We start from the raw sequence: 1,146,035 nt of genomic DNA on the forward strand, positions 1-1,146,035 counted from the left end.
CTGTGTCCATAATCATGGGGAGAAGGGAGTGGTTAGGGGAATCTTCATTCAGTCATTCAGCAAACACTGGATTCAGCATGAGGTGCTCCCCATTCTTGGCTGGGTTTCTCCCATAACTCCTGTCTCCCACATGCCTCTGGAGCTAATTTGCTGATGCCCCCAGTGAGCCACTGACTTTGCCAGGCCTCAGCTCTGCTCACGGTGATCACACTAACTACCAATACTGTTGACAAGGCTGTGCTAAGAACGAGGGGATGCCATCTGTGAAGTGTGTCTTCCGGGAGTGGATGCAGGCCTTACTCCTACAGGTTAGTTTCTGCTGTGGTGCTTGTGAACCCCTCCCAACCCTGATGCTGAAGTGTGTGCAATGCCTGTGGGTTGTCACACGTATGAATTATCTGGTGAAGGTTAGAGAATACCACTGACTTTGGCTCGATAACTTTAAAGAAAATGCCTTTATCACCATCACAGTTACATGCAACAGCACAAAGCAGGAGCAAAGGAAAAGGAAAAAAGCTCAAAAACCAAAGAATAAATGACATTTCAGAAAAAGCAGAAGAGGTAGATACGAAGACCAATTGTAATTGAAAGTGGCAACGTGTCCTATGACTTAATTGCTGGCTTCTGGGTTGTTTCAGGTTAGCAAGAAGCAGGTACACACCAAGCCAGACAGGAGGCCCTGTGGCAGGGAGCAAAAGATTTGACCTTGGGCAGTCTCTCAACTTCTCTGTGCCTGTTTTCTCATCCATAAACGGGGAGAATAGTAACATCTAACTTAAAGTGATAATAAGAGAGTACAGATTCACATGCCTACTATCTAACAGATATTCAAAAATTGTAGCCCTGATCATGAAGAGTCATATCAGAGAAAGCAGAAAGTGGGTACAGAATTGATAGGTGCTTAGAATGAATTTCGTTTTGTTGGACTAAAATGAACCTTTGTTTTGAATGTCCCTGTCTTATTTGTTTCCAAATAAGACTGACTATGTCACCTCATCAAATGAGACAGCGTGCACACAGAGAGTGGCGTGCTGGTAAATATTCAACGACAGGCTCCTGGGAAGGGGGCGAACCTTGACTTGTAGTGTTTGCCAATGTCTATGGTGTGGATATTCCCACCATGGCCGATTTCAAGCTTCCAACATGGCGTCAGGAGACTTGACAACTACATGCCTTGTGGGTTCCTACGTGGGACCCTGGAACAGAAAAAGGACATCAGGTGAAAAATAAAGGAAATCTGAATAAATTATGGACTTCAGTTAATAACAATGCATCAGTGTTGGTTAATTAATTACAACAAATATATCATACTAATGTAAGATGCTAATGTTAGGGGAAATTGGGTGCAGGGTATATGGGAACTCTGTACTATTGTCTTGACTGTTGTGTAACTCTAAAACTGTTCTAAAAATCAGGCCTATTAAAAAGAAGAAATAATGTCCCAAGACACTTTGGGAAGAAATAATAATATTAATATCTATTATTAATTGAGGGCTTACTGTGTGCCCATAAGTTTACACGTCAACTCTGGGCTTCTGTAAGGGGAGCCAGAAAGGGGCGGATGCAGCCCAGCCCCAGAGCTGAAAGAGTAACGGCAGGCAGGGCAGCTGTGAGTACTCCTCAGCTGGGGCTGCTTCCCTCTCTGTCGGACACCAGGGTTACGTTCTGGGAGACAGCCACCTGCCCAGGAGGGAGGGGACCGTAATCCCCAGACCACGTGAAAAGTGGGCAGGGCATGTCCTGAGGGGAAAGTGGGGTTCTATTACCAGAGGAAAGGGGAGATGGGGGGACAGCTGCGATTTTAGCTGTTCACCATCCCTTCCCTTCCCACCACCCGTAGGTTTGGTTTGGGTGAGGCTGACTTACCCTCGGTTCTGTGGCGGGCGTGGGACCCGGCAAAGCCTGGCCAGCCAGAGCCACTGAGACTTCGGTTGAAACTGGAGGAAAAGGGGCCGACTCTTCTCCAGAGTCTGTTGAGGGGGGAGGACCGGGCCACTTTGTCATCATAAGGGAAAAACTGTGTCAGACCAGACCCTGGAGCTGCAAGGTGGAGATAGGCCTCGTCAGCCTGAATCTGAAGTTTCAGAATCTGAGTCAGTCCCTCTTTTTTTTTTGTAAAAAAGTACAATTCAGTGGTTTTTAGTATACTGACAGAGTTGTGCAGTCATCGCCCCTATCGCAGCATGGTATTCACAACGGTTGCACACGGACGTTGAAGAATATTTTGCCATCTTCCACGATTCCTGTTACTCTAAATGTATAGATATGTATACATGCGGAAATCATACATATTATACGATGCAGAGGCAACACGTGTGAAGAGAGACACCAACTGTTTATATTGGCGACTAGAAGAACAGGGAATACATGTATATTCTTTTTCAGGTTCTTTTCCATTATAGGTTATTGCAAGATATTGAATACAGTTCCCAGTGCTATACAGTAGGTTCTTGTTGTTTGTTTTATATACAGTAGTATGTATCTGTTAATCTCAAACTCCTAATTTATCCCTTCCCCCTTTCCCCTTTGGTAAACTTAAGTTTGTTTTCTGTGCCTGTGAGTCTATTTCTGTTTTGTTAATAAGTTCATTTGTATCTTTTTTTTTTTTTTAGATTCCACATATAAGTGATATCATACATTTTTATTTCTCAGTCTGACTTACTTCACTTAGTATGATAATCTCTAGGTCCATCCAATTACAGTTTGTATTTAACTTTTTATTTGATAGAACCTTTGGAATAGAAATAAAACAACAGAAACAAAATGATTCTTTTATAAACATACATGAAACTATTAATTTTCTATTGTTTACATTGACTTTAAGGTATACTTTTTTGGTGAAAGCATATTCCACTGTGTGACTTTGAATGCAATCACGTTTTACTTTTTAATCTTTTACACCAATGCTGCTGACAGCATGGTGTGTGCGACCACAGCTGGCCCGCACTCTGTTACCAGTTCACGGGGAGATAAGTTCAGGAATTAAGAGTTTTAGAGGCTTTCAAAGCAATTTAACAGAGCTGTTTTATGTTCTTTGAATCTAATAATAAAAAATCAGGGCTTGAACTTTGTATGTCATTGCTTTTTTAAAATTTCACTTATTTCTAATAATTTATTTATTTTTGTTGCACGTATCAGTCCACAATGGACTGCAAGAAAAAAGAGCTGGTCTCACCCTACAGGTAGCTTGGGAAGCGCTGCTCTGTATCACTGAGAATTAGTACAAGTCAAGGTCATGATGGAAATGGAGCTCAGAAAAGGAAAAAAAAAGCTAAGAAGATGAAAAACATGAGAAGTCTCCAAAATGGCAGTTTGCTTAAATTTTAGAAACTGCAAATGAGGAAAAAGCAAGCAGACCTCTGTGCCGAGCATGACCCCCACAAAATCTGCAAAGAGGACACTGCTTTGATGAGGATTTACTGCTGATCAAAGCAACGAGAACGATCAAGAAAGTGATTTTCGGCAATTCCACAACTAGAACAGGTCTGATGGAGACCCTTCAGCTGTGGGGTCTTCTCTAAATGAGGCTGTACTGACCAACCCCTGACTGCAGAGAGAAGGCTTGTGGGCCTCACTTGGACTCCCCCGGTTGCCCTTGTGTTGGGCATGAGGACACACAGCCTTAGGAGGCAAAGAAGCTCAGTGGCTGAGAACACAACTTCGTTAGGAGCCTCACAAGCTCATCTGAATCCTGTCTTTGCTGCTTACATGCTGGGTAGACCTGAGCTGGGTAGCCATCACTTTCTGGCCTCAGTTTACCCATCTGTAAAATGCACTTAATAGGATTTATCCAAGGTGGTTGTGAAAATTAAATGAGATAATAAATAGTTTGGGGCAGAATTTCCCAGGAAACATGGCCCTTTTCCTCTCTGGAGGCTGGTGCAGGGGCAGCAGCAGGTGCAGGGTACGTGGGAGCCCTGGATGGACTCTGATTTGAGCCCTAGCTGCAAGTTCCGGACCAAAGGGGTATCTCAGGTCAGGAGGGGTGCGGGGAGTGTCCCTGGACTGCATCTGTTCAGCACCGTACAGGGGAAGGGTGTCCATTCTGTGTATGTGTGTGTAGGGTGTGCGTGTGTGTGCATGTGTGTGTGGGGGGCTGGGGGTTGGGAAGTGACCATGGGGCCCAGACCCAGGAGCAGAATCCCCGGGACAGCCCCACAGGTGCAATCTTTTGCCCACTGCTTGTGGCAGCGTCCACTCACTTCCACTCATGGGGGAGGCTGGGGGGCACAGAGTGGAGGTGGGGCCTGGAAGAGGTCCAGCTCGCGCTCTGTGTATCGGAGGGACCTGGCACACCCTGGTGGGGTCTGGGGGGATGATCTGTGTGAGCTGGAGGGGCTGGGGCACCCTTAGCTTCCGCTGGGGATGCTCCCCAACCTGGAGTGAATTGCTCCCACTTCCCCACTGGAGAGACGTGCCCATTGCAGGCCCTGCTGGTGGGCGTGACCCACCCTTGTAGGCGTTAATAGCCTCACATCCCTGCATCAAGTTCCATGGAAAGTGAAATTTCAAGCATGTAGTAAAACGCGCAGAAACTGTCTAGTTATCCTGTGAGCCCAGAATGTTCCCTCCCAGGAAAACTGCACACTGTGGTCGTGGCCCACGTGGCCTTTAGTTGGGCCAGAACGTGAAGGAGGAGCTCTGTCTTCTGATCACTCGTCCCTCCCTTAGCCTGCTTCCCCTTTGGGCATCTTCCCTCGGGGCATCCACTGACCCCCTCCCTTCTGCTCTTGCTGTCGCCCTACCCCCCCCCCCCCACTTTACACATGAAGGGTTGAGGCTCAGAGGTTGAATGGCTGCTTAGGGCCGCCGGGCTTTCCTGGGTGGGAGCTGGGATTTGAACCTAGGTCTCTTGGCCTCCTTTCTCATTCCCCTGCTACTGCTCACTGGTCCCTGTGTAGTCTCTGATTCTTAACACTCGAGGGCCAGCAACCCCGGTGATCTGTCAGGCCCATAGCTCCTTGGGGCACATCTTACTGGACCTAGAGGTAGCCTGGGCACCTGTCTCTTGGGTCCCACTTTCTCTCACTGCAGCTTCTCTAGGCAGATGGCAGGCTGGTCAGTGGCACAATGTGGGCAGTGACCTGGGCCTCGGTCATCAGCTTCTGTGCTCTCATTACCGTGCATCCACCCCCCGCCTTAAATGTGTGTTTCTGCTTCGCCACGTGAGCAAGTCCCTCCTGGGGGCAAGCCCTCTCCAAATGAGGCAGGTGAGGGGCTCTTCAAGGGGGACCTGCTCTGAGGGTTGGTACAGCTGCTTTGCCAACACACAGGAAGCCCTTCCTGAAAGCTTCCCACGCAAGGTCAGCGCTCGGCCCATCTGGTGCAGCACAGGAAGGGAGAGCCAAATGGTGTTCTGTGTTTTGTTTTTTGTACGGGGCCTGAGTGCAGCAGAGGCTCACAGGGAGAGAGAGGAGCACAGGCTTTGCAGTTGGACACATTGTGGCTCTAAATTCCAGTCTTGCTGTCTGTCTCGTTTCGTTTTTTCTGAGTCACGGTTTTCACATCAATAAAATGGGGATGATGATCACAGTGTATATGGGGCAGGGCAGTTCTGAGTTTTAGAGACAGTGTCTAAAGGATCTGACCAACAGAGCCTGAGTACAATCAGCCTTCAGTAACACTCTGCTCTGGGTGGTCCTTTGAGTGTGCCCTCCATGAGCAAGATGATTAGCAACCCGTACAGTAATGCTGCAGCTAATCAAGAACTTACTGAGGGTATACTTCGCCAAGCACTCTGCTGAGTGTTTTACAGGATGGTCCATTTCCTCCCCAGCCTTTATAAGTCCCATTTTACAGATGAGGAATGAATCTCAGCGACATTATGCAACCTGCCCATCATCGTCGGATGCTGGTGAACAGCTGCACTTGAGTCTCGGTCGGCTCCATCGCCCTTCCATCTCCCGAGGCTGAGCACTTAAGGCACCACAGGTATGCTCCAGGGAAAAGCAGGGTTTGTTAGACAACACGCTCCTCACCTTTTACCTTTCTCCTTTTGTATCTGCTTGCCCTTCTCATTTGCATCACTTCTTCCTCTCGCCCTTTCCCTACTTTCTTCCTCTGTTAAGCTAAAGAACAATCAAAGCTGCCCTTCAGGAGTATCAAGTTTAAACATAACATGGTAAAGTTGAGGAAACAAAGTATCAGTTATCTATGGCTGTGTAACAAACTACCCCAAAGTGAGAGGCTTACAACCACAAGCTTTTATTTTATTTGCTCATAACTCTCTGATTTGGCAGTTTGGGCTGAGTCCAGCTGGACAGTTCTGCTGGTCTCTCTGGGTCGCAGGTGGCTGCAGTTAGCGGAAAGCTTGACTGGGTCTGGGTGGTCCAGTGCAGCCTCACTCACCTGCCTGGCGGTTGGCAGCCTGTTGGCCAGGGTGCCTCAGTGGCCACTCGCTAGGCTAGCTTAGGCTTGTTTAAGAGGGTGGAAACTGCATGGCCTCTTGACGTTTCAGCTCAGAAGTTGTACATCACTTGAGACACATTTTATTGGTCAAAGCAAGTTACAAGATCTGTCCAAATATGTCGGGTGAAAAAGTAGATTCCATCTCTTGTTGGGAGGAGTGTCAAAGACTTGGTGCCTGTTTTTAGCCTACCACACTAAGCACAGTTCCCTCCCCCAAAGATATCCTTAATATAACCCCTTTTGTTCCTTCACTCCTCTCCCCTGACTCCCATTCCCTCCTTATACTTTCAATAATAATTCCTTACTTCACATCACCCAAAGCTTCATTCACTCACTTAACAAATATTTTATTATGTGCCAGGGACCCCGAAGTGAACAAAGTTCCTGCTCTAGTGAATCTAATGTTCTAGTGGAGGGAGCAGACAATGCAGAAATAAACAAGCACACAGTGTACGGCTATGGTGGACAATGGGTGCTTTGGACAACAACAGAGCAGATGAGGGGGTGGGGAGTGTGTGTGAAAGGGTGGAGGGTAGTTGGTGGTTCCTATTACATACAGAGCCATCAGTTGGCATCTAATGAGGTGACATCTGAGCCTGAAGGAAGTGAGGGAGTAAGAAGGTCCAAGCAGAGGGAAAGATTTCCAGGTAGCGCAAACAGCCAGGGCAAAGGCCCTGGGGCTGTCATTGAGAGACACAATTCCTTACAGTCTTAAATGTAGTTTAAAAACACCAGCTGTATGTATTTCATGAAAGAATAATGAAAGAAAATACTTAAAAATGGTAAAGCTCTTGCTAAGCGAAAGCACTTTATTTTACCGGATTCTGTTATCATCGATTATAGCTCCTGAGAAGGGAACGGAGGGTCACCTCTCTGAGCTTCAGGGAGTTCACCTTTCAAAAGGAGAACTGTGTGCTTATCCTGCCTCTCGCCTTGTGGTGAGAATCAAAGTGACACCATGAAAAATGAAAGTTGCTCTGCTTCTGGTTTCATTTCCTACCGCAAGGTTGCCCGTGATTTTTTTTTTTTTTTTTAAACGCAAAACCCTCAAAGGCTCACTGCTGCCTAAAGAATAAGTGCCAGGCACCTGAGCACGACTTCACAGGGCCCTGGCCGTCTCATTTTTTACCCAGAACCCCACCCCCACCCCACAACCCCATGCTCCAGTCAAAACCGGCTCTCATCTCAGCCCCTCTCTGCCTGGGATCCTCCTCTCCCTTCTCAAGCCTCAGCACCTAGGGGACAGGCGCCTTGGTGGTTAATGGACCCAGATCAGTGCCCCGCTGGCGCTCAGGTAGATAATGTGTCCACCTCTAAGCCGTTATAAAGCTCTTTCCAGACCATCTTCGAAGATCAAATCTTGGTACCGCCCAGCACTAGCTAGCTATGATGCCCCTGAACAAACCCCTGAGCCTGCTTCCCTATCTGCAGAGGGGTCCGGGACACCCTTTTGGTGGGCCTGGAGAGGACATGGGCCGGCGCGGGCACACACCGCGTCCGGACATCCGTGCTTCCGACTCTGGGGCGGGGCTGTAGGGCGGCTGACCGGGGTGGGGGGGGCCTCCAGAGGAGCAGGGTCTGGGGCTCGGGGCAGCAAAGGGGTGCGAGGGCTTCCCCGTAGTCCGTCCAACCCCGCCGGCCCAGAGTGCGGCCGGAGGGACCCCCGGGAAGTCCGCTCGGCGGAGCGCCGCCCCCGCCCCCGGGCAGAGCTTCCCCGCGGCCACCACTTGGGGCCGCAGCCACGCCCGCGCGCTGACCCCGTCCACCCGCAGCCCGGGCCTGGCGTTCCGAGTAAGATCCCGGGTGCAGAGCCTGGCGGCGTGGTGAGCATGCGCGGGCCGCGACGCGCGGCGCGCATGCCCAGTGCTCCCGGGAGGCGGAAGCTCGGAACGGGGACGCGGCCGGGCGCGCGCAGCGGGGGGAGGCGCGCGCCTCAGCTGGCCGCCGCGCACGCGCGGCCCGCGCCGACGCAGCACGGCCCCGAGGGCGCGAGCCCGCCGCCGCCGCCGGGCCGGGACTGCTGTGCGCCCGCGGCGTGAGGCGTGGGAGGGAGCGCGGCCCATCATCCGCGGCGCCGCCCGGTCGTCGTCTATCTTCGTCTCCCGGCGCCAGCGCGGTCCGAGTGAGTGCGGAGCCGGGGCCGGGGCGCGGGCAGGCTGGCGGGCCGACTCCCGGAGCTGGTTGTTGGCAGGGCCGCGGCCCGAGGGTGGAGGGCCGAGCGGGGCCGGACCGGGCAGTCCCGGCGGCGGAGACCGGCCCCTCCCGCGCCGGCCGCGGCCCCGGGAGGCCGGGGACGTGGGGAGGCCGGGGGCCCGAGGAGGCCGGGGGCTCGGGGGCGGGGGGCGCTTGGAGGCCGAGGGGTTCGGGGCTAGGAGACTCTGAGGGTCTCGAGGCCGGGGGACGTGAGGAGGCCGGGGGCTCCGGGAAGCAGGGGGCTTTGGGGGATGCGAGGAGGCCGGTGACTCAGGGAGGCTGGGGGCTCGGGGGACGCAGGGAGGCCGGGGAGCTCAGGGAAGATGGGGAGGTAGGGGGATTCGGGACTCGGAGAGTCCGAAGGTCTGGAGGCCCGGGGCCTCGGGGAGGCCGGCCGGCCTCTGCCGGGGCGGGCCGAGTGCCTCCAAAACAAAAGGGGAGAGAGAGGAAGGAGGGGGAAGAGGGAATCCGCGGGGCCGCCGGGGGATCGGCCGGCCCGCGGGGCAGGGAAGGGTGGGCCTCGAGCCCGCGTGCGGGGCGGCGGGGCGGCTGCGTCCCCCGCGGCCCGCGCTCAAGTTTTGTGCAGCCCGGAGGCTGTCTCGGCGGCAGCCCTGAAGACCTGGCAGGATTCGTTGCGCTTCCTAAGTTTCCTCCTCTTCTCGCCCCAGCCCCCAACTCCGCGGCGCCCGCCGAGCAAGCTGGAAGCACTCTGGGTCCTTTCCTGGCACCCCATTCTTTCTCAAAGGAGTGAGTGAGTGAGTGAGTGAGTGAGTGAGTGAGTGAGTGAGTGTGTGTGTGTGTGTGTGTGTGTGTGTGGTGTGTGTAGGGGGTGTGTGTGTGTGTGTGTACGCTGTTACTTGGCTTTCTTTGATTGCCGGATTTTGTAGCTCAATGCATTAAGGGTAAAGGTTTTTGTTTTTGCCATTTCAACAGTGTCTTATTCTTGCTTAGGTAGCCTGCAGCTGGGTTTTTGGCAGTGAGACCAAGAGAATAATAATATTGTGGTATTCATGGGAACTGGTTGAAATACGGTCAAGTTGAAGGCGATGTAAGAGTTTGGGGGTCCGTATTTAAGACGACCATCATTGGGATTCTTACTTAGGATGTAAACATCTTCGTGGTTGGAAAAACAGGCCATTACTGTTCAAAATGCAATACCAGAGCCTCACCTTTAATACTGTATTTGTAAAACGGGTAATGAAAATAGTCTTTTCATTGAAATGACACAGCCAAGCCCTGAGGTTAGTTGTCCTGTCTTTGACAACCTCTGAAAAGTGGGAGGAAAGTATGTGGATGAAGTGATTTAAGATTCACAGTAAATTAGCATTCAGCGTACTTTGTTGAGGTACAGTGTAGATAATATTTTGGTCCAGTTGTACTATTGAGTTAATGTTTAAAGCCCTGTAGTATTTAAACACATGAAACTTTTAAAGGAAGTTTGTGTTTCAACTTTCAATTCATAAAGATAGTATGTCTTAGTATCTTTATGAGTATATTGTTTTATATTTTTGGCTACTCTTGGAGGGGAAAAACTAGTTGAATTTGCCATTAGTCTCTTCTGAACACTTGTGTACTAACTGCTGCTGAAACAGCAAGATCAAATATTATAGATTCTCCTCTGAAGAATTTCTTTCAGGTCATTATCAAATAATCCAGTTTAATAACGAGCACTGGAAAATATCGTTTAAAATACATGTTCCCATGTAAACGCGGCCCCATAAGACTTCATGAAAGGACTGAATAAAAGGACTATACATCATTCAGAGGTGATGCATTGAGAAGCAAGTGCTTGGCTAAATAAAGACATTGAATCCAAAACTTAGTATTTATGATGTGGGGCAAAGAATGCTGCAACTCCTACAGGAGATCGTCTGAGGCTGTCTGTCAAGGAAAGTGAGTAGTAAGTGTTAGATCAGGAGTGATCAGGAGTGTTAGATCCACTAGTGCAGCGGTTGCTAAGTGTCTGGGGAAAGCGGGAGTTAGGAATGGCAGTAAGGATCATTAAAACATTTTTAGCTAAACTCTTCTCTGTAACACTCCATGCCCTTTGTTGGAAAGTACAGAAATTAATGTTCCAATTCTCAAAGCTGGGTTCTTCAGCTAGACACCTTTTCTTACTAGAAAGTTGGAGAAATTGTCTAAATAACAAAATCGTATCATTAAAGTGTTCCCTTTAAGAAAAAATACTGATGAGCTTCCTAAGAAGAAATTATTGTTATATTTTGTATATACATATATAGTCTACGGTGCTATAAAGTGTTACGTGTAGCAAAAGATAATTTTGAAAATTACTATCTTTGCATGTTATTTTGGGTTATAGTGAGGTGGGATCTTAGTTCATATCTCTAAAGGTTTTATGGAAACCTTGTTTTCCAATATTTTAATGTGTCTTAATTTTGAGAAAAATAATTAAAAATTGTCTTAAGGGTAACAAAAGATGCAATTCAAATTGTTAATACAGTATGTAAATCTTTAATTTTTTTAAATTAAACATTTTCAGTTTAGACATTTTCAGATAGAATAAATCTGGTTTTAAATTTCAGTGGCATTAAAAAAAGTTCTGTTACTTTTGATTACTGTAGCTTTATAGTATAGTCTAAAGTCAGGGAGCCTGATTCCTCCAACTCCCTTTTCTTTCTCAAAATCTCTTTGACTATTCGGGGTCTTTTGTGTTTCCACACGTTTTTAGATTTTTTTTGTTGTTGTTCTAGATCTGCAAAAAATGCCATTGGTAAAAAGTTCTCTTATTTTTATCATATTTGTGAAATGAGTTTTTAAATGAGTTTTTTTGGCTAGTAAATCAGAAAAGTGTAGTTTCTGAAGTACTTTATTTTGCTGTAAAGCTCTAGTTTAAGAACATATTTTCATTAGTTTCCTCTTAGTGAAATCCCTTAAATAATTAGAAAAAATTACTGTGGGGATCTTTGAGAATTTTCACTGATGTCTGTATTTAAAATGTTAACTTAAAAAATTTGGGCAGAGTAAATGACCTTACTTGAGTCAATAGTAATAAACTCCAAGAAGTTTATGAATGCAAATAAGCATTCAAATGTTAAGTTGCTTATCACCCTTTAGAAGGATCCCTGGAATGGAGAAGGATGGAGAGCAGCTCCAGCTTGCCTTGGGTGCACCTGTGTTTCTCTAGCTCACCCAGATACATTCAAAGTTATGGTTTTTTTTCCTTCTTTTCTGTAAAACAGTGTTTAGTAGTGGATTATTTGAGCCCTTTATTGCTTTTTCTCTCTACTGACATTTTGGCAGGGTTCTTTTTCTTCTTCATTTCATGACTACCAAAAGGCAACCCAGTGCAAGAGAAATGAAATTCATATGTACCAGTTTCTGGCATTAGTTTCTAGGAATTGTGCTAAATCTTATCATTCAGAACTGTACAAATGTGTTTCTGATTGTAAATCAGCAGAGGAGCCCCCTCTGTTTCTATCTGTAACAGTTGTATTGTTTTTTACTAGGCTCTGTGATGGAAATGAAATTCAGATACACATACATAGTTAAACTTTCAGTTTAAATGGAATTTTTAGCAAAACTGTTAATTATAGTCTGATTTGCATAAATAGTAAGGAAATGATTTATAGACATAGTAGGAAATAAATGTTTCCCCAAGTGGCACTATTCCCACTCTTTAGCAGTTGGAAGCCTCAGAGAAAAATACTAGTAGCATCACCACAAAGTTTACCTATTTTTAAGGACACAAAGGTGTTTCCTTACAAACTTTGTACTTAATTAAAATAATCCTACCTAAATCTTATTTATGTACATAGCTATTTACTATAAGCTTTTTCACATTTTTCACGTCAAGAAGAATGACTGAAGTTACACATTTGAATATTTGCCAGTGGTAGGGGAAGAACTGCATTTGTTAAACACCATGTGCCAGGCCTGAGCTGGGTGCCATAGTGCTTTATCTCCTTTTTTACTCGCTAGAACTACTGAGTTGTACTGCTGTCTGTATCCTCCTTTTGTAGATGAAACCCTGCAAGCATCGAGTTAGAGTAGCTCGCCCGGGTCCTCAGCCCACAGTGGTGGACGGCTTGGACAGACCCGAGGGACTCTGCAGTGCCAGCTCCTAATAGCCTGCCTGCGGCCTCCCTGGCTGGAAAAGCAGCAGTCTGTAAAATCTTAATCCAGTCTCTGCAGTAGGAATAAGTAGTGTGCTAGTGTGATGACCATGTCTGGGAAAGTTTAGATAATTGTATTTTCTATTTGAATCTGACGCTTTCAGATCATGAAGTTCTGATCTGGCCAACATAGTATAGGTAAACATTTTAATTAATATACCAAAATTGTTTAATTATTTGAAATTAATTTAGAATTAGGTAAAGTATCTAATGCATGATGCAGTGACTGATACTTCTTATTTGTCAAGATGTGCTTTAGTAACTTCCACATTTACAGTTTTTTCATTGGTGACTTTTTTGAGGGGTTCATGTTTGAAGACAGTTTTGTGGGAAGCAAGGAGTATGTAAGGGAAAAGCAAATTGCACATTTCTCACACAGGTATGAGCCCCTTGTAGTAATCCTAGTATTTACAACCTCTGATACATTGCTGCTCTATAAATGTTTCTGAAATGAATGTGCTTACTCTCACCAACTTAGAATTTTCCATTCTGCTTTTTTTAAAATATATTTTTAAAATTAATTAATTTTGGCTGCATTGGGTCTTTGTTGCTGCATGTGGGCTTTTCTCTAGTTGCAGTGAGCAGGGGCTGCTCTTCACTGTGGTGCGCGGGCTTATTGCTGTGGCTTCTCTTGTTGCGGAGCACGGGCTCTAGGCACATGGGCTTCAGTGGTTGTGGCACGCAGGTTCAATAGTTGTGGCGCACGGGCTTAGTTGCTCCGCGGCATGTGGGATCTTAACTGGACCAGGGCTCGAACCCGTGTCTCCTGCATTGGCAGATGGATTCTTAACCACTGTGCCACCAGGGAAGCCCCATTCTGCTTTTAAGAGTCGGCATATACTCTGCTCCTTTATTTGGGGCCAGTGAACCAAGACCAAGGCTTAGAAGAACCTAAACGGTCGTGTCTGTGTGCTGTGTGTGCCTAGGATCTCCCTTCTGCCCCCATATTCTGTATTGAAAGTAGTCCAAGGTGCTCGTCATGTCTACTGGTGACCAAAACATGCATTTGTCTTTGCTGGCCTAAAGGAAGAGCTTAAATGATTTTACACATTACATGTTTTTAGTGGCTTGTGTGTCTTCTCGTGAGGATTTAAGCACCATGAGGGCAGAAACTTTGTTTTACACACTTTTCCATCTTCAGTACCTGACACAATATTTATTGAGTAGAATAACCCAGACTTATTAATTATTGGAGAACAGCTATTACATCCGTTAGCTGTCTGCGTTTTGTTTGCCTTGGTAAAGGACCTCATTTTAAAACCACATAGGACTTGATACCAGGGAAGAATTGGATCATCGTGTTTTCACCTTTGTCTGCTTTATTTTAGATTACCACTGTCATCAGACTCGGGCCAGGGAAGAAATACTGCTCTGCCCCTTGACAGTTTTGTTCTTTTTTTCTAGAAACTGATCCTGTATAATTGATCTTGTGTTCTTTAGGACTCATCCTAAGTTCTGCACTCATAGAAAATTGCTCAAGGTGACACAGAATGAGCGGGACTTGTAAAAGCTCCTTCATTACTGGTCCAGAAGCTCTAACGTGTCTTTTACTAATCAGCTGGATTCATTGGCTGCTTTACAAGAGTTTTCCATTATGCCCTGAAACCATTTTCAAAACCCATTTTCGTATGGCTGCAGTGCCAATTACATATACAATATGCCAGCTTTCCCTTGCCGTGACAGGTCACTTACCTTTACTTGGGGGAAAGTCAACATTTGGGTAAAAAAGAGCAGTTTGTTCTTCCTCAGCGAGTTCCCCCTTAGTCTTGCTGTACGGTGTGGGGAAACAGGCACTCTCACAGAGACCAGGAAGCTTCAGGTTGTTGAATTGGTTCTCAAAGTAGCCACAGGTTAGAAGTGCAAATGCTCCTGCCCCGCTTCTGACCTGCTGAATCTGACTCTGGGGGCGGGGCCGGTGGTCAGTTTCAACTTGCTGTCAGGAGCTTTTGATGCACGCTAATGTTCGTGGACCACTGCTTTAGAGTGTTTTAAAAGAAACGCCAGTTGTAGCAGGCAGACATCAGTCATAAATGGCAGAGTTACGTGTATGGTCTTTTTGACCACTTAGATTTGCTAATGAGGTTGCCTTCCTGTCAGGACTCTTAAACATGTTCCTAAGGGTTTTTAGAGTCTTGAGAAGACCTCACAACTCCTTTTGTTGAGTAGGGAGTTTGACTGTTTTCTGCTGAGACCACTTAATTATTTTAATTGAATCTCGGCGTGGATTTTAAATGAACTCTTATGTTGAAGTGGCAGTTTGTGTGGCTTCCGGACTTGTGGCTTTTGGCAGATAACAGGAGAGTGTGTACATGTGAGTGCTTAAGGCACACGTTCCCTGGTGGTTTTGCTTTGGTGCTGAAAAATTGGCTAGCTTTATACTAGAGTCAGGGTGATTGCCAAGTCTTGGGGTGACTAATGAAGCAGCATTGTGTGAATTGATTCTATGCCTAGCATTACATTCATATCTAAGTTTAATGAATTTCGTTTTGCCTTTTGTCCTTTCCTTTCTTTCCTAAGAAGGCGGCTAAGTGAAAGTTAGTGCACCAAATGGGATTGGCGATGTGCCTTGTGCAGAATTAGATGCATCTGTTGGTAAATAGACTTATTATAAGCTGACGGACAAGGATTCTGTATTATCTTTTCCTCATGCTGCCATAGTAGATGGTCAGTCAGTGATTGTTTGATGATTGAAGAAGAGTCTCTCATGCTGAGGTCCTGGAATTACAGAGACTAAAGCAAATGACGCTGTTGTGGGCCTTTTGTGGTAAGGGGTCTTTTTTTTTTTTGGCGGTACGTGGGCCTTTCACTGCTGTGGCCTCTCCCGTTGCTGAGCACAGGCTCCGGACGCGCAGGCTCAGCGGCCATGGCTCACGGGCCCAGCCGCTCCGCGGCATGCGGGATCTTCCCGGACCGGGGTACGAACCCGTGTCCCCTGCATCGGCAGGCGGACTCTCAACCACTGCACCACCAGGGAAGTCCAAGGGGTCTTTTAAGTGTGTGAAAGTTGTTACAAAGGTAGAGACGAAGAACTCGTCAAAGGCAGAAGGAATTAGGTGTAATGTGATCTCATTTGGAGCTCTTTGGAACAATTTCTTTCTCCTTAAAGTTGGTCAAGTGAAATTAAAGGTCGCATTAATGTGACTCCCATTAAATGTATAGCTGTCTGACCAGTATTCGTGGGGGATTGGTTCCAGGACCCTCCTCGGATACCAAGTTCCTTGGATGCTCAAGTCCCTTACCTAAAATGACGTAGTATTTACATACATACCTTTAAATGCACACCCTCCTGTATACTTTAAATCGTCTCTAGATTACTTACAATACCTAACACAGTGTAATGCTATGTAAATAATTGCCAGTGTGGCAAGTTCAAGTTTTGCTATTTGGAACTTGCTGGGATTTTCCCCCAATATTTTGAGCCTCGAATGCGGAACCTGAGGATGCAGAGGGCAAGTGCATTTGAGTGTGCCTGGCCCAGAGCAGCTTCTCAGTGGATGTCAGTGGATGGTTCTCCTGGGACCCCGCCCTCCCTAACCATTAGGCTGCATCCCCTGAGCAACCTTCTCTCTGATTACAGCTTCAGCGCATCCCCGTCTGTCTCTGTTCCCCTGTCAGTCTCCCCTCCCAGCGCCTTGGGGTCATTTCTGTAGTATTATTACCACCTTGTGGTTTTATTTTATTTTTTAAAAATTTTATTTATTTATGGCTGCGTTGGGTCTTCGTTGCCGCGCGCAGGCTTTCTCTGGTTGCGGTGCACGGGCTTCTCGTTGCGGTGGCTTCTCTTGTTGTGGAGCACGGGCTCTAGGCACGCGGGCTTCAGTAGTTGTGGCTCATGGGCTCTAGAGCGCAGGCTCAGTAGTTGAGGTGCACGGACTTAGTTGCTCCGCGGCATGTGGGATCTTCCCGGACCAGGGCTCGAACCTGTGTCCCCTGCATTGGCAGGCGGATTCTTAACCACTGCGCCACCAGGGATGCCCCCGCCCTGTGGTTTTAAATAGCCTTTTCTTGGTTATAATGAGGTTGCACATCTTTTTATACATTTACTGGCCATTTGTATTCACTGGTTTGTGAAGTGCCCATAGTTTTCTATTAGTTTTAAAGAAATTTATTTGTAGACTTCTGCATGTTCAGAACACAGGTCCTTTGTTGCTTATATATTTTGCCACTGCCTCTGCCTACTTTGTCATGCAGTTTCAGTAGCTTGGTGGGTTGGTTTTTTTCTTTTTTGAATGAAGAGAAGTTCTTAAGTTTAATGTACTGCAGTTTATCAGTCTTTTCCTTTATAGTTGGTGCTTTTTGTGTCTTTCCCTACCCTGAGATAATGAACTTAATTCCTGTTATTTTCTAAATGCTTTATGATTTTGCCTTTCCCCTTTATAATTCTCTTGGAATTGGTTTTGGTGTGTAGTGTGAAGGAGGAATCCACTTTCGTTAACATGTGGACATCTTAGTTGTCCCAACACCATTTCTTAAAAAGAATAAATGCTCCTTTCCCCCAGTGCTCTGTGGTGACACTTTTGTTGTAAATGAAAGGTCCATATATATGTGTGTGTCTGGACTCTATTTGATCCCTCTGGTACTAAGCTGCCTACAGTATTGTAGCTTTATAATAAGTCTTATCTCCTCGTGGACCTCTTCCCACTTGATTCTCCTTCAAGTATGCCTTGGCTATCCTCAACCCTTTGCAGATCTGTATATGTTTTAGGATCACTTGGCAACTTCCCAAAAAATTCTTCCGGTTGTTGTTTGGGATGACATTAAATGTATAGATCAACGTGTAGAGAGTTGATTCTGGATTTGGGTTATTACGCATAAAGCATATGAATATTTTTGTACGAATCTTTTTGTGGACCCAGGCTTCTATTTTTTCCTGGGGATGGTTGTTTAGGATTGTAATGGCTGGATCATATGGTAGGTGTCTGTATAGCTTTTTTTTTTTTTTTTTTTTGCGGTACACGGGCCTCTCACTGTCGTGGCCTCTCCCATTGCAGAGCACAGGCTCCGGACGTGCAGGCTCAGCGGCCGTGGCTCACAGGCCCAGCCGCTCCGCGGCATGTGGGATCTTCCCGGACCGGGGCATGAACCCGCGTCCCCTGCATCGGCAGGCGGACTCTCAACCACTGCGCCACCAGGGAAGCCCAGCTTTTTTTTTTTTTTAACATCTTTATTGGAGTATAATTGCTTTACAATGTTGTGTTAGTTTCTGCTGTATAACAAAGTGGATCAGTTCTATGCATACATATATCCCCATATCTCCTCCCTCTTGCGTCTCTCTCCACCCCTCCCTAACCTACCCTTCTAGCTGGACACAAAGCACCGAGCTGGTCTCCCCGTGCTATGCAGCTGCTTCCCACTAGCTATCTATTTTACAGTTGGTAGCGTATATATGTCCGTGCCACTCTCTCACTTTGTCCCAGCTTACCCTTACCCCTCCCCCGTCCTCGAGTCCATTCTCTACGTCTGCATCTTTATTCCTGTCCTGCCCCTAGGTTCGTCAGAACCATTTTTTTTTTAAGATTCCATATATATGTGTTAGCATACGGTATTTGTTTTTCTCTTTCTGACTTACTTCACTCTGTATGACAGACTCTAGGTCCATCCACCTCACTACAAATAATTTCATTTCTTTTTATGGCTGAATAATATTCCATTTTATATATGTACCATATCTTTATCCATTCGTCTGTCGATGGACACTTAGATTGCTTCCATGTCCTTTACATGTTGTAAATAGTGCTGCAGTGAACAGTGTGATACATGACTGTTTTTGAATTTGTGTAGCTTTTTTTTTTAATTAATTAATTTATTTATTTATTTTCGGTACGCGGGCCTCTCACTGTTGTGGCCTCTCCTGTTGCGGAGCACAGGCTCCGGACGCGCAGCCTCAGCGGCCATGGCTCACGGGCCCAGCTGCTCCGCGGCATGTGGGATCTTCCTGGACCGGGGCGCGAACCCGTGTCCCCTGCATCAGCAGGCGGACTCTCAACCACTGCGCCACCAGGGAACCCCCAGAATTTGTGTAGCTTTTTAAGAAAGTGCCAAACTGTGTTCTGAAGTGGCTGTACCGTTTGACATTCCTACCAGCAGTGTATGAGAGTTCCAGTTGCTCTGTATCATCAGGGCAACATGATGGTTAGTCTTTTAAGTTTTTGCCATTCTAATAGGTGTTTCATGGTATTTCATTGTGGTTTTAACTTACATTTCCCAAATGCCTTAATAACACTGAGTATCTTTTTATATGTCTACTTGCCATCTGTATATCTTATTTGGTGTTCAGATCTTTTGCCCATGAAAAAACTTTTTCGTACGGGTGGATTCTTTATATATTCTGGATACAGGTCCTTTGTGAGATACTCTCAATGCTTTCCTCCCATGTTGTGGCTTGTTTTGTGCCTTCTCTTAACAGTGTCTTGAAGAGCAGAAGTTACAAATTTTGATAATGTCCCATTTATCAATTTGTTCTTTTATGGATTGTGCTTTTTTGGTGTCATATTTAAGAAATAGTTGCCTAACCTAGGTCACAAAGATTTTCTCCTGTTTCCCCCTCCCCTCTCTAGAACATTTATAGCTTTAGGTTTTCCATTTAGGTCTGTGATTGATTTTGAGATAATTTTTGTTTGTGGTGTGGGATATGGGTCCACATTACTGGGAGGACTCTTTCGAGGCCTAAATGAAGGTAGCTCCCTCCAGAGCGCATTTGTTTCTGCTGCAGCCAGTCTGGGACCACCTTAAACCAAGTCCAAGGTTTGAGGTGTTCTGGACCACACAGAGCTGTCATTCTCTTGGTGAGCTGATTCACTGCTGGCTTACTCTCATCCTGAGCTGTGTAGCTTTTGAGGTCCTGCTTAGGGAGGTAGGATTAGACACTTTGCAAGGCCCGGCTTTGACTCCTGTCCCTCTTTCCCTGCACTGTTGTGAAAAGGAAAGTCGAAAATTTCAGAATTGTCAAATGACTTCCGTGCAGAGGTGGTTTCTCTGCTTGTTTCTCTCTGGGTTCCTGAGTTCACTTTAATTTTGTTATTTCCTTCTTGTCCTGTCATTTTCTGGTTGCTTTTAAGATTTTTAAAGTATTCTATCCGTCTTTCTAAGCCTTTTTCAGGGAAGGGTTGGACCAAACAACGTAGCCTGCAGTTAAGGAGCCAAGGAAAGTTCTTTTTCATTTCACTCCAGCGTCTAGAGTCTAAACCTGGACCCGCCGTCGCCTATAGTAGCCGCTAGCCACGCGTTTAAGTTAAAATGGAATCAGATTTAAAGTTCTGTCCAACAGCCAGGCTAGCCCCGTTTCCAGGGCTCAGTACCCACACGTGACTAGCGACTCCCCCTTGGACGGTGCAGATGGGGAGAAGGTTTTCACGGTTGCGGGAAGTCCTGCTGGGCAGCGCTGGCTGGACCGAGAGCCTCTGCGGGGAGAGCTTCTGCGGGGCCTCGTGGCGGCGAGTCTGCCCCGGAGAACCGCTAACGGAGCTGCCCTTGCTGCTTAAGGTTGGCCATTTTCTGGAATCTGCCTGCAGCCAAACATGGCTGAGCCCCTTAAGGCTTCTGGGGAAGGCTCTCCATGAGGTGGGTGTGGGTCGCAGGCTGTGGCTGTCAGGGTGCGGATGGGGAGGGCAGACCACGGGGCACTCACAGATCTGCTGATGGAACTGGCATTTGGGGAGAACGCTCAGCATGCGCTGAGTCCCTGCCCTGAGCGGGTCGTAGTCCAGCGACCAGGCAGCGGCAGTGCCATGTTTAGCAGGTGCTGGGCAGAGCTGCGGGGGACTGCAGGACACTGCCACCCCATCCCAGGGGTCAACAGAAGGAGCCTGGCGGGGAGGGGGAGGAGGAGGGGAGAGTGTTCTAGGCGGAAGGAAAGCACAGGCAAAGCTACATGTTGGTGGGAACGTGCAGAGATTGGTTTACTGCACCGTACGTTGGATTCTAGCGTCGAGAGAGGTGGCAGAAACCGCGGATTTAAGAAAATGTCACAAAAGGATATTCCATCCATTCACTGACTATTCGCTGTGAATTGGTAAGAGGATTATTAGTGCTGGGGCTGTGTCGGAAGCTCTCTTTGTAGCTCACAGAGCATTAGGATAAGAGCACGTGCTGCAGCAGCCCCCGCTGCCCCTTTCTGCTGCAGGGCGCCCCGGATGCTGGGCGCGATTCAAGGAACTCGGGGCATGCGCACTTAGCCGTGTCTGTAGCCTGCTGCTCTGGGAAGAAGGGTTCAGCTGGCTCAGTAAGTGCAGCCTGGCTGCAGGGGCTCTGTCCGAAAGACAGGGTGGTAATTGGGACTGAGGGTGGGGAGGGGAGAGGTTGGGGCCACAGACATGGGCTTGTCATGTCAGTCCTCTTCGTGGCCACCTGTGGAGTCGCCTGCCAGCACTCCTCTGCTTCATTTTGGGATCAGAGAGCAAGCAGAAGAGGTGAAAGCTAATTTAACTGTACCAGGGTATGTTGAACTGATAAACTACCTCAAAATCCAGTGTGTGCGTGCTCTGTATCAGGGCTTCTCAAACTTGAACAGGCACACACATCACCCAGGGATCTTGTTAGGTTTTAGGTTCTAATTCAGTCTGTCTAGGGTGGGGCATCAGATCTTGCATTTCTACCAGGCTCTCAGGTGGTGCCGTGCTGATGGTCCCTGGGCCCCACTTTGAGTAGCAAGGTACTGGTTTGCAAAGTATGGGTCATAAGATGACGTTGCCTTACTTAGTTGGAATGTTGAATAACCACTGGCAGTGCAGTTGTGAAGGGCATGGCCTTGGAGCCAGACTCTGACTCTCTGGTCTTGGGCTAGTTTGTTAACTTCTCTAACTCCATTTCCTTGTCCTTTAAATTGGCCAAATAATAGAACCATAGGCTGATGAGAGAATGAGGTGGTACGCAGCATGTAAGGTTCTGGTGTTCACTAGTGTGTGACCTTTTGAGATATTTCACAAAAGGTAATAACTCTTAAAAGTAAACATTTACAGTAAAAGTTTGCCAGTTTTCAAAGTTCTCAGTCCTCCCTGCATCATTGCCCATTTTGTAATATTGCAGCTCAAAGAGAATGGGGGTATTTCTTTCATTTACTGCTGTATACACAGAACGTAGAGGCACAGCTGATACAGCTTGTTTTCCTGTGGGTGAATGTCCTTTGACTTTCTCAGCTCGTTGCTGTCAGCCTCTTCCTTTCTGCTAGGGTCAGAAGGTGCAGTGCTGTGTCTTCACATAGATTTTGTTTTTTAATTTATTTATTTTTGGCTGCGTTGGGTCTTCGTTGCTGCGCACGGGCTTTCTCTAGTCGTGGCGAGTGGGGGCTACTCTTTGTTGCGATGCTCAGGCTTCTCATTGCGGTGGCTTCTCTTGTTGCGGAGCACAGGCCCTAGGCGCGCAGGCTTCAGTAGTTGTAGCACGTGGGCTTCAGTAGTTGTAGCACGTGGGCTTCAGTAGTTGTAGCACGCGGGCTCAGTAGTTGTGGCTCGCGGGCTCTAGAATGCAGGCTCAGTAGTTGTGGCGCACGGGCTTATTTGCTCCGCAGCATGTGGGATCTTCCCGGACCAGGGCTCGAACCCGTGTCCACTGCATTGGCAGGCAATTCTTAACCACTGTGCCACCAGGGAAGCCCCTCATGTAGATTTTTAAATAAGCATTTTTTAAAGAAGTTGCCAGTAGTAAGGGTGATGGAAAGCCGTTTTATACTAAGGATTCTGAAACATGCATAAATGGGAATTGTGTGAGTTTCTATTACATGAGCATTATACTTAATAATTAAAGTTAAAATATGAATCTTCAATTTTATTTTAAAACTTTGTGGAAATTTTCAGACATATGCAGAAACAGAATGTTGTAATGAACTCTCTGTATTCATCACCACCTTTAATGGGCATCATTAATTAATATTAACTCTAATCAGAGATACTGGCTTATTTTTAAAAGATGTGAAGGCACTTGCATCGGGAACATATATGCTAATGTTGGCCAGATATTGTGGCCCTTGCTAAAATGTGACATAACAATTCATGACACATTTCTTTCAGAAGACTGGAAGGGATCGGGTGTAACTGTACTGCTTTTTTAAGTCAGTGATGCACAGAAACATCTAATAGTCCTAATGAGCTGGGTGTTAAGCAAGGCTGTGGTTCTCTCCACAGCCTTGGAAACTGGAGTGGAAAAGTCCTCCCCCCTCCCTCCTCCCCCCTCCCTCCTCCCCCTCCCTCCTCCCCCCTCCCTCCTCCCCCCTCCCTCCTCCCTCCTCCCTCCCCCCTCCCTCCCTCCTCCCTACTTCCTTCCTTCCTTCCTTCCTTCTTTCCCTCCCTCCTTCCCTCCCTCCCTCCTTCTCTCCCTCCGTCACTTTCTTCCTCCCTCCCTCCGTCACTTTCTTCCTCCCTCCCTCCCTCCCTCCCTCCTTCCTTCCTCCTTCCTCCCTCCCTCCCTCCCTCCTTCCTTCCTTCCCTCCCTCCCTCCCTCCCTCCCTTTCTGTTTTTCTTGTACTTGAGTCAAAATAAACAGTAGTTTGCTTTGCTGTCTTGCTTTAATGCTCCTGATAGCAGTACATATCTTGTTTTTTAAAACTCAGTCATTAGGATGGAGAAGCAGCATGAAGCTTTAATAGAACAAGGTTCATTAGAGAAATACACTTAGTGTATTAGTCTTTTTCAAAAAATGATTTTATTAAACATTGAAGAGATACAGAAGAACATGTGTAAGATGTGTGTAAGGTGTAGATCAAGAGTGCTCTGATCTCCCAGAGGAAGGTACCCGAGTCCGCAGAGGTGAGCTTCCTCGTACTGGCCCAGACAGGACACATTTGGGCTCTGCAGGCCACCTACAGCTTCTGTCCCCAGTACTCAGCCCTGCCATTCTGGCACAAAAGCAGCTGTGTTAAAGGAGTGAGTTGTCTGTGTTCCAGTACAACTTTATTTCTGAACCCTGAAATTTGAATTTCATGTAATTTCACATGCAACAAAATGTTATTATTCTTTTAATAATTTCTTTAATCATATGCAGTGTAAAAACCTTTCTTAGCTCATGGGCTGTACAAAAACAAGCAATGGGGCCACCCTGGTGTAGAGAAGAATAAAGCAAGCCTAGCACCTACGGCCCAGCTGCAGCAGTGGAGCATCCCCACTCTGAAGGCCCGCCTGCTGCCCACCGCAGCCCGCCTCCCACATCGTGAAGCCTGCATAGCTATCCTGCCCTCAGCCCCCTTAGCTACAGCCTCCTTCTTCAAGGCCTGGTGTCATTTGTATTTTACTCACTTTTATTTTCTTTGTCACTTGGCTGTGACAGAAAATCTCAGGGCAAAATGTCTGTTCACTACTGTATCCCCAGCATTTAAAACAGCGGTCACTGAATGCATGTTGCGTTTATCATTTCTTATTTTTGTGTTAGTTTTGTCTGTGTTGAACTTTCTATTAGGGAATCACACTACATGTGACTTGCCTTTTCCCACTCAGCACTGTGATTGAGACCCGTAGGAGGTGCCGTAAGTGATCAGTACGTTCACTTTCACTGTTGTGTAACCTTGTCTCCAGTTGATGGGCATTTGTGTGGTTTGCCGCCTTGCTCTTGCAAGCGCTGCTGACACGTCTTTGGCTGCCCACGTGTGTGGATGTGTCCAGCCTGCCCACGTGGGAGTGTGATGCCGGTTCTGGGCTGGCCAGCCTTCAGCTTGACTGCTTACTGCCAGATTGCTTTTAGAGTACCCCTGCCAATTTACATCCCACTCCTGGTTGCTCTGCATCCTTGCTAGTAGTTTATTTTGTCTTTTTTTCAGTTTTACCATTCTGGTGGTTATGTAATAATATCTTGTGGCTTTAAATTGAATTTCTCTTATTACTAACTTTGTTGATACTCTTTTAATATATTGGTCATATCTCTTCTCTCTTCTATGAAGGACCTGTGAAAACATTGACCTAATTTCTTCTGTTTTTCTTATTGACTTGTAGGTGTTCTTTCTACGTGTGGATTACTGTCCTTTGTCATTATAAGTTGTGAATATTTTCTTCCAGTTTCTGGTTTGTCTTTTTACTTTTGAGGTGTCTTGGAACTAAGTTCTTAATTTTAATATCGTTGACTTTATCAGTCTTTTGCTTTTTCTTAAATTAATTAATTTTTGGCTGTGTTGGGTCTTCGTTGCTGCGCGCAGGCTTTCTCTAGTTGAGGTGAGCGGGGGCTACTCTTCATTGCAGTGCGCCGGCTTCTCGCTGCGGTGGCTTCTCTTGTTGCAGAGCACGGGCTCTAGGCACGTGGGCTTCAGTAGTTGTGCCACATGGGCTCAGTAGTTGTGGCACGCAGGGTCTAGTGCGCAGGCTTAGTAGTTGTGGCGCACGGGCTTAGCTGCTCTGCGGCATGTAGGATCTTCCTGGACCAGGGCTCGAACCCGTGTCCCCTGCATTGGCAGGAGGATTCTTAACCACTGCGCCACCAGGGAAGCCCCAGTCTTTTTCTTTATGATTAGTTTTTTTGGCATCTCATTTAAGGAATCTTTCTTTGCCCAAGGGCTACAATTTGATGTGAGGTATTTTTATTATTTATTCATAAAACATTTATTGTTCCATTCAATAAATATGTTCAATATTTAGGTATATTTCTTTTCTTTTGACCACTCTGCATGGCTGGTAGGATGTTAGTTCCCTGACCAGGGATTGAACCCGGGCCCTCGGCAGTGAAAGCATGGAGTCCTAACCACTGGCCCATCAGGGAATTCCCTATATTTTCTAATTTCCATTAAAATTCCTTTGATGACTTATGATTTATTTTAGTGTTTGATAAATTCCAAATGAGTGAATTTTTTTCATGTACCTTGTTGTGACATTTCTAAAAGGGGGTTGTAGTAAGAAAATGTGTTCTGTATGGAACCACTTCTTTGAAATTAATACTATCTTTAATAGACCCACATCCTAGTTTAGTTTGGCTACATCTTGGTCCTGACTCAGAAACTTCTGGACACCTAGGTACTTAAATTCCAGCTATGCATAATTTATACCTTGGTTTTGCAAAAAGATTAGATTAATAGATTAGACTAAATTTTTTTATTTGATAGAGTTTCTTATATTTCATTTCTGCCTCTGGAAATACTTGTTTTATTTCCTGCCTGAAGTCGAGGTGTTAATGTACGTTTTCAGCTCTTGGACTCTGTTCTGTCCAAGCTGAAGCTTGAGGACAGGTGACTGCCTCGACTGCCAGTTTGTTTCAGCTTAGCCGATGGGCAGGGGTTCATGCTGTGCCTGCAGCTGCTTCCTTTCAGTGGCATTTGTTAATTAAGCTGTTTAATTTTACTTTCTTAAGGACTGGTTGAAGAAAAGGAAAGAAAGAAAATTTTAGTTTGTGGTTATACCAGGGTCTTTTAGCCTAGTGCTTATTTTGTGTATCCATTTCATTTTTGTTTTGTTTACAAACAGTAGCATTGACTTGAAAATTATCAAAATTAAATAATGAGTCAGAAATTAAATTTTATCCCTCCCCTAACATCTCAGGTATTGGTAATTGAAGGGGTCTGGGCATCATGGTTTGTGTGGGGAGGCAGGTCTTTTTAAAAGAAAGAGTATCTCATCTGGGAAGCAGAAGACCTGGGTTCAGATATTGCCTCTCTGCCTTTTGTCAGGTGACTTTTGACAAGTTGTTTAGGTTCTGTGAGTCTCGGTGTCCTTACCTATAAAGTCTAGTATTTATAATCGCAGCCATTGAGGGTATTTATGCAGCTACAGTGTAAAGCTTGGACAAATGTGAAGTGTTAGGATCATGATCTTTACCTGACTTACGTAGTGTTTTACTACTAAAGGCTAAGTCTTTTCCACTTATGTGTTTCCCTGGTTTGTTTTTGAGCTCGTCTAGTCAGTTCATTCATTTGTTCAGCATTTATTAAACACCTGTCTTGTGCCTCATACAGTATTAAGCCCTGGTGATACAGACAAGAGGGGAGCGGGACTGGTTCAGGTCAGTGGCTGTGTCACAGCAGGGGCTCTGAGGACTGGGAGGGCGTGTCCCCATTGATGGTCAAGCTGTGGTGTTGGCAGACTTTCTCTGTTAAAGGCCAGATGGTGAACACTTCAGGCTTTGCAGGCCGCATATCGCCTGTCACATATTTTTTTCCCCTCTTTAACCCTTTACAAAAGTAAAATGCATTCTTAGCCAAGGAACCATACAAAAACTGGTTGTGGACCAGATGCAGTGGCCTCTGCAGGTTCTAACTGTCTGAAAGGATCTGTAGAAGTCGAGTGGAAATTGGGAAGCAGAAAGGGCCTTCAAGACAGGACCCGCCCTTTGCAATGGTGTGGAGGCGTGACGGGCTAGGGTTTGTGGAGCTGAATGTCTCTGTCAAATCTGGAGTACAGGACAGGTTGGGTAGAGGAGGAGGTGAAGTTGGCGTTATAGGCAGGATCAAAGCAGTTTGTACTTGATTCTGATATAGAACAGATTTGTATGGTTGGAGGAGGTTTGGACTGGATCAGCGTGGGTGGTGTTACAGTAAAGCAGTTGAGAAGGGGGAAGAAGCACACGTTTGTCACTCAAGAAACGGCTGCCCGGTGTCACTTGCTAGTAAAGTGACGGGCAGAGTTCAGATGGTCCAGTTCCACAGCTTGTGTTCTTTTAATCATACAATTATGTTGTACAGATAAATGAAGAAAGCCTTGATCAAGGGCATGACTGAGGAACGGGAGAGAAGGGGACTGATTTGAAGCCCGTTTCTGAGTTAATCTCCAGGCCTTGACCAGGCAAATGACGCGGCAGGGCCGCGAGAGGGGTCCAGGGTAACTCTGGGACAGCTCCCAGATTTCTCCTGGGGTGACAAGTTCATGAAGCTCTCTTTGCTCTTGAGTTTACTAGGGATCACAGTTGCTTTGAGGAGGAAACATTGTTTCCTAGGTCCATGAGCCCCAGAAATTAAGTTGTAAGCAGAATTGTGTGTAGATGTGTGTTGTTTTTCCCTGGAGAGAGAACTCTAGGGCTCTTGTTGGATTATTAAAAGGGAGCCCAGCACCCGGGGGTGTGGCTCCTTGTTCTTAGATTGTATACTTCTGGCACTCTGCAAAGGTTTAAGCTAATCATCCCACATCACAGGGGTTTTACTTTAAATGTAATACATCCCAAACTGCCAGCTAAACCCCAAACAAATGCAGCCCCTCCGAAGTGGAACTGTATCCCCAGCCTTTCCTCCCCTCCAGAGACAAAACAAGACACGTTTTTGGTACATAGAAGGCTGGCCAGGTGTGTGGGACTCCAACCGTCTTGGAATGTTTTCAACGTGCTATTGTACGTTAGAGCTGAAGTTTACATACTGTTAGGCATCTCTTAATAGTCACATGGCTGTGAGAGATGGACAGGTGTCACCTTTAAGTAGGATTTGCTAGCACCAAAAATGAGTGTAGTTTCTTCCTAGGAATGTGTGACCTCAGGCCCCCAGCTAAATTAAGGCGGCCTAATCAGGCAGGAGGTTCTGAGGGCTCAGAGGTGACTTCCCAGGAGCTGTGTGCGGGCAAGACCTTTCCCTGGGCCAGGTTCATGCTTTACTGCACAAAGCCTAGAGAGGTTAATTATTATTTCTGTCATTACTATGGAGTTCAAGGAATTATTGCCTTCAGATAGATACATGTTGCAGCCACACGCAGTATAATTCACCACAAAACTGAAAAATCAGAATTTCTACACCAGAGTAAAGATGTCTCCAGAAGTGTGTCATCCTTGACACCTGTCCTAATGTTTTTATAAGGGACTTGAATAAAGATCAGGAGTCATGCTGGGAGACAGCTCACTTTTAGGATCAGAATTTTAAAATATTTTGACAGGTTGTAATGAAGTGCTGAAATCAATAAGGTAAAATTAAAATTTATCAGGAATAAATGTAAAATGCAGACATAAATCAAAAAAGATCAACTGAGAAAGTTGAAGATGGGTCAAATATGTCTTAACTGTACCTGTGTGTAGAAGACAGGGGGATTTAGCTGACTAAAACGGATTGTCAAACATTTCTGTAAAGGCACGCAGTTTCCATAAAAGGAAGTATCTTAGGTTTTTCAGACTAAGAGGCAAAATCAAGGATATTATGTAAATACTTCTATAAAAAGGGAGAACACAGAATTTCTACAAATTTTTCATGGACAGAATTCAAATTATAACTGAATATAATTTTTTTTATAATACAGGTCCACTAATGAGAAGAATGGGATTCTCTTCTGGGGGAGGAAGGGGATAACACTTTCTTTAATTGGAGTTTTGAAGTTACTGCTTCCTGTCACTGGAGTCAGTTACAGATATTCATCTCTTAATGCCGATGTGCCCAGGAGGTTTTATGTGTTTCACCTTTGCAAATGTCTTTATGCCGATAGGTCCTCTCAGATCCTGATATCAGTGCAGGAGTATATCATTTTAATTGAGCATATTCATTGCTTGGAAGGCATTTATAGAATCCTATTAGGTTCTTCTTGATATTTGCCTTTTAGCATGCCATTATATTGCAGATTAATCACTTCCAGTTGATGGTTAGAGGGCGGCCTCAACTGCATAGTTAAATGGATTTTGAAATATGTAAATTTTCATTATACTTGCATCAAGGTTCAAAAAATGCTGCTGTAGCTTAAACTCAGAAATGTAACTGCTGTGAATTTGTGTGGGAATGGAAATCTCGCTTGTCGTCGTAACTTTTGATAGCAGAGAGTGTAAAGAAGCGTGGTGTTACTTGTGATTCAAACATTGGCTGTCATTGAAATGACTTTACTGCAGTAGAAGTCTCTCATATAAGCACTCTTGTGCCTTGTAATTTTAGGTTGAATTCATTAAGAAATGTTATCAAGTCTTTAGCAACAGCTAATTTCATTGAATACAATTTTTCGATTAACAGTGATAATTGAAGGAAGGTCTTTTTCAGAAAAATTTCAGTCATGGCTCTGAGGTCAACAAGTCACAACAAAACCTTCCCCCAATCATTAAACTGCTGTATGGGAGGACAAGTCAGGATGTTTCAGTGAAGTTCGCTGTTGATGCTACTGGTTCAGTAACACATAACAGATTAAAATACTTTGCACAGAGTACGTGCCGATGAAGAATACAATGAATAACCATAGTTTAAATAACTATGTTTAAAAGCTTTACAGGTTTTAAGGCTTCCCTGTTGGTGCAGTGGTTGAGAGTCCGCCTGCCGATGCAGGGGACACGGGTTTGTGCCCCGGTGCAGGAAGATCCCACATGCCGCGGAGCGGCTGGGCCCGTGAGCCATGGCTGCTGAGCCTGCGCGTCCGGAGCCTGTGCTCGGCAATGGGAGAGGCCACAACAGTGAGGCCCGCGTACCGCAAAAAAAAAAAAAAAAAAAAAAAGCTTTACAGGTTTTAAAAGCTGTAAATGTATAGCTTACATTTTCATAATCTTTGTAAATTTGTCCAGCCAGCCCTTTTCTTCTGCTTCCCATGTATTTTTTAAAAAATATTTATTTGGCTGTGCTGGGTCTTAGTTGCAGTATATGGGATCTTTAGTTGCGACATGAGAACTCCTGGTTGCGGCATGCATGCGGGATCTAGTTCCCTGACCAGAGATCGAACCTGGGCCCCCTGCATTGGGAGTGCGGAGCCTTAGCCACTGGACCACCAGCGAAGTCCCTCCCCATGTATTTTTACTGTCATCATTTGTATTCCACTTCAGGTTGTACTAAATTAGTGTTCTCCAGTTCTTTGAAAATATTCTCACCTGTAGTTCCACATACACTATTCCTGGAGGCCAGTTCCTCAGTACCACTGGCTCCTTGAATAAATAGCCGAGCAGTGTGGGAACCATCTGTTGACGCATCAACAGCCAAGGAAAGCCACCCAGAATCATTTGCCTTGTTCTTTAATTGATTATTGATGTTGTTTCCCATGTCCTCAACGCTTTGAGCAGCTGTTCTTGCTGAAAGGCTGATAGTCTTAAGCAGGTTTGTTTTTTTCTCAGCACATTTCTTTGGCCATGCAAACATCCGTGTAAACTGAGGGACTGTCTAGGATCTTGAGCAGAGAAGTGGTGCGTCTGATTGAGAGTCCGAGTCACGTGCGGCGTTGGGAACAGGCGCTGGGGTGGCCAGGGCGGGAGCAGGGAGGCCAGTGCTGAGTGGGTGTGGCTGCTGCCGTCATCTTTCGGCTCCGGTCAGCCTGGTGCTGGGGGATGTGACGCCAAGGGCAGTTTCGGGGCGTGTTTTGCAGGAAAAGGCGACCAGATTGGGTGGGGAGCGTGGGAGGAAGGGTTAGGGATGACACCCTCAGCAGTTGGCTGAGGGGGCGTTGAACGCGTGCGGAAGGGTCCTGTCGGAAGGCCACGCCTGAGCTTCGAGGGGTCTGCTGGGCAGTTTACGCCGCTCTCTTTGGCGACGTTTCACTGCTCTGAGTGGGCTAGCAGCTCAGAGCATACAGTGCATCTGTCACGGTTTGGTCAGGAAAACAGAAGCCACTCTAGACTTTTTTTCAATATAGGAACTAGAATCCATCACTTCTGTTGCTATAGGGCTGGCAGGGTTGAAGGTCAAGGAAGCAGCCATTACAGTGAGTGTGTCCCAGGAGCTCATCTGGAATCAGCAGTGATCTGGACAGTTGGAGCCGCTGCTGCTGATCTCAGTGGTTGAAGCAGGTGGTTCCTGGGGTCTCCCTCTGGAACCACTGGGAATTCTCTGTGGAAGCCACTCTAGCTCTTAGCTGCCACAGTTGGTGAATTCTTTTTTCTCCCTACGCATCGACCTGCAGCTATGCTTCTGCCCACAGCTACCTCCTGAGAGTACTTTTCTCATTCGTCTTACCAGTCTTGCACAAGTGCCTCTTATTAGTTACCTCCAGCCCTGAGTCATGGCAGGAGGGGGTTTTGGGAAACCCAGTTCTGGCTTCTTCTCTGTGATGCACAGGAGAAGGTGGAAGGTGGTGGCTGCGATGCAGGGTTGACAGCAGTCGGTCCAGGACAACAGCTGGGCAGCGGGTCTGAACTAGAGACGCATTTTAGAGTTAGCAGGAGACAGCATTCAGAGTGAGCTTGCCTGGGAGGTAAGCACAGCTAAGAGGAGAACAGACAGTCCTGGGGGCTCTGGAATTGACTGGTTAGAGAGAGGAGGAAGCACCTGTGAGCTGAGAAGAACGCAGGGGAAGACGGCATCCTGGGAGCCAAGAGGAGGGGAGAGGAAGTGACCGACTCTTTTCAGGTGAGGCCAGAGTACTGACCACTGGATCGAGCAGTTTGGAGATTATTGGTGATCTTGGATAGAGAAGTTTCTATGGAGTGTGTGTGTGGGGGGGCAAAGCCCGTGGGTTTAAGAGATAAAAAGAATTTGTGATATTGAGTATATTGGGTGTGTGCTTGTTTATGGGATTATTTGCATAATAGCTGCTTTAAAGGCTTTGTGGGCTAATTCTAACACCTGTTTCATTTCAGTATTGACTTACCTTGATTGTCTTTTCCCATGGGAATCAAAGTGTGCCTGGCTCTTCCTATGCCGAATATATGTGGAGCACATCCTCCACATTTAGGGTATTTTGTTAGGGGCTCTTTGTCATATTTAAATCTGCTAATCTGGTGGTGGTTTGAATTCCAGTCTCCTTTCCTAATCCACCTGCTACTGTGTACTTTTCATTAAATAGCTTCTGCAGTTGCTCCATCCAGGTTTACTTTGCTGTCTCCAGGAGAGACAGGATAGAGTGTCTTTACTCTTCCTTACCTAGATCTGGGACCCTGCACTTGCACACTGCTTCCATTGTGCAGGTAATGATGGTTTCTGGTTTCATCTGGGCCATTAATGTCCAAATGACTGTCCCTTGATCAGTTACCTCTCTTGGTCCCTACAGGAGATGCTCCTTCTAATTACTTCTTGAATTTGGTTCATAGGTCCTTCTTTTGGTGTCTCTCTCAGGTAGACAAAATGACCCTTAGATATACCGTAATAACCATTAGTTCTTTTGAGTATGATTGAAGGGTTGACTTGTCTTGAATATATTAACTGTGCCTATTAATTAATTTGAGTAGAATAGTGTTTTGCTAATATTTTTAAGCCTTTTGCACAGTAGAATTTTCTGGGAATGTTATTCACAGTGCAAAATAGAGCAGTGGTTAAGAGCATGGACTTCGGACAGATTTTACTTTGAGTCTCAGATCTGATCCTTCCTCCCTGTGTGATGGGGATGAGGTTGCTTAAACTCTAATCTTGTTATCTCATCTGTTAGGTAGAGATTATCATAACTCTCTTACAAATGTGGTATAATATAGTTCGTACATGGCTAGTCATATAAATAAATAAGGAAAGAATCACCCTGATGTTCAACAAATACAGTTCCTAACAATGTAGATATTTCTGTCGTGGGAATTTGAAGGCTAATCTTTTTTTTCTTTTTTTTTAAAGATTTATTTTTATTTATTTAGGCTGCGCCGGGCCTTAGTTGCAGCATGCATGCCGGATCTAGTTCCCCCACCAGGGATCGAACCCGGGCCCCCTGCATTGGGAGCGCAGAGTCTTACCCACTGGACCGCCAGAGAAGTTCCTGAAGGCTAATCTTAATCATTCTCCGATTTAGTTTGATCAGTTTCTCCAAGAACTAGAAGGCAGTTTATATTCATCATTTACTCTGCAGGCATAATAGGCAACCTGTTATTAGTGTTGTTGTTAATATTGTTTTTTCTGAATTTAGTAACTTTACCTCTTCTCTCTTGTTAATGTATTCACTTAGTCATTAGTTTAGTACCAGCATCTCAGAGATGCCTGAGACACTGCATCCCAACCTGTGAGCAGCACCACAGTCTAGTATTAGAATATTTTTGGCTGGAAAATTAGTTTGAAGCATAAAGAAGCTTTTGTTTGCCCAGATGATTTTCATAATCATATTCACATTCTTTATATATTTTTGGGTTTTTCAGAAAGTTACTTCTGATCTAGTATTTTTTAGAATACAGGTTGCAGCTTGCCTACGTACAAAACTGTTGGTAGACTGAGCTTAGAGGAAGGGCAGCCTGTGTGAAATGGTTGTATATTTTGGACACTGGAGACCGTCACAGTTAACTTAAATTGTTACGATGTTATGGGTTAAGAAATAGTGGGTTTCGGCCTTATTTAGCACTTAGCATCAAACGACCTATTCTTCTCCAGGAGTTCAGCCTACATGCTTAATTCGAGCCAGATAACTTATAATTTGTCAGTGTGTCATGTTGAATGTTACTCAGCTTTAGGAAGAGTTTTTCTGCTGTGCTTGCTTTGGAAAGCCCAGATCATGTTCATTGTTTTAACAGTAATATTATCTGGTTAATTTGGGAAACAGGATAACATCATGATTTTAAAAGTGCTATTAAGCTAGTGTTTGAATCCCTGATCTCTCCCTTGCTTGTTGTGTGACCTTGAAAATTTCTTAATTTCTTTCAGACTTAGCTTTCTTCTGTGTAAAATGGGAACACTAATAGTAACCAGCTAGAGGCGTGAGGAGCTAGTACTTATAAAGCTCTTAGGAGAAAGGCTGTCATTGTATGATGGTTAGGGTTGTTATTGAGACTTACTGAGAGATGGATGTTAGAAAGCTGGCCACGTTGGATTGTGCATTGAAATGGGAACACTGTAAGCAAGGTGATGGAAGGAAATACTTTACCTGTTAGTGAAGCACAGATTTAGAGTGTGAGACTGGTGGGAAATTTTAGTTTGCATGTTAGAAAGGGAAAGGGGTTCAGAGCAGCCCAGGTGTCTATTTATACCCATCATAAAACACACCATTCATGCCCAAAATGTAGAGAGTATCCATCTTACAAATATCTTCAGGGACCTGGCAGTGTATTTTATTGTATAGTGAGACAAGCTTAGTTTCTGTTTATCTATCTGGAGTAAAAGATTTTATTTATGTATTTTAATTATACAGTTTGGGAAATATCTAGTTTTCTGCTCTATTTGAACTAGTTCAAATTTTTATGCTTATATTTTATCAGTTTTATAGTTAAAATGCATAGCTTCATGTTCTTAATAAAGATAGAATGGCTCATGTGATAGACAGGAGTGCTGGAACTCAGCATGCACTGAGTCTCCCACTGCTAACATGACAAGTGAACAGGCCTCCTGTTGCTTAAAATGAAATGTTGTTACTTACTTGAATTCTCCTTAAAATACAGTATGAAGCAAAGAGCAGTTATAAGGCACTCAAAATCTAGTGTATCCATTCATTTATTCAGGCATTATCACTCATGCATCGAGTACATGTTTATTGATTAAGTACTCTACGTGTTTGATACAGTGTATACTATTGGGTATATAGTGGTGAACAAAAACCAGACCTGGGGAGTGTTTTGCCTTTCACAGCAAGAAGAAAGCCAGTTGTAAGAGACTTGCATTTCAATGAATGGAGTTTTCAGGTTTGTACTCCTCTAATAGAAAAGAGGTCAAAAACAAACAAGAAAAGAAAAGAAAAGAAAAGGCAGAGGGCCTCTAAAGAGCACGTGTTACTTACCTCCTGCCACTAACTGGAGTTTTTTTGACCTTAGCTTTGGTTTTATTTAATAGTGTGTCGGTCCTGAGGCTGCAGAGCTGAAAGAGGCTGCCATTGTCCCTAGAATCTTGCTGTTTGGGTGGAGGGAGAGGCTGACAGATCGGGTAGGATTTAACATTCACTCTAGTAAGCATGTTAAACCAGAAGCTACACCCCAAGGGTCCTTGGGGACAGGGCCATGTCTCCCCTGTTGACTGATGTGTTTTCCAGTGCCCGGTACCATGCATGGCATGTGTCAGTCACTCCAGAGATCCCTCTGTCAGTGATGGGATGCTGGGGGAGTGCAGGAGAGAGGGACGTGGCTCCCTCCAGGTGTGCATCCTGGTTCAGCCAGGGCAGGAATATCCAGGTGGAGGGACCTGCAAATGGCATAGAGGTGTGAGGGAGGGCACATGTGTTCTGTAAACTGGAAGTAGCTTACCTTTGCTGGAGTGTAGGATTCCTAGGAGACCGATGTTGAGAGATGTTAGGACTCTGGAGAGTTAGATTGGGCTTGATCAATAAGGGCCTCATGTCATAACGTGCAGAAGCCAGATTCCCTAACGCCCAGGCTGACACTTTTCATATTACATAATGCATGCCGTGTCAAAAAGCATCATCATGTCTTGGGGTACCAATCCGTTAGTGATAACTTGCCTGTTGAAATTCTGTAAGCCGTTGGTGAACTTTTCATCTTTTGGGGAGGATGAGGATATAGAATAAATATTTGTTTTCTCAGGAATAAAAATAGTTTAGACTCTTGAAGGCCAAGCAAAGTCTGTATGTCTTTGACTTCTAGTTCGCTAGAAGCATGCCAGGTATGTAGAGTAGGTACTCAGTACGTGAATAAACGCAGAAGGATCCTTGCTCTCATGTGCACTGCTGTAGCAAGCATTACACTGGGTTTGGGAACGTGATCGCTGAGAAATGGCCCTCTACAAGGTCTCCAGGCCAGTGAGGGGCAGAGAGAAGCAAGTCATTGGTGATGGGACAGTAGGTGAGTACGTTGTAGAGAGACGCACAGGGTAAGTGTGATGGATAGTCACCTTCCTCTGACCACTGAATCCCGTGTTCTTAGTTCTTTTTATGCCTGCTGCTTATTTTCCCCATACTTTCCGATAGCCTTTTAGTAAATCTTCCACAAGGTCAGTCACATAGACTTCACATTCTCTTTCTGGGATACGATTTCCTGGAGATCTCTGTTTTCGTCTTTTCTGAGCTGGTTGCTCCTTACGCCTTTTCCTGTGGTGTTGCCCCTGGACGTTCCTTTGCTCTCATCCTTTGGCTTTTCTTCAGAGTTGAGTTTCATGTTTGTGGTATCGCTTGTGTGTGTGTTTCTTGACTGACTGCTTCGTTTGGGTGGCGCACACCATACAGAGGTGAATCACTTTAGAAAGGTGGTCCAGTGTCTTTGGGCAGGTGCGGCAGCCTTCCACATTCCTTTCTCACGAGCCACGTTGCTCCGACTGTCCTGTCCTGCCGTGCAGCTCCCGTTCTGGAATCTCCTTTCACTGTCGCCCTGGAGATGCCCTCATCTCTGCATCGACGTTCGTGTTTGTCCGTGGCTTCCTCCTACTTTGTTATGCTCACATTTTGGTGGAGGACTTGCTCCAGTGGCTTCCTGAGGTAGGACGCTTAAGAGGCAGAAAGTTGGAGAGTAAGCGTGATGGAGAAGGTGATTGGTGGTGTGGCCAGTGTGGAGTTCTGTGTTGGCATCGCTCTGCTCCGTTGCCTCCTGTGCACCATGTTACTGGTTTTCAGTTCAGAAGCTTATTCTAATTTTTTATTCTTTGTATGTAACTTTTTTCTTTCCATCTTTAGAAGCTTGTAGGAATTAAAAAAATTGTCCAAGTCTTTTTGAATGGCATGAAGTGTGGGTCTCTTTTCATCTACTGTTCTGCTTGTCTAGTGGGGACCTTCATTCTGGTAACTTTTATCCCTCAGCTATGGGAAAATGTTTTCAAGTTATTGTGCTGAAGATTTTCTCCCTTCTGTTTCCTTGTTCTGTCTTTCTGGAAGTCTTGTTATCCACAACTTGGGTGTTATAGACAAGTTCTGTAATTTTCTTATACTTTCACTCCAGCATACTTTTCTTCCCACCTTCCCTCCCTCCCTCCCTCCCTCCCTCCCTTCCTTTCTTCTTTCCTTTTTATTTTGCTTTCAGGGAAATGTCTTCAATTTGACTTAACCTTCTTCTTTAGTTTTTTATTTCTGTGCTAAGCTTCTTTAATATCCAAGAGTACTTCTTTTGTTCTTTTAAAAGAACATCCTGTTTTTTTTTTTACACATCTTTATTGGGGTATAATTGCTTTACAATGGTGTGTTAGTTTCTGCTTTATAACAAAGTGAATCAGTTATACATATACATATGTTCCCATATCTCTTCTCTCTTATCACAAAGCACGAGCTGATCTCCCTGTGCTATGCGGCTGCTTCCTACTAGCTATCTACCTTACGTTTGGTAGTGTATATATGTCCATGCCTCTCTCTTTCTTTGTCACAGCTCACCCTTCCCCCTCCCCATATCCTCAAGTCCGTTCTCTAGTAGGTCTGTGTCTTTATTCCTGTCTTACCCCTAGGTTCTTCAAGACATTTTTTTTTCTTAAATTTCATATATATGTGTTAGCATACGGTATTTGTCTTTCTCTTTCTGACTTACTTCACTCTGTATGACAGACTCTAGGTCTATCCACCTCATTACAAATAGCTCAATTTCGTTTCTTTTTATGGCTGAGTAATATTTCATAGAACATCCTGTTTTTGTTTATTGATTGCAGTGTCTTCTTATCTCTAGGTTATTGATTGTATAGTTTCTGTTTCTTTCAAGTTATTTCCCTCCTTGCTTCCTTCCCTCCCACCCTCCCACCCCCTTCCTTCCGTCTGCCATGGACTGGGCCTTTTGACTTTTACATCAGGATATTCTGGGTGGACCATTTGTTGGGGAATCCCCAGTGTATCTTTAGGTCTTTCTCCTTGGCCTGAACAGATTCCCCAGACTCTTATCTGTAGAATTCTGGGGGCTGAGTGGGTGGGTGGTGGGAAGCTGAAGCATCCACCGTTGAGTTATGTACGCTGATGAAGTCCGCCTGTGTTAGTGCAGCTGGACAGGGGGACTTCAGTCCAGAGACCACGGAGTGACCGTCCAGTCTGTGTCAGAGATGGTGTTGAGGTTCTGGCTGTGGCTTAAGCAGCTTCACCTGCTCCTCTGTGTTTAGGCCTCCACCTTCCTCACCCTCAGTTGGCTGCACGGGTGCTGCCAGTTCTGAGTTTTCTGGGATACCGGTGTGTAAATGGAATTGGGTCTTAGTTTTTTCCACTGCTGGCTTAGCATCTGGCTTTCTTGGCCTGCTGAGTCATTTACTATGCTTACAATCTTTCATAGTTTCCGTTTCCTCCAAGTTTTTTTTCTTATTTTGTTTTGGTTTTTATCTTCCATGTGAGAAACTTTTCTCACAGCTTCCAGAATTCCCTTTCTTTTTCTCCTTTCAGTTCTGCCTGAGCTATGTTTTGTTTTTAAAATTTTTTTATATCTCTTTAGTGTGATTTTGGTGGGAGAGGATGAAATAGATGTATATATTGTTGGTGATCTTACCCTGAACTTATTCGCTAACTTTGTGACTCATTAATATATGCTTCTTGGTATGGTTTAATAGTTTTCAGTTTTCCACATTATTTTCTTAACTGGAATGTAGGTTTGAAGACAGGGACTTGATAACATGTTTTTATCCCTCATTCCAGGTCTGGCACGGTATGCGTGGTAGGTATTGAAGCTGACTGTGAGGGGATGAACACAATAGAGCTTTGAAGAAGTGGTAGTGAAGACGATTTTATAAACGCACGTTGTCTTTTCTTGTCAGGTTCTTTCTGACCGCTATGGAAAGAGGAAAGAGAACCTAGGAGTATTTGTAAATCATCGTTTGACTTCGTCACAGAGTTATGGTGGCCTTCTGAACTGTGAGTCTGATTCTCTTGCCAAACTTGTGTCTTGGTTTTTTGTTTTGCTTTGATTTTTCTTTCCCCTGTCTTAGGGTTTCTTTGACACACAGTAGAAACTAACAAAAGGTAGTGAATTTTGCAGAGTAAGTGAGAGAAAGAACAGAAGTTATGTAATACCTTCTCTGTGTAGATACTATGTATATATTTTTGCTGAGATAGTGTAATAATAATGATTAACAACAACAGTAACATCGCATGCTTTAGAATAGTGCCTGGTGCCTTGTAAACACCAAGTTATAGCTGCTGATGGGTCCTCACAATAACCCCGTGAGTGAGGTTGCTCCTCTCCCCTCTTTCACGTTTGCATAACTTAAGTACAGAGAGGTTAAAAGTTACTAAGCTAGTAAATGCAAAGCTGGGATTCAGACTCAGTCTGGTTCAGAGCTTGTGCCCTTTACTCTGGTACCTGATTGTCGTGGGCTCTGGATTCAGGTGGCAACTTAGCTACTTACTAACTCTTGACTAGCTACCTAAACCTAGCTTTCCCATCCAACAAACGGTGTTTTGATAGCACCTCCCAGGGTGGTGAGAGGTGTGTAAGGTGCTCAGCACTCAGAAATGTTAGCAGTTACTCCGTGGGAGTTTTCCCGTTTTAATGAGAGGAAGACTGGGCTCTTTGTAATTTGTAACTTCGGAATTTGTTTCATGCTCCACCGCTGGGAAGTTGTAAACTTGAGATTCTATCCCAGTTTGTCATTTCCAAAGACTGCTCTTTCTGGTTAGTTTAGTGGTAAATCAAGGACAGACAGTTGGTGGACGATTCATACATCTCTCCCGGGGTATTGGCATTGGTAAGCACTTTGTTGTACCAATATGTTGTGTCGGTAAAAGCCTCATGAACTTGGACTTCATGGATTCAGTATTCATGACAGTTTATAACTGTGTTGAATTTCACTTTGGCCAGTGTCCTTGTCTTGGATGTCCAAGTGGCAGGGCCCTGGTGGTTTTTCCATTTCCTTCTGAAGGTCAGCTCACTTTCCTCCTTTGTTCTCTTTCTTCCCAAGCCACTTCTGTTTCTACGGAGGCTAGGTATTAGGGAAGGGAAATTATGTCATGCAGTTTCAATTTCCTAGCAAGGCCCGTAAGTCTTACTCCTGTTTTTCCAATTCCTGCTGCTCTTTATTGGCTGTCAGAGGAGCCTCTTCTGCATGGCTGTGCCAGGTGTGATTGTGTTGCAGGTCGTGAGGTGACAGCCTTGTTTCATTCCCTCCTCCCAGTCCAGATTATATGTTTCTTCCTGTAACTGTAACATTTATTTGGGTGAAAGTCTGTTTCCTAGAGTCTTCGAAATAAAAAAGATTTTATTTCACCTCTGCATCTTCTCTGCTTGACCTGTGGGTGGTTTTGCTAAATGCTGAATGAAGGAATATTTAATGCTGGCACAAAATAAGTTCTCTTAGTAGATCCAAACAAGAGGCAGAATATCAAGTGTAGCTTTTCAGCAGCATTAGCGCTTAAAAATACCTCATCTTGGTACAGCACAAGACGGTTACATGAGGGGGCAGTATTTAGTAGAAGTTACTCAAAAATCTTCTTCTTGCTATAATACACAGTGGAAGAAAAGCCTGACGGGAGGGTGGTGAGACGCCAGGCCAGCTCCTGATGGACCAAGAGCCTCTGCCCCAGCTCCGTGGAGCTTGTAGCACCAAGACATAATCTGCTGATCTGCGTTGGCTCTTTTTTTTTTTTCTCCCCCAGTGTTTGAAAATATATAAGCCTAGGAAAATAACCTTCTAACCAGTGTTCCTGTAATTGTTTCCTCCAGCTCCAGACAAACAGTCAGACCACATGAGTAATTCTGGCCTCCCCCAGAGTGAGCCCAGAGCTGTGATGCTGAGGTCCAGGCCCTTGGATCTACCTGAGTGCCCCATCGTAAGCCCCCGGCCCACCTGAGCCCCTGCAGAATGGCTCTGCCCCAGAAGCTGCTTTGCCAGAGCTGGCTCTTGGTTCTTGCTGTGTTTTGGGGTGTTGGGCTAGAAGGCAGGGACTTGGGATGGAGGAGTTTACAACCGCAACCCTAAGAAAGCAAAGCAAAGTTCTGGAGGAGCGGAGTTGCTGAAATATGTATGGAGACCATTTTCAGGGTTAATGGTTTGTGGGAAGGTGGTAGACAGAAGGAAGGCTGCCTTGAGACCCTCTGAAGACCCCCATTTTGGAATAAAGACATCTTTTAAGCATCTCGTGCCCCCCTCCTGGAGGCCCCTGGAATCCTCTGCTTTAGACGTTTCTTTTAGCGTTTGCATCCATGTTTCCTAACTATATTTCTCTACTAGTCAGGAGTCACTGATGCATCAATTTTAGAAAAAGTTACATTTTCAACTTTGCTATATAGTTAAATCACAATTTTTGTTTAGACCCATAATTTAGTTTTTAATTTTTCTTGACTTTGTAAACATTGCTCACTGTTGAGCCAGTTAATTCAGTGTGATTACGTTTCCTTTTTTGTTCAACTTTTTGTTTTCCTGCTTTCTTGGACCTCTAATGGCCACATTTTTTTCCTGTTTGCTTAATATTCTTAAGTCTGGCTAAGAGTTCTCACCTCCTCTACTAGCTCTGTAAGTAAGGCTGATCAAGTATTTTAATTCTGTCTCACCCCCGGGCACACCTGCCCTTTCCCTGCCTCCTCTGGGCAGATGTTCCTCCTGCCTGCTGGGAACGGTGCCTGGCTTGAAGAACATAGGGCAGGTGGGGCAGGAGCAGGGAAACAAGGTAGAAACGTTGATGGAGAAAAGTATGGTGGGAAGTGCAGAGGGAGGGGACGACTGTCTTCCTGGGGGAGCCTGCAGGGGAAGAGAAGAAGGGCTGGCTGTAGCTGTGGAAGGGCAATCCAGGTAGAGAAAGTGCAAGAATAAGCACAGAGATGGACCTAGATTGTACAGAGACTGTACATATTAACTGAGTTACAGACTCTACCCTTAAGAGATTTAAACAGGTTTACATGGGAAATGTGATTCAGATTGTTAAACGTCTGATGTAAATTTTTAATGTTGTCCTAAAACCTGAGCATAGGAGATATCAGGACACTTGAATCCAAGTGATAATCTTAAACTGTTGATTTCATGTATTGATTCATGGAAAAAAAATCCTTATAGAGCACCTGTCACAAAAAATAAAATTGGCCTCTGGCTGTCCAAACCAGTCATTGGCGCCGGACTGTGCTGAAGCTACGCTCCGTTTGTCAGGCAAGAACAGGGCATTTAAGAAGCTGTCCAGAAGCTGTTCCACATTTGGCTGCACTGGGAATGTGGCAAGCAGAGTGGGTGGAAAATGTCACTGAGGTGTGTACGCACCAGTCTAATTTGTAGGGCATAGCTGTAGCATCCTGGAGGAAAATAAGCCGTCCGTGATGAGGTCATGCGAGACCAAGGGTGATTAGATTAGATCCTTTTGCAAAGAAGTGTCAGTGCATTTGAAACGCTGAGGCAAAATCGTAAGAAATAAGGTCCACAGAGGCTTTCATGATTGCCAACTCCAGGGCACCTCTTATGTAAACACCTGGTAGTTTTCATGCGTGGTCGGGACCCTGCACCTGCATTTAGTTCAGTGCGTCCAGTGTGTGCACATTACCTGCTGTGTGAGCCTCCAGTTTCATACGCACAGCTCTCTGAAGAGTGCATCTTTATCTTTCCAGTCTCACATTGTGATTCAGGAACTTCGGGTGAATGTAATAATCATAATAGCTGCCATTTATGTGTCAGTTGTTGTGTGAGTTAGAATATTATTTAATTTTTTATAGTAATTCAGGAAGGTAGCAGTTACTATTCACGTTTTGTAGATGAGAAACGGGTCTTAGAGATGTTAAGAAACTTGCCCAAGGTTTCATACGGTGGTTATCGAGTTTTCAGGTTCCTTTGCAGTAAGTCTTAGCCCTTGCGCTCCTGCATGTGGGTCGTGCTTTCATGGCGAGGAGCGTCGTGCTGCCTGCTCACCTGCCCGCGGACCTGCCCGCGGACCTGCCCGCAGCACTGTGCTTCCTTTCTGTGCTGTCAGCCACGTGTCGACCACGATGCGTGTATTCAGCGTGTATGTATCGCCCATGCTGACTTGCGTTACCACCGTATCTGCAGAGCTCTGCAGGTAGTTGCCAATCATGTGTTCCTGGCTCATACTACGGAAAGAGTGTGGTTTCAGCAAATACTTGTAAAAATAGGGAAATTGGTCCATTCCTGTCCCTAAAAGTAGGGAGACGACTTTTCCTGTGGTTTTTACATTCAGAGTAAGGAGAGGAGGGGATTTTTTTTCTTTCTACCTGTTTTGGCATATCATAGATATTTTTTTTAGCGGGGGGCAAGTAGGGTGTTGGGAATTGGGATGGTAAGGAAGCATTTTAGATTTTTGTCTACTCATGAATTCTAAGTGGCTTATCAAAATATGCAAACTTTTCAGCATTTCTTCTTTGATTAACTATATTAAAAAGGATAGATGTCTCACTAAAAAGAACAAAAATTTGCCACTTGCAGCGACATGGATGGACTTGGAGGGCATTATGCTAAGTGAAATAAGTCAGACAAAGAAAGACAATACTGTATGTTATCACTTACATGTGGAACCTGAAAAAATACAACAAACTAGTGAATATAACAAAAACAAAAAAGCCTCACTGATATAGAGAACAAACTAGTGATTACCACTGGGGAGAGGGATTGGGGAGGGGCAGTATAGGGGTAGGGGAGTAAGACGTACAAACTATTAATAAAATAAACTACAAGGATATATTGTACAACATGGGGAATATAGCCAATGCTTTATAATAACTGTAAATGGAGTATAACCTTTAAAAATTGTGAATCAGGGCTTCCCTGGTGGCCCAGTGGTTAAGAATCTGCCTGTGAATGCAGGGGACACGGGTTTGAGCCCTGGTCCGGGAAGATCCCACATGCGACAGAGCAGCTAAACCCGTGCGCCACAACTACTGAGTCTAGGGCTCTAGAGCCTGCGAGCCACAACTGCTGAAGCCCGCGCACCTAGAGCCCATGCTCCGCAACAAGAGAAGTCCACGCACTGCAATGAAGAGTAGCCCCTGCTCGCCGTAACTAGAGAAAGCCTGCGCGCAGCAATGAAGACCCAACACAGCCAAAAATAAAATAAATTAATTAATTAAGAAAAAATTGTGAATCACTATATTGTAACCTGTAACTTATGTAATATTGTACAGCAACTATACTTCAGTTAAAAAAAAAAGATGTCTCAATAAAAACTTCAATTGAAAACATGGCCAAAAGGTTTGATTAGGCCTTTCATCCCCTTCATATGGATAAGAATAAGCACACAGAAAGATGCTCAGCATCATTAATCGTTGGGGAAATGCAGATGACAACCACATTGAGATACCATTGCAATCCTATTAGAATGGCTATAGCATTAAAACAGAACAAGACAACACAGGGTGACAGTGCCCAGAGACAAAGCTGTGAAGCAGTTAGAACTCTCTTGCTTCGCTGGTGGGAACGCAAAGTGTTAAAACCACTTTGGAAAACGATTTGGCAGTTTCTTATAAGGTTGAGCATATACTTATCATACAGTCCAGTAACCCTACTTGGAGGTATTTACCCAGGGGAGATGAAAGTTTATGTCCGTGTGTATGAATGCTTATAGCAGCTCTATTCATAATCACTTAAAATGGCAAACAACTCGGATGCCCAGCAGCTGGTCAATGGGTGAGCAGGTTGTGGTCCGCCCTTACGGTGGAATCCTATTCAGCAATAGGAAGGAATTAGCTACTGACATAGGCGGCAAAATGGGTGAATCGCCAAAGCATTGTACCAAGTGAAAACACAAAGCGCGAATATAACTTTGATTCCATTTATACAACATTTTGGTAAAGGCAAAGCTCTGAGAATAAAAACGAGGTGAGTGGTTGCCTAGGGCTGAGGGTGGGAGAGACCTGCGTACAGAAGGGCATGAGAGCACTTCTTGGGGTGATGGAAAGGGGCCGTATCTTCCATGGCCATACAACTGAGTATGTTTGTCAGAACTCACTGAACTGGAGGTTTTTCTGTATGGAAATCATACACCAAACTTAAAAAAAAAAAAAAAGATAGTTGACTTCTGTGTATATACATACAGATAGATATTGCACACACTTCAGCTCAACTTTTCTTTCAAGCTGGATTTAATTTTACTTTTCTGGATGAGGTATCCTGGACGTTTAAGTGAAATAGATTTTAGCATAGACACTACCTTGAAGTCCTTGGCTGATTTTTGTATGCTTATTTATTCATGACCTCTAAAGGCTTTATAACGTGGCTTGTCTTCGTATAATACAATTGTATATTACAGATGTCATGTAATTAGCATAAGTAAAAGTTGTTTTAAAAGTTAAATTATTTTAGGATTCCTTCCATGTTGTTCAAGCTCTTGTAGCTCTGGAGAAAATAGTTTTACCAGCTTTAAAAATTAATATGAACTGTTTCCTCAGATTGATGGGACAAATTTATTTTATTTTTAAAATATTTATTTATTTATCTATTTGGTTGCACTGGGTCTTAGTTGCAGCAGGTGGGCTCCTTAGTTGCAGCAGGCGGGCTCCTTAGTTGCGGCTCAAGGGCTTTCTCCTTAGTTGCGTCTTGCTGGCTCCTTAGTTGTGGCATGCGAACTCTTAGTTGTGGCATGCATGTGAGATACAGCTCCCTGACCAGGGATCGAACCCGGGCCCCCTGCATTGGGAGTGCAGAGTCTTAACCACTGCCCAGCAGGGAAGTCCCGAGACAGAGTTAATTATGCAGTCTTCATCTCTTTTGTTTAGTCAGCTATAATTGTAGGGTACAGTTAGTTATATTTTACACTGCTAGAAATAATAAGAACGTACACAGAAAATAATACACATTAGCTTTACTGAACTTAAGACTTAATTGTGACTGTAAATACACTTTCTTAAAAGTATGTAAGAGAGTTACTTGTTATTACTTTGTGGTGCCTTTTGATGTCCTCCAGAGCCGTTATTTAGCACTTTTCCCCAATAGGCCCTTGCTTAAGAAAGGCTTGTATAGGGCAGGGAGGGAAATTAAAGTGGAAAGTTGTGTGTGTATATGTGTGTTTTAATTTTTATTTAAAAATAAAAGTTTGTTTGACTTTAGAAAATAAGAAGGCCGCTATTTTAAATGATGAGCTCTTCATGATTTTAGGATGGGAGGATACTCCACTGTGTGGTTATAATAGAATCAGTGATAAAATGAGGCTGGTTTTTGTTCCTTTATTGCACGTGCCCCTCTGTGTTTGAGACCCGCCTTACTCTTCCTTAGAGATGTAAACCACTGGGTGCCCAGACCTGCTTGCCGCAGCCCCTGCCTGCCGCCCTTTGTATGGTGAGCATACTCCAGAGATCTGCTAGTAGCCTTCTTGATAGCATATTGAGGGACAGAAGAGAGATTGGAATTGTTCTGCTTACATTTTGTTGTCTGGCTCCACCCCTGTGTTTTTCTCTGGAACCTGCACTAACTTAACCCTGGTTCTGCAGTCTGAGAAGAGGGCTGGGATGCTTCTTACAGTTAACGGTGTTTCTGGGTGCTGTCAGTGGTCCATTTGTGTGGATGCGGGCGGGCAGTTTGCCGGGTGCTCCCTCTGGTTGGGATCATGTGTCGTTGCTGCACCACACGTGTGGAGTGTAACTGCCATGTACAGTGTCTTCTAAGAGGTTTCAGTGTGACTCACTGTTCAATTGAAAGGTTATTGTATATGCAGAATAGAAAAAAAATAGTGGAGCGTACACTTAAAAAATATGTAACCATATTTATTATATTTTTCAAAAGGATACTTAACAGGTCTTCTTAAACAAAATGTACTAAAAGATATTAAACTCAGTTTTATCTTTTCTGGGTGACGGGATCTGCGGTATGATGAACACTTGTCGATTTCAGTACGCAATGACACAACTTTTGCCTTTTTCGTCAATATCATACCACTAGGTTGGCGCCTCTGAAAGCCCTTCCAGCATCCTTTCTAGTTTGCTGCTCCTTGTTTTGTTTTTTAAATTTTAAAAAATTGAAGTATAGTTGGGTTACAATGTTTCAGGTGTCTAGCATGTTTTGTTTTTTTAAATGAAAAAATTTTTTTCTTTCATGGAAAAGTTGTAAGATGCAGTATAGGGAACTCCCAAATACTGTACTTCACCTAGATTCACCAAATATTAAATTAACATTTTGTTACATTTGCCTGCGTGCCTTCCCTACCCCATCCCCATTTTCCTCTTCTCTCCCTCCCCATCCCTCCCTGCCCTCTCTCTCTGTCCCTGCATATATATATGTGCACATACACACACATATATTTACTTTTTTTTTTTTTACTTTTTTTTTAAAGAGGTTTCTCCACAATGCTATCCTTTTTTAAAAAATTAATTAATTTTATTTTTGGCTGCATTGGGGCTTCATTGCTGCGCACGGGCTTCCTCTCGTTGTGGCGAGCGGGGGCTACTCTTCATTGCAGTGCGCAGGCTTCTCATTGCAGTGGTCTCTCCCATTGCCGAGCACGGGCTCTAGGCGTGTGGGCTTCAGTAATTGTGGCACTCTGGCTCAGTAGTTGTGCCTCGTGGGCTCTAGATCACAGGCTCAGCAGTTGTGGCACACGGGCTTAGCTGCTCTGCGGCATGTGGGATCTTCCCGGACCAGGGCTCAAACCTGTGTCCCCTGCATCAGTAGGCGGATTCTTAACCACTGCACCACGAGGAAAGTCCCCATATATTTACTTTTTACCAAGGCCTTTGAGAGTAGGTTGCAGCCATCACGCCCTTTATCCCCTTAAATACTTCGGTGAGTATGTGCTAAGAACAATATGACCGTAATATAATTCATATAATTATCAAATTTACAAAATTTAACGTTGCCTTTGCAACCCAAACACTTATCAAAATGTAGACCATTGTCGTTTTGTTGAACCCAAGTTCGTGTGCCCAACTCACTGTGAGGCCAAACGAACCAGAACGTTGGAATTTGAAGAACAGAATGGTGTATTGCAGGACCAAGCAAGGAGACCAGGCGGCTCGTGCTTAAAAGACCTGAACTCTCCGGTGGTTCTGCTAGTAGCCTTCTTGATAGCATATTGAGGGACAGAAGAGAGATTGGAATTGGAAGAGTTTTTATAGGTAAAACTCAGGAGGAGGGCTGCAAGGTGTGTAACCATCCTCTGATTGGTTGGTGGGGAGGTAAAAGGGTGGTGTTCAAGGAATTTCAGTCATCAGTCTTCTGCTTCCAACCAGTCTGGGGTCTATGTGCTTCTGCTCAGCCTGAAGTTAACATCTTCCACCTGGGTGGGGCCCTTAGTTCGTGTAGAAGCAGTCAGAGATCTGTATCAGATTGTTAGGTATATCCCTTGAGGAGGAACCAGGATCCTGGTTTATCACTGCATTATTCTTTCTTTCTTTTTTTTAATATATAAACTTATTTATTTTATTTATTTATTTTTGACTGCGTTGGGTCTTCATTTCTGTGCGCGGGCTTTCTCTAGTTGCGGTGAGCAGGGGCTACTCTTCATTGTGGTGCACGGGCTTCTCATTACGATGGCTTCTCTTGTTGCCGAGCACAGGCTCTAGGCACGCGGGCTTCAGTAGTTGTGGCATGCGGGCTCCGTAGTTGTGGCGCAAGGGCTCAGTTGCTCCGTGGAAATGTGGGATCTTCCTGGACCAGGTGTCGAACCCGTGTCTCCTGCAGTGGCAGGTGGATTCTTAACCACTGCGCCACCAGGGAAACCCCTGCACTGTTATTTCTTGACTGCTCTTCCTTTGTTTCTGCATTCCCTCACTCCTCTAATTAGTAACTGTTGGAATCTGCCCTTTGGAACTCAGGGAAGGTCTAGGAGGCTGAAACCTTTCTTACAAACAAGAAATGGGGGGCACAGAAAGTCCCTCCATGCTCACAGTCCCTGCCCCAGCACCCTCCCCCGCCCGCCCAGCCCGAGACAACTGCTGTTTTTCTTCCACCTCAGATCAGTTTTGCCTGTGCCTGTCGCAGGATTTCATGTCAACAGAATTGTATAGTATGAATGACTGTGTAAGGCGTTTTTTAGCGCAGTGTAGTTGAGATTCATCTATGTTGTTGTGTAATTCGTTCCTTTCTATTGCTGAGTAGTATTTCCTTGTATGAGTCTATCATATCTTGTCTATCCATTCTTTCTCGGTAGACATCTTTATTTTTGAAGAAATTTTTGCTGGGTGATGACGTTTACTTTCAGCTTGCTGATGAACTTGTTGTCCTGTCGTCCTCTGGCTCTTTGTGCAGATTTCTGAAACTTATTTTCTACAACTTTTTCATCTCTGATACTCTGCCTTGCAATTGTCAGCTTGACTCAGCTTCCCAGAACTTGAAATTTTCTCTCCTCAACTTACTGAAGCTGCAGTGCTCTGCTTCGATTCCCCTTCCTGTACTGTTGTCCAGGGTTGCCTTCAGCCAGACAGAGGGTTCAGTGGGGATCACAGGCCTGCCTTGCCCGTTGTCTCAAGATCTGAAAAGTTTCCTGGATTGTGTCTATTTTTCTATTTGTTTACCATTGGAGGGCATTTTCCATACTAGTTACCCTTTCCTGGCTGAAGTGGACATCCCTAGGTCAGTGGTTTTTTGCGGTACACGGGCCTCTCACTGCTGTGGCCTCTCCCGTTGCGGAGCACAGGCTCTGGATGCGCAGGCCCAGCGGCCATGTCTCACGGGCCCAGCCGCTCCGCGGCATGTGGGATCCTCCCGGACCGGGGCACGAACCCGTGTCCGCTGCATCGGCAGGCGGACTCCCAACCACTGCGCCACCAGGGAAGCCTGGTCAGTGCTTTTTAATGGCACACAGCTCATGTGCTGTACTTCTAAATTTTCTGGTAAATAATATGATAAAATTGTACTTGTTTTAATATTAGCTTAGCTACTGATTTTACTACCTACAAAATCTCAAGTAATTTCCATTTTGACAGAGAGAAGCCTATTCTTTCTTTTGTCAAAACTTTCATTTTATTTTATTATACTAATATAAGACATTTGGTTTATTCTGCATTGTGTTTAATGCAAAGTAGCATTTCTTGGCTGTCTTACCAAATGCTGTGTTGTTTGTCATAAACACAACTGTTAATCCCCACTCCTTCAAGCAGAGGTCATTTTCTTCCAGTCACTTGCCCACTGTCAGCGATGGGTAGTGTAGTGAGCAGTGGGCGAAGCTGGGACTGGTGAGTGAGCGGGAGGAGAAGGGAGACGCTCGAGGGCTGTTCGTTGGTCAGCACACTGCCGAGCGCCCGCTGTGACCCAGCCCTCTGCTCTGCACTGCTGAAGGTCAGTTTTTCCCTCTGATGTTGCAGATGATTGGTTGGAGATTTGGAATCATTTTTGGCTCTTCTTCTAGTTTTTGTTGTACATTTTAGTAACTCAGTCTCTCCCTTTAAAAAATATCTTTGTTAATTTGTGAAACTGAGATTAATAGTACAGTGTATTTCTTTTTTTTAAATAAATTTATCGTATTTATTTATTTTTGGCTGCTTCGGTTCTTCGTTGCTGCACACAGGCCTTCTCTAGTTACGGCAAGCGGGGGCTACTCTTTGTTGCGGTGTGTGGGCTTCTCATTGAGGTGGCTTCTCTTGTTGCGCAGCATGGGCCCTAGGCCTGCAGGTTTCAGTAGTTGTGGCACATGGGCTCAGTAGTTGTGGTGCATGGGCTTAGATGCTCTGCAGCATGTGGGATCTTCCCGGATTAGCACTTGAACCCATGTCCCCTGCATTGGCAGGTGGAACTCCTAACCACTGAGCAACCAGGGAAGCCCCAGTGTAAGTATTAAAATAATTTTTCTTTACGTAAGCCTTTGTGAAGTGACATATCATGAAATGAAGAAATGTGTACATACTACATAGTTTCTCTCTACTAGTGACAGCTGCTTTGAAATACAATAGCCTCGTAGAATGATGGTGTTTGTGTGTATTTATGACATATGCTCATAACCTCTGTATGACATATGACATAGGACATACCCTAGAACGAGGGGTGAATGTGACTTAAAGGCACCATGGCCAGAGTATTTCCTTTTTTTTTTAATTTTTAAATTTTCTTTATTTTTTTATACAGCAGGTTCTTATTAGTTATCTGTTTTACACATATTAGTGTATATATGTCAATCCCAATTTCCCAGTTCATCCCACCACCACCCCTGCCCCCCCTCCCCCCCGCTTTTCCCCCTTGGTGTCCATACGTTTGTTGTCTATGTCTGTGTCTCTATTTCTGCCCTGCAAACCGCTTCATCTGTACCATTTTTCTAGGTTCCATATATATGCGTTAATATACGATATTTGTTGTTCTCTTTCTGACTTACTTCACTCCGTATGACCGTCTCTAGGTCCATCCACATCTGTAGAAATGACCCAATTTTGTTCCTTTTTATGGCTGAGTAATATTCCACTGTATATATGTACCACATCTTCTGTATCCATTCGTCTGTCAACGGGCATTTAGGTTGCTTCCATGTCCTGGCTATTGTAAATAGCGCTGCAATGAACATTGGGGTGCATGTGTCTTTTTTTTTTTTCGATACGCGGGCCTCTCACTGTTGTGGCCTCTCCCGTCGCGGAGCACAGGCTCCGGACGCGCAGGCCCAGTGGCCACGGCCCACGGGCCCAGCTGCTCCGTGGCACATGGGATCCTCTCGGACCGGGGCACGAACCCGCGCCCCCTGCATCAGCAGGCGGACTCCCAACCACTGCGCCACCAGGGAAGCCCGCATGTGTCTTTCTGAATTATGGTTTCCTCTGGGTATATGCCCAGTAGTGGGATTGCTGGGTCATATGTTAATTCTGTTTTTGGTTTTCTAAGGAACCTCCATGCTGTTCTCCATAGTGGCTGTATCAATTTACATTCCCACCAACAGTGCAAGAGGGTTCCCGTTTCTCCACACCCTCTCCAGTATTTGTTGTTTGTAGATTTTCTGATGATGTCCGTTCTGAGTGGTGTGAGGTGATACCTTATTGTCGTTTTATTATTTTTTTAAATTTATTTTTATTTATTTTTTGAACTTATTTATGTATTTATTTATGTATTTATTTATTTTTACATCTTTATTGGAGTATAATTGCTTTACAATGGTGTGTTAGTTTCTGCTTTATAACAAAGTGAGTCAGTTATACATATACATATGTTCCCATATCTGTTCCCTCTTGCGTCTCCCTCCCTCCCACCCTCCCTGCACTGGCTGCACTGGGTCTTCATTGCTGTGCACAGGCTTTCTCTAGTTGCGGCGAGTGGGAGCTACTCTTGGTTGCTGTGTGCGGGGTTCTCATTACAGTGGCTTCTCTTGTTGCGGAGCATGGGCTCTAAGTGCGTGGGCTTCAGTAATTGTGGCTCATGGGCTCTAGAATGCAGGCTCGGTAGTTGTGGCACGTGGCCTTAGTTGCTCCATGGCATGTGGAATATTCCCAGAGCAGGGCTTGAACCCGTGTCCCCTGCATTGGCAGGCAGATTCTTAACCACTGTGCCACCAGGGAAGCCCCTCATTGTCGTTTTGATTTGCATTTCTCTAATAATTAGTGATGTTGAGCAGCTTTTCATGTGCTTCTTGGCCATCTGTATGTCTTCTTTAGAGAAATGTCTATTTAGGTCTTCTGCCCATTTTTTGATTGGGTTGTTTGTTTTTTTATTATTGAGCTGTATAAGATGTTTATATATTTTGGAGATTAATCCTCTGTCCATTGATTCGTTTGCAAATACTTTCTCCCATTCTGAGGGTTGTCTTTTCGTATTTTTTGTAGTTTCCTTTGCTTTTCAAAAGCTTTGAAGTTTCATTAGCCCATTTGTTTATTTTTGTTTTTATTTCCATTACTCTAGGAGATGGATCAAAAAAGATCTTGCTGTGATTTATGTCAAAGAATGTTCTTCCTATGTTTTCCTCTAAGAGTTTTATAGTGTCCAGTCTTACATTTAGGTCTCTAAGCCATTTTGAGCTTATTTTTGTGTATGGTGTTAGGGATCGTTGTAATTTCATTCTTTTACATGTAGCTGTCCAGTTTTCCCAGCACCACTTATTGAAGAGACTGTCTTTTCTCCATTGTATATCCTTGCCTCCTTTGTCATAGATTAGTTGACCATAGGTGCGTGGGTTTTTCTCTGGGCTTTCTATCCTGTTCCGTTGATCTATATTTCTGTTTTTGTGCCAGTACCATATTGTCTTGATTACTGTAGCTTTGTAGTATAGTCTGAAGTCAGGGAATCTGATTCCTCCAGCTCCGTTTTTTTTCCCTCAAGACTGCTTTGGCTATTCAGGGTCTCTTGTGTCTCCATACAGATTTTAAGATTTTTTGTTCTAGTTCTGTAAAAAATGCCATTGGTAATTTGATAGGGATTGCATTGAATCTGTAGATTGCTTTGGGTAATATAGACATTTTCACAATACTGATTCTTCCAATCCAAGAACATGGTATATCTCTCCATCTGTTTGTATCATCTGTAATTTATTTCATCAGTGTCTTATAGTTTTCTGCATACAGGTCTTTTGTCTCCCTAGGTAGCTTTATTCCTAGGTATCTTATTCTTTTTGTTGCAATGGTAAATGGGAGTGTTTCCTTAGTTTCTGTTTTATATTTTTCATCAGGAACGCAAGAGATCTGTATAGGAATGCAAGAGATTACTGTGCATTAATTTTGTATTCTGCAACTTTTACCAAATTCATTGATTAGCTCTAGTAGCTTTCTGGTGGCATCTTCAGGATTCTCTATGTGCAGTATCATGTCATCCGCAAACAGTGACAGTTTTACTTCTTTTCCAATTTGTATTCCTTTTATTTCTTTTTCTTCTCTGCTTGCTGTGGCTAGGACTTCCAAAACTATGTTGAAAATAGTGGTGAGAGTGGACATCCTTGTCTTGTTCCTGATCTTAAAGGAAATACTTTCAGTTTTTCACCATTGAGAATGATGTTTGTTGTGTGTTTGTCGTACATGGCCTTTATTATGTTGAGGTAGGTTCCCTCTATGCCCACTTTCTGGAGAGTTTTTATCATATATGGGTGTTGAATTTTGTCAAAAGCTTTTCTGCATCACTTGAGATGATCATATGGTTTTTATTCTTCAATTTGTTAATGTGGTATATCACATTGATTGATTTGCGTATATTGAAGAATCCTTTCATCCCTGGGATCATGATCATGATCACTTCATCATGGTGTATGATCATTTTAAGGTGTTGTTGAATTCTGTCTGCTAGTATATTTTATTGAGGATTTTTGCATCTATATTCATCAGTGATATTGGTCTGTAATTTTCTTTTTTTGTAGTATCTTTGTCTGGTTTTGGTATCAGGGTGATGGTGGCCTCATAGAATGAGTTTGGGAGTGTTCCTTCCTCTGCAATTTTTTGGAAGAATTTGAGAAGGAAGGGTGTTAGCTATTCTCTAAATGTTTGATAGAATTCACCTGTGAAGCCACCTGGTCCTGGACTTTTGTTTGTTGGAAGATTTTTTTTTTTTTTTTTTTGCAGTACGCAGGCCTCTCACTGTTGTGGCCTCTCCCGTTGTGGAGCACAGGCTCCGGACGCCCAGGCTCAGCGGCCACAGCTCATGGGCCCAGCCACTCCGCGGCATGTGGGATCTTCCTGGACCGGGGCATGAACCCGTGTCCCCTGCATCGGCAGGCGGACTCTCAACCACTGCGCCACCAGGGAAGCCCTGCTGGAAGATTTCTAATCACAGTTTCAATTTCATTACTTGTGATTGGTCTGTTCATATTTTCTGTTTCTTCCTGGTTTAGTCTTGGGAGGTTATACCTTTCTAAGAATTTGTCCATTTCTTCCAGGTTGTCCATTTTATTGGCATAGAGTTGCTTGTAGTAGTCTCTTAGGATGCTTTGTATTTCTGTGGTGTCTGTTGTAACTTCTCCTTTTTCTTTTTTTTTTAAGTGACTTTTTCTTTTTGAATTTTATTTTATTTATTTTTTTATACAGCAGATTCTTATTAGTTATCCATTTTATACATACTAGTGTATATATGTCAATCCCAAACTCCCAATTCATCACACCACCCCTCCCACCCCCTGCCATCCTTTTTCATTTCTAATTTTATTGATTTGAGTCCTATCCCTCTTTTTCTTGATGCGTCTGGCTAATGGTTTATCAATTTTGTTTATCTTCTCAAAGAACCAGCTTTTAGTTTTATTGATCTTTGCTGTTGTTTTCTTTGTTTCTATTTCATTTATTTCTGCTCTGATCTTTATGATTTCTTTCCTTCTGCTAACTTTGGGTTTTGTTTGTTCTTCTTTCTCTAGTTCCTTTAGGTGTAAGATTAGATTGTTTATTTGAGATTTTTCTTGTTTCTTGAGGTAGGCTTGTATTGCTATAAACTTCCCTCTTAGAACTGCTTTTGCTGCATCCCATAGGTTTTGGATCATTGTGTTTTCATTGTCGTTTGTCTCTAGGTATTTTTTGATTTCCTCTTTGATTTCTTCAGTGATCTCTTGGTTATTTAGTAACGTATTGTTTAGCCTCCATGTGTTTGTGTTTTTCTCATTTTTTTTCCCTGTAGTTGATTTCTAATCTCATAGTGTTGTGGTCAGAAAAGATGCTTGATATGATTTCAATTTTCTTAAATTTACTGAAGCTTGATTTGTGACCCAAGATGTGATCTATCCTGGAGGATGTTCCGTGTGCACTTGAGAAGAAAGTGTAATCTGCTGTTTTCGGATGGAGTGTCCTATAAATATCAATTAAATCTATCTGGTCTATTGTGTCATTTAAAGCTTGTGTTTCCTTGTTAATTTTCTGCTTGGATGGTATGTCCATTGGTGTAAGTGAGGTGTTAAAGCCCCCCACTATTATTGTGTTACTGTTGATTTCCTCTTTTAGAGCTGTTAGCAGTTGCCTTATGTATTGAGGTGCTCGTATGTTGGGTGTATAAATATTTGTAATTGTTATATCTTCTCCGTGGATTGATCCCTTGATCATTATGTAGTGTCCTTCCTTGTCTCTTGTAACATTCTTTATTTTAAAGTCTATTTTATCTGATATGAGTATTGCTACTCCAGCTTTCTTTTGATTTCCATTTGTATGGAATATCTTTTTCCATCCCCTCACTATCAGTCTGTATGTGTCCCTAGGTCTGAAGTGGGTCTCTTGTAGACAGCATATACATGGGTCTTGTTTTTGTATCCATTCAGTGAGCCTGTGTCTTTTGGTTGGAGCATTTAATCCGTTCACTTTTAAGGTAATTATCAATATGTATGTTCCTATTACCATTTTATTAATTGTTATGGGTTTGTTTTTGTAGGTCCTTTTCTTCTCTTGTGTTTCCCACTTAGAGAAGTTCCTTTAGCATTTGTTGTAGAGCTGGTTTGGTGGTGAGGAATTCTCTTAGCTTTTGCTTGTCTGTAAAGCTTTTGATTTCTCTGTCGAATCTGAATGAGATCCTTGCTGGGTAGAGTCATCTTGATTGTAGATTCTTCCCTTTCATCACTTTAAGTATATCATGCCACTGCCTTCTGGCTTGTAGAGTTTCTGCTGAGAAAGCAGCTGTTAAGCATACGGGAGTTCCCCTGTATGTTATTTGTCATTTTTCTCTTGTTGCTTTCAATAATTTTTCTTTGTCTTTAATTTTTGTCAGTTTGATTACTATATGTCTTGGCATGTTTCTCCTTGGCTGTATTCTGCCTGGGACTCTCTGCGCTTCCTGGACCACGTTAGGCAAGGTTTCAACTATAATCTCTTCAGATATTTTCTCTGGTCCTTTCTCTCTCTCTTCTCCTTCTGGGACCCCTATAATGCGAATGTTGTTGCGTTTAATGTTGTCCCAGAGTTTTCTTAGGCTGTCTTCATTCCTTTTCATTCTTTTTTCTTTGTTGTGTTCCGCGGCAGTGAATTCCACCATTCTGTCTTCCACGTCACTTATCCGTTCTTCTGCCTCAGTTATTCTGCTATTGATTCCTTCTAGTGTATTTTTCATTTCAGTTATTGTTCATCTCTGTTTGTTTGTTCTTTAATTCTCCTAGGTCTTTGTTAAACATTTCTTGCATCTTTTTGATCTTTGCCTCCATTCTTTTTCCGAGGTCCTGGATCATATTCACTATCATTATTCTGAATTCTTTTTCTGGAAGATTGCCTATCTCCACTTCATTTAGTTGTTTTTCTGGGGTTTTATCTTGTTCCTTCATCTGGTACATAGCCCTCTGCCTTTTCATCTTGTCTGTCTTTCTGTGAATGTGGTTTTTGTTCCACAGGCTGCAGGATTGTAGTTCTTCTTTCTTCTGCTGTCTGCCCTCTGGTGGATGAGGCTAAGAGGTTTGTGCAAGTTGCCTGATGGGAGGGACTGGTGGTGAGTAGAGCTGGGTGTTGCTCTGGTGGGCAGAGCTCAGTAAAACTTTAATCCGCTTGTCCGCTGATGGGTGGGACTGGGTTCCCTCCCTGTTGATTGTTTGGCCTGAGGCGGCCCAACACTGGAGCGTAGCTACCCAGCTCTTTGGTGGGGCTGATGGCGGACTCTGGGAGGGCTCACGCTAAGGAGTACCTCCCAGAATTTCTGCTGCCAGTGTCCTTGTCCCCACGGTGAGCCACAGCCACCCCCCGCCTCTGCAGGAGACCCTCCACCACTAGCAGGTAGGTCTGGTTCAGTGTCCAGTGGGGTCACTGCTCCTTCCCCTGGGTCCCGATGCACACACTACTTTGCGTGTGCCCTCCAAGAGTGGAGTCTCTGTTTTCCCCAGTCCTGTCAAAGTCCTGTAGTCAAATCCCACTAGCCTTCAAAGTCTGATTCTCTAGGAATTCCTCCTCCTGTTGCCGGACCCCCAGGTCAGGAAGCTTGACGTGGGCCTCAGAACCTTCACTCCAGTGGGTGGACTTCTGTTGTATAAGTGTTCTCCAGTGTGTGAGTCACCCGCCCAGCAGTTATGGGTTTGATTTTATTGTGATTTCACCCCTCCTACCATCTCATTTTGGCTTCTCCTTTGTATTTGGATGTGGGGTATCTTTTTTGGTGAGTTCCAGTGTCTTCCTGTCGATGATTGTTCAGCAGTTAGTTGTGGTTGCCGTGCTCTCACAAGAGGGAGTCGGCCAGACTATTTCTTAAGACCTAAATGGGAAAGATTTGGGCATCCTCAAGTGATAGTTTTGTTCTGGACACGAAGTGTTGGCTGCCTGTTGTGTTTATGTGGAAACTGTCGATCCTAAATTTACCCTCTTTTGGTGGACTGAGGGCAGATGAGACTTGGTTAGTCTTGGAGCTGAGCTTTCACCGTTCAGGGCTGAAGTTTATTGTGTCATACATATGTCAGTAGCAGGGGTGTATTTGAGAAAACTTTGATCACTTGTGTGCTTAATTTTGTCATAATTTCTGTTATAAATTTCTTGAATGAAAAATGTTGAATTCATGAATATATAAAAGATTTTTTTAATTATTAAAAATGTATTGACTCTCTTGAGTTTGACTTTTTAGAGTAAATCTTTAGATGTAGAGACTTGTATTTATTAGGTACTGAAGAGAATTTTCTGTGTGGTGCATACTTCTGGAAGATTAAAGAAAATGTATCCTCCTTTTTCTTTGCTCCCAAACCCCACCTTACTTTTACTCAGGTAAGAAGATTGAACAGGGAAAAAGGTGGGGTGTAGCTTTTTATGCAAAATATTCTGATTATGTAAATGGAGTCAGTTCATAAGTGGATTTTATCTGGAAGAGGAGGATAAAAAGCAAGGTCAAATGTTTGCATGGCATTTACACAATAATCATGATGGCTGTTTTTACTGTAGGACATACTGTGGCTGCTGTCAGGAATTCTCCCGAATGGCAGTGCAGAGCAGAGGGTTTCCTTAGCTGCAGTAGCAGACTTAGTGACCGTGCCTTCTTTGTGTTGGCCTAACTCTGTGTAAGGGAGACAAAAAATGGATTTACTGTAGATTGTGATAGATGTACACAGAGAGGAGAGTGTATTTTGTCTCTTATCTAACTGTTAGAATGAGGTGGAGATCAGCTAAGTTTGAGAATATTAAGAATGAGATAGTCCTGAGTATAGTTTTCAAAAGAAGAAGTAATTTCAGTCAACTACTGTATGGAAAGGTTATATTGTAGTAAGTGTAGATTGTACCTTTGAGGTCACATGGAAACAGGTGTAAGTGTACTTGGTATATTTTGAGACTAGGAATGTGTAGTTACATTTTACAGGAAACTCTGCAGGTGGTAATGCTGTTATTTTTGTGTTCTCTTTTTTTCTTGTTAGATTAATTCATATTTCTGTTCACTTAAAGATAATATTTGATTTCCATAAAAAGTTTAGGAAATAAACATTAGGAAATTCCTATACTCAAAGGTAGTTCTTAGGTGGTAATTCAAGGATGCCAATAAAAGGAATATGCTTTAAGCCACCTGTAGTTATATCCAGACTGTATATGTATCTATAGCAAAAAATAAGCGTATGTTCTCTCATAAATTTAAATGCATTTTATACAGACACATTCATTTCATAACTTTGTTTTCAGCAAAATCAGATTTGGAGATATTTAAAGCCACAGCTGAAGTAAATTACAATTTCCCCAGGAAATAACTATAAAAGTACGCAATAATGATTATAAAAAGAAAATTTAAATACTTGAGAGTATTTTTGCAGATTCTTGGCTCTTCTCCTCCCAATCACATAATGGAAAGTAAAATAATTTTTTTTTTTTTTTTTGCGGTACGCGGGCCTCTCACTGCTGTGGCCTCTCCCGTTGCGGAGCACAGGCTCCGGACGCGCAGGCTCAGCGGCCGTGGCTCACGGGCCTAGCTGCTCTGCGGCATGTGGGATCTTCCCAGACCGGGGCACGAATGCGTGTCCCCTGCATTGGCAGGCGGATTCTCAACCACTGCGCCACCAGGGAAGCCCTTCATCTGTTTTTGATGTTTAGTTTTCTGTTTTTGAATGAACAACTTTACTAGCTGAGGATGCATGCAGAGGTCATATCCCCAAAGAACAATAGTCCACATAATGGCTTTAATTAACTGAAAGAAGTTTTTCCCTAAAAGATTATGTTTCTAGGAAGTTTTTAAAAAAATTTTGTTCTTGCGAGTATCTCATGTCTTAATGGATTGAAGAGCTGCAGGTAAAGGTAAGTTTTTAGAACTTTTGTGGGATTTAATTTGAAAATTTCATATAGTGTTTAATAGATAGATAGATAGATAGGTACTTTTGTGTTGGGCTTCTTTTACTTAGCATAATGTTTTCAAGTTTCATCCATGTTGTAGCCTGTGTCAGTACCCTTCCTTTTATTGCTGGCAGGAAATATACTACATTTGCGTTTAGGTTTTTAGCCTGCCAGAACCTCTCCTGCTTTTCTGTCCTCCGGCAGCAGTTTTCTGTGGTTGCAGAGCCCGGGGTTTCAGCCTCCTTGTTTGCAGGATTAGCAAATCAATACCAAAGTTCACAGTAGCTGCAGTAGATCAGCTCAGCTTTGTGGTTCCTCACACTCTGAAGTATTAGCCCCTCTTGTTCTCACTGCCCTAGCAACTCTCTGATTATTGTATTTTATCCACTTTTCCTGTTTTTTTTAGAGGAAATGTTGTTCTACTGTCCACTGTTGGATCTGCCTTGGGTTCAGAAATCTCAGAAAAAGGGGAAGGAGGAATCTTTGAATAAGTTAGCTATTTACAAACTCTCTCCTCTTTTCTAGCCGTCAGGCCCTGCCAGCGTGGCTTGTGGATTTAAGCTGTTGCCGCTGTTATTCTGGATCTTTGGACTAGAATAAGGAGGATTTCTGCTGTATCACAGGAGGTGCAAATAGCCATAATCAAGCATGGATTTTGCTCACACATTTTTAGGGCTTGCCTCCTTCATTTCAGGTCCGACATTTATGAATTCAAGAGTTTGCTGGTCCAGTGTAAAAAATGCATTGCAACTGTTTCAAATAAAATAGATACGCTTTGACAGTTTAGTTACTGTGTTTTTGGTCCTTGAAAAGAAGTGTTAAATAGCTTGTTGTTCTCAGAAGGGAACTTCTAAAATTGCATGATTGTATTTGACGTGCCTTGGGCAGAAATGTTTCTAGTTTCACAAACTCCCTAGGTGATATGCCCTGGATGCCTGGGTGTGGGGAGCCTTGGGGTTGAGGTGGACAGGGCCAGTGGAGTGGGGATGGGTATGTGTGGGCAGGACTCTGGTGAGGCATGTCTCAGGGACCCCAAAATCTCAGTAATCAAGATAAGTAATCGTTTTTGTTTTTAAATTTTTTGGCTGTGTTGGGTCTCCTTTGCTGCACGTGGGCTTTCTCTAGTTGCAGCGAGCGGGGGCTGCTCTTCGTTGCGGTGCGTGGGCTCTAGGCGTGCAGACTTAAGTAGTTGTGGCACGTGGGCTCAGTAGTTGTGGCTCATGGGCTCTAGAGCTCAGTCTCAGTAGTTGTGGCGCACGGGCTTAGTTGCTCCGTGGCATGTGGGATCTTCCCGGACCAGGGCTCGAACCCATGTCCACTGCATTGGCAGGCAGATTCTTAACCACTGCGCCACCGGGGAAGCCTAAGATAAGTAGTACTTTAATGCAGCATTTTTAGAAGTCAGGATTTAATGCAAAAAATCCCTGATGGATGATACCAAACTTAAATGAAGACAGGATCATTATTACTCATTTTTCCTTTTGCCCCAGCACTGTTCCTTGTTCTGTCTTAACTTCTACTTACTTTGGGTTTAATTTGCTAATGTTTTTCTTATTTCTTAAGGTAAAAACATAGACAACTCATGTTTTTAGCTTTTAAATATAAGTGCTTAAAGTTAATTCCCTCTACGTACCCAGCACTCTTTTAGCTGCATCCTAAAGATTTCGATGTTCTGTTTTTAATTATTCTATTCTGAACATTTTGTCAGTTTCTCCTTTGATGTGTTGTTTGTGTGTTATTTGGAAAAGATTGTTTACTTGCTAAATATTGGGAACTGTACTAGATATCAGTTCTTTAAAATAGGTTTTTGTTTGTTTGTTTGTTTTGCGGCACGCGGGCCTCTCAACCACTGCGCCACCAGGGAAGCCCTAAAATAGTTATTTTTTATGTTCATTTACTATTTTAACTAAAATATACATGGTACATTTGGTGGGATTCATATGGGTGGGAAATGAGTCCTAACTCTCTCTATGTGGATCACTGTTCCCACTTGTGTAACCACCCACAGGTCCTCTATGGTGTACGAGGAGGTGCGTGTGCATCTTTCTTTTGCTTTATATCAAAATGTATTTTACATACTCTTCCATACATTTTTTTATTACTTAAAATATGTATCTTGAAAATCCTTGCATTTTGAGACTGGGAGTTGCCTTAACTCTTTATAGTACATGTTGCTTCTTTGCATTAATGAGTATTTTCCAGTATGAACGAAAACTTTTCTGCAAACACAATTTTTTAATGCTTGTATAGTGACTCATTTTTTTTTTTTTGCGGTATGCGGGCCTCTCACTGCTGTGGCCTCTCCCGTTGCGGAGCACAGGCTCCGGACGCGCAGGCCCAGCGGCCATGGCACACGGGCCCAGCCGCTCCATGGCATGTGGGATCCTCCCAGTCCGGGGCATGAACCCGCGTCCCCCGCCTCGGCAGGCAGACTCTCAACCACTGCGCCACCAGGGAAGCCCAGTGACTCATTTTGATGTTCCAAACTTTATTTGCTCATTTCCCTTCTTTTGAGCATGTCAAAACAACACCCAGTTTTTCAGTGTTGCAGATAAACCTATGAATCATTTAAGCCTCAAACTGTACAGGAAATTTACTGGGGGTTTCTTAGACCAGTCTACCAGGAGCCGGAACTGTGGGTGCTGGGACTTATGCGCTTGTCCTCTGTGAGCTCTGAGCTCCTCAGTGGCCTGGGCTCTGTCCCAGTTATTTTTGGATCCCTGGTGTTTAAGTCATTGCACCAGCACAGAAGATGCAGAGTAATGCACTGATAATGCTGTACTCTCAAAGCCCTTTGTGTTGTGAGATTTAATTCTCCTAACAACTGTGAACAGTAGATGCCATTTTAAACTTCATTTAATTGATGAGAAAACCAAGTCAGAGAGAGGACAACATTGGGCTTTCAGGCTTAACGGTGTGGAAAAGATGAAATGATTTGGGCTTTGGAGTCACATGTGACTTTGACTTTTACGAAATCTGATCTTACCCCAAGTCCTTTACCTCTCTAAGCCTGTTGCCTTTTTCTTGAAAATGGTGATATTAGTAATAATCTCAAAGTTTATTAGGGGATTAATTTTTTTAAGCCACATAAAGCCCCCTTGTCCAGTGCTGGACCAGTATCAGCAGTGCCGGACCAGTATCCAGCCTAGTCGAGGACCGGTTGTTGTCTCTCTTTTTACTGCCTCTTGCACTTCGAGCTCGTTCTGACGTCTCAAGGCTTTCCCCCTTGTCTGTAAAAGTAGACATAATTATATCGTATTTGCAGTTCCGTTGTAAAATATAAGTGAGATTCACTCTTTTAAAGTGGTTTTAACATTTTAAAAAATTTTTTATTGGGATAGACAAAAAACAGAACATAAAATTTACCATCTTACCTGTTTTTAAGAGTGTAGGTCAGTGGTGTTAAGTGTATTCACATAATTGTGAAACAGATCTCTAGGGCTTATCTTGCGAATCAGAAGCTCTGTACCCCCTCTTGCCTTCTCCCCAGCGCCTGGTAGCCACCATTCTGCTTTCTGTTCCTGCGAGCTTTACTACTTTAGGTGCCTCAAGTAAGTGGAATCATACAGTATTTGTGCTTATTTCACATGTGACAGGCTTTCCTTCCTTTCAAAGGCTGAATAATATTCCACTATAATTTACACCACATTTTATTTATCCTTTCAACCATTCCACTCTTGTGAATAATTGCTGTGAACATAGGTGTGCAAATCTCTTCAAGACCCTGCTTTCAGTTCTTTTGGGTGTGGAATTCCCGCAGTGGAATTGCCGGATCGTATGGTAGTTCAATTTTTGATTTTTTTGAGGAACCTCCATACTGTTTTCTGTAACAGTTGCACCATTTTACTTTCCCATCAATGGTATGCAAGGGTTCCAGTTTCTCCACATCTTCACCAGCACTTGTTATTTTCATATTTAAAAAAAAAAATAGTAATCATCCTAATAGGCGTGAGGTTGGTTTTAATAACTTTTAAAAATTGAAGTATAGTTGATTTACAATGCTGTGCCCATCTCTGCTGTCCAGCACAGTGACTCAGTTATACACATAGAGACATTCTTTTTTTAATATTCTTTTCCATTATGGTTTATCCCAGGATATTGAATATAGTTCCCTGTGCTATATATACATTAGGACCTTATGGTTTATCCATTCTTTTTTTTTTTTAAGTGTTGGTTTTACCAATTTATTTTATTTATTTATTTATTTTTGGCTGTGTGGGGCCTTTGTTGCTGTGCGCAGGCTTTCTCTAGTTGCTGCAAGCGGGGGCTACTCTTCGTTGCGGTGCGTGGGCTTCTCATTGTGGTGGCTTCTCTTGTGGAGCACGGGCTCTAGGCACACGGGCTTCAGTAGTTGTGGCACGTGGGCTTAGTAGTTGCGGCTCGCGGGCTCTAGAGCGCAGGTCAGTAGTTGTGGCGCACAGGCTTAGTTGCTCCGTGGCATGTGGGATCTTCCCGGACCAGGGCTCGAACCCGTGTCCCCTGCATTGGCAGGCGGATTCCTAACCACTGCGCCACCAGGGAAGCCCTTGTTTATCCATTCTAAATGTAATAGTTTGAGTCTACCAACCCCAAGCTCCCAGTCCATTCTTTCCCTCTCCCCATCCCCCTTGGCGGCAACCTCAAGTCTGTTCTCTATATGTGAGTCTTGTTTCATCGATAGGTTCATTTGTGCCATATTTTAGATTCCACGTATAAGTGATACCATACGGTATTTGTCTTTCTCTTTCTGACTTACTTCACTTAGTATGATAATCTCTAGTCACATCCATGTTTCTGCAAATGGTGCGCGGGCTCCAGTTGAGGCGTTTGGGCTCAGTAGTTTGTGGCGTGCAGGCTTAGTTGCCCCATGGCATGTGGGATCTTAGTTCCCTGACCAGGGATCGGACCCCTGTCCCCTGCATTGGAAGGCGGATTCTTTACCACTGGACCACCAGAGAAGTCCCTAATAACATTTTTGTTTGTTTGTTTGTTTTTAATAAATTTATTTATTTTATTTATTTTTGGCTGCACTGGGTCTTTGTTGCTGTGCACGGGCCTTCTCTAGTTGCGGCGAGCGGGGGCTACTCTTTGTTGCGGTGCACGGGCTTCTCACTGCGGTGGCTTCTCTTGTTGCGGAGCACCAGCTCTAGGCGCGTGGGCTTCAGTAGTTGTGGCATGCGGGCTCAGTAGTTGTGGCTCACAGGCTCTAGAGCGCAGGCTCAGCAGTTGTGGCGCATGGGCCTAGCTGCTCCGCGGCATGTGGGATCCTCCTGGACCAGGGCTCGAACCCGTGTCCCCTGCATTGGCAGGCGGATTCTTAACCACTGCGCCACCAAGAAAGCCCCCAATAACGTTTTTTAATGATAAAAATTTTTAGGTAGAGTTGGAAAAGTGACTCTGTAAATTTTTGCTAAGTTAGAATAATGTCTGTTGATACCAGTGTGACAAGAGCAAAATCATAGAGGAGGCCGATTGACAAAGAAAACCAACCGCTACGCAGCTGTGTTTGGGAAGAGACGCCATCTTATTTGTGCCTCTTACTCAGAATATGATTGAAGAAAGGACTGGATCCATACAGGGTGTTTCTAGTGTTTCTTGAAAATGGAGTATAGAGTCACATTGTAGAAACACTTTCCTTTTCCAGGCCACAGCGAGGGATAATTTAAAATGTAGATGGTTGACGTCTCCCTCTTTATAGCTGAGGAATGTAGGTTGCAGAAGAGACTCATTCACCACCAGGGGTCCCCCTGGCACCAGCGCCCCTTCCAGCTATAGCTGCTTGCAACCTGCAACCACATGGCCTGATTTCTAGCAAGACTCCAGAGGTTCTCTCCGCTTCAGTTACCTAATTCGGGGAGCCAGTCCTACCTTCGCTATTTGCTAAATAAGGTGAGTGGTCAAACTGTGGATAAATTGGATTTATAGGGTAAACTGTGGGTAAATTGGATTTATAGGGTATGGTGAGGAAATGATGAGGTAAGTTGGATATGTATATGCATGCCCAATACAGTAAAAGTTTCAAAGTTGATTTGAACAGTTGCAACATTAAAATAAATACTCGATTGCCTTTTGATATTTGTGTCATTTTGGTTAATATAAACAGAATACCCCTCTATAACATATGTAGTTAGGTTGAAAATTTTGGTGTCTTGTCCCATCCTATGTTACTATACCTCTACCACTCACTATATTTGAAAAACTAAGGAAGCATTCTTCTTACACATTTCAGGACCCTTTTTTTCCCTCTTAAACTTAATGGCGAGTAACCTCCCAACAGTTTTTAAACCTGGAATTTAGCGCTGCTCTTTTATATGGCAAAATAAACAAGAAATGGCCATGAATTAGCGTCTCTGGAAATATTCTAGTTTAGCATTGTTTTTTAAAGTTAATTAATTAATTAATTAATTAATTTGGTTGCGTTGGGTCTTAGTTGTGGCAGGTGGACTCCTTAGTTGCAGCTCCAGGACTCCTTAGTTGCAGCATGCAGACTCCTTAGTTGTGGCATGTGAACTTTTAGTTGCAGCATGCATGTGGGATCTAGTTCCCTGACCAAGGATCAAACCCAGGCCGCCTGGATTGGGAGTGCAGAGTCTTATCCACTGCACCACCAGGGAAGTCCTGAGTATTGTTTAGATTAATAATAAGTTCAAAATTTTCTGCCTTTTAATTTTTTGAATTTATTTATTATTTTTGGCTGTGTTGGGTCTTCGTTGCTGCGTGCAGGCTTTCTCTAGTTGCAGCGAGCGGGGCTACTCTTCATTACGGCGCGCGGCTTCTCTTGTTGTGGAGCACAGGCTCTAGAGTGCGCGGGCTTCAGTAGATGTGGCACGTGGGCTCAGTAGTTGTGGCTCATGGGCTCTAGAGCACAGGCTCAGCAGCTGTGGTGCACGGGCTTAGTTGCTCCACGGCCTGTGGGATCTTCCTGGAGCAGGGCTGGAACTTGTGTCCCCTGCATTGGCAGGCAGATTCTTAACCACTGCACCACCAGGGAAGCCCTTCTGACTTTCTAGAAGGCATTTTCCTTCTGTTTCATATATCTCAGTGTGGCTTAATCCAGTGGTATGTTTATCTCCTGGTGGTTTTGATGCATCTCTCAGGTACCAGCTGCATGTCCAGCATCTTACCTGAATTTGTTTTTGGCAGGATTGCTGACACCAGGGACTGTGATGGGATGTTGTGTAGGGGAGAGAGTGGCCCGTCTGTCTTGCGTTCTTTCCGTGGGCGTGTTTCTTCCCTTCCTTTCTTGTCCCTTTGGTCCTCACTCTGACTCAGTCATCCTCTGTAGGTTGGGTGGGGCCTGCTTTCTGACTCTCTCTGGAAAGCTTTGCAGTCTCTGCAGGTAGCATCACTGTAGGTGGTGGTTGAAGTGTGTGGTCTGGCGGGTGTCTGAGTGCCCGTGCATATCCCAGCTCTGCCGCTGACCGACTAGCTTGATGTTAGGTATGTTACTTAATCTCTCTGTTCCTCAGTTTGTTCACATGTCACATGTGGATTATAATATCATCTACCTCATTGGTTGTTGTAAGTACTAATTGAGAAAATAGGTGTAAAGCACTCAGCAAATTAATGAGGAACACAGACTGTGGAGCCTGGCTGGCTGAGTTTGATTTCCAGCTTTGCACCTTAGAAGCTCTGTGACCTGGAACAAGTTATCTCTCTGTGCTCCAGTTTCTTCATCTGTGCAGTGGGGGTAATAGAGTCTGCCTCTGTTGTGGGATAAAAGTACTTAGAACAGGGCTGGGTACGTAGTAAGCATTAGCTTGGCATCATCATTATTATTATATTTTCATCATTATTAGTGTTGCTGTTCTGCTCTTTTGTGATTGACACGTCATCACTGTTCAATAGGTGATAGGTATTGTCATTGTCCTTGTTTTACAGGTGAACAGACTTAGGTTCAGGATGGTGAAATGATTCTTTGTCTTACGGATAGAACTGGGGCTCCTTTGCGTCTTCCAGTTGCAAATTCAGTGCCTTCCTCAGCTTCCCCAGAGTTCCTCCAGATTAATGGAAGGGAGGTATGGTAATTGTTATGAAAGTTGGCAGGGAAAGCAAGTAATACCAATACCATCACCTTTCGGAATATTTTGTGTTTTGCGACCTATTGTCTGTTTGTCTTCAGAAGGTGATTATAGCCATTGTTAAGCTTGAATTTCTTTAGTTCTTACCAAGTCATAATTTTTATTGATACTAAAATTTTCAGAAAAAATTTTTTCTGTGTTTGTGGTGGAAACAGTGAGACGCAATGACACAGAAATGGTAATTCTATGAGCCTTACTGGAAGTAAACTTAGAACAGGATACCCGGCTGCAGAAGTTAGGGTATGTTGTAACTATCAGTTGCCAGTGGAGGCATCATATTGTGAAAGTTTTGATTTTATTTCAGTCTTTAACTTTTGATTAATGAAGGTAAATTTTGAATTGTGTGTGTATAATGTGAATTATAGTTTTCTTTTACATTCCTCCTGTTGGTTGACATAAAAGCATTTACCAGTGCTTTACTCTTGTAAGAAGTACTGCCCTAAAGTTTTGGTACTAACTTAAGGCAAACCAGTAAAACCATGATAACCGTCTGAGAACTGTGAAAGTCAGAGTTGTATCTCTGTGAGCTGCTTTTGTGACATTTACAAGCAGTTTGTTTCTTAATAGTTCTTTCCCAGTGACTTTCTTATTTAAGGCCAGGTTTCTGTAGGGAAGCCGGATTGGACAAAATTATACAGTGTATGAAGGGTTTTTCTGCTCACTGATCTTGCTTATGGCATTGTTTGCTAGCCGTCTAATCTCACACATTAGTTTCACTATTGCTCTACTAAAATCTGCAGTGGAAGTTCTGATTGGAGTATCAGAATACTACAGTTGTGTGATTTATTTTTTATGTGGGATGAGGAAGGGCATTCCACATGGTTTTTGTAGAATTTATATCAATTTTTCTTTTTCCATTCTTATGGGGGAAGAAAAGCAAGGTTTACAACATGTGTAATTCACGTATTCATGCAGTAAATATTTTTCAAGCCCCTGTGCTGGGTCCTGGAGGTGAAGCAGTGCCCAAGACTGAGGCAGGCCACGCTGTCGTGGAGCTTAGTGTCGGGTCCTGATACCTAGAATCTCTGATGCTTTCTCTATGGTTGTGGCCTCTAAAATAATAGAACTTCCCTCTGCCATGTCCTCATTACCTACAGGGCTTAGAAGAATGTGTGGAATACGGCCTGTACATTTTACTTTCCGCTTTAGCAGTGAGGCCCTGGACGTCCTTCCCGCCATGGAGAGTGCATTGCAGTGGGGCAGTCAGACAGTGGACGAGGTGCAGAATAAGGCACGTGGTGTTGTAGACGGGGTCGTGCTGTGAGGAGGTGAAGCTGGGTTAGGGTATGGGCTGTGCAATTTTAGATGAGGCGGTCAGGATAGGCCTCGTGGAGTAAGTGACATTTGAGCAAAGGCTCGGAGGAAAGGGAGTGAGCCTTGTGGTTATATCTGGGGCAAGAGTGTCCAGCCTAGAGGGAGAGGCAGGCAGTGTAAAGGCCCTGAGGTGTCATGCGTGGCTCGTGTGGGCAAAGGGCAACAGGGAGCTCAGTGTGGTTGGAGCTGAGAAAGCCCGGGGGTGGGGATGGTGGTGGTGAGGAGATGGGGCTGTAGATGGTAGGGGAGTCTCCTGGCACAGGGATTTGCAGACCATCCTTGGTGTGCAGGTCACCTGTTCAGGGGAGTTGGGGAACATTTGGTGAGTTTTAGCAAAGGAGTGAAATGGTGTGATTGATGTTTTGAAAGAAAGGGTCAGTTGCAGCTGCTGGCCTGAGAATTGATTGTGGAGCAGCGAGACAAAAAACAGGGGGCTGGGCGGTGGGGAGGCCTGTGGGTGCCAGATGGCAGCGGGCGGGGGGAGGTCACGGCCCAGGTGTAGTCTGAAGGCAGGGATGGTGGGTTTCGCTGATGGAATGCTTTGATCTAAGAGACAGAAAAAGAAGTCGAGGTGACCAAGGCTTGGGGCCTGAGCAAACAGTAATCTTTCTATTTAAAGTAAATTTTAATTAAGAGTTTACTTGTTAAGTGGGACTTACCAGAGTTGCTCTTAGCTAGACTGATAGTCTAAAGAGGTTGTTTAAATACCAAAGAGCTTTTTATATTAATATATAGAATGTCATGAATCAGAGCATAAAGGGATTGCTTACTTTTTTCACTTGTGTTCCCATTCTTTTCAAGATGTCACTGGATTGGGAATTTAAAAGCATAAGTTGTTTTAATATTTAGCAGAAAGAAAATAGTAGCTATATCACCAAACTTAGGCCTGAGACAGATCACTCCACCTCTGAACCTCAGGATCCTCTTCTGCAGAAAAGGGGAAGGAAGTGCTTTGGTGGGATTGTGTTAAGGGTTAAACTCGGTTGTTTTATGTGTGAAAGCACCTGGCACAGTGCTGGTCCGCAGGTGCTTTTCTGCTGTTTGCAGAGCACCTGTGTCCTCTCCTGCTCTCACACCGGCTGCTCTTTCTTTTCAGTCGCCGCAGTGGTTCTTAACTTTCTTGTAGCTGCTGCTTCCATCTGGGCTCTGCTTCATCAGGCAGCCACTGTTCCCTGTTTCCTGGAGAAGTTTATGCTTCTCTGTATCTTTCCAGCTTTCAGGACCTTGCACACCAGGAGGTGACATTTGGGTATTGAAATAAAATATAAATTAGCTTGGTGGATGGGAGAGAAAGCTGCCATCCACTGGTTCACTTCATTTGGAAACTGGGCTTCTCCCCTCACTCACTTTTTCCATCCTAGAAAGCTCCCAGTTTGCCCCTCGTCCCTGCCTCCACTGCCCTGCCTCCACTGCCCTGCATCAGCTCCAGCCACCCCCCCACCCCCACCCCCGCTAGCTTTTCTTCACAGCTGCTGCTGTGGCCTTCTGGGCTGTTTGTGAAGACCCCTGCTTCCCGGATACGGCTGGGCTCAGTGACACTGTGCCTCTGCCGGTTGAATGGCCCTGTCTTTACTCATCTTTAAAAGATGTGGTGGCACTGATTTTGCTTAGAAGATGTGAAAATGAGATATAATCAGTATCTGGTGTGTAGAATGTGGTTGGTGACAAGGTAGCCTTGAATTTTTAATTTTTGAGAGTCATAGGTTCCAAGAGAGACTCACAGTTTGCTTGGGTCGTTTATACAGTCTGTTTAGCTGATGGTTTCAGATTAAGCACCAAGCCGTTGTCATGGGGCTGAACCAGGTACCAGACTTGCCCACTGATGTTCCTTTCTGTCCTGGGCTCTCCTCAGTAATGGGGGAAGCTGGGGTGGTTGGTGTTCATGAATTCTGCTGGGTCTGTCTGCTTGTTTCTTCTGTTCTTTTTCTGGCTTGCTTGCCTGTGTTTTCTGGAGCCCCCTTTCTTACCAGTGTTGCCTGAGGTCAGAGTTCTCTGTGGTGAATGATGTGTTTTCACTGGGGCATATGAGGGGTCACTTGAGCTCTGCCTGCAATTAGGAAACTGAAGGTAAAGCCTGCAGGACAAAGCATCATCTAGGGGAGCTGTTAGAAACTGAACACGCTGCCCTGAGGCCACAGCCTTTGTTCAGCTCTTGTTTTCAGAAGTTAGTGAATTCACAGTTAAGTAAAGTACTTGATTTTTTATTAGCTTACGGGATTTAAGTAAAGTACTTGATTTTTTTTATTAGTTTACGGGATTTACTACTAACAAAATCACCGATATATTAGGAGGGCTAAACTGTGCCCAGGCAAAGGCTCCAGGAACCTAGTTACTTACTGTCTTACTGCTAAGATAATAAGTGTGGAATGTGTTCAAAGAGCTAAATTTTTTAGACAACCTTGATTATCTCTCAGTTTGAATGGAGAAAGTAAGTAGCTTTGCATCTTAAAAAAGTTTCCAGTACAGATTATTAGGGTATTTTTCTGTCCTGCTTCTTCAGTATGAGTTTATTATTCACTTATATTTTGAAGCTAAAACAAGAAATGCATCTTGGATCCCTCAATATTCCCTAAAGCTAATTTTGAAAGTATCTGGCAACCTCAAACTCTTGTTTTTATGTGTTTTCTAGATACTTTCTATAAATTTACAAACTTTTCAAGTATCAATCTGGAAAAATATTTTACCTCAAAAATACTTGGGTTCCTATGGACATTTTTTACAGACTTGTTTTTAGTGATGATCAGGATTTTATTTTCAGAATTATTCTTATTTCATCAAGGTAATTATTTTAACTGTAGGTCAGAATTAGGCTGGTAAAATGCCAAAAGCACGACTTTGAAAAACAACAATGGTTTGAGCAGGCACCTACAGACATGATCTGGGTCAGACTTGATTTGCAGCTTACCCAATTCTAGAATCGTCTGTCAGTTTCGTAAACAGAAGTCTGCCAGATGAATTGAACAGAAGGGTGAGATTAGCATATTAATAAGGTTCTGGCTACCGGCCGCCTCTTTCTCCACCCTGTGTCCTCCCTCCCCTCCTCGCTCTCTTTCCCTGAATGAATCTAGGAACACAGACCCTTGGGGTCACGTTACTTGCTGGTTTCTTTCTGTTCAGTAGCTTAATCTGGCCAGGAAGGTCTGTGTTTCAGGTTGCGGAAGCTTGAGAAGATTCTGTAACTGAGAGGCATTCTTCAAGCTGCTGGAAAACATTACAGAGGGAACACCTCCCAAATTTTGCTTCAAGCTCTGAAAAAAGGAGCGCAGTGGGGAAGCTTAGTCTTGCTTGTGGATCGAAGCAAATCCTGTAGGAGCGATGAACGGGGACTTGTTGTGCGGACTCCTGGCTTGGTCTTTCTAGGACTGACTTTATGTTGTTGGAAGTGACGGGCCGAGGGGCCCTGGGACCCACAGGTGCTGTCTGTATGGAGAAGAGCGGCTGTAGTCCATTTCCAGTGTGTTGGGCTAAAGGTATAAGTAGATTAAAAATCTATTCGGTTTAAATTTTATTTAGATTCATGCTTTTGCGCTAAGAAGGTGGATAAGAGTTTGTCAGAACTTATTTCAAAGAGAGTCACAATTAAATTTAAGGAAAAAGGGAAATTACATGGTATGGGTTTGCAACTATTGCATAAAACCAATTAGAGAGGGTTTCAAAAAGTAAATAAAATTATTTTTATGAAAATGCATTTAAATGAGTAAACTCTTTTTATGCTCTGTCTTATGTCTCTTGAAGTTGCATGTTTTGTTTTGAGTTTTAATCAAGACGTCCTACCCATTCTGAGAGGCAGAAGTTTTTAAAGAGTAAAGAGACTAAGCTTAAATAGGACTGCAGGAAAAAAGAGTAACAGATTTTCTTATTTCAAAAATTGGTTTCCTTTCCTCACCGTAAAGACTGTGTATTTAATTGGAAATTCCTTGTTACTGTAAGGTGGGCTTATCACTAAGGGTCGGCAATGCTGTGAATAAACAGTTTTCCTCTGTAATGTTGTTAGGGGTTTTAGTTATATAAAAATAAAAATATAAAATATAGCATTTCATTGTAACACTCAGGATGGTATTTGGGGAATGTGTTTAGAAGTTAAAAATGCCATATAATTCATGTATGAATAAGACCAAGACAGGCAGGCTGTTCTGCTTAAAATAGTAGTGGATTGAATATTTAACCTGGGAGATAAAGTCCTTAATGAAGAATTTAATAAAAATATTTATTATTAAAAAATATATATTTAAATATCATCTTACTTCACTTAGGAAAGATTTTTAAAAGGAGGAATCTGCACTGCGTAAAGAGCTGCAGTATTATAAGTAAAGCTTCAGACTGATGAAATTTAGTGTTCAGGTTAAACACGTTAATACCACCGGGATATTGATGTGTTAGCACAAGATTAAGCTGGTTTTCATTTGAGTTGTTTCATTATCTATTAATTCTTTTCTAGGCTTTTAAACATTTTTAAAACATGTGATATTAGAATCCTTTAGTATGACTAAACAAAGACTGTCATTTTATTACATAATTAGATATTAAGAGTAAAGATTTTGCAGTTAATTCAAACTCTTGAGTTTTAAAGGATGTTGGGTTTGGGAACTTTTTAAATTGCAGGTTCTTACCTCAGGACTGTGTAGTATAATTGAACATGGTCAGTGCTCAGTGGCGAAGAGTTCTGTACTTGTTGAAAATTTTGATCTTTTCCCAGACTTGCTGGGATTCATTTATATAATGCCACTTGCATTGTGTGATAGCAAATGATACCTCTCTGTTAGCACTTATCCTTAACAATAAGGCTCTGATTTCACTCACAACGTCTAGGCTAGATTCAAGATATATGAATCCAGTGGCAATGTGATATTAAATAATCAGCTACTAAGTTTTTTAAAATTCAAAGTGACTTTAGAACTATGAACTTTGGAAGAGAGATTGTAGTGTTTTTGTTCGTCCCAAAGCAATTGATTGAAGCCACTTATTTTTCCATTATGTTTGCTGACTGCAGAGCAAATGAGTAGAGGCGTTTTTAACTGAAACATCATTTTGATAGAGGTGGGCTTGGGCATGAGGGCAGAGCTCCCATGTGTAGAAGAGGGAGAAGGTAGGGATGGTGTCAAGGTCAAAGTCAGTCTGCGTGTAGGGCTGGAACAGGCTGTCTCCTCAGATGGATCCTTCAGGAGCAGATTCTGACAATTATGGGGAGTTTGCACCCTGTCCCCTTCTGGGGCTGAGCCCATTGCCCGGTGAGCACACAGGCACCATCTCAGGACAGGTCCCCTCTGCCTTCTCCGCTTACTGTCTCGCCCTTAGGTGTTTATCCTGATTAATTTTTGCTGTGTGATAAAGACAAAGATGTTGCTGTGCAGAAATTGGCTGAATTGGTTATTTTAAAGTATAAAATTACTCCTTTTAGATAGAGACAAAGTAAAACGCTCAAATCCAAAGAATATATATCCAAATCTCTCTTTGCAGTTAGACATTCTAAACCTCACATTTGATTTTATCAGTCACATTAACCTCAAAAAACAGCCATGGCCCAATTTAAGAAGACATGTAAAATACTTACTAGAACAGGCTAAAAATAATAGAACAGACCTATATTTGTGTACTTTGAAGTGAAAACTTTATCCTTAAAACACTCTGGAGTCTTTTCTGTAATAAAGTTTATTGTACTGATGAATTTAGTTTAAAGAACCCACCTTAGATTCCACCTGCTGAAGATTGTATTTTAACATATTTAAGAGCACTGTGTTATAAATTGTGTTCAACTATATCATAATTTCCTAGGCTTAAAGACAGTTTTAATTCAGGATATTGAAGTAAGTGTAAATGTTTACCGTGCTGTTAATTGGCTACAAGGCTACTAAGTGCAGAAAGCCCTGCCTGGAAAGTTCTTTGATTATATCAGTGTGTGCATTGTTTGTTTCATCTTTTTGAAAGACGGGGAAGGATTGAGAGGTGTCAGATTTGGTTGTTAGGAATAACTGTGTTGTTGATTTTTTTCTGTGTCTTTCAGTGGTAGATTGAGTTTGAATATACTATTAATAGTTCATTTGTGTGATTCTGGATCCTGTGGTTGAAGTCATGCTTTTTCTGTATCAGTATTTTAAACTCCATCCATCCATCCATCCATCCATCCATCCATCCGTCTCTGTGCATCTTCTCTTCTGTGTATCAGACTCCAGGGGTCAGCTGCCTCTTGATACCTACATTTGTATTTTTCATAAGCATCTGATATCAACCAGAGAGGAGCCTCTTACTTGTTGCCCCTGAAATCGGTTCCTCCCCAAATCCTGTGTCTTAATAAACATGTCAAACCCCCATCCACTCAGTTGTTCATGCCACAGACCCAGGATGCCTCTTTGATGCCTTCTTCCATGTATAAGGGATCCATCTTTTTATCCTGATGATTCTGTCTCCAAAATCGGTCTTGAATTCCTCACCTTCTCGCCCCCTCTGGGCTATGGGAGTTGCTTCCTGTTGGTCTTCCTGTTTCCTCACATGTTCATCCTTCACACACCTGCTGGAGTGATTTTGTAAAAACATAAATCTGATGTTATTCTTTTTCAAACTCGCCAGTGGCTTCTCATTAGAATCTGATGGAGTTGCAAATCCTTAACATGGCCTGCAGGGCTTCGCCTGATCTGGCTTCTGTCCACTGTCCCCAGCTTTGGGCCCTTGACCTCTTGCTCATTTTGACTTTTCAGTGCCTGGGACACCCAAAGTCTTTCCTCTTAGGCCTTCTGCACCTGCAGTTGCCTCTTGTCTCCCTTCTCTGCCCAGCTGACTCCTGCACCTTTAGGTCTCAGCTAAACCAGTTTCTCTCTGGTGTTCCCTCCTTGAGCCTTTTCTTCTGTCTTGCACAACATATACTGTTATTTATCATGGTGTATTGCGCTTGTTTGATCTCTTCTTTGCTAGATGGTAAACTTAACAAAGTCAGGGATTATGTCAGGTTTTTTCCTGCTTGACAAGTAATTGGCAGAAATAAATATTACCTAATGAATGAACAAATTCTGTATAGAGTTAACTAACCCTTAAAAATTGCTCAACAAAGGGAGTGAATTGGTCTTTGGGTTTCCTCTTGTAGCAGCACACATGCTACATTCAGTTCTCTCAACAGATGGGTCTGGGTCAGGCTCCAGGGTCTGATAGCTGCCCTCTGCCACGCCTGTGGGATCACGGCCATCCGATCTGACAGCTTGAGGAGCTAATTGACTCGTGGGGGAGACAGATTAAAAATGTATTATTATGTAAGCATACAAACATTTCATAGTTATACTTATGTGGCTGTCTAGATACCTGTAAATTTACAGTAAAAGAAATCCAGTGCTCTCCAGAGGGGTGACTGAGTTTTATGAGTGCACAGCCCGGGCAGCAGGTCATGGCGCCTCCACATAGCAGCCACAGTGAATGCTGAGCTGAGTTTCCGTTCACCCTCCGCCTGCCCTCATGCTGCAGTGGTGTCCTCAGGCACTGCCCACCTCCCCTCCGTCCTGTCTCCCCCTCCCCAGCTCCTGCAGGCTCCAGCCTCGCAGCACTGCGTGCACCTAGCTTTCTGAGAGGACCCTGCTGGGTTGTGCCCCGCCTGTCCCTTACGCTTTTGTTGCTCCTGTGTGGAACTTTCCTTCTTTTTCACACGTGAAGCCTTCAGGACTCTGCCCCGCGCGTGGCCCTCTGTCTATCACCGGCCCACAGGGCTGGGCGCTGCACACACTGGCATAGCTGGCGACTCCCTCAGCTCTGCTTACTTGCTTGTCTCCAGTTACCTGGTTGTCAACTTCTTACAGGCCTTCTTACTTTGTAAATCCCTCTGGTCGGACATATTGTCAGCACTCAGTTGTTTGCCGAGTGAAAAAGAAGGCTAAACTGGTAGTCTGGGCCATTTCGATTCAGGCCGAGAGGGTGTGGAGGGTGCTCCGCGCTCTAGGGGTTCTGCACGTGAAGGCGCTGAGACCCGAAGGTGTTGGCGTGTCCCAGAGGATGTGGGCTTTCCCACTGACTGCAGTTTGAGTTGCATTGAGGCCGATGGGGAGGGCGAGCAGGGAAGCCTTGCCCTCCACCCTGTTTCTTCGAGGGGGAGGGGTGGGGCTCTTCTTTCTGAGACTCCCCCGCCTCCGAAGACCGGGACTCCCCAGGTGGGTGCCAGGCCTAGTCAGGCCCCTGTGCATGGACTGGGCGCCGTCTTCCCTCTCCCCGGGAGCCTCATCCGCCGCACGGGAGGCACACCTTGTCTGCCTCAGTCCCTCACCATCATCTGTCAGTTCCTTGAACTCTTCCTCAGGTGGTGGATGCTTTTCCTTCCACCCGGGACACCCTGTCCTGTCACAGTTCCCTCTGTGACCGCAGCCACTCCAGCTCGGATTCCTTGATTATCTCCTCATGGCGCTGGTCCCTTTCCTCACATCATAGTGAGTTAACCGTGGGTAAATGTTAGTGCAGTGTGTTTGTATCCCTCGCATGCAGCAGCATATCGAGTACATGAGTTTATGATAAATCGAGAATATGAAAGTAACAGGTGTCTCTGTCACTGCAGAGGAGAAGGAGAGGACAGCTAGGCAGCACTTGAACAGAGATAAGGAGAGCAGCTCGCTGTGCGGGGTCACCGGGAACTCCCTTTTCTCTCCTGTTTCGAATCTTGTTAGCATCCCTTCCCTCACCCACAGAGCCGGTAGAGTGGGGATTCAGATACCTTTCTCTCTCATTCTTTCACTTGTCCTCATTGTATTTGGGGAAGAGGCCGCTAGTTCTCCCCAGGGTTCTCTCCACATGCAGTTCTAGAGCTCTAGTTGGACGTGGGGTTTTTGCTCAGATATGCCCTTGTCAACCAGGTAGGGAAAGTGAGTGCCCCAGTTTATCCGTCTTGACACTTACCACCCACCCACGACTCCCCCGCTGGGTCTCCTGGTTTGGACAACAAGCTGTATGAGTGTGTCCTCCTTGGCCCCCCTGGTGGAATGGGACCCTCCTCCTGCCACCACCATCCTCCCCGCTCCTCTGCTTTCCCTTCTCTCTTGCTCTCCTCACCAGCTCACAAACTGTCCGTGGTCCACCTCTTGGGCTCGCTTGCTCTCCTGCAGTGAAATGCACACCTAGGAGGCAAGGAGCCAGTCTGCCCTTGCTCACTGCTGCGTCCAGTGCCTCGTGTATGGCAGACTGCTGTCGTGAACAGATGAACGCCTTAATGGAGTGAGTCATCTTGTCTGCCTGCAGCAATAGAGGTCTAAGTCTCTGGAAGCCAATGAGAAGGGTGATGGAGGCTTTTTTGGGAAAATTAAAAAACTGTTGAGTTCTTTCTAGTGCTTTAATGGTTAGTGATACTGATTTTTAAAAACAGTGTTCACAAATCTTTAATTTCAGATTTGTCTGTAATTGTTTAAACTGTAAGGAATTTATTGTAAATTCAACAGTTTTCTCTATTTCATAACTTGGTCAGTTTTCAGTTAAAGAGAAAAAGCTAATGTTAAAATAATTAGGGACTTCCTTGGTGGTCCAGTGGGTAAGACTCCACGCTCCCAATGCAGGGGGCCCGGTTTCAATCCCTGGTCGGGGAACTAGATCCCGCATGCATGCTGCAACTAAGAGTCCACATGCTGCAACTAAGACCTGGTGCAGCCTAAATAAATAAATATTAAAAAAAAATTATCACTGAATGTTTTTGTTTTGCATTTAAGTAATATTTGTGTAAATTTATGTAATATTATTGACATGTAGCTCACATAATTTAGGTTTATGATTAGGTGTATAGGTATTATCGTCTGTAACTTCTTTAACTTATATACATTTGTGTTTTTATTCCTTTCTTCCTGAAAGGTTGTATAAATTGAGTCATATTTTAAGTATTTTGTAGGAATTTGTTGAAAAGAAACCAATGGCAGTAAATTTTTTCTTTGAGTAAAAAGACAGACTGTGGTTTATTCTGTGGTTCATGTAGCTTTGGTTCATTTTTTTGCGTTCTTATCTCAGATGTCAGTGAATTCTTTTGTTTTTTGGTTTTTTGCCTGTTATCCCAGTGTTCAGTTGAATTTGCAGACTTACGGATAGGAAGTTTTACCAGTTACAGCAGTTTTTGAAGTTAATTTTTTTTTTTTTTCCTATTCTGTTTTGATGGGGCTGTGTTGAAGCTGTAGATCAATTTGGGAGAATGCCCTGTGAACAGTATTGAGATTTCTGGTGTATCTATCCAGTATCATACACTAGTGTATAGTAGATCTTAGTGTGGTGGTCTGGACTTTTTTTGATGCTATTTGGTTTTGAAGTTTAATTTTCCAGTTGTTGGCCTAGTATGCAGAAATAGATTATCTTGTTAGCTTATCTTGTGGCCTTACTATAAATTCACTTATTAGTTCTGGTGGTTTATTTGCACAAGTAGACAGTCCTAAAAAACTATAATCATGTAATCTGTAAATAAAAACTATTTTTCTCTACAATCTTTTTTTTTTTTTTTTCCTCGCGGTACGCAGGCCTCTCACTGTTGTGGCCTCTCCCGTTGCGGAGCACAGGCTCCGGACGCTCAGGCTCAGCGGCCATGGCTCACGGGCCCAGCCACTCCGCGGCATGTGGGATCGTCCCGGACCGGGGCACGAACCCGTGTCCCCTGCATCGGCAGGCAGACTCTCAGCCACTGCGCCACCAGGGAAGCCCTCTCTACAATCTTGATATCTTTTGTTTCTTTGTCCTACCTTTTTGCCTGCCTCAACTTGGACCTCCATCCCAGGGTTGAGTAGAAATGGCAAGAAGGGATGTCCTTGTCTTGTTCCGACCCTAAGAAGAAAGTACTCAGTGTTAAATAGGATTTAGCTCAGTTTTGTTTTTTTTGTTTTAAGATATCCTTTATCAAATCAAAAAACTTCCCTTTTAATTCCTGGTTTTCTGAGAGGTTTTTTTTTTTAAAAATCATTAGAGAGTGTTGAATTTTGTCAGGCTCTTTTTCTGTATCTTTTGATGTGATAATATGAATTACATTTTGATTGTTAAACCAACTTTGCATTCCTAAGATGAATCCCACCTGATGGTGATGGGTTATCCGTTACCCTATTTATACATTGCGAGATTGAAGATGTAGGGTTCTGTTTAGGGTATTTGTGTCTATTTTCATGAGGGACATCGGTCTGTAATTTTTTTTTCTTGTAATCTTTTTGTTAGTTTTTCATATCAGAGTTCTCATAAAACAAGTTAGAAAGTGTTCTCTTATGCATCCGTTTGTATGATATACAGCACAGCCAGAAAAATCCTGCCTCTACTGAAAGATGTGTACAGTCTGTCTTACTGAGAAAACCAAGGACAAACACAGGATCTGTTAACCAGGGTGAGGCCAGCCTGTTGATCTCCCCCGAAGTCTGTTTTGTTAACTTTTTTTTTTTTAAGAGAAACAAAATTCTGCCAGAATATCATACCTTAATATTAATTTTTTTTTACTGTGAAAATCTTACTGCTTTGTAAAGTTGACAGAATTTCATTGAGAAGATAATAGTACTGAACTGTTGACTGTTCTTCTTCTTTCAGCTTTGTGGAGATTCACGATGGAATGGTATACCGGTGGCATGTTTTCAGTGTAAAAAATGCATAGTTGTTTTATAGGACAAGGTTTAGGGGGAAAATCTAAAGGAACACTGTGCTTAATTTGGTTATTGGATTTAACAATACATTTCAAATATACCAGTTATTATCACGGTAAGAATGGGAATCTGTTGTTCCCTTTTTGGACAAGAATTCATGAAGCTGTGTGCGGTCGTGCAGCAGTGTGCCCACTAGGAACAGGGATGATGCTGACTGGGGACAGAGATGGGACTTTTGAAGTATGAGTTAAACGGGAGGGTCTTGCAGGGTTTCCACCTGGAGAACAGTCCAGCTCAGAGCTCTCCTTCTGTAGCAGCTGTTGCCTGCTGCCTGCTGACTTGGGTTCGTATGTCTTGCTGAGCACTGTATGCTTATCCTCTCCCCCCATAGGGGAGGTACTGTGACTCCCACTTCACAGAGCCTGGCGCGACTGAGAGCCCAGAGCTGTGAGTGGGCACCGGCCCCTGCAGTATTTTTCTGGCTGTGTTGTTACCAGACGGCATGTGCTACTCCTTCATCAGGATCTTGCCCAGAGGTCCTGCCTGAGCTCTTCCCTGAGACCAGCTTCTTCTGTTGGATTTCCACTTGTCTTCAGTTACAGCCCTGAGATCATACTGGGCTGCTTCTTGTAAAGGGTTATTTGTGTGATTTAGGTGAGGTTTGAGCTGTTTGTAACCTCCAGGGTCTTGCCCATAGAAAGTAGGTGAGCAGTTTAAGGGAGAGAGAATTCAGTCTCGCTTCTGAGGGCTGTGCCTGACCAGGGCAGGTCTCCACAGCCATTGCTGCTGCATTGCTCTTGTCATAATTTATTCTCCCCTATGTGGGCTGGCTTCTGTATACATTGTTTTAAAAACTTTACTGTGGAAAATTTCTGGTGAAACGTAGTATGTTGAACGTACTGTTGCACTCAGAACTGGGGATTAAGTGCAATTAGCCATGCTTTCTTTCTCCTGGCTTCCCGGAATCCTGTCAGGAGGTGGAGGCGTTCTCTTCTGGAGGCGCTGGTCCAAGGGAAAGGCAGGTCCTGACCTTCGGGCATCTCTGGCCGAGTGGCTGCTTCCCTGCTCAGCACAGGGTCCCTGACAGACAGCCAGGTATTTAAAGACAGCTTCTGCTTTCAATGGGAGACCAGAACAGAGAAACAAGCAGAAAACAGTCTACAGAGATGAAACAGCAAGAGAAGGAAGCTGAAAGAACACAATAGAGGTTCCAGTGTCAGGTTTCCAGAGTGCTAAGAGGAGATGTCGCCTCCGTGAAAGACAAACAATTCTTTTAAAAAGTACATTCAAGAACAAGAAAATTAAAAGTAAGAAAGCAGAAACAAACTCAGCAGCAGCATTGGGAAGTAATGTGGATGGTCTCTCTCAGAACATGGAAAGGAAAGACAAATGGGGGAGAAAAGAAAGAAAGTAGGGTGATGAATTCAGAAGGTTCAGTATCCAAATAGTAAAAGTTGCAGAAAGAGAAAAAGGATAAAATCATCAAAGAAATGATGCAAGAACATTTTCTGAACCAAAGGAGAAGGGTTTCTGGATTGAAGCTTCTCAAATGTTGAAGCCCGCCCCTGGGGCCGCCTCTCGGGCTCCCCCCTCCCCCCGCCACCGCTGATGACTTGGGGCTTTTTCTTTACTGCTGTTACTCTAATTGTAATTTTTAAATAGTACTTGTTACAGTTGTAGTTCAATAACCACACATGTGAGTTTATGTGTATGTGCGTGTGTGTAGCTCTCTCCTAACTAGGCTGAACGCTCTTCAGGTTAGGATTATATCTTTTTTTAATCCATACTAGTTAGTAGTTGGCTCAATAAATGCTTTTAGAATTAATTACTCTAAGGGAGGTATGGCCTACAGGGACAGGCATGAACAAATGGATGAGGCTGGCTGGCTGTGAAAGAGTGGGCAGTAGCAATAACACCTTGCAGCTGGCTCACAGCTGAGGCCAGGACAGCACGGTGGCAACTGCAAGGATGGAGAATGGGCACTTGGTGCGTGTTGCCATGCAGCGACCCCCCCCCCCCCCCCCCCCCCCGGCCCAGAGACAGCCAACCGGAGTGGAGGGCAGCAGGGCTTGCTGAGCAAGGGAGTGGCCTCTGCAGCTTCCCTGCCTGCTGAGGCCCATGGACTTGGCCTGTGGCTTTGGGCCTTGGGCTTCTTTCTTCCCGGAAAGCAGGGAAAATAAGGTTGTTATGGGGATTAAATGATTTCATGTTTAAGTGCTTAGAATAGTCCTAGCATGGTAAATGCCGCATGAATAATTACTTAAATAAACCCCTGCGAGCCCCCGGTCTAATTCATACCTTCCTGTGTCATGAGCGGCCTTTACGATAATTAGTTCCAAATCAGACAGCCCAAATCAATCTCTGCGTATTAGGAAAATCACTCTTTTTGATGCATAGCAGTTTAACGCCACATTGGGAGTCCTTGCCATTATGCTGTTTTCATTTTGCACAGTGCCCACCCCCAGAGAGTGGCAGTATTTTCCCAAAGGTAAATTTACTTCTCCTCCTTAGGAGTACAAAGATTCATTTGTAGCTGAGAAATTATATATGTATTTTAAAAGGCTTCAAAGAACCCAAATCAAAATGTCAGTCATGTGTGTCGTGCCCCGCCCCCTCCCATCCCCAGCCTGAGAGCAACTGTGGTGGCCCGAGGCTTATTCCCCTTTCCAAAGTAAACGTACAGAAGTCAGGGCTCCCTGCTTCCCCTCCCTGTAACTGGAGTGCCTCCTTCATCTGGCTTGAGTTCAGGCATTTAGACCTGAGTTGTTCCAGTAACAAATACCAAACTGAATTGATCCTTTTACTTCCTGCCCATCCCCCTTCCACCAACAAACAGCATCTGCCCCTGCTGTGTTCCTTATCTCAGTGGAATGGTATCACTTTCCCACTTAGCTGCCCAAGCCAGAAAAATGGCTGCCGACCCTCCTGTAGTCTTGCATACGCGCGTTGATCAATCCTGTCCTCTTGGAGTTTTTTATAGCTTTCAAATCTTTTTTCTCCTCAGGCCATTTATCCTGTCTGGATTATAACAGAAACCTTCTGATTGGTCTGGATGGGCTGAATTGCTGCCCAGGTGCATATCTAACACCAGGCAGGCTCTGAACCTGCCTCTGCAGCTGGGCCTTGGCCTGCTTCCCTGTGGATGGAATTAAAGGCACGTTGGCTTTGCACTGACTCCCTGGAGCACTCTCACCTACAGCAGCGACCATATCTTTTGTTGGGTCTAAGTTTTGATACCCATTCTCAGGATCCCAGCTTGTAACTCACCTTATATCGGAACCCTGACCATGTCGCGAGTCTGAGGTGGACCTTTTCTTTCCTCACCATGCCCCCGCCACCCCCAGCACTGGTTTTTTTTTTTTCTTTTTTTTTTTCAATTAATTAATTAATTTTTGGCTGCATTGGGTCTTCGTTTCTGCGCGTGGGCTTTCTCTAGTTGCGGCGAGCAGGGGCTACTCTTCGCTGTGGTGCGCAGGCTTCTCGTCATGGTGGCGTGGCTTGTTGCGGAGCACGGGCTCTAGGCACACAGGCTTCAGTAGTTGTGGCATGCGGGCTCACGTGGGCTCAGTAGTTGTGGCGCATGGGCTTAGTTGCTCCGCAGCATGTGGGATCTTCCCAGACCAGGGCCTGAACCCGTGTCCCCAGCATTGGCTGGCGGATTCTTAACCACTGCGCCACCAGGGAAGTCCCCAGTGTTGAGTTCTTAGTGCACTTGTCTGTGGTGGCTTTTCTCATGAGGTCCTGTTATCAGCGTGTCCTGATTGCTGGGAGAATGCCTTATACGTACTCTTCTCTAATACATTGGGGGGTTGGAAGAGGTTGAATTGATTGGTGGAAAGTAAATGATGTACTAAAGAAAATTATAGTATAGCTTGGTAGTTTTGATGCAGGTAACCTACCAGACTAAACTTGCATAGGGCTCACGTGGTGATCTTGGTTGGGGTTGGGTAGGTTTGTGCTGGGGCGGCTTGCACACTCCCCGTGGTGCTGTGCTGCAGGCCTGTGGCTCATTCTTGGACTGGCAAGTATCTGGTGTGGAGGTGAGCTCGTAGCCATGCAGCTGTGTGGTCTGGGCGGTCGCCTAACCTCTCAGCACCTCGGTGTCCACTCATGTAAATGAGGCGACTTACCGTGTAGGGTTGCTGTGTGGATGAGATGAATCGGATGAGTGAGTGGAACCATCGGAGTGTCATGGTTTTCCTGCTGTTTGAAGGACTCCTCTTGAGTTAGTCTTTTCCTAAGTAAGCACATCTTTTTGATGCTGTAGGAGGTACATTTAGATATAAACGTATAAGCACTGAAGTGCTGAAGAAATTATTTAATGTAGGTTTTCTACATTGATTTTGAACATCTGCTTTGATAAATTCTGTTCTAATTTACATCTTTAAATATTTAATTATAAAATAACATTACGGAAAAATACTTTAACCATGTTTCTTTCATCTGGGGGATTTATTGATACATTTAGTAACAAAGAAGTGTTTGCGAAAGTCTGTCATGATTAAGGTGTTCAGTAGTAATGAGGAGTCAGCCTGGCTCCAGGGAGATAGTCCTTAGTGTTGCCCTTCCCAGGAGACCTGTGGGGGGTTGTGTCATGTGGCCCAGGTTCACCCAGGCACGCATTCCATCCAGCCACACTGCCATCTGTTCTTTTTCATCATAGTAGCTGCTTATTGAATGACAGCAGGAAAGATAGGGAAATTGCCTTCCTCCTATTATGGACTGCGCCCATGGCCAGTCAGCCCCAGAGAAGTTGCAGCAGTATCCGTGACAAGCTGTGGTAGAGCCACAAGCTTTCTCCCTGAGATTCCGTGTGCAGGAGTGGAATCTGCTTTAGACGGCGTTCTTTCTTTCATTCTTTTATTCATCGTCTACATTCAGAGCTTGCTAGTGTCGTTGGCACTGCAGCAGTGAACAGTTGTGTGTGTGCACGCATGCTGAGAAAGTGGACTGCTTCACTGAGCTTTAGGATTTTAGGGGCAGAGAACGTCGTTAGGCTGGACTTGATGGGCTCCTTGGTGTTTAGATGTACAGTGTACCTGGACTGAAAGAGTTTTTCAGAGCTTCAGTCTCACTCAGTCACAATCCAACCTGGAATATATAGTGTCTTTCATCTTAGATTTTTATACCTGCCTAACGGAGCTAGCACCACCACCTCTAACAGTCGTGGTGAAAATGAAATGAAATGAGATAATGTACGTTTGTGCTTTGCATTAGAGCCACTAAGTAAGTGACAATTTAGATTATTTGTAATGAATGTTGGTAGCGGCTGGACTGTTGATCTTAAAGCTGGGGTCCCTGTATGAGTTTTAGGGGAAAATGAACTTGCAATCATATACAAAAATTTGTGCTTATTAATGTCTTTGCATTTTCTGGAGGACATGTCCATGTTTTTCAATAGATTCTTAAAGACATCTGTCATCAGTATGCATACATGTGCATGTGTATGTCCATATATCATAAATGCAGTTAAGAGCTCCTTTCATAGAAGATGATAAATTAATAGTAATTTCATATTTGCAGGCATCACACATTTTACTTGTTTTGCAGAATAGCACGTGCATTTAAAAGAGCGGCAGAGGCAGAAATCAAGAACAGTTGGCATTTATAAAATGTGCTTGTGTGAATTGCTTCTTTGCTGGATTGGTAACTGGCTCAGGCAATTAATTTTAGCCAGTGCGCTCTGGCATTGCGTGTTGCTTTTGGTTGATCAGTTGTTGGATAAGAGTCTTAAAGATGTATAACTGAAGTATAGCATCCATACTGTAAAGTGCACAAATCATACGTAGCCTGCTGCAGTTTTTACTGCCACCTTCCATACCGGTGTTTAGAATGTTACCAGCTCCCAGCAGCCTCCCTCCTGGCCCCTTGTAGTCAGTATCCCTGAAAAAGAAACCAGAGTTGATTTCTATCACCATGACTCGGTTTTGCTTGTTTTTGAATTTTGTGTGTTGTTTTGCCTGTCATAACATCTGTGAGCTTCATTCGCGTTGTTGCATGTAGTACTTGGTCATCGTTTTTCATTGCTGTATGGCTTTCCATTTAAGAATACACCACAGTTTATTTTATTGATGGCTGTGTGGGTTTTCCCGGTTTTGAACTATTACGAATAATGCTGCCATGAATATTGCATGGTGAAGATGTGCGTGTGTTTCTCTTCGGCATACACTTAAGAGTGGAATGGCTGGTAATACTGTATATATCTTTTCACCTGTAGTAGAAACAGTTTCCCAGAATGCCTGTATCATATCACACCCCCGCCAGCAGTTGTATCAAAGCTCTAGGTTGTTCTACATCATTGCCAACTGTTAGCATTGTTGGTTTTTAAAAATTTGGAGCCATGGAAAAATGTACTTAAAAAAAAATCAATTTTAAAAATTGAGGAAATTTACCCTTTTGGAGTGTACCATTCAGTGTTTTTAAGTTTACAGTTGACCTTGAACAACGCTGATTTGAACTGTGCAGGTCCACTTACACGCAAAATTTTTTCAGTAAATATATTGGAAAAATTTTTTGTAGATTTGTGACAATTTGAAAAAATTCACAAATGAATTCTGTAGCCTAGAAATATTGAAAAAATTAAGAAAAAGGTATGTCACAAATGCATAAAATATATGTACATGTAACATACAAAATATGTGTTGTTTATGTTATCGGTAAGGCTTCTAGTCAACAGTGGGCTATTATCAGTTAAGTTTTAGGGGAGTCAGAAGTTACACATGCATATTCAAGTATGCAGGGTGCTCCAATTGGTGCTCCAATCCCCGCGTTGTTCAGTGGGCAACTGTGTACACAAGTTTGTGCAACCATCACTCTTCAACTCCATCTCAGTTAAAAGTACTAGTTCCTCAACAGAGTGATTCAGAGTTTGGTTACCACGTATATGAACTATGAGTAAATGCATAAAGTACAAACCCATTTTACAAATGACTACATAAATAACAGGTGTGAATTATAATCCGTGACCAGTCACGTCACTTCTCTCAAAGTCTGTTGGTGACTGGTCAGTGCACATCTGTTGTTCAGTTTATACACAGACAGCAGAGTGTGTAGTTGTGTTGCCTCTTTGTTTGCCAGTGATAAATCCATGTGACATTTTACAAAAATAGCTAATCAAAGGAGGAAATTGGCCAAGGAGGATGAAATATAGAATTGAAACAAAAAGTGAAAAACACTGGAAGTAAAACTGGGTGTAAGTGAAGATTTGAAAATATTGATAGTAACATGGTAACTGTGTAACAAAATGAGCCAGAGAGGTAGGTGTGCATGGAGCTGTGGTGTGAACCAGCAACTGTGATCTCATCATTCAGCCAGTGGACCAAGGAGTGGTTTCAACTTTTAAAGCCTATAGACAGACTTTGGACAGGCTGTTAATGCTACAATTGGAGATAGAGCAAATGAACAAATTCAGGCATCCTGGCAGGAAGTAACAGAGTGATAGGTGTGCAGTATGGCAGAAACTTTTACTACACTGCGGAAATAACTTTGCAAGATTCTAATTGAACGTAAGTGGAGTTACAGAAAAAGTAGCCGACTCTAGGAATGTTGACTTTGCTGTTGAGCCAGACATGCTAGATGTGCAGCCAAAAGAACTTAGTAAAGGTGGTCTCCTTGACATAAATGAAGAAAAGAGTTGTGACAAAAAAAAGATGTCACTGAAGAAGTGACAGGGCAAAAAAGTTCGCATTAGAGGAACTTTCAGAGGTATTTCATGACACTGAAAGTACAGAGGATAAAATGTAAAAGGGAGGTGACCCAAACTTAGGAAGGAATGTGACATTTTGTCAAGGCATTGAAAAGATGCTCACTCTGTATCTTTAGTTTAACAGCGAGAAGAAGGCAAACACTGTTCAGATGGCTTTTGGTAGTCATTTGATGTCCCACACTCCCACTCGAAGCGAGAACCACCTCTGCTCACGTTAGTTGAATATATGCTCTGTCAGTTGTCTGTTGATGAAAACAAGTCATCCCAACACTTAGTGGCTTCAGATGACACGAGTTATTCGTAGTGCTCAGATGTGCAGTCTGGGCAGGGCTCGACAGGGACAGCTCATCTCTTTCTGTGCGGTGTTGGCCGAGGCAGCACGACTGGAAGCCAGTGGGTCTAGTCAGGTGGGTCTGCCCCAGGGCTCGGAAGTTGACGCTGCCCGTCAGCTGGAAGCTTAGCTCAGGCTGTGGTTCTTGGAGCTCAGATCCTCTTGGGTTGCTTGAACTTCTGTACAGCATGGTGGTCAGGTTTGTGAGTGAGCATCCCAAGAGAGCCATGGGAACCTAGGTTCCTTTCTTTCTTGTTTTGGTGTTGCCTTTTAGGACTTAGCTTAGGATGTATCTTAGCCTAGTCTGAAGCCCACCCAGATTCAAGGGGAAGGAAGGTAGACTCCGCCTCTTGAAAGGAGTATCAAAGTCACACTGGAAGAAGAGAATTGGGAGAGGGGGAGTTTGGAAAATATAAACAGCCACACATTGCTATTATAATATTAAACATTTAAGTAATTTAATGTTGGCTTCTCTGTCTAGTAAAATCACTATAGGACATTTAGGATATTCAGGTTAGATATTTTATGTGAAAATAAACCCAAATCTTGTGTAAAAGAACAAAATTAAGGAGAAGAAAACTTTCACACTAGTCTAGTTTGTTTAAGGATTTACTTTAGGGTCATTATCAGATTCTTAAAAACTCTTCAAACCTGTTGATGTCTTAATTTTTTAAAAACTGTAGCTGTATCCATTTGCATTCTTTGTTTCTACTCTCCTATTCTGGCAAGCATCTCAAGTTTTATTAAAGGGCCGGCTTGTTTCAAGCGTGATGAGGTTACTGTCCTGGTGGGATCTCAGTATGTACAGCGAGTATAAACTAGGCAGCTCTGGAGTGAGATGATGGTTGTGATCCTTGTACTTTTCTCCCTCTTCTGTGTGTGCTGTTTTATGGAGCATTTATATCGGACTGTGGGCTGAGCCTTGGGCTCAGTGCCAAGGTTTGTCAGTACCTGTTTCCTCACACCTGCCTTGGGACTGCCCTACTTGTCCCAAGAAAAGAAGTTAGGCACTGAAGTTAGTATGTGAATGAAAGGGAGACCTGAAGCTGGAAGGTCGGCGGCCACCACTGACAGGCCATCTGCTTTCCCATTTCCCATTCCAGTGCACTGGCCTCTTGCTGTACCAGGCAGCCTGGTGACTGAGCCTGGACTCGGCCAACTGTGGCCAGGAGACTGGGGTTGGTGCTGGAACTGTTAACAGTGTAGGACAAAGTAAGGGTAGAATTTGGTGTAAGCATCTAGAAACCTCTATAGCAACTTGACAGTAATTTATGTTCACTGACTCTGATGATAGAAGTTTCGTGCTTAGCTTTTGTATGCTTTTATTTTGAAATTTCATTTTTCTAGAAATTCCTCTTTATTGTATTTTACAAAAGTGTTGGTCTGTGACAGGTCTGTGGTCCTTTACCACAGATGGCTGGAAGAGTAGGGGTCTAAACCACGTAAAGAAGCCAACTTTAAAAATCTTTTCATTTCCACGTCTTTGATAGTTTTTTGAAAAAGATATTCTGTAGTATGCATAAGTAGCCGATGCCTATGACTTGTTAATCTTGAAAGTTCTAAAAAATACAACTGGCCACAGATTACAGAGGGCTACAATTACAGAATCTATAAAAGCCTACCTCTCTGGTAAAAGAGGGGGAAGGGCTTTTGTCACTTAGAGACACAGAGAGTTGGCAGCCCCAATGGTACAGCTTTAGCCATGGGTCAAAAACAAATAGAGAACCACACGAACAACAGAGAATTCTGTTAATTGTTTGGAAACAGAATAGTCAGTGTAGCAGAGAGCAACGCTTGGGACTTTTCATTCCGTAGTGGACACCGTCCCACAAACTGACTAATCCACGGTTTTGTGACCCAGATGCCAGGCTCTCAGAATCTGCAAGCCCATCATAAAGACAGACTTGGAACGCCACCACCAGGGGAGTGGGTGGTGGTTAACTGACACACACACACGAAACTGTCCAGAAGGGTCAAGGAAGGCTCGCTGGTGGAGATGTTGCCAGTTTGAGAATTTATAGCACAGATCGGATTTTGACACATTCTGTTTTAGGAAAACTGCTTCGCTCTGGTGACATTACAGCAATGGTTTATCTTTTAAAGAATGTTTAGGCCTACTTTTTGAAGGTTTATGAAGGATTTTGCCATTGATGCTTAGTCACAGAGGTATATCCAGATTGTGTGTTGTTTCTGGTTTAGCTCCTCCCTTGACACGCTCACTATTATGTGTCCTGCTGACCCTTGAGCAGCGTGGGCCCCAGGGTGCCAGCCCTCCGCGCAGTCGAAAATCTGCATATAACTTGTGGTCAGCCCCCTGTGTAAGGGTTCCCCTGTATCTGCGGTTCCGCTGCTGGGGATTCAGCCAGCCAGGGATGGTGTGGTACTGTAGTGTTTATTTACTGTTGAAAAAATATGTGCATATAAGTGGACCTGGGCAGTTCAAACGGGTGTTGTTAAAGGGTCAACTGTAGTGATTTTCCGTCACTTCATCACTAGTATATCATTTCTTCTGACCACTCCGGAGGAGTGGTGTTTCTTTTCAGGAAGCAATTGATAATATATTTATTCATCCTTATCATCTCATTTGAAGAGCGAAAGAGATAACTAAGATATCAGAAGTACAGCTGATTTTTTATGATCCAGCAACCTTGCTAAATTCATTTATTAATTCCATTAGTTTATCTATAGATTCTTACAAATTTTCTTTATACATAGTCATGTAGTAATGATGATTTTATTCTTTCCTTCATACCCTGTGTTTTTACCTCCCTTTTTTGCCTGTGGAACCTGGCTAAGACTTCTGGAACACTGTCAAGTTAAGGATGGTGATGCTGGGCATTCTTGACTTATCCCAGTCTTGGGGGGCGGGACGGGGGGGAGGGACTCTTTTCCAGCAGTATTAATTTAAGTTTAATGTAGATACTTTCATTAGATTAAGGAAGTATTTTCCTATTTCTGTCTTGCTAAGAGTTTTTACTATGAGTGAGTGTTTGGTAAACTTTATCAGTTGCTTTTTCTGCATATATTAAGATAACTCTGGTTCTCCTTTCTGAAAATATGGTGAATTACATTGATTGCTTTTTTAAAATTAAGACTTTATTTTTCCTAAAGCAGTTCTAAGTTCAGAGCAAAATTTAGGGGAAGGTACAGAGGTTTCCCACGTGCCTCCTGCTCTGGTACATGCACAGCCTCCCCATGGTCAGCATCCCCACCAGAGCGGAACATGCGTTACAGTTGATGAGCCTGTAACGACACATCGTGATCACCCAAAGTCCGTCATTCCCATGGCGGTTCACTCTTGGCGTTGTACATTCTGTGGGTTTGGACAAACGTATAAGGACTCATATCCATCATTATAGTGACATACGGAGTATTTTCAGTGCCCTAGAAACCCTTTGAGGGTTTGAGTTCCTTGTTTGGCTAATAAGTTACTTGAAATACATTGCTTAATTTCCAGACAGTTGGGAATTTGCTAGTTACCTTTTTTTGTTTTTTTTTTTTCTGCGGTACGCGGGCCTCTCACTGCCGTGGCCTCTCCCGTTGCAGAGCACAGGCTCTGGACGCGCAGGCTCAGCGGCCATGGCTCACGGGCTGAGCCGCTCCGCGGCATGTGGGATCTTCCCGGACCGGGGCACGAACCCGTGTCCCCTGCATCAGCAGGCGGACTCTCAACCACTGAGCCACCAGGGAAGCCCCGCTAGTTACCTTTTTGTTGGAGTCCACCTTAATGCTAGACACAACACAGAGCATATATACTCTCAGGAATTTTAGTCCTTTGATATTTATTGGATCTTGTGCTTTCACCTAGCACGTGGTCAATTTTAGTAACTATTTCACCTGCAAAGATGAGTTGCTGTTGGGTGTAGTATGTTATATGTCAGTTAGATCGTTTATTCATCATGCTGTTCAGATCATCTGTATGCTGCCGAAAGGTAGGAGGGTGTATATAATCAGCTGTGCCCCTTGTCTCCTCTGTGTGTCTTCAACTTCCCTCTGCTTTCGGAGGTGCCCACTGGGCTTGGTTTCAGGACTGGTGGCTGTCGTCAAAGGACAGATAGCAGTGTGTGTGTGTGTGTGTGTGTGTGTGTGTGTGTGTGTGTTAGTGCCTTTTCCTTAGCTCTTCAGGGTCTTGAATGCCCAGAATTGGCAAACGCCCTTTAGGGAAAGGCGGCTGTTGAGGACCTGTTCCTTCTCCATCTCTGTCACCTCCTGCTGTCTTGGGCTCCACACATCTGGGTTGTTTTCTAATCCGGCTTCTCTGAGTTTTCTCAGTGGGAGTTGTGGTCTTGCCCGAGCTATTCCCTCACATTCAAATGGACGTCCTCCTATCACACTTTATTTATTTATTTTAAATAAATTTATTCATCTATTTATTTTTGGCTGCGTTGGGTCTTTGTTGCTGCACGTGGGCTTTCTGTGATTGCGGCAAGCGGGGCTACTCTTCATTGCAGTGCACGGGCTTCTCCTTGCGGTGGCTTCTCTTGTTGTGGAGCATGGGCTCTAGGCGCGCGGGCTTCAGTAGTTGTGGCTCGCGGGCTCAGTAGTTGTGGCTTGTGGGCTCTAGAGCGCAGGCTCAGTAGTTGTGGCGCATGGGCCTAGTTGGTCTGTGGCATGTGGGATCTTCCTGGACCAAGGCTCGAACCTGTGTCCCCTGCATTGGCAGGTAGATTCTTAACCACAGAGCCACCAGGGGAGTCCCCTATCACACTTTAAAAAACTTAGTCATATGTGTTTTTTGGTTTTGTTTTCATTTGTGACTGAATTTTCAGTGTATGAAGAAAGAACTTGTATTTCACATAAAAGTTTTCAAAAGTAGGCAGCAAAATTAACATATTTGGCTCTCCAGTGAGATTTTCTCACAAATTTAAAGGCTGTGATTTAAAAGGAGGGTGGTGTTATGTTGTTTACAGATAACACAGTGATTTTTTTTTTTTTTTTTTTTTTTTGTGCGGTACGCGGGCCTCCATTGCGGAGCACAGGCTCCGGATGTGCAGGCCCAGCAGCCATGGCTCACGGGCCCAGCCGCTCCGCGGCATGTGGGATCTTCCTGGACTGGGGCACGAACCCGTGTCCCCTGCATCGGCAGGCAGACTCTCAACCACTGCGCCACCAGGGAAGCCCCAACACAGTGACTTTTGATGGAGCTGAGATAGGGTTCCTGGCCTTTTAATAGTTTGTTTAACCGATATTTATTATTCTATTGTGAATCAGGTACTGCTCTGGGTCTGGGGGTGGCAGGGGGTGGGGGATGGAATACAGTGATTATCTTGGTAGATTAGGTCTCAGTTCTCTTCAGGCTCAACTTCTGCATGTAACAAAATAGGGAGAGAATAAAGAACAGTGTTGTTATGTCAGTATCAGCAAAACACATTTTAATCAGTAGCTTTCAAATATTGTACACTGAGAAATTTTTTTTTCCTTTTACAGAATATGACAGATACCTAGCATCTAGCCAAATAATGGCAGCTGCCTACCTTGACCCAAACTTGAATCACACACCGAATTCAAGTACCAAGACTCACCTGGGTACCGGTGTGGAACGTTCCCCTGGGGCCATGGAGCGAGTGTTGAAGGTCTTTCATTATTTTGAAAGCAACAGTGAGCCAACCACTTGGGCCAGTATTATCAGGCATGGAGACGCTACTGACGTCAGGGTAAGTACATTTTCCTAGGACACATCCTCAGTGTATATGTAGGTTAAATGGTAATGGCACATACCAAAAAAAGGCAGAGTAATAATTTTTATTCCCATATTTCAGAGATGTTAACTTTTCTCTATAGTATTTATTGAGTTAATATGTGATGGACCAGAGTTTTAATTTATGTAAAATTTCTTAGAAAAATAGTAACTGCATCATATTATTCATATAAGGCCATTGACTTGTTTTTCTCTCCTGTTTTTAAAAAAATTCTTTGACATATACAAGGAAACAAAGGAATTAAAATAGCGTCTAATACTGTTGAAATAAATTATTTTCTAGAAAGTGTAATTTTGAAGGTATTTTCATGACTCCAGGTAGGATAGATTCTTAAAAAAAATATATGTATATCTTCTATATACCAGACACTTGGCAAGGTTCTGGGGATATTAAAGGTCCTGGTCATACAGCTTCCAGTCTGTTGTGGGCAAGATGCCCATGGCCTTAATTGCAGTGCGGTGCAGGCAGTGCTTCCCGGGGTGTTGCAGATGACGAGGGCCGACAGGGATGTCACTGCGTGTGACTGTGAGAGGTGGCTGGACACACTTTCCTCTGGGTGCTGATGAGAGTGGGTGGTAAAGAATTGTGAGGGGAGCACAGTGTAGGCAGAGGTTGCTGAGAGTGAGGAGTGAGCACCATGATCTCAGAAACCTGAGTTCAAAATGTAAATTTTCAGGATGTTTACTTTGATCAAGTGTTGAAGAAACCCCTCCTCCTTCCTGCTCTTTCACTTAGTCCCTATTCATCTTTAAGGAGGACAAGTGTCCAGCGAGTAGGACCATCAGATGTATCTCCCCTGCTTTCAGTAATAAAGAAACAAAGTAATTTGTACTCTTTGACTTATTTGCCTTAACTGTTTTTAAGTACAGTAAAGGGACTGGTAGAATTTAGATTTAAGGCTACATGTTACATGTGCATTATATATAATATTCTGCTACCTCTTGTGATACTGTAATACTGACTATTCAAACGGACTAGTTATTAAAAGGAGAATCATTCACTCAGGATTGAAACATGTGTTAGTATCTCTTCATGTGCTATACTTAAAACATAGTAGTCTCTTTTTACAAGCTTTCCGTGAAGCTTGCTGGCTTTTTCTAGTTTTTCTATAGTTCTGTTTTATATTTAACCTTATAAACACAGTCACTGGAGAGAAACCTTGTAAGGTAACGTTTATGGGAAGGCTGTTAGGGTATGTTCTAGTTTTTATTAATTTCGGATACAATGAGAGAGGAAATTCTTTAAACCATCGCATCGGCCTTAATAAACTTCAGAGCATTTGTGCAGGAGGGGAGCCTTTCAAAGATTATGAATTTGACAAGAATTAGCAAATGTTCAGAATTTATTATATCAGAAATTCACCTGGGAAGGACTCCGTGACAGATGTGCCATGGTTTTAGTATCATAGGTGCTGCACATGAGAGGAATCATACCACGAAGAGAACCAGTGATCACTGACACGTGGCCGCCTTTAGCCAATGTTAAAATCTTACCAGACATCAGAACATTCATATTGTGAAGAAAAATTTAAACCAGATACAAATACATAAGTTATGAGAACATATTTGTTAAACTTTTATGAAGATCAACACGAGCAAATCTGTGTGGCCAAAGAGCAAGTTGTTTTATTTCACAGTAATTGATAAATGTCTGGAATTTAGCAAGTCTTAGCAGCTGATGATTGAGTTTTCAACATGAGGCAGAGAAACCTCTATTGGCATTGCTTGAACCCAGCCCTCTCCTGGAGTAGCATGAAATCAACATAGTGCTGGGTCACTGTGATGGCAGGTGGGTATTATTCATAACCCACTTCCTTCTACTGCTGTAACATTTGAAAATGCAGTATTTTCATGTAAGTTAATTAATGGATGGATCTAAAAATCAACCATTTTCTGAAAGGAGGTAGCTTATTTTTATCCAGAGTTGATGAATAATTAGATTGAGTCTCAGACTCTGTTTCTGCACTGCCCGATGTGGTAGCTGTGTGCAACTGCTGAATACTTGAATGTAGCTAGTCTGAATTGATGTTTTGTAAGTGTAAAAATACAACTGGATTTCAGAGATTTAGTATGAAAAAGAATGTAAAATCTCATCAGTAATTTGTTATAATTTTGTTTTTGGCATGCTAGGTTAAGGAAAATATATCATTAAAATTGAATTCACCTGTTTCTTTTTACACTTTTTTAAAGTGACCGCTAGAAATTTTAAAACAACATATGTAGCTTGCATTATATTTCTACTGGACAGCTGTGCTCTGTAGAAAGTAATTATCTGAGAGACTGCTTGACTCAGAAGAACCAAACCTTTGGAGGAGTTGAAAGGTTTATTTTCACCAGGAAAAACCTGGATTCTTGCTACAATTCATTACAGAGGGTTTATTTCTCATGCTTTACTAGATCTCACTCCTATTACATATTTGTGCTAATTATACACTAATTGTATAGAGGGTGCTGAAAGGAGCCACAGAGCTCCACTGGGAACAGGTAGAGTGTATACAGCAGCAGTAGGAACACGGTACTCATTGAAGGGCTTTGGACACCTCAGGCATAGGCCTCGTGGCCTTGGGTGCTCCCAGCCATCACCGGCCACGTGTGCAGCACCCAGGTGTGAGGAGGGCTAAGGCCTCCTTGTGGTGGGATCTGTGAGATGGGCACAGAGGCACGTTCCATCTCCGTAGCCAGCCTTGCCCTGTGTAACTGCCCAAGTGCCACCAAAATCAGGTGCAAGTTGGAAACCCAGTTATAATTACTAAACAGTGGTGCAGGCTAGTGGTGTCCTGCCCCAAAATCAGTAGCCCATGGTCTCAAACCTCACTTATCTTGGCCATAGCTGAGTGTCAGTATCATGCTTCAGGCAGCTCTGGAGATAAGTGTGGGGTCAGTGCAGAAGAGCCAAGATTAACCCGTGGTGGACAATACTGAATAAGATTTGTCATCTAGAAACATTGTAGTGACACTTCAGAATAATAAGGGTATAGAGAAGATCCAGATTCTACCAGAGAAGTCTCCTACTCAGGGAAAAGAACATTTACATCAGACTTTGATCTGCGATGGCAGATGCAGGATAACATTGGAGCAGTGTCCTCAGAGGCTCCGGGGAACAGCTTGTACCTCTGGAGTCTATACCAAGTACAGCATCAATCATAAAAGCATGGAGTGAAGGTATCTGTAGAGAAATACGGAGGCAGGAAGTTCATACCATAGGCTCTCTTTGAAAACACAGCTAGATGACATCACAGAGCATGAAGAAGTATGGACCCAGAGGGAAGCACTGTAGTGGGGTGCGAGAGGCTGGCTCCCTTGCTGGCCTCAAACGTCTTCAGAGGCTCTTAAAGCCGTGGCCGTGGTTTCATCCCACGCTCTTGCCTAGTCCACAACTGTACCCCGTTCTGACTTGTTTCATTTTCAGTTTAAGACCTAATGCCGCCCAGCTGCAGCTGTCCCTCTCTTCTCTGTCTTTGCCTTTCTTTCTCCAAAAGAACCATCAGCGCTTCAGAGGAAGGGTCTCCCCTTTTTTTAGTTAAGTAGGGCCCTTGGCATCATCTTTTACTCCTTTTGCTTATACTGTGCATCCAATGCATTAGCTAATCCTGTCCACGTTGTCCTCAGAGTGTACCTGGAATCCCCTACCTCCTAGGACGTCAGCTGCACACCTTTCTTGGAGCCACGTGGTCTCCTAACTGACATCACAACCCAGCAGCCAGAACGGTCCTGTTAACATGAGAGCCAGAGCACATCACTCCTCCACTTGGAACCTTCCAATGCCTTCCTCTCTATTTGGAGTGAATATTCAAGTCCTTCAGGAGCCCCTAGCTCGTTCTTCTCCCCGTCTTGCCCTGTGACCTTCCATCTTACCGGTCACCCACTTTTACGTTCTGCTTCCTGGACCTGTTTCTCTAATATGCTGGTCTTCTAATCAGTAATTTGCTCAAAACCCCCAGTAGCTCCCCATTTCTCTCAGAGAAAAGCCACATTCATTCCCCCAATGGCCCCCAAGGACCTACAGGACCTGGCTCCTTGTTACCCATCCTGAGCTTCCAGCAAGCAGCACACGCTTGCTGATGCCTTTGTTTTAGCCCAGTGATACCCACTTCAGACTTGTGATCTACACAACTGGCAAGTCACACATTTGTGTTATTCTGAGCCCCTGAGTTTGTGGTCATTTGTTACAGTAGCAATGAGAAACTAAGAGTGACTGTAGATTGTCGAGACAGAAGTGCACGCTTTGTCTTGAGGACTGTTAGGTGGGCCCCTCGTCTGCTGCTGAACCAAGAGCAGGAGATGGTGCCCTGGCTGTGGGAGAGCAGGACTGGATTTCCGCATCTTGTTTTGGTAACTGAATGATGCTAGGCTCCTACCTCTACAGGTGCGATCAGAGAAGAATGGTGGGAACCCATTGATTCCCAAATGTAAAGAGTATCCGAAAGAGAGCTCACTGAGAAGGAGAAGCCCTGGACAGGATAAGAGACAAGTCAGTTCTTAGGAGGAGTGAAGAGATGAACAGTGTTCAGAGCAATACGTGTGACCTCAGATACCTGCTCTTGTGATAAATGGGGAAACGTTGCAAACTGCCTGTGAGGAGATAGCTAACAATATGAAATGTCCATTATCATCTTGTCCCCTGCCTTACCTTCCGCACAGATGACTTACTCTCCCGCATGCATTCATTATCACGTCCTCTTCCTGCTCAGCTCTAAGACTTGTCAGGGTCACGATCGCATCTCATCGTCATTGGGTCACTAGCACCAGGCATGCAGCGGGCCTTTAGGTGGCTGCTGAGCAGTTGAGGGGTGCACATTCACGAGTGAACGGACATGAAGGACGCGGCCGTACGAGTGCTCTCCACCGGGGAGAAGGTCACTTCTGTTCAAAGCGCTGTCTAAAAGATAAGTGGCCAGGTTGAACCAAGCAAAGTCATAACAAGAACTTTCAGAAACAAACACAATTACAGCCTCATCTCACTAGTCAGCAATCAGGGAAACGTAAATTATAACAGCAACCCCCGCCCCCACCCCCACCCCCGCCCCATCCCCGTTTGGTGCATCACATTGATAAACATTGTAAGATGGATTTCATCCATTATTGGTATGAGATGAGGAACAGTCTGTCATTACGTGTCAAGTGTAATCGGTATAGTTTTGTTGGTGCACAGTTTGGGTGTACTTACCAAAATGTCATATTTTAAGTAGCTCTTGACCCAGCACGTCTGTTTCTAAGCAGTGCCTGTACGTATGTATGACGACAGCTAGAAGGATGCTCCTGGCAGGATTACTTGCGTTTCCACCTCCCTTTCCCCCAAAACAAGGAAACAAAAAAGAAAATAACTATCTCCCAGTAGTAAAATGGCTGAATTGCTATGTTCCTGATGAAATACAAGCACGATGCAGACACTGGCTTCTTTTATTTCCAAGTTTGAGAAGAGTCCTTTACTGTGAATATCTAACATGAGGATTTAATCAGGAAAAGTGTAATTTCTAAGGCCTGGGCTGTGATATAAATGAATAAAAGGAGTTTTCAGAGTAGCTAAGTGTTGCTTTGTGTATTGTAGGACTAGATTGTCATGAACCTTTAAAGCCAGGAGGAGAAATTTAAGTTTAATTTGGATACCATCAGTGGCATATTATGAACCCATGTCCTCTTAGCTCCCTAGAGACAGTCCCTTTTCTAAATGTACATATTCCGGAAATAATATACACATATACTAATGTGTGTGTGTGTGTGTGTGTGTGTGTTATATGGAAGTGGTAATGTTTCCATATGGTAGCGTTGAGTTTGCATTTCTCACTAAAAATTTAGTTCTCAAAGTTATTTGTTCAGTTATTCAGAACCAAATAGTTGGTTCTCAAAATTATCAGTACTTTTTACTGAGTACTTATGTACATTTAGCATCAAATATTTAAGCACCTCGTCCACTCATAACCTTGGCTACTATCCAGACTAAGTCCCAAGTGGCATTTATGAGAGTATTAGAGAATGAGACTGGGACGGAACTCAGTATGGAAGCATCATGGAAAAGCACGAAGTGAAATAAAAGGGAATGCCTGTGTTTATTGCTTAATTGTTTAGTGGAGAGTGAAATTGCAACCTGGTTTAGGTACCAGGTCCTACAGTTTGGGGACTCTGGTTACGCAAACCCAGACTTGAAATTATTCCAGTGTATTCTGGCAGTGCGATCAAGTGAACTGACTAAAATTCTGTCTATTCCACAAGACTTCAAGGCTAGGAACCTGCCTTCCCCCTAATCATCACCATGTTTTTGGACTAAGCCCCTCTAATTGATACTGCTTCTCTGCAGGTGGGCTCCTGTGTGTACCCGTGAGTCAGAGGACATGAGGGTCACCTGTGCTGTGCGAGGGGTCATCAGGGCAGGCACCCAGCGAAGATGGGGTTTCTCCCGGGGTGTTGATGGCAAATACAAGTATAAGGAATGGTTGTGCCCTGCCTTACACTCTACATCTGGGCGTGGAGGGGTAGACAGACCAAGACACAAAGATCTGGGGGTGATGTGGAATCGGAATCAAGGGGAGATGAGCAGGGTAACTAGAGCCTGTGTGCTCTCGGGAGTGAGCTGGCAGAGCGGGGGCGAGAGACAAAGGCGCTTTTGTGGGAGTTTGAAAGAGGCGCCAGCGCCTGTCCTTTGCAGCTCAGGGATTTGGATGTTGGCAAGGAGAAAGCTGCACAAGTCGCCTTTCAGAGAATTAGCAGAAAAGATGGCCCTTCCTGTAGGCAGATCCCGCACCCCAGAGCACAAGATTTGCAGGCGAGCTTGGGGCTGGATCTGGGCTCCCACCGTCCCCTGGCAGGATGCCCTTGGGTGGTGTTCAGCCTGCACTGTCACTCACGGCGGCCCTGTCAGAAATTCAGGCCTTGAATCCAGAAGCCAGAAAAAACGTTTTATGCTCATTCCAGGTACCACCCCAATCCACCACCACCACCACCACCCCCCCACCCCGTCCCCGAGTTCTGTAGGCTGCAGACATGCCTCCTGTCCCAGTAAGAGTTCATCTTCCTGAAACTGTTGTCAGCTCTTCCAGCTGGGTTCTTTTTCATGCTTTCTCTCTGGTGCCACGTTTGCTCCCTCCCTCCATCCTTCCTCTGCCGCTCTCCTGGGCTCGATGCACAGCCTTGTCCTGGGGATTGAGGAGTCAGGAAGGGTGGTCGGCATGTGCAGGTACAGGAGTGCGGCACACGTCCTGCCCGTGGTGTGGACTCGCTGGGTCCTTGACAGTTTTTGAATATAGTACGTGTTGTTATTTATCTGTTCTTATGGGTAGTGCTGGGGACATCCTTAATTGTGTTATCAACAGCATTGTGCCATAGTAAATACTAGTGTGTGCAGAAATTTTAAGATGTGTCTTACATTATAAGTTATGTGTTAGCTTCAGTTAATTGCTAGTCTTTAAAAACCAATGATGTTTTTCTGTAGTAGATATTTCTGATTTTCCATGATAGACATTTTCATGTTAATCTCAGAATCATTAAAAAAAACCTTATTAATGTCCTAAAGTATTGAGAAGATTGCAGTGGATGGTGATTAGCACCCGCTCACGTTAAGGGTGGCAGATGGTCTCCATCGTATTCCCAAGGTGTCTTCCACGCGTGCTACCCATTTACAGACATAGACGCCTGGCTTACACATCTCTGTGGGCACAGGGCAAGAATCAGTGCTAATAACACTTTCTTTTCCACAGCCCCAGGGTAAACGCCTTCTCTAGGGAGCCTTCCCTGATGCCCTCCTTCAAAGGTCACCTTCATCTCCTCTGAACTCATGGGGCACACGTGTTAGAAAAGTTAGGTTGGGGGCTGTTGTGAATTGCTGCATGTTAACCTATAGAGAGCAAAGAGCAGGTGGCTAGGCCTAACTTTAAGTATCTTTTCATATGTCATCAGTACTATCAGAAACATGGCCTTAATTATATGTTCCTAAATGTGTGTTTTTTAAAAATGATATTAGGGTTGCAGCCTGTTCTCAACAATATCGTTGGTTCAGAAAGTATATAACCTTCCACAGGTCTCATTCTTAGGAAGCCACCTGAGGTGTGGCCGTGTGCTCTGATGAGTTGGGGTGACGCAGAGGTGGAGCTGCAGAAATCAATAAAGAAAGGGGAAGTGCCTCTTTTTGTGGTTTTTAAAAAACTTTTCTTTGCTCATAAAAATACTTTTTGTGAAAAAAGATTTCTAAGTAAAATTAAGTGATTTATTTAAATTGATACTCTTTTACCAAAGATTTCTGATAATTAACTAAAAGAAATGAACATTGCATTAATTTTAGCATGCAGTTTTTTGTTTATAACAGTCGTTTTTGTGGGGGGTATGTTTTAGGGCATCATTCAGAAGATAGTGGACAGTCACAAAGTAAAGCACGTGGCCTGCTATGGATTTCGCCTCAGTCACCTGCGGTCAGAGGAGGTTCACTGGCTCCATTTGGATATGGGTGTCTCCAATGTGAGGGAGAAGTATGAACTTGCACACCCACCAGAGGAGTGGAAGTAAGATTACAAACCTACTTTGGGGTGACTCGAACTTGATTTGTTTTGCATATTAGAGACACGCACAAGAGGATGATTATCTATGCTTAATTTTCACACTGACTGTCATTGGGACTCCTGTATAAATAGAGTTGGCCGGTAATTATTAACTAGTGATCTCTTCTGCACTCCTGTGTAGTCTGTCTTGGGGCACCGCTGACCTGGACTTGCTGAGGCGTCTGACTGCTCTCATGCTTTTGTGATGACCTGTCGCTCCTCCCACTTCTCTTGTCTGTGCTGCTCTGTCCAGCCTCTGCTCTGAGGAGGACTCAAGCCCTAGTCCTTTTACTTCCTGTTCTGCTGGCACCCTTTCGTGCAGCAGGGCTCCCTGTGCCTGGAGGAGACCACACCCAATTACCTTATTAATGGGCTGCAGAGCTCGCTTTATTGTGCCCAGTACAGTAATCCACAGCCCACCGAAGACAGTCAGCATCTCTTGGATGTTCACACATAACATTGAAATTAGGAAGTAATCTCTTAGTGAGTCATACTGACCTTAATGAAACTAAAACCATTCAAGGTCAGTTAAAAGAATTCCCTATAAATTGTCCTTTTCCTGGTTCTCTCCTAATAATTTTTTTCACGTTTAAGTAAACCAAGATGTTAGTAGGAAATTATACATCTAAAAACACGTTTGAGAGAAGTATAACTTATAGAACGGGGTTCTTCCACACTGGTTCCCGTTTTTATAGATAATGCTGCGGAAGTAAAGATCGTTGTAGAGTGAAGAGAGCATTCAAATGTCAGTAACTTTCAGTTCAAGGATCTAAGTTGAGAAGATTAGAAAGATTAAAAAGAAAAACAAACATGTTTAGGTGAGTAAATCTTTATTTGAATAAAATCTTGACCCAATTACAGTTTATCAAAGAAATATAGTCGTATTTTCAAATTTAGCGAATAGCTGAAACCGAGCTAACAAAATAGGCCATGAGAATATAGTTTGGTTGCTTTTCATCACTGGCTAGCAAAGATTTGACTTCCATCTGTTTGGTCAATTAATTAAATAAGTGTTTAAAACCTAAGAATATCTAAAGGTTACTTGAAAATACCTCTAGGTATTTTTAATCAGCACAACTTCGTTACCTTCTGAATTCATGCAGACATGTCAGAGGCAGCCTTCATGATAGCAATAGTTTTAGTGCTCAGTAAAGTGTTGGATGTAGATCCCTGTGTATACAAGCTTTGCTTTTGTTCTTTTAAGCCAACTTATTTGACCTAATTTCAAGTAAAATTGAGTAGGCTATTTTTTTTAGTGGAGCCTGGATCCTCAAAAGTAAGGAAGATTTGGCTGACCCTCTTCAAATGAAGGGTGATGAAGATGCTACTGCTAATACTGATGAAGATGATGACATTGATGTATTGTCATCATCGAGTGGCTGTTAAGAGCCAGGCACTGTGCCAGCTGTGTGCTATTTATGATTTATTTATTTGTAATTTGTAAACTGTATATTTCATTTACCCAAACCCTAGGAGGTAAAGACTTGTTATCCTTATCTTACAGATGAAAACAGAGGCAGAACAAAATTGATTTAAGCTGCATTCACATAGATAGTTTGTGACACAGTTTTGATTTGGATTTAGCTATCTGACTTCACAGTATGGGTTTTTTAAAATCAACATGCCTGTCCCAAGGGGAATAATGTGATCTTCAAAACTCTGAGAGTGTAGCTAGGCTTAGAAGATGAGTGACGGTGCATGGATCGTCGGTAGAGGCGATGAGAGAAGAAAATGTGATCGGAGATACCACTGATACATGCGTGGCATCGTCCAGAGTGTGAGGGTTAATGCAGATTGCTCTAAAGTGCCAGTGGGGAACAGGAGACTGTTAAGCAACCAAGCAGATTTGAGAAAGAACAAAACAGAAGTTCTGGAAATCATTGGATAGATAAAGCAGCAGATTAGACATAGATGAAAACTTAGTAAACAAGAAGGTGGATCTGAGAAAATTTGCCCAAAACGTAGCACAGAGATGAACAGATGGAAATTATGAAAGCAGGTTTATGTAACATGGAGAATGAGAAGGTCAGCCCTTTTCTAACAGGAATTCTGAAGAAGAGAATAAAAAGAATGAGGAAGAGGAAATAATCTGAAGAGAAAATAGCTGAGAACTTTCTAGAATCAGTGAGTGATGTGCATCCTTAAATGCAGGATTAACAAAAAATCTCAAACAGGGCGAATAAAACTAAACGCATACTTCGACAAATTACAGTAAAATAGTGTTGTACAGAAGAAAAAGAGAGGATGTTAAAAGCAAGCAGAGAAAAATTGAGACTTCTTACAGCATGATTGATGCCAAGACACTGGGGGGATTATACGTTCAAAGTGGTGGGAAAATATAACTGGCAGCCTGTATTTGTTTGCACAGTTAAATTCCCTCAAGAACAGATATCGGCTAAATATGAGGGTAACAGCTCAAACATTAGAAATATAACTTCAATACGAGGGTAACAGCTCAAACATTAGAAATATAACTTAAACCGTAGTTGGGTAAGTAGGTATTAGAGAAACGTAGGGATCAAAAAGAAGGAAAGAGATAGAGAAAAGGCACGGGAAACAGGGTGAATAGAAATCACGAACAAGATGCAGGTACACCAACGGTGAATGGTCAGAGGGTATTAGAGTGTGATTAAAAAGTAAATTCTAGCTCTCTGCTGTTTATAGGCTGTATCCAAAACAGTGATGTTCAAACATTTTTCTTCGACTTACAGGAAGAAATGTGTTTTGCCTTGAGATTTAGTGCACGTATACCTGTTTGTGTATCTCAGAGCTATTTGTAAATAACGGACCTACATATTTCACAAAACATACTCAGCCTTATTATTTACACTAAAGTCTAAGGGTTTTCTCTTCAATGTCATTCTGTTTTGTTCTACTTAAGTAAAATAAATTAATAAATAGTAAAAAGAATTTTCCTACCTACTAATGAGTCCTGATTTTCAATTTGAATAACTCTCACATAAAACATGAGTACAAGTATACCAGACAAATAATAACCAGGAAAAAAAAAAGATGAGTATTATGCTATTAGTATCCTGTGCAAAAAATTTTCAGGCAAACAAGAATTATTATGGATGTAGAGGGCAACTACATAACAATAAAAGGCTCATTTCACCAAGAATTTAATAAGTATAGAAATAGATATAACTCTTAAACTTATAAATTCCTAGACATTCCTCAAAATGTAAAAAGCAAAACTAGTATTAAAGGAATAAAACTTACCTCTCCTAATAATTAAAAGGAAGAGCGCAAACAATAGTAAGTAAACACTAGTTTTAAAATTATGTATCTAACTATTTTTTCGAATGTAGAACTATAGGATCCTGCACGCAACAGTATATTGAGCAATTTAAAAACACATCTCTACATAATTTACGGTTCGGGCTTCCCTGGTGGCGCAGTGGTTCAGAATCCGCCTGCCAGTGCAGGGGACACGGGTTCGAGCCCTGGTCCGGAAAGATCCCACATGCCGCGGAGCAGCTAAGCCCGTGTGCTGCAACTACTGAGCCTGTGCTCTAGAGCCCGCGAGCCACAACTACTGATCCCACATGCCACAACTGCTGAGCCTGCACACATGGAGCCTGTGCTTCACAACAAGAGAAGCCACCACAAGGAGAAGCCCGTGCGCCGCAACGAAGAGTAGCCCCCGCTTGCTGCAACCAGAGAAAAGCCCACGTGCAGCAACAAAGACCCAATGCAGCCAGAAACAATAAATAAAATAATAAATAAATTTATTTAAAAAAAAAATAATAATTTATGGTTCAAAGGAAAAGGCCCAGCCTGCTGAGGGCCTGGCTTTGATGGGGTCTGTCCCTTCGCCGTCCAGTCCACTCTCTGCAGTAGCTCACGGCCGCAGTCACTTCCTCCTGTCTAAATACAGCTGGCCCTCAGCATCCGCAGGTTCCCTGGTTCCGCAGCCGTGGATTCAACCAACCGCCGATACAAAATTCTGGCGGGGCGGGGGGGGACTTCCAGAAAGTTCCAAAAAGCAAAACTTGAATTTGCTGTGCCAGCATCTATTTACATAACACTTACATTGTATAAGGTACTATTATAAGTAATCTAGCGATGCTTTCAAGTATACAAGAGGGTGTGTGCCTCTTACATACGCAGGCTGTGCCAGTTTACATGAGCATACGAGGATTTGGGTGTCTGCGGGGGATCCTGGAACAATTCCCCTGTGGATACTGAGTGTACTTCCTTCATTTAGCCTCTTGTATACCAGACTCTTCTGGTGAAGGTTTTCCTCCTCTTTTACTGACCATCACGGTCTGTCTTCTCCTGCTTAGCCTTGACGTTTGGGGCTGCTCCAGTGACCTCTCTTCCTCTTTCTGCCCACCTTAGACCTGCCTTTGGCATTAAATTCACTCTTTATTGGATAAATGCAGGAAACCCATGGACAGGTTATTGCAGTAACCCAGGAAAAAGTCACAGAAGACGATGACTGTGGGGAGTAGTACTTGAAGGAATGAGAAGCAGCTGTACCGAGATATGTTTAAGGTAGAGCTCACCGAATTTGCTAACAAATCTTTTAAACTGTAAACATCCGAGGAAATGTGTAGGTCGTCCCTGCTCAGAAACTCCCGGGAGCCCCCGTCACCCCGGGAGCCCCCCATCACCCCTGGAGCCCCCCATCACCCCGGGAGCCCCCCATCACCCCTGGAGCCCCCATCACCCCGGGAGCCCCCCTCCAGCCCGGGAGCCCCCTGTCACCCCTGGAGACCCCTGTCAGCCTGGGAGCCCCCCCGTCAGCCCCCCATCACCCCTGGAGCCCCCCATCACCCCTGGAGCCCCCCGTCAGCCCGGGAGCCCCCCGTCACCCCTGGAGCCCCCCTGTCACCCCTGGAGCCCCCCGTCAGCCCGGGAGCCCCCTGTCACCCCGGGAGCCCCCCGTCACCCCTGGAGCCCACTCTTGAGTTTGTGATTTTACTTCTGGGTCCTCGTCTCCGTCTGCTGCTCCTCCCCTTCCTCCATTTGAGCGACTCTGGTCCCTTTGAAATCTTAGTTTTCTGTTTTCTTAGATACTCAGGGTAGGGTCTCATTTGATGGTCTCTTCTCTGTTGCCAGCCTTCTTGCTTGTTGAATACAGTAACCCTTCATCTCACTTCTCTTTCTGCCTTTATCTTTTCCAACTTTTCACTTGCTTGACCTTGGCCACACTGGCGCTCTTACTGGCTCTTGAACAAACCAAGCAGATTGTTCCTGGTGCTTTTGAACTTGATGCTCAACTGCTGTGTGTACTCGTCTGCCATTTCCGGCCTGGCTTGGACCTCCCTTCGTTAGGGCAGGTGCTCCACTGTCACCTCTTCCCCAGGGCCTTTTCCAGCCTTTCTGTCTACAGAGCCCACTGCCCGCCTGGTACAGTCTCTGTCCCTCAGGGACTCCGTTGTATTCACTGCTCGGTTCTGGACGTGCCAGATATATAGTAGGCACCCAGTACAAAATATTTTAAGTGGAAGTTGAATCAGTGATAATGAAATTATCAACTAGGAACTGAACAGGACTAGTTTACGTTAGTAACAGTCTTCATATTAACACGCTTCTTGCTGTGTGTCAGACATTGCCTGAGAGGCTTCATAACCTGCCTGTGGTCACACAGCTTAAATGGGTGGCAGAGTAGAAACTGGGTCCATGCACCAGCTCTTTCTTTATTCCTGTGTTAGGTATGTGACTGCAAGAAACAGAACATTGAGACCTCCTCAGTCCATGGGTGGACATGTGAGGGTAACTGCAGCTCTGGCTTTAGTTTTGAGAAGTAGGATGTTAATATTCAAATGAAAGTGCCCAGATTCATCAGAATAATTGGATATTAGTTTCCATTCCTGTGGGGTTTTTGAACATAGATTTTTCTTTTTTGCAGTATCTGCTATAATATCTCTTCATATTGTTAAATAAACCTGAGATCTAAACTTGTTTAATGGAGTCTTAGTTCTTCTAAGACCTCGATAAGCAGCTGCAGCACACACACTTGGTCGTAACTGTCTCAGGTAGGATGGCCTTACAGAGATGTCATGACGTGTCATTGGGGAAAGGAAGGGCTGATTTGATAAATGGCTATCCTCGTAGGAAGAATAACAACAAAATTAGATCCTACCTTGAACAATACACGGAAATCCACCTGAGATGGATTAAGTTTTAAAAAAAAAGAGAGAAAGCTTAATGGAAAATATAGTTGAATGTGTCTTTGGCTCTAGAGTAGGAAGGTTTTCTTAATACTCCAAAAACATTCACTCTGAAAGAGGAGAATAATAAATTTGACTTTAATGAGGTGAAAACATTCTGTTTATCAAAAGATGTTTTTTCAAAACTGCAGAAATGGTAATTCCCTGGCGGTCTGGTGGTTAGGACTCTGTGCTTTCACTACTGAGGGCGCGGGTTCAGTCCGTGGTCAGGGAACTAAGATCCCACAAGCTGTGAGGTACGGCTAAAAAAAAAAAAAGTGCAGAAACAAGTTGCAACTAGGAGAAGATATTCTACTGATCAATAAGAAGTCTCAAATTGGCATGAAACTTGAGCTATTTTCATAAAAGAGAAGACAAGTTTGACTAGTAATCACAGGAAGACACTATCGTCTTTCTCAGTGCTCAGGGAAGTACGAATCTAGGCCATTAGATTCCATCTTACACTGTCTGGTTGGCAAAAAGTAAGTTGTCTGACAGAATTAATAGCAGGAGAGGTTATGGATCTGACAGGATCTTGCCTGCCCTGCTGGGGAGAATGTAAATTGGTAAAAAAAATTTGGGAAAATGGCATAGCATCCTCATGACATGCCCTTCTATCCTGCTGTTCCACTTCAAGTTCTGTCCTCGAGAGACCCTTGCATTTCTCTACTAGGCTAGAGGCCCAAGAACGTTCATAGAATAACCAGTGATGGTTAAGTCAGTTGCAGAATATTCACAGTGGAATGTTACACTAGTCAAAATGAATGATCAGGGCTTGCAACAGTGTGGATAAATCTTAGACAGATACCATCGTGTGACAAAAGGCAGTCCCAGGATACCTGTGTGAAGGCACTAAATAGCAACACCATTGAGTTGCACGCATCAAAGTGGTTACCTTCGCGGGGTGGGGTGGTGCACCACGCGGCTTGCAGGATCTTAGTTCCCCAAGCAGGATTGAACCCGGGCTCTGGCAGTGAGAACGTGGAGTCCTGACCACTGGACCGCCAGGGAATTCCCTAAAATGGTTACTTTTTATGTGAATTTTACCTCAGTTAAAAAACAAAAAGTCCCAGGAGATGACATACAGCATGATATACTTTTACAAAGTAAAAACAAAAATAAACCTAAGAATATTGTTGGGAACACATCAGATGGGTAAGACAATATTGAACATGTAAATAAAGGATCGGGGGAGATGCGCTGTCTAGAGCCTCTGTGAGGAGAGCACCCTGCCCCCTCCCATCCTCTTAAGGGCCCTCAGGGACTTGTGTGGAATCCTCGGGTCCTGAGGCAGAGCCCGAGGCCACTGTGCTGCGTGCACAGGCACGGGCCCTGCTTCCTTCCCAGTCTTTCAGGGACCAGGCACTTGCTCATCTGTCCCTGGGGTCCTGGGAGATCTCGGTTAGGTAGATCGTGTTTGCTAGGATCTTGAGTCAGCCAAAAAAGTTTGAATTACAGCACCATACCTAGTTTATAGTGTAGCAAAAGGTATCATGCAGTTTTGAGAGATTTCTACCAAACAGATTTAAACTTTAAAGTTTTGCACCTAGATAATTAAATTCTAGTTAAATTTTGATAACTAAATTTTGGTTATCTGGAATCGCCTACATGGACTGGTCTGACTTCTGAGCAGGTTAATCAAATAGTAAATGGCCCAGTCCTTTTGGTGTAGGATGCAGGGCTTTGAGAGCCAGGTCTGAGAGGAGGCTCTCTTGGCATTTGAGAGAGAATTGTGGGGCTTCTGCAGAGCAAGTGAAAAAGAAAGTCCTTTTCATCGTTATCAGATGTGGTTCACATTCTCCTGCTCACGGCTGTTGAGCAGCTCCTCTCCTCGCTCTGCAAAGGGATGATTTTTTTTTTTTCCCAGACCTTTGCAGGAAAAAAAAAAGTCTTTTATGTGGAGGAAAGGTTTCCCTTTTCAAAGATGACAAAAGAAAATGACTAATGATAGCTTAGGAAGTTTTAGATTGTATTTTGATAGTTGTCTATGTTATCTTGAAATGACATTCCGTGCGCCTATACCTTAATTTGAAAAGCTAGTCTTTCATTATAACACTGAATTCAACAAGAGTTCTTTAGAAGATTTAAAGCAGTAAGAGAGTAAATAGAGGAACATTCTGACAAGTTTGGAAGTGACCCCTTTAAAAAAACAGGACGGACTTCCAAATTTGCTGATTTATTAATTGAACATTTATTGGATGCTTCTGCACCAGACACTGACAGCACAAAGATGAACAGATTTCTGGCCGGTCTGTGGCTATACAAGACTGATGTTTATTGACCAGGCTGGTTTAAAACTCGTTCTGGTGGTTATTTGTTATTACAGCTACAGAATAGTCAGTCTTAGGTATGTGAGAATTTCTTTTTATTCTCAATATGTATCAAAAGTTGCAAAAACAGTACACAGAAATCCTGTGTACCCTTCAGTCAGCTTCGCTAAATGTTAAAATCTTACTTAAACATAGTCCAGATATTGAAACCAGGAACTTAACATTGATACAATACTATTAACTAATCTACAGACGTCATCAAATTTCACAGTTGTCCCTTCTCTGGCCCAGGATCCAGATCAGAGCACCCTGTGTCTCAGTGTCCTGTTGCCTTCTCTAATCTGGGACAAGTCCTCAGGCTGTCTTTGTCTTTGATGACCTTGACCCTTTTGAAGAACACTGGCTGGTTGTACCGTGTTCCCCAATTTGGGTTTGTCTGCTTTTTTTTTTTTTTTCTCATGATTATATTAAGCTTATGCATTTGGGGAAGAGCACCACAGCCAAGGTGTTGGTTTTCTCACTGCATTTTAGCAGGAAGTCTTCGATGATGCTATGACTCATTTTACTGGCGGTTTTAACTTGGATCGTTTGATGTAAGGTGGTGGCCAGGTTTCTCTGTTATAAAGTTATTATTTTCCCCTTTGTAGTTAAGTAATATCTTCTGGGGATGTACAGAGACTGTGCATATACTCTGTTTCTCATTGTATTTTCACCCACTAATCTCAGCATCATTGGTGATTCTTTTTTGCAGTATTCATTACTGTAATTTTTGCCAAATGGTGAGTTTCTGTTTCTACCCTTCCTTCTAGGGTTTTTAAATTGGAAGTCTACTGTAAGAAAGAGCTGTCCACACCACATTGTTTATGCGGGTCATCTGTGTAGTTCTGTGAAATTGTACTTTTGTTTATTTCACTACTCACAGTCTGACCAGCTAATCCTTCTCCTATCAGGGTTATGAGATCTTCATCCAGCTCAACTTTTCAAAAACATTTCCTGCCCCTCCCCATCAGTAGTCCGTTAGCATGTGGGTATCTATCTTGGTGCTCATAGTTGGAGGTAAGACTGAGGAAGTTAGTTGTTGGTGGCATTAGTGTTAATATATTACTTAGTAGAAGCAAAAGGATGGTTTTATTTGGGGCATGTTGTAGTTAGCTGCTGCTCAGAAATCCATGGAGTGGCCTAGAGCAGAGACGTGGAAATGTGTCAGGACACAGCCAGGCTCTTAGAAGAGCAGCAGAAGTATGAGGAAGACGGTGAGTTTCACGGAGGAGAAGGGAGTGGCGATGCTGGTGCGAGCGGGCGGATAGGCTGTGGGCTTCAGGTGCTGCGGTTTAAGGACTGGGGTGAGGTGTTTGGACTGGAATTAAAGTGGGAGGCCTTGAGCAAAGTTTCCGTAGGGTTGTGAGGGGGAATATGCTAGACGGTAGTGGGCTGAAGCAGGTACGATCTAAAGACCTTGCCCACCCCCGTGACCAAGATCAACTTACGTTCCTCTCTGTTTCTAAGCACAGGTGCCTTCTCTTAGTTTCATTCTGCCTCTGGGCATTCAGGCATGTTGAAGTGGAATCCCAGGTCTGCCTCCTAATAGCTGTGGCACCTTGGCAAAATTACCTAATTCCCAAAATTCGTTTCTCCCCCATCTATGCAAATTGGGTGAAATAGTAACCTGGTCACTATTTCTGGCCAGTGCCCTCCTGGCCTCCCTTTGGTGCCTGTTGTCTGCCCTACCTAGTACCACCTGGCTAGGCCTCAGTAATGTGATGTTACTGTGCTGGCCATGGTGCCCCTGGTGCTTCCTTTCTCACTGGGATGAGCACCACCACCATGATGAGCAGAGGGTCCTGTGAGATCTGCAGGCTCCTGATCCCACGCCCCCCGGAAGCCCTGTTACTCACTGCCCTCAGTCAGTGACTATAGCTGCATTTGCCCCCAAGCACCCTCTGGCCTCAGGGCCTTTACACATCCCCCCCCCGGGCCCCCCCCCCCCCCCCCCCCGCACATAACTGCATAACTCCCTTCCTGTAGATCTTCCTTCAGGTATCACTGAGTCAGAGTGACCTTCACCAGCTCCCTTTATAAAATAGTACTTCATCACTTGTTACTCCCCTTATTTGCCTTTATCACATTACCTACCACCTCAAAGATACTTATGTGTTTGCTGTCTGGCTTCCATCACAAAAGTAGAGACTCTTTGAAGGCTGGTACTTTGTGCCTGTTTTACTCACTAATGTCTTCCCAGCCTCTCGAATTGTGCCTGTAGATGGTTAGTGCCGAAGTAAATCTTCGTCGAGTAATGACTGATGAGGTAGATAAACCGTCAAGATGGTTGTGATGGTGTGCAGTGACAGCTCATTCACTTCTCCTGGCGTCCTGATCAGGAAATTGAGGCACAGAGAGGTGATGGCAGACAGTGAACGAGTGATGGAGCCAGAATTCAGGCGCAGGCGGTCTTGATCCAGAGCCCACATTCTCTCTGCTTCTGTGGGGTTGTTGCTGATGAAAAGAAGTCATCTGGTTAAAATGCTGCTCACCATTTCTGTCATATCCTGAGTAGTCCCTAAACGTTAGTTGATGTCATCATCAGGATGCTGGATGCTAAGAGCGTGGAGGTGGAGCCAGGCTGCCAAATGTTTGACTTTTGGACCAGTTTTTTTTTTCTTTAAACCATTAAAATGGAGTAACATTAATACCAAAGCCTCCTGCAGCCTGTTTGATCCTGGAGCTTCCAGCCTGGGAACTGGTTGCTTGCTTTTGCCAGCATTGTTCACCTGGTCTGCTGAATGTAAATAAGTACACTTTTGTTCTTTGATTATTATGTTGATTAAGAGAAATGGTTCATATAAGGTGCCTGGTAAGTCCTAAACTCAAAATAAAGGAACCCTGTTGTGCTTCTACAAGTAGTTGCCCAGTGTAAAATATCTGCGGTGAGTTACTGGAACTCCTTCAGAGAGCAGAAGTACAGTGGAACCTCATTGTTTGGCAATTGTGTCTTTTAATAAGACGGACACTTAAAAATCTCAGCAGAACTTGTGTATGTGTATCTTGCATTTTTTCTGCCCTTAATTGAACCAAAAGAATTGTACTGATTACTTTGCGTTGTTTTCCCTGTGAGCCTAATACATTTTTAACAGATCAGTTTATGAAACTTGTAGAAAAAATTCGTATCTTTATAACCTTTGTGTAGGCAAATATTTTATAAACAAAACACTAAGATAATTTATTAAAAAGAAAAGGAATAAATAGGACTGCATAAAAATCACAAACTTTCTTCCTCAAAAGATACTGTTAAAATAAAAAGATTTTAAAAATAATTTTTAAAAGGTACCATTAAAATAGTGAAAGGCAAGCCATAGAGTGGGAGAGGATATTCACTAAGTCTAACAAAGACCTTACGTCCAGAACATGTAAAGAATACCTACAGGGCTTCCCTGGTGCAGTGGTTGAGAGTCCGCCTGCCGATGCAGGGGACACGGGTTCGTGCCCCGGTCCGGGAAGATCCCACATGCCATGGAGCGGCTGGGCCCGTGAGCCATGGCCGCTGAGCCTGCGCGTCTGGAGCCTGTGCTCCGCAACGGGAGAGGCCACAATGGTGAGAGGCCCACATACTGCAAAAAAAAAAAAAAAAAGAATACCTACAAATCAGTGGTGGGGTGGGGGTGGGGGGACGACTCAGTAAAAAAGGGACAAAAGCTTTAATAGACACTTCACAAAAGAAGATAACCAAAAATGGTCAATTATCAAATGAAGAAGTGCCCATTTGTGTTACTCATCAAGGAAGTACTAATTAAAACCACTGTGTACTCTTGCTGTAAATATCAGAGGTCCTAAAATGAAAAGGTTAGAAGTACCAAGTAGAGGTGAGGAGTAGTGGAACCAGAGCGCCCCGTGCTGCTTGTGGGAGTGTACATTGGTACAGCTCTTTACCTTACTCTTTGGTCACATCTGCGCTGCCTAATGTGTGTGTTCGTTAGGATCCAGTGATGATGCTCCTGGTCTGCATCCAGCAGAGATGTGTACATATGTTCACCAAAAGGCATGCATGTGAGTGTTCATATGGGTGGACACACACATACACAGAATGAGGCACAGAGAGAGCATTCTGGTGAAATTCGTTTGTTTTGACCATTCTTGAAGTTTGGCTTCCTGAGCAAAATTACTTTTTTAGAGGAATATAAAGAGTGCTCGTAGCATTATTCTTAATAGCCCCAAGTTGGAAACTACTCAAACGGCATCCCAGTAATGTGGATGAATGATTGTGGTCTATTATACAGTGCAGGACTGTCAGCTATGAGCAAACTGCAGTTACTCGATAGGGAGGAGCCTCACGAGCATATTGGTGAATGAAGGAAGCCAGACACACGGGAGTACATCCTTTGTACCTCCAGGCATGCAGAGCTCACCTCTGGGGAGTGGAAGGTGGTGCTGCCCCTGGGCAGTGGGGCTGGAGGGACTTCTGGGCGCCCTCTGGGCCTCTCATTAGGCTCTGTCTCCTGCAGAATCCTCGAGCTGTAGCATACTCACATGCACGTTTTTGTGCTGAAAAAAAAAACATTTACATTGACGGATTAATTGATTATATTTTAACTTATTTTTAAAATAATATTTCAGAGTAATTGGCAGTGCCACACTCAAAATAATTTTGTAGACTGTGAATTGAGAAAATGACTTATTTCTAATTGCTTGATTTTGTTAATTATTTTTTAGATATGAATTGAGAATTCGTTATTTGCCAAAAGGATTTCTAAACCAGTTTACTGAAGACAAGCCAACTCTGAATTTCTTCTATCAACAGGTACAGGAGGATGCTTTAATAACATTTTTTTTCTTTGTTTCTTTGAATCCTATTTATTTCATGGTTTTATTTTAGAATTAGATGACACCTAACATTTGGGAGAATATAAATTTGTCACCGTAGGGCAGTGAGATTCTTATAATTAGTAAGAAATTATGAATTGTTGACACTGAATTTTTGTATGCTTGGGCAAATCTTAAAAGATACTTCTTTTAAGTAGAGACAGGAAGTCCTCAGTGACACAACCATTGTTCTGTCTTTAATTCAAGTGTAATTATGCCTGAATATCAACAAATTTGTCAGATGTTTATTCAGAGCCAACTATACCCGTATAATCTCAATAGCACTTTGCACAACAAAGCAGAATTGACTTTTTTACACTAAAAGGAGCTTTCTTTTTACCCCGTATTAGTTAGACAATAAATACTTGTGGCATAAATGAACCAAAACAGTTTTCCAGTCAAATAAATGTTACTTGTAAGTATTTGTGAAGAGTTTAAAAAAAGTCTAATGAATATCAGCGAGACATTTGTACATACAATTTTGCAATTAAATACGCTGGGAAATTTTTTATTTTAATAAAATTATTCATTAAATGTCTATTCGGGGTCAAGAATGCAGAAATTAATGACATAATCTGTACTTCTAAATTCCTCAGTCTAGTGGATTGCCTGTAAACAGCATCTTTGTGTTCAATCCTGTGCTGTTTGTAAGCACAAATGGTGTGGCCATGCCTGGGCGGAGGTGCTAACACAGGGGAGGTTTGGGGTCCAGGCGGCTCCCCTGCAAACCGTCCTTTAACGCAGCGGTCTCCAACATTTTTGGCACCAGAGACCGGTTTCGTGGAGGACAGTTTTTCCATGGAGCGGGAAGGGTGGTAGTTCAGGCGGTGATGTGAGGGATGGGGAGTGATGGGGAGCGGCAGGTGAAGCTTTGCGCCCTCCTGCCGCTCACCTCCTGCTGTGCGGCCCAGTTCCTAACAGGCCGTGGGCCGGTACCAGTCCACGGCCTAGGGGTTGCGGACCCCTGCTTTAAGGAGTCTCCAACTTTGTAGGTGAGGAAGAGAGGTACTTTAGAAAACGTGGTGCATTTAAATCTGAGCTAAAATGATTTGAAAGGAAACGGGTGAGAGAGATGGGACCACATCATGTAAAGAGAGGGTTTTAGGTTTTCTCCTGCAGATAATTGGGAGCATTTATAGAATTTAAGTAGCAAATGTCATGATCAGAATTTTTTTTTAAATAAGACCACCCTGATGTGATGTCTGTACCCGGGATGGATTGGGTCTTGAAAAGGCTGTAACCTAGTGGGGGCTTGTCACCCATTTGGGCAGGAAGCTAGAAAGCTGGGAGGTCCAACGGTGTGGTAGGAAGCAAATTTAGTGGATGGATTTGCTAGGACTAGAGACTGAACGAACTGGAGCATGAAAATGAAGAAGAAAGAGGCCGACGGCGTCAACCCAGTCACTCAGTGTCAGGAAGGAGAAAAGGTGGGCGGGATTCGGTAGGAGGGCAAGGTACATGGTTTCATTTCTCTGTTGAGGTAAGTGGATATTCCTGCTTTTAAGATCCAGCCTGTGAGAGCAGCATCCAGCTCTTGAGATGTTTTCTTGTCCGTGAAGTAGAAGTCATATAGGAAATGTAAGGTGTTAGGTGAGGTACTTGTGGGAACTTTTGAAGATTTATAATAATACGGAGTCGAATGGGAGAGAGAGTTGCGTTCAACGAAGCAGAGTCCTGTTTGGACTCCAGCTGAGCATGTGTGAGGCCTACTCATTACGGAGCGGTTTCAGTTTACAGGCTGCCTCTCTTCTGCGTCGCTGCGTCTGGCCCTCTAGCCGTCTGCCCAGCTTCATATTTTGGTGAAGGAGGTGACAGAGTTTAGTTAACGGATGTATTTATATTGTATTCTTCTCTCTCGTAGATGATCTATATCACTGGTATCTATATCTATATCCATGACTCCTTTAGTGACATTGATTTCCAGGATGCATGAGACGGGCCTAAATAGCTCTCAGTTATTCCTTTTTATAATTTCTAGGCTAACCTAAAAGTTGGCAACTTTTATGTTCCTTTCACACTCTTACTAGGTTGTCCTACTTTTTCCTTTCGGAAGACCTTGCTTCTGTGTATATGATTAAAAGCTAGCACACGTACCGGTGTATCCCACATTTCCTCTTACTAATAGGACGTATCTTACTGCAGTCTGTGATTCGGGTGAGTGGCCTCCATAAAGCCCGAGAGGTGTGAGGTGTCGTTAGCCCGCATACTGTGCCTGTTCTGCATCTCACAGCTCTGTGACTCCAGGTGCCTCCCTTAGTTTCTTCACATGTAGGTATATAACACCTCCTGCATAGGGTCTTTATGTTGAGTAAGTGAGGTCTGATTGTCTACCATATACCTGCCCAGTGACACATGGAATTCAGTCTGTACACAGTGCCAGGCTTTAGAGGATTCAGCGTTTCCACTTGGGTGTCCCAATACAAATGTGAGCCGCACACTGTGGGATGGGACACACCTCTTCCTTCCCATGTGCTCTGTATGCAAACCTTCCAGCCCCTCCACCCCACCTTCTGGTTTCATCCATTTCTAGAACTTCTCTTCTTCAGCCTGTCCCCTTTTAAATATTTTAAAATTGTTAAATCTTATGTTACAGTTTTAGAAAGTCCAGAAAATATTCTAAAACGTCACTTAAATTATCTGTCCTAATAATTACTTTCATTTTGTGTATGCTTTTATAATATCCTACCAAGTACTTGTAATTTAAGGGAAATAGAAGTGTGGTCATAGTAACACCTCTTTCCCGTGTTGATGGCCGGTGTTACTGCTTATGCAGGCCTATAACTAGTGAACTGCGGCTCTGTTCATGGGTATGGAAGTTGTGATGTTAAATGCTACTGTTTAAAACAGGCCATATAAAAAATAAAGCGTGTAATATAGTTCCATTTATGTGAGAAAAATGTACATTTATTTTACCCTCATCTGACAAAGTTTTAGAAATAGTATGATTTTTGCATTGCTGCTTTGGCAAGTAATTTTATATTTATTTGACTTCTTGTGATAATCTTCCAGTGCAGAGTCTATCCTGGTCTGTGCATGGAAGTTCTAGAACTAGAATTTCTTTCTTTCTAGAACTATTAGAGGTGATCCAAACGTTATCCTACCCAGGCAGTACCCAACTTGGGAACAGATTTAATTTCAGTGTTGAAAAATCAATTAGGAATTCAGAACTTCCTCCTATTTAAACAAACATGCCAAAAAAAAAAGTATAAATAAAAAATTGGCCCTTCAGCTATTTATAGCCAAAGTCTTTTGAACTGAGAATGCAGCTGAAATATCTGTAAGAACTTGTGTGTGGAAATTTTCACCAAATTCTGAGAGAAATTATTTTATAAGAGCCTCAGAATTTGATGACACCCATTATTTAATTTTAAAGTTATTTAATTTTTGATGCAAATATGTTAAGATGCATACACATATGCATACATCTAATTTCACTGAATTCCAAGCTAAATTGATCCACTTTTAAGGGGCTCAGGTTTTGATGACATGTTTAGATTCTGTAACATCTGATACATGTGTTCTTTCATCTGATACATGTGTTCTTTAGTAAGGTGTGATACTTAGTAATAAAATGAATACCTGTGATCCCACTGCCTAGAGGAAGAGAACATGCCTGATGTTTCCTGGCCCCATGTCCCTGTGACACCCCCCCATCCCAACCCCTTCACTCCAGGCAGACAGCCATGGTCCTGCATTGTGTATTTATCTTTCTCTTACTTTTGTTTGCTGGTTGTCACATTTTACAGCATACGTGTGCCCACCTCAGTTCTGGCCTTAGGACAGAAGCTGACTCTAGCTCTCCCCTGAGCCCTCTGCATTCCATCATTAGTCTGAGTAGGTTTTTTGGTTTGGTTTTGTTCGTTTGTTATTCAGCTCATAGAAGCTTTCAGAAGACTTGAAAAAATATTTTATTCAGCATTTTTAGTTGTTTTCAATGAGCACTGTGGCCAGGACATTGGGTCCACTATGTTGGTAGAAATGGAAGTGATAACATAGGGCTTTAAAATTTTATCCCTTTTGGTTCATTTCCACACTAATTTGCACTGTGGTTAGAGACTGTGGTTCATTTGAACTCGTTGTTCAGACTCTTTGGACTTGTTTCATCGTCTTGCATGTTGAGATTTTGCCAGGGGTTCAGCTTTGCTTGAGTGAACGTGTCTGCTCTGGCTGTGCAGTGAGCTCGGTAGATAGCCATCAGTTTGAGATTGTTCATTGTGCTGTTCGCAGCTCCCGCGTCTCTGTTCTCTTTCTGCTTGAAGGATGGTGTTGCTGGGAGCACCGCGGTTCTGGTTCAGAACCACATGGGAGTCGTTCTCCCTCAGAACTTCGGCGGTGTTCTCTGCTGTGTATGATCCCTGTGGCTGCTGTTGAGAAATAGCTGTCGTAGTCTATTCATCTGTCTCCTCTCTCTGGGTGGCTTTAAGATCCTTACTTGTCCTCAGTGTTTTGCAGTTTTATTACAAACTAGGTGGGATTCCCACTTATTTTTCCTGCTTGATCTGTGTTGTGTGGCCAGGACCTCTGGGTTCCTGTCATTTTAATAGGTCCTGGAGATGTCTTCCTTGGCGTCTGCTCAGATACTGCCTTTTCTTCCTTCTTAGTTATTCCTCCTGAGATTTCAGTTGAGATCTCCATCAGAACTTCTCAGACTGTATCTATTGACGCCTCTTTTTTGTTCTCAACTCCTGTCTCCCTGAGATCTGGATTCACAGAAATCTTTAAGATCACCAACCCCCCTCAGCTGTGGCCAATTTGATGTCTAGTGCATTTGTTGGATTTTTATTTATTTTTCAAGTTTTATCTCTCCCCCCAACCCCCGTTCTTCAGTCTGCCAGGCCATCTTTTGTGGCCCTTATTGTTAACTAATTTTTCTGTCCCCTCCTTTTTTTTTTTTTATCATTTCCGATGGGGTTGATGTCTCTATTCTGAATCCAAATTGTAACATCTGGGGTCCGTGGGCTTTACAACTGTTGGTGGTGACCCCCTGACTCTTATTCACAGCAGCTTGTTTTCTCGCATGTTTGTTATGAGCCTAGTGTTTTGTTGACCTTCATGTGCGGGGATCTTGAGGGTCTACCCGGGCAGTAGTGCATACTCCTGAGTGTTATCTGTTGTTTCTGTTCTGGAAGAATCAGTATTTTTATTACTTTGGTTCTCTTATCAGGATAGAAGCAAAAGAATTATGTTTCGATTTCCTCTATACTAGTTCCATCCCATGAAAGAGAAAGAAAACTTATAATAAACTACCTTAATTTTATTATTCCTTACTTTGAAATTTCACCCATGCGCACTACTCATCATGCCCCTTGTTTGGATGGAGTCCTGAGGAAAACAGCACGTCAGTGGGTGTATTGAGCGTTGGGTTCCTGGTGGGAGAAGGTTCTGTGGATGCACGTAGTTTCATTCAAAGATGTCCTAAATGTGACTACCAGTGTGACATGCCACACATGACTCACTAAATGTTTTTGACCCATTTCAGAATATTCTGAAAGATATTAATCAGCACACTCTAAAAATAAACTAGAATCTTGTTATAACTCTATTCACTGTAGAGCAGGTGTCTAAAAAAATAATTTTTGATGCCAAAGCTAATGGCTTATTGTAAAGCAAGAAAAGTGTGTTTTGCCTTGAAGTTGAATTTTGCCTTTGCCATATAACATTTTATTCTTCTTTATCTCTCGGATTTGTTAAAGGTGTATGTGATTGGCAACCTTTTGCAAGTAGTAGTGGCCGTTAGTTTGAAGGGCTCTGTCCATGTTTAGTGAAGAAGTTGTCGTATTAACTAAATGTGCATCGATGATGCTGAACTTGTGTAGGACCCATTTGGTACCACTGACATTTTCAGCCTCGGAGATGCCTGTGTCAGACATGAGGTTGTCATTGTTTTCTCCTACAAATATATTAAGGTTTACAATGAGTATATCCATTGGTCTGCTCTCAAAAAACGTTAACTGTAACATAATTCGTGGTTTATTTGACAAAAAAAGTTCCAGTGGGAAGCTGAAGAAGACATTGAGTCCAGCACCCTAACTTTATGGTTTGGAACCTAAACTGCAGAGACGTGTGAGGGGCCAGGGCACACTTATATTTTGTTGGTCAATCTTTCTGTTATTTTACTCTAATTTTTTATTTTTACATGTCTTTATTTAGATAATTATATTATCAGAAATGATTTCTTTAACTGTAGTTTCTTGGCCATAAAGCTTTCTGTCAGTTAAAACATTTTGAAATGGAAGCTCCAAGTGGGAAAGTTTAGTTTAAAACCTGACATTTTCAATGTGAGAATTACTAGCTGTCCTTTTCCATAAAGAAGTTAAAATTAAATATAGGTCTAAGTCTGATTCGTTAGAAGATACATTTTCTGTACTTCTTTAATAGATTTAATAATGTACATTTTTTTTCTCCTTTTCCACTCCTGTATGGTTTCGGTGATTCAAAAAGTTGTATGGTTATTGAGGACTTAGGTAAACTCTGTCATATTTATACTGTTCAACCCATAGTTTTTTGTTCATCCGTCTCTGTAAAAGACTTTAGAAATGGGAGGCAGAAATGGTCAGTCTCTCACGGTCACTCTTCCCTGCTGCTATTTTCAGTTTGCCTTTGGTCTACCTCAGGGCCTTGGACAGATTCTTTCTTTGGTAGAAATCCTGCCGTCTCAGGATCCCCAGCACCGCCCTCAAGGTCAGCCGTTCACCAGAAGGATTTACAGGGCTCAGAGGCTGTTATATTTCTGGTTTTCGTTTATTATAGCAAAAGGATACAGAGGAAAGGCAGCAAAGGGAAGGGGTCTGCGGGGTGATGTCCAGAGGAAATTAAGTGGAAGCTTCCCCGGGTCCCTCCCAGGGGAGTCCCATGGCGCAGCACGTGATGTGTGAAAACAGGTGCAGAGGTTCGCCAGCCTGGGACCCTGCTGAGCTTGGGCGTTGAAGGATTTTATCAGGCTCCATCTCCTGGGCGTACAACACCTGTGTGACCTCAGGTAGGCTCCAGGCCCCAGGAAGGAAGCAGGTGTTCGTCATAATCACATTGTACATACAAATTCTCCAGTCAGACTGGGATGGTGTGGCCCGAGGCTTCAGGTGGGCAAAGGCACTCTTATCAGAACATTCCAGGAGTTCAGGTTCCAGGAGGCCAAGAGCCAGTCATAATCTTGGGAATGTGTAGGGTTTGAGCAACCCAGGCCTGCTGAGTTAACACTTTTCTGCATGACTCCTCTTTCCTTTCCTGGACTTAGATCATTTCTATTCATTCAGTAACTCTTTTAAAAAAATTGAAGTATAGTTGATTTACAGTGTTGGGTTAGTTTCTGCTGTACAGCACCGTGATTCAGTTACAGATATATATATATATATATATATATATATATATATATATATTCTTTTTCATATTCTTTTCCATTGTGGTTTATTACAAGATATTGAATATAGTTCCTTGTGCTATACAGTAGGACTTTGTTGTTTATTTTGTATGTAGTAGTTTGTATCTGCTAATCCCAAACTCCTAATTTATGCCTCCCCCCTCCCTTTCCCCTTTGGTAACCATAAGATTGTTTTCTCTGTCTGTGATTAACTCTTAATTTTAAGTGGTGTTTTCTATGTAAAGCCTTCCATGACACCTGTACATTTCTCATTTAACATCCGATTTTTAAAAATATTTTAAAATTAGTTTTACTGAGGTGTAATTTTACATACAATAAGAATCACTAGGGCTTCCCTGGTGGCGCAGTGGTTGAGAGTCCGCCCGCTGATGCAGGGGACACGGGTTCGTGCCGCGGTCCGGGAAGATCCCACATGCCGCGGAGCGGCTGGGCCCGTGAGCCATGGCCGCTGAGCCTGTGCGTCCGGAGCCTGTGCTCCACAACAGGAGAGGCCACAACAGTGAGAGGCCTGCGTACCGCAAAAAAAAAAAAAAAAAAAAAAGAATCACTAACTTCAGTGTACAGCTCAGTGAGTTCTGACAGATGTGTATAGTTGAGCAGTTTCCATTACAATCATGATTTAGTACAATATAAAAATAGAGAAATTGACATTGACACAATACTACTAGGCAGACTACAGATCATGTTCAGATTTCACCAGTTTTTACGTGCACTCCTGTGTTTGTGTGTAAGAGTGTGTGTGTAGTTCTATGCGGTTTTATCATAGGTACAGATGCATGTGACTACTACTGTAATGAAGACACAGAACTGTCTCACCAACACAGAGAGCTCCCTGGTGCTGCTTGGTCACAGCCTGCCCCTCTCCTAACCCCTGGTAGTCACGGGTCTGTTGTGTGCACGTTGTATTTCCCTGTTATTTTCTGTTGCCCCCACTAATAGAGTGTGCCGTTCAGTGAGGGCAGACGTAAAGTCTGCCTTCACCATTGTGTCCACAACACAGTAAGACATGGGTTTTAGGTGCCTAATTGATTCTCTCGAATGACTTATTAGTGATGATTGAGTTTTAATGCTAATGCCCTGATGTTCAAAAATTTGGATGAGATTTATTAGAAGATGTCAAAAAAATCCAAGAAACAAAGCAACTGTATGCCTTTGGAATTTGAGAAATCACATTGGTTTGTGTGTGTGCGCGTGCACTCTCAGCATTAGATCTTCTTAAAAACTGATATGATTCTTCAGGTACCCCTAGTATATTTGTGGTTGCTTTTGCATTATATATGGACAAGAAAAAAGAAACAATGGAAACACTTATTGTCGTACAGGTTTTCTACCCTTGGTCATCTCCTTTTTTTTTTTTGCGGTACGCGGTCCTCTCACTGTTGTGGCCTCTCCCAATGCGGAGCATAGCCTCCGGACACGCAGGCTCAGCGGCCATGGCTCACGGGCCCAGCCGCTCCGCGGCACGTGGGATCTTCCCGGACCGGGGCACGAACCCGTGTCCCCTGCATCGGCAGGTGGACTCTCAACCACTGCGCCACCAGGGAAGCCCAAGGAGTTTGTTTTAATTGAGAACTGCCATTGGGTTCCTTCTGCATACAAACACTCCACTCTTTGCTCTCACAGAACTCAAGGAGGAGTGCCTGACAGTTGAGCCAACTTGGCCGACTGCCTCGGATCACTCAGGTGGTGTATGATGTAGATGGTTATATACACATTTGTCTGCCCTCAGCCCCATTTTCTTTACACACACTATCGAAGACTTTCAGGTCTATTTGATAAATTCATGTAGCTGACAGAATATTCAGAAGAGACCAAAACGAGGCAAAAGATCTCATGTGGCAGCCAAAGCACTGACTTGGCATATGGAATAAATTATGGAGCAAGTTAGGATTAGTACTTTTATTAGAGATGTGAGTGGTTTTTATATTAAAACCTGTGCTTTAGTTCTGTTGCAGAATAAGGTGAAAAAACTCATGAATGTAAATATGATACTTGCCCACAGAAGGAAGTCCAGATACATCCTGTTTTTTAAGCAGGAAATTGACATCCATATGGAAACAAATTAATTTAATAAAACAAAGAACAACATTCAGAGATATTTGCTTGAAAGACTTGGAAATTTGCTGGATTTGGAGTTAATAAACAGTAGTAATCCATGGTATAAAAAAGAATATAACACAATGACAGTGGTAAAACAAACTAAGACATGCACGTGAAGCCATCATGTTAGACCCTGGGGCTACCAGGGTTATGAGCTGTGGTCCTTACTGGTCATTAATCTTCCTTCTAGTGGAGAATGCCTACACTTTCTGAGAGTTCACAAGAAGGTATAGGAACACACTGAAGCTTGAGTTATGGGGGTCAGTGGATGGGTTTTTGAGTTTTAACTTTAACGCTTGCTGTGTGACCTTGAGTACATTAATTTTGAGTAATTAAGCTTTCTGTTTTTTATGTATAAAATAGGACTAAGGCCTATCTTGAAGAGTTATTGAACAGACTATAAATAATGTATCTAAAACAGCAGAATACCTGACCCCTGGAATAATAAGTAGTTCCTGCTCTCGCCTTCATTCTTCTAAGGTTCTTTCTAAGGCTCTTAACTGGGGACTAGAGTAGGGTCCAACTCACAGTGACGCTGCGGAGAGTAAATGAGAGCGATGTATAAATCTGTCTGACATGGCAATGGGGGTATATTTACTGTAAGCAACTATATAGCTATACATACGCACACTTAAATGTTCAATAAATTGCATTTATTTCACAAATGAAAGCATGAAAGTTAGAAATGTTTTATAAAAAAATGAACACTGAGTGTTAAAAACCCTACATTTTGAAGAAAATTGCATGAGCCCAACATCAGGACGTGATGTGCACAGTGGTTCAGAGAACAGCCCCTCTGGAGCCTGGGTGACAGGGACCTTGCGGGGGGGTTGCTCTCTGTCCTCACAGAGGGCAGCTGCCACAGGGTGGGGGAAGGAGGAGGGGAGGGTCTGCTGAGATGGCTGGTTCCATGGTGGATCCACACACTTGGCAGAAAACATGGATCAGTGCACACAGTGAATGGGCCTCAGGCCATAGTCATACAGCTCTGAGTCAAGAGTAGTAGATTGTTACTGTAAGAAAAAACAACTCGCAGAACTTTTAAGTCACGTTCATAACTAAAGGGATTTTCCATAAAGATCATTGTTAATTTTCTCTTTTTTTTCATTTTTGCAACTAATATGAATTTGGTTTTGATGACTGAATAAAGCATGTGATTACATTTTTCCACCTTTGAATAGTGTTTAAAGATTATAGTAACTAATCTTAAGATAGTTTTGTAATAATGCATTTTCCTCAACATGTAATTGCTGTTCTGCTCTGGTTGCTTCAAAGTCTGCACCAAACCATAAGCTAAGATCCACTGAATGCTTCAGTCAGAACAACTGTGGTGTTTCTCTAACTCACATAAATACAGTCTTGATTCATCTGTCCATTTTTGTGTTTAGTAATAAACCTACTTATGATGCAAAAAAGTTAGTTTTAAAATTTGGATTTATTTTTTGCTATAGAGGAGAAAGAGCCAATTGAAGTGTAAACAGAGTGATTCTAGAATCAAAGCTGTTTACTTAATTTAGTGGGTTGGATAATTCAGTTCTATTGAATCAGTCTTAAATGCCTGCTATATTTAAGGAATAGAAATTACTATTGCTTGTAACTCTTATGGACAATAACATTTACACACAGAGGTATCCAAACCATAGTTTGATGACTTTATTCTTTCATTCATTTACTCAGTCTTCAGTCAGTCAGTGTTTATGGACCACCTAGGCAGAGGTGCTAATGCAGAAAGTAGAGCAAAGGTTTCAGAGGAAATGGCGTTTAGGTCAGAAGTAGATCACTGCTGGCTGAGCGGGCATCGCCTCCGTCCTGAGAGGGGTGAGTAGATGAGCACACATGCCCCTCAGGTTATAGGTTCTGGTACGTTAAAGAGGGCATGCCCGTCTGAAGACTTTTCTCTGTAAGAAAGAGATGTGGCTGGTTGACTGGAGAAAGTGTGAATCAGTGTGTTGCCAAGCTTCCTAGGCAGGCATTGCCGAATTTCCAAGCAGCCTCAGGCGATCGTTTGAGGTTTGTCTTCGGGAACGTAAAGCGAAGCACAGAGCAGAGTTTCTCCAGTTGCTCAGCAGTAAGCGTGGAGAAGGAGGTGGGTGGCTGGTTTCAGTATTTGCTGGTCTTGCCAGGGAATTAAAATAACGGGAAGAAGGAGGTTGGGAGGTTTGGGGGTCTTTTCAAGGGAAGGTTATGAACTATCACTATAAGGTTGGCAAAGTAGTTAACTTGGGACTAGAAATCTTTTGAACGAGCGAACTGACAGGCTAGGTAGCAATAGAACAGGATCTGTGGAGTTTTTCCTAGGGCAGAGGTCAGCGTACTTTTTTTGTGAAGGACCAGAGAGTAAATATTTTAGGGTTGAGGACCAAGAGGCCAAATGGAGGGGAGGGTATTATGAAATACTTATATAACAAGAGACAAGACAGATTTCCACGGAGTTCTGTATTGGTGAAATTCATAATATAATAATTGAGTGCGTTTTTTTGGTAATAAAGGTCTACTAATGAGAGGAACAGAAGTTCCTTTTTGGGGGAGGAGTAACATTTCACTTAATCGAAGTTCAGAATGAATGCTCCTTGTCATCAAAATCAATTGCAGATCTTGATCTCTTGATGCCAAGCTGTGAGATTTTACATATTCCATCTTTGAAAACATCTTCACGCTGATGAGTGCTCTCAGATACTGGTATCAGTCCCTCACAGTTATTGGTTGGAAGGCCTTTGTACAATTCATTAGATCCTTCTCTATATCACACTTCAAGCATGTTGGCACTTTGCAGATGAATCACTTATAGTCGATGGTTAGGTGGAATCACACCAGTTGCAGGATTAAATGGATTTTGAAATAACGTTAGTTTTCTTTGCCTTTGCATTGAGGTCCAAAAAATGGTGCTGGGACTGTAGTTCGAGTTCAGAAAATATAGCCACCGCAAGTTTGCCTGGAAATGGAGATCTCCCTTCTTGTTTTCCCTTTGACAACATGGAGGGTAGAAAGCAGCTTGACGTTATTGTGATTCACATGATGTTTAAGTGCTCATAGATCATATATGTTCTTTGACAACATGGAGGGTAGAAAGCAGCTTGACGTTATTGTGATTCACATGATGTTTAAGTGCTCATAGATCATATATGTTCTTCACAAAGGAAGACTGTTTGACTCTTTATTCTTTGGTATTACTCATTTTATACCCAGCATCTAGCGTGATTATTGACACAGTGTGTGTAAAGCATGTAAATGGCACCCAGTAAACATTTACTTAATGACTAAGTTTAAAACATATTCTCTTACAGCAACATTATTTTACCCATTCCTTTTTACTGTAGGTGAAGAGCGATTATATGTTGGAGATCGCTGATCAAGTGGACCAGGACATTGCTTTGAAGTTGGGTTGTCTAGAAATACGGTAAGGTGGTAACTAGACATTGAGGTCTTCATTCAACAGTGTTTTCTGTTATTTTTTCTAGGTATTTTTCTTTCCTGATAAAGATTATCAATAAAATACTGAATAAAATGAGTAAACTTTGATGATACTCTGAATTATGTTGACATTGCTAATTTTAGAATCTTTTAAAATATTACATTTAGAATTGAATGATTTATAAGAGTACAAGTATGTAAGCAAGTCTAAGGCTGAGCTCCCCAATAGAACCTTCTGTGATGAAGGAAATGTTCAGTATCTGTGAGATCCCATGTGCCAGCCACTAGCCAAGCTGGATGCTGAGTGCTCAGATGTGCAGCATCTGAACATAAATAGCCATTTATGTCTAATGGCTGCCATTATGGGGGATGGGAAACTGAGAATGTATTTCTTATTTCTGATAACATTTGTCACCATTTGTCATATATTCTGTGCCACCATTTAAAACTTGGAGTGAAAGAAATACTTTACCTTTGTCAGGTATAATTTAATTAAAATTTACCCCGGCTCGGGGCTTCCCTGGTGGCACAGTGGTTAAGAATCCACCTGCCAGTGCAGGGGACACGGGTTCGAGCCCTGGTCTGGGAAGATCCCACATGCCACGGAGCAACTAAGCCCGTGTGCCACAACTGCTGAGCCTGCGTTCTAGAGCCCGTGAGCCACAACTACTGAAGCCTGCGCGCCTAGAGCCCATGCTCCACAAGAGAAGCCACCGCAGTGAGAAGCCCGCACACCGCAACAAAGAGTAACCCCCACTCGCCGCAACTAGAGAAAGCCCGTGGGCAACAACGAAGACCCAACGCAGCCAAAAAAAAAAAAATTTACCCCAGGCTGCTAGTTTAAGATGTGTTGGTTAAATTAGCTAAAATTTGATTACGTGTACTCAAAACAGTGATAATTTTCCCGAGAGAGCACTGTTTTTTATATTATATAAGGCTATCAAATAACGGTTCCTACAAGGACCCAAAGATCATTAAGTATAACTCTCAACTCTTCATTAAAATTTGTTTTCAACCTTAATTATATATCCCAGTAAAAAAAAAAAAAAGCCATCTCTCACTGGTCTCTTCCCGTTCCTGGCCTTTACAGTTTTTGCTTGGGAAGCAAACTTGGCGCGCTTTCCTTCCCACAGACAATGCTGTGATGTATTACTTGGAAGAGGGGTCCAGGAGCATTAGGCCCTACGTGAATGGCATGCGTGCCTCTCTGGGTTCCCCTCCCACTCTGGCCTCTCCATGTTACGTTTATCCTTCTCCTCCTCTCCCCTGTTTGAGGTCACTGATTTTTGAACTCTGAAGGAAAAACTTGACAGAGTAGTCACCCGCCCAGCTGCCCCTCCCAAACTCCTCCCCCACATGAATAGAAAACAGGAGAACACATTAAGTGATCCTTTTTGGGCCCTTGAAAATTTTTTGTCGAAATCTAGTACTTTCGATTTTAAGTAGGCCAAAGAAAAAGTCAAACAAATTTAAAAAGCAAAACCAGTATTCATGTTATTACAGACAAGTTTGAAACAGTCTTGTTGATTACGCAGTCTCCTGGGAAATCACTTCAGGTGATTTGTAATATCTGTGTGTTCCAAAGCAGCTCGAGCTAGACCTTGTCCCTTTGTGAGATAACTGTGTACACGCAGAGAATCCCACCCACTTGGGGCAGATTTTGCAAAGGACTTGGTTCCAGTAAGACCTGAAATTGCTTGAACATGTAACTTGGAATAAGAAGTAAAATTCAGACTGTGAACACTCAGCGAGATAGGCAGCACTTCTCTGCTGCGCCTGGCGCCTGTTACCTGGACTAGCCCACTGCGATGATTCTGCTTCAGGTCCCATACTGTTTCCTTAGTAACTGTGGGTCTTCCCAGGAGCAGGTGGGGTGCGCACCGGCCACAGGGGCAGCCTGGGGTTCCTGGCACTGTCCCTTGAGGAAAGGCCAAGTACAAGTAGCGAATGTAGCTGATCTCTTTTACAGCTGGAATCTGGTTTCTCATTTTGCAAAGAGCCAGACCTGCTTCACATCAAAAGGGAACGTGAGATTGTTCAATAGAGATACGGTCTGTGTTAACTGATTTATGCTGCATTAGGATGCAGGAAAAATGCTGCGAATCAAATTGGTTCTTTATTTGTTGTTTATCAGAATGTTTGTGGCTTAGCCGCGTAGTAGTTAGATACCCCCCTTTCACGGTTTTTAATCATTTAACATCGCAGACATTCCCAATACCAATCTATGAGTGTGTATCTTCTCTGCTTTTAGGCGGTCGTACTGGGAGATGCGGGGCAACGCCCTGGAGAAGAAGTCTAACTATGAAGTATTAGAGTAAGTGCGGCACGTCCAGGCGCTGCCTGCAAGCATTCAGAGCTAAGTCACTTTTCAAACTGTAGATTTTACTGGTTTATCTTTACTTAAAACTTAATATTAAATCTGAAACACTACTGTTTCTAAAACTTTTATATCCGGAAGAGGAAAGTTTTATTAAGAAATGAATTCTTGGTGACGTTAATTATGTTAGCAAACATTTAAATTTGTTGATAAATGTCTTAGGGTTAATATTCTTTGGCATGTTAACACATAAATAATAAACTCTTCTGTCTCTGTAGATTTAACCATATTGGGATGGAGTTTCACTTCTAATTTATATTGAACTATGAAATTGTTATTATTTATATTCTCTTTATAAGTTTATTAGGGTTTTTTTTTCCCTTAGTTAAAAAAAAGTGGAAAGATGGGAGTTATTTGTTGCTCATGTATCAGAAAATTTAGGATAACTGAATATTTTTCCAATGGTGAAGTTAACAGTCATTAGACTGTTACGTTAGAGTATTTAAAATGCATATAAGACAGAGTGGGGCTTATGTCTTGGGAGGCTGAAAGTTCTGCACTTTATCTGTTGATAATTAATTCAGCAAAAAAATCACTGATATTTGTTATTTCCAGTTTTATTTTCATTAGCAATGGTGCAACTTTTTGCCAGCACTTTTCCTGGCCATATTATTACTGAAATTCTTGCGCTATTTGGAAGATGTTACTACAGTGAAGTAAAAGGTTGTCCATAAGTACCCTGCAATAATAGAGACTTGACATGGCTTTGGGTTTTATTTGACTTTCCAGGTCAGCCCAACTGCTATCACACTGTGAAAGTATAATATCCCACCATTTTGAAAACAAGATTTTACAGGGGAGGTATGGTCATTTGAAAATAAAAGTAGAAGTAAATATTTGGGGGAATTAGTTATGGAGCAGGTCCGACCATTTGCACTAATAACTGGTGGTAGACGTGATAGTTATTTTGCAATCACACAAGCCTCCTTTGTCCTAATTGTGACAAGTGAGGTAGCGCCCCGGGCAGCCTGTCTCGTTGTGGCGCGGATTCATCCCTTGATTTCTGGACCTACTGTATTAGCATAATGTAAGTTTCACGACAGTGTGCAGCGTACAAGGCACTCACTAAATATTTGTGGTTGTGTGTTTATGGACACATCCATCACATAATGTTGTGCCTCTTAACAGATTGAATAAGGATAAAACACGGAGTTGTTAGAGTTGAATGAAAACTTTTAGAGATCAATTGGGATATCTTAGTAGCCAGAATGATTTTAAGTAGAATTTTCCCTGCCCTTCAGTTGACAGCATAGAAGCAACAGTATCATTAATAACATTTAAAAAAAAAACAAAAAAAACTAACATTCACTGTGGTTTAGGTTTTTGTTTAAAATTGCCACATTCCTCAGCCTGAAAGACTCTTCCTACTGCTTAAAATACAAATGACTAGCATCAGAGGAATCATTGAAGGTCTTGTGTCAGGTACATGCTAGGTTTGTTCTCATTTCAAATGGAGGTTTTTGAAAAATATCCGTTTGTTTCTTTGTTTATTCGTTCATTTAACAAAGATTATTGAGCATCTGCTGAGCCCTTGGCAGCTAAGTGCTAGAGATGCAGAAGTGGATAATCCAAAGTTTTCACCCTCAGGAAGCTTACAGCTGGAAGGGAGACTCTCAGACAGTAAGCAGAGTTGTAAAATAATATAGTAGGAACTGAAGTAGAAACTTCTAGAGGGTGTGTGGGGGGTGGTACTCCATGTCTGAGGTCTGATGGGAGATGCTGTCTAGCCTGAGTGGTGGAGAAGGAACGTGGGCAGGCGGAGGCTGCTGCTCCGGAACCAGCCAGTCCCGGGAGAGAGCGCAGCATTTGCCAAGACACAGAAACGTGGACGGTCAGTTTACTGCGGGTAGAACACCTTGCCCGTCGGGGAGGGCTGCGATGTGTGTTGTAAACAGCTCCAGGTGTTGACACGGCCTCCAGACGATTAGGTCGTGATGACTCGGTGAGCCAGGTCCGTGACAGGAGGAGCTTTGTGATGGAGAATTCCATATTCCCAAATTGGAATGGTATTAAAGAAAGTTAAAAATGGAAGTAGGGAGCCCAGAAACTGTTGCATCTTTCCTTTCTCCTGGAGGAAGAATGAGTCTCTGACGTGGACTCCATAGCAGGAGCAGTGGAGGTGGGAGTTTACCAGAGTCAGGGTCTGCGGACTGGCTGCCTGGTTGGATTGGGGTGAAGGAGGCCAAAGAGGCATCTGGGGATTCTCGTTTTCTGTCCTGGGCCAGTGGGCATGTCAGTCACAAACAATTTTGTGTTTGGAGGGAAGGAGGATAAGTTGGTTGGGACGTGTTCAGTTCTGAGGGAACATTTGTGTTATTTAAATGAAAAAGGAAACAGAAATGTTGGTTTATTTTCTATGTTATAAAATCACTAAAACCACAGCTTTAAAAAAAATCTCTGATGGTACCCAGTGCCTAGATGTTGGTTTCTAATATCATTCTTCAATGAGAGGAAGCAGGACTCCTGATCCGAGGGGCAGGGGGAGATATATGGGCCTAGAGCATCTTGTAGAGCTGGAAAGGAGCAAGCGCTTAGAAAAGCAGGTGGTGGGGCTGTGTCGGAGCATCATATTGGAGTCCCAGTGACCAAAGGTAGGGCATTTGGGCAACAATGAATGACTTAGTTTTGGGTTATAGCCCAGAGTATGAAATAAATACCCATGGGCCTATATGAATATAAATAATTGAATAGATAAATATATAGAGAAGTGATAAATCTCCCACATAGAAGAATTCTAAGTAATTTATATGGACACAGCCTGAGGAGGCGGATCATAAAATCCCACCCTATACTGTGGGCTCCGCTTAGTGACGTGTGTCTAAAGAATAGAGTGTGGAAGGGTGTGTGAGTAACCTGACAGTGGAGCCATCTGACAGGCGCTACCTCAGCCAGGTGGTCACGGTCAGCATCAACACCAACAGTTCTGTTGATGGCATGTGTGTCCTTGGTGTGATCTGTTGAGAATGACACTTCATCTCTGTGGTCTGCTTCCCCAAAACCTAAAAACCCAATCCAGACTTGCGAAAAACAGGTAATTCTCATTTGAGGGACGTTTTACAAATTACCAAACCAGTACTACTCAAAACCGTCAAGATCTTTAAAAACAAGGCAAGTCTGAGAAACTGACACAAGCCAAGAGGAACCTAAGGAGATGTGACGATTAAATTGGATCCTGTGAAACAGAAAAGTGACATTAGGGAAAACACTGATGAGATCTGAAAGTGTAGGGCCTGTTAGTAATGATGTATCAGAACCGATTGATTAGTTACGGCAGAGGTGCCATAGTAATGCAAGGGAAAGCCAGGTGTGGGCTATTCAAGGAACTGTACTATCTTTGCAACTTTTCTGTAAACCTAAAACTATTCTAAAATAAAAAGTTTATCTTGGGAACAGTTCTCAAAGCTTTCTGAGATGCTCTTCCCGGGTTATAATCCTCCAATTTGGCTCGAATAAAATTTTCCATTTCTTAAAAAAAAAAAAAAAAGAACAAGAGAATTGGAGAGGAAAAAGCCAGCAGGCACTTAGAGATGATCTAAAAAGGTGAATCATTGTGCGAAGTTGGAGAAGGAGGGCCAGGTCAGTGGCTTGCATTGTAGCGTGCCCGGCTGTCAGAGAGTTGTCCTCAGGGCCACTGTGATGTGGACTGTGTCCCAGCCTGTCTTTGTGAGAGGCCCACGTCGGAACGGGAAGGGTAACTTAGCCATGGCAGCTGGGTGAGAGCCAGAGGTGTCATGGGAATGAAGAGAACAGGTACCTGGGGGAAATCTCCGTGGATAATACATTTGGATGTTTTTGGCAACAAGAAAAGTCTGTAAAAAGAAAGAAAATGAAGAAGCAGGTATCCATCAAGATGGATTTGGAGCTATATTTGGAGAGAGGAGCGTTAAGTTCAAGATGTGTTTGATATCAGAGTCAAAAATTGCATTAAAGTTGGTGTGAATTTGGCTTATTTCTAAAAATTACAGAAATCGAGGCGGCAGGAGAACAGATATGTGGAAGAGGGCCCACTGGAGTATTAATCAGTGCCTCCAGAACTTCAGCGTGTCTGTGGGGTCAGTGGCATGGAAAGTGTGGGAATCACCAGACATGAATTAGGGCCAGTGACTGTTGCCACCTGCAGCCAGAACAAAGCAGTACAGCGTGATTTTGTCACTTAGAGGCCTCCTTAGAGGATACTGATGAAAACCGGGACTCTCTGCTATTCCACAAATGGCCGTTGTGTAGTAGTTATTCTATATGTAAGATACTTAAATTAAGTAAACATGATGGTTAAGGAAAAGAAGGGGCAGGATGAGAGACTTCCAGTTCCCGCTGTTACTGTGCTGGTTTGGGGTCCTTCATAATGGCGTGAGTTGTGTGAACTCACTACCCCATCTCAGTGTGAGAAGTGGGGCGATGGAGGGGGCTCTTGCAGCAGGTTGCTCCCCTGTTGGCTGGCTCTTCCACTTACTGTCCTGGATCAGTAAAGCCCTGGGTTTCTGTTTCCAAATCTGTAAAGTAGGGACCATGGTGATACCTACCTACATACTGGGTTGATGTGGGGAGTTAAGAGAGAGAATCATGTCAAGAGCTCAATATAGTGCCCAGCACTGAATAAATGTTGCCCGTAATTATCATTGGGATCATTATCCAGAGGAGAGAGTTGAAACACCTTCCCATTTGGGGGCTGTTTTATATTCCTTTTGTAAATTGTACTTTTCTTCTGTTTTCCATTATGTTTATGTTTTTTTCTCATTGAGATCTTTGTCATACTAACCCATGGTTCGTAATATTTGTTGTATATATTCTCTCCCAATTTGTCTTTTATTTATTTATTTATTTAAAATTTTTATTTATTTTTGGGTGCGTTTGGCCTTTGTTGCTGTGCACAGGCTTTCTCTAGTTGTGGTGAGCCGGGGCTAGTCTCTGTTGCAGTGTGCAGGCTTCTCACTGAGGTGGCTTTTTTTTTTTTTACATCTTTATTGGAGTATAATTGCTTTACAATGCTGTGTTAGTTTCTGCTTTATAACAGAGTGAATCAGCTATACATATATATATTTGCCCATATCTCCTCCCTCTTGAATCTCCCTCCCACCCTCCCTATCCCACCCCTCTAGGTGGTCACAAAGCACTGAGCTGATCTCCCTGTGCTATGCGGCTGCTTAAAAATATGGAATGCTTCACGAATTTGCGTGTCATCCTTGTGCAGGGGCCACGCTAATCTTCTCTGTATCTTTCCAATTTTAGTATATGTGCTGCCGAAGTGAGCACTGCAGTGGCTTTTCTTGTTGCAGAGCACGGGCTCTAGGTGCCTAGGCTTTAGTAGTTGCAGCACGCGGGCTCAGTAGTTGTGGCTCGCGGGCTCTAGAGCACAGGCTCAGTAGCTGCGGTGCACGAGCTTAGTTGCTCCGCGGCATGTGGGATCTTCCCAGACCAGGGATCAAACCCGTGACCCTTGCGTTGGCAGGTGGATTCCAGGGAAGTCCCCAGTTTGTCTTTTAACTATGATTATATAGCTTTTCATCATACAGAAGTTTTTCTTTTTTAACGTGGTAAAATCTGTCCATTATTTTCATTCTGGTTTTGCGTTTCAAGACCTAATGTTTGTTCTAAAAGTTTTGTGGATTTATTTCTATTTTTACATTTCCAAATGTGTGGATATTTTTTGACTTTTTAAAAAAATTAATTAATGGCTGAGTTGCGTCTCCGTTGCTGTGCGCAGGCTTTCTCTAGTTGTGACGAGCGGGGCCTACTCTTAGTTGCGGTGCGCAGGCTTCTCATTGCGGTGGCTTCTCTTGTTGCGGAGCACGGGCTCTAGGCGTGCGGGCTTCAGTAGTTGTGGCTCGCGGGCTCTAGAGTGCAGGCTCAGTAGTTGGGGCTCACGGGCTTAGTTGCTCTGCAGCATGTGGGATTTTCCTGGACCAGGGCTCAAACCCAAGTCACCTGCATTGGCAGGCGGATTCTTAACCACTGCACCACTAGGGAAGCCCTGACTTTCTTTTGAAAATTAACTTCTAGCTTAATTGCATTATGATGAGGGAGTATGGTCTCTGTGATAAGAGCTTCTTTGACTTTTGTTGAGACTTTCTCTGTGGACTAGTGGAAGATCATTTTTCTCCAGTCATTTATTAGAAAGAAACTATAAACATACAAAAAGTTGAAGAATCTCCTGTTTTTGGTCTTCTCTAGTTTCACCATGTCTTAGACTTGGGTTTCTTTTTTATAAGCCCAACTTGGAACAAGATGTACTTTCCTGATTCTGTGGATTCATGTTTTTCACCTGGAAAATATATGCCATTATCTCTTTAATTGTCAACTGCATGTTTTTTCAGCCTTTATATCTCTTAACATCTTTCATCTCTATTTCTTGTGGCAGTGTGTGTGTGATTTCTTTAGATTTTTCTTCTAAATCCTTAATTCCCTTTTAAGTAGTGTCTTCTTGGCATACCCTGTCCATTTGGTTTTTCACTTCACCACTTATAATTTTCACTTCCAGAAATTCAGTTTCCTGTGTTGTGTAATACGCTCTCCATTCCTGGTAATCTCTGTTGCTCACGTATGTGATTGTGCCGTTTATTTCGTCAAGCTTTTCATGCCAGCTGTTTTGTGCTCTGTATCTGACAGTGACTCTGGGGTTTCTGGGCTGTCTCAATCTGCTGTTCCTCTGACTTCCTGAAGCTCCCGAGTGGCTTGAATCAAAGCCTGGTGGCCCAAGACTGATGAGTGGGCCTCCGGAGTGGGCATCTGACAAGAGCCAGGGAGTGAATGGCACAACTCACCCTCCCTCAGGTCCCAGCTCAGTCCAGGTCCAGCATCCCCACCTGCGGGCGGCATTGGGTCAGCCCTCTTCACCTCCAGCACTTTGGGTGTATAGGGTGGGGTCCTACAGACCTACTTGTTTATTACTGTGTTGGTTAAACAGTCATTGTTGTAGCTCAGCCTGTCTTCTGATAGCAGTTCCCTTTTTCTTAAAGTATATTGTTTAGAAATTCTTTGATATGTGTCTTCGGTGGTAAAATTCTGCTCCTGTCATCTTGTAGTTTTCTTTATTTCACCTTGTTCTTGGAAGGTGAAGATTCTTTACTCCTTCGCAATTCTAGTTGAATCGTGATATTTTCTCAGTACTGTTCCCTGGGTTCTGTCTTCCACCACAGCTGTTGAAAAGGCCCACCCAGGGCTGTGGACGAGGTATGGCTGGGAAGTGGTTCTCCAAGCACACTGAGGCTGTCCTGCCCGGGGACCGGCAGCCAGGGCCTCCGGGGGGTCAGCATTGCCCTTTCCTACTGGTTTCTGCTAGTAGCCTAGAGCCACTTAGAAGTGTAAATATTTTCTCAGTATGGAAAAGAATTATACATCAATGCAGAATGTTTCTTGTTAGTTTATTTTGGGGTTCTGGTTTTTCTTGCCAGTAAGGAGAAAAACTGTGAAATAGTCCATATAGTTGCTTAGTTTTGCCAGAAAATGTATGGACAGTCTCTGTAATTTATAATGTACTAAAGAAAACTCCTTCAGCTTTACCACATTTCAAAATAACTGTTTTCAATTATGCAATAAATAATCAGGCCCAACTTCGGAGGGTGGGAAAAGCACTATCTAAAAACGTTTGCATTTTTTCTTTAAACCAACTAAAGAGTTAATTGGTCTCTTTTCTCTATGTCTTTCCAACCCTGGTAGGACCAAGGTGCCTCTTCTGTAGGCAGAGGGGAAGTACTGGCCGTGAATATCCAGCCGCAGGCCCAGCCGCAGGCCCAGAATGTGGCCTCCTGGGGTCTTACCCTGCAGGGCGCACTCTGGAGTGTACTCGGGTGGCTCTTTTATTTACGCCTCCTGTAAATCAGAGACAGGAGTCAGATGAGCTGTGTTAAGAAAAATGTTTTGTTATCAAGCTTAAAAACTGCATTGCTGACAATGACAAATGGAACCAAAATAAGCTAATAACACAGTGTTAAAATTATGGTTCCTATGGTGATACTGTAGAAGGAAGAAACTTATGTACCAATGATTCTTCTTCAACGTACAGAATTATACTGTGAAATTATTTTAAATGAATCACATATCTTTTCAGTTCTGCTCATTTCCTTATTAAGTGGTTTGCTTTTTTTAGAAATTCATTTTTAATCATCTTTGCATTTAATGTATTTTGCTGTAGTTGTTTGTGTAACTGTGTCTCTTCTCTACTAGAGTAAGCTGTATTGATGTAGGGACCTCCTGGTATTTCCAGCACTTAGCAAAGTGTCTGATGTTTATTAGGTATTCCATCGGTACTTCCTCAGTGAATAAATTTGTGATATAAAATTAGCTGAGGTTAATTCTAATTGTGCATTGTTTTCATTCATTTTTAAAAATTGTCTTTATTGTCAGTAATAATCTAGTGCTTTTTTTAGCTGCCTGTGATAATTTATCAGTGAAGGGGATGCTCACAGATTTGGCATGAATTGATTGACAGTGGCTTAACTAAGAAGGTACTTTCTCTTTCACATAAAACAAGTACTAGGCAGTCAGTGCTTCTCATCACCAGGGCACTAGGCCCCTTGAATCTTGCCACCATCATCCGTAGCTGCCACCTGGTAGCCTAGGATGGCTGGTTGACCTTGCCTGTCACAAGGAGGAGGAGATGGACCTTTTCTCTCTCTCCCAGCCCCCTTTAAGGACACATATGTGCAGGTAGTGCTTTCCCTGAGAGGGACATTGGCTGAAACAGTGTCACATGGCCACACCTGGCTCCAGGAGAGGAAGGCAGCATCACCTGGTGTACCGGGCCAAAAGATGACTTCTCATTACTCAGGTTGAAGGAGAGGGAGGATCATTAAGAAGCAAACAGCAATTTCCATTGAAGTTAGAGAATTTTAAGTTTTATCAGTTTTTAAGAGGCTTAAGGTATCATTTGAGAGGTTAAAGGACCTCAGCGATATTCTTAATGATACTCAATTCTTGAGAGATTTGGGGCGAGGATAAGTTAGGGATACTGTATGAAAACGTGCATTATAGTTTTATTTTAAAGTTGTTTTTGGTTGCCTTTTTTGCTGGGGCTTTAAATTTATAAGAGTTATGTCCACAAAGTATTAATTAGTTAAAGCCAACAGACAAGGTCTGTATCTTCTCAGAAGTAGTGCGGAAGGAGAGATAAGTTTATACTTGGCCTGAGAATTCACTTATAAGAAGCTTAATGTATGTAAATAAAGCTATTCAAGCCTCAGGCCTCCCAAGGCCTGCTGTGTCATGGGTTTTGGGCGTGAACGCATGTGTGCGCAGGACAAGGCCCCCAGGCTAGGAGTAGCTAGGCGGACCGAGTGCGCTCTAGAAAGATCCATCGGGGAGCTGGTGCGGGGTATGGACTGCTGGGCGGCACCTCTTCCCCCTGATGCGGGGAGCGGCGCCTGCTGCCTGGACCATCGACGGCGAGTGTGGTCAGGGGAGCGGGAGGATGGCGCAGTCATGGGAGGGGGCAGAGCTCCGAAGTTGGACAGAAGGGAAAGAGCAAGACAGCCTCATCAGCCAGCAGTGGTCTGAACGTTTCATTAGAAGGACAGAGGTAAATTAAACGTTAACTCAGAAAATTCTGGTTTAAAATTGATCACAAATACAGTTTTAAGCCCCAGACACCCCAGATCTCAACGAGTAACTTTCTGGGCTCTCTCATGGTGCTGTCTCCTGGTGCCTGTCACGCGCTTGCACAGCTCGCATCAGGGTCTCACCCGAGGAAGAGACCGCAGGGCGGTGACTCCCCTCTCCCCCTCCCCCACCCATATCTAACGTGATGCCCAGTGTGGGGAAGCGGGGGAGTACAACAGGCTTGCTTTCTTTGAAGCTTCAAATCAGAGTGAGTTGCATCTTAGAGAAAAGTCGGAGGAAGAGTTACTGGGAGATCTGCTTCCGTGCATGGGCAGCCCCAACCCAGGCTCCTGTCTGGCCCCCACTTCCTCCTGCGGGATCCGCGGTGGTCTTGCTGAGCGGGCCCCCCGGAGTCCCGGGCAGTCGTGGTTGTCCCTGTGGGGCTGTGTGGCCGGGCCCACCGCCCTCTCTGAGGAGCCCCGGGGGCCAGGGAGCCGAGGCCGAGATTTTCTTGCTGTAAGCCCATGCCACCACTGCAGGCCCTAGGCTGTGAAGTGTCCTGTCCGCCCAGCCAGCGCGGGCGCCCTTAGCCCCCATGGCTCTGAGCACCTGAAGTGGAGCCGGTGCAGCTGGGAACTAGATTGTTAACTGAATCTTAGCTAATTTAAGTGTGAATCCTTCATGGGGCTACTCTTGTGGACAGTGCGTTCTCACCTAATATTAGTATCTCGTTAACTGCACGTGTGGATTAAGAAGGTTCCTTTGGGCTCACGTGGGAAATCTGACAGCCTGATACTGGGGTTTGGGAATTGGGGGGTGGCTGTGTCCTAAAAGTTTCATGAAAGCTAGTTTTAGTCAAATGAGTTTACCTGTATTTAGGATCTACCCTTTGATAATTATTTACATAGTAAAGAATTGCCTCATTATAAAGGCCAGTAGTTTTATTTTGTTTGTGCGACATCAGTAGTGTTTACTGTTTTGTTCATCTTACCTCACGGCTGTACAGACTTTGGGTTCAAGTGAGTTTTATGTCACATAAAGCTGAGAGCTAGCCTGCTGCCCATCAGACAGCTCCTCGTAAGCCAGTGCCCGACACGGGCTGGAGGGAGGTGGCCACGTGTGAAATGGGACAGCCTCTGTGGCCCTGCCAGGCTTCTTGGAGAGTGCTGAATGCAGATGTCTCAGGAGGCTTTCCCTAAAACCGTGAGCGCAGCGCCTGAGCTGTTTCCCAGTGTCCTCCACCGCCAAGCCTCGTAGATGGGCTTCTTGGTAAAGTTGAATCAGAATGTGTGGAGCGGGGTGGTGGTGGTGTGGAATTCTCCCAGCGATTCTGTGTACTTTATCCTCATTTTTATTTTCTCACTTGCCATGTGTCCCATTTTAAAGGGTTCTAATGTATGGGCAGGTGTTACAGACTCATTATTACTCAAAAGTAGTTGGAAAAACTAAACTGCATACTTGCTAAACATTAGTTGGCCTTAGCTTTTTCTTCCTTAAATGGAGTTGTTCTCACCTTGGAAGTAAAAGTAACACCTAGTAATAGGCTTTATTTTCACACAGAAAAATTCAGCCCCCTTGGTCCATCTTTAATTTTTCCATTTGTGACAAAAATGAGTATGATAAATTTTCTGCTTTCCATTGGACTCTAAGAAAAATACTGGGTTGGCCAAAATGTTCGTTTGGGTTTTCTGTAATATCTTATGGAAAAACCCGAACGAACTTTTTGGCCAACTGATAGCCGCAGAGCTGTGTTGAGTAGTGGCAGCTGATGGTCTCACCGTGGGGAAGAGGGCATCCCTGGCCCTGGTGTTCCCTGCCCCCCATCCAAAGACTTCCGTGGCCAGCTGCCTCCTTGAGATCTCCACCAGGAGGTCTCGTGCACCCTGCTCGACCCCTCTCCAGAAGCAGAAGTCCCAGGAGGCACGCCTGGGCCCCCGGGCTTCCTCTTCCTGGTGCCTCGGCCTTCCCTTGTCACCTTTCATTCAGCGCTGCTGGCTCTGCGTCCAGAGCATCCCTGAGCCTCTGCTGCCCACCCTCCCTCCCACCACCCTCCTCCGGGCTCCCAGCAGAGCCTCCCTCATACCTGCCTTCCAGCCTGTGTCCTCCCCTCCTCCCTACAGCACGTCTGCTCTTGGCACCATCAGGTCACGCCTCCCTCTGCTCATGATGACGGCTAGTCAGGCCTGTAGACCAGACTCTCGCCAGACAGGAGGGGCATCCCGGGTGCTTCCGGGGGAAGGGGAACTACCCGTGTAGAGTTCTAGGGACTTAACACATTCTCACTGTCTCCTCAGCACCGCCGTTGGCAGCAGGGATTAGCATCCCTATTTTACACGTGGGTCACTGAGGTTGACAGGCATGAAGGCATAGCCAAATCCTCCTGCGGCAAAGCCAGGATTCCAGTGCAGGGCTCCCTCTGTGAAAATAAGGTCTTTATATTATGGAACAGCTGCCTGCAAAGGCAGACAGGGAAGAAAGTGCTCAGGAATAATGCCTCTAAGATTCTAGGGTGTTGGTTTATCTTTTATGTGCTTATTTTGCTACTTCCGATAGTGATTAGCACCCAAATCCTTAAAATGCAAAGTTCCTGTCTTTTTAGGAGGCAACAAAAAGTGGAAGAACTTGGGTGGACACCTTTCCCTGTTCATATCTGAAAAGATAAGGAAGGGAAGTTATAAACAAAAGTGGTTAGAAAAATAAATGGAAAGCCAGGAGTTACATGAATTTGCTGATAAGTAAATCCAGAAAACAGTGTGTCATAGGAGCTGAGGAAGGACTGTGTACGGGAGCAGTGAACAGTGTCATCATCATCACCACAGAGTGAAAAAGAATATGAGAACTGAGACCAGGATTTAGCAAGGAGTTCGTCGGTTTAGGTACTAACTAGTAGAGTATGGAATAGGGGATTAAAATGTTCGGATCTAGAGTCAACCATATAAACTCTGACATGTTTTCTATGGTTTCATTGGTAATACTTGCTAACTTACAATTACGTGTGAAGAAGTCATCCCTGCTTTATTTTTTTAATATACTTTATGTTCATTTTATTTTTTTATGTAATCCTGAGAAGGTACCTTTATTTCGCTTTTCTCCTTCTTGATCCTTTTATATTTTCCATGTGTCTCCTGATAATCTTTCATGTCTAGAGGCTTTATTTCATCTTACTAGCGCACGATTGCCCTCTAGTGGCCAAAAGCCTGGCTCACTTAGTACCCAAAGTAAGTAGAAAATGAGAGTGAGCTGTTCTTTCCATCGGTTTTCTTGGCCGGAATGCTTTGAGGCTCTTGTTACTAACGATTGATTTTGTAGCTTGATCTAAAGAAAATGACTGGGATTTTCAGCATTTCCACACATTCAGCTTTTTGACCTTAGGCCACTCACTTAATTTCTCTTTTTTTGTTTTGTTTCCTGTGTGAAACTGAGATTATAAACATTGATTAATGTTAATCAAAAAGTTTATTTTTAAAAACAGTCAACCTTTAGGATTAATCTAAGGTATTTAAGCTTCCCTGCTATATCCCAGATCTTTCCCTAATCAGGCCAGTCTACTTTCTATACAAATACAGTGCGTTACCCAGTTGGAATCGAGGTTTATAAGGCTAACCTTCAAACAATGCTCAAAGAAGAACAGTTTGTTTACTGTTGTAATTTACAAAGAGGCAATATTTTAGAGGGTTTGCAATAGTAAGGCTTAAAAAAAAAAGACTTTCTACCTAAACCAGCTTGTATCGGTGTTTCCTGCACAGATCTAGAAAATTACTTGTCCCACCTGTTCCATGACTGTGCGGGTACATTGGAGCTTTATTATACTTATTTCCTTCTAGAATAACATGTGGAAGGGTAAATAATTTAAACTGCTTTTATGTTCTTGCGACAATGTCATGTTATTCATCGATTTGGTGGTGTTATTTGTTAATACACTTCTTTTTGTATTTCAGAAAAGATGTTGGTTTGAAGCGATTTTTTCCTAGGAGTTTACTGGACTCAGTCAAGGTAATTAGTCTGCTTTATCGTAATAGGCGACCGCGTTAGGCGGACCCCTCCCCCGTGGTATGCGGTTTTCTCCTTTCCGTGTGAAAGTCGTAATATAAAAGGCTGACAGTTACTCTGGTCATGCTGAGGGCAAGCAGATGTTTAAAGGCGTAGCATTCTGCCAGAAAGCCGTGGTCTCGCCTCTTGGTTGTGAGCGCGTCCGGCCAAGCACAGCACCAAGAAGGCTGCGAGCACAGCGGTCCTCGTCGCCTGAGTCTTTGCGGTCTCGGGTATTTTGACACACGAAAGTACAGAAGCGGCACGTCAAAGAGCCATAGTGGCAGCTGTAGCGTGTGTGCGCGCATGCGTGCGCGTGCACGCGTAGAAGTGTGTTCTGGAGGTCTGTCTGCTCTTGTTTCCACCAAGGGCACTCCTCCCCGTTAGTAACTCTTGCAGGGCACCAGTTCCTGTCTCTGCCTGTAGCTCCCACTGCAGGGGAGGGGACACCGGGGACCCGAGGTGTGGTTCCCCAGCCCATCCAGAACATGGTCCAGTGTGGTGTGAGGACGCAGCTTTGGATCAAGATAGAGTCCAGCTCAGCTGAGCTCTGCCATTTCCTAGCCTCATGGTTTTGGACCTGGTTTCTTATTTCCACAACGAAGAAAATAATATTTTGTAGGGTTGGTGTGGCTGTTCAGCAGATCGGTGTGTGTATGTGTATAAACTGCTACCACAAGTACCTGTCACAGTGCAGTTTATAGACTGTGGCTGTTACTGCTCTGACTTTCTATCACAGAGGACATGTTCCACACTAGAGCAGCCATGTGGAAGACCATCCCACTCACTGAGGCCCAAGTGGGATAAGACAGAACACAGTGGTTCAAAAACTGGCTCGGAAGCCAGACTGCCTTGGTGAAAGTTGTGACCCGATCACCTTGAATCACTTGGGACTCAGTTTGACCTGGAGAGTGAGGCCCTGGCATGGGCGCAGAAGCCCACCCTGTGCATCGGCCTGCCCTTTGCTGGGTGGACCCAGGGGGAGACGCTCACAAGTGTAAGACACCGTTCCTCAGGGCATTTACCCCATCACTGGACAGAGAAGTGCACCACCCAGTGTAAAAGTAGAAAGCAGGAAAGGATACGAAAATGGCTATGTCACATTAATAGCACCATCAGTGCTCAAACATTAGTCCCAGGGTGGCCTGAGAATTACTGCGAAGTCTCCTTAGAGCTGTGTGTAGATAAGCAGTTATCACAGGAGGTATGACTGCTGGCATTTGGGAGCCCAAGAAGTTATTCTGTATTTAAAAAGGATCCTCATACTCAAAACAAGCCACCCCAGGTCCACGTCACAGGTGCCATTGTGTGAGTGTAGCCGAGGTGAGAAGGCCCCGGGGAGGTCCCCCATCGCCGGCTCTTCTAAAGCTCAGCCTCGGCGTCCTCTCCCGTACAGACTGCTCACCTCCCTAGGGGGCTGCAGAAACATCCTCCACCTTAGGGTCCTGCTCAGGGTCTTAATTTTTAATTCTACTTTCTCAGGTTTTAATTACTAGATATTTACTTGTTTGCATTTTGTCTGCCTGCTTCCACTATATTTTAAGATCCACGAGGACAAAGATAACATCTGCTGTGTTCTCTGCCCTAAACCCTGTGTTTGGCATGATTCCGGGCACACAGTAACATTCGCTAAATCTTATTTAAGTGAAAAAATGAATGAATAAGTTTAAGGGCCGCTTGAAAGATGACTGGACTTAGAGGAGGCACTTTCCAGGTAGAGGGTACCGTGTGGAAGGAGGTATGAGAATAGCGCAGGTGATGATACTCCTTCACAAGGTAGAAGAACCGGAAGGCTGGAGAAGCTCGTTTCCCTGGGCAGCCCGCTCTGACCCTGCTGTCACTCCAGAAACGTCCCCATTCCTGCACAGGACTTGTCCCCTCCAGGTGTCTTTCAGGCTGTCCCTCAGGACCCAGCCTGACTGGCCTTCCTCATCCTCACCCTGCTGCCGACCCTGATGCGCTTCTGCTGCTGTTTGAGCTCCACCGGGCAGTCAGGTCAGCCCTGTGACTAGAGCTCAGACACTGTGGTCGCCTGTGTGGACGTCAGTACTCAGATGAGAGCACGTAGGGGCCCTGGGTGTTCATGGCAGGGGAGGGACATGGTCACCTTTTGGACTTTAGAACATAAACCTGACAGCAGCGTGGAGGACAGATCGAAAGCAACAGCACTCCAACCAAGAAGGCTTGGAGGTGATTAAGGTGATCAAGGTGAGCAGTGTCAGCCCTGGAGGCAGTGGTGGCCGAGCCTGTGTGTGCACGGGTAGTGGAGGGGAAGGAATTGACCCTCGGGAGCTTGAGAAAGCTTCGCGAGCCAAACAGATAGCACTTGTGTTTTCTGAAAGGTTCAGTTGCTGCTGATTTTGATGCGAGCAGGGAGAACAGAATTGACTTCTAGCTTCTGTTTCTTAGGTACAGATTCGTCTAGTGTTTCATTTCTCACACGCTTTCTAATGTAAAGGAAATCAGTATACTTTTGTAAAACAAATAATGTATATTTGGCTTCTTAAATAGCTTAATCAGTAGCTCATATCCTTATGCCAAAAATTTTTCACCTTCTATGTAAATTCTTTCAACTGATTGCCGTCAGACTCTTGTGGGTATGACTGACATAAACGTATACCCATAGGTATGTAACAGCTACAGTACAAATTAGGTTGTGTTCAGACAGTCTCCTCTTCAAAACTATTGCCAATGAAACTTCAACTAACAAGAAATTCACATCAGCTTCTTATTTGTCCCGGACTAGCCCTATGGAATGGCTAGACCAATTAGTATTTGCTTTTCCAAAGGCCATTTTGTTTTATATGCCTTTTTCCCTTCATATCTAGACTTCTAGAAGATCATTTGTAGTTAATGCTCACGTTGAAGTGTTGAAAGGTTACCTTGTATTTGATGGAACTTAAGCTATGATTGATTGATGGCAAAACAGGATTGGGGTATATGTGCCCGATTACTAAGGATAATTTACAGTATATTTAAATTTTCTGACTCTTTGATCTCAGTAGTGCCAGAGGCACATTTTTAAAAACACTGTACCAGCAAAACTAACAAGTCAATCCCAACCTGAGGGTAGTCTACAAAATTGACAGCTAGGCGATGGGGAGACATGAGTAAATGCAGTGTGGGGTCCTGGAGCAGTGAGAGGGCGTCAGTGGGCAAACTAGGGGCTCTGAGTAAAGTCCGCAGCTAGCGTGTACTCTTGTACCAACGTTGGTGTCTTAATTTTAACGGATATTCCAGTGTCGTGTGAGATGTTAACTTCCGGGGCAGGTGATGGGGGGAGGTGGGCACTGGGCGAAGGCCAGGAATTCCGTACTGTCTTTGCAGCTCTTCTGTAAATCTCAAATTACGTTGCAAATAAAATAGCCAAATTTCAACTTATTTGAGTATAATTCACAGTAGAAATCTAATTTCAGAACTAGAAATGTTGCAAGATCAATAGTTACCAGTTTTTTGAAGTTTCTGTACTTCAAGGTAATAGAATGGTTTCCTAGGGTCCTATCAGGAGCACTTAGTTTAGTCATTCCCATCCCTGTGGTTAGCACGGAAGTGCCTGGCTCAGCAGTCATTCAGCAGCCAGCTCCTGGCATCTGCTGTGTGCCAGGGAGAATGAAGCCTGGGGTCAGCACCGAAGTGGCCGTCTGGTCTGGGCTCCTGTAGGTAGGGTGGAAAAAAAGCACGCTTCAGACGTACACACGCACACACACACACACACACACACAATGGAATGTTACTTGGCCATAAAAAGAAGGAAATCTTGCCATTTGCAGCAATGTGGATGGGCCTTGAGGACATTGTGCTCAGTGAAATAAATCAGACAGAGACAAATACTGTGACCTCACTTATATGAAAAGAAAAAAAGCTCATGGATACAGAGAACAGGTTATGGTTGCTGGAGGCTGGAGTGGGTGAAATGGGTGCAGGGCCCAAAAGCTACAGACTCCGGCTATAAGCAGGTCCCAGGGCTGTGATGTGCAGCATGGTGACTGTACTTATTAACACTGTTTTGCATATTTGAAAGTTGCTAAGAGGGTCCGTCTTAAAAGTTCTCATCACAAGAAAAAGAAATGTGTCACTATGTGAGGTGATGGGTGTTAACTAGACTTGCTGTGGCGATCCTTTCACAGTATATACAAATACTGAATCATCATATTGTACACCTGGAACTAATACAACGTTATCCGTCAGTTATAGCTCAGTTAAAAACACACTTTGCATGCACTGTTAACGTATCTATGTTTAGCATTTGGTAGGTGGGGAGATAATTCCTCAGTTAATGTTTCTTAGCCTGTTACTCTTTTCTTGCATGTTTTCTTTAGCACTACATTATAACTTTTTCATCCAGGAAGCCCTCGGAGTCCATTGTTGCTAGCAGCATCTGATAAAGATTAGGTTGATTAATATGCAATTATTTTTGTTGTTCAGAGGCTGAATAGCAGCAATGTCCGACGATTCATCCTGGTCATACTGCCTCACTTTGAGTGGCTTTCTCTCTGTATATGAATTGGTTTAAGACTGACTAGCATTGATTGATAGATGCCTTGTTTCCTAAGTCTGGGCAAACACAAAGCTGATGTTGAAACCCTATAAACAGGGAAGTGTATTGATTAATATCAAGAGATTCTAAGGAGTCAGATTTTGTGGAATTTTTTTCCTTACTGAGAAAGGAGAAAGAACTGATGCTCTCTGAGGCATCCTTCTTAGAAACGAATCTGGGGCTCCTTTCAGATAGCGAGGGTTTTGTAGTTCCTGCCCAACACTGGTTGCTGCAGGCCGGAAATCTCAGTCCTCTTGGGTGGCCACATTGGAGTAGAGACCCCGAGAAAGCTCGGGCACTCACTCCCGGCCAGGTGCACCCGCTCTCGCTTGGCGGGGAGCCGGGGTGTGGCTCTGTGTCCTCAGGAAGCCAGCCCTGAATGGGCGCGCTCCCTCCTTCAGCTCCTGCGGCCGCTGCCCATGAGTGTGACTTCCTGTCTTAGCCGGGTGACGTGTAGGCCTCGGGAGGGGCCGGGCAGAGCAGCACGCGGAAAACTGACAGTCAGCTGGATGGCACAGAGGCGTGAACCTGTAGCTCAGGCTGTCTGTCTGCTAGCACTGCACAGTTACTATTTTCAAACCTATTTGCCCAGTTGCTCAGAAGTTTTCCGGCAGGTTGAATGGTCAGGTGCACAGTTTAGTTGACCCATTCCACAGGTGCTGGGGGTCAGGGGACCACAGTGAGGGAAGGAGACGCGGAATTGGAAGCGACTGTGCCATGGGGTCGGCAGGAGAATGAGAATCAGCAGGGACCATAAGGTGTTGCGTTTCATCTTTACATGTGCGCATATTTACCTGTTACGTGAGAGTTATTTCTACACACTTAACAAAGAACTAACTAACTACGTATAATGCTTACATCACAGATATTTCCATTTCCTTGTTTTTCACTAGTCTCTCTTCTACCAGAATTCTGTATCCCCGGGAGACCATCACAGAAATCAAAGCAAGAGTGGGGCTGCTGCGTGGGAAGCTTAGAGAGAAGAACATGGCTTTTGGAAAAGCACTTTGAGGACGTGGCAGTGCAGTGGGTTTTGAGAGGTGGGCGAAAGAGGTCAAGGTTGCCGCCTAGGTTTCTGTCTCTAAGCAGCTGGGAGATTTGCTGAGATGAGGAGGTCCAGGCCTGGAAGAAAGTCACAAGTTCTCTTGGTGGCATGCCAGCTTTCAGATGTCTGGGAGTTTCAGGTGGAAAGCTCAGGTGGGCACGTGCATATGTGTGGGTCTAATGCTCAAGAGGAGACGCAGAGAGTGTTTGCAAAGCCTGGAGTCAGAACAGCTGTTAAATGCCGTCTCAGCTGTGGCGAGAGTGGCCTTTTTCAGTCTCTGGGCTCGTGGCCAGAGCTTGGACGGCTCTTCCCCAAACCACGCGTCCCAGACTTTTCTTTTACAGAGTGTCCAAGGCCAACCACTCATGTTGTAGGTGACATCTGATAGTCAAGCCTTGCCCTTGAACCCATTTTGCTTCTCTTCACTTTAGTTCCTGTGATCTAAAACCATAACTGATTCTCTTCCAATTGCCTGTAGTTCCACACTTGGCTCACCTGTCAGAACCCCAGCCCTGGTTAAAACCAATGTTGGCCTACCAAGCAGGCTTTGGCCCGCACTTCTTTCCTGCGGCCACTGTATTTGTGGGAGTCATCAGGCCCCATGCCTGTAATCACGTCGGCTGGAGACCGTGAGGTTCTGACCCAGCCCTGCTGTCTCCTGAGCTCGGGTCTGTACCCAGCTTTATGCTCAGTGGTTCAGCTCGGGAGACTTGCGGATCTCAGGCACGTTCAGAATTAACGGGACTTGATCTTCCCGGAGCCCCGCCCCTTCTGTTTGCCCGCTTGTTCCACCCAAAGCTCGAGTTGTGTCGACTTCCCGCTTTCCCTGCCATCTCGAGCATCACCCAGGTGGCCATGCGTGCCCGGCGCCGGTCTTCCTGCTTCCATTCTCCCCCACACCTTCTCTGCAGGAGCAGAGCCAGCTTGTGAAATAAAAGTCACCAGCCCTAGGTTATCTAGGGCCCGCTCTCTGCCCCCCACCGCCTCGCACCCTGGTCTTCATCTCCAGTAACCGCAGCCCCTCTGGAACTGGATCCCACGCTGACCACTGCTCCTAGCGGTCCAGCTCACTCTGCCGTGTCCCAGATCCAGATATCCTTTGACCACACTGGCACCTTCAGGCCACTCCAGGCAGGCTGTCACTGCCCTGACCCACCAGAGTATGCCACCCCCTGCTGATTCACCTGCTCCCACTTCCCTGACTGCTGAGATTTGCAGGCCGCCATGGGATGAGGTCCTGTCCCTGCCCCTCCAGATCCCACCCTGGTCCTGTCTCCAGTCTCCTGGCTTTGCTTCCTGTCTGTGTGCATCTCACACCGAGGCTCAGGTGGCCCCTGGTATTCTCTAAGACCCTCCGCCGCCTTGCTTCTCCTGGTCTTGGCCATTTCAGTTCAGTGGTAACTCTTACCTCTCAGTACATCCTGTTGATTCTGTTTTCAAAACAAATCTGAAATCTGACTACTTCTCACTCCTTTCTGCTTCTGCACTTGTGCAGCAGTGCCTGGGTCCCATCACCTCTCGCCTGGATTATTTTGTTGGCATCTCACTGGATCTCTCCTGCTCCCTTCATACTGTTCCCAACGTAGCGGCCAGAGTATTCCTGCCAAAATCTATGTCGGATCACAGTATTCCTATTCCAGGCCGCCCCAGGGCTTTGCATCTCACCAGGGTGGACCCAGTTGCGTCCTGTGGCCTGCACCCTCTTGTACCCTTCCCCAGACCTCATCCATCACACATCCTTTGCCCGCTGGCCCCCTCAGGCCACACTCCTCTCTCTGACACACCATGGACTGTGGGCTCACCACCCTCTACCATCCAGATGCTCATGGTTTATAAATAGAAAACTCACATAAATGAAAAGTCACCCAGAGATCACCTGTGATCCCACTACACAGAGAAGAGAGGCATGGCTGGTTTGTCTTCACTGTGCGTTGGTGCGTGTGTGCCAGCCTGTGTGAGGCCCATATCCTGTGCTCTCCTTTTAAAGACTTCTACACTACAACAGATTGCCTTGTCTTATTTTTTCATGTAGCACTGTGATACAGATTTTCATGTCAGTAAATGGGATGTGCACAGCAGTCTTAGGACATCTGGGTAGCAGACACACTGCAGTGTGCATGGCCGGTTGTGGGGTACTCTACACGCTTCCGTGCTGAACCTCCTTGTTGCTGCGTCTTTGCACAGTTCTTTCATCATTCCTAAAGAATAATTTCTCAAAGGTTGTGGTTTTAAAGTTTTTGATTTCTTATTGCCAAATTGCCTTCAGAAAGGGTGTGTCAACTTCCCCTCCCAGGTTGGGATGTGTGAGTGCCTTTATGTCCCCTCCTTTGCCGACTTCAGGTCACATGCGAATATAGCCCTTATATTTTTAATGCCTAACTGTTTACCACATGTTCTAATAAGCCAATTATTGCTTTATCAATTTCTGTTTAAGAAATAAAGCTTGGTACTGCTGAACTGTATACTTTAGAATGGTTGCGATGGTGTATTTTATGTGTATTTTACTATGTTTTTTTAAATAAAAGAAACAAAGCTCTGATAAATACAACATTTGGTGAATGTAGGTGGTATTAAGTGGTGGCTGGACAAGAAATGTTCCTTGGTGTTGGCTGTTATTGCTGTGGTCTTTACTCATTGTTGGCTCTAAAAAGATGTTTGTAATTTTATCATGCAGGCCAAAACACTAAGAAAATTGATTCAACAAACATTTAGACAGTTTGCCAACCTTAATAGAGAAGAAAGTATTTTGAAATTCTTTGAGATCCTCTCCCCAGTGTACAGATTTGATAAAGAATGCTTCAAGTGTGCCCTTGGTGTAAGTATGGGGACTTGGAAATAGGGTGGGACTAGGTGTGATTTCTTTTGCTTTTTCTTATCCATGTATATCTAAATTTCTGATTGAAATCTAATTTGTCACATTTTTAACAACATGAGAATATTTTATCATTTTACAGTGGGAAAAATACAAAAAGAAAATGTGTCAACGTGAGACTAAAACCATCCTTTTTTAATAGCATGCCTAAGATTTTTTTTTTATTCCAGCCCAGCGATTCATTGATTAACTGTTCACTAAGGGCTAGTTTATCTATTCATATAATCTTCCCAAAGAAACCATTGGCTTGAGACCCACTGGAACGAGCGCAGTCTGTCTGTCTCTGCTTAGGCTCAGCAGATGCTGCACCGTGAAGTTGTAAATATTTTGTGTTATTTGGTTATAAAGATCAGTAGCAAGCTAGTGCAGCCCCCCTTTGGTCCTTTAATGTGTCCATGGTTCTTTATCTAAAATATCTTTTTCCTTCTGGTACCTTTGCCGTCACCCGTTTCACCTTCAAGTCAAGCTGGATTATTTCGGTGGAGCTGGCGATTGGCCCCGAAGAAGGGATCAGTTACCTCACAGACAAGGGCTGCAACGTAAGTGCGCTTTGGACAAGTCTTGGGAGCGGCCTGTGTGGAACACACCTCCTTTCGGACCTGATTGTGGACAAAGGGGAATCAAAATAAGGAAATGAGGATCCTCTTGGAAAAGACATCATTCTGCCATTAAAGCTTTCCGTTTCACAGCGTTTATTGCTCAAGGGAATAAGAGGAAGAGACAGCCTAGGTCGAAAGTTTTTGAAATTCTTTAGTCGGGAAGGAAGGGAATCACACAAATGGCACATATGTTGGTGAGATCTGAATGGGGTTGTTACAGTTCATCTGGAGAAGTTTTACATACTAATTTCTTCATTCACTTCTACATCTAATTTAAGTATATTTGTACTTGTATCATGTCCTTTGAAACAGCCTCTTCTGGCTCTTTCCAGGATCAAAAATATCACTAAGAAAAGGGCAGCCACCCCAATAGAGGATGTCCGAATAGTTAAGACGTAAGTGAAGCAACGTTCAGCCCCATAGTCATCAGATAAATGCACAGTGTGATACTGTTACACACCTACCAGAATGGCTGAGGTGAAAGAGATGAGTAATTCCAGGTGTTGGCAGGCATGTGCAACAGCTGGACGTTTCATACACTCTGTGAGGGTATAAAGTGGCACGACCTCTTCAGCAAGCTCTGTGACGTTATCTGTCTTCTCTTTGATTTGTAGTCTCTTGTATTCTCTTGCCAGGTTTTCTTTGTCCTTTCGCATTTAACCCGTGTGGAATTTTGTGTATGGTACAAGGTGGGCCTGCGGTGTGTCCGGAGGATGGGCTCTGGAGTGCGCAGCTGGGGTTCCCAGTGGGTCACCCTCATGCTGGCCGTGTGACTTTGAGTCCATTTCTTCACAGCTGGCTTGTGTTTCCTCGTCAGCAAAATGGCAATAATAATCACAACTACCTAAGGGGTGGTAGGAGAATGAAGTGGGTACTGAGTGTGCAGTGTTGAGATGAAGGCCTTGCACAGAGGAAGCACTTAGGGGATGCTGGCTGCTGTCATTGTCCCCTGTTGTCCTTCTTGTTGGTATCCCAGTGAGCAGCCAGCCGTGTCAGCACAGTAATCGTATCTTTCACCTATGAACTGAGTGTCTGCCATCTTTGTGATCTAGTTCTGGATCCTCTGTTCTGGTCCAAGGACACAGTTCTCTCTTTCTGTACTGCTTCCATCCAGATGGGACTGCTCTAGTGGGTGCTGCATCCCCGTGTCATCTTTTGTTTGTACACTCTCTGCATGGATCGTTTTTCTTTTGTACACTTTCCTGGCTGTTACTGGCTATTTAATCTTTCAAAACCAAATTTATAGAATTAGCAGAAAATTCTGTTGGGATTCCAACTTGTTTGTTAATTTGTGAAAGGAGATATTAGTTAGTTATCTGTCCAAGAATATCGTATGTCTTTCTATTTGTTCAGGACTTTTTTTTTTTTTTTAATTTACTTATTTATTTATTTATTTTTGGCTGCATTGGGTCTTCTTTGCTGCGTGCAGGCTTTCTCTAGTTGCGGTGAGCGGGGGCTACTCTTCATTGCAGTGTGCGGGTTTCTCATTGTGGTGGCTTGTCTTGTTGCGGAGCATGGGCTGTAGAGCTCAGACTCCGTAGTTGTGGCACACGGGCTTAGTTGCTCCACGGCATGTGGGATCTTCCTGGACCAGGGCTTGAACCCATGTCCCCTGCATTGGCACGGGTGGACTCTTAACTACTGTGCCACCAGAGAAGCCCGTTCAGGACTTCTTTTACATCCTTCAATAAGATGTCATAGTCTTTTTTGTATAGTTTTTTTTTATGCGGGTCTCTCACTGTTGTGGCTTCTCCCGTTGCAGAGCACAGGCTCCGGACGCGCAGGCTCAGCGGCCATGGCTCACGGGCCCAGCCGCTCCGCGGCATGTGGGATCTTCCCGGACTGGGCCACGAACCCGTGTCTCCTGCATGGGCAGGCAGACTCTCAACCACTGCGCCACCAGGGAAGCCCTCGTATAGATTTTTTGTATTAAGCTAATTCATAAGTATTATAGAGTTTTTGGCCTTATTGGGAAAATTTTTTTTGGCCATTTCCAATTTAAAATTCATACTGTGAGCATAGCAGAATATACTTGATTGTTTATCATATATTCAGCAACCTTGTTCATTTAATAAGTCATTTTTATTAGAATCTTAGATTTTATAGGTATATAATCATGTAATCAGCAAAAAAAAGGAATAGTTTTAACTTTTTTTCTCTAATCTGTGCAGTTCTTTCCTGTTCTCATATTCACAGGCACCTTGAAGATCATGTTTAAAAACGGGTGGTAGAGGATATCCCTATCTTGTTTTAGGTTTTAATTTATCACTTAAAAGTATGTCGGGCTTCCCTGGTGGCACAGTGGTTGAGAGTCCGCCTGCCAATGCAGGGGACATGGGTTCGTGCCCCAGTCCAGGAAGATCCCACATGCCGCAGAGCGGCTGGGCCCGTGAGCCATGGCCGCTGAGCCTGCGTGTCCGGAGCCTGTGCTCCGCAACGGGAGAGGCCACAACAGTGAGAGGCCCACATACCGCAAAAAAAAAAAAAAAAAAAAAATGTGTGTCATCATTCAGGATAATTTCTGATGTTGGGTTTTAGTAATGTATCTTTTAAAAGAAATACATTTATTTATTTGGTTGTGTGGGGTCTTAGTTGCAGCACATGGGCTCCTTAGTTGCAGCATGTGAACTCTTAGTTGCAGCATGCGTGTGGGATCTAGTTCCCTGACCAGGGATCGAACCCGAGCCCCCTGCATTGGGGGTGCAGAGTGTTATCCACTGCGCCACCAGTGAAGTCCCTTTAGTGAAGTATCTTTCATGTTTTTAAATTATGCCTTTCTTTGCTTAGCGTTTTTATTAGGAGTGGCTACTAAATTTAACTGAAGGCTTTTTCAGCCCTAATGATATGATCCTGGTGTTTTCTCTTTTAATTTGTTATTAGTGTATATTATCTTGATTAGCTGTGCTGATATTGAGCCATTTAATAGCTCCTACTGGTTATGCTATATTATTCTTTGGAAATAGTGATTTATTATATTTGCTAATATATAGAATTTTTGCAGCTATTTATAAGTGAAATCAGTCTGGTCTTTTTATTTTAGCTCTACGAGGACATGATATTAGAAGTTACACTAATTTTATCAGGCGAATTAGGGGGCTTTTCATCATTTTGTGGCCTGAGATATTTTAAGTCAAGGTAGAGTTGTGTGTTCTGTGAAGGCGGATAGAATCAATCTATGTAACCACATGGTGCCTTTTTCAATGGTGGGTGTTTAACCATTTTTTCAACCTCTCCAGTAGTAATAGATCTATTCAGGTTTTCCAGTTCTTGTGTCAGTTTTGGTAATTCATACTGTTAGCGAGCGTTCTCATCTGCTTTTCTACATTTTTAAATTGTTGCCATGGAGTTGCATCTCGTGCTACCCTTACGATCTTTCCAGTAACTTTATTTCTATATCCTTTCTCAGTCCTAAGCTTGTCTGTTTGGATTTGTCTCTTCTTTTCAGATTTGCAAAGGATTTATTTCAGCTGCTTTTGAAGGACAGGCTTAGCGGGTAGGGTTATAGCATTAATCTATTTGTCTTCATTAATTTCAGTATTTATCTTCACAGATTTCCTTTTCCTAATATCTTTTGCTTATTTTTATTCTTTTCTTCTGCTGTTCCCTTTAAGTACTTCTTTAAAATTTGTTCTTTTTATGTGGCCGACCTTGAGGGATAATGTCAGAATGAGGCAGAAAAACAATGGGTTAAAAGAAGGAATAAAAAATAAGTTAAATACAATAATTTCCATAACTCAACTTTCTTTTTGTGCTTTGGAAATTTTTTTAAATTGTAAGATGCCAGTAATGGGAATATTTTAATATAACCATTTACTGAAACTAATTGAGATATTTCTCATTTCATGTGTCACCACTGACTTAATGATATTTGGTTCCCAGTGTGTTAGGAGGAGCCTCAGGCCTCCTCTATGACAGTGTATGTACCTTGTGCCAGCAGCGCAAACGTCAGACTAGCATCGCCCTCGGTGATGTCCTTTTCCAAAATGGTGAGCAGCTCATAGTAACATTCCAAAGACAGGCAAGTGTAATATTCCCTGAAATACAGCTAAGTTGCATTCCTGGAAAATTCCATGCGGAGCATACTTTGTGTTTTAAAATAGATGAGGGTTCTAGAATCAGATTTTTCGCCAGCATGAATAAATACCAGGATATCTGAAAGCCATTCAGGACACAAGACAGTTTTTCACCATGTGGGAATTTCCTGCACATTATATGGCCTCTCACAGCCCTGGTCCTCATTCATGTTCCTCATTCTTTGGTCAGCTGAAAACTGACCAAAGGGAATGGCCCTGCCCCAGTGAGACCAGAGCACATCCCATCAAGACGAGGTCCTGGTGGGGAATTAGGTCAGAGAGGCAGGCAGAGGTCAGATCATGTGGGTGTTTGATTCCTTTGGGCTAGCATTGTACCGTTTTTACAGGGAACTTAATAGGACCAGATTTACATTTTAAAATACCTCCCTGGCTTCTGGGGGCTGTCTGTTTAGAGGACGAACACGGATGAAGGGACACTGGCTGGGAAACAATTTCAGGACGAATTCTGAGCACCGTGCAAGACAGTGGCTTGTACTGGAGTGGTGGCCGTGGGGATGGAGGGAAAACGCATGGATTCTGGGTGTTGGGAGCTGGGCTGGATGTGGGGTAAGGGAAGGAGGGGAGTCAGTAATCATGCCTTCATATTTCCACTCAGGAACCAGGTTGAATGGTGATGCTTTTGTTGAAGTGAGGAAGACTGGAGGGGGAAGGTGTTTTGGGGGGGGGGTCCCCGTGACTGTGCTGGGTGTGCCGTCAGTCTCTCCAGTGTCCACGCGAGGATGTCACGTAGGGAGTGGGATACTTGAGTCTGAGCTCAGGACTGGAGATGGTACTTGTGCCACAGGACTGGCTGGTGTTCACCGGGCAGGCCGTGCACAGCTGGTGAGAAGGACGGGGCCCAGCACAGACCCCTGTAGCACCTGAACGTTTGTGGGTTGAGTAGGGGAGAAGCCAGGAAATGGAAAGAGAGCCACGGAGGGAGGAGGAAAGCCCATGAGGGCAGAGGCCAAGAGAGGGCCAGGCGTGGGGGCCGTGCTGTGTGCTGCCCAGGGGATGGAGGACTGCCCGTGGGTATCCGTGCGGGGGGCCTGACAGCAGTGCCTGAGAGCAGTGCTGCAGAGACGCTTCCCTGTGAAGGGGCGTGGGGTAGGAGTCCCCTTCTGAACCGTAATTCCGGCTCAGTCCCAGTGGCATAATCTGTGCTGAGTGGGGCACTTGGCAGGGAGGGGCTGATACCTGTGATGTTCTAAGAGAAAGAGGTCCTAACGAGGCCGATTGTTTTGGATAAACCTATAGGAATCGTCTCACGCGAACCGGTCGTTGTCATGAAATGGTAGAGGATGAAAGACGGATGGGCATGTTTTGTCTGCATAAGAAAAAAGAGTTTACTCCTCTTGGGAAAATGAACAGTGTCTCTCTTGGCCTGTCTGTGTGGGAAGGGCCCTTTGGATACCCAGCGTCTCCCTAGCACTGTTACACTCTGGAACTTCAGAACGTTTCAGAGACTTGTTCTAGCTCAGGGTGCATTGAGAGTGGGAACAGGTCCCTCTCTCTGTGAGAAGTGGAGCAGAATGTTCCCTTAGGCCAAGAATTTCACACGGTTCCCCCCAGGCCAGAGGGTGAGTCAGGTCGGGGACTCCCTTCTTCCTTTCTCTGTCATGTGTCGTGTGGGACTGGTGACCACTTGTGCAGCTCCTGAGGATGGAGTGCCCCTCGGCCGTCAGGAGCACAGAGAGCAGACACATCCCTGACCGTGAAGTGAGCAGGTGGCCCTAGCAGGTCCATGACTGCTCCTCAGAGGGAGAATGGCCCCCCAGGCAACATGGACAGTTGGTTTCCTCAGACATCCCGTCTAGGGAGGTGTCCTCAGGAGGATGAGGTGGGCTTGGGACCGTGAGGACTGCACAGAATAGTTCACGTGAGTCTTGCATCTGTGGTCCAGAGCGTTTGCCTTTTCTTCCCAAAGCCCACACACCTGGCCGACTTCAATCAAGTGCAGACCATTCAGTATTCAAACAGCGAAGACAAGGACAGGAAAGGGACGCTGCAGCTGAAGATTGCAGGAGCGCCTGAGGTAAGGAGGGCTCACGTGCGTCACGATGGGAAGACGAAAATAAAGCGCTGTTGTAGAAATGATGATTGTTTCTGGTTGCAGGTGAAGTATTCGTGGGTCATCAGAATCACAGCTTTTTCTAATGTAATAAGCGTTACATTATGAATAATAATGATTAAATGCCCTCAAGAATAGAAAACAGGTTTAAAAATTAATGGAGCCTTATTGTGGAGATGCTGGGAGATTATCATGAATTACCAAGGAAATCAGCCTCTTAGAATTATAAATTCTGTAAACTATGTTACAGTGTTATTTCCCAGACTGTGCAGTATGTGACATTCTCTGGGGGGTAATAATTAGGAAAATAACCGCGGCAGCAGCTGGTACTTCGTGCCACATATGTCCCCACTGTCCGACACTTAACACAGAAGCCAAGGGCAACACACGGCATCCTCAGAACCCAGCGGAAGAGGCACTTTGAGATACTTTGGTTACCCCCAGTCTGTAGGTGAGGGAACCAAGCACAGGATGGTGGCCACGGTCCTAGTAGGCGGTAGACATGGAGTTCATCCCAGACAGTCTGGACCCGGAGCCTCTTCTTAATCAGCACGTGGTGTGGAAAGTAAAGGCAGGCCTGGCACGAGAAATGAACATTTGGCAAACACTGCATAAGGTGACCTTTCTGAAAGACGGGCAGAGAATACTCACATACCCAAGAGTCTGCACCACCTGGCGGCACACGCAGGCTTACTCGTGGGTGAAGCCCGTTCTGGGGGCTCACCTGGCCCCACTCGCACACCTGGGCTCTGCTGTGCTGCGGCCCCTGCGGGGATGGTTTGTTTTCGGTGCTCCTCACGCCTTCTTGCTCCTGCTGCCTTGGGATCGCGGCATTTCTAGGCTCCAGGCAGTGGATTCTCAGAACTAAACAAATGATACCATGAAATATTGAAACCGTATTGCAAATTGAAATTTCCTGAAAATATCTCAGTAATTTCTTGTTTGCACCATGATTTTCAGGCTGTCCTCCTTTCTGTTTGCTACCCTCAAATAACATTTAGGATACTGCAGGTGAGATAAGTTGTCCCTTTGGAAGGAGGTTATGTAGACTACATGAGTTAGGACATACTTGTGTTTGAAAGTAAAATACAGCTTTGATGATCTCCTGGATAACATTTAATGATAGGTTTTTAGGAAATTTATCATAATTGCATGTTTAACTTGAAAAGTGTGGTTTCTAAGCTCTGGAGCAGAACATGCTGTGCGTGCTCAAAATAATGACATTCCACTAATTTTCTTTAATGTCAGAAAAATTACGATGGATGGTTGATAAAACTTTACTCCACATTTTTCTCTAGTTTCTAAAATAAGCTCTACTCTAGCTTACTAATTTTCTAAATTCTTTTCTTAATTAGAGCGTGCCTAAGGGACCAGACATTCTGAAAGGAAGTGTTTTTTCACCTCTTTTTGTTCTAGAAAGGGAGTCTCGGTTTAAGTGATTTTTCTTTTTTTGCCTGGGTTTGCCTTCTGTCACATATTCTAGGAATAACATCCTTAAATATCAAACTTCCTTTTTCACTCAAACCTTATGACAGATCTTGTTTCGCTCCCACTCTGTGTTCAAGTGTATCTAGAGATCTGATGTCATAGTGCAGCTGTCCCTTTGATTACTGGAAAGAACAATAACAGCTCTCTCTGGGTCTTCTCCCCTGTCCAGCCTCTGACGGTGACAGCACCGTCCCTGACCATTGCCGAGAACATGGCCGACCTGATAGATGGGTACTGCCGGCTGGTGCACGGGGCCACGCAGTCTTTCATCATCAGGCCTCAGAAAGGTGAGCTCTCCTTCTGTTCCAGCGCTCCCTCTGAATCGTTAGCCGAGCTCACCCCACAGCCTGTAGTCCTTTTAGATTGCTCTGTGAAAGTGAAGAGTGGATGAATAATTCAGCCCAGTGGATCTGTATTCTTGCTTTCCTAGGGAAGTGATCCAGCTCACAGCCTAAGAGCTGGGTTTGGACAGAGCTTAAAGGAAACATTGTGTTTAGACCCTTTTGTTTTGAGCAACATACTTAATGTATTTTCTAGGTTACCATTAGCATTTTTAAATAAACTTTTGGGATTATGTTCTGGGTCTTTTTTTTTTTTAAGTCTCTTGTAACTCATGATAAATAAAGTCTCTTTCCTATTTTTTCTCATAGATCTCAAAAGCTTAGAGTAGTAGTTCTAAGCATGATGTGATGAACCTTAGAAACACGACTGTGTCTCTTTAGCCTTTCACAAGGCAGTAAGATGGGGTGTTTCAGAGGATTTGGATTGCTGAAATAAAGCAGGAAAAAACTGGACTTTGGAATTGTATTGACCTGTGGGTTCAAATCATGAGTGCATGCCGCCTGCAAAGTACTTAACTTTCTGTGCCTCAGTTCCGTCCCACAAGACACGAAGAGTGGTCCCTGTCTTGTGTAGTCGTGGGGGGACGGCCTCGTGTGTAGGTGGCTTGGGGCCGTTCTGGCACGTACAGCGTCAGAAACTTCAGTGTTGCTGTCATTGCAACGCTGCTGCTAGTTTCAGTGTGATCTTGACACACTGGATGAGCCTTGGCTTGGAGATTCCTCGTCCATAACGGAAGAATGGTACCTACTTTGTAGCGTGGTAGGGGGGTCCACAGTAGTCCCCATCAAGCAGGCAGCCAGCTCTGTGGCAGGTGGACACAGGATCCCTGCCAGCACTCCCCTCTGTGGGTAGGACGATCCCTGGAGGGAGTTGGGGACGACTGAGCAGTGAGCGAATGGGGAAGCGTATGTGGAGACACACAAGGGAAGCAGATGACAAAGCCCTGAGCCCCAAGTGTAGACACAGTAGAGGGCCCTGCCTGCCCAGCAGTCGAGTTCTCTGTGCTGACAGCAGGTGGAGGGCGTTGAGGGAGGGTGTGAAGCAGAGGTATCATTGGAAGCTTTGTTTAAAAGTTAGTGTCAGGGTGTTGTGCTCTGAAAACGGCATCTATAAAGCCATGAACCGAAAGGCCAGTAAGTGCATGGATTCCAGGGTGTGGCTAATCTAGCAAAATGTTTTCCCACTATGATCAGACCAATAAAGCCTCTCCATTTATTTTTTTCCTAAAATATAGTGTGTATTTGTCATAGCTTTTTTTATGTAATGAAGTTGCTTTTAGAAATATCTAAAGGCTACTCTCAGTTAAAATTTTTGCATCCATGAGCTTTGAGTTTTCATATTGTGCTTTAAATGGGGGTATGTACCTTGCAAACATTATTTAAATGTTTTGGGACAGTTGCTTCATATAAAGATAGTATTCTATGAAAAATGTTAAATGTGCCGTATCGCCTATCTTCTTTTTAGTGAATAATTTTTTAATTTCATCCTGATTTACCAAAATGTTCTTCATTAATTTGTTGGTACACAAAAAAATAACATTCAGACATTAGGCATTAAATGTTTGAAGCTTTAACATCTTCCTGTGTTGGTTTTTAAATGGCTTTTTTTCCCCTCTAGGGAGAAACATTTTGATATCAAATCTCATGAAATGAGATGCATTAAATTCTTCATTCATATGAAAACAGCATAAATGAAAATGCTTTTCATAAAAACCTAGTAGGGCATTGGTTGTTACCAATTTTATGTTGTCTTTATAGAATTAATTATTGAGTCTGATAATTTATTTACTTTATTCTAAATCACAGCATATGTACTTATTACGTGACTGTTTTATAATAGATACCTAAAGTGAGGTTATATTGCCTAATTGAAATAATATTTTAAGTCAGATGTTTTAATGGATTATAGTCAGAAATACGTGGACAAGAGCACATGTGCATTTTTTAATTTAGTTTTTTTTAAAATTTCAAATAAATGTGAAACATGTTTCCACAACTCTAATGTACCATTTTCCTGGTATGTACTTTAAGTAACGATTATGTACGTACCCATTTGTCCTCTCTAGACTATAAACTACTTAATGGTAAGGAGCCATGTACACGTTTGCGAGTGTTAACAGTTATAGTGACGTGTAGGTTCTACACCTGAGGTCTGATGTGCCCAGATGCACTTTGTTAACTCTGTGATCCACCATAATTGCTTTGAATTTAGAAAGTGCTTTTAAAGGTGGTATCATTGGGGCAGAAAACTAAGAGTCACAAGTCCGATGCCCTGAACCAGGTTCCAGCAGAGTCGCTGTGTGACCTTGGCCCTTATCGTGGGGCGTTATCTGACCTTTCCTTAAAGCAAGAAAGCTCAGTAGCAATTTTTCGATCTTAGTAAAATTCTCCTCAGAGGAAAGAATTGTGGGAATCAGGGTCATGATTTCATCGTTCTCAAGGAGGGTTTCTGTACGGAGGATGATGGTAAATACTGCACATTGTGAGGGTGGGGCTGCTCCCAAGCCTGACACAAAACCCGGAAGGCACAGAGAGCAAATCTGTCGAGTTCGTCAGTACATAAGTACAAAAGCGCTTCCACTAGTAAAAGAAACGCTTTTTAAAGCCGTGACACAGAAGGAGAAACATCTGTAATACATGCAATGAAGAATTAAAATCTCTTATTTTTCAAGTGTTCTTCTAGCTCATTGAATAAGAGGGTAAAAATGGGCACCTGTAGAAGAACGGACATATACTGTCCGGTAAGCTTATGGACACAGACAGTGACAGATAGCATTCTGTGTCTGTTAACCTGTTGTTAGATGGGTGGAAAGACGGTGATACCCATTCTTGGTGGGGCTGTTGCAAGGTGCCCTCCACACTCCACTGTGTCGGCATGAGTTGGGACAGTGCTTTCGGTTGCTCCTGGTACTGCCGGCCCCCCCTGGAAACAGCCGCGCAGGACCACTGATGCGGCGCCCCTGCTGCACTGTCTTCGGTAGCACAAAATGTGGAGCGACCCCGGTGTCTACGGGGGTGGAGCTAGTAGCTAATAAATAAGGGAGTGTGAGATGCCGTGCAGCTGTTTGAAAAGACGAGCTGGCCCGATTTCCGGGCTGAAACCTACATGCGCGTGTGTGTGCATAGCCCAACCTGTGTGTGTTTCTAAGCATACAAGGAGTCTGGGAGTCTGGAAAGTTAAATGTGGACAGTGAATACCCCTACGGAAGGTGGGATTGTATGTGAAGGTGGGGGGTGGGGGGCTTCAACTTGTCTACATTATAGACCTTTATGATTTAGATTTGTTACAGTGAATCTGTATTGATTATTTAATTAAAAACAATAGATAAAAATTTTTATTCAAAAATTAAAAGCCTCAGTTCTAAAAATGAAATAAAAATGTCGTTTAGTACAAAGATGCATCCTTAATCCTAAGGAACTTATGCTGAGAAATAAGAGGCCACGTGAATGCCATGAGAAAGCATATGTTACTAATTCAACTTATAAATTTAAAGCAGTGTCAACAGTTAGCTCCTAGCATTGGGCATTTTAGTTGGTGAGCGCTTAGGGATTTTTATAATGCTGCTGCTTATCGCGTCTGTTGCCATTTCTCTCAATGTTCTGCTACGTTCTTGTTTCCTGAAAATTGACTCTCTTACGCTCCTTCAGTTGTTAATCGCCTCATTTTCAGCCTTCTTCCTACTCCTGCCCAGCTTCTTATAAAGTCTGTATTAACCAAATAGTTCATAATCTGGTTCCTTTTTCTCTCCAAGGAAGTAGAAATTTCAACAGAGAGTAAAACAGCTAGAAATCACACTGACATGTCATTTGAAAGCCCATATGATTAATTGACAGTGTTGAGTGTGGGTAAGGTGGTGGTGGTAGCATCCATGGGGTAATAAACTAATGATAGGATTTTCCAGTTATTCTAAGTTTGGTCTTCATGGTATAACGTGGTTATTTTGCTTGAAATTTGGATGTCAGAAAGTCACAGTGAGGAAATTTGGATGAAGTTTCTGCAGTGTATTGGGTATTATGCAGTGGCTGTGAGTGCCGGGTCCTCTGCCAGTGTTGGGGGTGGCCTGTGGGCGGGTCAAGTCTGACCTTCTAAGTTGTCTGATACGTGGGAAGCGCTCTGCTAATGCAGCAGAAGCACAGGAAGGCCATCCAGAGCCACTTGTGTTCCAGGAAGGGCTCCTTTGAGGAGGTTGAGCTTGAATTGAGCTTTGAAAGATTGAGGGATGATGCTTCCACCAGAAGGCAGAGAATCTTTCAAGAGATGGAGTGTATGAAGGCATCACGCTGTGTTCAGGGCCATACGGGACCGGGACCGGGGGATAGGAGGAGGGACAGGAGACCTGGACAAGGGTACTCCGTGGCCTGGGGAGCGAGGGGACTGGTGGGATGGGTTTACCACCAGATTCATCCAGATAAAAGAGATTAAACCAGGGGGCTCCATGCTTCCTGGTTCACTAATGAAGGGGGAGGGAGCACATCTCCCCAGCCACTGAGCAGAGCTTCCCTGTGATGCGCTGGCCAGAGCCCAACCGTGACGGGGGAGTCTGCCACCGTCATGGGGGCCTCAGCACCTCCCGAAGTCGAGTCCACAGGACACTTCAGGCCACGCCTCTGAGGCTGCTGGGCCCCTTGGCTGCCCCTGTTCCTCCAGGAACACAACCTGTGGGTTTGTTTCCTTTGGATTTCTGTGTGTCCTGCACAGGTTTGTTTTTTGTTTTTTAAAGAAGATGTTGGGGGTAGGAGTTTATTAATTTATTTATTTTTGCTGTGTTGGGTCTTCGTTTCTGTGCGAGGGCTTTCTCTAGTTGTGGCAAGCGGGGCCACTCTTCGTCGCGGTGCGTGGGCCTCTCTTGTTGCGGAGCACAGTCCTGCACAGGTTTTGGTGTTGCCGCAGGACGTTCGGTCTTTGGTAAAGAATGTTGGCTTTGATTATGAGAAAATCTTCATCTTCTAGAGTCTCCTGGGAAGAATATCTTTCATCAGTTTATCCCTTAGCATTTGGTTTTGATTGGCAATACCTTTTATATAGTCTGCACCTGCAGGCAGTGTGTATTTGTCACAAATACTAAAAATAAAGCCATGGAAACCTAAGATAGATAGGCAGTATGCCAACCTCATTTTAAAGTGTTATTGCTAAAATTCTGAAATAAGACTCATCTTCTTTCTCTGATTTCTATACATAATCTTTTCAAAAGGAAAGAAGGAATCTCATCTCTCTCTTTCTGTTTTTTCCCCAGAAGGTGAACGGGCTTTGCCATCGATACCAAAGTAAGTACTGCTTTGTGTGTCTTGTGATTCCTGTGCATTAGAAACTGGGAGGAACTCACTATGCTTTACTATCCATTTGCCTGAGTAATCAAATTTCTACGTATATGATTAGGAAACTAGAAAACAGATGTTTCCAGAAAGAAATCAAATCAATCTTAAATCATGTAGTTAGGTTTAATCAAAAGTGTACAATGAATTTTCCCTTTAAGTTCAGCAGGGAGCTCAAGAATAGCAGTGAGATCGTATGAGGGAGGTCTGTTGTCAAACAGTCACTTTATAGTTAGTGACAATATTTATAAGAACCTGAAAATAGATACATTCTGGCTATTTTACAAGTGAGAAAATTAAAGATATGTAATTTATGTTAATTTTTAAATTTGTTTATGTCATGAATTTCATAGTAGATGTTTCAATCTGTACAAGGAAAAGAATGCCAAAGCTTCTCTGTTCTCAGCCATTGTGCTAGGAATTGGGGACCAAGTGAAAGTTACAATCTAGACATTCAGATATACAGGTAAATAAACAATTACAGCTGTGTGCTGAGCATTCAGAGAGAGATTTGAAGAGAACCCTAGGCACCTGCAGAGAATACAGCACCTGAGACGCCACTGCATATAGGGACAGAGAGGGTGAAACCTGGGCGTCACCTCTGTTCTGTCACTCTCTCTCCTCTATCACCGGTCTGCCGCCAGTTCCTTCCTTTCTGCTTCCTAACTATCAGATCCATCCACTTGACATTCCCACCATCCCTCCCCGGTTTTTAGCTGTTATCACCTGTCTGGGCTCCTCCAGTAGACTCCTGTGTCGAGGTCCCCAAGACTGCCCCATTCAGTGATTCTCTAGAAAGAACTCCCAGGACTCAGCACGTAACCGTACTCTCAGCTGTGAGGTATGGCTGCCAGGGAACGCAGAGCAAAACTGGCCAGACCGAGAGCAATGGCATGAAGTCCCGAGGGAGCCAGGGGCAGGCTCCCAAGAGCCCTCTCTCAGGGACTCAGGTACGGCGCACCTGATCCTCGGGAATGAGTTGTGATGCCGTGGAGTGTTGTATACCAGGGAAGCTAGTTAGAGACTCGGTGCCCCAGCTTTTATGGGGGCCTGGTCACGTATGCACACTTCGCTTGGCGTGTACCCAAATTCCAGACTCCCAGAAGGAAGGCAAGAGTTCAGCACGAACCATATTACTTGTACAAACAGTCTAAGGACAGTGAACCACACTTACTAGTTAGGGGTTGGTGGGAGCCCTCCTAAACACCAGCCAAGGGCCCAGCTCAAAGGACAGCAGCCTCAGGTCTTCTGGGTTCCCATTTTCCTGCACTCCTCCTACCCATCTTTGCCTGTCCCATGTTGCCTACCGTCCCGTCCATTCTCTACAACAGCAGAAGGGACCTTTCCTCTCGAACCCCTTGCGTGACCGCTGCTGCTCTTAGAGTCAGGCCCACATCCTTCAGCCAGCCGGCGGGAGGCTGCACGACGGTCCCTGCCGGCTCCTCCAGCCTCACCTCCCGTTCCTCGTGCTCACTCTTCATTCACATTGAACTGCCTTCAGTTCCTGGAGTCCTTCCTTCCCTCCGGCCTTGTCCTCAGCAGGGGCCTGCTCAAATCTTATCCTGCATCCCTGCCTCTGGAAACCTCCCACCACCCCAGTCCCAGGAGCAGCCCTGTGTGTTTTCCTGTAACTTATCTCACATTAAATAGTTACCTCTCTGCTGCTCACACCCTGTGGCCTCGTTGACGGCCAGGGTCACGTGACGTGGTAGACCCAACCCTGGGCCGTATCTGGCACACAGGAGGTACACAGCAGCTGGGCAGGCGAGTGGAGGGGTGGGCGAGACCAGCTTTCTCTTAGCTTTTAGGCCTTGTGTTTCACAAACTCAACAGTATTTAATAGATATTTGTTAATGTCCCATATCAGGCAAGGAACTAATGCTCAGAGTATCTTCAATTGTGGGAAGTCTTAAGAGGTGACTTTGAGGATCAAAACACACTGGAATCATAAACACAGATAAAAAAGTCAGGAAGGAGGGAGTCGGTTAGAAGTGCTAGCAAATCCTAGAAAAACTGAACAAATAAAGCAAACTTTAAAAGAGCAGAATTTCCACAAATCATAGAGCAGCAGACCTGTTACTGCCACTGATCAGAGAAGTGCAGATATCCCTGCAGTTGTAAGTTGGTTTGAAGTAGCATCCCAACCCGCAGCCCAGGAAGACCCTGGTGTCCTATCAGCAGGATACAGGGGCAGATGATGTAACCTGCTTATTATGAATGTGTGCACCTGGGACCTCCTGATAAATGTAGTTCAGAGATGGTGAGAATAAGTCGTGGAGCTGCAATAGAAGAGGAACTGGTGATTTGTTAGAAAACAACTTTGGTTAAACTTTTATAATAAAGATACCATTTCACATATTTAGAGAATTCCATAAAAGGAACTCAGGGCTATGGCTTTGTGCTGTAACCCTTAGTTATAGAGGTTATGCAGTTGCATATTGAATATTGCTAGTTCTCAATGCGGATATACTATTTTAAGCTCCAGTATTACCTAATATAAATTCTATATACTAGGAAAAATTCTTATTTAGTACTTCTAGAGTAAAGGCTTATGTAGCAGGAGAAGTTTTCTTTTATAAAAAGAGCAAAGTGACTTTGACATCTAAAGACTATAGGGTTCTGGGCTTCCCTGGTGGCACAGTGGTTAAGAATCCGCCTGCCAATGCAGGCGACATGGGTTGGAGCCCCGGTCCGGGAAGATCCCACATGCCGCGGAACACTTAAGCCCATGCGCCACAACTACTGAGCCTGTGCTCTAGAGCCCACGAGCCACAACTACTGAGCCCACGTGCCACAACTACTGAAGCCCACACACCTAGAGCCCGTGCTGCACAATAAAAGAAGCCACCACAATGAGAAGCCTGTGCACCGCAGCAAAGAGTAGCCCCTGCTCACCGCAACTAGAGAAAGCTGTGCACAGCAACGAAAAACCAAAGCAGCCAAAAATAAATAAATTGATTTTAAAATAAATAAATTAATTAAAGAAATGCAACAAAAATATTTTAAAAAATAAATAAAGACTATAGGGTTCCTTTTTTCTCTGCTTTACGCTTTTCCAAAAATTTTAAACTGAACTATACTTGGATTTTTTTAAAATGTCACTGAAACCTTTGGCCAAAATGTTATTTTATGTGGGTGTGTATGTAAAACACTAACGTTGTCGAGCCGTTTCATGAAACAAATAACCGGATGCGTTAAGCTTACCTTGTCTCGGTCTGTAAATAATAACACTGTATGTCCACGTGCTGCCTGCTCTTGGACATGCTCGAAAGTGAAGCAGAGCCAGTCGTGGAGCAGTGTCTCACATTCGCATCTCAGTCCCAGGCATCGTTCCTTCTGTGGTGTAACTTCGGCCACTCCCTTGCAGTCCAGCATCTAAATTAAAGTTAATCTAAGCCGTGTACACCACATTCAGTCATGTTATAGTTCAGCGTTCCTTCACTTCTCTGTCTTAATTTCTGGTCTTTAAAACATTAAGGCAGTCTGGTGACTTTAAGGGCCTCAGGTGGTAGAATCCAGTGTTTTACAAAATCACCCCTCTAGACTGTGCAGTGTCCCTGGGAAATGGCACAGTCGTCCTGATTCTGGGCAGCTCACGGTTTGAATGAATGCTGGCGGTGTGGTCTGAAGAGCATGGCACTCACGGCTTTGCACCTCTGTTCCAGGCTGGCCAACAGCGAGAAGCAGGGCGTTCGGACCCACGCCGTCTCTGTGTCAGGTAAGAGGCCACACGGGCGTCAGGCAGAGGGGCCCACCACGGTGGTAGGAAATCGCCATGTGTTAGACATCTGCTCATTTTTATTAGGATTACTTCTTTTTAGAATAGCTTACAAAAATTAAACATTAAAATTGTTAATAATTTTAAAAATTTGCATAATTTTACCATCATGAAATAGGTTTAAATATAGCTCACTGATTTTTTTAATATGAGACATACGTGTATAATACTAGATTACTCACAGGATTGTATAGAATTCCAAGTTATTTTTCAGTTTTAATTCCATGTTAATTGTATTTAGAGTGAAAATTTTTACTTTTGAAACTGCAACTATAACTTATCTTTGTAATGCAGCAGAAATTAACATAATATACTTTGTATATTTATTATTTTTTGAAGTTCAGGAAATGTGAAACTTTTTTAAACAGCTTTTGTCTTTAACAATTAACATAAAACAGTGTTTGAATATTGTTTTTTTAAAAATATAGTTAAGATGTTGACATAAGCATTATCTTAACTATTTGCTGGTGTGATGAGTGTGGTGTGCTTTCCTTGGTATGTTTTCAAAGTACATGTGCCTTTTTTCCCCATTTAAAAATGTGAAAAATAGAGGAAAGGTGGGGAAAAAGCAAAAAGCATCTTCTGTGGACCCAGGTGTGGTATCTTAAAATATTGATACATATACTATACGTGTATATTTATACATGTATGTGTATACATGTATATCCATACACACACATATATGTTCTTATGTGTGTCACATTTCTAAAATATAGCTTCCTAAAACTCTAGTATCTGACAGTCTGACTTAGAAGAAATCTAATTCCTGTTAGTTTAATTTACCTTGAGTTAATTTTTACCTAAAATTTAGTTTTGTGCTTTTGCCTCGTTGATGACTGAATTATTTTCTAGTGTTCCAGTGTACAAATAGAATGGCTTATTTTTTTTTGTTGTCCTCAAACTTCTCACAGCCCCCTTCTCAAGAAATATCTGTGCTTGTATCCATACGCTTAGCAAAGATGCTCCAGTGATAAACCGCGTGGGGCAGGTGTGTGTGGGCCGGAGCACTGCGGCGCAGGAAACTGATCCCTTCCTGCTGGGGGAGAGTGGTGATAAGGCTGGAGCTGGTACTGCTGGGCAGTGCCAGATGCCCGGCGGGCTGCAGGGTTGCCTCTCCGAACCCACCGGGCTGGGCTCTCCGAACCCCCGCGGTGACACGGGGCCGCCAAGCGCGCTCATGTCCCGTCTGTGGCGGGGCAGGAGGTGGAGCAGGCAGAGAGCAGGCCCTCTGGCGGGGCGAGAGGGGCCACCCCGTGCCGGAGCGGCGAGGTGGTGAAGGACCCTGTCAGTCGCTAGGCATCAAAGGCTGTTCTGTGGCGTGTTCCATGGAAGAGGCGAGATTGAGCCAGCTTTGAGCAATTCGTAAGTGCTCTGGCCCTCTCCTTGCCAGACGGGAAGTAGGCTTGGGAGTGAGGCCCGGGAGGCACTGGTGGCCCTCACCACCATGGCTGCCGCACGCGTGCTTCACAGCTGCTCCGCGAGATGCAGAGCTGACGCGCCCTGTTGTGCGCATCGTGACTCCAGCTAGTGATGAAAACACAGCAGGCCTCGCAGAAGCTTCAGGTCTTGTTCCTTCCATTTCCTGGCGTCTTCAGAGGAGGTTTTTCACAGCTGCTCCTCACAGCACCTGCCGGTATCACCTCTCCCGGCCAACCCCTCCTTTCTGAGTCCGCCTTCCTTGCTTCTCCCTGGTTATCCCTTGGCTAGAAGTTCATGCTTCTGCCCCTTCTCCACAGTAGCTGCCTGATGGCTACCACCTTTACTGAATTTAAATAGGCACTTCCCTGGGCAGGAGCTCCAGGAATGACTCACAGTCCGTCAGAGAAGTTTCGGCCCCTCAGCTCAGCCCCCAGAGGCCTCCCGTGGTCTGTGCACGGCCTGCCTTGCCAGCCGTCCCCCACATTGCTCTTCAGCCAAACGAAGTCGGGCGTCCAGCCCTCCGCCCCGCCTCCTTCCCTCTGTCCTTCTGCTTGAGCTGCTCCACCGTCCGGCACGTCCTTTCCATTGTCACTTGTCAAGGGCTTCCGTTCTTTAGAGTCAGTGATGCTGTTTCACACGTGACCACCGCTTTGGTGGTTCACCGAGACAGGCCAGGAAGAACTCTCCGCGTCTTGTGGATATTCCGTGACGGGCCTGACTTCCTAGATTCCTGTTGCCCCTTCGTCAGCCCGCCTGTGGCTTGCTCCCTTTTGTGGAAGTGGACTCACAGTGTGCTTTATTTGTGTCTTCCACAAAGACTAGAGAAGAACATCTCAGCAGCCTGGCCAGCCAGGAGCTGTGTCTTGCACGTCGCCCAGAAGTTATCAGGTTGACACCAAGAAAGCCGGTACTGTTGCTAAACCCCGGGGTTTTTCCTTACCTAGCAGCCTGGAAACCCGGCACCGCGTGGCTGTGGCACTGACACTGAGGGGAGACCACCCCCACCCCCACCCCGGACCCTGCAGAGCGCCGCGTCTGTCCCCCGCTGCAAGCTGATCTGTCTCCAGGCTGGTGGGCGATGGCTGAGGTTCAGTCTGTGTGCCGGCCGTGACGACTTGTTTTTCTGTCAGGGTCCATCTCGTTTGGCCCCAGCAAACCCTGCAAGGTGGATACTACTCCAGTTTTACGTTTCCCGTTTTACGGTAATTCCGTCCACAGATACATCTGAGTCCCTGCTGCGTGCCAGGCACTGTTCCAGATGCTGGGGTGCGATAGTGAACAAAGCCAGGCCCTCCCCTTGTGGAGCTGACGTTCTGTGGAGGAGACAGATGGCCGCTGAGTTAAAATAAAGCCGGCAAATGGAGAGCGAGGGGTGGGACTGTTTAAAGCTGGGGTCAAGAGGAGTCTCTCTGAGCAGGTGACTGAACGCACACAGTGCGCAACAGCGAGCGCTGAAGCAGGGACTTGGCAAACCCAGTGCCAGCCAGAGTGGCAGACAGCAGGGCAGGCGAGGTCACACACAGCTAAGAGGGGACGGGTCTCTATTAGGTTCTCAGCGTGCTGTGCACAGCATTAGGTATTATCTCGTTAATCCCTACGACGATCTCACGAGGTCTTTGTCGTCTCCCCATTTCACAGATAGGAGGAAAGAAATTCAGAAAGGTGAACACACTTGTTCAGTGTCACACAACTTGGAAATAATGGAGCTAGGATTGAACTCAGGTCATTATTGTCCTCTAGGCTATATTGCCTTTCAATAGCAATGTAAGGAAGGTTACCCCAGGTACAGATGAAGAATCACTTCGGAAGATGGAGAAAGTGGGACTTGTCTGATTCCCCTATTTACATTCATAACTGAAAAGTTCTTACCTGATCTTCAAGGCTGGCTTCAGATGCCGCCACCTCCTGGAAGCCTTCCCTGGCTACTCCAGGACTCTTCTTCCTCGGAGTTCTCTAGCCCACCATGTGTCTCACTATTGTGGATAGTCTTTAAATAGATGTAATGATTTTAGAAACCTTCTTGTCCACTAGACCCTGACCCCATCATAGGCAAAGACGTGTTTTATTTGTCGTTTATTGTCTGGGACATAGTGCTTAGTGATTGTCTTTAAATGAATTGGATGCCCGAGCAAGGTACGGGGAGGTGCTGGGCCTTGGAGGAATGCACTCCACGCGTGGAAACAGGAGGAGGAAAGGCAGGGACCCCCCCAGAGCAAGCAGTGACCTTGAGAGTTGCTGGACTCTCAGACGCTTGCTGTGAGCTGGTCACTGTGAACTGTTCTGGACGCACTCCTAGGTGGTTTTGGGTAAGGGGCATGGAGGCCAGCAAGCAGGAAGAATGGGGGTCTAGATGCCTTCAGACAGTTCTCAGCTCATGATGACGGGGTACCAGGCCCTCCTTCCAATCTCATTGTAGGAGGAAATGTAGTTATCAGATCATCTCCAGTAGGGGCACAGTTACAGTTGATGTTGAATACATGCAGAGTTTATCTCTGAAACCTAGACGAAATTTCTCTATAAAAATAAGTATAAGGTTAACAGATTTACAAAAATATCTAGCAGAATAGCGCATTTCCTTGGGCACATTTCTCTGAGGGCCTAGAGTAATTTTTTTTTAGCCTCAGTGCAAGTTTTTAGGAAACGTGTAAGCACACGTTCTGGAGCTCAGTTAGAACTATAGTGGAGAGGCCGTTGCTTGTACTACAGACAAGGGGTCTGTAAGTGGTCAGAGAGAGGGGTGCCAGGATCGGGGCGGGGGGGGGGAGGCGTGCTTGAGCCACGTTCGTGTGGGTGAAGATACCCCAGGAATATAGGTATTTCTGAGGAAAATCAATGAATAAAGCTGAATTTTAAATATTTCAAAGGTTTAAACTTTGGTTTCTGTGTGGTTGGTTTTTGTGTTTCAGGGTTCTGTTTCGTTTTTTAATAACCAGGCCCTTAATCAAGCAGTAGGGCCTTAAGTGTAACAGAAACACAGGTAACGCGTGACGGCCACTGCACTGTGCACGTGGCTCTTGTCACATGTCTGGGTTGTAGTAGTGGGACGGAGATCAGAAGACGATTTTCTCTCTTGTGTGTCTGTCATGACAACCAGTGCAATGACCTCTTTCTTTCATTAGAAATGTTTGGTTTGATTGTGTCTGCTGAGCCCTTCGTTGATGATCAAATGCACCACTTTGTGATGGTACTTTATCAGTATTTATTATAAATTTAAAAAAATGTTTTTTTACTCTATAACAGATTCTTCTGGTTTAGTTAATCATGCAACATCATTCCAGTTGTTTAAGATTACCTTTAGGTTTCTCAAGTTAGTGACTAAAAATTGTTCTAAACGAAAATAAACTTAGCAAAATAAATGTTACTTGCGTTAAGCTGCTTCATTACAAATTCTAAAGCAGTTACTTTAATTTTTTTTTTGAGATTGAAGTTTCATGTTTTATTTGTTGAAAAGAAAGAGGTCATGTCAGCTAATCAGCTTCAACATACATAAATGCAATTCCCAAGCCTCTGAGTGCAGGGTTTAAAGAAGAGATGACAAGACCAACTCGTTCACAAGTACTGAGGGAGGTTCCTTGAATGTCTGGGTAAAGTTGGGTTCTACTGAATACAGGCTAACCACCCAAGTGGCCCCACTCTGGGGGCTTACCGGCCCATTTAGGATGGGTCCAATAGACTGATTTTGGAATATTTTACTCTAAGAGTCAGGATAGTTTAATTGCATTTATTTAAGCATTCTGTTTGTACAGTGAAAATGGGAAGTAACTCTTTCTAGGGAAAACTGTGCATTTCTGTTATCAAGCAGTTTCTTTATATATGCAAAAGTAGTTTGTAAACTGTAAAGTTCTATAAAATATAAAGTGGTATATGTATAGTCCATAATAATTATTTGCATTTCCCCCCTTTTTTTCTCACAGTCTCTGAAACACTAGGTCTGTTATTCATTCATTGCCCTGCCACTGCTTTGTAAATATAAGTACTGATAGTTGTTTACATGTGAACGAGGCTCAGAGATTATGCCAGGCATGTTCACAAGCACTGACTTGTTTGAACCTCGGGACAGCTTCCTCATGTTTCCACTTTATAGATGGGCTGAGGTGACGAGGCCTGGCTCACGTAGCTAGCAGTGGCCGAGAGCCTGATGGAAACCCAGATCTGGGCTCCAGACCCATCGCCTTTCCATTAGACCACACTGAGTCATTGGAAAGCTTGAGATGTTCGTGTGTAGAAGGGAGGGGTAGTTTTGGCAGAGTCTGAGTCTGATTTCAGGGTAGTTTTCTCCCATTTATCAGGAATAGCATAGTCCTGACTCATTTCTGACTGTTCTGTTGGAATCCACAAGTCCGCCCTGTATTGAAGTTAGAAAGAGTTTCTCTCGTCTGGTTTACATCCTAGTTTCACTTTTGATAATGCTGATTTAGAAGGTAGTCTCTGTCTGCGCTGAAAGCTTGATTTAAACGAAAGCTTTTAGAGATTTTTTTTAAGTGCCCTAATAGAGTATTGTCGCCTAGTACATGTGAAGTTAATTTTTGTAAATTATATGCTTTATGAAATGATTTAATCAAATTAATGCTGCTGGTGATTTTTACGTGCACCGAGTCGTACGTATTGGGGGTTTGACATGTTCATAGTACCTGGCTTACTGGAAATTCTTTTAATTCCATCAGCCACGACTAGCGTTCTGTAGTCAGTCTGGCGTTAGGAGAGACGTTCAGCCGTCTCTGACCAGGTAGGGGCAGGGCGGTTGATCGTGTTGCACGTGAACAAGGAAGTGTTCATGAAAGTGTTCATGAAAGTGATCATGAAAATACACCATCACCACCACCCCACCACCACCCCCGCCGTGCTACTTCCTTCATCCTAGCCCCCCTTCTCGCACCGTTGTCACAGCATCTGAACTCTCTTTGCCTCTTTGGAGATTTGAGGGTGCTCCTTGATGATGTCCCTCACCTCTCTGGCTCCTAAGGGAGTTGAGAAGAATACTCTGGAGTCACATGGGCGCTGAAGCATCTACGTCATGTGTTGTAGAATAACACCCAAGAAGGACCCGGAGCCAGATGGCTTCCTGTTCCTCACCCTGGAATTGGACTGAACCTCTCAGCTGCAAGCCTGGAGACAGGCAGACACTTGTAGGACCCCCGGGGGGAGTAGCCTGAGACACTTGCAGATGAAAAAGAGCCCGAGTGAGATTGGAGCAGTCATGAGCACAACAGAAATTTAAAGAGGATATTTACTTCTGGAAACGCTTTCCAGGCCACATGGATCCGTCCTCTTAGTCCTGTGAACTTGGCGTCCAGACTAGAGCGTGACCACCCCCTCCTAATAGCCTCCGCATAGCAAGGGACAGCGCGGCGCTTCCCTCACTAGAGCACTTTGAGCAAGGGTGCATTTTTGTCTGTATGAAAGTGTGCTTCACAGTGGCCAGTGTTTGGGTTTATTTAGCTGATGAACCATCCTAATCCTCTTGCTAAACTTATTAACACATTAATAAATAAACTTTAATAATCTTCTTAAAACTTATTACTACAAGAAGCCCAAGTATCGTCTTGTTAAACATAAAAACAGATATTGCTAACATCTGAAGACCCAGTTTTCTTTTTTCCCCCTTCACAGAGAAAAATTTTAAAGGAAGGCTTGAAACTTTTAAAATATAAATTCTGGAATTTGACCTCACGGGTTTCTAGTAGCATGTCATGGCTTCATCATGTTGTGGAATTTGTTAAAATCAAACTGCATGAGTCAAGATAAAAGGCATTTGATATTTTTACAAGCAAGAGGCCATGCGAATGGGTGGATATCGTCATGCTTTTGAATTCTTAGCTTTTTAACTCTTCGTCATGGGAGGCTCCAGACGCACACAGAAGCAGAGAGAGTAGATTGGGTAGCGATCTTCCAGGCTCATCACCCAGGTTCAGCAGCTGAAAACCTGCCACACCTCACCTCTGTCCCCAGCCACACAGACACACACTCCCCACAGATGGTCTCAAGCGCCTTGAAGGCATGTTCCTCTGTAAACATTTCTAAAAGATAAAGACTTTTTAAAAACAACATTACTACACTGTAAGAACGTTCTCAGTAATTCCTTAATACCAGCTGTCCGGTCAGTGCTCGGATTCCCTGGTTAAGGCATTTTCACACTTGGTGTCGTCCAGTCTGGGGTCAGACAAGCAGGGCTGGGTGAACTTGGCTGTGTCTCCTGTCTCCTCCTGTCTCTGTGCACTGCCGCCCCCCTTCTTTTTTTCTTGATCGCAGTTTATCTGTTGAGGAAATCGTGTCCTGTACGCTGTGCCCCACACTCGGCCTGGCCAAGTGCCGCTCCGTGCTGCTGTGTTGAGCGGGTCCCCCTCCAGCCCCTGTATTCCTGACTTACCTACAGCCTGGTCGTTAGGATTGAGAGGAGTTTGGTCGGATTCGGACTCAAAGATTTTGTTTTTACGAGCCCACGTGTAGGTGCTGTGTGACACCTGGCCGCTGTCTCGGTGACGTTAAGCCGATCCGTAGGTTCAGAGAGTCTGTGTTTCACCTCGTGGCTTTGGAGCTACTGATGTTTGTGCAGGAATTTTATTCGGGGCCACAGCATGGCCACGGGTGCATTCATGTCATCTTCGTTTATTTCGCTGTTATACTTCTTTTTTTTTTTGGCTGCGTTGGGTCTTTGTTGCTGCGCACGGGCTTTCTCTAGTTGCGGCGAGCAGGGGCTACTCTTCGTTGTGGTGCGCGGGCTTCTTATTGCGGTGGCTTCTCTTGTTGCAGAGCACAGGCTCTAGGCGCGCGGGCTTCCGTAGTTGTGGCTTGTGGGCTCGGTAGTTGTGGCTCGCAGGCTCCAGAGCACAGGCCCGGTAGTTGTGGCGCACAGGCTTAGTTGCTCCACGGCATGTGGGATCTTCCCAGACCAGGGCTCGAACCCGTGTCCCCTGCATTGCCGGGTGGATTCTTCACCACTGCGCCACCAGGGAAGCCCTGCTGTTACACTTCTAAAGACAGCCTCCGCTCATCAGCTGTTCAGTTGCCCTGAGAAATGGGTGACTGAGAAGTACGTTTGCCATGCCCTCCCCCTCCCTCTGTCCCCGCCAGACCTCCCTGCTGCTCCTTGGCCAGTGCCCCAGGCTCACCTCTGCTCTGGAAAGCTTTTAGCAAACGACTCCTTCCATATTTAGAGGTGCAGCCCTACAGGAAAGCACTCCCTGTCCTGCGTCTGCTCTGAGTTTGTTCTCCATGGCACTTACATGTTGATGTACCACACGGTTGACTCACTTAATCGTCTTTTCCCCAACCCAGAATGTAAGCTCAACAAGGGAAGAATGGGGGGGGGGCTGTTTCAGTGCTGTAGCCCCAGCACGTACACAGTGTGCTGTTAGCTCATGGTAGGTGTTTACAAACATAATTAAAGTAGTCATCTTGGATAAAATAAAGGAAGGGTCCTAACACTTTTTTTAATGGTGTGGACAATATTCTTGTTATTACTCAAAAAAAGTTATGCTGTATTTTTTAAAAAGTATTTGCTTTTTAAGTTAATATGAAGAATAGTCATTACCTTAGTTTAGAAATAAGATAAAAAATTGAAAGGTAGGAATAGCTTTGCGCTTTTGGAGTGGTTGTCCTGTGCCGGGTGCCCTGGGAGTTCATGGAATCCTCTCTGCATCTCTTTACTTGAGGAAGCTTCTCTTACTGCCTCATTTTACAAATAGGACAACAGAAACAGAAGTTGGGTAACTTTTCTAATGTCATGGGGTGAGTAGTGGAGCCAGAATCTGAATCCAAATAGAGATTTTTGTATATTTTATTTTTCCATAATTTCACACATAGAGGATGGTTGTAAGAATAGTAAAGTGAAGTCTCATATGTTCTTTACTCAAATTCACTATGTCTCTATTTTGGCCCACTTGCTTTCTCCTTCCCTCTACTTTTTTTTTTTCTTTTTTAAAATTGAAGTATAGTAGATTTACAATATTGTGTTAGTTTCGGGTGTAAAACAAAGTGATTCAGGGGTTTTTTTGCAGATTATTTTCCATTATGGGTTATTACAAAAAGCGAGTATAATTGCTGTGCTATACAGTAGGTCCTTGTGGCTTATCTGTTTTATATGTAGCAGTGTGTATCTGGGCATCCTGTACTCCGAACTTACCTCCCCACATCCCCCTCTGATAATCATAACTTTGTTTTCTGTGTCTGAGTCTATTTGTTTTGTAAGTAGATTCATTTGTATTATTTTTTAGATCCCACATATAAGTGATATCATACAATATTTGTCTTTCTCTGTCTGACTTGCTTCGTGTAGTATGATAATCTCTAGGTCCATCCATGGTGCCGCAAATGGCATTATTTCATTCTTTTTTATGGCTGAGTAATATTCCATTGTATATATATGTACCACATCTTCTTTATCCATTTCTCTGTCGATGGACATTTGGGTTGATTCCATGTCTTGGCTATTGTAAATAGTGCTGCTATGAACATTGGGGTACGTGTCTCTTTTCGAATTAGAGTTTTCTCCAGATACATGCCCAGGAGTGGGATTGCTGGATCATATGGTGGTTCTGTATTTTATTTTTTTAAGGAATCTCCACACTGTTCTCCATAGTGGCTGTATCAATTTACATTCCCACCAGCAGTGTAGGGGGAGGGTTCCTTTTTCTCCACACCTTCTCCAGCGTTTAGTATTTATAGACTTTTTGGTGATGGCCATTCTAGCCAGCGTGAGGTAATATACCTCACTGTAGTTTTGAATTTCTCTAGTAATTAGCAATGTTGAGCATCTTTTCATGTGCCTGTTGGCCATTTGTGTGTCGTCGTCTTCTTTTTTTTTTTTTGAAACATTTGAAAGCAAGTTGCAGACATGGTATGCCCCTTTACTTATAAATGTTTCAGTGTGCATTTCCTAAGACCAAGGACATCCTCTTACACAGTCACAGTGTCTTTACCAAAACCAGGGAATTTGACTCTGATAGAATGCTCTTATCTTATCCACAGTCCGTGTTCTTGTTTCATCTCAATGACCCCTATAGCTGTTGCCCCTCCACCCCATCCGGAATTCCATCCCGCCTGGCACAGGGCACTGTTTTCGTGTTCTTAACCGATAAAACACAGGGAGCTGCCCTCTGGAGTCATCACACAGGAAACTGCGTGTGTGCTGAGGGGGGAAGATGGAACAGTGCACATTGGTGGGATAACAGCACACCCCGTGGGAGCGTGGCCGCGTTGTCTGTTTCAGTTCTTCTCATTTCTGTTCCTAACTGATGGCCGTAAGTTGTTGCCGTCTTCATCCTGACCCTGCTCTCCCTGGGCCCACACCTGGAATCCTTACCTTTCTTGATGGGACCCTGTGGATCTGCAGTTAAGTTGTGCATGCCCACTGCATCTTTTCTGTCACATGGTGTCACCGCTGCATTTTAAAGGGCCGTACATCCCTTGTTTTGACTCTAGTTTGACTTGTCTGCTCTTGCCCTTAGCGTACTGCAGTTGTTTCTTCTCTGTTCTACTGTCCTGGGTGCTTGTTCATCCAGCAAGTGCCTTATACAGAGAGAGTTGACTTTCAAGTGAGTTTGCAGCACATGAGTGAGAGTGAATGAACAAAGGATGCTGGTAGGCGGGGGAGGGGCTTTGCAACCTATGTATTCAGATGTCCTTATGTTTTTTATGTTAAGGCAGTTTATTTAAGGTGTACACTTAAGGTCTGTGTCTTTGCTGATGATTTGGGGGAAAGTGCTTATAAAGCTCTTTCACAAATCAGGATCTGCTAGTTTTCTGCAATTTTTTTCTTCGTGGTTGAATGTTAGATGTTCACAAGAATCTTGAATTGTCTATTGGTCTTTGTTGTTTGTCTCATTTCATTTTGTTTCAGTTTTGTGATTTGTAAAGGTATCTGTACCTTTACTTGGCTGGCTTTGTAAAGGCTTAGCTGGCTGACTCTCTTTATGTCTTGCTAAAACTTTCTGTGTCTAGTGCTAATCTTTCCTAAGAGGGAAAATTGCATTTTAAAATATTAATATGTTTCTTAAAACTCAGTTATATTAAGAAATCAAGTGTGCCAGTAGTCACATAAAAGCATTGCAATTTTGTATTTGTTTTTATTGATATGCCTTAAAATATAAGTTTGCTCTTGTATTAAAATGTGTTTGTTTTTCTCTTTCCTCCTCCTGCCTCTTTATAAAGGAGTCAGTCACTGCCAACATAAAGTTAAGAAAGCTAGGCGCTTTCTCCCTTTGGTCTTCTGTTCCCACGAACCTCCTTCTGCGGGTACTGCACTCATCTTTGCACAGACTCTTACTAACCACAGCGCCCCAGGCAGCAGCCTAACCAGATGCTTGTAGATTACCCTGAGCGGGAGTGCCTGTCCTGGGGGTCCGTGAGTGCTGTCCACTGCCGGCAGCGGTGCTGTGGGCCGCTCTCCTCATGGAAGACTGTTGCCCGTTTGCTGGTTTTTAAATGCGTGACAGGGCTAGAAGTCGCTTCCTGGCTTCCCCTGTGGGATCTTAGTGTTTTACCAAAGGGGCCGGCAGGTACCTTTGCCTCGTGGGTTTCCTGACCTGGCATGAGATTAATGGAGAAGGATGGTCCAAGTGAGCCCCAGGGGTCTGCCTTTCCTGCCTCGGGGGCAGATACTCAGGGTGCTGCAGAGCAGAGGCCAAGGGGGGGAGTTTTCCAGCAAAGGGAAGATTATCTGTAACAATTGGAAGAGTCACTTCTACAAACACTGTATAATTGTAAGTGGAAGCTCGCCGCAGAGCCTCAGGTGCTGTACTCCTTGAGCTTCTTTGGAGAGGCTGGAATCCTGCGGAGGCTTGCTGAGGGCTGTTCCCTGCTTATTGTGTGGGGTACACGTCAATGACCCATAGTTTTCATTTCCAAGAGGATACAAATTTCTTTCGAGGCAAGTAGAGTCATTTTTTAACATTTAACTGTGAGGAGCAATCCAGTTTTGCTTAATGCGGCAGAAACGCACTTAAACTGCTATTTACTTGGGGTGACGTGTGGACCGCTGAAAACTCGCATTAATGCCCTTAAGTAAACATGCTAACTCCTATGATCTTCTTTTATCTTTTGAATTAGACTGGGGGGGTAATTTTTGTGTTTTCCTTACATTTTGATTTGCTTGTCATTTTAATAGAGTTTTCCCTCTCTCCCCCCTCCCCTCTCCCTCCCCCCTCTCTCTCCTCCCCCTTTCTTTGCATGCCACCCGGATCTGCAGATGAAATTAGTGGGGACGGTAATATTTATTTTCATGTTTGTGTTACTAATATAATTATTTATGGATATAAATATCATTCCGTATTTAATGAAAGGCAAAATGTGGCTTTAATCCAACAAAACAAGTATGAAGAAACCGTGGTGTGAGTCAGTGATCTCTTCAGAATTATGTAGGGCTTTGACATGGGAAGGGTAACTGTCAGTTTCTTTACCACATCTCGGTAGTAAATTCAAGTCGTATCTATTCATAGCGAATTCTAGAGGTGAAGAAAAGTTGTCGAAATGGTATCATTCAGCAGTAAATGGGAGAAATTTGCACACTCCTCCACACATACGTAATAGTCATTTTTAGTTTGGGAGTGAGGTAGTGGAAAGGAAAGAAAGAAAAGTGATGTTTGAGAGTCAAACAGCCTAAAATAATTAGAGAACTACCAGCAGGAGTGATGATGAGTATTTCTCAGGCAGCTGAGGTTGTCACTCTCATAAACCAGAAATTTAGAAGCACGTGTAGTGTCTTGTTTTCCATTTCCTTTGTGTACTGCCTGCACGAAGCTTTGTGCTCTTACGATATGGAGTGAGGTTTATAAACTAAAATTAAAGGAGGTTGCATTTTTCCTCACGATTAAATGAAATAACGCTTTCACTGAAGAGTCCGTCTGTGCTTGCGTGTGTGTCTGGTCGACGACTTGAGCACCATATGAGCAAAGTGCTTGCAGTCAGACGTCTGGACTAAACGTGACTTGGAAGGCGCCTTGCCTCCTGGGACTTCCAGCTCCAAGCCTCGTTCCCAGGCCGACTCCTTGGTGGTTACTGGGTGGGCGCCCCCGATGTGCGTGCGTGTCCTTCACCAGCGAGTCTCCCAGCAGGGGTTCAGAACATGATTGGTGTTCTCCTCGCTGTCGTGCGGGTGAGGACACGGGTGACCAGTCCAGGGCTGCTGGGTGAGTGGTCAGGTCCCAGGCTCCAGCCTCGCCCCGTCCCGTCACCAGCTGGCCAGTTGGGTGACCTTGAGCAAAGCACTTCATCTCTGGAGTCTTCATCTGTAACAGGCCTTGATGTTTGTCGTGCGGACTACTGTGAAAGCATAAAGATGTCAACAAACGTGTATTAACGAGTGGCTGTTAGCACATTATTTATCTAAAGAAAACATCGTGCCTTTTCCCCACATTTGAATTAGGGTGAGTAGTAGTATCCCCATTTTACAGGTGAATAAGCTGAGACTTCCACAGACTAAGGCCTGCGGGCCAAATACGGCTCACCTCTGTTTTTGTATTGCTCCTGGAACTAAGAACCGTTATTACAGTTCTTAATGGTTGGGGGTACAATCAAAGAATAGTACCTGGCATCAAAACTATGTGAAATTCAAATTTCTGTGTCCATCAGTAAAGTTTTGCTGGAACATAGTGACACGTTCACTCATGACGTGTCTGCCCACCCCTGCAATCTCAACAGCAGAGTTAAGTGGTTGCAGTGGAGACTTTGTGAGCCGTGAAGTCTAAGATACGTACTGTCAGACCTTTTGCAGAAAAAGCTGACCGACCCCGGTGCAGGTCACAGAGCACAGCGGAGCCCTTCCTGGCTTCCTGAAAGCCCTCCTGCCCCTGGCCCCCACAAGCTGGTCGCCACCTCCAGGGCTCACGGCAGGGTCACGTGTGCAGGTGTGGTGAGAAGCTGTGCTGTTGCTTGGTCCCACTGAATTGCTGAGCAATCCCGTGACTGTGCATGTGTTGCCCTGGGGGTGGTGCCTCATCAGGCCTCCTGAGGGCAGCAGGGCGCCGACCAGAGGCTGTCGTCAGAGCACTTGGTGTCAGGCCCCGAAGGGCAGGTGGAGGAGGTAGAGAGGGAATCACCTGGCCCCCCTCTTCCCCGCGGGGAGGGGTTGGCTCCTGAGAGCTTTGTGGTCCTGCAGGCTCCGGTGCACTTCCTTTTGTTTACAGCCGAGCGTCCACTGCTCTGTCCCTCTCCAGCTCGAAACTGACCCCTTCACGGTGACTCCGGAGGCTTCAGGCTCTTTGCGTGACGGAGCGTGACAGGCGTGTGTCACTGGTTTCAGTAGTGACTTCACTAGGCCTCTTTTCCTTTGTTTTAAAAGGAGAACTTTGTACCTTTCCTAATTACTGAGCTGTCGGTTTCTGCCCTTTTAACGTGTCTTCCCCTCATTTTTATTTTACCACGTATTGTGATACCAAACCTTTCAAATTACAGTGTTATCCAAGGTTTCAGAAGTCTCTGTCCATTTTTCAAAATGTTTACTTTGAAATATTTGACTCATGGTCCTAGAATTGTCTCCCAAGTGCACAGACCCAGTTAAGCCTTCCAGGGATGCCCATGTTGGGGGTGAAGTCCCAGAACATCCTTAGGGGAACACTCCGAGGTTTCGAAGCATCAGGTATCTGGTCTCACAAATAAAAGTCCCCAGAAACGTATTGGGAGATAGTAAAGAACGAAGCCCAGAACATGGCGGCCCAGGAGCTCTGCTGGAGCGCTGAGTGGCTGGGGACTGTGAGAAACTCAGGGTGCCTCTGGGTCCGCCAGCTTCCTGCCTGGGAAGCGGGGATGATGATAACAGTGCCACCATGTACGATGCCCCGAGGATTAGATGGCGACATGTGTAGCTGTTTGTGACGGCGTCTGGCGTTAGGGCGAGCGCTCCGTTAGCTGTCGTCCTGCTCAAGTGGAGGGTGCAGAGCTGCTTTCCTGTATTTGTGACGAGATCTTTGAACCTGTTTCCTTTTCCTTTATATTTTCCTTCTTTTATGTCATTATTTTGGGGGCCAGGTGGTTTCAGGGTGGACTCCAGTTTTTCAGGGGCCCTTGAGTATGTAAAAGTACCTTGCATCTCAGTGTCATACTGTCTCATAATCCTAAAAACCAGGAAGGAAAAAGGGAAGATAGAACCAAATCAGTATCAAGAATTCTTAGACAAATATGCCGAGTATCCCCACTTGGAAAGCCCTATATAGAAGGTTACGGTAAAACCTTTGTAGGTCCACGTGCCTTCAGTAGTGTTGACCTTTCTGCATAAGAACCAACTCAAGGAGAACACAGCAGCAAAAGTTCACGTGACGTCACGGTACCCATAGCCACACCCACGTGTCGTCATGAGTAATGCCCAGGAAGCTTGGATAATCCCCAAAGTTTTTTTGTAGAATTCACACAGCACTAAAGGAAAAAACTGCAGCCTTTCTCTTGTGATTGTGTGAATTAATGCAAGTGCATGCAACTTGGTTTTTCCCACGTCACTTTTGTGTGTTAGCCTCTGACACATGAGCCATTTTATTCTTACTCCTTGAAGCCGGTTCAGAGTCGGTATCCCTGCTGAGAGTTTTATAAGAAGAGGCCATCTGGGAAGCGCTTACAGTCCCACCAGGAAGGCTCCTTCCAGAGGCCTCAGAAGGAGGGAACCAAGGAGCCTCCCACCTGTTTGTCACCTGTCCTGTGCAGGGCTGCACCACAACTTCACGTGCATCTCTGTAATCCTCACGACGGCCCCACCAGGTAGCCGTGCTCGCACTGGGCACGTGAGGGCACAGCTGAAGCGCAGACGGGTTCAGCGGCTCCTGGGGTGGAGCAGCGCCCAGACATGCAGCTGTGGCTGGCCTGGCTTCCTCGCCTCTGGGTCACGGGGAGCGCCGTCCCCTCCTGCACTGTTGAAGGGCACTCCTCCCTTTCGTTCAGCAAGTGCTTACTGGGTGCCTCCCGGGCCGGCCGGCCCTGGGTTGGAAGCTGAGAACACAGCAGTAAACAAGGTACATACAGCAGGGCCCACTGCCCTGGGGGCTCTGCTCTGGATGGGGGTACACGGTTGACGAGGAACCAGAGGACCGCCAGAGGGTTGGTAGTGATGGGCCCTGAGCAAAACATGTCAGGCAACGTGATCGAGAGTGATGGGGGTGAGGATGGGTCTCTGAACAGGTGACACTCAGGTGGCAGATACCATTACCCACAGAGACGGAGGGACAGGCGGTCAGTGACCCCAACAGCCTTGGGAAACTTTGGTGCCCGCAGAGTTGATGGATCCCCGATATCTCCTTAGTAGAGCTGAGAGCCAAGTGCAGGGGGTGTTGAAGATTCCGGAGCAAATCTGGTAGCAGGGCGGCAGAGGCAAGAGATCTGGGCAGTTTCACTGCCAGAATCCGGCCCCTCAGGGTCAGCTAATGTGTTTGGCCTCTAAGGGTGTGTGCTTTGTGTGAAAGGGGGCAGCAAGGGTGGGTCTGTGGTTGCAGGAAATTGAGCCTTAGTTGCATGTGCTCTGAGGGAGGGGCGTGAGGGGAGCTTGTCCGACTGCAGACAGAGTGAGTGGCTGAGTGTCCGTCTGTGGGGCCTTAGCCCCGGCACATTCCTCCGCTTAGCCCTTTCCTTGCCTCTGCCTTAACACCACCTCCATCCCCAAATTGCATCTCACCTTACACGAAAGCAAGGCTCCTGGCCTAGGAACCATCACTCACTCTTCCTGGTAGTCACTGGGAACAGGATAGGAGGGAGAAATTTAGGAATAAAGAATGTAAGGTTTGGGGTAGATTAAATAATTTTTTTCTTTAATCCTGAAAGTAGTATTACCTATAAACATGTAAGAATAATATAAATTATCCACCTGGCATACAGGACTCACAAATAGGTAACATTTGCTAAATCTCTAAAGGAGAACCGATTTATTGACTTTACATTCTGCCAGTCGAATTTGTTTTTACTTTAATCACTTTTAATGATGATTACGAATTAAGAAATGAATTCTTGGGCTTCCCTGGTGGCTCAGTGGTTGAGAATCCACCTGCCAATGCAGGGGACACGGGTTCGAGCTGTGGTCCAGGAAGATCCCACATGCCGCAGAGCAACTAAGCCTGTGCGCCACAACTACTGAGCCTGTGCTCTAGAGCCTGCAGGCCACAATTGCTGAAGCCCGCGCACGTAGAGCCCATGCTCCGCAACAAGAGAAGCCACTGCAGTGAGAAGCCCGTGCACCGCAATGAAGAGTAGCCCCCGCTCGCCGCGGCTAGAGAAAGCCCGTGCGCAGCAGCGAAGACCCAACGCAGCCAAAACTAAATAAATAAATTTTAAAGAAAAAGAAGAAGAGGGCTTCCCTGGTGGCGCAGTGGTTGAGAGTCCGCCTGCTGATGCAGGGGACACGGGTTCGTGCCCCGGTCTGGGAAGATCCCACATGCCGCGGAGCGGCTGGGCCCGTGAGCCATGGCCGCTGAGCCTGCGCGTCCGGAGCCTGCGCTGCGCAACGGGAGAGGCCACAACAGTGAGAGGCCCGCGTACCGCAAAAAAAAAAAGAGAAGAAAGCAAGAAATGAATTCTTCCAGTTGCTTTTAGATTGGGTCTCAGTCGTTACCGTAGCAGTATGTAGAACAGTTGATATCTAGAGACCGTAAACTATATGTAGTCTCTATTTTCTTTGGTTTCTATAATTTTAATATCTGAATGGAGTAATAATGGCAGCACAGAAGAAAGAACTTTTAGTTCTTTAGCTTTTAGTTTCTCTGGGGTTAAATTTTGAAAACGATCTCTCTTCAGATGATAATTCAGGAAGTACTGCCCCTCCTTTCCTGGCCCATCAGCCTAAACCCTTGTGCATAGAGCTACTAAAGGTTTTCCTCTTTCCAGAAAGAGGAAGACAGACAAGAGCTGAGTGATTTTTCAGTGTAATTGTTATCCAAGTGAGTGGGTGTTTTCTACAAAAGGGGTTTTCCCCCCACTAATGTGGTGGTGGGTCTTTAAGTTGCTGCATTACTGAAAGGAATTAGTGGAAACATTGGAACTCCTTGACATTACGTCTGAAAAGAACTCGTTTCAATGTGCTGTTTGTTCTGATTTTATTCTCTTTGGCACATCTTTTACCCTTTTGACATTAATGCATACTGTTTAAATATCTGAGTGAAAAGTTACAGGAGAGAAATTCCTGGGTTGCTTTCACTCTGAACAAATGAAGTAAGTTAGCCCAGTTAATCTCCTCAAAAGTCAGCCTGCCGTTTTGTTTTCTAAAGGAGAACATCCAGACTGCTGTGGAGTCTAACTATGAATGAAATCTAAGCTGTGTTCTGGAGGTACCGGTCTTGTTTGGAGAAATCCTGGTAGACAGCGGTGTGGTTTTAAACGTGTATTTGGTGTAGTTGAGGGGGAGCTTGGCAGTCAGTACCGCTTGGTGGGTTTGAATCGTGCAAACAGTTGTTTCATGTCTTTCTGTTTTCCACAAGGGCTTTCTCTGTTAGTCTCTTTGCTCTCTGAGGAACAGGTCTGTGTATTATGACATGTTGGACCATGGTGTCACTTTTATTTCCATAAATGACTCATGTGTGAGCAAAAATGGAGTAATAGTGTTTTAAGAATAATGTCAGCATGGTAGGGGGTTTAGGCAGATCATTTTGCCTTTTCGAGTTATATTAAAGGCCAGGGGGTTGAATATTTCACCTCTGTTTCCTTTCCTACAGAAACAGATGACTATGCTGAGATTATCGACGAGGAAGATACCTACACCATGCCCTCGAGTGAGTAGACTTTTAAATATCTCGTGTTTAAACGGTTTAGGTATTTATTGTCCTTTTAGAACTACTTTTAAGACCTTATTGAGTTAGTAACAGAAATATTCTTTTCAGCCTTTAGAATTCTGTATTGTATGTGCCCACTGCCAGGTCAGAAGCCTGAAACTCAAATATCTATAATAAGTCAATTCACTTATGGGGTTTTTGTAATCTTGTTTTCTGGCTCTATGATAATATAACCTTTAATGATTAGAGCATTCCCTCTCTGTAGGAAATTAGTATTTGAAGTTAAATATGTATACTCACACATATATACAGCTCTTTGAATACACACATTTAATGAGTTGCATTTCCCCTTTGAACTTTCATTTTTTTATTGCCCTTGACTAAGCAATTACAAAGAGCAGCCCGCGTCCAGTCCGTCCAGCTCCGAGTTGGAGGTGTGGGGAGAGAAGGGCTCTTCACTGACCACCCCCCACAGCAGCCTAGCAGTGTCACCCTCTGCTTCTCTCCGCTGTGCGGCTTGCTGGTGAAGAGAGTCTGGGAGCCCCAGCCCTTGTGGTGGGGTGTATATAGTCACAGCTCTTGAGTTGGAGACAACCTTGGAATTTCACTCAGGTTAAAAAAAAAAGTTAACCCTACCTCTTAAAGAGGCCCAATTAGGAGTCCACCTTACAGCCTCAGAGGCCTGATAATTCAACATCTGATGTCCTGGTTTCAGTAGAGCTCCATGTATTTGGAAAATAAATGTTTCAGGTGCTTTACCCTGTTGTGTAAATATTTTAAAAGTGGTTCTCAATAGATTTACCATATACACTGAGGAGAGTTACCAAAATAAAGAGAAACAGCCCAGCCCTGTCAGGCAAACATTATCCTGGGTGGACCTCTCCTTTCAAGAGCTCCCAGGTTAGTGATTTGAAACAGAGGCAAGAGCTGAAAAACTTAAATGTGTTTACTTTGACTTGCAGTAGCAATTTGGAAGAATGTTTAAATTTAGGTTTAAAGTTTTGGTTAGCCACCTAGCCATTTGTACATTCCTGCAGAGTATCCACATTTTTATTCGTATATTTTCATAGTTGAGTGGTAAATGTCCAACATGGCTAACTTTTATCCAAACCCCACAAATACGGTTATCATGTAGGAATTTATGGGATAGAAACGTAAAGCATTGTGTATCACACTGAGTTAACTTGAGGATGTTACTTGCGTTTGGTGTTTGGTCCTCTTTTTTGACCCGTGTTGATAGTCAAAATATTTAAGAAAGTAAATATTGAAATGTACTCTCCGAGTTTGTTGTTGTTAACCTAATTGCTATTAGTTATTTCTAAGCAAGGTCTTCAATTTTTTTCTCTCTTAATTGCAATACAGAAAGCTATGGAATAGATGAAGGTAACAGGATTCCTTTAAAATAACTGCATTTGCTTGCAATTGCAACCGATGGAATGATAACGGGATGTTTCAGTTTTCAGTTAACTTTTATTTAAAAATTTTTTCATTGGTTTACTCATGCTGTTAAATCAATGGAACTACTAGCTAAAGTGATTTTAAAGAGGAAAATAACCTTCTAAAATTTGGGTTGAATTTTCTGTATGATTTATAATTTGACAAATTAGAAGAAATCAAAATACCAAGCAGTTAATTGGATTAGAATCATCCACTAGGTTCCTAGTGGGTATTTTCTTTCCATGTGTCTCAACAGCCTGCTAAATAATTGGTTTTGTATAAATCATAACAATTTAATACATTAATTTGAGGCACATGCTCTCAAAAATATAAAATACTTGTTATTTATTATGTGATACGTTCAACTTTGATTCCAAGTCATCTGATTTTGAAATCAGGTTTTAGAAGCTCCCTCTTTAAACTCTTTTAGCTCCGTGAATAATATAGATAGGATTATAATAAAGTGGAAAACTCTTAAACTTGTAAAGCTACTCATGGGACAATTTTTTGTTCCCTCCATATTTACAGACTTTAGTTACTTGTAAAATAATTGCTTTAAATAACTGTTTTTTAGCCTTCATATATTAATACCTGAACTAATAGCTCATATTAATTAAACATACATAAACTTGGAGCAATTATTTAGAAAACCATCAAATAGATAATCAGCTAAATCAGACATTCAAAACTACAAAAAAAATCTACCTTGTATAAAACTCCTCATTTTGGTAATTCAAGCAGTGCTGTAACAGGTACATAAATTCCTTTAAAAATACTGTTTAAGAGAATTCCACTCTGTCTAAAGCATTTTCATAGAATGATGTGCCACCGATGAAGGTTTTACTCATGGATGATGATGAAATGAGGTGTGCCCAGTGTTTTCTACACTGGGGATGTTGCACTGAAGTATCTTCTGGTGTGTGGATCATGTTTTGCAGCCAGGGACTATGAGATTCAGAGAGAAAGAATAGAACTGGGACGGTGCATCGGAGAGGGCCAGTTCGGAGACGTGCACCAAGGCGCTTACACGAGCCCGGTGAGTCCTGTCAGACAGCAGCCGAGCCGCTCCTGCTTACGTGTAGGCTGCTCCTGTTCGTCTTCACGGGTCCTTAGTTCTTCCGGGTGTTTGCAGTTGTCCTTCATAAAGCTTATCACGCATGTCGACTCACTTGCTATAAAACTGGCAAAATTAGCTCCTGAGACCTGGGTCTTCTCTTCGTTTTAGTCTTTCATGCAGCCTCTGTCATCAGTAATGGATTCCACAGATGATTGTTCCCTTGGGTGCAGTTGACAAATAGATAACAAACAGATGCAAAGTCAACAGCAGTTAGCCAGCATTCCCAATTACCTGCATTCTCAAGAAAAGAACATTAATTTGCCCCAAGTTGCCCTCCCAAAGAGATCAGTGAATTTTTTTTAATGATTTGTTTAAGAATCATCTCATTGAGATGTAGTTCACATACTGTGAAATTCACTCTGTTAAAGTGCACAGTTCAGTGGTTCTTTAGTATATTCACAGAGTTGTACGGCCATCACCACAGTCAATTTTGGAACATTTTCTTTACCTCAAAAGAAACCCCATACCTTGGCGAGGATGTGGAGAAGAGGGAAGCCTTGTACACTGATGGTAGGAATGTAAATTGGTGCAGCCACTGTGGAGAACAGTATGGAGGTTCTTCAAAAAAGTAAAAATAGAACTACCATATGATCCAGCAAGTTCCACTCCCGGGTATGTATCCAAAGAAAACAAAAACACTAATTTGAAAAGATACACGTACCCCAGTGTTCATAGTAGTATTATTTACAATAGCCAAGACATGGAAGCATCCTAAGTGTCCATCAACAGATGAATGGATAAAGAAGATGTGGTAGAAACTAACACACCATTGTAAAGCAATTATACCCCAATAAAGATGTTAAAAAAAAAAAAAAAGATGTGGTATGTATATGTATACAATGGAATATTATCCAGCCGTAATAAAGAATGAAACTTTGCCATTTGCAACACCATGGATGGACCTGGAGGGTATTATGCTTAGTGAAATGAGTCAAACAGAGAAAGGCAAATACTGTTATGTTATCACTTATATGTGGAATCTAAAAAATAAATGAACCAATGTAACAAAACAGAAACAGACTCAGAGACATAGAGAACAAACTAGTGGTTACCAGTGCGGAAAGTGGATGGGGGGAGGGGCACGATAGGTACGGGATTAAGAGGTGCAAGCTACTATGTATAGAATAAATAAGCAACAAGAGTATATTGTACAGCACAGGGAATATAGTCAATATTGTATGATAACCTTTTTTATAATAACTTTAAATGGAATATAATCTATAAAAATTTTGAATCACTATGTTGTACACCTTAAACTGATATACTATTATAAATCAACTATACTTCAGTTTAAAAGAAAGAAAAGACAAAAGAAGCCCCATACCTGTTAGCAGTCGCTTCCCATTCCACCCTCCCCCCAGCCCTTGCCAATCCAGTTTGCTTTCTCTTTCTCTAGAGTTGCCTGTTCTGGACATTTCATATAAGTGAAATCATACAGTGTGTGGCCTTGTATGATTGGTTTCTTTCCATTAGCATAATGTTGTCAGGTTCATCCACGTGGTAGCCTGTGTCAGTACTTCATTTCTTTTTATGGCCAAATAACATCCCATTGTATGGATAAACTACTTTTTGTTTTGCCAGTCATCAGTTGATGGTCATTTGGGTTATTACCACTTTTTGGCTGTTATGCACAATGCTGCTATGAACACTCGTGTACAAGTTTTTGTGTGAACATAGTTTTCGGTTCTCTTGAGTATGTGTGTCTAGGAGTGGAATTGCTGGGTCATCTAGCCACTGTTTAACTTTCTGCCGACCTGCTAAGCTTTTTTCCAAAGAAACTGCCCCAGTTTCAGTTCCTAGCAGCAATGTGTGAGGTTGCCCATTTCTCCACACCCCGACCAACGCTTGCTGTTGTATGTCTTTTTTTATTAGATCAGTAATTTTTCAATGACAGTTTAAAATAACAGTACATACATGTTCAAGAAACTATTTTTAACTGGAACAATGACAGTGAACAGAGATGGCTTTAGTAGGGATATAATAGCAGATGATTGACCTTTTGTGACCCCCGATATGGAAACTGCAAATGGCAATTTTTCCCCCTGTGTCTCCTTATCTGTCAGTTTTCCACATCCTTTACACATGCGCTAGGGATACACTGATCATTACTTTTATAACCGGAGGACTGTAAAAGTCTTTCCTTCGAGGAAAATAGATAATTGTTGTTAGAGATTCTGTTTTTTAAAGTTCAGTTTTGAAAGTTTTTACCCTTATACTTATATAAAACTGTATCATTTATTATATATTTTTATCCATTATCTCTTTTTCCAGTTTTTTGGGGTTTTTTTTTGTTTTTTTTGTTTTTTTTGTTTTTACTCTATCTGTATTGTTTATCTTCTTAATTCTCTTAACTCTGCTCTTGAGGCAAAATGCATTAGAAAGAGCCCTGGATCTAAATTTGATCAGAAGACCTAAATCTTAGAGCTGGATCTACCTGACTGTGAGATGTAAGGGAGGTGAGGCTTCTTGATCTAAAGTATTGGACTTGAACCCAGTGGTCTCTGAGCTTCCTTACATCTCTAGAATTCTTAACAAGCAAGCATTCTGAAGTTCCTGGAGTACAGGGACTTACCAGGATCACACAGCTAACAGCAGGGCTGATAGACTTTATTTCAGTCACTTATAAGTAATTCATTTTAGTTGTAAAAATACAAGAGAAAAATTTTTTTCAATATCCATAGTGTTTACTAAGTATTTGTTGAGTGAATCCCAGCCTCCAGGAAAATATCAGCGCTAACCTTTTTTGTTGAATGTCTTTCTGATACACATCGTATGTGAATGCTTGTTTATTTTGTTTTTCATGTGGGAATCTCATTTTATAGCCAATTCATTCCTCTAGGTTTCCGTTAAAAATCCTTTTTCCAGTTTATGCTCTTTAGTGTTCTGTAAGATGTAATAACATTTTATCAGGGATTCTTAATAATTGGTCAAATGTAACTCAGCATAGATTTCATGGGCAAGAACCCAGCACTGGTTACGTTATTTGAGATTCAGTGAATTCTTTTAGCAGTTATTTGTCAGTCGTCCCCCAAGTGGCAGCTCGGCGGTGGGGACGCTGTCATGAACAAAACAGTCAGGGTTCCTGCTCGCACAGCCCTTAAATTCTATCTGAGGCACGAGGGGACCGGCAGAAGCAAACACATTGAGTATCAAGTGGGGAATCTGTGCTCCGAGAAAAACAAAGCCTGGGCTTGGGGAGGTCAGGGCCCTCTTCCCGTGAGACGCTGACACGTGAACAAGGAGGGGCAGTCCCTGAGCTCCCCGTGGGGAGTGTGCCAGACAGGGCGGAGCTCCAGTGCAGGGACCCCAGGTGGAGCTGAGCGGGGAAGGAGGACGACGAGGAGAAGCGAGCAGAGGGGGACTGGGCCGGGTGCAGGGGCGGCGCACGGGGCGGCAGGGCAGCCCTCATTCTCAGAGTCATGGGCACGAGGCGTATCTGAAGGCTCCCAGCACACACTTTTCTTTTTTTCTTAGGCCCGGTTATCAGGTTCATTTTTATAATTTGAGCATCGCTGGTCATCTGCGCACGCTCGCATCATTATTATCCTAGTCTTAAAAACCATGCTTTAAATCTATTTTCTCTTAATTCATCCCAGAGCAGTCCTCCTCTAGACTCACTTGTTAAGATCTTTTGAGTGTCTGCTAGCTGTTACTAACTCAGAGCCTCATCACCTGCCCCTCACCTCGGCCTCGTGGACACCAGGGTGGCATTTTCATTCAACATTGAAGAACTGCTCTGTCCCCCTAAACTCTGCTTGTGTTTTAAAGAAGGTAATGAAAATTGTGTCGTGAGCAGTTACTGAGATGTGTTCGCATCTGCCCCCTTTTAAAGGCTTTTAGAAAACCCTGTGCTCAGTTCTGGTCTTGCGTGCTGTGGACTGACATCTTCTCCAGCATCAGGTCTCTGTGACCAGCCGCTCTGACAGCTCGGCACCCCCCAGGCCTCTGCAGCCTTGGGCCACTAGTCACCGGGCCTAGTCCATGGACTGATGGCCGAGACACCTGGTCTGCTCACGTACACCCCTTTGTAGACATGCGGCCTGTGGAATCTCAGGCTTAGCACCCACTCGAAACTATGCATTTTTAGAGAGCAGTATTTTCCTTGCGTTTCTTTACTGTCTTAATAAAGCACCATGTTCAATATTTGAGTTGAATTGACAGGATTGATGATGACTTACGGTCTTACAGAAGTTTCTGTTGTTATTCAGATCTCCTGTAAAATGGGCATTTTGTGTCATTTCTCAGGTATACCAATCAGCCTTACGCACATAGAGGTAGAATTCATGGTGCTGGTCCTGGAAGTTTGCTGTGTAGTTACAGAGGACAGACTAAGTCATTCAGAGCAGAGTGGTCACATTGAGATGTCCTGGGTTGCTAGTGACTCTCAGAAGGCCCCAAACTCAGACGTTTAACAGATGGGCCTCTGTGCCAGCAAGCTGCCGTCCCACCGACATCTCAAGCCTGTCTTGTCCAGAGCTGGGCTTCTGATCTCCCCCTTCTCTCACCAGAAACCCGAACTCACCCTCCCCGACGCCCAGCCCGCTGTCTTCCTGCCCCCCCCCCCCGCCTCCGTGGCGCCTTTCCTCACCTCCCCTTTCGGGGGGCCTCTCACTTAGGGTAGAAGCCACAGGGTCTGACCCCTCTCTCCACCCCTGGCCGGCATCCCCTCCCCTCCAGCAGTTCTTTGTTCTCATCCCCTCTCTTCCCTCTCCTCTCGGGGAGGTTACCTTCTAACCCGCTCCAGTCCACGATGGATGTCTCGTTCACCGTGTTTGTCTGTATCCTCCTCTGGGATGTCAGCTGGAGTAGCACAGGGGTCACCGGCCCTTGTTCACTGGTGCAGCCTTAAGCCCCTACAGGAGTGCCCGGCACTACGGAGAGGAAATGTCTGTGGAACAGACGAATCGCCTGCAGCGTTTTACATGCACGTCTGTTTTCTGGGGTTTTTCTACAGAGGATTTTAACTGTTCCTCTCACTCTTGAGATTGTACAATTCTGGTTCTGTCTGATCCAGAATCCAGAGTTGCAGAATAAACAGCCTGTCCTCAACATGCCCATTGATTAACACAGAGACCCTCTTGTTGCATGTGTCCCCGTCACAGGAGAATCCAGCTTTGGCGGTTGCAATTAAGACATGTAAAAACTGTACTTCGGACAGCGTGAGAGAGAAATTCCTTCAAGAAGCCTGTAAGTTTCTAGAAATGTCTGTGGAACTCCATTTGACTTTCTGTGAAATTCAAACTGTCTCTGAAGATGTAAGAAAAATAATGTTTTGACTTTTAATGAGACAACTACATTTATTACCCTGCCATGCAATTAGTACCTGTATTTGTAGAGGCACGTGTCTACAGAGTTTCCCAGGTCAGCTGTCATGTTTGGGATGTAAAGGCAGATTGACTTCCTGTCCCTTCGTCCTCCGGTACCTTGCACCATAGCCACCTTCACCCTGGCATTGGGCAGATATATAGAGATGCCAGCAGGCCCTGGAGTTGGAGGTGAGCGGGACAGACACAGTCCCTGCAGGATGGAGCCCACGGATGAGTGCGGGAGAGGAAACCCTGCCTGTCCCGAGGGGGCTGCTGTGGAGAGCTGTGTGTGATGGGCCCTCTCTCCTGAGTGCAGACCCTCAGAGAGCCAGGATCTGGTCCTGCCCGTTTGCAGTCATCAGGCTCTTTCCCTCCTGCCCTCAAACTGGGTCGTCTTCCTGCTTCCGTTCGGCTTGTCCCTTCTGACCACATACTTTAATAGTGTCTCCTTAGGAGGCTTTGTCACAGGGCCCTGCTCTTTCCCTTTCTAAGTGTCCATAATTAAATATGCATTGTCTAGGGATTTCCCTGGCGGTCCAGTGGGTAAGACTCTGCGCTCCCAGTGCAGGGGACCCGGGTTCCATCCGTGATCCGGGAACTAGATCCCACATGCGTGCCGCAACTAGGAGTCCTCATGCCGCCACTAAGAAAAAAAAAAGATCCTGCATGCCACAACAAAGATCCCGCATGCTGCAACTAAGACCGGGTGCAGCCGAAACAAACAAACAAACAAATAAATAAATATATACATACACACGCGCACACGCGCACACGCACGCACACACTGTTTAAAAGTTACTCTTGTCTCTGTCTCCCTCTAGACTTTAAGCCCCAGTGGGGCAAGGAACGTCTCTCTTCTGCTCACCGCTCAGACCCAGAGACAGCACAGGGCTTAACTCATAGAAGGCGCTCAGTAGCCACTGGTCGTGTGAATGAGTCTTGGTGCCCTTCATCACATGTACATTGAATTTCAGAAACATTTACCACCCAGTAGTCCAGTAAGTCACAAGTCATGGATGAGTCATATTGTGAGTTCATCAGTTAAGTCGCAGCAAATCCTAGTCCTGTCCCTGGATCTTTGACTTAAGTACAAGACAAGGCCTGGTGATGACTTCTTTCTTCAGGGCATCTAGGCCAAGAAAACACAGAATATATATCAGCCATCATTACCTAACAGCCTGTCCGCCTTACCTTTTGTGGTAAAGTGCATTATATATTTTCAAAAATGCACATTTTTAAAACGGCTTCTCCTTCTCTAAAATTTTTATGAACAGTTATTGTATCGTGATTTCTGTAGGGCTTTGGAATCACCATTACAGAAATCAACTTTAGAGTTTCACAGGAGTAGTCAGTTCAAACTAACCTTGTTCTCTTTTTGAAAGGCTGTTATTTCAGAGAAACATGATGGATGTAGTACACCTAAAATCCTGTGGGGCTTTGACAGGCTCTATACGTAAGAGGGGAAGTAAACTTTTTCTATAAAGGACCACATAGTAAATATCTTAGGCTCTGCAGGCCAGATGGTCTCTTGGCACAACTGCTCAGCTCTGCCATCAGGGTGTGAAAGAGCCACAGACAGCACGTAAAGGGCTGAGCAAGACTGTTCCAGTGAAATTTCATTTGTGAAAAGCAAAGAGCCGCCCCTATAGCCTGAGCCCCTTGCCCCGGGTGGATGAATAACAGGTCAAACCGCTACACCTATTGGGTTTTAGTTCAGCAGGGATAGAGTTTCCTAGTGACCACAAGATTCTCCTCTTAGCCCTGTACTGTGTAGTATTTTTAATAATTACTTCTGTAAAGGGTAACATAAAACCAAAAATGATGGTAAGTCAATTGAAAATGAGTGAATATACTGGGTTCCTGAATGTTTATCCAGAAATATCACATTCTACGTAAGTGATGAACTGCATTGACAGGATGAAACTCAGTGATAATATCACATTATACGTAAGTGATGAACTGAATTGACAGGATGAAACTCAGTGATAATATCACATTATACGTAAGTGATGAACTGAATTGACAGGGTGAAACTCAGTGATAATATCCCATTATACGTAAGTGATGAACTGCATTGACAGGATGAAACTCAGGGATACGTTTTGGATTTTGTGCCAGGTGTTTATGTGGGGAGGGTTGCTTGTTTGTTTGTTTGTTTTTAACTACCAGGTCCTATTCTTGGAATATGTAGGCAAAATTGAGGGGGAGAAAATACCTTAAGGGTTTCAGTTCTCTCAAGTGAATGTGGGGTGACTTTGCAAGAAGCCAGTGTAATCCTTGGGTGCGTTGGTAGGATATACAGTCCTCCATATCCGCAAGTTCTGCATCTGCAGATTCAACCAACTTCACTTGAAAATATTTGGGAAAAAAATTCCAGAAAGTTCCACAAAGCAAAAACTTGAATTTGCTGCGCTCTGATATCTATTTACATAGCGTTTACATTGTATTAGGTATTACAGGTAATCTAGAGATGGTTTAAAGTATAAAGAGGATGTGCGTAGGTTACGTGCAAATACTCTGCCGTCTTTCAGAAGGACTTGAGCATCTGCAGATTTTGGTTTCCCCCTGGGGGTTCTGGAACCAATCCCCTGTGGATACTGAGGGACGGCTGTAGGGTGTCTAGAGTGAAAACAGTGAGAGGCCTGTCTACTCCAGACGTATCCAGCACTGAGTTGCAGTCCACACTGGGCTCCATACTAAAATGGATACTAAAAGATATTTGCTCCTGCTGTGATTCTAATGTCCTTGCTTGGCATCATAAAAATCAACCCCAGGGCTTCCCTGGTGGCGCAGTGGTTGAGAGTCCGCCCGCTGATGCAGGGGACGCGGGTTCGTGCCCCAGCCCGGGAAGATCCCACATGCCGCAGAGCGGCTGGGCCCGTGAGCCATGGCCCCTGAGCCTGCGCGTCCGGAGCCTGTGCTCTGCAACGGGAGAGGCCGCAGCAGTGAGAGGCCCGCGTACCGCAAAAACAAAAACAAACAAACAAAAATCAACCCTGTATTGGTCCCCCAAATTTAAAAAAGTTTTCTTCATTTCAATAGTCTATGAAGTCCAGGTACTTTGGGGACCACTGCAGTGGGTCACATGTAAAGTCACTTCCCGTTTTGAGGTTCTGGAGTTCTGTGAAGGTTGTCCTGCTTCTCACTAATCCTAGTCAGTGTACTGTGCAGGTGAGCTTCTTAGCCCTGATATTAGATGTTAGAAATGTATACACACTTAAAAATACACACCCACACATAGGTATGTGCGTATATGTGCAGGGCCCTCTTGGTCATCTTGGGCTCAGTGAGGCAGTCACACTCACGTGACGGCCACAGGCCATATCTGGCATCAGACTTTCTTTGAGGGGAGTGCAGGACTGGAAATAGCAGGCCAGCATTTCTCCTGTAGGGAAGTCCTCACAGCAGTCCGGGAACTCGTTTGCTTAGCCCTGATAGTGATCAGGTACTGTGAGGGGATGAGGCCACAATGGTGGACTCAGGAGCCACCCGGGTCCAAAGCAGAAGCCCTCACAAACCCGTGGCTGTGGGCTCTGGGGCTCTGCAGGGGACACCCAGCCACACCCATGCTCACACCCACCTCATCAGCAACTTACCAATCAGGGGTGGTTTTTACCATGAAGGGTATTGCTTAGAAAATGAACCACACATTCCAACTTCATGAGATTTCCAAAGGAAAACCTAGAAAGTTAGCCCCAGGTCAGATTTGTCCATGGAAAATAAGAGGAGGTTTTCTTAACCCTTAGCTCTTACAGTAGGTCCCCCTGTAAAGTTGCTCACAAGTTCACTGCAGTGGCATCTTGTGCCTCACGGGTCTGCTTTTTTTGTGCCATTTATGGCGACTTGTGAGCTGACCTGACCGGTGGAATTGAATTCCCAGTTGCCACATCATTAGCCTTGAGTTTTTTTTATTCTTACTTTTTGGCTGTGCCACACAGCTTGTGGGATCCTAGTTCCCCGACCAGGGATTGAACCTGGGCCCTGGCAGGGAAAGCACCGAGTCCTAACCACTGGACTACCAAGGAGTTCCCCATTAAAATGCCTTGAGTCTTATTTGAACTAGTCTAAAGGAAACTGAAATATCTTCAAAAGACTGACCGTGGACCACTGTTTTTCCCCCAGTAACAATGCGTCAGTTTGACCACCCTCACATTGTGAAGCTGATCGGAGTCATCACAGAGAACCCCGTCTGGATCATCATGGAGCTGTGCACGCTAGGAGAGGTACCTGCCCCACCTCTGCCTCCCGCCCGCTCCGCCTGCCCCTCGGGGAAGTGTGCGACATACACCCTAGTGAATATGAGTAGAGCGTCTGCATCAGTAAGTTCCCAAGTAATCCCCTAACTTAGTGCTGGCAGCAGTGTCTTCCCATCGAAAGGATTTGTCAGGACTGGAAGCAACAGGTGATCAAGCGGTTCTTTTTTCCCTCTCTGTTGCTGTTGTCTGAAGAACAAGCCCAGGGGTTTGAGAGTGAAAGAAGTAACGTTAGTGGAGTTTGGGTAAATTAAGGGTGAATTTACGTAGATCAGAACAGTTGCTTCATCTTTTTGAGCATTCACTTTTCAGTGTCTTTCAGACCAACTCATGTTAGTCACAGTTTCTTTTTAAAATGTGAGTAACAGACTGTGGGCCAATGTCCTTATTTGACTCTGTCTGGATCACAGAAGCTCTTGAGTCGGTGTATCACCACCGCCTGGACGCTGGTCCCACCCGGGCCTGCTGAGCCACACAGCCTCTGTTTGTGTCCCCAGGCTGCTCTGTGGGCCCCTGCTTGGGGCAAACACGGCAACTTTCGAGATGTCTACACATGACTCTGTGGCACTGAAACCTAGTAGTTTAACCTTCTGACACATTATACACGTTACTTCGTCTTTGAAGGACACCAAACAGTCTTGCTTTTAATGAAAATTGGGGTTTTCTGTTATCAGGAACCCGAGGGTGCTTTGGGCCCGTCATCCTCTTCGTGACGGCGTCAGCCCTGCCTTCCGAGGACAGGCCACTGCCTGGCGCCTCCCACTGCTGTCCTCTTCAGCTTGGGTAACAGAGTTGGCGAGTGAAATATCTGAGGGCCTCTCCGGTGTCTTTCCTTCCTCTACCATGCCTTGCCAAATAAAATGGAGTGTTTACGGATTTTTTTGGTTCACATTATTTTTCTGCTTTTGTTTTTGGAGAGTTTGCTAATTCTTCTGGCTTAAATCATCAATATTTCTCCTTCGTGTAGGAGATTTTGTAGGGTTGGAGTGTTAAATTCATCAGCCTTCTTTGCTGTATTATTAGCATTTAGCTGAATTAGTCATGATAGCGGTAGTAAGGACCAGTAAGCCTAGTGCGTAAATACCCAACACGGGACCGTTTTATCCTTCTTCACCCAGAACCTCCTGGGGGCAGAGGGAGAACCTCTTGTCTCCCCTTCCTTTTCACCCCCTTGTGCTCAGGTCTGCCTGGGGCATGGGGAGGTCTGAGGGAGGTGGACTGACCGTGGCTGTGGAGGAGGCTTGTTGGAACGGTAACTGGAGCTGTTTGTTCTCCAGCTCTCATTATCTGGCAGTATGTTATACTGTGCCTTTATTCGTTCCCTGGAAGCATCTTTCCGTATTTTTTCAGAAATGTGTCTAGAATCATGAAGATTCCAATTTTGCAATTGGATCTCAAGTAAAGAATGATTAACCATAATTTCTGAGCTGATATGTTTCTTTCATTATGCTTTTTTTATTAGGGTAGAATTGAAGCCATTCTCATAAAAATGCATTTGGAAATGATCAGCACTGTTTTTGAATATAGCTCTTCTGCTGTTGATTTTTAGTCTCTGACACTAACTCTTTCTCTTTTTTCTTTTTTGGTCACTGTTCAAAAAGCTGAGGTCATTTCTGCAAGTAAGGAAATACAGTTTGGATCTAGCATCTCTGATCCTCTATGCCTATCAGCTTAGCACAGCCCTTGCGTACCTAGAGAGCAAAAGATTTGTGCACAGGTGAGACCCGGGTGTGAAGCTGGTGAGCTGCCTCTGAGCAGGAAGGAGGTGGGGAGAGGTTCTCACTGTGCCCTGAGACCTTTCGTTCCCCCAACTCTCGTACACGGATGGCACTAAACGTCCTGCTGTGCGTATCCCAGCCGAGTGTGGTGCCCTGGCGTGGGAACACATGGATTTGAGGGGTTTTTCCTCACGTGGAGTATGAAACAGGTCCATTATTCCCTCCACAAATACTACTGACAGCCTCTACGTGGCACTATGGACCTAAAACAGATATTGTCCTGGGACTTTCCAGGACACCATAGCGCCAGGAGTGACATCTGTTGGCCTTCTGCAGAATTTCTATTCATAATCTGGGTCTCTCATTTGAATACAAGTTAAAGCCCTTACAACTTATTTGCCTTGCATTGTGTTAGAGTTTTGTTATCCGGCACTGAAACGGACTGCATCAGCAAAATCGTTTACAAGTGTTCCAAAGATCATTTTACTTTCATTAATGAGGTTTTTTAGTAACCGTAGAGTTACACACCCTGGTCGTGTACTGTCTATCAGTTAATGCAGCCGGCAATATGATTGCATGAAAACTAATAAGTGGTTTCATTATTTGAGAATATTCTTCACCATCATTCAAAGTAATAATCACCATATTAATGAGTAAATATCTGCCAAAAGGAATATATTTGAAGTAAAGTAATAAGAGTGTCTCTCTTTTTCAGTGTATAGTAAAGCTCTGGTTTGTATTGTATATAAGCTGTCTTTCAGAGTACCTGTATGTCTTTATATAATATAGATGAGTTTGTGGGGGTTTTCCTTTGTATTAAAATGTATCGTCCCAAATTCTTCCTTATCAGGGACATTGCTGCTCGGAATGTTCTGGTGTCCTCAAACGACTGTGTAAAATTAGGAGACTTCGGCTTATCCCGATACATGGAAGACAGCACTTACTACAAAGGTAAGAAGTCAGAGCAGCAAATCAGAAACAGGCTCAGGAGCTTTAATGATTTTTAATTCTGAAAAAGGTACATTCTAATATGCTCAGCTGATTTTTGACAGTGGTATACAGTCAGGTCCGTGGAGGAAAGACAGCCTTCTCAACAAAGGTGCTGGAGCAGTTGGTCATCCCTGGCCAAGAAATGACCCTCAACCTGAACTCACTCGCCATTAACTCAAATGGATCATAGACTTAAATATAAGACATAAAACTATGAGACTTCTAGGAAAAAACATAGGGGTAAAGTTTTCGGATCTAGGGCCAGGCAAAGAGTCCTTAGGCTTGACACCAAAAACATACATAAAAGGGAAAAATTGATAGCTTCTTCCTCATCAAAATTTAAAAGTTTTGTTCTGCAAAAGACCCAGGCAGAAGGATGAAAAGACAAACTACAGAGTGGGAGGAAGTATTTGCCAACCACATGTCTAACAAAGGACCGGTGTCTAGACTACAGATAGAACTCTCAAAACTCAGCAGTAAAAAAAGAAAGGACACAGATAGAAAGTGGGCAGAAGATATGAAGAGAGACTCCACCGCAGGGGGTATTCAGATGGCACATAAGCACGTTACCCACCAGGGAAATGCAGAGTGAGCCCACGGGGTGGTATCGTGCACACCTGTCAGGATGGCTAAGGTAACGGTAGTGACAACACAAAATGCTGGCAGACACACAGAACGTAAATTGCTTGTGCAGATGTAAAATGGTACAGCTGCTCTGGAAAAGAGTTTGGCAGATTCTTAGAAAACTAAACATGCACCTCCCATATGACCTAGCTATTACACACCTAGGCATTTTCTCCCAGAGAAATAAAAACTCACATTTATACAAAACTGGTGTTTGTTCATTGTAGCTTTATTTCTAGCAGCCAACAGCTGGAATCAGCCGGGATGTCCTCCACTTCGTAGACACAGCTGGCTAACCTCCCCGCAGAGTGGTGGGTGCCCTGGCTCAGTGCACGCCGCCGGACTTACAGATCTGCAGTCTGCTGACTCCAGAGACTTTGATCCTTTAGCTTTGGAGCTGGACTCTAGCTGAAGGGATTTTTTCTTCAGTTTTCCCAATCTTGGAATCAGATTGACTTGGTTCTAATTTTCATATTCCTGGTACTTCAGCTAAGGTTTGGATTATAAAAGTCCATATTACGCTTTTAGTATATTTTCTAGTTATTACCACCATTTTACAAAGGCCAGTTTCTTGCTCAGTTTGATTTTCGTATTGTCGCAAGATGAGCCCTAATCTTACGTACAGAATTAGTCTTTTTCATTTTATACTGTAGCTGATGGCAGTTCTCCGTCCAAATGCTTTCTGTATACTACAGCCTGATCCTTTTTATGTGGAAGGAAAAGTCTGGTTGTTTATTCATTTTGATTATGTAGTCATTTAATTTAAAAACGACCAAGCCACCTTTCCACTGTTTTAAAATACATTTCCTATTACCTCACATCCTGACTAGTCCAAACCCTAGAATTCCACTAAAGGGCTAAACTCCAAACAGCACGGTGGCCAAGACTCTACATCATCTAGACAGCACTTAACGTGGGCAACTGATGAGTTCACACATTGTTATCTCAGAGAGGTCACTAAGCCTAGATCCTGCCAGGCTTCAGGAGAACAGCCCCTCGGGGTTAGGGTTCCTCGCCTGGAGCACAGCTGGAGAGTCATTTGTTGTGAGGGAATCAGAGGCTTTGACCTCGGTTGTCATGAAGGTGCATGAAGTTCAGTGGAAGAAAATTAATGAAACAAATGTAATTGTCTTCCGATTAAAAGTCTTGAGAGCACCCTTGCTTATAGAAGAGAGCCCGGCACCCTAGCACCCTGCTCCGGGCCCTCTGGATCAGGGCCTGTCCCCGCCTGGCGCCGGCAGCCCCTCCTCCCCCCGCCCCTCCCCCTGCCACACCCTCTCACTTCCGCTGGATTTGAGAAACTGACTCCCTGAGGGCTGGTATCTGGTGAAAGAATGTTGAGGGAGGTGGCACAGAGGAAGGATCTTAGGCCTCTAAAGAGAGCCAGTGCCAGGCTTTCGGAGAGTGTCCTTTGTGCTCTGTCGCCCTCCCGCCCTTCACGTCCTGGTGGTGGCACAGCCCGTCCTCAGGACACTTTGTGGATTCTGTGTTTGCACGCTCGTGTGCTTGCTGAGGCATGTAACTTGCGGAATCCACACTCCGATGCCTTCATAGGCAGGCATGGGTGTGCCCAGGGCAGCGACAAAGTGTCCGTTTGGGCTGGTGGACAGCGAGTGGGGGGCAGCACCTCTGGCTCTGGGCCAGTCGGGCAGGCTGGAACCCCAGCTGTGGCCCCTGCGTGCGGGGCCGGGGGGCGGGGAGCAGGGCCTCAGGCAGGTCAGCAGCACATCCATACCTCATTTTCCAGAGAAGTCAGAACCTACCAGGGTAAGTTTGTAGGACTTAGGTTATAATCTGTGTGAGGTACGGATATGTATGTGCACATTTCTCCCGGGAGCAGTGGTTCGGTGTTCAAAGCCACCTTATAGAGTAACTACCGTGAGTGAGAATTGACTGCGTGTGGCTACCAGGCCGCTTCTAAAGCCAGGCCTCCAGCCTGTAGATGAAGCCGGCACAACTGAGCTGGGAGCTGATGCCTCCCGGTAACCGGGCCGCCCTCCTCCCCTGCTCCCTGCCTCTCCTCTGTCACCCCCAGATGACCCAGCGTCAGGGAGTGCAAGGCAGTTCTCCCAAAGATTTTGGTACTAAAAATCTCAGCTAGCTCTGTTAGATTCCTGAGCAGGTGACAGGGAAGTTTTACTTTCTAAAATTAATCTTCTAGCTTCCAAAGGAAAATTGCCTATTAAATGGATGGCTCCAGAGTCAATCAATTTTCGCCGTTTTACCTCAGCTAGTGACGTATGGATGTTTGGTGAGTATTTGAAAACTTTCGTGTTAGAATTACAGTTCACGTATTCTCTGAGAGGGATTGAGCTCTGTGTGTTGTCAGAGTCTGTAGGTTGGTTTGCCTTCCCTTGCCTGGCCTCCCTCACTGCTCGCCTGCGCCCTCCCCGGTTCCTTAGACATGGGCGTGTGCCGTGCGCCCAGGCGGGGCCCGCGGGGCCCAAGGTCCTGCCCCTAGCCCCTTCTCACTCCGCCTGCCTCCCTCTCAGGGAGGTGCTGTGTCCTCCCTTCTCTCCTGTCTCCACGGCCTCAGACATTCCTTTTATGTGAGTGACGTAAATGGTTAACCTGTCCGTGCGGTTCTGCGACGGCCCCCAGATCCAGCATGTCTAAGATTGCCCTTCATCTCTGTTCTGGAATCTGACCCCTTCCTGACTTGTCTCAAGTCTTGGAAGCGTGACCCTTCATGTTCTGTAGCTGCTGCTGCTCTGGTGTCCACTGTGTCCCCTCCTTCCTGCTCCAAGTCCGTCCCTGTCGTCGTCCTCCTGCGCTGCATTCTTGCAGAGCCCCCAGTGGAGCGAGAGTGTGGCTGTCGTTCACTCTGCAGTACTTAACTTCTACTACCTTATCCGGATTTTTAAATCACTCACCTTTTTGGTGTGGATGACACTCCATCCCCGCCCCACTTTCCTGGTGTTACTCCTTCTTTCTGGACACCTCATCCTGACACCTTCTCCTCCGGTTGAAACTCTTTTTAACCTTCAGGAAGAGGTTGGAAAGAGTTTCTTCATTCACCTGGAATATCCGCTCTGCCATGAAGCCCCAGGTAGCAGGTGTGCCGTCCAGGCATAGACTCCCTTTCTCTGCTTTCCCAGCGCTTCCTCTCTGTGTCCAGACACTCACGTGTAGATCTTGTGAATAGTCCTGTGTGCATATTTTCTCTGCCGGATTTTAAACTGCTTCCCAGGAGATGCCCTGTTAAGTTTATGCACCTTCTTTTTCCTATAAATAAAAATAACTTTACATACATGAAGTACGTGTTCTCATTTTTTCTTCTGCTTCCTTGCTGTTGACTTTCAGTAACCATTTAGTGCCCTAACTGATATTAGGTAAAGGAAGGAATTCAGTAAAACAGGAAGTGGTGTGACATGATTGGAGAAGGCACTGGAGTCCAATTGGCTTCAGATCCCAAGACCTCGCCTGTCAGCTTTGTGACCCATAGAGCAGGTTACTTGTCCTCTCAAGAGGACTTCACATTTCAAAGGGTCTAAGATGCCTTTTTTTCACATTTGTGGAAGTAGGATTTGTCACCAATCAGTGGCATTTCACAGTTGGTGTTAGTCGGGGGTGTGTTAGTCATGTGGGTCCTCACCTACACGCATGTAGACTGTTTTGTTCATATTGGTGCTATTTTCTTGTCCGAATGAGTTTAAAACCGCTCTTTGGTAAGAATAAAATAATTCTAAGAGGTAACAAAGGATCACATTACAACTTAGTGGGCAGCATATCCCGCCCTTTTTGGATGAAATAATAGTGTCTCTTATAATCATGGCACCTCAGATTTGATAAAATACAGTTTTTAAAGAAATGTAAGGTGTGAGAATTAAAGATAGTGTAAACTTCAAGGAAAGGTGCCAGAGACATATGAAGGTCTCAAGAAATGATACCCAGTGTTGTTATTACTAATGATGTTGTCATAATTTCTGGTGAGAAAAGCAGAACTAAGGCATTATTTTTGTCATACACTCTTTACTTTGAAGTTGTTGGACTTTTGGCTAATTTCAGATCTAACTCACATTAATGTGATATAATGGCATAATGGTATATGCCTTCCTCCTCTGAGGCACACAGCATCTTAGGTGCTGAAGATACAGAAAGACAGTCACAGCCCCTCTGCCCCCAGGACCCGGTGTATGGGGCACGCTTGCTGTGGGTTAGGCGGGAGCTTCCCAGGGGGCAGGGCAGGCAGCACAGGAAACTCACAAAGGGACCTGGAAGAAGAGAACTGGTGGAGAAGAAAATGAAAGGCATCGAATCTAGAATTCAGCACAAGCCAAGTCACGAAGGAGTGTGTTCAGGTGCAGGTCTGAGTGGCCAGAGTGCCAAGTGATGGGAACCTGTAGAGGAATCTGAGTATTCTGAAAGCATAAGACTTAAGTTGCAGGGTTTTCTTTGTTAAGCTTCAAGCCAGCTGCTGTGATGATAAGCAGGTTGGACTAAAGTGGAGGGAAATCTGAAATGCATTCAGCTTTTTTTTGAATTGGTTCACTAAACTATGCTATGAAATATCACTGTAGCTGGTGGGCCATTTTCTAATGGAGAATTTTTTAGAGAAATAAACCTCTTAGAAAAGTAATGGGTTTTTTCTTGATAATACTGTTTCATTATTCGCATCATACTAAATTAGTATTCCTGTTCTTACTTGATAACAGAGCTAACTGAATGCGGCTCTATTTGGCTGATGTGCCCGTAATCACACAGGAGGTTCTGTCGTACGAACTATGAAGTTATTCCTGAAACGTGGGAATCGCACTCCTGCTGCTAAGTTTACCATTGTGTTTTCGTCCCCGCCTCGCAGGTGTGTGTATGTGGGAGATACTGATGCACGGTGTGAAGCCCTTTCAAGGCGTGAAGAACAATGATGTGATTGGTCGCATTGAGAACGGGGAGAGGTTGCCCATGCCTCCGAACTGCCCTCCCACCCTCTACAGCCTCATGACCAAGTGCTGGGCCTACGACCCCAGCCGGCGGCCCCGCTTCACTGAGCTCAAAGCTCAGCTCAGGTAGGATGGGGGGCGGGGCGGGGGCGGGGCGGGGGCGGGGCTGGGGGCGGGGCGGGCAGGCCTCCGCTGCTTCTCCCTGGCAGGTCCTTTTATCAGTACGGCAAACCTGTTTCTTGGGCAAACGTAATTACTTCTTTATGGATTTGTATTTATTTATACATTGTTAGAGCCTTAAGAAGATTATGTCTTCAGGTCTTAATAAACTTCAAATTGTGATCAGGTGTCTCTGCCCTGACTGCTGACCAACGTGGCACAGCCCACAGGCTCTGCGTGGTCTAGTCCCCGCCCACTCCCCAGTCTCGCCTCACACCATCCCTTCCTCTGCTCCAGAGGCACCCGGCGCCTCTGCCTTCCCCCGCTTGCCCTCAGGGCGCTTCTCTTCAGTCTTTGGAGCCCAGCTCAGGGTTGCCTCCTGCAGGAAGCCTGCCTCATCTGCCCCACCCCCAAAGAGCTAGCCCCTCCTATGGTACCTCTTCAGCGCTCTGTTGTTACAGCTCAGCATCCACGTTACCTGTTCAGCTGCCGTCTTGTGACTCCTACTTCGTGCCAGACGCCATTAGACCCAAACCTCCAGCTGCCCCCAGTCCCCTGGCAGGAACACACGGACTTCTTAGTGTGCTGGGCCGCCCCACAGGGTCTGCGCAGAGCTGACCTGCTACTGGCCAGACTCAGAGGCCTCGACAGGTGGCCCTCATCCCGTCTTGCTCATTTCTGGAGGCCTGGGGCAGAGCTTAGGACCAGCACCTGGTCAGTGCTCAGTAAACACTTGTCGAACTAAAGTCTAGATTGAGACTTAATACTTTAATCAACAAGATATTTTAGTATAATACATAACCAACCAGCCAACGCCATGGTTTAATGTGCTGTTTCATGTTTGGAGTACTGCCCTGATTTTATTTGAGTTTTGTTATTTGCTATATTCTCGTCATTTTTCATAAAAATTACCAAATGTCAGGGTCCAAAAGCCCCCGGCAGCTCCTCTAGCCCACCCCTATCCCCCAGCGCTTGAACCCTCTCAGCCTCCCCTCCCCTCCGGCAGCGCCACCTGCCCGGCTGACGAGTTTCCTCCAAAGAGAATGTTTCTGGGAAGGAGCAGGGCCTTAGTGAGAAGTGGGAGAGATTCGTCCAGTCAGCAGCTGTTTTGCTAAGTGTCTCCTTTGTTCTAAGCTAGGTTCTGTTGGCCCAGCAGTGAGCAAAACACAGTCCTGCCCCCAGCGTCTGAAGTCCGGCCGAGGAGGTGGGGGTCGGCACCATTGGCCGCACGGTGACACCCCTGACGCTCCCCCTCTGGGCCCGCTTCCGGGGCCTCGCGCGTGACGGCCGGCCCCTCAGGTCTTTCAAGACAGCTTTCTTCAGGCTGGAGCGCTCCAGGTTCTTAATTCTCATGCAGCTTAGTTATACCTGCTGTCCCTGTTGGAGCTGGTTTTCGAACATGCTTCATTTCGTGTTTTGCTCATACATTTTTTTGTTCCTCCTTGACCGTTGCTCAGAATCTGATACATTCTGTCCATGAACCCCCCCTCTGATACCAGTTCCACCTGCCCGCCTCCCCGGCGCGTTCCTCCCCCTTACTCTGGGTATCCGCCGGCTTCTCTCCGCAGCCTCCTCCCCTCCGCTCAGTACTTCTCCTTGGTTGGTTGTCTTAACTGTTCCTGTGGCTTCGCTCCCCACCTCCGTCTGTCTTTAGCTTCAGTCCTGCCTTTTCCCACAAGTCCCAGACCTGTGTCTTCAGTTGGAGGACATCGTGTTTATCCTGAAGCAAAGCCGTTACCGTCTCCTCTTGCCTGCCTCTTGCCCCTCAGCTTGTGTAGGTTACAGTGGGGCCTTTGTCTCCACCTGCCTCTGGGAGCCATCAGTAACTCCTCGCCCGCCTGTGCCAGCTGGCCAGCCGGAGCATCCTCACCTCAGGGTCTTCAGACCCACTCCCTCCTCCCAGGTCTCCTTGCCACCCCGCCCCCGGCCCGCATACTTCATCAGTCAGTCTTACCAAACATGTCGAAGTGGGAGAGTAACTCCCTTGCTCAAGACAACTTTCAGTGGGTTCCTGGCACCCCCGGTGTTAGTTTGAGGCTTCCAGAGTAGCACTTAAGGCTCCTTGAGTTACGGCCAGTGTCTTTCCATCCCTTTCTCACACTGTGGCCAAACTGACCACACGCCTCCGCCAGGAAGGCCTCCTCTGCACGTGCTGAAATCAGCCCTACTGTCTTCCTCAGCCTCTTTCCCTGCTCCGCCCGTGGGCTGTCCAGAACTCTTGCTTCTTCTGGCCGTGCCCGCCCTGTGGGCCGCAGATGGCCACATCCCGGTCCAGTCAGCTCCACAAACACTGAGCACCACATAGCTGGGCCTGGTGCTGGTCACTGGGCAAGAGAACCCAACACTTTTCCTGCCCTCGAGGAGCTCACAGTCTAGTACGTCTCATCCCCTACTAGACTGAAGCTCCTTGAGGACAGGGATCGTCATACTCACCTCGGTGTTGCCCACACCCCAGGCCAGGAGCTGGACCCCGTGAGGACCAGACAGCTGCTGAGTTCACGCTTAGCTCTCACAAAACTCATGCTGACACTGGCCGGAGGACGGTTGCATTAAGGTGGAGCAGCTCCAAAAACTGTCCCAGGTGAAGGCTTAGAACTAAATATAATTATTTTATACACACACACGTATAAAAACATCATGTACCTATTTATAGACGCTTTCTTGTGAACAATTAGTCCAGATTATTGACCATTAGTTTGTTCTGTCTGTTTTGTGTTAGTCAGAAATGGAGTTTAACTTTGTATTTGGAACATGTAGAACATGGCTACCAAATAAGCCAAATAAAACGTAACTTTATAATATACTAGCTGCTTGGACACCTATATGTAACAGTGTATCACAAGTAATCAAACACGTTCTTTATTGAGTTTTTAAAAATGGTTATTATATCCAAGATTCTAACAAAGTAATAAATTTTGGATAGCCCTTACCCCAGGGCACCTAAAAATGTTCCCAAATCCCATTCTCCTTGTCTATCTAAAGAGAAAATGCTGCAGATAGACTCAGTTTATTGTGGGCTCCACTCATCTTTGGCTAGACCACGTCTTGTTTCTACTGTATCGTAAGTTAAGAAAAGTGGCTCTCGGTGACTCTTGTTAGGCAGAGGGTTGTACTGGGATGGGTCGGTCTCTGTGACCACAGGACCTGTCCTCCTGCCATCCTGTGTCCTTATTCATAGATGTGCCTCATTGAGGAGAATGAGATTAACCTCTGGGCAGCCTAGTAGCAAGTGTGAGAAATTCCTCAATAGGAAATTTCTCATAACATGAGCTCTAGCATTTCATACTGTGTGACTGACAGGTTATAAGAGTGCACTAAATATTTTTTGAATGAAAAGTCATTTAATCCCTAGCTAGTCAGTTAATTCTTTGGTAGATACTGTGGCGAGGAGACCGCAGTAAAACCCCTTGAGTATTTGCCCCTTTGGAGTTTATGTTCAAAGATAGCGTTTCCCAGCAGTGCTCTGTGTCATTAAGGTGTTTGTGCCATTATAGGAAAAGATTGTCAGTTTTATCTCAGGGAAACATTTTAAGTTAACGTGTGGCCTATTAAATCCCTTTTAGACAAATGAGGGTAATAAATAAAATTATTGATTTAAATTTTGTACCCTAATTTTTGTATTTTTCTAACTTTTTATTGACATGCAAAGATGTGAACCTATAAACATGCCAAGAAGTAAACAGCTCACTGAATTTTCACAAATTGGGCCCATTCCTGTAACCAGCATCTAGAACAAGAAAACAGCACTGCCTTCACCCCAGAGACCCACGAGGGGCCCCTTTTCCAATTACTGTTCCCCCTCCAGGGATAACCACTCACCATAGACTGGTTCTGCCTGGTTTTGAACTTTATGGAAACGCTGTAATGCAGTGTGTACTTTTTTGTTTATGGTTTATTTTGCTCAGCGTTTAGTGTGAGATCACCCATGTTACTCGGGTAGTTGGACTTCACTCGTTGCTGTATGTGTCCCATTTGTGAATATACCATAGTTTATCCCTTCTACTATTGGTGGAAATTCAGATGCTTTTCATCTTGGGGCTCTCAAGACTGCTGCTGTAGGGACATAACAGAAGTGTCATTGGGTGAGCGTGTGTACAGGAATGTCTGGTGGATGCGTATTCAGGCGTCCGCAGGTGGGCGCGGCTTTAGCTTTATGTACTGATAGCGCCTGTTTTCCAAAGTGGATGCACCAATGCGGTGTCTCCAGCAGTGACGAAAGCTCCTGTTGCTCCAGCCATAGTTTTTTAAACCCTTTGGAAATCGATCCTTGTTTCTAAGCATGCCATTTTCACATATGAAGGGTAGGTTAGAGAAAGAAAACATAACGTAAGTGGTATGTAAACAATTTACCTGAGGTTTTCTATTCTAAAGATCACTGACTTAGTAAGTGTCTGCCTGGAAGGCCCTCTGACCCTGAGCGCTTTAGGAAGCCCTTTGGACCAAAAGCATGCTCACTAGGAGCCAGTCTCCATCCTCTGCCGTCAACCTCAGAAATTACAGCATTGAAAACCAGCACTGACTGACTGCTTTCTGCTGCCACACCTGTGCCGTGAACTTTCACACATTATTTCATCTGAATCTTCACGGTCCTGGGAGATGTAGGTAATATTGTCATCATCAGTTTACAAATGGGGAAACGGAAACTGAGGTTAGGCAGTTGAGTGCTGGGGTCACAGAGCTGGGATTCAAGGCAAGCTCATCTGAGTCCAGGACACAAGCTGTCAACTGTCACGCCCTACGCTTTGTTTGAGCCATGGCTAGACGTTAGTAAGTGCTCTGATTATGATTTCAACTAGTGGGCAAGTTGTTAATATTGTTCAGTTAAAAAAGAAAAAGAAGAAAGAAAAGGGAAAAATACCATACTGTTACAAGGAATTCCTGCAGCTGGTTCTCTTACATTTGCTTGAGTGTCAACCAGAGAAAGTCCCCCAACAGAATGGCAGTGTCTCTGGCTTCGGCACAGAGGCCCCCACCCAAGGGTTTTGATGGGTGACATAGTTTCCACGTGTTATCACTGTTTTGCTGTCACATCTTGAGTGTGTTGCATTTGGCTGCAGTGGCCCTCTGTAATCCCAGAGTTAGTGGCAAGCAGCTGTGGAAGTTTTCGGCGAGGCTGAGTCTCTCGAGGGGTACAAGCCACGCCAGTGTGCGTCGGCCGGCGTCCGCACTTGCCTGCTGTGTACTCGTCCTGTACCCGTAATACGTAGCCTTGTCTCCAGCTTGGGTCTGGGGGGAGTTGTGGATGTTGTTTGCTTGTTATTATAACCTGATATCGTCGTGTTTGCTTCTTAACTTTATCATACAAAGCTGGCCGTTGAGAAATCTCTTTGACCTAAGTTGACCTTGGGTGAGTGACTTAGCCTCCCTGGGAGAGCAGAGTCACAAATCCTACCTGTCCTCTAGTTTTCAGGATTAAATAAAATCATCTAAAATGCATTTAGTTTTCATGCTCGTGGTGGGTACACACACTTGTGGCTGCTCTGGTAGTAGTAGCAGTAGAAACAAAGCTTTTTCTGAAGATCCACAAGGGACCTGGAGGTCTTAGGTACCGAAAGTGATCAGTTACTGTTTAAAAAAAAAAAACTGGTTCTTCAAATGTGAAAAGGGTAGCTATTATTATCCAGATACCAAAATGCAAGGCACATCTTTTTGACATTTTGTAGATGTCTTATGGACATCTTGTACAGGCTTTTTTTTTTTGAGTCCTTTTTGATTCTTCATTTATCTTAAAATGTGAACTCTAGATTTGATTAATAACATGAGGTTACTTGTGCTTCTTCGCTGTGCTTTTAAAGTGGTTTTGTATCTGCTCCCCAAATTCCTTTCAAAGGTGGTGTCTAAATTCCTCCTTAGTCATCATGTCGGCATTTTCCTTCTCACTGCCGTCCTGTTGGGTCTTGGTGTCATCTAGAAGAGTAACCTGTTTCTCAGTTACCCCTGTATTTACATCTTAAAATGTTTGTTTGGTTTGGGACCTTAGTCTTCCCGGTAATAAAAAGTAAATAGTAAATCTAAATTCCATGGGAATTTAATGTAAAATTTAAATTGTTTCCACTAAAATTTATGTCATAACTGTTTCTTACCTGCGGGTAGCTCTTGCCCTTCGTTGGACCCCCCCCTCCCCCCCGCACACAGATGTTCAGACCTTTACAGGTGCATCTCTACTTTAGCTTCACCTCCAGAATTTGGTTTTATGTGAAGTAAACAAATTTCCAGCGAGATTTAAACTTAAATTTCATAAAAATTAGTCCTTTATACTTACATGGCTTCACAGGTCATTTTCACGTGATTACCTTACTGATTTCACAATAATTCTTAAGGGTGAGATACTGTTGCCCTTTTCACTTCAGGAACTTGAGGCTCAGAAAAACCCTATGACTTGCCCGGATTGTGCAGCTGACAAAGGGTGGATCCAAGACCCTGGGCCCTTTTCTCCGAAGTCCAGGACCACTGCTTTTCTCGGTCTCTTTACCACCGTATGCCGCCCCCCACTGAATGGGTTGCTGGCTGCCTCCACCCCCTGTACCTCCCCACGCTCTGCTCACTTCCCCTCCCTTGTCTTATTTGTAAGAGAGGACTTTGACTAGATGAAGTTCACACTTCAGCTGTAATTCACATATTTACTATTTGAAGGTTGCCCTCAGAACCCACAGTGAAATCCTCAGACTCATCCGGTAGCTGCTGTAATTCCTTCCCTTCAGTCCTGTTTCTGGCACCATTTTCCTTCTCTCTCTAGTTGTTCTTCATTCCCCTTCCCTAAATTTTGTCTCCAGGGTTATTATCCCTGAAAACATGGGGGAAGAGTGGAGTAGACATGAATGTCTGTCCTCCCCTCTGGACAGTGAAGGACCAGAGGCTGTAGGTGGCCCATCCCTCTTCAGATTACAGAGGGACATGGCGCCAAGGTTGATGCAGGGATGCAGGGAACGAGTGAAGCAGCGCTGGCTCCGTCTCAGCCCAGTCTCTGGGCACCTGAGCTTAGATGGGAGGGAGCAGCAGCCCCCGTGGCAGCGGGTCGGTTCTCAGTGAAGAGAGTTTGGCGCTGAGAAGCCACTGGCTTACCTTCTGCACCTCTTCCTCTCAACTCCCCAAATTTGCATTTTAGAAATACCTTTTGCATTATATTTTTGGTGATTGCCTCAAGTATTACATTATACATCTTTAACTTTGCACCATCTACTTAGAGTTAATAATTGTATTTCACTTAAAATGTGGAAACTTCATTTACCACCACCTTAGTCCTTTTTGTTCTAGATGTCGTGTGTATTATATTCATATATGACAGTAACCTCATAAAATAAGATTACACTTTATGTTTTTAATAGTATTCTTAGGAAAGTAAGGGGAAAGTCTTTTATATTTAACCCCATACAGTGCTCTTTATTCTTCCCTAAAGATCTTTCTTCCATTTGGTTTTCCCATCTGTCTGAAGAACTTCTTTAACATTTCTTGTGGTGTGGGCCTGTTGATTAGTTTTGGGTTTTTTTTTTTTTTTAATCTGAAAATGAATTGAACTTCATTACACTGGATATAGAACTCTGAGTTGACAGCATTTTTCTTTTTCTTTTTTTTCTTTCTTTCTTTCAGCACCTTAAAGCTTTCTTTCGTTATCTTCTGGCCTCTGTTATTTCTAATGAGAAGTCACTGGCCTTTTAAATTATTACTCTTCTGTATGTAAAGTGTCATTTCTTCTGGCTTCTTCCATGATTTTATCTTTGGTTTTCAGCAGTTTATAACGAGGATGTGCTTGGGTGTGGTTTTTGTTGTATTGATCATATTTGGGCTTCACTGAACCTCTTGAATCTGTAAATGTATGTCCTTGACCATTATTTCTTCAGATATTTTTTCCGCTCCATTTTCTCTCTTCTAAAACTCCAGTTCCATGTATGTTAAATCTTTTGATAGTGTCCTTCAGGTTCCAGGGGCTCTGTTCTTTTTCTGTTTTCCCCCAGTCTTTTTTCTCTAAGTTCTTCAGATTGGATAATTTTTATTGATTTATCTTCAATTTTCCTGACTCTTCTCTCATCTCCATCCCACTGATCGTCCAATCCTGTGGAGATTTTATTTCAGATATTTTATTTTTCATTAGGAATTTTCATTTGGCTCTTTTTTATACCTTTAGTTTCTCTGCTGGTGTTTCCTATCTTTTCATTAACTATGACCAAATTTTCCTTTATGTCTTTGAATATAATAATAGCTCTTCAAAGTCCTTGCTTGCTAATTACAACTTCTGAGTCACCATTGGAGTCAGCTTCCTTTAGATTTCTTTTCCTCTTGAAAATGGATTACATTTTAATGTTTATTTGTACATCAAGTGATTTTAGATTATGTTGTGGACATTGTGACTGATAGGTTGCAGAAACTCTGGATTCAGTATTATTCCTCTGAAGAGTGGTTGGTTGGTTGGTTGGTTTTAGCAGGCAGCTAACTTGGCAGGTCTCACATTGCAAACTCCCTCCATTCTGTGAGCTCGAATCCCGATTCAGCTAAGTTCAGCCTCAGCTGGGCTGCCTGGAGCCTGCCCTGTATGTGCATAGTACAGGGGTCAGCTAGTGATTCAGGCAGAATTTATACTCAGAATTTGAGGTACCCCTCCGTGGCTTTCTTCTTCCTGGGATTTCCCCCCTCACTTTCCACCAGCTGTGGTGACCCAAATTCAGTCCTCTGGCTCTTCAAACCAGTAAGACTGGGGCTGTCTTTCTGGCTAGTGGCCATGAAACTGGGGACTCACCCAGTGCCGTTCCTTTCCTCCCAGTGGCAGCTTCCTCCAGAGCCTAACTGCTTTGTGCTGTCACAGGGCTGTTTCTTCTGTCCTAGTCCATAGTTGCTGTCTGCAAGAGGATTGGTCAAATAGGAGCTTCTCGAACTTGCCAGAAATACAAAGAGGTCACCGTTCTAAAGTAAGATTTTAGTAGAAATCACTTTTTTTCAAATAATTTTGAGATGTGTAACACCATAACCAAACAGAAGTGCGTTATTTCCTGCAGTTTGAGATACGTAATAAGTAAAGAGAGATGCAGTTTTGTATTCGTGAAGCGATATGTTCGGTCTGCTGTGCGTGTTTATAAGAGAAGAAGGAGGGAGGCGTGTGCTGCAACACTGGTCACTGCCCACTGCAGAGGTGCCGTCCCAGCTTTGTCTCAAGCCTTGTTTTCTACAAAGATACCAAGGGGGGTTGTTGAAGGGTCAGCTCCATTCCTTTGTGGTGAGGCGATGTTGGGTACTTAGAAGAGATCGTGTTTCAAAGCTGGCATTCCCATGAACTTGCCAGAACAAGCCATTTCCCTCGTGGCTTTTTTGTTCATCCAGTTTCTTGCTGCTCTTTCTCTGGATGTTTTTCAAATTAGCCTAAGTAGCTATGAATCCAGACTGATTTTCTGTCCAAAGCAAATTTTGTGATGTCATCATAAAATTATTATGTTTAGGTGATCAAAGTCCAATCTTTTTAAAAAAAGTTTTTCAAGCATAGAAGAAATGTAGTTTCGAAGAAAAGAATAGTATTACTATAATCATTCTCAGGAAAAAAATGCTACAGAAATGAAATACATTTAAAAAAAATAAGGCAGGTAAAAGTACAGAACTAGATAGCATTTACTTAAAAGTCTTACTGGTTTTTTTCACCTACTTTATTTCTCCATCCTAACAGTGGATAGGACAGGCAGTATCATTCTCATTTATGAAGGAGGACACAAGTTGAAATGGGCCCAGCTGCCCAGCTCAGAAGGTGCTGCTCATAGCTGGTGCCCTTTCTGCTGGGACAGCGGGAACAGCTGGTCACCCACTTGGACTGATCGCCCCTGTCTACTCTAAATCTTGTCCGTGTTGGAGATTTTCTTCTGAATCTTAGCTTGGTACTGGAAACGAAGACGCTATTAGACCACTTTATTGCTCTCCATGAAAATACCTTAGAAGTAAGATCACATCTTGTTGCTCCAGAACGGAAATTTAATGAGCCCTCTCCATCAGCTTGCGGAGCCCGGGAGACCAGGTTCCACAGGGAGTGCCACAGGCCGGGAAGGGTCAACGCGTGCTTGCAAGTTTTTTTGTCCTTTACTGTGTGAATTGATTACTTTGATGACTTTTTCTCCTAAAGTGAGGGAAGTAGTGATAAAAAATAAAACTAACGTTAAATAAATACTCCTTTTCCCTCTTCCCAGTTCTCTTCCTAGATGGGGCTCGTGGATAAACAAAGAATGATTCTTACATGTTCTAACGTTTGTTAAATGAAAAGTCTTATGAGCTCTTATAGTTTTTTCTCTGGTGAGTTTGAGACTTAGAAACCACCATCCCAGGAAGAAGCATGAGGGCTCATTGCCAGTTCACATTAGGCAGCTAAAAGCTTTCAAACAGAATGTATTGCTACTAAAAATACTTGGACTTTGGGAAAATATGTTTAAATTTGACCTCCTTGACACTCTGCACATTCCAGTGTTTTGCTCTGGGTTCCTCAGCAGCTGTAAAGAGGAAAGTTCAGAACTGTCTCCATGGGCACTCTTACACCATCTATGGAAGAGCCTTCCCATCGTAAAAACAGATACTCCAGGAGTTATTTATGTTCTGCACTACTGTGAGCAACAAGTTATGCTTTCTCCACAGCGTTTTGACATGTTAGTTTTTGGTATGATACTGAGGAACTCGCTTCCCGGTTACCCCTGCGTTCCGTGTTCAGTGGTAGCAGGTGATGAGGGGCCGAGAGGGAGGCTTCAGACAGTGAATCAGTGGGTCAGAGGACAGTGAGTGTGGGCGGAGGGTAGGGCAGGTGGAGCCCAAGAGGGTCTCCTTATGCAAGGGCCCTCCCATGACCTATCTGGAGGTGTTTGTGGGGAGCAGTAACCTTCAGGTCAGGGTGGCCCAGTTCACAAAACAGCCCATGTGAAATAAATTGCCTTCGTGAGACCTATTTAAAATAAGTCCCATTGCCTTAAAGAACCCGTCACGCTTGGCCTCCTCATAGCTTGCCTTTGTTTTAATGATTTGAAGAAGTTAGAAATAAGGACGATTTTTTTTACTTGATTTTTTTCCTGATTGTTATGGACTTTTTAGTTGTTTAAAACTACGCAATTTTTGGAAATTCTGACTTGGAGTCTGTTACTTGTTTTGAGGGCCAGGTGATTGAGAGCGGGGCGCTGAGAAGCTCCTAATCGGAGGCAGCCCTCTCTCAGGCCAGGGGTCTGTCTGAACCCCTGCTCCCAGCGGCCACCCTCCCGGCAGCCTGCACCCGTCCCCTGTGAGGCACGGGGAGGTGGTGACCGGTCTTCCTCACCAGCCAGTGCACGTGCTCGGCTGATGGTGGCTTCGCTCTCCTGTCATCACTAAGGCAGACTGTGGTCCGGGGTCTGTGCTAGTTCTGGGCGCGTGGAAAGCGGCAGCTCTCAGCCCATTGTGGGCAAAGGCCAAGCAAACAGGCTGTCGCACGCACTTGACCTGTGAATCGTGGGACCTGGGGCCAGGTTCCCAGCAGCGCTGGCTCCGCGTGCATCTGGCCAGCCTCGGGGGTGCCGCCAGAGCCTGCATGGTGTTGAAGTGTTGTGCTGTTCACTCAGCCATGGCCGTCTAGACGGAGTGAGAAGAAGAACGAAATCATATTTTGAGGAGGGGGTTGCTTTTCTTTAAAGTGCTAATGTGGTCATGGAGGGAAACGTTCCCTTTCCTTAAAAAACAAAACAAAACTCCCATCTGTAGTAAGGGCTTGCTGACTCAGGGCAGTTACGAGTTGAATTCTGTGTGTCCTCTGCTGCTGTAAATTGCATGAGTGCAGCTGCGTGAGAAACAGCCTGCCCTCGCCTCCAGGCAGCAGGAATGTCTCCTGGAAACAGTCGAGCCGAGCCGGATTCCCAGATTAGAAAGAAAGGCTCTGGGGCCGCTGACCTCACTCTCTCATGAGCTGCTGGCGCTGGGAGGTTCTCTGCTGCCCTCCACCAGGAGGCTGGGACTGGGAAGCCCCAGGACGCGGCGGCGGGGCGGCGGGCGGGCGGGCAGCAGAGGGCGGTGGCCGCTCCCGCGATGGCCCAGAGCCCAGGTGCGGAGCCCTGAGCGGCCCGGCGGGTAAGTAGCCGCGTGACCCGGTGTGGAGCTGCCAGTTTCAAGCCGGCAGGAGTTTCAGAAGTGCTTGTAGATACTGTTGCGTTTCCTTCCTTCCTGATGAGGCAAAGTGCTGGTTAAAGTGAAAGTTGGTAGGAGGTCGTGAGCAGTGTGGGGAGCGTTGGGCCGCATGGCTGTTTGGTCGGTTGTTGTGCTGCTGTGGTGGCACTGTGAGGGCTGGGTCTGTGCTGTGTGGAGCGCTGCTCGGGATTTGCTCAGGGGAACTCTGCTGCTTAAAGGAAACTGGCGTTCAGACCATCCATCCTGGCCCCCCGTTGGTTTCCCAGCTCCTCCTTGTGTTGCCAGCTGCCCTTCCCTTACCTGAGGCTGTGCCCCTTGCATCAAGGCCATTCTGGAATCCTTTTGTGAAGTTAGAAACCCGATCCTCTTTCCCGCGGGGCTCCTCGGGTCGTCGGGGTGGGGTCTGGTGTGTGCGAGCTCCCCCCGTGTCAGCTCTCCTTACATACTGTGTTGTCTCTCTAGCACAATCCTGGAGGAAGAGAAGGTCCAGCAAGAAGAACGGATGAGGATGGAGTCCAGAAGGCAGGTCACAGTGTCCTGGGACTCTGGAGGGTCCGACGAAGCACCACCCAAGGTAGCAAAGGCCCCCAGCCCGTCTGGCATCATGCCTGTTAACTTGTGCGGTTTATGCTGTAGGCAGCAGCTGCCTGTGGGGAGAAAACCAAATAGCGGGTTATTCTAAGAGGAATCACTGCAACTTCTGTTCCTTGTTCGCCCCGCCGCATACCACCCCAACGTGCACCCGGTTCCCTAATTTGCGTTGCAGCTCTGAGCTGTTCGAAATCATGAGTGATTGGATTAGGCCTGACCTTCCAATCCCCCCCACCCCCCGCCACCGCCCCCTTCATCAGACTTAACTGAGCACGCCCTGCTCGGGGAGGTTTCTCTCTGCTGGTGTCAGGGACCTTCCTGATGACCAGACAGACTATAACCAAGCCGAGAATGCTTTACGTTTTGCTTTATTTTGAAAGGAGTCAGCTTCCACCTGACCCGGTCCTTTTGGGTTTGGTTTGGTTTGGTTTTGCTGAGAACCTGGTGCACATTTTCTGCCTTTCCTCATCTGTGGCGGTGGCTGGGTTGTCAGCGTGGGGAGGTCTGCCAGCAGCACCCCAGCCCTGCCCTGCATCCTCCTGGCCTTCCGCAGGCGGCCAGAGCCTTCCCCTCTTGTTCAGCTGGGCTGGAGCTGGACACAGTTGGCCCTTAAACACTCTTCTCAGATCAGGATTCTTTGTTCTCCTTTTGCTTTTGACAGGATAGTATTTTCACACAGTGGCTTACTTGCCATGAATAATCCAGTTCAGATCATTTTCTGGATGGTAAATAGATGATAGGCTTTTTTGCAGTTAATAGTTACCTGCTACTTGATATTTGATTAGCTAAAAATATATTACAGGAACTATGACAATTCCTTACTTCATTGTCTTTTTGAAAAATGTTCAGAAATCTGTTCACAAAAAGTGCTATTTAAATATTGTACCCTTTTTTTTTATCATGATGCCTGAAATCTGTTTTCTCGGCCATTGTTTTAAACTATTACAGTAAATATTATTACACATTGAAAGTGAACACAGGTGACTGACCCTGTTCCTCAGAATTTTAGAGATGAAGGGTTCTGTAGTCTGGCTTCCTCCACCAGTGGGAAAACTGAGGCCCAGAGAAGGAGGAGGGCCTGTGGTCCGTTCTGTCGGTGTTACTATGGGCTGGTTCGTGCTGAGACCACAACGTTTCTCTGTCTCTCCTCGTGTTACAACAACGACGTCCCGAGCTACCCCCTGAAAAGGTGTGCACCCCAGCATCTGCGGCCTCCACCTTGTACACGGGTGTGCCCGTTTCCTCACTGACTACTGTGGAAGGGTGCAGCACCGGAGAGCCTTGAAGTTAATTTCTCAGGCCTGGAAACCAGGTGGATCTGTTCACAGGTGGCTCTGATGACCAGGTAGATTATCTGCCTGTTCCCAGCCTCACTTTCCTCATCTGTGAAGTGAGGGTACTAGTGTTCCCCACCTCTTAGGGGTGTTGTGAAGACCAAATGAGATGATGCATTCACAGCACTTTTTTTAGTCACAGGAGTGTAAGGAGCTCTACATAGTTGGTGATTGGCACAAATGATGTGCCAATGCTGTGCACAGCTTTCCCCTAAAACTCACAGAATTAACCCTTTCCATCTAAACGTGATTACGTATCTCAATCTGTATGATTTTTAATAATTTTCATGTGGCTGCGTTTTGAAGGCTGTGATATTAAGTTCATGGGCGGAGATGGAGTGGTTAGGCTTCTTTGTTTACAGAGCAAAGGTGAGTTCTGCTTAAATTTTTAAATATCCTCACATTTCTTTCTTTAGGATGTTTTCAACGTGTATATTTTAAGGCTCTTTTCTGTAGTCAGAGATGGTTCTACCCTTCAGAGTGGGTCAGCAGACTATACCCCACTGCCTGTTTCTGTTGATGAACATTTTATTGCATGAACTGCCCCCTAGGCTTGTGTGTTGTCCATGGCTGGGTACCCCCTACACAGACGGACTTGAGTGGTTCCGTTACAGTATGGCTCAAAAAGATGAAAATATTTACTCTTTGGGAATTCCCTGGCGGTCCAGTGGTTAGGACTTTCCCCTAACTGAGAACTGAGAACCCCCTTGGCTTTCACTGCTGAGGGTGCAGGTTCAATCCCTGGTCAGGGAACTAAGATCCCACGAGCTGCACGGCGCAACCAAATAAATAAAATATTTACTCTTTGATCCCGAATTAAAAGGTTGGCAGCCCCCAGATTTTAAAAAAAATTTTTTTTAATTAATTAATTTATTTTTGGCTGCATTGGTCTTCGTTGCTGTGTGCGGGCTTTCTCTGGTTGTGGCGAGCAGGGGCTACTCTTCCTTGCGGTGTGCAGGCTTTACATTGCGGTGGCTTCTCTTGTTGTGGAGCACGGACTCTAGGCGCACGGGCTTCAGTAGATGCGGCATGTGGGCTCAGTAGTTGTGACTTGCAGGCTCTAGAGCGCAGGCTCAGTAGTTGTGGCGCACGGGCTTAGTTGCTCCGCAGCACGTGGGATCTTCCCGGACAAGGGCTCAAACCCTTGTCGCCTGCATTGGCAGGTGGATTCTTAACCACTGCGCCACCAGGGAAGTCCCCAGATTAAAATTTTAATGGATAGAGGGAATTCCCTGGCAGTCCAGTGGTTAGGACTCAGGTCTTCCATTGCCAAGGGCCCAGGCTCAATCTCTGGTCAGGGAACTGAGACCCCACTGAGATCCCACAAGCTGCGCAGTGTGGCCAAAAAAAAAAAATTTAATGGGTAGAAGATCACCTACATTAGTATATATATGCAGATGCTCGATGTTTTCATTTCTAATAATGTAAATATTGGTAGATATATTCCAGATAAGTAAAGGCTTGTGGAGTCCTCAGTAATTTCTGAGAACGTAAAGGCGTCCTGAGAATAGCTGCCTCAGCATAGTGTTTCTCAGCCCTGATCAGACCCAGCATTCCATTTATATAAAAAAATATTTTATAATACCCCGTTTACTAATCCTGAAATAAAATACATAGGTTATAAAATGACTTAATAATTTCAAGATACCAACACAGCCAAGAGACTGCGAACTGTACAAGAGAAATAAAAGTAACTTCTAATAGCATTATGCACACACCTGTATAAAATACTCGGGTATAATTACACTGGGAGGTGCGGTGGAGGAGCCAGGTGCCCACACCTGTGTGTGGTAGGCTCGCCCTGGATACAGCAGCTACACACGCAGACCCTGCAGCCACAACTGACTGTGGATCTCATTCGTCTTGATGATGTGATTTTCTAGAAGGGTGAAGAATCTTGGTAAAGTTCAAACGAAACAAAGTAAAATTGTCCATCAGTATTCACAGTAGTTGCTCTTCTGGAAAGTTCAGTGTCTGATAAACTATGCAAAATACCATTTGTGTTTGTATGTCAGACGGAGTTGGTTCTCGGTTCAGACTACGGGGCTCCTTGTTGTTGTTTTACCTGTGTAAGGTGGAGAAAGACCTGAACGTGGCACAGGCCCTGCTGTGCAGCCCCGCTGTCCCTCCCACCTGCTTGCCACCCTCAGTGCCGGGCCCTGCAGGCAGCAGGAGCGCCCTCTCGGTACCCTGGGCCCCCATCGGGGGCACTGCCATCCAGCTGAGGACCACGAGTGTAGGATGTGTTGGGTTTTCCTTTTTCTTCTTCCTCACTTGGGAGGCTTTCGACAAAAACTCCCCCAGCTCCATCGTTTGCTTCATGAAAATCCAAGTTTCTGTCTTTGAGGAGGAGATGCAATCAGCCTGCTAAACCTTGTACTTAATAGCAGGTGACACGTCTGGATACCTCAGCCCAGCTCAGCTCATTCGATCTTTGTGGCAGCCCTGTCCCCACCTCATTCTTGAAGGCACAGTGGGCAAGTTGCCCCGGCCCGGCAGTGGCCATTTCCTGGCCTGCCCTCTTGGCCGCCACGCTGAGTCCGTACTTGTAGAGAAGGAAAACAGAACTGTTAGCAGTACGTCCGTGCTCTCCGCAGCGGGTGGCTAACAGAGTTCCATTTTGTGGTATTCTTGGTGCAGTAGTTTCGTCTTCTGTAAGACATGTTTTCATATTTTTATCTGTTATCTTTATTCTGAAATGGAACCTTACAAGTGTTCCGTTTGCTACCCATGTAAGTATTTGAGCCACTGGAGGATGTTCTGTGGAGATTTTGCCGTCTTTGATCTTTCCTTTTGTAATTCCCCTTTTCTTTGGTGAGTCACAGTGTGCTTGTCACAGAGTAGCAGCACAGCACAGCAGACTCTGGAGGCGGGCAGTTCTGCCGTTACCAGCTGTGCAGCCTGTTTGCATCACCTGACCTCTCTGAGCCTCTGTTTCATCCTCTGTAAAATGAGGTGATAATACTTCCTTGTACCATTGCTCTCAGACTTCTCAGATTGTACATACGACACCTAGCTCTACACGTAGGACACATTGAGTAAAAGTTTTGTATTTTGGTTTTTTTATTTGAGGAAAAGTTTTTATTTTTGCCTGTGTTACTTAACCTGTAAGCCAGCAGACACAACTGTCCACCTGTCAGATAGCTGTGAATACTGTCCTAATTCCTGGGTCTGCACCCTCCCATACTTGGACTCCAGGAAGCCTTTGCCACACGACCATTGTAATGCATACATATTAACGCACACCTTTCAAACGGCTGTTGCCACTGAAATGTCAGAGGACAGAGATAGTCAGACACTTTTGCCTCTTCCTAACCACTTGTTCAAGTGAAACCTTTCAAAATATACATCTGAAGAGCAGTCCCTAAGGGCTTCATGGAGCAAAATTGCCCGTGGCTCCCCCTCATGCCCTTCCCTCTCTCGGGGGTCTTGGGGGTCCGTCCTCACGTTTAGTTAAGTTTGGAGTAGACTGCACCCGGGGGCTGAAATGCGACAGGGCTAAAGGGGTGGGGGAGGCTTCCCACCCTCAGAGGCTTAACAGGCCCGCACAGCAGGGCGGGAGCAAGTGCAGGGGTAGCTGCAGTCCACGTGCTCGGAGGAGAGCAGGGGATATGCTTCTGTGTCAGGAGGGAGAGGGAGGGGTGACACGGGAGACCCGGGACAGGAGGCGGCACGCATTCCAGGCAGAGGGGGGTGACACTGCTTCGAGACTCAGACTCACTCAGAACTTAGCCAAAGTGAAGTGTGTGTTCATCCAGGACCACCTGTGTCCCCGGGAAAGCGACACAGGCACTTCCTCCCCTGGGCTCGCTGGGCCCCAAGTCTATTTCCTTCAAGTCTGGTCTTTATTCGCCTGGAGAGCCCTGAGTTTCCACTTTGTTAAATCCCTCAGGTTTAGGAGACTTTATTGACTTCATCTTCCGTTTCAGACTAGACCGTTCTTTTTGCTCTGAACTTTAAATTCACGTGTCAAACAATGAGGATTTTAGAGCTGGAAGTGACTTCGGGGCCCCTCCAAGTCAACCCAGTTCTTTAGATGAGCAAATGGGATCCGGCTGGTTCACCCACGTGCTCCCAGCCGGTGAGGAGCAGAAAGGAAAGCCTCCAGGTTTGCATTTCCGTGATGCTGAATGGTATTGAGCATCTTCTTATGTGCTTATTGGCCATTGGTGTATCTTCTTTGGGTCTACTCAGACCTTTTGCACACTGTTTACTTAGATTATTTGTCACTTTCTTGTTGAAGTTGTAAGAGTTCTTTCTATATTCTGGATATGAATCTTATCAGATAGATGATTTGCAGATACTTTCTTCCATTCACGGGTTGTCTTTTCACTTTCTTGATGTTGTCATTTGCAACACAAAACTTTTAATTTTGATGCAGTCCAGTTTATCTTCTCTTTTCTTTTGTTGACTGAGCTTTCGGCGTCCTAAGAAACCATGGCCTAACCCAGAGGGTCACAAAGATTTACTCCTGCGTTTTCTTCTAAGAGTTTTATCGTTTTAGCTCTCACGTTTGAGTTAATTTCTGTGTATGTTGTGAGGAAGGGGGGGGGGTCCAGCTTCATTTTTCGCATGTGGATATCCTGTTGTCCCAGCATTATTTGTTGAAAAGACCCCATGGAAATGTCTTCACACCCTTTATCATTCTTTCCAGCTAAGCTCTTATAGAAAATTATCTTTTTCTATTCTTTTTAATAAAATGCGGATTTACCAAAATAATCAGGATACTTATTCATGTGATGCTCTGTTGATTTGTTCACAGCCCAGCAGACCTGGTTATCCTAGTCCGAGGTCCAGCGAAGGGTTTCATCCCAGCCCACAGCACATGGTACAGACCAATCACTACCAGGTATACCGTTCATTACTGTCAAAAGATGTGTTATTTTATTCTTCAGCACATTTGGGGGTGGGGAAGGATACATTGTATATATTTATAAATTAAAACATTCATTTTTCTCATCGAACAAATAAATGATTCTCTCCCAAGCCCCACGTTTCCTTACCTTGTAAATAAGAACAGCTATGGGACATTTCCTGTAGGCCTTTTCAGCTTGCAATGCTCGTTTGATCCTTTCATGCCGTTGGTGTCATATAGGAAACTGCCTTAGATCGTTTGGAATCTCTTTGTTGTGAAAATCCCTAGAAGTTCTCTGGCAGTGATAGATCTCTTCTGACCAGAAATAGTCGCTGATACAGCATTTTATGTTTAGTAGAGTTTTTTTTTTTAGTAGAGTTTTTTATTAAAATATTTTCATTCAAATAAGGTGTGAGAACTACCTGTACATCTTATTTGAAAGTTTAGTAATTACACATTGTCAGTATGGGGTTTTGGTATGAATCAGTGCCTAGAGACCTAACAGATGCTTGGAAGCTTTGCTGAAGGGAATTTGGAATATGGATGTGGCTGTGCTTTATCTCATTTGAAAAGTAGCTGCCAGCCCTGGCTGCCCAGAACCAGCCTAATGAGTTAGGGAAACAGATACTGATGCCTTGTCTCTCTTTCTCTTGATGGAGGGAGAACCATGTAAAGAAATTCCTCTCACTTTCCTTCTGCCTTGAAATTTTTCTCCATGTCCAGCTCAATGTTTTTCTCTGCCTTTGAGATCATTGGTAGACTGTGAAGGCCTGCCTTCTGTCACCATCCACGCTGGTTCACTAGAGGACAAGCATTTGGGGGTCTTGTTTGTTCTTTGCTGGTGGAGTAGTAGTGAGTTGGGCAGGAAAGGGACTTGTAGAGAGATGGCTTAACCATGTTTATGGCCCATTGCTTTTACATCCGAGGATGGTCTGCTCTCAGCACTGTAATAAGTGTAGAATTCCAAAGTGAAGAATTTCTGGTTTCCTAGTGTCTGTTTGCACTAGCTGTCGACTGTGGCCATAACAGACCGCCTTTCTCGAGGCTGCAGTTGAGTCCATTTCCTCGCCTTTACCGGCTTCTAGAGGCACCTGCATTCCTTGGCTCGTGGCCCGTTCCTCCACTTCAAAGCCCAAGTATCTCTCTGACTGTTCTTCAGTAGCCACACCCCCTTTCTCTCCCCTCTGCTTCCCTCTTGCATTTTTAGGGACGCTTATGATCACGTTGGGTCCACTCAGATCGTCCAGGTTAATCTCCCCACCTAATGATTCCTAATTGATAATCACATCTGCACAGTCCCTTTGGCATGTAAGCTACCATATTCACACAGGTCCCAGGGATTAGGGCGTGGACAAGCTTGAGGAGCCGTTATTCTGCTGCCACATTATTCTCTATAATCTCAGTTACTTCCTTTCACGTGGAAAGCAGAACTGTGCAGAAGTCGTACTGCGTCAGACCCTGACCTGGCCGCTTCACTCACCCACAGGTCTCTGGCTACCCTGGCTCACATGGAATCACAGCCGTGGCTGGCAGCATCTACCCAGGTCAGGCATCTCTTTTGGACCAAACGGATTCGTGGAATCACAGACCACAGGAGATATCGATGTGGCAGCCCAACGTGGAGGTAAATTGGATGTTCTTGGGCTTTGCTTTGTTAACTGATGAGGCTGTGCCCAAGGTACAGGATTTCTAAATCCTGAGATGTGTCAATTTAGATGCCCTCACTCTAAGATCAGATGCTCTCTGGGTCTGAGAATCTTCACTCAACGATGGAGAGATGCTGCCATCATTAGCCCATTCATTTGAAAAGCAGGGCCTACATGAGGCCAAGGAACAGACAGCCTCCAGCTCTGCGGACCGTGTGAATTTTTACTGAATTTTCTTGGTAAAACCAAGAACCACTCCTATAATATTAAAAATCATTTCTTTGAATCCAAGAACATCTGTAGTTGTCTGCTCTTAAGCTCTTTTCCTTGGAGTGCACGTGCTTTATACTCTGTACTATGCGTGTGTCGTATTTAATCCTCCTCCCATTATTTTACGTCCAGATTGTTTCCACTTTTTCGCTCTAACTAGTGATGCATTCTCTGCCCCATATCTTGGATTACTTATTTAGAGTAGGTCCCTGCAAGTGAACCATTGTATGCGTTTTAAAGCTGTTTCACGCACGGTAACTTGTAACCCCCAGAAAAGTTGCTCCCGCCGGCAGAGTAGAAGAGACGCTACTTCCACCACGCTTGCTGTTTTGCTTAATTGTTTGGAAAGACACACAGAAAGAAAAGTAAGAGCCTCACACACAGACTTCTGAGAGTGGACCTTTTCACTCCTCCTCCAGGACTCTGCAACACTGGACCTGCGTGGCATCGGGCAGGTGTTGCCGACCCACCTGATGGAGGAGCGGCTGATCCGGCAGCAGCAGGAGATGGAAGAGGACCAGCGCTGGCTGGAGAAGGAGGAGAGGTTTCTGGTAACTGAGTCTCAGAAAGTCCTTGCACCCCTAAGCCTCTGGAGTTGGCTCTACTGCAGATGATGGCAAACCTCATCTGTTCCAAAGCAGGAGCCTTTGTTTTCCATCTGCTTCCTAAAACTTGCAATAGTGGGTCGTTCGCTTTTCTTGAATTACTTTTTCCAGATAAATTTCTAGGAGGTCTGCAGTAGAATCATGGGCTCAGATGTAGAACCGTTTCTGTGGTTTTGTGTTACTGCCACGTTTACACAGAAACGACTCCCACTGAAGTGTCAGCTTGCACACAAGACACTGCCTCTCGCTACTGCAGGCACATGACTAGACGGCCCGGGGGCCCCGGGCTTGCCTTCCTGGGCTCCTCTGGTTCGAGGTCTGAGAGACGCAGACCTCCTGCCACATGCCTCTGGGGTTGTGGGCAGCAAATGTCTTCCTGGGACAACTCTTGTCGACAGCCCCTCAGAAGTCCCTGGGGATAGAGGAGCGGTGACAGAGTGGCCTGTGTGTGTCACGTGGTCCTCAGCCTTAGGACCCCTCCCCTGTCACCCTGCGCAGTTACTTCAGCCTTCCTGAAGTAGCCTGAAGAGAAGAAGGCCTGGACGGAGCCAGGACTCAGAGTGCTTCCGCAAAGCCCGTACCTGGCTGGTCCAGAGCTGGTCCCTCACGCTTTGACCATAAACATCCCGAGACCACCTCTACGTCACCCTCTGTGCTGAGGGACCAGACACTGATGAGGGGATACAACGCTGTTCACGCATCTCTGGAAGTCCTACAGGCACAGAAACATTAAATCAACAACCAGTGGTTTTACGAGACAGCGGTTCATCACCTGTGATCCTGATTTCAGTCTTTATACGGGGCTTTCTTTTTGAAAACTGTAGTTTCAAATTAAACAAAGCAAGCTGTGCACAAGTTCGGTGAGGCACGTTTTAACCTCCCGGGTGGCCGCTGCCCCCGCTGCAGGGGGGTGAGGGCCGTCTCGGCGCGAACGGGGGCCTGGGAGCAAGTCACACTAGGTGGAGGCACTTTCTCTCCTTTCTGTTCTTTTTCTTCTAAAATGGAGCCTGCAGACATCACACACACCCCACACTCATTTAACTGCCGGACAGGACTAATGCGCACAGCCCTGTCGCAGCTTAATGGTTAAGATCGCACAAAGTGCGTACCACGTGTCGCTCACCATCCTACATATTCCTCATACAGAAAGTCATTCAGTCTTTATAACCACCCTGTGGGGAAGAGACAGGTCCAAAATATTTTATCCGAAACTCTTGAGGGTTCTGTGTGCTACACTATTTTTTTGCTTTAGGAAGTTAATGAAGGGAATCCCCTGGCGGTCCAGTGGTTAGGACTCAGCGCTTTCACTGCCGGGGACCAGATTCAATCCCTGGTCGGGGAACTAAGATCTCGTAAGCCTTGCAGTGCGGCCAAAAAAAAAAAAAAGAAAGAAAATTAATGAAATATGACGCACATGCTGTATATTATGTAAGTATTCCAATAGCATACAGAGTTAAAAGCACTAACGCTCTTACAGCAAAACAAAGGTGTTCACATTACCAGGTGTAAAGACAGCCCTCACATCAGGTCAGGTCAGGTTTTGCCACAAAATTAGTTTCCTTCAAGCTTAAAAAAACAAACAAACTTACCAGTCTTTTAGTACATTTTAGATTTTGGAAACGAGGATAAAGGACAGTGTACCTATCCTTTATTACCCTCGTGTTAGAGATGAGGAAATTGCCCGAGACCACTGGGTAGCGTTGGCCGAGCCGGGGTCTTCGGTGCCCGCCACTCTGCCAGCTGGAGTGCCCGGCTGCACACGGCTCAGCACCCCCACGGACTAGTGCTCCTCTGCACGTGCATTTACTGTAACGTATACGAAATATCGCTGGGCGCTGTGAACCATTCACTTTTGAACAAAAGTTTCATCATATCAAAATTCTAAATTATTTAAATCAAAGCGTATCTTGAGATTATAAGGCAAGCGGCAAAAATTGGTTATTATTATTTACTATACTAATCTGAGCAAATCTATTTGGATATTATATCAGTTCCAAGAATACAGCTGCTGTTCCCTAGCCCTACATTTTAACCTTTTGTCTAGATAGCCTACTTTCCCGCATTGATTTGTATTTTAAAAAGGCAGTGTTACAGACTCTTCAAACTCGAGTTAGTATACGTAAATACCAGTGTCTGGTGTATGATCGCCCTGAGAGTGGAGGAGGCCGCGGCCGTGAGCTGCTCTGACAGAGCGCAGCCGGCGGCGAGAGCAGGAGGGGGGCCTGGGGGTGCCACTCGGGGTCGGGATGATGTTGGCGCCCAGGCCTCGAGATAGATTGGAATTTGCAGGGCAGACAGGCTCAGGAAGTGTGCTCATGCCTTGGGAAGAGCTTGCTGGTGGGGAAGGTGATCGGCCCAGGCCCAGGCTCCATCTTCCCAGCGATGTCAGGTACTCTGAATCAGAAACTGCCGGCTCATCAGCCATAGGGGTTGTCCCTTTTAATTGAGATAATTTACATACAGTGGACTGCGCAGGTCTTAAGCGTACAGTTTGGTGAGTTTTGATAAATACATTAAGTCCATATAACCCATTCTCCATACGTGTGACATTTCTGTCACTCCAGATGGCTTCCATGCCACGTTGAAAATCCACTAATGAAGTCGTATAATGAACTCCCCCCGGGGAGTCCAGTCAGTGCTGTGTCCTGTGACAGCCTCAGTGTACCTGTCTCCTCAGCCTGGGACATTTCCATTTGTTCCTGATCCCTTTTATTTCTCCCATGTAACTTTATAATTTTCTCTAAGTCCATATCTTCCCTTATTAAATTACTGCCCATTCATTTAGAACTTCCCGTCACTGATAATGGTATCTCATTTTCATTGAACTTTTTAGTTGTTATTTCCGTATATGCATATGCAGTTGATTTTTAGGAAATTATCTTGTATGTAACAATATTTATCACATGAAATTTTTCTGACTGATTCCCTTGGATTTTTTCTATTCATGCACGGTTATCACTTTTTAAAAAACATTTTCTTTCTTCATTTTCAGTTATGTGTCTCATATTGCCCCTGAAGCATCTCTTGCCAACTTTGTATTAAACAGGTTCTTGCCTGCTTTTATTTTTTTATTTTTATTTTTTTAAACCCCACATTTGTTTATTTATTTATTTTTGGCTGTGTTGGGTCTTCGTTTCTGTGCGAGGGCTTTCTCTAGTTGTGGCAAGCGGGGGCCACTCTTCATTGCAGTGCGCGGGCTTCTCACTATCGCGGCCTCTCTTGTTGCGGAGCACAGGCTCCAGACGCTCAGGCTCAGCAGTTGTGGCTCACGGGCCTAGTTGCTCCGCGGCATGTGGGATCTTCCCAGACCAGGGCTCGAATCCCTGTCCCCTGCATTAGCAGGCGGACTCTCAACCACTGCGCCACCAGGGAAGCCCATCCTGCTTTTATTTTTAAAGATAATGTCCGTAATAGTTTTCTCCATTAAGTATAATGCTGGCTCTCTATTTCTAAAATAACCTTTTTAAAGCTTTTAAAAGGCTTAACGTGATGAATTACATGAAGCATTTTGCTTGGTTTTATGCTGGACCCTCATTCCAGAGAGAAGTCCCCACTAAGTCGTGGTTGATGATCCTTTGAAGGTCCTGGTGTCTTTTGTTTGTGATGTTTTATTAGAATTTCCTATCGATCTTCATAAGCAAGAGTGAGTTATTATTGTCATTGTTAATGGTTTCAAGATCAGAACAGTGTTGATGTCCTCAGTCGAATAATCCCTGCCCCATCTGCGTTGGCCGTTGGTCAGGCAGCCGGTATAGGTGGGGGGCTGAGAGCAAGTGAGCCGTCAGGACGGGCCCGGCCTCGGAGTGAGCAACTGGGTGAGCGAGCCACAGCGCCGCTGCCAGGGGAGGGAAGGTGAGGAGGTGAGGGCAAGTAAATGTCAAGGCTGGGGCGTCGTACATGGCATCTCTGAGATCCTGTCCCCTCCAAGCTGTGTTTCGTGCCGCAGCCGCGGTGACATTTCTACACCTCGGGTCTGATCCTGGCCTTCTCTGACTTAAAACCTCCCAGTGGCCGCCACAGGATGACCACCTGTGGCCCTCCATCCTTCCTGTCCTTGAGACGCAGCCCCTGTAGGTCAGCCCTGGTTGTGACAGAGCGGACGGAGCGCAGGGGAGGCCCAGCATGCAGGGCCATCAGGGCAGGCTGAGCAGCTGAAGAACATGCCAGGTTGAGGGCACACCGAGTGCAGGAGCCTAGGCTCTGGGGTCAGCTAGGGGAGGCTTCAAAATCCTAGTTACCGCGGCCCTACGTGAGTTGTTTAACCTCTCTATGCTGCGATTTGTTAATCTGTAAGATAATTATAATTTCCTCTGTAGAATGCAAGAATGCTTTTCTGTAGGGCTGAGTGGAGGATTAAATGTATAACGCATAGACAGTGGAAGGGATAAGGAATACACCATTAATTTTTCCAAGGGCTTTTAATCTCTCGTTCAGTTTGTTCTCTGTAGCAGGCAGGAGCGCTGCATTGATGAGAATCTAGAAGCCTAGATCGTACACATCGCCCAGAGTACCTGCAGGCGGCTCCCAACCCGAGCTGAGTGTCATAGATGGGGTGAGAGATTTTAGCCAGTGTCGAAGGGAGTCTGCAAAGGAGCGTCGCTGGTATCACGCAGGAGCTGGACACCCTTTCACTGGATTTGTTATCAGTGAACCTTAATTCGTTGTTTGTTTTGGGGGGTTTTTTCCCCTTAATTCATTTTTGCTGTTGTTAGGGCTCCCTTAGGAGCCCTGGCTGTGTCTGACCGCCACGTTTCCCCGAGGAGGCAGAAGCTGCATGCAGGACGTGGAGCCCTGTAGGCCAGGTGCTTCCCAGTGCAGGCTTCTCAAGCTGTCGTGAAGGAGGACCCGTTTCTATTTTTTTTCCTAAACCACTGTAGACCTGATATTCTAGTGAAATAAAATAAGAAGCAGTTACTAGAAAAAGGAAATTTTTAAAAAGGTGTACAGACTTTTATTATGAGCTCCAACAGACCTAAAAATTACTATTTCAGATTGCTCTAGAAATTTCTAAAGATGCTCATCCTCTGTTTCTGTCTCATCACGACCTGGTAACAGCAAGTCATTCCTGACCCGCCCTGGTCCTCGGACTGTGCTGGGAGCAGCCCTGCCGCTCCCTTCCATGAGGTCAGCTTGTACCCGGGTGGAAGAGTCATGTTCTTACTGGAAAAATTAAAGTTGCTTTGTCAGTAGCGATTCCCAGATTTTTTCTGACAGATCAGAATCGATAGCTGTTTATTGAAGCCTCCTGTTTTAGGACTTACATCATTGTATGAGGCTACTTTTTATCGAGCACTTTGGAGAGTCGAGTGGAGCATCCCTCCATCAGCACACATAAGGCAGGCTCTTGCCCTGGGGCACACAGCTGTGACCTACAGCGCAGGGTCTTTGTGGTGTCCCCACCCACTTCTGTGATCTCAGTGCAGCCCGAGTGGTTTCTGAGTTGCCTCTGTGCCTGTGAATCCACAGCTGTAAAAGCTCTCTTGCAAACTGGCCAGAGAGAGAGCTGGCAGCCTTGACTAGAACCTCAGTCCATTGAGAGGACTTTCTTTCCTATTGGGTGCTGCTTAAAGAGAGAGTAACTGTGTTACTTGTTTATTTTTATTGCCATGCACACAGTCATTTTCTAATGCAGGGCTGTGCTGAAGATAGGATTTTAATTTTAAAATGAGAAAGTTTTGAGTATAGAAAGCCTGCTTTGTGTCCTGAGAAAGGAAATGAATGTTTGAGCTGTTTTCCCTCTCGCAGCAGAGCCAGTCAGCAGGAATGAAAGGTGAACATCAAGATGGGGTCAGAGAGTCCAAGACGGGGACTCTGCTCTCAGCCAGGCCACATCCCCCCATGTGTATTCCACAGTCCAGATTTGAAGACAATGTGTAGTGCAAGGGGAAAGGACTTTGAGTTGAGAGCCTTAGGTTTGAAGTTTTCTAGAGTGATAGCAACATGGGACTAGAGATCAAGCCTGAACGGTTGGTTACTGTGTCCCCAAAACCGAAAGCGGCGCCTTCAGCCCCCATCTGTTGCCTAAGAGAAGGGAATACGCATGCCCACACGGAAAAGAACTGGAGATAACCCACCTGCCCGTTAACAGCAGAACGGATGCAACAAGGGCATGTTGCACAACAGTAAGAACGAACAAACTGCTACACACAACCACAGGGCTGAATCTTAGACACCGTGTTTACAAAAGATGTCAGACACACAAGAGTGCTTCTTACGGGACCCATTTGTATGAAGTTCAGAAACAGTCGTCTGGGCTGGAAGTCAGAGGAGGGGTCCCTTTGGCGAACTGAGCCTGCGGGTTATCTGCTGTGTGTCTTGATTGGGGTGGCGTGTTAGGCAGGGGTACTGACCTTTACACTTAAGAACTGTGGGCTGTGTTGTATACAAGTTATACCTGAATTTGAAAAGAAGAAAGAAAATGCATACCTGATGGGGAAAAGAATCAAATAGGCCCAGACATTCTTTATGTCTATTATCCATTTCTGTAAGATTTTAGATAGAAATTGCCTTTGCCTCCTTTCTGTCTTTAGTATTACTATCTTCAGATCCAGAATATTTTGTTTTGAAGTGTAATTGACTTAGAATATTGTATTAGTTTCAGGTGTACAACACAGGGATTCAGTATTTTTATATATTACAGCATGATCATCAGTGTAGGTCTGGTTACATCTGTCACCATACGAAGTTATTACAGTATTAGCCAATCCATTTCCCACACTGTACATTACATCTCATTGACCCATTTATTTTATAACTGGAAGTTTGTCCCTCTTAATCTCCCTCACCTATTTCACTCATCCCCCCCACCCCTCCCCTCTGGCAACCACCTGTTCTCTGTATCTGTGAGTCCGTTTCTGTTCTGTTTGTTCATTTGGTTTTGGGGAGGTTATTTGTTTTTTGTTTTTTTAGATTCTACATATAAGTGAAATCATACAGTATTTGTCTTTCTCCGATTGACTGACTTCACTTTGCATGATACCCTCTGTGTTGTTGCAAATGGCAAGATTTCATTCTTTTTTACGGCCGACTAATATTCCATTGTGTGTATATGTACCACATCTTCTTTATCCATTCCTCTATAAGTGGGAAGTTAGGTTGCTTCCATATCTTGGCTATGGTAAATAATGCTGCAGTGAACGTAGGGGTGCATATATCTTTTCAAAGCAGTTTTTTGGTTTTCTTCAGAAAAATACCTGGAACTAGAATTACTGGATTATATGATAGTTCTATTTTTTTTTTTAATTTATTTATTTTTTTGCAGTACGCGGGCCTGTCACTGTTGTGGCCTCTCCTGTTGCAGAGCACAGGCTCTGGACGCACAGGCTCAGTGGCCATAGCTCACGGGCCTAGCCGCTCCGCGGCACGTGGGATCTTCCTGGACCGGGGCACGAACCTGTGTCCCCTGCGTCGGCAGGTGGACTCTCAACCACAGCGCCACCAGGGAAGCCCCTGTTTGTTCGTTTTAATACTTTTTTTTTAAAAGGAAACTTTATTGCTTTTATTTATTTATTTTTTTGGCTGCATTGGGTCTTCGTTGTTGCGCGGGCTTTCTCTAGTTGAGGCAAGCGGGAGCTATTCTTCCTTGCAGTGCGCAGGCTCACTGTGGTAGCTTCTCTTGTTGCGGAGCATGGGCTCCAGGCACTCAGGCTTCAGTAGTTGTGACACGTGCGCTCAGTAGTTGTGGCTCATGGGCTCTAGAGCGCAGGCTCAGTAGTTGTGCCACGTGGGCTTAGTTGCTCCGTGGGGATCTTCCTGGACTAGGGCTCAAACCCGTGTCCTCTGCATTGGCAGGCGGATTCTTAACCACTGTGCCACCAGGGAATTCCTTTCATAATTTGTATATTTCTAGTTATGGTCTTTTCTTTTTTGATTAGAGAAGTCCCTTTAACATTTCTTGTAAAGCCAGTTTTGTGGTGCTGAACTCTTTTACGTAACTTTTGCTTGTCTGTTAAACTCTTTATCTCTCCTTCAAAGCTGAATGATAGCCTTGCTGGGTAGAGTATTCTTGGTTGTAGGTGTTTTCCTTTCATTATTTTGAATGTATGGTTCCACTCCTGGCCTCTGCAAAGTTTCTGTTGAAAAGTCAACTGATAGTCTTATGGCAGTTCTCTTGTACATAACAAGTTGCTTCTCTCTTACTGGTTTTAAGATTCTCTCTTTATCTTTAGTTTTTGCCATTTTAATTATGTATCTAGTGTGGACCTCTTTGGGTTCATCTTGTTTGGGATTCTCTGTACTTCGACTTGGATGTCTCTTTCCCTTCCCATGTTAGGGAAGTTTTCAGCTATGGTATTTTTCAAATAAGGTCTCCACCCCTTTCTCTTTTCTCCTTTTGGGACCCCTATAATTTGAATGTTAGTATGCTTGATGTTGTCCCAGAGGTCTCAAACTATCCTCTTTTTTTTTTCTTTTTTCTGTTTATCTTGGATGATTTCCACCGCTCTGCCTTCCAGTTCACTGATCCATTCCCCATTCCTCTGTATCCAGTCTACTGTTGATTCCTTCTAGTGTATTTTTTCAGTTATTGTATTCTTCAGCTCTGTTGGGTGCTTCTTTGTATTTTCTAACTCTGTTAAACTCTCACTGTGCTCACCCATTCTTCTCCCAAGTTTGTTGACCGTCTTTATGATCATTACCAAGTTTGTTGACCGTCTTTATGATCATTACCTTGCACTCTTTCTTCGGTAGATTGCATATCTCCACTTTGCTTAGTTCTTCTTCTGGGGTTTTGTCTTATTCTTTTATTTGGAATTCCTCTGTCTCCTCATTTTGCCTAATTGTCTGTGTTTATCTCTGTGTATTAGGAAGGGTCAGTTACATTTTTTCAATCTTGGAGAAGTGGCCTTATGTAAGAGACATCCTGTGGAACGCAGCAGCACCCTCCCCTTTGGTCACCAGAGCTGTATGCTTTTGTCCCATGTGTGGGTTGTGTGGGTCCTTCTGCTGTGGCTGGGCCAGCTACCGTGGGCAGCTGGTAGGTGAGGCTGGCCCAGCCCTGTTGGCTGCCTGGCCCTGCCTTGTCCAGTGGCTGCCAGCCTGCTGATAAGAGGGGCTGGGTACTGGGGCAGCTGGTTGTGGGCCCCAGAGGGCTAGAGATCTAGAATATTCTGTAAGGGGAAAACAGGAGAATTTAGCTTCACCCAGTAGCAGAAACAATAATAGAATCTCTTCTTTTTGACAGGCTGTCTTTGGCTAGATCGCTCTTTAGTTCCCAGCATGACACCTTTATGCAGACAGACTCTGTCGACTATATGAGGAAAACGCTTAAATATTTCTATTAATGGAACACAAGTGGACTTTACATAGATAGGCCTCCTTTAAGATAGAAACGCTGGGGCTTCCCTGGTGGCGCCGTGGTTGAGAGGCCGCCTGCTGATGCAGGGGACACGGGTTCGTGCCCCGGTCCGGGAAGATCCCACATGCCGCGGAGCGGCTGGTCCCGTGAGCCATGGCCGCTGAGCCTGCGCGTCCGGAGCCTGTGCTCCGCAACGGGAGAGGCCACAACAGTGAGAGGCCCGCGTACCGCAAAAAAAAAAAAAAAAAAAAAAAAAGATTGAAACTCTGTCTTTGGAAAAGTATATCATTGGGGAGTTGTTGTGCATAAAGAAAAATAAGCCATTTCATGTATTTTATATGAAAGTAAAAATAGATAATTCATGTAAATACATGAAACCCAGCACCTTACTCTATAAGCAAACAATATATGAACAGCTTTTGTTTAAGTAAAAATGTAAATAAAATATTTTCCGCACATAGAAGATACTAAATATTTGTTGCCTGATTGAATCCAGCTCGTGTCGCCTGTAGCAACCGGTTCTGCCTTTCTAAGCTTCACGTTCCTCCTCTGTAAAATCTTTTCTCCTTTGCATTTTTATTAATGCATTCCTTCAGCACATATTTACTAACCATCTCATATGTGCACATTTCTGTGCCAAGCACTTACTTAATCCTTATAATAACTGTGTGGGTGAGGAAATGGGTTAGGAGAGGTGAACCTTGTCCAAGGCAGCTTAGCATCTGTGAGACGAAACAGAGACGTTCTACTACTTAAGGAAGGGGGAGGGGCATTTTGTTTATTGATTGACTGCAAGTTCTAAGTGAAGTCCAGCAGCGCTGGGGCAAGTCCATCGCGGACCAAGGCAGGACCAGCGTGGCGGCTGATACGCTCAATTTCTCAGATGTTTAAACCCTGTGACTCAGTAATTCAGTTCTTAGAAATCTGTCCCCAGGAACTAATCAGGAATTTAGTCAAAGATTTGTGTACAAAGATGTTTACCCACAGCCTACTTATGCAGTTGAAATTTTGAAAATGGCCCAAATGTTCAACAAACAGCAGGATAACTGTTTATTCTACTTGACACGTACATGGCAGTGACTCAGTACTTTGCCAATATTAACTCGTTTAATCCTGACAAGGATTGGGGTAGTGCATGGCAGGTGCTGTTATTGCCCCATCTTAGAGATGAAGAAGTTGAGGCCTGGGTCACACAGCTGGCAAGGGCGGAGGCTGACCTGAACCCCGATGGCTACTGCCAGAGCCCAGGCTGTTTCCACCTTTCTCTGTGTGTGACAACATTCATGCTCTGGAATATTATACAGTATTCTAACGTTTTTACCAATTTCCACCGTATAATATTATATGAAGGTTATGGAATTATATGCCATGGTTTCACTTTTGAAAACACACATTTAAAAGAAAGAGACGAAGCTCGTTTCTCCATCAACACCCCCGACAGGTGCTTGCGGTTGGTGTCCTCAGCATTGGGCCCTCCTCAGGTGTAGAAAGTACGACGAATCAGATGTCAAGACGTTCTTTGCCTAACAAGGAAGTTGTGACTGCCTGATCTCTGCCAAATAGAGGGTCTGTAAGATACAGCAGACTGGCAGAGTCTAAGAGATGAGCGGTCAGCCAGCGTGCCTGGCGGGGGCAGGGGGCAGGAGTCGGTGTGGCTTCCTGGGGACTCCGTGAAATCCATGCCATCGTGGGGCAGGCTGGGGCCGCCTCACAGCATTGCTTTCACGAGGAGAAAGCCTACCAAGCTCCACACCTTGACAGCATGTGGCCTACTTTGTTAATCTTATGTTAGTGAAATTCATTTACTCTTACTTATATGAAGTCAAGATTTCTGTTTGGTTTCTGTATTCTGGATGCAGTGCCGGGGGAAAACTTGTCACTGGACCATTTGCTGCTTTGGCAAGACAGCCAAGTACATATAAGCCTTAACGTGCCAGGAAGCGGGCATTGGTGCCTCCTCCTGGGGTGGGGATTTTCTAGGTGAAGAAAACTCGCTTTGCTGCTAGGAGGAGAGGTGGAGTGCACACCTTCATGTGTCATATGGGGTCAGGGCACAGGTGCCAGTCCTGTTAGCTATACACATGTGCGGAGAAAGGGACTTTGCTGGGGCAGCTGACCTGGGCTTGTCACCACTGGGCTTTGAGAATTTTGTGAAACTGGGGAACTTTTAACTCTTCTTGTTCAGAGGACAATTGTGTTACAAAAGGAAGAAACTTAGTACAGAAATATGTCAGTGATTTTCAAACCAAGAATGAAACTGTTCGGTTTGCTTTCGTTTCTCTAGAAACCTGACGTGCGGCTCTCTCGAGGCAGCATCGACAGGGAGGATGGAGGTCCTCAGGGCCCGGTAAGCAGCCGCCCACGTTCTCATCAGGATCTGGACCACTTTGTGTCCTGGGATATCCAAGCTTGCTAGCATTTGTCATATGGAACACAATAATTCATTCTATAACTAAAATCAACGTTTTAGCCAAGATTATTAAAACTTACAGTACACAGCCCAACATGCGTGTTTAGGTAGAAAAATTTCTACCCCATTACTAATACACTCTTTTCAATAGTAAGCTGAACTCTCTGTGTCCTAAAGAAATACGTACACAAATTGTTGCTACAGCAAGTTGTCATCTGCTAAATTTTTATACTCTTGTTTCGTGTTTTATGAAAGTTTCCACAGTCAGTCACAGAAAACTTGTTCAAGCAAGATTTTTTTCTGCTGGGTGTTGTAGGGGGAAATGACTGAAATTCTCTTTAAAGACCTAGCTTATTATCATTATTCCAAATATATTTAAAGCCCACTAGAAATATTCCCTGGTCTTCAGGGGAGAGTATTTTAAATTGTTATGATTTCCATTAGCAGATATCTGGTTAAAATAAATGCAGATTTCTTTAAAACTTAAAGAAATCCCCAGTAAAGAGGAGAAACGTGCACTTGCTGGGTAACGGACTTAGGGAGATAACTGTCCATCCACCCTAATAAGGTTTATGAGTAGAAATAAACCATTTCATTTCTAGACACACGTGGATACACATACATACACACATTAGACTGTGTCGTCATCCAGCTCCGAGATGCATAGTTTTCCCTAGTCTGTGCTCTGAAATCCAGCTCCCCCTAATATCTGGCCCCTAGAAGACGTGTTCAGTTGCCAGCATGTGAAGGTTTGGCATTTCCCATAAGATATGCTGGCACAATGGGCTCTACAGACAGAATATTAGGCATTCCTTAGTCCACAAGTGCAAAATCACACTGTTCCCCGGTTAACATCTCCACATGCAGTGCTCACTCTTTATATTGGAAAGATGACATGTAGCTGAAAGCATTCCCTCTAAGATCAGGAACAAGACAAGGATGCTGACTCCCATCACTTTTATTCAACATAGTATTGGAAGTCCTAGCCACAGCAGTCAGACAAGAAAAAGAAAGAAAAGGAATCCAAATTGGAAAGGAAGAAGTAAAACTGTCACCGTTTGCAGATGACATGATACTTACATAGAAAATTCTAAAAATGCCACCAGAAAACTACTAGAGCTCATCAGTGAATTCGGTAAAGTTACAAGATACAAAATTAATATACAGAAATCTGTTACATATCTGTAGATTAAGAATGAACTATTGTTCATTGTTTCCTGTTAAGGAAACAATCCCATTTACCATCACATCAAAAAGAATAAAATACCTAGGATTAAACCTACCTAAAGAAGTAGAAGCCCTGTTCTTGGAAAAGTAGAAGACACTGATGAAAGAAATTGAAGAGGACACAAATGGATGGAAAGATATACTGTGTTCTTGGATCGGAAGCAGTAACGTTGTTAAAATGACCATACTACCCAAGGCAATCTACAGATTCAGTGCACTCCCTATCAAAATACTAATACCATGTTTTATAAAACTAGAACAAATAATTTTAAAATATGTATGAAAACACAAAAGAACCCAAATAGCCACAACAATCTTGAGAAAGAAGAACAGAGCTGAAAGAATCACTCTCCCTGACCTCAGACTATACTACAAAGCTATAGTAATCAAAACAGTAAGGTACTGGCACAAAAACAGACATATAGATCAATGGAACAGAATAGAGAGCCTGGAAATAAACCCACGCACTTATGATCAATTAAGGTATGACAGAGGAGGCAAGAATATACAATGGAGAAAAGACAGTCTCTTCAGTAAGTGGTGCTGGGACAACTGGATAGCTACACGTAAAGAATGAAATTAGAACATTCTCCAACACCATATGCAAAAATAAACTGAAAATGGATTAAAGACTTTAAGATCGGAAACAAAAGGAAACAAAAAAATTTCTAAAGTTTTTAAAGATTTTTAAGAGACCTAAATATAACACCAGAAACCATAAAACTCTTAGAGGAAAACATAGGCAGAACACTCTTTGACATAAATCATAGCAATATTTTTTTGATCTGTCTCCTAAAGCAAAGGAAATAAAAGCAAATATAAAGAAATGGGACCAAATTAAACTTAAAAGCTTTTGCACAGCAAAGGAAACCATTGACAAAATGAAAGACAACCTACTGAATGGGAGAAAATATTTGCAGGTGATATGACCGATATGGGGTTAATATACAAAATATATAAACAGCTCATACAACTCAATGTCAGAAAAAACAAAGCAACCCAATTAAGAAATGGGCAGAAGACCTGAATAGACATTTTTCCAAAGAGGAAATACAGATGGCCAACAGACACATGAAAAGATGCTCAACATGGCTAATCATCAGAGAAATGCAAATCAAAAGCCCAGTAAGATATCACCTCACACTGGTCAGAATGGCCATTATCGAAAAGAACGCAAATAACAAATGTTGGTGAGGATGTGGAGAAAGGGGAACCCTTGTACACTGATGGGAATGTAAATTGGTGAAGCCACTGTGGAAAACAGTATGGAGGTCTCAAAAAACTAAAAATAGAACTACCATATGATTTAGCAATCCCACTCCTGGGCATATATCCGAAAAAAACCAGAAACATTAATTTGAAAAGATACATGCACTCCAGTGTTCATAGCAGCATTATTTATAATTGCCAAGATATGGAAGCAACCCAAGTTCATCAACAGATGAATGGATAAAGAAGCTGTGGTGTATATATACAACGGAATACTACTTAGCCATAAAAAATGAAGTTTTGTCATTTGCAGCAACATGGATGGACTTGGAGGGTATTATGCTAAGTGAATAAGTCAGAAAACAAATAGTGTATAGTATCACTTACAAACTACTGCATATAACGAAAAGACTCAGATATAGAGGACAAACTAGTGGTTAACAGTGGAGAGGGGCAATACAAGGGTAGGAGAGTAAGAGGTATAAACTATTTTGTATAAAATCAGCTACAGTGGGAATTCCCTGGCGATGCAGTGGTTAGAACTTGGCGCTTTCACTGCTAGGGCCCGGGTTCAATCCCTCATCAGGAAACTAAGATCCCGCAAGTCGCACGGTGCAGCCAAAAACAATCAGCCGCAAGGACGTATTGTAGAACACAGTGAATATAGCCAATATTTTATAATAACTACAAATGGAGCATCACCTTTAAAAATTGTGAATCACTATACTGTACACCTGTAACTTACAGTGTGCATCAAGACTTCTTTTTTTTGTTTTTTTTTTTGCGATACACGGGCCTCTCACTGTTGTGGCCTCTCCCGTTGCGGAGCACAGGCTCCGGACGCGCAGGCTCAGCTGCCATGGCTCACGGGCCCAGCCACTCCGCGGCATGTGGGATCTTCCCAGACCGGGGTGCGAACCAGTGTGCCCTGCATCGGCAGGCAGACTCTCAACCACTGCGCCACCAGGGAAGCCCAAGACTTCTTCAGTTAATAAAATGATAACGTATTGAGCAGTTGGTCCCAAATTGTTAAGAGGAAAGAGTGAGAATAAGCATGAAAGTAAACCCTATTCAAGGAACCAGCTATTTATAACATCACTAATAGGAACATTTTTTAGAAAAGGAAAATCCTGTTACAAGATGTGGCATGTAGAAGGTACCCAGAACGTATGTGGAGTGAATGAATGAATGAATGAATGATGAGACAGAAGGATTATTGAGAAACACTTTGTGAAACAGACGACGCATGACGGGGCCGCTTGTGATCTCATAGTACTTGCCACACACCAGGCCTGGGTGACAGTAGGAGCGCTTAGTCCTGATGGAGCAGGTGCTGCGCTGGGTGCTTCCCTCCTGTCACCTCATAAGTCCTCAGCACTCCTGTCAGGTCAGGCGCCGTGCCATCCACACGCCACAAATGAGTCAACTGAGGCTCGTAGGAAACTTGCCCAAGGTCACTGGTCCCCATGCCGGACGCCGGACAGGGCACTCAGAGCGTGACCAGGCGCCAGCCTGCTCTGCAGGCCTCTCCCCTCCAGGGTCTGGGTTAAGCTGTGGGGCTCATAACACACACTGACGGTTGCTGGCTCTTCTGCTTCTGTGCTTTGCTAAGATAACTGTATGGTTTGGCCCACTTCTCCAAGTGCTCCAACTTAACACTTTTGAAAATGGGCCCCAGTTTCAGGGAGAAGCGTTTGGCTGGAAAGCAGTGTAGACTGTCAGTAGGTCTGGGCTAGTTAATAGACACTAGTCACTGCCTCATGGAAATTGATCCTGTCTGTGTGCATAAAAAGTAAAAATAAAAACTATTTAGATTTTCAAAATAATATTCAAGTTGGCAGCATGTTCATTTTGTGACAACTCCCCCATAGGGGGTAAGTGTCACTAGCCTCCGCGTTCAAATGGGAAAACCAAAGCCTCAAACCGGTGAGTGACTCACTCCTCCAAGGCCAGCACTGCACACGCAGCAGAACCAGAGCCCGGCCCGTCCCACTGCCCAGCCCATCAGCCTCTGCGCACAGGGACATACATAACATCTGTTGAACTGATCCAGAAAGTTCTGAGAATAGGATTTTCTAATTATCGCACTTTCTTGTTCCCTGAGTATCAGGAAATTCTTTAAGTCTTTTTACTGCTGGTCAGTGAGCACAACACAGCACAGCCACAGCCTGTCTCTTTGCAAGGTTTTGGCCCACTTCCCACTGTGTCAAGGAAGCCTGTTCCTCACACCTTCCCGCTCAGAGGGTTTTTCTAGTCTTTAAAATCGGGAGCGTTCAGTGGCCTGGTGGAAGCAGCCGTGATCCTGGGCAAGGAGCAGTTGTGACTGTGTGCCGTCTCATGGTCCTTTATTTTAAAGAAGTGGATGTCTACTCAGTAAAAGGAAAGCACCTTGAAGTATATGTGTTTTAGCCAGTTTATTGTTTTAAAATAAGCAAGGAAAGTCCCTCTTTTCAAAAGTACGATATAGTTTGAAGATACTTCTTTTCATTCAGTCAGCCTAGGATAAGTGGCTCTAATCATAGCTGCAGGCGTGGCACCCTAGACTAGGGCTGGTCCTATGTGAACCTGCCTTTTTCCCTGTGCCTGGGCTGGTTTGGCTTCCTGGCTTGGCCTGTGGCTGGTCCAGAACGGATGGAGGTGTCACACCAGGTTCTTCAGGTGAGAGTGACAACGTAGACATCCCAGTGCTCGGAAGCCTCTTCTCGTTGTCATTGTCCCTGATGGCACTCCTTCTTGTAATCAGAGAAGGAGGGGGTGGGGGAGAGTTTCCGGACACAGGACAGATTTCACACCCATGAAGTTGAACTGGAGACCTCCATGGGCATAATTTCTTTAAAGAAAATTTGAAATTGGTGTGACCACCCCTGACCGTGTTCCAATCGTGATTCCTCCTATGGCAGCCCTTATCCCATACCCCATTGGCATTATTTGCTTATTAGCCTAATCTAATCCCCTGTCCCCACCTGAGGCCTTGAAGGCTGGCCCCTCCCCCGTCTTGTTGGTCTTTGACCCCAGCGTTTAGCCCAGGGATCAAGGGGGTGGGTGGAGAGGGTGGGAAGGGGAGGCCGTTATCCTGTTGTGCACCCTGCTGCATTGACCTGGCTTTTTCTTTTCCCACAGACTGGAAACCAGCACATATATCAGCCTGTGGGCAAACCAGGTAAATGAAGAAATGAATCGAGTGTCACAAAATTTGTATAATTTGGAGGGAGGGGGTTTTGATGTATAGTTTCTTAGTTTTGAAAAACTTCATGTTGTGTTAACACTCTTCCCCCTACAGACCATAGCAAGTATGATGTTTACCAAATTCAGCCCACGACTAGAATGTTGGAAAACAGACTTTACTGCTCTAATGCAGCAGAAACACCTCTGTAGGGAGCCCTCTCTGAGATTAGCTTCTGTTGTAATAACATGAATCCGTGTTTGTTTGTTTGGGGGTTGTCTCCATTCTCTTCATTAATGTACGTTGAGTAATGGGACTCATTCCTTTACCAGATCCTGCAGCTCCACCAAAGAAACCACCGCGTCCCGGAGCCCCTGGGCACCTGAGCAGCCTCGCCAGCCTCGGCAGCCCCGGGGACAATTACAACGAGGGTGTCAAGGTGAGCGCCCAGGCCTGTGCGCAGCCCAGGACCCCACGGAGCCTTTCACTCTGGGCGATGACCCTGCGATGTGCAGTGGGGTTGGGGCTCGGTGGGATTGGGGGGCTCCTTGGTCGGCTCCAGACTCCTCTGAGTCAGGACAGACTTTACTGGAAAATTCTCTTTTCTGTTTTTCTCTCATGTGATAGATTCTAGGGCCTCAGTCAGATCTTAACTTTCTGAAGACATTTTCCTCTTATCAGACAGAATGTTTCTTTGAGATAAAAGTGCTGGGGTGGCTTCTGGTTTTACAAATGAATCAAACCAGGACGCCTGGGGAAAGCAAGGCCTTCTGTAGGCTCACTGTCTCTGAGGGTGTCAGTGTGGCCTAGTGGGCGACTTCCATCCTTTGCCATCTGGGGCCAGCGTGTGTAAAGCAGCATGTGCTGGGGACCACAGCCTCCTCTTCTGTGTGCCCTTTTAAGGAGAGGGATACCCTCTACTCTCCATTAGGTCAGTTATCTCTCAAAGTATGTCCTACTTCTCAATTCTGGTACACTTTGTCTTCACATTTTATTTATTTATTTATTTATTTATTTATTTATCTTTGGCTGCATTGGGTCTTCGATGCTGCGCGCGGGCTTTCTCTAGTTTCGGCGAGCAGGGGCTACTCTTCATTGCTGTGTGCAGGCTTCTCATTGCGGTGGCTTCTCTTGTTGCGGAGCATGGGCTCTAGGCGCGTGGGCTTCAGTAATTGTGGCACGCAGGCTCAGTAGTTGTGGCTCACGGGCTCTAGAGTGCAGGCTTAGTAGTTGTGGCTCACAGGCTTAGTTGCTCCGTGGCATGTGGGATCTTCCCAGACCAGGGATGGAACCCGTGTCCCCTGCATTGGCAGGCAGATTCTTAACCACTGCGCGACCAGGGAAGTCCCTGTCTTCACATTTTAATATCTCTAAAATCAAGAGGGTGTGTTGATTTAACTGGCATTTTTTTCCCTTCTTCGTGGTGCATAGAAAAAGGTACATCTTAGAATTCAATAGCTATGGGATCAGTTAAGATAAACTTTGCTTCACTAATAACCACCATTCATTGAGTGCCACCTGCTGTGGCAGAACCTGCCCCATGTATTTCAAATCCTCACATCAGCCTCGCGGAATTGGTGGGCTTATTATTGTTCCCACCTGTCACATGAGGCCGCTACAGTTCCCAGAGGTTAAAGGGCGTGTTTGAGGTTACGGCCTCCCCATAGCTGAACCAGCATTTAGTGGCAGACTTGGCTTTCCGCACACACATATGTGCTGCTGCTCCAGGTTTACCCCCAAAGCCAAGCGGCTGATTCCTGGATAGAAGCAGATGTATTGCCACCTTAGCGAATCAGAGAGGTTGTCCCCAGGCAGAGAAAATGTCATCTCCAGTTGCGAGCCAGCCTACAGCTGGAGGGCGGTGACCAGTAGTGAAGCAGCTGGCACCGTCTGGGTCCAGCCTGCTCCCTGCGGAGCCTAACACAGGAACCACGGTGCCAGAGGCGCCCCTGCACCAAGGGTCAGGCAGTCAGCTCCTGGAAACCAGGGTGCTGGTCCTGGGGGCTGCCTGGGGCTTGGCTCCCCCAGCTTCTGGGCCTCCAGGCCCAAGAAGCCTCCTTGCAGCTCCACTAGCACCACAGAGGAGCAACGGAGGGCACACCCTTTCCCAGTGTGGTTTCTTGACATAAATTTTAAAAGGAAAGAGAAATTGGGTTAATGAACTTTTTTTCATTTTTCATAAGCAAAAGAAGAACCTTTGAAAAGGGCTTGTATTGCAGTGAAAAGCCAACTTTAAAAGCGGATCAGATACCGGCTTAGAATTCTGACCTATATTCATTTTTTACATTTGAATAAATATAATTGGGAAATACCCTTATTGTAGGGTATTGAGCAAGTAGAAATCTTTATGGAAAGGAATCTTTTAAGTGTGCTTACTTAAAGTACACTCAGGAGGGGACTTCCCTGGCAGTCCAGTGGTTAAGAATCTGCCTTCCAATGCAGGGACGCGGGTTCGATCCCTGGTAGGGGAACTAAGATCCCACATGCTGCAGGGCAACTAAGCCCATGCTCTAGAGCCCGCGCACCGCAACTGGTGAGCCTGTGCACCACAACTAGAGAGAAGCCCGTGCGCTGCAACAAAGAGCCTGTGCACCGCAATTAAGACCCCACGCAGCCAAATAAATAAATAAATATTTTTTAAAAATACACTCAGGGGACTTCCCAGGTGGCACAGTGGTTAAGAATCCACCTGCCAATGCAGGGGACACGGGTTCGATCCCTGGTTCGGGAAGATCCCACATGCCGCAGAGCAGCTAAGCCCGTGCGCCACAACTACTGAGCTGCACTCTAGAGCCCGTGAGCCACAACTGCTGAGCCTGCATGCTGCAACTACTGAAGCCCGTATGCCTAGAGCCTGTGCTCCACAACAAGAGAAGCCACCACAGTGAGAACCCGCGCACTGCAACGAAAAGTAGCCCCCACTCGCTGCAACTAGATAAAAGCCTGCGCACAGCAATGAAGACCCAACACGGCCAAAAAAAAAAAAAAAAAAAAAATACAATCAGTAAACATTTTTGAATAATTAGTAAGTGTGAAGTATATGTCTCTGCTTCTTCGTGACATGTCTGTTTGGTAGAGGTTATCAAATCCAGCCTGAAAGAACAGTACTCTTTTAATACAGAAATGCTTACCTTTACCTGGGTGTAACTGAAGTAATTCGTCCAGCTCATAGCCAGAGATCAGTCTCAGTTTCTCTGGTGGCTTTATGTTTCGACTCTGAATTATCGGAGTTTTTGAGGAACCCCCCCACCCCAAGTGGTTGGGACTGGCTGTATCTCTGCAGGCAGTGGTGTGTCTAACTGCCTGCCAAGGGGCCTCCAAGTGGTCAAGCTCCAGAAAGTAGGAAACCAGTGACAGCTGTCTCTGCACACCAGGCTGGTGCTTTGGGAGGGTCCCTGTGAATGGCCCCTGGAAGCTTTGTGCCAGCGTTTCTGTGACAGTTGGGTGAAGGGTGAACACAAAAGAGCAGAAGCTTTGGACAGGTTAGAACAAACACCCTCACCTCCTGGAGTCAAGAACTGTAGTTCTTCCTGATGGAGCCCCAGCTGGCACGCCTCCTGAGGAAATGCGGCCTTTTACGTTGATCCCCTTTGAACTGGCCCTCCTGCCCCATTCAGCATCTCAGTGCAGAAGATAAAATGCTGACACGGCTTCTCTTGGAAGTGATGCTGCTATGAATAACCTTCCTTTTTCTAGTGCACAGAAAATACACAGTGTGGAGGGTTGGACCTCAGAACTTAGGGCTCTGCTAAACTTCTATATCAAAGGGTATACTTTTTTCAGACAATTCTAAGGAAAGGTCAAGAAATCCATATTTCTCTCAGTTAACTTTGCCTATTATGTTACAGTAGAATAGGCTTGGTTTAAACTGTAGAGAAAAAAAAAAACATTAAAGTTTCTAAGTTTAAAGTAAGGGAACCCAACCATAAGAACTGGTTCAAGTGAAGGGTTTTATGTTTTCGTTTTGTTTTTGTTTTTAGAATAAGCTCCTGATATCTTTAAACACAGCCTCAAGCCAGGCATCTGCATTACAGCAGGCTGGCTAGGTCGAAGGCCATTTCCAGGGATGCTGGATGTTGGGGCCAGGCCCAGGGAGTGAGGGTGTGCAGTTTCTCCAGAATCACTCAGATGTCCAGTGGGCAGCTTTCTGTGAATACAAGCATAGATACGCTTTCTTTCTTTTTAAAGACCCTTAATTCTTTGGATTCTTGCACGGCTGCCAGATTGTCATTCTCGGGCTTTGCATGTTGTTTTCCTCATTTATTTGTGAAAACGAGCATGGTGCATGGCAGACCCCTACTGAGTATGCGGGTGCCCTGAACAGACGGCCCAGCGGCTGCACTTCGATGGCCGCTGACGGAGCCGACAGGCGGAAGCTCACTCCTCTTGTTCTGCTCGTGTGTTTTTACGGGGGTTTTGTCTGCTGCCTTTATTAATATTGTTTTTCTTTTTTCCCTTTCTCTGATAAATTCCTTTAACTTGTCCTCACCTTCCGTTCGACAATAGCCGTGGAGGGTAAGCACATGGTATCTGTGTGTCTGTCCAGCTCTCTATCACACCCCGCTCCGCGTGCTGACTCTGGACCAGGAATCGGGAAGCCTGGGGAGGGCGCTTTTGCTTGGTTTGTCACCAAAAGCAGCATTTATATTTGCCCAAGAGTGAGACGTGAGCATCTGCGCAGTGATGGGACGTTCTCGTCCCTTGTGTCTCATGGCTTAGGGATGGGCACCCAGAGTTAGAGACTGAGCACTGGCAGTCTCAGTGGGTGCCGGCATTCAGTCTTCTCAGAGTGGCCATACGCAGTCCTTTTTGTGCCTGGGGTGGCCAGTTCGACTTTTTAAATACGCTGAAGGTTCCCTAGAGGCCCTTGTGCAGCCTTCAGGGCTCACATGTTGTCTTGGATAACATCTGTTGAAGTCTCTCTGTGCCCAGGCCCTGAGACGGGCCGTTTTACATATGTTCCTTCATTTCACCCCCATCACAGCTGCAGGTGAGGGGGCAGTGCCCGCCCCCCACCAACAGAGCTGCACCCGCACAGCTCCCACCTCAGCAGCATTCTGGAAGCAGGTGGTGTCCATGTAAAGAAGACTTGCATTTGCCCACTTTTTATAACCATAAAAGGAACACACGTTTCCATTAGGTGGTTTGAAGGCAACTAAGCTGAGCCATACAGGTTTTACTGCAAAATTCAAACTAAGTGGTAATTCTTACAGTCTCAGTGTAGAACACTGGACCCCTTAGCCAGCTGTCTCTAAATCCTCAGAGAGGTGTAAAATATCTGGATTCTTCTCTTTTGGTGAATGATTCTGGGGGGACGATGAATCACTTCTCTGAATGAATCCGGGGCTTTTAGTATAATATGTGTGATTCCATCTCATTTCCTTTAACTGAGCTCAAAGTTAGAAAAAAAGGTGCCTTATTTATTTGTCACTTGGATGAATTGCTTTTCGGTCATCCTCAAGCTGAACTATGTCCCCTAAGACAAGATCAGTTATGTGATCTGCTTTGATCTCTTTTAAAGACCCTTTCTAACCTAGTTGCAGTGATATGACGCCATCTGCTGGAGGATAGAAAGATAACCGGCTTCTGTGTTGGCAGCTTCAGCCCCAGGAAATCAGCCCCCCTCCCACTGCCAACCTGGACCGGTCCAATGACAGGGTGTACGAGAACGTGACGGGCCTGGTGAGAGCGGTCATCGAGATGTCCAGCAAGATCCAGCCAGCCCCGCCAGAGGAGTATGTCCCCATGGTGAAGGTGAGCTCAGCCCCCTCACGTGAAGCAGGAGACATTCCCTGTGCCCTTCGGGTCCAGCCTGACTCTTCAGAAGGTCTGCATCGCATGGGGATCACTGCCATTCCCGACCTTGACCCTGGAATGTCCTGAGCAACAGAGTCTGTCAATAACTACTGCTCATACGTATGATCTTGAGTGAGAAAAGGTGCAGAGGAGTACTTACAGTCTGATGCCGTTGTGACTTAGGGGACGTAATTACAGTGTTAAAGTGCCAAGACAGATGATACTTGGAGACCCTGCTTTCAGTCTTTTGGGCATTAACTCAGAAGTGGAATTGCTGGATCGTATGCTAGTTCAGGTCCTAATTTTTTGAGGACACACCATGCTGTTTCCCACAATGGCTGCAGCAATTTACATTCCCACCAGCAGTGCACAAGGGTTCTATCTAGTTTTTCTCCCTCCTCACTAACACTTTTTATTTTCGGTTTTGTTTTTTCTCGATAGTAGCCATCCTTACATGTGTGAAGTGGTATCTCACTGGGCTTTTGATTTGCATTTCCCTGATGAGTAGTGAGGTTGAACATCTCTTCGTGTGCTTTTTTGTGTTGGCCATTTGTGTGTCGTCTTTGGAGAAATGTCTGTTCAAGTCGCTTGCCCACTTTTTAATAGGGTTGTTTGGCTTTTTGTCGTTGGGTTGCAGCATTGAGCCCCATTTTTAGTACCAATGAGCAGTCTCTGGGACAGCTTCTTTCAGACCATCAGTGTGGGGCAGCTGCTTGGAAGCTGTGATGTTTTATGGGCAGCACAGTTAATCCATTCTGGTTCCGTCTTTAGGCTACACTCCCATAACACTTACAACCAAAGCTCTTAAGGGTGAACTTGCATGAACCACAGACGGGTTTTTAAAAAATACTAATAAACTCAACAATATACAAAAGCAACCAGAATTTTGTACATGATAAGACTTTTTATGGTGGTTTTCTAGAAGCTGCTTTTTTAACCGTATTACTTTGGCAAAACGACACTCTTTTTGTTGATCCAGTGTCAATAACTAGCATGTCCTTACTGGTCTTATACCTACTGCATGTATAACTTGGCATCTGAGTCATTACGTAGTTGACCCTCATAAGAATGACAGCGACAGACATTTTAACTCTAACGTCATATCATTTTTAACCACAGCTGGTCCCTTTAAGCTCCGAGTGGCAGGGGGAGGGCTGTTGTGCTCCGTGTACATAGTGGACGAAGCTCCGGGGTCAGAATGGCCTCCGTAGCAGACTGCCACCTGTCGTTCCCACATGTGGTAGCAGTAACATCCTTTTTGGTGGCCCACGAGGCTTTGGAAAGCACTGGGGAGGGAAGAGAGTCACGGAGCACACGCAGCCCCAGCGCCGCCTTCCCTGGGCGTCCGGGCGGCTTTTCATACATGAGCCTCCATTCCCCTGTTCCCCAGACAGTAGAGCATGAGTAGATCAGAGAGATCTGAATCTGGGGGAAATTGCCTCATAACTTAATGAGATCAGGCTCAGCACTGTGGAAAAGAAATACAGAAATTTTCCTAAAAAAAAAAAAAAAAGAAAGAAAAAGAAATTTTCCCGTAAGTGGTGAAAAGGAAATGAAAAACCATGTAACTGGAAGGAAACACTGTCATTGCTGGCATGAAACTCCTTGACGTGCGTCCTAACACTGGGTGTGTTCCTGTCTGTTAGGAAGTCGGCTTGGCCCTGAGGACGCTGTTGGCCACCGTGGATGAGACCATTCCCGTCCTGCCCGCCAGCACCCACCGAGAGGTAGGGCCTCATCCAGAGGGCAGCGTGGCGGGGGGAGCACAGCGCGCGCTCTGCAGGCGTGACCTCCTGGCCGGGCCCCAGGTCGGGACGCCGGCGACTGGCCGTCCATCTTCAGAGCTGTGTGGAGCCACCGCACCGCGTGTGGGGTCCCGACCTGAAGGACGGGGCGTCCGTGAGGACAGGTGGGGAGCGCAGGATTGGGGCTGCTGCTGCTTGGAACCCTCCAGAGCGAGGACGGAGGCTGTGGCATCCTGCCCTCCTTCCTCGAATGCCTCTGGAAAATTTCGAGTTTGCAAGTGACCTTGGTTTTCCACTTAAAGCAGCGATATAAACATTCCTTGTAGCCAGTAAATAGGCTTAGCGTTGGGGTCTGCACCCAGCCCAGCTCACTTCCCACGCCTCGCCCTTCCAGCTCCAGCGTCCACTTTCCTGCTTTCTCTCACAGGGTGCGTGATCTGTCCTTCCCCCAGCAGGCAATCTGTTTGTTTTCGTTTTCTTAGTTTTTACTGTGAAATGATTTCAAACTTGAGGAAAAGCTCTGAGAACAGCACCAAGAACTTGCAAGCACCCTCGCCCTGATTGCGCCGCCTTCCCCGTCTGAGCCCTTTGCGTCCTCTCTCTGCACGCGCAGGCTTTACTTCTCCAGAGCCACCTGGGGGCTGGTTGTGCGCATCTCGCCCTCTTACCTTTAGCATTTGCGTTTGTGTTTCGAATAACGGGCCATACTCTTAGCCTGCACGGTCACCGCATCCTGGAATTTAACACTGGCCAGTGTGCTCATCTCTCAGCAGGTGGTGGTCTGGGTTCACCAGTCACCCCAGTAATGCTTCTCCCTCTGGCTGGAGACAGCCTGGGGCTCACGTGGCCCCTGACACCGCTCAGCGTGTCTGTGTGCCTCTCTCCTGGGACAGCTCCTCAGCCCCACGCTGTCTTCTGCGACAGAGTATAGGCCCCTGTGTTCCAGAGCCTCCCTGACGTGGAGCTGAGGGGTGTTCTCTAAAGGCTGATGTTTCCTCCTGGTCAGGCTGAGGTTTCACGTCTGCGGTGAGGCTGCGTCCTCCTCGGAGGCCGAGTCCGAGGGCGGCACGTCCAGCAGGGCGTCTGGACACGCGGGGCGGTCGGGCTCAGCTCCTGCGGCTGGTCCTGTGAGTGGCACCACTTAAATCGTTCTGGAAAATGCCTCTGACTGGTGTCACCGTGTAACTGAATATTTCCCTCCAGTTCAGAGGTTAGCTAGTTTATCTGCTTTATTAGAAATTTAATTGGTTTTCCACAGTGAGCAAGGATTTTGCCCCAAATGGAGATGCTCCAGGCACCAGAGGCAAAGCAAGTGGCACCCTAACGGCTGGATATTTTGGCGGGACCGTTTCTAACTTCTGCTTTAGCTGGTAACGGCTGAGACGATCTCTCTGTGTACCTGGCTCTTCTGCACACCGTGTGCGCCTTCCTGTGCCCCTGCTCCCCTCCCGCCCTCTGGACCCAGCTGTCCCTGACCCCGCCCAGCGGTCACCGGGGGCCATGCCCCCACTGCCCTGACCCCTTGGCGAGACCCCTGGAGTTACAGAGCCTTGCCGGCCCCACCCGCAGCCTTTCTTTGCCGTCCCGATGGTGGCCGCCCCCCAGGTGCTCCCCGGACTTGCGTTTTACAGATGCCTTTTCTCCTTGGCAGGGCTCCCTACGCCCACAGATCCGGATGTTTGAGGCCCTCACCCTCTGTGCTGTGAGCGAGCCCACTCCGTGTGCCCCAGGCACTAGCTGTCTGCGGGACGTCTGCCCCTGTAGCACATTCTGCTTGCAGGGTCAGTGGGACCAGCATGCGCTCACCACCGTGCCCAGCACGAACCACACGCGCGCGCACGCACACGTACACACGTGCAGACAGCCCGTGTCACTCACAGGTCTCAGGTCGGGCCTTGCTTCGCCATCCTCACGGCCACATCCCCTCTTCCCTGAGGCATCACAGCAGCCTGTCAGCTGCTTGCTCCACCTCTGGGCTCTCCCTGCCCTTCCGTTTACGTTGCACACTGCCACCAGAGCCCTCTCTAGATTATGTTATTCCCCTTCCTAAAGTTCCTTAGGCCTCCCCGTTGCTAGGTTGAGCAGGACCAAGGTGAACGTGGGTGGCTGACGAGGCCCTTCACGGTGGAGGCCGGCCAGCTTGTGCAGTCTTGGCTGGATGCAGGCGAGTTCTCCTCTGTGGAGTCTCTCCACCCCTCTCAGAAGGAGTGAACTGCTCCTCTCCGGGTCCATTTCTGTGGCGTGATTTTCCCGTGTGTGATGGGCAGCTCTGTGCGTGCTTCTCCCACACTGGGCTGTGAACACAGACACATTGGGTCACTCTTGCGTCCACAACTCCAAGGGCCTTGTGTACAGTAAGTGCTCGCTGATTGTAGAAAGAGCACGTGGCTAGATCGCCGCTGGTTAAGTACACAGGTTGGAGGGATCGCGAGACACCCCAAGCAAAGCTCTCCAGCTCTATGGCTCCTTCCACCAGCCCTGACCCCACTTCCCACCTCTGATCCGTTTGGAAGGGTCTAGAGTATACGTCAGAGTGGAGCAAGTGTCTGGTGACACCCTTGAACCATCTCCTGCATAGCAGAGGAAGGTCTTGAAGCAGGTGCAGTAGAAAGCGTGTGGGCCTGGAGGTGGAGACCAGGGTCTGCCTTGTTTAAGGGGAAGGAAGAAAGTTTCTTCTCCTGGAGGCACCTAAGAAAAGCGCCTAAGAATGCCCTGAGCGTTGGCTGCAGGAGGCGCTCCTGACCCTCTTGTCCTTGCAGATTGAGATGGCCCAGAAGCTGCTGAACTCCGACCTGGGGGAGCTCATCAACAAGATGAAGCTGGCCCAGCAGTATGTCATGACCAGCCTGCAGCAGGAGTACAAGAAGCAGATGCTGACGGCCGCACACGCCCTGGCTGTGGACGCCAAGAACCTGCTCGATGTCATCGACCAGGCCAGACTGAAGGCCCTGGGGCAGACGAGGCCACACTGAGCGCCGGGGCCTGCTCCCCCCTCCGCCGCCACCAGCAGCGAGGCTCTGGCCGGCCGTGGGCGCCAGCACTCACAGCGCCAACACTCTGGCCGAGGCTGGTTGAAAATCTCATATAAGTTTAACCGCATTTTGATGTGGGTTGTTTTGGTTTTGGTTCTTTAATCATGGTGTTCAGAAAAGTCCGGGATCCAAAATGTGGCATTTTTCTGAGAATAAAAATTGTACGTGGGAAGCTTTTAAAGAATCGTGAAGAACAGATTTTGTTCACAACAGGATATGCTTTCGTGGAAGCGGCCAGGGCAGTGATGCACTGGTTCCTGAACTGGCCGGACTGGTCCTTGGAAGAAGACAGGAGGAAGTGGAGGATTCCAGGAAACCCAAGGGGCTGAGAATCCCTTTGCCAACCGCAGACTTACTACCCAGGCTGGAATTTTTGTCGTTAGAACACTGTTCAGTTGCAATATGCTAATACCACTTTACAAAGAAAGAATATAAAAGCTATATTTTGAAGACTTGAGTAATTTCAGAAAAAAACTACAACCCTCTTGTCTTTCCTGCCTTTTACTTTCATGTGAGTATGTGAAGCATTTGGTTGGAAACTAGCTGTAGAACACACTAAAAACTTTTGTCTTTTTCCACCAGAATAATGTGCCGGTTTTTTGTAGCGCTGTTATTTCTCTTGGAAGCAGAAATGCTTTGCACCGGAGCACCTCCGAACCGCATTGAGAAGAAGTTCTGGAACCATCCCTGTTTTCCATTTTTATATAATTTATAAAGAAAGATTAAAGCCATGTTGACTATTTCACAGCCACTGGAGTTAACTAACCCTTCATTGCGTCTGTCTTCCCAGGAAGGAATTGGGCGAAACAGAGATTTGGTTTCCTTTTGGTGTCCAGTTTTACCATCCATTCTGTTAAGTAATTTTGAAAAATATGCCCTCTCTTTAGTTTGTTGGGGGAAATAAATTATTCTCAGGAAGAATATAATGAACTGTACAGTTACTTTGACCTATTAAAAAGGTGTTACCAGTAAAGTGCTTGGTGTAATATCCTTTCTGTTGGTTCTGTTCCTTCAGATCAATTGAAATTTCTCAGGTGACTTGTCAGATAAAGTAACATACAGGAAAGCTCTCGATAATGATTAGTTTCTTTTATTCTTTGTCTTGTCGACAAGTCGAGAACACTCCTCATAAGTTAACCTTTTTGTTGCATCTTCACGGTTAAATGCAGAAACCGAGCTAGGGTGATGTTGTCCCTGAAGGACTTCCCTCCACAGGCTTGGTGTCACCGCCACCTGTCCAGCCTCGGGGAACCTGTCCTCTTAAGGGAACTGTCAGCAGGACAGACCCCAGACCCCCCCTCATCTCGCTAAGCCTCTGGTGTGCAGGATGGGGGTCTGCAGCACTGGGAACCTGGAGGGAGAAGAGCCGGGGCGCAGCCCCCAGTGGAGGGACTCGAGCATGTCCTGCAGGAAGACGCACGTCCCCGTGTGCGGCAGAGTCACTCCCCTCTGGGCTGCCTGGCGTCCTCTTCGTCTGAAGAGAAGCTCGGGGACGTCGCCCTTCTGGGTTTCTCTCGGGCTCTCCAGTCTCCGCTTCGTCGTCTTTAGGATGGTGACCGTGAGGTTAAATAAAACGAGCGGTGTGAATGATGAAGCGCTTCACACGCTCCCAGGGGGTCGACTGCGGGGCTGTGGGCCACGGCCGCAGCGCATGTCCTCTGCCTCCTGCTCTGACTTTCCCTCCAGTACCAAGAACTGCAGGTAAGTCTGGAAACGTCCTGTAAGTCAGAGGGAAGGGCATTTTGGTTGTGAGAACGGGTGGAGACAGATAGCAGATGGTGTTGGCTGGCCGGCTTGGTGGCCCCGGGGCCGTCAGAAGGGCCATCCGTGGCTCCGCCACATCGTTCTGCAGACGACAGCTACCCACTGAGGCGTTCGACCCTGTCCACGTTGGCCAGGAGAAGCAGTAAAGAAGGTGAATACGAGCCTGCTCACAACCTCACCTTCTGTTTTTCTCCAGCTCCATATATTTTAACAGTATTTTAATTAAAGAGTAATTTAAATAGAGAAAAGGGCACATGAACGTTGAGCTTTCTGAATTTTTCACAAAGGAGCACACTCATGTCACTGGCACCCAGCCTCAGGGACAGGACAGCACCAGCACCCCAAAAGTCTGCCTGGGGCCCCTCCTAGCCACTGCTTCCCCAGAAGGGTTACAGCCACCCTGCTTGCCTTTTATCAACTTTACTGAGATGTAATTCACACAGAGTAAGGACCTGCTGAGTGAACGGCTGGATGACTTTCTTCAGACGTGTGCGTCCAGTTCCCCATCAGTCCCCACACCTGCCGAGGCAGCCGCTGGCCTGGTCTCCTGCGCCATAGGTCTGGTCTCACACACCAGGTTGCTTCTGGAACTGCTGCATGCGCTCTTCTGTTTCTGGCTTCTTTGACTCGGTGATGTTTTGGAATATCCGTGTTGTTGCGTCATCAGGATTTGTTCTTTATTTCTGATGATACTCTGTGGTCTCACAGCCAGTTCACCTGTCACCTGTTGGTGGATGGGACATTTGAGCTGTTTTCAATCTGGTTATTATGAATGAAGCCGCCGTGGACATTTGTGTACAAGTACACATGTTTCCGTTTCTCGTGGGCGAACAACTATGAGCACACTTTCTGGAACTTATGGTAAGTGTTCAACTTTATTAAGAACTGCCCAGCCGTTTTCCGATGTAGTTGTACCATTTTACCCTCCAGCCAACAGCACATAAGCCTTCCTGCTGCTCCACATTCTCACCAGTATTCGGCACTGTCAGTCTTTTATAATTTTAGACTTTTATAATTTTAGACTTTCTAGTGAATATGTGTTCCATCTCATTTTGTGTTTCTTAATGTACAGTGATATTGAGTGTCTTTTCCTATACTTACTGGCCATTTATATATCTTTCCTGGGAAATCTCTGCTCACATGTTTTGCCCTGTTTAAAATTGGGCTGTTTGGGAATTCCCTGGCGGTCCAGTGGTTAAGACTCGGCGCTTCCATTGCCGAGGGCACAGGTTCGATCCCTGGTCAGGGAACTAAGATCCCTCAAGCCATGTGGCATGGGCAAAATAAATTAATTGGTTAATTAATTAAATAAAATAAAATTGGGCTGTTTATCCCTGTGTTGGGTAGATAGGAATTCCCTCTGTGTCCCAGATACTAGTCTTTGTCAGATACTTGTTTCCCACACATTTTCTCCCAGTCTGGGGCATGGCTGTTCATTTTCTTAACTGGACCTCAGTGTAATTTTATCTGAAAAATTGGTGGAGGGATTGTTGTGATTGGAACTTCATTGGCTTTATAGGTCAGTTTGGGGAGAACAAATATCTTCAGAATGTTGAGTCTTAAAAACATGAACTTAATATACCTCTATTTCTTTATATCTTTAATTTTAGTAATGCCATGCTGTTTTCAGTGTAAATAAAGGTCTTAAACAACTTTTGTTAGCTGTATTCCTGTTCTGTGTTTTTGATGCCATTATGTTTTAAATTTTTCTTTTTTAATTTTATTTATTTATTTTTTGCTTAACCTAGGTGTGACATATACTATTTTCTATTCTATTTTTTTAATTGAATTGTAGTTGATTTACATTGTTTCAGGGGTACAGCAAAGTGATTCAGTTACATATGTGTAAATATATATATTCTTTTTTTACATTCTCTTCCATTATAGGTTATTACAAGATAACGAGTACAGTTCTGTGTGCTCTACAGTAGGTCCTTGTTGTTTATCTATTTTATATATAGCAGTGTGTGTATCTGTTCATCCTAATCTCCTGATTTATCCCCACACACACACACTTTCCCCTTTGGTAACCGTAAATTTGTTTTCTAAGTCTTCATTTTTTTGGATTCCACATGTAAGTGATATCATGTGATACTTCTCTTTATCTGACTTACTTCACTTAGTACGATAATCTCTAGGTCCATTCATTGCTGCAGATGAAATTGTTCAATTGTTGGTGGCTCCGTACATAGAAATGCAGTCATTTACACTGTGTCCTTGGTGGGTCCAGCCCTTTTCTGTCTCTGTTCACCTGCCCCATCCTGGAGTGATGCACCCCAAACTCCGGCCCCAGCCAGCCCCTCGTGCTGTCCGTTCATGCAGCAGAGGGCAGGACACAGCAGCCGAAACCGAGTGCAGGTGCCGGACACTGTCTGCCACCCTCAGGGCAGTCGGGCTCAGTCTCTCTATTTGGGGCTCCCCTTGCTGGGTGGGGCTGACTGCCATCCTCTCAGCCCAGGTCTGACCAGGTCTGTGTACCACCAATGAGGGCTGCACATCTTTTAAAACTTTTAAATCATACTTGACTTTAGTTTGTTATCTTGATGAATTTGACAACAAAAACAGTCTTTCCAGTTATTTTCCCCTCTGGGGGAAGAATGTGCTTTAAGTTTACCCAAACATTTTTAGGCATTGACTTCTTTTTAAAAATTCGTCTTTTTTTATTGCACAAGTGTGCGAGTGGTGCACATACACTGAAGAACATTAGAAAATACAGCCAAGTCAAAAAAGTTTTAATTGCCCCAAGATTAGGAACAAGAAAGAGATGCCAGATTCACCACTTAACATTCAACGTAGGACTGGAAGTTCCTGCCAGAGCAGTTAGGCAAGAAAGTAAATTAAGGGCCTCCACATTGGAAAGAGAGAAGTAAAGCTACTTCTGTTCACAGGTGATGTGATCTTATACATGGAAAATCCCGAAAACTCCAGAAAAACTGTTAAAGATAATTAGGAAATTCAGCAAGTGAATAAACAGAATGTGGTGTGTCCACACCGTGGAATATTATTCAGCCATAAAAAGAAATGAAGTACCGACGCACGCGACAACACGGATGGCCCTTGAAAACATTAGGTTGTGAAACCAGCCAGACACAAAAGGCCACAGATTGTGTGATTCCACGTGGTTTTGTGATTTATAATAAGAAACAGAAATTTGGTGTCCTCCCATTCCTGGTACAGAGCTCTCAGAAACCTTGGGATTTCCTGGGAGACGAGAGAGACGCCGGCGTCCTTCGGAATTAGTTCTTAACAAGCCCCTTTCAGTGGCACCTGATTTTATGTTAATGAGGAGAGTTTGGGGGCTGGGGCTGGTCGCTAGAGGAACTGCCCGTGACTACAGGGTTGGGACTTTGATCAGTCGTGCCTACGCAGTGGTACCTCCATAAAAACCCACACAGACAGGGTCCGAGCTTCCGGGTTGGTGGGTGCGCGTAGGTGCTGGGGCACGCCCGGGGCATGGCCGCTCCACACCCCTTCCCACACACCTTGCCCTGCACATCTCTTCCTTCTGGATGTCCCTGAGTTCTGTTCTTGTAATAACCTGTTCTTTTAATAATCATGAAATCTAGTAAGCTAAATGTTTTCCTGAGCTCTGTGAGCTGCGCTAGCAAATTCGCGGGACCTGAGGGGAGGGGCAGTGCGCGGCAGCGGCAGCGCAGGTGATGGTGCCGTTGGCACCGGACGACAGGACAGCCTGTGGCTGAGCCCTTCGCCCGGGGGGTCTGATGCTGTCTCCTGGTAGATGGGGTCAGGACGGCGTTACATTGCAGGGTGCCAGCTGGTGTTGCAGAATTGCTTGGTGTGGGGAAAACACCCACACGTTGAGGGACCAGAAGTGTCAGAAGGGAAATATTGTGAGTAAAGTGTTGTAAGCAATGTAAAGTAAAACCAAAGTTTTTTCCTTTACATTCTATTTATAGGAAGTGTCCAGAATAGGCACATCCCTAAAGACAGAAAGCAGGTCAGTGGTTGCCAGGGGCTGAGGAGGAAGAGGGAGCGGCTGCTTAATGGATGCAGCATTGCCATCTGGGGTGACGGAAGATTCTGGAACTAGGTAATGATGATGGCTGTGCAACATGGTGAATGTACTTAATGCCACTGAACTGGACACTTTAAAAATGGTTGATTTTGTGTTGTGTGTATTTTACCACGATAATAAAAAGTATCAAATGTCTTATTAAAAAACATTAGGTACCTACTTATGTAGGGGATGAATGGTCACCCACGTGTCTGCAGGAGTCCAGGGGACATGTAAGTGGGGACAGGTGACAGCAGGTCCTGGGTGGTCTGCACCGCGCAGCTTCATTCAGGCTCTCGGTACCCCTCCTTCTAGGCCCAATCACAAAACTAGCCCCTCCCAACAGCATCTCATCCAGGGCAAAGCCTCACTCTCAATCCCTCCCCCAGATCCTTCTTTCACCCAAGAAAGAACTGACGGCTCCGCCTTTGGTTTTCTCTGAAGACATGCGAAGGTCAGCAAACTTTTTCGATAAAAAGCCAGACAGTATTTCAGGCTTTGCAGGTTGGATATGATCCCCGTCGCATTATCTTTTTTTTTCTGTTTTGACAACCCTTTAAAAATGTAAAAACATTCTTAGCTCACTGGCCAGTAGAGTGTGTTTATCTTTTAAAATTATAATCAGACTGTGTCTCTCTCTCACACACACACACACACCACCCCTACCCCGCTCATAACCTCTAAAGGCTTCCCGGCACTTAAAATAAAATATTAGAATTCAGACTCCTCCAGGGCCTAGCATGGCCAGACCTGCCAGCTCCCTACCATGGCTCTCTGTCCCCCTCTACCTCAGCCGCACGGGCCTAGAACATTCCGGGTCATCTGAACCTGCCAGCCTTTGCCTTGTGGCCAGCCATCACCACAGTCAACTTCAGAACACTTCATTGCTTCCGAAAGAAACCCTGCACCCCTTACCCATCCCCCTCCACCCCCAGCCCCTGGCAATCACGACTCCACTTTCTGGCTCCAGGGATTTGCCTTTTCTGGATCTTTCCATACAAATGGAATCACACAACGTGTGGTCCTCAGTGTCATAATGTTGTCAGGGGTCGTCCGTGTTGTAGTATGTTTCAGTACTTCTTTCCTTTTTAATTTTTTTTTTTTTTAATTTATGGCTGTGTTGGGTCTTCGTTTCTGTGCGAGGGCTTTCTCTAGTTGCGGCAAGCGGGGACACTCTTCATCGCGGTGCGTGGGCCTCTCACTATCGCAGCCTCTCTTGTTGCGGAGCACAGGCTCCAGATGCGCACGCTCAGCAGCCATGGCTCACGGGCCTAGTTGCTCCACAGCATGTGGGATCCTCCCAAACCAGGGCTCGAACCCGTGTCCCCTGCATTAGCAGGCAGACTCTCAACCACTGCGCCACCAGGGAAGCCCCCTACTTCTTTCCTTTTTAAATCACTAAGTAATACTCCATCGTAGAGATAGACCACAAAGTCTCATCAGTTGATGGACATTTGGGTTGTTGCTGCTGTTTGGTTCTCTGTATGAATAACGCTCCTATGGAAATTTGTGTGTGAGTTTTTGTGCAGACTTATATTTTTATTTATCTTGGGTATATACCTAGGAATGGAGTTTCTGGGTCATATGCTAATTCCATGTTTAACCATTTGAGAACCTGCCAGAGTACTTTCTGAAGTGGCTGCACTATTTTACATTTTCATTAGCAACGTATAAGAATTCCAGTTTCTCCACAGCCTTGCCAACACTTGCCGTCTTCCCTTTTCCTAGCCCTGTCCTAAGCCCTGGGGGCCCAGGAGTGAGCAAAGCAGGTAAGAAAATAGTACATCTGTGGCCCCTCTGGTCTGCTGTTGGAAAGTCCAGCCAGACCAGAATGACATAAGCCAGTTCATTCCAGTTGATAATCAAAATCCAAACTCTTATCCAGTTTGAAATGTTTCTCCTCCCCCAGCTTAGACTGGATGTGGAAGCCTGGAGCAGGGCAGCCCCTGACATCTGGGAGCTGGCGTGGCCCTCACAGCACGGCCTGTGTTCTGCTGAACCCCAGCAATTTCACAGGATGTGGACATCACACAGGTCAGTCTGTGACTGTGATGGACCAAGACAAAAACCATGAGTTGTCCAAACAGCAAAAGTGGCCGACCATTCCCCCCACCTGCCCCCTGCTGACCTGAGCGATTCCTATGGCTTTACCACCCACGACTGCCCCTCCCTCCTGACAAGACCGATAAGATGCCCAGTCACAAAGCTACCCCCGCTTCCCAAGAGCGTCTAATGCGGAGCAGACCCCACTCGCTCAGCCCTCCCCCAAATGACCTCAACCCATCCCAGGTTCTGTTGTGCTGGGCTGAGTGACGGCCCCAAAGATGTTCACGTCCTGATCCCTAGAACCTGTGAGTGCTCCCTTTTATGGCAAATGGGACTTTTCGTGCGATCAAGTTGAGGACATTATGGGGCTATTACCCTGGGCTGTCGGGATGGGCCTGGTGTGACTCAGGGGGCCCTTACAAGAGGGAACGTTTGTCTGCAGAAGGGGAGAAGGCAGTGTGACAATGAAGGCAGACATTGGAGTGATGCACCCACAAGCCAAGGAATGTGGGCCAACTCCAAAAGCTGAAAGAGTCGAGGAGTGAATTCTCTCCTGGAGCCTCCAGAAGGGGCCGGCCCTGCCAGCCTCACCTTTAGTCCAGCAAGACTAAGTTCAGACTTCCAGCTTCAGCTGTAGGAGGAAGCATGTGTGTTGTTCTCAGCCAGTGGGGCCAGGACTCTAATGCACACATGTTAAGTCTTTTCTAAAGACGCCCCCTTGGTTCCTCAGGACGTGTGTTCTCCCTCGTTGCAGCGAGCAACAGCCCGACACGTTCAGCTGCTGCTGTGTTCTTGGTCGTGGGCTGGAGGGCGGCGTCGTGGGCGTGCCCAGGCGGCGTGGGGGGTGGGGGGTGGGGCAAGGTGTACTGGTGTCACAGTGTGACCGGGCATTAGTTCTCCCGCACCCGCAGCCCGGCTCCCAAGTGCAGCACAGGTCCAAAGCTAACTCTACTTGGGGGTGACTTTGCAAATTCCAAAGAGGCCCACCTAGCAGGGTCTGGGAGTCCAACTCCCCCGACACAGACCCCTCTCCTCTTCCTCCTCCAGCCGCCTTGTCCCACCTGTGCCATGAGCCCCTCCCCTGGGCTCCTCTGCCCCTCGAGTTGCCCTTGGACCAGCCCTCGCCCTTGGTGAGGGAGAGCGCAGCCCAGCCCTTCCCTCTGTCCCGCCTCCTCCAGGCCCTGCCCCAGAGGGACCAAACCTCTCCTCCCCCAAACCCTCAAGGTCCCCAGTGCTCCTGGGACACTGTATCTGGGACACTCTCAGATACTCTCAAAAGGGACCCCATCTCTGTCCTTCATCTTCCCGTCTCGCCCTCACCTGGCCTCACAGCCCTCCGACAACGTGCCCCGATCCATCAGGGAGGAGCACTGGGCAAGCGGGCCCTCCCTCGGGGGCGTCTGCAGACCCCAGCCTCCCCGGGTCTCAGCCGGAACAGCTCTAACTCCCGGTTTCTCTCTTGGACACTGGCTAGTTGGTTGCCCAACTGTGGAAAGTAATCTGGAGAAATCAGCTAATGAGTAACTTCCCAGGAAATTATTACAAATCTGCTGCCACTGAGTGAGTCACAGGAAACGGGGTGGGGGGGATCACCCCCAAACACACACGTGCTTAGTTACTGCAAACCCAGTGCCAGTGGTAAGGCACCAGCAGCTCACCGTCTGTATCTAAGCGGTGCTGTGTTGTACTTGTTGTGTTTTGTTTCTTTTGCACCTTCTCTGCTCCTGATGGAACATTTTATTGGAATTCAAAGTCCCACACGTTTTCTTTTAAGTTCTTTAAGGTCAAAAACAGCATTGATTTTTCTGTTTCCTTATTCTTCCATTACTTTTAGGATATTCCTCAGCTTCAGAACTCCTACTTGGGATCTTAATTTTTTAAACTCAGTGTGTCAGGTCTTTCCTGGTCTCACTGTGAACATCTTCCCAGAACCCTTCCCTTCCGGTGGTCCTGAGATGCCGTCTCCTGGAGGCTGTGGGGGCTGCTGCCGTGCCTCTCCCCACGCTGGCCCTGCTCCCAGAGGTCTTTCTCTAGGACCCCCCTAAGTGGCGGGCATCTCGGGGCAGGGGAAGGGGCCCTCCTGGGGCCTGTGGGGCACACATTCTCCCCCTCCCCTTCCTCTACTGCTCACAGCTCGTCGTTTCATGTATGGGGCTCCATCCCTGCCTGGCTTCTGGGGTCCCGCGGGGTCAGGGTCGCGTCTGGAGAGGTGAGTGTCATATGCAGCGCGCACTGCTCGAAGATGGGGGGCTTAGCCACCTGGAGACTCCAGTGCACTGGGCAGACAGGACCAGACTTGGGTCCTGGCTCCTCCGGGCGAGACCAGGCCAGGCCTAGCCTCACCATGACTGTGGACACAGAGCAGGCCACCCCGCTCTCACTGGGCCCGGGTTCCACTCTCAGAGACGGAAACCTTGCTTTGTAACTTTTTGAGCCACGTCAAAGCAGGAACGTCCCTGACGCCTAGCACACCAGGTCTTGTTAGTAACCGACACCTTAATAAGAAATGATGGGAATCCCGGCTCCTTGGGCTGAAAGAGACCCAAGCACTCAGCCTGGATCGTTCGCCAATGTTTACCCTCAAGGAGGCCAGAGAGAGAGACCGCAGAGCTGGGGCCCAGCTGGTCCCAGCCCCAGGATGGTGCCCTCGGCCTTGCTGGAGGGGAGGGCCGGAGAGCTGGGTTCCTGGGCTTGTGACAGGGTGATGGGCTTCGGGTGCTGGGACCCACCTTCACTTCTGCCACAGTTGCACCTGGAAGCCAGCAATGGGCATGTTACCCTAGATAAAGGGAACCTCAAAACGCAGGGGATCAAAATTATGCTCAGCGCAAGGAGCCAGACACACAAGGCCACACACTGCACGACTCCATGTGCACGAGCTGTGCCGAGTGGCAAAGCCACAGGCACAGAGCGCAGAGCGGTGGCTGCCGGGGCTGGCGCGGGGAGCCGCCGAGTGCAGGCTTTCTGTCTGGGGTGATGACACGTCAAGTCTGGGACTAGAGCAGATGCGGTGATAGCACAGCTTTATGAATGGACTGGTTTGGCCAAAAAGTTCCTTCGGTTTTAAAGTAAAAGTAAAAGGCACATTTTTCATTTTCACCGAGAACTTTATTGAACAACGTATTCACCATTTTGTTCCGCTACCTTCTGCCATTTTCCAGGCAACTTCATAATTCCATCTTCCCCAAACTTTATCTTTTTCAGCAAAGAACTGTTCCAGGTGCCTTTTACAGTCTCCCAGGGAACTGAAATTTTTTCCATTAAGAGAATTTTGTAAAGACGTAAATAAATGGAAATTCGAAGATGCAATGTCTGGTGAATACGGCAGATGAATCAGAACTTCCCAGCCAATCTAGCAGTTCTTGCCTGGTCATCAAAGAAACAAGCGATCTTGTGTTATCCTGATGGAAGATTATCGTTTTCTGCTGACTAATTCTGGATGCTTTTTGTCAAGTGCTGCTTTCAGTTGGTCTAATTGGGAGCAGTACTTGTTGGAATTAATTGTTTGGTTTTCCAGAAGGAGCTCATAGTAGAGGACTCCATTCCCACCGTATACACAACATCACCTTCTCTGGATGAAGACGAGCCTTTGATGTGGGTGGTGGTGGTTTATGTTGCTTGCCCCACAAGCTCTTCCGTTCCACATTATCGTACAGTATCCACTTTTCATCGCCCGTCACAACTTGTTTTATTTTATTTTGTATTTATTTATGGCGGCGTTCGGTCTTCGTTGCTGCTCGTGGGCTTTCTCTAGTTTCGACGAGCTGGGGCTACTCTTCATTTCGGTGCGTGGGCTTCTCATTGTCGTGGCTTCTCTTGTTGCGGAGCACGGGCTCTAGGCACACGGGCTTCAGTAGCTGTGGCACGTGGGCTCAGTAGTTGTGGCTCACGGGCTCTAGAGCGCAGGTTCAGTAGTTGTGGCTCATGGGCTCTAGAGTGCAGGCTCAGTAGTTGTGGCACATGGGCTTCGTTGCTCCGCGGCATGTGGGATCTTCCCGGATCAGGGCTTGAACCCGTGTCCCCTGCATCGGCAGGCAGAGTCTTAACCACTGTGCCACCAGGGAAATCCCCACAATTTGTTTTAAAAAAACAAATGTTTCGTTACATTTAAGTAGAGAATCGCATGGGGAAATACAGTCAAGGAGTTTTTTTTGCCACTTATGTGGAACCCAAACATCAAAACGATTAACATAACCAAGCTGGTACAAATGGTTTTCAACACTTGATTTGCATATTTTGAGTATGTCGGCTATCTCCCTCGTGGTATAATGTTGACTGTTCTCAATTAATGTCTCTATTTGATGGCTATCAAGTTCAACTGGTCTACCCGATCGTGGAACATCGTCCAGTGAGAAGTCTCCAGCACGAAACTTCACTTTTGACACATTCGATCCGTTACAGCACCTCCTCTATTCACTGCACAAATCTTCTTTTGCGTTTCGGTTGCATTTTTACCTTTCTTGAAATAATAAAGCATAATATGCCAAAAATGTTGCTTTTTTCTTCCACGTTCAATTACACAAAAATTCATCAATTTTGATAAGGTTTTTTAAAATGCATGCTGGTATGACAGCTGTCACATACAATCTAACAAAATTGTTTCGAATAAAGTTAAAGACAACTAAGTGCTGGTAGAGCCATCTTTCAGGAAAAAAACGAACAAACGTTTTGGCCAACCAAATACTTAATGCCGCTGAACCACATACTTTAAAGTGGTAGCTTTTATGTTATGTGCGTTGTGTGTTATGTGCATTTTACCACAATGAAAAAGGAAAACAAATGTAGGGGACTGCTGCTAGCAATCCTTAGTGTCCCATAGGAACTCATTAGGGAACTGACCCATCTAAGCGGCCCTGACCAGGCCCCTCATCTGTCCTGTACCATCTTGGAACCACTCGGCGTAGCTGTCCCAGCCCTTTCCTATCCTGTGCATAAAGTTATAGGCCGAAACTTACCGTTTACATTTCCCGAGGTGCCAGTCGTTGTAACACACAAGTGCCCTTTCTACGTCTTATGTGGAGGACACGGACCACGTTCCCTTCCAGCAGCGATGCAGGAATGGATCAGAAGCCTGCATCTCGCATGCGTGGCTCCGGCGTTTCCTGACTCGGAGCCCCGTCCAGCGTCTCCAGGTCAGTCGGTCTGAGTCCCAGAGCGCGGATGAACCTTGGTCTCCAAGCTGGGGAGGAGCCCCTGGGTCCCCAAATCACCAGGGAGCATGAAGAGCCCCGAGGGTCCCTTTCCAGAGGCCCCACTTCTCCAGATGTTTCTCCCTGTGAGGAAGGAAGGCCCCTCACCTGTCCGAAGTCCACCTCAGTCCTGGACCTGAGCTTGGGAGCTCCATGGCCAGGCCAGGACCGTGTGCCCTGGGGCCCAGGCTCTGGGCGTGTTGGCTGTTGGGATGTTCTGAATTCGGGGAGTGGGGCTGGGGGCGGGGTGACCTAGACTGTTCCCCTTGTGTCCCCAATATGCATCAAAGACAAGAGCGGCCATGGAGTCTCATGAGAGCAAAGCAAAGACATTGATAAGAAATAGTAAATGCCAAAAGTACATTTTTAGATATATGCAGCAATTCTCTTTCTTTGCTGACCTCAGGACTCATCCTGGATGGCCTGTCATTAGGTGGAGAGAGAAAGACCCTTCACAGAGCTGAAACAGTGACGGTGACCATGACAGTTCTGTGAAATCGAACTGGAGTGTTTTCTGGAACTATCCCAGTTTCCAAGCTACGTTGGATAAAACCCAGATGAAACTCCCGCACAGTCTCTTTCACCATGGATGAGCATTAATCAGTGAGGTAGTTAAAACCCATTTTATTAGATCATTTCAAGGACTCTAATTTTGATCAATCCTCATCTTACTTCATCTTCTCAAATGCTTAGTATTTCCCACTCCCAACAACAGAAAGTAAATATGACATGTGAGCTGTCAGAGTGATTGTTTTTAAGCAGTATATGCCTTTCTCTTTAAATTCATTAAGAAAATCCAATTGTGATGTTTAACGAAAATGAGTGGAATTATTTCTGATTTTTATACTTGATTCTCATTTAATTAATCTCAAAAGCCAAAAAACACACATCAGTGCACACATTCGCACGTATTTACCAAAGGAATACCGTGCTTCCCAGCAAGCCCCTCGCTCCGTAAGTGCCTTATCATGCTGGGTACATGCTAAACTGTATTATTATAAATTAAGTAATGTTAAAGAGCGTATCTATTTATTTTCTTGCTCTTGAAACACATTGTAATATAGATGCATTAATTACTTTAGACCTTTAGTTTAATTTTGACTGCTTTTAATAATCTGTCTTACAAAATGCATTCCTTGATTTAGTTCTAAGTGGATTCTATAAAATTCCTGGAAACACGTATCCACATTTGAATTGTAAAACGAAGTCACCTTCTGACAGGAGCGTCTCTGGCTGAGAGGTTTGACAAGGAAGAGAGGCTCTACAAATCAGATTCTATGCCATATTTTTGCATAAATTGAATAAACTAAGTCTGTGGCTCTAAGAGGTTGACAAAAAAATTTATTTAAAGAAGTGATAAAAACTTTCATTTTAAAAACATTTTATTGGCAGAGGTATAAATGAATGAACAATATTTTATACCCCTTAAACCTTGAGTTAAACTTGGTGCCTCTAAGTGAAAGAATATTAGACATCAATCTCAGGGAAGTACTTTTCTGCCCAGACCACACCACCTTGATGACTGTCACTTTATAATCAGTCTTGAAGTTGCCGGTGTGAGTCTTCTAACTTTGTTCTTTTTTCAGGATATTTTCTTTTTGGCTCTTCTAACTCATTTGCAGTTATACATAAATTTTGAGGGAATTCCAGTGGTTAGGACTCTGCGCTTTCACTGCTGAGGGTGCCAGTTCAGTTCCTGGTTGGGGAACTAAGATCCCACAAGCCACACGGCCAAGAAAAAACATAAGTGAAATCAGTTTGTCAATTTCCCTTTTTAAAAAAAGCCCCTTGGGGTTTTGAATCAGCTTTCGCGGTGTAAGGTCGCTTACTCATTTCACTGTGCTTCTGTGCACCAGCTGGCAGCCGGCTGACCCAGCTACGCTTGGACTGGAGGCTCCCCGGTCACCCAGGGTCCAGGACGAGGAAGGTTCCTCTCGGTGACGTGTGTGGGCCTTGGGGAGGGGGCCAGGTCCCAGGCCCTGCCCCACAACGGCACCTAAGGCCTCTTGGGGCAGCTCTGCTGACATCCTAGTGGCCTACACAAGTCACACGGTTGAGCCCAGCGTCAACGGATGGAGAAATAAACCATTCCAGTGGGAGAAGAGGCAGGAGCCATGACTTTTGGGCAGCGATCGGATCCACCACGCCTTTCTTGCGGACTCTATTGGGGTCATAAAAGATCCTTGTGAAAGCCAGGTGATTTCCAGCATGGGACTTTCCTCACCCTGAAGGCAGAGCTCGTTGAAGGGTCAGCCTTCAGCCTTCGGTCATCACACGTAATTGTCAGGGGAGGTCACTATGCGACTTCGGCACGTCACTAGGAAGGGTCAGAGCTGCCGTGCTGCAGTGACACAGCCCCTTCCATTCCCACCACCACTGATGTGAACACGGCCCTCGGCACTGACATCTCCAGAAACGAGCCTTGTCTCAATCCGGCCAGCAGTCCTTCCCGGGCCCCCATTCCTTACTTTAAAAGACGCATTTCTGGGCTTTCCTGGTGGCGCAGTGGTTAAGAATCCGCCTGCCAATGCAGGGGACACGGGTTCGAGCCCTGGTCCGGGAAGATCCCACGTGACGCGGAGCAACTGAGCCCATGCGCCGCAACTGCTGAGCCTGCGCTCTAGAGCCTGCAAGCCACAACTACCGAAGCCCGCGTGCCACAACTACTGAAGCCCGCGCGCCTAGAGCCCGTGCTCCGCAAGGAGAAGCCACCACAGTGAGAAGCCCGTGCACCACAACAAAGAGTAGCCCCCTGATCGCCGCAACTAGAGAAAGCCCGCGCGCAGCAAGGAAGACCCAACGCAGCCAAAAATAAATAAATAAATTTATTTAAAAAGGAATGAATATTAAAAGATGCATTTCCAACAGAAGTGTACTTTTCATGGCTGAGAATTATTCCTCCAAATGTGTCATATATTTGTGTTTTGCTCAATTGTGAACTGATAATCATAGTGATAAATAACTCCAGAAGAATTATTTTTAACACTTAGAGCATTGCAGGAAATAAAACAAATTTTCAAAATTTCAATTTATTTACACATTTTTGTTGTAGGGAAGTATGTTGTAGAGTGATCCATAAAACTTTCAAATGTAAAAATACTATTTTAGGATAAATACCTGGCAGCAATCAAAGGAAAAGATGATTTCTGTGGGTAACAGAAAGATGTGTCTAAGCATTAGAGGTTCATCCTGTACTGCTTGTCATGGATCGTGTTGGATATCAAATCGATATGGTATTTATACTCCATCTGGTTACATTTTAAAGTGATATGACAGTTTTATCTTTAAGTGTCAATATTTACAGTATGCCAGAAATTGTATTCTTTGTAGCTATTTAAACTTATGAAATATTTTAGGTGTCAACTTAATGTGTGAGGGAGATAAAACATATTTTAAATTACTTTAGGGAGTATGTGAACAAAACTGGGGACCAGCAATGCCAAGTGCATCAGTGAACTTCACAGAAGAAACCAAGAGATCAGCTGTGGAACCCTTGGTGTGACAGCCCCCCTGCGCCTGTTGGGAGGTGGCTGGTGTCGAGGTTGGGACCAAGCTGCGCGGGTTCAAAGCCGGGCTCTGTGCTCACGGGCTGTGTGGTCCCCTGCCTATTTCCCATCTGTAGCCTGAGGAATGAATGAGGAAATACACGTGCAGTGCTGAGAACAGGCACTTGGGCCGGAGGAAGCTCACGATGCCAGTGTTCACGGTCCGCACGATCCTGGGGGGGCAGGAGGTTATTCCTCTCCCAGAGCCACTCTCAGCTCTGCCTTTGGAAGAAACATAGCACGAGACTCTTCGCTTCTCAACTTGAGAGCCCAATAAGAGGATGGAAGCGGCAGCCCCCTCCGCCCCAGATGGATTCACGTCGTTCTCTGCTGTGACTGCACTGGACCCGGATGTGTCCCAGCTCTGATCGCCCTCTGTATGCTCGGCCATGGGGAAAGGACAGGATCTTGAAACAGAGGACCTCGGATGGGTGTTGGGGCACCGTTACAGAGCACCCGCTGGAGTACCACGCCCCATAGTAGGAATGAGACATGTGTACCCTCACGTCTGACCACACCCAGCCCGGGTTGTCCCAGTGGGGACGGCACGCTAACCCCAGCAGGTGCGGGGGACACAGGACCCATCCCAGAGCAGCGAGGCTCCACCCCCTGCCTCTTCAGAGAAGTGAGGCCATCTAGCTTCACCAGGATGGTGTTTATGGGACAGAAACCCAAGCGCAGCATAAGTGCTAGCTGCCCTTCCTGTCTTCCTCAACGCCCCTCGCGTGATGCCATTCAGAAGGGCAGGTGACGTTCTGGGTGTGGGCAGAAGACAAGCATGTTGGTCTCTGACTCCCTCCAGTGTGGACACCTGGGTTTACCTGTGGGTTTGCTCTCCTAACAGCCCTCAGCCCTAGGCTCAGCAGGGATGGAAGGGCAGGGCTGTTCCCGAGGACGCAGGCCACACCAGGCTGTGTCTCTACCCCGCGAGCAACAGGATGGCGGGGACGTTTTTCAAGAAGTGACAGCACCTAACGTGTATTGAAAAGAGAGGCGAGTAGACTAGAGTGGGCCAAGGGGAGCCAGCTGCGGCAGGAAGGGCGGGGCCTGGGGGGAGCTGGACGCTCCAAGGCGCTGGAGAGGCAGTATCCACGGTCATGGGGAAGGGTTGGTAGGTGACGGAGAGGGACTTACACAAAATATTAGGGGAACTTCCTGGAGGTCTGGTGGTTAGGACTTGGTACTTTCACTGCCGCAGCCCGGGTTCGATCCCCGGTTGGGGAACTAAGATCCCGTGAGCCGTGCCGTGTGGCCAACAAAACAAAAGAAGAAAGAAAAAAGATAAGGCCTCCTTTTTTATTGACATAATCGAAACACGATTATCATAGCTTTAAAATTTTAATAATTATCCCTTAATATCATCAAATATCCAGTCAGAATTCAAATTTTCCTAATAATCTCATGGTTTTTTTTTAGTTTTTAAAAAATCAATTCCAAATAAGGGGCACGCTTATGGTGTCTTCTGATGAAAAGAAGTGCTTGATTTAATGAAGTTCAATATTTCATCATTTTTCTTCATGGTAGGGTTCTTTTGCCTTATTTAAGAAATCTTTCCCTACCTCAAGGTCATGAAAACAGTCTCCTATATCGTCTCTTTTGTCTTTTTTTTTTGGCTGCGTTGGGTCTTTGTTGCTGCACGCAGGCTTTCTCTACTTGCGGCGAGTGGGGGTACTCTTCGTTGCGGTGTGCAGGCTTCTCATTGTGGTGGCTTCTCGTTGTGAAGCACAGGCTCTAGGCACACGGGCTCAGTAGTTGTGGCACATGGGCTCAATAGTTGTGGCTCGCGGCTCTAGAGCCCTAGACTCAGTAGTTGCGGCACAGGGGCTTAGTTGCTCTGCGGCATGTGGGATCTTCCCGGACCAGGGCTCAAACCCGCGTCCCCTGCATTGGCAGGCAGATTCTTAACCACTGCGCCACCAGGGGAGCCCTCCTGTATTGTCTTATAAAGTTGTTATTGTTTGACCTTTCACGTTTAGTCTAGAATCCCCCTGGAATTGAGTTTTGAGGCATTTTTCCCATATGGATACCTAATTGTCCCAGCACTATTTAGGAGGAAGCCCGTCCTTTGCCCACTGCACTGAGGTCCTTCTTCATAAGTCAAGTGCCTGCGTACGTGGGGTCACGTTCTGGCCTCTCTCTTCTCTTCCATTGGTCTCTGTCTGCGGACAGGCAATGCCATTCTGTCTTAATTACTGTGGCTTCATAGTAAGTCCTGATCCGGCAGAGCAAGCTGTGCCACCTGGTTGTTCTTCTCAAGAGCGTCTCAGCTACTTTTGCCCTTTGTATTTCCATACAGATTGTAAAGGAAGCTTGTCGAATCCCATCCCCTGCAACCACCCCACAAAAACAAACAAATGTATTGGGATTGCGTTGAATCTATAGATCAGTTTGGGGACAAGTGACATCTTTACACTAGTGAGTTCAGGAGCATGCTCTCCTCCTCCATTTAGTTAGGCCTTATTAAATTGCTCGGTAATGCCTTACAGATTTCTGATGTGATTTGCACATCTTTTATTACATGAATTCTTAGATTTTTGATGGTTTACTCTTTACATTTAACTTTTAATTGTCACTAGTATATAGAATTATGGTTAATTTAAAAATATTGACCTTATAGACAAAAACCTTGCTGAATGATAGTTCATCGGTAAATTATTTCAAAGGAACGTCATGCTCGATGATAAAAAGGACAGAAAGGGATCATTGTGGAGAGTTAAAAATGAATACTTGTTTACACTTCATGTGCTTTATTCCTTTCATAAATAGTATAATGTTTACTTAATGGTTTCTCCCTATGTGAAAAATAGCCTTTATTTCTTTTGACTCCAGGAAATGCTACAAGTTGCATACACCACATCCACATTCACCCCCAAGAACTATGAGGAACATATATTTGGATGAGTTTGTAACTCTTGACCTTACAACATAAACAAGTTCTTTGTGGCGTTGGCACGTGCTTGGTGGGGGCGGGATGGTCCTCACCCTGTGCTCCAGAGACCTGGGCTGTCCCCAGGCTGGGAACAGGGGAGGCAAGGCCACCCACACCTTGCAGGTAGGACCCCAGTTCCTTCAAGGAGGAAACGGATCTTGAGTTAAGTTTAAGGGTCATCAAGTAAGTGTGCCAGCCTGACAGGTGGAGATCAATGCCTGTGTGGAAAATGCAGCAGTTTGAGGAGAAACAGTTAATAAAACCGAAAAGGACTTATCCTTGTCTGGAAAAGCAGAAGGTGTAGCCAGTATTCAGACGAGCTCACAGAGGACAGAACGTGACGTGCAGGCCCCTCTACCCCATCCCGCTAGGGGCCAGGCCGTGAGGCCGGTAGAGGATGGTGGTGGCAGATCTGAAAGACGTGGCTGTCCCCATGTCACCACAACACCACGTGGTCACCTCCATGGCCTTTCTGATGGCTCACCTCCAGGCTCTGTGGGGTGGATGGAGCTGGGGGCTGGGGGGTGGACAGGGGTCTGGATGGCTCCCGTCACTGCCAACCTTCTCTCCTCTGGTCGGATGAGGAGGATGTCTTTTGGCTGCTTCTGTGGCCCCCTAATAAAGGCAGCAGTCGTGAGAATACAGCCTGCACAGGATACTAACACCGCGTAACACCTTGGGATGCTATGTGTAAAGGCACGTGCCACATGTCACCTGAGTCACCGAGCAACTCGGCTGCTAACTTAGTTCTTCCAGGAGAACACGGCATCCCGGGGGTGTTTCAGCTCTTCTTTTCAGATTACCAACAGTTCGCTTTTGATGGGTAATCCCATGAGATATCCAAAGTGTACATTTACTATTTCAATGACAGATGAAGGAAACAAACAAACAAACAGGTGGCACGTTCCCAGTGCACATCTGTTCCTAATATTTTTTTCTGACGGTCCCTGATGGTGGCAATGGAACTGTCTACTGGAGCGGTGGACGGGGGTGGGATTCACAGAGAACATGGAAAGTACAGGGGTCGCTGGTTGAGCTACAGCCCTCGTGCATGAACCTGAGGGCGACCACACAGGTGAGTCTCCTCACTTACGTAGCTTCAGAGGTAAGTGGCCTGGTTGGGAGGTTGGATTGTGTTGTAACTCCCCGGAAAGCAGTTTTGAATGTCCTAGGAACTGTTTCTTAGAGTTTTAAGCCTGGGACCTGACTTCTCCAGGCAGTAAAGAGACATTTCTTGCAAGGTACATTGGCATTAATCTAATAATTCTGTCCTAGGGTGTGTGTGTCTGTTTGGGGGGTGTGGTTCAAAACACACGAGAGTGTTTTGGTTTTTTTTTTTTTTTTAGTATTATTAACCTGTTTGTTTTGAGATAATTGTAGATTCACATGCAGTTAAGTAAGAAATAAAATGGAGGGATCCCAGGTACCCTTTATCCAGTCTCCCCAATGGCAATATATTGGAAAACTACCATACAATATCACAACCAGGATATCAACATTGATAAGGTCGGGACTTCCCTGGTGGTGCAGTGGTTAAGAATCCGCCTGCCAATGCAAGGGACACGGGTTCGACCCCTGGTCCGGGAAGATCCCACATGCCGCGGAGCAGCTAAGCCTGTGTGCCACAAATACCGAGCCTGCGCTCTAGAGCCCGTGAGCCACAACTACTGAGCCCACGTGCTGCAACTACTGAAGCCCACGCGCCTAGAGCCCATGCTCTGCAACGAGAAGCCACCGCAATGAGAAGCCCACGCACCGCAACGAAGAGTAGCCCCTGCTTGCCGCAACTAGAGAAAGCCCGCGCACAGCAACGAAGACCCAATGCAGCCCCAAATCAATCAATCAATCAATAAAAATTGAAAAAAAAAACCCCAACAACATTGATAAGGTCAAGATACAGAACTTTTCTACCACCAGGAGGGCCCTTCGTGGCATCTTTTCATAGCCCACCGTCTTCCCTCCCATCCACCCCCTTTCAGCCTCTGGCAACCACTAATCTGTTCTTCACTTCTATTACTTTGTCATTTCAGGGGTGGCATATAAATGCAATCACACAATATGTAACCTTTAGGAATTGGCTGCTTCTCCCTCTGCACAATCCTTGAGATTCATCCAAGTGGTTGCGTATCTCAATAGTTTGCTCCTTTTTACTACTGAGGAGTATTCCACGGTGTGGACCAACCCCCGTTGGTTTAACCATTCACCCACTGAAGGACATTTGGGTGGTTTCCAGTTTGGGGTTGTACAAATAAAGCTGCTATAAATATTCATGTACAGATTTATGTGTAAACACGAGTCGTCACTTCTCCGGGAGAGATGCCCAGGAGTACGATTGCTGGGTCATGTGGTAGCTATATGTTTGGTGTTTTGAGAAACTCCCAAACTGTTTTCCCTAAAGGCTGTACCATTGGACGTGCCCACCAGCAAAGCAAGAGTGATCTAGTTCCTCCACATTCTCCTTAGCTTTGTTGCTGTCACTGTTTTTTATTTGAGCCATTCTTATAGGTGTGTGTTGTTATCTTATTGTGGTTTGAATTTGCGTTTCTCTAATGATCGGTGATGTTGAACATCTTTTCATGTGCCTGTTTGCCATCGGCCTCTTCTCTATAGTGAAACGTCTCTCCGTGTCTATTGCCCATGTTCTGAACAGATTTTTTGCTCTTTTACAGTTGAATTTTGAGAGTTCTTTTTATATTCTAGATACTAGTCCTTTGTCAGATATGCGGTATGCAAATATTTTCTCCTACTCTATAGCTTATCTTTTTATGCATTTAACGGAGGCTTTCACAGAGCAAAAGCTTTAATTTTGATGATGTCCAGGGTATCCACTTTTTTTTTTCCACTTTTATTTTTATGGATTGTCCCTTAGAACTGTTTGCCTAGTAGCCCTAGAACCCAGAGATTTTCTCCTATTATTATTATTATTATTATTTTGTGTTACGCGGGCCTCTCACTGTTGTGGCCTCTCCCGTTGCGGAGCACAGGCTCCGGACGCGCAGGCTCAGCGGCCATGGCTCACGGGCCCAGCCGCTCCGCGGCATGTGGGATCTTCCCGGACCGGGGCACGAACCCGTGCCCCCTGCATCGGCAGGTGGACTCTCAACCACTGAGCCACCAGGGAAGCCCATCTATTATTTTTAGTTTTATAGCTTTATGTTTACATTGAAATCCTTCATACATTTTGAGTTAATTTTTCAGTGTCAGTGGCATATTGGCTATTCTTTCCTTATTATACGGAGGGAGGAACACACCCTAGAGTAAACTATGTCTCCTGGACTTACGTTAGATGCCCCCTCCCTGCACTTCCCTGTTCCAGTGGATGACAGCCTCTGTGCACAGTGGTGTCAACACCTCCAGGGTGGTGCAAGGAGGTGGCCCTGGTTGCTTGCATCTTCAGGATTCTCCACTTAGCCTCTGTTGGGTGCACAAATGACAAAGTTATTTATGTATTCAAACTAAGTGGTTTGCATTTATGTTGGGTTCAGTGTGAAGAAGTTGCCTAGGAGTGTCGTTTGTTCCTGATATGAGAGAACGTATCAGGAACATATGGGCTTTTGTCAACTCACAACCATGCTCTTGAGTTTTTAATTCAGGAAAACAGCCAATATTTTTATTCAGAGAATCTTAGAGCTGGAAGGCATCATGGAAGAGCTCTACCGCAGTGTTTCCCAAAGTGTGCTCCACGGAACCTGGAACCTGGAGATACCCTGTGATAAAAGGGTTCTGTGGTCAAGTGGGCTGGGACACAACCAGTCTGTTTCCCTCCTTCCTCTTTGTAGAATCACAACTCTTTTTTTTTTTTTTTTTAATTTTTTGGCTGCCCACGCAGGTATGGAACCTGAGCCCCCTGCAGTGGAAGCACAGAGTCCTAACCACGGGACCACCAGGGAAGTCACTAGCATCATAACTGTTAATACTGTGTTAAAGGTTCTGAGAAGGTCTGCAGCCAAAAACTGTTCACGGTCGTTTAACTCAATGCTTCCCAGCTTATTTGACCTCCTAACCCCTCGTTTATCACATGCAGAACATGTTTTTGGAAACTGTTTTATTTCAGTGCCCACATTTTAGTCTTGAAGAGACAAAGGGCCCCCAACATTGAGCGCTTTGTGGGCCCGATGACCACAGCAGCGAGCTGTGTGTTTTCCCGAGTGTCCTTTGCCTTTCCTGCAGGGTTACTGCTCTGGATCCGGTGCGCCCGACATGCAAACCTGTGGGGTCCCTGGCTGTGCTTACAGCCCTGCGGGCTTAGCAGAGCAGAGGGACCTGTATGGGATCCAAATACAGAGCAATGAATTGTATCCGAGAGAAAGACTGGGCCCCAGAAGACCCAGCAGTCCTCCCCATGTGGTCAACACCCAAGTGTTGGATGAAGGCCTGGAGAAGCAGAGCAGTGAAGGGCTGGAGAAGGTTCTAGAGGCATTTCCCAGAGAACTGAGTGGACTGGATTAAGTGGGTTAAATGAACTCACTCCTTGGGGAAGAGGCACAGGGCAGAGGGGCCTGGGCTTTTCTTCGGTGGATGGTGAATGTGGGCAGTGCTTGGGACACCGGTGAAAGAGCGGGTTGGGAGGAGGGGAGAGGAGACGTACGTGGCTTGACGTGGAGGGCCTGGAGCTCGTGGGGGACAAGGCGGGGCGCGCAGAAAGGGGGCGGGATTCCTCGACACTAGCGGTGGAGGGTGATGCCTGGGAGACGCGGGCGAAGGAGGATCCCTGGTGAGGGAGGGCGGGGAGGCGGGGCTTAGGCTAGAGCTGTCTCTGCAGAGAAGCAACGCAAGGAAGCGCTGGGTAGACAGTATCTGGCCAGACTTGCAAAGGAGCCCTTGCAACAAAGTTACCCAACGCGAGCATCAAAGAAGCAGAAGGCGATCTGAAGGGAGGCGGCAATTAGAGCGCCTTCAGGGCGCTCTCTGAGGCTCGAGATTACAGGAGCACGCAGCAGAGCCGTGAGGCCTCCGAGTGATTCAGTGATTTGGGGCGGAAAATAGCGCGGTGGCTGTGTGAGGGAGGGGGCCGGGCGGACGCAGAGCAGCCCTCGGGCGTGGAGGGTCCTAAACAGAGGGATACCATTTATGATTATGATTTTAAAATGTCTTTATGGTGAAATGTAGCAAAGGTACAGAAAAGTATATTTTTAAAAAATGTGCAGCTTAAGAGACTTGCAGAAGGAACAGCTCTGTCATGGGAAGGAGGCTCGTGCCCCAAAACCCCAGGCCTCTCCGTGGTCACACAGCACCCCTATACCCAGCAGTACCCACCCACCATTCTGACTGTTAGGTAGCCACCTTTTTTCCTCTTCAGCTTTTTACTACTAAATGATGTCTCCCTAAAAAATGTAGTTCAGTTTTGCCTGTTTTAGAAATTTTATACATGGACTCATGCAGTATGGCTTCCGGCTTCTTTCACTCAACCTTGTAGAGATTCCACGTTGTTGTACTTTGATGAAGGGTGTTCCTTTTCATCGCTAGATTCCACTTTATGGGTATATGTGGCTCTCACCACCTATTCTAAGACTGATGGACATCTGGGTGGTACCCAGTCCCACCCTGGTGCGCCTTCTTCCCGGACTTCCTGGGTTCCTAAACACACATTACGGCTGAGTAGCAGCCTGGGATCAAGTGCGGATTTGTGTTCCCACAGCATGAGTGTAAGGTGGAGAGGTGGTCCAGCCCCCGGTGAGGGTGGAGGTGGGGGGCAGAGAATTGGAGAGGGATGGATGGGCGTCTCTGAGGCTGATGCCATGAGACCAACTCCTGTTCATATCAGTGACTTGGTGAAGATCGAAGTCCTTTTAAGCTTCTCTCTGGAGGACAGGCTGGTTCTCCTGCATTTATTTAAGAATGTCCTTGAGGACTGCAGAGACTAGAAATAAACCTATTGGATGCTTGCAAGCAAGACTCCCGTTCATCCTCCTGCCATCCTAGGCCGGAGGAACACAGAGTTACTCGCACCCAGTGTGCAGATAAATACCTGCTTATAGGACGAAGGGATGAGCAGGCGAATATGTTTAAAGGACAATGAGCGATTTCGGATTGTATTTCACCTTCTGGTTGCTAATCGCCCACCAATCAGGGGAGAAAGGAGTTGGCCTCTGGCTCGCCTCCCTGGAAAAGGCTCCAGAAAACAGCTGGATCCCAGGGGACTTGATCCATGGAGGAGGATTGGGGCTGGAGGGAGACGTTTCCGCACAAGTGGGGCAAATAGCGAGAGTCACGGAGCAGCATGAGGGGGTTGGATAAGGACCCAACGTCAAGAAACTGGGGAGGCCCCGAGGACTGGAATGGGGCGTGTTATTTTGATCTGATCACTGACAGCAGCTAAAATTGACCAAAAACTAAAGTTCTTTAGGTGGATTATCTGGGTTCTCGGCCGGGAGGTGGCGGTGTGGTAGTGAGCGAGGACCGGGGCGCGTTCAAGTTCAAGCTCCGGGTCGGGAGGAACCTTCGCGACATTCCTGTTTCGTTAATAACTTAAAAAAGCCTGGCGGAGATGCCGGGGCGCCAGGACGCGACACGACCACGTCAACACGGTGCCCAAGTTCACCCGGTCCGGCGGGGGCTAAGGGTGGGGAAGGGTCCGGCCCTCGAGCAGCCAGAACGGGCTCGGCGGCGGGGAAACAAGGGGTGTGTTTTCTTTTCTTTCTTCCCGGCCTCCGGTGGCAGCGCCGCGCGGCCCGCTCCGCCCAGTCGGAGGAGACGTCGCTCTTCTGAGTGGCTGCGAGGGCCGCCCCCAAGGCCCCCCCAACCCCGCGCCCGCACCCGCGCCCCGATCCCCTGCCCGCCCCCCCACCCACCCCGCCGCCGCCGCCGCCGCCGCCGCCGCCGCGCGGACCCGCCCCGCCTCCCCTCCCCCGGCCCCTCCCTCCTCCCCCGCCCTCCTCCCGGCCTCCCTCCCCCCTCTCCCGCCCGCTCTCCCTCGCCCCTCCCCCGCCCGCCCGCCCGCCCGCCAGCCCGCCGCCTCCGCCCGCCGCCCCGGCCGCGTCGGGTAAACCTGTTTGGCGGCCGCGCCGGGGCGGATCGTGCGGCCGGCGGCTCCCTCGCGGCTCGCGGCGTCGGGGCCCGTGGCGCGCGCGCGGCCGCCCCTCGGCCCCGGAGCCCCTCGGCGGCACCACCATGTACTCGGGAGCCGGCCCCGGTGAGTCCTCGCGCTCGGGGCGCCGGCCCGGCCGCTCGCGCGCTCCTCCCCGCGGCGCCGGCGGCGGTTGGCGGGCTGGGCGCGAGCGCGGCGCGGGCAGCGGGCGGGCGCCGGGGGATCGGGGCTGGCGGGCCGGGAGGCCGGGGATCGGGGCCGCCGGCCGTTTCCTCGGCCCCGCGGCGGACACGCAGCCCTGGCCTCCTCGGGCCCGAGTCGTCGGGGCGCCCCGCGCGGCCTGGGCCCTCCCCGCGCTGCGTTCCCGCCGCGGTCCGGTGGGCTGGGACCGGGCCGGAGCGGGAACTGGGCCGGGCGGCCCGCGTGTAGGCCCGAGGCCCGGGCGCCCGCCTGGCCCGGCCTCCTGCGCCAGGCGCCTGGGCCCTTGCGCCGCGCGGGGCTGGCGGGGCCGACGGGGCTGGCGGGGCCGGGGGCCGAGGCCCGGGTCGGGCTCTAAGCGCCAGAGGGCGTTGAGGCCCGGGCCGGGGGCGCCGAGCTCGGGGCGCGGGCGGCACGGGGAGGAGCGCTGCTGCTCGGCGCAGATCGAGCCGCGGCGAGCCTGGAGCGCTCTCAGTTTCGTTTTTCTTTTTGCCAGTACTTCTGCGGCCCCTTCTCTGAAGGAAAGTCTGGAAATGCTGAATTTTGGCCAATTCGTGCTGGTAGTTAGGGCCGTAGACTGAGAGGGATAGGAAGCGGCACCCTAAAACTGCGTGCGTCTCATTTTCATTCCAGACACACCGGCTCCTTATTCAAGTACTAATTTGCCTTTTGCAGTTTACTAGAGGAAGGTAAGGAGATGTGCTGATTTCCTTAGCATCCCTTCTTACTACTCAGCCTCTCTTTCTTTAGAAAAGTTCTAAAAAACTTAAAGCAGTAACACGTTTTTTTTTTAACTTTTTTTTTTTTTGATGTAGAGTGGAAGGGCGATTAACTTGCTGGGCCAAGAAAATGGTGAAGTGTTGTGAAGCTCTCTCCGTTTCCCGCCAGGCACGTGGCTCCTAAATTTCCCGCTGGCCCTGCCACTTGGACAGGGCATTTCCCGTCCCCTTTGTCCACCAGGTTCCAGCGGGCTGCAGGCCCTGCCGGCTCGGCATACTGTTGCCTTCTCCCAGGGGCCCTAAGCCCTCCCTGGCCTCCTGCTGATGGGGCCCTGGCCCGACCTGTTTCGGGCTCTCCTGATCCATTTGGGTCCCTTGACGTTTTCCCCCACTGCTGTGTCTGTTCACAAACAGCTCTCTGCCTTGTGAATACTTTTTTTTGATGTCACTTAGTTAGAAAGGTTCTCCAAGGCTGAGCCTGACCAACTTTTAAATCCTTACGGGCCCTCAGCAGTTTGATGGAAGAATGGTTTTAGGCGTAATGGTTTTAACCGTAATCTGGAAGGTGACTCAGCCCCGGTGGGGAAGGGCCGGGGGCTCTGTAGTCAGGGTCCTGGGAGCAGACTTGGCTCCGGGAAGCCCCGGATGGGCAGCGCCCACCCGTGACATGGCAGGGTCGGCCCTCACCTCCGTGAGTGAGAATCTCCCCGCTGATTCCTGTAGAGGAGCCCAGCAAGTGTTAGCCACTACACTCTACATTTTTTTCACATTTTCAGTTTAAAAGTTGAAGGCCCAGAAAAAGCGAAGAACCTTGAGGAAGGTCAAACCTTTGTGTTGTGTCTGACGTTAACTAATCCATCGGACAGCTTGCTAAGTTGGTGGTGGTCATTTTGAAGATGGACAACAGAGGCTCAGAGAGGTTAAGAGCCTTGCGAAGGTCATATGGCCAGCGAGCATTAGGACGATCTGTCCGATCTCCGCTGACTCTCCATACATTCTCCTTAAAGAAGTGGCTCTCAGTCCTTTTGACCTTGACCCCCAATAAGAAACACCTGTTACATGTAGACTGGACCCATGTCCTCGCGTGTTCGGGTGTAATTGAAACTCGAGCTCAGGAAGCACAGCTAACCCATGCTGTGTGCTCTGCACTGGGATATTTTCTGGTCTATTTCATTTTCAAGAAAGCTTTAGTTCTCTGGATCTCCAGGCTCATTTCAGGTCCTTAACGGCTCTTGGAAAAATCATGCTCTGATGTGGGCCTCTGCACTGTGGCCTGGTGGGGAGAGGGCCCCTTGTTCTCGGTTCACAGATAAACCTGCCCTGAAACCGGACAGCTTTGGTTGAAAAAATAAATGGGTAGTTCTTAACCAATGGCAGGATGGGAATGAAACCAAATTTCAGGCTGTGCACGCGTGCTGTCATTATAAGGCGTTTAATTTTGTGGTGCTGTTTAATTTTATTCTACACACTAAGGTTTTTAATTTTTAAGAGGAATTTTTGGAATAGAGTCTCTTCAGTGAAACTCTTTTTAATGTATTTCCTAATTTAGAATAATAAAAAGACATTTGATCTGGATTGTAGAAAAAATTACAAATAGTTTTGCTACTTCCATTTTAATACAATTATTAAGTGACTTACTAAGTAAGTTAATATAAAAAATAGAGTCCGCAGTAAGCCTGCGTTATGCCCGTTACAAATGCTGTTACATATGTGAATTGGTATGTGGACTCTAAAGTTAGGTATGTTACTATTTCTTAGGTTTTTTTTTTTTTAACTATTCCAAAGAGTTAGTGGTTTAGAATGGGTGGACTCCCCAGTGACCCTGAACCTTCACAGATGATCAGTCAATTTTTTTTTGTAACCACTTAAAGACCTTAAATGGAGTCTCAATGTTGCATGCTCCAAGGGGGTTGTTTCTGTCGGTTTCACGTGCTCAGACTCCTGTGGGTTCCATTCCTCACAGCTTTGCTACAAAGTAACTTCAGCGACATCTAAGGATTACAACTCTGAGAATGACCAACTTTCACTGTGGTTTCTAGTGTCAGTTAACTCCTCCTGCACCCCGCTTCTTCTCCCTCAGTTATCTCCGTGAAGATATGACCGCTCTTCCAATAACAGTGCACTGTTGCCAAGCGGCAGCCGGCCCTTCGCCCGGGTGAAGCTGTGTCAGGCCGGAGGGCGTGGCTGGGTAGTCTGCTGCCCTCTTGTTTTGTGAACACTCAGAATGTATCACTTGACTTTTAAAATAGTTTCTATTGTGAATTAATTTAAAGTACACACGAGTAGACTGAGTGGTATAATACGGCTCCCATTTCTCCATCACCAGCTTCAACAACTATCAAGATTTTCCACATTTGCTTCAAATCTGCCCCTTTCTCCTTCTTCGCGGAAATACTCGAGTGAGTTCCAGATCTGTCGTTTCACCCTGAATACTTAAGTACCATGTCTGAAGGATGGGGACATTTACAACTCAGTGCCATTGTCACACTTAACAGTCCGTAATCAATTTTTCTCATCGCAGAAGTGTGTTTACTTCCCGGTTGTTTTGGATCCTGAATTTTATTAAAAGTTCACACACGGATTTGGTTTTATGCTTTTGAGGCTCTTTAATCTCGACTCTACAGCTAGCCCCCCACCCCCACCCCGTAAGACAATGAGGTCCTTAAGATCTCTTCTTCAGGGGATGCATATCTTTCCCCCCAGTTTTCTTTAATTGTTCAGGTCCCTGTGTTTCTGTGGGGAAGGCTGATGAGATCCAGTTGCTCGTAAGTTTAATTCAGACGCACTTATCTTCAGCGATGTTTTGGGACAGGTAGCTTTGCATCTTTAACTTTCAGTGCAGTGGAATCCACTTTTTACGTGGGGCTCTGTCAGCAGAAGGACCACGGTGTGACGTGGAAAACGAGCCTGGTGCTCGTGCCTCTCGTGCAGCTTCTCTCCTCATCCGACTCGGTGGACCCCTCCTTCCCCAGTGTGTGGTAGGGAGACGGCTCTCAGCGCCCTTCTGTTTGCTCCCAGTCATTTCTCTCGACTTTGTGACTCACCCCCAGCTTAGCCGCCTCTGTCGATGGCCCGCTGCCAGCGCCCTTGCCTCCCAGGCCGGGGTTTGGTGCTGGGGTTACAGGCCTGTCCTTTTTCACTCTAGGCAGTGAAAAGGTCATTAAGTATTTACCATTCTAATTTTTTGTCTGCATTTTTTTCCCTCAAAATTTAAAACCCTGAAACGTCCTCACTCTTTGTGACCAGGCAGCTGTGCCCTCCTAATTTATCTTTGGACAGAGCTGTACCCTTGGCGACGCTACAGTTTATCCTCTAAACTGGGAACTTGTGCAAGTGAAACAGGGCACTCTTAATAACTTCCCTGGGACGGACGACAGGTGTGCACAGACGGTGGCCAATCAGGGTGGATGTCTCCCTAACAACATTCCTTGAATCTTAGCCTCGTAGACAGGCTCAGAAACAAAGGGCTTCAGCATTGCTCACTTGTCTGACGCCTCAGTGCTTCCCACTTACTACTAAGATCCTCATACAACCTGAAGGTCACAGACGCCATCTCAGAGGGCTGCTGCTTTGTGCCGCAGGGGTGCGCTGCATCCCCCTCCTGCGGTTCACTGCAGGTGGAGGAGACGGCCCAGCCCTGCCTGCTGAGAACTTGAAACCCCACCTTTCTCGCCTTTCTCTCACTTTTCTCAAGGTCATGGCTCGAGCAGTGGACAGGCAGGGAGCCTGGTCATGGGCTCCAGCCCTGTCCCCGTCCTGGGCCTCAGGTTCCTTGTCTGGGCCCGGCTGCCTTAGGTTTCCACGTCTTCGTCCTGTGGTGCATTTGTTCCTCTGTGGACCTCTGATGTGACTGGAGCTGAGGAAGGAGCTAGTGGGCCCTGGGAACAGAGGGTGTGAAGGCCCAGCGGCCGGTGGGCAGGTGGCACGTCCCCCCAGGAAAGGCGCCATCTGCTTTGGTGGCGTGTGGAGTGTCATGTGATCGCACGGGTCCCGGGAAGGTAATTCCAGCAGCCCTGCAGGCGGGAGAGGCGGCCCTGGCAGAGCAGCGTGGGGGCAGGTGTGACCGAAGGGTGGGCAGTCAGGGCCTAAGACAGTGACCCCGTCTGGGTGGGATGGCCGTGGGTACAGGGGTGGGTACCCCGTCAGTATGAGCAGCCAGCGGCCGGCACTCTGGCCCTGGCCAGGCTTTGCATCTCGGTGTCTGCACTTACCAGGTAGACCCCACTTAGCGGCGGCACCCAGTAGTATCTGGACTCCAGCCAGCGCCTCGCCAGCGCCGTGACTTTGGCGCTTGTATATCTTTTCTAAGCCTCGGCCTTTGCACTTCAAAAATGGGGGGCGGGGGGGGGACGGCACCAACCTCAGGGTTGTTGTGAGCATGAAATGAGATGTGCTGGACCTTCGTCTCGGCCGAGGGTGGGCGCGAGTCTGCACAGTGGTCTGGTCCTGCCTCCTCGTGGGGAGAATTAGGGGCCTGCCCAGAGCAAGAGCCCACGAGGGGGGAGTGGGGAGCTGGCCGCGTCCTCGCCTTCCTGACCCCACTTGTTGAATGTTTGAACAAGGAGGTGCCGTCGCATCTAGCTTTGTTACCACAGAAGGACCAGCAGGCTCCAGGGAGGGGAATCGTGCGTGGCACGTGGACACGTGGAGTTTGAGGTGCTGGAAGGCTGAGGCGTGCGCTGGAGGTGGAGGACAGGGTCTTGGGCTCAGGGGGACATGGGTTCACGGGCCTGCCCACAGCTGGGGCCCTGGGAGAATGCAGCCTGGCGCCCACCCCCGCAGCTGGTCGCAGAATCACCTGAAGCCTTTTCCGCATCTCTGCCCCTGAAGACCCAGGAAATTACATTTTGCAAATGTCCCAGGTGCTTGCTTTTTAGGAGGAGCTAGAGACCCATTGGTGTTGGGAGAGAGGGCGGGGGGAGGAAGCAGAAAAGAGCGAGTGCAGCCCCAGGGAGCAGCTTATGCTGGAAACACACCTTGGAGGGCAGCCCCGAGAGAGTGGGGCCGCCGGTGGAGGGGGAGGGGTTCTGGGTGGGAGTGTGGGTGTTCTGAAGAGGCCCTTGCGATGCACTGTAAGAAGTTCACTTTAGTTTACCTCTGGTTCCCTTCCTGAGCGAGCTTAGAGGTCTGATTGGATGAAGACCACTCCTTTTCAGTGGCTGTAGTTACGGTTCCATGTTGCTTTGAATACAACTTGTCTGCAGCTTCACTTAGAATTGGGTCAGAAGGGGACTCCTGGGGACTTAAGTGAATTCTCAGTGAAAATTGTTCTGCATCCATCTTTAAGAACCCACAGCACCAAACGAACAGAGCTGTAGCCGGGCTGACGCCAGCCAGCTCATCACCTGAGTCTGTCTCGTTGCGGCTGAAGCCCATCTTGACGCTCCCTACTGCCTCCTGGGCAGTCACTCGAGGGGCACTATTTTTGTGGTTTTCCACGTTATTTCTGGGTGTCTCAGCTCTGAGCTGTAGTACTTAGAGAGTTGCACATAAAAGGTCAAAATGCCGAGGTTCGTAGGTCTGAGTCATTTGAGATGTTTCGTCAGCTTTGACTCCAAGTTAAATAATACAGCCATTGAGAGTGGATTCTTACGACGCCACATGGATGCCGGTGGAGCAGCTTGAGCCCGGCGGGCCCGTTCTCGTGGCCCAGGGGTCGGTGGGTGTGCGTTGTGCCGTTCGTGTGTGAACCTGGAGAGTGGGAGGCCCCTGCGCTGGGCACTTGCTCACCAGTTTCTCAAACCCCTGCTTTAACCGAGCTCATGCAAGACGCGACCGTGGCAGGGTGTTTGGCGTGACTGGGGTGCTCTGTAGCTGGTGCTGCCTCTGAGTCTCAGGGACCGTGACCGAGGCTCCTGTCCCAGCGGCACTTGTGTTCTCAGAGTCCTTGCCGCTACTCTTGTGGAGCATGGTCCCATCCATGCGGCGGGCTGAGCAGAGCGAGAGAAAACCGAGGACTTCTCCTGGCCTTACGGGTAGCAGGAGGTGGCATCATTTGTTTTTTGTAGGAACAAAGGAACTAACAGAAGTACAAGTGAAAAGTGGAGAGAAGGCAAAGGAAGATGCAGAGCGATAAAAGGGATAACATTGGACAAAAACTGGGGTGTCAGAGAGTCTGGAGCTCGCAGGAGCTAGGTGTCGCCGTGACTTGCCAGCAGACCTCCTCTCACTGTGGTGCAAACCCAGACCACGGGCTCCAGGTCAGGCCGACCTCACTTGGATCCTGGCTGTGTGGCTGGGCATTCACTCAGCCTCTCTGAACCTCAGGCTCCTTCTCGTACAGAGAATGAACACCTGACGGCGGAGGTGCTCTGATCAGATGATAGAACGCGGGCAGATTGCTGTCGCTTCCCTCTGTGCGTGGCCCCAGGAAGTGCCTATGAGTTATCGTGTCCCTCGGTCACTTTATCTTCGCTATTTACTCCACGCACAGTGGCTTCTCTCCGTCAGATGAGCGCCCCCCTCCTTGACCTCCTGGCTGACCTCTGGCTCTTCACTCTGTAAGCCGTGAGGGATAGAATACATTTCACAGACCACACCCCTGATAAATACCATTTACCAGGTACTTTGTATCCACGGCTGCCCTGTACGGCTCAGTACCAGGGAAGTGAAAGGTTGGCCTTGATGCTCGGAGCTCACGTTCCTGGCAGAGTCGTTCAGAACAGACCCAGCTGTGCTGTGCAGTGGGGACCCACCTTGCGTGTCACGTGGTGGGAGTGGTGCCGGGGGAGCACCAGATTCTGTCTCCAGGTGATGAGCTGGCACAGCTGGGTGAACCAGGAGACACTTTTCTACCTGCGATTCTACAGGTGCCTGCGGGCGGGGGACATCGCTGGGGACCTTTTGTTCCCGCTGTGGGCTGCTGTTTTAACAAGTGTGAACACACGTGCCTCACCACAAGAACATCATGTTAGACTTGGAGGGCGTCTCAGTGCCAAGACTGGGAATTACAACTTAACCTTGAGCTGGAGGCATGGAAAGCTTTTGGGGGTGAACAGTCAGAGCATATGTGAGGGGAGATGGAGAATCGAAACAAGTCGTGTACAAGTCACGTGGTTGTAAAGTGCGCCTGGGCACCTGTGATGGAGAAGCCAGGTGAGCAGGATCGCGGCCCTGCCGCGTGGTGGTCAGTGCAGGCGCATTGAGAAGGCACCTTGGAGCAACTTGGACCAGAAGAAGGGGAGGGAGGGAGGTCTTGCTGAGCTTGGAGCCTTTGGCGGGACTTTGAGCCCAGGAGGGGCTGGGCAGAGGAGGGCGTCAGCCGGCAGAGTTTTTACGGCGGAGGGAAGAGCCTGTGTCCTGCCCCTGCCGGTCCCCACAGACAGCCGTGTTTCATCGGGAGCCCCAGGCACAGCCCTGCCCCTCGCGCTTGTCTTTTTTTACGTTTGGCCGCACTGCGCGGCATGAGGAATCTTTTCCCCGACCAGGGGTCGGACCTGCGCCCCTGCCGTGGAAGCGCGGAGTCTTAACTGCTGGACCGCCAGGGCAGTCCCTGCAGCTCATCTTTTCTTTTTTTTTTTTTTTTTTTTTAATATTAACTTACTTATTTTGGCTGCGTCAGGCCTTAGTCGAGGCACATGGGATCTTCGGCACGCGGGATCTTTAGTTGCGACATGCGAACTCTTAGTTGCGGCGTTCATGCGGGATCTAGTTCCCCGACCAGGGATCGAACCTGGGCCCCCTGCGTGGGGAGCTTGGGGTCTTACCCACTGGACCACCAGGGAAGTCCCCCCTGCTCCTTGTCTTGATGCAGACCCCAGTCATCTCGTTTAATTTACAGTATGTCTGAAGATACCTCTGTGAGATGAGGATGTCTCTTTTCCTCCCCCTCCCCCCTCACATAGCCCCTAGTTACCAGTGTCCTGGACCACACAGTTAGTCCAGATCTGCTCAGTTTCTCACGTGTCATGGACTGTTAACAACTCATTGAGTCGGGATCCAGGTGAGGCCCACATTGTGATTGGCTGATGTGAGCCTTCAGTATCGTCTTAAAATAAGAGCTTTGTTGAGATGTAGCTCACGTACCACACAATTCACCATTTAAAGCGTAAAGCTCCGCGTGCCTTAGTGCCTTCACAGACTTGTGCAGCCATCCCCACCACCTAATTTGGGACATTTTTGTCCCCTCCCCCCAAAGAAAGGCTGTACCCCTTAGCTGTGACTCTTCATCCCTGCCCCCCCCACCAGACCTAAACAACCACTCTTTTTTTTTACATCTTTATTGGAGTATAATTGCTTTACAATGGTGTGTTAGTTTCTGCTTCATAACAAAGTGAATCAGCTCTACATATGTCCCCATCTCTCCTCCCTCTTGCGTCTCCCTCCCACCCTCCCTATCCCACCCCTCTAGGTGGTCACAGAGCACCGGGCTGGTCTCCCCTAAACAACCTCTCTCTTAATCTCTAGTTTTCGCCGTCTTCTTTCCCACTGCTAACTGTTGGTGGGTTGAAGAAGCTGGCTTGTGTGTGCTGTCTCGTTTCCCCACCAGCTAGATTTCGCTGATTGCATCTTCTTGGTGTAATTCAGCGTGTTTGTCTGTCCTGTGTGGATTTCCTGCAAATTAGTGGTCAGACCCAAAGGCTTGATCTGATGCAGGTTCTACTTTTCTCGGCTTTGTTGCTTTTTTTTGGTGTGAATACTAGTCGCTGTCGAGCGGTAATCATTAGGTTCCACTAATTCATTAGGGTTTGTACAGCGCTGATGCTCTGTATCCACAAGAAAAACTTCCCCTGGGCAGCTGTTGGGTCTGGGTCTGTCGTGAAGGCAGAGGAATGTCGGTGAACAGCATGAAGGCAGGACCACCTGTTGAGAAGAGAGGCCGGTCCGGGTAGGCGGGCGCTGAGCGTGATGTCGGGGGTTTGGAGGTGATGCTGTGGGTACCCGGAAGGTGAGCTGAGGGTGGGGCTTTTTTCTCTTCTGCAGGTAACGGGGACCCTCTGAGTATTTGGCAGGTGTGTGACAGGCCGGGGTGGTCTGGCCGGTGACAGGAGTCTTCACCTATGTGTGGTGGGGACGTGGTAGGGTTCCCTGTTGGTGGCAGGTCAGTGCTGAGGGGAGGAGAGTGGAGAGAGCAGGGAGGCCTGTGTCTGGGGCGGGAGGTGAAAACCACTCCCCTCAGCTGACCTGCTGGCGTCAGCGAGGCGGACCCCAGGTAGGGAAGGAGCTGCAGGGGTAAGCTTTCTTTTGTAGATATGCTAAATTTCAGGCGATCCTAAGAAATCCGGGGGGAAAAATCCATGGCATTCACTTTGCATCTTTATAGCACCCAGTGCATTTTGCCTGGTGGGGGCCTGTTTCCTTCATTCTGTTGTAAACCCCATTTGCTTGCCGCCCAGGACCATCTTGGTTATCTTTTGTCTTTCCAGTGTCTACCGTAGTGTTTGCTTTTTACTCGATAAATCCTTATTACGTTCAATTCTTTATTGTTTAAAAGCTAAATCAATTGAGTTGAAACTTGTGTGCGCGTCTGGAAAGCCCTGCCCCCAGCCCGGCGTGGCGCCTCTTCTTGCTTGGCCCTCCCTTACCCCTGGCGCCCTGTGGTTCTCTCCAGCTCCGCCTGGAGTCCAGGGTGCTGACTGTCGGGCAGTGTGGAGGGAAGTGGACCACGAGGCCACTTGCCAACTGACCTACTTAGATAGGTAGTGGATGTCCGTGGGAAGGTAAACGCGTGACCTCTCAAAGGGCCTGCAGTGAAGTCTTCCGCAGCACCCTGCAACCTCTCCACCGCCCTCCTGTGAGTGAATTGGCCCTCAGTGTGGGTAGGTTCAGCGCGGGCAACCCTGAGCCGCACTGCTGCTCTGGCCGTTAGGGGCCAGCTGCCTCCCTCTTGGCTTCCTTAGACCTTGTCCAAAGCTGTGCCCCCAGGAGGCAGGCCTGGAAGGAGGCTCCAGCTAGAAGCTGCCTGGGCACGCGGAGTGGGGAGCCCGAGAGCACCCACACCTGTTTGTAGCCAGTGTCTTCACCTGTAAAGTGGGGAGAAGTGCCTCCCTTCCTGTGAGGATAAAGCACATTAATGCATGCAAGTGCACAGGGCAGGGCTGGGCAGGTGTGGTGCTGCGATGGGACTCGGGACCGAGCTGAGAGTTGTGGCCTCACCCGGTGCTGGGGTCCTGTGATACAGGGCTGGCGAGCCACTTTCTCTCAATGATGGCATTCTAGGGGTGAGTTAAGGGAAAAATGCATGTCTTGGGTGAAAATTCTCTGAAAAATAAATGCTGTGGGCTTCCCTGGTGGTGCAGTGGTTAGACTCCACCTGCCAATGCAGGAGACATGGGTTCGATCCCTGGTCTGAGAAGATCCCACATGCCGTGCGGCAGCTAAGCCCGTGCGCCACAACTACTGAGCCCTCATGCCACAACTACCGAAGCCCGCGCGCCTAGAGCCCGAGCTCCATAACAAGAGAAGCCACCGCAATGAGAAGCCCGCGCACCGCAACAAAGAGTAGCCCCTGCTCGCCGCAACTAGAGAAAGCCTGGGCGCAGCAACAAAGACCCAACGCAGCCAAAAATAAATAAGTAAAATAAATACATTTAAATAAATAAATAAATAAATGCTGTGATGTAAATAGATGGTGAGAAATTTGGTTATAAAACTGTAGGAACTCTGGGTGGTAATTTTTTTTTCTTTTGTCTTTGGAAGAGAAACAAAGAACTAGGTTGACTTTTTGAGGGATTTGGATCTCATTCCACCAGGGAGGCATCTCACCGGAGATGGTGGGCGTCCTGGGTGCCTGGAGCATCGTCTTGAGAAAGAGGCTGAGCCCCAGTCTGGGCTTATCGGAGGAGGGGGAGGGCGCCCAGATGGGTTTATCAGTGTCTGCCACGGGGGCAGTGGGCGCGGGTGGTGCCCTTCTGGCTGGCCGGCGAGTTGCCATCCCAGCACAACGTACTTTAAGGATGAGACACACCCTACTAAGCTATCCGATGGTACCTGGTGTCGTTCCCACAAACATCTATTTGAAGAGCGGTTTATATTTTATTTTTTGCATGTTTTTATCAAAATAGGTGTTCTTAAGTCCGTGTCGTAGAATGATGGTTGTTAAAGAATCTTGCAGAGTCATCTTTCAGGTAGGGCATGCTCAGGCTGCTGCTGTGAGGTGGGGTTTTATTCCCCTGGTTCAGGTCCCTGGCCTCCTTTGAGGCAAACCTACAGCGCTTTCCCCTGCTTCTGTTACTTGTGTGGTCTATTCCAAGTGTGTCTGCACGTCAACAAAGGGAGAGAAAAAAGATCGGTGTCTCAGAGAGGCGGTGTTTCCAAACTGTCACAGCCTCTTTTTTCTTTTTTAATTGAGACGAAATTCACATAACATAAACCAGTTTAAAGTGAACAATTCAGTGGCATTTAGTACATTCAGCATCAGGCGACCATCACCTCTATCTAGTGCCAAAACATTTTCATCACCCCAAAAGAAAATCCTGTACCCATTAAGGAGTCACTCCCCGTTCCCCACTCCCTCCCTCCCTCCCTGGCAGCCACCAGTCTGCATTCTGTCTGTGGATTGGCTTCATCTGGATATTTCATGTAAATAGAATCATAAAATATATGACCTTTTACGTCTGGCTTTTTTCACTGAGCATAATGTTTTCAAGATTTGTGTCCTAGTGTGTGTCAGCACTTCATTTTTCTTTATGGTTGAATAACCCATTATGTGGCTATGTCGCAGTTTGTTTATCCATTCATTCTGTTGTTGATGGGCATTTGAGTGGTTTCTACCTTTTGGCTGTTGTGAACAGCGCTGCTGTGAACATTCGTATACCCCATGTTCGTCTATGGTGTGTGGCATATGTCTTCATTTCTCTTGGGCGCATACCTAGGAGTGGAATTGCTGGGTTTCACTCTGTCACTTTGTGAAGAGCTGCTGAACTGTTTCCATGGTGGCTGCACCACTTTACGTTTCTACCAGCAGCGGCTTGTCTCTCCACGCCCTCAGCCACACTGACTATTGTCATCACAGCCTTTTAGAAAGTGAAGTTCTTAATGTAATATATCATATCTGGCATATTCTGTTACCAAAGTGGAAAAAGATACTAGATTTAAGCGTGTTTTGCCAAGATCTACCTAATAGCTCTAAGGCATATCCATTTCTTTGTGCTAGAGTTTAGAGTACGTTTGGAACCTGGACAATTAGATAAACACAGTAAAGCTAAACAGACTTCAACAGGGTGGGAAAGAATATGAGAGTCCAATACCCAGATCAGGCCTGTGTGTCTAATGTCAAAAATGCTCACTCTGGGGCTTCCTTGGTGGTGCAGTGGTTGAGAGTCCGCCTGCCTCTGCAGGAGACACGGGTTCGTGTCCCAGTCTGGGAAGATCCCACATGCCACGGAGCGGCTGGGCCCGTGAGCCGTGGCCGCTGAGCCTGCGCGTCCGGAGCCTGTGCTCCGCAACGGGAGAGGCCGCAGCAGTGAGAGGCCCGCGTACCGCCAAAAAAAATGCTCACTCTGAGTAAATACTGAGGGCCCACTGTGTGCTAGGCGTCTGCTCAGTGCTCGGGGAACGATGATGGGTGCAAACCCAGGTCGCTCCTGCCCCCGGAGCTCACTGACCGAGTCGTGAACACAGACGTGCAATGCATGGTCACCACAAATCCATGCGAGATGGCGGGTGTTTTAGTGCAGGCGGGAGGGGGCAAATTCCAGAGCGAATGTGGAATGTGGCGGCGGGGACCCTGTCCTGTTGGGGGCCTGGGATCGGGCTGCACCTGGGATGGGGCTGCATGGGCCCGGGGGCAGAGGCCTCCCTGAGCACAGCGCTTTTAATCCAGTACCCTGGGGAGCAGGTGTGAGAGATGCACGCGTGCCTCATATGTTTCTGAGGAGCCCCTGGCTGCCGGGTGGAGAAGAGATGGGAAGTGGCTTGGAAATGTGCAGCAGTGTCCCGCTGGAGAGGTCCTGCCGGCGGAGGATGGGGCAGGTGTGGTCTAGGGAGAGCAGAGGGTCCGGAAGGTGTCTGATTTATTTGGGGCTTGGATGGGTGGTGATGCAGCGTACTAGTAGAAGTGGGCAGATTTAAGTTGAGTTTTGCAGACTTTGAAAACAATTTGAAGGGACTTTTTAGTGAAGAAAATCTCAAATGCACATGAAAGCAGAGGGAGCGGTACAGGGAGCCCACGTGCGGCCGTCACTCCGCGCAGCCGTCACTCCGCCCGGCCGTTCCGGGCGCCTCGCTCACCTGTCTCTCCTGCTCCCCCACCCTCCGGTACTTGAAGTATCGTGTCATTGCACTCGTAAGGATTCATTTATTTTGAAATAATTTTAGACTTAGAGGAAAGTAGCCAAAGGAGTACTACAAGCGTTCCCGTACCAGCTCCCCTCAGTGTTATCATCTTATATAATTAGAGGACGGTTACGCAAACCAGGAGGTTGACATTGGCGTAGCACTGTTACGTCACCTAAAGATCTTACACAGATTTGGCTGTTAGTCTGACTAATGTCTGTCTCCCGGACACCCCCTGTCCAGTTCTGGGCCTCTGTCCAGCCTCGGGGGCCTACCGTGCACGTCCCCTCACTTTCTCCAGTCTGTGACACTTCCTCGTTCTTTCCTTGTCTTTTGTGACCTGGACGTGGAGCTCTTTCAGGCTGGTACTTCCACCTTTTCAACACACCCCACCATTTTCTAATTATTTCCCTTCTGGACCTACAGGATACTGCAGTCTCTTCTTGTATTTTTCCTGCCCCAGTTCATTGCGTCGAGGAGCCCTGGTTCTTTTTCTTGGAGAAATGGTGTGAGAAGCTGAGACCTGCTTGCTGAGTGTGCTCCTAGCCCCCTGGGGTGCCCTCGCTTCTGGTTCTCTCAGCGTACACAAGATAATACATGTATTTGTACTCACGTGCGTGTACATACACATCTGTATTTATCTCTCTGTGTATGTATTAGGAGCCATGAGTTCACGTTTGCATTTCTGATTCCAGTCCAATATCACATGGTTTGTTCTTGCTTTCTTCTTTCCTTATTTATAACTTCTTCATCAGGTGGTGAGAAGTCTGGGTCTCATTATCCACAATGGATTTGCTTATTTGTTCAGACCTAGCATACACAGAAGGTAGTTTTAGAATGACTACCCGGCCCCTGGGAGAAACAAGCCTGCTCACTGGAGAACTGATCTGTGCATGGCCCCCAGCATTTGGCCATGGAGCACTCAGTCAGGATGTTAGCTTCCGAAGTTCCTCCCTCGCTCCTCGCCCACCGCCGTGGGTGGGGTCAGCACGCCGTCTGAGGGCGCCTGCTCTGCTCTGTCCTCCCTCCTCTAACAGTCACTGAGAGCGGTGCAGCATATGCTACATGGCATTAGTGGCTTTTTTATTTTTTTTTTATTTATTTTTTTTGCGGTACGCGGGCCTCTCACTGCTGTGGCCCCTCCCGTTGCGGAGCACAGGCTCCGGACACGCAGGCTCAGCGGCCATGGCTCACGGGCCCAGCCGCTCCGCGGCACGTGGGATCTTCCCGGACCGGGGCACGAACCCGCGTCCCCTGCATCGGCAGGCGGACTCCCAACCGCTGCGCCCCCAGGGAAGCCCTACGTTGTTTCTTTTCACCAATATCTTGAGCATTGCTGAGCGCTGTGTATTTGTTGGGGGGGTGTGTTTACAACAGTGTTTAAAGCCAATAATGATGGCAGCACGCTTGTGTCAGGTGGTGGTCTCCCACGGGACACAGGTAGTGAGCACGGGCAGCTGTGGCCTGATTCCTGGTTAGGTGCCACCCAGCTGTGTGACAGTTCTCATGCCCGTCATACCAAACGGGCATGAGACCGAGGTGCGAGACAGAGAGGACGATGACGTGCCAGTAATTCCCTCAGAGAGTCATTGTGAAGGTTCGGTGGCTTAACTGGCTCGAGCACTCGGGTAGCTGCTGGTTTCACTGTCATCCTTACGTGTACTCGGAGCTCACACTCTTCCTTCAGAGCACTTTTTTACTGTCCCCAGCAAAGTGTTGAGGGATGGCTTGGTGTCCTGTCTCTCACTGACCCTAAGCTGCCAGAGGGCAGGACCACGTCTCGTGACCGCATGCGCAACACTGTTGCTGGTGGAGATTAGCTTGTCCATTTGGTGGAGGGTGTGTGTGTGTCTGTGTGTGTGTCTGTGTGTGTGTGTAGGGTGGGGGAGGAGACAGGCTGCTTACTAAAAACACACAGGCACTTAGATAGAAACGGTTAGTGCCAAGGCATGTCTATTCCCTAGGTGTTAATTACACATGCCCTGTGCTAATGAGTCAACGTCATGCATAAGGTGGGCTCCGGGACGCCTGCTGAGCACACTCTGGGCGGACGCGGTATCCCAAGGCTGAGAACAGAAAAGAATGGAGCTGCTCCACCCCCTGGGGAGCTCCCCTTCTGGGGGAGCCCAAGGGAACTGGACAGGGGCTCTGCAGCTGCGTCCTGGGTTCACAGCATCACCTCACTCGCCACGTTACTGCTGGTGCCTGTAAAATGGGGGTGGTGATAGTACCAATTTTTATTACAACTAATAACAATGTCAAATTATGTGTCAGAGGTATCAGGACATTTGTCAGCATGATGTATTTTATATATAATATAGAGATATAATAAATGCTGATTTTACTTATTCATTGTAATTATCAATGTTCTGTGATTGTTAATTACATAATAATTAATATAACTTGTTGTTACAATGATCATATTAACAGTCATTTTATTGTGAAGGTAAAAAATGAGTTAACATGGAAAGTGCCTGCTGATGCCCAGGGTGTGCTCAGTGCATGTTATTATTACAGCGATGATTTTAGCGGGTGGAAGAAATGTTGTGGCTTCTTTAAGGGCCCTTCTTAGGGGAATCTGAAAATTACACTTCGAGGGACGTTTGTGCCAGTGCTGTCTGGGGCTGGCGAGGGCTGCGTGAGGCAGGTGCGGGCTTGGGGACGTCTTGGGGAGGCTCCTCTCTGGCCTGGGCCACGGGGCAGAGAAGTTGTGCAGGGCTTGGTCACAGGGGTGCCTGTGCAAGGACGTGGACCTCCCGGTGCAAACCCTCTGTAGTGCCCCCAGTACTCCACTGAGCGTGCCCTGCGTGGCAGCGCGTCTGTCAGTCCACAGGATCTTCCATTATATTCCAGAAAGGTGCGTCCACTGGGGGTGAGCTTTGGTTTAGAGATTAGAGGCTACAAATTGATATAGATGAGTGATGTAGCATATGTTTCTCATGAAAAACCCTTCTTCGAATGGGAACAGCTTTTTCTTTTTCTTCTAAGTGACCATCTGGTCTTTGGTCCAAGTTGTTTGCTTGGACATTGTCAAAGTTATTTCTAAACAAAGCCCCAGAAGAAACAAAGCAGACCCGTTAGTGCTGTAACTCAATAGTGTGTTTTAATTTGAAACAGGCAACTGCATGGATGGGATGTGTGGTGCCCGGAAGGGGAACATCTCTGCGTGTAACAAAGCTGTGTGGAGAGCTGGAAAACCGACACTTCCAAGAAGCTCGTCCAGCTTTTTAAACTAGCAAAACCACTCTGAGCGTGTTAAAATTTCATTTAACTTGTGTTTATCTCCCCAAACCATGCCACAGTCCACAGAAACTACTATTTCTGACCTGATGTGTGGCGCCCTTTTATTCTGTCCCTAAAGTATCAGCCGTTGGCCACTAGTGGAGAGGCCCCCTCTTCATTTTGGCTCTGCCACCGCTCAGACGGCTGTTTCAGCTGGTGAAAGCTGGGCCGTGCGCTCGGCAGACTCCCTGGGGCCAGGGCAGCAGCGAAGGGCCACCTGTGGGCCCTGGAGCCTAGGAGCAGGTGTAGACATCTGGTGGCAGCTGACCCCTGGCTGGCTGCTCCTGGGCCAGTAGGACCTGAGTCCTGCATGGTGCCCTGTCTCCATCCACTTTATTACATTTTTGCTTATTTTGTTTCATTTTTAAACATTTATTTATTTATTTTGGCTGCGCTGGGTCTTTGTTGCGGCACACGGGATCTTTGTTGTGGCACGCGGACTTCTTAGTTGTGGCATGCTGCGTGATATAACCTGGGTTGTTCCCTGACCCGGGATCGAACGCGGGCCCCCTGCATTGAGAACGCGGAGTCCTACCCACTGGACCGCCAGGGAAGTCCCAGTTTTTGCTTACTTTAAAAGTGGTTTGTTTTAAATGTTTGCATTTAGCCAATCAATACCTGTGTCCTTACAGCTAAAAGTGCTATTTACAGCATGATTACAGGACTTAGGAAGCAGTTAATTGTGGACTGTGCTGAAAGCAATGAATGAGTGAATGGCAGTGACCTGCAGGGAGTGGCTACAGGTCCGTGTGTGAGGAGGGCATTAATGAGAATCACACACGCGAAGTTTGAGGCTTGGGAAGTGGCTTCAGCTGGCAGGTGTGTGAAGCCTGCAGGGTGCAGGGGGTCCGTTCAGTGATGGCAGTAGCAGCTCAGTGGGCGTCCTGCTGGCTGCGTGCCACTCTGAGGGTGCTTGTTTTTAACATCTTTATTGGAGTATAATTGCTTTACAATGTTGTGTTAGTTTCTGCTGTATAACAAAGTGAATCAGTTATACATATACATGCATCCCCATATCTCCTCCCTCTTGCGTCTCCCTCCCTCCCTCCCTCCCTATCCCACCCCTCTAGGTGGGCACAAAGCACCGAGCTGGTCTCCCTCCCTGTGCTATGCGGCTGCTTCCCACTAGCTAGCTATTTTACATTTGGTAGTGTGTATATGTCCATGCCGCTCTCTCACTTCATCCCAGCTTACCCTTCCCCCTCCCCGTGTCCTCAAGTCCATTCTTTACGTCTGCATCTTTGTTCCGGTCCTGCAATGGTTCTTCATAACCATTTTTTTTTTTTTTTTAGATACCATCTATACGTGTTAGCATACGGTATTTGTTTTTCTCTTTCTGACTTACTTCACTCTGTATGACAGACTCTAGGTCCATCCACCTCACTACAAATAACTCAATTTCATTTCTTTTTATGGCTGAGTAATATCCCATTGTATATATGTGCCACATCTTCTTTATCCATTCATCTGTTGATGGACACTTAGGTCGCTTCCATGTCCTGGCTATTGTAAATAGAGCTGCAATGAGCATTGTGGTACATGACTCTTTTTTTTTTTTTTTTTGTGGTATGCGGGCCTCTCACTGTTGTGGCCTCTCCCATTGCGGAGCACAGGCTCCGGACACGCAGGCTCAGCGGCCATGGCTCACGGGCCCAGCTGCTCCGCGGCATGTGGGATCCTCCCGGACCGGTGCACGAACCTGCGTCCCCTGCATCGGCAGGCGGACTCTCAACAACTGCGCCACCAGGGAAGCCCACATGACTCTTTTTGAATTATGGTTTTCTCAGGGTATATGTCCAGGAGAGGGATTGCTGGGTCGTATGGTAGTTCTATTTTTAGTTTTTTAAGGAACCTCCATACTGTTCTCCATAGTGGCTGCATCAACTTACATTCCCACCAACAATGCAAGAGGGTTCCCTTTTCTCCACACCCTCTCCAGCATTTATTGTCTGGATTTTTGGATGATGGCCATTCTGACTGGTGTGAGGTGCTACCTCATTGTAGTTTTGATTTGCATATCTCTAATGGTTAGTGATGTTGAGCATCCTTTCATGTGTTTGTTGGCAATCTGTATATCTTCTTTGGAGAAATGTCTATTTAGGTCTTCTGCCCATGTTTGGATTGGGTTTTTGTTTTTTTGATATTGAGTTGCATGAGCTGCTTGTAAATTTTGGAGATTAATCCTTTGTCAGTTGCTTCATTTGCAAATATTTTCTCCCATTCTGAGGGTTGTCTTTTCGTCTTGTTTATGTTTTCCTTTGCTGTGCAAAAGCTTTTAAGTTTTCAGAGGGTGCTTTTCGTATTCGGGCTTGACCTTAGCGGGACCTGTCACACCCCCCATTATGGAAGTGAGGAAACTGAGGCACAGAGTGCAGGGCACACAGCGGGAAGTACTGGATCCCCGATTTGGACCTGGGCAGCCACCTGCGGTCCTAGAACCTGGACCCCCAGTGCCCAGACAAGTGGGTGAAACTTGCTGGGGTTGATGAACGCATGGGAGGGTAGCTGACTGGCTTTGCCATTATTATGCAAATGTGCAGGACTTTGTAAGGGAATTCTTTGTAGTAGCACAAACTTCGTTACGAAATAAAAGGGAAAAATTGACTTAGCTTAAGTGGGTTTGGATTTTCCAGTGTTTTGATTAAAGAACATTCAGTTGATTTTGGTGGGGGGAGGGACGCTGTTTTGAATTAGTGAATACTGACTGAGTTTTACCTTTGCTTTCTTTAAAACCATGGATTTCTGAGTGTTTCGGGCCATCGTGCCCTCCAGTTTGCCCCAGGAGGGGATTTCCATTAACCGTCCTTTGCTGACATCCCAGGCATTTTCTTACCACTCACTGACGTCTGATCATTTTCACATGCTTTTGTGAAGGATGATGACCAGAATGGGGCGATAGGATGAAGGGCCTTGTTAAAGCCCAGCTCCTGGATCCCTGTACCATTTCCCCCCTTTTTACATGAGAATGAAACGGGCTTCACTTGGGGAGGTGGCCCGGGGAGCCACGGCTGTGTGGGTGCTCCCCTTGGCTTGTGAGACGGCCGTCACCGTCACCCCTTAGTCTGTGTAATCGTAGCGTGTCGCCACCTTGAGAGCCGGTTCCATCGTGTGGCGTGTTAGTGCAGCAGTGGGGGAGATGGGGGAGGAGGTGTGGGTTGTTGTTGCTTTTTTTTTTTTAAGATTAAACTGGAAAATAGGCAAAGGAAAGCATGTTGTGGACTTGGAGAGCCCTCAGGTGATTTCCCCTCTCCTCTTCAGTTTCGTAGCCTATGGAGATCCCAGGGCTGGTGAGGAGTGAGTACCAGTCCGTGACCCTCCAGCATGGTGGCCGTTGATGATGCTGTTTGCTCACTGAAAGTGACGGTGAAGAGCACCTGTTTGCTCACATCTTGTCCCTGGTGAAATTTTATGTATTTTGAAGTGAATGGTGTTTGCTGTCTCTGACTTGAGCACTTGACAAGTAGTTGTTTAAACTGAAGTAACTGGATGCACTTGGAGGTGAAGTGAGGATTTGCCACACCTGCACAGAAGGTGCACGGTACACTCGTCCTTGTATTACAGGGTCCTGAGAGCTCAGTATTTACGCAGACTTTGCGTGCCCACCTTCCTCCCCATCCCTGGTTGTGGGTATCGGGAGAAAACTGTGTTAATGCAAAGACAGTTGGAAATCACTTACCCATTGAGGTCTGCTGTGGATCCGTTCGGTTCCTGTGGAACGAGTGCGGGCTACTGCCATGTTTACTAGGGACGGACTTTGTGTTTATTCTGGTGACATTTTCTGTATGTGTCCGTTTCCCGTTTTGGTGGGTAGTTTCCTAGAGAGAGTGGCTGTGGAGTGCAGTCTTGAATTGCTCACCTCTCATACCAGCAGGACACAGCACTGGTGGTGAAGCCGTCTCTGGTCGACTGGTCAGGCGAGCCACCAGATGGTGGCAAGAGAGCACGGTCACCGGGGATGGTCAGACCACCCAGCTCCTCTTGTTGCTGTTCTTACCTGTTGGGAACCAGATCAGAAATGTCTGCAATACCTCCTTTGCTAGTCAGAGTTTCCTTTGGGTCACTGGCATTTGCCACCCTTGCCCTTATTCCTGGAGAAATGCAAGGCGGAACCACTCTGGATGGCCAGCCACACCCATAAAGTGATAAATCAGGCAGCGGTTCTGGAACCTTTTTGTGTCAGGACCTCTTTATATTCTCAAATTACCAAGGTCCCCACAGACCCTTTGTTTATGTGGGTTATACACTGTATAAGATCTTAAAATTGAGGGGGTTAAAAAATACTTAATGTGCTGTAATGACGAATATTTAATGTACTGACAAGAAATCTGATGTCTATTAGTATATCATATTCTTATGAAAGAATTGTTTAGAACTAAAGACGCTGTAATGAGAAGAGTGGGTTTCACATTTTTGTGACTCTCCTTTAGGTTTGGCTTAGTAGAAGCAGCAGCTGGTTTCTGCATTCAGTCTGCTGGGATATGGTGCTTTGGTTGAAGTAGACGAAGAAACTGGCCTACGCTGATCTGTGGCTGAAAGGGAGGAGTGTTCGAGGCCTTTGCAGGTTGTGGGTGTTCTTCTTTGCCACCACACCAGAACGCAACAAGTCGTAGTTTCTTACAAGCTAGCTGCCGTGCAGGGTCCGGAACCGCACCCGTTGCGGCGTGAATCGATCTGTAGCCAGGTGACTTTGTGACGTCCCGCGTCGTCATTGGAGGACATTGGTTTGCAGAGTTTTCAGGTCTTTCAAACACAGGGAAGAGTCACACCGGGGGACATCGCATCACTGCTGCTCTCGCCACACGTCTAGGTATTTGGAGGCTTTAAGCTCGTGGCGGCGAGCACAAGTTCTCCACAATTCTGATTGTCACGTTAAAGCTTGAATTTTATCAGCGCCACAAATACTGGCAGCCGTGTTCTTGGAGGGGCAAGCCCACTTGGTTCAGTTTTGAGACGGTGTCTGCCCAACTCCCAGCTCCAGTCTCCAGTTGGAAAAGGAGGTCAGCTCACAGCTCACACTGACACAATCGCTGTTCCTCGGCATTCCATCGTACCTTGGGATACGAACATTTCCTGCTTCTCACACAGGTAGTGAGAAGGCCTGAGAGTCAGTGTTTCATGAACACATTCTACTGCTTTGTTAAGGACATTTCCAGGTAAACTGGGTTTTCCGCATTCTGTGATGGGCCCGGGAAGAGCCCAGGTCGGCGCCGCTGCCTTGCTCGGTGCTGAGGCACCTGGCGGTTTTACCTGCCGTTGAACCATCAGTGCAGTTGTCAGCACAGAAAGGGCGAATGACATCTCAGTATTAGATGGACGTAGTTTTGACCTTGGGAATCCCCTCAAAGGGTCTTAGGACCCCCCAGGAGTTCCCAGGACCGCTCGTGGAGAACTGCTGAATCAGGAGAATCCTGAGTTCTGTTCTGTTTCAATCTACCAAACGATCTGTGTGTGAATACTTAATGCCACCGTGTGTTAGAAAGATGTTCCACTTTAATTAAATTGTATCATGATTTACAAGCATGTTTTATTAAACTACCCAAGAAGACAGTCCGATTTGGAGTTTGAATTCTTGTTTGTGTGGCCCATCTGGGACTGCAGGAGGGGTTTCGGGCTGGAACAGACCTGGATGGCCTGTTTCTTGGAGCAGGTGTAGGTGGGAAGCCGTAGGAATGACTGTGGGACGGAAAAGGGACCCTCGTCTCTGCTGCGGAAGGAAATGGGGTCAGTGCTTTCTTTTGGGTTCTTGGTGAAGGAGTGTGGCTCTCCCTCAGGTCTCAGAGCTCTTTTTGAAAATAGGCAACTTAAGTGAGTGGCGTCTTTAGTTTGCTGAATTCTATTTGTGCTTTTTGTGAGGTGTTTATAAAAGTTGTCCTGTGAAGAAAGCCTCTGTCTTCGCCAGCAGATGCTGATGGAATTTTCCGATAATCTGAGCACACGTTGAGTTGGGATTTTCTTCTGAGGTTATCAGTCTGGAAGTGCTTCCATTCCTGGCTGGCATCCAGACGGAGTTTAAAACGTTTCTGTGGGCCTAGAGAAAGACCCTGCCCCCTTCCCTGCCACCTGTCCTGCTTGTTCTTTATCACCACTGTATTTAAAAATAAAGTGTGTCCCCCCTCCCTCCCCAGGAAACAGCCTGGGGCCCTCTTGGGGATTTGTTGCCAGGGGTGCTTGTGTGAAGCACCATCGCTTGGCTGCATCTTCGAGTGGTTTTTAGGGGCTTTTGCTCGTATCTTCTGACCTGCTCTAGAAAAAAATATGAGTGAATGGTGTGACCTACATAGAGGAAGGTATTCTAATTGATTCCTGACGAGCAGGCAGTCACTTCCCCGTGTGTGAAAAATTGTTGGTAAAGAGTTGTGCTGACTTCCCTGCTGTCTTGTCACAGCCCGGGCCCAGGGACAGGGACAGAAGCCCCATCTATTGTCGGGATCAGCGCCGTGTCCCCCGCTGCCCCCTGCGCTCCTGACCGCTGTCTCTGTACCTGCTTTCCTTCCGTGTGTGGAGTACTGCTCTGGTGCTGGGCCCTGTCCTAGATGCTAAAGAGAAAGTGGGCCAAAGCAGATGGTTCCTACTCTCAGGGAGCTTAGGATCTGGTTGGGGGAGATGGGCAGACAATCAGTGGGTAGCATGTATGCCGCGCTGGGTTAGGGCAGGGCTCTGGACAGCGGGTTCCTGCCGGAGCGGGAGCGTGCAGCTGAGGAAGAACCTGCGCGCCGAGGCCTGAGCACGGCGCGGTCCTGCGGGGCTGCGGCCGGGGCCCTGCTGTGGCCACGCTGCCTACCTGGACACAATCAAAGGTTGCCAGCTATTTATAGAACGCGTTCTAAACCCTGGAGCGGGTCAGGACCGGGTCCTTGCCCGCCCCCCTGCCCTGCACTTCTGGCCGCGTGGGTCCCGGCTCCCTTTCCCGTGGGTGGAAACTCCTTCTTCCCAGGATCTGCTCAAAACGGCTTTCCTGTGAAACCCTGCCGAATAGCTAAGTCAGAATGCCTTGGTGTTCCCCCACGGCCCACAGGCACTCGGCTTGTTCCCCAGCGTCTGTCTCCTTCCCTTCGGGTGGTCCGTGACCAGCCAGCCCATCAGGGAGCTCACGGTCCCGTTGGCCGGCACATGGTTAATAGGGTCTGGTGGGTGTCAGTCCCTGGAGGTGGTGTTGGTGGGACCCGCAGGGAGGTCCCGGTGCAGTGGGAGGTGCCGGGTGGGCAGGAGGGGCACTGGACACTGGATGGATGGACGGGCAGGTGGACGGACAGAGCTGGCAGTGGACAGGGCTCCTCTGCTGTGCTGATCCTGCATGGGGGGACGCTCCTTGAGGCCACTGCAGAGTGCCCGTTTAGGTGTTCAGACGTCAAGAGCCCTCTGTTCTGTGACCCAGCAGGTGACCCTGGTGTCACTCTCTGGAGCGATTGGAGAGCAAAATCCTGGCAGAGAAGCCCCTCCCTTACTGCTTCCATCTAACCCCTTCAGCATTTAGTGCTCCTGGCGTTTTTTAGGTCTGGGAGATCACTGGCCCCAAAGCACAGAAGCTCCACTGGCCGAGAGTGCAGGGCTTGGTGGTTTTCCTGGCACCCGTGCCCGCTTGGGTAGCTGCGAGCAGCTCTGCTCGGGTGAGGTTTCCAAATGGCACGCTGTATGCCACCGGCCATGACCTTCTCTCCACCTATGCTGTGCCCGCCCGGCCTGCGGGCGACCTGCCGGACCTGAGCAACTCCCAGGATGGGGGAGAGAGACCGTCTGTTGGGGTCTCCACTGACGATTGTGCAGAGGAGGACGAAAGGGGATACGGCCAGCGTGCCCAGGAGCTGGTGGTGTAGCACTGGAGAGTGGCGGGGCCTTACCAGTGGGCGCGGCTGAGTGAGAACAGAGGTGGTGTATCAGTATTGTCAAAGGAACGTGTCAAAACCCGTGTTCTGATTGGTTGTCTCTGTCTTGTATGACACTAATGTTCAAAAAAACACAACAGCTTTATTTTCTCAAGATATAGCTCATGAAGCCTCAAATTACCACTGTATTTTTACTTTATTTTATTTTTTTACATCTCTATTGGAGTATAATTGCTTTACCATGGTGTGTTAGTTTCTGCTGTATCACAAAGTGAATCAGCTGTACATATACACACATCCCCATATCTCCTCCCTCTTGCGTCTCCCTCCCTCCCTCCCTCCCTATGCCACCCCTCTAGGTGGTCACAGCACCGGGCTGGTCTCCCTGTTCACCACAGTATTTTCGTGTGTTGTTGCTGAAGATCTGAAGAGTCTGCTGGTGCAGTTCGTGCAGTGAGTGTGTTCTCCAGAGGAGGCCCCAGTTCCCCTCCATGGGGCTCGGGAGCCCAGTGCCGAGAAGATACATCCGTGAAGTGACATCAAATTTACCCTTTTAAAGTCTACTTTTCGGGGCATTAAGTACATTCACGGTGTTTGCAAACCACTACCTCTTACCTAGTTCCAGAACTTTTCATCACCTGAAGAGAACCCTTGTACCCATGGCTGTCCCTGTCCATTCTGCACTCTCCCAGCTGCTGGCAGCCTCCCCTCTTGCTGTCGCAGTGTAGCTGCCTGTTCTGGATGCTTCGTGTGAATGGAATTATACGCGAGGTGGGCTTTTGTATCTGGCCTCCTTCGGCTAACAGTGTTCTCGAGGTTCATCCAGGTTGTAGCGGGTGTCAGTACTGCATTCCTCTTTATGGCTGAATAATATTTCACTGTAGGGATAGACCACATTTCGTTTTATCCATTCATTTGTTGATGGAAACTTGGGGTTGTTTCCAAATATTAAAGTTTTAAATTATAAAATTCTTCATTTGCTGTGCCTTCGAGCCTCACCAGAATTGAAATGTGCGTGACTCTTTTATCAGGGGACACACAGGCCCACCTGGCTCATCTTCCACGCTGTGCTGAGAGCGTTGGCTTTTGGAGAACGTCGCCATTGATCCCCGTTTGCCTTGTGGGAAGGGAGGGCGGCAGTTGGGAGCTACAGGTGCCTGCTTGTGTGTCTCACTGAGCCCCTTCCTTGGGGATTAGAATCTACCTGCTTCCTTCGGGCGAATTAAAATGTAGTTGATGTTCTGAAGAACAGCGTTCTTCCTCTGTGTATATTATTACGGGGAAATCTTACCTAATTTTTAGTAAACCTTTCTGAGCTGTAAGGTTTTTGTTTGTTTTTGTTCTGTTCTTTTGGCCGCACTGTGAAGCATGTGGATCTTAGTTCCCCGACCAGGGATTGGACCTGTGCCCCCTGCAGTGGAAGTGCAGAGTCTTAACCACTGGACCGCCAGGGAAGTCCCAGATGTAAGGTTTTTTAAGTCAAACTCAGTGAGCATGACTGAGTTATAAGCATGAAACATATTCTGCATAATTTGTTTATAATATTGGTCATATTTAGTATATTTCACAACTTGAAGGCACGGAGTATTAGGCAGAGTGGGGAAGACAGTTATTTTTGACACTCTGCTTCATTTTGCAGGAGTTGATTGACATGTCCCTTTGCTGGGGACTTCTGCAAGCCTGGCGGTTTTCCCTGCACGAGGGCTCTTAACTTGCCCATCCTCGCTTTGCTCCTGGGCTGACTCTGAGGCCTCTGAGCAGGCTTGTAGCTTTCCCCTCCTTTCTGGAAAAGTTCCCTTCACTTAGCTTCGTCAGCCTTGTTTGTGGTCATTCATCTCCCTGGTTGCGCCTGCAGTCAGGAGGAAGCTGCTGGAGGGCCTGTGAGCCTGGACCCGTGTGCAAGGCTGCCGTCAGCCGGTCGGCTGGCCCCGGGGTCACGGCTGACTCAGAGCCCACCGCCCTCACGCAGCAGCTCCGGCACCACCGACGAGCGCTCCTCAGCCTTCCCGGGAGAACGCCCGTGTGCTCGCCCACACCATCGCGTGCGGTTCCAGGCACGTGTGCCCTCTGGTTCAGAGCGGTGGCCTGGCCCTCGTGCGTCCCCGCCTGGGAGGGGGTCTTCCCTGCCTGGAGTGCTGCTTCTGCAGCTGGCCTCAGCCCCACTCACTTCTTTCCTCTGGGAATCCCATCCACTGTGATCATCCCCGCATTTGCTGTAATGTCTTTCAAACTTTAAAGGTACTTTTAACTTCCTAACATGTATAAAAGGAAAGTCTAGTGGTCCCTGTGTGTTCATCACTCAGCCTCAAGAAGTACCAACATGTGGCCTGTCTTACTGGTACATTTTGAAAGAAATCCCACATCGCATCATTTATCCACACATCATGCAGTGTGTGTCTCTGAAAGATGGGGACTCCCTCTAGAAACAGGGTCACAACACTGACTCTTGAGGAATGGCCCCTCCTTCGTATCATGACGTATACAGTAAGCGCTCAGATTTCCCAAAGGCACGTTTACTGTTGGTGTGTGTGAATCAGTATTTGTGCACAGAATTAGCTGTTAATTCTACCGTACCTAAACATTTTTGCCCGTGTGATTTTCAGGTTCTTGAGAGTTAACTCCCAGCTACCTGCCCAGCAGAGGCCGAGTCTGCTTCGGACCTTTCCCACAGTGCAGGGCATGCGTTGGCCGCTCACGTTTTAGGGATGTTTTCCATTGTATCATTTGCCTAGCGCTTCCCCAAGCTCTGGCTTCAATTCAAACAGCATCTCCCCTTGGCCTGAGCCTCCAGGCCCGCTGGGTACGCCTGGGCCGCCGCAGGCTGGCTGGACAGCTTTGCCACCTTGGCTGGTCCCCTCATGGGCCTGGACAGCTGGCACCTTCAGCGCTGCTCCCCGCTGCGTCTCATTTCCCCCACCCCACCCTGGAAGGCAGGGTCCTGGAAGAGTGAGTGGCAGAAACACACAAACTCCTTTGAAAGCCCACGTCGTTGTGGAAAGTTGATGGCGGGCCGTGCACCTGAGGTGGGAGAGACCCCAGATACTGGCCATCAGCCCTATCTGCAGAGCTCCTTGTGGAGACGAGCTGCGCCGGGGCTGCTGCGTCCATCTGTAAGAAATGCCCGGGGCAGGGGAAGGGACGGAGGCAGAGCGACCAGTGGTCGCGGGGGCTGAGGGTAGGAGGGAGCGGGGAGGGTTTCTTCTTGGGGTGATGAAAACGTTCTGGAAACACAGTGGCAGAGGTTGCTCAACACTGTGAATGTACTAAAAGCCACTGAATTGTGCGCTTTAAAATGGTTAGGGTGGTAAATTCTATGTTATGTGAATTTTAATAAGGTAAAAAAAACCAAAAACTGGGCTTTTGATCATTTCATGCGTATTCATGATCCTAGATTTCCAAACTTGGCGTTGAGCTTGAAGGCGGCAGCAGACTTCACTCTGAGGGATGCCTTTTTGGTTGAATCATGACCAACCAGAAATGACATTTGTGGTTCTACCTTAAGCTCAGGGAGACCCACCAGGGTGCAGGAGACCCCGACTCTTGTCTTCACCAGGCTGCAGAGGGCACTGAGCATGCATAGAGCTCTGGCTAATGGTGGGGCCTGGTGTGGATGGGAAAATGCCACGATTATGTCATTTCAAGATAACAGTCAGCGCTCCGCATCTGGCACCATCCACAATCCAAGATGTGGGCAAGTACCGTTAAATTTTTTTTCAGTCTTCTGAAAAACTCAGAAACACATTTCTATTTATTTTCAATTGTGGGCTTGTTTCTCTTATAGAAGAATTGACTGAAGAGGCCCAACAGTCCTGGGGTTTGAGCTGCTTGAGTTTCAGACAATGTGCTCCTGATTAATTATTCTGACTCAAAGAACATTGTACCTCTACGGGATGCCACTCTTTAGAAGTGACGTTTCAAATATCTGGACGTTGTTTGCCCTCCAGTTGTACAGATTTGGGGAATTTTCCGATTTCTGTCGTTTGGTAAATTTGCTTTTAAGTATCCCCTCGGGGAGTTGCTTTCATTCCAAGTGTGGGGATTACAGTCAAATTAATGCTCAGTTGAATTGGATTGAGCCACGGGTATCGGCCACCTTGCTGAAGTGTGCAAGGAAATTTTACGTCTTAAAGCTAAAGCTTATTTTATTTAGTCTTTTCAGATGTTTGTCTTGGTATAAGGGACATTCTGGGATCTGTTTGTTTGGTAATAGCACCATGATATTTGCTATTCAATGTGTGCCTTGTTTTATTAACATTTAAAGTAACATTTCTTTTCGAAGTATCATGACTATAGTTAAAAATAAACATGGGAGTATTCTTATAACAAAATCTGAGTTGAAGCGCTTGGTTTCTAAATATATCACTGAGGAGAGGAAGTATTTTTTTCCTTTACAATGGCAGTGTTGCAGACATGACCCTGTAGACATCCAGGCTGGGAATAGTTTGATGTGTAACAAGAAACCGTGTTTATCTCAAAAAAGATATCATAAAGAGAGGCTGAAGTTTTTCCTTTGTAATGTTTATTTTTAACCTCTATTTTATTCTATTAAAAATAAAAAGACTCGTGTTCATTGTAGAAAAACATAGTGACTACAGAAGGATGCGTTAGTTGGGGCACATGAAGCTCTTAAATAGATCTAAACCTAACGGCTCCTGTAGGAATCCAAACTCGTGGAGGTTTATTTTTCCTCTGTCTAAATTTCCAGGGGTGTGTGGGGTTCATGCCCTGTTCCGGGAGCATCCTGAGAGCAAGGCTGAGTGCATCTCCACCCTGAAGGCGACGGGCCTGGAGGGGAGGTTTGTGGGGTCTCCAAGGGTCTGCCCGTAGCCTACCTCCTGCCTACACACACCTAACCCACCGTCGCCTGCACAAACCGTGTAGCTGGGCAGCACATGCCCACTTGCCATAGAGGAACAAGCAACCAGACCACGGCAGACAGCCAGCAGACTTTGCCATGGTGAGGGAGCGCAAAGAAAATTAGACTCTACCTGAGCTCGTTCATCACAGCCACTCACACCCGTCAGCGTGCTCTTTGCCGGGTGTTGCTCTAACTGCTGGGGTAGAGCAGTGCACGCTGCCCTCGTCGGGTTTGCCTGGTGCAGGGAGGACTCGATGCGGAACATACCAGGCAGCAGATGCTATGGAGCAGGAGGTGGCGGAAGGGCAGATGCCGTTTTTAACCAGGCGGTCGGCAGTGGTCTCTTCTAAGAAGGTGACACGTAAACAAAGGCCTGAAAGAGGGAAGCAGGCGAGCAAGCCACACGGATCTCTGAGGAAAGCGGGTTTTGAGCAGAAGAAGTGGCAGGTGCAAAGGCCCTGGGGTGGGAGCCTGTCGGGCAAAGAGGGGAGCAGTAGGAGATGCGAGAGAGGTCGGGGCAGTGGCAGGACTCCGCTGTTACTCTGACTGAGATAGCGGGGCCGCCGGGGGTTTGAACAGTGACGTCGTTTGCCCTCCAGTCTCTGGCTGCTGTGTGGACACAGAGGGGTCCCGTTAGGAATTGTGGGGTCACCCACCAGGAGATATGACGGCTTGGACCTGAGTGCCAACGGTGGAGGTGGTGGAGCTGAAGGAGTCTGCACGGTACAGGTATTGAAAGGCGGAGGGCAGTCGGATTCAGTCGCGGGCTAGGTGTGAGGTGTGAGGGACAGAGTCGGGTGACACCAGCACTTCGGCCTGAGCCGAGGACACCGGCGTGGGAGGTGTCAATGATGCAGGGCCTTGGTGGCCCTGTTACGCGGGTTCAGAGGAGCCAGTGCAGAGGGGCTCGGGGGTCAGCAGAGGGTCCTGGGGAGGGTGGGGCGGGCTGGGATGCGCCGGACCCGGGGTGTCTGTTGGGCGTCCCGGCGGAGGTGTTGAGAGGGCAGCAGGGGGCTCGCGGGACACGTGAGCCAGAGAAGAGCCCCGCGGAGGTCAGGGGGCTGGCAGTGCGCGGCCAGGCTTGATCACCGGGCTGTGCTGTGGCTGGACATGTGGGGCAGAGCTGGCGCGCAGGGCTGAGAGGGCAGGAGGGGAAGGTGGGTGGAACTGGCCGGGACCGAGGAGGAACAGCTGGGGAGGAGGGAAGGGAAGCTGGAGGAAGCAGAGACTTGATGCGGGAGGAGCGATGGGCTGTCGGGGCAAGCGGGCTGCCTCGGGGCACAGGCCTGACTGGGGAGAATCAGGAGGAAGGAGCAGGTGCAACCGGCTGACGGGTAGCTGGAGGGGGTGGGCGGGAGCCCGAGATTGCTTTGTTCCTCAAGTCTGTCGAGGGCTCGCTGTCTGCGAACATCTTTGTTCTCATTCTTCAGGGAAAGTTTCTGAGTGCACGTTTACAGGTTGAGAGTTGCTCTCTTTTAGCCAGTCGATATGCTTCCTCTTTTTTGGCCATACATTGTTGCTGTCGAAGTCAGCTGTCTGTGGTTGCTTTATAGCTGATCTGTGTTTTTCTCTCCAGTGTCTTAGAAGATCTTTCCTCTCTCTGTCTTGTTTAAGACGGGAGTCATCGCAGCGTGCGTGTGTGTGCTGCTGGGAGTGAGCGGGCAGAGGGGGAATCGTGGCGCGGAGAGGAGGAGGGGTTGGGGGGGCGGTGGGCCTCGGGAGCTCCCTCCTGATGGCTGGTATTCCCTCTGCGAAGAGCGGGGAGCTGGGGGCAGGGGGGCAGGAAGGAGGTGGACAGGTGTGGGCGGGAGTGGGCCGTGGGAGTGCGCGGAGGGGTCTTGGGAGGCTGGCGTCACAGAGGGACCGTGGGCCCAATGAGAAGATTTTTTCTGTCCCCCACGGGGCTCCGGTCAGACCAGCGTTGCACAGTCCTGGATCCCAGGAGAACCCGCTTTCTCCGAGATGACCAACTTTGTGGTTTGCTCTTGCCCTCAGAGACGTCCTTGCCCAGCTCTCAGTCATCGCAAGGCCTGCTGCCTCCAACCCCTCCTAGTGTCGGGCTGACTGGGCTCTGGGCACCCGGAGCCCAGACTTGTGCCGTTGACCACCATCCCCGCTTCCTTGAACGGGAACATGACCGACAAAGGACCCCCCCCCCCCCCGCCACCTCGGAACCTGCCTCAGCTCCACGTGTGTTTCTTTGAAGATGCTTGTGTTGCTCGCGTACCACGACAGGACTGAGGAGCGGGTGGCACTGTTCAGAAATTGGTGTTTGTGCCTGTTGCCTGTTGCTGCCCGTGGACTCGCTGGGTAGGGGTCTGGACCGGGCATGGAGGCTGCAGTGTCTCTGCCCCACGAGGCCGTGGCTGGGAGGGAGCGCGGTGGCTCCGGGCTGGAACCGTCTGGGGACGTCTCCACTCTCGTCTGGCACCTGGGCTGGGGTGACTTGAAGGCCGGCCTCAGCTGGGCTGCCCGCGGGGGCCTCTCACGTGGCCCAGGCTGGGTTCCCCGAGGAAGTGTGTCAGGAGGACGTGTCTGGAGAGCAGACATTTCCAGAGAGGGGGTGGAAGTGCCTGGTCGTTGTGACCCAGCTCACAAGCCTCTGGTGTCATTTCCCCTTCGCACCCCACTGCTGGTCCAAGCCGTCACAAGCCTGTCCGGACTCAAGGGAAGGGGGCGTGGACCCCGTCTCTCAAAATGTTGAAGGATTTGGGCAGTTTTAAAACCACTAATGTGTTGTCCTTCCAAAAAACTTGAAACTCAAGCAGCATGGCAACAGTTGGCTGTGTTGTTGGAGGTGGCCATCAAATGCCAAGAATTCCCCAGTGACAGCGTGTGGGAACCACTGACCCCATGTGCTCAGCTACACATCAGCCCACGTTGTAGCAGCTAGTAACTCCTCACCCTTCCAGAAGCCCCCTGCCCGGTCCCCACTCAGCCGGGCTGGCTGGAGGAGTCCAGGGCCCGCCTGTGCTGTGTGACCTCGGGCAGGTCACCGCACCTGTCAGTCTCGGCCTCTTCTGCACAGTGGTGATAACCCCTGCCTTGCAGAGGTGTCGTGAGTGTTCCGGAAAAGTGTGAGGTGCCAGTGGTCCAGGCCCTGGAAGGTATTCCTGGGAATAACCTTGTCGTGCTCAGCAGACTTATTCGTAGAGGGTTACACAGTGCACCTGTGTTCGAACGTGAGCCAGCCACCCAGAATCTGGTTTCCTTTTCCTCTGAGCGAGCGCGCGCTCCCAGGATCTTAAGGCGGCTGTGGCGTGTGCCGCAGGGCTCTGAGTGGAGCGGGTACCTAACCCCGAGGCCCCTGGCGGAGGCTCTTGCCGAGGGCAGCGCTGCTTCGCCGAGCTGTCTTTCAAGTCCGTTTTATACCCGCGCCTCTTTCGTACCTTACAGTTTGATGTTGTTGTTTGTAAGTGGCGTCTTTGTGACCTAACTTTCCTAATTAGTAGTCGCTCACATACGGGGATGCAATGGATATCTGGAATCTTGTTTTCAGCAAGCCTGTCGAGTTCTTTTTAGTTCTGACAGCATGTGTGGGTTCCGCCTTAACTTCATGTAGGTGGTCATGTCGTCTGTGCGTGGCAGTTTTGTGTCTTCATTTCCAGTCACGTTGCATATTTTCTTTCTCTTTTGTTACCGCCCTCGCTCAGATCTGTTCAAGTGGTGATTCCAAGCCTCGCTGTTTGGTTCTGTCCTCCGAAGAAATGCTTTGCTGTGTGAGTGATGTTTTCAGAAGGTTTTTATTAGATGATCTTTATCAGGTCCAGGAAGTCCCTTATGCTAAGTTGGAAGGGGCTCTTGTCTGTTTTGTTTGTTTTTATTTTCTAAATCATGAGAGGATCTTGTTTTCAAACAAGTAAAAACTTACAAGCCATATAAAGAACGTCTGTATACATGCCACCTAGTTTAAAGAAATGGCTTTAAAATGGCTAGAAGCTCTAGGGCCTCTTCTATGTGTGTGTGAAGTGTCTCGGGTCGTGGACCTCCAGAGCCCTGGGCAGACGCAGCGCCCCCAGCTGGCTGCACAGCTGCGTCCCCTTTGCTCCTGGCTGGCTTTGGGGGCTGCACTGTCACTGAAGATGTGGAGCTCAGAATCCTGCAGGCTTTTGCTTCGAAGCCCAGCACACCTGCCTTCTAACTGCGGGACCCTAATCATTAATTTCAGCCCACCCTGTCTACGAAATGGAGCCAGTGATAGACCACTTTACAGAATTCTTAGCACTGGTTGGGCAAATGAATGCAGTGCACTTGTTCAGATACAGGCTTGCCAGTGGGATTACGGGCATCGTTACAGATGCTGAATTACGGTCCAGTTTCAGTGAGCGCTCACCCAGCATTGACGACCTGCCAGGCCCAACAACGTGCTGGGGTGGTGACATGAGTCAGCCTTAGGGTTGTGGGAAGACAGATATCTTGGCCTGCGAACTGCCAAAGCACAAGGTAGAATGGACCCTGGCAGTGGGCACATACACAGTGCGGTAGAAACATCACAAGCGGAGAGGTCAGTTGGGGAAAGTGTTGGGTTATTATCGCATTCCTCTAGTTGAGCAAAGAGCAACAGCAGAGCCGTGGGGAGACGTTCAGTAAGGCGGACTCGTGGGTCCAGGAGGTCTGTCTGCGGGATTTCCTGTTTTCAGGGAGGAAGTGAGGAACAGCTTACAGAGAGGGTGAGGAACGCTCAGAGCAAGGGAAGCGGAGCTGAGGCGGGGAATGAGGAAGGGCTGAGGCTCGTCTTGGGTAAAATGATTTTAAAGGATAGTAGGTTAAGCAGGAGGAAATGTAAAGTCACTCCCGTGAAGATTTCAGCAGTTGATTAGAAGGAGCTGCTTTGGAATGTCACACCTCTGGGGACCAACCCACACTTCTGAATGGTTGAGTCCTGCTGCCTTGCTTGGTCCAAGATAGTTCTTTTCGTGCAGTGGCTTCAAAACATCTGGCCATCACCCCCCCGAAGTCATCCTTCAGGCAGGGACGGGCGCTCTGTTCCCATAAGGGTCAGATGTGGAAAGCCTGGAATTCGTCCCTCTCCCGCTGGTGTTGCCGCTTTGGGGGCTGAGCTGCGTTGTGGACACCTGGGCCGGTCCGTGCTGCCCCATCTTGTTCCTTCTTCCTCCCCTCGTCGTCTTGTGCTGGACCACGTAGAATAATTCACTCAGTGGTGGACGGACGCCCTGCAGCCTGGGCCTCCAGGGTCACCTGTCAGTTCCCCAGACGGGCAGATGACATGGCACCTTGATTCTGAGTGACACGGGGTGTGTGTGGGTGTCAGCAGCAGCCCAGCTGGTAGAAATAGACATTTACTCTTTTCAAGGCAGGCGAAAGGCTAAGACTTCCCTCAGCAGCCCTGTGGGACAGAACTAAAATGGTTGTTTCTCATTCTTGATGTCGTTTTTCTTCTTCCTGATTCTCTTTCTCTAAAAATTCATCAGGCCTCACAGGTAATACTGATAGGTCAGGTTTTAGCGGGTTTGCATTAGCTGGAGCTATGTGGATGCTAACTTACCCATAGTCCGTTACCGAAATTCAACTTAAGGCTTGAAGTCAGCAGGTAGTTCCCAGGGAGAAGGTCCTGGCTCGGAAGCCCGTTAGCGGCCAAGCCTTTACCGCCTGAAAAGCTGTTGTGGGGGGGTGGGGGTGGGGCAAGGCCTCCAGCCCCGCTCCTCTGCTGCTCACCTGCGTGTGTGCAGATGGCGCTCAAGTAGTTAACGGAGTAGTACCTGCCCTGAATAGGTGAGGCGCGCCCTCTGTATTGGGTTTTCTTTTCCATTAAAAAAAAAAAAAAAGAAAGAAATGCCGTCCATATGTCCACGGGTGGCCCCCTGCCGCTTGGCGTCACTGCCCCAGTGAGTCGTGGGCTTCTCGCGGGGACCTCGCCCAGCATCAGTGCAGACTCGCTCCCCCAGAGGGGGCCCTCCGGCGTCGGGCTCCCCTAGTGCTTGCACGTACAAGGCGGTGGTTTCTTGCCACCTCAGAAGATGATTCAGTGTGTGTGGAGGGAGAAGGGGGACCCCAGCCTGAGTCAGAGCTCTGGGTGGGAGCAGGCCCGCCCCGTGTGCCGAGGGCCACATTCCGAAATGGGCAGAAACAGCGTCTGAGCTGCTTTTTTTCTCGTGTGCAGTTCCAGTATGGGTTCCCCTTATCCGGGCTGTAAAACCCAAACTGTGGCTTTAATCTTGTGTTTCATATAACACGTGTGCAGGCAACAGTGCAGAAGCGCGTGGTGAGCTTGGGGCGAGGACACCTAGGTTTACACCCTGCCCTGGCAGTGGGGTGCCCTTTGGCGGGTCCCCAGGCACTGCCCGGCACCTAGGGTCCTTCCAGCCCTCCTGGCTGCAGAGGGAGGCGGAGGCTGCCCTGTCTTCCAGGAGGTGGAGCTGGGTGCCTGCTGCCTGCCATGGGCGAGGGGCTTGACCTTCTCATCTCACTCTGTTCATCTGTAAAATGCAGACGGAAGTCTTAACAGGCCTGCCACAAATCCTGAATTAGGCAAGTTTTAAAATCAGTGTGGTTATCTATTAAATGGGGGTAATGACTATGCCTATATCTTGTAGGTTTTTAACAAATCGGCCGTATTATTATTTTTCCAATACTAGATATCATATGCCCACTTGAAAAATACAGAGGCGGAAAGAGGACCAGTCATAGCATGACCATTTGGGAATATTCACTGTTAATATTTTTCTAATCCTTCCTTGAGTTCTCCCATTCATACACCAAGCGTGTGTGTGCGTGTGTACGCGCACGTGTGTAAATAGAGGACAAATGCGATTGCATCAAACGCTGTTTTGGAACTTTCTCCCACTTGGACATCCTTCCATGTAACGACTGTAGATGTGTTGTGTCAGGAAATTACTGTAATGGTTTATTTAACCAGCTCTCTACTGATGGACGCTTTTGTCATTGTCAGTCTTTTATTGTGATATACTACGATAAACGCCCTTAGGTATAGGCCCCTGGGTATTGTAGGATAAACACCTAGACGTTGAGTTACTAGATCAAAAGGAACATGATTTTAAAAGATTTCTGAAACATACCTTCAAAACCACCTAGTTTGGATAAGAGTGATATTTTCCCCCAAGCTCTTATAAATACCAGATGGGCAAAAAATTACTTACAGTTTTTTTTGGGGGGGGGTGGGGATTTCTTTGTGTAAAGGCTGGATGTATCTTCTACGTTTGTTGGCTACTAGGGTTTCCTATGCACACTCTCCATTCATAGATGTTGCCCATTTTCCAGTTGGAGTTTTTAATCCTCAGAAATTTAAACTCTGTATCCAGGTTTATATTTTTAGGTTTGTGAGTTTATTATGTCAAAATTTTCTGAGTTTATCCAGTGCTTAGAGAAGTCTTAAAAGATCTCATGTACTCAGGCTTGCCTCTTACGGCCTCTACTTTTGGCTCCCACCCCATAATTATAAAAGTTATTCAATTTTAATATATTTCTTTGGATGTTTTTGTTTCACTTAAAAATGTTTATTTACGGTTTGTATCCATTTGGAATTTTTTTTTAATAAATGTATTTGTTTATTTATTTCTGGCTGCGCTGGGTCTCTGTTGCTGCGCGTGGGCTTTCTCTAGTTGCGGTGAGCTGAGGTTACTCTTGGTTGCGGTGCATGGGCTTCTCGTTGCGGTGGCTTCTCTTGCTGTGGAGCGCGGGCTCTAGGCGCGCGGGCTTCAGTAGTTGTGGCTCGCGGGCTCTAGAGCGCAGGCTCGGTAGTTGTGGTGCGCGGGCTCAGTTGCTCCGCGGCATGTGGGATCTTCCTGGACCAGGGCTCGAACCCGTGTCCCCTGCGTTGGCAGGCAGGTTCTTAACCACTGCGCCACCAGGGAAGCCCTGGAATTTATTTTTAATAAAATGTAAGGAAGCTCTCCTTAATTTTTTAATATTCAGAAAGCTGTTCTTGTCCTCCTGTCCCACTCATGGACATGCCACCTTCGCCCACCCTGACCTGTCATAGCTGCCTGCTTCCGGCCTCTCTCTGATGTTTCTGCCCGCCCCGTTCTGAAGGTGGGCACCCCGAGAACAGGGGAGTCGAGGGTACTCAGGTGATGCCCAGTGAGTGAGTCGGAGCCGGTGTGTGGAGGTGCTCGGCGTGGGGCTGGCCATGCGGATCTCGGGGAGGGCACTGAGCGCTGTGCAGTTCGGCTTGCTAGCAAAGCTCTCGTGCCGTGAGGGCAGCAAGACCTGTGTCCGAGTCCCGGCTTTGCCTGTCACTCACCTTCTGGTCACCTCGGCTTCCCGTCTGTAAAGCGGGATCCTGTTTGCCTTACCCAGGGTGAGGACTAGACGAGATGATACACGTGATACACAGTGTACGTGCCTGGTGCACTAGTGGTGGCTGTTACTTCCTGAATTATTATGGGAGCTCAGAATAATAATATACGTATTACAAAGAGAAATCACCCATTTTCTGTAGGTACTGAGAGGTGTTCCAGGTAACTGGGATGAAGTAGTTAAGGTAAAAGGGCACTAAACTGGGTTTTCTGAACTTTCCCAGCTGCTTTAGAGGGATGATAGGTTAGATTCCTGAATGTCTGGGGTGATGAAAAGGATCTGGGTTCTTTGGAGAAGAAGACTTTCCTGAAGTATGAGAGATGTCATGTGAACTCTTCCGTAAGGGAGGCTGGAGGAGGCGAGGCATTGCTTTGGCGGAGGGCTCAGCGGGGATTGCTTTGGCGTCGGCACTGCGGTTGGCGGGCATGGTGCCCTCTCTGCCGCCCTGGTTCCTCACCTGTGGAGTGAAGACAGTGTCCGAGAGGGTGGACGTGAGAACGACGAGGAGGCACCTGAAATCTCGTGCCCGGAGCGTAGCGGGTGCTTGGTCAGTGCCGGCCTCTTGAGTTGGAAGGGGGCAAGGCTGCTCACCAAAGGCGGAATGGTAGTCCTCGCGTGAATGCCTCATGTTTTTGCCACAAAACACTTGGCATTGAGTTATAAATCAGTAAAGGCATTTCTCCCGACAGTGGGTGTGACACTGAGCTATTCTTTTTTCACCTGTGCACTCGTTTGTTCAGTCATTCATTAAACAGTTGCACCAAACCAGACCTAACCTCTGCCCTGGTGATGCTTATGTTGGTGGGAAAGGCAGTTACTAATCAGAAAGTCACAAGATAACTGTAAAATCAGAACTAGTAAGTGCTGCAGAGAAATGTGTGGGAGAAATGCACGTATGATCGCTTTCCTGTTTTCACGGGGCTTTTTTGTAAAGCGCTTCCAAACTTTCTGACAAACGCTTCAAAGAACCCCTAGTCCACAATAATGTCATATCAGCCATTTGGGGGACATTTCTGTAGGAGGTAATTTGTATTTTACAAGTATTTCTTTAATCCTTCCTCGTGTTAATTATAGTATTTCTGATATTGTTGAGTAAAGACAGATGGTGAATCAGAGGGGGCATTTTTAACTTAAGAGGGAAAGTTCATTAAAACATTTTCTATGAGAAAAAAAGTTTTCTGGGGCTTCCCTGGTGGTGCAGTGGTTGAGAGTCCGCCTGCCGTTGCAGGGGACACGGGTTCGTGCCCCGGTCCAGGAAGATCCCACATGCCGCGGAGCGGCTGGGCCCGTGAGCCATGGCCGCTGAGCCTGCACGTCCGGAGCCTGTGCTCCGCAATGGGAGAGGCCACAGCAGTGAGAGCAGTGAGGCCACAATGGGAGAGGCCACAGCAGTACCGCAAGCAAAAAAAAAAAAAAAAAAAAAAGTTTTCTTTTCACACATCACAGGGGTGGCTTTGGGGACTGTTCCTCAAAGAAGATTGTGTTTTTAATGCTGATGGGAATTTCAGGTTAACCACAAAAGCCCACTTAAAAACCCATTGTAGGACTTCCCTGGTGGCGCAGCAGCTAGGAACCCACCTGCCGATGCAGGGGACACGGGTTCAAGCCCTGGTCTGGGAAGATCCCACATGCCGTGGAGCAACTAAGCCTGTGCGCCACAACTACTGAGCCCACGTGCCACAATTACTGAAGCCCGCGTGCCTAAAGCCCGTGCTCCGCACCCATGCCCCGCAACAAAAGAAGCCACTGCAATGAGAAGCCCGCGCACCGCAACGAAGAGCAGCCCCCGCTCTCCGCAACTAGAAAAAGCACGCGCGTAGCAACGAAGACCCAACGCAGGCAAAAATAAATAAATAAATAAGTAAATTTATTTAAAAAAAAAAAAAAACCAAAAAAACCCCATCGTAGACAAAGTTCTTTGAATTTGCAACAAAAATAGAGACTAATATTAGTCACTGATACGAGGGTAGCTGGGTGCTTGTCTTGTAATGAATCCTCAGTGGTCCGTCTGGCTTGTGGCCTCTTCCCGTGCAAGCTGCATGCTCCCTGGGAGAGGCTGAATATCTTCAGGGTTTTGGGGCCTTTGGGGCCGGCTCTCACCTGGGCGCATTTGCCCCTGGGGTCACAGCTCCCTGTTCAGGCCGCCTTCGGGGCCCTCTCTTTGCATGTTACCAAGAACCAGGTGGGAATTTCCACCGAGAGCGGAAGACGTGAAAGGCTTACAGGAACGGTGGCCCGCGCGAGGGTGACACATTTACAGAGAACAGGTCTGCAGACCACGGCTGGCTGCCTTCCTTGCAGGGCCTGTCCCTATCCCCTCCCCGGTCTGGGGAGGCTGCCACTGTGTCGCCGGGCTCCGCCCAGCCCGCCCTTCCTCTTCATCTAGAGGAGTTGCTGTGCAAGCCTGCCCGAGGGCACGAGGAGGAAGAAAGTCCTCTGGGCTGCTGTGGGCTTGGGGGATGGGGGCTCACGCCCGGGCTGGGACCTGCAGGCCTGGGGGCGTCAGCGGGGCTTGATGGTCAGCCTCTGCTGTGGGGTGTCCCCAGAGCCCCTGCGCTCTGGGCTGACGTTGACTATCCCATCGGAACGCTGGTGGCACCAGACGCTGCTGAGAGCAAGTCCTCCTGCAGTGACCGGACCTGGGTCCTCCCTGCCCCGAGCTGACTCTGAGCTCGCGGGGCAGCAGGAGCGAGGCCCGGGCCAGGCGGAGGTGTCTGTGTCTCGGCCTGGGTTCCATCCCAGCTCCACCTGGCAGGGCACTCGGGCCGGACGTGCGTGTGGGCGAGCGTTCCTGGGTCCTTGTGTCTGGTCAGACGGTCCCTTTCTCCGGGAACTCAACTGGGTTTGGTTTGTTTCCCTGCTCACAGTTGGCTGTCGGTCGCCTGGGTCTAACGCTGCGGTCATGTTTGACTTGATCTCCAGCTGACAGCAGGCGTGCCTGTCTGCATTCTTAGTGCTTCGTCCTGACACTGCTTCCACTCACTTCAGCAAAGAGGCTGCTGGGATTGTTTAATGCAGTTCAGTCAGTTTCGGTGGCCACAAGCGAGCCCTGCCTGTGTAGGCAGCAGGTGGATTTGGTCCGTGGTAACCGTGTGTCCTGGTTTCAGCGGGAGAGTGCTGGTCTGTCGGCACCTGCTTTCTGGTCTGTGCCTGACGAGCTCTTCTAGCCTATGAGGAGACACACCGCCCCAGGCCTGGCCCGGGGAGCCTGACACGCCACCCATCCTCCACACAGCGAAGCATCAGGGAGCTGATGTCCACACCGGCTTGGCCCCGGGCGTGGCGTGGAAGGGCTGGACAGCCCTGAGCTGTTTTTATCACTTTCTTTTGCCTTCATAGTTTCTGGCTGTGATACCCAATATAATGAAAACAGAATTCTAAAAGGAGAATAGGGGATGCATGGCTTTGAATACAGACGCTTACTTTGAGATTCTGGAAAGAGCTTTACAATGGCCTCCTGGTATCTGGGTGGCAAATGTTTGATCCCAGCCCCACTGAGACGTGGGTGCTGGTGTGCTGGGCTCACTTCCTGGAGGAGTGCCCCACCCTCCAGCCTCCCAGCAAGGCTGTGGCCCAAGTTCAAGCAGCACGGAACAGCCAGTGAGTGCAGACAGGAACGTCATTTGGGCTTTTCTTAAGGAACATTTCAGTCACCCAGGAGCGAACAGTCACGCAGATCTTTTTGTTTTTGAACGTCAGATAACTCATAGTGCGATGTGGTGGAAGGGGCGGGGCCGGGGCGGGGCCGGGGCCGGGGCCGGCAGCTCTGGGTAGTAAGATGTGGTGGAAGGGGCGGGGCTGGGCCGGGCCGTGGCCGGCAGCCCTGGGCCCCTTCTGGGCAGTCCTGGTGCTTGCTGCTTGGTACCTTTGTGCTGCTTCCTGGGCCTCCCCGAGACCAGGCCCCCAGACCTGCCCAGATCCGGCTCACAGTTGATGGCTTAGAGCAGGTGGGGGTGAGTTGCTGTCTCCTCTGGGTCTCCAAGATTGTCCAAGGTGACTCCAGCCTTCAGGTTCTGTGATTTATTTCAAGTCGACCGTGGTCAGGAATGCTGTTCTCGGCCTGATGGTATCAGCTGGCACCCAGACCTTTGCGTTTGTGCTTGTAACAGCAGATGCGCCATGAAAGCTGGAGTGAAGGGGCAGGGGCGGAGGCCAAGCGGATTCCAGATCCGGGTGCCTGACCTAATGTGGTTTGCAGTTTTTTGAAAGTTCAGTTCCATGTGCCTAAGTACTTAGAAAACAGCATTTGGAATGAAGAGCTTCTCTGAACAACTATGCTTGTCCCCTTGCTCACCCTGGGACAGCTTGATTTCCACACTGGTCATCAGGGAGTTTTTGCCTTGCTTCTTCCCAGGATCCGCTCCCATGGCCCTAGGTGCCCAGCGCGGGTAGAGCCGTGGGCCCTGGGGCACTGCTGTCAGGCCTTATCAGGATGTCTGATTTCTGATTCCCAACTCAGCAGCGTGGTAGGCGGGCCCGTGTGATGAGCAGAAGAAGCCTGGAGAGCCTGTTGTCATGGCAGCCGGTAAATCGTGAGCTCACATCACGTCAGGGATGGGTGATCTCAGGGCAGCCATGGAGACAGAGCCCCTGTGGGCCTGCAGGGCGTGGTGCTGTCTGCAGGGCTGTTCCTGGTGGAGGGACGTCAGACCTGCCCACCCTCCACACCGCCACAGAGACCACGGAGGTTTTGTGACGTTATCAGCAGCCGAAACACTCTCCTCTCTGCTTAGAGATGAGGCCACCCTGTGCCCCTAGAGCAGGTGGTTCCCAAAAGTGTGCAGTCATGAGCCTCTTTGTCAGTCTGGTGACGCTTGTGGATGGATCCCTTTCCAGAATAATGTTTTTTAAAGCAAAGAACAAAATACATAGGATGACAAAGAAAACTGGTTGTATTGAAATAGTTATCAAAATACCAAACCAAAAGGGTGACAGAGTAACAAATGGGTCCTTTAGCACCTTTAATAACAAGGTCCAGCAGCAGGTCTAATGAACATCATGATTTTGAAGTAGCTTCAGGTTTTAAACGTACATTGTGGCGTCTGTGACCGCTGCCACGTGACAAGACAGCTCTGTGTTTTCTGCTTGTCTGGTACACAGACCTCAGTAAGTGGCAGCTATGATTATGCTCTGAAATGCTAATTGAATGAACTTGGTGAGGCTAGATTATTATGCACTGTTAGTGCATCTCTCTTATTAATTTTGTTTGTTTTTAAATATTTATTTATTTGGCTGCGTCGGGTCTTAGTTGCGGCACGTGGGATCTTTTGTTGTAGCGCGCAGCTTCTCTAGTTGTGGCGCACGGGCTTCTCTCTAGTTGTGGCGCACGGGCTCCGGAGTGCACAGGCTCAGTAGTTGTGGCACGCGGGCTCAGTAGTTGTGGCGCACGGGCTTAGTTGCTCTGCGGCATGTGGGGATCTTCCCGGACCAGGGCTGGAACCCGTGTCTGCTGCATTGGCAGGTGGGTTCTTAACCACTGCACCACGAGGGAAGTCCCCCGAGTGTATTTTAAAATATATATTTATTTATTTATTTGGCTGCGTGGGGTCTTAGTTGTGGCGCGCAGGCTCTTTGTCTCAGTGCGCGGGCTTCTCTCTAGCTGTGGTGCATGGGCTCAGTAGTTGCAGCGTGTGGGCTCTCTAGTTGAGGGGAGTGGGCCCTAGAGCGCATGGGCTTAGCTGCTCCGTGGCATGTGGGATCTTAGTTCCCCAACCAGAGATTGAACCCGCGTCCCCTGCATTGGAAAGTGGATTCTTAACCACTGGACCACCAGGGAAGTCCCTTGTTTGATTTAAACCTTGTCTGCTCTCTCAGAAGGACTTGAGGCAGCTCCGCTTTGGTGGCAAACCTCACATGCTCTGATGACAACAGGACCTGTGTCTGAGTCCCAGCTTTGCCTGTTAGTCAACTTCTGGCGTAACAGATGATTTAAATTTTCTTTGTATTTTTCTACATCTTCTGTAATAAGGGTGATAATCAGAGAGAAGACTGCAGTGTAGGAAAGATTCACCCAGTCGCCCGCGTCCACCATCATGGGTAAGGAAACGAGACGGCTTCCTTGAGTGGAAGTTACCCACAGGTGCTGCTTTAGGGCGGGCCCCATGATCTAGTCGGTGAAGAATGGCCCCGCCGCGAGCTCTTGGGTACCTGGCACATTCGGAAGGAGGCCAAACTTCCTTCTCTTGGAGGGGGTCTTAGCTGCCGTGAGGTCGCCTCGTGTCTTGGGGCCCTGCCCGTGCTGGTGCATGTAGGCAGCAGTCTCAGGGGATCTCCTTGGCTCCTCGGGTGTGTGACCTGCGTCCCCAGTTCCGGGTGGGAGAGAGGAGGGGTGAGTGTGTGGGTTTGCGTCCGTGTGTCTCCATCCTTCGCTCGGTGGGGGGGGGGGGGGCGCTGGGACGGGCGAGCAGCGCTGGCGAGGGGCTGCCAAGAGATGGTGAGGGCAGGTGTCCCACAGGCCTGCTCTGGGACCTTCCTCTTCCTCTGACAGGCCAGCGACAGTCCAGACCTTGGGCGTGGGTTTCTGCAGGACGCCCAGTGCAATGACAGGCTCGCCTCCCGTGGAATCTCTTGAAAGCTTTCTGGTTTCTATGAGCCGGTTACTCATACAGGAAGTCGATTACTCATTCACTACATGTTTCCCTTTCACTGATTGAGCTGTGGCTCTAACGATGGAAATTTTAAACACACCTCGGCAGCAACTCGGCAAACCCTCGTGCCTGCTTTGTCCCTGACGCTGTGCTGGGTTCTCAGGCTCGGGGACTCCTGCCCGCAGCACTCTGGTCAGGAATGGGGGCTGGTGGCCGAGTCACTGAAGTGCTGGGGCTGTGCTGGTAGTTGCTGTGGACGAGTCCTTGCCCGCCGTGACAGCCAGTGTTGCTGGATGAGAAAGAAGCGTTTGCCTTCCCGATCCCAAAGGGTTTGCCCCGTGCAGAGGCAAGCCTAACCGCGGGAAATCCATTCCAAACAAAACTGTTGGATGAGTCGCTGGATGGGCAATGTGCTGTGCGGGCTGCCTGGGGTTGGGAGCAGCGAGGCGGTGGGGCTGCCGGCCGTTCTCACAGGAAGGCCAGACCTGAATTTCTCCGTGAAGAGGGGAGGAGATGTGAGAGGGCTCGGAAGCTGGGGGCGCTCGCTCGGCCTGCCAGCATGGCAGGAGCGGGGGAGATGAGGTGGCACCTGAAGGTGGGTAGGCACTTGGGGCTGGGTCCCCGCTGAGCAGGCGGCCGGCGCCACAGCCAGTTGGCTTAACGCCAGCTCCGTGAACTCCTCCCCAGACGCTGCCTCGTCTTGGGCTGGGCCTCGGGCTTCCATTTGCTTGTAGGTGTTGGTGACACCCGCTCCTGGGAGCCCAGGGTAAGAAGGCCGAGCAGGGAGCTTGTGCTCTGGGCTCTCCCCACGTCCCCTCCTCACCCTTTCCCTCCGACTCCCTGCCCGTCCGGTGCACCTGTGCGTGGCAGCCCCCATTCCTGCTGCAGTGCGAGGGGCCGCGGGCCGTGTGAGGGGAGCCCCTGGAGAGCTCAACTCTAGGTGATGTGGGCTGGATTTTCGGTTCCCCTGTGTCACATGCGCGCGCGTGCCCGTTCGTTCGTCCCTCCTTTTAGCCTCGGGGCCAAGAGCTGACAGCTCCTCCCTCTCCCCTCCTGTCCCGCGTCCCTTCCCCAGCACGGGTGGAGCTCTGCGCTTCCACTGCTCCACTGCTTCCTCTCCGGAGCTTTGTGTGTGGATCTTCCTGCTTGTTTCGGCAGTTTACACTTGGGACTCCCTACGCGTCAGAAAAACAGATCCAAGGTGTCTCAGGACTGAGGCCTGGCGCAGTTTTCATGACCCTCGGTGGGAGAGTTTCCTTCCCAAAGGTATGAAACACAGGTCCTGGGCGTCCCTGGTGGCGCAGTGGTTAAGAATCCGCCTGCCAATGCAGGGGAGACGGGTTCAAGCCCTGGTCCGGGAAGATCCCACATGCCGCGGAGCAACTAAGCCCGTGCGCCACAACTACCGAGCCTGCGCTCTGGAACCCATGCGCCACAACTACTGAAGCCTGCATGCCTAGAGCCCGTGCTCTGCAACAAGAGAAGCCACTGCAATGAGAAGCCCGCTTGCCGCAACTAGAGAAAGCCCACGCGCAGCAAGTAAGACCCAATGCAACCTAAATCAATCAATCAATAACTCTATATTAAAAGAAAAAAAAAAAGCCACACAGGTCCTCACCCTGTTCCCTCTGCTTAGAGGGCTTTAACTTGTGACTCTATATTCCATACGCTCCCCACGAACTGTCGGTATTTTCATTATTAAAATCTAGAAGCAAGGAAGAAATATCTTATGAAATTATATATTTTATAAATAATTTACCATTGCATTTTCCCCATTGCTTTTATTAATACAGGTTAGTGACGCAAACTGGTGAACTGTTCTCCTTCTTTCCCGCGGCTTATTGTGTCCAAGTGGTGGGTGTTGGGGGTATAGGAGGCGTAGGCTCAGCCTGAGAGGTGGGCCCCAGGCCTGACCCTGCCTTGCTGAGAGGTAGGTAAGGCTGGGGACTGACAGCTGGCGGGCGGGGGCGGGGGCAGCCTGGGGAGTGGGATGGAGTGGGCACGCCAGCTGTGTTACTACTCTCTGGGCCTTGGACAGCTTCACAGTTCACAGGCGACCCCTTTGCTCCGTAGCTGTGAGGCGCAATTAGGAAACGTGAACCAGAAGGGACCTACTGTATAGCACAGGGAGCTATACTCAGTATTATATAATAACCTATAAGGGAAAAGATTCTGAAAAAGAACATACATGTGTATAAATATGTGTGTGTATAATGTATATATGTATGTATAAAACTGAATCACTGTGCTGTACACGTGAAACTTACATGATATTGTAAATCAACGGCAAGAAAGAAAACTGTGAAAGCGCTTTGTAAGCTGGGGCTCCCTTCAGTGTGGCTCGCGCTCCGGTTCCTGGGCCAGATTTCTGTGGCTCTGTGGCTGGACGTTTCCTGGGACACGAAGGTTTAACCTTGACTCTTCTTGCCGGGTGGGAGTCCACCTGAGAACAGGGACCTCGTGTCAGTGGGCACTCAGTGCTGAGTGCAGAGTCTGCATCTGTCCCCAGGGAGCAAGTGGTGTCCCCTCCTTGGCGTGGTCAGGACCCTCAGTGCGAGGACCCCGTGTGACCAGCTGACTCTGGAGAAGTAAACACGGTAATCCACTGGGTGTCCTGCACTCAGACACTCTCCTGGGAGGTGATGTGTGAGCGGCTTGAGAACTCTGTTTATTTTTGTATCTCTGGTCTCTGGCACGCTACCCAGCACGTAAGGGGCACCCAGGCGTGCTTGTTGAAGGGATGGACTGTTGTGAAAGGCTGTGAATATGTCATCTATGAAGTCATAGTAGCTTAGTGGAGAGAGACCCAAAGGTCTCCAGATGGTTTAGCTCAATGAGATTAATAACCTTTAGAGCATGTTGGTTTTCTCATAGAAAGAAACCAAAGTATAAAACAAGTAATTCAAAGACTCCCTGAGTTTTACTATGTCAGAAATACAGTAAGAACAGCTGCTATTATTTTTTGTAGAGTACTTTTGTTTCCAGTGAATGTCAGTAGGGATTGCAGTGCATGGAATTTTTTTTAAAATGAGAACTTTTTTGAAGCAAAGATATTTGAGCGAAAATTAAAGGTATACTGTTAATCGGAAATTTTTTTCGTTGGTTCTTTTCCTAAAACGACTTTGAATTTTATTAATGGAATTACTGAAAATTCGAGTTGGGACAAAGTGTTTTTCTGTTTTGTTTTGTTTTTGTTTTTTTTAACTGTCGGGGGTGGGGGGGAAGCACTCCTAGATGAAGTTAATGGATTTAAGAGTCATGGAGGAGGGACACTGTCATGACGGTCTGGGTCCCTTTAATTCCATATGAGTCTTACCCCTTTGGCTTTGTCTCATTTGCTAACAATTCACACTGCCCCATCTTTAATCTCTCACATGCAGAGAAAGAGAACAGAAGTGTACGTGGCAAGCATGGTAACCAAAGAGGTATATTATAAAGCACTTTTAAGTAACGAATTGGCTTTACTGCTGAGACTCCTTTGTGGAAAGGTTGGTCTGTTGCAGAGAAGGGGGTGTTGAGTCTTGGCTTCCAGGAGAGAGATGGCAGGGGTAGTTGAGTACCATGTTGACGCAGGCACAGCTGTCGGAAGTCCCTGGAAGAGGGACTGTGGTGTAGGAAGTGGTACTCGGGGGCACAGTGTCAAGGTCTGTGTGTGAGTGTTGGTGTTGGGAGGCTACGCGGGCTTCTCGCTGCTGTGGCCCCTCCCATTGCGGAGCACAGGCTCCGGACGCGCAGGCTCAGCGGCCATGGCTCACCGGCCCAGCTGCTCCGCGGCACGTGGGATCCTCCCGGACCGGGGCACAAACCCGTGTCCCCTGCATCGGCAGGCGGACTTTCAGCCACTGCGCCACCAGGGAAGCCCACGTTCTTGACTCTTGATGTTGCACACACCTTCCTGCGTGACTTCGGTGGTCCGCGGCAGAGGACACTTTGTGAGCGACTTTGGCAGCCTTCCTTTGCCTGTCCGAGCTTGGGCTTTCCCAAGGCTGGATCCAGTGTTTCTGGGCTCGTGTGCGTCAGGTGCTCGCTTAGACCTTGATCCTCAGGCTGCTCGTGGTCCAGCCAGCCAGGCAGAGAGCCAAGTGTGATGACAGCACGGTGCGGCAGACTCGTCCTGGAAATGCCAATGAAGTGAGCTGGACACGCGAGGGCTACAGGAGTGAACGGATTCTTCGGGATTCTTGGGCAGGAGCTGGCATGTGCAGGGCTCTGAAGTGTGAGGCTGGTTCTTGGTGGGGAGGGTTCTTAGAGCTGCAGAAGATAAGGCCGAGACGTGAGTGCCTAAATGTCGGGGCCACGTGCTGGGGGGCCACGAAGGTATCTGGCCAGGGTGAGATCAGAATGTGTGGAAAGTGGGTGAGGGGCCTGGAAGCCGAGCCCCCACTAGGATGAAATGGGAACCCGAGCTGAGGCAGAGAGAGATGGATAGGGAAAGAGGAGTTAGAGAGAAAAGTGGGTAAAACGATGAGCACTGTTGAGCAACTGGCCGTGAGGAATGTGTGCGAAGGGTCTTGACAGTGGAGTAGACCACAGCCTCACCGGTGGAGGCGCAGGCCTGGGGGAAGGACTTTGAACTGCGGGTGCAGGGCTGGAACTGTGAGGCTGTCAGAAGAAGTGAAGAGGGTCGGTGAGCGAGGAGGGGACCGGGGAGGGAAACCTTTGAGCAAGGAGGGTGAGGGGCAGTGTCGCGGCCGAGTGGCCGAGGAGGGGTGCGCTCTGGGGGGCCTTGAGCCTGGCACTGGGGCGCTCTGCGATGAGGTGGCCCGGGCGGGGTGGGGCATCAGTTTCGGGGGGGGGAAGGAGGGGGTGGCAGTGCCGGCGGGCCTGGGATGGCGGGGTCCAGCGGGGTGGGGAGGGCAGCGTGCCGGGGGCAGGCGCCAGCCTCCTCTCAGCGTGGGCCCTGGGTAACAGGGTTCTCTTTGCCGTTTCCAGTGCTTGCCCCTCCTCCACCGCCACCGCCACCCGTCCAAGGGTATGCCTTCAAGCCTCCACCCAGACCCGACTTCGGGACCTCCGGGAGAACGATCAAGTTACAGGCCAACTTCTTTGAAATGGACATTCCAAAAATTGACATCTATCATTATGAATTGGATATCAAGCCAGAGAAATGCCCAAGAAGAGTTAACAGGTATTCTGTTTTGTCCTTTATTTTGAAACGAATCAACCCTCTCCGATTCTCAGCAGATCCTTCTGACCTTTTCTCCCCAGAAAGCTTCCGTTGCATTTTTCTTAAGTGTTCTTGTATTGAGATACAAAGAAATACGCATTGTAAGTGTGCTGCTCAGTGAGTTTTGACGAATGTTTAGCCACGCCCATCACCCCTGAAAGTTGCCTCGTACCCCCGCCCCCCACCACCAGGGCTGGGATCCGTCCCTGGAGGCTCGTTTCCTGCCTGTGTAGATGGACTCGCACGGCCCACGGGTCCATGAGAGCTGAGAGCTGCCCCTTCATCCTGCTTCTCTCAGCATGTTTTTGAGGTTGACCTGTACCACTGTGTGTGTTAATAGCTTCTCATTTTTGTTGCAGAGGAATGTGTTACGATGCAGTTATTTCATGGTTCATTTACTCATTCTCTCATTAGGTGCTTAGGCGCTCAGGGCTTTGCTGTTACGAATGAAGCTGCTGTGAACTGCTTGTTCAAGTCTTTTGTGAACACACGTTTTCATTTCTCTTAGATAAATACCTGGGAGTGCAGTAGCTGGATCAGAGGGTAGTGTAGGTTCAGCCGTAGGAGACTCTGCCGAGTGGTTTCCCGGCGCGCTCGTACCGCCTCGCGCTCGTACCGCCTCGCGCTCCCGTTGGCAGCGAGACTTCCCGCTGCTCCACATCCTTGTCAGCACTTGATATGGTTCGTCTTGTTGATTTTTGCTGTTTCGGTGAGCGTGTAATGGTTTCTTATTGTGGTTTAATTTCATTTCTTGGTAACCAATGAGTTGAGCACCTTTTCATGCATTATTTCCTTTTTTTTTTTTCCAATGAGTTGTTTGACTTTCTTCTTTTAAATTTGTTTGCTTATTTATTTATTTTTGGCTGCATTGGGTCTTCGTTGCTGCGCACGGACGTTCTCTAGTTGCGGCGAGCGGGGGCTACTCTTCCTCGCTGTGCGCGGGCTTCTCATTGCGGTGGCTTCTCTTGTTGCGGAGCACAGGCTGTAGGCACGCGGGCTTTGGGTAGTTGTGGCACGTGGGCTTCAGCAGTTATGGCTCACGGGCTCCAGAGCGCAGGCTCAGTAGTTGTGGTGCGCAGGCTTAGTTGTTCCACGGCATGTGTGATCTTCCCGGACCAGGGCTCGAACCTGTGTCCCCTGCATTGGCAGGCGGATTCTTAACCACTCCGCCACCAGGGAAGTCCCTGAAAGTGGTTATTATATTGTGTGTTCTAAGAAACCTTTGACTTCCTGAAGGTTACAAAAACACTTGTCAATTTTTTTTTTTGAACAATTATAGTTTTAGTATAATTCCTTTTGCTACTGTTGGCATGTGTTTTACTCCTATGTATGTTATAAACCCCATGGTACAGTGCTGTTATTTTAAAGAAATTAAGAAAAGAAAATAGTCTATTTACCCACATATTAACCATATCTAGTTCTCTTTATTTCTTTCTGTTGATCTGTGTTTATACTTGCATCATTTCCCCCTCAGCCTGAAGAATATCTTTTATCCTTTCTCATTGTACAAACCTGCCAGTGATGAATTCTCCCACCATTTTTTAAAATCTGCAAATATGTTTATTTTCTCCTCATTTTTGAAATATTTTTGCTGGATGTAGAATTTTAAATTGACAGTTTTTTCCCTAGCAACTTAAAGATTACGTTATTACGTCGTCTTTTAATCCTCATTGTTTCTGATGAAACCTGTTTGTTGTTGTTGTTTGTAGTTCTCCCATATCTGTCTTTTTTCTTTCAATTACTTTCTAGTTAATTTGCTTTTCACCAGTTTGCCTCTGATATGCCTAGGTGGAGTTTTCTTTGTATTTTTCCTTCTTGGGATCCTTAATGTTTATGGCTTTCATGTTATTTGGGTGAAATGCTGACAGTCATTTCTTTACATTTTTTTCCTGTCCCATTCCCTCCTCTACTTCCAGGATTGCAGTTATGTGTATGTTAGACCATTTGATACTGTCTTGTGATTGTGATTTTAAAAAAAAAAATTGTTCTCCCTCTTCCCTCAGTTTGGGTAATCGTTATTGATCTCTCTTTAAGATCACTTTATCTCCCCCGCCCCAGACACACACCTTTTTTTGGTAATATCCAATATTCTGTGGTAACCATCCAAAAATTTTTTCATTTATATAGTGTACTTTTTCTAGAATTGGCATTTGGTTCTTTTTCATAGTTTACATTTCTGCTGAGGTTTCTCATCTGTTCATTCATAGCTGCCATCTTTTTTCTTGATGACTTTGAATGCATTTATAGTAATAGCATATTTATGATAGCAGCCCGTGTCTGCTAATTACAACAGATGGGTCATTTCAGGGTCTGTTTCTATTGGCAGGTTTTCCCTTAGATCACATGTCACCTTTCCTTGCTTATTTACATGCAGAGTGAATTTTTTGTTCATTGAACATTATGTATGTTACGTTGAGGGAGTCTGGCTTTTGCTATCTTCTCTGGTACCCTCCCCTACAAATTCCTACCTCTTCTGCCCCCATCTCTGCAGCACAACAAGACTGTTGCTCTCTTATGCTCCTTCTCCATTTTGTGATTTGGAAATTGTTCCCAGCAGAGTGAATGTTTGTTTTCCTTCCCTCGGTAGTCACAGTCCTAAGCTGCCTGTTTTCCACTGTCAAAAACAGCTCTCAGGTTTTCTCTAGTTTCTTTAGTTTTTTTTAGGGCAGGAGGAGAAGTCTGCTTACTTTGTCATGGTCAGAAACAGAATTCTGAGTTGCAGTTTGATAATAAGTCAGATTGGTTGCCCAGTTTGTGCTGGTGCCCTATAGAGTGCTCTTTGCTGTAAATTTTTTCCTGATCACAGTCTTGGTATGAGAAAGAACGTTTGGGGAGTCATTTCCCTTATTTGTAAAACTAAACAGTTGGATTCACTCAGTGTGGCCAATATACATTGGTCCAGACTTTTTAGAAGGTGGCTTGGTGTATATGTTAAAATAAAAATGATATATACCCTTTGACCCACTGATTCTACTTCTGAGTATTTATCCCCAAAAGACATGTCTCCAAAGAAACAATACTTGACAGTAAAATGGGGTCCTTTAAATATGTGCTTACTAAAAAATGTGTTTGTGAACCAGAACTTTGGGCACAACTGGTTTAAACAGCTTTATTTACTAAAGGTCTTCTGAGATCTTTTAATATGCCTTATATGCTCTGAGACGCTCAATGAATGGGCTTGTTTGATTTTGAGTTTCCTTGGGACAAAATCCTGTGAGGATCTGTGATTTGGATATACTCTTAGAGCTGGAATGAAGGCATGAAAAAGCACATTTTCTGGGCTTTTGATTGGCATGGTGGCAGTGGGCTCTTATTATGCCATCAACCACGGTGTGCAAGAAGCTTTCTTTTATGAAAATAGGCATGACTAAGGCTTTGTCTTCTGGCAACAGAAAAAGGCTGATGGTGACTAAAATGCGATGTTTTCACCTGACTGTGTTCCCACAGTCCTGTGTAGTTATGACTGTAAGGTTCTAAAGATACCCAGTGTTTAGAAATTGCCTCGTGAAACAGAAAGTAGCAAAGATGGGCTGTAATCTTTTTTTTCAATTTATTGCTAGAATTTTATTTGGTTGTTACAAAATCTGCAAGGGTATGTATATTAAAAGGGGGGCGCCATGAAAGGCAGCCAGAAGAGTAAGTTATCTTCAAGTTACCTGAGGTGCCAGGCTAATTTGATACTATATTTAAACCTTTCCAAGAAAGTAAAATAGCATAGGTAGGCAAAGGAATTGAGAGAGAGAAACAGAGCGAGAAGCATAGGCCATAATGAGGTAAGCGGACACCTTCATGGGAAAAGACTTCATCCCACTTTAACTAAATTTTCATATTTCTAGAAAAAAAACCAAGGTTAGCCAACACCAAGCTGAACATCATCTAAAGAAAAAAACCCAGCCCTTAAATATTTAAGGGTGTTGAGGTGCATTTTGTGGCAAGGCCAGCCCGCAGACCGGCATGCCGTGCTGCTCCCCTGGGTTTTGAGCCAGCCTGAGAGTTGCTGCGTAGTTAAACGTGTGAACCTTCAGGGTTCTTCATTTGACTATTCTGATGGACTTTGGCCTAAGGTCCAATCTCAAAGTTATAACCATTCATAATAGCTTAGAAAAATGTTGGAAGTAAGGTTTTTGTGCTGGCAAAACCCACGTGCTGAAACCTTGACTCAGTCCCTCTCGGCAGCCACACTACCCACCGGCCGACATTTATGAAACCTCCGCTGTGTGATAGGCACTGTGCCGGCGGGCGTACGGTGGGGCACAAGGTAGACATGGTTCCTGTCCCTCGTTGGGAGGGGAGAGTCAGAGCAGTGATTGACAGTATCGGGGCAGAGCTGGAAGAGGGGACCCGGAGGGGAAGGGGAGGCGGAAGAGCAGGCAGCTCCGGCCGCAGACTGTCCCCTGCCACTGACCCTGTCCAGACCGTCCTCTACACCCCGTCTGCTTCCACACTGCAGCCTCTGTTAAAGCAGTGCCTTAATTCTGAGTTCCCGAAACCTTGTGCAGGGCACATGGTAGATATTTAATAAACTCAACCCTGAGGCTTCGTTCAAGACTGAGAGGAAAATGCCATCTACGGACGTTCTGATGAGTCGTGAGTCCCGGCCCGGTGTGCCCTTGTCTCGATCACCGTTCTCAGTGGCTTCTGTGGGAGGGGTTCCAGTATAAGGCAAGGTCCCTCTTCTCAGGATGCCTCCAGTACCATCGTGGCTGCAGTTGGTCACACACGACAGCCGGTGCCCAGAGCTGGTCTAGGCCGTGCGGGCCTTACAGCCAGCGCCAGGAAACCTTGCCAACGGGTCAGAAGTAGTGGTGCCGTGCTCGGAAGCGCGGGATGGGCTACCGGAAGGAAGGAGGTGTGCTCCTCACCTTTTGTCTGCACTTTCCCCCTTGTTCCTCCTGCGCTCTGTCAGGTGGCCCTAGGAGGGCACCGCACGCGTGCTCACGCTGTGCTTGGGAAGAGCTGGGCGGGGCAGCACGGCTGTGACATTGGCAGCCTGCTGTTATGGGCACTGTCCACCGGGGGAGATGTACGCTGGTCCAGACTTCTCAGAAGGTGGTTTTGTGTATACATGTAAATACAAATAATGCCCCATATACCTTTGACCCACCAATTCTACTTCTAAGTGTTTATCCCAAAGAGAGATATGTACAAGGATGTCTAATATTGTGATGGCGAAAAGCGAGAGAGAAGAGAAGTCATTTCTGTGTCAGCCAATGAGGATGGTTAAGTAAACATACTGTGGAATACTGTGAAACGATGGACAGCAATGGAATGGAGCTTCACAGTATGAATGCCACGTCCGGAAACATAGACAACTACGTGGCTTGTTAACATCACGTTACAGTACATGATACGATAACATTTCTATTTCTAGACTTGCTGCCACTTTGTATATAGTGTCGAGGAAAGGTGTTAAACACGCGTCCTGGGAAAACGGCAAGCTCCAGAGCCATGTGTGTTTAAAACATAATACACTGTATTCATTTTATGTACCTGTGTATTTATATCAATGCATAGGTTTAAAAACAATAAGGGTGCTTCCGAGAAGAGAACTGAAATGAAGAGGAGGTCAGGCGGACTTGGAGCACTATCCGTGTTGGAAATTCACAGTGAGAATGTGTTAACGAAAAAAATCTGTGTGATTAGAAATTACCAGAAGAATACATTAAAACATGTTCAGTGACCTATTTATTTTATAACTGGAAGTTTGTATACCTCTTAATCTCCCTCACCTATTTCACTCATCCCCCCTGCAACCACCTGTTTGTTCTCTATGTCTGTGAGTCTCTCTGTTTTGTTATGTTTTTTCGCTTGTTAAGTGAAATCATACAGTATTTGTCTGACTTCTTTCACTTAGCATAATACCTTCTAGGTCCATCCATGTTGTTGAAAATGGCAAAATTTTGTTCATTCTTACGGTTGAGTAATACTCCAGTGTATGTATGTATGTGTGTGTGTGTGTGCGTGCGTGTATGTGTGTGTGTGTGTGTATATATATATATACACACACACACACACATACACGCACACACACGCACACACTACATCTTATCCATTCATCTATTAGTGGACACTTAGTTTGCTTTCATATCTTGGCTATTGTAAATAATGCGGCCATTAACATAGGGGTGCACGTATCTTTTATATTGTGTATCTAATTAGTGTTTTTGTTTACTTCAGAAAGATATCCAGAAGTGGAATTGTTAGATTGTATGGTAGTTTTTAACTTTTTGAGGAACCTCCATACTGTTTTCCATAGTGGCTGCACCAATTTACATTCCCCCCAGCAGGGCACAAGGGTTCCCTTTTTTTCCACATCCTTGCCAACACTTTTTGTTTGTTGTCAGCCATTCTGATAGGCGTGAGGTTATATCTCATTGTTTTGTTTTGCATTTCCCTTATGATTAGTGATGTTCAGCATCTTTTCATGTGTCTGGCCGTCTGTATATCTTCTTTGGAAAAATGTCTACTCAGGTGCTCTGCCTATTTTTAATCGGGTTGTTTGGCTTTTTGATGTTGAGTTGTATGAGTTCTTTGTATATTTTGGATGTTAACCCTTTATCAGATATATTGTTTGCAAATACCTTCTCCTATTCAGTAGGTGGCCTTTTCATTTTGTTGATAGTTTCCTTTGCTGTGAAAAGTTCTTTCGTTGGAAGTAGTCCCATTTGTTTATTTTTGCTTTTGTTTCCCTTGCTTAAGAAGACAGATCCAAAAAAATACTGCTAAGATGATGTCGAAGAGCATACTGCTGATGTTTTCTTCTGGGAGTTTTATGGTTTCAGGTCTTAAATATAAGTTTTTAATCCATTTTGAGTGTATTCCTGTAAAAAAAGTAGTCCAGTTTGATGATTTTACATGTAGCTGTCCAGTTTTCCTAACATTGTTTTTTGAAGAGGCTGTCTTTTCCCCACTGTATATTCTTGCCTCCCTTGTCATAGATTAATTGATCGTGTAAGTTGGGTTTGTTTCTGGGCTCTATTCTGTTCCATTGATCTGTGTGTCTGTTTCTGTGCCAGTGCCATACTGTTTTGATTACTGTAGCTTTGTAGTATAGTTAGAAATCAGGGCGCATGATACCTCCAGCTTTGTTCTTAAGATTGTTTCGACTGTTTGGGGCCTGTTGCATTTTCATATAAATTTTAGAGTTATTTATTCTAGTTCTCTGAAAAATGCCATTGGTTTTTTGATAGGGACTGCACTGAATCTGTAGAGTGCCTTGGGTAGTATGGTCATTTTAGCAATATTAATTCTTCCAATCCATGAATGTGTCTTTCCACCTGTTTGTGTCATCTTCAGTTTCTTTCATCGGTGTCTTATAGTTTTCTGAGTACAGGTCTTTTACCTCCTTGGTAAGATTTATTCCTAGGTATTTTACTCTTTTTGATGGGATTGTTTCCTTAATTTCTCTTTGTGATAGTTCGTTTTCAGTGTATAGAAATGCAATAGATTTCTGTATATTAATTTTGTATCCTGCCCCTTTACCTAATTCATGTATTAGTTCTAATAGGTTTTTGGTGGCGTCATTAAGATTTTTTATATATAGTGTCATGTCATCTGCAGACAGTGACAGTTTTACTTCTTCCTTTCCAATTTGCATTCCTTTTGTTTCTTTTTCTCATCTGATTGCTGTGGCTGGGACTTCCAAAACTATGTTGTATCAAAGTGGCAGGAGTGGACATCCTTGTCTTCTTGTTTCTCTTCTCAGAGGAAATGCTTTCAGCTGTTCACCATTGAGTGTGATGTTGGCCGTTTGTCATATTATGGCCTTTGTCATGGTGAGGTATGTTTCCTCTATACCCACTTTGTTGAGAGTTTTTAATCATAAATAGATGTTGAATTTTATCAAACGTTTTTTCTGCATTTATTGAGGTAATGATGATTTTTATTCTTCAGTTCATTAATGTGGTATATCACATTGATTGATTTGCAGATATCGAAACATGCTTGCATCTCTGATACAAATCCCACTTTATGGTGTATGATCTTTCTAATGTATTACTGAATTTGATTTGCTTACATTTTGTTGAGGATTTTTGCATCTATGTTTATCAGATATCGGCCTGTAATTTTCTGTTTTTTGTGATGTCCTTGTCTGGTTTTGGTATCATGGTGATGCTGGCCTCATCAGATGAGTTCGGAAAGCACTCTTTCCTCTTCAGTTTTCTGGAATAGTTTGAAAAGAATAGGTTTAACTTTTCTTCAGATGTTTGGTAGAATTCATCTGTGAAGTCATTTGGTCTTGGACTTTTGTCTGTTGGGGTTTTTTAAATTACAAGAATGCATTTTTTTAAAAGAGAAAACTTCTCAGAATTTTGGTAACAAGGCAGACAAGCTGCCAGGGAGTGTTTCAGACTCTCTGGATTAGCAGACATGTCCCGTTAACCACGAGGCAGTTTCACATCTGGCCACTGACACTGCAGTGTGTCATGGTAGCTTTTACGTCCACCAGGTACCTTTTCAAGAGTGTGCTTACCAGCCTTTATCCTTCGTTATTTCCAAATACATTTTAGAATTAGTTTATTAAATCCTATCAGATAAAAATTAACCCCTCTGGGTTTTCATTGGGCTTGAAGGAATGGATTTGTTTGCAGAATTGAATATTCCTGTCCATGAATATGGTATATCAGTTGGTTGGTTTGTTTCTTATGGTGTTTCCAACTCCCAAATAAAAGAGTTGTGTATGCCACTTGGAACTAGTTGTTCCCTATCCCTTATTACCTACACACTGAACTGTGGGGAAGTCCGTTTCTCATTGCAATGTACTTTACTGGTCCCTTTAGGAAGGACCACGTTGCTTTGGCTGATCTGCTCCAGTCTTGGGAGAGAGGAGCGGGGGAGGGTGGGGCTTCCTCTTATTTTGTTCTGCATCTGTGTTTATAAGTGAGATTGTCCCGCGATCACCTTGTTGCGTTTTGAGATAAAAGTTTCTCTAGCCTCATAAAATGAGTTGGGGCGAGTGCCCTCCTAATTCTGTTCATGATAAATTTGAGTTCAGTTGGCGGATTTGTTCTTTGAATGAGGGCGGGACTCCCCAGTGGAGCCATCTGGAACTTGAGTTGACTGTGAAGTCTTGACCAAGAAGATGGGGTCCTTGAAGGTTGGGGGGGAGTGGTCTGGAGACAGCGTGGAGGAAGGGGCCACCTTGTGTTGGGTGGCCCAGAGTAGTGTGTGCAGCAGCAGGTGAGACTGCACCCTGGCTACTGGTCAGGGGCGGCGGGGATGGAGGTCAGAGCTGCACCTAGGGCTGTCCTTGTCCTGCTAGGGCTGTGACCTCCCAGTTGGTGCCTTCTTGGTGAAGCCAGCAAAGCAGAGGCTCCGTCTGCCCCAGGGGCTCCCCAAGCGGTGGGTGTTGGGGCAGGATTAGCTGGGTCCCCGGAGACCCACCTCCTGCAACTAGCACCGTTGAAAGTCAGCTGGGCAAAGCCAGTTTGAATAAGCAAACCCTTCTTAGGCCTGCTTTTCTCATTCAAGGAAAAGAATGGAATGAATTTCTGGTTCTTGCGTCCTGAAAGATGACCAAGGCTGTGTCCCAGAGAAATACCCTTACGGCAACAAGGCTGAGCTCAGATGTGCGTCCCCCTCCTCTGCCCACCTCCCCTTTCCCTGCTGTCAGAATCCATCTCCCTCTTTACCACATCCCATGAGCTGCTGTTTCCTGATAATGACTGAGATTTTGAGCCTCTAACAGTCTGTTTGCTACCAGTCCTTTGCATGTTTCCCTTACGAGGACCTTTGGGGACCAGGCAGGCACCACAGCTTTTCCTGTGTGTACTTTATCAGAGTCGGGTGAGTTCATGGGACACGCTGACAGAGATGTTCCGGGTGGGGCTCCCTTGAAGCACAGAAGTACGGAGAGGGTGGCCGGTGGGCCTGGCACTCCCCTGGGCCTTGGGGCCCGCAGGAGAGCTGAGCTGTCCCTGGTCATCGTGGTGCGTTTCTCTGCTGAGCCGTGGACAGATAGGCAAAACGGGGCGAGGTAGGGCCACTGGTCTGCTCGGTCCTCGGAGCCCCACAGAGAACAGCTGCTTCGTGCTCGCCGGGTTCCTGCCGCTCCCGTTCACGCCCGAGGAGCAGACAGCCCCAGAATCTTCGTCGCTTACAGTAGCAAACCTCCACTGCACGTTCAGGGTCTTCGTGCCGGAGCCCAGACTGAAAGGGCAGCGGTACCCAGGGTGAGCTGTACAGCGAACCGCAGGAGCCCGAGGCCCCGGCCGAGCCAGCCCGCGGTGTCGGCGGGGTGGGGGACACTCTGTGTGCAGGTCGCACGTGGCAGCCTGTCCAGCAGCTTCCGGAGCAGGAGCCCCGTCCGCTAGTCTTCCGTGGATGCAGCGTGCGCAGTGCTGGGCGGGGAGGGGCTTCTCCCATGCTTGAGTCACTAAATGAGTGAGCGTAAACCCACGGAAGGTTCTAGTTTGATTTCTTATACAAGGAAGTTGAAAGTCACGTTTTTAAAAGGAGCCACGGGGCTTATAAAATTGCTTAAAAACCAGTGTCAGAAGAATGTCGTCCTTGTGTGCCATTTCCCTGATTTTATTGATGTTTTGCTCGAATTCTGTCTTGTTTCAGGGAAATAGTGGAACATATGGTTCAGCACTTTAAAACACAGATCTTTGGGGATCGGAAACCAGTGTTTGATGGAAGGAAGAATCTCTACACAGCGATGCCCCTTCCAATTGGGAGGGATAAGGTGAGCTCACAGAGGTGGGTTGGATCGAGCAGTGTGCGAGAAGTAAAGTCCGTTGTCCTCTTGTCACACACTGAACCACTTCACCCAGGAGGAAGGAGCCGCTAATTGGTCGTGTGCTTCATCGTGAGATCCACAGAAACTGCCTTCCGTGTGCCGTGGTTTTCAGTGGCAGAGGGTTAAGTTGTCTAAGTGCAGAGAAAGACGTTGAGAACTTCTTGAAACCACTAAACTTTTAAATGTAAAGCACACACGTGCACGCACATGCCCCAAACCAGCACCAGACAGGAGCCTGGATGACAAGGCGGGGCTGTAAAGACCTACGGAGAAGTATGTTTGCACAGGTGAGTGTGTGTGGGACAAAGGCGGTAAAACACACAGCCTTCGTTCAGCTGTTCAGCCGTAGCCAGTGATTCATCTGAACTGATGCTCATAATTAGTCAGCCTGGGAGTAGCGGTTGGTTTAAGCCTTTCCTTGTTGTCTTTGTCCTTACCGTGGTTTTATTTAAAAAGCAGTGAAATTTCTGCCCAGAAGCTCTTACTTCTTGGCCTATCTTTCAACCAATGGGCTGCTCTGGGATGATGGGCCTTGTTTATAAGAGAGGAGGACCAAGGACGGCTTGGAAATCATTTTTACCTGTACTTTAAAAAAAAAACCCAGACTCGTAATTTAACAGTTATCCCAACGAGACTGTAGAATCTGATTCCCTTCAAGAATGACCCATGCAATCAGTTTCTTAGCCCCAGGGTCCCCGAGAGGGAAGACAGCTCAGAGCTTAGAGGGTCTCCTGCAAGTTCTCCACAGACGTGTGTTTGCTCTTGCATTTTAATGACGATCCGTCTGAATGGCCACAGCAGCGGGGCTGGCTGGGAAGTGTGATGAAGTGTGACGCTCAGATAGGAGGAGTCGTTAGGGCCAAGGGCAGGCCAGTGGTGATAAGGGCTCTGTCCCCGCAGGGCCTTGCTGTGATTCTAGGAGATAACAGTGGTGCTCGGCCCAGCCCTGCCTGGCTGGTGGGGGGGGGGGGGGGTGGGGATTGACATGGTTTTGAATTTGGAGGAGCCCCAGGACCCAGTGCCTGTCAGCTGAGCAGTCACCCCTTGCTAATTAACATGCTCTCCATTTGAAATGTGTGAGTTATAGAGTTTTGTGTTTAACTTGCACATTTGTTTTTGTTTAAAGTTCTATAAGAAAGAAAAGCATAAGGAGTTTATTCACAGTTTTGTCTGTACATATTTATGATTAGATACTAGGAGGGGCCAAGGAGTATTTTTCCTTCAGAAGGGGTGGGGAGGATGTATGGTGTTCAAATTTGAGACACATCGTTGTGGACGTTAACACGGGTTCTAGGGTAATAATAAGTCTGATCCGAGGCCTGGCTTCGCCCTTAACTCGTGGTGGGACCTTGGGTAAGCTGCTCACCTGCCACCCCTATAAAATGGGGAGATGGTATAGACACTACCTCCCAGGGGCCTTGTGACAATTGAATGGGTGAACACACCCCAAGAAAAGCTTCTCCACCTTCAGTGTGCTTCCTGCAGCCCTGGGGCCTCTGCTAAGTGCTGGCTCTGGTTCAGGGTCTGGGGTGTCTGCATCTCTAAGCCGCTCTCCTGGTGACGCCTGTAGAACACCTGGGACACAGTCCACACTTAGCAGATGCTGATAGGTGCTGTTGCTGGTCCAAGGGTTCGCATCTATCGTCTTGACCCATGTCCGTGTGGACGCCCTGATGCCCACAGCAGCCCTTCGTACGTATTGCCAAGACTCAGTGGGCATCAGTGTCTCTTAAATTGAGTCCCACCCATCCTCATCCTTTTTTCAGGTGAGCTGAGAGGACCTAGCCAAGGCCACAGCGTTTGGTTAGCGTGGGTCTCCAGATTCCAGACCCCTCCTTCCAGTTGTCTTTAAGGTTCTGTCAAATATTCGTGAGATGCAGAAATTAATCTCTTCTGTTTGAGAGCTAATGTAAGATGTTAACCTTTTCTATTTCCGTATGTTCACATCTTGGAGCAAAGTGTCATCCTTTTTTTTTTTTTCATTTTACGTTTGCTCTCTTTTCTATACAGTACTTTTCTTTGTGTCATGGGCACTTTTGTAGTAAGAGAAGACATCCTTTAATGTCCCGGAAACCCTGTGTCTGCTAGCGGCTGCCCGGGGGCCGCAGGTGGCTCTGCACAGGTCTGTGCACAGACTGTGGCCCCGGGCCCTTACTCAGGGAAGGCAGCTGTTTGCGATCTACTCCTGCTCTCTCCTACTAGCGACCCCCCCGCCACACGCACATGCACACGCACACGTGCGTGCACACGCGCACGCCCCTTGATCCCAGCCCTGTCGTGTCTGGAAGACCCGGTGCACCAGGCCAGCCCTTCCCTACCCACGTGGAGACCGAGGAGTCTGTGAGGGCCGTTCATGGTCTGGGGTTTCACTTCTGGACCCTCTGCAGCAGGAGCATGACATGAGTTGCAAAGGGGAATGTGTGTCATTTGTTGGCCTTGTTGCTGGGTCCAGCCCTCCCCCAGCGGGTCTGCAGCTTCCTGGACCTACAGCCTCTATGTGTTTATTCAGGGAAGGTGTGAGCGTCTCCTGAGAAGGAAGCGCCCCGTGAGGCCAGGCACGAACTCGGATGGGTAGCAGACCCTGCGTGGAAGGCGTTCCAGCCTTCAGAGTCCACGGCGCCCCTTCTCCCCCTGCACCACGCCCCGGACTGCGAGCCGGGCTGCCTGTGCCCCGCTGGCCACTGCTGACCTGGGGTGACGGGCTGGAGAGTCTGAGCAGGGTGGTGAGGCCTCTGCACTTGGAGGGTCGCAGGTCTGAGGAGGGGCAGGAGGGGAGGGCAGAGGCGGTGGGGGCCAGGGAGCCGTCCTTGGGGCCTCCTTGGCGAGCCCACAGGTGGAGGGTCTGCCCGGCCTCGTTTGCCCCTCAGGCAGTCCTGCTGCCTTCGGACTGAGGGTCCCTCCAGTGAACCTGTGGCAGTTTTTTTTTTTAATAAATTTTATTTATTTATTTGTTTGTTTGTTTGTTTGTTTATGGCTGCGTTGGGTCTTCATTGCTGCGCATGGGCTTTCTCTAGCCACGGCAAGCGGGGCTACTCTTCGTCCTGGTGCGCAGGCTTCTCATTGCGGTGGCTTCTCTTATTGCGGAGCACGGGCTGTAGGCACGTGGGTTTCAGTAGTTGTGGCTGGCGGGCTCTAGGGCACAGGCTCAGTAGTTGTGACGCACGGGCTTAGCTGCTCCGCGGCATGTGGGATCTTCCCGGACCAGGGCTCGAACCCGTGTCCCCTGCATTGGCAGGCGGGTTCCTAGCCGCTGCGCCACCAGGGAGGCCCAGGCCTGCGGCATCTGTCAGCGAGCTTTGGCCTGTTGGCGGGTCGAGGTGCTCGGCAAGCACGGCTCCTCAGCCGCGCAGCCCCTCCCTGGACCTGTCGTTCTCCTGCCGCCGTCACTGAATTCCCGGCCGTCTCCCAACGCTTTGTCCCGGGTCATCTGAGGACGGGCTGCTCGTTGACGGGATCTGTTGCTGTGCCGGTCACAGAAGACCTGCGCCCCCAGCGCCCTGTGCGCATGGAGCCTGGCAACCCCGAGGCCCTGCCAGCACTGTCGCTCCTTCCTGAGGGATGGATGGCAGCCACGTCTGGACAAGCAGAGCCCGCTGGGCGCCGTGGCTGCCGCTCCCTGGCCGCGCACGCCTCTCCTTGCTCTTGTCGGTGCTGCTTCCGAGCTGCACGGCGGCACCAAGCGGGACTCTTCCTGTCCCAGTTCTCGTCTGTCGCCCTGGTGGCGTTCAGACAGAAGGGACTGAGTGTGTGGCTGTGGTCTGTCTGGAGACATGGACTCTCAGCATCTGCCTCACCGTTTTCCAGGCCTGGGGTGGCGTCCCTGCTAACGTTGTCCATATTCAAAAGCTGGCAGTGGTCGCCTTCCTGTGTCGCAGCTTCTGGGCTGCCGGCATCCTCGGTTGGCACAGGCATCTGTGTGGCGCGTGGGCTGCCCTCCTGTCCCGTATTACAGACGGCACCCAAGGGAGCCACAGAGGTTACAGAGCTGGGAGCCCGCACACTGCCCTTGGGTGCTGCGTGGTTGGGACCAGAGCTACAGGGTGCTCAGAGGTTGGAGTGTCTTGGTGTGTGGAGCGCGTCCAGTGGCCGGCAGCCCAGACGGACATGAGGACTGCTCTTGGGCTCGTGTCACAGCTGAAGCCCGGTGCCACCCTGCCCCTGGAGCGACATTTCTGTTGAAGTCTCCATCATCCCTAAGATATTAGGTGCCTGTACCAGTCGGCCTCTTGAGACGTGACTGACAGAGAATGTTGTAGAGCCTGGAGCTTATTCTGTTCCCTTTTTATGGGGGCCAAGAGGAGGCTGGTCTAGAATCTGTTTAAAAATAGAGGACTTCGGGCTTCCCTGGTGGCGCAGTGGTTGAGAGTCCGCCTGCCGATGCAGGGGACACGGGTTCGTGCCCCGGTCCGGGAAGATCCCACATGCCGCGGAGCGGCTGGGCCCGTGAGCCATGGCCGCTGAGCCTGTGCGTCCAGGGCCTGTGCTCCACAACGGGAGAGGCCACAACAGTGAGAGAGGCCCACGTACCGCAAAAAAAAAAAAAAAAAAAAAAAAAATAGAGGACTTCGTGGTGGTGCAGTGGTTAAGAATCCACCTGCCAATGCAGGGGACACGGGTTCGAGCCCTGGTCCAGGAAGATCCCACATGCCATGGAGCAACTAAGCCTGCGCACCACAACTACTTAGCCTGTGCTCTAGAGCCCGCGAGCCACAACTACTGAACCCACGTGCCACAACTACTGAAGCCCGCGCGCCTAGAGCCCGTGCTCCACAACAAGAGAAGCCACCACAATGAGAGGCCCGCGCACCGCAATGAAGAGTAGCCCCTGCTCGCCACAACTAGAGAAAGCCCACACACAGCAACGAAGACCCAACGCAGCCAAAAATAAATAAATTACAGAAATAAATAAATAAATAAAGGAAGGGTGTTTTAAAATAAATAAAATAAAAATAGGAGTACCTTTTGCTAAAGGAAAATATGCCCCTCTGAATCCCACTCAGTTGGATTATAGAGGCATTTTTAAAGAATGACATTGACAAGCGTCTAATTAGCTCCGGTTCACAGAATTCTTCTTTAGATGCACCAGGTGCTGCTGGGTGGAGACGTGTGCGGTAGGCGTGAAGTGCCCACTGTACACGTTGGTGTGTGAGAAGGAAACTAGCGTGCGGTCTCCACCCACCTGTTGGCCGTGTCCTTGGTGCACCATGTCTGAATAGGCGGAAGTGCTTACCCCCTCTGCTGACGCGCGAGCAGGTCTCTGCTGGTCCACGCTCAGGCCCTCCCCCGCACCCTCCCCCATGGCCACCATCCTGATGACCTGGGTTAAGTGGACCCTTCCTTGACTGGTTTTATCAGCTGCGTGTGCATCTTTAACATGTTTTGCCCTGAGGCGAGTCATACTGCAGTGTGCCCCTGTGGCTTGCCGCTTTTATTCAGTATTAGGTGCTTGAAATCCATCCATTGTGAAGAACGTGTTCCTTTTTCCCTGCTCTGTTCTCCCTTCGATGGACCTCGGGCCGTTCCCATTTTGGGGCCGTCAGGCTTGGTGTGTGGGCCTGTGCTGGAGCATACCTAGGACACAGGTGTGCAGGGGGCTTTGGTGCAGTCTGGTTGCTGCTCTGGTGATGTCTGGATGGGCTGTGGCAAGTGCAGGAGGGAGGGAGCCCCTGCGAGTGCAGAGTGAGCAGAGGAGCTGAGCACAGGCTGTCAGGTGAGAGGGGGAAGGAGGGCGTGAATGAATGAGCGAGGCTGGTGCCAGGACCTCTCGCCCCCGCCCCGCCCCGGGTCATCACGTGGTGAGTGGAAGGGCCTTTGACATCAGCCCAGCTGGCTCCCAGTCCCACGTCTGCCCTTTCATGGTTGTGTGGCCTTGGGCTGGACTGTCAGTCTGAGGGTCTGTGTTTTTTGTATAACGCATGGTGAACAAGTCTCCCTTGCTGGGATTTTTGGGTGTTTAAGGATAAAGTATATAGTCTGTGCCCTACCAATAGATGTTCCATAAACACAGGGAAGTATTACCAGCAAATATCAGAATTGCTTCAGTCATCAGCTGTGTGTGTGATGCTCAGGGTGCATTAGTCAGTCGCCAAATAATAAGTTACCGTTTCAGTGGTGGAGTGAAGGCACCGGGTAAAGGTGTGTCTGGGCATCGCATGGAGCAGGGTGGGTGGGCGTGGTGAGGGGCGAAGGACATACTGGGAGGTGGGGAGAGAAGTGGTTTTGCTGTTCATCGAGGGTTGGCTCCAGAGGGCGCACCTTGGACCATTGTCCTGAACACCCGCCACTGGCTGCACGCGGCTGTGTGCACTCAAATCTACTAGAAGTTAATGAAGCTAAAAGTTTAGTTCTGCAACTCCCACCAGCCACGTTTCAAGTGCTCAGCGGTCACAAGTGGCCCGTGGCTTCTGTCCTGGTCAGCTCAAGAAAAGACTGTTTCCATTACCACAGAAAGTTCTGTTGGAAAGGGCTGTTATGAACACTGAGTGCTACTGTGTAAATATTCTGAGGTCTTGCTGAGAATTTTAATTTCTTCCCAGGGAATTCTGGTTGGTCTTGTGGTAGCTGAAGGTACTTTCTCCACCATCTTGTACCTGGCGATGCTGGTACCGCAGCACTTTCCTGTTGCACAGATGGGCATAGACAGCCCTTGGAACAGCATCAGGGCTTGTTTGCCTGGGGAAGAGCCTGGCTTGTCCCCACTGCCCACACGCTTCATTCAGTGCCTGTGATCTGCCCACGTTTTATTGTAACGTCGAGGGAATTGGGGGACGCACGCCCGTCTAGGCTGTTGTAGCGTCGAGGGAATTGGGGGACGCACGCCCGTCTAGGCTGTTGGTAGCGTTTTGTTCCGTTTTAGCTCATGTCTGTTCTGAGAAGGCTTTTCTTCATGATTTATTCACTGCAAAACTAGCCTATGGACTCTTAAGGGACCCAGAAAACAGGAACCCCCAGAGCCACTGCGGTTTTCTCAGTCCCACTGGAGAAAGAGTAACTCCCCAGGACCCCCAGTGAGCTGCCCATGCCCCCTTCCTCTGTCCCAGGAGCAGCCTAGGCTTGTGCCTGCGCCCTGCTTTCCTCTTCCTGGGGTGCCCTCCTCAGAGAGGCCGACCCAGACCCCAGCTGAGCAGCTGCCGTGCGGCTTCAGGACGCCTTCTCCCGGCTGCCACCGTGTGCAGGATCGGGCTAGGGAAGCACTAGACACGCGTGGCGGGAAGGACTCCCGTTGCACTTCAGTCACTGGCTGCTGGAGGAGGGGCTTGAGCGTGCCCTCTCCTGGGCTTGGATGAAGGACCGGCTGAATTCCCCTAACCTCGGGGTTCTGGAAGCTGACCCACCACCCTTGACCTCCCTGTAGCTTCTTCAGAGGGAAGCGTGAGTAACTGTGTGCTCTGGATCCCCTCCCAGGTGGAGCTGGAGGTCACGTTGCCAGGAGAAGGGAAGGACCGCATCTTCAAGGTGTCCATCAAGTGGGTGTCCTGCGTCAGCTTACAGGCATTACACGATGCACTTTCGGGGCGGCTGCCCAGCGTCCCCTTCGAGACGATCCAAGCCCTCGACGTGGTTATGAGGCATCTGCCGTCCATGAGGTGAGGACCGTCCATGAGGTGAGAACCGAGAAGCCTGAATCCTCTGTCTGAGCAGGTGCCGGTTCTCGGGGACAGGGTGGGGACGGCCGTAGGGGTTTATACGATGAAAGCAGTAGCAACGCCAGCTCGGGAAAAACTGTCATGTAAAAAGAAATGGCCGGAGCTCGCAGCCAAGCACACAGAGGTCCTGCCTGTCTCTCGGTGCAGCGGCCGCTCCACCCAGCGTGCGGGCTCGGTCCTGCTTCTCAGTCGCCCTCGCGCTCAGGAGCCCTGTTCCAGCCTCTGTGCTTGCGTGGCCTCCGCCTCGAGGAGGGGCCTCTCGGGACCGCGGGAGCGCCTACGCCCACACACTTCGCTTTATTCTATGGGATTCCTTTCACTGATCACCACACTTGAACTTGTTGAGGCAGAGGGTAGGAGGACACTTTGGTGGCTCGTGATTGACCAGATGAAGGCGCAGGGCCACACCAGCTCCCCATGTGACAGCTGTGTGCGAGCCACACCCACCGCTCGGGTTTCCAGTGTGGGACGCCTCTTCCTTCCCCGGGTGGCGTGCACAGTAGGGCCTCAGGAACTCTGAACAATTAAGTGAGAGGAGGAGAACCTGAAACTGGAACGAACCTCCGTACTGAACTCTCCCAATACCGACCAGAACTCTAAGGTTTGAGGGGAGGGGTGTTTTAAGTGTAAGAGGAATCTCCTTGAAGGGCCATGTTAGATTTAAAGGGGACCCTGGTGTTCTCGAAACACAGGGCAGGCTGTCACTCCTGGCAGGGTCCCCGGGCCCCTGCAGGTAGTCTGTCACTGCTTGGAACTGTTGATGTGAGGAAGGCGGGTGGGTGCAAAAGACCCTCGCTCTTAAGGGTTGCTGTCAAAATGTTGAATCCATTTTCGAAAAGAGTGGCGGGAATTACTATGTTTTTTTTTTTCTGCATTCCTTTGCATTAATCACCATGTTACTTTTATAATCAGGAGGAAAGTCTTTCATTTGGGGGAAATAGAGAAAGGCTGGGGGAAGCAGAGTGTGTGTGTCCTGGTTGGCGGCTCGGCCTGTAGGCGACAGGGTCTTCCCTCGGGGACCCTCGGTGATGCCGCGGCCGCTGCCCTGGAGAGTGCGGTGGCCTCCGTCTCTGAGCACCTTCAGTCACTCCCCCTGGGAGGGCATGGGTGTTCCCTCACGTGGACCTCACTGTCCCCCGAGACGAGGTCCGAGCTCTGCAGCTCCCGCTCCCCCCCCCCATAGAGGAGCCGGGTGGAAAGGGAACGGGGCCTGGGTGCTTGGTCTCCGCGAGGTCCCCTCCGTGCCAGACGCCCCGAGGCCCGGGCGGGACCGGTCTGGCTGGCTGACTGTGGTCGCCTGCACCTGCACCCCCGCCCGCCCCATCCTAGAAGGAGGTGAAGTGCTGTGTGCAGACCCGAGGGCTGCGGGCGAGGCATCGTGGTGGGAGGATCGCGTGGGGAACACGAGGTGTAACCAGACCCCCGTGTCCTCGGCTCGCGGGAGGAAGTTCTCCTGCGTGTGCCCCGCGTGTTGGCCGTGGACACAGGCGGACGGCTTGCGCGTCTGCGGGGTGTGTGCCCGCCGGCCTACCTAGACAAGGCTCCCGTTCCAGGTACACCCCCGTGGGCCGCTCCTTCTTCACGGCGTCCGAGGGCTGCTCCAACCCGCTGGGCGGGGGACGAGAGGTGTGGTTTGGCTTCCATCAGTCCGTCCGGCCTTCTCTTTGGAAGATGATGCTGAATATCGACGGTAAGCAGAGCCCCGGCCACCATCGGGGGGTGAGGGGGGCTGCGAGGCCCCTCCACACGCGCCCGGCGCGCCGCACTGCTCGTGCACGGAGGTAGTGGCGCTCACGCTTGACCGTCAGAGCCTCCGCGGGGCCCCCTCCACAGACACAGCCTGTGGCTCAGGGGGCCGAGAGGGGGTTCCCGGCTGCCCCTCTGTGTTGGACCCCACGTGGGAACAGTAAACTTTAGGGAGCCCGAGACCAGAAGGGGGTCAGAAAGTGCCAGAAAGCCCAGGCCTGCGGTTATCACCGGCTGATGGGTTTTGTTTTTACACCGTGGCATTTTCCTCAGAGGGTGACTTCAGCCTCTGCCAACCCCTCCACTGCCCCTCGGAGTCCACAAGCAGGGGCAGCAGGGGGAGCCGGCCGGCTGCGGGGGTGGCCTGGCCAGGCAGGCCCGGTCACGTCTCGGCTTTTGTCTCTTCTCTTCCCGCCTGTAGTCTCGGCAACAGCATTTTATAAGGCACAGCCAGTAATCGAGTTTGTGTGTGAAGTTTTGGATTTTAAAAGTATTGAAGAACAACAAAAACCTCTGACAGATTCCCAAAGGGTCAAGTTTACCAAAGAAATCAAAGGTAACTAGCTGCCCGCCGCGGTGGATGAGGGACGCGACCTGCATGGCCCTGAGTTTCCCAAGTTCTTGTTCATTCGTGTTTCCGAGGGGAAGGGGCAGGGGGCGGCGGAGGAGCCAGCCCTCAGAGACACATCAGCGCAGGACAAGGACGCCCGCTTCCCAGAGCAGGAACGATTTCTAAATGATGACTTTCTGCGTGGGGTGGCCCGGCAGTGTCCGAGTGCAGATATGAGGGCCAGACAGCTGCAGCACAAGTGTAATCAGTTTTCTCGGGACGTTCCGGAACGTTGATTCCTTGTCATTTAACCGAGCCTGGGTTCCACTCAAGAAAACTCAGTCCAGGGTTCAGTGACCTGGCTGTGTCCTTCTGCCCGTCGTCGGAGAGCTGGCAGGCCCTGTAGGCTCGGCCCCTCTGCACCTGTCCTTCCTGGGGGTGTTCAAAGGCCGGCAGCAGTGCTCATTGCTAAAAATAACCCCGAAGGAAGCACAGAAGGCCGTGGCGGCTGACGCCCCGCCCTCAGCCGAGCCCACGTCGCCCCTCGTCTTTGAGGACACACCCTGCCTCTGGCCCGGGCATCCCTGGGGCAGGGGGCGTCCCTGGGGGTGAGATGGCCCAGCGCGAGGGTCACCCAGAAGGCCCTCGCCGTGGGTCTGTGGGTGAGGTTCCCCTGAAAGCTGATGGGCTGACAGTGGGGTGTGCGCTGCAGGCCCGGGCGAGTCTTGATGCTGAAACCCAGCTGCTGTGTGTTCTCAGGTCTAAAGGTGGAGATAACGCACTGCGGGCAGATGAAGAGGAAGTACCGCGTCTGCAACGTGACCCGGCGGCCCGCCAGCCACCAAACGTAAACGGCCTCCCTGTCAAACGCTTACCAGCTCTGACCTTCACTGTCACTCAGATGTCCAAACTCTGCAGCAATCACTCCTGCAAAGGATTTTCATTCTAGTTATAAAATTCCGAAAGCACACTTCACCTTGTGAAATAAAATAATGAAATTCCCCCTGTATGGGGCGGGGGGAGGGGCTCACCGTCAGTTTTCCTTCTTGAATATGACGGGCGAGGGAAGGTCTTTTTGGTTCATTTTCCAGTCCTCCGTGCTGAGTGGGGTCCAGGGAGGGAGTGGGGATCGGTTGGCGCTGCCTGGATCCACAAGCGTGGCCCGGCCCAGGCCGATGCTGCGGCCTCTGTCTTGAGCTCCCGTCACTTCACAGACAGCCTGGGGTCCAGGTCCGTGTAGTAAGCATCCTGGTGCACGGATGCAGTGCTGTCTGAGGTTGTGTGGCCCCCTCACCCCACCTTGAGGCCTCCTGGGTCCAGTGAGGACTCGTTAGTTTCTCTCGCGGTCGCTCCGTGGGAAGTGCCTGGTGTGTCTCTGGGTACTGGTTATACCAAGACGCCCAGGGTCCTGTGCAGCAGTGGGGGGGCAAGATGAGCCTGTGTCTTTGTCCCCATGACCTCCTCCCACCGGGCAGAGCGAAGGAGTCGGCAGAGGTCCCCTACCCCTGTGCCCAGCGCCCTCGGCCCCATCCTGCATGGGGGCTGCCCCCCCCCCGTGAGTGCAGGATGCCACTGTGCTCTCCCGCCCCTGCAAGTGGGCCTCTCCTGCCTCAGCCCACCACATGTGGCTGCGGAGGCCTGAGCAGCCCCAGCTTGTCCCTTTCACTGTCCTGTTCTGGAAGGCCTCAGGTTTTCTGGGGCGGACACTTGGAGCGCTCAGCCGGTAACCGACTTTCAGAGTCAGTGCGAGGTCAGCTGGAACGTGCACAGGCTGTTCTTTCTGGATTTGTCTTCGTTTGCCCTGAGTCCTTTCCGTGTACTCCAGGTGTATGCGTCGTTTGTCCTGAGTCCTTTCCGTGTACTCCAGATGTATGTGTCGTTTGCCCTGAGTCCTTTCCGTGTACTCCAGGTGTATGCGTCGTTTGCCCTGAGTCCTTTCCGTGTACTCCAGATGTATGCGTCGTTTGCCCTGAGTCCTTTCCGTGTACTCCAGGTGTATGCGTCGTTTGCCCTGAGTCCTTTCCGTGTACTCCAGGTGTATGCGTCGTTTGTGATTGTTGCATATTGTAATATGTATTGCATATTGCATATTGCATATTGTGCGGGTGCTTTTCACTTCCCGACTCCAGAGATAAAACGAAAGTTTAGGGACTTGGGAATGTTCAGATAAGCCAGAGGGCATGATTTGGTTTTGACCCCCAGAGAGGTGCTTTGAATCACCCTCCACCTTCTTCAGCCCTAAGAAGGCAGACCCACAAAGCATCCCTGTGTGAGCGGGCACGTGGGTCTTGGTCACCCATCCCCTGGGGGCCTGGGAAGCTCCGGGGCTGAGCCGCCTCTTTCTTCCCCAGGTTCCCGCTGCAGCAGGAGAGCGGGCAGACGGTGGAGTGCACGGTGGCCCAGTACTTTAAGGATAGGCACAAGCTGGTTCTGCGCTACCCTCACCTCCCATGTTTACAAGTCGGACAGGAGCAGAAACACACCTACCTTCCCCTAGAGGCAAGTCCCCCTCCCTCCATCTCTGTGGGCTGGGAGGAGAACTTCCGGGGCAGGGGTCCCGCTGGCACCCCGGGCCCAAACCTTGTTATTCCTGCCACTGGGGGACCTGGGACAGGTTAACAGATGTGGTCCAGCCTCAGTTTCTGCACTAATAAGATGGGTTTGGTAACTTACAGAATTCGTGTGAAGGTCGAGACCATACGTGTGTGCCCAGCAGGCCCCTGGCACCCAGTAAAACGTGCTCAGGAATCACTTCTGGTTTGAAAAATCCTTGCCTGGGAAAAGATCAAATGCTGAAACTAGGACACAAGTTTTTAAGTCTTTTCTGGTAGTGTTTTAAATTCTCGGTATTTGTCCAGTTACTGGAACACCTGGCCCTTGGTTTGGTTTTGCCTGTGCTGGGTGCAGGAGGCAGACTTCCTTCCCATCCCCCGCAGCTCTGTACTACAGCCCGGTGTCTGAGGACGGGGGTCCGCACAACCCAGGGTGAGGACACAGGCCAACCCCAGCCCGCTGCTGGGTGGTGCTGCTTTCAGCGGCGCGGTTCCCGGCTCGCGCTTCTGTTGTGCTGGGTCTCCTCGGGTGGTTTCTGCCTTTGGCCGGAGGGCCTCCGCCCGTGTGCGGTTTCTAGTGGGTCTCAGGAACAGCCTCCACACTGGCGTCTGTGTGGCGCCTCACAGCTCACCCGTGAGGAACAGGTGTGTCACGGGCAGAGCTGGGCGCCAGCTCTCGCGCTTGGCCTCAGACCCGTGCCCGCTTCCCAGCCCGCTGCTGACACCCGGTTCTTGCGTTTCTTCATAGGTCTGTAACATAGTGGCGGGACAGAGATGTATAAAAAAGCTGACCGACAATCAGACCTCAACCATGATCAGAGCGACTGCCAGGTCAGCCCCCGATCGGCAGGAAGAGATTAGCAAATTGGTGAGCGTCACATCCTCGGGTGGGGACACCCTGGGGACGCCAGCTCAGGGTGCCCAGGGCAAGGCCCCCCGATGCTTTGGACAGACTGGGCTTCTGGAAGGAAGCGAAGTCCACCCGACTCTGTGCCTTTCCTTCTTCCCTTTTCAAGATGCGAAGTGCCAGCTTTAACACAGACCCGTATGTCCGTGAGTTTGGAATCATGGTCAGAGACGAGATGACCGACGTGACCGGGCGGGTCCTCCAGCCGCCCTCCATCCTCTACGGGGGCCGGGTAGGTGGACGGCCGGGTGGGCTGTTTGTGGGTGTTGGGAGTGTGCGTCTGAACGTCGATGTTGGAGCGGCAGCACCTGACCCACACGCACACATCCTCAGGTGTAGACCATGGTCAAGGTAAAGGATTCTTCCTGACCCAGTGTGAACCTGTAACAGCCATGGGCCTTCGTAAAGGACTGGTTTCCTTAACCCTTTTAAAGTTTTCTGAATCACCCCTTTTCTTTTCAAAAGGTAAACTTTATTATCTCATCAAAATTTTAAAAGCATCATTCTTTGTATGATGGGTACTCTGCCAGTGACGAGTTGCTCTCCAGAAGTTCGTGCCGCTTTTCTGCTTTCTAACTGTTGTTTTGGAGGTATGTGGGAGCAAGTACGTCAGTTTAGTCACGGGCACAGTTCTGTCTGTTGGTTCTTGCCCATTTGACCTCTGGTTCTGGTCAGTACGGTCCTGACCCTTGAGCCCCTTAGAACTCACGAGAAGTTCTTCTCTCCTTTCCTCCTGGCACCTCCCCTGTAGCTGCAGCGCAGGTGGTGGGGCTCAGCTTCCAGGGTCACAGCTTTGGGAATCCCCTGGCCGTCCAGTGGTTAGGGCTTGGCGCTTTTACTGCCGGGGCCTGGGTTCAATCCCTGGTCAGGGAACTAAGGTCCTACAAGCCAAGAAAAAGAGCGAGCGAGCGCACGCACACGATAGAGAGTGAGAGAGAGAGAGAGAGAGAGAACGAGAACAAAGGTCATGGCTTTTGTGGGTCAGTGAGCACCTGTGGGAGCCTGTGTTCTACATGACTTGACACCTTTTTACCTGATGGGGTGGGACTCCAGTCCTCAGCGCCTCTGGCAAGCTTTAGTTTTGTTTTTTTGTTTTGTTTTTTCGGCTGCGTTGGCTCTTCGTTGCTGCGCGCGGGCTTTCTCTAGTTGCGGCGAGCGGGGGCTACTCTTCATTGCGGTGCACAGGCTTCTCATTGCGGTGGCTTCTCTTGTTGCAGAGCACGGGCTCTAGGCACATGGGCTTCAGTAGTTGCAGCATGCGGGCTCAGTAGTTGCGGCATGCAGGCCCTAGAGCATGCAGGCTTCAGTAGTTGTGGCTCGCGGGCTCTAGAGCGCAGGCTCAGTAGTCGTGGCGCACGGGCTTAGTTGCTCTGCGGCATGTGGGATCTTCCCGGACCGGGGCTCGAACCCGTGTCCCCTGCATTGGCAGGAGGATTCTTAACCACTGCACCACCAGGGAAGTCCCTTCAGTTTGTTTTTCTTTTTTTTTGCGGTACGCGGGCCTCTCACTGTTGTGGCCTCTCCCGTTGCGGAGCACAGGCTCCAGACGCGCAGGCTCAGCGGCCATGGCTCACGGGCCCAGCCACTCCGCGGCATGTGGGATCTTCCCGGACCGGGGCACGAACCCGTGTCCCCTGCATCGGCAGGCGGACTCTCAACCACTGCGCCACCAGGGAAGCCCCCCTTCAGTTTTGTTTGCAGGACTTTTTCCTTTCTTATTTTAAAATATAAGTTCTATTTTTTTAAGTGTTTCAAAGTTCAAAAGATACAAAGAATTATAGGGAGAAAAATCTCTTTCTCCCCAGATCCTGGTTACTTTCCCAGGAGGCAATTCTCCTTGTAAAATCGCTCCAGGGATTATTCACATATTTTTTTCACCCCTTCTTGTGCAGATAGCTGCATATTAAGTACACGTTTGTGCCTTGCCTTTTTTTACTTAATATTTTCTCTTCGATCCCATGGAGATCTTGGAATGTGTGTGACCTCTGGCTTGTCGTTTTGACCGTTGCGTTGCGTGGTATTCCTTTGTGGGGGGAGCCCCACCCTAGCCAGTGGGCATGGGGGCTGCTCCTCGTTCTCTGCAGGGTGCCTTCTGAGCAAGGCCTCCTGGCTCCTTCTCAGCCCACTTGTGCACCTGGGAGCTCAGACGCTGCAGACACAGCACCTTCTTAACCCTCCCTGTGGCCCTAGGAGGGAGAGGTGGATTCCCTTTCACAGGTCAGTGAGGAGATGCCCGAGGTAGTGAGACTTACATAGTGAACCCAAGATTGCATATCCAGCGTCTTTCCAGCTTTTAGTCAAGACAGGAGTCATCTGGAAAACAAAGCAGCTCTTGTAGTCTAACCTTGCAAGAATGTTAGAATTGTAAGGATCCAAACTTTAAATGCTTCTAAATGAATGAATTTTTCCAGATGTTTTAAACATTGTAATGGGAGCGAACACTTCTCATCACCTGCCCTACCCATTGTCCTGTTAGACAAAACATTAAATGTCCCCCAGGGACTTCCGGCAACGTCTGGACTGGAATCTGATGGGCAGCAGCTGCTGGCAGCCTCCAGCGCACAGGACTGCCACACAGCAGCCCGCCAGCCACGCGCCCACTGCAGGGCTGAGGCTGAGAAGCGCTCCGATAGTACGAGTGCACTGCAGTGTAAACTGTGCGTGCGTGCGTGCGTGCGTGTGTGTGTGTGTTTACTTACTGAGTCTGGAACACTACACTTGGTGGTGGCTCTGTCTTATAGAAGGAGGCTCGCAGGAGCTGGGTAGTGGTTTAGAAAATACAGGAAACAAAAACATTCATTTGTGTAATATTTGATTTTTACAATATGCTTATATTATTTTAGTAGGAAAAAAGTGTTTTTCATTAAAAAACACTTTTGCAGAGTAAATGACAGCAACTCAGACACAGCCCTGTCCTTCAGGGCCTGCTGCCCGCTGGCCTGGGATGGCAGCTCTGCCCCCTCCACCCGGCCCTGGCTAAAAAAGGAGGCCAGTGCCAAAGCCTTCTCTCTGACTCAGGCCCAGCCTGTGGGACTCGCGCTTTCTCTGTAGGGCACACAAGGGTCCAGCCAGCACAGCTCCAGTCACAGCGTCCCTTCCTGACTGTCCCTTGTGCTCCAGAATCACTTGAAGGCAGTTCAGAGATTCCTTCAGTGAGTGTTGAGACCTGGTCGTTTCTGGTTGAGAGATGACACAATTAAGTGGATGCGTCATCTGCTGTTGTTTTCCTTCCGAAATGGGAATGGCTTACACAACTGCAGGCAGCGGCGCGTGGAGCCGGGGAAGCGGTGGGCTCGGTCCTAGCTGGCCTGTCTGCTCCGGGCACAGGACTGGGAAGAAACACCTTGCTTCCCTTCCCTTCCCTTCCCTTCCTTCCCTGGCTGCCCCGCTGATAACGGATGAGGTAGAATGAACGGAAGCCTGTTTATAAGACAAGAAGCCTTCCCGTAACGTCGTGAAGCACTTCTTTTCCTCCAGGCGACCCGTGACATTGGATGGAGCTCTGGGCCCTCCCTGCTCAGCCTTCCGGGCACCCCCCTGCTCCCCACAATCTACTTCTTCATCCCTCCATCCTCCCTCCACCTCTCACCCCTCCATCCATCCTCTGTCCGTCCATCCATCCATCCATCCTGCACACACCTGTGGGACCCCTGCGGTGCCAGGCGGCTCAGAGATGGGGAGTCTACGCAAAGGTTCCCTTCTCAGCCTCAGGAGCTGCCATCTGGTCAGGGGACCAACAGCAGTAGGGACAGTAACAAAATCCAAGGTCAGAGGAATATGTTTTCCGTTTTCTTCTTACTCTAAACTTCTCGCCGTTTGCAGAATAAAGCGATTGCCACCCCTGTCCAGGGCGTCTGGGACATGAGGAACAAGCAGTTCCACACGGGCATTGAGATCAAGGTGTGGGCCATTGCGTGCTTCGCCCCCCAGCGGCAATGCACGGAGGTGCACCTCAAGTAAGGCCCCCAGGGGTGGGGGGAGGGGCCACGGGGAAGGCCCGCTGCGTCAGGCTGGGCAGGTCGTGGGCTCCGTTTGGAGGGCAGGGGTTGGCAGCCTTTCCCCGTGGAAGGGCACTGCCTGGGGTGGCCGGGCCGGGAAGTGGGGGACCCCGGTGCTGCTTTGCTTCTCAGACTCGCTGTTGGAGCGAGTGTGAAGAGGTGGGGCAGGTTCTGTAAGAAACAAAACAGCAAGTGAAGAGTAAGTGTGCAAAGTGGAGGCAAGGGAGGAGATTGTCTCAGCCCAGCCGGGCCCAGTGTCAGACCCTTTGAAAGCGGCCCCATAAACATGCTCACGCTTCTGTGCCAAACAGACCCAGCAGGGAGAGGAGGGCTTTTGTCTCCTGCCTCCCTGGGGTGGGAGCAGGGGGCGCCCAGCAGGGAGAGGAGGGCTTTTGTCTCCTGCCTCCCTGGGGTGGGAGAAGGGGCGCCCAGCAGGGAGGGGAGGGCTTTTGTCTCCTGCCTCCCTGGGGTGGGAGCAGGGGGCGCCCAGCAGGGAGAGGAGGGCTTTTGTCTCCTGCCTCCCTGGGGTGGGAGCAGGGGCGCCCAGCAGGGAGAGGAGGGCTTTTGTCTCCTGCCTCCCTGGGGTGGAAGCAGGGTTGCCCAGCAGGGAGAGGAGGGCTTTTGTCTCCTGCCTCCCTGGGGTGGGAGCAGGGGGCCTGCAAAGCGGGGTAAGGTAGCAGTGGGCGTTGCAGCAGAGAGTGGCTCCAGAGAGCTGTGGCTCTCAGGACTCTGGGGAGGGGCGGGGCCACTCCTCCACGCCACCAGCGGAGAAGCTGGGAGCGCGGGATGTCGGGGGACAGAGTGCGTTAGAGTCCGACCTCGGGGTGCCTCCCCTCTCCGTGTCCTGTCCATGGCCCCCATTTCACTTTTCCTGGAGCCAGATGGCCCCAGGGTACGTGCACGTGTGGGCGTGGGTGTGCACTGGAGGTCAAGCGCTAACTGGCTGCAGCGGGTCGGAGTGTCCTGACTTTATGGTAAAAGGCGGTGGTGTTTCTATTCCTGAGCTTAAAATAGGAGCCGTGGCTCTGTCGCCCCAGCCCCGCCTGTGATTTCACAGGGCCTGTCGGCCGCAGCTGTCGGTGCTACTCTAACTGGGGGCTGTTTGGTTTTCTCCCGTGATTATGTCATCCGAGTCCAAGTTGCACACACAGGAATAACTGGGGGGAAATCCAAGGGGACAGTCAGCTCACAGTTTTCCTCACCCTGACAACGCTCGGCATCCGCAGGAAAGTGGGCGGCAGCTGCTCACACACGGCTTTCAAAGGACAGCACTTGTCGCTGCCCTGGGAGTGTCACAGCCGGTGAGGGGGCAGCGTGGCCCCGACTTGAAGTCTCCTGTGTCATCGTGACTTTACAGTAACCTGCACGGTTAGCACGAACGGCCGCCTTTGTTTGTTACCATGTTGAAACGGCCTTGTCCAGGGCTTCAGCTCGGATTTGGATCCGACGAAGACGGTTTGGGGTCTGGAGCTGTTAGGACTGTGCCCTTTCCCCAGGGCTTCCGGTTGGTCGGAATCATCGGCGCTCTCGGTGCTCACGTAACGAACCTCCTCCTCCTTCAGGTCCTTCACGGAGCAGCTCAGAAAGATCTCGAGAGACGCAGGAATGCCGATCCAGGGCCAGCCGTGCTTCTGTAAATACGCCCAGGGCGCAGATAGCGTGGAGCCCATGTTCAGGCACCTGAAGAACACGTACGCCGGCCTGCAGCTGGTGGTGGTCATCCTGCCCGGAAAAACCCCCGTCTACGGTAGGCCTCGGCGCGCGCACGGCCTCTGGCCGCTGCCGGTGGCGCTGTGGGTGTGCGGTGCCGCCTCAGCCCTCCGTGTCTCTGCCGCACCGAGGAGCTGCCTGTCTCTGGCTCACTCGAGAGCTAGGAAAGACCGGGTGGCTTCTGATTGCGGCCGCGCACGTGCCCAGGGCCGCCCTTGGTAGTCTTGTCCGGGGCCGCGGTTCCCGGAGGCCGGCGTCCTGCGGTGGCACAGGACTCGACACGTGTGCGGTTACCTACTGCGCCGCCCGACGCAGACGTCAGCTGGATGGAGGAGCAGCCAGGCGGCGCACACGCAGTCACCCACTCGGGGCGCCGTCCTCAGCTCCGGCCTGGGACTCACTTCTCCACTTGTGAGCTGTGCCCGCCTCAGAATCCTCTGGAAGCTGATCAGAGTCCTTTCTGCCAGAAGGGCGGTTGCACTTTCACATGGCTGAAAGTTACCAGGCCCCTGTGATGGAGTCCCAGGCCCTGGGTTGGGAAGCTCTGGGGCACTGGTGGTGTAGACAGGTGGCGGCGGCATGGGGAGGTGGGTGCCGGGTGCGTCTGCCGGAAGCCCTCTGGGGACCAGAGGCCCCAGCACGGGAGGTGTGTGGGTGCCCCAGGGCAAAGGGAACAGGTGTGTCGGTGTCGCTGACTGGATCCCCCGTCCGGGCAGCGACGGAGCACTTGCTCCGTGTCCAGGGAAAGGAGGAAAGAGAAAGCCCTCAGAATTCCCATGCTACGCACGCATCTTCTCCCAGGCCCGCCCAGGGAGCGGCTGACCAGTTGCTTCACGAAAGAACCCGGGAGTAGAGGGGGTGTGGGCCCAGAGAGGTCTTGGATGTCGGATCTGCGTTTGCCGAGGGTGTGAGGATGCCAGTGTTTATATTTTTAACGACTCGGGCATTGGCTTGCTTGCAATCCTGAGCACCGTGACGGAGGGTGGCCTTCGGAATGCAAGCCCTGTCTTCCAGCCTGGCTCTGCCCGCACCGCCCTGCAGGCCTGGATCAGTCGCAGAAACGCTCCTGACAGGACTGGGCTGCACCCGCCCGGCCTCTGAGTGAGCGGGACACACGCCCCGCAGCTAGCACAGGCCTGGGCGGCGTGGAGCAGAGCTGGAACCCGGGCTCTGACCCCTTCTTCCACGGGCTTGGCTGCACGTGGGGCGGGCGGAGGGGAGGCGCCAGGGGAGCCGTCCTGAGCGCACCGTTCCCTCCGCAGCCGAGGTCAAGCGTGTAGGAGACACGGTGCTGGGGATGGCCACGCAGTGTGTGCAGATGAAGAACGTGCAGAGGACCACGCCGCAGACCCTGTCCAATCTCTGCCTGAAGATCAACGTCAAACTGGGCGGCGTGAACAACATCCTGCTGCCCCAGGGGAGGTGAGGCCGGCCTTCCGCCGCGTGTGCGCGGGGCAGCTGGTGCGCGACTCCCCAGCTGGGGGTGGGGGTGGGGCCCCGCCGGGGCCGGCGTCCGCTTCCCTGGACAGTGGGGTGAAGGAAGCGAGTAGGACGCGGGTCTCGGATACTCTCGGTCCAGGGGACCAGGGCCATCTGCAGGCCACTGAGGACTGGGTGCAGGGGCCCGAGGAGAAGGGACTTCTTACCCCGTCCAGGGCCGGGGGTCCCACACGTGAGATGTGGTGGCTGCCCTGAGCGGGGGTGGCTCTGCCACGAGGGGTCGTTGGACTCGCTCAGTTCACTCAGCGGCAGGTTCTGTGTTTATTGAGCGCCTACTGTGTGCAGAAGCCCTAGGCTTCCAGCGCAGGCCCCGGTGGGAGGGTCCAGAAACGCACTTCCCAGGTGAGCAACAGTGACACAGCGGAAGGGACAGGAGCTCAGAAGGGTGAGGGTTTCACAGGGGAGACTGCAGCCACTGGAGGGGGCGGGATCACGTGGGCGCCTGGGAGGAGAGCAGTCCAGAGGGCACAGGCCATGCAAGGGCCCTGTGGTACAGCCTGCCAGGAGTGCGGCAGGTGTTCCACTGAGAGACTGAGGGGCAGAGGGCTGCTGGGGGGCCTGGCCCTCCCTCCGGGGGAGCGCATCCATGGGAGGGAGGTTCACGAGTGGAGGTGTAGCTCCGGTGACCTCGTTCTAAAAGGCGACTCCAGCTCCGGGTGGAGTGGGGACCGGGCCCTCCTGCGTTGTCCCAGGAGAGGTGCTGGGGCACGGCTGGGGCGGGATGGTCTGAATGGAAGAGGAGACTCGAGAGTGAGTCCGAGCCTGCGCCTCTGGGGCGGTTAGGCAGCAGTGGATGAGGAAGCTGGGCTGTGCGTCAGCCTCCCAGGGGAGACACTGGGGGTGGGGGGGGGGGAGGGGAAACAGAGGCCTGGTGTTGGTGGGGTTTGTTCAGGAATCCTCACGTGGAGGTGGTATTTAAGGCCTCTAGGCTGGAGAGAAGCCCCAGGGCAGGGTGTAGATAGGAAGGACATCCAAGCCCTCGGCCTGGGGAGTCCGGGGTTGGAAAGGCAGCACTGGGGCCTGGTGGGGTCGGGGGAAGAGCCAGTGCGTGGCCGTGTCACTCGGTGCCAACCGGCCAAGTGCGATGAGGTCCGAGGCTCCACCATGGGACTGGGGGACGTGTGCAGGTCGTCGGTGACCTTGCAAAGAGGAGTCTCGTTGCCATGGCAGCACGAGGCCTGCTTGGGAGGCAGTAAAGGGATCGGCTAATTCCGGGAGCTTTGCCACAAGGCGAGCAAGGGAAGTGAGGGAGCTGTGGGAAGAGAGTGGAGTCCGGAGGCAGGTGTGGTTCTGCTGGTGTAAGGTGTGAGTCATAACTGCATGTGTTGTGCTGCGATGCTCCCGGGACCCATCCAGGATTGGGGGAGGGGGCAGCAGGGAAGAGCCACGGGGTGGGGGTGGGGGTGGGGGTGGGGGGCAGGCGCAGGGTGGGCGGGAGAGCACAGGCCGTCAGGGAAAAGAGGCGAGTGAGGCACAGAGAGAGGAAGCTCCAGGGCGCACAGCCAGTGAGACTGGGACCCGCCGGCCGGCTCGAGAGCCGTGCCCCCAACGCTGGCGCTTCAGGGTCGTGACCGCTGGGGTGCAGCCGGCGCTTAGAAGACCCAGGGAGAGAGCTTAGAGCAGTACTTCTCACCTGGGGCGGTGTCGCAGCCCTGGGAGTGTGTGGTCATGTCTGGAGGAGATGTAGGGGTGTCGGGACGGGGGCTGGCCTCTAACGGGTAGAGAACAAGGGTGCTCCTGGGCACCCTGCAGCGCGGCTGCAGGTCCAGGGTTGGGTAACAAACCGTGGGACTCTTTGTATGTATAATTGTCTTGGAATTTTCAGCCGTCTACGTGGGTAGAACCCTCATGTCCCTGAGCCCAGCCACAGCAGCTGTCAGCACCTCAGCCCTCTCATTCAGTCTACACTCCACCTACACCCTCTCCCCCACCGCCTTATTCTGAAGCAGATCTCACACCAAGCATCTTTTCACCCGTAAGGTTTCTGTACATGTGACTGAAAGATAAGGAGTCCTTACAGACACGGCCACAGTACCCTTAGCACACAAAGTAACGCTGGTGCCAGTACCCTGAGAGGTCCGGGCAGTGTCCCCGAGCCTTGGCCTCTGACGCTCCCGCATCCCCTCACAGGCCTCCGGTGTTCCAGCAGCCCGTCATCTTTCTGGGGGCGGATGTCACACACCCCCCTGCCGGGGATGGGAAGAAGCCGTCCATCGCCGCCGTGAGTATCACCTCCTGCCGGGTCCCGTTGGTCTGTGTTCCTGCGTGATCGGCATCTCCATGCTTCTTGGCCCTTTCCTTGTCTGAGCAGCATGAACAGTGCAGCAGGGTGGCCCCGTGGGGTCATGTCCCTGGCACTCGCTGTCTGGTTCCCTCTGGGCGGCACCTGCGGGCGATTGGTTTCAGGCCAGCTTGCCTTTGGGACACCCGTCACTCTTGGGGTCGGAATCTAGGAGTGTCGTGTGTAGAGGTGCACATGGCTTTGGGAAAACAGTGTGCTTGAAGGAATTAGGAACACTGTCACTGTCACTGTCGCCAGGTACCTTCTCTGGGCTGATGTAATTCAGCCACATCTAATCACAAGCAGAATTAGGGGTTCAGAACAATTGTTGATTTTCTTATTAGGTCCCTCGGGAAAACCTTTACTCTTTGGAACACGTTTATAAGCGCTACAGCGACGCATTCAGAAGAATAGTAAAGGTGGTGGGTTTGCATGTGACGAGCCCTCTCCTGGACCCCCTTCACCCCTAGAGCGGGGGCCCTCGGGGCTCCTGCTGACCCGTGTTGCCCCGCAGGTCGTGGGCAGCATGGACGCCCACCCGAACCGCTACTGCGCCACCGTGCGCGTCCAGCAGCACCGGCAGGAGATCATCCAGGACCTGGCGGCCATGGTGCGCGAGCTTCTCATCCAGTTCTACAAGTCCACACGCTTCAAGCCCACCCGCATCATCTTCTACCGAGACGGTGTCTCCGAGGGGCAGTTCCAGCAGGTCGGCCGTCTCCCCCGCGTTTTCCCTGCCCTCTTCTCGGTGTCTTAAACTCCCCTGTTTCTCGGCAGGACGGCTCCTTGGGTTCGCTAATGAAGACGGTGGGGTGGGTTTTGTTTTGCCCCCGGGTTTACTGGTCCCCGTATGGGCGGTAGTGATGGACTTGGGGTTGTCAGGGGTCTGCTGCAGGTGGGGCGGAGAGGCCTGTCCAGGCGGACCCGGTCCAGAACACGCCAGCCAGGGGCCCTTCCCGGCTCCAGGTTTTGCCTTGTAGGCTGTGGGGGGTCTCTGTGGGGCAGGGACACCACTGTGGCTTGGGGGTCACCTCTGTCTGCAAAGGAGGGGGCGGGCCGGAGTGAGGAGAGCGCAGAGCAGGGTGAGGAAAGTGGCCGGGCGGAGGGTAGGTGGGAGCCCTTTGGAAATAGTCAGTAGGACGCAGCCACTGTTTGGACGTGGAGGGAGAGGCGGCACCTTAGGTGGCGTGTGGGGCATCACCTTGAGGAAGTGTCTGGAAGGCAGGGGAGCCTCTTGGACACCGGGTCACTGGAGGAGGGGCAGGTGAGGACCAAAGGGGGTGTGTTGCTGTGCTCCAGGTGAAAGCACCCGCAGCACCTCCAAGTCGAGGGGAGTGTGGGCAGCGGCGGATCCATCTGACCCTGGAACTCGGGGGTTGATGCCCTGCGTGTGTCCATGCTTGGCCAGGGCTAATGCCACCTCCACCCCTGCCGCGTCTCCAGTGCACGCTTCGTCGAGAGACAGTAGCGGGGAAGGCAGAAGTATCCGATGCTGCAGGAGACCCACCCAGACAGAAAGACATCCTAAGAGGCACTCCAGTGTGTCCCAAGGCCCCAGGCCACCCTGCTAGGCAGGTGGGGTGGCACGTGACCAGGCACGGGTGCCAGTGCCTTCCTGGTCCAAAGTAGGAGCAGCTGAGGCCACAGCGGGCGAGGGGGGTGGCTTGAGGTTCCTTGACCGTCTGGTAGCTCTTGGCCAGGGCCCCTGATTCAGAGCTTCTGTGGGAACCTGGGTTGGGGTTCCTGTGCCGCCTCTCGGGTCCAGATCCAGCTTGTGCCAGCCGGCCTCGAAGCCCCTCTTATACAAAACCGTCTGGTTCCCTCCGTTGGGAGATGTTCTCCCCTCTTCTGAGCACCCGTTCACCCTCTGTCATGGGCATTCTTACTACAGAAGAGGGTTTGTGTCATCCTCCGTTTTCTCTCTCGGTGAATGCACTCCACATCTTACAGAATCACCACAATGGGGTTTCTGGACCCAGAACCCAAGACATATTTTTGAGACACATCGCAGCACAATATTTGACAAGGGCAGTTGCTGAAACCTGAGGTGTGTGGTCCCTGTAGCAGCCATCAGCCCCCGTGCCGGGCTGTGTGCCTGTTCATCTCTGCCACAGGTGGGGGAGCAGAGACAGTGCCAGCATCCTTGTACCCTAACTCCTGGCGCTTCGCAGGTGACTTTAGTCTTCACTGCAAGCTTGCAAGGTGGGATGTTCCCATTTTAAAACTGAAAAAACTGGGGATCAGACAGGGTGCATGGCTTTCCAGAGCCAAACGGTTGCTTAGTGGTAGAGCTAGGATTTGACCTCAGGTCCAGCTCCTAAGCCAGTGGGTTTTTGGGTTTTTTTGTTTTGTTTTGTTTTGTTTTTTACTAGATTCTCTCCATCTTCTCCAATCCAAAAACAAGCTGTTGGATTGATTTGTTCATGTGTGTGTTTCCCACAGTGCCTCATGTCCACGGTGGGTGGTAGCACTTAGAACATTCCAGAGCCTGCGCTCAGCCTGTTTCTCCGTTATCTAACCTAAAACATTTAACCACGAAACCTGGGTATCGTTTGCTCCATGATATTATTGAAGAAACAGGCTCAGAGAGACAGAATCACACAGGTAACAGCAAGCTAGTGGAACTACAAGCCTTAACGTAAACATGTATCAAACATACACACGATTAAGGGATTCATTCCAAGATAGCGAGAGGCCTGAAAACATAATAATGATCCTCAAAAGTGTTCTCCTTGGGCTCCCCTGGTGGCGCAGTGGTTGAGAGTCCGCCTGCCAACGCAGGGGACGCGGATTCGTGCCCCGGTCCGGGAAGATCCCACATGCCGCGGAGCGCCCGTGAGCCACGGCCGCTGAGCCTGCGCGTCCGGAGCCTGTGCTCCGCAACGGGAGAGACCATGACAGTGAGAGGCCCGCGTACCGCGAAGAAAAAAAAAAAGTGTTCTTCTTTCTTTCCATAGGTTCTTCACCACGAGTTACTGGCTATCCGAGAGGCATGCATTAAGCTAGAAAAAGACTACCAGCCGGGGATCACGTTCATAGTGGTCCAGAAGAGGCACCACACTCGGCTGTTCTGCACCGACAAGAACGAGCGGGTGAGTGTCCTCGACCCTGGGCTGTGCAGCCTCGAGGGACACGGGTCTCACGCCCTGCACCACCTCCCAGGCTCTTGGGAGACCCGGCCCTTCGTGGCGACGCAGCCTGAGACGTTGGAGAAGGGCTCTCCTCAGTTTGGTGAGAAGTTTGAACCTGCAAACCCCACAGGTCCAGGATAGGTCCAGGCAGATGTCATTTATCCGATAAGGAAATTACCAAAGGTGAGGTTTCAGGGCCAGTTAGCAACCATGGTCATAGACAGCATAGTGTAAAGAACGCGGGAGAATGCAGTAAAGTGGGGAGCCCACGGGGTGGTTGGAGTGCTGGAAGAGGGCCTGGGGAGCTCACTCAGGGGTCTGGTCTGGAGAACACTGACAGACAGCGGTGTCCAAGCTCCTCATCCCTCTCCTGGCTGCTCCAGAACAAGAACCACGAGCATGCAGGAGACTTAAGACTTGTAGTGGTAACTACTGAGAATTGTCCACAGTTGGAGAAAGATCAGAACCCTTAGGTTAAAAGGCCTCTCCTGTTCCCAACAGGATAAATAAAAATAAATCCATACCTAGACACATTGTCCTAAAACTGCACAGCGTCAAAGTAACTGCATGAGATAAAAGACCTCCCAGAAGGGAAGGACATTCCATCAGACTGTCCGCCAGCGGGGCTGGAAGCGGGCGTTAGTGTCCACGTGGTGCAGCCCACTAACGCCACAGTGGCACCACAGCACCAAAAATGCTTCTTGCCTAAATGGAAGACAAAATGCAATTGAGAGTCAATAGCGAGGAAAAGGGGTACTTTGTCATGATCACCGAGAAGACAGAACAGCTGTGACGTGGATGTACCTCACGCCATGACCTAAAAATATGTAAAGAAAAAAAGTAAAGCAAAAACAGGCAGAATTTTAAGGAGAAATTGACAAACACACCATCAAAGAGGTCTGTTTTAACAGACCACCATCAGAAAGTGAAACAGGGACAAGTTAGTAGAAACTGAAAATGGGAAGAAAGGAATGAGCCAGACCTGACAGACAGAACTCTGCCTGTGACAGCTGAGCTCACGCTGAGGGCTTACAGGAGCTGGCGTTGTCCCAGGTCACAAAAGAGGTCTCAGGAGATTGCCAAACCTCAGTATTCTACAAACCACATTTTTTAAAAAAAAATAATTTATTTGGGGGGGGGGCTGCACTGGGTCTTCGTTGCTGCGCGCAGGCTTTCTCTAGTTGCGGCGAGCGGAGGCTACTCTTTGTTGCGGTGTGCGGGTTTCTCATTGCGGTGGCTTCTCTTGTTGTGGAGCACGGGCCCTAGAGTGCTCAGGCTTCAGTAATTGTGGCATGTGAGCTCAGTAGTTGCAGTGCACGGGCTCTAGGGCACGTGGGCTCGATAGTTGCAGTGCACGGGCTCTAGGGCACGTGGGCTTCAGTAGCTGCGGCGCTTGGGCTCAGTAGTTGTGGCTTGTGGGTTCTAGAGTGTAGGCTCAGTAGTTGTGGTGCATGGGCTTAGTTGCTTGACGGCATGTGGGATCTTCCCGGACCAGGGCTCGAACCTGTGTCCCCTGCATTGGCAGGCAGATTCTTAACCACTGCGCCACCAGGGAAGTCCCCAAACCACATTTTCTGTTACGTAGGAAAAAGCGTAAGAAAACTTAAAATTTTGATTTCAAGCCCACTGCAGGGCTTCCCTGGTGGCGCAGTGGTTAAGAATCTGCCTGCCAATGCAGGGGACACGGGTTCGAGCACTGGTCCGGGAAGATCCCACATGCCGCGGAGCAACTGAGCCCACGTGCCACAACTACTGAAGCCCGCCTGCCTAGAGCCCGTGCCCCGCAACAAGAGAAGCCACCGCGATGAGAAGCCCTCACACTGCAATGAAGAGTAGCCCCCGCTTGCTGCAACTGGAGAAAGCCCACACACAGCAACAAAGACCCAGTGCAGCCAAAAATAAATAAATAAATGTATTTATTTAAAAAAAAAAAGAAAGCACTGCATTAAAAATGTAAAGAGAATAGTCAATTGTGAAATGATTAGAAATGAACAAAAACGAGAATTTCATATCAAACCTTGTGCAGTGCACTAAAGCAGGCATTTACAGGTAAGAGTCTAGACATAGGTAAGAGTCTAGACATAGGTGAGGGTCTAGACATAGGTGAGGGTCTAGACATAGGTGAGGGTCTAGACATAGGTGAGGGTCTAGACATAGGTGCTTTTGTTGTGAGACAAGGAAGAGAGCCATGAATAAGTCTGAAGCTACAGGAAGGATGTCAGTCCCAGTGGTCAAGGGAAAGCTGAGGAGTTGGTGTGCATAGGCCCCTTGCCACCTCAGCCTGCAGACTTCTCTTGCCAGGAGTCGGGAGGGCTCAAAGTCAGCTTATTCCAGCACCCCACTTTCTCTCTCAGAATAGAAAATCGTGAACTAGAAAATGAAGAAGCAATAGAGCATATTAACGCAAGCAAAAGGTACTTCTCTGAAGATTGATAAACCCAGCAAGACTCAACAAAAAGAACACTTGTAATTACGTTGGGAACAGAAGGGCAACAATGGCTGCAGAGGGAGTATGTGTTATTTGAATCATAATGGAATGATAACAACTTCATGACAACACATTGGAAAACTGAGAAGAAACAAACACTTGTTTGTAGAATTACATAAGTTACCAAAATCAGCTGAGTAAGATAGTCCAGTCATTGTTCCAAAAGGCATCAGGCTCAGAGAGTTTTACAGGCAAGCTTTACTAAGGCTTCAGGAATAGATTACCTTAAAGTGTGGCAGAGCATAGGAAAAAGGGGGAAACTACTTAGCTTATTGTATGAAGTTAGTCCAGAGATTTTTACAGGCAAGCTTTACCAGACCTTCGAAGAATAATCTTGTATAAAGTATTTCAGAGAATGGGAAAAGTCGGGGGGACTCACATTATGAGGTTAGCCTGATAAATACCAAATGTCAAGGATGTGGGTGCCGTGATGAGGAGCAAAGGGTCTGGAGCCGGATAACCTGGCTCCAATCCACCCCCTCAGCATCCTGGCTACGTGACCACAAGCTGTCAGCCCCTCTACCCCCTGGACCACCTTCTGAGGATGTTGGGAGGGTTCGCGGAGCTAACACGCAGAGCACTTAGCACAGAGTAAAGGCATTATTATGAAGAGGACTCTCCTACACTTCAGATGGGAATACAAATGGGTAACCAACTTGGAACGCTGTTTGGCAATTCTAGAGATCTACCCTGGAGGAGCTCACACACTTGTGTACAAGAAGACATGTATTCTGTAAGAATATTCTGGCAGTATTGTTTATAATAGCAAAAAATCAATCTGTTAACAGGAGAAAAGGTGGTGATGTATTTATATATTGGCTCTTGTACAGCAATGAAAAATAATAAACTATATCTACCAAATGACTGCATCTCAAAATTGTAATACAGAGCAAAAACAGAAAGTAGCAAAACATAGGATACATGTATACAGTTTTGTTTTTTTAATAAATTTATGTATTTATTTTACTTATTTATTTTTGGCTGCACTGGGTCTTCGTTGCTACGCATGGGCTTTCTCTAGTTGCGGTGAGCAGAGGCTACTCCTCGTTGTGGTGCGCCGGCTTCTCATTGCAGTGGCTTCTCTTTGTTGTAGAGCACGGGCTCTAGGTGCACGGGCTTCAGTAGTTGTGGCTCGCGGGCTCTAGAGTGCAGGCTCAGTAGTTGTGGCACATGGGCTTCGTTGCTCCGTGGCATGTGGGATCTTCCCAGACCAGCGCTCAAACCCATGTCCCCTGCATCGGCAGGCGGATTCTTAACCACTGCGCCACCAGGGAAGCCCCTACAGTTTTAAAATCTGCAAAGTAACACAATATGGTGCTAACGGAGACCTGAATGTGTGGCAGAGAATAAAGCATGTGTAGGAGTAATAAAGCCTAGGTTTGAGACCGCAGCGTGGGAGGGGTGCAAACGTGGGCACTCTTTTCAAATATTTTACTTCTTTTAAAAATCTGGGACTTCCCTGGTGGTGCAGTGGTTAAGAATCCTGCCTGCCAATGCAGGGGACACGGGTTCGAGCCCTGGTCCAGGAAGATCCCACATACTACGAAGCAACTAAGCTCGTGCGCCGCAACTACTGAGCCTGCATGCCTAGGGCCCGTGCTCCGCAACAAGAGAAGCCACCGCAGTGAGAAGCCCACGCACCGCAACAAAGAGTAGCCCCCGCTCGCCGCAACTAGAGAAAGCCCGCATGCAGCAACGAAGACCCAACGCAGCTATAAATAAATGAACAAATAAATACACAAATAAATAATCTGAAGGTATAAAAAAAGGTTGAGAAGAAGTAAAAACACACACACATCTGCAGGTGCAGAGGGGTTACACTGGAGATTCTCTTTTTTGTACGTATATTTGAAATTGCACGAGTAAAAAAAAAAAAAATCAATCAGTGACTTCGTGACTGATTGGGAGTTTTGCTGTTTCAGTAGCGTAGCTGGATGTTTGGTGGTTTTTCGATGCTAGAGTGTAAACTGAGAGTTAAGTGGTTTGGTAGAATTTGTAGTCCCTCCCACACCCCAGCTCCTTGGATGGCCTCTGGTGGAGCAACCCGCCCTCCCTGGTGGTGGTGATTGAACCCCTGGTAGAGTGGGGAAGTTCTTGACAGCTGTCAGGGTTTTCTAGCTCTTCTGCCTTGAATATTGTGTGTGTGTGTGTGTGTGTGTGTGTGTGTGTGCACACGCAGGCGCACATGGGCAGGTGACGGCTGTCACGTGTCCGTCGTCTGGTCTTAGATTTGTTATGTCGGTGACAGTTTCCATCTTGGCCTCAACAATAATGAAGACCCTTCACGTGGCCCACGCACATGCTTCAGTGAAGGGAAGACTCTGCATTTCCCTCAGGGGCCTTTATGAGATGGCGAAAAATAACCCCAGCCCAAAGAGAACAGGAATTAATTTGATTTCAGTTGTTAGTATATGTTAAATTTTAATGCCATGGCACTGAGCAAATGTATTGGCCAATTTAAAGACGTCAGAGCAGAAGGCAGTGCGGCTGCGTCTTGCCTGCTTGCCTGCTTGCTTTGCCCTGTTGTCCCCTGGGCGTGTCTAATGGGCTCCTGTGTTGCTGAAGGTGGGGAAGAGCGGAAACATTCCAGCAGGGACGACCGTGGACACAAAAATCACCCACCCGACCGAGTTTGACTTCTACCTGTGTAGTCATGCTGGCATCCAGGTAAGGACAGAGGGTCCACTTTGCACAGTCTTGGTTGGTGTCTCTGGGGTGTCGTCCACACATTCGGCAAACACCTGCAGAGCACAAACCTTGTGCCAGGTGCTCCCGTGGGCACTGGGGATGTGGTGGTGAACAGCACGGATGGGGCGCCAGTCCATCCCAAGGGGACGCAGGCGGTTGACCAGTGAACCGTGGAGGCCGAGAACCATCAGGTGTTGCGGATGGAGGACCCACTGGGGTGCTGTGCTGGGCCGGGAGTGGGTTCCCATTTTAGCCGAGATGAGGTCCAGGAAGAAGGAGCAGTGAGCGTGAGGGCCAGGCAGGCTGGCGGGGACAAGTGGCGTCCCTGTGTGCTTGGAGTTCGGCGAGCTGGATGGGGTATGAGAGGTGACGGAGCGGCGGGGTCAGCCTTGCGTGCCCGCCACGCACGGGCACTGGTGTGCGGGGAAGGTCAGCACGTGGCATTCCTTGTCCCTCCCGGCGAAGAGACCCACAGCTTTGCCACAAGTGATTCTGAGAGGATGCTGCCACCTCAGAGGTGCCACGTCCAGCGCACCTGTTGTCAGAGCTGAGCCACCAGCATCTGCGAGGCTGTGCCCCTTGGGACAGGAGGGACTTAGCTCTGGGTGCCCGTCCTGCTTCACCACAGAGGGGCTTTTGGGTGTTTCAAGTTATAAGTGAGGACTTAGATATCCATCCCCAAGGGATTTGAACTTAAACTTGGAGGGCTTGCCGTAAACTTTGTACTTCTGCCACGGGAAATACACCTGCACGTCCTTCACGTCACCGTGGCTCTAGAACAGGACTTGGCAGACTGGCCCGTGGGCTGCACCCAGCCTGCAGCCTGTCAGGGTGCAGCCTGAGGGCTGAGCCGTGTGTACATTTTTAAAGGTTGTTAAAAAGGAAGAAGAGGATCGTGGCTCAGAGAGGACGGAGGCTTCCGCAGTGTTTCCCGGGCACGTCTGTCCCCGCGATGGCTTCCGTGTCGGGCGGGCGCTTTTTCTGTGCAGGCCAGCCCGGCTTCCCTCCTGGTGGGTGGAGCCCTCTCCCCCCCGCCCCGGGGCCTCTGGTTTGTTTAAGGGGTAAACCTGCCTCCCTGCATTTTCTGCACAGGCACTTTCTAATGGGGGAAATCTCGCACTAGAGACGTTTAAGTGCTTTGACAAAATGGGCCTCAAGGGGTCCTGCTCTGCTGTGGTTGCCATGTCCTTGGCACACCCTCTGATACAAAATACCCCACTGCCCGCAGGCCCCCGTGACAGCCACCGATTAAATGCTGAAAGTGGGGCGCAGAATGTGTGCTTCATCAGAGGATAAGAGCGTCTGCCGCTCACCAGTCTCCGGGGGCCTGAACACAGACAGAGAGTCAGGAAGGGCCTGCTTGTTGGCTGGCTTGGGTTGAGTGGCAGGGAAGGCAGGTGGGGAGAAGCCAGAGAAAGGCCCTTCCCTCAAGCGCGCTCCTGGCTGACCGGTCATGGGTGCCCCGGCGAGCAGTGCAGCGGCTCTGCCGGCACCTGAGCCCCGGCAGGCATGGGCCAGGCGACCAACCCCACCTCCTTCAGTTTTGAAAGATTCCACACCGCACAAAATAAATACATGTGCAAACTCCCATTTTAAAGGCGTTAATATGTAACTTATTAGAGATTTCTTCTTGCCTTTATAAATAAAGCATTGTAGAAAACCTAGTATGTACAAATGACATTATCCTCCAAACAACCATCTCTGTATTATATCTTTCCTATGAGTTTTCTCTACACAAATAATTGTGTGTATAGTCTGTTATTTTACCAGTAGGGGGTCATAGAATATGTGGCTCTGATGCCCGTTTATAATGATACATAGTAGGATAATATAAATACCTTCTTGCCACTGAACGTCCTCCCACTGTATCCTCTGTGAAGGATTCTACCGTAGGGTGGAAGCACAGCTTCTCTCGGCAGCACCCTTTGCAGGTGAGTTCTGGACTTCTCTCTTGCATGTTTACCTCTCTGACCCTCTGATCTGCTTTTAGGGAACAAGCAGGCCTTCCCACTATCACGTGCTTTGGGATGACAATCGTTTCTCTTCCGATGAGCTGCAGATTCTCACCTACCAGCTGTGTCACACCTACGTGCGCTGCACGCGCTCCGTGTCCATCCCGGCGCCAGCATACTATGCTCACCTGGTGGCCTTCCGGGCCAGGTACCACCTGGTGGATAAAGAGCACGATAGGTGAGTGGCACGCCCTTCCTGGCTGGGGTCGTTTCTGCAACAGGCTTTGGCATCTGCTTTTCTGGAATGGGAAGCAGTGGGGTCCCAGTGGCTGGAGCCGACCGTGACACAGACACCCAAACGCTAGCATCTTCACCGCCATTTGTTAGCTGTGTGGCTGCCTCCCCAGATGGCTGGTGCGTGGTCCTAACTTAGCTGTCAGTGTGCTGCCTCATGGTGCGTTAAAGGCTGCGCTCTCTCTCTCTCTCTCTCTCTCCCTCCCTATCCCTATCCCTCTATCTCTCCCTCCCTCCCTCCCTCCCTCCCTCCCTCCCTCCCTCCCTCCCTCTCTCTCTCTCTCTCTCTCTCTCTCTCTCTCTCTCTCTGTCCCCCACCCCCACAGTGCTGAAGGAAGCCATACCTCCGGGCAGAGTAACGGACGAGACCACCAGGCGTTGGCAAAGGCAGTCCAGGTCCATCAGGACACGCTGCGCACCATGTACTTTGCTTGACATGCTTTAGTGTTTACGATTGTGTACCGAGTTGGATTCACATGAGACCAGCTACACTCAGACCAACAAATGCCCAGCCCTTCCGTGACAGCCAGCATCGAACATGAAACGCCATTGATTTTAGTAGATTCTCCACTTTCCAGAATGCCTTCCGTCCCAGATTTCAAACTTGGATTTTGAACTGCAGACCTGTATGAGACCCCATTGTCGTAGGAAATATGGTTTGCCAAAATCTTATAAGCTGCTTATGAAAATAGAGTCCCGTGTTTCCTAAAAATCTCCTAAAACCAGTCTATGAACTCAGGGCTTTAAAACATTTTTAATTTATTTGGTCGTTCGATTTACTTGTTTTTAACACATGATTCTATATGAAATTGATGGGCTCAAACTAGCTGTGAACGTTCTGTGAGAGTGAAAGCAACATAAAACACATTGTGGTTTTAAAGCCTTGAACATTCTGATGCTGTCACTAAAGTTTATTTCAGAGTGACACCTGTGTGCTCCTGACCCGGCTCCCACCAGCTGTCCGGGATCCGAGGGCAGGGGCCAGGCGAGGCGCCCTGGGGTCTCTCGTTCTGCCACTGCCCGCCTTTCACTCAGCCCGAAGGAAGGAGGGGTGGCAGAAGGTGGGCCGTGTGTGTTTACAACATTTATAGGTCCAGAGGGATTGGCAGACAAGTGCCATTTTAATAAAAATTTATTTAAAAAAAGAAAAAAGACAATATGCCGACAGTCTAATCATAAGATTTGTCCTATAGGACTGTGACATTTATTTTCCAAAGTTTCTAAAGAATACGGGTCTGTGGTGATAAATACAGTACAATCCTTTTTCACTGTTATGTCTTTAATGTAAGAGAAAAGTATATATATCTGGTTTGCAGTATTAATGTGATAGATAGATGCTGTTTTTCATTTTACTGACTACGGGGTGCTTTTGTGATCTGTTTAGCATATCAAGAGTGTTTTGGAGCCTGGAGCCTGGACCACCCTTGTGGTTTCTCAGTGCTTAAGTACAGGAGTATGCAATTGACTCAGTGCCCGCGGCCCACCCCCTCGTGTAGACCGCGCAGCCTGGACCCTCAGGAGGACGGAGTGTGCTTCCAGCAGTCACTCCCCTCCCCGCCTCATCCCCGTGTGTCGCTCAGCCAATTAAGCACAAATGGAATGTATGTATCCTTCCACTCCTGGGAATGAGTCTGCGTATCAGCGTGCACTTCTCTCTGCGTGTGGTTTGTTAGACAAGCGTCATAGGATCTATGCACTGAAACACAGAGAAGGCTGTCGGTGGTGGCGCTCTGCGGGCTGCGAGGCCCGCGTTCCGCGAAGGAGCCCAGCCCTCGGGAGGATGGCTGATGGCGAAGCCAGCAGCAGAGGCAGACCCTTCTGCTGGGATTTGCGTGCTGGGCCCCGGACGTGGGTTTGCCAATCTAGAATCCGTTGCACTAAGAATGATACCGTGGACAGCTCGACAGGGCTGACAGCAGAGGGCTCCGTTTGTGCGCAGTGGGCTTTTTGTCCTTGTAGGCGGTTTTCTGAGAATCCAATCCACGTTCAGTACAGAGATTCTAGGAAGGAGATGAGCCTTTCCCTAGTGCTGCTTCGTGCTCTGTAGGTTTCCTCTGGCCCTGCTGACGGCCCTCCCATCCCGGCCTGACATTACCTCTGGCACTGTGGTGGAGTGAGGGTCCCAACCAGGGTGCCTCGTGCTGGGGTCAGCGCCCGCCTCGGTCTTGTGTGAGGGCTCCGCGGGGGCGGGGAAGCGCTGTCATGGACACTCGGCCTGGATTTTGGCGGCAACGACAAAGGGGTGACTATTGTTTGTGACAATATATACTCAAGAGTGGTGTGTGTGTGTGCGTGCGTGTGTGCGTGTGTGTGTGCGTGCGTGTGTGCGCGCGCGCGTGTGTGCATGTGGGTGTCTTATTAATGGCATTAGTCTCTTCTTGCTGTATCTATTTTTTTTTGTCTTTTTAAATGACAGAAGCCTCTGCTCTAAAAATGTTGCAATTCCCTGTCACTTCGTTAGCAAGTGGCACCTTCTCCTGTTCGGAAGGACACCAGTACACTCGTGGCTTAAGTTACCGGGAGCGTTCAAGCTAAGGAGGGAACCTTTTCACTAATACACTTTTAAAATCTGAACTTAGATTAGTTTTCAGTCATTTTTAGGATCATCTAGAACCGTGTGTCTCGAAGGTATGTTTCTACCACTTGCAGCAGGATCTCGGTGGTCGGGGCGTTGGCCATAAAAACGCTGTGACTCCTGTGCTCGCTGTGGCCTCTGGGGTGGCGGCTGGGCATCTGCGTTTTACACCATCAGCTGGGGGTCCAGGGCTGCCTGGAGTCCGAGAACCTCTAATCTAGAGCCTTCTGGAGAGTGTGCTCCCTCAAGCACTGAGGGCCCAGCAGGGAGGGACTCCCCAGCAATGCAGGGAAACGTTTTCTAAGCGAATACACTGGGCAGGATCACAGGCTGGCAGAAAATGAGACCTAAATTTTTGAAAAATCCTTTTGAAGGAGAAGTTTTCTTTCTAGAGGGCCAGAGTACTTTGAGAAAGGTACTTGCTACAGCCCTGCGCTTGTTTTATAAAACTTTTACTACTTAAAAGCATTCATAAAGCAAATGTCTCCAGCTGGGTTAGCTGCATACCTTTGTACATGTCTGATGGTTCAGAATTCAAATGGCTGTAGTTACAATTTCTCAGGTAAAGAACTGTTTTCCCAAATTTCTACCAATCCCCCCCCCTCCATTATTAGGATAAATTTTGAGACAGCGTAAAACCTCAAGGTGCAGTAGAATAAGTCCAAGCCCTGTTCGCGTGGAAGCCAAGAGGGGCCCTGCCCGTTCTGTGTGGGTCACGCCCGCCCAGGGCAACCTCGTGGCCGCCGGAGAAGGGCTCCGGGCACCTCCGGCCTCTGCCTGCGTTTGACAGGTTTCCTGAGGCCTGTGCGGGGCTGTGCAAATTGCAGAGGTGTCCACTCGCCGGCTTTGCCTGACCCCACTAAGTAAGGTGTGCCTTGCTTTAAGCAAACTGAATGTGAAAATTATGAAGTAGAAATCTGGATTAATTTCAAAGAAAAACTGGGGTTTATCTCTTCAGAAGAGGTCTCCCAATTAGACCCTTATCCTGGTACTCTTCCTAATATATTTTAAAATATTCACCGTAAGAAAAGTTAACATATTCCCATCCCTTCACCACTTCCTATTACGTTCGACAAGCTCTCACCCTAATGGCTAAGCGATGAAAGAAACCCGGGGGAGCTGCTTCGAGTCGCCGCTTTGTAGGAGAGCCCTTTGGCCCTGCTGAGATTCCATCCTGCTGTTTGTGTACTTATTATAATAAGCTCAGATGTTCCTAGTTCAGATACATGTTGGAAAGCTGGGCATACCTATACTTTTAGCAAGGGATTGTTTTATTTTGGTTTTGGTTTTCTGTTTTGAGAAGACTTCACATATACACTTGATACTACACTTTAGGGTCTGCTTTCTCTTTTCAAGATTGTGTTGCTTTTTGGTAGTGTCCTCACACTCCCGTGCATGGATGTTTGCACTCTAGAACCACGAGCGATCCCTGGCCACTGCGCTGGCTTCCCCAGGAGGGACTTGTTGGAAGTGGAGTGATTTCCGTGCTGTGTGAGTCTGGCCGTAAGCAGTGCTGTTGTGATGTTTACCCCGGCGTGTGCTCATTCGAAGAGACAGTTGAAGTTCAATTCCTGCAGCAGGGTTGTGGGCGGGTGGGTGTCGATGTTATATTGTATGTTATTTTTATTGTTGTTAAATGCAAATGTTGCTATTTATTGTTTCCTTTCTGCTCTGGTTTCATTTGGCTGATACGGATATTCCAGTGCATGTGGTACCTGATGAATATGATAGAAATTCTTTTCCCCAACTTTTATAAATTACCTAATGTTTACCTGCAAGTTTGCTGGATGATTTATTTTTGAAAGCCACAAATGTAATTTTTCTGGATGAATTGTTTTTCTTATATACGCAGCAATGTAATTTAACATTGATCTGCAGGGTGACTTAAATTTTATTTTTACAAGGCAGTTTTTCAGTCAGATTATATATTTGATACAATATGTTAAGGGTAGACCGGCCAAGCGTTGTGCAGTTGGGACACCAGACTGTCTCGAGGAGGCCTCTGAAGGCTGGGGCGGCTTCTCTTCGTTGCTTGGCGCCGTGGAAGCACTAGGCTGTTTCGTGGAGCCACCCGTCAGGATCTGGATGGAGTCCTTGAGTGGGACTTTGATCTGTTGGGCAGTTCAGAGGATTTTTCATGGGCATTTTCCTACACCTAAGGCAGTTCCATTAGGAGGAGCTTTAGACGTTGACATAATCCAGAGAGTGGACAATCCCAGTGGCCCAGACAAGCCATAGAAATTTCCCTGTGACCTCTCTTTAACTCATCTCTCACGCTCATGAGAAAAGGAATGTACAATGAATAGAAACTTCCTCAGTGTTCATACGCCTCACTTTCAGAATGCAAATACTTTGTATTTTAAGCCCTCCCCCAAAGTAACCAAGAATATTCTCTCTAGCTGCCGTGCCAGCAGTTTCGGCTGCTGTGACGTTTCTCAGTGTAGACACAGTGCACGTGTGACTTCGTAATAGGGCTGTCCGTGTTACACACACATGCTGACTTCTTTTGTAAGGAAAATTTTCAACTCGAAATAATTGCACTGATTTTTTGACAGCTTCCTTTTTATTATGTCCAACTTTGCATCTGCTGTACTTGTTTGAAATGACTGTAAATAGATTTAGGATAGCAGAAATGATGTAATACGATGCGTTGCTTTGTTTTAGTGATCCTGCCACGTTTTTCAGTATTATGTGTTAGAGCCGTGTGGGCTGGCCGCTGCGCTTCCCCCTCTACAGCCATGTGTATGTGTGTGTGTTGACCATTCATGAAGGACAGATTAGCCTCGTTGCTGTCTTTTTCTGGAAGGAAGTTTGCAGTGTATTGGAAGAAGAGTGTGCTCTCTCCTTGCGGTCTGAGATTTAATTCTAAGAGGATTAATTGTAAATCCTTTGAATGCTTCTGGTCTGTTTAATTCCTCATTATTTGCCATGACTCCCTAAAGCATTTGCTGCTAGCTCCCTCCAGCATTTGACAGCTTGGATAGGAAGCATCTGAACGGCCAATGTTACTAGAGAGTCAGGGCCTCCCTTGCTTCTCTTTGGTCACCCGTCATTTGAAAGCCATGAGGTCGCTGTTATGTCAAAACTGTCATTTGTGGCTTAACCCATAGGTGCCAGGCAGACCTGAAAGGCAGGCTGTTCCTTTAGGCCTCGTGATTTGGCCAGATGAGAAGTGTGTGCTCCAGTCCACAGTGTGTAGTTCTGTCTGTGATCAGGTTACACAGTATCAGACACACAAAGGAGCTTTTCCACCCAAACCAGCCATCTGAGTGTGTGTTAGTGTCGCGTCGATGCCACCTCGGTGCCCTCACTTAGTGCTTTTTTGGATCTTTTGCCATTTTATTGTCTAAAGTGAATGTATTGGCTTAGCCATATCACTACAGAAGGTGGTTTCTAATACCTTTTAGTTTAAAAATAAATAAATAAACGCAGATAAAGGCTACCTCTGAATTCTCAATAGATTCATGTTTGCTTTTAAGTGTAGCTATCCACACTGAAAATAGCCAAAATGTTGCCTGAATCAACTGAATTGTGAACATCTCTCTGTTCAGTTCTGGCTTGAAAATGTGTGTGCCATACTGTGACCCACGGGCAGTCCCCTCCTCCCTCTCTGCGTGTCCAGGGTGGACCAGGGACTCCTCAGGGCTGCCCGGCTCCGAGATGTTAGGACTCTCAGTGGCCAGCAGGAAGGAAACACAAGGGCCTTTCTGCACCATCCTCAGGTGCAGGGCCGTGTGTGGTGGGACCTGGAAGCGACCCACTGTCCTGGCTTTTCACTTTCCTATTTGACATAAGGAAGCACTTTTTTTTTCTGCTTTACTTATGAATGGGTTGAAAGTGTCTCCTTCTACTCCCTTCTCCCTTTTTGTACACTCTGTAAAATCACAAAGGTGCTTAAACACCGACTCTTGTGCAAATAGTACTTCAGTAGCTGCATGGTTTCAAAATGCAGTGCAGATGTCGTTGACCTTTGACTTGGGAGCCTTGAGTTACTAATCACGCTATACTTTAAAGTGAGCTAAGGTTTGAAAGCAAAAGGTTCTGTTCAAATCCAAGGCCCTTTGCTTGAAAGGAGCACAGGGTCCAGGGCGGCAGCGTCTTGAAGTAGGGGTTCCTGCTGCTGGCGCCCTGGACCAGGATGCCAGCCTGCGGGAAGACTGGCCTGGGAGAGCTCGGCATCACGTGTCATGAACCACTTTGCTGTCAGAAATCTCATCTGCTCGCACGCTGCTGTGGGTTGGTCAGTGTCGCCCCCCTGCTCCTTCGCGTCTTTTCTTTAGGTTCCTCGTGTTCTCTTGTCTTCAGAAGGTGAGCTTTTGCTCCCGATCACTTGCGCTGGTTTGCTCCTGAGTTCTGGAGGGACGGTTGGGCGGTGTTGCAGTTGCAGGCGTCTGGGTGTGAGGAGGCGGCTCCGCTCTCTTCTGGGCGCTCATCAGACCTTGACTTTGGCCCAGAGAGGTTCCAGGTGTGCCATTACGAGGAAGTCCTGGCCTTCAACGCCGCGTGCTGCGCTTTAATTCCGAAAGCACCAAGTGTCCTTTGCAGTCTAAGAACGTGTAATTCTGCAGTCGTGCTGTCCTATAGACACAGACCACCCTGAGAAGTGTGGACACTGGGGAGCGTCCGCTACCTCTGCTGACCTGCTTCTGGGGTTGCTGGGCTCCGCTGAAGTGGCCTCATTTTCAGCCAGAAACCCATACAGGGCTTTTCGGGGGCCGCTGCGCGGCGGCCGGCTCCTCGCTTTAGTGATGTCAGCCGTTGACTCAGATCTCCCACCTGCTTTCTGCACTCATGTCCCCAGCGTCCCGACGTGGGCCTCCCCCAGCATCTTTGCGTTCATGAAAGATCATTAAAGATGAGGGAACTGAAGATTACTGGTGCTTTTGTTAATACTTTTCTGTCTTATTGGTTGATGTGAAAAATTCAGGTGCGTTAGATCTTTAAACGCCCTTGGTGGTGTGACTGTAGGCTTGGGTCCTCACCTCACCCCCCTTCTTTAGGCGGTTGGAGGAGGCTGAATGATCGCCTAGTTACAACTTCCTTGGCCTCAAGTAGTTCAGAGTTAAAGCTACAACACCAAATATTGACTCCTCCCCCCCCCCTCCAAGTGTCTCCAGGAGCTCGATGTTCAGGCCAACCTCATTCGGTACTTCCGGAATCTTCAAGGTCCTCAGAACCATGAGTTGATGCTAGGAATGTGCCCCCTCGCCGCCCACCACCACCTACCGGGCTGGGGGGGGTGCGATGCGGATGGGCTGCCCGGCCCCGCTGGACGGAACTGGGGGGCCCAGGGCTCCTCTGGACTCTGGAGATGCTGGGAACGATGCTGCGGGGTGGGAGAGGGCAGCCCCTCTGACCCAGGGGGCAGGTGGTGCCCAGGCCTCCAGAGGCCAGGGGTGCCAGACTGAACGTGTTCTGGAGACCCCGTCTCAGCCTCCGTGCCTTTCAAGTCCAGTCCTCAGTGTCCTTTCGAAACCACGGTGCGGCTGCGTTGTTGGGAAGGAAGCCTGGCCCGGCGCACGCTCAGGCACCGGCGCTCTGCCTTGGAAGCCGCACCGCTCCTCGGCTCCTGGGCACTGGCTCCTGCGGGAAATCGCTGGGTTCTGGCCGCGTGGCTCCTCCCAGGCCCTGAGCACGTCCGTCCACAGGACCCCGCTCCCAGTCGGGTGCTGACCGTGACCACCGGCAAACCTGGGGGGTTTGTTCTCAAGGTCACTCAATGAGAATGTTGAGCGTAATGGAACTAGATTGTTTTCAAAAAGGAATTGGAATCGGAGTCCTGTCTTTGTGAAATGCGTGGGAAGTCCTCAGATGTCAGGTGCCATTTCAGTTGTCGGAGTGCCCCGCGTTGTTGTTGTTTTGTGACGTGCTGGGAAACTGCTTCCTCGGGAGTGGTGTCACCTGGAGCTGTGCACGGAGGACTCGGGTTTTGATGTCTCGAAGATGCGGGTTTTAGCTCTGACTTTTCCAAGCCAGGTATTGAGTTGAGCAGTTTTCTTGGCCGACGGTCTAGTTAAAAGCCACCCTTCTCTGTCAGTGGATGGTTTTAAGCGGGGGAAATAACCCAGTGTTACTTACTTTAAACTGTCTAGAAAAGCCTTCAAGGTGGCAGCTCTTGGCCCTTCCGTCTCCCCCATATCCTCTGTTCTGAAAGGCAGAGGCACCAGGCACCGGGGGGGGCTGCGGGCGGCTTTGGGGGGTCGTAACACAGCGATGACGTGGGCTCCTCTTCAAAGCCAAATAGACACGCGACTAAAACCCTGGAAGTCTGCGGTTTAGCACTGAACTGAAATTCGCCTCCTGAGTTTGATAGTGGATTTTACATGTAGTTGTTGAAGGTATAAATTCATGTTTTGTAACTGTAGCGGCAAGTGAGTTTTTACTTTTTAAAAAGTTTTAAGGGAATAATTGTAAGTTTCTGTGCAGCAAAGTGGCTAATTATTCATTAAATACAAGAATGTAGTGTCTAAATCCAGATTTTTTCTTACCTCTGGTACACTTCAGATTACTTACCTAATATGTATTGAGGGGTTTTAACCCTGAGTTTTATCGACTTTTCTAGTTTTATTTTATTTTTATAAAATAATTGAAAAAAACAAAAATGAATTCAAAAGTTCCATAGGTAGATCTTGCCCCTTCTTAATTTTCTCCCACAAAAAAAATTTTAGAAGACATTTTGAATCAAAATGTATTATGACCATTTAAAGTTTACTGTTTTCTAAGAAGCTGAGCAGCTAAAGGGCCTCACTTCAGGTGGTACTGTGCGTACTGTCTGCGGACTCGTTTACCTGTGCGGTGGGTCTACGTGACGATGTCTTGTGCTTGCAGTCTAGAAGCCGTGCAGTGCTGTTCCTGTATAAACTAGTTCCTGTATAAACTAGTATTTATATACATTGGCCTCTTGACAGTTCCTGTATAAACTAGTATTTATATACATTGGCCTCTCTGTATAACTTTTCATTTGCTTACATGAATTGTAAAATTAAATATGAAATTATAGTACCTGCTAATCTGAGGCTTCCTGTCCTTGTCTTTAGTTTAATACCATTCTGTGTGTTTTGAGGATGTCCAATGCTTGCATGATGGTAGGTGGTAATGCCACTTTAAATTAAGCCTTAATCAGATGTTAAATTTGTAAGTTTCACAGTATGCAAAAGTATTAGGCAGAATGAGTTTAAACTGTTCAGATCAAGATGCTATATCATAACTCAACAAGTCTTTTCTCCAGAGTTATAAAGGGAAACTTTCAGTGATACAGCTCTGTCTCGCGCGCTCTCTCTCTCTCTCTCTCGCTCTCTCGCTCTCTCGCTCTCGCTCTCGCTCTGTTTCTGGTCTGGCTTGGCTGTTGCCATTGCTTGATGAAAATGGACCATTGTGCATTTATTTCTGTGGCAGTCAGTCAAAAAGACCTGTTCTGAAAGTCTTGAGACTTTTTCAGGGTTATTTTGAAATGTTTGATTTTTTTTCCCTCCAGTCTGAGATGTATTTATGGCTGATGAAGAGCATGATTTAGGCACAAACCTTTGCAAACCTGCTCATGTTCTAAGCTTTCTTCCGGTAGTGCCACCTGTCATTGCTTCTGCATATGATTAAATGGATTTTTGTTTTTGTAAAAGCATCTTAAATTTAGACATAAAATGGAGGGGACCCAGCTTTCTTTACAATGTGGATCTACCTCAGTTAAACAGTTGGGTGCTATTTACTAAGTCTGTCAAATTGAATTGGAAAAAGTAACAAAACAGTGAACTATAACTCCACACAAAGCTTGAAATCATAATTTCCGTTTATTTAATAATATCTATTTATTTTGTGCCTTTTGTGTTGAATCCTAATGCATTGAAAAAATCAGTATGAAATTAAATATTTTATATTGTACATGGGGAGAAAAAGCCCAATTGGCCATGGAATTTGATAGATCACCCCAGCCAACTAAACACTAACGTATACTGGAATCCCAACTGCCCTCTTGTGAAAAGAAACATAGAATTATGTCCAAGAGCAAATTTGACATTTTACAAGCAAATTCCAGACTCTTCTACGCATATATTTGTAGCTATCACTTCATTTTCTGTGCCAATGAAGGGGTGACCAAAAACAACTCACAAACACTCTTGTCATTGCTTTTTCACCACACGTGCCCTCCCGGCCTTCCTCTGGCGTATTTTATAAGTTTATTTCATAAGCAGCGAATGGACTATTGTTGATTTCATCTCTCCCACCCTCCTGGTGTGGGTGTTGGTGACCATAGACAGAGGAAGGGAGGGCCGCTGGCCGTGGAAGGGGGGGGAGGGGTGGGTGCTGCTTGCAGCAGCAGCCCCAGGGTTTCTGTAAGTTAGGAAAGCTTTCTGGCAGGTGAGAAAATCGGGTAGATCGATGACTTTCCATGCTTTTATATTTGGCAGTTTACAAGTCTAGACTTTTCCTACTATGGCAATCTTTTTTAACTTAATTCTTTGGAGGTAACACAATATTTTGGAGTCTTAAGAATTTGATTTTATACCAATAAGAAATAAAAATTAGGGATCTTTCCTGTAGTATATAGTTTTACTATTTTAAAGAGATCTCTGAATTTTACAAGAGAACCAACATTCCTTAGTGGCATAACTTTGAAAGTTGATTTGGGAGGCTTTTCGCTTCAGGATCTCAAAAAAATTGGGATGATTCTAGTTAAATGTTTTTAATTTTTAAAATTCCATCAGGTCAATACTTAAGCTATATTTTGTAAAGAGTAAGTCATCCTTTAGTATGCTGCATGTAAAGATCAGCGTTGTTGCACTTTCTCAATAATAATAAATGCCCTACAATTGGCTCACCAGTAAGCATTTTGTTTTTTACCTAACAAGAGTACTTTGGGGCAGGTGATTAAATTTATATAGGTACCTCAAGAAAAAGAACCTGAATATGCTGCATTTTGTTTCTTTAGCTTTTATACGTAGCATTTTGTTCTGCTCTTATGATTTTGTTTAGATATATGCTTTTTGGACCCCAGTAGACTGTTAAAAGAGATTTTAAAGTTTCTCTTGTAGGGATACAGTATCTTTTTTTTTTTTTTTTTTTTTAACGTACTGCAATATCTGGTTCAAAGGTTGCCCACCAGGAGATTAATACTTTATACCCAAATACACCTGAGAAAAAGGATACCATGTTTATAAGCAGACAATAATGTTCCCAATCCTTTCTGTTCATGCTGCTTTCTTAATTCTTTTCTCCATATCATCAAGAGGTTGGACGACTTATTTCTAAGGTCAGACTTAAACATCATAGCATCTTAATGTTTTCAACACAGACCTCACAAAATTGCCATTGAGTAAGTAGCATGATCCTAAAGGTATTGCTGGCACTAGGCAGCCGGATCCATCTGGGCTCTGAAGAGCCGGTCTTCACACTTCTCTGTTCCCCAGCACTCACCCCAGACTGAACAGACGGGGAGTGGTCTTGATTGACAAAGATTAAACTGGTGAAGAAAGCTAAAGGCTGAGACACTGAGCATCTATTGTCGTGTTTAAGCTTAGCTGGGTCCTTTAGAGTTTGTTTTACAGCTTACTAGGTTAAGTAGTTTGCACTATTTTTGCAATAAATTCATGGAAAACCTAACAGTTACTTGTTTTGTTTCTTACTGTGTGTATATAAACTAATACTAAAAAGTTTGGCATAGTGTTTTTTTCACCTCCTTACATAACCCTTAACATGCACAGAATGCTGTAAATCTGATACAATATGATGTGAATGATATTTTATAAAGTTATTTTGTATGGTGTCAATTTTGTTTTGCCTCATAGTATGTCAGCAAAAAATAAAATAAAATTCCTCGTATTTACAGCTGCCTCGCCCAGAGATCTTCTGTTTACTCACATATTTATTTGGGGACTTCCTTCCATACGGGTTAAGGTTCCAGGCTTCTGAGGTGGAAGCACGCCTTTGGTGATAGAAGTCTAGAGCCTTATTCCATACGTTGGGCCCCTGAGAATTCGGGGTCTGGGGATAAAAGCATCAGGAATGAATTGAAGAACAAATGTGGTACCTAGGATGAGCTGGGTGTTCCTACTCTAGCAGCCATAAGAAGAAGAAAAGAAGTCATTCAGCTAAACCCCAATCGAGTGCAAAGCCCTGAGCTCCATGTTGCATGGGAATCAAAGCTGACCATATCTGGGATTCTGGGCCTGGTGACCTCCCTCTGGGCGGTGTTTGACTTCTGTCTGTACTGAAAGAATATGTGGTGTTGGGAAAGGAAAGGAGGGTTGGGTTAAGAAAACCAAAAAAATAGCGGAAAATCCCTAGGATGCACATTGTTGCTAAAGCAGGCCAAAGTTCTTGTTTTGTTTTGAAACAGCCAAAGCTATTTTCTGATTTTTACGCAAAATGTTTTTAAGAAAAGAATAGGGCTTCCCTGGTGGCGCAGTGGTTAAGAATCCGCCTGCCAACGCAGGGGACACAGGTTCAAGCCCTGGTTCGGGAAGATCCCACATGCCGCGGAGCAACTAAGCCCGTGCGCCACAACTACTGAGCCTGCGCTCTAGAGCCCGCGAGCCACAACTACTGAGCCTGCGTGCCACAACTACTGAAGCCCACGCACCTAGAGCCCGTGCTCTGCTACGAGAAGCCACCACAATGGGAAGCACGCACACCACAACGAAGAGTAGCCCCTGCTCACCGCAACTAGAGAAAGCCCGCGCGCAGCAACAAAGACCCAACGCAGCCAAAGATAAATAAGTAAAATAGAGAATGTGTTCATTACAGACAATGTAAAAATTCAGATAAACATAAAGATAGAAACTGTAAATTATCTGTAATCACAACACTGAGAGGTAGTTACTCTTAGCACTCTGGTGTATTCTGTTCCAGGCTTTTTTTTTCCCCTAATAAAATCAAGATGTAGTTCTCTCTTTTTTTCTTTTCCCCTTAATGTATACAGGACCTAGTACTTCTTACTTCTTGGTATCCAAAACCACAAAGCATCTTGGTGCCCACAGGACTTGGGACATGCTAGCTGAAACTGAAAGAATACACACAAACTGCTGAGAGACCTACAGTATCCTTACTTAATAAATATGGCCTTACGTTGTTACATTCCCGTTATCTCACTATCATTCAGTGGATGGCCAGAGCAGTCATGATCTGACTGTGAAAACCTAAGTGTAAAAACAGCGTACGATGATGTGACGTTATGTGAATTAGGAAAAGATTTCACAAAAGAAAACAGCTCCTTGATCAGAGGACGTACAAGGGATCTTTACGCGCCACAGAGGACAAGGAGCCCATCTCAGCAGGAATGGAAGGTTAATGTAGGAAAACAGTAGGATACAAAGCAGAGTAAGACCAGTGTCCAGGGCCTCGACTGCCAAGTTAAGAATTGACCCCGTTGACAGTGCAGAGAAAACCACACTGTTTAAGCTCCAGTGAAGAGTGTAGTCTGGGATTTGAATCCTAGTTCCACCACTTCCTAGGTGTGCCATGGACTAGTTCCTTAACCTGAGCTTTCATTCTCTTCTTTGCAAAATATGGATACTTTGCAAGTCGTGAAGTTTAGATGAAAGTGCACAATGCACACAGAAGAGGCTCAGCCCCCAATGGCTACTCCAATATCAGCTGTTATTAACGCTTCTTACCAGGAAAAAAATATTAATCTTCATAAAATTGTTTTGATGATCTGATAGCAGCATGCACGATGGGAAGAGGAAACAGGCTGTAAAGATGGTGAGGAAACCAGTTAGGAAGCTACTGTACTAGACTAGCATGCGGTTTAAGAAGGAACTGAGAAGGATGAACGCTCCCTACATAATTGGATCTGAAGGGCTTATGACAGGTTAAGGATGTTTCAGCTGGTTACACACAAAAACCATTTTTCCTGGGCATTTCTTAAACAGCATCACGTTATTATAGGCAGAGGTACTGAAGGCAGTTCGGCATTTGAAAGACACTGACACAGGAGATCTTTGTGACTCTGGGTTTGGTGACAAGTTTTTATATACAACAAGAAAAGCATGATCCCCAAAGGAACAAAGTGATAAAATGGACTTCCTCAAAATTAAGAATTTCTCAAAAAAATAATTTCTGTTCTTTGAACAATGCTGTGAAGAGAATGAAAAGACAAGCCACAGGCAGGTAGGAAATATTTGCAAATCACATAATCTAGCAAAGGACTTGTATTCAGAACATATAAAACTCTGAAACCCCAACAAAAAGAAAATAACCCAGTAAAAAGATGAGCAAAAGATCTGGACAGTTCAAAGAAAATATATAGACAGTAAACAAGCAAATGAAAAGATGTTCAACATTATTTGTCATTAGAAAAATGCAAATTAAAACCAACACCCACTAAAATGGCTAAAATTAAAGCAATAAAAACTGATGCCGAGTTTTGCAGAGGATGCAGAGCAGCTGAAGCTCTGGTTCACTGCTGGTGGGAATGCAAAATAGTACAGACGCTTTAGAACACAGTTTGGTGGTTTCTGGTAAAATGAAGTGTGCAATTCCACCGAAGTGAAATGAAGTCGTATGGTCACACAAAACCTGTGCCAAAGGCTTATAGGGCTTTATCTGTAATCATCAAAACCGGAAACAAGAAAAATTTTTGAGATTTTTAAAAGGAAAAAAAGGGAGAAAAAGAAAAAACAGGACACAACCCAAATTGGGAATTATCCATTCACCTGTGGAATGGATAAACAAATGGTATATCCATACAAAGGAATGCTACTCAGCAATAAAAAAGAACAGACTGCCAATACCTGCAAGAACATGGATGAATCTCAAATGCACTCTGCTAAATATAAAAAAGTCAGATTCAAAGGCTACTACTATGTGATTCCATTTATATGACGCTTTGGAAAGATGGGTGGGCAAACCATGGTCTGTGGGTCAAATGGGGCCTGCTGTGTTTCTGTATGGCCTATAAGCTAATAATGGCTTTTACATTCTGAAATGGTTGAAAACAAGGCAAAAGATTTCATGACACATTAAAATTATATAAAATTTAAATTTCAGTGTCCAGAAATAAAGTTTTCTTGACGTACAGCCACGCTCATTCCTGTATGTGTTGACTGTGGCTGCTTTTGAACTACAACAGCAGGGTTGACTAGTTGTGACAGAGATTATGTAGCCCATAAAACTTCAAGTATTTTCCACATGGCCCTTTCCAGAAAATGTCTGCTGACTCCTCCTCTGGGGGCAGAGAACAGCTAGATCAGTGGCTGCCAAGGTAAAGGGTAGGAAGGAGTTTAACCATGAGGGAATTTGGGGGAGGTGACAGAACTGTTGTATCTTAATTGTGGTGGTGGTTACATGACTCTGCATCTGTCAAAACTCAGAACTGTACACCAAAAAGTGGATTTTAAAATAAATTTTAAAAACAAGAGGGACAGAAAACATCAGTGATTGATTGCCTGGGGATAAGGGAAGGAACTAACTCCAAGGGTATACAGAGGAATGTTTGGGGTGATGGAACTGTTCTATATATTGATTGCTTACACAACCAACAGAATGGACATTAAAGGGTGATTCTACTGGATGAAAATTCGAACTCAATTGGAAGAAGAAAAAGAAAAGGCAAAAGCCAAAATTTACCCTATGTGAAAAAAAATAGGGCTTATGGTTTTCTCTTGTGGACAGTAAAGACAACTACTATAGGTGTAAAGAAAGGAACAGTAAAACGAGATCTTCAATATACAAAATGCTTTATAATTTTTTAAGAAAAACGTGCTTACACAGAGGTAATATTTCTTACTGTATTTGATCTAATAATTTGACTTGAAATTTTTCTCCAGGAATAAAAGTATTAGAAAGTGCTCAGTTTTGGACCTCCCCGGTGGTCCAGTGGTTAAGACTCTGCGCTTCCACTGCAGGGAGTGTGGGTTCGATCCCTGGTTGGATAGCTAAGATCCCACATGCCTCACGGCGCCGCCAATAAAAAGGAAAAATAAAAAGAAGAAAGTACTCATTTTAAAATTTCACAAATGTTTCCAGATAATAAGAAGGGCATTAGAATAATAGAGGGTTCTAAAACTAGTTTCATAAAACATTTCACTATAAAAATATATACAGCTTTTAAAAAAAAAATTTATTTCTTTACAGTTAAAAAAAATGCAGTATTTGGACATATACAAAGCCATAAATTTTCTTCAAATACGAAACTGCAAATGTAACACACTACCCAGAGACTGCACATTTAGCTAGAACGGGGTCTAGCTGTTCACAAGGACGAAGCTCAAAATATACATATGTGAATTTACACACTGCTATTTAGACGTTCTTCAAAATCTATCTGTAAACTAGAAAGTTAAGCAAAGTTGTCTTTGCCTCTATAGCTTACAGCTGCAGGCTGGCTGTGTCTCACGGTACGCAGCCCCTTCTTGGTCCTCTCCCACTCCAGCTGCAGTGTGGGCCTGGGGAAGAGAAGCTGCTGTCTGTGTTCCTTTCCTTTGGGCTATTTATGGCAGAGGTACATTATGCTTGGTCTCAGCCAGGAAAGAACATCATGTACGTGAAGTCTCCGAAGCGTGAACAGACTAATGCCTGCTCCAGAGCAAAAGTGCTGATCCATGAGGGTCCTCACCAGGCTGATCTCTAAAGCACTTCTTTCTGCTTTAGGATTCTGCTTCATCGTCATCAGTCTCATCGTTGTTGTCATTCTCCTCCTCCTCCTCTTCTTCCCTCTTCTCTTTAAGCGTTTTCAGATATTTACTAGCTAAAATCTTCTTTGGTAATATATCTTAAAAACATAAAGCTAACATCAGCAATGCAAATTTCAAACGTGCTAGTTCCTGCTATGACCTCCAAAACAGGTTCCAAGACAATAAGTCAAAATTCTGACTACATAGCAGGAAACCAGCACTGCCTCTGGACGAAGGCTCAACACCTGTATCTATTGCAGTGGCTGCAAACCACACTGCTCTGTGCCGGCACCCACTAGGAGCAGCCCTGCCCGACCCACCTGACACAGCGGCTGGCCCCAAGGGTCACCGGACGCTCTTTTTTAGCTGTGGTGCACACAGCCTGTTCCACAGCAACAACTATGGGTTTCTGCTTCCCCAGCCAAGTAAGGACGAGTCTGAGGGGGTAGGCTGCCCGGCTCCCACACCCACCCAGACAGCCCCGTGCGGGTGCCAACTTAATTCCTGCTCTAGGTGAACTGCATTACAAACATGCTCCACTGAACAAAACTAAAACTCTCGCCCCATGCCAGGTAAACTCTGACACCTGGAGACAGCAGCAAAATGTCATTTTCAGTGAAAGCAGAAAAAAAGCAGGGAAAAAGCTGTTTTTTAACCAGAATGTTTCAAAGGCTAAGTACCTGCAAGAAACTGAAACGTTTCCGATTCCTCTGCGGTATCTGATAAATCACTGTAAGTGAGTGCTTTCTTTTCTTTTCCACTGCCGTGTCTGTAGGAATAGGTGGCGAGATATTGAACAAAGAGTTCCTAAAACAAAATGAGAAAGTTAAGATGAAAGGTGTGCTTTGAAAATTTACCACAGACCTTACTTTTTAATTACATTAAGTTTAGATGATTTCAGATTATCTTGGTTGATCGAATTGCAGAAAATCACTGGAGAAAGGAGACATACGAGGTCGGAAAGAAAGCAAGGCTGAATTAAAATTGGCAGGGCAGCAGGAATTTCCCGAAAGTTTATTTTATTTTGTTTGTTTGTTTGTTTGTTTGCGGTACGCGGGCCTCACTGTTGTGGCCTCTCCCGTTGCGGAGCACAGGCTCCGGACGCGCAGCCTCAGCGGCCATGGCTCACGGGCCCAGCTGCTCCGCGGCATGTGGGATCTTCCCGGACCGGGGCGCGAACCCGTGTCCCCTGCATCGGCAGGCGGACTCTCAACCACTGCACCACCAGGGAAGCCCTCGAAAGTTTATTTTAGATTTCTAACTTATGAAAAATATTTAAAAGCCATACAACAAGGAATCGTGTTTGTTTAATGCCCAATCTCTAGTTAGAAGGGTTGGCAAGAGACCATCCAAAAATTCTATGCCAGAAACAGACTTTTAGTCTTGTATTTGACTACACTGTGTCTAAGGTGGCCCGCCGACAACTGTAACAGTCACTAGCTTAAAGGTAAAAAATGGTCAGCTTGCCATTCTGCCCGGACACCTTTCCGAGGGCAGCCCACCTGAGCTGAGCCCCTCTCTGTTCTACTTTAACTCCATCGAAGTTAGTCAAGAAGGGAATAAGAAGTGCCTGCAAATCTCTTAATTCCTTAAGACCTACAGAACGAAACTGTACAGCTATCCCAAGACCATGTGATCCCCCCCTCCCTTAGCTCTGACCAACTCACCGCACCGGACACCGTCTACCGTCTACCGAACTAGCCGGCCTGGGAAACAGACTCGAAGGGAAGTTAAAGCAAGTGAGGGAAGCTCTGCAGCAGAAACCTGGCCCAGGATAAGAACAGGAAGGTCTGGCCTACCTAGACCAAATTAAGAGACAAAATCATCTATCTGGACCTAGGAGGGGACTAAAACTGAGGTCCCCGAAATTACTTCAATTCTGGCCCAGGAGACTGGGAGAGGGTGGGCGAGCGGCTGGGCCGGGCCGTACCTCCTGAGGGAGCCGCCAGCCCTCTCAATGAGCCGTTTTGAGGAGCTGAGGCCCAAAGCCGCGAAACAGGCCGGAAGCGACAAAAGGAGAGGCTTTGGGGCCCGGAGTACGGTGACTGGAAAAGGCGGGGGAGACACCAAACAAGGCCCGCGCGCCTCCACGCTACCGCCCAGGCCAAACCCGCGCGAGGAAGGGGGGGAGCGGAGTGGGCGTGGCGACCAGCTCGCGAGGGAGGGCGGGAGCGGAGTGGGCGGGGAGACGGGCGCGCGAGGGAGGGCGGGAGCGGGGTGGGCGGGGAGACGGGCGCGCGAGGGAGGGCGGGAGCGGAGTGGGCGGGCGGCAGCGGAGTGGGCGGGGAGACGGGCGCGCGAGGCGCCGGATGGGCGGGGCGAAGAGCGCGCGCGGGAGCTGGGGCGCGCGCGGCGTGGGAGGGGAATGAGACGGCTCTCAAAAGGGCGCGCGCGCGCACGCGAAGGGGACTGGGCAGCTCCGCGGGGCCCGGCGGGGCGCGATGGTTCCGGGTGGGCCCCACCGCCGCCCCACGCTCCTCACTCCTCCCCGCCTCACCGTGGCCTTGGCCGTGAGCACCAGCGCCTCCTGGTTGATGCTGGACACCTCGGGGGAGCTCTTCATGATGACCCGGATGCGGGACAGGGGCAGCGACACCAGCCGCTGCTCGCCGCACTTCTCCTTGCCCACGACCACGTCCGCCATCTCTGCGCCCCGCCCCCGCAGCGGCAGCCCCTACCCGCCGCGAGGTGGCCGGCCTACACGGTCGGTGCGGGAGCGGCGTCCCGCTGCCCCGTGGGAGTTGTAGTGTCGGGAGGCGCGGCCGCGGGACGGACTACAAGCCCCGTGATGCCGCGCGACCCCGAGGCTGTGCAGATGGAGCGGAAGGGCGGCCAGCAGATTCGGCGGGGCGGGGGTGGGGGGCGACCGTGAGTGGGGGGGTTCTACCTGTGTGATGCTGAGAAGTACCATGAAGGAAAACAAAGCAGTGTAAGAAGATAGAAACCGGGTCAGTAAAGGAGAAGGCTGGGCAGCGAAGAGAGAAAAGAGCCCTGTTTATGAGAAAGCGCTTTGCCGGGGGAAAGGAGCGACAGGCAAAGGCCTTTCAAGAAGCTCAAAATGACCGCTGTGTGGACCAGGTGTGCTAGGTGAAGTCTGAGAGGTAGCCAGGGACTAGGTCCTGTTGGATTTTATTCTAAGAAAAATGGGAAGCATCAGAGGGATGATGGGCTGTGTCTTAAGTTTTCGAAAGATCCCTCTGGCTGCTGAGTGTGAATAGACCAGAGGGGAGTCGTGAGGATAGGGAGGTTGTAAGGGTGGAAGCAAAGAGATTGTAGAGTAGAAGGTGATTGCAGGTGATGAATTGGATGCCAGTGTGGCTACGGCGAAATGAGCTAGGAGAAGAATGATGAGAAGTAGCCATGGGCCAGACCAGATAGGGCCTTGTACGTCATGGAATTCTTTCCCAGAGAGTTGGGAGGCCTGGGGAAGAGTAAGGTGGTCCCACTTAAGTTTTACAAGGAATACTCAGGTTGCCGTGTGTGAACACACCGGAGAGGGGTGAGAACGGAGGCGGGCAGAGGGTGCAGTTAGGAAGCTGTAACGGGGATGGAGGCAGACGATGGGTTAGACTACAGTGGAGGTGGTAGAAGTAGGGTAGGATTGGGGATCTAATTTGTAGAGCCAACGGTTGTCGACGAAAATTCAATTAACTATCAAATTAAGAAGAAAAGGGATTTTATTCGAGCCAAACTGAGGATTATCACCTGGGAAGCAGATTCTCAGAAAGTTCTGAGAGCTCTTCCTCCCGTTAGAAGTCGAAGGTATAGTCTGTACATTTTTGAGACAAAAGATCGTACATCAAAGTGACGTACTGATGTTTCCCTTAAAGTTCACCAAGGATACATAGACCAGGTAAGCACGTAAAAGCGGGCAGCAAGTCACCATGACCCACTACAGAGCTGGGAAAGAACAATGTTCTTGTAAGAAGTTACGTTGCTAGCGTCAGAAGAAAAAAAAAAATTGATCTTTATGGTTGAGCGGGCACTGCCGTCTTTGAGGAGCGCTAACGCGTAGCGCTAACGCAGATGCATACAGCACATTAGGGAGAGAGGGACGAGGCCCAAACAAACAGAATTTTATGATGAATTTTTTTTCCTTGTCCTTCCCTAAAATAGAAATTTTATTTAATCAGGGTCTTGCTAATGTGATGTGGAGTATGAGTGAAAGGATGGTAGTGCTGTTACTGAGGTGGGGAACCCTGCGGGAGGAGCAAATTTAGCAGAGGCGTAGTTTGGAGCAAGTTAAGTCTCAATTGCCTGTGAACCCTCGTGACAATGTTGAGGTGCGAATTGGCTATTCCAGTCTGCAGTTCAGGCTGGAGCAGTGAATTACAAGCCACCCTTGTCTAGGTGGGAATTAAAACCAAGGACCTGAATGAAAGCACCTGGGAGGAGAGTGTGGATAAAGTAGAAAGATCTAAGGACCACGAACTGGGGTACTGCAGCATTCTGAGATGGAGAGGAGAAGGAAAATCCAGCAAAAGAAACTGGGAGGAAGTGGCCATTGAGTAAGAGGAAAACCAAGAGATCGTGTGTCCATAAAGTCAGTCGAAGAAAGTTCTTCTGAAAGGAGAAACTGATCAGCTGGATTGAATACTGCTAGGAGGTGGAATAAAATTGTCCCACCATTCACAACAGCGTGACCCCGGGCAAAGCAAGTACTCTCTCTGAACCGCTGTTTCCTCATTTGCAAAGATGAGACAGGAGAGTCGCACCTGTCTCGGGTTTGTTAAAAGGTGTGAACATGCCTGGCACATGAAGATTAAAGTCGTCCCCCCATCCATCCAGCACTGCCTCCCTCACAGGTCATCAGGGAGCATCAAAGGAGCTGAGAAGGAGAAAGCTCTTTGTCAACTGTACAGCACCCTGCAAAAGCCTAAACTACTCTGTAAAGTCTCAGGGTTCCTGCTGCAAGGTCCTGTCACTCCAGTCAACTTTGATTTCAAAGTTCATATGAAAGGAGTCTGGAAAATTAAAAATAGATCTTGTTTAACCTTTCTGATTTCCATTTTGTCCATGACTTAGGTAATGATTACAAAATATAAAATGCGTACTTGCACAGCGTACTTGTTTCTGCAAGTTTAGTGGGTTCTGAAAATCACTGCTCTTCAGCCTTCCTGAGGAGAGGAGCGAAGGCCAGAGAGCCCAGATGACCCAGATTGCTGACGTTTGTAGTGCCAGAAAAGTTTTCCCATCTACCTTCAGCCGTGATGACCCAGTCGTCTTAGCACCTGCTGTGTGCTTTGTCACTAGAAGGTGAAGGCCAAGAACGCAGGGACAGTGTCTTCTTCACCGTTGTGACCTCAGGTCTTGGTCCAGTAGCACCCAGTACGTGTCAGGCACTTCTAGGCACAAAGGAAAGGTACAGGCAGCGAGCAAGACAGCTATGGTCCTTGCTGTCACGGAGCGTAGTTTCAAGTACAAGCGAGACAAGAAAAATAACACCTCCTGTGGTAAGTGCTATGAGGAAACAGACCAGTGTGAGAGTGATAAGACGGCCTCTCTGAAAAGTGAGATTTAAGGTCAGATCTGGAGGACATGCAGAAGGGCTGGGATAAGATGAGCACTCTGAACAGAATAGCCTGTGGGAAAACACCTGAGAAGGAAGACGCCTGGGCAAATCTGAGGAGTAAAAAGGCCAGTGTGTCTGGAGCTTAGTGAGTGAGGCAGAGTGCACTGGAGATGTGATGAGCAAGCTGGGCGCCACCCGCTCGGGCAGGCCGGTGAGAAGCTTGGCTTTCGTTCTGAGAGCAATGGAAAGCCACAAGAGGCTTGAAGCAAGGGAGTGGATCTCACGTAAAAGCTCATCCCGCTTGCCGAGGGATGACTGAATGGCACCATGCCCTGTGCAGAGCGGAGATAGAAGGTGCTGCTTCAGCCTCCAGGATTCAGCTCCAAAGCAGAGGAGTGCCTTTCCTCCATAAGCTAGCTGTGCAACAGGGTCCTTGGGTCCACACGAGAAGCAAGCTGACGTTTTTCAGTCTCTAGATGTTTTGCTTCTCTAGCAGGTTACTGATCAGGTTTGTCATTCTCTTCTGGCATGTTTGAGAGCAGGATGGGTTAAGTTTAGGAAAGAGAACAGAAGAGGAAGGCTCAGAAAAGAGAAGAATTCAAGGAGACAAGGAGGGTGAGAAGCTCAGGTTGCGGAACTGCCAGGGCATCTGGTCATTAATCATTTTGAGAAGTAAGGAGTGCGGCAAAGACAAACCTGCAGAAAAGGGGGGAAATGCTCAGCATTCAAAAAAAGGAAACAAGCTTCGAACCTAAGACAGTGGGAGAATGAAGGAATCTATGATCGTCAGAGCTTCCCTGCACTAGAAAAATCACGGTGAGTTAGCCGATCATCCTGTGGTTGGTGCACCTATCCATCAGCCCACTTACCCTCACGACATCTCAGGTGCGCCCATTGCTTCTGCTGCCTTCCTTGTTCCCTGCTGTATCTGTACCCGGGGTGCTGGGAGGCGGGTATCTACACTTCCCAGAATCTTCCGCCAGCTGGCTTCTGGTTAGATTCTGCCAGTGGGAGACCCAGGTGAGAGAGTGCAGTTGTGGATGGAGGAGGAGACATTGTTTTACGGTTGTGCGAAGGCATTGGCAGCAGGTGGGGGGGAGGTGGGGATGGGGGCGGTGGGGGAGTGTGGCTACAGTGAGTCATCCGCACTGGGTGGGGGCGTCTGCGGGGAGTGTGGGCCCAGCCCCCAGCCAGGAGTAGTAGCAGCGTCCTGATCTCTGAGCAGCACCTCAGCACCGGCCCCCTCGTGCTCCTGCAGCTCTTCCACACCCTTGAAGTCAATTCTCGGCGTTAAATCTCTCTCTGTTTGAACTATCTAAAGAAGTTTCTGCTTTCCTGGTTGAATGTTGAAACACATGTACTTGGTCCCAGGAAACAGACCCACGAAAATGGGAATCTGGGGCTGGTTATCTGATCTGATTGTGCTGGTGCAGGGATGACCTCCCTGGCAGCATGCCCTGGCCAAACAGTCACTTAAGTTGTCACCTGCCATTGCCTGGATGGACGGCTCGCTGAAGACAAGGCTGCCCCAAGTCGGTGGAGCCTTGTGGGATGGGCTTCTCCTGAGGCTGGGAGAAATTTCAGAAAGAAAATTGAAAGCTCGGACTATAAATTCTCAGATCAAGCCCTAAGCCGTTCCTTATCTTTTGTAGCCTCAGGGCTAATGGGGCTAAAGGTCACACCTGCCTTTAATCCTACCTGAGGCATAATTACGACAGAGCTTGAATTCACAGCTTCACCTGGGCTTTTCTGTGAAGTTAGGCTGTTTATTGGGAAGAGAGGGGTCCTGAGAATTAGAAAAGGGACGGTTGGGAGGATACAAGCAAACATTTAACCCCCCATCCCTCTGAGCCCCTTTGTCAGTGGAAATAGCCCCCTGCCTGCCTGAGATCAGTCTTCTCCTGCTTGAAGTCCTATTAATGAGCTCATCTGTGCTTACCTGGCAACAGGGATGCTGAGTCTTCTCAAGACTCACCCCCTCATTAACTCCAATCCATAACCGGAGTCAGATCCCAGCATGCCCCAGGGAAGCAACAGCAAAGCCCGATTTAGGAGATGTTCACACAGTGAAAGAATTGCAGCATGTTCATGCATTTATCATCAGAAACTTGGGGAGTGTGAGGTGAATGGATTCTAACGGCACCAGTCCAGGTGGACAGAGTTTAATGTAGGTTTGGGCTGAATTTATCCATGTAGCCGATTTACCAGAGATTCTGGATTCGGTGTGTGTTCGCTCCAGCAGCTAGGAGGGGCTTGATCAGCTTGCTTAGCTAAGCCGGTGGAGTGAGGTTTGGAGTGACCTGCGCTGGTGGCTCTCTGACTTTTAAAGACTACTTGAACATCATCTCAGTGTGCTGCTCTGACCCACTGGCAGTTCTAGGCCAGGGTGTCTTTGGTAAGAAGTTCTGGCAGATCCCAATAACAGTCATAGCACAGACTCTCAGGGGCTTGGAGCAAAGACATATCTTCTGCAAATAACTATTCTCCATTTGAACCACAGCTCCAGATTTTCTGCTGGACACTGGTAGAGACCAAATGCCAGACTCCACGTGAGTGTGTGAGCTGAGCTGGGTGTGACGTGCTCCACTGAGCCACATGCCACACTCCACCATCGCGGGGAGGTCGATGTGGACGATGCTATCAGCCTTGCGCAGGTCCCAGAAGCACAAGTAAGTCACATGAACAGGTGGCTGAGACTCCCAGGGCACCTGCTCCATCCCCCCACACCCCACAACAATGGCCTCAGTGGACTCTCTGTGGGCAGAAGAGTGAAGAAGGAAGACGCAGACCCAGTTCATAGGCTGCTTTGTAAATATGCTGGCACCACGCAGACGTGGAATGCCGTGCAAAACAGCTTCCCCCAGTGTGCCCGAAAGGCAGAGGGGAAGGGCTTCCCCCAGAAGGCCACCTGCCTGGGCGGAGAGAAAGCCAGAGGTCCAGGATCTACAGCAGTGCAGGGGCAGCAGCTATCAGATGGTCTGGGAACTTGGAAAGAACAAGACTGGAGGCTTAAAGACAAAAAGGTCTGGGGAAGGGGCTTGTGGATGAACTTCTCAGAATGAGGAGAGATGTGAGGGGAGGTGTAGCCCATGTCCATACTCACCAAAGGGCTCCTACACGGGAGGCCTTTAATAAACAAGCGGCAGGATGCCTCTCTTGTACACGTCATTTGTTCTCTTTCTCCAGCCACCCTCTGGCACTACCCAGTGCTTGCTCTATTGAGCTTATGTATAGTGGCCATGGCCACATCTGGTGCTGACGCAGCAAGGATGTCATCAAAGACCTTGGGCCTTTCCATCTTTCTGCTCTGTCATTCTTGGCATGTTGGTTTTAGGCCTCATGCTTATTGCCTCATGGCTCCAAAAAGGCCACTGCTGTTCTCGACTTCATCACTGCATTAGACAGGAGCAAGGGGAAAGGGCCGTAGGCAAAAGGCTCTTTCCTCATTAGGTCTCAAGCCTTTGTCTTTTTACTAAGGAAGGGGAGATCTCCTTAGCAGTCTTCCCCTTACATCTCATTTGTCAGAACTGGGACCTGAGACCAATTACTGGCCAAAGGGAATGAGACTGCTAGGATTGCTTTATACCAATTAAGATTTATCCCCTGGGGCTATCTTCCTGAGATCAAAGGGTATCTGATCCCTACGGACAAAAATTAAGGGGGTGGGAGGTGAGGTTTGAGGCAGGGAATGGTTGTAGGTTAGACAATGACCAGTACCTGCCAAAGTTGCCAACATTTAAAATTCTGGAGATTTCCCTTATAAATCTAACTGGAAGAGTGGGAGGGGCAGAAAACATGACCCCACATTGCCTCATGGCAAAGCTGGCTGTCTTCGTTAGATGAGTCACATGCTCTTGGGTTGGCCACCGTTCCCACCACTCTCTATCACTCACCTGTCTGCTTCACCATTTCCACTGCCTGCTTGGCTCCTGTGAACATTTGAGTTTGTGACCCCCGACTTAGGACATTGTTTTAGAAAGATCTGTTTACTTGTGTGTTTATCCCACTGGGCTGGCACAGTGTTTAGCATGTAAGATGTAAATAAGGCCAAAAAAAAGAAGCCCTTCCTAATAAGCCAAGCTATCACATTACATGAGAGGAGTGGTAAAGGCTTTGCCATCACAAAGACCTAAATTACTAAATGACTAGCTCCCGCAGTCTGACTCTCTTGTTTCTCATCTGTAAGATGAGGCTAATCACATCTGCTCCCCAGCATCACTGAGAAGCTTATATGGTATAAAGTTTATATGCATATAAAGCCCCAGGCAAAAAACATAGAAGTTCCCTGTTCCTTCTCCAGGAAGGAGGAATAACCAAAGTTGAAATGAATTTGGGATGGAATTCGGAAGGGAGATCTTTAAGAGCTGAGGCTACCTCTTATTAGATTTGCATGGCTAGAAGTGCTTAATAAGTATTTTATAATGATAATAATGATCATTTAGCTCAATAGAATGTAGTTATACAAATTGTAAAAATATAATTATGCCAGGTTGTCATTATAGATAATGGCCGGAATACAGGGATAATGTGGGCAACCCAGAGCCCACCGTGGTGATGGCTGCTGGCAGGCAGGCAGCTTGCAGAGATTTTCATGTGGGGAGTGGAAGGGGAGGGGCTGGCATCTGGTGGGGGGAGCAATCTGGGCCAAGGGGAAAGGTTTCCGGGAGCCACACTGTACAGAGCCTCAGGGTCCAGCTTGGAGTAGTGGGAAGTCATTGGAGAGTTTTCAGTGGAAAAGTGACAGATGAGAGCTGATATATGATTTTTTTGGATAAATTTTTTATTATGGCAAAATATAACAAAATTTATCTTTTGAACCATTTTTAAGTGAACAGTTCAGTAGCATTAAGTATATTCACACTGCAGTGCGGCCACCACCACCATCCACCTCCAGAACTTTTTCATCTTCCCAAAGTGAAACTCTGGCCCCATGAAACACTAACCCCCCCTCCCCTCCCCCAGCCCCGGGCCCCACCCTCCTACCTTCTGTCTCTATGAACTTTACTCCAGGTCGCTCATATAAGTGGAATCACACAGCATTTGTCCTCTTGTGACTGGCTTAGCTCACTGAGCGTAATGTCCTCAAGGTTCATCATGTTGTAGCACATGTCAGAACTTCCTTCCTTTTTTTTTAGAAGGATTTCTTTTTAATTTATTTAATTAATTAATTTATTTTTGGCCACATTGGGTCTTCGTTGCTACGCACGGGCTTTCTCTAGTTGCAGCGAGTGGGGGCTACTCTTTGTTGCAGTGCAGTGGCTTCTCTTGTTGCGGAGCATGGGCCCTAGGTGTGTGGGCTTCAGGAGCTGTGGCATGTGGCCTCAGCAGTTGTGGCTCACGGGCTCCAGAGCTGCGCTCAGTAGTTGTGGCACACGGGCTTAGTTGCTCCACGGCATGTGGGATCTTCCTGGAGCAGGGCTCAAACCCGTGTCCCCTGCATTGGTAGGCAGAGTCTTAACGACTCCGCCACCAGGGAAGTCCTTCCTTCCTTTTTAAGTCTAAATAATATTCCATTTTATGGATGGACCACATTTGGTTTATCCATCCATCCATGGGTGCCTGGGTTGCTGGTGCCTTTTGACTATTGTGACTAATGCTGCTGTGAACATGGGTGTACAAAGATCTGTTCCACTCCCTGCTTTTAACTGTTGGATATATATATATATATATATATATATACACACACACACACACACACACACACACACACACACACACACACACCCAGACCCAGAAGTGAAGTTGCTGGATCGTATGGTAATTCTGTGTTTAATTTTTGGAGGAACATCCGTAGTTTTTTCCGCAGTGGCTGCACAATATTCATGTTCCCACCAGCCATGAATAAGGGTTCCAGCTTCTCCACACCCTAGCCAACATTTTTGTTTGTTTGGCTTTGATAATAGCTCTCCTAGTCGGTGTGAAGTATTATCTCATTGTGGTTTGGATTTGCATTTCCATAATTAGTGAGGTGGAGTATCTTTTCACAGGCTTATTGGCCATTTGTATATTTTCTTTTTCTTTTTTAAATTTTATTGGAGTATAGTTGCTTTAAAATGTTATGTTAGTTTCCACTGTACAGCAAAGTGAATCAGCTATTTGTATACGTATATCCCCTCATTTGTACATTTTCTTTGGAGAAAAGTCTATTTAAGTCCTTTGCCCATATTTTAATCAGTTGTTTGTTTTTTGTATTTGAGTTGTAGTTCTTTATTCTAGATATTAACCCCTTATCAGATACATGATTTGCAAATATTCTCTCCCATTCCACGCCTGCCTTTTCACTCTCGATTGTGTTCCTTGATGCACACAAATTTTTAAGTTTGATGTAGTCCAACATATTTATTTTTCACTTTTGTCACTTCTGCTTTTGGTGTCATAGCCAATAAATCATTGCCAAATACAATGCTATGAAGCTTTTTCCTGTTTCTTCTAAGAGTTTTATAGTTTTAACTCTTAAGTTGTGGTCTTAGATCCATTTTGAGTTAGTTTTTGTGTATAAGGTGAATTCAACCTCATTCTTTTTGCAGGTGGATGTTCAGTTTTCCCAACATCATTTGCTGAAAAGACTGTCCTTTCACCATTGAGTGGTCTTGGTACTTCTGCTGAAAATCATTTGACCTTGTATGCAAGGGTTTATTCCTGGACTCTCTATTCTATTCTTTTTTTTTTTTTGCGGTACGCGGGCTTCTCACTGTTGTGGCCTCTCCCATTGCGGAGCACAGGCTCGGGATGTGCAGGCTCAGCGGCCATGGCTCACGGGCCCAGCCGCTCCGCGGCATGTGGGATCTTCCTGGACCGGGGCACGAACCCGTGTCCCCTGCATCGGCAGGCGGACTCCCAACCACTGCGCCACCAGGGAAGCCCTGTTCTTCTTTTTAAAGATTATTTTTATTCAGGTCCCTTGAGATTCCATATGAATCGTGGGATGAATTTTTGTTTCTACAAAAACAAGTCATTGGCTGATGCATGATTTTAACTTGGGGGTGTAGTAATCATGGAAGCAGTTAAGAGGCAGTTCAGACAAGAATTGCTGGTGTTTCTGAATGGCATGGTAGCATTGGACATACAGAAACCTGGAGGGCTTTGGGAAGTGTTTGGATGGTGAAATCAATAGGATTTAGTGGTAGATTGGTTGTGGGTAGGAGGGAAAAAGGAATCAAGAATGATTCCTTGGTTGTGGACTAGAGCAAACGGTGGTGTCCATTTCTGGGATGGAAAGAATGGAGAAAGAACAGCTTTGGGAACCAGGGGTGTCAGGAGTTCCTTCAGGGGCACAGATGGCTGGGAGATGCCAGATGGGAAGACAGGCAGCTATACCACGGACGCCCAAGCTCGGGGCACAGGGGAGACTGCAGGGCTGGGAAGAGAAATATGAGTGTCAGTACTGGATGGATGATGTGTAGAGCCCAGAGGCTGGTCAGGCGACCAAGGAAAGAGAGTAGGTGGAGAAGGGAGGTCCAAGGAGCCAGCCAACCTGGTTATTCAGCGCTTGGGACCTGGAGGAGGAGTCCGCAAAGGTGGCTGTGACCTCCTGGGGAGATTGTGCCCAAGCATGGACACACCCAGGGGCCCACCCAGGGGCCGGCCTCCTCCAAGACTCTGCGTCCTGGGCCGGTGCCCTGCACGGAGGCGCACAGCATTTGAGGAGGCAGCGGGGCAGCGGGACCAACCGGGCAGCATCCTTCTTAGCCTTGGGGTTGGGAAGTCCCAGACACCTATGAGCCCACTTCTGGCCACCACTGTCCACCAGGCCCCCCGCATGTCCCTTCTTCATGCCTCTCCACCCCCTTGAAGGGTTTCCTCACTGCCTCCCCTGTGTGCCCCCCTCCTCTGGCTGACCCCATGTGTGGCCCCTGTCCAGGCAGCTGGAGCCTGTGGAACCCCTGCAGACAGTCAGTGTGCTTTATTCATCTTTGTTTTCCCAGTGCCCAATATTGAGCCTGGAACATGGGTCTCTGGATGGAGAGATTAAGGGGTAATTTTAAAATTATTTTTTCACTACTGTTCTAATTTCTATACCCTGAGCATGTATTATTTGTGTAATTATTAAAAATAACAAAAGATTAAAAAACACCCAGCACGAGTGTTTTTTCCCTGGTGGCACAGTGGTTAAGAACCTGCCTGCCAATGCAGGGGACACGGGTTCAAGCCCTGGTCCAGGAAGATCCCACATGCTGGGGAGCAACTAAGCCCGTGAGCCACAACTACTGAAGCCCGTGCACCTAGAGCCCGTGCTCCGCAACAAAAGAAGCCACCGCAATGAGAAGCCCGCGCACTGCAATTAAGAGTAGCCCCCGCTCGCAGCAACTAGAGAAAGCCCGTGCAGCAACGAAGACCTCATGCAGCCAAAAATAAATAAATAAATAAATTTTAAAACCACCCAGAGCAGTGGAATAAACATTGGTTTGAAAATGATAACAAAATAACAAAGCAAAGTGCATTCACTCATGCATTCCGTAGTGATCGATTGAGTCCCCTTGGTGGGCAGCATTGGGCCAGGGGCTGAGGATGTGCACTCTGCAAGAGGAGGCCCGGTCGGGTGGTTCCCAGTGTTGGAGAGAATGTTTAGCGACCGCCGCTCTCCCACGATACTGCTGACGAAGTAATATGGTACAGACACTTTGGAAAACAGGTTGGCAGCTCTTAAAAAGTTAGCCATATTATTACACGTGACTCAACAGTTCCAGTCCCAATATTTATCCAAAGAAACAAATGCATATGTCCACACAGATGATTGTTCCTGAATGTCCATATCAGCTTTATTCATAATGACTAAAGATGGAACCGACCCAAATGCCCACAAACAGATGGAGTGTAACAAATGGTGGCTCATCCGTACAAGGGACTCAGCAATAAACAAAGAACCACTGAGCCACGCAGCAACCTGGCTGAAGCTCAAAAGCATTACGCTACAGAAAAGAAGCCAGACCCAGCAGAGGACATACTGCGTGACTCCACCCATGTGAAATTCCAGACCAGGCAAAACGAATTTATAGGGACAGAAAACAGACCCTTGGTTGCCTGCCAGGGTGGGGACAGGGCTGGCCGCAGGGAGCATGGTGGAAACGTTGTGTATCTTGCTTGTGATGGTTGGTTACAAGTGTGTATACGTTTGCCAGAACTCATTAAACTACACTTAAAATAGATGTCTTTTATCATATGAAATTATATCACGATGAAGTTGATTTTTTTAAAAAAGGAAAGACACTGTCCCTGCTCTGATGGAGCCAGTGGGGGTGAGAGACGTCATTCAAGTAACAGCAGAAATGCACGCAGTCACGAACCATGATCAGCCTCCTGAAGAAAAGGCACAGGGGGCCCCGAGAAGTAAGAGGCCGAGACCCCTGGTGGGGCAAGGTGAGTTTCACAGTAGAGATGAATCTGACCTGGGACTTGGCATCCTTTTTTTTTTTGGCTGCCCGGTACCATGCGGGATCTTGGTTTCCCGAGTGGGATGGAACCCGTGGCCCCCGCAGTGGAAGCGTGGCGTCCTAACCACGGGACCGCCAGGGAAGCCCCACTTGGCATCCTCATCGTCATCTTTACAAGTAATCCTTTTCTTCCTCAAAAGCGACACTTCTTGAGTATAGAGGAAAATGAGAGGAAGCAGTTCTGTAAAAGGAAAATGAGGTGAGACCTCGTGTGTACAGCCACCACCCTGCCTCACCCCGATTTCGGCCACTGCCCCTCCAGACCTTCCGCCTGGAGCTGGGCCTTGAAGGACAAGCAGGAAGGAGTTCCCCAGCCACGCAGAGAGGGAAAGGCCCTCTGGGCAGAAGGAACAGCCCATATGAAGGCGGGGGTGCCAAGTAAACTCCAGGCGGAAGATCCAACTAGGAATCGTGCTCCCGAGGCCGGCTGCGCTAGCGCCCACGTTGGAGAGGACGGGCAGGACTTGCAGCTGTGGTTAGGGAGGGAGGGCCCTGAGCCCAGATTCCCGATGGTCGGAGCTGGGAGGCGGTGCAAAAGGGTTCAGGGTCCAGCTCTGGTGTAGAAATCTTACCCTTATCCCCATGGCCCATGCCCTCCCTTGGGCTTACACAATTTACCTCTTGATTCACAAACTATATAACTCTTCATTCTACCCGCCAGCGATTAGGCTCAGAAATAACTGGGGGGAGTCAGGTCCCCCAGGGCACGCATGTGTTGCCCACATGGCCAGATGCCTATCCAGGCGGCCCTGCTCATTCTCTCCTGGGTCACTAACACCCCTTTTGTCTGTCTCCTTTTGTGTTTCTCATCAGAACCCAGCACTTTCCTGGGTCTGGGTTAAGGGCAGGCTGGAAACCTGGAGTGGCTTGGTTTGTAGGCGGGCCCTGGGGGGCCAGGAGGCAGGAGCCTGGGGTCTGTCCCGCTGAGAGCTGGCACGGGGAGGGGGAGTGTGGGGGGGGTTCTCCCTCAGTGAAGGTTGCGTGGAGCTTTCATGTCACAGATCTGCCTCCACTGTGAGCCTTCCGCCCCAGCTCCCGGGAACTGAACTCTGCCCAGGCGGAGGTGTCTACAAAGCTCTCGGCCTCAGACCCAGCAACCTGTTCCGGGGTCTGCATGCCTCACAGCACAGGGTCCTCAGGGGCCCCGGCCCTGGCTGGGAGCACTTTTTGTCCTGCTGCTCATTTGGGTGCCCAGTTTCATTACTTCCCGGCGGAGGGGCAGGGGTTGCTTGTGTGTGTGGCACTGGGCCAGTTGCTTTGGCTCTCTGCCCACCCCCCTCCCCAGCCCTGAAAGAACAGCCCCCATTTGGCGGCTGGTGTGCGTCTCCAGCGAGCCAGCGTGAAAAGACACCTCCCCCGTGCCTGGCACCGAGCCTGCAGTAGATCAATGTCTAACCAGCCATCCATTCATGCATTTCGCCCTGTGATTAACCAGATGAGTGTTTGCATGTGTCCTGGTTTGCAGCGAAGGTCCTGGTTTACATCTTTTGAGCCAGAGTAGTAATTAACAAACTTTCCTTTCACTCTCAAAAGCGTCCTAACGAGGGTGACAAATAATATTGTTGCCATAGCACGAACCAACCACCTTGACCCTTTCTCATCTAGGAAGGAAAAAGGAACCATCGGAAAGCTTGTTTCATGTCATTTTACAGACTGGGAGTGAGCCAGCATCCCACAACAAGAGACAGATTCCAGATATGTGTCAGGGCTAGATTGGTTTGCCTAGAATGCACGCCAATTAGTTTATGTTTCTTATATGACAAGATGTTTAGCCTTTAGGGGAATCCTTAATTTTTTTTTTTTAAGAGGTCTTTTGTCTTTCGAGCAATAAGTTTGTGTGTGTGTGTAAGAAAATCTCTCTTGAGAGATTTTGCCTTAATTTCAAGACACGAGCAAACATTCAGGGAACTCCAGCTGGCATAGCGGGCACATTCAGGAAAAGCCAGTCTGGGGCAAAGAAGGCACTGTTGCCTCCATGTAGAGTTAGGGAAGGGCCACGTCGGCATCTCGAGCACTTGTGTCATCAGGTTTGCCCATCTTCCCACGGGGTCTGAAGGAGGCTTGAGCTGCAGCACAGGGGCTGTGAACCCCGTGAAATGCCACAGACCTCCCTTCAGCCTGGAATTGTGTCAGCTCAGTGTGGCGACCCTGTGGGAGCTCCTGCTGATCGGAAGCTCTTGGGGCGATTTTCAAAGAGTCTGATTAATAAGGATGATGAGATGAAGCAGTGACTTCTTTTTTTTTTTTTTGAAGCAGTGACTTCTTAACGAACGTGGCTTGTATGGAAGGGCTCTCAGACACACACCGCAGAGGGTGCAACTGTGCCGACTTACTGAACCGTTCTCTGGCATATGTATCTGAGGCCTTCGAGGGCCTTTGCCTTTGACCCAAGAATTCTGCCCCTGGGAATGTCTCTAAGGAAATCACCCGAAATTTGGAAAGATCATTATGCACAAAGATGTTCATTGCAGTGTTATTTATAACAGTAAAAATGGGACAATTCAGCTGTCCAATGATAGGCATTTGGTTAAGCACACAGTGGCCTAACCCTGATGGGATCAAGTATAGTCATTAAAAATGAGATGCAGGGCTTCCCTGGTGGCGCAGTGGGTGAGAGTCCGCCTGCCAATGCAGGGGACACTTGTTCGAGCCCTGGTCTGGGAAGATCCCACATGCTGAGGAACAGCTAAGTCTGTGCGCCACAACTACTGATCCTGCGCTCTAGAGCCCATGAACCACAACTACTGAGCCTGCATGCCGCAACTACTGAAGCCCACGCATGCTTAGAGCCCATGCTCCGCAACAAGAGAAGGCACCACAATGAGAAGCCCACTCACCACAACGAAGAGTGGCCCCCGCTCACCACAACTAGGGAGAGCCCGCATGCAGCAGCAAAGACCCAGTGCAGCCAAAAATAAATAAGTAAATAAATAAATAAATCTATTTTTTTTAAATGAGATGCATACACACAGAATGAGGCACACTTGTCCCCTGCCCTCCACTATCTCTTGTCATTAGTCTGGCTGAATTTTCTTTCTAGGGTTGTAAAGTGGGGGAGAGAATGGAGTTATTAATGTCAGGAATAAAAACTTTACATAAAGATTTTGAAAATGATCTTTATACATAACTGGCAACAGCATGAGAAATGCTTTTGTTAAACAAGAGCAGGCTATGACGTCATACACGCACTGTGATTATAACCATATTAGCTGCAAACTTTGGGTAGAAAAAGCTTCGGGGAAATAATTTTCCATGGCTATCCCAAGTTTCTTTGTGAGTTCAATATTAAGGAATCAACAAGACATATTAAAGAAAATGTCTTTACTACTGTATATCACAGAAAATTATATTCAATATCCTATGATAAACCATAATAGAAAAGAATGTTAAAAAATGTATATATATCTATAACTGAATCACTTTGCTGTACAGCAGTAATTAACACAACCTTGTTAACCAACTATACTCCAATCAAAAAATAATAATAATTAATAAAAAAGAAAAATTTGGGGCTTCCCTGGTGGGGCAGTGGTTAAGAATCCACCTGCCAATGCAGGGGTCACAGGTTCGAGCCCTGGTCTGGGACGATCCCACATGCCGCGGAGCAACTAAGCCCATGCGCAACAACTCCTGAGCCTGCGCTCTAGAGACCGCGAGCCACAACTACTGAGCCCAAGTGCCACAACTACTGAAGCACCTAGAGCCCATGCTCCGCAACAAGAGAAGCCACAGCAACGAGGAGCCCGCGCACCGTAATGAAGAGTAGACCCTGCTCGCCGCAACTAGAGAAAGCCCACACGCAGCAACGAAGACCCAATGCAGCCAAGAATAAATTAATTAACTAATTTTAAAAATGATAGTTTAAAATTTTTTTTTAAAAAAGAAAAATTTGGGCTTCCCTGGTGATGCAGTGGTTGAGAGTCCGCCTGCCAATGCAGGGGACACAGGTTCGTGCCCCAGTCCGGGAAGATCCCACATGCCGTGGAGCGGCTGGGCCCGTGAGCCATGGCCACTGAGCCTGCGCATCTGGAGCCTGTGCTCCGCAATGGGAGAGGCCACAACAGTGAGAGGCCCACGTACCGCAAAAAAAAAGAAAAATTTGCACATTTACAGTCATGTAATATTAACTTCTAGTAATTTTGCATCATGGCTTAAAAAATATGTTTTTAGGGACTTCCCTGGTGGTCTAGTGGTTAAGACTCTGTGCTCCCAATGCACGGGGCCTGGGCTTGATCCCTGGTCAGGGAACTAGATCCTGCGTGCCGCCACTAAGGATCCTGCACAATGCAACGAAGATCCTGCGTGCCGCAGCTAAGACCCAGCACAGCCAAATAAATATACATGTTTTTAAAAGACAAATGAAATATGTTCCGTGAATTAAAAAAAAAGGTCTTTAAACTGAAACACACATAAGACAAAGTTATGTACGGTGGTTATGAAAATGTGACCAGGGGTTCGCAGGAGCCTAGCCCTGTATGTTCCAGAGGAGCAATGGCCCAGGATTTGCTAATTCAGTGTTAACGGTGACTTAAAAAACTACCACCAGTAATGAGTGTCAACTGTATTATAAAGCAAAAAGAAGCAGTGGTGGTCTGGTAGTGAAGTTGCCAAGCCCTACTCCAGGGCCCTTCTATGAGATGGTGACGTCTCCCTCACTGCCAAACGGGAGCCACTTGCCTACCCTGCAGCTGGCCATGTCCCGCCACCTCCTTGGGCACGTTCCTTAACTCTGTTGCTTCTGCGTGCTCACCTGTAAAATGAGGATCACACGTAGTTAGTGGAGAGACAGTTGTGTAGCCACCCCCATCCCCCAGGTGCCCAGCACTTACTCATGCTCAGTTGGTGTGCCACCTACCACGGTGTCACCTCCAGAACAACGATCCTCTCTCTCTCTCACCAGCTGTCTCAGCCCTACTTTCTAGATGGTGACACAACGGCTCAGAGCATCCCTACAGCTTGCCTGGAGTCATGTAACACAGAAGAGGCGGAGTTAAGTTTCCAATTCAGGGTTCGCTGACTCCGAAGACTGGATTCTTTCTACTAGGTGAGTCTTCTTGTTCTTTCTGCATCTTTTTTTGCTGAAAAAAAACCTCAACACTGAGACAGAAGAACACAGGGCCCAGGCTTAGCTATTAATTTTCTGTGGAAATAACACTTTTTTGAGTGTTCGCTCCTGAATCTATATTGAAGATATCGACTAAAGTAGATTTATTTCAGGAGTGAAAAAATAAGAGCATAAATCCTCCCAGACCCAGGCTTCAAAGGGCTCCAGCCTAATCCCAGGAACCTGTGAATATGTGAGGTTGTGTGGCAAAGGGCAATTAAAGTTGCAGATTAAATTAGGGTTGCTCATCAACTGACACTAATGTAGGGAGATCATCCTGTATTATCCATGTGCCCAATGTAATCACAAGGGTCTTTAAAGGCAGAAGGAGAACTTAGAGGCAGACCACAGAGATGCTGTGGGTTCAGTTGTGGACCACTGCAATCAGGCAGGTATGGCAACAACGCGAGTCACACAAACTTTTTGGTTTCCCGGTGCATGTAAACGTTATGTTTACACTGTACTGTAAAAGTCTATTGAGTGTGCAATAGCATTATGTAAAAAAAAAGGTATATATCTTAATTTAGAAATGCTTTATTGCTAAAAGTGCTAACTGTGATCTAAGCCTTCAGCAAGTCATAAACTTTTTTGCTGGTGGAGGGTCTTGCTTGGGTGCTGACGGCTGCTTACTGATCGTGGTGGTGGTTGCTGAAGGCTGGGGTGTGGTCATGACAATTTCTTAAAATAAGACAACAAAGAAGTTCACTGCATTGACTGACTCTTTCACAAATGATTTCTTCGTAGCAAGCAGTGCTGCTTGATAGCTTTTTCCCCACAGAACTTCTTTCAAAATTGGAGTCAGTCCTCTCAGACCCTGCCACTGCTTTATCAACTGAGTTTATGTCATATTCTAAGTTCTTTGTTGTCATTTCAACAACCGACTAAGTTTACCATCTTATATGGGAGTGGTTCGTGGTGCTCCAAAACAATTACGATAGTAACACCAAAGATCACTGATCACAGATCGCCATAACGTATATAGTAATGAAAAAGTTTGAAATATTTCGAGAATTACCAAAATGGGGCACAAAGACACATAGTAAGCAAATGCTGTTGAAAAAATGGTGCCAATAGACTTGCTCTGTGCAGGGTTGCCCCAAACCTTCAACTTGTAAAAAATGCAACATCTGCAAAGCATAATAAAGAGAAGCACAATAAAAAAAAAAGGTGTGCCTGTCATCAAGATCATAGACACAAGCAGTGGTGTTTGCCAGGGGCTAAGGGGGAGGAGGAATGGGGAGTTATTGTTTAATGAGTATAGAGTTTCAGTATTGCAAGATGAAAAGAGTTCTGGATATGGACGTTGGTGATGGTTGCACAACAGTGTGAATATACTTAGTGCCACTGAATTGTACATTTAGAAACGGTTATATACTAAACACTACTGAACTGTACACTTTAAAATGGTACATTGTATTTATGCGAATCATATCTCCATTTAAAAAAAAGAGGTCCGAGACAGAACAATCCCTTTTTCCTGTCTCTGGGTTTGATACATAAGGGTGTGAGGCCTGGAGCTGCTGCGACCATTCTTGCAGCCATGAGGGACACTGGTCACACAAAGAGAAGCCAAGCACAAAGACGGGAGGCCCCTGAAATAACTGGCCTGCTCCCGACTTCTGTAATGTGACGTAGTGGAGGTCCTGACCGTGAAAGCCAGTTCCTAGGCTTTTCTGTTCTTTGTAGCAGAGAGCATCCCTCCAGAAAGTCCTGAGCACCCTGTACACCATCAGGGGTCTCTCCTGCCGGAGAAGCAAGTCTCACTCCCAGTGGCTGGGAGGAAGTAACATGTTCTCTTTGTTTTTGATTTCGTTTATTGGTTTTGGTTTTTTTTTTTTTTTTTTTTCTGTACGCGGGCCTCTCACCGTTGTGGCCTCTCCCATTGCGGAGCACAGACTCCAGACGCGCAGGCTCAGAGGCCATGGCTCACGGGCCCAGCTGCTCCGCGGCATGTGGGATCCTCCCAGACCCGGGCACGAACCCGTGTCCCCTGCATCAGCAGGCGGACTCTCAATCACTGCGCCACCAGGGAAGCCCTCTCCTTGTTTTAATGCTGCTGTGTCTTCTCCTCTGTTGCTCCTCCCCCACCCACACTCTTCACCCACCAAGGGCCAACACTGCCTCCTTGGTTGTCCTTTCTGCACCCCCTATGAGCCTCTGTTAAGCCCCCGATACAGCACTGGCCTCAGGGATTAGAGGTGACTAAATGTCCCTCTGCTCCCTTCCTGGGCGGCAAGGCCTGGGCCTGATTAATTAGGCCTCCTTGCAGAGCCCAACACAGGCCCCAGCACTTAGTGGATCCCCAGGAATTGCTTATTGTGTTGATCACAGAGGTGAGAGTGACTTAGTCAAAGTGCACGTGATGAGATAAAATCAGCCTTGTTAGCAGGTGGGGAGAAGAAGGTTGGGCAGTAGCAGGAGCCCCTCCTGTTCAGGCCCTAAGGCATGACATCTCCACGCAGCCCCTGAGGTCAGCGTTACACATGAAGCAGGGAGGCTCAGACAGCTGGGGTCACGCGCCCGAGTCACACACGCTAGCGAGCAAGCTGGGACTCAGGCACAGTTCTTGCTGACTCTGAGCTCTAAAAAAATAACAGTAACAGCTAACCCGTACGTAGTCGCCACTACTTGCCAAGCTCTGCTTTCGCTCGTTTGCCCTCCTGACAGCTCTGTGAGGCGGTGGTGTCATCAGCTCCGTTGTATGGAGAGTAGAAATCACCAGCAGGTAGGTGGCAGAGCCAGCACTGGAGGCTGGTGGAGACTCCAGAACCCCTGCTGTCCCCACCTGAAGTGTCCTGGTTCTAGGTCAGGACCTGGAACTTTCAGAGCCTGAGCGGGAGCTGGCCATCAGGTAGCGGTGACAGTGACAGGGACAGGTTGTTGGCCAATCGTACACCCCAGCCCACTGCTGGCTCTGGGGTGGGTTGTGTGGGCCTCACTGTCTAACTGTAGGCTGACATAACCCCTCTGGTCCTTGAAACCCGACAGCCCTGGGCTCTGCCTCTAACCGGCTCTGGGACGCTGGGCACACTGCTGCCGACCTCCGAGCACAGCCTCCTGGAGGTAATGTGTGCGTGCAAGGCGGGGTAGGGGTCAGGAGAAAACAGGGACAGTCCAAACAAGCTCCCTGGTGGTGGCTGTCATGCTGTCACTGAGTCTGCTTCTTCCTTCGGTGGGCCAAACAATGGTCCCCATTCACATTTGCCTGTGAATACGCTACTTTACACGACAAAAGGGACTTTGCAGCCATGATAAAGTTACAGGTCCGTGAGTTGCAGAGATTATCCAGGCTTATCCTATCCGGGTGGGCCAATTTTTTTTTTTTTTGTGGTACACAAGCCTCTCACTGTTGTGGCCTCTCCCGTTGCGGAGCACAGGCTCCCAACGCGCAGGCTCAGCGGCCATGGCTCACGGGCCCAGCCGCTCCGTGGCACGTGGGATCCTCCCGGACCGGTCACAAACCCACGTCCCCTGCATCGGCAGGCGGACTCTCAACCACTGCGCCACCAGGGAAGCCCCGGGTGGGCCAATTATAATCACACTGAGCCCTTAGAAGAGGAAGAAGAAGACAGAGAGTCTGTCGGAGAACCTGGAGGACAGAAGAAGAGGCAGGAGAGACTCACAAGAGAGGGCCTCAAGCAGGCATTGCTGGCTTTGCCGCTGGAGGAAGGAGCCTCTGGAAGTCGGACTTCGGTACCGGCCAACAGCCCACAAGAAAATGGGGGCCTCAGTCCTACGACCGCAAGGAACTGAATTCTGCCAGCAACTCAGATGAGCTGGGAAAACGGACTGGACTTCCAACTACTGTGAACTGTGAGCTAATAACTTTGTATTAAGCCTGTAAACTTGTTGTAATTCATTATGGCAGCAATGGAAAATGATACTCTCCTCAAACTCCCTATCCACTGGAGTGAGGGTTGGTTCTCATCTTGGCCTTGAGTTGATCCACAAGCGTGGGGCCGCCAGCCCTGTTCTCCTCAATCAACGTGCAGGATCACTTTCCGTGGTCTCCAGCTGGAAGGCAGGCAGGACGGTAGAGCCCTGCAAAGGCCAACTTCACTTGGCTCTGTGCCCAAAATAAAGCTCTGGATATGTGTACTTGTTTAAAAAGAAAAAAAAAAACAACAAATGCTGACCCACTTTTTCCTGACTGCTCTGGCTCAGACATGTCCCTCTAAAAGGCAATTTATTTCCAGTACACGCTGTTCCCAGGGCTGACATCACAACCTCAGCTGGAAGGAGGAGCAGTACTTACGAGAGCTCTCGGGGGCTGGCATCCAAATCTGATAATGTAGCAAAATTCTGCAAAAAGCTGGTGTTTTTTTAAAAAACTGCATCAGCCTGGCAATGGAGGGGCTGGGAGTTTGGCCCTACTTAGAATCTCCAGCCAGGAGAAATGCTCGAGGCGTCTGGGCCCTGGAGCTCCAGCCCTCCTGCACAAACCCTGGCAGACCACAAATCAGCAGCGTGGCCTGGCTTACAGCAGGGGTGCACCCTTGCAGCCTGACATGGGGGCTGCTTTGAGGGTAGACAGCCTCCCTTGGGAGACCGGGCCTTCCCAGTGGCCACACGTCTCTGAGCCACACAATTGACTAAAACATCATAAATATATTATCTAGGGCTTCCCTGGTGGCGCAGTGGTTGAGAGTCCGCCTGCCGATGCAGGGGACATGGGTTCGTGCCCCAGTCCGGGAGGATCCCACATGCCGCAGAGCGGTTGGGCCCGTGAGCCATGGCCTATGAGCCTGCGCATCTGGAGCCTGTGCTCTGCAACGAGAGAGGCCACAACAGTGAGAGGCCCGCATACCGCAAAAAAAAATGTTTAAATAAATATATTATCTATTTTGATAATTATTAAATTAATATAAAGGTAAATTTTATTGGAGATATATCTCTTATTGAAATAGATATTTTTAAGTTATTTTATGGACCTACAAATATTGATATTTATTGTTTGCTTGAATGGGAGAGATTATGCACCAAACGTATCCTGAGTTTTAGCTCTTGTGTGTAAGTGCTGAGACTCTTGTTCACATTAATGTAGATGGGAATAGAGAAAATTTTGTTATAGCAGTGTCTCTCAATTCTCCAAACTTTTATAACAAAAATCAGATGGTGATATAAGATCAAAAATCATTTTGAGTGATTTTCAACTAACAACTCAGCAGGTCTTCCTTTGATTTTGCTGAAAGAAAGCAACTGAAACAGTTAATTTGCAAAATGATTTGTTACCAAGTTGTTAGAATCATTCATGTTCTTAATTTCTGGGCAGTATGCTAAAAGTTCAAAATTCAAGGCAGTAATACCAAGAATTAGCACATGACGCTTAAATATACTTGTTACTCTTTTGCTTAGAGGCACCTCGTTTAACCCAACATGCTCAGAAGAGGCTGGGAAAATGGAAGTATTGTTAATTCCAGTTTACCTTTGCCAAGGTAAAAAAAATTAGTATACATTTACAATACCCAATGATATTTTGGGAAATGGTAATGAAAATAATCATCTTGTGAATCTGAATAATGGTCTTGAAAATTTTTGTAAGGTAAAAGTATGTATGTCCAAATGTAACATTGATTTGTCAAAAGCAAAAGGAAATCTTTGTTTTTTTCAAAAGGAAACTTTTGATCTCTTCCTCCCTCGTTGAAATCATATAAAATATGCAACTGAGTTATAGACTGAGCTGCAGGAAAGTGAAAATACTCACAAATCCTTTCTCATTGCTGAGAACAGTAAAAACGGAGGAAGAGCTTCATAGAAGATTGTTTTTTCCCAGCATGCTTTTTACACATGTCGAGGATTCTAATTGTAAGGAAAAAATGTCCAAATTTTAGATATGAGGCAGAGAGATTACTGTGTCCTGCTGAGTGTTTTGCAGGGTTAGTCTGGTGGTGTAATCTGGGGGTTTTATAAAGTTGTAAGTGTAGGCATTATATTCTAGAAAACTGATTATTATGCAAGATTCTTGAGCTATAGCAAAGCAAATGAATATTATCCTAGAGAGATGCAAATGAGAAGATTACATTGCAAGACTCATAGCTTTATTTTGTATTCATTTTACAGTCTTATTTCTTTCAGGGAATAATATATTTGCTTCTCTCATAGCTTTTTTTTTTTTTTTTTGGAAACAGCTTTATTAGCCTGCTGTTTCCTTCATTAAGGAGTTGAGTTTAATACGGGTTCATTTTATATATTTGTTATCAATTTTATTGAATACATTATTGCATACACTAACTGCCCATTTTAGAAGCAGAATTCAGTGAGGTTTGCTAAATGTATATAGCTGTGAAACCACTGCCACAGTCAGAGTATCAACCCAACCACCGTCGACCACCATCAACCCAACGAATCTCGGTGCCCCTTCCGAGTCAGCTCCCGTCTGGGCCCCAGGCAACACTTGATTAGATTTGCCTTTTCTAGAGCCTCATAGAGATGAAGCCACTTACTCTTCTGTGCCAGACTTTCCTTTACCGGCACGTCTAGGAGAGTGTCAGAGCGGGTCCCTGTTCAGTGCTCTCTAGTATTCCCATCTCTCTGCTGGTGGAAAAAGGGTTATTTCCTCTTTGTGACAATTATGAATGAACCGCTGTGAACATTCATGGACATACAGTTCTGTCCTACTTCCTCAGAGGGGAATTGCTGGGTCATATAGTGCATGGATGTGTGTGGAGTGGGAACTGTCAAACCTTATTCCAGAGTGTTTATCCCATGTGACATTCCCACTAGCAATGTTTCTCTCCTTACTCTGTCTTTTGTTATGTAGAGGGCCCCAGCTGGGGAACCTAACGTGGGTAGAGGAAGATTTTTTTCCCCTCCTTTCCACGTGCACACGTGGGTGGGGAGCCCAGGAGCTCACACACAGCTTTGTGGGTTGGCTGCCCCTGGCTCTCTCCTTTCCATTTCCTGTCCGCTCAACTCAGTGACACTGCTGGTCTTTGAGTGACCTCTCTCTGCCAATGGATCAGACCTGGACTCCCGACACAAAGCTCAAGTGGCCCCAGAGCTGTGACCTCATTGGTTTCTCTTCCGTCAGGACACGGTCCTGAGCTGGCTGTTGTCCAATGTCTGAAAACCGTTTTCTTTCTCCTCCCAGTTTTCTAGTTGTTCACGGCAGGAGGGTCAACCTGGATACTGTTCTTCTCCCTACATTTGTTTTTCACCTTTTCAAAATTATACTTTTACATAATTTTAAGTAGATACATAGTTAAGGCATGGGGCTTTGCCGTGAAATTTGTTGTGTGGTGAAATTAATATCTCCACTTTCGATATGATCTGCAGTTTCCCTCTTGGCTCTCACAGACTCTCCCTTAGGGGGGAAGGAGATTCTGTGCTTCACTGCATATGGAGTCTGAGGTGGACCAGTTTTAGGAAAGACTACGTGTGGACATTGGGACTTTCGGTGGGGAAAATGAGTTCCTTAAAGCAATGAGACAGTACGTATAGTCCTTAGAACAGTGTCTGTCATATTTTAAGTGCTCCAGAAATGGTAGCTATTATTAGGACAATGCAATAAAGGAGCTTTACATTAAAGACTGCCTCCTTTGTAGCACGCTACTTATTCCTTGAGGCCCCTGGGATCATTATGTTATCCTTTTTTTTTTTTTAATTAACTTATTTATTTTTGGCTGAGTTGGGTCTTCGTTGCTGCGCACGGGCTTTCTCTAGTTGCGGCAAGCGGGCTTCTCATTGCGGTGGCTTCTCTTGTTGCGGAGCACGGGCTCTAGGCATGTGGGCTTCAGTAGTTGTTGCTCCTGGGCTCCAGAGCGCAGGCTTATTAGTTGTGGCGCACGGGCTTAGTTGCTCCGTGGCATGTGGGATCTTCCCGGACCAGGGCTCGAACCTGTGTCCCCTGCATTGGCAGGCGGATTCTTAACCACTGCGCTACCAGGGAAGCCCCGTTATGGTATCCTTGCCAGCCCAGGGTTCTGATCCAAGCTTGCTTTCCTGGGCTGCGGCCCATATTCCATTATCATTTCTCTTTTTACTCATATAACAGCCTTCCATTGAAGTCCTTACCCCGTCCCCGTCCCTGTGTTGGAGTTGAAACTCATAGAACCGTGAGTGGGTCAGATACGAGAATGGGGTAGAAAGTCTCAGGACAGAGAGATGCAGAGGGGGTTGAGGAAGCCCCGAGGACAAAGGAAATTCCTCTGCTTGGGGAGTCAGGGTGGCTTCGCAGAAGATGAAGGACTGAAATTAAGATTCGAAGAGTAGAAATTTGCCAGATGGGCATGGTAGGGGAGAGAAAGAGCAGAGTATCTGCAAAACTCAGAGGCATGGGAAGAATGATGTTCAGAAAACGGTAGCAGTGCAGCCAGGCTGAACCACGGCATGAGGGTGGGATCGCAGAGGGTGAGGCTGGACTGGCAGGCAGGGAGCAATTTTTTTAAACAACTTTATTGAGCTGTAAGTCACATGGCACACATTTCACCCATTTGAAGAGCACAATGCATTGGCTTTTAGTATGTTCAGAGTTGCCTGAAACCATAGGAAGCAATTTTTTTTTTTTTTTTTTTTTTTGCGATACGTGGGCCTCTCAGTGTTGTGGCCTCTCCCGCTGCGGAGCACAGGCTCCAGACACGCAGGCGCAGCTGCCATGGCTCACGGGCCCAGCCGCTCCGCGGCATGTGGGATCTTCCCGGACTGGGGCACGAACCCGTGTCCCCTGCATCAGCAGGCAGACTCTCAACCACTGCGCCACCAGGGAAGCCCATAGGAAGCAATTTTTGAAGCCTCTGTATGCTCCTATTGAAGGTGGCCTTCCCAGGACTTCCCAAAGTGTCTTTTGGGGGTTGTGTGGGTGCATAAAGTCTAGGGGAAGCTGGAGCAGTGATGGATCCAGGCAGAAAAGAAAACAGGCAGCAGTCCTTGTGCTGAGCAGATCAGAGCTCCGTCAGGTTGCCTGTGGGTCATGATGGGGGGGAGGAGGCCCCCTGCAGGTCCCCCACCATGGACCAGAGCTTCTGTAACCTGGGGCTGTGTCTTAATAGTCAGAGCAAAGGGGACTGTAAAATACTGAGAGTGTGGCCCTGGAACAGGCTGAGGCTCCCAGAAGTCCTGCTTTCCTGACAGATACCAAATGGAGGCCAGGTGCCCCAGAGCTGATTTGGGAAGTGCACTGAAATGAACACTTTTCAAGAAGTTCTTAGTTTTCTTGTTAAAGGTAGTCCTTTTTTTTTAATGGGAGACAGGGACTTCCCTCGTGGTGCAGTGGTTAAGAATCCGCCTGCCAATGCAGGGGACACGGGTTCAAGCCCTGGTCCGGGAAGATCCCACATGCCACGGAGCAACTAAGCCCGTGCGCCACAACTACTGAGCCCACGTGCCACAACTACTGAAGCCCGCGCCTATAGCCTGTGCTCTGCAACAAGAAAAGCCACCGCAATGAGAAGACCGCGCACCACAACGAAGAGTAGCCCCCGCTCGCCACAACTAGAGAAAGCCCGTACGTAGCAACGAAGACCCAACCCAGCTGAAAATAAATTAATCAATTAATAAAAAAACAAAACAGGGTTTCCCTGGTGGCACAGTGGTTGAGAATCCGCCTGCCAATGCGGGGGACATGGGTTTGGGCCCTGGTCTGAAAAGATCCCACATGCCGTGGAGTGGCTGGGCCCGTGCGCCACAACTGCTGAGCTTGCGCTCTAGCGCCTGCGAGCCACAGCTGCTGAGCCTGTGTGCTGCAACTGCTGAAGCCCGCGCGCCTGGGGCCTGTGCTCTGCAACGGGAGAGGCCACTGCAGTGGGAGGCCCGCTCACTGCAACAAAGAGTATCTCCCTCCTGCCCTCCCGTCACTGTTCGCCGCAACTAGAGAGAGCCCGCATGCAGCAACAGAGACCCGATGCGGTCAAAAATAAATGTAAAAAAACAACAAAAAGACAAAAAAAAAAAAAAAAAACGGGAGAGAGTCTCTAGTTTAATGTCAGGAATGGAAAACAAACAGGTCAGAGATGGGTGGAGGCTGATTTTAACCAGTCAACTTGTGTGGAACAGTTTTTTTATGAGCTGCCCCAGTGACTGTCTGGATGAACGGATGAAAGGAAATTGGTCTGCACATACAGGCTGTTCTTCTTCTTCCCGGGCCGCGGGAGTAGCTGCTTTCCGAATCTGGCTGTGTTTTCACAAACACATTTCAAGGCCACACCTCCAGTGTTCTCATTCAGTACCTTTGAGTCAGGCCAGGAAATCGTGGTGTGTTTTTAACGGCTTTGAATTCTTTTGGAATTCTCTTTTTGATAATTTTTAAACAACTGCAAACTTAATTTTCAAGTACAGTACAAATACTTTATGTTCCTTAACTGCTTTAGCGTAAGTGGCTGCCCCAACCCCCCTAGCTGAGTGTGGATTTTCCACAAACGAGGACCTTCCCTTGTAGCCCCACAGGCAGCCATCCAAAGTGGGAAATTAACATCGGTACATTATTACCACCTGATCATCAGGCTCCATTCAACTTTCACAGCTGTTCCAATTTTTTTTTTTTGCCTTACGCGGGCCTCTCACTGTTGTGGCCTCTCCCGTTGCGGAGCACAGGCTCCGGAGGCGCAGGCTCAGCGGCCACGGCTCACGGGCCCAGCCGCTCCGCGGCATGTGGGATCTTCCCGGACCGGGGCACGAATCCGTGTCCCCTACACCGGCAGGCGGACTCTCAACCACTGCGCCACCAGGGAAGCCCTAAAGCTAATTTTTAAAAGGAAAGACTGAGGGCTTTCTTGGTTGGCGCAGTGCCGCTGAGCCTGCGCGTCCGGAGCCTGTGCTCCGCAACGGGAGAGGCCACAGCAGTGAGAGGCCCGCGTACCGCAAAAAAAAAAAAAAAAAAAAATATATATATATATATAACTTGAATTATAATTACTTGGTATGTAATATATAACATATTTCCAATTGGATTATTATTTATTACCTTATATGTAACATATAAGGCATATAATGTAGTGTCATATACATAAATTGAATTCTCAAGAATTAAGCCACTGCCAATTTAGCTAAATCTCTTTTGTGAATTCCTTTCTAATATCAGTCTACTCTGAATTTGCCCAGAACTGACTGACCCAGGCTCACCTGACAAAGTGACAAAATCCCAGGTCTTGGTGAGAATTGTTGAGGCCATCCTAATTTACACCAGACACGGATGTTTTCCCATAGTAGCTCCTTAGCTTGTTCCGGCATCTGGTGGTCACACATGGGATTGCAGCTACCCATATGTTACCCTTCTCAGGATTTTTCTTTCCCTTTTTGAATTTTTTTCCCATTTAAACTTAAATTTGAGATGTAAGATCCAATTTTAATAAATTGGATATACTATAACTTACAGTTACAAGTTTCTGGCTCTACAAGTGGCCACAATGCATTGGTGAGAACTTATAATTTTTCAGTCTTTGTTTCTTGGGGTGTTTGTGTGTGTGTGTCTGTGTTTGGGGATGTTTTTCCTTTGTTAATTCTAAAAATTTACTGCTAATATATGGCAGGCACTGAGGTAGATGCTGGCAGGAAAAGAATAATCTGGACGGCAAATTAACCTAGTGCTTCTGATTATACTCCATGAAACTGGAGACCTCTTGCATGTGCATTGTTTGAAATGTAGTAAATAGTAAGTTACAATCGTGACTAGGCTGTTAGGTAATCATTCTTGAGATATCTGTGGATGTTAAATTCACTGGTGAAAGTTTGATGAAGAATAGGTTATTTATGCAATTTCAAAGTATCTTCAAAAGACCCACAAGTTACTTATTAATTACAATGGGAAAAAATTGTAACTTTATAGTGGAGAAACTTGGCAGACTGCACATTAACGAAGGGAACAAAGTTAACATCACAAACCAGACAAACCAACCTCATGTGTCTCCTGAGATGATACACTAAGGACTCACATCACTTCTGTGGTCTGTTTTGCAAAAAACACATAACCTGAATCTAATCATGAGAAAGCATTAGACAAACTCAGAATGAGGAACGTTCTACAAAATAACTGAACTGTATTCTTCTTACATATTAAAGTCATGAAAGACAAACGCTGAGAAACTGTTCCAGATAAAAGGAAACTAAAAAACATATGACAACTGTAACCTGTAATCCTGGACAGGGGAAAAATAGCTATGACGTGCACAATTGGGAACTATTTACCTAGAGAATGATAAAACCAATGAGGCAAAAATGTAAGTAATTGGTGAACATGGATAAAGTGTGTATAAGACTTCTTGTTACAGTTCTTCGTGCCGTTTTTCTGTGTTTGAAATTACATATAAAAAAGTTAACCCAAAAAAGTGTTTCCAAAAGTAACAAGCTCTTTAATGACAAAGAACTGGTCTCTTTTAAAATGATTTATTATTTTTCATTATGAAATCAATGTATGTATGCTTTTTATTTTATTATTATGATTTTAAAATTAATTTATTTAATTAATTTAGTTTTGGCTGCGTTGGGTCTTCGTTGCTGCACGCGGGCTTTCTCTAGTTGCGGTAGCGGGGGCTTCTCTTTGTTGTGGTGCGCGGACTTTTCATTGCGGTGGCTTTTGTTGCGGAGCACGGGCTCCAGGGACGCAGGCTTCAGTAGTTGTGGCACGCAGGCTCTAGAGCGCAGGCTCAGTAGTTGTGGCGCAGGGGCTTAGCTGCTCCACGGCATATGGGATCTTCCTGGACCAGGGCTCGAACCCGTGTCCCCTGCATTGGCAGGTGGATTCTTAACCACTGCGCCACCAGGGAAGCCCCTGTATGTTTTTTAAAGGAGAAAAAATATATAGAAAAGTTAAAAGAAGAAAAAGCATTAATCACCCACAGGTCTATCACAGACCAACGCTGCCTAGGAAGATTGTTTGAAAGGAGTGCAGTTTCATGGTGCAGGGATGTGCTAGATGGAGGGCATTCTGGACTGAAAGAACAATATAGAAAAGACAGGGAAGCGTGGAAAGGCATGGCTCAGGGGAAAATGAGAAGACAGCATTTGGTTTGCTTTGAGGTGGGGAAGCTGGGGCTAGAAAACGGAGATGAGTAGGTGCGGTAGGACTTCCCAGGAGGACCAGTGCTGGAGGGGGAGATCGTGCAGGTCCGATTCTCCCCCGGGCCGGGGTCCACTATGCCTGGCACATGGCTGGGGCTAATGAAGGAGTGCGCACGAGGCAGGCCCTAGGTCCCTTCCTGCCCCGTAGCGTCCCCTCGCGGCGACTCCCCCGCCTGCTTGCTGCTCGCCATCTTCACTCCGCCGCCTGCGGGCTGCTGACGCAATCGGGAAGCAGGTGCACGGCTCGGTTTCTAGGGCAACAACAGCCGGGCCTCCATCCTTCCGCTCGCACTCGTGCGTCACTTCCGGCCGCTCGCCGCCAGCCGCCGCCGGCCTGTGGAGTGGTTGAGGTTGGGGCTATTTCTCTTTGTCTAGTTGGGGCGTTGTGCTGGGGATGGTGTTGGCAAAAATTATTTTTCGGTTCTGCGGGAGGAGCTGGTAGGGAGGCAGGTGGAGCTTAGTCTCCGTCCCCCAACCAATCGCTTTCAAATCCGTTCCGTGAGCGCAGCGGGGAGAGGGCGTCTCGTCGCTGCCAGACCTAGAGCATGCGCACTCGCACCGAGGCAGTCTCGGGGATCCTGTGTTCCGGGATTTCAGGGTAGCCGGAGGGAATCGAGGGGGCGGGGCAGCGGGGGGCGGGGTGGGCGAGCGAAGGCGTTGATTGGTCACTAGGAAGCTCGGCTGTGGAGCCGCCGTGGACCCCTGCGGCGGGCTCTGGGGTTTCATTCATTCATTCACTCACTCATTGAATGGATAGACTCACTCAGCCTTCTCGGAGAGTACGCGGAGTCTGAGCTTGTGCTAAGCGCTGGGGATTCGGATCCCACGATTTGGTTGACACTCTGCGGTGTCCCCTCCTTTCTTCCTGTGCAATCTTATCGCGTCTCCTCTCCAGTCAAGCCTAGTGTGGTGTACTTCTTGCACAGGGAGGTGACACCCGGCCTCGCTTACTGCAGGCACCTTTCCGTAAGGGTCCCCATCCCTGAAAGCAGCCGCTGAACACTGGAAGGTCTGAGGTGGAATTCTGGTTAGCCGCTCAATTACTGAGGCACTTCCACCACTTGACATTCACCTCTGAAAGAAGAGTATAGTTATTTTAGGAGGGGTTGTGAGGTTTAAAATGAGCTTTGTTGGTTATCTGGGAGTTGAATCCCTGCTTTGACCCTGATTAACCTGTATGACTCTGGGCCATTGCAGGGAGGCCTGTGTCCAGCACTGGCTGATACTCAGGTCTGGCTAATTTTTTTTTTTTAATTGAAGTACACATAGTTGATTTACAATGTTGTGTTAATTACTGCTGTACAGCAAAGTGATTCAGTTATACATATATACTTAAAAATATTCTTTTCTATTATGGTTTATTATAAGATATTGAATGTAGCTCTCTGTGCTATACTGTAGGACCTTGTTGTTTATCCATTCTGTATATAGAAGCTTACATCTGCTAACCCCAACCTCCCACTCCATCCCTCCCCTAAACCCCCTCCCCCTTGGTAACCACCAGTCTGTTCTCTATGTCTGTGATTCTGTTTCTGTTTCATAGATAGGTTCATTTGTGTCACGTTTTAGATTCCACTTATAAGTGATATGGTATTTGTCTTTCTGACTTCACTTAGTATGATCATCTCTAGTTGCATCCATGTTGCTGCAAGTCATGTTATTTCATTCTTTTCTGTGGCTGAGTAATATTCCATTGTATGTATGTACCACATCTTCTTTATCCATTCACCTGTTGATGGACATTTAGGTTGTTTCCATGTCTTGGCTATTGTGAATAGTGCTGTTATGAGCATAGGGGTGTGTGTATCTTTTTTTTTTAATTAATTTATTTTTGGCTGCATTGGGTCTTCGTTGCTGTGCGGGGGCTTTTTCTAGTTGCAGTGAGCAGGGGCTACTCTTCGTTGCGGTGCGCGGGCTTCTCATTGCAGTGGCTTCTCTTATTGCGGAGCATGGGCTCTAGGCGCGTGGACTTCAGTAGTTGTGGCACGCAGGCTCCGTAGTTGTGGCTCACGGACTCTAGAGCAAAGGCTTAGTAGTTGTGGCGTGTTGCAGTTTTCTTATGACAGGGCCGAAAGTAAGCTCATCACACGAGATGAATTGTGCCGAAACACAGCAGTAGAGGGCTGCCGCTCGCTCGGGCAAAACAGCGCCGTCTGTCCCGCTGTGGTAGCTTTTATTTAAGCATTATCTATGTTTACATTTTAAGACTTGTTTTCTTAACATTCCAAAAATGCCAAAGCAGCAACATATGCTTTCTTGAAGACATGCCGTGCTTCGTCCTTGAGCGCAAAAGCAGCACAAGGACATTGCCTTGTGTTTCCATTATTCTGATTATACTGAAGTAGCACAAGGACATTGCCTTGCGTTCCCACCATTCTGATTATACTGAGGACATCTCATGGATCAGTGCCCAAAGCACTCAATGCTTATTCGCAGGGCCTCGGTTTGCCGGGGGTGGGGTGGGGCGCTAAAGCAATCAGGACTGTTTGCAGTTCCGGCTTATTCGCCAGCCCCCAGTTTGCTGGGGTGGGGATGCGGCTCATGGGTCATGTCTCCTTTCCATGTCCTCAGTTATTCCACTACAGTGGCGCAAGGGCTTAGTTGCTCCGTGGCATGTGGGATCTTCCCGGACCAGGGCTTGAACCCATGTCCCCTGCATCGGCAGGCGTAATCTTAACCACTGCACTACTAGGGAAGCCCTCTTTTTGAATTATAGTTTTGTGTGGATATATGCTCAGGAGTGGGATTGCTAGATCATATGGTAATTCTATTTTTAGTTTTCTGAGGAACCCTCATACTGTTTTCCACAGTGGCTATACCATCTTACATTCCCACCAATGTAGGAGGGTTCTCAAGGCTGGCTAATTCTAAGGTGAAGGATTTAGTAAACCTAAACCAAACTTTTGGCTCCAGATCTAAAGCACCCTCTTCAACTGACATATTGTTAATAAAATTGACTTGTAAATATCCATTGTCTGATTCTTTTGTCTTATTTCTCAATTGCTCCACACTCAGGAAGAGAAAAAAGGAGTGTTACTGCTTAGTCCCCTCCATTAGAACAACCTACCTTATAGGGCCATTGTGAGATTATATGAGAAATTTGTACCAAGCACATTGTACTTTACCTGCTGGGTAAATGGTAGCTACCAGGATTTTGTTATTTTGAGGGAATAGATGTGAAAGCCCTGCTCAAGTGGCTGGCTCTTCATGGTGATAAATAAGCAAATCTGTTCCCTATTGGCTTGGGCACTAGAAAGACCGCGTGAGACATGGCCCTATGGAGAAATATCCAAGTGGACTGCATGGTGGAAGAGAGCCCTACAACATGGAAAGGAGTAAGGAAACCTTTATAATACTGTTGGTGGATCAGAAATCCTAAGAGGTGATGGGCTTTGCCCAAAGTGGGGTGATCATATGACCCAACCAGAACACTTTTAGCCAGGACAACAGGCATAAACTGGGATTGTCCGAGGCAAATCAGGATATATGATCACCCTATCCCAAGGCCATACAAGTAGCACTTGAAAGAATTGAAACGGAACTTAGATCTATCCCACTCTGTCTCAAAGTGGTTTCTCATACTTGCTTTTATTAATCCTGAGAGTGACCTTATGAAGTGATTATTCCCATTTTATGTGTGAAGATATTTAAGTTATATAGTTAGTGAGTAATGGAGTTTATGCTCTGACCTGCACTTTTGACTGGTTTCAGCGGTAATTCCCAGCCCCACCAAGCCTCTTTGGGCATTGGTCTTCATCTTTGAGATTGCATGCATGATTGGATGTTTCAGGGAAGTAGATTTGCCTTATGAGAGAACTTTCTAACAGGGCTCTGTATCATTGTATGAAACTTTCCACCTCTGTTAGGATTTTTTATAGAGGGGTTCTGGTGTGGGTGTGAGGTTGGACTTGATGATTTTAGATGTTCCTTCCAATCCAACTTTAAGTGTCTAAAACTCCTTGAGAGCAGGTTTGGTATATTCGTTGAATTCTCAGCATTCAGAGGAGATGCTCAGGAAACGTTAAAACTATGTAAGCAACATAAATCCAGAAGCAAGATATACCTGGGACAAGTCTGGACACCTCCCTCTGATGGCTGGGGGGCTGTGGCTAGCCTTCACATTCTCTGAGCCTCAGTTTTCTCATTGGTCAGAATGCAGAGTAGTCTCCTCCCTCCCTCCCCCACAGATTTGCTGGGACAATAAAATAAATTAATGTGAGTACATTGTAAACAGAAACATTGTACAAAAATAACAATGTTTCCTTTTGCCAGCTTTCAATCTTGCTTTCCAAATTGCTTCTCTTATCCATTTATAGAGAGAATGAGAACAAAGAAGGACTATGGAAAGAGCGCAGGCGACACAGTCAGACAGCCTGGGATTTGAATCCTAAATAGCACCAGGCACTTGTGTGCCAAGTGGAGTGTTCTTTCTGGACCTCAGCGCTAAGAATAGCTACCTTGTATCGATCTTATGAAGACATCGTGTGCTAAACAGGGAGCTCTATTCCTGGCACTTAGACCTCCATAAAGGGTGGCCTCTTTTAATGTCTGTTTTCTGTGTTCTGTAATTGTCAACCTGTACTCTCAGCGCCATGGAGAAGCCACCTTGGGCGGCTTTTTGTAGGGTCCTGGAAGCGTTCTCTCTTAGCCTCTGGGCACCTGTGTTGAAAATCCTTCCTGGCTGTCTTGTGTGCTGGAAATCCGTTCCACCTGTTTTGCCCTGAAGATGTGTTCTGTTTGTAATTCATTCCTACCTTTGGAAAACAATTCAATAAAAACTCATTTGCTTTTCCACTGGCCCAGGGCAGGTATGAGGGATAGCGTATTATTATTTTATAAAAAATATATAAATAGTAAAGTCATAAAACACCACTGGTCACAGAGCAGAGAGTCAATAAATGCTGGAGTAAAGTAAAAGTGATGGCTCAGTTTTTTCCATGGCTGCTGTATTGGCCGAACTATTCCTGTCCACCATTACACTTTTTTTTTCTTATTTAGAGAGAAATAACATGCATATGGTAAAAAAATTAAAACAGAACACAAAAATACACAAGGGAAAGAAGGTCTCCCTCATCCTCTGTTCTCTCAACCCTCTCTGGAGATGCCACTGTTGACAATTACTTGTGTATTTTTCAAACATGCTATGCACATTCCAACCTATGTATGTGAATTCCTTTTTAAGTTTTATTTCTTTATTTTTAACCTGGATAACTCCTTCTGCCCCTACCTAGCAAGCTGGGCTCTGGAACTAAGGACAGCTGTCCCACACCAGGGGGCCTATTCGGAGCCCTAGACGGGACCCCCAGAGTCAGGAGTGGGTTTCCAAGGAGGAATGGGGACCAAGCACCAGCCCTCGGGCAGTCTGCTTGGGGCTCAGGCTCTGACCTTCTACTTCCCGGCCCCGCCCAGCCCCTGTGGCCTTGCACATAAGGCATGCCCTGGAGACAGGCGGCCTCAGTTTCTCAGCCTGTAAAAGGGGAACTTATACTCTCCCCAAGGTAGTTCAGAGCACTGGCGACAACGCCTGCGGCTGCGCGACACGAAGCCCGGCTCGGCGCGAGGGCAAGGAGTGTGATCCCGTAGTGGTTTTGCAAAGGCCTGGGCTGGAGGGCTGCACCACGGAGGTGAAATTTGAGCTGCGCGCCTTGAGGGCTTGGAAAGGCGCGCGGAGGCAGGAGTGGCATCTCCTTCGGGGTGCGCGGCCCCAGGAGCCAAAGCTTTTCTTTCCTTCTCAGCGGCTCTCCTTCCCCTTTTCTCCCTCTGGGTCCCTCCGTCTCCTTCCTCCTCCCTGTCCCTCCCTGCGACCACCTAGCTCCCTCCACTTTTCATCACTCCTCTCTTCCCCCTCCTCCTTCCCTCGCTTCCCCGGCGTCTCTTCCAAAACCGGGAGCGGATCCCCGGCCCGGGACGGGCCCTGCGCATGCGCAGGGGCGGTGCCGGCTCAGCCGCCGGTCGGAAGCTCCCGCTCTGAGCCGGGGTAGCGTCCGAAGAGGCTACTCGGCCCTGCCGCCCGCCAGGCCGTTGGCTCCGGGCCCGGGGGTCCGGCTGTGTAAGTGCAAGGTGGGGGGCTCCCGGGCAGGCAGGGTGTCGGGTCGGCTGCGGGAGGGCTGTCCGTGTGTCACGGCGCTCGAGGGCGCCAGCCAGCGTGTGTCCCGCCGAGGGGCTCGCCTCTGCCCACACCTGCTCGGGCCACTTGCCCCAGCCCCGTTACCCTGACCGGAGCCCGGCCACACCTGTCCACGGCCGCGTCCGCACCTGCCGAGGGCCCGGCCCGCACCTGCCGCCTCTCGGGCCCGGCCCTGGCTCTCCTTAGCTCTCGGCTGTCGTCCCCTTCCCCTCTTCCGCCCGCGGGCCCCCTCCGCCCGGCCTCCCTCTGCTCGGCCCTTTGACCCCGGGCCAGCGGGTCTCGGGACCCGGCTGGGGCCGGCCTCCGGGCGGCGCTGCAGCCCGCGCCCCCGGCCGCCTTCCCCACCCCGCGGTCCCGGGAGGCCCTCTTCTCCTTTTTCCTTCTCCTCCTCCTCTTTTGGTTTCAAAGTGTCTCAGATCCCGCTCGGCGGCGGCAGGCGCTGATTCCCGGGGATGAGCTCCTCGAATTGCAAAGTCCGGCTTCTCCCGGCCAAGTCTCGGGAAGAGAGAGCACAGTGCCTGCCTTGGTCTCCTCCCCCGGCTCATTTGCCCCACGTGAATGCCCTTTAACACGGAGTTTTCTGGTGTTCGGATGGGTTTCTTATGGATTTCACGTGTTTTTATAGAGAGAGTGATTACAGTGTTGAAAGCAGGGCTCGGTTTAGTTAAAGATGAGTTGAGGGTATGAGGCTGTGACATCCTCCATCCTCTCCCCGCCCCAGTTTAAACGCGACTGGCGATTTTTAAAACGTAGTTAATTGTCGTTTCCTAGTCCAGCCCAGATAGTATTCCTTAACACGAAATAGCAGCACTAGAGGCATGATATTGGAGAACCAGGCATATTGCAGTCCTAAAGATGTCCTGGCAAGGTTTTTTGTTTTGTTTTTCTTAAACTGTGGGACAGACCAATAGTATAGAGGGAAAAATAGTTGTCAAGAAATATTTTATCAAATAACAGCGTTATTGAGATAATGTTCACATACGATGAAGTCCACCCGTTTAAATTGTACATTTCAGTGGTTTTTAGTATATTCACAGTTGTGCAACCATTATTACTCCAGAACATTTTCCTCACTTCAAAAAGAAATTCCATACCCGTTGGCAGTCTCCCCTCCTGCAGCCCGGGGAGCCACAGATCTACTTTCTGTCTCTAAGGAGTTGCATATTTGGGGCACTTCATGTAAATGGAATCATACAGTATGTGGCCTTTTGTGCCTGGCTTCTTTCACTTAGCATAACGTTTTCAAGGTCCACCCATGTTGTAGTAGGGTCAGTACTTTGTTCCTTTTTATGGCTAAGTAATATTCTATTGTTATGGATAGATCACGTTTTGTTTATGCATTTATCAGGTGATGGACACTTGCGTTGTTTCCACTTTTTGGCTCTTAGGAATAATACTGCTATGAATGTTCGCATACTAGTTTTTGTGTGGACACGTATTTTCAAATCTCTTTGGTATATACCTAGGAGTAGAATGGCTGTTTATATGGTAACTCTATGTTTAACTTTTTGAGGAACTACCAAGTTGAAGAAATATATTCTTGATGTTTTAATCTTTGTATTAGATTAGTCTCAGACACCAGAGGTGGCTCAGTGCCAGGGCTTATTTCATCAGATTCTTTCTCCCTTGAAGAAAGTAGTGGAAAAGCATGGACTCTGGAACCTGGCTCCAGTTTACCCCTTACAGATTAGGAGACCTTGAGCAGCTGACTGAGCCTGGTTCCTCATCTGTAAGGTTGAAAATGGGAATGCTTGTTTCTTAGGATTGTTGTGAAGTCTAACTATGATAAGTTGTAAAGTGCCCAGTGCAGCCCTTTTCCTACCTTATATATGAGACAAATTGCCCCCCGTGGTACTTGCATATTTTGAATCTGGGGCAAAAGTGAACAAGAAGTTTGCTAATACTGAGCTGCCTCAGGGAAAAACCCTTGCCTGAGGTTGTAAGGTTTACTGAGCTGTGGCATGGAGTTGATTGCTGGTCTGCTTTTCAGGGCCTAGTTGGAACTGGAAGGGACCCAGAGGGGTCTTTTAGTCCAGGGTGACTTCATTGTTTAGATTTCATAGATTGGTAAGTGCTAAAAAGCTGGAGGGCCAATCATAGGCTTGTCAATTTTTATTTTTGCCCAGATAGAATAATGGAAGAACAAGCGCCATCTCCCCCGCCCCGCCATTGTTTTATAAAAGCAAGAATGTTTGGGAATTCCCTGGCAGTCCAGTGGTTAGGACTCTGTGCTTTCACTGCGGTGGCCCGGGTTCGGTCCCTGGTCAGGGAACTAAGATCCTACAAGCCGTGGGGTGCAGTCAATTAAAAAAAAAAAAAAAAAAAGACTTTTAACAGCAAAAGACGAGACAGTTCATAACCTAAAAATAAATGATAACAATAGTAGTTAATATTTATAAAGCACTTACTAAACTTACTTTAGTTTTATGGGAAGCTTAATATACATTGTTCATATTTTTCTCATTTTACTTCAGAGTAGAGAAATTGAACACCTCCTGTCCTCAACCTGTGTCAGACCCACAGGCCACCTGTGCACCTGTAACACACTTGCCTTTTTTGTGCATCAACTTTTTTGCTTATAGAAGAGGGGTGTTGGCAGGGGCAGTAGCGTAATCTCCTGATAGATGAGAAGGGTGGGGGCCAGGCCCTGAAACTAGCCAACCTGCTGAAAAATGCACCGTAATTTTGAAGTTCGACCTTCTTCCTTTTTTTTTTTTTTTTTTTTTTTGTGGTACGCAGGCCTCTCCCTGCTGTGGCTTCTCCCGTTGCAGAGCACAGGCTCCGGACGCCCAGGCCCAGTGGCCATGGCTCATGGGCCCAGCCGCTCCGCGGCATGTGGGATCTTTCTGGACCGGGGCACGAACCCATGTCCCCTGCATCGGCAGGCGGACTCTCAACCACTGCGCCACCAGGGAAGCCCAATGTGGAGCACTTTTAAAGTCTTTATTGAATTTGTTACAATATTGCTTCTGTGTTATGTTTTGGTTCCTTGGCTGCCAGGCATGTGGGATCATAGCTCCCTGACCAGGGATGGAACCCGCACCCCCTGCATTGGAAGGTGAAGTCTTAACCGCCAGGGAAGTCCCCCTTCTTCCTTTTTTAACTCTTATGTTAAATGTTTAACATGTATGTACAGTTTAAAGAATGGCAAAACAAGCACCGCTGGATCTACCATCTAGCTTAAGAGACAGAACATAACTACTGCTTCTGAAGCCCACTGCTTCCCTTTCGAACTGCATTCCTCTTTGCCACCCAGGTAACCACTATCCAAATTTACTTTTTCTTTATAATTCTGCCATATGTGTAAACAAGATACTGTGTAAGTGTTGCCTGTTTTTGAACTTTACATGAATGGAATGGTGCTGCTTGTATCAATCCACAACTGGCTTTATTTGCCCATCATGTTCTTGAGATTCATCTTTGTTCCCGCAATGTCTCTCTAGGTCATTCATTTTCACTGTCCTAAAGTATTTCATTGTGTTAAACGACCACAGTTTAGTTACCCATTCTCCTGACGGTGGACATTTGCGTTCTCTTCAGCTCTTGCTTCTGTGCACCTGCCAGCCACATGCCAGAATACGTGCCACCTGTCCAACAGGAGAGGTACCTTTGGTCTGCATCTTTGCAGACACGTGGTGTTTTTATACTTAAAACATTTTATCTTTATACCCATGTTCATAATAGTATTATTCATAGTAGCCAAAGCTAGGAACAACCCAAATGACCTTCAATGAATGAATAAATAAAATGTGGTATATATATATATATATATATATATATATATATACAATGAAATATTATTCAGCATTAAACAAGAAGGAGATTCTGATACATGCTACAACATGGACGAACCTTGAAGACATTCTGCTAAGTGAAATAAGCCAGCACAAAAGGACAAATAGCATATGATTCCACTTATGTGACGTGTCTAGCGTGGTCAGATTCTTAGAGACAGAAAGTCGATGGGGGCGTGCCAGGGGTGGGGGCATGGGCAGTTAGTGTTTCATGGGGACAGAGCTTCAGTGGTGAAGGTGAAAAAGTTCTGGAGATGGTTGCACAGCAGTGTAAGTGTACTTAATGCCATAGAACTCTGCATTTAAAAAGGTAAGTTCTGTGCTATGTATATGTTACCACAATAATTTTTTTTTTTTTGGTCAATCTGGTGGGTATGAAATGGTCTATTCCTGTGGTTTTAATTTGCTGTCTCCTGATCGCCATTGAGGTGCAGCATCTTACTGTACACGTCTTGGCTACTTGAGTTTCCTCTTCCAAGATGTCTGTCTGTCCCTTTTCTGATTGGCTTGTGCATCTTTTCCTTACTCATGGATTACCCATTGTGCCAGTGCTGCTGTTGGACGGTCTGTCCTTTCCTGCGGTCCTAGAGTGGCGCCTCCGCTGTATTGCAAATTGCCATGCATGTGTGGGTCTGGTTCTGGGCTTGATGACATTTCCATTTTTCTCTCTATCCCTGTGCCAATACTGTGCTGACTAGAGGTGTTTTTTTTTCCCTACAGATTTACTGAAATATAATTCACATGCTATACAGTTCAACCATTTAAATATACAGTTCAGTGGTTTTTAATGTATTCACAGAGCTGTACAACCCTCACCACAATCAATTTTAGAACATTTCATCACCCCACGAAGAAACCCTATGTTCCATTAGCAGTTATGTCTGGTGGGACAAATGCCCTTCCCCATTGGTCGTTCCTCAGGAGTTTCTTGGCTATTGACCATAAACTAACTTGTTACATTCCATGAAAAATCTGATATTAATTCTAATCAGAATTGTGTTGAATCTATATATCAAAATGGGGAGAATGAACATCTTTATGATATAAACTTTTTCTACCCATGGATATATCTGGAACCCTATCTTTTCCTCTCTACAGAGCCTGGCACGTGGGAAGTCCTCACTAGATGTTGGGGATGTGAATGATGAGGTTTTATATATCATTAGTTTCAACCATAGCCTTGCACAAAAGAGAAAACTAACCTCAGTGAAGCTACGTGACTCACTTATGGTCACAAAGAGTGACAGCCAGTGCTGGAGCCAACCCGATGCACGTGGTGCTTGCAGTGAGTTCTCCGCCGCCTACTGCTGATGGGAGCAGCATCCTTTTTGCGAATGATACATGCTGGTTGGCCGCTTTCACTTTCATTGGTTCCATCTTATCTGTAGGTGTTTTTCTTCTGGTGGGCCTGTGTGTGATGTGTGACATGTTAATAAAGATCTGTGTCTGGGAGAACTCTGGGCCAGGTGCAGGGAGTGCCCACTGAGCACATGCTTGAATTGGGAAAAGACACAGTAAAGGTTGGAATTTCCATTACGGTTCAAACTTCCTGATTTCTATGACTTATTATACCTTGATTTAGCCCACCTTAATTTTGGATGCACAAATATGGAAAAACTTGATGAAACGTGATTGTACGGTATTGTAGAGAGAGGACCTTGTACGATATTTCTCTTTCTTTTTTCTAACACTTGTTCTCCTGGGCCTTACAGATCCTGCACCCATTCAGCAGTGTCCAGGGCTTGCTCGGTGCTGCACTGAAGCAAAATTTGTTTATAAGGGCCTTTCCTCATCTACTCTGGGCCTCCGTCTTCTTCTCTGCACAGTGAAGGCTTAGACTAGATAAGGGTTTTTCAATATCTTTGCCACCTTTTAGAAACAGAAAACTCTCAAATCTCCCTCCCCACCCACCCCAATGCTTAAGATTTTGATACGTCCCCCAAGGGGTGACATCGCTCTTGTTGAAAGTTGATGTGCTTTTGGTTCTTTCCAGGAGGTGCAGAAAAGACTCTGCAGGGAATTATTGCAGGGAGGGGCCGGGGGCCAGTGTACCACACTTTGCAGTGTGAGTGCCGGGGCAGGGGCTGGGGTGGGGGGTGCGGGAGCGCCTGCCTTTCGATACTGCAGCTGATGTGGCCTCTCTGTGATCTTGCACAATGTGACCGACTTCTCTTTCCCTCAGTTTCTTCATGTGTAAAGTTGGGGTGATATTATTTAGAGGTTTTCATGAGATAATATACACATAAGCTTTTTGTGTCCTGGGTAGAAACAAGACCAGTTAGCGGGTCAGAGTTTTCTTAAAAAAAAAAAAAAAAAAAAAAAAAAATCTTTTTCCTGCTGCTCTGTCCAGGTGTGTTGTGAAGCTCTGGAGGGTGAGGGTTGACTCTGAAGTCCAGCATGGGGTAGGTGGCCCCAGGATCTGCGTGCCCCAAATTGCTCCCACCTCCCTCCCCAGTCCTCTTCCTCTCAGCCCAGGATGAAATCCCTGCCATTGGACTTACTCAGAGGTCTAGTGGAAATGGCCTTTTATTTTTATTGTTTCATCTGGGAGGGCTGCTGTCATGATCTCTGTAGTCAGGTTCTGGTGAACCGAAGGCTATGCAATTTGGTGTTCCTAGTCAAGAAAAAGAAAACACAATTACAAATACAAAATTAGATATAGGGCCATGGAAGGGGCTCTTGCAAGTGGGGGCCATTAGCTCTGTTAGCTGCACAGTACAGCGGCCTCTGGCCGTGAGTACCCACCCCTGTACTCTGAAGTAGGAGAGACCACTGAGGTCAGTGGAAAGATTTACTGAGTGTATCTCACGGGCTAGGTGTTTCCCTACTTGTATGGTGTATTCCTTATTTGATACAATGAGCTCATTTAATCTCAATAGCCTTCAAAAAAATTAGACCTTTTATTTTGAGATGTAATGTAGATTCCCATGCAGTTGTAAGGGATAATATTGAGAGAACTTATGGACCCTTTGCCCAGTTTCCCTTAATGGTACTTGCAAAGTTATGGTACCATATTAAAACCAGAATATTGACTCACTAACCCTTTGAGGTTTGTGTTATTATCCACATTTTAATTCATGATAAAACTGGGGTTTAAAGAAGCACACAGGCCTGCCCCAGGTCACTGACGTTGTTAGTGTAGAGTCAGGGGTGGAACGTGGGCTTCACATTTCTGGGCAGTGCCATTATGATGGTCTGTGGAAGGGGGCAGCATTCATTTGCTTGTTTGTTCATTCATTCAGCAAACATTTATTAACTCCTACGGGCCAGATGCTTTCCTATGGGTTATCTAATTGAATTCTTCAACAGTACTGAGAATCAGGTAATGTTGTTTTCTTTCTTTCTTTCTTTTTAATTTTTTATCGGAGTAGTGTTGATGTTGCTTTCTTTTTATATCTCACAAAATTCACTCAGAGAGGTTATTAAAACTCTCCCGAGGAAGCACAGTTCGTAAAGGAGGGATAGTAACTGTGTAGAGCCCCTCCTTCTACGTCAGGCAGTATGCCTGGCACTTCGCATGTGCAGCCTTCCTCAATCCAGATGTCTTCTTAGCAAGCAAGCTTTATTATCGCCATTATTTTTCAGTTCAGGAGCTCAAGTGGACTGGAGTTCAAGTCCAGACCATCTGATTCCACTGTGGTTCTTTTCATTCTGTTCTGCTGAGGGGCTGGGGAAGCAGTTCCTTCCGTTGTTCAGTCATTTATTCAGCTTTCTGAGCACTGACTCCACATCAGTGCCTGGCTCCTGGCCAGGAGTTGGAAACAGAAAACAAGAGATGGCCCCTTTTCTGCAGGAGCTCCAAGCCTGGTCCAAGAGCAGGGGATTGTGATAAGAGCTGTGATAGCCATATGCAGAACTCCGAGGACAAACTGTTCCCCACAGCTTTGCTTGGGGCTTACCCTGCCTTCCAGCTGGTGGACGCCAGCATCGCCAGCATCACCGCATCCCCGAGTGCGCCGGCAGCCTGCAAAACCCGGTGCGCCTCAAAGCCTCTTTTTCTCTCTGGGCAGGGTCTTCACCATGAGTGTCCCTGACTACATGCAGTGTGCTGAGGACCACCAGACTCTCCTCGTGGTGGTCCAGCCCGTGGGGATCGTCTCGGAGGAGAACTTCTTCAAGATCTACAAGAGGATCTCGTCCGTGAGCCAGATCAGCGTGCGCGACTCGCAGCGCGTGCTCTATATCCGCTATCGGCACCACTACCCGCCCGAGAACAACGAGTGGGGCGACTTCCAGACCCACCGCAAGGTCGTGGGCCTCATCACCATCACAGACTGCTTCTCGGCCAAGGACTGGCCGCAGACTTTCGAGAAGTTCCACGTGCAGAAGGAGATCTACGGCTCCACGCTGTACGACTCGCGGCTCTTCGTCTTCGGGCTGCAGGGGGAGATAGCCGAGCAGCCGCGCACCGACGTGGCCTTCTACCCCGGCTATGAGGACTGCGGGACGGTGGAGAAGAGGATCGAGGACTTCATCGAGTCGCTGTTCATTGTGCTTGAGTCCAAGCGTCTGGACAGGGCCACGGACAAGTCCGGGGACAAGATCCCGCTCCTCTGCGTCCCATTTGAGAAGAAGGACTTCGTGGGACTGGACACGGATAGTAGGTAAGTCTCCCTGGAGCCCAGGCTCCTCAGCGTGGGCTGCTTCCCGACCTCCAGAAAGGGAGAAGCAAGCGGGAGCGTAGAAGCAAGGGAGCGGGGGAAAAGGGTGCAGTCCACTGGCTTTCAGACTTAAAAATGGGACAGCCTTTGGTTCAGGGAAATCCTTTTAGGGTTCGTGTGGACACTTACTGCCCCTTTTCAGCTGGGAGCCCGGTGGGCCCCCCTGGAGCGCTGTCCAGTAGGGTAGCCACTGTCACTGAGACTGTGGAGGAGGCTGGTCTGAGCCGGGACGTGCTGTAGGTAAAATGCACGTCAGATGCTGAGACCTAGTCTAGGGAAAAGAATGTAAACTATCTCAGTATTTCTTTTTTATTGATTACATGTTGAAATAACACTTTACATGTGTTAGATTAAATAAAACACGTTATTCAAATCTGCTGCGAGTGTTTGGTTCTCACTGTTTAAAATGTGCAAACTAGGAGACTTTAGTTACGTGCCTCACACTGTCTTCCTGTTGGACGGCGCTGCCCTCCGGCACAGTGTGAAGACTGTTATTCAGCCTCATCCCGTCAATGTGCAGATGAGGTGCTGAACGCGGAGAGGCGGCCCAGTGAGGTGCTAGCTGAGCTGGGGGTCGGGCCGTGCCTCCTGCCTCCCAGTCCCCGGGCGCCTGCAGGGCTCAGGTCCTCCTCCTGCCAGAGGGCCACGCCACGGCAGCGCCGCAGCCCCCGCTTATGCTTAGGGTATCAGAAATGCCGTGGGGGCTTCCGAAAGAGCGCTCCACGCAGAGGAAGGTGTGTTCATGGTTTCTGTGTCTCAGGGAGTGTCAGACAGAGCAGGGAAAGTTCAGTCCTCACTTTGTCCCTGTGATTAAGTCACCAGAATTGCAGACGAGCTCTGCTGGGCCGTCTGCTTCCCCTTTCTGCCCTCTGCTCAGTTTCCCTGTGTGGCCAGTGCGGTGTCCCTCCCGCAGGAGAGGACGAGACACACGCCTTTGCCGAGACGTGGTCCCCTTTGCTGGGGAGAGCGCGGGTAGCTGTGTCATTCCTGGCCTTGGGCCCTGGGCCCTGAGTCTGTCCTCCCCGCTCTGTACAGGTCGCACGATGGTCTCCCAGGTGAGGATGGGGGACATGGTGTGGGTGCCGCAGTGCCCGCTGCAGAGCAGGTGCTCAGGGTTTCCTGAACTTACCTAAGGTCAGACCCGACTTTCTGGTTGTCGATAAGTTAGAGGAGAAGATGTCACAGAATTGAGGGAAAAAGTCCAGGCAGCCCTACGAGTGAGAGGCACAGAGTCCCCGAGCCACTCCTGCAGGTGGTGCCTGGCAGGGTCTGGAGGAATCTTCATTTCCTCACCCGGACACGTCTGCGTGGTCTAAGGAAAGGGCAAGGCATGTCGTACCCACGATCCGTACTTAGTTTTCGCGTGACCCTGTGATCTACATGCCAGCACTCCCCTTCTCCCCTTGGAGCCGAGGTGGCAAGGGTTAGGAGCCCAGGCACCGCGGAGGGGCAGAGCTGCCAGCACCAGGCCCGCTCCCGGCCAGCTCCTCACTGCACCTGTTGCCTCCTGCTGAGCCCCGGGCGTCAGGTGGGGTGGATGCCGTGGTGATCATCCCTCACAAGGTGGGGCCTCACGGGCACACAGCATCACAGTGCCTGCGGCATCGGCAGGGACTGCCTGCCCCTCCCTGGACAGACTGGTGGGTGAGTGGCTGAAGCCAGGAACCCTGCCCTGACCCCGTGGCCAGTGCCTTATCCTTGCCAGACGAGGCACTGGTGACATTTCTGCTCATCAGCTTCTTGGCTTTGAGGTTGCAGACCCACCAGGGAATGCCAGTTTGTTTTTGCCTTTTGAAATCTGTGCTCGCAATTGGGCAGGAATAGCTAGTTTCAGGATACTGTGCTCGGTGCATGGTGGCTTACCCTATTGCCAAGGGTTTATGCAGAGTGAATGAAACCTCCCTCCTGGTGGGTCCATTCTGTTCTCGCGGTACCGTAAACACTCAGCCATCATGTGCACTTCAGTGAGATAATGATGCCAGTGACCTCAACTCAAACACATTCTACTCCAGTCACTGTTCATCCCTTGTTGCTTTCACTAGTCTCAGTTATCTAATTTTTAAAACAACAGTTAGGTGCAGGGACAGAGCCTAACTCTCCTGCGGCTCTTGGTAGGGGTGATCAAAAGTGTCCAACCTGAAGTGAGATTGCATTTTGTGGCTCGAAAGGAAACGTCTAGATGTAGGTGGAGGTTTGGTTGGAGGCGCTGACAGGCTCCACGGCAGGTGCTGCCAACCTGAGGCCCCAGCCTTCCCAGGGGCGTAGGTGTGGGTGGGCTTTACTGAACGTCCACGTGTGCCCCTGGCCTCATCAAAGCCCACGTCAATTCTTGACCATGCTGTCAAAGTTATTTTTGTTCTGGTGTGTTTCTAATTTTTGCTTGTTCCTCTTTCTTTTCTTTTCCTTTGTTCTTTTTCTCTCATACCGCCCTGTGAGTATGTTATTGGGTCTGAAAAGGTAGGCTGTGAACACGTTACATTGAAAATAGCTAGATTTCCCTCTGTGCTGCCTTCTTACCGCCTGCATCGCTTTAAAAAACAAAAACTTAACTGCTGCTTTGATCCATGTATTATCCTGGTCATCATTTTATTTTCTAATTTTTTCGAATTTTCGCTTTTTTTAGCACATAACCCACTGATGTTTGATAGCTATTCAAACACTTGCTTTGGGGAACCTGTTTGGTCTTCCTTATATTTGGTGACAAATGAGCCCTTATTAATTTTTGTTTGTTTGTTTTGAGGAAGTGAGTTGCTAATTGATTTAAGCGGCTGCCGGCCGAAGGGTTTTCACGGGATATTTTAACTTGGAAGTCAAAGTCTGCCGCACCTTGCTTGATTCTGGCTTTTAAATGAACGCATTAGGCCTGCGGTTCTTGGCTGTCGCTGGCGATGTGCATGGTGGTGCTTACTGGCCAGTGGTCACCGGTGAAGAGGTGACCGGCTTGGGGGTCTGCTGGCCGTGGAGGGACGCTGCTGGAGGAGCAGACACCAGATTTACTTTTGCTTTCACCTTGACCATGCCATTTACTTTACTTTGTCTGAGCAACTTTTCGTCATAAAGGGGCAGAGGCTAGTCTAAAATCCATGCCAGTCTTTTGCCCCCTTTCTGAGGGCAGGTTTTCTAGGTATCAGAAAAATATGTCCTTCTCCTAGATAGCTAGTTCGTTTGGATCTGGTGGACACAAGGGCCTCTCTAAGTGACCACGGCTTCCTCTCTGCTTTAGCCAATAAGCGTTCAGAGCCAGGTCTGTGGTTTACCTTAGCAGATGTATAGGCCCTACCTGCACCAACCTTTACTTTTAACCCACGTTGGCAAGAAAGATTCTTTATTTGTTGAGGCTAATGTCTGCCACTGATGGGCATGTCATTAGTTTGCAACTCCATCGCCCAAGGTCAGCTGTGAAGGGAGATGCTTTGGCTGACCTAGGACCTCGCGTTCTTCCCCCGGGTTCATCTCACCCCTGGGGAAGGGTTTTGCCACACTACCGTGCTGGCCAGGAGGCCTTGTTTCTCCTTTAATGCTCTGGTCCAAATGTGGACCCTTCATCTTTCATCGAAATAGGCCAGACTTCCTGCAAGAGTCCATCTCATTCTGGGGCGGGGGGACAAAACAGAAGTAAGTGTAGCAAGTGCAAGAAGTTGAGGCCATCTGGGTTGGAAAACATAGGGTGGGATCCTGTGATGGCTGGGCTGTGCCCTGGGTGCAGGGCCTTTCCCATGGCTCCCTAGACTCAGAAGCTGGAGTTGAAGTGGCGTGGGAGTGGGGAGAAGATGGGGTCTTCTTTGAGAGAGGGAGGAAGGCCTGGGGTGGTGTGGAGCCCTGCGGTCCAGTGGACTATCTTCCCCACGGACACAAGGCAGATCAGACAGGGGATCTGAGGGCGGAGGAGATGAGCATTGGGAGGAGGGGCTGACGTGTGGAAGGACTGTTGGATAGTTCTGGAATAGTCTTTCCCCTCAAAATAGACTTAAAAAAATCCAAATCTCTTAAGAACATTGATAGTTACTATGCAGGAAGCAGCTCTTTTTTGATCCTTCTAAGGGTAAGGCACTACACTGGTGGATACAAAAAATAGGACAGTCTATCCCAGGGGCTTGATACTTATTAGGGGGAATATGCAAGTTTATAAGGGGAGAAGGGTGGGGGAGGGAAACTAGCAAAGCTCTGTATCAGGCACCAGTCAGCCTCCCCACCTACATATTTCATTCATGCCACATCGATGCCATCTGAGGTGGGTGGTAGCAGCCCCCTTTTCCAGATGGGAAGCCTTCTCAGAGAGGTTAAGTCATTAGCCCAGCATCACCGGGCTAGCAAATGCTGTAGCAGGATTCAAGCATGGCCCCGTCAGGCTTTCAAGGATGTGTTCTCACTACTAATTCTGCTACCTCCCTGTTACATCTGGAATGGTAAAGTGGATCAGTTTTGGAGTCTTTCAGAAAAAGTCTCTGACTTAAGTGCTGCAGGTCTATGTCATGAAGCTCAGACTTGTCTGATGGTTAGGAAGCATCAGCGTGCTTTACATCCCCGTGTTGAAGGTCTTCATTTCACTCCAATGATGACATGCTTGCAAATGACGCACAGGTGCAACATCAGACTTAGAAACTTCCGAACTTGTAATGGAAACTGTCCAGCCCTCCCTTGATCTGCTTTCCTCAGCAGAATGTAACTATGCTGCAGGGTAGGCCTGGGCTTTCTCTATGGAGTGAAGGTTAAATATCCAACGTTAGCATAAAACAGTTCAGATGGAGGAAATCGACATTGATGATTTATTGGAAGATTTCATAAGATAAGGTGCAGAATCAGTTAATGGCCCATATACCATCTGAAATTGAGTACAGAACATTGCATTTCTTATTTTCTATTCAGAGCTGTCTTATAATATAAAGTTGTCTACTTTGGAACTTCAGCTCCACCAAAGGGACGCCTGTCAGCGTTTATGCACGATGCACGTAATCTAGGTTTCCTCAGTCCATAAAATGCTAGTGCAAAATCATGGGCTGTAGCTATCACTTAATTATGCAAATACCTTTAAAACTATATAATACCAAAAAGAAAAAAAAAGAGAGATTACCTTTATCCAAGTTCCTTTGGCTTTTAATTGCAAACTGTTGTTGAGCAGCTCTGGTTTTCCTTTGGATTTGAATATATACATTCTTTGCATGTAAATTGGTTTTTGGATTAGAATATACCAAGCCCTTTTTTCCCACAAGCCACATAAATAGTACCCAAATTGCACACATATGAAACATTTTCTTCTTTTATCTGATCATAAGTCATGAGAATAATACAGCGTATATCTGTAGTTGAATTGTCCTTAGTGTAAAGTGCAGTGTGAACGCCTTCTGTGACAGTGCTTGCAGCTGTGTGTTAGGTGTTTTTGCACAGCTTCTAGAAAGGATGCCTTTCCCTTTATCTGGGGAGGCTGCAGGTCTTTGCCTGTGATTTAGGTATGATTGATTTGAGGTCATTATGACTTAGGGGTTATCGGGTTTTTAACTTTTGTATCAATCCTTATTTCCAGTTCCTTTAACCCAGTGGTTATAACTTGTAAGAATACTGAAATAACTCTTTGAAGTATTTAGAGCATATTCACATTTTTGGCTAAGTTCTATTGCTCATGGCTTTGAAATTCACCATTAGTTTTGAAATTTACAACAAATTATGGCATATTTTGAATATTTACATTTTGTGTTAATGTTACATTTATTTGCCACTGTGGCTTCATGTTGTATTTTTCTTTGTTATACTGTTTGCTCGTATGTTTTTTTTCCTTATCCATAAACATATTCAATGGTCACACAATGTGACTATTCTAATAATGTATATATAAGAACTCTGAACTTTTAGAGAGACTTAAAAAACGTGACATTACCATTTTCAAATGATCCGTGAAAGAAGGATCCATGTCTTTTTGGAAAAAGAATTTTGATGAGAAAGCTTATATTCTAAATTCCAAAATTGGCTTAAAATATTTAGTTTAAAGTATTTTGTAGTTTAGCTAACTACAAATCGAATTGACTTAATTCCTTTATCTGTTTCTTACTGTGTTTTCAAAGGATTGGAACAGAATTGCTCATAATCTTGAGATGACCCAGTCTTGGGACATACAGTACTTCGAGAGTTAAATACTTTAATTTATATAAATCTGTGATAGAATTTTGTTTGTATGGTATTTTGGAGATTTCCTCCCAAGTATTAGGGTTCCTTCTATTTTTATATAATTTCGAATATTTTATATTGTTTTGTTGAATCGTGTGACCTTAATATGAAAAACTATGAGCATATTTAGCTGCCTCCTTTTTGTAAAAATCCTGTATTTTCGAAACCAACTGTTTCTGATCACAGTGGTTGCACTTTTTATTTTTGAAAATGTTCTGGGCTATATTTTGCTACAGTAGATGTGCACCTTTGTAAGTTCATACGAAGATGCAATAATTTACTTTTTTTGGAGAGTTAAGACAGGATGCTTTAAAGCAAATTTTAGTCTAACAGGATAGGAGTAGAGTCTACTGAAAAAAAGTCTAATTCAAAATCTATTGAGTCAACATCATGGTGGTATTTGTAAACTGGGCCACGTATTAAAAGTCCACAGTCGTGGTCATGGAGGAGGAAAATGTGCATTTGGACGCTGAATTCTTTTCTGGTTAGAGCAGGAGGACACGGCAAGAAAGCAGGCCAAGCACTGCCCACCTTTGGGAGGGAGAGGCCCACAGGTGCAGAGGTTGGAGGCAGGGAAGGCTTCCATGATGAGAAACTGAGTTGAAATGAGCCCTAAGGTGGGTGGGAAGTAGCTAGACCGAAGGGTCAGGTGGCCCCTGCGGTCACTGGGGGCCTTGGTACTGTGGTAAGGCTGGGGAACGCAGGAGGCAGTGCGGGGGGGCTAGAACTGTACTGGGGAAACTTTGAAGGCTTTGAAGTGAGGGAGTGACCTAATCAGATTTGTGCTTTGGGAAGGCCACTCTGGCAGTGTGTGAGAGAGAGAGAGAGAGAGAGAGAGAGTGTGTGTGTGTGTGTGTGTGTGTGTGTGTGTGTGTGTGTGTGTGTGTGTAGCAGGGATGAAGGGGAGGGTGGTACAGGGTGGGCGGGTCATTAGAAGACCATTAGAGGACTGTTGAGGTGACCAGTGGGGGAGAGATGGCAGGGTGTGCTTGGGGATGGCGGGGCAGCTTAGATGCAGTATTTTCTTACGGGGAGGGCTTGTTGGCGGGGGCCATCCTAGCAGTGCCTTGTGGCTGGGAAGAAAACAGATAGAGGACAAGCCGACTTTCCTCTTCTCTCCTTCTCTGTGTTACGTGCTGGTCTTAGTTCAGCGAACATTTGGAACAGAAAAGCTACATTCCAGAGTTAGATCTGATGGGATTTAAGTTTGTATTGAGATCTGTGCATTCATTTAGCTAGAAACTTCACATCTTTTGGATTAGCATAGGGGTTTTCTTTCTTGATAAGATTGCTTTCTTGGTTGGAGGAAATTTAATACAGCTGCTGTTTTTCTTGAAAAATCTTATCTTTTAAGAAATTTAATATTCAAAAGAATAGGAATATTTAAAAATGATAAAGCAGGATTTTGGTGTAGTTTCTTTGGTTTCTGAGTTGATGCAGAGTTAGAAGCTTTTGCAGTATTTAATAGCACATCCTTGCCAATATTTAAAGAGCTGTTAGCGAGGGTCCCAGGCCCCACCTCTCAGAGTATCATTAAAGCTTGCTCTGAAATAGTGACGATAAAGGTCTTGTTTGCAAAAGCCAAACAGTTGGCTTATAATACGCAGCATAGCTCTCTTTATAAAATAATAATAGGTTTGAGGTAAAGAAAGTGGAAGATAATTGATTTTTTTAAAAAGCTGAAACATAAACTTTCTTGTGCTAATGTTGTGATTGGAAAATTTGAAAAGAGAAAGGCTGCTCTAATATTATCCATGTGAAATACGTGTATCCTATTAGGTTTAAAAAATAACTTTGCTCATAAACTGGCAATGATGGTGGCTGGCTTTCAATTGTGGAGCCTAAGGTTGCCTTCTTAGCATTTTTTTTGTAGCGAGGGAATTGCAAAGTGCTTAGCCAGTGTGCTTTTGGGGCAGAAGTCGGGCATTAGCAATGATACATTTCTGTGCATTTTACTTTATAGACATTACAAGAAGCGGTGCCAAGGGCGCATGCGGAAGCATGTGGGGGATTTGTGCCTGCAGGCCGGGATGCTGCAGGACTCCCTGGTCCATTACCATATGTCCGTGGACCTGCTTCGCGCAGTGAATGACTTTCTGTGGCTTGGAGGTAAGGTTATCTGATGAAGATGATCACATATGTAATTACAGCAACTGCTACTTGAAATAAGAGAAAACCTAGAAACAGTGGCTCTAAAAACACATGGAGAGGGAGGGGAAGCCGTCAGCTGAGCTGGTTGCAGTGGGGAGTCTTCCGGGGTAACTGCCTCGCCTTATCTCCTGCCACTTTCCCACCCAGCCCTGCACTGCAGTCCTGCTGAAGCAAGCATGCACTTTCCTCAAAAACACACTGAATTGCCTTGTTGCTCTGTTTTTTTTTTTTTCTTGAAAAGCACATCTTGCCCTCTGCTTAGAATGCCATTCCCCATGATAGTCACCTCTTACACTCATTCTTCAAAACCTCATCCATAGGTCAGATGATGAATGGATGAACAAAATGTTTCTCCATATAGTGGAACATTATTCAGACATAAAAACAAATGAGATACTGATACCACTACAACATGGACGAACCCTGATAGCATCATGTCAAGTGAAAGGAATCAGACACAAAAGGCCACATATAATATGATTCTGGTTATCTGAAATGTCCAGAATAGGCAAATCTAGAGGCAAAGAGCAGATTACTGGGGCTGGGCAGAGGGGAGGATGGGGAGGGACTGCTGATGGGCATGGGGTTTCTTCGGGGTGATGAAAAGGTTCTGGAATTAGATAGTGGTAAGGGTTGCACAGCTGTCAATATACAAAAGCTCCCGAATCGTACACTTTTAAGTGGGTGAGTTTTGCGGTATGTGAATCATATCTCCATTAAAAAGACTTTAAAAACAAGAAAACCTGCTTCAAAGGACAGCCTCTTCTGACCCCTCCACGCAGTGGGTGCCCGCAGGTCTTGTACAGAATCCTGTCTGCGTGGAGTTTACCCTCTGTGCTGGAACTGCCTGTTTGCATGTTTTTCTCCTTCAGGGGCTATGTCCTGGAGGTGGGAGTGGGAGGCGTGGTCTGTGTGTGTCCATCATCTAGTATATTGTAGATGTTCTGTGAGTGCGTGTTAAATAAATGTGGCGTGAGTGAGGGCTGAAACAGGGTCCTTTCCCGGAAGAGGTTGACAGCTCAGTCAGAGGGCCCGTCAGCCACTGTGGCAAATACAAGTCAGAATGAAGTAACCAGGTTCTTCAGTGGAAGATCAACAGCGTCCTATAGGACACACAAAATATAAATTCTTAAAATGGACTTAAATTTCATAATTTGGCTTCTTAAAGAGGAAAGGGAGATAAAAGTGAGAAAGAGAAGGAATAGATGGAAAGAAACAAGAAACAGATAAAGGATTAAGTAGGAGGGGAAAGGTGAATAGGAGTTTTACTTTGTTTTCTTGAAGGAGAGGTCTATAATGACTTGCTGTGGACTGGTGGAGTAGAGCTGAAGGTTAGGTGCTTATCCGGGAAGAATGCCACCGGGCACCTGACCCACCCAGTGATAATGGGCAGGTCGGGTTCCTGTGAAGGCTGGGTGGAGTGGGTGGTGCCGGGTGCTGCCAGCTAATTTCACTCTTGGTCCCTCAGAAACGCACAGTGGGGTTTCCGGGGGGCTCCAAGACGTGTGACATCACAGCAGATTGAGGGCAGAAGCAGGTGTGGGAATCCAGTACACTTGTCTCGAGCCAGACATGAAAGAAATTTCATGTAAAATTGTAAAAATGCAAACAGTGCCCCTCTTCCAGCATATTGTTGTTGTTCTGAAACGTAGTTGTTTTTCATAAAAATTTAACATGGTCGGGACTTCCCTGGTGGCGCAGTGATTGAGAATACACCTGCCAATGCAGGGAACACGGGTTCGAGCCCTGGTCCGGGAAGATCCCACATGCCATGGAGCAACTAAGCCCGTGCACCACAACTACTGAACCTGCGTTCTAGGGCCCGCGAGCCACAACTACTGAGCCCACGTGCCACAACTGATGAAGCCCTTGTGCCTAGAGCCTGTGCTCTGCAACAAGAGAAGCCACAGCAATGAGAAGGCTGTGCACCACAATGAAGAGTAGCCCCCGCTTGCCACAACTAGAGAAGAGCCTGTACACAGCAACGAAAACCCAACGCAGCCAAAAAAAAAAAACAAAAAAACACCCCTTAAAAAATTTAACATGGACAAGATGACATACTAGGAGGACGTGGAATTTGCATCTCCTCACAAATTGGGCACCTACCAGGCACCGGTGGGGGACCACGGACACCTAAGGGGATGGGAGGAACCTCCAGCAACTGGGTAGGATGTGGGGTGTGGGGGGAGTGAAGGAGGAGGAAAAGTGGAGGTGGGATGGGACTGGAGCCCCTGAGGGGTGGCTGGGGGAGGGGAAGGGATCCCACGCCCGAAGGGGGAAATTGGGGAACCATTGGGAGGGCAGAGGATCAAAAGGGAGCGTGGCCAGGTTTCCCCTGCCCACTTGGGCCCCTGGGAACCTGCTGAGATCCCGGGCCTGATCCTCTGCCCACCAAGGCCCCCTCCAGCCACATGGGTCCTGAGGGAGTGGGAGGGAGGGAAGGGGAAGCAAAAGTAAAGGCCAGACCTCTGGGACGGCACTGCTGAGGGGCGGCTGGGGAAGGGGAGGAGTTCCTACACCCAGCGGGACCCATCCACGGTTAGGGGTCCAGCGGGGACGGGGGAGACTTTTGGGGAGACAGTGGGGAAGGGGCACGAAGGAACGGAAAGGAACGCGGCCAGTGCTCACCCTGTTCACCTAGGCATCCGGAAGCCTGTTGGGCTCCCAGGCCTAATCCTCTGCCCTCGGAGCCTCCCTCCTGCGGCGCAGAGCCCAAGGCCCGCCCCTACACCTCCACCCAGGGCCTCACCTCTACACTCGGAGACGCCCTCCGACCGTGCTGGGCCTAATCCCCACCCACACACCCTCACTCAGGGCCCCACCTCCAAACTCCTGGAACCCCAGCTCCAGAGACCTTCCTTTCCACGTGCTGCCGCTCCCCTTCTGGCAGGTCCTAAGCAGAGGCCCTGCCCCACGCTTGAACGTCAACCCCCAACCCGCCTAGGTCCCGCCCCACCCTAAACCCCGCCCCTGCCTAAGTTCCACCGCCACCTAAACGCCACCCCCAGAGCCAAGAGTTATTTTTTTTCCTCTTTTAGATTGGGGTTCTGTTTCACCTTGTTGATTCATTGTTGTTGATTCTTTTATATTTTTATTTTTCCAAATAAATCTTTTGTTTTTCTAATTTTATTTTATTCTTTATACTTTGTTATTTTTCTCTCCTTTTGGCTTGTTCCCCCCCCCCTTTTATTCTTCTTTTTTCTGTGGGTGGTTTCATTTTACCTTGTTGCAGTTGTTTCAATTATAGTTTTATTTTTCCTAATATGTTTTTTATCTTTCTAATTTTATTTTGTTTTTTATTCTTTGATATTGTACTGCTCCTTTTTTTTCTTTCTTTCTGTTTTTTTTTTTTTTAATTGCGCCACGAAAATTGCAGGATCTTGGTTCCCAGGCTGGAGGTTGGGCCCGAGTTCATGTGGTGGGAGCTCCGAGTCCAAACCACTGGGCTAACAGAGAACCTCAGACCCTAGGAAATATCAATTGGAGTGAGGCCTCCTGGAGGTCCTCATCTCAGCACCAGGACCCGGCCCTGTCCAACTGCCTGCAAACTCCCGTGCTGGATGTCTCAGGCCAAACAACCAGGAAGACAGGAATACAGCACCACCCATCAAAAAAAAAAAAGAATTGACAAAAAAATATGTTACAGACCAAGGAGCAAGGTAAAAACCTACAAGACCAAATAAATGAAGATGAAATAGGCAAGCTACCTGAAAAAGAATTCAGACTAATGATAGTAAAGATGATCCAAAATCTTGGAGCAGAATGGAGAAAATACAAGAAACAAATAACAAGAATCTAGAAGAACTAAAGAGCAAACAAACAGTGATGAACAACACAATTACTGAAATTAAAAATACTCTACAAGGAATCAATAGCAGAATAACTGAGGCAGAAGAACGGATAAGTGAGCTGGAAGATAAAATGGTGGAAATAACTGCCAGGGAGCAGAAAAAAGAAAAAAGAATGAAAAGAATTGAGGACAGTCTCAGAGACCTCTGGGACGACATTAAATGCACCAACATTCGAATTATAGGAGTCCCAGAAGAAGAAGAGAAAAAGAAAGGGTCTGAGAAAATACTTGAAGAGATTATAGTTGAAAACTTCCCTAACATGGGAAAGCAAATAGTGATTCAAGTCCAGGAAGCACAGAGAGTACCATACAGGATAAACCCAAAGAGAAACATGCCAAGACACGTATTAATCAAACTATCAAAAATTAAATACAAAGAAAAAATATTAAAAGCAGCAAGGGAAAAGCAACAAATAACATACAAGGGAATCCCCATAACATTAACAGCTGATTTTTCAGCAGAAACTCTGAAAGCCAAAAGGGAGTGGCAGGACATAGTCAAAGTGATGAAAGGGAAAAACCTACAACCAAGATAACTCTGCCCAGCAAGGATCTCATTCATATATGACAGAGAAATTAAAACCTTTACAGATAAGCAAAAGCTAAGAGAACTCAGCACCACCAAACCAGCTTTACAACAAATGCTAAAGGAACTTCTCTAGGCAGGAAACACAAGAGAAGGAAAAGACCTACAAAAACAAACCCAAAACAATTAAGAAAATGGTAATAGGAACATACATATAGATAATTACCTTAAATGTAAATGGATTAAATGCTCCAACCAAAAGACATAGACTGGCTGAATGGATACAAAAACAAGATCCATACATATGCTGTCTACAAGAGACTCACTTCAGACCTAGGGACACATACAGACTGAAAGTGAGGGGATGGAAAAAGATACTCTGTGCAAATGGAAATCAAAAGAAAGCTGGAGTAGCAGTTCTCATATCAGACAAAATAGACTTTAAAAGAAAGACTATTACAGGAGACAAAGAGGGACACTACATAATGATCAATCCACGAAGAAGATATAACAATTGTAAATATTTATTCACCCAACATAGGAGCACCTCAATACATAAGGCAAATGCTAACAGCCATAGGGAAATCAACAGTAACACAATCATAGGAGGGAACTTTAACACCCCACTTTCACCAATGGACAGATCATCCAAATGAAAATAAATAAGGAAACACAAGCTTTAAACGACACATTAAACAACATGGACTTAATTGATATTTATAGGATATTCCATCCAAAAACAGCAAAATACACTTTCTTCTCAAGTGCTCATGGAACATTCTCCAGGATAGACCATATCTTGGGTCATAAATCAAGCCTTGGTAAACTTAAGAAAATTGAAATCATATCAAGTATCTTATCCAACCACAATGCTATGAGACTAGATATCAATTACAGGAAAAAACTGTAAAAAATACAAACACATGGAGGCTAAATAATATGCTACTAAATAACCAATAGATCACTGAAGAAATCAAAGAGGAAATCAAAAAGTACCTAGAAACAAATGACAATGAAAACACAACGACCCAAAACCTATGGGATGCAGCAAAAGCAGTTCTAAGAGGCAAGTTTATAGCAATACAGTCCTACCTCAGGAAACAAGAAAAATCTCAAACAAACTAACCTTACACCTATAGAATTAGAGAAAGAAGAACAAAAAACCAAAGTTAGCAGAAGGAAAGAAATCATAAAAATCAGATTAGAAATAAATGAAAAAGGAATGAAGGAAACAATAGCAAACATCAATAAAACTAAAAGCTGGTTCTTAGAGAAGATAAACAAAATTGATAAACCATTAGCCAGACTCATCAAGGAAAAAAGGGAGAAGACTCAAATCAACAGAAATAGAAATGAAAAAGGCGAAGTAACAACTGACACTGCAGAAATACAAAGGATCATGAGAGATTACTACAAGCAACTATACGCCAATAAATGGACAACCTGGAAGAAATGGACACATTCTTAGAAAAGCACAACCTTCTGAGACTGAACCAAAAGAAACAAAGTATAAACAGACCAATCACAAACACTGAAATTGAAACTGTGATTAAAAATCTTCCAACAAACAAAAGCTCAGGACCAGATGGCTTCACAGGCTAATTCTATCAAACATTTAGGGAAGAGCTAACACCTATCCTTCTCAAACTCTTACAAAATATAGCCAAGGGAGGAACATGTCCAAACTCATTCTATGAGACCACCATCACCCTGGTACCAAAACCAGACAGAGATGTCACACACAAAAAAACTACAGGCCAATATCTCTGATGAACATAGATGCAAAACTCCTCAACAAAATACCAGGAAAGAGAATCCAACAGCACATTAAAGGATCATACACCATGATCAAGTGGGGTTTATCCCAGGAATGCAAGGATTCCTCAATACATGCAAATCAATCAATGTGATACACCATATTAACATATTGAAGGATAAAAACCATACGATCATCTCAGTAGATGCAGAAAAAGCTTTTGACAAAATTCAACACCAATTTATTATAAAAGCTCTCCAGAAAGTAGGCATAGAGGGAACCTACCTCAACATAATAGAGGCCGTATATGACAAACCCACAGCCAATATTGTTGTCAATGGTGAAAAACTGAAACCATTTCCTCTAAGATCAGGAACAAGGCAAGGTTACCCACTCTCACCACTGTTATTCAACATAGTTTGGAAGTTTTAGCCACAGCAATTAGAGAAGAAAAAGAAAGAAAAGGAATCCAAATTGGAAAAGAAGAAGTAAAACTGTCACTGTTTGCAGATGACATGATACGATACATAGAGAATCCTAAAGATGCTACCAGAAAACTACTAGAGCTAATGAATGAATTTGGTAGAGTAGTAGGATACAAAATTAATGCACAGAAATCACTTGCATTCCTACACACTAATGATGAAAAGTCTGAAAGAGAAGTTAAGGAAACACTCCCATTTACCATTGCAACAAGAAGAATAAAATACCTAGGAATAAACCTACCGAAGGAGACAAAAGATCTACATGCAGAAAACTATAAGACACTGATGAAAGAAATTAAAGATGACACAAACAGATGGAGAGGTATACCATGTTCTTGGATTGGAAGAATCAACATTGTGAAAATGACTGTACATCCCAAAGCAATCTACAGATTCACTGCAATCCCTATCAAACTACCAATGGCATTTGTCACAGAACTAGAACAAAAAATTGCACAATTTGTATGGAAACACAAAAGACCCCGAATAGCCAAAGCAATCTTGAGAAAGGGAAACGGAGCTGGAGGAATCAGGCTCCCAGACCTCAGACTATACTACAAAGCTACATTAATCAAGACAGTATGGTACTGGCACAAAAACAGAAATATAGATCAATGGAACAGGATAGAAAGCCCAGAGGTAAACCCAACACATATGGTCACCTTATCTTTGATAAAGGAGGCAAGAATATACAGTGGAGAAAAGACAGCCTCTTCAATAAGTGGTGCTGGGAGAATTGGACAGCTACATGTAAAAGGATGAAATTAGAACACTCCCTAACACCATACACAAAAAATAAACTCAAAATGGATTAAAGACCTAAATGTAAGGCCAGATACTATGAAATTCTTAGAGGAAAACATAGAACACTTTATGACATAATCACAGCAAGATCCTTTTTGGCCCACCTCCTAGAGAAATGGAAATAAAAACAAAAGTAAACAAATGGGACCTAATGAAACTTAAAAGCTTTTGCACAGCAAAGGAAACCATAAAGAAGATGAAAAGACAATCCTCAGAATGGGAGAAAAAATTAACAAATGAAGCAACTGACAAAGGATTAATCTCCAAAATATACAAGCAACTCATGCAGCTCAATATCAAAAAAACAAACTACCCCATCCAAAAATGGGCAGAAGACCTAAATAGACATTTCTCCAAAGAAGATATACAGATTGCCAACAAACACATGAAAGCATGCTCAACATCACTAATCATTAGAGAAATAGGAATCAAAACTACAATGAGGTATCACCTCACACCGGTCATAATGGCCATCATCAAAAATCTACAAGAAATAAATGCTGGAGAGGGTATGGAGTAAAGGGAACCCTCTTGCACTGTTGGTGGGAATGTAAATTGATGCAGCCACTATGGAGAACAGTATGGAGGTTCCTTAAAGAACTAAAAATGGAACTACATATGACCCAGCAATCCCACTACTGGGCATATACCCTGAGAAAACCATAATTCAAAAAGAGTCATGTACCACAGTGTTCATTACAGCACTATTTACAATAGCCAGGACATGGAAGCAACCTAACTCTCCATTGACGGATGAATGGATAAAGCAGGTGTGGCACATATATACAATGGAATATTAGTCAACCATAGAAAGAAATGAAATTGAGTTATTTGTAGTTAGGTGGAGGAACCTAGAGTCTGTCATAGACAGTGAAGTAAGTCAGAAAGAGAAAAAGAAATACCATATGTTAATATATATATGGAATCTTAAAAAAAAAAAAAGGTTCTTATGAACCTAGGGGCAGGACAGGATAAAGGCTCAGACGTAGAGAGTAGACTTGAGGACACGTAGAGGGGGAAGGGTAAGCTGGGGCGAAGTGAGAGAGTAGCATTGACATATATACGCTACCAAATGTAAAATAGACAGCTAGTGGGAAGCAGCCGCATAGCACAGGGAGATCAGCTAGGTGCTTTGTGACCACCTAGAGGGGTGGGATAGGGAGGGTGGGAGGGAGACGCAAGAGGGAGGGGATATGGGGATATACGTATGCATATAGCCCATTCACTTTGTTAGTCAGCAGAAACTAATGCAACATTGTGAAGCAATTATACTCCAATAAAGATATTAAAAAAAAGTTAACATGTTATGGGCTTATTATTGTTTTAAAAGGAAGGAACACATAAATATTTAAATCCTCTTCTAGTTCTATTTTCGAGCATGGTAAATATCTGTAGATGTAACCTGCACAAAAAAAGCGCTCTTTATTGTGGTCCTTAGTGATTTTTCAGCGTGAAGGAGTTCTAAGACCAAAAAGTTTGAGAACCACTGAGCTACTGGGTAAAGATGAACACTGCAGCACGACTTGTGAGGCGAGTAGCATAGCCCAAGTTTCTTAGGGTTTAACTGCCAGTGATAGAAGAATGAAAAGTTGCCGCAACTCAGTGTGGTTGCCTTTGAGAAGGAGACAGGCCTGCTAGGTGTTTGCTCGAAATGGGATAGATGCATTCCGGGTGAGTGATGGGGATAGGTATTCTGGTCCTTCTTCCAGTGGTATGATTTTAAAAATCTTTTCGATCCAGGGCACTGCTTCATCTGTGTGCAGTGTCAGCATCTGGCACAGAGCCTGCCACACAGTGTGAACTAAGCTGTTGGTTAAATGAATGAATGAACAGCCCGGCTCACATGTGCTCAGCCCCTCAGAGAAACGTTGAGCGTCGTGAGAGTTTTCTGCGCTGCCAGCTTTGACACGGGCCTGCAAAACATAGTAGGGGCCATGTTCCTGTTTGTAACAAAACCAGTGATCTGTAGGTTTGATCTCTGTTTTGTGGAAAAATTGGCATTTCCACATCATCAAGCCGTTCAGATCATTCTTAGTCACTGCAATTTTTGCTAAGGATGGGCCACTAACTTTATTAATTGAACTTTTATTTTAATGCCCAGCTGCCCTTGAAGGGTTATGTTCAGCTTCTGTCATCTATCACTATCCTGGTGGAACTGGTGGTAAAACTGGAGCTCGAAGGGTCCAGGGTAGCTCACTTCCTGCTGAAGCAGCCAACAGACATCGACCAGGTAAGCTCTGCTCTTGCCTCCATCCTAGACTCAGTTACAGTCTTTAAGCAAGCAGGAGTAATCTATTACTGTTCCCTCTGAGTGAAGGTTGAGTAATATTTAAATAAAATATAAAATCCGTTGAGTCAGAAATCCTGCACGTAAAAAAAAAAAAAAAAAAAGAAATCCTGCACATGAGACATTGTCTTCTGATTCTATTGAATATGTATTGATCTTATTGAGTCTTATCAAATGATATTAATGGATTACAATGATGGGTTGATTTCTGGACCAGTTGCATAAAATTTCATGGTAGGCTGTCTTTGAAGTTCTCTGTCTGGGCCCTTGTCATAATTTCTGTGTGTTTGGTGAAGTTAGTCCCAGATGTCAATTTTAACAGCTAATTCAGGGCCCGGGGAGCTGTTTCTTCTTTTTCTGGTTGATGAAGTTCTCTTAATGCGTGAAGTTTGATTTCCTCATGTTTGTTAGCACCTGTGAAGAGTAAAAATGCATCTTTGGAGGAGCAGAACCACAAATGCTTGTTGAATGAACTTGACCCTTTTGACCCTTAATAAGTGAATTTGCCTTAAATGTTCAGGATGTGGTTGTCATACCGCATGGTCACAAAGATAATAGCAAAGAATGCAGAGATCAAGGCTATACACAAAACTACTAGGTGTTTTTTGAACCATGAGATTTTTACGGATTTTTTCCCCCCAAAGAGAAGGCCCACGGCCGTTGATGTGTATTGGATGCGGAAATGCCTTCAATGTCTTTTTGCCCTGAATTATACCATCCCCGTCACCAGCAAAGACTGCAGAGACCACCTCTATGCGCCAGTCAGTGTAGCCACTCCGTCTGAATCTGGGTGCATTCTTTGTAGAACTGCTTAGATGAATCTCTGGTGGTCCTTGAAGATGTTTTATCTTCCTTCAGCAGACCGTTCCTAACGGTTTTAGTGGGGTCTCAGTTATTGGAGAGGAAAGTAAAGCAGGCTGAGAAGTGATAGAGAAAGTCCTCAGACTGGGATATCTCTGCTCCCTGCTTTCCTGGGCTTCAGTTTTGACTTGAGATGCCTCCCGTCGGTGCTCACCACCTGTGTTTATCGCGTGTTGTTGTAACTGCTGTCTCTGCTATGAGATTCCAGCATTTCAAGTCCTCTTGTGCCCTTGCGCCAGCGGCCAAGTGCTAAAGTATCCAACACACAGGTGACAGCTGCTTATCTTCTCCTTAGAAGGACGTCTGCTCTCTCTCTGGGGGCCTTTTGTTGAAGGTGGTTTTGTTTTATTCTTTCCCTGCTACTTGAAGAGTTATAAAGTGTTGAGACTGTTCTACTCATGGGCTTGGTGAGACTCTGGAGCCTTTGTAGGGCGATGCTTCACTTTCTGCCCTTGCTGAAGATAGGCAAAGCAAGTTTTAGGCCTGAAGAAGGGCTCCGTCTGCAGTAGAGAAGTGGCTTTATTTAGCTGTGCGTAGTGTGAAACACTTGAGAACTTTTTACTGTTGAAGACAGTCTGTGGAGAAGAACATCCAGTGAAGCTTGGATGAGAGCTGAAAGAGCAGCGCTGATGGCATTTAGATCGGAAATGATTTTACCACCTTTCAGGCATTAAAGGGTCCCGAGCCATGAACGGATTTGCTATCATGAGTATGTATGTTGCTTCATCTTGGATATCAATTTCAAGATTAGTCAGTTTGCAGTGGCAGCCTCATCTCACATCAGGAATTTATGGTATCTACTCTTTGAGGTGAAGACCAGACAAACGGATTATTTAACATTCTCCCTTGAATTTATATCTCAGGTTCCTTTTTCACCAGCAAAATAGCAGGCTACGGATGTCATTTAATGCCCATGTGACCTGGAGCAAGTTTAATCTCTCTGTGCCTCAATTTCCTTATTTGTGAAGTGGGGGAGATAATAACTGTACTTACCTTGGAGGGTTCTTGTGAAGGCTGCATGAGATACACATATAAAGGACCTACAACAGTCCCAGCCGGTGCTGGATAAATGTTAGCAGCCATTATTGTTATCAGTATTATTATTGTTGATTGTCAAGTAGTTTTAAGACTTGGTAATATGAATTCATGAGTACTGTTAAAAGACTCTAGACATCTCAGATCCCCTTTACATAGTTTTCAAGATTTCCTCTGAAAAAAGGGGATTTTCCCCTCTCTTAAAACTGAATTTAGTTTCAAAAAAGAATTCTGTACTCCCTATGTCTTTTTGCTTTAATTCTCCTTTTGTTTAAATTTTTTAAAAAAAACTTCCACTTTCTTAGTATTCAGAGTATTCAAGGTTATTCAAAACTTGGTTTATTAAAAAATCAATAGGACATTCTGCAATCAATCCAAAAGGAAATGCTTGTTGACTTACAAATGTTTCTCCTTTATGGTTATTGGTACTTTTTGGACTAGCTTAATTTATTAATAGTAAGCGTTATCATCCCTAATTATTGAAATAGCTGTGAATGATTTGGCATCTGCCCTAGGCCAGGCTGTGCTAAATGCTTTCCTTACGTTTTACCTCAGAGCAGGTGTTTGAGGGTAGTTATCAGTAACTCCTTCTTGCAGGTGAGGGATTGAGGTTTAAAGAGATGGGATAACTTGCCCCAAATCACGCAACTGGCAGCGCCAGACTCGGGGCTGGAGCCAGGCTGGGGTGACTGTACAGTAGGCATCCTTAATTGCTCCTCTAATCAGCCTCCCGTTGACTGGTTTCCCAAACTCCTGTGAGTTCATAAGTGACTGATTTTAGTGATCTCAACCTGATGAGGCCATAAAAGAAGAGGTATCAGTGAGAATACGAGACAGAGGGGCATAGATTAACACTGTACATTTTCACAAATGTTTTATTCTCAGCTAATGACCTAAAAAGTTAGTATTTTTTATTTTAACTCTGGAAGCACTAAAAAAACCCATAAAAAATGATTACAGTGCAAAAGAGAAGTGAGCTTTGAAGATCCAACCATTGCTAATGACTTACCGCTTGTTCTTCTCTAGTGAGGCTTGTCGAGAGAAAAAGTTATAGAGGCTGAACTGCTTTTGTGTAGTCTTCAGTACGGAAGAAAAGATCAAGCCAGTGAAAATTGAGAGAAAATAAAAATCGCTACTCTTTTCTTTCCTTATGATGAATATGTTAAGTTGGTTTTTATGGTTTAAGTATATATTTCCTCATTTGTGAAATTTGAATAATGTTATTTACCTAGTCTGACTGAGTTAGATACCTTGCACAAAGCACCCAAGAGATTCTCAGTAAAAATTTGCTGTCACAATGACAGATAGTTTAGAAGGATCAGCTCTGAATACTGAAGAGGGTGGTTTATTTATGATGCATATTCAGTGTGTATATACATGTGATATATATGAATATGACTTAAAGCGATAAGGATTCGGTTACTTTTTTTAGTGCAGTATGAAGTTTTGATGAGAGTGTCATCCTAGTAAGATAGGGACTAGCTAAAGTGTCTTCAGCTGAAGAACTTGAAGATTGTTTGTACAGAATGTATATTTTTACAACTCAGAATTCATATTGGCTTGTAATCATCCACTAGAACCTTTAAATTGCGAGGAATTTGACCACAGCCTTTATGTTTAGAAAAATCAGTATTGATTATTTGCAGAGAATAAGCTTATCTCTTTTGTGATTGAAGAAAGTTTTGATTTTTTTCCTGTACCCTTAATAGGTTTTATTTATTTATTTTTTAAGAAAGAAAATGGAAAATTTTATTCAAGCCAAATTTGAGGATTTTATAAAACCTGGGAAGAGCATCTCAGAAAGCTCTGAGAACAATTCTGCCTGTTAGAAGTCAAGGCACAGTTATATGAGTTTTTTGAGACGAGAGAGCTGTACATTTAATGACGTGTTGACAGTTTACACAATCCAGATCTGAGCATCATCATGGCGGTGGGTCATGTGTCCTCTTACAACATAAAGACGGAATGTTCTCTTTTAAGGAATTGCCTTGTTGATGCTAAGAGAATGCTGCTTTTTTTTTGATTGAGGTATTTCTGCTGCTGGGGAGGTAAATAATCAAAACGATTTGACATCTGTCACTTTTCCTTTATAGAGGGAATAGAAGTGGAGCTCAGGGCTTCCCTGGTGGCGCAGTGGTTGAGTCCACCTGCCGATGCAGGGGACGCGGGTTTGTGCCCCGGTCCGGGAAGATCCCACATGCCACGGAGTGGCTGGGCCTGTGAGCCATGGCCGCTGAGCCTCCGTGTCTGGAGCCTGTGCTCCGCAACGGGAGAGGCCACAACAGTGAGAGGCCTGCATACTGCAAAAAAAAAAAAAAAAAAAAGTGGAGCTCATGCTATTTTATTTATTTATTATTTTTAAATTACTTTTAAATTTTAAAATTTTTTATTTTTTAACATCTTTATCGGAGTATAATTGCTTTACAATGTTGTGTTAGTTTCTGCTGCATAACAAAGTGAATCAGCTATATGTATACATATATCGCCATATCCCCTCCCTCTTTATTTTAATATATAAATAAGTGTTTTGTATTTCAAGAAAATTGTATGATTTGTAGTTAAATGCTCTTTGGGAAGTATTTTGCAAGACACAGATTATCTAATGTTGGAAACATGCAGACATGACTTTTATGAATATAGAGCTAGTACAGCTAGCTAGTGTAAAACAAAAGGACTAGGAGCGCTTTGCTGCTGATTGCTAGAAGGATGGATTCTGGGTCTCAGTCTCCCTGGCTGTAAAATGAAGAGGCTGGACTGGATTCCTTCTTCTAAGATTAGTTTCCATGAGCCTATGTCTTTTGTTTATATTCAGGAGTGTTAACAATTTCAGATTACATACTGAATACCACTCCCTTCCCTGAAGCAGAATTCAGTTATGAGCTAGATAAGCTTTTAGTTATAGGCTCTGAGCATCCTATTTTTAAAAACCTTACTGATTGTTTCTTATACAGGCAATTTATGTGTTGTGTCTTTTACAGCAACCTGGACAGCCTTTTGGGCCATAGGTGGCGCTGTTGCACCTTTTAAAAGTCTTAATTTTCCTGTTTGTGGAAGACGACTTAGCCCACGTTCCTTTAATTTGACTTCTTTGTTTAGTGCTTCAGGATAGCACAATGTCCATTATGTCTGGATACCTGGACAAATTATTCTAGTTATATCTTATTTTTATTCTGTCATCTCAGTGTGAAAATTTCAGACTTGCTGTGCAAACAATGGTGAAATTGTACTTTTCTTCCAGTATTAGAAACCAGTGAGCCATGATTTTATAAAACAGATAGAAGTGGTCCCTGGAGCACCTTAAAGCTGAAAAACGTATTGAACTCCCTGAGTATTGAACCCACTGCTGTGCGTTAATTAGTGGGAGGTGATTTGGTTGCTGTATGAAGGAGCGTAGTTTTTTGACTTGGCTTTGAATGCACATGCTACCACTTAGCCATGCGAACTTGAGTCAGTTCTTTCTGAGTTTTTCCCTTGTCTGTAAAATAGGGACGCTAATATCTGCTTTGTAGAATCTGCTTTGTGAGAATCAGAAATTATGTAAAGTGTTTAGCACAGTGGTTATCTCAAAAGTGCTCAAACCCTTAGCTATTGTTTTGTATGAAGCCATCATTTTATATAGTCTTTAGCAATTACTAAGGAATTAAAATAGAAAAAGCTGGTTTTATGACAAAAGATCCAATTAAGAAATGAGTAAAATATTTGAAGAGGTTCAGTACTTCCTGTACTCATAATTTAGCAGCAGCCTCAGAATTAGGGCTGGTATACAGTCACCCTGAACGTTAAGCCACAGAATTTTTGGCTAATTAGTATATGTTGGGGCTTAAGTGGGCCCAGTAATTACACTCTTCTTTTCTCCACCAGCCAACTGAGAGATGAGACGAGAGAGTAGGCAGCGGGAGCTAAACGTCTCCTTTGTTACTGGTAAAGCCACATTCTACGTGAACTTTAGGGCTTCAGGGAAATGGGTGTCTTAATACTCTATCCCGGAACTAGAGAGACTCACGCAGTCGCAGGCAGTTCTGGGCCACAGTGGGCCTTCCTATGAGGGGACCTGTCCCCGTCATGCTCAGGGCTGTCATGTCACAATGCTGAGCATCCTGGGTGCTTCCTGAGGGTGGCCAGCACCCGGGGGGGAAGAATGGTTTCCCGTGCCCCACTTGTCTCCCAGACTCCCTGAGCCCACTCCTCACTCCATTTGTGCGAGGAGGGCTAGCTGTGGGCCAGGGGTCAGGAGTGTTGAGGGAGAAGCCCTCCTCATGGCCCAGAGGAGTGGAGAGGAAGCGTCCCTTCCCTCAGTTTGAACAGGTCGTGGAGTGGAACAGAAGGGTGCTCCTCAGGAGTTTATAAATAGGGAAATCAGGATGTCCTCTGTGACTTAAACTAGCAAGGAAACATTAAAGCTGATTAGAAGGGAGACAGGCGGGGCATGCGTCATAGTTAACATTTGTTGGGCACCTGAAATGTGCTGCATACTTTTCTAAGATCTTTGCAGAAACTAATTTAATCCTTTGAGCCTCACAACAGCCAAGTGAGGTAGGTTTGATTATTTTCCCAACTTTACAGATGTGGAAATTGAGGCACAGAGAGGGTAAGTAATTTGACCAAGGTCACAGAGCTAGTAAGTGGCAGAGCTGGTGTTTAAACCCTGGCAGTCTGGCTTCCAGGCTCTCAGAGATGGGCTTTGGGTTTTTAGAGGTATCAGCCTGTCTGTGCATCTCTGTGTACATCTGTCCATTCGTCGGCCTGGAAAGAGTGGGAAAGGGAGAGTTACACAAGTGTTCACAGCTGTGCCTCGGCCACTGTCCATGCACCGTGACCAGCATTCATTGTGGTCTAGGCAGCAGGTCTGTCCCTGTAACAGAAATTTAGTCCATCAAGTTAATCTAGGAAATCCCTCTTGCTCTGCATCTGTCCATGCTTGCCATGTGGCCTCCTGCCCAAGATTGGGTCGTTGGAGAGAAAATATGCTGATTGTTGAACTCCGATATTTTAGTCTGATCGATAATTTTATGTCTCCTGTTAAATTAATAAGTTAAACCTCTGTTTCTTTTTTCTTTTCTTTTGGTCACACCCTGCGGCATGCATGATCTTAGTTCCCCGACCAGGGATCGAACCCGTGCCCTCTGTATTGGGAGCGTGGAAGGGAAGTCCCAGCCTCTGACTTTCTTACACCAGTCTCTTATGAATTTGGTTAATGTGAAATCAGTCCACTGGAGGCTGATGATGCTGATGATATCATTTCTGAGCACATTGAGGTACTCCTGTCTGTGGAGACCTGGCTGGAGGGTGCTGCTTTTTCTCACTGTGATTTCTTCAGACAGCACCAATTATTATCTCCCCACCCCCTCACACACACAATGAGGTGAGAAGCCTTCTGAGTAGGCCAGATAATCAGATAGCAAAGTCGACCGGTCAGTAGACTGTTGCGTACCTAGAAGTGGGTTTAATAAAAGGAAAGAGCTTCCAGGGAGTCCAATTAGACGTTAAAGTTCATTTGGTAAAAGCTGTCCATTTGTTGTGGTTGAGCTTGTTCTTTGCTGTTCGAAAAGATTGGATTAGATGGATTAGCTTAAAAGGCAGAAAAGGATCGTTTCAGGTGGTATTAATACGTCCACACCAGTGAGAAGTGATAGTTGACCGCCTGTGTGAGGCTTGAGACAGAAAGATTTTTACAAGCTTCATTAAACAACCTTAAAAGCTCTGCAATCTCAGTGTACTTAGCATGGGGCCCGGTTCATCCCTGGACGCCCTAAGAGGTCGAGTAATTGATGATTGTGATTATGACTCTGAGGCATCGACAAAGTCTCATTCATGTTCCCTATTCGAAGGACATGGCACAGTATAACATATTTGACCAGGTTTTTCACTGAACAGGATGTTTCTAGCACTATCTGGAAATCTCACATCCCCCAAGGTTCCACACAGCTCAGTGTCCCCTCAGTGCAGATCCGTCAGCACTCGTCGTGGACATGTTGTGGGGTGTGTGATGGCGCCGCATCCCTGGCTCCGCATCCGCCCCGCAGGCTTTCTCATCCCCATCTACCTCGTAGGGTTGCCCTGACAATCACACATGATGGTTGTCAAGCATTGTGTTTGGCATGTAGTCAGTATCCAGTAGGAAGCACCTGTTCTTTAGTGTAATCGTGGCTTCTAGATGGCAGTGAGTTTTAGTCTGCATGTAAAAATGGAGATTGCAGTACACAGAGTAGCTCTTAAGTAGCATCATGGGACCTATTCTCTATGGACGATTGAAAACATGCTATTTCAGTAAGAATATATGTTATTGGGACATACCTTTCTGAATCCTGTTAACATGTTTAAAAATGATCATAGCTGGGCTTCCCAGGTGGCGCAGTGGTTGAGAGTCCGCCTGCCGATGCAGGGGACGTGGGTTCATGCCCCGGTCCGGGAAGATCCCACATGCCGCGGAGCGGCTGGGCCCGTGAGCCATGGCCGCTGAGCCTGCGCATCCGGAGCCTGTGCTCTGCAACGGGAGAGGCCACAACAGTGAGAGGCCCGCGTACCGCAAAAAAAAAAAAAAAAAAAAAAAAAAAGATCATATCTAATGATAAGCAGGACTCTTGAACCCAGTTCCTCTTAGGGTATGTTTTGCCATCATGGGAAATTACATTCTATAGAGAAGGCTAATTGGGTCTCGTTGATATTTGGATGGTTTAATAGATGATCAAGGCTTTCAAAAGCTTCTTGATAATAATGAAGTTAACTGTTCTGTGTTGTAAACTAACAACTACAGAGCTACCTTCTAGAAGTTGGAAATCCTTAGCTTGTGAAATGTCCAGTAAATCAGTGTGTATGTGTGTCTGTGTGAATGTGTGTGTGTGGGTGTGTGTGTGCACGCGCGTGTGATTTTAGGAAGGAGAAATAAGTTCCATATAGCCTTCTGATACCTTTCTTCTTCAGGCTAAGGTGTGGGCGTATATTTATACAAATAAATTGATATTCTTCTGTCACTTGGCTTATTTGTGGGAATAAGAAATTCTCATACTTGTTTCAGAAGAGTTAGGGAGTATAAGCTTGGAAAGTGGGAAGGGAGAGAGATAGGGAAGCACTTTACAGTTTGTGCAGGATATGAGAAATAGTTTTCTTCTCTTTTTTTCCTTCTAAAGCATAAAGGCACTGAATTGTAACATACTGTTACTCAGAATTGCTTTTCTGATCAGATACAAGTGTCTCATATTTTTTGAGGCTATGTGAATTATGAAATGTGATTTAGCAGTTATCTTTAAAAGTAGTTTTGTTTTTCAAATAAAAGACCATAATCTGTTCTTTCTTCCAGGGGCACAAGAAGTTCTCATTGATCCAGGTACATGATCTATGTGCTTAGTTTCTTTTGGTTATTTTTTAAGTGCTTGTTTCATGGTGGTGTGAATGAATGGTTAAAATTTCCGGATTACGATCTTTGGAACATACTGATTTAAGTAACTTTAAATCAGAACTGTTACAAACCTGATTGTTGTTTGTTCCTTGTTTCATGGGGCACCCTATTGATTTATGTTGTTTGTCGAAGAGGGAAATTCTTCCTCTAGCATGGTTAAGTGGATGATTTGCAGTGTGCTTTTAAAATTCTCTGAATGCACTGAGCATGCCTGTCCAGTTAATTTTGAATTTACTCATAGTAACGACTCTGCTCTGATGCTGTGGCTTATGCTCCTCTCAGTGTGAATTTGAATTCTCTGTTGCATTTTGTATGTGTGTTCTTAACAGGGAAAGACATTCTGCATTTTTCACAGAGGTGGGTTTTCCTTTCCCCTCTTAATGCCTTCTGTAATTCATACAGCAAAAAACTCTTTTATTGCAGTGCTTAATTATTTCGTAATGAGCTCTACTGTTTTCTGCCTTAATCGGACAATGACAAAGAATAATAATAAAAATGAAAACCCTCTCTTCCTTTGAAGGATGGACAGCAGATGGTCACATGCTTACACGTGCTTTGTGACCAGCACATTTACTTTCATCTCGTTGTGTATCTTGAGTTTGAAATGAAATTGCTTCAGGTTTGTAGATTTTTGTTTTAACATTTGTGTTGCATTCTTTCTCTAGGCTGACGTTTCCTGATGGAGCTTGTGGAAAGTGTTTTCCTTCCTAGAGGAAGGAAAACAAATGTTTTGCTTTGTTTTTAGGAGACCTGAGTTGCTGATGAGAAAGCAGTTGAGGGCGGGCTGAGGAACTGAATGATACTCCCTCACCTCCCAGCCAAAACTGATGAACGATGAAATCAGTGTTAGATGTATTGGTATTTGAGCAATAGAAGTTAACGAGCCCAGACTGGCTAGTTATGCCTGATGGAAAGTACGGGATTCCCTTGCAGGAGAATTAGGTGCTTCTACCAAGTAGAAGTAGCTTAGAGCTGTCAGAAAAATCAGTCATATGTTGAGATTAAAAAAAGAATACAATATTTTTTATTTCTGAAACTTTTCAAAATAAGGGTGTATAGAGCTGAAATTGAGTTTCGAGTGCTGGGAGTAAAGTCAGGGTGGTTCTGTGGGGCTTCTGTTCAGGGAGAGGGTGAGACTGGCAGGAAAGGACGCAGAGCCAGGGTTTGGCATCCCAGGACGCCCTCTATTACGGTTCCAAGTGAGAAGCATGCAAACTCTATCTTCTTCCCCGAGGGAGAGCAAGAAGAGAGTTGAGATTCTGTCCGCCCGCACCCCCCGCCCCCAACCAGTTCACCTGGAGCTCCTCTAGCCTCTGCTCACAGGGCTTGTCCCAGGACTGGCCGCAGCCTTCTCTTCACTTGCCAATGTCTCATCTGCCTTTCAGACGTTAGTCTCTTCTTCTCTGCCCTTTAAACCCTGGCACACGTGTTGGTGGGGAATCACTTCACGACTCCTGGGAGCAGTGTGCTGTGACTCTCCTTAGGCTCTGCTAGTGTTCTCTCGGGGGTGGCAAAATTGTTCGGCTCTGCAGAAAACCCAGCACGAAATTGTATCGCCTTCATTTTATTTTTGAACTTTAAATGGATAAATTATTTGAGGGAAACTGTTTCAGAGTTTTTGCTGCCTGCTTTCCCCACAACCATGTCAAAGGCCAGAAGGAGGAGTTTGACCGTCTCGGGAAGAGCTTCTCCAATCACTTCTAGAAGCTCAGCTTCCGAGCCCTTGATGGGCATTTGAAACAGAATGCTTCTTCGTGTCACACTGTTGTTTCTTGTCATTTCTGAATGTTGCATGTACATTCAACAGCTGTTTCAAGTGAAGTGATCTTTTGTCCCATTTCAGTTAACACAAATTTGCTTTTCCCATTTTAATGTTGACAGGAGTTTCTTCTTCCTATAATGAAAATTAGCAATTTGCACTTACTACGTGAAGGCACTGGTCCGAGGTGCTTTTTTTTCTTAACAGTTTTAATACAACTTACCCATTAAAATATACAGAGGTTTTTACTCTATGACCAGAGTTGTGTATCACCATCAATCTCGGACATTTTCATCACCCCAGCAAGAAGCCCCGTACAGATTATCAGTCACCACCCATTTCCCCCATCCTCCCCCAGCCCCAGGCAACCACTCTTCTGTCTCTGGATTTGCCTGTTCTGGGCATTTCGTATAAATGGAGTCATACAGCTTGTAGTCTTTTATGACCGACTTCTTTCACTTAGCATAATGTTTTCAAGGTTTGTCCGTGTTGTATCACGGATCAGTACTTCACGTTTTGTTTTTGCTGAATAATATTTCACCATATGGATAGACCACTTTTTGTTTACTCCTTCTTCAGCTGATGGACATTTGGGTTGTTTCTACTTTTTGGCTGTTATGAGTAATGGTGCTGTTAACATTCATATATGTTTTTATGTGGACGTATGTTTTCAGTTCTCTCATGTATATGCCTAGGAATTAGAATTACAGGGTCATACGGTAACTAAATGTTTAACTATTTGAGGAACTGCCAGATTGTTTTCCAAAGCGGTTGTGCTGTTTTACTTCCTCAGCAGCAGTGTATGCGAGTTCCAGTTTCTCTATGTCCTCATCAATGCTTGTTATTCACTTTTCTTTTGTTTTGGCAGTTCTGTAACTTTGCTTAACAATCAGCAGTTAGTTCTCATCCACATTAACTGTCTTCAGGTTTTTGATAATGGTGGCAGGTACATGGTAACCAACGTACAGAGCTTGTCTGGTGCATCTTCATCTTCCTTATGTTTCTGGACAGCTGCACATGGATACAATACGGGGCATCCCTTATTCCTTTGGCGCAGACAGCTTTGTGGAGCCTGGTGTCGACGCGCACATCTGGAGTTCCCATCTCCTTCATGGCAAATTTCCGGATTTCTTTGCGTGCCCGAGGGGCACGCTTCTTGAAACCCACTCCAGGGATGCTCTTGTGAACGTTGAGAGTGTATTTTCTGGTCGTCACCTCGTTGACGGCAGACTGGCCCTTCTTCTTGCCAGCCTTCTTTGCGGGAGCCATCTAAACCCAGTCGACGAGAAGGCTCAGAGTGGAGTGGGACAAAGCCAGGCCAAGTCTTCCCTCCCAGCCAGCCTCATGCAACCGCCCTCGGGGCTCCTGGAGCCCCAGGTCAGGGTGTTGTCATCGTTTTGATTATAGCTGTTCCAGTGAGGGTGAAGTGGTTTCTCCTTGTAGTTTTTTTTTGTTGTCGTTTAAAATGGAAATAGAATTTTTATTTGTATTTGTGTATATTTACTAATGTTAAAATATCATAAAAGTTTGCCATAATATATATTTTTTTTCGTTTTTCAAAATTTTTATTGGATTATAGTTGATTTACAATGTTGTGTTAGTTTCGGGTGTACAGCAAAGTGAATCAGTTACACATATGCATATACCCACTCTTTTTTTAAGATTCTTTTCCCATATAGGCCATTACGGAGTATTGAGTATAGTTCCCTGTGCTACACAGTAGGTTCTTTTTAGTTATCTATTTTATATATAGTAGTGTGTATATGTCAATCCCAATCTCCCAATTTATCCCTCCCCCCACATTCCCTGGTAACCATAAGTTTGTTTTCTACATCTGTGACTCTACTTCTGTTTTGTAAATAAGTTCATTTGTACCCTTTTTTTAGATTCCACATATAAGCAATATCATATGATATTTGTCTTTCTGTGTCTGACTTTACTCAGTATCACAGTCTCTAGATCCATCCACGTGGCTGCAAATGGCATTATTACAATCTTTTTTTACGGCTGAGTAATATTCCATTGTCTGTATGTACCATCTCTCTTTTTTTTTTTGCGGTACGCGGGCCTCTCACTGATGTGGCCTCTCCCGTTGCGGAGCACAGGCTCTGGACGTGCAGGCTTAGCGGCCATGGCTCACGGGCCCAGCCGCTCCACGGCATGTGGGATCTTCCCGGACCAGGGCATGAACCCGTGTCCCCTGCATCGGCAGGCGGACTCTCAACCACTGCGCCACCAGGGAAGCCCTGTACCATCTCTTCTTTATCCATTCTCTGTTGAGGGACATTTAGGTTGCTTCCATGTCCGGGCTATTGTAAATACTGCAGCAATGAACATGGGGGTGTGTGTATCTTTTCAAATTATGGTTTTCTCCGCCTCCTTGTAGTTTTGATTTGATTTCCCTTATAGCTATTGATATTGAGCATCTTTTTCTTTTTTTTCTTTTTCTTTTTTTCTGGTACACGGGCCTCTCACTTGTGGCCTCTCCTGTAGCGGAGCACAGGCTCCGGACGTGCAGGCTCAGTGGCCATGGCTCACGGGCCCAGCCACTCTGTGGCAAGTGAGATCTTCCCGGACCGGGGCACGAACCCATGTCCCCTGCATTGGCAGGTGGACTCTCAACCACTGCGCCACCAGGGAAGCCCCCTTTTTCTTTTTTAAAAAATTATTTTATTTATTTATTTATTTCTGGCTGCGTTGGGTCTTCGTTGCTGCCTGCAGGCTTTTTCTAGCTGTGGCGAGAGGGGGCTACTCTTTGTTGCTGTGAGCGAGCTTCTCATTGTGGTGGCTTCTCTTGTTGCAGAGCACGGGCTCTAGGTGTGTGGGCTTCAGTAGTTGTGGCACACAGCCTCAGTAGTTGTGGCTCAGGGGCTCCAGAGTGCAGGCTCAGTAGCTGTGGTGCACAGGCTTAGTTGCTCTGCAGCATGTGGAATCTTCCCGGACCAGGGCTTGAACCCGTGTCCCCTGCATTGCCAGGCAGATTCTTAAGCACTGCACCACCACGGAAGTCCTTGAGCATCTTTTTCACTGTGCTTATAGGCCATTTGTACAATTTCCTTGAAAAATGTCTTTTCACATCCTTTATCCATTTTTTAAAAAATATCTTTATTGGAGTATAATTGCTTTACAATGGTGTGTTAGTTTCCTCTGTATAACAAAGGGAATCAGCTAAGTGCATACGTATATCCCCATATCTACTCCGTCTTGTGTCTCCCTCCCACCCTCCTTATCCAACCCCTCTAGTTGGACACAAAGCACTGAGCTGATCTCCCTGTGCTATACAGCTGCTCCCCACTTACATTTGGTAGTGTATATATGTCAGTGCCACTCTCGTACTTTGTCCCAGCTTACCCTTCCCCCTCCCCGTGTCCTCAAGTCCATTCTCTACATCTGCGTCTTTATTCCTGTCCTGCCCCTAGGTTCTTCAGAACCTTTTTCTGTTTTTTTTTTTTTTTATTCCATATATATGTGTTAGCATACAGTATTTCTTTTTCTCTTTCTGACTTACTTCACTCTGTATGACAGACTCTAGGTCCATCCACCTCACTACGGATAACTCAATTTCATTTCTTTTTATGGTTGAGTAATATTCCATTGTATATATGTGCCACACGTTCTTTATCCATTCATCTGTCAATGGACACTTAGCTTGCTTCCATGTCCTGGCTATTGTAAATAGAGCTGCAATGAACATTGTGGTACATGACTCTTTTTGAATTATGGTTTTCTCAGGGTATATGCCCAGTAGTGGGAATGCTGGGTCATAAGGTAGTTCCATTTTTAGTTCTTTAAGGAACCTCCATACTCTTCTCCATAGTGGCCCTATCAATTAACATTCCCACCAACAGTGCAAGAGGGTTCCCTTTTCTCCACACCCTCTCCAGCATTTATTGTTTGTAGATTTTTTGATGATGGCCATTCTGACCGGTGTGAGGTGCTACCTAATTGTAGTTTTGATTCCCATTACTCTAATGATTAGTGATGTTGAGCATCTTTTCATGTGTTTGTTGACAATCTGTATATCTTCTTCGGAGAAATGTCTATTTAGGTCTTCTTCCCATTTTTGGATGGGGTAGTTTGTTTTTTTGATATTGAGCTGCATGAGCTGCTTGTATATTTTGGCGATTAATCCTTTGTCAGTTGCCTCATTTGCAAATATTTACACCATTCTGAGGATTGTCTTTTCGTTTTGTTTATGGTTTCCTTTGCTGTGCAAAAGCTTTTAAGTTTCATTAGGTCCCATTTTTTGTTTTTATTTCCATTTCTCTAGGAGGTGGGCCAAAAAGGATCTTGCTGTGATTTATGTCATAGAGTGTTCTGCCTGTGTTTTCCTCTAAGAGTTTTATAGTGTCTGACCTTACACTTAGGTCTTTAATCCATTTTGAATTTATTTTTGTGTATGGTGTTAGGGAATGTTCGAATTTCATTCTTTTACATGTAGCTGTCCAGTTTTCCCAGCACCACTTATTGAAGAGGCTGTCTTTTCTCCATTGTATATTCTTGCTTCCTTTATCAAAGATAAGGTGACCATATGTGTGTGGGTTTATCTCTGGGCTTTCTATCCTTTTCCATTGATCTATATTTCTGTTTCTGTGTCAGTAACATACTGTCTTGATTAATGTAGCTTTGTACTATAGTCTGAAGTCTGGGAGCCTGATTCCTCCAGCTCTGTTTTCCTTTCTCAAGATTGCTTTGGCTATTCGGGGTCTTCTGTGTTTCCATACACATTGTGCAATTTTCTGTTCTAGTTCTGTGAGAAATGCCATTGGTAGTTTGATAGGGATTGCAGTGAATCTGTAGATTGCTTTGGGATGTATAGTCATTTTCACAATGTTGATTCTTCCAATCCAAGAACATGGTATATGTCTCCATCTGTTTGTATCATCTTTAATTTCTTTCATCAGTGTCTTATAGTTTTCTGCATGTAGATCTTTTGTCTCCTTAGGTAGGTTTATTCCTAGGTATTTTATTCTTCTTGTTGCAATGGTAAATGGGAGTGTTTCCTTAACTTCTCTTTCAGATTTTTCATCATTAGTGTATAGGAATGCAAATGATTTCTGTGCATTAATTTTGTATCCTACTACTATACCAAATTCATTGATTAGCTCTAGTAGTTTTCTGGTGGCATCTTTATGATTTTCTATGTATAGTATCATGTCATCTGCAAACACTGACAGTTTTACTTCTTTTCTGATTTGGATTCCTTTTCTTTCTTTTTCTTCTCTAATTGCTGTGGCTAAAACTTCCAAAACTATGTTGAATAACAGTGGTGAGAGTGGGCAACCTTGTCTTGTTCCTGATCTTAGAGGAAATGGTTTCAGTTTTTCACCATGGAAAACGGTGTTGGCTGTGGATTTGTCATATATGGCCTCTATTATGTGGAGGTAGGTTCCCTCTATGCCTACTTTCTGGAGAGTTTTTATCATAAATAGGTGTTGAATTTTGTCAAAAGCTTTTTCTGCATCTATTGAGATGATATGGTTTTTATCCTTCAGTCTGTTAATATGGTGTATCACATTGTTTGATTTGCATGTATTGAAGAATCCTTGCATTCCTTGGATAAACCCCACTTGATCATGGCGTATGTCCTTTTAATGTGCTGTTGGATTCTCTTTCCTGGTATTTTGTTGAGGAGTTTTGCATCTATGTTCATCAGAGATATTGGCCTGTAGTTTTCTTTTTTTGTGACATCTTTGTCTGGTTTTGGTATCAGGGTGATGGTGGCTTCATAGAATGGGTTTGGGCGTGTTCCTCCCTCTGCTATATTTTGTAAGAGTTTGAGAAGGATAGGTGTTAGCTCTTCTCTAAATGTTTGATAGAATTCACCTGTGAAGCCATCTGGTCCTGGGCTTTTTTTTTGGAAGATCTTTCTTTTTTTTGCAGTATGTGGGCCTGTTACTGTTGTGGCTTCTACTGTAGTGGAGCACAGGCTCCGGATGCGCAGGCTCAGCAGCCATGGCTCATGGGCCTAGCTGCTCCGCAGCATGTGGGATCTTCCCAGACCGGGGCACAAACCCGTGTCCCCTGCATCGGCAGGCAGACTCTCAACCACTGCGCCACCAGGGAAGCCCCTTGTTGGAAGATTTTTAATCACAGTTTCAATTTCAGTGCTTGTGATTGGTCTGTTTATATTTTCTATTTCTTCCTGGTTCAGTCTCGGAAGGTTGTGCTTTTCTAAGAATGTGTCCATTTCTTCCAGGTTGTCCATTTTATTGGCATTTAGTTGCTTGTAGTAATCTCTCATGATCCTTTGTATTTCTGCAGTGTCAGTTGTTACTGCTCCTCTTTCATTTCTAATTCTGTTGATTCGAGTCTTCTCCCTTTTTTTCTTGATGAGTCTGGCTAATGGTTTATCAATTTTGTTTTTCTACTCAGAGAACCAGCTTTTAGTTTTATTGATCTTTGCTATTGTTTCCTTCATTTCTTTTTCATTTATTTCTAATCTGATCTTTATGATTTCTTTCCTTCTGCTAACTTTGGGGTTTTTTTGTTCTTCTTTCTGTAATTGCTTTAGGTGTAAGGTTAGTTTGTTTATTTGAGATGTTTCTTGTTTCCTGAGGTAGGATTGTATTGCTATAAACTTCCCTCTTAGAACTGCTTTTGCTGCATCCCATAGGTTTTGGGTCGTCGTGTTTTCATTGTCATTTGTTTCTAGGTATTTTTGGATTTCCTCTTTGATTTCTTCAGTGATCTCTTGGTTATTTAGTAGTGTATTGTTTAGCCTCCATGTGTTTTTATTTTTTACAGATTTTTTTTCCTGTAATTGATGTCTAGTGTCATAGTGTTGTGGTTGGAAAAGATACTTGATACTAGTTCAGTTTTCTTAAATTTACCAAGGCTTGATTTGTGACCCAAGATATAATCCAGCCTGGAGAGTTTCCATGAGCACTTGAGAAGAAAGTGTATTTTGTTGTTTTTGGATGGAATGTCCTATAAGAATTAATTAAGTCCATCTTGTTTTTTTTTTTTTTTTTTTGTGGTATGCGGGCCTCTCACTGCCGCGGCCTCTCCTGCTGCGGAGCATAGGCTCCGGACGCGCAGGCCCAACGGCCATGGCTCCCGCACCCAGCCACTCTGTGGCATGTGGGATCCTCCTGGACCGGGGCAGGAACCCGCGTCCCCTGTATCAGCAGGCGGACTCTCAACCACTGTGCCACCAGGAAAGCCCAAGTCTATCTTGTTTAATGTGTCATTTAAAGCTTGTGTTTCCTTATTTATTTTCATTTTGGATGATCTGTCCATTGGTGAAAATGGGGTGCTAAAAGTCCCCTACTGTTGTGTTACTGTTGCTTTCCCCTTTTATGGCTGTTAGCATTTGCCTTATGTATTGAGGTGCTCCTATGTTGGGTGCATAAATATTTACAATTGTTATATCTTCTTCTTGGATTGATCCCTTGATCATTATGCAGTGTTCTTTTGTAATAGTCTTTCTTTTAAAGTCTGTTTTGTCTGATATGAGAATTGCTACTCCAGCTTTCTTTTTTTTTTTTTTTTTTTTGTGGTACGTGGGCCTCTCACTGTTGTGGCCTCTCCCGTTGCAGAACACAGGCTCCGGACGCGCAGGCTCAGCGGCCATGGCTCATGGGCCCAGCTGCTCCACGGCATGTGGGATCTTCCTGGACCGGGGCACGAACTCGTGTCCCCTGCATTGGCAGGCGGACTCTCAACCACTGCGCCACCAGGGAAGCCCTCCAGCTTTCTTTTGATTTCCAGTTGCATGGAATATCTTTTTCCATCCCCTCACTTTCAGTGTGTATGTGTCCCTAGGTCTGACGTTGGTCTCTTGTAGACAGCATATGTACTGGTCTTGTTTTTGTATCCATTCAGCCAGTCTATGTCTTTTGGTTGGAGCATTTAATCCATTTACATTTAAGGTAATTATCTATATGTATGTTCCTCTTACCATTTTCTTAATTATTTCGGGTTTGTTACTGTAGGTGTTTTCCTTCTTTTGTGTTTCCTGCCTTGAGAAGTTCCTTTAGCATTTATTGTAAAGCTGGTTTGGTGGTGCTGAATTCTCTTAACTTTTGATTGTCTGTAAAGGGTTTAATTTCTCCGTCGAATCTGAATGAGATCCTTTCTGGATCACTGAAAGGTCTTTTTAGATCCTTTATCCATTTTTAATTGAGTTATTTGTCTTTTTATTGTTGAGTTGTAAGATTTCTTTTTATATATTAGATACAAGTTCCTTATCAGATATATGGTTTACAAAAATTTTCTCCTATTCTGTGTGTTGTTTTTTCACTTTGTTGATGGTGTCCTTTGAAGCATAGAAGTTTTAAGTTTTGATGAAGTCCACTTTATCTAACTTTTCTTTGTTGCCTGTGCTTTTGGTGTCATATCTAAGATCTGAGGTATTTTAAAAGCAATTTAATTCTTACAACAGTTCTAGGAGATAGGTACTGTTGTTATCCCCAGTCTGTAGATGAGGAAACTGAGATGCAGAAAAGTTCATTGACTTGTCATGGGTACAGCTAGTTAGCGGTGATGTGGGAATTCACACCCACACATTTGTCTCCAGGTCTGTTCTCTTAACTACCATAGTCTATTCCTTTCTGTAGGAATGGTTAATTAAAAAGCCTTTACTTCTTTGATTTCTCATTAGGGACCTCATCTCTTCCTTTATAATACTTTCAGAACTCAGTGTAGTTTTATTTTAGGTCTAATGTAGGCGGAAGCATTGCTACCAGTTAATACCGCATTACTTACCTTCCAGTGATGATTGTTGCTAATTGACCTAAAAAAGTCATACTTAACTCTTTTCTGGTCATTACACTAAAAGAAGAGTCATGGCTACCGAATGCTCTAAGAAAGTATATGATTTATTTTATTTTGCTAACCAATGAAAGAAAAACCCCAGTGTTGACATAGGTTGTAAATTTTCCAGAATAGGGTCATTGTCTTCCTTATATTTCATTTTGTTTGGTCACAGTGTCAAGATAGTGCCTTATTGTCTGGCAGATTAGTTAGAGCATGATGCTCATGAATCATTATACTGACAGAATTTTGACAACAGTATCTGTTGCTTCACAAGAAAAAAGATAGTATAGAAATACTGCTCAGATTTATTTTAAAAGCCTGGAATTTTGAGAAGAGTTCCACAAACCATACAAAGTTATTTTCATTAATTTTAGCTCCATCTTAGACACGTTATGGTTACATAGCAGAGTAAATTTATGAACTAGATTTGACAGGAGAAGTGTAATATTGATTATTTGTTTTAATTAAAATATTGTGCTTTGGGGCTTCCCTGGTGGCGCAGTGGTTGAGAATCTGCCTGCCAATGCAGGGGACACAGGTTCGAGCCCTGGTCTGGGAAGATCCCACATGCCGTGGAGCAACTAGGCCCGTGAACCACAACTACTGAGCCTGCGCGTCTGGAGCCTGTGCTCCGCAACAAGAGAGGCGGGGACAGTGAGAGGCCCGCGCACCGTGATGAAGAGTGTCCCCCGCTCGCCGCAACTAGAGAAGGCCCACGCACAGAAACGAAGACCCAACACAGCCAAAAATAAATAAATAAATAAATAAAATAAAAAAATATATATTATGCTTTGGATAAAGTAATTTAGTGCCCATGAATGAACAAAAATAAGTTTGCATTTATATATGACGGGGGGCAGCCTTCCTACATATATATGTTTTGATCTGTTTTTTGGAGTATTTTTACAGCTTTTCAACAATGTTCTAACTTTACAATTCTATTTATCTTTTATTATTTTTTAATATTAATTAAATTTTTATTTATTTATTTATTTATTTTTGGCCTTGTTGGCTCTTCATTGCTGCTTGAGGGCTTTGTCTAGTTGCAGTGAGTGGGGGCTACCCTTGTTATTCTCCTCTTTTTATGGTTTTGCCGTTCTTTCTCCTGCATCATTTGTCTCTGTTTTATTCCCTCTTATTTCTTTTTTATTTTTTTAAAATTAATTAATTAATTAAATTTATTTTTGGCTGCATTGGGTCCTGCTGAGTGCGGGCTTTCTCTAAGTTGCGGCGAGCTGAGGCTTCTCATCGCAGTGGCTTCTCCTGTTGTGGAGCACGGGCTCTTAGGTGCGCGGGCTTCAGTAGTTGTGGCTCACGGGCTTAGTTGCTCCGTGGCATGTGGGATATTCCTAGACCAGGGCTTGAACCTGTGCCCCCTGCATTGGCAGACGGATTCCTAACCACTGGGCCACCAGGGAAGTCCCATTCCCTCTTATTTCTGCTTCATTTTACTTTTGTTGACTTTCTGGCTTGTGCCTCCTATACTGTCTTGCACATAATAGGAACTCAGTAACTTTCTCTTGAATGAATTATTAAACTGTTGTTGGACTGATACTGGGGAGCCCTTGTGATGATTTTTTTTTTCCAGCTTTTCCCCACTTCTTAACTATGCTCTTTCTTTTCCTTTCCTCTAGCCTGGGTTTCAGCCTGCCTGTGGCATTGATTTTTCCTGTCTATAGACTCCTTGTTTCACTGGTTCACAATAATGTTACATGTGGACTGTCAAAACTTTATAGGTGTCAAGAAAGATCAAATCCATTGCATACCAGTATTTTTAGAGCGTGTTATTCTTTTATTGAGTGAAATTAAATCAGTCTGACCCACTAAGCTCTCCCGTGAGCTGTGCTCTTTTTACCTTCTTACAGGTTATATTCTTCCCGGTTTCTGCATACGCTTTTTCCCCCCGGCCTCTGTACTGGAATTAAGTAAATCATTAAGGGAACGCCCATTATCAGTGGTGTCTTTTTTTTTTTTTAAATATGGAGGGAAAATTTGTTCCTTCTCCCTGGTTGGGGGCTTCTTGGATGAGGTGAGGTACCATAGGAAGAATGAAGAGCCCACCTCATTCTGATTCCCACTCTTTCCCTTCCATTCCCCAAGGGAAAAGAGTGAAATTCAACAATATGAAGACAAATTATTAGAGCTAATGAGATAAATCAAGATAACCTATCATCTATTAAATATTATTTCATGCCAGAAACAAAGGTATTGTAAACATGAAAAACACAAAGAGCAGGATAGTACTGTGGTTAAAAATACAGGCCCGGGGCTTCCCTGGTGGCGCAGTGGTTGAGAGTCCGCCTGCCGATGCGGGGGATGCGGGTTCGTACCCCGGTCTGGGAGGATCCCACGTGCCGCAGAGCGGCTGGGCCCGTGAGCCATGGCCGCTGGGCCTGCGCGTCTGGAGCCTGTGCTCCGTGACGGGAGAGGTCACGGCAGTGAGAGGCCTGTGTACCGCAAAAAAAAAAAAAAAAAAAAAAATACAGGCCTGGGTTCAAATCCTGCTCTGGAGTAAACGGCTCTGTATATCTGTATGTCCAGCTCCTACTACTGGAGAGCTAGTAGGAATGCTCACCCTATTTAGGACCTGTTTCCTCCCCTGCAGAAACGGGGCTCACTAGGAGTCCCCCCCGCCGCGTAACGCTGCCATGGGTTGTAAATGAGGACACGCGTGGATGTCCCCACGTAGGTTCTGATTCCTCGTTAGTGCAGAATAACATAGTTTTTGCTCTGATGGCCTTATGACCACCCAGTGTAGATTCTCAGTGCTCCAAAGGGTTGCCTTGTGGCTTGGAAGTGGACTTCTCAGTTCTGTAAGGACCCAAGGATTGTGTCATTGGGCCTTGCTGATTTGAATCTATTCTTTAGAAAGTAAATATTTTATTCAGGCATGCATGCCCTTTTCTTTTATTATTTATAGTTCTACCCTCTTATCTCTTGCTGTGATTTTCACAAAATCTGTAGAAACACAAAATCCTAAGCCACCTGTCTCTTCCCAGTTCTCTGTTATGGTTCTTTCTTCCTTGACTAGAAGAGGATTTTGCGTAGGAAATGTTCTTTGTTCCTCTTTGCTTAGAGTCTCTCTGTCCGTCTGCCCATCTTTCACCTGTCCATCTGTCCATTTATCTATCCACTCATTCTTCTGTCCTGTTCCAAAAAGCATTTGAGGCAGCATACAGAATAACAAAATACCAAGAGAGCAGGTGAGAAAATGGGACCAAGTTTAGACAGCAAGGCGAGGCAATGAGCTTGCGTGAAGGTTGCGGGCCGTGTGAGACACACCCTTTGCCCCGTGAGTTACAAGATAACAGCACATGTGTGCCTGAGTCTCCCAGTAGACATGAGGGGAACAGAATTTGTTGGATTTGCTCAGTGTCCCTGCAATAAACAAGTGGCTTAGGAGAAGCCCAGCTTTTCCTGCTATGAGGCTAACGAGAGTATTTTCTGAGTGTTCTCTGAAATCAAAGAGTATTTCATCTTCTTCTTGTCAGAGTTCTATGTGTAGTTGGTTACATTCTATAAACGCACATGTCTCCAGAGCTCTTGCCCCTGTGAGTTTGATGGCTGGGGATTAGGTGGTTCTGCTTATTGACAGGGGTTGGCCAGAAACAGAAAATGACAGCCTCGGAAAGGACGCCAGTATTTGTAAGCTATGTGTTTTTGTGCTGTATAGTTCAGAAAATACTTTCACATAGTTTATCTCCATTTGAGGGTGCAGTCTGGTTTCTTGTAGCGTTAAGAGAAGAGCTTAGTGCTGGGAGATAATGCACACTGACTGCATTGCTGTCAAGGCAACTAAGCTAGTTATTATAGACATGTTACTTTTATATAATGCATTTCATGTTCTTTAATAAAAAGTTTCAACAGGGAGGAAAACTTATTCTGAGTTAATTAACATTTAATACAATGCTTTGATGGTAAGACTATTATAGGGAGTGTATAAGCTGTGAAGACTTTAAAAATGATTTCATTATTTAAATTTCAGTTGGGAATATTCAAGCTTTATCTTATTTGTGCCCTTCTTTTAAAATAACAAAGAAACAAGACGGAAAAAGCAAAAGATTATTTCTTTTCTTTCTCTCGGTTTGCAGGTGCCCTCACCACTAATGGCATCAATCCAGATACCAGCGCTGAGATTGGGCGGGCTAAGAACTGCCTTAGCCCTGAAGACATAATTGACAAATACAAGGAGGCCATTTCCTATTACAGCAAGGTGATTGTACTCTGTAGATCCTTTATGTGACGGTGTTGTTTTAATCAGAAGTCCCTGTTTTACATTGTGTAATGCTGCTGCAGTATCTCCTAAGTATTTGTTTCTGTAAGTATTCATGTAGTAGTCCCCAATGCGTAATACTATATGCCTAAAAATGGTTTTTGTTGATTAAAAATCATGTATATTTAATTTAATAAGTCTGAAAATAGGAGAAAAAGAGGCTATCATAGCCCTGCTACTCAGGGATAACGTTTAAAAATTTTTTTAAAAATTTTTTATTTAAAAACTTTTTAAATTTTTTGGCCATGCCGCACGGCATGCGGGATCCTAATTCCCTGACCAGGAATCGAACCTGCGTCCCCCCATTGCAGTGGAAGCACGGAGTCTCAACCACGGGACTGCCAGGGAAGTCCTCAGAGATAACATTTTTTTAAAAAAATTAATTAATTAATTAATTAATTTATTTTTGTCTGTGTTGGGTCTTCGTTGCTGCGTGCAGGCTTTCTCTGGTTGCGGCAAGTGGGGGCTACTCTTCGTTGCAGTGTGTGGGCTTCTCATTGTGGTGGCTTCTCTTGTTGCAGAGCACAGGCTCCAGGCGTGTGGGCTTCAGTGGTTATGGCACACGGGCTCAGTAGTTGTGGCTTGCAGGCTCTAGAGCGTAGGCTCAGTAGTTGTGGCACATGGGTTTAGTTGCTCCGTGGCATGTGGGATCTTCCCGGACCAGGGCTCGAACCCATGTCCCCTACATTGGTGGGCAGATTCTTAACCACTGCGCCACCAGGGAAGCCTGGAGATAACATTTTTAATATCTATTTTCTGTTCTTCTTGTCGATGTATATCATCTGTATCATAAAATGGTGAGCATTCTGTACTTCTTTACTGTGTGGAGACCTACATTTTTCATTTGGCAAATTTTGCGTTTTTCTGCGTTATTGAATCTTCACTTTTTCACTCTTAGAAAAAAATGTTTGAACATTCTTGTACATATATTCTTTTGTTCTTGTATGAGTATTCCTTTAGTTAAGATTTCTGGAAATTTAGTCACTGGATATGACATTTACATTTATCATAGGTTACTTTCAAGTTACTCTCCAAATTCCTTTTCCAACAGGGAATGAAAAGATGTAGAATTACTCATTTAACCAATTCTCTATTACTGAATATTATTTTCCTTCAATTTTTCTTTCCACCGTTGTAAACAGTGCTGTGATAAATGCAGTGATGGATAAATCTTTTTGGACTGATTTTTTTTTTTAAAAGGAAACAATTCCCAGAAGTGGACTTGAGTCAAAAAGTGTGCATGTATTTTTTAGAGTTTACATATACATTGCTGTATCGTCCTCCAAAAAGCTTTATAACAGTTTGTTCTCCCACAAACAGATACTGTCCTTTTAAAATATTTGCCAATATGATGAGCGAAAGTAATTTTTCGTTGTTTTAGTTTGCATTTGATGACCAGTGAGGTATTGAACATTGTTCATGTATTAGCCAATTGCATTTTTAAAATGAATTATCCGTTTTTGTCCTTTGCATACATTTAAATTAGGGAGCATTTCTTATTGCTTTGTGATAGCTCTTTGTAAATCATGGATATTAGCTTCTTTTCTGTCATTGACATATATTGCAAATCTTTTTCCTGATGTTGCTTGCCTTTTGTTTTGTTTATGAGGTTTTTCATTTTGGTTGTGGTCAAAAATGTTTTTAATATAGTAAATCTTTTCCTTATGGGTTCTCTCTTTGGTTTTATCCTTAGAAATACCTTCTTACAGAGCTTTTCTGCTGATCTGCTGACACTTTGTAAATAAGACCTAAGAAATTACTGGCTATAAAATCCTTACTGTTATGGTTTGTCCTCGAGTTCCCTATGTATGGGATGCTAAGGCTATATAAGGCTAGATCTGAACAAAGATAGGAGGGTTGTCTGTGGTGCTGGACCCTTCCTAATGGAATGAGATTTCCACCTTAGTTTTGGAGTCAGACAGACCTGAGTTCAAATCCTGCCTTTACCAATTACTAGCTTTGTGACCTTGGGCAAGAAACTTTACTTTTTGGGACCCTATTTTCTTTATCTGTAAATAAGTTCCGTATTCATTTTAGGGGTTTGTTTTAGAATTGAATGAGATAATTCCCTGATTTATTTCTAAAATATTAATTGCATAGTTCTATGCTGGTGCCTTGGTAGATGATTACCAGGGACTCAGCAGTGAAAATGGGGGCGCCTGTATCAGAGAGCTTATGTTCCAGGAGAATGCTTGTAAAAGACTAGGTATGTAGTAGACTTTTAGTAAATGTCCATTCTTTTCCTGATTCCCATTGATTCTGTATATCTTTCTACTAATATATGAACAGTTTTTTATGATTGCAATTTAAATTTCATTGTAATATTTAAAATATTTAACTATAACCAAAATATGTGAAAAAAATGAGTTGACTTCTATTTTCGCTTCAGTAGAAGTTATTTTAAGAATTTTGAAGGAAAGGAAATAATTATATTTCAATGAAATCAAGTCCCTGTTAGATTCTTTGTGTTGTGTCGTTAAATGGTATATAAAATTGATAGACTTTGACTTCAGTATTGGTAGTTAGGTAAGTATAGTTTCTTTTTGTGCTGTCTTTGATAAATTACATGTACTATATCACAAATTCTGCGCCTGTTACATATTGGAAATGAGGAAACAGTGGAGACCTGGTCTTTCTGGCACAGTAATTTCTTTTCCCACCTTACAAATAATTTTAGTAAGAAACATGGGCAATTGGATATTTTTGCTTCTTAATAATTGATAAGTGGGCAGACTGCATTTTCATGAGTGGTTATGCCAGGCAGGCCTTGGGGTCTCAGCAAACACTTGCTGGGGGGTGGCTGACTCCACAGCACATTTAACGCCTCGGTGAGTGTTGGTGGGGGGTCTCTCAGCCTCGGGCGCTCTTCAGGCACCAGAATACATGAATTTACCTCAGAAGCCTCTTCCCCAGCTTCAGGAAGTCTTTTCAGATACATCAGATGAAAACCACTCCAGCTCAGGGTAATTAGGAAAAAAAAATAAAAAGGGCAGAAGAACAGGGAGCATGGAGGGCTTCGAGCTGGGGCCTCGGGAAAGAGGAAGGCACAGAGCATGGGGGCCTGGGCTCCAGAGCCAGCTTCTGGGCCTGTCCTCACGTCTGAGCCACACAGCTTTCACGTGGGCAAGACCAGCTCTCCTGGCTGGATGTCACCTCGTGCAGAACCTTGAGAGGTGAAGATGAGATTGGAGAAGTTCTCGCCGGGATCATTACTGAGTGGCTGTGTGAAGCCCACAGTACCTTTTCTGTTCATGTATCTTCATTTGTCCTCCCTCTCAGGATCTGAGAAGCAGGAACAGGTAACTCAGAGAGATAAGCAGAAAGACATCAAACGTGCCAAGAGAGGACAGATACAGTGATACAAGGAGCTAGAACTTTTGTAACAAAGTAACATGAATTGGCAACTACTGCATCAAAGCTGCAGGTGTGAGAGAGTCTAAGAATGTTTTCGAGCAGGAGATTAAGTGGAAGTGAATAGCAAGGTTTCCATCGATAACGTTTTGAAATTTCGTAGACTATCCAGCGACTGTTGGCTGTATTATTTGAATGAACGCAAACGTATCTATATGGGCCTTTATAGGTTCACTCAATCCCACCAACCCCTTCTGCCCCCTTAAGGGATAGACTTTCTCAAACACAAAGTCCCCCCCTTGGGTGGGGACGTGCTGCTCAGTGTCACTGAGTCCCTGTGGTACCGCCTGCACGACCTGACACAAACACCTCTCCTCTTCTCTTTTGACCCTGCAGTATAAGAACGCCGGGGTGATTGAGTTAGAAGCGTGTGTCAAGGCCGTCCGTGTCCTCGCCATTCAGAAGCGGAGCATGGAAGCTTCGGAATTTCTCCAGAATGCAGTCTACATCAACCTTCGACAGGTGGGTGTGTGTCCTCCTATGAGTGGAAGAATTAACGCGGTTTTCCTGGAGCTTATTCACCAAAAGACCATCTGATTTTGCTGTGCTAGCATTCAGTATGGCACGGTTAAAACTCTGGAGTCAGAACTCGAAACTTTGATTAAGGGAGTTGTTTTACCTCTTTGTATTATGGTCTTTTACCCTCAAAATTCAGAATTCTGTTCTTTCAAAGTTTTTTTTGATTGGAGAAACGACTTTGCTCTCACCAGCTTTGCGACCTTGGACAAGCTTAATGCCTTATCACCTGACATTTGTCACTTGTGAAGCTATTCCATTTGTGACCCTATCTGGGTTGTTCATGTTATAAAACACGAAGTGTGTGAAAGTACTTTGTACAGCTCCTTTTACACCTAAGGCATTCCACAAATATTACTTGAATCTGGATGTGTTTTTAATAAGACAAAGTCATTAGAACATTTAGTTGCAGGTTGCTACTGCAAAATCCCCAAATCAATAATCTAGCCAAACGTCTACAATCTTTCTAATCTACCTTGGATTTTTATGGCCAGGGCAACCAGGACTCAAAAGTGAAGCAGTTTGGTTAAGGACCCAGGACTAGGGTTACAATACCAGTTACTGTAATCGAGCAGATCTTTACTGAGCATGGCATTGTGCCGGGAGGGGGCGTAGAGGTGGAGAAGGCAGAGTCTTCTCTCATTAAGCTGACAGTTTCGTGGCAAAGATAGACATTCACCAGGTGAAGAACTTGGAGTTTATTCTAAGAACAGTGGTTTTTAAAAGAAAGGTCTTAAAAGCACAGGAATGATGGGATCCCCTTTGTGTGGAGTAGGGTAAGCATGGTGAGGGAGGCCAGGTGGGAGGCTCTTGAGGAGTCCAGGTGGGCAGTGTAGGCGGCTTCACCTGAGTGGTGGTGGGACGGTCAATGGAAAAAAGCCAACAGATCGAAGACGTGTTTAGGGGGTGAAAAGGAAGGGATTAATGATGTATGTGAGGGCAGACAGAATAACGCCCAGGTTTCTGGCTTGATTAATTAGGTAAATGATGGTCATGCTGTGCTCGGAGAAGGGAAAGCTGCAGAGGGAGTTTGGGGGCAACGCTGGTGGATTCAGTTGTGGATATAATGAAAAGACTGTAAAATATGTGGGTCTGGGAGGCTCAGGTGAGAGAGAGGGTAGTGGGTGGAGGGGAGGGGAGAGAGACTTTACAATCATTTTGTATTTTGAACATATAAGAGAGAATAAGACACACATGCCTCTATCATCTAGGTTTAACGTATTAACATTTTGCCATATTGACTGCAGAGGTTCTTAATTTTTTTTTAATTAATTTATTTTTGGCTGCGTTGGGTCTTCATTGCTGCACGCGGGCTTTCTCTAGTTGTGGCGAGCAGGGGCTACTCTTCATTGCGTTGCGCGGGCTCCTCATTGCGGTGGCTTCTCTTGTTGCAGAGCACGGGCTCTAGGCATGCGGGCTTCAGTAGTTGTGGCATGCCGGCTCTAGAGCGCAGGCTCCGTAGTTGTGGCGCACAGGCTTAGTTTGCTCTGCGGCACGTGGGATCTTCCTGGACCAGGGCTCGAACCCGTGTCCCCTGCATCGGCAGGCGGACTCTCAACCACTGCGCCAGCAGGGAAGCCCAGAGGTTCTTAATTTTTAAAATAGAAATAAAGCAGTGGCGTTAATGAGGGTCTCAGCGTTGATGTGTGTGCTGCTCATACACGTGTTGATACCTCGTATGTTTATAACCACAATCTATGAAACGTTAGCTATTCTAGCATAAGAGTTATGCACAGGACTCGGAACACACACTGCTGGGGCTGAATCTGGCTTAGCCCCTTGGGTAAGTTAGCCTCTCCGTGCCTTGGTTTCCTCTTCTGTGAAGGTTGTTACTGCACCCCCGGGACACTGGGAGGGGGGCAGCTGAAGGGAGTGAGAAGTGGCAGCTGCCAGCCTAACACTGAAGGGAGAGACAAAAGCAGAATCAAGCGAATAAACCGAGTACAAACAAACCAAAAAGAGAAAAAAATCCCACAACGTTTGGAGCCATTTAGCGTAAGGGAAACACTACGTGGACTCAAAGCTGCTGAGCACGGCGGTGTCACGGATGGGAATGCGTCATCAGGAAAGGGTTGAGAAAAGGTGTTTTGGTTTCCCTTGACGTTTCTGGTAAAGATGGGCAGGAAAAGTGAAAACCCACCACTTGACGGTGAAGCTTCAGTTTTATGGGAAACTGAGCGAAGGGTGGAAACCAGCCGTCAGCAGTGCTGGCAAATGCACAGACATCTGGGTTGGATCCATCACTCACCACGATTTCCGGGTGACCTGCTGGGTGTGAGCTCTGAGCTGGGCAGTACGTTTGCAGGGATGACCAGGGCGTAATCCCTGGCTCTTAGGCTGCTGGTCCAAAGAGCAGCCCTGGGCACATGCAGATCTAGTGGGACAGCTCGGGATGCGGCCCGGGGACTACTGTGCTGAGGGTGAGAGGAGGGCTCCCCAGAGGGGTTTCCCTGCAGAGAGCAGAAACAATCCACCTACAGGGGCTGAAGAGCCTCTGAGCAGGGACCAGGTGCGAAGGCGTGACCTGGCTCGAGCACGGAGGGCTTGGGGAGCCGGAAGTCGTTTGGTGGCCTGAGCTGTTTTGTTGCTGAGGGACAGTGGATGGAAAAGGTGCTTAAAAGGCAGACCTGTTATAGGTCGTGAGTCAAAGCAAAGAAACGTGGACCTGTCAGGCAGGCACGAGAGAACCCTGTGGATATGGGGATCCAGCTGGGGCGTCATGCTGGAGTGAGGAGCAGAGTCGTGGGCCTGTGTGCAGACCCCGCTTTGCCACTTATTAGCTGCGTGACCTTGAGCATAATCCTCCATATCTCTCGATATTTTCATCTGTAAAATGATGGAATAACGAACTCATGGTGATCAGGAGTAGTTTAGTTCAGATTCTCTGTGTCTAGTCCTGTCTAGTGTTGCCCTGCAGTTACCCAGTAGCCGCTGTTATACTCAGGCCAGAGGGCGTGGAGGGACATCTGGGGGGCGGGGGGATGCATTTAAAAGCATGCTGAAGAACTGCAGGCAGTTTGGTGGAGGGTTGGGTGTGGGAGGGACTTGGAAGACTCAGTGTCCTAAGACTTGCTCGCCCTTACGGACCGGAGTTGGCTTTGCAAATTAATGTTGAACATTTGGGCTTTTGGTGAAGCTGTTTTCACAGGTGGGTATATATACAATGTATTTTATAAGATCAGATGCTTTTATTTAATGTGTGGGAATTTGCAGCTGTTGGGAACAGCCCCTTCTCTGTTGGCCTGGTATTCGTAGAACACTAGGGGTCAGCAGAGCCATGCGGAGGGTAAGGGGCCCGCCTTGCTGCAGCGGGTGTGGGCCTTTCGAGTTCTCCTCAACTCGATTTTCTGCTGGAGTTGACTCATCTCCGTGTCTGGTTGCCAGCTGAGCAGACAGCAGAATGAGTTCTGGTGGGATTTTTCTTTTTTTTAATTTTTACATTAAAATTTTTTTTTAATTTTATTATTTTTTAATAGATCTTTTTTTTTTGTGGTACGTGAGCCTCTCACTATTGTGGCCTCTCCCGTTGCGGAGCACAGGCTCTGGACACGCAGGCTCAGCGGCCATGGCTCACGGGCCCAGCCACTCTGCGGCATGTGGGATCTTCCCAGACCGGGGCACGAACCCGCGTCTCCTGCATCGGCAGGCACTCTCTCAACCACTGCGCCACCAGGGAAGCCCTTTAATAGATCTTTATTGGAGTGTAATTGCTCCACAACACTGTGTCAGTTTCTGTTGTACAGCAAAGTGAGTCAGCCATATGTATACATATATCCCCATATCCCCTCCCTCTGGAGCCTCCCTCCCACCCTCCCTATCCCACCCCTCTAGGTCCTCGCAAAGCAGCAAGCTGATCTCCCTGTGCTGTGCTGCTGCTTCCCTCTTCAGTAAGTGGTGCTGGGAAAACTGGAAGCTACATGTGAAAGAATGAAATTAGGACACTCCCTAACACCATACACAAAAATAAACTCAAAATGGATTGAAGACTGGACACTATAAAACTCTTAGAGGAAAACATAGGAAAAACACTCTTTGACATAAACCACAGCAAAATCTTTTTTGACCCACCTCCTAGAGTAATGAAAATAAAAATAAACAAATTAGACCTAATTAAACTTAAAAGCTTTTCCACAGCAAAGGAAACCATAAACAAGACAAAAAGACAGCCCTCAGAATGGGAGAAAATATTTGCAAATGAAACAATGGATAAAGGATTAATCTCCAAAATATACAAACAGCTTATGGAGCTTAATATCGAAAAAACAATCCAATCAAAAAATGAGCAGGGCTTCCCTGGTGGCGCAGTGGTTGAGAGTCCACCTGCCGATGCAGGGGACACGGGTTCATGCCCCGGTCTGGGAGGATCCCACATGCCGTGGAGCGGCTGGGCCCGTGAGCCATGGCCGCTGAGCCTGCGCGTCCGGAGCCTGTGCTCCGCAACGGGAGAGGCCACAACAGTGAGAGGCCCGCGTAACACACACACACACACACACACACACGCACACACAAAATGGGCAGAAGACCTAAATAGACATTTCACCAAAGAAGACATACAGATAGCCAAGAAGCACATGAAAAGATGCTCAACATCACTCATCATTAGAGAAGTGCAAATCAAAACGACAATGAGATATCACCTCACACTGGTTAGAATGGGCATAATCAGCAAATCTACAAACAACAAATGCTGGAGAGGGTGTGGAGAAAAGGGAACCCTCTTGCACTGTTGGTGGGAATGTAAATTGATACAGCCACTATGGAGAACAGTATGGAGGTTCCTTAAATAACTAAGAATTCCTTAAAAAACTAAGTTCCTTAAAAAACTAACAGTATGGAAGTTCCTTAAAAAACTAAAAATAGGGCTTCCCTGGTGGCGCAGTGGTTGAGAGTCCGCCTGCCGATGCAGGGGACACGGGTTTGTGCCCCGGTCCGGGAAGATCCCACATGCCGTGGAGCGGCTGGGCCCGTGAGCCATGGCCGCTAAGCCTGCGCATCCAGAGCCTGTGCTCTGCAACGGGAGAGGCCACAACAGTGAGAGGCCTGCGTACCGCAAAAAACAAACAAACAAAAAAACTAAAAATAGAATTACCATATGACCCAGCAATCCCACTACTGGGCATATACTCTGAGAAAACCATAATTCAAATAGACACTGGTGGGATTTTATAATGACAGTAACAAAGAGGGATCTATAGTTTTTCTGAACCAGGACAAGGTTTTGGTTCTTGGTCAAGTGTGTTCCATTGTAGAACTGATGAGTTGTGTCTGTTCTGGGACTGATTTTGGCTAAGCTGGAAACTTTGAAAGGAACCAAGATGGAATTATTGCAGGCGGCTTCTGCCTTAAGAAGCCCTGTGCAAATGTAAAAAAATGAAAAAGAATACGTTTGGATCTAGTGGTATTGGGAAGGGTTTGTGTGCGTTGCAGGAGCGTTCAAGGCAGAACTTCTCTTTGTGAGCGGGAACATGGATCACCTGTCTTGTCTTTCGTTGTTTACGAGAGTAGTTTATGGTAATTAGCACTGACAAACGGCTGCGCGCATTGCATTTAACAGCTGGCTGTCTGCAGATTCGTCTGTCGAACACATAGATTTCACAGGCACGTAGATTTCACAGGTCAGGTAGAAGTGAGAGAGAAGGAACGCGAACCTTGGCAGCCCAGATTCAGGTTTCAACCGTCACTTCCCCTCCGTGTGACCTTGGACTGGAATGTAACCTCCCTTAGCCTGTTTGTGAATCTGTAAAATGGGAATGATAATATTCACTTCTTCCTGGATTTGTTGTAAGTTGTATCAATAAATAGTATTATAACACACGCAGAGCACTTCACACACTGCTTGGCACTTAGAAAGCCCCACCGGTGACGTGTCAGAGCAATAAAGGCAGCTCGTGTGTGTTGGACCGCTAGCAGACACTTGACTAGGTTGTGAATTTGGTTATTTCTTTCTACCTTTGTAACTCTGTGTGCTAAGTGCGTTCGTTCCTGTTGATAGAAGAGGAGCCTCAGGGTAGAGAAGATTTAGTAATTTGTCCCAAGTCAGACCATAATTTCGGTGCAGGGGCCTCGTTAAAGCATGCTTGTTTGGGTTTTCCCCTCTCTACGTTCTGTCCTGGAGGCCGGGTGCTAGGCCCTGGGCCCACTGTCTTGTAGCCCGAGAACATTCAGCAATGCAGCCAAACAGACAGGGTCCTGCGCTGCTTGAGCAAAATGTCCGGAGGGGGACACAGGTGCTAAATAGATAAACGTGAAAACAAATGACTAGAAAATGTGATCAGCTCTGCAGAGGAAAAGAACATGCCTTGCCCTGCAGAGCTGGGGAAGTTTCTAGTCAGTGCTGCTCTGGTGGTGGTAATCTCAGTAAAATACGTTCTGTTACCACAGACAAAACGGCAAAGCATCTGTTCTCAGGTAAACTAAAACCCGCTGATGATACTTACGACTAATTAAGCAGCCAGCTTGTTGCCGGCACTTACCTAGGGGTAAATAGGTTGCGGCCGTAATCATCACGGCAACTGTGCTCACTGGTTTTATTGAACCCAGTTTTAGAGGTGAGGAAATCGAGGCTGGGGTGTTTGCTGCGTGCCCGTGATTACCTTGTAAATGCTACCACTGGTCTTCAGACCTAGTTCACCGTGGCTCCGAAGTCTGCGCTCTGTGAACTGCGTCGTGTAGCTTCCCCGCAAACAACCCAGATGACTGAAGTTAATTTTCTTCATTAGTAGGAAATGTAAGTGACCATAAGAGAAAGAGGTCGTAAGGAATTGTTTGGAAAATAGAGAAAAGCCCAGCACTTTACCAGCTGTGGGAGCATGCTCTAGGACCAATGTATATTCAACCCAGCACCCGGCACCTCCTGCAGATCTGATGTTCAGGAATGACTGAGCCATTTGATAACGTTTTGGCTCATGACACACTGTTGGTTAGAACCTGCGGCCTCTTTGTCCCTGGTTAATTTTCTCTTCAAAGCCATTTACATTTCCTGCGGGCTACTCCACTCAGATATAAGAATAGCCTCTTTAAACTTCCTGATGCAGTTCCTTAATGAAGCTTGTTGCTAAGGGAACCTAGCAAAAGCCCGGTAGATATGCACATAATAATGGTAACCTCAGAACTTTGTCGATTTAAACTCAGAATCAGAGGGATGGGAGATTCAGGAAAGGCTTTCTGAGATAGAAGGGGGAAAGTGTAAGGATGCAGCCCAGGTTAGACGGAGACATCTCGGTCCTAGCCGGCAGGGTGCCCGCCTTTCAGGATGGTGTGTGGGGAACGCAGAGCTCTCACAAAGAAAACGGTTGGATGGGGAGGGAGGAAAGTCAAGTTCTTTATTGGAGAAGGAAAAAGAGAGAGAGAACTGAAAACTTGCTGGTCGAACAGGAGTCTGGAATATGGCTTGACGTCCTTGCATTTAGGAGAGAGGAGTTTTGTGGGGACCAGCGTAGGAAGGAATCTCTCTTGGTGGGAAGCCAATGCAGCAGAAAAATGGGCAGATCCAGGGGGCCCCAGCTGGGTGAGCTGCCCGCCAAGCCAAGGTATGGGGCTGCCTCCGTAATCTGGCGCTTCAGGCCTGGGTTTGCAGCCCAGTACAGTGATGAGAGGGAGAGGGCTGGCGGGAAGGGCAAGGCAGAGGCCGGGGCACGGGCTGCGGGCATGTGCTTGTTGCACTTCACATGGGGGGTCTGAGAAGGATGCTCGATGGTGAGGAGGATGTTTCGGATTTTCCGCATGGGACGTACCAGCAGCTGACACAGATGTTTATCCCACAGGCGTTATGGCTCCTGTAGCTCATCATCTTCTACTTTTTGCTTCAGCTGCCAGGGATCTTGGAGCTGAATCTATAGTCGGCCTCTGTTAATTACCCTTGCCTCATGGCGTGCATTTTTGTGACTTCGCCTGCCCCTTGTTTCATTTAAGTATTAAATCCCCATTTTTGACCCTCGCTTTCGTTTTTTTGTTGTTATTGTTGTTGTGTTTAAAAAATTGATTTAGATCCTCGTTTAGAATGAAGCCAAAAGGAAATAAATGTGTACACAGACTATATCACAGACACGGCTTTTAAAAATTCTGAGCTGTTACCTAGTAGTTACATTGCTGGCCTGTAGTCGTGATTAAACAGAAGTTGTTATTACTACATCATGGGGTGGTTGGGAAAATACGGTTAGGTTGTAGATGAAAGAAAAATTTTTGTAAGCCATGAAGTCTTAATTTAAGTCCAAGTTAGGTGTGGTTATTATTAACAGTTCTTTGTCTAGTTACCTGGTTACCTGGTTCTATATATTTTGTGTTTTGAGAAGTTAATGTATTTGATGAAAATCCCTGCCCAGATTCCAGTGTCTTTCCCTTTCTCTTTCCCTTCTCTGCATCTTATGTGCTAGGTAGCAAATACCTTTGTTCCAGAGAATATGGGCCTTCTTAGCAAAAGGACAGGGTGAGCTTGGAGAGGTGGGGCTCAGAGAGGGCCTTGGAGCTTCCATGTCGGCGCTTCTCTGGATCCTGCCCTGTCAGTGCACTAACTCAGCTTCCCTTTTCCTTCACGTCTCATCGAGCCTCCGTTTTATGAGAAAGCTTTTTTGTGTTTCCTTTTGCACTTGTAAGATTCTTTCACATGCTTTTTACTTTCCTCTGTGTGCTTCAGCTCTCCGAGGAGGAGAAGATCCAGCGGTACAGCATCCTCTCTGAGCTCTACGAGTTGATTGGCTTCCACCGCAAATCCGCCTTCTTCAAGCGCGTGGCTGCCATGCAGTGCGTGGCCCCAAGCATCTCAGAGCCTGGCTGGAGGGCCTGCTACAAACTCCTCCTCGAGACGCTTCCTGGCTACAGTCTGTCGCTGGATCCGCAAGACTTCAGCAAAGGTACTAGAGCTGAAAGTTGCTTCAGTCCAATTAATGGTGCGTCCAATTAATGGGCCCTGCTCTGCCTGTCGGACACGATGACTGCTGCTGGCATGCAAAGGTGACTAAGCTCTCCTGCACTTGGGTACTTTTGATAGATCACAACAGAACGTAGCGGTGCTCTGCATGCGGGCTGGCATTCTTAAATCTGCGTGCCGGTTGGAAATCTCCCCTGAGCTCACTGACGTGTGTCCTCCTTGAAACATCTTAAATACCTAATGAATCCTACTTACCTCATGTGATTTAGCCAATTTGCAAAAATCAACCAATCTAGCATAAGTCCTGGGGTATATGTGTACAAGTGCAGGTGTGCATTTGGTGATGAATCCTTACCCTGCAATGCTAGTGCAGGGGAGCATGTGTTAAACATAGCTCTGAGCCTCATAACAAGTGCACACACGTGTGATGCCCAGTGTCAGCCAAAGGGTGATTCGCAGGCGAAAAAAGATGGTTGATGGCCGTTTTAGGCAGGACATGCAGAGCATTTTCCTCCAGCTCACGTCCAGAGCCAGCAGGCCTGGCCTGCTAGACGGGGAGAGAACTGAGGGGCCGTCTACGTTCCTGTCCCACCAGGGCAAAGACAGTCCTCTGGCGCGTGTTTTCTGTGGTCATGTGTGCCGGCCTGAGGGGCCCATGGTCCGAGTGATGAGTCTGTTCTGCTGTTGGGTAGTTCTGATTACTGGGTCTCTCCATGAAAGAATTACGAATCCCCTTCCTGCTTGCCTTACCTCCTGGGGACGGTGTGTCCGCTTTCCGTTTGTGTCCACCTCCTCAGTAATGATTTGTCGCGCTCTTGCCTGGTGCCATGGGATGTGTGAGGTGAGCGAGTGGAGCAGTGGGAAGAGGACAACTCCTGCCCTCCAGCGTACAAACAAGCAGTTCTAGCATGTGTCGACCTTCCAGGTATTTGCAGAGAGCTCTCGGGTCCTTCCAGAGCCTTCCTCTCCTCTGTCTCCGTTGCCTAGGTGGTTCTTGATGAATTACTCTGTCTGGACTTCTCCCCATTCTGACCTTCTCCCCAAAGCATCACTTAACATTTGATAGAATTGTACGCTCAGGATGAATTCTGATTAGCGTAGAGCAAGGAGTTGGCAAACTTTTTCTGTCCAGGGGCCAGGGAGTAAACATTTCCGGCTCTGGGAGCCCTCCGGCCTCTGCTGCAGCTCCTCGGCTCTGCTGCTGAGGTGTGAGAACAGCCAGGGATGAAATGTCCGCCGACAGATCTTTACTTATGATGCGGGTGGGGCCGGATTCGGTGTGCGGACCGTAGGTTGCCACAGCCCTGGCTCAGAGCACAGCGATATCTGAAATCACTTCGGGGGGCCCAAATTACTTAAAAAATGTTTTCCAGAGTGTTTTCCAAAATCATTTAAAAGGCGGGACCTGGGGTTTGGAAGAGCAGAGGGAGACTGAGTGAGCAGCACGGCAGGTGGCCTTTGAGGAGTGGAGGGAAGCTGAGACAGGACACAGCCCTTCATTAGCCCCCGCCTCCTGTAGAAGCCAGAGACCTGCCGCTGGGGGCTTGGCATGTGAGCACACGTGCTCAGGAGGTGTTGATAGGAGCGGGGCAGCGTCGACTTTGGGCTTTACATGTCCTGCCTCTCTGCAGCCACAGGGGGAGGATTGGTGGGCCCAGTGCTGATAGGAGCGGTCTGCATACTTCTCCTGTTTACGTAGCGTTCCCTTTCTAAAGCCATCTCACATAATAGAGCCTGGTCACATGACCTTGCCTGGTCTTCCTCATCCTGTGCCCTTGCTGTTGATCTTTTTAAAAAGTTAAACAAGGGGCTTGACGTTTGTCTCTGCTGGATAGCATCGGTGATGGGGCTCGTACTGTTGATGGAGTGATTTTGAACCTGAACTCTGTCCCTGTCTTCTGTCCCAGCCGTTGGTGATGGTATTAAGTGCAAGGGGTCAGGGGTAGAACTGGGGACCCTCTCTAGGAGGTCTTGCTATTAGCAAACGTTTCTTGCTTCTTGCTTTGTGCTGGACACCGTGCCACATGTTGAGGGTAAATGCATGGACACTCAGCCACGTCTGAACTCATTCAGTGACAGTTTCTTCCAGATCTTTCACCATCTCACCCAAACAGAAATCACGACACATTGTTTTCATCTGCCATGTCATCTGCTCTTCCTTTCTCTAATTCCTTTTTCCTCTGTGTTCCCCCAAGAGATGGGATGGAATGTAAGGTTTGCTGAGCACTTGTTTCACGACTGGCGCTTTTGGGCGGACTGTGAGTTCTGGGTAAATTAATACTGGCGGCCTGTGATTTCAGCCCCAGTGTCTCTCTTCTGCAGCCAAGAACCTCAGGGCAGTGGCGGTCAGGTGCTTCCCAGAGACCATTTTAATTTCTTCCTGGCATCTCTTGTGGGCCTCTAACTGGCCTCTAAGGGCTGATTCTACTCTCTGGACAGCCTTGCCCCAGCTGTGGTCACAGGACTGTCCTTCGTGTTCTGAAACACCGAGACCATGTGGTGTTTAACTGAAAGTCATCTTGGAGCCTGAGGGCTAAAGGGACTCACAGCCAGAAATGAGAACCTTCTGGTGGGCCCCGTCCCTGCAGATGGGATCCCTTGGCTGGCCTTCTGCGTGACCTGTTTGCCCTGGGCTCCCAGCCTGTCACCTCTTGCGGGGGGCGGGGGGGGGGAGGGTTTGTGCAGTGAGGCCCGAGCATATATGTTTGGAAAAGTCTCACATGATTCTGAGAAGACTGATCTAGCTCCTTCCCCCTCTTTACAGACAGGAAACTGAGATCCAGAGGGGAGGGTGGGCTTCACTTGGTGGTGTTTCTGCTGGGAGCTCTCATTGCTAATGGAGTCAGGACAGGGATCCTGAGAGGGAGGCTGTAGGTCCAGGTGACCCTGGAGGGCAGAGGACAGTAAGGGAAAGAGAGGACAGGTGTGACGCGTGATTCGGGAGGTGCTGGATTTGGGGCGCCAAGGTCAGGCCGAGCCAGGGTGAGGGATTCGGGATGCAGGTCACACTTGCCGTCGCCCTTGCGTCTGGTGTTGCACAGGGAGCTCTCCCGGGACGCAGCCAAGTGAGGAAAGCAGCGAAGAGACCACGGGGCTTGCGGGGGAGCTTGGCTCCCGGAGCCTCACTGGTCTGCGTTTACTTTGCTCGTCTCCACGGAGTGAGCGGCCGCGTTCCGGGGAGGCCCTGTCTGAATTCCCGGGCTCTGTAGCTGCTCTGCAGTCTAGTTGTGAGCAGCCGTCCGCTTCTTGGAGGAGAGGGCAGAGAGTGCAAACCGGACAGCACTCTCAGAGGTGCGCTGCGTGCCTGGGGTCTGCTCTAAGGGTGGAGGTGCCGGGAGCTGAAAGGCTCTTCTGACACAGCTGGCGGCTTCCCTTCTCGTCTCCACTCAGCGCTTAATGGCGGAAGATGAACAACAGCAAAGGAGCCCCTGGGTGTCGCGCGGTGGCACTGGCGCGACAGGGTGTCCACGTGTGTCCACGCGCGAGTCACGGGAAGTGGTTTCACCAGTTCACCCATTTACCTAGGAGCTCGGACGGTGCTTATTCTTCTTCTAAATGTAAATCATGTGATAATGGATTTTATCACGTCCCTCCTACCACCACACTTTCCCCTGTGTGATCTCATTACTATTATTTTTTAAGTAGACTTCATTAGAGCAGTTTTAGGCTCACAGCAAAATTGAGCTTAGCCATTTCCCACATACCCCCGTCCCCCGCATCACCCCCCCCAGCCTCCTTCCTCATCAACATCCCCGCCAGGGTGGTGCATTTGTTACAACGGATGAATCTGCACTGACACAGCGTCACCCAGAATCCATGGTTTACGTTAGGATTTATTCTTGGTGGTGTCCATTCTGTGTTGTTTGTTTGTTTTTCCGTTACCACACTGTCTTGATTTTTGTAGCTTTACAGTACATTTTGAAGTCAGGGATGTCTTCATTTCTTTAAAAAGTTGTCCTTATATTTCCCAGTATTTTAAGTGACAAATATAGAGCAGCTTCCTTGCCTGGTAGGGTCAGTGCCTGAGAGTGTTGCCTGCACGAGGACGCTGTCCTGGGTGTGGGCGAGGCCTGGAACCCAGAGCCTGCTGCCCAGGCCCAGCTGTGTCCTGGCCCAGGGCTGGAGGGTCAGGTGATGGAGCGCCCCGTCTGCTCCACACGGTCTCTCTCCCAGCACACCTTGCACTTGCACTTGCCTTACGCTGCTTGTGGCCTCAGGGAGAACGGTTTCATACGTGTACCATCATTTCTCACGGCTTGGTGAGCGGGTGCAGTGGGCCCTGTACCGCACTTGAGGGAATAGAGGCTTGGGGAGGTTAAATGCTATTCCTCAGGTCGAACAGCTAGTGAGAGGGTGACACCATTACCGACTGGCTGCATGGCCCCCGTCAAGTCTTCTGTCCCTCATCTGTACAGGGAGGTACTTTTACTGTGTCACGGGAAGGTTGTTATAAGGACTGAGTGAGTCAGTCCCCAGAATGTGCTAGGACAGTGCTCAGCAGATACTGTCAGGTGAGGTCTAATTCCATCTGTCCCTCTGAGGCCACGTGGAGGCTGGAATAAAGTGCCCTGCGGGCCAGTGCTTCAGGCCTGGCCCCATTGGGAAGGAGTGCGTGCTGGTGGGATGGCCCCCTGCCTTGGCCCTGGTACCAGTGGTTGAAGTTAAGGGCGAAATAGCTGGACACGCCCTAGAAGCTTTCGGGGTTTACATTTGAAAGGCTGAGAGTTGCTGGTGTGAGAGACGAGATGAGACCTGCAGGCCTGTGGAGGGGACAGTTGAGCGTACAGGCTCCGTTAGGCCGTCTTCGGGACAGATTTCGTGGGGTGAGTTAGTGTCTGGGAAGGGGTTTTTCGAGCGGTCACACTGTTGCTCTGCAGAGAGCTGGGAAGGGGGATTGAGTTTCCATGTGCTTGGGACCGGAATCCCTGTTAGTGTGCTTCTGACAGACTTCTGGAGAGATCGCAGGTGCTTTCCAGTGACCCCTTTTGTATCCCTGGAACATAACTGCAGACTGGCTCCAGAGTAAATGCAAGCCTCCTGGGCTCTATGCAGTTACACTGGGCTGGCCTTAGCCTTTTCTTTCCGTGCTGGGCCAGTTGTGCACACGCCATCCAGGTGTCCACTGCCGGGTCTCCTGCCGGCTATTGCTTCCTCAGGAATGCTCTTCCCTGCCGTTCACCGCTGCACCCCAGGCATCCTTCAGGTCTCCGCTGAGTGTCAGCTCTTCTAGAGGTCCCCCGTCGGCTCTCCACCTAAATGCAGTCCTTTTATTTCTCTCTTTCACGTACTCCTGTTCTTTCTAAACAGCATTTCCCATAATGTGTAAGTACCTTAAAAAAATGGGGCAATGATTTAGCACTTCTCCCCGCCGCCACCAGGCTGTGTGCCCCGTGAGAGCAGAGACCCTGCCTGTCCCTGTGTCCCCCTTGCTGGCACACAGCAGGCGTGCCTGTAAATACGTGTAACGTGTGTCCACACCTGATGAGCAGCTACGTGGCATGTGCTCATTGCCATTTATTGAACAGAGTTTGTTTCTTGATCTTAATTTTTAAATCACATGGATGAAACATGTTTCTTTTGAAAAATGAAACAAATAAGCACACCTCCATGTGATTTGATACTTTTTACTTAGCCTTCTGTTTTGGGAGGGGACATTCACCATCATTTTGTGAAAGAGGTGGGGAGATAAGGTAAGAGATCAAATAAGGTAAAAGTGATAAATGTCAGGTGGCTGTATTTTTTTTTTTTTTTTTACGCGGGCCTCTCACTGTTGTGGCCTCTCCCGTTGCGGAGCACAGGCTCCGGACGCGCAGGCTCAGCGGCCATGGCTCACGGGCCCAGCCGCTCCGCGGCATGTGGGATCTTCCCGGACCGGGGCACGAACCTGTGTCCCCTGCATCGGCAGGCGGACTCTCAACCACTGCGCCACCAGGGAAGCCCTGGCTGTATTTTTAACAAGAAATAAAAGTTACTTTAAACCCCATCTCCACTGTTGCTCTGGACTACTTTCAACATTTCTCAGAGAATTAAATGGAATTCTACTAAATCCCCGTACCTGTGAATAAAAGGGAAATTGTCTGTATTCTCAGGACCTGAAATGTATTTCTCTCTGTTTCTGGAAGTGAACATTTTCCCTAGCTGGTTATGGAAAGTCGAGGTAGGAGCACAGAAATACACTGTGTATATTTGCTAGCGTAACGGGCTGCTTATCATCACTTTAATCTTACTTGTGTTCCTATATATGAAGATTTTTTTATCATACCTTTTACTTAGCCTTTTTCTGAATGAGAGATTAAATTTTCGCCAGGAACTCTTATGAAAGAGAGTGGTAAGGCACGTAAGTTTGGTAGAAGGCAGTCGTTGAGGTAATACACTCTCACATTGCTGAACTTTCTGAATACAAGAGTGTTGAAAATTTTATCACCAGCTCATATACTGCAAATCTGTCTTAAGAATAAAAAGATTCAGATTTTATAGGATGAGCAGTTTGAACCGCATAGAAGTTATGATTTGTACACTATTTGGTGTTAAGAAAATTTATACTCAGTCTTACCGTAATTGCCTGTGGTAGGAACTGGATCCTTATCTATTAAAAAAAAATCTGCAGAGTGATATGTGCCGCATTGTTGGTATGGTGGGGTGGAGATTAGTTAGGTCAGGTCATTTAGAATTCTGGGCTAGGTTAGTCATGACGTTGATTTCAGCCTTATCATCCTTTTCAGAATCTCTTATTTTGTTTTGGCCTTTGGTCTTTTGACATCGTGGAAATACTGCAGGGACTTGTCATTCCTTCCTCTCCTGTCATTGTATGAAAAGATTTCTGTAAGATAAAACTGGTAGGATATCAAGGTTTTTGTGTGTGGGTAGGTTTGGTCAGCTCTAAGAATTTCAATTCATAATTATTAGTAATTGTTATTCAGTTAACAGTTTAAAAATTACTATGAAATAATTTAAATATACACAAATCAGACAGAATAGTACAATAGCCCATCACCCAGATGAAGTAATTAATAAGATTTTGCCATATCTGGCTTTATTCAGACCTTTCTTTTTCTTTTATTTGTTCTTTGTTGAAATATTTTACAGCAAATCCCAGAAATCATGTCATTTTACCCTATATGCTTAAGTAGGCATGTCTGAAAAATAGGGGCTTTTTCTTTCATCATGCTTTCAACTTGACCCACGAGCCTGTTAAGGACCAGCTCTGTATTAGGCATCTTACTAGGCAGTAAGGACATTTGGTGAATAAGATACCATCCTGGCTCCCAAGGAAATTAAGGACTGATGGAAGAAACAAAGACACAAGCTTACAGGTGCCTCACTGTATGTGCCAGATAACGCCTATGGGACAAGATTTGTGCAGGATTCAGTGGAAATTCACAAAAGGGACTTGCCAGCCTTGTAGGGTAGGCAGTGGGAGAGGTCTCATCAGTAGACCTATGAGAGGAGGAATGCTTTGGTCAGAGTCTTAAATCCTTTCCCCCAACCTTTCAACCAACCCCCCGGGGCCCCTGGGCACACAGCACTGGGTGGTAACTGTTTTTGAGCCCTGTTTCCACATCTTCATGAAGAATTTTAAGGTGGAAAATATTTAAAAGCAGTAACTGTTGCCAAAAGGGACTTGGAATAAACAACTCTAAAATCCTGTGATCTTAAAAAAATACTTTTCGATGGCTGTGCAACCGATTTCCTCCACCTCTAATTTCAGACACGCTGAGTTGTTTTGGAGGGAGCAGCCACAGTTTTGTTGGTAACCTTTTTTCTACTTTAGCTTTCTGCTTTTCTGTTCTTATACTTCAGAGAAATGCTGTGCTTTTTAATTTTATGGCCTTGGTTGTTGATAATGAAGGCTCATCAAATAGTATTTTCTTGAAAAAAAAAGAAGTATGCTGTAATTCAAATACATGCCACTGAAAACATAATATTTTGTCATAACCTTATTATAGGTATTTCAAAGTGGGTTATTTTAAAAATTGTGTCTTTGCAGAAGAGAGAGAATATTGGGTTGGCCAAAAAGTTCGTTTGGGTTTTTCTCTAACATCTTGTGGAAAAACCCGAACGAACTTTTTGGCCAACCCCGTATAATATAAAGCATTTTTTAAAAACATAAAAAACCAAAAAACCATGTGAACAGGCGCATCATGTGAGTGTGCTTCTCCAGGATAAACACAGGGGAAATGCTTTGGTTGCGCTTTGAGCGTGGTGGTTGAGGCGTTATCTTGAAATCACGACTTTTACACATTAGACATGGCTCCAGCGGGCTCACGTGTCGGCCCTGTTGCCAGTGCGCCCCTGAAGCCCTGCTCTGATGCTCTGTGTCTTCTGTCGCAGGCACGCACCGAGGCTGGGCTGCCGTCCAGATGCGTCTGCTTCACGAGCTGGTCTACGCGTCCCGGAGGATGGGGAACCCTGCTCTCTCTGTCAGGCACTTGTCCTTCCTGCTACAGACCATGCTGGATTTCTTGTCAGATCAAGGTGAGTGGATTCAAACTCCAGTTTTCTCCCAGGAAAGATGAATGAGTGCACTCCTGGTGCTGGCCCCCGTCAACACCGGCCGAGGATCGGGTGGGTGATGTCCTCCGTGCCCTCACCTCCCTGGGCCCCTCTCAACACACACTACTGGCCCTTCTCGCTGCTCTCAGCCTCCGGCATGGGCTCCCCTTGCCTTTGCCTACGTTTTATAAAATGTAAGTGTCAAAGTGTAACACTTACATGCAGAAGTGCACGGTTCACAAGCACACTGCTCAGTGAGTTTTCATGAAGTGACCACGTGGTACCCAGCACCCAGATCGGACACAAGACCAGAACCCCAAACACCTCTGTGCCCCTTTTGGTCACTGCTCCCCTCGCGGGCAGCATCTGTCTTGACTTTCTGAGGGATCGTGCATGTCTTTGCCCACACATCAGGGCAACTTTCTTCTAGGTCCTTGCCTCCGTCACCTTCTCTTCTCACACAGTTCCTGGGTGTCACGTGTTTTTTGGGTTTCAGTCACAATCCGTTTATCTCCAGCCCAGCCCCCACCCTGAGCCCCAGGTGTTCTCCTGCTGCCTGGGTGCCGCACAGGCCCTTGGAAATCAGCCCTCCGCTGCCTGTGTCCCAGCGCCCTGTCTGCCTGTCCCTCCCGCCGGGTTAGCATGTGCTGTGGGTCCCCTGGGAAGCACTCTTGGATGTGATGCAAGTGCGGGGCGTTTATTAGAAGTGCTCTTGGGATCGACACCCACTGAGGGGAAGAGAAGGAGGCAGGTCTGGTTGGGCAGAGGGAAGCTGGGCCTCGGGGCAGAATCTGCAGGGGCCTGGGCAGCCCCCGGGAGCTCCGGGCTGGGGTGACCCTGGAGCCGTCCTGCATCATCCCGCAGGCCGGCCTTCTGCCCCCTCACCGAAAGGTCGTACAGGTTCTCGTGGCGAGGTCCCTGTCTCCCTGTGGAGGGCACTGTCTGGAGAGGACACCGCCCAGAGCCTTGGGGGTGAGGCCTCAGCGGGGCCTCTGGCACTGGGATGGCCGCGCTGTGTGGAGAGGAGCTGGGTCTCTGTAATCACACACCCAGGGGCTGACGCAGCTGCTCCCAGGGAGGGGAGCACATCCCTTCCTTGAGCTGCTTCCACCTCCCCCTGCCTCACCTGCCTCGTCCTGGACTTTTTTCTCGCAAATACACATCTTCTTCCCGCAGCGGGCCTTTGCCCTCACCCCTTGCCTGCACCTTGTCAGCCATCTCCCCTGGGTCTGCACTTCCTCTAGGCTGCCTGTCACAAGTCCCAGGGGACCCGTCGTCCTCCTGCTGTTCGGTCTCTCCCCTCACGCACTTCTAACGTTGCACCGACAGAGCTGGTGCCTGTTTAGTCGGCCTGTCTTCCCTGCAGAAGCCCCAGGAGAGAAGGAACTTGGTGGTTATTTAAGGTCATATTAATTAGTGATCCGAAGACGCTGGGTCTAGAAGGAGAGAAACTTGGGATATTTGACCCTGTTGAACAAACCGCTGCCTCATAAGGACCTGTGTGTAATGGTATTTGGTTAATTGGAGTCTTCTGAGAAGAGGACTGAAGTCAGGAGGACCAAGGGTTCCCTCCACTCACCCCAACCTCTAATTACCATAACCTCAGATCAGTAATTAAGTTCTTCCTGGGCCTTCATTTTCTCATTTGTACAACTAGGATATTACAGATTGTGTGGCAGCTTGTTATTATTTTAATGATAGTATTTTAATTGATTGGGTGACCTTTCTCCTGGGGAGCTCATGGTACCATTCACAGAGTTGATAACTAACATTTCTAAATATCACCGCATTGAAATGAAATACGGAAGAGAGGAGTAACCTTCTCCTTGGACGGGAACCCGTCTGGGTGTTTGCAGAGCGAGGCAGCACAGTCTGGGGGTTCTTGCCTGCCCCTCCTCATAGGTCCCCCCCGCCCGGTGTGTGCCAGTGCGCGGGAACTCACAAGATGGGTTCTGGGGCCAATTGTTTTTTGTTTTTTTTTATGACGAATTTTATTCCAAAGTGGCTCTAGTAGTATCAGAGACATTGATGTAGGGTTTAAATATTGTTTCAGGTAAAGTGACAATGGATAAAAGCAGTATTTCTAGTTAATATGTTTTTAGATAATGGGATTTTAAATGTGTGAGTTAAAAATGTAATAAATATTAATGAACTTGTTTACAAAACAGAAACAGACTCATAGACAATAGAAAACTAACCTACGGTTACCAAAAGGGAAAGGAGAGGGGAATAAATTAGATAGACAACAATGTCCCACTGTATAGCACAGGGCACTATATACTCAATATCTTGTAATAAACTATAATGGAAAAGAAATGTAATAAATATTAAAAATAGGTGTTTTACTATTTTATCTACTTTGAAAGATTTATCAATTCAGAATTATAGGGGAGATTTTTTTTTTAAAGGAGAACTACTTTATTTTGAGTAATAAACAAAACTGCATTTATAACATAATAAACAAACCTTCCTTCAATTTCTTCACAGTTAGTCCAAAGAATAAAACCTCTGACTTAATGAGAATTTACATTTAACCTTACATATTCTAAAATCCATCCATGTCAACTTTGGAATTTTAGTCTTGCCTGATACTATGAAATAGGGCAAACCTTGATCAATGGGCAAATTCCTAATTTTTGCCGTTCAGCCACTTTTCTGGATCTTGCTCTCTGATTCTGTACATTCCAGAGTGTTCGGTGGATTTGTAATGAACTTCCAAGATGAAGGGGAATTTCTTGCTCATTGTTTGCCTGAAACCTTGGCTTGTGTTCATCTTTTTAAACAAAAAATATGCTCCAAAAATGCCCACAAGTTCAGCTAGTAAAACTCCTTTAAACATCTTCTTTGCCAGTGGATCCAGAGTACAGGCCATCCTGAGGCACGTACTCGCGGGGCTGCTGGGACCAACTGTTTACATGAAAAGAATAGGGTGTGGGGAGGATGCCACGGTTAAGCCTATAGAGGAGTCCATAGTAAATGATGGATATGGGAGCATCATGGGGGAATTGACAGTTCTTTTCAGAGGTGGAAGAATGGTTTGGGTAATGTTCCATGAAGGAGGTGACCTTGACCTTGAAGAACAAATTGGTGTTTGCCAGACAAGACTGAGCAGAAGGAATAGCTTCAGGTAGGAGGACTTTCTCCAGTTCTGGTGGAATTAAGAGGGTTTGGTTTATTTGGGGAATGTTAGATACAGTGATTTGTGTGATTCTGTTGTCTGGGATTTTGGGAAGGAAAGTGGATGATCAACAGTAGTGCAATACGATCCTGCAGTTCCACTCCTAGGTATATACTCAAGAGGTCTGAAGACATACACCCACATAAAAACTTGCACATGAGTGTTCCTAGTGGCATCACGCATAATAGCCAAAAAGTGAAAGCGGCATCCATCAATGTCCATTCACTGATGGATGGATAAAGAAAGTGTGGCGTGTCCACCTGGATTTCTCATTCTCTTCCTCTCCCTCATCCCTTCTTCCTTTCCACTTTCCTTCCTTCTTTTGGCTAACATTTGTTCGTCCTTCAGATCTCAGTGTAGATAACCACTTCTGTTGTTTTCTACAAAGCCTTCCTTGGTCCCTCAAGACTACCTTGTGTTCCTTTGGAACATTCCCACTGGAGTATGTGCTTACCCATCGAGCACTTTCACCCACTATATTTCGATCGCTCAATTAATTGACAGGCTCCGCACTCAGGCTGCAAGCTCTCTGAAGGTGTCTGTCTGACTTGCTGTTTTTCTTGTCCCTGTCACCTAGTGGCTTGTGCTGGCATCCACACAGGGCTGAACGCATTAATAATAAATGCTTTTCCTTTTTTAAAAGTAACTTTATTGAGATTTAGTTCGCAGACCACAGTTTAAAATGTGCCCTTCAGTTTTTTAGTGTATTCACAGATATGTGCACCTGTTAACCACAGTCAATTTAAAACATGCATCACTTTGAAAAGAAACCCTATTAGTGGCTAGTTAAAGCCACTGTGGCTGGTTAGTGGCACACTTCAGTACTCACATCCTGTTGAATGCATTAATAATAAATACTCTTTCTTTTTTTGGTTTATTTTCACTGTTACTGGGAAGGCTATGGTGAGCCTCTTCAGCGCTTTGGCTTTTCGAGCAGGAGAGAGATTTTGTCAGGAGAGGGATTACTGGGTCAGCCATTCTGAACACTTTTATTGCTGTTGAGACATATTGGAAATTGCCTTCTGAAAGGATTGTTCTAATTATACCTCTGGCAGCAGTGCTGCTCATTCAGTATGTAGAAAACGTTGCCTTATTGTTTTAATTTGTATTTTCTGGGTAAGTTGCAAGTTTGGATATTTGTTCTGTGTTCCTGTTTACTAATTGTATCTCTTTTATGTGAGACTCTTTTACAGTCTTCTGACTGTTTCCCTGTAGCTTGTCTCATTTGTTTCTCATTTCTTGGGAGGCAGATAGCATCAGGCCACTGTGCTGAGGTCTGTCACGCTTTGAGATGCTAATGAAGTCCTTTGCCCAAAGTCCGTCAGTTACTATGAGAGATACTCATACTATGAAATGTATCTTGTGCCCGTAACATACCTGGATGGTGTACAGCGGGTTTGAAAGAGTTAAGACACCTCCTGAAAGTGCTTCACTTGTTTTTGAACTAAAGCTGAAAGTAGCAGGAAAATCTGTTTTAAACATTTTATGATAGATCTCTTTAGCATAATACGAAACTTGAAACTGTTGCTGGAACTCTGAGAAATACATTTAACATTACAGAGGATTAGCTCAGACCAACATATGTGAATTTAACAGAGTATGAAGCGCTCTACATTTGACCCACATTGGCCATCCTTTGGTTTCTTGAATATGTCAGGATTTTTGCTTTTTGGTGTTTTCTTGTCTCAGGACGTCGGCTACACTCTTGCCAGCCGTCCCGCCTTCAGCTCTGGGGTGGGTTTGTGCAGGTGGCCTCCCCATCCCCGCCCTCACAGCGTCTTCTGGTCATGTCCCGACTTTTCTTCAGGGCGGGCAGTTTTTATGGCTGACCCTCCACTTCCTCTCTTGATAAATCCCCCTCTAAGAGAGTCGGGCCCCTCAGGGACAGCAAGACTAAGTTATGGGACGAGGGGCCGAGCTGCCTGGGAAGAGAGGGGTTTCCTCTTTTCTGCCGGGAGAAGCGTGAAGCCCCAGGAACTGCTGGTGACCACACTGGGTCGTGTGGAGAAGAGTCTAGGAGTGGAGCGGACTCTTCCTTGTGTGGTCTTCTCCGTCCCAGCAAGCACACCGTAATCCAATCCCTAGAGCCCTAGGGCCTCCCTAACTAGAACGTGCTTTCTAAGAAAGCAGTGACTCTGCTTGGATCACTGTACCTTTTTTTTTTTTTTGCTGTACGCGGGCCTCTCACTGTTGTGGCTTCTCCCGTTGCGGAGCACAGGCTCCGGACGCACAGGCTCAGCGGCCATGGCTCACGGGCCCAGCCGCTCCGCGGCACGTGGGATCCTCCCGGACCGGGGCACGAACCCGTGTCCCCTGCATCGGCAGGCGGACTCTCAACCACTGCGCCACCAGGGAAGCCCCTCACTGTACCTTTGTAGCATCTAAAATAGTCGTAGGTGTGCCGGAAATATTTGTGGAATGAGTGAGTGATGGTGGCAGTGATCAGTGACCGCTCAGGAAGTACTCTGGGAGGGGGGTTTTGGAGGGGACGTTGGAGTGCAGTGCTAGGACACTTGCTTTGAAGGTGCATTTAAGTAACATTTTACCATGGTGTTTGTTCATACTTTAAAAGTGATGTGGAATGGCTGATAGGAATTATGAGGTGATTGATCCCTCCTGCTCACCCACCCGTCACTCCTTGTCGGAACCTCTGGCCAGATGATTTACTTGCATGGATTTAGGGTTAAGGAAAACCCAGAAGAAGGAAGAGATGGAGTCTCCCCGGGAGGGCTGAAGAAGCGCTCATCAGGAGGCAGCAGGTGCTTGAGATGGGCCCTGGAGAGTGAGCAGGTACTCAGCAGGTGTGTGGGACACAGGTGAGGGGGAGGTGAAGGGAAGGAGTGTTTAGGGCAGGGCTTGCATGAATGAAAGAGAAGGTGCCGCTGTGCTTGGGCTGAGGGATGCGGCTCAGTCCAGACCTGGGTCTTCTGCTGCTTCGGGCGTGGCAGTGCCTGTCAGGTAACGCGTCTCATCCGTAAAGTGGGAATGGATGCCCGGAGGACGGCGTCCTGGCGTTCCTCCCCGGCACCCCTGCGTTCCCGGGCTGCCCGGCTGCGGAAGGCCACAGCCGCGTGAGGCCCGTTGCAGGGGTGAACACGGAGGTCCTGCCTGGTGAAGTGGCCCGTCCCAGCCCCACAGCCAGTGGCAGAACGAGCCTGGACCCTTAGCCTCTCAGCTCCTAATATGGGGGAAGGGGAGCCACTTGCCCTGACCCCTCTTGACAGAGACGTTTTCGTTTAACTGCCAAATGACTGCCTGCTTCCACGCGGCGTTCGAGCTGCTGATGGCAAATGCGTTCCGGCGCAGTGCTGCTGCCCCCTGGCAGTGGGATGGTGATATGTGTGTATTTCATCAGAGGGAAAAACACTCGCTGAGCTTGGAAACAGCTTCCAGGCAGCCTTTGGTGCACAGAGGACCTTGTTTATGGAAAAGGAAGAATTACCGCTTTGAAAACAATGACAAAGCTGTGAAAACTGCAGTTCAGTTAGGGTTCTGAACGCACGCGTGCATACGTAGTACACACGTACCATTAAAGAGAAATTGTCCCGACACTTGTTAACATGGCAAGGAAGACTGTTCCAGACAGTTGCAGTAGGGTCAGCTCTGTTGCAGTAGGGGAGAGAGACTGGGCTCCCTCCGAATACAAGGACAAGTGGGGATTCAGAGCCAACAGCAAAGGGAGTGGGGAGTGGACAGAAAATTACTCAGAGGGACGTCGGGCTGGGGGATTCTGGCGCAGTTGGCCTAACAGGATTCTCGCTGAAGGCAAGCCAAGGACTTAGACGTCGGGGGGTGGGGTGGGGTGGTGTGAGGAACTTGATCAGATATTGAGGGTGATCGGATATCAAGGGTGGGGGGACTCTCGCTCACCTAATTAAGTGGGATCCTTGCTACAGCTGGACAAGGCGGGGCGAGGACAGGGCCTAGTCAGAAGTAGGGCACTGAGCAGCCTGCATCAGGGAGAGGTTCTCTGTCATTACGCACACAGGTACATACATGCACGCGTGCTGTATGACCGGGGTTTGACTGTACGCAGTGTGGGAGCTCGCTGCACGGTATGTGGAGCAGTTGCTTCTGTGTACGCTGCCGGATCCTGAAGCCCTCAGGCAGGCAGTCGGAGAGGCGGTTGGGAAGGGGAGGTGGGTGGGAAGTAAGCACAGACGAGCAGGAACTTGTGAGGCTGAGCTGGACCCCACCCCACGGGGATGGACAGGAACCGTGCTGGTTTCTCAGCACCTCCCAGCCCCCAGCTTCGATGATGGGAGCCCCTGGAGGAGCGGCCACCTGGCCCAGGAGCTGGAGAAGCTGAAGCAGAGGGCCTGGGGGGGCTAGAGGAGCTGGGGGAGGGATGCTGCCTCCACCCCCCACCCCAGCAGTGTCGGTGGGCGTGCCTGTGCCTTCCAGGTCCCCATGCACGCTGGCTCAGAGTATGCAGGGAAGGGGCTTCTGGGAAGTGTGGATTCAGCTTAGCTAAACGCACACACTGGTGAAGATTTGACTTCGTGGTTTGAAGTGCACGTCCCCTCTCAGGAAGCGGGAGATGAGTTCCCATTGAGAAAAAGCATTCCTATTTTACTTTTGCTTTCCTTGCTATCATAGTTGACATTTTACTTCTTGTTTTAGTACCGGGAACAACTTTTTGTTTTGATTTCTCTTTGATGAGCCCGTAGTTATACATTTAGATGGGCTAGACAGGAATAATTCCTCCGTTTCCTCCCCCGCTTCTTCCTTCTCTCTTTGAAAACTGTTCATCTGAGATTACGTGATGCTTTTTGAACGAGAGTGGATTGTACTGTGAAGAGAATAAGAAAAAATAGGATTGCCAATTCCTTTAAAAATTTTGGTTTTTACATGTGAAGTAGATAGGTTTTTGAGTTGTGAGTGCAATTGCAGTAGACCCGTAAGGCTCCTGAAGGTGTATTTTAAGGGTTCTAGGAATACTGTGCAGACGATGAAGGACAGGGGAGGGGTAAACGACGGCATTGGGGAGCTCTCCTTATCTCCTTTCTGGAAGTGTTTATTGATCATCTCCGTGACTTGGACACGATGCTGGGTCCATGCAGTACCAGAGGTGACTTTTGGGTTGAGCTGGAGGCCGAGGGACAGCGGCGGCAAGGCTGTGGGGCGGGGCATTGCGGCAGCTGTGCTGGCGGGAGCGAGGTGCGAGGAGTTACGAATGCTCCCGGCCTCTTTTGGCCGAGCAGTGTTTAGTGTAACAGGATGCCTGCAAAACGTGGGGCTAAGGGATGGCGGGAGATGCAGCCAACAAGAGAGACTGGGTGGGGTGAGGAGGCCCTTGGTGCCAGTCCTGTGGGCGGGGTAAAGGGAGGCTTATCTGCACGGTTGTCACACGTCACCTCCTTCTTCATCTAGGGGAAGGAAAGAAGGAGGGACAGAGGATGGAGGGGTTTCGGGAGGAACTGGAGAAGCTGGGTCGGGTATTTTGGACTCAGAAACCAGCTAAAATGGAAGAAGCCAAAGCTTGTTACCTTCCACCCCAATCCCTAACCCTCACCTAAAACAACCTGCAGGGATTTTTAGGTTTGGGGGGTTCCTTAAGTAGAATGGTAAATTTATGTTCGCTACCATCTACGTTTTATCTCTGAGCATCATTTTTGGAGGGGGGGAGACCCTGGGTTCAAATGCCGGGATTATCACTTGCTGCTTTTGTTTCCTTTACACTCCCAGCCCCTTCGAGTCCCTTTGGGTTGTCCCTTTGAGTCTGCGCCTCCGCCAGGTGTGCCCAGTGCCCCTGGGCTTCAGCTGCTACCTACTTCGTCTCCCAGAGCACCCTTCATCACTCAGCCTCTGCATCTCGACCTTATCCGAGGTCCAGGCCTGCAGGTCGCCCATCACCTTCAGACTCCTCTCTGTTGGCGTCTGTACTTCCAATCAGGGCTCGTTTCCCATCCCTTCCTGCTCTCATGACCTTCCGCTGTGACCTCAGGAACTCATGGTCTGTCATAGCAAAGGCCCCTGTTTCATCTCAGCCTCTTTTTTCCCCTGAATGTTCCATTAACCTTGTACTAAGGTAGTGACTCTTTACCACAGAGTTTGCAAATGTGTGGGAATGTTTCTGGTAGAACCTGGACCAAGGGCTGTCATTTGTGTTTCGCAAGAAGGAACGAGGCCGCTAACTGCAGGTCTAACGCAGGTGAATAAAGCACAGAAAGCGCCGTCCTGCTCAGGATGCCGGGGGTGCTCCCCCGGAGCCACAGTGGGAGGGGCCAGCTCATTCCCCTAGGTGCTGCTTCCCCGGCCACCCCTCAAGATGCTGCTGTTTTCTCCTGCTGCACCCCAAGTGCCTTGGGGCCTAGAGGTGGCAGAGAAGTCCTTCCCTATTGCTACTTCCAGGCAGTCCTCCTTGGAACCCCCAGCTCCTCACAGCAGGTGTGCTTCTCCTTTGGCTGTGGCCACTGACGCGCTCTGGTCACTTCTCCCCGCTCCTGGCTCACCCTGTCCTGCAGCGCCGCCACTGTCTGTGTCCTGGTGGCTTCATCATCCACTTTGAGGGTCCAGTCAACACCATCCTTATCTTCTCCGTCTGTTTCCTCCTGGTGAACTCACAGGCCCACGTCTCCAAGAACTCTCTGCACACATGGCTCTTGTATTTATTTCTTACACGGAGCTCCAGACCGGAACGCCTGACTGCCTACGCATCCTTCCCTGCCCCGTCTCAGCACGTGGTACCACTCTCCGTCCAGCTGCTCAGACCACAGACGGTGAAGTCAGTCTCCATCCCCTTTCCCCCCATCAGACCCCATATCTAAGTCCTCCTCAGGCAGTCCTCCGGGTTTTACCTCCCAAACATCCCCATCCAGCCCCTTCTCCCCACCTCTGCGCTTAGAGGGGCAGCCTGAAACCACCCCCGCCCCCATCACTCAGCTGGGTGTGGATTTGGTTCTTTGGTTCAAATAAGGCTTAGCCCTGGGGGAAATACATTTTGAAAGCAAGTAACGCTCAGCCCACAGTTAACTCAGAATTTACAGGCCCAGTTCCAGAGCCCCGTCCTGGACCCAAGAACTTGCATTTCACAAGGACCTGAGGAGGCCAGTGCAGGAGGTGTGCTCCGTGGGCTGAGAAACGGGCTTTGATAAGAACAAGTTGTTGGTGGGGAGTTTTTCACTGGGGCCATTTCAGGGTCTTTGCCTCTTTCTGGAAAGCAGCCTCCCTTCTTCCCCTCTGTAGCCACCATTCACTGGGTTTGGAGTAAAATGCATAGAGTCACCGCTGCGGCCCTGGCTGCGCTCAGAGGGGTTCCTGCCTTCTTTAGTGCCCCTGCTCGTGGGTAGCAGATCCGTGAGTTGTGGGCCAGTGAGATTTCTTATGGATTCTACAGTTATTCATGTGAAAGCTCACGTAAAGCGATACAAGTTATGTCACATTTAGTTAGAGATGTGCTGTCACGTTTTTATTGGAAAGAAGGACCCTGAGGCTGACGTGGAATCTGAGGGTGCTGATGCCCTGTGTATCAGCCCGACAGCCACCTATGAGGGCGTTGAGGTGGTGACACAGGGCGGCACAGCGTCGGGCGCAGGACGGACTGGACAGATGGACACACCTCCTTCGCGTGCCCCACCGCCCTGCACTTTCACTTACCGTAGTTCTAGACTATTGTGAATTAAAATTACTTTTCTGGCCATCTTTTATAATCCTGGGTTTTAAAATATCTGTTCTTCACATTTTTTTGAATTTCAGTAAATTGTAAAATGGCATTGAAAATAAGAATGCATTATTTTACTAGATTTTGGTATCAGACATCATGGGTAAAATAACATGGCTATAAAAATTGAAAGTCTCCTACAATATGGACCAACTTGAAAATATGCAGGGTTTGGGTTTAAAGCCCTGTGTGTTGTGTCTTGTTCCCGCTATGAAGAACATACAGGCCTAGATTTGAACTTTTGTCCTTTGGCTTCATAGCAAAGCATAAAGAGCTGCAGCATGAATCCTGCCCAAAGATGAAGGCCATAGTTTTTTTTTTTTTTTTTTTTTTTTTGCTGTACGCGGGCCTCTCACTGTTGTGGCCTCTCCCATTGCGGAGCACAGGCTCCGGACGCTCAGGCTCAGCGGCCATTTCTCACGGGCCCAGCTGCTCCGTGGCATGTGGGATCTTCCCGGACTGGGGCACGAACCCGTGTCCCCTGCATCGGCAGGCGGACTCTCCAACCACTGCACCACCAGGGAAGCCCAAGGCCATAGTTTTTATATTGTGAAGGCATATGTATTATTCTGCTTCTTGCTTTCCATTCCAGACATGCTCTTTCCCCATTGCATTTTATCCCCAGGTGGTATACGTTGTTTCTTCTGGAGTTTTGAGTTAATATGTTCCATTTTTCACCTGGGTGGAGGAGGAGGCGGTCTGAGCACATGAATTGTTACCTTGCAGAGTCCTGGTGGGAGCTCTTCAGTAAAGAGCTGTCATTTGTCTCTGTCGCAATTTATACAGTCCCTTTTGTTTGTTCAGAAATAGAAGAGGTTGAACAAAAACCCAGCAGAAATGAAGGGAAGCTTTTGACTTCCTTTAAGTTGTGTGTTGACGAGATAAATGCTGTGTAGGGCAACATAATAAGTACCTGCTAATAAAATGCATTCTCAGTAGAGCAACCACACACGTAAAATAATGAGGTGAAGAAAAACTATCAGTATGTCAAAATCCCCAGTATATTAACTGCATTTACTAGTTATGGGAAAATACTAATTTGCCAAGTCGTAGGTGAGCCAAAGTGGAGCATCCTGGGGTGGTATCAAAAGGGGCACTCCGCGCCTTCTCGAAGGATTTAGTCTTGTGGGACACCGTGGTCTAGATGGTGCACGCTTTTCAGCAGTGGCGTGGGGCCTGCTTTGCTGCTCACTTGCCCACCATCTGCTGCACGGAGTGCCAGCCTGCCACTCTCTCGGGCAGGCTGCCATTTCTGGTGCAGGATATGGTGACACATTCTAAGGACGCACCTTGTCTCCCAGGTCGTCCTTTCTCATCTCTCTTCCACACAGACTATAAAGTGATCTTCCCAAAGCAGATATTTATCTCTAGCAATCTATGTGTGAAGGCTGGACAGCTGGAATTGAGACTTTTCTTTTACCCCCCCAAACCCCAGCCTAGCATAAAGTCTGGCTCATAGGGGCTCAGTACGTGCTTGTTCAATCGAATTGCTTGTTTTCTCTGCATTATTTCCTCATCAGGAAGGTGAGGATTACGTCTGCCTTGCTGTGCTGGTGTCGGGGGTTGAGGCGCTGTATGGAAAGAGCCGGAAGCGTAATACATGCTCAACACATTGTAATTCTTATTGTCCATACTGATTTGTTTCTGACTTCCGAAGCGTTTCAACACATGCGGGTCTTAAACTGGAGAACCGTACAGTTTTCTATTTTGATGGTATGTGTATCATTCATGGGGTAGTTGAATGGCCTTGGACAAGATGCCGGTGTCCCTGGCCTGGGCTGCTCTGTGTGTAGGATGGAGACAGTACAACGTTGTTCCAGCAAGGAGAACAGTGCAGAGAAACGTATGGGTTACGATCCTTGGATTGAGGCAGACCTGGGTTTGCCTCCTGTGTCCTCTACTGATTAAATGTAGCCTTTGAGAATTTACTTACGTTACTAAGCCTGCTTTCAACTGTAAGATTAAGAAGATAATGTCTGATAGTGTCTGGAGGATTATCAGAAATAACGTGTAGCAGTCACTTGGCATCCTGCCTGCAATAGTAGAAGCTCGATAAAATTAGCATCTTCCCTTACTTCACCCACTTGAAAAGTCAGTGTTTCTCCCCATAATGCTATACAGTTCTTTCCAGCTTAAAGAGCTTTTGGTGGATGTTATCAGAAGTTTCAGCAGCAGAGTAACCTGTTAAAGTTATAAAAAGAGAGTTTCTCTGCAGGATTTTCATAGTTAGGTGGGAACAGATGGGGGGAACCTTTTGGCTGTGTCTGACTCTAATCTGACCAATTTCCTCTAAAAAATGGTTATCTTGGCAGGTACTTATTTATTGCTAAGGATGACTAGAATGATTAAAATATAGGTTTCTCTGTATCTGGAATATGTCAGAGTAAGAGAAGAGGAATTTCTGAGTATTAAATTCAAGCCAAAATGGAGCAGTACGGTTTTCACATGGAAGTATTGAGTCTGAAATTTGAAGCAACTGGGAAAGGGTGTGCACACTACCTGGACCAGGACCGTGGGTTTGGCGTAGATTTCCGGATAGGAATCAGCACGAGGAGTGGGGGTGGGGGGGTGGTCGGGTTTCCCAGGTGTGACCTCGGGCCAATCCCTTCTCTGATCCCTGGCCTTCACTTTCCTCTTTGGTAAAAAATGAAGCAGTGAGACCGGCTGGCCACTCATACGTGTACATTCATTTATCAAATTAGCTCTGTGTTAGGTATTGCATCTCAGAACTGATGGAGAATTTTGACTCTATTAATACTTTCTGTCATGTCAAGTGAGGAGTTGAAGATGTGCTCCAGTAACTTGCTGAGCACCGGAGAGGACAGCTGACCTGGAGCCCTTACAGCAGTGGCCCTCAAACTTCTTGATCATGGCCCACAGTAGGAAGTACACTGCGTGTGAAAAAACACACGTTTCATGAAACGACACCCATTCTCACTGTGTGTGGTGTCCCCTATCGGTCAGCTTGGGCCACCGTAACAAAAATACCACAGCCTGGGGGCCTCAACAACAGACATTTATTGTCTCCCAGTCCTGGAGGCTGGAAGTCTAAGATCAAGGTGTCGGCAGGGCTGGTTCTTCCTGAGGCCTCTCCTTGGCTGGCAGATGACCACCTTCTCCCTGTGTCTTCACGCGGTCGTCCCTCTGTGTGTGTGTTGCTGTGTCCTAATCTCCTTTTCTTATAAGGACACCGGTCATATTGGATTAGGTCCACGCCTATGAGCTCATTTGACCTTAACTACTTCCTTAAAGGCCGTCTCTCCAGATGTAGTCGTCTTCTGAGGTACTGGGTATTAGGACTTCAACAATATAAGTGTGGGGGGTGGGGAGACACAGTTTAGCCCGTAACGTGGAGTATGATCCATCCCATCCCACCCCACCCCACCCCACCCCGTCCCGTCCTGTCCTGTCCCGTCCTGTGGGATGCTGCTCGCTACCCACTAAACTGATTTTTTTAAAAAAAAAATTTACTTATCAAGCAACCCATACATTGTTAGTATAGACATCGTGCAAGCTTAAAACATATTCAAACATCAAGATCCACATTCAGGGCTTCCCTGGTGGCGCAGTGGTTGAGAGTCCGCCTGCCGATGCAGGGGACGCGGGTTCGTGCCCTGGTCTGGGAAGATCCCACGTACCGCGGAGCGGCTGGGCCTGTGAGCCATGGCCGCTGGGCCTGCGCGCCCGGAGCCTGCGCTCCTCAACGGGAGAGGCCACGGCAGTGAGAGGCCCGCGTATTTTTCTATAAACTTTAAATGGCAGAGCTGTTTTTGTCTTCTTTGTCCAGTGATAACTTTAGACATATTTTCCATTGACAATATCATAAATGCCATAAAGTTCTAAGCAAGTTCTAGAGGCTGGAAGTCTGGGGTCAAGGTGCCAGCGTGGTTGGGCTCTGGTGAGAGCCCTCTTCTTGGCTTGCAGATGGTTGCTTTCTTGTTGTGTCCTCACGTAGCAGAGGAAGAGAAAGAGAAAGAAGAAGAGGAAGAGGAAGAGGTGTAAGAGAGAGAGAGAGAGAGAGAGAGAGAGACTAAACTGATTTTTATGACCCACAAGAAGGTCAAATAGCTTACAGGCTGCTACACCCTTACTTCTCTTTTAGAATCGGCGATGGGGTTTAAATGGACTGGGCTCCTTTGAAATGAGTCACTTGCAGACCTCCCCAGTGTCCCTTGTGACCTGTGCTCCGCATTTGTTAGCTTCATTTACATGTGTCGCACGTGGACGGAATCAAGCTGTGCGGCCCGTGCAGCCGTCACGTCCTGCTGGTATCCTGCTTCACTGATCTGAGAGAGAAAAAGAAGGCACCAGTTCAGGCTTTTCTGGATCTCATTTTTAAAAAGAGATTGAGATAAATTCACATTAATATTTATCAAGCAGCCTCTCAGTGGCAGAGAACTATTTTAGTGGAAGAAATGGCATATTCCTTAGCAAAATGAATGCAGAGACCCTTGGTAGGACGTGCAGGGTTTAGCTCTTCTCTGGGTGATGACCTCTACAGATAGCCCCCAGCTTTCAGGGAGGAGACCCTGGATGCAGCCCACAGAATACTGACGCCAGGGGACAGAGCACCAGCCCCCGGCTCCTTGGCTTTTTCTGCCTGTGAGCATCCCCGGGGTCTGTGTTACGTAGGCAACTTGAAGCTGTGCCGAGGCCGGGCTGTTGGATGGTTGGTGCCCACCTGGGCTCACGTGGCTGACAGCCGACCCTGGCCGACTGTGGCCCCTGCACATCGGCGAGTCTGTGTTCCTCTCTAATTGTCCCTGTGTCCATTCCACAGCTCTCTTGACGTATCAGTCATGTTTTATGCACATAGCGGGGTAATTTTAGTGGCACTAGGGAAGGTAGAGGTCCAGGGGCCTGTTTCTCCTGATGTCAAGGTTCTGCTGTCTGCATGAATAACCCCAACAGTGGGAGAAGGGACAGCTCTGTGGGTGTGGGGAGAAGGGTGGTGTTTGATGTGGCTGTAGATGGATTTGGAGGAAATAAAACAACTACACAGAGGGAATTCCCTGGCGGTCCAGTGGTTAGGACTTGGCGCTTTCACTGCCGTGGCCCGGGTTCAGTCCCTGGTCGGGAAACTTAAGATGCCGAAAGCTGCGTGGGGGAGGGATGCTCGGCTGTGGCTGGGCTCTCCCACTCGCAGAGAGAAGACGGGATGGGACCGGCGTGGCAGCAGAGGGGGGGGCACGAGCAGAAACAGCTCCTCACCTGCTCTGAGACTGAGTTTGTTCATCTCTAAAGTGGGGGTGATTCAATGATGGAACGAGCCACGCTCCATACCCAGCAGAGCACCTGGCATTACAGGAAGGCAGTTAGTGTTGACTCCTTCCTTATTGCTTACCTCAAGCCCCCTTTGTTCTGATGTTTTAGACTCTAGCGAGACAAGTTAACAGCATCACCAGCAGCGCCCTGCATGTTGGCTGATGACCATGTGCCTCGTGCTCACAGCCCCTCCTGGGACCCAAGCAGCCCCTGTGCTGCTGAGGAAGCAGGCCCAGGTGCAGGGTGGTGGTGGTGGGGAAGGCAGGTGTCACGGGCACAAACCTGTCCAGCGGGAGGTGGGGCAGAGGGAGGTTCAGATGCAGGTGTGTGAGGCTCCAGTCCACGCGCCCTCCTCTCTTATGTGTTCCCACATCTCTGATGGCCTGATCCCCAGTCTGAGTTCTCAGTTCTGCTTTCCAGATGGAACAGTCCTCATCTTCGCATCTGAGCTGGTGCTCATATGTCGCGATCCCAGACTTCCAAAGCTAGATTAATTCATTTTCTCACTTGCCCAGCCAGTATTTGTTTTTTTAGAGTGTCTGCCTCTTGTATCTTTCCTCAGTTTCAGCACCTTCAAGGTGCAGACACATGACCGGGCTTTGCCTTAACAAGGGTTTCTGGGTCCTGAGAGTGTGTGATAGTCGTGGGCGTGCACTTTCTGTACTCTGTGCCCTTACAGGGGTGAACTGCCCTAATCCTCACAGTTGCCCCAAACGGGTAGCTACTGTTCTTAGGCTTATTTTACAGTGAGACGATTGATGCATAAGGAAATTAGCTAGAATGCCTAAGGTCTGCTATGTGGTATTTGGAGGAGCTGGGACTTGGACCCTGGCCATCTGGCTCTGGAGTCCATGCTCTTGTCCGCCGCTGGCCTCGATCACCTTCTGTTGCCTGAGTGCACGCATTGACGGTTGATCTTGCTGCCCTGCACTGTGACAAGGAGCCAGACCCGCCAAAGGTTGCATTGGGACATCAGACATCACACTTCTGGTTTGCCTCTGTACCAGTGTTATCTACCAACTTAGATACAGTTGTCATTTATTTGAAAGACAAAGATTGGATGAGATAGAAAATGTTAGATTTAATTTATTCAGTTTCTCCTTCATTTTATCGCCAGCTCATTACTTTGCTGCTCAGCCCAAAGAAAATGCATTAGAAATTTGCCACTGTCAGTGTCAGAGTAGATTGAGCCTTGGCCTGGGAAAGGTGCTCTCCTGGGCGTTTCATCCTGATGGGATGGACCCTCACACTCTCGCTTCACTGCGTCCTGGAGCCGAGGGAGGGCAGGAAATCCGAGAAGTGATGCATTTTCCAAACACTGCCGGTGCTCCTTGTTGTCGCGTTCCCATTCTCTGCCTGCAGTTCCACATCAGCTGTCGTGTGCTGCAGAGCAGACAGCGGGGAGCCAGAGGAGCCTGGGGCCAGGAGCCTCACTGCCCTGCAGCTGCAGCTGCCAGCGTTAGGAGTATCTGTAAAAGGAAGTCTTTTGTTGGGCTGTAACTTGTGACTGGTATGTCATAAGATCAAAAAGGTTTTTTTTTTTTTAGTTTAAATGCTGTGATATGGGAGTGCATTTATTTCATGCACATACTTCTCCTTGGGGAAGAAACCAGAGCAGCTGGAAAAGAAACTTTGGCTTAAAAAATTATGAAATTAATGTTACCCCAAAGGTAATTATTTGAGTTATGAAAAACAAGGTTATTAAAAACTAGAAATTACAAAGTGCATCAATGAGGGTGTACATTTAAAAAACTTCTGTGAAGATTTGTGGTGGGGATTTAAGAGTTAAGCTCTTGTTGTATCAGTATGTACTTGTATTCAAATAAAAATTTGCTATTTTTGATTTCACACAGTTACACATCCGGTCCTGACTTCTGAGCTTCAATTTCTAAGTGAAGGCTGGATGTGTCCTTTGAATGGCCTAGGGCCCTCAGTTGAATTAATTCTTTCCCTTGAGGGTGTTACTGTTTTCTTACCCTTGGAGGCTTGAAGCTTTTGGAGGCATCCTCCAATTGTCCTCCTCCTCCTATATCCTGTGACTTGCTTGGGTGTATTCCGTATCCGTTCTAATGCTTGAGCTTTTCTCCCATGGGATTCCTCCTCCCCCTTCCGCCATCACTGTCCTGGTTCAGACTTCCCTCCCTCCTTCCTTCCTTCCTTCCTTCCCTCCTTCCCTCCCTCCTTCCCTCCTTTCTTCCTTCCTCCCTCCCTCCCTCCCTCCCTTCCTTCCTTCTTTTTAATTTCTAATGTCCATTTGTTTATTTCTTTTACATCTCTTATTGTTTGGCCTGTACTGTTTTTTGTTTTTTGTGTTGTTTTTAGAAAAATAGTTTTAATTGCAGAAAAGTTTTCACATAAAAATAAAATAAGCCTCAGACAGAATAATGGCCATAAAGGCAAAAATGCTGCCTAGTGAGTAGGTTAGATTTTTTTTTTTAACATCTTTATTAAAGTATAATTGCTTTACAATGGTGTGTTAGTTTCTGCTGTATCACAAAGTGAATCAGCTATACGTATACATACATATATCCCCATATCCCCTCCCTCTTGGGTCTCCCTCTCACCCTCCGTATCCCACCCCTCTAGGTGGTTGAGTAGGTTAGATTTTAAGGAGAAAATCATTCGATTCATGCCAAAGGCTACAGAAGTATCTTAAATAAAAATTTAATTAATAGAAATTTTACAACCTTTATCTCCTTGAAAACAGCTCACTTTTCCAAGCTGATTTCAGTAATTCCCTCAATGGTCTAAGATTTGCAAGATATACTGGGATAAACTGAGTTGATTCAGACTCATTCTGAATGGGTCCTTTTCTAAAATAGTATTTATTTACACAAGTCTGCTTTTTTTTTTTTTTTAACATCTTTATTGGAGTATAATTGCTTTACAATGGTGTGTTAGTTTCTGCTTTATAAGAAAGTGAATCAGCTATACATATACATATATCCCCATATCCCCTCCCTCTTGCGTCTCCCTCCCACCCTCCTTATCCCACCGTTCTAGGTGGTCACAAAGCACAGAGCTGATCTCCCTGTGCTATGCGGCTACTTCCCACTAGCTATCTGTTTTACATTTGGTAGTGTATATATGTCAATGACACTGTCTCACTTCGTCCCAGCTTACCCTTCCCCCTCCCCGTGTCTTCAAGTCGATTCTCTACGTCTACGTCTTTATTCCTGTCCTGCCCTTAGGTTCATCAGAACCTTTTTTTTTTTTTTAGATTCCATACATAGGTGTTAGCATACAGTATTTGTTTTTCTCTTTCTGACTTACCTCACTCTGTATGACACACTCTAGGTCTATCCACCTCACTACAAATAACTCAATTTCGTTTCTTTTTATGGCTGAGTAATATTCCATTGTATATATGTGCCACATCTTCTTTATCCATTCATCTGTCAATGGACATTTAGCTTGCTTCCATGTCCTGGCAATGGTAAATAGAGCTGCAGTGAACATTGTGGTACATGACTCCTTTTGAATTATGGTTTTCTCAGGGTATATGCCCAGTAGTGGGATTGCTGGGCCATATGGTAGTTCCATCTTTAGTTTTTTAAGGAACCTCTATACTGTTCTCCATAGTGGCTGTATCAATTTACATTCCCATCAACAGTGCAAGAGGGTTCCCTTTTCTCCACACCCTCTCCAGCATTTATTGTTTGTAGATTTTTTGATAATGGCCATTCTGAGTGGTGTGAGGTGCTACCTCATTGTAGTTTTGATTTGCATTTCTCTAATGATTAGTGATGTTGAGCATCCTTTCATGTGTTTGTTGGCAATCTGTATATCTTCTTTGGAGGAATGTCTATTTAGGTCTTCTGCCCATTTTTGGATGGGGTTGTTTGTTTTTTTGATATTGAGCTGCATGAGCTGCTTGTATATTTTGGAGATTAATCCTTTGTCAGTTGCTTCTTTTGCAAATATTTTCTCCCATTCTGAGGATTGTCTTTTCATCTTCTTTATGGTTTCCTTTGCTGTGCAAAAGCTTTTAAGTTTCATTAGGTCCCATTTGTTTACTTTTGTTTTTATTTCCATTTCTCTAGAAGGTGGGTCAAAAAGGATCTTGCTGTGATTTATGTCATACAGTGTTCTGCCTATGTTTTCCGCTAAGAGTTTTATAGTGTCTGGCCTTCCATTTAGGTCTTTAATCCATTTTGAGTTTATTTTTTTGTATGGTGTTAGGGAGTGTTCTAATTTCATTCTTTTACATGTAGCTTTCTAGTTTTCCCAGCACCACTTACTGAAGAGGCTATCTTTTCTCCATTGTATATTTTTGCCTACTTTATCAAAGATAAGGTGACCATACGTGCGTGAACTTATCTCTGGGCTTTCTATCTTGTTCCATTGATCTATATTTCTGTTTTTGTGCCAGTACCATACTGTTTTGATTACTGTAGCTTTGTAGTATAGTCTGAAGTCCAGGAGCCTGATTCCTCCAGCTCCCGTTTTCTTTCTCAAGATTGCTTTGGCTATATGGGGTCTTTTGTGTTTCTGTACAAATTGTGCAATTTTCTGTTCTAGTTCTGTGAGAAATGCCATTGGTAGTTTGATAGGGATTGCACTGAATCTGTAGATTGCTTTGGGTAGTATAGTCATTTCCACAATGTTGATTCTTCCAATCCAAGAACATGGTATATCTCTCCATCTGTTTGTATCATCTTTAATTTCTTTCATCAGTGTCTTATAGTTTTCTGCATACAGGTCTTTTGTCTCTTTAGGTAGGTTTATTCCTAGGTATTTTATTCTTTTTGTTGTAATGGTAAATGGGAGTGTTTCCTTAACTTCTCTTTCAGATTATTCATCATTAGTGTATAGGAATGCAAGCGATTTCTGTGCGTTATTTTTGTATCCTGGTACTCTACCAAATTCATTGATTAGCTGTAGCAGTTTTCTGGTGGCATCTTTAGGATTCCCTAGGTATAGTATCATGTCATCTGCAAACAGTGACAGCTTTACTTCTTCTTTTCCGATTTGGATTCCTTTTCTTTCTTTTTCTTCTCTGATTGCTGTGGCTAAAACTTCCAGAACTATGTTGAATAATAGTGGTGAGAGTGGGCAACCTTGTCTTGTTCCTGATCTCAGAGAAAATGGTTTCAGTTTTTCACCATTGAGAACGATGTTGGCTGTGGGTTTGTCATATATGGCCTCTATTAAGTTGAGGTAAGTTCTCTCTATGCCTACTTTCAGGAGAGTTTTTATCATAAATGGGTGTTGAATTTTGTCGAAAGCTTTCTCTGCATCTATTGAGATGACCATATGGTTTTTGTCCTTCAGTTGTTAACATGGTGTATCACATTGATTGATTTGTGTATATTGAAGAATCCTTGCATTCCTGGGATAAACCCCACTTGATCATGGTGTATGATCCTTTTAAATTGCTGTTGGATTCTGTTTGCTAGTATTTTGTGGAGGAGTTTTGCATCTATGTTCGTCAGTAATATTGGCCTGTAGTTTTCTTTTTTTGTGACATCTTTGGTTTTGGTATCAGGGTGATGGTGGCTTCATAGAATGAGCTTGGGCATGTTCCTCTCTATGCTATATTTTGGAATGGTTTTAGAAGGATAGGTATTAGCTCTTCTCTAAATGTTTGATAGAATTCACCTGTGAAGCCGTCTGGTCCTGGGCTTTTGTTTGTTAGAAGATTTTTAATCACAGTTTCAATTTCAGTGTTTGTGATTGGTCTGTTTATATTTTCTGTTTCGTCTTGGTTCAGTCTTGGAAGGTTGTGCTTTTCTAAGAATGTGTCCATTTCTTCCAGGTTGTCCATTTTATTGGCATATAGTTGCTTGTAGTAATCTCTCATGAGCCTTCGTATTTCTGCAGTGTCAGTTGTTACTTCTCCTTTTTCATTTCTAATTCTGTTGATTTGAGTCTTCTCCCTTTTTCCTTGATGAGTCTGGCTAATGGTTTATCAATTTTGTTTATCTTCTCTAAGAACCAGCTTTTAGTTTTATTGATGTTTGCTATTGTTTCCTTCATTTCTTTTTCATTTATTTCTGATCTGATCTTTATGATTTCTTTCCTTCTGCTAACTTTGGGTTCTTTTTGTTCTTCTTTCTCTAATTGCTTTAGGTATAAGGTTAGGTTGTTTATTTGATATGTTTCTTGTTTCTTGAAGTAGGATTATATGGCTATAAACTTCCCTCTTAGAACTGTTTTTGCTGCATCCCACAGGTTTTGGGTCGTCATGTTTTCATTGTCATTTGTTTGTAGGTATTTTTTGATTTCCTCTTTGATGTCTTCAGTGATCTCCTGGTTACTTAGTAGTGTATTGTTTAACCTCCATGTGTTTGTATTTTTTTACAGTTTTTTTTCCTGTAATTGATATCTAATCTCATAGACTTGTGGTCAGAAAAGATACTTGATACGATTTCAATTTTCTTAAATTTACCAAGGCTTGATTTATGACCCAAGATATGGTCTATCCTGGAGAATGTTCCATGAGCACTTGAGGAGAAAGTGTAACCTGCTGTTTTTGCATGGGATGTCCTATACATATCAATTAAGTCCATCTTGTTTAATGTGTCATTTAAAGCTTGTGTTTCCTTATATATTTTCAGTTTGGATGATCTGTCCATTGGTGAAAGTGGGGTGTTGAAGTCTCCTACTATGATTGTGTCACTGTTGCTTTCCCCTTTTATGGCTGTTAGTATTTGCCTTATGTATTGAGGTGCTCCTATGTTGGGTGCATAAATATTTACAATTGTTATATCTTCTTCTTGGATCGATCCCTTGATCATTATGTAGTGTTCTTCTTTGTCTCTTCTAATAGTATTTATTTTAAAGTATATTTTGTCTGATGAGGATTGCTACCCCAGGTTTCTTTTGATTTCCATTTGCATGGAATATCTTTTTCCATTCCCTCACTTTCAGTCTGTATGTGTCCCTAGGTCTGAAGTGGGTCTCTTGTAGACAGCATATATATGGGTCTTGTTTTTGTATCCATTCACCCAGTGTATGTCTTTTGGTTGGAGCATTTAATCCATTTACTTGTAAGGTAGTTATTGATATGTATGTTCCCATTACCAGTTTCTTAATTGTTTTGGGTTTGTTATTGTGGGTCTTTTCGTTCCCTTGTGTTTCCAGCCTAGAGAAGTTCCTTTAGCATTTGTTGTAAAGCTGGTTTGGTGGTGCTGAGTTCTCTTAGCTTTTGTTTGTCTGTAAAGGTTTTAATTTCTCCGTCGAATCTGAATGAGATCCTTGCTGGGTAGAGTAACCTTGGTTGTAGATTTTTCCCTTTCATCACTTTAAATATGTCCTTTCACTCCTTTCTGGCTTGCAGAGTTTCTGCTGAAAAATCAGCTGTTAACCTTATGTGTATTCTGTTGTATGTTATTTGTTGCTTTTCCCTTGCTTCTTTTAATTACTTTTTTTTGTTTAATTTTTGATAGTTTGATTAATATGTGTTTTGGCGTGTTTCTCGTTGTGTTTATCCTGTATGGTACTCGCTGTGCTTCCTGGACTTGACTATTTCTTTTCTCATGCTACGGAAGTTTTCGACTGTAATCTCTTCAAATATTTTCTCAGACCCTTTCTTTTTCTCTTCTTCTTCTGGGACTCCTATAATTCGAATGTTGGTGCATTTAATGTTGTCTCAGAGGTCTCTGAGACTGTCCTCAATTCTTTTCATCCTTTTTTCTTTATTCTGCTCTCTGGCCGTTATTTCCACCATTTTATCTTCCAGCTCACTTATCTGTTCTTCTGCCTCATTTATTCTGTTATTGATTCCTTCTAGAGTATTTTTGATTTCAGTAATTGTGTTGTTCATCATTGTTTGTTTGCTCTTTAGTTCTAGATCCTTGTTAAATGTTTCTTGTATTTTCTCCATTCTTTTTCCGAGATTTTGGATCATCTTCACTATCATTACTGTGAATTCTTTTTCAGGTAGGTTGCCTATTTCATCTTCATTTATTTGGTCTTGTAGGTTTTTTCTTGCTCCTTTGTAATATATTTTTTTGTCGTTTCTTTTTTTTTTTTTTTTTTTTTTCGGATGGGTGGTGCTGTATTCCTGTTGTACTGTTTTTTTTTGCCTGAGACGTCCAGTACTGGAGTTTGCAGGCATTTGGATAGAGCTGGGTCTTGGTGCTGAGATGAGGTCCTCTGGGAGGCCTCACTCCAGTTGATATTCCCTGGGGTCTGAGTTTCCCTGTTAGTCCAGCGGTTTGGACTTGGAGCTCCCACCACAGGAGCTTGGGCCCGACCTCTGGCCTGGGAACCAAGATCCCGCAAGCTTGAAGACAATGTGGGCAGTTGAAGTAAGGACAGGAAATTCCTGTACTGTGTTTTTTAATCAATATTTTTTAAAGTTGAAGTATAGTTGATATACAGTGTTGTGTTAATTTCTGCTGTGCAGCAAAGGGATTCAGTTATACATATATATATGCATTCTTTTTTTAATATTCTTTTCTGTTGTAGTTTATCATAGGATATTGAATGTAGTTCTCTGTGCTCTACAGTAGGACCTTTTTATTTATCCATTCTGTATATAAAAGCTAGATTTTCAACACCTATTTCTTGGATTGGTGCAGTAGACTCCTAACATCATGTCCTATTCCTTCCTTTGCTCTTTTGATCCATTCTTCACACTGGAACCAGAATTATCTCCCTGAAGCACAAACTAAATCACATCCTTCTGCCCCTTAAGAAACTTGCAGTGACTGACTGTCCTCCGTCTAGTAAATTCTCAGCTCCATCTCAAGGATGCTCAGATTTGATTCAAACCATCTTTTTAGCCTAATTTCATACTTTCTCTATCTACATAATCTGTATTTCATATATATTGGGACTTGTAATATCATATGTTTTTTCATGCTGTTCTATGGTAGCTTGCTCTCTCCTTGTACTTTTCCTGTTTCCCATGTTATTAAGAGGGTAATAATTCTTTCCTCTTCACCTCCTCATTACCTTGCTTAGTTCTCAATTAAGCACCATTACATTATGTCCTGAGATCAATTTCGCCATCTGGTTCCCTCACTAGATTGCAGGCTCCTTGGGGATCAGACTATGTCTTACTTATACACCTTTCATCTTTTGTCATTTGGGACAATGCTTTTACCAAGAAGATGGTCAATAAATGCGGAACTGAATTAACTTAACACTACCTTTCCTAAATTATTTCTTAGTATGTATTTGTTGAGACCCCACCAGTTGTAGAAGGAGGCTGAGGAGTTAGGAGATCTTGTTGTCCTTGAAGATGTGGGGATCCTGCTGAGTGCTTTAAGGCTGGGCTTTTCCTTTTATAGGGCAGATACTCGATATTTGTTAAAGGAATGTTGACTGAAATACGAAATAGTTTTAGAAGAAAGGGTGCTGGCCGAGCCTGGCAACTGATTACAAATGAGAGCCTGGTGGAAGTGGAAGGCACACTGAGCTAGAATAAAACCTTTCTAAGCTTCAGTTTGCTAACCTGTAAAACAGGGAGAGCAGGGGCACCTCCTCCTTTAGGTTTTCGGATGATTTAATGAGATAAGACGTGGAGGGTGCTGCGCACAGTGCCTGGCGTGTAGTAAGTCCTCGTTAAATGTTGGCCGCTGCTGCTGCTCTGGTTTCTAAGCATTGCCAAGGGCAGCTGTGGGGCTGGGAAGGGCTGTACATGTCCCTACAGTAGACACCTCTGTCAGATTGGGGAACCTCAAAAGCTCCTGATTGATGTTGTAGGGTGCTACTTTCTTCACTCCTGTGTAATGTTGATAAATAAGCCCTGGTATTTCTTTAGAAAACTTCCTGAAAACTCAATTTTGAGTAGTTTTGGAATAATTGTTATTATACATATAATGTATGTTCCTTTTAGAAGTCTTGAAATGTATAAGCAGAAAGGAAAAAATTGTGTATAATCCTACATGGGCAAACACACACACTGTTAACGTTTTAATGTATTTCTTTTGTTTCATTTTCTATTTAAAACAAATTGGATTGATTTTTGAAATTTCATTTATTTCAAAAATATTATCTTGAATTCTGATTTTCCATGTATTGTAAGACATTTTTCATATCACTGCACTCTTTATAAATGCCGTTTTTAATGATTGCATAAATTTGCATTATGTTTCTGCACCATGGCTTATCCAACCATTACTTCATAATTGGATGTGCAGATTCTTTCTAATTATTTATTAAGTGTCTATTCTTAAGATCATTTTCCCTTCTGGGAGTTATATTGAGATCTCTAGAGATATTTAAAATTTTTCTAGGTAGCATTTTAAATAGATGGTTAAGTAAAAGATGATGGCTTAACATCATTGCCTTTCGTTTTGGTAGAGCGTGTTTATATACTTGAAAAGAACAAGGGAAAATATTTAGTCTCCTTGTCTACTTGAATGATTGCTTCTCCGGGCCTCCGACCTGTCACTATGTAAATTAAGTGAAAAACAAGCATAAAGCAACACTGATGGGAAGCAGTTACTGTGGCTCAGTGCAGGTTTATCTGATTCAATCAGCCTCCTGTTACGGAGAGGCCTGTTTTCTTGGTGCATGACAGGGCTTATTCTGTACCTGCTGGTTTGGCAAGATCATTCACCTTCGTGGTGGTGGCACGTGACTCTTTCAACCTTTGTAGTTGGACCGTTATGCTGCCTGGATGTACTTGCAGAGTGAAGAAAAGCCAGGTTGATTTTTCTTGCTTGTCAGGTGCTCAACTTGCTGGATATGACGTTTCAAGATATCTGTGTTTTCTTCTGTATTTTCACATATTGAGGCAATCTGGGTGGGCAGCGCAATGAAATGGAAAAAGCAAAAAGTTTGAGCTCATAGCTCTGAGTATGAATATAATTTAGCCACTTATTACTGGCATGACCCCAGGAGAGCTCACGTGACCATTCCAAGCCTCAAATTCCCTATCTGTAAAATGGGCACAGTGATGCCCAAGGAAGTCACTCTGAATGGTGGAAAGAGAACTAGGTGTGAGGACCCCGGACTTGAAATCTCAGCCTGCTCACTGGCAATGTGACCTCAGAAAAGAGATCTGGGGGACTTCCCTGGTGGTCCAGTAGTTAAGACTCTGCTCCCAATGCAGGGGGCCTGGGTTCGATCCCTGGTCAGGGAACTAGATCCCACACACAGCAACTAAGACCCAGCACAGCTAAATAAGTAAATAAATAAATAACAGAGCCCCCAAAAACCAACACCACTATCACAGAAAGAAATGATAATTCTTTAATAATTCATTAAAACATTAAAAAAAAAGAGAGGTCTGGGATCTTGGCTCCTAAGTGTTCTTATCCCTACAGTAGGGCTAGGGGTAGCATGTTGCTTACTGGGTAAGTGGTACTGTTGAGTGGGACAATGCAGGGGAAGCCCCCTTGGACACATACCTGGCTTTTATGCTGCTGCCTGTCGGTGCTTTAACTCACTGCCCAGGGGACCAGCCATCGCCTACTCACTTCCCGCCTGATTCTTAATTTGCTGCTGTTGGGTTCCTGCACCCACTAGTTTCTTTTGAAGGTAGCAGATGAGCATGTAACTCCCACATGTGGCGATGGGTTTTTAGTCTCATCCTAATTGACCTTTCTATCCCTTTCACCTCCATTTCTCTTCTTTCCAGAAAAACTCATCTTTGGGCTTCTTGAGTCTCATCCTGAGCTTCTAGGATTGTTTCTTTTCAAACCCATTTACTAGTTCTTTTCTCACTGCGCTTAACCTCTGTGTTCCCCAGGGCGTTGTCCTCAGACCCTCTGTTTTTCTCCTGTCACCTTTACACTTCACCTGGGAAATGTTATCTTTGCTGATTTTTGTGGTGCTTGGGATTCCGTCTTGTTCTGAGTCTACTTTCCTAATCATCGTCCAACAGCTTTTTGGGTCTTTTCATCCTTCTGGGTAGTACCTGCATGCTTCACATTCGACATGTCTAAACCACTGTCTTCAGATCAGAGGACCCCTGACTTTTCTCTTATCCTGGGTTTGCATCTTGGTCAATGACCCTGTCCTCCACCTGTCACTCCAAGCCCTTCTCTTTCTCCTTTTCTGCCTTTATTTAGGAGAATAAAATATTTTCTGTGTTCTATTTTGTCTTCTCTATTGACTTTAAAGCCACATCTCTATTTTTTTCTTACTTGCTCTAGAGATTACAGTGTGCATCTCTGACCACAGTCTACCTTCAGGTAATATTATACTACTTCCCTTTTTGTACTTGGTGTATTAAAGAACAGTGGAGAGTGAGGTGAATAATACTGACCCTTAGAGAAAGGCGCTGCCTCTTGTGTTGGCTTCACTGTCAGATCCTTGCCAGTCTGATGTGTAGCTGAGCTGGGGGTAGGCTTTGCTGTGGCTCGCTGATAGCTCATGGCGTTTGGAGGGTGGGGTCAGGATTAGACCTTTTACGGGGCGTGGGCTGTGGGTGCAGGGGAGACTGTGGGGGTCCCCCTGTGCTTTACAGCCAGCTGCCAGCTTTCCCACCACAGGCCATCGTTCTCTGCTCTAAGCCAGGCGGCACGGTTGGTGGGTTTAGTGGGGTTCTCTTTGGTCTCCAGTCCCACGTCTGGCTTTCTGCATTCTGTGTGCTTCCTCTCCGCCCTGCCCCAGCTTTCTGTAGGCCACTTTCTTGCACGCAGTGAACGTCCCTAGTGCCTTGGAGGGATTTCTTTCAGCTTCTCTGTCCTGCTCCGGCCTTTGATGGCCTTGGCCTTGGAGGAAGGGGTCCCTCTCGTTCTCCTGCCCCGGGCTCAGCAGACCTCTCTGCTTTCACTTGGAGAAAGTGCGTTGCGCCTCAGTGCACCTCTCAGCTCTTCTGGCTTGCCCAGATTTCTGCGGGCAGCTGCCTTACATCTGGGGAAGGTTCTGAGAACCTCAGGAGGGGGTCTTCCTCTCAGCCCCCAGCCTGCAGTGTGCTACACCCTCTGCGAAGGCCCAGGGAAAGGATGAGTGTGTAGACTTGCTTGGTGGCTGGGTTCCTGTGAGTTGGAATCCATTGTCCCCACCATGGGCAGTTGGGAGTAGTTTGTGAACAGTTCAGCTCTTTTCTCCTTCCCTTCCTCTTTGTCTGACTCCCCATTTCCTCCTACTGCTCTGCCAGGGACGAAAGCAGCTGTGGGTCTTCTCTCCTGGGAAGGCTTGCCGCTCTCCAGAATTTAGTTCATTTACGTTCCCCTTCTGATGGATTTTGAAAAGGCCCCTTTTATACCTCATGCAGCTGTCCCCGTGGTGTGGCAAGGCCATCTGGTGTCACCCTTTCCACTTAACCTGCCCTCTCTTCTGAGTCACTTTCAGATGGATTTGGCAGCCTTCAGGCCTGCAGAGCTGACTGGAAAAAGCCCCAGGGGAACCCGTGCAGCGAGTCCGGGGACCCGGCTCCTCCCGGGCACCTGGCTCCGGGCCCGCTGGCTCGGTGACATGCGGTTGCTCTCCCTGCCCCATGAGGAAGCCGCGGGCCCTCCTGGCTGCTCAGCCTCTTGGCGGTGGTTCTCTCCATGCCTAGAATCCACACACGCTCCCAGGGACAAAGTGGATGCAGGAAGGGGGTTCATCTTCATGAGTGCCCCTTCCCTCTGGACTCTCAAATCTTTGTTGCCTTGACAACTCTCCAGTGCCCCTCCTCTTCTGTAATACTTTTGTTGTGGCTCTTTTAGTTCTTGGTGGCAGTGTTGTTTGCTGTGAGCTACTCCAGGAGTGGAAGTTGTCACAGTGGTGTTTGTAGTGGAGATTAACTTTTTCACTGGCAGTGAGGTGCTGTCGGATGAACAGGTGTAGTGTTACAGAGATCCCGGATTGAGGGTGATCCCCACCTTCCCAGACTACTAGTTTTGTAGCTTTGAGCTAATCACTGCCTCTTCCTGAAGCTCACTTATGTCTTAGTAAAATGGCATCACATACACTATTTGTGAGTGGAGAATCATAATCTTCACAATCCCTAATGTCCCTAACGTCCAGTATGCGTAATTGTGGGTAAGGACTGCAAGTATTTCTGCAGCGCTTTGTGCTAAGAACAGTGCTGGCCCCTGTGGACGTGCTGTAGAAGTGAAAACTGCCTGCAGCAGACCTGAGCTTAGTCTGTCATTCTTTGTCTGAGTGTTTCTACATTTCTTCCCTTGGACACGAAGCCTCCTTTTCTGCCCAGCAACTGTGTATTCATCATCTGTTGTTAGTAGTGAAATTTCTACAGCAACTGTCACAAGCCTCTGAGGAGTCCTGTGTTCCAGAGAAGGTCCCGCATTGTAGACCTGTGTGAAGTATCAAGATTTGACAGTCAGTGTACCGCAAAGCCTGTACCGTCCTCGCCTGCGGCAGTCCCGTCGCCGTTCCCATGCAGGTCCCCGTGCTGCCGCACCATTCAGCCCTTGATGTCCACAGACGTTACCAGCCTTAGCCGATTCCCTCTCGCACGTGCTTCAGACAGCTTCTCCGTCAAGTTCTCTTGTGTATGTACAGCTTATAATGATATGTCTTTGTTCATCCTCTGTCCGTATTTTTGTCATATTTTCCTTAAAACATAGCAAAACGTCCAAATAACGCACTCATTGTTTTTGCTCTGAGTCCCAGGACCCTTGGCAAAGACCAGATGTTGCCTCTTCTATAAAACCTTCTTTGGCCAAATTACATGTCTCGTGTGCTCTTCTCCCAGACTTTGATCCTGCCTCTGTAAAGTCACTGATAAGGAGCCGTAATGTCCTCTTTTGACGTTGTGTGCTCTTTCAACTTGGGACACCCCAAAAGTAGAGCCTGTCGTGCTTCTGTGTCCCTGGTGCTCAATGCTGTGGGCGCTTCGTAGGTGTTTGATGAAAGTTGAGTGGATGAGGGCTTGAATGAGTAAAGTCAGGTAAGGTTAAACGAAGAGGAAGGAAAACAGTAACTTGGTGAGTGAAGAAAAAGTGATACGAGTAGTAGTGAGTGGTGGAATGCATCACATGATTATTTCAGCTGCTTGTTGAAGTAGAAAATACCTGGAGAAGAATCACCTCGGTGGGGGCCACGGTCCTTAGTATCGACACGTAGCACCCAGAGCTCCTTTGTGGTTCCCACCGCGGTAAGGTGCACAAAGAAAAGGTGAGGAGGTGGTCAGCCTGCACAGCCTGGCTTCTGTTGGTGAATCAATGGCTGTTTCTCTCATTTTATTATTTTATTTTACTCTTGCCCACAGATTGATTCTGTTCTACCTCTTTGGATAAATGAGGCCAGCCGACTAACACATAGCTCTTTAACACCTTTTGTCATCTAAATACTCTTGACAAATTAGGGGAAAACCAAAAAAGGTGACAAGATGCTTTCCCTTTAAGGAACTTGTAGTCCAATGACCTTGATTTTTAGCTGTCAGAACTTAAACAAAATTTAAAGAAAAAATCACAGTCTCACCACTTAAAAAATTTGGTAAGTGGACCTGTGTTTTGTCAAGACCTAGAGAGACAAGGAGAATCTGGTGGCGTTGAGCACCCAGCCTCCAGATTCTGATCTCTAAACACTGAAAGGATCCTGCGCTCCTTGGAAAATAGATTCTAGACCTGAGGCTGGAAATGAGCTAGAAAGATAGCAAGCTGTTGACAATCTTGGGCCTTCTCTAAAGACATAGGAACCAACCTGCAAGGGCTGCCGAACATGGGACAGTTTGAACATCAAAAAAGAATGTGATGGAAGCCAACTGAAATACCAAATATATAAAAATCCACCAGTGCATAGTGATACTGAGTCATATATGACTTACTGGTCATCTTTGGAGGTGGTAGGGACACCAGTTCTCTCTCCAGTAAATGAAGGGACAGACTCATTTGTCAGCCCTCCTTTCTGTGTCGTCTGTTTCAGGATCACCAAACGGTTGATGAGGGAAAATCCTTTTTAATTAGAGAATTAAAAAATTACCACTTTAGAATCCTTGATAAAAATAGATCTGGGCAACAACATACAGCAGGTGCTCAGATCCGTCAGGAGGAAGGTTGATGAGAACTTTCTAACGGATGGACCACACTGACAATTGAACATAAGCATTTAACCCTGGAAACCCCACTAAACCCCAACTAAAGTTGTCAGGTAGTGGGAAGGCAGGGAAGAGGCCCCAGAAGGCAGCGGTGCTCTGGGGGTGATGTGACGAGGGCCGTGACGGTGGGAGAATTAGCTGTAAAGCATCTCATGAGTTGATTGTGTCCCCAGATCTCCTTCTCTGCTCCGGAAGCAGGTGGCTGTCCCTCTGCCGTCTCCGCAGAAGATTAGTATTTCGCCTGACGGAGTGAAAAGAAAGCATATGTGCTGGGGTCACAGGCACAGCTGGAGAGCAGGGCCCTGTTGAAACCGAGGGGACTAACTGCATATGGGGCGTTGACCGCTTCACCTGGCTTCCACAGCCAGTCTTATGCCCCACATGGGAAAGTCTTCCAGGGAACAGTGCCCAGAAGAAGAGGCTAAAGTACAGACACGGGAGATTCCCAGAAGGAGATCCTGCAGTGCGTCCCCGCGTGTCCGTCCTGTTCTGTGCAGCCAGCTGAGCAGAACACCCCGGGTCCTGTTCCTTCTTGGGTAACTTTGCAGGTGGCACCGGGCATCATTAATAGGTTCATTCCTTTCTTCATTTCAGCAGGGTTTACTGGGAGGGCATAATTCAGCCTTATAGTAAGGTACCTAAACCACGAGTGCTCTACCCAACATTAGGCAAATTAGGTCACTTATATGTTATCAGCGGGAGCCCCTTGGGAGATTTGTCACCTGTAAATTGAAGATGATTTGATTATTTAAAGAATTTTGTTCATGCTGCAAATTAACATTACTGTGTCGTATCTAGATTAATTCTGGTTGCTTTTCTGCCCCCCTGTTCTCTAAGGAATGATGCTTAGACACAGAAAAGCCCTGTGGCACAGTTAACCCATTAATGTATGTGCCTGAGATCTAGTCATTCTCTGCCTGGATCTTGTTTTGTATGGTCGCCGGTCAGTGGAGCCAGCAGCCTCACCGCGCAGCCTGCACCACTCTCTGTGACGTCCTCGGTCCCTGCAGGCACCGGTATGACAGTGGTGACAGTGCCATCGTTCCTCTGAGCTCAGTCTCATGTCCACCAGCCACTGTTTTTAATTCACCCTTAGAAATTCTTTAGATGGGAGGTTAAGGTTTCCCATCAGGTGGTCACACCACAGATGGGGAAAGACCAAGCCATGTACTGGAACCTGGTCTAACTTCATGGCCCAGAGTCTCGCCCCCATGGCTGTGCCGCTCTGTCCCTCTTCTCTCCAGGTCCTCCACCCTCCCTGCCAGCAGTGACAGGAAACAGGCCAGGAGTGAACCCCCGATCCCTGACTCCTTAATTCTTCCAAACAGTGTGGGAGTGTGGAGATCACAGGCTGAGGGCCAAACACGGGATTTTTGACACGACTTTAACTTCAGTTGGGCTCGGTTTTCTCGTTTGCAAAATGGGCACAGTGATGCCTGCCTTTCCGAGTTACTTCGAGTTTTCCAGCTGGAAGCGCCCTTGAGCTCCGGAGTATTACAGAGCCCGTGAGCACATGTCTAGGGTGCATCATGGGTGATAAGCAAACATTATTCACTATTACCTGCATCCTCTTCTCCTCCCTCCTAGTGAAAGGGACAGGGATGGGGTGGAGAAAACCAGCCTTATCTCACAAATCTCTACTTTTACATAAAAATACTGGTTTGTAATTATTTGCTTAAATATCTGTTATACAGATGGACTGTACACTCCTTGGGGACAGGGCCTGGCATTTTGCTTGGTACCTAGTAATTGCTGGAAAAATATTTATTAAGTAATAAAATATTCTCCAGTCCTGCCTGCCCATTGACCTTCTTGGAATTTGATAAGGATTTATTATCTTAGAAAATGAAATCTCCTAGAAGATGGTGACTTAATTTCCTTTTTATCCACAGGCCCTTAAATGGAGCAGCTGCTAGTGATTATTTAAGTAAATTGAATAAAGCTGCTATTTTCTTTTTGTCTCTTTTGGTCACTGCCCCTTTATTTCTCTCAGAAGACTGGACTCACTGGACTGTTAAGTATTTGGGTTAAGAATTTTATTTTTGCTCAAAAAAATAAAATAGAGCAAAACAACCCCCCCCCACTCCCCCTTTTCTTTGGTTTAATTAACCTTTATTTTGTTTTTATTTTCTCATCAGAAAAAAAGGATGTGACGCAAAGCCTGGAGAACTATACCTCCAAGTGTCCCGGAACCATGGAGCTCATCACCCTCCCCGATGGCCTCACACTGCCCCCGGTGCCCTTCACCAAACTTCCCATCGTCAGGTAGGACAGGCTGGCCGGGGTGCGGAAGGTGAGCTTCGCTCCCAGCGTCTGTCTTTGGTCTGATCAGGGATGCAGATCTTTAGAAGAGTTCCTGGTTTGGGTTGGCTGTGTATCTGGTCTGTCATCTCGTTAAGTCGCAGCCATCGCCTGTGAAGTGTGTTTTATAGACCAGAGAATCAGGCCAGGGCCATCGGAGAACTGCCATGGTCACGTGCTTGTCTGCCAGCAGAGCCCCGCAAACCCATGTCTGCCCGGTTCCATGGCCGAGACGTGGCCCTCTGTGCAGTGGAGGCCAACCAGGCCTTGTGGCGCTCGCACTTACCCGCATCCGGTAGGGCCCACTTTCCTAGACTGTTCACCCCTGCGCACGGGCCCGGGGGGGCGCCTGCACCTCGCTTGCTTTGAGTGGCTTACAAGACCATCTGCGGCCTGCTCTGTCTCCAGACTGACTGTGAGCCCCCTCCTGGACGCCCAGCCCTGCACGCCCTTCTGGAATCACTGAGTAGGCAGAATGTGCAGGGGGTTTCATTCCTCTGCTCAGGCTCCACCTTCTGCTTGCAGCGCCTTTCCCTCCCTTGCTCTGCCTGGTGACATTCAGGCATCTTTCAAGATTTAGTTCAAGGATTATCTCCTCCAGAAAGCCTTTTTCTAGAGCCACCCAGATAGAAATAATTACACCTTCTGTATAAATTACCAATTATTTCAGTGCAAAGAGTAGAAAACCTAGCAGTGGATCACAAATAAGAGGTGATTTTTCTTATTTATTAAGAACTTGGAGACAGGTGGCCTCTCTGCAACTCCTTCTTTACCTCCTGATGACCAAATAGCTGCTGCAGCTCCAGATAACACATCAACATCCAAGACAGGATGAAGGAAGAAGGGGCAGGGCCAGGGAACCTATCTTTTGTTTACTAGGAAAGCAAAAATGATCTGGACGGATTCATAGTAGGCTTCTGCCCCAGTCTCCTTGACCAGGAGTGCATCTCGTGGCACCGCTAGTTGTAAGAGAGGCTGAGGAAATACATGTTTAACTCTCCCAGTCTCTGTACTGTAGGTGGGATAAGGAGAAGGGGGTTAGAAATGGTGCTGGGTTAGCCAGCCAGCAGTATCTCTTATGTCTTTCTTCTGTTTCATTTACAGAACTTGATTATACGATACATCTTTGTTCTTTTTGACTGAGGGCTACCTGAAGAGGGCTTTCTTTGTCTTTGTAGCCCTTGGGTGCTCATGTGTGTTGGGTGAATGAACAGGTCTACCCATCAGAGTTCTTTGCATAGCAGTTGGCAGAATACTTGACCCAGACTATCTTAGGCAAAAGGGAATTTATGGCACACACACCTACAAAGTCCAGGAGAGGGATTCGGGCAGGGCTGGGGCCAGGCTTCAGGCCACCTCATCAGAACCTGTCTTCTCTCCCCTCTCAGCTGTGCCCTCTGCAGTGAGGCTTTAGTCTCAGGCCCCGGGTGGCATCATGGGGGCAGCCGCAGCTCCTCATCCTGCAGTGTCCGGGAGAAGAGAGGGGCAACACCTGTGGGGGAAAGACGAAGCTTCTTTCTTTCAGGAGCCTCCACAAATGCCCTTTGCTCTCCACTGCCTCTGTTGGGGTTGTGGACTCAGATCTGAGTCCCTGCTCCCAGCCCTGCGTTAGCCATTTCTTCCAAGAGCCCTGGTCCTTTCAGTGGAGAATGGAATTTAAGTTAAGATCTGGGTGCTGTGTGTGCTCCTTACCATTGGGGTGTTGCTGCTCGCAGTGGATAGAACTAGGCAATATCTATTTATATACATACGTTACTCACTGCATGTTCATGTCCATGGTTATTTCTGCATCTATTTCTGTGTATTGGAAACCGTGAGTTCATACTGATACCTCCAGTTCTACCCAACATCTTAGGGGATCCTTCTACTTTTCTGAAATCTGTAACTCCCTTCTCAGACTGGGGGAAACCTGTCTCCCATTAGCCTCAGTATGGTTACTCATTTGGTCAGTTCCCCTGCTGGTTACCAGTGGTTATCAGGTTGACCTCCCTCCCCATGGGGAGCTCTGATGGCCAGGCTGTGCTGCTGCCCCAGCCCCCCAGGCCCCTCTTGCCCCACTCCGGCCAGCATGCCCTCTGCCCTGTCGCCTGCTCAGATGCGTACCTGGCTTTGCCCTCTGTAATGGACTCAGGGCTGAATTGCTGGGGCGGGAGAGAAAGGGGAAGGAAGCTTCTTTCCCATCTATTCTCATCAACAAATAAGCTTGCCCTTCAGATCTTAGTCTAGCATGAACTGGGCTCGCCCCAGAATGGTTTCAAGTAATTGTGATGCAGGTACACATTTTGCCGTGTTTTCATAAAACATTTGAGGCAGCTCATAGAAATGTTATGTTAAAAATAAAGTCACCAGAGTGAAAGGTAAGTAAGGGTCCTACATAATGGCTGGAGATGGGGGAAAAGCATGATTCTGTTAATCATATGTCAATAATTAACTAACAATGGGTATAGGGGCAAATGTGATTGGTTACAAAACTCTCTGTCTCATAAGCAGACACAAACCAGTCACACTGGAGAAATACACCTCTTCACAGTAAGGAGGCTTGTGGAAACCCCTCTTGTGGGTTCTCTTAAAGGGAACATATTGAATAATGTCCTCAAAAATATCCCTACAAAAATCTGAAGCAGGTTCTCATGGTTGTTTTGTTCGTGACATTCCTCAGTGCAAACTACAGGCTTGATGCCAGAGGGGGTTGGGTACACCCAGCTCTCCCAGAGGACAGAGCAGTGTGGTCCAAACATGCAGCTCTGCTGTGGACTGTGTCCCCCCAAAATTCATCTGCCAATGACCTGACCCCAGTGGGATGATATTTGGAGGTGAGGCCTTTGGGGGCTGATTAGGTTTAGATGGGGTCACGAGGATGGGGCCCCCATGATGGGATTAGTGCCCTTATAAGGAGATGAAGGGACCAGAGCTCTTTCTCTTCTCCACATGAGGATGCAGTGACCATGTCTGTGAGCCAGGGAGAGGGCCCTCAGCAGAACCCGATCATGCCGGCACACTGGTCTCAGACTTCAGCCTCCAGACTGTGAGAGATGAGTATTGTTGTTTAAGATGCCTGGACGATGGTATTCTGTTAGAGCAGCCTGAGCTAAGACGAGCAGTCTAATACAGCAGTCTGGACTGTCCCAGCCATACGTAGTGTAATGGACGGACTGTTTATACATCAAGCACTCCTTCATGAAGGTGATTTCTCGTAAGTCAGCTTTTGGCAAGAGTCAGGCAGCAGCGAATTCAAAGTTATATTCTCAGGAGAAAAAAAAGGGTGATGGTAGGTGCTCTGTGATGCTGACTGAGGGTGGCAGACCCATATTACTGGTGTTCAGTCAGGACCTGGAGCAGGGTAGGTGACTTTGTGTGGAATGGTTGTGTTCACACTGCGTGTGGGATTGTTGCTCTGTCACACAATCAGTGTTCCTCGTCTCTCTCTGGAGAGGGCTGACACAGTACCCATGGACCCGGCCAATGTTTTTTCTTAGAAAACTAGTCTGGGACTATTTTAATGTTCTAACCAAATGTTTCAAGGACCTATGCCTGGAAAACATGGACTTAATGTTTAAGTCAGTTTAATTCAAAACAAAAATTCAAGTCAGTCATTGCAAGACACCCCCTGTAGCTATAGGAAGGGCTTTGAAGACCGAAGCTCCTGAAAAATGTCCATATTCATGAGTAAATGATCAGACTTGCTGAATAGAATTGTTAGACATGAGCTAATTTAATGTTAGTGGTGCCTCATATTTATACTTCTGGTTTTGGAAGAGATGAGTGGAGCCTTTTTTTTCTGGTGAGGACTTTCCTTGTTTTTGACAATAAAGGCATTTCATCAATTTATAGGAAAATATTTACTTGTTCTGTGTAGCATGGGAGCATGAACTGGGTTCACCCAAAAGTTGTGTGCAATTTAATTTAAAAAAGGGCCAATATAGATCCCTGTTTTAATTCTGTTCTGAAATTCAACTAATCAGATATTTATAGAGTGCCTAAGATGTGCTTGGCTCAATGCTAAGGGCCAGGGACTCAGTGATGGTCAACATGCCAAGATCCCATGTGCCAGGAGACTGCCAAACCCATATCCGTTACTACTGTCCAGAGTTAAAGCAGAGGGAAGTTCATGTTACTCCTTACAGAATTCACAAAAACAATAATGTACGCAAAAGCCACTAATAATCCTGTAGATTGTTCACACGCTACAAGTTGTGAATTATTAAAGAAGAAATTGGGGTAGAGTTTAGATGCCATTTACAGGAAACCAGTGGGTCTTTAATTTGGGGTGAGACGGGGGTGGGGTGGGGATGAACTGATTGTTTCTTTGATGAGCTGACCTTGAGCTTCAGCCTGGCAGAGAGCCAGGGTGGATGAGGCTGCTTTAATTGATAAGGATCGAAACCCTCCAGTCAGGATGAGCTTGGAGTCGTTTTGAGTGGCCTTGGTACTTTTAAAACTCCAGCTTTTAAGTTAATTGTATTTGAGGAAGGATTTCAGGTGTTTATTCAAAAAGGGGCTTAGAGGCCACGCTATCAGGGCAGTTTTTCTTGGTTTGTGAAGCAGGGCAAGGCCAGCCTCCCGGATGCCCATCAGGATGCGGCTCCGTGATCTCACCAGGTTCACAGCCACGTCCTGAATCTTCTGTCTCACTTGATGTAATCGCCAGGCCCATAACCCCCTTACAAATTCCTCAAACCTGAGCTTCTCGAAGAAAATGAGAAATGTGTGGTGTCAATGGGGAGTCCGAGCGGGAAGCCTTGCACCACTGCCCTGGCTGGCGTAGTGGGTCCTCTCCAGCTGTCTCCGTCATGCCCGGACTTGAGACAGTGGATGACCTCACGTTGTTCCAAATGTGGAAGGTGTGGCCAGTTTTGGCCATTGCCCATCTGTACAGAGATATCCAGGAGGTTCTTTTTTTTTTTTAATAAATTTATTTATTTTATTTTATTTTATTTGTTTTTGGCTGCATTGGGTCTTCGTCACTGCACGTGGGCTTTCTCTAGTTGTGGCGAGCAGGGGCTACTCTTTGTTGTGGTGTGTGGGCTTCTCATTGCGGTGGCTTCTCTTGTTGCAGAGCGTGGGCTCTAGGCACGCGGGCTTCAGTAGTTGTGGCGCGTGGGCTCAGTAGTTGTGGCTCGCGGGCTCTAGAGCACAGGCTCAGTAGTTGTGGCGCATGGGCTTAGTTGCTCCACGGCATGTGGGATCTTCCCGGACCAGGGCTCGAACCCGTGTCCCCTGTGTTGGCAGGTGGATTCTTAACCACTGCGCCACCAGGGAAGCCCCGGGAGGTTCTTAGATATGTCTCCCCTGTGAATAAGCTTGAGGAATTAAAAACCAAGAAAGAAAAAGTGAGCTGTTTTTTCCTGTGTCATTCTTCCCACCAATATGTTTTATATCACTTTCCTAATTAGTGTTCCACCACTGCTTTGCATGGTCCTAATTAGCCACGGTATACTGAGAAGTCAGATTTTAAAATGTCAACTGTTTCCAAGTGGAATCCCTAAAAATAATCCTTGGTTTGGACACTTCATCCCTGGAATTCTGCTTTACTGTTGGCAGCTTCATAAACCAGATATAATATTATTAGTTCCACAGAAATTTATGCTAAATGAATTATATTTCCTCTAGGTCAGGTGCCTTGAATGATTGTTTTTCTGGGTACATTTTATAAACAGACATTTGATGCTAGATTTTGAGTTATAAATGAATGCCATGACTGCTTGTCGGGTTACTTTTCTGGCTGACCACGCCCTCAGAATTCCTCTGCATATTTTAGTAAGCTTTTATGTGATCTGGAATTTCTGTGCTTGTGTACATGATTCCTAGAATCACAGATGACATCTCATTTTTAGGTGGCGACGGTGGCACAGAGTAGAATGCTATTTGTGTTGCAAGAAAATGGTATCATTTTACAGATGAGTAAACTTAAAGGCTCGAGTGGGCGGTGCTGGTCTAAGGTTCCCAGGCTGCTCTAACATCACTGGGACCAACACTTCGCTTCTTTGTCCCGGTGCGGTGTTGTGACCTTTGCGCAGGGACTTGGCTCTCTGTGCCTGTAAACGAGTGTTGTTTTAGGGAGGAAAGAGAAAGGCTTTTGTGCACCTGCTAGGTGACAGGCACTATTACAGGTGCTTGACGCATGTTAACTCAGTCCTCAAAGTACCCTGCGAAGGTACGAAGGTTTCTGCTTCAGACCACTCCCCTTCTCTGCCTGAGTTTGGAATCAGCAGAAAGAAGCGTCTGTCTCAGGTGGATGGCAGTGGCTCAGGGCTGTCCACCTGTGCCCCAGCCTCTGGCAGAGCCGGGTGACGGTGTGCTTTTTCGTGAGACAGGCTCTGTTCCGTCCGTGCAGAGAGCAGGACTGAATACGTGCTCTCGGCAGGGCCTGAGAGGTGCACACGCTGGTTCTCCTTCCAAATTCACCACCTCCCTTGGGAGGAGTGAGGGTGGGCAGGAGCGAGGTTAGGACCACGACCCTAAGGATGTCCCTCCTCATGGAAACATGGAACCGGGGAAAGGAGGTGTCCTCCTTCTGCAGAGCATTATCAGGTGCCGATTATTTTTCCTATTTCATAAGTGAGAGGGTTGAGGTCCAGGGAGATGAAGCCATCTGTGCCCGTTGCCCAGCTGGTAGGTCCTTCAGACTGCAGTCAGGTCTGTGTCTGTTGAAGCTGCTTCTCAGGAGCAGGCGAATCCCCCTGGGTTGGATGTGGTGGGTGTTAGATGCACATCAGACGTGGCATCTCGGCCAGTGTGAAGGCTGGCCCACCCTCGTCCCAGTGCAGCGCAGCTGGTATTTTTTGAATGTGCACAAAGGGCTGGGATTTGCAACTGTTAGGGATAAACTGCTTAGCCTTAAATATACGGTTTTGGAAGATTTGGAAGCTGAGGTTGAAATCCAGCTTTTGGGAGTTTATTCAGGCAACATTTATCGAGAGCTCTGCATTGAAGTATTGCACCAGTACTGGAGAGGCAAATGGGGCCCTGGGTACCCCTGTCCTTGGAAAGCTCACAACTGAACTGCAACAAATAGAAAACAAAGTGATTCTGATCCCGCACGAGAAGAGCATGCCGGGGGGGTCTGCAACGACAAGAAGAGTCAGAGAAGGTGTGCAAGATACAACCCTTGTTGAAGGGCTTTGGTGTGCAAGCACCGTCTGCTTCCTTGCATCGTTGTGGGCGTAGGTGGGAGTCACGCGCGTGACCCTCACTCTCCCGGGGCCGGGCTCGGGGAGCTGTCAGTGACGGTTGAGTGAGTTGGGGTTGCCTGTGTGCCGGGTAGGGTTGCCCTAGATGGCTGGGAGTCCTTCAGCTGAGAAAGGCGTGATTTTGTGGATTCCGTGAGGGGTCTCTATAGGGTATATATATATATATATATATAGATAGATAGATAGATATAGATATAGATATAGATATAGATATAGATGTAGATATAGTCAGTTATAGGTTAGCCTGTGCTGTGGCAGAGAAATTATCCCTAAAATCTCAGAAAAATTAGCCCTCACTGCAACCCAGATTTAAGTCCCACTCACACAGAGTCTGATACCATTTGGGCAGTGAGTTCTCCAGGGTGGCTGGCCTCCCTGAGGTTACTCAGTGATCCACGCCACGTCCACCTGCGGCCTTACAGAGGAAGGGAGAGAGCTGGAGGCCAGCGCACCGCTTCAAGTGGTTTGTCTCCCTTGAGGGACGTGCGCTGTTTCCCCTCGCCACCCTCCGGCCTTACCTCCTGCAAAGGGGCTGCAGATGGGGAGGGAGGAGCAGTAAGGGTCCCGCCCACCTTCCAGCCCTTCCCCAACCCTGTCCCTTCAGCCTCAGGCCTCAGGGCTTTCCAGACCCTGAGCCCTGTCTTGCCCAGCTGCTCCCAAGGGAGGTCACAGGTGCTGGGGTTGAAGGGTGTACTGTCTCCTGCTGTCACCAGTTTCCAGCGGCCTCTCTGGCCGCAGTGCAGTGGCCCAGGGGCGTGGCTGCTGCCCGGCGTGGACGTCTTCTCTCCCTGGGATGGTCTGGAGCGGTTGTGTGCAGCCTTCTTCCGCTTTGTTCTGTGAAATTGAGTACTTTTCCTCCCCTCAGTTTATCTGCTGCTTGATTTACTGTCGTTCTAACATCTGATACCTGGTCGTATTTACGCTGAACCCAAGCGAACAGGCAGCTGAAGTATTTTTGTTCCCTTTGGAACCACAGGCATGTGAAACTGTTGAACCTTCCTGCCAGCCTCCGGCCACAGAAAATGAAAAGCTTGCTGGGCCAGAGCGTGTCGACCAAGAGCCCCTTCATCTACTCACCGATCATCGCACACAACCGTGGGGAGGAGCGGAACAGGAAAATAGGTAGGCCGCCCATGCTGGCTTGCTGGCTGTGCTCTGCTGCCCAGCTCCTGGTGGCTCGTCTAGATTTTAAAGCTTGAGACTTGACTGCAGTTCATCCGTGTGCGTGTGCATATGCCCTCATCCAGGTTTATTCAGTTTGCTGCCTTGGCCAGGCCATTGCCTATAGACCTGACTTTTTGATATCTATTTCGTAAAAGGCAGTTTTTGTGGGAGTTCTAGAAACCAGAAGACCTCTGTTATCTGAGACTTATGTAAACTACAGAAGAGAGGTACTAGGAGATTAGGGTGATTTCCCAAGGCCTGGAGTAACTTCGGAGTCATCAAAGGAGATTAAAGGTTGACTTATGTTCAGGACTGACTGGGGCATAAGGACCTCGTAGCATTTTCCCCTTTGAACGCTGACAGCGCTTGTTTTGTAGCGCACTAACGATCGCCACTTCCGAGATGCCTGGTGACTCAGCAAGGGGAGATGAGATGGTCTCGGGGTTGACCGGGAGCGGAACACGCGTTCCTGAGAATCTCCAGTGTGCCCTTCTGTGTGCTCGGCTCCCCGGCCATGTCCCAGCCCACGGCCACACCTCTCCTTCCTCACCGCGGACCCCAGGGCTCCCTCCGTGTCCTTCCCAAAGCCTGGCCGTGCTGCAGGCCTCATTCCTGGCCAGCTTTCCCCTCCTCGGGCCCCTCGCATTTTGAGATCGTGGTGCCTGCAAGTCGCAGTAACAGAGTTAAAGGACTGAGAGGCCCGTCACTGGTTGGGGTTTCGGTAGAAGTCGTGCGAAGCTTTTGCAAGTCAGCGCTCGCTTCTCCTTCTGTCCTTTTTCCTCCTTTAACTTCTTAGCCCTGATGTAGGCGAAGGCGTCCTGACCTCATGAGGCCCTTCTTCCCAGGATGCACGTGTCCTGTCACGCCCCGTAGCCGGGCGGCGGGCTCTCCTGACGGCGCCAGCCACGCTCTTTCTGCCTTTCCCGCTCACCTCCCACCTTTCCACTCGTGGCCCTCGGCTCCAGCCACACGGCTGCTTTCTGTTCTTTGGACGTGCTGTCTCGTTCCAGTCTCAGGGCTCGCTGCGCCTCTGCCTAGAGCTCACCCCCTGCCCACCTCGCTCACTCTGCGGGCCCCGCTCAGAGAGGCTGCCTCTGACCCGCACCTCATGGGCCACTTCTCCCCACTCTCCCCTCACTGCCGGTTGCCCTTCACAGCACCTAGATGCGTCCCTCTGTTTATGTTCCTGTCCTCCCCGTCTCCCCCTGCTAGAACAGTGTGGAGTGAATGAAGGAGTGGGGTGGATGGTGTGACCCCATTTTACAGACAAGGAAGCTGAGCTTCAGGATGGGTAACTGCACAGCAGAGCCTTTGCCCCGTACCGTGGAGCTCAAGGCCAGGCACGACGCACAGCCCATAGCCTCGGTGGAGATTCCTTACACTCACGCCAGCAGGAGAGTTTCTTGGAGTCTATGAAGATCTCATAAGAAACCTCACTCACAAGTATTAAACCCCTGCACACCTTGAAAACTGAGTGTTTCTAAGCTGTTCCCTAAGACGAGGGCGTGGTGAGGGCAGGAGTGCTAAAGCGCCCCCGTGCTCTCTGGTGATGCTCACTCACAAGTATTAAACCCCTGCACACCTTGAAAACTGAGTGTTTCTAAGCTGTTCCCTAAGACGAGGGCGTGGTGAGGGCAGGAGTGCTAAAGCGCCCCCGTGCTCTCTGGCGACGCTCAACCACTCCTTTGATTCAAGTTGTGCTTTGTATAATGCTGTCACATTTTAGCTCAGTTAGTTTTCCTAGTAGTTTTGGAGGAAGTAATTTTTACCTCCCTTTTGCAGATGAAGAAGCAAACTCAGAGAAATGAGAAACTCCCAATTTTTCAGATCAAGTGTGCTGTTCTAACCAGGGCCCTCCAGCTTTCCCTAATGTGTGCAGCACGCCTGGCATGGGCCTCAGTCAGTGATAACACACAGCTGCCCACCTCCCGCATCCTCCAGGTCAGCTTCGACAGCAAGGCAGTGTAATACCCGGGAAGTTGAATATCCTAGCGCTCTGAAACTAGGTCCGCCGCCAGCAGCACCTGGGACTCACCTGTTGAGTTTGGGGAGATCATATGTATGGGACGAGCTGAGACTTAGGAAGGCCTCCCGGGGGCTCAGGAAGCAGAGCTGGCCCAGACGAGCAGGTGGGCTTCTAAGGTGTGGCTCGGAGGGCTCTAGTTAAAACAAGAAAATAAAGGAAGAAATATGGGGTGATGCCCTTAAAAAATAGCATCTGATTGTAAATTCTGGTACATTTCTGAAAGCAGAAGCCCTAAGCATATAGCACGCTACAGCCTCGATGTGCGTGCGCGCGTGCGTGTCTCTTGGTTCAGTCCTTCACTGGTTCATTGGTTCCTTCTCTCATCCATCCGTGAACTCCCCGAGTTTCCCTGCGTGTGAGGCATGTGGCAGCCCAGCCTGTGGGTTCTAACGGTGAGAAGTGCAGGCGTGGTCCTTGCTGTCGTGAGGTGTACGTAGAAGTTAGAGGCAAGTGACAGGTAGTAACTAAATATATTTAAAACGACAGATGTTGTTTGAACGTTTTCCATTTGCATCCTGGGAAATGATTTTGCTCTTTTGTTCTCACATCCATCACGTAGGCGTGGCTGCCCCTATCACTTATCAGGCATTGTAAGGGTGAAACAAATCAGTGTACACAGATGTATATCGGAGGTCAGGTACTGCCTCTTAGTCCTCTGACCCCTACCCGCCATTCCCCCTGTGCTGCTTGGGCTGAACGTTTCCCTGACTTCCCTGCCAGCCGGCTGCCATGAGGGTCTCCCCGGTGGGGGTGAAGGTGCAGGAGGGCAGGGGCCATTCCACTCCTGGGGGTCCCCTGGGTGGTGGCGGTGGTGGTGGTGCAGGGTGACCACAGCTGTGGCAGCCTGGGCTGCGGTGGTGGCAGTGGCAGGGGCTGTGGCCCCCTCTCCATGGTCCAGCAAAGGGCGAGCAGTAAATGTCCGTGAAAAAGAACGAGTGACCAGCTGCAACTGTTTCCTGGTTGTCAGGGGGGCAGGCCCGCCCCCCGCAGGCACTCTGTTGTGTGAAGGCAAGTCTTTTTTTGTTTTTTACATCTTTATTGGAGTATAATTGCTTTACAATGGTGCGTTAGTTTCTGCTTTATAGCAAAGTGAATCAGTTATACATATACATATGTTCCCATATCTCTTCCCTCTTGCGTCTCCCTCCCTCCCACACTCCCTATCCCACCCCTCTAGGTGGTCACAAAGCACTGACCTGCTTTGACATTCTCATTTCAGTCTGTCGATTTTGAAAGACAGCCGCAGCCTCCCTACTGTTTCTCTGCTCTGGAGAGCATGCTGGGGAGTCTGGGAGCAGGGGAGCCGGGGGGACATCGTGGTTGAGCAGGGAGGCCGGGTCCCAGGCTGCTCCAGCGCATGTTGGCGAGCAGTGCGCGTCTGCCAGTGCGGGTGCCTCCTTTGATCTCTTTGGAGGTGTGGGGGGCTGGGGCTTGTTCCAGTCCGAGTCTCACTGTTTCTTGATGGTGGGCAGGTCACTTTCTGGGCCCCTTTTCCCCTGGGTGGACCTGGACCTGTCATTACAGAGTTAATGAGGCTTGTCTCTTGGACCTCCTAGGAGTCTCTGGCTGGTCTTTTTGGATCTTGTTAGGGTTGATGATAAGCTTTCTCCCCTAAAGGACATTTTAGGAAACTTTCACCCATTTTGTTTAGAGAAACTTCCAGAGACGATTTGGGGGACTGGAAGAGTGAGACTCCTTCCCAGGACCAGCTGCATGATTTGTGGGGCCCCCTTGTTCAAAAATTATGAGGAAATTGGAGACAGGGACAGCGTTAAGCAGAATGTGGCCCCGAGCCTGGCACAGTGTGGCTGCAGGGTCACTGCCCATGCAGCTGGCCTTTCCTCTTGATTTTCTTCCTCTCTGATCTTCAGAAACTGCTGAGGCTTCCTTTTATGAAAAGAACACCCTGCATCTGCTGCAGAGGGCTTCCACCTTATCCAGCGATTCTCATGACCGTGTGATGCTGCAAGTGTTGTGTTCCCAACTTACAGATGAGAACATTACAACCGAGTGATTGTAAATTCCTGCCCTAGGTCAGGTAGCTAGTAAGGACAGAGCTCAGGCTATGTCCATGGTTTGTGACTCAAAACCCAGGGACCTTTTCCTTTAAATACGGCTCCTCATAACAGTGAGAAAGAAGCACCTGTTCATCTGGGCTGAGGACAAATCCAGTGGATGATGCAAGACTTCTGGGGAGATAACAGAAACTTCAGCCAAGATGCATGTTGTTTGTTGAAGACCCATGGGTACGAACATGTAATTTATATTCTGTGGCTTCTAATATCTTTTTAGCAACAGACTCATCAGCGAGAACCTGCCTGGAGGTTTGAAGAATCGCACGTCTTTAACCTAGAATCCCAATCTCTATAAATGAACCTTATAATTGGGGGAGTTATCACAGCAAGGGGCACAGAATATTAGAGAAGAAGAAACCCTTGAGGCAGTTCCTGAGACGACCATTTTCCACGCTATCTTGGAATAATTTATCAGTCTTTCCATCCGTGTGTTGCTAGCATCTCTGTCGTCCGAGTTAGACTCCACGCCGAGGTGATGGCTGTACATGTCCTGAGCCTAATTTGTGCCAGGACGTGGTGGTGGAGCTGGGCTTCTCGCCCGACTCGACAGCTGCCCCGGAGGAGGCTTGGTGGCCTGGCCAGGCCGGAGCTGTCAGATGGCCTTGGGCTGCCGCCGGGCCTCCCTGGACTGCAGTTGTGCCGTCTACAGAGACCGGGCGCCAGAAGCTCACGAGGAGGATTCTTCTGAGGGTCAAGTGAGATAATGTTCTGAAGCATCCAGCAGCCTTTCTCAGAAGGCTGTGAGCAGCGCTGTGTGCACTGTCCAAGGTGCTGGGGACGCCGTGAGGAATCAGGAGCGTCACCCTCCAGATGGGTCCAGCCAGTGTGGTGGAAAGAGAGGAGCTTGTCAACAAAAGCCACCGAAAGATGTTGTTTGTCCACGGCTAAGAACACACATGGGGGCTGTGCAATACAGTGTGCAGAGGGCCCGATACAGAGGGTGTTTCATAGCCTTCGATGCTGTTCCTTCCTGTGGTTTCTGGGACAAAATATCGAGGAAGGGGCCCCACCGTGTGCTTCTTTTTGTTTTTTGGTTTTTTTTTTGCAATATGCGGACCTCTCACTGCTTTGGCCTCTCCCGTTGCGGAGCATAGGCTCCGGACGCACAGGCTCAGCAGCCATGGCTCATGGGCCCAGCCGCTCCGCGGCATGTGGGATCTTCCTGGACCGGGGCATGAATCTGTGTCCCCTGCATCGGCAGGCGGACTCGCAACCACTGCGCCACCAGGGAAGCCCCCACCGTGTGCTTTGACACACTAAGGCTTAGGAAGGAGATGATCTCCTCTCAGACAAATAACTATTCCTGTAATCAGGGATTTATCTTAGGTTTACCTTTAGTGACTAGGACTGTGCAAGTATAAACGGTTCCTTTCAGAACCCCAGGAAAATGAATTTTGAAATGATGGTTATTTGACCGTGGTAGAGAAGACAAACAGTTCCTTCGTTATCAGGCATAGCAAGCTGTTAAAACAAATGACATTTTCATTGGCAGTGAGGAAGGGCTGGGGTGCTGGCCGCTGAGGCAGTGATGGGCTCAGTGATGCCGCTGAAGATGGGGGTGGAAGCACCGTGTCTCTGCAGAAGGCCTTCTGTGACCCCTCCCTCCCGCAGAGGTTCTCAGCCTGAGGCTGGGTGAAGAGAGGTGGGTTCCTGGAGCCAACGGGGGGAGAGCAGCAGCCTGGGAGCAGCAGAGGCTTTGGGGCCAGGCACACGGAGATTGGACTCGGCTGCCTCATTCATTAGGGCCATCGATGGTGGACGGTTCAGTGTTCCTTGTTGGTGAATGGGGGTGATACGTGCTCTGCTGACTGCTTCACTGTATTGTCAAGAGGCTCAAATGGGTACCTGCTTGTGCAAGCATTTTGAAAACTAACTCACCTGGTGGGCTCCTTCTTCACTGCATGCAATTTCAGGATGCCATAGGTTTGGTGCAACCTGTCTTAGTCTCTGTGCAGGGGACCTGGGGTGAAGTGTTTGGGGAAAATGGTGTCTTTATGAAAGCCTGTGAAAGCTGAAGAATTCTAATCAGTAAATCTTAGTGTCTACTGTAGAAAAAACCCTTTAACCACCACTGTCCAGTCTAGATACTTCTCTGAGTTCAAAGACCTGGGCTTGAATCCCTGCTGCCCCACTTGCTGGCTGTCTGATTCCCAGCACGTTTATTAACTCTTTGGACCTTGAGTACCTGCCTTGTAACAGTGGGATTGTAATATCTACCTCACCAGGTCATTATGAAGAGTAAGAGACAGCCTTCCAAGGGCTGGACAGTACCTCCTGCCCAACACGTGTTACTTGGTTCTGAAGCCCCTTCCAGTTTGCCTAATGGAGACTCTTAAGGGGAGGAGAGGGCAGTGGAGTGGGGATGGGGACCGTATTACTTTTCTTTTGTGTGTAACAGATGACCACCAATTTAGTGGCTTAAAGAACACAAGTTTATTTTCTCACTGTTACTGTCATGAGTCCAGCATGTGTTAGCTAGGTCCTCTGCTCAGAGTCTTGCAGGCTGAAATCCAGGTGTCAGGTGGGGCTGTGTTCTCATCTGGAGGCTCAACTGGGAAGGATCTGTTTCCAGTCTCCCTCAGGTTCTTCATCCATTCCTTGTGGTTGTAGGACTGACGTCTCTGTTCTCTTGCTGGCTGTCAGCTGGACCACTTTCAGCTCATAGCAGCCGTTCTTGGGTCCTGGCCACATGGCCTCCTCCGTGCATCCTCTCATGCTTTGAATCTTTTCATTCAGGATGGGTATGTTCCCTTCCAAGGGCTCACCTGAGTAGGCCAGGCTCTCCTAGGATAATCTCCCATTGATTAAGTCAAAGCCTACTGCTTGGGAGCCTTCATCACATATGGAAGCCCCCTTCCCCTTTGTTATATAACATAGCCTATCGTCATCTCCACACTCAGGGGTAGAGGATGACACAGCATGTACACCAGGGGCCGGGAGTCTCGGGGGTTATCTCAGAATTCTGCCTCCCGTAGATGTTGGACTGCAGCTGACCTGGGAGTGGACAGGGAGGAGAAGCCACTGTCTTCTCTCACAAACTTAGGGAGGGGAAAGGGAAACCACGCTATGTGCCACTTAAAATTGACTACAGTGCCACCTTCCTAAGTAACAGCCTCTGGGCCCGCAAAGGTCTGTGTGACGTATGGCTCTACACCAAGAATAGTGCTGTCTGGATTGATTCCAGTTTCGTGCAGCTGCGCTTGGCACTGAGGGAGGGAAGCATCAGTCACAAGGCATCCAAGTGGCAGGGATGATGTGCTTTGCATTGCAGAAAGGTAGCAGTAAAATAGCTTTAAACTGTGTATCTCAGGATGATCGCAGTGCCCACTGCTTCAGTGGAAAAATAAATTGCCAGGGAGTAATCTGAAACCATGTGAAACGTGCAGAAACACCAGCTAAAACGTGGACTCTTCTGTGTGTATGTATTTCTAGATTTCCAGTGGGTTCAAGGAGATGTGTGTGAAGTTCAGCTGATGGTATATAACCCAATGCCGTTTGAACTCCGAGTTGAAAACATGGTATGTATCATGAATCATTTGACCCTTTTGGGCTAGACATCAACTTACCATTAAAATAAGTTTTTTACTTAATATTTCAGGCATACTGCCTACAATCTATGTCTGTTTTTTTCACTGTTGTGGCCTCTCCCGTTGCGGAGCACAGGCTCTGGACGCGCAGGCTCAGCGGCCATGGCTCACGGGCCCAGCCGCTCCGCAGCATGTGGGATCTTCCCGGACCGGAGCATGAATCCGTGTCCCCTGCATCGGCAGGCGGACTCTCAGCCACTGCGCCACCAGGGAAGCCCTATGTCTATTTTTAATATTTGTTTTGCCAAAGATTATAATCTTCTTGTGAGTGAAGACTACATCTTGACATTCCCATGTCTTTAGTGCATGGTATGCAGTGAGACGTGTGAGTCAATGAACAGAGATATCTCGGATTTGAACATACACAGAGCTTAGTTGATTGCATATAAGATTTGAAATAATTATATTGAAATTTACATGAGATTAGCAAGGTTACAAACCCTGTATTGAGCCCACCACTCAATATCACTGTTACTGCACTGCTACAAGATGATAAGATGATCAAGGCCTAAGGGAAGAGCGAGCTCTTTATTCGTAAGAGAATAAACGGCTACACTGCTAATGCGAAGTTTCCCTTGGGTTTGAAATCTGATGTTCTGTTTCTGTGTTTGTGTACGGCGTTAGAGGCTCACCTTTTGCAGCGCTGTCCATTGGAACTGCTCCCCTAATTCTGCAGTGAGCGGGAAGGAGATTCATACGGCTCACCAAGCTAGACCTAGTGTTTCCAGAGCGGAGCCCTCCGCCATCGGGTGGATTCCAGTCCTCAAGTCTTCTCTATGCTTACTATTGTATAGAACCACTTTGTAAATTTTCGGCATTGTGTGAAGGATGGTGCTGAGCTGGGCGATGCCTTCCTTTGGGGTTTTATGACTCATTTTCAGGGTGGGAGGTGGGCTGTCCGTACAGGTGTCCTGCTGAGGGCCCGTGCCACGCGTCAGGCCTGGCCTCTGCCGTGACCTTGGTCAGAGCCGTGGTGGGGTGCATGAGGGGCTGCAGGAGCTGCGTGGAGAGTTAGGGGAGGCCCCACTGAGGACACAGGGTGAGTGGGAGCTCAGAGGCAGACTGGGAGTTATTGAAGATGATGTTTAGGCCTCCAGCGTGAGACATGGTTTTCCCAAATCTGTTGGAGCTCTTAGAAATTCAGCTGAATATTAAGCTTACCACCCTGAGGTCACTCCAAGAATGACCTGTAAGGATGAGTGTTCCCTCCTCCTCCGGTTGCACAAGAATGTGCCAACCTTAGGGTTTAGCTCTTGGTCAGGCCCTTTAGTGACTTTCTGTCTCTTGGCCTAAACCAGGAATAATAGTTGTTTAGAGAATTTCCCCCAAAGTGCTTAAAGTATCATATGCTTGCTATTCTTTCTTATACATATTTTTAGTCTTAAAAAGAAGCTTTCATTTACATCTGGCTGAAAAGTAATATGTGCTTTTTATAAAAAATGAGGAAGAACAAAGAATAAAATAAGTTACTACTAGGAGATAGCCCACAAATCATGTTCAGAGTTTAAAAATTAAATTATGGAATATTTCAAGCATATGAAATGTTACAGGGAATAATAAGCCCTTGTACATCCACCATTCACATTTAGCAAATGCTCACAGTTGGCCGTATTTGCTTTAGCTATTTTAAAAAGAAATCAAATGCCAATATATTTTGCCTGGAGACAATAGCCATCTAATTGGTTTCTCTGCTTCCATTCTTGGCCACTACATCTGTTTCACACACGGTTAGATCATTTCATGCTTTTGCTCAGACTCTGGGCGCAGGTGTGCTCATTGTTATTGGAGAGCCTTTGCTTCTGGGTACTTTCTGTAGACAGGGTTAGGAAAAGTCTGCATGCATGCACACATAGACACGTGCTTACACACGTACCTACATGCATACACCTGCCCGTGTGTGTACATACATATACATGTGCCCTTAGACATGCATATACGCAGTACAGATACAGACTTCGCACGTCTGACTTCACACATCCCTCCAATTCTAGTCCGTCTCCGTAGGGTCCTTCTCGCCTTCCTGCCTTCTACATCAGCGTCCTTCCCTCCAGTGGGAGAACCTGGGCGCACAGCAACATTAGCACGCTTCTCAGCTGCTTGCTCCTGGGATAGACCTAAAAGAGGTTCAGGATTGCTTCGACCATAGCACTGCAGAAAACAAGCCCCCTGGGAAGAATCCAGGACCCCTCCTGCATTTAGGTCTTCTTTAATGTGTCTCAGCCATCTTCTGTAGATCTCAGCGCGGGAATCTCACAGGCCACTCATTAGACTTATTCCAAGATAAGGGATGTTTTGGTCTCTTGTTAATGGTATTTGTAATATTTTATTTTCTAATATGTTTTGTTTAGTGCTAGATTATAGAAATACTTTTGCTTTTTTAATACTGACTTTGTTACTTGGCTAAGTGCCCTTGTTAGTTCAGTTTTCCTCGTAGGTTCCACAGTTTTTGTGTGTGTGAATAATTGTTTTCATGCCGTTTCTTTCTTCTCTTGGCTGTTGTGCTGGATGGGGCCTCTGTTACAGTGTTGAGGAGAAGGTCCTGAGCGCGGAGAGGTCCTGCAATCATGGGGCAGCTCCTGGAGGCCAGGGAGCCCGTCTCGTTCGCCGTCAAGCATACGGCCGGGGGCTTAGTGAGATGAACTGGTAATTCACAGATGCACTGGTGGAAGGATATTAACTGATGATCTATTTCCACACTTCATGTTTTTCATTTTGTTTCTAAATAAAATATTTTATTTTTTCTTTTCATTTACATTCCAATTTGGTAAAACAAGAAAGCAGAACAAATATTAAAAATACATCAAGCGGGGCTAATATTAAAGATGGAATTGTTGATCAAGCACCCACAGTGCTGTCCACTTTGAGATTGTTTTGTGTTCATCGCACTTTGAGGACATCTCTACAATTCCCTGTGGACTTTTATAAGAGCCACTAATGAGCCTTTTCCTTCTGAGAGTCCCGGGGCTCTCCTGTGGGCAAGGCACGATGCTTGGGGGCCGATCGGGACCGACCAAGAGCGGTGGCTTTGGGATTGGGTTAGGGCCGTGCTCACTGCCGTCCTCTGTCACCTGCTCCAGGGGCTGCTCACGAGTGGAGTTGAGTTTGAATCTCTCCCCGCGGCGCTCTCCCTCCCGGCTGAGTCTGGTCTTTACCCAGTGACGCTTGTTGGGGTCCCGCAGACGACGGGGACGATTGCTGTGAATGGTAAGCAGGTTCGGGGGCTGCTGGCTCCTGTGCTTCCCGGCATTCCGGTCTTCGCCCATTAACAGGTCACGGATGGATGGCGGTGCTTTGGGACACGCCACGAACCATGTAGAGCGTGCGGGATGTGGAGGGCACCCCCCGCGCTCCTGTCTGTCTTCCCCGGAGCCTGCAAACACGCTCCAAGGTTCTCCCACTGCAGTTAAAACCCCCTGCCCCCCCGCCCCCTGAGCCCACGATTTCCTCTCTCTGTGGCTTCATCTGCTGTCTCTCCTTCCGAGCAGACCTCTTCAGAGAGCTGTCTGGACATGCTGAATCCACTCTTCCACCTCTGTGCTGGTTCTCTAACCCACCGCATCCTGCACATCCAGCCGTCACCTCACAAAAACTGCTGTCGCTGAGGCCACTGGCAGTATTTTTCCGGCTAAATCCGGTGCCTACATTTCAGATTTTGTCCAGCTCCACTGCTCAGCAACCTTGGGCACCGCTGCCCGCCTCCTTCCTGGGTGCGCTCGCCTGGTCACCCTCGCATCTCTGCTGCCTCTCCTGCCTGTCATCTGGGGCAGTGTCTTCTGCAGACACTTCTTCAGCCCGACCCTTCAATCTGCACCCAGCTCTGTCCTTCCCTCCCTCCCTCCTGCTTCCCCTTGCCTCTCCTCCCCCCCCACCCCCTCCCGCCCTTCCTCTCTCCTCCCTTCCTTTCTCCACCTGCTGTCTCTCGGCAGCCCCATCAGAGTCATCTACTTTCCTGGCTTCAGGTCCCATCTCCATGCTGCTGATTCCCAGGGCCACGTCTCCTGTCCAGACCCCTTTCCTGGACCTGCACATCCAGCCGCTTCCCACCCATCTTCTTGGCTGTCTCGTGGGCACGTCACATACAGCATGTCCCAGCCGGAGCCCGTCACCTCATCCCCCAAGCTCCCCTCCTGCCGTGGTCCTGTCCCAGCGAGGGCGTTGCCGTCTGGTCCGTTGCCCTGCCCGGGCACTGGGAGTCATCCTTCCCTTCTCCTGTCTCCTCCTCCTGCCCCCTACCACACTGACCGTGTCATCCGCACCCTCTCCACCTCCACAGCCGCTCTGGTCTGACAGAACAGGACCCTCTGCTAGAGTTTGTCACAGAAGCATCAGGACTGGTGTTTCTGCCCTCACTCTTTCCGTATTACAGCCACGTGACCTTTCCACAGGGCAAGTGTGGTCATGTCATCTCTGGACTGGAAGTCTTAGCACCTTCACCATGCGCTTTCCATCAGGGCTCCACGCCTTACCAGGGCTGTGGAGCCCTGTGTGATTGGGCACTGCTCATCTCTGCCGGCTCATACGACTCCTGTCCTGGAAACACGCCATGCTTTCCTTCTGTTGGTGTGCCTCCAGACTTGTGACCCTGGTGCTTCTCCAGTGCCTAGCGCAGCCTTCCCTTCCCCCTGGAGATCGTCCTCAGCTCCCCTCCGCTGGCTCGGGCCCTCTCCAGTGCCTAGCCCAGCCTTCCTTTCCCTGTGGAGATCGTCCTCAGCTCCCCTCCACTGGCTCGGGCCCTCTCCAGTGCCTAGCCCAGCCTTCCTTTCCCCCTGGAGATCGTCCTCAGCTCCCCTCCGCTGGCTCAGGCCCCTCCTTCACGTCGCTGATCACGGTGGCTTGTTGGCCTTTTCCTTGCCAGCCTGGCTGTATCCTCACACCTGGCACGTTACTAGTAGCTCTTAGCTATTTGGTGGCTGAAAGAACAAACATTCACTGGGAAAGGTGCTCTCTCTCTCGAGCAAAGAGGCAACAGCATCCTAGGTGAGGGTGTGTTGCAGGCAGTGCTGAGATGGGCAGAGCCCTGGCTTGTGGGCAGTGGGGGAGGGGTGACCCAGAACGGGAGGTGGGCGGAGAAGGACTTCTCCTGACGAGTGACCCTGAGGTTTGAAGGCGAACTAGGGGTTATCCGAACGAGTGGGATGGAGAGTAAGGGGGATCCAGGCAGGAAGAACATCTGGTCCAGGCTCTTACCTACCTGGTGGTACGAGAGAACAGGGTGCAGAGGGAGCTGGAGGGGGGCTCAGAATTAACTGGTCTAAGGCAGAGGGGTGTAGTGATGAGGCTGGGAAGGCAGAGAGAAGGCCGACCCAGAGGACCTCATAAGTCTTGCTGAGGGCAGTGTGGGCTGCTGCGTTATTTGAAGAGAGGAGAGATATGGTCTGACAGGCGGTTCAGAGCTGCTCCAGGCTGCTGCATTGGAGAACGGGCTGCAGGCGGGCAGGACTGGAGAAAGGAGACCAACTAGGAAGCTCCAGCCGTAGCCCAGGGAGAAGATGTCAGACATCAGACCCCAGCTGTGGCTGGGAATAGAGCAGAGGAGACAGATGAGAGAGGAAGTAGCCAGGACCGAAAGGCTTGACTCAGAGTGACACACAGCCGAGGACCAATACGTCCACGGATGAGTAGTGAAGCCTCGGTGACAAGAGGTCGCTGGGACAGACTAGTTGGTGTCCGTTGTTTGGGGAGCCTTATGTGTGAAGTATCACTGGACATAAGACACAGGATTGTCATCAGATTTTCAGTTTATTTGCAGTCACCTTCAGCAGTGGGTGAGAAAAGGAAAATGATTGATTTTAATTAAGAAACTGCAAACAAAGGTTGCCTCGTAGACAAAGCCACATCCTCTCAGGTTTCATAGAAAGAACAGTATGACAGGGCATTGTGCCAGCTGTGGGTTTCTGGGGAGGAAAAGGTTCGCAAGTTAATTTAAAGGGGGCTTAGAAGGAACATACTTAAAAAAAAGGAAATGCGGGTGCCGTGAATTGGAGTTATTTTACGTTGAGGGGCCAGTTGGAACTGGTGGGAGGTAAAGGGGAGCATTGGTGAGGCTGTACAGGTGCCAGCTTGCTTCTTGTTGGGTATGTAGCCACTTAGTATGAACGCAGAAAAATTGTCACCCTAGGCATTTAGCCATCGAGTATTATTTGATTTTGTTACACAGTGAATGTTGTTTATAATAATTATCTCAGAATTTCAAAAGCCATTTTAAAGCTTTGCTTAAACAGTTTCAAGTGCTTATCTAAGCCATGGAGGGCTTTTTTTCCATGGAAATTTTGCTAATCTTACAGTGTAGTACTTGTACACATCGAGCAGATCTGCCGTATCACGTGACAGCTATAAAAACAGTAACTGACTCTTGAACTTTCGTCTCTCAACAGAAGATTTCGAATCATTTTTTCAAATACTTATTAAGTTACATTATGTCCTGGAAAGGAATACAAACTATCATTTTCATTTTAGAGATGGATAAATTTGAAAAGCAACTTGGTAAAGGGATGAGACACTAATTATTAAGCTCTGTGAGATCTATAGTTTATACACTGTCGCTTGGACGCAGCCAGCCTTGTGAAGTGGGCACGCAGGTTCTGTTCGCACCTCTGCTCAAGGAAACTGAGGGTCTTGGGGTTGAGCGTGGGAGCTGTGGGTGAGCCTGGCAGGCGACGGGGCCTAAATCTCAACTCTGGTCGGAAAGGGACCCTGCGTTCCTGTCACCCCGGGGCTGCCTTGAGGCGTGGGTGTCTCATGAAGCCTTTTCAGGTGGTGAAGCTTTGCGTTTTGTCCCCAGGTTACCACACCACGGTCTTTGGTGTCTTCAGCGACTGTTTGCTGGACAATCTCCCGGGAATAAAGACCAGCGGCTCCACGGTGGAAGTCATCCCTGCTCTGCCCAGACTGCAGATCAGCACGTCTCTGCCCAGGTAGAGCACGCGCAGCCCTGGGTCTGCTTGCTGACAAGAGGGGCACCTAGGAGTGCTGTTCGGTACACCTTCTGCAGGGGCCCCAAGAGTCTGACCTAACCTGTGATCGTTACGACCAGAATAGAGGCGAAGGGTTTCTTCGAGTTAACCAGTAGGCAGTGTGCTCTGCTTGCAGCAAACTGGAATATAGTTGAAGTGTTTCTTACCAAGATCAGAACAAAATGTGAAATTAGGCTTTGGAATTGTAATTTTGGTGAGAAACAGTTGAGGTTTTAGAGAACTTAAGAAAAAGTCTTATCTTCTAAAAAATAGTCTTTTTTTTTTTTTTCCTTTAGCATTATAAGAAAGCATAAAGAAGAAAGGGAAACCTCAGAGTGAATTACTATTAATGCTTTCTGGTGTTTCCTTCCACTGTTTATCCATGAAAAAAAATGTTTGAATAGTTGAGATCATACTACATTTTATATACTATCATAGATTACTTCTTGCATAAACGTATAACATTAGCTAAACATTTCTATTTTAATTGCTTAAAAAAATACATCATAAAGCTATCTCAGCATCTCATCACCATTTGTCTCTTTGCTTTTGGAACTTGGGATTGTCTCAATTTTTGCTCATATGAAAAATGCTTTAATGTTTATCCTTTGGGCTGTTTTTATAAAGTGTATCTTGGTATTTTCTGAAATGTTTCAACAGCTCAGTCACTTACTTGATGGGCCCCTTCTCAGTGCCAGCCTCGTCTCATCCCAGCTCAGGGCTCTGATGGGTGGGACGCTGTGCTTTGGGACACTCAGCGCCTGTGTCTGGGCCAGGCCTGCGGCCAGGCTGCATGGTTCTCTGCTTTCTCCCTCCTTCTTTTCCCACCGTACCAGAGGGGCTGGCATCCTCTTTGCTTGAGAGGCAGAGTGATTTGTGCAGGCTGTGTTTTAGTTTTCCTAAACACCTTCTCTGCAAATTCAAATTGACTACAAGCAGCTTTCACTTGAGAAGGAGAGAAGGACTGCCTGCTAAACTGTGGGAAGAAGTCATTTATAGTGAGGACGGGAGTCACTCTTCCTTTCTTGACAGAGAAAGTTTATTTCTTGACTCATGAACAACTGTCAGGTATAAAATGCAAAGGGATTCACGTTGATTCTTTACGCTGTTATTTTCGGAAAATGTGGTTTGGATGCGCTTTTTAACCCCACCTCCTGCACACGCACCTGCCTCGTTGTTGGCTGGCTTTCATCCCCACTGTGCCTCTAGAGCCTTTTCCCTGTGGTCACTGGTCCCTCCTTGCCCGGAAGTGGGTTTGCTGCCTGTGGGTTGGGAAGGAGACACCAGGGTAATGAGCGTTGTGGATTGAGTGACAGTCAGTAGGACTCAGGCTGGAGCTTCAGACCAGGGCTGTAGTGCCGGAGCCTCAAGGGAGTGTCAGGCGAGGCTCGAGGCCTCTGGTCCAGGGCCCCAGCTGACCAGTGCCGAGGACCCGCCAGCTGCCCTGGGTCCCGTCAGGAGTTGCCGGCGTTGCTTGTCGATTTTACCTGTGATGTGGAGGCTGTTGTATGTACTTTTCATTTTTCTTCATTTTCTTCCACTTCCCACGTTATCATTTGGAATGGTTCATTTAAGTTTTCTTCTTAAATCAGTGGATTTTCCCAGGCCATTTCTGAGCATGAGATTTAAAAAAAATTTTCAAAGAGTGCAGCATGCTCACGGATCATTTGAATTAATTCATTGTTTCACTTTTGTCCTCACCATAATCCAATCATGAAGAATTTTTTTTGCTTCACACACGCTTGAGAAAGTAAGGCCCAGTGAGAGCGATCACGTGGATGACAGGTCAGTGACCCAGGGCGCGTCTGCATGTAGACAGCGCTTATCACGTGGCAATTTGCCCTTGAGTTCCTGGACGCTGGGTGCTGATTCCATGTTAAAGCCAAGCCTCCCTAGTCCCTGTTTCTGAAATGTTTAAGTGTGGTGATGTGAATAATTCTAAAATGCCATTGGTTTCCTTTGTTTTTTTCTGTGTTTCTAAAATTTATTATAATTATTACTATTATTTTAGGTCTGCACATTCACTGCAACCTTCCTCTGGTGATGAAATATCCACTAACGTGTCAGTCCAGCTTTACAACGGAGAAACTCAGCACCTTGTTGTGAAACTGGAAAATATTGGGATGGAACCACTGGAGAAACTGGAAGTCACCTCAAAAATTCTCACCACCAAAGGTAGGGAATTTAAGTAGGTTTGACCCAGAAATGTTTATCTTTTTTATTTGCAGAAGAGACACATTAGATAACAGCGTTCAGAAAGCCTAAAAATTTCTTCCAGTTTTTTTTTTTTTTTGGTACGCGGGCTTCTCACTGTTGTGGCCTCTCCCGTTGCGGAGCACAGGCTCCGGACGCGCAGGCTCACGGGCCCAGCCGCTCCGCGGCATGTGGGATCTTCCCGGACCAGGGCACGAACCCACGTCCCCTGCATCGGCAGGCGGACTCTCAACCACTGTGCCACCAGGGAAGCCCTCTTGCACTTTTAATTTGACACCACTGTGAAATTTTTGTCCTAATCACGCGTGAAGAGCGCGCAAAGGAAGAGAATGGAGCACAGGATGCACCTTCGTATCCCCTGTGCTCTTAACAACGATCAGATCTCGGGAAGCGTATCCTGGAATGAATGAATGAAGAGAAGCATTTGCAGGTTCAGAAGCATTACCATCTAGGATCCATCCAGCCAGCCCAGTGTTTTCTGTGGGTTCAACACTTAGAGCCTGTGCACTCCCTCTTAAAGACAGATTCTGTTTCCTAGTTCTAAGGCACACGTAGCTTGGGTGTCATAAGACCTGTGTTAAACTTTGGCTTCACTGGTTACTTGCTCTTTGTCCTTCACATGCCTCAGCTTCCTCCTGGGTAAGCAGGGGAGGTGGTCCTTACCATGAAAAGTTGTTCTAAGAATTAAGTGAGGCAGCTTGCGGCAGAGGACCTGGTCTGCTCGTGGTTAGTGAATGGTACTGATCAAAGGGGGGATATATTGTGTGTGTGTGTTGCGGGGAGGGCATCGAGAATAGTAAGTGGAAGTAAAATCAGGTCATTTAATAAAGGTAGAGAAATTATACTGTCTGGGGAGACCAAAGACAAAGACAAAACAGGGAGAGCAAGCTGGTGGGATTTCAGGGTGTTTACATGCCTTTGACATAGGAGCGAGGTGAGCCCGGCATCCAGTGGGAGCTTGGGCGCACCTGGGCGCTGCTGAGGACGCTGCTGTCCCGGGGCTCCTGGCACTGGTGGGCCGAGGCTGCCATCTCCGTGAGGGTCTCCAGGATCGGATGCTGGGCCATGGGGCCACAGGCATTCGGCTTCAGAACTACTTTTCCAAAGTCCATTTACACAGTCATCGTGTGAGAGTGACGGCTGCCCCAAGTCCCCTCTGCCCTGTGGCATCGTAGTCATTTTATCCACGGTAGGGAGGTGGGGTGTAATGCTCTAACACCAGGGTTTAATTTGTATTTCCCTGATGACCAGCGAAGCTGAACACCTTTCACGTGGTTTTGGATACTCAGGTCCTTTGTCGTACCAGCGCTTTGTCCTTTTTTCCCGGTGGGTGTTCTGCCTTCTCTCTGTCTCTGTTTCTCTCTGTCTGTGTGTCTGTCTCTCTCGCTGTCTGTCTGCCCCTCTCTCCTGACTTGCAGGGTGTCTTTGATCCTGAGTGTAAGTTCTTTGCTGGAACTGTGTGGTGTGAATATCCCCTCCTACTCTACCCGCTGCCTTTACACTCTCTCAGCCATGTCCTTGGATAAACACAAGTTCTTCATTTTAGTATGGTTCACCTAATCATTCTTTTCTTTTATGGTCATTGCGTTTGTGTCTCTGAGTCTTTGGGGAATTTTGATGATCCTACCTTAATCACATCCTTTCTTCCCTTTCTCTCCTGTTTTCAGGAGCAAACACATATGGATTAGGTAGAAAATGCCTCCCTGACATGAAATACCTTCATCTGGTATTCTGAAGTCAATTAAGTGGTTAAAGGGGTTGGTTGATGTTTGAACAAGCGAACATTGAATGACAGAAAATTGCAGAGTACATAATGGTAAAATTTTTCACATCTCCTGTGATTTACCTTGCCTTCACAGCTTAGCAACTGGAAAATATCTCTTCCTTTTCTCAAATAAACCCAAATGGTAACCACGTGTCCATTATTCATTACAAACTTGCTGCTTCTTTCCGAAGCACAGCTCCTCAGGGTTCTCCTTTGGAAACCCCTGCTGTCCCTGCGCCCCAGGCCCCGTATCCTGGGCCTCTGCCCCAAGCTTCAGCCTCAGCCACCTCTCCCCTTAAACTCTCATCACGTTGACCGTTAGGAGCTAGTTTCAGTTTCCTGGACGTTCGTGCTGTCTCTCTAAACTTGAGGATAAACCATCTCCTCTCACTAGGAGCCGACTTGCTAACTTCTGTTCCTGCCTTTGCCTCCTCTTCTGCAGTTAACGTATCCTGGGGTTTCTGCTTCATGGTCACTCTGGGAAGCCTTCCTAGTCTGGGTGACTGGGGCCCCCCTTTGTCGTCTCAGAGGCCCGGGTGACTTCTGAGGAGCCCCTTTCATTCCGAGTTGTCATTGCTTGTGGTCTGGTCTCCCTCCAACCAGGTGTGAGTCTCTCAAAGGCAGCAAGTGCGTTCCCCTACCTTTGGTGTTCTTACGCTTTTGAACTCTTACGGAACTTATTCTTTGTATCAGCCATTCCCTCCCTCTCGAACCTTTCATTATAAAAATATTCAAACATACAGAAAAGCGGAGAGAATTTTACAGCGAACACTGCAAACCCACCGTCTAGGTTCTATACTGTTTGGCTATCCAGCCTCCTATCCATCCATTGATCCATCTTGTTTTTTTTGCGTCGTTCAAAGTAAGTTGCAGATTTCTGTGCATTTTACCATTAATACTTTAGCGTGCATATCATTAATTAGACTTCAAGTTTGTTTACTTTTCTTTGGTAAAATGTATATGGGGTGAAATACACAAACCTTAAGTTACCATTTGATAAGTTTTGACAAGTACGTGTGTCTCACCCAAACTCTTATCAAGATATATCACAGACCATTCTCATCACCTCAGAAAATCCTCTCATGGCCCTTTCCAGCCAATCCATGCCCAACCTGAGAGGTGGCCACTCTCCGTATTTACCTGGTCAGCCCTCGCTCATCGTTTACTGGCAGCGATGTGGGAGGTTGGAAACGCTCATGGGAACCAGGCAGAATCCCTGGAGAAGCCTCCGGGGCTGGGTCCTTCCAACACTGTCAGCAGTCACCTTCTCGCCCAGCTCTCAGTTTAGCCTCTTCGAGGGCAGGGGGTCAAGTATTATTACCCTCAGTCTATGGATAGGGAAGGTGAAGGCCGAAGAGGTTAAATGACGTATCTGGGATCACAGCTGGTTCCATCATGTATAGCACGGGCTGGCCATTCAAAACAACACGTTTGCAAGTGAAAAATTAAAGCTGTCATTCTTTTTTAATTCTCATCCCGAGCTGCCATACATTTACATGTGGAATTAAAGTAATGAAAATAAACCATATGCTTCCAAAATATACAAAGGGAATAATTCCTGTCACTTATATTCTACAGTACCAAAAAGCTGTCAGTATCAATAAATGATGTACTATGAATGTGAAGACGGGAAAATGTCTTAAACCGGGAACACGAGTGAGCTCCTTGTGAAGCTCTTCCACAGGGAATTAAACGCTGCCTCCTCCGGGGTCCGTGTTATTTTCTTTGTAGCGCTGTTGGGGTTATTTTATGTCTCAGCAGTAATAATAACTTTTACTTTCTAGCACTCACCACGTGCCAGCTGAGTGGTATTTCAGGTAGTTTTTTCTCATTAGGTAAAAACGACACCTGTAAGAGGCCTTTCTGGGGTAGGGGTGGTCTGTTTACCTCACTGCTGCAGCGCCGGGGCCCGGGAACTAAGAACACTGCTTGTCACAGAGGAGGTGCTGAGTGAACCCGGCGAGAGTTCCCACCACACAGGTTGTTGCGCGGCTGGCGTGTTAATGCAGGACACAGGAGCGCTAAGGACGACCCTGAGCATGAAGTGCCCACGTCTTGCCTGCTCCGAGGGTGCTGACTGCGCTCGGTGTGTTCTGCCTGCAGGTGGTCTGCGTGCACGGGGCCTTGGCCGCGTGGGAGGCCTGCCTGTGAGCCCCACGTCTTCCCCTCCTCTTCCTGCCACCTGTCAGGGGCCCTTGCAGGTCTCTGGTCATGCCCTCACTCCCCTCTGATTGACCCCCTTTTCTTCAGATAAAGAAAAGTTTCCTGTTGTGTTTTTTTTTTTTTTTTTAAATGATGTTTGCTGTGGGTTTGTCATATATGGCCTTTATTATGTTGAGGTAGGTTCCCTCTATGCCCACTTTCTGGAGAGTTTTTATCATAAATTGGTGTTGAATTTTGTCAAAAGCTTTTTCTGCATCTGTTGAGATGATCATATGGTTTTTATTCTTCAGTTTGTTAATATGGTATATCACATTGATTGATTTGCATATATTGAAGAATCCTTGCATCCCTGGGATAAATCCCACTTGATCATGGTGTATGATCCTTTTAATGTGTTGTTGGATTCTGTTTGCTAGTATTTTGTTGAGGATTTTTGCGTCTATATTCATCAGTGATATTGGTCTGTAATTTTCTTTTTTTGTAGCATCTTTTTCTGGTTTTGGTATCAGGGTGATGGTGGCCTCATACAATGAGTTTGGGACTGTTCCTTCCTCTGCAGTTTTTTGGAAGGGTTTGAGAAAGATGGGGGTTAGCTCTTCTCTAAATGTTTGATAGAGTTCACCTGTGAAGCCATCGGGTCCTGGACTTTTGTTTGTTGGAAGATTTTTTTTTTTTTTGCGGTACGCGGGCCTCTCACTGCTGTGGCCTCTCCCGTTGCGGATCACAGGCTCCGGACGCGCAGGCTCAGCGGCCGTGGCTCATGGGCCCAGCCGCTCCGCGGCATGTGGGATCTTCCCAGACTGGGACACGAACCCATGTCCCCTGCATCAGCAGGCGGACTCTCAAACACTGCGCCACCAGGGAAGACCCTGTTGGAAGATTTTTAATCACAGTTTCAATTTCATTACTTGTGATCCATCTGTTCATATTTTCTGTTTCATCCTGGTTCAGTCTTGGAAGGTTATACCTTTCTAAGAATTTGTCCATTTCTTCCAGGTTGTCCATTTTATTGGCATAGAGTTGCTTGTAGTAGTCTCTTAGGATGCTTTGTATTTCTGCGGTGTCTGTTTTAACTTCTTTTTCATTTCTAATTTTATTGATTTGAATCCTCTCCCTCTTGATGAGTCTGGCTAATGGTTTATCAATTTTGTTTATCTTGTCAAAGAACCAGCTTTTCGTTTTATTGATCTTTGCTATTGTTTTCTTTGTTTCTATTTCATTTATTTCTTCTCTGATCTTTATGATTTCTTTCCTTCTGCTAACTTTGGATTTTTTTTATTCTTCTTTCTCTAGTTCCTTTAGGTGTAAGGTTAGATTGTTTACTTAAAACTTGTTTCTTGAGGTAGGCTTGTATTGCTATAAACTTCCCTCTTAGAACTGCTTTTGCTGCATCCCATTGGTTTTGGATTGTCGTGTTTTCATTGTCATTTGTCTCTAGGTATTTTCTGATTTCCTCTTTGATTTCTTCAGTGATCTCTTGGTTATTTAGTAACATATTGTTTAGCCACCATGTGTTTGTGTTTTTTACGTTTTTTTCCCTGTAATTCATTTCTAATCTCATAGCGTTGTGGTCAGAAAAGATGCTTGATATGATTTCAATTTTCTTAAATTTACTGAGGCTTGATTTGTGACCCAAGATGTGATCTATCCTGGAGAATGTTCTGTGCACACTTGAGAAGAAAGTGTAATCTGCTGTTTTTGGATGGAATGTCCTATAAATATCAATTAGATCTATCTGGTCTATTGTGTCATTTAAAGCTTCTGTTTCCTTATTTATTTTCATTTTGGATGATCTGTCCATTGGTGTAAGTGAGGTGTCAAAGTCCCCCACTATTATTGTGTTACTGTCGATTTCCTCTTTTATAGCTGTTAGCAGTTGCCTTATGTATTGAGGTGCTCCATGTTGGGAGCATATATATTTATAATTGTTATATCTTCTTCTTGGATTGATCCCTTGATCATTATGTAGTGTCCTTCCTTGTCTCTTGTAACATTCTTTATTTTAAAGTCTATTTTATCTGATACGAGTATTGCTACTCCAGCTTTCTTTTGATTTCCATTTGCGTGGAATATCTTTTTCCATCCCCTCACTTCCAGTCTGTATGTGTCCCTAGGTGTGAAGTGGGTCTCTTGTAGACAGCATATATATGGCTCTTGTTTTTGTATCCATTCAGCAAAACTGTGTCTTTTGGTTGGAGCATTTAATCCATTCACGTTTAAGGTAATTACTGATATGTATGTTCCTATGACCATTTTCTTAATTGTTTTGGGTTTGTTTTCGTAGGTCCTTTTCTTCTCTTGTGTTTCCCACTTAGAGAGTTCCTTTAGCTTTTGTCGTAGAGCTGGTTTGGTGGTGCTGAATTCTCTTAGCTTTTGCTTGTCTGTAAAACTTTTGATTTCTCCATCGAATCTGAATGAGATCCTTGCTGGGTAGAGTAATCTTGGTTGTAGGTTCTTCCATTTCATCACTTTAAATATGTCATGCCACTCCCTTCTGGCTTGTAGAGTTTCTGCTGAGAAATCAATCAGCTGTTAACCTTATGGGAGTTCCCTTGTATGTTATTTGTTGTTTTTCCCTTTCTGCTTTCAATAATTTTTCTTTGTCTTTAATTTTTGCCAGTTTGATTACTGTGTGTCTCAGCGTGTTTCTCCTTGGGTTCATCCTGTATGGGACTCTGTGTGCTTCCTGGACTTGGGTGGCTATTTCCTTTCCCATGTTAGGGAAGTTTTCAACGATAATTTCTTCAAATATTTTCTCGGGTCCTTTCTCTCTCTCTTCTCCTTCTGGGACCCCTATAATGCGAATGTTGTTACGTTTAATGTTGTCCCAGAGGTCTCTTAAGCTGTCTTCATTTCTTTTCATTCATAGCAGTGAATTCCACCATTCTGTCTTCCAGGTCACTTATCCGTTCTTTTGCCTCAGTTATTCTGCTATTGATTTCCTTCTAGTGTATTTTTAATTTCAGTAATTGTATTGTTCGTCTCTGTTTGTTTGTTCTTCAGTTCTTCTAGGTCTTTGTTAAACATTTCTTGCATCTTCTCGATCTTTGCCTCCATTCTTTTTCCGAGGTCCTGGATCATCTTCACTATCATTCTGAATTCTTTTTCTGGAAGGTTGCCTATCTCCACTTTGTTTGGTTGTTTTTCTGGGGTTTTATCTTGTTCCTTCATCTGGTACATAGCCCTCTGCCTTTTCATCTTGTCTATCTTTCTGTGAATGTGGTTTTTGTTCCACAGGCTGCAGGATTGTAGTTCTTCTTGCTTCTGCTGTCTGCCCTCTGGTGGATGAGGCTGTCTCCCTGTTGTGTTTTTCTCCTCCATCTTCCTTGCTTTCCTGTCTTGTTCTAATCCCTGTTCTTACAGACTCACGGAGTGAAGTAAGTCAGAAAAAGAAAAACAAATACCGTATGCTAACACATATATGTGGAATAATAATAAAAAAAAAAGGTTCTGAAGAACCTAGGGGCAGGACAGGAATAGAGATGCAGATGTAGAGAATGGATTTGAGGACCTGGGGAGGGGGAAGGGGAAGCTGGGGAAGTGAGAGAATGGCATGGACATATATATACTACCGAATGTAAAATAGATAGCTAGTGGGAAGCAGCCGCATAGCACAGGGAGATCAGCTCGGTGCTTTGTGACCACCTAGAGGAATGGGGTAGGGAGGGTGGGAGGGAGACATAAGAGGGAGGAGATATGGGGATATATGTATACGTATAGCTGATTCACTTTGTTATACAGCAGAAATTAACACACCATTGTAAAGCAATTATATTCCAATAAAGATGTTAAAAAAAAAGAAAAATAATCCTTTTGCATTTGCAGTATATGGTAGGGATCAGGGACACTTCAGAGACACACAGACCTTTGTGGGCCTCTCAGGGGTCTGAACTGCCATCTGGGCACTTGTGGGGCACGTGTGTTCCCCCATCACAAGCTCCTGACCTGGAGCTGAGTATTTACAATCCACCCCATCAGGACAGGGATCACCCGCCCATGTCATGGAGTGATTCTGATTGCAGTCTGTTTGTGAGCACGTCTCTATTTTTAGGTTGTCACAGAGCCAAACTTCTGCCTTTACTTAAGTAATCATAAATTTTATTATAATTAAGCCCAAATTGACATGAATTTATTGTATTTGCTTTTCAACAAATCTTCTGAGATACCCGTGAGTGTGTGTACAAACACAAATATACACATACCTGTGTACATAAATACATATACACATCCCTTAATTTCTTTATACTTCCCGCTTAATTTTTTGACAAAAAGCAACGGCTCCATGTGGGTATAATGAACAGCTCATAAGTGTTTTGACTGAGGTGCCGTTCCCTGCTGCTTCCTGCTCTCATCAGCATTGTGGCAAAGTCTCTGCAATTAGAAGCATACATGAAAGGTCCTCAGATGTTGAAGGTCAGCAGCAGTAATGACTCCTCTGGTAGTGTCAGTGTCACATAACCAGTATGACTTGACTGCCTGAAACTAAACTCTAGCATTAAAATGATGACTATTATTTCCGAAACCGAATTCCACAGGGGGGAAAATTAGTGACATATGCTACTCTCTTGGTTTATGTGTATCTTGTTATTCCTGATAGCTTATCATTATATAGGATTTTGAAAAACCCCTCTGGACTTTCCATTTTGTAGCACAGTAATGAAGGAAAGAACCAGAAAGGCCCACTTTTGAGGCGTAAAAACATATTAAATCCGACAATGAAGCTATTCGGTTTTCTGTCCTGCTGCAGCTGGAGGAGAGTCCGTGCGCTGTGAATTCCTCTAAATACCTTAGTGGTTTGGCTGCAGAAGGTGAATAAGCTGTTCCCCATGGGTGGACTTGCCTGTTGTCTGAATGTGTCACTCTTAAGCCACGGAACTTAACACAGAAATAAGCAGTGCAGCTAGCGCCCTTTCTGAGTATACCCTAAGCTTGGAGGCAGTGGGTTACTGAACGCAGGGCTTTGAACCTTATTTAGCTACTGGCCTTTTCTGGGGCTGGGGGCGGGGGTTGGGTGGCATTTTTCAGGTCTCTTCTTGAGCTGTGCCGTTTGCCTGCGCACGTAGCGGGAGCAGCCAGCGCGGTTCCACGCGGCTTGCGTGCCGCCCTTGACCCTTTCCTGTTGCTCTGCTGTTCCCTCTGTCAGGGCAGGTGGTAGCACGGCCTCTCTTCAGCCGGTGACTTGAGAGATGGGTTTTGGAGTCGGATGGGTTTGGCTCCCAGCCCCTTGCTGTTAGTGACCCCTGCGTGGCTGCCCTGAGCAGGCCGCTCAGTGCTTGTGGGTTAGCGTTGCAGCCTGGGCACCCCTGGCCCAGCCCTGCTCTCATCTGGTGATTCCAGAAGGACTGGTAGTGCCTCTGGGGTGCCCAGCACAGTGCCTGGCACGTGGTGGGTGATGGGTACTTGCTAAGTTCCCTTCCCTTTAAGTGGGGAAATGAGCTGCTGCTTCTGCTTCGTGATAGCTGCACAGGGGGAGTGTCTGTGGGGCTGGGAAGCCAGCACTCGGCGTGGGCGGGGCCGACTTGAAATACACAAACTCCCGCTGCGCCTGAGGCAGGCAGGTGCCTGGGTCCGCGTTTCCTGGGTTCATCTCTCCTTGAGCTGTTCAGAAGCCATCTTAGCTTTCTCTTTGCTCTCAACTTTTTCCTGGAGTGGTGAAATTTAACGATCCCCAGATGAGCAAGGGTGTTCTGGCATTAAACCCTGCTCATCCCACAGCAAACGAAAGCAGAAGAGGTGAGATGGTGAGAAGCAGCCTGGGAGGCCGTGGGCAGCTCTGACAGTGGGGAGCTTGCTGACTCCTCTGTCCCTGGCCACCCAGGGGAACCTGTTAGCTGATTGACTGTCAGGACCCAAGGGGCTCGCTAAGGAGCCCGGTGAAGGCCCATGAAGGAGTTAACAGTAAGAGTTACCCTCCCTGCCAAGTTTTCTAGTCTTTTTTCGAGTTGCTTGTGTTATGGCATTTTTATGTAATTCTTAAAAAAACCTCACACACACAAACACTTTGTGGCAATACAGGGCAAAACTTAAAAAATAAATCTCGTAAAAAAGCGTTTTTTTTCCTTCTTAGCACGGTCAAAGTGTACAAGTGTCTTGGGGAAAAAAGACTCAGTTTCTTCAATGTCTCCTGCAGCGTTCATGCCACACCCCGCCTGCACGTTTGGGTGAGGACAGAAGCAGAGGAGAGCTGGGAGGAGGTGGCAGCGTCGCATGGGGCTGGTGGGCCAGGCACTCCCGGCAGAAGAGGCAGCACGTGTGGGTGGTAGTAGGGGCACAGCGGGTGAACGTGGGGAAGGGGAGGAGGAAAGGCAGGGGTGAACCCGGACTGTTCTTCCCAAGGCATTTCAGTCCTGTCAGGACCCACGTATGATGGTGCAGCAGGAGATGCGCTGAGAGCCCTCACCTAGTTTCTGCCCGTCCATGGGAACAGAACTGAATGAGAGCCCGGGTCTTGGCGCCTGGGTTTCAGAAGTGGCCCAATAGAAGCTTTGGGGGGGGGGCCTTTGCGGGGCCTCAGTATCTTGGCCGGTATTGCCATTTCATAGAAAGGTTGGCCAGAGCTGCTGTGGCAGATGGAGAGGCTGTTTAAAGAAGTTAGCACGCACTGCTATAGTCCTGGGGCTTCCAGCAAGCAGGGCCCGAACGGTTTTCTGCCCTGGCTTCATGTCGCCTGGTATGTCATATACCCTTCTATCCCAAGTTAGTCTGTGGGATTGAAAAATAAAGACAAAGAATGTATTAACCTGGTTCACACATACTTATAGAATGTGAGTTACTGGGTCATCGAGAGGATTTTGGTACCATTAGTGCTTTGGGAGGGAAGGCAGTAACTTCCGTTGTGGAGTCGGATGCTGGCAAACTACCCGGAGAGTAACATATCCAGCAGGACTAGAGGTCAGGTCGGTTTGTAAAACTTAATCAGACGAGGCTCCCGCCACATACTCAGAATCATCGCCAGCAAGCATCTGGAATCTGTGTGTTCCGTACAGTATTCATGCTATAGGAGGAGGGTGATAAGAGCGTGTATGTGAGGAGTTTGGAGTGTAATGTCCATTAAATGCGCCACATGCACAGGAGGGTGTGTAGACACATGCACGCCGAGTCCAGAGTCAACCCCACGGGTCCCACTGCTCTTTAACCTGCCTGGCCTCTCCTCATCTTCAGGTCTGGTCTGATTAGCAGTCTCTCCCGGAGGTTTTCCCTGGATCTGTGCTTGCTGTCAGGTGCCCAAGTGTCCTGGCCTGCAGTGATTAATCGTTCACGTTGTCCTGAAATCTTACCTCCCAGGAACCAGCACTCTCAGCAGTCCCATCACCCTTTTCCCAGCTGCCCCTCTGTGTTTAGATCATTCTGAAATAATGTAGTAATATCAGTCTACTAAAAAATCTGAACACCCTGTAAACTAGTGGAATTGGTGATGCCACTGTGCACCGGACACTTAATTGAGCACCTATTGCATGCCAGGTCCTCTACTTCCCAGCTGGATGACCTCCAGCAAGGACGTGCACTTCCTTGGTTTCCAAGGGGAATAAATGACCACAACTCCGCTGGGTTATTGTGAGGATTAAGTGAGATCACTCACATGTGGAAAGTGTCTGGTGTTCAATGAATAACTAAGTAAATAAATGAATGTGATGTGGTTTCTAAACACCTCTCAAGGACGCCTCCCCTGATCTGTTCCTATTGAAGGATACCCTGAGGATAAGTGTGCTCTATTAGACGTGTTCTGAGTGGGACTCAGCCAGTTCTGGAGGGAGCACACCCTGGACAGGAAGACATGAACTTACTTTGCGTTTGTAGCACAGTTTGGCCTCGTGTTCTTGCAGTTAGCAAACCTCACAGGTCTTTCTTCTTCAATATGGACCTCGATCAAGCTCCCTGTCTTCCACTGGACTCTTGCAATGTTGATTTCTGGGTCCCAAGAGGGTGACTTTATTTTCTAACCCCACCTTGATGGGCCTTCATGCAGGAAGTGAATGTCATGGCTCTAGAATCATTTGGATCTAGAACTCTGGCACTTTTCCCTAGTTTTGGACCATGGGCAAGTTACTCTCTCTAGGTGTCCGTGGCCTTGTTCCGACGGAGGGGATTGAGCACAGAGAGTCGGTTTGTTTAAAGGGAGGTGGTAAGGTAACCCAGAGGCGGGAACAGCAGCAGGTTGCTCCCCTGTCTGGGACTGAGGGACAGCAGGAGGGGGGATTAGCGAGGCGGATTAGGGGACTGAGAAGTACAGCGGGAAGGCCTCCCGGTCACCTCGCTGGTGTGGAGGGATTCCCGCCCCAGGGCCAGGAGGATGGACACACACGTAGTGCCGGATGCTGGATGGATGGGATCACAGCCCGCCATGCAGGGAACAGAGGGAAACCAGAGGCTGCAGGGAGGCAGGCTTTGTATTGTCAACAAGGTGGGGTGTCCCCTGGTTCCCACAGGGGGCTGTGCTTGGCTGGCAGGGAACTGAAACCCGCCCTCAGGGCTAAGCGGGAGCTTCGTCTGGTCCCCAGGATAGGAGGGTTGTTTGTCAGGGGACCGTATCCCCGGGAGCAGAGTCAGGAGGAGAACTTGCAGTGAGGTTGTTCCAGGCCTTCCTGGTTTCACCACATGTCAAGGCAGTGGTAATATTGGACTTGATCCTAGGCCTTAAACACCCGTTCCTCCCGGTCTGTAATGAAGCAGGGATCGTCTGGCAGGAGGGGGAGCCACACAGGTGCCACAGCTGCTTCCAGTTGACACAACCGGTGCCCCCCACCCCCACCCCGTCTCCTTCCTGGGCGCCTTCCTCCTCTCAGCACATTTCAGCTTTAGTGTATACAGTGCTTTACAGACACCACTTAGTTTAATCTGTAGAACAGCCGTGTGATGTAGGAGTTGTCACCCCTACTTCATACACAAAGAAATGTTGACATGGACGAGTCATCACTCCCCATCCAGCTCTAGGTGGTCAGAGTCAAAAAGGCGTCAAACCCAAGGCCGTCTGACTCCGCAGAGCTAAGGATGCCCCCCTGCCCCCCAAAAGGCCCTTTCTGATTTGGTGTTCCTGTTTCCTGAAGAGTGTCTCTCTCCCACTAAACGTGGATCTGTTTCTCTTTAAGGCGATAGAACATAGAAAGTACTGGTTGAGCTCTGACTCTGTTCATGAGAACAAGAGTGCACGGCTCTTGTTGGGGAGAGAAAGCTGCTTCATGGGGGCAGTGCTCATAGAAACAGGCCTTGGAACAGCTGTGATTCTGGAATTCTCTGGTACTTTGATCCATCACTTTTTTTTCTTTTTTTTTTTTTGCGGTATGCGGGCCTCTCCCGTTGCGGAGCACAGGCTCAGCGGCCATGGCTCACGGGCCCAGCTGCTCCGTGGCATGTAGGATCCTCCTGGACCGGGGCATGAACCCGTGTCCCCTGCACCGGCAGGCGGACTCTCAACCACCGCACCATCAGAGAAGCCCAGATCCATCACATTTTAAATGGTTTGCATCTTTCTTTGCTTCTGAAGGTGCATCCGAATTTTCTCCCGGGATAGTTAAGTCTCCTGCTGCCTCAGTTGCATCCTCATTATCACCTTTATTACTGTCATTGTAGAAAAATTATATGGTGACTTCCTGAGCTGGAAACTAGAAGAAACCCTTGCCCAGTTTCCCTTGCAACCTGGAAAGGTGGCCACTTTCACCGTCAGCATCAAAGTGAAGCTGGATTTCTCTTGCCAAGAGAATCTCCTCCAAGACCTCAGTGACGGTAAGTTCCTCCCCAGTTTTGATCAGCACGTCGCGGTCCCCAGTCACATGGTAGCGATCACCTTGCCTCGAGCCCCGCTGCTCTCTCGGTAACGTGCTTGTCGTTCATTAGCTCTAGCGGCTTGAGACTTCTCCTGGGCACGTACTTAATGAGTGAGTTACTGTGCACAGGGAAAGTGATAAAAGTACTTTTCAGTTGAACGATTTCTTAATTCACACTCTTTACTATTTTGTGCTCATTTGCCAGGAGGTCATCCTAAATGAGTGGAATGTAGGAATTACTGCATTTTTCTTCAAGCATAACTGCTGTGATCCCTTAGACATCTAATTAGCTGTGATTATGAAGTTCTCCTTCAAAGTCTAATGATTTCTATAAGGAAATGGAGTGTGGAGAAAAATGAGAATTTATTTTTGTTATAACATTAGGACTAGCTGATTAGGGGTAAGATTCCATAGATTAATTATGTCCGATGATACAGCATGCATTCATACTTTCATTGGGAGTCATCGTGGGGTGTGTTAGTTAGCTCAGGCTGCCACAAGAGAATACCACAGACAGTATGGCTACAATTACAAACTTCTTTTCTCATAGTTGTGGAGGCTGGAAGTCTGAGATCAAGGTGCCAGCATGGCCAGGTTCTGGTGAGGGCCCTTTCCTGGCTTGCACACAGCTGCCTTCTCACTGTGTCCTCACGCGGCAGAGCGAGCCTGGTGTCTCTTCCCCTTCTTAGAAGGACGCCAGTTTTATCAGACTAAGGCCCCACCCTGTGGCCTCATTTAACTTTTGTTACCTCCTCACGGGCCCTGTCTTCAATTATAGTCACAGTGGAGGTTAGGGCTTCACCATATGAATTTGGGGGGCCACATTCAGTCAAAGGGTGTTATTGGAGATGGTCAACGGATTCTGTTACTAGAACTTAGCAACTATGTGACTTTGACTTCTTTGTGCCTTAATCTGATAAGATGACAGTAATACCCATTTCTACAGTTGTTGTGAGGATTTGCCCTTCACCTGGAACATGGTAAGGGGTCAACAAGTGCTAGTTATATCCCCCCCCACCCCCATCACAGATTTATGACATTACAAGACATTTAACCACCTCTTATTAGAGACAAGCACTTGACCGGGCTCTTGGAAAACAGAGATGAGTGAGTCAAGGTCTGTCCCCTGGGCAGTAGTAATAACAGCAGCTAACATTTAAGAGGTGTGCATAGATCAACTTGCTGAACCCTCACAGCAGCCCTATGAAATAGGTGTTATTAATAGCTCTGTTTTACAAATAGGGACAGTAAGGCATAGAGAGGTTGTGCAGTTTTTCCAAGGTCACACAGCTAGGAAGTGGCAAAGCTGGGTTGTGAAGCCAGGCAGCCTGACTCCAGAGTCTGTCCTCGTAACTACTCTGTGGCCTGTTGTTGCCCAGAGGGTCAGCCAGAAAAATAAATATGTGATTGGAACACCCTGAGACTCGGGTGTAACTGAGATGCAGCTCACTTTGTCAGTAGGGTCCTGCAGGGAGGGCCTCTCAGAGCTGGTGTGTGACTTGGGCCTGAACTGGGGAGTATCCTAGAAGAAGAAAAAAGCCTGTGCTCCACAGATCTTTCAAGGAGCAGCAGGTACCGAGGCCCGGAGATCTCTGGCCAGTGATGCAGTGGGATTCACCTCCAGAGACTAGGTGGACATACGTGTGGACGCAGACCTGATTATTCAGATCTCATTTCAGTTGTCTCCCTGGTGGAGAGGCTACCCGGACCGCGTCGGCTGGGCCAGCACGCCCTGCCCACTGTCATTCTTGTCGGGTCCCCCCACATTATGGACAGCTCCTGTTCCCTGGAAGTGTCTTGTTTGGTTTTTCCTGTCCTGCTGCCTCCGTCCTTTACCTTAGAAGTTTCACAGGGAGAAGGACCTCATCTGTCTTACTCGGGAGGTCCTGTATTCACATTACCTAGACGGTGTACCTGGAGGGAGGGGAGTGGATGAGCTCCTCTTGCCCTCCCCCCTCGGTGTGGAGGCTCCTCCCTCCTGACCTCGTCTGACCCTAATGACCTCCCAAAGGCCCCACCTCCTAGTGCTGTCACATTGGGGTTAGGGCTTCAACACAGGGATTCTGGGGGGACACCTACTCTAAGTCCATAGCACGCTCCATGAAATTTCTTCTCCTGTACTCTCTGGAGTGTTTAAATAACCATTAAATTTTTCTTTTATATTATTAATGCAGGTAGGAAAATAAGTTTACTGTTGGACACACTAGAAATGGAAAATATCACGTGGATTTAACATTATACCAGAACTCAAAAAGTATCAGATGAAATGGATATTCTTTTCTGTCTCTAAATGGCTTTGTACCACTGGACTGCATCTTTCTATAAGTAGACAGAGGGTTACAGACAGAGTTTCTGACTTTTTTTTTCCCAGGAAGGGAGTTGAGCAGAGTCAGTGGTGCCTGACACCTGTCCAGGGAATGCTTGATGAGTTGTTATCCCGGGGGTATGTCTGGGCAAGTGGATGCCTAGCTGAGACCATCTGGACGTGAGACGTGAAGGAAAGCTGATCGTTACTTGTGCTGCTGACGTTTGGGGCAGGCTGCTCCTGAGAGGGAGAAGATGGAAGGCCTCCCGGTGGAGGCTGAAGCTGCTTTTGTTTTGGTGGCTCCTTGAGTCTATGTGTGCAACGTGGACATACTTTGTTATGTTTCTGCCTTTAGTTACAGAGCTCTGGAGGGTTGTCTCTGCCCTCTGTGCTGAAAGTAAAATTGCAACTTGGGATTTATAGTCTGAAAATACCTTCTTCTCTCTTTTAAAATAAAACCAAAGAGAGCTCGAAGTAGGTTTACCAAGTGGTTTGTAAATGTAAGGCTGGCCTAGGTTCCTGTCAGTTAGATATAGCACAGGTGTGCAGTAGAGCATGGTTATAATTAATTAGATGCCCTCTTGGGCTTCCCTGGTGGTGCAGTGGTTAAGAATCTGCCTGCCAATTAAGGGACACGGATACGAGCCGTGGTTCAGGAAGATCCCACATGCCGCAGAGCAACTAAGCCCATGCGCCACAGCTACTGAGCCTGCGCTCTAGAGCCCGTGAGCCACAACTACTGAGCCCACATGCTACAACTACTGAGCCCACGCACCTAGAGCCCGTGCTCCACAACAGGAGGAGCCACCGCAATGAGAAGCCCACGCACCGCAACGAAAAGTAGCCCCCGCTCGCTGCAACTAGAGAAAGCCTGCCTGCAGCAACGAAGACCCAATGCAGCCAAAAATAAAATAAATAAATAAATAAAAATTAGACGCCCTCTTCATTTATTTTTGTACTGATACATGTGTTTTTATTTTTGTAATACAGTGTCATAGTTTATGGCATTTATAGTAGAACAGAATCAGAATATACTTTTTTTCTAGAGTTTTTGTTTTTGTTTTTGATGTGGACCATTTTTTAAAGTCTTTACTCAATTTGTTACAATATTGCTTTTGTTCTATGTTTCGGCTCTTTGGCCACGAGGCATGTGAGATCCTAGCTCCCCAACCAGGGGTCCAGGGATCGAACCCGCCTGCATTGGAAGGCGAAGTTCTAACCACTGGACTGCCAGGGAAGTCCCAGAATATACTTTTTTATAGTGTGTTAAAGTAATAGACTTTTACATAAATTTGCATTAATGTATCTAGTGGTCTGGCAAATACAGTATTCTAAGTGAGACACCCTCTCTATTGATATGGTTAATAGACACTCCGGCTGGTCATTTACGTAGCAAATCGTAGAGATTGAGACACAGAATCTTAATGTCCACACCCGGGCAAGCTCTGTAGAGGAAAGAAAAAGTTGGACACCAAGGCCCACAAAGGACTTCTGCAGAGTCTGGTCGGTGGATAATGAATGCATTGCTCCGTGTAGTTCAGTCTGAGCAACCTGGAGCCTGTGGTTTAGCCCTTATTTGGAGACAGCTGTACACTCAGTGGCAGAGGCTCATTTGTGGCCTCTTGCAACTGGGAGATGCCCCACGGGTGGCACTTGGTCTGACAGTTTCAGAACCTCCAGCCGGGGACCCCTGTGGACCCGATTGGCTTTTTAGGCAGGGACTCACATTAACTATGGTTACTGAAACCAGATGCCATTTAAAAACCTTACAGAAATAAATGTAGCTGTCATGCAAAGCAGGACACTGGATCCAGTGTGGGCTGTAGACAGATGGAAGAGAATTAATATTTGTTGAGCATTGTCAGATGCTGCATATCAGGTCTGGACCAGCGACTTTATTTGCATTATTTCTATTTAACCTTCCCAACAACTCTATAAAGTAGATGATTCCATTTTGTAAAGACAGGTGGGAGGACTATTCTGGATTAGAGGACATGGAAGAGATCTAACAGTCAAATGCTATGTGCAATCCTTAATCGTATCCCGGATTAAAAAAAGACCCTGAAGACATTTTTGGGACCTCAGGATCCTGGCTGGGGCAAGAGAGAATCGGGTGTCTCGGTACTCGTCCCGCACAGCTGAGGAAGTACGGTCCTCGCTCCCACGTGCACCGCCCCCTGGGAGGAGCCCTGGGCTGACTCTGTCTCTCTGGGCACTGAGCTGCCGCCTTCGGGGAGGGTGACGTGGGTAGAGTCAGGCGGTGTCCCCGACCCTCTTCAGTGTGTCCAGTCTCAGAGTTTTGTGTGCTGGGCCTTCTCTGTTGGACCCCTGGACCTCCACCGAGGCCCTCTCGTGTGTGGGTGATGGTCCAAATTGGCGTTCTTTGGGGGAGAAGATGGCAGAAAACTCTTATTCTGCCACGATGATGATGCCACTCTCTGCAAAAGCGATTTTAAACTGTTTTCAGTGATTGTTGTGGCAGAGATAGTGTTGGTATGCTGAAACTGTGTGTGAATGTGGAATTAAGTAAATGATCAATTCTGTGATAATCTAATTCTAGCATCTGAATCTGGTCCTGAACAAGGGTTCTCATTTGGAAGAGATAACTGATGTAAGATGATAGAGATGAAGTAAAAACCTTGTAGTTTGGAATTTAAATAAAAGATATCAGTAAGAAATTATGGGATATTTAAAGATCTATCTGTCTATCTATCTACTCCAAGGCCTGGAAACCCAGCAGCAGTGAGCATTCCTAGCGCCCACATCATGGTGTTGAAAGAAACCAGGGCTTTTTGGAGAAGTGGCCACTTGCAGGTCTGGAGCAGGAACTGTCTGTAGTGAGGTGATCTGGGAACATCCTGTGAAACCTACAGCAGGGAAGCTGTCAGAGTGGATTTACTAAAGCTGTGTTAGGAGGACCCAACGTGAAGAGGCTGCCGCTGGCGGTCTGAGCACCAGCAGGGGCGATACCTGCGTTTCAGCCTTGGGTGCTTAGTGCCGTTAGAAAGAATTGCCAACCTTTGGCGAGTGATGGGGAACCAATTCATTATTTTAAAGATGATAGGTAGTGAGCATTCTGCCTTCCATGTAGATGTGCGGTTGGACAACCTAAGAGCTGGTGAGGACAGCTTCTCTTTATGGAAGTATGCCTGCTAACGCTTGAGAAGGGACGATAGAATTAGAAACCCTCCACTTTGCAGTTCCTAATAGATTATGGGTTGAGACCATGAGCATCTACCCAGCAAAACAAGAGACAGGCAGGCATTATGTCCTTCCTGACGGGAGAACACACACCTCCCGTGAGTTAGTGTTGCCCCGCATCACATCTGAGTCTGATCAACACTCCAGCTCTCATTGCCAGCTCACAGGAATCCTGCCGACAGAGAAACCCGTGAAGCTACTCCATTTCAGACTGCGGTTAACTCTGCAAACAACGTGGTTTCTTCAACGAGTAAATGACAAGAGAATAAAAGGGATGAAGCCCTGGAGATGGATGGTGGGGATGGTTTCTAGCTGTGGGACGCTGCCACCTCTCACAGCCATTCTGCAACAGTGTTTTGGGCCTGCGACGCTGTTGCTCTCCGCTGGCAGTGTCTGTCCATCCTTCGTGGCCTGCCGATCCCCACCTTATCACTTCCTCTCTTTATCACTTCCTCACGGCCCCTCCCTCGTGCTCGCTCATGGCCCGTGTGTCCCCTCGACACCTCTGAATGCTGTCACAGTTTCACGTCACGTCTCTCTACTCCCAATACCCAGCACAGGGCCTGGCTCAGAGAAGATCCTAGTAAATATTTATGGAGTTGAGGGGATGAAAGGAATGTTGTGAAGACAGATTGAGTGGTCCTGACCCTGAGTTCAGGGAGGGGAGAGCCGTCTGGGTGGGGACAGCCAGGTGTGGCTGCTGGCTGCGGGGTCCTCGAACAGCGCCTGGCTGCGGCGTGAGCTGAACGCAGTGGGCAGGGATGGAGGCGGTGGGGTTGGGTATTCAGGAGAAGGAGGGCAGCCTGGTTAGAATCGTAGGTTCAGGCAGCTGTGGAAGGCCTGAAACTCCAGGGGAGTAACTCAGACTTCATTGGAAGATACTGGAGAGTCCCTGAAAGATTTTTGAAAAAAGGTTGATGTGATGGAGAATGTTGGGAGAAGGTGGGTAGGCAGATTGGAGGGGTAGCCCGAGATTCACCTGGTGCGATAGGTGACAGGTGTGAGGGTTCAAGGGTGAGGCACGCAGGTCTTGAGCAAGAGAGAGCCAGGTGGGCAGGAGAGGAAGGGATTCAGAAGACCGGCCGCTGCGTCTCTACCTGGAGGGCGTCCTTCCCGCTCTTCCCCGCAGCTGTCGCTGGAGGCCTCCGGTGTTTGTAGCACAGGATTTAGGAGCTGGTCCAGCATTTGGTGAGCTATTGGAATTTGTTCTGCTCCCCACGGAAATGCTTCTTGCCTGAAATGTCTCTTGTTTGTTAAGCTAAAGACAAACTCTGTCTGTGGGAAGTTCGAATCATTTCAGTTTCTTTGTCCAGAGTTGGAGATTTGGGTTAAAAAAAGCCATGTTTACAATTGGCATTTCGTTATGGTTTACTTCTTCATAATTTGATGATAAGAGATGCTTCGGCTTATCATTGTGGCCTGGGATTGGTTTTATGTGAGAGTCGTCGCTGTGGAATCTTCTGTGTTCCCTTTCCTACCTTGTCTCTCTCCCCGATGACTGTGCCTGAAACCAGGGCATCGCTGAGTGTCTTTGCCCCGGTCTGCCGCTCTCTTCAAAAGGAAATACTAATTTTTGGGAAACTCCGTCTTACTTTTTAAGGAACAGTGACTCATCCTGAATTACCCAGAAACCAAAGACAAAGGTGCTTGGAATCTTAATGTCAGAAGATTTCTCTTTTTCTTTATAATTCCTACATGCCTGAGGCTTTCATAAACATGTGATTTTAAAGAAGATTTTCTTGAAACTTGGGTTTTTTTCTGAGGCTACAGAGTATGGAGGCTGGAAGGAGACAAAGCTGTACTGAGTGGCCCCCGTGTTTGGGCATGTGATGGAGGTGCTGAGGTTCTCTCCCTAACCCTGAGAAGTGGCTGGATGGTGACCTCCGAGTTTGGGCTCTGTACCCCCAGCTCTGTGGTTCCCCTCGGCTGTACCAGCTCCTAGCTGCTGAAACTGTCTGCATTTTTGGTCTTTCTCACTATAGCACCCCCATCCTGAGGGCAGGGCCAGGGACATCTTTGTCTTTTTTTTTTTTTTTGGCCGCGCTGTGTGGCAGGTGGGATTTTAGTTCCCCAGCCGGGGATTGAACCTAGACGCCCTGCACTGGAAGTGCGGAGTCTTAACCACTGGACCGCCAGGGAAGTCCCCATCTTTGTCTTTTAATTCCAGCTCCCAGCCTGGAGGCGGCTCCTCCCTCCTCACCTTGCTTTTCCTTCTTCCTCATGGCAGCTCTTGGTCAGTTCCATTTGCTGCTTCCTCCTTTCCCTCTTGACCATTACAGAGTGGAATTGCTCAGGGCTCCAGCCGAGATCCTCGTCTTCTTTCCTTCTAAGTTCGCTCTCTCACAACTTTCTCATCTTCCACGTGGAGTCAGTGACTGTCTCCCGCACCCCACCCCCTGGCCAGACCTCTTCTCTGTACTCCTGGTCCGCGGATCCGACCGTGTGCTCCGAAGGCTCTCGGTTCTGGGGAAAAAGCGGCAGGTGAAGCTGGGGGGAGGTTTGCTTGGTGGCCGCCGTTCCCCTCCCCCAGCTGTGGGGGGCTTCCATCCCTGTCCTCGTGCTGCAGTCTGTGCTCTTCCCCTGCAGATGAAGAAGGCTTGGACCCCATAGGGAGAGGGGAGGGGCTGGTGTGGGGCAGTGGCTCTGGTCCCCTCCCAACCGGCCCCAAGAGGAGCCCTCAGGATCCTTTTCCTGGGGGAGAAGCCTGCGTGGCGCGGACAGCAGCCCCCAGGGAGACTTCCTGCTCTCATAGCCGGTGCCAGACGTTTAGCAGTTCATTAACAGCGTCTAGCTGAACCTTTTGCCTGGCTTTCAGAACCCACATAGGCACGTGTGCTGGGGTCCTACTTCTCCCTGTAGGTGCCTGTCCACAGATTTCAGGTTAGTTTCCCCTGTGACTTCACTTCTCTGATCAGTTCAGGAAAAGTTAATTTCCAGTTTATTCAGCTTTTTTCTTAAGGATGGAAGCAGTGCTTTTCTCAAATCTCAGCATTTCTAAGCGGTGATCAGAAGCCCACATCCTTTATTTTAAATCAGCCCTCCAGTCACTTTTGGACCGTGTCGGCCGTTTGTCAGACTGCACACTGCTCTTGTGTGCAGTGGGTTATCTGCTTTTGTTCTGAAGGAAAGGTTAATGGTGCACCTGCCAGCCTGCCCCTCGTTATATTTAGCCTGCATCACCCCCCAGCCTTCTGACTCACAGACCGTAATTTCACAGCACGGTGGCTCAGCTGAGGGAAAGGTCAGGCTGCTTCTGCTTCCTGGGGCTCTCGGGAGCATATCTGAGTGAGACAGAAAGCTGAGTTCTTGCCCGGCCATCTAATAACCTGTGGAGGGGCGCTGATCCCGTGGTCCCTGTTAGTCTGCAGGTGGGATGGTTGACTCAGCTCTGATTTAAATTCAGGTTGGAAAATAACTTGCCAAGCCACCAGGAGCGAATGAAAATCCAGGTGTTTGTCATTCATCAGCAACAGGTGATCCTATTGCAGGCAACCAGGGCTGAGGTCTTCTGGATCATTGATCTCACTGGTCGCATCACTGCCTTTCCAGTCAAGCTGGTGGTGACTCACTGGGAAACAAATTAGGTAGGTGTTCAGTTGAGGTGATTTAAGAAGGTTTTCCCGCTGCAGAGAGAAAGGGCTGATTTCTGTGGATCGCCGCAGGCTGGTATACTTCGAGCTCATGCTCGCGATTGCACCAAGTCTTATCAATTTTGTTTTCTAAGTCTCTACACATCCACCATCACTGCTCGGCTTAAAGCCCTGATCATTTCTCATCCGGACCATATGCTGGGAGCCTTCTGACTGGTCTCCCAGCAGCTCATTTTGCGCCCTCTTCGCCATCTTCCATATTTTCCCTGCAGGCCTCTCTCCAGAGCAGAATCTGTTATGTCCTTCTTCTGCCGTGCACCTTCCAAGGGCTTTCCATCGCCCTCAGATAAAGCCTCAAGTCTGGCTTTTGTGGTCTTGCCCTGGCCCGCCTGTGTGGCCTGCTTGCCCACCTGTCTCTTCTCCCTCATTTGGTTTGTATTCCAGAAATACTGAATGACTTGTATTTCTGACTTGCCATACGCCCTCTTAGGCCTCTTGCCTTTGAGTGTAGGCCGATAGATTCAAACTCTGCTGCACATTGGCATCAGCTGGGGATCTTTCAAAGCTCTGCCTGGCTTCCACCCTAGACCTTGTGATTTCATAGGCATGGGGTGTGACCTGGGTGTCAGGGTGTCCTAAAGTGTCCCAAGTGGTTCCTATAAGCACTGGAGTGTGGGAACCACTGACATAGACTGTTTTTCTCCCTAAAAAACGTATTCTCGGAATCTCCTGGCCTTCTTCAGGCAGACACAATGGCTGCTTATTTTCTGTTTCCTCTGAGAAGCTTTGCAATCTGGTGGGATATTGCATCACCCTTTAGATGACTGTTCAGGAGCTGTTTGGATATTTTCTGTCCTTTGGTCTTAAATTTTAGAATCAGTTTGTCATGTTCCTCATGGTAGCCTGTTAGAATATCGACTGGGACTGCATTGAACCTGTGGGTCAATTTGGGAGAAGATGGATACTTTCATGAGACTTAGTATTCATAACTATGAATATTGCCTCTTCATATATTTGTCTTCTTTCATGTCTTTCAATAACATTTTCTAATTTTTCTGTGATGGTCTTATAGTATTCTTCTAGAGTTATTCTTAGGTATGTTTATTATAAATGGTATTTTTGAGTCCTTTTCAATGGAAGTATAACTTACATGCAGTCATGAGCACAGTCATGTACAGCTTGGTGAATTTATTTTTATTTATTTAACAGATCTTTATTGGAGTATAATTGCTTCACAATACTGTGTTAGTTTCTGTTGGACAACAAAGTGAATCAGCCATATGCCTACACATGTCCCCATATGCCCTCCCTCTTGAGCCTCCCTCCCCTCCTCCCTACCCCACCCCTCTGGGTCATTGCAAAGCACCGAGCTGGTCTCCCTGTGCTGTGCTGTGCTGCTGCTTCCCACCAGCCAACTATTTTACATTCGGTAGCGTATATATGTTGATGCTACTCTCACTTTGCCCCAGCCTCGCCCTCCCAACCCATGTTCTTAAGTCCATTTTCTATGTCTACCTCTTTATTCCTGCCCTGCAACTAGGTTTATCAGTACCATTTTTTTTCTTTAGATCCCATATATATGTGTTAGCGAACGGTATTTGTTTTTCTCTTTTAGACTTACTTCACTCTGTATGACAGACTCTAGGTCCATCCACCTCACTATAAATAATTCAATTTTGTTTCTTTTTATGGCTGACTAATATTCCACTGTATATATGTGCCACATCTTCTTTATCCATTCATCTGTCAGTGGACATTTAGGTTGGTTCCATGTCCTGGCTATTGTAAATAGAGCTGCAGTGAACATTTTGGTATATGTCTCTTTTTGAATTATGGTTTTCTCAGGGTATATGCCCAGTAGTGGGATTGCTGGATCGTATGGTAGTTCTATTTTTAGTTTTTTAAGTAACCTCCATACTGTTTTCCGTAGTGGTTGTATCAATTTACATTCCTACCAACAGTGTAGCAGGGTTCCCTTTTCAGCACACTCTTTCCAGCATTTATTGTTTCTAGATTTTTTCATGATGGCCATTCTGACTGGTGTAAGGTGATACCGCATGGTAGTTTTGATTTGCATTTCTCTAATAATTAGTGATGTTGAGCATCTTTTCATGTGCCTCTTGGCCGTCTGTATGTCTTCCTTGGTGAAATATCTATTTAGGTCTTCTGCCCACTTTTTAACTGGATTGTTTCTTTGTTTTTTGATATTGAGCCCCATGAGCTGTTTGTATGTTTTCGAGATTCATCCTTTGTTGTTTCATTTGCAAATAGTTTCTCCCATTCTGAGGGTTGTCTTTTTGTCTTGTTTATGGTTTCCTTTGCTGTGTAAAAGCTTTTAAGTTTAATTAAATCCCATTTGTTTATTTTTTGTTTTTATTTCTGTTACCCTAAGAGGTGGGTCAAAAAAGATCTTGCTGTGGTTTATGTCAAAGAGTGTTTTTCCTATGTTTTTGTCTAAAAGTTTTATAGTGTCTGTTCTTACATTTAAGTCTTTAATCCATTTGGAGTTTATTTTTGTGTATGGTGTTAGGAAGTGTTCTAATTTCATTCTTTTACATGCAGCTTCCAGTTTTCCCAGCACCACTTATTGAAGAGGCTGTCTTTTCTCCATTGTATGTTCTTGCCTCCTTTGTCGTAAATTAGGTTCCCATATGTGTGTGGGTTTATCTCTGGGCTTTCTATCCTGTACCGTTGAAGTCAGGGAGCCTGATTTCTCCAACTCCGTTTTTCTTTCTCAAGATTGCTTTCGCTATTTGGGGTCTTCTTTGTTTCCATACAAATTGTAAGATTTTTTGTTCTAATTCTGTGAAAAATGCCATTGGTAGTTTGATAGGGATTGCACTGAATCTGTAGATTGCTTTGGGTAGTAGAGTCATTTTCACAATGTTGATTCTTCCAATCCAAGAACATGGTGTATTTCACCATCTCTTTATGTCATCTTTGATTTCTTTCATTACTGTTTTAGTTTTCTAAGTACAGGTCTTTTGCCTCCTTAGGCAGGTTTATTCCTAGGTATTTTATTCTTTTTGTTTCAATGGTAAATGGGAGTGTTTCCTTAATTTCTCTTTCTGATTTTTCGCTGTTGGTGTATAGGAATGCCAGAGATTTTTGTGCATTAATTTTGTATCCTGCAGCCTTACAAAATTCATTGATTAGCTCTGGTAGTTTTCTGGTGGCATATTTAGGATTTTCTGTGTATAGTATCATGTTATCAGCAAACAGTACAGTGTTACTTATTCTTTTCCAATTTGTATTCCTTTTATTTATTTCTCTTCTCTGATTGCTGTGGCTGGGACTTCCAAAACTATGTTGACTAAGAGTGGTGAGAGTGGACATCCTTGTCTTCTTCCTGATCTTAGTGGAAATGCTTTCAGTTTTTCACCATTGAGTATGATACTTGCTGTGGGTTTGTCATATATGGCCTTTATTATGTTGAGGTAGGTTCCCTCTATCCCCATTTTCTGGAGAGTTTTTATCATAAATAGGTGTTGAATTTTGTCAAAAGATTTTTCTGCATCTATTGAGATGATCATAAGGTTTTTATTCCTTAATTTGTTAATGTGGTGTATCACATTGATTGATTTGCATATATTGAAGAATCCTTGCATCCCTGGGATAAATCCCACTTGATCATGGTGTATGATCCTCTTAATGTGCTCTTGGGTTCTGTTTGCTACTGTTTTGTTCAGGATTTTTGCATCTGTGTTCATCAGTGATATTGGTCTGTAACTTTCTTTTTTTGTGGTATCTTTTTCTGGTTTTGGTATCAGGGTGATGGTGGCCTCATAGAATGAATTTGGGAGTGTTCCTCCCTCTGCTATATTTTGGAAGAGTTTGAGAAGGATAGGTGTTAGCTCTTCTCTAAATGTTTGGTAGAATTCACCTGTGAAGCCATCTGGTCCTGGACTTCTGTTTGCTGGAAGATTTTTAATTATGGTTTCAATTTCATTGCTTGTGGTAGGTATGTTTATGTTTTCTAATTCTTCCTGGTTCAGTCTTGGAAAATTGTACCTTTCCAAAATTTTGTCCATTTCTTCATGGTTGTTCATTATATTGGCATATAGTTGTTTTGTAGTAGTCTCTTAAAATCTTTTGTATTTCCGCAGTGTCAGTTGTGATTTCTCCTTTTTTCATTTCTAATTTTATTGATTTGTGTCCTCTCCCTTTTTTTCTTGATGAGTCTGGCTAAGGGTTTATCAATTTCGTTTATCTTCTCAAAGAACCAGCTTTTCGTTTTATTGATCTTTGCTATTGTTCTCTTCATTTCTATTTCATTTATTTCTGCTCTGATCTTTATGATTTCTTTCCTTCTACTGACTTTGGGTTTTCTTTGTTCTTCTTTCTCTAGTTGTTTTAAGTGTGGGGCTAGACTGTTTATTTGAGATTTTTCTTGTTTCTTGAGGTGAGATTGTACTGCTATAAACTTCCCTCTTAGAACTGCTTTTGCTGCGTGCCATAGGTTTTGGGTTGTTGTGTTTTCATTGTTATTTGTTTCTATGTATATTTTAATTTCTTCTTTGATTTCTTCATTGATCTCTTGGTTATTTAGTAGCACACTGTTTAGCCTCCATGTATTTGTGTTTTCTACAGTTTTTTTTTCCTGTAATTGATTTCCAGTCTCATAGTGCTGTGGTCAGAAAAGATGCTTGATACGATTTCGGTTTTCTTAAATTTTCTGAGGCTTGATTTGTGACCTAAGATGTGATCTATCCTGTAGAATGTTCTGTGCACACTGGAGAAGAAAGTGTATTCTGCCACTTTTGGATGGAATGTTCTATAAATATCAATTAGATCTATCTGGTCTATTGTGTCATTTAAAGCTGGTGTTTCCTTATTTATTTTCTGTTTGGATAATCTGTCCATTGGTGTAAGTGGGGTGTTAAAGTCCCCACTATTATTGTGTTAACTGTTGATTTCTCCTTTCATGGTTGTTAGCATTTGCCTTATGTATTGAGGTGCTCCTATGTTGGGTCCATAAACATTTATAATTGTCATATCTTCTTCTTAGATTGATCCTTTGATCATTATGTAGTATCCCTCCTTATCTCTTGTAACAGTGTTTATTTTAAAGTCTATTTTATCTGATACGAGGATTGCTACTCCAGCTTTCTTTTGATTTCCACTTGCATGCAGTATCTTTTTCCATCCCTTCACTTGCAGTCTGTAAATGTCCCTAGGTCTGAAGTGGGTCTCTTGTAGACAGTATATATATGGGTCTTGTTTTTGTATCCATTCAGCCAGTCTGTCTGTGTCTTTTTGGTTGGGGCATTTAATCCGTTTTCATTCAAGGTTATTACCAATATGTATGTTCCTGTTACCATTTTCTTAATTGTTTTGGTTTTTTTTTTTTTTTTTGTGGTATGTGGGCCTCTCACTGTTGTGGCCTCTCCCATGGTGGAGCACAGGCTCCGGACGTGCAGGCCCAGCGGCCATGGCTCACGGGCCCAGCCGCTCCGCAGCATGCGGGATCCTCCCAGACCGGGGCACGAACCCGCGTCCTCTGCATTGGCAGGTGGATCCCCAACCACTGCTCCACCAGGGAAGCCCTTGGGTTTGTTTTTGTGGGTCTTTTTCTTCTCTTGTGTTTGCCTCTTAGAGAAGTTTCTTCAGCATTTGTTGTAAAGCTGGTATGGTGGTGCTGAATTCTCTTAGCTTTTGCTTGTCTGAAAAGCTTTTGACTTCACTGAATCTGAATGAGACCCTTGCTGGGTAGAGTAATCTTGGTTGTATGCTTTTCTCTTTCATTACTTTAAGTATATTCTGCCACTCTCTTCTGGCCTGCAGAGTTTCTGCCGAGAAATCAGCTGATAACCTTATGGGGATTCCTTTGTGTGTTATTTCTTGTTTTTCCCTTGCTGCTTTTAATATGTTTTCTTTGAACTTAATTTTTGTTAGTTTGATTAATATGTGTCTTGATGTGTTTTTCCTAGGGTTTATCCTGTATGGGACTCTCTGTGCTTCCTGGACTTGGGTGACTATTTCCTTTCCCATGTTAGGGAAGTTTTCGAGTATAGTCTCTTCAAATATTTTCTCAGACCCTTTCTTTTTCTCTTCTTCTTCTGGGACCCCTATAATTCTAATGTTGTTGCATTTAATGTTGTTCCCGAGGTCTCTGAGACTGTCCTCAATTCTTTTCATTCTTTTTTCTTTATTCTGCTCCTTTCCACCATTTTGTCTTCCAGCTCACTTATTCGTTCTTCTGCCTCAGTTATTCTGTTATTGATTCCTTATAGTGTATTTTTCATTTCAGTTATTGTGTTGTTCATCTCTGTTTGTTTGTTCTTTAGTTCTTCTAGATCTTTGTTAACATTTCTTGTATTTTCTCAATCCGTGCCTCCATTCTATTTCCGAGATTCTGGATCATCTTTACTATAATTACTCTGAATTCTTTTTCAGGTAAATTGCCTATTTCCTCTTCATTTATTTGGACTTCTAGGTTTTTATCTTACTCCTTCATCTGTGAGAGAATTTTTTGCTGTCTCTCTCTTTTTCTTTTTTTTTTAATGAGTGGGAGTCTGTTCCTGTCTTACTGGTTGTTTGGCCTGAGGCTTCCAACCCTGGAGTTGTAGGCTATTGGGTAGAGCTGGGTTTTGGTGGGTAGAAGAGGGTCTTAGTGCTGAGATGAGGAATTCCGTGCGACGTCACTCCATGAATATTCCCTGCAGCCTGAGGTTCTCTGTTGGTCCAGTGGTTCGGACATGCAGGAGCTTCAGCCTGACCCTGGGTTTGTGAAGCAAGATCCCACAAGCTGCCTGGGGCGGCAAAAAAAGCAAAAAAAAACAAAAAACAAAAAACAATAACAAAGTAAAAAATAAAATTAGACTAGGAGACTAACAAATATGTTAGGAAGAAAATAAAAATATAGATGAATCAACAACCAGAAGGTACATAAGTACCATAATAGTATAAAAGAGGAGGAGGGAAAAGAAAAAAAAAAGCGGGGGTAGGGAGGGCAGGAGTCCTTGGCGGTGGAAGACGGGGCCTAAGCAAGGGTGATGTTTGGGCGGTGGGCGGGGCTAATGCTCAGGACCATTCCACTCCACCTCCGAATTTATTTGTATATGCATATTCACCCTTGCACCCACCACCCAGACCCAGATGGGGGTGATTTTTCCAGCACCCCACCATTCTTCTTCTGTCCTCTCCCTGTTGATGACCCTTTCCTAACAAGGCTGGAAAGGCCCTGGGGGCTATGGGGGTGGGGCTTAGGATCAGGGAACAGAAGGGGTCCAGGCGTGCCCCCCACCCCTGGTCTTAGAGGGCAGGGGACCTCACCTGGGAGCCCAGCAGGTGCCCTGTGCCCGAGTGGGCGGGGCAATCACCCTCCGCTCCTCTCCCGCTCTTCCTGGAGAGTCCCTCCCGCCTGCCTCTCCTGATCTCCCTGGCCTCAGGGGTGCCGATCCTGTCTGGCCTCCACTTCTCCTCCCCCCCCCAGTCCCCCTACATCCTACCGGTTCACTTTGGGGTTCCTCCTGTCTCCTTGGGCGTCACAGTCCCCTACCAGTGCCCGACAGGTGCCCTAGTTGTGGGGAGACGCTATCTCCGCATCTTCCTGCACTGCTGTCTTGACTCCGCCTCCGAATTTCTTTGTATATTCATATTCACCCTTGCACCCACCACCCAGACCCAGATGGGGGTGATTTTTCCAGCACCCCACCAGTCCTCTCCTGTCCTCTCACTTTTGATGACCCTGCATCAAGGTAAGTAATTATGACATTGATCATCATAGATTAGTTTTGCCTGTTCTTGTCTTTCATATAGAAGAAATAAATACAGTATATGCTCTTTTGTGTCTTTTTTTTTTTTTTTTTTTTTTTGCTTTAAACAGCACAAATGTATTCTCTTACAGTTCTGGAGATCAGAAGTCCTGTGTGTCTTTTTTCCCACTCAGCATTATACCTGAGATTCATGCACGTTGTTGTGTGTTGCATGTGTTTGTTCCTTTTTATTGGTGGGGGATAGTCCACCGTGTGAAAATACCACAGTTTATCCAATCTACTCGTGATGGACATTTGGGTTGTTTCTGCTTTTTGGCTATTATGAATAATAAACTTTCTTGTACAAGTATTTGGTGGACATCAGCCCACATTTTCGTTGGGTGTGTGCCCAGAAGTGGCTTTACTGGATCATAGGTTATGTGGTGTATGTTGAGCTTTGATAGCTCTACAGTCATCCAGGTTTTCAACCTGCTTATTTTGATTTACACACACCATCTGCAGGCACACCAGTCCTCTGGTGTTCCAGATCGTTACCACTGATCGGTAGGGTCAGTCTTTAAATTTTAGCTGTTCTTGTTCATGTGTAACCTCATTGTGTTCTAATTGGCTTTTCCCAGATAACTAATGATGTTGCCCAGTAAAAAATGAAAATATTTTAACAGACCCCTCACAAAAGTGTATATCCAAACAGTAAGAGATGAAAGGTGTGCAGCACCGTTAGTTATCTGTTTTGCAGCTTTATTGAGATAAATTGACCTAGAACATTGTATAAGTTTAAGGTGTACATTGTGTTTATTTGATACATTTGTATATTGCAAAATGATTATCACCTTAGCTAAGACCACCATCACATCACTTAATTACTGTTGCTTTTTTGTGGTGAAAACACTTAAGATCTACTCTCTTAGCAACTTTCAAATATATAATACAGTGTTGTTAGCTATAATCACAATGTTGTGCACTAGGTCCCCAGAACATGCTCATCTTCTAACTGCAAGTTTGTACACTGTGACCAACATCTCCCCATTTTGCCTGCCTCTCGGCCCCTGGTAACCACCATTCTCTCTCTGTTTCTACAGGTATATCTTTTTTAGATTCCACATATAAGTGATATCATACAGTATTTATCTTTCTCTGACTTATTTCACTTAGCATAATGCCCTCAGGGTCCATCCATGTTGTTGCAAATGGTAGGATTTTCTTCTTTCTCATGGAATTATATTCCATTGTATGTATATGAATATATATCACATCTTCTGTGTCTGTTCATCTGTAGAGATATGCTTAGGTTGTTTCCTCATCTTGGCTATTGTGAATAATGCTGTAAAAATATGGAGTGCAGATACCTCTTTGAGATCCTTTTTTCATTTCCTTTGGATATGTACTCAGAAGTGGGATTGCTGAATGATATGGTAGTTCTATTTTTTTTTTTTGAGGAATCTCCACACTGCTTCCACAGTGACTGCACCAATTTACATCCCCATCAACAGTGCACAAGGGTGCACTTTTTCCTTTGTCTCCTCATGTTGCCTACACTTATCTCTTGTCTTTTTGAGAACAGCCATTCTAAAGTATGTGAGATGTTATCTCATTGTGGTTTTGGTTTGCATTTCCCTGATGATTAGTGATGGTTGAGCACCTTTTCATGTAGCTTTTGGCCATTTGTATGTCATCTTTGGAAAAGTATCTTACTCGGTTCCTATGCCTGTTTTGAAATCAGATTTTTTTTATTGAGTTGTATGAATTCTTTATACATTTTGATATTAATCCCTTATCAAATAGATGATTTACAAATATTTGCTCCCATTCTGTAGGTTGGCTTTTCATACTCCTGATTGTTTCTTTGGCTGTGCAGAATCATTTCAGTTTGATATAGCCCCACTTGTATTTTTGTTTCTGTTGCTCATGCTTTTGGTGTCAGATCCAAAAAACTGTTGCCAAGACCAGTGTCAAGGAGCTTTTCTCCTATGTTTTCTTCCAGGAGTTTCTCAGTTTCAGGTCCTATGTTTAAGGCTTTAATCTTCTGAGTTAATTTTTGTGAGTGATTTACGATAGGGGTCCAGATTTATTTTTCTGCATGTGGTTATCTAGTTTTCCCAGCACCATTTATTTAAGAGGCTGCCTTTCCCCATTGAATATTCTTGGCTCTCTTGTCAAAGATTAGTTGACCGCATATGCAGCGGTTTATTTATGGGCTCTCTATTTTCCATTGGTCTGTGTGTCTATTTTTATGCTGTTTTGATTACTGTATACTATTTTGATTACTGTGGCTTTGTAGTATAATTTGATATCTGGAAGTATTCAGTATGATACCTCCAGCTTTGTCCTTTTGGCTTAGGATTGCTTTGGCTATTGGGGTCTTTGTGAGTCCATACAAATGTCAGAATTGCTTTCACTATTTCTGTGAAAAACGCCATTGGAATTTTCATAGGGATTGCATTGAATCTATAGATGGCTTTGGGTAATATGGACATTTTAACAATATTCTTCTGATCCACAAATACAAGATACCTCTCCATTTTTGTGTCTTCTTCAATGTCTTTCATCAAAGTCTTGTAGTTTAGTGTTCAGTTCTTTCATTTCCTTGATTAAATTCCTAACTATCTTATGTTTTTGATGCTATTGTAATGGGATTGCTTTCTTTATTGTTTCAGATATTTTGTTGTTGGTGTGTAGGAAAGCAACTGATTTCTGTATGTTAATGTTATATCCTGAAACTTTACTGAATTTATTGATTAGATCTTACAGTTTTTGGTTGAGTCTAGGATTCTGTATAAGATCATATAATCTGCAAATAAAGATAATTTACTTCTTCCTCTCTGATTTGGATACCTTTTAATATCTTTTTCTTGCTTGATTGCTCTGGCTAGGATTTTCAGTACTATGTTGAACAGTGGTAAGAGTGGGCACCCTTGTCTTGTTCCTGATCTTAGAGGAAAATTTTCAGCCTTTCACCAATTGAGTATGTTAGCTGTGGGCTTGTCATATATAGCCATTATTATGTTGAGGTATGTTCCTTCAACACCCAATTAGTTGAGGGTTTTTATCATGAAAAGATTTTGCATTTTGTCAAATGCTTTTTCTGCACCTATCGAGATGACCATATCATTTTTATCCTTTATTCTGTTCATATGTGTGTATCACATTTATTGATTTGTGTATGTTGAGCCATTCTTGCATCCCAGGGGTAAATCCCACTTGATCCTGGTATATGATGCTCTCAGTGTATTGTTGAATTTGATGTGCTGTTACTTTGTTGGGGATTTTTGCATCTGTATTCATCAGGGATATTGATGTGTAGTTTTCTTGTAGTTTCCTTGTCTGGCTTTGGTACTGGGGTAATGCTAACCTGGGAAAATGAGCTTGGGACTGTTCCCTCTTCCTTAATTTCTGGAAGAGTTTGAGAAGGATTGGCGTTAATTTTTTAAACGTTTGGTAGAATTCACCTGTAAAACCATTTTAGTTACCTGTTTTAGTCTATAGTTTTTGGGCTAATTTTGTGTGTGTATATTAGGTACTTGTAAGTATTTGAATGGGAGTAGATATTATAGAATATTTGAAGTTATGTCATACAATTTTAAGTTATGGAAGTGTAACTAATTACTAGTATTCTGTTTTAATCAGGTAACAGGACTTAAATAATTTCTTTCTTCTGGGTTTTACCATGCGGTGTGTGGTGTGGTAGAGTTAGCAATTACGGTGTGTACTTCCCCCCACACCCCCTTCACAGATACTTATGGACGGTCTACTTTATTCCAGGTACAGGCATACCTCAGAGATACTGTGGGTTCAGTTCCACACAACCACAATAAAGTGAATATTGCAGTAAATCGAGTCATGATTTTGTGTTTCCCAGTGCTTATAAAAGTTGTTTACACTATACTGTAGTATATTAAGTGTGCAATAGCATTATGTCTGAAAAAAGCAATGCACATACCTTAATTAAAAATACTTCATCGCTAAAAAATGCCCAAACAACTACAATAGTGACATCAAATATCACTGATCACAGATCACCATAACAAATATAATAATCAAAAATTCTGAAATACTGTGAGAATTACTGAAATGTGAGACAGAGACACCAAGTGAGCAAATGCTGTTAGAAAAATGGCGCCGATAGACTTGCTTCACACAGGGCTGCCACAAACCTTCAATTTGTAAAAAGTGCAGTATCTGCGAAGTACAGTAAAACGAGGTGTGTCTGTACTGTACTTCTCTTGGGATTGTCCTGAGTAAAATGAGACGCAGTCCCTGCCCTCAAGGAGCTTAGTGTCCAGTGCAGTGCTGTCCATCAGAACTCTGTGATAGGGCAGTTCCTGTTCTGAGCCGTCCAGTAGGGTGACCGTGGGTCACATGTGGCTTTGATCACTTGTGATGTGGATGGTGCATCTAAAGATCGAGTATTATTTGATTTTAATTACTTTAAAGGCGCACTATCTTGCGGCCACTCTGTTAGACCACGCAAGTCTAGTGGGAGAGATGGGCAATTTAATAATTGATAAAATAAGTGAAATGAATTTTTTCACAAATAAATGAAAAAGTACAGCTTTGCTAAGTGCTAGGTAGGAGAGGTACATGATACTATGACTGTATCACAGGGAGTGGGGGAAGGCTTGTCTTTGCAGGTGATGATGGAGGTAAAATTTACAGAAAGAGCGGGACCTTGGAGGATGAAAGAGGGAGGGGTGGGGAAATTTGTTTTTCATGCATGTGTAAAAACTGTGGCAGAAAGCAAGTTCCGGTAACTTAGTTTTTGAAAAATGTGTGTGTGTGTGTGTGTCTGTGTGAGAGAGAGAGAGAGAGGAGGGGGGAGAGGGAGAGAGAGGGAGGGAGGGAGATTCTAACAGTTATTCCTTAAGAGAGTTTGCCCCATAAGTATCAACGACGAATTTGTTGGAGAGGAAAGGTTTTGGGGGATGATGCTGGCTTGAACTTTTTCTTTAGATAATTCCTAAAATTAGTGTTCTGACTTGAAACTGTCAGCTCTGTGATTTCTGTGATTTGGCTGACTCTTTAATGAAGAAATAATGACTTTCCCAGTCTTTTAGGGATGTGCAGTGCTTGAGGACAGCTGTGAAGAGGGCTCAGACATTCAGACTGTACTTTGAATTTCTTGTTTCTAAAAGAACAAGCATGTGTCATTACTTGGCCTGGGACCATCGCTCTCCCTGTGTTATCTTGTGGAAAAGGCATCCTATTTCCAGTTTCAAATCGGCAGTCCTCTGGTTTTGTTTTCCTGATTTTATCCTAAAATAACATATGCTCATTGAGCTATTTCTGTGGCTTTCTTTGGAGAATTGATGTTCATTTATTTGTGTTTCTCTTTAAGTAGAGATGGAATACTACATGTAAACAAGATATAAAAGATGTGTAAGATCCAGAGTGGAAACGTGAGAGCAGCATTGATCAGCGCTACTGGGACCTTTCCTGTTGATCAGTGATCAGTCTTTCCCAAGGCTGGGGGTGGGCGGGGGGCAGGGCCAGGCTTTTGTCTCCACGTCCAGTGCTCCTTTAAGCACATCGGTTCTGGACAGACAAAGGGAGCACATCTGGGATTTGAACACATGTCCTCACATTTCTTTTGTTAAAAAATTTTTTATTGAAGTATAGTTGACTTGTTAATTTCTGCTGTACAGCAAGGTGATTCAGTTATACATACTATACATATATATATCTGTCTTGTTCATGTTCTTTTCCATCATGGTTTATCACAGGATATTGATATTCCCTGTGCCCTACAGTGCGTCCTCAAGTACCTTAATCCTTCGCTTCCTTTGACGATTTCCAAAGAAAAGAAAGTGCCACTTTCGGGCTCCCATTTCAGGGCTCTGTCGCCAGGGGTCCCTGAGATCCTTTGGCCAAGTGTCACCTGCTTCGGTTTTACTTGTTTCTTTTTTTCTTACCCATCTTTAGAGGGGGAGAAACTCAGTAATGTCCTGAAGCTAAGAGGACCGTCAGATGGTTTAAAAGTCCACTGTAGTTGGCTTCCTGTGTGGCCAGTGACTCAAATGGTGTCGCTTTTCGGCAAAGGTGATCATCAGTAACAGGCTCCCAAACAAGATCTCGCTGGACACTGGCTCCTGTAGCGTGTTGAACACCTTGTCTGCTGTGAAAAAGTATGGATTTCACACTTAGCCTTGGAGGTGACAGCTGGACGTTACTGTGGGAAAGTGTGCCTTGTGCGCACAGCGTTGTGGAACTAGACCTTTGTTTCTTCTCTCACCTGGGACACCAGAAGGAGATCCTACTCTCAGATTTTAGGGCTGCAGCTTCACAACACTTTGTCTGTGTGATGCTGCCTCGTTCATAGTATAGGCTTCATGGCAGAATTTCATTCTTCTTCATGACTGAGTAATATTCCATTGTGTGTATGCACCACATCTTCTTTATCCATTTGTCTGTTGATGGGCACTTGGGTTGCTTCCATGTCTTGGCTGTTGTGAGTAGCGCTGCTTAAGAACATCGGGGTGCATGTATCTTTTTGAATTAGTCTTTTCGTGTCTTCTGGATATATACCCAGGAGAGTGGAATTGCTGGATCATATGGTAGCTATATTTTTAGGAACCTTGTACTGTTTTCCATAGTGATTGCACCAATTTACACTCCCACCAACAGTGTATGAGGGTTCCTTTTCTTGTTGAGTTCCTTTAGTGAGGATGTGTTGGTGGTAAGTTTGCTCAGCTTTTGTTCTGAAATGTCTTTATGTCACCAGTTATTTCTAAGAATAGGAAGTTCTGCTGTGTACATATTTCTAGATTAGCAGTTAAATTTTCTTAAATACTTTGAAGATGAATTCATACTGTCTAATGGCTTCCATTGCTGTTGAAGTTAGCTCTTGGTGTAATTATTGTTCCTTTGGATACAATCTCCATTTTTCTCCCCCCCCCAAGTGTTTATATCCTTTAATTTAAAAAAATTGATACAATTCACATACCATAAATTCACCCATTTAAAGTGTACAATTTAGTAACTTTTAGTATATTCAGAGTTGTGCAATCAACCAAAATCAAAACATCTTTATCATCCCAAAAAGAAACCCCAAACCCATTAGGAGCCATTCACCATCCTCCCCTCCCCTGGTCACTAGAAATCTGCTTTCTGTCTCTGTGGATTTACCTATTCTGGACATTTCAAATAAATGGGATCATACAATCTGTGGCCTTCTGTGTCGGGCTTCTTCCGCTTAGCATGATGTTTCAGGGGTCATTGGTGTTGCAACCTGTGTCAGCCCCTCATTCCTTTTTGAGGATGAGTAATAGTCTATTGTATGGACAGACGGTTTTTGTTTATCGGTTCATCAGTTGACGGATCTTTGAATTGTTTCCATTCTGGCTGCTATGATTAATGCTGTTATGAGAATCTGTGTACACGTTTTTGTGTGGACATGTCCCTGTATGGTTTTTTTTTTAGAATTTTTGAATTTTATTTATTTTTTTATACAGCAGGTTCTTATTAGTTATCTATTTTATACATATTAGTGTATATATGTCAATCCCCTGTATGTTTTCAAAAATAACTTTTTCTTATTTTTCGGTATTCTGCAGGTTTACTGTGTCATTTCTAGGTTTGCGTTTCCTTTTATTGGTCCCGTTGAGCTTTTTTGCGCTTTTTGAATTTGCGGATTCACATTTTTCCATTATGAAAAATGTTCAGTCTGTCTCTCTTCAGATACCAGCTTTCCCCAGTTTACTCTCACCTGCTTCCCTAACTCCTGTTCACCTGCGTAGCCGCTCACTCTTCCATGGCCTCTAATGTTCTTTCACATTCCTCATCTTTCTCCATGTGCCACATTCGAGATGATTTCCACTCCTCTTTTTTCCAATTCACTAACTTTTTCTTTTTGCCTAATTTTCTGTTTGGCTCTTTAAGGAGTGTTTAAATTATCCCTGGCGGTCCAGTGGTTAGCACTCAGCTCTTTCACTGCCGTGGCCCAGGTTCAGTCCCTGGTCGGGGAACTAAGATCCCCCAAGCCATGTGATGCTGCCAAACAAAACAAAAAACAACCAGAAAACCCCCAAAGAGGTGATATTTGTTCTTAAAGTGCCTGCTCAGTTTTTCATAGGCTCATCTTCCTTATTTATTCCTTTGAATTCCTTTTTATTGTTTGCAAGCATATTAACAACTCATTAATAACTTTCTTGGAAAATCAAATATACACTTAGCATATGACCCAGCCAACTTATTCCTGGATATTGAACCAGGAGAACTGACAGCATATGTCCATACAAGGACTTGTACACAGATGTTCAGAGCAGCTTTATTTTTGTAATAACCAGAAACAACCTACGTGTTCATCAGTAGGTGAGTGGAAAAGCAAATTGTGTTATATCCACTCACTGGAATACTATTGAGTGATAGAAAGGACTGAACTGTTGATATGCACAGTAACTCAGGATGATTCCGAGATAAGGATGCTGAGTGAAAGAAGCCTGACAGAGGAGCGTAGATTAATGTACAATATGTATAATGTGTTAACTTCTGGAAAACGCACCCTCATGTCTGGTGCCAGCAGTGGGTATCTGGCCAGGAGGGTGGCGGTGAGGATGTGCGAGGGTGCACGGGGAACCTGGCAGTAGGTGGATGTGTTCACCGTCTCAATTGTGTTGCTTGTTTTAGGAATGTCAGAACTCCTCCAGTTGTACAGTTTAAACATCTGCAGGTTATGATATGCTAATTGTGTCTCTGTAACGATGTTAAAGTGAGAAGCCCTGGTACTGGGTGAGGGTGCCTGGAATGAGAATGCGCGGAGGAGGGAGAGGCTGCAGACATCCCGGGAGGCCGTTCGTGGGGCGAGAGCAGTGAGGCACCGATTGGGCCCCGCAGGAGGGGTGCTGCTTCCCCCTACTTTAGCAGGAGGGAAGGCCAGGGGGATGGAGGGAGGACTGTTTCCATTTGAATGGTATATGAAGGCCACTGTTTCTACATGAATTATTTTTTCTTCCTAAGCATATCCCAAAGTTTCTGAATGAATAAACACACCACTTTCTCTATGGAAATTGAGGATGAGTATTGTCTAATTTCTGAGCCAAATGCTTCTACTTCTTTGGTTTTCTTGAGGATATGTTATGATAACCAGATGGGCTCTTTGGCACCCAGGGACTTTATGAATAATTGAAAAAACATCTTCAAAATATATTCTACCTGGAGCACCATACCCTGACCGACTCCCACTGGGAGATGGTTGTCTCCTTTGGCCTTTGTAAATGCATTTTATTCCAGTTTGGTTTATTTCATATACCTGTCACCAGTGAGAAAAGTGTGTATTCAGCCTTCAGCATTTGTGTCTCTTTTGAAAGTGCACAAAAATGGACACATTTCTGGAGCGGCCCCCTCACCGGAGACAGAGGCTAAACCATTGTGAGGGGCCTCGTGGTGGGCTTCGTGGGATGGTGCACTGCAGAGCAGCCTGGGTGGGGAGGTTTCATGAGCTCACGTCAGGGCTGAAGCATGTTGTTTGTGCCAGCTTTGCTGGGTCATCACAAATCCGACAGTACTGACTTCTAGTTCTGGCTGTGCCTCTGATGAACTACCAGGTTACTTACCTTCTCGGGACCTCGGCTTCCTCATCTATAGAACGGATAAAATCGTGCCCGCCTGGCAGGGCGTGACGAGCAGCTACATGACGTGTCCTAAGCGCCCAGTGCTGTGCTGAGCCCGCAGTGAACACGCAGCCTCCAGCCCTTCTTAGTTGCAGTATTTTTATTGCGACTGTGCTTTTTCTTCCCACCACACACATCCCACTTTCAGCTGTCATTTCTACCAGTTGTCACTGTGGCTGTGATGAAGCTGACTTCGAGAGACACGTCCTATTTTAGCATATAAAATTGTATTTCTGAATTGCCCACAGAGATGCTCTTAATAGAAAAATTGAGCACTGTAAACAGCAACTGTGAAATTCTCTCTAAAAGCTCCCTTTGATTCATGATGATCTACCAGGCTCGTCCCATTCTTAAATACCCTCTGTCCTCCTAAATCCACTCAACTCTGCGGTCTTCCTACGAGGCTGCCTTCGTCTGTTTGTAACTTTTTTGGTCTTGTCTTCCTATTGCTTGTCATCCCAATCTGTTCTCTGTTCTATTTGTGGTAGCCTGTGTTGGCAGGAAAATTGGCCGAAATGGTTGAACAGAATTTGCTGCCCTCCATCCGCCCAGCTGGGAGCGGCCTCTTCCCTGCTTGCTCCACTGGCTCCGTCCAGCCTCTCGCCGCCCTGTGCGGCGGCCTCCTCCTCTCCAGCCCTGTCCTTATGCAGCTTCCGGCCTTCCCAAGGCTGGCTTCTCCCTCCCACCCCTCTGTCTCCCATGGGGACAGAGCTGCTGATCTTCTGTCCCCATTTATAATTTATACATAGCTTGTCTTTTCCATTCTCAATTGGATTAGGGGGCAGAATTCTTTAATCTATAAAGAAGCCGGAGAGTAGCTGTTTTAATATATATTTTTTCCCTGAGCTTGAAGATTACAGGTTTCTGAGGTTTCTTTGAGGCTTTGAAGTCGATGTCAGAAAAGGAGGCAAATTTCAGATGTAGTTTTTAGCCTTTTTTGGTAAGTGCCCACAATCCTAGGTCCCTCCAGTTCCAAGACACTGCAGATTTGTACTTTTCACTGATTCCCTTGAGCTGGTCCCCATTTTAGAGTCAAGAAAACTGAGCTCACAGGGTTGTGTGACTCACTCACTCTTGCAGTGTGGTGGGAGGCTGGCTGCAGGAAGACCCAAACCTCTATCTTGAGAACATATGATTCAAAGGAAGATCCACCCCGCCTGCTCCACCCTTCACAGATCAAATCTCAGAAAGACTCAGCGAGACCCTTCTGGGGTCTCCTGTTCGTCCTGTGGATCAACCACCGTTGATGGGACATTTCCATCTCTCACCACGGCTGGATTAGAGCCACCCCTGATCCCGCCAGAACAACCTGGGGTGGGGCAGGAGCTGTTCCGCAAGGAAGGAGGACAGACCAAGCCGCTGCTCAGGACATTTCCCACTACAGCCCGGAGCCTCTGGACCCCTGCAGAAAGGAGGCCTTGAGCACTGTTACAAGTGTAAAACAGGATCAGTATTTCCAAGGCACAAAAGGACCTCAGGCCTTTGGGAGCTAGCAGCATTTGCATAATATGCTAATGATGGAAACTTTCTCTAGGGAAGAGTGAAGTACGCGGGGGAACGAGAGGTGGCGCTTAAAATCCGTTGGGCACCTGCCTTAACTCAGCAGGGGTGACCCTGGGGCTCACTTGCAGGCTCCACGTGACCTAGTTTCTAGCTGAAGAGTGTGGAGTTTGTGTTTTGCAAATGTCTGTGTTCATAATACTAGTTCCCTCACAGCAGGTACTGTGGTGTAGTGGAGAGGTTTTACAGATTATGCCCATGATGCTGGGAGAATGAGAAAAGGGAGAGAAAAACCCATTCAAATCTCACAGCTTTGGACGACTTTTGCAAATGGGTCTTTGCACAGAGACACATGATGAAAGTTCAGTTAACCGTGAGTGAATTGAGTTGATTATTGAACGTGACTTTGGGGTGATGGAATTTTCGTTGACTGTGGCGTGTAAACTACCAAATCTGACCCTGTGATTTATTCATTTACTTAACGTTTACTGTGGGTTTATGATTTGCTAGAGCCTGTGCCAGCTACTGTGGGGGGTGTATGAGGGTGACATTGATAAGAATTCTGCCCTCAATGAGTTGATAGTCATGGAAGGAATCTGGGACGTGCATATAGGTTGCTATAATAACAATAGCTGTTTTTGCCGAATGTTTGCCAGGTACCAGGTCTTGTGACAAACACTTAATATTCCCTGACCCGTCTGAGTCCCCACCACGGCCCTGCCTCGCAGCCTGTCTTCCTGGATACGGGGCCAGCTGTAGTGATCGCGGGTCTCAGTGTAGACGAGGTGCCCGGACTCGGAGGAAGGGTGGCTGCATGGTGAAGAATTGGGGATATTAGGATCCACAGAGGTGGTTGTCAGAGGTGCACAACGGTGAGAAGACACAGGACAGAGTAGGGGCGACAGGGAATGTGTTTAGGCAGGAGAATTGCCTCAATCCGGTTGCAGGTACTCACCTGATTCACAGTTGGGCGCCGGTCCCTGGGCGGCCGCTTTATTTCCAGTCTATCCTTCACTTAGTGTGTCGTCCTTTCGGGTCCCACCCAAAGCCTCTAGGGCTTACCATCCACTCTTTTTAGGGGACACAGAATGTCACTGCTTTCCCACCTGAGTGTGAAAGGCTCTGCTCAGATTCTCAGCCTCTTGGTCAGTTCTTCAGGAAGCTGCAGGCACCTCTGGGGAAGTTGAATGGCAGGCCTGTGTCCCTGCATCTCCTTCTTCTGCCGGATCGTGGTCCTGGAGTTCCTCCTGCCTTGTTAGCCCTCCGGTGCGTTGTCTGCGTTCTCGAGTTGTTCTCAGCGGCTGGGTTGGTCTGAATTGTCTACCTGCTGTTGTCAGAAGTAGGAGCTCCTGAAGTGCATTCGCTCGTGGGGCTGTTGGGGGTTTGTACTCCCCTGCTTGCCTGTTCGATGATGCGTGGGCGCCTGCATTACTTGTAACTGAGTTTTGGTGTGGCTGTCTGCTGCTCGGTTGACTTTCTGTTGGGATTCTGAGGGATGCATAAACTGTCCTCTAGCCACCATCTGGAATTGTATTTTGGGTTTGCATTTTCTCTGCTTAATGCAAGTCATTTAAAAATTAGCTTTTGGGACTTCCCTGGTGGTGCAGTAGATAAGAATCCGCCTGCCAATGCAGGAGATACGGGTTCGAGCCCGGGTCCGGGAAGATCCCACATGCCGCGGAACAGCTAAGCCCGTGCGCCACAGCTACTGAGCCTGCGCTCTAGAGCCCGTGTGCCACAACTACTGAAGCCCGCACGCCTAGAGCCCATGCTCCACAACAAGAGAAGCCACCGCAATGAGAAGCCCGCGCACCGCAATGAAGAGTAGCCCCCGCTCGAGGCAACTAGAGAAAGCCCGCGCGCAGCAACGAAGACCCAACACAGCCAAAAATAAATAAACAAATAAATAAAATTAACTTTTCATGGCGATGTTCCTAACAAATGTTTCTTCATAATTGGTGGGCACCTCCGTCTAATTTAGAAGTGGTTCTAGTTGATAATTGAGTCAGTTTCTTTTGGGGTGCAGAAGATGCTTACTTACACGGTTGTCAGCAGTTTTTACAGTCTGAAAATGCATTTTTCTTCAACCTCATGCAGCCGTTGTGCTGTGCAAAGGGCCCTTGAGTAACAGGAGGCATCCTGGGAGGGGCGTGACCTGATTTACATTTCTGTGGAGGGAAACGAGCCAGAGCGGCATGTGTGTGTGGGGGCAGCCAGGAGGCCTTGTTCTTAGTCCTGGAGGGGCTGATGGCGACCAGACCAGGCTGGTGGCCTTGAAAGCCATTTCTGGAAATACTCTGAGAGCTAACAAGAGCTCCTTTTGGATTGGATGTGGGATGTGAGATAAAGGACTTAGGAGGAGCCCTGGATTAGACTGACAGGTGAGATCACCAGGTAAGAAAAAGAACAGGTGGCAGGGAGTGCTCTACAGAGGTTTACATACGGTCCTGGACACAGTAGTGGCCTCCTGAAATTGGAAGACGAATGGGCTTTTAGACTAAGTTCAAGTGGCACGGTGAAACCACCGCGTGAACGGAGGCTGAGGGAGCAGCTGGTACAAGGGCTGGAAGGTAAAGGCGGCTTGGCGCTGTCTGAGCACAGGAAGCTGGGGGCGGGTGCAGGTGATGTGGTGCTGCGGCTGTGCCTCCTGACAGATGGTAGGCACCTGGCGTTTTTCAGAAGTGGTACGTCCTCGACTTTGACCTGTGGTAGGTGTGACTCTACGTTCCCGGGAGGTTCACCAGGCGGTTGTAGTTAACACGAGGCAGAGTAGTGAGCACACACGGGAGCATTACTCCAGATATTAGCAATTTTTGAATAAAATCTCCTACATTAAAAAAAAAAATCCGGTTAACTTCTCACTTACAATTTTATTCTCATCTTTCAGACAGCATCAGTGTGAGTGGCTTTCCGCTGTGCAGCCCCTTCCGCCAGGTCGTGAGGCCCCGGGTGGAGAGCAAGCCCGTGAACCCAGCTGAGGGCAGCCGGCCTGGGGACCTGGGTCACGTGAAGGTGAGTCGGCCCCCACGGGGCAGCCCGCCAAGGGGCTTGGCACTCTGGGTTTCTGCCGAGCCTTTCGGAGGCAAAGTTCTGAGTATTCTTCAGAAAGGAAAGGAAGCGTGTATTTGATAACAGATCTGTGTTTGTGGAAAGCTGGTTTCTCAGTATTTCTCCTTCTGTGTGAGGTTCGGGAAGCAGTTACACTGAAGCTTGAGTGCCTCGTGTGGTGGTGGACTCTTAATTTCCTGAAGTTTCGGGAATTTGTGGGTTGAATCTAGGACTGTACTGATGAAAGTAGAATGTCGCCTGCCTTTTTCTCGTTCATTTAAAAATTTATCTATCGCATCATTATTCTCAGTTCAGATGTTTATCCCGTAGACTTGTCTTAATCCTTAGGCGACTCCTTCCACTTGTTGGTCTTTGAGCACCAGGGCAGCTGGAATGAATATATAAGTCACGAGTGAGTGTTGGTGCACAGGTGCCTTGGGCCTGGAGCCTGAGCAGAGGTGAGCTGTCTCCTCAGAGCACGAGGGCAGTCGGGGCAGAGCGGTCAGCGACTTGTCAGCACCTGGAAGGCTTGGCTGGGACGCGCCTGCCCAGGGAGCGTGTGTAGAGCGAGGGGACGAGAGGTCCCAGCAGCTGTGACTGGGGAGCAGGCAGCAAAGTCGCCAAGAATGACTTCAATAGGCGTGTGTTCGGGCCCAGCCTTTTGGGGCACTGCTTACATTCTTGGCGTTTAACAGGGTCACTGACTGATTAGACCCATCAGAAGAGCTTGGCCAAACTGGCTGTGAGTCAGTGAGACAACAAATTGCGAGCCATCGGGGCTGCGCTTGACGCAAACAAGATGACGGTGGAAGGACCTGGACGCCGTCTGCCATGAGGCCGTGGCGGAGGGGACGCGCCAACCTGGGTTGATAGAGGTCGCGTCGGTGGGCTGAAGTGCTGAGGAGCTGGGTTTCGGGGGAGAGTCTTCTCCATCTAGGGCCCTGTGGGAAAGAGGAAGGTGGCATAGCTGGGAGTCTCCGTCACTCAGATACAGAAGCTTGGTGGCTGTGCGTCAGGGCTGTAGTGTTGGCCAAGGGCCCTGGGATGTGGAAGAAAAGTCCCACCAGAGGGAGCAAAGGCGTAGAGGTTCCGCAAGCGTAGATGCTGTTGGGGTGATTGTTGGCAGGGAACCGCGGAGGAGAAGCTGGGAAAGGGGCTTCCTTCCAGGCCCCGGATGGTACTTCCCTGCCGTCTCAAGTGTTCCTCCTCCTGGGTCAGGCCCCTCAGCATCGTTACCTTTGCCTCTGCAGTTGGCCTTGTGGCCTCCCCCTCTCCGTCTGCTGTTGGTGCAGCTGTGGCACGATTTTCTTTTTATTTATGTATTTAATTTATTTATTTTTGGCTGCGTTGGGTCTTTGTTGCTGCACACGGGCTTTCTCTAGTTGGCGGCGAGCGGGGGCTACTCTTTGTCGCGGTGTGCGGGCTTCTCACTGCGGTGGCTTCTCTTGTTGTGGAGCACGGGCTCTAGGTGCGTGGGCTCAGTAGTTGTAGCATGTGGGCTCAGTAGTTGTGGCTCACGGGCTCTAGAGCGCAGGCTCAGTAGTTGTGGCGCACGGGCTTAGTTGCTCCGCAGCATGTGGGATCTTCCCGGACCAGGCCTTGAACCTGTGTCCCGTGCATTGACAGGTGGATTCTTTACCACTGTGCCACCAGGGAAGCCCATGATTCTCTTTTATCCACATCCACACACACCAGTCTCCTTTTAGAGCCGTCAGGAATGCTGTCGGGTGGATGTGCTGACCTCGTGGGAGCCTTTGTGCCGAGAGGGAGTCACCCAGTTTGTCTGAGGTCTGTTGGTGAGGGGTGCAGTGAGTCCAAACCTGTGAAATGTCGCACCTCTCCCTGGTCGTCCAGATGCGTCCTCGTGGTTCAGTTGAACTTGTGAGGTTCGGCACAGGAGTGGCGTCTGTGAGCGGCTCCTGTGCTTCTGGTGCTGTCATGTGGGAGCCTCCTGGCACTGCTGAGCCTATTACATCAGCCTTCTCCCCAGAGCAGGAACGGCTTTAATTGGGAATGTGCTAAACCTGTAAACCTCGCTGAGGAATGGTGTAGTCATGGAAACAAGTAATTCAGTGAAAGTGGCTTCTGGGGAGCCCCTCAAGAAGTGGGAAAAGATAACATGTGTTTCTTCGGATTTCCCAGAAAGATTCCTTCCCCCGTTTGGTTTGCGGCATGTCTGTCTGCATTTATTCCCGGCTTTTCTGCACACCCTGAAGAATCTTCTAGGATTGAAAACAGATTGTGTGAAGTGAGTGCACATTAGACATAATATTCCTGTAAGTTAGACTCTGCAGTAGGGCCTCTCTGACCCTCAGTTTCTCCATCCTTAAAATGGAGTAATCATGCTCCCTTCATGGGGTTGTTGGGAGGCTTAAATAATAGAAGAGCTGGGCAGGGAGGAGACACAAAGCTGATCAAATCAAGAACTGGTAATGGACTGGGACTTGATTCCTGTATTTTGGGAGAGAAATGAGACTTGGTGAATGAGCTCTGCTGGCTGTTACGGGGGAGCAGCCCCGGCTAGGATGGACACTGGGTGGCCGATCTGGAGTCTCTCGACCAGTTTCTTGGCGCTGCTGAGCCAGCTCCCCAGTGACAGCAAGGCTCAGCCCTGCCTTCTGAGTTAATACTGTGTGCACGAAATGTGGCCGCGTGCCTGGAACGTGGCAGGGCTGCATTGAGAGCCTGCCCGGGAGGGGCTTAGCTTGGGGACCGCCTGTCCTGGGCTGGGGCTGCAGAAGTGGGCACGCATGGATGGACGGGAGGCCTCTCGCCTGTTGGCTGTGCTGTGTCCCGCTCGAGGCTCCCTGCAGCTTTGCCTGGTGGAGGCATCCAATTTACAGCCTCCAGGGCCAGACTACCCAGAAAGATGGGAGCTGCATGGGGCCCTGTCCTACTCGGGCCTGGAGCGTAAAGCACTCAGAGAGGCTGGAGGGCTTTAGCCAGAGCTAAACCCAGCCGAGGCCCCCGCCGTGTCCGGCTGCTAAATACACCCCAGTTTCCCTCCATCGACAGCAGTGCTCTGTAAGTGCATCACACCCGCTGGTAGCCTGCTGAGAAGCGCTTGGAAATCCCAGCAAAGCCACAGTTCACCGGGAGGCGGGGCAGCCGGGCCTGCCCTGGGCTCTGTGCACATGTGGTTCTGGGGAGCTTGCTGGTATGTGCCCACCCTTGTCAACAACACCTTGCCTTTAAAAACATCAGGGAACAGGCCCAACAGCCTCGGCCATCAGGGTAACAGCTCCGTCCACGGGCACCTCCCGTGGGAACCAGTGTCATGTCGGCCGCTTTCCGGATGGTGGGGGCTCGAGCTGAGGCTGTAGGTGCCCCTGCCTCTGCATGTCCTGCCGTCTCCCTGCTGCTCGGACACCTACACAGTCCATCCAGGGGCCTCAACCACTCACTTAAAACACCCGAGCCCCAGTTTGATCACCTGCAAGTTGGGGAGAAAGTCCTTTCTCACAGGTTGTTAGTGAAGATCTATTGAAATAATACTTGGGCAGGTGTTTTATTAAAAACAATACACAAGCTGGGGAGGAGGAACAGAACTGGGGGTTGCCTGAACGGATGAGTTGCAGGGTGTGGTGAAGGCGTCCCCTGGTTACAGAGCAGGCAGAGGCCAGGCCTCGTCTCGTCCAGCCGGTGTTGCCCACCCAGCCTGGACCCTGCCTGCCTGTCCCAGATGCGCCACATGGCTGCCTGCGTCCTGTCGCGTGGCCGTGCCGGGGTTGTCTTCCCTCTCCTGCGTGCCTGTTGTGTCAAAATTATAGATGATGACTGTGTTCACTAATACATGCACCTATGAAAAAACTCAGGAATCTTCAAAATTAAGTAGTCAATCTTAAATCCAACAAGACTTCTCTAAGTAGATGTTCAGATTGTCTGTGAATAGAAAGATTTACTTCTTCCTTTCCAAGCAGGCTAACTTATTCCTTTCCCTGCTTTATTGTACTAGCCTTGTTCATGATTGTAGAGATAAACCATTCAGTCTTTCATCGTTAAGTGTGATGGTAGCTGTAGAGTTTTTATACCTGCCCTTTATCCTATTAAGGAAGTTCCCTACAACCATTAAAAAAAAAAGTTATAGCAAATAAGCCAGCGAAGGAGGTTGAAGTTGAAGCATAAATAATATTCAGTTAGTCCAAAAGAAGGAATAAAGGGAGGACAAAGGAAACAAAGGAAAATGGGACAGATAGAAGACAGCAAGATGATGGGTGATAAACTTAACCATATCAGTAATCAGATCGAAAGTAAGTAGTCTAAATACTCTAATTGCAGGTAGAGAATGTCAGATTGGATAAAAAAAGCAAGACCCAACTCTAGCTACCTCCAAGTAATGAAATTTAAATATAAAGACAAAAATAGGTTGAAACTAAATGGATGGAGGAAGGTATACCATGCTTACACTAATGAAAAATCTGGAGTGGCCTTATGGAGAACAGAGAAAAGTAAACTTCAGAGCAAGGAATATTACCAAGGATAAAAAGGTCTTTTCATAATGGTAAAGGGCTCAATTCCTCAAGAAAATGTAAGCCATAAATATTTATGTACCTAATAAGAGCTTCAAGATACATGAAGCAAAAACTGGTAGAATGGCAAGAAGACATAAATAAATTGAGAGAGTTCCATATCCTTCAGTAATTGTTGGAAAAAGTAGACAGAAATGAGTAGAGATAGTATTGTTCAGATCTTCTCTGTCAATCAATTTGACGTAATCAACATTTATAGAGCACTCTGCTCAACAACAGTTAGGTACAGAGTACATGTTCTTTTCAGGTGCGCATAGAACAATTACCAAAGTAGACCATATTGGGGCTGTGATGGTTAGATTTTGTGTGTCCTCGGGGCTAGGCTGTGGTGCCCAGTTGTTTGGTCAAACACAAGTTTAGATGTTGCTGTAAAGTGATTTTGGAGATGTGATTAACATTTACCACCAGTTAAGTTAAAGAGGTTGTTCTTCATAATATGGGTAGGCCTCATCCAACCAGCTGAAGGCCTTTGAGCAAAAATTGAGAATTTTGGGGGGAGAAATTTCCAAAATCCCTTTCTCCAAAAATGGAGAAGGAATTCTGCCTCAAGGCTGTGACGTAGGTCCTGACTGAGTTTCCAGCCCATCAGCCTGCCCTAGAAATCTCAAACTTGCCAGCACCACAGTCATACTGGCTAGTTCCTTAAAATAGATCTCTTTGTACATGTGTCCACACAAATATTGCCAACACACGTGCCCTATTGGTTTGTGGTTCTGTTTCTCTGGAGAGGCCTGACTGATACAGAGGGCCACAAAGCAAATCTCAAATTTAAAAGGATTCTCATTTTTTTTTTTTTTTTTTTTTTTTTTTGCGATACGCGGGCATCTCACTGTTGCGGCCTGTCCCGTTGCGGAGCACAGGCTCCGGACGCGCAGGCTCAGCGGCCATGGCTCACGGGCCCAGCCGCTCCGCGGCATGTGGGATCTTCCCGGACCGGGGCACGAACCTGCGTCCCCTACATCGGCAGGAGGACTCTCAACCACTGCACCACCAGGGAAGCCCCAAGGATTCTCATTTTATAAAGTATATTCTGACAGTAATAAAATTAAATTAGAAGCCCATAACAAAGATCTTTGAAAAACCCTCAGACGTTTGGAAACAAAATGACACTTATAATTAACTCATGGGTCAAAGAAGAAATAAAAAATTAGAAAGAATTTTGAAATGAGTGAAAATGAAAGCACAGTATATCATTTGTGGGATGCCACTAAAACAGTAGTTTGGGGAAATTTATAATACTTAATGCCTATGTCAGAATAGAAGAATAGCCTTCAATCAATAAACCTCAGCTTCAACTTGAAGAAAGTAGAAAAAAATGTGGAAGTTAAACCTAGAGTAGAAAAGGAAATAATAAAGACCAGAACAGAAATCAGTGAAACTGGAAACAAAAAAACCCGATATTGACAAACCAAAAGCTTATTCTTTGAGAAAAATCAGTGAAGTCTACCAACTTCTAGTCAGATGGATCATAGAGAAAAGACATAAATTAAAAATATTAGCAATGAAAAAGGTGGCATCACCACAGGTTCTACACATATTAAATGCATAACGGATATATCATGAACAACTTTATGCCAATAAATTTGAAAACTGAGGTGAAATGGACAAATTCCTTTTAAAAAAATGTTTTATTGAAGTATAGTTGATTTACAATGTTGTGTTAATTTCTGCTGTACAGCAAAGTGACTCGGTTTTACATACATATTTTTTCATATTCTTTTCAATTATGGTTAATCACAGAATATTGACTGTAATTCCCTGTGCTCTACAGTAGAACTTTGCTCATCCATCCTATATGTAATGGTTTGCATCTGCTAATCCCACACTCCCAGTCCTTTCTCCCCACCCTCATCCCCTTGGCAACCACAGGTCTGTTCTCTATATCTGTGAGTCTGTTTTTGTTTTGTAGGTATGTTTATTTGTGTCATATTTTGGATTCCACATATAAATGATATCATGGTGTTTGTCTTTCTCTTTCTGACTTATTGAGCTTCATATGATAATCTCTAGATCCATCCATGTTGCTGCAAATGGCATTGTTTCATTCTTTTTAATGGCGACAAATTCATTGAAAGACTCAAAGTATTAAAGCTTACTCATAGAAGTAAGTAGATAGTCTGAATAGCCTTATATCCATTAAGGAAACGGAATTTTTTGTTAAAACCATCCCATAGAGAAAATCCAGGCCCAGGTGGCTCACCCATGCAGCTTACCAAACATAAAGGGAGGAATAATACAAATTTTATGTAAGCTTTTCTTGCAGGAAACTTGAGAAAGAAGGAATACTGCTAATTCGTTCTATGAGGTCAGCATCACCCTGATATCAAAGATATAAAAACACACAAAGATTATTAAAAAAACGGCACAAAGATTATAAAAACAAAAACAAAGACTCCTGAACATAGATAGGAAAATTTTAACGGAATTTTTTTACCATAATATTGGCTGAGTGGCATTTATCTGAGGAATGCAAGGTTGGTTTAACATTAGAAAACCAGCAAATGTAATTCTTCATATCAACAAACTAAAAAACAAATGATATAAGCATCTCAGTAGATGAAGAAAAAGCATCTGACAAAGTACAATATCTATGTCTAATAAAAACTCAGCAGACTTAGAAATAGAAGGGAACTTCCTCAACCTGATGAAGTGCACCCACAAAACTGCTACAGCCCCCTTTGAACTTAAAGGTGGAAAACAGGTTGTGCTTTCCCTAAGGGCAGCCACACCGGGCCACGCATCCTGGCTCCCCAGGTGTACCCTCTCACTGTACTCTTCATTGGCGCTGGCTGTTCACTTTGATTGGAGGTTCTCTCTCAGTTCCTTTGATTCCTGGCATGTTCTCCGGTGCTCCTCCAGGGCCACGCCCTGATGTTACCTTGTCTGCCAAGCTGTCAGTGGTGGCCCTGTGCTCATGTCCCCGAGTTCTCCATAGCTGTGAGCTCCTCATGGCCGTGGCCTGGTCCGCGCCTCCTGGCACAGTGCTCGGCCTTTGGGAAATCTTTCTGGACCCAGATATTCCAGATAGCTAGGTCAGATATTCCCTTTCCATAGGAATTCTCCTTTCTCTAAAGAGGTTCTCTCCATCAGTGAGGCAAAGCAGGGCAGTGGAGTAAGTTTCTTCTCACTCAGAGTAAAGTCTAGTTTTCAGATTCTTCAGAAGCCCAACAACATTCAGATGCTGTCTTATGCCCTGTTAAATATTTTATTTTACTTTAACCTTTACAGTAAAGAACCATAGGATGTTCATGAAGTTCTTACATGCTTTTACGTTTTAATAGTTGTATTTATAAATGGACTGACTGGAAGAATCTGCTAAGAAAACTTAACAGTAAATGTATTTGAGTTAAAAACAAAAAAACCTATGTCATGGAATAGCATATTTTCTTAATCAAGCTGTGTTATTAGGGGAAAATGGTTTCATGAGCCTTTTGGTGCCTCGGGGCAGCAGAGTGAAGGTTCTCATTAGCTTGGAGGAGAAAATGTATTCATTGATCATTCACACGCTCAAGGATGGCAAGCAGGTGGGCTGCCCAGGCTGGAGACTGTGCTGGCCAGGGAGGCTTGGAACGTGGCAGCAGAGAGATCGAACTTTTTAAACAGTATTTACAGGTTACGTCCCTCATGACTGCAACTTCCCAGTATTTGGGTGGGAGTTACTGAACAGCTTAGAAAGATTAAGCAACATGCCCAAGGTCAAGCAGTTTCAAAGTAGAAGCTAAAATTCAAACCCAGTTATGGCTAAATCCAAAGCTTGTATTGTTTCCACAATGTCATGCTTCCCCTCTCTATATACTTTATAAGTTTCCAAACTTATTATGGAATACAAAACATCCTCTATTGTTTCAAGCCGTATTTATAGAGCAGCGAATATAAGCTTTTTGCCTATCTGACCCTCAGTTTTCAATGTGTGAAAGGCAGATCATAAGCCTTCCTCCTGGGCTATTGTAAGGAGGAAAGCATCTGCTATTAGCCCTGGTAGATAAGAAAAGCTTACAAAATGGCAAATCCAATTCAGTTCCAAATTATTTCTAATCTGTCCCAGGAATAGTTACAGAGACAGTTTAAACTCTACAGAGTTTAAGCATAAAGGCATCAAAAGAATCCTTTAATCTGCTCAACAATTTCGAAACTTAGTAAGAAATGTAGCAGTAAGAGAAGTGCAGAGTCCACTGCATGTGGAATTCTAAACAGATATCAGGGAGAGGGGCCAGAAGAATGCTCCTTGAGGTTCCATGACACGGTGAAGGCTTTTGTCCACCATGATGGTCACTGTTTACCTGAACCCCTGTAACATTTCATCCACTCCACCCATTCGACAAGCCCCTGGTGAGTAACTGTTCAGTGCCCAGTTCTGGGAGCTGGGGCTGTAACGGGGGGCAGGACGACGTCCTGGAGCTCACCTTCCGGCAGAGGAGCCGAACAGTAAGCACACACATGTCAACTGGTGAGAGGCGCTGTGCGGGAAGGTCAAGGAAGGAAGAGGATGGGGCCTGCTTGCCCCATCGGCACAGGCCTTTCTGCAGAGGCACCATGGCAGTCTGAGACGCATGTGCACACACACAGTCTGTGTCAGATGGTTTCCTGTATTGAGGTAGGACATGACTTAGAACATCACCACAGCTGCCATGACTATTATATAAGCCAGTTTTCTTCCCAGTAGGGTGTGAGTTGGTCCAAGCTAAGGATGATACCCTACTAATCTTTGCCTTTTCAGCACTTGGTACCAGGGCAGGCACATCACAGGCTCCCGGTAAGTGCTGAATACTGAACAAGAAAGAAAAGGAAATGGCTTCTAAAGGGTTGCTCTGTGCTCTCATTCCTTTCCTATTAATCATATGCTGCGTTTGATCACAGCAGGACCTTATCACGTTGGTTGGTACACAGTAGCATGCATCCGAATCACCTGGGGGCTTGTTAAAACAGCGCGCTGGGCCCCATCCTCGATTTCTAATTCGGCAGGTCTGGGTCGGGGCTGGGAGTGCATTTCTAACAGGTTTGCAGCTGCTGCAGCTGGCTGTGGGCACCATGCTTTGAGGACCACTGCCTTAGGGTAGGAGATGTTTTCGATTTGTTTAACGTCTTTTACTGTCTGTAGGACGGCACTGTAAGCAGTTCTGGACCTTCCTGCTGTGCCTCATGCCCTGTGATGTAACTCTTAGGTTAGCACATGGGAAGCTCTCTAAGTAGCTCAGTTTGAGGTACCTCAGTGACTGACTTATAGCACCTGGATTCCTGGGAAGGCATTTTCATAAACATTTGTGGTAAAATCTTAACATAAACATACAGTTAAAATTAAATCGAGGCATTCAAACGCATATATTGGGGAAAGTCAAGAGACACCTGTCTAGGAGCCCATAAACCCGCCAGCCCTGCTGCGGCCCAGGGCCCTTCCACGGGATGAGCCTCATGGTGCCACCGTGTGGGGGTCACAGAAGCCCTCAAACCTTTGAGCACCCTGGCCCGTCATGAGAGTGCCTGTTGGTTCACCAGCAGGACTCACGGATTCCCAGGCAGACAGCAGAGGAAAATGGGTACTTTCATTGCATTCTTGCCAAACAGGAAAATTGAGTTAGATCAGCTTTTCAGAATGACTGACAGAAAGCCAATATGTTTGCTTTGGGTAAGGAAATGGAAATTTCACACCACAGACATACGGGGTCCAAGAGTCATTTTACAAAATGTCCTGCCATACAGATTTAGGTGATATCATCAGTCCCTAAAATGCCCCAAACTGTTTAAATAGGGGCCACATTAAACAAAAGAATCCTGCCCCCTCTCCCAACCCGGAAACATCTACACTATTGAAACAAGCGAAATGGGGGAAACAATTACTTGTCATCAAACAGCCATGGATAAACCTCAGCGTTGTCTCAGTGGGTGGGTTACTTCACTTCATCTGTGAACGAGAGATCATCCTTAGTCCTCAGGGGTGTTCTGAGGGTGAAGCAGGTCACAGAACCCAAGTGTGGAGACCCCCCAGCTCCCTCTGCCCTCTGGTTGGCACATCCCTCTGTCATCTCTACATTGCTTGTATGGTGTTGTCGGCAGTAGGCTTGTCTGTCACCCCATGTGATCCCAAGCTCCACGAAGGCAGAAAACGCTCACGTTTCCTTATGCACGCTCTACAGGATATCTAGCGCATGCTGGGTGCCCAATCGATGACCGTTAGACTGGGAGAAACACAGAAAGCTGTGGAGGAGGCAGGCAGAAGGAGGAGCCTTCTTCTTCTTTATTTTTTAACATCTTTATTGGAGTATAATTGCTTTACAGTGGTGTGTTAGTTTCTGCCGTATAACAAAGTGAATCAGCTCTACATATGCATACATATATCCCCATATCCCCTCCGTCTTCTGTCTCCCTCCCCCCGTCCCTACCCCACCCCTCTAGGTGGTCACAAAGCACCGAGCTGATCTCCCTGCGCTATGCGGCTGCTTCCCACTAGCTATCTGTTTTACATTTGGTCATATATATAAATCCATGCCACTCTCTCACTTCGTCCCAGCTTCCCCTTCCCCCTCCCCGTGTCCTCAAGTCCATTCTCTACGTCTGCATCTTTATTCCTGTCCTGCCCCTAGGTTCTTCAGAACCTTTTTTTTTTAAGATTCCATATATATGTGTTAGCATACGGTATTTGTTTTTCTCTTTCTGACTTACTTCACTCTGTATGACAGTCTCTAGGTCCATCCACCTCACTACAAATAACTCAATTTCGTTTCTTTTTATGGCTGAGTAATATTCCATTGTATATATGTGCCACATCTTCTTTATCCATTCATCTGTCGATGGACACTTAGGTTGTTTCCATATCCTGGCTATTGTAAACAGAGCTGCAATGAACATTGTGGTACATGTCTCCTTTTGAATTATGGTTTTCTCAGGGTATATGCCCAGTAGTAGGATTGCTAGGTCATATGGTAGTTCTATTTTTAGTTTTTAAGGAACCTCCATACTGTTCTCCATAGTGGCTGTATCTTTTTACATTCCCACCAACAGTCTAAGAGGGTTCCCTTTTCTCCACACCCTCTCCAACATTTATTGTTTGTAGATTTTTTTTTTTTTTTTGGCAGTACGCGGGCCTCTCACTGTTGCGGCCTCTCCTGTTGCAGAGCACAGGCTCCGGACGCGCAGGCTCAGCAGCCATGGCTCATGGGCCCAGCCGCTCCACGGCATGTGGGATCTTCCCAGACCGGGGCACGAACCCGTGTCCTCTGCATCGGCAGGCGGACTCTCAACCACTGCGCCACCAGGGAAGCCCATTTGTAGATTTTTAGATGATGGCCATTCTGACCGGTGTGAGGTAATACCTCATTGTAGTTTTGATTCTCATTTCTCTAATGATTAGTGATGTTGAGCATCCTTTCATGTGTTTGTTGGCAGTCTGTATGTCTTCTTTGGAGAAATCTCTATTTAGGTCTTCTGCCCATTTTTGGATTGGGTTGTTTATTTTTTTTTGATATTGAGCTACATGAGCTGCTTGTATATTTTGGAGATTAATCCTTTTTCAGTTTCTTTGTTTGCAAATATTTTTTCCCATTCGGAGGGTTGTCTTTTCGTCTTGTTCATGGTTTCCTTTGCTGTGCAAAAGCTTTTAAGTTTCATTAGGTCCCATTTGTTTGTTTTTATTTCCATTTCTCTAGGAGGTGGGTCAAAAGGATCTTGCTGTGATTTATGTCATACAGTGTAGTGTTCTGCCTATGTTTTCCTCTAAGAGTTTTATAGTGTCTGGCCTTCCATTTAGGTCTTTAATCCATTTTGAGTTTATTTTTGTGTATGGTGTTAGGGAGTGTTCTAATTTCATTCCTTTACATGTAGCTGTCCCATTTTTCCGGCACCACTTATTGAAGAGGCTATCTTTTCTCCATTGTGTGTTCTTGCCTCGTTTATCAAATATAAGGGGACCATATGTGCATGGGTTTATCTCTGGGCTTTCTATCCTGTTCCATTGATCTATCTTTCTGTTTTTGTGCCAGTACCATACTGTCTTGATTACTGTAGCTTTGTAGTATAGTCTGAAGTCAGGGAGTGTGATTCCTCCAGCTCCCTTTTTCTTTCTCAAGATTGCTTTGGCTATTCGGGGTATTTGTGTTTCCATATAGATTGTGAAATTTTTTGTTCTAGTTCTGTGAAAAATGCTACTGGTAGTTTGGTAGGGATTGCAGTGAACCTGTACATTGCTTTGGTAGTATAGTCATTTTCACAATGTTGATTCTTCCAATCCAAGAACATGGTATATCTCTCCATCTATTTCTATCATCTTTAATTTCTTTCAACAGTGTCTTATAATTTTCTGCATACAGGTCTTTTGTCTCCTTAGGTAGGTTTATTCCTAGATATTTTATTCTTTTTGTTGCAGTGGTAAATGAGAGTGTTTTCTTAATTTCACTTTCAGATTTTTCATCATTAGTGTATAGGAATGCAAGAGATTTCTGTGCGTTAACTTTGTATCCTGCTACTGTACCAGGTTCATTGATTAGCTCTAGTAGTTTTCTGGTAGCATCTTTAGAATTCTGTATGTATAGTATCATGTCATCTGCAAACAGTGACAGCTTTACTTCTTCTTTTCCGATTTGGATTCCTTTTATTTCTTTTTCTTCTCTGATTGCTGTGGCTAAAACTTCCAGAACTATGTTGAATGTTAGTGGTGAGAGTGGGCAACCTTGCCTTGTTCCTGATCTTAGTGGAAATGGTTTCAGTTTTTCACCATTGAGAACGATGTTGGCTGTGGGTTTGTCATATATGGCCTTTATTATGTTGAGGAAAGTTCCCTGTATGCCTGCTTTCTGGAGGGTTTCTATCATAAATGGGTGTTCAATATTGTTGAAAGCTTTTTCTGCATCTATTGAAATGTTCATGTGGTTTTTCTCCTTCAATTTGTTAATATGGTGTATCACATTGACTGATTTGAGTATATTGAAGAATCTTTGCATTCCTGGGTTAAACCCCACTTGATCATGGTGTATGATCCTTTTAATGTGCTGTTGGATTCTGTTAGCTAGTATTGTGTTGAGGATTTTGCATCTATGTTCATCAGTGATATTGGCCTGTAGTTTTCTTTTTTTGTGACATCTTTGTCTGGTTTTGGTATCAGGGTGATGGGTGGCCTCGTAGAGTGAGTTTGGGAGTGTTCCTCCCTCTGTTATATTTGGAAGGGCTTGAGAAGGATAGGTGTTAGGTCTTCTCTAAATGTTAGATAGAATTCGCCTGTGAAGCCATCTGGTCCTGGGCTTTTTTGTTGGAAGATTTTTAGTCACAGTCTCAATTTCAGTGCTTGTGATTGGTCTGTTTATATTTTCTGTTTCTTCCTGGTTCAGTCTCAGAAGGTTGTGCTTTTCTAAGAATTTGACCATTTCTTCCAAGTTGTCCATTTTATTGGCATGTAGTTGCTTGTAGTAATCTCTCATGATCCTTTGTATTTCTGCAGTGTTGGTTGTTACTTCTCCTTTTTCATTTCTAATTCTATTGATTTGAGTCTTCTTCCTTTTTGTCTTGATGAGTCTGGCTAATGGTTTATCAATTTTGTTTATCTTGTCTAAGAACCAGCTTTTAGTTTTATTGATCTTTGCTATTGGTTCCTTCATTTCTTTTTCATTGATTTCCTATCTGATCTTTAAGATTTCTTTCCTTGTGCTAACTTTGGGTTTTTTTATTCATCTTTCTCTAATTGCTTTAGGTATAAGGTTAGGTTGTTTGAGGTGTTTCTTGTTTCTTGAGGTAGGATTGCATTGCTATAAACGTCCCTCTTAGAACTGCTGTTGCTGCATCCCATAGGTTTTGGGTTGTCGTGTTTTCATTGTCATTTGTTTCTAGATATTTTTTGATTTCCTCTTTGATTTCTTCACTGATGTCTTGGTTATTTGGTAGTGTATTGTTTAACCTCCATGTGTTTGTATTTTTTACAGATTTTTTCCTGTAATTGATAACTAGTCTCACAGCCTTGTTGTCAGAAAAGATTCTTGATATGATTTCAATTTTCTTGAATTTACCAAGGCTTGATATGTGACCCAAGATATGAGCTATCCTGGAGAATGTTCCATGAGCACTTGAGAAGAAAGTGTATTCTGTTGTTTTTGGATGGAATGTGCTATAAATAGCAGTTAAGTCCATCTTGTTTAATGTGTCACTTAAAGCTTGTGTTTCCTTATTTATTTTCATTTTTGATGATATGTCCGTTGGTGAAAGTGGTATGTTCGAGTCCCCTACTATGATTGTGTTACTGTTGATTTCCCCTTTTATGGCTGTTACATTTGCCTTATGTATTGAGGTGCTCCTATGTTGGGTGCGTAAATATCTACAACTGTTATCTCTTCTTCTTGGATTGATCCCTTGATCATTATGTAGTGTCCTTCCTTGTCTCTTGTAACATTCTTTATTTTAAAGTCTATTTTATCTGATATGAGAATTGCTACTGCAGCTTTCTTCTGATCTCCACTTGCATGGATTATCTTTTTCCATTCCCTCACTTTCAGTCTGTATGTGTCCCTAGGTCTGAAGTGGGTCTCTTGTAGACAGCAGATATACGGGTCTTGATTTCGTATCCATTCAGCCAGTCTATGTCTTTTGGTTGGAACATTTAGTCTATTTACATTTAAGGTAGTTATTGATATGTATGTTCCCATTACCATTTTCTTATTTGTTTTGCTTTTGTTATTGCAGGTCTTTTTCCTTCTCTTGTGTTTCCTGCCTAGAGAGGTTCCTTTAAGCATTTTTGTAATGCTGGTTTGGTGGTGGTGAATTCTCTTAGCTTTAGCTTGTCTGTAAAGGTTTTAATTTCTCCATCGAACCTGAATGAGATCCTTGCTGGGTAGAGTCATCTTGGTTGTAGGTTTTTCCCTTTCATCACTTTAAATATGTCCTGCCACTCCCTTCTGGCTTGCAGAGTTTCTGCTGAAAAAGCAGCTGTTAACCTTATGGGTATTCCCTTGTATGTTATTTGTTGCTTTTCCATTGCTGCTTTTAATATTTTTTCTTTGTATTTAATTTTTGATAGTTTGATTCATGTGCGTCTTGGCATGTTTCTCCTTGGATTTATCCTGTATGGGACTCTCTGTGCTTCCTGGACTTGACTCACTATTTCCTTTCTTATATTAGGGAAGTTGTCAACTGTAATCTCTTCAAATATTTTCTCAGTCCCTTTATTTTTCTCTTCTTTTTCTGGGACCCATATAGTTTGAATGTTGGTGCATTTAATGTTGTCCCTGAGGTCTCCGAGACTGTCCTCAATTCTTTACATTCTTTTCTCTTTATTCCACTCTGTGGTAATTATTTCCACTATTTTATCTTCCAGGTCACTTATCCGTTCTTCTGCCTCAGTTATGCTGCTATTGACTCCTTCTAGAGAATTTTAAATTTCATTTATTGTGTTGTTCATCATTGTTTGTTTGCTCTTTGGTTTTTCTAGGTCCTTGTTAAACGTATCTTGTATTTTCTCCATTCTATTTCCAAGATTTTGGATCATCTTTACTGTCATTACTCTGAATTCCTTTTCAGGTAGGCTGCCTATTTCCTCTTCATTTGTTAGGTCTGGTGGGTTTTTAGTTTGCTCTTTCATCTGCTGTGTGTTTATCTATCTTCTCATGTTGCTTAACTTACTGTGTTTGGGGTCTCCTTTTTGTAGGCTGCAGGTTCGTAGTTCCCATTGTTTTTGCTGTCTGCCCCCAGTGGGTAAGGTTGGTTCAGTGGGTTGTGTAGGCTTCCTGGTGGAGGGAACTGGTGTCTGTGTTTTGGTGGATGAGGCTGGATCTTGTCTTTCTGGTGGGCAGGACCATGTCCAGTGGTGTGTTTTGGGGTGTCTGTGACCTTATCATGATTTTAGGCAACCTTTCAGAAATGGGTAGGAGTGTGTTCTTGTCTTGCTAGTTGTTTGGCCTGGCGTGTCCAGCACTGTAGCTTGCTGGTCGTTGAGTGGAGCTGGGTCTTATCGTTGAGATGGAGATCTCTGGGAGAGCTTTTACCATTTGAGCTTTCGTGGAGCTGGGAGGTCTCTGGTGGACCAGTGTACTGAACTCGGCTCTCCCACCTCAGAGGCTCAGGCCTGACACACGGCTGGAGCACCAAGACACTGTCAGCCACTCGGCTCAGAAGAAAAGGGAGGAAGATATATGAATGAATGAATGAATGTATGTTATTAAAATAAAAAAATATTAAAAATAAAAAGATAAAGTAATAGAAAAGAAAAGAAAGAAAGAAGAGAGCAACCAAATCAAAGAACAAATCCCCCAATGATAACAAGTGCTAAAAACTATACTAAAAAATAAAAAAAAAGAAAACAAAAAGAACAGACAGACAGAACCCTAGGAGAAATAGTAAAAGTAATGCTATACAAACAAAATCACACAAAGAAGCATACACATACACACTCACAAAAAGAAAATGGAAAAAATATATATATAAAAGGAAGAGAGCAACCAAATCAATAAAGAAATGTACCAATGATAATAAGCTCTAAATACTAAATGAAGATAAACATAAAACCGGAAAAAAATAAGATGCAGAAAGCAAACCCCAAGTCTACAGTTGCTCCCGAAGTCCACCACCTCAATTTTGGGATGATTCATTGTCTATTCAGGTATTCCAGAGATGCAGAGCACATCAAGTTTATTGTGGAGCTTTAATCTGCTGCTCCTGAGGCTGCTGGGAGAGATTTCCCTTTCTCTTCTTTGTTCGCACAGCTCCCGGGGTTCAGCTTTGGGTTTGGCCCCTCCTCTGCGTGTAGGTCACCTGAGGTTTTCTGTTCCCGCCCAGACAGGAAGGGGTTAAAGGAGCCGCTGATTAGGGGGCTCTGGCTCTCTCAGGCCGGGGGGAGGGAGGGGTACGGAGTGTGGGGCGAGCCTGTGGAGGCAGAGGCCGGCGTCACGTTGCACCAGCTAAGGCGCGCCGTGCATTCCGGGGAAGTTGTCCCTGGATCCCGGGACCCTGGCAGTGGCGGGCTGCACAGGCTTCCAGGAGGAGAGGTGTGGATAGTGACCTGTGCTCGCACACAGGCTTCTTGGTGGCTGCAGCAGCAGCCTTAGCGTTTCATGCCCATCTCTGGTGTTCACGCTGATAGGTGTGGCTCGCGCCCGTCTCTGGAGATTGTTTAGGCGGTGCTCTGAGTCCCCTCTCCTCGCGCACCCTGAAATAACGGTCTCTTGCCTCTTAGGCAGGTCCAGACTTTTTCCCGGACTCCCTCTTGGCTAGCTGTGGCTCACTAGCCCCCTTCAGGCTGTGTTCGTGCAGCCAACCCCAGTCCTCTCCCTCGAGCATTCTTCTTGAGTGGGAAAAAGGCATTTGAAGCTGAGGGACCAGCCTAGGCAACAGCAAGGAGGAATTAGCTTCTTTTACGTGTGTGGAGCAATTCTGCTAAAGTATGGCAATAAAAGATGAGCTAGGAGAAGTTCAGATGAGACGGCGCGGTGATGAGTCCTGAGGCCTCTTGAAACATCCAGCCTGTCTAACGTCGGCAGTGGGAACCACTTTGAGACCATAAGGGAGCCAGCAGTGTCACTGTGACCGGCCTCAACCTGAAATTGCTGGCTTTGTAAACCAAGACTTGCACGTTCTAGGTTTTGTTCCTTGCTCTGCCAAGGAAGTCAGTGTGTGGAGAATTATCTGATGTCCATCTCAGAATAGGCATAAGGTGTATATATATATAAACGTAAATAACAGCCCCTGAAGGAAGTTGTGAGAAAAGGAAGCAATGAACAGAGTACAAGACTAGATACTTAAAAATAGTTATGAGATGCCGTAGAAAAGGCCTTGCCTGCCATTAAAAGCGGCTCCATAACTGAGAGGACTGTTACTTCACCGTTCTGACCCTTCTATTCCCGTTTTGTTGAGAGTTTTAAAAAAATCAGGACTTTCTCAAATGCCTCTTTGTATGTGCTTTGAGTTGAACATATGGTTTTTCTTTTATAGTTTGTTAATATAGTGACTTATACCGATAGGATTTAGAATGTTAAAGCAACCTTGTGTTCTTGGGATAAGCCCCACCTAGTCTTACTGTAGCATCCTTTTTAGCCTGGAAACATTTGAAATACTTAAGAATAAATCTGACAGATGATGTGAAGCACCTGCGCCCTGAAATAGTCAATAAGGGAGATGATGAAGGTCTGACATCAGAGGAAGTGGGGGCGTGCAGGAAGGTGCCTGTGTTTCAGAGACTCCTCCAGGGATATCAGTGCTACTCTGTGATAAGAATCAGTGTTGAGAGCGTGAGGTGAAATCACAAGACTGGCTGCAAGGTTTGGGTAGAGGGTGACTTCCCACCTGAGATGGAGCATGTAGGAGGAAAGGGAGCCTGTTGTCCAGACCTACCAGAACTGCTGGGCAGGATGGCCGTCAGCCAGGGTCGGTCAGGACTCCTGGGCTGGGCCTCCTTTTACTCATCTGTATTCTCCCAAAGCTGTTGGAGTTGTTCTCTCTGATTTTTAAGATAGGACGTAGAGTGCATTCATGGTTTAAAATCTGTTCTCCAAGTAGGCCGTGAAGTGGCAGTCTTAGAATTTATTTACGTTGAAGTTCTTAATCTTAGACTTCCTCTGATCATGGCCTCTGAACAATATTCTGTATTAATGATATTTACATAGCACTGTCTTTCTAAATGACGCTTTTAGTGACGAATGTTTCCCCTCTTGCTTGCTCGCACGGTCTGGGTTTGTTTTCTTGCTGGGCTAAAAATAAACGAGCGTATTTGCTGGAGCCTTCAGGCTGTGACTTCGTGTGTTGTGTGATACAGCTTTTGCTTTTCAAGTGACTTACTCATGGTTATGATGAGCTTTGTGTCTTCTGAGTACCAGTGATGTCAGCTTTAACCCCTGGTGACACTAAGGATTTCTAGGCCGGATAGTTTCGACATTAGAGTCGTAGGTGACAGACCCCAGGATTGCTCCTCAGTGGGATCTCACTTCTGCATCTGGTTTGGGTTTCCTGCATACTGACGTCTCTCTTTTCCTTTCTTTCTTTTTTGGTTAAGCTGACATCTCCATAGATGATTTTTGATTTCTTTAAGCAAGCTCTTCCTGTTCATTAGTTTTGTTCAGTTTCTTCTCCCTGAACTTAACCTTCTAGCCTCTGGCTTAAATTCTCAGCATGTTGATGAAATAGCTTTCTCTGGGATTCTCTGAATTTTTTTTCTGTTAATGGAATCTAATTTCTTTTCACTGCCCTCATTCCTCTTCTGTCTTTTCACCAGCCTTGACACTACTGGACACTGTAATTTCCTTTGTGTACCTCCTGTCATTTCTACTTTGTGTGTGATAGAGGTCTTCTGATTTTCCTTTTTGTTCTTAGTCTTTGAAGCTTAATACCCTGGCCTTGTAAGTGATGCTTCCATTACCCCCAGTACCCAGTGGCCAGGAAGTCCTACGGAGTCTTCTTGATCAATGTCTCTTAGGCCTGTGTGGTCTTTTCATGACCACAAGCACCCACCACCTTAGCTGAGCCCTTCTTGCCTCCAGCCGAATCCTTTGGTCTTTTCCAAATGGGTTTGTCTGTTTCTTTGACTCTGCCTTGCTCTCACCTGGCGGCTCAGCCTTCCCCCAAGCACTGATTGAGAGCCTAACATTCTTCAAACGAAGTCCAAAGTCATTGGCACGATCTGTGAGGGGCCCTCACAGAGGTGTGAGCGTTTAGCACTGTTGCTGTTCTGCAACACAGTGCTGACCAGCGCTGGGAGGTCATTGGAACACGGGGACGTTTCAGACTGACAGATATACGTTATCATTAGAGAAGCAGTACCAGCGAAAACTGATTCAATAATACAGTTTACACAAGCAAAAATGAAAGTGAAATTCCACTTTCCCACTGCCCAGAGGTTACCACCAGGAAACCAGAGTGAATGTTCATTCTGGGTCCCCTAGATCGAAATAGTACTGTAAATATTGTTTTATAACTTGCTTTGTTCAGTTAGTGCTCTTCAATTTTATATTTCAGTAAATTTTTATTGCCTTGAATATGCAGATGATACTAAAATTTCTCCCATTTGACCCCCAAATTCTATTATGACAACTAGTCCGCCTAGAGGGGTGGGATAGGGAGAGTGGGAGACACAAGAGGGAGGGGATATGTGGATATATGTATACGTATAGCTGATTCACTTTGTTATACAGCAGAAACTAACACCATTGTAAAGCAATTATACTCCAATAAAGATGTTAAAAAAAAAAAACAAAAACCAAAACAACCCCCCCCCCCCCCAAAAAAAACAACAACAAAAAAACCATTTAGTCGGAATCAGTATATGCTCTAGGACCACTCATCGCATCTGGGCAGTGTGCCACTTAAGTTTGTTTTAATCTAGCACCATCCTTTGTTTTTTTTGTGTTTTTGTTTTTTGACTCTAACTTGAGGAGACCAGGCCAGTTGTCCTGTAGAATGTCTTATCTTCTGGATCTCCCTAGTTTCTGCCTCACAGTGTTACTTGTTTCTTCATCCACTGATTTCACTTAAACTGCAGATTGTATGTAAAGACTTGATGGATTCAGATGAAAGGTTTTGGCTGGAATACTTAAGAGATGAAGTTGGTCTTCTCGTTTCATCACATTAAAGATGCCTGATGTCTAGCTGTCCCATCATCAGTGAGGTTTAGATTGACTGTTGGATAGGGTGGTGATGGTCCGAGCCCACTGTGCTTTTCCCCTTGCGACTAGAGACGATTCCACGTGTCAGTACTTTAGCAGTATTACAGAGGCATCAATAATGCGTCTAATGTTCTTTAAATCAGTTGATAATCCGGATTGCCTGATTCAGGTGTCATTAAAATTTTATGAAATGATTTTCTATGTCTATTATGTCTTCTGCATTTATACAGTGGCCTTCTCCCGTAAAGTAGCACTTACAGCTCAACTGCTGGGGCTGTTTGATTACCCAGAATTACAACACCTACTAGAAAAACAGAAACAATGCTCTTTTTCCTTTTAATTTCTAACTTTGCATTAAGGAACTGTTTAAAAACTTCAAATGGTGAGAAATTAGGGCTGTTTTCCCTCTTCTTTTTTGAGTCCCATTATAGTCTCGGGTTTTTATTGATTCTGTGTGTTTTGATCCCTTAAAATCGTTATTCTGGTTGCTCCACTTGTCACAGCTTTGGCCAGTGATAGCTTTCTTGTGCCCTTTTGACATGACTCAAAATCATTGAAAGATTGATTGCTTTTTGTTACAGGGAGTTGTCCCAGAGCCGGGGGATTGGACCTGTTTTATTCTTTGGGAAAATGGGACTGAGGGAGTTGAATGACCCCCTGGAGTGGTTCTGTCGGGCGGTGACAGAGGGGACACTCACATCCCAGACTCTGTGCCCAGTGGGCTCTCCACTCAGCCCGTCTGTGTTTAGCCTTGATTGGACTAGTCAGTTGTCACTGCTCCCAGTCTGAATTCACTCTTTCATTTGGACCAGTTACCTGCTCCCACCTTATTCCACGTCGTTCCCTAAACACGCAAGCAACTGGAGTATCATTTCTTCTCCTTGGCAAGCATGTCTGACACCAAAATCTATGTCTACCTTCCCAGGTGCTGCACTGGCTGCCACAGGGGAAGACAAAGATGATGAGGTGTGTTTCTGGCCCTCTGAGAGCTGACAGTCTTGTAGGGGAGGCAGACAGACACACAGGTCACCAGAATGCAGACCAGAGAAGGGAGGCGGAGGAGAGCTGTGGTATTGGCTGATGGTGGCGTCAGCTTTGAGGTTCCAGACCAGAACCCTGAGGTCAAGGGGGGCATACATTTCAGATATTAATTAAATTAAATTAATTAAATTTGATAGAGTGGAAAGAGTAGGGTTTTGGGGGTCGAAAGCTGGTATGGGTACAGGTCTTGTTCCTTATGCTTTGTGATCTTAGACATACTACTTCACCTCTCTGTTTCTTCAAACTTCAGTAGGGGAATCATAATATCTTCCCTTCTTTTTTCCTCCTGGTATAGTTTTGAGAATGAAATGATATGAGAGAACTTTTAGTTTAAGGTCCCACCAAATGTAATTAGTTGTTATTCTCTTTGTTATTAATACAAACCTCATTGGGCTACAGAGAAGCAGTGGTTAGGTGCATGGCCTTTGGCTCCGTAACTTATTAGCTGTGCCACCTAGGGCAAGTTACTTAATCTCTCTGTGCCTCTGTCTTCTCATCTATAAAAGGGGGACAGCAGTAGCACCAGTCTGGTAGGATGACTGTGAGTTAAATGGAGAGCAGCGCTGAGCCTGGCACTTAGAAGTAGGACGTGCTCAGCCTACTCTTATCACTCTGAAACTCAGTGGCAACTCTGTCTCATATGCAGCCCTATCCCTTTGCTCACCTCATCTCTCTCGGTAATTCCATTTCATTTAAAAACTCTCCCAGAAGACAGCATCCGTGCTCACTCTGCTGGGCAACTCTCGGCGCCCAGAGCACTAGACGGGTGTGTGTGTTTGTGTGTGTGTGAAGAAATGCTGCTCCCACACTAGCGGAGTCTCTCTCAGCTGTGTGGCTCAGGACACCAGTTTGCATCTCACTAGAAGTTAGCTTAAAAGTGAGAATACAAGTGAAATTTAGAATTTCTTATGGCAACAATAGAGAACGGAAGAACCGAGACACGTCAGTGTTTTGGCGTGCTCTGGCAGCCGGTACAAACCAGCTCTCTGACATTTCCAAACACCTAGGAGCTCAGTGGAGAAAAGGTACCCTCTTTGAAACTTGTTCAAATTGTCGTTTCCCCTGGGGAACTATTAGCTGCTAAGGCTGTGGGAATTTGTTAGGCAGCAGTGGAAAATTAATCCAGCAAAGATGGTGCTACGTGCGTCACACAGAATGCGCTCTTGACATCTTGCCAACAACCTGTAATCTGTCAGTATCTCCACTTGAAATGGGGAAACTGAGGCTTAGAGCACACGCTTCCCAACAGTTGATACAGCTGATAAATCGTGTCAGTGCAGGCTGGTCCACACCAGGCTTGTCTGAGTCCACAGTCTTTACCCCCAGTGTTTTGTCCTCAGTGCCCTCCCCGCTCCACCAGCTCTGGTGGTGTCGTGTTGGGTTAGGTGTGTGGACTCCCACTGGACCCAGAGCTCTGCTGTGGGCCTGCGTGCTGGTGTCCCTGGGGGATGTGTGCCCTCACCACGCGAGGCCATCGTCCCCTGAGCCTCACCCCATCCATGGCTGCTGCCTTTTTTCTCTTCTTCCCCTTGGATAAGCTCTTGAGTGGGAGTCAAATGCAATGAGGAAAAATGTCACCAGCATCCAAATGACTCAAAGTATGACTGTATTTTCACAATAAATATCAAGACCCGTCATCTGACAGAATGTATAAATGACGAGATACAATGTTTGAAATTAGAACTGTTCTGGGGAATCAGAGCTCCTCTGTAACAGTATCCACAGTGGGCATTGAACAAGTGAATGGAAACTAAGTCTGGTATATTTTCTGGAAGAGGTGTAAAATAAGATTTGTCAAATATCAAGTGAGTGTTCATGGGGAAGAAAGAAAATCCACGGGAGGCATCCTTACAGGAATCCAGGAGCAGTTCTGTTTTACATCAGGCCCGATTGGTGGTCAGCAGTGTTTACCTAGAGAATGGGAGACGGGAGCCCAATGAAACTTAGTCCTCAGTTCTCCTCCAGTTTGTGACCATTTCTCAATCTTTCTTGTTTTGCATGACCTTGACAGTTTTTTTTTTTTTTTTTTTTTTTTTGCGGTACGTGGGACTCTCACTGTTATGGCCTCTCCCGTTGCGGAGCACAGGCTCCGGACACGCAGGCTCAGCGGCCATGGCTCACGGGCCCAGCCACTCCGTGGCATGTGGGATCTTCCCGGACCGGGGCATGAACCTGTGTCCCCTGCATCGGCAGGCAGACTCTCAACCACTGCGCCACCAGGGAAGCCCGACCTTGACAGTTTTGAGGAGTGCTGGTCAGATATTTTGTAGACTGTTCCTTAATTTGGGTTCCTTTGATCTTTTTCTTATAATGAGACAGAGTTGACTGGCCCGTCTCGTTGCATGTGTCACTGATGATGTTGACCTCGGTCGCCTGGCTGCTGTAGCGTTTGCCAGGATAGTCTCCATACTCAGTTCTCTGGAAGCAGGTCACCGAGTGCAGCCGATGATCTAGGGGTGGAGTGGGGGGAAGGCAGGGTGGGAATTAAGCTCCACCTTCTGTTGGGGGAGTCGCTCTAGAAATGATCTGGAATCCTCTGTCAGGAGGATCTCCCCTGGCATGGCCTTGCTTCTAGGCCCCTTCAGCCAACAGAGCAAGGAAATGTGTGTGTGGAGCCGCCCACATGTCTGCATGTGTCCGTAATTACTTATGTATTTATCCAGCTGTTTAAGGTAACATCTATTTAAGTTAAACAAGAGTTCTTACCAATGTCTGACTTAACCCAGCCCCACTGAGTTTGTTCTAGCTTTCTTCTTGTTTATCTGCAGCTTCCCTCCCCAGCAGTGAAACATCTGGCCACACTACCATTTACTGATTTGTTTGGCGCCAGTATAGGTGTAAAGCAGCTAAAGCAGTTTCAGAACTGTTAACTCATACTCGTGAGAAACAGTACTCCCAGCTAGAGTTCCTGTGCGGTTCCTTCTGTCTGTAGCCCTACAGTTTCCAGTCAGAACAGTGTCTTCCAAAGTTGCTGTCTCATCTTTTGAATACTCTTTTTCTTTGGACATTTAGGTTGTTTCCATGTCCTGGCTATTGTCAATGGTGCTGCAGTGAACACCGGGATACATGTGTCCTTTTGAAATATGGTTTTCTCAGGGTATATGCCCAGTCGTGAGATTGCTAGGTCGTATGGTAGTTCTATTTTTAGTTTTTTAAGGACCCTCCATACTGTTCTCCATAGTGGCTGTATCAATTTGAAAGACTTTTAAATAGTCCTGTTTGAAATGAACAGGATGTTACTGGAAGAAATGAAAGCACAAGTATGAAACGAAAGCAGGCAGATTGGCAAAAGAATCAAATACATATTATGAAAATTTTAAAATTAAAAGAACATAACTATTGAAGTAAAACAAAAAAACAAAGCACAGAGGGGACTAGATGCAACTGAAGGCTGAAGAGAGAATAAGTAAATTGGAAGATAGATCTTAAGGAACCTCCCAGAATGTGTCCCCATAAGAAAAATGGAAAATGTGAAAGAGGAGTTAAGAGTCTCCAATATACATCCAGTAGGAGTTCCAGGAATAGAGAACAGGGAAAAATCCTGGAGAGAAAAATATGCAGAGATTATGAGTGACAATTAGCTTAAGAAGCACTGAGCCCTTGATCGAACAAGTACGTCAAGTTTTTAGTTTTCAAGCTTAATGAGAATGATAAATCCTCAGATCCAAGAAGCTTAACAAACACAGGATAAACACAAAGAAAATCATATCGTAATCAAATTGCTGTAACCTGGTTGTGCTGAGAGGAATCTTTAAGGCAGTTGGAGAAAAAACATACATTCCATGGAAACAAAAGTAATGATTGTAGACATTTTGTAGTGTACTTAATGTAGACATTAAGTAATGATCGTCAGAAAAGAATGCAGCCAGAGACAGTGGAATTTTATCTTTCACTTGGCAAAAGAAAATAACTGTTAACTTAGGATTTTATATCCAGCAAAAATATCCTCAAAGAAAGGAGATGAAATAAAGATGCAGAGACAAATGTTGAGAGAGCTTATCTCTATTTAAGACTTGCTCTGCAAGAGTGCTTAAAGGAAGTTCTTAAGGTGGAAGAAATCAGTGATTCAGATCTTGAAATGTGTTGGAAAGAGTAGAAATATTGGTAAATGTAACAGTAAATATAAAATGCTTATTCCTAGGAATTTAAAAATTTCCTTAAAAGAATATTAACCATGTTTTAAACAAAAACATCTGTTTTATTGTTTCAAAACATATATAAAATATGACAGAAATAGAGTGGAAGGGAGGAATGGGAATGTATGGTGGTAAATTCTTACACTGTGTATACAAATACATAATATTATTTGAAGATGGATTATGGTAAGTTCAGGATGCACATTGTAACCATAGAAAAACCACACAGCAAAACTAAACAGTACAAAGGGTTATAGCTAAGTCAATAATGAAGACAAAATAGAACCCTAAGAAAAATATTCAATCCTAAAATATAGCAGGAAAAGAGAAGAAAAGGAACAAAAAAGAGATGAGACAAATAGCAAGATGGTAGAACTAAACCCAATCACATCCATAATTACATTAAATATAAAGAGTCGAAAAATTTCAGTTTAATGGTAGAGACTGCCATATTGGACAACAAAAAAGAGACCAAGCTATGTGCTTCTTACAGAAGATTCATTTAAAATATAAAAACAGAGTAAATATGAAAGGATTGCAGGAGATATACCATGAAAACACTTATAAGAAAGCAGGAACACTATATTAATAAGACAATGTAGACCAAGAATGTTATCAGGAATAAAGAGGGACATTTCATAATGAATGGGTAAATTCTTTAGGAAGATGTAACATTTTTAAACGTGTAGGCACCTAATAACAGAGCTTCTAAATATAGGAAGCAAAGAACTGACAAAATTAAAATGATAAATGGACAAATCCATAATTAAACTTGGAGATTCTACCACTCCTATCTTGGTAACTGATAGATCAACTAGAAAGAACATCAATAAAGATATACAAGACTTCAATAATGCAACCAACTTGATCGAGCTGATGTTTATAGCTCATTCCACGCAGCAACAAAATAATTCACATTCTTTTCAAGTACATGTTGAACATTTAGCAAGGTAGACTTTATGCAGGGCCATAGATCAAGTCTCAAATTTAAAAATATTTAAATCATACAAAGCATGTTCTCTGACAACAAAATTAAATTAGAAATAAATAACAATAAGATGTCTTGATTAACCCCAACATTTGGAAATTAAGTAACACATTTCTAAATAACCCCTGAGTTACATGAAGAAATTACAAGGGCGATTTGAAAACATGGTGAATTGAGTAAAAATAAAAACACAGTATATCATAATTTCTGGATGCACCTAAAGGATTGCCTTTAGGGAAACTTGTAGCCCCCATTAGGAAAGGAAAATTGTTTGATTAATGAACTATACTCTATCTGAAGAAACTAAAAGAGAAGAAAAGAAGAATGAATTAAAGCCAAAGTAACCAGAAGGGAGAAAGTAAAGACTAGAAATCAGTGAAATTAAAGACAAACAATAGAGAAACACCAATGAAACCAAGAGCTTGTTCTTTGAAAAGATCAATAAAATTCATAAACCTCTAGCCCAACTGATCAAGAAATAGAACATAAATTATCAGTATCGGGAATGAGAGTGGGACATCAGTTTTCCCTACAGACATTACTAGGATAATAAAGGATTTTAATGTATATCTTCATGCAACTGAATTTGATAATTTAGATGAAATGGAAAAATTTCTTGAAAGACACAGTACCAAAACTGGTTCAAGATAAAACAGAATACTTAAATAGGCTCTGCCTATTAAAGAAAGTCAATTCATTGTTTTAAAATATTCCCCCAAAGAAAATGTTGGCCAGGCATCATCACTGGTCAATTTTATCACATTGTAATGAAGAAATAGCAATTTTTCCAAAAACTCTCTCAGAAAATTAGAGGAGGGAACACTTCCCAATTTATTTTATGAGAATAGCATTATCCTGATACCCAAATCAGACAAAGACATTCCAAGAAAACTACAGACTAATACCCTTCGTGAACACACATACAGAACCCTTAAAATTATTAGCGAATAGAATCCAGTGATATACTTATTAAAAGATAAAAAGTCCAGCAATATATAAAATAGGTAATCATGATCTGGTGGGATTTATTCTAAGAATGCAAGGTTAGTTACATATCCAAAGTCCAATTAGTTTAATTCACTATATTAACCGAATAAAAACCATGATCATATCAATAGAAATATTAAAAGAGCATTTATAAAAATCACACATTTATGGTACAAAAACACCCAGTAAGCTGGATGTTAAAAAATGATGGACTCTTGTTCAATTTGCTAATGGGCATCCACAGAAAAATCTGTCCTTAATGTGATACAAAATGCTGAATGTTTTCCTCCTCAGGTTAGTAAGGAGGCAGGAATGCTTATTCTTACTGCTTTTATCTAACATTGTACTGAAAAGTCTAGCTTGTGCCATAAAGAGTGAAGAAGAACTAGAAGTCCATAGACTGGAAATGAGGAAATAAAACTCTTTATTTCCCTGAAACATTTTTACGTACACAGAAAATCCTAAGGAATTTATAGAAGGTATACTAGAATAGTTAATTTAACAGGGTAATAGGATACAAAGTCAATATACAAAAATCAATTTTATTTCTATATATTATTAGGCATTCAGAAAATGAAATTAAAAATAGCATACCATTTACAAAAGCCACAAAAAAAATCATATACCTAGGAATGTATTTAAGAAAAGATGTGTAAGAACCGCATATTGAAAATTGTAAGATTTATTTTCTTTCAGAAAAACACTCAAATAGAAAGATACTGAGCTGTGCGTATTCGTGGGTAGTAATACCTAGTATTAAGATCACAGTTCTTTCCAAATTGATCTTTAGAATAAGATCCAGCAGGCTTATTTTACGAAGAAATTGATAACTGGATTCTGAAATCTATGTGGAAGTGCATTGGACCTGACGCACCCCAGACAACAAAGCTGCAGTAATCAAGACAGTGTGGTGTTGGCATAAGGATAAATGCATAGATTGATGGGAACGAAATGAGTCTAGCAATAGACCTATGTATATATGTAAATTCAATTGATTTTGGATCAGTGTGCCAAGGTGATTGAAAGGGGGAAAGGATAAACTTTTTCAACAAATGATGCTGGAACAATTAATTATCAGTAAGCAAAAAAGTAACTTCCCCCACACATGGATAAAAATTAAATCGAAATGGATCATGGACCTGGAATATAAATGGTAAAGTGGTAAAGTTCATCGAAGAAAACATTGGAGAAAAATCTTGGTCTTGGGGTGTGCAAAAATTTCTTAGGACACAAAGCATGAAATGTAAAGGACGAAATTATAAATTAGACTTTGTGAAAATCAAAAACTCATACTCTTCAAAAGTCACTTTTATGGAAATGGAAACATAAGCTTTAGCCTTGGAGTAAGTATTTGCAAAACATACATCTGTTAAAGCACCTGTATCCAGAATATATTAAAAAACTTTTACAACTCAACAATAAGGAGACAACCTGATTTTAAAATAGGCAAGAGGCTGACTCGCTAATTCATCAAAGAAGATACATGGATGGCAAATGAGCACACGGGAAGCTCAGTGTCATTTGTCAGTAGGGAAATGCCAACTAGAACCATGATGAGATACCATTATACACCTATTAGATGGCTGAAATGAAGAAAATTGATTATTCCCAGTGTTGGTGAGGAGGTAGGGGAGCTGGAACTCTCCTCCATTGTTAATGAGAATGTAAACTAGTACAAGTACTTCGGAGAACGATTTAGCCATTTCTTACGAAGTTACCTTTAGGACTCGGCAATTCTACTTCTAGGTATTTACCCTCGAAAAGTGAAAACATAGGTCTGCACAGAGACTTGACTGTGTTCAGAGCAGCTCTATTCATAATAGACCCAAGCTGGGAAAAACACAACTGTCCGTGATCAGGTAAATGAATGAACAAACTGACGTATCTGTACAATGGACCTATCACTTGACTACAAAAGGTATAAACTACCGATAGGCCCAAGAAGACAGATGAATGTCAGAAGCCCTCTGCTGATGAAGCCAAACACAAGGACGCATACTGTATGATTAGGGAATTCGGAGATGTGTGAAACTAAGCTGTAATGGCAGGAAGCGGATCTTTGGTTGCTGAGGACTGTGGGTGGGACAGACCCTGGCATTGACAGGGAGGAGACGAGAGCTTTGAGGAGACGTGGAAATATCCTCCGTGTTGCTCGTGCTGGTGGTTACACCAGTGAATTCATTTATTAAAGCTGGAGTTCTGTCTACTTAATGTGGCAGCGTTTTATTGCATGTTAATTATTCTCCGTAAAATTGATTAGAACAACTTCGCTGCGCTCAGAGGAGTCGTCTTTGACTTTGTTTCCTCGCCATTCATCCCGCTGTTGTGTTCGGTAGCACCCTGCATTTTTATTTATGGAATCACTCAGCTCACACTGAGTTGTAATTGCCGCCTTTCCTGCCTCCCCCACCAGGCTTTCAGCTTCTTCAGAGCAAGGAATGACTTTTATGCGTGTGCCTCCAGAGCATAGCCCAACAGTGTTTGGCATAGGTACTCACTGCTTCATTGAAGTGTGTATTTAGTATAATAGTGTTAGTTTATTGAATGCCTCCCATGTGCCAACGATAGTGCTAAATGCCTTTCACTTATTATTTCCCATCTGTAGTATATGTTTGTTGTGCAAGTGAAGAATCATCAATACATTCCAGAAGTTATAGTAGCATGGTTGCACACTATCGCGAAGTATATTCTCACTAAAAGGCCGAAGTCAAATGAGTTAAATATTTGTTTAAGTTCCTTCAGTTGTTTAATGGCAGTGTCATGATTAAAACCCAGGGAAGTCATTTGATTCTGTTTTTTCACCTATAGATCTTCAACTATTGTCTGCATGTATTTAAGACTCCAGTTACCTCTCTGTTTCTTAGAATTGGTCTTACCAGCAAGTGGAATTTACTTTGGAGATGCGAACCTTAAATTTTCTAATCTCTTTAACATCAGTTTCTTCTGTTTGGGTGATGGATTTAAAGTAGGAGATATGCTGGAACCAACTTACCTTCAGAGACTAGCCGGGCATTTAAGTTGAGCAGCATTATTGCTCGCTTAATTGCATAAGAAATGAATTAATTATGCTTTATAAGCCTAAAAACCACTCGTGACAACTCTGGTGCCAATTTCTGTTTGCTCCCTTTCCCTCAAGGAAAAAAATCCCTTACTCTCAGCATAATAGAAATTCATAATTCAAAAACCAGTTATTTTGGAAACTATTGGATCAGTTTTCTTTGGCACCCTTTGGTTGGCTGGTTCTCGCTAGCTGTGCGCTGTTTTTCCATAGGCGTGTGGAAAGTGGTTATATCTGCTGGAAATTAATCGTGTTGGGTGGACTCTGAGATTTGATGATTGAAACCAGGCAGCGCTAGAACTACTACTGCCACGTTTTTCTTCTTCTGTTAAATTCTAAAGAGATTTAAAAATGTCACTGACTTTAGATTACAGTCAAAACCAACCCCTAGCTGCACTGGAAAACGGTTTGGCAGTTCCTCAGAAAACCAAACAAAGTTATCGTACGACCCAGCAGTTCCACCCCAAGGTACATGCCCAAGAGAATTGGAAACATGCATCTGCACAGAGACTTGTCCCCAAATGTTCACAGCAGCGTTGTTCATGATAGCCGAATAGTGGAGACAACCCAGATGTCCATCAGCTGATGAGCAGAGAACCGAACTGTTGGGTGTCCGTGCGATGGAATATTACGCAGCCATGAGAGAAGTGAAGTTCTGATGCATGCTGTGACATGATGAATCCTGAAAATATTTGCTAAGTGAAAGAAGCTAGTCACAGAAGGTCCCATGTTGCATGATTTCATTTATAGGCAGTATCCAGACTAGGCAAATCCTTAGAGACAGATTTGTGGTTGTCAGGGGTTTGGGGAAGGGAGAGGCAATCTGGGGGGACTGCTTCATGGGTACAGGATTTCTTTTGGGGGTGGTGACAGTACCCTGAAATTAGATAGTGGTGATGGTTGCACAATTCTGTGAATACACTAAAAGCCCCTGAATTGTACAACGATTTTTGTTTTTAGTTGTTTGTACAGCACTTTTGAAGGGCGAATTGTATGGCATGAGAATTAACACCTCAATTTAAAAAAATCCCTGAGCTAAACATTTTCTCCCCTTCTCTTGTCTTGCCCGCCGTTGCACCCCATCCCCACTCACGTCTTTTGAATAATAATTATAACAGCGGGCTGCATTTACTGGGATCCTACCGCGTCATCTGCTGTGCTAGGCGCCTCGTATTTGTCATTGTATCTCATGTTCCCCATAACTCCATCTCACAGATGCTGTTACCATCAGAGGCTCAGAGGTGCTGAGCCCCTTACCAATTTCACATGAGTAAGCAACAGAGCCAGGGTTTGGAGCACGTTCTGTCTTCTGGCCCACCATATACTCTTCTGCCTCAATCAAACGTATCTTCCTCGTGTATATTCTCAGCAAGTAGCTAGCTGAGTTTAAGCCCTGATCTACAGACACACCCTGGACCAGAGTTAGCAAATGCTTGCAGACAAGCAGTTCTCCTACTGCAGGTGAGTGGAAGACCAGAAGGTCTGTGCTCTGACTAAGACATTTTAATCACTGATTTTCATAAGACAGGGAGAGGCCTAAACAGGAGATGGCTCTAACCCAAGGGTTCTAGTTCTGTTTCCTCCCACTTCCTTCCTTTCTTGCAATTAAATGTAAAGTATTAATCAAAAGTCTCATCGATTAGCTGATGGTGTAAATATAATAAGACTGCAGACTCCATAGAATGTCGCATTATCCTTGCTTGTCCAGGGTGGGAAGTGACTTCTCAGTGTGTCCCTCTCTGCCCTCTCACACGTCAGGGCCCCATGATCTTTGGCTCTAACAATTGTGAGCCTTTTAGCTGCCCCCACCCTGACTTTAGGTTCTCCCTTCTGGTCCATTCTCTGACCCACTTCCAGCAGGCGTAGTGGTTTGGAGGCAGTTTCTGCAGTCAGATTGCTGGACCCAACTACTTTGTAGCTGTTGACCTTGGCCGGTAATGTTAATCTCAGTTTAGTTGTCTGTAGAATTGGGAATGATAGTACTTTCCTTGTAGGTTTTTTAAGGGGATTGGCTGTAACAATGGTAGGAGCTCAGTTTGTTGCACGCTTACCATAGGCAGGAGACTTCCTAAACTCATGGAAAACAGCACAGTGCTAAGCATTTAGCTAAGTGCCCAGAAAATGTCAACTGCTGTTATTATTATTGTATCTCTTATAAAACTAAAATCTGATTAGCTTATTCCTTTCTTAAATCTCCTTCCATTGTCTGCCAAAGATAGTTCAAACTGGCATCAGAGGTCTTTTTTCAATCTGATATGATTCTGGTCTCTCAGCATTATCTCTGGTGGCTGTCTTTTCCTCTCTTCTTCATGGAATCCTCTCATCTCAGAATGCTCTGCTGTGTTTTGCAATTTTTCGGATGGACTCATGCTTCCAGGCCCAGCCCAATGTCACTTCCTCAACTTGCCCTTCCATTCCTGAACAAGGAAACACTTCCTCTTTTGTTTTTCCCACAGCAGTTACTGCATTGAGTTCCCATTATTTGCTCACTTGCCCTTCAGGGAGTCACCCAGCCTTTCTCTAAGTCTGGATTCGAGCCTTTTCCATCTGGCACCTGCAGCAGTTGTCATTTTTGTTAATTTTCTGTCCTCCCGACTAAAGCAGCCTCCTCTTGAAGACAGAGGCTTTACGTTCTGCATCTTTGATCCTTAGCACGGAGTGTCTTGGTTTGGTGTGGTCGTACTCCACACCAAAATCTCCCTTTTAGTATATTACAAGGTATAGATATTGCTTCCTGCACCAGAACACAGCACAGGTGATGTCCCAGCTTGCGCCTGCAGCTGCTGGGATCCCTCTGTCCCCCCAGACGCACTTCCAGGCATCGCCAGGGTCAGGAGTTTGTGTGAGGGGCATCAGAGGGGGTGGGAGAGCCTTCCTGGCGAGGACCTCAGCTCTTTTATGTGCTGTGACTCTGGGGGTTACTTTTATGTCTGGCTATTTATGGTCCTCGCAATTTATAACTCTTAAACGATTTAACAGGACACAGCTGTAAGCACAGATAATCACAATCACCTTCAATGACTTATGAGTAAAGGTTTTTAGATCTATTCCTCCAGAGGAATTCATCTTCAGCAGTTGCCTGCTTAATTTCATATATATATATATAGATGGTAAAAATTCAGTGTTTTCAGTGGATGGATGAATAAATGAGTAATGTTACAGTCTTTAGTAATTTTTCTTTATTCTTTTAAAAGAGTATTTTCCCTCTCCTATATATACTACCAGCTACCTATTTATGTCTACTGTTAGTGATACAATTTTATTTGTTCCTGTAATATTTCTGTGTAAGAATGTTGAGATTGAGGAAGGCATTTTGATTGTATAGCCAGAGGCCCAGAATGCCCAGATGGCCTGCTAATCACCTCTCCCTCCCTGCCTGAGGTCCCGAGCAGGCTGTGTAAGCACGAAGGTCCAGACGGGGCTCAGGGAGCCCACCAGTGGCTGTGGGAAGACCCCGTAAGCCACAGGATTGAACTCTGGTGCAGACAGGCTTGGGGCCCAGAGCCTGGTTAGCTGGAGGCCTCAGTTGGGCTCCCGTCCTTTCTGTGCTTTCCCCACTCCTGTCTGGCCCCAGCTCTGTGGAGGGGCTGGGGAACAAATGCCTGGGTCTGTAGGGTGGACCCTGGTGCGTTCCACTCTCCCAGCTGTGTTCCTGGTGGCAACAGACACACACAAAGAGTAGAAGGATGCAGTGTGACTCACCTGCCAGCACGGCCATCCAGTCCATGCTGCAGATGTGCACCGGTCAGGACAGCTTGTCCTTTAGGAGGTGTAGGGAGGCAGTGTGCGTGCTCCCTCGTGTGTGTGTTTACACCTTGTGTGCCCGGGAGGGGTGTGTGTGTGTGTGCCCCTCGTGTGCCCAGGAGGGGTTTGCTCCCACTGGTCCTGCTCTGTCTGCAGCTGTCTTTCCAGTGGCCGTGTACTCATTCTGAGTCCGGATTTCTGGAGCAGGATTCTTGATGCTGTTGATGGCAGAAACCCAGCTCTAAGTGGTTTTCTCAAGAGGTAATTAATCGGCTCATTGCATGGAAAAGCATTGGTGTAGCTTTATTTTCAAGTTTAGCCTTCATCTCTTAACTCCCTCTTCTGTTTCCTGCAAATTGGCACCATTCTTTGCTTCTATGGGGCAGAAACGTGGCTGACCTCACGCTGGGCCTGTGTCAAGATGAGGGAAAGAACGTGCACTTCGCTTTGTTGGCCGAGAAATCTTGTACCTGCCTCCCGGCACCCAGTCACGTGCCCCAGATTAGCGGAGGCTGGCGTGGGCCACGGCTGGGGACGGGTCCTTCCCAGCAGGGCACGTGCATTCGGCTCCGGGGCTGGATGATTCTCCAAGGAAAAGGGGGCTTCATTTTCAGAAGAGGAATGAATGGATGTTGGGCTGTAAAGCAGCCCGTGTATCCCTGCTGTCCTTCAGAGATTCCTTCTGGGTCTGCTTTTCCAAGGCCCCTGACTGTTAGCAGATTTGTCCCAGGGCTCTTTCCCCCACTCTATGGTGTGTTCCTGGAGCCTCTGTAAACTCATTCTACCGTGCATCAAAGTTTGATGTCTGTAGGTTTCTGTAATTGGATTTTGAGTTCCTGAGGGCGAGGATTTTTCCTACCATTTTCCCACACCCCCTGGAACGTGTCAGATGGTCCGCAAACATTTCAGTGGGTCAGAAAGCAGAGGGCGTGGACTTGGAGCCAGACATGCCTGGCTTCCTGCCGGGGCTATTCTGTTTATTAGCTGAGTCGCTTTAGGTAGGTTATTTTGCTTCTGTGAACTCAGTTTCCTCATCTAGAGAACAGGCGTAACGATGTCTCCTTTCGCAGAGTGACATGATGATACATAGAGCGCCTCGCATGGCATCGAACAAAAATGAAAGACGATGTGGCTCTGAGACGCGTGAAGTAGAGGACAGTCACGGTGCAGCTCCTACTGTCCCTACCCCACTGCCAAGGGACAAATACCGTGTGATTTCACTTATATGTGGAATCTAAAAAAGAAAACAAGCGAGCAAACAGAACAGAAACAGACTCCTAGATACAGAGAAGAAACAGGTGATTACCAGAGAGGGGCGGTCGGGGAGTGGGCAACATAGATAAAGGGGTTTAAGAGGTAGAAACTTCTAGCTATAAAATAAATCAGTCATGAGGATGTAATGTATGACATGGGGACTGTAGTCAGTAGTGTCGTAATAACTTTGTGTGTTGACATATGGTTACTAGTCTTATCCTGGCAATCAGTTCGTAATGTCATCAATGTTGAATCACTATACGGTACCCCTGAAACTAATAGAGTTGTACGTCAGCTACACTACAATAAAAAAGAAAAAATCCCAGTATTCTGATAGGGCTTCTATTTGTTAAAACATCAAAGAGAATTCATATAGTAACTTTATTGCTTTCAGGAAAAGGCTTGATAAAAAGTTATGTAAGATATTTGAGCCATTTTTGTTTTCAAATCTGTTGGGTTCGTCTCCTTCGTTGCTTTGTTCCCGTGTACTTCCAGAATTATGTTCTTTGCTGCTCCTTTTGTTACTCTGCTGAAAAGGTTTCCCAAGTGCTGATCTTAGCACTCCTTTGCCAGCATGGACATGCACCCATGGGCGGTGCTGTTCACCTCAGACCAGGGGCCCCTGGAAATGCTGCAGGAGCAGCTGCTGCTAAGAGTTCCGAGGGCTCCTTGACGCTCCTCGCTTCCTTCGGGGTGGAGTGCGTGTTCCTCTGTGTGGCGTTTCTTGCTCTCATATCTGGTCGTCCCTATAAAGCCAGGACAGATGGATTAAGGACCAGGAGGGGAGGTGCTGCCCGAGGGGAAAGCGTGTGGGGGACCCGGCCTGGGGCCAGGCCAGCCGGCCCACGGGTGCGTCTCTCTCCTGCTGCACCCTCTGCCCCCGCATGCTTTTTCTGCAGAGCCCTGGACTCTACCTGTTATCTTGGAACATTTCATCGTGGGTCTCCTTCACCAGAATGTAAGTTTTACCAGGGTGAGGACGAGGTCTTGTTCACTGCTGTGCCCCGAGTGTCTCGAGTGGTGCCTGGAACATTAAAAAGAGGCTTTCAGTCAACACCTGTTGAATGAACTACCAGACACTGGAGATACCCGTGCTCACAGTCCCCGGAGGAGGTGGGCAGGTGAGCCGGCAAAGAAGGAGGGCAGCACGGCGCGAGACACGGCTCAGAGCTGCACGTCCCTGCACAACCTGGGAAAACTCATTCGTTTTTAAGTAAGTAAAAATAGCATTACTTGCGAGTGTTTTAAAGTGAATATTGATGAGACTTGTAATCAAAAATAGTTATTGAGTGCAAATCAAAACCATGGCGAGAGGGACTTCCCTGGTGGCGCAGTGGTTAAGAGTCCGCCTACCGATGCAGGGGATACGGGTTCGAGTCCTGGTCCGGGAAGATCCCACATGCCAAGGAGCAACTAAGCCCGTGCGCCACAACTACTGAGCCTGCGCTCTAGAGCCCACGAGCCACAACTACTGAGCCCGAGTGCCACAACTACTGAAGCCCGTGCGCCTAGAGCCCATGCTCAGCAATAAGACAAGCCACCACAATGAGAAGCCCGCGCACCGCAACGAAGAGTAGTCCCCGCTCGCCGCAACTAGAGAAAGCCCGCACGCGGCAACGAAAACCCAACACAGCCAAAAATAAAATACAAAATAAATAAATAAATTTGTAAAAAAAAAAACCACAGTGAGGTGCCACCTCATGCCCACTAGTGTGGCTGTTATCAAAACATGGAAAATGATTTTTGGGACTAATTCTTTTTTCCTTCTTCACAATTTCATGGCTACAAGATTCAGCCTTACTGTAGATCTTAGCGGCCTCAGCATATGATTTATTTATAAACAGAGAACTTTCACCTTTTTACTTAAAGGAAGCACTTTACGGCGTCTCTCTGGTGTGTCTGAATTGCCAACATCACCACTCCTGCACTTTGGGGTCATTATTAAGTAAAACAAGGGTCACTTGAACACGAGCACTGCTATAGCGGTGGTCCGTCTGACACCCAGGACGGCTACTAAGCCACTAACGGGCAAGATGCGCTGGACAAAGGGATGGTACCCGTGGTGGGGCGCAGTGGGATGTGCGAGATTTCGTCATGCTCCTCAGAGCAGCGTGTGATTTAAAACTTATGTATTGTTTATTTCTCGAATTTTCCATTTAATATTTTTGGACTGAGGCTGACCGCGGGTAATTGAAACAACAAATAAATGGGGGTGGGGACTGCGGTATGTGGGTGTGTCATTGCCATTGACGTAAATTTGGTGCATTCATCCCCTGAACCTGAGTGTAAGTTTTGTTTTTAAGATGAGGAGCTGTCACTTAGATGAGTCTGTCTTGGGTGACCTGGTATCCTTGTGAAAATAAAGGCAGCTGACGGCCAGTACTTGTGTTTGGTTGGTTCAGTGGCCTGCGTTTTTGTCTCAAGTGGAGACAGTGTGTGTGGCTTTTGGGTTCAGATAAGCTTGAATAGCAAGTGTTGTAGCTGGGAGATTAAGCACAAGTGGCTCTCGCTCCGCCTGTTGAGTGGAGGTGATGCCAGTGCCTGGCTGAGTGGGGAGGGGTTTGGGAAGCATGTTAAGCACAGGAGTTGCACCTGGACACCCTGAGGCCTGACCCCTGTGCCTGGAGCACAGAAGCGTGTTGTGCAAACGAGTCCAGGCCTCAGGGGACAGGTCTGAGCCAGAGATGGAGGCCTGGCAGTGAGTGCAGGCGGAGGAAAGGGTGCCGTGGCATTGCGGCCACCGCTCAGGGTGTGACCCTGGGGCAGAAGAGCTGGGCCGTGCCAGGGTCTGCACCAGCAATGTCCTAGGGATGATAAGATGGATGGATGTTCACGGAAGACAATGAAGAGGCAGCAGGAGGAAGGGTGGGTCACAGAAACCAAAGGTCGTCAAAACAGGTGAAACAATTGATAGCAAGGAGGTCTGATAGGAAGAATGTGGAAAATATCCCCTGAATTTGGCAACATGGGCGGTGTGGACAACTTCAGGAAGTGATGGAGAGGTTTCGATAGCGAATGTGGGAAGAAGCCAGCCTGTGAAGGGTCGTGGAGTCACTGGGATGAAGGAAGCAGCAAGTGGAGTTACTTTTATGAAGTTTGGTTGTGAAACTTAATGAGAAATGAGTCAGGACTGAGAAGGGAGTCTTGTGCATCTTGTGTCCCCACCGCCTAGAACCCCGGGCTGGTGGGAGCTGCCTGGTGGTGTCTGCTTTTCCCCACTTGTCTCACATACTCAATGAAAGACACAATGATTTTACTCTTTTCAGTTCTACATATGTTTTTCTGGCTGCATTGGGTCTTAGTTGCTACACTTGCGCTTTCTGTAGTTGCGGCGAGCAGGGGCTACTCTTTGTTGCGGTGCACGGGCTTCTCATTGCGGTGGCTTCTCTTGTTGCGGAGCACGGGCTCTAGGCGAGTGGGCTTCAGTATTTGCAGCGCACGGGAGCAGTAGTTCTGGCTCACGGGCTCTAGAGCGCAGGCTCAGTAGTTGTGGCGCACGGGCTTAGTTCCTCCGCGGCATGTGGGATCTTCTGGGACCAGGGATCAAGCCCGTGTACCCTGCATTGGCAGGAGGATTCTTAACCAGTGCGCCACCAGGGAAGTCCCAGTTCTACATATCTTATCTTCACTCAAGATTTAAGTTAGCAGCTCTTTTATAATTTGAGATAACTTTATTAGGTGAGATAGTTTTAGTTTCTCAAAAAATTTCTTTTTATTTGTTAATTATTCTGGAATCTTCTTTTAAATATGATTTCTAAGTCCGTTCTCTTTTCACAAGTCTCCTCCTGGGTCCGGAGCTAACAGGCTCTTGCATTGACCTATCCATTCCTTGATGTCTGAACTGGTAATTGTATTCTGAGCTCTGTCTCTCTCTCCTTTCCCCATCTCCTTCTCCCTCTACTGTTGATTTTCCCTTTAAGATGCAATTTATCAAAACAGAAGCAATGAATTATTGGAAAATATTGAAGTATTATATAAGAATAGATTGATGTGATTTTAAGACTCGATTCCCAGGGTGTGGGCTTCCATGTAAGACGTGCAGTGCAGCTTTGTAAACCCCTCTGGCCCTGCTGCCGGCCCTCTCCATGTCTTACTGAAGCCATTCATTCAGTGCCCCGTTCATTTGTCGGGTCGTGCAGCACTGAGGTGGCATCAGTCTTGGATTTGCTTCTCCTTACTGGGAAACAGCAACAGTAGCGTCCAGGGAACTTGACACGCTGTCTCTGCTCTATGTCTGGGGGCTGCTGTCCTTGATTGAACACTTCCTGGGTGCAGGACTCTGCATGGGGTTAGATTCTGGAATGATTTGATTCTGCCCGTCGTCGTGAAATCGATCCACCTGGTGTGCAGGTGGGAGACGCTACCTGCTGAGGGTCCTGGGTGGGGGGCTGCAGCTCTGGCGGGGACGGCACACCTTCCTTGTCCCTCAGCCCTGTCTCACTGCTGGGAGCAGGCAGCTCTGGTGAGCTGAGAGAGTGCAGAGCATGGACCCTGTTCTTTAAAAATAATTATTTAGTTTATAAAATTGTGGTAAAATATATGGAACATAAAATTGCCCATTTTAATCCCTTGAAGTGTACAGGCCAGAGGCTGAGGCACATTCACATTGTGGTACCACCGTCACCCTGTCCAGCCGCAGGACTTCACGCTTTTGATTCTACCCTCCTCCCACAACTGAATTATTTTGAAGTGGTGGCCCCACTACATAGAGTTTATTCTTTTATTCATTCGTTAAATATTTATTGAACACCCGCTGCGCCTTATGCAGTGGGTTAGTACTGGGAAGACAGAGCACGAGATCAGTCCTGTCTCTGTGGAACTCAGACTAAGAAGGAGCCCAGCAATAAAAACCAGTCACAGACTAGGTTGGAGTGCATGGAAAAGCCTTCACTCGGAGGAAACAGCGTCTGAAAAAGCAGAGGACTGAAAACGGCAGGCTAGTCGGGGAGCTCCGAGGGCTCTCACGCGGCCGGGCTGAGGGCGGCCGATGGATCACTAGAGCCTCGCGTGGTGGCAGGTGAGGCCGGCGGCGGGCTGGGCTGTTCTGCATCTTTCATTTGGGTTTTTCCCGCACCAGCAAACAGAACATTTGATCACTGTCAATTTCACGTGGATCCTCTAGGTACAGTGGAGAATAATGAGCAGTTTGTACTTAGCGGCAGGCCATGAGCTTGGGGCAGGTAGACAGTGTCATACGCTGGGGCTGGCATCATAACAGAGGGCTAGTGAGGGCTGGTGGGCAGCCCTGTGCAGAGAAGGAGGGCCGCAGTGGTGCAGAGGGCGGCGTCTCCAGGGAAAGGCCCCTCTGAACTCCGTGCTGCCGGAGCTCTCAGACTTGGCCTTGGGAGGCTGTCGTGTCAGGAATCAGGCTTCCTTTGCTGGTGTCTCTGCATTGTGGGGTTGCTCTGGACACCCTGGTGGCCTGTTCCAGCCGGACTCACGTCTGCATCCCCCTTCTCCCTGTCTCTGCCCATCGGCCTTGCTTCTCTCGGGTTTAGAGCTCGAGCCCGCTTTCGAGTCTCTGTTGTGGCTGCATGAAGTAGCTGAATGAACAGTTACGTCTGGAGCAGCGGGACAGGGGTGGGTCCTGACTCTGCTCCTTGCCAGCTGTGTCGTCGTGGGCAAGCCACTTTGCCTCTCACAGCCGCAGCTTCTACGTCTGTGAGATTAGGATGAGACTTACTCTGAGTGTGGTGCAGAGTGGGGATCATGCTTGCAGGGTGCTTGGAGCACAGCCAGGGCTCCGTGAAGCCTGCACACGATACTTTATTCTGTGTCGTGAAAGGAAAGAGTGGAGGAAGGGTTAGGCCTGCTGCTTCCGATGAGGCCCATCTGGGTTCCAGGGAACTCTAGGGATCCTCAGTTATTAGCTATGAGACCTTTCAGCAAGTCATTAACTCCTCCGGGCCTCAACTTCCTCACCTGTAAAATGCGATGGTAATAGCCACGTATGACCAAATCAGACAGTGATTTAGGCCCTGGACACACAAAACCGCACATCCTGAGCACTCGGTGATTGATGGCTGCTCCTAACGTGTGTTTGTGGTGATAGTCCTTGCTCTTGTTTCAAAGCTTGGGATAGTCTGGTTCCCTGGTATCTGTTCCTCTTCCTTGACTATTAAATAGGGCAGCAGTTTCTAGAACAGAGGCCAGGAAACTCACTTGTTAGAAGTTAACGAGGCCTCTGGGCAACGTACAGCATTGCAATTGCTCTGTCTCACCACACAGGGCTGCCCTTTCTCAGCGAAGTGCTGAGCTGCACTGCTGTCCGTGGGCACCCAGACCTGAAAAGAGGATTATCTTAGAAATAGTATCGATAGTTTGATTTGGGTTTATTTGTTGTTGTTTTTTTAACATGTAATGCTTGATTTTCTTTGGAGTTGCAGAGTGGGAGACCTGATTTCCCTCTTTGCTTGAGCTGAGCGGCTAGGATGAGATTCAGAACAACTTCTGGCATTATCCATGGAATTCTGCTTTATCTAATGGGCAGACTCTTTTCTCTTGCCTAGTATGCCTTCCTTGTGGACATGATGTGGAGGCTGATAGGAGGCAAACCTTTGCGGGGAAGACACCTGCTGCTTTCTGTGTTAAATAGAGTGGGTGGGGGACTTGCTCCCCTGCCTCCTGGTGTCACCGCTGGGAAGGCAGCTCCACTGAGGGCAGGGACTCTATGATTCACTTCAGTGCCTGGTGGTAGTAGGTGCTCTCTCAGCATTTGTTGAATAGTTAAATAAATAATGAATGTGGGGAAGTCACTTGACCTTCCTGAGGGGTCGTTGTTGAGCTGTACACTCACATTAAGTAGGTCCCTGCTTCCAGGTTCAGGAGCCCGGGCTCCCTCATTCCCAGCCCCGGTGCTTTTCACCTCTCCACACGTTCCTTGTAGGCCACGAGCAAAGGCATTGCCTGCTGTGGTTTCCAAGGTATGCCCTTGAACTTGCAAAGTGCTGGCTCTCAGATAAGCCATTTTCAAGGCTTGCAAGTATATCCAAAAAAAAAAAAGCGAGATGTCTTTTGTTGTTATTATTAGAACATAGCCCCTGTTCCTGTTAAGCGTTGCCAATCAATTTGGCAACTGTCGCAAGAACCAAAGTATACACTCAATTGGTTTAGCTAGCCTGCTTTTTTGGGCATTGACACTCAGGGGTCACGTGTCAATAGATCCACAGAAATTTATCTTTTTGGACGAAGGGTTACTCGTTAAAACAAATTGGACCGTCCTTTTAATTTATTATTATTTCTTGGGCTCCAAGGGCCAGAAGCCGTCTGAACAGTCATCTGCAGGCGCCCTGGGGGTGCTGGGTGGGTCTCCTCTGTATGTTTCCCTTGTTCCTAGCATTCATGTAATAGGTGTCCAGCAAATATTTAAAATTAAATTAATTTATTTTAAATTAAATAAATTGAATTAAAAGAAAGAATCTCAGTCCAGTCTCGACCAAGTACAGGGCTTTTTTTCTGCAGCATGTGAGCAGTGGCTGTGAGCTCTCTGTGTGGTCACGCCCAGTGGCGGGAGCTCAGGTGCTTCCTTACATTGCCCCCCACAGGTCCCAGCCCCGGCCTTCTGGGGCCTCCACCTTAGAGACTCCTAGCAGGAAAGGGGCTCTCCCTTTCCTGAAGCTTTGTATCCTTGAGCTAAACAGTCCCCATTTGGAAACCCATCTAGATCTCCTTGCCCTCGTGTTACCAATGAGAACTTTTGCCCTTTTAAATCGTAGCACCCAGGTCTACCCGTCCAAGGAGTGAGCCCTTCCATCACGAGATATTTCTTGAGCATCAGTTAAGTGTCAGGGATTGTAATGAAAGAGCTTCCTACCACATGGAACGCACAGTCCAGCAGGGGGAGACACATCAATACAGAATCCTAACAGCACAGCGGTTTAATAGCGTAGCCCTGTGCTGTGCTAGCCTTCCCACGAGGAACAGGGAGCCTAAAGGCGGGAGGAGGTCATTTCTACCTGAGGGTTGCGATGAGTAAAGATTTCATGTACATTTACTCACGTAGCAGATACTCAGTGAGTGCCTTCTCTGAGCCAGTGTGTGCTGGACCACGGGGCATAATGACACAGTCCTTCTCTCACCAGGTTTATAGTCTGTACAATAGCCCTCTGATTCAAATAACTGGGACAAAAGCTATGAAGAAAAGGAATGTGATTCTATGAGGTCATAGACTGACCTAGACAAGGGTGTTGGACGAGATTTTCCCGAGGAGGTGCTGAGATCCAAAGATGAGTGGGAGCTCGGCAGAGGGATGGGGGCGGAGTGAATGTTGAAAGCAGGGGAAACAGGGCGAGGGGGTAGAGTGGTGGTCAGGGGAAGCTGGCCATGCAGCCCGTGGGCCGTGGTGAGGTTTATCAGGGTAGCGGAAGCCTTTGGAGGACTGCAGGAGGGGGAGGGACAGGGGGGTGAGATTTAAGATCTGCACCCCGGCTCAAGCTTGGGGAATGGTGTTGGAGGGGAGGCCAGCGTGGAAACGGGTCAATCAGGACACTGTTAACACTAGTCCAAGAGAAACACAATGATGGCTTGGATAAGGTGGTGGCGTAGAGCCAGAGAGAAATGGATGGATTTCAGAGATATTTGCAAACAGAAAGGCTGGCACTTGGTGGTGGAGGATATGAAGAGAGGAGATGGGGTTTCTGAGATGGGTGTTGGGACTGACAGTGGAGTTGCGGCCGAGCGGGAAAACGTGGGACAGGAAAGGAGTTCTCTTCCTTGGCAGAGGCAGGGCGGACCTGGTCATGGGTTCACGCTCAGATTCGGGGAGTGTGGGTGCCTTTGAAATAGCCAAGCAAAGTAGACAGCTGTGTAAACAGATCTAGAGCTCGAAGGCGATGTTTGGGCTGACTCTTGAAAAAGGGGTTGGCTGGTTTCCAGGTGAGCAGTGGAGAAGGACATTCAGGGCAGTCCGTGCAGGGTATGACCCGGCAAATGTGGGGAGGCTTGAAAGAGCTCTGGTGTTAGGGGGTCGTGATGGTTTTGGGGGGTTTAGGGAGTGGGGTGTGTAGCGGAAGATAGGAATGGAGAGATGTGGGGCTGGGGCACGTCCAGGAGAATCTTTTATGCCACAGGGAAGTTTGGACTTCATCCTGCCAGGTATCAGCAGCTATTGAAGGGATTTTAGCAAGTGAGTATATGATCAAATTTGCACTTTAGAAAAGCCACTCTGCCAGGAAAGTTGAGGATGGGCTTAATCATTCATTCATTCATTCATCACCCAAGGCTGCATGTTACCCACCCTGTGCTGAGCTCCGGGTCAGATGCTGGTGGGACAGAGGTCAGTAAGGCAGAGATGGTGCTTTAAAGGGTTGATTGTCTGTTGGGGAAGATAGGCCCATAAACATGCAGTCGTAATGTGGTGGCTGTAAGGATGCACAGGCACATAGAGATTGTCGGCGTGGAATAAAGGGAGCTCTCCTAGTCTCTGCTTACAGAAGGTTTCTAAGATGCAATACAACAAAGTTTTAAAAGAATTGCAGGGGAAATGGGTGGTCATAGAAATTGCATTCCAAACAGAAGGAAGGGAGAGCAAAGTCATGGAGGGAAGAAGCAGCAGAGGGTGTCAGGTAAAATCTCCATCAGCTTGTTGCCGGAGGCAAAGAGCACAGCGCAAGTGGGAAGAAACGAGGGTGGAGCCCTGCGGGGCTCGGAGCTCCCGAAAGCGCTGGAGTCTGAGATAGAGGCTGTGATTGGATGAGCTCCGCGTTTTAGGAAGATCACCCTGACATCTGTGGGGAGAAGGGATGTGCAGATGAGATTGTGAGGAACCCTTCGCCATACGAAACAACAACCCCCCAAACAAAACAGCCCCCATCAGGAAGAGAGTGAGCACCCTCAGGCGGGTGAAGGGTGGCCGTGAAAGCTCACTGCCGGGGCCTTCTTCATGGTGCAAGCCAGGACGCTCCCCGAGACCAGGAAGGAGACGCTCTTGCCGTTCCTGTTCAACGTTGTACAGGAAGCTTGAGCCAGATAATTGGGCTAGGGAATGAAATGCAAGGCCTCCAGTTTAGAAAAGAGGAAGTAAAACTACCTCTGCCGGCAGATGACATGATGCCATGTAAGTCATTCACTAAAACACTATTAGAACTAATAAATGAGTTCAGCAAAGTTGCAGGATATTGAGAAAATAATTCTTTTAATAATGCTATTAAAAATAATAAAATAATTAGGAATAAACTTACTGTAAAGAAGTGTTAAGACTTGTGTACTGAACACTGTAAAACATCATTGAGAGAAGTCACAGAAGACCTAGGTGAGGGGAAAGATGTCCCGTGTTCTTGGATCGGAAGACTTAACTACTGTCTGCGTGTGAACCTGCAGGTGGCCACCTCTGGGCCAAGGAGAGGGCGTGGGAGGAGCCAGCCCTACCCACACCTTGTTCACAGACCTGCAGCCTCCAGAACTGGGAGACAATATATTTCTGCTGTTTCAGTCACACCCGTTTTGTTACTTTATTTTGGCAGCCCTAGCGGACTAGTCCGGAGAGGAAGGAAGGGGGCTCAGTAGGAGGGATTATCCACCAGCTGGTGGAATCCAGCCTGTCCACCAGCTCCGAGCACCTGAGATCAACTAGCCCTCTGTGCAGGGGCTCCTGTGTGGGTTAACGTGGCCTGAGGGCGTGTCCATCCCCTGTTGGGTGTCCTGGCCCTCCTCCGTCCCGTCATCCCACGTCAATCTCCACCTCCGCTTATCTGTCCCCGTGCAGTTGATTCCTTGCAGCCTAGATGTGGGAGGTCGATGAACCTTTGCTGCACATCATCTCACTGCTTTTGATGCCATATGTAAGCCACTAGAAGTCGCTTAGAATTTCAGCTCTGCTGTCTCTTGTGTTTGCTCTCCCTAGAGACCGTGGTGTCCAAGGGATTGAGATAAACTTGCTTATTCTGTTCTTACTTAAGTCACTGATGGGAAAAGCCTATAGGAGACAGTGCGGAAGGCGAGGCACCACAGCGCCCCAGCCACGCCCTGGGGCCTTTCTCTTGGCTCCAGGGCCCCACGACAATCTCTGCACCCCTTCTACCCTCTTCTTCCTGTGGGGACGGCTGGGGTTTGGTTACCAGCCAGTCGGTCTCAGTCTGTGTCTTGATGGTCTCCTCTCCTGGTCCCAGTTAGCACCTGTGGCCACTGGTGATTTGGGCACCGGTTCCTTTGATCCGGCTGCATCCACCCCAGGAACTCTTGGGCTTCATTTTCCTCATCTATAAAGTGAGGGCCACGATAATCATCGGTTCACATGAGGTCGTTATGATGATTAAAGTGAGGTAGCAGAATGGAGAGCTTGGCAGTAGTGCCTGGTACATGCTAAGCCGCAGTGTGTGTGCATCACTCCCGCTCTGCCTGGGCACGTCTTCCTCACACACGTCCTGCCACACGTACCGCGTGTCATGGCGTGGTGGGCTCTCCTGCTTCCCCCGGTCATCCAGTTGGAGTCTGTAGCGTTATACATGCATGCCTACGTAGATACATGCATACTTATGTGTGTGTGTGTAGTATTATACGTGTGTGTGTATGTGTATATATGTGTGTGTGTTACATAGAGTCCTCTCATGTAGTTTCCTCAGGCCTCTCGGGGTTCATATTTGTGCTTCACATACTGGGTCAAGTTGAGCAAAAACTTGGATGAGATGAGCAGGGAATTAATAACTGTTTGCCCGGCACCTTGGAAGAAGATGACTTAGATACATTTTAATCAGCCCAGCAACCCTGTGTGTGGATACTTTATCCCCGCTTCACAAATAAGCAATATGAAGCCCAGGCACTAATCTGAGAGAATAATACTCTTAATCCTGTTTAAGAGCCCAAGGAGCCTGCACTTGGTCTTGACCTTCCTGGTCTGTTTGGGATTGGCTGGCCGTCTGGGATACACTGACCATGCCGGGGGCCCCCACTAGTCTTCGTTTGCAGGGAGACCAGAGCAGTGGGGACGAGATAAGAGGTTGACGGTACCATTACTCTCAGGAGTGGAACAATAATGATAATAATAGTTCCTGCCTCCTGGGAAGTGTTTTCATATATATTACCTTATTTAGCTTCACCAGACAACTGGTTTAGCCCAGCAAAGTACAGATTGAAAATGTAAAAGACTTACCTGTGCACTTTTTCTGTTTTGGAGACTGTGAACTTAACTAGAAAACCACTCCCAAATGGGTCAGCTCCTTCTGGAAACATGATCAAGAGAACGTGGCTGTAAATTAACAATTTGCAGTCCTCATAAAGCACGATCTGATTGCCACAATGAATAGGAAAACTGAGCTCAAAATGAGAATAACTCTATTCATCTTGCTCGTTCCGTCATTCATCTCGTGCTCAGAACTATGAACATACTGGTTCCCAGAACCTCTCCAGGCCTTCTGTTGCAAGGTGGGCATAAGTATTTTTGGATATGAATCACTCATTGAATTGCCTGAAGTGTTCTCTGAATTGCTGCAAGATTGTTGGAAGGTACAGGCCTGAAAGGAAAGCCTTCTGGAGGAACCCCACGGGGTCTGAGTCAGTGTGGACACAAGGTTTACGGCGAGGCAGGTTGGGACGGCGGGGTGGCAGGCACCCTGTCGTCCTGCCATCCTGAGCCTCCTTGTGGACAGTTTGTGGCATCGTGATACATTGGAAGGAGCCTGGGCAGTATGAAGGAGATGCTAAATGGACCATCCTCAAGTTTCTTCCCAGGTAGTGAGTCCATGACAAAAACTGTGGATTCTTTTCTCTAACAGCAGAAAACTTGTTTTAGAAGAGAATTCAGGGTAATAAAGTGGAGTCCAGAATCCAGGTGTGAAAGTCAAGTGAAAATGCGGTTGATGGCTCTGAATGGAGAAGGGACAGCATCATGACAGCGTCACAAGGGCATCATTTTTATTAAGATGGTCTGAGTGTGTCAGTGCTAAGTGTGCAGGTGTCTCTGACCCCCTCCAGCGGTCTGGTTGTTTTCTCCCCTCCCCGCACACACTCCCCTGGCTCTGGGCCTCACGGCTCGTTTGTACGACCACTTGAGGATAGGCTCCCCTAAGCCAAAGCCCAAGGGCAGGGCTTTGGCTGTCTTGTTCATTGCGTGCCCCTGGGACCTGAGCCAGCACCTGGCACAAAGTAGTATCTCGATAAATATTTCCTGATGAAGTGAATGAATGCATGGCTGCTTTTCTTCTGTATTGAACGTTCTATACGAGAGGCTGTGTGTGCTTCCCTCCTGCAGCCCCTGAGCCCGTGGCGCTGTGCACAAGGCGTGTGTCTGGCCCTGGGGGCCTGGGCACTGACTCCGCGTGCTTTTCCTGGATGATGGTGTCACTGTGCCTGTTCCAGCCTCACTGTCCTCTTCTGGAAATGAACTCGCTGTGGCTTGAGAATCAAGTGAAATAATACATATGAAATGCTTTTTAAAAGCAGGAGGCGTTGTTGGTGATTGAGCTGTCTTTCTGTCTGTCTCATCGATCATTGTAATTATGCTGATTTAGGCCAGAGCCTCAGAGTGATGTTCACGCTTAAGATAAAAAGAACTCTGATAATGTTAGTAAGTTCTGCTTTATTCTTTGATTTCCCATCTTCCTGCCATGAAGTTATCCAGCTATAAATAAATATTATGACTCTTTTACGATGAAGGAAGCGCTGTTTTTCTGACACAGCCAGCTTATCTTGACAGTGTTAGCCCAACCAACTGTGTGCCTCCTCTAATTATTGATTATGCCTTGCTGTCTCAGGCCTAGAGTAAGGCATCAACCAAGACATTAAGACACTGATGAGACGTGGACGTCTGTATGTCTGCTGAGACCATATGTGCTGCCCCCACAAAAGGAAAGAATTCATTTACGAATACAGTGAATAAGAGGGACGTGGCATTGTGGCTGGCGTAGGGGAGGGATTCTGATGTAGACAGCTGTTGCCTGTGGAGCATTTATGCGTTATTGGATTTTCTGCTTAGGTTCATCCTAAAGTGGGCGGTTAGCTGTCCACTGCTGAAGGTAGAGTAAAGCATGGACCCCAGAAAGGGGGACAGGGAGGCAGTCATACAGAGAGAAAAGAGGACGTGGATGTTTGAGTAGAAATGTGAGGAAACTTGTCTTTACTGAGCACCTGTGTTACGTAATGGGTAATTTCACATACTTTATTGCATTTACTTACCAAAATTATACTGCAACATGAGTGCTTTTATCCCCACTTTTTTTCCTGTAAGAAAACTGAGCCCTGTAGTTATTAAGCAACTTGCCCAAGGTTATGGAGTGTATTAATGACAGGGCAAGTGGTTTCAGAGCCTGCTGTGTGAGAACCTACGAGAAGCTGGTTAGTGACTATTCATTATAAAGTAGAAGAGGCATGTAATGTAGGAGAGAGGCTGGCAAGAGCCATGTTGTTAAGGTGGAGGTAACACTTAAAAGCTCAAATTAATGCCACAATGCCACAGGGCTGGTCTTTAAAAAAATAATTTTAAATAGAGTTGGTTTCTAAGAGTGTGCTTTTTAAAATATTTATTTTCCTTTTTTTAAAATTTTTTTGGCTGCATTGGGTCTTAGTTGCAGCACACGGGATCTTTCGTTGCTGTGCGCAGTCTCTTCGTTGCGGCGCTCGTGCTTCTCTCTAATTGTGTCGTGCGGTTTTTCTCTCTCTAGCTGAGGCGCTCGGGATCAGTAGTTGTGGTGCGCAGGCTTAGCTACCCCGCGGCATGTGGGATCTCAGTCCCCCGACCAGGGATTGAACCCGCGTCCCCTGCATTGGAAGGCAGATTCTTTACCACTGGACCACCAGGGAAGTCCCTAGGAGCATGCTCTTTTAATGGGGACCCTTACATTGGCTTGACTATAAGTTGAGGGGGAAAATGTGCATATGTATATATGCACATGAGCACACCTCCCCTCCCCCCGCCCCTGGATGCACAGTGACCATCGACATACATTCTTGGAGGTTGAATGTAGAATTTAGCCCTTCACCAAACCCTTGGAACCTGCTCTGGTAGGGGCGGGCAGACAGGTGCCTGCTGTAGCAAAGGGCACACGCGTCTCGTGCCACACAGCTTCCCCTGTGTGTTCAGCGTTGTGTGAAGCAGAGAAGGGATTTAGGAGGTCCAGCACGTAGAAGAATTGGGTAGCTGGTGAAGAATTTACCAAGTATATCCTCATAAATTCCTTAAATATGTAACATTTCCAAATTCTCTGTTCTTGAAGAAAGTTTGTTTTGAAAGTTCAACTAGTGTATTGAACATTTAGCAATTTATTAATTGGATTGAATCAATTCTGTTATTTGCCAGATACCCTACCAGGACCTTTAATATATTTGTGCCATTTAAGGGAATAAGTACTGAATTTAGGTAAAGGTTTAGCAAAGGAGAGACAGTGAAGATGGACTTGCAGACAGGGAATTGGTGTGGAATTCCAGGTCTGGTCAGGTCCTGCTTTGATTCATTCTTGCCAGAAAAAGAGCTTAGGCAATAACAGAAAAAAACTGAAAGGAGAAATCAAAAATACCTCTGTGAGTTAAAATATAAGGTTAACATTTTAAAAAATACAAATCAAAAAATACGAAGCAGTTAGGTGCGTTCTGGGTCCCAAAGTTTCATGGGTGGCACAATGCAAAAAACCAAAATAAAACATTAGCAAATCAAATTCTGCCGGGTATAAAAGGAATAAAAAGGGCTTCCCTGGTGGCGCAGTGGCTGAGAGTCCACCTGCCGATGCGGGGGACGCGGGTTCGTGCCCCGGTCCGGGAGGATCCCACATGCCGCGGAGCGGCTGGGTCCGTGAGCCATGGCCGCTGAGCCTGCGTGTCCGGAGCCTGTGCTCCGCAACGGGAGAGGCCACAACAGTGAGAGGCCCGCGTACCACAAAAAAAAAAAAAAAAAAAAAAGCAGACCTGATGAAACCATGCACTGTGTTCCATGTTCGTGGATGGAAAGACTCAATATTGTGAAGATGTCAACTTACTTCCAGGTTTATCTGTGTTATATATCATCCCTAGAAAAATTCCTAGTTTTAAAATCAACCCGACAAGCTGATGTTAGAATTCCTATGGAGGAAGAATGAGCCAGGAATAGCCAAGACAGTTGAAGCATGTGAGCAAGTCGTGGAATCTTGCCCTGTGAGGTACTAAGGCTTATAAACCAAGAGTAAGTAAAACAGTCTGATAAATTGTGCAGGGACAGGTAGACATGTTTTGTAAAAGGGAATAGAAAGGTCCAAATCAGGTCCATAGGTATAGGGAAAATTGACACACCCAGTTTCATTAATTCTAAGAAGCACCTTTGTTTTATCTCTGAAATACAAATTCGTCTTACAATCTATGATGTTTTATAACTGTTGCCAGCCAGATGGCAGACCTAACACAGTTTTATAAAAACGTTCTGATAAGAATTTTAGAGTTGATGGAATATGGAATGACCGGGGTCATCATAAATCAATGGGAGAAAGTCAGAACCTTTTCATAAATGATGCTGGAACATTGGGTTATCCATGTGGAGAAAGAAAGAGAATTGGAATATGATAAACAAAATTGGCATCGGGTAGGATGAAGACACAAGTATGAAAGAGCAACATGTTTACGACTTTACCATTTTAGGGAGCGTTTCTTAGTCTTGGAATATAAAGCACAGACCATAGAGGAAAAGACTGACCAGTTCGATTATATTAAACTTATACAAAATTCTGTAAAGGAGACTATATGGACACAATTTAAAGCTAAGCCACATGTCATTACATGTTTTGCATCTTTTAGTATGTATGATATACTGCAAGTAAAGAAAGAGTTAAAAACACAGAGAGGGAAAGGATCCACAGAAAGGGAGGTGTGACCAGCACACACCACCAACAGAGGAGTGGTCCCCAGACTGGAGGAGGGATTTTCATGGATGTGGGAATCAATAAGAAGCCAGAGAAATGGGCAGTGGGGGTGAGCCGGCCCTTCCCAGGAGAGGAAGCCTGAGCTGGCGAGGGTCATGCTGCCGGTGCCCAACCCTGTGATTAGATTCTTAATGATGCTTTTGTAAATACTAGCCAGGGAAATGCATCAGTAGCAGCTCCCTCACCCTCTACCCTGTGGTCCTGCTTTAGTGTTCTCCGTAGCACTCAGGACCCTCCTGACGTTCCATTCATCATCTCTTTTATTTTTAAATTTATTCTTATTTTATTTATTTTACTCTTGGCTGCATTGGGTCTTCGTTGCTGCACACGGGCTTTCTCTAGTTGCGGCAAGCGGGGGCTACTCTTCATTGTGGTGCGCGGGCTTCTCATTGCGGTGGCTTCTCTTGTGGAGCATGGGCTCTAGGTGCGGGGGCTTCAGTAGTTGTGGCTCGCGGGCTCTAGAGTGCAGGCTCAGTAGTTGTGACGCATGGGCTTAGTTGCTCCGTGGCATGTGGGATCTTCCCGGACCAGGGCTTGAACCCGTGTCCCCTGCATTGGCAGGTGGATTCTTAACCACTGCGCCAACAGGGAAGCCCCATCATCTGTTTTATTTCTGTGTATTGCCTGCTCCTCCAAAAGGGCAGTGATTTTGTCTGTCTTTTAACTGTGTCTTCAGTGTTTTTAGCAAAATGCTTGGCGTATGACAGTTTCAATATCTGTTGAGTAAGTGACTGGAGGGACAGATGTATGGGTGGGTGGGACAGCTATAGTTTCACAGTTGTAAAATGTACCCATCAGATTGGGAAAATAAAAACAAATTCTTTAATACCAGAAACTGTAAGGACGTAGCAAAAGAGGAACTCTCATACAGCGTTGGCCAAAGTATAAATCTGTACAACCATTTGGCATTTTTAATGAGGTTGAGGCTACGTATATTTTTGACCCGTAATCCCCACTCCTTGGACGATACATCAGAGAAGCTCTTGAGCAAGGAGGCAAGCACAGGGTTCCCTGCAGCACTGTCTGAAGAGTGAAAATTAGCAACCACCCGAATGTCCATTGATAGGGGGCTGTTAAATAAAATGTGTTAAATTCATATACTGAAATACCACACAGTGGTTACAATGAACTAAATCTACGTTTATCAGCATGTTTAAGTCTGGACATGATCATATATTGAGTGAAAACAGTAAGTTTCAGAATAAAGTGAGTATGATTACATTTCCATCATGTTTAAAAACATGCAGCACAATACTGTATCTACATACATGTAGTAAGCATGTAAAAATATATGTGCAGAACACACACCAACCTCAAGGTAGTGGTTACCTCTGAGGAGGAAGGCGGGGCACTGGGGGGCTTCACCTGGAAGTGCATATGGCAAAATGTGAAGACTTCTCGTAGCCCCGTGGGCTTGAATGCGTGGATGACGACTGTATAGCCGTTACTACTCCCCTCAGCTCATGGGTTCTTAACATTTTTATCATATTGCCAGTTGGCCTGCCTGCCCGCCCTCCTTCTGACGAAAGCAGACGTAGAGTTAGTACAGAATACAAGAAAACCCCTGACCGCACCCCTGTCCCGCCCCCTCACGGGTGTTTGTCCTTCCAGTGCCTGTTGGGATGGCCGTTTGGTTAGCTTGTTCCGGAGGTACACATTGGAGGGGCGTGTCTGGGAGTGCATGTGTGCGCGTCCGCGTACGTACGCATCAAGCACACCTGTAGGCACAGTACGCACGGTCGGGGCCTGTTCACCAGGAGCTACTGCTCAGTGTCACACGTGTGTTCCTGCCAAACTCGACCGCGGCTTCAAGGTGAGCTCTGCAAATCCTACACTCACCTCTGAATTCCCTTAGTGAGTTAGTTTGGTTTTGAGGTTTTAGAAGACTTTCTTCTTTATCGTTTATGTCTCCCCTTAGGATCCCATCATAAAAAGGAAAATGACCAGAACTCACTGTATTTTCTTCCCAGTCAGGGGATTGGGGTTGGTTGAAGGGATTTTAAGATTCTTCTTTTTTATAGAGGAGTAGGGATGGGCAAACTTACACAGAGTTTGTAATTTTCAGAGAGCCCCCCAAATCCTAGACATCTCTCTTCCTCTAAGGGGCAGGCTGTAGGGAAGCAAAGGCCAGCGCCTCTGGGGGTCAGGGTCCTAGTGGGGCAGAGCAACAGGCGGCATTTGTGTGCGGGCAAGGCCCTCAGCAGCTGACAACAGTGGGAGCTGCCAGCCCCTCTAGGCCTGTGGGGACCGAATGGTGTAACCAGAGCCTTCTGAGAGCTACAGCCATGGAAGCATGGCTGGACAAGGCTCTGGGCACGGGGGTCCCAGCCCCACTGGGCTAGGGAGACACCCAGGCCCCTCTCTCACTGCCCTTGGGTCTGCGGCCTGTCCTTCTTGGGCTGAGCCCAGCCAGAGAGAAGCGTTCTAGGGGTACAGCCCAAGGAGCGGGGGAAGAAGACCCAGTGCTTTCTGCGCTGCTGTGTCTCAGATAGCTTCACCACACCCCTGTGAGGCAGGTCCCGTGTCTCCTTCTGAGAGAGGAGAGAGGGAGGCTTTTGCACAAGGTAAGCCAAACCCGCTAGACGGAGAGTCCTTGCGTGGGTCCCCGTTGGTTGAGGGGCCTGGGGCGTGGGGCCCTCAGGTCTAGAGCTCCCCGCTGGGGCCCGAGTTGCTCTTTGAGGGCAGTGGCATATGTTGGCGCTCCCCTCTTTGTATAAGTAGATCTTTTCCTAGCCATATGCATTCTGCTGCCCACGTCCTTAGGACTGTAGCTAGAACATGGTCTCATCTCTTCCCTTTGACTGATGGGCGGTTGAGGAGTTGCGACAGGTGGCAGCAGAGGGGAGTTAGCTGGGTGGCGGTGCGATTCTGTGCTTGTGCCCTCGGGGCCAGGACGGAGCTACAGTCACTCGTTCGTTTGCTCCCCAAGCAGCTGTCCCTACACGGGGCACCAGGCCACGTGGATGCAGAGCTGGGGTGACGCGGTCCCTGCCTTCCGGAGGGTTGTGGTCTGTGGGAGTAGGTAAGAGAGTGAGGAACACAAGAGAAGAACTTGCAAGTTGAGTGCCCCCAGGTGCCGGGCGTCTTTCTTTTGCTCTCTGATTGATTCCTTAAATCCCTGGTTTAGGCATTTCATAATCCCTCTTTATAAATGAAGAAATGAAGGTTTGGAGAGGTTGATTTAGTTATGCAAGTAAACTAACAGTGTGGCTGAGCTGAAATTCAAGCCTGCAGCAGTCTGGCTCTGAGCTCCCTGCTCCTATGTGGAAAATGACCCGTATTTTAGGAGCCATGTGGGTAAGATGTCCCTCCAGATAGAAGTAGCAGAAATTAGAGAAGACTGCATGGACATGGCCTCTGACCTGGGGTGGACTAGGGGTAAGGACGGGATACCCCTATTCACGCTGCCCGTCCTCCTGCGTCGTAGGTCATTGTAGGAACAGCCTTCCCGGTGCGAGTGACCTGTGCGGCCCGCTGGGGAGCCGCCCTGCTGCGCAGGGTGCTTGGGCAGTGCCTCCAGTCAGCTGGTGAAGCTGGAGCCCCCTTTCCGCTTTAGGGGCTGCGTTTTGGAATGTTACAGTGAAAGACAAAGGTCATAAAGTGTCACATAGTCTATTGTGTTCCTCCAGTGTTCACTTCTTGGCACTTGGGAAAAAGAAAATTGAAACTCATTCTGTGCGTGTGTGAATATGTGCACGAGATGCAGTGTTTCTGAGGACACGTCTTCAAATGCGATCGTGTGGAGCTATTTTTAGGTATCCCTTCTCCCAACAGCGCTGCTTAAAGATTCAGCTCAGGCTGCTAATAGGTATATTTATAACCGTTCTGTGGACGGCCCAGCATGAATGCTGCTGCAGATGATGCTGTTCCTGGAGGTGGTCGCCATGGCTACCGTTAACCCTTTAGCTGGGAAGAGTCTGTCAGTGGGTGCGCTTTGTTCCCCAGGGCGCTCAGTAGCCTTTGAATGCATACATGGTCTCTGAAACGGAAACAAAAATTGAGTGCATTTTATGCTTAAGCAGTGAATAAACTCGGTAAATGAATGGGCAGCATGAGTGATCAATATTAGTAGAGGCTCCTCCCTTGCCCTTAAAAAAACTAGAACAATAAAGTTAGCTTTGTAGCTATTGCTGAGCACTGGGGTGCTAAAATCATCTTTTCTTTAGAATTTTTTATTTCTTTTATTTTTGGCTGCATTGGGTCTTTGTTGCAGTGCGCGAGCTTCTCGTTGCGGTGGCTTCTCTTGTCGCGGTGCACGGACTCTAGGCGCGCAGGCTTCACTAGTTGTGGCACGCGGGCTCAGTAGTTATGGCTCACCTGCTCTAGAGCGTAGGCTCAGTAGTTGTGGCTCACGGGCTTAGTGGCTCCGCGGCATGTGGGATCCTCCCGGACCAGGGCTCGGACCCATGTCCCCTGCATCGCCAGGCAGATTCTTAACCACTGTGCCACCAGGGAAGTCCCTAAAATCATCTTTTAAATTTGAATACAGACTCACATGTGTAGAGAAAGAAGACTCAGTCCCTTAAGATACATTGTTCCTGCTTCACTACCTGTCATTTCTCTAACTTTACAACTTATTGGTTTAAACAATGCAAGTATCTCTTTATTAATATTCATTCATTAACTGGAACACCACTACAACAAGCTCTAAGACTGGCCTCCATTGGGATATAAGTCCAGTCCTGATTTACCTGAAAGGTTTCATAGGTCACTGGGTTCAAAGTACATAGAGATATAATCCGATGAGTAGACTTATTCCCCCCATTTTTAACCAACCCTCATTGTGCTGTGTTAGATATGGGGCTGCCTCTCCCACCCACAAGTAGCTTATAGTTGGAAGAGGAAGCAAGCAGTTAGTTACTCCGGAGTGAAGAACAGAATCAGTGTTACAAAAAGGACAAAAATGCTCCATAGAAACAGAACAGCTGACATTTGGGCTGATCCTCAAGGATTAATTATGATTAGCAGAGGTGGAGAAAAATTCTTGGCTGGGGGGAAATGTGCGACAATTCTTGGCCTGTAGGGGCAGTGGTTGTAGCCTAAGTGAATCTTTGGAAGCAATCTAGTGGGAGTTGAGGCGGGAAAGATACCCTTGGCGGGACCGAGGGAGACAGAGAGTGCCAAGCGGAGGGATTGCTATTGACGGAGGACAGAAGTTGGCTTGGTCTGCCTCCTGCTTTATGAAGACAGCTACGTGAATAATGTGGCACGATTCTGGAGGCAGAAAGATAGTGGGATGTGAGGCATTGCTGCGGAATTCTGAAATGCACTGAATTTTTCTTAATTGGCATATAAGAGCATCGTTTGTGGAAGTGAATTGTCTTTCATTCACATTTCTACGCTCTGGTTAAACGCTGGGCACAGTGGGACACAAGGTGTTAAGTGGACACAAAGCTACACATACCAATAGGAAAAGAGAGATGATCCTCGCTAGTTAGAACTCACGACTTAATTGGAAGACACGCATCTCTGGAGGGAGCAATTTGGCTGAATAAGTCAAAGGTGAAATGAAATTTGGAAGCCTGGAATAAAACTAAGAAATGACGGACGGTTTTTTGGTGGAGTGGGTTTTAAAAAAATTATTAGGAACTACTTGAGATATACCAAAAGGTATAAAGAGTAACGTAATGAGCAATTGTATATCTACCGTCCAGCCAAGGGGTGGATTGTTTTGATGCCTTTGAAGTCCATGTGCACGAGGACCCAGCCAGAGCCTCCCCGCTTTCATGGAGGGAAACCACAGTCCTATGCATCTCTCTGTACTTCCACTAAAAATGTATCGTTCACTTAACAGTATCTAACATTGATTTGTGTGTTTTACCTTTTCATAAATTGAATTGTGTGTGTTGGAGTGAGACCAGCTTCCAGGGAACGTCGCACACATGTTTGGAGGGGACACACGAGAGGCAGAGAGCTGCGTCTTGGAACCGACAGCTCACTGGCAGGAATGGGCCAGGGAAGGGAACACAACCCAGTGTGGGTGCCCGGAGCCAGGAGGGAGGTGGCACATGTCCGTGTGGTTTAAATCGTGAGGAGCCCCAGACTTGGTGCAGAGACTCTGGGATGTACCAGGCACTTTCACATTCGTTCTCTCTTTTCATCTGTATTTGAGAATAAGCATGACAGATACTATCCTTATTCTCTGGAATGAGGAAACTGAAACTTAGGAATATTAGTAACGCAGGAATTTTCATCAGCCACACCTGAAAGCATCCCAGAAAACTGAATTCCCAGAAGCTGAGGAAATGCTGGGCTTTCCGTGGACACTGACTTTGAAACTTAATGCTGTGAACCCTACTTACTCATTTTTATTTGTAGATCAGTCACACGAGTCAGACTTTGCAGTATGGTTTTTGTTAACCACAAGAAGAAAGAAGCGTGCTGTCCAGTGTGTCTCATCATTGAACATGCTGGTGGACGGCAGCCATGGATTACAGGCCTCTGGAGAAGCTTCTAGAAAATAGAAAACACAGCATGGTCTTCTCAAAAATCTTTTATTTAAAGAAAGAAAGAAAAAAAGCTGTGTGCCCTGAGATGGGTTTCTGTTCTCTCTTTTAAAGGATTTTGCCTAGATTGTTTGGTATCAGTTGCCTAGGAAGTAACCAAAATGTCAAACAAATTTCAGAAACAATCTGGCACTTTCCGACAGTACATACTTGAGAAGTGGATTTCTGAGTAAAGATTCCATTTTAAAAATGCCATATAGTTGGTAAAGAGACTACACTATCAATCCTTTCTTGGTGTCAGCTTGATTACCATTTCAAGGTGGATTTAGAATAAGCTCATGTGTGCCTTCCTTGTAGGGTGGTTTGGGGGCTCACCGGTTTACCTAGTTTGATGGGAGGTAGCTGGCACCGTTGGTTGGGGCATAAAGAAGCCTTTGTTCATGGCATGTCCTACACTGAACGCCCTCGTGGCTGGCGGGGCTTCTCTGGCATTTAAAACTTCAAAAGAGGAGAAGGTGGAACCAATTTCTACATTAGTTGAAAATACGCCGTAACAGGGAACTATTCACTGGAGCAAGCAGCAACCCGAGGGCTGAAGCGGCTACAAACTTTGGAAGATGCCCTGGACCACTGTGTTCTCAGGGCCGTGGTTATTGCCTGGGGTCCTGGGGAATGCAGGAGCCCTTACATTTCATTCATTCTTTCATTCATACATCCAAGCATATGTGTCTTCACCCCCTGCATTTCATCATCAGTAAAGTTGAGGTGGTATTAGTATTGACGTCAGAGTCATGATGAGGATTAAATGAGATGCTCTAGGAAAAGCTCTCAGCACAGTGCCTGACCCTGACTTAGCGCTCCATCAGTCTTGGCTGTTATGTGGTCCCCACTTCTTCACCGTACCATCTGGCCTGTTCTGGGTACTGAGGACATCACAGAGCAGAACAGTAGGCAGGTTACGGTCTGTCAGAGAACTCATGGTCTAGTTAGTGAGGTCATTGGATAGACAGATGCTTACTGGTGTCCACAGTCTAGTGAAACTATCAAACAGGCTTTACTGTGAAAAATCCCTTGGTTTAAATTTTGGTTGCTGAGTGCTGGAGGCCACCCATCACAGTGGCTCTGAGCTGCAGGTGCCTGTCTGGAAGACGACCATGGCACCGACCTGGCAGGGCTGGTGGCGACGCTCGGTGAGATCATGCACGTGGGCACTCTGCCTGACCCCCCCACTGTTCCATGATATTTGCTCAGTAAATGGTAGTTGGTTTTTTTTTTTTTTTTTGTGGTATGCAGGCCTCTCACTGTTGTGGCCTCTCGCGTTGCAGAGCACAGGCTCCGGACGTGCAGGCTCAGCGGCCACGGCTCACGGGCCCAGCCGCTCCGCGGCATGTGGGATCTTCCCGGACCAGGGCACGAACCCGTGTCCCCTGCATCGGCAGGCGGACCCTCAACCACTGCGCCACCAGGGAAGCCCTATTTTTTTTTTCCTTGAAGCTTTTATTGAATTAAAACTTAAGGTGAGAAAAATGTACGAATCATAAAGCAGCTTAATGAAATAGTGAATACCCTTGTATAACTGTGAGTTCAATGTGGGTAACATTGAATCCTTTCATGTAGCCACTTCTCAGATCAGAAGTGGAAGACCAGCAGCTCCCATGGAGGTCCTTGTCATGGGGCCCCTGCTCAGTCCCCACCCCCTTCTCCCCCAAAGTTACCACTATCCCAGAGCCTCATACCATAGATTGTTCGGCCTGTTTGTGAACTTGACATAAATGACTTGGTACAATACGCGTTTTTTTGGTATCTGGCTTTTCCTCTGCATCATGCTGGTGAGATTCATCCACGTTGCTGTGACAATAGTTTATCCGTTTTTCGCCGGGGTGTAGCATCCTCGTGTATGAATATACCGTGACTTATTCATTCTACCGTTAATGGGCCTTTGGGTTTTTTCCTGTTCGGGGCTATTATGTAAGAATGCTGGATGGATTTTCTTGTGTCTTTTTGGCGCACATATTTACATGTTTTTTGCTGGATATAAACCTCAGAGTAGAAATGCTGGATTCTAAGCTCTGTAGCTGTTTTTGTGAGAAAATTGTTTGGAGCACAGCGTGGTGTAAAGGTAAAACTGGTACAAGGAGGGGAGAGTACCTACCGTCCCTGGGAGGGTGTTAAGGAAAGCATCACAGAATCTGAATGGGCCTCACGTCTGGGTCGGGGTGCGCCAGGAAAGGCGGGGCCAGACCTCCCCAGTGAGGGAACAGGACCACGGGCACCCACCGAGCCTTGACTTACCATCTTCCCTCAGACCCCTGTGCCTGTTGAATCCAAGAGTTGAGGGATGCTCTAGCTGCGCTGTCCTTTGCTTCTGGAGCCCTTTCTTTGGCTGCCCTCCTCTCTAGAGTGTGTGCGCCATGGACTCCTGTGCCTGACCTCTGTCCCTGACTCCTGTCCCCAGGTGTCCTGCATGGCCGCTCCTGGTCTGTGATGCCATCGAGGCTCTGTCTGGGAGTCAGCACGCTGGGCTCCTGTGTGGTCCAGAAAGGCCTGTGTGCCGACCTGTGCTCTGCATCTTCAGACATTGCACCTGGCCCTGTGCCCTGTGCTGCGGCCATCACCACCCACCTGGGTCAGGGTTGACTCTGCTGCTGTGTCTGAAGCCAATACCCCCTCCCACTATTTTTTCTCTGAATTGTTTTGTTTTTTGTTTTATCTTTCTCATTAAGGCAGAGCATACTAGCTACATTCCTGTCATTCTATATTTCTGCTTGTTTAGACTCTTAGTGGACAAGGCAGGATGTACTTATTGTTCTGAGCTGCCGTTCTCATTCAGGGCAGCGTCAGCTACAGGGGAGAAGCTGGTCTCTCACCCTCTGGAATCAATCTGGACCTGAACTGAAAACTACCATTAATTCGAACAAGAGCATAGAGGAGCCTGGAGATGCACTGAGAGAATGTCAGGCAGATAACAGAGCTGGCAAAGGCATGGTTCTAGAAAGGGCCTTCAGGGTGTGTGGCGTCCTTTTGGCCTCTCCCAAGCTTTCTTAAAATAGCAGAGAGAGGTTGTGTGTCCAACTGGAGAAACGGTGCCTCCTGAACTGGTCTGTGCTGCCCAAGCATCAGCCGCTATTTTAACTATTGCCTTGAGAATGTGACAGTCATAGTGCCGTGTATGTGCCAATATTTCAGGGAGACTTGGTGACACCACGTCATATGCTTAAAGCACAGATTTCAGAATCAGACATATGTGGATTTGAAAGTCAACTTATTTGCTGTCTTGGACAAAATACATAATATCAGTAAGCCTCCATTTTTCATATTCAAAGTGGAGTTGCCAATACCTACTTCACAGGAGCTAAAAGAGATAATGCAGTGAAGCAGGTTCTTCCCAGATGTTACTGAGCATGGATCCTCTGAGGGTCCTGTTCAAAGCAGAAGATTCAGCAGGTCAGGGGTGTGGCCAAGGCTGGAGACTGCATTTCTAACAGGCTCCCAGGGGATCCCGGTGCTTCTGGTGAGTGGACAGCGCTCTGGTAGCCTGGGGTGAGGCAGGTCTGTTTGCAGGAGGCGCCCAGAAGATGTTCCGCTGTGTCTGGATCCGTGTGTGGTCCCCGCATCCATACAGCCACCACCGAGGTCCTAGCGTGGACCCTGCACTCTGCACTGCCATACCCCGAATCCGAGTATGGACCCGGTGCTCTGCCACCTCCCTGGCTGTGTGTGTGCTTCCTGCCGCGTATAATGCTCCCTTTCATCTGCACCTCGGGGTCCTACCCACCCTTCTAGACTCAACTCAGATACTACTTCTTCCTGAAGCCCTGGCCGCCCAGACCCTTGGCTTTAAGTTCCTGGAGCCCAGGATTAGAGTTGTGATTCATCTTGGTCCTTCCCAAAGTGCCTCACAGATCCTTGCCCGCAGGCACTGAGCGATCAGTGTACAGTAGGAAGCCGCGATGGAACTCGGCGCAGGCACCGAGCCCAGGGTCCATCCTGCCCAGCCCGCCAGGCAGCCCTGCTTTGCCCTGTCCTCCTGTGTGGGCTCCCGCTGGTCACCTGGTTTTGCGCAGCTTTGCTTTCTCTGGTGGGAACCTGATTTATGCAGACCAGGTCCCTCCCCCTGTTCTCCCTTCCAGCCCTGCCCCGCTGGCCTCCTAGCCACCCACCCCCCTGTCTCTTTAGGGCGTGATGAGCGTAATTGCCTTCCTCTCCACATTATAGAAACATCACAGATAGGAAGGCAGAGAAAGTGATCTATCTCCTTTTCTTCACCCCCATCTCCCCCCTGCAGTAATTTATAGTTTTCCTGATTGAAATGTAGTAGTTTGTCACTTTTGTTTTATTATCATGATGTATCTTTCCAAAACAGCCGATTCTGTCACTCTTCTCCTTAAAACCCTTGCTTGCAGAATGAAAGACTCCTCCCCTGCCTTCCCAGACGCCCCACCCTACCCACCGCACTGCTTACCCTGCCTGCCGCTCCCACCCCAAGTGCAGCAGCTATTTAGAATTCTGTTTGAAAAATTGTATTGTGCTGAATGTGTGTGTGTTTATATAGATACATGTTTTTTGAAGTAGTACCAGATTGTTTCCCACATTGGTTGCAGCACTTTAATTCCCACCAGCAACACACAAGGGTTCCACTTTCTCCACATCCTCGCCAATGTTTGTTATTGTCATTATTATTTTTTGTTGTTATAGCCATCCTAGTAGGTGTAAAGTGGTATCTCTGTGGTTTTGGTTTGTATTTCCCTAATGGCTAACAATGTTGATCATCTTTTCATGTGCTTTTATCTTCCTTGGAGAAATAGCTAAGTCCTTTGGCCATTTTTTAATTGGGTTGGCTTTTCTTGAGTTGTAGGAGTTCTTTATATATTCTGAACATTAAGCCCTTATCAGATATGATTTTCAAATATATTCTCCCATTCTGTAGGTCGTCTTTTCACTTTCTTGATAAGTCCTTTGATGCACAAGAGCTTTTATTTATTTAGTTAGTTAGTTTATGCTTTTGATGTCAAATCTCAGACTCCATTGCCAAAGTCCGGGTCATGAGATGCTACTGAACATGTGTGCAGGTGAGTGGTTATCTGTGACCCCTGGAATGTCTGGGTGGAGAGGACCATGTGGGCAACTAAGTCTGGGCAACCCAACCTCAAGACTTTGTTCCCTAAAGATTTCTGTGAAGGAGCAGTTCTTGGGTGTGATTGCTGGGAGAAGAAGAAGTCAGTTGGCTAGGAGACAAAGTTGGCTAGGACAAAAGGGCAGCAGATTTCCACCGTGGAGAGTGCAAGTCCTGCGCAGCTCCAACCCTTGCAAGCTTTGGGGCCTAGACAAAACCACTTGACCCACCGAGCTTGACTTTCTCAATATGTAGTTAGAGGTTAACACTAATTTCTTTCCTTCCTCGGAGCATTGTTGCAGAGGCCAGATGAGCTCTGTGTGTCTAGGAGAAAGCCTTCTAAGTAGCTAAGCGCTGGGCAGATGGTGATTGTGTGAAAATCCAAAGCCGTTTTTAGCAGATGCTGTCAATATACTTTGTGTAGTGTAGCTCAGTATAATGTTTCTGTGGGGCAGTTTGGCGGTCCTCCGTGTATCAAGAGCCTTTAAAAAGTCTATATCCTATTACCCAATGATTCCACTTCTAATATACCCTAAGGAGAAAAAAATCCAATACGCAAAAGGCTTTGCGTGCAAAGAGGGTTATTGCAGTGTTATATTTATAACAAAGGAAAAATTGGAAACAATCTGAGTGTGGTATAATAGAGGATTGATTAAGTGAATTATTGAACAACTTTCTAATGGAAGAATATGCAGCCACTGAGAAAGTTGAAGAAGTATTGGTACATTATAACATATTTTTACAGTATAATTTCAGTTTATTAAAAAATCTATGCATAGAAAAAAGACTGAAAAGCTGCATATGGAATTCATAGCTGTTACCTTAGTGATGGAATAATAGGCTATTTTAATTTTCTTTCCTGTTTTATAAAATTTTAATGATGAGCATTTACTATGCTTGACAAATTTTTTGTGTAGTTTTTATTTTGAAACAGTCACAATCTAATAGAAGTTTCTAGTACAAAGAACTTTTTTTTCAGAGTTACTTGTCAACCTGATGCCATCACCCCTAAATTCTTGACTATGTATTTCCCGCAAACAAAGACATTCTTTATATAACCACAGTATAATCATCAGAATGAGGAAACCCCCAGCCCGTCCTTAGACCCCATTCCCATTTTGCCAGCTGTCCCAGTAGTGGCCTTTATGACAGAGGGTCCTGCTTTGGAGCACTTGTGTCTTCAGGGTCTCCTTCCCTCTTGCCGTCTGGGTTGGTTTTCCTTAGACTGTCTTTGAGTTTCATGACCTCGATGTTTTAAGAGAGTCTAATGCAGTGATTTCGTGGGCTGTCCCTCCATTTGCGTTTGCTGTTTCCTCCTGATTAGATTCAGGCTGTGTGTCTTTGGCAGCAACGTCACAAAAATGGTGCTGTGTTCTCACCGTATCCGTCGGTGGCTCACGATTTCTCTTTGTCCCAATTCTCATGTTGTTCATCACGAATAGTTGGTTCAGGTGATGCCTGCCAGAATTCTCCACTGGGGAGCTACCCTGAAGCTCATGGGTGCTTTGCAGGGAGGTCCTGTGAGTCTGTGTAAGGACCCTGTTCCTCATCTCACCCGATCTACTCCCTCATTTATTCGCACCAGTGTGAGCTCACGGTCTCATTCTGCTCCATGTGGTCTAACCCATTACTGTCGCTGTTCAGTTTGATGCCCACATTTTCTCAGATTTGACCAGTGGGAGCCCCTTCGAGATGCCTTTGATTTTTTGACACATGTCCATCAGTTTTTGAGTGCTTCCTTGCTTTCTGGCATAAGATATTCCAAGCTAATGTTGTACTATCTTTGTTCCAGCTCTGTCATCGACTGTTTCTCCAGGAGCCCTGGTTCCTTAGAAGCCAAGATTTGAGAGCAAAGTGTGCCCAAAGCTATTGGCGTGTCACTGCTTTGAGGCCCTCTCAGTGGGCAGGTTATATATGTACACGTGTGCTTATATACACACTTACGTCTATTATGATTTCTCTCTCTCTATCGAGAGACATGAGTTCTTGGCAGTATTGCTGGCTTTATTCCAGTTTTCTCTCTCCGTATTTGTAACTTCTTTTTCTCTCCGGGAGAAGTCTGGCTCTCGTTGTCCTTTGCATATTTACTCATTGTTCAGTGCCCGTGTGGGATCTCCGCACCCCGTTTGGGTTCTTGAGCCCTGTGCCAGGCCGTCCCTGTCCCTCCTGTGGACATCCTTCTCACCCTGCTCGGGCTCCATCCCCCAGACTGCTTCACACCCAGGTGTGGGGACACCCTTTGTAAACGCCCCCCTCAGCCCCTGTGCAGATGCCCCAGCCCACTTTGCCCTCCACTGGGATCCCCTCCTGTCCCAACATGGCCCTTCACACGGGGCTGCTGGGCTCCACCAACCAGGACAGACCACCCCTCCACCTAGAGCCCCTTGTCCCCGCGGGCTGGCCCCACCCACGGATGTCCTCCTCATCGCCTTTGGGCTCTTACTCCTTACACTGGGCGCACCTTAGTTGGTGCCACCGAGCTTGCTGCCTTTTTGGGCTCAGTCACCCCACACCCAATCTCCCTTCCTCACCCGGTAACGTCAGGGCCGTACTGCTCAGAGGGAGATGGGATGCCACTTGCTGCTGCTGCTGCTGCTAATGAAACTGGTTCAAGCAGAGAATTTGCTTAAGGTTTAGAGGTGACTTAGGAAGGAGGGCTTTGCCTTCTGTTAACTGAAAATCCACCTTGCTGGCAGAGAGGCGGAGATCTACGCAGAGGAGGCTTTTGAATGGGGAGCTAGATGGCTGTGAAGTTGCCTGCTTCCAGAGCCAGCCAGTCCCCTGGGTGCAGGTTTCACAGGACAGCGCTGACTCATCGTCAGAAGGACTTGGTGGAGGCAGCGTGGACGGGGGAAAGGGCGACGGATTTCAGACCTGTCCCCAGATCTGAGCTCTGCCATTTGTTGGCTAAATCATGTTGGCCCCTTTGGTGAGTCACACCATCTCCTTGAGCCTCAGCGTCGTCTTGTGTAAAGTGGAATGCTGATGGCCCCTGCCTCGCAGGGTGGTTCTGAGGGTTCACCGTGTGTGACCGCAGTCACCTTCAATTAGTGCCAGTTCCCTTCTGTCACCGCTTTCAGAGAAAATGATTTTGCCTCCCCCAACTTTCGAGTTTCTCATCCTTCTGGATGCAGAGGCTCCAGACTTGTGATGAGAGGAGGATGGGTGGAGGCACACGTTCCCTGAGATGCTTCCGTAGCACCCCTCAGCTCTGAGGTTACTAGCCCGTGTGCCCATCCTTGGTGTTCAGCTGTGCAGCCTCAGACCCTTATTCACTGTTTCCTACATCCCAACCACCCATTCTGGGTGGGCTCAGGGTGACAGAAGGCCCACCACGATCACTCTGAGCGCCAGCCATCTCCTTGTGGATAGCGTGCTAATGCCGGAGCTGTGAGTGGTTTCCGTGAAAACCCTTTTTTTCCCCCGTTTCAAAGTAAATGAAGCCATACTTAGGCCGTCTCAGTATCAAGCATAATCTCAACTGAACTATACTGTGGTGGTTGGAAATAAGCAGTGACTAGAGAGCCATAGGAGAGTAAGATGAGCATTTCTTGCCTTTGATGTTGATAAAAACAAATTACACAGATGGTGAACTCTAACCTTTTCTGTATGTCATGGTCTGTCCCGTCTTTATTTTTGGCTAGAAAGTCAATTTAAATCTTCACTGAATCATTTTAGTATGTCGGGTAGATGCTATCTTTTTTGGTTTATTACTCACCCTGCAAAAAAGGCAGTATTGCCTATTCTTTCATCATAAAGGTAAATTTGGGCTTTAGCATTTATGACTTCAGGCTAATCTAGTGAAACTGCCTTATCTCTTATTCAGGGCCTTCATTTTTGGCAAGAATCTGGCGAAGCAACAGACAGATATTTGTAAACTTATACGATCACAGTTTTAGACTTTTGCTAGTTTATGTGTAGGAGCAACACTTGTGGATATGGTGGGTCTTTCCCATGATGGGATTGCCTTTGCCACCAAGAACTGTCTCCTTTAAATGTTCACTGATCAAAGGAAATAATTTCTGGAATATATTTTTTATCATCAGTGAAATCTGTGGCTTAAAACCTCACATTGTTAAAATGGCTCTTTAAATTGAGGCCAGAAGACTGTTCAGTTTATTTAGCTCATTGGATGTTTATTGAGTGCCTGCTGTATACCAGGTACTAGTCTGTCTGCTGGGGATATGGTCATGCATAAAACGTGGCCACTGTCCTCGAGAGGTTTACTGTCTGGAGAGAGCTGTGTGATGATGCAGTGATGCCTTGTATAGGGTATGGCAGGTCATTACGGAATTGAGCTTTTCCTTCCAGTAGCTAACTCACTGAAAATCATTTTAATTCTGCTTCTTCACTTGTATTATATTTCGTTGTGTATGTGTATGCTCAGGATCCTTTTCATTCGTTTGCTTGTTCGTTGTTAATGCACAGATACACACGTATTGAGCCCCTGTCCAGCACGCCGGGAAGCCAGCCACGCTGACTCAGTACATGCCCTCAAGGAGCTTCTGTCTAGACCCTCGTTTGTTCCGAAGGAAGCGACTCTGACATCTGCTTTGAGAAAAGCAGCATACTAAACAGTTGTGGTTTTTTTTTTTTTTTGCACGGTACCATCTTTCATCCTCACAGCCTGTTGGAAAGGGGTGTACCTCTCCCATGGTTTACGAATAAAGGACTGGTGGTTCCAGATGTACTTGTTAGGGAGGCACCAACGTGGCTCAGGGGAAAGGGGGCTCAGCTGCAGACCCGGCTCGGGGCCGCCTGCCATCTGGTCTGTGCGCCGTGTGGCACGGAGCCGGGCCCCCAAGTCTGCAGGGCGTCCCTCACATCCTGGCAGTTGTCGGCTGGGCGACGGGGGTTTGGCAAAGTTAGCCCGGCTGAGCCACTTCTCCTCACCGCTACTGCTCTGGCTAAATGCATTGTCCTAATTAAATGGTGCCTTCTCATTTAAAATTCCACGCTGCTGTAATTCAAACGAGAAGGCTGCTATTTTGACGGATGATGTCATTTAATTTGGGGATCATTGTGCTTCTTGTATTCAACCCCAGACTAAATTGGACCCTATCTTGGAGCTTTTATATATTTATAAAACGTCACGTTTCTATGAGTGTCTGCTTAGCTTGGCTTGCGGGGTGCTGATATTCTCTGAGAGACCCCCCTCCACGCAGGTCGGGGCTTGATTACTTAATTTACTTGTTTGGAACCTGGTGCCTCCCAAGTCCAGTTCTGAAATAGACTCTGGTAAGTTTTCACTTGTCTGGTGGCCGCAGACTGTGTCTCATGCTTAAAATGCTCCAGCCGGGACCCACTGTTTCCCTCTCCTGTGAGCCTTCTCCCTTCACCCACCTTCTCCTGGCTCACACCCGACCTGGAGCCCAGGGAGGCTCTCATTGCTCTCCTCTTCCCCCGGCTGATAGCCTCCATGTCTTCCCGGCCGGCTCTTTTAGGTCTCCTTCACTGCGGTGTAATTTACGTACAATACAGTAAAATGCTGGTTGAGGAGTCCAGAGGATGACTTTTGACAGAGGCATACACCCCTGAAACCACCACTGCCACCTAGATTTAGAATAATTTCTCCTGCCCGCAGCCCCGGGTCCCACGGCCCCGCCTGCCGCTCGTCACTCTCATCCGCAGACCGTTGCCACCTTTGTGAAGCGCAGGTTACATCTGCCTTCTCTGGAGCTCTGTATGCATGAGGCGTGGTCTCTCTCCAGTCTGTTTGGGTCATCGGGTCTCTGCTGCAGTCCTGGGGGTGGGCTCACTTCGTTTCTTCCTGGGCCAGCGCCCTGGTCTCCTGCGCGGCTCCCTCGCCTCCAGTCCACCCCCTCTCCTGTGCATCCCTCACAGCCTCTAGAGGGAGCTTTCAGAGCAGCAGCCCAGCCCTGTGATCCCCGCTCTGGACCCGCTGGGCGGCTGCCCGTTCAGCCTCAGGGAGCGTGGTGTCCTGCCCTGGGCTCTGCATGGCCTGACCCCCTTGTCAGCACCTGCCCCGACCTCCCACTCCTATTCCTGCTTCACGGCCCTCCCAGCCCCCGTCAGGAACCGGCAAAGGGACACCGTCATCCAGTGGTGCGAGTAACAGTGTCAGGATTTATCTAAGGCCGCCCCGCTGCGGAGCGGCGATGCCTCCACCTTTTATCCAGAGCTGCCTTCAGGGTACTTTTGCTCTAAAAATGACAAGATTCAAACCTGAGGATTCTGAACACCTTCCCTTCCAGCTCTGCAAAATATAAAACTGTGTATTCCCTAGAGCCAAATAACGAGACAGTTTTCTCCAAGAGATCGCCCACCCTGTGGATGGCAGGCTTGGTCCTGGGATTTGTTTTGGCCCGTGTGAATGGAAGGGGCTTTGTGGTAAATGAATAGTGTCTCCACAGAGACACTGTTGCCCATGTCCTAACCCCCAGGCCCTGCGAGGTGCGGCCTCACACAGCAGGGGGCTTGGCACATGTGCTTAGTTAGGGAGCCCGAGATGGGGGTTACCCGGGGTTGTCCCGCTGGGCCCTTGTCAGAGGGAGGCGGGAGGCTCAGGAAGACGAGATGTGGCGACGGAAATGAGAGGTCGGGGTAACGCCAAGATGGGGCCCCGAGCCAAGGAGCGCAGGTGGCTCTGGAAGCTGAAACTGGCACGGAGCCAGAGTCCCCCTGGAGCTGCAGAAGGAGTGCAGCCCTGCCAGCACCTTGACCTTGGGACTTCCGACCTCTGCCAGGTTCATTAGTGTGTGTCGTTTCAAGCGCTGTCTGTGGTCATCTGTCACAGCGGTCACAGGAGTCTAGCAGGGCACGCGCTGCTTCTGAGCAGCAGTTGAAAGAGCCATCGTGGGCGTGGCCTCTTGCTTGTGCCTCCGCGTGGGGGCAAGCAGTGTTCTGGGCAGGACAGCGCTTCAGCCAGGGTCCAGCGTGCAGACTGACCAGAGCCTGCCCCGTAGGACACTGTTGGAAGCCCCTGAGGTTTGGGTAGGGGGTGGTCACGGGATGACCTAGCCTCTCCTCATTGACCCACTTTCCTAGGGTACGTTACATCCCTCGCAAGAGCGGACGCCTTCCGTTCAGTTAGCAAATGCCTTTCCATGTCGTTTGGCGGCCAGGCCCTGCATTAGCCCCTGGCATACAGCAGGCAACACACAGGCATCATTCTTATTCTTGTGAAGCTTGTGGTCTTGGTGGGAGGACAAAAAGAATACATCAGGAGTAAATGTATGTGGAATTATACTTTTTGATGAGTGATAACGACAGAAGTACGTGAGGAGTGATGACCGAAACAGTGGCGTGGTGGGGTGCGGCGAGGGCCCGTGGGAGGCCACCGTGAGGCAGCCCCGCAGGAGGAGGGCAGCCCAGCTGTGCACAGTGGGGTGGGGGAAGGCACCAAACCTGGGGCGACACGGTGAGGAGGGGTCTGGCTGAGCACTGGGGAGGACAGGGAGAAGCGGATGCCAAGGGTCCAGAGCCAGCGGGACCAGGTCGCACAGGGCCCCGTTGGACGTGGGGTCAGGGGCCTGGGTTTGACTAGGAGACTGTGGACGGCAGGGAAGGGTTTTTAAGCAGGGAAGTCGAATTTACAATTTTACTTAAAAAAAAAACAAAATAGCCGCTTTGGCTGTAGCGTGGAGAAGTTGAAGAGGGCAAATGGAGCTGCAGGAAGGCCAGCCTCGAGTTCGGGCAGGGGGTGGGGTGCTTTGGATGGCGCTGTGACGGCAGCAGCGGGGGGACGCGGGGGTCTGCAGTCCATTTCGGGGCAGGCAGCCAGATGTGCGGCGGCACCAGGGGTGGGGGTAGGGACTGGGGCTGGCAAGCGGTGACCGGGTGGAGGGGCGCGTGTGTGGGGGGGTCAGAATTTTCGGGAAAATGAAAAAATTCATTTGCGGAGGCCCTAACTTTTAGATACTGGGCTGATGTACAAGGGGAGCTCAGGCCGGTGGTTGTGTAGGTGAGTCTTGCCCGGTATGTAAGACGGAAGAAGAATGCTACAGGGCTCAGGACACCTTTTCCAGGTGTGCGTGCAGCAAGCACGCCGTGCGTGCAGACGGTTGAGTGACGCTGGGCTTGCCTGGCTGCAGAAGGCGGCCTCCGAAACCGGTCCCGTCCTTCCAGGCCAGCTCAGCTGCCCCTCCGCGCGGCTCCAGTAGCGGCTGCGCTTGTGCTGGGCTGTGTGCTGTCCCCGGGGGCTGGCCCCCTCCTCTGGCACTTGCGGGGAGGGGCGGTGTTCCGTCTGTCTCTTCCTCCTCAGCACCTGGTCTTGCAGGTACAGGAGAGGCCTGGAGTGATAGTTGATGGAGTTCCTCTTTGTGTCTGATCTAGTCATACACTTCCTAAAAACTTTAATTCTCACGGAAACCCTAGCACGTAGGCATTATTTCTCCTAGAAAGGAAAGGGAGGCTCAGGGAGCTTAAGTGTCTTGTCCCAAGTTGCAGAGCTGATACGTAGCAGATCTGGGAACTGACTTAGGTCTCCCTAGTTCTAAGATTTTTGTTTATCCATACTGTTTCTATTAGTTACCTCTTACTTGTGACAACATACCACAGACTTGGCGGCTTACAGCAGCATATATTTATTATTACACAGTTTCTGTGGGCCAGGAGTCGGGGCCTGGCTTAGCCAGGTCCTCCCAAGGCTGAAGTCCAGGCGTTGGCCAGAGCTGCAGTCTCATCTGGGGCTCTGCTGGGGTTGGGTCATTTGCACACTCCCTCAGGTGGTTGGCACAGTCCAGTTCCTTGAGGTTGTAGGACAGGGAGCTTCCATTTTTAGCTGGCTGTCAGCTGGAGACTACCTTCAGCTTCTAGAGGCCGCCCTGTAGGTCCCTGCCACGTGGGGGTTCTCCAAAGGGCTGCCTGCTTCCTCAGAGGCAGCATGGGGGAGGGGGAGGGGGAGAGAGCCTCCAGCAAGACGAGAGCCAGTCTCCTGTGACGTGATCGCACACAGCCTGTCACCTCTGCCGTGTTCCCTCGGCCAGAAGCAGCTCACGGGTCCCACCCCCGTTCATGGGGAGGGGACCGCACGGAGTACGAGCACCAGAAGGTGGGGTCATGGGAGCCACCTGAAGCGTCCCATTTGGGGCTGTCATACCGACAGAGGACCTCGTCTTACTTATTACTTTAGCCCCTGCTGGAGGGAGCACAGAGCTCTACAGAGGAGGCCTAAGTAAGTATTGGCCGAAGTGAAGCCCTTGGTTTTCCATCAGAGGACTTACAGTCGAGTCTACAGGAGGATAGGCACACAGTTTTGCCTTTGGTGATAACTTCACAGTGTGTCTATAAATAGAACATTGGCAAGAAAACTGGGGCATCTCCCTTGAATCCATCCTGTGCTGCCGTTGCTGCTCCTCCCAGGGCCCTGCCACTTCTTCCTGGGCCACTGCGACACCTCCCACGGTGGCCTTCCCTGCCTTTGGTCAGGCCCGGCCAGTTACCAGGGTATCCTCCTTCAATGAAGATCTGCCTGTGGCTTCCCCAGGGCCTCTGGAACAAACCCCGAGCTCCTTGGATAGCCAAGCCGTCTCAATCTTTCCCGTTCTTTCTTCTGCAGCCTGTCTCTCGACACCACTCATCTTGTGTCCCAAGGTCCCACAACACCTTGGGTGCCCTCTGGTGCCCTCCAAGGCGCGAGGCAAGGCTTCCTCCTCAGTGGCAGCCTCCCTGATGTCCTCGGGGACAGCTCACGCTCTTCGCTTTACCATGCAGTGCCACGTAGACCCCTCTTCCAGGATTCCATGTGTTGTGTAGTTATTTGACTTCTAAAAAATTTGCCGCTTTGTACGCTCAGAACCTTGCACAGTATTTGTTAGCGTGTGCTCCATTAATTTTGATCGGATTAATGAAAAGGATGAATGAGTGAGTGATGGAAGAAAAGTAGCGCAGTGAAGCTGGGTAGAACTGAAAATCTTAAAAGCAAAATCTATTTGGCATTCTTTTCTGGGAGAGGCACGCTATATCGTATTAATTAACTCAGAAGCTTGCAAATCAGGGCAGTGCTAACGATCTCTTTTTCCAGTTACTGAAGAGAGGAGCTGGCAGAGTCCCTGCTTCATTCATCACTTTGAGCTTAGGTCTGGCTGTGCTTATTTTTCTGGTAAATAAGGAAAAGACATTACACCATATTTTGAGTTGGAGGGAGCATCTTTGGAGTCCAAATTTGCCTTAATTTCTGTTTTGTGGGTGTGTGTGGATGTTACCCAGTTCAAGGTTGGGCCATGTTGCCTCCTCGTGTGGAACCTGTCGTAGCACCTAGACCAGGGCCGCACATCCACGTACTGAAAACCGGGGGTTTCCTTGAGAAACAGATTCACGTTGATCTTCACCCACTTCCTGAACGTTTACTGAGTATTCATTACATGAAACGAGGCATCAAGGAGGCTGAATAAGGCTCGAGCCAAGGAATCGTGTCTCCATCCATTCTGATCGGATTAATGAAAAGGATGAACGAGTGAGTGATGGAAGAAAAGCAGTGCAATGAAGCTGGGTGGAACTGAAAATCTCACACAGGTTGCTGAGATGGGTGTGGGGCAAGAGGTGCAGGTAGAGCCGGCAGGGCAGGTACATCAGTTCTGCGGGAGCCCTGCTGAGAGGAAGGGGGGGAGTTCCCATCCCGCTTAAACGAACATGGAAGGACGTGACATTTGGGAGGCCTCATGGCATGAGGTGAATGGATTTGAAGTCAGAAGACCTGGTTAAACACTGATTTATTTCTCAGCCGAGCTACCCTGGAGAAGTTACTGACCTCTTCTTACTGCAGTTCTTAACATCTAAGACGGGGAATATTCATACCTACCGAGATGTGTCTGTGTGGTGATCAGATGACGTGACAGTACCTGAAGGGATTACGTTCATTTAAGTTACTGTGTTGGAGCTGGACCCTAGGGGTCGGGTGGGACCATACGTGAAGAAGCCAGGGTATGGCGGCCAGCGGGGCGGGCTGGGGGCCGCTCTGGGCGGGGCGCTGAGAGTGCCCAGCCTGGTGGGGACCCAGGGTGGAGAGGGACTGAGGACAGGCATCCTAGGGGTAGATCCTGAAAGGACTCCTGTTTTGCCGTATCACGTTTGCATTTTTGCTCAGCCAATTCATCATCCCGATCAGCTTTCTTAGGCTGTGGATAAAATTAGCCTTGGTTTCCTAAACTCATTCCAAATGACAACCCTCCTGCCACGTGCTCGCGGGCTGCAGGCTGACAGCGCCGGCATTGCTGGGCTGGCCTCCTTTTTGCCCTTGCCCCCCCGCCCCGCCTTTGTGCTCTGGCTCCCCGCTCCTCCCCTGTATCTTCCAACACAGCTGTGCCCCCCTGGGTCTCCTGGAGCCCCTTAAACTTCAGACGGCTTTGGTGTGACTGCACCTGGAAGGGGCTTGTCTAAATTAAGACTCTTGATTGCAGTTAGCATAAATCGCTCTCAAGCCGTTCTGAGCAAAAGAGGGAAAGCACTGGGGGACAGACTTGGTGTCTCCCGGCATCCAAGGCAGGCACACTGCGGAGCTGGGCTGCAGGTGGGACCCCAGGCTGGAAAGCTCTGAGACCAGCCTGCCGGGCTTTCGGCTCCAGCGGGCCCCATCCCTCGCTCTTGCTTTCTCGGTGGTCTCTTGCCCCTCCTTGGTCTTTCTCTCTTCACCAGCTCCTCTGCTTCTCTAAACCCACGGTTCCCCGCAGTAGACGTCTAACACGGCCACAGGTGACACCAGCAGCCCTGACTGATGATTCTCTCAGCCCCGACTCCGTAATTCTAGGAGGAGGCATCTTCTTGGGCCAGCTTCTCTCACGTGTCTTCCCCTGGTCCTGTCACCTGGGGCCAGTGGGGTGCAAGCCTGTTACTGACAAGCGTGACTACTGGTGGCCTTGCCCATGGACAGGAATACAGATTCCCAAGAAAGGGGCGATGGTGGGCCGGGCAGAGACCGCAGACAGTATTGATGAAGGTATTGGAGGTGATCGAATCCTTGGCCTGCTGAGCTGGGGTCCCAGGACCCCTTCGGAGGCTGTAACAGTTGTAATGAAGGAAATTCATTCACCCACCACTTACTAATCTCCTTCAGTGTCAGGTGCTGACTGGATTCTGAGGGTAGGATGTGTGTGTTTCTTTGGTCACTCTCCAGAAGCCTGGTAGAAATCTGGCTTTACCTGTACTGAAGCTTTGTTTTGGCTCGACTTTGAACTTCATGTCCGGTGCCCACTCCTGGCTACCCTGCTATTCTGGGGACACTTTAGCCATCAGGGTCCTGCTCCTTGGAAGAGGGGAAGCACCTCAGTGCGCCACACAGGGCTTCACCCGCAGCAAATCTTGGTTCCTAATTTGTAAAATGGGATTAATAGTCACCATCTCGTGGAATTTTTGTGGGAAAATAGGTTTTTATGAATTTTGTAAGCACTGAAATTATTATGCAGATGTGATTTCAAATTGCCAGTGATTTCAGGTAAATACTGTAGCTGAGTCACAGAGATGAATTACCCACCAGCGCACGCACAGTTGGCCTTTGTAGATCAAAAGCTTGGGAGGAATCTATTTTTTACTTTGTAGACAATGTGCATTTGATGTTGTATCTCTTAGGACAAATATAGTGCTGAATCAGAATCTATTTTCCAAATTCCTTTTAAGAGGAAAGGTAGCAAGCCTACCTTTGCTACTCGCTGAGTCCTGTTAAGCGGCATGTTGGAGGCTGTTTCACTTCCTGTAGGGTTATGCTTTTCGCTGCTCGGCCCTAAATAAAGCTGCCACGGTGTTCCGGCTATATGTGCCAAGCACTTCGTGTGCCTCATCTCATCTGACCCTTATGCCATCTTACAAGAACACGTTCTCTCTCGCCGCTACAGATGAGAAGACTGAGTCTGAGTAAGTTAACCTGTGTAAGTTAAGTTAGTAAGACTCTCAGGCTCCAGAGACCCCCTTCTCCCCACGCTGCCTCACAATGTAGAGCGAGGGCACGTTACAGCTTCTGGCAAGAGCACAACCCACCCCCTTCTCCTTATGTGGACTCTGGCAGCATCTGAGTGACGTGGGAGAGCCCAAGCCCCGCCTGCGCAGCCCCCCTCAGCCTGTCCTACCTCCAGGGCACCCCAGGAGCCTTTGAGCACACTCCCCTCCCAGCCCACCAACTCACATTTTGTATCCTGGCAGACTGAGTCCGCATCAGCCAGCAGCCCTTCCCCTGAGAGCCAGCACGCTTGTCACCTGCTGCCAGAAGGGTGCACCCCAGATCTGAGCACAGCCTGGGGTAACTTATCCTCACAGTCACAGCAGGCATTATTGTCTTTAAAGAACAGGAGCGTGATGAATCAATTTTTAGTGCCTGAGAGAGAGCTGCGACTCTGTAATGGCTCCCCAGATTTGTAAATTACAGGCATCAGCGTCAGTAAAGTAATGACAAACGCCAAACCAATGACTCATGGGCTCCCTGGGGTTCAGTACAATTCTGCTCTCAAAGCAAGGAGAACGGGGGTTTAGTTGGCTGCTTAACTGGATTGTCCTGAAATTCGCACAAGGAGAGAGAGAACACCTGATATGTATTTAGGCTAACCTGCCCCCAGGGGGGTGACACTCACTTTTAGGTGTGAATTTCCTGCCTCTGAAAGTTGGCCAGTTTCCTCCGACAGGTGCAGAGTGAACCCTCTCCACTTTGCCTCGTGGCCGTGGTGGTCTTTCTAAAAGGCAGACAGGGCTGTACCTCACCCCCGCTCTAAACCCTTTCATTATTCCTCACAGCCCTTGGAACAAAAGCCCGCTTCCTTCACCCGGGGTGCGTGGGTTCTGCCTGCCTCTGCCTCTTCACCCGCCCTTGACCACATCCACTGCACAGCGGGCCGTCCCCTAACTCATGGTGTCTTGTCACCGCTCACGGCCTGGCGTGGCCTGGCGCTTCCTGCCGCTCTGCCTGGAACCACCTTCCCCCACCTCGTGCACCCCGGGGGCTCCTTCGGATTCCAGCTCCAGTTCTCCCTGCTCTGTGGTCTTTCCTTCCCCCCAATAATATTCATAATCACACGTTTCGTGAACACCCCGTCGGTGCCCGGGGTGGGGTGGCTTGTAGACATGTCCAGGCGCTGCCTCACCCAGCCCCACTGCCCCCGTCCCTCCAAGGGTGTCTGTCCTCCGAAGGAGGCGGGGCTGAGGGGGCAGCGCGCCCCATGACCCCGCAGCCCAGAAGCGTGGGACTGGTTTTTAAACCCACCTTTGAAAACTTGATGCTCTCCTCTCCAGGCTGCTTTTCTTTCTTTTTTTTTTAATTAAAAATTTTTAAAAAATATTTTATTTATTTATTTATTTTCCTGGGGGATGTATAGTCGCTTTACAGTGTTGTGTTCGTTTCTGCCGTACAACGAAGTGAATCAGCTATATGTATACATATATCCCCTCCCTCCCTCCCCCCCCCCCCCCCGCCCCCCAATCCCAACCTCTAGGTCACCACAGAGCACAGAGCTGAGCTCCCTGTGCTCTACGGCAGGTGCCCACTAGCTGTCTGTTTTACACGTGGTAGTGTATACATGTCAATCCCAACCTCCCAATTCATCCCCACCGCCACCCGCCGCCCCTGCCATGTCCACACGTCCGTTTTCTGGACTCCTTTTCTAAGATGGTTGACTAGCCCCTTCTCTGTGCAGTCCCTGTGCTTCTTTTTAATGGATCTTTACTGGAGCACAGCTGCTTTCTCAGGCTACTGTTAGTGCCCCACCGTGTGGTTAGTTACTTTGACATCTGTGACCTTGGTTAGAGTGTCAGGAGCCAGCCTCTCATCTTCTCTTTCCCTCCGCCCCTCGTGCGAGTCTGGCTCCCAGGAGGCGGTCAGAAGACTCGTGGCTGAGTGTAACCGAGTGGATTACATTCAGTGGGTGGATATTGCATCTTTTTCTTCAAGTTCTATGTATATGTGGTCGCCTCGCCTGGAAAACAGCCTTATTTCTGGATCATCAGCAATTCCCTCCCTTCTTCTTGCCTCTTGACTACTTTTACTTCCCTCCTGTTCCAGAAGCTTTTTCTGTATCCACGAAGTCTTTGTGGGGGGCACAGTTCTCCAGTCCCCTCCCATATGCTTTCCTGTCCCTGCGCCTCTTACTTGCTCTCCTAATCACGACACTTCACCGCTTTCTTCCTCCTTGGTCTTTAAGTCTTGAATGTGATGACCCAGTGTGTAAAAGCCATCATGAAACGATTGCATCGGTGACGGATGGTCCCGTTATGATTGCAGCCTGTGCTGGGATTGAAGAGCTTACCGTGAGTGCCAAGAATGACTGCATTAATGTCATCTTTTTGATCAAGCTTAACTCAGATTTTTGTCAATGAGGATCGTCAAATTAATGACACTATGATAACAGATTTCTACTTTAGGCTATGTGGCCCTAAAGGACCATGTGCCTTTTGCAGTGTCAGCTGCTGGTGTTCAGAATATCTTCTTTTTTGGAAAGAGTTTTTTAATCTTTTCATCACTTTCATCCTTATGAACCCAGTGCTGGGCTCGTTTTGGACACGCATGCTTGCTGGATGCACGACCTGAGGCAGCATTCAGTTTGCTCCACACATGGCCGAGGAGAATGTCCTTCTGAAGCCAATGCTGGGCCAGGTGACGGGATGTGAACAGGAACGAAATGCAGCCCTTGCTCCAAAGGAGGATGCATTCCGGGGAGGATTCACACGACTTAGCAGCAGTACCAGCGGTGGACCATGAGGGTGCCATGGTGCTCGGGGGAGGGCCTGGGGAGGGATGTCGGAAGGGATGGTTACTGCCCAGAGACTTTAGGGCAACTCCTGTGGTCCATATGCCCAAATCAGCCAGTTTGCAAATGAACCAGCAATTCTGCAGATGAGTGGGCCTGACTTGAGGATGTGGTGGAAAGCATGGGCTCTGGTGTGGGGTCTGGGTTGAAGCGCATTCAAAGGTAGAAATGAGTCAGGAGATGAAGATAGCCCCTACGTTACCAGTAAAGTCGGAAATAGAGGTTTGGCTTGGTCCTACCAGCCACATGGCCTGGCGAAGCCACCCCGTCCTGAGCTGAACTTACCCTCGAGGCCTCCTCCAAGGACCCTGCCTCTTTGTGACGACTTACGGCACAGAAAACACATGTGTGCTTCCTACCGTCAGAGCTCCCAGGGGGGCAGTGAGTGGGGTCTGTACCGAACAGGCCAACCTTCCTTCTCCACTCGATGCCCACAGGACTCTCTTGGTGACGAGGGCCCTGCCGGCGTTCCTCTGTGGAGCCGCCGCCACCATTTCTAGGGTGGGATGACTTGTCTGAGAGCCATACACATGTTGGGAAGTTACTTCAAGGTTGAGGGTGGAGAAGCAACAGCTCTTCTCGGCAGCAGGCTCTCAGAGGAGGCGGTGAACACGCGTGTGGGGCCGGCTCAGCTGCGGACCCCGGCCGCCTGGAGAATCCCCCGACATCCAGGCTCAGCTCAGCGGTCCTCTCTACGGGCACACCCCAAACCAGCACTGTTCCGACCCCGTGCGTCCTCAGAGGCCCACCTTCCATGCCGCTCGCCCCTGGCGCTCTCCCGATGTCCAGCTGGAAGTGCCCTCCGTCCTGCGCAGGCCGGGAGTGGCGTCAGCCTCCACCTGCCACGGCACACGCTGCCCGGGATGCTGCTGCTTTTGCCTCTTTGTTCCTGAGACCAAGCTCCTTCCGGGCAGGGGCCACGTGCTGTGTGTCGTCGTGTCTCCGTGGTTCATAACTCAGTGTCAGGCCGTGGTGTTGCCTTTCCCGTCCTCCTCTCTGCTCCCCAGGTGACACTGGGCTTACTCCCCGTCCTGCAGTGGCCTTGTATATACGTATATAACGTTTACTGGCTGCTCAGTAAATACTGCATGAATAAATGACTAGTAAATGATGAACAGGTGAGTGAAAAATTACGTGGAAGAATATGTTTTATTACATGTCAACACAAGAGGAACATAAACACTGAGGATGTGTCTAAGCTACAGCAGAACGTGGTAGAAAAGAGGAGGCCTTAGGGTGAGACACCCCTGGGGGTGAGCTGTGGCTCGGCACCTGCCACGGCGGGGCCTCGAGGCAGGAGGTCTGCGCCTGTGAACGGGAGGACTGGGGTAGGGGGGAACAGCTGCACCCCCGCAGCTCTGAGTGCGGTTCCACGCGTAAAGACGGGGGCAGCCCAGGGCCTGCTGAGAGGATTAAAGATGATGTGTGGAGGGTGCGTAGCTCAGAGCCGGGCGTGAGGCTGAGTGTGGCAGCTATGCCGCCGTCCAGAATTCTCCACTCCCTCATGCCTGCGAGGCAGAACCAGCCAGGGCTTCCTGTGGCCACGTCAGTTTTATTACTACTTCTCTGTTTATAAAAATGGCCAACTTGAGGAAGGTAAGGACCACCCACAAATGTTCTTTCTAGAGAAAGCTGTGAATGTTTCATGCAGCACCACCGAGTCCCCCGTGCTCTCCGCCCCTGCGGAAGGCACCTTATTAAAGTGTCCCCATGATGAAGTGTCCTGCGTGTGCGCCGGGGGAAGCGTGCTGCTTTTCAGCCACTTAAAGTCATAAATATTTTAAGGAGTCTTGTCTGCTCACTGTTTCTGTGTATCCGTCTGTCAAATGGGTCACTTTCAGGACAGAGCACCTTGCCTTTGTTCTTATCAGGGCTTCACAGATACTATCGTCAGTTTCCTTCCTTCTTCTGTTTTACTGCAGTTTTGAAGTAAGTTTCCACGTTGTCCTCATGCATACGTTTGTGACCTTTAGGGAGTGCCTGTCCCGAGGGAACGTGAACGTGGCTGGTCAGGTGTGTCTCGGGGCCTGTGGCTGTGTTCCTCTCCCGCATCGCATCGGGTCAGTTCCGCTGCTGCTGAGGGCCTGTGTATCCTAGGCGCCGCCCTGGGGTTGGGAGGGGGGCAGGCTGTCCTCTAGGCTCCCCCGCGCCCCTCCTCTCTGAAATCTCTGAGGCAGCAGCCGGGCAGGAACGGGGCTGGGACTTGGCCCTGGAGCCCAGCCTGGACTGAGGCAGGCCGGGGGAACGAAGAGCTGGGGCGGCCCTTTTGAAGGCGGTGGCCTCGAGCTTGCTGACCCCTCTGGTGCTCAGTTCCCCACCTGTGCAAGGGACCAGGAGGAGGTCCTGCAGGTCACCTTGCTCACAGGTGCCTGGTGCAGGGTGAGCCCAGACCGGGCCTGATTGTAAATGCAAAGGAAAGGGGCTCCCGACGGATGGATGTGTCCTCAGGGTCCCCACGCGAGGCAGGCGGTACCCTTGGGTAACTGGGGGGGGGTGGGGGTGGAATAAAGGGAGCCTCTGTGCTCGTGTGAGTGAGTGGCAGGGCAGGGGCCGGCGGCGGCGGGAGCCTTGAACGCTCCAGGCGGAGGGGCCAGGAGAGGAAGCCACAGCGAAGAACTGCCCGCTGCGTGAGGGCTCTGGGCTCTTCCTGCAGGACGGGACGGCAGGAGCCCGGCAGGCAGGGATCTCTGGCCTCACTCCCTCCGCCCGCTCATCTCCTGCTGGCGCCTCCCATCCCTGAGCCCAGCTGGAAGCTTGGGGCGTGGGGCGGCCGCAGCTGTCGTGTGGACCCACCACGTGGGGCACGGCAGGGTGGGCAGTGGACCTGGAGGCTCCCCAGAGCATTTTGGGCATGAAGGGCTTCTGTATAAGGACTTTCCCAAGGCTCTGATGTCAAGTCCACCCGACCCAGAGAGACCTTCCTCCGTACCTGTGAGACCCGGGGCAGACCAGCAGGGTGGACGTCTGGCTGTGTCTGTCTTCTGCTTCTGTGCCGTCGGGGGAGAGGTTTGGACTGGCTCCCGAGGAGACGCGCTGTGGGGAGCTTGGATCAGTTGCCCCGCCTCCCTCAGGATGTATGATGTGGAGTTGGGGGCCCAGCGGGCCTCTCAGTGGCTTCTCACCATGCCTGCCGCCCTCTGTGCACACAGGCTGGAGTCCAGACGGAGTCCCACCACCTTTTCTTCTATAATCTGTAACCCTGTGAGGGAAGTCGCACCGCCTGGACTCAAGGTCACACCGCGACCAGGTGGCAGGTCTGGAGTTCACACCCGGATGTGTTGGCTCCATTGTACCACGGGGCCTGTTTTCTCAGTAGCAGTTTTCTAGTGGCAGCGCATCTCGCTAGACCCTGACCCGGCCCCTGACCAGGTGATCACCGCCCCCTATGTGGATGCGTGGTAGCTTGTACTGAATGAGCTCCAGCTGGTATTACTAGAGTGACCACACGCCCCAGGTTGTCCGAGACAGGCCCTGTCTACTCCCATTGTCCCCTCGCAGAGCTGGCCTGGAGCCCCTCAGGCCGTCCTCGGGGCTCCCCAGGGAGGGCCCTCGGCCTTGTGTCTGTGCGGCCCTCGGACAGTCAGGGACTTGGCTGACCTCGCCTCCCCTCTGCTGGTGATGTGTCCCTTTCAGCACATAATTTTTGTAAAATTTGAACACATATCTCGAGGCATTTTTGGAATCACATTCGCTTCAGAACTGGAAAGGGAAAGTAAAGTATTTTGGGTTGTTATAAATTACCTCTGTTTTGGTTTTTGGAAACTCCTTTTCTATTGTGCTTTCTTTCAGTAAGTATAAAGGCTTCTGGAAATAAGGAAAAGGAAAGAACCCTACCCTCTCAATAGTTGCTTTAAATGTGTTCTTGGCGGTAGGACGTTGTGTCAAGTGAGAATCCCCGAACACAGAGCAGCTGAAGGTGGAGCTGCTGTGGAGGCAGAAGTCCGCGGAAATCTGGGGCTTCGTTAACTCCACACGTGTTTGTGGAGGGTCTGCTGTGAGCCGGGCGTCGTTCTAGGCCCTGGGGACACAGCAGAACAAAACAGACAAAAGCCACGGCCAGGAAGATGATGTCCTAAGGTGGGGAGAGGCTGAGAACCGCTGTTCCCCCAGGCTTGCTCCCTGAGCCCGCCTTCCTGCACGTGCACTTGGGAAGCTGAGGGGCGGGGCTGGGGGGCCGTGTGTTCTAGGTGGGGGGCGGGATGTGCAAGCGGAAAACGCTGTCGAGTCGAACCCATACATGTGCTGAAGCCCCTTCTCTGGGCCGGCGCTGTCTCTCTCCAGAGGCTCAAGACCAAAATAGCTCATGAAAACTGAGGGAGCACTGCCCATTGACCATGAGAAGCCGTCAGGGGTGCAGGCAGAATCCCAGAGGGCTGTGCCCCCGGGAAATTCAGGGCTGGGAATGTGCAGACTGGGTTTGAATTCTGGTTTTGCCAATAACCAAGCGTCTAATTTGATAATTGTATAGTTGGTTATTTCTCCTTTCCAGGGTATGGTTTCCCTGTTTGGAAATAGAGGGCTGGGCTGGATAAACTCCTTACCCTCCCTTTTCCCGATTCATCCTTGTAGGTTTGTGAATCAGTGATTCATCATTAAGTTCAGAATTTACCCAGACGATGTCTTATTTATACATACATACACACATACGGGCACATATATGTTTCTTTTTCTTCCTGTTTTGAAAACCGAGTGCCTCACACTGGCCCTTTCTGGCCTAGACTGTGGGCGAGATGAAGAGCTCGGGCATGTCTCAGTCTTAACTTGTCTGCACAGATTCTGTACCCGCGCTGCCGCGAGGAGCCAGGTCACCCCCCCGCCCCCCGCGCACTCTCACGTCTCCTCCGGCCACGTGCTGTACAGTCCACACACTTACCTGTCCGGCAGCAGGTCTCACCTGGCGGCTTCATCTCTTCTCCGGGCGACTGCGTGGCCTGGCCGGGATGAAATGATCCCATTTCTCTCGCCTGTGAACTCTGGCGAGCGCTTGCCTCCTGCCTGCGGGGCCCTTCCTCTCCCCGCCCGCCCTTTGCCCTTGGTTCCCTCCTTAATTCTCGAGTGTCAGCCAAGTTGTCAGTTCCCTGAACTGAGAGCCCCTCCCACCATACCGTTGGCCTCCGATGATGCCGACCCCCTGGGTGCTCCGGTAGAACCCGAGCTTCCCTTGTAATGTGTGATCATCACTGGGTTACGGCAGATCACCTTGAGCCCGGGGATGGCGCCGTTCTCCCTGCTGTTGTGGCCTCAGCGGGCAGCACTGTGTGTCCACCGTAGGAGCCACAGAGCCGAGTGGAATATTTGAGTGAAGGTGGGAACGGCCGCCGGAGGGGCCCTCCAGTCCTGCCTCTCTGTGTCTGGGAGTCCGCAGTCACTGAGGACTTGTACAGGCGGGAATTGCTGGGATACTTCAGAGGAGGTGGTTGAACTGAACCCAGGCCTGAGGACTTGAGTGGAGGGAGGAACGACTGCCTGATGGCGGCGTCAGTGCCTGTGTGCGGGGGTCCTTCTCTAGTCCAAGTCAGGGGTGCCTTTGCATCTCTAAGAAAAGCCATGGGTCACTTCCTCAAAAACAAAACAAAACTACACACGAGGAATATCTCCCTTATGATATCAGGAGGATCTTGGACCCCATGGAGTTCAGGATAACAACTGTTTTGGACAGAGGCACCTATGAAACCGATCAGAACTTTTGCAAGTGTTTATTAAGACTGGACTACATGCCAGGCAGATGAGTTGCTGGGGAGAGAAAGAGAAGTAGCACTCAAGGAGGGAGAGGGGAAAGGGATCTATTTCTTGAGAGTCTCCTTGGAGGCTGGCAGGGTCCAAGCTTTTTATATAGATTATCTCATTTAATTCTTATAACAACCCTTAGGCAGTAGGCATTGTCATCTTTTTTTTCATAGGAGGAAACGGAGTCTCAGAGAGGTGAGATGACTTTTCCGAGGTCATCCAGCTAGTAAGGGGAAAATTGGAGGTCACAGTTTTCTCTTGCTCCAAAGCCTGGGCTCTTTGTTCCATCTCACAACTTCCCAAGGAGGTAGCTCACAGTGATTCTCTGGCTCTTTCCACTTACGGTTGCTTTGAGTAGCGATCCCAGCCCAGCTCGCCCTGCGACTTGAGTCCTGGCATCACTCACCTGTAGGCATCGCGGCAAGGCCTACCTTGGCTGCCTTTCTGCAGGACAGACATGGCGCAAACAGACATGGTGAGGACCCAGAAGCCCCCGTTCAGGCGTCTTGTCTGCTCTTCTAGGTCTGACGGTTGGGAAATTCTTCTGATCTTGTGTCAGATCAATTTCCCAGGCACCTGTCTCTATCAGCAGCTTTTCCAGCCTTCTCTGTGAATACTGCCTGGCCCCCAAATGCAAACCTGGTGCTCACTTTGTGGGAGCCGGAGCCTTGGCTCCGCAGGCAGCTCGACCCTTGTCTGGGGGCCGAGAGGCTCTCATGGAAGCGCCGCTGACCTTGCCTTTGTTCTGAAGGTGGAGCGGAGCCCCGTGTGATTCATCACCCAGAACTTTGTCACGTGTGTTTCTTTTTGATCTGAGCAGGAGACATTAAAAAAACTTCATCGTTACAAAATCTGCATCCCGCTTGGTGACTGAACTCGGCTTGGACTTTCCATTGCTCTTTCCCTTCGTTCCTGCTTCCAAAGGGAGGTGAGGGATGTGCCCTTGTGCCGCACGTGTCTGATGTCACGGGCATCCCAGCCCTCAGGGGATGCCGCCTGCTGGCTCTCTGTCCATGGGGAGATCCCCTCGAGGGGGCCTCTGCCTCAGATCACGTGCCGTCTGGCTCCTTCCTGGCGGGTTATGTGGCTGAGACGGACTGGAGGACAGAGGTGGCATGGGGAAGGCCTGGAGAGAGAGATGAGAGATGAGGAGGGACCGTCGCGGTGAAGTGTTGAAGGAGGATGGTGCATTGACCAGGTGGGTGGGGAGAGGTGGAGGGAGCAGGTTCCAGGAGGTGGACAGGCATGGAGAGAGCGTGTATGTACCCAGCTCTGTGTCTCTTCCGAGCCTGTATCTCTGTGAAGTGTAGCTGTGTTCTCTCTGTAAGCTAGGGAAACCGAATAGTTCCAAAGAAGGAAGAGCTTGTACCAAGAACAGGAAGGACTGGGCTGGTCAGCGTGGGAATCACACCCAGGAACAGGACAGGGAGATGGATTCAGTACAGTTAGCCGACGTCGCAGGGAAAGAGCTGACTGTTGAGAGTGCATGACCAATCTGCGCGACAGTTCACCACGTTCGTAGCTCATTGATTACACGCCAGGCGCTGTTTCAGCACAGCCTTGAGACGGAGCCTCTGGGTGACCCTGCTAATTATAATGCGGTGCTAGCAAAACGGAGTAAGGAAACAGGAGCCGAAGTCTTCGACTTCGTGGTCTTGAGTTGGCAAAGGGGAGGCACCGGGTAAGGGGTGCAGAGGAGGCAAGGTAGGACTGCGTCTGGGTCCGCGTCAACCTGCGTGGAGCCTCGGGGCGTGGAGCCCTGACCAGGCTGTGCCGCCCTTCGTGTCGCATGGGTGCTGGCCATGCGTGGCGGGCATCAGAGGAACTGTGCACGTGCCCATCCAGGCTGAGTCGGAGGCCAGGGAGTTGGAGCCCTGGGGTGTGGGTGTGCACAGGGTACTGGCTTACTGGGTTGGGGCAGAGTCGGCCAGCATGCCCATGACAGCTCATCACTCTGCCCAAGAGGGTTAGAGACAGGCGGGGAGGCTTCGCTTCTCTGGGGTGACTCTGGGAAGCACGCTAATCACGAGAGAGATGTTTAAGAGGTACCTGTGTCAGGTGGGCTGGGCGGAGGGGACAGCCCCTCTCATGGCACCTGGAGCCAATGCTGTCGTCCTCCGGCCTCAGAAACACTGTGTTTCGGTCACCAGGGCCGAAAACCCTTGGCCTTGTCCCTCTTTTTCCATAGCTGGTTCTTGTCTCCTCCCGTCCTGCTGTCATCCGTCTTGCCTATCCTTGGTGTGACCTATCCTGAGCGCTCATCTGTGTATCCGACTGTCCACTAGGTGGTGAGTGTCTCAGGGATCCCAGGGTCTAAGTCACCTTTGTTCCTGAGGGTCCCCCATGCTGCTTCCTGCTCACCCCTTCCTGGAGTCTGCTCCCTCCTTTGTCTGCCTAGGAAACTCCTCAGTCTTTGAGACCGGTTCAGAGAGGAAGCTTGGGTCCTTTCTCTGGCCCCCGGGCCCTACGCCTGTATGATTCTAGCTCTGGCATTGCATTTGTATTAGACTGTCATTCTTCATTTACAGAGCGGCCTTCCCTAGACAACTTCATCCCCGTGTCTCCAGCTCAGTACAGTGCTCGGTACGCAGGAGAAGTGCTAAGTAAATGTTGAGAGAAGGAAGGAACCTAATGGAGCGAAGGGATGGTCCAGTGCCGGAATTCAGAGATGCAAAGCTAATACATGATTCACTCAGAGAGCGCCATTCACGTGCTGAAAAGCACACATTTCTGCAGCTGAGGAGTCAGATGCTGGCGTGCACCGCCTTCCCCTCCCGGACGGTGTGCACTGCCTTCCCCTCCCAGACGGGGGGCGGAATAGTGGGCAGTGGGTGCTGGCGTGCACTGCCTTCCCCTCCCGGACGGGGCGCGGAACAGTGGGCAGTGGGTGCTGGCGTGCACTGCCTTCCCCTCCCGGACGGGGGCGGAATAGTGGGCAGTGGGTGCTGGCGTGCACTGCCTTCCCCTCCCGGACGGGGGCGCAATAGTGGGCAGTGGGCTGGCTCTGCCACTTACTTGGCAAGTCATGGCGCCTTTGGGAGCCTCAGGACCTTCATCTTTAGAAGAGCAGTGGGAGCACATCTCCGGCTGAGCTCGCAGCTCTGGGCGCCGTTAGCAACATTGTGCCGGCTCTTTCTTACTGCTTCCTGGTAGCGGCGAGGCACTGATGCTTCACGTGAGGCTTTCTCCACAGCAGCCCCCTGAGGTTTGCTGCTAGGTGGCTGCAGGGGCCACTTACCAGCGTCCTGTCTTCCACTCTCCACTTGCCGGGAGCCAACCCCGCCAGTCAGTTGTGACAGCCCGATTGTCTCCAGATACGGCCAGACGTCCCCTGGGGAGGGCCCCAGCCTTACTGTGTCCCTCCTGGGCCCTCACAAGTCTCTGAGGTGAGTCCTGGTGCCAGTCCTGGTCTACAGAGGGGGAAACCGAGGCACAGGGAGGTGAATAATTGCCCCCATGGTGCCGTTAGCAAAGCCTCTGCAGAAGGAGCGTTCCTAATGGCTCTTCTCGCGGCTCACCCTCCTCTGCCGCTGCTGTGCCGACTCCCTGCCTCTCGTCACCTCGGTCCCTCTCTTCGAGGTGGGCTGGGGCAGCAGGGGCTCGGCCGGGCCCCTTCGGCCGTGGAGCCTGGCTTGCAGCTTTGCTTCATTTCTTTCCTGGCTGTGTATGTGGGGATCGCGCTCCACCCTGGCAAGTCAGATACAGTCCTGGCTCCTGGGACACGTCCAGGACGGTCGCTCCATGAACACGGGCGCCGTGGGCACGTGGAGGCCGCTGTCCAGCCCAGGCCACGTCTGCAGGTGGACAGAGAGGCGCACGGGAGCGAGGGGGTTGGAGACGGCCTCAGAGGTGGACCCGGCCCGGCACCCCGAGTCCTCGCCTGTGCTCTCCGCCCCTTCCCTTTGCAACTGCCCCTAAAAGATGGCTCCACTCGTGCCTCCAGTTCCTCTCCTTCCAGCCTCCCTCGGTGAAGTGGGCAGGAAAGAACCCAAACCGAACCAAGAGTGTGTGTTTGAAAGACAGTGAAGGAGCAGAGAGGGACGGGAGACGCTGGGTCCCCGCTCGACCTTGACCTCTTAGCGTAGGAAAGTTCCAACCCCGTCCCGGTCCTCTGCTCCGTCCACACCCACTCCTTTGGTGACCTCGCCCACACTGCAGACACTCACATTCCCTTGCCTTCTCAGCCCCTCTGCTGGACATCTCCTAGGCATCCTAAACTCCACGTACTTGGAAGTGACCTTCCCTTCAAACCGGCTCTGCACACGTCTTAGCGGATGGCAGCTCCATCCGTCCTGTTGCTCAGACCAAACACTTTGGAGTCTTTCTTGACTTTTTCTCTTGAACTTCATACTTAATCCTTGAGTAAATTCCCTCTCTCTCTCTCTCTCTCTCTCTCTCTCTCTCTCTCTCTCTCTCTCTCTCTCTCTCTCCCTCCCTCTCTCCCCCTCTCTCCCTCTCCCTCTCCCCCCCTCCCCCTCTCTCCCCCGCTCCCTCTCCCTCCCTCTCTCTCTCTCTCTCTCTCCCTCTCCCCCCTCTCTCCCCCTCTCCCTCTCTCTCTCTCTCTCTCTCTCCCCCCCTCCCTCTCCCCCTCCCCCTCTCTCCCTCTCTCTGTCTCTGTCTCTCTGTCTCTGTCTCTGTCTCTCTCTCCCCCCCCCTCTCTGTGTCTCTGTCTCTCTGTCTCTCTCTGTCTGTCTCTCTCTCTCTCTCTCCCCCTCTCTCTGTCTCTCTCTCTCTCCCCACCCCCCCCCCCCAGTTTCTGGTACTTCCCTCCTATTCCACTGTTGAAAGCACCATTAGCTCTCACTTGCATCGTCACAGTGGTTTCCTAACCTGTCTCCGTGTTTCTAGCTTTTCTCCCTGTGGTCTGTCTTGAGGGGTCCTGTCACCTGGTGCCTGAGTGAGGTGCATCACTTCTCTTTAGTGGCTCCCTAGCTTCTCAGAGTAAAATCCAGAGCTCACCATTGCCTAAAAGGTTATCCATGACCTCCTCCCCCCAGCCCCAGCCCAGCTTGTTTTTGCTGTCGAAGGAACGAGGCAGGCACACTTCTGCCTTGCTGCCCTCACACAGGCTGTTCCCTTTTTCTGAAATGCTCTTCCCCTGGGCATCCACATGGCTAATGCCCTCACCTCCTCAAGTCTTTGCTGAAATGTAAGCTTCTCCGTGAACAAGGCGTATCCTGAGCCTTCACGCCCCTCTCCTCCTGCCCCCTGCCCCCGCGGCCCACCCCCTGCTTTGCCCCACTGTCTCTTCCTTCCACGCACTTTCGGTCGCCCATGTGCTGTATGACATGCTTATCTGTTACGTCTGTTGTTCACTGTTTTGCTCTCCTTGCTTGAAGTTACGTTTCTTGGGAATGGGGGGCAGCGAGTCTTCGTTTGGCATATCATACCCTTCCTCCTGATGAGTGTCTGGAAGTTCTTTTGTGTTTGTCTTGTCTTCTTCCATGCCGGGGAAGAAGTGCCGCGGGGTTTCTTGGGGGCCTGTCTGGAGGCCTTAAGGGGACGCCGAGCTCATCAGGAGTGGCCCCCCTCCCTCCTGCCTCTCTCCTTTCCTTTCATCTCTGTTCCCTCTTTCTCTATTTGGAAACTGTTGCTTGATAAAGATTCACCTTTTCATTAATGTAGCTATTTCAGAATGACAGCCAGTCGTCAGATTTCCGACAGGTGCCCTGCAGAGCAGCTGGAAGAGCCTTGCGCTTCTGTCGGCTGCCTTGCTGTTCTCTGCCCTGGCCTCGCCCGTTGTGCCGCACGGCCAACGCGCCTTCCAGGCACGCTGCTCAGAGCTGGAAGAGATGCAGATGTGGTAAAGACCAGGTCTTGTTCTTGAGGAGTTCCCTTCCCTTCCTACACGCCTGTCAGGTCACCAGCACACGCCAGGCGTGGGGACGGAGGGTGCACAGCCGAGCTGGGTGGCTCTGGGCAGGCGTCCGCCGGAGCAGCCCTTCCTTTGCACCTCTCGGATGTGGTCGTGGTGGGAGCTGGGAGGGGAACGCTGGCTCCAGGCCTGGAGTGAGGGCGCGTGGCCTCGGAGCCGGCCTGACCTGCCCATACCGTGTCCTTGCCCGAGCCCTGTCCACTGCTGGTGGAGGCCGAGCCCCGCGTGTCCTCTGTGTAGCAGAGATGACACCCCGGGGCCCGGGCCAGGCCTAGCGGTGCTGGGCGGCCGCCCCCTGCATGTAGCAAACACGCCCAGTCACGGCTCTCGGGTCACCGTGGTCCTCCCAGCTGGACAGTGTGGTGGGGAGTGACAGGCCGGTCCACAGGGTGACCTGGCCCGGAGATGACGGACCAGAACGTGCCCGGTGGTGGGAGCGGGGACGAGCAGCTGGGCTGCGCACGAGGGGCCGCGCCGAAGCCAGGGTCAGTGTGGAGCCTGTGCTGGCTGGCTTCATGGTCTGTACAGACATGGGCTCCGGGCTGGGGGGTGTGGAGGAAAGCCGGCACCGTGAGGATGGCTGAGGGTCTGGACAGGGGGTGGCCGTCCCGGTTGGGACTCCGACTGCAGGCTTCGGGTCACTGCCAGGCCACCTTGGGCAGGCGCCTTTGTCCCTGGAGGGCGCGGCGTCCATGTCTGCCCGATGAGCAGGTGGGGTCGGCCTCCCAAGTCTGTGCGGCTTTAGTTCTTCCGTCCGAAGCCTGGCTACTGGCTGCTGGGCTTGTTCTTCAGGTGACAGTGACGTGCCGGTGAGGAACGTGGGCTGAGCTCACGGGGCCCGGGAGTGACTTCCTGCCCAGACTCTACCTCGGGGAGTGAGAAGGACACGGATCTGTGCCGGGGCGTGTGAGAGGCGCTGCCACAGAGGCAGCGGGGCGCGCTCCTCGCCCAGACTCGGGAGGTTCAGACGGCCGGCGTTTGCAGGGTCTGGGCATGGCTTGCATGTGGGCTGATGAGAGAGAAGGGTGAGCCGGAGGACATTTGGAAAAGCTCATCGTCTCCATGATGAAAGCAGCGGTAATCACCCGACAGATGCCGCACAGGCAATGCAATGAGTACCGTACGCACACTGCCTAAGTTGACTTCCTGATGATCTAAATGTCCTAATCCCATTTAACAGGTTAGGGAAATAAGGCTTAGGAGTTTCAGTAATCTACCCGAGTTCCCATGACTGCTAAGTGGCAGAACCAAGAATTTTTGACTCTAAATCCCTTACACTCGATGTTCATATACAAAACCAAAAACATAAAAAATATAGAGATACGTTGCAAAGTCACCATTGTTTCCAGCAACCAGAGATGATCCCATTTTGGGGTATTTGCTCTTTGTCACCCCTCCTTTGCTGAAAGGAAGGCAGTGGTCTCTTTGGGTTGGGGTGGGGTGGGGTGGGAAAGGGACGTGCTCGTGATACCATGGTGGGGGGTGCCCAGCCTCTCGGAGGGTGTGCGGTACTCGCTTGTGGAAGGAGATCGGGATGCTTTAGCGGATCAAGTACTGGATAGTCGGTGGCGGAGGGACTGCTGGTAGCAGGGCCTCTGACACCGGTTAGGTGCTCGATGAACAGTGCTCCCGTTATTAACGTGGTAAAGAAGCATCTGATGAGTCTTGGGGGCTTTGCTGAGGGGCAGGAGGCCGGAGCGGGGAGGCCCCACTGGACGGAGGAGAGGGCCGAGCCCTGGCAGGCGGGCTGCGCGGAGGCCGACTCAGGGTCGTGGGTCTGAGTCGTAGGGTAGCTTGTGGGGCTGGCAGGAGGCGGGTCTGCGGGCCAGGACGGGCCAGACCTCCGAAGGCCTTGAAAGCCATGCTGGGGGGGGGTCGGCCTCTGTCCCGAGGCTGTGGAGGGCCACTGACAGAGAAGGAGAGACTGCGGGTCAAGCAGTCCCGGGCTGAGAGCAGTGTGTAATTCTCTGTTATTTTTGTAACTGAACCGCAGCGGGCGGGACAGCAGATCAGAACCCTTTGAAGCCGACTTCAGAGGCCCCTCGTGCCCTGCTTCGCTGCGGCCTGCCTCACGTCTTTCATCTCTACGCTTATCTACATCACGGCAGTTAATTTTCTCCCCCAATAGTAACTCTGCCCATAACTTTATAATGCGATGTTCCGTCGTCTCCCAAAGGAAGCCTGCTGGTTTCTGCAGGTGACACGGTCGGTAGTAATATTTCGGCGCCCAAAAAGCAGAGGCAGCAGAGTGGCTGCCCAGAGGCAAGTGATGCTAAAAGGGGCCTCCTTTGAGCAAACTCGGTGAGAAGCCCCGGCAGACCGTCTGCCTCTATCTGCTCAGTGCTGCGGGCGCCCTCCGCCCCACTTGGCCTCGCTGGTCCGTGCTGCCGTCTCCCCTTCCACGCCGTTTGTTCAGCATTGGCCCCAGGCTTGTGAAGCCGGCAGGGCTGTCACACGTGACGGGGTGCTGACAAGTGGACAGACTCACAGGGGTTGCAGGGCGAGTGACAGGAGAGGGGGCGCCGGGCCGAGGGCAGGGGCCGGGCACCTGGGCCGCCACCAGGTGCTTCACCGTGGTGCCTGGTCTTCAGTCCGAAGGAACGTCGGCTCTTACCTGGCATTTCAGCATTAATGACTTATCCCTGTATATTCATGCTTTGTTCCTTCTCCCTCCGTGCTGTCTTCTGTCCAGCCTTGAAGCCTGGCTCAGCTTCTCAGGCTCCGGGACTCCATCCCCTCAGCACTGGGGGAGCTGGCAGCTCTGGGCAGAGCCTCACCGGCCCGGCTCTCAGAGGCCAGTGGGCTACTGCGCCGCACAAGGGGGTTTTGTGTACACGCGCCCTTCCCCTCCCCACCCACACCGCCTTCAGGGCCCGCCCCCGTGAGCAGCTGGTGGGGAGCAGCCTGGCAGCAGAGCTGGGCCGCTGCAATGCCTGGCTGTGGGCTCCCTGGGGGGGGCTGTCTGCTGCGCCTCGCTCCGAGCAGACCAGACACCTGGGGGGCTGAGACGGGGCTTGGAGGGATGCTGTGGGCTTGGTCCTGGTGGTCGTTCCCTCACTGTGTTTCAGAGGGTCGTCAGCCCCACTTGGGATTAGCTGTATTAACCTAAAGAAAACCACCGCGGCCCAAGTAGAGTGAAATCGTGTCAGCTTGAGTGCGCTCCCTGTACAGCCTCGTGTGGCTCAGTGCGGGTCCACCCGAGAGGGGGTCTCAGGAGGTCGCCTCATTCCCCCACTGCTTTGAGGTCGCGGCAGTTTTATCCCCACCGTATCCCTGCAGAGGCGTCAGGAAGGAGCTGAACGCGGGCAGGCTCACGGCCCTTGACCCGCCGCTCCGACACCCAGAAAGGGCGCAGAGAGAGGTGTTTTCGTGCAGAGGGCTCCAACCTATTGGCTAGTGAAACCTGCCCTGAATTCGTGTGAGACCGTTTAACGCCTGTCTTTCCTTCACTCAGTAGCCGACTATTTGCGGATTTTCCTGCGGACTTATCGTGTCTGGTTACAGGGTGCTGCCTAGTAAGTGGTGTGTGTACCCCATGGCCTTTCTAAACCTGAGAAGTCTCTGCTCTGGAAAGCCCCTGGCCCCAGGGGCCCTGGGCCAGTGCCTTTCTAGCTTCCAACATAGAGAAGCTGGCACGGAAGGAAGGGGGAGCAGAGGAGAGAGACGAGTGATGCGGGCGAAACGCTTCAGGAGGCCACGGGGGCTGACACGCACACGCGGGGAGTGTGGTCTCCAAGAGCCACCGGGATGCCTCTGCCCTCCTAAGAGAGGGCAGGGCAGCTGAGGGTTGCAGTGCAGGGGCAGAGGGATTATTGGTGGGAAGACACGTCACTCTCAGCCTCTCTGCTCTTCACTCTGTCTCCCTTTGTCTTTCTCCCCCTGTCTTCTCTCCCCCAGCTCTAAGCACTCTCTCTTGCCTTCTCTTCCTCTCTTCTCTCCCACCTTCCCTCCCCCTTGCCCCCCACATTCTGAGCCCCTGTTGCGCTTGCCTGACGTGAGCGCACCTGAGAATCTGCGTGCCCCCCTCGGCCCCCTTACCAGCTACCTCTCTAACACATCGTCCGTCTAAGCCGTGGTTAGGTCACGGCTGAGTTTGGCTGCATCCGTTTAGTCTAAAAGCAGAGGGGAGCTCTGCAGCCTGGCAGGTCATCTTATGCTTCTGGCAGCGGGGGCGTCATGGGTGAAACTGGAGTCTGAGGGTTGCCCCTGTGAGCCTGGGCGGCCTCCTCTTCCAGACACTGCAGCACTTCCCAGGGCGGTGCGGGGAGGGAGCTGTAATGCAGCAGCTTTGGGAGAGAGTTCTGGTAGCACTTTGAAAAAGAAATGTTTATTTTTAACAGGGAATCAGAGGAATAAAAGGCGGTTCATTGACAGAGACAGGCTGGGCTCCCACGTGGAGAGCGCCAGTCGAGGTCATCGTTACTCAGAGCAGCGCTCTCCTCTCCGCTGTGCGGCTCGGGGTGGGTCTCAGTGGGGCCTCGTGGTGAAGGACCTACCCCTTTCCTCTCTAAGTGGACCGGGAACAGGAGAGAGATGTTTGCTTTGAAACAGAGCAGAGTTGTCACCCAGTGAAATCGGAAGCCCTGTGCTTCCCTGGGCACGTCTGCATCCACGGAGTGCTTGGCCGGGTGAGCCCATGGAGCTGCCCTGGTGCTTGCATTCAAGGGACTTGGTGATTCTCACTTTACAACATAAAGACCTTCTGCGTGGAAGAGAAAGGATGGTTTATTTAAAGAGAGATTTTCTTAGAACGTTGAAGGTAGAAGTTGAAATTTATATTTTGTACTAATGGTACAGTCCTAGTGGGTTTCGTACTTAAAGAAAATCTAAACAGCAGCATCCTTTCTGCAAACAAAATATGCAGAGGGAACCTGAGGTGTAAACAGTCACGGCTGGCGTCGCCCACTAGAGGTGGGTGTGTGGGTTGTGGAAGAGGCTTCATCGCGGCCCGATTGTTCTGAGCCAGCACCAGCGCCACCAGACGGGGGAGCCCCGTCTTCTAGAAGTCGCGGGCCTTTAAAGGGAAACATGGCTCAGTCTCTCCGTGTCTCTCTCTGTCCGGTGTCCATATTTTGTAGATGACTCAGCTGCAGGTCCTGCCAATGCAGAGCCAGCGCAGTGAGGAGATTGAGAGCACGGCCTTTAGAGCCCAGCCCGGGCCTGACCCCAGCCCTGTCATCCGGGCAAATGACAGCACCTCTCCGGGTGTCTGTTTCCTGTCTATCAAATAGGAGTAACGACCCTAATAGAGGGCTTAGCACCGCGCTTGGCACTGAAGCATGCTTGGTGAGCGCTCCAAGATGGGGAGGGTGTCGCCCAGACCCAGTGTGCTCAGCAGGGGAGCAGGTCGTCTGGCTGAGAACAGGCCAGAGTTCCCTGGACCCTGGGCACCAGCTGGAGCCTTATGGGGACCCAGTCCCGCTGAACAGGCAGGGAGCAGCCCCAGTAGAGCTCAGAAGGCAGGGTCAGCCCTGGTGATGAGATACATCGGATTTTCATGTTGGCCTTTGGGAAAGGTAGGTCGGACCAGGCATTCATGGCTTGGATGCAGTGCTGCAGGCCACTTGGGAGGCTTCTAGACAACAGGAGAGGAGCATGATCTCAGCACGCTCCCCACCGAGTAGCCACCACACGGGATTAAAGCTGCTAAATCAGAGGGGGTCTGAAAGCAAGGGCACCAACGATACTGCTTTTACCTCATCCATTTAAAGTTTTTAGTGGACAGTTTTATGTTTATGGGGATTTGTTTTCATTATAATAGCATAACAAGTTTACTCTAGAAAATGTTAAAAAGAGTAAAATGTTGAAGGAAAAAATCAATCATGGTTCTACCGCCCAGAGTCAATCACTGTTTTTTTTTTTAAATTAAACTTTTTATCTTGAGACAGCTGTAGATTCACATGCAGTTGTAGGAAGTAGTACAAAGCGATCCGTGCATCCTTCACCCAGCCTCCCCCAGGGGTGACATATTGCAGAACTGTGGTACAGTATCACAACCCGGATACTGGCATCATGGTACAGTCAGGAGACAACAGATCCATCACCCCGAGAATGCCTCATGGTGTCCTTTTAGAGCCACACCCACCAGCTTTTCCTTAACCCCTAGAATCCACTGTTCTACACCATACAGGCCTCTTGGGTTGGCTTTTTTCACTCGCATAATTCTGTGCAGAGTCATCCCAGGTTGCTGGGTTCGTTCAGTAGTTCACTCCTTTTCATGGCTGACTATTATTCCGTAGAATGGATGTACCACTGTTAGTTTAACCATTTACCCACTGAAGGACGTGTAGCTTGTTTCCAGTTTGGGGCTATTATGAATAAAGCTGACAGAAAATTTCATGTACGGGTTTCTGTGTGAGCATAGGTCTTCATTTCTCCGGGGAAAATAAGCAGGAGTGCAATTGCTGGGGAATATGGTCATGGCATGTTTAGTTTACCAGCAAAAAAAAAAAAAAACAAACTGTCAAAATGTTTTCCAGAGTGGCTGTTCCATTTCATATCCCCCCAGCAATCTCTGAGTGATGCAGTTTTCCCTCATCCTCAGGAAAATTTGATTCCATCACCGTTTTTATTCTCTTTCCTACACACTATTGTAACAATCACAGCCACCATTTATCAAGTGCCTCCTATATGACAGATGCTGTTCTAAGCTTTCCATTAGAACAACTCCCAGGGAGGGTTTACTCTTCCCCATTTTACACATGTGGAATCTGACGATCAGATAAGTTTGAGAGGCTGGACACTAAGCTGGCACGGCTAGTAAATGGCAGAGGTCAGATGTGAGCCCCTGCCCGTCAGGTGCTGTGGTGCTTGCTCTTTCCATTTGCCAGGGTTTATGGAGGTTTCTGTATCCTGGCTTCTCCACTCAGTTAGTACCTTTCAGTCAACAGCATTGTCATTGTCATTTTAATGGCTATATGATACTCTATTGCACAGTGTTACCAGAATATTCTAAATATTTTTTCCAAGTGTTGGATGTTTAGGTACTGACCTTTTTATTGTTAATTTTTTAAATTGAAGTATAATTGGTTGACGATATTGTGTTAGTTTCCGGTGTATAGCAAAGTGATTCAGTTATACATATATATATTCTATTTCAGATTCTTTTCCATTATAGGTTATTACAAGATATTGAGTATAGTTCCCTGTGCTGTCTGTCCAGTAGGACCTTGTTGCTTATCTGTTTTATATGTAGGGGTGTGTATCTGTTAATCCCAAACTTCTAATTTACCCCTCCCTCCCTTTCCCCTTTTGGTAACCGTAAGTTTGCCAAACTTGTGGTTACCTTGTATTGTTAATTTAATAGACACTGTTGTGATAAATATTTATCTCCTTGGAAAGATTTTTTCCGAATTCCAGATCATATTCTTAGGAGAGATTCCCAGAAGTAGAATTGCTTTGTCAAAAGATGTGAACGTTTGACAGTTCCTTGTTATCTGCTGTCAAATTGCTTTCCAGCAGGGCTGTCCCACTTTATCAGCACCAGCTGTATGGGAGGCTGCCTACCGTACCCCATGCTCCGTAGCAGTGGACGTTCTCGTTGTTATGACCTCAAACCAATGTGAGCTTAACTGAAACATATTTGGACCTGCGCTCATGTGATCTCAAAGCAAATCAGAGCATTTTGATTTGTTTAACAAGTGCGTTCTTTCTTTTCCTTTTAACAGTCTTTTGCAAAAGCTTTATTTCTAGCAGAAAAGTTAATTTGAACGTCAGACTGGAAAAAAATGAAGTTAATAACAGTTTGTCAAGCACTGGCCTATTCAAAGCAGTATGTTCAAGTAGAACAGTTTATAATCCTTAACTTCTTAACCCCCTTTCTTTTGTGTATCTGTCACCACCTTAATGTTAATTAGGTTGTTAAAATGCATGAAAGCATCAAGCCCTGTAACGCTCTCCTCTTGGTCTCACCTGCCTTCATTATTCGGCAAATCAGAACGCTCTCTCTGCCAGAGCTTTCAGGGCATCTTGTCACCACGCAGCCTGGGAGCCGCCTCCATTGAGGCAGCCCTGTGTGGAGGAAAACAGTGATGCCCTGGTTCATTCAGGACGTCTTTCATCCAGAGAAGACACACTGCTGTCTAATGTGACGTGTTAGATTCTTTCTTCCTTTGAATCCTGAGAAAAAGATTGCTCCTGGGACCGGGTCATAGGAACACGTGGTGTTCGTGTAGCTGTTGGGTCTGATAACAGAAACAGGAGGCTTTCATGTGAGCTGGATATAAACTCAAATTTCAGATAAGGGAGAAATGGGTCACCGGATTTTAAAGCTTTTCCTTCCACTGACAGCATCTTTCCCTTGTTAAGCATTCTTCAGTTTCGTTTAGTTTCTGGGCTCGTTGTGAGGACGTGCTGTGCGTTAGAGAAAGCTGGGCCCTGAGCAGTACAGGGTGAACAGTGGCGCCTGTGGTCCCTGGGGAGAGGCAGAGCTGTTGCCGGATACCTGGTAAATTCAGTAAGCGCTGTAAGAAACATTGATGGAGTTCCTCCTCGGGGCCAGGCCTTGGCTTGGATGTCAAGGATGGAGAGAAGCAGGGAGATGTGCGCGGACTGGGGGATAGGCAGCTGGTCTGGCCGGTCTAATGATACGTTTATGACCCCGACCACTTAGGATGTTTGTAGTGGACAACTTTACATTTATTTTCATTATAATAGAACATTGACTGAACACGTGCGTATGGCCATCTTTCCCAAACCAAAAAAAAAAAAAAAAAAAAGGGGTGGAGGCGGGACGCCCAGGAAGGAGTTTTCCCTGATTTGTGTCTTTATGTAGAATATCTTACAGCAGCATCAAGCGTGCATTTTTGAACGCGTTGATTTTCTTCTTCACCTTGACCGTGTCGGAGTGAACCCAGAATAGGGGAGAGGAGGTCCGGGCAGTCTTCTCAGAGGAGGGCACTTAAGCGGGCTTTGAGGGAGGAGGATTGAATAGCTGGCCATGTGGGTGTCAGGGGAGCGGCAGGTGGGAGCAGCAGCGCGGGGGGCTGTGCCCCGGGGGAGGCAAGCGGTCCGTCCGTCCGCCGGAGAGGCATTTGGGAACAGACGGCGAGGGGCAGTTCCATCTCGATGTTAATCTTGCTGCGCGGTTACCTTCTCTGAGAAACCCCCAGTCACACCCGCAGAGCCAACAGGTGCCTTCCTGGAGGAAGCGGCTTTCCCGGCTGGAAGCGCACAGGAGTCTGGGATGTGACCGTGGACACAGTGGGCCCATTGCAATACCTTCCCCCTGGCCCAACGTGAGGACCTCAGGAGGTGATGGTTGTGGAGCACCTTGGACTTTCTTGTTTGGTGCCTGTTTTGTGGGGGGACGTAGGACTCTTGGCAGGGTCGACAGTCACACGCACATAACTCATCTATCTCCGGCCACCGCACCGGAAATCACAGTCAGGCTTCCTGGTTGTTTGTATTCTTTTGTATTTTTCAGCCTGTCTGTTCTGAATTGCACGTGGAAGGCAAGTTAACTAGCGTGGTTTCAAGTCTCGCCAACGCTGAGTGTGGAGTGACAAGGAGAACTATTAAGGGCCCGTGCTTGGCACCACTGAGGGCTGGCTCGTTGTCACAACCCTTATTTCGGACCATTGATGCACTTTATTTTCACGGGTTGTCCGGCGGCACTTCCATTTCTGGGAATTTGGCCTTTTGGTGAAAGAATTGATCATTACAGGGAGAGGCTTCTTAAAGCAAAAGTTTGACACGTGCAACAACATCTGACCAGGTGAAAGTGGTACCTTTGTGCTGCGATGTGTGTGTAGGCTTTGTGGTTACCTGTCATGATAAAGGGGCGAGGTGGTGTATCCTCGGTCCCCTGGTCTCGGGGACAGCCTGTGATCTGAGGTCCCCGCACACAGGCTGCCGCCCCCTGGGCTCTCCTTCACGCTGGGTCTCCCTCACTTCTCTGGGGCTCCTGAGGTTAAACAAGAGGTTAAAGAATTTGCCAAATTCACACGCCTCGTAAGGAGCAGAACCAGGATTTGAACCAGGTTTGGCCACACACAGCCTGAACTCTTCGCGGGTTCTTTTTTGTCACTTTTGGCGTCCAAGGCTGAAGAGCTGGACGGTTGCTCTGGGGACCGTGGCGCTGACTTGAGTGTTTGGAGTGTCCTGAGCGATCGTGGGGCAGGCCTCCTGCTGACTGCCGGGGGCCGGGGTGTGGTAGCTCATCTGGTTTGGGGCCCGGCTTCGGAACCTGGGGCTCTGTCTCGCATGTGCCTGGAGGGCCGTCCTCTCCACTCCTAGACGGGCTCCGCGGGGGGCTGCGCGCTCTCCACCCTGAGCTGCCTCCTCTTAACGGGGGCTCAGTTGCTGGATCACACCACCGTGTCCTGTGATTCGGGGCTTTGCCCAGGTGGCGACCATTCCTGGGGGAATTGCCTCTCCCCACCCAGGAAGCTCTTTCCTGTCATTGAAACCTCGTGCCAGCCGTTGTCCCACCTCCAAGCCCTCCGTGACCCCAGCCCTTCCCCCACTGAGACCTCGCCCCCATCCACTGCTGCTGTCACCCCTCCTTCCCTGCCATGGCCGAGATTTGGGGTGGGGGGGTGACAGAGTGCTGGAGGGCCTGGGTGGGGGTCGAACTGGCCAGTTTCGTGCCATGCAGCCTGAGTACGAGTGGCGTCTTCCCCACGGCGTCCAGGGAGCCACTGCCGTGAAGGGTCTAGCACTTTTGCAGTTTTCTTCTTGCCTTTTGCTAAATATAATTGTGAAAAATTGTTTTAATATTCCATAAAACTTTGTACTTTTGCAAGTGACCATGTAGAGAGATTTGAAAGCAGAAAGCAATAAGGAAACGCTTTGGAATAGGTTCTCCTTGGCTGTAGGCTGATTGCGGGACAGTGTTTTTCTTTCTCTGAGAGCAGTTCCCAATTAAATGGAGAGAAACCGCATGCTTTGAAGACATTCTGTGTCAGTGTTTCGACCAGTGTTACTGGGTTTTCATATGCTTCGTATCTAGTTATTTTAACTCCATGACAGATGAGGATAAAACATTCACTGTTCTGATGAAAACTGTGTGTTTCTGTAAGGACCACGATAATTGCACAGGTCGGGCTTTTCTCTCCCCATCCGAGGCTGTCACCGGACTTGTCTCCTGTCTCTCCGGGTTTCCCTTCCCCTGGCCTTCAGTCTTACTGCAGCTCTGCTGCCTCTCAGTTTTCTGCACGGTAATTCCTCTGCCTGCCTTAGGAGTTTTGACAAAATGATACATGTAACCACCACCACCAAAATTAAGGTGCAGAACAGTCCCTTTTCCCTAAAACGTCCCCTCATGCTCCCTGGTAGGCAGGCCTGCTCCCTGTGCCACACCCTTGGCAACCACTGACCGGTTTGTTTTTCCTGAATGTTTCCTGAGCACATGGAACCATGAAGTATGTAGCCTTTGCCGCCAGGCTTCTTTCACGTGGCGTGATGCGTTTGAGATTCATTCATGGTGTTGAGTGCATTGGGAATCTGGTCCTTTTGCTTGAAGAATAGCGTTGCATCGTCTGGATGTACTACAGTTTGCTTAGCCGTCACCAGCTGAAGAACATTTGGTTTGTTTCCGGTTTCTGGTAGTTATGAATAAAGCTGCTTATAAACTTTCTCTTATAGTTTTTGTGTGAACATGTTTTCATTGCTCTTGGGGAAGTACGTAGGAGTGGGGTTGCTGGGTCACATGGCAAGTGCATGTTCGTCCTTTATGAGAAGTTGCCCACCTGGTTTCCAGCGGCTGCACCATTCTGGCGTTCCCGCCAGCAGCAAACAAGAGCTCTCGGGGCTCTGCACCCTTGCCAGCCCTCGGTCTTCCAAGTTCTGTTCGTTTTCCAGCGATTCTAATGGGTGCGTGGTTTTAATTTGTATTTCCCAGTTACTAATAACGTTAAACATGTTTTCATTTGCTTATTTGCCACCAGTATGTCTTCTTTGGTAAGAAGTAGGTTGCCTATTTTCATATTATTGAGTTCTGAGAGTTTTTTATGTGCTTTTGGACACAAAACCTTTACCAGATGCGTGCTTTATAAATACCATCTTCCCTTCTGTTATTTGGTGTTTTTAATTTTCTTAAGTGTCTTTTAAAGATTAGAAGTCTAATATTTTGATGGAGTAAAATTTACCGATTTTGTTTTCTTTTGTGGATCATGATTTTGGGGCTGAATTCAACAAACCTTTGCCTAACCCAAGGTAGCAGACATTTTCTCTCATGTTTTCTTCTGAAACTTTTGGAGCTCTAGGTTTTATGTGAGCACCATGATTAATTTTGGTTCTACTTTCTCTTCTTATGGAAGGGATGAGTTGGGACTGACAGGCCGCTCAGTGTATGAATGTCCAGTCGCTCCAGCAGCGTTTGTTTAAAAGGCTTTGCTTTCGCTGTTGAATTGCCTCTGCACCTTTGTTGAGAAGCCGTTGGCTGACGGGTGTGGGTCTGTTTCTGGACTCTCTTCCGTTTTGTTGATTTATGTGTCTCTTTCGCCATGTGTCTTGATTATAGCAGCTTTAGAGTAAGTCTGGAAACCAGGTAGTGTGAGTCTTCCAACTCCTTTCTCAAAATGTTTTTCTGTTCTCGTTCCTTTGCCTTTCCATATCACGTTTAGAATCAACTCATTGATTCCTACCAAGTATCCCTGCCGGAACTGTGACTGTTGCAGGCATCTATAGATAAATTTGGGGAAAACTGATGTCTTAGCTATACCGAGTGCGTCAGTGAAAAAGGATTCTGCTTTTCCCATTGAATCACTTTGTTGTTCTTTTCAAAAATCATGAGTTGGAATCTGGCTCAATCACTTAGTAACTGTATCAGCTTAGAAAAGCTGCACCGTTCATCGGAGCCTCAGTTGCTTCATCTGTCAACTGGAGGAAGAAAATCCTTACTTGCGTTTTAGGATGGTTGTGAGGATTAAGTGGGATCATATGGGCAAGGCAGCTGGTGTGGAAGCTGCGGCCCCGACGGAGCCTGTGCTCTGGGACCTGCTCTGGGGCAGGAGCTCTGTTCACGTTTCTCCAGCGCGTTTGCCACCGAGGCCCGCCCATCTTTTTAAAGTCTCATTGTAATTACTAATTGTTCCGATTATTCAAAGAAAAACTCACATATCTTTGAGCCATCATTACATACGCATGTCTGTGTGTATTATGTATGTGCCTACGTATGTATGATGCATGGATTCTTCATGCATGTGTATATGTATATATCAGGCATGTGCATGTGCACACGCTTCAGGCATGTATATACGTATGCGTGTGTATGTGTATGATGTATGCATTAGGCATATATGGTATGTATGCACGTGTGTATGTATAGTCTTTAAAATGTTAGGTCCAGTGCTGGCAACAGTATGTGGAGACTGGTATATTAACATGTTTCTGTTGTCAGTGTAAGTTGGTACAATCTCTTAAGAAGAAGGCCGCATGTCAGTACATATAGTCTGTGCTATGGTGATGACCCTGTCTTTTGCCTCTCTCTTCATATAATTCAGAACTGTGGGAAAAGGCATGCACGAAGATGTTGTCCCAAGCTTTATCTGTATTAGCAAATGTGAGAACAACTTGAACGCCCACCGACGGGACGTTTTTGGTGGTTTCTGGTCCATTTAGGTAATGGTATATGATATGGGCATTAGAAGGTAGATGCGTGTGAGTTACCGAAGTTCACTGAGGTTATGTCCATTTATAAGTTGTGTGTGTGTGGACACGGCCCAGAGGGGACTAACCACAGGAGAGTAATAGTGAGGCCATTTCAGACCGCTTTGCCGAGGCTGGTGCTCTACCCACGTCCACCAGATATCCTCACCCCAGCCCTTCAAGGTGGGTAGCACGATCCTTTCTTTTCAGAGGAATGGACTGAGGCCTTGATTGTTAATGTGCCCTGGCTGTGTGGGCAGTGAACCCTGACTGAGGTCTGACTTTGGATTCTGGGCCCTCTGCACCAGTGCTGTACTGGGTGGTGCTGGTAGAATAGCAAGATTGGGCTGCATTTTTATTTCTTCTGTACAATTAAGTGATTCTGCTGTTATGCTCACATTCTTTAAAAGTTAAGTGAGCCCAGTGGCTTCAGGAGGGGAATTGGGGGCTCTATCTTCATAGGCGTAACTATATTCAAAGCTAAGGGCTGGCAGGCATTCTGTGTGTGCTGGGCCCGGACTCTGCAATGGCCGGTTGGCTTGTGCACTTCAGAAAGGAATATTTTCTGACATCATTTTAAAGTCTTGTTTTCCTTCTAGTGTTTTTTTAATCCTCAATATATTGTGAATGCAAGGGAAATTCAAGGATGAATCACTTAATATAGTAACACAGATAAAATAATCATATTTACATTGACAGTGGAAAGGTTCATGCATAATTCAGGTAGTTAATACTCGCTGATTTAATTTACTAGGCAACGCGGTATTGCTGTGCCAGACGCAGCGTCGCTATTTGTTATGAAGGATCGAACAAGTGTCCAGAGCAGCGCTGTTTGCGGTAAACTGATTAGGCTTTGATGGCTGCCTGCAAAATACAAATGGACTAATTAAGGTGTTTTGATTCAAGAGTTTCATAATACAGCTGATCACCCATTCTCGTTTTATCCATTAGCCTGGTTCCATTAAGTCAGCTGAGGTTGACATGTTCTTTTGAGTGAGGAATATTGTCGATGGAAATGTCCTTGAAAGTGAAAATTATTTAATTTATAATTATGTAAAATTTCCCAGTGAAAGTCTCTTCCAAACATAAAATTTTTTGTCCCTTGTGCACCTGCTCAGCAGGCTTTGCCGTGATGTGCGGTGACCGCAGCATCTCTTGCAGGCCCCGCGGGGGTTTGAGTAGGCTCCTTCTGGTTGCATTTGGTGTCTGTGACTGCAGGGCTGCCCTCAGCCAGCAGAGAACAGGGCACAGGCTGTGTGCCTTCACTTGTGCTGTTTCTCTTGCCTGGAAAGCCACCTGTCCTCTCTCCATCCCCTGAGATGCCACCATTTCTTTCTTAAATGGCTCAAATGTCATTTCTCCATGAAGCCTTGCCTACTTTTCCAGACAGCTCTGTGCTATGACTGAGTGCCAAGTGCAGCACTGGAGGTTTAAAGATGAATCTGTCACAGTCCTTGCTTGCAAGGAGCTCAGACATAGAAGGAGGCTGACAATTCCCATACAAGGTGGTATACACACACACACACACACACACACACACACGTAATATTGGTAAGTGCCAAGTACAGGCAACCAAAAAAATAAATGGAGTGCATAAACACACATTTTACTTGCCTGATGAGAAAGCTCTCCCATATGTGCACACAAATACGCCTTCCTAGACATTCTATATGTGGATCCTGGTTCTTCTACTTGGTCAGTGTGATCCACGCCTCCCTCCTCCTTCCACATCCTTGAGAGCTTTGAAGATGGCGACCAAGCTTCCCTGGAATTCCCTCCTTCCTTCGTGTCAGCGTTTCCTGTTATCACATGGCTTCAGGCTTCTCACTGATTCTGTCCTTTCTCTGCATGGGCTCGGATTGGTCTGTGTCAATAGCATCTGCTTATTGAAAGAACAGAGAACTTTTGCATTTTATACTCACCTCCTTTAACGTACTGATACCGTCCATGTACTTACTCTGTGACCTTGGTGAAGACTCTTTTTTTTCCGGATTTTCGTCTGCAAAATGAAGACATTGGGAAGGAGGCCCTGCACGCGGCCTTCTAGCTCTTCCCGTTGCTTTACGTTAACCCACAGGCCTTGCCCTGTCCTCACCTCAGTGGACTGCGGACAGTAGTTTTCTCACGGAATTTGAGGGAAATCAGACGGGTGGTCTATTGCCAAGAGCCAAATTTGACAGTGAAAAAACTTAGAAGAAAAAGGTCTTTCCTAAGCCACTGCTTTTTTCTGAATGACTCCTCCATTCTGTTGAAAGGTTGTGAGACTAAAATGCTTCAAGGAGAAGAAATATTTTTACACTATTCAAGGTTCCTCTTACCTGTCCTTCTACATACATATTCCCCAGACTTCCACCTGGAGTCGTGAAGAGGGTGCCTGTCACCAGGTGGCTTGGATGGCCCGCGCAGGTGCCTTTCTTTCTCTGATAGCTTTCTTGCAAGCGCTCCATGGAGACGACAGAGAAGCCTGTCATCAGGCAAACCCGTGTGGGAAGTCGTCGGGTGTCGCCTGCCCCGTCATGGCTCCCTTAGGTTCTCTGTTCCCTTGTGTTGGTACCAGGGAGTTTTGATCTCTGTCTGCTTTTCACACTTTAAAAAAAACAACAAAGTGACTGTTCCCTAGATGTTGGTTTTATATGGGCTCTGCACATAGTAAATCCTTGGTAATTTAGTTGAGAATTGCACCGTGCACATAATGACTCATGGATTCATTCCATTTTCATTGACCACCCGTTCTGGTGGTAATTTTCTCAAGGAGACCACCTGTTTTCGGAAACTCGTGGGACTCGCCCCAGCCCATACGAGTTCAGCTCAGCTCCCTGCAGGTCAGCATGTGTTCTCTGTGCGACCACGGGGCGTCACACTGAACACAGCGAGGTCACCTCATCGAGGAGCTCACAGCCGTCTGAGACCATTCCTGCCTCTTCAGTCTGTCCTCGCCTAGGCCCAGGTCTCTTGTGGCTTAAAAAATGATCCTGCCTTCCCAGTACACCCAGTTGACTCTGTCTCTGAGCTGCCCCCTGTATCAGACCATCGCTCAATGAGTGCTTTCGTTTTACACTGGCTTTCTCTATTTGAAAAGGAGCCACAAGTTAAGTAATCAGAAAGCAACGCAAGTGAGCCAGGAGGCAAGGAACATTGATTCAAGGTGTGTTAACCATTCGCACGCCACTTCTTTCTTTTTATCACAGGGGGACGATATCTAACTGCTGAAATCACCAACCACTGCCTTGGCACAAGGTTGTGCACATTAGAAGGGAGAGATGACAGTTGTGTAAAGTAATGGAATCATTCCCTCCTGGGTGGGGAAGATGTGCCATCACTTTAGGGTCCACGGCAGACATTTCAGTGGGCTCCTATGGGTACAGGCCTTTACAGCCCTGCAGAAAGCGGGGAGTCTTCCGTGTACCAGCAGGCACATCCAGACCATAACCTGATGTCCAAACCAGTCCCACTGAAACACTTTGTATAGATCCTGTTGCCCGGGGTTCAAGTTGTTGCCAAAATACATGGGGCAGTGTTTGCAAAAGTGCAGGACAAGCGTCTACAGTTTCTCTTCTCACCTAGCTTGCTGCCAGCCTTTTAACCGTCCAGTGTTCAGGCCCCTAGGACGTGCACGTCAGTTTTCCTGTGATCTTTCAACTCTCTCATTTGGCTGAGACCCTATGCTGAGCACAGAGGAAACTGACAAGTCAGGCGTGGCTCTTGGCCTCCAGGAGCTCGGGAAGCCTGCGTGGAGAGCCCTCTGCCACAGGCAGCCTCTCATCCTGTGTCTTGTTTTCTTCACTTTTTTTCATCAACGCAAAAATGTCTTCTTGTCCCTCCGTCTTTTTCTGCCCTTACTTCTTATTTTGCCATTATAATTGAAATCTCCGACTCATATTACACAGAATTCTAGGTATAGGTCAATAAATGTTACTTTGTAGAATGGGATAAACTAAAAGAAATGCTGACCATTTCACACAACCCATTATTGTGCAAACACGATGAGATGCTGTCTTTTAGGAAAGGGTCATGTGGTTTAGTGTGTACTTGGCACAGGAATTTGTTACTCCTGCCAGATATATCAGCTGAGTTGGGAAAATGGGCTGTTGGATTATGTCATAGAGAGGTCTGCTGTTAGGATGTGCAGAGTCACAAAACCACACTAGAGAAACGGTGACTGAAATGCACAGAGAAACAGGAATTCATTTTCCCCAGGAAAGGCCTCACTGAAGGACTGCCATTTCTCCTCAAAAAAGAGTAGAATTTTGGCTGGTGGAAAAGAAGGACATGGCATTAACAGAGGTGCAGAAGCGTGAACGTGGACCAGGATGCCGGGGTGTGCCTTGAGGGCAGGGCGTGTGAGGGTAACCCAAAGGGTAACACCCCACCCTCCGGTTGCTTCCTCTTACGGAGACGTGAGATAATTCTTTGAAAGCAGACATGTTTTTAGTTATTGTTAGTTCAGCGTCCTGATGAGATAAATCTTTTATGAAGAAAGTATGCACTGAACGGTCTAAATACTACTCAGGCATCATTTTTATCCAGTATCAAAATCTAAGTGTCCTTTATGGCCACTCTGCTTGTTCTGTGTTCATCCACCCATTCAACAGACATTTTTCCTGTACCTCCTCTGGCCGGGTAGGGTAGTTTCCCAGAGTTAAGTCACTGTGACTGACTCATGAAGGGTCTGTCAGAATTTACTAGATGGATATGTGAGGTGAGTGCATGATAAGCCAGAGGGCCCACACGTACGAAAGAGTGTGAGTCAAACATACCATGTTTGCTGACGTGGAGAAGTACCTTGTTATGTTATGGCTGGGCTGCGGGGCGTACATGAGGCCAAATTAGGAAGAGCCTCGAAGACCCTCCATTCATTCCTCAGATGTTCACTGAGCACCGCTGCGTGCCAGGCACCGTTGTAAGTGTTCACTGAGTACCTCTGTGTACTGGGCACCCACGCGTGTATGTTGGGGCCGGGGCAGTGCACAGGTGAGGTCCGTGTCCCCACGGCATGGCCCCTGGCCACCGCCCTCTTCCCGGCCCTCCTGCCCTCCCACCCAGGCTCCTGGTCTAGTCAGCCTCGTACTCCTCTCGCTTTAGACTGAGAGCATGTGCCGAACGCTTCCACTTCCTTCATCCTGCTGACGCCACCTGAGCCTTGAGAACCCAGCGCAGACACCCGTCTTCTGGGGCGGCTTCCCAGACTGGCTCCCCAGCGTGCCACCAGCCCCTCTCGGAGCGCCCCAAGCACTGTGCTCATCTGCTGCGTCCGTTTGCTTCTCCGATTCCCCCACCGTGACCGCGGGCTCCTTGAGGGCGGAGACCAGCCCTGTCTGTGTCCATAGCCCCAGCTCCTCGGAGGGCGACTGTGTGGACTAGGGGTCAGGATTGAAGCTGCGGCCCAGCGCCAAGAGGGCGGCCGGGAGCCCGCAGGAGCGGCCAAAACAGGCCGTCGGACCGTGTTCCTGTGGGCGACTTGCCCCGTCGCGGAGCTTGGGGACGTTTGTGAATCGAGGGATTACACCAACTGCCTAATGCGACCGGATGGCAGCCTCGCGGTTTTTGAAATCTTTCGATGGCTCCTCAGTGCCCGTAGATCTGGTTCTCCATTCTGGCTTCAAATCAGATCTGAATCATCCAGGGATATTAAAAAAAAAAAATGCCCGCGTCTCATGCCAGGCTGACCAAATCAGAATCTGAGGTGGGGTTTGTACAGTCTCCCAGGCAGTTTTAATGTGACTGACAAGCGTTGGCCTGTACCATGCGACCTCTCCCTTGCAAGGCCCTGTTTCTCAGACTGGCTCAACATTGGCACCACCTGGTGACCTTAAAAACTACCGACCCTGGGACCTTCCCGTAAATCTGATTCAGTTGGTCTGGAATGTGGCCTGTGCGTTGACTTTGTTGTTCCAAAGGCTCGCCAGGTGAACGCCAGCTTCTGCCATGATGGAGTGAATGGGTGGCAGGCTTGCCCTCCTGCTGTAAACCGCTAGGAAATTGGGGAAGAAAGGATTTAAATAACAGTTGTCAGACCACAGAAAGATGACAAAAAACCAGCACAGCGCTGTGTGACCCCTGAAGGAAGAGAAACAATGAGGTGAGCCCTCTGATTGCCTTGGCGTCCTGCCAAGGTGTGGGTAGCAGGAACTCAAGCCAGGAATATGGCAGCTTTGCTGAGCTGAGGGGATGCAGGTCAGTGTCTAGGAAGGCTGAGGTGGCTGAAACTGCGGGGCAGAGGACCAGGAAAGGATCTAGCAAAGAGAGAGCTCCAGATCTGCATAGGGGTCACCTTCAGCTCACTGCTGAACCCTAAGCCTTCCCCATGGAGGCAGAGACCCCCGGGAGCCAGGACAAGAACCACCAGGGCTGTGAGCTGCACGGCGCCACGGGCTCACTCTCGCATGGCTGGGGGCAGTCATGGTGAACACCTGCGGCTTCTCAGGCGGAGCCGCCAGGTGAGGGCCACCCCTCACGCCTCGAGACTTGCCCGAGAGAGCTGAAAAACAAGCCTGGGAAAGAGCAGGCTGAGCTCCTTCACCGCCAGCCGAAACCGGCTCCGACACTCTTGGAAGGAAGACGAGAGAGACGCAGACCTCCGGGTCTCAACACGAAACCCACCAACACCTGAAAAGAAGGAGAAACACAGGAAGCATCCCATGGAGAAGAGTCCGTGCCTTGCAACAGACTCGGAAATGATTAGGCTGTGAGCGTGTCGGCATACCCCGATGTGGCCACAGTTATTAGAGCTGTGCTCAAGGATTTAATGAAACATAGAGACAGAATGAGGAAAGAAACAAGAGAAAAAGAACAAATGGGAACTTTTATTGCTGAAAATACCATTGGAGTTGTTTGTAGAATACATAAATACATTATATAACTTAATAAAACCACCCAGTTAAAAAGGGTGCAAAAATTTGGCCCACCAAAAGAAGGTATATGAATGGCCAACACACCTGTGAAAAGGTGAGGACGATCATAAATTTTCGGGGGAATTAAAGGCGAAACCACCATGAGACACACCTGCACAACCGCTGCCCTGGATAGTCAGCCGAGGAGTGGAGGAAATGAGACACGTGTGCTGCTGGGGACAGCGTAAAATGGTCCATCCACTTTGCAGGACTGTTGGTGGTTTCTTTGCAAGTTAAACCTATAGTTCCCGTGCAAGGAAGCAGTCTTCCTACTCGGTACTTACCCAGGAGAAATGAAAACTTGTATCTCCGCAAGACTTACACGTGAGTGTTCATCGCATTTGTTCAGGACAACCCCAAACGGGAAATAACCCCTGTGTCCAACAGCACATAAATCGATGGTTGTAGGATTGTGGAGTACTCTTGGCGATAACAAGGAACAAGCTGCAACGCACGTAGAAACAGGAATGGGTTTCATTACGCCGCCAGACACAGAAAGTACATGCTGTGTGATTCCACTTGTGTGAATTCTAGAATAAGCAAACCCATCTAGGGTGGTAGAGAGCAGATCTCTGCTTTCCCGAGGGCTGGGAGCGCTGTGAACTGCCCGACAGGGGCAGAGAGGAACTTTGGAGGGGCGATGATGGACAAGCTTTATCTTTTTTGCTGTGTCAATTATCCGAGTGTATATTTGTCAGAACTCTTTGAACTTGACACTTGGATGGGTATAATCTGTGTTCTGGAGATGGTGCTTCGCCACCATAGATTTAAGAACCGGCACCACTGCCCGCACAATGTCTGCGAGTATTCGGTCTGCAGCAGAGTTTGAGAGCTACTGCCTCGAAGGCCCTTCGTAATCTGGCCTCCGCCTGCCTCTCCATCACAGTTCCTCCCTCTTTTTCCATCTGTCGCTCTTTCTGCTCTGGCCGGAAGCCCGCCTGCTATGACAAGCGATTCTCCGATCGGGGCATCCCGTGTTTGCTTGCTTTGCCAAATGCAGTTCCGTTGGCCTGAAAAGTCTTTTCCCCACACTGTCTGCTTTCCCCCCAGCCCTTCGTGGAGACCCATTGCCGTCTCGCGTGTTTCCCCAGGGCCCTTCCTGCCTGGCTTGTCTCTGTGGTGTCTTCTCCTACCCTTCTGTGAGAACTTGTGGTTCCAGGCCCTGCCTTTCCATCCCTGTATCCTGGTGCACAGCTGGCCTGGAGCCAGAGGTGTCTAGTGAGCAGGAGATGCTGAATGAATGAACGAACGAACGAATGAATGGATGGATGGATACATGGATGGTTGAAGGGATGAGGAAGCCTTCATGGAGGAAGCCAGGAAGATGGGGCTCAGAGAGGTGAGGGCAGCGTCCTGATGCAGGGAAAGAGGAAAGTCGGGAGGGAGTTGCAAGGCGGTTTCATCAGTGGGTTAATATTCACATTTATTTGCCCTTGAGTTGACACTGAGCCCTGCGAATGTTTACAGGGCATTTGGAACGAGCCATAAAGTGACATCAGAGTGCACCAGCCCACCCCTCCCCGGCACCTTATATATTAAAGATTCTGAGAAGTGACGGGGGGAAAGGAAATTAATTTTCCATTGACACTGATTTTGATCTCAGCTCATTTAAGGGCTGACCCAGGAATCTTCTACAACCAAGCAGGGACAGCATCCCGGAGACTGGACTAGACGTGCCCCGTGAGCTGCCACATTTGCCAAGAATTTCCCGTATGCGCTGTGCTTAGGAAGACAAAAGCTGGCACACAGTGTGATGTGAGGCCGCCCACGGCCTGTGGGCCATGGACGTGGCCGCTCCAGGAGACGCGACGCTGCCCTGGACGCGGAGGGTCGGGGGGAGACTCGCTTGCTGGCTCCCTCCACCCCAGCCCCCTGCCCCGCCTGTGGTTCGCTGCGCTCTTCCCAGGCGCCGGGCTAGGCTTGCTGCTCCCGCACGTGGGCTCCTAGACGTGACACCGCCGGCCCAGCATGCCAGGCCCACCTCTCCACCAGGGGAAGCGGAGGCCAGAGCGGTTGGGAAGCTGGCGCGCCGCATTCGCGTAGTGTGTGGGTGTGGGGCCCGCCGCCTCTGACCGTATTTAAGTGTCTTGAGTATCTGAGCGGTTGTGCTGCTTTGCTTCTCTGTGCTCCTTCTGACCCAGCCTCCTGCTTGAGATGATGTTTGTACCCGACAGCATTTAGAGAAATTATTTTTTGGTAAGAGAATTCTCTCAGTCTAAATGAGGGGGGCTAGATGTGAGCGCCCAGCAGACGGTTGTGGTTGTTTGTGTGTCCCTAGGGGAAATCTGGTGCAATGGAGATACACCTGGCGCTGCTGGGGCAGAGGTTGTTTCCAGCTCCAGCTGCAAGGACTTCGTGCCTTGACCTTTGCAGATCTCTCTTCTCATCTATAAAAAGCAAATGTAATACAAATCTAGTAAGACTTCATGATAATCAAGTGAAAGCATGTGCGTAACCTTTCAGCAGGTGGGTGGGCTTCACATCACGCAGATGCTCAGGGGGTCGTCTCCTTCCCAGCTCTGCTCTGCCCAGGTCCAGTCTCAGTGTTCTCTGCACTCCTGGGGACCTTAAGCTTTCAGCGTCACTGCGGACTGAATGGATGACTCTTTAGTCATTTTTGTGGCCACATTTGGGCCGGTGCCAGCGCTCTCTGGCCGGGGTGAAGAGACCCCCAGGATTCCCTTTGAAGGTGAGAACCGAGAGGCGAGGGGCTCGTGAATGGGCCCAGGCAGGACAGGTGCTCAGGCCTTTCCCTGCCTGCGGCTCCCAGCGCCCTCCCGCCTCCCTCAGGGCACGGCCTCACCTTGGGAAGTGCTCCAGGAGCTTTCCTCCTGAGGGCTGTGCAGGCAGAGGCCCTGGGCCACCGTCATTCACCTGTGATGGCAAAGCCAGCCTGTGGTGTTACTGGTGTGGGCGCCTCTCACCTCCCCGTCCTCCTAACCCCGATCCACCGCTCGGCACCTGTGGGACCTTCCTCCATCTGCCTCAGTCTCCTCATCTGTGAAGTGGGCACAGTAGGCTGCAGGTGGGAGTGCACAGGCTGGCGTGGGCCCCGCCATCCGTGTGTTGTCTGCACTAAGAAGGTGCTCAGTGTATCACAGCTGCTGCCGCAGCTGCTCCCTGCTCACCGTTAACCATTTTCAACTTTGTCTTTTGAACCAATTTCAGATTTACAAAAAAGGTGCCAAAAGAGTACAGAGAATTTATTCCTACCCTTCCCCTGGCTTCTCCAAGTGCTAATGTCCTGCGTAACCACGGTAAAGTTAGTGAGCCAGGAAAGTAACCTTAATACAATGCTCGCAACTCGTAACCCTGTGTGGTTTTCCGGCCACTTCTCTAGCTTCCATTTTCTGGGTCAGGATTCGGTGCAGGACGGGGCAGTGCGTCTGGGAGTCAGGCATCCTTCATCCCCTCTCATCGGGATGGTCCTCAGTCCGTCGTTGTCTCCCCTGGTCTTGACACGTGAGAAGGGTACCGGCCAGCTATTTTTTTAGAGTGTCCCTCAGTTTGGGACTGTCTGATATTTCTGGTGATTAAATGGGTGTTACGCATTTTGGGCAGGAACAGCTCAGAGCAATGTGTGCCTTTCTCAAGGCATCACCCAGGAGGCACTGGTGCCTTTATGTCTCGTTCCTGACGATGGCAACTTTGATCCCGTGGCTAAGGAGGTACCTGTCAGGTCTCTGCTCAAAAGTTGCTAGTTTTCCTCTTATTGAAAACTAAATATAAATATTGGTGGGAGGTACTCTGAGACTCTAAATATGCTGTGGGGTTCAGTGGCTGTGAGGCATCGGGGGAAGTTCCCTCTCACCCTCCCTGTGAGGAGGAGTGGGGGGCAGCATGGCTCTCAGCCTGCCCACACCCGTCTCTTTAGTCTCCCCTCCCAACCCTGGGGGCTTCTTATCCGGGTGTTCCTTAGGTAGAAGGTGGGCTTGCCTCATAATGCAGTCTGGATCCCGCCCCACATTTCAGGTAAAAACAGTCCCCGAATTCCTTTTGCTTCTCATTGCAATTCTACCATTCTTTTGAAAAGGACAACTCATGTCTGGAAAGCCAGTACTGCTAGAATATTAACTATCAATACATTCAAATCGTCATCTTGGTGATAGCTGCTTTTCACTTTTCTTGGTGAAGTAGAATAACACTGAGTCAGAGCGACTATTTGGAGAAAGGAAGGAGTCACGGAACACAGTGGATCTGGGGCTCCTGGCTGTGTGGCGGTTGAGCGGGCGGCGTCCTTGCGCTTGGACCGTTGGTTTCATCTCCCCAAGAGGCCGCGAGCGTCCGCCTTCATCTTTGTCAGGAGGGAGGTGTCCTCCCTGAGGAAGCAGAGGGAGCTGAGGCTTGTTAAACCCACCGCCCTTGTTCGTTTTCTCGCTCATTGCTCACAGCCGCCCAGCAGGGAGGGGGCCCTCGTCGTGTCATCGCGCAGAGGAGCCCGAAGCTGGAGCGAGGCCGCCTGCCCCGGGCACCCAGCCAGCAAGTGCACGGCGGCGTCTGACCGCGCACGGGTCCTCGGGCTCCCGGCTGCCACCTTTCTCTTCCTCAGCCGTGCCCCCGGCAGGGTGGCCAGAGGCAAGGACTCAAGGGAGGCAGGAAACCAAACGCCTTGGCGGCGGCTTGGCTCCCATTTGGAGAGGAAGTTCTCTGCCCTCGTTGTGCATCTGTTTTGTTTTTAATACTAATGATCCTTTGCGATGACTTATTGACTGTTCACTAATCCTGGCTTACCTCTGGCTTAATGTTTTCAGCTGACACAGAACGTTACTCCTTCGTCATTTATATTATTTAGCTATTCTTAGCCTTTAGAGTGAATGTGTCTTAGGTGAGTGTAATTAGAAAGGCATATTTAGCCCACAAGGGATAATTTTCTCTTATGCAGCTGTGCATTAAGAAAAAAAAGCATCTGCGGGACTATAAGGTTTCCATTCATAATAGAGATTTATTCTCCCAGAGGCTAGGAAGCTGTAATCCTCTGAAAGCTCTTTATATCAATGCTGAAGGTACTCCTTTCATTCATTTATTTATTTAATTGGTAAGCGATGATTGAACTCCTCCATTGGGCAGCGTGCCAGGCTGTGCGCCAGCCCTGGGGGCACCGCCGTGCCTGGAGGGACTCTCAGGGCTGGGCCTGAATTTAAGTGGGTTATAATGACTGTTTCTACAGCGGTGCCATGGCTGTCTATTACAGGGAGTTAGGAGTTGGGCAGGTGTGGCATTAAATTCTGCCTTGGACAAGCTTTGCGACTGGCTGGACAAATCACAAGTCCAAGCCACAGTTTCTTTTTTTTTTTTTTGAATTTTTAAATTGTATTTATTTTTCTATACAGCAGGTTCTTATTAGTCATCCATTTTATACACATCAGTGTCTACACATCAGTCCCAATCTCCCAATTCATCCCACCCCCACCCCACCCCGCCACTTACCCGCCTTGGTGCCCATACATTTGTTCTCTACATCTCAAGCCACAGTTTTATTATCAGCACGTGGGAGGCTCTGTCGGCCAATGGCCTTGAGAGGTGAGGTCTTCAGAGTCAGTGGCTAAGTGTAAAGCCATGTCTGGGTCTGTTGTGACTTGTTTCTGTCATTGTGGTTCAGCTGCTTGTGGCCCAGCACTCAGTCCCAGGCCCTGAGGGAGCTCTGGCCAGAGCTCGGCGGCTGGCCTGCCAGGGTGCCCTGCTTGTCTCCACTGGTCCACGTCCCATCTTTCCTGCCTTCATGCAGCTGGGGTCCAACGTCACACTGGCAAAGGGTCAGCCTGGTTTCCTCTTGTCTCCAGCCTCTTCCGGAACAGTCTGACCCCCTCCTCATGCTCTCGGCAGGACGTGCGGCATGGTGGACAGCCCGGGACGGGGCTCAGTGGACGTCTCTTGGACAGTCGGGGTGGTGGCTTTCCCTGGCCTGCCGAGGAACCGTGGAAGGTGGGTGGTGCTAGACTGTCAGCCCCAGGCTGTCTTCACACGGGTAACAGCGTTTGAGAGGAGCCCAGCTAGCACCCTGCTTGCACAATCTAAGTTTGGAACATCAGAGAGGCGTGTGCAGGAGTGGCATGGTCAGCTCACCAACCCGGAGAAGCTAGGTGGGAGGGCCGGCCTGGCTGTGGCCACGTGGGCTCCCCAGCGCCTCACCGTGGAATTAGCGTGTCCACACAATCAAGGGCAGAGCTGAAGTCCATGATTCTCACCCGCAGGGCCGGCTCTAGGACTCGGGCCAGCCTGCAGGGCCAGTGGAGGACAGGGAAGGGATAGAGCCCACAAGACCCATCCTTTCCCATCTCACCAGTCAGGGAGGCTGTCCTCCTCTCCCCATCTGCACGTGGTGGCTCTCAGAGTGTGGTCTCTGGACCAGTAGCTTCAGCATCCTGGGCTCTCCTTACAAGTGCAAATTCTCGGGCCCCGTCTGGACCTGCAAATCAGAAACGCTGCTGTGGGGCCCAGCACTGTGTTGAAACGAGCTCTCCTGGGGACTGACACGAGTTCTGGGGTAGAGCTCCTCAGTGAGGAGAGGTGCCGGGCAGAGGTGGGCTATAAAATCCAACCAGAGAACCCCGGTATTGGTCTCTCAGGCCTCAGGGTGGCCAGTGGGAGTTGGGGTAGCCAGTGTTTTCCATGTGAACCAGGGCATGGAAGAGTGAGGGAGAGAGTCCTCGGGGAAAGTCCTTCACGTGGAAACAGGAGAACGGAGAACACGCTCTCTCCGCAGAGGGGTGGTCTGGGACATGCTGCTTAATCTTCCTTAAGCCTCCTTCCCTCACCTGCAAAATGGGGCTAATGAGCTCTTCTCTGAAGGATTTTGAGGCTTAAACTACACGATGCATAAAGAAAGTGGAATTCAATGTATAGTAATAGATGGCCATTAAAATGCAGTTTTATTTCCTTAACCTCCTTTCCTGTTGGCCGAGATGTTCTGGAGGATCTCAAAATGGGAGAGCAGATTATAGACCAGAAGAAGAAATTCTAGGTGCCAGAGTCAGCCTTTGCTGTCGGGGACAGAAGCCCAACAGAGGGCTTACAAGGGCGCCCCTCAGTCTCAGCTGCTCAGCTTTCATCCTGGGCGTGGGACTCCTGAGGTCTGGGCAGGACAGGCGGCTCTGGTCTTGGCCTGTTGTACCAACTGAGCTGGAAAAGAATTCTGTAAAGCAGCTGTTAAATGGCCTCCCACTGTGAAGATAAAGGGTGGAGGTTCCGAGGGGGGTGGGATTTACCAGGGTCACCTGCTCCGGGGACCTAGAAGTGCCATGGCTGGCCAAGCGTCAGAAAGTTTGTCTTCTGTTTAGAGAAGGACGTTTGCTGGAGTGAGAAAGGGGCAAAGGCCACAGGCTAGAAGGGTTGTTGAATAACTGAAAACATCAGCAGAAATAAATTAAATCAGGAGCAGCCCAGTTCCAGGGAAAGCAGAGCCTCGTGACATGCGGGCTTTGCAGTGGTCACTGCCTTGTATCCTGAGTAGCCTCGTCGGGCTTCGGCAGCCTCTGATTCTTGTACGTCTCTGGCGTAAAGCCGTAATTTCATCTCAGCCATCTGAAAGAATGAGTGTCCATGCTTCCAGCCCAGGTTAACAGACCATGTGGGCCCAGGCCTATCAAAGAGGCAGCGCACAGCGAAGGGACCTGACAACGGTTCCACACTCGAGGTTGGAATGCCATTAGGCGCTTAACGAAGGTGCCACGGTGTGAGTCTGATGAGATCAAAGGCAGACCTGTTGTCGCGGATTTAACGTTGGATGGGATCTTATAGTGCACTTGGCATTGGGCCCGGAGTCTTAGGGTGGACTTGAGCTCTCTGTCCCGCCCATACCCATGAAGGGCAGGTGCCAGGTCTAATGGTGGAACGCCGGGAGTCCTCTCCCTGTGGGCCCTCGGCTGAGGTGGGGACAACAGGCACTGACTTGTGTCCTGTGGAGGAGGGCGCACGATGCACCCTACGTTTCTCACATTAGAGAAGGTTGTCACAGGTGTGGGAAAATGAGAATGAATCTTGTGGTGTAAATTTGGAACTTGAGGTATCACTCTGAACTCCCTGTTTATTTCTGTATCTTATATATATACTTACATCCATATCTATCTACAGCAAGGTGCCAATATATATGTATGTATGTACAGACACATATTTCTCAGGTTTGTTCACTGGAAAAGCCTTGAAGCAAGAGCATCTTAGTAGCAAAAGAAAATTGTGTTGTTAGAAAATTGTCAATGGATGCTAAAGCTAGTGAGTGAGAGTTTAATGAGGAATAAGGTATTTATCACCTCTCAAAGCATCTCCACACAAATTGCTTGTTAATTACTAATGGAAAAATAGGAACAGAACTTGCAGACACCATTATCGTCATTATTTCATTATCTATCTATCTATCTATGTATCTATCTATCTTCTGTCTCTATCTGAAGAGAGGGAATTTAAAAATGAGAGAAGATGTGAAAAGTTGTTGAGTTGGGTAACGGGGTGGTTTTTGTACTTTCCTTTCAAATTTTCTGTCACTTTGAGATAATATTGAAGTTAAAAGTTTAAAAGATAAACCTTAAAATCATAGAGGAAAACAGGGGAGAATAATATTTTATAACCTTGGAGTGTGGAGAGTGTTTCTAACCATGATTCAGGAGCCATGAAAAAGGTGCAAGGGACATAAAAAAGAAGACTGATGCATTAACTGCAAAAAAATTAAACATTTCTGCAAGGCGAAGAACGTCGTAAATAAACCCAAAGATACTATCCAAATGTGAAAAAATATTTGCAGCTTATATCAGGCAAGGAGTAATTTCCTCAATATATAAAACCTCCTAGATATCTGGAAGAAAAAACCTGACAGGTCAATTAAAAGAAAGAATGGTCAAATGATGTGAACATGTGCTCACAACAAAAAAGATGAAACGGCTGCTTTTCTTGGTACCAGAAATCAGACTTTTGGCCTTTTAACAGTCCCCAGACACATCTTCCTCCATCTGGACCTCATGTCCTGACCCTTCTCAGTCACCAGGGGACTTCTGGGCTTCTTGAGGAGGAGCTGTTTTGATGGTTGGTGTTGCTCAGATCCATTCCTACTAGAAGGGTGTTTTAGTTTATGAATCCAATGTCTTCACTTAGCAGGAGGCTCTTCAGGTTTTCTATTTCTTGTTGGTTCCGTTGGTAACGTGCCCATTTTACCTGAGTTGTTGAATCTATTGGCACTGAATTGTCTACACTCTTTCTTTACCGTCTTTTTCATGTGAGCACGATCTGTACAGATACTCGTTTTCATTCCTGATGTTAGTAATTAGTTTCTCACTTCTTTTTTCCTTGATCAGCCTAACTTAGAGGACTGTCACTTTTATTGATATTTTCACAAAATAGGTTTTAGCTTAATTGATTTTTTTCTCCCATTATTTGTCCGATTTCTATTTAATAATTGCCCAGTCCTCCCTTCCTTGCTGGGTTGTTTGCTCTTCCTATCCAACTCTACACCTGACACACACGGGCTTTGTTCCCCTGTATCCTTGTATATACTAGGACGCTCCTCTCTGATGTAATATATCACAACTGTCTTAGATATGTAGGGGCTTGTGTCTTTGACTAGACCTGAGCAAGCCCTCAGGGGTGGCATCGTGTCATCTGCCATAGTCCCTTACACTTAGTAGACATTCATTCGGGGTCAGTGAGTGAATGAGTGGGTGGGTGAATGAATGAATGAATGCTGTTCTGAGCAGTTTGCATACATGAAAGAGAGAGGGCTGTGCAGCCATGCAGCTCTGCATTTGAACCCTGGATGTGCTACTCCCCGGGTGTGTGGCATAGGCCAGTCACCTAACTGCTTGTTTGCGAAAACTGGGCTTTCCTTGTAGGGCTCATAACATTAGAGCCCATGTGTGAAGACAACTTAGCATTGCATTTGACACTTAGTAGGTGCCCAATAAAAGGTAGCTCTTGAAAGACCTTTCATTTTAGCTCAAATAATAAATTATATTGATAGTATACCTAGAAAGTAACTTTTCTCTAATTCTTTGCCCATTTCTGATTTTTATAATCGTCTTCCCTCAAAGTAAAGACCATCGCATGTTCTAAGAAGGGAAAGTCTTATGGCAGAGTACTGCATTGTTTCTCCTTACGTTTTGATGAAATAAAGCTTGGACATCCTTTGTCTTTTATCACCCCACTTTATGGCTTTATTAAGATATTCTAATTTTGGGGGACTGAGGTTTTTTTTTTTTTTTTTAATCAAGGAAGAAAGGCAGTAGTACTCAATTTTAGAAAATCTTTTCTGTGCTTGATTTTCATAAATTACATATTTTCCCCCATAATTATATCTTTTCCTTGCTTCTCTACAGAGTAAATAAACAGCCAATTCCAAGAAGATAGAAACACAGACTATTTCTTCTTTGTTATATGGTACTTGACAGTTCTCTATCTCTGTGTATTTTTTGTTCACTTCCCAGGTGATTTCTACTCTATCACTACCTGGAGACAACTTTTAAGTTTACCTTAAAAAACAAAAAAGACAGTGTGACATTTTTATTACTTCACAGATTTTGGCTTTTCAAGGCCATAATTGAGAACCTGTTTATTTCCTTGACCACCATGCTTGCAATTTGTGGAAGCTGCCATGTATGTGTTGGGTGATGGATTGGTTTTATTTGCTTATTTATCAGTTAATTTACTCAGACATTCATTGACTCAACATTTAGTGAGCTTTCTGGGATCAGGGACCAGACTGTATTCATTGTTCTAAGCACAGATCCTGGCACTCAGAAAGTACCCGGGAAGTGACTGAAAAGAGGAATGAAAGAATAGACCAAACAGATGAGAGTCAGCTGGACTGAGAAAGTCGTTCCAGAAAGGTTTATTTGGATGTGTGTATGAGGGGGTCTTACCTTCTGCTCACAAACAAGGGTTTTCAGAAGTATAAGACATAAAATTGGCAATCCTTTTGAGAGGACGGTACAGTGCTTTATGCTATGGGAAAATTTGGGACTTTGGTGAAACCAAAATATGATCCTTGAGTATTTTTTAAAAATCTGTATTTCACGGAGTCCTTTTAAAGTAAGGCAGTGTAGCCATCTTACTGGAGAAGGCATGGCTTTTGAGAGGCCATGAAGTAGGAGTAACATTTATACAGGTTGAGAGAATTAGTAGGACCAAAGTTCAAGGGACCCTGTAAACATATAGGTCTTGAGGAGTGGTGGGAGGTGAGTTGGAACAATGAGCTTTTAAAATGGGACTGAGGAACTTGAATAGACATTTCTCCAACGAAGATGTACAAATGGCCAGTAAGCATATAAAAAGATACTCAACATCATTAGTCGTTAGGCGAATGCACATCAAAACCAAAATGAGATACCACTTCACCCCCATTAGGATGGTGATTATTAAAAAACAGACCAAGCAAACAGGAAAAAAAAACAAGTATTGTTGAGGATGTAGAGAGATTGGAATCCTTGTGCATTGCTGGTAGCAATGTGAAATGGTGCAGCCATTGTGGAAAATGGTGTAGTGATTCCTTAAAGAGATTAGATACAGAATTATCATGTGATCTAGCAGTTCCACTTCTGGGGATATGCCCAAAGGAATTGAAAGCAGGGTCTCCAACAGATATTCGTACACCCATGTTCATAGCAGCATTATTCACAATAGCCAAAAAGTAGAAGCAACGTAAGTGCTCGTTGACAGGTGAGTGGATAAACAACACGTGGTATATCCATTCAGTGGAATATTATTCAGCCTTAAAAAGGAATTAAGTTCTGATATAAGCTATAGCACAGATGAACCTTGGAAACACTATGCTGAGGAAATAAGCTAGTCACAACAGGACAAAAATGCAATGATTCCACTTACATGAGGTATCTGGATTAGTCAAATCCATGGAGACAGAAAGTAGATGGTGGGTGCCAGGAGCTGGGGGAGAGGGGAGTAGATTTGTTTTGTGTAATTTGTATAGAGTTTCAGTTTGGGAAGATGAGAAATTCTGGACATGGACGGTGGTGATGGTTATACAACCATGTGGAAGTACTTAATGCACAAAGCCACACGCTTAACGGTGGTTAAAACGATAAATTTTATGTTACGAGCATTTTACCACGATACGAAAAACGTTAAATAAAATAAATGGCACTGAGGGCTTCCCTGGTGGCGCAGTGGTTGAGAGTCCGCCTGCCGATGCAGGGGACACGGGTTCGTGTCCCGGTCCGGGAAGATCCCACATGCCGCGGAGCGGCTGGGCCCGTGAGCCACGGCCGCTGAGCCCGCGCGTCCGGAGCCTGTGCCCCGCAACGGGAGAGGCCACAGCAGTGAGAGGTCCGCGTACCGCAAAAAATAAATAAATAAAAAATAAATAAATAAACAAATGGCATTGAAACACGTTTCACATTTCCTCCTGTTTTAAGCCGTGTTGCCTTAGGGTGTCAGGTGGTGACGTCGCAGAAGGAGAAAGGAACCTATTTAGTGAGTGCGTATATGTCCTGCTACTTCGTTTTCTCACTGAATCTTCATTAAAGTCCAGTGAGATAGGTGTTAATTATTGTCCCCACTTAACACTTGAGAAACCGAGGCTGAGAATGGTGAAACACTACGCCAGGCTGCCTTGCCTGTCTCTGGAATTTGTGTACTCTGGCCTTCCCAGAGGAAAACCACTCTCCACCTAGGTGGCCTCTGACAGCATGCATACACAGGTGGTTTTCTTTAGTTCTAAATAATTGTGTAGCTGTGGCTGCCTCTCTTCTGGAGAGGGGAAGCCGGTCAGTGAAAGCAATGACTGAGGGCTAAATGCCGTGTCTTGCCTGGAAGGCTTATTGAAGTGTGACTCTTGAAGCGTAGGGAGGAGAGCAGGAGGACAGGTGGGCAGGCACCTGCTCTGCCGTTGGCAAGTGTGGCTTCTCTTGGCTCTTGCAGGTGGGAATGTGCTTGAGTCCCCACCTTGAACACGTGGTTTTGAGGCTCCCGTCCGGCACTGTCAGCCCCAGACAATGCTCTGAGCTCACCCTCACTCTTCCCTTTCTGGAAAAGGCTTCCACTAGGGTCATTAGTGACCAGTTCATCGCCATTAGTGTGATGGCCGCTTTCTCAGACCCTTTTTACGTGGATTGGCTGCAGCAGTGGGCATTCTGGCCCTTCATCCCAGAGCTCCTCCCTCCTTGGGTTTCCAAGACACCAGCCTGTTGTCTCTTGTTGCTTGTGCTTTTGGTGTCATGTCTGCGAAACCATTCCTAATCCAAGGTCATGAAGATTTCCTCCTGTTTTCTTCTTAGTGTTTTATCGGTAAACTTTTTATGTGAGGGACCGTAGAGTAAATATTTTAGCTTTGCTGGCTGCCTAAGGTCTCTGTCGCGTATTCTTCTTTGGTTTTGTCGTTTGTTTTGTTTTACAACCTTTTAAAAATGTGAAAACTGTTCTCAGCTCCAGGGCATACAGAACCAGGCTGCGGGCCAGATCTGGCCCTTGGGCCATAGTGTGCTGACGCCTGTTTTAGGACCTTACCGGGGAAGGCTGAGTCATTTTAGTGAGAAGTTGAGCTGGGTTTGAGATTTCCTGTTGCTATGGTTACCCTTGGTGCAGCACAGGCTCCGAATTGTGCTGGGGGAAGGGGAAGAAAGTCGGGGCTGCTGAGGTAGGTACCAGGGGTTTTTCCCATAATGGTCCTCCATCCTCAGCCCTGAGCCCTCCCTGCCCACCAGCACCTGGCCGGGGTCTCTCCACACCTTCACGCCACCCCCAGAGGCTTCTTACTGGGTGCCTGCTAGGTCTGTGCCAGGAGCAGCTGGGGCCCTCTTGCTGTCCTCGTGCTGCCTCAGTCCTAGGTCGGAGCCGTGCCCCTGGATCCTGCGTGTGGGCTCTCGGCGTTCCTGCCCTTCCCCCAGGAGTAGCCATCCCCTGCCTGGTATAGTGGTGGGCAGTGTGTATGAATGGGTTTCCTGCCTCTGTCTCTAGTGGCATTGCTTTAGGATCCTGGCTTGGGACCGGCTCCTGGCCCTCCCAGCAGCGTCTGCCCTCCCCTCACTAGAACGGATATTTACCCCTGTCTTTGTGCCCTTGGCATTGGCTCCCCCTCCTCCGGAAGCTCAAGATTTTGCTTTAGAGGAGAGAAGGGTCTGGATGGGGTCGGGATGGGGGTAGGGGATTGGAGCTGGGGTTTCTGTTTCTTGTTCTTCCTATGGTGGCTCCTGACCCCTTCTGCCAGGCCTGTACCACCAGGGAGGCTCCCCTGCACTCCTGCCCCTGCCAGTCCTTTGTGTAAGCCCCCAGGGAGGTCCTCGGAGAAGACCCGGAGTGGGTGGGAACTGTCCTTGGGCCTGGAGAGTCCTCACTATCAATAGAGCCCCTACTCAGCCTTTAGCAGTTCATTAACGTCTGAGCTGATTCCTTCCTGCCAGCTTGTATGGTGGCTGCCTCTGCCCCTGGTGAGATGTGTCCCCACCCTGTCCCTCCTGGAAGGACCTTGTTCCTCCTTGGCCTTCTGGCTATGTGGTTGCCCTGTGACCTTATCTCTGTGGGTTCAAGGAAGTGTCATGAGTTTGTAGCTTGTCAGCCTTACTCGCTGTTAGCCTGGGAGCCACGTTCTAGCTCCTTGATGGGAGTCCCTCCTCCCCCCTCAACCTGATCTGTGTGTTTAAGTGATGCTGATTGAAATGTGTTTTTCTCTCCCAAATGCTATATCCCATCACAGAGTAATTCTGGAGCTCCTTTCCATTCGTGTTTCCAGGCTGAGAATTGTAGGTGTTAGATACAGGGCATCATGGGAGGAAAGATGGTACCAGATGTCAGGTGCCAGGTGCCAGCCCTGGGTGAGAGTTGCCCGTGGTAATAACGTTACCAGTTGGGATAATCTTCAGCCTTACCTGAGTGAAGTCCGCTGCCTGGGGGAATGGCGGGCAACAGAGAGTACTAACTTACCATTTTTTACATCTTTTTAGACCCTGGAAGCTATCCTGAATTTCAAATACTCCGGAGGCCCGGGCCACATTGAAGGATATTACAGGAACCTCTCGCTGGGGCTGCACGTAGAGGTTGAGCCATCTGTATTCTTCACACGAGTCAGTACGCTGCCGGCAACCAGGTAAATGCACCTCTGCTCTTTGACTGCCGTGTTCTAGAGTCTGAGGGCGCTATGTTTGGAATTCTGACCTTGGTGTTCGTTGTGGTCCCCCTGTCCACTGTGCTGAGTTATTTAGCCTCCCCAGGTCTTCTTCAGGAAGACAGGCAGTGTAGAGCGATGCCGCTTCATTGAGACGGGAGTGCCTGGACTTCGCACCTTTCACGCGCTGTAGTGATACTGTTGGCGGCGCGAAGACAGGCAGTGTAGAGCGATGCCGCTTCATTGAGACGGGAGTGCCTGGACTTCGCACCTTTCACGCGCTGTAGTAATACTGTTGGTGGCGCGGTATGCTTGCCTCTGGTGGTCACCGTGCAGGACAGGGCTCCCGCCCGTTGTCCTGAGCCTGGAGCTCACTCCAGTCTGGTTCAGCTCTCCTGTTAGCAGGGGCTCAGCCGATGGCTCTCTGTCTTGGAGACTTCTGGAGGCGTCCAGCACATCTGTCTGTGTCACTTCGGGCGCCCCAGGAGGACTGTGCAGGCAGGGCCAGGCTGCCCAGCGTCTCAGCCCCATCTTTGCGGAGCTCCCAGCCATCTGGAGCGTGGGGTCATTTCTGCCCAGAGCACCCTACTTGCAAGAGGCTTTCTCTCTTGATTACTTCTCCAGGCCTAGTCTTCCTTTAAGGAGAAAGAAACCAGTTTGTCTACTTCAAACCCAGAAGTGGTCAGAGATAGTAGAGGTTATTCCTCCCTTAGGTGGGAGAATGACAGTCCCTCACCCCCGAATTTGACCTGTGATGAACTGGGAGCAGTGGGGTCCGAAGCACTGGGTGGGGCTCCAGCCAAATGGAGACCCTCTGGGGTCAGATTCCTGCCCAGGTGGGAGCCGCCCTGGAAGGCAGGTCCTGATCGCCCCCGGGCATGTCCACACTCTCACGTCCAGGGGCACGTTCCATCTCGGGGTAGGATAGAGTGGGCTCCTATTACTTGTTTTTCTTTTTTAATAAATGTATTTATTTTTGGCGGCATTGGATCTTTGCCGCCGCGCACAGGCTTTCTCAGGTTTCGGAGAGCGGGGCTACTCTTTGTTGCGGTGCGCGGGCTTCTCATCGCGGTGTCTTCTCTTGTGGCGGAGCACAGGCTCTAGGTGCGTGGGCTTCAGTAGTTGTGGCTCGCGGGCTCTAGAGCTCAGCCTCAGTAGTTGTGGCACACGGGTTTAGTTGCTCCGCGGCCTGTGGGATCTTTCCGGACCAGGGCTCGAACCCGTGTCCCCTGCATTGGCAGGCAGATTCTTAACCACTGTGCCACCAGGGAAGTCCCAGTATTACTTATTTTTAATGGAGTTAAGGCTATACTTACCTGTCTATCCTTGACTGTGGGGGAGAGAACATCACATGCAACATCCCTCTCCCCTCCACCAGTGGGCTCTATAGTCCACAGAGTATAATAGAGGGATGTTACTGTCGATATAAAACTCTCTTTAGAGTGATACAGCCCCCAAAAGTAAGGGTAGGAAAGACTTTCATAGGAAAGACTGCCGTTCTCCCCAGCCATTGGAGAATGGCTTCAGCAAGAATTAATGTCTTTGCTTGGGCTTCTCAGCCCAAGCACATTTTGATCACATTCATCATCTATCACTTTTTCAACCCACAGAGTAATGGTCTTTCTTGCCAACGCTTGCCTCTGTTTTGAATTTGTATAAAGCGTCAAAGCACTTGCCGGCGGGAAGCTTTGGCAAGGATGCCTGCCAGGTGCCGTTAGAGTTTTTCAGGCCCTTCCTGTGCTTTGGTCCACTCCTGGTGTGTGTTCTTTTTCATCCCCTCACCTCCTGCTGCCACTGCTCATATAAATAGGTCTTAGAAGCCGCACAGGTTGTCACTGAGTTGGATTATTTTCGCCGTATTGATATCTGGCTTCCATGTCATGGCCCCTGCAGTTCTTAATGACGGTTTAAGATGAGAAAAATGTTGCCTTGTGGTTTGGTGCAAATGCACGCTCAGAAGAGCTGGTGGTTAGCTGGCGTGCTGCTTGGCGCCCGGTTGCCCGCCTGTTGGCCTCACTCTCTGTCTTTTGGATCCCTGCTCTGGGGCTTGAGATGTGATTTCCTCTAATCCTCCCTTTCCTTTCCTGCTAAGTCTAACTGAGCCCCAAATCCTGTGGGTTGAGCTGATGTCCCTGCATTCCACTGCACGTCTTTGCCGTCTTTCCTTGGGACTCTAGAAATACTCGTCTACTCAGTCCCCCTGCCTCTAACCCTGCTCCGGCATCGTCCTGTAGACACACATGAACGTTCCCACGTCACCGTCCGGCTTAAAGACTTCCCCAGTGCCTGCGGGATAAAGTTCAAAGTCCCCACTCTGATATTCAAGGTACTTAAATTTTTGATCTAGGTGTTCCTCTTCAGCTGTTTGTCCCCAGTCCCTCCACACTTCATGTGAAAGACACTTTGCTTCTCACCATCACCAGGACGTGTCAGGACAGCTTACTCCAGTGTGCCTTTGCATACCTCCTTTTCTAAAACTGTTCTTTTTCTTAAACTATCATTCCTTCACTTAACCTTTTGGAAAATGTCTGTTTGCCATTGATATATGTTACGTTTTTATAAAATTTTCCTGACCATGACCAGGCAGAGTGGGGGTCCTTCTGTGGGTTCCCCTGTACGTTCTTTGTATGTCTAATAAAGCACTTAGCAGACTGTAAACCTTTATACCAACACCTCCAATGTTTTGGGTGCTATGTGAAGCACCCACTGGGATCAGAGATGGACAGAGAACACAGTCCTCGTGTTTTATCAGCCTGGTAAAAGCTCATCAGGCAGAGATAATACCAGACGGAAACTCAGATCTACATTAAGGACTGATGAATCCCGGAAATAAAGTCAGCAGGTTAGGTATGAGAATTTTTATCCTCGCTTTTTGATTTCTTTAAAAGACTACTGACTGTCTAAGAAAGAAATAATAGCATTTAATTTTGTAGTGCATGTCATATAAAGAAGTAGAATATGTAAAAAAAAAAGTCACAAATGGAAAAAGAGGGAGAAATGGACATTTTTATATGCAAAATGTTATATTATTTGAAGTTAGAATGTGATGTTAGAGACCCATGTTGTAAAGCCTTGAGCAATGACTTAAGGTATGGATAGTATACCAGGAGAGATAAAACAGAACACTAAAAAATAACCCCCCAAAGGGGGAAAGAGGTGGCAAGAAAGGAGGAGAAAAGAACATATAGTTAAATAGAAACCAATAGCAGTGTGGTAGATTTAAACCCACCGTACCAAGAATTACATTAAATGTAACTGAACTAAATGCTACATTTAAAATCTTTGCCCCCCGGAGTTACAGAGATACTCTGCCACTTTTTCTTTGAGGAGGTTTATAGTTAAAGTTTTTCCCAGAATCTGTCTCAAATGAAGTTTTGTGCATGATGTGACATATGGATGAAAGACTTAAATAGTTGGGGAGAGATACCATGTTTATTGATTGGAAGTGTCAGTTACTGCTAGGACACCAGTTTCCCCAAATTTGATTATAAGTTCAATGCAATCCCAATTAAAATCCCAACAGGACTTTTTTTTGGGGGGGTGGAAGTTGACAAGCTGTTTTTAAAATTATTTCACAGTGGAACAGATTATTGCCAATGGAATAAGCATATGACTTGACAAAAAAACAAAGTTGGAGGACTTAAGCTATACGACTTGAAGACTTAACATAAAGTTACAGTAATCAAGAGAGAATGCTATTGTTGTAAAGATAGAGAATCAACGGACCATAATAGATGGTCCAGAAATAGACTCACTCATGTATGATCGATTGATCATGTGACCAGCAAGGTATGAAAACAATTTTATGTGGAATGAAAATCTTTCCAACAAATGATGATGGAAGAACTGGATATATATGTGGTGGGGAAAAGCGTGGAAATTGTCATACTGTATAAAAATACAAGAGCCAACTCTCTGTGTTTTCTATAAGAAACTCACATTAAATATGCACAGTTTAAAAGCAAAAAGATGGGGGGGGGGAAAGGCATGCCATGTTAACAGTAATCATGAGAAAGATGGCATGGATATATTATCAAATAAGTAGACTTTCAGGAGAAAAAGAGAGAGAGGAAGCAGATAATCTGTAATGACGGAAGGGTCACCAAGAGTACCCGACAGTCCTAAATGCAAATGCACTTAGAAACATAACTTCAGAATAAAACCGACATCTGAAGGGAGGGACGGGAACAGATGATTATAGTTGGGTATTTCCGCACTCGTCTCTCAGTTTTTTTTTTTTTTTTTTTTTGCGGCACGTGGGCCTCTCACTCTTGTGGCCTCTCCCGTTGCGGAGCACAGGCTCCGGACGCGCAGGCCCGGCGGCCATGGCTCACGGGCCCAGCCGCTCCGCGGCACGTGGGATCCTCCCTGACCGGGGCACGAACCCGCGTCCCCTGCATCGGCAGGCGGACTCTCAACCACTGCGCCACCAGGGAAGCCCTTGTCTCTCAGTTTTTGATAGAACAAGGAAAATATAGAAAGAAACGGAAAGATATAGAAAGCTTGCACAGGACTAGTAAACAACTCCAGCTAACTGATATCATAGAACACTAAATGTTTATGCTAGAGGTTGAATGGCTTAAAATTAGTGGTATAAGTGTCTGTGTAAGATAAAGAAGAGCAAAATGTACCTAGAATAAACTGAAGTAAAAGAAAATAAATAATAAAGAGTGAAGAGTGAAAATAAATAATAAAGAGTGAAGTAAAAGAAAATAATAATAGTGGATAGGAATGAAATAGAAAATGAAAAAATAATATGTAAACTAAATGGAACCCAAAATCGATTCTTTGAAAAGATTAATGAAATTAGTAAACTATAGCCAGGATGGTCAGAATTTTAAAAAAGAGAGTGAACATACAAATTACTAATAATGAGAATGAAAGAGGGGGGCATGGCTAAATTCTGCAGACATTAAAAGAATAATAAGAGTGTACTGTGAGAAATCATATTCCAATGAATTTGACAACTTAAATGAAATGGAAAAAAGTTTGAAAGACATGAATTACTAAAGTTGGTACAAGAGAAAATAGAATCCCTGAGGTAGTCGTCTCAGTTGAAGAGTTTAATTTTTAGTTTTAATTAGTTAATTAGTTTTAATTCTTAATTAAAAGTTTTCCATGAAGCAAAGGTTTCTCAGATGGAGTGAGAAACTACTAACCATAAAATAAAAAGTTGATAAGAGGGTTTTTATCAAAATTAAAAACTTCAGCTCATCGAAAAGCAAGCTCCATTGGGAGAAGATATTTACGATGTGCTTATGCAACAAAGGTCTGTATCCAACATATACCAGGGAGTCCTAAGAATAAATACCCAGGAGACCAAAAGTGGGTGGGATTTAAACTCCAGAGAGCCCTTTGAAGTCAGCATTGCTGTATGGAGATGTTAAATAACTCACCCTGGTTGCACATTAATGAGAAAGAGAGATTCGATTTGCATTCTGGCCTTCTTGGCACCAAAACCCATGCTTCCTGCCACACATACGCTGAACTGGCATTCCAGAGACCTGGGTTTCCCTTGGCCCCCTGGTCTTTGCAAGCATCTCTGTATCTCTCGCAGCTTCAGCCCTCCTGTCCCTCCCTGGAGTGATCACTGGCTCTGCTCACCTCATAGGGCGTAAGAGAATCAAATTAAACAGTAGAGGGCCCAGTGTTTTCTCAAAGCCAAAGCACAATATAGATGGGAGGTGGAATTCTCATTGCTTTTTTTTTTTTTAACCATTCTCCTTCCTTCAGGGGTGTACCTAGCTTTCAGCTGACTTTTATTTAGGAGATCAATTACCATTAAAATTCACTTTTCACACCAAGCTGCCTGGTAATGTTGTTAGGGACCAGATTGAAATGGATTGGGCCACGCCGCCCTGTCTGAGTGCCTGGCCTCCCTCAGCTCAGGAGCAACTTCTTTCTAGGCTGCTAGGGTAAGTGGTCCGATCTTATACATAGCTACTCTGAGCTCTGTGGAAAATACACTCCCCTGAGCAGGGCGTAAGGTGTGGGAGTTGTCACATTCTGAATAAACATCATACAACCGGACACGCCGTGGCGCTTCTCCCCAGACATTTAGAAGAAAAATTCCGTTTCCCCCCGTGGAGTAGGACCGCTCCACGCCGTAGGGAGCCTCTGCTCACAGACATGTAATAAAGGCAGTTTCAATGTCGGATTTCATCACGGTTGATCCTTTATACGTTGCTGTGTTTATTTAAATTGGTTTTAAATTTAACAACAATTTAGAATTTTAACGAGCACAGGTTTCAGAGCCCAGTGTACCTGTCCTGTATCCAATTTCAGATTTTGATCCTCCCACTTTTTTGCCCTGTGGTCTTGAGTAAGTCGTTCCTGTTTCTTTAAGCATCATTTTTCTTCATCTTGAAATGGAGAGAACACTGATCTTGCAGGGCTGCAGTAAGGTTTAAAGAATGCAATACACAGAGCGTCTAATACAGTGCCTGACACAGGTAGAAAACTGAGAAACGGCGGTTGTCAAGGGCAAGGTCAGAGACTCCCCCTCTTCCGTGTGGAAGTGGCACAGGGACAGCCCAGCTGGGGACTCACGTCTGGATGGCTGGTACGAAGACCAGGGCTGTGTTACTCAGAGGGAAGCCCTCGCCCGCCCAGCAGCTTCACCCTCTCCAGAGCCCTCACTGAGGCTGGGCTGTGAGGGGCACCCTGGGGAGGACAGAGGAGGGGATGCAGACGAGACCTGCTTCTGTGATGGGAGGGGGCTGGGTCTGCCCCAGGGCTCCCATCTCTCTCTAACCCATTCATCGAATCTCTGGTGGAAGGAGCTTAATGACTTAATGCATTTGCTTCATCCCTTCCTGCTCCTGTTGGCTTGTGTTCCCCGAAATGGAAATGATGAGCACGCTTTTCATCGTCTTTCCAAGTGTTAACATAGTGTAGATCTGCACAGGCAGGAGCTGGGACCCCACCTCCCATGGCAGGAGCAGCTGGACATGTCATTTAGGTTGACACAGCAGTTAGCACCCTCTGGTCCCCAGTGTCACCAGTTAGGAGCCGCCCAGGCGGTGAATCACCTCCCATTTTTCTGTCTTCACTCACACGGCTGTACCTTGAAGGGACCTATTTTATGTCTCAACCATACATATTATTAAAGTATTACAATCAATAATTTTAAGTGATCTGTATTTTATTTTGAACTATTACATTATTGAATGTTATGTGTTAATGTTCATTTAAGAATGTTATCAATATTCATTATTTAAAGACAGATTTAAAGATTGTCCTACTTAACAAGTAATATACACTAATTATGTTAAGAAGTATGATTTATAAATACCAATTAAAAAGGCCCATGCCATACTTGATTTAGGGATTGACATCGTATGTTAAAAGGTAGATTGTCTATCATCAACAATTGGCCAGAGTTTTTTGTGACCTTCCATTTAGAATTTTTGCATTTGGCATTTTCAAAGTTTTAATCATTATAGAGTTAATTGCAAACGATGCTACATTGAACCATGATTTCAAGTTATTTTTAAGTACTTTTCCGTCCGTTTTGAATTGGGCTTGTCTTCATTCCCAGAAAATGAAAAGCCAAATACGACATAGTTGTCATTTTATGTTACCTTTTTAACCTTGGATTTTGAGGCACAGGTGTCTTGGTGTTCATTTGTGTGCCCCTTTTAACATGTGGTCTTCGTGGTTCTTTTCTTGTACCTGTGGTCCATTATGAGTGCAAAGTAGACAGTATAACAGAGAGTAAATGATGTGTTCGTCGAGACCACGGTGGCGCTGAGCGCTGCGCCCTGGTGAGGTGACGCGGTGCTGTGGCTGAGCCGGGAGCGTGTTGACCTCACCTCCACCACCCCCGGGCACTCTCGCTGCATGTACATGCAAGCTGTGTGGAAACATTGTTTGCATACCACACAATTCACCCACTTAAGCTGTATAATTTAGTGTTTTTAGTATAGTCACAGAGTTGTTCAACCATCGCCACCATCTAATTTTAGAACTTTTCATTCTCCCGGTCGAAGCCCTGTACCCATTAGCAGTCCCCGCTCCGCCTCCCCTACACGGCCACGAATCTACTTTCTGTCTCTAGATTTGCCTGTTCTAGATATTTCACGTAAGTGGAATCATACAAAATGCGACTGGCTTCTTTCACTTAACGTAGTGTTGTCAGTGTTCACCCACAAGGAAGTATCAGTATGGCATTTCTTTTTATGCTGAATAATATTTCACTGTGTGGGTATGCTACATTTTGTTTATCCATTCATTAGTTGATGGGTTGATTCCACTTTTTGGCTGTTGGGAATAATGCTGTTATGAACGTTCACATACCAGTTTTTGTGTGGGCCAGCATTCATTTCTCTTGGGTATATACCTAGGAGTGGAATTATCAGATCATGTGTAACTGTTTAATCATTTAAAGGAGCTGCCTGACCATCTTCCAGCTCGGCTGCACCATCTTACGTTCCCACCCAAACCTTCAAGCAGCGCTTGAAGGTTCCAATTCTGTACATCCTTGCCGATGCTTGTTATCCTGTATGTCTTTAGGATTCTAGCCATTCCAACTTGTTTCATCTAAAGGGAACATTTTAAAACATTATTTTAAAACTTACTCATTAAAAAATCAGAAACAGAGGCCCTTCCTGCCTTCATTATGTGCAGCCCCCCAAGACCCGTCAGAGGCCAGGGTGTGTGTCAGCCGTCCACAGGGCACTGTACCCACATTTCAGTCGGTCACCAGATCTGTCCTTTCCACCTCAGTAACTCTGCATTGACTCAGGCGTGTCACCTTTGTCCCTCCCTTTCTTGGACAGTTGCTATAGCCTTTCGAAGTCTCTTGCTTTCGTTTTCTCTTTCCAGTTCTTTCCCCAAATAGCTGCTGAAGTGTTTGTTCTAAAACACACGCATGAGTTTGTCCCTCCTCTAGGGTCCTTCCACGAGTCGCTGTCGTCTGTAAGTCATGTTTTGGTTCCAGAGCTCGGCACACAAGGCTTTGCACAATCTGACCCAGCCTGTCTGCCTTGCCTTTTCTTGTCCCCGCCCCACGCGCCTCCTCACTCCGAGGAGACTCCTGCAAGCTCCCCGCACAGTCCGTGCTGCTCCAGCCCTGTCTGCTCCGTGCTCTGCTCTGTTCGCCTGCAGGCCTGCTCTCAAGCCTTTGGTCCCTCAGCGAATGCAGGAGCCGCTTCCTTCCAGAAGGCTCCCCTGCTTGTCTCCTGTGTCTCTGTGCCACCGCCACCCACTTGTCTTTCTCACCAGTAAGACTCAGCTTCTTCCAACCCCGGGCCCGGAGGACACCAGAGCCCTGGGTGTGACACCTCCGAGGCGCTGATCCGTTGTCCCCTGCAGAGCCAGGGGATCTGTTTCAGGTGGTCCTCACATCACACTTTGGGAAACCCAGTTCTAATGGACAGTAAATCTACTGTCAGAGTCTTCAGTAAGATTTAGAAGCTCCGTAACCTGTGTGGCAGAGGTGAAGACGAGATAATATCACCCGAAGAACATTCTGATTGTTTGTTCCATTATTTTTTTGTCATTTTAGATTGAATAAGCTCCCTGGCTTTCTTAAGACTTACAAGAAAGCTCTCCATCCTGAAACTGACTACTAATTTTTCAGGAAAGAAGGCTGATTGATAACAGGCAGGCTTATGGAACTTTAAAAGACCACATGGGTTTGGCCAAAGGTGTATGTGGCCATCACTACCGGTCTGGCTGTGTCTTCACTCACTTTACCGCGCCCCTAGGATGGATGGAACGGTGATGTTTGGACCCTGCAGGGGCTGAGAGAATTCGGCCAGACTCGGGGAGAAAGAGCCCCACTTAACTTTCTGGGCATGATGCCATGGTTTTTAGACAGACTCAGACCTTGGCGTGGGAATTCCTCATAGTCACTTTTAGCTGAGTCAGTGTTGAGTAATTAGCTGGGATTGCTTTGTTGGCGGGCTGTGTGCTTTCCCTTTTGCCGCTCCACTGACTGCAACCAAGCTAATAATAATCGCCACCCCTCAGATTTATGTAATATTCCGCTTGTAGTTTTACAAAGCACTTGCACTTTTTTTTCCCATTGGAGCCTCCTAATAATTCCATGACATAGGCATTCTTGTCCTCGTTGGGGAAACTGAGACTCAGAGAAATGAAATGACTTACTTATTATAAGTAAGAGATATTATATACCCATTAAGATGTTATATACCCATTAAGCAAAACTGGTGTTCTGATAAGCAATCTTCAGGCTTGGAATCGTTTCCCTTGTACCAGAGCCTTATTCGCTCAGGCTGCTTTCAGGTGGCTTCTTTCCTCTTGCTTCTGAAAGTTTAGTTTGCTTAGGATGTTTCTGGGCCTAGATTTTTAAAAATTTATACTGCTTGGGGTTTGCTGAGCTTCCTGAATCTGTAAGTTTACGTTATTTGCCAAATTTGGGGAATTTTCAGCCATTATTTCTTCAACAGCTGTGTGTGTGTTTTATTTTGTGTCTCAAACTCCTATGACATGACTTTCAGAGCCTTTCTTGTCTCAGAAGATTGTTTTTATCCCGTTTTTTTCTCTCAGCTGTTTCCATTGGTTAAATTATTAATCTGTCTTCAAATATATTAGTTTAATTCCTGTGTGGTTCAAAAAAATACTTGTGTGATTTTTACTCTTTTAAAGTTGCTAGAGGTTTTTATCATGGCCTAGAAATGGTTTATTTTGGTAGATGTTGCATATAACTCGAGAAGTATGGATATCCTACTTTTGGGGGAGGTGGAATGTTCACTAAGCATCAGTTGGGTCCAGTTGGTCAATGGTATTGTTTGTTTTCTATCCTTTCTCATTTTATGTCTACTCGTTCCCTCAATTACTCAGATAATTCACTACCTGGTGGATTCTTCAGTTTTTTCTTTTCTAAAGTGTCTCTTTGCTTCCTCTTTATATCTTCTATTTCTTTGCTGAGATTTTATCTTTTCATCTGTCTCAAGTGTGTTTGCCCTTACTTTGCGGAACGTATTTAAAGTCTTTTTCTGTTAAGACTTTCATCTTGAGGTTGTTGTCTGTTGATTTTACTTTCCTTTGCAAGTTGGCTTTTTCCTGGGTTCTTCCTATGCTGAGTGGTTATGGACTATATTCTGGACATTTCAACTACAACGCTGTGAGGTGCTGGGGTCTTGTTTGGATCCTGCGGAGAATGCTGATATTTCTGTTCTGGTGGGTGGTCCACACCATGGTCCCGTAGTGCCTTGTGTGGGCTGTGCTGCACTTCTGGTTTTAGAGTCTGTGGTTCTCCTTGGATCAGTCCTGTGTGCCGCCCAGTGTTCTTCTTTGGAGCTCAGTTACCGAAGCCCGTGGTTTACTGCTCAGGATCCATCCCCTTGTGCTTGCTCCACAGTGAGCCCAGGTCAGGTACCACTTTAGCAAATGGCGCTCTTCATCTCTCTCCTTTCCATAGTCGCCTCCCTTCGCTGTCTGCCCACAACAAAGCCAAGGTTTGAGTTCTTCCTCTGTGTGTCTCTGTGTGGGACTAATTGGTCAGAGGACAGAGAGGGAAATAAAGTGATGGGGACTGGCCCTGTGCTTATGGGACCTCAGTCCCTTGGGTCAGAGAGATGGTTTCCTGGCCTCGGAGTTGTATATGCTGTGCAGCCATGACCCATCGTGGCACTGTCACATAGCAGTGCTGCCCAGGGGCTGGGCTGGGAGAAACGGAGGAGAAAAAAGAAAAAGCCCACAGGACCCCCCAACACACCTTCATGGTGCCCTCTCCCACGCCTTGGACCTGGCACAGAGGCAGCTCGCGGAGCTCTGCCTGTCTGTACCTGATGGGTGCCTCTGAGCCGCCTTTTAGCACAGGTAGGACTGAGGGAAATGGAAACTCGCTCTGAAGTTCAGAGAAACTTCGGTTTCAGATCTCCTCCCCAAATCCACCTTCTATAGTTTACTCTTCGAATCTTCCAATAGCTGCTCCATGCATTATGTGTATGACCTATAGTTGGGTTCAGTAGGGGAGACGCAGTGGATTATTTGTACTTACGGCATCTTTTCCAGAATAGGAACTCGTCATTTTTTAAAAACATGAACCAATTCATGTCGCTCATCTGCTTAAGACTCTAAAGATAGCTTCCCATCATACTTAGAATAAAATCCAAACTTTCTGTCACGACCTTTCCTCTGTCATTAATTTCATACCACTCTCCTCCTGGCTTATTCTGTCCCTTGACACCATGCCTTAAGATTTGACCTTAACTGCTTTCTCTGGAAAGCGGTCCTCCAAGACCTTCACATGATTGCCTTCTTGTTGTGTGGGTCTGAAATGAAATGCTATTTCATCAGAGAGGCCCTCCTTTGCCGTCACATCTGAAGTCAGTTTATGTTTATGATTTCAGGAGATGCACTTAATCAAAAAAAAAAAAATTTGTTAGCCACGCGTCTTGTTCTCTGCCTCAAGTCCTAGCCCGCGTTTTACACCAGCCATCTCTGTGGCAGCCCGATTGATGCAGGGGTAACTTGACAGCACCTCACCTCAGCTGTGCTGCGTAGCTCTCGAGTTCTGGAATGTCTGAAAGCCTTCTCCGGGGCCGCAGCACAGGTGCACTTGCCGCACAGTGTGGGGAGTTGGGGAATTGCCCCCTTTCGGGGGGAACTTGACCAGGGAGGGCGGGGGCTGGTGGAGAAGTAATCCCCTCTCCTCTGCCTGAGGTGCACACTTCAAGGCACAGTCCGTGACTCTTCAGAGGGACCAGCAGGGTGAGCGCCAGCGGTCCACATGGTAGCCAGCTCAGTAAGGCACCGTGGTACTGCGTTCTCACCGCACCCCGTGCCCCCGCCCTGCTCCCCTCAGCATCCCCTTCCCAAACACCTGCTCCACTCCAGCCCTCTTCTCAGGCTCTGCTTTCCCGGGGGAACCCCGGCTAAGACAACATTCTAAGTGACTTTAAAAATACCTCTTATAAAACATGTCTTACATCTTATAAGCAGCATATACAGAAAAGTCAAGGGGATGCTAATCTATCCAACCACACAGATTTGTCAAATTTTTACATTTTGCTGTTTTTGCATCTATTTTTCTAATTTAAAGAAAGAAAAATGAAACTGTTAAAACTCTGTGTGCTCCCCTGTGACCCTATTCTCGTCCTCTCTCACCAGGAGTGACTACTACCCTACAGTTGATTATTATAAGCAATATAGAGTATTTTTAAATATTTTAAACTTGATATAAATATGTAACTATCTCCTGCAACTTGCTATTCTCTCAACCTTATTAACATGAGACTTAACCTGTGCTGAGGTTGGTAGTTCTTAATTCATCTTCGCTTATATCTAGGTTTCCAGTGTATGACGGTTACAGATTTATTTGTCTGCTCTCCAGTTGCCTGCGCTTCGTTAAAAGCAGTTCTTTGATTTTATAAATGAGGCTGCAACGCACATTTTAGGAAGCATCCTTGTGCTGAACTCTGAGAGTTGGTCCAAGATACATGCCTACAGGTTGAGTCATTAGATCAAAGGGTTCTCATCTACCACTTGGCCAGGTTGTGCCAACCCGCCCTGTGAAGGAGTTGTACCAGTTTACACCCTTAGCAGCACTGAATGAGGATTCCCATGATTCTTGCTCATCTACATCTTGGCCAACACTTGGTCTTAGAGCACATTTTAAACATTTCCAATAGGTTGGGTGGGAAGTCATACCTGAGGGTTTTCTCTCCATTTCTCTGACTACTAGTTGTATTGAGACTCTGTTCCTATATATTGGCCATTGGATTTCCTCTGCTTTAAATGGTCCAGTCTTGTTCTTTGCTCAATTTTCCATTGGATCATTTCTTTCTTATTGATTTACAGGAGTTCTTTATTAATTCAGAATTCTAATCCTTTGTCAGGTTTATGTGTTGCAAACACCTTTTCACAGCTAGCTTTTCTTTGCTTTGACTTTGATGTTTTTCCTTGTACAAAAGTGCTTCATTTCAGTGCAGCCAAACATTTCAGTCTTTTCCGCTATATATTTTTCCAGCTTGATTGAGGTAAAATTGTATATATTTAAGGTGTACAGTGTGATATATACATTGTGAAATGGTTAACACAGTCATGTCACATTTCATTTCATTTCACATTTCAAGCTCATTAATGTATCTGTAACCTGTCCTAGTTACCTTGTGAGTGCATAGTGAGAACACTTAAGATCTAATCTCTTTGCAAATTTTAAGTATACAATGCAGTATTCTCAACTACAGTCACCATGCTGAATATTAAATCTCCAGGATTTACTCATCCTGCGTAACTGAAACTTTGTATCCTTTGACCAACCTCTCCCCCTTTCCCCCACCCCTCTACCTCTGCTTAACCACCATTCTGCGCTCTGCTGTTATGAGTTCAACTAATTGAGATTGTACGTGTAAGTGAGATCATGCAGTATTTGTCTTTCCGTGTCTGGCTCATTTCACTTAGCATAATGTTCTCTGGGTTCATCCATGTCAGAAATGGTGGGATTTTTCTTTTTTCTCATGGCTGAATAATATTATGGGGTGTGTGTGTGTGTGTGTGTGTGTGTGTGTGTGTGTGTGTGTGTGTGTGTGAAAGGGGAAGAGAGAGAGAAGGAGAGAGAGAGAGAGAGAGAGAGAGAGAGAGAGAGACGAGTTTTTTTATTCACTCATCTGTCGATGGACACTTAGGTTTTCCCATATTTTGGCTATTATGAATAATGCTGCAGTCAATATGGGAGATACTTATTTCATTTCCTTTGGCTATATACCCAGAAGTGAGATTGCCGGATCCTAAGGTAGTTCTATTACTAATTTTTTGAGGAAGGTATACTCTGTTCTGTAATGGCTGCACCTATTTACATTCCCACAGGTGCACGAGAGTTCCCTTTTCTCCACATCCTCACCAACACTTATTGGTCTCTTTAATAGCCATTCTAACAGGTGTGAGGTGATATCTTATTGTGGTTTTGGTTTGTATTTCCACGATGATTAGTGATGTTAAGCACCTTTTCATATAGCTGTTGGCCATCTGCACGTCTTCTCTTGAGAAATGTCTATTCAGGTCTTTTGCCAACTTTTTTTTTTTTTTTTTTTTTTTTGCGGTACGCGGGCCTCTCACTGTTGTGGCCTCTCCCGTTGCGGAGCACAGGCTCTGGACGTGCAGGCTCAGCGGCCATGGCTCACGGGCCCAGCCGCTCCGTGGCATGCGGGATCCTCCTGGACCGGGGCACGCACCCATGTCCCCTGCATCGGCAGGCGGACTCTCAACCACTGCGCCACCAGGGAAGCCCTTGCCAACTTTTTAATTGGATGATGATGATGATTGCTATTGCTATTGAGTTGTTTGTGTTTCTTATGTATTTTGGGTATTAACCCCTTTTGAGACCTACTGTATCCAAATATTTTTTCTCATTTTGTAAGTTGCCTTTTCACTCTGTTGATTGTTTCCTTTGCTGTGCAGAAGCTTTTAGTTTGCTACAACCCCCCTTAATCTGTTTTTGCTTTTGTTGCCGGTGCTTTTGGGGTTATTTCCAAAAAGTCATTGCCCAGACCTATGCCAAGAAGGTTTTCCCCTGTTTTTTTCTAGTCGTTTTACAGTTTCAGATCCTACATTTAAGTCTTTAATCCATTTTGAGTTGATTTTTGTATATGGTGTGCGGTAAGGGTCCAGTTTCATTCCTCTCCATGTGACTATCCATTTTATCCAACATCATTTATTGAGGAGACTGTCCTTTTCTCATTGTGCATTCTGGTGCCCTGGTTGAAGATCTCTTTATATTTTGTATGTCTTGTAACTCATTTGAGAAATCTTTCTCTCTTTCAGGTCAGAAGTTGTTCACCTGTATTTTCTTCTACAGGATTTTAAATATTGCTTTTTAAATTTATCTATTCAGTCTGTTTGGAACTTATTTTTGTTTATGGTGTGATGTAGGGATATCATTTTCTTTCTATCTGCATAACCATTTGTCCAGCACTGTTTATTGAACCTCCTTCTTAATAACCAACACTGCTACTTTGGTCATATATCCATTACCTTATTATATTCATGGATCTGCTTCTGGGCTGTTTTTTCCTTCATTGATGTGTTTATCATTGCCCCACTGTCTTCATTTTTACAGTTTTATGACAACTCTTGATATCTAGCTGGCCAAGTCTCTTCCAAAAATTTGCCTCGTTGTTGTTTTGCATGTTCTTGGCCCTTTGATCTTAGATATAAATTTTAGAATCAGTGTATCAAGTTTGACCAACACCAGAACAATGTTGGGATTTTTTATTGAGTTGCATTAAATTTATATACATTTGGAAAGAAGTGAGTTATTTAAAAATACTGAGTTTTTCTATCCTTGAACATAATACATCTCTGCATTTATTCATCCCCTTTAATATCATTTCATAAAACTTTAGAATTTTTTTCATAAACATCCTGCATGTATTTGGTTAGATTTTTTCTAGGTACATTACTATTGTAAATATATTTTCTTAAAAATTATATTTTGTGCTTGTTTTTAGTTGATATATAGGAATTGATTTTGTGTGTGGATGTGTGTCTTAACCCTGTATTTAGCAACCTTTCTGAACCTATTTTTCCTCATTTTACCAAATATGACTAATTTTTTTTCACTTTCAATTCCTCTTATCTTTCCTAGCCCTGTCCCCTCATAAGAGTGTGAGTTCTGTGAAAGCAGAGATCCTGCTTCTCCTGTTCACTTCCATATCCCAAGTGCTTAGAATAGTACCTGCCACACAACAGGTACTCAGTAGATATTTATATTTGTTACATGAATTAATAAATTAATTGTCCTAATTCTAGATAGGAAATAGTGCGTACTAACTATATAGACGTGGCTTCACACGCACTGTTCGCTGTGCCTGGGCTGTGCCTCTCCTTTCCACCTGGCGGCCTCATCTCCTCCCTCCAACTTTACTCCAGATTCTTTCCTGCTGCTGGGCACTCCCCCCACCCCGCCGCTCCCACCCGCTGACCAGGCAGATGGATCTGAAGCCTTACTCTGATCTCGGTTCTTCTAGGAAGCTTTCCTGGGCTTCCCTGTACTTCAGAAAGATGGATCCAGAAAAACCAAAAAAACCAAAAATAAAACCAAAAAGCAAATAAGAATTAAAAGTAAATTATATGCTCAAACACAGATTAAAACTTAACAGAATCATCCAAAGAGGTATGGAAAGATGACAGAGTAAATGACACGATGGTGGGCACACAGTGCTACTGCAGTTTGGGAAAGGGAATTAATTTATGAATAATAGATAGAAAGCAAAGATCCACCAGCATCTCATCCTGCCAGCAATTAGGAGGAACAGAAACACTGGATCAAGCGCCCCCATACTCAGACAGTGAGTCAGAAAAAACAGAGGACAAAAAAGTATTACATTCCGACGTTGTTCATTCCTGTGCAGTTTTCTAACAACTATATTCCGTGGGTGAAAACACCATGTATTTGAATCTTTTCTCTCCTGCTTTTAAATATCACTTCAATTTTCTGCCTCTGATAAATGTTTTATGAATTTCCTTTTCTGATGAGAGGTTTTGCTGTGATTAAAGATTTCATCAAGTTATGACAAAGGCAGAATAGATCTTCATTCTCGAAAGCTCATTTTCATGTGAGCTGAGTGAAGAGGCCTCTCGGAGGCAGCTGTCAGAGCTAATGAATGTTTTTCCAAGTGCTGAACCTCTGGGGAGGACACCCCGACCCACAGAACCCAGAATCAGTTCAAGACGTGGCGTGCGACGTCTCGTAGTGCGTAGCGGGACGATCAGGCGGGTACTTTTATCATCTCCCTTGAGAGTAAGTGCACGTGTGTGTTTTGAAAATCTGGTATCTCACAGATGCCCAGTGGCCTTAGGATGCTGTCAGTCTTTGTGTATGTGAGCGCGCGTGTGTGCGTGTGTGAACCCCTGGACACGTCACTGCGCCCTCTCCACCTCGGTTCCCTTCTCTGGAAAGAACAGGGGACGCAGTTTGGGTTGGAATATGTGTCTTCATCTGCTGTGAGCGCTACAGGATTTCTAGCTCGATGTCTTGACTCTCGGTCATCACCAGCACTTTTCGTCATCTCCTGAGCCTCCCTCTCCTCTCCTCTCCTCTCCTCTCCTCTCCATCAGTGGATCTCAGGAGGACAACCTTGCAGGGCTTTTGTATGAAATAAGCAATGCAGGCAGCCGGCACGTGTGGGTGTGAGTCCTGTCTCCCCTTTGCTTAACAACCAGCGAAATCTTCCCTTGTCACACTTTGGGAAACACACCTGAGAATTCAGATGCCCTATGGAAGGTCATGTTTTGAAGAAATGCTCAGCTGAAAGAGACCAGAGCACAGATCCTTCTCTGAGGCTTTTTTTTTTTTCTTCTCTGAAAATCTCCTTACCCTGTTCCTCCAGGAAGGAGGATGGCTGCTGCCTCTGTTGCTGTTTGCTCCTGTCTTAGGCCCGGTTGTCCCGTTTTGATGAGCGGACGCTTATCCATCAGCTGTCATGAGCCAGCTGCGACACTTGGTGTTTGAGATGCTGTGTTAGTTTTAGGCAAGCACTGGACCGTAATGGGGACCTGACAAATGGCAGCTAGCACAAACGAAGCGTACGTGGCTGGAATTTTGTTTTTCACATGTAGCTAATGGGTCTGTGCCATCATTTCCCAGGGCCCCACTCTGCCCTCCACAGCCGTGGCGTTCGTCCCCATCGCCCCCTAGAGTCTCTGAGCTTCCTGGCGTCCTGCTCCTCCCCGGGGAGGAAGCAAAGGGAGTCAGGAGGTGGAAGGGTGGCGCCTTCCCCTCTCAAGGACTTGTCTTCTTGTTTGGGATGAAAAGTCTCCAGAAGCCGGTTATTGGCTGGAACTTCGTTCCATGGCGCTCCCCTTGGGGAAGGGGGCGGCGGGAACTTGGTTACTGCAGTTTTACTGTCTGCGGTAGAGAAGGCCAGGGAAAGGAGGTTTCAGGTGGGTGGTGAGTGACCCCAGGTGTCACCCACAGTTCTGGGGGAGTGAGGGGTGGCCCCCATGAGGACTCTCGGTGGACATGTGCACGGACAGCATGGGTACGGCTCTCTGTGGACCCCTGCCCAGCACCTGGCCTGGCACCCGTAGAAATCCAGGGCCATGACGTGGTCACTTATTGAATGACACTGTATGCCGAGTGCTTTCCCACTGGGTCACGCGTCCTAGCGGTCACACGTGTGAGACTTGGAGAACTCAAGTTACCTTCCCAAGGTCACTCAGTGTGTAAAGGGCAGAGCTGGGTTGTAAGCATGTGTCCCAGGACCAAGGAGGACCTCCTGTCCAAACCCATTGTGTAGAATTCACAATTAGTTCAGAATGCATCTTCTTCGTAAGCCTTTGTGTCCCGGGGTACATGACATTTTGATAAATCGTACTTCTTGTGTCCTCCAGTGGTATAAAATCTTCGGGGGTTAGGGGAAGCGGAGTCACCCTCCTCTTTGGCTGCCAGAAGATGCTGAACTTGGTTTTGTCTTTGCACCGCAGTGCCCGGCAGTGCCACCTGCTCCTGGACGTCTTCAACTCCACGGAGCACGAGCTGACAGTCAGCGCCCGGAGCAATGAAGAGCTCGTCCTGCACGCCGGCGAGTGCCAACGGTGAGTGTCGTCACGGCCCCACGTGCTCCCTGGCCCTGCTCTCATCACCCTGCTTGGGAGGTGCTGAAACAGTCCAGCCTCGAGACCTTAGAGGGTGGGCAGTCTGGTCCCCCTTTCAGAGGCATCACAGCCCTTATTCAAGTTCAGTGACAGGATCGGTCGTGGTTGCAAATTGGAGCCAAGTGTAAAGTCAAGGTAGAAATGAATGGTGTCCGTCCAAGGAAGCAGCACCTCAGCTACAGATGCTTTCAGGCACCATGTCTGAGGATGCCCAGACATCTGGGCAAGACCTTTCACTTCTAAATTCTTAAGAAAGCTGTACCTGGGGTCACTGGGTGTTGATCTGAGGGACGCATATCAATGTCAATGGGAAGTTCCTTGGAGAAATTAATGTCACAGGAGACAGGCCAGGCAGAGGTGCCTGGAAGAGGTGCTGTGTCACCCGAGCTCAGCCTTTGGAGGGCAAAGAGAGGTGGCCCCGGTGGGCCCTGGCCAGGGTCAGCCGCAGGACGTGCCCTGGTCCAGCAGAGGCGAGCAGGGAGCCAGGGTGGAAGTAAGAGCTGACCAGGAGCAGAGCCGGGGCCACAGGGGCAGGTCTGGAGGCAGGTCGAGCTCAGTGACTCTGGAAAGAAGCTCTTTGCTGTGGTGGGGATCGCTTCCCCAGGGCCTGACCCACTCCCACTCCTCTGGGCCTCTCTCCAGACCAGGAGCCGTGCCCCCCAGCGCAGCTTGGATGTTAGGGCCACACCCTTATAGGTGGGGGTATAGCTGGAGTAAGATAGAGCGAAATATCATGTTTATTTGTAATTGCAAAATACTTGAAACATACAGAAAATAATTTAGATACTAGCATACCATATCTCAGGTTCCAGCGTTTTGCTATATTTGCTCGAGATCTCTCCCTCTCTGTCTCCCTCTCTGTCTCCTTCTATCCTTCTGTCTTCTCTCTCTCTCTCTCTCTCTCTCTCCTTCAAGGAAATAAAATGTTAAAAAAAAATAGTGGACGTTAACACCATTGGTCAGTGGGGAGGAGGGAATGCAAATTTAAATCGCAATGAGAGAGCACTACACACTCATGAGAATGCTTAAAATGACAGACTGACAATGTCAGGTGTCCATAAGGAACATGAAGCAGCTGGAAGGTTCATGCCTGGGTGGGAATGTGAAACAGTGCAACCACTTTTGAAGAGGCTGCTGCAGTTTCTTACAAAACTAAACATACACGTACTCTGCCCAGCAGTTCCAACTCTAGTTATTTATTCAAGAAAAATTTAAAAACATATGTTCACAAAAAGACCTATAAAGAATGTTCCAAGCCAAAAAATAGAGCTCAGGTGTCTGTTACAGGAGAATGAATTAACAAGTGGTGGCATTTTCCTAATGGGATGTTACTCAACAACAAAAACTGATAAACTCCTAATACATCACCATGGGAGAATCTCAGGAACCTTATGCTGAGTGCGGGGAGCCTGACCCAAAATAGAATGTACCGTGTGGTTCCGTTCATTTGAGATCCCAGAACCAGCAAAACTCTTCTGTGACGGTGGAAACAGAGAATCGGTTGCTTCTGGAGAGGTTGGGATGGGCTTTGACCAGGAAGGGGCACAAAGGGATTTTCTAGGTGATGGCCGTGTTGTATAGCTTGACATTTGGGTGTGGGTTCCACAGGTGCTTGCCATTGTTAAAATTTAGCCAACGTGTACTTAAGATTTGTGCATTTCTCTGAGAGTCGATTTTGTATCAAAAGAAAAACTGTAAGCAGATGTTAAACTCTGCCTGTTGAAGGACTTGGGGGTGGTGTATGATATCTGCACTAGTCTTTGAAATGCCTAAAAAACTAGATTCCTGGATGGGTGGAGGGATGGGAACATGGACAGACTGAGTTGATAAAGCAAATAGAATAAAATGTTAATTATAGAATATACCAGTGGGTATATAGAGTATTCTCCGAGGAATTCTTTCAACTCGTAAGAAAATGTTGGAAAAAAATAAGCAACTGAAAAAGCAGCGAAGGGCTTCCCTGGTGGCGCAGTGGTTGGGAGTCCGCCTGCCGATGCAGGGGACGCAGGTTCGTGCCCTGGTCCGGGAAGATCCCACATGCCGCGGAGCGGCTAGGCCCGTGAGCCATGGCCACTGAGCCTGCACGTCTGGAGCCTGTGCTCCGCAACAAGAGAGGCCACGATAGTGAGAGGCCCGTGCACCGCGATGAAGAGTGGCCCCCGCTTGCCACAACTAGAGAAAGCCCTCGCACAGATACGAAGACCCAACACAGCCAAAAATAAATAAATAAATAAATAAAGCAGCAAAGCCTGACAGCCCCGCCCCCGGCCCCCGCCCCCACCTTCCTTTCTCTTCCTCCTCCCAGAGTCTGTGTGTCTCGGAGGCCGTGGCATCATCCACTCCACACTTTACTGCTTTATTGTATTTATTTATAGGCACAACAAGCACTGTATTCAGTTTTTTTTTAATGTCATTAGTGGTTCCATATCGTACGTCGTTTTCTGCGTGTCTTTATAACTTTAAATCAGCGCTGTGCTCTGGAGTCGACTGTGAATCAGGCTTTTGCCTTCTGACTGCTCTTCGTGATTCGTTCGTGAATGCACCGTTTATCCCTCTCCACGCTGATCCACCGCGAGATTGCTTCCAGGGTGTGGCTGTCTAATGTCATTATCGATGATGATGACATATAAATGCACGGTCGTATTTGCTGTCTGGGGCTGGTGCTGGGAGGGCGTTGATGGCCTAACCCTTGAGAGGAAGGAAACACTCCCTCGCAAGAGCTCCTCGTTCTAGGGGGTTCTTGCTGTGTGGGCGTGTGCAGGGCTCACGTGCTCGTGCACGGAGGCCGTGGCGGCCGTGCTGAGTGTTCTGGCTCCGGGGCGTGAGGACAGGCTCTTTCCTGGGCTGCTGCTGCGTCCCTGGGCCCCGTGCTGGTCCCCAAGTTGTGAAGGAGACCGTCTGCCCCCTGCCTTGTCTGCCTCGTCTAGGTGTTTTGATGTAGCCTGGGATCCCAGAGGACATCCTTCTGGTCGTCTCATGACACCAACATAAATCCTGCTTTAAAAAAATTACAAACTGCTGAGCTTGTTCTAAGCTTGACTCACTGTCAGCCACAGAAGTCAGCGATGTTAACAACCCGTTCGCAAATAAGCACAGTTCAGTCTTGTGCTTCCGGCTTCTTCCTTGTTAAGCTTTTTGCTTAAATTCTCGTTTCTTGATGCATCTAACTCACGCATTCTTTATTCATTCATAAAATATTCATTCGATAAATATTGATGCTTTGAGAACTTGCTCTGCGGTACCTGCGTCAGGCTCCAGGAGCCACAGGATGAGTAAGCAAGGACCCCTCATGGCCGGGAGTTGACGACACTCCCCGGCCGGGGCGGCCCTGCCACTCCTGCCTGATGGGACCTCCTGCTGTTTTGGGTGGGGGGGTAAACCGGAGGTTGTGATGCTCCGTTCTGTCTGAGGAGTCAACTTTGGCTCTGCTCCCACTGCCCCCGCTAACCCAGGGGTGACCACCGGGCATCCCAGCGTTCGCGGGGATGCAGGGAGTCACTGCACTTCCCTTTCCAGACCTCTCCAGCTTTGCCTGGTTTGGACACATGCTCTGCCTCCGTGGAGAGGGCCCAGGTCTTTGGTCTAACGGAGCAGGTCTGGGGGAGGAAGCTGTGGTGGGTGGACCTTGAGCTCAAGGTGGACTCAAGGTGGAAGCCCCTTGAGTCCTGGGCTGCTGTCCCCGTACCTCCAGGTTCTGTCTCCTTGGAGCCTAGTGCCCTCCCGGAGTCCTGAGCTCAACCCCCGAAGGCTGTCACCCGGCACCCCACACACACACCTCAGGCTTCCCTAGGCGCTCATGAGGGCTGCCCTCGGCCAGGCTCGGCCACTCTGAGGAGAGCAGGGCGGGCCAGCTCTCCCCGGTGGTGAGGGCAGCGGTGGCCCTCAGACTCTGGCTTTATCTCCCAGTGCGTGGCAGGCCACCTTCCCACTGCTCCCTGGGGAGTGGGCAGATGAACCACGGGTTCTGCCAGGGTGACACAGCCTCACCCTCAGTGAAAAGCCGTATTCCTGGAATCCACGTAGCTGTGATGCTGCTCTTCTCAGAGCCCTGGCATCCTGGGTCACAAGGCATTTGACATCCTTTTAAGGGTGACCTGCAGTCCAGGAGAGGGACCAACTCCAATTAGACTGTTGGGAGCCTGCATCTGTCTCCCCCTCCCTCCGGGTAGAAAGGCGTGCCAAGTACAAGAGAAACGTGTCCTTGGAGCCACAGTCTCTGAGCCCCGTGTGTTTGCAGGTCAGGCACTCACTCCTCCTAGTACCCTCACATAGGAGATTCTGTCCGCATGTTATAGACAAGCAGACTGAGTACAGAGGTCAAAGGCACTTGGTGGGACCCAGGTCTGAATGACGCCACGGCTGAGCTTGGAATGGTGATTTAAGATGGGCTGGAGATGCTAACACCTATGTATGGAATCTAAAAAACAAACAAAAAAAATGGTCATGAAGAACCTAGGGGCAAGATGGGAACAAAAACACAGACCTACTAGAGAATGGACTTGAGGACACGGGGAGGGGGAAGGGTAAGCTGGGACAAAGAGAGTGGCATGGACATGTATACACTACCAAGCGTAAAATAGATAGCTAGTGGGAAGCAGCCGCATAGCACAGGGAGATCAGCTCGGTGCTTTATGACCACCTAGGGGGGTGGGATAGGGAGGGTGGGAGGGAGACGCAAGAGGGAGGGGATATGAGGATGTATGTATACGTATAACTGATTCACTTTGTTATAAAGCAGAAACCAACACATCATTGCAAAGCAATTATACTCCAATAAAGATGTTAAAAAAAACAGATGGGCTGGAGGGGGTGGGGGGAAGCAGGTTCTGTTTTCTCCTCTTTCTGCTCTGTGCAGCCTTAGGTAAGCTGTGACTAGCGCTGAAGTCCATTGTCAAGTGTACAGGCCGGCAGGAGTCGGGGAGGCGGGGGAGCAGGCTGGGTGTCCGGCTCAGAAGGCTTTCATTCATTCCTTCAACAAGCACCTCCCGAGTGGCGAGCGAGTACCACGCCCTGCCAGGAGATAGCATAGTGAGTAAGGTCCTCACTGTGTCCTCACTGCACTTATGTTTGGTGTGGAAAAAAGGCAGGGATTGTCGCACAGGCTGAGGAGAATCCAAAGCTGAGAGGAAGAAACCCAGCTTGGGGCTGGGAAGGCTTCCTGGAGGAAGTGGTGCTAATACAGAACAGGACACTGAGTAGGAGTGAGGTGGAGCTGGAGTGCAAGGGAGAGCAGCCCAGGTGAAGGGGCAGCACGCCCTGGAAAGGGGCGTGTGCATGGGGCGGCGTGAAGGGCCTCTTCACAGGCTGCACATTCGAGTTTTTAAACTGGAAATACCACTCTTATACCCGTATTTCCTAGGGATATCTATGTCATCTTATAATTTAAGATACAACGTTTCAGCAAATGGATGTAGCAAGTACCTTTTCACCTTCCTCATCTTTTCTGTGAAAGGTCCTTTGGAAATCGGTGACTCATCTCTCTTTCTGTGGCCTGGTTGATGCATCAGTTCTGTAATTAAGCACCATTAGTTAACTTCACTTTTGCCATACACAATTTGTGACGCTTGGTCTGTGCTGATTGCCTTTCCTGGGGCTCCACGCCATCGGTCGTGACATTGAGAATGTCCTCCAGACTTGCAGCTAGATGCCTGTAGTAACATTCATTTTTACCCGAGGGGTGGTGTAAAGAAGAACCCACTTTCACAAGCATCTCTGCCTTTAATCCTCATCCTCAAGCTGTGGGCATTGTGCCCATCTCTGCTTATGTGTAAGAGAGCTCGAACTTGCCAAGGGCCACGCAGTTCGTTGTAACTGGAACCCAGGGCTGCGCAGTTGCCACCATACCCCTCCACGGGAGTTACCTACACTTCTTTAGGCTATGTCCCCAGAACTGGGCATCCCCCCTCCTCCAGTTTCAAAAGATGACCAGAAACAGTAGAACGCTTTTCTGAGTGAAACAGCATGAACTTCCTTAAGAAAATACAGTGTCGCCAGCAGCAAATGTACTGGGAAAATTAAGGTATGATAATTATTGTGTTTTTGCTTAATTATCAAACCATTAAAATTAAATTTCACGACAACCCTCATTTATGCACAAATCTCTCTTAATTTACAGTAACAGATGCCGTCTCATCCCGTGCTTCAGGCTACCCCGCCTTGTCCCGCCCTCACTCACAAGGAGCCACTGCCTGCTTGGCAGGCCTGGCACGTCTGGTCCAGGCGTCTCCTCGCTGGGGAGCCTCGCCGTTGGCTGACTGAGAACAGGTCAGCCCTGTCCAGTGTCCGGATGGTGCACCGCACGGGTCCTGGAATGGCTGTCACGCCAGAGGGGCAGGGACGGGCTCTAGAGCAAGTACAACGTCGGCGCTCTGAGACTTTCCCCTTGACGCCGTCCAGGCCTTGGGGAGGGCCAGACCCTCACATCTGGAGGATCCTGGCAGGGCTCTGGGGCGGCAGTGGGAAGGCCTGGGTGCCCCACGGCATTGTGGTTGTGTTTCTAGGGTTCTCTTGATGGTCCGAGGGGTCCAGCCTGTGGCGCAGCACTGCATTCAGCCCGCAGTTTATTTCCGGTTTAGCTTTTCTTCTTCTGCCTCCTGAGTGGCTTTAGATAAGCCTTTTCCCTCCTCTAGGTTTTAACTTCTTCCCTAGTCCTTTGAGAGGCTCAGACAATGTTTCCTGTAGGAATGAACGAGCAAAAGAAGTGATCACGTGATAAGCGATGACTTGTGATCGGTTACTTGCTGGGCTGCGTGTTCTGTCTTCAACGTGTCTTTTGAGGTCGCTATCATGACCATCATCCCTATTTAGCAGGTGAAGAAACTGAGGCTCAGAGAGGTGACCAGCCAGGTGACCACTGAGGTCCTGTCCTCCTCTCATTTTGACTTTGGTCTCCTGTAACTCCCCGCAGAGGGGTTTGGGGAGCAGCCTGTGCGTCCTCTACCCCCGCGATTGTTCACCTGTGTGCAGGTGCCCTCCCTGGGAACAGTGAGTGTGTCAGCGGTGATTTCTGCGCAGGCCAACCTCTGGTGTTTACCCGAGCCCAGAACAGCCCCAGCCCTGAATGTCTAGCTCCTCCTACCAACTGTCTCCGTGTCTCTCTCTCGTTTAGTTCTGTCGAACGCTTCACGGAATCATGCAAGGAAGCCCTTGTTAGGAGCCCGGTGTTGTTGCCCTTTGCTGTGTAACCGCAGCTGGAATTTGCGCATGGCCTCCTTCCACGGGTGGCCTGCCCTGTCCCCTGCAGTCAACAAGCCTGTGCCCCCAGCCCGGTGGTCTCTCCTGCAGCCGTTCTGAGTCAGAAGACTTTGTGGATTTTCTTTGTTCCTTTTTCAGGCTGGGAGGAAAGTGGGAGAGTCCTTCAGAAAGTAAACTTATGGAAACCAGGAGAAAGCACCTTGGTGTGTTCTTGTCCTTTCAGCTGCCCGATGGGGAAACTGAGGCTCAGGTTTGCTTCACAGGCCCCGGGCAGAATGACGCTGGTGCCGGACGCCTCGCTCCCTGGCCACAGCGTCTCCGCCACCCCACTCTGCATCCCTTCCAGTTAGCGGTTTTGCAAGTCTCCTAAGAGAAACCCGATGGCACCAGAATCAGTAGGATCCCCTAATGATTCGTAGGCAGCAAGAAGAGGGGTCAGAGCTCAGCCTGGAGAAGCATCCAGGTGGCAGAGATTCGATACCTGGAAGATGCTGCAGTTTGCGGACTCCGATGACAGGAGAGAGTCTCTCCTCTTCGTGAGAAGAGAAAAACCAGGTCACTCGCTTGGGCTCCACACGCCGGGCAGCTCTGTGTGGCCTCTGTTGTCCTGAGCGACTGGAGCCTCCCTGGGGCAGGAGGTGGTGCTCCCTGCACCCACGCCCTGGGTGCAGGCTGGTGTTCAGGCGCCCACCCCGTGGACACGGGCCTAGCGGGCGCAGACCTGGGGCCACACAGAGCCCAGGCCTGGTCTCGCTCGGCCACTGGCTGGCTCGGCGGTCTGGGTAAGTCGCCTGGCCTTGTCGAGCTTTCAAGTAAAGTGGGGATGCCGATGCGTGTCCTGCAGGTCGTTATAAGTCCTGAAGTTAGTCCAGGCTGTGTGCCTAGCACTGCACGTGACCCCCGGCAGGTGCCCCATGACGGGCAGGTCGTGTTATTTTCAGCTGTGAGAACGGCTCCCACCGCCCGAGCCGCCAGGCCTAGGGAAGGGCGTGCGCTGGGGTCTTGTGCTTCCTTTCTGGGGAGATGACTGCGGAGTTCCGCTCAAGTGCTTAGTTATGACTTGGCGCCGCATTGCCCAGGCTTCTGGGCGGTGTCTGACGTGGGGACAGAAGGTCCTCCTCTGTCGGGAGCCAGAGGCCACCCAGCCACTTCACAGGGGGGACTTACTATGAGGACTTGTTAACGAGGCCTGACCAGGGAACTGGTAACCAGGGAACTGGAAGGGTAGAGGGCGACACTGAGGCGTCCGCTGTAGCAGACCTGCCGCCCCTGGGTCTGGGGGCCGAGGTTATGGTCCGGCATCATTGCAGTTGGGAGCTGGGGGTTGGCGGGACGCCCGGGGTCTCGGGGGAGGTGCACCCACAGGAATCTCAGGCAGATGACCACCCCTGGGAAGTGACAGGAAGGCCCGGAGAGAGCAAGGCCGTCCCCCTGTGGTCCCTCGACCTTCGGCACAGATGGGAGAGCAGAACGTGGCCTGCAGGGTCAGCACTGCGGGACTTCAAGCCTTGATAGAGCCGCCCCACAGGGTCCTCCCCGATCTCCCCCTGGAGCCGTGTCTTGCTCCTCTGTGTGTCCATGTGCCACCTGGGCATCGGGACCTGTAAATCTCACCTGGCGACTCTAGCGTGTGGCCCTGTGCGGGGACCACGGGGCTCGACTGGGGGTTCCTTGAGGGCAGTGTGTGTGTGTTGCTCCACTCTGAACATCCCTCTACCACCTTGATCCACTGTCAGGCACACAGCAGGTGCTCAGGTAATATGCATGAGTGAGGGAGTTAGCAGTGGGCGTGCTGAGTGTCATCACAAGTGTTTCCCTCCTCCTTAGGGGGCCTCCTCAGGGCGCCTCCACTCACAGCCTGACTCAGGCAGGCTTTAAGCTGACCCCATCGGGGGACACGGTGGTGATTATCCTCCTGGTTCCGTTCACCGGGAAGAGGTGGCGGGTCGTGACACGGGTCTTGTGTTCTCTTTGGTGCTTATCCCTCACACTCCCAAGCCCAGTCTCCCCCAGCCACGGTGCTCCGGTTGGTCTGCAGCTAGAAATTCTGGGAACTCATCTTTCCCTTCGTGGGGATTGGAGTCTGGCCGTGGAGCCCCATGTGCAGACCTCTCAGGGCCCCCAAAGGTGTCTGCCCACATGTTAGGGAAAGGGTCTCATCTTATCCGGTGGGAAGAGGAGAGTGCCCTGGACCGAGCCGAGACGTGCGCTGCAACCCCAGCTCTGCTGGTCCTTGGTCGTGCCCTTGGCTGGTCCTTCACACTCTCTGATGCTGACACCTCATCTGTCAGATGGGCAGGGGAAGAAGCCCAGCCATGCCCACCTCGGCTCTGGGCCACTTCAGTGAAGGTGCCGAAGGGAAGGGGTGTGTCGTTATTCATTCTTTTACTTAAAAACTTTATGTGGAGAATTCAGATATATACAAGAGGTGCCGTCACAGTACTTCTCACCCAGCTTCTATAACTAGTGACTCATGGCCAATCTTTTTCATCTCTCCCTCACCAACTGCCCCATTTCCTGTGTTATTTTGAAGCAAATCCAAGACGACGTATCGTTTCATCTGCAAATATTTTAATAGTCAACATTGGAGTTCTTTTAAAAAACATAACTGCAATGCCATATCATGTTTTAAAATGAGCAGTTCCTCAATATCAATGTTTAAATTTCCAATGATCTCGGTGTCATGTTTTGTTTTTTCTTATTTTTTTTTTTTGTTTTGTTTTTTTTTTGCGGTACGCGGGCCTCTCACCGCCGCGGCCCCTCCCGTTGCGGAGCACAGGCTCCGGACACGCAGGCTCAGCGGCCATGGCTCACGGGCCCAGCTGCTCCACGGTACGTGGGATCTTCCCGGACCGGGGCACGAACCCGCGTCCCCTGCATCGGCAGGCGGACTCTCAACCACTGCGCCAGCAGGGAAGCCCACGGTGCCATGGGAAGCCCACGGTGCCATTCCATTTTTTGGAATCAGAATTCAAGAGGTTGATAAGTCTCACGTCCATTTTTAATCTGTAGGCTCCCTGTGCATCTCTTTTTTCTCACAATTGTTCATTGACTAAATCAGGTCCCCCAGTTGGGGATTTGGCCAGTTGGGTGCCTGTGGTGGTGGTGACCTTGCTCCTCTGACTGACTTCTTTTTCTTTATTCCTTATTAAATTGGTAGTAAGCTCTAGAGGCTTGATCATATTCAGTGATAGTTTTCTCTTTTTTTTTGCAAAGAATCTCCATCAGAAGGCACTGGTGTCTGCTTATCTACTTTCTGTGATGGAGCCATGATTATTAGATCTTTTCCTTTCATCTAACCTTACACCCCAAATGCATGCCTTTTCATCCCCAGCGGATGAGTAGACATTAAGAAATTCTCTAACTCTTTTTCATAAGCTCAAAATGAAGCACACAAGCATTTTCTGTCTGAGGTTTGGAAAATGAACAGATGAAGCGAAGCCGCTTCCTGTGTCTCTCCGCTCTAAAGCGTCCGGCCCGTCAGATGATTAAGGTTCATTGTTCTCAGCAGCTGCCCACGGGGAGACATCGGGGTAGCGCTGGTGCCGCTTAGGGCTCTCAGAGGCCCAGCGGGATTGGGAAACCTCGTGTCCACCTCTGGTAGCTGACGCAGCCCTGGAGCTGAGTGGCTCCAGGTCTGGCAGGACCAGGCTGCGGCCCACACGGGAGTGGCAGCATCCTGACTGTCCACGGGAACTGGTTTCAGGGGCTGGTGGGGAGAGGAGGGGAAGTAGAGTTCAGGACGTCTGGGACTTTGCGGCACATGTTAGCCCGAGCGGCATCTGTGTGTATTTGTCATACGTTATGCTGCTTCCTCTGAAACTAACTTAAGCTTGTAAATGTTTGCGTTTTTCCAGGGCAAGGGTTATTTTTCCCATTTGACGAACAGCTCACTGCAGCTCAGGATGGGAGAGCTGGGTGTTTCCTGTGGCCCGAGTGTAGGGGGAGGTCATGAGTGGACAGTCTGGGCCAGATCTTAGCGGACCTTGGAGGCCAATGAGTCTTAATACATTTTTAATGAGGGATACATTTGAAGATGTCTTTGTCTTTTGGGTTTTCCCCGTTTTCACCTTCAGGATAAATGACAGCTTCACCCTGGGCTGAAATCCTCCTGTGAGAGCCATAGTCAAAGCCACGTCTTTGGAGGGGAAGGGTTGGTCACAAGAGAGCTCGAGGCAGGAGAGTGTCAGCTTGACCTTTTAGGAAGTGTCTGGAAGGGGTGACAGCTGGTGAGAGCCTGGGTGGTCTCAGGTAGGTCATGGTGGCTGCGCCTGGGGGCGCCCTTTGGAGTAGAGAGAAGAGTCGGGATCCGGAGACCCTCAGGAGGGAGGAAGGCTAGAGAGTTGGCGGGTGTGGGTTGTGGAGAAGGAAAGGGAAGTTTCTAGTTTGGGCAGCTGGGGGTGGTGTTGCCATTTGCTTGGCCAGCAGATGCATGGCCAGGGCGGGGTGGGGAGGTTCTGAGGGCACAGAGGCTATGGCCGCAAAGCTGCTGTCCTCGCAGGGGCAGCCCACTTCCTGCTGCACCAGAAATGCCACGCTGTGACCTTGGGCAAAGAGCGCAGCATTGGGAGCCGAAGGTCTGGCTTCTAGTTGCGTCTCTGCCAATGCCTAGCTCGTGCCCTTGGGCTTGTCATTCAGGCTGCCAGCAAACTGGGGTCTCAGTTGGGTCCTGTGAGGAAATAGCAGTGGAGCTGACTGCAAGCTGCAGGACACCTGGAAGACTTCACCGCTTTATTCTCCTCCCTCCCAGGAGCGAGACCTTGGGGAAAAGGTGGGGCAGAGGCGTGCTCTTCCCCGTCTCCCGGGACAGGCGTTCTGTATAACCGGCGCCTTTCTCTGGGGCCCCACAAGGGATCTCAAGCTGCTGGCACCCGGTTCTCCTGGCCCTGATCGGGCTCGTAGCCAGCGAAGCTCAGAGAGCCTGCTTGGGCCCCTGAGGGACTCCGGGGGCTGCCCTCTTGTTTGGGCCCCACTAGCACCTCTGTTCCCCAGCTTAAGGAAGCTCTTCCCGTTCAACCCCACACACCGCCTTTGGGCCTGGGAATGGGACGCAGATCCCACCGTGGGAGGAGAAGTGAAAGGAGGGTCGGGATCCTCGTCCCGGCCAGCAGTGTGGGGCAGCCTGAAGCTGGGCAGGCTGGTCCCAGGGCCCGAGCCTGCAGGGGTCGGCAGGGCTGAGGCCAGTCCAGGGCCCCTCCTCTGGGCTGGGAGTCTAGTCCACGGCGTGCTTATCAGCAGACTGACCGATGGCCCAGAAGAATCGCTGCGTCCTTTCTCGGACTGCCTTACCTAGCGTCTTTCACAGAAGGGAGCACTTCCGCGGTGAAATTGGGCTGGAACTTGGATAACAAGGCAGCCTCACAGCAGAGTATTAGAACCACTGGTGGCAAAACTGAAAGGAAGTGGGTGTTGACATGATGGAGTCGTTGAATCTGTGTCAGTTCAGAAGGTCTCCACGAAGGTACATTGACTCAAAGGACCCGTTAGCCGCTGGAACCTGCCCACGATGGACACAGTAAAACCCGCGCTGGCAGAGGAGCTCCCCTGGGCTTCCAGCGCGTGAGCCCCTGTGCCCCTGGCCTTGGAGGGAAGGGGGCGTCCGAGGCTTCCTCCTGGACCACTTGCTGACGCCTCCGTATTCTACACGGTCACGCTTTCTAGCCCTCCCCGTCAGCAGGAGGCCTCTGGGCCTCTCGTGTCATCCCCCCACCCTTCTGTCATCTCTGCGTGCCCGTTGAGGAGACAGGCTCAGCGGGATCAGGTGACCCACCCCAGGTGACACTGCCCGTGGGTGTCCGAGCCAGGGTTTGAAGCGGGCTCGTGAGAGGCCTACTGCGGTGAGCTCCCTCCTGTCGGCTCCCTGGCTCATTCTGCCTGTGAGTCGGGAGCTTCCCAGGAGCCTCTCCAGGCACCAGAGAGGCAGGTGTTACAGGACAGTGGCTTGGAGGAGCCCAGAGTGTGTTGGGAGGGAAGGGCCAGCGGCTGGACGATGAGATAGAGCAAGGGCGAGGCTACGTGACAGGCCTGCGCAGGAGGGGCGCCATCCCCGCGTACCAGTCCCGAGGCCGTGACGCGGAGCATTTTAGCACAACAGCGGGCATCCGCCCACTCAGGGCCATCTTATCAGTTGCCTTCCCTATCTTTCAACTTAAGAATGAATATACTGCATAGGTATCATATGCACACAGTATGTGCACCGTGTGTATACACGTGCTCAGGTGTACTTACACACACCTGCACACACGCATAAAACTATGAACGTTATCCTTACTATATTCAAAATACTGTTACAGCTCCGGGAGTTTGTGTGAAGTGCAGCCGTAGCTGAGAATCTCTCCACTTCAGAACTAGTGGAAAAGCCGTGCCTTCAGGGTTGCAGAGACCTGGGCCAGGTCCTCCCTCCTTGACCTCTGCCGGTGGCGCGATCTCGGGCAAGTTGCTTACCCTGCCTTGGCGTCGGTGTTGACGTCGGCACACCCGGGCTGATGGCGGCACCTGCCCGGGGAGGGGTTGAGAAGGCTGAGCGAGTAGCTCTTATGCACCTGCAGCTGCTCCAGACATGCCCGTCCCCTTGTGTCACCTCGGAGGTGCGTGGGGTACCCTGCTGTGTCAGTCACGGGGCATCCTGAAGGGAAAGAGGCAAAGGCCCTGTAAGGGGAGGCTGTACAGGGAGCAGACCACGCCTCCCTTCAGGAATGTATCAGTTGTCCACCAGCTGCCCGATTCCAGAGGCCAAGTCCAGCTGCCTCCTTCTGCTGTGTCCTCCCCCCTGACATCAGGGTCGTCTTGGAAATCCCTGAGATTCACGGAAGGCCGGGCATCCATCGCATCCTGGGAAAGAGCTTAAGACTGCTGATAGTAGGAGCCTGTTTCCAGGGCTTGTTAGTGACCAGGGGGCACATAGTCAGAAAACAGGCACCTGAGAGCTGTGGGCATTGTGTAGGCCATGGGGCAAAGGCTGCGAGTTTCTCCGTTAAATGTATATACATATATTTATAAAAAAAAGAGAGAGCGCGTGTGTATGTCATTGTGTACCCTCCATCCGCCTACACCAGCTTTTTATCAGGGAAAGTGTTCCTTGTTTTCTTTTCATTCTTGCTGTTGTATATTCTGTGGGTTTGGACAATGACGCGTATAGTGACGTGCGTCCATCATCATAAGATCCCCCGTGCTCCGCCTGTGCATCCTTCCCTCACCTCTGGCCCCTGGTCGTCAGTGATCGTTTCACTGTCTCCTTAGTTTTGTGTTTTCCAGAATGTCATACAGTTGGAAGCGTACAGGATGTAGGCTGATTCTGTTATTTAGTGATATGCACTGAAGGCCCCTCCGTGTCTTTTCATGGCTTGATAGCTCCTTTCTTTTTAGCGCTGAATAATATTCCACTGGAAGTACCACAGTTTATCTGTTTACTTCCTGGCGGATGTCTTGGTTGCTTCCAAGTTTTGGCCGTCGTGAATAAAGCTGCTCTAAGTACCCATGTGCAGGATTTTGTGTGGATGTAAGTTTTCAGCCCCTTTGGGTAAACACCAAGGGGCATGGCAGCTGGATCGTATGCTAAGAGTTTGTTTAGTTTTACTGGAATCATCGTGCATTTTAAAAAGCCAAAAATAATGCATACTTTTTTTACCTCTTTCATCATCCAGTTTCCAAGTACTGTCCCATAGCAATAGGAAAAAGAAAAAGAGGGAAGAAACAGTGCTGAAGTAAAATGACACATAGCATGGTGCGGGCTTGGGGCGTCCCGTTCTCTGTGTGCAGCGCCCCGCCCGACCCCGTCGGCCGCATTATCTCCTGATCCTCGGGGACTTAAGGCTTCCCCACTCCTCCTGCCTTTTATCCACGCGTCCCCTACATCTCATGCTGGGGTGTCCTTATTTGCTTGCGTGTCTCTCTCTGCCCTGGGAGCCCACTCTGGGCAGGGATCATGTTCTCATTATCGCAGTGCTGGCTCCTGGCCTAGTGCCTGGCCCAGTAGGAACTGGATTGAATCACTTTCTCTATCATTCAGTTTGGGCTGAGTTTCTCCGCAGTAACAGAAGCCCCAGAACCTTAGTTACTTAGTGCCGCAGGAAGATTTGTTTCTTGCTCACGTTTTGTGTGTATCACAGGTTGGTTTAGCTCTGCTCCATTTTGCTTTCATTCGTGACCCATGTCCTCTGGAGACATCCTGGTTTGGGGCAGAGGAAAAGGGAAGGGTACAGGCCACATGATCGCTCAGGAGCATCCTGCTTGGGTGGGGCCCGGGTCGCTGCCTGCACATTCTGTTGGTCAGAGAAATCACAGGGCAGCCCGAGATCAAAGAGGCGAGGGTGGGCAATCCTGTAGGAAGGACACCAAGATGTGGACAGTGCTGGAGTCCAAGTACTTTCTTTGCATTTAAAGGGAAACTACCATACTTCTTTGGGTCTTCATCTTTCACTTTTTGCCATCTTTAGAGGATGGTTGCTTTTTTCCTGTATGAACATATAACGTTACAGTTGGCTCTGCATTCTTTTGTTCTTTCCTACATTCGTTCAGAAGGCATTACTGGAATACCCATCGTGTCCTAAGCACTGTGCTGGTGCTGTGTGGAGGAGGGCTCACGGACATACCCACTTAGCCTGGTGTGATGCACATGTGTGCTAGGCGTGGAAGTGAATCCCTTGTTGTTTTAACTGGGGTTTATTGAGCACCTGTCAGACTCTGGCTGGAAGCCCAATCTCTGCTCTCAGGTTTTGTTACACGAGACCAGAAAGGGACTGATGTGTGTGACACCCGGCACGCGCCGGGCACCGTGCTGCCAGCTTTACAGACTTGCTTACTGAGCCTCAGCAATTGGAAGAGTGGGCAGCCTGAACCTATCCAGTAAAGCGCGAGACTGAGACCGTGGCTGCCCCATCCCCCGTCAGAGAGATTCGGGTGGGAGGGGCCAGAGTCCTCAAGTGTCCCACCCCGCACTCCCACGAGGCCGAGTGAGGACTGGAATTCGGGGCACCCGCTCTGGGGTCGCATGGCACGGCCTCTCCCTGTGTCCAGCTCCCCTCTAGGACGAGACAGGACCTCATCCCCCCTGCCCAGGAACCCTCTCCTCTTATGCAGGGCCTAGCCTGGAGGAAGTGCTCCTTGGTATTGGTTGAAATCAGCTGTCTTCATCACCTCATACTAGCATCCTGTTTAAAGTTGGTTTTGGGGGGTTTTTTGGTTTTTGGTTTTTTTCAGAATTGATATGTACCAAGGACCTTTTTTCTCTTTAAAAACCTCCCTCGGAGAGAACTCGGGGTGTTGTTCTGGAAAGCCTCATGATGGAGGCTGCACGGCCCCCAGGACACCTGTCTGCCTTGCTTCCTCCATGGCTGTGTATTGCTGGTTAGGTTAGAGGGGATTCTTTTATTTCCAGTTAATTATCTCTTGCGAACCTGTTCTGCATTCAGCACACAGCAGACTCCCTACTTAACATGTATCTTCCTTGCTCCCTCCGGGACTCTTCTCTATTTTTTATAAGTAACTGCATTGTTTGTGTTTGCTTCTTGTGTTTTGGAGATGTTTCTGGAAGAGGGAAGCAGAGGTTATGGCTACTGAATGCTAATGGACACCTTGAGAGGGGTGTCCTGCGACCAGGAGGTGAAGCTGCTTTGCTTTGGGAACCTTTGTTCTTGATAAGTAGTTCTGACGATAAAAAAGGCACTGTTTCTGCTAAACAGAACCTGAGGACCACCTTGTCAGTCCGTATTCCCAGCTCTGTGCCCAAGAGGTGTGTGCAGACCCCAGTCTGTTCACAGGAGACAGGGTGGCGGGTGGACGAGAGGACCTGATGCTTCCCCCAGGTGTTTTGCCTGACAAAAGGCAATTTTCAAGGGTGTCATGTGGGGAGCATCTGTAACCTCAGGAAGCAGACAAGCCAGTATTGCAACTACAAAAGGCATATTTCAGACCACACAAGAATATTCTTAACAAACCTTTCCAAAGGCCCGAATGTCGGAGGCCCTGTGCTAGGTGCTGAGGGTCTGCAGACGAATAAGCCGTACACTGTGCACTGCAGTTACAGGTGGTGCGGGAGGGAGCCCAGATCTGGGGAATGAAGGTGGACAGACTGACAGTTACCGCCAGCCTGGGCAGCTCAGAACAGACACGGCCCTGGGGGGCAGGGGCGCTGAGCGCCCTCACCCTGCCCTGCTTTCCTTGCATCAGTATGACGTGGTGCTTCCGTCTGTGCTCAGTCCCGGGGAGGAAGTCAGTTGCTGTTGGGATAATTTTAGGGACAGCTTTCCCCCGCTGCTTTCACTGAATAGTCTGCTCAGGTGCGCCTATTAATAGCACTGGGGTCAAAGTTCCTTGGTAGAGATGTTTCGTATTTTAGGGAAATTAAAAATCTAGCCTCTGTCAAACATTATTTTTCCCAGAATTTGCTGAGTGCTTGAAGTTACACACTCTTGCCATGTTTGTTTACCTTATTTAATCTCTTCGTGTTTTCTTTAAAAACTATTCTTAATATTATTTTGGAGATGCGGTTCTTCTGAATATTTGTAATGATTGTTCTGAAAAATACCTCTTAACTCCATCAAACTTTGGAACCTTGAAGTTGGAAGGGGGGTCTTTGAGATCGTCAGAGCCCTGACCGCTCATTACCGGTGGGGACCCTGAGGCCAGCAAGAAGGCAAAGTGGCCTTTTCAGGATCTCACAGCTGCCTGGAGGGAGAGCCAGGCTAGACTGGGCGTCCTGGCTTCTAGATCCCAGGCTGTGGCTTCCTAGCAGGGGGTTGAGTCAGGGTGTCTGAGAGAGGAAGCACCCTCAGAATCAAGTGTAGGCCGGTGCTCTGCACTGCGCCCTGTCCCTGAGGGAACAGATTCCTCTCTTCGGTCCACCTGGAGAATGTGTGCATTCTCCCAGACCCAGTCTAGCATCCTCTCTGCCGGAGACCTGCTGAGACACTTCCTTCTTCTCTGTGTCCCACAGTTCCTGGCACCTGCCCTGCTGTTAGACTCCACTCTGCCATGACTGTGTCTACGGGTGTCTCTCCCCAGTGAGTGGTGACGCTCCACTCACCAGCGGCCATGCATTCCTCATTGTCTCTCTCCCTAGGGTCCAGGGCAGTACCAAGGGGTTAACAAGGGCTGTAGGCAGGACAATGCCCCGCGCCTAAGAGACGTCCACGTTCCAATCCCCGGAACCTGTGGATGTGTTCCCTTACGTGGCAGAAGGAACTCTGCAGATGTGATTGAGTTAAGGACCTTGAGATGGGGAGATTACCCTGGTGTCTTCGGGCTGCCGTAACAAAGTACGACAGACTGGGTAGCTTGGAACGATAGAAATTTCTTTCTCATAGTCCTGGAGGCGGAAGTCTGAGATCAGCTGGTTGCTCTGGGAGGGGGGTTTCACACCCAGGTCTTTGTGGCTCCAAGCACTCCTGGCACCTTCCCGGCATCTGAAGCTTCCAGATGCTTCTGCCGGTCCTCACATTGCTGGAGGTTGTGCCTCACAAAGTGGGCTTTGAGGACGTTGGTCAGGGTCAGCTTTTTTTCCCATTTCCTCTTTGTCCCCTGGTGGGCATGGCCCCCTGTGGTCCACGGGGATTTATGAGCTTTTAGAGGAATGGGCCTCAGGTCTCGTGGGTCCCTCTCCCTTCCACGTCTGGATCTTCTGCCATGAAGTGTTAGGGTTTCCATGAGCATAAACGCACCTTTGTGCTGCAGCCTCACTGCAGAGCCATTTGAGAATCTATAACAAAGAGCCTTGAAAGCTTTTGAGCCAGTGAGCGAGTCCCTCCTGGGAAGCTGTCCTGATGAAAATAAATCTAAACTACAGAGTGAGGGTTGAACACAAGGGTGTTTATTTCTATGTGATTTTTAGAAACCAATATGTCCGACCATAGGGCATGATTAGTGAATTACGGTACATTTGTATAATTGACTGTTTGCAGCCATCAGAGATTGTGTTTTATGGAGTTTGTAATGCCGAGCTCCGTTGTCACAACGAGGATTGTGATGCCAGCAGACACAGGCAAGGGAGACACGCTGCTTAGATGAGAGTGAAGCAAACGCCACGTCTGGAGCAGGTGGCCCTGGCGCCGTGGTCCGCGAGGCTGGGATGTCCCCGAGCTGCTGCTGAGACCCGGGGCGGGGGTGTTGGGGAGCCCCGCCCAGGTGCTTGCCGAAGCTCTTGGGCCGTCCCTTGGGATTGTGGATCCTCCTGGCCCCAGTCACTGTACCTGACCCCCTGGCTCTGTGTCTGCCTGTTCACCAGCTGGTGGGCAGCCACCGATGCTTCCACGAGGCTGGGAGAATCTGAAGTCCATTTCCCAGGATCAGGACCGATCACCCCCGCTCCAGGCCCAGACTGCAGAGGAGCTGAATTTCATGCCTGCAGCGTGGATACATGTCCACCACTTAATGTGTGGAAGAGACAGGACATAAGCTGGTATTTGTAGTGTGATACACAATGTGTACAAATCAAGTAACACGCTTAAGTAAGACAAGCACGGCAAGTTCACGTGACTGGAAGGGAATGCAACAGAGTGTGCACGGGAAGAGAGTCGTGGGGGAATCTTTTCCTTCTGTTTTTCAGTGTTTGTGATGTGCATGTAGTAATATTATTCGAAATATATACAAGTTATTTTTTCTTAAATCCTCACCCCATTGCACGACCAGGTGCGCTTCAGTTTTCCAAAGCCGTGGTGTTCGCCCACCCATTTTATTGTTGGGTGTGTGCATTCAGACTGTTCACTTTTTGTCCACCAGGAGCGCTGGGTGTCTCTGGGGACGTGGTGGCCTCGTGCTCTCTGGGGCAGATCTGAACTTGATGCTTGCCCCCTCATCTCAGCCCCCCTTGTCCACCCAGGCACCTTCCGGAGTTCGCCGTCTTGCCAGGGAGGCCAGTTTGCCTCCGCTCTGGGAGTCTTTTTTTTTTTTTTTTTTTTTTTGCGGTACGCGGGCCCCTCACTGCTGTGGCCTCTCCCGTTGTGGAGCACAGGCTCCGGACGCACAGGCTCAGCAGCCATGGCTCACGGACCTAGTTGCTCCACGGCATGTGGGATCTTCCCGGACCGGGGCACGAACCCGTGTCCCCTGCATCGGCAGGCGGACTCTCAACCACTGCGCCATCAGGGAAGCCCCGCTCTGGGAGTCTTTGTCGGAGACCCAGACCGCCCGTTCCCGGCCCCCAAAGAAAATCAAGCGTGTCTAGAGAAGCAGCGTTGGGGTCAGTGCTCCCTTGAGGGGAGGCTGCAGTGCTGCGATGCGCGCCCCGTGCAGCTGGTGATCTCGCTCTTTCACTCCGCTCCCTCCCCCTCGGCAGCTGTGGAGTCGTTTTCACTTGCGTTTGCAGCCACCGAAGCCGCGTCTCCAGCATCCCAGGGCGTCGTAGCCATGTTGACTGGCTTCCTGTGTGTCATCTCCTGAAGCGTCGAGGGTTGCTTAGCCAGCGGCGGCTCCCGCCAGCCCCTTTGGTGTGCGTAGGCGGCTTTCTTCAGCGGTCTCTGTACGGCCCTGCACCTGGTGGCCAGCACCCTGCCTCACCCCTCGCCGCCGCTCTGGCCTCTGGGACGTGCTCTGTCTCCAGCCCTCCGGCCGGACCACACGCTCACCTTCAGCCTCCTTCCTTCTGTTGGCTTCACGGGGTGCTCCTCCGCCGGCTCTGCCCTCCCGTTTCAGGGTCATCGTGTAGAGCCTCTCTGCACGTGCAGTGAAGTCTAAACGCCTTCGTGTGGCTCACGAGCTCCCCACCTTCCTTCCGTCCTCCTGTCTGTTCCTCAGACAGGTGTTAAGAGGATACGAGGTGCTCTTATGGACTCAGTAACAGAAGATCCCGTCTCTGCTCTTGAGAACTTGCCGGCTGCTAGGGGGCGGATCGATGCCAGATGTTGGGGTACAGGCTGGAAGGGTCCCCTGGCTTCATCTCTTACATCATCTTCCTCGATTCTTTCCTTGTTCATTCGTTCGTATACGTGTGTTTGCCCCCTTGCGTTTTGCATCCTAGACACACCACAGTGCATCCTGTTCACACACACGTGCGTGCACGCGTGCACGCGTGCACGCACGCGCGCACACACACACACGCGCACACACACACACACAAACGTGTGTTCCTTCTGCCCATAGCACATGCCCTCCCCTCACCGGCGAGTTCATCTTCCTTCCTACATTCCATGAAGTCTTTCTTCTGAGGGGCCCTGCCTGACAGTCCCAGACACAGTGCGTTACTTCATTCTCCCGTAACTTGTGAGCATTTTTGTGTTTTAGATGTAACCTTTTACATTCTATCCATTTGTTTCCATGTTTGCCACCTGTACCAGGCCCTGAACTTCTTGACGTAGGGAATTTGAAAAGTTTTTTGTAATCTTCATATACCTGGAGCTCGCTCAGCACGTATTTGGTCCTCAGTATATGTTTGTTGAATGAATGAAGGAATGAGACATACAGCTTATGCTTTTATACCTCTGTGCTTTTGCTTCTGCTTCTCCAGCTCATGGAACATTTGTAACTTCTGTTAGTGTTAAAATGACAGTTTCTTCTGCTCCTGATAGCGAAATGAACCCCGTCGGCCATACAGTCCTTAAGTTCAGAAACTGTTCCCACACCTGCTCCCGGCCCCACACAGCGGGCGCATAGTGGAAGTCTGTGGGCTGCAAGTGTGTGCGCTCCCGTGTTCGTCTGTTCTGGGTTTCAATGTGTTCCTGCTGCTCTGTTACTACTTAAATGTCATCTTAAATTATGTTAGGAAGGAGACGGACATTCACTACTAGAATCTGATGTCCCGTAATCTGCCTTGCTTGTGTTTTTGTTTTTGCTTTTCTTGCTGGTCTCTGACTCAGAAGGGCTTATAAAAGGAGGTGTTTTGCTGCTCTTGGCTTGTTTTATAGAACTTGGTTTTGGGAGCAGTTGGACCCAGAAGGCAGATCTTAAAAAGTTAGGGGTTAAGCCTCCAGGCAGCCTGTGCACCTCCTCCCTCCTGCCCACCTCAGGGCATCACTGGGGATGGGTCCCCTTGCCACTGAGCCCCCGGGACATGCAGTCATGCAGCAGGGACAAGCAGGAGTGACGGGCTGGGCCCCAGGCCCAGGCCAGTGCTGTGGGTCCCGCACCGTTGCCGTCCTCTTCACAGCCCTGCATGGAAGCTGGTGTCCTCGACTCCCGGTTGAGGAAGCTGAGGTTCAGGGCCACTGGGCAGTAAGGGAATGCGTTAGAAAGAGGCAGTCAGTTGACACCTGGCTTTTCTGGTGCCGCGGACAGTGGCCGTGACGTCGTCTGGCCTTCGGGGAGGCCACAGACACAGGTGGTGTGTGGAGCTGGCCCGGTCAGGTTTAGAGGCGTATGTGGGATGGGCGGGAGAATCCCGAGGGCAGGAGGCAGGTTCAGAACAGGTGCAGAGGTAGAGGCCTCTGCCCGCAGGATGAAAGTGGGCTCAGGGGCCAAGTTCACCCCTCGGATGGCGTCAGCAGGCATTCTCGCCCTGACGGGAGCCTCATGGAGCGTCTCACCACGTGGGTGTCCAGACCCTCAGGAGCTCGGTGGTGGTCAGAGGGGCCTCCTCAGGGGACGGGGTGGGTCACGGGCCTCCGGTGCCGGCGGCTTGCTCATCACAGGCGACGGGGCCAGCCAGAGTGATATTTGAATCCCAGCCCCGGCGCTCATTTGCCACTGGTCTTGGGCAAGACAGCCCCGGACGTCACGATTTCCACATGTGGAAACAGTTTGTTGTGAGTCGTGCATGAGCTAACGTGTATGCGTGTCTGCTGGAGCGCCTTACGTGTGCTCGGTCCGGGTCCCCTTCCACCACCATCTCCTCGGCTCCATCACCCCACAGCCCCTGCCCTTCATCCACAGGCGAGGGTCTTGGGTTGTGGCTTAGCTTGGGGCTAGGCTGGGACCCCAGGCCTTGGGGGGTCTGCAGTGATGGCCACGTGGCCTCGCTGTCCTTTTGAAGCCCCGCGTCTTGCTGGGGCGAGATCCACAAGGGGTCCCGAGCCAGCTCCTGCATCCCTTCCCCTCTGCAAGGCAGCCAGTGCGAGTTGGCGATGGGGGACGCCACCTGACGGCCAGTACTTGTTTATTGGCTGGGGGGCTGTCTCCACTGCAGTCGTGGCTGTGACTGGGCTCCTCCCGTGAGGTGGGGTTTCTCTCGGTGGTGCTGGTCTGTGGACGCTCTGGTTGGCCTTCCCATTCTCCTTTGTTTGTGCCTGCAGTGAAGCTTGCAGTGCCCAGGGGCCAGGTGGCCAGGGGTGCTGGCTGTGGAACAACGGCCATTGGTGGTGGCGTCCTGTGAGAGGGCAGGCCGGCTTTACTGCCAGACGGTTCTAGGCTCCAGGCTTGGCTTCACCTCTTGCCAGCTGTGGGGCTTAGAGGAAATCATTAACTCTCAGACCCTCAGTTTTATCTGCCATGAAATGGGGAAGACGACCTGTTCGCAAGCTCTGCCCAAAGGCCGTGGATGTGTGGAACTCGTGGCAGCCGAGAGTCCCTGACACACAGGAAGCGCTCAACGAACGCCGGGGGAAGTGGTGTTTAAAGCCCTCGGCGTGTGTCGGCGGCCTTGGGCCAGGCGTTCCTGGCGGACAGGTCACCCGGCGCTCGTGACAGCCGTGACCGGGACGCCCACCTGGCCTCCTCCTACAGGTGCGGTGATGGCGGTTCAGTGGTTTGCTCTTGGTCACCTACCCAGCAGGTGCCTCAGCTGGGAGCCACCCCCATCTGTCACTCAGACCCGGCATCTGGCCTGTTGGGGCCCTGTTGACCCACCCGGGGTCAGCTCGTCTTTTCCGTCAGGCACGTGCTCCCAGGGCAGTGGTCGTGGTGTCCAGACTGCTCCGTGCATCGTTGCAGAGGGGAGAGGGCCCTTTCTTAGGGACGAGGACGGTTACCCTGCAGCTGCCCACTTCCCGGGAAGGTGAGTCTGTGTGCGGAGCATTCCCTGCCGTCTAGAACCGCCGTCTGTGGCTGTGTGACTGCCCCTTCAGGCACGGGGGCCCGAGAACCCATGTGTCCCTAGTGGGGCAGCACTTTTAAAGAGGGGTCCACATCTCTTTCCTTCAGACGGGTTGAACTGTGGGCTGCGGGGTGCTATCGGGGCTGTCAGAGGTTGCTCAGAAGTTGGCCCTGCCCCCCGTAAAGCCTGCTGTCCAGGAGAGGAGACAAAACGAGACAGAAGCAGCAGAGAGAGTGACAGCTGGCTAGAAACAAGTGTTGGCAGGGACTCTGGGTTCCGCGGGGAGAGCCGTGAAGTGCTGAGAGCGAGGCCCTCGCGGGAGCCGCGTGGCGGCATCTGGGCTCGGACTCGTGGAGTGGCCAGGTTTCACCACGTGGAGGGGGTGCGGGGGAGGGGGTCACGGAGTTTAAACAAAGGGGGCTGCTCAGTCACAGGGCTACACGGGTATCGCACAGGCACGCCCACGCCGGCTCAAGAGGTTTACGGGCAGGAAGCGGGCGTCGTGGGGAAGCTTCTGGGACGGGGAGGGAGCCATGCGGGCCCGCGATGGCCACTCTTCCTCCCTCTGCCTCGGGCATCCCGTCTTGGTTGCCTTCCTCCCGCCTGCTCTGTTCTCCCCGTGATGGGGTCCCTGCCAACCTGCGGCTGTTCGTGAGCCCCACTTTGGCTGCGGGGAGCTTCGGCGGCCACGGGCCTGCTCTACTCCCCACCACAGCTGTCTCGAGTCCGTGGTTGGCCGCCACCTGCCATCGAGGACCTGTGTGTTCATAGGGCTCCCCTGGCAGGGCTGTGGATGGAGCTGGAATATTGGGGAAAGCATCGGGTTCGGCGGGGAAAATAGGTCGCTTTGATTGGAACGCAGGGCCTTTGGAGGGGACGATAGGAGGCACTGGGACCTGTGGGTGGCGTGGGTGGCTGGCCCTTGGGTGCCAGGCTGGCTCTGCCTGCAGATGGTTCAGCCCACGAGGGCCAGAGAGGTTTGCGGTGCCTGTCGGGCTTCTCCATCCAGCCTAGAAGGTGCGCGAGGGGGCCGTGTGGCTAGGATTGAGCTGCTCTGAGATGCAGCTGACACCAGGCACCTGACGGTCCCTCTTCGTCTTCTCTCGGAGTGGGCACAGCTGGAGGCCGAGGGGGAGCAGCCCTGCAGGACACGGCCCATGGGCACACGATATGCGTTTGTTTCTGAGGAACCGTCTGCCTAGGCGCTCGCGCTCACTGTGGAGGAGGTCCGTGACCCCGCCCGCCGGGCTCCGAGTGCTTGCTCCCCTACACCCCGTGATCTCCTCAGTTATTTTTAAAAGGAAAGGCTGACTTCGATGTTAAAGCATTAGGTCATATGCTGTTCGCCTGGGACAGGTGTCTGGAGGGAGCATCTGTCAAGACAGTCTTAGTGCCCCTCCCCCAGTCCGGCACCTGGGGTGGCCTGAGCCCCTGGGGACCTTGCAGGTAGAGGGGCCGAGCCCTTCTTGCACCGTCCTAGCTGTGCTGTTTCTATGGCAACCAGAGTTGCTGGTTGCTGTTGGGACTAATTGGACTTGTGTGTGCTATTTTTAGCCCCCGTGAGGGGAGTCTTTTGACTTAAATTTGAGTGTTACAGGACGGTGTGTGTGCAGGGCGCACCGGCGCCGTCGGTCGGAGCGAGTTTGCTCTCCGGGAAAGCAGGCTCCCGTTGCCGTCTTCTCACACTCAGAGGCTCGTGCCAGAAGTGCCCTTCCGTTTCCCCTGCGTCCCGTCCACTGGCTCTTTTAGCTCAGAACCCCGCACACCTTTTCTGGGCTGACTAGAAGAGGAGGCGATCGTGCAGTGACTTGGTACAGCCCGCTGTGCCCAGCCTGTGCAGACCTGAAGACAGGGTGCTTTCCTCCCAGGGTGAGGGGCCACCCCCCATGCCCCGACGCCAGCTTCTGAGCCTGGGCCACGTGCGGACATGGCCAGCCTGCAGGTTCCAGTGTGGGGATGTCAGGGCCACCACAGTACCGTGTGACCCCCCTGGCCCCGGGCCCCCTGTCACCGGTGAGCTGGGCACAGAGGGCGGGCCTCGGCTGAGTCAGGCACCGGCCCCTGCATTCTGTAGAGAGACCTGGAAGGACGTGAAGGCTGTGCCTGGGGGTGGGGCGATGAGGCTGATGGGGAGGACCACGTCTTCGGGCTTTCTTTTCCCCAGCCTGTTCAAGAGCAGAATTCATTCTTCCTTGAACGAACAACTTACATTTTCATGTTTCATGTGTTTAAGTAAACCGCAGTTCTCTGTGAGTCCTTTAGGCATGACTGAGAGACTGAAATGGTGTGGTTAGCTTCTTCACTGCCACATGTAACCCAGTTTCTGTGTCCAAAGTGGCTCATGGGAGCCATTGGCGCCGGAGCCCCCCAGGGACAGGTTCTGGTGATGCTCGGGCGCCTCCCAGATCATCTGGCTCCGCTCCGGTTTGATGGCCACGATCCAGAGTCCTATCTGTACTTACTGGTCCGACCCTCCTGTGGCCACTGGTGAGAAGGGTTCTCGAGGAAGTACCCTCTTGGGCAGCACAGCACCCTCTGCCCGAGCTCCTGAATAAACTACACCTGTTTCTCGCCAGGCCTCTGTGCCAGTCCCCCTCACCCTGGCCCTGCCCTCGGGCTTCCCTGTGCTGCCCCCAGGGCACTCTCCCATGGCATGACACTTGCCATCCTGGGCGGCTCCTCCACAGCAGGTGACGATGCCCAGAGACCTGTTTCTTCTCTCCTAACCCTGCAGTGCTCTGACATGACCTTTACCTCCCTTGAGATCCCTCTACAGAATGCCCGGAATTCAGACCCTTCCCCTTCCAGGGCTCCTGGAGCATCGGGTAAATGAAGTGATGCTCCCGTCTTCTGCACTGTTCACAAGGTGAGGCTCCAGCGAGCTGAACAGAGCTGCACCAGGCACACGGGTCTTGGTCCTTGTCCACAGAAGGGGCCTGTCCTGACCTCAGGCAATACCTGTGAGGTGCTGGCTGCACGACGCCCCACGGTGGAGGATGGAGACACAGGTCGGGCAGAGGCCCTTGGGCCAAGGAGGTTCTGCACAAATACTAGAGTAACAAGAATCCACATGGAGTCAAATATATGAGAAGAAGGCAGGTGCTGGGGCGTGGGGGGGGGGGTTCGGGATGTGTGTCAAGCAAGGAGAGCCCCTCCCTCGCCTGCTCTCTCCACGTTAACCAGTGCCTTCCCTGGCACCAAGCAACAGGAGAAGCAGATGGGGGGGGCGGGTAAGGAGGACTCAGATACGTCCTTTACTCCAGGTGCTCAATGCAGTGACGGAGGAGCACATGGGAGGCCAAGGGACCTGGGGGACCACACACAGAGAAGCAGTGGGACCTTGGCAAGTTAATTGACCTCAACGTTCAGTTTCCTCATCTCCACAGCGTGGTTAGCAACAGAGTGTACTCGTTAGGGTTGACAGAACTGATGTGATATTATATCTGATGCTCTCAGCACAGGGTCTGGTTCACAGGAGGTGCTCAGTGAACAGCAAAGGTGATGTCCTTACTGCCACCATCGCCCTGTGCGGTGGATGTCCACTGCCTCAGCTGCCCACGGCCCCTCTCCAGTGTCCTGGCCTGTCTTGTAACATCTTGTCCTCAATGTAGGCACACCTGAATGTTCACGACTCTCTTTTTATTTCCTCGTGTTCCATTTTCTTGGCACATTGCTCCCCCCGTTCTGTTACCTTGGCACACTCTTGGTTCACTGTTCCTAGGGAGAGCCCTCACGTAATCCCAGCTGCCGGGCGCCTGTGAAGTCTCACCACTTTGGGTCCAGTTGTGTTTATTCTACTTTAGCTTCCACGATTATGTCACCTATGTAACTGTTTGGCTTGTCAAGTCACTTAAACCCCCTGAGCTGCTGCTGCTGCTTCTGCAGTAAGAAGAAAAATAATGATTTCATGGGATTTTGCTGAAGGCAAGATGAGTCCAGGCATGGCGCTCCTGGCTCAGGAAGGGGAGGGAGATGGTCAGTAATAACTATCAACTGGCTACTAAATGCCGGACATTGAGGTAGGCTTTTCACATCCCTGGTCCCGTTTAGCCCCCAAATAATCCCTCAAGTCGATGCAAGTATTGGCCCCATTTTACAGATGATGAAACTGAGGCTCAGAACGATGAAGTAATTCCACAGTGAGGATTCAGTGGAATTGGAATAAAGATCAGGTCTACCTGACACAAATTTTGGTTGGGCCTATTCTTCTATACCAGTAGAATCTTTGACCTCCTGTTCCCTTGAGATCATCCTTAAAAGGGTATGGGGGGCTTCCCTGGTGGCGCAGTGGTTGGGAGTCTGCCTGCCGATGCAGGGGACACGGGTTCGTGCCCCGGTCCGGGAGGATCCCACATGCCACGGAGCGGCTGGGCCCATGAGCCACAGCTGCTGAGCCTGCGCGTCCGGAGCCTGTGCTCCGCAGCAGGAGAGGCCACGACAGTGAGAGGTCTGTGTACCACAAAAAAAAAAAAAAAAAAAAAAGGGTATGGGGTGGGGGTGGTTCTTGAGATGGATAAGTTGGGGAAATACTACATAGCCATTTCCCCCTCTTAGTCAGTTACAATGTACAGTAGTGTCGTAAGTATTCTGAGACTTCCCTTTAAAAAATAATTGAATGTTTTCAATTTTTATTATGAAAGATTTCAAATATATAGAAAAGTTAAAAGAATTTTACAGTGAGTACTGGTATACCCACCACCTAGATTCTATCATTAATATTTTGCTATACTTTATTGCATATATATTTACATTTTTATCTTTTTACCCATCTGTTAATTCATATTTTGTTCATGCATTTTAAAGTAAATTGCACACATCAGTACATTTTCCCCTAAAAACCTTGGCACATATATCATTAACTAGGGTTTAGTATAGATTTCAGTCATTTAAAATATACTGAGACTTGTTTCATGGCTCAACATACGGTTCATCTTGGTGAATGTAGTTGTGCACTTGAAAAAGTGTGTATGCTGAATGCATACGCTGAAGTTGTTTGCTGTAGTGTTCTCTAAATACCAGTCAGGTGGTTGATAGTACTGTTCAACTCACTTATTTCTTCACTTATTTTTTTTCTTTTTTTTTTTTGTCTAATTGTTTGATCAATTCTGAGAGATCTTAAAATGTCCAGTTATGATCGTGGAATTGTCTGTGACCCCTTTTAATTGTAGACAGTTTTTGTTTCGTGTATTTGGAAGCTCTGTTGTTATGCACACTTATGACGATGATGCACTGCTCATGGATTCACTTCATACCATTATGGACTTCCCTCTTTACCTCTGGTAATACTCTTTGTCTTGAAGTGTATTTTATGTGATAGTAATATAACCACTCCAGTATGGTCATATAACCACACTGTTCGCATGGGGAGGTTTTTCAATCCATTTACTTGAACCTACTATGTATTTATATTTAAGTTGCATCCCTCCTAGACAACATACAGTTGGATTTTGTGTTTTTGTCTCCTATAACAATCTCTGAGTTTTATCTCTCTCTATATATGCACACACACGTATAAATTAAATGGATCTGTGGACATTTTACCTATACCTCTTTATATTTTTTACTGTAATCTAGGGATTAAAATATAGAATCTTAATTTTTCATGATCTACTTAAAGTTAAGATTGTATCATTTCATATAAAGTGAACCCATATGGGTTCATTTGCCCCACCTCTGTCCTTCATGCTATCCTTGTCATTGATATTAGATTTATATACACTGTTAACCACATGACATTGTTAACATTTTTTTAACTTTAAGAAGTCCTATGTATTTAAAAGAAATAAGAGGAAAAAGTATTTAATAGTTGCCTGAGCATTTAGTATTTCTGATGATGCTCACTTTCCCAGGATAACCAGTTCCATCTGGTACTGTCTCCCTTTAACCTCAAGAACTTGCTTTAGCATCTCTTTTTTCTTTTTCTTTTTTTTTTTTTTTTTGCGGTACGCGGGCCTCTCACTGTCGTGGCCTCTCCCGTTGCGGAGCACAGCCTCCGGACGCGCAGGCTCAGCGGCCATGGCTCACGGGCCCAGCCGCTCCGCAGCATGTGGCATCTTCCCGGACCGGGGCACGAACCCAGTTCCCTACATTGGCAGGCGGACTCTCAACCACTGCGCCACCAGGGAAGCCCTTGCTTTAGCATTTCTTGCAGAAGAGGTGACAGTTTCTTAGTTTTCCTTCATCTAAAATGTTTTTATTTGTTTCATTCCTGAAGGATATTTTCACTGGGTATAGAACTATGGCTGACAGCTCTTTTCTTTCTGTACTTTAGAAGTGTTGTTCAGCACTGTGTTCTGGCTTCCATAATTTATGATGAGAAACCAGTAGTGGTTTAAATTGGTGTTTCTCTGTATGTTTTTGTGTTGTTTTTCTCTGGCTGATTCTAAGATTCTCTTTATCCTTGCTCTTTAGCTGTTTGGTTACGACACGCTTAGATGTGGGTTTCTTTGCATTTGTCCTGCTTGGGCTTCACTGAGATTCTTGAATCTGTAGATTTATGTATTTTGGCCAAATTAGGAAATTTTTTGATCATTATTTCTCTCCCCCTCCCCTCCCCCTCGCCCCCCTCCCCCTCCCCTCTCGCCCTCCCCCCCTCCCCTCCCCTCCCCTCCCCCCTCCCCTCCCCTCCCCTCCCCCCTCCCCCTCCCCTCCCCTCCCCCCTCCCCTCCCCTCCCCTCCCCCCTCCCCTCCCCTCCCCTCCCCCTCCCTCCCCTCCCCTCCCCTCCCCCTCCCCTCCCCTCCCCCCCTCCCCTCCCCTCCCCTCCCCCCTCCCCTCCCCTCCCCTCCCCCCCTCCCCTCCCCTCCCCTCCCCCCTCCCCTCCCCTCCCCTCCCCCCTCCCCTCTCCTCCCCCCTCCCCTCCCTCCCCCTCCCCCTCCCCTCCCCTCCCCTCCCCCCTCCCCTCCCCTCCCCTCCCCCTCCCCCTCCCCTCCCCTCCCCTCCCTCCCCCTCCCCTCCCTTCCCCCTCCCCCTCCCCCTCCTATACCTTATTCTCTCTTTCTTCTCCCTTTGGGGCTCTAAGAACAAGTATGTTAGAATTTTTGATACTGTTTCAAGGTCCCTGAAGCTCTAGTCTTTTTTTTTTTTCATTCTTTATTTTTCTTCTTAAGATTGGATTGCTTCTTTTTATTAAAGATACTTTTCAGTTTCAGCTTTTCTACTTGGTTCTTTTTTGAAATTTTTATTTCTTTGCTGAGTTTTCCTATCTGTGCATTTATTGCTATGGTATTTTCCTTAATATTCTCAAGTATAATTTTTAAAACTTCTAAAAATCCTTGTCTGTTGATTGCAATATTTGCATCTCAAGATGGATATCAGTTTATTGATTGTGTTTTCTCTTGAGAATGTGTCACACTTTTTGGTTCATCAAAAGCCAACTAATTTTAGATTGTATTCTGGACATTGTAATGTTATGTTTTGGAGTCTCTGGATTCTGTTCTAGTCTCTGAAGAGAATCTCTTGTTTTTATTTTATAGCAAGTGTTTATCTTTGTTGGCCTCAAATTGAAAACTCCATCTTCTGGTCATCTCAAATCTTAGCATTTTCTTTTATAGCTGGCTGGACTGCCTTGAGTCTGCTCCATGCACATCTGTTTCAGGAGTCAGCCAAAGATTTGGGCAGAGTCCATGCACAACATTCTGGGCTCCTACTCTTTGGCTTTGTCCTTTCCTGCATCCCCTGCTTCACTTTCCAGTTGCTGTGGTTTCCCTGTACTCTGTCTTCGGATTCGTTGGCCAAGAAAGATGTAGGTTCTCTCCCAGAGCTTTAGCTTCTATGTGGTGCTGACCTGAGCTCATCCTCAGGCCAAAAGCCATAAAGAAAGGGTAACATCCATGTTTTTTCCTTCTTCGAGGTGGCTGTTCTTCTCAGTGTTTGCCTGTTTTCCTTCACCTTCCAGTGGTTTCAGATTGTTGTCTTTAAAAATATTTTGTCCGGAATTTATAGTTGTTATCTATAGGAGCAGTTGGGGCTTACTGAGACATGCTGGAACTTTTCTCTTCTTTAAAATATTGTGTTTTCCAATGAACAATTAGTTACCCAAATACAGTGATCCAAATAGGGTCCTTTTTGGTCACTTTCTAAGCAGTCAATAAATGGTAACTATTGTTTGTTCATCCCTTAATTGACCCCAGGAAGATAGGATGGCATAATGGGGGAAGCCCCAGAGTTGGGTGAACAGATAGGACCACCCTCTAAGGACTGGGGGAGGGGTGACCAGTACTGTTGCCACCACGCAGTGTCCTCAGCCCTCTTTACTGTTTACACATCAGGGAGGCTGGTCTTTAATTAATAACAGACGAGGAACCCGAGGCACAGTGTTTAAGTGCCGTGGCGGGGAGTTGGGCTCAAACCCGGGTGTGTCTGCTTCTGAAGCCCCTGCTCTTGGTGCCTCCCACCTGCCCCTGTGCTTCCTGCACGCAGGTCTTCAGATTGCTTCCTTGAAGCCAAGGAAATGCGCCTTCAGGTCTGCTCTGGCATTTTCTCCGCTTTGCTTTGGGAAGAGGTTTGCTAAGCGTCTGGCAGACCCACGCCCTGAGCCCAGGTGGGCCAGAGACGCCCACGCCCTGAGCCCGGGTGGGCACAGTCCGGCCTGGTGCTGCAGAGCCGCGTTCTGCCACCATCTGCCTTCCGCTCGGCCAGTCTGCCCTGTGACATTCACGGAAGTGGTCACAGTTGGTCACATTAGGGACCACCAGCCTGATGATCTACCCCTGCTCTGACGCCTCCATCTTCACTCTGCCAGAGACACAGGGTCTCTCTCCCTGGGACCCCAATGCATGTCCTGTCTCAGCTGGCAGCCCCCTGAGCAGGGCTGAGGGACACGGGGGATGCCCCTTTCCACCCCCTGGGGACAAACTGATAGCACCCCCCGCTGCCCCCGGGCACTGTGCTGGCCTCCGCAACCTGTTGCAGTGCCCTCCGGGGCTGAGGCCCAGACAGATGTTCCCTTTCGCGGCTCCCCTGCCAAGTAGGCTGGGCCTGCCAGACAACCAGTGATGTGAGTGCCACCTCTGTCATCTCTTGGTGAGGACAGGGCTGGGAAGTGCCACCCCAGGGCCCCTTCACTTGCTGCCGTGAACACCCTGCCTGCACACTTGCCTTTTGCGGGTGCTTGGGGGCAGCCACGGCCTTGGCCCCTCCGTGGTTCCTTTGGCTGCTCAGCTGGGACTCAGCCTCCGTGGACGTAGCACGGAGCAAGTGCCTCTGAGCACCCCGCAGCCTAGAGGCAAGAGGCTCTCTAGAGCTGTGAGGCTGAGGAGGGGAGGGGGCCTTGTCGAGGTGCTCGCCACGCCCCTGGGCTGGTGTGGTCCTGGCTCCTTGGGTGACAGCGGAGCTGCCTCTCCTGCCCTGGGTGTGGAGGCCTGGATGGAGTGTGGTCCCACTGCGTCTCCTCCAGCCATGCGCCCTGACGCAGCAGGGCAGACCACAGCCCCCTTAGCTCGTCGGAACGCGGGCCCGCAGTTCCTCTGAGTCTGGGCTCTCCTTCTTCATCGTCGGATTCATTCACGTTTTTATTTTTTTATTTTTCCCCCCATTTCATTACAGTGTTTCCTGTCCTTCCATCTGGCGCTATGAGATTTTCACAGTATGGAATGTAAAATGAAGGTGATGAAGGTGATAATATTGGCTGGAGTTGAAAATGGCAGGCAGCTCCCCAGTTAAACTTTAGCTTTGGTTTCTTCCCCGTCTCTCTGCCCAGAGAGGTGGCAGAGGAGACGCATTAAGAAAAACACGACTGACAGAGCTGTTCAGAAATGACAGACCTCCGGTCAGTAACCGGGCTCCCCGTGCTTTGGTGGAGCCTGCGGTGGGTCCTCAAAGGGGGTCACCTGCCCACCAAGCACCCCGTCAGAGAGTCCGAGGTGGGGACCAGCAGGCCCAGTCCAGCTCACAGATCCATTTGGCCTGCCTCGTGTTAAAAAATCCCGAGCCACCGTTTAAAAAATATGGACATTTTAGATTCGGTCTAGTTTCTGACTCTCCTGACAAGTCGGGAGATCAGGCAGCACGGTGGGAGCCACGTCTTGAAGGCCACCTGTCGGCCGCTGCCTCGCTCCTGTGACGAGTTTCCTGCCAGCTCCTCGCAGGGGAGGGGGTCACCACCCTCAGTCCGCCCCTTGCTGTGACCCTGCCTCCTGGGCCCTGGGGCATCGTCGTTGCCGCACTGAACTTAGAGGTTTCTTTCCAGTTCCAGGATTTAGGACTTGAAAATATGTTGGCAATGCTGATTGAACAGTTACTAGATGTGATCAGACTGGTCTGGAATCAGAGTGTGTGAGCACTGGCCCGCTAGGGGCCACTGTGGGGACAGTGGCCCCGTAAGGTTGGGGTGACATGGGACAGACGGCTGGGGGCTCCCACACCAGCCCGAGTTAGTGGGCCTCTGTCCTCCCTACCCCTGCAGACCCCGAGCCTGAGGAGAAGCCTCCGGGGGTGGGCAAGGCAGACCCACCCTAGGAAGGGGCCTGGGAAGCTGGGTGGGGGTCCTGGCTGGCACACACTTCCCGGCAGCCCCATCTGGCCTCCTGTTCGGCCCCCTCTCCTGTGGCCGCCCCCGCCTGGCCCCCTGGCTGTCCTGGCACATCCCTCCCCACTTCCCCCTGGGCTGCACTCACTCAGCAGTGTGTGCTGTCCATCCGCGGTGCCCAGCCCAGGCGTGACCTCTTCCAGGCCTTCATCTGGGCTTTGCTCATTCTCCGGCTCTCAGGACTCATCCCCTCCACAGTGTGGCGTCGTCAACTGCCCGCCTGTCCCTCCGTCTCTCTCCCCAGTCCTTTGAGCATAGAGACCATGTTTGATTGGCCTCTCTTGTCCCAGGGCCCAGAGGATGGGGGATGCTCCTTACCTGTACCTAGAGGCTGGAAGTTGCCAAGGGGTGGGGAGGATGCAGTGGGAGTTTGGTGTGAGCAGACGCAAACTGTTATCTGTAGGATGGACAACAGGGTCCTACTGTGGGTGGGGCACAGGGAGCTGTAGTCAGTATCCTATGATAAACCATCGTGGAAAAGAATATAAAGAAAGAATACATATACGTGTATAACTGAGTCACTTTGCTGTACAGCAGACATTAACACAACACTGTAAATCAACTACACTTCAATAAAATTAAAAAGAAAAGGGGCTTCCCTGGTGGCACAGTGGTTGGGGGTCCGCCTGACGATGCAGGGGACGTGGGTTCATGCCCCGGTCCGGGAAGATCTCACATGCCGCGGAGCGGCTGGGCCCGTGAGCCATGGCTGCTGAGCCTGCGCGTCCGGAGCCTGTGCTCCGCAACGGGAGAGGCCACAACAGTGAGAGGCCCGCGCACCGCAAAAAAAAAAAAAAAAAAAAAATTAAAAAGAAAAAAGAGGCTGTGGGGGGAGGGAGGGAGGTCTGGGAGACAGGATCCCTCACTCAACTGTAGTATTTCTCCTTTGGCCTCCAAGAAGTAAGGCGGGACAACACTACATGTCTCAAGGGGTTGCATATTTAAGAGCACTCCCATAAAAACAGACTGTTTCAAATGACCAGCCCCTCTTTGGCGTTCTCCTAGGATTTCCGTGGAGGGACCACTGGATCGAGGCTTGGGGGGCAGCTTTGCTCAGCTCCCCAGAGAAAGACTTGAAGGCGCGTGAGGTGGGGGAAGGGCTCCTGCTTTATTGTTTTCATTCAGAAATTCCTTTGTTGCCCTAATTGCCAATTCCACATTGTGGAGGACTTTCTCCTTTTCGTTTTTTAAATGGCTGTGGCATTTTCAACCTGCAGCCCGACTGCTGAAAGATATTTCTGGCTGAATCGATCTTCCGCAAGGTTGATTTCTGTTTTCAAATCCCCAAAGATGCACAAAGGCCCAGGAAGCCTACCTTTCTTCACGCATCTTCCGAACGTATCTTCGCCTTGTCTTCTTTCTGATCCGCACGGGCACTGAGTCAGATGCCGGGCCGCAGTGCTGACTGCAGCGCTGGCTCTGTCCCCTGTGGTCAGAGGCTCCATCGCCCCACGCCGTGGTCACTTAGAAAGTGTAGCGGCAGTGGGAATAAAATGTGACATTTATGTTAACGTTTCCACCTCACACTCTGCCTTCCGAGTGTTTCCGTCCACAGCCCTTCCCGTCTGCCCGGATCTGTCCCAGCATTGCCTCCTTTTTCTCCTCTCCCAACCCGACCGTGTGCAGTTTCCCACGTGGACGATGCTTGTCCCCGCTCGTTTGCACACAGGGGTCCTGTTTGCTTCGACCGTGGCCCTCATGCAAGCCCCCGGCCTGCACCGTCGCCGTCACCCCGTCACCGCGCTCGGGGGCTCGTCCCCTCTGCTGTCATCCCACCCGCTGCTGCTCTCACCCTGCCGTCCAGCTTCCCGGGAACAGGGTTTTCTTTTGCTCTTTGAGATAGCATCCCTTACCCTTACTCCCTACAAAACGAACACATGTTCATTTTAGAAAAGTCTCAAGAAGATGATTTTTAAATTGAACTCATCCCGCCTCCCAGAGATGACACCCTCACCACCCGCATCCTCGTCCACAGTGATGGTTGTGTCTAGTTTACTGACACAAAACCAGGACTGTGTTGTGGCCGCTCTCTTGTAGCCTCCCCTTCCGCCACAGCATCACAAGGGCTTGTTTTGTTACCCTTCAGGAGCACGCGTTTTCATGGTCTCACAATACCCATATGCCCAGTGTATTAAAGCAGCTCCCTGCTGGGCACACAGCATGGTGTCATCTGAGCCTCTCCCACCTTCCCGCCCGAGCGGGCCCCTGCCGCTCTGCGCTCACACTGTCACTTGCCGAAGTGCCGTGAGTCCTGTGGGTGCCACAGGCTCGCCTCCCCGAGCTCGTCCTGGGGGTGCCCTGCTCTTCCTGCCGGCCAGGGGGCTCCCCTCCACCTCTGGGAGCTGGGGTCTGGCGCTCAGCTCTGTTAGCACATCTGTCGCGCGTCTGCAAGTACCTGTCTGTCTCCCCACTAACCATTCGCTCCTGCGTGTGTGGCTGCGTTTCATCTGTCTTCGTGTCTCTGCTGTGTGGTCCAGTGCTGTTTACAGGGCTGGACCTTCGGATACATTTTACCAATGAGTAAATATACTGCATCCTCAACAGTGACCTAGGAAGCACTTTGGATTGCACGTCTCTGAATCTTCCTCTAGCAGGACTGGCGAGGCCCGGTGCCAGGTGCCAGGTGGTGTGTTAGCCTGTGGCTCTCCTGGCCTCTGCCGGGTCCAGTCTCAGCAGGGCAGCGTCTGGGGATTCCTGAGTCTTACATGTGAGGGACCTGAGCGTCTTGACAAGCCAGCAGCGTGCTGTGAGTGTCTGCGGTGATGGTTGTGGAGTCCCTGTTTCAGACAGAAGATGTGAGAGTCAGAGCAGTCTTAGCTGGGGCATGTCCTCAGGGAAATTCTCCTACAGCGGGAGAAGGAAACCTGGGTCATGAGAACCGTAATGCAGGGGAAAAAAGTGATAAAGTTCACAGGGGGACAGACGAGGGGCTGGGGGTCTTGAGAGGAGAAAGATGGCTCCTGGCTGGGGAATCAGGAAAGCTTTCCAGGAGTGGTGGCCTTTGCACCGCACCCTGAAGCTCAGCGTTCGTCTGCTGTGGCAGAGTGCACAGGCGTTCCGGGGAGAAGGGCTGGGCAGCGTTCACGGGATTGTGCTGTGGTAACAAACTACCCCGAAACATCACCGAATCAGAGTCAGGCTTGCCATGTGCTCACATCACACGTGGAGGGGAGGTCGGCCGAGGCTCGGGGATACTGCCTCCCACGCCTTTCCCACTGCAGGAATCAGAGCGCCCAGCCTCACCTGTGCTCGTGTCTGGGAAAGAGGACTGGCCGGCCACACCGTGGTCCTCGAAGCCCCTGGCCCAGCATGGATGTGTCACCGTGCACGGGGCCAGTAGCCAGGCCTGGTGGTGTGCAAGGCCCCCTACGAAGGCCCGGGGCCGCCGCCCTTGGAGCTGCGCATCTGGCTCCCGTGCCTCTTGCGTGTCCAGGCAGTGCTTCTGAGCTCCAGGCCACTGACTCCGGGGTTGCCCCAGACTCAAGCTGTGCATCCAACCTTCTTCAGCCTTTTCTTTCATTTTGAATCACATCGCTGCTCTTAGGTGCTCCTGTAACGCTTGACAAATTCTCTGTGAAGAAAGGAAAAAATGGAAGCATAAAGCATCCGGAGAGTAGCATTTTCTAATTTGGATATGTGGCAAAACAAGTCCGGGTGATTTTTTTCTTTATTTTCAGCAGAGTTTCTCTGACGGGCCGTCGTCATCTGCTGTGGAGCGATAAATCGCAATCATATTTTCCGGGTGAAGCAGGTTTCGGTTCTCATCGTTGCCTTCATGTTTCCCTTCCTCCTCTGCTTCTTGGGACGTGTGATCCTTAGCAACTCTGTGATGAGACAGGATGGTCAGAGCCTCAGTCTTACCACGGAGGGTAGATTAGCGATAGCGATCTGAGCTCCTTGCGTTGGCGGCCTGTGCTGAGCCCACAGCCCCATCCAGACGAGCAGACTCGGGGCGAGGGCACCACCCGGACCCCGGGGCCCAGGGCTCAGGCCTGGGGCTGTGTGCAGCCTTGTGGAAGCTGGGGCTTGGGTTCATTTAATCTGTGCAGAGAGAGGGATGTGCTTGTCCCCTTTCAGATGTAAAATTCCACATGCTGAAGACGGGGTTCTGGGGGCAGCTGTGTGTTCGAGGGGCGAGCCAGACCCGCAGAGGAGCGTCCATCCTTCTTCCTGGGGTTCAAGCCACACGTGGCTCCACTCGTGAAGCCTCGTGTTTGGAAACTGCCGTTGTGTGCGTTTGCCCTGCCGGTAACCCCCGAGGTCCTCGGCGTTGTCCTCTGTGGAGTGGGGGGCGTGGCTGCCCGGGGCTGTGAGGTTTGGGGGCAAAGCTGACCTAGTGCAGCCGGCGTCCGGCACGTGGCAGTTAGCCTGTGACCGAAACCCTCACGGTCAGGTCAGAAGGCTGAGCCCACGAGGTCGAGGTGGCTTCCAGTCGTCTCATGCTTGTAGTTGTAGACGTGGGCTTCCAACTCTTGCCCTCACCCCGCTGGCGCGGCCCGGGAGGTGGGATGGTGAGGGTCGGGGCCTCGGGCTTGCTTCCTGTGCAGGACAGCGGAGCCGTGGAGGGAGCAGGCTCGGCGCCCCAGGGCTGATTCCAGCAGGGCTTTATCCTGCCCGCGCCTCAGTCTCTGCATCTTGCAAGGGGGGCATGTGCCTGCCGTCCGGTGAGCACTGCTGCTGTCTCCACAGTGGTTTCATCTCAGCGTAACCCTGTGTGGCCTCCTTCGCTCCTGCTTCCTCTCTGAGCCTCTCCCAGGGATGTCGGGGTCTCTCAGGGGCCGCCACTCACCATGGCTGACTGAAAACGAAATCTAAGTTCCCTCCTCCATGGGGCCAAAGGTGGAAATGCCTCTTACTGAATTTGACGGGTCTAGAAGAGTTGAAATTGTCTTTGAATGTGAATCTTGTCACTGTTACCTTTTTGTCCTTTTAATGTCTTGGCTGGAGAAAGGAGGGTGTAAATAGCTCTAGTGCTCCCTTAAAGCCCTGCACTGTGTGTGCTGCTTGAAGGCAAAGCAGGAGCTCTTTCCAAAGCTTCGACCTGGTCATTAGCTGCCTGCTTCCCAGTCTGATTCCAGCCCGCATCCACCCGGCCCGCCGTAGCTGCGGTTGCCGGAGAGAGCTTTGGGGGAGCTCTTAGCTGTTCTCGCCACTACTCACCTGAGCTCCGTCCTGCTCCTGGTGATGTCAGCTCCAGGTGGGCTGCGGCTCCTGCCCCCGCCCCTCATGCCTGGCCCATCCCAGGAGTCGGAGCGGAGGGCGAACGCGTGTTAGGGCAGCAGGCTCTGTGGGGCCCGCCCTCCGTGAGTACCGTCCCTTCCCCTACCACGTCTGTGACGTCCAGGTGATCCTAGAATATAAGGGAAGTGAAGTTGTGCTTGTCCAGCACCTGTTACGTGCCACCCACCATGCTAAGTGTTTGTTCACGTCACCTGTGCGCACTGGAGAGGTGTAGAGACACAGGGGACCGCTCACGGCATCGTTTACCTCCGTGGCCGTCGGAGTCGAGTTCTGCTCCCAGGGCTGGGGAAACCCTCCCCCGTGAGGAGGCCGTTATTACCCCATTTTACAAGTGAGTGTGCTGTGGTTTGGACCCTCGAGGGGGTTGGAGTGGGTGAAGCAGAGAGCGCTAGGCTGGAAATGAGGCTGGAAAGGCGGCGAGAGGGTCCTGGAGCTCCCTGCTTGGCTCGGCGTGCTCTTAAACCCCCTCTGCTGACCCCCGCAGCCTTGCTGGGGCCGCGGTTACAGGAAGGGGCACCTCCGACCCCCGCCTCCTGCTCCCCGCGTGTCAGGCCGTGGCTTTGTGTTCCCGAAGCTGCAGACCACGTGCAGAAGCACGGTTTGAGAAGATCAGCGGAATTATGCAGGGCCGCAGAAACCTGCAAATCTGGAAAGAGAAGCAGGCGGGCTGAGGCTTTAGGAGGAGGAAAGCAGAGCGAGGTCCAGTGGCTGCCCGAGGTGTGGAGGGGCCGAGCAGGTTTTGATTGTTTGTCTTTTCCCTCAAATGTGAGACCAGCACCGGGTTTGAGACTGGCTGTGTCGTGGAGTTATTTAAGGCCCCTTAGCTCCGCTCGTGTCTCAGGTGTCGTGCTGTGTTCCGGTGACTCTAGGTTTTAAGCCCGTCGGCTTGTGGGCGGGTGGCTCTGGCGTGTGGAGTGTCGTGGGCTTGGCATCGCTGGTTCCTGAGGACTGGTCGCACTTCCCTGTTTCTTGCATGGCAGGCATTTTACCTTGCTCTTGGACACTGCGAGCATATTTCTCGTAGACCCTGAGGGTTATTTTTTGAGCCTCTGGAGAGCACTGACGGTTTTGTTTTGGCAGGCAGCCTGTCCAGTGAGGTTCCAGTCGTAAACCCTGCCTCGCCTTCCTGGGCTGGAAGTCGAGATCTCTCTTCCTTCAGCTCAGTTCCCCAAGCCTCTGCTTCACTGGTTTGGGTCTGTCCAGCGTGACCTGCTAGGTTGTTAACAGCTCACCCTAGATTGTAGCGTTTGCCAAATTCTGCGGTGCAGATACTTCCCCTGCGGCCAGAGTCCAGCTCCCGACGTGACCTCACTGGATGTGGGGTTGAGGAGAGAGGCCAGCGGCGGCGCCCTGGGCCGCTCGGGGTCAGGCTGAGGTGCCTGTGTCTGCTTGGGGTCCCAGCCAGGCAGCCCTGCGAGCTGGTGCCTGTCCTGTGCGCCCACAGCTCAGGGGCGAACGGAATCTGAGGCTGGCGTGCGGGTGCGGAGGGTCAAATTCCAGGTCTGTTCTTGGGGCCCGTGCCCTGAGATTCACACACACACACACACACACACACACACACACACACACACGCGCTCTGCCACCTCCAGGGACCCCCTTTCCTGGCTTTCCTGGCCAGAAAGATGGTGTTTCTATCCGAGTTGCATCCACTGGGGCTGCTGCCTGCTGCTGTCTACTGGGGGCGCCCCAGGCCACTCCATGGAGAAGTGAGACGGGATGTGGAGGCCCAGCCCGCGGGGCGGGGGTTGGGAGCCTAGTCTGAGTTACTCCCGTCCCACCTCCCGCTGTGCTCTCCTCCCAGAGAGCTCAGGGGGCTGCCTTTGTGCGGGTCCAGACTTTTCCTCACGGTCAGTGGGAAGGGTGGGCTGTCACACGGGTACAGAGGGCTCCGCGTGACTTTAGTCCCTCTGTCCTACCCCCTGGGGCCCCACAGACCAAAGCTGGCCCCTCATTCTCATCGCATCACTCAGGTTACCAAAGGCAGTTTTCAGTAATTCATGCAGCCAGGTCTTGTTGAACACCGAAGTTGTAGGTCTGTGAAAGATGGGTAAGAATCCATAGTGAATTCACTCTGAATTCATAGCCGTGTGTGTGCGTGTGTGTGTGTGTGTGTGTGTGTGTGTGTGTGTGTGAAGCCACCACGGTCATGAGTGTGGTTAACCACCTATTAAACAGTGGGCACAGTGTTCAGGGCAGGGAGCCTGCACTTCCCGTGGGGCGGAGGCGGGAACAGGCCAGGGTAGCCTTCACAGGGCTGATCCCCGAGGCGGAGTCAAGGCCCAGCAGCCCGAGCGCTGCAGGCCCCGGGGCAGGAGGCATGCGGGTGAGTCGGGACAGCTGAGGCCCGGAGGTGCGCGGGCCCAGGCCTTGGGGGTTCGCGTGCCTCCTAAGGAGTTTGCGTGCTCCGTGCCCGCCTGGTTCCCTTCTGCTCCCTGTGGCCGGATCAGTGCCAGGGTGGGTGATGTCCATGGTGGGATATGATTCCAGGTAGCCCCGCCCTTGGAGTGCATCCTCAGTGCTCAGCACGTGGCCCGAGGCCTTTTAAACCTCACGGCTATACTCTGAGGGTAGCCTCCTTATCCTTATTTTTACAGCCAGAAAATGCTGCAGAAAGCCAGATGACTTCCCGAGATGGCCCAGACTTGGGGCAGAGCAAGGACGCGAGACCAGGTCTCTGCGTCTCCGCAGCCCTGGCCCCATCCGTCCCCTGCCCTGACTCCGGGGGGTGAGAGGCTGGGCCGCGCACCCCTGTGCCGCCTCTCCCAAGCTGGGCACGCTCGGGACATCTGACCCCTTCCTGTCCCTGTCTGCTTTCCTCATTGACGTTAGGACGTAGGACATTTAACTTAGAGTTGATGAAATATGCAATTAGGTGTAGAAGCACCTGTTTACTAACGGCAGCTGGCTTAGTGTGATTGGAGCATCTTGTTAATAAAATGGAGGCATTCAGCTGCCTTAAAATCCGTCAGCTCGGGGTTCCTTCCGGGCGGGTGACGCTGCAGTCGCACGAAAGGCTTGTGGGCTGACTCTCAGTTCAGCGTCCACTTTCTTCAGCCCCGACTGCGTGCCAGCCCTTGTGCCAGGCGCCAGGACGGCGAGGGCAGGCAGGCCGCGTCTCTGTCCTCCGAGCACGGTCAGGTGGGGCGGGAGGTCTTCAGTGTGTGCTTCACCAGGGCGGCTGCTGGAAACACGGGGGCTGAGGGGATTGAGGGTGAGCCGAGCTGGGTGAGAGGCCGGAGGTGCAGACTGCTGAGCGCAGCGTGGACGCGGCGTGGGGACAGTAAGGGCTTCGTGGTGCCGGCGGCAGGAGGGCGCTGGAGACTGGCGGGGCGGGTCACGGAGGCTGGTGCGGCCCCATCCACGCGGACTCCCTTCGCTGGTGTCGGGCGGCACGTGGAGGCTGCCGTCTTGGTGAATGGCTCTGGGGCGGTCATGTGAAGAGGTTTATCAGAAGAGCCGGTTGTTGACGTGAGGACCCGTGTAGGTACCTCTGGAATGAAGGCCAAGGCCCCCACTACCTCCCGCCCCCAGCATCCCGCCGACTTCCTCGCACTCGGGGCCTCCACCTTTGCTCCCTGACTGTCCCTCTGGAGCCCGGGGGTGGCTTAGGAGCCTCAGTTTCCCCGTCAGTACAGACGGGAATGACAGGCTACACTCAGGGGCTTCACGGGGGTTAGATGAGAGCTGGGTCTCAGAGTGCTCAGCACAGCAGGCGGCCGCGTCTGCGGTGAGCCCTGAGCGATGATGGGACGGAAAGGCTCGAGCACAGCACCTGGTGCAGGGAAAGGCCTCGTACGCGGTAGGGATTCTCACTGTAAAAACTGACTTCCTCCCTGGCACTTAGGCCTCTTGGAAAGAATTTTGACCTTCTGGAAATGTATTCTAATTTTTATTTTCCAAGGGAATCGCCCTTAATTCTATTTCTGTGCTTATAAGTATATCTGTGTGTATACACTGTTTGCTGATGGTCACACTGATGTTATTCGCACACAGATGGTCATTGGGCAATTTCCAATTTGTAAATCCCTTTGAGAATTCCATACCTTAGAAATTTTCTTCTTCTGATGGTGGTTTTGGTTTGGATTTGGGCCACTGCACTAGCCTTCACACGGGCTCGTCATCGGTCTCTTCCCCCCTCCAGCCTTCCCCCCCGGCTGCTGCCTTCCTTCTGCTAAACCTCCTTGGCCCCTTTGTCTAAAGAAAGCCTAGAAGCTCTAGGAAACCACTTAGCAGGACAGTGAGGTCCCTTGCATTTTGCATCCACTTTTCTTAGGCATCATCACCCTCGTCCCCAGTTCTGTTCTCCGGGCGGCAGGAGCCCTTTAGAACCAGGGCAGTTTGTATACACTGTGATCGAGTTCTGCACACAGGGTGCAGAGGGCAGAGAGGGGAGAGGCTGGGAGTTAGACTGATGTTGCCATCAGGTGGCCCGCGCAGAAGGGAGCAGGAGGCCTGAACTAGGGCGTGGGGACGGGGTGGGTTCAGTCCACACAGCCTGCTGCCCAGGCCTGGAGGGCAAAGGGAAGGGGGATCGCAGGCCCGGTGTGTGGGGTGATGCGGGAGTGAGATGGGCCTGGAGGGGAGTAGCTGGGAGGTGGTATGCTTCTGGTTTTGGATGTATGGAGCGCTAGGTGCAGGTGGGAAGATATCGTGTAATAACAATGGCAATGAAAGAACTAGGAGTTCTAAAAGGCTTTCTTATTAAGAATACACTGTCCAAATTAATCCACAGATCACCTTTTTTTAGCTAGATCATGTGCTCATTTTACAGATGACAAACTGAGGTCACAGTGTTCAGGACGCTCTCCGGGGGTTACCCTGTCTGCTGGTGAGAGAACAGAGTCCAGCAGAGGTGACTCACCTGCCTTTGGACTCCACCCTGGAGACTGGTTGGCGTCTGCAGGGCACCTCTGACCCTTTCTGGACATGCTGTGATGGGAGGAGGCTTTGCTCCAAGGACATAGGGCCACGTCCACCTTCCAGAGCGCCCCTCTCCTCTGCCCCCCAGGGCCACACATGGCTCTGAGGTTTCCTCTTCTAGAGGATTTGGACACTGATCGTGATAACATTTATCGCCGGGGTGGTTGTGAGAATTAAGAGACGTGATTGTAGAGAACCCAGCAAGGAACCTGGCTGTGAGCAAGGTCTCGGCGAGGGGACCACCCCCACCAGATGCAGATACAGTGCCAGATGCCCCGTCCCCTACCTGAGACCCTCCCTTCCTCGATCTCCTAGTTAGGTAGAAGCAGGTACGCGTCCTGTGGAAGGTGGGAAATCTGTATCCCAACGTAGAAATATTTCTGTCCAGAAAGACTGATACAACACGGTAATGTTTTGTAGGTTCAGCTCCACTTAACAGGGGCATTTTTATACAAGGGAACTTTAATTTCTGCGGAGGATAATTGAAGTGTTATTGTCCTTCAGCAAATGCAGGATATTTTCACTTACCTTTGACACTGGCAATGTGCCAGGATCCTTGCCCTCCATTCCGATCGTTTGAACTGTCTGATCCGTCTGTAACTGTTCTACCAAAGCTATTTTCGGGTTATTGAACTCTGTGGGTTCTTTTGCTTCTGATGAGCTTGATGAGGGAAACTGCCGTGGTCTGTCTTAAACCCAGATGTCAAAAACCCTTCCACGTATTTCTCTCACGTCCTTTCTTGAGCAGCATCTGCCAGGAAAAAATCTGCCAGCGATGTTCCAGTTTGCTTCCCTCTGTCTCTTCATCTCCCCGGGCCTGGGGTTGAACCTGTGAGCGTCCTGGCTCCGCCCCGTGTTTGCCGAGTGGAGTGGGTTTGAACCCCATCCCCCAAACCGCAGCAGCTCCCTGCCCACCCCCCTTGTGCGACCCCAGGGGATGCAGCGAGGAAGGTTGCCTTCTCAGTTTGGAACCCTGGACCCAGGCCCTGGGCTTTGGCTTCCCGGCAGCCTCCCTCCTAGGCGTCACCTGGACAGGAGGGAGGAGCCAGCGCCTCACCTGTGGATGCTCCCATGTGCACAGGAGGCCTCTGGCTGCCAGGGCCAGGGCGGCACAGGGAGGAAGCTGCCATCCCCACCTGGGCTCTGTGGAAGGATGTTTGTGCCCAGGAAGGCCTGGCGCTTGGTGACCACACCATCACCTGTGCCTCGGTTTCCTCCTCTGCTTTGTGAAGACAGTAAGACCTTGCATTTGAAGGAGGGCGTGTGTGCTAACTGCAAATACTCAGTAATCGTTCTCTCTCTCTGTAGTTGCCTTTTCCTCTGCCTCCTTCAGTCTCTCCTCTTTGTACTATTTTTTTAAAATTTTTCCTTTGTTCTTAAAACTAGCCTTTGACACTCCTTGCAGCGTGGGTCCACCTGCCTGGCGCTGTGGCCATCTACTCGGCCATAGCGAGCAGGGGATGTGCACGCACCCTGATGAGGCCATGGGAGCCTCCGTGGTCTGCCCCTGCTTACCCCTCTGGCCTCGTCCCTCCCAGGCCCCTCAGAGCAGTCGGACTGGCGTCCAGGGAGCCGAGCCAGCGTTCACGCTCCATCACGTCGTGCTCTGCCACTTGTGATGTTCCCGTACCTGGGGTGTTCCCTCCTCACCTCACCCCCGACTCCCAGCCCGAGCAGCTTCAGGGCCAGTGGACAGGACGGGTCGTCCCCTTCTACGCCGAGTAGCACCCGAGCATCCCGGTGGCATAACACTTGTCACAGCTCATCACAAACCTCACAGCCCATCTGCCCGAGGTCCGTCTCCCACAGGGAGATGGGGACTGCTTCGGGTTCGCCCATGTCCCTGAATGCTAAGCGCGGGGCCTGCGTCGTGCCGACCGCTCTCTTAGTACCGTCGCGCTGGTCCCAGGTGGCTGGTCCCAGGTTCCCTCCTCAGTCTAGCCCGGCCAGCACCCTGCTGAACCCTAATGTTGCTCACAGCACATCCCACCCTGGCACATTGGCTGGCCAACGTGTGGAGTAAGGTGACTAGGGGACGACAGTGAAGTGTCCCATCAGCTCGTGTCCCTCGGGCGCAGTCACTGACCTGCAGCTGCTGTGCAGGATCCCGACTTCGTCAGGGTGATGGGGTTGCCAGCCGGGACGCGGGCCGGTGCCCTCACCCTTTAGGTAGCGGCCGCCCCATGATGCAGCCACGTCTTCTGCAGGGTGATGGGAGTGAAGCAGGCTCCACGATGGGGACGCTGCTGCCTTAGCTCTCCCTCCCTGGCCAGCACGTTACTCTGGGAGAACTCAAAGGAGCCGGAGGTGCCCGAGCGTGTTAATGCACCCGCTTCTCACTGAAGGATGCATGGCGGCCACGGCCCACCTGCCCCGGCAGAGGCTGCTGCTCTGATCTGAGCGCCTCGGTGGCTTTCCCAGCCCACCCGAGTGGAGCACGGCCTTCGGGGAGGAGCGGGGACTCACTCACTCATACCAGGCAGAGTGCGTCCACCTGCCACTGGAAAGTAGCTCGTTTCCTAATGGTTGGAAGCAGGCGGGAACCAACCCTGATGAGGCACCGGCTGCACCGTGGCCAGACCCTTACTTGGGTTAACTTGCGTGTCCCCTCCCTAGGAAGGGCCCCGGCGCCGGCCCAGGACGGAGGCTCCCAGTGGGTAACTCGCCAAAGACACAACTGATGAGAGGCAGGCCTAGGCAGAAGCCAGGTCTTTCAGACTAAAAGAATAGCAGAGAACCGGGAGAGCATCTGATAGCTATTTTGATCTTCGTACAGACTTCCCCAGAGCAGTCATTGAGGAGCGTTGGAGAAAACCCCAAGCTGCCCCTTAGAGACCCAGCAAATCCAGGGAACTGTTGGAATGGTTTCTGGTGCTCACCGGGGAGGGAAGGCCCTGCTTCAGCCAAGCTCGTCCTGTGCTGGGGGCCCTGTGAGTCCTGCTGTGGAAGGAGAGGGAGAAAGGAGGTGAGGGTAGACGGGCAGGAGCTGGTGGGGTCTCCCCGCCAGCCTGTCCTGTGCGGGGCCTCTGGGAGCGGGGGGCGGAGCTGTGGAGGATGCAGGGCTGAGGACACAGCGAGAGGCTCAGGTGCTTTTGCGTTAGCCTTGGTGTAATATTCTTTGTGATTACACGATAGTGAAAAGAAGAAATAAAGTACCTAGCATCTACCTGGCATTTTTTACTTCATAAACGCCATTGTAAATGCTTTCCTGTTTTGATCTCAATCCACTCTAGAACTTTTTTTTACCTCCCCCCCACAAAGTAATAGCTGTAATTTTGATCACCAATTATATGCCAGGTGGTCCAAATTCCCCACAATCCTGACTAACCCCCATGTCAGATACCCAGTTCCCATGTGAGTTCTTAATCATCACAGGTAACTGGGCTGCCAGAGGGACCTTACAGCCCACCTTCCTGGTCACAGCACACACCCCAGAGGACAAGAAACTGTACTGTGCTCCCTGTTCACATGGCCTAACTGCTTTGCACAGCCTCTGGCCACCAAGCTCCTAGGTGACCAAGCGTGGATTTAGAATCCAGGTCTGGGTGGCTGCAAAAAGCCCGTGCTCGTTCCTCCACACAGTTCGCCATCCCAGAGGGTGCCCTGAAGTCAGGTGACCCGCCCTGGATCCCACGTCCCATCAGGAGCAGAGTCGCGCTTGAACCCCAGCCCACTGGCCTGCCATCCCGCCCCTTTCCACCGCACTACAGAGGCCCCGGCTGTCCCTGCCTCTGCCGAACCCTGTGGCAGGGATCCAGCAGGCCGGCCAGCCCTGTCGAGATGGCAAGGGCCCCCCCCGCAGGAGGCCTAGCAGAGAGAAGTCAATGAAAAGTGGCCCCGGAAAGCCGGGATCCAGCCCTCACTCTGCTTCCCGCAGTTTCAGGGGCATCAGCTGGCAGCTCAATGACGTTAGGAGTAAATCTCATTTTATTAATTAAGCACTATTTTCTGCGCCGAGAAAGGTACTTAACGGGTCCCAAAACAATTGTTCGTGTACAGAAACGCAAGGTACGGGGTTGTGCTTCCGCAGAAACGTTGGCTGAGATGGAAGGGGACACTCCGATGCTTCAGAGCCAGCGCCTCTGGACATTAGAAGCATTGCTTTGTTTCTTTTTCTCTAATACAGAATAAACTCACATCAGTTTTATACAGGAGGTGTCGGCGTTGCGGGGGTAATTCGGAGGCTGCACACGTGGCTGTGGCGGAAGCAGCCCTGGCCCGGAGATGGGTCGGCAGAGCCCTGGCCGCCCTCGGGGAGGAGGAGGGCAGGACGCTGGGGACGATGGGGGCACAGTGACACGGGGGTGCCCCAGCCAGCCTGAAAGGCAGCATGGGAGGCAGGGAGGCTTCGCAGGGAGGCTGAGTCTTGGAGCGAGGGAGTGGAGTTAGCTGCCTGGAGGAAACGGTGAGGACAGGCGAGGGGCCCCAGGAGGGCAGGTCCTTGGGGGAGGAGGACTGTTTGCCCTCAGCTTGCCCGTCTGTAAGATGGGGCAGTACCCTGGGGTCCCCGTGTGTGGACGACGGGGGAGCACGAGTATGGGGGAGTGTGACGGGGGATGTCACATGGGGTCCCTGGTCCTCTTCTCCTGCGGACCCAGCTGGTCCCTCGCCCATGATCACACCACGTGGTCATTCTTCCGAGAAGCTGTCTCGGCATCAAGAGGCCATGGTCCCCACTCCAGTCCCTACCCTTGGCCTTCGCTGAACTCACAGAGACCCAGGCAGGAGGTCGGTGGGCCCTGGACAGCCTCCAACTCACAGATGAGGAACAGGAGATTCAGACAGGCTGGAACCTCAGAGGCAGACTCGGCGATCAAGAGAGGCTGGGGTCTGTCTGAAGCTGGCATCACCTCAGCTTTCTCCCCTCCAGGTGGATCCCAGCCTCTGCGTGGTACCAGCTAGAGGGTGGAGCCCTGGCTCCCAGGCCTGTGCTTGTGTCTGAGCTGCACTGACCCTGCCGAGCGCTCTGTCCTTCAGCTGCACCAGCCCTGCGTGTGCCCGGAGCGCGGGGAGCAGGGACACCTCTCCGGACCCACGTCTTCGCCTGCCGCGGGCTTCGGGCCGTCCAGGCCTGGTTACGAGTCCTCTGCCCCGTTTGCCTTCCCTGTGGCCTTGGGCAGCACGTGTGTGTGATCCCGCCAGGGCTGCCGTGGGGACGGACGTAGCTGGTGGTGGTGAGGCACATGCCGGGCCCCCCGTGGCCACGGGTGCTGCCACTCTTGTGTTTGGTGCGATCCCTGATGGTGCTTTGATTTTTAGAATACAGTTCTCTTCAATTAAAAACAATAATAAGGAAGGTGTTTTTTTTAAAAAACCATAACTGATCTATGAGGCTTAAGGTGAAAATGATCTTCTTGGGTGTGATCCAGGTTGTCGGTGTTGATGCCGTTTTCTTGTCTGCCAAAAGTTCTTCTCATTCAGGATGGATGACTCTGGAAGGTTGGCCGCTTCCCTTTCACTTGGATTGTACTTCATTATAAAACAGAGAAGTAGGCTGGCATTCTGCATAGTCAAATAGACTCCGAAGGATGCGCCACATAAATTTAGAATACCGTCGTATAACTATCAATTATCTCCCAATGAAGGTTCAATTTAATTATATGTGGATAGTCCTTCTAAATCCGACTCCTTGATTTGTATTTAAATGTCATCATTATGACTTCCCTGGCGAGGTTATCAGCTGTTCAAAGGCTGAATCATATGATACGGTATTTTAAAAACCACCGCTTTTTTATAGACTCTTCAAAAATCATAGCACCTTTTTTTAGTGCCAACTCTTGACTATTATTGTCACATTTGGCCATAAAATTAAACGTGAAAATTGGCATTCAATAGCAGTATTAATTCTGTTTCACTCCGATGCGGCAAAGATGAAGAGAATTGAATGGTGGTGGGGCTGTACGGTTAGGAGGCTGGGGAATTCGCTAGGGTGCTGGGTCAGCATCAGAACTTCATTCAGGTCCGAATCTCAGCTCTTCCGTGAGCAGCTCAGGTTATTTCCTTAACTTCCCAGCCCCTTAGTCTCCCCATATGTAAGGTGGGATTGATAATCGTGGCAGTGGCCACTGTTTGTAGGATGCTGTGGTGTGCTGGACACTTGCGGACCGTCTTACTTAATCTGCACAAAATCTTACAAGACGGGGCTTATTAGCCCCAGTTTGGGTGCAGGGTTTTGCACTGTGAGGCAGTGCCACCCTTCCAAGAGGGTTTGTGCTGTGACCGAGCCTTGTGGCGGAGCTGACCTCTGATGGCGTGGTCACTAGCACTGAGTAAGAACGCTGACCCCTCGCCCGCCCTCTAGGTCACTACTGCCGACCGCATTCCACAGAGGTGCTCAGGGAAGTGGAGGGCCACGGCCAAGGTCATGTTCAAGTCGGGGCAGAGCTGGGGGTCCAGCCCAGGTGGTCTGCTCCCAAGCCGGGGCCCCCTGCTCTGTGCCCTCTGCCGCCTCGGTGCCCATGGGGTGGACGTGGGCTGCCGTCCGGGGCCTCAGCTCCCTTCCCTCCGGGGGCCGCTGCAGTAGATGGTCTTCCTCCCTCCCTCCCTCCCTCCCTCCCCACCTCCGCTAGGTGGCTCTGGGTTTCCCATCCTCTTCCTGGGTTTCCCGTCCTCCTCTCCACAAGGGGCTCCCAGCAGCTCTGCTTCAGTTCCTCCATAAGCGGCCCTGACGGCCGTGGGGCCGCCTCCTCTTCGAGCAGCTGCTTTGTGATGGGCTCTGGACCTGCTGCGTCACCAGGGAGCACTGCTGCCCCCAGCCAGGGGGCCCCTTGGCACGTCTGCGGGTGCACCTGGAGCAAGGGTGCCTCCCAGGGCACCAGGCTGTGACTCCCCCTCTGACAGTGCTGGCCCTTGGGACCGGTGTGCGTGTCACGGCGGGCGGAGAGCTCACGTGTAAGGACTCGGCTCTGGGAAATGTTTCCCGGCCTTGCTGCCGGGCCCTTCCTGGAGGGGAGGAAGGAGGAGGGCGGCGGGGCTCAGGACCGTGCCCCAGGCCCACGTAGATAGAGACGTAGAGGTGGACAGTGCTCCTCTGGGGTTTGGGTGGGGGGGTAATCCTCGGGTCCTGGAGTTGCCACCGTGGCTGCAGGATTTTAAGCAGGGTGCCCCTAGGTGAGCCACTCAACTTCTGGTGCCTCGATTTCGTCATCTGTGGGAGAGGAGGGACACTGCCTTTGGGACATCTGCTGGCAGCACGCGACCTGGGGCTGCTGGGGCAGGAGGGCTGTTGTACGTTTGGGGGTGCGCTGGTTCTTGTGGATGGCAGGCCCGCGGTCACCGGGTCTGTGTCCCACGCCGGCTCTGAAAACAGCACGAGCAAAAACCATTACCTTTTAGGTACACTGCCTAAGCAATGGAGAGCCAGATACAGCAAAAACCAGAGCAGCGCTGAGTCTGAGCGGCCGGCTCTTGATGGGACTGCCAGCTCTGTGACACTGGGCAGGTGGTTTATGCCCACAGAGCGTCATTGCATCTGTAAAAGGAAGCAAATCACACTCATCCTCAGGCCACAGTAGGAAAAAAGATGAATGTGTATTGAAAATACCTAGCCCAGGGCTGGGTGTGCGATAAGTGTTCGTTGCATTGCATTTTTTTTTCCTCTCCTGTTCTGTGGGCACACCTGGCTACACTTTACTGAAGGGTGGAGATGGGTCATATAGTATGACGCTTACGCAGTCAGAAATTGTTTGAAAGAGCCCCCCCCCCCCAAAGACGGTCACACAAATATAATCCTGGTGTCCAGTGTCCAATGTGTGTTCTGACCCCAAGGCTGCTGAGAGCCGGGCCTCTCTCCCTTTTTGCATTCGACCAGAAGACAGCTGGGTATTAGGATGTGTCCACACCCATCTGACAGGTGACAGTTATTAGTTCTTTTTGAGTTATCAGACGATGAGCTGAATTTGGCCTTTTTAGTGAAACTTACGAAATATTCTGACCTTTTGTTTGAAGAGAGCACTAGTTTGCTCCGGGCTAGCTTGGACGTAGGAAGCGCTTCTGCCGGGTGGGAAATTAGAAGCACTCTGGCTGCACTCACAGGGGAAGAAAGATAAATGGCTAATAAGCTCCTGAAAAAATGTGCAGCCTCGGGAGTAATTCAGACAGACCTGCAAATTGAAGCATCAGCGAGGCAGCATTTTGCCTCTTACTAGCACAGATTAAAAATTGATCATCGTCAGTATTGGCAAGGGTGCAGAGAGGCGCATGCCCGCCCGCACTGCTCGGGGTAGTGTACCTCAGGAAGAAGTCTCTGGGAAGGAACTTGGTCCTCTGCCTCCAAACCTCAAAGGTTTTCACACCCTCAAATCAGTAATTCCGCCTCTAGAATGGAGTCTAACAGACAGTCATAAATGCAGAGAACGAATTTAAGCACAAAGATGGTTGTTACGATTTTTTTCACCAGTAAGTTTTTAAAGAATGGAAAATACCTGAAAGTATGAGAAATAGGGATTGTTAAGTAAATTAGATTGTTAAGTAAAATAGAGAATTGTTAAGTAAATTATGATGCAGCCATATAATAGAATATTCTGCAGACTAATTTTTTAAAATTAATTAATTAATTAATTTTATTTATGGCTGTGTTGGGTCTTTGTTTCTGTGCGAGGGCTTTCTCTAGTTGCGGCGAGCGGGGGCCACTCTTCATCGCGGTGCACGGGCCTCTTACTGTTGCGGCCCCTCTTGTTGCGGAGCACAGGCTCCAGACGCACAGGCTCAGTAATTGTGGCTCACGGGCCCAGTTGCTCCGCGGCATGTGGGATCTCCCCAGACCAGGGCTCAAACCCTGTCCCCTGCATTGGCAGGCGGATTCTCAACCACTGTGCCACCAGGGAAGCCCCAGACTAATTTTTAATGATGCGAAATTGCTCATCCTATATTAAGAGAGGAAAGCAAGTCTTAAAATTATGTGTATATGTATGTGTGGTCACATATATTTAATACTTATATAATGACTTGTATGTATGCTTATATAATGATTTAAACTACATTAAAATACGAGTGCTTAGAAAAAAGACTATAGAATTAATAGACCAACCTTAGAGTATAAGATTGAGTGCTTTTTCTTTCGAGTGCTTTTCTCTATTTTCCAGCTTTTTACAGTGAGCCTATCTACTTGTATAATCCGAAAAGAACAGTAAATGTAATTTGTCGAAAGTGGTCCTTGCTATGAAATGCACTGTTTCTGCGCTTACACAGAAGTGCCTCTGACTCTTCAGTAGCTGACCCTCAAACGTCACGCTCCTGGCCAAATGCTGTGGATTTACCAATGTTCCAGTAGTCCTTTCCAAGCTCTCAAGACCTCTTCCTTGGGTTTAATCTTATGTTTATACACCCTGAATACCAGTTCCTGGTTGTTAAAGAAGAAGCTTCAAAGGCCAATTAAAACATGCTGAGGCTCAGCGGAATATTTTGGCCACAGCACAGACTGTGAAATAAAAGAAAATGCCTACTTTTATGCGTTGAGTGACAGTCATCTTCAGGGCCTGACACGAAGGAGCCCCCCTTTCTCCCCCCCTCTCTCCCCCCCTTTCTTTATCCATCCATGTAACACATTTTTGTGGAGTACCTGCTGTATGCCTATTTTCATGCCAAGAGGTAGGATTTCCAGCATCAGTAAGACACAGCCCCTGGCTATGCGCCTGTCAGGGGCATGGGAGTGGGAGTTGGAGGCCAGCTGCAAGTGGTTAGCTAGAGCCCTCCTGCCTTCTAGAGACCAGGGGCTGTAGCACCTGGGGACTCAGTTGAACGTGGATACAGGTGTGCGGGCTGGGCAACAGTGGCGGTGGGCGGGAGATAAACGTTGGCCTGGGGTGTTAGGGAAGGATCTTTTTATTTTTTTTAGTTGGAGCATAATTGCTTTACAATGGTGTGTTAGTTTCTGCTTTATAACAAAGTGCATCAGTTATACATATACATGTGTTCCCATATCTCTTCCCTCTTGCGTCTCCCTCCCTCCCACCCTCCCTATACCACCCGTCTAGGTGGTCACAAAGCACCGAGCTGATCTCCCTGTGCTATGCGGCTGCTTCCCACTAGCGATCTATTTTACGTTTGGTAGTGTATATATGTCCATGCCACTCTCTCACTTTGTCACAGCTTACCCTTCCCGCTCCCCATATCGTCAAGTCCATTCTCTAGTAGGTCTGTGTCTTTATTCCTGTCTTACCCTTAGGTTCTTCATGACATTTGTTTTTCTTAAATTCCATATATATATGTATTAGCATACGGTAGTTGTCTTTCTCTTTCTGACTTACTTCACTATGTATGACAGACTCTAGGTCCATCCACCTCATTACAAATAGCTCAATTTCATTTCTTTTTATGGCTGAGTAATATTCCATTGTATATATGTGCCACATCTTCTTTATCCATTCATCCGATTATGGACACTTAGGTTGTTTCCATCCCCTGGCTATTGTAAATAGAGCTGCAATAAACATTTTGGTACATGACTCTTTTTGAATTATGGTTTTATCAGGGTATATGTCCAGTAGTGGGATTGCTGGGTCACATGGTAGTTCTATTTGTAGCTTTTTAAGGAACCTCCATACTGTTCGCCATAGTGGCTGTACCAATTCACAATCCCACCAGCAGTGCAAGAGTGTTCCCTTTTCTCCACACCCTCTCCAGCATTTATTGTTTCTAGATTTTTTGATGATGGCCATTCTGACTGGTGTGAGGTGATATCTCATTGTAGTTTTGATTTGCATTTCTCTAATGATTAATGATGTTGAGCATTCTTTCATGTGTTTGTTGGCAGTCTGTATATCTTCTTTGGAGAAATGTCTATTTAGGTCTTCTGCCCATTTTTGGATTGGGTTGTTTGTTTTTTTGTTATTGAGCTGCATGAGCTGCTTGTAAATTTTAGAGATTAATCCTTTGTCAGTTGCTTCATTTGCAAATATTTTCTCCCATTCTGAGGGTTGTCTTTTGGTCTTGTTTATGGTTTCCTTTGCTGTGCAAAAGCTTTGAAGTTTCATTAGGTCCCATTTGTTTATTTTTGTTTTTATTTCCATTTCTCTAGGAGGTGGGTCAAAAAGGATCTTGCTGTGATTTATGTCATAGAGTGTTCTGCCTATGTTTTCCTCTAAGAGTTTGATAGTTTCTGGCCTTACATTTAGGTCTTTAATCCATTTTGAGCTTATTTTTGTGTATGGTGTTAGAGAGTGATCTAATCTCATACTTTTACATGTACCTGTCCAGTTTTCCCAGCACCACTTATTGAAGTGTCCTTTCTCCACTGTACATTCCTGCCTCCTTTATCAAACATAAGGTGACCATATGTGCGTGGGTTTATCTCTGGGCTTTCTATCCTGTTCCATTGATCTATCTTTCTGTTTTTGTGCCAGTACCATACTGTCTTGATTACTGTAGCTTTGCAGTATAGCCTGAAGTCAGGGAGCCTGATTCCTCCAGCTCCGTTTTTCGTTCTCATGATTGCTTTGGCTACTCGGGGTCTTTTGTGTTTCCAGACAAATTGTGAAATTTTTTGTTTTAGTTCTGTGAAAAATGCCAGTGGTAGTTTGATAGGGATTGCATTGAATCTGTAGATTGCTTTGGGTAGTAGAGTCATTTTCACAATGTTGATTCTTCCAATCCAAGAACATGGTATATCTCTCCATCTATTTGTATCATCTTTAATTTCTTTCATCAGTGTCTTATAATTTTCTGCATACAGGTCTTTTGTCTTTTTAGGTAGGTTTATTCCTAGATATTTTATTCTTTTTGTTGCAATGGTAAATGGTAGTGTTTTCTTGATTTCACTTTCAGATTTTTCATCATTAGTGTATAGGAATGCCAGAGATTTCTGTGCGTTAATTTTGTATCCTGCTGCTTTACCAAATTCATTGATTAGCTCTAGTAGATTTCTGGTAGCATCTTTAGGATTCTCTATGTATAGTATCATGTCATCTGCAAACAGTGACAGCTTTACTTCTTCTTTTCTGATTTGGATTCCTTTTATTTCCTTTTCTTCTCTGATTGCTGTGGCTAAAACTTCCAAAACTATGTTGAATAAGAGTGGTGAGAGTGGGTAACCTTGTCTTGTTCCTGATCTTAGTGAAATGATTTCAGTTTTTCACCATTGAGGATGATGTTGGCTGTGGGTTTGTCATATATGGCCTTTATTATGTTGAGGAAAGTTCCCTCTATGCCTACTTTCTGCAGGGTTTTTATCATAAATGGGTGTTGAACTTTGTCGAAAGCTTTCTCTGCATCTATTGAGATGACCATATGGTTTTTCTCCTTCAATTTGTTAATATGGTGTATCACGTTGATTGATTTGCGTATATTGAAGAATCCTTGCGTTCCTGGAATAAACCCCATTTGATCATGGTGTATGGTCCTTTTAATGTGCTGTTGGATTCTGTTTGCTAGTATTTTGTTGAGGATTTTTGCATCTATGTTCATCAGTGATATTGGCCTGTAGTTTTCTTTCTTTGTGACATCCTTGTCTGGTTTTGGTATCAGGGTGATGGTGGCCTCGTAGAGTGAGTTTGGGAGTGTTCCTCCCTCTGCTATATTTTGGAAGAGTTTGAGAAGGATAGGTGTTAGCTCTTCTCTAAATGTTTGATAGAATTCGCCTGTGAAGCCCTCTGGTCCTGGGCTTTTGTTTGTTGGAAGATTTTTAATCACAGTTTAAATTTCAGTGCTTGTGATTGGTCTGTTCATATTTTCTATTTCTTCCTGATTCAGTCTTGGCAGGTTATGCATTTCTAAGAATTTGTCCATTTCTTCCACGTTGTCCATTTTATTGGCATAGAGTTGCTTGTAGTAATCTCTCATGATCTTTTGTATTTCTGCAGTGTCAGTTGTTACTTCTCCTTTTTCATTTCTAATTCTATTGATTTGAGTCTTCTCCCTTTTTTTTCTTGATGAGTCTGGCTAATGGTTTATCAATTTTGTTTATCTCCTCAGAGAACCAACTTTTAGTTTTATTGATCTTTGCTGTCGTTTCCTTCATTTCTTTTTCATTTATTTCTGATCTGATCTTTATGATTTCTTTCCTTCTGCTAACTTTGGGTTTTTTTTGTTCTTCTTTCTGTAATTGCTTTAGGTGCAAGTTTAGGTTGTTTATTTGAGATGTTTCCTGTTTCTTAAGGTTGGATTGTATTGCTATAAACTTCCCTCTTAGAACTGCTTTTGCTGCATCCCATAGGTTTTGGGTTGTCATGTCTCCATTGTCATTTGTTTCTAGGTATTTTTGGATTTCCTCTTTGATTTCTTCAGTGATCACTTTGTTTTTAAGTAGTGTATTGTTTAACCTCCATGTGTTTGTATTTTTTACAGATCTTTTCCTGTAATTGATATCTAGTTTCATAGCGTTGTGGTCAGAAAAGATACTTGATACCATTTCAATTTTCTTAAATTTACCAAGGCTTGATTTGTGACCCAACATATGATCTATCCTGGAGAATGTTCCATGAGCACTTGAGGAAAATGTGTATTCTGTTATTTTTGGATGGAATGTCCTATAAATATCAATTAAGTCCATTTTGTTTAATGTATCATTTAAAGCTTGTGTTTCCTTATTTATTTTCATTTTGGATGATCTGTCCATTGGTGAAAGTGTTAAAGTCCTCTACTATGAATGTTTTACAGTCGATTTCCCCTTTTATGGCTGTTAGTATTTGCCTTATGTATTGAGGTGCTCCTATGGTGGGTGCATAAATATTTACAATTGTTTTATCTTCTTCTTGGATCGATCCCTTGATCATTATGTAGTGTCCTTCTTTTCTCTTCAAATAGTCTTTATTTTAATGTCTATTTTGTATGATATGAGAATTGCTACTCCAGCTTTCTTTTGGTTTCGATTTTCATGGAATATCTTTTTCCATCCCCTCACTTTCAGTCTGTATGTATCTCTAGGTCTGAAGTGGGTCTCTTGTAGACAGCATATATATGGGTCTTGTTTTTGTATCCATTCAGCCAGTCTGTGTCTTTTGGTGGGAGCATTTAATCCACTTACATTTAAGGTAATTATCTGTATGTATGTTCCTATTCTCATTTTCTTAATTGTTTTGGGTTTGTTATTGTAGGTCTTTTCCTTCTCTTGTGTTTCTTGCCTAGAGAAGATCCTTTAGCATTTGTGGTAAAGCTGGTTTGGTGGTGCTGAACTTTCTCAGCTTTTGCTTGTCTGTAAAGGTTTTAATTTCTCCATCAAATCTGAATGAGATCCTTGCTGGGTAGAGTAGTCTTGGCTGCAGGTTTTTCTCCTTCATCACTTTCAGTATGTCCTGCCACTCCCTTCTGGCTTGTAGGGTTTCTGCTGAGAGATCAGCTGTTAACCTTATGGGGATTCCCTTGTGTGTTATTTGTTGTTTTTCCCTTGCTGCTTTTAATATGTTTTCTTTGTATTTAATTTTTGACAGTTTGATTAATATGAGTCTTGATGTGTTTCTCCTTGGATTTATCCTGTATGGGACTCTCTGTGCTTCCTGGACTTGATTAACTATTTATTTTCCCATATTAGGGAAGTTTTCAACTATAATCTCTTCAAATATTTTCTCAGTGTCTTTCTTTTTCTCTTCTGGAACCCCTATAATTCGAATGTTGGTGTGTTTAATGTTATCCCAGAGGTCTCTGAGACTGTCCTCCATTCTTTTCATTCCTTTTTCTTTATTCTGCTCTGCAGTAGTTATTTCCACTATTTTATCCTCCAGGTCACTTATCCATTCTTCTGCCTCAGTTATTCTGCTATTGATCCCTTTTAGAGTATTTTTAATTTCATTTATTGTGTTGTTCATCGTTGCTTGTTTCATCTTTAGTTCTTCTAGGTCCTTGTTAAATGTTTCTTGCATTTTGTCTATTCTATTTCCAAGATTTTGGATCATCTTTCCTATCATTATTCTGAATTCTTTTTCAGGTAGACTGCCTATTTCCTCTTCATTTGTTAGGTCTGGTGGGTTTTTATCTTGCTCCTTCATCTGCTGTGTGTTTTTCTGTCTTCTCATTTTGCTTATCTTACTGTGTTTGGGGGTCTCCTTTTTGCAGGCTGCAGGTTCGTAGTTCCCGTTGTTTTTGGTTTCTGCCCCCAGTGGCTAAGGTTGGTTCAGTGGGTTGTGTAGGCTTCCTGGTGTAGGGGACTAGTGCCTGTGTTCTGGTGGATGAGGCTGGATCTTGTGTTTCTGGTGGGCAGGTCCACGTCTGGTGATGTGCTTTGGCGTGTCTGTGGACTTATTATGATTTTAGGCAGCCTCTCTGCTAATGGGTGGGGTTGTGTTCCTGCCTTGCTAGTTGTTTGGCATAGGGTGTCCAGCACTGTAGCTTGCTGGTCGTTGAGTGAAGCTGGGTGCTGGTGTTGAGAGGGAGATCTGTGGGAGATTTTCGCCGTTTGATATTACCTGGAGCTGGGAGGGAAAGAGAGAGAGAGAGAAAGGGAAGGAAGGAAGGAAGGGAAGGAAGGAAGGGAGGAAGGAAGAAGATAAAAGAAAATAAAGTTATTAAAATAAAAAAATAATTATTAAGAAAAAAATGTTTTAAAAAGGAAAAAAAAAAAACGGACGGATAGAACCCTAGGACAAATGGTGAAAGCAAAGCTATACAGACAAAATGTCACACAGAAGCATACACATACACACTCACAAAAAGAGGAAAAGGGGAAAAAATAATAAAGCTTGCTCTCAAAGTCCACCTCCTCAATTTGGGATGATTCGTTGTCTATTCAGGTATTCCACAGATGAAGGAAGGGTACATCAGGTTGATTGTGGGGATTAATCCGCTGCTCCTGAGGCTGCTGGGAGAGATTTCCCTTTCTCTTCTTTGTTCTCACAGCTCCTGGGGCTCAGCTTTGGATTTGGCCCCGCCTCTGCATGTGGGTCGCTGGAGGGCGTCTGGTCTTCGCTCAGACAGGACGGGGTTAAAGGAGCCGCTGATTCGCGGGCTCTGGCTCACTCAGGTGCCGGGGGGTGGGGGGGGGTGGGGAGGGGCACGGAGTGCGGGGCGTGCTTGCGGCGGCAGAGGCCGGCGTGACGTTGCACCAGCCTGAGGCACGCCGTGCGTTCTCCCGGGGAAGTTGTCCCTGGTTCCCGGGACCCTGGCGGTGGCGGGCTGCACAGGCTCCCCAGAAGGGAGGTGTGGAGAGTGACCTGTGCTCGCACACAGGCTTCTTGGTGGCGGCAGCAGCAGCCCTAGTGTCCCATGCCCGTCTCTGGGGTGTGCGCTTTTAGCCGCGGCTCACGCCCGTCTCTGGAGCTCCTTTAAGCAGCGCTCTCAATCCCCTCTCCTCGTGCACCAGGAAACAAAGAGGGAAGAAAAAGTCTCTTGCCTCTTTGGCAGGTCCAGACTTCTTCCCGGACTCCCTCTCGGCTAGCTGTGGCGCACTAGCCCCCTGCAGGCTGTGTTCACGCCGCCAACCCCAGGCCTCTCCCTGCGCTCCGACTGAAGCCTGAGCCTCAGCTCCCAGCCCCGCCCGCCCCGGCGGGGGAGCAGACAAGCCTCTCGGGCTGGTGAGTGCAGGTCGGCCCTGATCCTCTGTGCGGGAATCTCTCTGCTTTGCCCTCCTCACCCCTGTTGCTGCGCTCTCCTCCGCGGCTCCGAAGCTTCCCCCTCCGCCACCCGCAGTCTCCGCCCGCGAAGGGGCTTCTAGTGTGTGGAAACCTTTCCTCCTTCACGGCTCCCTCCCACTGGTGCAGGGCCCGTCCCTATCCTTTTGTCTCTGTTTATTCTTTTTTCTTTTGCCCTACCCAGGTACGTGGGGAGTTTCTTGCCTTTTGGGAGGTCTGAGGTCTTCTGCCAGCGTTCAGTAGGTGTTCTGTAGGAGTTGTTCCACGTGTAGATGTATTTCTGATGTATCTGTGGGAAGGAAGGTGATCTCCGCGTCTTACTGTTCCGTCGTCTTCCCCTAGATCCAGGGAAGGATCTTAATTCACTCATTCATTTCTTCTCTGAACCGGTTACTCCAGTGTGCCCGGCAGGCTTTTTTCCAGGCCTGGGAAACACTGGTAAACAAGACAAGAGGATCTCTGCCCTCAAGGAGCTGAATTTTGGTAGGATTGATAGACAGTTAACAAATCCAGAAGTAAATATTTACAGCTCATGGTAAATGCTATTGCAGAAATAGGTTGAATGCCGCAGTGGAGAATGGGGTGAGGGGAGGGATGAGATGGAAAGCTGCTGTGGAGAGGTGGGCTGGGAAGGCCTTTCTTAAGCTCAAATCTAAAGGATGAAAGCCTCCAGCTGTGCCAAGGGTCAGGAGAAGAACATTCCCATGTGGGGAGCTGTGGGCACAAAGACTAAGGGAGGAAGAGCCTGGTGTGTTCTGGAAACTGCCAGAAGGTTGCGAGTGCGGGACACAGCAGCAGTGTGGGCAGTGTTCTGGAAACTGCCAGAAGGTTGCGAGTGCGGGACACAGCAGCAGTGTGGGAGGCTCTGTAGAGGATGTTGTACTTGCGCCGAGACCTGAAGGGAGGGTGGGGTCCTGGGCTCAGGGGCTGGAAGTGGGCAGGTGGGGAGCTGTGCGACTGGCGGAGCACTCGGCGTGTGTGAGCAAGTCCATCTGGCCAAGGGTGAAGTGCAGCGCGGCAGGCAGGGCTCTGATGACGAGGCTGCAGTTCCCCCTGGCTTTTGGGGGCCCAGGGGTAAGTGGTTGCCAGGTCGCCCCTCTGTGATTTTTCCCTTGCTTCCTCTCTGCCTTACCCTATTCCAGAATTCAGATTTCCTTCTGGGGTTGGACATTCTGACTGTGTCTTCCGTGCTAAACGGTGTTGAGCCAGCTCTGAAGCTGGTACTACCCTGGGAGTCAATTATTTCATTTTCTTGGAGTGAATCGGTTATGAATTACTAACGATAATGATTCATTATCCTGTCTCATGCTGGCATGGGCTGCTTTTCCAGCAGCCCACAGAAGAAATTGCCCTCCTGATTAATTCTCTGCTCTGTTTCGCCCTTCTCTTAGAATGGCTATTCAAGTGGACAAGTTCAACTTTGAGAGTTTCCCAGAATCCCCTGGGGAGAAGGGGCAGTTTGCAAATTCCAAGGAGCTGGAGGAGGAGAGGCAGGAAGCCCGAGGCCTGGAGATCAACAGCAAGCTGGACATCCACTGGACCATCATATCCTTTTCCCGGTGCCCACCCCGACCTGCGGATCCCTGAGGAGGACCCCAGAGGGGTCAGCTGTTGAGCGCTAGCCACAGATAACTCACAAACGGCATGGCAGGGAGATACGGACCAAAGAGTGGGCATTTTCTCACCCTTCCACCACGCCCAGGGCCCCACGAGTGAAGTACAGGTTCAGGATGAGGAAAGGCCTCCTTGGGGCCGGAGCTGCTCTCACTTGGATCACGTGTTTCCTGTCAGCGTTGAGATCTGTGTTAGTGACCGGTTCTAACGGCCACCTATCAACGCTGGGCTTGGGGTCGGGAGGTTCCACATACTGACAGCTGAACACAGGATACGATTGTTGGGGAAACTGAAATCAGGCTGTACAGCTCAGCAAGGCACGCAGATGCCATTTTGCAAAGCCTGGGGTGGGGGCGTTAGGAGGACTGCACAAAAAAGATGGTTTCATAAAATGAGTGGCCCTGCCTTGAGTTTCCGATCAGTGCCTGGCTCGTGGTAGACGCTCGGCTGGGTGAGTGGGGCTCTGGAGAAAACTCAGGTTCGCTTATCTATTGACGTGTTTTTTCCAGCAGTCTTTACTCGGTGCCTGCCTTGGGTTGGGTATGCGGCAAGTGGCCTGAGGGACTGCAGTGCGCAGGCGGGGCTTCATGGGGTTGCCCGGTCCCAAAGAGCGTGTGCGTCATCTGAGGATTAAACGGACGGCTGGGGAGCAGGGACAGAGCGTTATGGCAACTGCTGTGAGGTTCAGAGGATGAAGCTGCCGGGGGTAGGGCAGTCAGGGGCGGCTTCACAGAGGGGGTGTCGCCACGGCGGGCTTTTTAAGGGTGAGTAGAAGTTTATCAAGGGGACAGGGGTGGGAGATGCCCCACAGTTCGCACGGTGCGAGAGGATGGCTCGCTCAGGGTGCCTCCCAGGAAGAGGCAACTCTGATGGGAATGTCTGTTGATTACCTTGTTCACACACTGGTTCTGCGGAAGTGGGATAGTCACAGGCTGTTGTGTGGGCTCGTCGCCCTGGATTCTGGAAGCAACCTTAGGCTGCAGGAGGCATAGCTTCCAGGACCGAGGCAAGTTCCTTTGCACCAGCTAACGTGAATCTGGGCTTGGTAGACAAGACCCCTGTCTCCGAGGGGCTTGTGACAGATAAAGCGCTGTAGATGGAGGGCTTTGAGAACCAGACGCCAGAAACTAGAGCGCTCAGGGGCTCACGGAGGGAGCCTGGCATGCATGGTGGAGCTAGGCGTTTGTCTTCTGTACAGAGAGAAGTGAAAAGGTGGGGGGCCGCGGGAGGTGCCCTTCCCTCGGTGACCCCACTTCTCAGCAGAGTCAGGGTCCAGTCAGCCGGCGCTGCTTGAGTGAGCAGAGTGTCGTAGCATGGAGGAAGGCGGCACCCACGCCGCGCCCCAGGCTCGCTGCATCCGTCACCTCTGTCAACTGTTCACACCTCTCTGGTCGGCGCCTCTCACGGTCCGCTGGGGAAACGGGATCTCAGCAGGGTGAGCTGACTAACCCTGAGTCCAGCCAGGAAGTGGTGCGGCCAAGGACGCACCCAGGGGGGGTGGCCGGCGGCAAAGCGCTTCCCCGCCAGGCCAGGTCCCCATGGGGAGCGTGGTGAAGGTGCTCATATCCTGGGGTGGGGAGGGGGCGGGGGGCGGGCGGTCGTAAAAGGAGGCCATTAGCGCTCAGTCCTGGCGTCTACGTCCTGGCACGAGCCAGGAGGGTCCTTTCTGGGCCTTGGGTTGCGGAGGCTCCGCACCTGCTGCATGGAGCCACGCTGGGTCCTGGAGCCTTGGCTTCGTGCAAGGGCTCGTGCAGAGCCAGGCAGGCCTGGCTGGCACCCGTGGAGGAGGGGCACTGTGCTCGGGCACCCGGTGGGAAGGGTTCATCCTTCTGCGGGGTCTCATTCTGGGACTGGGGGGGCCCTGCCTCCCCAAGTTTCACGGAGACTGGGCCTCACTGGGAGCCAGGGCGCACGGCAGCACCTGCGAGTGTCATTTCCTGGGTGCTGCCCCCAGGGGTCCCACATGGTCCTCGGCACCGCTCAACAGCTCCCAGGGCGTTTCTCACCACATCTTACTGATGCAGCTGCCTCTGAGTTCCTGCAGAAAACGGGGAGGAGCCAGCACTGAACCCCCCGGCCTGCTTGAGCCCACAGTCCTTGCCTTCTAACGGGGTTATATTGACCATCAAAACTCTGAACGGGCTTTGAAAACTATTGAAAACGTACTAAAATGTCTTTGGGTTTCTCTCGTTTTAGCCTTGATTCTTTCAAGAAGCTGACTTCCCTATTTTGTGTTCGACTAATAATTCATGCTGCAAATCCTTATTGAATGCCTACCATGTGCCAGACACACCTGTCTCCTAGTTTAGGGATTGGAAGACTGTCCCCAAAGGCGAATTTGAGTGAAGAGAATTAGCATTAAGGACATTCCCTCTCTCCCCACTTCCCCTCCTATCTGGTAATGACATCTGGCATGGGATGGATGGCAGACTTTTGCTATTGTAAATCTAAATTCAAGCAGATGGAAAGACCAAAGATTGAATTGGCTAATTATTTCATTATGCATTTTAAGATTTTCTCAATATTTAGACTTCATAAAAAATTTGAGCCTAGTTCGACACCCACCGTAGTAATAAAAATGGCCCGTATGTGGCACGTAAGGCTGGACAGACGTGTTTTAAAGGAAACTGTGGCTCTTGCGGTAGGTGTGTGCACACCTGTCTGGGTCATATCTGCAACATCCAGATACGTGGCAGGGACACCGGGAGCTCCAGACCTACTCTGCACCTGGCTAACAGCCTGTACGTATGCTGTTTCCGTGTGCTGAGCCCTGGAGACGCCCCCAGGCTGCGGGAGGGGCAGACGCAGAGACGGACACTCACGGTGCAGCCCGGGAGGGCTGAGACAGCTTTCCTGCGGTAAGGACCGGCAGGGCTGGAGTATTCTAAGCACATTCCTGACACACACTGGGGACCTGAGTTGCCCCGTGACTGGTTGTACAGAATGCAGTCTGGGGCAGCAGGGGCCAGGCGTCTCTCAGGCTGTGCGGAGCAGTCGGGCTGCCCTGCCTGCCTCCTTGCCCCCTTCCCTCCTCCCCTCCCTTCCTGAAGACGAGGGCTCGGCTCTCTGGCCTCCTCCTTCAGGTCACGCCCGCAGCAGCCTGTGAGCATCGACCTCCAGGGCTCTCCAGCAGAGCCCAGCCTCCCTGCAGGCCGTGAAGATCTGTCCCTCCCAGTACAACCCAGCCGAGCTTTCAGGTCCCTCCTCTCGTCTGACCTCCCCCGCCACTCTGTGAAAGATGCAGGGCAGACTTTGTTTTTATTTTTACTTTTTAATTTATATTTCATTGAAGTGTAGTTGATTCACAATGTTGTGTTTATTTCTGCTGTACAGCACAGTGACTCAGTTATACACGTATATTCATTCTTTTGTATATTCTTTTCCACTATGCTTTACCCCAGGATATTGAGTATAGCTCCCTGTGCTGCACAGTAGGACCTTGCCGTCTGTTCATTCTGTATGTAACAGTTTGCATCTAGTAACCCCACACTCCCAGTCCGTCCCTCCCCCACTTATAATAAAGGGCGGGCTTTATTACAAGGAGCCTGGTAACTGGCCGAGAGCCAACACAGTCCACGGGTCCCCGCAGGCTGCCCGGTGGGTCAGGAGACCCACCTCTGCAGGGACAGGGTGACCTCATGTGGGGGAGGTGGTGGAGGGCACCTGGCCATCCAGGGGCAGTGAGCGCCAGGGGCCTAGTGGTGTTTTCAGCCCTGGCGCTCACTGGTCCTGAGGTGGGGTTTACACGCTGGCCCCGCCAAGTGAGCTCATGAACTGAATACTGCTTGTTGCCCTTAGATTTACGATCCCTGTCTCTTTTCTGTTTATCACTTCCATCCTCATCACTGCTGTGAAAACCGCCGCTTGCACGGCTCCTGTGTGTCAGTTACTTAGTGTGTTGTCTGCGGGGCTGGGGAAGGGATGCCGGGCAGCGGAGCTGGACGTGGGACCGGCAGGCGCTCTGCCCCCGCCTCACCCCTCCCCGCCAGCCGCTGGGTCTCAGCCTAACCCCTCTGTTTCCCGTTCCTCCCAGTGTAGTGGGGGGAGGTGACGGTACCGCGAGGAGCCCCGTCGTGTGGCGCCTGCAGGACCAGCGCCCTCCCTGCCATCAGGCTTGCCCCCGTCACACCTGGGGCTCTCCTGTCCTTGCGCTTCGATCCTTATTCCGCCCAGGACGAAGGACTCCTCACAGAGACCTGTCCTGAAGCCCGCCCTCTTCCCTAGCCTGTCCCTTGTGCCACCTCAGCCTGGTGACTTTGAAAGGGAATGTCTTCCTGAGTGCGTCCATCTCGCGGGAGGAGCTTGCCTGGGGGTGATGTCGGTGGGGCTCCTGGGGGCAGCCTGCACAGAGAGGCCTGTCCGCGCTTTCCGGATAAACACGCCCTTGCTTTCCATTCTTCTTCTTTGAACCTTCTTGTTCCCTCCAGCTGCCACTGTTGGACCATTTTTACTGAAATTGGGAAACCTTAATACAGCCAACTCTCCCGGAACTCTGTCAGTAGCAGGTAGTAGCCCCGCATGTGACCCAGTGACCGTCTGCATTTGCCTTTGGGCTGGGACCAAAGATGTTGCACCGTTGGGGCCCGGAGCCCCGGCTCCGAAGGTCTGGCTCTGCTGTCTCCTGCGTCCAGCAGGGAGGTGGTGACCTGTCAGGCCCGTGTCTCCATCCGTTCAACACCATGACGACCGCTGGTCCGGGTTGCCGGTTGCCGTTAGGGTCAGTTCTCACAATTGTATCTGCCCTTCTGATCCCATACCAGGTGCCAGACAGGATATTAGCACTTGCCCTCAAACCTACAAAACAGGTAATACCTACCCCTTTTTAAGAAGTAAATAAGTTGTTATAAAGCAGAAACTAACACACCATTGTAAAGCAACTATACCCCAATAAAGGTGTTTTTAAAAAAACAAAAAACTGTATGACCTAACCTAAAAAAAAAAAAAGAAGAAGTAAATAAGTAAATTTTGGAAATGAAGTAACTCACCTGAGATGGTGCCGGGAGCTGGAGAGCCAGGATCCCAGAACGTGTGTTATTTTCCTGTTGACTGAAGTCAACCTGAAGTGAGGCCTCACCCTCGTGGTGCCGTCACGGCCCCTGACCCTAGGGTGTGTCAGTACAGGGGACACGCTTCCTGCTGGAAGACCCGGTGCTGCTTAGGCGACCCGGCCTCAGGTGAGGCTTCTCCTGGACAAGGGACGCTGGGCCAGACCTCCCCCACGACTGTCCCCTGGCATCCTCACCTCCACCTCTGCTGGGGCCTGCCTGAAAGGGGCTGGGTTGGCAGTTCTGACAATCACCCAGAGCGTCTGGTTTGGGGACGTATGGAAGCTGACCATATCTGTTTTCACTTTCCACGGTAATTCAGAGACGGAGGAACAAGCATCAGCATTGAAGCAGGTGCGGGTCGTCCTTTATGGTTGGCCTCACGTGTTCCATCTTCCACGGAGCCCTCTCTGCCCCCTCTGCACCCTCTGCCCCCTCTGCCATCTGGCCCTGGCTGGAACTGCCCCTCCTCTGGGGTCCTGCAATTCTCAGTGCTTAACTCTTGTTTGGAATACTGCTTACAGAGCACAGGAAAGTTTGTTTTCTTCCCAGGACTGTCTCCCTTGCCAGGCTGTGCTGTTCTTGAGGTCAGGTGGTGTCAGCAGCTATTTCCTGATGACCTACGATGTGCTGCGGTTTGCGCCCAGCCCCGGGGACACTGCGGTGAGCAAGATGGGGTGTGGACTCTGCCCGATGGGGCTCGAGCGCGTGCTCTCGTCCCCACCCCGGTGCTGCCTGGAATCCTTCCATGTAGCTACTGAAACCTTTTGGTGACTCAGTGGTTTCCATTTGATTGATGCAGCCGATGGTCACCAGCTTGGTTGCACTGCGCTGAGTGCTGTGATGAACGTAGGAAGGGAGTTTGCAACCAGCAAGATTCGTCTGCGTGGAAGCCCGTCTCCATTTCCAGGGGGCAGCCCTGCGCAGGCTGTCTGCGGTGGAAACAGATGCGGGAGACGCTAGGAGCAAGCTTGTTGTCAGCGCCCCTTCTCGCTTTCCTCGTTTTTGTTGCAAATCTCTCTTCAGAGAGCATTTCAGGGTTTGCTGAGATGCTTGCTGACCTGTTAGAATCCAACCCCATATAGGTTCCCCGACAAGGACTGGGTGCCCAGCTCAGCTGATCCCCACGAAGCTGGCGGCCTGGACCATCTGGGCTGAGTCTCTGCCAGGTGGTCTGGTCTGGTAAGCACGCGTCTCCCGCCTTCTGTCTGGAGAGCGTTTGTAACCATCTGGCTGCTTGGAGGGTGAGGCAGAGGCTCAAGGACCCCAGTGGTACAGTGGGCCTTAGGTGCCGAAGAATCAGCAGCCCGGAGTGGGGGCTGGAATGTCTTCGGGGGACACAGAGGGCACAGAGTCCTTAATAACTGGGAAGGGGAGTGTGGCCGTTCTCTTGAGAGCACGGCTGCGCCCCCGAGGGGCTGCCTTCCCAGGGCTGACCCGGGCCGTGCCGCTGATGGTGGTGTGTTTGGCCTCACAGACACCAGTGGCCCTCTATAAATCCCAGAAGCGCAGCAGCGGCTGTGACGTCTGTCATCAGTCTGTACTTGGGGTCAACCCTGTAAGACTCTAGGCACGACGTCCTCAGTTTGGTTGGTCACCACCAGGACAGGCCACCTGGCATACGGCCACACCTGGCTTCTCAGCTTCCCAGACCGCATCCCCGCCAGAGAGGAGAATTTGCCGATAGCCAAGCCCTCCTCCCTTTATAGACTGAGGCAGAGCGTTCGCTGTTTGCACCGGATTGCCTGAGATGGCCTCCCAGCCTCTCTAATTGGCTTCTGGCTAACTCTCACAGATGCTTCTGACGGAGCTCCGTCTTCTCATTCCCTGAGAGAAGTTAAGTATTTTTAGATAAGACTCCTTTAAAACAGTGCACTAGGTTTTTCTGATGGTCATTTTAGGAGAGAGAGTTCTATCTAAATGAATTTTAATACAAGTAGCTCCCTTTATCGGTACAGCTGATTCCTTGATCATCTTCAGTAACATGCAGGGTTGCATCTTGTATTTGTCTTTAGGGAGTGAGTGTTTATAGCTGTGGATAATCACTTGGTTAGGCCTTTAATCCTCATAGTGGGGAAGCCACGCCAGCCCAAGAGAAGCGTTGCTCCCGACCCTCGATATAAAGTTGCCCTGGCCCTTTAGCCTTCAGGGGACGGAGGGAGTGAGGTGGGAGGGACACATATTTGACTCTTGACTCCCCCGAACCCAAATATGTATACCTTGAAGTTACTCTGAATGGAATCAGGGTTTGGCTCACAGAGCGCAGATTTCAGGTTTCGCCGGCTCACGAGAGCGGGGAAGGACTTTCCCTAGTGTGCAAAGCAAAGTTCCCAATCTGTGTGTGTGTGTGTGTGTGTGTGTGTGTGTGTGTGTGTGTGTGTGAGAGAGAGAGAGAGAGAGAGAGAGAGAGAGAGAGCACATGCACACGAGTCAACGTGCGGTGTGTTCATGTGGTTGGGTGCACGCTGGGCTTTTACACGTTCTGTGTACTTCCGGCATGACAATTATTGTGAGCATGTGTATCTTATATAATAGAATCATAAAATTACAGAGCTTAAGTAACAGCTAACACCTTATGGCACTTACTAGATGCCAGCACTGTTCTGAGCAATTCACCTAGATTTACTCAGTTTTTACAAAAACCCTGTGAAGTAGTTTTTATCCACAGTCCACAGATGAGAAACCTGAGGTCCTGTGAGTTTACCTAACTTGTTCCAGGTCACCCAGCTAGTAAGTGGCAGAGCTTGGGTTCTCATCCAGGTGCCTGGCTTCAGAGTCTGTGCTCTTATTAGCTCTGTGTTGGGCAAAAGAGCAGAAGAGCATCTGGTCTCTGCCAGGGCCTTCAAGTTATCCCCATTTTTCAGATGAAGCCAAAGAGACGTAGCGTTCCTCGGGCACGCTGCTGATTGGCACACCTACCCCACAGGGCTCTTTCTGTTTTGCCTGCCCTCCATCCTCTGACTCGACTGTTCTCCCCCCGCAAGACCGCGTGCAGACTCTCCCTGGCAGTTCGTGGCGCTGTCCAGGGAGCTGAGCCCAGACACTGGCGCCCCTGCTGGGATGAGAACAGCCCAGCATCAGCATTCTCAAAGTTCGTGAAGCAAATCGGAGGACAGAGTCATGGGAAAGAGGCTCATTAATCACCCAAAGCAGCCTTTCCATTAGCGTAATTTCTAGTTGTGACAATTTGCTAATTGATTGAGCTGAAGTGGGGCTGGGCTAAGTCCCTGCACCTGGGGTTATCACTCCAGAGCTGGCACATGGGGCGCAGACAACCCATCTTCCTGGCGGGGGTGGTGCCAAGGTGCAGGCCTGCTCCTCAGCGAGCTCCCCACTCCGGAACGCTCACCTGGGGGCCTGTTTAGGAACATCTGCATCAGCAGCTCACGGGCTGGGTCTCAGTAGACCGCTTAGAACAACCGGGTGTTCAGAGCACGGTGCTGCACTCTCCTGTGAGAGGACCCAGGCCTGCCCCCCGCCAGGCTGCACGTTCCCCAAGGGAAGAGCTGACTGAACAGTCGTTTCTTCCAGAGCATCAGGCTGGGTCCTGGTAAACTTCAGTCCCATACACACAGGCAGGATCTCAAAAACTGCTCCGTGGTTTTAAACGGTCCTTTGATTGCAGTGCATGACTGAATATTTCACCGCTAACGGGCTAGCAGAAAATGAAAGGGAAGGTATTTTATTAACTTTCTGCATTTTCCTAGCATCTGGCGTTGTTTTTAAGATTTGGAAGCAAATATCCATGGTTCCCGAGACTCGTAGAAGATTAACTGAGACAATGTGCAGGAAAACATTTGTAAACAAAAAAGCTCCGCACAAATATTGATTAATTAAATGTAATTAACAACGATGGGTGACTAATAATACTACGGTATCATCCTTGCACAATAGGCTGGGCTTCTTGAAAGTAGGAAGGATCTCACCTGGTGGGTCTTCTCGTCCCCAGCAGCTACCACAGCCCACGCTGTAGGTATTGATACCCTGATGTGAATCCAGGCCCACCCCCTGGCAGGGAGGAGCTCTGCACCTGGAGCTGAAGGGCTAAATTGGATCCTCCCTTCCTGGCTGTGTGGCTTAACATCCCCGAAGGGGTTTCCTCAACCCGAGGTTGCTGTGAGCACTGTGTGAGATGCCCCTTAGGTAAGTAGGTGCTCAGTGAGAAGCCCTGAGCATTGATGGAGCACCTCCTGTGTGCCAGGCGCAGTGCCACTGACCAGGGGCACCGTCCCTTACTCTCCTGGGTTTGGAGCCACAAGCAGCCCTCTGAAGTCTGTCTTACTGGTTTGCAGAAATGAGCGGCCAAGCAGTCGTGACCGCAGAGTTGGCCGCTCATCAGCCCGGCAGGTTTGAGCCGGGAATGGCAGTGAGCAAGGGCCAGCCCGCACTGCGAGGCTCGCCACCTCTGAGAGGCATGAGTGAAGTGCGGTGGCTCCAGGGAGCTCAGCCGTGGCTCTGAGGCAGGAAGTGGCAGGCGCAGGGGGCGCTGTGAGAGGGATGCGTGGCTCCTTGCGGGGAGCCAGAAGCTGCCTGTGGGAGGCTCCAGAGGCAGAACGAATGTGAGTTGGATGCACTGAGCTGGGCACTTGAGTTTTCTTACGTTCCAGGCGCACAGGGGTTGTCGATGATCATTACTTGAGGGTGTGGCTAGGAGACTTGCAAAGCCTGGTTGGCACCCACAGTGGTCTACATTCCCCCTGCTGCAGTGTCACCACCCCTGCCCTCCTAAGGGACAGGAGTATATCTTGGGGGCAAGAACCCATCGGCTGACCTGGAAACTTAATTGCTGCGTCCCAGGTGACTAGGAAGGGCTTGAAGGGGGGGAGACAGGTACTTCAGCACCACGGAGAGCTCCCCGTGGGCCTCCCTCAGGGCTGGAGGAAAGAGGCTGGCCACCACGCGCCATGCTGGGAGCGGGCGGTGACTCTGCCCCTGACAGTGCTGGGGTCCTGGCCGGGCCCCGGCCCTGTGCACAGAGGATCCTCGTTTGTCCGGTGGGGATCACGGGTCCTGGCTTCCAGGTTTATTGTGAGGAATCGATACTGTGTTCATAGTAAAGTGTCTGAAAGTGTGGGCTGCAGTGTGGGCTCCAGGGTCAGATGGCCTCAATCCTACCACTTCCTAGCCGTGTCTGCTTTCTTGTTATCCCCATGGGCCTGAGTTTTAAAAATCTCTGCAATGGAAATAACAGTCCCTATTTTAAACCCACCACATACTCAATTTGAAAATAGTATTAAATTGAGAAGATACATGTTAAACACTTAGCACACAGCCTCTCTCATGGGACTCGCTTTGGAAATACTCCTTCTAGCAGAAATAATGATAGGAATTATTGTCCTCATCATCATTCTCTGTTGACCTCTTGCCCCCAACGCCAGAGTCCATGTGTTTAGGAAAGAGAAGCCGCTGCCGTGTCCACTGTCCTCGCTATAACATTGTAACCTGGGCTCTAAAAGTGGCTGATAGAGCATCTGCATAGCTGACTGGTCAGCCAGGGTTGCATTCCTGTGTCCAGGCTCAGACACAAGACTGCTCTGGTGGCTCGTGGGGCTGCAGGGGAGGGGATGTGCGTGCAGGTGATTGGCTTTGCTAGCTCAGCTGTATAATTTTATGGCTCATGTCCGAATACGGAAATATGCTATTGGAATGGTTTCCAAAGCCCCGGTGCCATTTGGCAACTTTGTAATGACTCACATCCCAACTTGCTCTTCTCACTAATCATTTCAAAGGCTCCTCATCCTGGCCATGTTTGTTAGGCACTCTTCCTGTTCTTCAAGCACCGGGGTGCGATCAGCCTCAAAAGCCTGGCATGATTTTTTTTTTTTTTTAACAAGAGGGAGTAATATGCCATATTCTGAAGTCTTAATTTCATACAAGTGAAAATAACCCCCAGAGAGAGTCAGGAAAGAAAACAGAAAGAAACACACACACAGATGTGGCCCCTGCACCGCTTACCTGGGATGTTGACTCATGCCAGCATTCATTTAGTCATCAGCCAGTGTTCATGGAGCGGCCACGACGATCCAGACACTGTTCCAGGCCCCAGAACGAGGGCTCTGCCCTCGCCCAGCGGACAGGCGAGTGATGAAGCCAGACGATGGAAGACACACACATCTAGTGAGGGCTGCCGAGGGGATGCCGAGAGCCTTCGGAGCAGAGACAGTTCAGAGAGGCCTTCCTGGAGGAAGTGAGGTCTGCGGTAAGGGTTAAGGTATGAGTACAGTGAGGAGCGGGAAGAGGGCAGGGAAAAGCATTTCCAGGCAAAGAGCACAGAAGGTGGAGGGTATGGAGTTCTGAGAGAGCACACTGTGTTTTGGAAGAATTGAAACAGGGCCAAGGCAGCCAAAGCAGGACCCGGGGCTGGAGAGGCAGGTGGGCGGTGCTCCTGAGCGTCCTGGACGCCAGCAGCTTGGCCTGTGCCCGGCCTGAGGCCCGTTGCCGCGTGCGGCCAGCTGGCTCTCCTGAGCAGCCCTCTTGTCTGAACAGCTCTCCGCGGATGCTCGGCTGGGCTGTTTGAGGGCTGGGTGTCCCTCTCTGGCAGGAGGGACCCGGGAGCTCTGGCCTTCATTCCCTCGGGGCCTCGGCACCCCTCGCTCCCTGCCCCAGCCCGTTCTACTCTGCCTGTGTGGCTTTATCCCGACCCGGCTGTCCTCAGGCTGGGCAAGTGCAACGGTCTGTTCCTATATTGTCATCTTTGTTGGAATGTGAGCCTCTCAAGTTCAAGGTTCACGTCCAGTCATTTCAGTGTCCTCAGTGCTTCTCACCATGCCTGTCTTGTTTCAGACACACTCTGTGTTTGTTGAATGCAATTAACTTGCTAATGGAAGAAAGTAATGGGATTTTCCCCCACTTCCTCAGTCACTAGAGAGTGTCAGGAATGACGTTCTTCCCTTTTGATTGCAACCTAAGTACTGGGGCTTTAATGTATGTAGGAAAAGGGAGAGAGGTTTATAGATCTCTCTCTGAGGACCACACTGGCTGTTTAACATTAGCACCTTGGACACGTCTGTTTTCTGCCTTTCTAAACCTAATTTCTTCATCCACCGATACTTGCTGAGAGGCCGTATGACTTCCTCGATTATGAACTCGCGTGAGTCCGTTTGTAATAATATGTGTAATTACATCAAGATGTATAACAGGGCAGACGTGAAACTGGCATGAAACCGACACGTGTAGAGAGACGCACTTGGTTGCATTGAACAGTCAGCCACAGTTTGCATCCTTTTTAGGAAAAACAACCTTCCCTCTTCTTTATTTCCCCCAGCAAGAATAGCTGTTGGATTGAAATTATCCCAGTGGATTTCCCTTCTTCACATAACAGCTCAATTTACCAGATCTGGGGGAGGGGAGGGGGAGGGGGGAGAGGCCCTTGCCACATTTACGTACCTGTTTCCCACACACTCAGGTGATATCTTGTGGTTGGTTACACCATCCCTGGAGAGCAGGGGGACGGTCACCTGCCGTGGGAGGTTTCCCGTCTGGGAGTCTGTGGAGAAACTTCTAGAACTTCTCCCCCTGGCCCGGGACTCGGAGGCAGCGGAGTTTTCCTTAACGCGGCTCACCCCTCTCTGAAGCGCACAGGTGAGGCGAGTGTGGAAGGACTCCTGAGCCAGCTGGTCCTGGAGCATCTGCAGCTGGCCCCTCTCCTGTGGGGTGAGTACCACTCGTCACCTCGGGGGCATGCGCTCCTTTTCTCAGAATGCGCAGGCTCGCGCTTGGCAGTGTGTGCGGACGTCACAGAGAGCCGTCGGGGGGAGGGAAGCTCACCGCCGGGCCGGCCTCTGCGTGTCTACCGAGCTCTGCCCGGGCACAGCCTCGTGAACGGGCTCGCTGCCCTCTGAGCACAGGTGTGGCAGTGACGTGGAGGGGCCCTCGGGGTCCATTCGCTGCGGAGTCTGCCGTCCTCCGTGGGGGCACTTGGTGTCCGCATGGGCGTGTCTTCTGCAGATGTTTCTGCATCTCCCGGGATGAGGGTGGTGCGCGGGAGCGAGGCTGCCGTTAGCTCGTCTCTCCCGGACTAGCTCGGACAGTTTGTTTGGTAAACACCCTAACTCAGCCTGGCGCTCAGCCCGTGAGCGATCGCCCTGAGGTGGTACTTCGAAAAAGGCATTTGAACGTTCGCTGCCCGTTGCACCTGGAACTCTCACCCCAGTCTCTGCCTTCCTAAATAGCGGCGAAACAATTTTGTTGAGAAACAAACTAAATGTAGAATTTTTGTTGAAGTGGGAGTCTTTATTATCCTCTGGAAATGATTCCATCATGTAATCTATGTTGGGTCAGATGCAAACAATCTTGTACGTGTACCTTCTTCTCTTTACCCCAGAAACCATTGTAAATTAGTATCTGGTATTTCATCTGCTTAATTAATTAGCTTGACCTCCCCCTTTGGCATGCTAGACACACAGGAAAATTATCCCAGGGGTCTGAAGAGAACAGGCCTTCCTCCTGGCGTTCCTGCACTTCCCCTTCAGTTTGTGAGAGCCCCTCGCGCTGCCCGGGGGCTGCCCACTCTGCTGGGCTCCCTACTCCCGCCCGTGAAGGTTGTTGGGAGTCCTGTGAGGGGCGCTGACACGGCAGCCGTGAGTGGACTGTGTGCTGCACCGGGGGCTCCTTCCGTGGAAGCCGCCGCCTCGCTGGTCCAGCCCGAGTGGAAGGAGGCGGGCGGTGTTTCTGCGGAATGTGTCACTGCTTGCACCTCTGGGGGTGTCCCTCGCTTTCCTAGTTTGGAATGTCTTGTCTCTTGATGACCCGGGCTCAGCCAGCTACTGCCACCGTTATGTGGCAGCTGAGGAGGATCAGACTCCCAGCCCCAACCAGCCCGAGGAAACACAGTGACACAAAACTTGCATTAAGGCATCATGTCAGTCAGAAGAAATTCCCCAAGGCCTCGGCAGTCTGGGAGTGAGCCCTGGAGGGTCTGACTCATTCCAGAGATTGGGGGTGGGGAGGGTACATTGGGAGAGGTCAGAGGCCCTTGCTGGATTTGCACTGGTCTCCTTGCAGGGGTTTTCCTTGTCGTGTGTCACATGCATACCAGTGTGTTGGCAAATAATGCAAGTATTAAAAGATTTTATCCTGGAGAAGATGCATGACGTTTTAAACAATAATACCAGGACCTGAAAGGCGTTTCTGCCAGGAGGTCTCACTGGCAGTGTCCGCGGTGCCAGGCAGCTCGGGGCTGCGCTTTTGGGCTCCCAGCAGCATCCCCGGCAGCCCAGTTCCTGTCCTTGAGGCATCCACGGTCTCCAGAAACAGTGCGTAGTATTTTCCTGTTCAGAGTGTCATGATTAATTTAACTATTACCATATCTGGCTGCTTCAAGGAACATCCTTAGGTAGACTTTCCTGACTTAGATCAGTTTCCTAGCTTTAGAGTTATCAAGTCAAAAGACGTGCACGTATTTAAGGCTCTTGAGCTGTTCTGTCAAGTGACTGTGTGACTCTTGGTCATTGATCATGACATGGGCATTGTGGGAGTCTGGGTTTCTCCGGTGACTTTCTCACCCTCTTGTGAACGCAGTTCCAGGGTAGTGGCCCGTGAGGGAAGGCGGTGAGTTTCGTCTGCTTCCCTCCTGCCCCAGGCTGGCCTCCCCGGCCCACCGTGCGTGGGGTGGGGTCTTCATCCCTGGCCTCAGCACACGTCACCTCCTACACTCACTGTCCCCTCTGCAGTGGAGCCGACATCTTGGAGCCACCAGCTCCTCACCCCATAACTTGGGCTGTCCTCCTGGTTCTTCAAAGGCAGCTTTCCACACCCTGGACTCTTGACCCTTCCACTAGCTCACTTCATGAAAGCAATATATTCTCACTGTAGAAAGCCAGGGGAAATCAGAAAAGTTGGATAGAGAAAAATTACCCTTTTCCCACATCCCCCCCCCAAAACAGTCTCTACTTCATTTCATTTGTGTGCATTTCTAAGTCTTTTTCCTGTCCCCCAACTTAAATTTTGTTCATAGAGATGATCATACTGTAGTACTTCTGTGTCCTTTTTTATACTTGACAAAACATAAGTATTTCCCATGTTATAAACATGTCTTAACACATGCTGTTTAAGTCCTCACCGTAATTTCATCAAATGGATACAAGATAACTTAGTACCTGCTCTGGTGTTTGGCTGTTTCTGTTTTTTGGAGGTGTTTGTTGTTATGTAAGTTACTTGCATTGGCTGTCCGTAGAGCTTTCTCTGTGTTTTGGGGTCATTCCCTCAGCAAGGATACCCTGAAATTGTTAATACTCTAGGGGGTGGCGGCAGAGAGCACAGCCGTCAGGTTTGCTGCGTGATGGTGGTTACATCACGTGCCACAGGCAGACCTGTGGATGGCACAAACCCACCACGGGTCTCAGTCCTGTCTGCTGCTTCCTCATGGGGCAACTTCTGTGGACGAGTCAGCAAGTTCTCTGGGCCTGGGTTTCTTATTTGTAAACTGGAGATGCTGAGGGCCCCAAATCCTGGGCGAAGGTTTGAAGAGATGCCTGTGACCTTGCGAGAGTGCGTTCCTTCCCTCTCAGTGGGGATGTGGGCCTGGGGCGGTGGGGACCACCAGGACTGATGCTGTGTGGTGGTCGAGGAGGAAAGGAAGCTAGATTCTGGGGTGGATCCAGGACTGCATGCGTTCTTTCTGCGGAGCATCCCAAGGCAAGGCAGGACCGGACAGGACAGAGCCGCGGCAGGGCTGGGGAGGGGCCTGGGACGGGACCCCGAGTCGGCTGCCTCCTGTCTCTGTCCCTCCGGGAGCAAAACTGCGAGCTGGGGAGGCTGCACCTCCGGGTGGGAAGACGAGGCTGGGAGGGTGGCAGAGCCCAGTGGGCTTCCTGACGGCCTGCTTCGAGGTCCAGTTCCAGTCGTTTCCATGGATACTGGGTGGTGGTGACTAATGGGCTACGCCGTTTCCCATGATGATTTGATCGTCCCACGGCTGTGCCCCTTCTCCCTTCTTCAGCTGACAGCTGAAGCTTTCTCTTCATAGCTTCGTGGTGCCTGGTCTGTCCTGTCCTTCATCCACAGCCAGTGAATACCAGCCAGGTGTTGGCTCCATCTTGGAGGGGATGCTTTCAGTGCACAGCCTCCAGATCGTCACCGAGCAAAGCCCCAGGTCCAGGGCCGAGCTGTGGTGCGTGGGCAGCGCTTGTAGGCACGAGGGTAACGCCTGTCAGGGAAGCAGCGGCCACGTGATGCCTCGTGTGAGGTCACCCACTGCCCACCCTCACATTTGGGGAGCGTGACGCCAAACTCTCCGTGTGGTTCGTCCGAGCCGCACGAGTCTTGAGGTCATGATTACTGTCCCCCTTTTACAAATAAGGAAACAGACTCATGGGGGTTTTGTTGCTTCAAGTTATGTGGAGTACGTAGGTTCTTGGATTGAAGGATTTGTCCATCTGCACCAGGCACTGTCCCAGGTGCTGGGGACACAGAGGTAAGTTAGACTTGATCCCGGCCTTCCAGACACTCCTGGTCCGATGCAGGCAGGGGGCCCAGGTCACTCAGCAGACCGTCCCCATGTAGCCTGGTGCGCTTGCCAGGTGGAAGCTTGGCGGGCGTCCTGGACGTGGAGGCCAGAGGCAGCCCTGGACCCCGACACTGACCACCTGGTCAGTCTCAGAGGAGCCAGCACTGTGCTTGGGATGAGGCACACAGCCCGCGGCACCAGCGGAGCTCACGGGCCTCCCTGGGGACAGAACCACCTGGAAGGCGCTATGGGTTCATCACGTCTGCGCGTTGCTCCGTCTACCTCAGTGGCCCCTCCTGTGCTCTGCCAGCTCCGTTCTGGAGTCTGGATCCCGGCGCGCCAGGCAGCCAGACTGTCCTGGGCCTGAGGTCGGGCTGCATCCCGCCCTCCTGGGACTCTGCGGGGAGACGCGGCCCAACTGCTGCAAAATGTCATTTCATCAAACTGAGTGACGTGGAGGCCTTGGTGGGGGAGACGGTTGGTTTGTTTCTAGCGTGAGATTCGTGAGGACCGATGGCAATACTTGTATCTTGGATGCGTGTGGCGCAGGCCTCCCTGGCAGGTGAGCTGCCCGTGGGCACCCGCCTCCTTCCCAGGGAGCTTAGCAATGGCGCTGGGCTGTGGATTTCTCCCCCACAGGCTACGTCTCCAGACAGCTGCTCCCGGGCCAGGGTTAGCACTCAGGCCCACGGACCAGGCTGGGTCTGCTGGGCCAGGTGAATCGGGTGGTTTTGGTGAGTCCCAGGGGCTGGTCAGCCTGGTCTGAGGACCCCGCCCTGAGGCCCAGCTGTGGTGAATGGCCATCTGGTCTGAGGCCCAGCTGGCCTGGCAATGGGTGCAGGGAAGCCAAGGGGCTGAGTCACCGTCCCTTTGGCACCTTTGCCAAATATATATATATGTATGTAAATTGATTTAAAAAAAAAGGAAAAATAATTTATACAGGATATAAAAAAGGAAGGAAAAAAGCTGAAAACAAAAAGCCCATCTAAAACGCATGGACACCAAGGGGGGAAAACGCAGTGGGGTGGGTGCTGGCGTGCTGAATTGTGACATTGGGATTGACGTGTATACACTGATGTGTATAAAATGGAGGACTAATAAGAACCTGCTGTGTAAACAAACAAGCAAACAAAACAACTAATACTAAACTTTCTTTGGGTTATTTGTATGGAAATATGTTAATATAAATGTTTCAGACATTACATGAAATTTCTAAATATCTTATATGTTCTGGTATAATGTTGTAGGTCATAATTCTAGTTATTACTTTAAAATGTGTATCTCAGAAATAACTAAAAACAAAAACAAAACAAAAACAACACAAAAACCCATACAAAGAAAAAGCCCCAGGCCATGATCCCCCGCCGGGGAATGACCCTGTGGGACCAGCCAGTCCCCTCCTGCCCTTTCGTTGGTGGGCGGCAGCCCTGCCCTGGGCCCCTCCGTGCCAGGCGGGTTCTGTGAGCTGCCCTCCCCCTCCTCACAGCCACTGAAGGCAGGCACCGCTGTCTGTCTGGAGCCCCGAGAGCCTCGGCTGTGCTGGGCCCCCCGGCGCCCCAGAGCCTGTTCCTGCCCTTCTGCAGCACCTCTCCTCTCTCCTCTCCCCTCCCACCACCCGCTCGACCCTGCCCCCCATTCTTCTATTTGGTCCCAAGCATTCTAGTTTTAAAAGCACGTTTGGGAGCCTGCTTTATTGTGATAATCTTTCCCAAAAGAATAGCTGCACTTGGGGAGCACTTACTGCATGCAGCGTGTCCAGTAACTCTGTCAGCTCGTTTATTCTTCATAACTACCTGCTGGAATAAGCATTATTCTATGTTTTATGGAAGAAACTGCTGAGTGAAAAGATTCCATGACTGGTCCCCCAAACTGCTGTTCCTGCCCCCAATCTGCTTCCTGCGACCTGGGGTCCTCCCTGCAGCCCAAGTGACCCTCCCAAACGTGACCCCGATGATGTCACTCTTAAACACTTAGAACAATTCCTTGGCTCCCATTATCACTGAGGATGGACGGGAGCGTCCTTAATGAGGCTTAGAAGTCCCTCCCCGACCAGCACGCCTGCCCCTCCAGCCTCCGTCCCCCGTCTCTCTGGGCTCTCCCAGCGCCATCCTCCCCGAGGTGTGCACCCCGGGCTCCCTCCGCTGCTCTCCCTTCTGCCAGGAAGTTGCCCTCTCCCAGGCCTGTTGCCATGTGCCCCGTGATTTCTCCTAGTCCTGTCTTTCCTTCTTCGGTCCTCCTGGGAAGCCTTGCTTGCTGCCCACACCTCCATGCTGTCACACCCCACCACCGAGCTGCACGTCCTCCTTTGTGTCCCCTCCTCAAGTTCTCGTGGCCTGTAGATGGTGTCCGCCACTCCCAGTGAGCACCCTGGGAACAGACCGCATTGACCGCACCCGCTGGGTCTCGATGTTTGCTGACCGCGTGGAAGAATCGGTGGATGAAGGCCATCCTCCTCACAGGGTCAAGGCCATCCAAGTCCTAGTCCTTAGACGTCCTCCTTCCACATGACTTAAATGCACATGACTTCCGTGGTGACGTGCCCAGGTACACTTAGGCAATCCCTTCTGGCTGGCTATTAATGGTTTCCAGTTTTTCCATTCATAAGACTAAGGTGGACATTCTTGGCGTCTGCCCTTCTGCCCCCGGGTCAGTCCCAGAGGGCCAGTGTCCAGGGCAGGGTTACTGGTGCTTTGTGAAGGCATTGCATGCTTGTGGCCAGCTTGGCCTCCAGGGCGGCCGTACTGATCCACACTCCCCCTGGCAAGGAGAAAACGAATTCACCACGGGTCACTCTGGATCCTCTGTGACGCAGCAGCCGGGAGGGCCAGCTCCACCCCAGGCGTGAGGGGCCAGGCTGAGTGAGGCCCAGCCCTGCCCTTGTCCTACGCCCGTGCCAGGAACCCAGGCAGCCTGAGTTGGAGTTTGCTTCTGGGGCCCAAGAGTCAGAACAGGGTTTCTGATCCTGGGCCAGAGGGTATGTCTCTCTGAGCCAGGTCCCTGGAGAAAGCTCAAGGACAAAGGACAGCATGTAAACCAGGTGGATTGAGTTTCCCTCAGTCCCCAGCTCCTCCACCTGAAATCACTGTGCTGGACCCTTCAGCGCTCTGCTTAGACGTCCTCCCGTCGCGGCAGGAAGCCTTCGCCTCTCGAGTTCCCACCCCACGTTGTCTTTGCCTGTTCACTTGTCTGTCTTGCTCCCGAGAGTGGGAGCTCCGTGTGGGCAGGTTAAAGGAAGTGCTCAGTAAGCTTCCTGCATCCGATTGAGAGGGACTTGGCCTGGGGGGAGCAGGTGCACATACCAGACCTGCAGCCTCTGGCCTCGGGGACAGGGGTTGTGGGCGTCCAGGGAGGCCCACGCCTGCGACTGCCTCGGGGCCCCTTTCCTCGGAGGGAAGGTGACAGGTGGACCTGGAAGCAGTGGCGTGAGGGTGCTGTGGAGAAGGGGGTCCTGCCCAGCCTGGGAGCTGGCCGATTCCCACCAGCTCTGCTGTGGGTGTTCATTGTTACTCTGGGCCTCCAGTAAAGGCCATGGGAGATGCTTCGTCCTCCTCTTTCTACAAAGGGGGCCGAGAGGCTTTCCATGATGGGAAGGACTACTGCCCCAAAATGGATCCTCTGTGTGGCATGCGGTCAGTGTTTGTGTGATTTGCTTATTTTGTGAAGATAAAACGTGCACAAACTGTGTATTTTCCTCCTCGGGTACCACAGGAGAGCTTCCTGCCACTTTCCCTTCTTACTTAATGACATAGGCTGGGTTCCGTCTCATTCAATATTGCACGCAGAGCTGGCACAGTCTTCTTAACCACAGCGTAAGATGTATCATAATTTATTTACTCTGTATCTTTTGATGGGCCCTTAGTAATCTTTTGCTATTATAAATGTGGTTGCAGCAAACACCCTTGTAAGTATGCCCGTCCTCCCAGGAGTGAGTCAAGCTGGAAGATACTTATTTAAATTTAACAATCTCTTTAAAAACAAACAAAAAAACAAAAACTTTGTTTTTGTACCATACTCAGACTTTCCTCATTTAGAGTACGTTTAAAAAAAATTATCTTAATGCTTTCATGGGCTCGGCTGTTTTAACATTTAACTCTTTTATTTATCTGGAATTTATTAAGGTGTGAAGAGTGAGGCATGGATCCACCTTTTCTTTTTCCAGAAAGCTATCTAGTTATCCCCAAATCACTTAATAAATGATCTGTCTTCACTAATAAGCAATGCCATTTTCTCATATGTTTAGGAAAATCTTGGGATTCTCTTCCATTAATCTATCCATGGGCCAGTATCACCCTTGTAAGTATATTATGGGTTTACAATATATTTTAATATTTACTTGGGTAATCCTCTTCAATGTCATTTTCTTACATTCATTCGTTTGTTTATTTAAATATTGTGGTCAAAGCACATAATACAAATTTGCCACCTTAACCATTTTTAAGTGTACATTTCAGTAGTTGTAAGTGTATTTGTATTATTATGCCAAAGATCTGTAGAATTTTTTTATCTTGTAAAATCAGCCCTATGCCCATTACACATCTTTCATATTTATTTGTATGACTTCAGAAAGAGCTTGTATAGCTCATTTTTTTAAAAAAGAAAACTTATATAGGTATTTAACTGCCTCTTTAACGGAGGGTTTTTTCCCTGTTTTTGCTTCCTCTTTTATATAAGTTTGCTTCCTCTTCTTTTTCTTGTTTAAGTGAGCTAACACATGATCTACTTTCTTCGTTAATTCTATCTCCCACCTCTTTTCTAATTCAGTGATTCTTCTATCGTTATTAATTTCTCCTTTCTGCCTTAGTTGGACTTATTATATTATTTTTTCCCTCACTTACTGGGTTGGGCATTTAATTCATTCATTTAGATTGTCCTATTATTGGTATAGTTTTATGGGGCTATGAATTTTCCTATGATTACTGCTTTAACCACATTCTGGCATTTACATTTTTCATGTTTGATATTTTTAGGCATTCTGCGATTCTAGTTTGTTTCATCTTTATCCTAAGAGTTGTTTAAAACATAGTTTTTTCCCTGTTTGTTTTTTCTCATTTTGTTATGACTTTCTAATGTGACAGCAGTGGAATCACTTTAGTACTATTCTCACCTCTTAGAATTTACTGAGATTTCTTTGTCGTTAGTTTTTGTTTTTTGGGTTTTTTTTTTTTTTATGACTACTCCATGGACATTTAAAAGGAAGGCGTATTCCTTGTTTTAAGTGTATTGAGTTGAAATGTATCACTTAGCTATACCTTATTAATTTGCTTAGGTTTTTTAAGATCCTTACCTATTTGATCTACCCATGGACTTTGAGAAGTGAATTACAATTACTGCTAACATGGGTCCTCTTCACCCTGATGGACTTCTGTCCATCGATGTGATACTGTCTGTCCTGTAATACATGCAGTGTGAAGGCTGATGGTCTTTGGTGCATAGATGTCATAATTATTCTCACTTTGTTGTGCCTTTCACCATGTAAAGTGCCTTTCTGTGGCTCCTTTAATGTCCTTTGCCCTTATTTCAATCTGGTCTGATACTGTAGCTCTCATCCCTCCTTTCTTTTGGTTTGGCCCTGATGTACCTTTGCCTCTTGTTTTGTTTTAAACATTTGAGAATTTTTTTCCCCCTGTGTGGTTCTCTTAGATGAAGCATAGAGTTGAGTTTTGTTTGTGATCTAACTTCATTGTCTTTTTCATTAATAAGTGGGTTTAGACCAGTTACATTCCTTGATATGGCACATATGTTTGGTCTTATTTCTGTCATGTATTCTGTTATGCTTTTTATCTTGACTCTTGTGATCTGTGTCATCTCGGTTTTATTTTGTGTGATGATTTTATTTTTTCTTCCTTTTCCTTTCTAAGCTCTCCTGCTTCTCTTGTCTGACCTCCCCACCCCCACATCACCTTCTAAGGCCTTACCTGCTTTAGTTTTCTTCACAATTCTTCTTATTCTTTGAAAGTTCATTACATATACAGGTTTTTTTCTTATTTGTCTCTCCGCCCCTGCTAGAGTATAAGCTCCACAGAGAAAGAATCTGCTCTTCCCTGTATTCTCAGAACCTGGAACCGTTACCGGAACATTTTAGTGACAGCTGAATACATATTTGTGGAAGGAATTAATAACGTAACCTTCACAGTCTGTCTCTGAAGTAGGTAGTGTTATTCCTGTGCTTTAGGGGAGGGAAATGCAAAGCGTATGCAGGGTTATTCAGCCTGTGAGTGGCAGAGTGAAGACTAGCGCATGGTCACTATGATTCGAAAATCCACGTTTTCCCCATTATTGTGCCTCCCAGAATCATATAATGAGCTAGTGGCCTACAGCTGGATTGGAAGCCTGGGTCTGCTGACTTCTAACCAGAAATTCCACAGTACCATAGTCTTTTAGAAGTAAAGATAAGCAAAAGGAAAGAAAGAAGGAAGTTATCGTGTTATTACTCACAGACTTGCAGGAAAGTTGCACATATAGTGGTTAGAATTTTTTCTGAGCCATTTTAGAGTCACTGCACCATCGTCCCAAATTCTGTGTATTTCCTACAAACAAGGACAATCTCTTATTTAACCACAACACAGCCATCAAAATCAGGAAATAAGCGTCCGTTCTACCATCCAGTACTGAGACCCATTCAAGTTTTGCCAGTCATCCCAATAGTGTCCTTGGTTCCTAAAGGATCTAGACGTGGTTCAGAACCACTGTTGCCTTCAGTTGTTTCATGTCTCTGGTCTCAGTCGATCTGCAACAATTCCTCAGTCTCTCTTTGACTTTTTTTACCTTGGTGCTTCCAGATGTTACCAACCAGCCATTGGTGGAATGCCCCTCAATTTGGGGCATTTGGGTGATGTGTCCTCGTGATTAGATTCAGTACCTGTGTCTCTGTCAGTAGTCACAGAGGCAGTGCTGTGTCCTTCTTGCACCTGTCAGGTGGCTCGTGAGTTCTGTTTGTTCCACTACCAGTGGTGGCCACCTCGATCACTTGACAAGGTGGTGTCTGCCAGCCTTCTCTGCGATCAGGTTTCTTTGTTTCTCTTGGTAATCACTAAGTATTCTGTGGGAAGGTGCCTTGAAACTTTATAAATACCGATTCCTCCTTGAACTTTCCTTTGTTCATTTACTCTGAGTGGATTCGTCATTTCCTCTTTTGCTCAGTAGGTTAAAGTATGTGACTGTCATTATTTATTTTGATGCACAGTGGGAGCTCTTTCAGGCTGACTTCTGTGTCTCTCGACACGTCTCGGTCGTTCCCTGGACACTTCCTTGCTTTCTGGTGCTAGGTATCCCAGATTCATCATGAACTACAGCTGTGACAGCATCCATTTTCCCCAAGAAGTCTTGGTTCCCTTTAGTGAAGATCATTATTTAGAAACCAAGATGCAGATGTGAGAATGGTCATTCCTACTGGGGTGGGGGGGGCGTTGCTACTCCCTAGCCTCAGAGAACACAGCCAGGGAATATACATGTACATATAACTATAAATACACACACGCTCAGCGTCTCTTTCTATGCGTATTGACAGCTACCAGTTCTCTGTGATACCTCTAGTTCCAGTCCAACATGGCAAAGCTCCTTCAGGTTTTGTCCCCTTTCCTCAGTTGTACCTCACTTCCTTGGCATTGGGAGATTGGCTTTTGTTATCTCTAATGTAATTACCAATTTGTCAGTCCCCCCACTGTAACCAGTCTTCCATCTCTGCCCCAACCCTCCCCCACTCTCAGCATGTCAACCTCTCACACTGCATGGGGCGGATCCCACAAGGGGTGGCTCTGCTGTGCAGATGCCCTTCGCCCTCTCCCTGGTCCCCATGCCCCCCTGTCCCCACTCCCTTTCTGGTCTCCCATACCCCCCTGCCCCCAACCCCTCCCTCATCCCCCTGGTCCCCCAGGTCCCCCCTGCCCCCACCCCGTGGCTTCGGAACCGGATTTTCCAGGAGGGGTGCCCGACATGAGGCCCTGCCTTTGCCCATGGCCCTCCCTTCCCTGCTGTCTCTTCACACCCTTTCCTGGCTGGTTCCCTGTTCTTATTCTCTGGGCCCCGTTCTCCCCTCTGTCTTCCAGCCCCATGGTGGTGCTTTCCGATTCCCCTGTGAGGATCTGTGCCCGTCTCCCACGCTCCATGAACTCACGGGGACGAGGCCCAAGTTAACGTCCATCTCCCTGTCTCCAGGGCCTGTTCCTTATGTGACCCAGAGGAGGCACAAGGCAAATGCTTGTTGAGTGACTGGTAAATACTAAGCCTTCAACAAACGCCTGTTCTGTGAATGAATGAATGAGAAACAGTCTGTCCCAAAGGAGTTCACGGGCTTGTTGGGGAGAAAGGGTGTGTTCCTACTGGACAAAGATAGATGGGCCAGAAGACTTCCACTGGGGAAAACATCTCTGTCCGTTCGTAAAGGTGCCTCTGGCTCTGGGTTCTGAGAGAAGCTTCTCAAACCTCCTCGTCATCCGCAGCACCGAGGAGCCTTAATCGTGACGATGCTCCTGTCCTCGGGCTGGGCCTGCTTGAGTTCTCTCCTAATCACAGTGGAAAGTGAAATTGGGAGCATCTAGACGGCTGGTTTGAACGGGTGCTAATTAGTGCAGATGTAGGTCAAGTGCAGGTCTCTGCGAGCTTCTTAGTCCCAGAGTTTCACATGAGCTTCCAGGCAGAGCTCACACGCGTTTCCTGCAGCGCTTACTCCGTCGCTCCTGGACCTGTTGACGATCGGCGTCCTAGGATGCTGGTACCCACGGGCCCTCCGCTGGCTCATGTAATGACAGGCACTTCACTGCAGTTGAACAACTGCTGACATAAAGCACTTTGTCCCAGCGTGTGGGACAGCCCCGGTGCGACAGTGACCCACCTCAATCCAGGCTGCAGGGGTGGGTTCTGCTGGACTGGGTGGTCCCAGGCCCTTTCTGTTTGCGGAGATTTCACCTCTAGGGTCAGGAAAAGAGCAGCAGGGATCTTTCCGGTGCTGCGGGAAGACCCACTGTGTGAGGCTGGAGGCGCTCAGAGCTCTGCAGGTCTTGCCCACAGCACGCCCTCTGCCATCTGCCCTACAAGCACTGCCTGCCTTGCCCGCCCCCGCCTCCCGGGGCCCCTGGAGCAGGTGGAGGACCCTCACCTCACAGAGCCGGAGACGGGGCTCTGCAGAGACAGCAGTGAGTCTCCCGGCCAGAAAGTCACAGAGCTGGTGCTTGAATCGACCACAGGACTCAGCTTCTGTCACACTGTTGTAGGTGTTTTCCGTTTCTTAAATAAGAAAGTGATTTCAAGGTATGCAACATGCTAAAAACAAGGGATGGAGGTTTCAGTCTTTCTCTGGTTTTCCCATTGTTTCTTTGCAAGATGAAAACTTTAACCCCAGGGCTTCCGTCTCGCAGGAAATTTGCTCTCTGGATGCTACGCCCTTTTCAAACATAAGTTGTGTTTAGAGAGAAGAGTCGTGGAATGGGGGTCTGGATGTGCCTCAGCTGGGACTCACGGTACTGGTGAATGGGATCTCTTGTTTTTCTTGACGCCTCGTCCAGGGACAGACAGCACAGCAAAGAGCCTCGGGTGCCAGCTGAGGAAACGGCTCCTTGGACGAGCCAGCCCCTGGGGCTTCTGGCCGGGAAGCTCACTCAGGAGGAGGATGCGTCTTCTGACTGAGTCTGCAGCCAGGCGAGCCGTCGGGAGCACGGCTAGCGGAGGCCGCTAGACAGGACCTTGCTGAGCCCCTGGCGTCCGCTGCTCTGTTAATCGGAGCCGAGGCAGCTCAGCGCTCTGGCTGGTGAAGGCCGTCTACCTGATAGTTCACGTCACTGCTGGGCGGGGTGGCCGTGGCTGCTGCAGGCTCCCTCCGGACTCGGGCCCAGGCTGGCTGGGGGCAGCAGCTCCCCCACATCCCAGCCCCGTCTCTCACCATCTGCCGTCCATGGCAGAGGCCTCCCTGCTGGACTGCCACCGCCACCGCCCCTCCTCCTTCCCCTCCAACCACCGCGTTCTGCGCTGCGGGCCAAAGATGTCCTAATAGCAGTGGCCCTTCCCTGTCCCAGCTCATCCTGCCGGCCTGTGTCACCCGGGACAAAGCCGGAACACCAGCATCTGAGGTGCAGACTCCTCCCTCCACTCACCCCGCGGCTTCCTCACGTCACGCAGGGTGCCTCGCAGGCCGCTTCCCATCCGGGGGGGGCGCTGTGGGAGTCCCCAGGGGGGTCACGTCCACTCGCGTGGTGGCCCGTCTAAGCAGCCTTGCCTGCCTTTCCTCCGCTTTTCCTCCAAGGCTCAGGTTCCCTCGTGGAACTGTCCCCAGACTGCCCGGCCACGTCATCTTTCCCCTGCACCGGCTACCCTTGGCACAAACGCAGCGAGTGCCGGCCCGTGTGCGTGTGCCGTGCTCCTGTGTATGTTGGCCATGCCAGCTCTGTGCCCTTGGGCTGGTGGTGCCTTATATTCTTCTTAAAGTACCCTCTGTCTCGCCATCTGGGATAGAAGCTCTTTGAGTACAGATACAGGATCAGCTTTTCTCATTTCCCCTGATTCATTTGAGAAGATGCTGGAGGGTGTACATACCTGGGTTTTCAGTTTACAAAGTGCTTGCATGTCCGTGTTGCATCACAGCCTTGGAAAGGCCCTGCTGGCGTGATAGCGTCACTGTCCCTGCTCTACAGAGGAGAGCCCTGGGGCACACAGCCAGGCTAAGTGACTTGCCCAAGGTCTTCCGCCCAGGACATCAAATCCAGGCCTCTGACTCCCTCTGCTGTGCTCATCGACTCCCTGCAGCTCCTCCCCTGAGACCTTGTACCTGGGCCTCAGGCCTGGTGACAGCAGTGCGTCTTCTGCAGGGAGGGAGTAAGGGCACGTGCCAAGATCTGGACTTGGGGGGTGGGGGACGCCTGGTTCCACCAGAGAAGAGCCGGTGAGTGGTCAGCGTGCTTGGGCCGTCTTCACGCTGAGCCGGGAGGCGGGGGGAGCCAGGGAGGAGACCCGCGGTTCCAGCTCACTCGCCTCCACCTCCCTGTGGACTTGGGAGGCAGCTGCCCTGGGCTGGAGTCCCGGCTTCGTGACCCTAGTGACTCTCTTGACCTGAGGCCTGGACGGTGGCTGTGAGGGCCCGCAGCCAACCCATAACAGCGTCAGCCCGCCGTTCTCCCTTGGCTCCACAAGGCATCTTTTAGGGAACTAAGGCCTGTCCTTGAGTAGTTAAAATCCCAGCCCTGTGCCCCGTGCAGACAGGGGGCTGTGTGTGGCCTGCTGGGGCTGTGCCCGGACGGATAGGTGACCTGGGTGGCGTTTCGACCCCCCTTGGCAGGCGGTGCTGTCCCCAGGGCCTTCGATGCCTGAATCCTGGCGGGGACCCACTGGGCTTCCTGGCAATCCTGGGAATGTCGCTGTTTCCCCACACCCCGGATTCAGTTTCCAGCCTGCCACAGGGAGAAAGCTGCTCGCTGCCCGTGCTGGCAGGCCCCTCCTCGTCTCATTGGCGGCGCACGTATTTTTAGCTGCAGCATTGAAACCAGAGCTGCAAGTGAGCCAGTGCATGCGGCGTGCATGTGCTCGTGGTGGAGTGGCTGCCTCGGCCTTCCCCAGGTTGACAGGTTTGCCATCTCAGCCTTTCTCAAAGGCAAAAGCATCCTTCCTAGACGTGCCAGTGGAGGGTCCACTCAGAACAGGCCTGCTGCGGGAGGCATGGATGAAGGGTCGCCTTGCCCTGCCCGCCTTCACTGGGTTGGCACTCCAGGCGTTGGGCCGGGCCCAGGTCTCAGCAAGAGCTGAAAGCGACCTTGGAAAGCATCTCATTTATTTATTCTCCCACTTTGCATTAAATTCAGCCAATTCCTGTGGCTTTTTCTCATGGAGAAGATGAGCCACATGACCTTTTATCTGTGTTTTTGGAAGTGTCTGCTGAGATAAAGGTCTAGGCTTCAGGTGAGGTTTCTGGCTTCCCGGCCAGAGGAGGGGCCCTAGACCCGTGCTGCTGGCTTCCGTGCTTCTGGCGCTGCCAGCGGGGGAGGCCCCTGGCAGCCTGTCCCTGCTCAGGGGCGTCCCAGCCCAGATCGGACTGAGTTAGGCCTGCTCAGCACACCCGACTGTGGAAGGAAGGCCGGGCGGGAAGAAGGGGCCACTCTGCACGCGGTTGCATCTCAGGAGGCCGGAGGGACGGTGGGGTCACGCAGAGCTTGGTCCTCCCCGATGGGTGGGGTGGTCAGGAGGCGCAGGATGGGAGGGAGCAGGCGCTGGCCTTCTCTGTGCGCTCGAGGCCCGGCATTAGGGGACCACCCAGGGGCACAGGCGTTTCCCTTCGGCGGGTGGACAAACAGCTCATGGTTCTGACAGCTCGCCCAAGATCAAGCATCAGGAAGTAGGGCCGGATCTGGGCCCTGGGCTCACCATCCCAGCAGTCCTCGTACCCCGTCCGTCGGCCAGCAAAGAGGAGGAGGTGCCTTTCCCCGGCGGTGGGACAGCTGGATGCCCCACACCGACGGCCTCGCCCGGAGCTGTCCACTGGTCCCTCCGTACAGCTGAGCAGACCGGAGACCGGCCAGGTCAGGCAGCCTGATTAGGTCTCCGTCCGGTCCACGTGGCTCACAGGCGCTGGTGTCTGAGCCCGTCCCACCGCAGCCCAGGAGCCATCAGCAGTGCAGGGCACGTGTCTGGGCACAGGAGCTCTGGCTTCAGCTGTGGGCCTGCGTGACCCTGGATAAGTGATTCTGCCCCCGAGTGCTCCCTTCTCCCTCCGACAGGCCTTCCCCGGGCCGGGCTGAGGGTGGAGTGAGGTCCCGAGTGTGCATGGGCCGTGACTGAGGTGACGCCCTCAGGGGGAGAGGTCATGGGAGCGTGGATGTGGATGGGGCCTCCCAGGTCACCTGGCCTCCCGCGTGGGGTCCTGTGTTTGCAGGACCAGAACCAGGTTTGCCTCCTCCTTGTCTGTCCCTCTCCCTCAGCCACCACCAGACAGGGCTGTTGGCCTCGCTCTACTATACCCGCCATTTTTGTGTCTTACCCACATTATTCAGAATGTGCTAAGTGAGCACAGAGCAGATGCTTAAGGGAGAGTGTTTGAAATTAAGCTGTGTCATTTCTTAGCAAGGAAAAGAGGTCTGGAAGCAAATGTGGGTCAGCTTGGGCTGCAGTGCTAAGAGGTTTTGGGGGAAAATAACTCCTTCCCATCTGAGGAATCGACAAAGGAAGCTGTCCTTTAAAAGGTGCTGGCCTTCGGGCCACTTTGAAGCCAGACCTTGAGCCTGACAAGGCAGCTTCCAAGACTCAGCTGCTGACCTTTTCCAGGCGGCCCCTGACAACATCCTTCTCCCCGAGGCCTTGCCTGGTGATTCGTCCCTGGACGGTTGATCCAGTCCAACAGCTGGAAGAAACCAGCCGAGTGACCTTCACTCTTGGAGATGTCAGTTTGTCAGAGGATCAGCCCCTTAGCTTGAAGCGAGTTCACCGGATCTCCCTCGGTGGTGGAAAATACAAAAATCCTGGTGGAATAGAGAAATGCAGGGCACCGCCCCGTCTGCCAAGATCACAGCAGATCAGGAAGAACACGGGCTTCGGGGCCGTGGGCCCTGGGTCCTCCTCTTCCTCGGGTCCGATGCTTTTCCTTGCAGAACTTTAGTCTCTGGATCTGTAAAGGGACCACACACAGTCCCAGTTTACGTGACTGAGCGGAAGGTTAAATGGCACATGTATCCCCAGCATCTGTCGAGCAGGAGTGTGTGGTGCGATACCTTCTCAACAATAGTGAGCTGTGTCGAACAAACGGATCGGCCAAGCTTAGCCATCATGTCGAGAGCCCCTGGGGACCTAATGATAAATACACACTCGAACGAGGCTTTACGACCCCTTTTGTTAAGAGCCGACCACTTCCTGCAGGTGTTTCGCCCCTGTCCACCCAAAGTACGCTGGTTCTTGCGGAAGAACGCTGATTTCTCGAGGGTGGGGCAGAATTGCATCATAACAAGGCAGCTGAGGGCGGGGCAGCGAAGTAGACGCGATCCCTTCATTCTGTCACAGAGAGGCCAGGGCTCTGAGGCTCAAAGCGTCAGCTCCCAATCCCCCAGCGTGTAGGTTCCGTAGGACCCAAAGCACATCCCCTCCTCTGGTTTGGAGTGGGCAGAAGCGGCCACTCCAGACATGCGTGGAAACCAGCTCTTCCTGACAGCATATGTGGCTTGACAGGAAGTACCGGAGTGCAGCCGTGGGAAGGTGCCAGAGAGCCACTTCCTGCCAGCCTGCAAGATGCCCGCTCTGCCGTGGCCACGTGGTTCCCGGGATCTGCAGGCTGTGGTGTTTATCTTATTGCAGCCTTGTGGGGGCTGTAAGCGGGGTGGGGGCGGCAGATGGGGGGCGGGGCAGACCCCGCAGCAGGAACCTGCGGCTCTGCCAGAGGCCTGGAGAGAGGCCGCCCGCCATGCCAGGGACTGGATCAGTCAGCACTCGCTTCCTGGGTGCATACTGGGAACCCAGCTCTGGGCCTGGAATGGGGTCCAGGGGCATGGGCTGGTCGAAGACGCTGAAGGCCGTGGGTGTAGCCTGGCGTGATGGGAGGAGCTGGGCCTCAGGTGTCCTGAGCTCATGTCCCAGCCTAGCAGAGGACCTTTAGCGTGTCGTGAGGACTGTTGGAACCTCCGTGTGCTCGGGACACGGCAAGGCACAGGAGTGGCTCAGAGCCTGGCTTCGGGGAGCTGACCCTGTTGTGGAGAGACAGACCCTCACTTACCTGCCTGTCACTCACGTAGCTCGGCAGTGCGATAGCACCAAGGCCTGTGGGCGATCGTGGGGAGGGCGGGAAGGCAGTAGGGGTTGGGTTTCCTGGGGAGGGGGCCGGAGGAGGTAACGTCTGGGCAGAGATCAGTAGAAGAGGCGGCAGCAGTGCGGGCCTAAGGATACGCTGTGCCAGGGTCGGGTGCGCTTTCCATGGGGCTGTGTGCCTGGAGCCCGGACGCTGAGGGGCACCTGGAGAGTCCAGATGTGGTGGGGCGTATGTTTCGTAGCAGGAAGACACAGGGGTCCCACATGTGGCCCATTTTCCTTGTGAAACAGGAGGGGAGATCATGTCACAGGATAGGATTGGGGCGGTTGTGTCGTGGGTGCTGGAAGTTTGAAGAGTACGGAAGAGTTTACCTGTAGTACAGGGCACGGAAGGAGCTTGGCCGCAGTCAGAACTCATGACTCATACGCTGAATTAACGCAGGAGGAGGAGAGGGAGGGAGGGTAATGTAGGGAAAGGGGAGGGAGGCGGTCCTAGCAGGAGCTGAGGCTGTTGAGTGCCACGCCTGACAGACAGAAGCTTCTTCGCCGTCCATCCAAGCTGCCACGAGTGTGTGGGCAGGGCCGGGAAGGACCAGGGAGCAGGAGAGGGGCCTGGAGCAGAGGCGTTTGCCGTGGATTGTGTTTCCAGGGGGCTGTGAACATCCGTGCCTCCAGTTCCCAATTCTCCTTCTTCCCCAAACCTGAAACCTTAGGGGGAATGCGGACAGGTCAGTGCAGACTTTTCAGTGGTGTTTACAGTCAGGGAGACCTGGACACAGCTGGCATTCAGCAGGCGGGTGGACGTGTGGTTCCGAGGACAGAGGTCAGCCCAGATATGGGGCTCCAAGATGGAGCACGGGGCAGGTGTGGGCAGAAGGGACTAGGGAAGCGGCGAGCTGGTGACAGAAGCCCGGAGGAGGGGGAGGGGTCCCAGTGGACACGTGCCCCAGAGCGCTCGGATGACGAGGCGGTGCCGTGCTCTGTGAGCCCCTCTCTTCCTGTCCCTGCGCCCGTCATGCCGGTGTTCTTTGCACCAGGCTCCTCCCACATGGTTCCGTGGTTCCTGCTCACAGCACCTTACCCCTCCCCCCGAGAGACTGACATCTTTCATTTGGGGTGGTAGTTATTCATGTGGGTGTTTCATCCTCCGACGTAATCTTCCTGAGGTCAGAATCCCCCCTGTCATTTGGCTCCCAGCCCCTCTCTGCAACGCCTGTGGCTCTGGACACAGACTGTCACTGTCCGTGGTTTCTGAAGTGCAAGTCAGGGCTCGGGGCTGACGTGGGACCTGGTGCTTCTGGGTGTTACAGGCAGCCTGAGCACTGGAAGGTTCACTGCAGACTTGGAGGCACGGGGTCTTCCGGACATGGAGACAGCTACAGAAAATTGGAGCTCAGAGGTCGCCCTGATGTTTGTGAATGAACGAACGGCCAGGGGTGGGGCAGGCAGGGCTGTCCTGAGTTGACGTTGTGTTCTGATGGCAGTATTTGGTGTGGGATAGATTGGTTTGAATTACCTTGGCTGTGTTTTGTTAAAAATCCATTGGAGCTTTTGAGAACCCACAGGGGGGATGTCGCAGCCTGCATTTCACCCTGGGCATCCTCCCCGGGCGCCCCCAGCGCCGGCCCCATGCTGGCCTTCTGTGCGAGTAGAGCTGGGGCAGCCACTCTCCTGAAGCACAGAGGCCTGTGGCGAGCGTCGTCGGGCCACCCAAGCGCCTGGCATAGGAGCAGGCCGGCTGCCTGGGCCATGTTGCCTTCCCCCACTCCTGGGAGCCTGTGACAGTCTCATCAGGACCTGGGTCTGCAGGGAGGGCGCTTCGTGAGCTTGTTCTGCGCTCAAGGAAGACGCGGACCTTTGTCTCCAGCCCATGTGCGCTCGGTTAATGCCCACGCACAGCCTGGCGGGGCGTCGGCGGCATCACCAGTTCGGTTGTTTGTTCACTCAGCAAGCATCTGTTCAGCGCTGTGGCGTGCACCGGGTGCGGCCTAGACTCTGGAGGCACAGGGACTGCAAAAGGCTTTGTCCTCAGCCACTCACATTCCGCTGAGCAAGTATGTCAGCCGGGGGCTGGCGGTGAGTTGTCCTCAAACGGCGCAAAATTGCACACACTGTATGTGGGGATTCGTTTCTCTGGGAACGGGGTCTGTAGTTTTCGTCAGATTTTCAGAGGGTTTTGTGGCCCTACAGGGGCGGGGTGTCTCTACTGAAAGCACTGACGCGGGGTCCCCTCCCGCCTCCCTTTGCTCCACCTGGAAAACTTAGTCCGTCCTTCAGGGCGCAGCTCAGCTGTCACCCGCTCCCGCCGCGGACCTCAGAGCTCCCTGCCTGAGCTCTGGGAGCGCATCCCGCACACGTGTCTCCCATGTCCTCTGGGTCCTGGGCCCAGGCCCCAGCCGGGCTCCCCTCCGTCCCATGCGTTTTGCTGGCTGCCTGGGGGCGGCGCTGGCATCCGGACCCTTCCTGTGGGTGCGAGGCTGACCGCCACAGGCAGCGCTGCCACCAGCCGGGCAGCAGAATCGCCCTCGGTCATTCTCTTTCTCAGACGCGGAACCTGCCAAGCTGTCATTAGGAGGAAGCGTTAATTTCCCTGCTTTCTGAAGCTATGGCACGTTATCACCCACATGCCTTTTCTATTTCTGGAAGCGTGAACTTTATTCTGCAGAAATCCAGCTTTGCTTAGTAAGCAGCAGAAAGCCCTGCTTTCCACTGAATGTCTCTGTGGGTCACGGGGACGGTGAGAGCATTGACGGCCATGTCTAAGCCTGGAAGTGCGGGACGGACTTGATGATGGGGCACTGGCGGCTGAAGGTGCCCGTGAGCCCTGAGCCAGGGCTTGGACGTCAGGCCACGCAGCCACATGGGCCACCTGGGCGTCGGTTCAAGTTAGCGTCACCTCTTGAGTTTGACTCGGGCCAGCGATCGGGGCACGGGGTGGGGGAGAAGCTCCTGACCCGGGCGTTCTCACGCGGTGCCGAGAGCACCAAGCAGTGCCTTGTCTGGGCTGAGCGGGGAGAATTCGTGGAAGAAGTGGCGTGTGAGAGAGGGCTGAAAGTAGCGGTAGGATTTCAGCCCGCGACAGCAGAGGGAAAGGTTCCAGGCCGGAGGCGGCAGGATGAGCAGGGCCTGGGTGGGCCGGTGAGGCGGGTCCGCAGGGTGAGGCTGCGGGGCTGATGGAGGCGCCGGCTGGGTGCCCGGCGTTCCCGCCCCCTGGCTCTCGGCCCCGCGGGCCGGCTCTGGCCTTGGCAAGACCACTGATCTTCCTGACTCGTCAGCGTCCACGCCCTGCAGATACAGGGCTGTCCCAGGAGTCACACGAACGGGCTGACCTCAGTACAGTGGGTCCCCGCCCCACACGGACACTTGTCTCCTCCTGTGGAGTCCCTGCACCCGCCCGGCTGCCTACTGTCCATAACACCTGACAGGAGAGCGCAGAGAAAATGAAGAGCAACTGCAGAGTCCATCACAAATCCTGGAGAAGGTGCAGAATTTCCTGAAGTTGGTGAAGTGATCCAGGAGAGCTTCCTCTGGACCCCGAGCCCTGGGCCAAGGAGGACCTGGGGGCAGAGCTGAGAGCTAAGGGTAGGGGGTGACTGGGCCAGCGCGGGGCCCTCCAGGCGGTGCAGAGAAATGCCCCTCCTGCGCTGCCGCCGCCGTGTGGAGTGAAGCCAGCGGGCGCGCTGTGCTCTCGTGCGCGCTCTCAGCAAAGGGCAGGAAAAGACGGTCACAACCTGGCTGTTCCTTTGCTCTTTCAAAGACTTAGTACCTCTGGCAAACATAACCTGGCTTGTGTTAAGCATAACCTAAAGTGAGCTTGTTTTCATACTTCTTTTCATTTTATTTCCAAAGTAAAGCCTCCGTTTTACCTTATTTTCACTATTTGCCATGGCAATTTGGTCCCATTTGTAAGTGGGTTCACTTAAAAGTAGCCTTTTTTCGAGCCGTTCTCCTCAGCGGGCAAGGCCTCCTGTCCTCAGGACAGCTGCCTGTTCAGTGGCCGGTTGATGGCGTTTGAAAGGCGGGGGGGTCCACGGGCCAGGCCACTTGGGTCCGTGGTGCCTTTGTCTGTGGCTCCCTCCACCCGCCGCGGGCTTCGTGGCTGCTAGGGAGGAGCTCACGCCCCCACGGCAGTTCTTCCTGATGGGAGAAGGGCTTCGCCTCTGCCTGGGAGGTGGCAGCCAGCCGAAGGGACCCCATGCCGGCTCCTGACTCTTGCAGGGAGCGGCTGCCAGGCCCCATGGCTTCTCTGGCTGGCCTGTTGCTGTGTGTGGCCGTGAGAGGCCCAGGCCCTGGACCGGCATCGGCAGGCAGGTTGGGGTCCCCACTGCCCTGCTCGCCCACCATGTGGCCTTCAGTCTCCTCAGCTGACAAATGGAGGAAAAGTGGGCACCATCCGGTAGGGCCATGGTCAGGATGCAGTCTGAGGTTGTGTGCAAGTTCTCTGTGGAGACACGGGCAGCAGTGGTGTTTCTCACCCTGCTTCCGTGACTAAGGCCCCGGCAGCTTCAAATGCCCACCGGGCCCCCATTGTGCTCAGAATACAGACTCCTCGGGCTTCCCTGGTGGCGCAGTGGTTGAGAGTCCGCCTGCCGATGCAGGGGACGCAGGTTCGTGCCCCGGTCCGGGAAGATCCCACATGCCACGGAATGGCTGGGCCCGTGAGCCATGGCCGCTGGGCCTGCGCGTCTGGAGCCTGTGCTCCGCCACGGGAGAGGCCACAACAGTGACAGGCCCGCGTACCGCAAAAAAAAAGAATACAGACTCCGCCCCATCAGGGCCTTCAGGCCTGGTCACCCCTGCTGGCGTCCGGCCTCGCCCCTCTGCCATGCTGACCCATGTCCGAAACCTCGGACGATCACCCCTCCGTGCCTTTTCCTTCTGCCCTGTGCGCCTTCCTGCTACTCTTTGAAAACGCAGCACAGGCACCGCCTCCCCGTCTGAGCTGGCTGCCCCTACCCTGGGCTCCAGAGCATCTTGCCTGACTTTCCACTGCCCTTCCCGCCTCCTCTCACAGGCTGCGAGCCCTCCTGGAGAGCAGAGGTGTGGCTGAGTCACTTGTGACCCCACGCCGAGCACCGCGCCAGATCCGTGACAGTGCTCGGAGCTCGGAGAACATGTGAATGAAAGATGAGTGAAGGAACAGACGGGTGAATGCGTGGGTGGGTGAGGGCGCTCTCTTCCACCTTGGCTGGCTCTGCCTGCACTTTCCCTCGACCGCCTCCCCTTTCCTCCGTCAGTCCTTTCAGGCAGCGCCAGGTTTTGAGACGGGAAGAAATTAATTCTGAAAGCAAGCCTGTCACATTTACAAATGGAGACCGTGCTCAGACACGGTTAATGCAGTTGCTGTTGAGAAAACAGGCCCGCCCGCCCCCACCCCCAAGTCCGGTGCTTTGCTGCTGGCCTGCGTTACAGGGGAGCCCTGGGGAGGCCGCGGTGAGCCTCTGGAGGAGCCCTGGCTGCACAGCCTCTCTTGCTAGAGCTCAGGCTGCCGTCAGGAGTTGTGGGCTCACTTCCCTGCCTCCTGGTCCCAGAGTCAGGGGGCAGAGGAGGGAGGGGGGCGCCCAGGGCTCTCTGAGGTCTGTCTCCTGGGGCAGCAGAGATGGCTTTGGGACACAGGCCCCTGGGAGGCTTGGCGTTGGTCCTGAGAACATTCCGGGTAGAGGTGGCTATTGGAAAAGGCACGCTGAGATGAGGCACTAGGCACATAGCTGCCCCCAAGGTAAGACTCCTCCCCAACCCCCGCCGACCCGACCTGCAGCCCTGCCCAGTGTCTGCACACCCCTCTTCCCACAGACCTCCCCAAAGTCCCAAATCTTTGTGGTGCCAAGGGTATGGTGGAGGGGATTCCCACGCTGGAGTGAGGATGGATGAGGTCACCGCTGAGAGAGGGAAGGGCCCACTGCATGTCCTGAGTCCGAACTGAGTCACTACTCTTTGCAGTCACTGTCTCGTTCCATCTTTGATGTAACCCAGGGAGATGGAGAAACCATTCCCATGTTACTGGGGAAAAGACTGAAGGACGGGGACTTGGGGAGCTGGGGTCAAGTCAGACAGCGTGTTTGGACCCGGTTCTGTTGCTCTTCCACCAAGCACACCACCTCCCAGTTCCCTGGTTCTGTAGGAGGCTGTGCTGGCCGGGCCCGGTGATGTGCAGGGGAGGCTTGGAGGTCACCCGCGGGAATTGCCCGTCTTACAGGCTGTATAAACCGTGCATCAGCTGGTGGCCCCAAGGCACAGGGTCAAGCTGGGCCTTCCGGGAGGCGAGTGCTGTTTTCAGGGCGGCTTCTGGGTACCCCGCGCCTGACGGGGCTTCTCATCGGCCATTGCCGCAGGGAGGGTGCAAGGTACTGGGTTGGCCAGTTCAGAATCACTGACCCCGTGTCTCCTAAGGCTCCTTATGTAGAAGGTCAGGCGCAGAGCCCAAGTCTGCGTGTGTAACGGACAGCCAACATGATGATTCGGGTAAGCCGAGCTGCGGACCCTGCCCTTCACCGTCCTGGATCCCCACGGGACTCGCAGCTTCGGGGACGCCACTGTCATTTGAAGTTGCCAATCCGAGGCTCAGGGAAGTGACAAGACTTGGCGAGGCACCAGAGCTGGGATGCAGACCCCGCCAGGGCCTCAGAGCCAAGGCTGGCCACCCGGTGACCCAGGGGCCCTGCAGTCCCAGCTTGGGATTCTCAGCAGGATTCTTAGGCCTGGAAAGTCCAGCGCCTGCTTCCCAGGTTCCGAGGAGAGCCAGTACTGAACCGCTGTCTGCTCACCTCCATGCCCAGTGGCTTCATGGTCCCGATTCAGAATCTCTGGGCCTGATTGTTTGTTTGTCTTTTGATCGGCGGCCCAGCTCCTGGTTGCAGGGTAACCGCGTAGGCCCTGTGGTCTTCCAGGCATGTTTGTGGAGGAGGCAAAGTCTCCCGCCTCCCGGAGACGTGAACAAATAATGGTTTAATAATTGACGCTCCCACCTCAGAACACCGTGCCAGCTGCATCTGAAGATGATTATCGCCCAGCGGAAGGAGCCAGGAGCCTATCCAGAGCCCGGGGGCCCTGCTGGCAAGGGGGGGAGCCAGGTCGGTGTGATTTGCAGGGGGAAGGGGGAGGCCAGCATGCTTCCCAGTGAGGGTCCCAGGGTGCCCAGCACCGGCCTCAGTGCCCACTCGGTGCCCCCTTTGCTGGGCTCTTTCAAGACCCACCACTGCCAACGAGTCTCCTGAGAGATTTGAGCAGGAGAGAGAAAGGAGAGAGCAGTTCATTAGAGTAGCGCTTGTTACGACCTGACTGTGTGCCGGGCGTTACGCCAAGCCCTCCTCGTGAAGGAGCTGCTGTGATCCCTGTGACTCTCGTCCCACCGAGGCTCAGAGAGGTTACGTTCCTCTTCCAGAGCCACACAGCCGGGAGGTGGAGGAGCCAGGTTTGAGTCTTGGTGCCTGGCTAGGCTGCCCTTTACTCGGGGCATCCTGTAAGCTGGCCGCTGTGCCAGGTGCCCCCACCACCAAGGGTAGGTGCGCCGGAAGCACTCCCACCTGGGCACAGCCCACGTCGCTGAGGGTCGAGTCACTGCCCAGATGGAATGGGACCCCAGCCAGGCCTAGACTGCACTGAGCTCCTAGCCTCTTTCTGGAACTAGAAACGTCATTGAGGGCGGCCTCCGAGACCTGAGGCTCCGGGGAGCAGAGCCGGCCCTGTCGAGTCTGACAGGGCTTGACAAAGAGAAGGTGCTGGACGTTGCACAGTCGTCAGGAGGGTGGGGAGATATTTCAGGTGTTGGAAGAGCTCAACCTGCGGAGATTTCTGAGCACAGTGAGCCTCACAGGACCCTCCAGGGATCTGATAAGCTGGTAGGAAGCGATGAGCCTTCCACCGCAGAACGCTCAAAGCCACAGCATGGTCAGAGGCGTTCGTCTTCCTCGTTCTGTTGTTTTATTGCACTGAGACCATTTGCCCTGAGAATTAAAACAAAACAAAAATCAAAACAAAATCCCAAATAATAGCTGCACATTTTGCACATTCATTGTATAGTTGTATATAGTCTGTATATGTGTAATAATTACACGCAATTACAATAATTAGGTGGCATGTGTAATATTAAAATATGAAACATCTCCGTATTTATTTACAAGTAAAAATAAGAGAACCAAAACAAGACCCCTCTGCCTCCTCTCGAAGGTTACCGCTGTCGGTTGGCCATCACCTTGCCACCACGCGCCCTAACCACTGAGGGCGCCTGTCCCCAGGCTCTGCCCCGGGTCCCCAGAGTCAGCGCTCTATGCCGAGTTCCAGCCTCCACCCTTAGCTGTTCTCCAGGTCTGCTCCTCGCCCCTTGGGCTGGCCCTGCCTTCTCCTGGTCCTGACTGTTGCTGACCCGGAGGAAACAGTCACAGTCCCACGGCTTTAGAACTGACTTGCACCCTTGGGGAGACCAGTGGTTGGAGCCCTATTCATTTGCTCGCTGTTCATTCATCTGTTTGCTCGCCCGTTGATTCAGCAAGCGTTCCGTGAACCCCCTGCCTTGTGCTCGGCGTGAACCAGGGTCTGTCCCTTTTGTCCCAGCTCTCCTAATGGTGGGGCAGACAGACTCCTGAGTCGCGGAATCCACGGCCCGTGGTGGATGTCGGGAGGGAAGCACAGGGACGCCTTCTTAGCTGTTTCCGCAGTGGAGGAGATTTGGAAGGTGCTTCTGAGTGACGGTGCGCTGATCCCTAGACTGCCCCCTGCTGATCACCCCGAGGGGACCCGGGCTGCTCGGGAAGACCGCGCGTTCCTGTTGCCTGGAAGAGGCCCCTGCCCGTCCACATGCCTGCCACGGGGGGCTCTGCTGGGGGGTGCTGAGTGTGGGGCTCGCTGCCCACACAGCTGTGACGGGCAGGCCTTCCCAGGACGGAGGACGGCACTTCGAGGAGCTGACGGGACAGGAGCGTCACCTCGGAACATTCCACAAGATGCCTAGGTCGGAACCATTCCTGGGAAGGAAGCCGCAGAGAACGCTTTGGAGCTAAGAGCACGTGTGGCCTGGTCAGCATCTCTCACAGCTGCTCGGAAGGTGGGCGTGGGCAGGGGCCTGCAGACAGCCGTTTCTCTGCTGCCCCACCTCCGAGGATCCCTCCCCCCAGGGTCCACCCACGTTTTGAGAGATTGTGTCCCAACCTGTTCAGTGAAGGACGATGAACTCACTTTTTCGTCTCAGTAATCAAAGCCACACGGCTGTCAAGCGGAGCTGCTGCCGGCGCGTGGTAACCCTTATAACCGCGCAGAGCTGCGTGCCCGAGCCCGGGGAGGAAGTGTACGGTTTTCTTTGGTTTGTGCTGGTTTGGGGTCAGATCTCAGGGACCAGGTGTTCTGGTTCCTGGGCGCTCAGCAGCGCGCTCTCCCCCGGAGGGCCTCTAGGATGCCAGCTGTGCTTGGTAACCCAAACCAGCATCCTCTCTCCTTCACCCGCTTCACACGCACAGAGGGCAGCCGGACTGTTTGCAGCCTCCTGACCTTGGAGAGCTCTTCCTCATGCCACCGCACAGTCTCCCCAGAATGTTCACAGTAAAATTACTTTCTGCAGCCACTACATATGCTCCAAAATCATTAAGTTTGAGTATTTCCAATAAGTCCATAGGAAGTCCTTTCCTTTCCTAATTGGTTTGCTCGTTGAACATTCAGATTCCGTTTTCTAGCGCTCTCCACGCTTCCCAGGTTGCGTCACCGTGTCTTAGGTAACGCAACCAGGACCCTCTTCATGCTCTGCTTCCTCTGGAGACCCAGCAGTGGCATCTGGCCAGACCGGAGCCCCGGGACCTTCTGCGGAGCCGTCCCAGGTGCCCTTCATTCCAGGACACATTTTCAGGAAATCTGCCTTCTTTTTTTTTCCTTTTTTAAGATTTTTTTTGATGTGGACCATTTTTTAAAGTTTTTACTGAATTTGTGACACTACTGCTTCTGTTTTCTCTTTTGGTTTTTTGGCCACAAGGCATATGGGATCTTAGCTCCCCGACCAGGGATTGAACCCACACCCCCTGCATCGGAAGGCGAAGTCTTAACCAGTGGACCGCCAGAGAAGTCTCGAGCTACCCTCACACAGCTCCTGGAATCAAGATGGGGGGAGCAGCTGGTAGCATTTGGGGGTCAGCATTTGTACTTTCTGAGTTGCTTTGGGCCTGAGCTTCTGTTCCTATTGAAAGCAGATGGTAACATGGGACGGGTGTGAGCTTTTGAATCACACTGACTTAGGTTTGAATCAGACCAATTTCAGATAAGGTACAATATTCTCTGACCCTGGTACAGTGTGCTCCCAGCTCCCACAGTACCTTGTTCCTACCTCCCTTTAGGACCTAGTGCGTTGTTGTGTGGAAGTTCCTCTACTTACCAACAGGTTAGACCCCTGAAAGTCTGTTCATAGCCTGTCCACAGTAACACCATGTAAGTGACCCAGTACATCATCTGTCGGTTGGCGGCTGAGCTGATGTGCATTCTCTCCGTTATTTAGCTTCCCTTATTCTCGTGAATGTTCGTAAAGTGAAACGCGTGGATGGAGGAGCTTCCGCAGTTTGCTTTTACGTGCTGGTGTCCTCCTAGCGACTGAGAGTCCTTTGAAGGAGGGAGGATATCTTATTCACCTTGGTGCTCCCGTAACTGCCATGGTTCTTGGCGTGTGACAGGACTTCGATAGGTGATGGTTGGAGAGGTAGGTGGGCCTTTGGGCAGGGAGAGACGAGTGCACGGCTGCGTGGTAAATGCTTGGGTGGGCCGAGGCACAGTTGGGTGAGCGGGTGGGTGAAGAGCGAAGTGACTGGACAGCTGGTGGGTGGAAAGGATGGAGAGCGCATGCCTAATGGACGGGCAGGTGGCTGTGTGCCTCTGTGCATGCGTGGGGGAGCTGGTTGCCCAACTCACTGACAGACCAGAAAGCCTTCCTTGTGTGACTTACATCCCTTCCAACGGTAACTCTCACGGCCCAGCTTTTGCAGATGGGTTTGGGAGGTGTGTTAGAGTCTCGCTCTTTCTTTTCTTTGACAGTTCTGGTGACTTGTGATGAAAACATTGTCACAAGTAACCCTGTTTCTCAGCAGGACAGCGGCAGCGCTCCTCAGGGTACTGCTTCTGGGGGCTGCAGGGAGGAGCCCCTGGGAGTCAGGAGCCCCAGGGTCCAGACTTGGCTATGCCTCGTGAGACCTGCCCACCCTGCGTGAGTCGTGAATGTGAGGTGGTCACCACTGTAACTGGCACATAGTGAGCGCTCAGAAACTCTAGTTGTTCTTCCATCTTCCCCACGTGTGATGTGTACCAGATGGGGTGACGGAGGCTGGAGCACTGTGTCAACGGTCGAGCCTCCAGGGGGTCAGGCTCTGAATAACTGGGCTCGGGGGTCACTGGGCAGCTGGTACAGGAAGCGGGAAGCGGAGGGAGAACTGTTGGAGGCCCGGGCACTTGTGGGCGAGGAGGGGAAGGGTGCACAGGCCCTCAGGCCGCGGGCTGCAGACCTTCCCAGGCCCCCTCCCCCAGAGGTCAGGGGTTGCTGGCGCTGAGCCGGGGCGGAGCCAGGCGCTCCGGCAGAGCTGGCCCTTGACGCAGATGGGCTCAGCGGGGCTCCCGACGGGGGACCCTGAGGAAGCTCCTTCACCTCCTGGCCTGTTCCAGGAGCAGGTGGTGCCCACCTCACAGGGCAGCGTGAGGGTTCAGCGAGGCGGAGGGTGAGGGGCCCGCAGCGGGCCTCCTCGTATGGAACACGCTCAAAAATATTCACCCTCTGGGGATGTGACCACGATCGTATTCACTGTTGTGTTGGGTTGGCCAAAAAGTTCGTTTGGGTTTTTCCGTAAGGTGTTATCAGGTTACTGAATGCTGTATACCGTAATATATAACTGGGACTATAGTATCTATTTACTCTGGCAAATAACGTGTTTGTATTATATAATTAGAACAATTACTTGGCAGTTCCCTCGTAGTTATTAAGAAATTCTTAACGAGGAGCACAGTGAAGCTGCAGAGCTGGATCAGAGCAGGGTTAGAGGAGACAGCTTGACACGCCCGTCCCTTCCCGGCTCCTGACGCGCTTCTCTGATACCACAGCAGGCAAGGCTGGCCAGCGGCGAAGATCGCCGACGCTCCTGGTCCGCGGTGCAGCTCTTCCCGCCATGGGAGCCGCATCCCCGGCGTGGCCCTGCATCGTCTGCTTCCCGTTTGCTCTGTGATCCGCGTGTGGCCCCTTGAGTGTGCCCTTGGGGGCCCCAGGAGACCTGTCTTTTCCTCAGGGATCCTAGACAAGGGCAGAGGAAAAGAGGCCACCCAGGAACCTCCTGCTGGAGACGGGGGCCGGTGGGCACTGGGCAGGTGTGCCCTCAAGTCCCTCGTCAGAGTGGGAGGGGCGCTCGCTGAGCCAAGGGAAGGCTACTTAAGGAGAAGAAAGTGGCTCGGCGAGTGGTTAGTCTGGAGCACGGGCACCTGGGTCTGGACTCTCCTGAACCTCTGATTCACCTAAGCACGTAGATTTCTATTTCAGGGGCTTGGAGCTGTATAAACACACGTACGTATTTACGTGGGGAGGGCTGAGTCTATACACTTCTGTGTCTACGTATACAAAGAGATCCAACTTCAGGCGCGTGTGACATGTGGCTTTTGAAGAGATACGTGCGTGCGTGTGTGTGTGTGTGTTCCATACAGCACATCCTACTTCTCTGACGTCAGTGGGGGATTTTCTTCCCCAGGTTATTTACTAGGTAATCGGTCAGTGTGTCAGTGGCCCTCTGGTGTGTGTGGGTCTGTGTGCACGCGCACAGGCGTTTCACGTACCTTCTCGATCGTTAGCGGCAACGTGGGCTTCAGATCGGGGAGGCCCGATGATGATGTTTCCTGGGAGGGCTGACGGGCAGCTCGCGGAGTGGGTGCGGCACCCGTCCCTCACGTGATGCCTGCGCGGGCCGGGGCTGCTCGCCGGCGGTGCAGTGGCGGTTTGGCTGGCCCCCCGGGGGCCCAGCTGTCGAGCACGCTGTCAGCTGCTCTGTTCTCATCGCCTGTTTCTGTTCTCTGCCTCCTCCCTCAAAGTCTCTTGAGAAAGCCATTTCCATGGAGTGACCTGCCCGAGAGCCTCCCGGGCAGGCCCTGTGGAGTGGCTGAAACTCTCCATGGGGGACCTTGTTCGCTTCCTGGAGACCGAAGTCCAGGCCCCTGCTTGGTGACAGGGGCCCACGCTGGTGGGTCAGGAGGGGCAGCGCTTTGTCGGTGGTGGTCTTTTCTCTCGGAGGGGCCTTTAAACGTGCTCCTCTCCCCGACGCCTCTGAGGGGAGCACAGGCGCTCACTCGCGCTCGTCCCCGAGGTAGTCCGAAGCCGCCATTTCACGTCTTTGCATTTGTATTGAAGGATAACACAGGGCTGAGTGAACACGACCGCTGGCTGCAGGATGCCGTGTCTATGTCATTCAGACGGAATTGGTCCGTTGATTCCATTCCTCGTCCAGGATGAACACCGGTTCCGTTCTTTTCTCACCTCAGCGCTTTGGGTGTTCATGGAAGAGTGTTTGTAGTGCGTGTGTTTCTCCTTCTCAGAAACTGCTTTTTTTTTTTTCTTCTGTTCACCACGAGCCACATTCAGCTTTCTTGGCAGAAGCCTTGGTTTTGGAAAAGAGGCGCATTTGTTCCTGAGGGGGCCCTCTCTGGTCCACTCTGAAAGGTCTGCAGCATCTTCCTTCCTGGTTGGGGCAGGCTTCATCCTCCTGTGTGCCCGCAGTGACCGGCATTTGGGGACCCTGCCGGGCAGGGACAGTGGCAGGTCCAGATGCTGGCACAGAGTCGTCTGTTAATAAGTAATCATTGAGTGAATGAAACCATGAATGTTTTGATTAACTTGACCAGATAGTTTCAATAGTTTCTTAATGAATTTGGATAATCTGATAAAAATGATATAGATTTGACGTTGTATTGGACTAACAGACTGCATCGTGTACTGAGATTTCTAACCCGCTGTGCTCACCCGTGGCCTCCCCAACAGGAAGTAGCATCAAGGACCGAGTGGAAGGGGAGCTAGGAAAGCGCCCCGTCCGCGTGCTGCTCGGAGCCTGTCCACGAGGGCCCTTGGGGCTTGGTAGCCTGGAGTCTCTCAGATGTCTGAACGCGTCAGCCAGCTTCCAGTGTGTCTGGAATTGTGTCCTAACCCAGATTAACTAGAACTCAGTGAAACAGTTACATTTTCTCTCCAAGACCATTGTAATTATGTGTGTGTAAGAGAGTTAATTTCTTTAAAGTGCTGTGTAAACGTTTGTCTTTGTTATTCACTGTGTTCCCACGGTCATGTGTTCATTGCACCTACTCTGCTGATCTAGGATGTGGTTCACCTTATCCCCCCAGAGTCGTGGGGCTTGAAGCCCGAGGTTTGCAGGCTGGTGAGAATTTGGTGGGGCCTGGAGCTTGGGCCGTTGATTGGAAACACAGCTGCAGAGGCAAACGAGTGTCATCCCGTCACCACCCTCCTGAGGTGCCGGCTGCTGTCACGGGGGTGTAACTAAGAGCTCCGTTCAGTTGAGGGTTGATGGTTGGCTTCTGTGGGGGGGCCCAGGGTCTCATCCCTACTTGCTGGGACTTTTACAGGACTCCTCCCGGTCTCCTCCAGCTTCAGGCCTTCAGAAACTTTCCTGAACTTTCCTTATGACTCTCAGGGCCCATCACAGCCACTCCCTCGAGGTCTCTCTGTTGGTCAGGTCCTACCTAAGTAGGTGATGTGGTTGCCATGCCTCCGCCCACCGCTTTCCCTGCCTTCCCTGCCTGCCCTTTGAGCTGCCGTTGCCTCTTCCATGAAGCCTTCCCCATCCCCTGGTCCTTGGTGTGCCCTCGTCCCAGCGCTCCTTGCCCCGGCCTGCCCCTCGGGGGCTGACAGCTGGCCCGCACCCCAGCCAGCGAGCCCTAGAGAAATGGAGCCGCGTCTGTGACACAGAAACTGCAGGTTGTGTCCCGTAGTCTGAGGGTTGGCTACCGTAGCAGAAGCCCCCACATGAGAGCGGCTTAGGTGAAGGTCACACGTCTCAGTCACGCAAAAACCTGGTGGCAGGCGGGCCAAAGCTGGTGTGACGCGCTCAGTGCAGGGGCCTGGACCCCCGCCACCCCATCCTGTGTGGCCGCGGTAGTGCTGACCGTTGCTGCTGTGGATTGCAGGGGATTGCGGCCGGCGGGAAGGACGAGGGGAGGGAAGGAGGCACTGCCGGCCCCCTTCAAGGAGACTTCCACTCTTTTCATTCCACTGGCCAAAGTTCACAGGAAGCTCGGAGGTATGGCTTTATTGACAGTGGCCAAACAAAAACGCCCGCACTCACCTGCCGGGTTGTAGGGCGTTAGATGAGATGCGGCCTCTCCCAGGTCCTGGCCCCGGCAGGCTCTCCACGGGGATGCTAACTGTAGATTACAGAGCATCACCCAGCTGACGAGGCTGCGTCCCCAGAGCAGAGGGACGAGCACTTGGAAAACCGTAGACGGGCAGGACTGTGCACTACAGGACGGAGGTGGTGGTGGTGGTGCCTCTCTGTGCTGTGTGCTGAGGACCCTGCTGCGGTGGGGCCGAGCCAGCGCCCACGGCCCCCTCGCAGGGATCAGCCCTGCGTCCCGAGCGCACCCCTGCCGGTCCCCTGCCACCTCTTGGTGCAGGGGGAGCTGTGATCACGGCCCTGGGCAGGAAAGCAAGAGAAACGGTTGATTCCATTTACCAGCGTGATGGGTTGCCCGCTGACCGTGTTTGTCAAGGCTGCAGTGAGGCTGTGTTTGGGGGTGGGCATCTGCTCTGACAGAGCGGCAGGTGGGTTTGCTGTCCCCTCCAGTGCTCCCTGCTTGCTTTGAGTGAGGCCGGCAGGTGGAGGCCTGGCTGGAGGGCTTCTCTCAGGACAGAGCTGGCTAGCAGCAGAGTATAAAGCAGCTTCCCCCAGGCAAGACGCCCCAGGCTCAGGCAGGAGCACTTAAAAGGGAGAAGAAGGAGGTGCCCCAAGGCCAAGCAGGAGCGCTTTTTCAGTAGCCAGGAAAGTAGCTCTCCCCGCAGCTGTCCAGAGGGGCTACAGCCTGGCCAGCTTGGTATCAGTCCGGTCTTTTCAAAGCACAGTGTGGTACCTGGGGCTTAGAAGACACCCAGGAAGCGGTAGTTGAATTTGAATTCATCTGCGGGTGTCCTGGGCTCTGGGTAAAGTTCATTTGTGTTTCTCTGACCCCCCGCTGACCGAGGCCCCAGGATCGCACCCTGGATGAGGAACCTGGTGTGCCAGCCATGCCTCTGGGTTAGAGGCTGAGGGCACGAGGGCTCTGGCCCCGTGGGCGCCAGAGGAGGGCACCGTTGTCTCACAGCCTTGCCAGGGGCCTGTCCCCATGCTACAGGCCTAGAGAAATCAGGTGACTCCCCCAGGGTCACCCCCCTTGTCTGGAGCACAACCCACAGCCAGTGGAAGACCTCAGATAGAGCAGGAGGTGACCTGGGGTCCTTCAGCAGAAAGCAGGTGTCAGGAGGGCCTGAGGACCCCGCGCACGGCCAGGCCGAGGTCAGCCAGGATCAGTAGTTGCTGCGAATTCCTGCCCCAAGGGCACTCTTGGCCCAAGACCAAGGGCAGGAGGGTCGTTTTCAGTTCCCAGCTGGCTCCGCCGCTTGCTCTAGGGCCCTGCAGCCTTGCACCAGAAGGGCCCTCAGGGATTCCTAGGTCGGCCAGCAACACCCAGGCCCCTCAGGCGTGCTTGGGGAGCCGCGCCAGGTTGTCACATCAGTTTTAAGAATCTGCATTCAGGTTTGCCCTGGTGCCATGACTACCACATTAGATGGCATTAAAACACCTGGTAAATGATGACCAGCATTCTCTCGATTATTCATTCAACAAATATTTATCTGGTGCTGTTTGCCAAGCCCTGAGTGTGTAGTAAGTAGTACACGGTCCCCTGGCCCGAGGTCCTCCAGGCGAGGAATGGGGCTGGGAGCCATTCCCAGCACTTCCGAGGTCCGTGGTGTGTGCATGTCTGTCTCTGGGCTCAGGTGGCCCAGACCAGCTGAGAATTCCATTTCCCTTGCTTTTGATGGCAAACAGCCACCCTGGGGACAGTCACTACAGAAGCAAAGTAATTGCTGATGGCCGCACTGTCTTGGGTGCCCGAGTTTCTCAGAAAGTGGAGTCCGTTGGAGACAGCACAGGGCGCTGCCCTGGAAGCTGTGGGCCCTGGGAGGGAGAGGCCGTCTGCTTTTACCCCGTGTCTCCAGGCCCGGCACGGGGCTGGCACCTCCCATCTCTGGAAGGCACCCCTCCCTCTCCCAGAGCACAGGCTGGCCGTGTGCCGTCCTGGGACGGTCCTTCCTTCCCTCCTTATCGTGTTCACCAGACAGGGGAGACACCCAACAGAGTTGGCGGCTTCCTGGGGGAAGTGGCATTGCAGGGGGACCCGCAGGACCGAGGAGTGGGAAGACCCCTCGTGGAGCGCAGCCCGCAGGGTGCAGCTGAGGGTGGGTGTGCAGAGTGAGGGACTAGTGTGAGGGGCTCCGCCTCCTCTCTGATGGGCCACTTTCAAGTGGACACAGACGTGAATCCTGTCAGCACAGGGCCTTGGTCCCTCCGTGGATCTTTGCCCCGGTGTCAGCTCCTCATCCCTGTGGTGGGGTCTGTCTGGTCCCTCAGTCCCTCAGTGTGGGCACCGCTTGTTGAGAGCTGTCCCCGGCCCCCGGGGTGCTTGGGACACGCCCTGCCCAAGCCCTGCTCTAGATGCACTCACTGCCTGGCCTGGTGTCTCAGGAGGCCAAGACCATGATGCTCACATCCCCTGATAGCGTCCCCAACATCAAGCGCGGTGTCGGGCAGGTAGCAGGTGCTCCGTGTTTGCTGGATGTGTGAGAGAGCCAGTCCCCGGGGCCTTGCTTGCGGGAGTGGCAGGCAGGTGAGGATGCCAGAGCGTCTTGAGGCCAAGGTAACAGTGTGAACAAAGGCCAGGGGTGGACTGCCCATCTTGTGGGCATTTGGTACTATTTGGTAGATGATGGTACTGAATGGGCCTCCCAGTATGGGAGAGGCTGCCCTCAGAGAACCTGGCAGTGTGTATTTTTACCAGCCTGGTGTGTCAGCTCCCCTGTCGCTACAAGGCTGGCTGACCCGGGTCTGCAGCTGCCCGCCCACCCGCCCACCCTTCAGCTCGTAAAGGTTCTGATCTCCCCATAGCAGGGCTGGAAGCGGGGGAGGAATAAGAGGAAGAAAACTGATGATCAGGTTCCCAGGCAACCCCTGGACATCAAGCCTCGTCCAGAGGAACCATCGGTCAGAGGCAGCCGTACAAATGCCTTTGATGGGGCCGAGAACGTCCAGTGGTCTCCAGCCCGGCAGCAGCTACCAGGCAGAAATTGCTGTGGATGCCTAGGTGGTGGTGACACGTCTGTCATCACGGCCAGCAGTCTGGTTCTGCAGGGTCCCTGCCCCCAAAAGAAACTAGGCTGGCTCATGCCGGTCACGACACTGGCACCGGGAGGTCTCTGAGGCCACCAGGTCCAGCGGCAGAAGGCAAAGGAGGCTCTTGCGAAGCGTCTCCGAGCAGCTGCGGGAAGGAGCCTTCCGTGGCACAGGCCCTCAGGCTTGGCCCCCAGCGCCGCCCCGTGCGCCGGAGGACTCCGCCTTGCCCACGCGCTCGTCCCTGCAGATGTGGTCGCTGTGCTCACAGAGCTCCCAGCCCAGCAGAGAAGAAAAGCTACCAAGTACGTAGGATGTCAACCAAGTATGATAAGGCCTAAACGGGAGGGCACGTTGAGCAGATGCGAGCACCCGGAGACCCCTTGGAAGACCCACCTGGTGCCATGGGGCCCTCGGGAGGGGTCTGGGCAGCCGCACGCCCAGGAGCGGCACCCGCATCCGGCTCTCCTGGCACGCCTTGGCATCCTCGTCTGGAAATGGCGATGGGACCCCCTTCTTCCCCTGCCGACCTCGGGGCTGTCTCGGGGCTCCATGAAGGCAGAGCGTGATGCAGCCCTTCTCACTGTCACTGCCAGCGGGACACTGTACACTTAGACTGTGATAACAAGGACCGTGGTCTGGCTGGCGACCTTGACCAGCCTTTCTGTTCTTCGCAGATGTGTTGTCTTGGGCTTTCAAGTTTACAGAGTATTTGTTCTGTCCACTTTCTCACTGGTTCCCTGTCCAAACCCCACTGTTGGGTAGACACCCAGGGCCCCGCCGTGGCCTCCACCGTCTTTGCTCCTTGGTCAAGGTCTCACGGCTGAATCTGGACTTGAACCCGGGTCTCCAGGCTCTGAGTCCTCATCATTGTTTTTCTTTTTAAGGAGGAAAAAAAAAAAAAAAAACCACAGAGGCAGAAGAAGCAGTTGCCATCAGCCTTTCTGACTCTCTGACTCCCTGGGTTCAGTGGGGCTGAACCACAACCTCCTGTTTTTAGTAACAGGAGCAAACGTTGGGGATTTTAGATGATCATGTTCTTTAGTTTTCAAAATAAAACACCTCCAGTTAGAAGCACCCTCCTCAAAGAGCATTTGTTCCTTCTCAGAACAAAGGACAGGTGTGCTGAGATTTCTCAGAGCCTTGGTCTCCACTCAGGGGAATTCAGCAGAATGTTCCAGGCTTTCTGGAAGCCCAGCTTCTCTCTCTTCCGGCATCCAGATGAATTGTGAGTTTTCAGTCCTTAGCTAGGTCGTATGTCCTGCAGGCTGCAGCATCTCGACCGTCCAAGTGAATGGAGCAGCTCTGGGATCAGACGGCCTGGGGCTGGGGCCTGAGCCTGGGCCGAACTCTGAGCCCCTCCAAGTCTGTCTGTAGGAGGGGCCTGGCGGCCTCTGGCGTGTCTGGACCTGGGGAAGATTACAGGAGCAGGTGCACGTCCAGCCCAGGGGAATCAGAATCAGAACATCTTCCAGTGTCTGAGAAGGGCGAGCGTTTCTTTGTCCAGGAGCGCTTTTCCCTTGGTGAAAAGTACCATTTACCCCAGAATAAATACAATTTGTCCAAGTGACTGGCGAGATCAGGCCACCTCCCCTGCTGGAGACTGGGGAGTGGGATAAATTCTCGAGTATCGCCAGGCTTTTTCTGCTGCCCCATGAGCTCCATCCTCCCTGTCACTACCTCTGTAGGCTTTCTGGGGAAACTTTTATTGTATTTTTAATCTTCAGCTTCTTATGTCTCAGCAGACCAGTGAGGCTTAGAGTCTCTTCATTTCACTCTGACACTTCTTATCAATCTTCTCCTTAATTAAAGCAAGCAGATGTGGCCACAGTGCCTCTTATCTGCTGTCAGCTGGGACTCGATCAGTTCACAGCAGCAGGGCTGCTGCTGTGTTGGGCCTCTCGTGCTGCCTTCCACTCTGTCCCCACGGTTACGGGTTAGGACGTTTCGTGGATGTAAAATACACGCATAGATGGATGGGTGGGTGGATACATACAGAGAGACAGACAGACAGTGCACAGCAAACAGCATCAACCGCAGGAGAGAGAGTCTGATAAGGACGCTTATCACAGAGCCCTGGCGTGCAGAGCCGGGAAGGGCCTGCAGGATTCTGCTCGGTGCTTTCAAAATCTGCTAATCAGATTTTGAAATTAATTAGCTAATTAATAGCCAATTAATAGTTAAATAGCTAATTAATAATTAAATAGCTAACTAATAATTAGCTAAATCTAATCTGCTAATCAAATGCAGTGTGTTTGCAACCCAACATATGAAACAAATCAGCAGCCGCTCTGGTTGTAGGGGGTGAGGAGGCCAGGGGACTGGTCAGGTGGGTGAAGACTTGCCCCACCCACAACCAGTTTAAAACAAAAAAAAAGCAGTGCTCTAGTGAGCATAGGGCTCAAAGAGGGGAGATAGGTGCTCACGGGTCACCTTCACGCCAGCAAACCCCCGTCCGCAGAATAGCCTCAACGCCGCAGACTAGAGAGTAGACCCTCTTCACAGGGGGCACATTTGTCTTTGAAACCCTCCCCTCAGCGTCACCCTGTCCAGGTGAGCCAACCTGGAATAAAGAGCCCACAGCACCTGGAATGGGAAGGCCCTAATGAAACGACTGCTGGGCTGGCGGGCCATCACTGGGCCTGGACCCCGGTAGAGCCAGCCCACGCAGCAGCGCTGCTCCTCGGGCCTGAGACTTACATTGTCAGAGCTGCGGTTTCACGTCTTCAAATAGGGATGCTGATGGCCAAGCCTGTGCCCGATGTGACCTGCCTCGAGCTTCCGCTGCACAGACTGACGGGAGACCTCCGTGTGTGGAACTGGCCACACCAGGGATGGGTGGAAAACATGACACTTTGTAGCCTGCGGACCTGAGTCCAAGTTCAGGCTGTGCTACCGGCTCCTGGCTCAGCCAGACCAGCAGACCTCTCTGACTCCTACTCCCTCAGCTGGAGGTGGGGGTGACGAGAGTGCCTGCTGCTCCAGGCGGTCCCCGGGGCTGGCCAGGTGGCTGGTGGATCCCCGCGTGCGCCAAGGCTTTGGCTCTCCATCTTCGTAAAGGAGCCACCTCGCGCTCTCAACGTGCGTGGCGCTTAGTGAGCGCCGTCAGTCCTCCGTCATAGATTCTCAGCCCAATTATTCCCCACACAGCCCTCTGCTGTCCGTGGGGCTTTTCCCTAGGCATGCATTTGTAGCATGGACTGTCCAGGGTTTCTGCTACCTGTAGATGCACGTGTGCCAGGAGAAGAATAGTGCCTGTTTGGGGGAGTTTCTGCTTCGTGTAAGGAGGAGAATTCTTTGCTCTGCTGGGCATGTGCATGGCTGACCTCTGTTTCTAAGCCAGAGTAGTGGAGGCTGAGGATCACCGAGGAGAGAGGGTCTGAGATGGGAAGGGGAGGGGTCAGCAGCCTGCCCAGGAGCACTCCGTGCTCACCAAACAGTAGGAGAATTCTCTGAAGAAGATACCTGCTATTGGCAGAATCTTGAAAGCTAAGGAGAGGTCAGCTAAGGGAGCTTCAGGAAAGTTCTCTACTCTGGGTGTCACCAGGCTAAAACCAAGGTGTTCGTTGGGTGGAATTCTCCCCTGGAGGCTCTGGGGAAAAGTCTGCTTCCACGCTCTTTCTTGTTGTTGGCAGAATTCAGGTCCTCGTGGCTGTAGGACTGAGGTCCCCGTTTCCTTGCTGGCAGTCAGCAGGGGTCACTGTCAGCTCCTAAGGCTGCCCCCATTTCTTGACATGTGCCCCCTCCATCCCAAACCTGCAGTGGTGTATTGAATCCTTTTCATGTTTTGAAGCTCTGACGTCCTCTTCTGAGCTCAGCTGGAGAAAATTCTCTGCTTCAAAGGGCTCCCTGATCAGGTCAGGCCCACTTAAAACACCTCCCTTTTGCCAGATAACATATCCACAGGTTCTTGCCGGACTCAAGAGGGGGCTGCACAAGAGTGAGTAGAATTCTGCCTCCCAGAGGGAGGGAGGGACAGACTGCTTCCTAGAGGAGGCCGCCCTGGGCAGAGTCGTGAACACTGAGTGGAGCCTGGTGGGCGCTCCAAGCAGGGGACGGACCCCTTTGCTCACTCCGGTTGGCCTCACTTAGGAACGTTTCCCCAGAGCATCAGGCCCTCCCTTAGCCTAGAGCTCAAGTTCAAGATGGCAAAGCTGAGGACCAAGGAAGTCCGACGTAAACGGTGAGGTCAGAGCGCCAGGCCCATTCCGGCCTCCCCGGGGCGCCCCGCCAACCCCGCATCCCAGAACTGACCAGCAGCGGCCCGCGGGCAGGCACGGCAGGTCTCGCCAGCTACTCGCATCCTAGTATCTTGAGCACCTCGTCTCCGTGCGGTGTCAGACCTCGAGTATTAAACACGGCCTTCGAGCTGGATGGCAGTCAGATGTTATCATGTAAATGCTGCTATTTTCACAGGAAGCCCAAGGAAGAAAGAGGCTGTTCTGCACTTTGATTAGGAAATGCGCTCACGCAACGGCCGAGACCCCTCCAGCAAGTGATTGAACCTTTGGAGCCTCAGTTTCCTTCACTAAATTGACAATGTCAGCGCCTTCTCTGCCACAACCTTGCTTTGCATAAAAATGAGACTGTTTAAAGCAGTCCTGTGTCCTGCCTGGCCCCTAATCTGGCAGCCCACACTACCCTTTCCCCCCAGCCTCTCTCAGTTCCGGACCTGCAAGTCCAAAGCCTTGTCCTCCTCCGTCCCCCTGCCCACAGTCCCCGCCCCCGACTCTGGCAGGCCCTCTGCCGTGTGTCCTTCTAACCCAGCACCGCCCCGGACCCATGAGAAGCCCCGCCCACCTTCTCTGGACCAGACCGTCTCTAACTCTCCCTTTCCACCTCTTGTCTCATCCTTTCAACCCAGTGTCCAGGCTGCCACACCCCCAGCCACGCCTCCCTGAGGACCACGCCTCCCTGAGGACCACGCCTCCCTGAGGTTGGCTGGAGCTTGCACAATCAGTACTCAGACTGCAGAGTGTGGGAGGGAGGGAGCCCTTCAGCCTTGAAACCCGATTCCATCTCCCGGTCTTGGAGCTGCAGCTGCCCTTCACTTGGCTCCCCAGGACCCTCCACGGGGCGTGTGTCAGCAGCCCTGTCCTGCAGAATGCCTAGCTGAAAACAGGCCGAGAAACGCAGTCTCCTGGGGGTGGAAGTGACCTTTTCCTCAGAACTTATTATGGAAATTAAATTTCCATTTTCATGGGAACGTTAATTGATCCCATAGGGATCAAGGGCAGAGATTCTGGGGACAGAGTTTCAGAGGTGCCTGTGCAGCCCCTCCCAGCTCCTGTAGCTCTGCCTTCACGGCCCACGTCCATCCTGCCAGCACGTCCAGGGACACCTCTGCAGCACTGCCCTGAGTGACGCCTGGCCGGGACAGCGGCCTCAAGGGACTCGGTGCCACCCACACCAGCCACGCCCCCCGCCGTCGCACCTCCTTTCGGGAGGGAGTGAGCTTCTGGACCCAGCTGGGCCGTGGGCCCGGAGGGGAGGCTGCATGTAGGAAGGCCGAGCTGCCCGCCCTGCCGGGCCCTGCAGGCTGCGGGTCTTGCCTCTGGTCCTTCCGAGACCCCAGCCCTCAGTAACATCTTTCTAGTCCCTTCTCGTGGGCTGACCCATCCCAGTGCCCCGCACTCCCCCCTCAGCCCAGGCGACCCAGATGGGGACACTTGGCCTCACTTGCAGCTTAACAGCTGAGTTTTGCTTAGAAACAAAAGATAAAAGAACCCCACGACCAGTGTTCAAAGTGCCTGCCTGGGATGGGGGAGCTGCACCGTGGGCCTGGAGCTGAATTCCCGGTTCCCCAGTGAGGGTCCCTGACATCTGCAAGCCGAGGGGCGAGCCCTCACCAGACCTCAACCCTGCCGGCCCCTCAACCCTGGACTTTACCCTCCAGAACCGTGAGAAACAAATGTCCGTCGCATGAGCCCCCCAGCCCGTGTTGCTCCAGCAGCCCCAGCAGACCAAGCCAGAGGGAAAGAGGCCTCGAGCACGTTTCCGTCACCAGGGCTTTGTGCGCCTTCTCCCCGTGGGGCCATGGCAGAGCCCTGGCCCCGCCTTACAGTTCCTGTTCACACGCCTCCTCACGGGGCGGCCTTCCCTAACACCCACGTGGAGCCTGGCCCCCGGACGCATCCCCTAACAGCGCCCTTCCAGCACTGCTCGGTTTGTAGAGGTACACCAGCGGGGTCGCCAGGGCCCCTCTCCTCCCCCGGGCTCTGAGCTGGGACAGGCCGGGGTCTGCTTTCCCTGTGGGTCCAGCACCTGGTGTCCCTCTGGGCACATGAGTGCTTGCGCTCAACCCTCTTGTTCCACGTGTGGGAGGACTGCCCTGAGAGCTGTCGAGCTCAGCTCCCTGTGTGTCACTGACCCCCGCGACTCGGGAGCCTCTGGGGGGCAGGGTCCCTGTGTCTCCCCATGGCTGTTTCCTCGGGGCCCAGCGCTTGGCCTGGATTATGAATAGACGGAAGAAGTCACCTCTGCATCCCCAGGGCCCAGCACGGGTCTGGCCCAGATCAGCTCCAGGCGTGGATTTTTAGTTGAACTGATGAACCGGCCTGTCCGGAGCCTCAAGGCTGCAGAGCTGCCGGCAGCTGAGTGTGTGTGTTACGGCGGTGGTGGGGGCTTGGTCTCCTGCGTCCCACGTCCCACGACCCGCATCCTGCCTGGGGCTCTGGCAGCACACGTGGCCCCTGATAGAGCCACGTTGACGAGGGGGCAGGAGTCAGAGCCCGGTGCCGGGGAAGAGCTCTCAAGTCTCTCGGCCTGATTGCTCAGCCCCGCTCGGCTCATTCCCCGAGCGAGGGGCAATTTGGGCCCAGCCAATAGCCGAGCGCGGCGCCGCCATCCGCGCTGTCCCTCGAGCTCCGCGGGGAGGGCTCCAGCTGCTGCCTCTTTGATTCCTATTTACCAGGCTATTACAGTGCCGAGCATCCTTGATCTCTCTACTCGGAAGGCTTAACGAGCTCACAGGCCCTGTAAGCAATGATCACGCTTGGACCAATGACAAGCCTGGGCTTTGGGATGGTTTTCAATGTAGAAAGCACTTAAAAACCATTTATTAGATTCTTTAAATTATGTAAGTAATCCCTGTTCATTTTTACTAGTGAAATACTACTGAATAGTATGAAATGTATTCACCTGCCTACCTTCTCCATTCCTATCCTCTGAGGAGACACCCAGTACCAGCGCCCTGATATAGATGTTTATGTCCTTTTACACGTTTCTCCAGGCTCATGTAGCCGCATACACACGTTTATATATGAAATGTGTTTGTTCTCCCCAGGTGGGATCCTACTGTTGTTAGACCCCTCTAAGAACCACGTACTGGACATGTTATATGCACCCCAGCCCCCTTGCGCAGAGGGCACTGCTGTAGGAGGTCACATGCCCACCTGCCCACGTCCTCCTGCTTCAGCCTGATGGCTTCCGTCTGTACTCTGATGGGCAGAGCACACCATTGTTGCTCTGATTTGCCTTTCCCAGACAAATGGCGAGGTTGGGGCTCTCCTCTATTTACTGATCCTGTAGATTCCTCCCCCTGAATTCCCTGTGTACTCCCTCCACCCCTTCTCCTATGAGACCCTGTGTCTCTTTCTTACCCATGCATAGGAAGCTGTAACCTGGCCGTGAGAACTGACTGTCTGCTGGATGTGCCGCGGGTACCTTTTCCTCGACTGTTGTTTCTTGTGACTTTGCCTTCGTGGCTTTTGCCAGAAAGAGTCCCTTTATTTTCCTGAGGTTCAGTGTCCTCTTAGGAATGCCTCCCCCACTTCCTATTATATACATGTGCTTTCCATTTCTTTTTCTCATTTAAAATGTTAATCCAACTGGAATTTATTTGTGCATATAGAACGAGGTGGATCCCGGCTTGTCCTAGAGATGTTTAGTCGGTTATGCCAGAACCAATTTATTTTTGAAAACCATCCGTTTCCTCTGAACTAGCGTGCCATCTATGTAATATATTTAGTTCCTTTGTAAACATGGATCTGCTTCTGGATTCTCTTATCTGTAGTATTGAAAAGATTTGTCCGTTTCTGCACTAATGCCATGCCCTTCTATCATAGTAACTTTAGGATAAGTTTTAATATCTGGCAAAGCATGCCGCCTTCTCACTATTCTTCTTTTACACTTTTCTTAGGTGTATGTCTGTATGAACTTTAAGAGCATTTTTGTCCAGTTAAAAGTTAACATTCTAATTAGAAATGTAACAGATTCATATATGTATATATTTGAATATGTAAAATATTTTCTTTATTATAAAAACAGTTCTTATAATTTAAATAGTTTTCTTCTGTTTTAAGAGGATTTTGGGGGGGCGAAGTTCTCTAAATTTTTTTCTATCAAATGACTTTTGGCATTTATTAATGTAATCCTCATTTTTTCCCCTTTTAAATGTTATGGTGAGTTAGGCTGATAGGTTTCTTGGTGTGACCCACCCTTAGGATAAACCATGCTTGGTCATGGTGAGCTATTCTAGTGACACCCTGCTTGATTTGACTTGCTAATATTTTATCTATAGTTCTTGCATCTGTAGTCATAAGTGGAATTTATTTACGGTTGTCTCCGAAGTGCTGTCTTCCAGATGTCACCTCTGTGCCCTAATGAGGTGGTCTCTGTCTTGGGGGGGGCTCCCCGGGAACAGTGATGGTGCTCGGGAATAAGTGCTGCGATTGAGACGGGTTCAAGGGGGTGAGGGGTGGGAAAATAGTGTGAGGGGCTGTGCCCGAGGAGGGCAGGGGCGGCTTCCTCAGGATGTTGGTGTAGGGGGCTGATCCTTAGAGAGTGACTGGGGCATCACCGAGTGGCAGTAGAAGACTTTCTGGGGCTGTGCCCGCGTGCCCGTGCCCGTGGACCCACTCACATCTTCAGGAATTTTGTGAATTCAACTAACTTCACGTTCGTAGCTAGAAATCAGTCAGGTGGAAGTATTTACACCAGGGAAATTGGCCAGTGACAAGTCAGTTTTGTTTTTCCAAACAGCAGATGGTTAAACGTTGCCCAGCACACCACTTACCCTCAGCTTCTAATCACCCTCCACCCCGAGGGCAGGGTCCTGCCGCTCCTCAGTCTGCGGGCCTGGCGCCCAGAGACGGGAAGTGCTGTAAAGCTTCAGAACTGGAAAAACCTGGGGTCAGTCTCTTTCTAGCCGAGGGCGAGTCACCTGAAGTCCCCAACCCCATAGCCTTGTCCGTGAAATGCGAGTAATCCCTGCACGCGTGTGTAAACCGTGGGTGTGGATCGCTCAGCCTGTACTAGTACAACTGGCAGAAAAATAAAACTGTGACACAGATTCGACATTGATTAATGCAGCACGTTGTCGGGGTCCCCCTGTCTGCCTGTGGGGATCTCAGGCCCACCGCCGGGGCCGGATCTCAGAGCTCCGTGCGTGCCGGCAGTGAGTCCAGCGCGACTCTGGTCTGCGTGTGGCAGATGGAATGGGACGGTCCCGTTCAGACCTGCAGCCTTCCGTCCTCCCTCCCCGAGGCCCCCGACCTTCCCCTCCTCTGCTCCCCCGTCTCTGCCTCTGCCTCTGCCTCTGCATGGCCAGCCCCACAGCTCTGGACGGTGCCCTTGTTGCTGGAGCGAATCCTCCCGTCTGTCAGACCTGCTTTCCAGGGCTCAGCATCCCCTCCTTCTGGAAGCTTCCCTGGTCAGCAGGTCTGCCCCGAGTGCCCCACAACTCGTGCAGTGGACAGACTCCAGCCGTGACCGTTCTTGCCAGCTTGGCCAGTGGTCGGGAACCCAGGCTGGGCCGCCCACCGGCATCACCTGGCCCATGTCCTGGAGCCTCCCTGGCCTGTTTCTCCGTCTTGTCTCGAAGGGCGTCTGAGGCAGCTCAGTGAGGGACAGGAGTGGTGATTAATGAGAACGGGGTCCATCGTTGCCCTCACTGTGTGTCTCCTGCTGGCAGCTCCCTTGGGGATGCCCAGCGCGGCCTTCTCCCGGCAGGGGCGTGGGGGGCTTCCGGCAGGCAGCCAGCACCCGGCCCGGGGACGTCTAGCAGGTGAATGGGTGTCGACCGTGAGCGGAGTACTGGGTAGTCTTGGTGATCTAGAGATGGAGAGCATTTGAATCTGGGGTCAGCTGTGTGACCTTGAGCAAGTGCTTACCTCCTCTGCGCTCCAGTCTCGTCCCTGACACGGGGTGATAATATTTGCCTCTGTGCTGGGAGAGCGAGGACCCTGGAACCTGAGGGGCCGTCCAAGGGCTGGAAGCACGGCTGTGGACGCTCTTCCTCTGATCACAGCTGCCTCCCCCTTCTGTTGGCAGGAAGATAAAGCCAGTTGGCAGCACAGCTTTTGCCAGCCTGACCCTGGTTTTGAAGCCGCCCCAGACCGAGAGGTGTGAGAGCCGCCAGTGGCACCTGAAGCACGTGGGGTTCTGCGGCGCAAGTGGCCCGGCCGCGCCCCCGCAGCTGCTCTCCTGCAGAAGCAGTGGCCGCTTTCTGGCTGTCTCCTGCACCTTTCCACGTGTCCCGTGTAGGAACGCTCGGAGTTCTCAGTGACCGTTCTCTGTTTTTCTAGGCCAGCAGCAGAGTTTGGGGGGAGTGGAGTTTAAATTCAGATGTGGATTCAGAGTCTACTACTTGTAGTAATAACTCTGCTACTTGTTAGCAGAAAACCCTGGCAAAGTGAGTGTCTGAGCCTCCGTTTCACGTCTGTCTGGACCGAGACCTGGGAACTGAATGTGGACGTCAAGCTCAGCTCCCGCTGAGGCCCCAAGCTCGATTTACCCCAGGTCAGACAAGTGGGAGAGCTCGTCGGCGTGAGTCCCCACCCGCTGCTTTTCTGTCCTCGCCAAGCTGCACTCTTGTTGAGCAGCAGAGACAGAGAAGACAGCAGGAGTGAGGCCAGAGGAGGGGAGATGGCCGCCTGCCAGGGACCTGCTCTCCCGCGGTGCCACCACCCAGCAAGGGTCTGTGCAGCCGGACGCGGCAGGCCTGCGGCGCTTCCTTCCCCCCTCCCCCAGCTAGCGGGGAGAGGAGCTCATTTTGGTCCCACTTCATAGTTCAGACCAGCGACAACAGGCACCGCAGGGGACAGAGCTCCCCTAAGGATCCAGACTCTAGGCTCTCATTCGTAGGTTCCGCAGCTCCCAGAGCAGCGCCCCTGCCGCTGGGCCCGAGGTTGCATTATCCCAGGGCGTTGTTCACTGTCCGGTTCCTGCCGGTCCTCCTGACCCCTCACCTCCCAGCAGCTGCTCCTTTATCCTCGGCCTCTGCAGGGCTCTGTCCATCACTCTTCATTTCTCCCCAGGATGACTGCCCTCTTCCCCCAGCTGTCATGGCCTCTTTCCTCGTGGCCTCATGCCATATCTGTTCCATCGCCGTCCTTTCCGTGGGTTTCAGGAGGCAACAGACAATCACTTGTATTCCTCAGCCCATCTACACAGACCCTCCCACCACCCCTGTCTTTCCAGTTCCCCAGTGACTCTGCACCCAGGGCAGGTGTGCTCGGGTGTCAGTCGCACCTGCGGCAACCTCTGCTCTGGGAGTGCTGGGGGGGGGCAGGGGTCGGGGAAGGCGGGAGGAATTGGGAGGATGCTCGGTGGTGTCTGTGGGGGAAAGCGCTCGGTCAGCCCTGGGGCTGGCACGAAGGGTGTCGAGCTGCGTGTTTGTGGCTGTGCTGTGCTTGTGGAGGAGGCAGTCAGGGCTGCTGTGTGCTGGGGGCCGTTGTGGTTTCGGGGATGAGCGTGTTAGTGGGGGTGATGCTGGTGTTCTCTGGTGACAGAGGAGGGAAGCCCCAGTGGGGAAATGAGGAAGCACAGGGCTGGAACGGCAGGCAGGCTGGTTTGTCAGGATACCGGGTGCCCGCAGGCGAACTCGGATTTGCCCAAGACAGTGGAAGGGCGTCACAGTGGGGAAGAGACAGAAGCGTAAGGCAACGGCCCAGGATTCATTCCTCAGAGCGGCCTCCGCCTGCCTGTCTCATCAGCACCGACCGATTTCACAGCCAGCCTCCCTTCTGGAGCAGGACATCGCCCGCTGGCTCTTGGGGCGTTTAGCGCAGCTTCTCAGCTCCCACCCTGACACCGCCGGCCTTCAGGCACGCTTACGGTACGGCCTCGCTCCCCTCCCTGTGCCCGTTTCGTCCAAATGTTGCTGATGCAACGCGGGGCGAAGTGCTGAGTCCGCCTTTGGAGAAGACTGTGCTGTAAAGTCAATTTTAGAAGCGGCTTCTGTACAATTCGAGGTAGCACTTTTTTGCTTTGGGGGTAAATGCTAAGTGGAACAAGTTAAGTAGATTATCTGGGCTTTGCATTTGTCTCCCTGTTCTCAGAGGGTTATCAAGTTAGATGTTTTTAGTGATGAGATATTATAGTCTATAGAGATTTATTCTTGTTTTGAACTAGGTTGGGTACAAGAACACAGGGGTCTAAAGCAGGCACATCCTCTCCTTGGCAAAGAGAAATGAAAACATGTGAAGGACCAGCCAAACCCGTGCATGAGTTGTAACAGCTGAAAGTGGAAACAACCAAGCTAGGTGTCCACCGGCGGATGGCTCAGCGACTCAGGGTCTCCGTACGATGGAACACTGCTCACCAGTAAAAGGAACAGAGTACTGATATATGCTGAAATGCGGATGAGTGTTTAACATATACTGCAAAGTGAAAGCAGCCAGATGTAAAAAGTTATATATTGTCTGGTTCCATTTATGTGAAACGTCCGGAACAGGGAAATCCGTAGAGGCAGAAGGTAGATCAGTGGTTTTCGGGGGAGAGGGGGTGGGAGTGACAGCTAGTGGGTGCAGGGTTCCTGTTTGGGGATGAGGTGCTCTGGAGTTAGAGGGTGGTGATGGTTGCACACTGCGAACGTACTAAACACTCTGTAATTATTCACCTTGAAGGGGCTAATTGTGTTGTGTGTGACGTAGGTCTCAAAGATGTTCAAAAATAATAACTTTTTTTAAGGGTCAGGCAGAGCCCTGCCTTTACCACCCTCGGGCTCTGCGACCTTAGCTAAGCTCCTTAAACTTTCTGTGTCTTGCCCTCCTCTTGTGTAAAATGAGACTCGTGACACCCGCCTGTACGTGGGGCGATCCCAGCCCATCGGGGCAAAGCCATGAGAACTCAGTCCCCGCCCGCAGGAGCCACCGGCCCTGTGCCGGCACGTCCTCCGCCCAGCAGTTCTGCTGCGCACCTGCTGCGGGCTGTCTGCAGCCTGCTTGCGATCACAGGCTTTCCCGGGCATCAGACAGAGAAGAGCTGGGAGACAGGAGCCCTGCTGGGGCTGCTTCACCCCGTCTGTGGGGCCCACCTCAGTCTCCGTGGAACGTTCGTTCTCCAGGCCTCTGCACGGCCTGGAGTTTACACACATTCGGGCAGGAAGGCGGCACGAGCACTGCTACTCCCACCAGCTCCACGTTCCCCAGACCCGCAGAAACTCCCAAGGGAACGCACACCTTTGTGGGGGGGCGTCTGCTCTGCATCTGGGCTGAGAGCCGGGAACCCTGCCCACCTGGCGAGGCCTGGGGGCTTCTCTGGAGGGTTCAGTGGGGGTTCGACAGCTTGAAGGAGGCAGGGAGAGAGCCTTGGCCTGACTCAACCACCTACCCAAGTGTGCACCCAGTTAGGAGGTGCCTCTGGGCCCCCAGCGTGAGAGGAGCCCTCCCTGGACGGGGTGAGGACCTACAGGGATGTTCGGTGCGTGATGCGTGAGTTCCCGCATGAGACACGCCGGGAGCGCTGCTGCTCCCGATGGGCACAGGCAGGCAGTCAGAGGACCCGGCTGGCGACCCAGCTCTTCTGCCGCCCGGCCGGTGGGGCTGGTCGACACCCTTGCTGGTTGCGCTTCAGGCTCCCGCCCTGCACGAGGGGTGGTCTGAGGACTCGGGGTGTGTGGAGCACACGTGTGCGAGCCGCTGCTGCCGCCGGGGGCTGGCGGTGCTCTGTTTGCTGACTGGGGCTCCCCGGGGAAAGGCGCACGGCACGTCTTGGCTTCACAGAGGGTGACCCCACTGATCATTGAGACCGCGTTTGGATGGCATTTACTTCAGGTTGTTGCCCAAGCGACTGAGGTAAAAATCCCCACTGAGGTGCGTGCCCCCGGGCGAGGGGTGAAGGGGAGCTGCGGTTCCAAGATGGGGGACTGGAGCCGAAGGGCGTTGCACACACCTGGAGAGACGGGCCCGGCCTCCCAGATGCTCGGTGGGCCTTGAAACGTCTCCTCTGAGGAGAAAGGGCTTGAAGTTCTTTGGAAAACCTTCCACCAGTGAACGTGGAGGGGAATTAGCCTTTGTCAACGGGTTGAGTGTGCAGGTCACGAGGATGGCCCCTGGGAAGGGTGGGTGCTCAGCTGTATCGGGGGGGCCTCGTGTGTGACTGTGGGCCGCTAGAGGGCAGAGGCCACGTGCTCCGGTCTGAGGACCTCTCAGAGAGGATCTGTGGCCTGAGGGTCCCCTGCGTTGGCACCGCCTGGGGGTGGGCTCCTGGGCAAGGTGGCTACGCACTGGCCCTGCGTGTGGTCCAGCACAGATGGGGTGCCCTGGCCACCTCCCCCGGGGCAGCGGAGTCGGTCTCTGCACGAGGGGTAGGGGTCACGGGCAGCGTACGGGCTAGGTGGGCTCAAGTTTCCTCCTGACGCTGCCTTCTAAGAGGCCACGACCTTGGTGAGAGCCTGGGAAGGGCCCTAGCAGCACACACGCCCGCAGAGACACACACCCTCACACAACACAGGTGCGCAAACACACAACACCATGCAGACTGTCACACACACACACAGAACAGACAGATACACAAACACACACAGCAACGCTCAGACACTCATACTCGCACAGATACACAGACACAACACTCAGACACTCGCACAATACAGAGACAGATACACAGACACGCTCCATGTTCTAAACCCTTCTAACACTCAGAGTGCAACGCTTCGGTTCCCAAATCAGAGAACAGCTCCTCACTCTAGAGGCAAAGATAGTCATTTTTTTCCAAACAGGATGTTCTGTTTCTAATATATTCCCATCATCATCAGAAACAAATACTAGTTGGCATGTTGCCTGTAAAGAAGACTGTTCCTCAGTCTCCCTCCATGCGGCTAATGTAAGCATCCTACAGGACTTGGTAGCTTACATATTACTATTATATTTCTTCTTCACAGCAATCCTGTGAATGATATGAGGCCATCCCCATTTTAAAGGTGAAGAAACTGAGTCTGAGGGCCAGGGGCCGCCCGAGGCCTGGCTGGGGAGGGGTGGGAGCCGGGGCGGGGAGGGGCATCCCTCTGACCACACTTGATGTCCTGCGGCTGCCCAGCGGCCCCTCACGTGACCAGGATCTCATATCACCCTCTTCTCCCAACAACAGCCCCTCTCCCTGTTCCCTCCACCCCTTCCTGAGGGCCAGTCCCCTGCCCGCTGGTCCCGTCAAGCCCTAAAGCCTCACCCAGGGCTGGCCCACAGGAGGCGTGCCCAGAAGCCAGCAGGAGGGCATCCCTGCCCTCCTGGGGTGAGCTGGGCAGTCGTGCTCCGGTTTGTGCATCTGTGCCCGGTGGGGAATCAGCGCCCGGCAGGGTGGGCGCCCAGCAAGCCCACGTGGGTCTCAGCCAGACTGGGGGGTACAGAGGGTCCCAGCAGAGGCCCAGGGCTTGGCGGAGAGGTGTCCATGAGGCACGTCCGCGGGCCTCTGGGGGTTGCCGCTGGGCTCTGCAGGCCGGTGCTGGGTTGGGAGGCTGCTGAGATGCTGGTGTTCAAAGGCAGAACTGCCGCTTCCTGCTTGCACGCTCCCAAATCCCGTTTCTTAGCCAGTCGGCACTTGAAAAGTTTCAGGACACAGGACAGAACGGAGGAAAGGAGGCAACGCAGCACAGCTGACGGGGCAGCTAGCGTGGATTCCTGGTGGGTCCCTCGGCCACAGCTGGTGGCTGTGCACTTGGGAACCGGGACTCCTGCCTCCATGGTGCTTTCTGGGGGAGGACACCGCCTCCTGGCTCGGACCCCTACGCCATCCCCACAGAGCTTGTCACAGCTCACGGCGCCATCGCACCCCTGCCTCGTTCACCTGACGGTGGGCACAGCCCAGGCCGGGTGGGGGACGCCCCGCAGAAGCGCCCCCCGCCCCGCGCACGGCATCCACGCGCTCCTGGTGTCCCAGCCACCTGGCCACGTGGGGATGTGCCTGCCTCTTACGGCCTTTTCACTACGCCAGCCAGACGCGGCAGCCCGGCCTCCTGCGCCCCCTGTGAGAACATCCGGAACCTTGTCCATCCAATCTCATTGAATTCTGTGGCATTAATAAGCGCGTTCACTTTTTTGTGCAACCGTCACCGCCGTCCATCTGCAGAACTTTTCATATTGTAAAATTGAAACCGTTTCCATGAAACGACTCCCCGTTCCCCCTCCCCCGAGCCCCTGGTGAGCCCCGTTCTACTTTAGGGACCTTAGTAAGTGGAGTCATACAGTGTTTGTCCTTTTGAGACTGGCTTATATCTCACTTAGCCTGTGGTCTTTAAGGTTCATCCACATCACAGCCAGTGTCTAAGGCTTCTAAGCTTCTAACCCTTCTAAGGCTGAATGATATTCCCTTGTACGGACACACTGCACTTTGTGCGTCCATCCTTCCGTGGACACCTGGGTTGCTTCTGCCTTTAGGCCACACACATTTTAGCAAACGTGTGTCGGGTGCCCACTCCTGAGCTGATGAGACTGCCTTCAGACCTTTTCGAAGCTCGGTGGACGGTGTGTCGACGGTGTGTGTGTGTTGATACAGGCATAAGTAACAGACTCTGCCCCTGGACCTCTGGTACATAAGTAACAAACCTTACCCCCTGGGATGGCAGGGTGTGGCGTTTGTTAGTTATTTGGATTATTCCAGGCCGTCGTGGTGCCAACCCTGCCAGAGGGTGACTTCACAGAAGGGGAAGGACTAGGCTGCCTGCACCTTCCGTGCCCACTGGGGGCCAGGCGCTGAGCGGAAGGAAAGTGGCCGTGCCCCCAGTGTTACCAGCGCGACCAAGGCCCGGGCGGGAGGGGCCATCTGGGCACACAGCCAGGCGAGGAGGGGGCCTGCCTCCCCGACACCCACCCAGTGAGCGGAGTCCCTCCTCCTGGTCCTGTGCTGATCTGGCCTCTCGGAGATAAGACGGCATGATTTCTAAGTGTGAGCCTTACTCATCTGACAGCACTGCTTTTATGCTCTGTTCTTTCAGTGAAAACGACGACGCCCTGAGCGTTCATCTCGGTAGTAAACCCCGCCATCATCCTCCAGCCAGGGAGCCGGCCCTGACTGCGCGTCACTCCCTGCGCGCGTCCCCACGCACCGAGGACGGATACATCTTCCGTTCTTGGAGTCATTTAATTCATTCTTTTGCTGTGTATTAAACACCTACTGCATGCCAGGGGTAGAGCAGGGAGCACGGCAGGCACAGCTCCGCCCTCCGGAGCCCACTTTCCATAGGGGAAGATGGCCCAAGACAAACGCTGGCTGGTGCCAAGAGTCAGGCAGGGGCCGGGGGCGGGTGGGCAGGGAGGGCCTCGCTGAGGGGTGACACCCACAAAGGCCCCAAGGGAGGGGGGCCAAGCCAGGGGATGTTACAGGAGGGACATTCAAGGCCGAGGAGGACGCAGTGCCAGGTGTCTGGGTGGAAACAGCCAACCACGTTCAGGGGCCAGCAGGGGACCCTTGGGCTGGAGCAGAGTCACGGGGGCTGGGGAGCAGGCCGGCCACTGGGGGCCTCTGAGGATGGGTTAGTGTTCGGGCTTTGACTGTAATTCTCCTTCAGCACGTCTCTAAGAGAAGAAGAAGGGGCTTTGGGGCGCGGTGTTGAGAAAGCTCAGCCCGCTGTTGCTGAGGGCCTACCGTGTGCGCCAGGTTGGGGCCTCCGAGTGCGGGACAGTCGGATGCGGCTGGGAGGGAGAGAGGAATAGAGAGACAGCGAAACAGCGCTCAGGGGCCCCGGGAGCCCAGAGAGCGTCACCGGTCAGGCCTTCCAGAAGAGGTACTCTTGGCTGCAAGGACGGATGTTGTGGGGATGAAATGAGAGGATTTTCCCAGAAGCCCCGTGTAAGCACAAGAGCTCCCTGAAGGCCTTCGGGCACATTCTTGCCACTCGTCACCGACCACCCAGTCCACAGACAGTGGAGCAGGTGGTCACGAGAGAACAGAGGTATAGAGGTGACGAGTGACATGCTTGAGGCTCCACAGCCCATAAGGGTGCAGGTGGCGGAGGGTGCTGAATAAGTGGGATTGTACCTTGAGGGTGTCCCTGTGTCCCGCACAGAGCCAGTCTCAGTAAACGTTTGACAGGTGACTGCCTGAGCCCCAGCGCATGGAACTGCAGGGCCTTCAGAGGCTGCCTGGCCCCGCCCCGTCCACTGCCAGTCCCTGCAGGAGGCTCTGCCTGCTGCTGTAAGGAAGAGCCCACAGGAGCCCCCCAGGTCCCTCGTCCAGGGCCTCAGTGTGGATGGTGGGAGACAGGGTGGAGCTGCCATGGTGCCGACACGGAACAAGGAGCACAGGTTCTGATAGAGCCCCCTGAGATTGGACAGAAACGGCAACTGTGGGGAAATGGACCCTTTTGGAAGCCAGTGAGGGGGGTGGTTCCAGCAGACTGAGGCTCAGCATCTGATGGACGTGGTTATGAGGATTCCACCTGTCCGCACACACAGCAGGGAGTAGCTGAGAAACGGCTCTCCAGGGAACTCTCTGGTGGCGCAGTGGTTAGAACTCGGTGCGTTCGCTGCTGGGGCCTGGTTTCAATCCCCCCCTGGTTGGGGAACTAAGATCCCGCAAGCCAAGCAGCGCAGCCAGGGAAAAAAAAACAACAACTCTCCAAAAGAGATCCAAGTTCTAGTCCCCGGGAACTCGTCACTGTGACTGTACATGGCCGAAAGGGGGTCTTTGTAGATGTAATTTAGGGAACTTGCGATTATCCTGGATAATACGCATAGGCCCTAAATGTCGTCATGTGTGTTTTTATAAGAGGGAGGCCAAAGAAGATGTGACATGCAGAAGAGAAGGCCACGTGACCCCATAGGCAGAGACTGGAGCAGAGTGGCTACAAGCCAAGGATTGCCAGCAGCCACCCAAAGCCGGAGGAAACACGGAACAGAACCTCCGCGAGCGCCTCTGGAGGGCGCGGCTCTGCCAGCACCTTGCCTTCGGCCCAGCGATACCGATTTCAGACCTCTGGCTCCAGAGCTGTAGGAGAACAAATTTCCATTGTTTTAAGCCACTCGGTTTGCGGTAATTTGTTCAAGCAGCTGCAGGAAACTCTTCCAAGCAGTATTGCTGGGATCCCATTATGTGTTTCCATATTGGCTGATTGAAGGGACGGCCAGGATCCAGAGTTTCGGAAGATAACATTTGCGGCAGCTCACACAGGCTCCCATGCATCAGAGCTAATTATACCCTTTCCAGAGCACAGATCCTGATGACGCCACACCTTGGGCAGCGCCCCTCCAGGCCTCCCTACCGCCCCTCTCTTTGAAGAAACCAAACAAACAAACAGTGAGAAGCGTCTACCGCTACAGTTCAGGTCCTCGTCTTCTCCTGGGTTAGCACAGCAGCCCTCTTCCGGTCTCCTGTATCTGCAGAAGCTTCTCTTTAGGATGATAAGGTAATATTTCTAAATCCTAGCTCTGATTGAAAGTCTCTGTTTCCACGCACGATTGATATATCAATTATATTTCTATATACTAGCAATGAACAACCTCAAAGTGAAATGAAGAGCACAACTCCATCTACAATAGCAGCACAAAGAATAAAATATTAGGAATAAACCTAACATGAGAAGTGTATGATTTATATGCTGAAAATTACGAAATATCCTTGAAAGAAATTAAAATGTTTAACAACCTAAATCTTTAGAAAGAAATCCTTTATTCATAGATCAGAAGACTTAATTTTGTTGAATCAGTACTCCCCAACAGATTCAACACAATCCCTTTCAAAATCCCAGATGCTGGGCTTCCCTGGTGGCGCAGTGGTTGAGAGTCCTCCTGCCGATGCAGGGGACGCGGGTTCGTGCCCCGGTCCGGGAAGATCCCACGTGCCGCGGAGCGGCTGGGCCCGTGAGCCATGGCCGCTGAGCCTGCGCGTCCGGAGCCTGTGCTCCGCAATGGGAGAGGCCACAACAGTGAGAGGCCCGCGTACCGCAAAAAAAAAAAAAAAAAAAAAAAAAAAAAATCCCAGGTGGTCTCTTGGCAGAAATTGACAAGCTGATCCTAGAATTCAAATTCTAGGTCAAGGGACCCAGAATAGCCAAAATAATCTCGAAGAAGGAAAAAAAAAACGGAACAAAGTTGGACAACTCACACTTCCCAATTTCAAGCTTATTATAACATTACAGCAGTCAAGACAATGTGCCACTGGCATAAGAATGGACATACAGATCAATGAAATAAAATTGAGTGTTCAGAAATAAACCTTCACATTAATGAATTAATTTTCAGCAAGGGTGCCAAGACAGTTCAATAAAGAAAGAACAGTCTAGTTGACCCTTGAACAACACAAAAGTTGGGGCAAGAAACCCCTGCGCAGCCCAAAATCAGCATAAAACCTCATAGTTGGCCCTCCATAGCCACGCTTCCGCCTCTGTGGATTCAACCAGCCTCGGGTCACGTGGTACCACAGCACCTATTTACTGAAGAAAAGCCACACGTGAGTGGATTCAAACCCGTACTGTTCAAGGGTCAACTGTGTTTTCAACAAATGTTGCTGGGACAACTGGATGTCCATAAGCAAAAGAATGAAATTGGACCCCTGCTTCACACCATACGTCAGGATTAATTCCAAAGGAGTCGAATACCTAAAAATAAAAGCTAAAACTATAAAACACGTAGAAGAAGACGTAGGGGTAAATCTTTATGACCTTAGATTTGGCGATCTCTTCCTAGATAGGACACCAAGAGTACAACAGTAACAACAACAAGAAAAGATAACTTGCGCTTCATCAAAATTAAAAACTTGTGTGCTCTTCAGGACTCTATCAAGAAAGTGAAAAGAGAAGCCACAGAATGGAAGAAAATATGTGCAAATAAGGGACTGGTATCCAGAGTGTATAAAGAACTCTTACAATTCAGCAATAGAAAGGATAGGTAAGCCAGTTTAAAAATAGACAAAGGACTAGAGTAGACATTTCTTCAAAGAGATCAAATGGCCAACAGCACACGAAAAGATTTCCAACATCATTCGTTAGTCATTTGGGAAAACGCAAGCCAAAATCACGATAAGATGCCACTTCTCACGCACTAGGACAGCCAGTGTTGACAATGACGTGGGGGAGTTGGAACCCAGATGCACTGCAGGTAGGAGTGTAAAGTGGTGCGGCTGCTTCGGAAAGCAGTCTGGCAGTTCCCCAAAGAGTTAAACATAAGGTTACTGGGTGACCCAGCAGTTCCACTCTGAGATGTATATACCCAAGGGGAGTGAAAACATGTTCACACAAAAACTTGTACACGAATGTTCACAGCAGCATTTTCATAACAGCCAAAAACTGGAGACAACACAAATGTCAGTCAGCTTATGAATAGATACCAATAAACGTGGATCATCCATGCAAGGGAATATTACTCAGCCGTGAAAAGGAATGGAGTCCTGATCGATGCTGCAACACGAGAGAACCTGGAGGACATCGTGCTGAATGAAAGCGGCCAGACACACGTGCTCACCTGTTGTCTAATTCCATTCATATGAGATGTCCAGAATAGGCAAATCTATGGAGACTGCCTGGCTGGGGGAGGGGTGGGGGGAGGATGGGAACAGTCTGGGAAGTAACTGCTGTCACCCAGCTCCTGGGCATGTGTCTCAGAATTGGGGCCCCGGGGCTGGAACAGACCTACCAGGTGACTGAGGTTGACTCCTCTCCCTGAGCCCCAGCATCGCTGAGTGACCTGTGGCAATGCCCCAACAGTGCAGAGCTGGGCTCTGAGCACCCAGAGAAGCCCAGGGCTCTGCTCACGAGCTGACTCTGTGAATGTCGCCGTGAGCAGCGCGGAAAGGAGAGGGAGCGTCCTGAGCAGGCCTCCTCCCCCACCCATCTCTGCTTGTACTGAGGGTGTCAGGCTCTTACTGATGCAGTTTGAACCCCACCGCCTTCTCCTGTGTTGGGTTTGCTCAGTGACTTCACCATGGCTGGTGACCCTGAGCATCACATGCCGGGGCCCCTGTTCCCTCCCCGTGCTGTTTTGTGGAGGGTTCTCAAGCTGCTAACTGGCTCATGCTTGGCTCGTTTTCAATTCCAGAGGCCTGCTTCCCACCTCTTGCGTCTCCCCGGCTGGGCGAGCATCGTGATCTCTGATCGCTTCCCGACACCTCACTTGTGCACTCTGGGTTTCAGGTTAGTCGTGGATTGTTTTCCACGTAATTGAAAAGGATGCTTTCAGGTGCTTGTAAGTGATCATCAGAGTGTCCACTTGCTGGTGGCTTCACTTCTCCCACCGCCTCCACCACACTCCTACCCAGCGTTGATCACGGATCCTATCAGCCGCATTGCCTGGCCGTGAAGCCAAGTGAGCCCCAGGGGAAAGCTGTGTCTGAATCATGAAAACATGGCTACTCAAGCTAGAAGGGTCGGGGAGGATCTGGCCAACTCCCCCATCTTCTAGGTGGTGTTCTGAGATCTCTGTGTCCAGGAGAAGCCTGGCGTCTCGCTGAAGGGCCCATGGGGAGGTCACGGCCGACACAGGGTGGCAGCCTCGCTCTTCCAGCTTGTCAGCAGTGGCCTTTCTCCTGCCGCACGTGTTGGGTGGGTGGAGCCACGGGCAGCATGCAAACATGGCAAAGAAGAATAGGCTCTGCACTGGAGCCAGGACACCTGGGCCCCCATCCCTGTTTCACCATGGCCCGTGGGGACCTGGGCCGGGCCCTGAGTCTCGGGTATAAAGAGCCCAACACGGTGCAAAGAATCAAGTTCTGTGCCTGTCCATAGAGCATCTCACGTCTCCCACCAAGAACCCAGCCGGTTCTGTCTTCCCAGAGCTCTGAGAGGACTAAAGGAGTTAGGGTGTGAGACGTGCTCAGCACATAGTAAGGGCTTCATAAATCCTGGTTCCTGTCTTTTTATTCCCTTGCTGTCTTCGCCCAGGCTTAGGAAAGGAACGATTGCTTTCTCGGGCCACGCGCCTGAGGTCAGATCCCTCTCGGGATGGATGCGGCCTCTGTCACATGAACAGCTTTAAAGTGTGATGAATTCCCAGCAAGCGCTGCTGCTTGTTTGGAACGCGGGGTTGCAGTCGGTTCGCGGGTCTCTATTTAGCACTTGTCCCTGCCAGACCCACCCGAGGCTCAGCCAGCGGAGCCCCCAGGCAGAAGCAGCATCCACCCAACGATGTGCATGAGCATGTCCTCTGCGGCTCCAGCCCTGCCGGAGAATAGGGGGCAGGGGCGGTCTGTAGGCCGTGGGCGAGCTCCGGGGCCGCAGAGGACGGCTGGCTCGTTGTCCTGCTCCTGGGGAGCGCACGGTCTTCAGTCAGGTTTCACACCGGGGGGTCCCAAAGCGCGTCCCCCGGGTGGGCCCGGCCTGGAGAGCTGTGCTTGGGATGCTGCACGTCGACCGAGCCCCTCGTGGGGACACGCTGCCCCTCCGCACAGTCGTGGCTCTGAGAGGTCCCCCGTGTTACGGGTGTCGCCCTTTGGCCGTGGAACCCTCTTTTCCTGTCTGCCTGTCTGACAGCAACCTTGGGCAACACTGCGTGGGTCATGCAGTAGTTTGGGGACGCCCTGGGTGGTGAGAGCCCCGTGGCAGCCATGCTGGTGGGAGCTGCGGGCAGCCAGGGAGGGCAGGGTAGGTTGTGGACAGGGCCTGCTGCCAGCGGAGGCAGGGCTCCCAAACCAGTCTCTGAGCCCCATCTCTGTGGCTCCCGAGCTTGAGGCCCCTCCCCTTGGCTGCCGCCTCCCTAGACGCAAGCTGACCCTCTGCCGTCTGCAGCCTTGAGCGGGAGTGCGGTCTCTTCCCTCCAGGAATCCAGCGCGTGGACCCTGTCTGATGGGACCAGCCATAGAGTGGCACGCTCGGCAGCAGAGGGGGCTGGCTGGGCGGCAGTCAGGTGATGCCACCGCCTGGGGCCGGGGCGCTCTGCCGAGGCGGGCACCACGCGGATGGACGTGGTAGGGATGGAGCAGAGTCGAGTTGGCCTTTAGAAAGCTCCTCTGCCCTGGAACCAGCTCTGGGCCGGGAGAGTCACCATCCAGGAGATGCTCCCTCTGTGCTGGGCCCCCTGGGCCATCGCCCCACTTCCTTAGGAGGTGGGGATTTTGACCCATTTTAAAAGGGGAGGAAACCGAGGCTCAGAGGAGTTAAGCGTCTCGCCCAGGGCACACAGCCTAGTAAGTGGCACAGGCTGGTTTTGAACCTGGCTCCTTCGCCCCTGACAGCCTGGCTGCCTTGGACCCCCGGCTGGGCGTGCCGCACACTGCAGAGCCAGACCCAGTGAGTCATTTGGCCAGCAAGCCTGTCCTGTGGGCTCTGAGACTGCCCAGAGCTGCCCTGCCAACAGCCAGCTCCTGTCCCCCTGACACACAACGGCCCAAGGAAGCCCTTTGTTGCTCTGCTTTCCCATGAATGATGGTTTTATTCAACTGCTGTTGATTGTCGACTCTGGACGAATAGAATTTAAAGTCCCACCAAACAGTGTGACTTTGCCTCAGAGGTGGTACTGGCAGAGGCCCACCCTCGTTGGCCTTTGGATGTCCGCTCTGCAGGGCACTGTGCAGCAGGAGGTGGGGCCCAGGCCTGCATCCATTGAGGTCCTGCACCTCCCAAGTGGGTGCCGATGTGCCGAGCACTTGCTCCCTTGGGGGTCTGGAGTGGGGCATCTTCACAGGAGAAGCAGGGCCGCTGTGGCCAGGCCCCGCGTCCAGGTTCCTGCCAGCAGACCGCTGCTCTGCTCAGGGGCCGTGGCACCTTGCTGTCTGTCCGACACATGCACGTCACCACACGTGAGCGTGTGTGCCTGTGGGTGTGCATGCGCACAGGTTGCAGAGGGTGCCTGTGGCTGGCCCGCTGGAGACACTGACGGGCAGCCCCCGAAGGTTGGAGACCCCTTTCTCGCAGGGTGTGTTGCTGCCCTCCTCCAAGCCCCGTGTCCATCTCCTGTGGCGAGGGCTGCCCACCTGGGCGCTGTGGACGTACGGAGCCATGCGTGTCTTTGTCGGCCGTCCCGCGCACTGTGGCCTCCACGCACCGGATGCCCACGGCACCCCTCCCCCAGGTGCGACAACCGGAACTGTCTCTAGACATTAGCATGTCCCAGGGTGGGGGCAGGCAGAGCCGTCCCGTGTCTAGAACCCTCGCTCTGTGCTCCCCGCGCCCTGGCGGTGGGGCCTGTCCACCGGTGGCGCTCAGTGAGTCTTGGCTCCCGGGCCTTTGCACCCCCTCCCCGGCTCCTTCGCTCTCCCCACGTGGCACCTCTTGCTGGAGAACAAAGCAGGCCTCCTGGTGTCATTTATTCTCAGGTCACAGTTTTGAAAATCTAGGCGGTCGATTCGGAACGTCTGAATTTGATTAGCGGAGCTGAGCTCTCTCGCGTCAGCGTTAGCAGAGCTCTTGGGTTCCTGGTTCAAACAGGGCTAACCTTATCTTTGGGAAAATAGAGTGTGTTTGAGGCCTAATCATAGGCATTAAAGCCATTAATTAGTAATAAGATTCAATTTCCCAGTGTCCTTGCCCGTGTGTGTCCTGATGCAGAGATTGTGCTGCGAGCATTTTCCACAGATGCATCGACAAGCACCTGCTGTCCCAGTTCAGTGGCGACACGTCGTAATGTTCCCCAGCCCGGCCAGGCCCCGAATAACCCCATTACCGAGAAAGATGATCCATACCAAATGTGCTGCCTGCGGCGGGAGGGGCGCCGAGGGGAGGAAGCGGGGACGGCCCGGGCCAAGCCCTCCTTAATCAGATTACCCGCTTCAGTGTTCCAGTTGAGGCCCGTTAGCAAAATGGACGAGCTCTCCCTCAACAAGGCTACCTTTCCGTCCTCCCCCATCAACACGGTTCTCTCCGTTTTGCTAACCTCTGCCACCCACCATCGCCTGCCTCCCTGTGGTTCAGGGTCAGAGGTGTGCTTGCCTTTTACCCCAGCCCCGGACACCAGGGAGCAAATAGCCAGGAGCATGTGCTGTGTCCGGCCAGGGCAGGAGGCCACGTGCACGGTCAAAAGGGGGAGGTCCGGGGCCATCACCCCCAGCACCGCCCTCCTCCCAAGCTGGGTGAGCTGTGGCATGGTACTGACTCACCTCTCGCCTCCGTCTCCGGCCACCGAGGATCCTGATCACGCAGACGTGCTTCCAGGTCACGTGAGATGACAGACACGAAGTGTGGGGCCTCTAGGAGGCCCTCAGTGAGACACACAGCCTCCCCCGTTTTGAAGTGGGGCTCAGCTGGGCTAAAATTCAAACAGCCTGGGGATGATGAGGCCAAGTGTGAACAAGTGTGTGAGGGCAGGGCAGGTGAGGGCCCCGTGGACTTGGGCAGCGTGCGCAGCCCGGCCACCTCCGCCGGCCCCCAGCCAGCCTGGGGGGCGGGCGGGGGAGACTGTGACCTCACCCAGAGCACCCCAGCTCCCTGAGGGCGGCACAGCGCTCCTACGGTCCTGGGCTCTCACCTCCGTGGGTCTCCCCTCCAGCTGAGGCGCCCACCTGGAGGGGAGAGAGGAGGGGGGTGTGGGGAACCAGTGCTCAAGCGAGCCCTGCGCTTTCCCAGGTGAGAGCCGCGGACTCCGTGCTTCTGGCGCACTTTGGCCATTTCGCGACGTTCGGATTAATGTCCACGCTGATGATCTTAGCTGCGCCGCTCTCCTAACTCCCGGGATTTATTTGCCTCTTAGTGTAGAGACAGTTTCTCGTATTAGAGACACTCAGGTGTTTGTCTTTTGGCTCTTTTAAAACAAGGCGCCCTTCACTTGGACTTCTCTTCCAAATCCTTCTGCTCTCACCCAAGACTGCTGGCACAGGGGCCCCCAGGTCTAGTTGTGTCCCTTGCAGAGCCCGGGGTCAGCGCCCCCGGGAGGCAGGCAGCCTGGGTGCGATCTGTGGGTTTGTCTGCTCAGAAACGTGGTGGGTTGACCTTGTGTTGGGCGGGTGCCGTGGGCCGTGAGCTCTGCCTCTAGGCTCAGCGGTTTGAAGCCGCCCTGGGTTTCCTTCCCTCTCTTCCCACTCCCCTCTCTGCTGGGTCTGTTCTTTCCCCAGAAAGGAAGGTGAGTAGCAGACGGAGCCTAGGCCCAGGCTGGAGTGTCCACAGGCACCCCAGGACCTTTGGGGGGTGCCAGAACCCATTTCCACAAGCTCCAGGGACCCTGGTACACGGGAGGCATCGCTACCAGTGACCACAGACCTCACAGACGGGCTGGGTTTGCGGTCACTCCGCCTCAGTCCAGCTGGGTTCCAGCCTGCCCCCAGTGTCTCTGAGCCTCTGTCTGCTCCGATGAAGGTGGGGTCCTTGTAGGCCTGTGAGGGGGAGCGAGGGAGAGCGCGTAAAGCATGCGTCCTGGCCGGGCAGCACAGGGGGAAGCGTTTGACTCGGGTGGTACTTGCTGTTACCTCCACGGTCGTGGTTGTCTGGAAGTGCCCGCGGCAGGTCCCCCCGGCCTCCCCGAGGGGTGGTCTCGGCCCCAGGACAGCGCGCTGCCCACTGGCCAGCAGCGGGAGGCCTGGAGCTGGGAGTCCTCGCCGCTCCTTCCCCAGCAGCCCGGCGTCTCTGCCCAGCCTGATGGTTAACAGTTCTGACAGGCCAGGCTATTTTTAGAAACCTGTTCCCACATCTTTTCCCGGTGGGAAAAGCAAAGCAAGTTAAATTTTAAATTAACCCACCACCCCGGCCCTCCTGCAGCACGCCCGGTGGCCACCGGCGGGGGGGGGGGGGGGGCCTGCAGGAGGGGCTGGGGGGAGGGGGCGTTTGCGGAGGCTCCTCTGCCCACCAGGCTCGGTGAGGGGCACCTGCGTCTGAGATTGGGTGGCGCTGTCCTGTCTGGTGCCCACGCATACATCACCACAGTGCGGCTCAAGGACGGGGAGCGGCTTGTCGGGTCACTCGGCCCGGAGGGCTGGACCCGGCTGGAACTGGGCTGCCTGACTCTGAGTCTAGTGCCCTGTGTTGCACCTGGGAGTGGGTTGGCAGCAAAGGGGAACCCCGTGGGGATGGGGGCAGTGCCCACTGCAGGTGGGTCCCCCTCTCACTTCTGAGCAGCCCTCTGTGCCTTCCAGAGCTCGTCTGCTCCCTGCTACTGTGGGGCTGACAGTAGCCCTGGGAGTGAGGCAGCGTCCAGGTGTCATCCCCACGTTACCAGCCAACCTTAAGGCCCAGCCACGGGGTCACAGGTCACTCCCAGTCACACCTCAGAGCAGCTTTCCTGTGGGGCCCGGCCAACATACAGGGGTCCCTGGGCGGGAACTGGCACAGGCGCAAACAGGCAGGGAAGTGTTAGATTCACAGCTTGAACTACAACGGAATTGATTTGAAAAATAAATTTAAAGTGGACATTAAACAGTCACCAATTCTTAGGTGTTAACCTGGTCAAGGTTTAGAAAAAAACTTAGACACGTATCAGCGTCTTTGACCTGATCCACCCACACTGCAGTTTTCAGCAAGGCCCTTTCCTGTTTTGGGGGTTGACAGTGAGACCGCAGGGAAGAAGTCGGCTCAGAACCAAGGTCCTCATCGTCAGAGTGGGCCCAGTAGCTCTGCTTTGGGGCTGTGATGAGATGGAAGACACTCCTGACAGCCACGTGCCCGGCGGGGCCCAGCCAATGGCTGGTACCCCTCTCCCCTCTCTGCGTGGGCTGTAACACAGACGTGAAGCAGCTCAGTCACTCTGAACCAGAGTTTTCCTCCTCAAACTTCCATTAAGCAGTGACTAGACGTTCCCCCAGGCTGTGACTGTACTCACCCCGTCACTTCAGTGCTCTGCATGGAAGAGCCGTGGCCTTCCAGTGCACCCTGGTTGAGTCAGTTTCCGGATTTAAAGCAGCTTTGTTTTTTTGTTGTTGTTTTGGTTTTTTTTGTTTGTTTGTTTGTTTATTTTGCGGTACACAGGCCTCTCACTGTTGCAGCCTCTCCCGTTGCGGAGCACAGGCTCCGGACGCGCAGGCTCAGCGGCCATGGCTCACGGGCCCAGCCGCTCCGCGGCATGTGGGATCTTCCCGGGCCGGGGCATGAACCCGCGTCCCCTGCATCGGCAGGCGGACTCTCAACCACTGCGCCACCAGGGAAGCCCTGAGCAGCTTTGTTGAGGTCCAGTTGACACACAGCAAACTAAACATATCTAAAGTGTACAAGTGTATGCGCTGGTGGAGCCATCATCCCCCCGAGTTGCCTCTTGCTCCTAGAACGCCTCGTCTCTGGCCCCCCCGCCCCTCACCGGCCCTCCCATCGCTGATCTGCTTTCTGTCACTGTAGGTTAGTTCCATACAAGTGGACTCTTGCACTACGTACTCCCTTGAGACTGGCTTCTTTCATCCAGGATAACCGTGTCGAGATTCCGCCATGTTGTGTACATCGGTAGCTTGCTCGTTTCTGTGGCTGGGCGGCGTCCCATCAGATGCACTTACGTACACTCCTTATCTGCTCACTTCATAGACACTTGGTTTGCTTCCAGCTTGGAGCTGTTAAAAAGAAAGCGGCCACAGCCATTCATGTGAAAGTCTTTGTACGGACGGACGCGCGCTTTCATTTATGTGGCGTCACAGCCTAGGAGTGGAGCTGTTGGGTCACGTGATAGGTGTTTGTTCATCTTTTCACCCTTCTCATTCCTGATACTGATCATTTGCATTTTCTCTGTTTTTTTCCTGATCAGTGTGGCTAGAGGTTTACTAATTCTATTGAGCTTCTCAAAGAACCAGCTTTCGGTTTCATCGATTTTCTCCATTGATTTCCTGTTTTCCATTTCATGGATTTCCACTTTGCTGTCTGTTTCCTTCCTTTTTTTTTTTTACTTTGGATTTAATTTGTTCTCCTGTTTCTAATTTCTTAGTGTGGAAGCTGAAATCCTAAATTTGAGATTTTTCTTTTCCTCTAATAGGTGTTTAGTGCTATAAATTTCCAGTAAGCATTGCTTTATTGACATCTCACAAATTTTGCTATGTTTCCATTTTCACTCAGTTCAAAATAATTTCTAATTTCCCATTTAATTTCTTTCTTGACCTGAGGGTTATTTGGAAGTGTGTTGTTTAGTTTCTAAATAGTTGGGGATTTTCCAGATCTCTTTCTGTTATTAAATGCTAATATAATACCATTGTTGTCAGAGAATATACTTTGTATGACAGTCTTCTTAAACTTACAGTTGGGAATATGGTCTGTACTGGTAAATATTTCATGTGCACCTGAAAGTAATGTATGTTCCGTTTGGGCAGTGTGCTCTAGAAATGTTAATTAGGTCAAGTTATTGACAGTGTTGTTCAAGTCTTTTATGCCTCGGCTGATTTTCTGTTCACTTGTCGTATCAATTATTGAGAAAGAGGTATTGAAGTACACACCTGTAATTGTGGATTTTGCTGTTTCTATTGGCAGCTCTATCAGATTTTACTTTACAAACTCTGAAGCTCTGTTACTAGGTATCAATACATAAACATTTAGGATTCTTAAGTCCTTTTCATGAATTGACCCCTTTATAACTGTGAAATAACATTCATAACTTCATAATATCACTTGCACTGATATTAACATAGCCACCCCAGCCGCTTTTCCATTAGTGATTTCATGATATACCTTTTTCCATACTTTCAATTTCAGTGTATCTGTTTCTTTGTATTTAAAGCACATTTCTTTTAAGCAACATATGGTTAGGTCTTGTTTAGTTTGGTTTTATTTTGCTTTTATCCTGGCAATCCCTGCCTTTTATTTGGGTCCATTTACATTTAGTCTATTAACGTTGAATGTGATTATTATTAAGTTTAGCCTTAAGCCTGTGGTATTCTGTTTGCTGTCTGTCTATTCCAACTGTTCTTTGTTCCATTTTCCTATTTTACTGACTTCCTTTGGATTTGTTAAGTATTTTTATGATTCCATTTTTAAAAGTAGATTTTATTTTTTACAACAGTTTTAGGTTCACAGCAACATTGAGTGGAAAGTACAGAGAGTTCCTATATACCCACCATCCCACAGTCTTCCCCATTGTCAATATCCCCCACCAGAGTGGTACATTCGTCACAATCAATGAACCTACGCTGACACTTGAGTATTACCCAGAATCTACAGTTTACATTAGGATTCAGTTTTGGTGTGGTTCATTCTGTGGATTTTGGCAAATGTATAATGACATATATCCGCTGTTAGAGTATCCTACGGAAAGAATATTGTCAGTGCCCTGAAAATCTTCTGTGCTCCACCTGTTCACCTCCCCCAAGACTCGTGACAACTGCTGATCTTTTTACTGTCTCCATGGTTCTGCCTTTTCCAGAACGTCATGTAGTTGGAATCATATGGTATGTAGCCTTTTCAGATTGGCTTCTTTCACTTAGTAATATTCATTTAAGTGTCCCCCGTATCTTTTCATGGCATGATAGCTCATTTCTTTTCAGTGCTGGATAATATTCCGTTGTCTGGATGGACCACAGCTTATTTATGCATTCACCCACGAAAGGGCATCTTGGTCACTTCCAAGTTTTGGCACTTGTGAATAAAGCTGCTGTAAACACCCACATGCAGGTTTTCTTTGGACATACGTTTTCACATCATTTGGGTAAATAACAAAGGGCATGATTATTGGATCATATGGTAAGAGTTTACTTTTGTAAGAATTCACCAAACTGTCCTCCAAAATGATTGTCCATTTTGCATTCCTATCAGCAGTGAGTGAGCATTCCAGTCGCTCCATATTCTCATCATCATTTGGTGTTGTCAGTGCTTTAGAATTTGGGTGTTTTAACAGGTATGTAGCTGTATCTTGTTTTAAATTGCAATTCCCTAATGACATACGACGTTGAGCATCTTTTTATATGCTTATTTGCCAAATGTTGTCTTCTTTGGTGAGATGTCGGTTCAGGTCTTTTGCATGTTTTTTGAGTTGTTTGTTTTCTTATCATTGAGTTTTAAGGGTTCTTTGTATATTTTAGATAACAGTCTTCTACGAGATATGTGTTCTGCAAATATTTTATCCCAGGTTTTGTCTTCTCATTCCCTTGATGGTGTCTTCTGCAGAGAGGAGTTTTTCATTTTAATGCATTCCAGCTTACCAATTCTTTATCTTATGGATAGTGCCTTTGATGTATTTTAAAATTTATCACCATACCCAAGGTCATCTAGATTTTTCTCTTATGTTATCTTCTAGAAATTGTATAGTTTTACATTTTGTATTTACGTGATCCATTTTAATCGAATTTCTGTGAAGGGTATAAGGTCTGTGCCTAGATCCTTTTTTTTTTTTTTTTTTTTTTGGCATGTGGATGTCCAGTTGTTCCAGCACCATTTGTTGAAAAGACTGTCTTTTCTCCATTGTATTGCTTTTGTTCCTTTGTCAAAGATTGGTGGACTATATTTACCTGGATCTATTTCTGGGCTCTGTAGTCTTTTCATTGATCTGTTTGTCTGTTCCTTCACTGATACTACACTGTCTTAATTACTGTAGCTTTTAGTAAGTCTTGAAGTCAGGTAGTGTCAATTCTTCAGATTTGTTCTTTTCCTTCAATATTGTGTTGGCTATTCTGTCTTTGGGTTTTTTGTTTGTTTTTGCCACTCGGTATAAACTTTAGAATCAGTTTGCCAATGTCCACAAAATTACCTTCTGGGATTTTGATTGCAGTGACTCTATAAATCAGGTTGGGAAAAACTGACATCTTGACAATATTGAGTCTATTCACAAACATGGAATATCTCTCTATATATTTATTATTACTTTGTTTACTTTCATCAGAGTTTTGTTCATTTCCTCACATAGATCTTAAACATATTTTGTTAGATTTCTATCTAAGTATTTCATTTTGGGGGGGTGCTAATTGACGTTTGTATGTTTACCTTGTATCCTCCAACCTAGCTATAGTCACTTGGTTCCAGGAGGTTTTTTGGTTGGTTTCTTTGGATTTTCTACATAGATGATCGTGTCGTCTGTGAACAGACAGTTTACCTCCTCTTTTGGCTAAAACTATGACCCTTTTACTGTGTTATGTTAGTGGCTGGTTTAGGGTTTATAGTATACATCTTTAGCTTATCTTAAAGTGACATTATAAACTTTATATATACTTCAAGGACCTTATAATAGCATAGTGCCAATTCTCCTCTCTGAGTTTTAATACCACTATTATCATGCATCCTATTTGTATATAAATTATAAACTCCACAAAACATTTTTATTGTTTTATAGAGTTTTCAATAAAAACAAAATCTTATCTATTTACCCATGTAGTTACCTTTTCCTGTGCCTTTGTTTCTTATCAATCCACGTCTCCATCTGGTATTTTCTTTGTACTTGGAAGACTGTTTTAGCGTTCTGAAAATGCAGGTCTGTTTCTGCTAAATTCTTTCTGCTCTCTGTTTTTCTGAGAAAGTCTTTGCCTTCACCTTAGTTTTTGAAAAAGTTGTTTTCTACCTGGTTTCGAATTCTAGTTTAGCAGTTCCGCGTGCCACCCCATCCAGCATTTAGGATGTTGCTGCAGCGTCTCCTCCTTTACATTGTTTCTGGTGAGAAACCACTGTCATCCTTACCTTTGTTCCTCTAGATGTAGCATTTGTTCTCTGGCTGCTTTTAAGAATTCTTCTCTTTATCACTGGGCTTGAGCAGTACGATTATAGTGCGCCTTGGTGTCGTTTGCTTCCTGTTTCTTGTGCTTGTGCTTGTTTGGCTTCTTGGCTCTTGGAGTTCATCGTTTTTACCAGTTTTGGGAAGAAACTGGCCATTGTTTCTCATTTGCTTCTTCTGTGTCCCTCCATATGCTCCTCTCCTTCAGGGGACGCCAACTGCGGATAGGTTTGGCCACTTGAAATTTTCCAAGAACTTACCAATGCTCTTCTTTCTGTAAACTTCTTAATCTGCATACTTCACTTTGGATCTTTTCTATTGCTGTGCCTACAAGTACACTTATTTCTTTCTTCTGCCGTGTAGTCTGCTGTGAAGTCCATCCTGTCTATTTTCATCTCAGATATTGTACATTTCATCAATAGAAGTTTGAATTGGGTCTCTTTTGTACCTTCCATGTCATTGCTTAACTTTTTGAACATCTGGGATTATTACGATTGTTTTAACATCCTCATTTGCTAATTCTGGTGTTAGTTCTGGACGTGTTTGGATTGTTGGGTTTTTTTCTTCTCATTGTGAGTCATACTTTCCTGCTTCTTTGAATGCCTAGTAATCTTCCATTGGGTGGCAAACATGATCAATTTTGCCTTTTCGGGTGCAGGATATAAATACTCTTGAGATGCTGGGACACAGTTTTATTACTTAGAGAAGGTTATATCATCTAGGTTTTTGCTCTCAAGACCTTTTAGGCAAGACCAGAACAGCATTTAGTCTGGGGCTAATTTTCCCCCACTACGAAGGCAAGGACTTTCCAACCAGGCTAACACCTTATGAATTCTGACGTTTTGTTGTCTGACAGGTGGGAACAGGTCTTGTTCCTGGGTCTATGTGAGCAACAGACACTTCTTCCTACGAGCCTTTTAGGTGCTCCTTTCCCCAGCCTTGGGTACTTTCGGGATGTTGCTGACTCCTTAGGGGCCCCCCTGGACCTCCGCAGTCTCTCGCTTGCCCTTGCTGTCTTCTCGCCAGCGTTCTGTCCGATAAGCTCCAGCTGCCTTCACTTCCCTGGACTCTCAGCTCCGTCTTCTCAACTCACAGGATCTTCAGGGTCCCCCTAAGGTCCCCATTCCCTGTGTCCTGACCCAGAAACCTCTCCAGGCAGTAAGCTGAGGTATCGTAGGCTCACTTCATCTCTCAGGGGTCACTGTGCTTTGTTGCTTAATGATCAGCGTGTTGAAAACCATGGTTTCATGCCTTCTGTCCAGAGTTTTTGTTGTGCCGCGTTGTGCTGGGGGAGGGTAAACTTGTCCCTGTCGTTCCTTGGCTGGAAGCGAAAGTCTCTTTCACTCTAGCTGTTTTCATGTGATTTTGTTTCACCAAAGTGCACGTTAATATGTAAGAAGTCTCATGGCCAGCGTGGATAACTTATTTGTTATTATCAAGGAGAAAATCATTCATTTGCTCATTCAGGAAATGTTTGCCTGGTCCCTGCAAGGCCGGGAGGAGGACCCAGGAAGAAAACAGGCACACCTGTGGAGCTTATTTGGAATCACTTTTAACAACTGCCTTGGGAAAACTTAAGCAGCATAAAGCCTTCCATCATTCATTCAGCTGACATTAACTAAGTGCCTGGCATCTGCCAGACCATCTCGGCGCAGCCCCGAGGAGCACGTAGGCTGAGTAGTAGATGTACAACCTGAAAACAGTCTGCTGAACGCTGAGACGGAAATCCCGAGAAAAGGTGAAGGTGCTGCTTTCGACCATGGTGGGGAAAGAGGACCTTTCCCAGAAAAGGTGGCGGTGGAACTGAATTTTGAAAGATGGTCAAGGCGGGGGCGTTGGAAGGGGAAGAATCAAGGCGGCATGTTCAGGTGGCGGAAGCAGAGCATTCAGGGCTCAGCGGCGAGGCTGGTGGGGGTCACGTGCAGGCTGGGGGTTGGCGTTGCAGGAGCCGCAGAGGGCCCAAGGCATACCGGATCTGTGGTTTAGGAAGCCGTTATTGTGTCGTCATTTCATAAGGATTCCAAGGTATGATGGACTTTTGGTTTTATTGCCAAAACCAAAACCAAATCATTTTTGGTTTCCCTAAAGGAACTTCATGGTAATTTCTTTATGGAAAATTTATAGTTACTTTAGTTGAAGGCAGCTCCGCACGTGCCTTTCCACGACACAGACACGTGCCTTTCCACGTGTGCGGCAGACAGGCCTGCCTGACGGAAGCCACTTTGGAGGCCGGGTTCAGGGAGAAGCCGAGGGCAAGGCAGCCTGGAACCCTGGCTGCTGCGTGGTCAGCAGCGCTTTCCTGATCAGGTGATCGATCTGGTAATTAAGATCCTATTTCCCGAATAAGCGGTTATGCGTCCCCTTTCTGTACGCAAGCCGTGTTGGCATCCTTACCTCCGTGCCACCATCCTTTCCAGCAGCCCCGCCTCTCCTTGGGCCACAGGGGGCAGTCTGGTCAGCGCTGTGTTGCGGAAATGGGGTGACTCACCTGGCAGTTTAGTTCCCCTGCTTGGCCTGCTGGCCCCACGTGCTCGCGCAGCTGAGTGATCGTGTACTCCGACATCTGGTCGGCCGGGCCTGGCATGGGCGTGCAGGCCAGTAGCCTCGTAGGGTAGAGGGCACTCCACTTGGGAGCCGAGGACATACGCCTGGATCCCGAGTCCCCCCTGAACTGACTGTGGTCCTGCCGAGTCTTCCCAGCCTGGTCCTCTTGTACTCAGTAAGGCAGTGACCAGGCTGGTGGCCAAAAAACGCCCAAGTCCCCTGAGAGTGCCTGGTTGGGGGAGGGGGGGCGTGTCAGGGGACCGGAGCAGCGTAACTCGGGGGGCAGGGGCCAGGGTGGCTGCATGTCGGGTGCGTGTCGCCGAGACACTGTGGTAGGGAGGGGTCAGGGAGACACTTGCCTTTGGGTAGACCCCAAAGGCGGAGCCGAATGTCAGGGCCGTGAATGCAGAGGATGTTCCACGTGGGCCCCACCATGTCGAGGCCCAGGCGCCAGGGCCAGAATGACAGACAGCCATGGAGGACAGGACAGAGCGCTTGGTCCTGACTGGGGCTCCATCTGGTCCCACAAGGCGGGCAGGGGGACCCAGCCTGTCAGACTCACAGCCCAGGCTGTGCTCACACCCGGCTGGGGCCGGGCCGTACTGCCCTCAGGGTGACCCCCTGCCCGCGCCAGCTGCGCCCTCACTCTAAGATGTGACCTCGGCCCTCGACCTGCCAGCACCCAGGAGGGCAGCTGGTAATTTCTAGCCTGCGTGACATTCTCAGTGCCCAGCCTGGGCCAAAGGCCCTCTTCTCAGTTTCTGGGAAAAGCAAATTTATCAGCTCGTGAAAAGGGGAAATGTTTACAGGAAAGGAAGACGCAAAGTGAATGAATAATTGCGGCCCCATCCTGGTCCCCAGAGACCCATATTCTAGCCTCTCGCTTTTATTAGAAAAGTGAACCAAAGAGAGAGCTCCTCTAGAGAGCTGGGAACCGACCCCCCTACTCCTGGGCTGAGGGGTGGGAAGGGGCCCTCCCTGTAAGATGGGGGGAATCCCAGCTCTCCCAGGAGTCCAGCCCCAGGTGCGGCGGCCACCAAGATGCCTCTGGGCCCACTCTGGCCTTGGGTGTGTCAGGGACAAAGCCCCTGTTGGCCCTTGGATCACAGCCTTCAACCTGCTTCTTCACCAAGCGTTACCCTAAGGTCGCACGACGCCATTGAGTTGTTTCCCTCCGTGCCCAGCGGACTCTGCTGTTAACTGCGTGTTCTCCGTCGCTCCCAGGATCCCCAGAGTGTGTGCCGTGGACGGGAATGGGGGTTGGGCTCTAGCAGCTGAGGTCACTTCCCAGCTCTGCCCCTCACTTGTCAGTCAGGCAAATCCCCTCCCCTTACCGAGCCATCCGTGTCCTTACCAGGAATAATCTTCTCAATAATTAATGGTAGTGAGCCGCTACTCTGGGGTTGACAGGAAGACCATGTTCCTTCAGTAAATGTTCTGAAGCATTCTGCCTGTTGCTGGCCCGGGGAGACGGGGGAGTGCAGTACTGTACCAGGGTGGGCAAGGTCAGGGCCCGGGGAGGGGGGAAGCACCCGCCTTGCTGACGGCCCAGGGAGGAGGCGGTGCCCAGCTGGATGGTGACATCTTTGAGTGGACGTCAAAGGTCACGCCGGATGGGGCCCTGTGCAGGCAAGAGGGAGAGGCACCCAGTTTGCAAACACACGTGCTCACATGCGCGCGTGCACACACGTGCGGCCCCAAGGCTGGCAGCTTTCCCAGTCGTCACCCCCCCCCACCCCCGCCAAGTCCAGGTCGCCGGCATCGTGCTTCTCTTGACCCCTTCTAAGGCCTTCCTCTGGCCTCTTCGCATCACCGCCACCATCTCTTCTCAACGGCAGCCGGGTGACCCTCTACACCCGTGCATCAGGCTGTCACTCTTCTGCTGAAACCCCCCATCACCTCCCATCTCCCTCCAGCCCCCCTCAGGCCTCTCCGGCCACCTCTTGCCCTCCTCTGTCCTGCCTGCCCAGGCGAGCCCTCACCTGCCCATCCGGCAGCCCATCCTACAGCCCGTCCTGCAGCTGCCCGCCCTCCCCTAGCACCCTTTCCAGCACAGCCCACGTCCGTCTCCACCTCACCCGTCCCATCTCCTTCCTAGAGCTGATCCCTCACCAACGCGGGATGTGCTAGTGCAGTGTCTCCGCCCTCCTTCCCCATGAGAACTCGTGCTTCAGGGAAGCAGGCCCTTGGTTTGCCTTTCTATGTTCCTTCTTTCTAGAAATTTGTTTCCTTTCTAGAAGACTACCTGACAGGTAGGGGGAGCTGAGTGAAGGGTAATCGGAAGAATGAATGCATTAATCGTTTGGTTGCAGGCGACAGGGCTGCCATGGTCACAGGTCCACAGAGAGGGCGGGCATCCAGCCGGGTGGGTGGTGACGGGCACCTGGGGGCACTGGCAAGGCTGAGCTGGGAGAGGGCAACCACGGGGCAAAGGGGTGCGTGAGCGGGAAGCGTGTCCCACCCCCGCCTCCACTTCCCACTGGTGGATGATGCCTTTCGGGTCTCTGATTCCCATCGGCCTCCATCTGCTGCTTTGCCGGATGCCAGGGGGCGAGTTACCCTCAGGACAAACGCCTCCAGTTGTAGTCAGGGCCTCTGGCTGCCGTGGGGAGCTTTATCTTCATTTAATTAGCACTAAGTACTGTCTAGCGTTTACTTTGGATTTTAGTCAAAACCTATGCAAGCCACCAGCACGTGGAAAGACAGAGGCAAAGACCTGACTGTGCCAGGCCCAGGCTGGCATGGCCGACCTCACCGTGCTGCCTGCCAGGTGGGCACAGAGCGAGCGTGGGCGCTGCTGAGGGGGCCAGTGCTCCATCCAGAGCCGGACCCCGGCCCGTAGCCACAGGGCTCCTGGGGCGTGCCATACTGGGGACGCAGACTTCAGGCTGGAGGAGACGTGGTCACCCCAGCCCCGGCCCTACCTCTTGCACGACGCCACTCTGCAGAGACTCACTTGGGCTCGGCCGTGGCCCTGGGACCCCCCGAGCGTCATCGGGACGTGGGACAGATCCCAGCGGAGCTCACAGGACCCTGGGAGCATGGGGCTGAGATGCGGTAGCCATGGAGATGGCTGGAGTGGAGGGGCTTGGGGACTGTCGGGTGGACCCCTCATGAGGCCCCGGCCTAGGCTGCCTGGTTGTCTTTCCCGACATCCGCTTTCTTCTCCAGCACGACCATAGCTCCTGGGGGCAAGGACTGTGCCGCGTGCTCTGAGTCCCTGAGCCCCCCGTGGGTGCCCAATCCCTGTCCTTCACCCACGAAGGACACCAAGGCCCCTCTGGGCCCCCGGCCCCCTTCTAGAGCCAGGAGTGGCTGGGCCAAGTTTCTCCTCCCAGAGACTGGCTGTCCACTCTTCTCCTCAGCCACTTCCTGGCAGGGCAGGAGCCTGTGGGCAGGTCACTGAACCCTGAGCCTCCACTTCCTCAAAGCCCCTTTGCCAGGCTGGGTCCCCGTGGGGGGAGGTGACATACACGCAATGCCAGGCCCCGCGAGGGTGCCCCATCGAGTCCTCTCCCCTGTCGCCCGAGTGCACAGACCTACCCGCGGCCGTGCTCACCTGTGCTCGTGCACACGCACGAGGGCCATTTGACTTGATCAACGGTCACTTTCCGTTTGGATCCCAAGTGATTTTATGAGCAGGCTATATATAGGCCTCAGAGACTGGCAGGACAAATCAATAGCCATTAGCAACGTTCGGGCAGCCAGGGCCCCTGCCGTCCCTGCAGACCAGGCTGCAGCATAATTACGTTTCCACCGACGGGGCTGTCACCAATAGCGGAGTCATCTTCCTGCCCAAGCCACCCGGGCAGCCGTCTGGACTCGTGCCCGGGGGAGACTTCCCAGACCCCAGCTCTTGGCAGGCAAGGGGGCTGCGGGAACTGTGTCCCGGGACCCGCCTGGCCCGGATGTTGAAGCTGCAGGGGCAGGTGGGGTCAGCCATGTGCATACACCCAGGCTGGGGTCACTCATGTGCACACGTCACGAATGTCCCGTGGTCCTCCCGCTGGGCCCTGGGGTCCGAATCAGGAGACGTGTGCCCTCCTCGCCTGCCAGCCAGTCACCCCACTTCTGGAGGAAGTGGGTGTAAGTGGTCAGCGAGGTCCCTCCCAGCTCCCCCAGTCCAGTCCTCAGTGGCCCGGGCAGAGTTCAGTTTTCTCTCGCTGTGCATGTTTTATTGGAAAGCATGTACTTAAGCCCCTATTTCAGAAGACTGGGCACATAAGGATTGCTGCCGTGCCTCTGTTGAAGTCTCACTGTTACCCTCCCACCCTCAGTGGGGCCTGTGCGGCTCTGAGGCTCAGGTGAAGGATGCCCAGAAGCCCCCGGGTCCAGTTTGGCCCCTGACGTCAGCCGCCTGCTGTTTTTTCAACTGGCGCATAGCTTACTTCCACTGGTCATGCTGGACTGGGGCCCACCCTCAGGACCCCCTTTTAATTTAATCACCTCTTAAGGGCCATCTCTCCAAATAAGTCACATTCTGAGCTCTGCGGGTGGTAGAGTTTCAATATATGAATCTGGGGAGACACAGTTTAGCCCATAGCTCTAGATGTGGCATACATTGGCGTACACTTAGTACAGATTGTACAAAGATAAGAATTAAAGTGGGCTATGAGCTCTCTGTTCAGATAACCCTTATTGACAAATTAAACAAAAAACGTATGCTCGTTGTAGAGAAATAACAATAATAGGTGAACACAAAGAAGCTACCTGTTAGCAGCAATCCCATCATCCGGGGGTGTGAACTCTTAACAAGGAGGTTCGTAGTTGTCTAGATTATTTCTTGCGTACATCTTTTATAAAAATGAGATATAACTGAAAACATAGGTACATAAGTACACTTTTCCTCAATGTACATAGTCCTGTCTTTCCGTACGTACCAAATGTACATCTAAAACATGATTTTTCACGGCTGCGTGATGTTCTTTTATTCCAGTGTCCCCTAACCTATGTAGCCCGTCCCCTCTGGTTTTGGACTGGAGGTAGTTTCTGGTTTCTCGGTGTTATTATCCAAATCCACCCTCACCGATAACCTCCTAGAACTGAAATCACCGAGTCAGAGTGTGTCTGTCTGCTACTTACTTCAAGGTCGCCCTGCATCCACATTACAGCTTCTAGGTGGTGACCAGCCGTGTATGTAAATACCCGTTGCCCTTGACCCTTGCCAGCAGCGGCTTTCATCTTCCACAGAAGCCCGTGCCAGTCCACGGGGTCAGCAAGGAAGGGCTCCGCGGGCCTCCACTTCGCTTCTTTGATCGCTGGCCAGGCTCGGCTTCTCGCTGTGTGCGCGTCAGCTGCTTGCGTTTCTTCCTGGATGAAGCCCCGTCGTGTCTGCTCTGTCCCCATCTCTGTGCGGGATCTGGGCCCGGCCAGCTCCTACCACCTGCCCACCTCTGCACTCGGCTCCCGCGTCACCTCCATATGGAAGCTTCTCCCCGTCCTCCCACCCGCACCTGCCCGAATTCCCACCTAGGTCCGTCTGTCCAGCCCAGCCTTCGTCTCGTGACACCTTGCATTTCTCCCTGTGTGGACCTGACTGACCGCACACCTCAGAACACGTGGCCGGAGTGGGGAAACCAGGGCTATGGAATCGGGCACAGCAGGTGTCGCTGTGTGGTTTGGTCCTGGTGCCTCTCAGAGGCTGCCTTCCATCTGTGATCTGAGGACTCGTCCTTCCCACCTCGTGCCGCTGTTGTGAGAAGTGAGACGGGTGATGTGTAAAGCCCCAGAGGCAGTTGAGACCGTGGTCGTCACCGTGGTCCTCAGCGGCCTCAGGAGGGGCGGCAGCAGTGGGGACAGTGCTGTGACTGTTGGCAGGCTTGTGCCGGGGTCTTGCAGTCGTGTAGGGGACACACACGTGGAGTAGGGACTCAGGACATGTGACAGTGCTGAACAGCGGGCGCGTGGGACGCCCAGGCAAGCCCTTCTGGAGAAGAGGACCCTCCCCGAGGATGTGACACAGGCTCGGCCTTTCCCCTTGGGGAAGGTGCTCTTGGGAGGAGCCAGGTGGGGACGCTGGGCCAGGCAGAGCCCCAGCCCTGAGACCCCAAGAACAAACACTGTGGGTTGAGTGCCTTTGCAGGGACTAGCTTGCAAGTCCCCACACGATGCCAGGTAAGCATGTCACAGAGAAGGAAATGGAAGTGCCCCAGAGTGGCCTGACCTCTCCAAAGTCCAGTTGTTGGTAAATGTGAGAGCCCTGTTTTGAGTGTCTGTCTGATACCAGAGGCCCTGGTCCAGGAGTCAGTACATATTTGTTGAAGGAAGGATTTAGTTTGCATTTGGAGAAGTTGTCACTTTGGGGACTCACGAGCGTACAGCCGTCACGCTCACCGTGGGGACGGGAGCTCAGAGGTGGGCTGGGGAGGAGGCCTGGCCCAGCCAGGGGCCACCGGAGTGCTGCAGGTGCCAATCCCAGTCTGGTGGAGTCTGGCGGGGCGGGGCCCCTAGGACTCTGGCCCCCCCTGTTCACAGCTGGGGGCAGAGCCTGAGAGGCCACCTGCCCAGGGATAACTGCCCCCCGCCCCGCGGCCCCACCCCCCGTAAGGCAGGGAAGCTCCTCCTCTTTCCCATCGCTATTCCTTGATGTTTGGGACCAAAGGGATTTGGCAGGTTCCCTGGGGCCTTGTGAAAAAGAAGAAAAAAGCAAAACATTCCGCTGTTGAATTGCTTTGTGCGTTAGATGTTGTGTCTATGAAAATTGCTCCGTGATTATTTTCGTACTTGTAACCCTTTTGGGGATAAAGAGTTCTGTGTCCTTAAAGGGGGCCACTGGCAGTTTCCAAGCTCCAGATCAGATGCCGGAGAGCCCGACTACGCGAGTCTCCCACTCCTGGCCCTGCTGGGGTCCCTGCTGGGAGCAGCGCAGGGAGGAGTGTGATCCAGGCGGGTCGTCTTCATCCTGTGGGTACAGATCCACCTGTGGGAAAAGAGCGCTTCTGGGTGTAACTCTCAAGCAGATCAGTGTGGGCTTTGCATCTCGAGGACACGTGCCTCTCGTACCCATGCCCGCAGCTCTTGCATGCAGCTCCCAGCATCTCCCCCGACTCAGCACACAGGGCCTGCCCTCACCCTTCCCCAGGGCCTTCAGTATCCGCCATTTCTCCCGCCAGCACTGGATGGGGACTCTGACCCATGAACGAATCTTGAGCCCGCCTTCATTTTCTTTTCCTGTCTCTCTCTCTTAACTCAGAAACTCTTTCCCTCACCTCTCCTCCTCCTGCCTGGGTCCAGTCCATCCTTTAAGTTACTGGCTGTTAACCCCTTGGGGCCCCAGAGTGTCTCAAGGATCCAGTGGAAGCTTCGAACCATCTGTTCTGGAAAGTGTAAACTCACATAAGTACACACAACATGCCTGTCCTTTCAGGGCGTCCAGGACCCTGCGGAGGTGGGCTGAGCTTTCGGAAGCGCCTCCCTCCCATGGAGTCTTGCCAACTTTGCCTGGCTTTCCCTCCCTCCTGCTCCCAGAACTTGGGCATCTACCCAAGGCCTCATTGCTCCTGGCTCGTGGGGCCGGGCCCGACTGCACCGCATCTGACATCCCCACTGCTCCTGCCTATCCCCGGGCCGCCCGCGGGAGCCTCCCGACTCACTCACCTCCCGCTTCTTCACTGCCTGCTCCCCAGCAGCCCCAGTGAGCCCGCAAAGCCGAGGCCAGATGCCCGGTCTCTCTGCCCAGGGCCCTCCGGGGCTTTTCCATCTCACCCAAGGGAAAGGCCAAGCACCTCACCTCCCGGATACAGCCCGAGTGGTCTCCCAGCACGTCTCTGCCTGGTCCCTCAGGCCTCCGCACCTGCTTGCTCTGCCGGTACTTGCTCTCCAGGTGTCTGTCTGGCTCCTTCGGGGCTCGACTTAAATGCCACCTCGCAGGGACCGTCTGCGACGGCCGACATAAAACAGCCTCCCATCCCGCCCTCATCCTTCACGCCTCAGGACCGCCTGCGACCGACTGAGACGTGTGTGTATGCACGCGTGTGTGTGCACATGTGTGCATGTGTGTTTATTTGTTTGCTGCTTTCCTGTGGGTGCTCAGTGAGAACATCTGAGCTGGATGGACGGATGTGTGGAAGGATGGACCTAAAGGGCTCTCTGGTGGGGAAGACAGGCTGTAGCTTCCATCAGATTCTGTTTCCTCAGGGCGCTGTAAGGGCATTTCGGTGAAGAGTCATCTTCCTAGATGAATCCACAATATTTCTCATTCTTCTGGGAGACCAGGCCTTAGTGTGGTTTTGGTGAAAGATCATGAGCTGTGTGCTCAGACAGAGCCATGTTTCAATCCCAGCACTACTCGATGGCTTTAATCGAATTACTTAACCTCTCTGAGCCCTGATTTGTTTCCCTCTCTCAAGCCTTGCTTACAGGGTTACTGAGAAGACAAAAGAGTTGTTTGAAATATGCCTATTGCCACAGGTCTACGCCCCGTTAGTGTCAGATCAAGGCCCTCAGTAAATATTATTCTCTTTCCTATTTGATCAAGGAATGAAGAAAAGTTTCCGCCAGTCCCGTTACTGAGACCCGTCCTGCTTTCAGAAAGCCAGGTGTTGGGATGGCCCCTGGTGGGCTCAGGGGTCCGCCCCAGCTGTGCAGCCCCATGACCCCAGGAGCCTGGGGCTGGGGTTCTCATCCCCATTTTCCAGGTGGGGTGCAGCTCAGGCCTGCAGGGGAGGCCAAGTCCCACAGAGAAGAGGGGCCGCCCCGGGGCTTCTGGCCGCAGGGACCCTGTCCTGACTTGCCCACCCACTTCCTAAGCAAATACAGGCTGCTTAGAAGGAGAAGGAGATGGTGGTGGAGATGATTAAATTATTCAAGAGAACAAACTGTTTTGAGCGCCTTGATTTGCATACCAGATCCTAATGTGCTCATTACAACCATTCTTCTGGGTTCTCTAAAGCAACGGCCCTCCAGCCAGCCCTCGAGGGGGCTGCCCTGTGTGCAGTAGGGGTACCGCAGAGGTGTCCTCAGCCGTAACCCAGCCTGTTCAGACCTGGGTCTCCCCTTCCGATTGGCGTTGTGTCAGGGTGCGGCCAGGAGCCTCCCGTCTGTGGCTCCTCAAGGCTCTGTGCCCGCCGCAGAATCTGTTTCCATCAGTCAGGAACCTCCATCTGAACTTGGTACCAGAGCATAGGCAGAGGGGGCAGGTGGGAAGGGGAGACAAGCAAAGGAAGCAAAGGTGCAGGGAGGGGGAGACAGGCAGGGTGAGGAGGGAGGGCCTAGAGCTGGAAACCACAGGGGTGGTGGCCCCCGGCCCTGGAGAGGGGCCGTGCACCATGGGAGCGAGGGCGGAGCTCAGCAGCTCTGGGTTCAGGGCCAGGGTGACTGTCGGGGCCTCCCTGTGGAGCCGAGGGGCGGCCCCACCCAGAGAGCAGGTGGGGATTGAGGGCTGGCCAGCAAGTCACCTGGCGGAGGTACAGAGGCCCGGGATCCATGGGTCTGGACTCAGAATGGGGCTCCCCAGCCCCAGAAGTGGTGGAAGGCATGGGAGGGAATGAATCCCCTGTGAGGGTGAGCAGGGAGGAGGACCGCCAGGTGCTCTCACGGCATCGCATCCCAGCCCGGAACTCCAAGGGGCCACAATTCTACATGTGGTCTCGGCCTCCCAGCCATGATGGAGGTGTGTTTGTCACGCTGGGAGGATGAAACGTGTCTTATGTCCTTGTTTGTTAGCTTGGTCTACAGCTCCTGAACATCCGGCCCTGTGGTAGGCGGTCGCCACTTGTGCTCCCGTCCTGAGTCCCACAGCTCAGGACGTGGGTGGGCCCGGCTGGCTGGGTCTCTCCCCAGCCTTCACCAGCAGAGGCCGCCGCGGCCAGCTCCCTCGTGTCCGGAGCCTTGGTCCCCTGCCCTGGGTGCTGCTCTGTGACTGGAATTGCTCTCCTGCTCATGAAGCAGACAACATGGCAGGCAATCGGCTTCCGAGTTGCTTTTAAAAATTCCATTTTTCTCCTGGAAGCGATGCTCTTGGCCCAGAGAGGTATGTGTTCCTTCTCACGTGACGGTAGGAGGCTCATCAGCCAAACCGGGAGGGTGCTGGGTGGGGCAGAAAAGCTGACGTAACCCCCAACCTCCCCGACTCGGCGGTTCAAGGATCCCACACGGACTCCCTCACAAGCGTTCACTGGGCCGGAAGTCACCTCCTCCGTGCTTCCCCGAAAGCCGCCCCCAGAGTCCTCCTGCCAGGGGTCCACGCCCTGCACGGCCTCCTCTCCCACCGCACTTACCCCACCCGGCCCTGACCCCAGCCTGGGGGCTGCACTTACCCCCCATCATCGGGGCCTCTCAAGGTGGCGTGGAGTGGGGCTGGGTGCAGGTGGGGGTGCAGAGGAGCGTCTGCTCATGTCTGCAGGTCCATCACACGCCCGTGTGGGGCTGCCAGGGAGGCGGCGGGCTGTGTGAGCTGAGCAGAACGGGGGCTCCTGGAAGGAGCTTGGTGTGGAGGCCAGGCTTCAGAGGGGACGGGCTGAGGGGCTTACAGCCTAGAGGAGGGGGTTCTGCGAGCACATGGCAGCCGTGTCCCTGTCTGGGGTTCGGATGAGCATGGAGAGCCCAGCGCGGAGGCCAGGTCAGACTTCCCAGAGGGGTGCTGGGTCCGATGGGCCACCGGGACTAAGCAAAGGTGTTCCGAGCACAGACGCAGGTGGGGGCCACCCAGGGCTGCGTACCTGGTGATGTCAGCCTTTCCTTAACTTTCCTGAGCCTCAGCTTTCTCATCTGCAGAATGGCAACATTTATACCTTCTCTGCAGCATGGAGACCGGGATTAAAGGAACATGCACGATGTGCCTCCGAGTTTCGAACGGGCTCCTGGAGCAGCAGAAGTGAACAGGGAACCGTGTACCACACTAGGAATAGCGCCAGGATAGTTGGCACGTCAGCCCCGGGGTCTCCAGAGCCCACAGCGAGCTCTGCTGAGTGCCCTCCCCGCCACCCGGACCGATCACCAGGGCCCGGGCTCCAGGGCTCCCCAACACCCAGTGCTGAGCAAATTCGTTTCCCAACTGCTTCCTGGTCTCTGGCCCTTTAGACAGTGAGCTGAGCCGGGAAGCACAGGGAGCTGCTTGTCTCTGGGCTTTGGGGCTGAGGGGCTGTGAGTCCGCAGACTTGCTGTTCAGGGTTGAGGGGCTCAGGCTCTGATTTCGGCGGGCCTGGCCCTGAGAGACGCCACCTACCGTCTACGGGAGACAGGGCTCCCGGGGTACCTAGGGCAGACGTGTGCGAAGAAGAGGGGAGCTCTGGGGCCGCGAGGGGGGTTGAAAGATGCAGAGAGGTTTGCTGCGTGGACGGGGTGGGAGCTGGCGGGGCAGAGGCACCATGGGGATCCCCGTGGAGGGCGGTGCCCACTCCTGGGGACTGGGCCAGGGTTCTGGGGCTGAGCCATGCGCGCCTATCCACGCTCTCGAGCTCAGGGGCACGTGTCCAGGACACCCGTCTGGCGAGGGCTGGCATGGGGCTTTGAACCCAGGCTTGGGGTCCCTGGACCCACACCCTGAGCTTCTGGGCCCTCACACCGTGGGGCGGTTGGAGTGAGATTTAGGCTGTAGACGCCGCAGGCCCTGGTGGTGAGGGGGGAGAGAGAGAGCAAGTGACCCGGGTTTCTTCTGTGCCGACCTCGGGATGCTGGTGCCACTCGCTGAACCAGTGAACGTGGAGTTTCTCAGGCTCAGCCAGAGCTCACAAAGGGCCCCCTCCCCGCCCCCATGCCGGCTCCCAGACCAGAGATCCCCCAGGGAGACAGGGATCTGACAACCCCTGCAGGTGAGGTGTGAGCCCCAGAGGACACCAGCAGGAGCTCAGAGGTCTAATTAAATCTCCTGGTTGTCACCCCCCCGCAGCTCCCCACAGAGTAGGCTGTTCCACTAACCCGGCCTGTCTCCCGAGCCCGATTAGGGAGGGTAAGTGGCCCTGGGCAGGTGGCAGCCTGGCGAGCCCCTGGCAGGCGGGCAGATGTGCACCCGCTGCTGCAGGGCAGGGAGGGCCAGGTTGCTGCCCATCAGCAGGGATTTCCTGAGCCCCTGCTGGGCCAGACCCTCCCTGGGTCCCGGGGACAAAGGAGCAAGCAGACCCGCCCCCGGCCTCGCTGGGCCTTTGCTGGTGGATAGTGAAGGTTGAGGAGGGACATGGCCTGGTGCGAGGGGGCAGGGGTGGAGTCTGGGGGCGTCACACCGGCCTGGCCTTGCTCCAGCCGTGCCCCACCCCGGCTGTGGACCCTGGCGCGGGTATAAGGAGGTGACTGTGTTCCGTGGAGTGGTTGGGACCCAGCCCCCAGGGGGCATCCGCAAGTCCCCCATCCCCACCCCTGCCCCTCCTGCATCTCTGGGGACGTTTTGTCTTTAATTTTTTATTTTCAGTTAATGAGAAACCACTGGGCAAACAGCCAGTGAGGCCCTCACCGGCTTTTACTGCGCGCTCAGCCCCGTTTATTTACTGTACCGAGAGGACTTCTCTTAGGAGCCCCAGCCTGGGAACGAGCAGCTTGCTCACCGCAAACTTAAATGCAGGGCCTGGGGCTAGGGAGAGACCTGCTGCTTTCCGTGGCCGGGCCACACCTGCAGGAGTCCCAGCAAAAAGTTGAAAAGCACTGTGACCCGGAAGAGATTTGTGTGCTCGTCCATTCCATCAACAGGCACTGATCAAGGCCACCTGGAGGTCTGAGCAGGGACTGAGGGTCAGGAGCTTCCCCCCAGCCCGGGGGTCGCTGGGCCCAGTGTGTGTTCACGGTGCCCTGGCCGACCCTGGAGATGCTCACGCCCTGCCTCGTGCTGAGAAAGAAAGTCACGGCTTAGAGCTTTGTGCTCAGAGACAGGGCCAGAGATGGGGCGCAGGGGGCTTTGGGGGCTCCTGCTCTACTTGCGCAGGTCCAGGAGGGCTTCTCGGAGGAGGGAGCAGGGGCACAGGGGCCTGCAGGGTGAGGAAGGAAACCCTCTTTCCTATGGGGTCTCTAAGGGCACCCTGGGAGCTTTGCCCAGAAGCTGGTGTCCTTTGGGTGCTGGGCCGTGGGAGCCTTCTGAGCACAAGGCCACTGTCGTGCCTGCCTTGAGACAGATCACCCTGGGGAGGGAGGGGCTGGGGAGAGGGCGCCCAGCCCCCCGAGCCCCTCCACTAGGATGGGCCCTCCCTGGGCCGGCTTCCTGCCCCCATCATCTCCGTCCTTCCCTGCTCTTTGCTCCCTCCAGCTGGTACTGCAGGGACAGAGGGGGAAAGGATCCATGTTGACCCCCAGTCCCAAGCCCTGGCCCTGCCCTTCCCACGCAGGCATGGCCTCCTTTAGCCTCAGAAGCCTCTGGAGCAGATTATGTGAACTCACCCCACACACCTGCCCATGCGCACACACGTGCAGGCTTCAAGTTGTGAGGAGGACCCGAGGTCAGCCCCGTGCAGCGTGGAGGTCCAGGTGGCCTGCACGTGCAGAGGCTGGGCTGGGATCTGGACCCCCTCCCAGCATCCCAGAGTGGCTCCGTGTCCTCTCTAGGCCTGGGGACAGCATGCATTAATCCTTCAACCAGCGTCTGCAGTGGGGACAGGAAGCTTTGTGCTGTCAAAAAATGATTCTGAGACTTGTTCAAACAGTAAGGGGACTTTATTCAGGACTGTTGTGACAGGGGTCAAGCCTGTCCAGTAGCAGAGAGGGTCAGACTCTGCTGTAAATGCAGCAAAGACGGCTGGGGGTTTGGAGCCAACGAGCAGAGTGAGGGGTCAGTGGGTGGAAAGTCACTAAGAGGAGACATCAAGGGTGGCGGATTCTTGCTGAAGGCAGGCCAGGCGATCGGACATCAGGGGCGGGGATTCTCACTGAACCGACTGGGCAGGATTCTTGCCAGAAGTGGGGGATGCTGGCCGGCAAGGCCAAGTTCCGAGTGTGCTGTCCCAGCGTTCCTGCTGTCAGCATCCCAGCACTGCCAGGGTGGCCGTCAAGGGCCTGGAGTCACGAGCCTGCAGCTGGCCTTTCGGCCTCTACCCCTCACCTTCCTCACGAAGACAGAACCCAGCTCAGATGACTGTGCGTGGCTTCCATGGGCCCAGACATGGAGACGCCCAGTGCAGCGCCAGGAACACCGTAAATACTCCGTGAGCGCTAGCCCGCATCTTTCCTTCCCTTCCCCATGCCACAGCCTGCTACGAAGGTGTTAAAGAGACGCCTGGGTCCAGCCTCCAGCTCTGCCACTTACTGTGCAGCCTGGACAAGTGACCAACTTCTCTGAACCTCAGTTTCCTCATCTGTAAAATGAGGGCAGTAAGGGCTCATAACGCAGAAGGTAGCTGTGAGGATTAGAACAGGGCCGGGCCCACGGAAGGTCCTGGTAAACGCAGCTGCTGTCACGGGCAGCGGCAGCTCTGTTCGCTCAGAGTTGGGGCAGAAAGAGGCCCCGCTCGAGAGCGCAGCATCTCGGGTTCAGTCTCCTCCCCAGAACCCCAGGCAGTGACAGCAGCACGTGCCAGGAAGCTCTCGGGCTTCATCTCGTTGACTCGTTGCAGCCACGCGGTCTGTGCTTAGTGCTGAAGCCCATTTTGCAGATGGGAAAGTGGAGGCTCGGGACCTCCTCCAGCTTGTAAGTGCTGCAGCCAGGGCTTACGTCTCTCTGACCCGAAGCAGGAGGCCTCTTCAGCAGGGAGGGAGGTGTACCGTTCAGCTCGCGCCACAGGTTGGGGCCCCTGTGAGAGGGAGAGGAGGGGGAGGCCGGGCTGCGACGCAGGCCCCGTGAAGGAGCTCCGGAGCAGGGGTGGCTCGTTGGGACAAGGGGCCTGGGGCTTGATGCCCTGTGTCAGCCGGTCACCGGATGTGGGCCCCCCTGGAAAGGGGCTGTGACCTTGGGCAAGGCAGCCTCTGAAGGGCTGGGGGGCCTGAGGCCTCACTCCAGGAGCGGCCCCCCGAGCAGGCATCACAGCATCCGTGGCAGACCGTCTGCACCCCTGGAGGGGTCAGTCCTGTCTCCACTGAGGGCAGATGCGGACATCCAGGGTTTATGCCGTCAACCAGTCCTTGGTGGCCTTTGCTGCGGATTAGGTGGCTGAGACTAGGCCGTCGAAGGGGAGGTCTCTGGTTTGACTGCCCTGTTTTACCGAGAAGGAAACTAAGGTCCAGAGAACGCAGGGCAGCCTTGGCTGTCGCGGCTGAGGGTCAGGTTAGCCAGGATGAACTGAGAGTATTCCAGAGCATCTCTCTTCTCGCAGTTCTAGGTTCAAGGGTTCAGACTTGCCATGATGAAGCCAGTTCAATGCAGCAAGTATTTCCTGAATTCCTACTAAGCGCCAGGAGATGGGGTTGGGACATGCAAACCATATGATTGTGCTCCAGCGGAGGAGATGGACCGGCCCACAAGGAACCGTCCTATAAGCCATAACGCAGCGCGAGGAAAGGGGACTGATGTTGTCTGACTCCCCCATGTGCCGAGGGCGGGCCCTTTACGTATCCATGTCCTTTAATCTTCAGTCACCATAGTCTATATTCCAAGGGAGGATTCTGGGGCTCACGAAGTAAGTGGGTTGCCAAGGGGCAAACAGCTCATAAGTGGCAGAGGTACCATTTCAGATGGCCTGTTTAACGCCGGCAGCTGAGTGAAAGGTTGGTCAAGTCCCCCAGGAAGTGTGGGGAAATCTGGAAGGAATGGAAGACGCTTGCGGTGAAGACTTTCGTGGGTTTAGGCCTCCAAGGCTGACCGAGAAGTCCGCAGGCACCGGGGCTGTCCCACCATGAAGGAGGAACAGGGCAAATTAGCAAAGTGGGAAAAGGCAAAATGGAGAAACTGTATGGAACGCGAACAGAGGGAGGGAGCGGGCGCAGGGGTGGGCGGAAGGAGGGGCAGGTGGCGGATGGGAGATGCGTGGATGGATGGACAGGTGAGCACGTGGGTAGATAGACACACGGATGGATGTTGGATGGGTGATGTGTCGTCCAGTGTTGGTTGAGTTTGTGGCGGCAGAAGACGAAGTATCTAGATCCCTGTTCCGAGGCTGGGGCACGGGAGCCCAGATAGGTGGGCAGATTAGGAACTGTGGGCACCACCCTTGGCCACGAAGCCAACATCGCCAACTTGAGTAAGTGGAACGGGGGAGCCTGCCCCTGTTGCCAGTGGTTACAAGCTAGGGTTGGAAGCAGGCGGGCAGTGTGCAGAGACAGAGAAATGAGTCAGGGCCAGGGCGTGGCCCTGGTACCTGAAGCATGGATGCTTACGGGAGACGTGGTTTCCGGAAGGGCCGGGTTTATCTGAGAGCCAAGGCAGAGGTCCATGTCAGGTGCTACGGGCTTGGCCCCTGAGCGTCCCTGGCCTCTGGACCCTCGCGGGGATGTATTCTGTCCAGTTCTGGCTGCTGGGCACTTCAGGGCTGAGGACTCCACTGTGATTTCCATCGAACATCTGACAGAATCGGGCCAGAGATTCAGATGTGCAGCCAGGTAGGCCGACTGGGTGGGCTGCCCTTAACCTTCCCCTGGGCTGGGCCGGGCTGGGCTTGTTTCAAAGGGCATGTGGATCGGCTCCGCGGGCAGCAGGGCGGCCTTCCTCAGGAGGCTCCGCCCCTCGCGCTCGGCCTTCTGCAGCCCGCGAGCAGGCAGCGGCCTGGCCGGACTGCCTGGTGGAGCGGCAGGGGCCCGTCAAGGGGGCCCTGGGCCCTTGACCTCCGGGCTGGGCCCTTGTCCCTCGTGCTGGAGCTGCACTTGGCTTCTCCGTGTCCTCTGGGGTCATCCATCCTGCCGATGTCACTTGCTGCTACTGCAGGGGACAAAGGAACTCGTGTGGAAGGAAGCAGTTAAGAGTGTGAGCTCTGCAGCCAAATCCCGCTTAGGCAAGGACCTGAGCTCTGTGTACCTTGTCCACAAAGTGGGGACAGTAACACCCTTTGTCATAGGGCCCTGGGGAGGAGGAACGGGCCCGTGCGCGCCAAGCACCGAGAACAGTGCAGGCGCACGGGAGGTGCTCAGGGGAGGGGAGTTCACAGTGCTGGCGCTGCGGGTGCCCAGGGTCGCTGGGAGCTGGAAGGCCCAGTGTCGCTACAGAAGGGGCCACCGCCGCTCACCCCGCGCACTATTCATTCACAGACACCCACTGGGCAAGACACAGATAGACCTCAGCCCCTGCCCTCTGGGCTCCCAGCGTGTGAGGGGAGCAGCAGGGACAGGTAGTGACAGCGCAGGGGGCTCCGGGCTGGGTACAGGCGTAGCTGAGGGCTTCCGGGAGGGTGTGCCACCCGAGCTCGCGGCACAGCGCACTCACAAGGGACATCGCAGCGCTCTTGCGCCTTCTATCTTTCAGCATCCCTGCCGGGCAGGCATCACCGTCTCATCTTACAGGTGAGAGACTGAGGCTGGGTGAGGGCCCCACGAGTTAGTGGCCTGGCAGCCCCCCGTCCCCAGGGCCCCGTCAGCCAGCCTCCTTGCCTCGTGCCGACTCCAGTCCTGGGCCCTCGCGGTGCATCTTTCCTCCTGAGCGTTCCCCCCAAACCTGCACCTGCCTCGGGTGTGTCATCTGTACAGTCACAGGACGAGGGACTGCTGGGGCAGTCTTGATGTCTCTGCAGGAGGCTCAGTTAGGGAAGCCAGGTCGACCTGGAAGGATTCTCCGTGCTTGCTCTGGGGTCAGTGCTCTCTCTCGCTGGCTCTGTGTCGGTTGGGAGGACAGGAGTGCGTGACATGCAGCAGACACCTCGTGTGTTAGGACAGGCCCCCCCCCCCGGGGCACACTGCCCGAGGGTTGCAGGGGACAGGCACCTGGGTGACACGTGCGGTTTGAGTGGCCCCTGGGGACTCATCCCAGGGCTCCTCGATCTGGCCCTCTCGGGCTGGAAAGTACATTTAGAGAAGCCACCAGTCCTTGCAGAGAGGCAAGAGGCCCGTCCCCAAGAGCGGAAGGCCACAAGCCAGCTGCGGAGCCCTGGGCAAGGGCCTTCTTTTCTGGCTCAGGGCTGCCCCCGGCACCGCCCCGGCGCCTTTCACACTCACCGTGCGGTGCAGGGCTGCTGCCTCGCCCCGAGCTCTTCCTCTGCAAACAGAGGACCCAGCCAATGCAAAGGCAGCGGCACGAGGGCACCCATCCCCCGTGCCAGGGGCAGCTCAGGTAGAGGGCAGCACGGAGGGCAGCACACGGGCACTGGCACAGGCCCTGGGCAGGCGGTCCTCCAGGAGGTGCTCCGTCCACACTCGTTTGCAGGGAGCCCGCCTGAGCCCGGGACAGTCTGGACTCTCGTGTGGGTCGGGCCCCCTGGAGCCTCTGCGACGCTCAAGCACAGGTGGGGGTCTCATTCAGCAGGGCCACCTCTGGTGAGGGTCCGTGGGCCCAGTGCACAGCCCGCGCCGCACGGACAGCCGGGGCCCATTTCCCTGAGGCCGCTCTGCTCTGACGCCGCCCTCCCGCATCCACCGCCCTGCGCACAGGGCGGGTGCAGCGGGGGCCGCTCCTCACTCCGTCCTGGGTTTGTGCGGGCCTCCGCCCCACCCCTACCCTGTGCCGTGAGCGTCACCGTGGGGCCTGCTGCGCGGTGCTCGCCCAGGGCAGAGGGGCCGTGAGGGGCCCCCTTACTGCATCCTTCCAAAGGGCCAGCGGCCAAGTCTCGGCAGGGCAGTGCTCTCTGGGGGCTCAAAGGGTGCCCTTTCTCGTGGCCGGGAGTGACCCCAGTTAAGTGCAGGGCAGCGGGCTCATCTCCAGCCTGTTTGTCCAGCTGCCCGGCTCCCGTGGTTCGGGCGTGTGGGCCGCTCGGAAGCTTCTCTCGTGGCCCGTGCCCTTCCTGAGTGATCTGAGTTGCTCTGGGTGCTCCACGTCTATGGGAAGCTTCAGCTGCCACCGCTTGAAGAGTCTGTTTGATGTGGTAAACGTTGACCGAGCACCAGGCAGGTGTCAGGCCCTGGGCTGTGTGTGGCGGGGTGAGGGGACGGTCCTGGCACGGTGTCAGGACGCCGAGGGAGCCAACATGCCACCTTGGATCAGTAGAAAGAGCAGTGTGAGTATGGACTTAGAGGGCTGAGCCCAGGTACGGGCACCATGAAGTAGTAGCCTGTTCTGAAATCATCCAGCTCGTTCCTCTCGAGTTATAGATGGGAAAGCAGAGGCTCAGAGAAGTTAAGTGATTTCCCTAAGGTCACACAGCAAGCCATAGTTGGGCCCTGTTCATTCGTCGGTTAGTTCAGTGAGTGAACCCTGAGCCCTGCCCTCAGAAGAGCTCGCCTCAATCAGGGAGATATTTTGTCAACGGAAAATTCCGGCATGAGGCTGTACATGATATGACAGGGGGCTTGTGCGGGGCTGGGTATGATTCAGGAAGTCTTCCTGGAGGAGGTGCTGCTCGAGCTGAGTTTTGGAAAGGCCTAGAGGAGCTGGCAAGGCAGAGAGTATGAGGGGCATTGTGTGTGGCTGTGAGCGGGTGATGGATGGAGGGAGGGGTGTCACAGGGTGCTGGGGAAGAGTGAGCAGAGGAGAGAGGCAGATGGCCTTCAATTCGGTCTAGAAAACTCTGGAGGAGCAGTGGAGGGCACCAATCCTATGTCGACATCCTTTTACATTTTCTCTCTGGAAACCCTTTTTCTTCTCCTTGGCTGTCTCCCTGCCTGGACAGACCCCGGAGTCCAGAGACCTGGCTCCTAGGCCTGGCCCCACTACCGGTCAGCAGAAGGTCTGCAAATCCTGGGGGCCGCCCCAAGTATTCAGGCCCTGCTGGGCGCCAGGGGATGGAGGGAGGAGTGCCCATGTCCTGCCCTCCCGAGTCCGTGGTGGTGGCAGGACCCCAGGTAAATGCAGGATGCCGAGTGCAGCCCCCAAGGCACCGGGGAGGGGAGGCTGAGCTGAACAGGCGGAACAGGGCAGGCTCCCAGGCCCAGGCAATGAGCCGCCTGTGCAAAGGTCCAGTGGCCTGAAACCAACTGCACGGCCCCTTCGCGTGTCCGCTGGGGCCTCCCGTGCGCCTTCCCCTCCGGCCCTCAGCTTCCTCATCTAGGGAAAGGAGGGTCCTTAGGTTCCTGCATATCTCCTGGTGCCAGCAGTGCCAGCGTGTGATCTGACCCTGTGGGTGGGAAGGGCTGGGGCTGGGACAGCCTTGCGTGGTGAGGACCTGCCTGGACGCAGAGCCACAGGAGCGGCGGAGGGGCTGCCTGGGGGGCAGCAATCTTTATTTAGAAAGTCCTGAGTGAAGAGGAAAACGGAGAGATTGAGAACGTAGGGACACTGCTCGGAGACAGAGAAGTCATTTCAAATTCTCTGCTGTTCTCAGAATGATGTCTTTGCATAAGCTACCAGCCAGCACGCACAGCTTTCATTCTTCCGTTTTTTCCTGGTTTATCTTCAGTTGTCTGAAGTGCTTGTCCAAAAAGAGAAGGTTGAAGCAGAGGGCCTGAGAGAGGCATTGTCTCCACTAAGCACAGTGCTCCCCGTGCAAAAGCAGGTCCCTTTGGGAAGGGAGGGGCACCCGGGCTCCAGTACCCACGCCACCGCTGATTCACACCATGGTCCTGAGCACGTCAGCTCCGCACTGGGTTCCAGTGTCGCTTCTGAAAGGGAGCAGCTTGGAGAGACGAGCCCTGGAGGCCGGTAGACGTCATAGCTAAATGCCATAACAAACAGCCCCAAGTTTCAGGGGCCCAACACGGCAGACTTACTTTATGTTCTCGTGGTGGTGGTGGTGGGGCCTGTCTGGAGCCCACTGGGGGACACTGGCCCCGCCTACCCTGGGGCCCTGCCCGTCCCAGAGCTTCCCTTATCCCGCGGCTCCCCCCGGACCCTTCTCAGCTCCTTTAGTTCTGTCAGCAGGCAGATGGGGGATTGTAGGAGGGATGTGTGTGGGGGCCAGCTCTGGGAGGTGTCATTTTCCCCGCTGCTGTCCACTGGCCGGGACTCAGTCCCGTGTTCACGCCTCAGCACTGTGGGCACTGCACTCTGGCTGTGTGCCCGGGAGGCAAGGGAATGGTCTGGTGAACACGCGGCCAGCCTCTGCCACCAGAACCTCCCGAGTTCAAGTGTTCTGTGAGGGAAGAGCAGGGCGGGCCCCTGGGTGGAGGGGCCTTGAGACCTGGGGCAGGGGGACACTGCTAGGGAGAGGACAGCAGAGGGCGGCCACCAGCACGGAACCCTCAGGCGAGACCTGGGTTCGAATGTGGCCGCCCCGAACTCAGTCTCTTCAAACTGAACCGACCTTGTAGCTCCGCCTGCACCGCTGCCTCTGGTCCCCGTCGTGAGCCCTCGCGTTCGTCGGGCACTTCTCTGCCCCGGCTCTGCACACCAGCCCTCTGGCCGCATCACCCCCTTGCAGGCGAGGAAGCAGAGGCTCCGGCTTCTCAAGGGGCTCTCCCGGAACCTGGACTTGGTCTGAGCTCCGCCACCCTGCTCGCCTGGCCCGAGAACCAGGGCGACCGTGGGCAGGGGGACCCCTGACCTGGTGGGTGGTGTTGGCCGTGTGCGTCTCTCCCCGTCGTTGAAGCAGGTTTGCACAGTCCACAGGGCCACAGGATGCAGCCGCCGGGGGCTCCCCTCCACCGGCCTGGTCCCCGCCCGCCCCACAGGTGCTGGCACCCGGGTGGATGTGCCCGGGAAGCTAGGGGACATTCCACGAGTGAGCTCCAAGCCACACGCATCTCCCCTCCAACTCCAGCTCTCCTTCATTTTAATCTAATTCCCTTAAATCTTTAATGAAAAGTTGTAAAAGTAAATTATTTACCCAAGAGAGACAAACGGCCCCTCAGGAGCTGTTCTCGACTTGAGGGTAATTACACGTGTGTGTCTTGCGCGTTCTCCCTCCCCGGATGCTGGGAAGAGGCATCCTGGCTTATGAACTAATTATCTACCTCAGTAACTGTTAAAAACGCGCGCCATTTAGCACATTGGGAGCAGGGCTCAGGCGTTGTGCGGTGCCACCTTGATGCGCGCCCGGCCCGGGACCCGGTGGAGCCTGCGCAGCTGAGCCGAGCTCTCGGGAACAGCCCTTCTCCCAGCCCGGCACTCTCCGCTCGTGTCCCCCAGCCGGAGCCAGCGCGGGCGACAGAAAGACCCCCTCCCCCACGGTGCGGGAGGCTCGGAAGGTGGGGGGAGGTAGGAGGCGGCTGTGGGGCCTGATGCCACCTCCCCAGATGCCCACTGCCTCTTCGCGTGTAACACGCTCGCCCAGAACACCATCACTCCCACCTCCGGGGCATCTCCGTGCTCCTGACCTCTTTTGCAAACTCTCTGTCAATAAAGGAGCAAAATAAGATTTGAAACATTTGGACTAAGGGAAACCGTATTTGGCACAGTTGGTCAAGACTTGGAGGAGTGGGCATGCAGGAGAGTCCGTGTGCGCGTGCGTGTGTGTGCGCCTGTGTGTGTAGACTGAAATACGGCCGCTGAGGGCCTGCGTGGTGCCTTAGGTTGGTACACTCTTGGCTCTGAGCTCCCTAACAGCCACAGAGAAAAGGCAAGTTACTTGGCTCTCGTCGGTAGCGAGGGAAAACCTGCCGCCTTGGTTGTGTACCTAGCGACTAGCTACGTTGGCATTAGAGAAAGTTCACCACTTTCTACTGGCTAGTCGGGAATTACAGGGTTTTCTGCGGGACCTGCCTGTGCCTTCTCCCAGAGCACAGCCAGCGCTGGGGGGAGCGGGCAGCACCACCGGGCCAGGGCCCCAGGCCTTGGTTCTCCTCCGCATCCCCGAGCCTCAGCCGTTGTATTTTGTTCCCACTTGAGCTTCTTTTTTGCTTCATTTAAAGGGTGACAAAGCTCCTTGATAAATTCCCGAACCTAGCCTCTCCTGAATCAAATTTGGCTCTAGAATTCAGGCCCCCCGAGATTCATGTCAACTGGAGAAATGTGTGTCCTGTGAAATTTGAAATTTAAATGTGCTTCAGCTGAAGCAGGCTTGGTAGAGCCTCGAAAACTTGACTCACTCCGGCAGCTTTGGAGGCTTCACCTCATTAATTCCTACCGCATTGTTCCCAAGTCTTTAAAATGTTTTGTCCAAAATTAGACCCAAAGTCTGCTTAGTCGTCCAGTTTTATCAAAGAAATGAAAGGCAAGGAAGGTGGAGCTCTGGGGTGAGGCCGGGAGGGTATCCTTGCTGGGGGTTTGGGCTCCGGGGAGGAAGCAGCCTTCCACTGCCGGCCCTGGGAGCTGTGTCCTGAAGAAGCGACGAGCAGGCCGTCCGCGACTCACCCCTCCTTGCCACTGAAAAGCGACTTGCGCGTGACCTTGGCTGGGGCGGGGGGGCTGCTGATTTTTTCCGTGTTTCCTTCAGCCCCAAGGGAACTGTGCTGTGCAGCCTCCACCCAAAGTCCCACCTCACCCGTCTTCCATTGCCTCTCAGAGCGAGACCGTGGCCCGGGATATGCACACGTGCACGCGCGCGCACACACACACACACACACACACACGTCAGAATCGACCTAGGAGGCCAGACTCCCGGGAGCCGCCAGGCAGGTCCCTTTTGAAAAGTCCACAGTGGTTTAGAACTGCTGGGCTGTCCACAGCCATTTGGCAAGTGTCTCCCAAGTGCCAGGACCATCTGCCCGCCCCTGACCTTCACGCCCTCCCACTCCGTGGACCAGACTAGAGAGACGGCTGTGGACGCCGCAGGGCCGGCCTGACCACTGGCCCATCCGTGACCTGCTCGTCCTCGGGCTCCGCTCTCTACCCGGCCCTCATCTTGGCCCCAGAGGCCCTGCTCCCACCTGCGCCTCTGAAGTCTGGGTCCTGATGCTCTCTGCTGGCCTCAGACTCACCCAGCCCCCTATTCTCTGCCATGCACGAGGGGAGAGGAACCCACGCTATGCCCCAGCCCTCTGCCCAGCCGCAGTCTCCAGGAGGACGAGTGAGGTTAAGGGCTTGGGATTCCAGAAGGTTCTCAGCGAGGGATGGATGAGTAAAGAAGACCGGACAGAAGGGCCTTTGCAGACTCCTGTCCCGGCAGGCAGAGGCGCACGTCCACCCTGTGGGGCACTGAGGGCCGCAGCTGCCTGGCCGGGCGTGGGCACAGCAGGGAGACGCTACCGCACCCACACTAGGATGGCGGGGACAGAGCAAGGCAGGCGCTACAAGCGCTGGGAGGGACGTGGAGAACCTGAACGCTGTGAGTAGGGCTGTGAGATAACGCAGCTGCTTCAGAACACAGCCTGGGGGTTCCTCAGCAGGTCAAACGCAGACCCACACGACCCGGCAGTTCTGCCCTGAGGTGTGTGTCCTCGAGAAGTGAAAACCTGTGTCCGTACAGACACTTGTCCTGGAGTGTCCACAGCAGCATTGGTTACGACAGACAAGGGTGGAAGCACCCGAGGGCCCATCCACAAATGAAGACAAGCTGTGGTGTGGCCACACGCCGGAACATCACTCCAGCGTGAAGAGGAGGGAAGTGCGGGCTCCCACAGGGCAGAACTTTGACAGCGTCACGCTCAGGGAGGGAAGCCAGTCCTTAAAGACCGAATATATATGATGGTACTCATGTGAAAGTCCAGATCTGGGGCGTCTGGAGAGCTAGAAACTCGGTTCGTGGCTGTTCAGGGCTGGGGGACGGGGAGAGAGGCAGGGATGGTGAAGGCGTATGGGGTTTCTTTTTGACGTGATGAAAATGCCCTCACATTGCCCGTAGTGATGGTTGCACAGATCTGGGAATCTATGAAAAGCCATGGAATTGTACACTTTCGTAGGTGAGCTGTGTGGTTTGTGAACTAAATCCCGGTAAAGCTGTTTAAAAAATAACACCAGCCCCTGTGCCCAGAGTTCAGGTGGGAGCCGGGCGCTTAGCTGGGTGCCTCGGGCCGGCTGCGAGCCTCTCCACACCGGGGTAGGTTCACCTGTAAAGTGGTGCAGTGACAGCGCCAGTCTGATGGGGTTGGTCTGAGGACTGCGTGAGGTGGTGCCTGTGAAGCCTTAGAACAGTGGCCAGGGTGCCACTGGGAGCTCCTGTCACTCACAAGACTAATAACAGTGAGAAGTGCAGCGGGCTGGTGCCCGCGGGGGAGGGCGAGGGGGGCGCCTGGGTGCAGAGGGCCACGCCGGGCCCCTTCCACTGCGCTCTCCACCTGCTCCCGGGCTTACGTGGGCCTGGAACCCTCTAGAGTGCAATGGGCATGAGAGGTTGGCAGGTCCCAAGGGCGGTGTCTGCCTGTGTCCTGGGCACCAGGAAAGGCCGGCCCCCTCCAGGCACAGCGTGCAGTAGGGGCAGCACTTGGCGAGGCCAGGCGGGGCTATAAACCGGCCCCTCATGGGAAAGGGGAGCTGTTGCAGCCCCTCCTGGAGCAAGAGGGGAGACCTAGGCTGGAGGACAGAGCCGCCCCCTCCAGAAGCAGGACTCCAGCCGCCATGCTGATGCCAAGCCCTGGACGACGGGCACTCTGTTGGGGCAGCGTCTGGGGCGGGCCAGCGGCCCCGGGCCCCGGCAGCCCCATCACTTCCCGGACCTCAGCCTCCCCGCTCAAAACCCGCTAAAGCCTCCCCTGTTCTCACTGCCCTCCAGGAGCACGTGAGGGTGGGGGGGAGGGGCTTGGCCTGTGCCGGGCACCTGAGAGGGTGGGGGGGAGGGACTGAGCAACGGAAGACCCACCTGACCTGGTGGCGCCCTGGGGTGTGGGCACCGCCCCGTTCTCAGCGCACTCTCACTGCGTGAAGCCCCGCCCGCTGTCCGCACGGTGGCTGCCCTTGGCCAGAGCGCAGGCTGGCACCGCCGTCCGCCTTCCCCCAGTGCCTTCCTCGCCAGCCTGGGCCCTGCAGGCCCTTCCCTCGTCGTGCCTTCTATTTATAGCATGGGCTCCTGCCAGAGCTTGTCAACGTGCTATAGCATAAACGTGGCAGCCGTTTCAGGAGCCGTTCTGGGCCAGATAAAATTAAGTCCGTGACTCTGGCTGGTATTAAAAGTGAAGGAGAAGCAGGGCCGGGGGCGGCGGGAGAAGATGGACTGTGGCCCAATTTAACGCTTTGAGGGAAGAGACTAATCTGCTCCCCAGAGATTTCTTACGATATGAGATTCTCCCGCATAAATAATGTCCTCCACGAAGGCCGGGTCTGCGAGTCAGGACCAGAGCCGGGCAGTGGCGGCTTGGTCCTAACGTCCTCTCTGCAGGGGCGCTTCGGGGGCGTGGCCCAGTCCCCTCGAGGCCCAGGGGGCCCGAAGGGGGCAGGGCACGGCCGGGATTTGAGCCCAGGTACCCCTGCCCCAAAGCCCACTCACCTACTCTTTCATTCATCCACTCATTCACTCAACAAATATGAACCAGAAGAGTGCCTGCCTGGCCCGGGTGTTGGGGCGAGGAGGGAGGGACACACAATGGTTAACAAACAAATGGGTAAAGAAGAACTTCAGATAAGATGTTGAGGGTCACGAGAAAATGAAGAGAGTGGAAGAGTGACGGGGCAGGAAGGCTCTTCACTGTGTGGTCAGAGGCAGCGTCCCTGAGGAGAGGGCCAAGGTGGTGCGAACAGCAGGTGCAAAGGCCCTGGGGCAGGGATGCGCTGGGCCTGCTGGCGGAACAGGGAGGAGGGAGGCAACGTGGTAGGAGCGCGGGGATGGGGGAACCTGGCTCAGGGCCGTGCAGGGCCCTGGAGACCAGGGTCAGTGGCCGTAATGTGATCAAAACTCCCTTTTATTCTGGGACCGGGCAAGGGGCAAGCGAGGACGTGACAAGGTGAAACCATGGTTCATGCCGCTGTGAACCATTGGCTGCCGTGTGGGGAGCTGGCCTGGGCTAAGATAGAGTGGGTCGGGGCGGAGATGGGGATGGCCTCCGGGCGGGCCGGGGGGTTGGGTGTGGGTGCCCGGGGAACACCTTGGTGTGACCTCCCGGCGCCAGGCAGGCCTGCCGGGTAGGGCCACTTCTGTACGGAAGACCCTGGGGAGGCGGGGTTTCCGGGAGAAAGTGGGAGGGTTTCGTTTGGGCCAAGTTAAGGGTGAGACCCCGCTGGACACCTGGGCGAGGAGGTCAGGGCTGCCCAGAGGAGCCGGTGCCCGGCTGCGGCCCTCAGTGGGTCCTGAGCCCTTCCTGCTTGGTCCTGCAGGGTGGCCACCTTTCCTGTCCAGGAGTCCCTCCCACCTGGAGCTGCTTGAGGGCAGGGCCATATCCAGGATGTTCCACAGACACTCGTTAAGATAACGAGTGCTGTGGCCTTGGCCTCGGGCCTCGGGTTTCAGAAACTGGGGGCTTGGGGGCAGGTCGGGCAGAAACGAACCGAACCTTTGAGCACTTCCCTTTGGCACTTTGCACAGAGAATGTGACACTCGCTGCATTTCCAGATGAGGGACACAGGCAGAGTTCAGACTGCGCACATGGTCCAGCTCCAGGCCGGGCTCTGCCCGCCCTCCCCTTGGGCCTGGGAGGCGGCGGCAGCTCTTTGGTCGCTGAGCGGCAGCCACTCTAACAAGTGAGCGCCAACCTAGTGGCTGAGAACAACACGAGCTACTACTCCACAGTCCTGTAGGCCAGTCTAAGAGGTGGCGGCAGGCTGGGGGCTGGGGAGACCCCGGTTCCCGCCTTCTGGGCTCCAGGGACGCCTGCACCCCTTGGCCCCGTCCTGCCTTCAAAGCCAGCTGTGCAGCAACTCCCAGCCTCCCTCCGCCGCCATGGACACACAGCCTTCCAGGCTCTCTCCTGCCCCCTCTTGCCCTTATAAGGACCTTCGTAACGACATTGGGCCCACCCATATACTCCAAGATACTTGCCGTCTCAAGGTCCTTAACTGAATGTCACCTGCAGAGTCCCTTTAGCGTGTGTGGGAACACACTGCACGGGGTCCAGGTATTAGGATGTGGACATCTTTGGGGGTGTCATTCTGTCTACCACACCACCCCCTCTGGCGGCACAGACTCAGGGTTCCGGGAGCTTCTCGGGGACAAGGCTAGACCTCACAGAGCCAGAGTTCTGTGCCTCCCGCCCACCGCTCCCGAGGAGCCCCCAGGTCGAGGTTGCCCGTGTGCAGCTCCCCAGCAGCCTGGGGGTCAGGAGATGGGCTTCCAGGCTGGGACCCCCCTCCCTGCCTCCCCGGGAGGCTGGGGCATTCCAGGTCGCCATGTGGCCCACCTGCAGGCTGGCTGGGGGTCTGGACAGAGTGGCCAGGAGAGGCTGAAGGGGCTCGTCCTGCTGCCTCGGTCCTCTCTGTCCAGCGCTTCAGCGCCGTGCTGGTCCTCTTTCCCCATCAGCATTCACGGCCAGCCTGCGGGTGAGGAGCGGCCCTGGAGAAGCTATATAAATACAAAGTGTCCTCCTGGGCTGGGGATTAGAGCTGGTCAGGGGCCTGGTCCGCCCCGCGCATTCTCCACTGCCCAGGGTGGATGTGAGCGTGATGGCGACAACGATCCAGCCGTACCGCTGCGGCCGCTGTGTGCCCCGCCCCCTCTGCGTGCGCATTTCCAGTTCTCACAAAACCTCTTTGAGGTGGGCTTTCCTATCAGCCCTTCTAAAGGTGAGGAAACTGAGGCTCGGACAGGGCAAGTGGGGAGGAGTCAAGGAGAAACTACTCAAAAGTGCACAGCAGCAGGAATCCCTCTACCCCAGCCTAGAGGCGGGCAGGGGGGTCACCACCCCAGGAAGTGCATAGTGGCAGCGGCCTGACGGGCCGACCCTGGCGGCCAAGGGGAGCAACTAGACCCCACACACCCAGACATCAGACCTGGGGTTCCCGCGGGGGTCTTAATGAGCCCACCCTGGATGCCGCGGGAAGGCTCCCGGGTGATGGTGAGGAATTCTCGGGGCGGGGAGGCACCAGCTGCACGGGACACACTCGGACTGGTGTGCCCACCCCTTCCTGCAGCTGGCCAGTCTGCTGCGGACACAGAGGGAGTGCTAACCCGCCGTCCCTGACAGGGGCCCCCCGGTCTGGCGACTGAGTGGACGCTGCGCCCACCTTCCCCACCTGAGGGCGGAGGGGCTGGGCCAGGGGGCCCCCAGGGACGGTGGGCGGGAAGCCGAGCTGAGCCCTGCACGAGCAGGGCGGCTGAACTCCCGGCAGTGCCGCGAGGTGGTTCTCTTTCCTCTGGGCAATTTAGAAACGGCTCCAGCACAGCTTGCCTTTGAGAAATTTTTAATTATTTCTCCCCTGCTCCTTCCTGGTGAGTTCTGTGACTCCCTGGTGGATGGCTGGTCTCAGCTGTTCCTTCCAGCCTTGCTCAGCAGGGCTTCCACGCGAGAAGGGTCCCCTCTCCCCGGCATGGGGCACCGCTGCCCTGGTCCAGAGTCAGAGAACTGAATTCAGTACAGCAATGGGGTATGCTGGGACATTAGTGCCGGTGGAGTTAGAACCCCTGACCTGAGCACAGCCATCACAGTCACCATCAACACTGTTATCTCAGATGCATTTTCACTAGATTTCTCGCACAGTACCCCGTGGGTCCCAGGAGAGGCCAGCCCTGGCATCCTTTTCAATTCAGGAAGCGTGTCATATTCTCAGAGAAAACGGACTTCTGCTGTTTCCTCCCAGTGAGTGACGTGGGAAGGTTTGGTGCTCTCGGACCCAGGCTGGAGGTGCTGGAGCGGCAGGGTGGGAGGAGACAGCTGCCTGCTGAGCCCAGAAAGTCGTGAGTTTGGCAGGCACTTATTGTGGGTGCCAGGCATGGGTGTGGCGTGACCAACCGCCCAGCGTGCCTGAGGGGTTCCCGGGACGCAGAAGTTTCAGAACTAAAGCCAGCATGGATGAACCATGACAGTCAGTGTCGCCTGTGACTGGAGACACATCAGAGAGCAAGACAGGCGGGTCCTGCCCCTCTTGAGGGTCGCCCTCCTCCCTGGGGAGGCAGACAAGGAAGCAAGTAGCTCTCCCCAGACTGGGGCAGGGCAGCCTGGCTGGGTCCTCTGTCTGCGTCTGGGTCATTACCCCGGTTTCGCAGATGAGGTGAAGGAGGCTCAGTTCGGCAAAGGGCCTCCTCCAGGATGAAGGGTTAGGGCAGAGCCAAGACCCCAGCCCGGCCTGCTGCTCAGCCAGGGGCCAGCTCCGTCCCCCATCCCTGCCACCCTGGCCTGACCTCGGGACATGCCCTCCCCCTCATTTAGAGAATGCCAAGGAAAGAGTCCCACTGGGAACTGTGTCCACAGCCTCGTTTCCCCTCTTCATTGCCCCAGGGGCCAAGTAGAGTTGGGCATCAGGGAAGGGTTAAATGGGCACCAGGTGAGCTGGGGGCTGCGCTGCAGGTAAGCCGTAGGCCAGTGCCTGTGGCCCACGCGGTTCTCTACAAGGGAGAACAGAGAGGGCGGAGATGCGGCGAGCCGGCCACCCTCCGCTGCTTTGCAGAGAATCCTGTCTTCCCCTTAATGGAACCGTCAGCCGAGGCTCTCCTACACCTGCTCTCTCCACATGAGGCTCAGACTTGCCCGGCTGGGTTCACTGTTCAGCACGCATCACCGGGGCCCGGCCTGAGCAGGAGAGGGACCCAGGACTGTCATTATGCCCACAGGCCCAGGACAGAAGCCAGTGTCTCTTGTTCCTGATATATCCTCTCAACACACACACACACACACACACACACACACACACACACACACACACACACACACTTTCACTCCGAGTCCTGGATGTGCTGCTGCCTTGGAGGGAGGGTCTGCATGGCCCGTCCAGTGCTGGCCACTCTCCAGAGCCGTGCCTTCCAGGAACCCCAGTGAGGCGCTGGCCTCCTTCCGTGGGCACCGAGGCCCCATAGCTGTTGGGCAGGAGGGTCTTCCGTGCAGTTGCCTGGTGTCAGGAGCAGTGGCAGTGACCCAGGGGCTGTCCCCGACTAGCCTCCACTGCGGGATGCTGGTAATGGCGGGGTCAAGGTTGAGACACACGTGACGAGTCCCTAAACAGCAAGGCGGGCAGGCGTGAGGAAGTACACAGGTGACACTGTCACATCATTACTCCTGGGCCTGCAGATGTGACGAGGCCAGGGCTCAGGGTCGGCGCTCGGTAGCCCCACGGCCAGTACCATGTGGTGTGAAGTCCCACTGCAGGTCTAGGACCCCCTTCCCTGGCCTCCATGGCCAGATCAGCAAGCCGGTGACCTTCTGGTGTCAGGAAGAACCCTTCCTGCCCGTATCAGCATGCGGCACTGCCGTAGCAAATCACCACAGACCGGGGGCCTCGAGGCAACAGGGCTTGACTGACTCTCACTGTCCTGGAGGCTGGAGGTCTGAATTCAAGGTGTGGGCAGCGCTCTGGGGGAGGATCCCCCGCCTCTCCCAGCTCCTGGAGCCGCGGCTGCATCACTGCAGCCTCTGCCTCTGTCTTCACAGACAGAGGGCTGCCTCTGGGCTCTGGGCTCCCCGCTGAGTCAGTTTTCTCCTCTTCTGCCTCTTTTAAGGACACTTGTCACTCTCAAATGGCAGCCTCTGCCTTGCACCCATGCTTGAAGGCGGGTCCCCCAGCCTACCCACCCCACCGTCCTGCTGGGACGTCTGGTGGTCTGAGGAGAGTGGGGGTCACAGCACAGCCTCTCCAGTCGACCTGCCCCATCACCCCACCCCCTTGCTGCTGCCCATTCCCTGTTCCCTGCCTGGCGGGCGCGCGCCCTGCTCCGTGACCCCCAGACCTTCCCCCAGCTAGCGTCCCGCCTCCGTGGTGCCCCAGGGCCACCCCGGTCCTCACTGCGGCAGTCTGGGCGGGGCGGTCTGCAGGTGGCTCAACGGAGGCCCAGCCACGGCTCCTCGGCCCCGGCCTGTGCACAGGCCCCGCCAGTTCTCAGCCCCTCCCCTGGCTGGCCTCCACCTGCAGGAGCCCCTGGGGTCCAGGCCAGAGCTCAGCCCTTCCAGGTGGGGGCAGCTAGGAGGCCCTTCAGGACCCCCCAGTGACCCTGAGGCCCTCTCGGCCTCTCCAGCGTGGCACAGACCCCCCTGGGGTACAGCTCCGGCCCCGACGCCTGTCTCCGCTGGCCTGCACGTCGGGAGAGCAGGAACCGGGGCCCTTCCTCTGTTTTCCAGGAGGCAGCCTTGGTGGGTGAAGGAGCGGGGAATGAATGAATGAATGGAGGGAGGGAGGCCGGCTGGGCGGTGCCCTGACAGCCTCGTGCCCCATGTCCCTCGCAGATGTGCTGGTGGATGGACAGCCCTGTGACCGCGAGGCGGCGGCCTGCCGGGTGGGCGACCCCGTGCGCCTGGAGGTGAGGCTGACCAACCGGAGCCCGCGCAGCGTGGGGCCCTTCGCCCTCGGCGTGGTGCCCTTCCAGGACCACCAGAACGGCGTGCACACCTACGACCTGCGCCATGCCGTCTCCTTCGTGGGCTCCGGCACCTTCTACCTGGACAAGGTGCGTGTAGCCCCCGGTCACTGTCCCCTGTCCCACCCCTCCCCCAGTGGCAGACTTAGGGGTTGGTAGACGTGGCGGCCTCTCTGCGTTGACCCTTGTTCCCCTGACTTGCCCTGAGACCTCAGACAAGTTCACGTCTCTGTACCTGAGTCCCAGGAGCAGAGCTAGGATGGGGATACTGGCCCCGAGGGTTGTTAAAGAGCTGAGACGAGTGTGCTGGGGGAGCAGCAAGACAGCGTCAGATCTCTGTGCCCCTGGCACCGCTGCCCTGCCCCACGTGGCCGGCTCCTCCCTGCTCGCGGTCGCTGCACGCAGGCCCAGAGGGACTGATGGGGTCACAAGGCACAGTCCTCAAGCTCCACTTACCTGTTGAGATGGTGCCTTTGCCCCAAACGCTCCCCACGCTCCCTGACCCCCAAACGGCCCAGGGAGGGAAGTGTGATTAGCGCCATCCTAGGATAGGAGCTGAGGCCCGGAGAGGTGCAGTGACTCGCCGGGGCAGCACAGCAGGGAAGCCCTGGAGGGCCACGGGAGCAAGTCCTGGGGGCCCGCCCGCCCCCGCCCGCCCCCGCCCCCGCCCCCGCCTCCGTATCTAGGTAGGTTCAGGGCTCTCCTAGAGGCTCTGGGGGTCCGCGCTGCTCCTGGCTGATGCCCCTCCTCCCCTCAGGTGCGGCCGTCGGGCCAGTCAGCCTGCCTTGGGGCCCTTCTGTTCCTCTGCACGGGCGACTTCTTCCTCCGCATCCGCTTCCACGAGGACAGCTCCAGCAAGGGGCTGCCGCCCTCCTGGTTCCGCCTGCCCAGCGTGCACGTGCGCGCCCTGGGGGCCCAGGCCTGAGCCGCTGTTCCCGCGGGGAGAGATGACCAGAGGGCCCCCCGGGCAGGGGACAGGCCTTCGCTGCAACTCCTGTCCACTCCTCCCACCCCTCCCCTCCCCTCCTACCTGCGCCGTCCTCTCTGGGCTTTGCAGGGGCCCCCAGACTTGGCAGCCGTGCCCCTTCCCACACTGGCCATCAGGGCTCCCCTGCAAGAGGCCGCTGCTAGGGTGAATGCTAACCAAACCCCAAAGTGTGGCCCTGGGTCCCTGCACCTGTTCCCTGTGACCTGGGGTTCACAGCCCAGCCAGCAGGAAGAAGAGGTGAGCGTGAGGGAGGGGCACAGCTGGGGTGGGTCTGGGGAACCTCCCTCGGCCCCCTCGGCCGTTGGAATCCCCCGAGGGCTGGCTCTTCTTCCCGGGGCCCCGAGGCAGCCCAGCCAGGAGAGGTGGCACCATGGTTGACCCCAAGAGGAGCCACCTGCCCCCGGTGGGTAGACGGTCACCTGTGCCAGCTGTTCTGGCCCCTGGGCTGGTTCCAGGCTGGGCTGTGGGGGGCCACGGCCTGTGTGCGTCTGCGTGTCGCTGACAGATTCTCCAATAAAGGGCCTGCCTCACTTCTCTGCTGGTCCACCTGCATCCCTGCCTCTGCTTGTCCAGTGTGGTCAGGGGGCCGCCCACCAGCTCGTCAGACCCCGGCGCAGGTAGGGACTCGCACGACCCCACGCAGCACACACGGCTGGTGGCCAGCAGGGTTGGGCCTGTGTCTGTCTGTGCCTGTGGCCCCCCCAGGCCCCTCCCCTGCGTGGGCTCTTTGGGCCTCTATGCCGCCCCTCTCAGAGCACCGCCTCGAGTCCTACACCATGGTCCTCAGCCCCCACAATGGCTCTGGCCATCTCGGCCTCTCACTTTCTCTCCTGAGGTCCACGCACATTCGGGAAGATGTTTGGGGGTGACACAGGTGTCCAGAAGTCGAGGTGCAGATTGGAGGTGGGCATCCTGCAGCCACCCTCGGACCCACCCGCCGCGAGGGCTGCCTCGCCCCTGCTCCCTCCTCTCCGGGTCGCCCAGCCTGCTGCCCCCCTGCAGCCTCACTCCCAGCCCTGGAGGTTCAGACCACCTCTGCCCAGGCATCCTCAGGCCCTGTCTAGTAAACTCCACCTGCTGAGCAGAGTTCTGGGGCCAGAGAGAGGGCGAGGGTCCCAAGGCACAGAGCAGGGTGCGGTGAAGCCGGACGTGTCCAAGGCTCCCGGGTCACCCCATTTAAACGAGGCCCCCGGGCAGCAGGCACATGGCCAGCCCACACCCAGGGACAGAGGAGGATGGGCAGTGAGCGAGCTGCCGTGGGCCTGGGGCGCATGGCCCGTGGGAACCCCACGGCTTCAGAGATGGGTGCCCTTCCACGCGTACCGGCACACCCCGATTAGAAAACATCTCAACGAAAGCTCTGGGCTCAGGGCAGCGAAGAACTTCCCAGGCCCGCCTCACATGGGCTGCACGTGTTCCTGGCACGCCTCCCAGTGCCGGGACTTCGCCCTGCTGTGTGGTCCTCAAGCCCTCTGGGCCCTGGGGCACTGCCCCATCACAGGGCCTGGGGGACTGGGTCTCCAGGTGCCCGGAGCACAGAGCCAGGGGCGGCTGAGCAGAATCCCGCTGCCCTGGCAGGGTCACCCCAGGAGACACCTGGGAGGAGCCGCCTTCTCCCACACTCCACCTCCCTGATGATGCGTAAGGTCCCTCGCAGGCTCTCAGGGCCCGAGTCCAGGCCTCGTGGGCCAGGCTGCCACCCGTGGCCGTGCAGGCTGCTTCGAGCGAGGGCCAGAGCCATCTTGCCCCTCGTGGGGCTGTGCCATCTGGGTTGGGCAGGGGATGCTTATTCAAACTGCACGAGCTGCCACGTGGCCTGGGGTGGCCCGTTCCCCCCACTCCATCGGCCTCCACCCTCGTGGACCTTGCTTCTCCCAGAGCCCTGCCCTTAGCCGCCCTCCCTTCTGCCCAGGGCGCACACACCTGGTTCCTCGCAGAGGCTGGCCCAGGGACGGTCTTCATTTGAGTGCCCCATAGCAAACCTGAATCTGAGCACAAGTTCATCTGGGAGATGGGGGGTCCCCCGCGGGGGAGTGAGGGGTCAGGGGCGGGGACGAGCCGGGGCAGAAGCATTCTTGGGCCCCTGGGCTGAAATCCTCGGGGAACTTGCGGGGAGTGAGAACACAGCTTCAGACTCCTCCTACCAGCGGCGAGAGCTGGCCTGTGTGTCCCCCACCCCTCGGGGGTTCCGTCCTGCCATGCCAGCTGTTCTCGGACCTGAACAGGTCAGATGCCAGCCTTGGGAGCCCCGGGGATGCTGGACATTGCAAGGAATCTTGGGGGCTGGGAGTGAGGGCTCGTCCACAGCCGTTTTCTGGGATTGGTTGAGTGTAACACAGTAGGTATTTGGTCTCTGCCCTCAGTTCCTGACAGAGCTGTTTCATCCCTTGGAATTTCCTGGGTGACAGGAGCATCTTTTGTTCGAAAAAAGGCGGCTCTGGGTGGGCTCCTAGACGGCTTCAGGATGGGGGCTGGTCGCCAGAAAGGCCCAGCATGACTAGAAGCTTGGGCCTCTCTCTCCCACCCTCATCCTCCGGGGAGCGGAGAGGGACTGGAAATTGAGTTAATTGATCATGCCTACAAGATGAAGCCCCCGTAGAATTCCCTCAGCTGTGGGGTGTGGAGAGCTTCCTGGTTGGTGAACACACCCACAAGCTGGAGGTCGTGCATCCCAACTCCACGGGGACAGAAGTTCCTGCACCCAGGATCCTCCCGGACCTCACCCTGGGCACCTCTTCATCTGGCCATTCGTCTGTATCCTTTATAACGTCATTTATAATCAACTGGTCAGCATAAGCCGTAAGTAAAGTGTTTTCCTGAGTTCTGTGAGCTGTTCTAGCAAATTATCAAACCTGAGGAGGGGGTCATGGGAACCCCACGTGTTTTATAGTTTCCAAAACAAATACAACAGTTGCCAGAGAAGTTACTGAATGCACCGAGAGAGAAGTCTCAAAGGGCTTCTTGGGGGAGGGGGTGTTGGAACTAACCCAGGCACCCTGAAAGGTGACCCACATGAGGCCTGTGTCCCGAGTGCCCCCCACGGTAGAGGAGATGAACTGCATCCGGCCCAAGGACAGCCCTGTGTGGGCTGTGAGCATTTGGAGCTTTCTCGAAGGGTCAGCGGGAGCCCAGGAGCCATGTAGAGCAGGGGTGTTACTGTTGGCGTTGGCATGGCTGGATGGTTCCAGCGTGGAGGTGTGTGGTCGAGGCAGAGAACCCAGGCGCAGGTGTCTGGGTGACAGCTCAGCGTCCTGGTCCTTCAGGTCCCGTGCTGTCGGCTCCTGAGCACAACAGTCCTACAGCTGCTGTGTCTGGAACCCTCCTCCCTCCCAAGGCCAGAGGAGGCTAAGCCCAGAATAGACTGTCCTTTTCATTTCACTAGCTGAGCTGGCTTGGTTTTGCCTCCTGACACTGTTCCCTTTGGCCAGGAGGCCTGCAATGACCCCGTAATCACCCAGCCATCACACTCTTGTCATCCGAAATTCACCAAGCAGAGCCCAGATCCATGGGAGGGGGTCTGAGGAACTGAACTCCAACCCAGCCACAGGTCAACTCTGCGACCTCAGACATGTCACTTAAGACTCGATTTCTTTTCATCCGAATAAATGGAGATAAAAATACTTATTTCATGGGCAGTTTACGCTAAGAGTTTGGTTTGATCTCCTCAACATTCCTACACATGAGGGCAACTCCTCGTGAATGCTGGTTCCCTCCTCGTACCCCTCCCGTCGCCCGTGTGCTCCCATCCACATCCCCGGCGTGTGCCTGGAATTCCACCATTCCCCTGGGAAGCTTAACAAGGGATATTGCTGTTTCCCATTAGACCCCTGCACAGGTTAATTTATTAGGTAACATGAAATAATATAAGGCAGGTATTTCTAACACAAATGCTCAAATGGTAAAGGGATTGTCTGACAAAGGAGTGAGCTCTGTGACTCTTTGTAGTCAAGCAAAAGCTGGAACTGTGGATGGTGTCAAAAGATGCAGGTGTCGGATGAGGCCTGTGAGCCCAGAAGCCACTGTCATTAGATGTCTTAAGAGCCAGCCTGGTCCCAGGAAGCAGAGAAGAGAGTGGGGTGCATGTGATCGCCTGGCTCCTGGGGCTTCTGAGCTGTGTCTTAAGGGTTTACGACAAATAATAAGTAAAGATCAAAAGAGGGTGTCAACATGAAGGAGTAGGAGCCCAGACTAAGCTCCTATTGAAAATAACTAAAAATGATGGTAATTATGTAAAAACACATTTGTGAGTGCATCCACAAAGCTGGCAGGGGAGTAAGAAATAGTCCAGTACCTGTGTAGGCAGAATCCAAAAAGGCAAGCAGTGAACTGATGCCAACTTTCATTTTGAGGGCTTTTGCCAAAGCAGGAGCATCAGTTTTTTGCAGTCTCACAAAACAGGAAGGAGGAAGACAAATCCTAGGGCCCATCAGGTGGGAAGTCTAATAGAAGGCCACTCCCCAATAACTTGGGAGGCCTACCATACTTAGAGAGTGGAAATAAAACTTCTCTGTCTCAACCCTTTGATTCCAACCCACATTGGCCCTCCCTTGAATCTGCAGTCCCAAGGCACACTCCCTGAAATCCGCCCCCAAACTTCAAGTCATTCATTAATTTGAAAATGACCCTAAATATACACACCCCTACCACCACATACCAGACGTCTTACAGAAGTAAATGCATCCTTTCTGGAGGAATCTACTCTTGTCCCAAGCTCCAAGGGTTTCTACAAGGAAAATGAATAATTCAGAGTTTCAAAAGAAAGAAAGTCATTAAATACACAAGGAAACCATGCATCATGTGTGAGAGCCAGAAGAAACAGAAGCAGCAAACTTGGGCTTGAAAAGGAATCGGACATTGTCTTTATCAGACATAGACTACAAGATACGTGTGCTTTATATGTTTTGAGAAACGAAGAAGAAGATTAAAATGGGTAAAGACCTAGAACATCATAAAATAATCACGTGGAACTCCCATAATTGGAAAATAGAGGTGAAATTAAATACTTAACAAATAGGTTGAAAAGCAGATTAAACCCAGCTTGGGGGAGAACCAGTGAATGAAAGATAGAGCTGAAGATGTTAAGGAAAAAAGTGCAGCCCAGGAAGACCAAAAAATATGAAAGAGACTTAAACACAGAGGACAGAGTGAGACACTCTCTCATACATCTAATCAAGTTCCTGGAGAAGTGGGTAAAGAGAATAGAGAAAAGGCAGCATTCGAAGGGATAATGACTGAGAACTTCTCAGAACTGATAAAGACAAAAGTCCACATATTTTAACAAGCCTGATAAATTCCAAGTAGCATAACACTTAAAAGACACAATAGACACGTCATAATACAATCTCAAGGACCAGATACAAAGGGATGATTTAAAAGGAGCTGGAAAGCAAAGACAGATTACCTTCAAAGAAGTGGCAAATTGATTGACAGCTGACTTTCCATCGGCAAAAACAAAGTCCAGAAGTCGGTATAGTCTCGGAGAATGTGCTGAGTGATGCAGATCTTTTTCAGTAGGTGAAATGATTATATTTTCATATAAACAAAAAACAGGGGTTCCACCCCCAAAACCTCATGGAAGGGAGTTCTGAAGAATGAATCTCAGGCAGAAAGAAACTGATGCCAGATAGAAAGTCAGAGATGCGAGGAAGAAGTAACAACAGACTGAGTGGTACACATGCGGGTAAATCTAAACCAACATCTACTGTATAGTAATAATTATTAAAACAGAATTGACATATAGCAAAATAACACATAAGTGTTGGTAAGGGGATGATTGGAATTAAAGTATTCTAAAATGCTTCAACTTCAATTTTAAAGGTTCAGGAGGAGGGTAAAGATATTGAGTAATTTAGACTTAAGCTTTGGTGCTTTGTTTATGGAAGTGTCCATTTCTGGGATAAGCACTAAGAAAATGAGAAATAACATGAACAACTTCTAATCTAGATGCTCCAAAAAAACGGAATAAGGAAAGTTAATTATTCAATCAAAAAGTAGGAAAGAAAGGAAAGAAAATGACCAAAGAAATAAATGGTAATGACAGAACAAATAGAAGAAAATGACAACCATAGTGGTATTATCCCCATATTACAGGTGAAAAAAATGAGGCACAGAGCAATTAAGGAACACCTAGAAGTGGTTATAAAATGAGTTGTAGAAATAAAGCATATCATACTTAGAGTAAATTAAGCTAAATATCCCAGATAGAAGACTAGAGAAAACCCACAAAATCATGTTTATGATATTTACAAGAGACACTACAACCTAAGGATATAGTAGGTTGAAATGAAGTGTTGGAAAAAATGTACCAGAAAAATCCTAATTAAAAGTAAGTCTAAAGCAAAAAATAAATTAAGAAATAAAAACAATAACATCATGATAAAAGTAATAACATCAGGAAGCCTATAATAACTCCAAATATGTATGCAACCAATAATACTGCCTTCAATGCATAAAGAAGAACTTGGTAGAACTAAAAGGAGAAATAAACCTCTCACAGTAACTAAAAGATCGAGAAGACAAAAATTGTTAAAGACATACAAGATTTGTAAAATTCCGTCATTAAATTTGATTTAATGGATTTATATAGAATACTCAGCAGCTTAGAAAGTCATTTTTATCAAGGGCATATGTTAAAGATTCGCTTTATGGCCCAGTAAGTAGTTGAAGGACTGTTATCCTACAGATGCATTATCTGAACCCAATATTCTTAACTTAGAAATGAGAAAAAGATGATTATAAAATTTTCATGTATTTGGAATCTAGTAAACACTTATAGGTAACTCAGAGTTGAGAGAGGAAGTAACCATGGAAAGTAGGAAATACTGAAATTGAACAATTAATAAAAGTATATCAGAACTTGTGTGATGCACATAAATCAGTATTTAGAAGAAGGTTTTATAAACTTAAATGTTTATATTCAAAAGGAGAAAGTGGGAAAGTTAATGAACAAAGCACCATCTCCAGGAGCTAAAAAAGATGGCATAAGAAATCAAAGAAAATGGAAGAATATAATAAAGATAAGATTATAAATTAATAAAATAGAAAAGAGACACACAGTAACAAAAAGCCAAAGGTTGTTTCTTGAAAAGGCTAATAAAATTGAGAAACCTCTGAGTAGATTAATAAAGAAAAAAGAAAAGGCACAGATAGCCACACTACAAGTAAAGAGGGGACGTCGGATACTGCAGACGATAATAGGAGACTGTTATAAGAGGAAATTATGAAGGAATTCATAACAATAAACTTGAAAATGTAAATGAAATATACATTTTCTAATAAATATAATAGTTAAAATTTCTGGTAATAAATAGGGTGAATAATCCTAAAACCATTAAAGCAATCAAATCTGTAGTTAAAAATCTTTTCAAAAAGAAAACCCCAGGCCCAGATGGTTTTTTACCAGTGAATTCTAATTCAAGGAACAAAAAATTCTAATGCTACACAAAATATTTCTGAACATGGGAAAAGAGGTGAAACACTCAGGTATATTTTATGAGGCTGGTATAACCTTGATATCAAAATCTAACAAACACAGCAGAAGAAAAGAAAATTTTAGGCTAAATCCTAAAATTTTGCATCAACGTAGATGCAAAAAATTTGAATCTAAATGTTAGCAAACAGATTCAGTGATACGTGTAAAAGAATACCATCATCAAGTGTTTGCTGGCAATCTGTGTGTCTTCTTTGGAGAAGTGTCTGTTTAGGTCTTCTGCCCATTTTTGGATGGGGTTGTTTGTTTTTTTGATATTGAGCGGCATGAGCTGCTCGTATATTTTGGAGATTAATCCCTTGTCAGTTGCTTCATTTTGAAAGGATGATCAGCATCACTAATCGTTAGAGAAAAATGCAAATCAAAACCACAATGAGGCTGAGTAATATTCCATTGTATATATGTGCCACGTCTTCTCTATCCATTCATCAGGGAGATCAGCTCGGTGCTTTGCGACCACCTAGAGGGGTGGGATAAGGAAGGTGAGAGGGAGACGCAAGAGAGAGGGGATATGGGGATATATGTATGCATATAGCCAATTCACTTTGTTATACAGCAGAAACTAACACAAAACTGTAAAGCAATTATACTCCCATAAAGATGTCAAAAAAAAATAACCCCAAAACCACAAGGTATCACATCACACCTGTCAGAATGGCCATCATCAAAAAATCTACAAACAATAGATGCTGGAGAGGGTGTGGTGAAAAGGGAACCCTCTTGCCCTGTTGGTGGGAATGTAAATTGGTACAGCCGCTATGGAGAACAGTATGGAGGTTCCTTAAAAAACTAAAAATAGAACTACCATACAACCCAGCAATCCCACTACTGGGCATATATCCTGAGAAAACCATAATTCCAAAAGAGACATGTACCACAATTTACAATATGTAAATGTAACGTACCACTATTTACAATAGCCAGGACATGGAAGCAACCTAAGTGTCCACTGACAGATGAATGGATAAAGAAGATGTGGCACATATATACAATGGAATATTACGGAGCCATAAAAAGAAATGAAATTGAGTTATTTGTAGCGAGGTGGATGGACCTAGAGTCTGTCATACAGAGTGAAGTAAGTCAGAAAGAGAAAAACAAATACTGTATGCTGACACATATAATGGGATCTTAAAAAAAAAATGGTTGTGTTGAAACTAGGGACAGGACAGGAATAAAGACGCAGACGTAGAGAATGGACTTGAGGACGCGGGGAGGGTTAAGGGGAAGCTGGGACAAAGTAAAAGTAGCATCGACCTATATACACTACCAAATGTAAAATAGATAGCTAGTGGGAAGCAGCTGTGGGATAGGGAGGGTGGGAGGGAGACGCAAGAGTGAGGGGATACGGGGATATATGTATACATATAACTGATTCATTTTGTTATACAGCAGAAACTAACACGACATTGTAAAGCAATTATACTCCAATAAAGATGTTAAAAAAAATAAAATAAAAATTATTTTTCACAGCAAAAAAAAAAAAAAGAATACTATGATCAAGCTGTATTTATTCAGAGAATACAAGGTTGGTTTTAAATTGGAAAAGGTAGTAATGAATCCACCCCTCTAACAAATTAAAGAAGAAAAATCATATCATTCTTACAGATGTGGGAAAAGTCTTTGATAAGAGTCAACATCCTCTTATGACTTTCAAAAAAACTCCAAAACCCCACAAAAACCTCTTAGTAATCTAGGTCTGGAAGAGTTTCTTTAACCTAATAAAAGGATATCTATTAAAAGTATACATACAGAAAACATTATTCTTTTTTTTAGGGTACTTGTTTTATTTTTTATTTTTTTTAACATCTTTATTGGAGTATAATTGCTTTACAATGGTGTGTTAGTTTCTGTTTTATAACAAAGTGAATCAGCTATACACTGATTTAGTGTAGTGTTTAACTACACTGTGTTAGTTTCTGTTTTATAACAAAGTGAATCAGCTATACACTGATGGGAATATACATATATTCCCGTATCTCTTCCCTCTTGCATCTCCCTGCCTCCCACCCTCCTATCCCACCCCTCTAGGTGGTCACAAAGCACCGAGCTGATCTCCCTGTGCTATGCAGCTGCTTCCCACTAGCTATGTATTTTACATTTGGTAGTGTATATATGTCCATGCCACTCTCTCACTTTGTCCCAGCTTACCCTTCCCCCTCCCGTGTACTCAAGTCCATTCTCTAGTAGATCTGTATCTTACTCCCATCTTGCCCCTAGGTTCTTCATGACCCTTTTTTTAAAATTCCATATATATGTGTTAGCACACAATATTTGTTTTTCTCTTTCTGACTTACTTCACTCTGTATGACAGACTCTAGGTCCATCCACATCACTACAAATAACTCAATTTCGTTTCTTTCTGTGGCTGAGTAATATTCCATTGTATATATGTGCCACATCTTCTTTATCCATTCATCTGTTGATGGACACTTAGGTTGCTTCCATGTCCTGGCTATTGTAAATAGAGCTGCAATGAACATTGTGGTACAGAAAACATTATTCTGAATGTTGAAATGTAAGCACTCTCTTTAAGATCAGGAATAAAACAAGGATGCTCATTGTCTCCACTTTTATTCAACATTGTATAATTGGTCCATGCCAGCACAGAAACTTAGATACAAGAGCAAATAAAACACACAAGGCCTGGAAAGGAAGAAACAAAACTGTCATTATTTGCACATTATATCATCAATTACACTAAAAAGTCCTAAAGAATCTTCAGGTTTATCAGAATTAGTAAGTGCTTAAGCAGTGTTGTTGGATACAAAATCAATATAGAAAATCCACAGCATTTTGGTACCACAACAAAAACCAGCTAGAAAATACAATCATAAACATTACCATTTATAGAACTACGAAAAATATAAAGAATCTGTGGTAGGCAGAATAATGACATTCCAAGGATGTCCACGTCCTAATTCCCAGAACTTGTGAAAATGATGGGTTCATGGCAAAGAGTAATTATGGGTACAGATAAAATTGAAGTTGCTAATCACCTGACTTTAAAATAGGGAGATTATCCTGGATTAGCCATGTGGGTCCAATGTATTCACAAGGTTTCTTAAAAGGGAAAGAGAGAAACAAAAGAGAACCCGAGAGATGGCAGCATGAGAAGAATCTAGCCCGATGTTGCTGGCTTTGAAGATGGAGGAAGGGGCCGTGAGTCAAGAGGTGCCTCAACCTCTAGGAGCTGGAAAGACAAGGAAACAGATTCTCCCCCCAGAGCCTGCGCAAGAACAAAGCCCTGCCCACATCTTGACTTTTACTCAGCAAGACTCACTTTGGACTCTGACTTCAAGAACTGTAAGATAATCAGCTTGTGTTGTTTAAGCCACCAAGTTTGTAGTGACTTGTTACAGAAACAATAGGAAACAGGGGCTTCCCTGGTGGCACAGTGGTTAAGAATCCGCCTGCCAATGCAGGGGATATGGGTTCGAGCCCTGGCCGGGGAAGATCCCACATGCCACGGAGCAACTAAGCCTGTGAGCCACACCTGCTGAGCCTGCGCTCTAGAGCCCGTGAGCCACAACTACTGAGCCCGTGTGCCACAGCTGCTGAAGCCCGTGTGCCTAGAGCCTGTGCTCTGCAACAAGAGAAGCCACCGCAATGAGAAGCCCACGCGCTGCAACGAGGGGTAGTCCCTGCTCACCGCAACTAGAGAAAAGCCCTTGTGCAGCAATGAAGACCCAATGCAGCCAAAAATGAATAAATAAAATTTTAAAAACAGGAAACAAACACAGAATCCAGGAATAAATCTTTAATGTGTAAGACCGTTATGGAGGAAATTGTAAAAATTTATTGGAAGACATTAAAGGAGATCTAAGTAAATGGTTGGGAGACTCTCTTTCATAAAGATGTAACTTCTCACTAAATTGATCTATAGGTTCAATGCAACACCAGTAAAAATCTTAATTTTTTTGTGGGGCGGTGAAGCTTGGCAAGGTGATTCTAAAATTCATATATAAATGCAAAGGCCCAATAATAGCCAACATACTCTTGAAGAATAAGCCAAAATGTATTATAAAGCTAAACAAGTACACACTGTGGAATAGAAAAATGGGTCAATGGAAAGCCCAGAAACAGACCTGTGCATATAGGGACATATGATGTATGAAATATTGCTTTCACATGCCAGTGGGAAGGGGATGGACTTTTCCTTAAATAGTGCTCAGAAAGTAAATGAGTAGCCATAGGGAAAGAGAGATACTGGGCCCTGCTACACACCATATGTAAAAATTATTCTAGGTTAAGACCTAAACGTGAAAGGCAAAGTATAAAATATTCAGAAGACATTAAAGATATCTTACGATCTTGGGGTAGGGATAGATATCCTAAATAAGACACAGAAAGCACAAGCCATAAAAATGATCAATTTCACTATATTAAAACTAAGAACTTCCATTCATCAAAAGGCCATAAAGAAAGTGGAGAGACAAGTCACAAACTGGGAGAAATATGAAGAGGGTCTTACACCGTAATGAGATTCTTCACCCTGGAAATGGCCTCGCCTGACTGCAAACGAGGCATGTCTCTTTTAGGGAGGAGGGAAGAATGAGCACCAGAAGTTTCTACCACACCTAGTGAGGTTGAACTGGTCCTACCCGAAGACCCAACGATTCTACTGTCATGTACATAACGTGATGAATGTACAGTAGCTTGTGTAACATGAGCTGTGTGCCAGAATGTTTACAGCAGAATTGTTCATAGCAGGGAAAAAAAGGACATAAGTTCACATTCCATAGTAAGAATGGAATGTACAGATCGTTTCAGCATATTCATATAGCAGAATAGTATACAATGATGAATATGCAACAATGTGGACCCACTTCCAAAACATAACGTTGATGGAAGAAAGGCAAGAGAAAAGCACATGCAATATGATTCTAATTACTTGAAGTCCAAAAAGCAAATCAGTGTATTTGTTAAGGATACATACCAAGTTGTTACAAAAAAAAAAAAAAAAAAAAGACAATAGAGACAAACAAGTGAGTAACTGACACAAAATTTAGCATAGATTCCCTCTGGATTCCCTCAGAACTCTCATGGGACCTGAGAGGGGAAACGGGGCTCTGGGAATCAGGTAATGTCCCATTTATTCACCTGGGCAGTGAAAACTTAGTTCTATGCCTCTGTCCAAAAATTGAGATGTTCAGTTCAGGCCCAGGTGATGAGAATTGTCAAAGACATGGCTTTCGGTAAAAAAAGAAAAAAAAAAAAAGAAAAAGCTCCTTTGGCACAGATTCAGCAAACCAATAAAGAAATTCTTTCCTTCCACCTTTACTTTGCCATTTCAAACCTGCTGATTAATCACAGTGTGTTCCTGGCAGCCGCCCAGACCAGCTCCTCTGAAAATAGGTGAAGTGGGAGCCCTCGGACAAGAGCACCTTCAGCACCACGGACAGCAACCCACGGCTGGCCCTTCTGAGACCAGCTATGTAGGGATTCAGAATGTTGCAGAAGGGCAGAGGCCTTCAAAGTCATGGCCCAGGAGGCAGAGGATGAGACAGAACCCAGATCTCCTGATACCTAATCTAGTCTTCATTCCATTGCTCCTGGCTTTGGCTAAATGGACTGAAACTCCTCCCTGAACCAAGAAGTCGCCAGGGGCCTTCCACATGTGGCTTTCACACATGCCATTGAAGCCTTGGGCTTCGCAGTCAGTCTCAGCAGGGTTGAGATCTGACTCTGCCTGCATCATCTGAGTGCCCTCGGAAGTCTCTTCACCTCTCCAAGCCTCAGTGTCAGTCATATCAACTCCCCACAGAGTTGCTGCGAGAATTCAGTAATATTAGATCTTGTGCTCTGGTGTGCATTTAAAACCTAGAAAATTCCCTCTCCCTCAGTGGATTTCATATAGAAAAAAAAAATTGGTTCTTTGGAACATTTCAAAGATGCTGAAACAACTAGAGGCTGTTCTGGAAATAAACCCCACAAAATTTCCGTATAAAATCTTGGCATTGCTAACAGATATTAAGGCTCCCTTAGATGTCGATGTCTTAGCTTTGTCCAGTCTGGTTCATTAGAGGCCCCTGATCGTTGCCTAATATGTCCTTACTTTTTGTCATGCCAAGAGATGCTCAGAGAAGAGGGGTGAAAATATGCCTACAAAATGTCTCTAAGGCTAAGGGTCCTCAACCACACACTGCTTTCCCACATTGAACCTGAAGGGTAATATATTGTTCTCTTGATTAGTCGCTAGATTCTATTTACTAGTATTTTATTTAGAAATTTTCACCTATACGTGTGCCATCAGTCTATAGTTCCCCTTATTTTGTATTAAAGATATTCTAGATGCATAGAATGAATAAGGGCATTTCTCTCCTATCCTTTTCTATGGCCTCAAATAGTTTAAACAGTATTAAAATGATTCATTCTTTAGAAATTAGATAAAACTCAGCTGTGAGCCTGTCTGATTCTGCTGTCTTTTCACTGATAGATCTCCAGTCACCTTCTAATCTCTTCTATGGTAATTGGTCTATTAAAATTTTCCATTTTTTCTTGGACTGATTTTGGTAATTTACTAGGAAATCATCCATTTCCCTGAGGTTTTCAATTTGTTATCACAGAGTTGCGTGTAATATTCTCTCATAATTAGTTTTATCTCTCCTGTATCTGTAGTTATGTTGGTATGTCTGCCTTCTTACTGCTAATCTTGTCTAATTTTACTGTCTCTCTTCATTCTCCATAATTGGACTCACGAGGGTTTTTTCTATTTTATTAGCCATTTCAAAGGATAAGCTTTTGCATTTACATATTCTTCCCACTGTTTAAATGTTTTTTTCTATTTCATCAGTTTCAGTTCTTTATGAATTCCCCTTTTGTTGTTTCTTTTCCTAATGGCTTGAGACAAGCACTAAAAATGATGTTATGTTTAGCCTTTGCCCCTTCGAATGAAGGCATTTAGGCGGTGTGTTTCTAAGCTGTTATCTTTACTGCATATGTTTTAACATGAAGCGTTTTCTTTTTCTTTGTTTTCCAGATGATATATAACTTCTTCCTTGATTTTTCTCTTTGATCCGAGAGTTATGCATGAATGTTTTAAATTTGCAAGTAAAGTGTTTGGCTCCCATTTTATTATTAATTACTACGTGTGTTGAATATGGCTGGAGCATGAGGCCTGTGAAAACTTCATTCTTGGGTTCTTGAATTTGGTAATGTTTTATTGTCAGCCTATTATATACTGATTTTCCTCGGTGACATTTGGGCACATAAAAAGGGATTCACTATTTTTTTTTTAAAAAAAAAAAAAATATATATATAAAACTATATTATATATATGTTCACAGTTATTGGTTGCATTATTCAGTTCTGGTGTTATTACTTTGTTGTTTTTGAATTTCAGATATACATAGAAGCAGAGAGATAACGTATACTATACATCCATCATCAAGATTCAGTAGCTGTGTACATTTTGCTATGTTTGTTTTTTACTGAGGTATTTAGAATTAAATTATAGGCTTCATGGCATTTCACCCCTAGATACTTCAGTTTCTCTCTTTACTAAAGAAGGATGCTTCCCTACTTAACCATGATACCATTACTGCACCTGAGAAAATAACAGTGAGGTTCTATAATCTTCTAAAACTCCATCCATATTCAAATTTCCCTAATTGTCCCTAAGACAGCTTTTAAAAATCTGATTTGCTCAAACTAGGATCCAATCAATGGCCATGCAATAAGTTTGATTGCCTCTTAACTTCTAACAGTTTCTTGATTTCTAATACTCTTGTCCATTTCTTACGGAGATCGTGCAATGGTCTCTCACTATAGTTATACTGTTATCCGGTTCTCTTCCCTTTCCTGATAGGCTTTGCTTACATATTTAACTCTTTTTTTCTTTTTAAATACAGGCTTATGACTGTATAGCGCTGCACTGTGTAACATTCCAATTTATCACATATAAATATTTTAAACCTTTTTGAGATTACTATCTACCCGCCCTACTTTATTTTCATTTGCTTTATCCTTGTAGCTATTTTCCCAGCAACTTATTTTATTTTATTATTATTTGTAATGTCTTTTTTTGAACATCTTTACTGGAGTATAATTGCTTTACAATGTTGTGTTGGACTTCCAGCCTCCAGAACTGTGAGAAACAAATGTGAGTTGTGTAAGCCCCCCAGACTGTGGTATTTTGTTATGATCGCCCAAGCAGACAGACCCTAAGACCCCTTCCATTGCACTGATAGCCATTCTCTCTTCCCTGTTTCCCAGATCTCTCTACTTTGAAAATAAGATACCACCTATTCCACACAATAAGATATTCTATTTTTCCCCTGATTATTCCTCCCCAGTCCAATAAGATGACACTTCTAGACATCTTTTATTTTCTTCCTTTCCCCTCCCCCTCCAAGATGAGATCCTTGCAAAGTTTATAATTGTCCTTCCTGGCCATAACTTGTAGCTGTTGCTGAGCTATGACTTTTATAAATAGACTATCATTACAATTTTTCCTTTCAGTACAGACCTTCAATTTTAGGAACCCTTACTTAGCACTTAGATGATACAGTCTGGGACAGGTCTATCCTTATTCATTTTTATTCAATTTACCACATAGCAAGTTCCACTGCTCACCATTACGTCTTTCCCTTTTCATCGTTCTTCATTTCATGGGCTCTGTTCTGTCTTCTTTATTTTCAGGTTTGGGTCTTCTCTTGAGTCTTTTCTTCAAATGAAGGATGCAGGGGATAGAAGAGAATTTGGGAAATGTACTCTCAGAATCTTCCTTTTGCCTTGACGGGTGAGTGGGAACTTGCCTAGGGACAGGATTCTTGGGTGAAGGTCTTTGCCAGGTATGAGGGTGGACAGAAGACCCCAGGCTTGGCCATGTGGCCTGCTTTGGCCAACACAGTGCATTCAGAAGTGATGGAGGATGTTTCTGGGCAGAAGCTTTTGGGACCACGGTGAAATCTGTCAGGTTCCATCTCCCCGTGTGGGATGGTGGAAGCCTAGGGAAAGGGAACGTCTGTCAGCCTAGGTCTCAGGGGGCCAGTGAACAGAGCTACTATCAACTCAACATGGGCAGGAAATAAGCCTTTGTAATTTGAGCCACTGAGTTTTTTATTTAAACAATGTTCTGGTTCTGCTATGTCTCAGTCAGCGCAGGCTGCTGCGACAAAATGCTGCAGACAGTGGTGGGGATGGGGGGTGACCAACAACAGACATTTATTTCTCATGGTTCTGGAGGCTGGAGTGTCCAAGACTGGGCGCTGGCAGATCCGGCTCCTGGCAAGAGCCCTCTTCCTGGTTTGCAGATGCCCTTTCTCACTGTGTCCTCACGTGGCCGAGAGATAGTGAGAGAGAGAGGGCTCTGATCTCTTCCTCTTACTATAAGAACCCTAATCCCATTACGGGGCCACACTCTCATGACCTCATCTAAACGTGATCGCCCCCCGAAGGCCCCACCACCGAATGCCATCACACTGAGGGTTTCAACATATGAACGTGGGGGACACAGACATTCAGTCCATGACATGCTGTATAATCTATCCCATCCTGACTGATTCAGAAACCGATAGGATGCGGGGTGCTCTCACTCTCCAGGTACAACTCTCCCCGTCGTGTCTGGCTCTGGGCCCCCCTAGATGCCATGATTTTTCTTTGTCAGCTCTTTGGAGGCTCAGATCTGATAGCTGAGTGCCCCTGTGTTGATCTGGGTCCTCCAAGAAGCACATGTTGAGATGCAACTAAACACACAAGAAATTTACTAGGGAGGACACTTAAGAGAGGAAACGGGGAGGGAGCTGGGAGAGCCATCACACCGTGATCTGACCCAAGTGAAAGAGGGAGGGAAGGAAGGATGGTAGGGTGGAAACCAAATACTCAGTTAAATTTAGCTGCCAAAAGGCTACTGCTCAGAAAAGGCAAATAGACAGGAGGTGAAGCGAGGCCTGGCCCCAGAGTCTGGCCTGACGCTTCCTTTCCGTGGTAGCTGAGGTGCAGGCCAGAACACAGGTCAGTATGGCCAAGCACGGGCTGCACAGGAGAGAAAGGGGTGTGGGGTGCATTGGGGACTGAATTGCGGACAGTAATGCTGATGAAGGATCGTGGGAGCCAACAGGTACACAGTACATCGGTCTATGGTGTGTAAGCATCCTGACCTCACCTTTGCAGCCTCCAGGGCCTGGACCAGGAACTGGCCGAGTACATGCTTAACAGACATTCAAGAAAGAATGAAGACCTGTATCTCTACTCTGGTCTCAGATTCTAAGACATAGTCTGGGAGAGAGAGACTTTGGGTGGGAGCACCAAGGAGGTGTGCACCAGCACCAGAGTCAGGGAAACTTACCCTGATCGTCTCATCCCCACCCGTCATCGCTGCCCCCTTCTACCTCGTCTGCACCCCACATTCTCCCTCCTCTTTGGTTCCTGCATCTCTCCTTCTTCTCTCTGATCCCCCAGTCTCTCCATCCTTCTCTCTGGTCCTCCACTTTCCTTTCCTCTTTCCGATGTTCCAACTCTCCCGCTCCTGCCCCTGCTCTGCTGAGTTCAAAATCTCAGGACTGTTGTGCAGGAGTCTCTGGTGCCCCTGCATTTGGAGAAGCAACAGGAGCTCATGAGAGAGTGAGGTTCAAAGCTAGGGACAGAGACAAACACAACCAGCTCACCTTCCTTCAGTGCTTACCTGTGCCAGGCACTCTGCTAAGTACAAAACACACTGCATCCCCATTTCACAGATGAGGAAATTGGGACTTGGGTGAAGTGACAGGCCCAAGGTCAATCAGCCAGTATATGGTGGAGCCAGGATTCAAACTCAGGACCATCTGATTCCAAAGCCCACCTGTTTGCACTACCTCCACCCCAAGCTCAGAGACTGTGCCAGTGTGGTACCTGGCTTTTCACCCTTACCACCATCCAATCAGCCAGGAGCCCTCATTCCACCCATTCTGCAAGGGACGGGCCTGAGGCTTGAAGTCCAGGGGTTCACCCAGGAAGTCGGTGCCCAGATCTGAGCCAGGTCGGCCCTAGTGCACACGCAGACTGAGTCCTTGACCATTGTGGGCCACCTCCTCACACAAGCTGTCCCTCCAGCCCTCCTCCACCCCCAGCATCGTGGTCCTGATGCACCCATGCTCCAGCCGGCCTTGATCCGGGGCTGTTCACTTGCGCTGTGTTAGGGCTGCACGGTTGTCACATACTCAAGGGATGGAATCTCTGCCTGGCTTCATCCAAGCTGCACAGCGGCAATGGAGTGTGAGAAAAACAGGAGTGCAACCTGTGATGTGGTCCTTCTCAGCTCAGCCTTCTCTCCTGGGCATCCTCCTCTCTAACCGTATCCTCGAACCTTCTTGAACATCCATCCCCTTTGCGTTCTCACCTGCTCCCTTGCACTTGACCCTTAAGGAAGGTCTTACATCAGCATCCGTGGACTTTAGGGTGTAAGAGTCAGTGTTGCCCAGGGCCGGCCCCATTGCTGAAATGGTGCTAACTTCCCTGGGGAAAATCCTTAGGATTTTGTTTCTTTATATTTCTCTCTACTTTTTATATTTTACGCAAAAAGTATTGTTTGTGATCAAGAATAAATAAATTAAAAGGGTACAATGATTATAAAGAGTCAGTAATTCAACCTGCCACCATTAAAGAGATTTTAGGCATCTGAGTGGAGGTGTGTGGGGGATTTGGGGAACTGGGGACTCTTCCTGTTGCTGCGGAAATCGCACCTTGTCCACCAGGCCTGTCCTAGGTCGTTGGAGACCAGACAGCATCGGAAGCTGCAGTGATTTCACCCAACTCACCCCCAGGGCGCCTGGTCCCCTGTGAGTGGACCCCGGCCCCGACAAGAGACGCTCAGCAGTGGCCTCTGGGAGGCTGGGGCCATGGGCTGTGTGCACTGCAGGCCCAGCCCCTTCACAGTCATCAGAGTTGGAGTCGTCATTGTTTTAATTGACCACCCATTTCTTGGGGACCCTTCTTCTTCCAGCTTGGAGAGCTCCCCAGGTGCCCTGTGGTGCTGATTCTACAGGATGTGGGTGCCCCACACTGTGCAATGAAGCGGATGTGCCTTCTCTCCCTCCCCACACAATGCATGCGTGGACTTCCATGAATGCGCAAGTGAAATCCATCTTCCTCCCGTGGGCTGCGAGAACCTCTGTGATCTGGCCCTGCCTCCCGTCCTCCTGGGGGGGCTCGGAGCCCTGACCTCTGACCTCATCTTGTGCCAACTTCCTCTGGGCCAGCATCCCAGCCACATTTGCCTTCTGGCTCTTCCCTGAATAGGCCAGCGCCCCTCCCCTGACCCCAGGGCCCTTGCACAGGCTGTTCCTCTGCTTAGACACCCTTTCCTGGGCCCAAACGTGTCATTCAAGTCTCAGCTCCAGTGTCATCTCCACGGGCTGGCCATCCCTGACCACTGCACCTCAGATCTCTCTCTGCCCAGTACACTTTTCACCGTCCTGTGTTTCTCATCTTCCTGCAATCACCTGTCTCTGGCTTTTCCCTGATGGTTAACCGGTTTACTGTTCACTTTCCCAGCAGGACGATTGCTCCGTGACAGCAGAGACAGCTGGCCCCCCAATACTCCTCGAGGCAAGGGCTGGATTGCCAAGCTATGTGGACTCCCTGGAGACCCTCTGGGGGGCCCTGGACCTGGGCTCGGGGGCCTGGGAGGTGGATGGTGTCCCAGCTCTGCAGACGATGATGACTCTGTGACCTCCCATAAGTCCCTGGACTTCTCCGGGCTGCCGTCTCCTTATTCATCGAACGAGGAAGGAGACCTAACTGCCAGTGTACCTTCCGGCCCTGTGGGAAGAGACTTAAACCCCGGATGGGGCCCTACAATGTGTGCATCCTCAGAGTGTGGCTGTGCCTTCTCCACGCCCATAGCAACCAGAGAGCTGGGATCAGCCCATCCCACGGCCTGGGGACTGGCCAGGAAGCCCTTTGGGGTCCCACCGTCTACACTGGTCTGGGCTCCCGCAGCCCCTGTGACCCACGGGTCTCCAGCTCCAGACCCGCCATGGCCATCTCCCATCTATCTTGTGTCACAAACTCCCAGCCCCTGCCTGGCACGGCGGCCCCGAGCCTGGCAGGTGATGTTTCAGGGGCAGAGAAAGCCCCTCTGAAGCCCCAGACCCTTGCAGAGCTCCCATCAGCTCAGTGGATGTTTCCTGATCCCTACTCTGTGCTGGGGACACAGACAGGTCGGACAGGCCCTGTCCTAGGAATCTCGAGGCCTGGACCGGAACAGGGGCTGTTCGCACCGGAGCACGTGGGCCAGGCCCAGACCCCACCTGGGCCAGAAGGGTTTCCAGGGGAAGGCTCCCATGGAACGGGAGCCTCTGGAAGCACCCCACCCTCTCTTCCCTCCGCCGGGAGGTGACAGGCCCGTGATTATACAAACGATACACCTGCGAGTCCCCAGAATAGCAGCAGTGTGTACAGGGATGCCTGTCTCGCTGCCACCGCGGCTGCATTTGCAGAAATACCTTCTGCCGCACAAAGGTGAACATGACAGAGGCGAGAACCAGGCTTCTGAAAAGGGAAAATATTTAAACACCTTCCGCGGGGATCTGTAAACTCTCGGCACGGGGACAACGATGGCGCCATGTGACTGGACTAAAGTTAGCTCCCACCGGAGGAAGCTGACTCCCCGGCCAGGGAGATGGAGGGAGGAGGGCAGCGTGTCCTCCGCGGGGCGGGCGGGATGAGCTCCCGCACCGCGTGGCCCCGCCTGCGGGCCAAGCCTCCGCCGGCGAGCCGCACACGCCTCCCCGCGCTTCATCCAGATGGATGGAGAGCCCTCTTCGGCCCTTGCCAACCAACCGGTGGGGTGGGGGGCAGAGGCACGGAGCGGGTCGCCCACTCGCCCACGGTCACGCCGGGTGGAAACGACAAGCTTGGGATTTGGATCCCGGCCGCCTGACTCAGAAGCCGGTACTTATCCCACAGCCCGAATGCCAGTCGGGGTCCGTCTGGGAGAACTGATCTGATGGTGATGGAGAGCCTGGTCACACCCCGTGTGCGCTTTAGGGACACGCTGCTTCGGACCGGGGTGAGGGGGGGTCCGCAGAGCAGCCTCCACGCCCCGGCTCTGCCCCGTGCCCGTGCTGGACAACTTCCAGGTGTTCCTGTCCACAGCCACATCAACAACCGCGGGGCATCCCGTCTCACACCCGAGCGCAAGCTTCCCCACGTCTCACATTTAGAGCGTTCTCCGTAAGCTATTGTTTGTTTTTAAGAGCGGAAGATTTTTTATTTTTAATTATTCTTATTTACGTCAGCATTAGTATTACGAAGGAGAAGAGCTGGGTTCAACAAATGTCCCCTCTCTATGGGTGTCTAATTATTTTACGCACTGGGTGGTGAGGAGGTGACTGAGAGAAAGGTCACCAGTGCCATTTCCTGGCCACCGGTACGTCGTTCTTGAATCCATTTCATTAATCTAGTCAGCAAACGCCCAGGAGCCTCTGCTCTGCCAAGCCCCGTGTACCCAGAAGCGGAGGCTGGGGGCAGGATGCCCTCCCCACTGCCCAGGAGTCCCGCTGTGGGTGTAGACATGCTGCCCTCCCATCTCCTGGGCCTGGTTTTCGAACAGCCTCCCTCAGGGGTTGGCCCTGACGCTCCGGCCTCGGTTAATGAGACCCTCCTGCTGGGCACAGGGTTCGTGCCCCTCCAGCAACCCCCCTCAGGAGCTGTCAGCTGGTGAAGCCTCTGCCGATGGCCTGATTGATCCTGGCAGCACTGGGGCTCCGTGGGGAACACGATGGAGCTATTTATGGAGCAGGTGTGGAGCTGGGCAGTGGTTCAGGCTGTGCGTTAAGAAGCCTGAAATCCACTGATCATATTTCCTGCAGTAAAGCGAGGGCTTGTGTGTGTGTTGGGGGGGGTGGGGTTGGGGGCCGCCCTTGGCTCGAAGGAGGGGCCCCTGGCCTTGCCTCTGCCCTCATTCGCATGTCACCCTGAGTCCCAGAGAGGGCTGGCTGGCTCCTCCCCTGCTAGATGAACTTCCTACTCTTAAGAGTCCTCTAACTCCGGGGGCAGATCAGATCCTCCCTGAGCCTCGAACCTGCACACCGATCGTTCCTGCAACAGTTTAGAGTGTGAATCTCCCAGGCGTCTTTGCCCACGTGGTCACAATTGGAGACATCACCGCACAAGGAGAACTCTGGGGCTCAGAAATTCCAAGTAAGACCCCCTTGGGCTTCACTTCTCAGGGAGGAGCCCACCCATCTGGGGCTCTGTGTCCTCACATCACCTGATGATGGACTTTTGGGGCAGGTGCAGGTCCAGCAGCCCCAGGTCACAGGCTCTGACTGTCCACCCTATGAACTACTTCCCCTGCCCCTGACATGACATTCTGGAATCCTCTGGGCAGACTGAGCCTGGCCAGCCTCAGTTTCCCTTTTCTGGCGTTGGCTCTGCCTCTCGTGTCTTGGGAGCCCTGGGCCATTTTCCTGCTCCCCTCCCCCGACTCGCACCACATCAGCCCTGGGACCAGCCTTAGCATATTTGGGATTTAATCATGGAGCCAATGAAACAACTTTTAGCACCTCCTGTGTACCAGGGACTGGGCTGACTCTCCCTCTTCCTTCGCAGCCTTTTCGCCATCACACTGGTCCAGCCTGGCAGCCTGTGCCTGGAGAGGAGGACGCAGCCCCCCAGCTCCCACCCCACCCCACAAAGGATCTGCAGTCATGGTCACTGTCCTAAGCTTAGAGCCTTGGCTTCATCACCGGCCAAGGGGATGATGATGGCCTCACAGAGTCATCATGAATGCTCAATTCCCAGCTCAGGCTGAACACCCAGCAGGTGCTCAAGAAAGGCTCACTCAGGACCAGCCCACCAGGGCGCCATACACCACCATCACGGTGCCACTTGCTCGCGGCTCCCTACGTCCTCTCACAATGCCATCTCAGCTGGGGCCAGGTTGGTGATGGCCTTGAAAGGAAACAGGTGAGCACTGAGCCCAGGATGAGCCCTGTGTGGACCCCTCTGTTCAAGATTCTCAGGCTGTAACAGATCTCGACCAAAGACAGGGCTGGGATTGATTAGCAATGTCTGCTGTGGGCCCAGGCCAAGGGAAGGCAGCCTGTGTGCCAATATTGGTGAGCTCACCCTTGGACCCACTCCCCTCTCCAGGCTCACTCCTCACTCCTTCCACTGTCTGAGCTCTTGTTGCTTTCTGCCCTCTCTTCCACCTCTGCGTTTCGTGTTCTTTCTCCTCCTTCTTCATTGCACTCGACCCCCAGGGACATCAGAGTCAAGGCCTAAACCTCAGAGACTCTCCGGGTCCTGGCAGGCAACCACCTTTGCCATCTGCACAGCTATTTTTTTTTTCTTTCACTCTTCTACATCTACCTCTTCCTGCCTTCCTTTGAGAGATCTCACTTGGGGTGATGACTTCAGACGCACTGGCACGTGAACTCAACTCCGCTCTTTAGTTTTTAACAAACATTTATTGTGCACCTACTGTGTGGAAGGTCCTGCATGACCAAGTTGAGGCCGGCATGGCCCCTGCCCTCAAGGAGCTCACAGTCTGGCAGGGGAGGTGTGACTGGCACCAAAGGGGTCACAGGATACAAGTATGTGCAGAGACACAGGCGCCTCATCCAGGCTGGGCACAGGGGAAGCTTCTGGAGGAGATGCTGCCAGAGGTGAACCTTGAAAGATGAGGAGACGGGAGCCTGAAGAGGACAGGGAAAGGTATACAGGCAGAGGGAACGGCGTGAGCAAAGGCACGGAGGTGTGACGTGCTGCACTGGGTGGCTGGCCTAGAGCACGGTACCTCCCCGCTTCCCGCCCGCAGCTGAGTCTTTCACAGACACATAGCGCTGATGTAGAAGCAGCACTAGACTGGGAGTGAGATCCACTGACTCACTGAGGGGCCCGAATAAGCTGGTCGGCCTCTCTGGGTAACACAGGGTAGTGATTCTTAGCCCCAGGGGCTACGGACACGCCCACTGTGTGTAAAGAACCTGCGTCTCAGTACCTGCCTCCCTCCCACTCCTCAAAGAAATTCTTTCCCAGGGTTCTCATTGGTTGAGAGGTGAGCCACGCCCAGCCAATCACAGTGGCTGGGGGAAACCTGGCTCTGATTGGCCACACCTGAGCTCTGAATCCACCTCTAGGCTGAGCTGGAGTTGGTGCTCCCAGACCACAGGGGCAGAGAGGGAAGGTGGTCTCCCCAGACGCACTGCCACCAGCCTAACCGCTTTCTGGACTGTCATGCGGCAGCAACCCGCAGTGCTAGCTGAGCACCTGCCTTGGGGATGAGTGCTGGGGACACAGGGAAGATGTCAAGACCCAGGCTCTGCTTCAACGAGTTCACTTCCACCTGCAGGTCAAGACCATGGAAGGAGAGTGTAGGGTGAGGAGAGGAGTGTGGGTGCTGGATGGACAGACCAGGAAACCCTCCTTTTACCCCCCTCCCCGACCAAGAACCCCCCAGAGGCCCGGCTCCCAGGCTTGTTTCTCTTGAGTCCAAAGGCCATATGTGGGGGGGGCGGGGGGGAGGTAAAGGAAGAAACGGCGTTTGGGAGTGGTCTGTGGCTATTCGTGGCACTGTGAACTTGGGGTCAGAAGGCAGCTGGGTCCTTGAAGGAACGCAGGACAGAAGCCAGGAGGAGGTTCAGTGCTGGTTCTGGATCCGAATTGCCTGTGTCCCTGGGCACGTGATCCTCTCCCGTTGGAAGTGTTCCCATCTGTAAAACAAGCGGTTTGGACTAGTTTATCTCTGAGGTCCCTTCCAATCCGCAAAGCTGCTCCGCTTTCCTGAAAGGTTGTATGTAAACTGAATAAAAGTGGCTCCCTACAGCGCTTGGAATCTGTGGGTGGAGAGCACCCCATGCCCCGCTCCCGCACCTGCCGGCGGGGACAGCCTGGACCTTCCTACGAGGCGTTGACTCAAAGCGGGGCGACCTGTGGGTCGGAGTCCAGTGCCCCCTGGTGGCGTCCAGGCGGGCAGGCTGCTTCCGGACGGCGTAGGCCCGACGGCTGTGACTCAGGGGTGGCGCCGCTGCAGGGCGGCGGGAGGCCCGACTGGGGTTCCGTCGTGGGCCGAGCCACGGCGCAATTAATTACCAGCTGCTGGGAATCCTTGTCGCCCGCTCGCGGTGACTCACCGGGCGGCCAGGCTCATTCGCCGAGCGCGGGGGCCTCGGTTTCCAAAATGAATTCTGGGGAGAGCGGCTGCTAGGGGTGGGGCTCCCCGCCCCCGCGGGCGAGCTCAGACCCAGTGGAGACCGGGCGGCCCAGACGTCGCCCACAGCGGGGGCCCCCTTCCCTGGTGCGCCCGGGGCGCAAGCACCCGCGAGTCCCCAAAATGTGATGGAGAGCATCCCCGCCGGGGAGCCTCCGTGGATCCCTAGACTCGATCGACCCAGACAGAATCCTGTGGGCGGGGAGCCCAAGCACGGCCCGAGGGGGCGACCCAGAGGGATCAGGGCTCCCGGAGCGAGCTGCGCGAGGGTTGAGTATAATTCCCTGGCCTACCCGCCTCATAGTCCATGGCTAGCCTCTGCCCCGTTTTTCAGCCCGCCGCCAGCGGGGGAGGGCGCCCCTTTCCCCAAGTCTCCCATCTCTTTCTTGGCTGGGGTCCAAGGGAGATCGCCTGACCCAGGGAAGTGGAGCCCGGGGGTCTCCCCACTTGCGCTTGCCCCTTTTGTGCTCCATTGCTCAAGAGGCAATTAAAGGGGCCGATGGTTGAGGGAAACCCCCTCGACGACCTGAAGGGAGATGGGGGGAAGAGGGCAAAGGAGGCTGAAATAGAAAGGGGGTATATCCGAGCGAGGACCCCTGTCTGGACTCAGGGAATAGCTACGGCCAGGCCGAGCCTCGGGTTTCCTCCCCAGGCTGGTCCCGAGAGGCGCCGTCGCGCGGTGCGGGGAGCAGGGGGGAGGGTCAGGGTTGAGTTCTGGGTGCACCCCGCGCCCAACCTCGGGGAACCAAGGAGTGTTTCTCGGAAAAGCGACAGGAAGCAGACAGGGAAAGGGGAATGCGGCGCCCTCCCCAGCGGCCCCGATCCCAAGAGTGGCGGTTCCTGCCATCGTCAGCGCCCTTCCAGGTCGGCCGGTGCTGGGCCAACCGGCCGGCGATGCTCTCCGGGTCTGACGCGGCCCTTGGGACCCCAGCACGCGACGAGGAGACGCCCCAGGCCAGTGACATGCACCCGCGCCCGGGCCAGGTGGCTGACCCTGGGGGAGCCGCGTGCGCCGCCGCGCTCCCGGGAGCCCACCGACCCTCCCCTCGTGCTCCCACCCTCCGCCGGATTTCCCCTCTCCCTTAAGCTGCCTGTCTGCCTTCTCCGGCTGGGCTGCATCCCGTTTCTTCTCCTAACCCCGGGTCCCTCAAACTCTCCGCCTCTCGTGGTTGCATGTGCTCTCGGGGAGCTGGCCTAGAACGGCCCAAGCAGCCTCATTTATCCTCCCATCCCCCGCCAAAACCTGCTGGTGGCTCCGCCCCCCACCCCCTCTCGGGCGACACCCAGTCCTCGGCCCGCCTCTGCCCCCTCCCCGGCTGCACCGGCCGCCCCTCCCGAGCTCCCTTCGCGTGCGCCCTGCGCCGCGCTCGGTCTGCAGCGGGAGCCGCCGCGGCAGCCTCGCCAGCTGGCTGGTGACCAGGCGGGAGGTGGCGCGCCCGGGAGGCTGCGGGAGGGAGGGAAGAAGGGAGGGAAGAAGGGAGGGAGGGAGAGAGGCCGGGCCTCGGCTTAGCCCGGCCCCCGCCCCCCGTGGCCCTCCCGCTGGAGCGGGGCTGCCGCGCGCGCGCGCACACACACACACACACACACACACACACACACACACACACACACGCCCGCCCGCGCGCACACACCCGCGCGCTCCCGCGCGCGCATACACACACACACGCACACATACACACAGGCACACATACGCACAGACACACGCACACACACTCGGGCTCCCTCCGGCGCGCACGCACGCAGCGCTCCAGGCAGAGCGGCGCTGCGGCCGCCTCCCCGGACGCCCGGACGCCGGAGGGCCCCGACCCCCGCGCGGCTCATGCGCCCGCGCCCACCCCGCATCTCCGCGAGGCCCGCGGGACCCCTCCCGCCGCCGCCTCCGCCGCGCCCGCCGCCCCCGGAGGAGCGGGCTGGGCGACCGCCGCCGCGCCGTTTCCCGGCCGCCCCCGAGGCCGCTCCGCCGCGGGCCCTGCCACCCGGGGGCCGCGCCCCGCTCCCGCGCCTCGGGGGCTGAGCCGAGCAAACTTCGTGGACCGGCCGACGCCTGGCTGGGACCCCGCCGCGTGCCGGCTCGCCCGGGTGGACGCAGCGCGCTCGGACCTTCGGGCACCCGGCCGCCCCAACCGCTGCACCTGCTCGGCCCCCTCCCCGCTCGCTGGGGACTCCGGAGACGCCGCCACTTCGCAAACTTTTTCACCCCCCTCAAAGGGGAACGCGGAGGGGTAAAAGGGGCAGGAGGTCCCGCGGGGCGCGTGCGGACCTGTGGTCTCCTAGCTGGGTGCCGCCTCCCCGGAGCCGACCCGGAGGGGCGCGGGCCCCGGCGGCCGCGCTCCGGCTCCCGCTCCCGCCCCTGCTTTTCCGGCGGGAGCTGGGGGCGGGGTGCGGAGGGCAGCGAGGCCCGCGCGGTGCCCGGCGGGGCCGCCGTGCATGGCCCTGCGCAGTGGGGCGGGCTGTTTCGGCCGGGTCTGGCGCAGGGTGTCGGGGCTCCCGGACGCCTGGCCCCGGCGCTCGAGCAGCCTCCTGTGCCTGTCCGCCTTCTCGCCCGAGCCCGGGCCCGCGCCGCCCCTGCCCCGCCAGCCGCCTCGCGGTGGCGGCGGCTGTGGCGGCCCCGGCGGAGGGGGGCCCCCCCAGCCTCCCCGCCCCCCGCCTCCCCGCTGCTGCTGCTGCTGCTGCTGCTGCTGCTGCTGCCGCCGCCGCTTACAACTTGGAGGCGGCGGCGGCGGCGGCGGAGGAGGCGGCGGCGGCCGCCGGGCGCTGCAGTGGGACGCGCGCGGCTGCGAGCCTGCGGGACATGCCCCCCGCGCCGGCTCCTTGCTGGCGGCCATGAAGAGGCAGAACGTGCGGACTCTGTCCCTCATCGTCTGCACCTTCACCTACCTGCTGGTGGGCGCCGCCGTCTTCGACGCCCTCGAGTCGGACCACGAGATGCGCGAGGAGGAAAAACTCAAAGCGGAGGAGGTCCGGATCAAGGGCAAGTACAACATAAGCAGCGAGGACTACCGGCAGCTGGAGCTGGTGATCCTGCAGTCGGAGCCGCACCGCGCTGGCGTCCAGTGGAAATTCGCCGGCTCCTTCTACTTTGCCATCACGGTCATCACCACCATAGGTAAGGGCTGGGCGCGCCGCCGCCCGGCTCCCCGCGTCCCGGGAGGAGTCCGGGGAGGCGGCTGAGCGCGCGGCGCAGGGCTGGGTGCGGGGCGCCGAGGGTTAAACGCAGCCTGTCGCCGGGGCCCCTCCCGCAGCGCCCCCTCCTCTCCGGGAGCCCCCGCCTCTCCTGCGCCTCCGCGCCGTCTCACCCCTCGCGGACCCCACCCGGTGCCCTCCTCCGCGCCGGTGTCTGGGCCGGGCGTGCGAGCCCGGAGCGAGCGTGCCGGAGCCTGGAGGGCGGAGGCGCCACTTTTGCAAAGAGAGTGGAGCGCTAAGAATAATCCCACAGCAGACACCCACCCACCCACCGCCCCGGCGCGGGCTGGGCTGCGCGGGCCTCCAAGCCTTACACTTACTACCTCTCCGGGAGTTGGAGAGGGCTGGCCTGGCACCTGCGGCGCGGAGACCGACTCAGGTGGCCGCGGACGGCTCTCGGAGCGAGGCAGGCGCTGACCCTCGCCAGCCTCCAGCCTCCTCCGAGCCCAGGTTTCAGTTCTCCTGACTCCTGGCTCCTCTTCTTCCATGCTGGAACCTGGTCGTGCCAGGCCCCTGGGAGGAGAGGGTTTGCTCTTTGGTGATGGGGGCGGGGGCGGGGCGGTGGCGGCCTGGTGAGAGGCTCTAGGAGCGCGGTGGAGAGCCCGTGGGGGGGCAGGACCAGCCCACCCCCAGGCTGTGCCGGTGGGTAAGGCACGTGTGCGTATTGCCCAGAAGCCGGGGAAGTTCAGCTCCGGTCCAGGGAGAGAGTCCAGTTGGTACACCCTGGGGATTCCTGTGGGTCTGAGCCCGAAGGTGCTGCCCGTGAAGCAGCCTCTGGTGGGCACCTAGGGCAGGACCCCCACTGAGGCCAAGGGGTTCAGGCAACTTGCGTCCATCACCCTTGGAGACCTGTGGGAAATAGAGCAGGTCACTTCATCCCAGTGGATTTGGGGCTGCCCTCCCCACACCGCAGGAGGCAGGGTGGTGTCTCTGTGGTGTGCACCTTGTCCCAGCGCGGCACCCGGCCTCTCATGGCCACCTCCGTGGACCTGTCAGGGCCACTGTATTGGCTCGGGGCCACCTCTAGTTTGCTCCCCTCCAGTTCTCTGTGCCCCTGTGCCCTGAGAAGAGGCCTCGTCTTCCCCATCCTTCTCTCCGTCCCTCCTGCCTGACTTCTCTGGACCTCCTTCTCTGATTTTCCCCTTGATATTTTTCTCTCTCTGGAAAGCTCTGCGTGCCGAAAAAACAGGATTTCTCAGTGCCATATGCAACAGGAAGCACCAGCACAGGACGGCTTGTCTTTCCTTCTTGGTTGAAAAGAGTTTTTAAGAGAGTCATCTTGTTTGAAATGTTTAATTCATTGGTGTAGGTTTTTATGTTTTCAGGAGGAAATTGTCCTTCTGTTGTCTGTGGAACCAGCTTTGCTCCTCTTGCCACACGTCCTTGGCCCAGGGGCCAAAACACAGTAGAGTCCTTCCTTTCCCACCCTGTGCTTCCAGCTCCTGAAAGGGCCAGCCAGTCATAACCATCGTTCCTGTTCTTCACACTTCCAGTGTGAGCTGTGGCCGTGACACACATGCACAGGGCGTCCATCCTGCGGGGCAGGGGCCTGCTTGCGGGAGAGCCAGAGAGCCGGGGATATGCCTCCAGAACTGACCACCCCTGGGGAGGGGAAGCACTCATCGTTCCCTAAAGTGCCTTGAGTGACGTAGACCCAAATCAGATGAAAGCTGCGAGCGTGCTGGCCACCAGTAGTGAAGTGAGCACAGGAAGCCTTTGGCCGGTCCCAAGAGTTGAACTGCAACACTGAAGAGACGGTTGGAGTTAAAATCAAACCTAGAGATGTTCCACTTACCTGATAAGGTTCTTATCGATTGCGTGTATTGATTCTGATTGGCAGTTCTGGGCATATGCCTCTAATGGTTAGGGCTCCAAAGAGGGAGGGGCAAAGCAGGGTGGCCAGGTGGAGCGTGTGGAGGGGCAGCCGATGACCGTGCTGGCTTATTCCTCACTTCTTTTGTTGAGTTTTCAACAGATTTTCCGGAAAGAGAGGGTGGAATATATGTGTAAGGCTAGGAAGAAAAGACTGTCCTAACTCAGCCGCCCTGTGGTGGAAAGATGCTGAACCTGGAGCCCGCTGACCGGGCTTGGAACCTGGGTTCCATGAAGGGCAGGGTGGTGTGCTGACTCCCAGCCTGTTTCCCCACCTGTAGAAGGGGCGTGACGCCGTAACCTCCCGCCAGGGCGACTCTGAAGGGCCAGTGGGATCCCTCGTGCCTGCAGCCGCCTGGTACAGCGCTGTGTGCACTTCGTAGGTGAGAATCCGTGAATTTTGACATCAGCTAAGCCTGACTCTGCCCTAGGAGGCTGTTTAGCTCTGAAGAGCTCGAATTTACGGGAAACCAAGCACCTATCTAGTTAATTCTGTTTGTTTTCTTCTATTTTAATATAAATGCAAATTAAGGTGCTCCTAGGCCTAGACCAAAACCCAGCCCCAAGCCAGGCCCTCCAAGGAAGCGCCTCCTATCGGACAGTGATGGTAATGAGTCGGGTGCGTCTTCAGGGGCGCTCTTCTTTTTAATCTAACCTTGAGCGGTTTCTTGAGTGTGCATGCTTCAACTCTGAGCTCGGGTCTCCAAGGTGGGGCGGGAACCACCCTCACTCCCTCTGCTAATGTACGCTGCTTCCCGGATGCAGTTAGTAGCGCACTCGTGAACGGGATTTTAAGAACATGTATAATTACCACTCTGCCTTGGATCTGTGGCCGCCGTTTTCGTCAGAGCCTTTGTTGGGCTCTCACACTGACCGCCGGCCAGCTCTCCCGGGAGCCCGGGCACAGGCACCTTTGTCCTAAGGAGGGACGAGCACAGGTCCCACCGGCTCCAAGAAGGCAGATTCACTGCCATCGCTGCTCCAGTTCTGGGTGCCGTCCGTCCCTGCTCTCTGCTTCTGATGTCTTTGCCACTTGTAGCTGCTGCCCAGGAGATGGTATTGTTGCGTTCTAAATTTGGCGAGCCCGAGGCCTTCGGAACTCTCCATCGTGTTCAAGATGAAAACTCCTTCTGCATCCCCTGCCGTGCCCATCTGATTAGCAGGCGGGTTGGAAACCCTCCCACCTGCCTTCCTGAGCTGTTGGTAGGAGTGGTGGCAGTCAGGAGTCCCCGCGGCCAGGGGCTGTAGAGCGCCTGCTCCGAATTGCTCTGCTCAGGGCTAAGGCCTGGGCGGGAAGGAACCCCCAGCACACGGGGGCTCTTCCTACAGGAGGCGCTTGAGGCCAAAATTGTGTCCCGCCATCAGCGACTACTTCTGACAACAGCGGGAATCTCCAGACACTTCTCTTTCGACTCTAACATCTGTGTTCTAAGTAGTTACCACCTTCGGGATCATTAAAGAGGAAACTGTGCTTAGAATTCAGATCTCATTTGGAGGATCTAAGAGGCCGATTTAAAACCTGGGCCTCACAGGGGAAGGAGGGAAGGAAGGGCCCTGCGTTTTGTTTTTGCTGCTGTTTGGAGGAGGAACAGACTGACGTCAGGCCCTTCGGGCCCGGCTGAAGGCGGGGTGGCTGCTCCAGGGCACCGGCTCGGGGTGGGGCACAGTCCCAGAAGGTCTGCGCTCCTGCGGGCTCCCTGCTCAAGGTCCCCCGCCCCAGAATGCAGTGGGGCGCCCCCTTTTCTCGCTCATCCGCAGGACCTTGAACAGACTTCTCACCAAGTGGAAAGCGTCTCCCATGTCCTCCTCTCGCGCTCTGGGGTGCAGGTTTCGATCCACGGTTTACACTCTCGCTGCGTGCCAGACCCTCCCTGGCCTGTGCTGCCTCTGGGGCTCTGGGGACCGTCTAGATGACAAGATAAGGCCTGGCCTTGAGGCAGGAGGGGAGCTGGAAACCCAAACAGTTGGGTGCAGTCCAGCGTGAAGCGTGGGGACAGCTAAGCTCAGTTAACCCTTCCCGGGCCACCGGCAGACAGCCCAGGGGCCGGGCGCGGCTTACCCTCTGCCCCTCACTGCCCCCGAGCTGTGCCCCCTGCCCTCCGCACCTCCCCCAGCTCCAGCATTGTTTCTGCCATTTATTCTGCCCCTGGAGGAACCATGTCTCCTCCCGGCACCGGCGGGACCCGCACAGAGCCCCGCACAGAGCCCCGCACAGGGTGGTCACCTCCAGAAGGACCGAGGATGGAAGCACCACTTCTACGCACACGCACTCACGTCACCCCCAAGGCGGGAGGAGGTGTTGCCCCAATTTACAGATGGGGAAACTGAGGCCCAGAGGAGGCAGTGCCCACTGAGGCCGAGGGCCTGGAACTCTGCAGTCCGGATCTCCTTACCGCAGGCTCCAAAGATGGATTCCACCCAGGAGCCAGGGATGGGCCTGTGGAATGTTCCATCTGTGTCTTTCTGCTTCTCCCTTTACCTTCACGCTTCAGGGAAGCTGCTCAGCCAGGCCCAGGTGAAGGACCCGGCCGCCCAGCACACCGTGGGCTGGACGGGAGGGCTGGGGTCTCCTTGTGACTTTCAGTATGGCAGCTGGTCGGGTGCAGGAGCACAGGTGCCGTGTTCAGCTCCTCCCAGGCCTGCCCGGACCTGGCCTTGCTCGACGTGGCCCTGGCCCTCCAGCAAGCACGGCCTATTTATAGATGTCCTGGGGGAGGCAAAGGGGTGGGTTCCTTGACTCGGGGTGACCTGAGAGAGACGGCTCTCCCGAGGCGTATGAGACACCCCGCTGAGGGCTCTGAGACGGCGGGGATCACAGGAGACCCCGTGTGCAGACATCTGTTGCCTTCACCTGCTCTCTCCGGATGGCCTGGACTTTCATCTGCTGAGTCCGGGGAGGTCAGAGCGGGAGGTGAGCCAGGCTTCCGTGTACATGTCTTCCCCTGTGGACCTGCGTTCGCACCTGCACCCATCCATCCCCCACACTGCCGCTCAGCCAGCCCTCCCTGCGCGTGTCTGTCAGGCTGCACACGTCCCCGCATCCGTCCATTCTTCCCTCTGTGCTGTCGTCCACTTGCTCAGTCGCTCACTCCTCGTTGCTCGGAGCACTCACTTGGCTCCGTGCATTGTTCGTCCTTCCTCCGTCAGTGGGATGTTACCCAGTTCCTCCCATGGGCAGGTTAGGGTGGGTGCACGGCACCCCTGGCAGGGCTCAGTGAGTGTTAACGCCTCGATGGCAGGCGATTTTCACGTTGTTCCAGCCTCATCTCCTTCCTGCCAAATGGTCAGCCGATCCCAGTCACTTCTAATTTTTCAGAAAGTAGAATGTTCGTGTGGAGAAGCGCACGTGTCACAAGTGTATTGCTCAGTGATTCCGATAAACGAACCCTGCCATGCAACCAGCACTCAGATCAAGAAACAGAACATTACCAGCACCCACGATCCTGCCTCATCAGCCAGCCTTTTCTTGAACGCCTCTAGTGACAGGGAGCTCATCACTTCACATGTGGTGCAGTGTGTGTGCTTAGATGAACGTTGAGGTTATTGTGTGAGGTTCTGACCTGTGGGCTTCCATGTGGAAGGGGGTGTGTGTACTTGGGGGGGGGGTCTTCTCTTAAAGGGCTGGCCAGTCTCTATGGTGGTCACCTGAGGAGCGGCCTGAAGGTCTCCATTTAGAAAGTGGAACTCGGGGGCCCAGGCCCAGGAAAGGAGAGGGAACTCATTACATAGAGTGCAGGTGAGTCTGGAGTGGTCCAGGGTGGGATGGGCTTGGGGAGCTAGGATGGACAGGTGGGCAGCCCCGGGCACCTGCCTCTGTGAGTCAGAACACAGAGCAGCCCCGCACTGTCTTCACACCAGCCGCGCCAGAGGACCAGGGAAAATGCCGGAGGAGATGAATGTAACGCCTGGTCTTGGCAGTGCTCTGGGAGGGAGTTAGGAGGCAAGGACCCTGGAATTCCCCGGTGGCGCAGTGGTTAAGAATCCGCCTACCAATGCAGGGGACACGGGTTTGATGCCTCGTCAGGGAAGATCCCATATGCTGTGGAGCAACTAAGCCCGTGCGCCGCAACTACTGAGCCTGCGCTCTAGAGCCCACGAGTCACAACTACTGAGCCTGTGAGCCACAACTACTGAAGCCCGTGCGCCTAGAGCCCGTGCTCCACAACAAGAGAAGCCACCGCAATGAGAAGCCCACACACTGCAACGAAGAGTAGCTCCTGCTCACCGCAACTAGAGAAAGCCCGTGCGCAGCAACATAGACTCGATGCAGCCAAAAAAAAAAGAGTCCATGGGCAGTGGAATCTGGGACGAGAGAGTCTGGTTGAGATTCCTTCCCCTCCACCCCGCGGATATCCTCCTCCAGGCCACCCATGGGCGGGGAGCGGGGGCGGGGTCTGGTGTTCATTTCCTTAAGGGATTTTGTTCAAACTTCCCTTCTGCCTGTCCCAACTCTGGGACCTCCGTCTGTAGAAGGTTCTCCCTTCTAAGCTGCAGGCACCCACCCTGTGGCTTACAGTTCTCCAGCAGAAGGGCTGAGCAGAGCGTGGTTCACTTCCTGTCCTGTAACAGTCTTGGGGATTTGGAGATGGCCCCAGGGCCCCTGCATTTCTGTTGATAACACCTTGTAAGCTGGCCGCTCTCCTCTGAGCAGCTCTGGTGCACTCAGTGTGCTCTCCCAGTCGGGTCTGATCACGCAGGGAGAGCAGAGAATTTTCTCACCTCCGCTGGTCTGCACTGTACTTTTGTTCACGCTCCCAGTCAGTACCCCAGCATTTCTGGGCGGCCCCCTCCCTGCATTGACACGTTTCGAGCCTCTGGCTCATGTGAACTTCTCTTATTCTCTGTCTTGGACTGGGGTGAATCCAGGCCCTGACGTTGATCTCGGAGCGCAAAACAGCTCTGTGCTGTGGACCCAGAGAAGAAGGGATGGTTGATGGAAAAATTTGCAGCAGGGGAAGATGAGAAAATTTAGGAGCGTCTGTGAATGCATTGGCCCGGCTTGCCAGGATGCTGTGAGATGTCTGTCCCTGGGCCCGGGAGAAGCAGGGGGTCCCCAGCTGATGACCGGCTGTAGCCCTCAGCCACCTCCGCCACCGTGCTCCTTCCTGGGGTCCTGAGCGATGACAGGCCTGGCCGGGAAACAGCTGCTCAAAGGCAGGGCTGCCCCGTGCGGTGGGCTTGCCCTGAACTGCCCTCACCCTCGTCGTGTCCCCAGCCCTGGGAAGAGCACTGGGTGGCAATGAGGTGAAGGATGGCGCTGTGGATGAGCTGTGGCTGGCGTGAGGGTGCAGGTGCCCTTGGGTGGCAAGGGGCGTGCTGGGCTGGGCGCATGGAGAGCGGAGGGGGCTGGGGCCAGGCCCTACCTCTGGCCTTGGTCTTGTATCCGCAGGAGCGGGTCATGGTGCCGCTTGCCTCCAGAGCCTGAGTCCAAGGGACTCGGGGCCGCGGGCGGCAGGCAGATCACCGGCGGTCCCGTAGCCGTGGGCAGGACTGCTCACGTCTGCCTGTCCTGGAGGCCTGATCCTAGGCACGTCCCTTTAGCCTGGGGCTTTTTTCTCATCTGTGAAATGGGGACGTAGAGCTTGGTGGCTCTCGAGCATCAGAGAACATGCCAGAACAACCGTGGAAGGCCTCCTGCCACAGCCCCGGGGCTCTGCTGTGCTGACGGTGGCTGCCAGGTGCCTCGCACCTCCTTGCACTCCGGGGCTCTTGGCAAATTGGAGAGTCGTCATTTGCAGCTTCCCAGCCCTGCTCTCCCGCCCTCCCCCCCGGGGGACATCCCATCCCTTGCCTGTCTCCAGCCCCCGCCCCTGCTGGGTGCCGTGGCCCTGACCCTCGTTGGGGGGCTGCCCCATGCCCACTCTGTACTCAGAGAGCAACCCCGGAGATGGAAAAGCTTCTGACATCCAGCGGAAGGAGGCTCCCGTGGTGGGATGCCAGGCTGGGGGCCTCTGGAGCCGTGGGGTCCAACCCTGGGCAGTAGGTTTTCTCAACCCAGCCCTGTTGAGAAAATATGGCTTTCCGGGAGGCCGGCTTCCACCCTGCAGCCACGGTGACCTTTCTGAAGCCCATGCCACCATCTTCCTCTGCCACCGACACCCCTGCACCCCCAACTTCTCGGGTCAGAGCCAGGCCCACCACGCTTCCTGCAGGGTGCCCCGGGCATGTGTTTGTTCCACAGCCTCCACAGGGGGCAACTGAGTCCCCAGGGCCACTCAGGGCACCTGCTGGCGGCCGAGGTACGCACTCGGCCCTGAGAGCTGGGGGGACGTTGAGCTGAGTGGTTTGGGGCCACTGGGCAGGTGCAGGCAGAGGCCTGGCCTTTTGAACTTCAGCTGTTGGTTTTCAGGGAGGACAGCAGGTTAGGGACCGTCTCGCCAAATGGGCAGCTTCTCGCTCCCACGCCTTAGATGTGTGATCTCGGTCCCCAAGGCCATCGCTAGTGACGGGCTCGTGCGAGTCTGTCCGGCACCTGGCGGGAAGAGACACCCACCCGTGAAACAGCCTTGGGCTGTCACCAGCCCTGCTAGACCAAGGCGAGAGGCTCCCAGCGGGCAGCATCACCAGGCGTTTGCCCGGGGCTGAGGCGCTCAGTGTGTTGTCACGGCACCCAGCCCTCCGCCCTGTTGCGCCCTGCCCACCCCTCCCGCCCTGTGGGCCCCCAGACCTCCCTCCACCTCTCCCCACGCCCCCTGGGACACCACTGCCGGGCAGTTCCCACCTGGGACCTTGCCCGTGCTGTCCCCTCCACCCAGCCTGGCCCCCTGCACTCACAAGATGCTGAGACTGCTCGTGTCTGTCCTCTGGACGCTGGTCAGCAGGTGACAGCAGGGGCCTGCACTGTGCTAGGTCTGCTCACATGAAAGGCGCTTGAGGGCTGGGGTCAGGCCTTTTATCCCAGTGTCCCGAGCGCCTGGCACATACCGGGCCCCAGAAGGTGTTTGATGATTGACCCCACGATGGCCCGTCAGGAACAAGATGTTATACTCAGGGACCAAAATGTCAGTAAACGTGAAGCACGCGGCAGTGGTGTCTTTGGTCCCTGTTGGCCATTTGTTGGAGGCGTGCAGGTTGGCACACATCTGGGGTGCTGTGGGTTTCAGGGGCGGGTGAGGCCTGCTGGGAGTGAGGGGCAGAGCCGGGCGCCGGCAGCCACTTTGGGAGCTGCGGCCCTGAGGTGTCCAGGCTGGGCACAGCTGCTCCCTGGACCTGCCCCGTGTGCACGCCGGCCCCCCTTGCTGTCCTTCTCCCACACCTTTGTGCACAGGGGAGCTTGGTGAGGACCTACCTGCTGACTCTTGGGGATTCCATTAGGTACTTCCGTGGTGCCCACTGGCAGTGTCCCCACTTCCGCGGGCAGGAGACCGTGATTGCTCATGGCCCGCAGTGAGGATCCTGGCGTGAGGGCTGCAGAGACCGCGGGCTGTACGCAGGGCCCTGGCTCTGGTCACCGGGTGACCTCGGGCTGGGGCAGGGTTCTCCCCGTGCACCACTGATATTAGGGGCTGGATACCTCTTTGCAGTGGGGACTGTCCTGTGCATCGCAGGACACGGAGCAGCCTCCCTGGTCTCCATCCTCTGGTTGCCAGTGGCAACCCCCTCCCCCACCCAGTAGTGACAAATAAAAATGTCTCTAGACGTTGCCAGATATTCCCCGAAGTGCAGAATGTCCCCTGGCCTGGTGACTTCCCTTCCCGGAGCCTCTTCTGCAGACTGGGAGAAAAAGCCACCTTCCGAATCATGGCCAGAGGGGGCCGAGCGGTGTGGCGTGTGCGTGTGCGCAGTCAGTGCCTGGGAGGTGGATCCCTTCCTCTCCCTGCCCCCTCCTCCTGCCCAGAGGAGGCCTCACAGCCACACGTCGGGAGGGAGGTGACTCTGGCATTGAGCTTTCAGGCACAGTCCCATGTGGATGGGGGGTGGGAGCCCAGGTGGGGCTGAGGCGGGCTCGCTCACTCTGGGCAGGTGGGGTGAGCTTGGAGGTGTTGGGGGGAACCGTAGGAGGGCGCTTGGCTTCCCCACCTCACGCAGAAGCTCTAGGCAGCGTTGTTGTGTGTCAGGGAGCACGGAGGGTGTGGTTCCTGCTCCAGCCCAGCGGCGAGGCCCCAGGTACGTCTGGAGGCAGCTCGGTGTCCCACGGGCTGCACCTGCAGTGTCGGGACCTTTTCTCTCTTGGACTCTGGTGGGAGATGACTGCTCGTGATGCAGGGCTGGCCTGGCTGGGCTCTAACCACGAGTCTCGTCTGCGCCCCAGGAATGGGCCTCGCCCAGGGCTGCTGCAGGCTGCGGGGGAATGTTCCCTTTGAGTCTGGTCGTAATGAAGGGTTTCCCAGTGTGAGCGCCATTTCCGGGGAGATAAAGACCTCTTTGCGCCCCCAGTGCTGAGGAGCCCTGGCAGTTAGCACAGTTGGTCTAGCATCCATTTGGGACAAGTGTTCGCCGACGCAGTGGATGCCCAGTGTGTGTTGGTCCGCAGAGTAGCTCCTGCATCACAGAAGAGGGGAAGAAGTGAGCCGTGGCAGAGGTCGTTTTATAAAGAGGGGAGAACAGTCCCCACCACTCCCCTGTGGGCTCGTGGTCACATGCAGGAATGGCTTTAGCTTTTCATGTTCCCACTCTCCTCGTCGCCCAACTGTGCTCACTGTTTTTATCCTTTCATCAGGATGAATCTGTAAGGGACTTGGTTCAGCTGCCAGTAGCAGAGAACCCAGGTAACAATGACCAAACAGCAATGAAGGAGTCTGGGGCAGGTAGATGGGCTGACAGGTGGCTCCACGATGCCTTCAGAGACTCAGGCTCCTTCTATCTTTCTGCTCAGCCGTCTTAGCTTGGCTTTAGTTCTCAGGCTGGTGCCTCATGGTTCCAAGATGGCTACCCTAACTCCAGCATCACCTCCGGCATCCTTTCCTGGCAGGAAAAAAGAACAAAAGACAAAGGCATGTATCAGCTGAGCCTGCTCCTTTCTAAACAGCTTGCCTGTATGGTCCACCTAAGGACATCTACTTACACGTCATCGGCCAGGACTTTGTCTTATGGCCAACTCTATCTGCAAGGCAGTCTGGGAAAATGTAGCATGTTGCTTTTCAAGCCAAATGGGTTCTGAAGGTGGGGAAGGAGTAGAGATAGGTATTGGTAGGCCCCCATGGTGTCTAGGCATCTCAGAGTCTTTTTCTCTTTAAGTTTATACCAAACATTACCTTGTGTTTCCGCAGCCTTAAGGGAAATATATTTTCACAGCTCCATATCCACTAAATGAATGTATGATCATCTATTTAACCACTTCTCTATTTATAGTGTTTTAATGTGTCTTTCGTTTTTTTTTTTTTTTTTGCCAATTATAGGTACTGCTTTATTGAATGTGTGTGTGTGTGTGTGTGTGTGTGTGTGTAGATTCTGCTGGGTTATTACTTAAGGGTTTGCTGTGGTGGTGGGATTCCCAGGTCAGAGGGCACGAGCACCTGGCAGTGTTGTGTGTTGTCTTGTAAACAACAGCATATGGTGCAGGGCTTCTAGTCTCACTGCAGTTTCAGCAGCCCTCAGCGGTGTTGAAGACATTTTTTGGATGTTCTTACTATTTTAGAACATCCTCTTAGCAATGTTTATGTGGCCTGGACCAGGTCAGGTGGGGTCAGAGGGATGGCGTCCACAGCTGTGAAAACCCATCCTCATCCCAGACTCAGCTAGTCCAAGGGAGTCTTGTGGGGGCAGTTGACACCTGGAACCCACAATCTCCTGGAGACCCCGGAACCAGGTGGAGGCAGGGGAGCCAGTGGGCCTTGGTCTGGCTCCCAGGACCGGAGGTTTCGCCTCATCAGTTCTGGTCCAGCCAGTTGGCTTCGTCACTGGGACTCTGAGCTGAGAAGCAGCTCCAGTGGGGAGGAGTGCTGTGATCGATTAGTCATGTGTGCCATGGGTATAGAATGGGCAATGGCAGTATCCCTGCCATGTACCTGCCCACCCCAAGCTAGCGAAAGATGTGACTTCAGAGGCGGAGGGCTTTTCCCTCAATATGCCTGGAGTGACATCTCTATAGAGGACTCTGTGGATACGGATCGTTTGTCCCTACTGTTATCTAGTTCACAAAGCAGGGTCCCATCCACTACCATGTCTCATCCACATAACAACCCTGTGAAATAGGCATGGTTAGGATTAACTCTGTTATGCCAGCGAGGCCAGACACGTCCAGTGGCTTCCCAAGGTCACACAGTGGCGTTTGGGACTTGAACCCAGGTCTTCTGCCCTCAAGCCCAACTTTCTATTCTTTATTCCACTGTTCACCTTCCTGAGATCATGGGTTGGATACAGGGCAGAAGACCTGCCTCGGTGATTATTGTCTGACAGGATTCAAAGGTCATCTGGTTCTACCCTTTCAGGATGGCATCGTTGCTTGACCCTCCAGTGACAGGGAGCTCACTGCCTCACTAAATTAGTAGGGAAAGGCAGATGTGGGACTGATGTTAAAACAAAAGAAGACGAAAGGTCTGTCATCTTGGTCAGGCTGACCAGAGCACCCCAGGACAAGCTTAATCTCTAGTCCCTGTCACAACAATAGAGCTATCACTCATGGGGTTTTGTTTTTCTACAGATAACCATCTCAATTAACTGCATCCTCTCAACAACCCTATCAGGTAGATATTTTCATGTATTCCCATTTTACAGATGTGGCTATGGAAGATCAGAGAGGTCAAGCAATTTCCCCAAGGTTACACAGCAAAATAATGTCAGAGTCAGGAGTTACACCCAGGCAGTCTGACTTCAGAGCCTGTGCTTGTTACTGTTTCATTATATACTGCTTCTTTTGACCTTCTGTATCAGTTAGCTAGTGGTGTGTAACAAATCACCCACAAATATAGAGGCTTCAAACAATGACCATTTATTATTGTTCACAGACTGTGGCTCAGATGGGCTTGACTGCTCCAGAGCACTCAGCTGGGCAGCTTTTTTCTCATTGCTGGTCTGAAGCTGACGGGGCAGCTCTGTTCCAAGCCACTGTGTGTTTTCCTCTTGGTGATGGCAGAGGTGCAAGAGGGCAGTGAAAGCAAGTGAGGTGTCTTATGCCATGACCCTGCTACCATGCTGTCATTTCTTCCACGTAACCGTTGTCTGAGGCAAGTCACATGACAAAGTCCAGGGCGTAAGGGCAGGAGATACACCTGCCCACGATGAGGCCAAGGCAGGGGTGCAGTCTGCTCGTCCTCTTGGCTGACCAGCAGTTTGTCCGCGCCCCCTGCTGAGCCTTTCCTGCTCTCCGTGCTTAGCTGCCTGGCGCAGTGGAGAGAGCATAGCTCTGGACTCTCATCTGGGTTCAAATGCTGCCCATTTCATAGCTCTAAGATGTGCCGTTCTCTTATCTGTGAAATAGACAGTGTACCATCTACCTCTGTATCGAGCTCAGGCTGCCATAACAAAGCACCATGGACTGGGTAGCTTAAACAGCAGAACTTTATATTTTTGCAATTCTGGAGACCAGTAGTCTGAGATCAAGGTGTTGGCAGGTTTGCTTCCTCTGTGTCTTCACGTGGTTGTCCCTCTATGGGCGTCTGTGTCCTAATCTCTTCTTTTTTTTTTTTTTTTTTTGCGGTACGCGGGCCTCTCACTGTTGTGGCCCCTCCCGTTGCGGAGCACAGGCTCCGGATGCGCAGGCTCAGTGGCCATGGCTCACGGGCCCAGCCGCTCCGCGGCATGTGGGATCGTCCCGGACCGGGGCACGAACCCGTGTCCCCTGCATCGGCAGGCGGACTCTCAACCACTGCGCCACCAGGGAAGCCCCTAATCTCTTCTTATAAGGACATCAGTCACACTGGATTAGGGCCACCCTACCAACCTCATGTTAACTTAATCACCACTTTAAATACCCCCATCTCCAAATTTGGTCCCATTCTGAGTGGGGGGTTGGGACTTCAACATATGAATTTGGGGGACACAATTCAGCCCATAGTATCTTCCTAGGACTGCTAAGAGCAGAACAATGGAAATGAAAGTACCTATCCAGGCCTGTCGTGCAGAATTCCCTCCATAAACGTTGGTCTCTGCCCTATCACATGTAAGAGTGTGAGCGTATATCCTTACGGCCAAGGAGCTGCTGTTGCCCCGATGTATTAATTATCCTATCATTATTTTCAAAATCTGGTTATATGTTGGGTCAAAAGGCTGCCACGGTAGAGCGGACCCAGCCTGGGATATGTCATCAAGAGGCCCGGGCTCAACTCCCTGCTCCAGCTCTTACTGGCTGGGAGACGGTGGGCAAACCCCTTCACTGGTCTCAGCCTCAGTGTCCCCATTTGTACACTCCGGGTGATCCTTCAGCATGTTTTGGGGTATATGAGGTCTACTGTGCTTCTTTTAAACTTCTTAATTGAATTTTCTAACAGGTAGCATGTAGTACTTCTGTAATGAAACACATACATACTAATGTTAAGTGTTTGGTGTGATTATTTTAATTATGGTTATATATAATAAATGAGTCCTTATCTTTTAGAGATATATACTGAAAGGTTTAGAGATGAGATGATATGTCTGGGATTTGCTTCAAAATTATCTGAATTGCAGGGGAAGTGGGTGGAGGTTTAGATGAAATGAGATTGGCCATAGGTTGTTAATTACTGAAGTTTGATTATTTGTGTCTGGGGGTTTATTATACTTCTAATCTCTACCTTAGTATATATTTGAACAAAACATAAAGTAAAAGTAGAAGTCTCTCGTCACAGTCTAGCCCCTTAGTCCCACTTCCAGGTAACAGCTGCCAGCAGGTTGCTGTGTAGAAGAGGATAAATTGGCTCCTGTGCAGGCTCTGGCCTGCTCACAAGTGCCCTTTGGCCGTTACATTGCTTGAAAATATTTTGAATTAGCTGCCAACATATATTGATCTTTCAAAAGAACCAGCTCTTGGTTTTATTATAGTATAGTAAGGTTATCTATCTTACTGATTTTTGCTTTTGTATTTATTAAATACTTACTTTACATTCTTTAGTTTTATTTTTCTTTTCCGCCCTTCACACACTGACAGTTTGTGTTTCTTAAATAAATGTATCAAAGGCTATACATGTTCCTCTGCATGCCACTTTGGCTATATCCCACAGGTCTCTCATTATCACTTATTTGTAAATAACTTGAAAATTAGTATTTTCTTTAATCCAAGAATTATTTGAAGTGTGTGTATGTGTTTTAAAATTATGCACATACACAGACACACACATAAAGTTAGCATAGTTGGTTATAAGCTTTGGAGCCAGACTGCCTGGGTATTATTCTTTCTTGGGCATTTGCTAACTGTGACCTTGGGCTTTTCCCATCTATAAAATTGAGGATAATGATAGGAATAATAGGAATGATAGATAATAATAATAATCGCCCTCAAGTTGTTGAGAAAATTGTTAGCTATTGCATTCCGAAAGTTTGAGAGAGCTAATGTTTATTGAGTGTTCCCTGTCTGTAGGCACATTTCTATATTCTAAGATTTACTGTAATTTTTCTTTGTAGCTCAGTGATTACTTTTTGTAGCGTTCCATGTATATTTGAAAAGAACTTATCTCTTTGTTGTGCATGAAGTTCTGTATAAATCTAAGTCAAACTTGTTTATTATGTTGTTCACAGCCTTTCAAGGGTTGAAACTAGTGATTATTGGCTAAATCAGCCTGCACACCTGTGCTTCTATACTGTTTTAAATGATCATTATTTTGTTAATTCTCATGCCTTTAATGGAGCACGTGCTCTGTCCGGTTTGCCACAGTCCCCACCATCACATCAGGTCACCTCACTCATTTCCTTCAGCTGCCTGTAGCTCTGTAGACATCTCTGCTTGTGCCCTTGCCTTATCATCATCTGATTGTCATTATTATTAGGTCTACTTTATTTTTGAAAGAGATTGTTAGTGTCTCTTTCAGTCCTTCATCACTGTGGTTTGTCACTTTCTCCTTGTATTTCTGTCAATTTTAGTTTTATGTATTTTGAAGCTATCTGGTTAGATGCATAAAGGTTCGTGTTTCTCATTCCTTCTTGGTGTGGAGATAAGCTTGCCTTTATAAAACATGTTTTTTTTTTTTTTTTTTTTTTTTTGCGGTACGCGGGCCTCTCACTGTTGTGGCCTCTACCGTTGAGAAGCACAGGCTCCAGACGCGCAGGCTCAACGGCCATGGCTCACGGTCCCGGCCGCTCCGCGGCGTGTGGGATCTTCCCGGACCGGGGCACGAACCTGTGTCCCCTGCATCGGCAGTCAGACTCTCAACCACTGCGCCACCAGGGAAGCCCAAAACATGGTTTTTTTTTTATTGTGTTTGATATTTTTTGCCTTTTGATCTTTTTTTCTTGATATTATTTCTGTGCCTGCTTTCTTTTATTAGCATTTGTTATATATGTGTGTGTGTGTGTATGTGTGTGTGTGTATATATATATATGTATACACACATGTGTTGAGCTTATTTTTACCGTCTCTCTTCTAGGAAGATTTTGATATTGCTTATAACAAAATGCGTAAAAATAAGGTACAAAGGTCCAGGAATCTGGGCTGTGTGCGTGTGTTTCATGTGTATTAACTCTCATGATGGCCACGATAGAAGTTCAAATTTACATGGAGTTTCCTAGGATAAAGGACAAAAAGAAAACATGTCAAATGTTATAACTCCTGTTGTAGTGTTTGGCGCTAAATTGCACAAGAAGGGCTCGCTGAGTAATGTGTTGGTGTCACGAGCATCGATGTGGGCTGTGTTGAGATGTGGCTGACCTGGAGACAACCGGAGGACCTGGAGTTCCCAGGGGATGTCTGGGTGGAACATCAGGGAGTGACCGTGCTAGTCTCTGCGGTGCTCTGTCCAGGGCCATCTGGGCTCCCAGTTCCTTTGATTTTCCTGCTTGGTCTTCTTTACGTGTTGTCATCTATACCCATGTTGATCATATCTATGTTCCAGGCAGGAAGAAGAAGGGTGGGCTAAAGGTCAGAAGGGGTATGCCAGCTGAGATTGCCCTTTGAACAAACTTTCCTGGAAGCCCCACCCAGCAACTTTTGCTTCTCCCTCATTGGCCGGGGGTGGATCCTGTGGCCACACTTAGACCAGTCATTGGAAGATGATGGAGAAGGGGGTGTGGCTGTGTGCCCGACTTCACATGTGCCTGAAGGCCTAGGGAACATGAAGCCCAGACTTCTGGGGTAGAAGGGACCTCCTGGCAGCCTGTTCAGAGGCCTTGCAGATTCCGCCTGTCCACCCCTTGTAACAGGGACAGCTCTCTGAGCCCTCGGCCATGGTCAGCTACCACACGTCCTGGTATGTGATCTGGAGCCGCGTGGTCAGCTCCGACCCCTCGGGCAGGTTTCCCTTCCCTGTCTGGGCTTTAACTCCTGAGTGGGAAGTGAGTCCGCGGACGAGGTTGGCTCTGAGGTCTCCGGCGGCTGGCGGTGGAAACCCTTGGACCTGCTGCTGACGACACAGGCCACTGGCTGCTTTGTTTGCGTCTCAGGGTGTCCCGAGAGTCCCATGGCAAAGGCATCCGAAGAGAAGATGGAGCTGAGGTGGGGAATGCTGGCGGCAGGGCATCACCTCGTGTGGGAGAGGCGAGCAGAGGAAGCTGCGGCCCGGGTGGTGATGCTTTCCCTGGCTACCTTCTGCTCACGCCTGGTGTCCAGACCCCTGCTCTCCACCCCTCTGGCAGGGGAGATGCTGGCAGGCCGGTGCCCTCGTCTTACATCTTGCAGGGCCCATCAGTGACCTTTACAAGGTGGGGTGTTAAGTGCTGTTGGTACCTTGTACTCGCTTCTTCCTACCCAGGGGGTGTTGGCCATCAGCCAGGACCTTGTCCTGTTACTGTCCCCTCGCCCAGCCCCTGATGCCCCTGGCTGAAGTCGTGCCTCCCACCAGACCCAGGAGACCCGGCCATCGGAAATGTTCTGGGTTTTTTCCTTTGGGTTTTGTTTTCCAGCTCAGCCTCAGTCTTTTCTGGGCACACAGAGGAGCCCTCTCTGATTTTTGGCTTGCTCTGGGGATGACCTAAGCATTTGTTTTTAAGGGGCTGGCGGGGGGCCACGGGGCATTATGCAACACTGCACTGAGACCACATTACCCACTCGGCCTTGTCCCAATGCATGCATTTCTGCGATGGCTCAAGGCCTGTGCTGATATGCACCGAGCTGGCCACAGGCCATCAAATCAGATCGAGTCACTCCCCTGCTCCAAAGCTGTCGATGGCTCCCAGCTGCCTGCAGCGCACAGGCATTGCCCGCCATGGCCCTTGCAGTCTGAGCTGTTGCCTACCACTCAGCCCCATTCAGCACCGCACCCTATGCCATGTAGATGGAGTCCCTAACCACTAAAGACCGCTCCTCTCTGGCTGGTTAGGTGTCCCTCCTGTTGTCCCTGTAGCTCCGGGGCCCCCGCCATCTCAGCCCCTGTCACCCCGTGTCATGCCCAGCTCCTCCCAAGTCTGACTCCTCCCCTGCCCCCTGCCTCCCCAGCAGGGACCGAGGCATGTGTCTGCCAGTGTCTGGCACTGAGCAAGCCTTCGGAGAATGTTTGTTGAATGAATATAGGCATGGAAATGGAACAGCTTCCACAGGAGCCATATTTAATTGTTCTAGAATATTCTCCAAGTCTTTCAGAAAAGCAAATCCTGGAAAAACCACAGCCCACGAATCTGAATGGCAGGTGTTTGCACGAAGTGGTGGGCAGTCCGGTTGGGAGGGCAGCCCCGCTTTCCGTGGGAGTGGGGTTCTCCCTGCACCCCTCACCCTCCTGGCTCACTCAGGAGCCTGCTGATTTCGCAGCTTTTCCTCCAAATCCCAGGGTACCTGCAGGGCCTGGTCTGGTTCCCTTGGGGTTGCTGGGAGCTTTTGGATGAGCAGGCCATGGGAAGGAAGGGGGCCTTCCCTCATCCACCTGAGGCTGGGCCACTTTTCCAGGTGGCTTGAGCCCTGAGTGCGGCTCTGACCACGGGCCAGGCAAGCTGCCAGTCAGTTAAATTTCTCCACAGCGTCACTCTGTGCACTGGTCCACGTGCAGACCTCTCTAAGTAGGGTGCTGGGTCCAGGCGTCCACTGCAGGTGGCCAGTGCCCCACCCCCTGACGTAGGATCAACCCACCACTGGCCTCACCACGGAAGCCTCTGGGACTCTAGTACCTTCCAGCAAAGGGAGCAGTCAGCCTGCTGTCCCCTGTGGTGTGGGGTGAGCTTCCTAAAGCCTGTGGCCCTTGTCCCGCCCCCAAACCCTCAGGGGCTCTGGGAAGTCTGCAGGGTCAAGTCCAAACCTCGGAGATGTGTGGACCTCCCCCCACGACTCTACCCATCTCTGCCAGCATCCTCTCTCCTTCACACTGTGGTCTGTGCCTCCTGCTTCCCACCTTGGCTCAGGCTGGTCCCTCTGGCCCACATCCTTCCAGGCTGCCCTGCTGTCTCTTCATCCAATGCGCATGCGTGAAGCAGCTTGCTGGTGAGAGGAGCTCTGCTCCCTGGTTAGAACCACTGTGGACTCAGGCTTTGCCAGTGCTTGTCCTGGCCTTTCTCTTGAGCAGCTCAGTGTTTTCATGTGTAAAATGGGTAGACAGGTGTCTGCTTCTGAGAGGTTTTCTGAGAATTAAGTGAGATAAAGCGGGTAAAGTGCTTGGCCTGGTACCTGGAATGTGGTCCGTAATGGATGGACAGTGGACGCTGTGATGATGATGTTGATGTGCTGGACTCTGCCTGATGCGGTTGGCTCAGAGGCGAATGAAACAGACACGAAAGCCACATGTCTGCTCCGGGAGATAGTTGTTAAACAAGGAAGACACAAATCTGAAGCTCCAAGTCGTGGGATGTGCTGTGAAGGGCAAGAAGTGGGCGCTATGAGAGTGAATGCTGGCGACTAAACTCCGATTAGGGGGTCAGGGACAGCGTCCCCCGGTAGTGCCATTTAAACTGAGACTTGACGTAGGGAGAAGTTACTTGCCCAGGACAAGGGACCCGCGTGGCATGTGCAAAGGCCCTGTGGCAGGAGAGGGACTGAAAGAAGGCTGGGGATGAGGCCAGAGCGAGTGCCCTGGGCTGGATGCGTGAGACCTGGGAGAGTTGAGGGAGGTGGCAGAGCTCTGGAATTGGAGAATTGGGCCAGTGGGGCTCAAATCCTGGCCTAGCCATTTGCTAGTGTGTGGCTTTCTTGCCCACGTTACTTAACCTCTCTGTGCCCTCGTTTTCTCAACTCCAGAGTAGGGGTCGTGAGTGTCAACCTCAAAGGGCTGTGTGTAGATTCAGAGAGACAGTACAAGTGCCAAGCCCGGCACACAGTGAGAGATCACCTAACTAACTTCCAGACACTACCTCGGCTAAATAAACCACTGCATGCACTTGAGTGCAAGGGGTTGCAAGGTGCACTTGAGAAGGACCTCTGGCTGCAGGGGAAGGGTGGGCTGCAGGGTGTGGAGGGGAGGGGGGGAGCGGTGGGCTGCAGCCTTCATGCCTTCTGGGTGCAGAGGGAGGCTCTGGGTAGGGTGGTGGCCTCAGGGAAGGGGGAGGCAGACCTGAGATGCTGAAGTGGCAGGAGGGCAGCTTCCTCCATGGGGAGGATCCCTCCCTTCTGCCCCTCCCCCAGCCCGAGGACTGTCCCCGAGGTGGCCCTCAGTGCTGTCCAACTCTAGCCCCTTGGAGGTATGCAGGGCCCAGCTGGCCTCAGGAGCTGCCATTGCAGGCCCTGGACGAGGCCCTTGCTGATTCCTGAGGCCAGTGAAGCAGGAGGTCAGGGTGGGCAGCTGAAGGGGAAGGCTCCTTCCTGAAGCTGGGACCTGCCCTGCCCCCTGTGACACCCCTGCAGGATTGGGCACTGGAACTTCCGGTCCCTCCACCTCTGCCGCTGCTGGCCCAGGCCAGGTCAGGAGCCTGCACTTGGCTGGCCCTGGGCAGAGGCTGTGCCAGCCGGAAGAGTCTCTGCCAGCTCCTGCTGGCCTCGGGCATGACTCCCCAAGTCCCCGCAGGCATGGGTGGGCCCAGGTGCTCGGAGGACAGGACCCAGGAGCTGCGGGCCCCCAGGCCATGTGCCCCAGGCTCACCCCACGGGGGTCAGTGCATCACTTGGTGAATAATAACAGCTGTGACATGGCTCAAAGCGAGGCTGAGCCTCCGGCTGCGGGCGAAGTGTGGGTTCCAGGGCCAGAGCGGAGGTGGGAAGGTGGTGGGGCTGCGGCCTCTGTCCTTGTTTCATCCTTGTCCCCATATCCTAACTCAGTGCTTGCTTGTTAACGAGTGAGTCCGCCCAGAGTCCTGCTCTGCCCCCAGGTGTGGAGCTCCTTCCCGGCTCTGGCTTCAACCTCCCCTTCTGTGAAGGAGGAAACTGGGCGTCTCGGAAAAGACCTGGGTTCAGATCCTGACCTGTACCCTCACAGGCTGTGTGACCTTGGGCGAGTTCAGTGACCTCTCTGAGCAGTTTTCGCATCTGTAAAATGGGACCGCCAGTGTGAGGACTAATGGAGAAAAGGCTGGTGCGTGGTGAGCTCTTGGTGACTTTGGCTGGTTCCTGCTGACAGTCCCTCAGTCTTATCCAGGCATGTGTGTACCCAGAGATCCTGGGTTGAATGATTGCTACCTGTGTCAGTGAGGAATGGGTTGACTTCTTGTAAAAATCTGACCACAGGGCTTCCCTGGTGGCGCAGTGGTTGAGAGTCCGCGGGTTCGTGCCCCAGTCCGGGAAGATCCCACATGCCGCGGAGCGGCTGGGCCCGTGAGCCATGGCTGCTGAGCCTGTGCGTCCGGAGCCTGTGCTCCGCAACGGGAGAGGCCACAGCAGTGAGAGGCCCGTGTACCGCAAAAAAAAAAAAAAAAAATCTGACCACAGCAGCTTAACCAGTTTGGGATTTTCCCTAGAACAGGAAGTTTGGGTGTCAACAGACTAGCTCCTTGGGGAAGTCATCACGACCCAGGCCCTCTGGCCCCCTGTGCCCCCCATCTTAGCGAGCAGCTTTTATCCTGCCTCCTTGGTAGGAGTAAGGAGAGGAGTGAAAGTGGATGTCTGTTGGGGCTGCCCTTGTGTATCGGGGACACGGGCTCCCCCAGAGCCCTGTCGGCAGGCGCTTCCGCTGTCACTGGGCAGATCAGGGGCCCGTGCCCACCCCTGGTGTTTCTAGCTGGGCCCATGGCTGTTCCAAGTAAAACTGGGGTTCTCTCAATGAGGAGAAAGGGGGTACGGTATGGAGTGGCCAACCCACGTGCAAATTGAACGCTTACTACTCTGAAATGGGCTTAAAAAGAAGAAACTTGCAAATGCGTCAGGGGTAGTCGTTCAGGTCAGTGTGGACCCGGGCCTCTGCAGTAGCTGCCGCGTCTCTGCCTCTGTGTGAATGTAACGCGGGGTGTGGCCATGCCCCGTGAGGGAGGGTTCAGCTTTCTTGCCCACTTAATGCCTGGGGAGAGGCTGTTCATTGCTGCATCTTAGAGCAAGGCCCTGGGTCCCGAACGGGAGCCCATATGTCCCTAAAGGCCCAGTGATGGCCCTCAGCCTGGCCACGAAGCCCCCAAGCCAGCAGGCCCCAGACTCCCAAAGGGAATAGTGTCTGTGTGGCGTTGGAAGTGGCCGTGCAGCTGAACCAGTGACCTTCCCAACAGCGGGCTCGGACGCCCTTGTGGACACCAGAGGACGTCCCAGGTATGTGAGGACCCTGCTCCCCGGAGCCTCATCCCAGCAGAGCTGGAGGCCCCTGTGGAAGGGCCAAGCTGGCTGCAGACTCAGATCCAGACGCACTCTGAAGTGACGTGGAGGGGGTGTCCGGAGAGCCCGGGTGAACACGGGGCGGTGGTTCCAGAGGGACAGACCTCGGCGCTCTCAGCCCACAGAGGGGAGGTGGGTTCAAATTCTGAATCCAAGAGGGGAGGCCCGAGAGGCATACCTGCCAGGAGAGGCCTCTCCGCGACCCTGTGAAATCCTTCCACCTGAAAGAGGGGGGCCCACGTTTGGGCGGAATCCCGCTTCCAGAACTTCCCAGGAGTTGTTGCAGCCCTGCAGAGCCTGGGGAGGAAGGTTGGGCGCTCGAGTCCAGGAGGCTCCAGGCCAAGCAGGGGGGCAGCTGGGCGGCCCTGGGCTGGCCAGGGCGCTGGGCCTTCGGGCTGGGGCGCCAGGTAATGCGCTGGACTTCGGAGCATCCCACTTGTTTCTCTTCTTGTCAGTGGTTGCGACCCACGTTTCCCCCTTTGCTGAGTGCTCAGTGTTTAGAGGAATTATGTTCTCTCTTGACCCCGAGCTGTCTCTTGGGGTTTGAACAAACCAGCAGGCCAGGCGGGCTGGGTGACGAACACTTCTTGGCATTCGGGGTCAGAGTAGCCTGCAGGACAAGTGCTGTGCACAGAGCCACAGGCCCTGGGGTTAGGCAGGCCTGCTCGTGAGCCCAGCGCTGTCCCTCCTCCCCGGAGTGACTCAGTGTCTCGGCCTCGGTCTCCCCATCTGCCACATGGGGTTCGCACACCCAGAGGCGACAGGGAAAGCATCTGACACCCGGCACAGCTGCTGCAGGGCCCGCTGCCCAGCATCAGCCTTCAGCTGATAGATGTGAGGGATAGGGCAGTGGAGTACAGGATGGCAAGTCAGGGAGTGGCTGTGTCCCAGCTGGTGGGGAGAATGGCGGTGTTTCAGCAACGTGGCCTCCCTGTGTTGGTGAGAAGTGCTAGTGACATGTGTGCCCACCTCGCAAGGGATGGTGGTGTCTGTGAGGCACCTCATGTGTGGAGTGCAGTGTCCCTTCTGGTTCCCTTTGGTCTCCGGGCCCCTGGGATAGGTTCCTCTTTCTCAAGCCCAAGTAGGCTCCTGGGCAGGGAGGCCCACTCTCGCGGGCCACTGTCCCTCTCTGATGCCTCACTTCCGCTCAGCTGGGGGACAGTGTCTGTCCCTCTTGACTCCTTTGCCCTGAGTGCCTGGAATTTGCACTCAGCTGATCTGAGCGTGAGCAGCTCACGAGGGCGGCCCTGGGGACGATTGACCCTCAGGCCAGACTGTCATGGCCTGGATCTGTGTCCTCAGCAGGAGGTGGGGCCGGAGGGGGGACAAACACAATGCTGGCCTGCGTCTGGGGGAAGCATGTACATTCCGGGGCCCCACGGCCTGGCTTTTATCCAGTTCTTGCAACCTGCCTGCCATGGGCCGTGGACAAGTGACTTACCTCGGTTTTGGGAAGGGTAAAGTGAGCATGTACTTGGGAAGAGCTTAGGACGGTGCCTACACGAGGCTGATCCACAGTCATTGCTCACACTTGGAGAATCAGGCACAGGCTAAGCTGGAAGGCCCTCTGGGAACAAACTTCTTATTTTCCAGGTGGTCCTATTCTGAGGAATTCTGGTGTCTTCATCAGGCAAAAGTTAGGGTTGCCCACTCTGCACCAGCCCCAGCTAGGGAAATGGAAATGAGGAAGTGACAGGTTGTACCTTGGTCATAGACCAGCGTGGGAGACAGACAAGAGCCTGGCTAGTGGTGGTGCAGAGGACCGAGGGCCAGGAGGGGGCTTGAGGAGGGAGCCACGACTGGACATGTTTGTTGTTGGAGAGGAGTTGGGGCTGTGTATTCGTCAGCATAGGCTGACTGCTGTAACAGACACCCCCAGGTCCCAGTGACTTAGCACAGTACAAGTTTCTTTTGCTCAAGTTAATGCAGGTTAGAGACTCTGCTCCACCAGGTCACTCAGGGCCCCAGGCTTCTTCCATCTTGTGGCTGTGCCTTCTTCTAGGTCCTTGGAGTGCTCTCCGTTCAACTAGCCAATGGGGAAAGAGAGCTTGAAGGTGTGTGCAGAGACAGGGCTGGAATTGGTGTGTTTCATGCCTGCCCACATCCCACTGGCCAGCACACAGTCATGTGATCCTGCCTAGCTGCAAAGAAGTCTGGGAGATGTAGTCCAGCTGTGTGCGGGAGGAAGTGTGTGAGGTTTGCCAGCTTTGGCGAGCCCCAGCGGGTCTGTCCCAAGAGGCTTCTGGGAGAAGCTGAGGCTGGCCCGGGCCGTGGAAGATGCCTGGGAGTAGGGAGGGGAGACAGGCCCTCCAGGCAGGGGGGCAGCTTGGGTGAGGGCTGACAGAGACCAGCACATTTGGGGGAGACAGGAAGCCCAGGGGATGGGGTGCGTGGAAAGGCGTGCAGGGGATCATGGGATGTCTCCCCTCATCCCCCAGTCCCTGAGGGTTTTGGTGTTCGTTTCCAGTTGAGGCAGTGCCCGTGCCCCGAGCAGGCCCCGCCGTGAACATTATTACCTCATTCAGTCCTTCCACCTCTGCTCCCTTTGGGGCTGGTGGACACCCAGGGCTCCGGGAGATGAAGTAATTTTCCTATAGCTCACTCAGACAAATAGCGTGGAGCCAGGATTTGAATCCCAGTGTGTCTGACTCCGTGGCCAGTGCCATTTCTGGTGCTCCACACGGCATCTGTGTCACCGGGCCAGGAGTGCACACGAGCACCCAGCGTGGGGAAGCCTCTGGAGGGAGGAAGAGCGCGTCTCTGGGTTGACATGCCAGGGGACATGGCCCTTGGTGTGGCTTTCAGGGAAGCGCGTTCCGTGCACAGGGGTCTCTGAAGGCCCCGCCCTGTGCTGAATCCCCATCTGCTGCTTGGCCTCAGGGCCACCGGGTGTCTGAGCTCTTGTGACCCTGACCGCACGCGTCCCGTCACAGTGTCGTTATTCCCATAAACATGTCGGCGAAGGAGGAGGGCCTCAAGCAGAGCAGAAGTGGGGGAGGGAGGCCGTCTGGCCGGGTGGGGAGGGGGTGGCACAGGTTTCTGGGCAGAGCTGGGCGCTGGGGCATGAGGTCCTGGGTTCGAGTCCTGGCTCCCTGCTCCACAGCTGTGTGCTTTGTATGAGAAAAAACATCAGCCTTCTCATCCGGGAAATGGGAGCGCCGTGTCCCTTGCCTCACAGACATAGTACTGGGGGCACTGCTGTCTGTCCACCTGGCCCTGGCAGCCTGTCTTGGTCAGCTCAGTGACCATGACAAAATGCCTCAAGCTGGGTGGCTTAAACAACAGAAATTTATTTCTCACAGCTCTGGAGGCTGGGAAGTCAGATCAAGGTGCCAGCCTGGTTGGGTGAGGGCCTCCTTCCTGCTTTGCAGATGGCCGCCTCCCCGCTGTATCCTTCTGTGTTGGAGAGAGAGCTCTGGTCCCTTCCTCTTCCTATAAGGACGTGAATCCCATCATGGGGCTCCACCCCCATGACCCCATCTATAATCAGTTACCTCCCAAAGGCCCCACCTCCAAATACCATTGCTTTGGGTGCTAGGGTTTCAACATATGGACATTGGGGAGACACAAACATTCAGCACATAACACACCCCAAACGGGCCGTGGGAAACAAGCTTGGGGTTTTGTCTCCCTGGTGGGCACAGTGGTCTAGAGCTGGAAGGATCCAAAGACAGCCCAGACGGCTGAGGCGGCAGGGAGGGCAGAGCTGCCTTGGGCTGGAGCAGTGGGGCCCAGCTTTGGGAGGAGGGCGCCCCAAATCCAGCCTTGGAGGAAGCTGGGGCACTGGGTGGGCTGTGCACTCAGTGTCATGCTGGAATGGGTTCTCTTCTCTCTGTGGGACCCTGAGGTCCCACCACCACAGAAGGAAATGGGAGGCTGGGCCGCCTCCTGGGTGGTATCTTCACAACCTGCAGAGGTGTTTAGCCCACTGTCTCAAACATGGACGGCTGTCTTTTCGCTCGTCTCCACGAGTTCTCTCTCCAGCCTGTGTTTGCCAGCTCTGCGGCCCTGGTGAGCTCCGGAACCTCTCGTAACCCCACTGTCCCCACCTGAAAAGTGGGCTACTGGCGTTTAGCAGGTCAGATTATCAGGGCTGTCAAGTGAGACATTGACTGTCGAGGTGATCGGTGGAATGTTTGGTGTCCCCGCTGCTCCCTGGCATCGGCCAGGTCCTGCTAAGGTGCCCCTCCTGATGCTGGCACAGGTCTGGCGGGGTTTCCTTTCTTCTTTGTAGCAGCTTTATTGAGATATACAGTTCATAGACGGTACAATTTCCTCATTCAAGGTGTACAACTCCATGGTTTTCAGCATATTTACAGATTGTGCAACTGTTCACGGTCACTTTTAGAGCCATTCATCGCCTCAAAAAGAAACCCTGTGCCCTTTAACCATCACCCCGTCCCCCTTCCACCAGCTCGAAGCAACCGCTGATCGCCTTGCTGCCTCTTTCAGGCAAGGCTTTGGGCTCGTGTCTCCTGGGTGTTGGTTTGGCCGTTCAGGGGGTTTAGGTCCTGAAGCCGAGGACCCAGGGCTTCCTCGCTGTCACTCTCTGGGCCCACACTCCATTCTGCAGGGGCTGAGGCGGGGACTCTGTGGCTGGACCCATGGCTGTTTCATTTCTCCCTCCTGTCGTGTCGCCCGGCTGGACTGGCTGCTGCCCACCTCTCCCACCCTGTGGGGCCTGGCACCTTGCCTCGTGGGAGGTGGTGCTGGGGACCTGGGCTCAGGGAGGAGCTGTGAAGGTCCTGCAGGCTTGGGCAGCTTCTCCTGTGGCCCGTCCCAGTCCACACGTTCTAGGCTGTTGCTGGAGCCCCAAGCTCCTAACTCACCCTGTCACTGGAGAAGACACAGGACTGGAAAGGGGGCCGGGCCCTCGGCCCCCGAGGTGTGCCGTGTCCCGGAGCGCCTGAGCCCACCTGCCCCATGTCCATACTCCTCCGGAGGCAGCCCTCAGGCGTGGGGCAGTTGCCATGGGAATTGTGTATTGGGATCTATTTTGAGACCATTTTGTAGCATGATTTTTATTACCGCCTGGTGTTGGCTGTTGGTTTTTCTATGTTTTTCCCAAGTGAGCGGGTTTTGACTGGCCAGTAGGTTGGGCCGGGTTTGTTTCTGGCTGTGGCATTGCCCAGAGCACGGTCTGAGCAATTAGTAACAGTGGGGCAGGGGCCTTGCGAGGACCCCCTTCAGAGGACGCGACGTGGCGTCCCTCCCCCAGCCTCTGGCCAGCCGGGGCATCAGTGGGCGGGGCCCGTGCCGTGTGGGACAGATGAGGAACCCAGGAGGGAGTCATCCCCGGGCTCTGGGAATTCGATGGGAGCCCGGCTGGGGGTGAGGGACTGGCTGTGGCCGGTACTGTGATGAGCGGCTGGGAGGAGGGCAGAAGCGTCAGCTGCGGCCTGGCCTGATGCGGGGTCTCGCCCACTGTTGGCTCCCGGGGCCCCCGGCCTCCCCTGCATGGCATTCATCATGCATCAGAGCTTGAACTGTGAGCGGAGAGTGTATTCACTCAACGTCTGCCTCTCCCGCTGGGCTGCGGGGCCCAAGGGGAAAGCCGGGGGCTGTGCCCCTCCCGCCATCCCCGCGGTGTGCCTAGCACAAGGGAACCGTGAATAAATACTTGTGAATAAGAGAATGGATGAAGCGAGAGGCCTCAGGAAGGGGCTCCATGCTGGCCAGGCCTCTTGCCTGCGGGAGCTTCTGGCGGCCTGTCACCTCCCCTGGGCCGGCTTCGGGGTCCTGCCGCTGGGGCTACAGAGCAAAGACCTGAGGACGTCGGCCAGAGGGGGTCCGGGAGGGTGACCCCTAGGAGGGATGAGCCAGGAAGGGGAGGGAGGGACGTGCTGACCGTGGACAGCCTGTCTTTGGGGTCAGGCCACCTGGATCCCAGACATCCTCTGCACGTGGGCTCTCTTTGCTGCCTCTGGTCCCAGGAGGGGCCTGGCAGGTGACCTGCCTGCACGCGTGCGGGCCAGCTGCTGCTCTTATCGGATCTCTTAGTGATGTTGTGATGAAAGCAAACGTGGGTCCAGGAAGGAAGCGCACGGGATGAGCAGGGGACGCTCGCACGCCGGCTCCACGTGGCTGGGCGGGGGCCGGGCTCAAGATGATGCGGCCACAGAGCCCCTGCTCGGTGATGGGGACGTCCCCGGGGCCATCATCCAATCCTGGAGCTGGGGAGATTCTCAGTGGGAGGTCAGGCCGCCCAAACGTGTCCTGTTGCGGGTGTTTCTAACTTTAAAAAGCAAAACATTATAATCAGGTCAGCAATACATGGTCATTGTAAAGCAACGTTAGAAAGTACAGGTGAGGAAAAAGGTCTGATTTCCCACCTGCTGAATCTACGGTTTCTAGTGTATTGGTCCACACTTTTCAAATATGTATGCAGCCGGCATCTGTTCCCGTTCTTATTATTTATTTTGCAAGAAACAGGATTGTACTCCACTGACTTTCCTGGACCTTTGGTGTTTGCCATTTAGTATATCCAGAACCTACTCTCATGGACATAAGTATAATCGTGGACATCTCTAGCCCTGCTTTCATGGTCCATCTGTGCGGTGGAATCGTAATAAGTCATAATGAACTGCTCTCCGGTGTTGGAGATTCAGATCAAGTTTTGCTGTTGTAAGGAACGCTGTGTTGACTGTCTTGTTCCCAGTCCTTTGTACACTTGTCCAGTTGTCCCCTTAGGATGCAGTCCTGTGAGGACAATTGCAGTGTCGTCATCTACAACCCACTCTGCTCCATCCTCACAAGAGCTGCCTGGGTTGTGAAGGTGGAGCCCGTGCTGGGGGGTCCTTGCTGGAGGGCGTGGACGGCGGCTGACATATGGGGCTCTGCACTGTGCGGGACACCCCTCCCCCTCCCCCAGAGTTGCTAAGCCCTCCTTGCTTACACGGCAATTATGCACGTGACCGAGAGCCTCGGGCTTCTCATCTTTGCAACGGGGATAACGCAGGTCACCTCTCTGGATCTTCCTTTAGGTGAAATCTCATGGTACCGGGTCCCTCGTGGTGTCGGGCGCTGGCCTTTCTAAGGAAATGCGTGGATGGTGCCTCTGGCCGGGTGGCATCTGGGTCTTCATTCTCTCCATCCCTGGGCAGGGCGAGGTCACAGGGGAGCCGCACACGTCAGCAGGACCTACCTGGGAGTGAATCACTTCACTCTCTGGGGCCCGTGGTTTTGGGGACTGATTTTACAAAGGGACAGGGTTTTGTACGGATGACAGAGTGCGGGTGGGCATGAACGGGGCGGGGGAGCCAGTGCCCTCCTTTGCCACTTTCAGGGCCCCTTGAGTCTCCTGCAGGTCGTTTAGGGAGGAGAGGAAATGGGGTCCAGGTGAGTGATTGGCGTAATTGCTAAAAAAAAGTTCCGGCATGGTGGGTCAGAGGTGTCAGACTGAGGGATGTGGTGTGTCTGGGGTCTCTGAGCAGCCCCCCTTCGGGTGGGAATAGTGGGCTGGGGGTTGTCCTGACAAAGGCTTCATCCGTTAGCCTAGCGATTCCCGAAGAGGGGAAGGGCGTCGAGGCAGGTGGGATGTGCCTTGCAGGCGGCAGGGCTTCGTGGCTCCCACGCTCCCTCGGCCTCCCCAGCCGGTGGCTGGCGGCCCTTCACGTGATCCTGCCCCCCTGTGAGCCTGTCTTTGGGTCCTACCTTGCCCAGAACCCAGGAAGGGGGCTCTGGGCACCAGTGGACGTTCTTGTGCCTGAGAAGGCAGTTCAGCTGTGATTTTGGGGGCCAGAACTGTTTTCAGTTGATGCCAGTCGCAGCCCTGCCTTGGGGAAGGGGTGTAGGCAGCTTCGGGGTGATGCTGGGCGGAGGCCAGGGACCCGGGCCCGCATCGCCTGCCTCGGTCGGTCCACGTGCTGCCGCTCCTGGGACCTGGGCTGAATTCTTGTCCCGCTCAGGTTACGGCGCCAGGGAGGCCACCAGGAGGGCTGCAGGCAGAGATGCAGAGGGACGTTGAGGGCGATGCAGGAGGCGCTTGCGTTGGCTCCGGGCAGGGGGATGAGCGGGGAGGGCCGTGAAGCGTCCCCAAGGGAGTGGTTTCCCTGAGCAGCTGCTCACAGGTCGCCTGGGCCTTGGTGGAAAATCCTTTTAATGGAGGTTCCGGAGCGGAGCCAGTGTCTCGGGATCCACGCAGGCGGGGCGCAGGCTGAATGTGGTCGCGTTGTCTCCCTGGGCGACACCTCCAGAGCTCTCTGGGCCTCCTGGCTCCCTTCGGGGCTGTGGAGCCGGAGGGGTTACGTTAGGATCGTGCTCAGGGCCCCATGGCCATCGACTCCCGCCCGGCGCCACCTGCCGCCCCGCGTGATCCAGAGGTGGCGCTGTCCCCACGCCCCCGACCCCAGCCCAGGCTCCTGAGGAGGAACCCGGTGGCCCAGGCGGCTGCCGCGGGGTGGCAATGGGACCGCCTCGGCTGGCGCATTGTCCAGCGGGTGTGTGTCGTCCATCAGCCTGGCGCAGGCATGGGTGGGGGGACGTGATGGGCAGGAGGGCTGCCGGCCCCGCGGGGCCTCTTTGTTTTTATTTTTTTGCGGTACGCGGGCCTCTCACTGTCGTGGCCTCTCCCGTTGCGGAGCACAGGCTCCGGACGCGCAGGCTCAGTGGCCATGGCTCACGGGCCCAGCCGCTCCGCGGCATGTGGGATCTTCCCGGACCGGGGCACGAACCCGCGTCCCCTGCATCGGCAGGCGGACTCTCAACCACTGCGCCGCCAGGGAAGCCCGGGCCTCTGATTTATCCGCAGGTCCGGGCCGGCGTGGGGAGAGCCAGGGTCTGAGTGCTGGCTGGTCTCGACCACCCCTGGCCGGGGGCCTTGTGGGCAGGACCCTCTGTGTGTCCTCGGTGTTGCCTGCAGGGAATGGACGGGCAGCCGGTGGCTCGCGAGACAGCAGGCTGAGAGGGGTGAGGGACACGTTTTACCCCGTGGCCCAGCACCTGTCCGCCCGCCCCCCTCTCTCCTGGAAAACTGACAGTTCCGTGAAGCAAGGAGGATGGTGCCACCCAAGACGCGCTGGGCGCCCCTGGACCTGTTTCTCTCTTCCTTCCCTCCTCGTCTCCGCCCTCCTCTCCCTGCCCCTCTCATCTCTTCTCTCTCTTCATTTCTTTTCCATGATCAGGAAAAGATGAGGGTCACAACCGCGAAATGGGTTCTCCATCCGCCGCCATTGTCTGTGGGTCTCTGGTACAGGCTCTGCTGAGCCAGGCCTCTCCCCGCCCGGCCCCTCTCCCCTTCCAGATGCCCACGGAGACCCCAGCCGAACTGGGAAGACATCCTAAAGATGGAACCTTTATTCGTTTATTTTTTTAAGTCAGTGGACACTCTCCAGGGGCGGCGTCCGAAGGGAGCAGCTCTCTCCAAGGTCCTGGCCTTGGCTTTGGAGTCAGGCTGCCCTGAACGCTTAGCACAGAACCTTGGACGAGCCCTTGGCCTCGGAGGCCTCGGCTTTTCCCAGTCGTGGGGTGTGTAAGGGGGCCCCGGCCTCTGGGGTCCTGGCCAGAATTCAGAGAGAGAACACATGTCCCACATGGGGTACAGTGTGGCCCTCGTTCTGGGAGCTTCCATCGCCCTTGGCTGGGCTCCTCCCCCACCTCTGGCCTCTGACTCACCCCGTGTAGGACGGAGAGCCGAGTCCTAGTGAGAGGCTGCACAGCCGGACCCGTTCAAACCTGCTCACACCCAAGAGGTAGGTGCTCACGTGTATGTGTTTATTTCGCACTTCATAGAAAGGGCAGGCAGCAGGGCTTAAGGTACCATTGCATATTGTTCTAACCACCCTGCACAGCAGGGTTTATTCCCATTTTACACGTAGGGAAACCAAGGCTCAGGGTTGTTAGGACCTTGCCTCGGGTCACGCAGGCAGTACTTGGTAAAAGCAGGATTTGCACCTCTGTTCCTATTAGTTACTGTATCGGCCCCCAGTTTTCTCTGCTCTAGACTAGGGAGGCCTAACTGCCACACGGTGCACGGCTGGTAGCCAGGTAGCTGGGATCAGATCCCAGGTGGGTCCCCGGTTCTTCCCTTGCAAGATTCAGCTTCGGGTTACGACCGCTTAGTGCGTCCCAGGTGTGGTGGTGATGGAGTAGAACGTGGGCACTGACGAGCCCAGCTCCGATGACGTGGGGTAGAGCCGAAATCCTCCCACTTGGCCGCGCTCGGTGTCGTCTGGGGCCGGCAGCGCTGGTCTCACTGGCAGCTGGGCGGACAGGGGAGTCTCAGCCAGACCTTCGGCATCCAAGGCTGCCTTCTGATGAGACCCCCATCCCCCTCCCCGCCAGGGGACTGTGCACGTTCAGGTTCGAGAAGCCTGGTCTGGATGGTGGGCTGGGGGTCCTCCTGCCTCGGTTGTTCTGCAGTCCATCTTGGGGTAGTGCCCCTCGCCCCCCTTTGCACCTCCTCATCCCATGTCACAAAAGGGCAAGTTGTTAGGGGAGGGGTGGGGGGAAGGATCCAAGCTCCGGGGGACCTCCTGTGAACTGTTCCAGGCGGGGTGGGCACCTGGCAGTTGCAGAATGTGCCCCTCTCCCAGAAACGTCCACACACCTGTGAATATGTTCCCTCGCACGGCAGGGAGAATTAAGGCAGCAGGTGGGGCCGAGGTTGCTAGCCAGCTGACCCTGAGATGGGAGAGTGTCCTGATTGTCCAGGGCCCGGTGGAATCACAGGGTCCTTGAAAGAGCGAGACAGAGGCCCAGAGTCACAGACGGCACGTCGTGATGCGAGCAGAGGTGAGAGAGGGAGAGGTGGGAAGAGGCTTGGAAAGTGGAGGAAGCGGCCGTGGCCTCCGACAGCCTCCAGAAGGAGTGCAGTCCTGCTGGCGCCTTGGCTTTAGTCTAACGAGACGCTGTTCAGCATCTGACCTCGCAAACTGCAAACAAGTACATTTGTGCTGTTTTAAGCCACCACGTTTGTGGCAATCGTTACAGCCGCCGTAAGAAGCCGATACACAGAGCAGACGTCATCCTGATTACTTGGTTGTTGTTGTTGTTTTTTAAATTTTATTGACGTGTAGTTGACTTCCAGTGTTGTGTTAATTCCTGCTGTTCAGCAAAGTGATTCAGTTATACATATATATATTCTTTTTCATATTCTTTTCCGTTATGGTTTATCCCGGGATATTGACTATAGTTCCCTGCGCTATACAGTAGGACCTTGTTGTTCATCTATTCTCTATATAATAGTTTGCGTCCGCCTGAGTACTTTGTGTAGAACTGTGCTGGTACTGGGGTCTGCCCATCCTTGTTTTGGGAAGGAGACATCCTCCAAACCCCTCAGGTAGAACTGCCGAAGACCCCTGGGCGTGGGGAGGCGGGGCCAGCCTGGTGAGAAGCTGGGGGCAGGGGAGCTTCCTTTTCAACTCCTCACACCGAGGGGTCACCCCACCCATGCTGGCTCCCAGCCTATTGCCATGGCGCCCCGTCCCTGTGGTCCAGTCCCGGCCTGCGGTTGGTCCCCTGGCCCCCTCTCCTCCCACTGCGCCAGCGAGTCCGTGCCCACCGTGTCCGGCTCAGCGCAGGCCCTCGTGAGATATTGAGTCACTGGAACGATGGTGCCCAGTTACGGCCACCCGAGCTTGACCCTTCCTCAAGGCCAGGAGCAGCCGGGTGAGCAGGGCTTGGGGTGGGTGGGGGGCACTGGCCGAGGCCCTAGGCCAGACGTGTGCACACAGCCCCCTGGGCCTGCCTTGGTTGGAGACTCAGGGTAAGGCCATCCCTGGCCGCGAGCCTGTGTCACTCGGCCACACCTGTGCCTCTGTCCCCTCCGAGTCCTCCTCCTGGCTTCACTTGCTGAGCCCTGGGCTGGGAGGGGGGACCACCAGCCTCCCCACTCACGCCTTCCTGCCCGCAGTGGGAACTCAGGAGCCAAGGGACTGGGGGAGGCCCCGGGCCGGCCCGAAGAAAGGAGGACACCAGACAGGCCCACAGGGAGTGGGACAGCTCCGTGGTCCAGAGCCCCAGCAGTGGGGAGAGAGGGGGCTCAGAGCACGGCAGGCCCTGGGCCGGCGCTGGAGGAGGGCAAAGGATACTGGTGAAGTATCCCAGCTGAGGCCCTGGTAGCCTCAGCTGGGATACTCCAGACGCTGTGTCCACCCTGCCACTTGGGCAGTGAGGAATTATAAGGTGATTGTCATGGCAATGGGGAAGCAGGGTGGTGGTGGGGGGCTCCCAGAGTCTGGAGTCTGTGGGCTCAGCCTGCCTGGGCGGTGGGGCCCAGGCCTCAGTCCCAGGGAAGACCTGGGGAGCTGGCCTATCGCCACTCTGAGCCTCAGTTTCCCCGTGAAGGAAAGCGGCTGTGCCTACGTCTGGGGGCGCCCGCCAGGCCTGCGTGCTGAGGCAGCAGCCTGCTAGGGGGGCTGTTGCTGAGCCCTGGTTCTGCAAAGGGCAAGTCTAACTTCTGTGTGCCTCAGTTTCCTTATCTGCAAAATGGGAGTGCTGTTAGCAGTCATCCTCATAATTGCCCCACCCAGTGCCTCCAGCAGCTCCCTCCTTGCCCGGGTGTTGGGTCCTCCCTCCTTCCAGTCGTTCAGGCTAGAAAACTCGGCTCCGTTCAACCCAACACCCAGGCTTGTGGTCCACCTGCGGAAGCGACCCAGCATCCAGCCCTCCTCCTGTCACCTTGGCCACACCCTGGACAGGCCACTGATGCTAGCCTGGCCTCCCCTCACCCTGCAGCTGCCCCGCTGGCCCTTCCATCCCCCACACCACAGCTAGACTGAGGGAGATCCGCTAAAGACGGGGTCTGATTGCATGGTTCCAGCTTCCATTTGGAAGGAGATGGAAACTTCTGGAAGGTTTGAGTCAAGTCCTCACAGTGGACCACAAGGCCTTAGGTCCCCTGCCCTGCCTTGTACTCCCTGCAGGAAGCAGGAGGAGAGCAGGAATTCGGTCACCCTGCTCCCTGGGACTTCATCTTCCTCCAGCAGAGAGGCTGCCCCCTTGGACACCTCTACGTCCTCCGAGATCTGCTCAAAGCCCACCTGGCTGCCTGGCCCCGCTCTCTCCTAGCCCTGACACCCCTCCTGTGTTATCACCGGTGCCCTGGCCCTGCCTCACTCTGTCTCACAAACTAAATGGTCACCTCCCCTCCTCAGGGAGCTCACATTCCAGTGGGAGAGAGGCTGTCCCCAACTCACTGTCCACAGTGGCTAGAACAGGGCTGGCACATAGTAGGAGCTCAGGGCATGTTTGTGGCATGAGTGGTCCCTGCTGTGTGGCTGGAGGCCCGGGCATGGTTGGGGCTCTGTCATCCACCGCCCTCGGCCCCGGCTCTGCCACGTTCTAACTGGGGCCCCAGGAAAGTTATTTGGAGCTGAGCATTTTCGTTGCGTTTCTACCAAAGATGCATGGAAGGTTCTGGTGCTTGTTGGGAGCTGGGGGCTGAGGATGCCCCCCCCCCGGCAGTGGGGCAGCAATGGGGGTTTTGAAGCTGAGGGAACTGGGCTCCTTTTACTGACTGGCTCTGAGACCTCCTTAGGCAGGTGGATTGACCTCTCTAAGCCTTAGTTTTTCCATCTGGAATATGGGGATGGTCATAGACACAGAAAGTCTCAGAACAGCCTGGGTGTGAGCGACTGTCTCGCGCGCTGAGCCCCTTAATGGCAAGCGGCATGTATCATTGATAATCAGTAAACGTCTGTTAACTGGATGAAAAATATATCCAATAGGTAGGTTTTACCCGGTCATTCTTGTGCTTTCTATGGAGGAGTTGGGTCATAATAACCCCATTCTTCCTTGCCAGTTGTTATCACCAAGTGATTGCTACCTGCGATTTGGTGGTCTAAGTGCTTTTAGAGATTCTCACGTTTCATCCATATAATAATATTACAGAGAGGCTAAGGCTCAGTTTTATTGCTAACACTAGCACCTTCAGAAATGTGTTACTCGCCCAGGGCCACATAAAAATAAATAAAACCACTCTGACCAGCTATTTGATCCAGCAGGTAACATTGATACATTTCCATCGTTCAGATATTAAGCCACGATACGAAGGTGTTCATCGAAGTAACTCACTCCCATCCTGTTCTTTTCATCCCATCTGCATCTGTTTTTCCATGTTCTTACTAATAAAGTAGGAATCACTTTTATTAATATCTTGTGTTTCTGATGGAGACACAAATATCTATTATTATCCCCCCTTTCTTACACAAAAGGCAGCATCTCGATCACTGTTCTGTCTCTTGCTTTTTCGTAATCATAAATCCCAGAGATCTTTGCACACCAGTACATAACTTCCTCTTTCTTTCTTTTTTTTTTGACATAGGCATACTATTCCATTTTGCGAATGTACCAGAATTCAGTGAGGCCTCTACTAATTGATGTTCTATTCCTGATAGAAAAGGACTGGAAACAACTCGTGAATGAATAACTTTTTACCAACATCATTGCATACGTATGCAGGTGTACCTTAGGATAAATGTGCAGAAGTGGAATTGCAAATGCATTTGTAAACTTGGTAGAGGTAGAAATTCCCCTCCGTGGGGTTGTACTATTCTGCCTGCCCACGAGCAACCTATTAGTGGGAAACGGTAGCTTGGTGTAGCTTGAGCGTGAGGTTGAGTATCTTTTCCTATGTTGAGTGGTTATTTGTGGGTTTTCTTTCCTCAGGAAATTGTCTGTTTGTGTCATTTGCCCAGGCTCTCAGTTTTGAACCCCACCCCCAGGTTCAAATTCCAGCTCTCCAGAACTTGAGAAGAAATAGGGGAATAATAATAAAAAGAGGAGGGGGAACCTTTGAGAACCAGGCCCCCAAGGAAGGAGCCCACCCTCTCCCCTTGCTGATCACTTAGCCACTGCTGTTGGATAGGCAGCAGGCGGGTACCTCGAACCTGGCACCGGGGTCAGGTCTGAGCTTCCAGGGGCTTGGGGCCCAGTGCCAGAGGGTAGGACAGGGCAGCATTCTCCATTTTTAATCAATGTGCCTGAGGCAGAGGGCAAAGAGGAGAGAAACGCAGCCTGTGCCCTCAATCCTAGGCATGAGCTTTGCTTCAGAAATTTGAAGGGGGACCCCTGGGACCAGTAAGGAAAACCTAGCCTGCAGCTGTGTCCCCAGGAGGTGGGGGGCCTTGGGCCAGTCCCCCATGACAGTCAGGGCCCCCATCCACATGGGGCACAAGCACTTTCTGGCCTATGAACTCATTTCATACCCACGGGGCCCCCAGTGTCTTTTCACGTGCTGTTCCTCGCCCCGGGAATGCCTCCCTCGGTAACTTGCCCTGCCTCAGTATTTTAATTTTTACTTTCAAATCACTTCTGATCTTGTCCCCTCGGAGAGCTTCCCAGGACCGTCCCCTCCACAACCCCCCAGAAAACATTAGTTCTCTCCACGCTGTGTTACCCTCTGAACTTGGGGGTCTCAGCACCTCGGACAGCGCCCGAGTCAGCGGGAACCTAGAGGGCTGGTCCAGGGCCCTGAGGAGCCTGGGACTCTGTGGGGAGACGGAAGCTAAGTCACGCAGAGCTCCTGGAACACGGCCTTGGCCTTGCTAGCCGTGACCATGCCGTCAGCTCTGCTTGGCAGGTGGGAGAAGGGCTGTGCTCGCAGACCCACTTGCCCCCTCCTCCTGTGGCGGACGGCAGGGAGCTCATTCCCAGGCTCCCTTGTGCTCTGGTCTGGGGGACTTTAGCCCAGGGCAGGCAGCGGCAGAAGTTCAAACGGCAGGGTGATGAGCGGGTGCACACTGCACCCTCCCTTCCCCCGCATCCCTGGCAGCGGCTCCACTGGAGGACAGTGCCATGGCTCCTGCTCTGGCCAATGACCTGACGCTGGCCTGCCTGCTCTCACAGCCCAAGCCTGGTGGCAGCTTCTGGTCCCCACTCTGGGCTGCTTCAGTTTTCTTGTCACCCCCATGACCGGGTGGAATTCCCTCTGTTCTACATTTTTCAAGTGGGTCCTCGTTTCCTGGTTAGACTCCTAAGAGGATTACACTCAGAGAGGCTCAGCGACCTGCCTGAGGTCGCACAGCAGGTTAGGCGCACCAGGATGCCTGAGTTCAGTCCTAGCTCAAACCAGTGCCTGCCTTTCTGCTGCTCAGTGCAGCCTGGCTTCCCTGGGAACACAAGGGCAGGCTTCCTGGAGGTGGTGACGTTGGAGCTGAGCCCTGGGGAGCAGCAGGACTTAGTCAGGAGGACCTAGCAGGATGGAGACGGCTGTTCCTTGGAGCACACAGCACCTGCAGTGGTGTGGAGGGGCAAAGTGGTGGGTTTAGAATGGATCCTGAGGCCAGGAAGGCTGCAGAAAGATGGGGCTGGAAGGGGGAAGCACAGACTGTGCAGGGGTGGGTCGGGGTGGGGTAGAGCCCTGGCACTGGGGGGGCCGAGCAGGGCTAGGGCATGATCCGATTTGTGTTGGAGAGGACCGCTCTGGCCACTGGATGTTCCGTCCCTTGTGCCAGGGATGGGGAGGCCGTGAGGAGGTTGTGGCCTGTGTCCAGGTGAGAGATGACGGTGGCCTGCACCTGGCCAGTGCGTGGAGCCCAAGAGAAGTGACGGGTCTGGGAAAGGATCATGATTATTCAGGAAGTCTCTGCGGCAGTAGATGGAACATTGTGTGAGTTTGAGCCCCGCCAAAGTTTGGCTTAAAGGAGGAAGTGATCAGCTGTTTCCGGGAAGGTGAGGGCAAGGAGGGTGGAGGCTTCCTGGAGGAGAGGCCGTCTGACAAGGCTCCGTGCACCCGGCCGTTTGCTTGTCTGTGTGCTCCTCGGGGCTGGGAGCCCCTTGGGGAGAACCGGCCTGAGATGGTGAGGGAGAAGTCAGTGTGGTCCCACCTGAGATGTCGGTGTGGGGGGAGCATACCAAGGAGAATGGGGAAGGGCGCTTTGGCCAGGAGGAACAGCGTGGGCGGAGGCCAGGAGGTGAGAACGTGCTTGTTGCCTCTGGACAGCAGGCGTGGCAGGGAGGTGTGCACTGGGGGAGGCTGGAAGGTCAGGGCCTGGGGCCGAGCCACTTCCAGCTCCCCTCTCAGGCTGCTCCCACTTTGCTTCCTGCGCTCTTGAGGGCCAGGCTGGCGGCCGGGAGAGCTGACAACTGCCTCTCGGCTCAGGTCAGAGCCCCAGTGGGGTTCATTCACCTGCACCTGGGGGCATCAGCGGCCCCTGACCTTGGCCCCTCCGAACCTCCCTCGCTGTGCCTGTGAGAAGAGTGGAGCAGAGGGGCCCTGAGTCACCTGAATGTCCACCGAGCCATGTGGCTCAGTGCCCATCAGAGGGCGGCCCTAACTCTTTAGCTGATTTGAACCTCACTCCACCTCCCTCATCTGTGTAATGGGAACAAGAACAAGGGTTCTTGTTCCCATTACACAGATGAGGAAGCTGAGGCTAACAGGGCTCCAGGAACTTTCCCAAGGTCCCCCCAGTGTTGCTCTGCCTTTCATTTGCTGTAGGTTGAAATCCTCTTCTGAATCCTGCCTTCTCCTCCAGGAAGCCCTCCCTGATTACCCTGCGTTGGCCTGCCACATCTGCTTTCTCCCCTCCAACTCTTGGGCAGAGCCCCTGGATGAGGAGGCTCAGGGTGTGGGGGAAGCAGGCTGGTGGAGTTAGCCACACCTGCTTATGCGAGTTTGAGCAGTTACTTCCCTTCTCTGGGCCTCAGTTTACTTGTATGAGAAATGGGGGTCACAGTGCCTTCCTGGCAGGGTGGACTGGGGATTCTCCATGTCGTGACACCACAGCACAGGGCTTGACACCAGTCAGCTTCCTGCTTCCCTTCTAGACCTGGTGGGAGTCCAGCCTCTCCTGCCCCTTCCCTCCCCCATCCCCAGCTCAGGGCTCTAGAAAATCTGCCTAGTCAGGTTTGAATGAGGGAGAGCCAGCCAGCCAGCGTGTCTGGGTGGCGAGAGCGGCTATTTTGGGAACGAGCGGGGAAGGAGTGTTTTGTTTTGTTTGCTCCTTGTGATTACAAGAGGTGGCAGAGTTCTGCCTCTCCTCCCCTGGACACCAAGTGAGGGCTGAGCGAGGGATGGGGAAGGGAAGGAGGGCCTGGCTCTCAGCGAGATGGGCTGTCAGACTTCCTGACAACTGGAGGCCACATGGGTCTGCAGCCTCGCCCCCATCACTTGTCACTGTCATCTTGTCCCCGAGCAGTGTCTGAGAGAAAAGGAGTGGAGGAGGGGAGGGTTGAAAAAGCAGGGAACTCAGATCCTGCCACACCAGAGTTTTATTTCCAGCTGTGCCATCTGCTCGTGCGTCCACCCATCCACCCACTGACCTGGCCATTTGCAACGAACCGTCCTCTTACGCATTCACCTATCCACCCATTTATCTACCACCCCATTCATCCCCCAACCATGCACCCACCCATCCACCCATTTGTCCATATGAACCATCTCTTCATTGAAACAGTTATCCATCCATCCATCCATCCATCCATCCATCCATCTATCCAATCACTCACCTATCCAATCACCCACCTATCTATCCATCCATTCATCCATCCATCCGTCCATCCATCCATCCATGTATCCAATCACTGACCCATCTATCCATCCATCTATCCATCCATCCATCCATTCACCTGTCCAATCACCCACCCATCTATCCATCCATTCATCCATCCACCCACCCATCCACCCACCCATCCATCCTTTTTCAGCAGATACCACAGGTGCTCCATATCTGTGCTTTGTCTTGTACGAGGCTCCAGGATAGAATGGTAAACAGGACACACTATTGCCGCCCGCCTTCCCCACTAGAGGCCATGATTAAACAACTAACCTGGCATTTAGTGTTTATATTTTTGGACCTTACAGTATCCCGAGGGGTCTGGAAGATTTGAACCAGGTACTGTGTGAGGAAACCACTGGGGGCCAAAATGAAAGGCTTCTGGAGGGATGGTGCCCCAGCTTCCACCCAGGCAGAGTCCAGGTGTCTCTGCCCAGCACACTCAGCTGAGTGAGGAGCCAGCGAGGCCCCGAGGTGGGAGGGGCTTGTTGTCAGGGAGCCAGAGGGTCTGCAGCTCAGCGAGGGAGAGGGGGAGGGGCCCTGAGGGCTGGAGAGTGTCTGTCTGTCTGGCCATCTGATATAGTCCATGGCACACCTGGACGGGCCTGGACACATGGGCACGTGCTCCGAGGCCAGCTTCCTATTCAGAAACTGTCTTCTTTGATCAGACAGAGCTGTCCCCAGATGAAGGGGGCGGGGGCAGCTGGCACTGGGGCACCCAAGCGATTTGGTACTTTATGTTTTACAAGTAAGTGTTAAAAGCCCTCCCCGAGCTTTCCCTGGCTGCACAAGCTGAAAATTCAGATAAACCTCAGCGATTCCTAGGTTATGCTTGGACTTGGAGTTTTCTTTTTCTTAAGTGAAAGCATCTTCCTTTTTCTCATCAGGTGTGTTAACCTGGAAAGCTCTGTTCCTGAAGAAATTGAGTGGGCAAGGCCTTGGGCGTGGGGCCCAGCGTCCTGGCGTGGGCACTCACTTGCTGTGTGACCTTCGAGCACCCACTTGCCCGCTCTGAGCCTCCACTTCCTCCTGGCTGAAAGGAACGTGGGGATCAGAGCCTGCCACTTCTGCTCTGAGGCTCTGGGGTTGGGGGACTTGGGGGCCGTGAGGCCTTGGGCAACACGGAGCAGACGTTCTCGGGAGGGTGCTGCCGAGAGCTGAGCCGGGCTGGCGTGGGGAGGAGTGAGCTTGTGGGCCTCTGGACAGCGTGGAAGGCGGATTCTTTCTGAGCCGATAATACCGCCTTGTGTTTGTAGAGCAATCTATGGATTTTAAAAGCACTTTCCCTTGTGTCCTCTGAGTTGAGTTTTGAGTGTCTGCCGAACAAGTGTTTGCATATAGTGGACAAGGGGAAGCCGGGCCCTGCGGGGTCCGAGAGGCAGTGGGATGGCTCTGCCCCCAGGGGCTCACATTCCCACGGGGGCCGCAGCCCCACCCCAGAAATCTCTGGAGAGAGCAGGAGGAAGAGTAGGTCTCTGGTGGGGGCTTCTGAGTGGAGACCACCAGAACCGTGGACCCTGGGACTGGAATGAGGGTCATCTGCGGGGGGAGGGGCAGGGGGACTAGATCAGGCAGGGTCTCGGGGTGGGAGACCTCAATTTGATTCAAAGCAGATGTGGCAGACATTGCAGGTGCTCTTTTTTATTATGTTAAGGTAAAGCCGATGTGTAAAGCATGTCCAAACATTTCTTATTCCTGGCCGGGTATTTGTGATCTCTTATCACAAAATACTTTTTAGAAGAGTGGTCTCAGCTGCTTGGAAACGGGTCTGGGATCAGAGGCCGACAGGGCTGGTGGCTCGTGTGATGGTTCTCCATGGCTTCCTGCGGCGAACACTGGGCGGCAGGGCACAGGCAGGCCAGCGCTTCTGCACCCCCGTCTTCCCCATGTGGAAGGAGGGCCCCTGCGTAGCCCCCAGGGAGCAGCAGCAAACTGCTACCGCGGCACACATGGTGCCATCCCTAGCCCCCAGGATGCCAAGTTCCGACTCCAGGAGGGAGGGTGAGGATGCATCCGGGGTTGGGAGCCCCTGCCTGGTCTCGGCGGCTTTGAACTCAGAGGGACCCTGGGCTGCTGCCAACCGGGAGCCGGGTGTCAGGGGCACCCAGAGCATGCCACCTGCTGACGGGTGCTCCCGGCAGCCAGCGGCTGACAGCGCTTGGTGTATTTATGGACCCATAAAATATTAAATAATCATCACGCAGCACTTTTTCTCCTGAAAGCTCTTTAGGGTGCGTATTTCCCCCATTTGGAAGGCAGAACAAATAACCATTTAATTAACCCCCAGCTCCCGGCACGAGAATCGTGCCTTTGGAGGACTCCAGGGCCGGCAGCCTCCACCTCTTCCCGCCCCTCACCTGCTGCCTATCAGAGGACGCCTCCCCCCAGCTTTTTACAGGGAGGGGTGCTGATGCAGGCAGCAGGCCAGTGGCAGGACAGGGGCTTGAACCCTGAGCCCCTGAGACAGCCGAGGGACCAGGTAGGGAGGGCGGTTCTCCCAAATCGGCCGCCCCACCTGCAAGTGGTCAGCTCGCCACGCCCAGGTTGCTCAGGTGTCAGTCCTTAAATGCATTTAAGAGGAGAAGCACCCATTTTCTCACAAACGAGGACGCAGAGCCCTGGAGCCGTCGTGGGCTGAGAAGTGCGTGTCGGGCTTGAAGCCAGGCGAGCTGTGGATGACTCCAGCGTGGTGGTGCCTTTGAATCAGGTCTGAAACATCCTGTGTGTCTGATCCTGGGTGGTTTTGTCGCTGGCCTACTGGGAGGGCTCGGCGCCGTGTGGAACCTCTGCTGTGGGTGTGTTTTATCTGCTGGCCGCTAGCCTGTGTCCGCCTGTCCTACCATTTCATTTAATTTTGCAGAAAGCTGGGATCCTGTTACCCAGGTCACGGGGGTTTGAGAGTAAGGACATTTGAGACTCAAACTGGTGACATGGGGGGTTCACAAGATGGGGAAGTTCAGGCATAGAACGGATTTTAGGTGCGTTGGTTGGGGATCTGAGGGCTCAGGTGATGCTGTCAGAGCTAAGAGAGGAGCCCAGGTGTTTCTCACTGAAGGGGGAGGACGCAGAGGATGAGTGGGGCTCAAACCGCAGCACTAGCCGGAGCAGAGACGGCACCCTTATATGCAACTCCAGGGAAAGACTCGGGCGGAGGGTGGGATGGGGCTGTGATTGGAAGCCCCCCTGCCCCAGGACCCCAGACTGGGTGTGTGGGGTGTATGGTGTGGTGTTGATCCTGGAGGTGGACCAGATGCCTGTGTCTCTGACTGTGTGGTCATTGGTACCTGTTGATAGAGGCTGAGTTGCGATAGCCGATTATCCCGCATTCACACCCCCTCCAGGCCTCCCTCTGGCTCCAGCCCCTCCTCGAAGGTTTGGTGAACGGCTCAGGGGTCATCCAGCCTTGGCCTTGCAGCCAGGAAGAAGTGGAATGGAATTTACAACGCGTTCTCTTGACCCGCAGCCTAACGTTCTTGTTTTTGCGTTCACCCAGAGATTCTGGAACTCTCGATATTAGTAGGAGCAGATGTTCTTGCGGTTGGCTGGGGCTCCAAAGGCCCCCACCCAGCATCACTTGCGAGGGGACGAGGGGCTGGGGGAGTCTCGGTGGGTCTCTGGGCCCAGCCCGTTGAGGGCTGATGGGAGGCCGCTTCGTTCCTCCCCTGCGACAGCACCAGCTATGGCCGGGCTGCACCCCTCACTGGGTGCAGGCCACCCCTCACCCACATCTTGGGCAGAGTGTTGCCTTTCCCAGGGACTTCTGGTTGTTGAAATTCACTCTGGGCCAGTTGCAAACTTTCAGTCTGTATCCAGTCCAAAGCCAGTCCCTTCCTGCTATGGTCAGATGGCAAGGACCTGAGGTGGGGAGGGGACGTGGATCCTCTGTTCACCCTCCTTCCCCTCCCTCCTGGGGGTCGCCTCTCAGTGGGGAGGACGGGGGGGGGGGGGCGGGCAGAGCAGCCACAAGCACCAGGGTGGGCACAGGGCCACCTCGGCTCAGCCCCCTCCCCTGTCCTAAGGCAGCGTCTGCCTCCGCCGCCTACCCTCGGGCTCTTCCGTGCCCTGTTAACAATCGTAATAAGCGCTGAATTAACCAGCGGTGTGTGCGCCGGGCTGCTTCAGGGCTCACGGTGAGACTTGAGGCTGGGCTGGCGGGGTGGGGGGAGTTACTGGTAGTCATAGAGCTGCCATGGGGGAGACATGATTAACCAAAGGTGCCCCACCTTTGCCCTCGACAGTCTACGCTTCACACAGTCGCCAGAATGATCCACTGAAGAGTGAACTCAGATTCAGGACTCTGGGGCTTATTCTGGGTGAAATGAGAAGCCGTGGGGAGCTTGTTTTTTTTTTACATCTTTATTGGAGTATAATTGCTTTACAATGGTGTGTTAGTTTCTGCTTTATAACAAAGTGAATCAGTTATACATATACATATGTTTCCATATCTCTTCCCTCTTGCGTCTCCCTCCCTCCCACCCTCCCTATCCCACCCCTCCAGGCGGTCACAAAGCACCGAGCTGATCTCCCTGTGCTATGCGGCTGCTTCCCACTAGCTATCTACCTTACTATGGAGTTTTGAGTCAAGCTCCTCCCATGGCCTCGGGACCTTAATTTGCCTGGGTTGGCTGCTTCTGCCCCAGGGCCTTTGTACATGCCATTCTCTCCCCCCCTCAGGTATCTGTCTGGCTTGCTCTCTCACTAAGATGAAATAGAGGGGCCCTCCCCACTCTACCTCTTCCCCCAGTGAACGGAGAGTTTCCACTCAGCTTCTTCGGATCCTCCGTGCTGGTGGGGAGACTTTATTTTACTGTCTGTCAGCGCTGCTTTGTTCTCTGCTGTATCCCCAGATCTTAGAACATGCTAGATGCTCAGTGAATTTTCTCTTAATGAGTGACCGGGGCAGAGTGGTTAAGTAATTTGTCCAGGGTCACACAGCTGAGAAGTGGAAAGGCTGGGATTGGAAGCCAGGCAGCGCAGCCCTGGAACCAGACCCTGGTTGCCTTGCAGGTGCTGGGGAGCCATCAAAGGTATTTGAGCAGGGGGTGCCCCCGTGGGCACAGTGCAGGAGGAGGATGGGAGTGGGAGTTAGACCAGGGTGGGATGCAGAGTCCACGGCCGGAACCCAGGGAGCGTGGCCTGTGCGTGGGACGTGGTGGGGAGTGGATTTGGCTTACCTGTGACTCTCTTTTGGCTGAGCCCACCCTCTTTCTACACCCACGATGTCCACTTGCTGCCAACCCCCAAATCCAACAGCGAGCTCATCACAGGCCTCCTGCGCCCCCAGCGCCAGCGTTTGCATAATTAAACACACGCTTCTGACACGCCACTCCGGCCAATTTTCCAGATCGTGTCTACTTGAAAATCCTGTCATTTTCCACCAGCTGAGTTACAGTGAAAAAGGAGAATTTAACCGGAGCACATCCATCTTCAGTGCAAGTGAGCAATTGGACCCCATCTGCAGTTGAAGGACCTGAAATGCGGGGTGTGGAAGGGAAGAGAGCACTTCTTGGAGGGCAAAGAGCAGCTCAGTCGTCTTTGATTATTTTGGGGGGGGCGGGGGGTGCATTTCACAGAAGTGAATTATGAAAACCCACGGAAAGAAGTCCTGAGGCTTCGGGAGGCTCCTTCCCTCTTATAGGCAGATGACTTCCTGCCACAGGGGAGATGTGAGGTGGAGATTGAAACTGGGAGAGATGGGTGGGGCAGCAGCCAACCCCAGCCCAGTCCCCAGGACAGAGCTCCGGCCAGTGGGGCAGCCCGTGGGGCGTCTGTCTCTCCCATCCACGCATAGCCCGGGGGTGGCTCCCTGGGGGCAGGTGCCCTGTCCTTACCTACCTGCAGGCCAGCATGTGCTTTTCACTGGTTAACCCCGTTTGCACCAGGCTCTGGGTTGAAACACGGCTGCTCTGGATGGGCTGATGCCAGCGGGTGTTTATGGTCACTGGCTGGTGACAGCGAGTTCTTGAAGTTGTGTGCTGAGCTAGTGGCCTCCCCCTTGTGGGGGGAGGGTGTAGGAGGCAGGAGCCCCAAGTGGGGGTCGACACTGCAGCCGCTGCCATCTTGAGTCGGGCTTGTGTGGCCCCCATCTCCAATTAAGGTAAAATACATCCCATAAAATCAGTAACTGTAAAGTGTACAATTCAGTGGCACTTGGTACATTCGGTGTTGTGTCATGTAACCGTCACCTCTGTCTGGTTCCAAAACATTTTCATCCTCCCAGAAGGACACCCCGTACCCATTAAACACTAACTCCATCCCCACTCCTCCCAGCTGTCGAAACCATCAGACGGGCATAACTTGTTTTACTGTGCTTCGCAGATACTGGTTGTTGCATGTTGAAGGTTTGTGACAGCCCTGCTTCAAGCAAGTCTGTTGGTGCTATTTTTTCCAACAGCATTGGCTCACTTCGTGTCTCTGTGTCACGTTTCGGTAATTCTCGTAATATTTCAGTCGTTTTCATTGTTGTATTTGTTACGGTGATCTGTGATCCGCGATCTTTGGCGTTTCTATGATAACTGACCATTTGTTTTTTGCAACAACGTATTTTATTAAATACCTTTGGAATTTTTTTTTAGTAATTTAATTAAATTAATTTATTTTTTGGCTGAATTGGGTCTTCGCTGCTGCACGCAGGCTTTCTCTTGTTGTAGCGAGCGGGGGCTACTCTTCGTTGTGGTGCACAGGCTCTAGGTGCGCAGGCTTCAGTAGTTGTGGCATGTGGGCTCAGCAGTTGTGGCTCGCAGGCTCTAGAGCGCAGGCTCAGTAGTTGTGGCGCACAGGCTTAGTTGCTCTGCGGCATGTGGGATCTTCCCAGACCAGGGCTCGAACCTGTGTCCCCTGCATTGGCAGGTGGATTCTTAACCACTGCACCATCAGGGAAGTCCAACAAAGTATTTTAAAATTAAGGTACGTCCATTTTGTTAGATATAATGCGATTGCACATTTAATAGACGACAGTATAATATAAACATAACTTTTACATGCACTGGGAAACCAGAAAGTTCCTGTGACTGGCTTTATTGCCATATTTGCTCTGTTACAATGGTTTGGAACCCAACCCACAGTCCCTCTGAGGTGTGCCTGTCACCTGCTTTCTGTTCCTATGGCTTTGCCTGTTCTGGAAATTTGTGGAATCATCTAGTGCGAAGTCTTTTGTGTCTGTCTCCTTTCCCTCAGCAGAATGTTTTCGAGGTTCATCCACGTTGCAACCTGTGTCAGACCTTCATTCTCTGTAGCGTGTGTCCACGGCTGAGCAATGTGCCATCCTGAGGACATACACACTCGTGTGATGGACACTTGGGTTCTCTCCACCTTTTGGCTGTTGTGAATAGCATTGCTTATGAACATGTGTTTGAGTTCTGTGGGCAGTTCTTTGGCATACATACTTAGGAGGGCAGTTGCTGGCTCACGTGGTCATTCTAGGTTTAAGGAACCACCAAACTATTTGTACGTGGCCGCCCCATTTTATATTCTGCGGTAGCCTCTGGAGAGGGGGCAAAGGTAGGACTTGGAGACCTACCTTTTAGAGTGGAAGCCAGGGCAGAACACTGTGGGTTCAGAACCTTCTAGACCTTCCTGTGTCTCTTGGAGGAAAAACCAAAGCCCTTAAAATGGTCCACAGCCCTGCCCGACGGGTCCCTGCGACCGCCCCTGTCATTCCCTCCTCCCCCTCCCCAGCCACCCTGGCCCCTCTGCTGTCCTCCAGTGGCCGGCATGCCCGTGTCTCGGGGCCTTTGCACGGCTGTCCCATAGCCATGGGGGTTGCTGCAGAAGACAGTGACATGTGCCCTTACCACCCTCTCTCCTGTTGTATCATTTACTTATTTATTGTGTTCGATAATCATTGTCTGTCTCCCTTCCTCCTCTCCCCACAAAAGAATCCAAATGTCTACAGCTGTGCCTACCGGTTAAGCGCTCAGTAAATATTTCCTGAGTGAATGAATGAAGGTGATTACACAGATGAGCTTTTTCCTTAGACCTCCCGCCAGCTTCTCGGGGCTGTGGGTTTGGGGAGACCGGGACCCCCCCTTCAGACTTCTGTCCCTGGGCTCATCCCACTGTGTTAGTGCCCCCTCGAAAACGCACGCTCACCGGGGCACAGCCCTAGCACCCCTTCTCGTGCCTTTGAACCTCAGACTTGCAGAGAATCCTACTGCCAACAGAGGGTGGGAGGGGATGCTTGGTTAGGGGCCTGTGTGCCCAGTGCGCAGAGGAACCGATTCTCCTTTACATGCATAGCACACCTGCTATGTGGATGTGGTAGGGCTGGTGACCAGTTTCAGGGCAGTGAGCCAGGGTCCCCCTGTTAGAGATGTCAGAGATCTCTTTTGGGGTGGTCACGTCAGTTTACTGTATTCAACTAAGAGTTACCCGTTAATGTCAAGTCTATGTTTGCGCCATAAACTTAGAGCCCATTTCTGGGAATTCTTGTTTATCACGATTTATTTTATCTTGTTAGGGTCAAGATTTTAAAATGCTGGAAAGACGGCCAGAACTACCATCCAAAATACCATCCATTCACGCAGTCAGTTAGCAAATATCCCTGAAATACCTATTATTCCCATGTCTCAGACACCGCTTGGCACGAAGACATGGTACCGTCCTTGAGGACGCCCATCCATTTACAGTGGGCCGCCCCTCATTGCTCTGTGTGGGAGGCTTCTTCCGGGTCATTATCTGAGTCGTTAATGAAAAATATTGCTCAGGTCAAGTCCAAGATAGAGCCCTGTGGCCAGCCACTAGAGACCTCCTTCCGTGTTGACCTGGTCACTAGAATCCCTGTTGTGCTATTAGTAACAGAAGTTCAGATGCCACTGCGCCCTCATCTGCACATGGTCACCCGTCTTCTCCACAGGTTACTGGAAGAGATTCAGAAACTGATGAATTTGGCGAAATGTCTCTTGTTATTGGTCTTGGTCTTTGCAAATCGAACCAGCACTGTACATCTGCAGGAGCCCGCACAGGGCCGGCAGGGGAGAGGCCACGAGGCGTGTGTACCCTAGGGCTGCATCTCAGCGGGGCTGCCGACGTGCCATGCTCACAGCCTTTCCCGATAGGTGCTGGCCCCGGGGGTCCTCCTGCTTGCTGGGCCCAGGCACGGCTTCCCAAGGGAGGTGACATCCACCTGGGCCTTGAGCACTGGGTCCGGTTCCAACCTGAGAAGGGGGCGGGAGGGATGCTGTGGTGAGCAGCAGGGCCACGGGGTGGAGGTGTCAGGGGGGCAGTGGGGAAGCGGCAGGTTTTTCCTGGGAGCTCTGAGCGTGCCAGGAGGGGCAGGTGGGTAAGAGCTGTGAGCATTTGGGGCGCCAGGCTAAGGCAGTGGGGGGCTAAGCAGTGTTGGGGGAGTCTTTGGGGTCTCCTGCAGGGGCAGGGCAGCATCTGGTCTGAGGCTCAGAAGGCCCCGCTTGCTGTCGCTGGGGGAGGCTGGGGAGTGGGTGGAGGGGTGGGAGGCCCCAGGCAGTGGTAACAAATTCCCCCATATACCCCTCGGGGCTTCAAAAGCAGGTGCTCAGAATGGATGCCTAATTGGCTCCAGGTGATGTGAGAGCGTGTCTGGCTGAAGCTGTCCCCGAGACAAACGTGGACCAGGCTGGCGGTGGCGGGTCCCAGGTGCCAGGAGGCTGGGGGATGGGCAGGAGGGCAGAGGACTGGCTTCCCCGGAGCACCTGCTCTGGGCATCACACGAGTTCAGTGTTTTCTGAGATACCTTCTCTTGTAACGTTTAACACACCCTGTGCGGGGGGCAGTTCAGGCCTTGATTTACAGACAGGGAAGCCCAGAGCTGGGAAGGCTCCTAGCTCTTCCACTGCCTGGCTTTGCCAACCTCCTGAGCGCCCAGGCTGGACTCCGATGACCCCTGCCCTTTCCAGTGCTGAGGGCAGGTGGGCCTGGGTGGGGAGGGGCAGGGGCTTCTGCCCTCTGCAGCCAAATCCTTGAATGGGACGGGCCTTGGGCTTACGGGCAGCCCCAGCCTTTGGAAGGTGAAAGAATCCTGACCTCTTCAGGTAGGTGGTTCCACAAGAGCCCAGAGAGGGTGAGTGAGCCACCTAACGTCACACAGCATCAATCTTCCGCTCAACCTTGATGCTCAGGGCCCATGGGCACCTGTGGAATGCTTCCCTGGGACCCTCTGGAGCCCTCGGGGGGAGCCCCTGCTTGGGGAGCCACGGCCCATGGTTCCCACTCCACGTTCTTAATTCTGAGATGACAAAACGGCCCACGGTGTGGGGAGGGAAGCAGCCTCGTGTTTCAGTCTGGTGCCAGCCTTCTGTTTCTGCAACCTCCTCCCGCCTGGTATGGGCCCAGGTAGGCACCCTGTGCCCCCTGGGGCCGCGGAGTAGGCCTCCCGAGCCTGTGGCCTCAGCTCCGAATCAGGGGCAGTGATGCCCACGGACGAATGGGAGTCTGAGCGTCTGGACCCACCTGAGTGTCAGCCGCTCGCTCCCAAGCCCACCCCGCCCGCCTCAGGCTGCAAAACCCTGCCCAGGAATATCGTCTGAACCGTGGGCTGTGATCCATTAATGGGTCATGAAATCAAGTTAGTGGGTCACAGCCAGCATGTTAAAACACAGACTAGAATAGAAGGGAATCAAACAGTAGGATAGAGAGAGGGAGCCGCGCTGTCAGGAGAGCCTGCTCTGAGACCCAGCTCCACACGCCGGCTGCTGCCACACTGCGTTAAATACATTTCTGGCCACATGGGTTTCAGCCTGGCTGGGTCTGTTGGCCCTGCTACCTGCAAGCAGGAGATGCCGGTTCGCTCCTCCCACTCTGTCCCTCGTCGGTCAGACAGGATAATAAGGGTAATGATAGTACCCACACCCCACAGTCCCCCCAAATCCCTTTATTTGCAGAACGCTTTGCACGGCCCTGGCCCTTCCTAATGGCAAGAGTGTTAAAGCTGGGATTACTGTTACTTCAGCAGCAGCTACTAGCTCGTGAGCGAAGATGCCATGGGAGGGTGGGGACCACAGCCACCACCCGGCTGGGGCCCGTGTTGATGCCGAGAACACCCCAGGCCCGGAGAGCTGGAGGCCAGGCTCACCTTTCTGCCTGCTGCACGATGCGCGGTGCCAGGTGGAGGTGTTGTCAGAATTCTCAGGGCCCCTGTGTCCCTCCTCCCTGCTAGGCCCTCTCAGCCCCTGGAGCCCCGGCTCCCCCACGCGAGCCCTCTCCTCCAGGCATCTCCCTCCCTAGGCTCCCGGCTCAGGGGGCACAGGGTGTGGCCCCTGGCCCCCGCTCCCTGACCCGGCTCTCTAGGGCCTTTCTTAGAAGCACCCGCTTGGTCTCACCCAGGTTTTGGCTCAGGCAGTCCTTCTGTCCGGGACCCAGTTCCCCACTCTTTTCCGCCCCTCCATGTACAGGGTTTTGTCCAGCTGCAGCTGAGTCCTGCAGGGGGACAGGTTTGAAGTCGTCTCCTCCAGGGGGCCTCTCTGGACCCTGGTCCGGGTGAGGGACACCTCCTGCCGGCTCCCAGGGTCTCCTCATCTCCTCCCACAGCCCAGGGACTGACCAGGATGGACCTTGAACCTGGCTTCCGGAGTGGGGGGCCCTGGCTCTTCCCTGATCAGCCCGACTTGTCCACCACAAGCTCTCTGGGCTCCCATGAAACCCGCAGAGGGTGGGTGTTCAGCTGTGAGATGAATGAGTGAGGGAAGGGATGCTTCTCCTCCACCTTCTCCCAAGTGCTTCCTCTTGGAATATCAGGAGGACTTCCTGTAAGGGGGCGCTTTGTGGAACGGGAGCAGCTTGGAGACACAGAGGTGGAGGGGATCCAGCGTGGCTGGTTCCGTGGATTCTGAACTGTTTGCTGACCACGGTGCCGGCGGCAAGTCCCTGCTTTGCGGGACAGTGACAGGGTGGGATGAGGGGGCGTTAGAATCTCCACTTGCCAGATGAGAACACCTGTGACCTTGGCAAGCCGGCTTGCCTGCTGCAAGGATGAGAGGTAGAGGGATGAGGCCGAGGGCGTAGGGGGGCTCTTGGAGGCCTAGACGAGTTTGGGGCGGGTTGGGAGAGGTCTCGACTACTAGGGCTCTGGGCTTGGTTGGAGTGTCTGGGGCGTCCCCAGGGGTATTTGGGCAGGGTAGGGGGATGGTAGTTGTCCCTTTTCTGACCACAGTACACAGCTCACGCTCATCAGCCATCGACCCCCAAACCTGCTCTCCTACCGGGCAGAGAGGATCCTGGTGTCCCGGCGTGGATTACATGCTCACCCAGGGCCCGGAGCCAGCTGGCCGGCGCCCTCTGCCCACGTGGGGGTGCCACTCCAGGGGCTTAGCTTTTCTCTTCGGGGAGTGGGTACGGCAAGGAAGGAGGCTGGAGGAGGCGTCCTACTTGGTGATCTCACGGTGGGGGGAGCAGTTGGAGCTCGGGGGGGTTGGCATCACCATCACACAACAGATTCAGAAACCACCCCTTGGCCTCTGGGGTCCGGGTTCTGGAATGTTCTCTGCTCTCACCCCCAGCCCCCCGTCCTGTGTCCCTCAGGTGTGGGATCCAGCTTGGGGCTGCCGACCTCACCCTCGCTCCTCAAAGCCTTGTGAGGGGGTGGGTTCTACCCAGAGAAAGGAGCTTCTCCCAGGGTCCCTTCTGGGGGGCGACCTGTCGAGAATTGTCTGTGCTCCGGGCCTTTTGGCCACCAGGCTAAGCCAGGTGGGGAGAGATCCCAGTGGAGCCCAGGGAGGGCACGTTGACTTGCAAAGTCACTTGTCATTTCACAAGTCTGGGGGCTAGTTCACACCCATGGCATTCTATAAGAGCCTCACTTAAAAAAAAAAAACAGAAAGAAACCAAACTCAGACTTTTAAAAAAACATGCTTTTAAGCTCACTAAAATTGTTTATTGGTTTTGATTACAGCAAACGAGTGAATTCGAGCTCTTCTTTTTCAATCAATTTAATTGTTTTGGTGCTGTTCCCAATTTTTTCAGCAGGGCTTGAATCGCCTTTGTTCAAGGACCTCTGGTTCCAGCCACATACTTAACATCTCCTGAGTCTGGGCGGCTGTCTCTGAAGGAGCCGCTAAATTTGCACTAAAACCTGCTCTTGGTGGGGGATGGGATTTAGTTGATTTCAATTTTAGGTGGGGAAAGGGCTGTCCCCGAGCCATGGATGTCACTTGGGGTTATAGGAGCACCTGGGCTGGAGTAAGGACACCTCAGCATTCCTTCTCTGATGCAGGGGTCCATTCTGAGCCACCTTGGGTGCGTGGTGGTCCAGCCCTGGCTTCATACTCTCCGCCACGAGCACCTCACTACCTCACCGGGCTATGGCTGGTCCCTGCTGCAGAGCGGAAGTGGACATCTGTCTGGCAGAGTCTAGGAGGAGACGTGTTCTTTGCACAGGGTGAGCCCTGCCAGTGGGACAGCTCCTCCAGTGGGCCCCTCCAGAGTTCTCATCTCTCATCTCCTGCAGCACAGGCCTTGCACTCAGGGAGCTCCTGGTCAGGTGTGGGCTGGCTGGGGGGATGGGCGAGGAGGGGAGAGAAGCATATCACCAGGGTATCATGGCCCTGACCGGGCGCAGAGGTTGGGCCCTGGGCAGAAGCGGCATCAGGAAAGTTGCGATGGATGGGCGGCCGAGGTCAGCTCATCCTATGATAAGGGGTCAGACCAGACAGAGGGCATGGCAGGGGTAAGGCTGCTGGTGAGGAGGGCTTCCGCCTGCTCACGGACGAAGGGGTAACATGGTGTATTAGAATTGGGTGTGCAGCCGGGGGCAGGCTGGAGAGGTAGGTGTGGGTCAGAGTGGGTGAGGACACCGTTATTTGGGGTGACCCTCACGTGCCACTCCACCTCCAGGAGAAGAAAGGTCACGATGCCCATTTCCTGGAGGCTGAGGCGGTCTGAGGATGCCAGGGCCCAGTGTCCCTCGGGTAATCTGCAGCAGGCTGTGTGGTCCGTGCCGAGCTCGGCATGCTGACGGGTGGCCTTTCTGCCACAGGCTGGGGAAAGCTGGGTAGTTATAGGAGACAGAAGATGGAGAAGGAAGTGCCCTGAGTGTCCTGTGCCCCGAGGGCACCCTGGGGTGGGGCTGGGGTGCAGCTTCAGGGAGTGGGTGAACTCTACCTGCAGGGTGGTCCAGGCATCCACCGCCACCCCCAAAAGTACAGGTCACAGGGTGCCCCAAACCACCAGGAGAGACAGAGCCCCTACCTGGTGTCAGGCCCTGGGCAGGGCGGTTCCCTAGTCATCTCCCTTCATCCTCTCTAGAAACCAGTAAAACTGAAACACAGGCATGAAACTAATTTTTTAAAGTGGGTGACCCACTGATAAGTGTGCTTTCTGACCGACGCGTTCAGTAACGGGGACCATGGTGGGTCCAGCCGACTACCATGGGCCCCCAGCGATGATGCATGTCTGCGATGTCTCAAAACGTCCCCAACTGCACACATGAGAGGGGATCACGTCTCATTTCTGTTGATGTCACAGCAATAGCCACTACTGACCCCTCTTTGGTTTGTTGTTCGTGAGTGTCATAGAAGGAATTGCTAAATTTCAGCCAGAGGGTGGTGAAATTGAAGATGGTGTATTTTTCCACATCCAAGTTTTGGACACCCCTGAATTCTATCCACAGACCCAGCCCCGCAGGGTTCAGGGTCCCTGTCCAAGGCTGTCCTCGGCAGCCCCGAGGGCAGATGGGCTCATGGTTCGAGGAGGCCCTGGTGAGCCCCGAGTGGCTCTGGGTGCAGGTCTGTGGCCAGGATGAACGGCATTGAAGAAATACATCCTCTGACTGAGGGTTCTGACCGTGGCCAGCACGGGACTGTAGGAGCACGGGAAGGACCCCAGACCAGTTTATTAGGGCCCCACAGATGAGCCCTGACTGCCGTCTTGGAGAAAGAGGTGTGAGGTGTCACAGGCTGGGGTACTAGCCCGTCCATCATCCCAGTGGCTGTCAACAACCTGACTTGTTCTGGGAGTGGGAAGTGCACAGCAGAGCAGGAGCTTGGCGGGTACTCTGGGTAGAGCAAAGGAGAAAGACATTCAAGGAGGTGGGTTAGGTGACGGACTAGGGTTCAAGTCACCAGCTCGATTGCTGACGTGCTCAGACAGGGATGCTTTGCAGATGCAAAGGCCATGGGCGTTATTTCATTTAAGCTGCACACAGCCTCTCTGTGCCGTGTGGAGCTGAGCACAGTGCCTGGGGCCCACTCCTCAGCGTTCGCCGAGCTCGGCTGGTTTGACCGCTCTTCTGGGGCTGCGGGGCGTGCCGAGCACAGGAGGCCCCACCATCTGCGCCTTGCCCAGAGGAGCAGGAAGACGCTGGGCTCGGGATGGATGGAGGTGCGGTTAGCGGGCTCAGAGGCTTTGTGACCCGCTGGGGGCTCGTGCAGGGAGCAGGTGAGGCATGAGGCCGCCACTCAGGCCTGGCACAGGCAAGCTGTCCCCTGATGCCATCTCTGGGATGGATGGGGCAGAGCTGGGTCCTTACCTCTTCTTGCAGATGTGGACGCTGACCTCAGAGAGGTTATGTCTGAGGCCCAGCTGGGCAGCCCTGCGGTCTGGCCACTGCTTACTGGTGCGGTGCCGGCGAGCTGGGGGCTGGTTGGTTTGGGGGACTCAGCTGGGCTGGCTGTTCCATGTGGTCTCACTCCCATAGGGAAGCTGGGGTCTTGTCACACACACGGAGGCTGGGCTTCAAAAGCAGTCAGAGAGGCCAGCCCTGAAGCAGAAGCACTTTCCTAGCTTTTTTTTTTTTTTTTTTGCGGTACGCGGGCCTCTCACTGTTGTGGCCTCTCCCGTTGCGGAGCACAGGCTCCGGACGCGCAGGCTCAGCGGCCATGGCTCACGGGCCCAGCCGCTCCGCGGCATGTGGGATCTTCCCAGACCGGGGCACGAACCCGTGTGCCCTGCATCGGCAGGCGGACTCTCAACCACTGCGCCACCAGGGAAGCCCTCCTAGCCTTCCTTGCATCGCATTTTCTACTGTCCCTTTGGCTAAAATGAGCCACGTGGCCAGGCCCAGGTTCCACATACTCAGAACTGTGGGGGTGGAGCCACAGGCCAACACAGGGCAAACTGCTCTGTAACTGGGTTCTCATCCTTCCCAGTTGCTTGGCACAGGGCGTTTATTCACCCCGTGGCCTTGGGGTTCGTTGGCACTTTCGGACAGAGAAGGGAGAGTAGCTAGCATTTATTGGTCAACTACTATATGCCAGGCATGGTGCCAGACACACCTGCAAAATGAACAAACGTGTGTCGTCACGCCGCCTGGGGTCACACCCCAGTGTTGCTACTTGCTGGTGGCCTGGCCTCTGGTAAGGTCCTCCACCTTCCCTGTGCCTCCATTTCTGCTTCTACAGAATGGGGGTAACACTAGGACCTGCTAGGGGACCGTGATGAGAATTAGTGGGCTTATCCATTTAGCATCACTTGGCATGGAAAAAGTGTTCAGTGCATATTAGCAGCTAACATTTTATGAGAGAAGTGGAGCTCGGAAAGATGAAGTAATGTGCCCAAGGTGGCACAGCTGGCTACTAGGCTTCAAAGCTCAGGTTTCATCCTCTCCGTGCCCCTCTCACTTATGTTAATTAGCAGCACATATGGTATGCGTCTATCAATCGTAGAGCTCCACGTGAATACTGGGCTTTGATATTTGGGTGCAGTTAGCATGGGAGCGAGACAGCTGAGGCCACGGGAGGGAGCTGACTCCCCTCCCCCTGCTCTGCCACTCACACAAGACTGAGTCTACGAGGGGATGGGAGCAGGTGTCTTTGCCAGGCTGTGGGTCCCCTTCCATTTCTCCCTGTTCCCAGTCTGGATCCCAGCTCCATTCTGCACTGGAGGTAGAGGAGGAGGCAAGATTTAAATTGAGTTTGAGATGGCACTGTAGACTTTCTTGAGATTTGAATAACTGAAAGGGACTGGACAGTTTTGGAATCTTCCCCAGGTATCCTGAAGGGTTGATGGGACAGGGTGTGGTTGACGGCAGTGGACTGGGAAAAAAATTGAACCCGTCCTTACATCAGTGAAGTTCTGTTTCATGCATTTTGGGCCTCTGTTATTAGGTAAATATATGTTTATAATTATGATGCCTTCCTGATAGATTGAACCTTTTATGCTTCTAAAATGTCCTTCTTTGTCTCTGTTAACAATTTCTGTCTTAAAGTTTATTTGGTCTGATGGTATAGCCACACTCCAGCTCTTTCGGCAAGTTTGCATGATCGATATTTTCCATCCTTTTGCTTTAAACCTGTTTGTGTCCTTGAATCTAAAGTGTGTCTTTCATAGACAGCCTATAGTTGGATCGTGTTTTTGTTTTTTGTCCGTTCTGCCAATTTCTGCCTGTTAATTGTAGTGCGTAGTCAATTTACATTTAATGTAGTTATTGATAACGTAGGGTTTACGTCTATCATTTGGTACTTCTGTATGTATGCTTTTTTGTGCCTTGATTCCTCCATTACTGTGTTTAAATAGATATCTTCTAGTATATAATTTTGATTTCTTTGTTGTTTCTTTTACTATATATATTTTTTGAATTATTTTCTTAAATTTCCCTGGGGATTATAATTAACATCTTAACGTTAAAAAGTCTAGTTTTGATGGATACTCACTTAATTTCAATGGTATATAAAAACTGCTTCACTATAGCTCCATTCCCTCTCTCTTCCTTTGCACTATTATTGTAAAAAAAAATTACATCTTCGGGAATTTCCTGGAGGTCCAGTGGTTAGGACTTAGCGCTTTCACCGCCAAGGGCTTGGGTTCAATCTCTGGTCGAGGAACTAAGATCCCGCAAGCTGTGAGGCCTGGCCAAAAAAAAAAAAAAAATTACATCTTTACACATTATAAGTCTTTCGACACTGTTTTATTATTATTGCTTTATTCAATGGTCTTAACTCAGATAGGAGAAGAAAAGGGTTACAAATAAAACACATACGTACTCATATATTTACCTATATAAAGTTGTTAACTTTACTGTCATTCTTTATTTCTTTCTGTGGATTTGAGTTACTGTCAAATGTCCTTTCATTTAATCCTGAAAGACTTCTTTTAATATTTCTTGTAGGGTAGGTCTGCTAGCAATGACTTCTTTGAGTTTTTGTTTATCTGGGAATGTCTAAATTTCTCCTTTGTTTTTGAAGGGTAGTTTTGCTGGGTATATAATTTTCGCTTAACAGTCTTTGCCTTTCAACACTTGAACATGTCACCAGAGCCTTCTGGCCTCCGTGGTGTCAGAAGAAAAGTCAGTTGTGATCTTATTGAAGATTCCCTGTACATTTTGGGTTATTCTTCTCTTGCTTCTTTCAAGAGGCTATCCTTGTTTATGACTCAATATCTTAACTATTATGTGTCTAGGTGTGGATCTCTTTGAGTTTGTCCTATTTGGAATGTGTTAGTCTTCTTTGATGTGCAGATTCATGTTTTCATCAAATTTTGGTAGATTTGGGTCATTATTTCTTTGTATATTCTTTCTGCCCTTTTTTCTCTTTTCCTTCCAGGACCATAATGAAATAAATGGTAGATCTTTTATTACAGTCTCATGGGTCTCTGAGGGCTCTGTTTATCTTTTCTCCATTTTTGTTTCTGTTCCTCAGACTTGGTAATCTCAATTAATCTGTCTTCAGGTTCACTGTTTTTTTCTTCTGTCAGTTCATATTTGATGTTGGACCCTCTGGAGGACTTTTCATTTCACTTATTGTACTTTTCAATCCCAGAATTTTTATTAAAGAATAATTTCTATCTCTTTACTATTTAGTGAGACATCATTCTCATGCTTTCCTTTATTTCTTTAGACATGGTTTCTTTTAATCTTTGAACATATTTATAAAACCCGATTTAGCATCACTACTAATCTCTGGCTTCCTCAGAGACAGTGTCTACTGACTGCTCCCCCCTTTTTTTCCCTGTGTATGGGCCATACTGTCCTGTGTCTTTGTGTGTCTTGGAATTTTCTGTTGAAAACTAGATGTTTACAATGATATAATATGGAAACTCTGGAAATCAAATTGCTCCTTAACCTCCAGGATTTAATGTTGTTATTTTTTGTTGTTGTTTTGATGCTGCTGTTTGCTGGCTTAGCAACTTTCCTGGATGAATTCTGTAAAGTCTATATCCTTTGTCACATGCGGCCATGAAGTCTCTGCCTGGTTAGCTTAGTGGTCATCTAATTGTTGGGTGGAGATTTCCTTAGATGCCTTGAGCAGATAAGTCTCCCCGTCTTTGCCGAGGGAATCTACGTGTGGGTTGGGGTACACAGTGCTCTGGCAGGCAGTTTCCCGCGTCATCTTAGCCTTCACTTCCTGCTTGGGTAGAGTCTCATGGTCATCCAGAAGTGGGGGATTAGGGCCATCTAAAGTGTTCCCTGGTAATGTGTACCTTCTAGATTCCCAGGAACATGTCAGAGCTTTTCAAAGTCTTCCATTCCCCAGTTTTTTAACTTTTTGGTCAGCCTCTTGTTAGCCCCAACTGGTATCGCCACTTCAGGCAGCTGCACTGTTAAAGAATTTGCCCCTGACTGTTTTCAGCAAATGCCCTGGGTATGTGGTTTCTCACGGAGCAGGCTCTGAGTCAGGTCAAATAAAGACTAGCCATGGGAATGGAACTTTTCAGGAAGCTGCCAGACAGGTCAAATAGTGGCAGTTCTCTGGGTATAGGTTTTTTTGGGAGCTCCAACCCTCCTCTGCCCCCTCCCACGGCTGCTGGGATATGCTGTTTTCACAGCTGTCACGATTGCTGGGCTATTGGTTTTCAAGGCTACCACGGAGCTGGGGACAGGGAGATGGGACTAGGAAAAGTTAAAATACCATAAAGCTTTCCTTTCTTACTGCAATTTAGTCACTTTTCTTGAATAAACATCTTGGATTATTGAAAGCCTTTTGTTAATTTCCAGAATTTGAAAAAGTTGATTTTGACTCTTTTCCCAGGGCTCTCATTGTTTTTCTGGTGGAGCAGATTTTTGGAGGTCCTTACTCTGCCATTCTGGAAGCTGGCTGTCCAGCAGTGAAGTTCTGTGACCTCAGAAAGCACATTACGGTTTGGGTTCATCAGCAGTAGGTGGGATCCACCTCTGCTGAAAGGAAAGGGCCGCAGTGAGGGGAAAAGGGAGACTCTAGATCTGGCCGGGTGAGAGGCTCAGGAATTGGCCCTACCTTGGGGCACAGGGCCGGCCCTGTTCATCCCAGCCTGGATGTCTCCAGCCCTGGCTGTGACCATCAGCATGAGAATAGCTGGAACTTTGGGTCATACTAGCTGTATGACCTGGGGCAGATCACTTGACCTCTCTAAGCATGTGTCTTCATCCAGGAAAATGGGGGTGATTGTTCCTAGAAGATGGGCATGCCGTGGGAAGAAGGTTCTCATTAGACGCTGCCCTCAGGAAAGGGGACAGTGAGGGATCCTTTTCAGCTTTGAATCTCTTGCCGTGCTCAGCCCAGGTTCAGGCATTTCTTTGGTTTCTGGTCTTTTTAATGTGTGAGTAAAATTCCAAGGGCCGGAAACTGTGTGTTTTTGGCTAAAACACAAATGGTTATTAGCAACAGAGACAAACTGGAGATCAGTGGATTCCGTATTTAGCCTATTTAGGGGAAGAAATTGTGGCACGTCTACTTGAAATTTATGAAGAATTAAAAACAATGTTTATGAAAATTTTTATTGGCAATAGAGTGGCATAAGCATTTTCTTATAAGTGGAAGAAAGAAAGCTACATCATCTCTTATATACAGTTTGCTCTCAGCCATGGAAACCGTATTTAGGAAAAGGCTGGAGGAAATATAACAAAATGTTCACAGGGCTGCCTCTTGAGTGGTGGGATTGTGGGTAATTCTTTCCTGCTTCTGTAGACTTTTATTTTTTTAACTTTGCAATGCTCTTCGGTAAGCAAGTATTATTCCGACAATTAGCAATTTACAAAATGGAAAGATCTCAAAAGTAGAAAACAGAAGTGGCTGGAAGTCCAGGAGATAAATTAAGGAGGATTAGGTCGGTGGGGATTTTTCCATCTCTTGTTTTGCATCTCAGTGTTTGACCTCTGCAAGGTTAGGTGACTTGCCCAAGGTCACGTGGCTGAGACACGGAGGAGGTGGCGCCGGGACCCGGGTCTTCTCTCATAGTCATGACAGAGTGATTACGAATGCAGTGCAATCCCACTCAGATGCCAGCCTGCTCCCCTTGCTGGTGGTGTCTGACGCTCCAGCATCAGATGGTGATGGGAATTGATGGTGACAGATTCAGGAGAGAGTCCACCCCAGTGACTGTCACCCTTGGCTTTTTCGGGAAGGGTATTAAGGGCAGTGCTCTGGGTGGGCAGGATTTTCTCCCTGTGGGACTGGTACAGAGAAGCCTAAAACAGTGGGTAACTGCCTTTGGGGGCCCTGCGAGCATCCATCCAAACCCTTGGAGATCCATCCAACTTTCCCCTTCACGCCAGGCTCAGAAATGGGCACCAAACCCAGCGCCCGGCTCAGGTTAGGGCTGGGGCTCTCAGAACCCGGTTTGGGTAGTTCTGTAAGGTAGATTCCAGGGCCTGCTCCCAGGGTCCTGATTCCATGGGTCAGGGCCCAGAATCTGCATTTTGACCATTGCACTAGGGAGTCCCATGAATGGTCTGTGGCCATGCTTTGCAGAACACTGGGCTGGGGAGTACCTGAATGGTTGGTGCCTCAAGAGGACGGGATGTGGGATTTTGCAGAAAGACACGTCGGGGTGGCCCCGGGCTGGCTGGGGGAGAAGATGACCCACCGTTGGGACTTGTGTGTACCTGGCCCTGGGCAGGAATCACGCACCATGTCCACCCCCCATTTGGGGGGTTCCTTTCCCTTTGACAGATGAGGAAATGGAGGCTCAGAGAGGCTAAGTGACTTGATCAGTCACATGACCCGCGTGAGCACTGCAAGTCCAACTTTAGAGCAGCCAGTGCAGGGCTCCCCGAATGTCACCTCCATCCTATAGGCAAAAGGTTGGACAGCTTTCCTGCTGCAATACCCACCTGGCTCTTCCAGCAGACTGTCCTGGAGGAATAGTGTTCTGGGGACAGGTTTTGATTGGGGGAACGGTGGGGATGGGAAGGGGGTTGGGTTTCCACTAACATTTGTTGAGGGCCTACTGTGTGTCTGCAATGTCATGTCACGCCAACTGCGGTGTCCTCAGGAAGGTCAGTAACAGATGGCGACGTTGCCTTGTTTTTAGTGGTAATGCCCCAATTTCTATATACCTGGCCCTGTCTGATCAGAGTTCAGGTTACCCCACGGAGCCCTCGCAGACACCCCAGGCAGCAGGACCAACCTCGTTCCATGTGGCAGAGGGGAAACTGGGTCCCAGAGAGGCCAGCACTCTTCCTGTAACCTGTACCCACTGCTCTTCCCAGGCCTGTCCCTCGAAGGCCACCTCTCCCTGTGGCCAGCATCTGGGGATCTCCAGAGGGGTGCGGTGCAGTCAGAAGGGGGCCTCACCCAGGGCAGCCTCGGAAGCGGAGCCCGTCCTCATTTCCCCTGGGGGCTGAGTGGGGTGGAGCCCATCCTGGCAGGACCGCACGGCCGTGTAGGCAGGAGGATGGGGCGGTCCTCTCCGGCCTGGCTCCCTGGCTGAGGCTGGGTCTCCAGGCCTGCACAAGCAGCTCCAGGACACCAAGCCACTAACAAGACTGATACGGGGCCGCTCTCACGGTCCAAGGGCCATCCCTCATCCACAGACAGCTGGGCAGGCTCTCTAATTAAAAGGGCTCCGTGGCTCTGGAGAGATGAATTGAGGCCAGCTTCTGTTTGTAAACGCTTCCTGCAGCAGGGCTGGAGGTTCTGGGCAGGCTCTTCTCCGTGGGGATGCGTGGGTGGGTGGGTAGGCGGGTACCCTGCCCTTCTCACATGCTGAGCCCAGGGCTGGCTTCCTCATTGACAGCCAGGGGCCGGGTGGGGGGCTTGGCATGTGAGGTCCTGGGGAAGTGACAGCGTGAACTGAGGCTACGGTAGGCTTATCCGAGAGCCCTTCTGTCTCACATCCTTCACAACACCCTAGTGGCTGCTGTGCCTTCTGTGATGCCACCGACTTACAGCCTTTGGAACAGTGCCCGACACAGAGCAGCCCCGTTGTCACCGTCATCCTGTCGTCCTTGTCATCCTTGTCATCATATCACTGCTGTCGTCATCCTCCTCCTCAGCCTCGTCACCACCCTCCTCCTCTTCCTTCCCGTCATCATCCCCATCATTGCTGTCATCACTCTCTTGGCCTTCCCGGTGCCCAGCACATGGGGGGTGCTCAGTAGTTACCTGCTGGATGAATGAAGGGATGAAATAAGTGCCTATATGTCCCAGGCACTGGGGGTGCAGAGATGAAAGACACAGGCATTTCACCCGCTGTGGCAGGAAGGAAGGAGATGCTCCCACCCTGCACTGCGGCAGTCTGTTCACATAAAGGCAGGTGTCACCCTTGGAGACTTTCGAGCCATTTGGCCCTGATGTCAGAGCCCTCAACCTTGCTCTCGTCCACGTCGCCACTCCCCACCTGCCTCTTGGCGGCCTTCCCTCCTCCTGCCCTGGCCTCCTTCCCAAGGCCCTGCCCTGTACCTCCCCATGGGACAGGGGGCGCTGCTTTGTCGTATGTGGACGATCTGACCCCACCCTGGCAGCAAGGTGGCCTCGGGGACAGGTTTGAGGGAGCGGGGTTCTGGGTTTGAATTCCCCCTTTGCCATGTTGTCAGCTGGGTGACCCTGTGCTAGTTCCCGGCCCCGAGCCTCAGTTTGCTTGTTTAAAGTATGGGTGTAGTAACCGTACCTCCTGTGGGTGTTCAGAACAGTGGCCGGCGCGTGGCTGACATGTTATATACTCGACGGTTTGTATTTGTTCACTTATTCATTCGTTTCACAAATGTTTTATTGAGGTCCTGTGTACCAGACACTGGGGATACTTATGGCCGTGAATAAGATGGGCTTTAGAGAGCTGTGTGAGGGACACTGCCTGCCCCCAGCTCTGCCCACAGCCTGGCCGCCCAGCCCCCTCTTCCAGGGCTCTGTCTGCCGCAGGGGAATGATCGGATGGTGACCTGAGCCAGGGAGCAGAGCGAGGCTGCCCCTGCCTCCCCGGCCAGCGTTACAGGTGATTCCTGTTCATCCACCGACCAGCCCTGTGCCCCAGGCAGCGCCCCTCCTACAGGGTCCTCGGTAAAACGCGATTCCCGTGAACACCACGAGAGGCATGCCTCGGCCACTTTATGTCTGTATCATCTGCCTTCACCCAAGGATGCCACTGACAGCCAGTGTAGGTCCCGAGTGGAATCATACCTGAAAGAGACGCACCAGAGGAGACCTCCCTTGTCTGGCCGTTCGTCATGCCAGGCTTGGTCCTGGGGCTTCAGAAAAAAAGTCAGAGGCTGCCCTTGAGGTGTTCCTGCTGGTGTGGGGAGGACAGATGGTCCAGCACGGGTGAGCCAGCCCCTCCAGGGGGTGGGAGGGAGTGGGAAACCTCGAGATACCGGAGAGATGGTGCCGTCCTGCAGGGCTAGTGACGGTGGACGTGCCTCCCCTGCAACCCTCGGGCCGAGGGGAGTGAGGGCTCCAGGGAGGGCACCTGGCAGACCCCGGGCACCCAGACACCAACGCCTCCTTGCCAAGAGGGTAGGAAGACATCTATGAGGCAGGGCTTTGCAAACGTTCGGTCCGTGCATCTGGACGCCTCCCTTTCTGCGAAGGAGGTCAGGCCCCCTGGGCTGTGACCCTGCAGAGCAGTAACTGGCTGGGGCTGCCCACGTGCTCTCCCCTTCCTCAGGTCTCCTCCCATTGACCTCTGGGACAAGTCCTGCTCCCTCGGGACTGGCACTTACCCGGTCCCTTGAGGCCACCAGCCTAAGGGAGCCACGAGGCAGGGGCACCTTGGCTCCGCACTGGGTCCCTCCGCTGAGCCATCCCAGCCTGAGGCTGAGGGCCCAGGGGTGAACCTGTAGGCAAGGTGGGGCTGAGGAGGGTGCCGGCATCCATGGCTGGCAGCACAGCACGTGCAAAGTCCCTGGGCATAAAGTAGAAGAAAGGAGACTCATGTGCACCTGGGACAAGCTCATTTACAACGTTTGCAGGGTGTCTTGGAAACCAAAAGGCAAAAATCACAGGCCAGAAGGGTCCAGGGAGAGGCCCCTGCCCTTAGGGAGGCCAGTGCCGGTGTTTTGTGTCTGTCACCTTCTTGAATGCTCGCAGCATTCAAGGGGGAGGCGCGGGTTTATATCGCCTCCAGGACAGACCTGGGCGCCAGGTGCTGGAGCACGTTCCCAGAGTCCCACAGACGAGCAAGCAGGCCGAGCTGGTGTGGCTCGCACCGGGCTGTTTCCACTCGACCTGCAGACACCTCGGGCTGCCGTTGTGCGAGCGAGGGTCTGGGAGAGCTGTGGTCCGGGCCGCGCGTGCGCATCTTCCCGCAGGTGCTGGCTGCAGCCTTTTGTAAAGGAGGTGAACACCGGGTGGTTGTATGGCGGCCGCGGTGGCCCGCATATTAGCTGTGTGTCCTTGGGCAAGTGACTTGGCTGGAATCCTTGAATCCTCCCCCCTCCACGAGGCTGGAGCTGTTATGACTCCATTTTCCAACAAGGACCGAGGACAGAGGCTGTGCGCCGAGCATTGCGCCTCGGTTTTTGTAAGGCTCGGTGTAACGCACGTTCACTGTTAATAACTGGAGAAGGAGTGAGGGGCTTGTTGTGTTCCTCAGCTTTATCTTGCTTCTTTTCTCTTGTTCTCCAGAGTGTCTTGGGCCGCAGAGGTGCATGTGTGCGTGTGCATTTGTGGGCATATGTGTGTACGTCTCTGTGTGTGTGCATGTGTGTGTATCTGTGTGTGCACACGTGTGTGCATGTGGTGTGTGTCTACATGTGCATCTCTGTGTATCTGTGTATGCCGGTGCGCGCACACATACGTGTGCATGTGGTGTCTGCATGTGTGTGTATCTCTGTGTGCATGTGTGTGTGCATAGGTATCTGTGTACACCTGTTCGTGCACACATACATATGTGTGCATGTGTGTATGTGGTGTCTGCGTGTGTGTATCTGTGTGCGTGTGTGTGGGCATAAGTATCTGTATGTCTTGTGTGCATGCGTGTGTTTGTATTTGCATACACATGCACGGGGGCTGTCAGCATCGTACAGCAGGCTGCGCTGTGTAGTCACGGCCATGTCCCACGCCTCGCCCCACTACATATGGGATGACCCTAAGGTCACACAGCTAATCATGTCCCGGAGACCAAGTTTTCTCACCTGTGAAATGGACACGGCCACCCCTGCCCCTGGCAGATGTGGAAACAGGTACAGAAGGGGTCATCCGTGTCTGCACCCGAGTCTGGGGGATCCTGTTGGACAGCAGGGTCGGTGATGACGGCCTGTACGTACCTGCCCCTTGAGTGTGGCCCCTGTGCTGGTAAACCCTGATCTCTACACGTGCTTGTTGTGAGTGGGGGTGGGGGTGGGGCGCAGCAAGCACCTCCCCTCATCCCCGGCTTCGTGCGACCCCAGCTCCTTTACCCCTCGTGTCACAGTCACCGGGGATCAGCAGGGCCTCTGTCGTGCACGGTCATTCAGGAACCCAGGCTCCGAACAGCGGAAGGTTCCATCCTCCCCGAGGTCCCAGGTCGGCTCCCTGTTCAGGCAGAGCGGGGAAGAGGAAGGAGGAGAGAGAACGGGAGTCCCGAGGCCGGGTTTACGGGCCAGGCCTGGAGCCCTGCAGGAGGCCTGAGAGCCGTGTGGCCCGCCGTGTGCAGAGCAGGAGAGGGCCCACATCTGGGTGGGCACCAGCGCTCTCGGCTAGAGCCCCCCTGCTTTTGCCGCTGCCTGAGCAAATGAGCCTCTCTCGCCACGTGGAGCAAGTCTGCTGCCGTCAGACCCCCGGTGGGTGCCGGGTCGTGTGCGCGACGCGAGCTCAGTTCTAACCATCACCGTGCACTTGGGACCAGGCCGGTGACATCCCCTGAGGCCGGGCGCTGACCCCCTCAGCTGCGACAGGCCCCTGCTTCCCTTCAGGTCCCTCCCTAGTAGTGGGAGGATCCAGGGAGCCGGAGAGAAATGCAGAGTCCCAGGCCCGGGCACCCTGCCCTGGAACAAGACCCCGGGGCGGCCAATCCCCGTGAGCACACGGGTGGTTTGGGAAGCCGAGCTGTCTACCTTTTACCTTCACTGCAGCTCATCGTGTGTCCCAGAGGCAGAGGCGTGCACATTTTAGCATTTTCAGCCGTGAAAGCAGCGTGTCTTTGCCCTCAGCGGCGTGAGTCATGCTCCTTTCAGTGAGAGGGGAGCCAGGCTTGAAGACAGGCCACCTAACGCCGTGTCTCTTAGGTCCCTGTGTGCCCAGAACGCCTTTGGGATTTGGGGGTGAGGAGAAGAGGGCCTCCCTGGAGGAGGTGGCCTTTGAGCCGGGCCCTGACAGGGGGCAGAAGCTTCCGGGAGGGAAGGGCAGGCCGCACCTGGGGGGCTGGGGGCTTTGGGGAGCTGGCACTCAGAGGCTGAGTACCTTGGCATCCAGGGCTCTCTCTGTTCGGCCCCCACGGATCTTTCCTCCATGAATTCACCTGCTCCCTCCGTCTCCTGCCCTCCAGGCCCTGAAGGACCGTCTCCACCTCAAACAGAAACAAAGCAGCAGTTTAAATAGTTGTGACTTGGTTTTACTTCTTTAAAAATACAAGTATCAATGATTACCGAATGAGTGGGTATTCTTGGGTATTAAGCCTGTCTTAAAATTGTCTTATTCCACTCTAGACTTTTCAGAAGTCAGCCCGATTTTATATAATTTTTCTTATGAACTTAATTTTTAAGTTTGTTTCCCCAGATTTCCTTGCAGTTTTTGTTTTGGGAAGGGGGGCGTTATGGACTGTGCAGAGAGGGAAGGAGAGTAGAATGGGAGAGAGAGGAGGATTTTCTTGCAAAGGGCTGGAGGAGACAGAAGGAAAACACCTCTTCTTCAGTATGTGGCTGGCTGAGAGCAGGGAGTTAGGATGGGCACCAGCTCCGTCTGACTCTGGGGCTTCTCATCCGTGCCCCCCGAGAGAACACCACTCACTACGCAAAGGGCGTTCCCTCTCCCTGCAGAGCGAATGAGTTGAGGAACGTGAAACATGCTAGCTCGGTCCCTGGCGCAGTGCATGCCCTCTGTAGACGGTGGTTGTGACCACCATCATCTATTATTATGTTTCGTCAGTGATGCCATTGGTTGGTGGTAACTTATGAGAAGAAGTTCACCACACGACACACGTCCTCTGTAAAAAAAAAAAAAAAAAAAAAAGATGAATGGCTTTTCCCTGACTCCCTGGTTTTGACTGCTGTCCCAGGGGAACCCAGGGCTGGTGGCCCATGCGGCCGAGTTCCGGCTCTGCAGTTGTCCGTGTGCCCGCCAGAGGGCGCCCTTGCATTTTGGTCGCTGACTGGCGGTCCGAGGCTCTTTAGCAAGTGGGCCTGAAAATACTGAGAGCTGTAGGCTTTAACCATCATCTCAGCCCCTTAAACTCCTTACTGGCCACATTTTATATGACCCTCTTCAAGAGCAAACTTACTTGGCGGATGGAGGGCCTCTAACCTCTTCCAGCAGTGAGGCTCCATGCCTCTGAGGGTCCAAGCTTGAGATATTTGAGGGTCTGGGGTCTGGGTATGCCTTGTCCCAGTCCTGTTCCTGATGTCTCTCCTGTTCGGGTCAGAGCCGGGACCCCTGGAAAATGGGAAGCGTTTGGCTTTAAAAATAATGTTTTTCCCCCCACTTCTTGAGGTACAATAGGCATAATGTAAACTTAGCCATTTTCAAGTGTACAGTTCAGTGGTATTTAGTGCATCAATAATGTTTGCAAACCACCACTTCAGTCTAGTTCTAGGACATTTCCATCACCCCAAAAGGAAACCCCCGACTCATCGAGCAGTTGCCGTGTCGTCCCCTCGCCCAGCCCCGGGAAGCCCTAACCTGCTTTCTGTTTCTGTAGACGTGCCCATTCTGTATATTTCATACAAATGGAATCATACAGTGTTACCTGTTGTGTCTGGTTTCTTTCTCTTTGAATAATGTTTTCGAGGCTCAGCCACATCGTAATATGTGTCAGAGATTCCTTCCTTTTAAAAGCATTTTTTGGGTTTCCCTGGTGGCGCAGTGGTTGAGAGTCTGCCTGCCAATGCGGGGGACACGGGTTCGTGCCCTGGTCCGGGAAGATCCCACGTGCCGCGGAGCGGCTGGGCCCCGTGAGCCATGGCCGCTGAGCCTGCGCGTCCGGAGCCTGTGCTCCGCAACGGGAGAGGCCACAACGGTGAGAGGCCCGCGTACCGCAAAAAAAAAAAAAAAAAAAATTATTGAGATTTAATTGAACTAAAACATAGTAGTTTCAGATGTATGACATAACGATTTTATTTTTGTTTGTATTGTGAAATGATCACCACAGTACATCTGGTTAACATCCATTACCACACACAGTTACAGTTTTTTTTCTTGTGGTGAGAACTTTTAAGATCTGTTCTCTTAGCAACTTTCAAGTATGCAATAGAGTGTTATGAACTACCGTCGCTGTGCTGTACATCATGTCCCCAGGACTTATTTATTTTACACCTGGAAGTTTGCTCCTTTGACCCCCTGCACCCATTTTGCCCACCGTCCCCGAGTCCCGCCTCCAGCAGCTGTCAATCTTTTCTCTAGGAGCTTGATTTTTTTTTATGATTCTATATATAAATGAGATAATACAGTATTTGTCTTTCTCAGACTCATTTTACTTAGCGTAATGTCTATTTATGTTGTCACAAATGGCAGGTTTCCTTCTCTTTTATGGGAGTAACGTTCCATTGTATACATGAACCAGCTTTTCTTTTTTTTTAAATTATTTAGTTGTTTTTAATTGGTTGATAGCATTATATGTTTCATGTGTACAGTGTTATAGTTCTACTTCTGGACACAGCACAGCACGCTCACCCCTGAAAGTTTAGTTTCCATCTGTCCCCACACTGTGGACCCCCTTTACCCATTTCGCCCTCCCCTGACCTCCATCACCCTGGTAACCACTACCCTGGTTCTCAGTATCTGTGTGCTTGTTTTCATTTGGTTCGTTCATTTATGTTATTTTTTTTTAATTTTTACTGAAGTATAGTTGATTTACAATGTTGTGTTAGTTTCGGGTGTACAGCAAAGTGATTCAGATTTTATATAGAGGTATATATATGCATATATATATTCTTTTTTAGATTCTTTCCCATTATAGGTTATTACAAGATACTGAATATAGTTCCCTGCGCTATACAGTAGGTCCTTGTTGGTAATCTATTTTATATATAGTAGTGTGTATATTTTAATCCCAAATTCTTAATTTATCCCTCCCCTGACACCCCTTCCCCCTTTGGTAACCATAAATTCGTTTTCGGTGTCTGTGAGTCTATTTCTGTTTTGTAAACAGGTTCATTTGTATCATTGTTTTAGATTCTGTGTATAAGTGATATCATGATATTTGTCTTTGTCTAAATTACTTCACTTAGTATGATCACCTTTAGGTCCATCAGTGTTGCTGCAAATGGTATTATTTCATTCTTTTTATGGCTGAGTAATATTCCATTGCATCAATATACCACATCTTCTTTATCCATTCCTCTGTCAATGGACATTTAGGTTGCTTCCATGTCTTGGCTATTGTAAATAGTGCTGCAATGAACGTAAGGGTGCATGTATCTTTTTGAATTACAGTTTCCCCCAGGAGTGGGATTGCTGGGTCGTATGGTAGTTCTATTTTTAGTTTTCTAAGGAACCTCCATACTGTTTTCCATAGTGGTTGCACCAATTTACATTCCCACCAACAGTGCAAGAGGGCTGCCTTTTCTCCACACCCTCTCCAGAATTTATAATTTGTAGACTTTTTGATGATGGCCATTTTGACTAGCGTGAGGTGATACTTCATTGTAATTTTGATTTGCATTTCTCTGATAATTAGCGACGTTGAGCATCTTTTCATGTGCCTGTTGGCCATCTGTATGTCTTCTTTGGAGACATGTCTATTTAGATCTTCTGCCCATGTTTTGATTGGGTTCTTTTTTTTGGATATTGAGCCGTATGAGCTGTTTGTGTATTTTGGAAATTAATCCCTTGTTGGTTGAATAATTTGCAAATCGTTTCTCCCATTCCGTAGGTTGTCTTTTCATTTTGTTTATATTTTCCTTTGCTGTGCAAAAGCTTTTGAGTTTAATTAGGTCCCACACCACATTTTGCTAATCCATTCATCCACTGATGGACATTTGGGCCGTCTCCACCTTTTGGCTGTTGTGAATAGTGCTGCTATGAACATGCGTGTACGAGTATTTGAATACCTATTTAAAATTCTTTCGGCTATATAACTAGGAGTAGAGTTGCCAGAAAGAGTTTTTAAAGGAAGTATGTTTTGTTGCTTTGGTCAGCGCTAAGAGTAGAGAACATTCTTGAGCAAACTGTAAAGTCTTGCCTTTTACTTACCCGCTGACTTCTGGGTGGTCACCACCATCTGCTGTGGGCGTCATTCTCAGCACCCTCAGGGACCCCTGGGATGCAGCTCTGCCCCCATCGGAGGGGTCTCCTGATGCCAGCCTCCCGAGGTCTTTGTGGGACCAAAGGAGAAGCACACGGGGCTGCCCAGGCTCAGTTTCCTCCTCCGTTAAGATAGGGATAATGACCTGTGACTGGATCCTCATAGCACAAAGGAAACAGGACCCAGGGAGGTGCAGCCCAGAGCTGGGAAGAGGCCCACCTGGAGTCTGGACCAGGGTTTCTAGGAGCCCCCGCCATCTCGTCTGCCAGGTGCTCCTGAGTGATAGCACAGACCAGGCGAGAGATGCCGTGTCCCTTTAGCACAAGCGGGGGGAGTGGCGCCAGGTTGATACGAGTGGGAAGGTCCTGAGGCCGAGCAGGCTCTGGCCTCACCCGACACCCCGCACCCCGGCCTTCCCAGCCCTCCCAGGAAGGCGCTCACCGGGCTCTCCCCAGGGCGTCCTCACAGGAGGCCTCCCTCCAGACAGAAGAGAAAGACCTGTCAGGAGCTGTTGTTAGAAATCTGCGCCTTGTGAGCTTGCATATTTTTAAAAATGTATTTTTAGGTCTTCTTTCCCTCTTAAGACATATTGAAACAATGAAGTGAAACCACGAGGGAACGTTTCGGGAAATTAATGAGGGAATTGCTCTGTCACTAAATAAAACACCAAATCTGCCAGGTTTTCTTCCAGGGATCACAGTGCCAAACTGGTGACTGAGCAACTCACCAGGCCTCCAGGCGCCTCTGAGAGGGGCCAGGGCTCAGGCCTTGGAAGCCCCGGCCCTGGACAGAAAGCCTCAGGGTTCTCATCTGTGAGATGGGGTCATGGTCCTGTGGGCTGAGTCCCCTTGGGGATGGTGCCCAAGATGGTCACGCTCACCTGGCCGTGGCTCTGCTTGGTGCTCTGAGCGGGGCAGGCGCGTCTATGGCCTTTATTTGTGCATCTGTGAAATGGAACGAACAGATGACTTGCAGCAGGGACCTCACTGTGGTGGGGGAAGGTGAGTGGGGGGGGTGAGATGGGGCTCGGGGGTGGGGAGCCACGGGCCTGGCTGCCCTCTCACTGCCCCCGCCCTCTGTCTCCTCAAGTCCCTTCTGTCCTCTCCCCCCTCCCCTCCAGTCCTTGAGCATCGTGACTTCTCCGTTGGACAAACAGATGGTCAGTTTTCTCTTACTGTGTTTGGCCTGTACCACGTTTTAAAATGTTTCATTAGATACCAGTCAGATCCCACACTTTCAATATCCAGTGTTTCCAGCTTCTCTTTAAAAAGCAGGACATTGGGTCACCCTGGCCTGCAGCCCCGGTCGCTGGGCTCGGGGAGCAGCTGCTCTTTCGGGGACGTGGGTCTCCAGTTGGCCGCCGGCTGCCCGCAGGCCTGGTTGGCCTCACCTGCCCACTTCCCCTCAGACAGACCTAGTGGCCGTAAGAGAAACCGTGTGAGGTGCAGGGTGTGTGAATTGCAAAGTGCTTTGTTATCCTTCCCAAACTGCTCTTCATTATTTGTAGCCGTGCTGAGGTGTAGGACGTGTTGCGTGTTAAGCCACTGCAATCAGAGCACTGACTGAAGCCCGATTACTGGGACACAGATGCGAGTGCCTGAGAAGGGCTGACTGGAGACTGGGCTCGGACCTGGGGGTGGAACAATAGCCCCCGTTTCTCAGGATAGTCTCCTGCATGGTTGGGCTCATCCTCGTGGTGGTGAAATGACTTCAGAGGCTCCGGACATCACACCCTGGCCCCTTCAAGTCTGGCAGGAAAGAACAAAAGGCTCATTGGTTCAGGGCTTGGCTGGAGACCCAATCGGAGCCCACAGGAAGCATCATCCCCTCTTGGGGGCTGAACGGCAGTCCTGCACATTAGCCCAAGCCCCCGTGGTGGGACCCGGGAGAAATTCAGGTTCGGTTATAATGTGAGAAGGGTGGCTTGACCTGGGGCTGCCACAAGGGGTGGCCCTTTCAGATGAAAGAATGAATGCAGAAAAGCTTTGCAGACTGTAGAGTGCTGTGGAACTAACTGGAAGGGACTCCCTCGTTCCTCACTCCCCTCTACAGAAGAGAGTAAAGGCTTAGAGTCTAGGTGGCTTTCCCAAGGTCATGGTTGGTAGAGTAGGAGATGGAGCCAGATGTAGTCCTTGGGACTTACTGATTTCCATCCAGGAACCGCTGGAGGACCCTTCCTGCCCACCCTCACCCCCACTCCCCATGCCCCACGGGGCCCATGAATCATTTTCCCTTTTGGTGTCTGCAGACACCTGGGTCTTAATAGTCATGCGGAGCCCATGCGGGGGTCGGAGCCGGGCCAGCACGGTTGGAGGATGGATGAGTGGGATGCTTGTTGCAGGCTGAAGTGGGGAGCCAGCCAGAAAGCACGGGGGGCTGAGGGCAGCCCCCTTCTCCGGCACCTCTCTCCACAAAGCCACCTTGAGTCATTCTTTAATGGAATTTGTGCCTATTTTAATTCCTACAGGCACAAAATCCTTGCGTGTCCTTTATAAATATTTCATTGTCGTCCGGCAGCAAATTCCTGATGCCCAAATGCCTGGGTGGCCATCTCCTTGCCTGGGCCGGGCGGCCTCTGGGCTGGACGAGATGCCCATGACCACTGGCACCTGGCCTTGATAGCTGCTTCTGCGCAGTGAGCAGCAGAGTATCCCTGGGAGGCTGGGACCACTGTGAACTTGACTGAAGAGAGTGAGGAGGCCTGGGCACCCATGGTCCCTAAGGGGCGGAGTCAGGGCTCCAACCCAGGTTGTCCTGATGCCAGGGGCCAACCTTGTCCCGCCCGCTGAAGTGCCCTGGAGGGGAATTCAAAGCTGGACTCGTTGTTTCTGGCACAGGGATCAGGGCAGGCTTCAGGGAGGGGCACTCCACAGTGGGAGAAGCTTTGCAAACTGTGAAGTGCTGTGAGAGTCTGGAAAGGGCTTTTACGGCCAACTATTCATAGGCCTAGATTCCCAGGGAAAAGGAAGGAGCCATGGACAGTCCCAGAGTGTCAGGAGTGAGGCTGGTCTACGACCCACACTACCCAGTTGCCTGATTTACTTCTCACAGTGAGGACAGCCCGCTGGACACCCATGACATCTTAATGAAATGCTGCCCAGGGCAGGAGCTGGGCCTGGGAACTTCTCGGACCTGGCGGTTGTCAGCTTCTGGGAAATCTAGTAGGAGCCGGGGGAGCACAGGGTGTCTTGCAAGGGAGCGCTGCCGTGTAGCTGCAGCTGGCTCTTTGGGGAGCCCCCAACCTAATAGAAATGATGAGTTTTATTACCCTCCTTCCCTGCCTCATTCCCCTCCGGGAAGACAGAGCCTATTCATTTGTTTTATTTGTTAGCCAGCTGCAGTCCAGAGATGCAGGCCTCTCTTCTGCAAAGCCTCTCCCAAGACAGATCAAAGAGACCCACTAAGTATATTAAAGGGGCCATGAAAATCGGGCTAGATGATGCAGTGTGTTGGGCAAAGCTGCCCTCAGCCGTGCTGGGCTTGGGGATGGGCTAGGACTTCAAGGCAGGCCTGGAAGATGGAGGTCGTATGCATGGTGAGGCTGCCCTCTGAATTCTGAGTGCCTGTTCCGTGCTGGGCTCTGGGGTCCACAGGGGTGAGCCAGGGGTGGGCTCTGCCCTCCTGGGAGCTCAGAGTCTGGCAAGAAGGCAGTGGAAGGGAGGGAAGGAGGGAGGGATGACCTCCAAATGTCATCTCACTGGGGGGGTAGGGCTTCAACGTATGAATTTGTGGGGGACAAACATTTAGTCCATAGCAGGGACTTGGTGACCTGAGAAGAGGTCAGTTCCCATTGCATCTCTGTTTATGCTCCCTGTCCTTGGCCCCATTTCACAGATGAGGAAACCGAGGTGTCTTTCTAGGGTGCTCAGGAGTCCAGATCAGCTTTTCAGGGTGGGGCTTGTTACTTGAACAGTTCTACCCCCTTTTGGGATTTGTAGGTTAGGAAGGCCACGCTGGCCTGTGGTGTGGAGCTGGGCTCTGCAGCCCTTTCTGGGTGGGGAGGTTGGCCGGGCGAAGTGGAGGTCCTTTGCAAGGCTGACTTTGTGCATTCCTCTTAACAAACAGCCTTGCAGCTCTCAGAATGCTCCATCCCTACCCCTGGGCTTAGCGCGTGGGTGCACGTGCACGGGCTGGGATGTGGGGCTGGGCTTGCGGTCTTCCTTTCTGTTCTGCTAAACTCCTTCACTGCATATGTCCACCTGCCCTGCCCTTAGCGCTTCTGGTGGGGAAGCCAGGGTCCTGGGCTCAGGCGCTAAGCAGAAGCCCATATGTCCCCCTGCCTCTGCCCTTAGCCTGGTCCTGGGCCCTGCCACCTGCTGACAAAGAGAACCCTGGCCCAGGGAGCACAGTGTTGGAGACGCAGCTGCCGCTTGTGCACACTGGGGGTGGCTTTTCAGGCTGTCACCGCAGTCGCCATCCATGTCAGTGGTCCCCATGGCTGGCCTCACGCCCAGGGGCCTGGCCCCTTGTGGGCACCTGAGCAGCCCATCGGGGCCACGAGCAAGTCTGAGTCTCTGGCTCTGCACACGTGGAAAAGTCAGCAGAAAGGGGGCGGCAGGGCTGGGTGCAGAGGGACAGTGTGAGTCACTGTGTCCCCTGTGTGTGGGGAGCTTCGCATCTGGTGGCTGGTGGCCTTCATGTTCCCCAGTTTGGAGGTCTGGGTGATGGTCATGTTGGTCACTGCTGGGCTCCTGTGGGGCTGGGGAAGGATGACCCTGTCTCTTGCAGAGTGGCCGTGAGCTGGTCTGATCTCCCCTTTCCAGCCTCATTTCTCACATCTGTCCAGGGAACTGAATAACTCTGCTGAGGTCACAGAGCAGCAGCCCAGAGGTTTCAGCATATCTTCTGCACCCCCAAGCACACCTCCTGAGCCCTGTATAAATCAATTTTAGATGTGTCTTTGCCAAAAGGATGAATTGTTTATGATGATGGAAGGATGAGCGGTATGGTCCTAGGTGGGATTCCTGAGGTTTTGTCGGTGGAGGAGAAACTGGCTCCCAGTGCCTGGGAAGATGGGGGGTAGGGGGAGCCCAGGATCTTAAAGGGAAAAACCTGGACAGGGATGTGGCTCTGAGCTCAAGGGACTGGTCCTCACAGGTGGGGTGGGAGGCAACCCAGGAGAACAGGCACCAGCCTGGGAGTCCTCAGTGGCATTGCGACACCCATGCCCTCCACCTAAGGTCCCCTTGTCCAGGCACTGGGTGGGGCTCTGAGCACTGGCTGGCTGGTGCCCCTCTGGAGATCTCGGGGGAAGATGAAAAGCCCCCGTGGATCCCCTGTGCCAGAAACAGGTCATGGTGCATAGTCAAGGCTCTGGATGAGTCTCAGTGGATAACATATGAGCAGATACATAAATCCGGCTCCCAGCCCAGGAAGGCCAGGCTGCCTTCATTCACTCACAGATTAAAAAAAAAAAAACCACCCACAGTCTTCTAGGATCTGAGTTGTCACACAGGTTCTCTGAGAGCATTGAAGATTTGTAGCTTGTTCTCCTCTTTATAACAGGCTCGCTATGCTGTTCCATTGATCTATATTTCTGTTTTTGTGTCAGTACCATACTGTTTTGATTACTGTAGCTTTGTAGTATAGTCTGAAGTCAGGAAGCCTGATTCCTCCAGCTCCATTTTTCTTCAGTATTGCTTTGGCTACTCGGGGTCTTTTGTGTTTGTATACAAATTAAAATTTTTTTGTGTGCTAGTTCTCTAAAACATACCATTGGTAATTTAACAGAGATTGCACTGGATCTGTAGATTGCCTTGGGTAGTATAGTCATTTTAACAATATTGATTCTTCCATTCTAAGAACATGGTATATCTTTCCATCTGTTTGTGTCGTCTTCAGTTTCTTTCACCAGCGTCTTATAGTTTTCAGAGTGTAGTAGGTCTTTTGCCTCCTTAGGTAGGTTTATCCCTAGGTATTTTATTCTCTTTGATGTGCTGGTCCATGGGGCTGTTTCCTTAATTTCTCTTTCTGATCTTTCGTTGTTACAGATTTCTGTATATTAATGCCATTCTCCTCTTGGGAAGGAGAAGCTGTCTTCTCTCGTGTGTCTGGCATATGTGTATTTTGTATGTTCTCCACTGCGTATGTCTGTTATCTGTAGATATCATGGATGCTACTGAGATATGGGTACGTACAATCCCTGCAGCCCGTGCACACATGTGGTGCACACATCCTGTGTCTTGAGTGCACTTTCCGTGCACGTGCACATCCTGCACAAAGTGTGTGACTCTGGGTGTGCGGTGGGTAGACCGTAGATGCTTTGTGTGTTGGTCTAATACATATAGGGTATGTGGCTTTTGCCCACGTTTCACATCCACGTGCAGTTCCTCTACCCAACACATCCATCTTTCACCAAGTTCCAAGCGTATATAGACCATGTGTATCTGTATAAAGCATCCATGCTATGTCTGTGTGTTCCATTGATACTTTATGAATATTCTGTACGTAGACCTGATACGTGTTGACCCGTTTGCATGCAGTGCCCACCGCGTTGCATCATAAGGAGACCTGGGAAGCAGATGCAGTGGAGAATGCACGTGGTGTATCAGCCAGGGTCTTGGCAGGAGGTGGCACTCTCAACTTGAACAGTTAATTAATGGCTGTTTCTAGTGTGGGAGGGTGGGTAGGTTGGAGGGAAAGCAACGAGGGAAGGTGTGGTAGCCCGGGATGAGCAACTGTGGAGAGCTGTCGGTCAACATGCCTGGGATGTAGCTGCTAGCACTTGTAGAGTTGCTCCGTGGCGTGAACCTGCTGGCAGATGTAGCTCATTACCAAGGTCCTCCTCTTCCTCCGTTCCTCTGACCTCCTGCTGGGACTGTGCCTTGGATGAACTCAGCTGGACACCAGAGGGCCAAGAACCCCTCGAGGTGGCTTATGCAGACTTAGCCTCCCCAGTGGAGAGCAGGGTGGAGATGGGTGCATCTAGATGGGGAAACTGAAGATACCCGGTCAGGCCTCCGTCTTCCTGAAAGGCTCTGCAAGTTGGGAAGCTTCTTTCTCGCTGCAGTGGTAATGGTCCTGTGCCCTGGATCACTGGAGCCCTAGGAGATTTATTCTAGGAGCTGAACTTTGGAAGGTCCTGAACTTTGGGGGTGTTACCGGCCCACACTCTCTTGTGCACGCGTCTTGCTAAGGGATGTCATTGCTGTAGCAGATCAGTGGGATATACTGTGGGATGTCAAAATGATGGAGTTCTTTCTGTAGTAATGATGGGCCGCGGGAGAACTGACACAACCCCGGGACAGGATACACGGGCATCCTGCCATCCAGGCCCTGTGAAGGGACACCACTTCTGATCATTTTTACTTTACGGGGGGGGGGCCTGAGCACCTGGGTTTGAGCCAGCAAATGCTGTGCTGGTTTCCTCCAGTAAATATATCCCATCCGGAACCGTTAGCTAATTTACCGCCTTATTAAGTTGCCAGCAATCGACTGTCTTCCAGCATCCATCTGGGTTTTATATCAGCCACACAGGTGAGCTATACGGCGATGTCGCGGGATTCCCACCCCTGCACTTTGTATAAATATAAACCCACTTGTTTACCAAGATGCACTTCATTCTTTCCTGAAGACCTAAGTCTCCATCTGGTGCCATTTCCCTCCAGGCAGAAGAACTTCCTTAGTAATCATGCTATGCAGAGCAGCAGGAAACAAGGTTTTAGTCTGAAAGTGGATTTTGCCTTCATTCTTTTTTTTTTTTTCACATCTTTATTGGAGCATAATTGCTTTACAATGGTGTGTTAGTTTCTGCTTTATAACAAAGTGAATCAGTTATACATATACATATGTTCCCATATCTCTTCACGCTTGCGTCTCCCTCCCTCCCACCCTCCCTATCCCACCCCTCTAGGTGGTCACAGAGCACCGAGCTGATCTCCCTGTGCTATGTGGCTGCTTCCCACTAGCTATCCATTTTACATTTGGTAGTGTATATATGTCCATGCCACTCTCTCACTTCGTCCCAGCTTACCCTTCCCCCTCCCCATATCCTCAAGTTCATTCTCTAGGAGGTCTGCGTCTTTATTCCTGTCTTACCCCTAGGTTCTTCATGACATTTTTTTCCCCATAAATTCCATATATATGTGTTAGCATACGGTATTTGTCTTTCTCTTTCTGACTTACTTCACTCTGTATGACAGACTCTAGGTCCATCCACCTCATTACAAATAGCTCAATTTTGTTTCTTTTTATGGCTGAGTAATATTCCATTGTATATATGTGCCACATCTTCTTTATCCATTCATCTGATGATGGACACTGAGGTTGTTTCCATCTCCGGGCTATTGTAAATAGGGCTGCAATGAGCATTTTGGTACATGACTCTTTTTGAATTATGGTTTTCTCAGGGTATATGCCCAATAGTGGGATTGCTGGGTCATATGGTAGTTCTATTTGTAGTTTTTTAAGGAACCTCCATACTGTTCTCCACAGTGGCTGTATCAATTTACCTTCCCACCAACAGTGCAAGAGGGTTCCCTTTTCTCCACACCCTCTCCAGCATTTATTGTTTCTAGATTTTTTGATGATGGCCATTCTGACTGGTGTGAGACGATATCTCATTGTAGTTTTGATTTGCATTTCTCTAATGATTAGTGACGTTGAGCATTCTTTCATGTGTTTGTTGACAGTCTGTATATCTTCTTTGGAGAAATGTCTATTTAGGTCTTCTGCCCATTTTTGGATTGGGTTTGTTTGTTTTTTTGTTATTAAGCTGCATGAGCTGCTTATAAATTTTGGAGATTAATCCTTTGTCAGTTGCTTCATTTGCAAATATTTTCTCCCATTCTGAGGGTTGTCTTTTCGTTTTGTATATGGTTTCCTTTGCTGTGCAAAAGCTTTGAAGTTTCATTAGGTCCCATTTGTTTATTTTTGTTTTTATTTCCATTTCTCTAGGAGGTGGGTCAAAAAGGATCTTGCTGTGATTTACATCATAGAGTGTTCTGCCTATGTTTTCCTCTAAGAGTTTGATAGTTTCTGGCCTTACATTTAGGTCTTTAATCCATTTTGAGCTTATTTTTGTGTATGGTGTTAGGGAGTGATCTAATCTCATACTTTTACATGTAGCTGTCCAGTTTTCCCAGCACCACTTATTGAAGAGGCTGTCCTTTCTCCACTGTACATTCCTGCCTCCTTTATCAAAGATAAGGTGACCATATGTGCGTGAGTTTATCTCTGGGCTTTCTATCCTGTTCCGTTGATCTATCTTTCTGTTTTTGTGCCAGTACCATACTGTCTTGATTACTCTGGCTTTGTAGTATAGTCTGAAGTCAGGGAGCCTGATTCCTGCAGCTCTGTTTTTCGTTCTCAAGATTGCTTTGGCTATTCGGGGTCTTTTGTGTTTCCATACAAATTGTGAAAGTTTTTGTTCTAGTTCTGTGAAAAATGCCAGTGGTAGTTTGATAGGGATTGCATTGAATCTGTAGATTGCTTTGGGTAGTAGAGTCATTTTCACAATGTTGATTCTTCCGATCCAAGAACATGGTATATCTCTCCATCTATTTGTATCATCTTTAATTTCTTTAATCAGTGTCTTATAATTTTCTGCATACAGGTCTTTTGTCTCCTTAGGTAGGTTTATTCCTAGATATTTTATTCTTTTTTGTTGCAATGGTAAATGGGAGTGTTTTCTTGATTTCACTTTCAGATTTTTCATCATTAGTGTGTAGGAATGCCAGAGATTTCTGTGCATTAATTTTGTATCCTGCTACTTTACCAAATTCATTGATTAGCTCTAGTAGTTTTCTGGTAGCATCTTTAGGATTCTCTATGTATCGTATCATGTCATCTGCAAACAGTGACAGCTTTACTTCTTCTTTTCCGATTTGGATTCCTTTTATTTCCTTTTGTTCTCTGATTGCTGTGGCTAAAACTTCCAAAACCATGTTGAATAAGAGTGGCGAGAGTGGGCAACCTTGTCTTGTTCCTGATCTTAGTGGAAATGCTTTCAGTTTTTCACCATTGAAGACAATGTTGGCTGTGGGTTTGTCATATACGGCCTTTATTATGTTGAGGAAAGTTCCCTCTATGCCTACTTTCTGCAGGGTTTTTATCATAAATGGGTGTTGAATTTTGTCGAAAGTTGAGATGATCATATGGTTTTTCTCCTTCAATTTGTTAATGTGGTGTATCACGTTGATTGATTTGCGTATATTGAAGAATCCTTGCATTCCTGGAATAAACCCTACTTGATCATGGTGTATGATCCGTTTAATGTGCTGTTGGATTCTGTTTGCTACTATTTTGTTGAGGATTTTTGCATCTATGTTCATCAGTGATATTGGCCTGTAGTTTTCTTTCTTCGTGACATCCTTGTCTGGTTTTGGTATCAGGGTGATGGTGGCCTCATAGAATGAGTTTGGGAGTGTTCCTCCCTCTGCTATATTTTGGAAGGGTTTGAGAAGGATAGGTGTTAGCTCTTCTCTAAATGTTTGATAGAATTCGCCTGTGAAGGCTTCTGGTCCCGGGCTTTTGTTTGTTGGAAGATTTTTAATCACAGTTTCAATTTCAGTGCTTGTGATAGGTCTGTTCATATTTTCTATTTCTTCCTGATTCAGTCTTGGCAGGTTATGCATTTCTAAGAATTTGTCCATTTCTTCCAGGTTGTCCATTTTATTGGCATAGAGTTGCTTGTAGTAATCTCTCATGATCTTTTGTATTTCTGCAGTGTCAGTTGTTACTTCTCCTTTTTCATTTCTAATTCTATTGATTTGAGTCTTCTCCCTTTTTTTCTTGATGAGTCTGGCTAATGATTTATCAATTTTGTTTATCTTCTCAAAGAACCAGCTTTTAGTTTTATTGATCTTTGCTATCGTTTCCTTCATTTCTTTTTAATTTATTTCTGATCTGATTTTTATGATTTCTTTCCTTCAGCTAACTTTGGGGTTGTTTTGTCCTTCTTTCTCTAATTGCTTTAGGTGCAAGGTTAGGTTGTTTATTCGAGATGTTTCCTGTTTCTTAAGGTAGGATTGTATTGCCATAAACTTCCCTCTTAGAACTGCTTTTGCTGCATCCCATAGATTTTGGGTTATTGTGTCTCCATTGTCATTTGTTTCTAGGTATTTTTTATTTTCTCTTTGATTTCTTCAGTGATCACTTTGTTATTTAGTAGTGTATTGTTTAGCCTCCATGTGTTTGTATTTTTTACAGATCTTTTCCTGTAATTGATATCTAGTCTCAGCGTTGTGGTCGGAAAAGATACTTGATACCATTTCAATTTTCTTAAGTTTAGCAAGGCTTGATTTGTGACCCAAGATATGATCTATCCTGGAGAATGCTCCATGAGCACTAGAGAAAAATGTGTATTCTGTTGTTTTTGGATGGAATGGCCTATAAATATCAATTAAGTCCATCTTGTTTAATGTATCATTTAAAGCTTGTTTCCTTATTTATTTTCATTTTGGATGATCTGTCCATGGGTGAAAGTGGGGTGTTAAAGTCCCCTACTATGAATGTGTTACTGTTGATTTCCCCTTTTATGGCTGCTAGTATTTGCCTTATGTATTGAGGTGCTCCTATGTTGGGTGCATAAATATTTACAATTGTTATGTCTTCTTCTTGGATCGATCCCTTGATCATTATGTAGTGTCCTTCTTTGTCTCTTTTAATAGTCTTTATTTTAAAGTCTATTTTGTCTGATATGAGAATTCCTACTCCAGCTTTCTTTTGGTTTCCATTTGCATGAAGTATCTTTTTCCATCCCCTCACTTTCAGTCTGTATGTGTCTCTAGGTCTGAAGTGGGTCTCTTGTAGACAGCAAATATATGCGTCTTGTTTTTGTATCCATTCAGCCAATCTGTGTCTTTTGGTGGGAGCATTTAGTCCATTTACATTTAAGGTAATTATCGATATGTGTGTTCCCATTCCCATTTTCTTAATTGTTTTGCTTTGTTATTGTAGGTCTTTTCCTTCTCTTGTGTTTCTTGCCTAGAGAAGTTCGTTTAGTAGTTGTTGTAAAGGTGGTTTGGTGGTGAACTCTCTCAGCTTTTGCTTGCTTGTCTGTAAAGGTTTTAATTTCTCCATCAAATCTGAATGAGATCCTTGCTGGGTAGAGTAATCTTGGTTGCAGGTTTTTCTCCTTCATCACTTTAAGTCCCTTCTGGCTTTCAGAGTTTCTGCTGAAAGATCAGCTGTTAACCTTATGGGGATTCCCTTGTGTGTTAGTTGTTGTTTTTCCCTTGCTGCTTTTAATATGTTTTCTTTGTATTTAATTTTTGACAGTTTGATTAATTTTTGACAGTTTGATTAATATGTGTCTTGGCGTATTTCTTCTTGGATTTATCCTGTATGGGACTCTTTGTGCTTCTTGGACTTGATTATTTCCTTTCCCATATTAGGGAAGTTTTCAACCATAATCTCTTCAAATATTTTCTCAGTCCCTTTCTTTTTCTCTTCTTCTGGAACCCCTATAATTCGAATGTTGGTGTGTTTAATGTTGGCCCAGAGGTCTCTGAGCCTGTCCTCAGTTCTTTTCATTCTTTATTCTGCTTTGTAGTAGTTATTTCCACTATTTTATCTTCCAGGTCACTTATCCGTTCTTCTGCCTCAGTTATTCTGCTATTGATCCCTTCTAGAGTATTTTTAATTTCATTTATTGTGTTGTTCATCGTTGCTTGTTTCATCTTTAGTTCTTCTAGGTCCTTGTTAAATGTTTCTTGCATTTTGTCTATTCTATTTCCAAGATTTTGGATCATCTTTCCTATCATTATTCTGAATTCTTTTTCAGGTAGACTGCCTATTTCCTCTTCATTTGTTAGGTCTGGTGCGTTTTTATCTTGCTCCTTCATCTGCTGTGTGTTTTTCTGTCTTCTCATTTTGCTTATCTTACTGTGTTTGGGGTCTCCTGTTCGCAGGCTGCAGGTTCGTAGTTCCCGCTGTTTTTGGTGTCTGCCCCCAGTGGGTAAGGTTGGTTCAGTGGGTTGTGTAGGCTTCCTGGTGGAGGGAACTGGTGCCTGTGTTGTGGTGGATGAGGCTGGATCTTGTCTTTCTGGTGGGCAGGTCCACATCTGGTGGTGTGTTTTGGGGTGTCTGTGGACTTATTATGATTTTAGGCAGCCTCTCTGCTGATGGGTGGGGTTGTGTTCCTGCCTTGCTAGTTGTTTGGCATAGGGTGTCCAGCACTGTAGCTTGCTGGCCATTGAGTGAAGCTGGGTGCTGGTGTTGAGATGGAGATCTCTGGGAGATTTTCGCCGTTTGATATTATGTGGAGCTGGGAGGTCTCTTGTTGACCAGTGTCCTGAAGTTGGCTCTCCCACCTCAGAGGCACAGCACTGACTCCTGGCTGCAGCACCAAGAGCCTTTCATCCACACGGTCTCAAAGTCCACCTCCTTAATTTGGGATGATTCGTTGTCTATTCAGGTATTCCACAGATGCAGGTACATCAAGTTGATTGTGGAGATTTAATCCGCTGCTTCTGAGGCTGCTGGGAGAGATTTTCCCTTTGTCTTCTTTGTTCTCACAGCTCCCAGGGGCTCAGCTTTGGATTTGGCCCCGCCTCTGTGTGTAGGTTGCCGGAGGGCGTCTGTTCTTCACTCAGAGAGGAGGGGCTTAAAGGAGCCGCTGATTCGGGGGCTCTGGCGCACTCAGGCTGGGGAGAGGGAGGGGCACGGAGTGCGGGGTGAGCCTGTGGCGGCAGAGGCCGGCATGACATTGCACCAGTGTGCGGTGCGCCGTGCGTTCTCCCGGGGAAGTTGTCCCTGGATCCCGGGACCCTGGCAGTGGCGGGCTGCACAGGCTTCTGGAATGGGGGTGTGGATAGTGACCTGTGGTGACACACAGGCTTCTTGGTGGCGGCAGCAGCAGCCTTAGCGTCTCTGGGGTCCGCGCTGTTAGCCGCGGCTCGCGCTTGTCTCTGGAGCTCCTTTAAGCAGTGCTCGTAATCCCCTCTCCTCGCGCACCAGGAAACAGAGAGGAAAGAAAAAGTCTCGAGGGCCTCTTCGGCAGCTCCAGACTTTTCCCCGGACTCCCTCCTGGCTAACCGTGGCGCACTAACCCCCTGCAGGCTGTGTTCACGCCGCCAACCCCAGTCCTCTCCCTGCGCTCCGACTGAAGCCCGATCCTCAGCTCCCAGCCCCGCCCGCCCCGGCGGGGGAGCAGACAAGCCTCTCGGGCTGGTGAGTGCCGGTCGGCACTGATCCTCTGTGCAGGAGTCTCCCCGCTTTGCCCTCCGCACCCTGTGGCTGTGCTCTCCTCTGCGGCCCCAAAGCTCCCCCCTCCACCACTCGTAGTCTCCGTCCGCGAGGGGGCTTCCTAGTGTGTGGAAACCTTTCCTCCTTCACAGCTCCCTCCCACTGGTGCAGGTCCCGTCCCTATCCTTTTGTCTCTGTTTATTCTTTTTTCTTTTGCCTTATGCAGGTACCTGGGGAGTTTCTTGCCTTTTGGGAGGTCTGAGGTCTTCTGCCAGCGTTCAGTAGGTGTTCTGTAGGAGTTGTTCCACGTGTAGATGTATTTCTGGTGTATCTGTGGAGAGGAAGGTGATCTCCGCATCTTACTCTTCCGCCATCTTCCCGGAAGTCTCCTATTTGTAGTTTTTTAAGGAACCTCCATACTGTTCTCCATAGTGGCTGTACCAATTCACATTCCCACCAGCAGTGCCAGAGGGTTCCCTTTTCCCCACACCGACTCCAGCATTTATTGTTTCTAGATTTCTTGATGATGGCCATTCTGGCTGGTGTGAGATGATATCTCATTGTAGTTTTGATTTTTGCCTTCATTCTTAAAGAATACTTTCCCTGGATAGACAGTTCTGGGTTACGGTCTTTTTAAAAAGCTCTTTAAAGATGTTATCCACTGTTTCCTGGCCCCTGTTGTTTACGATCAGAAGTAAGTGCTGTTCAAATAGTTGTTTTCCTGTATGTGATACACGGTTTCTCTCTGGTGCTTTCAAGATCTTCCCTCTCTGGTGTTCAGCAGCTTGATTCCGACGTGTGGTTTTTGTTGTATTTATCTTGCTTGAGGCTTACCGAGTTTCTTGAATCTGTAAATTTGTCTTCCACCAAATTTTGGTTATTATTTCTTCAATTTTTTTGTCTCATTCTCTTTCTTCTAGGACACCTGGTGACACTGTCCTACGTGTCTCTGAGGCTTTTAAAATTTATTAATTTCTGATCTTTATTCGTCTCTTCAGGTTGGATCATTTCCATTGATATGCCTGTTGTTCTCTCCTTCTTGCTGTTTCACTGTTCTGTCCTTTCTGGCCCAACTCCAACGTTGACCTGCCATTTCTTCTCTTTCGTAAGGACTGTGGGGTTGCTGAGGGGTCAGAGCTCTGCACTGGCTCAGTGGGACTGAGGGCCAGAGAGGATACAAACGTGTGATGTCATCTCTGCTGTGAAAGTGTGGCCCCTGGGGCAGGCAGGACGTGGCACCAGTTCATGCCAGGGGAAAGGCAGACAGGCTGAACGGCAGTGATGAGTCTCTCTCTGGGAGAGAGGCCCGGGCTAGGGCAGTCAGTTGTCTCCCTGGGGGACACAGTGGGCAGGGTGCAGGTCTCTCCTGAGTCCTAGGCCCTGGGCTAGCTGCTCTCTGACCTCAGCAGACCTGCACAACATCCCCACCTCAAAATTATCATCCTCCCACGTAACAGACTGGGAGAGGTTGTCTGGGGCCTAAGGTGGCGCAGCTGGTTAAATGACCATGAGCCTGTGGCTCGGGGAGCACCAGGGAAGCCTTTTGTGACGGGGCAGGATTTGAGACGTTGGAAGGCCACGCGCCTCCTCCAAGTGCTCAGTCCAAATACCGCCCATGATCCTGGTATTTTTCTGGGCAGCATTAGTCCCGGAACTTGAACTAGTCTTAGGTTTCTTCTGCCATGTTGTGCAGACCCTGTCCTGGCTCTGACACGATCACTGACCAGCCAGGTGACACCGGCAGGTAACTCACCTTTCCAGCACCACTGTCCTCATTTTTCCAGCACCACTGTCCTCATTTGAATGTGAGGAAATACAGGCTCGGTCTTGCATAGTTGATGCAGGGGATCAACGAAGTGATGGTCTGTGCGGCTGCGTGAAGAGTTTCAAAAGCGCTTACACACACGAGGTCGCTAAGGATTATTCGTTCCGTCGATTCTGACAAGGCCACATTCACACAGTGGCATAAATTTATTCTGTCCTTTGTTAAAGCGGTATTTTATGTGCTCGGTGTTTCTCTAGGTGTGAGGATACAGCAGGGGACAAAACAGGTAAAAATCTTTGCCCTCGTGGTGTTTATGCTCCACCCTGCAATGACCTCTCTCAATTCAAGACGTCTGCTTTTAAAAAAAGTCTCATTTTGGGGATTGGAACCCAGAGTTTTCATCCACCAACTCTGAAGAAACCAAGCTCCCCTGCTATTAAGTAACTGACTCGGTTTCCTTGCCAGTGGTGTCAGATGCATCACGCCTGTTTTATAGGGTCGTCACGAGGGTAGAAGGAGGTGATGTATGACAAGGAGTCCACACGGACTGGCCGTGGGCTGGTGGGTCCCCGATGCCTGAGCTGGGGACACGGGGAGCCTGGGGCAGAGGGCAAGTTGATTTGCTCCATGCCGAGCTTCCTGGCACCACCGTTGAGAACGTGGAAACCGGGGTTCTTTCTCCCCTTCCCCAGCGCACACAGAAAGGACTCTAGGGAATCCATCATCCCCTCCCCCCTGTGCACCCCTCTTACCTTCCGTGGTGTCCCCACCTCCCGGGGCAGCCCCACAGCTCCCAGCGGGGGAGGTGCCAGGATCCACACCTCCTTGGCTGTCCGCCCGCCTGTCTGCTCTACCTGGCCCTGGACCGCGCATGTATCTAAGAATAGAATCATGGCGGTCAAAAACAAGAACCACCACTAAAAACCCAGTTAGCATTCTCTGACTCTTCACTCTTAATGTTGCCCCATGTTGGGATATTGAATTTTCTCCCCTGGGCTGGCCACTTTTGGAGTTTTCTGCAAAATGTTACGAGTGAATATGCTGCTTTTCTTTGAGAAAACTGTGTTACTGGAAGAACAGTGCAATGACCCCCAAGCTCCTCTTGTGACCAAATGCCCCAGACCTCCCCCCCACAACAAAGGCTATTTCTTCACTGATTCTTCCCTGTTCTTCGCCCCACCCCTCAGGCGCTGGCCCCGCCCCCAGCTCCATCCCCACGGCCGCGCCCACATCCACACCCACCCCGAACCGCAGGAGACCCCAGCTGACTCCGTCTCCCTGTCCTCTCACCTCCTCCCGCAGGTTACGGGCACGCTGCTCCGGGCACGGACGCGGGCAAGGCCTTCTGCATGTTCTACGCGGTGCTGGGCATCCCGCTGACGCTGGTCATGTTCCAGAGCCTGGGCGAGCGGATGAACACGTTCGTGCGCTACCTGCTGAAGCGCATCAAGAGGTGCTGTGGCATGCGCAACACGGAGGTGTCCATGGAGAACATGGTGACCGTGGGCTTCTTCTCCTGCATGGGGACGCTGTGCATCGGGGCGGCCGCCTTCTCCCAGTGCGAGGAGTGGAGCTTCTTCCACGCCTACTACTACTGCTTCATCACGTTGACTACCATTGGCTTTGGGGACTACGTGGCCCTGCAGACCAAGGGCGCCCTGCAGAGGAAGCCGCTCTACGTGGCCTTTAGCTTTATGTATATCCTGGTGGGGCTGACGGTCATAGGGGCCTTCCTCAACCTGGTGGTCCTCAGGTTCCTGACCATGAACAGCGAGGACGAGCGGCGGGACGCCGAGGAGCGGGCGTCCCTCGCCGGCAACCGCAACAGCATGGCCATCCACATCCCCGAGGAGGCGCGGCAGGGCCGGCCCCGGTACAAGGCGGACGCGGCGGACCTACAGTCCGTGTGCTCCTGCACCTGCTACCGCCCGCAGGAATACGGTGGCCGCTCGGCGGCGCAGCAGAACTCCTTCAGCACCAAGCTCGCCCCCCAGTACTTCCACCCCATCTCTTACAAGATCGAGGAGATCTCACCAAGCACATTAAAAAACAGCCTCTTCCCGTCCCCTATTAGCTCCGTTTCTCCCGGGTTACACAGCTTTACCGACAACCACAGGCTGATGAGACGGCGGAAGTCCATCTAGGGTCTGGGGAGGGAAACACAAACAAGTCATTTGTCATAGCTGACGTTAAGTCTCATTGGCCCACCTTGTCTTATTTATTGATTATGGTTATACCCTTTATTGTTATGATTATTGTCATCATTTTTTCTTTCTCTCCTTCCCTCTTTCTTGGTTTCATTTCTTCCCCACCTTCCCAGCGAGACAGAGCAGGCCAAAGGGAAAAAAGGAAAGGCCCGTCTTCCTGTGAAACTCGCATCTGAGCATGAAGCATGGATTTCTTCCTTCTTCCCAGCAAAGTATGCCTTACATTTTCTCCCCAGCCCGCCCCACCTCTGGGGTGGCTTTCCCAGGACAGGTGTGAGACCCAGACAAGGAGACAGAGCCCAGAGGATACCTGACCCAAAGTTGCACACGTGGCTGAGAGCCTCGAGTGCCCACCCACAGTGGTGTCTCTGACCCAACTCCTTTCTCTTTTCCTCCCCAAGCAGTGGGTGGCCGAATGTGTGTGGTCTGAGTGTGTGTGAATGAGTGCACACACCAGTGTGCTTCTGATGTGACAGAATGGAAAGTATCAGGTATTCATCCTTCTTCTCCGTCACACAATTTTGTTAATAGCCTGCTTTCGGCCGCTTCCAAACAAAACGGGAAAACAAACAAAACCCACGAGGTTTCTGATTTATCATCTTGCCAAATCATGCATGTTCCACAAGCAATCTTTATCCCAGATACGTCATGACCACATTTTTAAAAATGCTAGATTCTAAATTATATTAACTTCTTTTTAGGGGGTGGGTGGGCAAGCCGACACGGATCATTTTAGCTTGCCAGTTCAAAAATTTTTTAAACAAGCATGCACTTTGTTAAACTGGTATGCGTTATCAACACAAGAAAACAAAACTAGCAATGGAATAATCAAAAGCCAATAATATTAATTTATCAGAGACATTTTTAATTTCACCACCTCTAGTTCCAACGATTTTCCGTGTAACTGGACGTGTTGGGGAAACTGGAAAACTGTTGCAACCACAGAGTATCTTATTCTCTCTTATTTGTGTGATGATGATGACTTGTGTAGCATCTACCTACATGAGTAAGAACTACAGTTCGGGATGCTTGGGTGAGAATGGGTATTGGTAAGTGGACGTGGTTTCTTTTCCTAATGAAAAACGACAGGGCATTCCTCATTTTAAAGAATATATATAATGTATTTTAAGAAAGATTGTCTCTAACTGCATTTGATTTGTAAATAAGGGAATGTTGATGTTGGTCTCAGGAAGAGTTTGGAGGCAAGGAGCTGCGTCTTGGCCTGCTGGGAACTTGTCAGTCTCGGGGTGATTTTTTTTCTGAATAATGGAGAAATTCCTCCCCACTCTCAATAGGGGATGACCCCAAAGGGAAGGCCTGCTAACATCCTTGGGGGGGCGGGGCTATAGAACATAGCACATTGGAGGCCCTTTCCAAGACAGGAATAAAGCAAAGTCTCACCTGCAGATTCACGGGGGGACCTTCATTTCCCTCATCACTGTCTCGGCCATTTCTAAAAATCAGCCATCCTCACTTCCCTTTTTCAAATTCTTCCAGCTCTTGGACAGCAATGGGCTTTGGCTGGGCTGCCCAGGCGCGGATAATCTTTGATCTATAAAAGAGAGAGAGGCACTGAGAGGGTGAGTGATTTGCTCAACGTCAGAGAGCTGGTCTTTGCTAGAACTGAGACATTAGTCTCGGTCCGGACCCCAAAAGGGTCCAAGGAGCTGTGACCCCACCACACTATGGCACCCTCATTCAGCCCTCAGATGAGGGAACCTGCATCTTTCTCCACAGCTAAGTGTACCAGGCTTTTAGAGTCAGTTAGAGGTACACGGGTTCAACCCTTCACTCAGAACTGTTCCCCTCACCATGTACAGTGGTCATAAAGTGACCTACTTCTGCTTGAATGCTTCCAGTGACAGGGAGCTCCTCCCTTCGCAGGGAAGTTTAGAAAACATCCCATAATCTCTCTTCCCACAGAGCTGACTCTTCTTTGTAGGATTAAGGATGGTAAGATGAAGTCTTTCCTGTTTGCGGGATGACCACCAACTTAAGTGTCTGAAGCAACTTGGAATTTCTCTTGGTTCCGTATCCTAGCCCCCCCACCCCAACCCCCTGCCCTTTGCTACCAGCTCAGCCCCTGAAGGACACGTACCGAGTCTTCTGTTCCAAAGGTAAACATCCTTGTTTATGCTCAGAGCGTTCGGGGGTGGAGGGGAACCTCGGTTTGCTCCCCTTGTGATGTCCTTCTTTTTCTCAGATGCTCGAGCTCTTCCCTACCATGCTGTCTGGCCAAGGAGTCCTCTAGGTGCCTCCAGTGAGGTGCTCTGATGGGGGCACTGAGCCAGGAGTTCTCCAGGGTTCTCGTCTCTTGATAAAGCAGGCCTGGGGCATCTCCAGCTAGAGCTTGGCCCACCCCATCAGCATTGGAATCCTCAAAAGCCAGGGGGAAGCTTAGTCTGAGTCACCTTGCTGAGGTCCCTCATCTTCAGGAAAGGAAATCGAGGTCCAGAAAGGCTGGACATGACTCTGAGGCCCCACAGCCAGAACTTAGGTCTTCCCACTTGTTTATCCTGCTGCTTCGTCACTGCTGTCACACCCTCCAAACAGTCCTCGTTGCTGGACTTCTCAGCATCTCGGACCCAGGTCTCTCTTCCCCCTTCACAGCTGATGATTTCTTTCTTTCAGCCCAGGTTTCCCACACCTTTCTTCCAGTTGACCATACCCACTCAGGGAGGGGGAAGAAATCTCACCAGGTTGTTTGAATTTGGGCCCCAACTTAACGTTAGAATGAGCTGAAGAAGAGCCACGTTCCACCAGCATCACAGGAGGTTGGCCTGCCACGTGGTCCCTGGTGGGGGTCTAGAAATCAACATGCCACATAGATACTCAAAGGGATTTTGGACTCTCACTTGAATGCTTTCCAACTAGATCTCAACCCATCCCCTCCATCAAAGACAAAAGGAAGGTAGGCAGTGGTACCGGTTAGTCCAGCAGCTCTGAGTGCCATGCTTTCTAGAGACCATCCCAGTTTGATCTTTGTGACATCCATCCTGGGTGGAAGGTGCTGTCATGCCATTGGTCTACTAGATTCTTTACATAGGAGTGAACCAACCTGTTTGGCTTTTGAGATACCCAGTTAGCCCCAGAGCTGGGGTCGGAGCACTTCTTTCCATCCACACCACTCTGTCCTGAAACTCGGGCAGCAGCCTCTTAAACACAGCAGGCTGCCTGGTGCTGTAAATTTAAATACTCTCTCTGAAGCATCTGTTGTGCTCCACTGTGCATCACCAATTGGGAGGAGGGTACCTGCACTTTGGAATGATCACAGCAGATCACTTGCAGCCCAGGAATCCCCACTGGGTCCCTCATCCTTCCAGCAGAGGAAGCAGATGGACGCAGACCGCCGCCCAGGAGGCCTGGCTGTGCAGGTGCTCGTCAAAACCCATCTGTAGGAAAGGGTGAGTTGACTGGTTAATCTCGGTGCACCGTCGTTTGGTCTCTGCACACGGGGCCTCGGCTGGGAGAATATCTGGATGGTGACTTGGAAACCTGCAGATAAGCCCAGGCAGGTCATTTTTCTTTGCCTCCAGATCTGAAAGCCTTGATTCCTAGTGATTCCTGGTCACTAGCGGTTTGAAGCTGGAGGGAAGAATGGTTTGGAGGCATTCGTTGTGCACACTGAGTTTGGAGGGGAAGGCGAGAGAGGTAAAAATGATTAAAGAAGGAAAACCACCCATCGCTGAGGTTTTCGGCCCTATTTCTTTAGGTAAACTTCTTCTTAAATAATAGGCCCTAATTAGGGTACCCGTTAAGGGCATCCACAGAGGCGTGGGGTCTGAGGCCTGTGCCGGACTATGTCCGTTCTCTTGGTGGGACGGGCGGTGTCATCTGTCCAACACTCCGATGAATTGTATCTTCACCCTGAAAGGGGTGGGATGTGGGGTCTGTCACATGCAGGCCTGCTGCCTGGGAGTGGCTGACGTGTGTTTCTTACAGAGTCATGGTTTGTGTGGGAGCCCGGAAGGATCCCGGCAAGGAAAGTTTGGCAGGACGGGGACCCGGTTCTCACCTCCAGCTTCACTGGGCTCCCCTGTAGCTTCCTCATCCACACAATGGGCCAATGTGCGCTGAATTTGTGAGCATGTAGCGCAAAGTCAACTTGACCGATGGAGACATCTGGCCTGATGTTCTGGCCACTGGGCACACTTGAGGGTTGAGCCGCAACATTGAAAACCCAAAATCATTTCGCTTGGCAGCATCCTGGGAGCTGGGAAGATGGCGAGTGAGTAGGCAGAGGCGTCAAGAAGGGTGGTCATCGTGCAACCAAGGCCCCGTGCGTGCTGGGTTCCCCAAGGCCCTGGGCATACATCCATTTTATGTGGTTATTTCTTGAGCACACCTTAGTAGAGGTTGCTGTTTTGCGGGGAGCGGGGAGGGAAACCTATTGCCATGATTCCTCCCTATCGCCCCAACTTTCTGTTGTGAAAATTCCAGATTTACAGAAAACTTCCATATCCCTTTCACCCAGACTCACCAGCCTTCAGAACTTTGCCACATTTGCTTAAACCACGCCCCCCCCACATTCATACCCAGGGGCATTTGGAGAATGAAGTGACGTCTGCAACTTTTAGGTGGTTTGGCCAAAGGGAAAAATTGTTTCTCTCCCAGGAACAAAAGCCTTCTCTTTGGTAACAATGCTGTTATCACCCTTAAGTTTAGCAGTCATACAATGATATTGTCTGAGACGCAACCCATATTCACATTTCTCACGTCCCAAAAATGTCCTCCAGGGCCTTTTTGTGAATCTGAGAGACAACCCAAGATTGCATCCCACCTTGCTTGTCTGCTCACCCCAGACTCCCCCAGTCTAGGATGTTTTCTCCGTTTTTGTTTGTCGTGTGACGTTGCCACTTTGTTGTCTGAGCCAGTTCTGTTGTGGGCGGGCCCACGACCTGCCTCTGTTTCCTCAGGTTAAGGAATTAAAGGTGATGTTGTTACGATTGATGCGTTTGAGAAATCTGACTCCCTGGAGACCTCTGTGAGAACCTCTTTCGTCCTAGATAAATAAGGCATATTAAGTGCTGTTCTCCTTTGCTGGAGACACGAACTGAAGCTGTAGGAAAGGCGTCCAGGAGCCCCTGGATGCTGGGTCTCGTCACCAAAGCCGAGCAAGGCTCTGCTGTTTCTAACTTCTCACATGGATCTCTCTTCTCTGCTGAGAGTCAGCAATCTTTCCCCTAAACACCTGTGGGGATGACGCAGCTGTAAATAGACATAAAGCGCCAAGACATTCTTTCATGGGTTGTGAAGGGTAGCAAGTGTAGCCCAGTAGAGTAGTTGGAAGGATGCCCATAGGCCAGTGGGGTACTCGGCACCCAGTTGCTTCTCATCTCTGTTTGAGATGTGTGTTTGCACTGGCAAGTTCTATAGCATGGCCTTCTCAGTTCTGGTAACACAGAGCAACCCACTGGCTGAGGCACGGTCCCTTTAATTTTGATCAAGAAAATATGTCCATACAGATTCCCGCCTCTGAGCCTTTGCCCATTCTGTTCCCGCTACCTGGAAGGTATCCCTGCTGCTCTCCAGCACGGAGGTGGAGAGCATACTTTAAAAGCTCCTTCTGACTATTTGTTCCATGAGGGACCCAATGATGTCCTCCTCTGGGGTCCCCAGTCCTTCTTTCTATCATGGACAAATACACTGGGAAGCAAACCTCCAGTGACCCGGCCATAGGAGCTATACGTTCCGGGCAGCGCCCACAGCAGGGCATAAAGACAATCAGACTTCCAGCATCTTGCCTAGATGGCCACTCGTCACTGTCATCAAGGCACATCTTAACGTCACTGCCAGACTTTGTTCCATCCCTGGAAACCGATGCACATCCACGGGATGAAAACCATCACCCCACCGTTGGCGATTCAGAGGCAGTTGCCTGGCAGAGTCGGGTGGGCCACGTGCAATAGGGCCACAAGCTGTCCACAGCTGGGCATTTCCCATAGAGCAGGAGATCGGTACATCTTCAGATGCCAGCAGCACGCTTGTGACATTTTGCCCTGGAGTGAGTGAGCCCTTGATGCGAGTGTCAACAGGAACCAGGGCAGCACCGTTTTCTCAGGGGAGTACTTCCGGTAGAGGCTGAGTGGGGTGGGGCACACACGGCGAGGGACAGGATCCCCGGCCTCGGCTCTGCACCTGCCCAGCGCTCGCTCTGGGGCCCTGAGACAGGACAGGGCAGGCTCTTCTTTCTCTGCAGAGCAGCGTGAGGGAATAAAGCTGCATGCACACCTGGGACCGGCTTCTGCCGTTCACAGGCAGGTGGTGGATTTGCCTCTCTGAGCCTCCGTGTTCCAGCCTTTAAAGTTGGAGATTTCAGATCAACCCCACTGCACAGGGTGCCTACAAGAACAGCATGTGGCAACATCGGGCGCCTGTTCTGAGCAGAGTGCCGAGCTAGAGTTCTTAACACCGCTTGCATTTCTCCTAAAGGCCGGTCCAAGGCTCCTGCAAGCTTACTCCCGGGCACTTGACTAAGTCCAGCTATGGAAAGAGGTGATCAGTCTGGTGGAGGAACGCAGGCAGGGCTTCAGGGAGGAATTGGCTTTTGGTAATCTTTGAGGAGAGGCTTGAAGGAGCAAGTGGGCACTGTTGCATGGGCAGAGGCCCAGGCGTGGGAAGGGGCAGGGAGCAGCGATTTCACCCAGTGCTCCGTGGCTTCCCTAACACAGAGCCACACCTGAAAGATGAGTCAGTGAGCTGTCAAGGCCCTTCACAAGCTGGTCACACCTTAAGTCATCCAGGCTACTCTCCTGCTCAAGAACCTTCCATGGCTCCCCAGTGCCCACACATTTTATTTCAAGGTCCTTCGCTCTAACACCCAGAGCCTGAGCCTTGGGCTCTGATGGAGGAGCAACCCATCCTGATATCCCTACTGGGTTCTCCTCTGATTACAAAAGTCTGAAACTAGATCCTGGAGTCTCATCCAATTTGAATCCCGTGGCGTCCTATTCTTCAGGTGGAGGTTTTCTTCCTTCTTCTGGACGTTAGGTCTAATTTGCATATGGGAATATTTCTGGATAAGATCTACTTGGTCTTTCATTTAAGCATCCTGGGGGCTTGTTCTGGTGCAGACCTCCAACAGCTTGAGCAAAGATTAGCATGAAACCACTAAAAGGAAAATGTATAATTCTTGGGCTTCCTTGGCGTGAAGAATTCGCTGTTTCCTGAGACTCTGGGAGCAACAGATTTTGTGACTGCCTGTGACCAGGAATCAGGGATGGAGAGAGAAGAGGACGCACTTGAGGGCAAGGTAACTTTTTACTTGGAGAGTTTTTATTCTCCACATCATCCCATCACTCTTGGATCCTAACTTCAGCCTCTTGGAGGCTCCAGTCGAGTTGCCTGGGGACCCCTACCATCCAGAGAGCAGCTCTTGATCTTGAAGAGGGAGGTCTTGTGAAGTTTAGCTATAAGCCTTGACCACTACAAACACAAAACCTCAGCTTTGCCCCTTCCAGCTCCTGAGCATTGTGGGGTGGAGGCCTCAGGGCCTTTGTAAGCACCCACCTGGGCAACAGCTTTCTTTCCTTCCTCTTTGTAATCAGGCCAAGTGGCCTTGGGCAAGTCACTTCCTCTCCGACAAAGGATGGAATGGCCAGGGGAGAGGCAGATGCTGGTGAAGATGACAGGAGGTCAGTGTCATTATGTTCCATGCTCTTGGTTGACATTTCCTTGGGGGGGGGGGGCTTTGGAGGCGGGATGGCCAAGTCCTCCCAAGCATAGGGTTCCTGAGCGGGGCCAGCTCCTTCCCCCTGGGGAACGTCACATTTTCCAGGTAGAGTTGTTCTATAACCCTCCTCGCACCAAAGAATCATGTCTTTACCCAGCTCCTCTGACCCTTCTGTTGACGGGTTCTCCTTTGTGGCCCTGCTCAGTCCCACGTGGACCAAATGCTTGGCGATGGGGGGTGGGGCGGGCATTGCCCAGTGAACCAAAGTCCCCCCTTTGCCTGACAAACCTTGGGGAAGTCCTACCTTTCCTTAACCTGAGAGATCAAAGCAGCTACTGATGTGAGCTGCAACAGTGGCTCTGCAGGGCCCCCTCTGAGCAGTACTCCCTGCAGATTGATTCACTTATCCAGCCATTATTTGTAGAGCTTTTGGGCATCTGCCGTCAACCTCAGTGAGAGGCCATTGTGGTGAACTGGACGGTCAAGTTCTGTGGCCTCATAAGGCTAAAATTCCACTGGATCACATGCTCCCAAGAGGCACAAGTTCTAGAAACAGAGTCAGATGAGCACTTCTTGGAATCAGAACCTGGCTCAGCTACTGCTGCACTTTCTTGAGCTGAATTTTAGAAGTTGGGTAGAAAAATAAAAATCGAATGAAAGGCAAAACACGATTAGTGGGAATCCAATGAAGCAGAACCCACAATTAACCAGATTTCTCTATAATTTGATGGCTCCTCAGAGAAGAACATGGTCCTGAAAAAGGCTAATTACATATTTGTTTATTCAGCCCACAGATAGCATTTTGACAGCCGTCTGGGGCTGGAAGCGACCTCCAGAGGCCACCTCAGTCCACCCTGTGCTTTATCAGAAATCTCCACGGAACAGAAAATGCATTGGATTAGGTGATGCTGTTGGCCTTACTGAGTGAAATTTAAATAGGAAAACAGACTAACCCCACCTGGAAGGTCTGAGGCTCTCTCGCTTGTCCATAATGTTGATCAGAAGGCTTGTAATTAAACAAACAGAGGAGACACAGGAAAGATGTCAAAGAGGATGAGATTTTAAGTCACTGAACCGCTTAACAAGAAGGAAGAATTTCTAGTCTATTCCCAGCAGGCCAAGAAATTGCTGATACTCCCTCTACCATGTACACTTTTTAACTTAGCCAACTGTGTATCCTTGTACCTCAAACATTAAACATTTAAAAAGTGTCATTTGTGACCCTAGGCATAGAAGAAGTTAAGCTTGAATTAGGTTCAAACTCACACCCGTTAAAATGATTGGCCTATATGCACAGGGAGTTCATTCTGGGAGTTGGGGGCACAAAGGTGTGATACTCACTTATTCATCTGGGGCGCGCGCGTGTATGCACTGACCGGGTATCTTTGGGTCTCTGGAGTTTTTTCTTTCTTCTTGGCATTGCTGGACACTTTCATGACTGCATGCTAAAAGGACCTGGGTTTGTTCTGATGGCGATGCTGCTGCTGGAAGGCCTCCAGAACATTCCCGAGGAGTGATGGAGATCAGGAAGTTTCTAGCAGAAGCTGGGTCAGCCTGGCCACAGGCCAGGAGGATGGAACGGTTTGTCCTGAACCCCTAGCAGGGCTCTCCCTTCCCACGTTGGTGGGCGTTTGGGATTGGATGGCAGGCCCAACTGTGGTCAAGGCATCAGACCTTGGGTGGGAAGCCGCACCAGTGATCCCAACTGGACCACAGTGAACCAGTTTCAAAGAAGCCTACTGTTCCTGTTCGTTTTCCTTTTGTTTATCTTCTCTGGCCTTCTCCACCCGTGGAGAGGGCGCCTTCACAAATGGCCTTAGAATGCCGTTCTGAAGTTTAACAGAATGAGACAACCATCAAATGAATATCAGAGGTATTTACTATCGCAGCTTATCTGAAAAATGAAAAACAAAAACAAAACAAAACTGTATCACCAATGTTTACAAGTCCAAGTAGACATCCAGCCCATGTAAAATATGTAATTTATGCAAGGGATTGCATCTTTCTTTTGTAACGAATGCACTAAGCAACCCTGTATATATTTTACAATGTCTTTACAGAAAAAAGAAAATCATTTACTGTAGTGTTGTAAAATAATGCACTTTTCTAATTTTTTCATTAAAATCTCTATGGCACGTTTGCAAATGTGTTTTGGTCTTCCTTCACTAAGAAAAAGGGAAACTAAGAGGTGTTTTTGTCCAGGCTCTCCCGCCTTAAGCCACATTCGGAAAACTTTCTCAAGCAAGGTGGACAGAGTCAGAATTGTCGTTGGTCTTCCTCACTGCAGGCAGGCCCGCTAAGAAGCCTTGCCCCTAAAAACCTCAGCAAGGACTTCAAATCCACCGAGACCCCCCGATTGGCCAATTTTTGTTTTTCTGGCTGAGGAATTTGAGTGCAAAACATGAGACAACCCCTTTTGCCCTTTTCTACCTGTCTCTGCGTGTGTGTGGAAAAAAGCAGAAACAGGCAGATAAAAGATGCTCTGTCATCTCTGCGTCAAACGTAAACTTTGCTTCCGGCAACCCACAGTAGCTGCTGAAAGGTTAGGGGCTTCTGACTTCACTCATGTTCCAGAGGCCTGGGCATCACGGAACTCTGGGGGTGCCAGTGTCAGAGCTTCCTGAAGGGGTGGTATTCTCCAATTTTGCCTGCATCTAGAAGGCTCCTGAAAACACAGATTGCCAGGCCCCATCCTCACTGTGGGTCCAGGGCGGGGCCACAACTGTGCGTTTCTAACAAGGCCTCAGGGGTCCTGATGCTGCTGGGGTTGGGACCACACCTTGAGGACCGTGGTCTTCTCCGTGCTGTCGCAACTCTGAGGTTAAGGGGAGATTCTGGACCAAAGCGCATCATGGCCACAGGTGGAGCCCCACAGAAGCCAGGCTCCTCTCTACCGGTCCTGTCGTAAGTGCGCTCATTCATGGGGTACCTGCTGCCTGCTCTGCTCTGCTCCCCCAGAACAGAGGCTCATACGGGGAAGAGGCCTGACCCTGGTAAGAACCTTGACTCTCAATGATCAACATCACATCACCACAGTTTGTTCCTCGATAGGACACCTTGTTTCAGGAGTCGGGTCTTCTAAGCCAGGGGTTAGACAACTTTGACAATAAAGAGCCAGACGGTACCTATTTTAGACTTAAAGCCATACCCCAACTCTGCTGCTATAGCAGGAAAGCAGCCAGAGATAATACGGAAATGAACGGGCGCAGCTGTGTCCAATACACCTGTATTTATGGAGACTGAAATTTGAATTTCACGGCCATTTCGTGGGTCACAAAATATCCTTCGTCTTTGGTATCCACCCCCTGCACCATTTAATAATGTAAAACTCATTCTTAGCTGGTGGGCCATGCAGAGACCGGGGGCCAGGTGTGGCCTGGAGGCCACAGTTTGCAGACCCCTGTCCTAAGCTCTTCTCCAGATACGGACTCGTTTCATCTTCCCACGACCTCCGAGCTTGGTACCGTTTTCACCACTCAGTGTTCTCATCTGAGCCGGGGTTTCTCACAATAGCAGCAAGGGCTAAAACTCAGCTCACGGGTCCGAGGGGGCTTTGTTTTGTCCATCCTTCGTGGACGTCCACCTTTGGGAGGGTTCAGAGAGATCATCAGCCCGGCCAGCACAGGCCAGCCGCCCCTGACGGTGGTTCCCCTCCTCGCTCCGTACCACCCCAGCCCCACCTGAACATCACGCATCAGCGAAGACACTGCTGGAACCCAGCACGAACGGTTAAGGGCCAGATGCAGCATCCCGCCCCGCCCCCAGGTGAGGTCAGGGAGCCCAGGCCATTGTCCCTGGCACTGTCGCCCCACAGAGGGCCTCTTTAGGCTGGGTCTCCTCGTCCTGCCTCTGGGAGGTTCCCAAGAAGATCACAGGCAGCATCTGGAAGAGGATTTACAATCTGTGTTGACATTTTAGAGACGAAGGTCTCGCTCTGATCCATGAGTCTCAGTGTGCGGCGACAGACCTCCGTCTAGTGTCAGCCGGCCAGGCTGCTGAGAGCACGGGAGGTCTCGGACGGGACAACAGTCGGGTGTGGATCCTTCCTGCTCTCCCCCCTCCCTCCTTCTCTCCTTCCCTCTCTCCCTCTTCCCGCCCCCTCTCCCCTTCCTCCCTTTCTTCCCCACCTCCCGCCCTTCCATCCAGCAACCATTCATTAAAAATCTCCGGTCTGTACATCCACCTGCCTGTGACACGTGTTCACTTGGGTTTCCAACCGGCATCTCCAACTTCGCGGGTCCAACGTGAACTCCTGATCACCCCCCTCCCCCCACCTCCCCAGACCCCTGCTTCTCTTGAAGGGCTTCTCATCTCAGTAAGTCAGTGCCGTCCTTCTAGCTGGTCAGGCCAAAGAACTCTGGAATTATCCTTGACGTCTCTTTTCCACCCCAAATCCGAGCCCTCAGAAAGTCCCGTTGGTTCTACCTTCAACATTTATCCGGAATCTGACTCCTTTTCACCTCCACCAACCCGCCCTGGGTCCACAGTACCAGGTCTCGCCTGCATTACTGCGTCAGCCCTCCACCGCCCCCCACCTCCCCTCCCCCTTTCCTCCCATCTGCTTTCAATACAGAAGCCAATGCATGCTTTTGCATTTTAAACTCAGGGTTAGTGAGGCATAACTCACATACAAAACAAGTCACCCTTTCTGGCTGTAGGATCTCTGAATCCTGACAACACAGGGACTTAAAACAATCCTTCTAGAGTGTAAATAAGGTCAGGTCACTTTCCCTGCTCCACCCTCCCTGTTCCCATCCACCCCAGCTGACAAGGCCCTCCCAGAGCTGCTCCCCTGACCCCCTTGCAGCCCTGCTGGCCTCCTGGCTGTGCCTGGGCACCACTGCCCAGCGTGCTCTTCATGCTGTGGCCTGTCGCCCTCAATCAGGAGTCACAGGCCTCTTTGTCACTTTGGTTTCAGCTGCACTGGAGTATATCTGCACTTCCCCCTGGGGTCCTCTTCACGGACCCCCCAAAGTGAATGTTGTGTATACCTGTGTTCAGTGCCAGGCCTTCACAGACATACCCAACAAACTTGGTGAAAATCTAACCACGTGATACAGTAACGGAGCCCATAGTTTACAGTAGGGTTCACTGTTGGTGTTGCACATTCTGTGGGTTCTGGCAAACGTGTAATGACATGTGTCCACCATTAGAGTGTCATACAGAGCAGTTTCACTGCCCTAAAAAATCCTCTGTGCTCTGCCTAGTCATCTGCTGAGTCCTTCTCACGTAATAACGCACAGCTTCTCCCAAAACACATTCCATGGAATGTTTGTCCCCAGCCCCACCCGCCAACACAGGTTATGTGCGTTGCCGTATCCCGTGTCCCCATCCTGGAGACTGACAAGCCCCCACACCGCAGCGCCTCATAGCCTTTGCTATATGAAGAAACCCAGAGCTCTGATGGCCCAGCGACACCCGAGCATGATGGGTAAAGGGGTCCTCGCTCCCCAGCGCACCTGTTTACAGCAGTCAGAACCCCACCCCACATGCACTGGTGCACCTGTTCTTCCCGCTTCCCATGCTCCTGGTCCCCTGGGTGGGTGGAATCATGAGACTAGTTCTGGCCAATGAATCCTGAGTGAAGTGACATTGGTCCCTTCTTGGATAGAGCATCAGTTGTCGACGTGAGACCCTCCAGAACATCATGCTGACAGTCAGGTTTCAAGATAGAGGCTGCTGAGTCCAGGTCCTGAAGTGAAGAGGTGGAGCATAGAGTCCCCAGCTGGCCCACAGCGGACACAGAAAGTGAGGGGGAAAAATACCTTTAAACCGCTAAGATGCTGGGGTTCGGTCTATCCACAGCCTATATCCTGACGGAGCCGCACCCCTTGGGACACTGGTTTCTCAGGCCTGTGGTGCCCGGCACATGTTTGGTTCATAACGAAACCGAGTCCCCCAAAATCAAGTTCCTCTGCCGAGTTTATGGTTAACCGTTGAAACCGTATACAATCTGCCATGTCCCTGTCCTGGGACATAAAAGACTTTTGCTTTAGTCTCTCAGGCTCCCCTGAGTCTCAAAGGCTGGCTCAAGAGTTAATGATTAGAAATGTGAAGATGTAGAAACCAAGAATAGCTGTTGGGCCGGGAAACTGGTAACAATTTAGACTATAAATACGTCACGCAGCAGAGTGGCCAAACTCCCAGTTCTCTGAAAGATATAGATAAAGGCCTGACACACATTCCTAAGTTGTTTTTTATAGGAACCAGACCCCCACCAGATGACAACTGCTGACCACAAGCACATAGACCCCAGACCATTGAAACCAGAGATCTGACGATACTTGGAACTTCACCTTGATGCCAGCCAACCTGAGAATTGTGCATGAGCTGATCATGAACTCTGCAGCCCCTCCCTCACATTGCCTTAAAAACCCCCTTCCCTGAAAGCCATCAGGGAGTTGAGCACGAGCTGTGCCTTCTCCTTGCTTGGCACCCTGCAATAAATGCTGCAACTTCCTTCACCACAACCCAGTGTCAGTAGATTGACTATACTGCCTGCAGGCAAGTGGACCCAAGTTTGGCTCGGTAACAGTCAAGAATATCTATGAGTTAACGATCAGCCCACAGCATCTTCCTGGAGACAGCTGCATGCACTGAAATCAATTCCACGTCAGGGTCTTACTTACCTGAGTTAAGCGTAAGCCCCTCCAATCCCAGTCCCATTTTTGAGACTTCAAAAGAATCTTTGTCATGTCCAGCTGTCACGTCCAACTGTCTTAGCAGCTCCGATCAACTCAGCCTCAGGCAGACCAAGAATTGCATTGAAAACCAAAACCCAAACAGCTGAGGATGCAGGGCTCTCTCACCTGGCCCACCTGCAGGGCTGGGCACAGTGGCAGGGAGGGTGGGAGCTCTGGGGTCAGCCTCCCAGCTCAGCACCCACAGCCTTAGGTAGCAATGCTTAGGTAGCTTACTATACCACAGGTTTCCTGTGTGTAAAACAGGGCTCTTTTGAGGAATTATGATTATTAACATCACCCCCCGAGTCAAGGTACCTACTGAGATAATATATTCAATGCTCATAATAAAAGCTAGCTGTGTGCCAGCACTGTTCCGAGACCCTGATTTCGTGGTTATTGTTTTTGGTTCCGCTGTATGCATTCCACACACATTCCCTTTGACTATTTGTCTACCGTGGGCTGTGTGTCTACTACGAAAAGGGGCTTCCAGTGTATCTATGCGTCTGGCGCCTGCCCCCTTTTGCTCCTTCTTCTGGTAATTGTCCAGACTTGAGCCAGATTACTGACTCAGAACCCTTTGAATGAAGGGGAGGTCGGGTGCCCTTGAGGATGGACCCGGGCACATCGCCAAAAGTGTGTATTATTAATCTTTCTCCCAGCCTTCTCTGAAAGGACCCATGGCTGTTTACCAGGGTGACCGTGCCGCAGGGAAAGGGAAATAATCAGACTTTTGGGGGGATACCTGGACGCTGGCTCTGAGCTGACACTAATTCCAGGATACCCAAAACGTCACCGTGGTGGCCCCGTCAGAGTAGGAGCCTATATAGGTCAGGTGATCAATGAGATCAAGTCTGTCTCACAGTGGGTCCCCCAAGTCATCCTGTGTTCGTTGTTTCAAGTTCTGGGCTGCATCATTGGGCAGTCACACTCAGCAATGGCAGGGTCCCTGTGCTGGTAACAGACCTTGCTCTCAGCCACAGGTGTGGTCTGTCATCTAGGCTGGGCTAATTACAGCACCATGTCCCTTGGGCCACCACGGTGATTGCTCCAGGGATGACCACGTGACCCAAATCAGCCAGTGGGAGCCCTCCCTTTTTTTCCCCAGCAGGACTTGGTAGGGAAGAGCTGTGTCTGTGGCCTCTTGAAGCAGGTGGGCTGACACATCTCACAGAGCCTAAGAGCACTTAAGTCTTGAATCAAGTTATACTTGAGACCAGATCTACCCTTGCCCTTTCTACTGGCTGATGGTACAAGCTAATCACTTTCAGTGAGCCAGTGAGAGCTTGGATTTGACTCTAGTGTCCCAAGACAAATGCTGTGCTGGGAATCTTCTATTTTCCCCTCCAAATCTCTCTCCACCTTTATCCACTCTGCTTTGTGTCCATGGAAACAAACCTGTGTGGCTTCCACTTAGATTTGGCCAATGGGGAGCTCTGGCACAGAGTCAGGAGGTTTGAGGAAAGGGAGGGGGAGCATTTTTTCCCTCCGTTTGAGTCGTGGAGACCCTGGGGTCTGGGTGTTTCCTAAGCAAGGGTCCCAGCCTCTCCCTGGTAGCCTTCTCTGCACAGCCTCTGCTTCCAGGCTCGGAACTGCCCCTCTTACCCTGGCACAAGGGGTGATGGTGCCCTGACATTATTAGCTTCTTGTACTGCACTACCCTTTACGGTTTCTTTATGCTCTAAGTTTTTGCAAATGGTCCCTTCATTAAACTCTTCTCAAATCACCCAATGTGAGTATGCTATCTATCTTGTAGTCCGGCAGACTCCGCCAGCTGCACACACTACCTGATTGCTACACCCAGACGACTCAGCCTAAGTGGACAGAACATCACCATGGGGATCATCTCATCCTGAGAGCTGGGTGCACATCTCTGCCCAGGCAAAGATCTTGGGGAAGTTAACTTCTGTTGTCCAGGAAAGGAAAGCAACTGCTTAGTATATGAGCAATGAGGACATGAGGATTGTGACCGATCATCTGTCCAGGGTCATGTGGCCGTGTCTCCTTCAGAACCAGAACCTATCATCTGCTAAGAGAAAGGCGAACAGGCTGAGATAGGCAGTGGGGGAATGGATGGGGGAGGGGGTGGGGGAGGACTGTGGAGAGGACCAGGGGTTTCCTGCAAGACGGGAATAATGCTTCCCCAGCCCATGTGACATGTCTGTTAAACTGAGATGCAGTGGGCACAGGAAGACATGGAAGACAAAATCTCTCCTTCCTTTGCTTGGACACAGAAGCACAACCTGGTGAGCCCCAGCCTTACTTCTACCCCCAGTGGTCCAGCTGCCCTCTAACTTCCCAGGGTTCAGGATGGCCAGCTCCAACCCAGCTCTGGACTAAAGGGACAGGACACCGCTTACGTGGGATCTTTCCTCTACTGCTCTCCTAGGGAGCACCGCCCACCCAGTGTTCTCCTTCACGGGGTAACAGGGTTGATTTTTACCTGGAGGAACACACTCCCGTGCTCTCGGCCCAGACAGCCTGCCCCGCTCCTAGCTTCAGCACCAGAACAGGACCCTGGGTTTCTGCATTTCTCAGCCAACCCTTCTATGGCCCCTCTGCCAGGGTCCTTGGCCCCTGGGCTCGATGTGAGGCAAGCTCACTGAAGGGGCGTAGGAAGGGAGGGTGTGTATTCACCGCTCAAAGCAGATGGTGCTGGCTTGTGCAGCTGCTCTGCGAACCGTGAGGTCCCCACAGAACCATCAGAGAAGCAAGCCGGCTTACTGAGCCTCCCGAGTTGCCCTGTTGCCATGGCAATGCCCCAGTGCAGCACCAGGAATAGATGGTTTTTTAAAGGGGGTGGGGTGGGTGGGTGGCATCTTGAAAGAAGTATGAGCAGTTGAGGGGGAGGGACTTCTTTGAGTGGGTGCAGGGGCCTTGGCTGCCCCCCCAGTTCAGGGCTGCCCACTTCCACCCTGTCCTGCCAGCAAGCAGCTCTTCCTTTCATTTTTGAGACAAACGTCAGCTGCTCGCGTGGCGTGCTGGTGGCAATGCTGGGCACGAGGCGGAGTGAGGTATGAGGCACAGGGACTGATGGGGGTATAACCAAGACCCACTCATCCCTGAGTCCTGGAGGCCAGAGCCCACCCTGGGCCACATGGCCTTCCACAGTTAAAGGCAAAGCATAGAGCTTGGGGTCAGAGGGGCCTGGGTCCTCAGCCTGGGTCTCCACTTCGTGCTGAGCAAGCCCCAGGCAAGTCCCTTAAGCTCTCAAAGGCTCAGTGCTGCAGTCGGGCAGGGATGATCCAGAGAAGCGGAACCGGGAGATGTTACTGCGAGGAGCTGGTCTACGTGATTGCGGGGTCCGGCTCAGGAAGTCTGGAGCCCACAGGGCAGGCCACCAGGAAGGGCAGGCCACCAGGAAGGGCAGGCTGGACTTCTCCAGCACCGGCGGGAGCTGCCCTCTGCAGGTGGGATTTTCTTCTTTACCAGGGAGGCCTCAGCTCTGCTTTAAAGGCCTTTGAGCGGACCAAACGAGGCCCACCCGGATGATCTAGGGTGACCTTTCTTGCTTGAAGTCAACCAATTACGGCCTTATTCACATCGACAAAAATACCTTCCCCGCAGCACCTAGATTAATGTTTGGCTGAGAAACTGGGGACCGTTGGACACACAAGAAGACCGTGACAAGTGGCTCCTCTCTAAAGTGGGGCCAGTGGGCCTTTGGGGGAACTTACTACGTGATTTATAAGTGCTTATCTTATTTAAGCCTAATACTAGCGATAATGACAAAAACGTAACTGTAGCCAGCCGGAATCTCACCGTGTGCCAGGCATATCCTAAGTACCTAGTTAATCCTCTCAATGAGCATATCTGGCAGGTGCCGTTCTGATCCTCATGGACCAGAGAGGTTCCTTAACCCGAGTCTAAGGTCTGTAGGATCCAGAAGCCAAAGAAAGGCGTATTTTAAGTCAGGTGCTATGCTGACGCTTCACATAGGAGAGTGCTGTGATCTGATAAGAGCGAAGAAATACTCTGTGTTCACTCATTCTCGCCTCCTTCAAACAGGCGGCAGCCCCCACCGCATGCTTTACCTGTCTTCTCCCCTAGCCCTTGGTGCCTCCCCGTAGAGTGACATTATTACCCTTGTGCGGTCATTGAAGACGCAGAGGCCGTAGGTAAGGTGAGGAGCTGAACTGAGGTCTGTGTGACTCCGAGGCTATGCCTCTTGGATACTTGGCATTGTTGGAAGAAGTGTCTGGTTTGGCCCCGGGGCTCCTGAACTCAAGCTTCAAGCCTCGGATCGGGGATAACCTCCTTACAGATGATGTGCTGGACATTCTCCAGACCTATTCTCTGCCCACCCCTTCCCTGCTCTGTGCTCCGGGAGGCTGACCCCGTGAACTGCATCATCCAGGATCCCTCTGGCTTCTCGCTGGACTTGGTCAATGGGAGACACTGGTAGGAGATGGGAGGGTGGGAAGAGAGAGATTAGGACATACACTGACCTTGACTCCTCCCTGCCTTGCCACGGCACCAGCAGTGGCCCATCTCTCTCTGCACCTGGCAACACACCCACCTCCTTTTTCCCAGACCCTTCCAGGCCGCAGAGTGGCAAAGGTTTCCCATAGCTCTCAGACCGCTGGGGCCTCACCATCCCTTCCTGGTTCCCCTGACCCTGCCCTCATCTTTACCGATGGTCCCTTCATTACACTCCGTCCAAGGAAACCTCTGGGCACCCCATCTGTCTCCTGCTGGAGCCCCGACAAACCGATAGATCTGGGAACTGCTAGCTGGCAGCCCACCTTGGGTGATGGAAGGTGTCTGCAGGAATTGAGGCAGGGGGAGGGCAGGGCCACTCCAACCTCTGCAAAAGGACAACATGCTTTAGGAGCCTTTGATCAGCTGAGTCTGGCCCCCTGGATGTGTGAGGGAGAAGCAGGGTGCCAAAGTCATTCCGATTTGCCGGGGACATTCCTGGCTTTAACGTTAAACGTCCCCTCCTTCTCGGACACCCCCAGTCCCAGGCATATGGGGACCGGTGGTCACCCCAGAGTGAAGTTAGCCCTCTTTTGCCTTGCACGACTCTCACTGGCATCACTATTCAGGGAGATGCCCAGACTCATCCCCAGGAACCCTAGTCTGGGCTCCACGGAGGAGGCGAGAGCAGCTCAACGTGCGGAGACTGAGGCACAGAGGGAAAGGGGCAGCTCGGCAGGCCCTCCGTCCATCCTGCCTCACCGGGGCGCTCGCAGCCTGGAAGTGTCACTTCCTTCAGCGGTTCTCCTTGAGGCCTGGCTGGGTCTAACTGCTTGGCAGCCGGAACCCCAGGGTCCAGCACAATTACTGAGTATTTAATAATAATTAAAAGACAATGGGATAAGCTTCTCCTCTGTACCTCTCACTGTGGGGTCTATATTCCCCTAGGCGCTTAATTGCTGTAATGACAATGTCAACTTACAGGCCACCGCCTCTTAAAGTCTGGACAGGGAAGGATGGGAAGTTTGTGCTGGATCAGTGATGACAGGCAGGGGATGGGGCTGCGTCACCTTCGTTTACACATGTTCCCTCTGCCTGGGCATCCCTCCCCTCACTGATGAGCCTGGTGCCCACCCTCCCTGGCTCAGCAAACCACCCATAGAGTGCTTCCTCCTTGCCGGGCCTCCTTAGGAGCCGAGCACTGAACCAGACCAGTGGAGCAGAGCAGTCGTTCCAGGGCTTGCCCTGTGCCTGTCACCCTCCCATTGTCTCTAGCTGGACCAGAGCAATTAGAACAGTGTCACGTGGAGACACCCCTCTTCGGAGGTCCAGGCCCTGAGGCCTGGGGGTGACTTTGAGGCATTTGTCAAACTCTGATCCCACCCATCATGGATGTGTCAAATCTCAGAAGGGAGCCACTGATCACCGTCTGTTCTGAATCAATTCGGAGCCTCTCAACACTCGTGTCCACCTTCCCTAGTTGATGACAACGCCCCACCAGTAGGCTACTGTTGTCCTAAGCCAATGAGAAGCCATGAATAGGTTCTGGGCAGAGGAAGGCCGTTGTCTGACTTATTTGCCCTGGACTACAAGACCCCGAAAGTCCTGCCCAGCCTTCTCCCTGCTCCCTGCCCTCCAGTTACAGTCGCCTTCTCCTAGCATGCTCAGGGCACCTTGTGTTCTCCTGACTCACGGCCTGGGCCTCACTCTTTGGTCTGCATGGAAGGCCCCCCTCCTGGGGCTTGGTCAATTCCTACTCATCCTTCAGGCCTCAGAGACGGCTTCCTTGGCCATACCTCCTCTGCCCCCTCAACATAGACTTCAGGTTCCTCTTGTACTCTCATAATACCCTGGACTTTCCTTTCATAGCACTTGTGAAAAGTTGCAAGAAGACAGTAACCGAATAATTGGACAACTAAATATGCCTCCCCCAGCTCTGAGAGCAGAATCTACAACATTGTCATTGCTGTGTCCTCAGGGCCCAGCATCAGGGTACCTATCACACAGCAGGCTCTCAATAAGTGTTTGCTGATTTAAATGAATAAAGTACTACTTCCTCTTGGAAAAGAAATGTAGACATTTGGGGAATCATCCTCTACAGAAAGTGGGTTTTCCTCTCTTGCTTCATCCACTCCAGAACCTCTTGCAGAGCAAACACTTCTATAGCACTTACTGCATGCCAAGCACTCTTCTAAGTGCCTTACATACGTCATCTCATTTAATGGTCACCACTCTATGAGGTGGATACTATTATTATCCACAATTGACGTAGGAGGAAACTGGGGCACAGAAAGCTTAAATAATCTTAAGCAGCTAAGGAGGCTGCAGAGATAATCCCAGTGGGATAAGACTGTAATTTCTTTAGGTTTTCAATTCAGTGATCATAAAAATGGAGAGAAGGGGTAGGCTCTTCTTGTCTGTAGACAGTCAAAAATCCAAACTTTTTTTGGGTATCTGACTTCTTTAGGAGTTCAGGTGTCTTCTTAGACATGAATCTTTTTTTGGGGGGCAATTGTTGGATTGCAAATCTCATGCGCTTGCTTTTGGTAGAAATGTATCATCATAAGCCCCAAGTTTCTTTGATTTTATCTTAAAATTTGATTAAAGCCGTAGACCACAAAATTCACGTATTGGTTAGTGAGAATACCTTCTAAAAATAACTTTTATAATGAAGCTGATTGCACAAGTGTTTTGAGAATACAAAGCACTGGGTTAGCCAGCCATCAGCTTTTGTTTGGAAAGAAAGAAAAGGTTCGGCAAGTATTTGCACAGTAATGTCTATAACATTTAAATTTAAGCTACACTTGCTCTGTATATGTCATCATAAAGTTCTGAAGGAAAATGACTACAACTTAGAATTCTATACCAAGCAAAACTATCATATGTGATGATATAGTATAAAAACTCAGACAAAGTGTGTCCTGGATCTTACTAATGTTGGCAGTAGGTCTCTTGGTAATGGCAGTTATCAAAACTTTGTCCCTGATTTACTCTTTTCCAGTCCAGACTAACTGCTTGGTACACAGCAGTCATCCTGGATCTTTCATCATTTTATGTTTTTCATCTCTTGCTTCCTCTATCCCACTTCCCCATGTACTCCATTGTTTTGTTGGAGCATATCTTCCAGGAGCTTTCTGCAAAAAGTTTGCTTGGGGGGTAAATTCTTGGAAGAACTTTTCTGTAAAAACCTGTCTTTATTTTACCATTATATTTGATTAATAGTTTGAAAAGGAATAGAATTTTGGTTTGGAAATGATTTTCCTTCAGATTCTTAAAGGTATTGCGTTAGAATTCTGTCTCCTAGTGTTGACGTTGGAAAGTCTAAAGACATTCTAATATCTGGTCCTTTGATGCCAGTTTGTTTTTCCTGGAAGTAAAGTATACAATCTTCTTCATCTCTGTTGTTCTTTAATTTCATGATGATGTGTAAGGACTGATACGCAGGGAACTTGGTGATCCCTTTTAGTCTTTAAAGCCAGGGGAAACCCTGAAGCCGGGTGGGGTGAGAGGGGTTTCTAAGGCTGCTTCTAAATTGCTATCATTGAATGCTCCTTATTTTAGCCTCCTGTTTCACCCTCCACCTCTGCAAGTACCTGGTACCATCAATTCCTGAGCCTTCTGAGGACTCTGTACATCCAGTTGGCTCTTGGCTTTCCCCACGGCCTGATTAGTACTTGAATTTCTCAGAGAGGCTGAGATAATAAGTACAACTATCCTGTCTGCTTTCCTGTTACTGAAATTTGTTGCTGTGTACTACTCTTTTCTTCCTGTTCTTCTGGATATGAGATTAAAAATTCCCTTTTCTAATTGGTACAGCCACTATGGAGAACAGTATGGAGGTTCCTTAAAAAACTACAAATAGAACTACCATATGACCCAGCAATCCCACTACTGGGCATATACCCTGAGAAAACCATAATTCAAAAAGAGTCATGTACCAAAATGTTCACTGCAGCTCTATTTACAATAGCCAGGAGATGGAAGCAACCTAAGTGTCCATCATCGGATGAATGGATAAAGAAGATGTGGCACATATATACAATGGGATATTACTCAGCCATAAAAAGAAACGAAATGGAGCTATTTGTAATGATGGTGGATGGACCTAGAGTCTGCCATACAGAGTGAAGTAAGTCAGAAAGAGAAAGACAAATACCGTATGCTAACACATATATATGGAATTTATGGGGAAAAAAATGTCATGAAGAACCTAGGGGTAAGACAGGAATAAAGACACAGACCTACTAGAGAATGAACTTGAGGATATGGGGAGGGGGAAGGGTAAGCTGTGACAAAGCGAGAGAGTGGCATGGACATATATACACTACCAAACGTAAAATAGATAGCTAGTGGGAAGCAGCCGCATAGCACAGGGAGATCAGCTCAGTGCTCTGTGACCACCTTGGGGGGGGTATAGGGAGGGTGGGAGGGAGGGAGACGCAAGAGGGAAGAGATATGGGAACATATGTATATGTATAACTGATTCACTTTGTTATAAAGCAGAAACTAACACACCATTGTAAAGCAGTTATACTCCAATAAAGATGTAGGGGAAAAAAAGGTCTTGCTGTTGAAGTACAGAATCCAAAAAAAAAAAAAAATTCCCTTTTCTGCGGTTTTAGTGGAGATTTAGAGAGAATGAAATCAGGTATGTTTGCACAGTGTGTCCTCTTTAGGACAGACAATGTTTCAGGTACAAGAGCCTCAGGAGACACTTCTCTTGCCCATATCCGACCGCAGCCAGCTGTGTGACTTGTCTCTCTTTGTCCAGATGAAGAGATTAACTCTGGGGAACTCTGTGCGTTTCTCACAAATCCATGGTGATATAGGTTTTGCCCCCTGGATGGGAACCAAGACCATGGAGGCTTGTGGAGGAAGAGAAGGGTCAACCGAGGGGCTTTAAAAGTGTGTCCAAAAGAGAAAACAGCAGGAACGGTTTGTGCCTGAGGGCTGAAGTCGTCCTGGAGTGCTAAAGCCAATGATATGATGTCAGCACACGATGAGTAAAGCTTTCTAAATACGGCCTCCTAATGAGGCTAAGTTCAGTGATGGCCAAGCTAAGAGACCCGGAGCTCTGCAAGGCCAACGCCTTCACTTCCACACGGGGAGATGGAGGCCTGCAGGGGGCAGCCTCTTCCTCAGACACACCCGAGACAGCACTGGCTAAGGGGCTGTGTGGATGGAGACTTCCGGAAGCTGACCACAAGACAAAGAGAGGATTGCAAGAGGTTATGGGGGATGATGTGTGTGACATAAAGCAGCGAGGAAGCAGCCCTGGGTAGAGGAAGCCATCATTACTGACAGCTGAATGGCAAGTTCTTTCTTGAAGGGAGAGCTCGGGCTACATCTCCCTGTCTCGTGGGGACGGAGGAGACAGGAGGCAACAGGAGCTAGCCTCACAATCCTCTCTTCCCTGGTTGCCCAGCTGAGGGCGAGGGCAAGGCTCTCCAAAGCCCTGCACGTTCCCATTTTCAGGACTGGGACAGCCCTGTACAAAGGCTGAAGGACCTTTCATTGAGAGCAAGGGGGTTAGTTCCTGCTCGTCAGATGATCCTACCTCACAGTGCGAGCCTTTCCCCTCAGGCTGACCAACACCCACATTCAAGACAGCTTTCACGGAGGCCCTGGAAAGACCAGCCAGGAAGAGATTTTCTTGGAGTTTCTTGCCTCTCAGACCACCTCACTGGCCCTTTGCAGTTTTCAGGAAGGCCTCCTGATCTTGTAGGCAAACCGCAGCCCCAATTCCTGGATGCCCAGCTGTTCCTCAGACCTGAGGATGGTGAAAATGGCAGAGGAAGCCAGTGGGCATGGGAAGCCCCTGTGACCCGCGAGAAGGTCAGGCGGCCTCCCCATGTGTCCAGGGACGTTCACTCATTCCTCAGTTCCCAAGGAAGTCAGGGTGTGTGTAATCCTGGATGCTGTGTGGCCACTCGTTGGCGAGGGTGAAAGCACAGGATTATTATTATCATCAATATTATTATTATTATTTTAAGCTCTCAATGTAAGCAGAGAAGCAGCGGGAGCCTTGATTTTTGTTACTTTGCTCTTTCTCTCCATATGCCCCCAGAAGCCCTGGAAAGCAGAGGCGATCAGGCAGCATGAGAGTGCAGAACCTTCATCCTGGTTCTGGGGCCCGGCCCGGCCCAGTCACAGCAAAACGGGAGAAATACTCTCACAACCACCTTATGAGGCAGGTGTAGAGGAGGGCCCAGCCTGGCCCATGGGAACAGTCATCCTTGTCTCTAGATGGAAGCATTTGTTCACCACCTCCCCACCCACCCCGGAATGCAAGGCTGGGCTGCCCGAAGCTGAGAAGGGACCAGCCTGTGTATGAACACTTGGTACCTGCCCGCTTAATTGAGGACTTTTCTGGACCGTCTAGATCAGTGGTTCTCATTTGGGGCTGATTAGCCTGCAAGGGATATTTGGTCAAGTCTGGAGACAGTGTTGGTTGCCACAGCTCCTGGATGATGGGGGTGTGGGTGCCACTGGCATCTAGTGAGCGGAGGCCGGGTATGCTGCTAAGCGTCCTATAATGTGCAGGGCAGAGCCCCTACCCCCCCCCCAAAAGAACTACCTTATCTGAAACACCAATAACGCCTGCTCTGAAACTCTGCTCTAGAAGATATCTGATCAGAAATCAATCCCTAGCCTCCATTTATCGAGTATCTACTAAAACGAGGCACGTTACATTCAGTATCTCAACTCCAGACCCAGAGCCTTGTTGCGGTTAATACCTTCACTCTGGAGATGAGGAAACGACCAGAGAGGGAAAAGCAAATTCCCCCTGGTGTCCTGTCCCTAAGGGCCTGGGGCATGGATTCAAACTGAGGTTGGTTTGACACCAAAGTCCAGGCCTTTGATGCCCAGACCTGGCTGCAAAGCTACAGGGTGGGCTGTGCTTACGATCTGGTGGGAAGATGCTGCTGCTGGGAGGATATGATCACGGGCAACTCGGTGCCTGAGACAGTGCGTGGGCTACGGTGTTTCCCTTCGCGCTGGAGGAATCACAGTTTTAATTTTTTGAATAGACTATTTATTCACATGGTTCAGAATTCAAAAGGTACAAAAGAGGACTCAGTGAAAGTTTCTCTCCCACTCCTGTCCCCCATCTACCTGGTCCCCAGCCACACAGACAGCCAATGTAGACAGTTTTGGGTTTTTTTAAAACATCCTTCTAGAGATAAGGCACTTAAGTTTTCTTAGAAAATTAAGCTGCTTTTTTTTTTACAGTGAATATGTATTGCTTGTTTAATGAGTATAAGCAAACAGAAACCAAGAGAATAAAATTATCCATAATCCTACCCCACAAAAAAGTCACCATGCATGCTTTGGTGTCTAAATGTCCAGATGCGTTTTCTATTCAAAAATCTATGGAGATGTGCACCACAATGTTCACTGCAGCTCTATTTACAATAGCCGGGACATGGAAGCAACCTAAGCGTCCATCAACAGATGAATAGATAAAGAAGATGTGGCACATATATACAATGGAATATTACTCAGCCATAAAAAGAAACGAAATTGAGCTATTTGTAGTGGGGTGGATGGACCTAGAGACTGTCATACAGAGTGAAGTCAGAAAGAGAAAAACAAATACCGTATGCTAACACACACATATGGAATCTTAAAAAAAAAAAAAAAGGTTCTGATGAACCTAGGGGCAGGATAGGAATAAAGACACAGACGTAGAGAATGGATTTGAGGACACGGGGAGGGGGAAGGGTAAGCTGGGACGAAGTGAGAGAGTGGCATGGACATATATACACTACCAAATGTAAAACAGATAGCTAGTGGGAAGCAGCCGCATAGCACAGGGAGATCAGCTCGGTGCTTTATGACCACCTAGAGTGGTGGGATAGGGAGGGTGGGAGGGAGACGCAAGAGGGAGGGGATATGAGGATGTATGTATACGTATAACTGATTCACTTTGTTATACAGCAGAAACTAACACACCATTGTAAAGCAATTATACTCCAATAAAGATGTTAAAAAAAAATCTATGGAGAACTCTCTCTACGTATGGATAGGAAAATAACTTTGGTATAACAATAATATAAAACTTCATAAAAAATAATAATATAAAATAGTAATATAAAAACAACTTTCCAAAAGCAAGACAAGAAACCCAGAAGCTGGACAGCAAGAGAAATTGGACTAAGAAGATTAAAATTTTGAATAAAAATAAGCACTATACAGTCAAAAGACATAAGAGCCTGAGGAAATGTATATCCTTATAACACCAGTTTAATAGGTAGGAGTCTGATGTAACCCATATGAAAGATAAAAATTAGCATTTGTAATATTCAAGCAGCACACTTTTCTGTCCTGCTCAGGAAGGCCTCCAGCACACCAAGCTTATTACATTTTGTCCTAAATGTTCTTTTAGGAGTTTTATTATGCACATTTGTTATTACTTAAATCTTTACATTTTTACATTTATTTTTCACATATGGACACTTCAATTTTTAATCTACCTGGTGCTCATTTTTGTATACGGTGTGACTCGGGGGTCTGGCTTTGCTCTGTGCCAAATGGAGAGCCAATTATTCCAGCAACATTTACAAACTAGACAGTTATTTTCTCACTGAATTGAAATGCAGCCTTTATCGTAGAGTGAGCTCTCCAAGGTACGCAAGTCAGTAGATCAGAATTTTCCAAAGAAAGGTAAGATCATGATTCTCATACAGGTATAAAGATAAAACATTAAATATTTTGTTTAACTAAATAATGAGAAAACTGGTGAGATGGTACAACCAGTTCAAAGGAGAATCCAAAGAACACATATTTATAGATCAGAAATATCGATAGGGATGTGCCAATGGAGCTGAAACGGATTTTTCTGGTGGGTTGGGGGCAGCGGAGGGTTCATTTGCATTTCACAACAAGAATGATTTTGCATTGCTATCAGTTATCTACAACTTCCAGAGGTGTCAAATAGCTTCTATAAACTCAGAATCACACATGGGAGGGAGTGCTATAGAAACACCATCATTTTCCACTGAAGCATATATTTTTTTCCCCTGTATCCCCACTTTTACTCAAAGTTAAAAAAAATTCTTGACCACAGAGTAAGGCTGTTCTCATTAGTTTGGCCCTGATTATGTACATAGGTACACCAAGGGTGTTAGTTTACCATAAAGGCCCTAAGCTTGCTTTGCTAGAAGTTTTCATAAGGAATCTCAGATTGGATTTTTAGCTAAGGAGTCCAGAAGAACTTTGAAGAATGCAAAAGGGGTTTGGATAACAAAAATACCCTCAACACTGCTGCTTTAGGACAAAACCACTCTTCCTTGTGAAACAGAAGCACGTGCGTCGTTATATTTCTCTGAAACCACTGCTCCCTAGTCTCAATCACTTATAATAATTAGTATATTAACTATATTAGTTATTTAAAAACAAAGTAGTTAGTAATATTTTACAGAGAAAACTAGGGGGTAATTGAGAACCGTGTGTCACACACCAGCATATGATCTATCAGAGCTCATGGAAACACACAACACAGCTCTCTACAGCCACACATGTTCCTTGCACAAATTCTCAGTGGCAAAATGAAACTGTTCTTAACAGACCCAAAGATATAGCCTCTCTGTAGTGTATAAAAATAAGAAGCGAAATCACATAACCTTAAAGTCATGTTTTGTGATCCGGGCTTCACAATTCTATTTCACTTAAAATTTATCCAGGCATCCAGTGGGTATCACTAATGAACTCAATTTAACATTAGTCCAAGGTTTTAAGTTATCTAAAGATCTTGGAAATTATCTCCAAGCTGACAAATTACAAAGCAGTGTTGACATACAAGTTCGTCACAAGAATAAATTCATTCAGGTAGATGCAAACTTACATTTTTCATAATATTAAACATGTAGGAGTAGCGTTAGCTCCTTTGATCAGTAAAGCTGAATCCGTTTAGGAAGAACATCTCCAAGTAGAATAAAAACATATGCTTGTATTATACTTAACACTGACAGATGAGAGGAGATTTAACACTGACAAATCAGAGAAGATACAGCTCTGTTTTCACTGAGCTAAAAATATTAAGCTTATTTGCCAAAGATTTATGTTCAGTTCTGTGTGCTTGAACTCTTAAAATACGAGTTGACTTTTTAAAATAGCCATATTGAGATATAATATGCACCACATAAAATTCAGCTATTTGGGGGGTATGTTTATAAGTTGTCAAAAAACAAAATCACCGCAATCTAATTTTAGAATGTTTCCATCACCCCTAAAAGGAGTCACTTCCATCAGCCCGAGACAGCCATTAGCCCACTTTGTCTCCATTGATTCGTCCATTATGGACAGTTCATATTACTGGGAACATACGACATGCTGTCTTTGGTGTCTGACTTCCCTTATTTAGCACAGCGTTTTATAGGTTTATCAGTGTTCTAGCATGGATCTGTACTTCACTCCTTCTTATTGCTTAGTGGAATCCCAGTGTATGGACAGACCACACTTTGTATTATATATTCATCAGGTGATGGACCTCTGGGTTGTTTCAGCTTTGGGCCTATTCAGATTTATTGTTATTGTGAACGGGGTCTTATTCCAATTTCATTTCTAGCTTTTTATTGCTAGAGAAAAGCTTTATTTTTAAATACACATCTGCTATTCCTCACCTTAAGAAATCAAAAGTTACGTCTTTTACGTTTTTTGTTTTTTTTAACCTATGTCTCTAAGGTCTCCTGGATTTATAGTTGTGCAATTATAGCATCTATAAATGAAGATGTCTCTTTTTCAAACATTTGTTTTGAGTATTTACTTTGTATACCTTATTATACTCATTAATAGCTCTGAAAATATTAAGTAATAGTTTCTGGTGAATAGTCTTAATAATGTCTAATCAAGACATAACATGGAAAAATGTTCTAGATTTTAATGAAAATTCCCTTAATAAGTAGTAGTTTCTATTTAATCCTATTTCACACATAATGTTTATTAGGATTACTGCTGAATTGTATGAAATGTCAATTTGGTAGCCATTGATACAATTTTTTAACCTCCTTTATCACGTAATTCATTACTTTCACAGGTTAGAACTCCTGAGGTTGAATTCTCTGTTTTCTCAGACTAAAACGGACTTGGTCACCGTCTACTGATGCTGCAGGTTGGGTTCCATGGAAACAGGTTCTTAGGTGGAGAGTTATGTGCAGCAACAACGGAGGGAGAGAAGGAACCAGGATTGGACAGAAGGGGATGTTGAACAGCTAACCCCACAGGGAATGCTGGGACCGACTGATGGATCAACAGAGTTGTCTTGGATTGAGGCGAGGTGGTGGGGCCTTTGTACCCCCTGCATCCACCAGGAAGGGAGTATAGCCTTGGACCTTGGGGAGACATTCTGTCCTGTCAAGGTCAATGCCCAGGGAGGGTCTCAACTGAGAGCTATCGGCCACTAACACTCCCATCCACTGGTAGTAATTCCATCAACAAAAGGGGTGGGGCGAGATCTGTGTGGTGTGCTGTATCATCTACTACAACTGATACACTGATATGCCAGCAGGTTGCATGATTTGCATTTATATTCAGAAGACAATATTTTTGGTTTTCTTTTGATTAGATTCTGATATTAAGGTTACATTAGTTCTAGAAAATTAAATGGTGAGCTTTCCATCTGTTTCTGGTATTTAAAGTCCTAAATGAGCTCACCTAGGAGGCTGGGTATGAGGAGAGGAGAGGAGCCAGGAGCAGACCCTGGGACTCTGACACTTAAAGGCGGGGTCAAGGAAGAGGACACAGTGAAGGAGACTGAGAAGGGGCGGAGGAGGGAGGAGGAAACCACCAGGGTGGTGCCGGGTTCCCGAGGCTCCGCAGTGCCTGTCACTTGACTTTCCTCCATAAGATGAACAGTACGGGGGGAACCTTCTTCTTTACGCTAGATGTTTCCTTCTAGGTGGGAAGAGTTCAATTAATGTTAACTCCTGGCTTTGTGCCACCTCTTCATGCATTTTGCATCAGGGAAAGAGAGTAACTTGACCACCTGTCAAGCTCAGGAAGGATAAACTGGGCATGCCCAGCTCAGCCCTTTCCTCTCCTCCTCTGGGTACCAGCCGGCCAGAGAGAACACCACCCTCCTAGTTCCCTCGGGCCAGGCCTGGGCCCTGCATGGCTCTCACAAGAAGTTACGACCCCCAGCTCCACCTTCATCAATAATAAAGCTAACATGTTGGCGCTTCATCTGCCGCTCCTTCATAGGTTCTCTAAGTGTGTTCTGAAACCAGAGGAGAACGGGAGGGTCGGGGGCATTTATCAGGTGTGCCCTCTGAAACTTTAGTTTGCTTTTTCTACTCTTACAATGAAACTCAAAGCTCAAGCTTTTGTGATAATAGGATCCAGATCACTTTTAGATTCCAAATGACTGTTACTAAAACAAGTCCATCTAACAGTATATTCTCTGAACAGTGGATAGAGTTAAAGTCAGTTCAAGCATCAAGGTTATCTAGATTTAGCCCATATATAAGTGGAGTTAAAGCTCATATACATACCTGATCCCACTTAATCTTTGCAACAGTACTATGGTTTAGATGCTGTGATTAATCACACTATAGCAACACTTAACTGGCGTAAATACTTTCAGTCCTTTTGCACCACTACTTCCCTTCTTTGGAGCAAGCTCTCTGGGAAGGAAACCTCTAAGGCCAGACATCATTGAACTTGACTTTCCTTCATATATGAACAGCCAGCATTGAAAGCACCATGTGATATTGCAAAAGAGCCCCATATAAGGAAAGATGAAGTAACTTAAGCTCATTTATTAAAAACAAAAGTGCCCAACTCTCCAACTGGGCTACAAAAAAATTCACCTACATTTTGCTTAACAAGAAACTCACATAAACTTGTTTATCCTTCTATCTTTAACCTTCTGTTTTTGTTTCAGAGCGATGCAAACAGAAAAGTGGCACGGAGATATTGATCTCAGACACGGTATGAAATGGAACGGTCTATTTTATATCGATAAATGATCCAAATCACAACGGAGAGAAAATAGTTTGCTTATAGGTTCAGTACATGGGTCCACAATAATTATGCAAAGTTCTAAGAACACCTAATTCTGCTCACATACATGACTCCTTTTCCCCGAATCCTGCTGAAATGACCAGTCTAATAAAACAGTGAAAATTGTGTAGAGTTAGCGTATTCTTGGGACGAGTCCAATGAAAACAGCAGGAATCACTGCAGAACCAGTGTTGAGAAGGACTTGCTTTTTGTCTGTCTTCTCATCCACATGGACTGAGATTCTTTACAGATATTTGAATGGCTTAAAGTCAAAATAGATAATTAGTCTGAACAAAAAGCAAATACTCTCCGATGAAGTAGTTACTAGGGGAAATTGGAGAGAAGAAACAAGCCTCAAATGTCAAGACCTCACAGGAAAAACTGTAAAAGAAAGGATAGACAATGTGTTTGTGACGATTCTTTTGGTTGTGAGTGAAAAATGCTTAGTGGTCCAGTTACCTACTGCTGTGTAACAACCATCCAAATTCTTAGTGGCTCAAAACAACAATTCAGGGCTTCCCTGGTGGCGCAGTGGTTGAGAGTCTGCCTGCCGACGCAGGGGACACGGGTTCGTGCCCCGGTCCGGGAAGATCCCACATGCCGCGGAGCGGCTGGGCCCGTGAGCCATGGCCGCTGAGCCTGCGTGTCCGGAGCCTGTGCTCCGCAACGAGAGAGGCCACAGCCGTGAGAGGCCCGCGTACCGCAAAAACAAACAAACAAACAAACAAACAAAAAAACCAATTCATTATATCTCTCATGGTTCTGTGGGTCGACTGGACTCAGCTGGGTGGTCCTTGCTCAGGAGTGTTAGTGGGATTGTACCGGGGCTTGTGTATTTGTAGCTGTGGTGGATGTATGTGTTACCCAGGGCTCTCCAGAGAAAGAGAACCAGTAAGAGATATATATACGTATATGAGAGAGAGAGAGATTTATTTTAAGGAATTGGCTTATGTAATTACGGAGGCTGGGAAGTCCAAAATCTGCAGGGTGGACCCGCAGGCTGAAGACACAGGGGAGAACTGATACTGCAGTTCAAGTCCAAAGCCTGTCTTCCGGCTGAATTCCCTCTTCTTCGGGGGAGGTCAGTCTTTTGCTCCATTCGGACATTCAGCTGCTTGGATGAAGCCCACCCACGTGACTGAAGGCAAGCTGATTTACTTCAATTCCACTGAGTTAAATGTTAATCTCATCCCAAGACACTCTTACAGAGACATCCAAACATATGGAATAACGTTGGGCCAAATGTCTGGGCACCGTGGCCCAGCCAAGCTGACATGTAAAACATCAATTCTCAGGGCAGGCCAGCATCCTGGATATTCAGGCGAGAGTCGCTGTTGCAGTCTGGAGTCCAAAGGCTGGCAACTCAGGCAGAACTTCTCTACCGCAGCCTGGAAGCAGAATTTCTTCCTTTTTGGGAGACCTCAACTTTGCTCTTAAGACCTTCAACTGATTGGATGACGCCCACCTCTGTCATGAAGGGTAATCTTCTCTATTCAAAGTCTCCTGATTTAAATGTGAATCCCATCTAAAAAAAAAAACGCCTTTATGGCAACATCTAGGCTGGTGTTTGGCCAAACCACTAACTGGGCACCACAGCTCAGCCAAGGTGAAACATGAGATTTACCGTCACATGGAGTCTGGAGTCATCGGAAGGCGGCTCACACACACGGCTGGCAGTGGTTGCTGGCTTAGTGAGCGCTCAGCTCTCCCCTGGGACAGGCACATGGCCTCTTCATGGAGCCTGGACTTCTCACAGCTTGGTGGCTGGGTTCCCAAAAGGAGTGTCCAAAGGGTGAGCAATCCAAGACGCATTTCTTTCATCAAAGGACGATTCCTCTAGATAAGCCCTCTTCTGTTCTGTATTTGGTTTGTCTTGAGCTTATGTTGATGGAGTTCTTGCTCTGCTCTCTAGGTCCCAATGCTGCAAACACCAGAGGACACTAATTTCTGAACAGAACAGTTCTGTTTTGACCTATTCTTCAGAACTGGAGGTAGGCAAGGGAGATCTTAAAAGCAGAAGCGCCGCCTCTTTCTTCTTGCAATCTCTAAATGCCCCAGCTGTGGTTTTCTTGTCTCTTACAACTCATTCATGAGTTTGTCTACTAGCTGGACCAGGATGGGCTCTTGTAAATGGTTGGAGCTGACTGCAGGCTAGAACCCAAGGAGTCTGTTTAGTTTTTCTTCTCACAGGAGCCTTTGTCTAACAGAGGGTAACAGCGCCCTTTTCTAAGCTAGGTTTAGGCTTGTTATTCAGTCTCTAAGAAAGCTATCCAATTTATTGTTTTGGTACCTTTAAAAAAATTTATTTCTTTTTTATACAGCAGTTTCTTCTTAGTTATATATTTTATACATATTAGCGTATATATATTTTGGTATTCTTATTATATCATTTACATTTATTAAAAATAAGGAAATCGTGATCATATTCCTAACTTTTGTGTTAATCTTTGGGTGCTGGGAGGAAAAGGGGGCGCTGTGAAGGAGGCATGCAGAGGGCTTCTAAGGTATTGGAAATGTTTTATTAATCTGGATAGTAAATGTATGTTTAAAGAAAAATAAGGCAAATACCCTTAAATGTTGTAAACACCCTTCTACATGTATGATACATTCTTAAACTGGTTTATAAAACAAAATCTTCCTGTATAATATTTCAAGAGAAACTTGTAAACTCAATGACGGAAAGGTTTTCTATGGTTATGGGGTTGGTCAAATTTTCTACCTCTTGGTGAGTCATCCTTTTTAAACCTTTTGCTAGAAGAGCGTCTGCTTCCACTAGGTTTTCAAATTCATCACAAAGTTGCAAGTATCATTTCCGTTAGATTTTCAAACTAGCTGTCTTGGAGTTGCAAAGTAATTTAATAAGCTCCCATAGAGCTGCAAATATAGCCATAGATACAGAAATACAAGAATATCTTCCTTTTAAAATCCGGTTCCTCTATGCATATATTCACATGTACTTTTACATAAATGCCTAAATCGGATGATATACATCATATAGAGTGTTCTGGGCAGAGCAACAGTGCGAAGGGGGACCTCGGAAGGGAAAGCAGCACCAGAAGGTAGCCACATGGCTGAGGCTTGGCTGGTGTGGGGAGAGGTGGCAGGAGATGCAGTTAGGGAAGCAAGCAGGGGCCACGGTACCCAGAGCTCTGTAGGATAAAACGCAAAATCCTTACCTAAGGACTAGGGAGGTCACAGAAAAATAACATATCAATAAATACAAACGTGCCTCCTTATGTTTCATGGCTGTGTGATACTCGTATGATGCAGAAGCATTTGATTAACATCCTATTAATGGCTGTTTTAGCTGGTCAGTTTTTGCTACCTTAAACATAGTGTGTTGAGCATCTGCATATCTACGTTTTTGTAAATCTGTGTGATTACCACCCTTGAATTGGGTTGGGGGGTCACTTAATATGCGTATTTTATGTGGTCACATTTTACCAGACTGGAAACCGTGCTGGCAGAAGTGTAAATTCGTAACGTCTTTCTGGAGACCTCACCAACCTCGTGGACCTGAGTGGCACTGGTATTTTATCATCTGTCCATTTTTGTTGTCTGTTGCATTCAGCAGCATTCTTTTCCTCTGACGCTTTTTTCCTCCCTCCTTATTTTACAGGGCTGGTGCCTGGAACCCACATTTTCCAGAACCCCTTTCTCAGTAGCATACTGGTGTAGCCTCTGTCATGATGAGGTCCGCAGGCAAGAGCTGGCAAGTGCCCCAAAGCAGAAGCCATTGTTCTTCTCCCGGAAGTCGGAGGCAAAGGCGTGGCCTTGGCTGACCCTGAGCTTTGCAGGGGCCTCTGTGGGAGGGGGGAGTGGGAGGGGGGAGGCCTCTGCTTCCCTGCTGGTCCAGGCCGGGTGGCAGGAGCAACTTCTAGATTCCTTGGTGGAAAACCAGTGAGCTGGCAGAGGCCCTTCGTCAGTTTCCTGCTTCCAAACTTTTCCAGATGTTTCGTCAACACCTAACTTCCTGTTCTAAATCCCTACCTACTGGAAGTGCCAAGAGTAGTTTCTGTTTTTCTAATTGAATCCTGACTGATCCCTTTGCATTTTTTTTTGTTACTGATGAGGTTATTTTTTCACAGATTTGTTGGTGTTTGTGTTGCTTTTATTAAGAAAGAGCCAATGACACATGCAAGGCCTATTTGGGGATTTTCAAGTATTCACATTTTCTCACTGATTTGTACGTGCTCCTTAAAATCTATAGGCATGTTTATTCGACTGGCACATGGGTTGAAAACATTTTTGTGAGATTAAGTTTTACTAAAAGTTAAATGTTTTAAAGTAAAAAAAAAAAATAACCCTCAGAGATTAGCATAATCAAAGACTTGAAAGGTACCTGGGTTTCTAATCCCCAGATCATTCTGTATAGTTGGGGCAGATGGGCGGTCCTGTGCATTATGGGTCATTTAGCAGCATCCTGGCCTCTACCCACTAGTTGCCATTAACAATCCACTTGGACTTCCCTGGCGGAGCAGTGGTTAGGAATCCGCCTGCCAACTCAGGGGACACGGGTTCGAGCCCTGGTCCGGGAAGATCCCACGTGCTGTGGAGCAACTAAGCCCGTGCGCCACAACTACTGAGCCTGCACTCTAGAGCCCACGAGCCACAACTCCTGAGCCCACGTGCCGCAACTACTGCAGCCCGTGCGCCTAGAGCCCGTGCTCCAGAACAAGAGAAGCCACCGCAGTGTGAAGCCTGCACACTGCAAGGAAGAGTAGCCCCCGCTCACTGCAACTAGAGAAAGCCCACGTGCAGCAACGAAGACCCAACACAGCCAAAAATAAATAAATTTATAAAACAAAAACCATCCTCTTGCCCACCTCGTTTGATAACCAAGACTGTCTCTTCAGTAATGGGGTCCTTCTTGCAGTCTGGCCAGTGAGTGACCCAATTCTAGTGTTTAATTAAACTCTATTGCCACGGTGGCACCCTTAACCAAACCCAAATCTAAGCCTATAAACGCCTCAAGGTTAAAATTGAAACCTGAGGACAACCAACCACAGACCGACAGTAGGCTTTGAGCTACAGCCAATCGATTTCCTTTCTTCGCCGAGGCGCCTTCTCTGTATGTGCAAGTCTTTCCCCAGCTCCCGCTGGCCGAGGGCTCCAAACACTTCCGGTTTGGTGCTGCGTGATTCAAATCGATTTGGGCTTAAACAAACCCTTAACATTTTTTTGAACATGCCTGAGTGTAACGCTAGGTTCCCATTCTGAGCATCTGCCTCCTAAGGCCACTTGTAGTAACAGCTGTCGCAGTTATGGTCCCCCTAGAGCAGATCCTGGGGCGAGGATTCAAGTGCAAGTTCACTGCCTTTCTCTCACTTCATCAGCATTTCCTGGGATCATCTTCCCAATCAATGGTACATCCTGAGACAAGTGAACGCTGTGGGAACCAGAGACGGATGCCATAGGAGAACGCTGGGAACCAACCCAGAACATGTGATCTAGGATTAGCCCACCCAAGATGTGAGGGAGGTGAGATATTTACGTACAACTTTCTGTCAGCCCCTGGCTAGGGTGGCTTCCAGGAGGTACAAATTCTCAGGCACCCAGGTCTGCATGTGTGCAAACAGAGTCGGTTCCAGTGGTCAGAAAAAGCTGAGGGATGGAGAGGGGAAGATGCTGACAGTCACCACACATGTTATAACAGGAAGGGAATTACTGGGGTCCTGATTACTACTGGAATCTAGGGCTAAGAGTTTCTGGAACCCTCTGAGGAACCACATGTAGAATGTGCTGTACAAGGTATGAAGCCGGGGAGTATGATTCTACAATATTCCATGACCCTTGGGCCCAATGGTAACTACCTTGCAATGCCAGGTCTGTGGATGACCCACAATGGAGATGTGGGCTCCCAAAGGTAGTCATGTGGCAGCACCGGAAGCCCTGGGGCAGAAAGCGAGACAGGTGTGCAATAAAGAGAGATGTCAGACTACACTTCCATAATTGCTGCAGCAATGCTGGTGCATAATGGTAGACCAAGAGGGTGTGAGATGGGGCATCAAAGATCGCTAAATCCACACTCCAACATCTACATCTTTCCAAGTATTTGGATTCTTCCTTCTACATTTTATGAAAGAAGTTTTGGCATCTTGACTTCACTTAATATAAGCCAACACTGAACTCCTGTTTAAACCCACAACTTTATTCCTAGCTGCTTAATGCATTAGAGTGCTTACTATAAAGGTTCAGACCTACTGCTGATAATTTTGGACCAATGCAATTTCACATTTCTTCTTCCCTGGTCTAACACCCTTATGGTCTATTTCCACACCCATACCTAGGTTTTGGCTGATAAAAACCACCAAAAGTTGCAATTCTGACAGTGTGTAAATGCTTGCTTCCTATCTTTCAACCTGTCCCTTGTGTATGTTTAGATCTAACTGTAGTTGCTGATCTGGAAGGAATGAGGGTTGGTGGAGGTGGGCTTTGGAGAGATACTTTGCAGAGCCCTCTGCAAGGTAACTTCCTCAGGTGAAGTCAGTACAGGATCCTATACAAGGGGACGTCTGAATCCTCAAGACCAGGGAGGAGGAGCTACTTTCTACTTTGGCAGAAACGAAAGTCAGTGGGATTTGGAGGTTCACGATTGATTTTAAAATAGTATCCTGAAAACCGGAATGGGGACATTTGAATGAATCTGACTTTCACAAGTTGAGCCCTGATGTGGATGGGAAGCTAGATTTTGTAATTCTTTTACCACTTGAGGATCAAAATTTGAGTTTGCCATTATAATACACTGACCCTATAGCTACAACAGATGAGACATTCTTTTAGGGATTTTTACTAGCTCTTCAATTCTGACATTCAAGGTTTCTAAGCCTTGCACTGAAAACGCAGAGGCCTGAACTTGTCATTTTTGTTCTGTGATATCTTTAGTGCAGTCCGAAGTAGGCAGGCCACCTCATTTTTTTGGTGTCAGATGCCATATAATTCAGGGTACAGGAAAAGAGAAGAACCACTGTAGGTATTTCAAGCAGAAATGATCTAATTCAGGGAATCACCTACTTATAAAATCACTGGAACAACTAAGGGACAAAAGTTAGAGGAACCAAATCTATCTTTCAGGTTCTCTGCTACAGAGTCAGGTGGCAGCTGCTACCCAGAATTAGGGTGCTTACAGAAATCAAACTTCACGGCTCTCCAGCCTGAGGCAGGACAACAGGGGATGTCGGAGGGCACTGCTTAAGTTCGAATTTGGCAAGCACGTGCATTAGAGGTGCAGAAATGGATTCTGTTTCAGTTTCCTTTTTCCAGGCTTCCATGAGAATTTCTCATTAGCAGAATGTAAATAACATCTTGGACCCTGGAGGTAAGTGTCCGGCAAATATGGTACCTGGACTTCTAACCTCCATGGCACAGGGGAAAACAGAATAAACTCTGGTTTCTTCCAGTTTGTTCTTTCCCCAAAACAAACTTAAATAGCCAGCCCCCACACACAAACAAGAAATATGTCCCTGAAATTGTTGGCTTTAAAAATGTAGAGGTTCTGAAATGGTGAGGGGAAAAAAGAATCTCAATTATGGCAAGAGGATTGGATAAGAACAGTTTTTACTAAAGAAATGATTTTGGACATTGATTTGTTCAAATATATGTAGAGATAATTGGGTTGAAATTGGTGCTCAGCATTTGCAAAGTTTGGAAAGTAATTGTTTGGAAAGATGCCTTCTCAACAATCAATTATGATACTTAACTGAAGACACGAAAGTTCCGTTGCTAAATTTGTCAGATGCTTATTTTAGAGTCTATTTATAATAAGCTGTGTCTTGGCCAAGTGGAAAGTTTAATAAATCTTAGAGTTTAACTATTTACTCAGAAAAAAATCACTGATTTACGGTTTAAGTATCCTAGAGCAAAATAAAGGCTGAATTACTGAATATTAGGTATTCGATACAAAGTATATGATTTAACTTTTAATTTTCCGTTTAGGAAAAGGAAACTTTTAATAAAACAATCAGGCTAGAATGACTATGTGCTTAGAAATCATCAAGAGATAAAGATTTGGGATGATTATAAAACAAAATCAAACAAGGAAGAATATTTGTAAGCCTTTAAACTCTGGTGTGAGGCAATTACCTCTCAGTGGAAAGGGAAGGGGAGGTTAACTAGTTCAGTTCTCCTAACTTTTTAGGAGTTCTGTAAAAGTAGTTATTAAATGCCACAAATTTAAATAATCAGAAAGTGGTGGAGAGAAATGTAGTATAATACAAGTGCAAACGCTAAGATTTCACTTTAACACGTCAAATTTGGCAAATGTGCTAATTGGATTAGGGAAAATAGTTCTTTATAGTAAAGTGCTAATAGGCTTCAACAATTTAATGGTGATTCATGTTTCACCTCTGTAACACCTATGAAACTGCTAAAAATTCAAGATTGGATTGTATGTATATTCTATTATAAACCATGCAAAAATTTAAATAAATGCACATGAAGCGAAATTTAGATATTTGCACTAATGGTGAAATAACTCTGATGTATGTTTCAGGAATTTTGTGACTTTCTTTCTATAGAAACCCCAGTTTATATAGATCATTACTTGGTTTGTTAGTTGGAGTATCTAAATACAATGTTAATATGCCCTTTATGTACTGACATAATACTACAAGTGCTATTGGATAATATTTGTTTTTCTGTGGTCCTAATATTGTAAGTGGTAAATGGGCATGTGAACTTTGGGCGATTTTTTAGATGGCAAGATTTGCCATTTTTTCCCTTAAAAAGTTTCAATACTGTTAAATTTCTTGATAGTCTTAATTTCTCCATCTCCCCATCTTCCCTCCTCCAGAGAACACTGAGAAATTTTAGTTTAATACTGGAACTTCATGTGGAAAATAACATATTGGAAGTAGTAATGTATAAATTTTGTCCATACTATGGGATCATCTATAGATAATTGACCGAGACACTTCAAAGATACCAATGTCATTTTAAAAAGTGAGAAAAGTTGAGACCAAACCAGCCTAAAGAGAGAAGCACTCCTGCAATGGCCGAGGAACGGTCTCGGAAGATTCAATCCTCCATAAAGGCAATGAGAACGCCGGCAAAATTTGTAAATCCACTTTTTTAGAACTTTTGAAATTAGCCAGACTTGCAACAATCTGAGGAGCATTTATTCGAGGAAACTGGCCCGATCTCAGTTGTCACAGTGAGCTTCAGTGCATTTGAACTTGCCCCACCCTTTCCCCTATCTCCCCAGCCTCATAGTAGCCCTGATAACTACAATAGCCTTTTACAACTATGGTAGCTGTGAGAGTCAGCAGCTCAGTCGCCACTGGAAGGAGCAGAACGGTTTGGAGCTCTTCACGAGCCCCACCCACAGAGCATTTTCACTATACTCAGGACTAACTGTGATCAGTCCTACGCCAGGGTGTTTGTTAAAAACAATCAGAGGCAATTGTTTATCGTCACAGATGTCTGAGGTAGCATTACCAGTTGGGGATTAAAAAAAAAGGCTGACCCAAAAACTTAAAAGGAGAAAAACTGGGGAATGAGATGTTTATAGGATGATTTGAAAAGGTCCAACATACTCCTGGGAATATAGATGACCACACACAAGTGAGAGCTGTTGCAAAACCAGAAAAGAAGGCCCTAATATCTCACCTCTAGTTGACCTTGAGGCTCTGTGCTAATGCGAAGCGAAGGCTGAGGAAGTTATAAACCACCTGCCAGGGCACTGATGGCGTGTTCCAACACACACAGATTCACTCAGCAAAGCCTGGGTGACTTACAGGCTCAGACATTTAAGGAAGCCCCTGTCCAATCATTAGCTGACCACTGAGCAGAGACTTCAGTGGCTGTGCGTGACAAAGAGTACAGATTCTACAAATGCACCCTAGGAAAACGGAAACAGCAGCCGCAAAAAGCAACAGAACTGGGGGGAGGGGAAGATCCGACTTTCAGTTAAAATGTCTAACTTAACAAAAAATTGCAAGACCCCTGAGAAATATGGGAGTATGATTTATACAAGAAAAAAGGGCAGCCAGTAAAGACTGTCCCTAAGGAAGCAAAGATGTTGGACGTACTAGATAAAGTCTTTTAATCAGCTATTATAAATACGTTCAGAGAAAAGAAGCCATGTCTAAAAACTAAAGAAATGAGAACATCTCCCCAAATAGAGAATATTAAGAAAGAGATGAAAATTATGAAGGGAACAAAACTGTGGAGTTGAAAAATAGAACCGCTGGATCTATTCTACTAGATCTGCCATGAGGTCCTGTCAGGAGCAGTTTCTGCTGATTTTTTATCCTTTGAGTGGGCCATAATTTCCTGTCTCTTTGTATGCCTGGTGGTTTTCTTGAACACTGAACATCTGATGATGTGGTAACTCTGGAAATCAGATTCTCCACCTTCCCTCTTCGCTTTTTATTGTTTTGTTAATTGACTCAGTTTTACTGATTATTGTAGGCTGTCTCTGTGCTGAGGATCAGCCTGAGGTGTAAGCCTAGGGGCCTCTCAGGGTTTTTCTGGGACCGTATCAGCCCGCATATGTAGTCACGCTCTAATTTTCCCTGTATATTCAAGTTGCTTTTGAATGCCCTGCCCTAGTCCTTAATGCCTGGCTCTGCCAAGGGGAAAAAAGAAAAATAAGGGGAGAAAAAGGGGCACTAGTCTTTAAATCCCCTGGAAGTCACTTCAGCCAGAGGGGGAGGGTCTTGAAACAATGCGGATTGGGGGAGGTGGAAGGACAAAGCCTCTTTGCTGCAGATCACAGAGGTGCAGACAGTGATAAGAGCAGAGATCCCTGCTGTTTGGAGGACAGGGTACTTTTTCAAAATCCCAGTAAGCACTGTTGTAGATACTGACAAACTGATTGTAACAAAAAATACAGAACAGCCAACATAACACTGAAAGAGAATGAACAAAGCTGGAGGTCTGATATTCCCCACTTTCAAGACTTACTATATAACTACTGTGATCAAGACAGTGTGGTCTCTGTGGAAGAAATAGACTCATAGATCAATGGAACAGAATAGAAACCCCAGAAACAGATCCACACAAGTACAGTCTATTCATCTTTGACAAAAGAGCAAAGGCAAAGGAGAAAGGGTAGTCTTTTCAACAAAAGGTCCTATAACAATTAGATGTCCGTATGCAAAAAAGTAAAATTAGACACAGATCTTACACCTTTCACAAAAATTCAGAGTGGATCACGGACCTAAATGCAAAACTATCGAACTTCTAGCTGATAAAATAGGTGATACTGGGCTTGGTGATGAGATTTGAACAAAAAGCACAGTCCATGAAAAAATAGATAAGTTGTACTGTATTAAATTTTAAAACTGCTTTGTGAAAGTTGCTGTTAAGAGAATGAAGAGTCACAGACTGGGAGAAAACATTTGCAAAACACATCTAGTAAAGGACTTGTATCCAAAATATAAAAACAACTCTTAAAACTCAACAAGAAAGTAAACTCAATTCAAAAATGGGCAAAAGACCTGAACAGATATTTCAGCAAGGAAGACATACAGATGGCAAATAAGCATATGGAAAGATGCTCAACATCACTTGCCGTTAGGGAACTGCAAATTAAAATAATGTGATGCCACCACACACCTATTAGAATGATTAAAATCTAAAACTGACAACATCAAATGTCAACGAAGATGCAGAACATTAGAACCCCTCATTCGTTGCTGGTGGAGGATGCAAACCCACACACTTTGGAAAAGAGTCTGGCAGTTTCTTACAAAGGTTAGCATAGTCTAAACATACAATCCAGCAGTTGGCTTCCTAGGTATTTCTACCCCATTGATTTGAGTGCACACAAAGACCTGCACATACATGTTCATAGCAAGTTTATTCACAATTGCCAAAGACTAGAAGCAACCGGTATTATTCAATAAATGAAGGAATAAATAAACTGGCACATCCACTCAATAGAATATTATCCAGGAATAAAAATGAATGATCTATCAAGACACTACAAGTCACGGAGCAAACTTATATGCATGTTGCTAGGCTAAGAAGGCAATCTTAAAAGGTTATAGACTGTATGATTCCAATTATATGACATTCATTAAAGGACAAGACTATAGAGATAGTAAGAAGATCAAGGGTTTCCAGTTTGGGAGAAATATATGGAACACAGGGGATTGGGGGGAAGTGAAACTATTCAGTATGATACCATAATAGTGGATACACGACACGATGTGTATTTGTCAGAACCTACAGAACTTTAAAACACAAAGAGTAAACCTTAATGAACGCACATTAGAAAATCACTTAAGAGCCCAGTGAATCCCAGGAAAGAAGGCAGACTGTGACAACAGAATCCAACTGTAGTTTGTGAAACAACCTCTCTGGAGAGGGTGAGGGGAAAGGTGACGCCCCAAATAACATTAGAAATGAATGGGGTCTGTAAGGATAAAGTTAAAAGGAGCCACACTTAAGCACCCTCGAGGCAAGAAAGTTGATTCCAGTGGGGACATGCGTCAATTCTAATACGGCTGCATGCGTTTACTGGAATTGAACAATTAAGTAAATGGATGGTGGTTGATGGGAGCCAGATTTCTCACTGTTGGAGTGGAAATTTACAGATCAGTAAGGGGAGGAAGTTGGAATTCTCCACGCGGTAATGAATGGAAGTTGGAGACCTTAGTGTGAATTCATGTTTAGCTTAATGTAAATGCAGATGAATACATAAATACTTGGATATGCATATATACATGGCTTAGCATATCCACATACATCTCTTTCCTCCATCAGCTGAGAGGGCCTAAAAGAAATGTCACCCAAGTAGCAACAAGAACCTCTAGCGCCTAGACCTTGGTTTCTAAGACCAGTCTCCAATAAAAGGAACCAGGGCAAATTAGAGAAATGGCTAATCCTGAGACTGGAACAGAAGACGTACAAGATGATCCTGTAGCACCTTACAGGGTCAGAAAGTAAGGCAATGTACAAAAACAAAGATACAAACAATAACAAACACATTGATGGGGGAACGTCAGAGGGGCATAGGCGCCAACTCAATGAGCTTCCAACGGCCAAAGATGGAACAATTTGGGCAACAAAATTAGTATTGGATTAGAACTCAAATTATAAAATAGATATCCATGAGTCCCCCATGAAGAATTTAAACTAGATTTAAATTTAAACCAAGGTACTTCACACTAAAAGAGATGGACCAGAATTCCTCGCTCCTTAAATGTGGGTTGTGCATAGTGACTTCCCCCAAAGAGGACAGTATAGAGAGGAGAGGAGAAAGTTTGTAGTAGAGAAACTTGACACACACGTGACCAACCAGCTGATCAGGTCAACGTTAACAGTCAAATCATGTTGACAGTACGTACTCCTCATGTGGTAAAGCAGAAACTTACTTTTGTGATCTTCCTCCCCTAAAATCCGTAAATCCAGTCAAATCATGAGAAAGCCATCACGTGAATTCCAATGGAGGGACACGGTACAATATACCTGACCTGCTAATGTCCTTAAAAACTAGTACTTTCCACGACTGTCACAGCCAAGAAGAGCCCAAGGAGACATGGCAAATACATGTGATTTATTCTGCATGTGATACTGGAACAGGAGAAGGACAGTAGGTGAAATAAGGAAATCTGAATAAACCATGAACTTTAGTTAGTAGTGTATCAATATTGTTCACTAATTGTAACAAACATGCGATTCTAATGTCATATGTTAATAGAAGGGAAAACTTTGTATGGGAGTATATGGGGACTGTCTTACTATGTGCGACAGCATTCCCATACATAAACTGGTCTAAAATGTTAAGGTCTAATAAAAAAAGTATTTTTATAAGGACAGCTACATAAATCAATTATAAAACTACTGATGAACTTCTAATGTACAAGGATGTGATTTGCATGACAGTAATAGCCCAAAGAAGGGAGAGTACAGTTATTTGGAGAAAAAGTTTTGTATACTAGTGTGTTAGTCAGGGTTCTTTATAGAAAATATTTTATATATAAATACGAGAGAGACCAAATGCAAGTAAAAATATTGACAATTGATCTGGGTGAAGGATGTATTATTCTTTCCGTTTTTAAAACAGTTTTGAAAGTGTTCAAGAAAATCTAGGGAAAATATATTTTAAAATATTTTAAATACAGTTGAGACTTGAGCAACATGGGTCCACTTATACCTGGATTTTTTTTTCAATAATTATACACAAATATACGTGTGGAACATCGTGTGCAAGACTTGCATAGAAGTGGATCGCCTATACTTATATAGGCAGAAGGGAAGTGATATTTAATGTAAAATTAATGTGTCAGTTCTTACCGTTTTATAACTTTGCTTTCAAAGAATTAAATTACTGAACAGTACGCCTCTCTCTTGTAATTGGAGAAACTGCATGTCAGCCTATCATCACAGATAAGTGGCTTTTTAAGAGATGGAACTATGTTTCCAATACTGTATTATAAATCTGACTGTAATACCGTATGCCATAAAGATTTTATAACAGTTCATTCATTAGTGTACAGGCTAGGCTACCTTGAAGCAACTGTCATCGACTACACTAGCTTACCATAAAGCAATCATACTGCTGCTTCTTATCAATGCATGGGTCATGATGCCTGTAAATGAATTTTTCACATTATCTTTTCATTTTTGATATACAGTATTAGTAACACATATAACATACAGTTTTGGACTATAGAAGACAATAATGATATAGGTACCGACAGACCACCTTGTAAAGAACAACATAAACTTACGGTACCAATAAATAGAGCACTGTAAATGTATTTTCTTTCATGACCTTAATTTTTTCTCTAGATTACTTTAAGAATACAGTCTATAGGACATGTAACATACAAAACGTGTTGATCAACTGTTTGCTATCAGTAAGGCTTCTGGTCAACAGTGGGCTATTAAGTTTTGGGGGAGTCAAAAGTTATACATGGATTTTTAGCTGTATGGTGGGTCAGTGCCTCTAACCGCCACATTGTTCAAGGCCAGCTGTAAATATTAATGAAAAAGGATCTATATTTTGGCTTGCAGAACAAAGAGCTAAAGGGAAATTTAAGAAAAATTCCAAGAACTGGTTTCTGCCTGAGCTCTCCTTATAGCTTTATCTAGGCATGTTGATTCTATCTTTTGTTGCACTGTGTTCCCTGGTGAGTCCTGGCACACCTTTGTTTTCAGATGGCCTGACTGTTCCCAAATGACACCATCAGAGAAAATCAACTGGACCATTTCACAGCGCAACTAATCAAGGTGGTGATGTTGAGTGCTTACATAAAAAGGTTTGTAAGAAGTACAAAATTAAGTGCAAGGGAACACATCATCCGCAGGTGAGCTCTACCTATGTACGGCAGGTACTTTTGTGTCATACCCTGTTGTCCCATCTCCAGTTTTTGCTCAAAGGACTGGAGCTATAAATCAGGTCAAATAACTGCAGAAGTGATCAGAATCCCCTTTAGAGAAACAGGAAAAACCTAGTATGCCGTAGATAGTACTTCTTTTGCAATCTATAGGTCTACAGAAAAATTGGAAATAACTAGAGCATTAGTAAGAAAGTTGGAAGATCTATTTTGTGTCACTACAGTCAACAGGGGTAGACTAGACGATTTATGCTAAATAAACACAGGCACCAGCTTGGAATCCCCAGCTCTAGCCCCGACAGGTAGACTTCCTGATTTCTGGCCACTAGGGTTACAAGATCAAGGAGCAGTGAGGACAGGAGAGAATCACGTGGGCCCTACCTGAAGGTGAATTTGGTCATGCCTTGCATATTGGAGTATGATGAAGTAAGAAGCATGGAAGAAAGCTGAGTGAGTTTGGGAAAAACAAACAGCCCTAAAGTAAAAAAATTATTGTATTATTACAATATATGGGAATCATTTGAAATAACCCATTGAAAGACATCCATGAAGAGAAATCCTAAAACACCCCAATTCAGCCAACTGTGGAGGGGCAAAGTCTTAGTTAATTGTCCAGCAGACAGATGAGAAGAGCATCGTGTTGTAAATACTGAATGAAGGCTTAGGAATAATTTAAGGTCCCCAAATTCTTGAAAATTAAGAGGCCTCCAGTTGATTTCTCTGATCCTAGGAGGGATCCTAGAGCCTGGCTCTTCATATTTTTGTTCCTGATGTTTAAAGTAGGAGTCAGGATCCTATTTCACAGTCTAGGGTGGACATGACCATCCACGTAACCCGTGCCAACTGAACTGTGGGCATAGATGACAAATTCCGGGGTGTTAAGGCTTGCCTGGCCCCCCGTGCGGGGGCACAGATGTCACCCATAGAGTCACCGCATCTGTCAGCATAGCCTCTGATCTCAGCAGCCTGTTTATACTTAGAGGCATAAAGCTGTCTGGCTTTATTATTGGTAGAAAATACTAAAAAAATTGGAATATTGGTTCAAGGAAAGCACTGTGTGCAGGCTGAGAAAATCCTAATTGTTTTTTTTTTTTTTTTTGCTTTATTATCTAAAGGTAAGTTTGCCAGAGTTAGCAAATAAAACACAGGATGTCAAGTTTAAATAAGTGATTTTTTAGCGTAACTATGTCCCATACAGTAACTGGTATATACACACATTTTTAAAGTTTTTTTCTGAAATTCAAATTTAACTGGGCACCCCTGTGTTTTATCTGGCAAACCTAGAGAAGGTTATATTTCAGAATAGACTGTTTGGGGTAAAATACGCAAAAATCCAGAGATACAATCCGAGTCCGAAGGGCTACGCTAAATTGGACACTTCCGTTGGGAGATTCTGTTAACGTTGATACCAGACCAAACTGCAACTTAATTAGTGCTAACAGAAGTGAATCCAACGTAGCAAGAACATTTAATACAGCCAACAAAGCGAATGTAGTCTCTAAATTGGCGACCAATTATGTACAGTCATCAGAAACCGCACTGCTGGAGTGAAAAAGCCCTTTCCAAGCAATCTCTAGACGTTAAGTTACTGGGCTTGGAGCCATCGTCAGGCCAGACATCCAGCCTCTCTATTTTTATTTTTAAAATAGATCCCAAACAGTCAATATGGTATGGTAAATATATTCTTTAATTCCCATGATCCCCGAATAGAAATATATTTAAAAGTGACATAGCAACATGCCAAAAGGTGGGGATGAGGCTGTGGCCTGCTGGGTGTTGAGTTTGGAAATAGGAGGATTTAGCCAGGAGTCTAACATCTGTAGGTAACAGGGCCCTAGACCCTACATGAGTCGAATCCTATAAGCTAGGCTCACCGCATGGAACGGGGCTGTAGGAGTTGCAGGTCTTTTTAAACAAGCACCACGGGGTCCTTTCAACGTTTACACTGGGCCTTAAGAATGTAAGTGGCTGACCGAGCCAGGATATTCTAAGCATTCTAAGTATTCTAATAAAGTATTCTGATGCAAAATCCTTTAAATCAGAGACCGTTCCCTAGTGGTTTACCATTCATACAAAGAAGTGGTTTTCTTTTTTTAACATCTTTTTTGGAGTATAATTGCTTTACAATGGTGTGTTAGTTTCTGCTGTATAACAAAGTGCATCAGCTATATGCATAGTATATCCCCATCTGTCCTCCCTCTTGCGTCTCCCTCCCACCCTCCCTATCCCACCCCTCTAGGTGGTCACAAAGCACCGAGCTGATCGCTCTGTGCTATGCGGCTGCTTCCCACTATCTGTTTCCCACTAGCTAGCTATTTTACATTTGGTAGTGTTTATATGTCCATGCCACTCTCTCACTTCGTCCCAGCTTACCCTTACCCCTCCCCGTGTCCTCTGCAAAAAAAGAATGGGTTATGGTTGACATGGGCCTGGGAACCAAGGGCTTCAAGTTGGTGTGGCTCTCATTTGCCATCACCCCCAGGGACCCACCTGAGGATCTGTCCCTCTTCCTGACCATACAACTCCGGGCCTTTTAGATTTAGAGACACTGGTTCCCCAAAGGGGCACCCTTGTGCCAGGGGACACAGCAGAAGACCTACTTCAGAATGGCCCACGTTGATGCCCTAGCACTCAAGGCTCCTTGAGCGAAGGAACTGGCAGACAAGAAAGAACACCATCTTGACCAGGAGGAGGTGGGGGTGCTTTTATACACAGGGGCAGGAAAGAATGTTTAGCACCCAGGCTTCTTGGTTATCCCTTGCTCTGCCCTGATCATAAAGGGGCAAGTGCACAGCACCCCTGACCTGGGAAGAACATGACTTCAGACTCAGGTCCATGAATGATGAGGATCTTGTTCATACCACCCGGAAATCCACCAAGACCAGCAGAGCTATACAAGGGTACAGGAAATCCAGAGGAAGGGGATGCTGTGTATTTGTGGTATCCCCAACACCAGCTGCTTCATGGGATATAGCTTCTCTCTCCAACCTTTTTCTTCTATTCTTCCTTATTCCATATATCCCTAGGGAGAAGACACCCACCCCTCCCTGGAATCCTAGGGGAACTTCTGGAACTTCCACCAAGAAGTAGATCTGGGTGGTGCAGGGGCTGCAGTGCACACTGGCATACACTGCCCAAGCTCCTCTCCAGGAACAAAGGGCTCCTCCCCCGATGCTACTTGAAGTGCTACCTGAGGAAAAGTGCTCCCTGAAGGAAGCCCTGAGCTATCACGGCTCTGTGGGGTTGCCTCACCTGAGGGGAACTTCTTTGTCTAAGCTCATGTACCATGCCCAGGGTGTCAACCCTCTCACGCCCTCTTGAGATGGCTCTGAATCATCACCCCAGCTCCAGAATTCTCTGTAGGGTCAGTGATGGAACGTGTCATTGGTCAGCTATGCCCCGTCCAGTCCTCCTGCAGGGATGGATTCCGACAGCACTCCATAACATACTACTCACACGTGAACCTCCTTGTACAAAACAGATCCCTGAGGGGCTCAGGATGCAGCAGCTTCTGCCCTTAAGGACTGTAGCTGGGCTTATTCAGCCTCCTGAGCTCAGTCTGTAACAAGTTCAGACTGACAGAAATCTGTGTGATCCCAGAAACACTGCCTTAGACGGCAGGTATCTCTTCAGGAACGATCCATGACAGAGAAATCACAGTGATGGCCACAGAGAATTAATCCCGGAGGACCTGGCATGAGAGGGGAAATGGACCCCATCCTCAGAGGTTCAGGTGTGGAAAATCATGAGACCGTAACTGCTAAGGAATAGATAGTCTTCAAGAGGGGCTGGTCTTGCTTTGACAGAAGAGCCAACACAACCCAAAGAAGGAGTAACTCATACCCTGGAAGAAGGTCCACACTTCATTCCTAAATCCTGAGATTAAGCAGATCTGAGGGAAAGATGAACAGGACAGCATCTGACATACACTTTTCAATTACCAGGGATCTTCAGGGAAAGTCTCTCTCAGCCTGGGTCATGACTGCATCCATTTCATGCGGTTATTAAACCAAACTCTACTATTGGCTCATTAAGGTTGAGAGTTGAAGCCGGTTCCACCAAGGCAGCCTAACCTGTGGATACGGGTTGCCAAACACCTCCCAATATTCTCAGCTCTTCCACAGTTAAGACTGTGTGATTCTGACCAACACACCCTGGCTTTGCTGACATGAGACCCTCTGGAAGTGCCCCCGCTCAGTCAGATGGGTCCTACGCAGTTATTCAGTTGATTCTATGTCTCCCAGGAGACTTTTAAATTGATGTAAAATTCACACAACATAAAATTTACCATTTTAAAGTCTACTGTTCAGTGGCATTTAGTATATTCACAATGTTTTACAGCCGTCGTCACTATCTAGTTCCAGAGTATTTTCATCGTCCCGAAAGGAAACCTCAGCAAACCTTGAGTTGCTGTCTAGGGTCCTTTCCACTGAAGTCTGAAGGACCCCTTCCAGCATTTCTCATAGGACAGTCCTACTAGTGACAGACTCCCTCTGCTTTGTTTTTCTGGGAATATTTTAATTTCTTCAGGTTTGGAGGATAGTTTTGCCACATCTAGAATTCTTTGAGGTTTTTTCCTTTCAGTACTTTAAATACATCATCCCACTGCCTTATGGCCTCCGTGATCTGATGAGAAATAAGTTATCTTTGAGTCCCTTGTACACAAGTTGCTTCTCTCTGCTGCTTTCATGAGGCCATCGTTGTCTTTCGACTATTTGACTGTAATATGTCTTGACGTGGAGATTTACGCTTTTCATCAAATCTGGGGATTTGCGGGCCATTTTTCCCTCAAATATTTTCTGTCCCTTTCTTCTCTCTCTCCTATGTGTGTCTTGGTATGCTTAAGCAAAGACACTGTCAGTGACCAGGCCTCAGGATTCTGTGACCAGATGTTTCCCATGGTTTCCACAGATCCAAGACTGAATTTAGGTTAAGAGATTTCCATGAAGGGCTGGCTTGATCCAAGATAGAATGAGTCCCAAACCACCACCCACCCTTTTCCATCTTAGAAAAGTTCAACTGATAGCTCACATTGAAAGTATTTGAGATAGTAGGAAAAAATATTTAACAGGGAAAAGTACAACCCAGAGCACTTGGATACTGTTAACGTTTTTAAAATACCATTTTAATGCAAAGAAGATGGAAAAACCCACCTCTGTCTTGACCATCCACTGTCACTAGCTCTTATTCTGCATTACGAACAGTTCTTAAAGCTAAATCTTCATCTTAATACCTGCAACTCCACACTGTCAATCCTCCGCCATGCCCCGTGAAGCCCCACGCCACCAGTCCTGCGCACCCCAGGCTCACTTCCCACAGCCTGCCTCAGAACGCCTGCATCTTCTTTGGAAGCTGTCCATAGGCTGGTAGGACCCACTTTGTCTGCAACATAAAAGGCTGAAAGTGCCTCAGAATCAACATCCCCCCAGATACCTATGGGATACCCTAACAAGTGTCAGGAGTATACATAACCCAACTTTCTCAATCTAGGATCATTTTGAAGTACTAGTTCCTAGAGCTTTCCTGAAGGGCTAATCTCTAGTCACGTACTGTAGCAGCTGGCTTAGTAAGATGCCTCTTACTTTCTGCCTTCCCTCCCCCACCCCACCACCTCCTCACTGCCTTGTCAGCAATTCCAAACACTCGAAGTGGACCCTTGTCTAAGGATATGCTTTTCTCAAGGTCTGATTTGGGGGGAACCCAGCAAAGACTCTGGGAGAAAATTCCATTGAAACACAGCCAAATATTTGGTCCTGGCCACTGAAGTCTTTCGTCTTAGATACTGCTGTTTTTTTTAAATGTCACATGTTGTGAAGTGACGATGAAGTAGGGAAAGCTATGGGAAAACTGTTTCCACTAAGGAGCATGATCACAGCTCCGGTCTGGTTACAAGTAAATCAGAACTGGGCTGGTCCTTAGCTGTGGAGGAAGCAAACTTGGAGGAAGCAGGAGGAAGGAGGAAGCCCACCTCAGCTGAGGTGTGTGTATCAAGTTCACCGAATTTGAATAGAGGCAAAGGGAAGTTGAAATTTATGAAGGGAAAGAACGGTGTTAAGGCTAACGGAAGCCCACCCTACTCGACTTCATTAACTCCTGTTGCCCTGACATGCTTTTTTGACAGCTCTGATTAGTCTCTTCCCACTAGAAGCTCCATCAGGGCAGGAACCTTGTCCATCTTGTTCACTGATGCATCCCTTATACCCAGAACAATGCCTGGTACATAAACAGCAGGCATCCACCCTTGGTCAACAGAGGAGAATCTAGAGATCAGTTGTGCAGACAACTGCAAGATGAAAATGGAACTCGCCAGATGGAGGGGAATGCTAGAATCAGCACCAAGGTGAAGAGGGATGTCGAACTGCTACGCTCCCACCTCTAGAAAAATGGAATTAACTGATTCCAGGGAGGAAGACTGCATATGAGCAGAGAACTCGTCACTTCAGCCAGTGGCGTCTCTCACTAGCCCACGGCAAACACACGGCTTTCAAAGGCTCCCCTTGTCCTCTGGAAGGAGATGAGTACAATGTGAAACAAGAAGGTCACTAGCAATGCACCATTTTGCTAACAGCCACGTGGCTTTACCCAGTGACTAGGGAATTCAGCGCTGAAGGCTCTGAGCTTCTAGCATCATGTCTGTCTGTTTTATCGTACACAGCACCTACCCGAGGCATTCACAAGGTGACCACGAGCATCTGCTTAGCTACCCTCGTCAGTTCATTCCACCTGTTGACAGCTGGCTAGAGGCGTCTTCCTTATTGAGCCAAAGCCTGCCTTTGCTGTAAATACCCACAGATCCTTTTCCTGATCTAGTGACCAGTACCAGCTCATCTCATATTAGACAGTGTTCTTTAAATACGAGTATTCTCACAGTCCCTGAACCTTCAAGACCAAACAGCCCCAATATAAGCTATTCCCCAGAGGGAATAAGTTCTAGAACACTGAATCGTATTCATGCCTGGAGCCAGATGGTTCATTCTTGATTCGATGCTTAAGTGACCAGGAAGTCAATTATCATTGCCTTCCTCATGATTACTTTAATAAATTAAAAAAAAAGTTGAATTACAGTGTTGTATCAGTTACTGCTATACAGCAAACGGACTCAGTTACATATACATATATATAATTTTCATATTCTTGATCTGGTTGCCACAGGAGCTTTAAGAATGAACACATGGGGCTTCCCTGGTGGCGCAGTGGTTGAGAGTCCGCCTGCCGATGCAGGGGACGCGGGTTCGTGCTCCGGTCCGGGAAGATCCCACATGCCGCGGAGCGGCTGGGCCCGTGAGCCATGGCCGCTGAGCCTGCGCGTCCGGAGCCTGTGCTCCGCAACGGGAGAGGCCGCAACAGTGAGAGTCCCGCGTACCGCAAAAAAAAAAAAAAAAAAAAAAAAGAATGAACACATGACTGTAAGACCACCTTACAGTTTGGGTGTTCCTGGCATTGATCCTAGTATCCTGTTTTTATTCGTTCTTCCCAATGCCTCATTTTAAGTGAACATATACAGTGCTATCCATCATAGTGACAGAACTCATCCTCAGAGTCAAGCTTTGTCACTCCCTAAAATGGTATTAGGTTTACATTCATCTGTCCACCCTGGAGACAAGTGTCTTATGTCAACCTTAAGGGTCAGTTAGCCCCACGGACCCTACAATACAGCATCTTAACTATACTCGATAGACCTCATAGAAAAACACAGAATTAAGATTCACGTAACATTCCAGAAACATACATGCTCTGTCACTAAGCAGCCTTAGACTTTAGATTTCAAAGCTCAAATGTTTTTAATTTGGGATGAGACTGGATTGTAGACTTATGAGTTAAACTGAATAAATGATACTCTCAGTCTGTCTGAACATTTCAGAACAAGAGTGCCGAAAAGTTAAATATTGTTTTGTTTTTGTCAAGAGTCACATGTTGTATTTTGTGGCGTATGAGTGAGAGATTCTTACACACTGGCAGCTGGAAACACGGATGACTCCTTGGGGTTTTATCAGATCTCACATCATTTAGGAGATTAGCACAAGGTTACCAGGTTTGCCACAGGGCTCATGTCACCATGAATCACATGGAAACACTGTTCTTGGCTAAGAAAAAGATTGACTAAACACAATTCAGCTAGTCAAATTGTGTCTTAATGGACCAATAACATTTACTTAATTACATTAGCAAACACTGATTCTGAGGTTGCTATTTATTTTTTACAATAGTACTGTCTGGTACCCAGTCAGTACTTCATGAAATTTAGTCAGTACTCCATGAAATTTAGTTGCAAGTTTTCTGGGGTCAAAGACTATAACGGCCTCCTATGTTTCTGCTGAGGCCACACATCCACGTCTTGCATCCTGGGCACAGTTAATGCAGTTTTCTTACTGAAGAGGGGCCTAGAGACAACGGCTTCATTTTAATTCATTTACCCCTCAGTGAAGTTGGCATCAAGAGTTTCAGCTAAGCTTTACTGTAAGCATCTTGCCTTTTGCACTCCCACAGGACACCTGCCACCATATAGGTTTATTTGGATCAAGCAAGTGACACACTGAAGCTTTACACAGATTTCTGCTGGTCGATAAAGCAGTGTCTACCTCCATCACCATTTAATCCTCGGAGATCACAAGAGCTAGTGAATAAAACAATAACATCCCTAGGACAAGGCCTGGCTCTCCATGGGCATGGCCACCGCAGCTGTTTTCCTCATTACGGAGTCTTTAATTAGAGACCATTCTGTATCTTCCCAAATTTTGGATCGATATGACTGCTTTTATTGAACAGAAGACCACACACGGCTTTGGCTGTCTCTACCAACTGCCAGGTTAAATGGAAATTAACAAAGAGAAGTTCTAGACGGAGCATCAAGACGGGCTTCAGTGTGTGGCCCTCCCCCATGCGCACAAGGCTCCACCCCTCCAGTATTTAGCAACCCTCCACTGCTCCCCCTCTAAGCTCCCACCTGGCACTGGTTTCCATGATGATGTAGAATCCCTCAGCTGCTGTCAGGCCAGTCAAGGGTTCAGCCTGTACTTTGGAGTCAGTAACCCAAGCCTCAGCCTGGCTTTCTGAACTGGGGGGTAGTCAGTTTCCAAGAGCCTTTTCTGAAGGACAGAGGAAGGTTTCAAAAGGAAAGAAGGGCTCTTCGAAGGGGCCTGGTGCAGGACCTCCTCGTGGTCTCCTTCTGGGTCTCACTGGACAACGGCTGCCCCTCCATTCCCTTAGGGACTTGCATGTCTGCAGCCCTGCCCACTGTCCCCCTAGGATGTGCAAGAGTGATGACAGGAGAGATGGTAAGGGCAGGAGGGAAGGAGGCAGCCAGGGAGCATTGGGACACTGTCCCACAGCTGTGTTCACTGCAGTCTCACAGCACTTTCAGACACCCCTCCCCTGCCCCAAGAGCCTGGACCTTCCAGGCTTTACGGCCCTCCTCTCTGAGGACGGAGCCACTGGACCAGGATAGCTCTCTGAGGAGGGGCACCCTTTGCCTGCTTCCTCTGTCTTTTCCTTCCTCTTCCAATTTACTGCAATGATGAGCAGGTGGACCTGGAGCCCCTTTCTTGCCAGTTGCAAGTTTATGGGTTTCCTAGGATAAGGAATGCCGAGTCCTGGGCCTCTGAGGATTTCTGGAGGGAAGGTACAGTGATCACCTCTGGTCAGGTGGAAGGGAGGAACCCTGAGACAGTTCTGTTTCCTATGTCTTATTTCAAATGAGAAAACTACCCAATACTAGTTTTCATGGTACATTTGGCCTGTAGGTAAACAAGAGGTATCATCCTTTGGGACCTTGCAAGGGTAGAGCTAGGGTTTCAGAGGCAGGAGAAATGATGTCAGCGAAGATCAAGTGTAGGAGTGGCCACTGAAATTGTGGGACCTAGTGGCGAAGGAAAATATGTAGGCCCTCTTGTTAAATCATCAAGAAACCCAAGGGCAGGGCCCTTCTGAGCCCAGCGTGTGTGTGACTCTCCAGGCCACATGTCCATGAAGCTGGACCAGGTTAAGAGACTTGCTGTGAGGCCTGGATGTTTGACCTGGGTCTGAACAATGTCAGTAGAACACAGCATGTCACCACAAGGTCATTTTCTACATTAGAGTATCCCGAGTTTTTTGAAAGTAACTATCGAGCTTTAGAAATTACCTTTAGCTGCATCTACTTCTAGGGAGAACATAGGTCATACTGCTGAAACTAGGAAAAGTTAAATTACCAAAAAAAAAAAAAAAAAAACCCTCACTTTTACAGACATCAGAACCACCACAGAGACTAAACTAAATTCCAGAGATGGGGAAACTGTTGGGGGTGACTTGCTTACAACCAGCCACATTCTGCTGGTGGCGACTGTCAGTTCTGGGCACGGGCTAAGGATCTGACTGGCTCTGGCTGGGGGCTCTGCTGGGACAAAAAGCAACAGAGCTTTTGATTGTGCAGGGCTGCTGTGACAAACTGGAAGTTTGAAGGGCTCTGAGCATGGGGCCAGTTTTCCCAGGGGACATCTTCTAGGTCTTAGGGCTGCACAGAAGGCTGGGACTTGGGCTGAAAGCTTATAAGCAGTGTTGTCATGCTTGGGACGCAGATGTGCTGGGGAAGGGGCCGCCCCAAGCACATTACTCCATCTCCTCTGAAGACATTTTCCAGGTGTCGAGGCTGTGGAGGGGGATGGGATGCTCTGATGGGCGGAGGGAGATCTCCACCATCCTTCATGGCGAAAGAAACGGACCTCCCAAGCTCTCAACCAAAGCCCAGAAATAAGGACAACCCAGAGTCTTACTGACACCTGGCCTTGATCAGCTCAGTCTTTGATGTAGGGTGAGGGGAGACTCTCCTCACCCCACACAGCCAACAGGGAAGATGATCTTTTCTGGTCGGAGATATTCTTAGATTTATTTATTCACAATGCCATTTGCTCAAACTGTTAGACCTACAAAGAGAATATAGCCAAGAATCAAGAAGAAAGATAACCTAAGTAGACCTGCTGGCCATCCAGATATTAGCTCTATGAAGGATGTCAATGCTCCCTCTAGGACCCTCAGACTCCCCCCTCACCATTTGTATGGGAACAGCTGCTTCTACTTTATGAGTGTAAGAATGTGATAAGGAGTTAGCAAGACGAGGGATGCTACACCCCAATCCTTCTCATGTAGTTTCAAACTCCCGAGTTATTTTAGTAAATCAGATCCAGTGATCTATAAAAATAATTTAGCATGATCAAATAGGTTCCCTCCAACCCGGGAATGCAAGAGCTATTTTAAACGTAAAAGACAAAAACTCAGTGAAATCTGCCACATTAACAAAGCGTAAGAAGTCATGAGCACTGGGATAGACGTAGAAACAGCATGACAGAAATCACAACACCTTGTCGTTAAATAAAGTCGCATCAGTAGATAAGGAATGAAAAACCCTATGGTAAACATTGTACTTTAATGGTGACATATTGGGAACATTTCTTCTGAGTTTGGGAAGATGTCCAAAACTACTACTTTCCCTGAATGATATACTGGAGGTATAATAAAATAGAAAGATGTAGAAAGCCTAAGGAATCTAAAGAAAGAAAACTTATGCATAGATGACTATATGTATAAAATCCAAAAGCAGCTACAATCTATAAGAATAAATACGGTTTTTAACAAATCGCTGGGTATGAGATTATTTTTAAAAAACCAAATTGCATTTTTATACACAGAATAAATGGTAGAAAATGGACTAAGAAGTACTGAGTACATAGGTATGTTTAGAGCTGCAATTAATTCTCAAAGTTCAGGTATGGTGTGTGTGCACTTTTCTGAATGTACGTTGTACTTTAAATTTATTTTTAAAATAAAGACATTTTTAGTGAAAATAAAATTGTCACCAGAAGACTTGCACTATGGGAAGTAAGACTGTTGTTCAGGCACAACAAAAACAATCAACAAAATGAAAAGGCAACCTATGAAATGGGAGAAAATATTTACAAATCATACCTGATAAGGGGTTAGTATCCAAAATATATAAAGAACCTATACAGCTCAATAGCAAAAAAACAGTCTAAGATGTGGACAGAGACCTAAATAGACGTTTTTTCCAAAGCAGACATGCAAAGGGCCAACGGTACATGAGAAGATGTTCAACATCACTACTCATCGGGGAAATGCAAATCAAGACCACGAGGTATCACGTCACACCTGTTAGAAAGGCTTTCAAGAAAGAAATAAGTGCTGGAGAGGGTGTGGAGAAAGAGGAAGCCCTGTGCACTCTTGGTGGGAATGTAAATTGGTGCAGCCACGATGGAAAACAGTATGGAGGTTTAAAAAAAAAAAAAAGTAGAATTACTGTATGATCCAGCTATCCCACTTCTGGGTATATAACCAGAGGAAAGGAAAACACTATCTCAATGCAGTATCTGCATCGTCGTGTTTACTGTAGCAGAATTCACTAATGGCCAAGATGTGGAAACAACCTACGTGTCTATTATGGGTGAATGGAAAGATGTGGTACAGATACACACAATGGAATATTATTCAGCCAGGATGAAGTAGGAAGTCCTGTCATTTATGACATGGATGGACCTTGAGGGCATTATTCTAAGTGAAATAAGCCAGAGGAAAGTACTATACGCCATCACTTATACGTGGAACCTAAAAAAGCCAAACCTGTAGAAACAGTGGAATAGTGGTTACCAAGGGCTGGAGGGTCAGGGAAATGGGGAGGTGTTTGTCAAAGGGTACAAACTTCCAGTTGGAAGATAAATAAGTCCTGGGCATCTAGTGCACAGCATCGTGATTATAATTAGTGTTGTACTGTATACTTGGAAGTTGTTAAGAGTAGATCTTACATTTGACTATAAAAAAATGATAATTATGTGAAATGGTGGTGGTATTAACTAGCATTACAGTGGTTATCATTTTGCAATATAAGTATCAAATCAACACATTGTACAGTTTTTTTTTTTTTTTTTTTTTTTTTTTTTTTTTGCGGTACACGGGCCTCTCACTGCTGTGGCCTCCCCCGTTGCGGAGTACAGGCTCCGGACGCGCAGGCTCAGCAGCCATGGCTCATGGGCCCAGCCGCTCCGCAGCATGTGGGATCTTCCCGGACCGGGGCATGAACCCGTGTCCCCTGCATCGGCAGGCGGACTCCCAACCACTGCGCCACCAGGGAAGCCCCAACACATTGTACATTTTAAACTCACAATGTTATACGTCAATTATATCTCAAAGCTAAAAAAAGGTTATTCGGGAAGAAGTAAATGGTTGCAGATGAAGCGTGAACAAATGAAGGAATGAAGAATGACAAATATAAATACTGACTAATAATGAGAGGTTTAAATATGGATTGAAATGATATAAAAATATGACATTAAAATCAGGACTGAGTACTGTCATAGTAATCTAGATGTCTCATATTTTCTGGGAAAGAGGTAAGAGTCCTAATTTATATTAGATTTTGATATCCCTAACATTGCAGAAATCCCTAGGATAACTCCTAAAAGATTAAACATTAGAGCTTGGAGGAGAAATAAGGAAAAATAAAAAATCAACCTAAAGAAAGCAAGAAAGAGAAGAATTGGAACTTAGAACATGTGGGACAAACAGGAAGCACATAGTATGATGTTAGTTAATTATCAGTAATTGACAATTATATTAAGTTCAAATGCAGTAAGTTCCAGTTAGAAGTAAATTATGGTCTGGATTTAAAAAAGAACACACAAGACATCTCCCACTGGGCGTCCAGATCCAGTCTCCCTGCTTCTCCACTGTTTGTTCCAGGGCCCAGCCTACTGATAGCCAGATAGGCACTAGAGGGCACTGGAGCCTGTTGACAGGTAAGGGGAGACCAAGCAGGATGTCGGAGGAAGGGATGAGTGTGCGGTCCAGGTATTTAAAGGCTGCATCCCTCTGTGAGGTTGCAGCGATTGGCTCTGTCTTCCTTTAAAGGCAGATCCTGAGAGGAGCACTTTGGTGCTGTAGTTTATCTGAGAACTAGTTCCAGGAAGCAGAGGTGAGGAAAGAGGAGGAAAGAAAAGGGGAAATAGGAAAAGCCAATAAGGAATCAGCACCATTGGCAACAGGACCTCTCAGAGCCTGCAGGATGCCTCTTGGAAATAGCGACAAAGTACAGGAGTCAGGAGCTTCTATCTGCTGGCTCTGGTTGCCCCTTGTTTGAAGGTCAGAGCAGAGACATTAACACCTCTGCTTGTCTGAACTGGAAGGCCTAGTGGTCTCTGGGCACTGGAGAAGGTACCGATGCAAAAGGGTGTGAGTGTGCTGGATGTGGAAGTTGTCCTGTGTGGGAGGAGCTGTGCAATACAGACGTGGCTGAAATCAGTGTTGGGCTGAGGGGAGTGACTCGAGGTATCTGCCACAGTGGAGGTGCTGGGTAACAGAAACTGCTGTTTCCATAGTTTCTTCTTCAGCTCAGTGACCTAGCCTAGTGGGGGTGGGAGACTACGGGAGTGGGGGATTTGGGGCTTCATGACGGAAGGAGAGTGATGAAGTAGAATGAACTAGATGGAAACACAGACCCCTGTGACTTCAAGGGCTCGATTGTGGGTCACAAGGACTCCTTGAACACCTGAAATGAAGAAACGAGCCTGATGGGTAAGGGAGGGAGCAGATGTGGCCGGAGGGTACTGGCTAACAGGGAAGCAGGGATTTCAAGTGACTCCAACCCACTCTCTGGCCCTACACAATTTCTCAGATGGAAGGAATAGCATATTAAATGCTAATTATCAGAAAGGAACCAAAAAGAGCCCTTTGCTTAAAAACTGACAGGGGTAGGGAGTAGGGAGAATAAAAATCAATGTCAAACTTTGTAAAAAGCTCAGCATAGGGAATTTCTGTACTTTCTTAGAGCTTCTAAGATGTAGTCATAGATTCTGAACATTTCTAAAACAGCAGCGTGCCAAGCTAACGGAATAAGAAGTTAATAGTCTTCCTATAGCATGTTTATCCCCGTTAACATCAGCATTCAGTGTAGCATAATTACTGCCTACATCTGGGCACTAAACATGTACCCATCCATGAAAAGTCAGTCCATGCACCTGACCAGTGCCAGCCAAGGGACCTGAAGCGGGCTCTGTCTGCAGTGCCCAGCCTGGAACCAAGACACAGGATTCTACCTTCATTCCTGTCACAACACAAGAGTCTTCCTCTGGTCTTGAACTAGATTCCTCACCAAGCAGTCAAGATACCAATTGTTTCCTGCAGCACTCCCCAGCAGAGCCCCGAGAGAACAGGTCTGGAGCCCTTCTAGGTTCTCCAGCTTCCTGAAGCCCTGCTAGACTGGACCCCCAACCAGATAGGTGCTATAGCTGGATTCAGCAGTCAACCGGGCTACTCTTGAGACTCTGGTGGAATTATACCGGTGGAATGCTGGGAGCTGGATCTCCACAGCACCTCACTCTCTGTGGCTCAACAACCCTTGAGTCTAGTACCTTCTTTTAAAAATTGGGAAAGAATCAGTGACACTCCAGATAAAGATTCCCCCAGTATCATGAGGACCTTGAACAGGCTGTTCTAGCTCTTCAGGGTCCAATAAAGTCTGAGAAACACATTCTCCATGCCCTACTCAGGTTCTTCCTCCTTGGAGGAGGGTGACTTGAGCTGAGATGGCTCTGAGGCAAGAGTCATCCTCAAGTCTTGCCTCCCTGCCTCTCAAGCTTTCCTGGGGGTTTGGGGCACAGGAGGGCCAGTGAAGTACCAACGATGAAATAGGAGGCAGGATACGCCTGCTGTGGCCGGTGACTCTGCTTCCAGATTATGGTCCATGTTCCACTGGTAGCTCATGAGACAGGTAGTGAGAACATTGGGAACATTTGAATAGTTTTATGTTCTGTTTTTATTAAAAGTTATTATATATTTGAAACAGGCATTCTTCTAGCCTATGATATAATAGTTGTACCAGGAATTATAACTTCAAACACTTTTAAAGAAAACACTAATTTCAAATAAACGGGATGTCATTTGGTCTTTTATATTACAAAGGATGCATTCCTCTCCTACACCCACATCAGCACAAAGGAATCCATCAGAAACTGAAAGAAGGCGGATGTGATCGAAGAGAGAAACCATGAATTTGTCTTTCACTCAGTCTCTTTGTGACTATCCTTTTCTCCCCTTCAACTTCCATCAAGGAAGATGGTTAGTGTCAAATTCAGGGCCATATAGAAAGAGACAACCAGCATCACAAAGCTCGGAAGCACCTGGGGTCCCCTCCCCACTTGTCATCCCTGTATGTGTGAGGCGGATAGAGGAGGAGGAACTTCAGAGCAGAGAGTCAGATTAGCCTGCGCTCAAGAAGTCTGTAACCTCCTACGCATCCAATTCCAAGGGTGATGCTTTCCTCTGGACCAGACTGCCTCGCCCCCTGCACTTCACCTTCAGGTCAGTGGTCAGATAGGTAGTCCCAGAGCCTGCACCCTGATGGAGAATCAGGTAGAACGTGGCCCCTTTAGAGGGGCAGCTGTCCTTGAACCACGCTGTGCTTCCTCGACACCAGAGTTCTCTCTCTCTGCTGCTCTCAAGAGCCTGGCTCCCCTTCTCGGAGCTATTGCTCCATCCAGTGAACTACCTCATTTGGAAACAGGGGATCGTACACCATTTGGTTTGGATGGGAATATTCTCTAGGTGTTCTAGAGGCAGCTAAGGCTGTGGCCGGGGCACATGGGTAGAGAAATCCTCCTGTTTTGGAAGCAAGCAGAACCACCCCCAGGGATGGATTCCTACTCCTGGAACCAGTATCACTGGCCTTTTATTCTCAGTGCACGCGGACTTGCCCACGCTCCTCAGCCTTAGTCACCACCTCGGCCTGGCAGGGTTTTCCTTGTGGGGTCCTTACCACCCTCCAGGTCAGTGACTGCTGCACCCTGAAAAGGAAGCTTCGGTCCAGGCTTGATTGCTCCTAGCCTCACAAAACCATCCTGCGGTTGACCGCAAGACGTGATCTTCATAGCCAGAGACACTGCCAGGCCTCTTTCCTACTGTGCCCCATTCAGATACCCAACAACATAATAGAATCTGAACCCCCTGAGTCAGCAACCACTGAGGACACGACACAAACACACTGGACCTTCCTGGGGACAGAGTGCTGGCTGTGACCTAAAACGGGTTCCTCTGGCCTGTGGTACAAAGACCTCTAACTGGAAAGTCCAAAAGCATTTTCATCTCTGGACATCAGTTGGCATTGGAAGAATAATTGCCACGTTTTGCTTTTGAGGGACAAATCAAGGTTCTGTCTTGGTGACATTTTGTCCTTGGAGGATACCTAAAAGTAGGCTGAGGTCACAGACACAGTGTGATTTATTTTGGGAGAAGGTTCCAGCTGAGAAGGAAGCCAGCTCTGTGGGCCTTTTGTGCTTGTTAGGACATGGAAGCAAAGCACCTCTTGCTCAAAGCCACCAGATACAAATGTAGAATATGTGGCGGGGTGGGGAGTGTCTGTGGCAAAACTTCAGTTCATGTTTGACATCACAGAGGCCAACACAGTGAGTTCTGGTGACAACATGGCGATATGGACCCACGGAGTCCCCAGACAAGAACAGGATGAGAGGGAGACAGCAGGGCAGCAAGACAGCAGGCCAGTGGGACTGCCAGTGATAAAGAAGAGATCTTAGCGTTTAGAGATTCCAGCCCAGCGCTGGACTTTCTTAGAACCCTTCTCTGCAAGGCCATGGTCACCTCTAATGTGGATAACAATGTGCCCAGTGTCTGAGGCCCGAGCTGTGAGTGGATCATTTTCCAGATGAAGAGTTACTACTTTATGGACAATTTACAAATACTGTGAGCTACCTTGGGGGCTTGGCTGTGTCTAGGAGTTCCCTTGGGAGGTGCCTGGAGTCTTCAAGGTCACAGCAGAGGGAGGCACTCGTTCATTTCTAACAAGGGGGTGGTGGCAGAAGAGTTCTGGGAAGAAGACTTGAGTTTAAGTACGGTGGGCTATGCCCCAGAGGTCAGAGGGACAAGTAATCAGGACACTAATCCCACCAGCCATCCTCAGACTCATCCCATAAAACAGAGCCACAAGTAAATTAACGTGAACCACGCGTGACTCAGATCCCACCAACCACAGCTCCAAACTGTAAGGTAAGAAATTTCATTTGTTGCAACATGTATAGAAACCAAATCCTTAAGATGGGGAAAACAATCTTCCTGAGTGTTACGTATACTCGATAAGAACCCGTGACAGCCTGTGTCTGACGCCCTCCCCCAGCCCACATGGTCTCATACTGTATGACCTGCAACCTTGAGTGACAAGGCTCTAAGCAGCACCGTCCCTGTGGTACGGTGTTGTGAGAAACATACAAGACCAGAATAGACAAGAACTACAACTTGCATGGCAGACAGAGTTGTGATGCTTGGACCTCCCTTCAAGAATCAATCAAAAATGAATTTGTCTAGAACTACCATACAACCCAGCAATCCCACTACTGGGCATATACCCTGAGAAAACCATAATTCAAAAAGAGTCATGTACCACAATGTTCACTGCAGCTCTATTTACAATAGCCAGGACATGGAAGCAACCTAAGTGTCCATTGACAGATGAATGGATAAAGAAGATGTGGCACATATATACAATGGAATATTAGCCATAAAAAGGAACAAAATTGAGTTATTTGTATGAGGTGGATGGACCTAGAGTCTGTCATACAGAGTGAAGTAAGTCAGAAAGAGAAAAACAAATACTGTATGCTAACGCATATATATGGAATCTAAAAAAAAAAAAAGGTTCTGATGAACCTAAGGGCAGGACAGGAATAAAGACGCAGACGTACAGAATGGACTTGAGGTCACGGGGAAGGGGAAGGGTAAATTGGGTTGAAGTGAGAGAGTGGCATGGACATATATACACTACCAAATGTAAAATAGATAGCTAGTGGGAAGCAGCCGCATAGCACAGGAAGCTCAGCTCGGTGCTTTGTGACCACCTAGAGGGGTGGGATAGGGAGGGTGGGAGGGAGACGCAAGAGGGAGGAGATATGGGGATATGTGTATATGTATAGCTGATTCACTTTGTTATACAGCAGAAACTAACACACCATTGTAAAGCAATTATACTCCAATAAAGATGTAAAAAAAAGAATGAATTTGTCATTCAGGTAGGAGCCTCCCCCTGTAAGGGCAGCTAGGATCTGCTGTAGCTTTTGAGCTGAAGCCACTTTCTTCCCAATGACCACACATGATGGGGTGTTAAGGCCTGGCCACTTCTGCCACACATAGGACTTCCCTAATGGGCAATCTTTGCTTTTGAGTTCCAACTTTGGTTGTCTGAGACTCTGTCATACCTGCACCCGCTCTGAAGCCGTCCTTATCCACTCCTGCTTCCTTTCTCTTCTATCCTCTGAATCGCTGCAGCAGATGGTAGAAGGGACTTCAGGGCATGGGAAAGGGTAGATATTACATACGAAGCCAGAATAACCCAGAGGGCTCTGTACACAGTGTCCACAGGTCATGCCCTTCAGAAGCCCATCAGGACTGTACCCTGAGGGGGGCACAGCCTCACTAAGCTCAGTGGTGGCCCCTCTGCGGGCCACGGCTGATGACAGCGGAGCTTCCTCAGTGGGGATGATCAACCCCAAACCAACAGAGGCTAGGTGGGGGCGCTCCCTTCAGAAGCTGGAGCTGTGTGTACACATTACATACACACTTCATGCCAGCCCACCGTCCCCCTTTAGGAAGCAAGCACGGACGAACAGTAGGCTGAATTCAGTTGCTATCAAAGCAGTCATGATTCTCTGCCTGACCTGGGTCTCAGATCAACATATGGGAGTGAACATGAAGTACAGAAGGATAAAGATTCCTGCATCTCATGTTAATGCCCACCATGGAGGAACCACTGAATATCCTAGTAGAGAGGATGACTCTGGCCAGTTAATCTCAGCCAGTCCTTGATATGAAGAAATGAAGTAGTGATAGTTGCTACAACATGGATCAACGTGGAGAATGTTATGCTAAGTGTAAGAACCAAGACACAAAAGGCCACTTGTATGATTCCATTCATGATTGTCTAGAATAAGCAGGTTTACAGAGGCAGGAAGTAGATTAGTGTTTGCCTAGAGATTGTGGGTGACTTGGGGGGACAAGGAATGACTGCTATTGGGTAAGAGTTTCTCTTTGGGCTGATGTGCTTAAACCAGTGATGATGGTTGTACAACTCTGAATATACAAACTCCTTCGATGTATACTTTAAATGGCTGAATTTTACGGTATGAGTTATGTCTCAAATTTGTTAAATATATACTAGCTGGCATTTATCAGCAGCCATGAGAGAGATGGTGCAACGGGCATGTGAACAGAGAGGCTATGGTGGCAGTGATGGAGGCTACACAAGGGCCCAGTGGCAGGGCAGCCCACCCCTCAAGGCTAAACCAGCCCTTGCTCCGAGTGTCCACCCTGCCAGCAGTAGAGGCCAGTCTTGAGCTCCCGACATGGCACTGTGCCTCAGGAAGACCGCCTACCCACGTGGTGTCATTTACTCTATCGGGTGGGTTCTTTCCTTCCTGGAGGGGCCAACAGTTCATTCTTATGTTGATGGAGATATATTCCAGGTATGGATTTGCCATCAGAACCTCAAACAGGAGCCGCTCTTGGGGGGCTTACTGAATGCCTGACCCACAGTATGAACTGCTACATCATAGCATGACTGTTGGAGCCACTTTACAATGAACGATGAAGGCGAGACCCTGGAATCCAGCGGGCGCCTCACATACTGCACCTTTCCGAGGCTGCAGGCCTGATGGAGCATGGGCACAGCCTCCTGAAGCGGCAGCTGTAGCTCCTCTGCAAGGATAGGCACCATCCTTCAGGAGGCTGTATACACAGTGAAACAGATGACTCTATGGCGCTGTGTCTCCAGTGGGAGGAACACACGGGTGCAGGAACCAAGGGGTTGAAACAGGAGAGGCCCCAACTTGCCATAATTCCTAATGACCCACTGGGGGGGACTTAGTCTAATCCTGCAGAGCTAAGAGTTGCAGCGACAGGAAGCCCAAAGCTCTGCTCCTCAAGGACAGCACACTCTTGCCAAAGGATCCCTTTGACCGTCCAGTTATGGCTGCTGTCTGGGTACTCTGGGCTTCTTGTGTCCAGGAACAGCAGGCAGGAAGAGTGAGCACCATCTTGGTAGGGACACCGGACCTCACTGAGATAGGGTTTCTGTGACACAAGGCATCAGAGTGGAGGATGGATGGCACTGAGTGGTTCCTTGGGACATCTCTTGGTCCTCCCCTACCCAAAGGTAAACAGACAAGTACAGCAACACCAGCCCGAGAAAGGATAATTATCAGGGGCTCAGATTCCCTCCAGAATGAGCTCAAGTCACACCATCAAGTAAGCCACTGAGAGCAGGAGAGGTGTTAGCTGAGGAGCGAGTTTAGGATGGGCAGCGAGAGGAGCAGGAACATGAGTGCCAGTTACAGCCTGAGACCAACTGCGGTGACGGTGTTGTAGTTCATTCCTCCAATCTCCCTCTTCTAAGTCTGCCCACCAGAGGCTGGGGAAGCTGCTCCCCTACATACTTGGAGAAGTGTGTGCCTTGGGTCTTGAAGAAAGGTGTTCGCCTTCAAGGAGGAGTTGTCTGAGAGCCTCCAGTGGTTGGTGTTTTTAGGACTCATCTCAGCATTGGGGGGTCTGTTCTTCCTGGGCAGCCTCCTGCCAATGACTGAGCATCTCTACCTGACACAGGACTTCTCTAGGTGTCAGTTCATGCCCTGGAGTTCCCCATTTGATTAAAATGCTCATATCTGCACTGTGGCTGAGCCTGGCTAGGTAAGGATGAGGAAATAGGTGATGAAAGAAAAGATGAAGTGATGTGACACAATGCACCTCCCCTCTGGACACCCCATTACAAAGTTGAAAACTGACACAGGTTTAGCTTAGCAGGTTCATTCACTAGGCCCAGAAAGGTCACAAAGAGATTATACTTTTGAGTAATCCATGGATGAGAGACAAAGGAGAACTTATTAGCCTGCTCGCTCTCATCTCTTCCTGTAGGTCAAGGTTCACCTCATGTGGAGCTGAACCCCAGACTTCAGGTACCTTTGGTGTCTTCTTAGGAACCCAGATACCATACCCCATGTCATCCTGTTGCAACCAGGTCTAAAAGTAGAAGGTCAACCTGAACCACGCAAAGCAATAAGATATTCAAGAATCTGTACAAGGTCATCACCAACATGCTCTCCATCCCTAAAAAATAACACCTAACCCTCCAGAATTAGGTCAATTCACTCCATTTACAGAGCCACTGAATTAGCTCTCAGTGGAAGCACCTCTCCTGATCTCTCCCACCACCCAAGAAACACCAACACACATTCTGCCAAATGCTGTGTAAGACCCAGCTCATGGGACAGACTGGCATTCTTCCTGTGAATCAGGTAGGGTAGACACTTTGCAACTGAGAAATCAGGAGCCTTTAGATTTCTTAAAGTGTACCAATACACTTCCAAGGAAAAGGCATGTGCGTTATTTCCAGAGATCTCATGAACTGTCACAAGAAATGCCACGAGGCAGAAATTCTTCCAGGAAATCTCTGGATCACGTTGGCCACAGTTTGAAGCTAATCAGGCACAGCTGTACCTCTGTGGTCTCATCCAATTACGGGGAACAGCTCTTCTGGGGCCCTGGTAGCCTTCTCCTTCTTGAGGAGAGAAGGAAAATGAATTCAAGAAAAGCAGGACTAGCAGGATGATCTATTCCACATCACTGAAGTTGGTCCCAGAGCTGCAACTGGTATCCATTGTCTTCCTCTTCCACGCTCTGTTCCGAGATCTCCCTGACCCTCAGTTACTACCTATGTTGCACTTGCTGGTGTAGGTGGTTAGAACTCACTTTCATTCCTGAAGGGTCTGAGCCTCCAGCAGACACATCCTTCTCAGGATGGTGGCTACACTCGTCCACTCACAGTCACAACTGGGCGGGGGAAAATCAGTAAGCGTCCAAGTGCATCGCCTGAGCACCACATCCCTTCCTCTCTGCCCTCCTTTTATATCAGCAGCTCTACTTCCAGCTGATCACCAGGATTGGTCATCCCTGCCAGAAGGGTGCCTTTTCTTGCCTGATGGTCCTGGATACAAGGAGTCTGAAGTGCCTGGAATGCGGTCACATCTTATACTTCAGGGACCCCTTGCCGTGTCCCCGGCAAGAATGAACCCTACTCCCACCCTCTCCAAGTCTCCACCCTCTTGGGACTAGGACCTCCAATCCTGCAGAGCTGAACTGGAGGTGATAAGCACAAAGTCCTCTGTAAGAGACTAAGGATGATGCTAAGTGAGGCCACACCTACTTCCGCCCCTTGGTGTCTGGACTCACGGGTTCTTCCTATTGGAATAGACCACCACCTAGAGTTCTTTTACTTAGTGTGCATTTGAATCCCGAAGGATAGCACCCACCCTCACGGAGCATTGCCTGAGCTGGTGTTTCAGCTGCACGTACAGCAGGCCATTACTATGCTCTATCAGGACAGTTCTCTATGGTGCTGTAAGCAGATGGTCCACCTTGATTTAGAACCCTGGGAACCTGCAGTGTGATTTTCTCATGGTGGTTTACCATGAGCCCCATGAGGCCCCCTTTCCCACCACTCACATCTCCAACACCCTAGGGTCTGCCTGATCATTGGCCCAAGTGTCAGGGCATTTGCTCCACAGCCCAGACCTGCTGCAGAACCCATTCCTGCTCTCGGCCTCACACAAAGCTGGTGGCCTCTTTCATGTCATCCAGTATACAGGTTGGGACAATGTACCTAGATTTGGAGAGTGGCCTCTAGAACCCCAACAGGCTTGGCAGGCACTGTGATTCTTTGCCATTCTAGATGCAAGATACAATGTCTTTTCCTTTGCAGAGATGTCCCAGCATGTCTTGACCTCCTGATTCTAAAGTCATTACTGAAACAGCAAGCTCCCCAAATCCTTGGAGAATTTCTCTCCCACCTTCTGGGGTGCACGTGTCTTACCAAGTCCCCCTACGTGCTAGCTCTCTCTTATTCATCATGCATGATGGTTGGCATTGTCGATGTAATGGATTTCTTGTTCTGCAGGATGCTCGGCCATTTCAGTCTTTTCGAACCAGAATATAACAGAGCGGAGAAGTCTACATAGTCTTGGGAGAAAACTGAATGTCTTTACTGAATGCTGAAGAGCAAAGTGCTTCTGACCCTCTTGCCCTATTGGGATATAAGTTAACGCATGTGCCAAGTCAGTGGGCATACAGCACACAGCTGATGCACCTGAGTGCAATTCCTGCTCTACCAAGGATGCTGTGTCCACCACAGCAGCTAGGATCAGGACTTCTACTTTGAAGCTCACAGTGGTCTATGGTCATTCTGCAGAATCTCTCCAATTTCTGTAGAGGCAAGACAAGTGAACAAACTGGGGATGTAATAAGGACAACCACGCCTGCCTCCTGAGTATCCTTAACGGTGGCATTGACTCTTTGCCATTGCCCTGGGATACTGTATTGTTCAGGATTTGTTATTTTTGCTGGAAGAAGGGGCAGCTTAAGCGGCTTCCACTTGGTCTAATGATAGCTTGTCTCACAGACCAAGGACGATGTGAGGGTCATTCCACATCAAAGATGTCATTCCCAGTCATGGATCCAGGGACTGGAGAAAAGACAACTAGGTGTGTCTGCAGGTATAGTGGACCCAGAGAAAGCTGGGCCTTGTCCAAGTGCCCATTTAAATCTTAGCCCCAAATGCCTCCTTTTAATTAGGAAACAATGAAGGTAGAGGTTTTGGGGTATCAATGTCATCTAATCTTGTCTCTAAACAATCTTTGAAGTGGCTGGGTTTTCTCTTTTCCTCACAGTATTGTCTTGAATAAATGGCCATAGTCTTCTCAGGAATTTATACTTACGTTGTGGATTATACACTTGTGTTGTCAAATCACAAGAATATATACTCGTGTCGTGGATTCTTTGGGCATCCGGTCACTTCTTTAGTCAACGGGTTCTGGGTCTAAAAACCATCTTAGGTCCAGGAATTGTGCAAGAGATCTTAACCCTTCTCTGATGACTGCTCTATCTCCTGCTTTTAATTCTCGCTTCCTTTTGATCATATCTATAGGCTAAAATAGATATTTAGCCAAGAAGTGTACTGCTTAGTATCTGACATTCTATTAAATCATCTCTACTGTTCTTTGAAGGTCATGGCCTCTTGGCTACAATAGTCACCTTTCCAACCGTTAGGTGGTTAGGTGCTGCCCTCTGGCCTCTCTTGCTTGGACTGGGGTGGGGGTGTGAGGTAATCCTCGCTGCTGATCAGTGACCTGAGTTCCATGAATGCCTCTGCCATCAGCCCTGTCCTGCAGGGGAGCCTCCAACGCCCTTAACGATGCTCTTCTCCTCAGTGCATTCCTGGTGGCCTTCATGAAGGTCTTGCAAGGGCATCATCTCGCATTCATCTTCTGGACTCACACAATACACGCTCTTCAACATGTTCACTTCCCTGGGCCTCTTCATCCCCTTCTCTGCTGTCTGCCAGGGCAACTCAAGCATTTCACTTAGAAGTCTGGGAAAGCTCTTTCTGAGCAAGGGGCCAGTGCGATGAGTTTCTGCTGTCCCCTGAGGTTCTTAGGGGTGTCCGAAGAGGGAGAGATGATGATTCCTTTGGCGGTCCCCTTCAAGAGTGCCCCAGCCTCCTCTAAGGTATCAGAGGTACCACTGGGCTCTACAACCCATTCTGCACTTGCAGCTTCCCAACTGGCACAGGTGAAATGCCATTCCTTGATGAGCTTCATTTTCCTAGTCTCAACAGTACCATTAAGCTTGCTATGGCAGGAACCATTCTGAAACTCATAGAACCATAAATCTGAGATCAATGAAAGTCATTGATTAGAACTTATCACTTTGCCACTGTAGATAGCAAGAAGCCTGCAAGATGGCCCGATTTGCTTGCTCTGATATTCACCATGTATCCAAGGGATGTGGCTAGCACAAAGAGGTGCTGCCAAATGATCAAGTTTTACAGCACTTCTTCCACTGGGCAGGCAGTGGATATAGTTCTGGATGTTGATGAATGTAGTTTTCAATCTCAAATGAGAAGAAGCATTTAGGAAGACTTTAGGCAGATAGGAGGGGAGCTCCTCAAGAGAAAGGTCTTGCTCTTCTTGGGTAACTCACCCCAATTCAGCTCCTAGCCTCGCGGGCAGTTGCCTCAACTTGTACCCTCTCGCATCTCTAGAAGTTCATTTTCCCCCAACTTTTTAAAATTTGCATTGCAAGGAGTAGGAAAAAGGAATACGTTGTTTTAACATCTCTTTATTCTTAGTGTAAAAGCAAAGGAAAAGAGTGGCTTAAAAAGTAAAGACCAAACTACCTGAGATTTCCTTCATAGAAGAGGTATTTTAAGAGTCAAATGTTATCCTTGCAAACAGATTTTGTGTAGAGATTTTAAGTTCTTTGTACCCTTTTGAGGTTTAGTTACTAATAAGCGGTACTGCAATTTACCACGTGATCTAACTCCATCAGTTAAACTCCTTCAGATTCTCCCAAGCCATGAAATAGCTTGCTTAGTTTGGACACCCTCTCGTGTTTATGTCAACCATGGTTATGGAGAGCGGCCGTCTATAGATGTAGAGCTGCAGTCAGGAAACCCAAGAGTTGGAAAAACCCCCATACCAAATTCAAACCAACACATTCATACCCACAATTCCTAGTAAAGAATCCCCAAGGTAATGATTTGAAAAAGAGTTTGTTCAGGTATCCAGGTAGCTCACATTTAGGCTTTCTCTTAGATATTTCACATAGTAAAAAAAATCCTTTTATCTAGTTCTTCAGGTAACAGAAGAGGCATGCCTCTCTGAAATAGCTATGTTATTATGAATAGAGAATTGCATCTGAGTATATAACTTTGTTTAGTGTTTAAGAAGGTCACAACTTTCAGGGAACATTTCCATGAGGACAGAGCTGGAAGAGCTAGTCATACATCTCAAACCATGGACTTTAACGGCACGTCAATTAGAATCCACTTATCTGAGCTGTAGAAGTGGACACAATCTTCCCTTTGAGGATGGGTCCAGGCACCTTTCTGGATTAATGGCACATAGGTCTAAAATCCTCCTGTGTTACTGTGGACATGGCTCTTAGCTTAACCTTTTTTGCAGCAAGAGTGGAGGGATTTCTAGTTTTATAACCTTGCTAAGGCTGCCCTTATTCCCAGGTGGTCGGTCTAATTTCTTTGGGTTAATATAGATTTTTATTTAAATCTTCCATGAGTAGCTTATCCTCTAGCCACTTTTTTTAGCTGGAAAGCTGGTAGGGATCAGAGAATTTAATGAACCTAAGAACTTATTGCTGGTTTCAAAGAGTAAAATCCATTACAGCTCCTGTGTAATACCACGTGACCTGTTGACCATGGAGACATAATACCCAAGTTCTCATAAGATTTATGTATCCATGAGGGGTTAGTGAATAAGCTAGAAGATTCTAGATGTGTCTTCCTTCAGCTTGGCTGCCTTCAACCAACTCTCACAAATATACCTTTAGTATGGATCATTCAGCCCCAACTTTTCAATATCTTATTGAAATCTGAGGAAGGAGAGCTCAGTCCATAGTGACCCCTGCCTCTTGCCTCCCAAATTCCATGGGTCACAATCCCCATATTACATGGGAGTCTTCAAGCCTGTCTCCCATGCAGATCAGGACATAGATGTTCCAGGGAAAGCTGAGAAAAATGTAAGTTCTACTTTTTGTCTTCAATCATTTCGGTCCCCTTGACTTTCCTTTTCATTCCCTAGTTAAGACCCAGCTTCATTTACCAGTACCTCCGGCCCCTAAAAACCTCATAATCTAACAGAACTTATTCCAAGGCTTGGCCATACCCTGAGGGAATCTGGTCTAATTAGAAGACCTGCACCCTGGAGTTCCTCTGGTCTTGGCAAATCACATTGCTTCATCATGCCCTAATGTGTGACTAGTTCAGCCAAGTCCTCTCCACGTTTGAATTTCATTTTGAAAGAATAAACTGAGGCCAACATGAAGTGGAAACTTCAAAAAACTGGGCATCTAGATTGATCTGCCACTGAGAAACTGACATTGAGAAACTGAAGCTCTAGAAAGGTTAGTAATACCAACTCTCTAACAATCCCTGAGAAGCCGTTCCCTAGCCAGTGCACAGACCAGTAAGCTCCTCTAGGAGCCCAAATGTCATGAATCTAGATCTTCCTTTAAATAAGGTCTTGCTGCCCAGCTGTGGGCAGTGGGGCTAACAAGCCACTTCAGATGTCAGCTCCTTCAGGGCTGCCTCATGTGAGCCGCTTTTCCCATGATCATACCCTTGTCAGGGGATCAACAGCCAATGACCCACAAAGGTGGGAGTACAAGGACCTGGCTGCTTTGACCCAAGGATTTGTTGGATCCAGATTCAAGTTCAATACTTCCTCTGCCTGATTCTATGTCTTCCCTCTTCTTCACCCAGGTTCTGTGCCTAGTAGACGTCCTTTCTGTAGGACCATTTCTCAACATCTGCTCATGGAAAATATAACCCATGAGAGAGAAAACAGAAATACAAGATTCAGAGAAAAACCATACCTGTTAGGGAAGAGGAAGACACTTGGTCATTCTGGCATTTTGCACCTGTTCTTTTTGTCTGTGTTCAGACAGAACTGCAGAGGGGTCTTGTTAATGCCTTGTGCCATCGTTGTCATAAAGTAACATTAACGCTGGTATTCTATGAAACTAAGTTTGGCTCCACTACCCATTGAATGCTATCAAAACGCTCCCCACCCATCACTCTTGTTGTCTCCTTTGGCCAAGGGCAGAAGTCAGACCGTCCAGATCCTAACCAGTGCAGTAATTCCAGTTAGAAGCTTGTCCTGGGCACACAGTCTGTAGTTAGACTTACTCATATTCCTTTTATTACGTGATAAATTATAGGAATATCTGACTTAACAGATGTACTATAGCTCTGAAGATTCTGGAAAGGATTCCTCAGCCAACTGTAATGGCAAAATAGTGCTCATAAACAGGACTAGGTTCTGGTTAGGAAAACATGTCCCGAAATCCAGCTGGGTCAGTTGTGACCAGCCAGGTGGCTTTTCTTTTAGCCAAGTTATAGACCCTTGTACCTGATTGGTTGTACTCATGTAGTCCCAGCAAGAAGTGTTTGTGCTAGCCCAAATTCTTCCTTGCCCAGTTATGACTGATGAATTTAAACTGGATTGCTAGGTCTCCAAAGAAGAGCTTGTCATTAATGCCTTTCTAGGGTGAGACATTACTGACCACTTTCCATTTGTATTATTCCCACTATGCGAATCCAAACTTGCACAGTGTGCGCGAACAGCACGTTATTGGAAATTCTCCTAAGTAGCCCACAGCTGCTAACTTGGGAGGTTTCTGGGTGTCCTTAAGGAGAAATGGTCCACTGGGTGGGAGGTGGCTTTAAGGCTGAAAGTCTAAAAATTACCCCTTGTTCATTCTGTCCGCCTCTCCCCCCGAGGGGCCCTGTGTGGCACCGTCCTCTCCTAGGCTCTGAGTATGTGACAGGTAACCTTCTGTGGCTCTCATCTGTCCAGCTGTAGAGTGGGGGTGAAGAGGGTGATTAAGACACAATTCACAGCAGTTGCCTTAGTCTGAGAAAGAACACCCACCACGGCTCTGTGTTTGCTTAAGTGTCAGAAGACGAACATAAAGGATCAGAAGTAGGAGACACGTTTAGCTGGCTGCTAGTAGTAGGCAACAGTAGGCAAGGTTAGTGGATGTCAAGGGAATAAAGAGAGATACTGGGGAAATCAGAAAGCCAGTATTATTTCATTGTCTCCAGAGAAACAGCCTATTCCCTGCAGTCAGCAGCTCGATTTGACAGTTTGGGCTGGAAGCTGCCTACTCCCTGCAGGAGTCACCTACCAGAAGGTTCTGGAAGTAGGAGAGAAGGAGGCATACTGGCTAGGGACCCAGGGATGTGAGAACCACCTAGCAGTGAGTTTCCTGGGTTTTTGTGTGACCTTCTGTACATCCCTGCCTGGGCACTAGTGAGATGCGAAGCTAGGAAATGCCAACAGGCACAGACGAGAAACAGCCCCAAGGGAAGTCTACTCTCTCTAGCCAAAAGCCTGGGGAAAGGACCCCCAACATGACAGGAGCCCTTTCATCGCACCTGCCTGTTCTTTAGTTGAGAAAAGTCAAGCCCCTCCCCCAACTTAGTGAGCACAGCTGCAGCAGGGCTCATGGAGGAAACTTCTCTTCACCCCTGCAGGGGTGAGAGGGTGGCCCTCTCTCCCAGAGCCCGCGGACAGAATGCTGAGATCCAGCTCATTTCCCTCCGGTGGGAGGGAGCTCTCCTTCCCTGCCCCGAGGAGGCCCTGGGGAGAGTCTTGTCATCCGGGTAACACAGGTGGGGAGGGAGCTCTCCTTCCCTGCCCCGGGGAGGCCCTGGGGAGAGTCTTGTCATCAGGGTAACACAGGTGGGATCCACAGAATAGCTTTATTAACTGAACTGACACTTGATCTACAGCTCCTAAGTGCGATATGCATTCTAAACAGGCTGACTACCTGCTAAAATGAAAGATCAGTAGGAATCAGCCTTACAGTCCTCAGAAGCCTAAGGTACAGCCCGGAATTACACACTCATACCGACATCCAGAAACACTTCAGCTCGAATGAAAAAAGACAGGAGTCGGATATTAAGACAGATATTAGTTCAAGTTCAGTCAAGCTGAGGGAGGAAGATCTCACTGGGCAGAACACGTGCACTGGCCTCTGGCATCCCATGTCACTGTTTTGGTTAAAGCCCTGGAGACAAGCAGATGGACCCTTCCTAGCACAGTAATGTCCCTCTTCTACACGGAAGGGGAGATGATGAAACATTATCAGGCAGAACAACTGCAGCTTAGAGGCTCTGAGGGAGGGAGGTCCCTAAGGCAGCCCTGACCACTGGGTCAGGTGCCTTTCCCAGCAGCTCCTGTTCCTGGGCGCTGGTGCCTCTGGCTGGTGACAGTTCAGACCCTGGGTGAGCAGCTCAGACTTTGCTGAGGGCAGGTTGCCTTCTCTAGTCTGAGCCCTGCTTTGTCCACATCGAGAAGCCAGAAGACCCCTGCTTCTAGGGGGTCAGAAAACCTAAGAACCTGGCTATGCTTCAAGTACATTCGATGAGGATTCTCTAGGGTGAAGCATGCCCCAGCGTCACTGCCGTGTTCAGTGATCTGAAACCTGTTAGGATATCCTCGTTAAATGAGGCAAGTGGCTGCCTTTGCACTAATGAAGAAAAAGGCATATCCTGGTGGCACCTTTAGAGTTGGGGGACATCACACATTTGGGGATGCTTCTCAGACGCATGGAACGGTCCTTACAGCTGTCACCATTGAGTTGGACACAAGAAGGCTAGGATGAGCTTCCATGTCACATTGTCCTTACATCTCAAAGGATATCATGACAGAGAAAACTGCTATACAGAGCCACTGGAAAGCCCCAGTTGGATGACCAACAGATTCCTGGAGGAGAAGAGCCATGCCTACTTCTGCCAGCAAGTATTCTACATTTAAAAGCCAACTCCTGGCTTGCTCCTGGGTCCTGGTAATAATGAAATCCTAAAGATGGTTCCCTAAATGCCTGGAACTCTCTAGTGTACTTATGAACTCTACCACAAGCTGGATGTCATCTGTGTCATAAGATTGCACTTCACAGCAGAATAACTAAACTACAGAAATAGTTAAAGGACCAGCTGGCTCAGGTCTAGAAGTCTCAAGTATTTTCTTGCACTTGAGGATTATTCCTGTTTATTCAAAAATCTCTGGTCTGATCTGAACCTTGATCCCATGGGTAACAAATACCTGGATTTGTGCATAGGCAACAGGACTCCGCAGCCAGAATAAGGTTTGAAGCACTTAATGCTAGACTCAGTTGTCTGTGCATATTGGGAGGGGGGCCACCATCTGGGGGGCCCATCAACATCCCTCAAACTAAGGTGAGGAGCTTTTTGCATCCCATCCTTTATCCTAGGCCAGATACACCTGGTGGAGGAACACAAATGTAGCCTCGTGTGACTCTGGAATCCAGGCAGCATTGGATCTCCAGAGGCCCATCAGGAATCCTCTTTCACTCAAAAGGAGGACTGATCTTTTTTTTTTTTCTGTACGCGGGTCTCTCACTGCCGTGGCCTCTCCCATTGCGGAGCACAGGCTCCAGACACGCAGGCTCAGCGGCCATGGCTCATGGGCCCAGCCGCTCCACGGCATGCGGGATCTTCCCGGACCGGGGCACGAACCCACGTCCCCTGCGTCGGCAGGCGGCCTCTCAACCGCTGCGCCACCCGGGAAGCCCAGGAGGACTGATCTTTAACTGCACGGAAACACTGAGTGCTCTTTAGTTTGAGGTCAAGTTGCCCAGTGTTGGTGCCACAGCCCTGGGAGCCGAGTCCAGCCTGGCTGGGACCTTGGAGGAGGTTCTCTTTGTCCTCACTAAAAGCCCTCTTCATTCTTAGTTTGCTAACGTGAGCCTCCCAGCTCATTTTCTCCAAGTTTCTTAGGGCCTCTGATATGGCAAGTTCCAGCCATCTCCTTCCCAATCAGCTTCCTCTCTCCCCCATTCCAGAGCCCTCCTGCTTCTGTCTCCTGAAGACAGAGCCCTTCAGGTCAGCTCTTGTCTCAGTTGACTCAGCCTCCTGACTCCTTGTCATACCCCCTCACATAACTTTCCTTTCTCCTGGTTCCCTGTAAAACACTGTCAGGTTTTGGTACGTATGCACTTATAAAAACACTCTTGCCTTGATTGTGGTGATGGTATCATGGGTCTATGTATATGTCCAAATTCATTAAAATGTATACGTTAAGTACGTGCAATTTCTATACATTAAATATACATAGTTGGGCTTCCCTGGTGGCGCAGTGGTTGGGAATCTGCCTGCCAATGTAGGGGACACGGGTTCGAGCCCTGGTCTGGGAAGATCCCACATGCCGCGGAGCAACTAGGCCCGTGAGCCACAATTACTGAGCCTGCGCGTCTGGAGCCTGTGCTCCGCAACAAGAGAGGCCACGATAGTGAGAGGCCGGTGCACCACAACGAAGAGTGGCCCCCGCTTGCCGCAACTAGAGAAAGCCCTCGCACAGAAACAAAGACCCAACACAGCCATAAATAAATAAATTAAAAAAATATATATATATATAAACATACGTAGTAAAGCTGAACAAAACCCTCTAATTTCTGAGCCTCAAGACCTAGCCGTCTCAGAGATTCCAAGGCCTCTCTGTCTTAGATTACGGAGGACCCTCAGATGTCTCAATCACATATTCAGAGCAGGCTCATGACTTCGCACAACGGCCGAGGTCTTTACCTCGAGTTTTACCATGATCACTAAAGTCACCATACCATACGGGCACCCAGATCAAAACTCCGTCCCTACACAAAATTAAAGGATCAGGCTCCGATCTTTAAGTCAAAATATTCTTCTGCAGAATGATAGTTAAGTGCACCTCTCTGGCATGCAAGTTGGTCCTCAGCTTGCCAACTTCCCTCAGCTACAGCTGGGACTCTCCCAGAGCTTCCCAGTTCCTGAGGTCACGTTTGACCTTCATTTGCCATTTGAGGATTGCCCCCCTTCATGCACACGGATGGCCTGCAAATTGCGTCCTGTACTCTATTTGTAGGCAAAGTGAGGTTGCAGGGCCCTAAGCACGAAGTCCAGAATAAGCCATAGACTTTCATTTAAGAACAAGGAAATAGATCAAGTGATCAACTCTGTCCTCATCAGGGTTAAGTCTCTCAGACCAGCTGCCACCACCCCCAGGAGCACGATTGACCTGGAAACAGGTGACATAAGCAAGTCAGCCGTGCACAGTAGACAGGGAGGACCCCCAAACCTCCTGCAGAAGCCCTGCAAAGCGTCAGCACGGCGTGGCTCTGGGACTGTCTTAGGAGTTTCTTCTCACACACATAAGTCACAAACCACTTCTGGAAGGAGATCTAGAGGCCAACTGCTCCTGCACTTGAAGACTAGATGTAGGAAGCTTTCCAACCCAGGTAGATAAGAAGTCTCAAGATGCCCAGTGCCACCAAGGCCACAGTGAGCCCATGAACCCCAGGCAGAGGCTGGAGGAGAGTGGCACTCATTGACCCAGCAGACAGTGAGTTCCAGGCCTAGCTCTGAAGTGAAAGGTCCAGTGTGACTCAAGGTTATAGTTATAGGACTGAACCCTGGGAAGGGAAGAGAAAGGACCACAGAAGAGGGAGGCTGGGGAAGAGGGCTCTCCTTTCATCTTCCAAGCTAAACCTCTGCATTATTGCAGACCCACTACCCAGTGGACTCCAGCAGGTCCTGGAGTGGAGATGGAAGGAACAAGTTCAAGAACTGATACACCACCACCTTCTGCCATATCTGTTCCCATAAATATACCCAGATTGATGCCCAAGTGACCACTCTGGGCTATCCTGGGAAACAAAGTAGCAACATGTTAAGAAATATAAGTTGTATCATCTAATGTGGACAAGAACACCTTGCATATTTTAGATACCCAAACAGTAGCTGTAACTGTGACTGAATAAGATGTCAGTAATTTGAAACACTGTAACATACGACCGCCCAGTCACCAGCAGGGCTGAAGTTACAGACTGACATCACTAATCGCTGGTTAGCATGTGAAGCAACTAGAACTTCCTTACATTAAGAATGTACAATGGCATGACCTTTTGGAAGGCCGTTCTGGTGTGTCCCCCAAAGCCAAGCACACGAAGTCTATGACCCAGAGATTTTGCTACAAGGTACACCAACAGGAAGGCATACACACGAACACCAGTTGCCACATCCGACGACGCTATGCTAAAGCAACAGTTTTTAACAGTTCCCGAGCTGCCACCTGAGTATATAGCAACACTAGAATGGATAAGCTGAAGTATGTTCATAAGGAAATACTACATAGCAATGGAAATGAGCAAACTACTGCTATATACAAGTCTCAAAGATAGTGTGAAAAGACTAGAGTATATACATGGACTCACAGTAAAAGCTTCAAAAAATTTCCCCACTTTTATCACTGATTTGTTCTTTGAGGACAGTGGGTGGGAGGCAGGCCTTTGGTTTGTTGGTAACATTCTATCTTCCCGGGTCATGGTTTCATGAGTGTGTTCACTTTAACTTTCCCTCAGTCTCACTCTTCAATGTAATTTCATTAAACAGAGTGAAGGACAAGTTCGCAGGTTGGTGAATTCAGTCCATAACTTTGCAAGTCTGTCCCTCAATGTTGCTGCCCTACTCCCAGCAACTGCGAGCTTTCTGGCTGGGTCCTGGAGAATGTGGCTGCAGACTCAGATCTCCCAAAGGGCTCGCTAGTCACCACGGACATGACCTAGGGTGTCTGGCTTGGAGGAAGTGTGGTTGAATCCCTAAGGCTCCCAGACCTGCCAGAGAGACTGTCTTCTTACCACACTCATGTTTATTGCTTGAAGTAGAACTTGAAGCTCAGTCTTCTGGGACCTGTATATTTGTCCTCTGGCTACTTGTTTGCTGGAAAACTAGAGATTTTGGCATTTTTGTGAGCTCAAGAAACTGTTGCTATTTGACAAATATCGCATAATAATGCATATATGTGGAATCTAGAAAAAGGGTATGTGATCTTATTTGCAAAGCAGAAATAGAGACACAGACGTAGAGAATGAATGTATGGATACCAAGGGGGAAAGGGGTCGGGTGAGAGGAACTGGTAGGCTGGGATTAACGCATATACACTATTGATACTATGTATAAAATAGACAGCTGATGGGAACGTACTGTACAGCACAGGGAACTCTACCTAAGGCACCGTGGTGACCTAAATGGAAGGGAGGTCCAAAAGGGAGGGGATATCTGTATACGTATGGCCGATTCATTTCGTTGTGCAGTGGAGGCCAACACAACATGGTGCTATGTTATGGTGTAAAGCAGCCATGCTCCAATAAAAATTCATAGAAAGAGAAACTGTTGCTATTTGAAAGAATAACAGTAAACACGTCCTGTATATCTAACCCCCATAGCCAGCCAGGCACAGACACTTGAATTAACAATGTTTCTTGGACTCTGTTAGTTTGGGCGCCCAAATTACACAGGAGCAGAAGCAGTGATGACCTGTGCTCCACACACCTGATCTGGCCTGATGAGCCTTCTTTGAGGGTCTGGTGTCCAGACAGCCCTGCAGGAGGAAACTTCCTCCGTCTTCAGTTTCAAGGTCCTGTGAGAGCTCTGATGGCAGAACACACTGCTCACGGCCTCATTCCCTGTTAGACTTAGCCTGTTGGAGCTCACGCTTGCTCCCAGGCCATGCAAGACCCAGTGCCTATCCACTATTCTATTTAGTTTTGCTCTTACCCTCACCTCCTTCTGCTCTATCACAGGCCCTAAGTTAACTGTCTCAGGCACACACTTCCCGACCACCCACATCAATCCTCACATCATGCTCTCTTCTCACTTAACACTGAGGTTCTGTTCATCCCTTGGATCAGAGTAATAGCGTGGAGGAAGCCCACGGCTTGGTCTGTGCAGATCAAAGTTGTCACAAGCTAACACACACTCACGTGAGAATCTTCAACCAAGGTCCCTAGGCATATTAGGTTTGCTTTGGAGGAAAAATTTACCCACAGAGGAACTTTAGGGCAGTAAGAATGCTGTATGGTATTATAATGGTGGGTACATGTCATTATGCATTTGTCTAAACCCATAGAATGTACATCACCAAGAGTAAATCCTACTGTAAACTATGGGCTTTGGGTGAAAATCACGTGTCGATATCGGTTCACTGGTTATAACCAAGGCACCCCGTCTGGTGGGGAATGTCGATAATGGAGAGGCTGTGCATGTGTGGCGGCAGAGGTACGTGGGAAATTCTCTACCTTCCTCTCAGTTTTGCTGTGAACCTAAAACTGCTCTAGAGAGAAAACAAAGACTTACACTCAGACTGGCCCAAAGCTACATTCACAGAACTGGGCATCTGGACTGACCATCAAACTTGACCAGGCAGGTCTCACAGCATTTTCTAGACTAGTCTAACTTAACCCTGACTGATCACTTCAGTAGAGTGCTCTCTGGAGGGTGCTGGACCAGAGAGACCCAGAACTGCAGACCTCTGCCCTTAACTCCCTGCTGGACAAGTGTTGAGTCCCATGACAGGTAACCACCCAGCTGTCCCCTTAGCTTGGCCTTCGTACGTGCTTAGTATATAAGCAAAGCATGACCAAGACCCCATGGCATCCAGACATCTCCGGGTCTAAGATGGGATCACTTCTGGTGACAATGCAAGTTAGCTCTTCGAGAGCAATGCGGCAATTGTTACATGAAGACTAATGCTATTTTGATACTCCTTGGTCACTTGATAGTCACTTGCTAAAGTTAGACACATTGAGAGCTTTTTGTAAGAATCTGAGGGGCAATTGGTAACTTCAGTCTCCAGTAGTGAAGTAGACATTCGGGGAGAGTCATTGCAGAACTTCCGGGTACCACTGGAGAAGGGGCACTGCCAGCAGCCATTCTTGAGGTTTAGAGCTTCATAGCTAAAATAAGAGGATGCTGAGACAGTTCTTCTCCAGCACCAAAAGAATTCCGGGCT

General features: G+C 48.9%; 6 protein-coding genes and 1 pseudogene across 32 annotated transcripts; 4 read left to right on the forward strand and 3 right to left on the reverse strand.

Annotated features, from left to right (window-relative positions):
• Positions 1-8,350: 8,350 nt before the first annotated feature.
• PTK2 (protein tyrosine kinase 2) lies at positions 8,351-261,632 on the forward strand (the record flags this gene model as incomplete). Of its 14 annotated transcripts, XM_079902119.1 has the most annotated exons (34): positions 72,258-73,002; positions 94,539-94,765; positions 103,132-103,298; positions 116,470-116,557; positions 129,415-129,494; positions 131,760-131,822; positions 145,355-145,409; positions 153,702-153,842; positions 154,361-154,438; positions 160,499-160,606; positions 162,300-162,417; positions 167,706-167,736; positions 171,450-171,502; positions 183,131-183,214; positions 184,167-184,184; positions 190,597-190,653; positions 192,016-192,036; positions 193,029-193,126; positions 198,310-198,394; positions 202,636-202,736; positions 204,368-204,483; positions 205,335-205,435; positions 208,260-208,349; positions 210,900-211,104; positions 223,702-223,813; positions 229,927-230,013; positions 231,506-231,643; positions 232,355-232,486; positions 244,120-244,182; positions 249,802-249,841; positions 250,177-250,283; positions 255,443-255,598; positions 257,287-257,367; positions 260,145-261,620. In XM_079902119.1, the coding sequence occupies exons 1-34, from the start codon at positions 72,903-72,905 to the stop codon at positions 260,355-260,357; spliced, it is 3,414 nt and encodes a 1,137-aa protein (XP_079758245.1). In that variant the 5' UTR covers positions 72,258-72,902. The 14 variants fall into 14 exon arrangements, with proteins under 14 accessions (XP_079758242.1, XP_079758248.1, XP_079758250.1 ...); XM_079902122.1 differs by lacking the exons at positions 72,258-73,002; positions 183,131-183,214; positions 184,167-184,184; positions 192,016-192,036 and adding exons at positions 8,391-8,530; positions 38,992-39,088; positions 65,782-66,026 and having other exon boundaries at positions 260,145-261,617; XM_079902124.1 differs by lacking the exons at positions 72,258-73,002; positions 183,131-183,214; positions 184,167-184,184; positions 192,016-192,036 and adding exons at positions 8,391-8,530; positions 38,992-39,088; positions 84,080-84,229 and having other exon boundaries at positions 260,145-261,617.
• Positions 261,633-286,855: 25,223 nt separating this feature from the next.
• On the forward strand, positions 286,856-385,391 carry AGO2 (argonaute RISC catalytic component 2). 8 transcript variants are annotated; one of them, XM_079902132.1, is made up of 20 exons: positions 286,856-287,037; positions 287,764-287,819; positions 336,824-337,019; positions 347,625-347,745; positions 355,204-355,385; positions 356,999-357,135; positions 357,613-357,747; positions 358,501-358,588; positions 360,093-360,240; positions 361,042-361,161; positions 361,310-361,432; positions 365,023-365,156; positions 366,761-366,945; positions 368,171-368,330; positions 370,539-370,629; positions 371,204-371,398; positions 373,647-373,781; positions 378,874-378,975; positions 380,987-381,186; positions 381,569-385,391. In XM_079902132.1, exons 3-20 carry the CDS (start codon positions 336,943-336,945, stop codon positions 381,675-381,677), a joined length of 2,442 nt encoding a protein of 813 aa, XP_079758258.1. In that variant the 5' UTR covers positions 286,856-287,037; positions 287,764-287,819; positions 336,824-336,942; the 3' UTR covers positions 381,678-385,391. The 8 variants fall into 8 exon arrangements, with proteins under 8 accessions (XP_079758258.1, XP_079758256.1, XP_079758257.1 ...); XM_079902130.1 differs by lacking the exon at positions 287,764-287,819; XM_079902131.1 differs by lacking the exon at positions 286,856-287,037 and having other exon boundaries at positions 287,079-287,819.
• Positions 385,392-397,403: 12,012 nt separating this feature from the next.
• CHRAC1 (chromatin accessibility complex subunit 1) lies at positions 397,404-401,201 on the reverse strand. Its single transcript, XM_079901908.1, has 3 exons — positions 400,921-401,201; positions 399,104-399,230; positions 397,404-398,521 (listed from the first exon to the last, which is right to left on the reverse strand). The coding sequence occupies exons 1-3, from the start codon at positions 401,065-401,067 to the stop codon at positions 398,397-398,399; spliced, it is 399 nt and encodes a 132-aa protein (XP_079758034.1). The 5' UTR covers positions 401,068-401,201; the 3' UTR covers positions 397,404-398,396.
• Positions 401,202-418,370: 17,169 nt separating this feature from the next.
• On the forward strand, positions 418,371-942,797 carry TRAPPC9 (trafficking protein particle complex subunit 9). 6 transcript variants are annotated; one of them, XM_079901721.1, is made up of 23 exons: positions 418,371-418,410; positions 445,392-445,985; positions 454,165-454,310; positions 463,875-464,003; positions 473,254-473,280; positions 487,963-488,084; positions 491,892-492,017; positions 500,704-500,920; positions 509,269-509,412; positions 543,570-543,696; positions 551,899-552,044; positions 559,620-559,705; positions 562,852-562,978; positions 566,556-566,688; positions 568,739-568,902; positions 582,437-582,589; positions 613,434-613,558; positions 740,899-741,041; positions 760,458-760,568; positions 823,294-823,446; positions 836,123-836,214; positions 941,133-941,353; positions 942,021-942,797. In XM_079901721.1, exons 2-23 carry the CDS (start codon positions 445,402-445,404, stop codon positions 942,186-942,188), a joined length of 3,444 nt encoding a protein of 1,147 aa, XP_079757847.1. In that variant the 5' UTR covers positions 418,371-418,410; positions 445,392-445,401; the 3' UTR covers positions 942,189-942,797. The 6 variants fall into 6 exon arrangements, with proteins under 6 accessions (XP_079757847.1, XP_079757843.1, XP_079757848.1 ...); XM_079901717.1 differs by lacking the exon at positions 418,371-418,410 and adding an exon at positions 430,316-430,619; XM_079901718.1 differs by lacking the exon at positions 418,371-418,410 and adding an exon at positions 437,381-437,509.
• LOC307176114 (large ribosomal subunit protein eL31-like) lies at positions 475,804-476,765 on the reverse strand (annotated as a pseudogene). Its single transcript has one exon. The product of its transcript is annotated as a large ribosomal subunit protein eL31-like (transcript).
• Positions 510,457-513,578, reverse strand: LOC307175960 (protein CEBPZOS-like). The gene has a single exon (XM_079901695.1). The coding sequence runs from the start codon at positions 512,300-512,302 to the stop codon at positions 512,060-512,062; it is 243 nt and encodes an 80-aa protein (XP_079757821.1). The 5' UTR covers positions 512,303-513,578; the 3' UTR covers positions 510,457-512,059.
• Positions 942,798-970,167: 27,370 nt separating the features above from the next.
• Positions 970,168-1,062,791, forward strand: KCNK9 (potassium two pore domain channel subfamily K member 9). The gene is made up of 2 exons (XM_079901723.1): positions 970,168-970,985; positions 1,060,623-1,062,791. Exons 1-2 carry the CDS (start codon positions 970,307-970,309, stop codon positions 1,061,462-1,061,464), a joined length of 1,521 nt encoding a protein of 506 aa, XP_079757849.1. The 5' UTR covers positions 970,168-970,306; the 3' UTR covers positions 1,061,465-1,062,791.
• Positions 1,062,792-1,146,035: the final 83,244 nt, after the last annotated feature.

Source organism: Stenella coeruleoalba (assembly GCF_951394435.1).
Source record: "Stenella coeruleoalba genome assembly, chromosome: 17".
In the NCBI taxonomy this organism is placed as follows: domain Eukaryota; kingdom Metazoa; phylum Chordata; class Mammalia; order Artiodactyla; family Delphinidae; genus Stenella; species Stenella coeruleoalba.

Bases quoted from the DNA above. Each gene is read 5' to 3' on its own strand.
- TRAPPC9 (XM_079901717.1), top strand. The intron at 492,018-500,703 runs GTGGGTGTGTGT...TGTGTGCTTCAG, and splicing joins TCTACATCAACCTTCGACAG to CTCTCCGAGGAGGAGAAGAT. The intron at 566,689-568,738 runs GTAGAGCACGCG...CTATTATTTTAG, and splicing joins ATCAGCACGTCTCTGCCCAG to GTCTGCACATTCACTGCAAC.
- AGO2 (XM_079902128.1), top strand. From the start codon at position 335,169: ATGACGGTCTGGGTCCCTTTAATTCCATATGAGTCTTACCCCTTTGGC. The intron at 335,317-336,823 runs GTATATTATAAA...TGCCGTTTCCAG, and splicing joins CAAGCATGGTAACCAAAGAG to TGCTTGCCCCTCCTCCACCG. The intron at 361,433-365,022 runs GTAGGTGGACGG...CGCCGTTTGCAG, and splicing joins CCATCCTCTACGGGGGCCGG to AATAAAGCGATTGCCACCCC.
- CHRAC1 (XM_079901908.1), bottom strand. From the start codon at position 401,067: ATGGCGGACGTGGTCGTGGGCAAGGAGAAGTGCGGCGAGCAGCGGCTG. The intron at 399,231-400,920 runs GTGAGGCGGGGA...ATTTTGTTTTAG, and splicing joins TGCTCACGGCCAAGGCCACG to GAACTCTTTGTTCAATATCT. The intron at 398,522-399,103 runs GTACTTAGCCTT...TATGTTTTTAAG, and splicing joins AACGTTTCAGTTTCTTGCAG to ATATATTACCAAAGAAGATT.
- KCNK9 (XM_079901723.1), top strand. From the start codon at position 970,307: ATGGCCCTGCGCAGTGGGGCGGGCTGTTTCGGCCGGGTCTGGCGCAGG. The intron at 970,986-1,060,622 runs GTAAGGGCTGGG...CTCCTCCCGCAG, and splicing joins CACGGTCATCACCACCATAG to GTTACGGGCACGCTGCTCCG.
- LOC307175960 (XM_079901695.1), bottom strand. From the start codon at position 512,302: ATGGCCTGTACTCTGGATCCACTGGCAAAGAAGATGTTTAAAGGAGTT.